The following is an 811762-nucleotide window of genomic DNA, read 5'->3' on the forward strand; positions in this document are numbered from 1 at the left end:
TCACTACAGCCTTTTCCAAAGTATTCATGAATCTTAATGTCTTTTCAAACAGTTCTTGTGGACATCCCTCTGCCAGGTTCACTCTTTCCAATACACTGTTTCTTGGGACTTTAGACTTCACCCCTCTTTACTGGCATCCCTCCACCAGGTTCACTCTTGCCAACTTTATCAATCTTGCCTTTTTCAATCACCTGTCAGTTCAAAGTCTTTCGATTGTACGTAGTATTTTGCAAGACCCCTTTATGATCACTTTGACCATTCTTTACAGCCTCCCCAAGGCCTTCTGGTATTAGCAGTTTCAACAAACACGGGATTGAGCAGAGTCTCTCTCGTAAGCACCCACGTGGTGACAGATCCCTCTGCAGCTAGGCTCGCCTTTATTCTTACAGTTCTTTGAACTTCTCTGGTGTTTCTATTTTGCAGCTTTCGGTCAACACAGTTCAGTTCTTATCCATTTACCCCTCAACTCAATGGCTGTGATGAATCGCTTGGCTTTTAAAAATATCCGGAGTCATGGCTGGTACCACCATAGCAGACGCCTCCCTTAGACCTGCTTATCTTCGTAGGCACGCTCCGTTTACCATTGACATCTGCCTCAACACATGCTGGCTATTGTTTGCGGTCTTATGGTTCCTTCTGTGGAGGGTTCATAGGCCTTGGCCGGAAAGGGTAAGGTCGCTTTTCTCCTTGTTACCCCCTCGGAATGCTCAGTCTTCTCCTCTTGAACTGCAGTGCTGAGTTAGCTCTCAAGTCGTGCGGTCTGCCTTGATCGTACTGTGCTCTCTTGCTCCACCTTTTATCCCTGTGGGGAAAGGAAAGGGCTGTCGGGGGTGTGTGATTCTGATGAATTGTCTGACTTTGGCTGACCCTATATTGGGACATTTCAGGTACAGAGCTTGGTGGTTAGTCTGTTGTCTTCTACTGTGTAGAAAAGTGTTTGTGTCGGAAAAGGGGGAGGAGGGGTTTAGAGTGTCTGAATATTCTACAGGATAGGATTGGGAAGAGGTGTTATAGGGAATTATAACCCTTGTATCAGGACGTTTGGTGACCTCAGAAAGGGTAGATTGGTAGGGTTTGGGAATCAAACGGGAATGACTGGATTTGTTGTGAAACGAACATTGGGCATTGTGGGAACAGTAGTGTTTTGTTAATGCCAATTGAGAGTTTGAAGAATAAGGACTATAGGGATGTGGAAAAGGATTGGGAGTATTTGGGTAAGACACAGGAAAACGGGGATTCCGGGAGTTGTGGTTTTTGAGGGCAGCAGGGTTAGGGCTCTTATGCGACTTGTCAGACATGGAGGGGTTGTAGCTTTTGAATAAGAGGGATTCAATGGGAGAAAGGGGGCAGATGTAATGCAGCCTAGAAAGGCCTCCAGGATTTTGTTCTCTCCTCTTCCCTCTGTATAAAACTGTGTCACCTGGGGCATTCCTCCGAGCATAACTCTGGGCTCCCCTACCCAGGTGATCCTCCCTCGCTCATCCAGCCACAGTGTTGGGATCTGAGAGTGCCAGCCCTTCCCTGGTCACCAGAATAAGGGTTTCCCGAGGTCTACTCAGGAAAATACCCTCAGGTTTCTCACAGTGCACTATGTCAGGAGCGCTAAAATAATACACCTCCCCACATTGTAATTGTACTCTGCTCTGTCGTATTTTCGGTCAGCCCTGTATCTTTATTATCCTCTTCCTCCTCCCCTTGTCACGTGACGCTGGCTCCACCTCTCTCACGTGACTCGGGTCAGCATACACTACATTCCTCCCAAACTTGGATCTCTTGAATATAGTCTTTTTTATTTTATTTATTTATTTGTAATGCACCGGTAGCTCGCAAGCTACGGGGCGCAGAGACAAGAACACAAGGACAGACAAATGTTGGACGAGGACAGTTTACGAGACACACAGATTCAGACTAATGTTATAACTGAATACTAAGATGTGGGATTTAACTGAAGATGTGTGTTATCAGTTATTTACGGAAGCGCAGGTAATTCACTTCGTCTCATGTTAGCAGGGAGATTGTTCCACTTTCCCGCAACCACGATAGGGAAGGAGTTTCCCAAGCCAAAGGTACATTTGTGTGGGGCTACCGTGATCTTGGCCAGATCAGTGGATCTTAACACTCTACTAGGTACGTAGAGGTTGATTTTAGATTTTAAGTATGCTGGTGCTTTCCCGTGGATACATCTGTGCACCAGGGTCAAAGCTTTGAACTGTACCCTCTCTTCAACTTTCAACCAGTGAAGCTCTCTTCTGGCCTTGCAGATGTGGTCAGATCTTGACTTTTGCTTGAGGATTCTCACTGCATTGTTCTGGATAAGTTGGTAACTGGTGAGGCATTGTTTATTAGTCCCTAGAATAAGTGCATTGCCATAGTCCAGGCGTGAGAGTATATGAGCCATGGCTATGGTGGCACAATTGTCTTCCGACAGATATGGTTTAATGGCTTTCAGCAATCTAAGATAGTAGGAGCAGTTTTTTTTTAATTTTTTTTTTACTACATATTGTGCCTGGGCTTCAGTTCCCTAAGACATTTCGAGCATCATTCCCAATGTTTTGACTTTATCCAGGACTTGCATTTGGGTGTCATTTATCTAAAACGAGCCATATGCGAGAGGTAGTTTAGTTCTGGCTTGGTGTGAGCCAAATGCCATTAGCTCCGTTTTTTTGCCATTCAAACACATTCAATTTGCATCCATCCATGATCCTACAATATTATAGGTTGTGGATAGATGTTCATTATCTTTCTTGTAGTCCCTCTCAATTCAATCACCAGCTGAGTATCATCAGTGTAATTGGTGAAGAATATGTTGATGTGGTCAAGGACTAAACCAAGATATCTCAAGTAGATATTGAATAGCAGAGGTGACGTGCTGGCACCTTGTGGGACGCCACATTTTTCAAGGGAGAATTTGTCCTCCCAGTGCACTCGTGAAATCCTGTTAAGAAAGGACGTTATCCAACCAATTTGCTTCTTAAGAGCAGTTAGCTGTTTTCTTTAGGGCTAGTTTAAGGAAATCGTGGTCCAAAAGATCGAACGCTGCGCTTAATCAAGGAAGATAAGGAGACCTGCCCTACCTTTGTCCATTATGCTAAGCATTTTAGTTTGTAGGTCGAGCATGGCAGTCTTGGTACTGTGGGCCGGACGAAACCCTGACTGTTGGTGGTGTAGGGATTCAGAGGCTTCCACATGGGCCTGTAGTTGTGTGGTGGCTATCTTATCCATCATTTTTAGGATGAAATTGCAGTTTGTGATGGGGCTGAGGTTGTTAGGGTCTTTTTGGACCGAATTAGTTTTTTTTTTTACTAGGGGTGTTACAGTAACCCTTTTTATTTCACTGGGTACTACCTGGTCTCAGAATGAGGCGTATTGACTCAATTGGGTCTGTCTATAATCCTCTCAGGTTGGTCAGGTCCTGGCACCTCTGTGCTCTTTGATGGTAGACTCTGTGTAGGATGTACCCCTGCAGTCGGGATGAGGGGCGAGGTTCTTCTCGTAGTCCAAACCAGGTGTTGGTCCTTCTCTTGTGTTCTCCTCCTTCCCGGCTTTCGCCCGCATCCTCGTCGAGTGGAGGTGGTGGTAGTGCCTCATTCTGCGTGGGTGTGTCGTCCCTTTCCTCTGGGTGTTCCACAGGCGGCTTCAGTGCCTGCACTACCTCTGTTATTTGTAGGTGGTTCTCTTTCCAGAGTGTTTAAGGTACCTTGCGGAAATGGGAGATGTTATGTTTACTACTTCCTGCCCTCTGGTGGCCGTTATCAGGCTGTGGTCCGTATTGCTCACTGTCCAGGGGCGTGACTCGTATTTGCAGAATCATTTTCTTTGGGGGTGTGTCGCCAGCCTGGAGTTCTCGGTGTTGTGCTCGACGAGTGTGGCTCTCCCTTTCATTCCGTTTCTCTCGTGTCTCTTCGATGAGTAGCGAGTCAGGCTCGGGTGCTACCCAGTTTGGGTACAGCAGTAGTTCAGCATGATGGGTACCCCAGACATTAACGGCCGGACTGACTCGTGTAGATGTGTGGGGGGGGTCTCCCTGTGTGACTTGAGAAATCAATACACGGCTGGCAGCCATGGCTGTTGTTGGTCCTTTGCGATTCTGATGGTCTTGTTTAGTGACCTACATGGGGTAGTCTTGTGGTGGTTTATGCTGAGGCTTTTCAGGAACTGTTGTAGTAATTGTCTGGTAGAAAGGGGCACAATATCGCTCTTTATTTTCTATGGTATTCCATGTATGGCAAACACCTTTTCCAGGGCCGTTATGACAGATGTGGCGTCTTTTAATGTGTTCGACTTCTGGGTACCTGCTGAATTTGTCTGTTAGGAGAAATAGCCTTCTCCGGCAACGAGACACATGAAACGATTTGGAAAAATAACCCAACTACCATCAACAAAGAGATCCTCTTAAAAATCACTGCTAACTACAAAGATTAAATTCTTGTAGCTAAACGTGATACTTATAATAAACGCATTGATAAAGCTAGTTCTAGCACAAGAGAACTTTTTACTATCCTGAGAGAACTCGAATCACCCATCTCCCCCTCCCCCCAACCCCCCACCCCAACAGATCTTTGTCCCAAAGACCAAACCTGGTGCACAAAAATGCAGGAGGCCTTGGGAAATAAAATGAAGATGCTCCAACAGAAAATTGCGGACAAAAAATGCAACCTGCCACCACAAGTTAACACCCAGAAACAATGTCTCAACATTCCCACCTCAACAATTTAAATTTGCACCAGTATCACCTCAAGAGGTGCTAAACATTATAGCTTCCCTCAAACCATAAAACTGCCTAGGGGATTCATGCACAGCCTCTATCATAAAGGATGCAGCAAGCATCCTCGCCCCCTTCATCACATCGCTTTTTAATGCCTCCTTCCGCACTTGTACTGTACCCACCAACCTGAAGAATTCATGGGTGCTTCCTCTCCTAAAAAAAACAAACATCTCTCGACCCCAATACACCCACAAATTTTAGACCCATCACCACAGTTTCATTCTTGTTGAAGATTATAGACAAAGCAGTCTATAATCAAATAAAAAACTTCCTGGAGTCCAACAAACTACTAGGTCTCTGTCAATTAGGCTTCAGGCCACAACGCAGCACAGAAACTGCCTTCATTGACCTTAAAACACAAATTGACGACCTCCAAGGAAACCCGGCCCTCTTGCTCCTGCTGGATCTATTGGCTACCTTTTGATTTGGTTGACCACAAGATCCTATGTAATCACATTTCCACAACAGCGCACTTCTCACCAGAAGCTACAGCATGGATCAAGTCCTTAAGTAAAAGGTCGATGAGTGTGTTCTCAGCCTCGGCCGCAGCTAATCCTATCCCCATAACATGCAGAGTCCCTCAAGGATTGTGTGCATCACCCACCATGTACAATGCATTTACCAAACTATTGTTTGATGACCTGGATCACCTGGGTGTCACCTAAACAAACTATGCAGATGACACCCAGATCCTTATTGCACTGTCGGGTGTCTATGACATGGACTTGGCCTTGATAAACAGGATCTACCTTATCATTCAGGCATGGAGAGCCACACATGGTCTCTGCCTGAATGAAGAGAAAACTGAACTCTTCCTCCTAGCCACCCCAATCAAAATCGCCAAATTGGGTGACCAATACCATTCTTTTAATATTGATGCTAACAACATCAAATTCGCCAGCGAGGTAAAAACACTGGGTTTTTATCTAGATTCCTCACTAAACATGTGCAAACAGGTCAGCACAACAGCCTCTGCAACTGCATGTACATGCAAGCTCATTCGGGCCTGTAAACCTTTCCTTTCCTCTAAAAGCTGCATCACTCTGGCCAGAGCCTTAGTCTTATCCAGAATTGACTACTGCAATGCCTTATATCTAGGATCCAATAAACACATCACCAAGAAATTGCAGATCCTGCGGAATAATGCTCTCAGGACAGCCCTGAGCATTCCTCGCAGACAACACATCTCCACTATAAAAAGGGATAACAACTGGCTCTCCATCAAAGAAAGAATTCAACTAAAAACGCTTTAACCTACAAATTCCTCAATACCTCAGCCCCACAGTATCTCACTGAGAGATTCTCTCTAAAACACTGTGCCCGACTTACCAGATCCACCAACTCGGGATGCCTGCAAATCCCTAGATATAAACTTTAAAAAGCAGGCGGTAGCAGCATCGGTCCAAGCTGCCCAACTCCAGTTCTCAAAGCAGAGGGGAGAGTCCAATCAATCCTTCCACTGCTTCAGAAGAAATATGAAGATCTGGCTCATCACGAATGATGCTCTGTATTAGCCTATCCAGCCCGCCTCCATCTGAACTCCGCTTAGCATCTCTACCTGTAAATGAATACCGTACTCTGTTGATCTCTTACTGTGTATCATGTACATAAATTATATATTCGAGAGGATTGGGTCCTCCGACGTATTCCATATCTATGACAGATAATGTCCACAGCTGTGCTGCTTCGGAAAATCTTTGGCGTCTGCGTTCTGCGTCGATGACGTCGATGTGCCGTCCCTAAGGACCTCCTCGGACGGCTGACGTCACCCGATGTGACAAGTAGGACGCACGACGCACGACGCCCATAGCCTCAGTTCCGTTTTTTACGTGAACGTGTTCGCTTCGTGAATCTCGGTACGCCTCGACTCGTTGGCGATGCTGTTTTCAATTCTCGGTTCGTTGAACCTGTTCTGTTTTTTGTGAAGACCTGTTCGTGGCGATGTCTACTTCGTCTTCAACCCCGCGTCCGGGCTTCAAGAAATGCGGGGACTGTGGGTCCAAGATGTCGGTCACGGACTCGCACGACGCCTGCCTCTGGTGCCTCGGGGAGGCCCACGATACGGACGACTGTGTCGACTGCCAGTCGCTCACGGCAAAGGCCTTGCGAGAACGAAAGAAGAAGCTGTCGGTAGGCCGGATGTCTAAGCCCCGGAAGTCGAGGTCTGCGGGGCTTTCGACGGATGACTCGAGGGGCGACTCTCTGCGTCATCGTCGGAAGTCCAGTGGGTCTCCTTCCAGGAGTCGGTCTCGCCACTCCGCCTCTTCGAGGCATTCCCGGAAGCGCCGGCATCGGTCGCCTTCCCCCATCCTCTTCTGAGGACTCCGCCCGTCGGCGGGTCGCTTATCCCTCTATGCAAGCGACACCGGAGGAATGGGCTTCCTTCGGGAAGCAGATGCTAGCGATTCTTGAATCGCAGGGCACCGGTCCGTCCGCGCCTCCGAGTGGGGTCGGTCGGCACCAGTCGAGAGACACCGCTCGTACGCCTTCGGGCTCGGGTGGTCGGCACGGCTCGCGGAAGAGGTCCCGCTCGGACAAGGGTAGCCGTTCTCGCCATGCCCGTTCCAGGTCCCAGTCCTCGACGTGCTCGAGACCGCGTGATCCTGTGCCGTCTTCGAAGAAGTCGTCGGCGCTCAGGTCGTCGACGATTTCTCTCGAGGCTCCGCCTCAGAGTGGGTCGTCGGCGCCCAGGTCGTCGAGAGACACGCTCGGAGCTCCGGCTTCGAGGCCTGTGTCGACGCCACCGATGCTGGCGGCGCTGCAGTTGACGCCGATTCGCTCGACGTCGACGCCTTTTCTGTCGGCGCCGACTCGTTCGGCGCCCTCGACGCCTTTCGAGGCGGTGGTGTCGGAGGGGCCCCGTGGCACGGGGTTTGCCCCCAGGAAGGCTCTGGCTAAGGTCAGGCACTGCTTTGGTCCCCAGAGGTCTTCCTCTCCCCGCCTGGAGTACATTTCAGAGGGTGATGAAGGCTCTGATGACGGTTTGGTTCCGGTTTCGGTTCCGGATGAGCTAATCTCGGGCCATAGCCAGTTGGATGACCTGAGGCAGTCACTGCATGATGCCAGTGGACTGGACACCTCTCCAGAGGTGGAGTTTTGTAGACCGGAGCCTGGCACTCATGGCGATTCTTCGTATCGGCGCCTTATGTCTCGGGTCACCGAGTACTTGGGTTGGTCAGCTCCCCCAGGGGAGTTTGTTCAGGATGATCTCACGGACATCCTTGATCTCGGTCCCCCCACTGACCCGGTTTTGCCGTTTCATATGGCTTTGCAGAGAAGGGTGGCGGCGGCTTGGACTGCTCCGGAGAGTCTCCCGGCAGTGGGCAAGTCTTTGTCTCGAAAATACCGTCCAGCCAGTAGCGACCCCTGCTACTTGTCCAGGCACCCCACTCCGGAGAGTTTGGTGGTGCAGGCGGCTATGGCCCCGGAAAAGCAGGCGTTGTATGCTACCATCCCTCCGGATAGGGACGACAAACGTTTTGACGGCTGGGCGAAAAAAGTGGGTATGGCTCTTCAGGCGGCCAACTCCATATGTGCCTTGTCTCGTTTCACACACACTCTGTGGAACTGTGTTGCATTAGCGGCTGAACATATTCCCGAAGGGGACGAATGGGAAGGTTTCCTTGCGATGGTTCAGGATGGCAAGGATGCCATGTGTGAGGCCGTTCAGTCGGGTCTGGACTTGGCAGATTGTGTCAGCCGGTCCATGGCGGAGAGCACCGTAATGCGCAGGTTTGCGTGGTTGCGGAAGTCTGGGTTCGCTCCTGATGTGCAGTCCCGGCTCCTCAACATGCCCTTTGATGGTGAACACCTTTTTGGCAGCAAGGCTGACGAGAGCCTTGAGAGGTTGCAGACCTCCAAAGCTGCAGGGAAGTCGTTGGGCGCTGCAGTTCGCCAACCTCCGCCTTTTCGTCCTAGGGGACAGCAATGGAGAGGTGGTTCCTTTCGCTATTACTCGTCCTTCAGTAAAGCGAGGGGAGCTAGCAGTCAAAGAGGCCATCGTAAGAGTGCCAGAGGTGGAAACAAAGGTACTCGAGGTGCCAAGGCCGCTCGGGCATGTCCTCTTTGCCCTCAGGCAACGCCGCAGCCGCTACCACTCAGTCATGAGGCCAGGTCCCATGGTTCGCCGGTTGGGGGAAGGCTGGCGCAGCATCTTGTAGAGTGGCAAGCCATTACTTCGGATGTGTGGGTTCTGGAGATCATAACCCACGGCTACTGTCTTCCTTTTCGGCAGGGGCCTCACGACAATCCACCAGGGAATCTCTCTTTGAAGAGTCCGGATCCGCTCCTTGCGCAGGAAATTCAAGCCCTGCTGGAGAAAGGCGCCATAGAACTGGTACCTGTAGCGGAGAGGAACAAGGGATGGTATTCCCCTTATTTTTTGATTTCAAAGAAAGACTGGGGATTGAGACCCATCATGGACTTGAGCGGTTTGAACAAACTCCTCAGGAAGGACAAGTTCAATTACTCTTTCTCAAGTCCTCCAGGCCCTTCAACTTCAGGACTGGTTGATCTCTCTCGACCTCAAGGATGCTTACTTCCATGTGCCGATCCATCCCAAGCACAAGAAGTACCTGAGGTTCGCGGTTGGTGACTCGCACTTTCAGTTTCGGGTCCTGCCGTTCAGATTGACCTCCGCCCGAGGGTTTTCACCAAGCTCATGGTGGTGGTGGCAGCGCATCTCAGGAAAGGGGGGATTCAAGTCTACCCCTACCTGGACGATTGGTTGATCAGGGGGAGCTCTCCCGAGCAAGTCCTGGATCATCTGTCCGTCAACTGCCGCTCCCTTCACAAGCTGGGCTTCTCCCTCAATTTAAAGAAGTCCCATTTGACACCAACGCAGCGGCTCCTGTACATCGGAGCAGTGCTCGACACGTCCCTGGGGCAGTGTTTTCCTCCTCAAGTGAGGGCTTTTCACATTCAGCATATGGTGCATAAGTTTCAGCTTGCCCAAAATCTCCCAGCATCCGAATTCTTGAGACTGCTCGGCCTCATTGCATCCTGCATTCTTCTGGTGCCAGAGGCTCGTCTGCGGATGATATCTTTGCAGTGGGCACTCAAGCTCCAGTGGTCTCAGTCCTCCGGCAGGCTGTCGGACCCTGTTCAGGTGCCGCCCTTGGTAGCCCGGGACCTTCTGTGGTGGGCCGTCGAGGGCAATCTGATGAAGGGGGCCCCATTTTGGCTGCCCTGGCCGGAGGTGACGATCGTGACGGACGCATCCCTCGCGGGATGGGGAGCTCACTCCAATGAGTTGACAGTCCGCGGTCGTTGGTCTCCGTCGGAGTCCAGTCTCCATATCAATCTGTTGGAGCTGAGGGCCGTCAGGCTAGCCCTGAAGGCTTTTCTGCCGACTGTGCGCAGAAAGCGTGTCCTGATTCTAACGGACAACACGGTGGCCATGCACTACCTCAACAAAAAGGGGGGGGGGGGGGAAGGGTCACTTCCGCTGTGCAGGGAGGCGATGCAGCTCGAGTTCTGGGCCATCCAGCAGGAAGTTTCGATCTCAGCTGTTCATCTGGCCGGAGACAACGAGACAGACGCTCTGAGCAGGCAGAGCACGATCTCTCACGAGTGGGAGCTGGCTCAGGAGATTCTCCTGGAGATCTTCGCCCTTTGGGGGACCCCTTAAGTGGATCTCTTCGCCTCCAGTGTCAACCGGAAGTGCGAAAGGTTTTGCTTGTGGGAATTTCCTCCAAAAGGAGCCTTAGGAGACGCGTTTGTGGTGGAGTGGTCATTCCCACTGCTGTACGCGTTTCCTCCAGTCCCCGTCATCCCGCAAGTGGTGCGGAGGTTACGGAGGTTCGGTTCCCGGATGATCCTCATTGCTCCGGCGTGGGCCCGGAGGACGTGGTACCCGAACCTTCTCGACTTGTCCATCTGCCCTCCACGTCGTCTTCCCTACCGAGATGATCTGCTCTCACGGGAGGGGGGGGTCAGGTTCTCCATCCAGAGGTCAGATCCCACAACCATCACGCTTGGCTTTCTCAAAGGATGAGTTATAAGGATTGGGACCTCCCTGAAGACATGATGGTGGTGTTGATCTCGGCCAGGCGGCCGGCAACAAAGTCTCTGTACCGTTGCTGTTGGAGAAAGTTCTGCGACTGGTGCAGAGTTAAGAATGTGGATCCTTTTGTTTGTGACATTCCCACGGTTCTGTCTTTTTTGCTTTCTTTGGCCCACAGAGGCTTGCAAGTGGGGACCATTAAAGGTTACCTGGCGGCGCTGTCCATATTTAAGCGCTCGTCTGAGGAGTGTTCCTATTTTAAGATTCCTTTAATTTCGCCGTTTTTGAAAGGGCTCACTAATGTGTTCCCTCCGTCACCTTTTCTGGTGCCAGGTTGGGACTTGAACCTTGTTCTTAAGTTTCTTATGGGTGCTCCCTTTGAGCCTTTACATTCTTGCCCTTTGAGGCTGTTAACTCTGAAAACTGTGTTTTTAGTTGCGGGTACTTCCGCTCGGAGAGTGAGTGAGTTACAGGCACTTTCAGTTAAGCCACCCTTCACTGTGTTTCATAAGGACAGGGTTGTCCTTAGAGTTCGGCCTTCTTTTCTTCCGAAGGTGGTTTCGGAATTTCATTTGAGCCAGAAGGTTGTTCTTCCAGCGTTCTATCCTCCTCCACATCATGGTAAGGAAGAGGAGAGGCTCCATAGGCTTGATCCTCGGAGAGCGTTGAGCTTTTATATTTCACGCATGTCCCGGGTCAGAGTGGACGATCAACTTTTCATTGGTTACGCTGGAAAGCGTTTGGGACAAGCTGTGACGAAACAGACTTTGTCTCATTTGATTATTTTAGCTATCTCCGAGTGTTACCGCTTGGCGGGTAAGGATCCTCCGGCTGGCTTGCGGGCCCATTCTACCAGGGGAGTGGCCGCATCTACTGCCCTGCAGAGGGGAGTTCCTATTCGTCACATCTGTGATGCAGCCACCTGGGCTTCAGTACATACTTTTGTACGTCACTACTCCCTTGATTCCATCAGAGGGCAAGATCTGGCCTTTGGCAAGGCAGTTCTCTATTACGCAATTTGATTGGGCATGCTAAATTTTTATTCTAAATTCTTTCCCACCTCCTTGCTTGGTACTGCTTTGGGAGTCTGTCATAGATATGGAATACGTCGGAGGACCCAATCCCCTTGAAGAACAAGTTACTTTCTTACCTGGTAACGTTCTTTCGATGGGATGGTCCGACGACATATTCCATATCGCTCCCTCCCTGCCTTCCCCGCTGCAGAAGTTCTTTTGCGATTGCAGCTGCGTTCCGCAAGGCCTTGTGTGTCTGACTGGCAGAAAACTGGTGGCACACGTTCTGGGAAAAAACTATAACTGAGGCTATGGGCGTCTTGTGTCCTATTTATCACATCGGGTGACGTCGGAGGAGGTCCTCGGGGACGACGTCATCGAAGCAGGACGCAGACGCCAAAGATTTTCCGAAGCAGCACAGTTGTGGACATTACCTGTCATAGATGTGGAATACGTCGTCGGACCATCCCATCGAAAGAACGTTACCAGGTAAGAAAGTAACTTGTTCTTCTGTACTGTCTTTTTATTATCTTTGTATGTTACTATGAAACAGCATTTTCTTCTAATGCGCCCAGATACCTAAGGGTGAGGCGCGCACTATAAATAAAGATTCTTCTCAGAGAGTATGGCCCTGCATAGCTTCCCTGAGGAGATCCCATTGATGATTTGAAGGTAAACCGCGAGCTCTTCATCCGGGAATTAGCATCCCAGCGCCATTTCCCTGAGGCGCACATGCAAATCGTCAATGTTCTATTTAGCCCTTTGTCGGGGCATGCTGAAATTGAATCTTTCATGTTCAGGGTTCAACTCTGTTTTGAATTTGTTGTTCAGTGTTGTCTTCGCTGCCTCGTAATCAGCTGCTGCGTCTCTGTTAGGCAGAGTGTTGAACAGTCTGAGTGCTAGGATGCCATGCTTAAGTAACAGTAGGGTGTGCAGCTTCTTTAGCTTGCGCGTTTATCTCAAATTGTTGGAGCCATATTTCCCAGCATAAGGCCGCTCCTGTGGCATAAGGTTGAAAGTGCCTCATGAATGTCCCATGTATGTTATCTGGATCTGGTATTGGCCCATCCACCCTCACAGTATCTGGTCATTGCATCGAATGCAATAGCATCAAATGTCATACCAGAGAGAAAAAAAAGCATTGAAAAAAAAGCATTGAATGCATTTTTTTTTTTTTAAAGGTATAGTGTTTAGTTTCATTAAAATGGGTTTTAAAGGTTAAAAAAGGAGGTTTGGGGGAAACCCCCAATAAAAAAAAAATGTTTTAAATGCATTCAATGCTTTTTTCGATGCTTTTTTTTTTCTCTGGTATGGCATTCAATGGTATTGAGTTCGATGCAATGACTATACACCACCCTCACAGATCTTCTCCTAGTGCTCCTGCCACTTCCTTCTCTAGTGGGGCTGCTCTGTGGGATTGCCATGAGTGCAGGCGTGTGTGTATGTCCGTAATACTATTTCTTCTTGTTGGAGTTGGGTCCAATGGCCTTCCCGTCAGTGATGTGGTGCCTCCTCCTCACGTCGTCGCCTTGTGCAGGCCTGTGTTATGGCACACTGCTTCTTCACGTGCAGTACCACGCGTGGCTACCGGTGTTTGCCCTGTTAAGCTGGAGGTGCTGACAGTGTGATCTAAATTAAGCGCACGTGGAGTCGGTTCACCTTGTTGCCAGTGTGATGCTCTCTCTATCAGGCCTCTGGATGTTAGCAGTAGAGGCCAGGGATAAGCATATGCTAGGCGCGTGTTGTCGGGAGCGCTAAAATAATACACCTGCCCACATTGTGATTGTACTCAGCTCTGCCGTATTTCAGGTCAGCACTGTATATTTATTATCCGCTTCCTCCTCCTCTTGTCACGTGACGCGTGCTCCCCCTCGCTCACGTGACTCGGGTCGGAACACACCACATCCCTGTCCACTGCACTCATCCTCCCCTGCCCCTTCTTTCCCTGGCCCTTTACCGACCCAGCAGTTGCCCGCCCCCACCCTTGAGGGGACCCCACTCCTGCACTTCTCCCTCTATCCCCTAACCCTTGCACTTACCACCTTGTCATACACTTGCACGGTAGGATTGTCACAAGTCCAATATAACAGTTTTGTTTCTTATTTGTGTTTACTTTTTGATTCCCATGTCCCCCCACTCAATCCTGTCTTGTGGCAACTGGAAACACCTGTGTATAGGCGCCATCCCAATGTCCAATAAATAAGAGAACCCACATCTACTATCACAGCGAATGGCATCCAGGAGGGCCATGGTAGCTCATCTTGAAAGGAAGGGACGGTACCATGGCAGGGGGAGACAGTTGGAGTTGGCTGGCACAGGCATTGGCCACAAAAAAGTAATAGATCATAGCTGAGTAAGCCGGCAGATCCTAAAGTTTGTATTGTGGGCAGCTGGAATACAAGAGGCTTCATGCGCCTATTTGGAAAGGGAGACATGGACTATGACTGCTATGACATGATTTCCCTGCAAGAAACCTGGCTGAGGCAGGCCCCAGTATTGGAGGGTTACACTATCCACTTGGACCCTGCATTGAAAGGTCTGAAAGGTAGGCCAATGTCCGGCCTATTAATAGCATTAAAACATGAGGCCAACCTGAAAGTACTGACAAGGGAAAACCCCAGCCGCTACATTCAGATCTTAACGATGGAGGGGGTGGGGGGGACTTGTGTTCAGTCTATACTGGAACATGGAAGCTCCCGAGGCTGCACAATATTGGACCTCATAGACCGGTCCTTGGAGCTATGGTCTGACCCCTTCATAATATGCGGATAGCTAAACATTCATTGTTTTGACCAGAGTCACTCTTTAATAAAGTACATTGATCTATCTGCTGTTCCAGCTGAGAAAAGGGTTCAGGCTTGGTGAGAGGACCTACTTTTGACATATTGAATGGGCACATCAAGGGCGACCTCCCAGAAAAAACTACATAGAAAATGGGAAGGGAAAGAAAGATCCTCGACTACATCTTTACTTCACGCAATATGTATACCAAACTGAAGACTTTGGAAGTCTTGGACACAAGGGTGGGTGATCACAATATACTGTAGCTAACCTGTACAGCCCTGAACTCTGGGCCTAAGGAGCGTTACCCAATGACACTTGGGGTGAAACCTGGGAGAAACAGGTTGAGCATTTACCCTGAGAGAATTGAACAGCTGACGAACCGGTTCTTAACCCAATCTGACTTGGCCCAGAGGGACCCTGCCAAACAGGCCTTGGACTATCCTAGGATACTGATGGATTTTGTAGAATTCCGGAAATAGGGCCCCAAGTATCTTCTTATGTCGGCACACCTATGACGAAGAATAGGCCAGGAGAAAAAAGATACTTAAATCTAGAATGAGGAAGCAGGAGGAGCGGCCCTTCATCTAAGAACTAAAACAACGGCATCGCAACAGGGTGAGATCAGGCAAGCAGTGGATGTTGCAGCAAGATTTATAAAACATGCTGAAAAACATTGCGACGAAAAACACTGGTGAAATTTGGCCAATTATCAATTCCATAAACACCCTACAGGTGGCACTGTCGACAAATGTGGTTTCTACAGGTGCATGCGTGGACCATTTCTCCTCGTTATTCGCTAAACCCGATGTAGCAAAGAGCGATGTGACCCCGCAATGTGATGTATGGACTTTCCCTATCGATAAAGAAGACATTCTTGACTTGTTCAACAAAGCAAGTCATTCGAGGCCCACTAGCCCTGATGGAATGACAAACGTAATGCTGAAAAAAGACCCAACATTGTGGGCTATTTTACTGTGGGAACTGTTTGACCACGTAAACAAGACCAGAAGAGTTCCTTTGTCATGGAAAACCTCATTGGTGGTTCCAATATTCAAGATATTCAAGAAGGGGGGAAAGGTCAGATCCCCAGATATAGCAGGGGAGATCTTTGCAGCACTGATCTTAAAGGCCCTCTCAAACCGGAGCACGACCATGCAGTCTGGTTTTGTAAAAGGAGTTGGCACAGCTTTAAACGTCTTCTTGGTTAACATACTAGCCTTGTACCGTAAATGCATCCTGCCAAATCCACTGCAAGGTTTCAAACTGCTACAAGATGCGATTACTGAGAGCTGCGAAAGGCACCTTGAGAGAATGGAAGTGCATCCGCTTGATCATTTTATCAAACTTGGGAGCATCGAACAAAACCTTGGCTAAAAATCCAATGTTGGTCAAAATTAAACTGTGGACTCAAAATTGGATTGAGCTGCAGCAACAAAGACGGGCATTCAAATTGTATGGGACAGCACTTCCTGAAGCTCAGACATAACACACTACCTAAATACCTGCTAAAATTTCTGAGCAGATATCATGGTTCAGTGTATGCGATTTCGCCTGAACCTTTACCCTACAAGAGAAATCTTGGGAGTACGATCAAGCAAGAGAGTGAACGATTGGACGCGTAGACTGTACGTGCAAGGATTCCATGGAATCTCTAAAGGATCTAACAGAAATGAGGACTAAAATGATAGGCAAATTTATCAATGAACAACCCTAAGTATCGGCTGATCAGTGGCGGATTATGCTGATACAGGGAGAACACCTTTCATGGACTTTGGCATGGATTAATTTCTTGAAGGAACGTTCATATTAATTGATAGTCTTCAGAATTCAAAGAAAGATTGATTGTTTTAGGAACCTTTCCACTTCTCCTGTAATATGGATGAAAACTGTGCGAAATGGTGAAAGGTTTATTTTAAGCCAAACACTAATAAATAAATAAAAACAATGAATGCCAGAAGTCAGCACCATGGGATACACAAGACTGTTTGTCTAGATTTGGAGTCTAAAGGGCTGGGAACTTGATGGAATGCTCCAAACCTACCGATGTGAAGGGACGCGGGCTAGCACAACCAGGGAGTGTGGGGGCGAAGGCTGTGACAGGCCTGGGCCTGCCCGAGCACTGCCAATCCTGGAAGCCACTCGTCTCGCACACCCTGCATGTGGACACTTTTCAAAGAGATCCTAGCTGTCCAGTTAAACAGAGAGTGAAGCGTCACATTGACCGAGCCCTTTTTAATTGCACGGGTCTACCTGATGTGGAACTCTGCAGTGCCTCAGGCCACGAGCCAGGGCGACCAGAGCAACATCTCACCACAGACGGGCTATACTGACCCGGCTAATGACCCCATAATCCAATGGCCTGGTAACCAAGCCCCTCTAAACAAGGGGTCGAAGCTGCGTGCCCTCGGCTATCAGAGCTGATAACGTGTACAAGGCAACGTGCGTCCCAAGGAATGACCTGGGAGACGCCCCCAAAGGTGGTGCAATGGCTGCGTGTAAGGGAAGAGGGACGCAGGTCTGACGCTATTAGCCTGGTCAGGTGACTGCTCCTGTTCAGGAAGCACGACTGCAGCTCTAAGGCAGCACTGCTGAAGGGTTTGAGAGTCAGAAGTGTGGCGAATAAAGAGTACAGCTTGTTGTTTGGGGGAAGACAGCTTCTGACACAGATGACACCTTTATTAGGCTTATAACTTGCAGCTTTCACGCCACGAGAGTCTCTTCTTCGTGCAGTTATATAGTAGAACTGACACAGGGCCCTTATTTCCAGGCAACTATGATCTGACGTCACATTAAGGAGCACGAATAGTAAATGAGTAAGATGAGCCCAGGGAAGCAAGCGTGTCTGCTTTTTATGGTGTGCAAAGGGGAAATGGATGTTTGGAGAAAGCAGGAACCCTGTTGCATTTCTCCATGAACCATTCATTTTAATAATATGTGACCGTGTCTTGGCGGAATCTACAGGTTTGGTGTAAACAGCGGTGCTAAATCCAGCTGCCACATTGCGGGAGGTTATTGGCATCAAGAGCCCTAGTGATGGGCAAGTGGCCCTATTCCTGGGTGCCATGGGTAGTGAAGGGCAGAGAAGGGGTGAAGATACGTGTTACCAGCTTTGGGAGCTGGCCATGTATTCATTTTGAAGCAAAGCAAAGAGACCCAGTTCTGCTTTTCCTGTTCTCCTGGTAAAAGTTAGGGGGAGCATTCAGAAAAAAAAATGTGGGTTCATGGGAGCTACCAAGGACAAAGAGCATTGCTGCCAACCCACGAATTTGACGTTCAGGAAAGACCAATCATGATGATGCTTTGGTTCTGTTCAGGTGGACAGGCCTCTGCCAATCCCCGAGTTATTAGTCCAGAAGATAGGACGTGGACACCTAAGCAGCATAGCCACATAGACACCTATCTTTAGTTGTGGGTAAACCGAAACTATTGCATTGGCGTGCATGTAGGAGGCAGATGGCATCTGAGGAGGGACACGCAGCTCGTAGGTGGTGTTTGGTTATTTACCCATCCAGTGGCTGGCCATGGCCATACTTATTCCTATGGCCATTTGTTTCCACTAACTACCAGCCCTCCCCGCCCAAAACACATCCCCCGGATATTTTTTGAAATATCTTTATCAAGCAGTAGCATCAAACTTTGGCCCACCGGTATTGTTTCCTAGCTGCCTGCTAAGAGTTAATGGCTTAATTGCAGCTGTGCAACGGCTACTGGTGTAATACAAATGTCATAACCAAACGTGCCTGCAGACCCTTGATTTATATCTGTTCCTTGCACTGAAGTTCTGTTAAAAACAAGCATTAATAAAGCCCTCCGTTTTATCTGACTTTCTCAAGATACTCACTCCTGACATGAAGCAGTAACCTAGCTGCAAAGTAATACGATTATGTTTGACTATTTTACAAGGCAGATTCCACACCTTTAAATGTGCTGATCCAGACATGTAGGTACAAGGACTGGTTTTGATTTGTGATTGCGCACGAGCAGCTTCAAACAGACGGCGTCCATTGCACTCCAGCATTTCATTTTATGGAGGGGACATATTCTTTACATCTGACCATTCATTAAATAGGCTGCACCTGATCGAATATGAACATGTCACATTCACGCCAGACCTGCATTACTTGAATATCTTGGGTCATTTTTGGATGAAACATTTTGTGGACAATGGGTAGGAAAAGAGATTTTCGATGGGGGAATGATTCCTTTGTAACCAGGTTTTGTCACTGTGAAGACAGGGAGATTAGCACAGTGGCAGCTTTCAAGAGAGAATTATTCCTTGATCATGTCTTAGTTTAATGAAAATGTATTTTCTGCGTGTTGTGCGCTCCATTCCTAGTTTGTCTAAACCTACTCACACCTTTCTCTCTGACTGCTTTTTGAGCAGCCACGTGTCATATCCTTGCATTTCCCATAACCTTCCCTAAAGTGTTTACACCAACTCGTTTTATTTTTAGTTTGCTCTGTTTTTGGAGGCTAGAGGAGAAAATGGCTCAGGGTGAATCGCAAAATACCACTCTAAGCATTGGTTTGCAGATGGAGGCAGATCAAAATGCTTTCCTGAAGTACGTTTGGGGTCTCTGATATTGCAGTCCAAGCTCAAATGTTTAACTCTCTTCAAGTGTCAGGGAAGCCAGAATCAGAGTTCTCAGGTTTCCAGTGTTCATGTGTGAGCGGTAAGAACAACATCCGGTGCTGTTTTTGCTAGGAATTTTGGGACTTGTAGTTTCTTTCCCATTTTAAATGTAGGAAATCTAAAAGTCCCAGGATCTAAAGGGGAAAAACAGAACTGGATGGCCTTCTCACGCTTGGCCACTTTAAACCTGAGGACTCTGGAAACAGATGTTGACAATTAAGCGGCACTTTAAGCACTGCCTGTAAGCCGCAACATTTGGCATGGGAAGTGAACTTAGCCGAGAGATAGGATGTCGGGATGTGGGGGTTGGCACACCCATGCTGTGGGTATCGTTTGGATATTCATCCACTCGTAACCAGACCAGTCCTTATGACCATTTTCAACCACTACCTGCCATCGCCCAGCATCTATTTGAGCTTGCTCTGTGCTTTTAAGGGGAAGCCTATGTCTTCTGTAAGATTATGGCTTATTTGCAACTATAAACCAGTTCGTGGTCTAATAGAAATGTCTCAAACAAGTGTGCCTTCAGGAACTTCACTGATTTTTTTACATTTCTTTATTAATTTTCATTTCAATATATGAGGTCAGTGGGTAGCATCCCAATTGTAGATACGCATAACCTAGAGTACACATGGGTAGATATCAAGAGGATCGCCAACATCAATGGTGTTATCAATTTCTATTGTATGCATTGTTCACTGCATCAACCAGTGTCTTATAACCATAATTCATAACAAAAGAAAAAGAAAAGGGGGGGGGAGAAAAAACACCCCCAAACAACAAAACATTAAAGAAAAGAACATTGATATGTTTACACTCAGCCCTATTCTAGTCATCCTGCTGTCTGTGTTGTACTGGATGAGGGGGTACGGAGGACCCATGATCCGTCATTGGGGTAGGTGGGCTAACCGAGGCCACTCAGCGGTGTCTGTAATATAACTGATATGTGGTGCAACATGTAGTGATTCCCCTCATGGTGGTTTCGTCGTTTTGTAGTGCGTGCACATTTGTGTACCTTCTTAGTACAGTCATCTCCGCTCTGGCCGATCGTTGTAGATCTTGCACCCATAATGCGGTGACTGGACCTTTTTTTTTTATTTCCTTGTCATGGCAATTTCCTAATCACTAGGATGTCAGCTAGGCGTATGCGTTTATTTAAGCTTCTTTTACCCTTTGCTTCCAGGTGTAGTCCAACTAGGCAGTGCCTGCCTCCAAGGGCATCAGTCACTCCCGCCCCTTCTAGCTTCGTCCAGGTACCTTCCCAAAAGGATTGGATCTTTGGGCATTCCCAGAACATGTGTAGTAGGTCTGCATTTAGGAATCTGCATTTGGGGCAGTAATGCAACGAGGCAGGTTACATCCGTCACAATCTACCGGGAGTTAGATATGTTCTGTGTAGTAGGTTATATTGGAATGTTCTAAATGTGTGATTGCAGCACACCATCTTGGGGTGTAACTATGTTGTACCATTGTGTATCGAAAGGAAGAGATAGTCAAAAGCTACCCATATTCATAGACGTACTGTAGGTACGTACGAACTGCAGCATTGGCTAGTTATAGCAAATATTAGCCAAGAAAAGATCACAAACGGAGAGGGATCGTGAATCCACAGGGATATATTTTAATTTGTCACTGGACGAACATCTAAAAAGACCAGGGAAAAGCAAGGCCTCAGTGAAGAATTAAGTAACAAAATGAATTACACATTTCGTGTGGGTTGGTAGCAAACAAATAGTGCATTTGTCATGTACTACTCAGAAAATAGTAGCACTCATTTATTGTCGACACAAAACAATAGGTGTTTCTGGTTCGGAACACAGTGAGCCAACAGATGTGCGTGGTGGAGGCAGGTTATCTGAGGGGACTGAATTGTCGTCAGGACGCTGTTGATGGAAAGGTATTGGCGTATATCTTTATTTCATAAGGTGTCGTCTTGGAATAAAAAATGTTCGTGTCAACCGCTGTCCATAGTACTGTCGGGGTTTATTGATATACGATCCTGATTTAAGGTCTGTGATTTTTTTCGATTTGCTGCGCTGGGGATAATAGGATATTCTGGGCAGCAAATGAGGGAGGCAGTTTGGTTCCTGTAAATTGGAGCTGTGTCGCGCAGGGAAGGAGAGAGCCATCTTACTGGAGCTGTGTCACGCTCGGATTGTGCGTCTCTTCCTCGCGCATTGTGTATCGTCCATTTCTATCCCCAAATCTCTTTCCATTCATGCTTGATCTTTAGTGGTTCTCCTGTGTGTCTCTGCAATGAGTCATCATAAGTGAAGGTTGTCACTCAACAGCCTCCCCCCGCCCCCTCTCATAGAGAGTCGCTAGTATCTGGTCCTGCACAAGCTCTTGTGGGAGGTCACTCCATGCACGCATAGCAACGCTTCACAGAGACCTAAATATCAAAAACTGACCCAGCGGTATGTCATAAGTGTCCTGTATGTCTGTGAAGTATCGCGTATGCTTGTCCAGGGACAAGTCACCCCACAGAGTCAATCCTTTTGCCACCCAAATCGTGCGTATGTGACGTGTCATTGTTATTGGTAGTTTGTGGCCCACACTCATTGGGGGGTTTGGGGAATAAGGCGTTCCCGAGTTCACTTTCCTGCAGGTCAAAGCCCAAGTCCGGGCTCCTAGTGTTGCAAGCAGTGTGGTAGACTCATTGTCTAGTGGGGCCCACAACGCTTCCTTAATGGTGCAAGGTAGAATTGCCTGTCTCATCAGTGATGTCTCCGACGTCGCTCCATCTCGCTGCATATTACAGTTGTAAGGCTATATAATACCTTTCAAAGTCTAGGAGACGTAGCTCTCCCTCTCCCACCTGTCTACGCAATGTTCGCAGAGCTATTTAGCGTTTGCAAGTTGGCCCATATCAGTGTTCGTAGTTTCATGTCGAGCTTCTCAGAGAAGCTGCGCAGGGTCTGAAATGGGAAATTTGCAAAATAATATAAGAACCTGGGTAATATCAGCATCTTTGTGATGATCACTGTCAGGGATAGGGGTAATTTCTTGCAGAACTCGATGGATTCATCCAATTTCTGTAAAGCCTTGTGTGCATTATTTATATACGTGTCTTGTGGTACATGTCTATTCTTCAGTATGTAAAGTGATCGGGGCACCACGTTACCTGTCTGTCCGGAACTTCCAATTGGTGGTTTTGTGCATTACGGCCAAGGGAGAAAGCGCAGGATGTTTCCCAATTAATGCAAAGCCCCAAAAGGTGGTTAAGATTTTCAAATACATCTAAAACAGAAAGGAGAGAGTTGGACGGGTTACCCAAATACAGCAGCATATCCTCTGCATACAGTGATCTCAAATGGACATCCCTGTTCACTCTTATGACAATGACCCTGTATTGTCTGCAGAGTCTTGGGAGGATAGCTCAGGGGCAACGTGCTTGCCTTGGAAGCAAGATGACACGGAGCAACACAGGTTCGATCCCCGTGTCCGCGCTTAGAAACCTCTGGGTATTAAGCGCTTTATAAATAACCAATCATATCATAGACGCACTACCTCCTCTATAGCTAACAGTTTTGTAATAGGGGGCAGCCTTGGTGTGTGCTGCCGTTCACATGCCACACCTCTGAGATGGATCCATTGGTTCTCAGCCTTGCAGCAGGGTTTCAATGCAGTCATTTTATCCAACGCAAAATGGGTTCCTCCGTGCCAAAATGTATGTTTGAGTACCACAAACATACAGTTCCAGGTAACCCTGTCAAACGCTTTAGCTGCATCTAGGGAGACTATTGCCTCTCTGAGGTTTCCTCTACAATGTGGTGGATACTGTGTAAATTGTGGGTAACGTCACTGTTTGGTCGTTTGAGGACACCCCTTACAGCAATGGGAATACTCCTCACCTTGTGAGTTACTAGAACGGCATTCTCCTTCATCCTTATTTTGTGTGCAAAGTCTTTGAGGCATCCCCGAACACTCTGTCGTACTAATTCTTCTCCCATTGCTTATGTTGTTTCAAAAACCTCATTGTAACCCTCTCCACTTCCAACCACAAACATAGCTTCTTCCGCATTCAGACCTATTTTAATGTTGAGGCTCCTCTGGTGAGAGCAACCTAAGGAGTGGAGAGCTTCCTTTGGTCAATACATCAACTTTCCCATTCCCTGAGTGTTCCTTAAACTCCATGGCAGCCCAAAACCACCCTATCAGTTCAATGTGTTTACCTCCATATGCAATAGGATTTATGCCAATCCTTTTCCAGCGACGCCATTCCCTTCCACAATCTGTCAAAAAATCTTCTGCGGCATGAGAGTGAACTTGACACCTGAGTCTTTGCCCATCTCCACTGTTATCCCTTCAGCACGTATCTGCATCATTGTCCTGGATTGACTTTATAGCATCCATCATTTCATCAATCATATATGTGGATTCTTCGAATTCCTCATGCAACTCGCTTGGCTTCAGCAGCAATGGATGAAATGAGCCTTACAGTTAGATTTCTTGCACATAGCCTTTGACACTTTTCACTGTTGGCTAAATGAAACAAACTGTCGCATCGAAACCAGTTTTTCCTTTCATCCACTCCATTTTTTTTCTAAAAATTTGTATTTAGGTTACAGGTTATCAGGTTACAACAGAGACAGCTTCACACAATTCCAGCATCTTACAATCTCTGTTTACAGCATTTCTGTTTACAGTGTTCGCACATCAACATTGCATCTTACATGTTACTTCTCCTGATCTGTACGTTTCTCTTCCGGCAAGGTATTCCTTAAATGGACCCCATATGTCTTTTGGTCTTCTCGTCACAAAGACTGACCAAGTCTATCCCTCCTCCAGTTCACTCACATAGGTCATTTCTCGTAGCCATTTTTTGGAACGTGGGTGCCATCCTGGACTTCCATTTCAACATTATGCATGTTTGGGCTAACATACATCCCATGTTAAACAATCTTCGTATCTTAGTGAATACTTTACCTATGTCTCCCAATAGGTATTTCAATGGTGAAACCCCGGGGGGAACCCTGGTCATGTCATGCAATGCCTCTGATATCTTTCGACCAGAACCATGTGACATTTGGGAAATCCCAGTACATGTGCACTGAATCTGCCCCTTCCTTGCCACTTTTCATGCTTTCACTAGGTGCTCCAGGGAAGAAATGTGAAACCCTCACTGGAGTATAATGTAGTTGATTCAGAATCTTAAACTGTATAGGTGAGCATTTAGAGAAACCTCCCTAGTCAACAAACAGTATTTTCGCCATTTGGTTTCATCAATGGTTATTGCCAAGTCTCTTTCCCATTTAAGTTTAGCCTTATTCTGCTGCTGCTGGCCCATCTGAATCATTTTATACAATCTGGATACCAATCCCCTCAGCATCTCTTCTGCCAATACCATTTCTATGCATGTGCAGGACTCAGGTTCTTGCGTCTTCCCCTCCATTCTTATGACTCCGAAAAGTCGTCTTCTGCACAATTGGTTTCTGTTTTCCAATTTTTCTTTCCTTGAACAGCTAAGATTTCTGATGAGGTAGAAGTCACTCTTCTTTGTGTCGGCTTCCCCCCACTTTTCCAGCTCCTTCTTAAAGGCACAGCACCAGCTTGTTCTGCAACGGCTCCAACAGCGTCTCACTCCGGCAAACTCCACTTGTCTCCACTTCGCTCCTTCACGCTTGCTATTTTGTTCAACTTCTTTGGCGACGCAGAGAACTTCATCTAAGGACGGATATCCCTTCAACCACAGGGCTTCTTGCACTTTCCCATCCTTGTATTCTTGAATAAACTGATCTCATAGTCGCTTCTTCAATGTACACCTAAATTCACATGTTGTGGCAATACCCTGGAGTGCAGTAAGATATTGTTCAATTGTTTCCCCTTGCTTCTGCCCCCCTTTTCCCAAAATGATGCCGCTCCAACACAATGCCGACTTTCAGTGTCTGTCCATCATCTTTGTGCATATCTCATATCCAGGAAGACCTTCTGACTCCACTTCACCCAAAGGCAAAAGGTTTTCAAACTGTTCTTGGCCATATTCCCAAGGCAATGCATCAGCTGGGATTTCTTGCGCTCACTTGAGTAATGTGGGCCATACACAGCTTGCACATAATGGTCAAACCGTTTCTTCCACCTCTTCCATGGTACTTGAGGTTTCACTTCGATCTCCAGAAATAGATTGCAGGTGGTACACCTTTCATGGCTATTTCAAGGCTCTGTCCTTTCTCAGGTCAGCTGTATGTCCCTAGTTATTTATTTGTCCTGTTTATTTTTGTTTTTAATGTTGTCTTGCTCCTGCACTCCAATGCTGCCTTCATGGAAACTAAGGACACTATAATGGGGGTCATTACGAGATTGGAGGTAGTCATGGTACTATTAGCGCCATGGCCACCTCCTTACCACATACTGGGTCTGAGTTCCCTGAATGGGGAATTACCGGGCCATTCCAACCTTGGAGGACCCAGTATTTCTCCATTCAGGGAACCCATCCCCATTCCCATTTGAGCCCCCATAGGACTCAATGGGAATGGGGACCATGCTAACAACGGGCCTGTTAATAACGGGCCCGTTGTTAGCATGCTGGTCCTTTAGCGGCTCCCGCTAAGGGCGGCTGGTAAAACCAGCCGCCCTTAGCGGGAGCCGCTAAAGGACCTCGTAATGCGGCATTAAGGGGTTAACGGCACTGGCACCTTTATGGGCGCCGTTAACCCCTTTTAATGACCCGCTCTATTCTAGCAACACACGAATTGCTCAGTTTCCAGGATCTTCAGATGCTTTAATCCCAATGGTGGTTGCCAATGGTAGGTATTTCCCCTCTTTGAATCAGCTTCAATTGATGCATTTGTTCCCTGAATGTCTTTAAGACGGTGCAAGATATTCATCTGCAGTTTTAAATGTAGGGCCGATAGCCTTATCACTGGCTTCCTCTGTAGCTTAACAATACACTTCCAACATCATTGTGCGCTCGACACGTCTGCACGCTGCAGGGTCCTTTCCTCTGCAGTGGTGCTGAACGGTTGAGCGCACAGACAGCCTCCTGTAAAGCTCAACCTGCGAATCCCCTAATCAAGGTGGTAAAGCTCACATATCTGATGGCACACACTTCTCATGCAGCACATCAACCAACTTGCTTGAATCGCAACTCGTCCGCAAAGAGAGGACCCGCAAACAGTCTTTCTCTTGTTATGCTCCCACCCTCTGGAATTAGATTCTGGTGCCGGCTCGGAATTCTTCAATTTTGCATTTCTTTTAAAAATCTCTTTCAACAACACCCGACCAAGGACTAATTCCAGTGGATGTACATACTGATGAACAGACCTCACAGTCAGTACTGCTCTACTGTTAAAAGATGCCATCCCAAATGCCGGCTACCCACACTCTATACAGAGCTCTGCTGCTCCCCAGCTAGGTTCACGCTTTAAACAATAAAATAAAAATGTAATTAAACAAAGACAGGCTAGGAGCTAATGCCTCTAACTTGCCAGTGTTCTATATTATTCTGAGTCTGTGTCTTTTTCAACAAAGTATTAGATTCCCTATCAGCCGCTAGGCAAAATGTTGGCCTGGTAGTCTAACAGGCTGATGCGTTAAGAGTCCTTTTATGGTCACATGACAGAAAAGAAAAAGAAAATGTATACTAAATATAGTAGAAAGACTAGGGCAAAGCTATGTGTATTAGCAAGACTGTCTCAGCATACTGAGCCTCGTTGTGACAAGGAAGACTCTAACTCGGATTAATGAAGCCTACTGGTAAGTAATCCATTTGGATCCATGGGTAACAAACACAACACCCACATGTTTAGACAGAGTGATACCAGCATGCAGGGGCGGCATCAGGGCACTTAATCTTTTGTAATTGAAATGGGACAGAAGCGCAAGGCCTGGCCCACTGTCTGCCTTGGGTTTGGTCAGGTTGAGGTGTCGGGTGAAGTCCCAGCCACACCCACAATGCAGAAAACACTCTGTTTACCTTGCAGAGAGCGCTACGGAGGTCCAACCCATCAGGACTGGGGCCGTCTCCTCCTGGCCTTGAGTCCTGCTGCTGCAGCTCCATCCACCGTCTTTTCTTTACCATTTGTATATGTTTTCTGGTGACTTGGGCTGATTTGTGGTTAATTTAATTACAGTTTGGGGCATGTGTATACTTGCTGACACGTGCCATGTGGTTTGGGAAATACACTTTCCGTCATCTGCTTTACCATGACTCTGGTGTCTGCCCCTCCCCTAAAATTGAAAACCAACCCATCACCGTGAGACACACCCGCAAACTGACTAAAGAATTACTGGAGCCCACCATCCGTGCCTCCCTGGAGTCACACCCTGGTAGCTCTGACCCCGAAACCATCCTCAACGTCTGCAATTCAGGTCTCCTCGGTGCATTACTCTTGAACGCCCCTCTCAAAACCACGACACGCAAAAAAAGCAATCGCCACAACTCGTTCACAGATGAACTAATCTCCTGCCACAAACGCAAATGTGCCTAGGCACATCTCTGGCGAAAACAACCCTCCCCTCCAACAAAGTGGCTTTAAGCACCATTGCCAAAACCTGCAAAACAGCAATCCTCACCACCAAAGCCAGCATATACAACACCAGGAGAAGCGAGGCATGCTCTAATACCAAAGAGCTCTTCAAAATCTTCAAGGAGCTGGAAGCCCCAGCCCCCCTGACCTCCATTACTAGCTTCCCCAAAGACCAAGCCTGATGCTCCCTTGTACAAGCAGCCTTGGCCAATAAGACCCACAACCTGAGAAACAAAACGATCCTCAAAAAAGCTGTGCTCCCTGCTCCTGAACATGACCTCCGCTCCCACTGGCCCACCATCACCCCCATCCCCTGCTTCCACTTCAACCCTGTTTCGCATACTGATTTGCTCACCACCATCTGATGCCTCAAAGCCTCCAACTGCTCAAGTGAAATCACTAAGATGTGTTGTGATGCCCTCGCCCTCACCATTGCTAAATTCATCAATGCTTCCTTTGCCACCCGCTCAGTTCTCACCTCAACAGTACCCTACCTACTGAAAATCCTCGACTGCACGGTCTACTCCCAACTGGAAGCCCACTTTGAATCCCACAATCTACTTGGTACTGGTGTCCGGTTAAAGGTTTGAATACAAAAGGTTTGAATACAATAGGGTCGAGTCAATTGGACCGAAAACAAAAGGTTCAACTTTTTCTTTTTTAATTATATATATTTTTTGGGTTCCTGTATAGGTAAAAAAAAGTGGTTTTTACCACAAAAACAGGGGTTTGGGCCCCCCCCCAAAAAAATATTAAAATAAAATGTTTTTGAACCTTTTTTTCGGTCCTTTTGATTCGACCCTATTGTATTTCGAACCTTTTGTATTCAAACCTTTAACCGGACACCAGTACCAAGTACTTGGTACTCGCCAATCCGGCCTTAGGCGTTGACATAGCACTGAATCAGCTCTCCTCGACCTTAAGATTCAACTGGCTCAAAGTCGAGACGCAGGAGATCTCGCTATCTTTCTCCTACTCGACCTCTGAGCGGCCTTTGATCTCCTCAAGCATGACATCTTCTGTCATCACCTCACCGCCACCTTCAACCTCTACATAGAAGCGGCCAACTGGATCAAATCCTTCCTGAGCAAACAATTATCTAAAGTCTCAGTTCGTGATCAAGCAGTTGACTCTATCCTTGATTTGCATGGGATCCCCCAAGTGTCCTGCCTTTTGCCCCCACACTGTACAATATGTACACCAAAACCCTCTTTGAACTAGACCGCCTCAACATCCCTTACACAAACTTTGCCAATGAAACGCTGGTCCTCCTGAAGCTCACCGGTAATTACGAACTGGATTCTGACAACATCAACCAAATCTACAGTCTCATTCAGGCCTGAATGGCAACAAAACGGAACTCCTCATTCTACGATCCCTGCACCAACTTAAACACCCTGAACCTGCTTTTGCCTCCTTTTGCATTGACGGGAATATCATCCCTGTATTGACTCAGGTTTAAACCTTGTGAGTCCATCTCAATTGTGAGCTGAACATGCACAAACATGTTAAGGCTGTTGCCTCCTCCGCAGCCTACTCCACTAAATTAATCCATCACTCCCGAAACTTCCTTTCCCCAACAATTGCCCCATGCTGGCAAGGACATTATTGGCAGTAAATTAGATTTGTTTGTTTTAATTTAATTTTTATTTAATTTAAATGTATTACAATTTTTACAAAAAAGAACAGAATTTATGTGTCCATCAGTTAAGACTCCGTATTCCAAGTTAGTTTCGACTATCGTCTCCAAACCTTCAAGTCACAATTAATTTCAATTCTTTATGAGAGGCCGATTTTCTCTATAAAAAGAGCCACAGCTATCGTCCAGTTAGTTTTTTCACCGCCCATGAGCAATGACCACCAAGTTTCTTCGTCCTGGGTGCTTTCAGTTTTTAAAATGTTCATTAGGTATGTATCTCTTGATCCTTGCGTGCCAGAGCACGTCAGTAATAAACACTGCATTGTCTCTACCTGTTTTGTGTCGCAAAAGTGACATTTGTTGGTGGCCGATTCCCCTATAATTGTCCTTATCTCGTTTGTTCTTATCACATTTAATCTGATTCTCAGAAAGGTGCGGCTCTGTTTTCTATCCGGAAACTTTTTCAAATACCCTCTCACATCGTTACTTTTCATTGGTATAGTTGGAAACTGTTTTGTCAATTGGTAAGTTAGGGCCGTCTCTTGTGCTCTTATCCAGTCTAGTTCCATCAACATATTTGCCCCCTTGTTTGGGTTTCTTATGAGGATGTCCTCGGACAATGCTACTTCCTCCAAAAGATTGCTGTTTTCCACCGCCCATGATGACAGCATTTTGTTCTTTCCGCTGTCCAGTTCTTTTTTTAAGATTCCAAAGATTTTTGGACAGTTCTCCATGATGATTTTCCTGTACAGCATCATCGTGTTTCTTGCTACCGTGCCCATCAAAGATGCCACACATAGCTCTCTCCTAGTCAGAGCTATCGGTACTGACTGCGGGAGGTCAAGGACTCGTCGCCAAAAATATCCTTCCATTTTGTCCCAAATTTGTTTTGGAAGTCTGGGCATTGCTTCCGTGCCGTATGGTACACTAGGGACGACTTTAGCCTTAAAGAAAGTTATCACTGGAATAAGAGAGAATCGGCCAAACTTCCTGTCCACAGCCTTTGCCTGATAAGACAGAGTCTTCATTTTTTCTCTCAAAAACTCTTGCATTGGAAGTTCAGGGCTGCTATTTCTCAATTTCATGCCAAGATATTTGAAGCTTTTGACAGTTTCCAGTTTTTCCTTGGCCACGTACCATTTTCCATTTACTATGGTTATGGTTGACTTTTCGAACGTCATTATTTTCATTTTTGTCTTATTCAGTTCCAGGTTGTTTATCTCCAGGTATTCTGACAGGCATTTTAATTGTCTTTGCAGCCCGACTTCAGTTTGATCTAATAAGATGTAATCTGCGTACAGGATTCGTGACACCTTCGAGTCGCCTATCGTCTTTTGAAAGATCACCAGCTCCATTTAGTCTGACTCTCATCGAAGTTCCCTCGCACAATGCGTTGATGGGCGCCAAGAGTTTGTTCGGAATTCCTTGATCGATCATTTCTTTCATAGGTGATTCCTTTTAACTCTATCAAAGGCTTGTACGAGGTCGACAAAAGCCATAAAGACTCTGATTTCCTTGTTGTACTTTATGAGCTGTATTATCCCAGAAAGATACTGAAACTGGACAACTGCATCCAGTGGCCTTCTGGTCCAAGAAGTTTTCAACAGCAGAATTAAATTACACCATCACAGATAAGGAATTGCTAGCAATAAAACACGCTTTCAAAGAATGGAGACACCATTTATTAGGGGCCCGGTATACCGCCACAGGTTTCACATACCATCGAAACCTGCAATATCTACACGACGCAAAGGCTCAGTCATCCTGACAACTCCGTTGGGCGTTGTTTATCGTGGAATATGATTGTTATTACTTATTGCCCAGAGGTACGTAATGACAAAGCGGATGCCTTGTCAAGGATTGAAGAGAGAGAAGAGATCCAAAGTACATCAGATCCTGTAAATATAATTCCAGAAGAGAAGGTGCTGGGAGTCACTGGATCTTCAGAAGAAGACTTGAAGGCACACATTCTCCTTAACATGACCACTTCAGAGTTAGAAGCTTGGTAGTAAAGAGGACCCAAGTTTTGCATTCAAGAAGATTTACCTTATTTCTAGAGTCAGCTTTACATACCAAATCAGAGTTACAAAAGAAGGTTGTGGCAGATTACCATGGAGCCACATTGGAAGGCCACCCTGGAATCGCTAAAACCACGGCCAAAATCCAAAGACATTTCTGGTGGCCAACATGGTGCAAGGATATCATAGATTTAATTCGAACTTGTGGTATTTGTGCTCAAAACAAAAGCTCAAAACAGAGACCAGCACGACTGCTTCAACCGTTACCTGCCCCACCAGCGCCATGGCATACCATTTCTATGGACTTTATTACTGAGTTACCCCCTTGTTCAGGTTATAATACGATCCTTGTAGTGTGGGACTTGTTTTCCAAAATGGTGCATTTCATTGCCCTCAAGAAGCTTCCTACTTCATCAGTCTTAGCAAAGGTGTTCTTAGAACAAATAGTACGTCTTCATGGATTTCCATATGCAGTGATCTCTGATAGAGGGAGTCAATTTGTCACCCAATTCTGGAGGAAATGTTGTGAGTTGGCTAAAGTCGAAGTGTGTTTCTCAACAAGTCGCCACCCACAAACTGAAGGTCAAACAGAGAAAACCAATCGGACTCTAGAACAATACCACCAGATGTCTTCTCCACCAGATGGATTGTTCTTGGGTGGATGTCCTTTGGGTAGCAGAGTATGCTTATAATAACTCCGAACACGCTTCCACAGGTTATACCCCTTTCTACATACTTAACGGTTCACATCCTTGGACCTCTACCTTCGATCCAACAGAATCCTTAGAGATGCCAGCAGTACAGAGTCTTCATGATAACATTACCAGAGTACAGGAATAGGTTCTACGACATTTGACTATAGCAAAGGAAAGCCAAAAGAAATTTGCAGATAGACTTCGAAGAACATCTCCAGAGTATAAAGTGGGAGACCAGGTATGGTTGTCTTCTAAACACATTGCACTTAAAGGCCCATGTAAATCCAAACCTAGGTTTCTGGGCCCATTCCCTGTGGAAACCATTTTCAACCCAGTAGGGGTAAGATTGAACCTGCCATCTCACGTGCAAATTCATCCTGTATTCCATGTTTCTTTGTTAAAGCCAATGAATCCAGGGACCAGACAGCACCAAAAACCCCTAATCATAGAAGGTGAACCAGAATTCTTAGTAAAAAAATCTTAGATTCCAAAATTGTCAAAAGCAAATTATTCTACTTTGTAGATTGGAAAGGGTTTGGTCCACAGGACAGGACTTGGGAACCTAGTTCAAACATTCATGCCCCCAAATTACTTCAGACGTTTCATCAGAACCACCCTACTAAGACAGGACCTGAAGGTTAATCCTTGGGAGGGGTCTTGGGGGCGGGGGAGTTGGGGGTAAACTGTCATGATCCCAGTCAGTGAGCACAGTTCCCATTCAGACGTGCAGGAGATGCAAGGGACATCACCTCAGTCAGCAGGTCAAAACTGGGTGCTAGCCTGGCAAACATGGCATTTTCACCATTCACAGCATATGCTTCCATAGTCTCTCATAGAGCTTACAGTGGTCTCATACACTAAACGTGGCCGCCGCAAGATCCATTGGTAACCTATACATATTGCAGAGGGAGCTACTTAAACCCCGCCTCTGCTGGAGCGCTCGCTTCGCATCTGCTCCGCTGACAGCAGGTAACGCTTCCGGCGTCTCTCCTCACAGAACCTGTCAAAGGAGAAAATAGAGATGTTCGTTTTACAGAAAAAACAACAAAATTCCATAGTTATACAAAATACTACCAAACCTAAATTATCTCAGTCAGCAGTGTTCGTTCGTAGCCGCAGCATCTTCAGTCAGAAGTTTCTTCTGTAGCCTCCGCATCTTCCCAAGGTATTTTCCTCAGCTTTCCAAAAACCTTCAGACAAACAAGGTATTTCATTAACGAACAAACTTAATAGAATTTAAACAGAAGAAGTTTAAATACGTTTACGTACCTGAAGGTTCTTCAAGTTTTCACCGCACAGTTGTTACCGCGCTCTCCCCTGAAGGCTGCAGTTACTCCATATAGACGAACTTATGTTTGTAAAAGTTTCTTCATCCTGAGTAATGTCGCAGTCATCCGCAGCCATAAATCTTTCCGAATTCCGAGAACCTGCAAGAAAAGGGCAAAATATTAGATCTCTCCAACGTAGGAACTAATTCAAGACCTAAAACACTATAGTATATTCTCCAGAGAACACATCCGCCTTCCAAACTTTGTTTCTTCATTCCACCGCACCCCTGTAGAATAGCAGGATGGGGAGCTCCACAAAAAATAAACACAGGTGAGAAGGGAGGGATTATCAAAGGACACATTTTATACAGTACCTTCTCAGGAAATAGATGTTATAGCAGTTCTATTGTTATTGTTGTTTACACAGAAAAGGAATTCTTAAAGTGCCCAAGTAACAGGTCCACAGGCTGAGAAGGCATTATGCTCCAGAGGAGTCCAGTTAAGTGTTGCACACTTCTTGTTCTAGCACCACCACCTGTCGCTGTCGTCTCGAGGTGTCTACTGACATCCGGCTTGGTCCTCTAGAGATTGCCACCGGACTGGGGGCTGTGCACATTCTGGTGAAGTGTGCCATCACTCCACATCAGCCACACGCTCCCCTTTGCCAGGCGTTCTCTTGCATACAGGAGGTTGTATCTGCACTTCGGGCAGGGTGCAGGGTACTCTCCTCTCTCCCTCCTGGGGTTCCACCATGGCATTACTGCTGTGCCACCCTGCTGTCGGCCCACTGCGCATATGTCCTCCAGCTTGAGCGACCGGATAGCTGCGTACATCTTGGTGGTACACATCTCTGCAAGTTCATATGACCTGCCCTTCTCCAGTGTACGGGCCACAGTGTTACAATTTTCCTGAGGCACATCCCTGTATTAGCTGATTCTGGACCATCCCCTCTTCGTTTTCCCAGGCACATGTTGCAGCTGGGTGTCTGAGGCGTCCATAGAACTTGTCCAGAGACTCTTCCTCTTTCTGTTTTGCAGCGCACATGACAAACCTCTCTTAGTCCTAGTTCGCCAGTGGCATGAAATGCTCTCGCAGGCAGTCCTTCGTGGCCTGATATGAGTTGTCCACTGGTGTGAGGGATTTAAAGATTTTGTGCACTTCAGATCCTGCCGAATATATGAGCGTGACCACTTTTGCTTCTTCATCAGACTCCCCTGTGCCGTGAAGCACATGTATAGTTTCTGAACCCAGAGAATTCATTTTGGCCCCAGGCTCTATGTGTTACCTGACATATCAAATTCCAGCATTGGGGCTAGGGAGCCCTGTTGGCAAGGGCCACTTCTAGCCAGAGGAACCCTTGCTGTAGGTGCATGGCCGTCCACCTGAGAGTCTCCTTCTTCCTCGCTCATGGTTCTCTCTCTTTTCAAAAATACACGTATTTGATCACACAGGCACCTCTCTGAACATGGAGGCCGCAACTCCCACAGGCCAGAGAGCACATGCACCTCTGTGTAGGCGGAGGCTGGAACTCAAAACTTCCCAATTCCAGTATGGAGTAGGATGATGCTCGCCCCGATTTCATGAGCATTCCATATGGGAGCCGCTGTCACCGGGATGATGAGACCGGCGTTGAGAGTAATAACTGCCGCCACCCGCTGGCATGGCGCAGACTGACATCCCTTTCTCCTGCTCAGGCGCCATCCTCGTCGCCAATGTTGAGAGTATTGCTCATGCAGATGGCGCTCAGAAAGCAGGCCTTACACCCTTGGTAAACAACCACTCGGACACAGGTCTGTCGCCGACGGGCTCCCAGCGTGCACTGACGTCATGCACTGGAACGCCCCTTTTATTACTGAGCGTGCGACGGCTTAACGTTGCCATCACAGGCACCATTCAGAATGTGCTATGTGGTGTCAATGTTTCTGCTGGCTTTCCATTCTTTATGAAGGTCTGACTAGGCTGGGGCAGGGTCAGGCCAGTCATTTGCTATATGTCTGAATTTGCCCCAGCACACAGGACATTTTATTTAATGCGACCAATGTTATTATTTGCCATTTACCGCCATTTTCTCCGGTCTGAAAAACTTGGAAAATGAACTGCAAACACTTTTCCTCACACTTAGTGGAAAAGGAAGCAGTAAACGAGATTGGCCTTGATTTCCAATATGTGGTGGAAACGTGGGGGGACTTTTGCACTTAAGTGCCAATGGAATAACGCCTCACCCCTGCACCAGAGGCAAACGCACGCATGAGGTGTCGCACAGCCATGCCTCCATTCTACAGATGTCCAGGCCCGTCGTCGGAAGCAGAATGGGATGTGGTGCGGCAGATCGCTCCGAGCAAGAACCGTGGAAACATTGGTGGAGCAAAGGAATCTTTTGCACACGTTAGGAAGAGCAGGTCCACGTAACAGACCATGTGTCCAATGATGGAGAGCTGCACGCATTGGTTGATGAATGCTACTCTCTTGCCCAGGGCCTCATGCGTGCACTCTAGAGGGGCAGGCTGCTTTTGTATTTAACACTGAGCTGTGATATGGTTGGCAGCTTCATGATTAGTATGGAAGGATATGTGGTGATGCTGCTGTCTTCTCATGCTCGACAGCACCTCTGAGAAGATGCAGAGGATGCAGGGCTGTGTAACACCATGCACCTAGGCAGCAGTGCGCTAGAAAAGGCTTGTGGCACTCTAAGGTGCTTCAAAGGAATCGTTTTAACACACCCTCTGCTGTCAGGCTAAATCTAGCATTCAGTTTCTTCCAGGATGCCAAAGTTGGTCGAGGTGTCCAGGCTGTAAGGTTCAAGGACTGCCCCTTTGGGGGTGGGACCAAGCCTGATGTGCATATGATCCTTCCCCTTTCTTTAATGGTTTGGCAGGTGAAGAACGATGGTCTGAAAGGTTGCCCAGAGCCATTGGCAGAGGTTTAAGATGAATTCCAAGCCTTCCAGCCATCACCTCCTTGTTTTGCCCTGCTAGTCTGTGAGGGTGTGCTGAGACAGCCTATCCCTGTACTCCATCTGTAGGTAGGCACTTTAAGCACCCCCTATGGGCTGGCACAGGTGGTCAGTCCTGAGGCAGCTAAGCCCTGTACACCATCTGTAGGTAGGGACGTCAAGCGCGCCCTTTGGCCTGGCATGCTGCTAAGGGAGCTGGGTTTCCTTCTGTTGGGCAGCTTGAGAAGGAACCTGGGGTGCAGGCCTCTCATGGGGCAACCGTGCAGGCTGATGGGCTGGCTGGGGTGCAAACCGATGGGCTGACTGGGGCGAGACTGGGGTGGGGCTGGGCGCAGGCTCATGGACTGGATGGTGTGGGTCCTAGGGTTTGGGCTGGCTGGGGTGGGGCTTGGGTGCAGGCTGATGGGCTGGCTGGGGTGGGCCCTGGCGTGTGGTCTGATGGGCTGGCTGGGGTGGGGCTTGGGTGCAGGCTGATGGGCTGGCTGGGGTGGGCCCTGGCGTGTGGGCTGATGGGCTGGCTGGGGTGGGGCTTGGGTGCAGGCTGATGGGCTGGCTGGGGTGGGCCCTGGCGTGTGTCTAGAAAAAAGGACCTGTTCTCCGAACGGGTTCTGTGGACAGACATGACAATACTGTCATCAATTGTTGAAAATCGATGGTCCTGTAGGTTGCTGTTCCGATTAGCTTATCGCTTGATGTGCTTTGCATTCTGAATTAAACTGCACTCAGAATGGGAGTGTGCGGCTGGCTGACATACCCTGGAGAAGAAGTTGTGGGGAGGCGAGACTTGGTGTGCTGCTGCATACTGGGACCTACTGAGCTCTCTCTCCACCTGATGCATCAACCAGGCGTGGTGCAGTGCATTGCAGTGAACATTTCCCAGAAATCATGCATTCTAGGATTGAGGACCGGTCCTTCTACGACCACATTCATTTTCTTCTGATTTCAGGCAACCGTCTCATGTGTGAAGGTGTTGAAATCTGGGGAAATGTCCAGAGAGTCCTAACAGGGAATGTGGTGCAGACTGGTGAAACGGTGTGGAATTGTATAAGGAACAATGCTTCGCCAAGCCACAAACCTACAAACAAATGTTGACTTGCGCTGAAATCCATGCAAAGGGGTGGGGTGTCCACATGTCATGCAGCCAGTAATGTCTGTAGGGTTCTAACTAGTTACTGTGCAAAAATGTGTGCATATTGGTGAAACGGTGTGGAATTGTACAAGGAACAATTCTTCGCCAAGCCACAAAAAATGTAGACTTTTGCTGAAATCCGGGCAACGGGGTGGGGTGTCCAAATATCAAGTAGCCAGTATTGTCCAGAGGGTGCTAACAGGTAAGTATGCTTCGCCAAGCCACAAACCCACACATTTTCACTTTTATAAATATAGGTAGATAGATGTATAGTGTTCTTTAGGGGCTCAATGACAAATGGCCAATGGACATATTAGAGATCGCACTTGTTCATTTTGCAGGTTTTCTCTTTAAATATTGTAGCCCCAAACTGTCTGATTCTCCAGTCGGTATTTTGCAAATAATATGCAGTCAAGCTCATTACAATGTGGGCGGTAGGGGATTACCGGCACCGGTAAGGGCACCGGTGCTGGTAATCCCTTACCGCCCTACTACGGGTTGCCTTTGCGGGTCCTCCCTTAATGCCTGGTTTTTCCAGGCGTTAAGGACGGGACCCGCAAAGGGACCTTGGAGCTAATAACGGTACCACAATTTGCGGTACCGTAATTAGCTCCTTCCCCATTGCCATTAAGCCCTATAGGGGCTCAAAGGGAATGGGGAAGGGCCCTGGTGAATGGGCAATTACTGGTCCCGCCAACCTTGGAATGGGCTGGTAATTGCTCCATTCACCAGGGCGGAGTCGGTACAAGTTTGGAGGTAATCATGGCGCTATTTGCGCCATGATGACCTCCAACCTCGTAATGAGGCCCAGTGTTTCCTTGCCATCTATTTTCGATTACTTCTGCCTTACTTTAGCATTATTTTGGGGTACTTCACTGATCTTTACAATTGGCGCACACATTCGGGGGGTGGCGCTGGACTGCAGAGACCAGTTCTTGTGCGCTTGAACCGAGGAGGCGAGCAGATGCTGAGTTCCCCAAACCTCTGACTGATCCCTTAGGTGGGCTGCCAATCCGGGGTGTGCAGGCTGTTGAGAGGGAGGCTCTAAATTGAGGGGACTTGGAGTTCCCATATCACTTGAGTGTACTATCGCATGAATATGCAGTATTGTGGATGGTTTTGTTGTTGTTTTAATTTGTTGTTAAATTGATTAGTAGATGCAGTTCAGAGGGAACTCCACTGTTGGGAGGAAAGACAGTGCTGTGTAGTTTTCAATAAGGTTTTAGTGAGATATTGAAGGGCAACTCCTCCGGTGGGGGAAGATGACATTATAAGTAGAATAGAGTTGTGAATTGATGTGGGATCTCCTCTTATATGGGGAACAATAGCACTGCCGTGGAAGGGGCGAGAGGAGGATCTTTCTTGTAAATATTATTGGTTGATTTTGTTAAAGTGGTGGATTTGGAGGTTTTTGGTATTGAGATGTGGATGATTTGGTTGGTATGAGAAATATTGGATAGATTGAGAAATGTGTAAGAACTGTAGAGGTTGATGTTAGTGTAGGAGCCTTTTATATGTTATGTTATGTTATGTTATTAACACTTATTAAGCTCTCGGTCACCCGGAGGCATCATGGCGCTGTAGAAGAGAGAGGAGGAAGGAGAGTCAATATATGAAATTTATGGAAACGGATACGTTTTCAATGCTTTTCTAAATGCCAGATGATTTGACAAGCTCTTCTGGAATAGCGGAAGACCGTTCCAAAGCTGAGTGGAGGCTACTGAGAAAGCTCTACCTCTGATGCGTGATCGACGGAAAAGAGGAACCACAAGTAGACCCGCAGTAGCTGATCGTAACTGTCTTGCAGGAAAATAGCAAGTGAACTTGCTTCGGAGGTATTCGGCCCCTTGCTCATGCAAGGCACGATATACCAAGCAAAGGTACTTAAAGACGATGCGCTGGGTGACCGGCAGCCAGTGCAAGGACTGCGGAACCTGTGAAATATGGGCCCAGTAGGGGGAGCCAGTAGCCACTCCAGCTGCCATATTTTGCAGGCGCTGAAGATGCTGTTGTAGGACTCGAGGTTGGGCTAAATATGAGTTGCAGTAATCTAGACGGCTAAGTTCCAGATCTGCAACTACAGGAGAGCGAAGATGAGGGGAATTCAAAGGAAGCACCTTCTTAAGAATTTTTAGATGGAAATGGCCCGCCATGCAAACTGCAGCCATTTGCGCCTCCATGGGTAAAGATGCAGGAATAACCATACCCAGTTTCTTCACCTTAACTGTTGAAACTGGAAGAGAACCAAGGGAAGAGGGCCCAAAGGAGCGCATACTCAGAGTGAAGGATCGGTAGGAGAAACCAGCACCTCCATCTTGTCTCCATTCAACTTCAGCCAATTGTGGTTCATCCATGTTACCACGGCAGTCAGGCACTGATGCAGGCACGACAGCACCTCAGTCCGATCACGATCCAGCATATGAATAGCACCTGATGCCGAAGGAGTGGATGAGACACACAAGAGGCCAGATGTAAATATTGAAGAGAATGGGAGACAAGGCGGAACCCTGAGGGACACCACAACAGAAAGAAAACAGACCAGAAAGAAACGGAGGGAGTGAGAGGGTTTGGGTTACAGTTGGATTTTTTGCAATTTGGTTAATTAAAGTGACAGAGGTTTGGGCAATTGGATTTTTTGCAAATCAATGTATTATGGTGACGTAGAGGTTGGGGGGTATACAACGCTGCTGGAAGAGTCTTGCCAGATATTGTGTAGGGAGTAGTGGGGGTTTATTAATATTATGGACACTCCAATAGAACACATGTATAAGTCCCTCCCGCAGTATAGGGATACAATATTAATATACCATGCAGAGTGGGTACAGGGGACTGCAGGAAAAATGTTTAAACTAGGTCGCAAAGAAGGCATGCATGCAAAAGATATTTTAGTTTGCATATTTATTGTCGGCACACAAAAGGAAAAACTGAAGCATAGACAAAGCATATTGGAATTGTAGAAAATGTTTGAGGAAAAGGTGGATACCCCTAATGATGAGACGCACGAATTCAATAAGGAAGTTACAGTGCCTTCCACCCTACCAATTGTGTCCTTTTCTCTACAGCCCGCTGCAGGCTATACCCATCCTTGTTATGCACCTACAAGTGAGGATAATAAAGGGCCGATATAGAGAGCAAAAGGCTATTAGGAAAACATCAACAGACGCGGTTTGGAGTACATCAACAGACACTTTTAAAAAATATTACTTTCAGAAATAGGAAAGTATGCGCAATGTATTAAAAGAAGCCGATGAGGAGCTTGTGAGAGCAGGAGGAGGGGCGAAATGCAGCGGTAGCAACAGATCAAATCAGTGGATGTCGGGACAGATAATGTTTAAACTTGATAGTAAACCCGTTAAGAGATCGAGATCTCCCTTCTCTAGAATGTTTACTGTGGTGCCCATATTTTTAATGAATCCTGTTTGAAAGTGATCGATAGAATTCGATTCTTTTAACCAACTTTGTAGGCCGTCCAGAACACATGAGCCGAATAGCTTGCCAATGACGTTGAGGAGTGCCATTGGTCGATAGTGCTTGGGCTCCTCTTTTGCTACTCTTTTGAAAATCAGTACCACGTTTGCAGTCTTCCATGATAAAGGGACTTTATTATTTATGTTACAGTTCTGGAAAATCTGGCTGACCAGCGGTGCCCATGCCTCCACATTCTTTTTTTAAGTCCAGATTTGATATCCCGTCTGGACCGGGGGCTCTAGAGTTTTTTAGTCTTGTGATTTTCTTTGTAATGGTGTCAATATCACATGGAATTTCCCATGTTATCATGCTTTGCTGATCCTTAGCTGATGTTTGAGTTGTTGGCGCTATATACAGGTCTTCAAAGAACTTCACCCACCTTTCTTTACTCACATTGTTTGGAGTGCGTCATTTGTGCTCTTGTTTGTTGTTTTAATTAAAGCCCAAAAATCTTTAGATCTTTTAGCGCTGAGTGTGCGCAGCATTTGTTCGGCGTCTTGTTGATACAGACATGCCCGTTGTTGTCGGACCCAATGTTTATAGGTCATCTCTGCCCTTTTTAATTTAGCGCTCATTTCGGTCATCATGGTGTGTTGTATCCTACATCGCAACACAACAAGACAAAAGGGTTACCCCTGAACTGAAGGTCATAGGGTCAACATGGAAACAAACGAGCAACTGGGAGATCCCCACACAACACCTTCTCCCCAGTACCATGTACTCGCATGCCCATCCCTTTTATAGATAAATTCAAGTATTTGCAAAACTTTACACGGATTGAACATAAAACATGTCCTAAGTATTGCTCTAGTGTGATATTGCGGCAGTGGGCCTTCATGAGCATCCTGTTGTGCGTCTTGGTGTTCATGCCCACTGCACAGGCTGCAAAAGCCTGCACAGTTAAGGACTCCAAAAGGGGCATAGCTTACTCGTCTACTTCATCAGAACTGTCAAAGCGTTTTCATGAAGCGCAATAGAAAAATATGCAGCTCGTGTTTACTGGGGGCGTAACATGAATGAAAAGCATGAAAAAAACCTTCAGTAAGCCTTTAACGCCTTTCATTCACGTCACGTCACGCCCCATTTTTAGGCATTTGTTTGACAGAGACTAGGGGCGGAAAGCAACTCTCGTTTCCGCCACTCCCTTTCTGTATGCCATATGTGCATGCCTTGCATGGCAGCGAGCGTGTCCAATTACAATTAAACTCTCCCCAACATGCTCACATGTCGGGGGGATTTCATTTCAATTGTGTGTGCCGGCTGCCAGTGCCAGCATGGCAATTAAGTGGTGCTCACAAGGAAAAGTAAATGCTGCCTGGCATGTGAGGCAGCGTTTTTCTCACTTTACCCTGCAGAGTGCAAACGTGAAGAGCAAAAGGCAGCATACACACTTATAGACCACCTAGCTGGCGATTATAAGTATGATAGAGTTTTGTGGGTTTTCCCTGCTTGTGGCTTAGTTACCTGGTGTACTGCCAGTAAGGGTACATAGTCTACCCTGCAGTCTTGGCCTGTGTTTGTTGTTTCCTTGCCTTTTTTGTTTTGCTTTATCAGCCTCTGTGATGTCTCAAATTGCTTTGTCAGACAGTTTTAGGCGGTTTCCTCGGGGACGCTTCAACCTCACGTGCCATTTTTTTTATCTCTGTTGTTGCTGTAGCTTCCATGTTGTTACCAGTAAGTTGTGTTCGCTATTTTCAGTTTTTACTACTTTAAATGAATCGATCACGGGAAGTATCTCTTTTGACACAAAGGTGTAGTCAATTGTTCCGCATTGTTCATCTCTTTGCCATGTGGCTACTGCTAAGTTGTTCTTGGATCTCAACCAATGAAGGTTGTGAAGGTCCCATTTTTCCATTTGCTTCTCACACAGCTTACCTCTTTCCCTGGCCAAATGAGAATGATTGGGCTTTTCGGATTCTGAGTCCAGACAGTCGCCATTTATGATTACGTGATTCACCTGGTGACTTTGAAGCTTCTCCTCCAGCAATTTATCTACATCAGATATATATTGCTCGTTTGTGATCTCCTTGGAGTTCCAGTAAGTGTTGACAATGAGCGTCACTGCTGTTTTTCTTTCGGGTTGTTTCTTGTTGTAAATTTGCCAAATAATAATTGATGCTTGCAGGAGTGTTGAGCACTGAATTTGGGCTCGAAGTTCCAAACCGCTACCAGAACGAATTGCAGTCAGGAGCCCTACCCTGGGGCGTCCTGTCGAGCCCTTCTGTGCTGGTGAGAATGTGATTTCGTAACCGTCCAAAAAGGGCTTGGATGCCAACCACGTCTCCTGCAGGCATATGATGTCGAAATTACCCAGATTCACATCACTAATAGCTGTCAAGTGTGTGATCCCTCTAGTGTTCCATTATGCCATTGTTATTGTCTTATTCCCCTGAGGTGGATTGTCCATCTTTGGGTTGGTTTGGCCCTTAAGGACCTTCACTGCTGTTGATTGCTAAGTCATTTGTTTTTTTTGCCAGGGCTTGTGGGATACAAGCCCATTTTTGTTGTTCTTCTAAAGGTGTCCATGGTTCTCTCCCCGCCGCCCAACGCAGTGACTTCTGCGAGCAAGGGCTTTGGTCGATTGTGATCTTTATCATTTCTCCTGGTCCTTGTGGCCGCCTTTCTAGGTCTCTTAAGGGTTCTGTTTGATTCTCCATATACTGAGTAGAATGTTTTGGAGTGACCCTCCTTTGTTCCCAGAGGGCTTTGTTGTTTTCCTGTCGACTTTGGTCTTGCATCTCTTTGCTGTTCATTCTGTTCTGACTCTCTCTTCTCGACTTCTTCCTGAATGAATTGTCATTAGAAAAACTAGACTATTGTAATGTTATCCTCACAGGAACCTCCACTAAAAACATCAATGAACTACAGCTGACCCAAACAAAATGCCATGTGGGGCCTGAAATGTTCTGATCATATGTCGTTAGTGAGACAGGAAGCGCACTGGCTACCGATCAAGGCGCGTCTTGAATTCAAAATTCTTTCCATCACCCACTGATGCCTCCACAACACCCCCCACCTCATTTAAATGTTGCATCGGTAAAAACCTCGCCCCCCCCCGCCTTCTGCGATCCTCCTGCTCCACCGCACTAGTTACCCCTAAATTCAACAGGAAAGGAGCTGGAGGATCTTGCTTCCCTGTCATCGCCCCCACTCTCTGGAATTCGGTCCCTCCCGAGACACAAGATGAACCATAAAAAAGTTAAAACGGCGTAGTTTAACAAATATGCCTAATGACCTTTGCTTTACAGGACATTGCTTGCCTGCAATGTAAACTCGCTTCTGCAGGTCTCGGTGTCTCTTGCTTAAAATAGTCAATCCCTCCTCCATGTTCTGTGATCAGGCTGTAACCTCGCGGTCACGCCTGTAATGGATATGTTCTATCTGTAACCACATTGTAAAATCATCATCACAACTGCATTGATTGTACTGTAACCACTACTAGCGCCGTAATACCTCCAGGTCTGGCCGCTATCAACAAATAAAATATATAAAATAGGAATGGGTGACCCCTGTGAATCAATTTGAAATGGGCCCCACTCCTTGTCAGCGGCCCTGCCTAGCTATAGTGACTCTCGACAGCACGGCACCCCTGCCTTATGAGAGCTGCTCTCAGGTGTCTTCTGCAGACCCCAAATTCAAGTCCTGCAGAAGTATTCAGTCTATAGATATGCCTTGGCTAGTACCATGCAGTCATGCGCCATGCATGCAGGATGGGCTAGAACCTTGCTTAAGAGACCTGTACAACCTGCACCTCACAGGCTCAAATCTCACCAGCCCAACTCAGCCTTTTATCTGTATGAGGTCAATGAAAGGCGTATCAGCTCTTTTAAGGGTTTTTAAAAGCATAGCTGCCAAGTGCCCATTTTAGCCACCAGCACTTTGTATGCTAGGCCTCATAATCTATTTAGAATGGTAAAACTACATGTCCCAGAGTGATGCCGGCTGAACGCCAGGACTGGCAAAAGAGGTCACATGACAGAAAGTCACGTGGCCTCTACGATGACTGTGTTGATTACTGCAGCGATACATTTAGAACTTTTGCACTCGGTAGGAAGGGCTTTTATGGGGGTTTCTAAGGCTGTACTTAATTTTATATTGTGAAAAATGATGCTCCATAGAGCGAAGTGAATTTATCGGAATTAAGAGCCATCAAACTCTGGGGTAAAAAAAAAAAAAGTATATATTGTACAAAAGGGACCGGCTCAGTTAGCACTTGCATGCAAAAAGGTCTCTCTCCAATGCAATATTCATAATTTCTGAGACGTAGTGTAAAGAAAAAAGCTTGAAATACTAGTTTTTACAGGTTGTACTTTTTTGTTTACACTGCTTCAGAAAAAGTGTGAAGGCCTCTCGCAATTAAAGCTTGTCAGGAGGCATTTCCAATGGATTTCACCGACTTTTACCAGGTGGAAAAAAAAAACGGGTGAATTCCTTTGAAATCCATTGGTTTACTGCCATCCTGACTCCATCATTCTGGCCGTAAAACCTGATGAATTTGGCAGACAGATTACAGAAGCTGGTGGTTGTGTCAAGTCCCTTCAGATTCCAAAATCTGCCAGGCAAAAAGGGGGACGGGGGCGCTCTTTTTCGGTTTTGGCCCCTACATTGTGGAATTCACTGCCAGTATACTTGCGGGAGATTTCGGATCACCTGTGCTTTCGGAAGGCTCTCAAGACGTTCTTGTTTTGAGGCGGGTTTGTGGTCCGTTTGGCTCTTTTCTGCTTTTGGCTGCTAGTGCCCAGCCTTTTGGTCCTTGGCGCTAGCTCAATTAATCCTTGTGCATTGCACAAAATATTGAAAATCGCGTGGATTGGAAAAAGTGTCATTAAAAGCTCCCTGCCACTTTTGCCAGTCTGCGAGACCTAGAAAATGACCCCCATGATATTGAATTATTCTAGGAATGTTGCTTGGAAGTGCCTGCACAGGGTGCTAGTGTGGAGTTGTTATGTGGGGGAAGGGCAGTTTAGATGAAATCAAGCGGTTGCTACCCAAGCCGTCCTCCTGCTGCCTGTAAACCTAAACTCTGGAATGTTGGCGGTATGCTGAAACCTGCCCTTTGGCCTTTAAAATGAACTGCAGCTGCAAGTTGCTAAATAAATGTGTTTTTGTAGTGGCTGACTCCACCTGCCATCATATGCTTGCATGGCCTAATGTTAATCTTAAACCTGGATGTAGGAAGTGTGCACCAGCAAGTCACATTCACCAACCCAGCAGTCACTGCTGATGGAACAACAGGCCCATTGTGTGAGTTTTGTAAATTCCCTAATGTCATCGGGTGCATGGACTGCACCAGTGCAGTTTCTAGTCCATTTGGTGCCAAGGGCGAAAAACTAAATTGCGCGCCCCCATCCAGCGCTCGGCATGCGCGCCACTCCCAAACTATACCCAGCGGTTAAGTAACTCCTACCCAACGTCAATAAATCACTGTTATACACATGAAACGGGTTTTATTACATTGTGATTCCAGAACTTTTTATTAAAATAGCTTTTTATTTTTCTAACTATTAGTGTCTATTTTAATTTCTTGTATGTGTGACATATAAAAGCCCATCATTGGCTTTTTGGACCCTTGGCTTCTCTGGTTCATCGTCTAACTGGTCCTTGATTTGTCGCTCACCTCTGGTCCTTGGCTCCCTTGCATACCTGCCAGGTATTTCCATGTCCTTTGTGACACTGAGCCAGCCCAGGCATCTCCTGTTAAATGCTAGGACTGACATTTGTGTTCTTCCCATTATACGTATGGGCCTAGAAGGAGCACCATGCAAAGTGAAAATCCAGGACTGTTTCATGGCGTCACGCATGGCATGGGCCCCCCACTTGGCAGCAAGGCCCCTATGAATTGCTCTGCTTTTCTGTCACCCCTCTGGTCCTTGACTCCCTTGTGAGTCACTCTTTTCTGCTCAGTCTCCCTTCTGGTATTGGGGAACCTGGTTGATCGTTCTCTGGTCCTTGGTTCATATGACCCATCACCCCTCTGGTTATTGGCTCCCTCATGAGTTGCTCCTCTAGTTAATCACTCCTCGCATTTTGATGTAATCTTAAAATACCTGGGTGGTTACCGAGGATAATTTTTGGCGAATTAAGGGAAGAATAGTGTGCTTACAAAGCATCCACTTGTACTCCCCCAAGTGAACAAGCCAAGTGCCAGGTGCTATGGCAGTACTGGCGAAAGGACTCAGTCGTCTGGATCACGCTAGAGTTGTCCTGGCAATGTACTGAGCAAGAAGGAAACTCTTTCAGTTCTCTTTAATTCAAGCCTTAACATCAAACTTTGCACTCGAAGTGCATGCCAGTGTTTTTTCAGAGCAGTCTTCTGAGAGTTAATGACTTAATTTGAGCTGGAAGTAGTAAAAATGTGTTAACCAGGTCTGCTTTCATTCAATCGTTGTATAAGCACTGTGAGTGTCCATCAACGAAGTCCTGTTAAAAACATTGGCAAAGCCAACAGTTTTTGGCTTGTATATACGTTTTAGGCATTGGGTGTGCAACCTTTCTTTGCACACTTTACCAGGCGACTAACAATTGGACAGGCTGCTTGTAGCACAAAGTGAACTTCAATTTAGGTGCAGCCTGATGCTCTGTGTGTGGGGGCACCATCAGTCATCTCAGGGCGCTCCTTGGCTTTCAACACCATTGACTACGGGGCATTAATAAAGGTTCTATTCGTCAACATGGAAAACTAGGGGCCACTTTTAAAAATGGGTTTCATCTTCCTAAAATGGATGCGTCCCAGGGGTCAATAACACCCATGCTATTCAACATGCATATTTTAATCGAAATCATTGGAAGACTGAATTTTAGTGGATAAGCTCACCTTCTTTTACTTATTCAAAATGTAACTATTATTTTTTTCTTTGCCATGCTCACGTGCGGATTACCTATGTGAGCATGGCAAAGAAAAATAAAATTGTTACATTTTGAATAAGTAAAAGAAGGTGAACTTATCCACTAAAATTCAGTCTCATTTATTTTTATTTTTTCCGTTCACTTTTAGATTCTGCATGAAACGTATGCCCCCTTGTCTTAGGAAACAATATATAAGCCCCGTTGTTTCTTCACTTCACCCGCTGTGGCTTGACCCCTGCTGCTAATGAAACTTAGCCGCAGGGGACCTGGCGCCGCAGCGGGGATTGAAAGGAAGAAGGCTGACAGGCCGGGCATATCAATTGGGGGTCGTTTGTGCGCGATTGCTCGAGTAGCTTATGTGCTCACATTAGGTGCCTGCCCGACACCTAACGTGAGCACCTCAGAGGCAGCGCCAGCACTCGCTGCCTCTATTCGATCAATCGCGCACAGCCCAGGGCAATGGAGCTCCCCCACGGCGAATGCGCCCACAGGGCAAGTCGAGCCCTCACCAGTGTGGGCTAATGCGCCCCCGGGGCTATTGCGACCCGGGCAGTCGCCCGCCTCGCCCGGCCAAGAAACTGGCCTGGACTGCACACATGAACAACTGATACACTCTGGGAGTGGATATTCTGGAACAGGAGCATACAGGACAGGCCTGACGTTTCCCTTACACGTAGCACGATCCTCATGATCACACATATGGTGTAAAAGACATTGTTGCACCATGACATTGAAGGGTAGCCCTGCAATGATGACCAGAGGAAATGTTACTTGATAAATTAATGGTGAGCCGCAAGTAATATTTTCCCCTATGTGGTAAGACTCGTGCAACCATTAGTCTGTAGTGAAATAAGCACAGTGAAAGAACTGGTAATCTTGCCATGCTGACAGCACAGTGTGTGACACAACCCTCTACTACATGTTTATTTACTGGGTATTTATAATGCACCTATACAGCAAAATGGTGTTTCAAGGAGCAAGAAGCACACACACACACACCACCAGCACACACTCCCACTGAGAATGGCACATGTACAGTCAATACCCGTTTAGTACCATTTGTATTTATTTTAATTTATATAGCGCCTTAATCGAAAGTGCTAACAAGTGAATACAACAAGCAATAGTTAACAATTAATATAAACCAGAAAACAGTACAACAAACAATTTACATTTATGATGAGGCTAAGTACTAATAGAGGGACAGAAGGTAGGAGGAGAGGTTGGAGGTGGGTTAGTTGGTGAGAGAGGAAACAATTGGTGCTAGGGGGAGAGTGGAAGAGATAGGATTTCAGAGAAGTGCGAAATAACGGATAGGAGGTGATGGAGCGGACGGGAAGAGGAAGGCTGTTCCAGTGGAAAGGAGCAAGAAATTGGAAGGAGCGGAAACGGGAGGGGGAACAGAGGGGAGGTGGAGTAGAGAGAAGGAAGAGATCTGCAGAACCGAGAGAATGAGAAGGAGAATAGAGAGAAGGGAGGAGAGGTACAGAGGGGTAAGACCATAGAGGGCTTTGAAGACTAGGCAGAGGAAGTTAAATTTGAGCTGGGAGTGGAATGGGAGCCAGCCTAGTGAGTTAAGAGAGGAGAAGAGGAGATGGAGTTGTGAGGTGAGAGGAGGCAGAGGTAGCGAATAGCAGAGTGGTAGAAAGATTTGAAGGGTTAGAGATGAGAGGAGGGGAGTCCAAAGAGAAGAGTAGAGCAGTAGAAAAGTCTGGAGAAGAGGAGGGAGGAGATGAGGAGTTTAGTAGCTTGGAAGGTTAGGAAAGGACACATTTTGCAGATGTTGTAGTGGTGGAAATGGCAAGATCTGGCAGTGAGGGAAATGTGATGAGAAAGAGAGGTGGGAGAAAGAGAGAGGCGTGAAAGCCGTGAGTAAGCCTTTAACGCCTTTCATTCACATCACGCCCCATTTTCAGGCATTTGTTTGACACACGGTAGGGGCGGAAAGCAACTCGCGTTTCCGCCGCTCCCTTGCTCGCTGCCATATGTGCATGCCTCGCATGGCAGGGAGCGAGTGCAATTACAATTAAACCCTCTTCAACATGCTCACATGTCAGGGAGGATTTAATTTCAATTGTTTGTGCCGGCTGCCAATTCGAACATGGCAAATAAGTGGTGCTCACAAGGGAAAGTAAATGCTGCCTGGCATGCGAGGCAGCACTTTTCTCACTTTCCAGTGCAAACATGAGGGACAAAAGGCAGCGCACACGCTTATAGACCACCTTTTGCCCTTTACATTTGTACCCCGCGGTGCAAATTACAAAAATTTGGTGGCAGGGAACTGCTTACTTTAAAGTGTAAACGTAAAGGGTCTCCGCCGCCAAATTACTAATTTAAAGAAAATGAGCACCTATATGTTATACGCCTTTTGAAGAAATACAATTATAGCTGGCGGATTTATCACCAGCGATAAATCCTCCTAACCCCCAGGGGACTCCTGTGAAGAGGGACTAAGATCATCTTTAGCACAACTCGTAATGCAGTGGATATTCCGACCATATAAGTGGCGGTAATGATAACCAAATATGGCAAAAATTCTATTAGTCTTTCACCATTAATCTTAATGCATACCCGTGTACCCTGCACACTGCAAGCGGCACCCAGCAGTACCATAGAACGGTCGACAGTCCCCATCCGTAACATCGAATAAGCTCTGGGGGTGTGACGTGCATGTTGTCACAGGTCGCCTCAATACACTAACTCTCGAAGACAATTCAAGGGGTTTTTTTATTTGAAGAATCGTAAAGGGGCTCACAGAGGGCGTCCCTGTCTTTCTTATCTAGGGCCGGCCGTACCCTCCCTAGCCCAGGTGGCCCTCAAGCCCTGGATGGTCTCTAGAGAATGGTAACATAGACTGTCTAGGTCTTATTTGTCTGGTTGTGATGGCCTAAAGGCAAACACCTTCTCTCTCTCTATCTCCTTCTGGGAGAAATCTAGATGGGCCCTAAAATAGGTTTCCCCAATGCAGTGTAATGTTAGGATGGAGTGCCTTTCATACACTCAGGACTCACTAAGATTTTCCATTTCACTCCCTTTTACTCCTCGCCCTGTTCTACTTGGCCTTCTTTTTCTTCTACTCTCCTTCCTCCCATGTTTTATTTCTACTCCTACCCTCTTTCATTCTCTATCACTGCTCTCCCCTCTCCCCTCTACCATTACTCTCCCCTCTCCACATTAGTACATGCCCCCTTACTCACTACTACCACTCTGTTCTCTGCACAACCACTATGGTCCCTTCGACACAACTACTACTGCCCCTCCTCACACTACTACTACTATCCCCCTCCATTCCGCCCACAGTCCATCTCCTTTCACTCCCTCAGTCACCTTCCACACTCTTCCTCTTTTAGCTCCAATCACTCATCTTGCATGTACACTCAAAACCAAATAGCACTTTCTCCCTCCAACCACTGCTTCTATTCCCTTGATCTAACCCAAATAACCCACACCTTCCTGTTTCCTGTACCCCTGTTTCCCCTCACCCTTCTTTTACTATTACCTTGGTGCCCGGGCCACCCGCCGTCTTTCCTTTCCTGAAGGCGGTGTTACAGGTGAGCAAACGCATAAGTCGCGTGCCTTCTTGTACAAGGGTCTGCTGGATCTAGGCAATGGTGGCCCACTATAATCGCAGTGAATGCCCCAGTTCATGTGAGGGTTTTATGACTTGTTTTAGGTGCTGGCTTGGCACAGGGCTCGCTCTCTGGCCCCTTTGTAGGTGGGGGTATTGTCTTTGTGAGTTTTGCTGAGCGTGTTGAGTCTGTTGGAATGCTGCATGGACCGCTCTGTGTACTCACTGCCACTGGAGGCACATTTCTCATGCTGGTCCATGCCGCTTATCATGTTTGCTTTGCTGGGCTGCTGAGCTGGCCACTCAGACGCTGTAGCTCCCCGCTGTCTCTCTCCCAGTCAGGCTTTTCACTTGTTCCTCCACCTCTAGGCATGCTGGATGTTGGAGTCCTACGGGACAAGGAAGAGACTGGCCAGCATGTGCAGTACAGGCATAGGGCAAGAAAACGTGGTACTCATTTTATGCAAGCGGGCACCAGTAGAAGGGACAGGGACTAAGACCATCCAAACGCCCACACCCCGCCTCTGGCGTAAGACTATCTCTGGGAACCTGCATGGTTGGGCCCCCACTCCAGGCTGAAAGGCGTCCACATCCCCTCTTGACAGGGTCAGTCCCCCTGGCCCTGTCTCATTGGAGAGTACGCCCTCAGGAACAGTTTAAAAGGGGAAAATGTGTACCAGATTTCAAGATCTCCCCACTGCCAAATGGTGGCTGGTGCACCCATGTTAAGCAGTGACTGCCAAGGACAAGCACCGCGAGGGAACGTGGCCGTGAGTGACCCCACCATTTGTTAAAATATAGCTCAGCACACTTCGGTCACGTGGGAGCACTCAAGTGTGGCATTTCTATTTTCTAATGAGCGCAAAGCCACATCATGCTCCTGACGCAGCACGTGTGCCCTATACCAGGAGCAACCGGGAGTTGGTTAATATGGCCAATAAAATAATGATCCCAAGATCACACCATGTCAAGCCAGAGTATGACACTCATACGTTCTGGTTTCACAGCTTCCAAGTTAAATGAACATTGCTTGATTTATCAGCTCTGGTGGATACTGGATCCCAAGACACCCTCCTCTCAAAAAAGGCCTTTTACCAACTAAAATCAGGATTGGGGGAGGGCCACCAAATTCCACTCGCACCACTTCCCGGACAACTCAAACATTTCAACAGGAATATTTCCTTCGAGGGAACTGCTGATCTGGACATAAAAATTGGACGGAACCGGCTGAAACATGCAGTGATATTTGTGACTGCAGAGGGCACACCTCGTTTACTGGGGAATTATCTCCTAAAGAGGTTATCACCTCTGATCGCCTGTGTAAACAAGGTCCTCTGGACTCAGACTAACTGCCCCATAAAATAAAAAATGAGCACCAATTATGTAAGCCTGAATGGTACCCGTCACGTTCTGAGAATGTAGAGTTCCATTTCAAGAATTACCAAGTCCCAGACATCACTGCCATCTCTGTAGGAGAACAAACTGGTGATGGGAACCCGTCTACATTCTTGAAAATCAACCTTCCTCACAGATTTAAGTAGCAATCCACACTGGAAGGGAACACCCAAACATTTTACACCAGTCCAGAATCGGAAGTCCCATGAAACCATACAAGGAAGGGCCTGCTCAAAGTCTGACGGACATTCAGAAAAAGGGCCAGCAGTTGGTTTTCCCCATTCAGTTAAATGAGGGGGAGGAGGCGATGCTCGCCAGAGTATGCCTGAATAATGGAAGGAGCTTCATCAGTGAAGAATTATTCAGGAACCTCCCAAAAGATCAGCCCATTCCCACATTTAAATTGACAAATGGGAAGAAGTATGTCTGGAAACCCCAAATTCCAAACCTCTCCTGCCTAGCAGGTGCATGCTAAAAATGTCCATTGGCAACAAAAGCATAGACCATAATTGTTGCATCGTGAGAGACGCCCCTTACATCTTTTATCTGAGAAGTGACATTCTCAACCGATTCCCAATCAATTTGGACCTAATTAACCATAAAGCCTGGTCCTGACTGGGGGGTAACCCCATGGGCTTTAACAACATTGAAAAAGCATTCCGCTGTGCTCAATTGCTGCCTTATCAAGTGCGAGAAGAGGTTACCATCCCAGGACAGGTGCAACAATTTACTCTTCCCCTCCAAAATTAAGCGAGGACAGAACCTCAAACATCAGGACGTCTATATAAATCTAAATTCCCATCTTCAACAACAAGGTTTGGATTTAAATCCAACACCTCTATTAGACCTAGAACATGCCACCATTCGAATATTGGTTGGATTACAATGACCCTCCAAGTATCAATTTGGGTGCAGACACCTTTATTGGAATGGTGGTTGATTCCCAACATTCAACTATTGATTTAGGTAATGAAATCATGGGTGCAATCCCAAACAACTGTTTCGACATCAGCAACGGTCTTCATCCAGAAAATATGTTTACTAGGCATGGGGGGAATTTCTTGGTGTACTCTTCCTGCCCGTACATTGTGGAAGAGAACTGTGACATTAGGAGGGAGGAGGTAGAGTTCAGAGTCAAGGACCACTACCTCAGACTCCCTGTCCAGGGCAACACCATCAAAAGAGATCTCTCCACCCAACTAGAGGATACCGCTGAAATTACGAAGCCCAAATTCTTTCCAGATTTCAAGCAGATGGTAGAGGAAAGGATCAATCTTGCTGATGCCTGTGAGACCGAGGAGCAAAAAACAAAAACTAAAACGGGTCTTCCTGGAATTCCAAGATATCTTTTCAGTGGACTCATACGACTGTCGACGCACATCCATTCATTCAACCACCATTCCCATGGACCCTGAGATGGCTCCAGTATTTGTGAAACAATACTGGTTATCTCTAGCGTCCCTGGAGTCACTCACAGATATGTTTAAGAATTTAGAATCCCGTTTCCACGATGGCCACCGGGTGGAGAGCCCCGTAAATGATGCTTTCCTGAACCTCGGGACCAGAGGAGCTCTAATTAGCAGGCTACAACACCCTACCCAGGTGCTGCAGAGAGCGGTGATAGTCCGGAACAGAGATAGCCTGAAGTTCCCCATGGTAGAAGGTGCAGCGGTGACCTGAAGTTCCCCTGTTGGAAGGTGTGGCACAACGGGAGAAAGGAGTGACCCACCAGGACCCATTGGGAACAGTGAGGGCCGCTGTCGAGAGATGGAGCAAATTGCACACTGAGACAACCCGAGACAGCAGAGAAGCTCTGCGGGAGGTGCAAAGCATTGGAATCGCTTAGGATTGGCACAGGGGAGGAGCAGACCGGGGGGAGCACAGGGGATACCCCACTCCCAGACACGCCGTGGGATCCAGTGTGACCATGCACCAAAGGAGACGGTATGAGAGCGGCTGGATCGGGGAAAACCCCTCCTCTGCGGTAAGGAAGAGCGGCGGAGGAACCATGGACAGCCACCCGCAGCCCAGCTGAAGGAGAGCCGAGGCCCGGAGCAGCCCAGCGGAGGGAGAGCCGAGGACTACAGTGGCCGACGCTACCCAGAAGCAGATGGAGGTAGCAGGGGGCCTGGAAAACAAACACCAGAAGCAGAAGGGGGCACCAGAACACAGACAAGCATCAACCCAGGAAAGAGGCCAGATATAAGGAGGGGCAAGCACCTCAGGAGAGAAAGCCCCCCCCCCAAAAGGATCAGCAGCAAGGTGAAGAAGCCACATTCACTAGGGGGCACAATAAGCTCTGATCGCAGAGTGCAGTGCCCACCGGCTACGCCTCTACTCCCCAGACAGGCGTTGACCCCACAGGGAACACCCCTAGGGGGCCTCAACATGGGCCACAAGCAATAATAACACAAAAGAAGGGAAACCTAAAGGAATCAGGCCAGCACTGCAAGGAGCTGCCGGAGAGGATTTAGGCACCAGCGTGGAAGAACCTGACGAGGATCCCACCCTGTCCCGGGTGGCAGACGCTTGCTAAGGTCAAGGAAAGACCTCAGAGGAGCTGGCTGACGTGCCCTGCCCCGTCATGTCGAAGTCCAGGGAGAGAGAGCCACCGACCCCATCAAAGGGAGGCAGGAAAATTCAAAAAGGTGCACTGACAAAGATCTAGACTAGAGAGCCCAATGACCCTGTAGAGCTGCAAATGACAGAGGCTCAGCCAGAACAAGGAGAAAGAAATGCGCAAGATTAACAGGACCAGCTGGTGACACAAACGCTCCTCAAGCAGTACTTCAATGACTTTGGGGACAAAATAGCTAACACAGTACAAAAATAAATGCACACCCTGAGAGAGGATCTAGCAGAGAACCTGCAAGAGATGAAAAGGGATATGAACAAAATGGAGGAATGAGTGGACATTAATGAAAGAGCTATCGAGGAGCTGATGGAGGAGGCAAGGAGATCCAACATCCTGCTGGAGAGCCTCGCAACGGCAACCCACAATCTTGAGCTCCAGGCTGAGGATCTGGAAAACAGATCCAGGAGATCCAACATCTGCATCAAATGTCTCCACAAGGAGGTCCAGGACAAGAAGCAGAGGACTCACCGGACATACAATTTGACAGGATTCATAGGGCGGGCCCCCGCAGGCAGGAACCAGGGGCGAGGCCACAGGACGTGTTGGTAGCCCTCCACGAATACACAATCAAACAAAAGATACTCCTCAAAGCAAGAAAAGCGAAATACATGTCTTACAATGGGGTGGAAGTTTATCTTTACCAGGACTTAGCCAAGATAACCCTTGTCAAGAGGAAGAGAATGACCCCAGTTCTGTCAATGCTGAGAGATAAAAACGCCCGATACAGATGGACGTTCCCATTCTGGTTGCTGTTTGACTGGCAGGGGAAGCAACAGAGAATCACGCCCTATGAAGAGGGAGCAAGTCTTCTGGCGATTGAGCAAGAGGGCCATACGCCTGGACACGAAGCGCCTGGTCCTCAAATTACCCACAAACTCTGGGAATGGTCGACCGTGGGAACCAAACGCCCCAAGAGAGGGGGTTACAAGCCACAAATGAAAGGTCCCTCAGCTGGAACACAACCAGAAGAGGGAAGTTGCCCCGCAAAGAATGCCGAATGACTAGCCACCAAGACAGCCTACAGGGAAGTCAGATCTTGGGTAGGGCGAACAGAGACAGAGTGAACATAGGAGATCCCGGGGGAGGAAGAGAAGGGAGGATCTTGGGATTAGTTCGGGAGAACCTGCTGAGAACTGGCCTGGGAGAATTGTTGGGTTCAATCTTTGAGACACCGATTTGAGGGGGGGTAGAGGCTGGTTGAACCCACCCAGACGGGGAACTGGGAGGGAGGAATTGGTGGGGATGAGACAAGGGAAGTGGGCAGGAAGCCAGGGTGGGGGGCCAAACAGTGGGGGGTGCAAACAATGGTCCAAGGGGAGACAAAGATCACAGGAACACCCAGGGGTCAATGGCTAATGACAAAGATCTCGCATTCATATCCCTTAATGTCAATGGCTTGATCTCCCCAGTTAAACGGAAAAGAATCGAAGGATTCTTGAAAAGGGAACAACCAGATATAATAGCCCTCCAGGAAATGCATGTTCACACTCTGGACAGGGATAGGATCAGGCTCTGGGGCTTTAGCCAAATCTTCCAATCAACACAAGCTAGCAAGAAAGGGGAGTCCTCCTTGCCCTGAGGGCCGACCTTGAACTGATACCCACAGATACCCACAGACAGGCACGATCAAGAGATGTAACTTGCGGTGACCCTGAAGGGGAAGTTGGAGGCCTACACGAGAGCGACGCTATATGCACCCAACGCTGGTCAGGATACATTCATTCAAAAAGTTTTGAATGGACTAGAAAAATTTGCAAAGGCCCCCATTGTCCTAACAGGAGACTTTAATTTAGCATGGGATCTCACAAGAGACAGGAGCAAGAGAGTCTTAACCATACAGGGAAAACCTTCGGGGGAACTCAAAGAGAAAATACATAACCTGGCCCTAGTGGATGTATGGAGGGAGCTAGAGGTGGACAAGGACGGGTTCACTTTCTATTCACACGTCCACCAAACACATTCCAGGATAGACTATGTGTGGGCATCGAGCAATGTTTTGGGCTGGATGAAGGAGATAAGTGTGGGGACAATAATACACTCAGATCACGCCCCCATAAAACTAACAATGAAAAGAAACTGAGGTCCTCCGGGTTTATGGAAATGGATATATCCTGTGTTCCTGTTTAGGGACGAGAAGTTGACACAAGAGGTTATGGAAGGGATACAGAGTTTTTTTAAGACAACAAATCTGCGGACACGTTGCCGCAGATGAGGTGGGACGCGTTTAAAGTGACAATAAGGGGGAAAATTATAGCTATTAAGGCACACAGAGATAGGTATATGAGATTAGAGGACTTGCTCAAGGAGATAATGAATGGGCTGGGACCGGTAGCGGGCGGGGAGACAGAGGGAATACAGGGCGGTAAGGGCCCAACTAGAACTAATACAGACAAGGGTGGCGGAGCGCACCCTACTATCCCTTAAACAGAAGTATTGCATAAAAGCAAACAAGTCAGATAGGTTATTAGCAAGGTTGCTGAGGTGAGAGGAGAAGGCAAAAACTATAGTAAAAATAAAAGTGGAAGGGGATAACATGAGCACCAACATGGAGGATATTAAAAAATAGTTTTTTAGATATTACTCCAAGCTGTACAGCTCGGATTACCCGAGGCCACAAGCACTAGGGGAATACCTATGACGTTAGTCTCCCAGGGATAACAGAACAAGAGAGGGAATCCCTAGTATTTGACATAACCAGCGAGGAAATCCAGGCGGCCATAAAAGCGCTGCTTACTAATAAATCCCCAGGCCCAGATGGATTCACCTCAGAATTTGATAAGAAGCACAGGGAAACACTACTGCCACATTTAACGGCCCTATTTAACACATTTTCCTTTGGGGGGTCATCACACAAACTATGCAGAAGGCAAAAGTGATCCTTATCCCTAAGAAAAGAAAGGACCCAACGGAGTGCAGCTCATACCAGCCAATTGCCTTAATGAATGTAGATGCCAAAAATGGAGACAATGTGCAAACTGGAGGGAGTTGAACAACATGTCCACATGTCAAGATGGCCCCTTCTTGCATCGATCAGGGACTGGCCCAGATCCAGGGGTCAAAGGTGTACACTGCCATTGACCTGACCAACTGTTACTGGACAGTACCCGCAGGTAGGGGAGACCAGTACAAGCTTGCCTTTATCTTTGGGGGGCAGCCGTACATGTGGACCCGAACCCCCTTTGCATACATAAACTCCGGCAATGAGTAACATCTTCTTACATAAGGCTATGCCCGACTTGAGCGAAAGGGGAAGCCTGGCCTATGTGGATGATGTTTTGATCAAGAGCTCAACTGTGGAGGAACATATAGCGGAAATACACTGTTCTAACCCAGTTACAGAAGGCCATAGCAAAACTGTCCTTTCAGAAGGCACAGTGGTGTAAGACCCGAGTGAGCCACTTAGGGCACGAGATCACCCCTGAGGATCTTAATCCCCAGGCAAAGAGGGTGGAAGCCTTTTTGAAATTAAAAAGCCCTACCACTTTGCGTGAATTAAGAAGCGTTGTTGGACTCACTAATTATAGTCGGAATTTCATTGAAGACTATGCAGAGGTCACTCGACCCGTGGTCCATTTATTAAAGGCGCGAGTCAAGTGGGAGTGGTGTCCGGAACAATCTGAGGCAGTTAAACAACTGAAAGGAAGCCTTTCCCAGGTTCCTTGTTTGGTTTACCCCATAAAGAACAAGGAGTTCTTCTTCTAGACAGGATTCTCAGATACTTGCCTAACAGCGGTATTGAACCAAAAGCATGCCAAGGTCAACAAAGTCATCTCATACGTGAACCCGATTTTGTCCTCTGCGCAGGAATAATTCAATGACTGAGAGAAGGCCCTCTGGGCAATGGTGTGGGCGTTGAAAAGTTACCGGCCATTCCTACAGGGTAAGCACATAATTCTGGGACTCCTCACCAACACTTGCAATATCTACAAAGTGACAGAATCCGGGGGGGGGGGCAACGTTAGTAATTCCAGAATTACCTCCTGGATTCTGTCCATGCATGGCATTCTCTTGGAGGTCAGATATGGCCAAAACAAGAAGAGTCCCCTAGTGCAAGTGTTGGCGGACTTGCATGATTGTGCTAAACAAACAGTCTTGAGGACGAAAGTCTAATGACCAACAATAACATGGAGGCATACTTAACTTCCCCACACAAGGTCTATGAAGTAGACACGTGTCAGGTTATACCCACAGTTTGTGTGAATGGGTGCTCCTACCATGTTGATAGCAACAGGAAAAAAGAGCTGGTGGCTGGTATTGGGAATGCCTGGGTGAATGATATCCCGGAACCCTCTGCTGGTTATAAAATAGGACCCCAAAGTAGTCAGGTTGCCAAGTTGATGGCCGTTTATCAAGCCATACTCACTGCAGTGCACCACCAGCTCAATGAACTGGTCAAAATCGCTTACTCTGATTATGTCAGGAATGGGTTTGCGGAGCACCTGATTAACTGGAAGAATCGAGGCATACTTTGTGGCAACAACAAACCCCTAAAGCATGCTAAACTGATCCAGTCAATTGAGGGTGTGGTGACCTCCAATGAGATGACCATATACTGGAAGAAGGTAAGAGGTCATTCCAAGATAGAAGGGCCAGATAAGACTGGGAATGGCCTGGCTGACCAACTGGAGCTCTGCAGGGGGATTTCATAGAAACATAAATCCAAATTGCTACTGTCACCATGTCACAAACTCATGCAAGCAGGGAACTCTCGACTGCCCAGTGGAGTAAAGATACCCGAGATGCAGATTTGATCACTGCACAGCAAGAGGACCCAATCATTGGGAAATGTTATCGAAACATTGAAGACCCCGTAAGCTTTCTTCTAACAGAGTCAGATTATACCGGTAAAGAGGATCTCTCGGTGTTGAAGGCTTCCAAGATGTTCTAGATCCCAGACGGTTTGTTGGCAAGGAGAGCCCTATCTGTCTGTGATTAGTGGGTGGTTCGCTCATTCAGAAGCCTGATGTTGAACCACGCCCATGACACAGCCACTGCCGGTCATAGGGGGTTTCATTTGATATTGGAAATCTTGCCCAAGTTTGACTACGGGCCACACATGGGCCAGGAACTCGACATTTACCGAAAGGGGTGTCTTGTGTCTGCTCAATTTCAAACCAGTTCACTGACACACAGTGCTCCCCTACAAAAAAGGGAAATAACACTGCCTAGTCAGATTTGCAAGTCGAGTTCATTGGGCCAGTGATTCGCTCGTCAAGAGAAAACAAGTACATGTTGATTGTGACATGCTTGTTCCCAAATTGGGTAGAATGTCTTGCAGCCCTGAATTGTAAGGCAGAAACTGCTGCTGCACTAATTTTCAACCACATCTTCTCTCGTTTCAGCCTTCCGCAAAGGATTGAGTCAAACCCAGGAAGCCATTTTACCAGTGAGGTGATGGCAAAGATGTGGCAGATTCTAGGGGTAAAACGAAAACTCCACATTGCCTACCGCCTGGCCTCAAGCGGGGCGGGTAGAGTTATACAGACAAACAATTGTGAGTATCTTAAAGAAGTTTGTGGCAGTCGCTGGGCCCAGTTGAGACATCCGATTGCTGCTTGTCCTGATGGCTATTAGGTCTACACCATCTTCTGCAACAAAGATGTCTCCATTTGAGCACATGACTAGACCTAAAATGGTGTTACCACAGAATCAGCTATATAGGACTCGGGAGCAGACACTGATAAATGCGTCTACTACTCATGAGTACATTGAAAATTTAAGGAAGCCCCTCCAGCATGCTTTTGCTTATGCTCAGCGCAATTGTGAAAAGCCGGATGAAGGAGTGAAGACCTACTATGACCTAAAGACCACCAAGAAAGAGTATGAAGTAGGTGATAAGGTTTATCTGTACAATTTTCAAAGGAATCGGGCCAAGGAGCAGAAATTCCTCCAGTCTTGGCGTGGTGCTTTTGAAATTGTAGATAAAATACCACCTGTTGCTTACAAGATCCACATCGCAAAAGGAGAACAGTCAGAAGAAAAATGGGTCCACATCAATCAGTTGAAAAGCTGTCATCCCAGACATGCTTTATGATTGATGAGCCAAATGAAATTCAAACAAGGAACCATCTGAAGAATGCAAAGGAAGAGTGAAAAATCAGATGGAAACAAAGACGAATATATATAGAACAGGGAGTAATTTACTTGGTGTTATTGTACACATGAAGAAAATAAATAAAATATGGTTTGTGAAATGGTGAAAATGTCATGTTCTAATTGTATGTTGTCATTGTTGTAAATTCTATGTAAATCTTCCGGGGGAAATGTGTGTAAAAAGTACTGAAACTCTTTTTCTGTCTTTTATTAGAGAACATACATCCTTAACTTCCTGCCTGGAGGTGAGATGGGAGTCCAGTGAGAACCCCAGGGACCTGGAAAGGAAGAAAGCAAAGGGGTGCCGAGGCATACCCTCCAACCCAAAGATGGAAGGGGAGCCTGGAGGACCCACTCCCAAAAGAAGGAAGAGAAGCGGGTGCCATGTCATAGTCCTCGACCCAGAGATGGGTGGGGAAACAGGAGTGCTCACTCCCTAATTAAGGAAATTACGCTTAATGAAACCACACTCTGCCCTTCTCATCCTCCAACAAAGAATCATGGAAGAACAGGGGGGAGGCAGGCGATCATGTGGAGTGCATTCAAAGGTCCCAAACAGAATTCCCTTTCACACAAACCACAGGATTTTAAACACCGAAACAAAAATGGCTTTGCCTTTGTTTTGTTTTTCAATAATAATTGAAGAGCCATGTGGAAAGGGGACCTGCATGTCATTACCAAAGCAAAACCAGCATTTTAATTTACAAAAGGAGGAATCAAGGATCCTTTTCACATGAAAAACAGTATTTTTAAACAGAGACCGAGAAATGGCTTGCACAGGTGTGTGCAAATAAAAGCAGTTCAAATGTGAAAATGTATCGCTGCTCACAGAAAAATGTCAAGGAAAAGACATGAAGTGCAGGTTCCCAAAAAGCAACAAAACACCAGTGACATTTGAAAAGCCACTTTGTTTTCATGGAAAAATGTCAGCCCAAGAAAAACCCTTTTGATGGTGGTGGTAAACCTCACAAGAAAATCTCCCCCTGCCAGTCTCTCAAATGTGAGAGTTGGTGAGCGGGTGGAGCATAAAATGAGGGATATGGGTAAAACTTTCATATTGATAACTGTTATGGTTTTTAAGGAAATGGCAGAAGGTGGCACATGGCTGTGCTACATGCTACGGTCTTGGTGGTCGGCTTATATAATTCCCCATGATTAGCTGAATCAGAAAATGTTTATTATGGCAGTTGCTAGTAAAATTATGAAGTTGTGATAGATAACTAGTTTTTGCCAAACATTTGAAGGGAGAACAAATGGTGATTACAAACGGGAATTGCCATATGTTGCTCCAGACCCCTAAACCAATCCTGACTTGGAGGCTGGGTTTGGGAGGGGAGAGAAGGGTAATTGTCCAATCGTAGTTGCGGCAATTATTGCAGGGTACTTCCCCAAGATTGTAAAATTGGTGTCATCGCTGATATATAAAGGGGACTGCACTAGGAGGAGGGAACACACAGGAGCAGGACCGACAAATAGACAGACCAAGAGACAGAGAGGGCTGCTGAAACTTACCATCTGACAGCTGTAAGTAAACAGCAGAGGAGATTGCTGAGAGTGCATCTGGGTGGAGCTGTCTATTTCTAGGAAGGCCTCAAAGCTGACTGGGTCCTATGGTAGTGAGCGGGAAACCATCTTTGAGCGGGAAGTGACCAGAGCCCTACATTATCTTTTCAGAGTGTCCTGAGATGCATCTGGCTTTCCAGAACTTTTTAAACAGAGGCTTTCGAAGGGATTGTGTCCTCCGATGTATTCCACATCTTTGACAGTAATGACCACAGCTGTGCTGCTTCGGAAAACTTTTCGGCGTAGGCGTCCTGCGTCGATGACGTCGATACTGTCCCTCGAGGGCCTCTGTCGATGGTCAATGTCACCGGATGTTATATCTAGGACGCACAGCGCCCGTAGCCTCAGTTCTGTTTTTTCCGCAAACGTGTTTGCTTCGGAATCTCGGCGCACCTCGGTTCTTCTACTTGTTTCATGATGTCTTTGTCTTCTTCTACCCCGAAGTCGGGCTTCAAAAAGTGTTGGGACAGCGGTTCCAAAATGTCCATCACGGACCCGCACGACGTCTGGCTCTGGTGCCTCGGTGAGAGCCACGCCACCAACAACTGCAATGACTGCCAGTCCCTGACATCGAAGGCCTTGCAGGAGAGGAAGAAGAAATTGTCGGTAGGTAGGGTTTCTAAAACCCGCAAGTCAAAATCTGCTGGTCTTTCGACCGACGATTCGAGGGGCGACTCTCGGCGTCGGCGTAAGTCCAGGGGGTCTCGGTCTCGGAGTGGGTCTCGCCATTCCTCTGCCTCTTCTAAGCATTCACAGAAGTGCCGTCACCAGTCGCCTTCCCCGTCCTCGTCGGAGGACTGCGCCAGTCGGCGGGTAACTTGTCCCACTAAACATTTGTTGCTGGCCGCATGGGATGCATGGCGATTTTCAAATCACAAGGCACTGTTCTGTCCGCGCCTTCAAGAAAAGCCAGCAAGGAACGAGCTAGAGCCACCACTCGTACGCCTTCGGGCTCAGATGGTCGGTGCGATCATCGTGAGCCGTTGAGGTCCCGATCAGACAAGGCTGATCGCCATAGCCGTGCCAGGTCCAGGTCCCAGTCCTCAACGCCGTCGAGACTGTCGGAGCCTGTGAGGCCTGCTAAGAAGGCATCAACGCCCTCAGCGCCATGTATGTCGAGGGACCCTCTTGAGGCTCTGGCTTTGAAGAAGTCATTGAGGCAATCGGCGCCGTGGCTGTCGAAAGACACACTCGGGGCTCTGGCCCCTAAGCATTTGTTGAACCCATCGGCGCTGACGTCGACGCCGATTCCATCGGCGCCCTCGATGCCTTTTTGAGGAGAATTTACCGCAGGTGCCCTGGAGGGCTGTGGAAACTCTGAGAAAAGCTTTCAGCAAATCGGTGAGGCCTGTTTTTGAGCCCTACTCTGTTCCTCCTCCCAGGGTGGATTTGTTCCAACCATTGGAGTATATTTCAGAGGTGGAGGAAGGGTCTGATGAGGAGAGGGTTGTGCCTCCTGAGGTTCCTGATGACCTGGAAGACCTTCGTCAATCCTTACATGATGCCAGTGGTCTTGATACCTCTCCGGAGGTTGAGTTTGGCAGGCCTGAGCCTGGTACGCATGCTGACTCCTCATATAGGCGCCTCATGTCGACGGTTACTGAGTACTTGGGGTGGTCTGCTCCATCTGTTGATTTTCTTCAGGATGATCTGACAGACATCCTGAACCAAGGTCCACCCACTGACACGGTGTTGCCGTTTCATATGGCGTTGCAAAGAAGGGTGGCGGCAGCTTGGACTGCTCCGGAGAGTCTCCCGGCAGTGAATAAGTTGCTTCCAAAAAAATACCGCCTAGCCAGTGGTGACCCCTGCTACTTGTCTATGCACCCTACTCCGGAGAGTTTGGTGGTGCAGGCGGCTATTGCCCCAGCAAAGCAGGCTGCGTACCCTACCATCCCTCCGGATAGGGACGACAAACGCTTTGATGGTTGGGCGAAGAAGGTATTTTCTTCTGGGGGTATGACTTTAAAGGCAGCCAACTCTGTTTGTGCCCTGGCAAGATTCTCTCACACTCTGTGGAATTGTGTATCGTTGGCGGCTGAGCATATTCCCGAAGGGGAGGAACGGGATGGTTTTCTAGCCCTCGTGCAAGATGGCAAGGATGCCATGTGTGAATCTGTTCAGTCGCGTCTGGACATGGCAGACTGTCAGCCGGTCCATGGCTGCGAGCACCATGATACGCAGGTTTGCATGGTTGCGGAAGTCGGGGTTTGCCTCTGACGTGCAATCCCGGCTTCTCAACATGCCCTTTGATGGTGTCCATCTTTTTGGCAGCAAGGCTGATGAGAGCCTTGAGAGGTTGCAGACCTCCAAAGCTGCAGCAAAGTATTTGAGCGCTGCAGTACAACAACCTCCGTCTTTTCGTCCTAGGGGACAGCAATGGAAGGGAAGTTCCTTTCGGTGCTACTCTTCCTTTGGTAGATCGAGAGGAGCTGCCAGTCAAAGTGGCCACCGTAGGAGTACCAGAGGTGGAAAGCAAGGTACTCGAGGTGCCAAAGCCTATCGGGCAGTTGCCTCTTTGCCATCAGGCACTGCCCCTGCTGCGTTTGCTCAGTCATGAGGCCATGTCCCATGGTTCGCCGGTTGGGGCCAGACTGGCACAGCATCTTAGAGAATGGTGTGCCATTACTTAAGATGTCTGGGTTCTGGAGATTATAACCCACGGCTACTGTCTCCCCTTTCGGCAGAGTCCTCACGACAATCCACCGGTGAAGCTCTTTTTGAAGTGTCCAGATCCGCTCCTTGTGCAGGAAATCCTATCCCTGCTGGAGAAAGGCACCATAGAACTGGTGCCTGTAGCGGAGAGGAACAAGGGATTTTGTTTAATAAACATTTTTTCTTTTTTGATCCAGAAAAAAGACGGGGGATTGAGACCCCTCATGGACTTGCGTGGGCTGAACAAGCTCCTCAGGAAGGACAAGTTCAAGATGGTAACTCCAGTCCTCCAGGCCCTGCAGCTACAAGATTGGTTGGCGTCTCTAGACCTCAAGGATGCTTACTTTCATGTGCCGATTCATCCAAAGCACAGGAAGTACCTGAGGTTTGCGGTTGGCGACTCGCATTTTCAGTTTCGGGTCCTGCCGTTCGGATTGACCTCCGCCCAGAGGGTCTTCACCAAGCTGATGGTGGTGGTGGCAGCATATCTCAGGAAAGGGGGGATTCACGTTTACCCCGATCTGGACGATTGGTTGATCAGGGCACGTTCTCCCGAGCAACCCCTAGATCATCTGTCCGTCACCTGCCACTCCCTTCACAAGCTGGGCTACTCCCTCAATTTAAAGAAGTCCCATTTGACACCTATCCAGCGGCTCCAGTACATCGATGCAGTGCTCGACACATCCCTGGGGTTGTGTTCGCCTCCCAAGGTGAGGGCTCATCACATTCTGCAGATGATGGACAAGTTTCAACGTGCCCAGAGTCTTCCTGGCGTTCGAGTTCTTGAGGTTGCTCGGCCTCATGCCATCCTGCATTTTCCTGGTGCCAGAGGCCAGGCTGCGGATGAGATTTCTGCAGTGGGCTCTCAAGATGCAGTGGTCGCAGTTCCTCGGCAGGATGTCGGATCCCATTCAGATTCCGCCATCGGTCGCACAAGATCTTCTGGGGTGGGCCGTCAAAGGAAATCTGATGAAGGGTGTGCCATTTTGGCAACCGTGGCCGGAGATTACGATCGTGACGGACGCATCCCTCACGGGTTGGGTAACTCATGCCAAAGAGCTGACAGCCAGCGGCCGTTGGTCTCTGTCGGAGTCCAGACTCCACATCAATCTGTTAGAGCAGCGGGCTGTCTGCTTAGCCCTGAAGGCTTTTCTGCCGTCTGTATGGGGGAAGAATGTCTTGATTATGACAGACAATACAGTGGCCATGTACTACCTGAACAAAAACGGAGGGGCAGGGTCGCTCCCGTTGTGCAGGGAGGCGATGCAGCTCTGGTTATGGGCCATTCAGCAGGACATTTCGATCTCAGCAGTTCATCTGGCCACAGACGAAAACGCGGTGGCGGACGCTCTGAGCAGGCAGAGCACAGTCTCTCACGAGTGGGAGCTGGCTCAGGAAGTTCTGTTGGAGATCTTCACCCTTTGGGGAACCCCACAAGTGGATCTCTTTGCCACCAGTGTCAACCGGAAGTGCGAAAGATTCTGCTTGCGGGAATTTCCTCCAAGAGGAGCCTTAGGGGACGCGTTCATAGTGGAGTGGTCCTTACCACTGCTGTGCGCGTTTCCTGCAGTCCCCGTCATTCCACAGGTGTTGCGGAGGTTCAGTTCCCGGATGATCCTCATTGCGCCGGCATGGTCCAGGAGAGTGTGGTACCCAGACCTTCTCGACATGTCCATCTGCCCTCCATGCTGTCTTCCCTACCGAGACGATCTGCTCTCATGGGAGGGGGGTCGGGTTCTCCATCCAGAGGTCAAGTCCCTCAGCCTTCACGCTTGGTATCTGAAAGGTTGAGGTATAAGGATTGGGACCTCACTGAAGACGTGATGGAGGTGTTGTTTTCGGCCAGGAGGCCAGCAACGAAAACTCTGTACCGTTGCCATTGGAGAAAGTTCTATGACTGGTGCAGGGTACAGAATGTGGATCCTTTCCAATGTTCCATTCCTTTGGTTTTGTCTTTTTTACTTTCCTTAGCCCACAAGGGCCTGAAAGTTGGTACTATTAAGGGTTACCTGGCGACGCTGTCTATATTTAAGCGCTCGTCTGAGGAATGTTCTTATTTTAAGATCTATTTAATCTCTCAGTTTCTAAAAGGGCTTACTAATGTGTTTCCACCGTCGCCTTTCCAGGTGCCGGGATGGGATCTGAATTTGGTTTTAAAGTTCCTAATGAGAGCTCCGTTTGAGCCCTTACATTCTTGTCCATTGCGACTGTTGACTTTGAAAACTGTATTTTTAGTTGCGGTTACTTCCGCACGCAGAGTGAGTGAGTTGCAGGCACATTCCGCCAAACCACCCTTCTCTGTGTTCCATAAGGACAGGGTTGTCCTTAGGGTGCCGCCTTCTTTTCTTCTGAAGGTTGTGTTGGAATTCCATCTGAGCCGGAAGGTAATTCTTCCAGCGTTCTATCCTCCTCCACATCCTGGTAAGGAAGAGGAGAGGCTCCATAGGTTGGATCCTAGGAGAGCTTTGAGTTTCTATATATCACGGATGCCCCGGATCAGAGTGGACGATCAGCTCTTTATTGGTTATGCTAGAAGGTATTTAGGTCAGGCTGTTTCCAAACAGACCTTGTCCAGAGGGATCATTTTGACGATCTGAGTGTTACCGTTTGGCGGGAAAGGACCCTCCAGTAGGCTTATGGGCTCATTCTACTAGGGGTATGGCTGCCTCCACTGCCCTAGGGATGTTCCGATTCACAATATTTGCGAAGCAGCCACATGGGCCTCTGTCCATATTTTTGTGAAACATTATTCCTTGGACTCTATCCATGGGCAGGATTTGGCCTTTGGTAAGGCAGCTCTCTATTCTGCAATTTGACTGGGCATTCTAAATTGATGCAATTGTAAATTCTTTTCCCACTTCCATATGTTGGTACTGCTTCACAATCCCTTCGAAGAACAAGTTACTTATCTTACCTGGTAACGTTCTTTCGATGGGATGTTCCTCCGACGTATTCCACATCGTGCCCTTGCTGCCTGCCCCTCTACAGAATTTCTTATGTGATTGCAGCTTACGGTTCCGCAAGGCTTTCTGCGGTCATACTGGCAGGAGATTGGTGCCATGCGTCCTGGGGGAAAAAACTACAACTGAGGCTAGGGGCGTTGTGTGTCCTAGATATAACATCCAGTGACGTCGACGGAGGCCCTCAAGGGACAGCGAATCGACATCATTGATGCAGGACACCTACGCCGAAAAGTTTTCCGAAGCAGCACAGCTGTGGTCATTACTGTCAAAGATGTGGAATACATCGGAGGAACATCCCATCGAAAGAACGTTACCAGGTAAAATAAGTAACTTGCTCTTTTGTGTAAGTAGGACTGAGCCCCGTGAAACCAAAAGGTGGGGAGTCTGCTTGCATTCAATCCCTTCCCTTTATAAGTGAGGTGGGGGGCAAAACTGTGTAGATCCTTAGCCTATTTAACTAAAAATATTAATTTAATTAATTCCTCATTTGGCAGAACACTAAGGGGTGAATTATGTTAAAATTCGAAATCAACAAAGCTCACTTCCCAGTGTGTGCTGGATACTATAGTCTATACATTAATTGGGCAATCCGTGTTGTCCTGCTAACCAGACTTCTTTAAGGAAGAGGGGTGTCTTTGTTTTTAAATCACTCCAACCTTTTTATTCAGCTTCCGCAACACAGGTCTTTCATTGGAGGGGGTTCTGAAATCCACAATTCCCAAAATCATTCCAATTTCTGTGTCCAACTTCCCCAACATAGACCAAAGTTGGGTGGGGGGGGTCTGAAAAACAAACCGCTAAATCGCCCTGTTTTTATTTTAAACCAAAAGTGTGGGTGAATCCTAATTACCATATGTATTTGTACCAATCTTGAAATCCTACTGCTAGCCTTTTAAGCCTGCAGGAAAATCAAAATCGCACAACACTACATAATTGCTTTCGTTATTGATCAGTGCAATTATTTCTTGAAGTGAAATTTGCAGAAAGTGCAGAATTGTGATTGTGTTCTTTTCAGCTCACTTTTGTGATGTATTCATGCTGAGAGAAGTTGATTGTGTTTTGCCACGGATAAAGGGGTGTATGACCTTTTTTGTGCTAATTTCTATTACTTTTATTTAAATAAATACAAATATATTTCCTGTACAACGGCCTGGTTCTTGGCTCATTGTTAGCTCAGTGTTGAGGGTGGTCTCTCAATATAACGTTACAGGGACCCCTGCTCATCCCATTGTTGGCATCAGTCATCTAATGTCTATCAGCTCTGGGGTCTTAGAAGGGTGCATTCACACCAGACCCTAAGATGGGGGGGTCACTCTATTTGGACTTGGCAGACCCCTTCCTTTTTCGGGAGAGGGGCTCTGTTCATGGGATGTGCCAGTGGCATAGATGGACAAGAAGCAGCTTGACTGTCAGAAATGATAGTTCTCATTTACATACAGCCCACCCCGTCTCTCCCTTTTTATTAGAGTTACACCCTCCCTACCTCGTTCCCACAGACTCCCCTCATTCAACCCCACCATACAATAAAGTGCCCCTCTTTTACTTGCCTCCTCGTTGTTTGGTACACGTTCATGCGCCACAGTGCCTTTGCACCCGTACGGGCAGGGTCGGACTGGGCTGTACATTTTTCTTGGGCACCAATGAAAAAGTGGCCCACGATAACAAATTTGAATTAACTATTTTTCCTGAAGTCGGTTTGAGTACTATTCAAGTGGGAGTTTTTGGTAAAATGGAATGCAAATAGGGCATTTTAAAATATATTTGGTTAGAACATTTTCTAAAACCAGTGCAGTAACACAAATTGGCCCACTTTGGCCCAGAAAACGGGCCCAGATTGATTAAGAAAAAATGGCCCAACCTAAAATGTTGGGCCAGCCTTTAGGGCATTGCCCTATTGCCCTATGGGCCAGCCTGAGCCCGAGTATGGGTAGACCTTGGAGTTTAATTAGCAGCTTATGGTAGGAAGGCCATTGGCTTTGGGCCATGGTTCACAAAATCAATCGGTGACCAAATCCCTGGACTGTAAAATTCCCCCTAAAAGTTATGTTCTCTACGATTGCCGGCCACCTTTATCAACAAATGTCTCCCTAACACACAGACACACGCCAACATTTTGCTTTGCTCGTTCCATCACAAATCCAGAACTACATGTCCCAGAATGCCGCTGAGGGATTTCTCTTGAACGACATTTGGCCTGCTGGCATCATGTATGGGTGTATGTGTAGTGGCCTTCAATGATTACCGGACACTTAAGTGGTAGAAAGAAGTGTTTATTCGGACACGAATATCTATCTTTTCTTGTGCTTTCCACAAGAACTCTTGCGAGATCTCACTGTGCCGAGATCTCGCGTGATGAGTCCCCCCAATATGTTTTCTCCCATTCCATTTTCATCCAAAGTAATGAGTTTTTCCTCAGTGCACGCAGTGAGCACAGATTACAAGCTTGCACGATGCACCAGGCCCACACTGACATGAACCAGCATTCTGCTATCTCCGCTGCTACTGGCCATCAGGTTAGCTGACCATTTTAGAATATCCCGTCCTTCTCTCATGTACACCTCTGCTTTGCTTCTGATTATCAGCCCTCGGGTAATATCTAAACCTGTCTCTCAAAAAGGCAGTGTGGACCAGTCAAAGCCACAGATATATGCCCTTCTCCAGGCAGCAATATAAGTTGCAAATGTTTTATTTCACCCTGGAAAACAAACCACATATCGATATAGTTTACATCTTTTTATTTGACTGCAGAGATGAGCGCTTCCATTTTAGAGATGCTCTGCTTCGCTTTCTCTCTGCAGCTGTGCCAGGCCAGAGACACTTCTGCCACTGGCCCCTCTTCAGACACTTCCACGTTGCCCTTTAAAATCAAAATAATCAGTGCAGTATAGCCAGCTCAATCACTGAAATGTCTGCAAAATTAAAGTCATTTTGTTTTTGTTGGTTAATGCTTTTTCTTAATGTATCTTGGTCAATGCTAGTAAAAGGCTCCTATGGCAAGCTGCTTCTTTAATATATAATTAGAACAACAAAGCTCCCACACCTAAATTAGGTTTATGGCATGTAGTTCACTGGATGAATTAGGGATCCACACATTAGTGAACGACAATTCAAACAAAGACAAGTAGAAGTTCAAGGAAAATACAACCTGACTTCATAGAACAATATTATAATAACATAAACAGTTTTTAATAAATAGAGTTGTTAAAATCATCACATAAAACATAGTGTCCAGTGCTCTAAAGTGCATAGCGATGTTCGTCACATCAATACTAATGTGTAAAATGTGCTTCAATTGTACAAAAAACGCAATTTCACAGTATCTCTCCTTTAGAGATCTCAATTCAAATGTGCATAAAAATATGAACAGCTTTCAGTTATTCAAGTCTCCATTTTTACAATAGGATTGAACCACTTGATATTACAACAGGTGATACGGTGTTGTTGACAATGAGTACCTCCTGTCTAGATGTCTGGGTTAGTCAATACCTGAGTTTCACCTATTCGAGATTCTTAAGCTTTGGCCTATGGCAAGCTGTGCACATTTTCCCAGGAGACGCTGGTAGGACCACAGACACCACTAAGATTACATCTACTTCCATTGGTAGTACCATGGATGCACAGAGACCCCCCCTATTCTGGGAAAGGGACAGAATAAACTACAGATTACACTCCTCAATTGACTTTTGGGCACTCTGCAGTGAGAGGCAAGAACAAAACAAAGACAAATGTGTGCTCTGTGTAACCCAGCGTACAGTGGCCGGGGAAAGGGGCAGCTGATCTCCCCCCTAATCCCCCGGTGCCCAGTGCGCCTCCCCAGCCTCCCGTTGGCACCCTGTTATCTGCCCCCAAAATCTGCCTCCGATACTGCCAGAGCATTCCGCCTAATTCCACAGAATTACGAGGAGCAGCAAAATGGGCACCTCCGTGTCTGCGTGTAGCTGAGGTTGACGCAAGATGCTACCATAGAGGCACTAATTACAAGCACTCGTTTAAAAATAATTTATTAAGTGCTTCTGGGTTTTCTAAGAAAACCTTCACACTATATTTAAAATACAGTAATAAAAACACAGGTAAATTACAATCAACATAGTATAATCTCAACAGATTCAATAAATACACAATATTCTAACTGTACAAAATGACTATATAGAATTACCATGTAAAATTCAATCAAGTAATGCAGTAGACTAACCCATCTGTTTTCACACGGTCACAATTCTAAAATACAATCAGTCACCATCAGATGCCCTTCACCATAGGTTTAGTTTTAGCGCCAGGATACCCTTTGGATCACAGTCGCACTTTATCAGTTGTAGAGAAGGAGCCAATTACCCACACCCCAACCACGGCACCCGTATTGCCTATAATTTGGGAGCGAGAGTGTGAGACACGTGCGGTACCAGTAAAAATACTGATACCAAAGACAATCATGGAAGCAAGGTTCCCACTGAGAAAACCATACCTGCATATGAGAAAATATGATGGCCATTCAAATGAAATCCCAAAAGAAGCAGAACAAATGAATAATCAAGATGAATGGTGATGTCATGCAGAGTCGAGCTGACGTACATAAAAGAGATGCAGAGACAAGAGAATGCAGGTATGTTATAAGGCATCAAGAAAGTATCCAGGATAAGTGACAGCTTGGGACCAAGGTGAAGAAGCTTATGCCACAGAAATGATGAAGATATCAAGCTGTTTTACACGTGCACAGATGCAAAGAAACGCAAGCAGACAAAGTATTCTTGAGGCTAGCTTTTTGGTGAGTAGATTGCAGCATGCGCCAATATATACATATATGCATTAAGAGTAAAGGATGGATGTTTCCAATACGTGTTTTAGCAGAGCTGGACTAAAAAAGGAAGGCCTCATTTTCAGTGTGTTGCAGTAAGAAAACAAATAATTAAAAGTGAATCTTAGAAAAGCGAGGTTGGATGAGCCATGAAGCCAAGCCAAGATTTCAAGGTCTTATCAGGCTAGGGTGAGCTGACATTGGATACAAAATAGTGTGAAAGAACAGCTCCTGTTCAGCAGACATGAACAAAACAAGGAAGACGTTAGAGATATATTAGAAAATAGTATTTTTAATGCACTAGAAGCTTGAAATCATGGTCTTCAGTCACGTGGACAGATTAAGTTGGACGAGCAGGACTATCACACCTATGCATGAGGGCAGAGCGTGCCTTCACTCCCCTGAATTCTCCAGAGCAAAGAACACTCCCAAGGGCAAGTTGAAAGTCTTAATTGCCAGCAGACCACTGAGGAGGTGATAGATGGATATGATAATTGGTGGGAAGCTCTGTTCAAGCCGAGCTCACCAGCACCTGGAGGAGGCAGTCTACGTGCTGCTAGATGTAGGTGGAAAAGTACTGACGGAGGTTAGAGTGCCAACCAATTGTAGGGGACCACGTAATTAAGGGTCCTATAGTTTGTGTAGCCAATGTGACATTGTGTATTTAGTGACGTTCATAGTGGCCATTTTGAAGGGAGGGCTAAATTGCCCCACCTGATAAGAAACCAATTATTTTCAGTCACTGTCCTATACTAATAAAGTACGTACACTTAAATAGTCCCTTAGACCCAATCACTTTCTTCAATAGGTTTCTGTAGTTTGCCACGTAGGATTACGTTAGTAATACGTAAGTTAACATCATCAATGACGATTGTTTGTTATAAAAGACTGCTTTTTTCTAAACTGTATTGAGAGAATTTGCACTGAGACGTCCGTTGATGTCCTTTGTACTCCCTGTTTTAGATAATTGATATTAAAACAGTTATCCTTTTTGCCAACTAAATGAGTCGTTTCGATTATTGATGTACGAGTAAGGTCTGCATCCCCATCCATCTCAAGGGTATTGCTACTTATCTGAAAGGGCTGGAGATCACCCAGTTCACAGTGTTTATACCATACCATACCATTTCCGAGTGCGATATTCCGTAAGTGATAAGCAGCCGCAGTGATTACCAAAGCTTCAGCAGAGTATATCAAACTCCAAAATTTGTCAGATAGCAACCTATCAGAATAAGAGGCCAATTTACCATATCCCTTCTGGTACTATTCCTGTAGAACACGGCAGTCCAGTAATATCGGATGACTGTATTCAATCTCCTGGCGACACAGTCTCGCATCTCGTTCAACACCTTGCCAGGCACCTAAATACTTAAAAGTAGGTACAATACCCAAGTGTAGATACGGGATAAAGCGCCTCAATGGCAAGGGTCAAGATTTTGTCAAATTACTAGCACTCGTTCATTGCATCTGCACGCAGGGGAGCTTCTCCAAGATGCAGGCGTGATCTCTTTGAGAAATATCGACTCAGAGGGGCTCATGATCGAGTTTGCCGCAATTTAGCTTCATAGAGCCTTTACGTTTGCATTGATCCCAGCCGCCAAAGTGTTATCATTTGCACTGTGGAGTGCAAATAAAAGGCAGCGTACAAGCGTGTACGCTGCCTTTTGCCCTTCACATTTGCACTCTACAGTACACAGTGAGTAAATGCTGCCTGGCAAGCCTGCATGCCAAGGAGCATTTACTTTTGATTGTGAGTGCTGCTGCCAAGCAGCACTCACAATTACAATTAAAAGCTCTTCGACATGCTTGCATGTCGGAGAGTGTTTCATTTTCATTTGCGAACACTGCATACCATGCTAGCATGGCAAGCAGTGTTCACAAATGCAACTAATCCCTCCCCAACATGCGAGCATGCTGGGGAGGATTTAATTGTACATGCTCCCAGCCATGCGCGCATGGCAGGAAGCATGTACAATGGATCCAGATGGGGTCCGTCTGCTTCATGCTTCTACATAAAACAGGCGGAACCCTTAGGGATCTGTAGCATTTGCGCCCTCATGAAGATGTACGCTGGTGCAGATGCTGGAGCATTTGTATGGCGGAAAGGAAGGGAGGCAGCGCAAACACAAGTGGAGTTCCGCCCCTCCTCTCTGCCATACAAATGATTTAATATGATCCGTCATGTAAAAGAATGGCGTACAAGCCTTGCACAAGGCTTTTACGCCATGCATTTGCGTTACGTGCTCATAGAACATGAGCTCCTGGATGTTTAGCAAGGGAGTGGTCACTAGTGAGCTTAACTACTCACCAGGGCGTTCAAATATGAATGTACAGCTAAGGAAGTAAGTGACAGGTTCGGTGCCCATGTGGGCAGCCCACTAATCTCGAAGCCACACCTCCAATATGAATGTGAAAGTGCCACCCCCCAACAACTCTGCAACCTGACCTAAATAATATACATTTTAAACCTTTTTCTATTGCCTAAATTCCTGACGGAAAAACAACTGGACTGGATCTTGACACGAACAGCAGTTGGGAACGTTGAATATTTTCCAGTCAGAAGCTCATTAGCCGCAGTATATGCTCCCTCTTGGAATGGGGAGGCGCTCTAGTGAAAGCATTCTAATGGGGTGCTTAGGTTGAAGAATGAGGGTACATGTGGCTTGCCTCCATAAAACAATGCTGTGAAAAATGCTGCTACCAAAGAATTCTTGAACCCTGATGAACTATATGCACTCATCAAATCACTCCAATCCTTTGAGATGGACGTCGCACCTGACACTACCCTCCCACCTACAACCAGCTTCTATATTCAACAACCTCTTCACGCCTACAACATATCCAGCCACAACAAATTCAAACCTGGGTAGCCCCATCACTCCAGAAGTAGAGCTGAACCTAATCCTCCTCCCAATCTATTTGAAAGCCCAGATAAACATAGGGACACATCCAGGTCTCCTATTAAACGAAAAGACCCAGAATTAGTTCCCTCGGCTAAATAACATTTTGCTTGAATGCCACAGCTCTCCATACTTATTCAACCATAGTTCATTTTGGCCTATACTGAATTAACATGGCATAATGCATTATCTCTATATTTATTTTTTAATTAGCTCCATCTGACTCATTGATCTATAGCACACTATCTTATTTTTTCCAATGGCAGCTCCTAAAAGTTATCAAATGTGTTTGTTGTTCATATCCCAGTTTACATGTTCTTTTGTATTTCTAATTAACATTCTCTATCGCAATCATTATCAATGTCTCTGCTCTTTTTGTTTCCCCTCCTTATGCGTTCCCCTCACCCACCAATATTTTATTCTATTTTCTAATACGGTCCATTCTCAGTAGCATAACCCTCAGACCACTCAAGTCGCGCTCATCCTCGTTTGCCAGTTTATCATTTATTTCTATTGATCCTTGATTTGAATCACCTCCTTTGCAATCATTGGGTCATTTTATTTCTGTAATGAATATTAGTTATGTATTGGAATGTGAATGGATTACATCATCCAATAAAGAGAATAAGAGATGTTTAAGCCATATTGGCAAAGGTAAGACTGACATTTCTTGTATACAAGAAATACATCTAGAATCCATCGAAGAAAATAACACATTGATTAGGTCATGGGTCAAACATGCGTTCTTTGCTCCAGTAATAGGTGGTATTAGTATTTGTAGCCATAAAATAACCCCTTTTCAATGAATTCACGAACATCACAATCCCTCTGGCTGTTGGTATATTATTGATGCCAACATCAACAAACTACCTGTTTCCATTCTTAATATCTATGGCCCTAATACCCCCGATCCATCATTTTGGACTAATTTGAAAGAATTTCTTTTCAATGAAGATTACAACCGACTCATCATATACGAGAGTTGGTGCAGAGTTATTTAGAGTTACTTGCGTGCTGTTGGTGGCTATTTTCATGACTGCTGGAGCATTTGAAGCATTTGTCTCGGGAGGATAGCTCGGGGACAACGCGATCGCCTTGGAAGCAAGATGATGCAGAGCAACACAAGTTCGATCCCCGGGTCTGCGCTTAGAAACCTCTGGGTATTAAGCGCGTTATAAATAACCTATTACAATTACAATTTGAACACTGCTCCTTTAATGAGCCTCCACCCACTGCTACTTTATATTGCACACCTGGCGCGAAGCGCCGGCGCGAGAGTTGGTGCAGAGTTATTTCGAGTTACTGGTGCATTGCTGGTGGATGTTTTCCTGACTGCCGGAGCATTTTAAGCATTTTAACACTTATCTTTTAATGAGCCTCTACAACCTGCTACTTTATATTCCACACCTGCCATGAAGCGCCGGCGCGAGCGTTGGGGCAGAGGTATTTGGAGTTGTTTTGGATGCGTCAGTGCTATGTTTGCTCCCGGCCCTAGGAAGCGTAATCAGTTACGAAAGCGCCTGCTCTCTCCAGGATCCACTGCAGAATCCATGCCAGCTGATCTGACGCCAGGCCACGACGGGCCAGAGGACGCCGACAGTGAAACTGAACAAACCCCTACTGTACAAACAGAAGTGAGCACATTGTTGTGTGGCTCTCTTGTTGTGAGCAGCATGCTTAGATTGGAGCTTGAAGCGAAAGATAGAACTTTGGTACACGATGGTTCTGACTCGAAAATGCGTCATTGGGCTCGAGCCTCAATGTGCTAGAAGATCCAGAATCACCCATTAGTTTCTGCTGTCCAGATAGCCCTGTCGATGAATGCCCTCAGACTGCTCTTGTTACAGCCTGCTCCATGCTGCTTCCAGCTAACCTTGAATGTGAGGAGCGGGTCTTGTATGCTCCATTCGATCATGTAGCCACTGATGTCATGCTGCAGCGGGTTCAGAGTTGGGCCGCGATGCAGTTTGCGACCCGGCCGAGAGCAAAATGAATGGTTTAACCTTCATACCTCAGCCGACAGTCCCCTCTCCACATGAATCTCCAGCTGCAAGCTGTGTGGTCATTTTGCCATCAAGTACACCCTCCTACAGCTCAGAACCATCTGCATGGTAGACAGCATGGCTATCTCTAGACATTCTTGAGACAAAGCACTGTTACACAACACTGAGAAACGTAACACCGTTTTTGGGACCCCAGGCTTAAATGGTTTCAAAAAGACGAAGGCTGATATTACCCCTGGTGACAACCTCTGTGCTCACCCTCAAGCAGGGGTTGGACCTGTTGCAACATCAATTTGTATTCCCCAACCCACCACAGATGACGCTTTTGCGCTCCTGCTACCTACTCCTCTAGATGCTGCTCAAAAGGGTGGAGGCCGCAGCCCCCCTGGGTTTCATTCCTCACCCCCTGTTGGCACTAGTTCTCCCTCTGATGATGCACCGCTGGCTTCAACAAACATTCTATTAGATACCTCGTCTGCCGTGATCCACCCTGGCAAAAGGAGGGAATCTGTGCCAAGCGCAAGCAGTGCCACTCCCACTAGAAGTGTGGTCCCGCACAGCTTCCAACCGCGATGATGGCACTTCAAAACAACATAATGGCTTCATTGACAATTTCACTCCCGCCATTCCTAAAACTTTATGAATCCTATAGCGAGGCAATTAAACCTCCTAGCTGTGATTCATACAAAACAGATTTATTTAGAAGCCTTTGCAGCCAAACTTCAAACTGGACCAGACACATACAAAACAGATTTATTTAGAAGCCTTTGCAGCTAAACTTCAAACTGGACCAGACACATACAAAACAGATTTATTTAGAAGCCTTTGCAGCCAAACTTCAAACTGGACTAGACACAGAGGTGGAACACTCTGATCAATGGCAAGCAAGACTTTTTGATCTGGCAAGAGGTTATCAAGCTGATAAGACGACAATAATGACTGCACTCCTGGAAACGGCTAAGACGCTGCGGCTAGAGGGACGCCTCCCACATCCTGCCTTTGCCTTATCTTCAAATAAGGTTGGCCTGACGGATTTTCATCCTGCCGCTAGCATTGCATGTGGGTCATCCCAAACCACAGGTCACCCTAAGGCGACGCCTCAGAGGAAGATCATTCATGCTTCTTGTCCCATTGACGGCGCAAAAGTGGCTTCTAATCCACCGAATATTGATTTGAATCCAGCCAACATTAATCGACTTTCCAATCACGCTGTTATCTGCACCGAAGGGCAAGGCGACTCGTATCCTGCTGTGGTGATGACTCTTCCCAGTTCAAGGGACCAGGGATGACTTGCCAATTGTGATGAATGCAGAAACCAGGGATTCTCACCGGGCATCACTGTCCTCTCTGCTGGATCCACCTACAGACATCTTAATGAAAGATGCTTTCTCCATTTTCCAGAAACAGAAGTCCTCTGCATCGAATAATGTCTCCTTTATAAAGACCGTAAGGCAGAAGAAATCAAAACATCTTTTGAGTTCCCGGCAAGCGCAGATCCAACGGTTCAAGGTCCTTCTGGCGAATTCCTACAAAGCCCGCCCACTAGGGAGCAACTCCCTGTCTCCAGACCTTCAGTAAGGAGTGAAATTAAGGCGGCTGCTACAGACCAGTTGAATCCCTTGATCCCTGATATTGTGGCTTTGGCCGATGAACAACTTTCTAACAGAAAGGCCTTATTGGAGTTTTCAGTCTATACGACAGATGATGAAGCAGTAGAGAGTGTTGCTGCTGTCCACAATCGTGACATCTCATGCAAAGCCATTTCAGATACTGAACTCGCCTTCTCACTGCTAGAGAATGCTAGCGCTGTCTGAAAGAACCCATCCCACGATATTCTAGCGGTATCTCGGGAATGTATATTTATGACAGTGGATCAGAAGCTCTCTCTCTCTCAAAATAACCAGAGTATTAAGCCATTGGCCAAAGAGGGCCATTGTTCAGGATCTAGAATGCATCCCAACCTCCCTAAATTCGACTACCCAAGATCTCATGACTTGTCATATACACTAGTGATTGAGAGACTAGTGGAATCCTTGGGTGGGCTGATATTAAATCAGGCTAACCTGATGAAGCTCTTGCACGCCGTGCCCAGACTACATCAAGATAGTCCAATTGTAAAGGAAGCCAGGACAGACTGGGTTACACTGCATCTACCATCAAAGAAAATCTACTCTGAGATACTGGCCCAAAATGATGCATTTTGCCCTTGAGATTTGATCTAGCTATAACCATCTATAGGGCGAATATGAAGCACCCCACGGTTCAACCTGAGGAATCGGAGTGCAACTGTTCCAGCCGCCGTGGTCCAACTGCTCTGAATAAATACCCTTTAGATCTTCATCCTACTGGAGAGGCATTGCATGCAGCTGGCGGCCAGCATATGATGATCAGTTTTGATCCACAAGATATAAATGCTAGAGGAAAAGTAACGAATGAAGGAGGACATGGTGGCCTAACACATCGGAGTACTCCACCCACCACTATGCACTTTCTTTCACGAGCAACACAAAATCATTAGCAACCACATTTCATTGATTCATCTGCGTGGAAGCTTTGCTTGTGGAATACTAGAGGGTTTGTTCATTTATTCGCTGATCGGAATTTAGATCTTCGAAGTTTCGATATCTGCCTCCAGGAGACGTGGCTACGGCATCAACCATTGTGTGATGGCTATCTGGCTTTCTTGAACCCCGTGATTGCGAGACCTACGGGTCGGCCTTCCTCCGGGCTATTGACCCTCATAAATCTGGTTCTAATCTCAGAAATGAAGAGAAATGAATTCTGAATGCTTTTACCCAGATTACCATCATTAAGGCAATCTTGGATTATGAGGAACCTATGAAAGTCTTAGCCATATGCAATCTGTACTGGAACCCCACTGGGTAAACAATATTATTTTTATTGACACCCTACTCTGGCCCATTGACAACCTACAGTTAAGCTATTCCACTCTTAATTTCATTTTGTGTGGAGACTTGAACATTCACTTATTCAACATGCCGGGAACTTTGATTCATGAAAGAAATTTACCATTAAAGGCAAAATTGTGGCTACAGGAATTCAAGGCAAGATCCATTCTGTTGATCAACGGACAGATGAAGGGTAACATCCCCCCGGTTCCGACCTGGCAAAAGGGGAATTCATAAGCATTTCTGGACTACATCTTTATTTCTTCATCCCTGATCTCTGATTTTGCCTCCCTGCAGATTGTCTGCACCGGTAAGAGCAACCGTAGGATTCTGTCCCTGACATGGAAATCCCCTCAAGAGAGAAGACCCTGTGCCATCATGCCGGCTCTACTATTAAATAATGGAAATAACAGACTGCAGATTAATTTAGAGGATGCCTCAACTCTTGCTACAACATTTCTTAACAGCTCAAGAATTGGCACTCAGCGACTTGATTATGATTTGGCTTCTCACCCCATTTAGATCTGCGACCTCAGGAACATCTACTACCGCTTCTAATTACAAACATGCCTACCATCACAAGCTTGTTGAGAAAAGAAAACAGAAACGCTTGGATTTAAGGAAACTGCAGTTTCTTCCGGCAGATGAACGTCTGACTCAAATGAAAAAAAGGCAAGCAAAGATACAAGAACTGGCTGCTTATGTCGAAAGCACTCCACACCCAATGGGATGCCGAATGCATGCTTCAAGCCTTGACAAACCATAATACCCTATCTCTGTGGTCCCTACTGAGCAGATACGACAACCAGGCTGCTTTCTTAATTCCGGATGTCTCGGAATCAATGTGGATTACACACTTTACAACACTCTTTGCAAAGCCCTCAGAGTGCGAGGCACGGCCAACAACACCCTTCGCAAATCGAACTGAGTGCGAGGATCGACCTCTAATCCTGTGCAATCAGTATGGGATATTAAGTGGGACTGCAATGAGATTTTGAAGCAAATCAAACAGCTCAACTCTTCACATGCACCAGGCCTTGATGGTCTATCTAACATCATCCTTTAAATCAATCCAGAGGCTTGGGCTGATATCTGCCAGTCCATCTTCAAAGTCATCTTGGAAACCAAACTGATTCCTGACACATGGAAAAATGCAAAACTGATTCCAATTTACAAGCAAGGAGACAGATTGCTGCCCAAGAATTATAGGCCAATAACATTATTGGACCCTTTGGGGAAACTGTTTGCCACAATGTTGCTCCGTCGTCTACCCATCTGGATGAAAACTAACAACAGAATGGATCCACGACAGACTGGTTTTGTTAATGGTGTCGGCACGAATGTTAACCTGTTAATATTGAACATACTAAAGCTTGAGTGCAATGAGGACCAAGACCAAGCTCTACGTGGTATTTATAGACTTGAAACAGGCATTCGACAGTCTAGATCGTGACATCCTGTGGAAAAAACTGCAGAGTTGGACAAAGCAAAAACAAAGAGGTGATGGCTGGAAGGTTTAGAAAGAATCTTAACCACTGGCATTGCTCTGGGCAATCCTCCAGACCATCGTTCTTCGTCTGCTAAGCCATTACAGAAGGGGAAAGACCATATGCAAATCAGGCCTGGCCCCTCCCCAACAGGGGTAGTCCAGCTTGAACTGCTTGATCACATCCCTTCTGCGCAAGACCACAAGCATCCCCAGACATGTTTCGGCCTTGTTGGGCCTCATCAGTGAGGAGCAGCTTGGGGCGGGTATGCCCAGACGTGGGCCCCGTGCTTGCTGGGCCTAGAGACCCAAGCTACTCCTCACTGATGACGCCAAACAAGGCTGAAACACGTCTTAGCTCTTGAACCCCTACTCCAAAGTATTTTAATTAATGACGATCAAAGGCATTATCATTAAAGATACATCCACAAAATATTCTGCTCATGCTGATGATTTCTTACTTATCAGACCCCTCTACGTCGATTCCTGCACTGATGCATAGCATTGATCTATTTTCTAAAGTCTCTGGTTGCAAATTAAACTTCGACAAATCAGAAATCCTTCCTTTGACTCATTCTCATTCCAGCGAATATTCCTCTCTATGGCATGAAGTGTTGCACCTCATCTATTAAGTATCTGGGCATCTCCTTTGCCACAGATATACCCTCAACTTTCATTCTTAATCAAAACATTATTATAGATCAAATTAACACTTCTCTGAATCAATGGTCTCCTTTATTTCTTTCTTGGTGGGGGTCGATTAAACTCCGTCAAAATGACTCTTGGTCCTATAATTCTTTACCATCTTTCCATGATTCCTGTGCTGCTACCGTGTGCCTTCTTCCCAAAAATAGATACACTTCTTTCTAACTTTCTCTGGAAAAATAAATGTCCAAAATTGCTTTGAATAAACTTAAAGCCAGTAAGGACCCTGATGGTGTAAAATTCCCAGATTTTCTTTAGTATCACAAATCCTTTTCATTACGACAACTCATTCTGTTCCTTTCATTTGAATCCCAATTGATCTATGCCCCTTCATGGCACAAATTGGAGTCAGAACTTATAGTCCCTCTCTCCTTCTCAAATTGTCTCAAAACATCTTCATGGCTGGATATTAACCACCCTCTCCTTTACTCTTTCAAAAATGCATGGAGTTGTCTAATCTCTTGCTCTCTCAGGTACCAAGATTCAACAAATGCCTTTTTGTAGTTTAATAAATCCTTTCCATTCAATCCCAAACATGACGTTTTACAAAAAGGGAACTCTGCTGGCATCTTCCTTGTAACATATTTATTCAACAATAATCTACTTATATCTTTCCCAGAACTATGTATTTGATACAATCTTAATGATACTAACTTCAAAACCTGTTCAAGGCTTACAAAAGTGGTTACTAAAGCTATTCCCTTTATCTCTCAAACTGCGCCCTCTAAATTTATTGAACTACTCTCTTGCACCAGTTCCACCAAAGCCTCTAAATTATACTGCACCCTTAAACAACCTAAAGATTCTATCTCTAAACTCACCCTGCAATGGGAATCTGATTGGGACTTGCACACCCCCGTGATGTCTCATCCGTCACTGCTAGCCCTACTCAATCACATTATTTTATACTGCACAGAGCACATCTCACACCCTCAAGGATTTAAAAAAAAAACACAACTCGGGTAATCATTTCTGTTGGTCATGTAAATTTCCTGCTGATGACCTTATTCATTCAATGTTTTAATTGTAGACAGATTTGGGACTGTTTACAAAAGAAATGTTCTGTTCAGCAACCTTTATCTTTAGGCAATGTTATGATTGGTGTGGTAGTGAATCCTTGTATGTCATCTATACCCTCACCTGACTCCTTTGTCTATATCGCCTTTCACCTTATTTCCTCCAACTGGAAAAACGCACAGAAACTGTTGTATAACTTATGCTTACACAGAATTGAAAACAGGCACGCTGTATCATCTAATAAACTACCTAAATTATTTAGCAAATGGAAAGTTTTTAATAATTATTTATCATGGAATGTTCCTTTTCTACTGAGAATAATGTCTCCTCCTCCCTATTCCCTTATTTTTATCACTTTGTAAGTCTTCTCCTGTTAGTCCTTACCTGCTTAGCGGTCAATCTCCTTTATTATTTAGCTTGATAATATTATTCCAGTTTGATGCATTCTATATCATAGTTTTATACTTCTATAATTGTACTCAGCTTCATGACATTAAATGCTTCTTACGATTGTTCCATGTAGCCCTTTAATTAGCATTGTATTCATGAAAATCACAATAAATAATTTAAGTGAGAACACAAAAAAAATGCAGTGAAAAAAAGCAGTGAAACGGCCCCTGCAGAGAGTTCTACCATTGGTTGCATGTCGATAGATCCCTTGTTGCCATTGGCCCGCCCTCCCTGTTGTTAGCTCCCTGATCCCTTGTATCTCTACTTCCCTCACTGTGTTCTTCCCTCTATGATTGTAAAATGCTTTGTTGCTCCCGGAAGCTAGGTCCGCGCTCAACAAATACCCTCGTAATAATGGTACCAGATCCCAGTAATCCACATGAAGATGCATCTCATATTCCCTCTTGTCAAAAATTGTCTGTCCACCCAGTGCTAACATGCTTTCTGTGACACCTAATAGACAATATGTAGCGCTTTATGCTGACGCCTCCCTTTCTGAGCACTGTAATAATAGCTATTACTATCCACTTTAATGGTTCTCCATGTGTAGACCTCAAAAGAATGAAGTTCTGAGTCTGCCTTGCCAGAGGTGCGAACTTGCAAAGTGCGAGCTAGCTTCATGTCAGGGGTGATGTGTTTACATGTGATACAGCCTTTAGAGCAATTAAAAAGAGGCCCCTTTGCGTTTCCATTTTCGTAGATCTCAAACCTTTGAACTGTAATTGCTTGCATCTTCAATGCAGAGCAGGACAATTTCCTGTCACGGTACTGGCGCTCGGTTGCATTTGAAGACCTTGTCAACACGGGCCTCTGCTTTCAGAATGAGTGAGTGAGCAGGAATTGAAGGCATGCTCTTCTCGAATTCTTCGAGAGGAGCGGACTCGTGGTTTTCATTCTCAAATCAATAACTAATCAATTGAGCTTTCAGTCACAGATCTTCAGGTTTGGTCGTGAAAGGCGGAGCTGTGAGAACCAGGAGACAGAGACAGCTATGGTAGTGATACTCTGTGCACTCTGGCCAGGGTCCCACGCAGCCTGGGTCTGGGGGACAGCACCTGGGGTGAGTGAGACGGTTCATGCAACACTCAAATCCTTCGAATTTTAACCAGGTTGAGCGTTACAGGTTTTTCCAGAGTCTCGAGCAATTGGGTTCTGCTGAGTTTGACATTATGTCCATATAAAGGCAGGTGAGTAGAAACTCAGAATACATTGCGGTTTGCGTTTGAAGAGGCAGGAACACTCGCACAGAACTCTGGGTAGTTGGGGTTGGGAATTTGTTTACGTAGGGATTAGTGTAGGTTGGAGTAATATTACCTTGATGATAGGGTTTGTGGGCTCATGATTTGCAGGTGGAGATGGAGAACTGTAAAACAGCAGAATCCCAAAGCAGAAAGAACCCCAATGTATTTTGTAGGTGGGGAAGAATGGCAAACCCGTGCTAGGCAAACATGAACTTTATAGGCAGTGGGGATACACTGCCTAGGTGGTGTTTTTGGGGGGTTTACACGAAAGAGGTCTTAGGCACACACACATTTCATATCTGGGGGGAGTACACCAAAGTAGCCTTAGGCACATGTGTATTTTGTAGGCGGCAGACTATGCCAAAGCACTCCGCGGCACAAGTCATTTTTTTTATATATGGAGGAGTCTTGCAAAGCAGGCATAAGCACACATTTATTTTTTTAGGTGGGGGAGACTGCCAAAGCAGTCTTAGACACACGTGACTTTTCTAGATGGGGGAGTAAGGAAAAGCAGTCTTGGGCATCAGTGAAATTAGTAGGCGGCTGAGTACACCAAAAAATGCTTAGGCATGCATTAATTTGGTCAGTGGAGGGATATGCCAAAGCAGTCTCAGGCACACATACATTTTTTAGGGTGGATGTACACCAAAGAAGTCTTAGGCACAAGAACATTTCATAGGTGGGGGAGCACGCCAAAGCAGTCATAGGCACATGCACATTTTGTGCATTTTGCAGATGCGAGAGCACGCCATGGCTCTCTTTTGTAAGTGGGTACGCATGTCAAACCAGTGTTAGGCACATATGAATTTTGTCGGTGGAGGGGTACGCCGAAGCAGTCTTGGGCACATTTCGTAGGGTGGCTGCACACCAAAGTGGTCTTGAGCACATGCACATTTCAGAGGTGGAGAAGCACTCCCAAGCAGTCATAGGCACATGCGAATTTTGTAGGTGGGAGGGCAGGCATTGGCTCTCTTACGTAAAATCAGTTTGAGGCACAGGTGAATTTAGTTGGGGCAAAGTATTCAAATCAGTCTTAGTAACACATAATTGTGCAGGGGTGTATGCCAAAGCAGTCTTGGGCACACATGATTCTGTAGGGGGAGGAGTATGTTAAGGGAATATTTGGCAGACATGAATTTGATAGGTAGGGGAGTATTGCAAAGCGGTCTCTGGATCATGCACATTTCGTAGTCGTGGGATTATGCCAAATGAATCTTAGTCACCCATGAATTTTGTAGGCGGGTGAGAACGCCAAAGCAGTCTTAAGCATGTGTGAATTTTGCTGGCGGAAGAGTAAAGCTAAGCAGTCTTAGGTACACATGGAATGTGTAGGTGGGGGACTACGCCAAAGCAGTCTTAGGCACGCATGGAATGTGTAGGTGGGGGACTACGCCAAAGCAGTCTTAGGCACGCATGAATTATGCAAGTGTAGAAGTATGCCGAGTGTGCCAAAGCAGTCAGGCTCATGTACATTGTGTAGGGGGTGTACGCCAAAGGGGTCTTAGGCACATGCACATTTCATAGGTGGAGTGAGTACACCAAACAGTAGGGGCACATGCACATTTTGTAGGCACAGGTAGTATTTATGCCAAGCAGTCTTCAGCACGTGCATTTTGTTGGCGGTGGAGTACCTGAAATAAGTCTTAGGTACATATTAATTGTGTAGCGGGCAGTGTAGGCCATTGCAATCTTGAGCACAAGTGCATTTTGTAGACGGGAGAGTATGCGAAATCAGTGCTAGGCACAGGCACGTTTTGTAGGTAGTGAAGTATGCCAAATCAGTCTTGGGCACCTACGAATGTTGTAGGCGGGGAGCATGTCACAGCAGTCTTAGGCATATGCAAATTTTGTATGTGGAGAAGTACACCAAGGCAGTCTTAGTCACACGTGATTTCTGTATAGGGAAGAGTACTCCAACAGTCTTAGGTACACTTGAACTTTGTAGGTGAAAGAGTACCCCAAACCAGTCTTAGACACACATACATTTTGTAGCTGTTGGGAGTATTACAAAGCCATGTTAGCGACATGTGAGTTGTGTAGGTGGGAGGGTGTGCCAAAGTACATATACTTCTTATATGTGGAGGGGTATGCCAAGGAAGTCTTAGGCAGACATTAATGTTTTAGGTGGAGAAGAATGCCAAAGCAGTGTTAGACACACATGCATGTTTATGTTGGTGAGTATGAAACAGCAGTCTTGGGCATGCATGAAATTGTTGGTGGGGGAGCATTCCAAATCAGTCCTAGGCATACATGATCTTTATAGGCAGAGGAGTGTGCCAAAGCATTCTAAATTACACATGAATGTTGTAGGTGTAGGAGTAAGCATGTAGAGGGGTGTACGCCAAAGCGGTATAAGGCACATGCGTATTTCATAGGTAGGGCTGTACCCAACGCAGCGTTAGGCACATGTGAATTGTGTAGGTGGGGAAGTATGCCAAAGCAATCTTAGGTACATCCACAAATCAGAAGCCATTCAGTCCTTTATCTGTGTCTAGTTTTTCCAAATGTCCACTTTTCTGACTGCTGCCAATTCTATTATCTGGCTAGCTGCTGCGCTGAAGCGGTCTGTATGTGGAACGCAAAGGGTTTTAACTTTCCTTTACTCAACGTCAAAAGGCGGGCTGCGTGGCAGAGTGTTTGTGTACTGGTTTGGCGGTGGTTGCACAACGTGTTGATACACGACTAGAGCAGAGACCATGGAAGCTCGTTGCAGTAGTATATTCAAATTGCTGCCAAAAGACAGCATTCTCCATTTCTGTGGGTGTGTAAGAATCTTGGTATTTTCACCTGTTGGAACTGAATGGGAGAAGAGATGCGTAATATTCCCACTGTGCCATTTTTAGAAAATCCTGACTCTCCATCGGACTGATTGCCATTATGCTCCATCCCTTACTTAAGATTAAAATCTCCTTTGAGGATACAATAGATAGTGAGGGAGACAGCGAAGCAGAACATGAGGGTGCAAGCACTGGCGGAACCATACATTTGAGGAGGTGCAAGCACGGTGCACAGGAAGCGTACGTCAGGCACTACCCGTGCACCTGTGTACCATATTTTCCAAAGACGGTGTGAAAAACCTCATGCTAGTGGTAGTCTAACTTTGCAGTCAGTCACATCAACGGCGCCGGCTCCTCAGTAACCAGCACCCACAAAGCGTCCACTGCAAAGTATGCTTAGAAGACCCCCAGAAGGAAGAGAGGTTTGGACCTTTCTCTGTACTCACAAAGGTGCATCAGGTGTGTCGAGTAATTTTACAGCAGAAAAGCAACACGCATTTCTTTCTATCTGCCATTTATGCAAAAATGAAGTATCTTCCGAGGGAAACTGGGAACACATTTGGGCACCTCTTCCCTGGGGGCCCAAATGGGACGGCATTAACCACATGCTTGACGAAAGGAAAATGTGGCAGGTCAGATTTCCACCCCTCAACTGCAGGCGATGGGCACATTTGCACCACCCTGTTGCACCATTACACCAGAGACTCTGATTCACACTGTCTTTGCATGCAAATGGCACGGCATGCAGACAGCCTGCTAGTGCCAAGGCTTTTAATCCTCTTGAAAGATTTCACAAAAGACATGAAAAGCTCAGATTAGTCAATTACAACCTTGGTGTAATGTTGACAATAGATTTACTAGCCTGCCCATTTGTTAAAAACCTTGACTTCTGGTGGCTCCTGGGCCTTGTTGTTTCCCACTGGGAACTTCAGTACTTTAAAAACGTCAGTCCCACGCCTGGACTATGGCCACGTTGTGGAAGCCGCAGGAATGGCACGGAGTCAATCTGAGGGCAGGAAGGCTCACCTAACAACGGACATCTGAACGAGTAATCAGTGTGCAGACTTCATCCCCATCTGCAGACACTGGGTCACCATCCCCTGTACCTCTTGCCAGCAAAACCCAGGACAGCAGCCACAGACAGCTACTACTCGCCAGTAGATCACTGTGTGCGTGTACGGGGTGGACAGCAAGTCCCACCTCAGTGTTCATCACTGGGGAGAATGGAGGAGGTTGGGCTCAACTGGCTCACTCTCCACGGTTTGCAGAGAGGCTTTGTGGTATCTGACAATGGATTTAGGCCCTTATTCATGGAAGTATTTCCCTGTTTGACGAATAGGGATTTGCAGGCAGAATGGTACGCAAATCCCTGTTTTACACGCAAATAATTCCATGCATCAGAGCCTTAACGTTGTAGCTTTCCCAAGGATCGGTGGCAACATGCCCATGCCTGGCTTTGCCCATGTCCTCCATCTTTGGCGATCTGCTTCTTTTTTTTTTTAAATATGTTTATTTATAGCAAGGCAGTAAAGGTTACAAACAGTATCGAGTGGCAGTATAACATTGCAAAGAAAAGATTCTAGTTTTGAGTCCCTTTCCCCCCCCTCATTCCGGTTTTCCCGGGCCAGAGATTCAGTTTATCTCCCCCGCTTGATGCGTATTCTCCTTGTCTCTCAGGGCCCAGCGGGCGTTGATTGGCTTGAACGTCATTGCGGGATATCGCTGATCATAGTCCAGCACTGGGGCCCACACATTCTGGAAGCGGTGCAGAGACCCCGCTCTCGCAGCGGTAACCTTTTCCGCTATTAAGATGTCCCACAATTTTCCCCACCAGTGGGCCAGGCAGGGGCCGTCCCGCGACTTCCAGAAGCGGGCCAGAACCGTCTTGCCCGCCAGGAGGCACTGTGTGAGGAGCTTAGCCCTGTTGCCGGAGCGGGGGTAGATTCCGGGGACCGGGATCCCCAGCAGAATTGTCTCAGGGTCCAGTGGGAGGGCGGAGCCGGTGATTTGTTCGATGGTGGAGAGACACCTGGCCCAAAATTGCTGGATCTTGGGGCATGTCCACCACATGTGAAAGTAGGAGCCTGGTTGACTGCAGCCTCTCCAGCAGGCGGGGTCCACTTGTGGGTTCATGTGGTGGAGTCTGAGAGGGGGGTAGTACCAGCGTAGGGTGAGTTTATATGCACATTCCTTGTTAGTGACACAGGTGGAGGAAGAGTGGGTGCGGGACCATATGTCTACCCAAGCTTGGTCATCGATCGGATGGCCTAGGTCCGCCTCCCACTGAGCCATGGATCGAGTTTTTGTCGCCAAGAAGTCCCCCAGGAAACGTCTATATATAGCTGAGATTCTTCCTCTAGCCGGCAGGTCCGCAAGAGTTAGCTCCAATGGAGTCGGGGGGCGAGTTGCCGCCTGGAGGGTCTGAGGGTGCGAACACCAGTGGCGGAGCTGGCAGTATGTGAATCTGTCCCTTTCTTGAAGCTGAAAAGTCTCCTTGCACCGCTCGAAGGTCCGGGGTCTGTTTTCGGAGTACATCTGCCCCAGGGTTTCCAGGCCTCCGTCTATCCAATTCTGGAAGTTGCGAGGGAGAGATCCCGGGGAGAAGTCGGGGTTGTGAAAGATCGGTGAAAGGGGGCTTCGGCCCCTCGGGATTCCCTTCTGCTTTAGAGCCCAATCCCAGGAGCTTAGGGTCTGCTTCGTTGTTAGTAGGATGTCCTTCCAGCGTGCCCTGAGGGAGGGTTGGATGTGAGGGAGGAACCGGAGGGGAAGCGGAAGCTGGGCCTGCTCCAGTTCCACCCATCTGGGGCGGGCTGTGCTCGTCTGCCAGGCGTGTAGATGTGACAGTTGTGCCGCTGTCCTATAGGCCTGCAGGTCCGGGACCCCTAGGCCTCCTAGCCTGGCGTTGCCAATCAGGGTTTTGTGGGGGATCCTGGCCTTCTTGCCTTTCCATATGAATTTGGATATCTTCCTCTGTAAGTCGTGGAGGGCCTGGGCTGGGAAGGGCACCGATAGAGATGAGCAGGCATAGAGGAACCTAGGAAGCAGGTTCATCTTGACGGCCGTGATCCGGCCCATTAATGAGATCTCCTGCGTGGTCCAGCGTTTCAAGTCCCCCTCCAGCTCCTTGATCAGTTTGGGAAAGTTCGCCTGATAGGTCTCCTTTGGGTTCGCTGGGATGAGAACTCCTAGGTAGGGGATCGAGTGGTCCCGCCATTCGATCGGGCACAGAGCCGTTAACGCCTCCTTGTCCTCTGGGCGGAGGCCGACTCCTAAAGCCACTGATTTGGTGAAGTTGACAGTGAAGCCGGTGACCTCCCCCAATTCCTTTATTTCGGCCAGAGCGTGTTTCGCTGAGGTGTTGGCTTCAGTGAGTGTCAATAGAACATCGTCCGCGTAGAGAGCGATCTTGTGGTGGGAAGAGCCCACCTGAAGACCCTTAATGGACTCATTGCGCCTGATCTTCTGGGCGAAGGGCTCCATTGTGAGGGCGAAGAGTAGGGGAGACAGCGGGCAGCCCTGTCTCGTCCCACAAGACAGAGGTATCGGGGCTGAGTGGGCGCCATTGATCCTGAGGATGGTTCGAGGCTGCTTATAGTTCGCCAGGATCATGGCTCGGGCTGTGGGGCCGAACCCAAATGCTTCCAGAGTGCATTCAAGATAGGACCAATCGACTCTGTCGAAGGCTTTGGTTGCGTCCAGGGCCATTAGGGCAAGGCCTTGGGAGTTGCGGTGGGCGATGTTCACTAGGTTCAGAGTCCGCCGGATGTTGTCCCCTGCCGCTCGGTGAAGAAAGAAGCCTGTTTGGTCGGGGTGGATTATATCCGGGAGGATAAGTGCCAGGCGGTTAGCTAAAATCTTCGAGTACAGGTTGGCGTCGATATTCAGTAGGGCGATGGGTCTGTATGACGCCGGATCTCTCGGGTCTCTCCCCGGCTTAGGAAGAAGAACCGTCACCGACTCCTGCATTGTGGCGGTCACGGATCCCGAGACCTTGAAAGAGTTGAACAGGGCCACTATGTGAGGGATGAGCTGGAGCTTAAAAATCTTATAGAACCTCGGGGGGAATCCGTCTGGGCCCGGGGCCCGTGATTTGAGGGCCTTGATGGCTTCGTCAACTTCTTCAGCTGTTATTGGGGCTTCCAACTGCTCCCGTGTGGAGTCTGGGAGACGCGTCAAGGCTGCGTTCCGCAGGTATGCCTCCTGCTTTGACCGATCTCGGGGAGGCGCTGTCATGACCTGGATTAGGTGGTCTGAGGCTAGTTGTAGTTTCGTCTGTTCAGAGTGGTGTATCACCCCTTGTGAGTCCTTGAGCCCTATAATAGTGTTGGTCCGTCTTATTTTAGCTAGCTTGGCCACCAGCAGCTTCTTGGCCTTGTTGCTTTTGGCATAGTAGAATTGTCTGGTCTTCGCCAGGAGTTGCGCAGTGTGTTCTGCATAGTGGGCCTCTAGTTTCTTCCTGGCCGAGCGGAGCGCTCTCTGTGTTCTGGGGGACCAGCCACTCTTCTTCTGGGCTTCCTCAGCTGCTCGCAGGTCCTCCTCCAGGGATAGACGGATTTGTTTCCGGTTTCGATGGTATGCCACGCCTTGGGCTATCAAGGTTCCCCGAATTACAGCTTTCATTGCATCCCAGTTGTTGGCCAGGGAGGTGTCCGCGGCTAGGTTCTCCTCAAAGAAGTTCTTGATGGTGGTGGTTATGTTGTCTCTGATTGACATATCATTGAGGATTGGGTCGTAGAGCGCCCATCTGCGTGTTGCCTTGGCGTGGGTGTTCTGAATGCTCAGTTCCATTATTATTGGGGCATGGTCCGATAGAATTCGCTGGCCTATCGACACCTCATTAGCGAGGGCGAGAGTTTGAGGGGAAGCCAGAAGGAGGTCGATTCTGGAGAAAGTTCGGTGTACGCCCGAAAAGAAGGAGTAGTCTTTCTCGGTGGGGTGAAGCACCCGCCATGTATCCACCACCTCCAAGGTTCTGAAGAGCCGCAGCAGACTGAGGGCCTGACCGAACTCGCCAAGGGCAGGGGGGTTAGATTTGTCCTTAGTGGGGTCTGGGACCCCATTGAAGTCCCCACCGATTATTGTCTGGCCTTCCACAAAGCTTGAGAGGGAGGAGCCCAAGGAGTCATAGAAGGTTGCCTGTCCCGAGTTGGGTGCGTATGCCGATACCAAGGTGTAGAGGTCCCCCAGCAGGAGGCACTTGATGGCCACGAAGCGGCCCTCCGGGCACATCATGGAGTCCAAGATCTGGGGGCGCAGGTCTTTCCGGAACATAATCGCTGTGCCCCCCTTTTTGGAGTTCCCCGAGGCGAAGAACTGGTGTGGATATCTGCTGGATCGAAGCCGGCCAAAGTCCGCCGGGAGGAGATGAGTCTCTTGGAGGAACACCACATCGGCCTCCTCATCTTGTAGCTTCTGGAGAATCGATTTGCGCTTGGGGGGGGAGTTGAGACCGTTAACGTTCCAGGAAAGGCATCTCAGCGTCTGGTGTTCCGGGATCGGGGAGCCAGGGGTTCCTTGCGTAGGGGATGGAGGGGGGACTCCAGGTTGTTCATTGGCTGCCATCGTGAAGAGGGTGGAGAGGTGAACTGTACCGCACTTGCAGTTTTAACCGAGGCCCCCAACGGGAGGCCAACTTTTTAACTAGCGGGGTGGGAAACATTGTGGGTGTAACCCCAGCCCAGGCCAACCGGGCCAATTGTGTCTGGCAAAATAACGTTTGCATCCAAGGGCTCTAAGATGGAGCGGATCTTGGAGGGGGGGCATAGGCCGTGGAGGAAGCCCGCCGCGCTGGGCGAACGTGGGATTGTGTTGGGCCGGAGTTACTATTTCTGAATTTAGCTGAAAGGGCGTTGGGCGTCCGGGACGCCGGAGGTGCGGGGGACATCCAGGGCCGCTCGGACTCGGGTTATCTTCTCCTGTTTCGGGAGGCCTTGGACCATGGAGGACGTCTGGGTTGGGGAGGGAGGGCTGACGTAGGGCTTCCCGAGGCTTCCAAGTCTGGGGAGGTGGTTCCTTCAGGGGGGGAGGATATCTGCATGATTTTAGCGGCATCTTCTAAGTGGGATATTCTCCGGAGGGAGCCATTATACGAAAATTGCAGGGCTGTGGGAAAAAGCCATCTGTATTTGACTTTACGCTCTTGGAGGAAGAGGGTTAAAGGTCGAAGAGCCCTTCTTTTCTGTAGGGTTGAGAGGGAGAGATCCTGATAAATTTGGAGAGGGTGACCTTGAAAGGAGAGTTCATCTCCGGACCGACTGATGGCGGAGATAGCTTCTTTAGTGGAGAAATAGTGTACTCTCGTTATGACATCTGGGGGCTGGTCGGAGTCTACTCCTCGTCGCGGACGGAGTCTGTGAGTCCGATCCAGCAGCAGTTGGGATTTATCTAGATGCGGGAGGAGAATTTGAAAGAGGTCTCCTATGTATCCTGCAAGATTTTGGTCGGGGACTGAGGACGGAACTCCCCTGATACGGAGGTTATTCCGACGAGCTCTGTTTTCCAGGTCCTCTTGTTTGTATTCGAGGATTTCGCACTTGGCTTGGAGGGCTCTTACTGTTTGCTGGATATCTCCCATGGCAGCTGTTTGGTCTTGGGAGCGATCCTCGATCTCACTCAGTCTCTGCTCCACTTCGGTCACCCTATGGTCTGTTTGTTCCAATTTGGAGGTGAGTTCCGACATGCAGGACCGAAACTCGGCTTTGATGTCTGCCATAAACGCCAGTAGATCACCTCTGGTGGCTGGGGAGTCACCCCCCTCCTGGGAGAGCCCTGGGGTGGGAGTAACTGAGTCCGGTTTCTTTCCCTTATCAGGAGCGGTGAGCATGGTGGCAATGTCCACATTTTTAATAGCTTTCGACTGTCTCGACATGTTGGTGAATCGTGGGTGGGGAGATGGTTTATACGGCCCACCCTGTAGATGAGCGTCGAGGCTCTTGATTGAGAAGAGGGAAAGCTGGTTCCAAGCTTGGCCGGTGTATAGTGGCTTCGGGTGAGGGGGTGAACTCTCCAAATCTTGATGGTGGGCAGGTATGTGGGGCGTAAGTTCCGGTGGGGGGATCGAATAACGTGCGCACCCTTGGGACTAGGCCAGAGAGAGCAGAGCGGGTGATGCAATGGGCCGGGGCGCCCCAGGAAGTGGGCAGTCAGGTCACCTCCGAGGCCGAAGGGGCCTACCCGTCAGGGGCAGCCCGGGATGAGAGTGTGGCCAGGTCGAGGCTCCAGGTGGGCGGCGTTGGTCAGGCCCTTCTCGGGGCTTGCAGCTGTGGGTCCCTCGATGTGGCCCGGCTAGGACCGCTCCTCCTCCGAGGACCCAGGCTTGGTGGGGATGATAGTGGGAGGGGACCTCCAAGTCCCGGGTCTGAGCGGGGGCTCCAGATGATGGTGTGGGCCGGGGCGCCCCAGGAGTGTGGCGTATGGAGACCGGATCTCTGGGTCTTGGGTAGTGAGAGGTAGGAGCCCGCTGGAGGGCGGAGGAGGGGGGGGCGGTGTTGGCGCGGCCCCCACCTCAGGTGCTGTGGAGGGTTTTCCCTGTGTGGCCTCGGCGGGGCGGGGGGCCAGCCCTCCACCCGGATCCTCACCCCCAGCAGCTCCTACCTGATGGGCACCGTCTGTGCCGTCCCTCGTCGGGCAGTGCAGGCTTGGGCTGGTAGTGTGGGAAGCAAGGGTCGCCCCAGGGAGAGCACCGGAGGAGAGATCCGGGGGGCTGATGTTGCTCCGCCGCGACCCGGGTGCTCGAGAAACTGAGCCGCGTCTGAATGCGGCCTCAGAAAGCTCTCACCGCCCTCCAGGGCCGAGAGACGAGCACGGCCGCCATCTTGGGAGATCGTCGCTGGGGCCGGCTCGGGGAACCGGAGCGGCTAACTTCGTCTCCGTCGATCGTCATGGTCCCCGCTTCAGCCCGGATGGGCCCCAGGTCCCCCGACGTCCTTGGGATCAGCTGGGCTCCGGTATACGGGCGCGGAGCCGCATCAGGGGCCCAGAAGCGGCGGGCTTCGCACGGCGGGCCTCAGGGGAGCAGCCACATCGATGGCGCTCCAAGCCACGCCCCCGGCGATCTGCTTCTTAAGCAAGTACTCTCCACTAGATGAAATAAGTGTGGTCCAGAAGATCAGAGTCCACTTTAGTTGCTCCTACCAGGCCTGAAATATGTTAGAAAAGCTTCAGTTGTGCCAACACTTCCCCTACAACTAGAGGAAAACCTCAATGCCGATTGGAGCATCTGCGGGAATGGTGCAACACAGTGCCCGAGTACTGCAGCATCCAGAGCTGGCTACGCAGCCAGAAAATGGATAGTGCCTAGCAAATACCTTCACAGTAGCAAATGTTGGACAAGGTTTATTCTTTAGTGCACACTTTTGAAGAGACCACCTAGGGGTAGCCTGTACATTACGTCACTCAGTAAGGTGCTCTCACTGGTGTATCGGTTGGAATTGGAGCTTTCCAAGATAATACATGTACATGAAATGCCATGCTAGGAAGAAGCAGGGCAACCGGTCATGAGACTGCTGCTAACCTTCCGACAGGATCTAAGCATTGTCAGGAGAATATGAAGTAACATATCGCATCTTTTCTTGATTCATGGGTTAAAGTCAAGGTGGAAACTTCAAACAGCACACAGTGAGGATAAGGAAAATGCAGGGTGTAGTAATTCACAAGAAGACATGCTATCCATGCTTAAGGATGCACTAAAAAGACATTTAAGAGACTGGATAAAAGAAGAGAGAGCAAAGGATCAGAGATAAACAACCCAGTGTGTGACTCCACCACTGCAAAGAATGCTATCGGACAGTGCACACTCAACTTTTTCTTATCTTTGGACAATAGTTTAGGGGCACCAGAATGGGCTTTCATACAGTGAAAAACATAAGAATCTGTGGGACAGACTCTTGCCCCATTGTGACTTGCTATTTGCATTAGACTCCACGATAATTCAGGTTGCTGATTGATGCCTCCACATATGCCAACCTGGACGAGATGCCAATTCACTCAAATTCTTCCTTGGCAAGTAGTCAGTGTGGCCGTAGGTACTCGTTCAATAAGCTGTAGCAACCCAAAGGTACCTGTGCATAGTGTATGGTGTGAACGCGTATTTAGCGCTGCTGTTGTCCATGACCACAGAAGATGCCCCAATGACACACATGTGAGAGCTTGCTTTCATAAAAATGAAGAAACATCATATTGCCAAATACCGTGGCTGGTGACAAACGCCCAGGATCCTGCAACATTCAGCGCTGGCATCTACTCTGAGGCCTTTCAGTGCATTGCACCTGTGTGAATCTCTAGAGGTTTACGTCATTCCCATTCTATTTGATTCTACCAAGTAACATCCAGTGGAGCCACTCGTTATGTCCTAGTGCGCGCTCACAAACCGGAGATTCTACTTCAATTCACTTTGCTCTACCAGCCAGTGGAGCCACGGCTGCATTTCTTCTGAACTCTCCCTGTTTTCAATGGTACTACCATCGTGCTAAGTCACCTACAAGAGGGTAGGCAGATGATTGAGCAATTGCTTTTTCGTGAGAGTCACCGCTGCCAAGCGATCAAGCTGTCCTGACTAACAGACCACGGGCAATGCCTCTTCTGCCCAAATGGCCCGACACCCTGGACTCGACAACCACTGCACTGCCATTCGTGTTAAAGTGGCCTTTCTAGTCAACCATACCACTAGGTCAGCCTGTGCTAGGCTACACATGCGGGTCGGTAAGACATTTGGGCTGGCTCAGAACAGTCAGTGGGATGGAGACCGCTTGGTAGAGACTAACCAGTGATGAACTGGAGGGTCATTTGATGTTCCCTTGTTGCCACCCATCACAGCTGCAGGGGGGGTGCTGCAGTAGCGAGGTCGGGGACTCCGATAAACCCTGGTAATTCATACTTACTAAACCCTGGTAATTCATACTTACTAAGTACAGGGAGCGGGATTTGAAACGTGTTGTCTTGTTTTCCAGACGGGGAAGCGCTGCTGGTGAGCTATCCTGGCAGCTCTATGAAAGAGTTGTGTTTTATGACTGAAACGATTATGCACCATTACCACCTTGTGGCCGAATGTTGAATTGACTGCATTGCAAACTGCTTGTTTTTTTCCCCAGGTCGCTTCTGCCTCATCTGTGTTTAGCATTGTGCGCACCCTTCAGAAGTTATCCAAGAGATAGTGAGTGGGCAATGCCACTTCACCTCCCTGCATCCCGCCCGCACCATAAAGTGGACACTTGTGCCACATCGCCCTCGCCGTCTCCCGCACCTTGTGGGATGTGGGGAGGACTGTTACTGCCTCTGGTACCCCCTGGAAGGGGGCACCAGAGGCAGAGGCCACAGCCCGGTTTATTTATTTGGCCCGTGTTTGTCGGGTCCGTGGACCCGATTACTTTATTTATTTCTGCAATGTTGATTGCAGAAATAAATTAATTAATCCGGTCCACGGACCCGACAAACATTGCCCAAATAAATAAATAAGCCGGGCCGTGGCATAGGAGCGGGGCGTGGGGAGGACTGTTACTGCCTCTGGTGCCCGTTACAAGGGGGCATCAGAGACAGTTACAGGCCTTAGCCACGGCCCGGTGTATTTATTTATTTGGCCAATGTTTGTCAGGTCCGTGGACCCGATTACTTTATTACTTATTTATTTCTGCAATGTTGAAGGTGAATGTCTTTTGTCCTATGCAATTTGGGTGGTTGTGAAAAGCCAATTTATTGAAATATGTATTTTTCAATTTGAACTGCAAGCCCCTCAACAGACGTTGCCCCCTAGGGGTAAGAGACAACTGGCTGAACAACTGTGTATGCTTTCCATTGTTCATTGGCAGTTCCATTTTAATTCATTCTCCCCCACGAGGGTGCGTGACTCGCATAGTTGCCTTTCTCAGGTGCCACTATAATGGATGCTCTCCATTGCGTTGTGTCATTCTTTTTTTTCCACTAGCGCCCTGATCAAAACTAACGGGGTGGCGAGGCGGTGTGTTTCCAAGGATGGAAGCTAGGGCTGGTGTATGCGCGGTGCATGCTGGGGGTCGTAGTTTCAGTTGGGTGAGTGGCACGCTGGGTCTTTGTTGGGGAAATGAAGGCTGGGGATGCTTGGATGACGAGGTTGGGGATTTTGGGTTGGCAAGGGTTTGTACAACAGATTACAGGATTACCATGAACGTGATTAGAACATCTTGCACTGAGAGATTACCCTACATATGCGCACAATGAAACAATAAAAGAACACTTCTGTGTTTACACTGGAAAAAACAGGCATCCGCGAAGGTGCAAATGGGAAAACACTGATGAACACAGACTGAATTTATTGAAAACACTGGACAAACACCCCGGAAGTAAGCAAAAAATAACCGTGAAAACAGGAAACCCTACACATGATATGCACTCCTATACGCATCCTTATGCCATAGCCTACAGTGCTTGATCATCGATGAGTCATCCAGCTGAACTGCCTTTCGGCTAGAGGTTGCATAGACTACAGGTTCCCCCCTGACATCCATACTCTCCATTTAGTGATGGCAATCTCTTGGCCCATGACCAGATGGGTGGTGATTTATGGATGAGAATGACATCTTCCCTTAAGCAAAGCCTGAGCATGCCTTTCCCCCTTTTCATAAGCAGGACCTAGTGCTACGTCTCCCACTCCTCTTCCTGAGCAATTTCCCCCTGGTTCTCTTTCGTCTCCTGCAGCACTAGCATCTCCTGCCCTCCTCTATGTACTATTTTGGATATGTCTCCCAGCTGCTGTTTGAGTACCACTTCCTCCCTGCCAAGTCCAAGGTGGCCATACACACCTACATTCTGCAGTTACTCAGTGAGTGATCAGCTACTCCCCCCCCCATTAGCCACACCCGTCTTGACATGCACCTCACCAGCCCCTTCATCCACTGAGTCTTGTTCAAGGTCTCCATGTCCCAACAACAGGGATCTCGCCAAAGGATCAGCCGCTGCGATCTCTTCTTCCTGGCGCTCTTTCTGCCGCTCAAGCTCCACCTGCCCCTTCTCAATCTCTGTCTCCTATTCCTCAACCACTATCTCCACCCGCCCCATGCTCTATCTTAATGTTGTGTGCCCCTCTGCAAGTTCCTGTCACTTTCTCCTGGTCGACTACCTCAACCCCTGACACTGAGCTTGAAAAGTAGTCCTGCTCTTCACCTTCTACCCCCCGACACTCCCTCCAAAGAAAAGGACATGGTGCCTAAGGTGTTGTGCAAAACGCAAAACAAGTGACAAATACAAATGGATTCACGCAAGACTCACACAATGGTAAAAGCTTCTTGGCACACAGACAAACAATAGGGGAGGTGGCCGACTAGTACTCGACACAGGAGGACTTCTTGGGTTCACACAAAAGATTTCTAAAAACCAGAAAAGTAAATGTGTTGGGAACCTTTTTTAAATTTTTGGAGTTACACAAAGGGAAAAGGGAGAAGGGTGTTGCGGTTTATTACACGGTCACACCCAACTCATGGTGTTCCTTTCCCCACAATGAATGTGGCACACAATAAAGCACTTTTAGTTTTTGTTTGGTTCACTGTGGTAAGGCTCCAACCCGTTTCGCACCCAACCCCAACAAATACCCGGTGCCACAATGGACTAGGAACCAGGCCGTTGTGTATTTAAAACAGATCTATTTATTAATTTATTTCAACCAATTATCACAGATGGATTAACATCAGCCAATAGGCAACACAAGAACAGAAATTACTTCCGTAAAGGCACTAACACAGAGATAACACTAAGATATGCAGTCACAATTATTTTGTTTTAACTCACCCAGCAAGACAGAAAAAGAACAATTCAACACACACAGTGATTGTAGATTTTGTTATGCTTGCATCAATTAGACTTGACTCCTCTGAATGGAAGGCAGCGGCAGAGAGTGGGAACACAATGGGAAAATCGGTTTTAGGGTATTGATCACAGAAACAATATAGGAGGCATAAAATCAATGGGAAAATGTATTTGCTACCCCTAATATGAAAAGGCAGGGCTTTGGGGTTTTGGTCAGAGCACAATGGGGAAAATCGGTTTTGGGATATAAGCACAGCTGCAATGTAAAAGAATGAAAAGCAAGGGGAAGTTCGTTCTACTACACCTAGCAAGAACAGGCAGGGCTTTGGGGTTTTGGTCAGAGCACAATGGGTACAGAAGAGCAATTTCGTTTTGCACCTTGCATATGAAAAGTCACTACCAGGCTTTGCCCTTCTGATTTAAATTGAAGGGGATCAATGGGGAATTTCGTTTTGCACCCTGTGCACTCAAGTGGGAACAGGGTTTTGGGATTCATTCTGTTTGGCAAATCTTTAGGTTTATACCGACTCACAACACACTGGGAAGAGCTTGTTGGTTTTGAATGCCAACAAACAGATCCTGTGATTTCAATAGGGAAATTAATTGATTTACTTTGATTTAATATGCTAGGGATCTACACAGCCAACCAGGATATTTTTTAATGGGGAAAAAACTAAAACAATGCTGAAAACATATAGGGCCTACACAATCTATGGCTTTGGGGTAGTTTTACTTACAGGAGAGGCCTTGAACTGGGCCTCAGGGAACATCAGGGCACCGCTGGAACAGCAAAGGGGGTCAGTTAAAGATCTCCTCTGACTCCTCCAAGGGGTCCCAATCAGCTTCTATGTTTCCTGTTTATTGTCTCCAATGCAAGGTTTAGGCCTCTCTGCTGGGATGTTGTTTGCCAGATTTCAGCAGCAGGTCGCCTCACGGAATTAGTGGAAGAACTCCAGCTCTAATGCAAACTGGTTTATTTATAGGGCAAATGACATCACTAACTTGTCATGATTCTCGCAAAAGGGATTGGCTGGTTTTCACTACCCACCTCCCACCTGTGTGCTAATAGGATAAGGGGATGGGGGAGTGATTTGGAACAGCTGTGGGAGGAGAAAGCTTCATCATCCCACTTTGACAGGTGGGCGCAGCATGGTTTAGGACACCGAAATGTCTCAACATGGCAAGTACCCTAAATTTCCAAATTTTTACATGTATGATTATATTTTTAAGAACTATATTTTAAGGCGAATCAGAAAAGGCTAGTCTGGAGTCAGCATGCCCTTCCTATAAAGAGATAGTTTTTCTTCATTTATTCAGGATCCATAGTCTAGAATGACCATTGTGGCCTGCACGCTGCCCTTTTCATGCGATAAAATGTATTACACACTCCTTCACTGCGGACCCCACCCTTGCTCCTCCAGTTTAATTTATCCTTAGCCATGTGACTAAGCAGAGCCTATTCTGTATTTAGGTCCGCCTCCACCTCCAAGGCCTGCTAGCCACACTAATGGACTTTTTATGGGACTTGTGACCTCCAGGTCACTCCTGCTGCAACAACAGAGAAGGTGTATCTGGTCTTGACCATGTCATTGTTTCTTATATTTTTAAGCAATAGCTGTGATTGATGATGACAACTAGGCCTGTCTTCAGGACAGCAGAGGGGAGGTTCTGGAGCTTAGTTTCATGCTGGGAGAAATAACCGCCCATGTACCCTGCAGCAAATAGACTTTAAACTCGCACATAATTGCAATTTTACACAGCATCTTATAAGGCTTTCACAGTTTCAACATACATGAGTGGGACTTCTAAATTGTCCATAAGTATAGGCTGTTATATGTGAACATCATATTCACACTTTGAAAGCCTGGTGAGCATTTCTCTTGGCATACTGTCAATTTGGATGAGGGGAAAATGAAATTCTTGTATTTATTTCACATGAAATTCCCTGTTTCACTTTAGCTGCTTGGAGCACAATCTGGTAATCCATTGAAAATACTGTGCACTGCGGTTTCTTTGTATGTTAGTGCAGCTCTCTGCGTATTTGTCAGCCATATGTCTTTCTGTTCCTTCCTGAAAGGCATTGCGCATATCTTTGCGTTTTTAATTTTAGGCCCACTTTCTTTCCTTTAGATTTAGGTTCAATAGGCCTCATGTCTCACATCCTTTCTCTGCCGGCCTTACATTTTGGTGAGCATTCACAAGTGACTTTGGCCTCTTTATTTCTGGACTTTAGGGGTTAGATTTCACCCCACAAAGGGAAAGTACAAGAGGAACTTTTTCTAACCAAAATAGATGTCAAGGCACACAACAGGATTTTACAAACACCAAACACCCACAAGCAATGAAAAGACAGACGGAAGGGTTCAAACAGGGATCAACAAACACCATAACTAACAAACTCCTCCAAAATGCTACTAAACTCACCACAAATCGTCAAAAACCACAAATTGTGAGCCTGTCCTCTCCACTTCTCTCTTGACAACCAAAGAAAACCTACAAAGCATTCAGGAAGCCAACTGGGACCTTTAACAACCTCAAACCCCCTTTACAATGACTCCAGATCTCTAATTGGCTGATCAAACTCCCCTTTTAAGCCTCAGGCTGCCTGTTTGTCTGTGTGGTTGAGGGTTCAAGCACCCCAAGACAACCTATCACCTCTCATGCCAGAACAATAGTAAAAATGTTGCTGAATTGGACTTTTCTACAGTCTGTCACTCAAACTAGAAAAAAAAGGATTTGCAGGGAGCTGAGGCCAGAAGCAACGTATGCACTGTGCACTGACACAGACTGTTAAATGTCATGGTTCTCTTCTCTGGGGTTCCTGACAGGAGAGAAGCTCTCCTGGTAGCCACACCACTGACTAGTGGGGTCAGTGTCTGGGGCATGTGAGAAACTTTAGGGTGTCTCACTGTCTGAACCCTGTGGATCTTTTGCTTAGGTGGCCAGGGCACGGCCATCACCCTTGGATCCAGACCTTGGGGGTGAAGAAGTGCGGGAGGATGACCTGGGTGAGGGCTCCTCGGGGAATGGTGGTGAGACATCCAACGGCGAGACGTGGTATTCCCCCCTTTCCAACACACCCCTACCTGACATTCCCTCCACCTACATAGGGTATTGTGAGTCGTATCTCATTACACCCCCCCACCCCAATTCCAATTTGTACCAAGACAAGAGGGAGATATATGAGAATAAGGAAAAGGGAATTACACATATCACCACGTCATTTACAACCAGGTGATTGACTCCCTTTTTCTGACAGTGTTACCCATCTTTACGATCATCCCTAGAAAAGACTACGACTCCCATATTTCCTCCCCAGTGCATTTTACAGAAACCACTTGGACAAGGAAGAGGAGAACAAGAGCTGTGAAGATTACCCATAGGAATCAATGCACCATGGATTCGTATGGACAGTCACCATTTTGTCCCAATAATGAGGCCAGGCAAGGTAAGGCCTCCCATTACAACCATTCACACCTGATTCCAATTGACTCTCCTAGACAGTATAAAAGACAGAGCACACAGGCACACTCTGAGCAAGCTGGGGGAGCCCAGAGTCAGAATTTGAGCTGAAGAGACCCTGGAAGGCCTGGAGGACCAAAGTCTGTCTGACTGATGGGCCTGTGAGTACAGGGGATGCTGCAGTGTGGCGAGGGAGTGCCAACTGCAGGGAGCCAAAACCAGCGGTAGCTGGGAGTTTCCTGGCAGTGCCCATACCAGAGCTCCCCCCCTGGGCAAAGCAGGAGAGCCCAGGCCTTTGTGGGGCAGGTGATTGGACCCTGCCCTCAACAGAACGTCCCCTTGTGCTCTTTGCGCTCCCAAAACCGTCAGAGTGCCAAAAGGGGAGCTAGCGAAGTGGAAGCCAAATCAAAGTGCATTCTGGGACTGAAAGTCCAAAGACATTTATTTTGTGAACTTTGATAGGGGTCCGAGCCTGACTGAGGGAGAACCATCTGTGAACTTTAAAGAGGGGTACGAGCCCGGCTGAGGGAGACCCCTGGAGAAAACAAGAAAACTGAATTGTGCTTCAAGGTCGCCAGCGACCTGCCTGGTGGACAGCAGAGTTGGGTAGGCGAAGCCAAGCCTGCAGTGTTAACCTTGACTCGTGGAAGGCTGAACCTTGGGTTTTGAGTCGAAGTGGTCCTGTGGAGGTCTGTAAAGAGAGCCATGCACATTCGAAAGTCTTTGACATCTAAAAGCGGTCTGAGCATGACTGAGGGGCGACCCGAAGTGTAAAGAGCTTGGGGAAGGGAGCCCCCTGCAAGTATTGTTGAACTTCGGTTTTAAAGAGGTCTGAGCCCGACAGAGGGGGACCTATGTGAAGTTCGTTTGCGAAAGCTCTGAGCCTGACAGAGGGGGGCCGACGTGAGGTCTGATCCCGAAACACGTGGATCAAGGTCTTGGCCCGACTGAGGGGGACCCACTTGAAATGTGTTTGTGAAGAGGTCCGAGCCCGACAGAGGGGGACCCATGTGAACTGTGTTTTGAAGAGGTCTGAGCCTGACAGAGAGAGACCTATGTGAACTTTTTGCTGAAACATTATTTGGAAGTTTAAAAGAGAGAATTTAACGTTGAAGGCCAGGTGGGCCTTGATCTACGTTTCCGAACAGTTTCTTGGGTTGAAACCCTGAGCCAGAGTGTCTTCCTGCCTACAGGGACTGCTTTACTCTGTGTGATCCAATGTGGGGAGGAGAGCTGATTCAGATGTTGGAACACTGCTTTTCTTTTACATACACTTTTTTCCATGCACCCATTTACTATAATAGTTTAAGGGCAGGCAATAGTTTTATTTAGTACAGGCCATTTTGTTTCGACTGACACAACTAGGACTATTTTATTTATTATTTTGATGGTAGATCGTGCTCCCAGCTTTAAAGATGGGGCCAGACAGTGTATCCAACCCTTTTTCTCAATAAACACCCTTGAACCTTATATCTCCTTTGTCTATCTTTAGTTGTCTCCCCTACATGCACCACCACATTAGTGGTGCCACATGGTGTGGCTTGATCATGAGGGCATCCTGTTTTTCCTCTTCTTACTCTCATTACCTGTCGCTGCTTGCTGGAGGATGTCCCCTGGTTTGATAGATTCCACAGCATCTTGTGACATGTTCGCAGTGTTGTGCGACGCAGGTTTCTGCCGGTGAAGGGGTAGCAGCGCACAGTGCCATCTGCGTCCGAAAAGTAAGAAAGGGGCATGGAAGAGCAGCCATTACTGCTCTCTACCCAACTTCCCGGCTATTGCGCGTACTTCCACTGAACCGTTGACCTAACTTATGCTGTTCTCTGACCCATCTCAGGCTCTCCCCCTCCTGCGATAAACCATACTTTGTGTCTTTTGTCTTTTCCTATATTTTTCCAGGTTCCCGCTTTGTTGTTAGTTTTACTGTAGAACTGTGCCCCTCAGGCCCTCGCCCATCCCCTAGATCCCCCACCCTCCAACTGCGTAAATGTTTTGCTGTGATCTGTGCCTTCATCCTCTCTACCACTCTCTAGGTCCCCCATGTAACTGTTTAACTGTATAAACTGTTTGCCGGATCTGTGTCCTTTAGGCTCTCTCCCACTTTCTGGGACCCCCATCCCTTGATAGCCCCCCCCTTAACTGAGTAACTGTGCAACTGTTTGCTTTGATATGTGTCCTCATACTCTCTCCTATTGGGGGTATCCGTTATTTTTAATTACCTGTGGCCCCCCTGATGGCTCCCTATTGTGTGACCCCCCTTGTGCCGCCTGCACCGCCCACTTGTGCTCCCTCCTCCTCCTGCTTCCTCCCAGCACCCTCTATGGTGCTCTCCATCTCTCCTATCTTCTCCAACTGCTACTCTATCTCATACCCTATCCCTTTCACTAAGTCTGGAAGGAAGGGGTTCAAGAGGGACTTCCTGGTCTCCAACTCAGGTCTCCCTATTGCTGATACCTACACCAGTGCTTCCTCCAGACTGACTCTTACCAACATCCTCTTTGTCGTTCCCTCTCCAGACCTACGGAAACCTCATATGGTTTCTGTTCTCTCTCCTTTTTCCTCCTCTCCCATTAATGGTCGCACTAGGTGGGAGGTCCACTTGGCCTCCTTCATTCCTCCAAGACCATCATTAATGTCTATCTTAATGGCACCGTCTTGGTTCAGGGCCCTCAGCCCAATGTCCTCCTTTTTGATAGGCGCTTCCTGCATCTTATCAACTTCCTCCCTTCTCCTGCTATTCCTTCTGCCACCTCTCTGGCACCCTGCTCCTCTTTTTCTTCGTCCTCCGCCCATCCTCGGGCCCCTCTACCACCTTCACATGGCGTACCTCAAGCCTGTACCTCTCCACAGGCGTCTTTAAAATGTGGCAACCTGCTCCACATCGCCTCTCTCAACTCTCGTTCAGCTGTCAAACACTCCTCTGACATCTGCCACCTCCTCGAAGACCTGGTTCTGGATGCCCTCTCTCTCACCGAGACATGGTTCATGGCCAGTTCTGTCAGGGGTTTTGACACTCTCCTCCCCGAGGGCTACAAGATCATATCCGAACTTAGAACCACCTGTCCTGGACTTGGAGTAGCCCTGATCTTTCCGGATTGGATCCCTGCTTCTGTCATCCATACGCATTCCTACTCCTCCTTTGAATGCCTGGTCTGCAGGCTCTCTATCCCTCCTGGCCTTTCTCTAACTGTGGCCACCATTTAGAGGCCAGCCTCTTCCTCTTAGAATGGGCTGACCTCTCCTCTTCTCTCTCAACCTCTCCTACTCTGAGACCTCAACATCCATCTGGATGCTTCCAATCCCTCCTCACGGCTCTTCTGCAACTCTGTCTCTCTCTGTTCTACCCTCTGGCCCGACACACACTGCCGGGCACACAATGGATGTTCTCATCTCTTCTGACATTAAAGCCCTCTAACCCTCTCACCACTCCTCTCTTGAGCTGACTGCTTTCTGCTCTCCTCCAACCTGAAGCTCTCTGTCCCCCAGGCAAAGCCTACCCCAGGGCTGCCACCAACCTTCTTTGTCATCCGGCCCATGAAGTGTGTGTCAGTGGAGGCCTTCACCGCTACTTTCTCTCCTACCTCCAAGTGTAAATCTTGGTATGACTCTGACCTCGCCACTCTAAAATACAAGTGTAGGGTGGCTGAGAGGAAGTAGAGGCAATACAGACTCTCTGTCCTGTCCAAGAAGAGGACCCACATCCCGAACCCCTGCTCAGACAGCAGGTAAGTATGCACCAACATGCATCTACTCCCTCTGTACCCACAGGCCATCCTCACCATCATCAGGCAACACCAACGTCTCCAGTGCTGGGGTGAGGACAGGTGCTCCATGGCCCACCCCTCCCCTGTGATGTCCCTGTGCCCCCTCCCACCCCACCCCTTTCTTGCCCCTCATTATGTCCTCCCCCCCCTGCTTGCCAGGTCTCCTCTTCCCTTCTCCTTTCACTACAGGAGTTGTCACGATTCACTATTGTATCACCATCACTGACCTGTTGCTAATGCTTGGATTTGACATTATGGACACATTGACTTGGTGTTCGACCTTCTCAACTCTCATGCTGGACCTCCCAGGGATCTCACACTCAGGGTGGCCCTGAATCATGCTATGCCCTTCTTGATTCCTTGCCTACATTCTCTGTTCCCTGCATCATTATGTGTTTTACTGACCTCTGCAACTGTTTTCACTCTCCCCTCTGCTTCTCTGCTCTTTTTCACTGTTTATTCTGTTCTCTCCTTCACTCCCTTCTCCCTCCCTCCTTTTCTACTTATTCTATTAGAATTGTCCCTTGACCTAGTATGATGGCAACAATGTTTGTTTCCTCCCCCCCGCCCATACTTGTTCTCCCTCCCCCCTTCCAGCACTATCTGAAATGTCGTCAGGCCTAGTACGATGGTCGCTTGTGTTGTTCCTCTCCCTCCTTCTCATCCCTTCTCCCTCTCTTCTTGTAAAATTCTGGCTCTACCAGAAATGCCATCAGGCCTAGTACGGTAGTCACCTGTCTGTTTTCCATTCCTTCCTACCTTGGTCTTTGCACTCGCTCTATCTGAAATGTCGCCAGGCCAAGTATGATAGTTAATTCCACATCCTTACTGTTCATGGCCTGTAAGAATGTCATTGTATTTTCCCTTGTTCCTTCCCTTGCCGTGAAGCGCTTTGAAACAGATTGTGTATAGGGGCTATATAAATAAACAATCATATCATATATCATATCATATCCAAGCCTGTGTCTCTTTGGCCTCTAACAACACAACCAAACTCTTCAAAATCTGCAAAGGACTGGCCAATTCGGTTCCAGTTGCCACCTCTCCTGTTCCCTCCCAGGCCCTTTGCACAGATCTGGCTCCTCACTTCATCACTAAAGCTCAGGAAATGCTGTCCTCTCTCTCCTCCTCTTTCCTCTTCCTCTCCCGGCCCCCTTCTGGCTGCCTCTGCCTCACCTCCTCCTTTCTCCTCTTTTTCTGTGAACTCTCCTGATGATGTTTCTAGACAAGTTCAATCTATGAAAGTGTCATCCAAGCAGGTGCTCCCCTGCTCCTCCAGAACCATCAAAGACCACTTCAACACCCTCACTCCAGCCTTGACCGATTTCTGCAATCACTCTTAAGCAACTGGAACTTTCCCCTCCCCCATAAGCCCTCCCTTGTGCACCCCCTCCTGAATAAACCTTCCGCCGATCCTTCCTGTCCAGCAAACTACCACCTGATCTCTATTACTCCTTTTCAAGGTAAACTCTTGGAAAAGTTGGCCATCTCCCAGCTTACTCTCCATACTGAATATGTTGGTTGTCTCCATGACCATCAGTCTGGCTTCAGAACGGCCAGAGGCACGGAAACTGCTGTCCTAAACACCAGTGAAGATCTGCCCACTAATCTCGACTCTAGCCTTCCTTCTGTCCTTATCCTCCTTGATCTGACCTCTGCTTTCGACATGGCCAATCATGCCACCCTGATCAATTGTTTCAGTGAGAACCTGGGCATCACCGATCAGGCCCTTGCATGGTAGACCCCTATCCTCCTGGACTGTCCTACTGGGGTCCTTTCGTTACACCATCTCTTTCTCCACATGTAGTGTTCCCCAAGGCTCCAACCTCTCACCCTGGCTTTTCACTGTCAAAGTGGCCCCTTTGGCCCAACTCATCTCTACCTTCTCCTCTAACTTTCAGTGTTATGTGGATGACACTCAGCTCTCCTTCAGGTTCCCCTCTGCCTCCTCTTCTCTCTCGCTCATTCCTGACTGTCTATCCACGATTCAGGAATGGTGCACCCTCAATTATCTCTTACTCAATTCCAGACAGACCGAGATCCTCTTCATTGGGACCCCTGCTCCCGCTTTCCCTCTGATTGCCCTCTATGGGCCCTCTACGTGTGTCTTCCTGTAAGGCAAAAAACATTGGTCATATTCGACTCCACTCTCCTTCTCTTCTCACATCACGGACCGCTCTAAGAAGTCCTACTACCAGCTGCACCTCCACAGATGTATTCTTCCTTTTCTCACTTTCCGCCAGAAGCTCAACGTCTCCAGAGCCCTGGTTCTCTCTAGGCTGGACTACTGCAACAGCCTCTTTCTGAATCTGCCTTCCTCTACTCTGCGCTCTCTGCAACTAATCCAGAACAGGACTGAAAGACTTGTCCTTGGCCTCAAGCCCAGGGATCATATCTCTAAAGCCCTGAAATATCTCCACTGGCTCCCAGTGGCTGCAAGGATCAAGTTCAAGACCCTCTGCATTGTCCACAAAGCTTTCTGGGGCCGGGGCTTCCCCACTACATCCACCTCTCTCTTCCTGAACATCTTCCTTCTTGAGCCCGTCACTCAGCTACCTCCAACTCTCTGATGGTCAGACGCTTCTCCAGGCAGAGAATGGGAGGTAGATCTCTCCAGGCGCCTCCCTCTGGAATGGCCTCCCTACCCCTCTCAAACTCGAACAGGACCACCTCAGGTTCCGGAAGCAGCTCAAGTCCTTTCTTTTCGTTTCTGCTTTCTCTCTTTCTCTCGCTTGCTGACCCACCTGTCTGCTGCGCTAACTGGTCACGTGGCTACCCTCTAAACTCAATGGGCACCAGGCTCCTCCACAACCTGTAAGCACCTGCACTGCTCCCGGGCCTCCTCGCACTTAGGGGCTGTATCTGTTTCCCTACAGTTCCCTGCCACCTTGCACTGCCCAGTGCCGGCTCCCCTGGTTGCACTTACCAGAGCAGTGATGCCCTGACTGCACCTCCCCTTTTGTCCTCCCCCTTGCACTTTTCCTCTCCCTCCCCCTGCACTTGCACGATCTGAATGATACAAGGCCTAGTAAGATCGTTTGTTTCGTCATCCCTATGTCTCCCTACCTTGTCTTGCCGCGTCTAGAAACACTTGTGTACAGGCACGTTATAAATGACTCCTCATATAATATCACTGTGATAGGCGTGAATAACGTTCGGTGGTCTACTGAATGCTGCCGTGTGTAGAATGTGTCGTCTTTCAGTTCTTAGTGACACGCTCTTGCAACCACACTGTGGAATAAATGAGAGAATAGCGAGCGGGTAGAAAAAGCACCCTGAGTGGCAGGTGTGAGCTCTTTGCTAGGAGACAGTTATAGCAAATACATACACACTTACAAATCCAGTACACATAGGCTGCTTCACAAACTTATCTTGGCTCACCCTGATACCACCTGTTCACTTTATTAGTTAACCAAAGCACTGGGAAGCGGTTGCAAAGAGGTTGTGTACATGCAAATTATTCCCAGAATAGCCCAACAAACACCTAAGTGCGGTCTTGTCTCCGCAATTCCTCAGCAGCCCCATTATCTTGCTAGTTGGGCCGAATAACTGCTTGGATAGCAGTCTTATGGCCGTATTCTCATCTGGGAACCTACGCCATCCTTATGTAGGGGAGTGTCTTCAAGGCTACCTACTTATCCCTATTATAGAATTGGGTGTTTGTGGCTGTTCGGGCCGAGGTGACATTCACTGCAGAACGTTTGCTGCACTGGTGCTTACATTGTATTGTTGAAGCTTCAAGCGATACAAGCACCAATCATACCATAACCTCATATGGTTACATTCCTGTTACACATGGAGCCTTGTGTACAGGAACGCTGAGCTGTGAGGCGACTGCCCCCTCAGGCAAGGACTGAGATGCTATCCAGAATTCGGTTGCTACAGAACAGATAATCATCTCCTAACTTACCTTGCTCTTTCCACCTTTTAGTTCAGTGTCCCAATGGCAGCTGGTTTCCTACGATGATCCAAATTCGGGTTTCATGCTAGCAATCACAAACTCTCTCACAGTCAAACACACACTACTCCCGAACCAACACATAACTGTTCATGATGTCACAGTACTCGCCACTTCAACCAAAGCAATTTATTTGGTCGCAGTGGGATGCACAGTCTATCATGTAATGTTCAGACTACAGTCTACCCAATTCCCGGACCACCCAAAGCGCTTCAAAGTTATAACAATGGCAGTCTGGTGCTGTACAAACGTCACACAAACAGGATTATTGATTTATGTCCCCTGATCACTTCGCCAAATAGTGCCTCCTGTGAGGGGCTGCAGTCATTTTACAGTGGATGGACTGACGATGCTTGTCGTGGTTCTATGTGATCTGGTTGAATCTTTTTCATTGAAGTAGAGTTCGTCAAATGTTTTTTTACAGGAAGATTTTGCCGCAAATATATCTGAAGAATCCTGGAGATCCCTCACTGACCCTGGGGATGGCGTACTGCGGGAGGATCACTTTGGAGAAGATAGGGCCGAGGGTGGTGAGGAGAGTCCGTGGGATGAGATACAGTATGTTTCCTCTAACAGCAAGAATCTTCCCAAGGTACACAAAGAGGTAATGGCTTATTGCCATTTCAATGTCCCTAACCCTCAAGTTAGATTTAGAGTTATGGACCCTAATGTTGGGAAGACGGAGCAAACTTTACCAGAAGAAAGATCCTTTTGGGTATTCCAAACTAAACACCTTCCTTCAACCGAAGGGTAAAATACACAGGAATATGGAACTGTTGTCTTCAATAAACTAACTTCCTCTGTAAAGGCTAATCTTCCTTGCCACTCTCTTAATATTTTTATCCTTAAAAATAACTCAAATATGCTAAAAACTAATTTTGTTGAAATAAACTACAGGTCCCAGAATCCTAGAGGGACTGAGACGAGGAAGAGGGCTAATGAAGAGGCATGCAATTGTCAAAGTCAGGCAATTAAGTCTAGTAGCCATTGCAGTAGTCGGGCAATTAAGGCTAATAGCCCACACCCAAAGACTATTACTGAACATGGGAGGCATAAAAGCCCCCCTTAGGGCAACAGTACATAAGGAGTGGAAGGAGCTGGCACGTTGCCTGGAGTGCAGGCTGTACCAGTGGAAGCAGAAGGAAGGCACGAGGCTGGCAAACCAAGCAGAAGTGGGAGAACAAGAGGGAATCCGGAATGTGGAAACAGCAGATTGCACCTGCGTGTTCTGGAAGAGTCCTGCCCTGCCAAACTCTTAAGTGCAGAGGCTGCGCAGTGGAAGACGTTTTTCCCCATGTGAGCCTAATTGCCGTGGTTGCCAAGCTGTTGGTGTGTCTGAAGCTGAGGCCAGAAGCAATTGCCAAGCAGAGAGTCTTGGGTGCAGAGGATATTCCCGAAATGTATGGCCAGACTGGAGACACCTGTTCAGGAGAAGGGCATGGGTCCCCAGCAAGCCAGAAGCAGCAGAAGTTGAAGCAGGAGACTGGAAAGCAGTGCAACCCACAGAGCAAGTGTTTCAGAAGCCTGTGATTGAAGCACAGCATTCTAAAACCTTGAGCAAGCCTTGCCATTAACAGTAACCATCTCCTTTGCCACACCCGTAAGTCTTGCCTATCTGAGGAGTTGAAGTACGTTGACAAATCTATCATGTCGATGCCTGTCTAAAGGTAATTGAAGTCATAGCAGAAGTCCAAAGTGTTGAAGCTAAAGAGGTATATCTGGTTGGCACTAGAGGCTACTTTGCAGTTGGCAAAACCAAGGTGAACCCCTGTGGGACAAAGGTGACTGTTCTCATAGTGAAACAGGCAGAGGTATAATTGTTGAAGTGGAAGTAGCAGTATTAAGACGTCATGCTGACAAATATACCCTTTTGACTGTTGATTCAAGAAGTCCTCCTTGTTAACCAAGAACTGTGTAGCATTAGCAGTGTGGATATTATAATTTTCTTTGAACTGTGGCAAATCTTCCAGTGGGAGTGACAAGGCATTGTGGACAGGATTACCATTGTTGCTATTTCCTTAGGAGTGGAAAGTGGATAACGTTACCCAGGAAAGAAGATGTGTTGCCAGTGGGAACTTTTGTTGATGAACCTCTGCTTTGACTTTAAAAATCTGAGACATTTTCTTTTTCTGGAGAAAAAAAAATCCTGAAATCAGCCAGGGCATTAGAAGGTCATTTGGGACTGTTCGTGTCATGTTTAATTACTATCTCTTTTCTTTAGTTTATTTAGGAAGTATAACACCTGTTCATGTGTTGAATAGCCATCCCTTTTCTTTATGTGTTTGTTGTTTAGTGTGAGGGCCCGTTATCCTGTGTGGTAGAGTGCGTTGCTTTAGCTTTTGGCCTAGGCAGGGAATTCCTCAGCAGAGTAGGGACAGTGAGGCTTTTTGATATATTTTCTTTTAAAATAAAATTGCATATTTTGAAAGATCTTCAAACAGTTTTTCCGCCTCGCATTACTGATCCCTCCATATATGCAGGGGGCGATCCCCCCGCAGCCTCCCTCTTAACCCCCCTATATTCATTTTTCTCCTAATCCCAGCACGCACATATATATGAAGTGAAATTTGATGAAAGAAATGTGTCCAAATCTACTCGAATGAATTGTACTGCTGCAAAAACGCGTGTCGTCGCGGTCTATGCAGTAGGTGGTCTCTGACCTGTGGCAGTGTCTGCCTCCTCGCCCAAGATGCCTGTGCCCTGGGGGTTCTGTGTGATGAGGTGACGTTCTTGAGCACGATGCCTGCTGTTGACACAGGATGACGATCTATGCTGTTCATTTGACCTCTACAGTCTGTTGCTTTGCCTTCTGCACTTTCCCGCCATTTTTGCCTCTGCCCCGTTTCTCAATCAGAACTGCTCCTGTAGCCTTTTGTGTGCAGCTTTTTTAGGAGTATATTTATTCTACATGATTTCTTAGCATTCTTGGAATCCTTACCTGTGAGGATACAATGACCATTTATTAACTGCTGGGCAGGCCCTGCAACATCAGTTCCTGTGTCAAAATTCCAGGAAACAGCAGGGAAATAGCTCCTTGTCCTGGAAAATTCCACTCCCCCAGTTTATCAATGCTACCTAGAGTATTTGTTTAGATCCCCTTACCAGTTTATTCAAGCCCATCCCTTCTCTCAGAATTAACTCTTAGTAGTTCAGGATAATGGTATTGCTATATAAATAGCATAGTCATCTTGGACTTGTGTGAATGAATTGCTATTGCCATTGCTCTCACCAGTGTTACAGGTGAATCACAGAAGTAAACTACTATTTCTGTTTTGCATTCCCTAACTTTAAATCCGCTTGGTGTCACAGTGGGGAAGATAATATCTCTGGGTTGCTTTCCCCCTTGTCACTTGGATACAAAGGAGCGGTTAGAGGAAATTCAACAGTACTATAGGATTTGACTAAAACAGAGAAGGGTCATCTCTTAAGCCCATCGATGCCAGGACGGTGGTTCAGCGAATAAGTGCAAATGTCTAATCTAAGAGTGCCTAATTTCCTAGTCACGGCCTGATCCTTGTTTCACAAGCAAAGGTCCATGGATAGGTATGTAGCCCCCGGCAGATAGGTTTCAGGTCCCCCGCAGTCGAATGGTTTTTAAAGCGACCCAACACGCTTCCTTGGCTGCTTTGCCTGTCGCACTTGATTCCACAGTGTTCTGTGGTGCTCCTCTTGGGATGCTGGAGTGCAGACTTGACACATGGCTCCAGGCAAGGACTTGAGATTCCCTCTTGCCTCAGGAGATACCCGAAATGGTCTCACCCGCAGGAATCTCACTCCCACCATGGCATAAGTACTGTTCACACCAATGTTATTCTCACCCACCAGTCAAGGGTTGCCTCCCCAGACGGCAGCCCACAACAGGCTCTGGATGCACTCCTTCCTGCCCCCTTCATGCTCACACACTGTGATTTATTTTTCTTGTGGCACCGCGGCTCACGCCCGGCTCTGGGTTATTGCACCCAGTAGATATCTTGTAAATGTGCTTCAAAGACAGAGTGGCTCTGATCAGCAAATGTATTTACTATATTCCTATCAATCTGTCCTCTGCCAACTCTCCTTACAAACTACCACACCAAATGCCTGTAGCTCCCCATTCCCCCTTTTATGTTTCTTCTTAGGTCTAAATTGCTCTAATGAGGCCTGGGATTGGTTGGCTCATTCCGTGTTCTCCCCGGGGTGTCTGATTGGCCATGGCTCTCTGGTCGCACCCTCATAGCGAGGCTAGCCCCTACTTCAGCCATTCTTTTGTGAAGGGGATGAAATTAAACGGCCAATAGTAGACTTCACTGCATTTTTATTGGAGAAAAACAGGCCACATTTATTTCAGATTCAACTTACAGGCGATCCCAGAAATGTCCAAGTTCCAAGTGAACCAGGCTCCTAGACATTCCTTCAGGGTGGCCCCTTGCCATTCCCGGGCATTAAATCCATGTCCTCCAAGTGTCAATTACTTCCGGGTGACTTCGCGTCAGTACCTAGCATAAGGCCTTCTGGGTTAAAACCCGCCTCTGGTAGTCTCTCCTACCAGGAACCATCTGTCCCCACCCATATCCCTTATCGAGCGTCACCCAGGCCACTATTCAGTTACTGAGGAACCACCTGTTCTTAAGGCTGAGAGTGGCTATAACACCCACCCCAGCTGGCATGTAGTCCTCATGGCTGCTCGCTGTCGATATTCTCATCAGAGAAAGAGATGGGCTGCAACTGCATGGCATTAGACAATCAGGTCATCGAGTTTGTAACATGGACGAAAGTGAATGGAAGGTCCAAGAGCTCGGCGACACGCCACTTGGCAGCCTTAGCATTTTATCCAAAATTGCAGGGTGGTCAGGACTCCACTAGGAGCTTCCCAGTGCAGGCAGCCCAAAAATGATGGGCCAAGCTGGAGTGACCTTGGAAGGATGGGCACTGGCACCATTGACTTTGAAACGCTTAAAAAGTTGATTACCACAATGCCTGAGCTAGGTTCTGACAATTTTGAGGTGGCACTCCTCCGCGCTCTCACCCTTAAGGACAGTTGGACCCTCAACAAATGAATAGTGGCCTGGGCTACGCTCCATAAGGGATATGGGAGCGAACAGATGGTTCCTGGAGAAAATGAGTAGAGCCCACAAGTCAACATTTGATTTGTGAAGATCCCTGTGTACGCCACCCAACCCTGGGGACTAAGCGGAGGCTAACTTATTACCAGTCTCAATCCCAAGTGGTACCGTACATTCTAATTTGGAATTTGATTAGAGTTATTTTAATTGTGCTTAAACCTCCAGATACATGGTACCTTAGTACCATTATTCTGATTTTTAAGAAAGGCTCTTGTGAAGTGTACACCTGTTACCGTCCTATATCGCAGAGTGATTTCTTTTGAAAGATTCCGGGCAAACTCAGATATGTTGAGTTATGTGATTAGGTGTCAATGTGTAATATTTTAACAGATTCCCAATTAGGTTTCCGCCCAGGTCCGGGTACAGTGGAGCAATGTCTCAACTTATTACTAATAGATAAATAACATGGTATTAAAAAAGGGCCTTTATATCTGGAATTCATGGATTTAACGCGTGTGTAGAGATTATGAATTCTAAAGGGATGGTGGTTATTGAAAGTCAGTCTGAGGTGCTGATCTTTCACAGAAAGGATTGTAAAACAATTCTGTCTTTGTATGTAGATACGGTAGCCCTGACCAGTTTCAACTACTTTGATTACTTGGGAATCAGATTCTGAAATGGCGAGCCTGAATCGACTATGTTGCATGTCGGATGAAACAAAGTAATATGGTTATTTTATGCTTTTTTCATCCCAATGGTGGCTAAGCTGAAAATCCCAGCACTAAAGGTATCTGGTGCTAAATCTACTGGGATCGCTGCACATGGCACAGGGATTTGGCCTATTAACCTTGATCAGCTTGCATTAGTTGAAAGAAAGTTCTTTAAGTCTATTTTAGGGGTTTCTTTCACAGAAGAACTATTGTATTGGCAAATCAATCGGAACCATTTATTTTTTAAACTTCAGTATGCCCCAGCTCATCTATGTCTAGCGATATGGCCTAATGAGCTCACATTACTGAATACGTTTATTTTAAAGGATGTTTTAAGTATGGAGAAAATACAGGATATCCCATGGTTCCGGTTTTCTAATAACAGGTCTGTTAGATATTGGTTTAGGTCATTTATATCTGCAACCGGAGTTGACAAATATGAAGTCCAGGATAATGTTAAATAAGGCACTGAAAGTTAAACAAACTCAGATATTTAGAGGATCATAAGGCGACGGTCATAGTTATTTGCCGCATCAGTATGGTCCTGGTACAAACACAATAAAGTATCCTAAATTAGTTCCCATCAGTTTTGCTTGAAAACTAATAACTAAACTATGTATTCATCAACTTTCTCTTTTTCTTAAATACTCAGGCATTGAATAACATGTGACAACATTTCTATTTAATCTAATATGCATATGTTATTTAATTTGTAAATTGCATAATTTACCACATACATGTTTTCTAATACCACTCTTAGGATTACTGAAATTGAGACAAGGTCGAGTTGCTTATTTTTATGCAAACCCAAGACCCGAGAGTCTGTTGGGGGCTGGAAGGCTTCTTGACACAGGAAATGCAAATTAGAAAATAATTAACTAGCACTGGATGATTTGAAGTGTATATATATTTCGTTTTCTCTTGGAATTGTATCTGGCATTTACATTTTATTGTGTCTTAATGTATGTGTTTTTAATTGTGCATTCAAAATAAACTTGAACTTACTTGAGTGGGCAGTTTAGCCAATATTCATCCTTGTGCTGTTGCGGGGTAGAAGTGATTTCGTCAGACATGCATTTACACAAACATTTCCGCAACATGCATGAAATTACCTGTGATTATCAAGGAATGGTTTCTGAGTATCTGGAAGGGAATAAATTAGGCATGACATCATGTGCGCATCTATTGTTTGCAAATCTGGAAAAATATTCATCATCTTGCAGTTCTGCTGTCCAGCTGGAGGACCTTTTAACCTCTGATGAAAGGAATGATCGTATACAAGTTTAACAATGAGTTATTTGTATAGTGGGACTTTTGTTTCCACAAAACAACTTTCAAACTTGACACATCTCTTAGAAGTATAACTTAATGTTGTCTGCTGGTTGAAATCACAGTCACTGGATGCTTCCAGAGTCACATGAAATGGCAATAGGTTTACTTTATTGAATGACTCACTAGTACTCTTCCCCCATAAATAAATCACACATGAACAGTAGCTGAGAAGTAGCAACATTTTAATGAAAATCTTTAACAGAAACAAAATGTTTTCCCTCCTAGGAAACAGAAGGCTACAGCACTGGGAAGTGGTGTGATCTTTGGGTCGACACACTCTTAGCACCATAACACTGACGTACTGTCATTTGTTTCCTCAATATCACAAGTTCACTATGGAACCATCTAAAATCAAACAGCAGCCCATCATTTTTACTTTCAGTCAAAAACTTAAAATACAAAAAAAAAGAGTTTTGGTTCGGGCCATGTTTCCTTTCTACCTGTTTCTCTGTTCAGTCTCGTAGCATTGCGAAAATCATAAATAGTCGTCTAACTGTACAACATTCTCGCAGCACGAGGTCTACCGCAGACAGTGTTTCTATCACAACATGTACAAGTTACTGCAGTTTCAACAGACACACACAAAATTCCAAGAAGAATAGGCCAAATAGTCGACTGAAAAGCAAGGATGCTCAAAACACTTGTTCATGGGACCGACCAACCAACTTCAATTTATTGTCTGGATGACATAGGGCCAATTTCTGTTCACCCTCCTTGATAATGGCTGAGGTTTTCAAGATTACATGATAATGTAATCAACTGCCAGAAACCAATCAAGAGGCAGACAGTCTCAACATTACGGATATCTCCAGAAATCAGCAAACCCTAACAAGGTGATGCCTCTTCGATAGCGGATGAGTAAAGACATGGCCGGCTCCTGCAGAACGACCCTTCATGCGAGTTCTTGTCCTCACCAAAAATACCTGACATTTGGACACGGCCCATGCATATGTGTAGGCTAGTTGCGCCTAATGCACACACATACAAATATATATCACTTGTGTGTCTTGGATGAAATGGCTAATTCTGCTTTCAAATTTATTTCAAGTGGTAGGGTTTTTTCCAAGCCTTTTTAAACCCACCATAACTTTGTTGGTGTCTGATTTGTTTATATGTAAAAGATAGAAAATAAGGGGGCATATGATGCCTAAGCTAATTTCCTGCCAATCAGAAAATAACCCTAATCCTTCAGCGCTCAGGATTGGTTCTGTGGTTCAACCACCACCTTGCAGACAGAAGATGTTGTGTGTTCCCGTTATGCCTTGTTGAAGCGCATCACAGTTGAATTTGATGACCGCATCTGAAATAGCCTGCTGACCCAGATTTGCACCATCTTAGCTTGAGAATGCGTCCTTGCATCTTTTATCAGGGAATACCGTAAACCTCCTGTTTGGTGTTTTTCACATGGTGCCAAAACAGTTTCAAGATCTAGCACCTTTGACAGCGCAGCTGCCTGTCGCCTCTATCAGCTGTCCCGCTTTGTCGGGGAATCTGGAATTCTCAGACTAAAAGGTCTTTGAACAGCTGTCCCACGATCGAATCGGAGCCGGCATGTGAGGCTTATCAGTGGCCAATCTGACTTACACTGATGGTGGAACTTTTGCAGGAGGCGGATCACAGCCCTGGTCTTCCACCATCAAACACCCCATATCCTACAACTCTGTTTGAAGACACTCGAATCGAAAAATAAATTGACGAAAGAGGAGGGAATTTCTCATCTCCCCTTTTTCTGACCTGTTCTGCACTGCATAGTTCAAAATGTGTCTATTTACCGGGTCTAATGCATCTGAAAGAGTTAATAGGAGATACCATGTGAACACTCCCCCCAGAATAGCATTAACTGTTTGCTGCCATGGACTCCAAACATACTAGTGCAAGGTCCAGAAGACTGAAATGAGAAATCAGCCCAGTCACCTGTACCATTTAATAAAAAAACGCCGCCAGTGAATGATAAGGATTGCTTTCTTGCCAAAAACCAACTGTGCAAGAAGGGTGGCCTCAGCACACAACAGTACAACCAAGGATTAGGAAACTGGGATCAGCTACCTCCCTCTCCCTGTTCACTCCCCGTGTGACTGGATCTTTGGCCGTCTGCAAAATCCGGAATGGCTTTGCCAATCACCCAGGATGTGTCTCTCCTTTTACATTCCAAGATGATCCATCTTTCTGCAGGGTGAGATAGTTCACGGGAATGAGTAGACATTGGGGACATCTGTATGCAATATACAACTTTAAATCCAGCATCAAGGGGTCAATCGTTCACCCTTAAGAGATTGATACCAGTACCACTGGGTAATAAGATGAGTCATTATTTAAAGTTTTAAGAGATGGCTCAGTTTCTTGTGTGTTCCATGGAGGCGTTACTGCCCTTTTAGTTGAAGAATAAAATTATGATTACTGTATTAGAAACGGAATCTATTATAATACGTAATCTCACGTCTAGACACACTTGTGTACAGACGCGCTATAAATGCCATATCATATCATATCCAGCAGAAAAAAATTACTTCAGGGAGAACAGGAATTGTGGTGACTCAGCCAATTTGATTAGCTGGTACAAGTTTTTACATTTTGAACTGTATTCTCATGGTAGAATTTGAACTGGAACCGCTTGTGACTGATACAGGTTGTAAGATGCCAGACGACCAATTTGATTGGCTCATATAAATTGCAAACAATGAATCAGGCAATCTGATTGCCTGACTTGGGATGTTCTTCTGTACATTTGTCACAGAGTGGGGAATAAAGATTTCTGATTATAACAATTGCTATGAGGAAGTTGTGTTTGGGAATAATTCAGGTAATAGCGCTTCATGTTCCATTCCACCAATTTGATTGGCTGAATAAAGCTGTGATTCGGGCAGTTTGACTGCATAGTTAATTCTTTTAGCTTTGAAAAGCCAAAGGTGATTGGCCGATTCATGTTGTGATCTTTAAACTTGATTTGAACTCAGAAATGTGATTGACTAAATAAAGTTACATCGCACGAATAAACCAATTTGATTGGCTGATTCAGGTTATCAGTCCGTCACCAGGGTAATTGGCTAATGACATTTTAATGTTTTGACGCTACTACATTAATTTGCTAATTCCAGTTTTAAACCGAGAATTAGCCAAGTTTTAGGTTTGCTAAGATAATACATACAAATCAGCCAATTTGATTGGCTAATCCCAATTACAAGATGTGAATCGGAGCAAGCATAGGTGTAAACTTATAAAGAACCAATTTGATTGGCTGATTAATGTATTAAGATTTGATTGAACAATCAATTTGGATGTCTCCCGATTCAGTGCAGAATTGTGTACAGCAGTGCAAGTTTAGGTCAGATTTAATTGGAAATAATACTTTGTATTCAAAGTTTGAGCAGTATCGAATCCATCGTTTTGGCCCCCAAACTGAATTTGGATTTAAGTAACTGTAGCAAATGGAGGCTACACAGGTCCGGTGTGTTTAATTTGTTTACCCACTGCCTAAGACTATTGCCCTGTGAAAAACTGTTCTAAAAAAGCAATGAAAGGACTGGCGTGAACTTCAAGCAGCCATTGGAGACAACAAAGCTTCAAGCAGCAGTGGCACACATTCAATAGCCAAATTCAAAGGGCCCTTGGGTTTGTACAGATAATGTTTCAGTTCCATCATACACTCATACCAGGGTCCAGCTGTAGAAATTGCTCTCTGCCTAGTTTCTAAATGATAATCATAAATGGTGGAGATTTGTAGGTAGGAATTAAGCGTGAGCTCTACAAAGAACGAAAAAGCTTTGTGTTACAAGTCTGGTACGGATCGATCGATGGGTGTATCATGTACTTTACTTTCTCTCTACATCTGAAGTCATTTCGCTTGGCTTTGCGGTAAGTATTATACAGGCGTCATATTGCTGGCCGGTCCAGCAGGTGCTTGAGTATTCAGTGAGGCAATGTGCACCTGAGGACTGAGGCCACTCTGGGGTAGTTGTAGAATTACACTCAGGGGCGGAAGAAGGGAACACAAGTCCCATCCCCCAGCCATACTTCCTGAGTTGCAGATGCATTGCCCCACACTCACTTCCTTGGTACGTCAGTGACAATAATAAGCCGTTATATTTGGGGGCTTCTTGGTAGGAAGTGCTACAAACAGGTGCCTCCCCAGTTTTTTCAGGAGAATGACGTAGCACTGTACATTTCCTCTGAAAGGCCTTCATCAAATGAAAGTCGATGGAGGCATGTATTTTGAGAGGTGTAATCGCCGCCCGCTGCCATTTCAGGAAAGGTGAAACAAGCACGCCAAAGCTGTCATGGATACACGCCAAAGCTGTCATGGATACATGACATATTCAAATGATAAGCAACTGATGTCAAAGAACGTCTTGTGGGCTTGGAAAAAACTAGTCGACTAAGATAGTTCCTAAAGACTGGGACTGGTGGCCTCAACGAAGCACCAACATTTTACTATGTCCTTGGCGGAAGAATAGACATAGAGAGAACGGGAGAGACAGAGAGTGAAAGAGACAGAGAGAACTAGAAACCAAAAGAGAAGAAAGAGAGAGACACAAACACAGAGACCGGTGGAGACCGAGAGATAGCCCATAACAGAAAGTGTCTTTCCTTACAAACAGGATGCCATCAATCGAGGCCCGGATGTTGTATCCTCAGAGGGAGTCCATATCTCCGATGGTATGGGTAGATGGTGTGGGTGCTGCTTCCCAAAGTGCAAAGGCTTTTTAACCAGAGGGTGGTGACTTGTTTTAACAGTTAATGTGAATTTCAGAAGCCCTGGAGTTGGTTTACAAGAACAGTCGGAAGCCCCTTGTAAAGACGTATGTTGGTCAAGGCAGCTACGAATAGTCTTGGCAGCAAGCGTGCATGTGTCTGATGGTCATTTAGATTAATAACATAGATCTCAACAAATGTACAATGGAGCACCTGTTTGTGCAGAACAAATACACAGAAGCATCACAGTAATTCTCAGTGGCAAGGCCTGCCCTTTCCCGTGCAGTAAAAGGCACAAAGCAATGCATCCCTGTGTCTCAGTCACCAGTCGCAGGTCTAGTAATACACTTCTTGACTTAATTAGGCCATTACCATGGTAAGAGGATCCTCATCGAAGGATTAGGTTCTGGAATATATCAGGTGTGCAGGCCACAGTCGGTCTTTCTGAAAGCCCTCCACCTACAGGAGGAGGGACCTTTTTCCTTGTGGATAGTCTGTCTTCTGTAGACCACAGTCTAGGCAAGACAGTCTGGTTTCATCGTTCCCTGTCCGTCTTTTTTCTCTGGTGGTAGAGCTTTGTCAGGCCTTCTTAATGGACAATAATACTGACAGCATCTTGCCAAAGGGGTCAAACGAAGATGTTTGTCGATACCAAAGGTGAAGTGGGCTCAGACATGACCCTCTCTTGTCAGTCCAAAGCAGGCTTGCATTTCCCATGTGGCGTGGCTGTCGCGGTGGAGAAGTGGCGGTGTCTTTCTTGCATCCCTTTTCAAAGTGGAGAGGAGGGGTTTGGAAACGGGGTAGGGTGGAGTGAGGAAGAGTGTGTGGTGCTGGGAACTGTGGAGCATGTGGGGATCAGTGGGTATTACCATATGCCGCTAGACCTCCCACCGGGGGGAGCGAGAATCCTGGCAGACGCTCGTTTCGGGACATGATCGTCAACCTGGGCACCTGGAAAACAGATACAGAGGTTATCAGTCAGTGTGCCTCAGAGGCTGACAGGCTTCTTTGCCGTCACATTATTTAAATCGTTATATTTGCTGCTCCTTCTTACTCCCCCATGTGTTCTGTATGCTCTACTGCGGCTCATTACCCTTAGCATGTACAAAGACAATTTTTAATGGATGGCGTGGGATGGGGAACTCTAAGTAGACGAGGTAACCGGAATCAGAGAGAATGGTGGAAGTCATCCCCTCGACTAGATACACTCTAGCGGAACCTCACAGAAGACCTTTTACACAGACACATTACTCAAAGGACAATGGGGAGTGTTCTGCCCCTTCACTCACAAAACAAGTTCATTTTGGAGATTATCTCTATAGGACAAAAGCCAATTTCATCTTTAGGGGCTCTTCAGTAGAATCCTTCACTGAGCAGTACCTTTTGGAGGTCATTGAAGTTCAATGGACTGCTCCACTGAATGGGTTTATTAGCTTGAATATATTTTTAAAGGAACTGTCTGAGAGCATAGACTATATGGACTGGGAGGTCAATTAAAGTCTACACTTTCCTGCATTAACACGGAAGACCGAACTTCGTCTCATGCATAAACTTTCATTGCTTACTGGTATTAACACGGAACACCCAACTTCGTCTCCTGCCTAAACTTTCATTGGTTATTGGTATTGTTCCCTTCCTTGGGTCGGGGTCTAATTTCATCGCCTCTAGTGCTGAGAAATATTTCAGTGCAAAATGGCCACCTCTCGTAAATTGCATGACCCCCTGGCCTAAGGGGGGGGGGCATTTCACAACGCTGACTCTTCTTTTCCGCTGGCAGTACCTTTTCATGTGTTTGTTTTTTTTTTTAAATATTTTTTGTTATTTCATAAACAACACTCCAAACATTACAAACAATAAGGACTTTCGTGATTAATCTTCAAGCATTGCATTGCAGAATGCACTCTTCGGTCCTCCCCCCGCCTACCCCTCTAACTTGAGCCCCTGTATCCATGTCATCCACCAGTACATCTTCAGGCGTGTCTACTGCCATTATCTCTTCCGTGTCATCGTCACTGTGGTCAGCCTGGGAGGGACCCACCATTGAGGCCACCAATTGCCTCCATGCTATTAGGAGACCTACCTCTCCCCATCCCTGGTGACTGCTTCATACCAGGCAGCCGTTTCTGCCTCTGCCCAGCTCATGAGGTCTGCCCACCACATCTCAATTCTAGGCCGATGGGCCGCTTTCCAACACATTGCGATTCTCCGTTTGGCCAAGATGTAGGCCAGGTCCTTCATCTTACTAATGTGCCTCAGGTTGCGCGGTCTGGTAAAACCCCCAAGCATGCATGCCCAAGCTGACTCCACATCCAGCGTAACCCCTTTTCCTGCTAAGCGTGTCCTCAGCTCTGTCCAGAACCTTCTCACCTCCGGGCAAGCCCAAAACATGTGCAGCATTCCAGCTTACTCCTCCCCGCACCTAGGGCATTTCTGTATTGCCGGGCCACCAAACCTGGCAATTTTGCCGGGGGTCCGATATGCACTATGAGTGACATATAATTGAATCTGCTGAAGTCTCGCGTTTCGGGACACCTTCTTATGATACCTTTGGGCTCTATCCCATTGCCCATCCGACATGGGTTCACCCACCTCCTCCTCCCAGTCTCGCCTCAGTTGTAGCAGCTCCTTCCCCGCCCTAGTCCCCAGTAACTCATATATGCGAGATATTTCATGCCCACCTTCCGAGATATCATACATCGTCTCTATGGTAGCATCAGGTTGTTCCGCAAGCACTGCTTCAGACCACCTTTCTCTCACCCGTTTAACGATTCTAGAATAAGTAATGTGTTGGCCTGTATGCACCCCAGTGTCCTCCATTAGTCTCTGAAAGTCCAATTCCTCCCCCTCTTGCCATATATCTCCAAGGGTAGCTAAGCCCACCGGTTCCCAGTATCTGCGGATCCCTTTTATCAGTTGGGAGTCTTCCCCATATAACACCACTAACGGCACCTGCAGGGAGAACGGGGCTGGGTCTCCCACAGTTTGCCATGCTCTGCGCCACACCTCCCAGCCAAGCACCAACAGTCTCGCCATTCCTAGCACCTTTTGTTTAGGCAACCACACTGTCTCTCTGAGGAAGTAGGGAGCAGGATCTCTGCGCAACAGCCTGGCTTCAGCCGTTTCCTCTTCAGACAACCACCTGGCCACATATTGCAGCTGTCCTGCCAAGTAATACAACTCAAAATTCGGCAGGTTTATACCCCCCCATCACACGAATTTTGTAGTTTCCAGAGGGCCACCCTGTTCCTGGAATTGTGCCATATGAAACCCCTGCACAGGCTATGCAGTTTGGTAAAAAAGCATTTAGGGATCACATACGGGATGTTTACAAAAAAGTGTAGCAGTCTGGGCAGGACTACCATCTTAAGCAGAGCCGCTCTCCCCATCATGGCCAGGGGCAATCTGGACCAAAATCCCATGCTATTTTTAATACCTTCAACTGCCTTTTCCATATTGTGTTTGTGTTCTGCCCCTGTCGTGTGGTATATATCGATACCTAGGTATCGAAACGTCTCGGTTCGCCAAGGTATTGGCAAAACAGGTAGGCTTCTTAGTGGGGTGCTTTTATACCTCACCAGGGGGAACACACTGGACTTCCTGGGGTTCACTGCTATGCCCAAGAGGGTAGCATGACGTTCTATCATCTCCAGGACATATTGTAGGTTGTCCTCCGGGAAGCGCAGATATAAAAGCATGTCATCGGCATACAATGATATAAGATGCGTACCTCCTGCAGTGCGGATCCCTATCTCCCCGTATTGTTGTCTGAGGCAGACTGCCAGTGGCTCTAACGCTAGGATATATAACATGGGCGTCCAGGGGCATCCTTGTCTAGTGCCCCTGCTAAGTTGCCATTTCTCTGAGATTATAGCGCACGTTTTAACCCTTGCAATTGGGGAGCTGTATAACATCTTGACCCATCTCAGATACCCCGGCCCGATCCCGTATTCTTTCAAGGTTGCCAGCAGCCAAGGCCACCTCACTGAATCGAAGGCCTTGACCACGTCCAGCGAGACAATTGCCAACTCGCCGGGGTCTTTCTCTGTTTGGTCAATAATGTGGTGAAGTCTCCTATGATTGTCAGTTATGTTTCTGCCAGGGACGTAACCCGTTTGGTCAGGGTGTATCAGTCTGCCGATGACTCGCTTAAGCCTATTAGCCAGCACAGCTGTAAGGATTTTACTGTCCTGATTGAGCATCGATAGGGGCCTATATGACCTACAGTCTGTGCTTGGCTTGCCTGGTTTCAAGAGCGGGATGATCACCGCCTCCCATAGGGACTCTGGAAACCCACCCCGTTCATAAGCCTCATTAAGCATGGCCGGCAGCGGCGGGAGCAACTCTTGTTTATATGTTTTATAGAATTCACTGGGGAGCCCGTCCGACCCCAGAGCTTTGCATATAGGCAGGTGCTGGATCACTGTCTCTAGTTCATCTGAGGTGATTGTGGAATACAGGTCTGGCCGTTCCAAGTCATCTAAAGAGGGCAAACCTATGTCTTCTAGTGTTTCTTGGATCTCTTGATCCATATCTTCCCCCACGTCCTCATACAGACATTTATAGTATCTGAGGAACTCTTTGTTTACTCCCTCTTGGGTATCCCAGATCTGGCCCTCGTCACCCCTAACTTCTCTAATCACAGGTTGTGATGTCTCATTTTTATATAACCAGGCCAGCAATCTGCCCGGCTTGTCTCCTCCCGCATGCTGCCTTTCCACATATTTCTTATAGTTCAACTTGCATAATCTATCCCAGAGCTCACTGTTGGCTTGTTGCAGCAACCTCATCCTTACCCCATCCTCCCGAGAGGCACCGCCCTTGCGCATCATGTCCTCCAGGTCCCTTTCCGTTTCTTGCAATTCCCGTGCTATTCCTCCTTGGAGCCCTCTGGATTTTTAATGGCTACACCCTGCACTACTACCTTGAATGCCTCCCATACTGTTCCCACAGATTGCACGCTGCCGGTGTTAATGTCGAATGATCGCCTCCCTCAAGTCCTCCCGGAATCCCGAATCCTGCAGGGCCTCAGCTCTGAGCTTCCACGTCAGGATCCTCGCCCTAGGGGGTTGGTGTCGCCACTCCAGGACCAAGGGGGAGTGGTCCGAAAGCACCCTGGCTTTATATTCCACGCCCACCATTTCTCCTACTAACTCAGCAGCGGAAAACACATCCAGCCTCGTGTGCAAGTCATGTGGTGCAGCATAGTGCGAGTACTGCCTGTCTGCTGGGTGCAGCCGCCTCCAGACATCTTCAAGTTTAAAATCTGTCAGCAGGGCCTCTAATGCCTTAGCAGCCGGGGTGGGTGTGTCTATTTTACAGTCTGATCTGTCCATTTTGGGATTCAAAGTGCAGTTGAACTCCCCTCCCCATAGGATCGCGCCACCCAGCAGGGGGATAATTTTGCCATATAGAGTCCTAAAGTAAGCCGCTATATCTTGGTTAGGGGCGTATAAATTTATAATGCTCATTTCCCGTTTTTTCAGCATCCCCTGCGCTACAACCATTCTACCTTCCAGGTCCACCGTCGAACGAATCAGCTGAAACGGTACATGCGGTGCCACCCATATGATGACTCCCCTCGCGTAAGCTGAATGTGTAGCTCCTGCGATGCTCCCCCTCCATTTCCTCTTGACCACCTCCAGTTTCTCCCTAGTGAGGTGGGTTTCCTGTAATAATGCTATATCAATCTTCATCCTTCCTAGGTACATCATTACTTTATTACGCTTTAGATAACTGTTGAGGCCCCTCACGGTCCAGATCACCACTCTGAGGCTACCTGACACCATTTATTTGATATCCCGCCTCCCAGTTTCCCCTTCCGCCCATAATGACACAAAGTTTGGCTCGCTCCCCACACGCTCCCAACAAACTCCCCCTCCCCCTTTCCCCAACTTCAAACCACTGCACACAACCCCTTCCCTCCCCCCTGCCCGTCCAACCCCAACAAGTGCCCAGCTCCATCCCTGGATCTCAGGCCCCCCCGCGTTTGGTCCTGCCTCGGAATGCCGAGGTCAGGAACCCCGCAGGGTGTCACCGGATTACCGGTGACCTAACTAAACTTCTCGTTGTGGGGATATGATGGTTGGCTCTGTAAGGCTCCCCCACTATTATCAAGGTTTCTCGGTACTATCGGATCATGCATGCATGTATAGCCCTAGCAGCACCTTCCCATAAGCCATGTCTTATGCTATATTCAAGTCCCATTGTCTTAGGCTGTAACACCCTAGGTGCCGCAGCCACATGTTACTCATCTGCTCCTTCTCCTGTCTGGATTTCCGATTCTTGGGGGCAGCTCTGCGTATCCAGCCACCCCATGGCGTCCTCCGGGGTTTCAAAAAACAGGGTTCTGTTCTTGTGGAACACCTTAGGCTTGGCCGGGTAGATCAACATATACTTGTGGCCTGGTTCCCGCAATCTTCTTTTCACAGTCACGCGTCTGCGCTGCACCTCCAAGCTGTAGTCCGAGTATGCGGTTATTCTTGCCGACCCCCTTTCTATTGTTCCGCCCTTCTGAAAAAATTCAAGAATTTTTTTCTCGATTCCGATAATTCAGGATCCTGGCTATCACCGGCCTACGGGGGGTTCCCGGTGGCGGCCTCCTCATCAGAGCCCTGTGCGCTCTTTCCACAGCAAACCCCTGGGTCAACACTCCTCCGGTTATCTCCTGCAGCAGCATAGATTCAATATACTCCGTAGAGTGTTATCCCTCAGCTCCTTCCGGCAAACCCATGATGCGAATATTATTCCTTCGGGGGCGTCCCTCTGCCTCCTCCGCCCTGCTTTCCAGGTTGCCCACGCGCTGCCCTAGGGCGTGAAGTTCCGATTTATGGGATGCGCAGTCTGCTGTATTCGGGGCCATCTCTTTTTCTAGGGCCCCGTGCGCTCCGCCAGTGTCCTGACATCCTGCCGAAGAAGGTTCACCTCTTCCTGTACTGCCCCGACTTTGAGCTCCAGTTCCGCCTTCAATTCGTTCATGGCCAGTCCCAGTTTGGTCTCCCAGGCCACTTTCAGATCCGCAATTGCAGCAAGGATCTCCTGGTTCGCGCCCATGGTGTCTGTGCCCCCAACAGGGGTTTTGTCTTTGCTCCTGGCCCCTTCTGCACCCGGCGATGTTCTGGCATAGTCATTGAGCGTGGGCTGCTTGCCCTTTGTTCTTAAGGGTTTGTTGGTCATCGTGCTGTATCAGTAACGTGTGGGCAAGCCCGACCACTTATATCCCTCGGCCTAAGTAAAGTTAGACGGTTGCTAGTGTCTGGGCCCAGTCAGACCGTGTCAGGGGTATCTGCAGGCTGCCTATTTTGCTCCTGGAATGGGTTGTGTCCTCCCACGTGATGAAGCGGGCTTATTCAACCCACACAAGCTCCGGGCCCCAGCCCCACTATGTTCGGGTCCTCAGGCGTATTTGCTAGCCCCACGCGCGCCAGCCCCGAGCCCCAACAAGGTACTGTAGCTTCCCGCCTGGCGTTGGTATCCGTAGCGCTTTCCACCGGGCACAGTTCATGAGCAGGCTGCGTTGAGCGTGCTCCCAAGTTTCAGTGCAGGCCCTGGATTGAGCTGTGTTGTTCCACCCTGTTATTTGGGCTGTTTAGTCCACTGAAAACTGGAGCCCCATCTTAGCGGCTTGCTGTCATGTCCGCCTTTCGTGGCTTAATGTGTAGGGGCCCCGGCACTGTGCAATGAACATTCACATCACCTCCTGCAGGAGGCTGAGCCCACGGCTCCGTCCAAGCGTCTGGCACGCAGTGTCACCGGCCCCAGTGCAGCCCATTCGTGTCCATGGGTCCTGGCTCCTAAGCCTCCTCACCTCAGCCAATGCTTCCTGCTGGGTGCCGCTCTGTTGCCGCGGGTGCTGCGGTAATTCGGGCCTGTTTCCTCAAGTTTAGCCCACAGATGCAGGCGCGCGTACATCCGCGCTCACTGGACGCCTGTCGGGAGACCAGCTGCATGCTGAACTCTAGGCACAGCAACTGTCTGTTTGGGCCCCCCATGCCAGATGAGATCCCCCACGCCGGGCATCTATGCACTCCTCCAATGTTGGGCCCACCATGGCCGGTTTTTGCACTTACTGGGCCCTGACCCATCCGCTGCCATTGTGCCGATGCAGGGCAGATGCCGCCCCCCCTCATGCGCCTGCCATGTCCACCCCCAGCCAGGTCCAGGCGCCGCGGGGGCCTCCGTTCTACTGGCAACCCCGGAGTTCAATAGCAGGGCGCCGAACACAGAGCGGCAGCTACACCGTTGCGCAATGCTCCGCCGCTGCAGCGAGTCTGGGGCCAATCCTCACCAACCTTGCGCAGCGTCCCACAGCCAGTGCCATCTGCGATCCCATGCTGCACTTCCACATGTCACGGACCACAGTCCCAGCCTCCTGGTCTGGCAGGACCCCCCTCCACACGGGTCCTCCAGTAGCGGCACACACGCTGGACTCTTCCTGTCCCACGCGGACACAACAGGCTCAGTCTCCTCTGCGCCGCGCCTGCCACCTCTACCGCGACGCAGCGGTCAGTTTATGGCCCTTTGTCTGCCATCCGCCATCTTGTGCCCCTCTGAGACTTGAGCTCCTCACTTCTTCCAGCAGCTGCAACTCGCCTGTCCCTCCGTGGATCGAGCTGTCACAACGCTCTGTTTATACCCCTGATATTTATGCTTCTGTAGGTGTGCTGCAGGCATGCATTACCAGGGTAAAGCACTTCCATTTCAAAGGATCAATGTCGGATACGCAGGAGCTCTCTGAGAACACGTCCACTCAGGCGCCCATGTAGCCACGCCCCCATGTGACTTTCAATGTTGTTTTGACTTCTGTTTGCATTATCCTATGATTTGGCTTCTTTGAGCTTATCAGCTAACGGAAAGCACTCCAGTATTTTCATCCCCTCAATCCATACATTGCCATGCAGGGAGATGTACATTGCCTCTGCATCATAGATGGCGGGCAGCTACAATAGTAATGTCTCAGACATGAGGGCAGCCTGCACTTAACAAGGTCCAACCCCGTGGCAGCACTGACTTCGCTTTTCATGCTTCTGATGTCAATATACCAATGGAATCCATATGAATATTCGAAGAAAAAAAATGAATGGAAGATTTGTTCAAAAATCGTCAGTACGGAAATTACATACAGCCGAAGATTTCGAATAAATCCCCCATTTGGTGTTATTATAGTGAACAAAGGGGAGCAGGGGCTACGGGAGTGTCCCCTGCACTCTTATTCACTATTATGCTATAAGGGTTGCCGGGGTCTCCCCCCGCTATCGATTAAACTACATTTTTTTAAAAAGAAAAAGAAAAGAGGACCTTGCCGCGCCGGTTCCCATGAACGTAAGTGAAGAGAACCGGCGTTGCAGAGGCATGCAGGAGACGGCGACACACCCAGAGGTATGCCGCCAACAGGTAATTAATGGGTTGGGGGGGTACGGGTTACCAGAAATGTTCGGGGGAGTGAAAACTGAAAGTCATTTGCGTTCAAATGAGTTGGTTTTTTCTCAACTATTTCTTTTTTAATTATAAATGTATACCCTACCCCTGATATTTCATTGAATGTATCACTGATGTGTGATGTACGTGATTTGATTCCCCAACATATTCAAAACAGATATATTATATTATTGGGTGACTTTAATTCAAAGAAGCCAGCATGTTTGTCAGTGCATGAAGGTATCCAGGCTTGTGCATTAACACAAACTAGATGGGACAATCGAGGAAAAGATTGGGCTGTCTTACTCAGCTCCTTGGGAATCTGTATTGTGAAGGCATCATCACAGGCAACAGGTTCAAATTATTTGAAATAAAGTTTTATTAACTCAAAAGGCAGGGTGGAGTAATGTCTAACTTGCCCTCTGCTAAGGTGGGATTTCCTTACCTAAGGAAAACTAAGGATAGTCTGGTTCAGGAAGTCAAAGTAAAACAACTGTCTGTGTCCGAAACCTATTCTTGCCCTCACAGCTAACTGCATACAATGTCTAGGGATGTCGGCATCAAAAATGAATAGTGATCAAAGTAAAGTTCAGAGCTTCTTCTAGCTCTTTGGCTTGTAATCAGCTCCCCTTCCCCAAGTTCGAAGTAGTTCTAAAACACAGGGGTTCCCTTCCCCAAGAGTTTGAATCCTCCAGCTTTCAAAACTACACTTGACTTCAAGGTTACAAAAAGGTCATTGCACAACACATGCTTCGTCATTGATGTTTTCTGTGACTTTTCCATTCAGGGCAACACGGTCAGTTGTCGGACCACATGGTCCACCCATTACAGGTCACGCAACCAGTAGCCCCCCCTTGACTGTTTTTCCATTAACACCAGTCCACTGCTTCTCCTCAGCAGTGAGGCTTGCCTCAGTCACATGTGTCACACTCTTCTGACACTGGGGTGTGGCTTGGCTGGCCACTACGCACTTGTTACACTTCCTTATGTTCCCTTGTCTCTTGACAATGCTTGTTACTTTATAATATACAGTTCTTTGCACTTTCTTGGCAGTGGCCAATGCTGGATTTCTCATATCGTGCATACTACTCTGTGCTCTCTTGGCTTTGCTAGCACTTGTTTTCAGGAAATGCAGTTCATTGTTTCAATGTAGTTCAAAAGTTTCCTCTCAGCATGATTCACAATCTTTCTTTCACTCGTCTCAAGATGCAAGTGTTCTTAACTTGCTTTCCTTTCGTTCGTTATTCAAAATGCCTTGCTTTCATTTCCCTTGGTATTCAAAAGGCTTATTTTAATGTCCTTAGCAGTATTTCTGTCACCGCCTGCCAGCCCGCTGTTCCCCTTGTCTGGTTGCATTCACTGGTCGGTCTTACGGCTCCTTGAAAGGATTTCCGCCATCACAGGTCTCTCTCTCTCTCTGAGGTCCCTCTTGTCTCCTTCCAGCGGTCTTCTGTGGCTCCCACACACCCGGCTGTGCTTTCTCAGCAAAACAGGACTCACATTAGCGTTTCCCCTGGTCCCGCTGGCCTCTTTCATACGGCTTGCCACCGGCCTCCAGCCTCTTGTAGCTTCGGATCCCGCTGCATACGCTCTGCACTTCTCCACTGGTCTCCAGGGCGTCTCCTGCCATGCCACCACTCCCAAGGGGTGCGCCTGCACCCAGCAGTTTGTGAGCGTTTTCACACATATGACTGGTCTCCTACAGCTGACTACTTTTCTTCTGGGCCCCCAGATTTTAAAGTTCCCACCTCCAAAGGACTAAAGCAAACATTTTACATCTTTTAAAACAGGTTTAATTAATGACAGTGGAAAATGTTGCATTCCACCATCCAGGAAACAATCTCCAAAGTTTCTGGCAGCTGGTAAGACCTAAGGTAGTTTGGCAGCTTCCTTTGATAGGTGTAGTCAAAGATGAGTGGCAACATGGAGCTCTCGGGCATCTCGGAACTTCCCCCCTACAGTGAGATGGAAGTTCACTTTTTCCATCTTCGAGTTGGGAGAAAATCATGACTTCCCATAAGAGCTCTAGGGTCCCCGGCCCAGATGGGATTTGTAATGATTTGATTAAATTAAACCCTGACTGTTGGACTTATACGCTGTATATCATCTTTAATGCTATTAGTTTAACTGGGTCAATGTCCTACTCGGGGAGTCCCTGTGAATCCCATACGTTGGCAGGGTTGTAATCGAAAAAACACACTACCTTAACTGGGGCCATCTCAGAATCTTGCACCGAAAGTATTATTGTTGCTAGATATAAAAAAAGGTAGTAGGAAAGAGGCAAATAATTACAGAATGCTTACGATGCTAGATGCCTCGAAGATTTTTTTGTAGAGTCTTGCTTATTGAATTAGAAAAGTGGGCAACCGAGATCAAATTGATTCCCAAATATCAAACCAGCTTCCAGAAGGGAAACGGAACCTTAACCAACATTCTAACCTTGGGAAATACAGTTGAATACTATTGGTTGGTGAGAGATCAGAGGGTGTGTGTGGATTTTAAGGCTGCTTTTGATGCAGTTCAACAAGGAATATTATGGGAAAAGTTGATGAGATGGGGATTCCTGATGTATTATTGAATATGATCATGAGCCTGTACACGGATACAAAGACTAAAGTTAGATACAATCACACAGGGGAGGCTACTGATTCTATCCCCACTTACGTTGGGTTAAAACAAGGAACTATTTTGTCGCCAATACTATTTAATTTATATATGGCTGGCAAAACAAGTGAAACACAGTCTGAGATGGTGATGCTGGTGGTAAAACCTGGCCATGGATGTTTACAATGGCCGTGCTACGTCGATGACCGCGTCTATTAGATGGCACTGTAAAGCGGCCACAATGTTCATGGAATAAACTGAGTGACTTATGCTTTCAAGAATGGTATTAGTATTAATGCCTCTAGAGCTATGTCAATGACTTTTAGTCGAAGGAAAACCTGCACCCCTTCTATCAATTAAAAAATTGGGAATAAAGTCTTACAACGGTGCCCTCTTATGTGTACCTAGGGGTGACGTTTGATCCTAACCTAAACGGGGATGCTCATTATTTAAACTTTGAGATAAGAGTGAAGCAACACTTATATGGCGTCTTGAACTTTGCTATCTTTAAGAATGAACACACTCATTGAATACGTTCTGTTAGAGAACAATTTGCTGAGTGTCAGCAATGCAATGCAATGTGCACGAATGTTCTTAACCTCGTTAGAAACCCTATTAACGTCCCTTCGGACACATTTATGAGTAAGAACCTTGGCATCTAAGTGCATGTTTACCCTGGTCTATCTGTATCTAGGCTAAAAAGTATAATAAGTGTTATAACAATACCTGCCATTGATTTGTTGTTATTCTCTGCTAAGGGTTTCAAGGTGGTGACTAAAAAAGCTGTACGGGAATTTGACTGTGAACCGAACCTTATCAATCTCACCACTAGATCTCTTAGTGATCAATACGTAAACCACTACATTAATCACTGCCCTCAAAATAATTATTTGAAAGAATATCCTTTCAATTGGGCGCTAAGAAGATATATGAATACTACATTCAATAATGTATTGTCTTTGGAAGCCATAGGAGGTCAACTTGTGGTCCCAAGAGATCATCAAAGGTGTAGGTTCTGAGGAGAATTGGCTGTGGAAGCTGCTAAACACTTATTGTTGAATTGTGATGGCCTCTGTAATGTATGAAGGGCAATATTGCTTGCATATGGCTTTGATTTTAATATGGATTTTCAGGGTTGTGCAATGAATTTTATGATGTTACACTTATTTATTATATGGTTAAATTATGGTTGTACGTAGAATCCGTTTCTGATATTGTCTGGAACTTTTGTAAATATTATTTTAATTGTTTTAATTGTCTGATAGCTATGCACGAGAGGTGTGAATGGGCTCAAATGTACTATATAAAATGAATAAAATAAATATTATGCAATATCTCAAAAACTGCAAGAACCTCCAATGCAATCCACATGCATAAGGCAGTGCAGTGTCACTACTGCCATTGTGAAGGGTGGGTGGGAGACATTTGATTATTCATGTGTTTTCTCCCATCCAATGACCAGCCTTAGAAACATCCCTTGGTCACCAGACATGGGCTGAGAAAAATTAAAGCGGGGCTACAATTTGCTTGACCCAGCCACTTACCTTCAGTAGGATGGACTTGTAGATTATTGTAAAAGACTGGTAAACAGAGACCCGAATTATGAGGCTACACTTCATAGCATGCTATTTTGTCTACTGGTTTCATTTGGGAACGACACAGGAAGAATACATTTGCTTTAATATCATCTGAAATTGGTGCTACCTCACATGGGCAGACGTTTTAAGCAGCCTTAAACCACCTATGAACCTGTGTTTCTCTACTAAAACAAACTCACCCAAAAACTTCTGTTTCTCTTCTACAGCTAGCTCACCCACAAACTTCAGTTTCTCTACTAGCGCTTTCCCAGGTGCTTCAAGTGGCAGAATCCCTGTAAGGTCATTGTTTGACAAATTATTTAAAGAGCATGTCACGCCCAGTGGAGGCACTGGAGCGCTTTGCAAAGCTCGACAACATCACATCACAAACAGTGTAATCTGTAAACCAGTAATGAAAGGAAAGGTAATATTACAGAACATTTATGAATGCCACAATGATGAATTATTAAAAACATTTCCTTCTCAATAAAAAGACCTGTCTTGGAATATTAAAAAGAACTGTTTTCACCTGTAGAAGTAGTTTGGCAGATTGATGCCTATCGTACATTCACATTCTGCGCATAATCCCATTGCATAGTGGTTGAGTTCATAAATTGAATCTTATTTCTCGCAAAGTGAAGAATGTGGCTAATGCCTCTCTAGGATGTTAAGCCCAACCCTACAATGCCCACACATAAGTCATTTTCAAAGTAAGGTTTTTATGTCACATAGTGTCTGTTTGTGATGGTGCATAAACAATGTCTGCAAATCTTTATGACATGGGTAGCCTCCATGTGTGTCCTTTACAAATATCTAGATGCAAAATCACTATTACAGGTAAGTAGTATTTTTCTTCTGCAGCCTTAATCCTTTCTAGATTTGCATGGTGTCTCTAGATTTCAAAACACTATTCTTCATGCAAAATGCAAGGGTGGGTGTGATTATGTGGTAACAGAAATTAATAAGACCGTTTTGATCTACTAATGATTCTTGTCTTTATAAAAATGTTTTTATTATGTTTTTAAATAAAAGTGCAGTAATATAGAGGATATTATATACGATGCCTGGATTCACATATCCCGATTTAAGAATGTCATCATTAAAGAAATGAAACTGCAAATCCCATAGAGAGCCATGAAGCGACCAAAAAAGGAGAAAAATAAAAATGTCACCATATTCTACAGGAACCTCACAGTCAACCACTATGTACATCTTTAGCAAACGTTTCCTTTGCATATTTGAGGTAAATCTGAGTCATCCAACTTCTTTCTATCATCCCCAAAAGTATGTGTTTGGGGACAGCCCCTGGAACAGTACACTCTTTTCCCAAAGAAGATGCATCTGTTGTTTCCCTCCTTCTAGTTCTTCACAGCAGTGATCAAGGCGGCAGCACATCTGGTGACAATGTACTTTTAAGCAAACCCCATGGGAAGTGGATGCAAGCACTGCTCTGTACCTGACTAAGCCCAGCCCTCCCCACACTCCTTGCAGGATCAGCTTGGGGGTCCTTCTCGAGCAGTCATCCCAACAATTCATGACAATTTCATACATATTATCCCAGTAAGTCGAAATATGAGCCCCTCCCTCTCAACCAGTGGAGGCAATGGAGATGCTGTACTCTGGGCCTCCCTGTTCAGACGTTCTCTGCAAAAATAAACCCGTGGAACGGTTTGAACTGGTTTGATCTAAATGTGCTCGAGACCCCGAGCTCTTTATCTGCTATGACCTCATTCATCCTCACCCAAGGGCGAAGATAAACTTCAGTTTATCTAGTGGTTTTGCTGTGTAATTAATGACATGTTTGTATAGGCTTAGAATTAGAATCTGTAGCATTTGCTCCACTAGCATGTTGGCTTCTAGGGTGAACTATACAGGCACATTCGTAGTCACCCTCTTGTATACCTATATGGTAGACCATGGTTGCAAGTATTTGCAAAACCTCTGATTTCGTACTTGGGTCTTTAAAGAAAGAAGGTAAATCAGTGTGTGGTCTGTATGAAAAGTTACAGCACATTTGGTAAGAGCGTTGTGTAACATTGCCTTATCTTTGTGCAAAGGTATGAATGATACTTCTATTGATAACATTTGTAATTTGCTTACTCATCATCACAGAGATGTAATGGAAATGAAAACATTTCTTTCCATGATCTTCAATTTTACATGTGTGCATTAATCTAGTTAATAGTACATTACGGCTTGAGTTCTGATTGGTGCACTAATCCTTTTGAATCCCTCTATGAAACGTGAACAGGAATGTTTAACAAGGAAACGTGTTACACAGTCTCCTTATGCACTGCCAATGCTGTGAGACATACTTTTCCGGAAGTACATGCTAACCAGCATTCTTTTCATATTATTTTAACTTTCACCTGTAGATGTGAAATGTTTTCCTGTAAACAAGATAACACAAACCTGACTCATTTCACAGAATTCCCTGCAAATGTGGTCAATTTCTGGATTCTCTTAAAATAGTCGTACATTCTGGAGTCCAAGTAGCCAAAGCCCAAGACTTCAGAATCCAAGCTGATAAATTCAGAGATGGATGTTCTGGGTGAGAGGTTAAAACTGAACTTGATGGCATTCGTCTTTGTCCGAACCTGAAATCTATGGTAACAGGGAACTATTCTCCCTCTCATTTATGGGGTACGCATTCACTTGTTTAGTGGGTCATCAGGAGTTTTGAGATATTGGTAAATCAATCGGCTTTGGAAATGCTGCTTGCGTTTACGATATGTCTCATTATGGGCTGCGTATCACATATACAATGCTGCATTTAGTAAATGCTGTATGTTATAGGTTCAGGCACCACCCATAAACAGTCAATGCTGGTGGTGACATCGATGCCAGTGAACTCCGGGGCAGAGGATGGATGACGGCAATGCCAGACCTCTATCTAATTTAGTTGGACCGCTCCACAGCCCTTGACACTGTTGATCACCCTAAGCGGATTTGTCATCATTGATACAGCTTTGTAATGCACACGCTCCTTTCTTTTAAAAAGTCAGCAAATGTTTGCATTAGGGCAATTTAAGTCAAAGAGCTTTCAAATGGGCTGCAGTGTCCCTGAAGGGTCTGCCCTGTCTCCGCTGCACTTCATCCTTTACCTGCAGCTGCTTGCTGTCCTGGTCCATCGACGCAGCAGGACATTTTACTCCTAGGCTGAGACTATGCAGGTCCTTCTCGGACCTTCTATTGATATCAATGCCAAAGATGAAGACTTTGACATCTTGCATGCCTGAAGTGAAAATCTGGATGAATGCCAACTGATGGAAGTTTAATGCATCTAAAATAAAGAGAACTGTGAGAAATCGAACACACCCTGGGTCAATCTCTCCTGGCCCTTGGCTTCGGGATGACATTCTAGTCAGTTACATCAATAGCCATCTGGGCATCATTTGTGATGATCAAATCAATGATCATATCTCATTCATGCTGGGATTCAGAAAGCAACACAATCATGTTTTGCAGAGACTTATCCACTACTTCTGGTCTAGTCACTGGGTGGAAACAAAGAATGCTTCTATCTGAGTTAGGCTTCACAACTGCAACTCTGTGTGCCTTGCTTACCCAAGACACCAATGCAAAGACGTTAAGCATCCAGAACCTTCCAGCCAGGATTTTGTTATGAGTGCTAAGAAGAGAGAATATCTCCTAGGACGGCTCCAGCTGCACCGGCTGTATGTGGCCAAGAGGATTGTTGTCAAGGGCATGTTGATGCCCCCCTGAGCAATTTATTAATAAGACCCATCCTTTCTCAGAAACCAACTACAACAATATTACCCCCCCTCCCCCGCGCAATCTCAGATCAACCAATCATTTCCTCTGAATTATTCCACCACATCACTACACAGGACATGGCAGCCTGGCCCTTCATTCTCTGTTCAGACCTCCATTTTCTGGCATACATTATCACTAGAGATCTGGAATATTAATTATCACCTTTCTTTTCATAGACACTTATTAATGTTTTCCCCTCTGCCCAGGACTGCATCATCCCCTTTTCAGTTTTGTTGACCTGCTAGCGCCACGGTGCCCTTTTTGGGTAATTAGTGTGGCTTATAAATCATGATACTTTATCAAAACATAACAAAAATACCTTATAATTTTACTGCCATCCATAAGGCGGAGGTAAAATGTATTTTTGTCTCCATGCTTAATAAAACCCTAAACAGTGGGTAGAGGGATGGGATGGCGCATCTCTTTCTCTTGCATCCCAATATGATGGGGGGGGGGGTCACAAAATGGGTCTATCAGAAGCCGACATTCTCCCTACAGATATAAATAGAGATGCACAATGCACAGAAGGGTCATTAATGACGGCCCATTGCATTTCTCTACAGTACACATTATCTCCGAGACCAACACGGACTTCCATCTGTTCCATAGATGTGGAAACTATGTGGAAACTCATTTTGTACTTTTTTTCCAAACCCAGACCTATGGTATTTCAGAATTACCAAATCCAGTAATATTGGTACAACAAGGCTTGGGAGCCCCTCTACCGAAAACAAACACGACCAAATAACCTGTTCTACGGGAAGGTGTCCACTCGGGAGGGTCTCCGCCCACGTTTTAGCTCACTGTGTCTGTCAGTATCATGCACATTGAGGAAATGGCCTTCTCTACTCACATTGGAATCTGGCGGGATAATCCTCACTCAGTCCGATTCCCACCGAGGAGAGTGGTGGACCGGTGAAGTGGAGCAGGACGCTGTAGATTCTGTCTGGTGGGCATTGAGTTCCTAGGGGGTAGCTGAGCACTCGAGCACAATGCTGTGTGCTTGAGGGAGTGAACTCTGCCACAGTAGTAGGATGCTGGTGCGCGGGCACACTTCCTGGTGATGGGGGTTTCACCCAATACACTCTGATGTCGAGTACCACTCATGAGCAATACCAGCTGATAGACGGCATTAGACTCTGGCACAATAATGATGGCCAGTTGGTTGGCACAGTACATGCCAACGGGTGGACTTTCACACAATGCTAGATGTAGACCTTTCACGTTTCCCCATGCCGTGTTTGAGTGACTTATCCAGTCCTGGTTTTTGTTTTGAATTCTGGGATTTCATATAAAATGGGTAAAGCAAAGCTGCAACTTGCAGAATGCCAAGACTAAAGCCAGGACCGGATGACATACTTACGAATGGTGCTGGAGGGTAATGAGTGATAAGGACCAGAGTTGCTTCCATTACAGTCTATGTTCTGCACACTTTCTACTGTTGAGGGTGATAATCCAGTGTGAATTTCAGAGGAAGGAAATATCCCTTGATGTTTGTTGAAGCCAGAAGGCCTTCCTCTGCTGCCAGAGGATGGCGGCGAAGTCACTGCCCCAGGAGCCATTCCTTCCCTAGAGTTCCACCAGAAGGGGCGGACTGGGCATTCATCAGTTTGGGCATTCGCCCAATGGGACGGTCCACCAAAGGTGCTGGGGAAGCTCTGGTGTTAGTTTAAGGCTGCCTCTATGTGTGTGGTCACTGGCCTCCCCCTTGCCTCTCAAGCCGCAGTCTACGTAAACAGAGACAAGGCGATTAAAAATCTCACATTATTATCATAAAAGTGCTTGTGAGACACTATGGAGCACCTCCCTCATAAGTTGCTTGGACCATGTTCCCATGCAGGACCAATAGTTCACTGTATTAGGTGCATGTTTCTGAGATCAGTGCTTGCTGTGCAGAGAACGTGTTTGAAACTAGGCCGGGCCGAGTCAGTTATTTTCTGTGGTTGAGAAAATATGCCCCATTAAAATGCCTAATATTAAGAAAAGTGCAGCAAGAACTTCAATCCATGTATTTGAATTTATTGGAAGAACAGGGAGGTACATTTCGAACAGAAATGACTGATAATAACACATGTACAGATAGCGGAAGCATTCCCATGAAGGGTGCCTATACAATAGCACAAAGACGAGAACGATTATAATAACACATGCACAGATAGCAGCGGCATTCCCATGAAGGGTGCCATTACAATAGCACAAAGACGAGAACGATTATAATAACACATGCACAGATAGCAGCGGCATTCCCATGAAGGGTGCCTGTACAATAGCACAAAGACGAGAACGATTATAATAACACAGGCACAGATAGCAGCGGCATTCCCATGAAGGGTGCCTGTACAATAGCACAAAGACGAGAACGATTATAATAACACATGCACAGATAGCAGCGGCATTCCCATGAAGGGTGCCTGTACAATAGCACAAAGACGAGAACGATTATAATAACACGTGCACAGATAGCGGCGGCATTCCCATGAAGGGTGCCTGTACAATAGCACAAAGACGAGAAGGAGTATAATAACACATGCACAGATAGCAGCGGCATTCCCACGAAGGGTGCCTGTACGATAGCACAAAGACGAAAACAAGTGTAATAACACATGCACGGATAGCAGCAGCATTCCCACAAAGGGTGCCTGTACAATAGCACAAAGACGAGAACGATTATAATAACACAGGCACAGATAGCAGCGGCATTCCCATGAAGGGTGCCTGTACAATAGCACAAAGACGAGAACGATTATAATAACACGTGCACAGATAGCGGCGGCATTCCCATGAAGGGTGCCTGTACAATAGCACAAAGACGAGAACGATTATAATAACACGTGCACAGATAGCGGCGGCATTCCCATGAAGGGTGCCTGTACGATAGCACAAAGACGAGAACGAGTATAATAACACATGCACGGATAGCAGCGGCATTCCCACGAAGGGTGCCTGTACGATAGCACAAAGACGAAAACAAGTGTAATAACACATGCACGGATAGCAGCAGCATTCCCACAAAGGGTGCCTGTACAATAGCACAAAGACGAGAATGATTATAATAACACATGCACAGATAGCAGCAGCATTCCCACGAAGGGTGCCTGTACAATAGCACAAAGACGAGAACGATTATAATAACACATGGACAGATAGCAGCGGCATTCCCACGAAGGGTGCCTGTACAACAGCACAAAGACGAGAACGATTATAATAACACATGCACAGATAGCAGCGGCATTCCCACGAAGGGTGCCTGTACAATAGCACAAAGACGAGAACGATTATAATAACACATGCACAGATAGCAGCAGCATTCCCACGAAGGGTGCCTGTACAATAGCACAAATACGAGAAAGATTATAATAACACATGCACAGATAGCAGCGGCATTCCCATGAAGGGTGCCTGTACAATAGCACAAAGACGAGAACGAGTATAATAACACATGCACAGATAGCAGCGGCATTCCCACGAAGGGTGCCTGTACGATAGCACAAAGACGAAAACAAGTGTAATAACACATGCACGGATAGCAGCAGCATTCCCGCGAAAGGTGCCTGTATGATAGCACAAAGACGAGAATAAGTATTATAACACATGTACAGATAGCAGCGGCATTTCCACGAAGGGTGCCTGTACGATAGCACAAAGACGAGAACAAGTATAATAACACATGTACAAATAGCAGCGGCATTCCCACAAAGGGTGCCTGTACGATAGCACAAAGACGAGAACAAGTGGTGAGCCTTTTTATGAGAGTGTAAAAAAGTGGGACTTTTGCCAGGAAAAAAAGAAAACAAACAGAAATAGAATGTATATTATGCAAGGAAACAGGTGACTAAGGGATTAAGTGCTTCAACCTAAAGAGAATTACTAATTAAATATACAAAGTTACATTAGTTAGCATCACTGGAGGTGGTGATGAGGTCAGGTAGGGAGGAAGGAAGGGGGAAGGGCAGGAAAGACTCCCTCATTTGCAAGTGAAGTTTAAGTCGTGCTTTGAAGAGTTCCACAGGAGAACGAGCCGAAGTGAGAGGGAGCACAGGGTAGGTAAGGGACAGTGAGATTAAGTGCAATAGAGGATCAGAGGGAACAAGATAGTGAGTAAACTGAGATACTGAGGATTAAGACCATTGATAGCTTTATAGACTAGGAGACGTTTGTCGGTAGGTAGAAGCGAGGGAGGATCTGGGTAGAGTGAGTAGAGTGTGGGTAGCAAAGATGCAGACTTTGTCTAGAGGGAGGAACGAGTAGAGAGGAAGGCCAAGGAGAAGGCTTGAGCAAAGGTCTAGTTTGCTCAGCATGAGAGTAGAGGTTAGAGTTTGTATAGAGTTATAATAAAAGGAATTATTTCCCAAATGTTGAGGAGGTTAATACGAGCAGTGCAGACAGGTGTAGTGATGAATTGTTGCAGTTGTAGGCTGCTATCAAAGAGGACCCCAAGATTGCCAGCCTTGGGCGAGTGAGCAAGAAGGTCAGGTAAGAAGTAGGGATGGCTTTGGAAGCTGGGAGAAGGATGTCTGAAGAGTTAGGCATGAGGCAGCGGAGAGCCACCCAGCAACGAATTGCAGTGAGACATTCATAATCCGTTGCGAGATAGCTGGGGTGAAGGGGGGAAGGAGAGCAATATTTGAGTGTCCTTAGCAGAAAGGTGATTCTGAAAGCCAAAGCATTTGCTCACTCAACGGCACACTCAATCTGGAAAATAGCTTTGCAGAAATTGACACATTCGCATCCATCCCTTTGAGTATACTTGTGAGATAATAATTCAACTTGTATAGATTGTACACAGACATCTCATATTATGGATTTTAAAACACATAACTATGAATATTAAAAACTCATGAACAATAGGTCTTTTTTCTATGTATTTATTGTATTTCATCTTTTTATTGTTAAAGCTGCAGTTTTATATTTTCTTTAGGCTTGTTTAATAGCCAGCGCAAATACATTTAAAAAAAAGAAATGTAATCTTTTTGTTTTGTTTTTAGGGCAGAGTAATACACTGTGAAGAGAAGAGGTCCAAGGGCTGACCCTTAGGGGGGAGGTGGGGAGTGGGAGGGGGTGCCGATCGGGAGGGGGCTGGGGTCAGAGGATTACGAGTTCTGAGAGATTTTAAAACATCCCCTTTCCATGTAGGAGGTGATCCAGGCAAAACCCAAGGTCCTGGAGACTATAGAAGAGAGTTTGGAGTGGAGAGCATTAGAGAGAAAGTTGGAGACGTGAGTGAGTGCTGTCTCGGTGGAGTGTTTACTACAGAAGTCAGACTGAAGTTGATCTCCAATGCCAGTATCCTCAAGGTACTTAATGATCCATTCAAAGACCACCCACTCAAGGACTTTTGAATGATGGGGAAGAAGAGAAGCGGGGCAATAGTTTGCTGGGATAATTGGGTCAGCATATGGTCTCTTCTATAGGGTTAGGACAGTTGAAGATTTGAAGGTCGCAGGGAAGAGTCCAGCGTAGAGAGAGAGAGATAAAACAGCTCAGAGAGATAAGGGCAAGTGATTGCGATTAAGTCATCCGTCATTTGGGGAGCAAAACGGTCTATAGGGGTGCAAGATGGCGTGCCTCTGTGAAGGATGGGTGCTAACTCAATAGGAGAGGTTGGGTGGAAATAGTCACACGTGGTGGACAGAAGGAATGATGGGGAGAGAGGAGAGCTGTGAGAGTGCCATGAATTGTTTAGGAAAAGTAGTGAGCAAAGTCGTTAGCAGAAAGGGAGGAGGCAACGGATATCGGCTTGGGAGGTGTGAGCAAAGATTGGAGGGTCGATGAAGGTTTGCGGGGGTGATTGTGAAGTGGGGAGATTAGAGGAGGATTTGGCAGAGTGCAGTGCAAAGGTGAGGGCAGCAGAGGAATTTGTGTAGGCTAGGAGTGGGGTATGTGTCCGTAATGTGCGTCAGCGCCGTAGGTCACAGAACATGTTTGTTTTGAGGGGCTGAATTTCAGAGGTGATCCAAGACTGAGGACGAGATGGTGTGAAGGTGCGAGCAGGATAGTGTTAGTCAATTGGCGTCATAGGTCCTTAGTGGAAGTCGGAGCAAGCCCGCTCAGAAGCTCGTGCATGCCTGCTTAACAGTTCAGCACGCTCGACCAGCGTGTTTTCAACACCAAGCTATACCCTTCAGAATGAAGAATGGACGAACAACCTGGTAAGTAGTGCTTAAAATATCACTGGAACAGAGAGGGCATCAAGGTATGTATATCCTAGAATTTACACAATAAAAATGATCGGAACAGTCAGGAGACGTGAGCGTGAGTGATGAAGCAATTATATCCGTTGGCAATCAAATGGAACTGTATTTCTGATACAAGCGCGCCCTCTTGTGCTCATGAGGCATATATGGAGCAGGAATGTGGGACGCGAGCTCAGCTCTTCAGTGCCACTGCTCCCGATCGCCTACATTTTACAGGGCAACTCCCTTTTGGTGGTGAGAGACATTGGCTGCATCGCTTGCATTCAGTTAAGTTGATCTCATTCTTACACATGTTTATGCATCTGAACATCTGTTGTGCTTGTACACACAATGTTTCAAGATACTGCATCACAAACTACGCTTGCCTGACTTGTACCTGTAACAGCGCCTCAATGCCTCCTGTTTGTTTGTGCGCTTTATAAATAAAATAAATAAATAAATACACATATTTGAAATGTAAAAGGTTCGGCATAGTTCATAAGATTTGATTTCTTATAGAAAAGGATTGATTTTTATAATATGTCTATCTAATTGAGGTTAACATTTTATAATCCATTAGGATAATGTATTGTTTGAAAAGTATTATTGGTATTAAGTATTTTATGAATTCCTAAACAAAAAAAATATCTTTAGCAGCCAGTGAATGTTTTTAGATGTAATTCTATAGTGCTTAAAACCAATAAAAGGCGTCAAAACACTCGATATATTACTGTGTACTGCGAATGTGAACATTCTGCTGCTTTCTTTGTTGCCCCTTTTTTCGGGGTCTGCTGGTGGAGACGATCTGTCTTCCTCGCACCTCCTCCACCCCTCGCGGTCCAGTCCATTTGGTCCCAGGAGCCTGCAGGCGGCGAGCAGACACGTGAGAGTCCATGCATTATCCTGATAGGACGAGCAGGTCTCCAGTAAAGATGAACAGGTCCTCTAAGCGTACACAGTGCAGGTAAGTAGGATGTCACTCATTCTCAGGACCAGGCTGGGCGCTACTATTGAGCCGGTGAACGGGCCCAGCCTGGATGGACCAGAGTCTGGGGTGGTAACGGTCTGACAAAGGGTGACAGTGAAGGCATCTTAGGCCAGGCCTGATGTGGGCAGCACCAGCCATAATTTGGGTGATTTGCGGGTCTCCCTTTTTGGGATTTTTGGGAATCTGCTGAACACAATTGTAGCCATCCAGCTTCAGCTGACCCGAGAGCACTCATGGCCGGAGGCTTCCTATTGACTCAATAAAACCATACGGTCATGTGATGTGTGGAAAGCTTTGAATTATCCATGAGCCCAGGGATATCATCCGGGCTCCTTCCGTGCCATCGTTTTAGCCCAACCTTGCCTTTGCAGAAGGAGACAAGCCATTTAACAATACTAATGTATCAATACATAGCGCTTCATACCACTCTTCTAGCTTCGAAGCACTATAAGACATGTTATTACTATCATGTTTAGCGCAGTACTTGATGCATGCCAGTCTTAGTCATGCCGTCTATGCGCGCTGTCCAGTCCAAACTGCCAGACCCCCTCTGAATGGGAACGCAGGCAGCCCCAGACATGTTTCGGCCTTGTCGGGCATCATCAGGGCGAGCTGCAGGTATTTCATTAGGTACAGCAAGCAAGGTACCCCTATAGATCCCCTACTCTTGACTTTTGGAGATTAACTCATTGAAGCCTAGTTGATCAGCAGAACATGTTTTTCTGGACACCCCCCATTAAGCCATTGACGATATATATCCAATACCTTAAACATTTTTTCAGCTTTATCGTATCGTAACTCCAGAGGTGCAGGCATTGCTTTAATTTAACTAAAGTAGATTGTCCAAACATCAGTTCTGTTGATGTGCTCTTCTTTGGATTTAGTTAACCTAGTACTCGTGTCAGGGGTATGTTGGTGCTCTAGTGCCCCACCGCCCATTGCACGCTATTTGCAATGCACCTTCTTGCTAGTCTTCATTGTATCTGAAGCTGTTCTACTGTCTCCCGTTTGCTGTTTGTTATACATATGCGCCTTGAGGCCTGTGGGTGATCTGGCGCATTATCAAGAATTAAAAATAAATAGGTACATTTCAGGGAGGGTGAACAGATTGGCGTCTTTGCTCGTCTTCTTCTGGAGCACCCCAGATTTCATAATTTTAGTTCTATTTAGTGGAAGGGTGGTGCTACCACCAAAACAGCCTTCAAAGCGTTCTAACATCTCCCAGCAGAAAAGAACAAAATATAAGAAGCACCGCTGACCCTGTAGATAATCATAGCGCAGTGACGGGGATCAGTCGCCGAACAGGAAGGTCTTTAACGCCTTCCTAAACGGCAGCAGGTCGGGTATTCTCTGATATCCCGTGTCAGACTGTTCCACAGTTTACTCCGTACCGCTCTCCCCAGTCTCCCCAAATAATTCTGGGGGCTTCAAAGTTTGATAAGATATGTTATTCATAACGCGCTTAATACCCAGAGGTTTCTAAGCACGGACACAGGGATCGCACCTGTGGTGCTCTGTGCCGTCTTGCTTCCAAGGCGAGCACGTTGCCCCTGAGCTATCCTCCCGAGACAAGTTTGGTCTGGTGTGCCAACTAACCTCCTAGCTAAGTTTATCTTTGATCATCAGACGTCATCGAGACTTAAGCTCACTGTTGACCACGACCATCCGTAAACGCAGCTGGATCCAACTTTCTCTTTGAGTAAGGTCAAGGCCCACCTCCCCCCCCATCCAGAGGGATGGTCGGATCGTTCCATCATATGCCTTGATCCACCTCTACACGCCAGACTTCCATCCACCTAAAGAAGAACCATAAGCCAAAGCGTACTTGCAAATTAAGCTTGGAGACAACTAGGTCTGCATTCCTGGACAATTGCTCCGAGCTTCAATTTGTGCTCAATACGTGGGGAAAACAAAAACCTTGCTCTTCCGACCTAAATTTAGGCAAAATAAAAAGTTCATATTAAAGGTCAATGGCCTTGCTCTGGACCTGGTTTCCCACTGTGATTATCGGGGTGTTAGTTTTAACGACTATGGGCAATGGACAACTCAGATGCTTAAGTCCCGCACAGCACTCCAAAACAATGGCAGGGCAATATGGAGACTCTTCAGTACCCATGGAACATGCAGCGGCAAAGTCAGCTGCCCTTTATGGAGCAGAAATTTGGGAGGCAGGCAAATAATCGCAACCATCGACTGGCAGAAAGAGCCTTCCTTATCGCTTGTTGGGAATGCCTTCTGGATGTCCTCCTCTTTACATGGAGTTGGGCTTGAGCCGATTGATGGAGATACAGAGATGGGGGCCTCCACGCAGTTCTGTATTGGCTGAGAGTAGGGACCGTCGCAGAGCTTGTAATGTAGTAGAACATGTCCTACGGGTGGAGGGGGGTAAATCACTCCCACGGTTACCGCATGTTAAAAACACCTGAATGATTTGAACTTAAGCGAGCTACAGGACGATGCCTCCAGGATTACAAAAGGAAGTGCATAGTAGTCAAGCGAGCGGCCCGCGAGCTAGCAGAAGTTAAACTCATTGGGCCTCATTACGACCCAGGCGGTAAATTACCGCCTGGGTCGTACCTTTACCACCATGGCGTAAACTACGTTTACGCCATGGTGGTAAAGGTACGTTTACGCCATGGTGGTTGGTGGACTTACCGCCCCATTCCGAGGTTGGCGGGGCGGTAAGTCCCCAATCCCCATTTACCCTTCCCCATTCCCATTTTTGCCCCATAGGGCATAATGGGAGTGGGAAAGGCGTTAATTACGCCACTGTAAATTACGGTGGCGTAATTAACAACAAGGTCCCTTAGCGCCATGGATTTTAACACCTGCTAAAAGCAGGTGTTAAATCCTCCATGGCGCTAAGGGACCTCGGAATCAGGCGGTAAGGGTCGGCGCTGTTTACGCCGCCGTAAACCCCTTACCGCCTGGGTCGTAATGAGGCCCATTGAGTCTTGCAGCATTTTACACACGGGTGACTTGTATTTATCCGGCAAGTATTTCCTAGGATTTGAAAAATACTTGGACGTGGTGTGTCCTCTCTGGCGCGATGTCTGTATCTGAAAATGAGGCTCAACATATTGAACACAGCGAGCCGCACGCGTGCATGGACTGTGGACGGAAGTGACCTGTGCCCAGTGTGTGGTTTAACAAAGGAAACAAGTCATTCATTTTCTGTTATTTTATGAAGGGTATCGATCCATTCTATCCAGATACCCGAAAGCGGTCTGTAATGCCTATAACGTGCGCTGCGTTAATCAAGCCTTACGCCTGATAAGGCAGACAAGCGATAATGGCATTGTTTATCACGTAGCTGGTTACGTTCATCAAGCCTGGCTCAAAAGATCCAGACTAATGAAGCTTGTGGACAGAGCATGAAATAATGAAACATGATACAGTTTAGGCGGTTACTGGTAAAATTGGCAGTAACTGAGTAACTACGACAAATTATGTGTTTGTGTTTTGAGTGGAGGATTTACCTCCAGCAAAACCCTGGAGGTAAATGTTCCTACTCATTGCCCAAAAATTGGCGGAATTGGTGGAATTGCTGCAGCGGTAACTCTGCAAAATAAGCCCCATTCGGTCCAATGGACCCAAAATAAATGGGAAATTACACCACCACCGCTTGTAGTCAGGCGGACCTTCCGCCTGACCAAGTGACGGTAACAGAATTCCTTAGGGCTATTTTTTGGGAGGTTTTACCTGCGATTTTCCGCCTTACTCGTAATGAGGCTCATAGTATTGTAGTTCTCTCACCATGCAGAGTTTGCATGGACTTGCATGTTTTGCACCCCCCGTACTGTTAGGATCGATTCATCTTGGGCCTCGTTTCTTAATGCACCGACAGATGCGACTGCTGTCTGTTTTACATTGGATCTTGCTGTAATGTGTATTTTAATGTTGTTTTTTAACTTTATCGATTGTATGTGTGTATGTTATGACAGTGTTTAATATTTATTTTGGCAAAGGACTAGTTTTCAAATAAAAACCTGATGATGATGAGGATGATGATGGTATTTGCAAATTAACTTTTTTTTAAACTAAATGTTATACTCACCATGCATAAGAAAAGCTCTCTCCATTCTGAGGATATTTCTTCCCTTTTAATAATAACCCCCTGGAGACATTGAATCAAACCCCGCCCCCTTAACATGTGTAACACTCACCAACTATAAAGAGTCCAGCACGTAGTTCCCTCCCCAGATTGTGAAAGCTCAAGCAAACATATGTGAAAGGAATTTAAGAACTAAGGGTTAAGAAGTTGATTAAGCCTTGTTTCTGGTTGTTCTGAGAAAGTATATGTCCGCTATTAAATTAGCTCAAATCTGATTGTCTCGGAGTTGAACCAGACACTTGTGCATCTACAGAGACTCTTATCCAGCTGAAGGAATTATGTTTCCTCTGCTGCAATTGACTGGTCCCACCCGCTACCCTGGAGACTCTTCACCGCCTGAAGGAATTATGTTTCCCTTGCTGCAATTGACTGGTCCTACCCCCTACCCTGGAGACTCTTCTCCACCTGAAGGAATTATGTTTCCCCTGCTGCAATTGACTGGTCCCACCCGTTACCCTGGAGACTCTTCTCCACCTGAAGGAATTATGTTTCTTCTGCTGCAATTGACTGGTCCTACCCCCTACCCTGGAGACTCTTCACCGCCTGAAGGAATTATGTTTCCTCTGCTGCAATTGACTGGTCCTACCCCCTACCCTGGAGACTCTTCACCGCCTGAAGGAATTATGTTTCCCCTGCTGCAATTGACTGGTCCTACCCCCTACCCTGGAGACTCTTCTCCACCTGAAGGAATTATGTTTCCCCTGCTGCAATTGACTGGTCCCACCCGTTACCCTGGAGACTCTTCTCCACCTGAAGGAATTATGTTTCTTCTGCTGCAATTGACTGGTCCTACCCCCTACCCTGGAGACTCTTCTCCACCTGAAGGAATTATGTTTCCCCTGCTGCAATTGACTGGTCCCACCCGCTACCCTGGAGACTCTTCACCGCCTGAAGGAATTATGTTTCCTCTGCTGCAATTGACTGGTCCTACCCCCTACCCTGGAGACTCTTCACCGCCTGAAGGATTTATGTTTCCTCTGCTGCAATTGACTGGTCCTACCCCCTACCCTGGAGACTCTTCACCGCCTGAAGGATTTATGTTTCCTCTGCTGCAATTGACTGATCCTACCCCCTACCCTGGAGACTCTTCACCGCCTGAAGGAATTATGTTTCCCCTGCTGCAATTGACTGGTCCCACCCGCTACCCTGGAGACTCTTCACCGGCTGAAGGAATTATGTTTCCTCTGCTGCAATTGACTGGTCCCACCCGCTACCCTGGAGACACTTCACCGCCTGAAGGATTTATGTTTCCTCTGCTGCAATTGACTGGTCCTACCCCCTACCCTGGAGACTCTTCACCGCCTGAAGGAATTATGTTTCCCCTGCTGCAATTGACTGGTCCTACCCCCTACCCTGGAGACTCTTCTCCACCTGAAGGAATTATGTTTCCCCTGCTGCAATTGACTCGTCCCACCCGCTACCCTGGAGACTCTTCACCGCCTGAAGGAATTATGTTTCCTCTGCTGCAATTGACTGGCCCTACCCCCGACCCTGGAGACTCTTCACCGCCTGAAGGAATTATGTTTCCCCTGCTGCAATTGACTGGTCCTACCCCCTACCCTGGAGACTCTTCACCGCCTGAAGGAATTATGTTTCCCCTGCTGCAATTGACTGGTCCCACCCGCTACCCTGGAGACTCTTCACCGGCTGAAGGAATTATGTTTCCTCTGCTGCAATTGACTGGTCCCACCCGCTACCCTGGAGACACTTCACCGCCTGAAGGATTTATGTTTCCTCTGCTGCAATTGACTGGTCCTACCCCCTACCCTGGAGACTCTTCACCGCCTGAAGGAATTATGTTTCCCCTGCTGCAATTGACTGGTCCTACCCCCTACCCTGGAGACTCTTCTCCACCTGAAGGAATTATGTTTCCCCTGCTGCAATTGACTCGTCCCACCCGCTACCCTGGAGACTCTTCACCGCCTGAAGGAATTATGTTTCCTCTGCTGCAATTGACTGGCCCTACCCCCGACCCTGGAGACTCTTCACCGCCTGAAGGAATTATGTTTCCCCTGCTGCAATTGACTGGTCCTACCCCCTACCCTGGAGACTCTTCACCGCCTGAAGGAATTATGTTTCCTCTGCTGCAATTGATTGGTCCTACCCCCTACCCTAGAGACTCTTCACCGCCTGAAGGAATTATGTTTCCCTTTCTGCAATTGACTGGTCCCACCCGTTACCCTGGAGACTCTTCACCGCTTGAAGGAATTATGTTTCCTCTGCTGCAATTGACTGGTCCTACTCCCTACCCTGGAGACTCTTCACCACCTGAAGGAATTATGTTTCTTCTGCTGCAATTGACTGGTCCTACCCCCTACCCTGGAGGCTCTTCTCCGCCTGAAGGAATTATGTTTCCCCTGCTGCAATTGACTGGTCCCACCCGCTACCCTGGAGACTCTTCACCGCCTGAAGGAATTATGTTTTCTCTGCTGCAATTGATTGGTCCTACCCCCTACACTGGAGGCTCTTCACTGCCTGAAGGAATTATGTTTCCCTTGCTGCAATTGACTGGTCCTACCCCCTACCCTGACGACTCTTCACCGCCTGAAGGAATTGTTTCCCTTGCTGCAATTGACTGGTCCTACCCCCTACCCTGGAGACTCTTCACTGCCTGAAGGAATTGTTTCCCTTGCTGCAATTGACTGGTCCCACCCCCTACCCTGGTGACTCTTCACCGCCTGAATGAATTATGTTTCCCCTGCTGCAATTGTCTGGTCCTACCCCCTACCCTGGAGACTCTTCACCGCCTGAAGGAATTATGTTTCCTCTGCTGCAATTGACTGGTCCTACCCCCTACCCTGGAGACTCTTCTCCGCCTGAAGGAATTATGTTTCCCCTGCTGCAATTGACTGGTCCCACCCGCTACCCTGGAGACTCTTCACCGCCTGAAGGAATTATGTTTTCTCTGCTGTAATTGATTGGTCCTACCCCCTACCCTGGAGACTCTTCACCGCCTGAAGGAATTATGTTTCCTCTGCTGCAATTGACTGGTCCTACCCCCTACGCTGGAGGCTCTTCACTGCCTGAAGGAATTATGTTTCCCTTGCTGCAATTGACTGGTCCTACCCCCTACCCTGGAGACTCTTCACCGCCTGAATGAATTATGTTTCCCCTGCTGCAATTGTCTGGTCCTACCCCCTACCCTGGACTCTTCACCGCTTGAAAGAATTATGTTTCCTCTGCTGCAATTGATTGGTCCTACCCCCTACACTGGAGGCTCTTCACTGCCTGAAGGAATTATGTTTCCCTTGCTGCAATTGACTGGTCCTACCCCCTACCCTGGAGACTCTTCACCGCCTGAAGGAATTGTTTCCCTTGCTGCAATTGACTGGTCCTACCCCCTACCCTGGAGACTCATCACTGCCTGAAGGAATTGTTTGCCTTGCTGCAATTGACTGGTCCTACCCCCTACCCTGGTGACTCTTCACCGCCTGAATGAATTATGTTTCCCCTGCTGCAATTGTCTGGTCCTACCCCCTACCCTGGACTCTTCACTGCTTGAAGGAATTATGTTTCCTCTGCTGCAATTGATTGGTCCTACCCCCTACACTGGAGACTCTTCACCGCCTGAAGGAATTATGTTTCCCCTGCTGCAATTGACTGGTCCTACCCCCTACCCTGTAGGCTCTTCACCACCTGAAGGAATTATGTTTCCTCTGCTGCAATTGATTGTTCCTACCCCCTACCCTGTAGGCTCTTCACCCGCTGAAGGAATTATGTTTCCTCTGCTGCAATTGATTGGTCCTACCCCCTACCCTGGAGACTCTTCACCGCCTGAAGGAATTAGGTTTCCCCTGCTGCAATTGACTGGTCCTACCCCCTACGCTGGAGACTCTTCACCGCCTGAAGGAATTATGTTTCCTCTGCTGCAATTGATTGCTCCTACCCTCTACCCTGTAGGCTCTTCAACGTCTGAAGGAATTATGTTTCCTCTGCTGCAATTGATAAGTCCTAATCCCTCCACTGCGCAGTATCTCTGCAGCTCTTTATGACCTTTTCTTTCAATAAAATATCAAAACTTCAGTCAGAGAAGGCTATCTATAAAGTAACTGATTTTAATGATTCTTTGCCTCTGATTCAGCCAGCGAGACAATTATGTCGGACTTTACACTTACCCTGCGTACGTGATTGGTAAAAATGGATCCTTTCTGATTGAGCTTCAGATTCTTCCCATTATCTGGTCCCAGTTAATAAGCGAAAGTAAGAAGTGGTGGGATTTTTCAGGATCTTTTCTGTTATTTAAATTCCTCTCTCACTCAACGTATTGTTTCTAAACACTTAACCGCAGCTGTACAACCATCCTCGAAGGAATCGACTTTTGATCCCAACATGGCGTCTAATCTTTACCCCATCTCTCAGCTTCTCTAGATGGGAAAATTATTAGAGATAATGGTGGCTGTAAGGATGCAGAAGTAAGACTCTGACACAGAGGGGTCATGGCATTGGCTATAAACCTTCATTCAAAGGTGAAAGGAAAAGAAAGCCCAATCTTGCCCTAACTCTTAGAGGGGATTCTCTGCCTCAACAGAAATAACTAGTGTAAACGTCACACTGTCCGGTGTCAAAATCTTTACTGCATCCCTTACATACTAATCTAACTAAACAAAAGGGAGGTGTCTTCTTGAACCAGTGGGGCGACTCCCTTCCCCTGGACAAAAGGCAGTTCTTGTCAGATTTTCTTTATCTAACTCCAGTCAATCCTTGGTTGTCAGAGAAATGTCTGTCTTTCCCCAGCCTTCCTTAGGCTTACTAATCCTTTTGTTGGGATCCCAGACCCGGATCGGTAGCTTTGGCTTACCCTCACCAGCTATTGCATTCAAAAGCCTTGCATGGATGCTTTCTCCAAGCTGAATGGGTCTGTGACCCTTGAGCGCAGACCTGGTTCCGTCTCACTAAGTGATGCACTGCACACGCGTTGCCTGGATGCTTTCTCCAAGCTGATGGGTCCGTAACCCTTGAGCGCAGACCTGGTTCTCTCTCACTAAGTGATGCACTGCACACACGTTGCCTGGATGCTCTCTCCAAGCTGAATGGGTCCGTGACCCTTGAGCGCAGACCTGGTTCCCTCTCACTAAGTGATGCACTGCACACGCGTTGCCTGGATGCTTTCTCCAAGCTAAATGGGTCCGTTACGCTTGAGCGCAGACCTGGTTTCCTCTCACTAAGTGATGCACTGCACACGCGTTGCCTGGATGCTCTCTCCAAGCTGAATGGGTCTGTGACCTTTGAGCGCAGACCTGGTTCCGTCTCACTAAGTGATGCACTGCACACGCGTTGCCTGGATGCTTTCTCCAAGCTGAATGGGTCTGTTACGCTTGAGCGCAGACCTGGTTTCCTCTCATTAAGTGATGCACTGCACACGCGTTGCCTGGATGCTCTCTCCAAGCTGAATGGGTCCGTGACCCTTGAGCGCAGACCTGGTTCCCTCTCACTAAGTGATTCACTGCACACGCGTTGCCTGGATGCTTTCTCCAAGCTGAATGGGTCCGTGACGCTTGAGCGCAGACCTGGTTTCCTCTCACTAAGTGATGCACTGCACATGCGTTGCCTGGATGCTTTCTCCAAGCTGATGGGTCAGTGACCCTTGAGCGCAGACCTGGTTCTCTCACTAAGTGATGCACTGCACACGCGTTGCCTGGATGCTTTCTCCAAGCTGATGGGTCTGTGACCCTTGAGCGCAGACCTGGTTCCCTCTCACTAAGTGATGCGCTGCACAAGCGTTGCCTGGATGCTCTCTCCAAGCTGAATGGGTCCCTCACCCCTGAGCGCAGACCTGGTACCCTCTCACTAAGCGATGCACTGCACACACGTTGCCTGGATGTTTTCTCCAAGATGAATGGGTCCGTGAGCCTTGAGCGCAGACCTGGTTCCCTCTCACTAAGTGATGCACTGCACACGCGTTGCATGGATGCTCTCTCCAAGCTGAATGGGTCCCTGACCCTTGAGCGCAGACCTGGTTCCCTCTCACTAAGTGATGCACTGCACAAGCGTTGCCTGGATGCTCTCTCCAAGCTGAATGGGTCCCTCACCCCTGAGCGCAGACCTGGTACCCTCTCACTAAGCGATGCACTGCACAAACGTTGCCTGGATGTTTTCTCCAAGATGAATGGGTCCGTGACCCTTGAGCGCAGACCTGGTTCCCTCTCACTAAGTGATGCACTGCACACACGTTGCCTGGATGCTCTCTCCAAGCTGAATGGGTCCCTGACCCTTGAGCGCAGACCTGGTTTCCTCTCACTAAGTGATGCACTGCACACGCGTTGCCTGGATGCTCTCTCCAAGCTGAATGGGTCTGTGACCCTTGAGCGCAGACCTGGTTCCCTCTCACTAAGTGATGCACTACACACGCGTTGCCTGGATGCTTTCTCCAAGCTGAATGGGTCCGTTACGCTTGAGCGCAGACCTGGTTTCCTCTCCTAAGTGATGCACTGCACACGCGTTGCTTGGATGCTTTCTCCAAGCTGAATGGGTCCGTGACGCTTGAGCGCAGACCTGGTTTCCTCTCACTAAGTGATGCATTGCACACGCGTTGCCTGGATGCTTTCTCCAAGCTGAATGGGTCCGTTACGCTTGAGCGCAGACCTGGTTTCCTCTCACTAAGTGATGCACTGCACACGCGTTGCCTGGATGCTTTCTCCAAGCTGATGGGTCCGTGACCCTTGAGCGCAGACCTGGTTCTCTCTCACTAAGTGATGCACTGCACACGCGTTTCCTGGATGCTTTCTCCAAGCTGATGGGTCTGTGACCCTTGAGCGCAGACCTGGTTCCCTCTCACTAAGTGATGCGCTGCACAAGCGTTGCCTGGATGCTCTCTCCAAGCTGAATGGGTCCCTCACCCCTGAGCGCAGACCTGGTACCCTCTCACTAAGCGATGCACTGCACACACGTTGCCTGGATGTTTTCTCCAAGATGAATGGGTCCGTGATCCTTGAGCGCAGACCTGGTTCCCTCTCACTAAGTGATGCACTGCACACGCGTTGCATGGATGCTCTCTCCAAGCTGAATGGGTCCCTGACCCTTGAGCGCAGACCTGGTTCCCTCTCACTAAGTGATGCGCTGCACAAGCGTTGCCTGGATGCTCTCTCCAAGCTGAATGGGTCCCTCACCCCTGAGCGCAGACCTGGTACCCTCTCACTAAGCGATGCACTGCACACACGTTGCCTGGATGTTTTCTCCAAGCTGCACACGCGTTGCCTGGATGCTTTCTCCAAGCTGATGGGTCTGTGCCCTTGAGCGCAGACCTGGTTCTCTCTCACTAAGTGATGCACTGCACACGCGTTGCCTGGATGCTTTCTCCAAGCTGATGGGTCTGTGACCCTTGAGCGCAGACCTGGTTCCCTCTCACTAAGTGATGCGCTGCACAAGCGTTGCCTGGATGCTCTCTCCAAGCTGAATGGGTCCCTCACCCCTGAGCGCAGACCTGGTACCCTCTCACTAAGCGATGCACTGCACACACGTTGCCTGGATGTTTTCTCCAAGATGAATGGGTCTGTGACCCTTGAGCGCAGACCTGGTTCCCTCTCACTAAGTGATGCACTGCACACGCGTTGCATGGATGCTCTCTCCAAGCTGAATGGGTCCCTGACCCTTGAGCGCAGACCTGGTTCCCTCTCACTAAGTGATGCGCTGCACAAGCGTTGCCTGGATGCTCTCTCCAGGCTGAATGGGTCCCTCACCCCTGAGCGCAGACCTGGTACCCTCTCACTAAGCGATGCACTGCACACACGTTGCCTGGATGTTTTCTCCAAGATGAATGGGTCTGTGACCCTTGAGCGCAGACCTGGTTCCCTCTCACTAAGTGATGCACTGCACACGCGTTGCATGGATGCTCTCTCCAAGCTGAATGGGTCCCTGACCCTTGAGCGCAGACCTGGTTCCCTCTCACTAAATGATGCACTGCACACACGTTGCCCGGATGCTCTCTCCAAGCTGAATGGGTCCCTGACCCTTGAGCGCAGACCTGGTTCCCTCTCACTAAGCGATGCACTGCACGCGCGTTGCCTGGATGCTTTCTCCAAGCTGAATGGGTCTGTGACCCCTGAGTGCAGACCGGGTACCTCTCACTAAGTGGTGCACTGCACATGCGTTGCCTGGATGCTCTCTCCAAGCTGAGTGGGTCCCTGACCCCTGAGGACAGACCTGGTTTCCTCTCACTAAGTAATGCACTGTACACGCGTTGCTTGGATGCTCTCTCCAAGCTGAGTGGGTCCCTGACTCCTGAGCTCAGACCTGGTTCCCTCTCACTAAGTGATGCACTGCACAAGTGTTGCCTGGATGCTCTCTCCAAGCTGAATGGGACTGTGACCCTTGAGTGCATAGCTGGTTCCCTCTCACTAAGTGATGCACTGCACAAGTGTTGCCTGGGTGCTCTCTCCAAGCTGAATGGGTCTGTGACCCTTGAGTGCAGAGCTGGTTCCCTCTCACTAAGTGATGCACTGCACAAGTGTTGCCTGGAGGCCCATTCCAAGATGTTGACCTGGTTCACTCTCCTGCCAAGCCGTAGTACAGTTCTGTGTATGATTTGTGTGCTAGTCCCAGGCTCGCCTTTCCGGTGGTATTCTCACTTTCTATAGACTTGGTTCACTCTCCTGCCAAGCTTTAGTACTCCACGTACTATATAGGACTCACCTTTCTGACTTTTGAATGGCCTCCTTGAGGTTTCTGAGCCCAGGTGGCTCCCCGTGTACCTTGTTGCATGGTATATTCGAGCGCTGGCTCCCTTGAGGCAGCTGTGTTCACCTGCAGTACTCTGGTAGCTTCAGAACTTCTCATCCTCTGCGGTGGCTCCGCAGGTCTCATCTGTTTGGGGATGGCATGCTGGTGCGCCCTTGCATTCCTGACTGTCTCTGGGACACCTGGAGTCTTGTTCTGCTTCTGAGCCATGCAGGCCTCACGTCCTGGACCAGTCCCGGACTCTCTCCTCCTCTGCACAGCACACTGGTCAGTGCCTGTCTGCACGTCGGGCTTGCTTTGGCTCTCGCAGTTCCTCCTGGGAGGGCTTGACACTCTGTCAAGTCCCTCATTGGTTTTTATCTTGCTCCTGTCAATCCCACACCATAAACCACTAGACTGCTGAAAGTGGTTCCAATGCAGACTCAGTATTACTCTGCATTCCCTCCTTGTTTCAGTCCCAGGTGAATATTGAGATTATAACTCACTAATCCTCTTCCGTGTCTCAGAACTAAGTGAGTATTGAGATGATAACTCGCTAGTACTCCTCTTTGTCTCAGTATTCTTTATTTGAGTGGCCTTAGCAAATTAGACGGGATGTGACTCTAAGTGTGAAGAGGAGTGAGGGGAGAAAGGAAAGGTGGGGCAATTCTGGAAAGGGGCACCAGGGTTATGTGTTGAGTGGGAATACCGCGTTCTCCCGATATGGTCATCACTGGTCCCAAGTGGGGGTCTCCCCTCCCATGGGATCCACACGCTGAGTACCACCTCCTGGGGGACTATCGGGTAGCAGCCTCACCCACCCTGGCATCATGGGAAGGGGCTTCCCCTTTGGAAGCAGCGATGACATCATGGGATTGAGCCCCACCAGCAACAGGACAGCTTTTGTCCTTTTATGAGACCAAGAGCGTTTTTGTTCTCGATGACCAGCAGCAGACTACCAATGCAAAAGGGACGCTGTGGGCTTGGGTCTTATGGATAAGTCTGCAGCTTTTGATACCGTTGACCCTTCAAAACAGTTAGGCCATCAAGGCATCTGAACACTGTTGCAAATTGGTTCTCTTCTTATTTGACTGATCAAGTTCAGACATGCAGCTTTGGGCCTTTTTGAATCACAAGAATTTTCCTTGATTGTGGAGTCCCACAGGGTTCCGCATTGTCACCTCTGCTATTTAACCTGTATGTAGCCACACTGGTGGCCAATGTATGTATGTATGTATGTATGTATGTATGTATGTATGAATGAATGTAATTTATAAAAATAGTGAAACTAGCTAGAAAGCAACTGTAGAACTGTGGAAAGGGGGTGCACCCAGGGGTTATAGAAAGGGTGCAGGGGAGCTGGGATGACTAGGGGGAGAAGAAGAGGTGGAGAGGGAGAATAGGGTTGGGTGGAGCAATCAGCGATTGCTGAGATGTTGTTTGATGAATATGTCCTTCCTGAAGTGTAGGATGGAGGTGATCATCATTTGGTCTCCAGCTATGTTCCTACATTGACACTACATAAATGATTGTATTCCTAAATAACAGCAATGGTGACATAGCTTCGAGTCTTTAATATTATTTGGAAATGGTGGACTGTTGGATATGTTTAAAATGTTTCAAGTTGGACGGCAGCAAGACTGAATGTCTTCTTATTAATGGTCCTTCAAAATTCTGGACCCAAGAGTTTTGTACAAGCTGGAGAGGCAAATGTCCCGTGTCGGTGCAAGTGTTAAAAAGTGTAGGGATGAGAAATGACCCGTCTAGTTCTCTGATGGATATGATTGTGACTATGGCCAAGGCAGGCCTTTTTCATCTATGAATTCTCCAGAAGGTTTTAAATATTTCTCTTTCAAAGTTTGAACGAGAATGGCCAACACTCTTCTTTCCTCTAGGCTCAAGTAATGTAATGACCCCTTTGTTGTTCATCCTGATCAAATGCTAAGTAAACTCCAGAGAATCCGAAACTAGCAGCAAAGCTGCTAGGTAACCTTGGCCTGCGCGACCATGTCTCACAGTTGCTCTGTAAATTGCATTGGCTCCCCGTGAAGATGGGGATTGTGTACAAGTCATTGTGTCTGGAACACACAGCTCTTTATGGAGCAAATACAGGTTTTCTAGCAAAAATGTCACTGGGCCATTCCCAGTCATAGCATCCGCTTCCCAACTGATAAACGGATAAAACCATTGTTAGTGCATAAGGTGCGTACCAGCAGTATGAGGTTTACCTACAAGGTGGCCAAACCCTGGAACCCCAGGATGCTCTTTTTGCGGTCCACCTCGTAGGCCTTCAGTTTTTTTGTAACAAATTAGAAACTTGGCTCTACCCACTATAATTGAGTATTACTTCACAGAAGTTTCTGGGCTTCTACTGGGTCCTACTTTCAGTACCAAGATTCCCGAATGTGTACATTGTGCTATATGTAGGTGTTATAAATAGAAATAGACTTGTGGAAGCAGAGAGTCAAAAACATCCTTCATGTTTTTGGTTAAAATGGGCTGTGAATTGTGAAGCCTTCAAATGAGACACTGTTACCACTCAGAAGTAGATTCTGTGGACGCGGACGCCAACCCCTTCCTTTTCCATGGATTTTAGAACCCTACAAGGAGACCCAAACCCTGGTGCTTCACTGCCCAGGAGAAGGTGGGGAGTCAAAACAAGGGAAGGTTGGGGACAGGCTCTTGAAAGGTTCCCTATGGAGCGCAAAGGGCCATAAATTAGATTTTGGCATCAATCAGAAACGACCAACCATAAAGGAACTGTATTAGAGGTCTTATCGAGTAGAGGACTTAAGGTCATGCTAACACCAACCAACCAATCCCTGTCATCCGTACTTCAATGGAATGGCAGAGAAAATCCCTGGAGTTATAAGGAAAAACGGCCTGTACAAACTTGAGTATTCAAAGGCTGAATGCAAGCACTCCAGAAAGAAACATACTGTGAGGATAAAGTGATCCAAAAGTGGGCGAACACATAGCATGCGTGTTTAAAGTGGACATGCTAAGAGGTAATGCACACTGGTTGAAAACACATGCATGTCAGGCACGGTAGCATGGAAGAGTCAGGAGAGCGTGGGAAGAACTGCGGGGGTGGTTTAGGGATGGATGTGGGAAGAAGGGCCGTCACAGAGAGGAAACCGGGTGAGCAGAACACTGCGGACGCAGACACCAAGAAGGAAAATGAGGAGAGCAGGGATATGGTGGGGAAGAAAATGAGGAAAGTAGAATAAGGCTCTGACCTAGAAGGGGGGCGGAGGGGTGGCCTAGACTGCCAAACAAGTCCAGAAGTAACGGGTGAAGGACTCCTCAAAGGGCTGGCACAGGACCGCAGGAACTATCCGCCGAATATCATTACCAACTAATTCCCTAAGACTTGTCCTGTTTATTTCTGGTCCAGTCAAGTCACCAAGCAGGCTTCTCCTTTGTCTGTTTTTATTATAAGTCTAGTCTGGGCGCCATCTTGGAATGGCGACTAAAGTACAAGCATACCTGCCTAGAGCATAATGGCGTCCTTTACTTCTGGTTCCTACTTTGTGCCTTTATGCCCAATTTCCATCCTGGCCAGATTTTCCAACCTCTTCATACACCCTTTCTCATCAAGCTCCCATTCTGTCTATCTCCTCTTACCTGGATCCGGCTACAATGGCATTATTGGACGTTAATGTCAGCTCTTGGTTTTGTTTAGTCATTGGGTGCTATCTAGTTTTGCTTCTTCCATTTTATAGATATTTCAAAGATAATAGTGTCTGAAATGATCAGATCAGCATTTATGCACATTGTGGCCTGGGACTAGCTAACAGGGTAGGAAAAAAAGGTTTTACACAAAGGTTTCTTTCGTTTTATTGTCTGTTGTATAGGTGAACAAGAAAATGTGGCTACACATGAAAATGCAGCCCGGTATAGGGGTCTGACGAAAGAGCATAATTCCAAGCCCACATTCAACGATGTAGTCGAATATAAAAAAATGTACGATTAAATTACTAAAATAACAAAATAGATATAGCGACAGGATTATGTGTCAGTTGGAAATGTGGTGACAATCCCAGTTCCAAGATTGGAAGATTAGGTCAAAAGGTCTGTGATTATGACAGATGGAGTTTGCCTTGGTAGCATGAGATGGACATGTTAGGCAGATTGAGTGAAGTTGGCTACTAACACCGCACACTAAGGTGACACCTCACACCCTAATCTCATCAGTAAGGTGTTCTTGGGCAATAAACCATGACTTTGACGGTGCTTGATTCAAACCAGATCTTTTGCTAATCTCCTCACACCTCATTCCGCAGAAGAATCAAGACCACCAGTTAGGGGAGGGAATATTAGATCTGTTTTTCCATCTTTCTGCTTTTGTCTTAAAAGCAACATTGGACAGTAGCTCTATTTTGGATGTTAGATTGAGGATCGGGGACTACATATCTACCGGCCCAAATATCACAACCATCCAAGAAAGGGAGGTATTGAGCACCTAATGGATGTCTGTAGGACACATTCATGTCCAAAATGTTCCACATGTCGGAAGCCGTAGAAAGCTATGTGCCTTCTATCCAGAATAAAGGGAAATGGAGTAAAGAGGTTGACAGCAGTCCAGAAAGACTGTTATCACTTAAATAGATGGGAATGGGAAAGGGCTGCTCATTTAGGGAGATATTCAGATTGTTCTCCTACGTCTGCCGAATATCTTTGCAACCGTTGGGGGGAAACATTTTGTTTTCATGAAAACCTTTGCTACGACTTGTAATAACTGGGGCAATGGGTACAGAGAATAGAAATGAAGCTAACGAAATTTCTATCACTGATGGGGAATGAGTCACTTTAGAAATCTGTATAATAACGACTTAGATAAATATAATGCTATTTTAGAGCTCTATTTACACACTAGGGGTTCATGCAAGCTATATTGATATACAAATTGGGGAAATCACTGGGGTTGTATTTCATCCCAGCGGACCTGTTCAAAGAACATTCAGAAGTTTGGGCTCCTTTTTTAACAAATATCTTTAATGCATTACTTTTAAAGATGGAAGTTCATCGAAACTGAAAGTGGGGCAATTATTATCATAAGAAAGGTGACCCTACCAATCCATCACACTATTGGTCAATCTCATTGTTGGATGTAATGGGTACGATTTTCGGTAAAATCTTACAGATGAGGTTGGAGATTTGGTTTTAAGTTTTTTTCATTTGCACAGGCGGGGTTTAGGAGGAATATTTCAACAATTGATCTGTTTTTTTTTAGATTATATTGGATTTTAGAGGGGTGTCTGCAACAGCTATACTACTGCCGTTAGGTATGACGTTAACACGTGAAACGATATCTTCAACCTTTGATGATGTAAGCAACGACTCATTCCTAAAAATAGTATTGATGTCATCAGGTATACCACCACGATCTATATCTAAATTTACAATAGTAATAATTCTGCCCACAGCTCAATCCTCAGTTACTCCTATAACCTTCAATATCCTACTGCTAGCATTAAATGGCCTGTTGAACTTATCATCAATGGGGATACATAGTTTGAGCCCAGCCGACTCATTAATCAATTGCAAATTCAGGCAATCAATGGTAATTGACTGTTGGATTAGTGTGGGGGGCCTTACATCACCTCCTACGTGAGTAACAACGGCGCCACAGGTTTCAGCTTTATCCATAGAAACAGAATCAGTGAAGTGAAAAGGTTTAATGTCAACAAGGTTGGAGCTAGAAGCAGAGTTGGAACACAGGAGCCCGAGCACCATGGTAATGCTGATTAATACCAGTATGATCGTTTCCCCCTGACACAACGCATCATCTGCCAGCAATTGAGACCCCCCTGCCTGCAAGTCAAATAACAGGCTACAATGTTATCCATTAACATGGATTTCTGACTTTGTTCAGATAATATGGATTGTTCAGTTGTAAAGGAATCCTACACCAAGACCGTGGAAGCGTACTCTCTAATATCATAGGATAATGTCACTTGAGAACCCATTTTGTGATTCTCTAGTAGCAGGAACACCATCTATTTGTGTGTCCAACAAAAACGATTCCACTACAAGAATAAGCATATTAACTTCAAACTTACAAGATAAAGAATCTTCCACTATAGCCTCACAAGGTCGATAACGTCAGTCTGATCATCAACATGTCAGCTCCCTCTCACCCTCTCTGACTAATTCAGCATCTTGAATGTCAATGGGTTGAATAGCGGGGAGGTAGTACAGAGGAGGAATTTTCTCAAAAACTCATATCTGAGGAAATTGACCAATAAATAGGAAAAGCCTTTCATAAGGCGTCTGGGACCTTCCCTGAAAAGATGGTTCTTTGGTACGGTTTTGGTATTAATTTAATTTTGATGATATTGGCATTGTAGAAATTTGAAAAGGCAACCCCTGTTTACTGTGGTTAGCCCTACTACTGTGTCCTCTAGATGTTGGGTCACGTCGTGGTAGGATACAACACCCTGTATCCTTACATACTATCAAGAAAAATAGAAGTATCTAGATCTTAATGATCTGCACTCCCTAAAGTACAGCTGTGTGTTCATATACTTTTAATCAAATAGAAGAAAATATAGAAACATTTACTTGTTTACTGCTTTTTAATTGGTACCCTTTATACTACTCCAAAAGTGTGGTTTTTATTTCACAACAGGTCACATATAACTTGTGTTTCAAGGCAATGTTTCCTTCCAACAAACTGTCTATTTACAGCAATTCCTGCCTTTAACCAAAGCATCCTTTAACAAACAATATACATTTGAGACGTCTTCAAGCAAGTGTTTCCTATATACAAACATGACAACCAAGTGCCCACATGGGCACACGTTTCGCACTACTGTGCTTCTTCGGGATATACATTATTCAAGCTCACGTATCAGCAAAAACAATTGTGTTGAATGTTGACCCTAAATGCTCCTTCTTTATGAATGACTTGAGATCCAAAGAAACATACAAAATGCTGATATCTTGGTAGATCTAATTCAAATTCATAGTCCAAGCATTTCTTTTTTAGAGAACCATTTCCACTTATAACATTTATACAATAACCAAGCAACAGGACAAGCCACTGATCATCATGAAAAGAAATTGGAGAAACATCAAAACTCCAACCTAACTGAACTACTGGAACTCAGCAAACCACAAGCAACAACTATGGACGAAGCTGACCTGGACAAAAAAAATAGATCTACTCCACAACTGGATCGCAACAATTGACGAGATCGCCAAAGAAAAACCTTTAATCCCTTCACGCAAAAGAGCAACGGCAAAATAGTTAATCCCACTACTCAGCGCCATGAAAAGAAAAAAAGAAAACTGGAACTAGAATGGAGGATCAAAAACGAAAATAAATCACATTTCAACAACATTCATACAAAAAGAAAATACAAAAAGCAAAAAGGAAATACTATGACAACCGAATCTTCATAGCACCTAACACCCAAAAACAACTCTTTAAAATCATAAATGAAATAAAACATCCACCTGGCTGTACCAACACGCCAATACCATCCAAGAAACTATGCAATGATCTAGCAGACCATTTCAAAAATAAAATCTTTACCATGCAACAGACCATACAAAACAGACCATGCGAGCAGAATATGGAAGCCACCCACCCCCACAAGGAACGTCCAAACTCCGAAGCTTCCCCCTATTATCAGTGGAGACTTTCGTCAAACTGGTAAATCGAAGCAACAAAACAGGTTCCCTGCCTCCCGAACATATACAAATCAATCCTCTCACAAGGAACACCCATGGACACAGCACAGGAATGTCTTCAACCTCTCTATCCCAACAGGAAAAGTCCCACAATCCTTCAAATCAGCATAAATCAGGCCGCTCCTCCAAGATACAGCAGGAAACGTAGAGTACCTCTCCAATTACAGACCCATCTCCAACATCCCGTACCCAGCCAAACTGCTCAAAACATACATATACAGAGCAACCCAAGAATTCATAGAAGAGCACCGTCTGCTAGACCAGGCACAAGTAGGCTTTAGACCAATGAGAGGCACAGAATCAGCACTTCTCTCAATATGGGATGACCTAAAGGCAAACGCGGATTCAGGCAATAGTATCGCTTTGATACTTCTAGACCTCTGTGCTGCATTCGACACAGTTAGCCACGACATCCTCATCACGCGATTGGAAGAAGTCATTATCACTGACCACGCCTTTACTATGGATCAAATCCTTCCTAACAAACAGAACAGAGACCATATGGATCGAACCTTTCAAATCCAACCCAAAAGAAACATCATGCGGAGTATCACAAGGATCATCCTTCTCCCCTTTATTATTCAATATCTACCTGTCTCAACTAATCAAGATCATCAAAAGACATGGCCTCACCTGTTACAACTATGCTGACAATACACAAATAGTCTATATAATACAAGAAGACAACACAACATTAGAGAACTGCCTTCATGAAATATACAACTGAATGAATCCAAACTACCTCAAACTCAACCCAGGCAAAACAGAAATAATGATCATCACAAAAAATGGAGGAGACAACAATACTTCTCCTTGCCAATCGAACTCGGTAAAACCTCAGCCCCATCATTGATTGTAAAAACCTGGGAGTCAAGTAAACACTCTAATCAAGAAATGCTTCTTCCTTACGAGCGGTAAAAAGGATCCTACCATGCCTGTAATTCGCCAACAAAACACTCACTGTCATCGCTCTCGTCATGTCCAGAGTAGACTGCGCCAATAGCCTATATCGGGGCATGCCTGGACGACTTCGAAAAGAAAACTACAATGCATACAAAATGTGGCAGCCAGACTGCTCCTCTAACTAACCTGAAGAAATCGCATCACACCAGCGCTGAAAACGCTACACTGGTTACCAATAAAACAGCAAATCAAGTTCAAATCAATGTGCATCACGCACAGAGCAATCCACGGTCAAGGCGCGGAGTTCCTGCGAGACAAACTAAGCCTACATCACCCAACAAGGACGCTCAGGTCAAGCTACGACACTCGCTTGGAACCGAAAACCCTACAACAAAAGAACATTTGGAGGATCTTCTTTCTCTCACCTCGCACCAAAAACTTGGAACGATTTACCAAAGAATATACGTAACACAAGAAACCACCTACTATTCAGAAAACTTCTCAAATCCTGGCTCTTAACCCTATAACTACAAGAACACCTATGGGGGCATATACACAGCTGAAACAATGCTGAGAGAAGAATGTTAGAACGATACCAAAGAAAGATCACAGATAGGTCAGGATGGAGGGGCAAGGATGATATATCAATAACACCTTGGCCTACAAACTACACACATGCAACGATGGACCACAGACAGAAAATAGATAACAAGGGAGTGGGTGAATGCTAATTTACAGCACCAATACCAACGTGGGGGACAAGGCACGCCCCTACCGATTACACTAAGTTCAAAACAATGCAGCTGGGAACGTGCCACACCATCACTCATAACAATTAGATGGACAATAAAGGATAAATAGAACAAGAATTATAGGGACTAAGAGACATATAATCCACTAACCCTATGCTCAAACCTCTGCATACCTAACTCACACGAAACTCCACACAACCATCTTCTCGCTCAGCAAACCGCACGCACTTCCCCACACCGCAACAACAAACGAACAACACATAAACTGCACCAACAGCACACAGGTCTTGTATCGGTCCATTATTCAGCACACAGTGAAAATCGAACTGAGGCTGTCAACAGCACACCACTTTCTTACTCTCCTACTCCCTCTTCACCTGACTAACCCATTCCCGCCTTCTTATTTGCAGACCCGCCCGAGCGGCTGGGGACAAAATCCGTTAGTGACGGTGCGCGGTACAAATACCTTTAACGTTCACATTTCTAATGGGGTAGTGTTCCGCCATGTAAAGTACCAGTGAAAATGATTCATTTTTGCCTCACTTGTAGTTGGTGAATCGCCTACTCCTGTATTTTGTTCTTTAATAGGTGCTTTTGCTTTACTATTTCTGTGTGTAAGGAGGATACGCCCCCCCCCCCCCTTACCCGCTCTGTCTGTAAGGTCTTTTCGCACCCTGGAAAACTTTCAATGTAATGCTGTGCAATGAGTGCTCCAGTCGCGCCCCAATCCTTGGAGCGCCTTCTCAAGAGTGGAGCAAAGGGGAAAGGGCATAAGAGGAACACACCTCTACACCCTCAGGGGACCTTTATTTCCCACATTGTCCCGTGTGCTGCCACCTGCTGTGAGAGTTTGTGATACTGCTTCAGAGGTTTTTGTTCATATTACTCACCCGCCCCCCCCCCCCTTCCCACTTGAGATGTGCCGCCCGCGGGCAGTAGCGGATGGTGCAGCCTACTCTTACCAGATAGACTGAAACCCGATTCGTGAAGGTCCCGCATGCCCCCGTGTCGGGTGGTAGGTCGGATGGGGGTATCTGCAAGTGGACTTCCTGTCTCTTTTTTCCCAGCATGCACCACCACTGCTACTTCGCCCTGGTACGGTGTGCGCTCCACTCCTTTCACACTGAGCCTCTAAGGAGGAAAAAGAAGATAAAAGAGAGAGTGATACGTTACCGTTCAGAATTCACTGCTGCATCCCCTTGCACACCTCAAATGCCCCCCCACCCCCTGAGGAATAGGATTTTTGTGAAGGTCGTTCTAACATTGAACAAAATAAAAACCCACACCTCATAGCTAACATTTACCCTCGCTGGGAGGCTTGAAGAACCCTCGTAGTTGCACCACCCGACTCTTGCTGCAAGACCTCAATCAGGGATATCTGCTGACATGCCTGTAGATAGTAACTTAGCTGAGATTAAAGGCATTCAAGTGCAAGACTGTACCCTTCCGTGCTCTGTGACTGCACACGACTGCATCAGACACCCATACAGTGCTCTGTTGCTTTCCAGCTCAGGTTGCCCTTTATAAATCTCATCATTCATACCTAGATCCAGGGTTTTGGTCGAACATTTAATAGTTATGATATGGTAGGTTATTTATACGCTTAATACCCAGAGGCTTCTAAGCGCGGCCCCGGGGATCGAAGCTGTGTTGCTCCGTGTCGTCTTGCTTCCAAGGCGAGCACATTGCTCCTGAGCTATCCTCCCGGGTAATAGTTTGCTCTTACCCACCCAGGGGATAGATTGCACATGTGGCAGCGCAAAGGATTACAAGAAGCAAGACCTTTTCAGTTTCGATTGTTGGCACGTTACCCCCAAGTAGGGAATGGTGTGATGGTCTGAAGTCACTGAGATGATAAGCACTAACTTTATGAAAACGGTTCAGAATTCCATCTTAAATTCTGGGTTTACAACTCTTAGATCCACTCTGAGTGACTCACACACTCTCCATATACACAATATCACAAGGCCCCCTTGTCTGACTCTGGGGACTGTAATGACTTATCTGACTTAGGGGGACAGTGGGCCATCCAGAGCCATTGGATGTTGAACCCAGAGGTGGTATGGGGAGGATACCCTGGTCACCTTACCCTGGTCCCTGACATAAGGCAGGAGATAGTCACGTTTCCTCAGCACAGGCGGGTCCCAAAGGTCCAGTTCCTTTCCTTTTCATTGGCCCATCAGGGCATCCCCGCCTCAGAAGCTTAAAGCTTGGTAATATTTTGAATTATTGAAAATGCCCAAAGCTCGCCCTAGGCACACCCAAATCTCACACACTGAAAGGAAGACCGTTCCCTTTAAGGGCGTCCTTGCTATGAAAGCGACAAAGGCAGCGTGTACCGGGCTACTGTTGATGGCTCCATCTGCATATCAAAGGTGCTATGCTTGAAGCTGCGCAGTACCTGCTAGGGGTAACCTGGTTCCGCAGATACTATGTTTCCAGCCGGCCACTTCCCAAATGCAGACAAACGGAAGTGAGAAGCAGCGTTACAAAATCACTGTTCCCCGGCAAACAAAATGTCAAGCTCATCATTTGCACAAGACAAGTTAATATGAAAATATGTGGAACTTTCCCAGTGCGGTGTGGGCCCGCAAGTCTCATTCCGGAAACCCATAGACCTCATCTCGGTGCTGGCAGCCTCAGAGCGTCACAGGGCGGACAGGACAGCAATAGGCTTAGTCCAACCACCTAACCCCCAAGGTGCCCCAGTGCACTCAGGGAAGTTAACTAATCCCAGATCAACACACACAGGTTCAGACCATTAGTGTAAGGCCCACCCAGGGGGAGGGAAAATAGACAGTGTAAATGCAACCATTCCCAGTTGCTAAGGGAGGGGTGCTGGAGCAGGTTGTGGCTGGAGGTTGGAGGAGTTTGGAGCGCATTACAAGGACTGTGGCGGATTGAAAGCTGATTGGGGGCCAGAGGGGCATAGGGAGCTGGGAGGAGGGAGTAACATCAGGAGGGGGGGATGTTTTGGAGGAGATGGTGGCAGAACAAGGAGGTGTTAAGAGTATCCTGGTAACGTCAGCAGTGGGTGGTAAACCCAAGGAGGAGGTCATAACAACAGGAGGTGGTGACCAAGATAGCAACAATAGAAAGCTTCTGGTAGGACAGGTTGGTTCTAGGCAAGACAAAATGGTGGGAGGAGCAACAAGAGAGGGACAGGAAGTTTTCCATCACATCAGAGAGGAGAGTGGAAAGGGGTCTGGGGGGTCGGGGGGTGGGGTGGGAGGGTGCAATGCTGAAGGCGGAGAGAGAGTTTGGCTAATAGAGAGCAGAAGTGGGAACTCTTGACTCCAACTCCAATCAAGTGGTACCTACAGCGGGTGGAAGTGATGCAGCGCAAAATCAAGGAGAGCTGCCAAGAAGCAGATGCAGGACTTGGTGCTTGACAGCTGTGGGTACACGGCACAGGATAGCCCACATCTAGCTAGCCTGTAAAGTGCAAACCCAGCTGGGAAGCAACAGAGCACTGTACAAAGGGGATGCACCCCAGGGGTTACCAGTATGCTGCGGCGGAGCTCGGATCGGTTCTTGTGCTTGCTGTGTTTGACCTGCGTGGTTGGTGAGGCTGTGCACTCTTCCATTCATTAGGTAATATTTGATTGACATTTCTTCCTTTTTCCTGCTCATCAAATCTCCTCTCTCCCATAGTTTTAGTTCTGAAAGTGTTCCTTGGGAAGCCTTAGAATCGGGTATTCTGAATATCTTGCATCTTGCACGCCCCATGGGCTCACGCACATGTCCTCCCCTGCAGCCTCAATGGGTCCCTGATTCCAGCCTACCTTCTCTCTCTGGACCATCTTCTTGTACAGGTAGTCCGGGTAGGTCCTAAGTGGGAAGAATTCGCCCGTCCCCTCCGCGCACATGAAGACGCCGTTCTCGTACACCACCCGGCCGCGGCTGATGGTCACCAGTGGCACCCCGTGACAGCGCATGTTCTCGTACAAGTTTGTGTCACCTGCCTGCACCTGGGTGCTGGCAGAAATTGTCCTTGAGAGGGCAGAGGTAAAGAAAATTTGACATTATCATTGACACACATTATTATTAACCTGCAAAGCAGCTTTCTCTGAAAAACCACATTTAAAGTGAAGCTCTGAGCAGTCCTGGAAATATGTCCACATATTGCCCAGGTAGAAGCCTTTTATTCAATTTAATCCATGTACTATAAACTGATCCTGTTTGTACAAATTATACCCCTAGTGCTTCTTTTATTCATTCTATTTCATGAAGGGTATCTCCTTAAGGTGGACCTAGTCACACAGAGAAACAGAGCACTGTGCATAGCAAAGGGATGCAGGTACGTGTCAGTTCCCTGTTTGTTGCCTTTATTATTTATTTATTAGTATTTATCGGCTTCTCCTCTGCTCCGCACTCTCCATTTCTCCCACCTTTCATGTACTTTTCCCCTCCCCCTCTCCTCATGCACTCGTGCGTTCTCAATGTTACTGGGTCTAGTAAGATCGCTGTTTTGTTCTCCCCTGTTCCCCTCCCTTGCCTCGTCGCGCTCTGAAACACTTGTGTACGAGCGCAATAGAAATAAAATATCAATTCATTTAATTCATGTTAATTTAGGCGGCTTTTGAATTGCACTCATACGCCACTGGAGCGGCCCCTTGGTGCCAAGGTGAGGATATACACATCATCAAGTGCCTGCCTTAGATATTAGTCTTAGGCATTGCCAGGGTGAATGGCACAGAGCGGGGGGGACGTGAATATTCCAAATGATGCCAATGTCAAGAGGACCCAGGGACAGGTGTTTGGAGAGCACAGCTGGAGGGAAAGGTGCCTCAGACCTCGGCCTGGGAAGATGTTGAAGGCACAGGAAGTTGTTCAATTCTTTCCTGAATGGGGTGGGGGGTGGATGCTGTTCCTTGGGAACAATTGGCACATCTCCAGAATAACCCGTGGCGGTGTAATATTGGGTACATTTACCTACATCTAGTAGACCACTAGGCCACGTATGAGGTGGCACTCCAAGGATTTAAACTATCTCAGATGGCATGCCCCCATATGTCTCTACCTTGCAATGGGAACCAATGGGGTTCTTTTTTAGGACCATCATGGCGTCCTGAGGGCCTCCCCGGTTTGTGGAACCCTAAGCAGCAGTCCAGAGCTGTCACGCTGTAGTATCGGCCATTGAGTCAGCATTTTGTGAGTAACGGCTTCTGGGCTATTGTATGCTTTTGGAACAGTTAGTTATAGAACTCCTTGTGGGAGCCAAATGCTGGAGCGGTTACTCCGCTATTGAGGATGCATGTATAAGAGTTTCATAGGGCAATAATAATGGGTTTGGTGGGCTTCACTGGCCGGTAACGGCCCAGGGGCCATGGTTTACGCCTGAGCGAAGCGAGGGCCTCCACATTGGGCCCGGTGCTATAACTAGGCCGGTGAAGCCCACCAAACCCGTTATTATTAACATTAGACCCCCGGATTTCCAATCTAGAAACCCAGGGGTGCAGGTAGCAATGTTTCTTCTTTGAATGAACGGGACGCCTCGCAGCGTCCCGTTCACTCAAGGAAAATACTAACCTAAGATGGCTGCCGTGGAGACAGAAATACGGGGCTCCATGCAGAGCCCTCTTCCATTTCCAAGGCGCCCAGCAGGCCAGGACGGAGGCTAGAGTGGCAGTGGCAACGATTGCTGCCGCCAAAACAATAAGGTAACTCTGTTAGAGAGGTGTGGAGGGGAAGAAAGAAACGGTGTCCGGAGGGGAGGGTTTGGGTAAGATGGTGGGGTGGAGAAGCAGCCGTCAGGCTGCTTAGAACGTGGGCTGAGGTCGGGGATTCAGCCGGCCATTCGAGCAACCTGATTGTCCATCAGCACCCGGGGCGGGCGAGCCAACCTATCAATACATCCGTCGGTATGACTCTGCTTATCCCTTCCAGCTGCTGGTCCCGTCAGACAAGGATCTATAGATTTTTACATTGTTTTTATTGAAGGGAAGCAGCCAGAAAAACTGTCTACAAGAGCTGTAGCAGAACACACATGCATTTGATGGTGGTTTAGTCTCACCCACATAGTTTCTTTAAGGCTTTATCCTAGGGACAACCAATTAACTTTGAGGGGGTATATCATTGGGTAGATGGACTGTCCAATCAGAGGCTACTGGCCGATAATTGTGTTCTTTACTGCTTTTGATTGGTCAAGAGGTAAGTGCTTCTTCGCTGCCACGTGACTTTAGATGCTTCTTGTGGGTAGGACTTCTGCAGGGCATGAATTAGGAGGGGCTCATGCTTAGAAACTTACTATGATGCCAAGTTCTGGTCTAGCACGATGAATGGGACAGACACAGGTGAGCATTCGCAGTGTTGCAAGAGCAAGGGGCAGAGAGGGAAACAAAATGGTGTTCCTGGTGTTCTATCAGGTAGGGGTCTGGGGAGACTGGATGACTGATCTGCCAGCGCTATCTTTGTAGCGGCAAACACCTATGCTACGGATCACACATACCCATGGAACATTGGTACAAATGTTCTTGGAATGTAATGTTTTTTAGGAAGCAGCAAGTTAAATGAAGGAGGATTTTTCTTGGAAGTACCTGTGATCCCCTTTAATATCTACCCTCTAGGTCTTGGTGCCCCCCGTAGCCGTGTGGACAACCCTCGGTGCACCCTCAGAACTTACTTTGCGGCTTCGGGGTCCCATACAACGACATCGGCGTCTGCCCCGGGGATGATACGCCCCTTCCGGGGGTACATGTTGTGGATTTTTGCTGCGTTGGAACTGGTCACTGCCACAAATCGGTTCTCGTCCATCTTTCCGCCGACCTAGGGAGGGTGGGAAGGAGGAAGAAAGCAAGAGTGGGAGAAGACAAGAGGGAAAGTATCATCAAAAGCATGGAAGAGGAAGGCCGGAAGAAGATAAAGAAGACAAGGGGGGAGAGATAATATGAGGATAAGAAAAGTAAGACTTCAAAGCACAAAGGAAAACAAATGTAGAATAAGGTGAAAGGAAGGGAAAAAAGGAGATAGTGGAAAGGGAGTGGTGCAAGAAGATGGGAATAATGGAAAGAAAAGGAGCGGGAACAGGAAATATGGTGGACTAAGAACATGGAGCGTAAGGGAGGTGGAGCAATGAGAAAAGGAACGAGGGCAATTAGGTTAAAGGAAATGAATGGAAGGAACAAGAGGAGGAAAGAATGAAAAGAGAATGAAGGAAGAAGGACATTATATGAGAAGAAAGAGCGAAATGAAAGCAGAAAAAAGAGGTGAGTGGATTTCAGAAAGGTGGGGGAAGGGACACTGGAGGAGAGGAAAATAAAGAACCCAGCAGAATGCTGATAGAGGCTGAGGAGTGGTTGAGGTCATATTGCTCATGAATTCTAAGGCCAATATTGGCTGTGGGGGAGGCCACTGTTTGCTAATTCTGCTGTTCCTCTGGGGGTGCTGGGGATGTGTTCCTCGTGTTTTGTGGGGGGCAGGAGGCCGCTATTTCTGAGTTAATGCTGGGATGCTGCTGGGGATACGGTGCCCACTAATTCCAGGGTTCATGTGGGGGTGCTGCTCATGAGACGTAGGCCCATTGAGAGGAGCAGGGCAAAAGGTCCTCATGAATTTCAAGGTCGTTCTGGGGAGCGAGGGAGGGGCTGGGCAGATGTTCTAGTGTAATTCTAGGTGCTACCACTGAATATTGGGGTCAACAATGGGTGTTGGGAATGTGCTGTTTAAAGATCGGGGTCACTGTGGGAAGTTGATGCTCATGAATTAGTTTGGCTCATGAATTCTCAGGTCAATGTGATCATTAGAGAAATTATGCTAATGCATTCCAGGGCAATATGCGGGTGCAGCTGCTAATTCATTCTATGTTCATTGTGGGCTACTGGGATGGAGCATCTTATGAATTATGGGGTCATTGCGGGGTGTGCTGGGGGAGCGCTCCCCATGAACTCCAGAGTCATTGTGGGATGTGCTGGGGAGCACTGCCCATGAATTCCAGAGTCACTGTGGGGTGTTCTGAATTCCAGAGTCATTGTGGGGTCTGCTGGTGGAGTGCTGCCCATGAATTCCAGAGTCATTGTGGGGTGTGCTGGGGAGCACTGCCCATGAATTCCAGTCATTGCGGGGTCTGCTGGGGGAGCACTGCGCATGAATTCCAGAGTCACTGTGGGGTGTTCTGGGGGAGTGCTGCCAATGAACTCCAGAGTCATTGTGGGGTGTGCTGAGGGAGCAGTACCCATGCATTCCAGAGTCATTGTGGGGTGTGCTAGTGGAGTGCTGCCCATGAATTCCAGAGTCATTGTGGAGTGTGCTGGTGGAGTGCTACCCATGAATTCCAGAGTCATTGTGGGGTGTGCTGGGGGAGTGCTGCCTATTCATTCCAGGGTGATTGTGGGTGTGCTGGTGGAGTGCTGCCCATGAATTCTAGAGTCATTGTGGGGTGTGCTGGGGGAGTGCTGCCAATGAACTCCAGAGTCATTGTGGGGTGTGCTGGGGGAGCACTGCCCATTAATTCGAGTCATTGTGGGGTGTGCTGGGGGAGTGCTCCCCATGAACTCCAGAGTCATTGTGGGGTGTGCTGGGGAGCACAGCCCATGAATTCCAGAGTCATTGTGGGATGTGCTGTGGAGCACTGCCCATGAATTCCAGAGTCATTGCGGGGTGTGCTGGGGGAGTGCTGCTAATGAACTCCAGAGTCATTGTGGGGTGCGCTGGGGGAGCACTGACCATGAATTCCACAGTCATTGTGGGGTGTGCTGGGGGAGCACTGCCCGTGAATTCCAGAGTCATTGTGGGATGTGCTGGGGGAGCACTGCGCATGAATTCCAGTGTCATTGTGGGGTGTGCTAGTGGAGTGCTGCCCATTAATTCCAGAGTCATTGCAGGGTGTGGTGAGGGAGCACTGCCCATGAATTCCAGAGCCATTGTGGGGTGTGCTGGGGGATGACTGCCCATGAATTCCAGAGCCATTGTGGGGTGTGCTGGGGATCACTGCCATTGAATTCCAGAGTCATTGTGGGGTGTGCTGGGGGAGCACTGTCCATGAATTCCAGAGTCATGTGGAGTGTGCTGGTGGAGTGCTGACAATGAATTCCAGAGTGCTGGGGGAGCACTGCCCATGAATTCCAGAGTCATTGTGGGGTGTGCTGGGGGAGTGCTGCCAATGAACTCCAGAGTCATTGTGGGGTGTGCTGGTGGAGCACTGTCCATGAATTCCAGAGTCATTGTGGGGTGTGCTGGGGGAGTGCTGCCAATGAACTCCAGAGTCATTGTGGGGTGTGCTGGTGGAGTGCTGCCCATGAATTCCAGAGTCATTGTGGTGTGCGCTGGGGAGCACTGCCCATGAATTCCGGAGTCATTGTGGGGTGTGCTGGGGGAGCACTGTCCATGAATTCCAGAGTCATGTGGAGTGTGCTGGTTGAGTGCTCTCCATGAATTCCACAGTGATTATGGGGTGTGCTGGGGGAGCACTGCCCATGAATTTCAGAGTCATTGTGGGGTGTGCTGGTGGAGCACTGTCCATGAATTCCAGAGTCATTGTGGGGTGTGCTGGTGGAGTGCTGCCCATTAATTCCAGAGTCATTGTGGGGTGTGCTAGGGGAGCACTGCCCATGAATTCCAGAGTCATTGTGGGGTGTCATGGGGGAGAACTGCCCATGAATTCCGGAGACATTGTGGGGTGTGCTGGGGGAGTGCTGCCCATGAACTCCAGAGTCATTATGGGGGGTGGTGGTGGAGTGCTGCCCATGAATTTCAGAGTCATTGTGGGGTGTGCTGGTGGAGTGCTGCCATTGAATTCCAGAGTCATTGTGGGGTGTGCTGGGGGAGCACTGTCCATGAATTCCAGAGTCATGTGGAGTGTGCTGGTGGAGTGCTGACAATGAATTCCAGAGTGCTGGGGGAGCACTGCCCATGAATTTCAGAGTCATTGTGGGGTGTGCTGGTGGAGCACTGTCCATGAATTCCAGAGTCATTGTGGGGTGTGCTGGTGGAGCACTGTCCATGAATTCCAGAGTCATTGTGGGGTGTGCTGGGGGAGTGCTGCCAATGAACTCCAGAGTCATTGTGGGGTGTGCTGGTGGAGTGCTGCCCATGAATTCCAGAGTCATTGTGGGGTGCGCTGGGGAGCACTGCCCATGAATTCCAGAGTCATTGTGGGGTGTGCTGGTGGAGTGCTGCCCATGAATTCCAGAGTCATTGTGGGGTCGGCTAGTGGAGTGCTGCCATTGAATTCCAGAGTCATTGTGGGGTGTGCTGGGGGAGCACTGTCCATGAATTCCAGAGTCATGTGGAGTGTGCTGGTGGAGTGCTGACAATGAATTCCAGAGTGCTGGGGGAGCACTGCCCATGAATTTCAGAGTCATTGTGGGGTGTGCTGGTGGAGTGCTGCCCATGAATTCCAGAGTCATTGTGGGGTGTGCTGGGGGAGCACTGCCCGTGAATTCCAGAGTCATTGTGGGGTGTCATGGAGGAGAACTGCCCATGAATTCCGGAGACATTGTGGGGTGTGCTGGGGGAGTGCTGCCCATGAACTCCAGAGTCATTGTCGGGTCGGCTAGCGGAGTGCTGCCATTGAATTCCAGAGTCATTGTGGGGTGTGATGGGGGGAGAACTGCCCGTGGATTCTGGAAACATTGTGGGTTGTGCTGGGGGAGTGCTCCCTAAGAACTCCAGAGTCATTGTGGGGTGTGATTGGGGAGCGCTGCCAATGAACTCCAGAGTCATTGTGGGGTGTGCTGGGGGAGCACTGTCCATGAATTCCAGAGTCATGTGGAGTGTGCTGGTTGAGTGCTCTCCATGAATTCCACAGTGATTATGGGGTGTGCTGGGGGAGCACTGCCCATGAATTTCAGAGTCATTGTGGGGTGTGCTGGTGGAGCACTGTCCATGAATTCCAGAGTCATTGTGGGGTGTGCTGGTGGAGTGCTGCCCATTAATTCCAGAGTCATTGTGGGGTGTGCTAGGGGAGCACTGCCCATGAATTCCAGAGTCATTGTGGGGTGTCATGGGGGAGAACTGCCCATGAATTCCGGAGACATTGTGGGGTGTGCTGGGGGAGTGCTGCCCATGAACTCCAGAGTCATTATGGGGGGTGGTGGTGGAGTGCTGCCCATGAATTTCAGAGTCATTGTGGGGTGTGCTGGTGGAGTGCTGCCATTGAATTCCAGAGTCATTGTGGGGTGTGCTGGGGGAGCACTGTCCATGAATTCCAGAGTCATGTGGAGTGTGCTGGTGGAGTGCTGACAATGAATTCCAGAGTGCTGGGGGAGCACTGCCCATGAATTTCAGAGTCATTGTGGGGTGTGCTGGTGGAGCACTGTCCATGAATTCCAGAGTCATTGTGGGGTGTGCTGGTGGAGCACTGTCCATGAATTCCAGAGTCATTGTGGGGTGTGCTGGGGGAGTGCTGCCAATGAACTCCAGAGTCATTGTGGGGTGTGCTGGTGGAGTGCTGCCCATGAATTCCAGAGTCATTGTGGGGTGCGCTGGGGAGCACTGCCCATGAATTCCAGAGTCATTGTGGGGTGTGCTGGTGGAGTGCTGCCCATGAATTCCAGAGTCATTGTGGGGTCGGCTAGTGGAGTGCTGCCATTGAATTCCAGAGTCATTGTGGGGTGTGCTGGGGGAGCACTGTCCATGAATTCCAGAGTCATGTGGAGTGTGCTGGTGGAGTGCTGACAATGAATTCCAGAGTGCTGGGGGAGCACTGCCCATGAATTTCAGAGTCATTGTGGGGTGTGCTGGTGGAGTGCTGCCCATGAATTCCAGAGTCATTGTGGGGTGTGCTGGGGGAGCACTGCCCGTGAATTCCAGAGTCATTGTGGGGTGTCATGGAGGAGAACTGCCCATGAATTCCGGAGACATTGTGGGGTGTGCTGGGGGAGTGCTGCCCATGAACTCCAGAGTCATTGTCGGGTCGGCTAGCGGAGTGCTGCCATTGAATTCCAGAGTCATTGTGGGGTGTGATGGGGGAGAACTGCCCGTGGATTCTGGAAACATTGTGGGTTGTGCTGGGGGAGTGCTCCCTAAGAACTCCAGAGTCATTGTGGGGTGTGATTGGGGAGCGCTGCCAATGAACTCCAGAGTCATTGTGGGGTGTGCTGGGGGAGCACTGTCCATGAATTCCAGAGTCATGTGGAGTGTGCTGGTTGAGTGCTCTCCATGAATTCCACAGTGATTATGGGGTGTGCTGGGGGAGCACTGCCCATGAATTTCAGAGTCATTGTGGGGTGTGCTGGTGGAGCACTGTCCATGAATTCCAGAGTCATTGTGGGGTGTGCTGGTGGAGTGCTGCCCATTAATTCCAGAGTCATTGTGGGGTGTGCTAGGGGAGCACTGCCCATGAATTCCAGAGTCATTGTGGGGTGTCATGGGGGAGAACTGCCCATGAATTCCGGAGACATTGTGGGGTGTGCTGGGGGAGTGCTGCCCATGAACTCCAGAGTCATTATGGGGGGTGGTGGTGGAGTGCTGCCCATGAATTTCAGAGTCATTGTGGGGTGTGCTGCCATTGAATTCCAGAGTCATTGTGGGGTGTGCTGGGGGAGCACTGTCCATGAATTCCAGAGTCATGTGGAGTGTGCTGGTGGAGTGCTGACAATGAATTCCAGAGTGCTGGGGGAGCACTGCCCATGAATTTCAGAGTCATTGTGGGGTGTGCTGGTGGAGCACTGTCCATGAATTCCAGAGTCATTGTGGGGTGTGCTGGTGGAGCACTGTCCATGAATTCCAGAGTCATTGTGGGGTGTGCTGGGGGAGTGCTGCCAATGAACTCCAGAGTCATTGTGGGGTGTGCTGGTGGAGTGCTGCCCATGAATTCCAGAGTCATTGTGGGGTGCGCTGGGGAGCACTGCCCATGAATTCCAGAGTCATTGTGGGGTGTGCTGGTGGAGTGCTGCCCATGAATTCCAGAGTCATTGTGGGGTCGGCTAGTGGAGTGCTGCCATTGAATTCCAGAGTCATTGTGGGGTGTGCTGGGGGAGCACTGTCCATGAATTCCAGAGTCATGTGGAGTGTGCTGGTGGAGTGCTGACAATGAATTCCAGAGTGCTGGGGGAGCACTGCCCATGAATTTCAGAGTCATTGTGGGGTGTGCTGGTGGAGTGCTGCCCATGAATTCCAGAGTCATTGTGGGGTGTGCTGGGGGAGCACTGCCCGTGAATTCCAGAGTCATTGTGGGGTGTCATGGAGGAGAACTGCCCATGAATTCTGGAGACATTGTGGGGTGTGCTGGGGGAGTGCTGCCCATGAACTCCAGAGTCATTGTCGGGTCGGCTAGCGGAGTGCTGCCATTGAATTCCAGAGTCATTGTGGGGTGTGATGGGGAGAACTGCCCGTGGATTCTGGAAACATTGTGGGTTGTGCTGGGGGAGTGCTCCCTAAGAACTCCAGAGTCATTGTGGGGTGTGATTGGGGAGCGCTGCCAATGAACTCCAGAGTCATTGTGGGGTGTGCTGGGGGAGTGCTCCCCATGAATTCCAGAGACATTGTGGGGTGTGCTGGGGAGTGCTCGCCATGAATTCCGGAGACATTGTGGGGTGTGCTGGGGGAGTGCTCCACATGAACTCCAGAGTCATTGTGGGGTGTGCTGAGGGAGTGCTCCCCATGAACTCCAGAGTCATTGTGGGGTGTGCTGGGGGAGAGCTCCCTATGAACTCCAGAGTCCTTGTGGGGTGTGCTGGGGGAGCAATGCCCGTGAATTCCAGAGTCATTGTGGGGTGTGCTGGGGGAGCACTGCCTGTGAATGTGGGGTGTGATGGGGGAGTGCTGCCAATGAACTCCAGAGTCATTGTGGGGTGGGCTGGGGGAGTGCTCCCCATAAATTCCTGAGACATTGTGGGGTGTGCTGGGGGAGTGCTCCATATGAACTCGAGTCATTGTGGGGTGTGCTGGGGGAGTGCTCTCCATAAATTCCTGAGACATTGTACGGTGTGCTGGGGGAGTGCTCCCTATGAACTCCAGAGTCATTGTGGGGTGTGCTGGGGACTGCTCCCCATGACTTCCATGGTTATTGTGGGGGTACTGGGAGGTTCATTGTGATGTACTGGGAAGATGATGCTCTTGAATGCCATGGATATTTTGGGGTGATGGAAGTACAGCACATGAATTAGGGGGGACAATGGTGTCGGAGCACGGGGAATGGTCCTGGCCCCGTGACTTGGTGTCCTTGTAGGGTGCTGCGTAGGTGCTTCTTATGAAGAGGACCACTGGGTGGCACTCTGGAATTGCTGCCCCTAAATGTGGGTGCCATTATGGGGACTTCTGGTCCTTATTTAAGGGGTAATTGTTACGCTTGCGGAGGTGCTTCTCGTGCACTCCTCGACCACTGTGGGCGCTGAGGAGTTGCGCAGCATCAACGGGGGTCTCAGTAGGATGCCGATGACATGTCAATCTGAGAAGAGCAGCGCATGCCCAGTAAGCAGGGAGGCTGGAATATTGTGCGATGCAAAGACTGAGTAAGATGTACGCACCACTCCTCGCTCCCAGATCACGCTCATCCGGTCCTGCACGCCGCCCACGCCGTGAGGGATCTTGGTAAAGTCCTCTTTGCCCATGGCTTTCTGTTTGGTGGTGAAGGTCCTGTGGTCAGAGGCCACCACGTTCAGAGTGTCACTGAGGAGAAAACAGGAGATATGACATCCACGGCGCTCACAGCCCAGTGTACGTCCATAAGACTCTGAGTTGCCCCACTCAGGGCAAGAAGCGGTACCAGGGCATCAGCTGTCTGCGTGCCACATGGGTGTGCGTGTGCATGTGTCTGCATGCATTTACTAACAGGAACATGGGTGCACATCTACAAAAATACCTACATACATGGCGGCACGCTTGAAACACACACACACCTGTGAAAGCGCAGAGAAACACTAGATTGCAGGCTTGGGCATATGTGTCAGTGGGTGTTCACACTCAAATATGAGCATCATTCTGGAGGCATGTTTAACCAAGGTGCACAGTCATACAGGCCGGGGGGTGTGAGGTCCAGCAAGCGGCCACATTCTGTGCAGGTGCACAGTCATGCACGCCGTGCACTAGGGGACACTGCCTAAGGGGGGGTGAGGACCAGCAAGCGGCCACATTCTGTGCAGGTGCACAGTCATACACACCGTGCACTAGGGGGTCACTGCCTAAGGGGGGTGTGAGGTCCAGCAAGCGGCCACATTCTGTGCAGGTGCACAGTCATGCACGCCGTGCACTAGGGGACACTGCCTAAGGGGGGGTGAGGACCAGCAAGCGGCCACATTCTGTGCAGGTGCACAGTCATACACGCCGTGCACTAGGGGACACTGCCTAAGGGGGGGTGAGGACCAGCAAGCGGCCACATTCTGTGCAGGTGCACAGTCATACACGCCGTGCACTAGGGGACACTGCCTAAGGGGGGTGTGAGGTCCAGCAAGCGGCCACATTCTGTGCAGGTGCACAGTCATACACACCGTGCACTAGGGGACACTGCCTAAGGGGGGGTGAGGACCAGCAAGCGGCCACATTCTGTGCAGGTGCACAGTCAACCACACCGTGCACTAGGGGTCACTGCCTAAGGGGGGTGTGAGGTCCAGCAAGCGGCCACATTCTGTGCAGGTGCACAGTCATGCACGCCGTGCACTAGGGGACACTGCCTAAGGGGGGGTGAGGACCAGCAAGCGGCCACATTCTGTGCAGGTGCACAGTCAACCACACCGTGCACTAGGGGTCACTGCCTAAGGGGGGTGTGAGGTCCAGCAAGCGGCCACATTCTGTGCAGGTGCACAGTCATGCACGCCGTGCACTAGGGGGTCACTGCCTAAGGGGGATGTGAGGTCCAGCAAGCGGCCACATTCTGTGCAGGTGCACAGTCATGCACGCCGTGCACTAGGGGACACTGCCTAAGGGGGATGTGAGGTCCAGCAAGCGGCCACATTCTGTGCAGGTGCACAGTCAACCACACCGTGCACTAGGGGTCACTGCCTAAGGGGGGTGTGAGGTCCAGCAAGCGGCCACATTCTGTGCAGGTGCACAGTCATGCACGCCGTGCACTAGGGGACACTGCCTAAGGGGGGGTGAGGACCAGCAAGCGGCCACATTCTGTGCAGGTGCACAGTCATACACGCCGTGCACTAGGGGACACTGCCTAAGGGGGGGTGAGGACCAGCAAGCGGCCACATTCTGTGCAGGTGCACAGTCATACACGCCGTGCACTAGGGGACACTGCCTAAGGGGGGTGTGAGGTCCAGCAAGCGGCCACATTCTGTGCAGGTGCACAGTCATACACGCCGTGCACTAGGGGACACTGCCTAAGGGGGGGTGAGGACCAGCAAGCGGCCACATTCTGTGCAGGTGCACAGTCATGCACACCGTGCACTAGGGGTCACTGCCTAAGGGGGGTGTGAGGTCCAGCAAGCGGCCACATTCTGTGCAGGTGCACAGTCATGCACGCCGTGCACTAGGGGACACTGCCTAAGGGGGGTGTGAGGTCCAGCAAGCGGCCACATTCTGTGCAGGTGCACAGTCATACACGCCGTGCACTAGGGGGTCACTGCCTAAGGGGGGTGTGAGGTCCAGCAAGCGGCCACATTCTGTGCAGGTGCACAGTCATGCACGCCGTGCACTAGGGGGTCACTGCCTAAGGGGGGTGTGAGGTCCAGCAAGCGGCCACATTCTGTGCAGGTGCACAGTCATACACACCGTGCACTAGGGGACACTGCCTAAGGGGGGTGTGAGGTCCAGCAAGCGGCCACATTCTGTGCAGGTGCACAGTCATGCACACCGTGCACTAGGGGACACTGCCTAAGGGGGGGGGTGAGGTCCAGCAAGCGGCCACATTCTGTGCAGGTGCACAGTCATGCACACCGTGCACTAGGGGACACTGCCTAAGAGGGGTGTGAGGTCCAGCAAGCGGCCACATTCTGTGCAGGTGCACAGTCATACACACCGTGCACTAGGGGACACTGCCTAAGGGGGGTGTGAGGTCCAGCAAGCGGCCACATTCTGTGCAGGTGCACAGTCATGCACGCCGTGCACTAGGGGACACTGCCTAAGGGGGGGGGTGAGGTCCAGCAAGCGGCCACATTCTGTGCAGGTGCACAGTCATGCACACCGTGCACTAGGGGACACTGCCTAAGGGGGGTGTGAGGTCCAGCAAGCGGCCACATTCTGTGCAGGTGCACAGTCATGCACACCGTGCACTAGGGGACACTGCCTAAGAGGGGTGTGAGGTCCAGCAAGCGGCCACATTCTGTGCAGGTGCACAGTCATACACACCGTGCACTAGGGGTCACTGCCTAAGGGGGGTGTGAGGTCCAGCAAGCGGCCACATTCTGTGCAGGTGCACAGTCATACACACCGTGCACTAGGGGACACTGCCTAAGGGGGGTGTGAGGTCCAGCAAGCGGCCACATTCTGTGCAGGTGCACAGTCATACACACCGTGCACTAGGGGGTCACTGCCTAAGGGGGGTGTGAGGTCCAGCAAGCGGCCACATTCTGTGCAGGTGCACAGTCATGCACACCGTGCACTAGGGGACACTGCCTAAGGGGGGGTGAGGTCCAGCAAGCGGCCACATTCTGTGCAGGTGCACAGTCATACACACCGTGCACTAGGGGACACTGCCTAAGGGGGGGGGGGGTGAGGTCCAGCAAGCGGCCACATTCTGTGCAGGTGCACAGTCATACACAGTCATACACACCGTGCACTAGGGGACACTGCCTAAGGGGGGTGTGAGGTCCAGCAAGCGGCCACATTCTGTGCAGGTGCACAGTCATGCACACCGTGCACGAGGGAGACATTGCCTAAGGGAGGTGTGAGGTCCAGCAAGCGGCCACATTCTGTGCAGGTGCACAGTCATGCACGCCGTGCACTAGGGGGTCACTGCCTAAGGGGGGTGTGAGGTCCAGCAAGCGGCCACATTCTGTGCAGGTGCACAGTCATACACACCGTGCACTAGGGGACACTGCCTAAGGGGGGGGGGTGAGGTCCAGCAAGCGGCCACATTCTGTGCAGGTGCACAGTCATGCACGCCGTGCACTAGGGGGTCACTGCCTAAGGGGGGTGTGAGGTCCAGCAAGCGGCCACATTCTGTGCAGGTGCACAGTCATGCACGCCGTGCACTAGGGGGTCACTGCCTAAGGGGGGTGTGAGGTCCAGCAAGCGGCCACATTCTGTGCAGGTGCACAGTCATGCACGCCGTGCACTAGGGGGTCACTGCCTAAGGGGGGTGTGAGGTCCAGCAAGCGGCCACATTCTGTGCAGGTGCACAGTCATACACACCGTGCACTAGGGGACACTGCCTAAGGGGGGGGGGGTGAGGTCCAGCAAGCGGCCACATTCTGTGCAGGTGCACAGTCATACACAGTCATACACACCGTGCACTAGGGGACACTGCCTAAGGGGGGTGTGAGGTCCAGCAAGCGGCCACATTCTGTGCAGGTGCACAGTCATGCACACCGTGCACGAGGGAGACATTGCCTAAGGGGGGTGTGAGGTCCAGCAAGCGGCCACATTCTGTGCAGGTGCACAGTCATGCACGCCGTGCACTAGGGGGTCACTGCCTAAGGGGGATGTGAGGTCCAGCAAGCGGCCACATTCTGTGCAGGTGCACAGTCATGCACGCCGTGCACTAGGGGACACTGCCTAAGGGGGATGTGAGGTCCAGCAAGCGGCCACATTCTGTGCAGGTGCACAGTCAACCACACCGTGCACTAGGGGTCACTGCCTAAGGGGGGTGTGAGGTCCAGCAAGCGGCCACATTCTGTGCAGGTGCACAGTCATGCACGCCGTGCACTAGGGGACACTGCCTAAGGGGGGGTGAGGACCAGCAAGCGGCCACATTCTGTGCAGGTGCACAGTCATACACGCCGTGCACTAGGGGACACTGCCTAAGGGGGGGTGAGGACCAGCAAGCGGCCACATTCTGTGCAGGTGCACAGTCATACACGCCGTGCACTAGGGGACACTGCCTAAGGGGGGTGTGAGGTCCAGCAAGCGGCCACATTCTGTGCAGGTGCACAGTCATACACGCCGTGCACTAGGGGACACTGCCTAAGGGGGGGTGAGGACCAGCAAGCGGCCACATTCTGTGCAGGTGCACAGTCATGCACACCGTGCACTAGGGGTCACTGCCTAAGGGGGGTGTGAGGTCCAGCAAGCGGCCACATTCTGTGCAGGTGCACAGTCATGCACGCCGTGCACTAGGGGACACTGCCTAAGGGGGGTGTGAGGTCCAGCAAGCGGCCACATTCTGTGCAGGTGCACAGTCATACACGCCGTGCACTAGGGGGTCACTGCCTAAGGGGGGTGTGAGGTCCAGCAAGCGGCCACATTCTGTGCAGGTGCACAGTCATGCACGCCGTGCACTAGGGGGTCACTGCCTAAGGGGGGTGTGAGGTCCAGCAAGCGGCCACATTCTGTGCAGGTGCACAGTCATACACACCGTGCACTAGGGGACACTGCCTAAGGGGGGTGTGAGGTCCAGCAAGCGGCCACATTCTGTGCAGGTGCACAGTCATGCACACCGTGCACTAGGGGACACTGCCTAAGGGGGGGGGTGAGGTCCAGCAAGCGGCCACATTCTGTGCAGGTGCACAGTCATGCACACCGTGCACTAGGGGACACTGCCTAAGAGGGGTGTGAGGTCCAGCAAGCGGCCACATTCTGTGCAGGTGCACAGTCATACACACCGTGCACTAGGGGACACTGCCTAAGGGGGGTGTGAGGTCCAGCAAGCGGCCACATTCTGTGCAGGTGCACAGTCATGCACGCCGTGCACTAGGGGACACTGCCTAAGGGGGGGGGTGAGGTCCAGCAAGCGGCCACATTCTGTGCAGGTGCACAGTCATGCACACCGTGCACTAGGGGACACTGCCTAAGGGGGGTGTGAGGTCCAGCAAGCGGCCACATTCTGTGCAGGTGCACAGTCATGCACACCGTGCACTAGGGGACACTGCCTAAGAGGGGTGTGAGGTCCAGCAAGCGGCCACATTCTGTGCAGGTGCACAGTCATACACACCGTGCACTAGGGGTCACTGCCTAAGGGGGGTGTGAGGTCCAGCAAGCGGCCACATTCTGTGCAGGTGCACAGTCATACACACCGTGCACTAGGGGACACTGCCTAAGGGGGGTGTGAGGTCCAGCAAGCGGCCACATTCTGTGCAGGTGCACAGTCATACACACCGTGCACTAGGGGGTCACTGCCTAAGGGGGGTGTGAGGTCCAGCAAGCGGCCACATTCTGTGCAGGTGCACAGTCATGCACACCGTGCACTAGGGGACACTGCCTAAGGGGGGGTGAGGTCCAGCAAGCGGCCACATTCTGTGCAGGTGCACAGTCATACACACCGTGCACTAGGGGACACTGCCTAAGGGGGGGGGGGGTGAGGTCCAGCAAGCGGCCACATTCTGTGCAGGTGCACAGTCATACACAGTCATACACACCGTGCACTAGGGGACACTGCCTAAGGGGGGTGTGAGGTCCAGCAAGCGGCCACATTCTGTGCAGGTGCACAGTCATGCACACCGTGCACGAGGGAGACATTGCCTAAGGGAGGTGTGAGGTCCAGCAAGCGGCCACATTCTGTGCAGGTGCACAGTCATGCACGCCGTGCACTAGGGGGTCACTGCCTAAGGGGGGTGTGAGGTCCAGCAAGCGGCCACATTCTGTGCAGGTGCACAGTCATACACACCGTGCACTAGGGGACACTGCCTAAGGGGGGGGGGTGAGGTCCAGCAAGCGGCCACATTCTGTGCAGGTGCACAGTCATGCACGCCGTGCACTAGGGGGTCACTGCCTAAGGGGGGTGTGAGGTCCAGCAAGCGGCCACATTCTGTGCAGGTGCACAGTCATGCACGCCGTGCACTAGGGGGTCACTGCCTAAGGGGGGTGTGAGGTCCAGCAAGCGGCCACATTCTGTGCAGGTGCACAGTCATGCACGCCGTGCACTAGGGGGTCACTGCCTAAGGGGGGTGTGAGGTCCAGCAAGCGGCCACATTCTGTGCAGGTGCACAGTCATACACACCGTGCACTAGGGGACACTGCCTAAGGGGGGGGGGGTGAGGTCCAGCAAGCGGCCACATTCTGTGCAGGTGCACAGTCATACACAGTCATACACACCGTGCACTAGGGGACACTGCCTAAGGGGGGTGTGAGGTCCAGCAAGCGGCCACATTCTGTGCAGGTGCACAGTCATGCACACCGTGCACGAGGGAGACATTGCCTAAGGGAGGTGTGAGGTCCAGCAAGCGGCCACATTCTGTGCAGGTGCACAGTCATGCACGCCGTGCACTAGGGGGTCACTGCCTAAGGGGGGTGTGAGGTCCAGCAAGCGGCCACATTCTGTGCAGGTGCACAGTCATACACACCGTGCACTAGGGGACACTGCCTAAGGGGGGGTGAGGACCAGCAAGCGGCCACATTCTGTGCAGGTGCACAGTCATACACGCCGTGCACTAGGGGTCACTGCCTAAGGGGGGTGTGAGGTCCAGCAAGCGGCCACATTCTGTGCAGGTGCACAGTCATGCACGCCGTGCACTAGGGGACACTGCCTAAGGGGGGTGTGAGGTCCAGCAAGCGGCCACATTCTGTGCAGGTGCACAGTCATACACGCCGTGCACTAGGGGGTCACTGCCTAAGGGGGGTGTGAGGTCCAGCAAGCGGCCACATTCTGTGCAGGTGCACAGTCATGCACGCCGTGCACTAGGGGGTCACTGCCTAAGGGGGGGGGGTGAGGTCCAGCAAGCGGCCACATTCTGTGCAGGTGCACAGTCATGCACGCCGTGCACTAGGGGGTCACTGCCTAAGGGGGGTGTGAGGTCCAGCAAGCGGCCACATTCTGTGCAGGTGCACAGTCATGCACGCCGTGCACTAGGGGGTCACTGCCTAAGGGGGGTGTGAGGTCCAGCAAGCGGCCACATTCTGTGCAGGTGCACAGTCATGCACGCCGTGCACTAGGGGGTCACTGCCTAAGGGGGGTGTGAGGTCCAGCAAGCGGCCACATTCTGTGCAGGTGCACAGTCATGCACACCGTGCACTAGGGGTCACTGCCTAAGGGGGGGGGGTGAGGTCCAGCAAGCGGCCACATTCTGTGCAGGTGCACAGTCATACACACCGTGCACTAGGGGTCACTGCCTAAGGGGGGTGTGAGGTCCAGCAAGCGGCCACATTCTGTGCAGGTGCACAGTCATGCACACCGTGCACTAGGGGTCACTGCCTAAGGGGGGGGTGAGGTCCAGCAAGCGGCCACATTCTGTGCAGGTGCACAGTCATACACACCGTGCACTAGGGGGTCACTGCCTAAGGGGGGTGTGAGGTCCAGCAAGCGGCCACATTCAGAGGGGGGTTGCGGAGATTGAAAGAAAGAAGGGGCCCAGTCTTCCGTGTGGCCCTTGCATAGCGCTGTGCTTGCTGATGCCTTCGGGTTAGCTCCTCCAGTGGGAACTGGGCAGTGGGGTGGCAAGGGTGGCGTGCCTGCACGATGCGAGCACACTAACCAATCATCTTGGCCCCTGTGAGAGAGAGAGAGACACACGCACACACGCACGCACGCACTCACTTTCTCTCTCTATAATACACACATACACCGCATGATAATATAACATGTAGGTATCAGAATGGGCACGCAGTGGCCGCCTTGGTGAAGGGGAGGTTGCAGCGCTTCCTCAGGGCATCTGGAAATCACCCTGAGGGAGGTGCATGTGGATTTCCTAGAAGGGCTTCTGCGTGTACCTGATAAAGGTGTGTGTATCTGAGTGCATTTCTAACTCTTACGAGGATTTCAAATGTGCTCCTGCAAAATGTCCGCCGTAGTTTACCCCAAATCAGTATAGGAGTGAGTGATGCAGCAAGCTGTCTACTCCCAGAGCCAGAGGCAACCTTTCTGATGAAGCCATAATCTCGGCTCATCTTCTTACAGAAACTGAGCCGGTGGGTATTCAACTAATTCATCATTTATTTCCCTTGGGATACCCTGTCCTTGATATCTAACTTCCTATTCGTGCGAGTGCGTGAGTATGGCTGCCTGCAGAATCTGTTACTTTAACCACTTCTTCTTACAAAACCCAACTGGTTCTTCCTTGCTTGGCATTACGGGTGCATTAAAATCCCCAAAACTTTGTTTGTACAGAATCGGCAGCTAAAGAATCTAATATAACTTTTTGTATTTTTGTCTCTTTTGTTTTTCTTCAAGAAGTGAATTTGTGTTTTGTTATTGTTGGAAGTATGTAATGGCCCTGAAGAAGCTCACACGAGAAGGGCTATTAGTCTGAAACCCATTGCATGTTGGATAGGTTTTGTTCTTTAGAGTTGTAACCCAGGGAATCAGTCTTTTTCCCTGCATAGGAGAGGCATTTTTTTTGTGTTGACCATTCTGTACAGAATCTTTTGAGACTATTGGAAAATGTGTTCTATTATTTCATGAATCCAGATCCAAACTTATAAGTAAATAAAAAGCACTGAAAAGAAATGCATGCTGTGCTTTTGTAAATTTGTTTTTGGTTAAGTCTATTAGATGCTACAGGGTTAAGTGTCTTGCCACTTTTTTCTACTTTGCAGTACCATACCACCAGTGCAACCATATTTATTTATTTATTTACTGGATATTTATAAGGTGCTTGTACAACAAGACAGTGGGCCTCATGCTAAGTTTGCCGGTCGGGAAACAAAGGTGCCGGTAAACTCACCGGCACCCTGGCTGCTGTGCCCGACAGGTCTGACCCTGCCGGGCACAGCGGCCATGGTAGGCAAACACCTCACGGAAGCGCCGGCACCGTTAGCAACAGGGCCAGTGCTTCCGTGTGCACACTTCCATAGAGTCCTATGGCACTCTATGGGAATGGTGACTTACAATTTACCGGCGCCTGACTTCCTGGGCCGCCGGACTTGTAATGAGCCAGTGACACCGGGAAGTCTGGCGGCAGTAAATTATTACGAGTCCGGGGCAACCTGCCAGTAGCACCGGCAGGGTTACTGCCGGACTTGTACTGAAGCCCCCCAGGGGAGGGAACGAGGTAGCAAATAAACAATGTAAAACACAATGAATAAATAGAAACGAACAGCGGTCCTACTAGGCCTTGTGAAATTTGGAGCGTGCAAATGCAGTGGAAAGAAAAGGACAAAAAAGAGGGGTGGGTAGGGGGTAAGTGCTATTAGGGTGCCAGAGGTGCTCGTTGGGCAGGCAACACGTATGTGCATGGGCAGAGACATCTCATGCGAAGAGGTAGGTCCATCGCCCAACAGGTAAGTACAGGGCAGAGGCAAACCAACTGACAGGCGGTTGTGGGCCCGTAGGGGAGTGGAGGGGGGAGTGGGTGCTGAGAGCGATTGGGCAGAAAAGCCAGGACCCTATTGGACGCTTGAGGGACCAGGTCATCAATCTCAGTGACAGAGGGGAAGGTTAGCAGGGGTGGGGGAGAGGGAAGGAGAAGGGAAAGGTCTTGAGTTGTTTGTGGAATTTGAGGTGGTTCGGCTTCAGGTGGAGAGAGAGAGGGAGACTGTTCCATAGGAAGGAGCCAGCTGAGGAGAGAGACCTGCCCTCAGCTCTCTGCTTGGAGAAACATTTGATCAGCAGAGAGTTGGAGCAAGAAGTATGAAGGGATCTGGAAGGAGAGTATTTAGTAAGAGAGAATTGAAGGTAGCAAGGTCCCAGGCCCCAGAGAGCCTTGTGGATGATGCAAAGGGTCTTGAATTTGATCCGTGCAGCAACCGGAAACCAATGGAGAGATTTTAGAGCTGGAGAGATACAGTCCCTGCCAAGGCTAAGTCTTGCAGTTCTATTCTGGATTAGTTGAAGAGGACAGAGCAAAGAAAAAGGCAGGTTGAGGAAGAAGCTGGTGGAGTTATCTAGCCTGGAGAGGACCAGAGCTCTAGAGACATTGAGCTTCTGGGGGAAGGTGAGGAAAGGGAGAATGCCACTAAAGAGGTGAAGTTGAAAGTGGGTCTTCTTGGTAAGGTCCAAGATGTGAGGAATGAAGGAAAGGGAGGAGTCAAAGATGACTTCAAGGTTTCTGACCAAAGGGAAGGAGAGGGAGATGAGCTCATAGAGGTCAGAGTGCAGGAGGGAAACAGGGAGCAAGTGTTCTGATAGGACGAATCTCTGTCTTACTGGCATTAAGACAGAGATCATTGGAGGTGCACCAAGACTGAATATCGGAGAAGTCAGGGATGATAGAGGGGGAAGAGGAGGAAGAAGAGGGGAGCTTCAGGTAGAGTTGTGTGTCATCTGCATAACACTGAAAATGAGGAGAGAAGACAGTGATCAGGTGAGCAAGAGGTGCAAGGTAGATGTTGAAAAGCCAGGGTGAGAGGATAGAGCCCAGGGGAACACCACATGTCAAGTGTATGGTGGAGGAGGAGCCCAAGAGCACCTGCGAAGGGCAATAATTGAGGACAGAGGTCAACCAATCCAGTGCCTGGTCTGAGATGCCAAGAGTATCTTGGAACCACATTATGAGGATAGAATGGTTTACCGTGCAAAGAGAAGTCAAGGAGACTGAGAACAGCAGGAGAGTTAGAGTCAAGGTTTGTGAGCAGTTTTTCATGGGTGTTCAGGAGAGCAGTTTCCATGCCTCTGGATGCTCGGAATTTAGATTGATGGTCATGTAAACAACCAACGATCTCAGTGTGTTGCATCAGTTGGGGGAATACCAACTTCTCCACAAGTTTCCCAAGGAAGGGTGTAGTAGAGATAGGGTGGTAGTTGGCCGGACATGAGGGGTCGGCTGAAGGCTTTTTTAGCAGGGGTTGCACAAGGGAGTGCTTGAGAGAAGAAGGAAAGGAGCCAGATGCTAAGGAGTGGTTGAAGAAGTCGGCAAGAGCCAGAGCAAGGGAGGAGATGTTGTCCTTAAAGGTTTAGAAGAACAGGGAGACACCTGTTTGGATGAGACCTTCATAGAGCAGACTACTCTAGCGATCTCATCCGTGATAGGTGAGGGGGTAAAAGAGAGGCCAAGGGAGGCAGAGGAACAGGGGAGGAATGGAGGAAGTTGAAGAAGAGAGAGAGGTCAGAATGACCTGAGTTAGAGAGGTGAAATGGGTGGCCAGTGCAGTACAGAGGGCCCGAGAAGGAAGAGGTGAGGTGATGACTACAGATGGATTGGCTAGTTCCTTGCAGATTTTGAAGAGTTCAGCCGTATCAACTGGACGACGCACAAAACCAGGCCTGGTGCTCCTTAGTTGACGATGGTTGTTTTTAACTGTCTCATAATCAGTGTCTTGATTGGAGGATGTACAGCACGTGGTGCGTCCACTATCACTGGTGTATTTCCTTGAGTCACTTTCGACACTGGAGGAAGCCTCACAGATGGTATGTAAAGTAGAACCACCCTGTGGCTGTACAGCTCCGGTTTGTGAAACCGGACAGGTGCTTCCCAGTAGTATTGGTGGACTAAGTGTAACAGGGATCACCTGATGAAGTGCATTTTCTGGACAAACCTGTTTAATAAGGTGCAATTGGCCCACTGGCACACATTTTGATGTCCACACTTTATCAGGTGTTGCATAGTGTCTGTGCTGTCTGAAGGGAGCGGGTGCTTTGGTAAAAGCTCTGCACGCTTTAGGCCTTAGAAGTGATCAGGATTGGGTTAGACGTGATTTGACACCATTGTTCTTGCAGTCTTCACTATTGTGTAGGTATGTATGATATGACATGATTGGTTATTTATAATGTGCTTAATACCCAGAGGTTTCTAAGCGCGGACCCGGGGATCGAACCTGTGTTGCTCCGTGTCGTCTTGCTTCCAAGGCGAGCACGTTGCCGCTGAGATATCCTCCCGAGACATGTATGCAATGTAAGCGCGTTGTTATCTGGCGCCCTTGGGGGGAATCCATGGTGCCGCATTACCAAATATGCTGGTTAACCAGACCTTTGCTATCTGATTGGTGGCAAGCCAGGAAACAGAGCAACAAGACTGGATAGCGACGCTTCCGGGGCCTCTTCTCTGTCTACTGGCATTTTGCTTTCTGAAATCTCTTATCTGGCATTTGGAACTGTATCATCTGGCTTTACTAGTATCATGAATGGTAGAACTAATGTCAACGACAGGTGGCAGTGAAGAGGGAGCGCAGGTTAATGCAGTTCTGGATAAAAAGCTTATACAGTATTGCAAAACATGTACTGAAAAATGTTCTACAGTTATGTATACAGCAGTGCCAGAAAAGGATCACTCAAGTGAACTCTCAATATTTGACTTAGTTAAATTCTAATACCAACATTTGACATAGTGCTTCAGGCTGGGCTTCTCCTGCTTCTGAGCGCTCTAATAATAGGTTTCATAATCAGCCCTATTAATGGTACTCAGTTGGGTTGAGACGGCTGTGCCTGTATTTGGACCTGTGGCTACAGGTTGCATACAGGTGAACGCTTAACTTACCAAATGATGTGACTGGCATAAAGGAGTCAATATCACTTGTCCCAAGTCCAGGTTGGGCTGAACTGCAATACAGAGGATCTCAGAGGGCTACCGTTGTATACTCCGCCACCGGTATGAAAGTACTCCGCTGCATTTAACTACTCGCTGAAATGTTGCTTTTGCGTCCCCTTTCCGGCACACTACCTCCACCTGAGTAGCGTTTATTGGGGATCCCACTCGATGCGAAGTATTATTGATATATTATTGGTGCAGACTGTTGACTGAGCAGGGAACTCTTTCAGTAGCGTCTTATCTGCTTTCTTCTTCGCACAAGCCCTACAGTTATAGTTATAACCCCTCAAGAGAGACGTTGAAGTCCTTTTGAGACCCCCCCCCCCGGTAACGTGAAGATGGCCTGAGCTGGTTCAGGGCACAGAATATGCTGAGGGCACCTGGGGGTACTCCGGGAGACATCACCTGATGATGTCTCGTTACCCACCCTTACATTAAGGGCTGTCACAGTGTTTGAAGGATACCAGTGATAGGCCCCATATTCAGAGTCCATTCTAGTATTAGTAGAGCGCGACATCCATCTGCGCAGTACTGAAGACCTTATTTGATGTCCCAGCACCTCCTTCCATCTCATGGAGGACACTAAGGTCTGTGGTGGTCTTCTTTTGAAAGAGACTTGGGGTGTATGCAGCTGTGTCCTAATAGCCCTTTTTGACAAGCTGTCACACAAAGCACAGTCAAGCCATGAGTTCTCAAGACCCAGCGGCTGTGGGCCCAGATCAAAGTGAGCGGAACAAGACCAGCAAGTACTGGAGCCTTTTTGGATTTGGGTTGCTTTACCCAAGTAGAAACAACCACGGTGGAATTGACCGTTGTCGATTTCACCGCAAATCAGTTTTTACTTCGGCAAAACAACCCAAATTTGGCTGTAGACCAACACCGCCCTGTACTTACCTGTTCGCTGGCCGCCGCTTCTCCTGTGCCCCTGCGGCATCGGTTCCGTCCCACCAACGCGGGTAAGATTTTTGGGTCCCCGCTTCCAATGTCAAGGAAGCGGGGGTCACCCCTGCAACCCCCAAAAACCATAATACTGAACATGGGGAGCGGGGGACACCCCAGCGGTTCTATGTTCATTCATCGCCTGTTTTTGTTTAGCGCAACTTTTTTTTTTTTTATAACTCTGTTTATTGAGTTTTACAACATAACAACATAACAAGCAACATGAATCATCGACATTCAATAAATGAGAAAGGCATAGCATAGCAGCAGCAAAAACAATATCTGAGGCAAGAGGGGCAACACCAGGCCAGGGGCCAAAGGCAGTTGCATGTCGAGGCAGGCAGGTGAAGTTAAGCAAGATGTTGAGCTGTATCGACCGACGGGGCTTACTACGCATCTAGCCATTTGCCCCATATTTTCTCAAATTTGCGGGGGCAACCCCGCGCATTGTAGATCCGGCGTTCCGAGGCCGCACACCTGTCTAGGTCATTCCTCCATCGGTTCAGGCACAGTGGGTCAGCGGAGCCCCATTTAGCCGCGATAAGTCTCTTACCGGCCCCAAGCGCTATTGAGAGGAACATTTTCCCATGTTTTGTCAGGTCTACTTCTCCCCAGATGCCCAGGAGTACCATTTTGGGGTCCCTAGGGATTGGTGTTCCCAAGGCAGCCGAGATCCTACTAATACAGTCCCCCCAGAAGAGCTGTAACACTGGGCATTCCCATATCATATGGTAGAAGGTGGCGGGCTCGATTTGGCATCTGATACATGTCCCATCATCTAGTCCCCCCCACCTGGCCATCGCAGCTCGTGAGTGATATGAGCGGTGGAGTATTCTCAATTGTATTAGTCTAAGTTTGTTATCTATCCCAATTTCCCTGGGGGACATCAATGCATCTACCCAATCTTCCGGCTCCAGTTGACCCACATCCCTTTCCCATTTCGCCCTGAGCTCATCAAGTTGCGTAGTCCCGAAAGAATTGAGAGCCTGATAGAGAGTGGAGGTGACCTTTGAAGGAATGCCTTGGGGGAGGATGTTGGTCTCAATGGGAGAGCACGGGGGAATGTCCGTCATGTCTGGGAATTGGGCGTGGATGGCGTGGGCCAACTGTGCGTGTCGGAACCGGTCCATGGGCGTCAGACCAAACTGTACTTGCATAGTCTCGAAGTCTAGGAGGCGCCCCCCCTGTATTACATGTGCCAGTGTATGTATCCCTTTTGCGTGCCAGTGAGCGAAAGCGCCCATTTTCACTACTTCTGGGAGGAGTGCGTTGTGCCATATAGGTTGGGACAGTGTTGGGATTCCCTTCCAGCCGACCAGTTTGTGTGCCTCTCGCCAAGCTCGGCGGACGTGGTGAATCGTCTTGGGAAGCCTCGGGAGTTGGTCGTGGGTGGCATACAATGTCTGGAGTGGGGATAGCGGGGTTATAGTCTCCAGCTCGATACGGATGTGCGGTAATGTGGGGTCTGCATGCAGCCAATCGTTTACTACACCGATCTGTGTTGCAAGGTAGTGTGTACGTATGCAGGGCAAGCCGATCCCTCCCTCCCAGACCGATCTTTGGAGAGTATCAAGGGCGATTCTGGATTGCTTCCCTCCCCATAATAGTGTGCGGAGATTCCTATCGATAAGTGCAAAGGTTTCCTTGGAGATGGAGAATGGGGCGTTCTGGAGGACGTGGAGGAGTCTGGGGAGGGTCATCATCTTAAATAGTGCGGCTCTGCCCAACAGCGATAGGGGGAGTGATTGCCAGTGGGAAGTGTCTCTGTTGAACCGTTCAAGCACAGGGTGTAGATTCAGTTGGGGGAACCTTTCAAGTGTCGGATCGAGTCGTATGCCTAAGTATGTAAATTCCCTGATAGAGATGTGGTATGGGCAGGGCTCAGGGATCGCGGAATGACCACCCTGGACTGGGAAATAAATAGTTTTGGTTTCATTCACTTTCAGACCCGCAAAGATCTGATATTCCCTAAGGATATGGGAAACAATAGGGCATGAGATGCAAGGGTTACTAAGGTAGACGAGGAGATCGTCCGCGTATAACGAAAGGCGGTCTTCACCCCCCCCGGCCAGGCGAACCCAGTCCAGTTGGTGTTAGCTCTGAGCTCAATAGCAAGTGGTTCGATCGCCAGGAGAAAGAGAAGCGGAGACAGCGGGCACCCCTGTCTCGTACCCCTACCCAGTGGGAATGATTTGGAGGATCTACCATTTACCCGTACCGTGGCCTCTGGGAATGCATATAGCAGCCTGATCCAGGATATGAAAGCGTGTCCCAGGTTCATCCGGTCCATGATCGCCCACAGAGCATCCCACCCCACCGAGTCAAATGCCTTTTCAAAGTCCACCGCCAGGAGGGCTAGTGGGGCCGGTATCTCTTTGGCTCTGCACAGCGCCAGTTGGACCCTGCGTAGGTTCATACGAGTGGACTTGTTGGGCATAAATCCACACTGGTCCGGATGAATAAGGGTCCCTATTACTTTCAGGAGTCTGTTGGCGAGTGCTCTGGCGAGGACCTTGGCTTCCCCATTAATTAATGAGATGGGGCGATAGGAGGCACACTCCTCCGGAGGTTTCCCAGGTTTATGTATAACTATGATGCATGCCTTCCTGAGGTCCGGGGGGAGCGCCCCGAGTTCTTTGCTACGTAGGAACATGCGGTGCATATGGGTCGACAGCCCACCTCCGAGGTATTTCCATGTTTCTGTGGGGAAGCCGTTGGGGCCCGGGGTTTTCCCGGGTTGGAGCTGTGTTAGCGCCTCTTGCACCTCGGCCTCTGTGAGTTCCGCATTCAGGAGTTCCGACTGGCGTCGCGAGAGTTTCGGGATCTCGATCCGGTCGAGGTAATGGGAGGGTGCAGCCGGCGAGTTCTCGGCGGGTGGGGTATAGAGCTTCTCATAGTAGGCGGCAAATGCTTCGACAATGTCAGGGTCGTCCGTGAGTAGTGTGCCATCCAGTGACTTGATGGCGCGTACATGTCCCCTGATTTGTTGCCGCCTCTCCAGCCAGGCCAGTGTTTTATTTGCTTTGTCGCCACGTTCATAGATTTGACTCCGGACGAGCTGGTGGGCAGTTCGTGCTGTGTCCAGGGCCAGGTTACTGAGGGCATCTTGTGCCGTGGACAGGGCATCCTTTGTCTCTCGGTCGTTGCGCTCCAGGGTCTGTTTTTCACACTCCAGGACATATGCCTCTGCCTCTCTGATCCTCTGGATTTGTCTTTTTTGGTGGGCCGAAACCGCCGAGATAGCTTCTCCCCGAAGGACTGTCTTATACGCCTCCCAGATCGCGATCGGGCAATCTACTGAGCCCACATTGAGGTCAAAAAACTCTGTTGTCTTTTTTTTCCAGTTCCTCCGCTATCTCGGGGAGTCGCAGATGGTATGTGTTCAGACGCCAGTTGCGATCCGGACCTGGGCGAGCGCTCTTTAGGGTCAAGAGGAGTGGAGAGTGGTCCGAAACTCCCCTTGCGAGGAACTCAGCCTCCAGGAGTCGGTGGTTTATGCTACTAGGAATGAAGGCATAATCGATCCTGGAGAACGATTTGTGCGCGCCAGAGAAGAATGAGAAACCGGCCTCGTCGCCATGAAGTGAACGCCAAGTGTCCGTCATTCCCAGGGTCTCGGCAAACAAGGAGAGTGGCGTGGAGGCGGGGCGGCCTCCGGGTCTCCTATGAGATCTATCTAGATCGGTGTCCATGACCTCGTTAAAGTCCCCTCCTATCACCCACAGATCGGCCTCTTCCTCCAGGAGGACATGTCGCAGTTCAGACAGTAGTTCCTTCGTGAGCGTGGGAGGGGCATAGATCGCTGCGATGCCCCATTTTTCGCCCCAGACATTGGCAAGTAGCAACACATAGCGGCCTCGGGGGTCAGCTCTGACCTTCCTAACCTGTAGGGGGACGCGTTTGTGGACGAGGATCATCGTGCCCCTGGCGCCTTTCGTGAATCCGGCCTGGTAGGTGTGTGGGTAGTTGGACCTTTGGAAAAAATTGGAGTTCGTACCGATCAGGTGTGTTTCGTTTAAAAGAGCTATGTCCGGCGAGTAGCGATTAAGATATTGGAGCACCAGCCTTCGTTTTATGCTGGAGCCTAGTCCATTAACATTCCAGGATAGTAAGGAAATCTTGTTGGAGGTCATCCTATCTGCGTGGGTGCCGTGGCTCGTCGTCTGGACGGATCAATGGCAGGTGCATAGTGTCAGGGGAGCGCAGGGGTGCTCCCGCAGAGGAGACGCCCGTGGGTCGATCCATGACGACCCGCCAGTCGCTTGGAAAGCAGTAGTGTTAGTAGCCATTTCGCCCGGAGGCCGTGCGCGCCCCCCTCGCCAGTATCCGCCGGTGTCATGCCTTCTCGATCCATAAATCGGATTCCTTATATGTCTAAAACGCCCCCCTCCCTGTACTTCCCCCCCAACTGGGAGCACCTGTCGCCCAAACATCAAACTTCTAACTTATTGAACTTCTTCGGGGTCACCCGGACTGCGATAGCGCTCGCACCGCACTCGGTGTGGCGGCCGCTAAGTGAGCAATCCCACATTGACGTGTTGCAGAAACGTCCCCACGTTGCGTAGAGTTTATCCCTTTTCTGTAGGGATTCCAGTCGTGCCGTCGCCTGCATTAGTCAGGGGTCGAGGGGGCGAGGGTCGCTCAGGCCAGGGTTTCTGTATGGACGGGCCCAGTGGTGTACACCTTGTTCCGGGGCCCGAGAGGATTTGAGTTTCAAGCCAGTCCCATGTCTCCTTGGGGTTGTGGAAGAGGTGGGTGGTGCCCTCGTAGTAGACTTTGAGTAGTGCCGGGAAGAACAGGGCGTATTTGATTGATAATGACTGGAGTTTCTTCTTAACCGAGTCGAACGATTGGCAGGCTTTTTGGACTTCCTTGGTGTAATCGGGGTAGAATCCAACCTTATATCCATTGTAGGTGATCGGGCCGGAGGCCCTTGCCATTTGCAGGATCGTATCGCGGTCTCGGTAGTTGAGCAGCCTTGCGATCATTGTTCTGGGTGGGGCTCCAGGGGTAGGTGGGCCAGTGGGTACCCTGTGTGCTCTTTCAATAGAGAAAAATTTGGATAACTTCTTAGGGGCAAAGACGTGGGTCAGCCAGTCCTCAAGGAACAGTTCGGCGCAGGGGCCCTCCTCTCTCTCCGGTATTCCGAGGATCCTCAGGTTGTTGCGCCGCGCTCTCCCCTCGCTGTCCTCAGCGCGGTATTCCAGTTGGGAGACTTTCTGAGCGATTGCGGCGAGGTGTTGTTCCAGGCGATGGACGGTGTCTTCTGTGACAGACACCCTTTGTTCCGCCTCGCCCACCCTGGTGGAGAGGTTGCGTAGATCCTGTCGGATGAGGGAGACCTCTGAGGACAGGCCGCCGATTTTGAGTTCCAGCGACGTTCTCGAGTCCCCAATCGCCTTCATGAGATCGGAGAGAGAGATAGGGGGATCCTGAGTCTCCTCACTGGCAATATCCTCTTCCGGGGTCTGCGCTCCCTGCCGGGGCCCAGTTGTGTAAAAGTCCATCTTACTTTGGAGGGTTTGGCGTTTGGATTTTTCTTTCCCCATGTCGTGGGTGGCTAGCCCAGTGTGGCAACCGGCACGAGTGTAACACGAAGTTGGGCCAGGAGTGACACGAGGGGGCCCTGGTGCGTTCAGGCCTCAAGAAGAGCGGGGTGTGGTTCTCTCGTACCGGCTGGCGGGTGAGGCCGGTGGGGGGGAGCTCACCTCGTGGTTACGATGTCCTGGGGGAGCTGTCACGCAGGACGACCCTCACATCCGTGCCCCCGTCGCAGATCCGGTGTAGTAAAGCCCCGATCCGAGGGAGATGTCTTGCCCCCACAAAGTTCCCAGGGCAGTTATTGCGTGCTACGATCCATGGGAGTCCCAGTCACCGCCAGGGCCTTGTCGCCGGACCAGGATTGTAAGGGGTCGTGTGGAGAACTGGGGGGGGGGAGGCGGGGTTGGCGCCTGGGGCACACTCACACCCCTACCTGGCCGTGATCAGGTCTCCGCCGTCGTGGTGTCTTTCGGATGGGGAGCGCGGCACTAGATCTTCTCCGGTGTGCCGCGGCTCAACCCTGGGTGGTCTCGCTGATGGAGGGGGGGGGAGACCACCGATGAAAGGCCTGTGGCTGGTCCAGGAGGGGAAGCGACTGGGCGCTTCCCGCGTAGTTCTCCGGTGGCACTAGGGTGATCGCAGCGGAGCTCCTCAGATAGTGCGTCGTTGTCTCGTGGGCGCCTCTCCAGCGCGTAGCACGGCTGCGCCGCGTTGGTGTGTCCCGGGGGGGGGAGGGGCGAGGAGCAGCCTCCCCTCACGCCGCTGTTGCGGGCCACGAAAGTTCCGATCCCAGGCAGCCTGGGCCCCGGCGCCGGATCAGGACCACAAAGGGATGCGCGGAAGCGAGGTGGGACCTGGGGCTAGCACACACCCCCGTCCGGTCGCGCCCCGGCCCCCGTCGCCGTGATGCCTTCTGGATAGGGAGCGCAGCACTCGATCGTCCCGGTGTTCCGCCGCTCGACCCTGGGTGATGTTGTCTCGTTGATGGGTGGGGGGGGGGAGGGGAGACCGCCTCCAGGCGAGGGGGGTGTCGGAGCGCTTCACGTCCACCCCTCCGGCGGCACTCCGGCGATCACTGCGGAGCTCCCGGGGGAGTGTTGCTTTGGCCTGCCCCGGAGGGGGAGGGGCGAGGAGCCGTCTCCAGTCGCGCTGCGTGGGCCGCGGCGCGCCCGCCAGCCGGCCGATGGTTTTCCTAGTCGGCGTTGGGGCCCCACAGGTCCGATTTGGCCCAGTAGTGCGTCGACCGTAGCCCAGGTGCATTCACCAACGGTCTTGGGGAGGTATGGTACCTGATATCAAAGAAGAGAGGGTATTTTTAAAGGATAATTGCCGCGGCCGCCGGGAGCCAGAGAGTTTAGGTCCGCATGCGATGCTCGCGCATGCGCAGTCCTAGCGCAACTTTTTGATGAAAATGTTTTGCCGAAAAAGATCCATCAAATTTCTTTTTTTATTTGGGGGGAATCCACCCCCCAAATCCCCGCCCATTATTTATTCCCTATACACCACCACAACCTACCCCTTATATGCCCCCCATTTTTTTCAGCAAAACATTTTTGGAAAAAGTGCGCAAAAAAAAAAACAGGCAATGAATGAATGAAAGTCCTACCACCCCCACAATCCCTGCTCCTCATGTTCGGTATGTTGGGCTTCGATGTTTAAGTACTGGCCAAATTCGGCCTAATGGTCCATACAACCATTTTCTTTCGAACTATTTGGGTGTTTCCACCTTTTCGGCTCATACAAGAACACTGGAAACCAAAAGGGGTGAAAAGAGGGATCCACCGGTGGGAGGGGTCTTTCTGGTAAATTTGTAATGACCAGAACAAATAAAGTACAGCTCAGCAGTGTGAAATCCCCCTCTGATGCATGAAGAAGGCAAACTGAGGAGGAAACGCTATTGGGTGAAGAGGACACGCAGCGACACGTGAGACTTCTCGGGCATAGGATTTGCTTAACCTTTTAATTTCTAGGCTCCGCCATGGTCTCTTGTCCTCAGTGCTGAGGGTCTTGGATATCCAGCAGAAAGGCTTTGGAGCTGGTGACAACTTCTGTTATATACTATGAAGTGATTGAACACATTTGAAAATGTAATGACCTTGTATCAACATTCAAGGGAGGAGGGAAGGCCCAAGGCAGGTCACTGACTGATTAATGCAAAGATCGCTGACAGAACTAGTCCTGATCTTGTGAGCCCTCCACCAGAATATCCAGCGTGGCACCCCACAAGCAGATGTGGAAACTAAGTTTCTTATTTTACCCGGCTGGCACCTTGCCAGGAGGGAAATGTCTGACTTGGCTGAGCTAGCGGGTGTAGGGGGAAGAATTTGGCGGTTGCACTTGCTTTAACCTTTTCCAAACGTTTGCTGAGCAAAAAGGTTCTCCAAGTATGTGAACTTGGAGACGCAATTCGTGTTGAAAATCATTTTATTGTCTCCAGGAAGAAGGTTTCAAAGGAAATGCATAGCTCCTGTGATATTTAAGCCGGGGACAGGACGGAAGAAGAAGTACCCCTTCCCTATCTTCCTAGAATGTTTACATTTCTCAGCAAGTCCCTTGCAGCCTCTCTGGTGCAAGTGCAATAAAAAAGCAACATTTAGATACTCCAGAGCTTGGTCTTGTGTGCACTCAGATGCCTACTGTAAATCGCAAGACTCATGAATACATTGAGTAGGAATGCTTCAAAGGCACGCACACACAAGCAAACAACAAGGGGCAGGACACAACACCCAGCCATATCCAGGTACAGCCAAAGCGAGCATTTTCACCCAAACACAACACTCACAATGGTAGAGAGACTCACACATGGGGCAACAAGTACATACAAAGAGAAAGAGCAGCGCCCCTCCTTACTTGGCTAGCAGGCCCATGAGGTAGGTTGGCGTGTTGGAGTCCAGCCGCAGCGGGGGTACGGTGACGTAGGCTGCGGCGTGTGACCACTCCTGGTGGTAGTAGTGGATGCCACTCAGCGTGGCATGTGCCGTGGTCGTCTCTCCATACACTATCTTGCCTGAAAACAGCAATGACACAAGAGCATTGACTCTCCCACATTATCACATCATGTCAGCATAGTGTGTGTGACTCTCCCACATTATAACATAACATTAACATAATGTGCGTGATTCTCACACATTATGACATCATATTTGCATAGTGTGTATGACTCTTCCACATTATCACACCATGTTAGCATAGTGTTCGTGACTCTCCAACAGTATAACATCATGTTAGCCTAGTGTGCGTGACTCTACCATATTATCACATCATGTCAGCATAGTGTGTGTGACTCTTCCCCATTATAACATCATGTCAGAATAGTGTGTATGACTCTTCCACTTTCTCACATCATGTTAGCGTCCCACATTATAACATCATGTCAGCATAGTGTGCGTGACTCTCACACATTGCAATATCATGTCAGCATAGTGTGTGTGACTCTTCCACTTTCTCACATCATGTCAGCATAGTGTGCGTGACTCTCCGACATTATAACACAACGTAAACATAGTGTATGTGACTCTCCAACATCATCACACCATGTTAGCATAGTGTGCGTGACTCTTCCACATTATAACATCATGTTAGCATAGCGTGTGTGACTCTTCCACATTATAACATCATGTCAACATAGTGTGTGTGACTCTCCCACATTATCACACCATGTTAGCATAGTGTGTGTGACTCTCCCAAATTAAAACATCATGTTAGCATAGTGTGCGTGACTCTCCCACATTATCACATCATGTTAGCATAGTGTGTGTGACTCTTCAACATTATCACATCATGTCAGCATAGTGTGTGTGACTCTTCCACTTTCTCACATCATGTTAGCCTCCCACATTATAACATCATGTCAGCATAGTGTGCGTGAACCTCCCACATTATAACATTGTGTCAGCATAGTGTCTGTGATGCTTCCACTTTCTCACTTCATGTCAGCATAGTGCGTGACTCTCCCACATTATAACATCATGTTAGCCTAGTGTGCGTGACTCTACCCCATTATCACATCATGTCAGCATAGTGTGTGTGACTCTTCCCCATTATAACATCATGTCAGCATAGTGTGTATGACTCTTCCACTTTCTCACATCATATTAGCGTCCCACATTATAACATCATGTCAGCATAGTGTGCGTGACTCTCACACATTGCAACATCATGTCAGCATAGTGTGTGTGACTCTTCCACTTTCTCACATCATATCAGCATAGTGTGCGTGACTCTCCGACATTATAACACAACGTAAACATAGTGTATGTGACTCTCCAACATCATCACACCATGTTAGCATAGTGTGCGTGACTCTTCTACATTATAACATCATGTTAGCATAGCGTGTGTGACTCTTCCACATTATAACATCATGTCAACATAGTGTGTGTGACTCTCCCACATTATCACACCATGTTAGCATAGTGTGTGTGACTCTCCCAAATTAAAACATCATGTTAGCATAGTGTGCGTGACTCTCCCACATTATCACATCATGTTAGCATAGTGTGTGTGACTCTTCAACATTATCACATCATGTCAGCATAGTGTGTGTGACTCTTCCACTTTCTCACATCATGTCAGCATAGTGTGTGACTCTTCCACTTTCTGACATCATGTTAGCCTCCCACATTATAACATCATGTCAGCATAGTGTGCGTGAAACTCCCACATTATAACATTGTGTCAGCATAGTGTCTGTGACGCTTCCACTTTCTCACATCATGTCAGCATAGTGGGTGTGGCTCTTCCACTTTCTCACATCATGTCAGCATAGTGTGCGTGACTCTCCCACATTATAACATCATGTCAACATAGTGTATGTGACTCTTCCACTTTCTCACATCATGTCAGCATAGTGTGCGTGAATCTCACACATTATAACATCATGTCAGCATAGAGTGTGTGACTCGTCCACATTATAACATCCATTGCACACTCACAGCCTCTTTCTGAGCCTAGAGCTATCTGAAAATGTCCAGTTAAAATGCCTGTTCTGTGAAAATCTATTCTGCTGAATAACCACACAGTTCAGCATGGAGGGACTGGTGCACATATGGCGCGTATCAGACTGTGACTTCCAGCCTGGTAAGGGCACACTCCCAATTCTCCAAGACCTTGTTGGCTTCTCGCCCACTCTGTGTGTCCCCCACCAAAAGCGCTCTAAGGAGCCTGCGAGGTGGCAGCTAACATTTTACAAATCCAAACAACACAGGTACGCAAGGGAGCGCACCGGGTGGGGCCCTCACCACCAGCATGCATGTTCATAATGTGCCAGGGTTTGCCAGGGCTTGCCAGGGTCCAGTCTGTCAGTATGCAATGTTGAGGGGTTTCAATGTTGGCCTCCAGTGCCGATCTAAGCTGGGAGCTTAGATTGCTCATTGTGTTGCATTCAGCAGACATGTGATGAAGGGTTGCCACACGGATGTGCTAAAAGGCCTGTAACACAGAGACGTGGCGCATTCATGCAGCAACACCTCACCGCCTCTTTTGCAGAGTGCATGAATGATTGGAAGACCCGGAAACAGCCCAAGAGCTGGATGCAACATCGGCAGGGCTCTTTCCGGGAGACATTCCAAGGCCTTTAGACTGGCCCTGGTAGCTAGCAGAATCTACTGCACTTTGAATTGAATTGAATTGATATTTTATTTATGTCGCGCTCGTGCACAAGTGTTTGCAACCTTTGCACAAGGAAATGACACAAGCATGATTGGGTCACAATGTATATATAAGCAACAATACAACCAAGTGTAACTTTGTCTATTCTGGACTCGGGAGCCCAGAATGTGACTCCTAGCTTGACTGGTCGATATCATTGTGATTCTAGGTAAATAATTTCACCAACGCCCCACCCCCACTCACTGCCATGTTTGGTTCTCGTATGATATGACATGATATGGCATTTATAACACGCCTATACACAAGTGTTTCAAGGCGCAACGACAAGACAAGAGGGGGAAACAGAGGGAGGACAAAAACAGCGATCTTACTAAGCCTTGTGACATTCAGATCGTGCAAGTGCAAGGGAAGAGGGAGGGGAGAAGTGCTGGGGGGATGGAGAGTGCGAGACAATGTAAACAGCAGAGTGCAGCCAACAGTGGCAAGTGCGGTAGCTCGGAAGTGCATCCAACGGTTGGCTAATAAGTGCAAGAGAGGAGGCTGTAGGGCTACAGATACAGAACACAAGAGCAGGGGGTGCCAAGAGGCAGTGCAGTTGCAACTAGACAGGCAGGGACCTGGGTCCGAATTCAGAGGGTGGTCAGGTGACCAGTGTGTGGATCAGTCAGGTGCCTCAGCAGGGGAGAGGAAGAGAGAGGGCGGAAGCAAAGACAAAGGTTCTGCGGTGCTTCTGGAACCAGAGATGGTTCTGATCAAGTTTCAGAGAGGCAGGGAGGCTGTTCCAGAGGGAGGCCCGAGCCGAAGAATGAGACCTGCCCCCAACTCTCTGCTTGGAGAAGCGACTAACCCTCAAAGAGTTGGAGGTTGAGGAGCGAAGAGCTCGAGTAGGAAGATATTTAGGAGAGTTGGAGATATTGCAGACCCAGGCCCCAGAGAGCCTGGTAGACAATGCAGAGGGTCTTAAACTTGATCCCTGCAGCCACTGGGTGCCAATGGAGGGATTTCAGTCCTGGAGAGATTTGATCCCTGGGCTTGAAGCCAAGGACAAGTCTCGCAGTCTTGTTCTGGATGAGTTGTAAAGGACCGAGAGTAGAGGCAGGTAGATTGAGGAAGAGGCTGTTGCAATAGTCCAGCCTAGAGAGGACCAGAGCTCTGGAGACAGTGAGCTTCTGGGGGAAAGTGAGAAAAAGAAGAATACCTCTGAGGAGGTGCAGCTGATAGTTTGACTTCTTAGAGACGTCAGAGATGTGACATTGGTAGCTTCATTTATGGGGGTTTTCAAAGACACTTTTAATACATATAGCTGGACTTTGGCCATAATTCCCAGTACCCACTCCTCTCTTGCAGCCCTGCACCCTGTACTACACACCCTCTATGGAGGTGCCTGAAGTAGGAGGGATGCATCGCTATTATCCACTACAACAAACTCACATATTGGAGACGGGGAATGGACCTAGGGTGACCTTGGGGCTGGGAACCGCCACACGCTCCATGATACGGAGGGTCCCCCAAGCTTCCCTCCCACTTCAGGGCCAGCCTCATGTGTAAAACCCACTACAAGAAACCAAACCACCCGGCCTATCAACGACAGGTGAGAGCTGGAGGGTGACAAACGCTAACGGATCATCTCTCCATGATGTTCTAGAGACCTGCCCCAGAGAAGTCAAGACAGTAGAAAGAGAGATGCGAATGCGCAAGGGTCCCCCGGTAGTCCCAGGGAAATGCACAGAGTCCTACGGGTACTGTGAAGGCATCCTGAAGCAAGACACAGACAACAGATTCTAAATTATATTCAAAGGTTAATTCAAACGAAAGGTCAGGATGGAGTAAGGCCTAACTTGCCCTATGCTAAGGTGGGATTTCCCTACTGAAGAAAGCTAAGGATAGTCTGCGCCAGGAAGTCCAAAGTAAAACAACTTTCTGTGTCCAAAACCTATACTTGCCCTCTCAACTAATTGCATACAATGTGTAGGGATGTCCACTTCAAAATGAAAAGTGTTCAAAAATGCAAAAGGAAGTGCAGAATAGAGGTGTAGACAGGGTAAGGCCTGAGTGGGCAAGGCCCACCCAAAATCTCTAAATGCCCACTCAGCAGCACTGTGTACTGGGCACTTACAGATGTTAGGCCACTGCTGTGGGTCCAACTACATTAGCTTCAGGCCCCACTTGTTAGACAATCATGGCTGTGTCTCTGGTGCAGAGTCTCTTCTGGCATTTGGTTTATGCTTAGCTCTTCCTTCCCCATGTTCACGAAAGACTGAGGTTCCTTTGCCCAAGAGTTCAGGTTTTCCAGTTTTGCAAAACAATATAGTTCCTTGGGACACTTCCCAACTCATTGGTCAGTAGCACTCTCCACTGGTTCACAAAACAAGTCTGTTTCTTGACTTCAAACTTATCTAAGCAGCCGTTGCACAACACGAGCTTCTGCAGAAATACTTTCATTGGCTTTCTTCACAAAGGTCACTCAGTCTAGGCGCAGTTGTCGGACCAGATGGTCCACCCATCACAGGTCACGCAACCGATACCCATTCTTATCTCCTTTCCATTAACAATTGTCCATTTATTTCCTTGAACACTTAAACTTGTTCCTTTCACCAATGTTACTCTTCCAACTCTTTGCCGTGGTCTGGTTTGCCACCGCCTGAATACTCATAACTTGTTTTTGCTTTCTGCTCTTTAATCCCTTTAAGAAGAGTAATACAGATCCCTTTAAAACAAGGGAAATAATGAATTTGTTTTCTTGCTTTTTTAAAAATGTTTTGTAAATTGTGCAGAGGAGTGTGAATCCTCATATGAACGTGTTATATCAAGTATTTTGGATAAAAATAAAGTATATATATCTTTTGACACGAAAGGAAGAGGTTGTTGTGATACCTCGAGAGGAGTGACCGGTATTTCATCAGAGGTACTGATGAATTGTAGTGAAGTATATTTTTCCCTTTGTAGCAAGGGTGAGCCCGGGGCACCGGAATACGTTTGAAACTAGTAGATGTATAATTATTTACTTTATGGAAGATAAGATTACACGGACCAGTGCACCCTTATTTACCATATAGATTGACTTTAATGGATGTCAGGCCGTTGCACCTAGACTCCAGGTCTAGGTGCAACGGACAGAACTGCCCGCTGCTTTAGATCGTCTAGACGGGGGCCAGGCATCAGACTCTTTCAGATCCATTTAAGGATAGTGGTGGGCCCTGGGGTAGTTAGGCTTAACTCCCTGACAGGCTGACATAGACTTTCCTGGGCATTACTGCCCTACCAAGCTAGGAGCCAAGAAGCCAAGCTAGGAGCCTTCCTAATGAGAGAGAGATAAAATCTTTATTCGGAAATATAAATTCCTAAATATAAAATCATTTATCAAAACATGAAAATTTCCTACGTAGCATGAGGGACCGTTCAATGTATAAATATACATTGTGGGCTGTCAGCAGGTCCGGGACTCACAGTAAAAACATAAGTACTAGTTGATTGTGTTTAAGCTTGGACGCTCTTAATACTGGAATTATGAAATCTTTCCTTAGCTTTGCTTAAGTAGGACAGAAAAATAGTAAGTGCAGCTAATCATTCCTATCACTCTCACAGCAAGGGCAGCTCCTCCTCTCAGCACAATTTACTGGTGAAAAATGTGTACTCTCCCCAGTGAATACATGATTTGCTCTAAAAGCCGTAATAACTGCTTTTTCCCTAATGTCGTGGGTATTATGTTTATTGTCACTCTCCTTGATCTCCTCTCTGACATTTCGGTATTAACCAAATTGGTAGTTTCCAATTGACCGTATGGTAAATCTGTCTGAATTTGGCCAGTACCCTTTGATCGTTTGGAAACAACCAATTTGGGTAATCACTACCAAACATGGGGAGCGGGTGTTTCGGGCGTGTCCTCCGCTCCCCATGTTTGGTAGTGATGGCCTTTGGGGGTAGCAGGGGAGTCCCCGCTTCCGGAGATCTGGAGGCGGGGGACAGGAAAAAAATGAAATGAAAAGCGGACCCTGCGGCGTCGGATTCGACCCACGTAGGAGGGACAGATCTAATGCCGCAGGGTCAGAAACAAAGCGGACGACGATAAAGGTAAGCAGGGGGCAAGTGGGGGGGTGTATGGATTTGAGATTCTGCGGATTTGGCCGCGGCAAAATTGGCTTTGCCCCCGAATTGACCACAGTTAATTTGGCCACGAACAATTGTGCCACGGCCAAACTGTATACCTCCATCATTTCCACATCCTTTTATTTATTTCTACTCTCCTCAGTGACCTAGCCCACCATCTCTTCTCACTTTCTTTCCCACCTCCTTTCCTCAATGCCCCACAAAGCTCGGCTCTTTTCCTCCTCTTCCCCCTGACTCTTTCTCTGGACTCCCCCTTGTCTTCTCCTTCCTCTTATGTTCTCTCCTCTCCACCTCCATCAACATCTCCCATCCTCTCTCCACTGATCCTCTTTCCTCCTCCCAACTGATCCTCTTCACCTCCTCGTCTCCTCTCTTTAATGGTGGTCCTCCTTCCTCCTCCCCACTACTGATCCTCTTCACCTCTATCTTATGATGGTCTGCCCTCCTCCAAACTGCTTGTGTCCTTTGACTCCACCTCCACACCCTCCTCTCTAGCCCTTTCCTCTTTTCTGTAGTGTTGTGCCACTTTAAGAAATAACGAGTCCCTGCTAAGGGCTTGTGCGGTGTCACATGTCTGTGCACCATGTGACCAAGTCAATAAAAGAGACGAACGGCTTCACGCTCGCCAGTCATTCCACCAGACTCCTGCCTGCTGGGCATCATTGCAGCGCTGCGGTAGCCGCCTTGTAGGCAGAGGGCCTGCCTTGCAGGGTCCTTCACTATGGCAGTGCCCCTGCGAGGCAACGCTGCCCCTGTAACAGGCCGAGCCCCTGAACGGCAAATCTTGCCACATGCCTCCACGTCCAATAATGCAGAGCCCCTGCATGGCAACTCTGCATCGGTGTTTGCCCTGGCCTGTGAGCCCACCGAGACAGGGACTGTTGCTGGGAAATGCCAGCCCACCAGCAGGATTGGGTGATCCCGATCCAAGCAGGGCGTTTCCCCTGCTGTCCTGCTGGGTGCCCCCAGCACTTTGGAATACTGCTCTAGTGCTCCCGAGCAGGACACACTATTTGCTACTCTACCATGCACTGCCCTTCTTTCACCTCCTGAGCCGCATGTCGCTAATTTCTCCCTCGCCCCTTTTTTAAGTCGGGGACCGTTTAGGGGCTTAGAGAACTGCAGGTGAGGCGGTTCGTGATTGAGCACTGGACTTTGTGCTCGTGTTGAAGGGCTCTACATTTTCCACATGTGTTTACTTTGAAAGCAGGGCTCACGTGAGCTAGGATGACCAGACGTCCCGATTTTGCCGGAACTGTCCTGGTATTTGGTGCTCTGTCCCCCTTTCTCAGGATTATGTTTCCATTGGAAACTGCAGTGGTCCCAGTTTATAGTAGGTCTTCATAGCTGGCAGGCAGGAATGCACAATCTCGCACACGGAAGAAATGTTGCATTTTACAAGTAAAGATAGTGTTAGTTTGAGATAAATTAATTATGTGTTCCTTTGAACATTAACACGTTAACCCCATTCTCATCCCAACGCTACTGAAGTGTAATGGCTTGAAAGACACTTTCAAGAGATAGTCCTACTTTTATGTTATTTGCCCTGCCCCGGTTTTTTACTTTTGAAATCTGTTCACCCTAACGCGAGCCCGGAAGCCATCTTGGACCCAGGTGGCGCGTGGCTGCATTTGCCAGCAGCTGCGCAAAGCCTGCTTAGTAATTCCTGGCGCCTTTCTGCATCCACCAGAGCAGGTCCGCAGCCTGGCAAGGTCCCAGCAGCCTGCCTCGGAGGGCAATCACGCAGGCTGTCGTTCACGTGAGCAATGTCACGTGACTTTTCCGTACCGTTCTGCATATTCCCTCGCCTGACTTCATAGGATTAATCCAGATAAAAAGCTACACTGAACTCCTCATAACTGCACGGGAGTTAGTGTTCCTAAGAGAAGAGGACTTCTTAGAAGTCAGAGTTATGTAAGTTGGGTCTGTATCCTGTGGGACAAGGCATCTCAGTGACATCTTGCGGAGGACTACTTGGGGGGCGATGAAGGTGGGCATACTTATTGTATATGTTCCTTTTCCCCTTGTGTTCTATTTCTTGAGCCTGGTTGCTCTTTTTGCTTTCAGACGGCCCCTCCGGCGCCCCTCATTTTCTGGCCTCAACTGACACGCTCTGACCCTGCGTCCCGCTCGCTCCCCTGCCCTCTAATTCCCTTCTAGTAACCCTGCCCCGCCACCCACGTATCTGCCCCAGGCCCCGTACCGTACAAAGTACGGCACGATGGAGGGCCTGGGGGGTTAGGCGCAGGGTGGGGGACGAAATGGCGCAAAAAGCAAGGGGAGGGGCAGCCAGGCGGCGCCCCACCCATGGTGCTGCCAGGAAACAAGCAACACAACAGGGAAAGGTGTGAAGCAAAAGCAACAGGGGGGCCAGGGGAAGCCCGGCTCCCAAAGGGACAACAAAGGAGCAGGGGAGTATAAGTAACCCCACAGAAACCAAGCGTTTTTTGACCCCAGCTCCACCACCTGCCATGCCTCGTCTTCCCAGTCTGCAGGCCCCGTGGCAGGGGTTCTGCGTGCTGATGTGCTTTCTCCGGCCTTCTGCACGCTGGTGTTTTGCCACCAGCATGCAGAGGCATTACTGCATGCAACAGCAACATCCCCCTCTTCTTCCTTCCTCCCGCCATTGACCCTTCAGCCTTTGTAAGTACTGTGATGGATTCCCAAGCCTGGCTCTAGAGACCACTAAGGTGGTAATTTTGGTGTGGTGGGTGCCTCACTGAGTCATTTAATTGTTTGATGGGGCCGGGGTGGGGGTTATGCAGAGCACCTTTGGTCACCTGCCCCTGGCGCTTGGCAGGGGACCGTCACAGACCCACCATGAATGCACTCCTCCCCACCTGAGAGGGTTTGAAGCTCTCTCTAAAAAGACCCAAAGTGTAAACACTGGAAACTACTCCTGTCCCTTTACTGGGGGTCAGCAAGGGTTCTAAGATTGTCACATGTGAGCTCCTCTGCTGAAATATGAGATGTCCTTTGGTAGTGACACATGAGAAGACCAAGTCCGAAAAGGAACAATTTGAAAAAAGAAATCAGGGACGTCATTTCACCAAAATGCCAGGGGTAGCGGAAGTGACATCACACGACCCTTGACCTCTGATCGTCACAAGAAGTGGTCATTTGACCCCACGCCCCAGAAACACAATCTCTCCCATTCCGGGCCTTGCAAAAAGGACAACATCCACACAAGAAACCAGCAGGGTTATTTAATGGATTGCGGAAGTCCTCTCTGGAAGCGGAGACGCCAGCCCCAATGAAATATCAAGAACACAGTCCGCAAAGGCATGTGTTCCCTGAATCCTGAGCTACTGCAGCACCCTCACTGAGGATCTGTCCCAGGTACTCTCCAGGCATTGCTCCGGCCAAAAGGCATTGCTAGGGAGGGGGGCTATAGCCCCAGGTTTTTTAGTTGTTGCTGCGGATGGAAGCTCATGGGCTACAACCAAAAGGCGAGCTAGCCCGAATCCCGGCACGCCCAACATTAGCGTAGTCCCGGATCTTTTCCAGACCTAGCAACACCCTACACTGGGACCAAATGCACTGCAAGAGTTGTTCCCTCTAGTAAATCTAAGGTAAGTGCTCAATGCTCCTGCGGTATGGGGGATGTGAAGGTAAGTGTCCTTGAAATCAATGTGCCAGTATTCTCTCTGCCGAAATCCCTGGATGGAATGGATCTTCATCACGTGAAAGACATCCAACAGAGGAAAGATTTAGACATCCCATATCCAAAATGGGCCGGGTAGCTTTTGACTTTTTTTGTTGAAAAGTGAACCAAATGTGTCATTGCAATCTGGGGTGTGGTTGTAACAAGTATTATCGGCCCTCACTTGGGTTGTGTACCTTAGGCAAGGTTCTATGTCATTTCATCGACATGTGTCATTTCAATGGGTTTTTTTTCAGAGCATTTTTTACCGAAAAAACTCATCGACATTGATTTATTTTTATTTTGGGGGGGTTCCCCCCCCAGGCACCCCATCCCCATCCCCTATTGTTTATTTAACCTTTTCCTGACCCCCCTACCCATTATATATACGTTTCCAAACCCCCCCTATATAGTTTTTTCCGTAAAATGTACTGGGGGGGTGGAAGGGGCATCGAAATTACACCGGTTGATGAAGGAACGCTATACCCTAGGCAAAGCCAGGAGCACATAATGAGGGCAAGGGACGATAACACGCCCAGGTGATGCCGCCATTAGAATATGGCAAAATCACAAAACAGGCTAAAATGAAAAAAAAACAGTTGGAGGTCAGTGGAAACTTGCAGTGGACATTGTTGAGATGGAATGGTGTCTAAGGGAGACACTGAGCAGTGATGCAGAATGTTGGGAGAAATGCAGCAGGCCTTGGAACAGTGGCGAAGGCCTTCTGCTGACCCATTGTTTGCAAAGGCCTGTCAGTATTCTGATGTTATAATTAAGCAATATCCCCAGAGGTGGACAATGTACCGCCTGGTAATGGCCCAGGGCCCACACTGCTTGGGCCTTAATATGGGGCCTGGTGCAATTACGTAGTACTCATGCCCCCAGTAACAGGTTTATAGCTAGTAGCACCCATGTATGCTTTCCGGGGTGCCATTAGCGTTTTTAAAGTTGTAAAAGGGCCAGTAGCTGCTTCACCAGTTAAATAAATAACAGATCAAGCTGTCTGCTATGGAAATGCAGAAGAGATGTGCTCCTAGTCAGTGTGGGCAAGTTTGACAACCAGTAGAGGAACATTTTAGGTAAAGGATGGAGAAGAGGAGGGTCGTTGATGGAACCAGGGGAGTGTTTGGCAAGGTTATGCGGGAAATGTGACATGGGGTCGGGGGAGAGCAGAGGAAGGAGCTTGGGAGGTAAGACGGGGCGAACCTGCACATCAGGTTGCTTAGAGTGTGGGTCAATACCATGAGGTAAAGCCCACATTCTGAGCTCCCTAATTGGGCGCAAGTGGGGGTAAAATCCCTGGCCGCTTTGATATCCCAGAAAGACCTCCATGCCTCGAACAACAACAGTTTTTGAATCTCCAAAAGCAATTCTGGAGTCACCTCTTGATAACAAGGAGGTGAAAAGGAGTACACATGGGGAACCTTCAGAGAGTAGCCCTTGTTGCAATAATTGAGACCCGCCTGTTGTTGGTAATCTCTTGCCGGTGTTAGAAAAACTCTCTGATCCTGCCTCCTACTGGCACTGTATTAGTTCTTAATGAAATCTGAGGCTCGGTTTGCGACACCTGCAGGGAGATGGACAGTTTTCTTAGAGTAATCCACAGAAGCAGCGACTACAGAATTACCCTTTGGCCAGACTTTCCTGTTCAGACTTTCCTGTTCTGTAGATAGGGAATGCCATGTGTCTGTAGGGCTGTCTTGTTTACAGACTTGCAAAATATGGGAAGAAGAAGAAAGAGGTTTGAATGCCAGAGGTTACGGGTGATCAAAGACTTGACTGTGAGCAAGCCCACCTTGTGCTACTGCAAATCCTCATCAGTGTTACGGGAAACAATGGTTTCCAACATACAGAAGGTGCATAACATTTTACTGAACAACGAAATGCAGACTAGCTACCTTAAGATATGTGTGACTCCTGTTATGTTTGTGCCAGCTAGGTGAGACCCAAATAGACCGTGGGCAAAATATTTATGACAAAAATTACCTTTTTAGTAATAGTCTTTCTGAAGCTTGTATCTGTTTAGATTCACATGCTTTTCATAGGCAAAGTATTACATTATTTCTTTTTTAACTCAAAAATAGGATGTTGACAGGGCATTCCTGTAATACTATCCTTACTCTGACGAAGGAGGCCAAATCCGGTTGCATGCCACAAGAGGAAATGTGGTACATAGCCAGAAGGTTTTACAGAGGCTTCCTAAAGAACTAAAGGAAGACACAATGGCTGCCATGCACCGAATAAAGAGGAGGAATCAAAGCATTGCATGTTTTCTCCGTCGGTGTCATGCAGGAGAGTGCTACAGCTCTCACAGTGTAGATTTTTTTTTCTGGTATAGGCTGCTGCAGGAGCACGGTTCACAACAAATTGTGAAAGAGGTAGAGCAGAGGAAGTAAGAGTAACACTGCCACATCTCACAGTACATGGATAGCTGTCATTATACACAGCCCATTCCTACGTTGACATCTTACAATGGAAGCTCACAGTTTACAAAGCACAACACTAACTTATTTTACTGAGCTGGCTCACAGCTTAAAAAGAACACTGTGTTATACCATAGTACACAGCTGGCTCCCATCTTACAAAACATACTTCTGGCTATTTACCTTACAATGTACAACATTATACCTAAGCATACACAACTGGGTTAAAGCTTATTAACCACACCTCTTTATCTCATGGTACACAGCTGTTACACTATTTTCTCTTACTAAGCTTACTAAGCACATCTTACATCTTACATCTAAGCACATCTCTTTATCGCATGGTGTTCAGCTAGCGCACAGGTAAATAAGTATACCTCTTTATCTTATGGCTTTTGACTTTTTGAGAATAGTTAAACATATTTGGCATTACAGGCCACGGGGAGGGCTGTAACAGCTGTTATCTGCCCACACCTGAGTTATGGGTCCAAAGCGGGATTGATAATATAACACGACAAAATCATGCAACAGGATTAAAGCAACACAAAAAGAATTGAAGAAGGTCCTTGCAATTTCGTACTGGGGCTTGCCAAGGTGGAATGCTCTGTAAGGGAGATGTTGAGCATTGATGTGGAATATTCGGAGATAAAGAGCAGGGCTTGTAACAATTGTTAATTCCCCCTGTTAACCCATTTTTTCAATAGCACGCCAACATTCCAATGTTATAATAAGCAACAATCCCCAATTGGCACAGGCATTACAGGGTCAAGGAAGGCCCAAGGGCCGAGTTATAGGCCCGAGCAAAGCGAGGGCATTAATGTGAGCCCTGGGGCATTACCATACCCAGTAATTACACCACCCAGAGAGGTTTATGGCTATAGCATCCCCGCATGCTTACCAGGGTACTAATAACGATTGCTGTTTCCCAACTTTAAAAAAACTACAAAACAAGATGGCTGCCATGGTCAAGTGTGAAGTAGAAATCAATTCTCACTTTCTATCGCGGCCATTGTTGCAGCAAGTGGGCAGGGGTTAGGGGTTAATGGGCACGGGAGATGGAATCTGGGGAGCTGGTGCGGGGGAGGCTCACTTACCTGTTGCCCGGCAGAGAAAACAGCCTCCAGCTGCTCAGGGGGCTGAGAATGGAGGCTTTAGCGTGAGGTAAAGCCCCCATTCGGAGCTTCTTGTTTGCTAGGAGGATCCCGGCCCCCTCCCTTTCTGGGGTGCTAATTAAGCAATAGCCCCATTCAGCACTTTCTCTCATGCTATACAGCTGGCACAAACCTTACTAATGACACAGCCGACCCACAGTGAAAATGTAACACATCTTTATCTGCGATGCATATAGCTGGCTCACATCTTGCAAAACTCTGTTTTTCACCCAACAGTGCATAGCTTCCTACGCCCACCCTTTCATGCCATGGTACCCAGTTGCCACACACCTTTCTAAGCCCCCAATGTTATCTAATGGGATAGATAATTCGCCAATAGCAGAGTATATGTCTCTATGTCATGATGCAAAGCACACCTCAGTCTCATTCCAGCCTTACCCTGCATCTTAGCGGAGGCGATGACGTCCCCGGCAGATATACTGGACACGTTCACCAGGTACACAGGGCAGAAGGTCTAATGATGAGACAAAGGATACAATTAGGTCACCTTTTGTGCAAGTGTGATAGGGCTTTTGCTTAGAAGGTCACCATTCGCCGTGTTATGTCATCACATGGCACAAAGCATGCCACTGTAACTGGCAGCCCATCACTATTATATGAGGCCTCTCGCAACCTGCAGAAGACATCTCACACCATGTTTAGAAAACATGCCACCAATTGCATTAAATATACCGCCATTTGGAGAGAGCATGTCGTTGACTACATACATCATGACGTCATTCACTGAGAGCCCTGCCACCATTCATTGAAAGTCTGTCACTAGGCACTGAAACATGTCACCCTTTGCACCCAGCAGCATGCACTGGCTGCCTATGGCCATTCCCTGTGCGCCTGTTACTATTGGCAGCTCTCAGTTTCAAAAGATGGGACTTCCCCATGGAGAACTTTCCTTAAGAGAGAAACACACAATCCTGCACTAATATTCCGCATATGTGCAAACCCCTGGGGAAATGTATGGACAGTGTTTACATCAGCTTCAAAGTCATTCTTGGCCCACTGGTCCTTTGCAGGTGACCTTTTCCCTGTCTTCCTTCTCTTGTCTTGCCTCTTTCTGAGATGGCAGGACCCCATGTGCATTAATTTCTAGTAGTAAAGGTACTTTTCTATTTATGTGGGATTGTATGGCCCCCACTAGTGCCGGCTTCACAAACTGTTGGCAGGGGTTGCGCATTGGACAGAAGAGGAGGAGCCTGGGGAAGATGGTGGATGCACATGTCAGTTTCCAGTCGGGCGCGGGTGTGGCGCTCAGGGACGTTGATTCACCAAAATGCCAGGGGTAAGCTGAAGTGGCATCACAGACCTGATGGTATCACAGGAAGTGATGTCACTTGACCTTTGACTCGGATGGCATCAGTTCCTCTTTAACTCTGGTGACATTACCGGAAGTGGCTTGCGGGCATAAGGGGTCACAGAGGCACAGCCCCAATTGACATCCCTGGCAGTGCCAAAGACAGGAAGTTAAGAGAAAAGACAAAGGGCAGTGTTGCTTTGGGGGATATCCAATTGGTCAGTGTGCATTAGTACCCTGGACAGCGCCGCAAATCAATGAAAATGCTCAGAACAGGGGCTGTATAAACCAAGGAAAACCTCCACTCCAAGCCTGTTCATTAGTTAGGGTGCTTCCCTTCCCTGCTCCCCCTTCACCACTTAGCACCCGTTCCTACAAGGGTGCTAATGGTGTCTTTTATTTTTAAAAAGGAAGAAAAAAATAAACCTTTATTGTGCGGTCTGGCGCTGCACAGTGCTGCTGTCAGGAAAGTCAGTTTTCCTGTTGATGACATCCCAGTCATCAACATGGAAAACAGACTTCCCTGACAGCAGCACTGCGCAGCACCGGGCCGTGCAAGAAAGGTATGCTTATTTTCTTTAAATAAATTAAATTAGTACGGGTGCTAATGGCGATATGCCCCTAGGTGGCGAGCCGACCCTTTCGGTAACGGCACCGCCAGCTTCGTTAAGGGACCCTTGCTGCGCTTGGGCCCTTAACTTGGGCAGCGGGTCATTACCTACAGGGACGGCCCGCCACCTCAGGGCATATCGCCTCATTGACTGTGGGCCGATAGCAAACCAATCAGCTCTATCCTTTGATTAGGGCTGACAGTGCTCCGGCAGCTGAAAGCCCCCTTCAAATGTTTGCATGGGAGGCAGAAGGGTTGGGTGCTCAGGGTCCTGTAGCAGGAAGAGGACTAGTCGACGGACACCAGTGTGCTTGCGTTTGCAGATATTCTGGACACTTTGTTACGAGTGTCATGTATACTGTGCAAGGACTGCCAGCATGGTCTACCAGGCAACCAGCGCTCACACACCTGCCTACCTAGCTGCAAAACTCTGTAGCACAGATGGGCCGTTCGCCACCAAGAGCCAGGCCATCGCCAGGTACAAGATGAACCTGGCAGGTTGGATACTAATTGACCTTTTCATAATTGACCTCGGGAGAATTGACCTCGGGAGAATTTACCTCATTTAAAAGGTCAATTAGGACATATATGCGGGGGGAAACAACCCGCAACCCCCCACCAATCCAAAAGAAAACACAACCCCCCCACCCAATCCCCTTATATTATTTATCATCTAAAACCAACCCAATACATATATAAAATAACTAAAATAATATAAAGTTCAATTGTGCAGAAGCTCAATTAGGACCACTATTAATTAGGTCAATTAGGACAAAAGGTCAATTGTAAAAGGTCAATTTGGGTAAAATCAGAAAACAGGCCTTATCTTGCTCCGCCCTTTCTGCTGGAACACCACCCCACGTGGTAATCAGGAGTGTATTAATGCTCTTACTGCTCAAGAAGGAACTCAAGACTTTACTCTTCAGTCAAGGCGTGGGTGTATGGTAGGTTCTGCCGATGTTAGCTTACGAGACTTAACATCTACGGGACTGTATCCCATGAAATCATTATGTCATGGCGGATTCATCCATCACTGTGTTGCTGGGGCTCCTAAATGTGTTCAGTGACCAAATCCCTGGGGCCGATGCGGGTACATGTAGAAGTATTTCTAGGTCTGGAGGAGCTGAGATGCACAAAACTACTGGCGGGCGGACGCTAGCAGGCCGGGTAAGGAGCAAGCAGGTGAGGAGAAGGGATGCCAGGCTGGACAGCTCATTCCAGCATGCACTGGGGTCACGTGGAAAGGGGACTGGCCGGGTGTAGTGGGGCCATTGTGAATAGATCAACCGGGGGGTGGGGGGGGGTAAAACGTGCTCCAAGACAGAGCTGAGAAATGGGTTGAAGAACTAAAGGTGAACCTGGAATTGGAGGCCGGAGAGACCTCTGTGGCGCAAAGTGCATCTGCATCTTATGGCGTCTTATTCCTCATACTCAGAGCGTAGCCTTGTCTGTCAATTCTTGCCCACTCTCAGAGAACACAGTAAAGCTCACTCCGGCCCACCCAAGGTCTTACAAGCAGACACCAACCAAAACTCAAATGAACATGAGCCCCTCCCTGTGCCATTGTCCAAGATCCAAACAAAGTCAGGCACCAGGCACACAACCATTATAACTGATCCCACTTGTGGCAGGTACCAAGTCACTGACAAAGACTGACCTGCCTGAGCTAGGCATGAACAGAGACAAAGGACAAAGACAGGCCCACAGTGACGGACACCAACACTCTACGAATGAGAAGACCTCTGCCCATGGGTATGTACCAACAGACTGAATACACAGTCTCTTGCCCCAAGCTGGGTACTAATACTGACACAGGCAGACCACCCCTACCCTCACCAGGTACCATACCTCTTTTCAATGGCAAAGATACCAACTAAGTGAACCTCACACCGCGACGCAGCCACACTCCCACAAAGCTCACCCCCTATCATAGCAACAAACAGTGTGACAAGCCCCCCTTCAGCACTGACTCACAGTCTAACAGAGGCGGTTCTGACCCCATCTCAACAGCACCAAATACCAACAGTTTACAAAGACAGAGGGCCTTTCAATGCTTTTGGCAACTGGACATTACTACAAACAGTTGTATTCAGCATTCACAATGTAATCAGATGACCCCAACCCACTGCTCAAGGCAAGGACAAAGCAGCAGCGTCAGGTTCAGGGCAGAGAGGAAGCATTCTTGGGGGCTGGGTGAGGGTTGATGGGGAAGCATGAAAAGAGTGTCAGATTCAACCTAATAAACGTCTGGGGATTATATGAAGAGTGAAGGAAACTCATGACAATAGGGGTGGGGGTTACCTAAAAAAAGAACAAGACTTGTGGGGCATCTCAATTTCCCAAAAAGATGGGATTTGATCTTCAAGGTCTCATGTGTTGCCCTCTTCCACAGATTGGTACATTTAATGTATTTTCACCCAGGGCCTGGCACCCAATGAGGGCTGATGGAGACACATGTCAGAATAACCAGCCACTGGGGTCATAGATGCCCCCCCCCCAGAGAACATTCATGTCGTCAGGAAGGTGTCCGGAGCGGGGAGTAGGTAATCGGCCAGGATGCCCATAGCCGGGTGGACATGGAACAGACACAGGGCTTCACAATGCAGACATCAGGAATAACACACCCTCTCTCTGCCCAAGGCCTCACCCTTTACTCACCCTGTTGGCGATGGTGATGACACGATGCACAGCCTCTGCCTCGAGCTGGGAGGGGGAAAAAAGGCAGGATCAGTACATGTGAAACTCCTTTTTAAATTCTTCTTTTCATACGTGACCCTCTCTCTCTTCAAAGCCCCCAAACTCTCTAAGAGAAGATGAACAAATTCACAAACCTAGGTAATAGACACATCTGGAGAGAAATACAAATTCAAATGTTGATCCATTTCGACGCGTGCTGTCTTCTAACCTAGTCTACCTTTCCAGGGGTCGCTTTCCTGGTCCCAGTCTTAGCATGTGTCATCACGAGGACTAACTTACGTCGTTAGAAGGACTCCGAAGATGCAACAAGGGTCCAAGTGGATGTGGTGGGAGACATCTATCTCTGAAGAGCGCAAACTCCGACAACACGTCGAGTGGCCACCGAAGGAGAACCTGGGAGATGGGGACCGACAGCTGTGGTTGATGAAGCTTTTGAGGTCTCACCACTCCTAGCTCCCATTGTGTCACTGTGCAGTGGAGCTATACAGGGCAACATAACAAACCGGACTCTTCCAGCGCCTTTTTTAATAGCGACGTATACTGGATAGCCTATTGTTTCTGAGCAATCCTATTTTTGGCAGATAATGGGGCCAAGACTTGAAAGGTCCTGGGCCCCACAGTAGTCGAGTAGGGAAGTCCTTATAGGAACCACCTTGTTCCAAAGTTAGCCTCTCAGCCACCAGAGTACATCTCAGTCCACTATTGCGAGTGGTCAGAAATGTGGCGATCCATAATATGGCACTTAGAAGTGCCTTTGGTATGCATTTGTCCTTTATGAGAAACTAACAGATCTACCCGCCTTGCCTGGGCTACAAAGTAACCGACCCTTTAATATGGTTTTCCACCGCTGCCCTCGCTGCTTCTTTATGCCGAGCATCAGACGACTGCGTCTTGTCTGGCTTCTCTCTGTGCTGGTGTGTCTTGCTGTCTCAGTGCTGCCTTTCTGCTTGCTTGATATCTTTGATGGCGTTGTTCAACTGTCTCTGCCGCCCTGGCTGCCTCTTTACATCGAACATCAGAAGACTTTCCAAAAGTGGATTGTCTCTTGGGCGGCATGACGATGGAATTACAGGTTTTTGTCTCTGGGGATGTGTACATCTTGAGTGTCGAAAAGACTAATTTCCCCGATTTTCTTGTATTAATTTTAAACGATTACTTGTACTAATGTTTGGTACATTTGTAGCTTTCATAGTTGTTTGTTAAGCAAAATAGCTATAGTTGTTTGTTAAGCAAAAGGAGCATCAGTTCTGATTTCATCCACCAGGGGCGCTACTTAAGCAACTTTCAACCACGCCATTAGATTCCTCTTGAAAGGTTACCCCTGTTAGACCCCTTTGGATAGTTTCCCCTCCATTTCTATATCGGGTAAACAGACAGACAGACACACGTTCAGCAATATATCTTAGATCAGATAAATAACTAAAATGGCTTCCTTTCCAGAGCCGATCAGTACTCCTTCATGAATAACATTGTCTTTCCAGCTGTGCTAATTCCTTCCCGAGCAACGGCCCCTCTAAACGTGATTGTTAATTATTTGAATGTTCCAAAGGCCCTTAAATTAACATCGTGCTCCAGTTAAGGAAATCTGTGACGTAATGTGGTATAAAGAATACTGAACCGCAAGAGTAGGCACTCGAGGTAGGTCTTGAACCGGCACCTGGGCAGGGACACAGGGTCCTGAGTCCAAGAGGGGTGACCTATGCTTCCCTCAGCCGATAGTGTTAAGAGAGTGTCTTTTCCCGTTGGGCAAAATTGCTATTACCAATGGCTTCTGGCCAGTTGCTCAGTGGTGTAGCGAGAAATGCCGGCCCGTTATACACACGCGGCCTGTGGTAAAGGGTCCCATGAACTAGGGAACGGATGCTTACTGAATAGGTTTCTGTTTACGCCTTCCCATGGCCATGTGGAAGTTTATGCTTTATAAACTACCTTCATTGAATTGCAAATAACATATGCTACTGTTCCCCAACTCAACCTTAATCACTGCATGAGAAGGAAAAGCAGAAAGGGTACTGGCAGAATTCAAGCACCTGGAGATCTACATATATGTGAACCTGGCCCCATGGAGGGAACACTCTGCATTGGCCTCTCCTCGCCCAGCTCATCTCCTCGTTCTCTCTGTGTATGTTGTGTCTTCCTGTTCCTGGTCTATGTTTCCATATTGCCCCTTCATCACCCTGTCTACCTCATCTAGTATTACTGTTCACTTTTTATGAAATTCTTGTTTGAAATAACACCTCCAGATTACATTTTTTCAATTGTTTTCTTTTAACGAAACTTTTTTATCAAAAAAACTCATCAGACATTTTCTGGGGGTAACCCCAAAACCCTTCCTCCTTATTTAATCTCTATCCCTAATCCCATACCCCTTTCATCCCCTTCCCCACCCCCCTTTATTTTTTGATGAGTTTTTTCAATTAATATTTTTCATTAAAAACTCATCGAAAAAAAGCCTGACGGCCAAATGACTCTATACCGAAATGTCATACTGTTTCTTAATAAATGAAGTACAAATGTATGCACCCACTTTTTTGTAGAGCATTCGGTTGTTTGTTAGATAACTTTTCGCTGCACAAATGCCACACATACATGCACAAATAAACGGTTTCCTTTCTGGCGCACAACAGTAATCTAGAGGCAAAATTATTTGAGCGAATGAACATTCGAAAGCGTGCAGACACACCAGTGCCCACATTTCCCTTACAACTACTTTATTCACACTCTTGTTTAGTAAAAATATCTTGAAATAGAGCTCTGAAATAATGTATTGTCATTCATGACATAGTAAGTACATGCCATGTTGCATTCATGTACAGTTTTTAAATACAGGACTACAAGTTCCAGAATACAATATGATATGATCTTGAAAGGCAAGACTGGTTCATTATTTCACACCAGCATGGTAATATTTGGGGTTCTACACAATGAGTGGCCCGACTCTGCATACTTAGATACACCCCAGAAGAATCTATGTGATAATGTCACAGGCTGTAGTAATTTCTTGGCACAGGCATGCAGTTGCTGTGATGCATGTTCTATACATGGGGAGATGAGAGGAACATGAAGTCTCTCTGGAATGTTCTGGGGTCTGAAAGACCTGGAAAGGGACCAAAATACAAAACTGCATGGTCTACAACTGAGTTTATTTTCTATTCTTTTTTTATCAGACTCTTTTGTGCATGCTGTGAGAAATGATTGACTTCAGCAATACCAATTAAGCAGACAAACAAACATGCATCATCAGCTGTCAGTAAAAGGTCTGAACACAGCCGAACTGTGACCAAAATGGCAAGTTTGGCCACTGGGCAAGGAGGGAGGGTCTTGCTCCTCATTCCATATCCTGTCTCTACCACTGCCCTTGCTGTAGAGAAGCAGGTGTTAGTGGTCAGTGACAACCAGAGAACTTTCCTTGAGTGCCAGCAAGTTAGGTAATGCTCGCTGCGAAACAGCCACGCTCTTAAAGACTCTTCTTAAAATATCTGCAACTAATTGTGCTGCCTGTTCCTTGGTATGCTCAAGGTATCACTCTATGCTGAAAGGAAGGCATGCTATCAACAGTAAGACAGACACAAGTGACCACAGTTCAAGGGTGTTTATTGAACTTCAAAAAGGGTTTGATAAACGCCTATCTAATCCTAAATCTAAATATGGGAGCAAGCTGCGGCCATCAAATAATAATAACGCAGTCCTATGGTTGTCTTGTCAAAACAAAAGGGGTTATACTAAAAAACCTATTGCCAATCCTTACCTCTAATACAAATAGTGTGGGAAACAATGTTGTGTAAAAGAAAGAAGTGTTCAAGAAATTATATATCAGGATATCCAGGCCATTGGCCTGCATTCTCCACATTTTCAGCACGGGCAAGGCAATACACTTGAGTTTAGCACAGTATCTGGCTTCTCTAGCACGAGGGTGCAGTTCAAACATTGGCATCAGGGCCTTCCTGTTATACAAGGCGTCACGAGATCGCTGGTTGCCTTTTCTTCCTGGGGAGCGAGGTGGTGAGGCCGCCAGTCTGTTGATGGTCCAGCGCAAGATGAAAGTGCAACGCGGGAAACCGACCCAACACCCTCCTGACAATAAATGACAGGATTGAGCTGAACCAGCTCTCAATGCCACGGGTAGCACTTCTCTGTATTTACGTGACGTCAGGACAGTGTTAACATTGACAGAGAAGGCCAGGTGAAGTCCACTGCGGTACCAGTTGATCGAGGGACGGATCTTCGGTATATCCAAGTTGTAGAAAGGCACAGATTCTGGCAGGACACAAGACCAGTAGGAAGAATGGGGAGGCAGGCCCTCCAAGAAAGAAAGGAAAAGAACCCCAGGACCAGACTCCCTTCCTAAACCTAGAATGGGGCTGGACACAGGGAACCCTGGCAGGGGCCACCCTTACACCAAGCCCAAGGACAGTCAGGGACCCAGGAGGACAAGGAACCAGAGCAAGACTGGGGCCCCAGGAAACAGGCAAGGAGGGGATCACAGGGTTAGGCACAGCAGGATACAAGAGCAGGAGCAGAGTCACAGACAAGGCAGGACTCAGGAGCGCATACACGGAGCAAACCGCGTTGAGACGCGTTGCTCCCGGGTATGCAAAGGCTATTTATAGCCCGGGACCAGAGCGAGGCTTGAAACGCAAGCCTCTGCCACTGCGCATGCGTGAAACGTCGGATACTGACGTTCCGCGCATGCGCAGGACATTCAAGATGACCACGCCCAGGGAGCCGGGAGCCCAGACCGCGGGACGCCGTAGAGGAAGACGCCAACGCGGGTACAGTCTCCAAGAGGGAGACCGCCGGAGCCGAGGACCCCGACCCCTAGAACAGGTAAGTGGCGCAAGTGGCGCGCGTGGCGTGACATTTCTGTGCCCAAGTCTTTTTGCCTTTCAAAGTCCCTTCTTTCAGAGGACCTGCTGCTACAAACAAGCAATAAGTTATTTTCGTCTTAGGATTTCATACGTACTCCATTTCTCAGCTGATTCACTATTCACCTTGGATCCCCCTTAGGCGGGCTCAGATTCCCTTTAACACAATGACCATAGGATTTCCATGAATTCAATTTCTCGGGTGATTCACTCTAACACAAACGTGCTTTAACCCAAAGCTTTCAAATGACCTCCCTCGTTCAGGCTCGGACCAACTTTATGTACTTTGTCATCAACTTTCTTGGCAGTATCAGCATCGAAGACTTTCGATTGTGCACAGGATTTTGCTTGACCTGTTGCAGGACCAGTTCGATTCACAATCCCTTGCCACTCTTTTGTCACCTCTCAGTTGGATACCTTACAGAGACCTTCGAAGGAGCAAAAACGCTGTGCTGGGTCACTATGTCAAAAGTATTGTATCTTGGTTTCAAAGTTCAATCACTCATCTGTTCTTCAATTTTACTTGCGTTGGTTATCACATGCGTTTCATACACTGTTTGCTTCAGCACTCATCATACAATGTTGCCACTTGCAACTTTGGCTTCAACACAGACCGGTCTGGTATCGGTCTCCCCAACTCACCGGCTGTGTTGATTTCACTGATGCTACTTTGTTGTAGGATCCAAGGACAGTAACACGGCAGCAGGCGATTCTCCACGCCTTAATTATCGACACACAGTGCAGGATTCTTCAGCCTGGTTTCCTAGTTTTACGCTTTCTATTCTCAGTGTTTCGTGAAGATACTGGTTTCTTGTTGAAAAGGTCAAAGGAACTTCCCTCCTTGTGATCCCCTTCAGTTTCGCCGTCTTTCTCCTTGTGTTAAACAACCATTTTGGAACTGCTGTTTCCTCGTTTGTTTTGCTTTGCTCAGAGTGTGCTCCCGGGCCCACCTTTTATCTGTGTTTGGAAGTGTAATGGGAGTCAGGTGTGCGTAATGGTCAGTATTTGCCTGACCCTGCCTGGCCATTGTATTGGGACAGGTCAGGTATATGGCTCGGGTGTTAGTCCATTTTCTCTCATAGCGAGCTTTCCGTGAGAAAGTGTTTGTGTTGTAAAAAGAGGGGCAGGGGGGTTGAGTTCCTCAGTATCCTACCTGGTAGGATGGGGTAAAGATGTTACAGGGAAGGGGACACTGTGTCTTGCCATCTGGCGTCCCACTCACACTGCCCGAAGAACCCTCACCCAGGCAATCCTTCTGCACTGGTCCACACCCAGGAACTGGATCCAAAAGCGATGGCCGTGTCCTGGCCACCTGGATGTCATATCCCCGGGGACGAGCGGGTGAGACACCTTCAGGTTTCTGACAATGCCCATCCACCAAGGATTGGTTCACAGAACAGCAACTGTAGTCATCCTAGGCCCAGGCCCTGCTAAAAACATGATCCAGAGGGGAGGGGAGAGGGCCAGGCCCATGAGAGCTGCTGAGGCAAGACTCAATAGCCAAGGGCACGAGTGCTCCCTATGCGCAAGCCCTCACACAGGACAGTGACCCAGGGGGCGTCCTACACAATGATGGGGGCTTCTCATCAGCTCACCAATCCAGAGTTTGGATCCTGACTCCTGTATGACCACATTAGTGACCTGGTGATTGCCACGAGCTTCTGCTACACTCCTCTTCTGCCTTGCATCCTGATTACCTGTCATGACCCATGGTTGAACTGGTACATTGTCACCCCAGTCCTTGCTTCTTGTATCATGTAGGTACCCATATCTGCTTTTCCTGTGGTCTTAGGTTGTTCCTTGGCTTTTACAACTCCACAGCTACGGTTACCTCCCGATATATTGTCCTGCTTTACTCCTGCTTTGGATTAAATGTTCCAGGTATCTCCAATGTTGTATTTCCTCGTCTTTCCGTTCCCTCAACAATGGTAGTTCCCCTTCTTGGCACACTTCATGTACCCATACTGTTTAGAGGTTCACAGATGTGGTTATCTCCATGCCATATATTCATTCTCAGCTGGAGTTGCTGCATGTGTATTTTCCATGACTGGGATGGCCCGCAATCGTGGAGTCCTCACAGCCTTCCCCATCATCTACCGAGGGGGCCCCGTCAATATGTCTTGATCATCCCCTGATCTTTTCCTATCAAGCGTCTACTGTCTGGTCTTGCACGGCCCATGTGTGCTTGGGGAACAGTGTTAGATGATGGCTTGGCTGTGGGGAGCAGGATACCCTCCCTTTATCCTCCTCGCTGCTTCTTTCTACCATTTCTACCAGGGTGTAAACAGGGAGGCAAATGGTAGTTATTGACTAGTCAGAAATCGAATCAGAACGCAGACGTCTGATGTGACATAGTGACTTGATTTATGACAGAAAGTGGTTACCCTCAGATGAACCTAATCCAGGGTCAAGTCCTAAAAAAAAGTGGGCTGACACATTAACATACCAATTGAATGTGGCGTCACCAGAAATTAGCATATGAATGTGCCCTCTGAAAAAGTGGTGAAACTCCACCCGTGTGTACCCTCGACTTGAGCCCTCCATCTTCCACCATTCTCTTGCGACAGCTTACACATTCCATTCCCCGTGCAATCTAAAATGTAATCAGCAAGCAGCTGGTGTAGGTGTATAAGGTGGTGGTTTATCGCCCCGCAATCAAACCTGAACCCGCAATCTGAGCATTGAACCCATTGTGTTTAGGAGACCCCGAAAACAAGCAACGCCCTGAATGAGTTGTCTACATGCAGTTTAATTGCGGGGTGTTCTGAAGAAAGATGTTGTGGAGGGGTGCCAAGGAAGCGGCAAATCTTAGACCTTACCTCCTCCGGGCGGCTGATCTCTATCCCTTCAGGGCCTGTGATGCCCAGATCCAGAACCTCTTTCGCTCCCTGCGAAAAGAAGAGGGAAGAGAAAACAGAGTTAATCCTAAGGATACAGAAGAACAGAGTTTCATTGAAACACTTCCAAGGCCAACCCCAGATGACCGGTAACGGGCTAAACGCAAGAGCGGATGCCAGCGAGGTTTGACTATATGAGAGCCGAACCAGTGCCGCTACGACTGCAAGGTTAGGTAGTCTATCAGCTTCTGACTTACTCCAAAAAGAAGAAGGGAGAAAGAACAAACAGATATAATGATGTATCTAGCAGGACAGGTAGAAGTCAAAAAACAAGAAGAAAAAAGAAGGTACAGCAGAAGAAGGGTGGATAGGTAGAGGAAGGCAAATGGGAAATAGAAACAGAAGGACGAGGAGAAAGTGAAAAAGCAAAGCTGAAAATGTTTGAAATATCAATCCTACATAATAACCACGAATATCAATAGTTATAATAGCAGTATAGCTAATTTAAGTAATAATAGTCCTAATAACTAAAATACTAGCACTATGAAAGAAACTAATACTATTATTAACAATATTAATTAGCAGATGTAGCCAGTATATCATACCCTTCTAGCCATTATTCCTCTCTTTCTCTCTCTCTCTCTCTCTTTCTATGTGTGCTCTTGTTCTGTCTCTGACTCGCTCTGTCTCTCTCTACGTCTGTGTCCCTCTCTTTGTGGGTGATAGTTGTGTTGTCAGGTGTTCACTTGCTAGAGCCACCCCCACTTTTTCTGGCAGCAGCACATCAAGAGGAAAGCCACAGGCCTCTAAGGAATGGGGAGCTGGGTTTTGTCTGGTTAAAAGTGGAATGAGAGCACCAGTGAAAGGGGCATCTCCCGAGGTGGGGACTGGCCTGGAATTTGGTGACCTACATTTTCATCACGTGTGTCCCGCAGGAATGTCGGCATCACACTGAAAGGGCTTTTTCTATGCATGGGGAGATGAGAGGGACACAATAGTCTCTCTGGAATGTTCTGGGGTCCTGAAAGACCTTGAAAAGGACCAAAGCACAAAGGGGCATGGTCTACAACTGAGTGTATTTTCTATTCTTTTTGGTAAGCATTCTTTTCTGCGCATGCTGTGACAAATGATTGGCTTCAGCACTACCAAGTAATCAGTGGCCAGCACTCAAAATTCAATTTTCCCCTGGAGCTCAAGGAAATACCAATCATTGGTGAAAATCTGGGTGCATTGATTTCCAAGAACAAAGGGCATCTTTGGAGACATGTATCCTAGCCAAAGGAAGCTATTATAAAAGGAAATAAGGTATTTGTTTATTTATTTATTTTATTGTATATGGTTTACAAAGAAAACCTTTACAACGATCAACGCTAAAACATAAAACAGTATCACATGATCAATCACTTAAAAATAAACAGATTACAAAACCATTAAATACATATCAATTCATCACAATAGCACTTGAACTACTAAAACCGAGTTTGCACCGTTAAAAAAAAAACAGTACATCATTTAAATATCTAAAACTAAAATTTCATCTATTTTAAATTTCATATTCACGAGCGAGCATCAAATGTGCAGTATTTTTAATGGAAACCCCAAATTATGAGATTTCGCGTTCATTGTATAAATCCATTGACTTAATAAATGACGTAATCGCTATGCCCTCTGATGTATTCTGAATATTAATACAGCGGGACCATATATACTCATCATCTCCATCAACTCCCCACTTTGCAAATTTGCTCATATAGACCGACCTTTCAGTACAGAGTGCAGGACATGCTGGTGGGAGATGCCTCACTGTTTCATTTTCTCCCTCCTTTTTACAAAATCGACAGACCGCTTCTTCTGGGTTGACCTTTTTCCTTCGTAATAACACCTCATGGGTAGGCAAGTGATTCCAACGTAATTTTAACAAAATAGTCCGATATTAACGTTTGGGGAACTGTAAGAAAAGGGGCAAAATGGCCCTGCGTCTCTTATGTTCCCATTATAAGTGGGTCAAAGAAGGATATGAGTGGAACCTGTCTGTAGTTGTGATCCAATCTTTCTCATAGAGAGCTTGTTTAACCGTATCAGGGTTTAGAACTAGACTCTCTCTATCCAAACAAAGATCTCTCAATGTCTGATCACATTCATGTCGGATTTTGACCAAAAGCATATTAGGATATTGTGCTGGTCCTGACTTACCCGACAATTTACCCAACTCTGCATAGAGTGTATTCCGCAAGATATCTATCAGACTTCGAAACAGAGAGAGGAGCCACCATGTCACCTGGGCCTCCAAACAGGCTATTCCCAGTTCGAATCTAATAGCCGATGCTGGAATGGAATTGGGTAATTTTAGCGTCCGTCTCCACAACCCTCCCTCTAGCATTTCCCAACAATTCTCCATCTCATGATACTACAGTGACATCCCATAGAGGAGTTTAGGGACCACCTTTCCTTCATCGAAGCAGACCGATGATTTAATGGGCAACCGCCCACATTTTTGCTCCAATTTACTCATCTGATTGGACAGAACTATGACTTTCTGTCTAAGGAAGGTATGAATTTGGGTCCCTGAGGGCTGAGCCAAGAGACAGAACCCCAAATAAAGAACACTTGCTGAGTTATCAATCAGGACACCCTGCATACTCCAACTCTTTTCCTTTTCCGCCCCCTCGACTGCACCAAGACATGTGTTTTTTTGGGGGTTAACAATCAGTCCATTCTGCTCTGTGTATTTCGCAAATGTATTTAGTAAGCGCTGGAGACCCACTTTGGTGCTATCGAGGAGCGAAGTCATCTGCACAGGCCATCCAGGAAATACGTATCTCACCTAATTTCGGAGTGACCCTGCCGGCCTCTACCAAACAATCCCCAATGTCAGAGACATATAGGTTGAAGAGACAAGGGGCAGAGGCGCACCACTGTCTCAAACTAACCCAGGTTTGGATCCTGCAAGACATATTCCCGTCAAGGTTTAGTCTGACGTGTATCCCCGCTTTATCATAAAGTGCCATGATTAGCCGCAACAGGTCCCCTGGCAGCCCCTACCTTGTCACCTTTGACCAAAGCCGGCTCCGGTTTACGTGGTAAAAGGCTGCAGAGAGGTCGATTGAGGCCACATAAATGTCTCCCGCATGCCTTCCCCAAGCTGATTCCTGCAACATCCTCATAGTTGGTCCATTCACATTGGTCGAGTGACCCGTCCTAAACCCAGTCTGAAATGTATTCTGGCGCTGTGTTGGGATCATCCACTCATTTTACAGTCCGGGTCTATTAGAGCAATTGGATGATAGTTCCTTGCCTGATCTCTTTCACTGTGCTTAAATATGGGAACCACATGTGCTGTTTCCCGGAGGTCGGGGGAACTCCATTCTTTAATATGCTCTTGAAATCCCTAGTGAGGACGTGGGCCCAAGCATTCGGATGACCCTTAAAAGTATTATTAGTCAGACCGTTCGGCCCAGCCAACCGGGAGGTTTTAGATCTTTTAATTAACCACAGAACCACCTCATAGTCAATAAAGGGCTGCCACTCCTCACCATGATGGACAGGCAAACATTTTCCTTCCTCATAGAGACCCCCCAGGTCTACCCCATAGAGATCGGGAAAGAATTCGACCCATTGGGTCTCGGAAGCTGCATTCAATTGGCTTACAATCATTGATATCTCTTGACCATTAAGCAGTGCCCAAAATGCCCTTAAATCTCTTTTTACCAGGGTAGACAGCATAGTTTATGTATCCTTTTGCAGCAGCGCTGCTCTTCTTGATCTGCAAAAATGTGTATATCTTTGTTTAATGAGTCTAATTCCTATGTGTCTTTGTGCCTGGTCCCAGTTAGAACAGCGGATCGACCTCAAGGATCGCTGACTAGAAACTTTTTCTTAGGCAAGTTGCTGATTAAGAATATGCCGATCTCTACACGATGGTGTACCAGACCTCATTCCAGGGTTGGAGCTAGCTCTTTCAATCAGACTACCCAAGAATGTATCAAACCTGCATGAATTAAACGTGTAAAGTTTCCATTCCAAGGTGCTGGTTCTCCATTGGGACTCTAGTTCTATGTTCAATATCCTGATGTTCTGGGTGAACCATCTGATCGATTAACCCTGTCCCGCTGTTGTAAGTTTCATTAAGTCACCTCCGACAGACTTATTTACCAGAATATCAAAGTCCGCTTTTAGGGCACTATGGTCGCTCCATGCATTCGGTAAGATCTTAAGACCTACGCTCGAAAAAAAGGATAGAGAGTCAACAAAGATATAGTCTATAGTGGACTTACTATCCCCTCTTTACCAGGTTGCCATTGGTGTATCGGCGCCATCCAATCTCCCATTCAGACAGAGGAGACCCATAAACTCAAGCGACAGGATCCACTTTCTCCCCCATTGTTGCTTCTGGTTATCCTAACCATATCTGGCAGTCCCTCCCATGGTTCATTAACCATATTCAGCAGGCAGCAGTCTGAATTAAGGTCTCCTGCCAACATTACCCTTCCATTACCGACAGCTCTCATGCCATTCCCAAATTAAATTGGTAGTTGTTTCCAGAAAGTCATTCAAATCAGCCAGTCCCTTATGCCATTTACCAAAAGAATTTCCAGGTCCACCACCGAGGAGAGTACCTCCAGTGCCATAATCCCAAAAGGAAGGTTGGGCATAAATCTAGATGTAAAATCCAGGGTATTCTTTATTTCAATCAGCAGACCCTGCAGTGGTCTCCCCACCTTGTTCTGCTAAGCAGGTTGAAAAAACACCACATATCCGTCTACAGACAAGTTATCCACCAACCATGTTTCTTGCAAAATATATACAATTGATCTCCATTAACATGGCTGTGGTTTCAGGGTTAGTTAAGACATGGTTATTCCCCCTCGTATTCCATGAAAGGAGATTCAGATATATATCCTCCCCAATCAACCCTTTGGAATCTGTGCCAGCTGGGAGGGGTCAATTCCATAAGGCCCCTTTGACTTGGGCCCAGTCTTCGTTTTGTCTATTAGAGCCTGTGTAATAATGCCTCGCTTTCCTCGGACTGATCTGTCTGGTTGGAAAACTACCTTCAGGTTCCCCCCTTAATTGCAATTGCCCGTTCAAGGATTTCACCTTGAAACCCAATTTTGCCAGTCTATCACTTTCGGTAGTAACCAAATTCAAGACTAGTTAGCAAAATAAATAGATATTACACTTCCCCCATGGGTCCCGATCCAGGAATTGAACTCTATTTAGGTCACAAGAGGATAGGAGGCTTAAGCTCGTAATTTCCGAAAAAATTATTTAGTACATTTCCCCGGTTCAAACACACTGGTGTCTTAGGACCCCAGAGACTCGTCATCTTTATAATTTTTGTGGCCTACAGTTCATTACTGTGATTAATATTGTTACCATCAAAGAAAACCTTTCTTCCCCAAGTATGTTCATGTGTGATTTGTCCCAGCCCTTCGCTTTCTTTGGCTCCCCTCAGGATACTCTGGGATCTAACCGGCCCGGGCCCTGTGATTTCCTATCTTGGTAACTGAGAGGATCACTTCTTTGGACGCAGTCCATTGGGGTTTGGACGGGATACGGAAAATACAGTTTGCTTAAAATTGTATCCTGCTCCGGACACTGCATATGGATGATACCAGATACTCCTGGGTTACCACCTATGGGTGGAGGATCCCCTCCTGTTGCCAGCCCTGACATATTGTAAGACATATTAGGATGATATCTGACTTTGTGGGGGGAAACCACAGCGGCTGGGTCTACAGCCTTCCTCAGAGGATCCAGCTTCAGAATTATTTTATTTGAATCTGGCGCTGGATTCCCACCAATATCCAAAACCCCTGAGATAATTCCATGACCAACCGCCATACCATCAAGGATGTCCAACAAGGGTCCCATTACAGGATCTATTGAATCCGTATCTCAGCCCTCGTACATTGCGACCCCTGTGCATCGTTCTTATTGCGAGGGTTATGATTCTTGATACTGGTGGTGGGCTGCCTCTCCGCTGGGCAAATAGCATCCTCACTCACATCGGGGACACGCACCCCGATACTTTCCTCCAGAACTAGTGTCATTGCTCTGTACGGACCATTACTTCTACTACCATTCTTGGCAAATTACTCTGGTATGGTAAAATTGTGAAGGTTTTTACGGGAGGAGGTATTACGCTTTTCGATGTTTTTCATGTTTTTTGATTTCTTAGCCTTATACCCATTTTCGTTTGTACTATACCTGTCCTTTCCTTTAGGGGCTTCATCTGTGGTCAGATCTATAACAACATTTGGAACGACATTTGGAACTACTCGATCGTGTGTGGTTCCACAGTTTACAGAGGGCCCTCAATTGAATTCACAACGTCAATTTCGACATTACATTTTACCACATCCTCCGACAGTTACCGCATCCGGAGGGATTCTGCAAAAGTCCTTTGTTTTACTATTGACTCAAAGCTCTTTTCCACACCTTCCAATCTTTTCATAGATTTATGTCATTAATTCAATGTGTGCTCCCACTTCGGCCCAGATGTTACCATTTAAATTAACGAACGAGCTAAGAACCATGTTCAGTGCCGAAACTGTGGGTTGCGCTAAACAAATTCTATTGTCTACTTCCATGGGGGTGTGGTGGACTGCTGCCTCTTCAGCGTCCTGGTGTTCATCATTGGCCTGTGGGATGAGACCCCTTTCTCTGAGCCACTGTTCCTTTTTTGCGTATTCATCAATAATGTTCGTGAGCTCCGTTGGGATCCTCCAATCGATGCATCACATGTCTGTTGTACAACACTATGGGCCACTGAATCTAAATTATTAGTTCCATTGTGCCGGTCTGTCTGCCAAAATAATTCATAATTTCCTGCCGGGCGATCGGAGAGAAGAGGGTTAGTTGTTTTCATTTTTTGCCAGTGTTTTACCCTTCGGTGTCTTTTGCCCCTCCCGGTGTGTGGACATACTTACACTAGTAGTACCTAGGGAGGTACCATCTTGGAGGGTTAATTTCTTACATTTGTTTGCCAGTGTTTTAACCTTCAGTGTCCTTTGCTTCTCCCAGTGTGTGGCCATACTGGCTGACACGCCACTCGAGGTGGATCCAATTCAGCAGTGTTGGGGGCATCTTCCCTTAAATGATGGATTAAGGGTGCCACTATGAGATCTTCTTCACGGCTGATAGATATTTCCTCTTTAACCTGCGGGACAATGTTAGTATTTGTGTCCATAGGTTGGTTATCATTATTTGAGACTTTAACCTGAGGGGTCACATTAATGGTTTCTTCAATTATTTGGTTATCGTTAGTTGAGTCTCCATTAGTCAATGGACTCCTGATGCCCTTTCGCGGAATTCGCTAAAGGGGCCAAAAAGAAACACAGAGAAAACCAATAAACCTTTAAAAGGCAAATAAAAACGCTGCTTCCAAACAATGCAGAGCGAGTCCTATAAAAGTGAAGAGATTCACTGGTTCCAAGCGGTGTAAAATGGTGCAAAACAAGTCCTTTTAAAAGTTAAAAAAGGTTTCACTGGTTCAAAAACGTATGAAATTGTGCAAATGTAACTATAATTTGTACAGGATAAGAGCAGAGAGCGGGTGAGCTGGTTTAGATAATTTGGAAAATACAGGTATTTAGGGGGGGAGCCGCCAATCAAAGGAGGGACTTCCTACAGTCTCCAAAGTATGAGTTACGCACCACGGATCAAAGGAAGAAAAAAACCTCCAACAGTCGACAAATCCCTCCTTGGTGTTACAAACAGTTTCTAGCGAACAAGGATAGATAGGTCCCTTTGTGGCCTTTGTAGCCCTTAATGTCTCAACAGCGAGCAGTGGGTGTGGTATATCTTCAGTTCCCAGCCAAATCTTAAGTATTTGGTTCCCTGTATAAATGGGAATGGTTGCATGTGCCGGTGTCGGTATAGAGCAAGTTAGAAACACACAGGCTTACCCAAGAGGATCTCAGGTCAGACAGTCAATTGGGCAGTATAAACGATAAAGAACAGAGCTGGTTACTTACTTAAGTGTGGAAGGAAGCACAGCGCCTTCCAACCGACCCCTCGCAGACCACTGCTCACCACTCAATACTACACTTTGCACGGCACTCCGCGCGTTACCAGGGGTTTTATTCCTTTGCTTTGCCTCTCTTCTGCAAGGACCACCTCCAAAGAATAAGCACTGACAAAACAGTGAGAGTCCACTGCTACCACTGCCAACCATTCAATGCTCCACTCCGTGCGGCGCTCCATCTATCACTGGGGGTTTTATTCCTTTGCTTTGCCTCTCGGCTGCAAGGTCTGCCTCCAAAGAATAAGCACTGACAAAACACTGAGAGTACACTGCTGCCACTGCCAACCACTCAATGCTCCAATCCACGCTAAATTGTATACTGGTTCTTTCTAAAATTTTACAATCTTAATTTACAATGATCACTTTCAGTATATCTTGTGGAGATAATGAAATGTTACACTCTTACTGAGCAAAGCATGTTAAAAACCATAGAAAATATTTTCTAGTAGCAGGTTATCATGTAAAGATGGACACTCTGGTTTGCTCCAATTGTATCATTTGGAAATATCCCTATGAGAAAGTGGGAGTGGACAAATAGAACCAATTAGGGTTCCTGGCTCCTTTGCATAGAATCAAACAACATGTTGGGCCATAACAGGGACCACATATATTTATGTTTAACAAATATGTCTGAAGAAAACTGTCTTTGCTTAAATCACTGAGTATATAATTAACACTGAGCTTGGTGCTCCATTTATTTTTCACAACACTCACCCTAACAATGAAGTGTTTGTAACCATGAAAGAGATGTACTCATTCGGACAGCCCAGAGGGTTTGGATGTCAAGATAAAATCGCTGTGACATCTGCCACTTGATTAGGGCCGCCCTGCTTCTCAAATGTTTCTTCTTCCATATGAGGAGAGCACCGAAGAGTTGTTCAAGAGTAGGGTTGGATCTTGGGGTAAGGGTGGTTGTGCATGTGCCCAGTCCCCAACACACAGGCCTCTTGTGAGAATTATTTATATATAGGTAATAATGCCCTAGATTAACGTCCACGCCCACCTGCTAACAGAGGCATTCAATGGTTTGAAATTCTTTCTATCAAATGCCACAAAAGGTCTGCCACACTTATGACACTCCTAAGACTTCTCCAGACAAGTCATAACAGCCACGTGTACATCTACGCAGTGCAGTCACTGCTCCGCAGCAGAAGAAGGGTGTGCACACAGTCCTCCGGAATACAGAGCTCTCCTATGTCTGCCCGGAGTCTGACTTCTATATACGTGAGGTCCCTTATTAGTGAAGGCTGGGATTCTCTGGTGCTGACTAGGAACCTAATGGCTGCAACAGCTGCCATGACGCTTGCTGCGTCTTGTGTTGTCTTTTTAAAGAATCAAGAGTGGATGAACCAATCCTCGAGGTAGAGATGGAATTGAATGCCCTCCTGATATAACAAGCCCCCTGCTGGGAAGAATATGAAGGTAACGATCCTTGGGCCAATCTTCAGTCCGAAGGGCAGCACAAGAAACTGGTAGTGCCATCCTGCAACCGCGAACCGGAGATACTTCTGGTGACTCCAAAGAATCCTAATGGGGCGACAGGCATCCTGGAGATTGATCAACGTCAAAGGATCTTCTCTTTCACTGGTGGAATCCAAAGCTCCAGGGGGCCCATCCTGATCACCCTTGGCTGGCGGAATCCAAAGCTGCAGGGCGCCCATCCTGAACACCCTTGGATGGCGGATCCAAAGCTGCAGTGCGCCCATCCTGATCTCCCTTGGCTGGCGGAATCCAAAGCTGCAGGGCGCCCATCCTGAACACCCTTGGATGGCGGAATCCAAAGCTGCGGTGCGCCCATCCTGATCACCCTTGGCTGGCGGAATCCAAAGCTGCAGGGCGCCCATCCTGATCACCCTTGGCTGGCGGAATCCAAAGCTGCAATGCGCCCATCCTGATCACCCTTGGCTGGCGGAATCCAAAGCTGCTGGGCGCCCATCCTGACCATCCTTGGCTGGCGGAATCCAAAGCTGCAGGGCGCCCATCCTGAACACCCTTGGCTGGCGTAATCCAAAGCTGCAGGGCGCCCATCCTGAGCACCCTTGGCTGGCGTAATCCAAAGCTGCAGGGCGCCCCTCCTGATCACCCTTGGCTGGCGGAATCCAAAGCTGCAGGGCGCCCATCCTGATCACCCTTGGCTGGCGGAATCCAAAGCTGCAGGGCGCCCATCCTGATCACCCTTGGCTGGCGGAATCCAAAGCTGCAGGGCGCCCATCCTGAGCACCCTTGGCTGGCGGAATCCAAAGCTGCAGGGCGCCCATCCTGGTCACCCTTGGCTGGCGGAAGCCAAAGCTGAAGGGCGCCCATCCTGATCAACCTTGGCTGGCGGAATCCAAAGCTGCAGGGCGCCCATCCTGAGCACCCTTGGCTGGCGGAATCCAAAGCTGCAGGGCGCCCATCCTGAACACCCTTGTCTGGCGGAATCCAAAGCTGCAGGGTGCCCATCCTGATCACCCTTGGCTGGCGGAATCCAAAGCTGCAGGGCGCCCCTCCTGAGCACCCTTGGCTGGCGGAATCCAAAGGCTGCAGGGCGCCCATCCTGATCACCTTTGGCTGGCGGAATCTAAAGCTGCAGGGTGCCCATCCTGATCACCCTTGGCTGGCGGAATCCAAAGCTGCAGGGCGCCCATCCTGGTCACCCTTGGCTGGCGGAATCCAAAGCTGCAGGGCGCCCATCCTGATCACCCTTGGCTGGCGGAATCCAAAGCTGCAGGGCGCCCATCCTGATCACCCTTGGCTGGCGGAATCCAAAGCTGCAGGGCGCCCATCCTGATCACCCTTGGCTGGCGGAATCCAAAGCTGAAGGGCGCCCATCCTGATCAACCTAGGCTGGCGGAATCCAAAGCTGCAGGGCGCCCATCCTGAACACACTTGGATGGCGGAATCCAAAGCTGCAGGGCGCCCATCCTGATCACCCTTGGATTCGGAATCCAAAGCTGCAGGGCGCCCATCCTGAACACCCTTGTCTGGCGGAATCCAAAGCTGCAGGGCGCCCATCCTGAGCACCCTTGGCTGGCGGAATCCAAAGCTGCAGGGCGCCCATCCTGAGCACCCTTGGCTGGCGGAATCCAAAGCTGCTGGGCGCCCATCCTGAGCACCCTTGGATGGCGGAATCCAAAGCTGCAGGGCGCCCATCCTGATCACCCTTGGCTGGCGGAATCTAAAGCTGCTGGGCGCCCATCCTGAGCACCCTTGGCTGGCGGAATCCAAAGCTGCAGGGTGCCCATCCTGATCACCCTTGGCTGGTGGAATCCAAAGCTGCAGGGCGCCCATCCTGATCACCCTTGGCTGGCGGAATCCAAAGCTGCAGGGCGCCCATTCTGATCACCCTTGGCTGGCGGAATCCAAAGCTGCAGGGCGCCCATCCTGGTCACCCTTGGCTGGCGGAATCCAAAGCTGCAGGGCGCCCATTCTGATCACCCTCGGCTGGCGGAATCCAAAGCTGCAGGGCGCCCATCCTGATCACCCTTGGCTGGATCCACAGTTTGAGCTGTTTGAGATTCAGAAACACCTGGAATCCAGCCAATCACTTTGGGACTCGAAAGACAGTGGAAAAGAAACCCACTCCCTGATCTCCCCCCAGGACCAGGACACTCGTCCTTTGAAGAAGCGATCCTAAGTGCCCTTCCGAAGGGCTGAGGCCTTCATGTTGCCCTGCGGCACATGTCCAAGCATCCTATCCCTGATGGAGCAGAAGTCTTTGTGACCTAAATCTTGTATCCTACTCCCACAATGCTCCAGACCCTTGGGCCCCATGGGATGGAAATCTCGGGAGTCTGCCCACACGAGTCTCCAGCTTCCAAGCCTAATAGACAGGAATGGTTCTTCCCAAACCTTTAGACGTAGCCGGAATATACTGCCCTACTCTACGAATGGACGCGTCACCTCTCCATGGTTACCTACCACTGGGTTTTAAAAATCTGTATGCGTCGACTGTGCTAACTAGACCAAATACGGTTATGTGTGATTTCAACGAACCAAAAAAAACGGAATGAAATAATAGCGAGTAGCCCCCCAAATCCCCTATTTCCCCATGCTTTTAACACCACCCCGAACTACCCCCACACTTTTTAACCCCTTACCCCAACCTCCATATATATATTTTTCTGTATTTTTCTGTTGTTATTGTTCTCGTAGTTTCTTTTTCGGTATAATCACTGTATACCACCAAATGCATGCTAGAAAGAAGAGAAAGATTAGATCCTACATAAAACTTGTAAATAGCCGCATCAAGCTTCTTGTCCACAGCATCTTCTGTTGCCATGGACACTTTCCCAGTATGGTTGGGGGTCAAGGAATCCACCTTCGCATTCTCCGGAAGGCAAGCGGCTGTGCCCTTCACTGGAAATCCCTTAGAGATAAACTTTGGCACCATCACCAGATCTGGATCCAAGCTTTCCCTGTCAAGCCTTTTCTGAACTGGAGGAAGCACTGACTGGGAACTTGCTGCTAGACACAGTGTCATATCTCACTAAGCAACCCCTCTCTTCTTCCTCTGCAGTGTCAGTGGGAATTCAAGGTTTCCGAAGTGTGGGCCAGTACTTCCGGGCCTTTGCTTGGTGTTGAAACCTCCCTTAGGGTCTGAATCCTCATCCACTACTGGCTAATCCTACTGCCACTCTTCCTGCCCGTCCATAACAGCGCCCACAACTGCCTCGGAGATAAGAAGGTTTAACTCCTCCTTCCTTTAGGCAACCCTGGAGATGGAGGCCTGTCTCTTTGCTGGCTCCCTTCATGCCACAGGTTCTCTGCTGGTCTCCTGCTCCTTCCGCGCGAGAGGATTCTGGACCTGGGTCTGCCACGACACCAGCATCTGGAATGAGGAACCTGGAGCCCATGACTGAGGCAGTGAGGTTGCATCTGATGAGGTTCTCTCAGTCCCTTGCCATTCAGGGATCTCCAGATCACTCACGAATGTCAAACCCAAAATTGCCCCACAGCATGCCAGCTTGCAAGGGCTTACTTAGGCAGACCGTGTGTCCACCGACTTTCTACTTAGCCTTTTTCTCCTGCCCCAGCCGGTAGTGGCAACGCTCCGTTGGACATCGCCTTCTTGCTCCGGACACATGGAGACGGTGCATGCACGAGGGCCCCGCCACCACTCATTCTTCCACAAATGCTACACCATTCCTTTTCATCCAGCGGTGTTGCCATGGTCTCCTACAATGCCTGGCCCGGCCAGTCACTGTAGCACGGATTGGCTGCCTGGTACCCAGAGTCTCCTGTGTTTTCCTCAGCGAACCATCTATTTAGGCATAACATGCACCCAGCTGAAGCCCACCCCTCTCCACAGAAGGGAAAAAGCAGGAGCTGGACCATCCTGGCCATGGCTGCCCAGTACATGGGGTAGAGAGGGCAGATGGCCACGTTCTCCTTCAACAACGGGTTAGGAGTGTGGAGTGCTGCAACAAAAAAGGGGGTGAAAATCCAGATTTAGTGATATGATAGGTTATTTATAACACGCTGAATACCCAGAGGTTTATAAGCGCGGACCCGGGAATCGAACCTGTGTTTCTCTGTGTCGTCTTGCTTCCAAGGCGAGCACATTGCCCTTGAACTATCCTCCCGTGCCATGTTCTGCGAAATCATTGGGCACTGCAGGGCTTCTGGCTTCTCTCCTGCTGTACTTAGGTTTGGTGAAGTGTTAATATGCATCTTGCAAAATTAGCAAGTGCTGCTGACTTCAAAGTGGGAAGACTGCCCCATCATCACCTCAGCTGTGATTGGGGGATGGACGGGCACAGGCCTAGCTGTTTGCAGGAGCAGGAAAAGTAGGGAATCCTAAAGCAGAATCAATGGCAACCCACCACTATTGTGGGTGGGCACTGCCCCCTAACCTGAGTGCCAGCCCTGTGTGCTTTATTTGCATGGGGGTCTGTGCTGCCTGCCTCTGAGCAGGGGTGCAGCCCTGCTACGTGTTTTCTTGCTTGTTGCAGAACCCTTTTGGCTCTGCAACAAACACAGCACATATTAATGAGAGGCGACGGAAGGCTGGCCCTGCCGCCCTCTATAATTGTGCTGGCAGCGTAGACATGCTGAGTAACAGGAGAGGCGTCCTCTCCTATCAGTCAGTGGGCCTCATTACGAGGAAGGCGGCCCGTAATGAACGGTGCCGGTAAGAGACCGGCACCGTTCATTACGGGCCGCCACATTACGGGTCTGCTCGTGGGTGTAGGTAAGCATGTCTGGTCCAGACCAGATGTGCTTACCGCCACCCACGAGCAGACCAGGATGCTAACAACGGGCCCATCATTAACGGGTCCGTGTTTGCACCCTCCCCATTCCCATTGAGCCCTATGGGGGCTCAAATGGGAATAGAGATGTACCGGGTCCCGGTCCCCAGAATGGGAATTACCGGGCCGGCCAAAGTCGGCATGTCCTGGTAATTCTCTATTTTTGGGACTCGGACCCGGTACCCGGTTTGGGGTTAGCCATGCAGCTAAGAACGGCATTGCTACCTCCAAACTCGTAATGAGGCCCAGTGTGTTTACGTTGTGGAGAGGAGGAACGGGACATCCAGTCCACTCCGTGACAGCACAGGCATGTATGGATGGTGCATGCAGGTGTTTTTTTTTAATGTAATGTGTGTGTATTTATGCATTGTATGTATGTATGTTTGTATATATGTATGTGTTGTATGAAGGATGTGTGAACGTCAGTTTGCATATCTTTCTTCATGTGGCATGGCGTTTCTACTTGGCATCAAGGGTAATTCAAACAGTATAAGTGTTATTAACTGGCTAAACCTGCCTGCATTGACCGTAGGTCAGTCTAGCCGCCTAATAACATTTACCATGTTTGCTATACCCTTGATAGCAAGTACAAAATGCCATGCCACATTTAGAAAGTATATGCAACCTGACACTACTGTCAGTCTGCATTTACATTCCTAATGCAGCATGAATTTTTTGTCTTGGCATCAAAGGTAAAGCAAACATTATAAGCAAACATTATACCTTGGTCTATGGTGTCAGCGTGCATTTACTTCCTTACTGTGGCATCACATGTGTTACTTTTTACTTCACATCAAGTGTAAAGCAAACACGATGAGTGTTATTACATGGCTAGTCTGGCTTATAATGGTGGCCCCAGTCCAGCTGTATAATCTTTGCGTGTCATAGCATTTGTATACTTTGCATCAAGAGCAAAAACAAACATAAATGTAATACTTGGTACACTAGTGTATCTTGGTATATCCAGTCTGGATACACTGCCTTTCTGTGGCACGACATTTTTGTACTGGCTGGGGGTCTTCAAATGGTAATAATGGCATATATTGGTGCAGCATGTATGGATATGTATGGGCACAGCCAGCATGGAAATGTTCTATGTACTGGCATTTGTTGTGAGCAAATGCATAATATACTGGAAAATTGTCATGTGCACTGTTGGAAACTTGTATCCGTTGGGTTTTTTCATGTGCCACCGTACACAATTCATTGCAAACTATGTGGCTATTTACCCACTTTTTCATACAAAGTGCTGGAAAATCAACCGTTTTAACAAATTATTTGAAACAAATTCTTAGGGGGAAAGCTTGGTTCAGGCACTCCCGCAGCACTCGATCACTCCCGCATTTTAGACCCATACATTTACACACCTCCAGCCCCTGTAGCGAAGATCAAACGTTGGCAGCCGTGATCATGGGCACTTTATGCAGTCATGTAAGGGGGAACGGACTACATGGCCTGGAGGGAGGGAAAAAGAAACTTGGTATAGGGTTCTGCAGGTCGGTTGAACCCTTTGGGGTGATTATTGTGATGAGGGAGGCGTCCAGGGGCAATATTGCGCCTTCATTACCCCTGTTCCCCCTATGCTCTACTGACAAAGTAATGTCCTCACCCCATCTCATTCTATTGCGCCCTCTGCTGGTAGGATGCTCTTCTCTCTCTCTTTGACTTCTCACGCCACTCCTTAGCTTGCTCATCTTCACTGGCTGCCAATTCAACGCTTTGAATATAATTTTCTTTGTCTCGTCTTCAAAAGTGTTCACGCCCCAGTCCCTCCCTATACCTGCTCTTTAATGTCTTTCTATCATCCTTCTAGAAACCTTTGCTCCAGGTACGTCATTTAGGGGTCGCCAGGGGTCGCATTTGCGACCTCTGTGGTCTCTCTTGCTACCTCTGTCTTCTCCCTTGCTACCCCTAAAAAAAATCACGTTTTTTTTTTAATTGGAGCTCTTCTTTGTTTCTAGAGTGGCTGGCTTTCTTGTTCAGTCTTCTTAAAAAAACAAGGGGTTCCAGAAGTATAACACTTTGAGCGGTGACCCTAAATAAGAAAGAATAGGTATAAAACATCATTTGTCTTTCTGAAAATCGATACAATAATTGCTAGACTCATTTAAGGCACACTTCAGGGGGTGAGTCATTGATTTAGTCTGTTCTTAAACACCTCAAATTAACGATGCATACAAAATCCTCCAAAAAGCATTTAGAGTAGATTAAGTATCCATTTCGGACTACGTATTTCGCTTTTGGCAAGTTGCAGTTGTAGCATGTTTTTTTCTGCCCATACACATGGTGATCCATTCTTGTATGAAATGTATATCACGTTACAGTGAAATTGTCACCATATTTTTTGTTGTGTACTTTGAAACAATGCTATGTGATGCCACTTCCTGTTTTGTCAAGGGGTAAACGGTCGTATTCCATCGCTTCTCGTGATGTCACTTTGCGGTGGGGTCAAATGGCATCGCTTCCTGTATGTCATCAGAGGTCAAGGGTCATGAGATGTCACTTCCGCTACCCCTGGCATCTCAGGCGGTGTTGGCTGGCCCGTGCCACTCTCACGTGTTGGCTCTTTTCAGCTCCTTGCACCAGAGCTCTCGAACTCGATTTTCGTTCCAGTTCCTCTCTTGCCCAATTTAAGAAACGCCTAAAAACCCACCTGCTTCCAACTGACTTTCCTGACACCGCCATGTGCTTTCGATATCGCCAGCTGCTGGGTTTTCGCTTCCATATTTGTACTGTGGTTTTATTCGGTAAAGCGATTTAGATAAAAGCGCTACATAAATAAAATAAATAACTCTGGTTATGATTGTTACTGTAACAAAAAAGTCATAATACCACCAGGAAGGCTACTAAAAAGAAAGATAACAGTGATACAAACCGTTTCCAGGGGGTACTTTTTTTTACAATTATGACTTAAAGGAAGTGGCCCTCCGCCCATCGCCAGTGAGGATGCCCGGGGACCTCAACCTTTAATGTGTCCCTCAGGGCACACATAATCATTTGAAGAATAGGTTATCCCAAACCAGTGGCATTCAAACTTTGTAATAATAACCCCCTCTCCTCTCTCTCCCCCCCCAGTAAAAATATTGTTTCCGCCCTTCTCCCCCACAAGCTATAAAATGCTTATATTTTCTATTAAAAGCAGTCCCTGTAATCACTTTTTAAAGAGCATCGTGCCCCACGCACCCCATGACATCCTTCGGATCCCCCTAGAGGGGTCACCCCAAAGTTTGAAGACCACGGTACTAAACTCCCCCTTGCTATTATGTGATGGACATCCTCGTGGCTCGTGCCCTGCTGAGACATGAGAGACACAAGGCCTCGGCTGAGGCTCCTCAACACTTGCGGCTCATCCAGGCTGACATTTTAGACTGATTAATTCCATAACCCACAGAGATAGGCTAAACTGCTCACGTTTAGCCGGTAGGGGGCGCACACAATCAACAAATCAACAATCAACAAAGCAGACACAGAGAACAAGCAGTTTCTGGAACCTTCATTCCAACCTAAACTCACAGGCTGGGTCAGCAGAGCAGGAGGCGCAGTTTGCTTTTTCTTACTGAGAGATCAGTCGAAATGGGGTCCCCTAATATTGGTCGTAGGGGTAGCTAACTCAGTTAGAAGTCACCCCTACGCCCCCATTGCACCGTATCCCTCCACAGTTGGATGCCAATGGACGGCGTACGCCTCGGTAAGGGAGTTCAACTGATGTAAGCTCTCGCCCTCTCTCTCGTGCGGGTTAAGCCCTTGGGGATGCCAGTGGGCGAGGTGTATTAATGGCATGTGAACACGTCTGCTGAATAATGCCTTTTAGAATAAGGTCGATAAAATAAGGACCGCACAAAGGGGAGGCAGTCAAAGCGTTCCTACTTCACTGACTAAAGGAATCAATGCAACCAGCACTGCCCCCTTCACTAACAGAATCAATGTATCCAGCACTTCCTCCTTCACTAACAGAATCAATGTATCTAGCACTTCCTCCTTCACTAACAGAATCATGTATCTAGCACTTCCTCCTTCACTAAAAGAATCAATGTATCTAGCACTTCCTCCTTCACTAACAGAATCAATGTATCTAGCACTTCCTCCTTCACTAACAGAATCATGTATCTAGCACTTCCTCCTTCACTAACAGAATCAATGTATTTAGCACTGCCTCCTTCACTAACAGAATCAATGTATCTAGCACTTCCTCCTTCACTAACAGAATCAATATATCTAGCACTTCCTCCTTCACTAACAGAATCAATGTATCTAGCACTTCCTCCTTCACTAACAGAATCAATGTATCTAGCACTTCCTCCTTCACTAACAGAATCAATGTATCTAGCATCTCACACTCCCTCCTTCACTAACAGAATCAATGTATCTAGCACTTCCTCCTTCACTAACAGAATCAATGTATCTAGCACTTCCTCCTTCACTAACAGAATCAATGTATCTAGCATCTCGCACTTCCTCCTTCACTAACAGAATCAATGTATCTAGCACTTCCTCCTTCACTAACAGAATCAATGTATCTAGCACTTCCTCCTTCACTAACATAATCAATGTATCTAGCACTTCCTCCTTCACTAACAGAATCAATGTATCTAGCACTTCCTCCTTCACTAACAGAATCAATGTATCTAGCACTTCCTCCTTCACTAACTGAATCAATGTATCTAGCATCTCGCACTTCCTCCTTCACTAACAGAATCAATGTATCTAGCACTTCCTCCTTCACTAACAGAATCAATGTATCTAGCACTTCCTCCTTCACTAACAGAATCAATGTATCTAGCATCTCGCACTTCCTCCTTCACTAACAGAATCAATGTATCTAGCACTTCCTCCTTCACTAACAGAATCAATGTATCTAGCACTTCCTCCTTCACTAACAGAATCAATGTATCTAGCACTTCCTCCTTCACTAACAGAATCAATGTATCTCGCACTTCCTCCTTCACTAACAGAATCAATGTATCTCGCACTTCCTCCTTCACTAACAGAATCAATGTATCTAGCACTTCCTCCTTCACTAACAGAATCAATGTATCTCGCACTTCATCTTTCACTAACAGAATCAATGTATCTCGCACTTCCTCCTTCACTAACAGAATCAATGTATCTCGCACTTCCCCCTTCACTAACAGAATCAATGTATCTAGCACTTCCTCCTTCACTAACAGAATCAATGTATCTAGCACTTTCTCCTTCACTAACAGAATCAATGTATCTAGCACTTCCTCCTTCACTGACAGAATCCATGCAACCAGCACTACCTGCTTCACTGACTAAAGGAATCAATGCAACCAGCACTTCCTCCTTCACTAACAGAATCAATGTATCTCGCACTTCCTCCTTCACTAACAGAATCAATGTATCTCACACTTCCTCCTTCACTAACAGAATCAATGTATCTCGCACTTCCTCCTTCAATAACAGAATCAATGTATCTCACACTTCCTCCTTCACTAACAGAATCAATGTATCTAGCACTTCCTCCTTCACTAACAGAATCAATGTATCTAGCACTTTCTCCTTCACTAACAGAATCAATGTATCTAGCACTTCCTCCTTCACTGACAGAATCCATGCAACCAGCACTACCTGCTTCACTGACTAAAGGAATCAATGCAACCAGCACTTCCTCCTTCACTAACAGAATCAATGTATCTCGCACTTCCTCCTTCACTAACAGAATCAATGTATCTCGCACTTCCCCCTTCACTAACAGAATCAATGTATCTAGCACTTCCTCCTTCACTAACAGAATCAATGTATCTCGCACTTCCTCCTTCACTAACAGAATCAATGTATCTAGCACTTCCTCCTTCACTAACAAAATCAATGTATCTCGCACTTCCTCCTTCACTAACAGAATCAATGTATCTAGCACTTCCTCCTTCACTAGCAGAATCAATGTATCTAGCACTTCCTCCTTCACTAACAAAATCAATGTATCTCGCACTTCCTCCTTCACTAACAGAATCAATGTATCTAGCACTTCCTCCTTCACTAACAGAATCAATGTATCTCGCACTTCCTCCTTCACTAACAGAATCAATGTATCTCGCACTTCCTCCTTCACTAACAGAATCAATGTATCTCGCACTTCATCTTTCACTAACAGAATCAATGTATCTAGCACTTCCTCCTTCAATAACAGAATCAATGTATCTAGCACTTTCTCCTTCACTAACTGAATCAATGTATCTAGCACTTCCTCCTTCACTGACAGAATCAATATATCTAGCACTTTCTCCTTCACTAACAGAATCAATGTATCTAGCACTTCCTCCTTCACTAACAGAATCAATGTATATAGCACTTTCTCCTTCACTAACAGAATCAATGTATCTAGCACTTCCTCCTTCACTGACAGAATCCATGCAACCAGCACTACCTGCTTCACTGACTAAAGGAATCAATGCAACCAGCACTTCCTCCTTCATTAACAGAATCAATGTATCTCGCACTTCCTCCTTCACTAACAGAATCAATGTATCTCGCACTTCCCCCTTCACTAACAGAATCAATGTATCTAGCACTTCCTCCTTCACTAACAGAATCAATGTATCTAGCACTTTCTCCTTCACTAACAGAATCAATGTATCTAGCACTTCCTCCTTCACTGACAGAATCCATGCAACCAGCACTACCTGCTTCACTGACTAAAGGAATCAATGCAACCAGCACTTCCTCCTTCACTAACAGAATCAATGTATCTAGCACTTCCCCCTTCACTAACAGAATCAATGTATCTCGCACTTCCCCCTTCACTAACAGAATCAATGAATCTAGCACTTCCTCCTTCACTGACAGACTCCATGCAACCAGCACTACCTGCTTCACTGACTAAAGGAATCAATGCAACCAGCACTTCCTCCTTCACTAACAGAATCAGTGTATCTAGCAATTCCCCCTTCACTAACAGAATCAATGTATCTAGCACTTCCTCCTTCACTGACAGAATCCATGCAACCAGCACTTCCTCCTTCACTGACAGAATCCATGCAACCAGCACTACCTGCTTCACTGACTAAAGGAATCAATGCAACCAGCACTTCCTCCTGCACTAACAGAATCAATGTATCTAGCACTTCCTCCTTCACTAACAGAATCAATGTAACCAGCACTTTCTACTTCACTGACAGAATCAATGTAACCAGCACTTTCGCATTCACCAACATAATCAATGAAATCAGCACCCCAACCCCATCACACACTAACAGAATTAATGCAACTGGCACTTCCTCCTTCACTGACTAACAGAAACAATGTAACCAGCCCTTCCTCCTTCACTAACAGAATCAATGTACCCAGAACTTCCTCCTTCACTTGCCAGAAAGATCAATCTAACAAGCACTTAACAAGCACTTAACCAAGGGGCTGCTTTGCTGCTTCTCATGTCTGGATGTTTAAAATTCGAGTCTGTTGGTTTTAAGTTTCTTTTTGATGGGGAAATCGAAAATCAATATATTACTACTACTGGCTGCATCAATGGACTTGCCTCGGCCACCAGCTCCCCGTTCTCGGCGTGGACCCGGGCCACAGCTCCCAGATCCTTACAGTGGCTGAAGACTTGATACAACTCACTGTCCCGCAGCATGTACTGGTCCTTGTAGGTCATGAACATCTGGAACGAGTTAACCCCCTTCTCCCTCACCAGGGTCTCCATCTCCGCTTTCACCTGGACAGGACGAGAGAAAGGCGGAAACAGATTGGACATGTTATTATACGTGTTTCTACCGTCCCATATCTTCATCAGTGCCCTGTTCTTCAGTGTGCTTCTTTACTGTGTATGCTCGTGTTTTTTTGGGTTAAAATAATTCAAACTTGCTCTGAAGTGACCCTCAATGTACTTACACCATACACTAGTCTACTGATAAAAAAGCACTGATGTAAAGACACGTCCTCATATCTACAAAGTGACACCCCAAAGTAATTCAAACACTTCTTTGTAATGAGGTATTTATTCTGCCAGCTTTCGGAAGCTTAAGTGCCAGGATTCAATCGCCTGTAAAAAGTACAAAACTCATCAAACAACTCTGTTCATCTGAGTTATGCACAGGAATTATTTTTAAAAAATTGACAGAATTCTCCAAAGAGTAACCGGACTTGCAGAAGTCACAACTATTTTTGTGCAATGTTTAAATTCTTAAAATGCATAAAAAAGTGAGAAACTAAAATTGTTACTTAGGTAATCACATGATCATTTTGTCGATTGTAAATGAGAATTAAATATGTTGCATTTTTTAAAGGTACATTTAAAACAGTCTTGGCCAGTAAATAAAATGGTATTGCTAAGCTATGAACAATCCACCTCAGGGTGCAGACAAAATCTAAGATCATGGCTCTGCGGGACCTGGGTCCCATTTTAGCTCTCTGCCTGATGCTAGGTGAGGAGGGGGCGCCAGACGTAGTTCCTTTGCTCCCGGTGCCTAGAGAGACACCCTGCCACAGCCCTACCTCACTGAGGACACCCAGGGGTGCAGACACAGCTGGCGCTGCTGCTGGGCCTCTTACGAAGACGACAGATGCCTGCCATTTTGGGCTGTCCTTAATTGTGAGTAGGGCGTCGGGTCTCGCAGGCCAGTGGGGTCCTTGAAGGGACCTTCAAGTAGGCAGGGACTATTGACAAGGTAATAAGCCCCTTCTCCCACAGGTGTTCCACTTCTTGGGGGTGTTCCAGTACTGAGGGGTTGAGAGTTCTTGGCTTGGGGTTGAGGGTCTAGTGAGTGTCTGGGCCAGGAAACAGCAGCGTCGCTGGTCGTTATGGCAGCAATGGAGAAGAGTTTCTACATGGACTTTGATTACTCGCCTAAGATGGCGCTCGCCTGCTACAGCAAGGTGTAGAGTAGGCACCTATTCAGCGCTTTCAAGATGGCGCCCGATCTGCAACGCTTCTCGGATGCCAGACACTGCACTACACCGCAAGACATAAAAGCACTTACTTGGTAAGCAGCGGCGCGTCGCTTCGCTTCGCTGTGCAAGCCTTACGCGAGTTTCCTGCATTCTCTTGTTTCTTGCTTTTTTTCCTGCTCTGGCTCCTGTGTTCCTGCTTCCTACGCTATTGCTTCCTTTTCCTTCCGCGTTCCACTACTTGTATATCTGTAGTCCTTTAGTTCTCCTGGTTTTCCGCATTGGTTCCGTGATGTCCGCATTCTGCCCGATTCCTGCTTCATTCTTGCCTCGCCCCGGCCAGCAGTCGACAAATCATTCTATTTTATCCAAGGGTTTTTCTACCCCGCAGGGTTTTCCCTTGAGTGCTTCTCCTGGGGATTCCACTCATCCTGTTGCCTTCAGGAGGACAGAGGCTCCTTGCGAGACATTCTTTTGTCAGCTATACGGCACTGGGACGCCAGGTTAGTGCTCGCTTTCAATTGCTAACTGCCTGGGCTTGTGGTGAAACTGGACTGCCAGACGTCTGAGATTTAGAGGTAAAGTTCCTGGTCCAGCTTTGTCTTCCGGAAGGTAGGCTTTCCCCAATCCAAGATGGAGGGGAAGGCCAGGAAGAATGCCCAGATTATAATTGGTAATTTCCATTCCCCCAGGTCAATGATGAGGTTTCCACTCCACCTCACAGCCGTACTTTATCAAATCTCCCCATCCCCTTCATACCTTATGGTGGGCAGACAACATCCTTTGCACCCCTTCTGGGGTATAAAGGACTTTGCCAGAGGTAGCACCTCCCGTTAGTCTCCAATACATAGGCGCATAATAATCCGGGCCTTGGAGGGATGGAATTGGGTAAAAGGATGAGCGAGGCAACTCGGGCAATGGGAATCGGCCTCATTACGAGTTGGGTGGTGCAGGTTAAAAGTGGCGGTATTACTGTATACTGCCGCATTACCGCACTGCCCAACTCTGAGTTGGTCGGGAAGTTGGAGGAGTCACCTCTAGCCATGAGCTGAAGGTAAACGTGCCACCTTTCTGCCTGATTTAGTCTGAATTACCGTAGAGATACCACCAAACCTATGATGAGGCCATAGGCGTTGCCCCTGGTCCCTGCCCTCATCCCCTTCCTCACTAATGAGGACATACCATCTATCAGGGGCCTGGGCTCCACAAAAAGAGATTACAAACTCAGAATAATGCAACACCATGAATTATCCAAAACCAAAATTCGAGTGTGCGCGTTCTGAGTGGAAAGAATCACTGAGACTCATTCACCACATCAACAAGCCACTTGTAACTTACAATGAGACATGAACGTAGACCGAGAAGCCCACCTTGCTGCCCGGAAGATGGCAATAGGAGGGGCTCCAAGAGCCGCTACCCAGAAGGCAGCCACACTCCTGGTCGGTCGACCCTGCACAGTCAGCGGGGGAGGCACTCCTGCCACCTCGTAAGCTTTGGCAATACACAATCCTATCCATCTACCTAAAGTGGCTACAGAGGGCTACCTTGGCGGGCTAGAGTTTCTAAGAGCCAAAAGCGGGCTATCCCACTTCCAGAGCGGTTCCGTTCTAATTGGATAGATCTGCTCTACTCTTTTTAGATCTGGGAATCTTCTCTTTGGTCCTCTGTATCTGCCTCTGAACACAGCGATGCAGGCAAATTCACTTCCTGATCTAAATAAAGGGGGAGAAAACCTTAGGCAAAGACCCTGCCCCCCCCAGGTAGAATCCGCAAATAGTCCACGCAACAGGATAAGGCATCCAGATCTCCCAGTCTTGTTACATATGAAACTGCCACAGATGATCACAGACGATCGAAGGGGGGGGGGGGACCTGGGAGAGCACCCAGGACCAAAGGTTGTTCCAATGAGGCACCAGCAATTATCTAGAAGGGTCTCGGCAAAGGAACCCTTTCAGTACCCTCCACACCATCCAATAGGCCAATCCTCCTCATGGAAGTCTAACAGCCTTTACTGCTGCCCATTGAGCCTCCATTGTAGCCAATGCCATCCCTTTGTCCGATCCCTCTTGCACCAAATCCAAAATGTTCGGAGGGTGATATTCAAAAGGATCCGGGTCTTTCTTTAAACACCGGCTCTAAATCGTAGGGCCAGTGGTGAGCAGACTTCTTAGGCATCGTAGGCCACCTCGTCCTCTGAAGAACCTCAGCAGCTTCGAAGGAGACACAGAACTGTTGGAGTCCTTCCCTTTCAATAACCAGGACACCAGGGTCAGCCTGGACAACTTCATTCTGGCCAAGCAAGGGAAACTCCAAGGATGGCGCAACACACGTGCCACAACTAGCTGCTCAATCACTGCAAACAGAACTCTCCAAGGCCAATAAAGAACTAGTAGATCACCTTCATTTTGGATTGTTCTTTAGAGGATAGCTCAGCGGCAACGTGCTTGCCTTGGAAGCAAAACAAGACGGAGCAACACAGGTTCGATCCCCGGGTCTGCGCTTAGAAACCTCCGGGTATTAAGCGCGTTATACATAACCTATCATCATGATAATAGGGCTCATTATAGGTTTTCTGCCAGAATACCGGAAAACTGTCTTACCATTACCGCCGCTTGGTCTGGTGAAATGTCCACTGGATTACGAGTGCCGGTAGATGGTGTAACTACCCATTTCATGGAGTCCCATTGGCCTCAATGGGGGAGTTTCTGTTATTACAGGTGCCTGTAATACCAGCAATTATTGCCGGTAAGGTGGCAGAATGACCTCCAGCTATTAGCTTGGCGGATTGCTCAAAGTTTCCTTCGGGTGGAAGATTTCTTGCTTTCCCGCGTAATCCATAGTCCTTCTGCAATCACACCCTTCCATTAAGCCAACCCCCCAACCACGCCCGCCGGCGTGTTTTAATTAGCTCTGGGTCCTCTGGCCTTAGGAGAAACGTTATCTCCATGTTCTCCTTTTTCATCCACCATTGTACTAGTCCCTTAACTCCTGTGCTACCAGAATCCTTGCTGCGTAAAGCTGTGGGTGAAGATTCCAATGGTCCAGGAGGTCCACAATGAGTGGCTGAAGTACAGAAGGATGCTGGACGCCATGTCCCTCATGGCCCCAGCCATTCTCTTGCAGCAGCTCACTGTTCTTCCAGCAAGGCCCCCAGTCGCCTCCCGAGCTTGATTGCTCTCATCTGGGGCAGGGAGACTAAAGCAACGGTCATGGCAAAAGTCACCCCAATGAATTCTAGGAATCGAGACAGGAAGGGATGGGATTTGTCGCAGCTGATGAGGAATCCCATCTTTGTGACCCCTGTCTGTTCTCTTGAGGCATTCGTTGTTGCTTCTTTGTGAGATGTCCTCTGAACGAGCCATTCCTAGGAATAGAGATGAATGCAGATGCCTTTAAGGTGTAACGCTGCCACCACTTGGACCACCTCCTGTTTGTTGGTTTGTTTATTCATTTGTGATGCACACCAGACCCGAGGGTATCAGGGCACAGAGGTTACAGGAAAATTCACAGCTTGGTTTATAGGAATAAGTTACACATGGCAAACAGAATGGATAATGGTACAGGTACAGGAATAAGTTACACATGGCAAGCAGAATGGATAACAGGTAATAAGTATGAAACAATACACACAAAGATGGGCGCAAAAGCAGAGCGTGCCTTGTAAGAGCATAATGGCAACATCAGGCGGTAAGTGTAGGTAGTGTGGAGGCCGGACCTTAAAGATCAATAGACTTAAGCCAGTTGATGCAGTTAAGTCTAAAGTTCTGGTAAAAGTGATCTTCTCGGATTGAGGGCGGCAGGGCGTTCCATAACTGGGCCGCTTTGACAGGAAAACTGCTACCTCCAACTGTGGATAACTTAAATCTCGGAATGGTGAGGCCGTTAGTATTGACTAGTCTAGAGGGTCTGATAGAAGTCCTTCTATAGAATCGTTCAGAGAGATGGCTAGGAGCAGCATTATTCAGAGCTTTGTGGGTAAGTGAAGCAGGTTTTAACTGGATTTTGAGATGGGTCCAGAGCCAGTTGTTTTGACGCCTAATCTCAGATATATGATTTCTCCTAGCCACGCCGAGGGCCGCTCTAAGGGCATTATTTTGGAGGGTTTGGATTCTCCTGATGATAGTTTTATTGGAGCCAATGTAAAGGGCGGTGCAATAGTCCAACCTGGAGAGAATGAGGGCTCTTGCCAAGATGCTGCAACTATTATCAGACAGAAAGGGTTTGCCGGTTCTAATAAGTTTACAAGTGCAAGCGGTGGCAGAGGCCATGGCCTTCAATTGTTTGGAAACGGAGAGAGTGGAGTCACGGTAAAAACCTAGGGTTTTTACCTCACTAGCCACTTTGATGAGGTTACCATCAATTATGAAGGAGGAGTATTCATGGCCTAGTTTTTGAAGGTTGGTAGGGGAACCCAGGATGATGAGCTCTGTTTTATCATCATTCAGTCATAGACCATGCGTTGCCATCAATGCCTGGGTGATGAGGTAGACTCTATTCACCAAGGCCAAATCCTTAACGTAATCCCCTGAAAGTGGGAGGAGAATCTGAGTATCATCTGCGTAGTTGGTGTAGGTGATACCCAGATGGTCCAGATCATGGAAAAGAGGTTTGGGGAATATGTTGTACAATGTGGGAGGGATGCAGGATCCCTGGGGCACCCCACAGGTAATGGGGATGGGGTCTGCGGCTGCTGAAGGGGAGAAGACCCTCATGGTCCTATCACTTAAAAAAGACTCAATCCAGACTATAGCCTCCTTGGAAAAGTGTCCGGCCAGGTCTAGATGGCTACATGGGATTTTGTGGACCACAAGGTCAAATGTGGCAGAGAGGTCAAGTAGGAGAAGGAGGGCTGATTTCCCCTTGTCCCTTAGCTCATCGACTTGGGCCTTCAGGTCGATGAGGTCAGTTTCTGTTCCGTGTTGGGGACGGAAACCTGATTGTCGAGCTCCTGAAGGGTGGTGTAGTTCCAAAAATGTCTGCATTTGAAGGTATGCTACCTTATCTAATATTTTTAAGAGAAAGGGTACTGTCATGATGGACCAATAATTAGTTGGTATTAGTTGGTCTAGAGTTTTTTTTTTTTTTTATCAAAGGGATCACCCATGATTCTTTGAGGTTGGTGGGGATGGTGACATACGCGAATGAGGGATTGATATGTTTTGAGATAAAGGGGGCACGTTCCCTCGCTGCATCCTTTATAAGCTGGGCTGGACAGAGGTTGCCCTGTGTCACGCTACGCTCACGCGCGCCACTTACCTGTTCTGGGGTCCCGGTTCTTCGGCCACGAGGGTCTCCCTCGTGGAGACTGTATCCGCGCTGGCGTCTTCCCTCGCGACGCCCCGCGGTCCGGGTCGGCTCCATGGGCGCGGCCATCTTGAATGTTCTGCGCATGCGCGGATCGTCAGTATCCGACGTTCTGCGCATGCGCAGTAGCGGGAGCTTGCGTTCCAAGCCTCGCCTTGGCCCGGAACTTTAAAGAGGCTCCGTACACACGGAGACTTGCGTCTCAACGTGATTCTTCCGTGTGTACGCTGCTGGAGCCTTGCTTGTCTCTGCCTCCAGTTCCCTACCTGTTTGTGCTTACCTGCCTAGCCTGCTTCTCTGTATTCTTCTTGGGTCCCCAGTCCCAGTCCTTCCTGCCTACTGCCCTTCTCCTACCCCTTGCCTGCCCCCTGATTCTATTACTGGGGTTCTAGCTGGCCTGTCTGGGTCTTCCTTCCCCTGCTCCTTCTTCTTGGAGTTTTCTTCCCTGGGTGGGCTGTTCTTCCTGCCTCCTCCTGCCTGTGCTGTGCCCTGCCGGTATCTGTGCTCTACCTTCCGGAGGAGTTCTGAAGACTCGCTTTTGGATCTGCTTACTGGACTCTGCTTGGCCTTCTCTGTCAGTGGTAACACTGTCTCAACGTCACGCTAATACAGAGAAGGACCCCTCGTGGCGTTGGGAGCTGATTCAGTCCCATCCTCTCGTTAATCGTCAGGAGGGGGTTGGGTCGGTTCCTAGCGTTGCACTTTCCTCGGCTGTGATTCATCGACATACTGGCAGCCTCAACTCAGCGCTCTCCAGTAAAGAAAGGTAATTTAAGCTCTCGTGACGCATCTTATAACAGATTGAGACGCCTATCCACCAGTCTCGACATGGATGATCTGCGAGAAGTACGTGATGAGATGCGAGCCATGCGTCTTGAGATGACTGCCCTTCGACAGGAGAACGACACCCTCCGTCAGGCGATGGAGCGGGGTGTGCATGTACCTCCCCAACCCGAGAATTCCATGGCCTATACAACCCCCATGAAGTTCGATGGTGATCCACGTCAAGTAGCAGAGTTTTGTACCCATTGTAGGATCCATTTTCAGTTCCGGTCAAGTCATTTCAGCCAAGACAAGGCAAAGATTGGTTACATCCTTGGAAATCTGACTGGCAATGCTCTTGCCTGGGCCGCTCCTCTGGTTTCCTCCAACAGTCCCTTGTTAGGGGATTTCGCTGCCTTCGAGAAGGCCTTCTTGGATGTTTTCAAACCGCCTAATTTGGCAGCCATGGCCCAGAATCAGCTAATGGACATTAAACAAGGATCTGGAGACATAATACACTACATTAGTCGGTTCCGACAGTTAGCAACTGACTCTCAATGGCCTGAAGTCACTCAGAAAACGTTATTCCGCCGTGGACTACGAGATGAGTACAAGGACGAATTGCTACATATACCTGAGCCAGAAACATTACCCGCATTGTTGGAACAGGTCCTCCGCATTGATCACAGGTTGGCCGAAAGACGAAGTGAACGTCGCCGAACGGACCGATACCACCCAGGGCCTTCGGTACACCCTTCAGGATCGACCTCCACCACCGACACAGGACCCGAACCTATGCAACTGGGAGCCATTCGTGGACCATTGTCTGAAGCGGAAAGGAAGAGAAGGCGCCGGCAAAACCTGTGTTTATACTGTGGTGGTTCCGGCCATTTCTTAAGCATCTGTCCACTGCGTCCTTTGAAGAAGCAGGAAAACTGACAGGCCCGCTGTATGGTGAGAAGGCAGCGGCGGGCCGTTCTTTTGGATCAGACCTTCCTCCTATGCAGTCAGTGCCTTTATTGGTCTTAGAAGTAGGCATCGCCTGGCAAGGAAAATGCTTGAAGACTCGGGCTCTTTTGGATTGTGGTGCATCGGGTAATTACATCGATGTCTTGTTTGCAGCATCCAACGGGATCCAGTTGCACCGCAAGGAACAACCTGCGGTGGTAGAGGTGATTGATGGTACTCCCTTGTCCTCTGGCCCGGTGTGTCAACATTCCGATCCTCTTTGGCTATCAGTGGAAGGGCATCTAGAACGGATCTCATTTGATGTCATCAAGTCTCCTTCTTTTCCGGTGGTACTCGGTCTACCTTGGCTACTCTATCACGACCCTCAAGTCAATTGGACTTCCAGAACCCTAGTCTTTTCCACTTCCCGTTGTCCTCGGGATTGTCGTCTTCTAGAATCCTTTCCAACAGCCTTGGGGTCTCCAGCTCTTACGACTACCTTTGATTGTCTATGTGTCACTCAGTCTGTACCGCAGGAATATGTTGAATTCCTTAAAGTGTTTTCAGAACCAGAGAGCATACCGCTACCACCTCACAGGCAGTTTGACTGCTCCATTGACATTCTACCTGATGCAGTAATTCCCCATGGCAAAGTCTACTCCTTAACGCAAACTGAAAAGAAGGTTCTACATGAATACATCCAGGAGTGCCTCAGTAAGGGCTACATTGCACCGTCTAAATCCCCTGCGGGTTTTCCACTGTTCTTTGTCAAGAAGAAGGAGGGCACTTTGCGCCCTTGTATCGATTACCGGCAATTGAACGAGATCACGTGCAAGGACAGGTACCCCCTACCTCTCATCAGGAACATCATTGAGTCTCTAAGATCTGCCCGGATTTTCACCAAGTTGGATTTGAGAGGGGCCTACCACTTGGTGAGAATAAAGGAGGGTGATGAGTGGAAGACGGCCTTCAAGACTCCCTTTGGACACTATGAGTATAGGGTAATGCCCTTTGGACTTTGCAACGCCCCGGCCGTCTTCCAGCGATTTATGGATGTTGTCTTTTCGGATCTTGTTGGAGTTTCAGTGTGGGTATACTTGGACGATATATTGGTTTTTTCCTCTACCCGCATGGATCATGTCACGCACGTTCAGGAAGTGCTACGAAGACTAGCCGCCAACCATCTGTACGCCAAGGTTGAAAAATGTCAGTTTCATCAGGAAAGCTTAGAGTTTCTTGGCTATGTTATCAACAGCACTGGAGTACGAATGGACCCCACGAAGTTACGGGCCATACATGAATGGAAACAGCCCCATGACATAAAATCGCTACAACGATTCCTAGGCTTCGCAAACTTCTACCGACGCTTCATTTCTAATTTCTCTCATCTTACCACCGTGCTAACTCGCCTGACTAGCAATAAGGTTCCCTTTTTCTGGGATTCTCTAGCTGAAGCGGCTTTTCGAGATTTGAAGAAATCCTTTACTACGGCTCCAATTCTAAAACATCCAGATGATGAGAGACCGTTTGTAGTGGAAACCGATGCTTCAGACTTTGCAATTGGTGCGGTCCTATTACAGCATGATTCGGACACAGAGACGGAACATCCTGTGGCATATTTCTCACGGAAGCTAACACCCAGCGAAAGAAACTACGCTGTCATCGAGAAGGAACTTCTAGCAATAAAAGCAGCCTTCGAGGAATGGCGCCATCACTTGCTGGGAGGTAGATATTCAGTGGAAGTGCGCACAGATCACCGTAACCTTCAATTTTTACGTTCCCTGCAATGCAGAACCTCCCGGCATGCTCGTTGGGCCTTTTTCTTCTCTCAGTTTGATTTTGTGGTGACATACATACCCTGTTCACAGAATATAAAGGCTGACGCCCTGTCTCGTTCTTTGGAGAAAGACATCGAAAGCGCCAAGAGCCCAGAACCCTTGATTGCCTCGAAGCACTTTTTGTCGATGCTGACACCTTGGCTCCATCAACTACAAGATGCCACCCAGACGGATCCCTCCAGGTCTAAGATATTGCAACTTGCTGATGTCAGTGAACGTAACGGTTGTTTGTTCTTTAAGGATCGCCTGTACGTACCCACGTGGGACCTCCAGAGGATTGTCCTACAAAATAATCACGACTCCGTTGTTTGCGGTCATCGTGGGGTCAAAACCACTCAAGAACTGGTTGCACGGCAATTTTGGTGGCCCGGATGGGCCAAGCTGGTCAAACAATACGTGGATTCCTGTCCGGTATGCGCTCAAACCAAGATACCTCGCAAGAAACCTCTTGGTCTTCTACAACCCACACCTGCACCGCCTTACCCATGGCATACTATAGCCACGGACTTTATAGTCGAACTACCACTCTCGGGTGGGCATACGTGCATCATGGTGGTGGTAGACTGTTTCTCCAAGTTGGCTCATTTCGTTCCCTTTCCTAAACTACCCTCTGCCTCTCAGATGGCGCAACGTTTCCTCCATGAAATATACCGTCTTCACGGCCTTCCTGAGAAGATATTGTCGGATCGTGGCTCTCAGTATATTTCTTCTTTTTGGGATCAATTGTGTCGTCATTTGAATATCCAGCGAGCTTTGAGTTCCGGTTATCATCCCCAAACCAACGGGCAAACCGAGCGGACTAATCAAACCCTAGAGCAGTACCTACGATGCTACGCAAATGCCACTCAAGACAACTGGTCGGGTTGGTTGGACACCGCTGAAGTGGCTTACAACAATGCTGTCCATTCTGCTACAGGACTCAGCCCTTTTTTTTGTTCTGTCGGTTTGCATCCCAAGTTGCTTCCTGTTCGTCCTACACTTCCCAGTGCGGTTCCGTCGGCTGATGCCATGGTGTCTCTCATCCACGACCAGCATCGTCTAGCGGCCAGTACCCTGGCGGTGGCACAAGTACGCATGAAGGACCAGGCCGATAAACGGCGGAGGCCTGAGCCCGACCTTCGGGTGGGGGATAGGGTATGGCTCTCTTCCAAGAACTTACCAGTTCGCAATCTGCCCGTGAAACTGGCTCCCCGCTTTTTTGGCCCATTTCGCATCATTGGGCGGATTTCTCCTGTTGCCTTTCGTTTGTCCCTGCCGCCTTCTTGGCGGATTCATCCTGTCTTTCACGTTTCGCTCCTGAAACCCTGTATTCCTGATGTTTTGGGGCGTCCCTGTTCCCGTCCTGCCCCGGTCTTGGTTAGGGGTGTTCCTGAGTTTGAGGTACAGGAGATTTGTGATTCCCGGATCAGGCGCGGGGTGCTACAATTTCTGGTCGGTTGGAAGGGCTATTCGGCTTGTGACCGCACTTGGGAACCTCGTTCCTCTGTGCATGCCCCACGCTTGGTTCGGGACTTCTACCTCCGTTATCCCTGGAAGCCTGGTGCCCCTGGGTTGCCCGGGAGGGGGTGTGGTGTCACGCTACGCTCACGCGCGCCACTTACCTGTTCTGGGGTCCCGGTTCTTCGGCCACGAGGGTCTCCCTCGTGGAGACTGTATCCGCGCTGGCGTCTTCCCTCGCGACGCCCCGCGGTCCGGGTCGGCTCCATGGGCGCGGCCATCTTGAATGTTCTGCGCATGCGCGGATCGTCAGTATCCGACGTTCCGCGCATGCGCAGTAGCGGGAGCTTGCGTTCCAAGCCTCGCCTTGGCCCGGAACTTTAAAGAGGCTCCGTACACACGGAGACTTGCGTCTCAACGTGATTCTTCCGTGTGTACGCTGCTGGAGCCTTGCTTGTCTCTGCCTCCAGTTCCCTACCTGTTTGTGCTTACCTGCCTAGCCTGCTTCTCTGTATTCTTCTTGGGTCCCCAGTCCCAGTCCTTCCTGCCTACTGCCCTTCTCCTACCCCTGGCCTGCCCCCTGATTCTATTACTGGGGTTCTAGCTGGCCTGTCTGGGTCTTCCTTCCCCTGCTCCTTCTTCTTGGAGTTTTCTTCCCTGGGTGGGCTGTTCTTCCTGCCTCCTCCTGCCTGTGCTGTGCCCTGCCGGTATCTGTGCTCTACCTTCCGGAGGAGTTCTGAAGACTCGCTTTTGGATCTGCTTACTGGACTCTGCTTGGCCTTCTCTGTCAGTGGTAACACTGTCTCAACGTCACGCTAATACAGAGAAGGACCCCTCGTGGCGTTGGGAGCTGATTCAGTCCCATCCTCTCGTTAATCGTCAGGAGGGGGTTGGGTCGGTTCCTAGCGTTGCACTTTCCTCGGCTGTGATTCATCGACATACTGGCAGCCTCAACTCAGCGCTCTCCAGTAAAGAAAGGTAATTTAAGCTCTCGTGACGCATCTTATAACACCCTGGCAGTTGGAGGGCTTAAGTGAGAGAATGACTTTTTCTACCTCGAGGTTGGAGGTTTTAGTAAAGTTAAAGCGGGTGGAAGAGATGTCCGGTGTTGTATTTTTGGGAGGAGACAGGGAATTTAAGGATGCTTTTTTCTGTGTTATTTTGTTTTGGAATGTGGTTACTTTATTAGAAAGCACTTGTTGGATGTTTGAGAACCAAGTTTTGTCTTTGGTGCAGGTGTCGGGCGTAGGGTTAGGGGTCTCTAATTCTTTTAGGATTGTGAATAATTCCTTCATACTGGAATTGGCTTGAGAGATGCGGTCGTTGTAGGATTCTCGTTTGGCCAAGCAGATTTCCTTTTTGTATTGGGATGAGATCTTAGTCAGTTTAATTCTGTTTGCTTCTGAAGGGAGTAGTCCTCCAGGTGGCCTCACGGGTTCTTTTTGTTTGCCGTAAGTTTTTTAGATGTGGGGTAAACCACTTATTCAGATGGGTTATGGGCTTACCTGGTCTCAGTTTAAGCGGGGCAATGATGTCTAGTGAAGTTGCCATAATGTTATTATACTCGTGAACAAGTGTTTCGGGATCGGTGCTGTCCGCAAGAGAATTAAGGGTGGGGAGAATTGCTGTAATACGTCTATCCACCGTGATACTCTTTTTGTTCCTGGTTAAGGTGGGTAGGGCAGTAAGGGTGACTAAGAGGAGGGGTCTGGTAGTAGTAAGTGTGAATAACAGGAGGAATGGTCTGTCCAAAATTGAAGTGAGATGGAGGTGATATTAGCAGTACAGTTGTAGTCTGCCACCCAATCTAGGGTTCTTCCTTCATTGCGAGTAGGCTCATTAATTCTTTGAGTCAGGCACGAGTTCAGACAGGATGTTGGCCATTGAAGTAGCATGTTTATCTAGTGGGTCGTTGAAACCCAGGTTGAGATTGCCTAGAAGTCATAATTGCGATGTAGTTTTAAAGTTGTTAGAAAGTATAGTGTAGATATCCTCCTCAAAGGTCCCAATACGGCCAGGGGGGCCTGTAAATCAGGTGAATAGTGAGGGTCTGGGAGTTGACTAGTGGTAGTTTGGCTGTGAGGACTTCACAAGATTGGAAGTCTTGGGAAGGTACAAGTCTCATGGATAGGCTGGCTTTGGATATAATGGTGGTGCCGCCACCTCGCGACTCGTGTCTGTCCTGTCTTAGAATTGTATAGCCATCAGGAACTGCTAACGTGAGTATAGGGCCTGCTGCATCATGCAACCAAGACTTAGTGATGGCGAGAAAGTCGAGGTTTTCTTCTCCAAGATTGAGTCAGCAATCTCTGTTGCATGTGCCACCAGTGACCCGGCATTTATTAGAGCCCCCTCAAGTGGAGGGGTAGGGAGGACTGTGGGATTGTGCGATTTGTTGGAGGTTACGCACTCTGCTCTCTTGGGTTGAAGGGCAGTACAGTGCTTGGAGGTGACATGGCTGGGTGGACTGCTAATGTAAAGGTTAGCGCCTGTGGTAGTTTGGCTGATGGGATGGTTAATTTTCCTGTTGAAGATGGGCAGAGATCTGGCGAGGGGTTCAAATAGTTTGGTTAGTCTAGATCGGAGTCTAGTGTTCCTAGTATTTGTATTACAGGGATTGCTTGGGAATAAACTTGGTGTAGAGATGCTGGGTTGAGTCGGGTTGGAAAGGGCGTCTGTAGTCATTATGAGGTTGCTCAAGCTTAGTGGATCTCGATGGTAGGGAATGGAGAGCCTTTCAGAGCACAATAAGATATTAAATGCGAGTAGTGTACCTGGGGTGGTGGAGTTATGGGCTGTGGTAAACATACTGGGATATAGAACTCATTTGTTTCTGAGTTAGCATCGGCAAGTGTAGTCAATGGGGATGGCAGACCTAATATAGTCACCAGAATGGGCTAGTCCAACAAGAGAGAGTAGTCAGAACATGTACAAACGATGCAGAAGGCAGGCCTAATAGGTTTAGCTGAATAGGCTAATGCGACATTTGCATAGGTATGTACAATCAGAAGAATGGGCAGGCCTAGAAAATCAGCAGAATAGGCTAGTACCGTATGTGAAGGTAGTCAGAGCAGATGCAATCAGTGGAGAAGGCAAGCCTAATACGTTTGGCAAAATAGGCTAATCTGACATTTGCATAAGTAGGTACAATCAGAGGAGTGGGCAGGCCTAGACGAACAGCAGGATAGGCTAGTACAGTATGTAAGAGTAGTCGGAACAGATACGAGCAAATACAATCAAAGTAGAAGGCAGACCTAATAGTTTTAGCAGAGTAGGCTAAACCGAAATTGGCACAGGTAAATGCGATCAATGGGATATGCACGCCTTATAAGAACAGGAGACTAGGCAAATCCAACCTTAGCATAAGTAAGTACAATCAGTGGACTAGGTAGGCCTGATAGCATCAGCAGAGTAGTCTTAGACCAGCTGGTCTGTATAATCGTCACGACTGGAGTGGCCAGTGTGTTTGCATGCATCGGAGGTGAAGGAGGATCACTGGGTGAATTCCGCTCATTAGTAGAATGGCAGGGCTCGGGCGTTACTGCTGTAACGTAAGGGGTTGCTTGCATCCACTGTAAAAAGTCGTGGAACTGGAGTAAGACGAGCTGAGACGGCTGTGTTGTACAGCAGGTTGGTCTTAGGTGGGTTTTGCTACACTGGTGAGGGAATGGAACACCCTTAGCACTAAACAGTGTGCACAGAATCCTAGCCATGCAGTGCTTAATAGGATCAGAAGGCAGCTTCACAAGTATGTATAGCATCACAATTGGCGGGACAATAAAGTCACAATAGAACCAGTCACAATACAATATACAGTGTATGCTTGAGTCAAATGTAAATATAGGATAGGGTAGAATCCGGCGTTTATAGGAGAAGTGATGAAACGTTTTCATTAAAGTCGGGTGGCACTTACACAGTAGGTCTAGGTGAAGGGGTCGGGTCCACGCTCCGGTGCACTAACAGGGGTGCCAACAAGGCCTTAGGTGTGGGCCTTCAGGGTAGGGCCGGCTTCGCCTGCCGGCTTGGTGATTGGCTGCATGTTAACGGCTAGTGACCAGTGAGGATGTCGATGGCCGATGAAAATTAGACAGCAAGATAGAAACACTTCTGAGCAATAGTGTCGGCCATTTGCAAATGGCTAGCCAACATGAGAATAACAGAGAAGGGCAATCACCAGGCCCAGAATATCGTACACACGAAGTGAAGATACTTGAGATCAGGATCGTAACGATTTTTTGCAATTGAGTGCGCTGTTGTTGTCGCTCGGTAAATAAAATATATGCTGCTTGAAATGCAACACTGATGCTCTGTATAAGATAGGAAGCCCGCGTGGGCTTACCTGGAGGAATTGGGCCGCATGGATGCACTGGCTCCTGCCGAATGCTCCGCGTGCAGCTCGTGGGCTCCTCTTTTGTAGAATCTTTGTTGGAGATGGAGGGCCTCGGTGCAGACCCCCTCTATAACTGGATAACCATACACTGATATTCTTCCCCAGATACAGCAAACCAGAGAAATCTCTTTGGATGACAGTGGACTGGGATATAGTTCTATGCATCCCGTAAATCCAGGGACTTCAAGAACAGTCCCATTTCCACAACAACAAAACAAACCACACAAAGCCTCGCACAACAGCACATGACGGCTACCAACCGAAAAACACACCTACGCTCATCGAACAGTGTCAACCGAACTCTCTTGCTCTTCTCTCCCGCTCAGTCCTGCTTACTTACCCCGCACCCTCTTGCTTTATAGATCTGCCACAGTGCCAAGGAACCACGCAAGTGGCGACAGTGCGCAGTATAAGAAACTTTAATATAACATAACCATCAACTACGCAACATTCTGGAGGGTTTCTATGTTGAAAGGGATGTTCTTGACCCAAATGCTGAGATCTTTTTGGTTAAGAATGATTTAAAAATCTCTGTATAGATTGGGGACCAGGAATACTGGCAAGAAGATTCTTCTTCCTTCCTTGGTCTTGGGCACTTGACTGATCAGAGCAGAGTTTTCCATCTTCTGGATGGCCTTCATCTATGTCAGAGACTTGGTCCACACAGTTCCTGTGTCCGGAGGATAGATTGTGAACATAAACTCTATTCGTAACCTTGCAACACTTTCATGCCTACAGACGGATATTGAATGAAGTCTGTACCAATACATTCACATTTCTTCAGATAGGCCCCCTACTTGCGAGAGAATCGTTTCCATGCAATAGTCTGGGGTGCTCTGTCGTGTTGACTGGCATTGCGGTGGTTCGTTGTTTGGTAGATGGGAAGATCTCGGAAAGGCTCAACCTCTGTGGATTTAAAACTCTGCGATCTTGTAGTAGGCTTTGTACTGGATGTAGGATGTTTAACTTGTAGAGGCCCTGAGTAGGTTCTGGCATTATAGGATTTCTTCACCATTTCATCAAGTTTGGGACTGAAGAGTCTCCCTACTAATAACAGCATATGAAGGACTACGCTCCTCTGGTTAGCGTCTGTCTTCCAGTTCCTGTGGGTGGTAGGGGTCCTGCAGCGGCTGCTTGCGGCATAATCAATGCTGCTTCCATGGCGGTATCTGATGAAAGTTGGGCTTCCGGCTCTCTCCTCGTTCTATCCGCAATCTTCATTTGCATCCATTATTCTAAACGGTAAATCTTTCAGGATGGACTGAGCTAGGTCCACCAGGTATACACCTGGTCCGAGGACAAGTTGGACACTTGGGGAGGGAGGGCATGCCTTCTCAAGAGGTGAATCAACCTTTGATCGTCCGGGTGCTTAGGGGTCCTATCCTGGGATGTCATTGATGTCTTCCCTCCCAGATTGGGGACTGTAGAATCCAGTGCTACTGCGTCAGGAGTGCCACTTTTCCTTGTTCGGTCTCTTCTCGGCAGCAATATAGGGATCGTCACTTCCTCTGGGTCATTCCATTCCTTCTTTAGGATCCGGTGGACTAGCCTAAGTACCGGTAGTCGTGTTTAAGACAGGGTGTCATATCGGCTCTGGCCCCAACTCGTGCTCTGGAAAACGTAGATCCTTCTAGACACGCTCTTGTATATCGGCGGTCGGTTTCTTGTAAACACAGCTCCCCTTTCTGATGAGGGTCCACACTCAGTACCCAATGTTTGGCATTGCCGAGCCTTTCTTTTTCTAGGCACCAGCAGAAGCTGCTTCTGCATCATTACTGTGCTTCTGTAGCTCTGCTCTGGAGTTTGACAAATCTTGGGGAACATTGTGCATCATCTTCTTCTCCCTGGTTTGGGTTCTAACAGGAGAGGAATGATGAGATGGTCTATCTCCCCGCCCAGGCTCGAGGGTGGTATCTTCCCTTCTTTCCTGGGTTGTAGAGGGGCGCTAGACCTGCCCCTGTGAAGGTGCTGCAGCTCCATCCTTCTGCAGCAGGCGATAACTCACCTCTTTCTTTACAGATCCTTAATAAACTTTCTATGACCCACTACTCATGCTTCCTTTCTCTTATAATGCTGGCTTGCTTTCTAGCGCTTCCACGTAATTCAATTATGTCAACCGTTTCCGGGCAAAACAAAAGCAGTGATGGCTGGAAGGTTTAGAACTAATCCTAACCTCTGGCATTGCTCTGGGCAACCCTCCAGACCATCTTTCTTCCCCCGCCACTCATTACAAAAGGGGAAAAACCATATGCAAATCAGACTTGGTCCCACCCCAAAAGGGGCAGTCCAGCCCAAACTGCTTGGTCACATCCCTTCTGCACGAGACCATAAGCATCCCCAGACATGTTTCGGCCTCATTGGGCCTCATCAGTGAGAAGTAACTTGGGTCTCTAGGCCCAGCAGGCACGGGACCAACGTCTGGCCAACCGTTTCCGTGTCATGATGTCATCCTTCAAGCGACGCACTGCCTTGCACACACTGCACTTGCGGAAGCATGACTCCAGGACTATACCCAGGAAGGTTACCTCGGGAATATAGCCCCTTTTTCCAAGACCTTGGACTCGAACCCAGGCATCAGTTACCATGCCTGATGAAACTTAATTTTTACGTAGGTACACCGTGCCACTGGCATCTTCAGATCTCTGATATGCTGGCACTATTCTGGCTATGTTTTACAGGAATAAAACAGGGTGTAGTACCTCTGGTAACACCCTTTATAGCCCGGATAGGAAAGGGGCCAGAAGGTAAGGAGGGGGAATAGGGAGTTTTTATGAATGATGGCTGTGAGATGGAGAGGAAAGCTCATTAGTGAGGAAGCGGACATGGGAGGTGGCTGGGGTAATGGGGGTGCTTCTACTCAGCATATTGAATGATGGCGTGCGTCCTACACCACCTTTTATCCATCTGTTTGACAAGGGAGCAGGACCCTCACATGCTGAGCAGCAGAAACAAGGCCTTGTCTGTGGGCGTCGACAAGTCAAAACACCACCGCTGATGATGCCTTTCCGCGACATGTCCTAGAGACCACTGGTGGAGGTGCAGGGTTCACGATCCTCGCCCCGTGTTCCCTGCGAGTCAGCTAACATGAACATTGATCTGCCCTGGAGGCTGAGTGTCAGAGCTAGTAGCTGAGCTCTCAGAGGAGCTAGCACCACACTCACATCCTTGCACAGTGCAGGGTCCCGGCTCAACCGAGGGCCGGCTTGGCCAATGTTGAGTGTAGGGCTAGACGACACTCGCCTGAAGAGATCCTGGCTCGATGGAAAGTCGGGCAGCTAGCCCCACACTCACATCCTTGCACAGTGCAGGGTCCCGGCTCAACCGAGGGCCGGCTTGGTCAATTTTGAGTGTAGGGCTAGACGACACTCGCCTGAAGAGATCCTGGCTAGATGGAAAGTCGGGCAGCTAACTCCACACTCACATCCTTGCACAGTGCAGAGTCCCAGCTCAACCGAGGGCCGGTTTGGTCAATGTTGAGTGTAGGGCTAGACGACACTCGCCTGAAGAGATCCTGGCTCGATGGAAAGTCGGGCAGCTAGCCCCACACTAACACATCCTTGGACTGTGTAGGGTCCCGGCTCATCCGTGGGCTGGCTTGGTCAATGTTGAGTGTAGGGCTAGACGACACTCGCTTGAAGATATCCTGGCTCGATGGAAAGTCGGGCAGCTAGCCCCACACTAACACATCCTTGGACTGTGTAGGGTCCCGGCTCATCCATGGGCTGGCTTGGTCAATGTTGAGCCGTAGGGATAGACGACACTCGCTTGAAGAGATCCTGGCTCGATGGAAAGTCGGGCAGCTAGCCCCACACTAACACATCCTTGGACTGTGTAGGGTCCCAGCTCATCCGTGGGCTGGCTAGGTCAATGTTGAGCCATAGGGATACATGACACTCGCCTGAAGAGATCCTGGCTCGATGGAAAGTCGGGCAGCTAGCCCCACACTAACACATCCTTGGACTGTGTAGGGTCCCGGCTCATCCGTGGGCTGGCTTAGTCAATGTTGAGTGTAGGGCTAGACGACACTCGCTTGAAGAGATCCTGGCTCGATGGAAAGTCGGGCAGCTAGGCCCACACTAACACATTTTTGGACTGTGTAGGGTCCCGGGTCATCCGTGGGCTGGCTTGGTCAATGTTGAGCCGTAGGGATAGACGACACTCGCTTGAAGAGATCCTGGCTCGATGGAAAGTCGGGCAGCTAGCCCCACACTAACACATCCTTGGACTGTGTAGGGTCCCGGCTCATCCGTGGGCTGGCTTGGTCAATGTTGAGTGTAGGGCTAGACGACACTCGCTTGAAGAGATCCTGGCTCGATGGAAAGTCGGGCAGCTAGCCCCACACTAACACATCCTTGGACTGTGTAGGGTCCCGGCTCATCCGTGGGCTGGTTTGGTCAATGTTGAGCCGTAGGGATAGACGACACTCGCTTGAAGAGATCCTGGCTCGATGGAAAGTCGGGCAGCTAGCCCCACACTAACACATCCTTGGACTGTGTAGGGTCCCGGCTCATCCGTGGGCTGGCTAGGTCAATGTTGAGCCGTAGGGATAGACGACACTCGCTTGAAGAGATCCTGGCTCGATGGAAAGTCGGGCAGCTAGCCCCACACTAACACATCCTTGGACTGTGTAGGGTCCCGGCTCATCCGTGGGCTGGCTAGGTCAATGTTGAGCCATAGGGATACATGACACTCGCCTGAAGAGATCCTGGCTCGATGGAAAGTCGGACTGGAAAGTTGAAAGTTTCACTCTTTCTCCAGGTGGTTAGTAGAGCAATGGCATTTTAGGTAGAATTATGGGTAGAACATTGTTGGGTCGGAGACAAGCGTCGAGAGGAAGGAAATTGCCTCTGAATGCATTGTGCTTAATTGGACATTTATATCGACACACTTAATGCCAGACTTCCCGGCTCATATGCACTAGACCTGGGATTGAACCCATGTTGCAGAGCAATGTCTTATGCCCAGGGCATGTGTTGCCCCTGAACTACCCTCCTGGCTGTTATAGGGCTTTACCACTCACCCCTTTTACTAGGCCAGCCAGCCTTTCTGATCCATCGCCTGCAGGTTCTTCAGAATTCTGCCGCGTGATGGGTCTTAATGGCACCAAGACTTAATCCCTCGGCACCTTTGTTACAGCAGCTTCGATGGCTTCCCGGTAAAACCTGAATCGAGTTTAAGATTTCATGTATTACACATAGAGCGATTCATAGTACTGTTGCTACCGATCTCCAAGCCAAACTTGAACGATGCGTGCCCACTGGGCGCTTGCGTTCTGAGCCCCAACTCTTGTTGAAAATCATTTGCTTTCAGAAAGCTCGAATGGCGGAGGCCGGTTTGTCTCGGTCCTAGCCCCCACGTTTTGGAATGCCTTGCTTTTTTCTTTACGGGCCAAACCAGGGTATTTGCAGTTCTGAAAAGCTTTAAAAACACATCTCTTTTAATTAAGCCGACAGTCTTTTTTTTAGCTCACCATTGTTTCTCCTAGCGCCTAGATACCCTTGGGACTTAGTTTGCGCTTTTTAAATATAGTATATTACATTACACATCTACAGCCAAAAAAACACAGCCTGAGGAATTTGGTAATAAAGAGCCAAGAGGCAATGTCAATAGTTTGGGATAATTGATTATAGGAACTATTCTAAAGAAAGTCCACATATTCCCTCAAGAGAGCAAGTCAGTCATGCAATTGCTGGAGTCCCCTCAATTAGGAAAAGGCTTGTCTATGGAAGACAGAGGCTGGCGGGAGGGGAAAGAACAGGCAAGTAGGAAGGGGCACTAGGATAGAGCGTAAGAGATCTTGCGGTCCCTCCTTGTACATCTGATATGCCATTGGACGCCATGTCACAGAGAACTCAAAGGTTATTGAGGTCCTTCAGAGTGAGGTCCATGTGTTAGAGCAAGCTATTAAGCTGCTGTTTGTTTTCAGTAGAGGGCTTCTCACATTGCCAGTTCAACACGTCACTGAATGCATTCTGCACAATGTAAGAACACAACAGTGCAGGAACCTGTGAGGGGACCTGCCTTGAAATGTGGATAGGTACCTCCCTGCTTATAGAGACCACACACATCTGCACAACAGATCCTAGTGCCAACAGAAGCAAACACCAAAAGCCAGGTGTTATTCACACACACGCAGCAGCAGCACAGCAGCAGAGAAGGATGCAGGAAGAGAGAAGTGGGAGGAGAGTGAAAGAAGCAGAAAAGCTTAAGACAATGAGACCCCCAGCATAGGACGCTCCATACTGGGCCAGAAGACCTTTTCCCTTTAAGAGAAGACACTTAAAGCCATGCATCCTGGCCTGCTCCTGCGCATGCGCCGAGCCTGGACACATCCTTACCTTGCGCCCCCAGCTGGTGACCCCCATGTGGAGAGCGTAGTCGCAGCAGACCTTAGGATCAGCGAGGCTCCGGCACTTCTCGTAGGCATCTAGCAGGGAGATCTCCTTGTCCGGAAGCACGTGGCCGATGATCATGGTGGTTCCTCCAACGAGAGCCGCCTGTTGGGAAGGAAGAGAGAGCGACAGATGTAGGTCACTCAGTGTACAAAGACGTCAAGCCAAGCAATGACCGGGGTAGGGTTCCACATGGCCTTCGGTAACTCTTCCACAAGGACAGGGATATGAAAAGTCAACACGCCCGTCTAGGGTTACTTTCTGGGCAATAGCAGTGCCGCAGTACAGTAATGCAACGAGCACAGAATTGGAACTAAGTCAACAACTTGATGGTTCCAGTCACATTGGAAGTCAGGTAGTACCCAGGTAGCCAGCCTCAGGAGCACTGGGTGGTGGTAGTTCTCAAGTCCCGCAGGGAAGACTCGGGAGCACTGGGTGGTGCATACTCTGAAGTCCTAAGGGACAGACTCAAGAGCACTGAGCTCCTGGACTACAAACTGCAGGGGACACTCAGGGGCAGTGAGTGGTGCATGGCCTGAAGTCCTGCAGGGAAGACTCGGGAGCACTGGGTGTTGCGCTGTCTGGGTGAATTGGGTGGCGCAGGGTCTGAGGTTCTGGAGGAAAGAATCGGGAGTTCTGGATAGTGCAAGGCTTACATTTGTGCAGGGCAGTTTCAGGAGCACTAGGTGGTGCAAGGTCTGAAGACGTGCACGACAGAATTAGGAATATTGAGTGGTGATTTGACTGATATCGTGCGGGACAATCAGGAGGGCTAGGTAGTTCTAGATCTGAAGTCAATCAGGACAGACTTAGGAGTATGGAGTTGTGTTGGGTCCAATGTCCTGGAGGGCTCACAGGAGTGTTGGGTGGTTCTAGATCTGAAGTCAAGCAAGACAGACCTAGGAGTATTGAGTGGTGCTGGGTCCTATGGCCTGAAGGCCACTGAGGATGGCTGAGTGGTTCCAAATCTGAAATCAAGCAGGAGGGGCTCTAGATATGAAGTCAAGCAGGAGGGGCTCTAGATATGAAGTCAAGCAGGAGGGGCTCTAGATATGAAGTCAAGCAGGAGCAGCTCTAGATCTGAAGTCAAGCAGGACAGGTTTGCACGCATTGATTAGTGCTATTTCTGAAGCCCTGCAGGATGGGCTCAGCATCTTTGGGTGATGTTAGGTCTCATGTCCTGCAGGACAGACACCACAGCTTTCAGCTTTGGGTGTTTGTAGGCTGGTGATTCTACAGGATATGCCCAGCTGCTCAGGACTCGTAGGTGCCACGGGTAGGCTTTCAGTCAAGATTCCCAGAATGGAGTAGTCCAGCAAAGCCCTCTGCAGCTGAGAAAGAGGACTAAGTGAAATCGACCCTGGACATCTGGGCACAGTTTTGTAGTCGGGGCTAATGCAATGCATTTTTTAACCATTGTTGGCAAAGGGGCAGCAGCTGCAGCTTGCAGGGGCATCCTGGGCTGCCTGCTGGCAGACCGGCGAACAGTGTTTTTGAAAAGCCATAGTTAAGAGATGTTCTGCTGTCACCCCCCTCCCCCTCACTACCCCCACATCCCTACCTGGAAGCTGGCACAAACTTCCTTTGTAAAAGGTCATTTTATGCCCAATTCAGCACCGCCTAGTGGTGGCCCTCTGGGTGGGCACCCGAGCGGAGGGCAATCTAACGGTGGCCCTCTGGGTGACCACCATAGTGGCCCTCTGGGTGGCCATCCTAGCGGTGACCCTCTGGGTGGGCACCCTAGTGGTGGCCCTCTGGGTGGCCACCATAGTGGTCCTCTGCGTGGGCACCCTAGTGGTGACCCTCTGGGCGGGCACCCTCAGCGGGGGCCCTATGGGTGGCCATCCTAGTGCCGGTGGCCCCCTGGGTGGGCACCCTAGCGGTGGCCCTCTCTCTAGGTGGCCACCCGAGCGGTGGACCTCTGGGTGGCCACCAGATATTGTCTTTCCGACCCTGGCGGCGGAGCCCTAGGCAGCACCCTAGACTTGCCTGGCACTAGAAGCAGCCCAGCCCACGCAGCTGCACAATAGCCCAGCACTGGGGGCAGCGGTGCCTTGCTACGACCAGACAGCAGCCTGGAGCCCCAGCCTCACCCTTCATCTCTCCGGCACAGAAGACAAAGAGGCTGCCAGGCCGTCTGCCGGGTCAGCGTGCCCGCCCGCGTCTCAGTGCCTGGCACCAGCAGCGCCCGTGAGGAGCCTCTCGTCGCTGCTGCCAAGGCTATTGTTTCTTGTGAAAAATGGAGGGGGCGCGGAGCGGAAATGGGCGCCGTCTGTCATCTGCGAGCAAAACAGAAGCATGATGGCTGGACGATTAAGAATTAATCATAATCAGTGGTATTGTTCTGGGCAATGCTCCAGACCGCCTACCATGCCATTACCCAAGGGGGAAAGCCATATGCAAATAAGGTTCTGCCCCGCCCCGCCCCAAAAGTGTCAGACAGCACAAACTGCTAGGTCCCATTCTTTTGCATGAGAGCACAAGCAACCCCAGGCATATTTCGGCTTCATTGGGCGCCATCAGTGAGGTGCAGGGTGCCAGAAAAGGAAACCCAGCTATAGCCCAAACATGGTTAGGAACTAGCCCACAGGTAGCCCAACCACATACTGCCGCATGGGCCCAAATGTCCTGTTCAAAATATGACTTGTTTAGGATCATACATTAAAAACTGCAAATCAGGCATAAGCAGAGACAATTGAAACAGTTTTCACGGCGAGAGAATATCACTGATTGCGCTCAGTGTGCTCAGCCAAGCCGCCCAGACACAGAGGTGAGGGAATCATAAAATACAAGAGCACACATGCCAGCATTCCCCATCACATCCAGGAGATACTGGTCCAGCCTCGGTGTTAACTATGCATTCTGGGATTTGTAGTCCTGGCTTTATAATGCGGAAATCAAGGACTGAATGCAAGACCCAGAATGGACATTTTAATGCATGGAATGTGGGGTATTTTGGCATGTATGCGACAGATCTCCACATGTGGAGCTCGGTGTCCAGACATTTGGTCGACCGAAAACTGGTCGAAAGACGTTTGGTCAACGCAATTTCGTCGAAAACCAAATGGTCGAATTTTTTTTTAATTATATATTTATTTTTCGGGTTTTCGTTTTTTTAAAAAAAGGGTTTTTTAGAAAAAAAAGGGGGTTGTGGGGGACCCCCCCCCCCAAAAAAAGGGGTGAAAATAAAAAAAATAAAAAATTCGACCATTTGGTTTTCGACCAAATTGGTTCGACCATTTGTCTGGTCGACCAGTTTTTTTCGACCAAATGTCTGGTAACCGTGGAGCTCTTATGCGATTCGCTCCCCTGCGGGACTGGCTGGACAGCCCCGCAAAACGCACTGCACTAGGCACAGCAAGATCGAGACCAGAGTCTGGCTATCCCTATCCTACTCCAGATGACTTTAGCAAAACTGAACCGTGATGGTTGGAAGGTTTGGAATCAATCATAACCACTGGCATTGCTCTGGATAACCATCCAGACCAAAGGTGTTTGCGCTGCCCTGCCATTACAGTAGGTCCTGCCTGAACTAGAAGGTCACCTACGTGCTGCACGGGACAACATCCCCAGATGTGCACAGAGATAGTGAGAGGTGCCTGCCCACCCTTATATGTCTCTTAACTCTCTGACCGTCCTCTGCCCCCCTCATAACTGATATCCCATAGAACTCACCCCTCCCAAGTCCAGTGCCCCAAAGTTTCATAAAAAGTTGGAAGCATGGCTTCCATTTTTGGTTTGTTTTAATTTGTTTGTTTTGTTTGTTTATTTGGTAATGCGCAACAAACCTTTAGGTAGCTGGGCGCAGCAGGTACAAGGAAACTTAAAGGTTAGTTACAACATGGAAAAATACAGTGAATACAGCAAAAGTGCAAGTGGTTACAGTGGGTGGCATATATACATAAGGCGGGAGTATAGGTATATATATAGTGGAGTAGCCAAGGGATCATATGTCGTTAGAGCGTAGCCAGTTTAGGGTGTTGCGTCTGAAGCTAAAATAGGACCGGTCGGTTCTGAGAGCTAGCGGTAGTGCGTTCTAAGTTTGCGCGGCTCTCACCGGGAAACTGCTTCCTCCCGATTTAGTTAGTTTAAATCTGGGTATCTCTAGGCAGTGGGAGTTGGCTGCTCTGGGGGGGGGAGGGGCGGGTTGAGGTTCTCCTGACCATTCTCTCTGTAAGGTATGGGGGTGCTGCATTGTTAAGGCATTTGAAGGTGAGTGAGACTGTTTTGAGTAGGATCCTGTCACTTATCTTTAGCCAATGGTGTTCTCTTCTAATATTGGAGATATGCTCTCTGTTAGGTATGTTTAGGGCAGATCTCAGGGCGTTTTTTTGTAACGTTTGAATTTTGTCGAGGATATATTTGTTAGCACCCATGTATAGGCCATTGCAGTAATCCAGTTTTGACCATATTAAGGCGTTGGCGAGCGAGATACAACTGGCTTTAGTTAAAAATGGTCTGCAGGCCCTGGTGAGTTATATATTCGAGTAACGTTTTTCGCCCATCCATGTTAAAGGAAATGCTCTACCAAAAGCATGACGTGGCAGCGGTGGGTCGCTGAGCAAGAGTGCTTTTTATTATCTGGCACCTTGTACTTGTCACCTTAAGTCCGATCCCATAACGTGCGCATGCAGAAGCTTGCAGGGGTAGCGAGCGTGCAAAGGGACATCTGCCTGTGCAGGCAGTGCAGATAGGGGCCACTTCCTCAGTGGCCGATTTAAGGTGAAGGGCCCCGTGGGCAAAAATGACAGAGGGCCCCAAGTGGGCGGGTCATGGAGGCGGGGCCTAGAGTGGGCCGAGTTGCACAATGATGAACTTTAGGGATAAATGATTCATTTCTTTAAGTTGTGTTTTTTACAGTTTACTGTGCTTAGAGGTATGACTCTAGCTAGAGACAGCTGGGCCTCCTTGCCAGGTTTTGCTGTCAATGGTGGTAATATTGAAAGATCAAGCCTGAAGCTAATGTTGGAAATGATAGGGTTCAATGCAATGGGAGAGGACATTACAGGAGGTGGTAGCACGGGATAATTCCTACATCATGCAGATCCATTTTGTGCATGTCGCCTGTGTCCTTACCCCACACACTTGAAATATCATTAAACATCACAGATGAAATTAAAGGAGTGTGCCTAAATTATAGGATTGTTAAATATTAATAATAAACTGTCCATTCATATATTGCCCACAACACAATTATTGGGGGAAAATAAATATATAATCACATTCTTTTGCTTGGCCTATTTCTATAATGCATGTATATTGTCCAGTTAATTTATTATGTGATTTGTGTAATTTTCAAGGCATTGCTAGACAAATAATTATTTACCCTTTTGATTACCATACGAAACCTTTAAAATACTGATATAAAGTATATCTGGGAAGATATGTGGTCAAGTTCTTACATCTCCACCTGGGACAGAATGCTGGTTTCGCTAATTTAAAAAAGTGGTTAATCCTGGGCAAATCACGGAATCTCATCGTGCCCAATCTACCAAAATTGGGAGCCCATAAAAGCAATTAATTTGCAACATTTGCTATAAACTAAAATTTACTATCAAAAGTCACTAAACTCTAGTAAATGATCATTCAATATTATTACAGGGGGAGGATGTTTTACAGTGTGGGGCCCAAAGGCTGGGAAAGGGCCTTGGGGCCCGGGAACGGATGGTGAAGGGGTTAAGCTTGGACAGAAAAACCTGGCAAATCTGGGCATGGCCCCAGGGGACAGAAGTTCTCTGCCCAATCAAGCACCCCCCCCCAAGCTCGGGGAGAGGGGCTGGGGGGAGGGGGGCTCAGAGTGGTACACAAAGGCGTAAAAAAGGGGAGAGGGCCCCAAGGGAATGGGATACAAAACACGGCCAGAATGGGAAGGGGGAAGGGTGCAGCGGGGGCTAGAAAGGAGAAGACATGCCAGGAAATCAGGTGGGGCCCCAAGGGATGGGTGTGGGGGCTCGGCCATAAAAACCCCAGTGCCCCGGTCACAGCAACATGGTAGGTATCAGATCATGTTTACCATTAGTTTGTGCAGTTAGTGGTTTTCCTGGTGCGTCAGTGACAGCAGAAACGTATGCATTAAAACAAGCATGATGGAAAGCAGCTCTGTTTATAATTTCAGCCCAGCTGCTGTATTGGTATTTACAATCTCTGCCACATGCACCAGGTGGCTTCAGCCTAGCTCGCTGCAGAAACCTCTGTTTTCACACCTTAAACCACTTACCGGATTTGTATAGGAGTTTTCTGGCCTGGCTGCAGCGACAGCATACTTCTGTCTTACATAGTAAACCGTGGATTCAGATTTTGCTCACAAAAACACAACGCCAGAGATATAACCCTCCCTGTCGCCCTCCGACAGTGGTTTCAACCTTGTCAGCTGGCGTGGCTATCAAACGCGTGGAGCCGTTTGCCTCACATTGTACTCATTATGCAGAATGAAGCGAAATTCACTTTCACTCTTAACCTCACTGTCTTTTTTCATGCCTGCATCAAAAATGCTTTTGAAATCTCTCCATTCAAAGTTTGCAAAGGTTAACTTTTAGCACAAACACATCACAATTCTAAGCACAGTGCCTACTGCTGTTTACCATTTCACTTAAAAATGTACTTCACGTCTTTGTGCGGCGTCAAGGAGAGGTCTGGCATGTAGGAACCCTCACATTTATTGGTGCCTTGTGAAAACAAAATGTGTATTTTACGGCTCAAATGCATATATCAGGGGAAAGCGCTGTGGCAAATCTGAATAGGTGTGACTTTACATGGCCGAGTTCTGCTATGCACTGTACAATGCAAACGTACTGGTGGTACGCACGGCGTACTAATTAGTTATATTACACTTCCAGCTCTGGATTGAACTATATCTGCTGAATGTGGGGCCTGCGACGTGTGTCAGCCAGAGAGAGACTGGGAAGGGAAGTGGCGGGGCACAGGGGCCCGCTCGCCTTTTGTCTGCCTGGTGACTGTTAAATCCGCCTCTGCACTTCCTCTTCCTGTGCGCACTAAGGCTGAGGGCGGGGTAGGTGGGTGTGGCGCGGCCCCTCCGCCATGTCATGCCTTGGCTCCTGCAGCCCATCCAGCGCTGCGCCATCTGCTACCCCACACTTCTCCTGATGGAGCCGTACCCTGACGTCTTTGCAGGCGCCATTTTGGAATACAACATTACGTTATTTGCGGCATTCTCTTTAGGTGTAACGCCTGGTTCCTGAAATGACTGAGGGCGAGGTTTGAAGGCCAGCTCCAACGCCCTATAGTCGACCACCGCAGCAAGTATGTCTCACACTCCCTTTAAATCTGTCAGAAAGTACTCAATAAAAGGAATATTGAAACAAATGATCATTTAACGAGACTGCGCAATATGCATGCCATGGGACACCACGACATTCCCAGGCCAGGCTGGCCTCCACTTTCCTGCCAGAATGTGAGGAGTAATGTTTGATAAAGGCATGGAGCCCAGAAGGGCATATTTCCACCTTTGGAACGGTTCTGAGAAAAGGATTGGCCGCAGATTTGGCGGCCCGTGCTGGATGCGCGTCGAGGCACAAGTGTAGTGTGTCACCCCTCTTGGGAGCATGGTTTCTCCCAGGCTCGTGCTCTTGTCTCGGCAGTGACCACTGAGCGGCCTCCCGCTCATAAGTCTTGGAACTAACAGACTCCTGCCTGCTGTGTCGTTCTTGAGACAGCGCCCCTGCTGGGCAACGCTGACAGCAGGCCGCACATTCTTTTTATTGAATGAAGTCACGTGGTCACTGCCACGTGAAATGAGCATGAGCCTGGGAGAAACCATGCTCCCAGGAGGGGTGACACACTACAGCACACAGGGCAGGATCCAGGAAAAACCACCCCAATAACCAGCGCTTGATAAGACAACTGGAAAGAATGCACCTCCTGTTGCATGTCACCCCTGTTAAGGGGGCATGGTATCTCCCAGTGTGTTTGGTGTGGTCACATGGTTCCCCATGTGAGCAAGTTAATAAAATGAACGAGCTGCTTCCGGCTCGTCAGTCTGACCATCACTAGGATCCGGTGTCGTTCTTGGTGCACCATGCTGGTGCCACACCGTATGCATTGGGCCCAGGGGCGGGGCCCAGCTCGAGGACGGTGCCCCTGCTGGGCAACGCTGTCCATGGGTGATCCCAACGCCATGTGACCATGGCTAATGAAATGGCCCTGGCCTGGGTGCCCCCAGAGCCGGGCCGCTGTGAGCCGGGTGCCCCCGGCCACGTGTGGAGCTCCGATGATCCGGAGCGGGTGGGTTGATCCCCACCCACAAATGTGCGGCGTGATCGCTGCACCAAGGAACCCCGTCGGGTGACCCCGACATGAGTATGGGGGCTGTCTGGTGATCCGGAGCAGCCCCCCCAACACCTCCTACCCAAGTAGTGTCGCTATATACATGCACTTACTCCACTCAAGAAATGGCTCAGCCAGCAAGATAGCTCAGCGAGTTAAGCGCTTGCTGCAAACATCTATGCTCGTCCCTGCAGTGCCGACTCAGCCATTTGCCCTTCCGCGGTCAGGTCGATAAACTGAGTACCAGCGCTGCATTGACGAAGATAATCAATTTACCAGGGAGGTTTTGCAGAAGATAGAAGCGCTCCGCCCTCGCGAGACAACGAACATCCGTGTGCATATTTTACACTAATCTGATCAAATCTCCGGAATTAGCTGAACAGATCTCCCTCTTCTGTGAATGAAAAGCAACTTTGAAGTCTGTGCCATCTCTACCGGGCCTGCCTTGACCCTCGTGCCAGCTTCCTTCAAACGATGTTCTCCATCTCTAGATACACACCATCCAATAGGTGTGCATATAGTGCTCAATATAGACAGCCTGTTTCCAGGCGCTCCTAATGTGGCAGAGAAGGGATCTGAGGCACGGGAGTTGAAGCAATTTGTCTGGGATCCCATGATTTGAATAACTAGGGAAGCCGGGATTCAAGGTCTGGCTCCACAATGGACAGCTTAACAATGGAGTACAGTACATGCCCAGCCTGCCCACACAGACATGCCCTCATATCTGTCATGGGGCACCCTACCACCCTGATGGGAAATATATCCAATGTGGGATGTATGATATGATAGGTTATTTATAACGCTTTTAATACCGAGAGGTTTCTAAGCGCGGACCCGGCGATCGAACCTGTGGTGCTCCGTGTCGTCTTGCTTCCAAGGCGAGCACGTTGCCCCTGAGCTATCCTCCCATAGGAGGCCCCAGGTTCTCTGTGCAAGGACCACACATCTGGAATGTCCTTCCCTTCAATGTCTGCTTCGGAAAGAACCCAGGATGTGGCTAATCCCCCAACCCCCCACCCTCCGGATTGCATAACGCGTGCCCATAATCGCTCGAGCCAACCAAAATGAGAAGCCTTGTATTATTAGGGCATAGGTACTGGGGCTGCTTGCCAACTTACCTAAAATAAATATACTAATACGTACTGGAGGCATCAATTTTTGCATATGAGACTGAATTTAGTTATGATATATGATTTGATATTTTATGTGTCGCGCTCATACACAAGTGTTTCAGAGCGCGCCGAGGCAAGGGAGGGGAACAAGAGAGGACAAAACAACGATCTTACTAGGCCCAGTGACATTGAAAACGCGCAAGTGCAGGGGATAGGGAGGGGGGAAAGTGCAAGGGAGAGGGGAGGAGTGGAATGTGCTGAGCAAGGATAAAACAACTGGTAGTGCTGCCAGCAAGTTGGCAAGTGCAAAGTTAAAGCGCAGACAGGGGGTGTCTGATAAGTGCAGGTAAGGGGACTCTAGGGTTACAGAAACAGACCCAAGTGCAAGGGTTGCCAGGAGACAGTGCAGGTGTGTGGCTGGGTGGGCAGGGACCTGGGCCCGAAGATCAGAGGGTAACCAGGGGCCCGGTGCCGAAGCAGACAGATCAGCAGGGGAGAGGCAGAGTGAAGGCAGAAGCAAAGAGGAAGGTCTTGAGGTGCTCCCGGAACAAAAGATGGTTCGCCTCAAGTTTCAGAGAGGCAGTGAGGCAGTTCCATAGGGAGGCCCCAGCCGAGGAAAGAGATCTACCCCCAACTCGTTGCTTGGAGAAGCAACTGACCCTGAGGGATTTAGAGGTAGAGGAGCGAAAGGCTCAAGTAGGAAGGTATTTACGGAGGGAGAGTTGAAGGTATTGTGGACCCAGGCTCCAGAACGCAGTTTCCCGTAGTTTCTTTTATCATGTTGCGGCTTTCGTGCAACATGACACAAGAGGGCACTGTAAGCTAAGTTACAGCTCTCTTGGGTCTCTAGCCTTCTACAGGCCCTAGATACTTGTTTAGGATTGTATCTGATCGGTGCAAGTAACTCAGGGACGGGAATGGTGGCAGCGATCGTTTCTTGTGTTTTGAGCTCCTTTTGGCGTTCTAAGCACGTTTTCCGCGCTTAACCCAAAATGGTTGCCTGGCTCCCAAAATGACCAGACCACGAGGCTCCTTTGTCCTGTCCGCTGACTGTCTTGCTCCCTTCACCTTCCCCAGGTCGTGCCGACCCGGGGCCTTCCTTATTAGGGCATGTACTTTCCCGCGAAACACGGATGCTTTCGCGGGCTTCTACATGTCTTTTGTGTGCCTCCAGGATGTGGGCTGGGATGTCTGGTCCCAATACACATCCTGGGTGCCAGAGAGTCTAGGGTGGTGTGAATGCCTGGGACCACCGTGGTCCGTGATTGGTCCACGAATGGTGGGAGTGTTGATGAGCGGATCTCCCATTGGGTCCCCTCCGTTTTGGCACGAAGGGAACCGTGGATAAGAGGGGGCTGGAAACACCACTACCATGTCGATCTCCTGAGTTTTCACGAACGAAGGAATACAGGAGCCAAGTATCCTGCAACCAAGAGGCTGGACCGAGGAATCACTGGTGACCCGCTGAAGGACTTCTCCTCTCCACTGCTGTCGCCTTGTGAAACCCATTTCACCTTTGATCGAACCAGAAGGCCTGTACTGGTACTTCAACCCTTTGGAATAGCGGGAACAGCTATTATCGGCATCTTCACCATCTCCTGCCAGTAAGCCTTCGGAAGCGTCTCTGGGCCATCCAGCTGACTGACCAGCTTACACGGGAGTCTTGCTCTGTAACCGCCGCCAGGTTGTGTAGTATTTTGAGTCCTTGTCACTCTCACACGCTTCGTACACTTGGCGTTCCCAGGTCTGAAGTGAGTAGTGTACATATGGCTCAAATACACACGGCCGCTCCGTTGCCCTGCTGTGGTAACAAACTGTGCGGGTTTCTTCGATTGGGACGTCTTCTTACTCAACACGACGACGAGGCGTTCCCTGCTCTTCTGAACCTGCCAGCTGCTGAAACTGACGCGGAGAAGCCTGGGTCTGCTTGCATCGGGGACCGGTGAGTAGCATAGCTAGGATCTGGTCGCCCTCCTGCAGGAGCCCATTGCTTTTCCCCGCTGTGTCAAACAGCACCCTTTTCCGTACTCGCGCTCTGCTTCTGCCCACTGTGAAGGCTGCGCTTGAGTCGCGGAACTTGTTCTTCTTCTTTTGTGCACTAAACTGAACTGCCTGACTTCCTTCGAAGAGCTTCTCCTTTTGCCCGTTGGCACCAGCGCGTGCAGGTACTTTGAGCACAAGGCTCCACTCTTCACAGGGCTCGGACTTCCATCTAGTTAGGTGCCTCTGGAGGCGAACTGAGTCTAAAGCATTATTTCGCACTGCCTGTTTTCCTTCCCTTTTAGGTGGACTACACATTTCGTGCATATAACGCTTGCGACTGTCGTATTTGTATATATATTGTGTTGATATGGTATGTGCTGGTTTACTATCGTTATATTGTGATTTTCTCGCTACGGTCATTGTTTTAAAGGCCTTGGAATAAATGTGTATATATTTTTAATATAACAACTGTTTGGAGTAGTTTGTAAGTGATCTTGCTTTGTGTGCTCATTGCGGGCTTTCAGTCACCCTCACCCCTCTTGAGACCTAGTCTTGACCGCCGCAATCGCTACCTTGATTGGTCTGGCTCGTCCAGAGGTTACCCTGTTCCAAGTAATTAGGTTGGCCTTCTGAACTTCTGCGCCACCAGGACAGAGTTCAGAAATCCGTTTTAACAAATTGGTGTACAGCGGTGGGATACGACTGAGGGTATCCAGTGTTGCGCACAAACTAAGGCATTTCAGGTTATTCCAACCAGGACACGTAGTGAATTGTTGTAGTATAACTTTAAAAAGGCCATAGTCCTATCTAACAGTATGGAAACAAATACCTTGTTAACTTTAAATGCTTCCAAATCAGAAACATTGAAAAAGATGTGTGCAGAAAGAGGTGTTTCCTCTCAAGGCACGAAATTGGAAATGATCCAAAGAATCGTGGTGTGGCAAGAAGCGCAGCTTGACGCTATAACTTCTGAGGACAGTGCGGAAGGAGGTGGGGCTGCTCTCACTGGTAGAACCGACGGTTCTGCCGCTGCACTGGTCCACCGCGACCACTAGGAAAGGGAGGATGAGATGTCTAATGTTTCCTCTGCCAGTGCTGATGGGGAGGCTATGCTTGAATTCAAGAAGCAAGAGCTGCGGTTTAGGCAGCAGGAGCTTGAATTCAGCATAGCCAAACTAAAAGTCGAACAGGCAGAAAAACAAAAAGACAGGGATCACCAGTTGGAACTGGCCAAGCTTCAGGTTGCAAATGGGTCCAAGGGTCCTGGACATGGGTCTGGGGCCTCCTCTCATCCACGGTTTCCGAAAGATCTGCTCAGTGTGTATGAAGAAAGGAATGACATTATGGACTGGCTGAATGCGTTTGAGTATGCATGCGAAGTTCAACAAGTTGACAATGCTGATAAGATTGCCTGGTTACTCAGCAGACTGCCCCATTCTGACTGTAGTGCCATTATGGAAATGTCGAAGGCTGAGCGAGCTGATTTCGCAATGTTAAAGCAAACTCTCATTTTAAAGTTTGGGAAGACTCCAGCCCAATATTTGAAACGTTTCAGAGAGTATAAGAAAAAGGAAGGTGGTACTTGGGTATCTTATGTCGCTGAATCCTTGAAAAACTTAACTGGCTGGGTCGAAGGTTATAAGGTTTCTACCTTCGAAGGCATGATAAATCTTGCCATGCTGGAACACATTTTTGCATCTTCTTCCCCGGAGCTTAAGCAGCATTTGGCCGATTCGAAGGAGATAGATCCTAAGAAGCTGGCCATTACAGCAGACTTATGGGTGTCACATCGAGTGTCCCATAAGGACAAAACTCATCCGGGTAAGTAGGAGGAAGGGAAAAAGTCCAAAGATATGGAGGGTGGAGAATCTGATAAATCTTCTTCTCATAAGGGCCACAAAAAGAAAAATAAGGGTAAGACACAAGAGAACTCACAGGGTAGTGAAGGTCAGCCTCCGAAACAGAACTCTGGTTACAATAAGCCTCCCTATGTAAACAGACCCAATGGATCTTGTTTTGCTTGTGGAGCAACTGACCATGTGAAGGGGGATCCCCGGTGTAAGGTTAGACCTTTGGGGGTCCACTCCGCTAATCTGGCCTTCTCCTCCTACAAGGAAGAAGAGATTACAGGAGCATCCTTCTCCTCAGACTCATTTCCCAGCGGGATAGAGGCTGAGGTAGTTTTAGTGTCCCTGGGAGCCTAAAGTCACAGAGGCTTATGCTAGGATTCCGGATAATACCAAGCACTACTTTAAAGACAGTGTGCTGATCAATGGAGTAGATACTCCAGCTCTTAGGGATAGTGGGTCCAGTCGCACTGTAGTGGATTCTACCTTGGTAGACTCAGAAGAAGTTGCCAGAGCTACTCTGATGCCCACTAAGTTGGCTGACGGCCCCCTCCTTATGTTTCCAGTAATACCTGTAAATCTTACTTTAAATGGTACAGCAGTCAGGATTCCAGTGAGCATTCAGAGAAACGTCCCGGGAAAGGTCTTGTTAGGTAATGATCTCAGAGCTTTAGGGCTCGTAGGAGACACTGCCGAAAGACCATACACACGGTCTCAAGCACGGGCAGCATTGGCCAAGACCAATACGCCGCCCCAGCCGAAGGGGAAACCCAAGGCGAAAGGAGTCGACAAGTCAAGACGAGGGAAAGAGAATATTCCCCCGAGCTCGCCTACCACTGCGGTGGAGGAAGTTGGTCAATCGCCCGGGCCTGACGAGGAGGTGGCGATGCCTGAAGTATTTGACCCCAACGATCATCCTGAACTAAAAGACTTGTTAGTTGAAGGAGGTCCTGATAGGGACGAATTCAGTAAAGGCCAACGTGAGTGCCCATCTCTGGAAGGCCTAAGGAGACAGGCCTGCTCCCAGCTTGAGGGTGAACCTCCTGGGACGCATAGGATTTATTGGGAAGGTGGACTCCTGTATAGTGAGCCCACAGAGTCTACAGAAGGAGACCATAGGAGGTTGGTGGTTCCCCTTGCTGTTAGGCCCTTCCTCCTGCAGTTGGCGCATGAAGTTCCCCTTGCTGGTCACCTTGGTATGAAGAGGACCAAGCAAAGGTTATCCATGCACTTCTACTGGCCCAAGATGGGGGTGCAAGTAGAAAGTCACTGCAGGAGTTGTGCCTCCTGCCAGTTGTCTGGTAAGGTTGGCGCGACAATCCAAGCTCCGTTGGTACCGCTCCCAGTTGTGGGGGTACCATTTGAAAGGGTAGGGATCGACATCGTTGGTCCCCTTGACCCGCAAACATCCTCAGGCAATAGGTTTATTCTGGTGCTGGTCGACCATGCAACCAGATATCCTTAGGCCATCCCATTGAAAACTGTAACTGCCAAGTCAGTTGCAAAAGCTTTACTTGGCATATTTACTAGGGTTGGCTTCCCTAAAGAAGTTGTGTCGGATCGGGGCAGCAACTTTATGTCGAAGTATATGCAAGCTATGTGGAAAGAATGTGGGGTCACCTACAAGTTCTCTTCTGCATACCACCCCCCGACCAATGGTCTGGTGGAACGTTTCAACAGAACGTTAAAGAGCATGATTGAGGCTCTGGAGGAACCTCAGAGAAGAAAATGGGATCTTCTTTTACCATGCTTACTGTTTGCCTACCGAGAGGTACCACAGGAGGGTGTTGGCTTCAGCCCCTTCGAGCTTCTGTTCGGTCATCCCGTACGGGGACCCTTAGCCATCGTCAAGGAGGGTTGGGAGATGCCCACTCCCCCTGTTACTACCAACGTAGTTGATTATGTGCTAGGGCTCAGAAAACGGATGGTACTTCTGATGGGCTTGGCTAGTGATAAATTGAAGGCAGGGCAAGCGCTGGTGAAACATTGGTACGACCAGAAAGCTTCCCTCATCAACTTTACACCTGGTCAGCAAGTCCTGATCATGAATCCCATAAGGCCTCAAGCTTTACAGGACAAATGGTCAGGTCCTTACACAGTGGTGGAGCCCCTGGGTGAGGTTAACTATTTAGTGGACCTTGGAAGGCCTGGACAGGCTCCAAAAGTGTTTCACGTGAATAGGCTGAAGGCTTTCGTCCCAAGAGTCGAAATCGCAGCACTGCTACTGGCTTCAGACGTTGAGGAAGAGGAGTCTGAACCTCTCCCCGACCTGTTCCAAAGCGGTCCTTCAGATAGCTCCTTTGAGGGTGTCCGAGTGGCCCCTCACCTGACTTCTGATCAGCAGGCTGAGGTGAAAAGTTTGCTTAGGCAGTTTTCCCCCCTGTTTTCACAGTCGCCTGGTTTGACACCTTGGTGCAAACATAACATTGACACAGGAGACAGTGTACCTACCAAAAGTAGGGGATACAGGATGTCAGACAAAGTACGGTCTTATATTAAGACCGAGGTCAACAAGATGTTAGACCTTGGGATGATTGAACCCTCTAGTAGTCCTTGGTCCAGCCCAGTGGTTTTGGTTCCAAAGGCAGGCACATCTGAATTGAGGTTCTGCGTGGATTACAGGGCTCTGAATGCTGTCACCAAGATAGATGCACACCCCTTGCCTCGAACAGATGAGCTGGTGGATACTTTGGGTGCCTCCAAGTACCTCAGCACGTTTGACCTCACTGCTGGCTATTGGCAAATAGCTTTAGCAGAACATGCCAAGGAGAAGACAGCATTTTCTACTCCAGACGGCCTTTACCAATTCCGGGTAATGCCGTTCGGGTTGAAGAATGCACCTGCCACTTTCCAGAGGCTTGTGAATCATGTGTTGAATGGGTTGGACGAATTCTGTCTTGCATATCTGGACGATATAGCAGTTTTCAGTGCCACCTGGGAAGACCATGTGCTCCAGGCTCTTCAGAAAGCACACCTGACCATAAAGGCTAGTAAATGCCAGATTGGACAAGGCTCAGTGGTTTACCTTGGACATGAAGTAGGTGGAGGGAGGATACAGCCTCTTCCCAGTAAAGTACAAGCAGTACAAGACTGGCCTACCCCCACTACGCAAACCCAAGTGAGAGCCTTCTTAGGACTCACGGGGTATTACCGCAATTTTGTGGCAGACTATGGCACCATAGCTGCCCCTCTGACTGCCCTCACAACTCTGAAGAAACCCAAGAAGGTAACTTGGACCGACGAGTGTGAGAAGGCCTTCAATGGCTTAAAAGAATCCTTGTGCCAGGCACCTGTCCTCAGGGCCCCTGATTATCAAAGACCTTTTATTGTGCAGACGGATGCCTCTGACACTGGGATAGGAGCTGTACTATCGCAAGTAGATGAGAAGGGTAAGGAACACCCTATCGGTTTTATTAGTCGCCAGCTTAAGGACAGAGAGCTCAGATGGTCCACGGTAGAGAAATAATGTTTCTCTGTTGTGTGGGCCCTAAGGAAGCTGAGGCCCTACCTCTATGGGACCCACTTCACTGTGCAAACTGCCCATAAGCCCTTAAAGTGGCCAATGAACATGAAGGGGGAGAATCCAAAGTTTCTTAGGTGGTCCAGAAGTCTACAAGGCTTCGGCTTCACTATTGAGCATAGGCCAGGTGTCCAACATAGCAATGCTGATGGGTTGTCCAGAATGTTTAACCGACCTGAACAAGAGACTCATCCAGGGGTGGATTAGTTCCCCCTGTCCATAGTCCGGGAGGGGCGAGTGTTAGGAAAGATTTCGTAATTGTAGGTAATTTTCCTTCCATGTGGCAACCCCTAAACTTTTTGCTGTTGTTTTTCACCTTGTTCTTGACTTTGCCAGAGAAGTGCAGCCTTCTGCCGCACTCCTCTGGGCTTTCGCTCCTTTCTTACGGGGATACTGACATGCCCTTAAGACTGTCAGTACCGGGGAACGCTGTTTCCCGTAGTTTCTTTTATCATGTTGCGGCTTTCGTGCAACATGACACCAGAGGGCACTGTAAGCTAAGTTACAGCTCTCTTGGGTCTCTAGCCTTCTACAGGCCCTAGATACTCGTTTAGGATTGTATCTGATCGGTGCAAGTAACTCAGGGACGGGAATGGTGGCAGCGATCGTTTCTTGTGTTTTGAGCTCCTTTTGGCGTTCTAAGCGCGTTTTCCGCGCTTAACCCAAAATGGTGGCCTGGCTCCCAAAATGGCCAGACCACGAGGCTCCTTTGTCCTGTCCGCTGACTGTCTTGCTCCCTTCACCTTCCCCAGGTCGAGCCGACCCGGGGCCTTCCTTATTAGGGCATGTACTTTCCCGCGAAACACGGATGCTTTCGCGGGCTTCTACATGTCTTTTGTGTGCCTCCAGGATGTGGGCTGGGATGTCTGGTCCCAATACACATCCTGGGTGCCAGAGAGTCTAGGGTGGTGTGAATGCCTGGGACCACCGTGGTCCGTGATTGGTCCACGAATGGTGTGAGTGTTGATGAGCGGATCTCCCATTGGGTCCCCTCCGTTTTGGCGCGAAGGGAACCGTGGATAAGAGGGGGCTGGAAACACCACTACCATGTCGATCTCCTGAGTTCTCACGAACGAAGGAATACAGGAGCCAAGTATCCTACAACCAAGAGGCTGGACCGAGGAATCGCTGGTGACCCGCTGAAGGACTTCTCCTCTGCACTGCTGTCGCCTTGTGAAAACCATTTCACCTTTGATCGAACCAGAAGGCCTGTACTGGTACTTCGACCCTTTGGAATAGCGGGAACAGCTATTCTCGGCATCTTCACCATCTCCTGCCAGTAAGCCTTCGGAAGCGTCTCTGGGCCATCCAGCTGACTGACCAGCTTACACGGGAGTCTTGCTCTGTAACCGCCGCCAGGTTGTGTAGTATTTCGAGTCCTTGTCACTCTCACACGCTTCGTACACTTGGCGTTCCCAGGTCTGAAGTGAGTAGTGTACATTTGGCTCAAATACACACGGCCGCTCCGTTGCCCTGCTGTGGTAACAAACTGTGCGGGTTTCTTCGATTGGGACGTCTTCTTACTCAACACGACGACGAGGCGTTCCCTGCTCTTCTGAACCTGCCAGCTGCTGAAACTGACGCGGAGAAGCCTGGGTCTGCTTGCATCGGGGACCGGTGAGTAGCATAGCTAGGATCTGGTCGCCCTCCTGCAGGAGCCCATTGCTTTTCCCCGCTGTGTCAAACAGCACCCTTTTCCGTACTCGCACTCTGCTTCTGCCCACTGTGGAGGCTGCGCTTGAGTCGCGGAACTTGTTCTTCTTCTTTTGTGCACTAAACTGAACTGCCTGACTTCCTTCGAAGAGCTTCTCCTTTTGCCCGTTGGCACCAGCGCGTGCAGGTACTTTGAGCACAAGGCTCCACTCTTCGCAGGGCTCGGACTTCCATCTAGTTAGGTGCCTCTGGAGGCGAACTGAGTCTAAAGCATTATTTCGCACTGCCTGTTTTCCTTCCCTTTTAGGTGGACTACACATTTCGTGCATATAACGCTTGCGACTGTCGTATTTGTGTATATATTGTGTTGATATGGTATGTGTTGGTTTACTATCGTTATATTGTGATTTTCTCGCTACGGTCATTGTTTTAAAGGCCTTGGAATAAATGTGTATATATTTTTAATATAACAACTGTTTGGAGTAGTTTGTAAGTGATCTTGCTTTGTGTGCTCATTGCGGGCTTTCAGTCACCCTCACCCCTCTTGAGACCTAGTCTTGACCGCCGCGATCGCTACCTTGATTGGTCTGGCTCGTCCAGAGGTTACCCTGTTCCAAATAATTAGGTTGGCCTTCTGAACTTCTGCGCCACCAGGACAGAGTTCAGAAATCCGTCTTAACACCCACAACATTAACAGGCCCAGTCAAGGCTCCCCTGCTCAGGTAATATTGCTATTAGTATCTGGCACGATGTACCGGATACTATTAGTTTGTTCTAAAAAAAAGATGGCCGCCATGGATCCAGACAAGGGACCATGTAGTCCCTTCTTCATTTCTGTGACGTGATTGAATAGGCTGCACGGACGTCTGGGAACGGGTCAATGCTGTGGAAGGTAACTTGGGAGGGAATCCGAGGGGGAAAAATATGTGGAAAAGGGGGTGGGAGAAAGGGGACACTGGGCTGCAAGCCATGGGGCAACACTTACCGGAGATCCCAACGGGGGAAGATGGTGGCCTCCGCTATGAGGAGACCCTGACGGTGGGATTACCATGTGGTAATGCTGCCGTTTGAGCCACCTTGTTGTCTGGGAATCTGGGGTGCATACAAAGGCACCAAACTGAAGTCCATTTCACATGTAAAGCAGGTTTTTTCAGCACTGACACAAAAACGGCTTTGCTTGTGGCTGCAAGTGAAAACTGAAGGTACCTTTCAGCAGAAAAGCAGGATTTTTCAACACTGAGACAAAAACAACTTTACATGTGTGATTGGAAATGGAAATTGAAGGGCCATGTGATAAAGGCCTACCTGTCATTACCCAAGGAAAAGCAGCAAGTTAATTCAAAAAGCAAGAAGAAAAATCAAAGGTCCCTTTCACATGAAAAACAGGATTTTTAAACACTGTTACAAAAACGGCTACGTGTGTGTATTTGCAGTTTAAATGTGAAAATTGTACCACTGCTAACAGGAAAAACACCTGGGAAAAAGACATGGGGCCTCATTACGAGTTTGGAGGTAGCCATGCCGCTATTTGCGGCATGGCTGCCTCCAATCTCAGGTCCGGGTCCGGATTCCTTGAATGAGGAATTACCGGGCCATTCCAACCTTGGAGGACCCAGTAATTCCTCATTCAATTTACCCATTCTTATTTGGGCCCCCATAGGGCTCAATGGGTATGGGGAAGGAGCTATTAACGGGTCTGTTGTTATTAGATTCCTGGTCCTTTAGCTGCTCCCGCTAAGGGCGGCTGGTTTTATCAGCCACCCTTAGCGGGACCCGCTAAAGGACCTTTGAATGTGGCGGTAAGGGTTTAACGGCACCAGCATCCTTACCAGCGCCGTTACCCCTTACTGCCGCACTCGTAATGAGAACCATGGTGCGTGTTGACAAAAAGTTATTGTGTTTTGCATACAAAATACCAGTGACATTTCAAAAGTCAGTTTGTTTTCCACGGGAAAAGTTTTGTAGGCCAGAGGCAAACCCTTTTGCTGGCTGTTGGACACATGTCACAAAGAACTTCAACACTGGAAGGCATGCATCCTAGTGTTTACACCTGCAATAAAATGTGGCTTGCTCTGGAAGGTGTTGAAAGCCAAGTGTTATTTAGACTGGCTAGCTCTTCAGGACCATTTTGCCTGGCTGGTGCATGACCACAATGTAGACAGTAGGTGTGAAGAGGGGAGCGGTAAAGACAATTCAATTGAGGGAGACTGAAACTCCAACTTCAAAAAGGTAACCCACTTAAAAGAGACTGATAAAAAAAAACTCTAGTTACAGGCGAGTCCAGTGAGACCATATGGCCTGAAGGCAGGAGCGTTCCCATTTGTCCCACATGAAGATTTACTATTAATTTAAAAGGACTATTATCATTTAGGTTTTTTTCCCCAGCAACCATAAGGCAGATTTTCTTCATTTATGTACCATTTCATAAGTAATTTCCAAGCAATTATAGAGATATACAATTCATCCACCTGCGACTCATGGAACTGTAATGGCAATCTAAGATGTGTTTCTGGTTGGTCTGAAAATGTTCCAAATGTGAGAGTTGGTGAATGGGTGGAGGGTAACATTTGAAATATGGGTAATAAATTGCATATTCATAACCGGTATGCTTTTTACAGAAACAGCAGATAATTGCCACATGGCCGTTCAACATGGCGCAGACCTGGCTGTCATCTTATTTAATTCCCTATGATTCGCTGAATCAGAGAATATGTATATTATGGCAGTTATTAGTACAATTATACAGTTTTGCCACATAACTAGTTTTTGCCAGATATTTTACATGCAAACAAATGCGGCTTGTAAATTAAGCTGCCATATGTCTGCTCCAGACTCTTAAACAAATCCGTAGAGAGCGGCTGGAGTGGGGAGGAGAGAGAAGGGCAACTGTCCAATCCTATTTGTGTGAACTCTGTCAGGGTACTTCCCCAAGATTATAAAATTGGTGGTGTCATCACTGCTATATAAGGGGGACTGCACTAGGAGGAAGGGACAGAGTTGCTGAAATTTACCATCAAAAGAGTGCTGCTGCAATTTGCAATCTGATAGCTGCAAGGGAACACCAGAGAACATTGCTTAGAGTGCATGTGGGTGGAGCTGTCTATTGCTATGAAGACCTAAACACTGACTGGGTCCTATGGTGGAGAGCGGGACGCCATCCTTGAGAGTGGGGTGACCAGACCCCTGCCCTATCTTTCCAGAGGGTCCAGACATGCAGGTGGCTTTCCTGAACTTTAAACAGAGGCTTTCTATGTAGGTAGAACTGAATCCTGGGAAACCAAAAGGTGGGGAGTCTGCTTTCCTTATATCCTTTCCCATTATAGGAGGTGAAGGGGGGCATTATAGGAGGTGGAGGAGGGTCTGAAATCCAAAATTCCCCTAATCATTACACTTTTTCTGTCTGACTTCCCCAACACAGACCAAAGTAAGGGGGGGGTCTGAAAGACAAACCGCTAAATCGCCCTGTGTTTATTTTAAACCAAAAGTGTGGATGAAATCTTAATTGCCATATCAATCTGGAAACCCTACTGCTAGCCTTTTAAGCACACAGGACAACTGAAATTGTGCAGCACTACATCTATAAATGTGTTCACTGACCAGCGCTAATTATTTCTTGAAGTGAAATTTGCAGAAAGTAAAGAATTGTAAATTGTGTTCTTTTCAACTCGCGTTTGTTTTCATGCTAATTTCTATCACTTTCAATTTAAATAAATACCAATATACCGATATATTTCCTGCACACCGGCCTGGTTCTAGGCTCATTGTTAGCTCAGGAGCGAGGGATCCAAGGGGCATGATGTATGTCTAAGATAGGGCTAAAAAAGAATCTGTTAAACTGTTTGTTGCCTCATGACAAGTCCGGCGGTAACCCTGTCAGTGCTACCGGCGGGTTTCCACTCGACTTGTAATAGTTACCGGCACCTGGCTTTCCTGAAACACCTGGGGATTACGACCCCAGCGTTCCGGAAAGTCAGGCTTCGGTAAATGTTAATCCCCATTCCCACTGAGTCCCAAAGGACTCAAATGGGAATGTGGAGCATGGAAGCACCGTTATTCCGTGAAACTCTGCGGGCAGGTGCCGTTCCGCCCTCATGTCTGACCCTGGCGGGTGGGACGGCACCCGTCCACAGAGTCATACTATGCCAGTCCAGTAACAACGGTGCCGGTAGGCTTACCAGCACCGATGTTACCAGACCGGCATGGTCGTAATGAGGCCCCCTGTGTTGAGGGTGGCTTCTCAATAAACCATTACAGGAGGCCAACACCCCCACCCCCTCGCCAGCTACTAATTTCAAATACTGAGGTGAGGAGTGCATAAGAAATTGTACAAGCTTTTTATATGATTCAATCCTTTTAATTTACCTCTTGCTGTTTGGAATACATTTTAAGAGATTTGTATGATGTTTTTAGCCTTTTGTTAACTTGCTGTTTTACAGTTTATGTGGGAAAATGTATATTGACTGATTTTATGGTGGAATTGGTTTTATTGACTGGTGGCTTTGTAGTGAGAACAATTATTCTACAAAAAAAATCTACTATAATAAGGTAGATGAAATGTGATGAATTGTTGTGAAAGGTTATTGTATGTCACAATGCATTTAAAAAATAAGAAACTTCCTATCCAACCGCCACTCCAACAAGCCATCCACTAGTAACCAATTGCTTCCCAGTAGACTACACGGACGCCTGGCAGGAAAAGCATGATCCTCCGAACCATTGGCCGATATCTCCCTCTCCAGTTTGGACAAGCCAAAGCAAGGGAATCTTAACAAATTTGCCCAGACGAACAATAACACAAACTCTGGAGCACTCTGGCCACTCCCTTCTTCGGACACAACTAATATTAATGAGTTAACGACTGATGCCAGCCCGGACCACAGATGCCAGCCTTTAATGAATCCCACTTCCCGGGACCTGGCAAATACCAATGGCTCCACCTCAGACACCAACGCTGGCAGAGGAAAATCCCTTGATCCACGTCTTCTGAACAAGCCCCCTGATTGGATAAAGAACACCATCTACCCAGAGAACAATCTCATGCCCGCTAACGACAGGAGAGACACTCTTTTTCCATCCGCACGTTTACATTCAATCACATTTGTACGATGTCGGCTCGTGCAGTAAAATTTAAATACCCTTTATCTCATGGAAATCTTACGGGACGTAACTGGTATTACCCACTATTGCCGAATGGAGATTTTGACGATTTAGTTTTGCCACATTTTTTCCACCTTTTTTACCACAAAAATATAGATGGTAAGTTTGGTTAATGTATATAGGGAGGGGGTTTGAGAGGTGGAAGGTGGGGAGCAGGTGGTCTCCCACCGCTTTTTGTGGATCCGCATAGGGTGCTAACACAGACCACCGATAACACAACCAACCCTCTCATAAGCAAAATCATTGCTTCCTGAATGACTTTGGCATCCTATTGGGCAGAACCTGGGAGGAGGGTTCTGACGAGAAACCTCTACTCTTAAGCTCTGGCAATCCGTTATGTGACGAAGGCAACAGCAAACTGGGTCTGCCTGGTAATTGCAACAGTTTCACATCACCAAAACAGTCATTGGCATGGCAAAACGGGCACGCCTGACAGGCAACACTTAGGGACGACAGTTGTGGGCACTAGCAATGTGGGTCACCTCTGCTGCTAGTTGTGTTTTTTCACTAATATAAGGTGCAGTTATTATGCATTGTACTTGTCACCATGCAAAGGAGGAAGGAGAGCTCAGGGGCAATGCGTTTGTCTTGGAAGCACGACAACGCAGCGCAAAACAGGTTTGAATCCCAATCCCGCGCTTGGAAACCACTCCATTGTGTGCTTGAAGACTTTGCATCACTCCCTTGTGCTCCTGACTACAGGCCTCCTCGGTGTTGGTGCATAAGGCCGCCCTCCTGTTTCCCTTGTGCACCAACCTTGAGAATTCCTCCCCCTTGCTTTGCAGGCCTCCTCCCCATTGAAGCATGGGATCTCCACTCCATCCTATGTGCTGACCTCTAGTTCCTTGGTGCACAGTGCTCCCTATGCACAGACCTCCTCTCCATTGGTACACAGCACTCGTACACTATGTGCAGACCTACTCTTCCTGGTGCACAGGGCTACTCTCTGTATGCTCATACCTCCTCTCCCTTGGTAGACAGAGCTCCTTCCTCATGTGCATACGTCCTCTCCCATGGTGCACAGCACTCCCTCCCTATGTGCAGTGCTCCTCCCCCAGGTACACAGCACTCCCTCCCTATGTGCAGTGCTCCTCCCCGGTGCACAGTGCTCCCTCCTTATGTGAATACCTCCTCTCCCATGGTAGACAGCACTCTCTCACTACATGCAGTGCTCCGCCCTGCGGTACACAGCACTCCCTCCCTACGTGCAGTGCTCCTCCCCGGTGCACAGCACTCTCTCCTTATGTAAACACCTCCTCTCCCATGATACACAGCATTCCACACCCATGCACAGACCATCAGGGCCAGCCCTAGGCATGGGCAGTTTGTGGCGTCAACCAGGGCCCTGCACTCGTGGGGGCACCGTAGCCACCAGCTGCCACATGTACATCAAGGAGCACATGTATGACACTGCTTCCAGGCATGATGCTCATCCCCTCCCCCCGAAACCCCCTGCCAACACCCCCCACCCTCCGCAACGCTTGTGGCAAATACCCTGACCCCCGAGCAGGTCCTGCCAGGGCCTGATAAATACTCATCACTCTGGCCTAGTTTTGGCAGAGCTTTTGAGGTGCCCATGAAGGCGCGATGGGCCACTGAAGTAGCCAGTGTTCTCGACAAGACGACGTGGTGTACGTGTCAGTGAGAGACTCCACAAGGGGCCGGGAAGGGCAGGTGCGTTGCGCTGATTGCAAGACACCATGAACACACCACTCGAATGAAAGCAACCATGGAGATGCTGCCGAAACCACACTTTACTTCAGCTAGCCAAGCACAGACACAATTGTTTTGCACTGTATTCCAAAGTCAGGTGGTGTTTTAAAACTAAAGTTGCACAAAGAACGGACGCAAACAAAATATCGGCAAGCTGCGGCTAGGAAAATAAGTGTTCCGCGTGCTGAGGTGACGGGTTAGTGTGTTCAGAGCAAACGCCCATAAAAAAAAAGAAACCGACCAAAATGACCACGGGCAAAATGCATGAGTAATGTGCAAGCGAGGAAAGGGACTGTGTTTAAGCCACGCCCATCCATGTGTGCCACGCCCATCCATGTATGCAAGTGACTGGGTAGCCGGGTGGTCTCATATCCTGACTTCAGCACGCAACCAAAGGCTGTGCTCCAGGGCAAATATTTTATCCTTTTTGGCGGTGGCTCTCATCCACAAGAGGCAAAGGGGCGATGTCGCGCCACCCATTATGGAGGAGCTACTGCGAGACCGCGAAATCATTTTCAGGTTACCCAGGGGGCATGCACAGTGGGCCACATAAGGCCGGCTCATCGTCTTCCTCAGTCTTGCAAGGCCCGCTGGACAAGCAGGCTGCTGAGTTCCAGGGTCAAATGAGAGTAGGGGGTGCTTCTGCACCTCCCTGCAATGTCCATGGCCTGGGGTGTCAGTTTCCGGTGCTCCGGCGTCATTGTGCATGGACAGGAAATGGGAAGCATTCCCTGCTTCCTGGTTCCTGTCTGCATGGTGCGTGGGTGCCGGAGGGCCTGGAGCAGTTGAGAAGAAGGAGCAGAGCAAGTGGGGACAAAATATGTGTGTATCTATGTTTCTGAGGCTTGTGGAATCTGCTTAGATCACATGCTGTGCATAGGCCGACATCTAGTGGAAGCTGCGGAGTATTACAGTTTGTTTTTCGAAAGTCGAAAATGGGCGTCGACACAGGCGTGCCAGTAATACTATCCCTAGTGTGACGTCCACTGTACCCAAGATCCCTCACGCGTGTAGGATCCTCAGATTGTTTTTTTCCGCCATACTGGTCGGAAGCATCTTGCGGAGTTCCCTGGCCTTAGCCATACTTTTGCTGTTATTATAATTTTAATTCTTATTCATTCCCTTCCCCACCCCAACGTCGACCCTCAACCTCGACGACGGCTGGAGAAGTCATCGACCGTCGACTGCTGCACGACGGATCTGGGCCTCGGTAGGCCGCTGGCCTCGGCCCGGGCCTAGTAGGCCGCTGGCCTCGGCCCTTACAAGTAGGGAGAGTGGGGGGTGGTACATACTCTTCACTCTCGATATATAGTTACATTTATATATATTCCTACACTTAGCAGCCCGCTGCCTTAAGGTGCGTATGGAGGGTACCCCTTTTCAATTCTGCCCCAAGTGCAATCGCAAATACCCTTGGGTCGACAGGCACGCCACGTGCAATCTCTGCTTGCCGAGGGATCACCCCGAAGCGAACTGCAGAGCGTGTAGTAGGTTTAAACCTAAGACACTTAAGGACCGTTCGACAAAGCGTTGGGCCCACCACGCCAGGCAGGAGGCCATGGCAGCAGAGGGCGCCTTCAGCGATGGCAGCGACGCCGTACTTTCGGACGGCGAGGGCATTACGGCGTCGAAAGACAGCCGACGAGCGCAGGTCCCCGACCTCGGAAGGTCGTCCGGCAGGGCGGCTATGGGGAAGACCCCCGGCGACGCAAGCGCTACACACCTAACACACACTAAACACACTAAGACCAACCGGACCTCGACGACGTCGACTTCCCGGAAAGAGGCACAAAAAGAACGGTCCGACTCGGTGTCCTCTGGGCGCTCTCGATCGAGATCGCCTCACGACGCAAGGCAATCATCCACTCTTGCCAAGAGTGCCTCGCTACACACATTAACGGAAGTTCGATCGTCGGGAGACGAAGACGACTTCCACCCCCAGGCCGCGCTCCAAGATACCGAGACCGCGGTTAACACCAGTGAGGCCCCACGCCCGAAGCACACAGATACCTTTCCAGACCCTCGACGCCAGGCGTCGAAAGTCTCTGGGGCCCCCAAGGGACAGGGAAAACATTTTTCCACGCACGGGGAAGGGGGGAAACAGCGGAAAGCACAGCCTTCCACCCCTGTAAAGCCATCCTCCCACCCTAGGCAGACAAGCAAACACAAGTCTACCCTTGAAAAGTCCCATAAATCACCTGCTAAAGTAATACCCTGTTCCAGGGAATGGTCCAGTGAAGACATAGACAGGGTTATGTCTAGGATGTCTTCCTTAGCTGATTTTTATGATAAGAACCCAGAACACTTTCTTTCATATAACCCTCAAGGGGCCACACCCTCAGGCTCCTCCGATCCCATCCCGCTAAGTAAAAAGCCCCGGGTCGAAAGACCTGAACCCTTCGAGGTTCAGCCTTACTCCACTCCATATTCTACTCCACTCCCCAGTTACCAGGGACAAGTTTTCCCTGGAGAGGACCATGAGTTTGACATTATGGAAGAACAAACCGGGACAGATTACTATGCGGAGGATGAGGACCTGGAGGAGGGAGAAAATGAGCAGGAAATTTACAGAGTAGATTCCCCAGTACAAAGCGAAGCCCCAGTTACTGACTCTCCAGTTGATAACCAGCCCCTCCTTAACGAGGTTCTCGCTCGAGCAGCGGAACACTTCCACATCGACACCCACGGTGTACAGGAGGAAAGGGACTTCGCGGAGGAGTTTGTAGGAGAGAGAAGACCAGTCGCTCAGACCATCCCTATCCTCAAATCCATCCAACGAAGAATAGATCCTTCCCTGGTGAATCCGAACCTCACCAGAGCTGTCAACCCCAGAATTGAAAAGATTTTCCGGGCAGCCCAGTCTGACCCTCTGTATATAAGGGGACATCTTAAACCAGATTCCCTAGTGGTTACCAACACTAGAAAAAGGGCTGGCACGCCCTTATCTTCATCAGAAGCTCCTCCCGACAAGGAGAGCAAAAAACTTTACGGGTTTGGCAGGAAGGTAGCCTCAACGTCCGCCTACCAAGCAAGGATTGCGAATTCCACCACCCTGTTGGCTAGTTACAATTGCCATCAATGGGAAGAAGTCGCGGCACTCATTGCCTCTGCTCCAGAACCATTAAAAGGCCAGCTGGCTCGGATCTCGGCAGAAGGGAGAGCCGTGTCTGGTTGCATTTTAAAAGCAACTTTCGACGCCGCTGACAACGCAGGGAGATTGATAGCAGAAGGTACTGTTATCAAAAGACATGCGTGGTTACGGCAGTCGGGATTCAAGACAGAAACCCAGGCTTCTTTAATAGACAAGCCAGTGGAACCCGACCTATTGTTTGGGAAAGCGGTCGAAGACGCACTTAAAAATGCCAAAGATGAATATGAGACTCTCAAATCCCTTGGCCAGCTTACCAACAAACCCCCTAACCAGAGGGGGAACAGTAATTTTCGTCGCCCACGCGGACAAAATTCACAAAGAGGCAACTATGCCCAGGGACAGGGTACACAATGGAATAACAACCAGCAGTCTACCCAGAGTTACGGCAGGGGTAACAAGAGAGGTCGTGGAAGAGGCAGAGGCAGCCCCAACAAGGGAGGTGGCACGCCTCCACCAAAACAGTGACGCTCAGTTCAGGGTCCCTTGCCACGCAACCCCAGTAGGGGGACGCATTTCCACCTTCACCCAGGCTTGGGAAGGGATCACCTCAGACAGATGGGTGCTGTCAACAGTATCCGCAGGATATTGTATAGAACTACTGCAGCGTCCCCGGAACCATCCTCCACGACAAAGAGTGCACTCCCTAGAGCATCAAAGGATCCTTCTCGAGGAGATCGCCATTCTGCTAGAAAAGGACGCGATAGAACTCGTCCCAGGACACCAGGTAAACAAGGGTATCTATTCAACTTACTTCCTTGTGCCAAAGAAAGATTTGACAATGCGCCCAGTATTGGACTTGCGGCCTGCCAACAAGTATGTCAAGCCCCAAAAATTCCGTATGACCACGCTACAAGAGGTAATCCCCCTCCTAAAAAAGGGGGATTACATGGCAACCTTGGATATGAAAGATGCTTATTTTCATATTTCCATGCTCCCAGCGCACAGAAAGTACTTGCGCTTCAAGGTAGACAGTCGCCACTACCAATTCAAGGTACTGCCCTTCGGGATAGCTTCTGCACCAAGGGTATTCACCAAGGTACTGGCGGTGGCGGCTGCACACCTACGCAGGGAAGCAATCCCGGTGTACCCTTATCTGGACGACTGGCTCATAACGGGGGAAACCCCAGGAATTTGCAGGTCAAACATTCAGAGGACTATCGACCTCCTCCACGAATTAGGCTTCTCTATCAACGAGAAAAAGTCAAGTCTGGTGCCAAGCACCTCAAAACAGTTTCTAGGAGCTATCCTAGATACTCAGAAAGGATTGACCTTCCCTTCGGAAGAGAGAATTCGGAATATACTTCTGCAAATTCCGCATTATCAGTCAGGTCAACAGATAACAGTACGCAAAGCTATGCGGTTACTGGGCATGATGGCGTCATGCATTTACCTGGTCCCCCACGCGCGTCTGCGCATGCGTCCCATGCAGGAATGGTTGGCGAAACAGTGGTCTCAGGCAAGTGGTCATTGGGACGATCTAGTGGTCGTTTCGCCAACACTCGTACAGAGCCTACACTGGTGGACAAGAGAGAATCTCGCAAAGGGGAAACCCTTTTACGATCCCGAAGTACAAGCCGTGGTGACTACAGATGCATGCCTGACTGGGTGGGGAGCTCACCATCTCCACCACACAGCTCAGGGTCTCTGGTCTCACTCAGTAGCCAAGAACCACATCAATCTGCTAGAGCTTCTGGCAGTATTCCGAGCGCTAAAGGCGTTCGAGCCCCATCTACTGAACTTGTCGGTGCAGATCAGGACGGACAGCACGACAGCCATGTTCTATCTAAACAAGCAAGGGGGGACTCGTTCACCAAATCTGTCCAAGCTTGCCCAGAAAATCTGGATATGGGCACTCAGACGGAACATCTTCCTGTCATCGCAACATGTTCCAGGGGAGCTCAATTCCCTAGCGGATGCTCTAAGCAGAGACTCCCTCCCAGAAGAACACGAATGGGTCCTTCACAGAGACGTGGTAGAAGATCTCTTCAAACAAATCAACCCGGTTGATTGCACTCCTTCCAACGTTGTGTCATACATGCTCCACCTGCTGGATGCAGGGTTGGTTTTTAACTCACTGAAAGTACACCTGGCAGCCCTCTCGGCTTACACCACATCCCATAACAAGGTGTCGTGGTGGAAAGTGCCAGTGGTTAAAGCCTTCATGGAAGGAGTAAAGAGACTTCACCCTCCTATTTCGAACCCACCGCCAGGATGGGACCTCAACGTGGTGCTAGCTAAGCTCATGGGACCCCCATTCGAACCCATGCATAAAAGTAGTCTCAAACACCTGACTTATAAAACGGCCTTCTTAGTAGCCATTACCTCCATAAGAAGGGTCAGTGAAATTCAGGCTCTGTCAGTGCAAGATCCTTTCTTTACTATCCACAAGGACAAACTGGTTTTACGCACACACCCTAGGTTCTCACCTAAATTCATATCCAAGTTCCATGTAAACCAGTCCATCGAGCTTCCGGCTTTCTTCCAAAACCCGCAAAGCTCGGCTGAGGTGAAACTACACACCCTAGATGTGCGTAGGGCGGTCCTATACTATGTAAATAAAACCAGACCGCTAAGGAAAACAGATCAACTGTTTGTCTCCGTAGCTAAAGGCAGAGAGGGGGATCGCGTCTCTAAAGGCGCTATCTCGAAGTGGATTATCAACTGTATACAGCTGTGTTACTCTCTTTCTGAAAAGACTCTGCCTTTTACGCCAAGGGCCCACTCTACTAGAGGCATTGGTGCCACTCTGGCTTTCATTGCAAATGTTCCCCTCGACACCATTTGCAAAGCGGCTACTTGGAGCTCTATTCACACTTTTACTCAGCATTACTGCATTGACACTCATTCCAAGACAGATACACAAGTGGGACAAGCGGTTCTAAGACACCTGTTTGCTCATGACCCTTCTCACATCCCACCTCCTTCTTCTGGTACTGCTCGCTAATCTATGCACAGCATGTGATCTAAGCAGATTCCACAAGCCTCAGAAGGGATACATTACTCACCGTAATCGTATTTCTGATGCTTGTATCTGCTTAGATTCACATGCGACCCACCCTTCCTCCCCTCCGAGAGAAGGCGCATGATTGCTTGTAGTCTTACCTTTCTGTTTATCTGCTTGGATTATCTGTACTCACGCTACTCCTCATGCTTCCTCATGTCAGAAAAAATACAATCTGAGGATCCTACACGCGTGAGGGATCTTGGGTACAGTGGACGTCACACTAGGGATAGTATTACTGGCACGCCTGTGTCGACGCCCATTTTCGACTTTCGAAAAACAAACTGTAATACTCCGCAGCTTCCACTAGATGTCGGCCTATGCACAGCATGTGAATCTAAGCAGATACAAGCATCAGAAATACGATTACGGTGAGTAATGTATCCCATATGTGCTTACGTGAGAGGGCGTATATGTAGGTGGGCATGTGAGGGGTGTCTGTCTCTGCATGTGCGCATGAGTGAATGGGAGTGCTGGGTGAATGTCGGATATGGGTATGTGCGTGTGAATGACTGCAATGTGAATGTCTTGTTTTTTTAAAAACTTTATTTTAAGATTATAATGGTAACAAATACGAAGCAATTAAAAGAAACAACAACATTTAAAAATACATTAGCTCACATCATATAACCTGTACATATTTACAAAAAAACACCCCCTTCACCCACCCACAAGCAGGGGTCACATCAAATCATCAATTAGAAATCAATACATGTCTAGGAATTTCCCCTATATTCTCTCAAATACCATAAGTTTCTTGTTCCTACGAAATATAACCCTTTCCATCTCAGCCATATCATGCATTTCATCAATCCAAACTTCAATCAGAACAGGATTTGACGTCTTCCACCCTCTCAAAATAAGTTTCTTACCAACCATCGCACCTCGATAGATCCACTTCCTTTGAGATAACAATAGATCCTCCAAAAGAACGTCTCAACCGAGTATCAAAGTCTTAAATTCAAAATGTATTTTCCCATCCAACAATGCATCACAAATCCTACCAAATTCAAACCAAAAACCATGCACCCTGGTACACGTCCAAAGCATATGCTCAAATGTACCCATATCATGAACACATGACCAACAATCTGAGTTGTCTGACATTCCTCTATTGAACAGCCTTTCTGGAGTCCAGTATACTCTATTGATGATTTTAATCTGTCGGGACCTCTCCACTAAACTTAAAGAGCACACTCTTTTATTAGCACAAATACGTAGCGAGTGATCTTCAATAGCACTCCCAATCTTTCTACTCCATTCCTCCCTCAACAAAGCATTGTGTTCAACCTTTCCAGCAATCAAACCATAGACTCGACTCACCTGACCACCTCCACCCACTTTAGGTTTCTGCCAGAAGAAGCTAACATCTAGACTTCGCTCTGGGTCAATATCTCCAACAGCTCTTCGGATTTTACGGTAATCACTCGCACAGAAATGTGAAATATTGAATTTTGATTGCAATGCCCTTGCAGTCAACCAATTCCCATTCTCAAGGAGGTCGCCCAACCATTGCACTCCCGCCAGAAACCATTCCAACCAAAACAAGGTTTTCCCATCACATCTAATACCTGGATTCAACCAAATCGAAGCATTAGGATTCTTCAAAGCATCGTACCCCAAACAATCATTCAGAATGTTCCATGAACTATGCAGGCATTTTGTCAAAGGGTCAGCTACACCCGGTAAATTTGATATAGTTGTCAACAGAGCTCTAGGGAGTAAAGGACCAAAATGACTGCTCTCAGCACACAAGCATTCCTCCAGAATTGGCCTCATAACTTCCATTAATGTTTGTGAAATATAAGCCAAGTGGTAAGACCTATAATTTGGCACACCCAGTCCACCCTTTTCCAGGGGCAATTGTAATTTACATAGCTTCAACCTCGGCATTTTATGGTCCCATAAAAATCCTCGGGTCAGCCTATCCAATTCCTTCCAAAATGTCTTTCCAATATCCAGAGGGATCATGCTAAGTACATAATTAATTCTTGGCGTGGAGACCACTTTCAGTGCGTTAACTTTACCCCACAAGGACAAATGTAAAGCAGTCCATCTTTCTAAATCAAACTTATATGCAGTACAAACCATATTCATGTTTTTCGTTACATATTCACATAAATTCGGTAAGATCCAAACACCTAAATACAGCAATTTACTAGTACACCATTTAAAACCCCACTGTGTTACAAAGTTCTTATCACAAAGCGGCACCAATGGTAGTACTTCTGACTTGGACCAATTTGTTTTTATAACCTGATATTCGATTATAGTTTGTCAAAATGTTCATAAAAATAAAAAAATAAATAAAATATGTTCGTATGGAATTGAAAGCCAAAGGTTTTTCAGAACCAACAGCAGGTCATCTGCATAAAACCACACCTTTTGTTGTACACCCCAACAGCTTACACCCTGTAGATTTTCCTCCAGCCTAAGCACTATTGCCAGAGGTTCAATACTAATGACAAAAAGCAGTGGGGAGAGGGGACATCCCTGTCTCGTACCTCTCTCCAATTCAAATGTCCCAGATCTTAGACCATTAGTATTCACGTCAGCCGTTGGTTTGTTGTAAAGAAGTTTAATCCAGGAAATATAATTTGGACCAATACCCATCTTCTCCAGGACCTTGAACAAGAATTGCCACTTCACCCTGTCAAAGGCTTTTTCTGCATCTAGGGAAAGAACTGCAGTGTCTTCCGTTGACTCAGTAGCAATATAAACAGTGCGCAATAGTTTCCTTATGTTTCTTGCAGTATTCCTCTCCTTTACAAAACCTGATTGATCAGGATGAATCAATTTTGGCAATACATTTTCAATCTCAGAGCCAGAATTTTTGCCAAGATTTTGTTATCCACGTTGAGTAAACTAATTGGCCTGTAAATGGTAACATAGCGTGTCATGTAGTAGGCGGGAGTAAACCATTTAAGTGGGATGATTTGAACATGTCCAACAAGAGAGACAAAGCAGAATTAGGCAGCCACTTGTAAAATTCAACTGGTAGACCATGCGGTCCAGGAGACTTTCCCGTATTCAATTTACTGATTGCTTTTTTCACCTCATCCAATGATATATCTTCATCTAAGGAAACCGATTCCATTCTTGTGACTATTGGAATTGGTAATCCCGACAGGAACCCACCATCATCTGAGGTGATATGAGTTTCGTTTTTGTACAGGTCAGAATAAAAAACCCTGAAGACCTCGTTTATTTCTTTAGGTCTGAAAGTAATCTGTTTATCTTGTCCCCGAATGGAAGTTCTAGATCTTTCCGACTCCCTCTTTCTCAGTCTAAATGCTAATCAATGGTCACATTTTTCTCCTTTCTCAAAATATGTACATTTCTGTTGAAGCATTTTTTTATCTGCTACATCTGAAATCAGGTTTCTCAATTCCAGATGCAAGTGTTTACATTTTTTAATCAAGAATGAATTTCCAGGATTAAGCATCAAATCTTTAGTGACGTCCTTCATGCTCGTCTCCAACTCCCGATGTCTACAATCAGTACTCTTCTTTAGACCACTTGCCAAACTGAGGAGCATACCTCGCACTGTACATTTAAAGGCTTCCCAGACAATGGTAGGGCCGACCTCCCCTGTGGAATTCTCCTTCACAAAGTAATCTATTTCTGTGGCAATTTTCTTCATGCCTTTTTCATTGTCCAAAACCCTAGTGTTCATCCTCCATGTATATGTTTTGTGCAAAGCGAAGTCAAGCTTTATATCCATGATAACATGAGCATGGTCTGACAATACAATATTTCCAATATTGGACCTTAAGTAATTTTCAGTAATCCTTCCGGAAGTTAGCAACATACCCAGCCTCCAATATGTCAAATGTGCACCTGAATAAAAGGTGTATCCCTGGTCAGTGGATTTTCAACCCTCCACCCATCCGTTAAATTGTGTTCTTTTAAAAGGTCACTCAGTGCTCTAGAGTGCCTATCAGTAGGTCTGCCAAATCTTGAGCTTGATCTATCCACATTCTGATCAAGAGCAACATTAAAATCCCCACCCAGGACAATATTTCTTGATCCCTGATCTTGAATAACTTGAGCCACCTTCCTAAAAAAGGAGCCATCGTCAACCTAGGTGCATAAATATTATAGAAAATTACATCAGTACCTTGAATATTCGTCGGTATGGCAATAATCCTACCCTCTTTGTCTGCAAATTCCTTTAAAACTTTTATAGGGGTATTTTTTCTAATCAAGATCGCTCCCCCCCTAGATCTTGAGTTGAACATCGATCCATACACTCTTCCAACCGATCCCTTCTTTAGAACATCAATTTCTTCCTTAACTAGGTGCGTCTCCTGCAGAAGACAATGTCCCCTTTCAGACCATTTAGATAAGACATAACCTTTTTTCTCTTTCGCACATTATTGAAACCATTCACATTCCATCCAGGTGACTGTTCTGAAAAGGCCATCCATTCTGAATAGTAGACTTAGCCCAGGTTTCCAGGTCTGTAGAGAATCATCAACTGGGTATAAAACCTCAATGGAATAATGAGACGTGAACCCCACTTCCCCAACCCCAATGTAGATGCAAAGCGCAAAAACCAGTGTAAAATATGTGTTTGTATACCACATATCGAGACGTCCAGCGCCTTGGACACCTCTCCTTATTTTATCTGAACTCTTAAAAACCTTAGAAAAACAACAATAAAAGAAAAAACAAGATCCCAAACCCACATCCAAAGTAAATTCCCTAAAGGACAATGTCGTCCCCATTGTATTCATTCAAAAAACAAAACATCTATACACACCTAATTGACCCCTGTTTCAACACCATAAATGAAAAGCTCAAACATTTCAAGAAAAAGAGTGGATGGAATGAAGGCAGCCTTTCACATAGATATGATCTATTATTGATCTACCTAACAATCATGCAACGGGGACGAAACCCACAGCAGAAGCAAAGTCATATATATTTCCGTCTGCTATAAAACGTAAGCCCATAAGGTCACCCTCCACCCATCCAGAACTATCAGCCCAAGCAAGTGCTGTTGAAAAAACCTATTCAAATTGTAAAACTGGAACCAATCCAATGAAAACATTAATCAAGTGACATTTTATGACCCTCCCATTCTCCAAAACAACCTTGTCCCAGTCCTGCACACTCCAATACCTCAATGCCCATACCCACCTGTCAATAAAAGTGGGCTTAATGAAATCCCAAGATCATCCTATGAATATCCAACAAGCATGCCAAGTATATATATTACATAAATCAAGATCAGCTTAACGCCTCCCTACGTGGCATTTGGTCTATAATACAAGTAAGCGAACCACAGAAGAATTTACAATCAATCCAACACAGGATTAAAGGTTGACTATCCGGCAAAACACATCCACATCAATTGAGAGATAAAAATCATGAGACAGAGCTAGACTAAAATCTTATAACTAGTGTTTCACCATGTCCCAATCGTGTGCTGATTGTGCGGCACCAGATACAAACCGATTAAAGGTCAAATAACTATACCACCCATGTCCACCATATACAGAAAACCATTGCGGTGCTCAACCAACACTACCAGTAAGCAAATGATTGATGCTTTCAATCATATCGCCTGAGCAGCCAAAAACTCCAGTCAACATAGTAATTCCAAGGGAAAAGACGACGTTCATGCAGATTTCGGCAGACATTAGATGTGGGTTCAATCTGAAAACAAGAACTTCACGTCATCCAAAATAAACCATGTACATAATTAGTGTACATAATCCATCGAAACCACACGTATATTTAAAACCACTACAGCCTGTCATAGTATGGAGTGCAAGGCGTGTAGGTGATTATCCTCCTGTTCCGCAGCAGTATGGATGCATATTATTTGTTACAATTTCAGTAGTCATTGCCAAACCCAAGCAATAAAACCGCACTGCGTCCCGGCCATGGTTGATGATATGCGCAGTAAATAATCCACTGCTGAAGTAAACACGAGTAGGGACTGCAGGCAATAATTTCAAGTTCGAGGGCATACAAGGGTCTCAAAAAGGATCGGAAAAATACAGAAATTCATCCATTCACTTGAAAACAGCCCTGTCCAAGCATACGCGGTTTCAGTGATCTTACCGCATGCATCGTTTTGACCAGCGTCTCTGGGCAGTGAAGTACTGATGTGCGTAACGGTCGGGAGGGCTCCGATGAAATCACAGTCCCAACATTTTCACCTGACTATTACATGGTAAAGAAGGGTAGGATTGCGCTTGACACCATTATAATACAACAACTAGCAATCAAGGTACAGTATTTTAATGAGGTAGATTGAGAAATAGCCGACACGTGTTTCGACACTCAGGTCGTTTTCAAGGCCCTCAAAATTGTAAATAACAGCTCATTAACGGTATCCTATTAAGTATTAATTAATCAGTTCCCATCAGTCAGGGTATATTGCGAATAAGTAAAACAATGTCAAAGGCCACAAATGGCCGGCACGGATATATTGCTCGACAAATCGAGAGAGATACGAGTATATCTGGACAATTCCATTATCACCCGACTAGCCTTGTCTGCGTAACGCTGACCATGACGCTTATGGCCTTTCAATCACATACGAGCCATGATAAAACAAGGACGATCAGCTGATCTAACACACACGTACGCATATGTGGATAAGGTCCTTTACTCCATTCCCAAAGTCTGCAGATCAGAGTGAATCTGAACGAAAAGGCTGTGATGAAGTAAGAATTCTTTAAAATCAAAAAGAAAACGTTGAACTGTAAAAACAATGCAGCGCCATTTTAATGGGTGAGAAAACATAGACGATAATGTTCCAAAATGAATATACATAAAAATAACCTTCTCACAACAGAGCTGACATCAGAAAGGGATTAACCCATAGTAGTGGAGGCATTTTTTGACGCATTTAACCATTTCATAGCCTCAGCAGGGTCTGATGTGGTCTTCTCACCATCCGGAAAAACCAATGTTAACAGGTTCATCCTGTTTAAAAAAGTCTTTATACCCATTGTTTTTGCCAGATCCTTGGAACCTTTAAAAGATTTTTTAATTTCCAGTACCTCTTTGGGGTACTCCGGATAGATTGAGACTCTGTTACCTTTGTAAATGGCAATTTCTCTGCTCCTGGCTGCTCTTAGTCTGTCTTCCTTGCTTCTAGAGCTCATAAGAGAAACCAGGATCTGTCTTGACTTGGACATCAGTTTCCTTCCCACTCTGTATGCATTGTCAATGTCATTGGAGGTAATATGATCACATCTGTAGGTAGTCTTAAATACATCCAGTACAGTTTGGATCAAGTTTTCTTCTGGTGATTCTTCAATGCCCACTCTCCGCAGATTCTTGCCTCTGATCTTGAGATCAATCTCCATAGTCTTCACAGTTCCTTTGTGAAATTCATCCTGCAGGTTTTTATAAGCCCTGTAGGTAGCTACCAGAGATCTCAGAAGACATAGAGGCAGTCCCATTTTCCAGGGCAGAAACGCAACCAGCTGTTACACTTCAGGCTTCCCCGCGGGCCTCCTTCCAGAATACTACTTCTTTACAAGCTCCTCTATGGACCAGGTACAGGCTACCATGGCGTCTGTACAAACGTCGACGGACTCCGGGTCACCTGACACGTCTTGTACGTGGAAGACGTACGGCAAGCCACGCCACTCTTACGACTATAAAACCACCGTCTTCCAAGGGGCTCGTTGCTGCTAATTAGCGTTACAAGCTATACGCGGTTTAGTCCGTTTCCTCTTCGTGTCTTCCTACACGATTCCTCATCTGAACTCCTGGTTTTGACCTTTGCCTGACTTTTGGATTGCCTCGTCTCCTCCTTTATTCATGTCGTGCTCGTCTGGTTGTTTGACTTGGAACATTACTGGATCCGGCTCCCTTCTGTCTCTTGTGGTATTTATTCCTGGTTGCCGCTCTGCACTCAGAACCAAATTGCTGTCTTCTATCCGGATCATTTCTACAGCTACTCAGCTATACTCGTGTACTCAGGGACATACTTAATTGGCTATCCCCACCTCTGCCATTGGTTACCCCCACGTCTTGTTTGGATATTTGTCTTCTGTTGGATTCTGGGACATTGAGTGACTTTCCTGTGAGATTGCCCTTAAGTACATATAAACGCTTTCCTGAATCTGCACCAACCCGGCACTAGTGCGTCCCTCGTGCCGTCCGGGGCTACTTCCCGATACTAACATCCCTGTTTGTTATTTTCTCCTGTCGTTGTCTTCAGTTTCCTGGACTTCTTTCCTCAATATATCCTTACTCAGGTCAGTTGTTATCAATTCTATATCTATAGTTGGAACCAATATTGAATTAGACCATTTCCACTCATTTTGTGTTATTCCTTGTAGATTACCCCGGGGAAGCTCCACTCCAATATCTATCTAGGTAGCTGCCCATTTACTTCAACTGTTCTAATCACTTGCATAAATCTCAACACTGTCTAATATCTTTGTATTCCTTTGCAGCATTGGTATTGGCGGTGTGTGTTCTCCCTGCTCTTTTATTCAATTGACACCTCTGTCTGTCCCAACTGAAACAGCAGAGAGGTACATTGTGGAAAAGAGCCCCTCTTTGAGGAAGCCTGAGTCTTGTACTCAGGGGAGCTGGGATGGAAGGCTGAATATCGATTCTTATACCATCATCATCTCCAAGGTCACTTCTCTGCATCTTCGGCCTATTTCGGAGTGGTGAGTAACACCATCAATCTGGGAAACTTTCATGGTGAGATCCTCCATAGAAGCCTTGACATCTCCCACATCCTGTGCCACTTTACTCAAGTCTTGTGCCATCTTTAAAAGGAGAGAATAAATATCCTGAGGGCTGGGTACTTCTGCCATCTCAGAGGTAGATTTAGGCTTCTTATGGATGTGGTTATTAGCCACTTCAATCTTCTTTTTTGTTGAGTTCATATCTTTTCATAATCCATAAAGGCAGCAGCATAATGTGAATGTCTTGTATGGGTGTGTGTGTAAACGGGAGACGATTTGTATGTGCGCGTGACTGCCTGTCTGAATGGGCATGACTGTGTGTGTGTTCTGGCCCTGGGATTAAGGTTGGGGGCACTGGGGCAGCAAGCATTGATGATGCTTTACAGTGGCATGGCATATTTTACTGGTATTATATGGACAAAGCTAACTTGATGAGTGTTTATATGTGGGGGTGAGAGGGGATATTAAATTGTGGCAGCCAGCATGGACATTTTCTTACAGTTGTATGGCGTTTTTTTTGCTGGCATCATGGGCATAGCCAACATGATTCATGCTGTCACATGGGATACCTGGCTATGTTGGTGCAGCCAGGATGGACATTTTGTCTTACAGTGGCATGTCATTTCTTTTACTGCCATTGTGGGCAAAGCCAACATTATGAGTGTTCTTCTTTGCGCATACTGATCTATACTCACCTACATGGGTGCAGCCAGTATGGCCCTGCTTTAGTACAGTGGGGGAATTCTGGGTAAAACCAACAGGAGTATGTTCTTACTTGGGAGTACTGGCATATATTGGCATAACTATCATTGATATGTTCCATTTGTTATCATTAAAGGAACTAAGGGCAAAGCGAACCTGAACATGTGCTTATGCTGGTAAACTGACATATATTGGTCCAGCCAGCCAGCATGGACATGTAAAGCCACACCCAGCATGAGAATGTTTTTTATACTGGCAAAATACTAGCATATATTGTGGGCAAAGGCAACATGAAAATATGTTTGACCCAATGTTTTGAAGAAAGTGTTCTGTAAAATCAACCATTTCAAGTAATTATTTTAAAGATGTTCCCAGAAGGGAGGAGAACCCCCAGAATCCCCCTACTTGCTTCAAGCTCCTGCACTATGCTTGGACGCACCCGCAGAATCATAGGAAATGTGTTGGCCACCAGTCCAAAGATTCCACAGCTGCCAAGTGTCTTTGCTCAAATTAGAAGTCTCTAGCACTGTATCCGCTCACACTGTGCACTACTCATGATATTGCCACATAGGTGGGAACAGTGACTATTCACAAACTGGACGCCACACAATGCAAGTGTCTCTTGGCTCACTTCTGGCCACTCCTTTTAATGTAAGACCCCACGAGCCTCCTAGTATTAAACACTCAATCTGCGATGTTATTTTCTGCGGTGTAACTGATGTCATTATATATGAAAATTAGGGGGGGGGCACAGATCTTTTGCTACCCAGACACCTGCCAGTCCTAAATCCGGCCCTGCAGACCAGTTTTCTCTCTCTGGGGGGACACCCAAGGCACAAGTCGAAGGAATACTTGGGGGGACGGCGTCCGCCCACTATTTTCAGAGGGTGGACGCCGCTCCCGTCTTTGTTTTTAAGAAACGCACAAAGTGTTGCCCGACTCGAAGTGAACAATGCCTTGCCAGTATTCGAACCCTGGTCACGCGGTTGTAAGCCCATGCACTTACCCCCACAACAGCATACTATCCCCTCATGCAGCTGCAAAATGCCTCATCTTGACACTTTCCAAACAGAGCATCTTTTTTTACAGATTCTTAGACATAAAAGGTGCGCACCTTTTATAATGAGCCAGGAATGTTATGGGAAAAGGGGCTCTCTTGGCAAATGCTTATTTTCCCTGTGCACTTCGTTCAGTCAGAAAATACAAACTTACCGAAATGTGCATATTTAACTTCAGGGTATGTTCACTTCTTGTGACGTCACTTCCCATTGCCTACATCAGTGTTCCGCCACCTTTTTTTAGGACTTGATCCCTGGGGTAAACTCTTGCTCCCACCTGGTAATAACGACCCCACACCTCCTCTTGGCGTTCTCCTGTAGTCTCCACCTGCAAATGTATTCACTTTTTTCCTAGACACCCACAAGTGCATCCGTTTTCTGTGTCCCCATTCCACATCCTCATAGTTGAAGTCCCACGCCTCGGCGACTTGGTCGTTCTCTCTCCCCAGGTTTGTTCGTCCTTGGACACCCACCCACTCTGCTCCATGGTTCGGCTCCCACCCCTCACGGTCGAAGCGCACACAGCCCCACCTTAACAGCAATACTCGGCACTACGGCCCATCCCACTTACAGCCCTGCAGAAGAGCATCCCTGGGAGCACGGTTCAGCACCACCAAGGATGGACAGCTCCCACATGGCAATGAGCAGCAGCATGGAACAACCATGGGAACGAGCAGCACAGTGATGGGAACGAGCAGCAGCAAGGAACAATGATGGGAACGAGCAGCGGCAAGGAACAATGATGGGAACGCGCAGCAGCAAGGAACAATCATGGGAAGGAGCAGTAGCAAGGAACAATCATGGTAAAGAGCAGCAGCAAAGAACAATCATGTGAACGAGCAGCGGCAAGGAACAATCATGGGAACGAGCAGCACAATGATGGGAACCAGCAGCAGCAAGGAACAGTGATGGGAACGAGCAGCGGCAAGGAACAATGATGGGAATGAGCAGCTGCAAGGAACAATGAGGGGAACGAGCAGCGGCAAGGAACAATCATGGGAAAGAGCAGCGGCAAGGAACAATCATGGGAAAGAGCAGTGGCAAGGAACAATGATGGGAACGAGCAGCAGCAAGGAACAATGATGGGAACGAGCAGCGGCAAGGAACAATGATGGGAACGAGCAGCAGCAAGGAACAATCATGGGAAGGAGCAGCGGCAAGGAACAATCATGGGAACGAGCAGCACAATGATGGGAACCAGCAGCAGCAAGGAACAGTGATGGGAACGAGCAGCAGCAAGGAACAATGATGGGAACGAGCAGCGGCAAGGAACAATGATGGGAACGCGCAGCAGCAAGGAACAATCATGGGAAGGAGCAGTAGCAAGGAACAATCATGGTAAAGAGCAGCAGCAAAGAACAATCATGTGAACGAGCAGCGGCAAGGAACAATCATGGGAACGAGCAGCACAATGATGGGAACCAGCAGCAGCAAGGAACAGTGATGGGAACGAGCAGCGGCAAGGAACAATGATGGGAATGAGCAGCTGCAAGGAACAATGAGGGGAACGAGCAGCGGCAAGGAACAATCATGGGAAAGAGCAGCGGCAAGGAACAATCATGGGAAAGAGCAGTGGCAAGGAACAATGATGGGAACGAGCAGCAGCAAGGAACAATGATGGGAACGAGCAGCGGCAAGGAACAATGATGGGAACGAGCAGCAGCAAGGAACAATCATGGGAAGGAGCAGCAGCAAGGAACAATCATGGGAAGGAGCAGCAGCAAGGAACAATCATGGGAAAGAGCAGCAGCAAAGAACAATCATGTGAACGAGCAGCGGCAAGGAACATTCATGGGAACGAGCAGCGGCAAGGAATAATCATGGGAACGAGCAGCGGTAAGGAACAATCATGGTAACGAGCAGCGGCAAGGAACAACTATGGGAACGAGCAGCAGCAAGGAACAATCATGGGAACGAGCAGCACAATGATGGGAACCAGCAGCAGCAAGGAACAGTGATGGGAACGAGCAGCGGCAAGGAACAATGATGGGAATGAGCAGCTGCAAGGAACAATGAGGGGAACGAGCAGCGGCAAGGAACAATCATGGGAAAGAGCAGCGGCAAGGAACAATCATGGGAAAGAGCAGTGGCAAAGAACAATCATGGGACCGAGCAGCGACAAGGAACAATCATGGGAACGAGCAGCAGCAAGGAACAATCATGGATTGAGCAGTGGCAAGGAACAATCATGGGAACGAGCAGCGGCAAGGAACAATCATGGTTACGAGCAGCACAATGATGGGAACCAGCAGCAGCAAGGAATAGTGATGGGAAGGAACAGCAGCAAGGAACAATGATGGGAATGAGCAGCAGCAAGGAACAATTATGGGAACGAGCAGCAGCAAGGAACAATGATGGGAACGAGCAGCGGCAAGGAACAATCATGGGAACGAGCAGCAGCAAAGAACAATCATGGGAATGCGCAGTGGCAAGGAACAATGTTGTGAACTAGCAGTGGCAAGGAACAATCATGGGAACGAGCAGCGGCAAGGAACAATGTTGGGAACGAGCAGCAGCAAGGAACAATCATGGGAATGAGCAGCAGCAAGGAACAATCATGGGAAGGAGCAGCAGCAAGGAACAATCATGGGAAAGAGCAGCAGCAAAGAACAATCATGTGAACGAGCAGCGGCAAGGAAAATTCATGGGAACGAGCAGCGGCAAGGAATAATCATGGGAACGAGCAGCGGTAAGGAACAATCATGGTAACGAGCAGCGGCAAGGAACAACCATGGGAACGAGCAGCAGCAAGGAACAATCATGGGAACGAGCAGCACAATGATGGGAACCAACAGCAGCAAGGAACAGTGATGGGAACGAGCAGCGGCAAGGAACAATCATGGGAAAGAGCAGCGGCAAGGAACAATCATGGGTAAGAGCAGTGGCAAAGAACAATCATGGGACCGAGCAGCGACAAGGAACAATCATGGGAACGAGCGGCGGTAAGGAACAATCATGGGAACGAGCAGCAGCAAAGAACAATCATGGATTGAGCAGTGGCAAGGAACAATCATGGGAATGAGCAGCGGCAAGGAACAATCATGGGAACGAGCAGCACAATGATGGGAACCAGCAGCAGCAAGGAACAGTGATGGGAACGAACAGTGGCAAGGAACAATGATGGGAATGAGCAGCTGCAAGGAACAATGATGGGAACGAGCAGCGGCAAGGAACAATCATGGGAAGGAGCAGCGGCAAGGAACAATCATGGGAACGAGCAGCACAATGATGGGAACCAGCAGCAGCAAGGAATAGTGATGGGAAGGAACAGCAGCAAGGAACAATGATGGGAATGAGCAGCAGCAAGGAACAATTATGGGAACGAGCAGCAGCAAGGAACAATGATGGGAACGAGCAGCGGCAAGGAACAATCATGGGAACGAGCAGCAGCAAAGAACAATCATGGGAATGCGCAGTGGCAAGGAACAATGTTGTGAACTAGCAGTGGCAAGGAACAATCATGGGAACGAGCAGCGGCAAGGAACAATGTTGGGAACGAGCAGCAGCAAGGAACAATCATGGGAATGAGCAGCAGCAAGGAACAATCATGGGAAGGAGCAGCAGCAAGGAACAAACGTGGGAAAGAGCAGCAGCAAAGAACAATCATGTGAACGAGCAGCGGCAAGGAAAATTCATGGGAACGAGCAGCGGCAAGGAATAATCATGGGAACGAGCAGCGGTAAGGAACAATCATGGTAACGAGCAGTGGCAAGGAACAACCATGGGAACGAGCAGCAGCAAGGAACAATCATGGGAACGAGCAGCACAATGATGGGAACCAACAGCAGCAAGGAACAGTGATGGGAACGAGCAGCGGCAAGGAACAATGATGGGAATGAGCAGCTGCAAGGAACAATGATGGGAACGAGCAGCGGCAAGGAACAATCATGGGAAAGAGCAGCGGCAAGGAACAATCATGGGTAAGAGCAGTGGCAAAGAACAATCATGGGACCGAGCAGCGACAAGGAACAATCATGGGAACGAGCGGCGGTAAGGAACAATCATGGGAACGAGCAGCAGCAAAGAACAATCATGGATTGAGCAGTGGCAAGGAACAATCATGGGAATGAGCAGCGGCAAGGAACAATCATGGGAACGAGCAGCACAATGATGGGAACCAGCAGCAGCAAGGAACAGTGAAGGGAACGAACAGTGGCAAGGAACAATGATGGGAATGAGCAGCAGCAAGGAACAATGATGGGAACGAGCAGCAGCAAGGAACAATGATGGGAACGAGCAGCGGCAAGGAACAATCATGGGAACGAGCAGCAGCAAAGAACAATCATGGGAACGCGCAGTGGCAAGGAGCAATGTTGTGAACTAGCAGTGGCAAGGACCAATCATGGGAACGAGCAGCAGCAAGGAACAATGTTGGGAACGAGCAGCAGCAAGAAACAATCATGGGAATGAGCAGCAGCAAGGAACAATCACGGGAATGAGCAGGGGTAAGGAACAATCATGGAAATGAGCAGCAGCAAGGAACAATCACAGGAATAAGCAGGGGCAAGGAACAATCATGGGAACGAGCAGCAGCAAGGAACAATGTTGGGAACGAGCAGCAGCAAGGAACAATGTTGGGAAGGAGCAGCAGCAAGGAACAATCATGGGAAAGAGCAGCAGCAAGGAACAATCATGGGAAGGAGCAGCAGCAAGGAACAATCATGGGAATGAACAGCAGCAAGGAACAATCACAGGAACGAGAAGCCACAAGGAACAATCATGGGAACGAGCAGCAGCAAGGAACAATGTTGGGAACGAGCAGCGGCAAGGAACAATCACAGGAATTGACTCCTACCTTGCATCTCACCAATTCTCTGTCTCCTGGAGCAACAACAACTCTCAGCTCACTCCTCTAACCGTTGGTGTTTCACAAGGCTCTGTCTTGGGTCCACTCCTTGTTATGCTTTAAACCTCTGCACTTGGGACCCTAATCTCCTCCTTTGGGTTCTCTTACCAGCTCGTCGTGGGTGACATCCACATCATCTTCTCTTTTCCTGAACTCTCCTCTGATCCCTCCATCAAAATGTCCAACTCTCTCTCTTCCATTAAATATATGATGGCTTTGCACTCTTTGACATTGAACTCTAACAAAACAGAGGTGCTCTTCTTCCCTGCCAAAAACACTCTCTCATTGCTTTCTCTGCCTATTCAGTTGCCACCTGACACTCTCCCCTTCTCTTTTTCAGCTAGAAACCTCAGCATCATCTTTGACTCTTCCCACACCTTATCTATGTTCATCTCTAAAACTGGAACAGCAGGTGACCTCAACCTCCTAAAAATTAGGAAATCCAGGTACCTCCTTTCTCTCAACACTGCCAAGCATCTCTTAACCGCTCTTGTCTTCTCTAAACTTGGGTCTCCCCAACTATGCTTTCTGTCCTCTCGACAAGATCATTAACTTTGCTAGCAGGACTCTCTTTGAACTCCCTCACTTCGCAACTACCTCCTCATACCATCACCAGGCTGGATGGCTGATTATGAAAAACAGGGCCAGATTTAAATGTCTTCTCCTGGTCCACAAATCTAGCCACAGTAGGTCACCACTTTATCCTCCTCTATCCAACTCTATAAGCCTTCTCGTAATCTCTGCTCTGCCTCCGCGACTATCCTTGTGGCTCCTCACCCTCCCTGTGCTTTCTCTTGCTTCTGCTCTTTCCCTTGCATGGAATTCTCTTCCCCCGGACATCCGAGAAACCGTCCACACAGATTTGTTCAGAACCAAACTAAAAGCCTTCCTCCTTGCCTCTGCGTTACCCTCTTAACCTACCTCTCATCTGCCTGCTAGCTAACATTTTCCCGTCGCCTCTAATCTGCTTCTATCACTTCCTCTGTCTCCACTCTAGCACTTCACCCATCATGGTCACATCCCGAGCACAGCTGGCAGTACCGCCTACCTGCACTTAAAAATTTCCAAAGTTGGCTATCAGAAATCTATGTATGTCCACTTATGTAGTGCACCCGGTGACTGTTCAATTACTCCCCTCCAACCTGGTCCGAAGGCCTCGCAAACTCACCCCATTGTAAGAAGACTGCATGGAAGCTCCTGTGGCCCCTCGTGTCATGTTATTTGGGGGTTGATAGCACTCTGTAGGGAGTCTAAATACCTTTTGTTGATAACCAAAACCTTTGCTGGACTGCACGCACTGGTTGACGTCTGCTGAGAGCATTGACTTCTTTGTGTTTACAAACTATCAAGTATTCAGTAACATGACAATGCCCGAATAGTGACTGCATTGAGCTGCCCAGTATAGCCTGTCCTTGGCTGTCCCCAGGAAAGAACAGGCCATCCTGCAAGGCCTACATTCTCCTGTTTTTCTATTTTGTCTATTTTTCTTTCAAGGTGGCAGCGCTGCCTCCAGTTCCTTGGGAAGACTTTTGAAGCCGCTGCAACCCACACTGCATGGACACCCTGTGAAACCACAGACATGGTAGAATGTGTAAGGCCATATTGTTAATGTGAAATTGTGTCCTGTCTAGTGTGCTCAGAGCAGAGGGGCAGTGTGGAAAACAGGGTCGAACTGGGACAAGAAATAGGCCTGGACACCCAAGAAAAGTGGCCTACCCCTCACCTCAAAAAAGGGGCCCTCAAACCAACGTCCATGAATCTCATCAATTCACGACTTTAAAGAAAATGCTACATATGGGGGGTTCATATGCCTGTTGCATGTTATGTTTTGTGTAAACGCGTGAGAAAGTGATAACATTCCTTTTGCTCCGCGTTATTGATGCGTACATTCAGATTCCGCTCTCCCACCACATGCACCACGGAGCAAATCTGGGCTGGGGGTGCATCTCCTCATCCTGCATTTACTCACAGGATGCACATTCAAAGAGAAGTCAAGGCCCCGCCATTTCCAGGCAGGTGTGTGGAACAGGTGCAGGGGAATGTGAAATGTACTGAGGACCATTTTGATCCTTCTGTGCATTATCTCACGATGTAATTCCTGTATTTGTTATACTTAGCATGACAGTCGTTTTAAGGCGCTCCCAACCCTGCGTTGATGGTGGAGGCGGAGCCAATTGTCACATGAGTGTTGGGTGGCAGTGGTGTGCAGCCTGTGACCTGCTGCATGCGACCCCCCTGGTCCCCTCACCCCCAAGTACTTTTTTTAACAGAACTAAACCACAAGGCCATGCACCATCCACCACAAAACATAATTCCCCATGACCCTTCACCTCCCCCCATTCCACGTCCTCCTTTCGTCGCCATGTCGAAGAATAATGTAGCTGAGGCCAACAGTCTTCAGTTCATGTTTGCAGCAATTCTGATGATTCACCGCTGCGGGGATGTTTGGTCATGCGCCGGGGACAAAGTCTGCGAATTTAGATCATCGTTGGTTGATATTAAGTAAGCTATGTAGGGACCACAGATGTCGGGAGGACGGCATGCAATGGCAGTGTCTTTATAAAGCTGGATTCAACATCTTGACAGTACGTGACATCTTTCAGCCAGCGTTGTAATCATGGTGCCGGTCCCCTCCCCCAGCTGCATGCTACCCTTCTGCGTGCTAGGACGAGCAATAGGTTTGTTAGTTTCCGTATAGTACTAGGCAGGTAGTTGGTTAGTCCTAGCATTGTTAGCATCGGGTCAGGGTTCAGCTGCGTTCCAATAATTGCTGACGTTTTCTCCAGCACCGCAGTCCAGAATGTCGCAACGTCAGGGCAGGTCCATGCCAGGTATAGGAAGTCTGCCTCAGGGAATGTGCACCTGTGGCATGCATGTTGCGGATATTGTCGATCGCTGGGCGTGTAGTTTTGTCGGGGTGTGGTACAACTGTTAGAGGTAGCTAAAGTGAATCTGTTTGTATCTTGTGTTTTCTGGGTTAGTCGAAGTATATATTTCCAGCCGACGTCTGCTATAGTGGTGTTTAACGTTCTTTCCCATCTTCTTCTGGGGTTTGAGGTTGGTGGCGCTGATTCCGTTACGAGGGATTTGTAAATGTTCGCTACTAGGCGACCTTCCCCTTGAGCTTGTATTACCCTGTGAAGCAGCTGCCAGGTAGGAGGTTGTTGTGGAAAAGTGGGGACGTTGGACTGTAGAGTGTGGCGCAGCTTAAAGTATATGAACGTATGTAGCGCATTGCCACCTCCCATGTCTCGGGCTTGTTGTAGCGTCAGAAATGTAAATTGAGGGAAGAGGTCACTCCGGGCTTTCACTTGTCACTCCCAAATTCTTATTTCATCTTTCTGATTAAGGGGACTTGTGCCTGTACTAGAATCTGCCATCCCAAAAGGTACTTTTCTGCATGCACTAACTGGGAGTAAAAAGCAAAGGGGCAAGGCACATAAGGAGAGGCACAATAGGAGACACACAGAGGAGCAGTGGCGTCTCTAGGGCGGGGCCCCCCCTGTGAAACCCTGTGCACCCCATTGTGGCCCCCCTACCTAAGACGAGCAGTGACCATGTTCTCCCCCTAGTTTTGTCTGTGCCCCCTACTTTTGTCTTTGGCCCCCTCAGTGCCCCTCCTAAATTTGATTCCTGGTGACGCCACTGCAGAGGAGGAAGGTATGGGAGGAGCGGGGCAAAGTGAAGGGGCACAGGAGAGAAGGCACACAGGTGACAGGGTCTGGGGGAAGGGCCGCAGAGGGAGTTAGCACAGGAGGGAAATTGAAGAGCAAAGGGGAAGTTTCAGTGGAAATAGCCACAGGGAGAAAGAAGCACCATACGAGGAATGGGGCACAGCGGTAAAGTGCTCAACGGAACACCATTGTGTGCCCCGAATAGATCTAGTGGGCATCTGCCACTATTATCAGAGCGCTCCTCTACTCTTCAAAGCTCCTCTCTTCCAACTTCGCCTGTTACATATTTGCTGATTACACTGAAATGTTCTTACTTTTCCAATCCCAAACTCCTGAATTGTCCTTGTCTTTCTGCCATCTTCCAGGAGGTTTAATGCTCAACTCTATCAAAGCATAAGTCATTGCCTCCCAGCTCCTAGTACCTTAGCCCGCACTCGTATATACTTTCCCGTTTATCTCCCACCCTTCCTGGAGGGAAAACTCGGTATCCCTTTTGACGCCAATCTCACTATCATTCTGTTCATTACTATTGCACCCGCACCCCATATTTCACAAGATAGGGCCCAACCTTACCTTTCATCTCCCCAAAACCTTGCTTTCCACACTTGTCCTAGTCACAAGGGTCAGGGTATATGGGCCAGAGAGCTCAGAGGTCACTTCAGTCATACCTCTCTCCTTGGCTCCTGTCCAAATGGCGCTGCGTAGCCCGCCAGCCAGGCAAGGGCTAACTTAGGCTGCAAGTGGTGGTGTTGGTGGCAACTGGCGCGATTCGAATCATGATCAGCGGTCTCCTCCTCTCTGGAGTCTGGCACTGCTACCGGCTGCGCTGGGGATGGGGGGACCAGCGGCTGCCTGCTGCTGCACACTGACTGGCCACTGCGGTGACGGTCTCAGTCTGCACTGCTGCCAGACTCACTCAGTCTCAGACTGCCTGGCCTGCTGCCTCCGTGTGCGGCTGACTGTCTGACTGTGTCTGTGTGCCCAAATGCTGCCCAGTGAGCCAGGCCCAAAATCCTCTCCAGAGTGACTCCGAGTCCTCACGTCACAGAATTGACATCTCCTCTGGCGGCGCAGAGTCTGTGTCTCAGTCTGTGTCTAGTGTCCTCCTGCATTATCATTGGCCAATGGCCCGGCCTGTTCCCCGGTGGCCCCCAGCCCGAGGCACGAGAAGTTTCTTTCAACTTTGCAAGTCAACTCAAGTGCAACAATTTGTTGGCACTTGGCTGCCACCTGCAAAGTTGAAAGCAACGTGTTGCTTTTGTTGTGTGCCGCGCCCACATGCACACTGGCCCAGCGCTGCAGGCTGCAGCCCAGAGCCCAGCCCAGCAGGACAGGTGCGTGTTACAATTCGCACCACTATCTCGTTGCTCGCACAGCCTGGAGGCTTTAGCGCAGCCTGACTGGCGCCGCGCCAGCCATGCGCCGTTGTTAGGGAGAATTCTCATTCTATGTCTAATTTCCCTTACCTATAGAGTCCCCCAGCAGCTTTGCTGGATTTGAAGGCTTTTTTTTTCTCCTGCTAAGAGTGAGACTCTTTTTCCCACTCTTAGACATTTTTGCTATGTGTGTTCTAGGCTATTTTTGTGTTTAATGTCTATGGGGTTTTTCTCACCTCCATAGGAACCATCTTTATTCACATGTGTTACACAGCACCCTCCGTGCAGTGACGCAGGGGTGTCGTAGCAACCCCCAAACATAGACTCCATACCTTGGGACTGACTACTGTCTCCCAGGCCATGTAAAGTCCCCAATGGCTTTACTAGTCACAATTTTTGTGAACTAAACCAGTACAACCCATCTTACTATGGAGGTACTGGGAAGGGTAAATAGTTTTTCCCTTATGTTCATTTTCGAGAGGCAGTGGTTACTACCGTAAATATTCGACTGAAAATATTTTCCTATGGGATTTTCCCATTGTTCCAGGCTACCACATTTTCTGACAGCCTCTAACATACCACCAGTGTATTTTAATATTAACTTTACTCCGGTAGGTGTTATTTGCCAGAACTTTAATATAAATTAGTTCTCGTGTCTTTCTCTAAACTCCTAACCCAGGTCGGGGATCCGTTGTTCGTCCTTTTGGCGGGCTTCTGCCAAGAAGCCCTCCTTTCAGCGCCACTGAGTCTGGGGTGGATCCATTGTGTGGGAGGGGGAGTAGGACCCCTGGACGGGGTTTCCTCAGCAACCCATGTCGCACTCTGCCCTGATAGGCTGGAGGGTCTCCCGCCAGGAAGACCACTCCACTGTGTGAGTGACAGCTAGGCTGTATGAATGGGGATCTTTTTGCATAAAAGCAGGGTCCTGAGGACTGGAAGGGCAAGACGTCGCCACTGGAGCTAAGAAGCCGAAGAGGAGAGAAGCCAAAGACATCTGCAACGACTGAACCACTTGTGAAGCCCTGCTGCAGCGTCTCACCACTTTTATCCACACAACGAGAGAAGATCTTCATCTGCAAGAGCCTTCTTCCCTTGAGCTGGTGAGGCCAATCAATTTGCCAATCACCTTCCTGGACCTGCTCTGGTCGAATCGCCAGTACCTTGTACTCGGAGACCGGATAGCCAGGCACCAGTCCACCTGGACCGCGATTTAAAGGAGCGTACCTTTCATTCGTCGGGCAGCACTGCGGCTGGTTTCATCCCTGGGTAGTGCAGTAACTCGAACCTTCCTCCACGACGAGAGCCTCTCTTCCTCTGCTGGATCCCCCGAACTGCAGGAACTACCAGGAACAACTGCAGCTGCAGGAGCCACTTCTTCATTTTAAAGGTACATTGTTACGCCAGGCCGCCCTAACCAAAGACTTGACTGCAGCTACAAGAACATTTTGCTCCTGGGCCCTTGCCCTGTACCACTGACTCTGGCACAGACCTATTGACTCTGGCTAAATTTATTAGAACTGCCTTCTCTAGATTGCTTCTCAACTAGAACTGTGTTGGTGCATCTACTTCTTATAACCACCTTTTCCTTCCCACTTTTGTAACCTGTGAAGTGCCATTTTGCTCGGTATTCATTTCAGTATTTTTATGCTAAAGTACTGCCTAGCCTAAACTTGTTCACAAACTTATGGGAAGGGTTGCTAGGGTGTGTACGAAGATATTTCTGTATACTGTGTGCTTTCCCTCCCTTGTGAGAAATTGTCAGAGTGCCGTTTGTGTTTGGTTTTCACTGTGCCCTTTTGCTCAGTTTTCACTCTTGCTCAAACTTGTCTACAATTTAACTAGGGAGTTGTGTATACTTTTCTTGACTGGATTTAACTTGCTTAATAACTGTGATAAATGTGTTTAACTAGAAGTGTATAAAATAAATATATATATTCTTTTTACTACAAGCTTTGGTCAGTGTTTCCTAGTGCCATAGTACTGTAGCCCTATTGTGTAAACCCTGAATACTGCTCATCTCCCTCTTGAGATAAGTCTGACTGCTCAGCCACAGCTACCAACTAAATCTTTGTGGTACAGACTGATACCAAAGGGGATGTATTGCTCCCACCTTTAGTCCTAATCTTCTGTAGTGCTCCCTAAGGGAACTGCACCGGATTCTGCCTAACAGCCGTCACCGCCGGATGCAGCTCAGGCCTGAAGCTGGGCTCAGTGTCAGAGGGAGGCCACACACACTGTCTGAGGTACGCCGCAGGCCAGCCCAGTGAGCACTGCACGGCGACCCTGCCCTAGCCCTGGCAGCCCCTGCTATGATGCATCATAAAAATAATGTATAATAAAAAGAAATCATCAAAGCAAGGTAACAAGGTGTTGTTACCTTGCTTGGATGCTGCCACATTGCTGCTGCTGGCGAGATGCTCAGATCGCGTGGCCCGCAAGCAGCCAGAAACAAAAACAGAATGAACACACAAACACCTAAAAAAAATGGCCATGGGGTGGCTGGGTGAAAAATTGCCCTCCTGGTCCTCAAGGTCGTTCAGCCAGTGGCCGAACGACCGATAGCCCCAGTCCGACCCTGGTGGAAAACATGCAGGAACTCATTTCCAGTACGGGCTACTGGTCATAAAAATGGACGACCATTCAAACGCATACAATGCCACCTTCAAGGCGCTTGAAACCCCTTTGAGCAAGGCCTGGAAGCTGTGGGGGCTGTGCCCTCAAGGTGAGAGTGGACCGAGGTATTCCTCACAACCACACAATGGGTTTCTTGTAGAGACAAGTAAAAAAAAGATCCTCCAACTTATGAGCCATAGTATCAAGGCAATCTGCTGAGAGTTGACCATCTCCACCAATTGCGGGAAGGGGAATTCTCTGATTACTTAATGGTAATCTTCATTACTCCTTATCACACTCTTCCTCGTCACTGTCCTTACTTGTGTGACGCTATCCACATTGTGACAGGATCCTTTTCTGGTTAAACCTTTTTTTAGCCCCATAAAACTGTAACACCTGAAGAGTGCATCATTTTCAGATCCTTACCATGTGAAGTGCGTTTTCCTTTTGTCACTTGCAGTGCTGAAAGAGGGGCATTTTTGCACAGAACACTGAGCGCAACCGACGGGCAACATTTCTTTAACAGCCTAACTTGCTGACGCCCTCTGGTGGACACATAAGGATTTTCTGTCTATTTGATTTTTCATCCTTGCACGCCTGCAGTGAAAAACATATGTGAAGTTGTATTTATGTTTAACCTTTTGATTTTTAAAATTTTCTCTGAAATGCGTAAGAATATTTCTCTGATTTTTCCCATGTTCCTCCTTCACATTTTAGTGGCAACTAATTAATAAATGTTCATGGTTTTTATAAACCCCTGTGGTTAGAATGGACACTATTAGGGGGTAATTCATGGATTATTTGCACTGAAAAAAATTGGATTTGTGCGCCATTCTGCCCGCAAATCCCCATTTGTTAAACAGGGATTTGCGGTCAGAATGGCGCACAAATCCCGTTTTTTTCGATGCAAATAATCCATGAATTACCTTCTTAATCTCTTCATTTTACTGTGATTGCTTGAGGCCTGCAATCTTCCCAGGACTCTCTAGCTAAACTAAGGCTTGAGTTCGGCCTACACTACTTAAAGCTGTAGCAATGGTGTTTAAAAAAGGCTTCAGGATGACCTCTGCTTGTAAAACCGCTCCATTCAGAGTTGTGTGGGCCAAAGACAGAGTGGATACAGCCTCCAACAAGTGTCGACTTCTCCCTTTGCAGTGCAGCCCTCTCGCCTTTATGTCACATTGTGACATGCTCAGGTGAGAGCTAATACTTCCAAGATGCATTCTAGCAGAGTTGAGAGTTTTCCCTTTTCATTCTTTCTGAAAGGTAGCAGTCCGCCCTTTAAATGCCTATCCCAGCATCCCTGTTACCAGGTCCTTTCCACATAGCTTGACACTGGTGTCTTCGAAGGGCCTGTTAGCAAGAGGGAGGGATCGCTCAGTGTCAGTGGGCATCCCGCACTCACAAACAGTGAGGCCATGTTGGAACGGCCCAGCAAAACATACAATGACTCTGATGCAGAGCATCGCCCACACATGACTTGGCAAATGTTGGATTGGCACTTCCTTGACACTTTCTGAAGCTCGAGTAGTGGCACAGATGAGGGTAGAGGGGTGATAAAGGCCAGCCTGCATCACAGATCATGTAGTGTTCTACTATCTGTATGCTAGGTTACTAGGTGTTTGTACTGTGCCGAATCACCACCGTAGTAGATTCAAAGCGCTGATCCATGTCCAGGGGGCATTGCGCCCCCCTCAACCCTCACCCGGTGGTAACCATAGCGTATTCTGCTGGGAAAGACAGCATGAAAAAAAGAAAAGGAAGAAGCAAGGAAGGCAGGAAAGGAGGATGCAGAACAGGGACTGACATATTGATTATCATAGTTATATGTTATGTTATGTTATGTTAGTCAAACTTATTGAGCGCGACTAAGACCCAAGGGTATCGTGGCGCTATAGAATCCAAAGTCAGCAGGGAACTGATCACCAAAGAGAGAAGAGAAAGCAAAAAAGACTGAGCTAAAAGAGATCTTTCCTAAAGGCCAGGTGATCATCAGTGGCACGCAAGGTCAAGGGAAGTGAGTTCCCCAAAACTGGAGCTGGGTCCGGAAAAGTATGCCCCCCCCCCCGACAGTTTTTTTTCGAGAATCGGGTAACCCGCAGAAGTAGGATGATAATGAAATCACACTTTAATTGGTCTACAAACCTGTGGTGCACAGACTGGGTGAAAAGCCATTGAAATAGTAAACACCTCCCTGCCTCTGACTCAGGGAATTGCAACCTTTGGCTCCCCAGAGGTTTTGGACTACAACTCCCATCCACCGTAGCCAGCATTCTCAATGGTGAGGGATGATGGGAGTTGGAGAGCCGTAGCTTGAAGATCCGGGCCTCACATGATGCAGCTGAAAGACTCAAGCCAGACGCTCTGTCTGGGAGCCTCTGTGCGGCCCAGCGATAGCACACAGACGGCTCTCCCGGCCTGCACTGTTGCCATGGATACGTCCTGATTGCTCGGAGGCAGACCTGGACTCCGGGTCAGGGGTGTGGGACTGAACCACTGACGACTGGGAGCAACAGTGGGGAGGAGACGGGGACCGGTGTTGCCAACTTAGCGACTGTCTCGCTATATTTAGCGAGAAAGTATGCCCCCCTAGCGACTTTTTCATTAAAAAGCGGCTAGCGATAAATCTAGCTACTTTTTTCAATTGGTTTGGAGACTTGCTCATTTATGCAAGTTTCCAAACCAATTGAAAAAAGTCTGGTCATTCGCCCGTTTTCTAACGGGAGTAATGCAAAAACACACCGTGAAGTTAAAAGGGAGGTGTTTACTGTTAATCATAACCATTTTATTATTCTTAAAGTAGCTAGCCCGCCCCCAGAAACGCTATAGGGGAACTGTATGTTAAGGGGATGGACCTAAACAAAATGGTTAAAAGGGGAGGGGGCCACAGTAAAAGCCATAAATCGTAGGGGGAAAGAGGAGGTAATTATGCAAATTAGGCAGTGGCGTCATCTAGCTACTTCTGGCGATTTCTAGGGGAGCCAATAGCTACTTTTTTCACTGAGGAGTTGGCAACACTGACGGGGACAGGAGGTATCCAAGATGGCGAGCGGTAGTGTGTAAAGGAGTAATGATGTGCTATGGTGGAGGGACTGGGGGGCGACGGAAGAAAAAGCGAATCTGAGGAGAGGAACGCTCTGATTACTCCTAGTCCTACACTTCCTGGTCACAGTGACGGCATCTACATTCCAGCAGAAATCTTATTAAGTAAAATCCTTGTTTTTGCCCTCCCACCCCCACTGCGAGCATAAAGGCCAGATCTCTACCCACAACCCCCCTCTTGTTACAAAGGCCCAGAAGAGATCTGCCCCCAATTGAAGAAGAGGGAAGAGTAAGTACTGTTACGAGGAAGAGCAGAGCTATTAGTAATGGATATTATGGCTTGTGATCATAGCATTACCCCACGCGCCTCTTCCTCGTCCCAGTCCTTACTTGAAGTTTACCAGAGGCAATAGAGCTGCCCCTTGTAAACAGATATTTGCTGCAAAACCCCTTCATTGATCGATAGTGACGCGGGCGGCCCAGTAGACCGCCCAAAATAATCACTTGTAAGGAAACGCCCCTTGCTTCCACCCATGAACCGCCACACCCTCGGCTCCACCTGAGAAGGGAAATGATCAGGGCGAGAGAGGTGACATCCCTCCGCTATCTTCTGACTGAAAGTAGGGACGCCTCCCTACCATGCCTCGAGGCCTCTAGGAGGACCCCTTAGGACAGCAGAGAGGGAAGCAGCAGAGGGGGAGTGATTCCAGGCTAATACTCAGGGAAAGTGAGCAGCAAGGAAGCGTGCCGAGCTCACCTACCGCGCAAGCTGAGCTGAGGTGAGGGCTTCCAAGGAAAAGGTCTTCCTAGTGAAGAACCTGATCTCACCCCCTGTCTAAGGGATCACGGGCGGGTGCGGCAATGACCTGAGCACCAAGGAGAGGTCCATGGGGGAAACAGGAGACTGGGCCGCTGGACCGGAGGTGTCTCCTTATGCGGGTCTGTCTCGCTCTCCCCTCTATGGCCTCCTAAAGGCAAATATGGAATCCTACTGGGCTCGATGGGAGTAGTAGCCTTAACCCAGTCAGAACCTTCCCTGGAGGAATTGGGGGAAGCATGCCACCCCACATTCCAAAGGGAGCAAATCCTTCCTACCTCACCAAGAGACAAAGCAACCCCAGCATCTGGTGTGGGATTTAAGGCTGAGGGGCCTATGTGAACTCTGGATTTCACGAGCTACATCCCTAGAGGGGCCCTATCTAAGGATATCCTCCCTTTCAAGGGTTAACTCACCCATCTGACCTGAGCACCGATGGTGGGACCCTGGGCAAGAGGAATTTAGGGAACTCCCGCCCCCTGCACACTTTCTATGGCTCAAATAAGCAAAACTATTACTGGAAAACAAAGCTAACCACACTGGTGGGTAGCCCTTGTACTTTTAGATCAATTTCAATGATCTAGAGCAACATTTCATTTTTGTTTTTTTCCAAGGTGAACAGTTATTTTAATAACCACAGATTAATTTCTTCATTTCAGACTTTTTATTCTTTTTGCCCAACGCGTTTTGAGATTTTTTTCTCTTCTTCAGGGGCTTTCAATGTTACACATTTCTACAAAAAAACAAATAGCACAAACTTAGATTATTTTACTTCAAACAAATTGTTTCCTGCTTCTATTTCGACCCAAAAATCATAATTCTATGTTGTACTTCATTCACATCTTGAAGTGCAATCAAAACTGTGTACAGTAAACCCTCTTCTTTTGGTAATAATAGAATATTCGCCTATATGATGATATTAGGCAATCAGCATTCTAAATCCATTAGTACTCATTGCAATTTGCTGACTCATAGTATTTTTACTAATTTGATCAATTTGTTTCTATGACTGTAACTAATCCCTAGGTATCTTAATCAGGTGAACTAATTGGGTAATTGGCATCCATTCATGGAGGAAATCAGGATTCATAAACCCGTGTACATTGGAATTTAATTAAATAGCGTTGTAAACGCTGTGTTACCTTTCATTCCTGATTTTCTAACCAATAATCAAAAAACGTTTTTCAAAATGATCATAACACAATTAGTGGACCCGAACAGTTTTTTTTCCTCTAAATATAAAATTGGCCGACCTGTTATGAAAGACAGCCAAGGTATTCCCTCTTCTGTATACATTTCCCTCGGGTTCTGCTGCGTCACCCTTCGTATACAGAGACCCTTGGTCATTGGTAGTAAGCACATTTTTTTATTAAGTATTGTGCGTGTATTTATTATTCGGAATGTCTAATAATTTATAAAAAAAAAATGTTTAATTCCCTTAACCTGAAAAAGGTTGGACCTAATTCCAAGCAGCAGAAAAGTAGAGTAACTAACGTACACATATCCTGATTCAAGTCGATTTTTACTACCAAGGACTGCTGGTAATACTAGAAATGATATTAATTATTATTATTTATGAAAATTAGCTAGGGGACACTGGATACGTTCCTTTGTGGCCACATAATACGTCACTCACGTCACTTTAATGTGATGACGAGGATCACACAAAACATATAATTACTTAGAAGACAGCTTCTATGAAGAGTTTATCGTCAGAAGCTTATAAACTTAACTTACAGGGTGGATATTTTACCCAAACGCACTTTTAACTACAATACAAATAGAGTGTCAGCTGGACATCAAATAAAATGGAGGTTAAACGCTTTAAATTATTTAAATATTGGAAAGCAACTACGGGAGAGGTAGTTGGGTTGAGTTGGAAGAGAGCTGAACTCTAGCGTGTACTCCACACCCTGACGACCCTGAGACCTCATTCATCCGGAACGACCTCTGGCCATTGCCGGTAGAAGGCTGAGTTCCCTAGTGTTGAGTCTCAGTCTGATCCCCAGAGGCGTTGCTAGGGGGAGGCTAAGGGGGCTATAGGCTCTGGTCTTCTGGTTGTAGCCCCGGATAGAATCTCAGGAGCTACAGCCAAAAGGCTAGCCAGCCCCTAGTCCCGACAGTTCTGACATTAGCGTAGCCCCGCGTCTTTTCCAGAACTAGCAACTCCCCTGCTGATGCCAGAGGGAGGATGGCGGCTCACACCTGGTTTCCTCTATTTAGTTGGAGAAGAAAAATGGGAGGATGAGGAAGTGGAAGAGCTGCCTCTTGGCAGAATGTCTCCCCCACAAGGCCATGCTATATGACACAGGTACAGCAGTGACAGTAGGGATCTCCTCGTGATTGCTCGTGCACATCTTGCACAGGCGCTCGTTGGCCTGAAGGGACTCGAGCAAGGTAAGTACGTGACCATATTCCGACCTATAAGAATGTGCCTAGCCCACGTCCTGATGCTCCCTGGTGTGGATCCGGCTGCCAGTGGCTGTGGCGCATGACTTACTTGCCATGCTTTTTATCACTTGCTTGCCATGCTTTTTATCACTTGCTTGCCATGCTTGTTATCACTTGCTTGCCATGCTTTTAATGACTTGCTTGCCATGCTTGTTATCACTTGCTTGCCATTATTTTTATCACCTGCTTAACATGCTTGTTATCACCTGCTTTCCATGCGTTTTATCACTTTCTTGTCATGCTTGTTTTCACTTGATTGCCATGCTTATCCCTTGCTTGTCATGCTTTTTACTACTTGCTTGCCATGTTATTTATCCCTTGCTTGCCATGCTTGTTATCCCTTGCTTGCCTCGCTTGTTATCACTTGCTTGCCATGCTTGTTATCGCTTGCTTGCCATGCTTGTTATCGCTTGCCTGCCATGCTGGTTATCCCGTGCTCACCATTCTGGTTATCCCATGCTTGCCTTGCTTGTTATCACTTGCCTGCCAGGCTTGTTATCGTGTTATCCCTTGCTTGCCATGCTTGTTATGCCTTGCTTGACTTACTTGTTATCACTTGCTTGCCATGCTTGTTGTCCCTTGCTTGTCTTGCTTGTTATCGCTTGCCTACCATGCTTGTTATCATTTGCTTTCCATGCTTGCTATCCCTTGCTTGCCATTATTTGTATCACGTGATTGCCATGCTTGTTATTCCTTGTTTGCCATGCGTTATCCCTTGCTTGTCTTGCTTGTTATCACTTGCCTGCCATGCTTGTTATCATTTGCTTGCCATGCTTGTTATCATTTGCTTCCCATGCCTGTTATCCATTGCTTGCCTTTCTTGTTATCACTTGCTTGCCTTGCTTGTTATCCCTTGCTTGCCATGCTTTTCATCACTTGATTGCCATGCTTTTCATCACTTGATTGCCATGCTTGTTATCCCTTGCCTGACATGCTTGTTATCCCTTGCCTGCCATGCTCGTTATCCCTTGCTTGCCATGCTCTCTATACCTTGCTTGCCATGATTGTTATCCCTTTCTTGCCTTGCTTGTTATCACTTGCCTGCCATGCTTGTTATCCCTTGCTTTCCATTCTTGTTATCCCTTGCTTGCCTTGCTTGTTATCCCTTGCTTGCCATTCATGTTATCATTTGCTTGCCATGCTTGTTATCATTTGCTTGCCATGCCTGTTATCCATTGCTTGCCTTGCTTGTTATCACTTGCTTGCCTTGCTTGTTATCCCTTGCTTGCCATGCTTTTCATCACTTGATTGCCATGCTTTTCATCACTTGATTGCCATGCTTGTTATCCCTTGCCTGCCATGCTTGTTATCCCTTGCCTGCCATGCTTGTTATCCCTTGCCTGCCATGCTCGTTATCCCTTGCTTGCCATGCTCGCTATCCCTTGCTTGCCATGATTGTTATCCCTTTCTTGCCTTGTTATCACTTGCCTGCTATGCTTGTTATCCCTTGCTTGCCATTCTTGTTATCCCTTGCTTGCCATGCTTTCTATCACAAGCTCAAAAGAGACCCTACTGTCAACCCTACCTGGCCCCCCTAATTCACTGTGCAGGTGGAGTCATAGGACTCTAAATATACTTACTGGGGTGTCTGGTGAACAGGTCTCAACTCTTATGTAAGTCCTGGGGAATGTTGATGGTGGACAGGACAAATGACAAGAGTCTATACCTGAAAGCCCAGTGGTGAAAAACACTAGTAGAAAAAGGGTCTAGCAAAGCAGGCACATGCAGCTGCCTGCCCGGAACAACAAGTTGGGTTGTCTGTGTTTATTCTCTGAATGAAAAGGGCATGGGTATAGAAATTTAAAAAACGATTTTATTGGTAAAGATGCCAGTTGGAAGGCGGATGGCTTCATAGGTAGCGAGGAACAAGGACGTAGGGAGAATCCCCAGTGCAGGAAATGGGACGGACCAGTGCCCCAGCAAGCCCAGACACAGGATATCCCCAGCTTGGTTTGTTAGCAACCCACGTTTCAACAAGCAGACAAATTCAGTAGACACGGGAAACCGAACACAGAAACAGCCAAAACCTTGCATGCTTGTTGCAAACTGGCATATATGTCCTGCAATGTACATACATTTTTTTTCTTAGGGTGAGTAGTGTGGCCAATCAAAACTGCAGAGCCCAACTTCCATTCTTTGCTCAAAACGGTTTCTTACAGACTCCCCGTAAAACGCGTTTCAAATTGTGGACATTATGTTCCCATAATGCTCTCTGATTTTATGCAAATCGCCAGGATTTGGTTCTACAAAGAGAAACTGTATTGCGTGAACTGGCCTGGGGTCACACCCCCTGGCCCCGTGCCCCCTCCTCCCCACACCAGGTCTTAGTCTGCTTGGGATACTATCATGAGCAAGCGTGAGGTAAGATTGAGGGGAAGTGGAAAAGGCGTGTGCAGTCACAGGCAGGGAGTTGGGCAGGGCTACATGCGTGTATTATGTATGTATGCACACCATGAAAAAAAGGAAGTCATGAATGCAATATGAAAATGAGACTGTGTTAGAGATGAAAAGCTTGCACCAGAGTAGCACATAGGGGCCATGGCGTCACCAGGAATCAAATTTAGGAGGGGCACAGAGGGGGCCAAAGACAAAAGTAGGGGGGCGCCACAGACAAAAGTGGGGGGGCCACCTATGAAAGGTAATTTGTGACATCACAAGCACTCCTGCAGAGGCTTTTGTGCACACCAACTACCCACACCCCACTGCACCCCCCCCCCCATCAGAATGCAGGCACGCAACCATTCAGTGACTAATGGCCCATCCTGAGCAGTTTCATGCACTACATGCTGATGGGAGGGGCTGCAAGCTGCTTGCACACTATGGAGGTCGCTGTGCAGAAGCCGGGCAGGAACACCTGAGAAGTGGCTCGTGCTCAGGTTCATACCGGTGCCAGAATGCATACCAAGATCACTGCTCGCTTTCAGACATAAGGAGAGTGTTTGCCATGTGATATGCTGACATAAGCCTTAGGGAGTGTCACAAATAACACCACGAACAGAGAACACGGCCACTGCTTGCCTTCGGTACAGGGGGCACAAGGGGGGCCCAGGATTTCCGAGGGAGGTTACGCCCCCCCCAGGCCCTCCCTAGCGACGCAACTGCATAGGAGTCCAGATGAGGGGAAGTCTGTTGGGCTTATAAATACGCCCAGTAGCCAGAACCCAAACATGCCTTCCCTCCCCTTTAAGCACTAGAGCCACGTGGCCCCACCTTGCCGCCCGCGCTAGTTTTGGGACCAATGATTGCCGAGCCTGCTTTAGGTCCACTAAGCTACGTCGCTGGTTGTGGCATTAATCCTGAGCTGTATACAGTCCAGAAACCAAACCCGCAAATTCTATAGTGCCTGCTTAGCTTTTTCTGGGAGCTATAGCTCTTACCTGCACACTCAATTATTTCTCTACGTATTATCCCGCTTTAAGTGTGGTGTCCAGATGCTGCCGCGTAACTCGAACGCCGCTCTTTCCAGTCCTAGGCTTTCATTTGGCAAACAGATGCTGCCTGGGACTTGTAGTTTTGGTTAACAGCAATTAAACAGACTAGACCTAGCATCTGATCCCAGCGACTTTTAAACAGACGCCTGGGACTGCATAAGGTGTGCCCTGGTGAAATGGTGACTGTTCCTGGCTACTTTGAGGTCTTATGTTATGATGGCTCATCCTGACTTCCGTTATCTCCTAGCAACAGTCGCCAGATGGTTTGGACTACAACTCCCACCAACTCTAGTCAGCATAGCCAATGGTGCGGAAATATGGGAATCGTAGTGAAGAACTTCTAGAGTGCCACGGGTTGCAGACTCCTGTTAGTGCCTCCCTGCTCTCCCGTCTGACTGCCTCAGCAAAGACCTAAGCATGCCTTGTTGCTCTCAGCAATGAACCACTGCAATCCAGCTCTAGCCAATGAACTCTGTGATCCTCTCAGCAAATGACAGGATTCATTAGAGAAAGTACATACTAAAATGTGCTTCTCTTTTGTGTCGGAAATCGGCCGTACAGAGCGAGTATATGAACTAGTTCAATTCTTAAAGTTCTGATCATCAATCGGGCATAATGCCTACCTATTACCGACCAGAAAAGTCTAAACTATTAGCCTTTCTTAGTACTTGTTTTTAACTGGACATAAATGCAAGGAACGGATGCAAGGGCGCACATCTGTCTTATTTTAATCACGACAAGAACTAATTTTGCAGGCACAATTAATGCATTCTATCTCAGAAGATTGCTTAAAAATAACACTGGCGGGCCCAATACAACACATGATGTTGCTACATGAAAGCGGTAGCTAGAAAGAGGTAGCTAGAAAGCACGGAATAGTGACTTCTGAAGCACCACCATTTGGACCTGGCCATAACCTACCAAACAGACAGAGTAGGGTGCAAGTAAAAGAGAGAGGGAGAGAGAGAGAGAAAGAGAGACAGAAAGAGAGAGACAGAAAGAGAGAGATAGAGAGAGAGAGAGAGAGAGAGAGAGAGCACACAGGCCAGGGAAGACTAAAGGAGTTCTAACAGCAGCATTCTACAACCTTAGACCCAGCCTACACAGTAGCCTCTGCATTTACAAAATGCCTGACCCTATCCACACAAATGTCATTTGTGCTCGGTTTTCAGGGAGCTTTGAGCTTCTACACTGTGTTGCACATCCCCTGTTTCTCGACTGGTTTAGCATGAGCCCGTGGGAGGGCAATGTTCCATTGCTTTTGTGGGCACAGAGAGGAAACTCAGCAGCAGGAGTGAGCGTGGGGCACTTCTGCTGCCTTTTCTGACTTTTCCCCCCAAGACATATTAGAAACTCGTGTAAAAGTTGCAAATATAAGAGCACCATTCAGCCAACACCCCATGTACCTCAGAGAGGCAGTCCAGCAGCCTCCCTCTCTTCTGTAATGTGAACAGCTGTTAACAGATGAGGCAGAAACGGCCCTGGCTGCAAGAGACCCCCTGCAGGGAACAGCTCACACCGTGTGCATAAGCCCAGCCACAGCATCCTCTCCCTACCCTTGGAAGGACAGCCCTTAGAATCGAGATGTATAAAGCATGGCTGCCCTTGCGCTGCTCCCACCCTTCTAGCTGTGGCACAAGTAAGGCGACCCGCATGAGATTGTTAGCTAGCAGAGGGCCAGAGAGACTGCAAACTCTAGATTGCAGCCTTATTGGAAAGTCCATCATATCCCCCTGATCAAAAATAACACTGGCAGGCCCTAGACAACACAACGGGTTCTACATGATAGAAGCAGCTAGAAACAAAGAAATGGCCATTTCCCAATAACCCGATGGTACATACAAGAAGACATGCATTGAATGTATCTTTGACATAGCTGACAATTGTGCATGTCGTTTGCATGTGCCTGCCCGTTAGTGTCCATGTGTCATGCATATAAACTGTAGACAGTTGCCCTAGGGGTTGGTAGACTATTTATAATTCCCATTCTGAAACCCATAGAATACAATGAGTCCCATGAAACGAATCGGCCCAGCTGTCACATAGTCACTGATGTAGCGGCCATCTCTGCGCCTGAACGCAATGCTCTGCACGATTCGCATGACATTTTAAACCCATCATCTCTGCTAGCAATGGAATACTCACCTAATTCTAAAAACATACAATGTAATGCTCTTTTATTTTTCATGATTGCACAGACTACGCTCTTCTGAAGGGCCGTCCAACCCACAGCGCTTCGAAGCCATAGCAATGCGATTAGGCGCTAAACGAATATCAAATAAAATAACATAATAAGTGTTATAGGGCAGATTTCACCTTCTTAAAAGTGCTATATTATCTGTGTAGGGAGGGGTGGGTGGGGGGGTCTCGCTCATTTACTCTTCTCCTGTCCGGAGTACACAGCATCGAGAAAGAGGTTTTTGGTGCCAGTTTTTAGAGAGAACAGGTTCACACGGTATGAGCCGCCATTATATTTTCTACTGAACGTGAAGTCACCATTTATAGCCTGGCTCTGTCACTCTCCATACGCAGAGCTTTGTAAGAGCGACAGAAGAAACTGGATGAACTAAGATGATATTTAAATCCTCGACGTTTTTAACTTTGTCTGTATGTGTAAAATAGGGCATTGATTTTAGATCTGGTAATCTGGCCGGGGGGGGGGGGGGGCATGTGCGCCTTGTGAGTCTTCGTGTGAAAATTGGGAAGGGAAATTGTACGTTTTGTACTTTATTTTTTTATATGCGGATGAGTTTATAGTTATGAGAATTTTCATTACTTGTTGAGGGTATTTAAGTATTATGTATTTTTAAATAATGTGTATTGTTGTTGCTTGTATGGATTGTATACGCGAATAAAGACTTGTTGACTAATTATATTAATAACCTACTCCCCAATGTTTCATTTTACTCAATGTATAGACCACGGGCGTATGAAGGATTGAGTGCTCCTTACTGGAATTCAAACTCGTCTAGGGCAGGGCGAAGCACGAAGGTGGAGCCAAGCGTTTCACCCACCGAGCTATCTTTTGTGATCAAAAGAGCAGTGTACCCAGAGGTTTCTAAGCACGGACCCGGGGATCGAACCTGTGTTGCTTGCTTCCATGGCGAGCGCATTGCCCCTGAGCTATCCTCCTCGAAGGTAGATCAGCACTCAATAAATATCCTAATTATAATAATAATGAGCAGGCCCACTCACCAAACATGTGGAGGCTAGGCTGGCCCTGGGGGGTGCACGTCTTCTGCCATCGCACCTCCTAGCCCTCCCCCCCCCCCCACCTTGTCTTTTCCCATCTGTCACTGCGGGCAGAGGTGTTTAGTGGACGCCAAAGCAGTCAGACACACAAGAAGCAGCTTCCGGCATTCTGGGCCCGAACCTCTGCCATCGTTACCTGGCAACCACACCCAAAATGAAAGGCACCCCTTAAGCATTGTCTAAGCGGGCAAACCTCTTCCAAAATTCCTTTCATACGCCTTTAACTAAGGCCTAGTCAAGCACGTATAATGCCTGGAGAATGAATGAACTGCTCGTATAAGGAAACGCTTATCACTGCTTGGGGACTAGTATTGAAACCTCCGCCTGATAAGGGCTTGGGAAATGTTTAGCGAGTCTGTGTGTGTCCGGGGGAGAGCCTTGAGTGGCTGCACCCTAAGCGTCTCACTGGGTACGGTGAGAAGCTAGAAGGTGTTTCACCCACTAGCCCCCAGGATCTGTCATCCAGGTGGCCAGGACACGGCCATCGCTTTCGGATCCAGTTCCTGGGGGTGGACCAGTGCGGGAGGATCACCTGGGTGAGGAGTCTTAGGGGAGTGGGAGTGGGATACCGGATGGTGAGACATGGTATCCCCTTCCCTGTAACACCTTCCCCATCCTACCAGGTAGGATATTTAGGAACGGTTCCCTCCTCCCTTTAACAACACAAACACTTTCTCACTGATAGCCCGCTATGAGAGAAAACAGACTACCACCCAAGCCATATACCTGAGGTGTCCCAATACAATGGTCAGGCAAGGTCAGGCAATTACTGACCATCACACACACCTGACTTCCATTAAACTTCCCCACATGGATAAAAGGCAGAGCATGACAGCACACTCTGAGTGAGGCAAACACACAAGGAAACAGCGGTTTCGAGACAGCATTTGAACGAAAGAGGAAAGATGGCAAAACAGAAGGGGATCGCAAGGAGGGAGGTTCCCTTGAACTTTTCGACAAAGAACCGTTACTTTCCAGAGACCTCAAGAATAGAAAGCCAAGACCAGGAAACCATAAACAAGAAAGGGTCCTGCCTGTAGGGATGCTATTTGGTTGCACATTAATTCCCAGTGCAAATTGAATGACATGAACAGCACACTGGCAGCATATTAGTTACTGACAGGTTGTGCAAGGCTGTGTCAAAAATGCAGTGCACACACTCAGAATGAGTTACAATTTTGTTTTACTGGTAGTGGACACATTCATTATTAAGAACATACAAAGATTAAAACATTCTATGCGTGAATGTACATCAGAACCCAAGGGGGTTCATATAACAGGAAACAAGTTATCTCATCATACACAGGGGAGTACATATAACAGTAAGATTCCAATAGACTGTACATTTTATACATGCAGGGATGAGTTTCCTAAAGACATGAATACTCAAGCCAGACATGTATCAGCATTGCTTCATGGTCAGTGTACATGTGCAATGGAATCACAACAGTGTTAATTGTTCCCACAAAGTCTAGACTGTACATCAGAAACACCCCAATTGGGGTGGAACCAATCAGCAGCAACAGAAGGTACTGCTGATGCTCACAGACGTTTCAGCAAATGTCGTAGACAAGCCTTCTTCTGGAGCCAAGGCGGTGATCCCCTGCAAAAAGCAGAGGGGACCCTAAAATGGGTGGAAGTAGTGTCCATTCGTGATCATTTATTCAGTGTACCTAACTACATGCAAGGGTGCCTCAACATTGTTAACACAGACTACATAGATAATTAAAAGGGGTATATGGTTTGTTCTAAGGAACACAATTCCACAACGTCCACTGACCTTGACGGGGGTAGCAACAAGTGGGGTTGCCTATCTGGCTTGTAAGGTGAAAGTTGAAAGGTGGATGGCCTGTGCTTAGGAAGGCACTTCCGAATTGTTCCCCATTCAAGGGTAGATACTGGGGCACTGTAGAGAGTCGTGAGAGGAAATGGATAGTGCCCTTAGAAAAATGCGCCGTAAGAAGAAGAAATTCATAAAAAGGTCACTTAAGAAATTATAGACTGCCAAGGAGTTGGCCAAATGAATGGAAAGTTAGGTACCTTAATGTCCAAGGGGCAGTTCGTGACAGCGTAACATTAAGTCTATCTCAGCAACCCATTGAAGCCGTGCAGCACCGATGAAGATGCATGTTGCTGTATAGGGAGAAATAGAGACAAGACGTGTGGCCGTCAAGATGGTGTTGCCTAGTAATGGCCACATAGTGGACTAAGTCCTGTTGAGCAGAGGGCTTACTCACCAGGACTGTCGGTGCAGGAGGGGCGAACCTTCTGGATTTCGCGTTGTGCAGCTCTGACGGCGGGGAACTGCTAGATGCTGTGGGCAGTTGCCGGCATAGCTGTACATAAGTGATACACGCGCATGTGCGAGGCGCGGGGAACTGTTCGCCCGCGCGTGCGCATTGCAACATGCACAGACACTGCTCCCGTGCGCATGTGTGAGTGCTGTGGAGCCCGAATGGAGCTGTCTGAGGCGAAAGCAAGCCGCGAACCGTAGTACAGCCACAGAAAGCCAGCGTAAGTATTAAGTGCACTCTAAAAGTGTGAGGCATATATATCTGGATGAGAAACATGTAAAGGGCATGATCAGAGGCCCTACGTTGAGCCCATCAGAAAAGTGCTGATGGACAGGAAAAGAGCCTATAAACCCTTTCCATGACATTATGTTCTATGCATGAAAAAAAGGGGGGGACGTACATGCAATAAAGAACATATGGAGGGGCCCGCCCGCTGTCCCAGAGTTGAGCCCAACGTAAGAGCTGTGGTAGCTAGTAGACATAGCTGGCTCATGCCCTTATGTAATGTCCCCCTACGGTGAGAGGGTGGAGGGCGGTCGTAGTTGGGTATAGGAGTAAGGGGACGGGTAGTGAGGGAGAGTCAGGTAGTGTCTCATGTCAAAGGGCCAGCTGGGTAGGCCTCATTCAATCCGAGTGTTATGGATTTAAGCTTAAAGATCCACCAGGCTTCTTTGAAATTCAGTGAGCCGCCTGCATTGTTCATCTGGGGTGCCTTGTCCACTATCCACCATAGAAAGTTATCCGGGCCATGGCGGAATTCTGTAAAGTGTGCTACCAAGGGTGCAGTCATGTTCTTGCACCGTATGCGGGACCTATGTTCACTTATTCTCTTGTGAATTGGCCTGGAGGTTTGCCCCACATACCTGAGGCCACATTGGCATTCGATGACATATATGACATTTGCAGATTTGCAGTTTGAGAAGTGACGGAGGTGCCAATCCTTGTTGCCTATGGGGAAAGACGTGGTTTTGCGTGTAAATTTACATGCAGTACAATTGCCACAGGGACGATGACCTACTATTTCTCTGAGGTTCCACAGTGAAGATCTGGTGCTTGTTTTGCTGATCCTAGCCTGAGTCAAAATGTCCTTAAGGTTTTTGGATCTCTTGAGAGCCATTTTTGGTAATGGTTCATCTGGTAGGCTCAATTGAATAAGAGGCCAGAATTTCTTGATCACCCCTTTGAGTTTGGTGGTATTAGGGCAGAATGTAGTGACACAGGTGATGTTATCCTCCCCAGTCTGGTCTTTCTCTTTAATGGCAAGTAGGGTGTCTCTGGGGGTAAATCTTGCTCTCTTCTGGGTGTTGCATAGGAGTTTCTTGGGATACCCTCTGTCTGCTAGTTTTTGTTGACGACGGGATGCATGTGTTTTGAATTCGCTGAGGTTGGTGCAGTTTCACTGGATCCGCAGAAATTGTCCGTATGGTAAATTGTTGCGTAAATATTGTGGGTGATGACTACGATAGTGCAAGATGGTGTTGCGATCCGTCTCTTTAGTAAACAGAGTGCATTCCAGTTTGCCCTCCTGATGTCTAAGTGTGAGGTCCAGGAAGTGTATCTCTGTTTTGCTGTGATGAATGGTAAATTTAATTTCCTCATACCGATTATTGATCCAACTGAAGAAGTTGGATAAGTTGTTTTCCTCTCCTTTCCAGATAAAAATGACATCGTCAATATATCTGTGCCAACGTGTAATGTTGTCTAAGAAGGGGTTGCTGATGTTTAAGACAAAGTTATGTTCGTATTCGGCCATAAAGATGATTGCCAAGCTGGGTGAAAATGCTGCGCCATAGCGGTTCCACATGTCTGCATGTAGAAGGTGCCATCGAATTCAAAGAAGTTGTGTGTTTGGGCCGGCTCCAAAAGTTCAACTATGCAGTTAGTGGGTACTCTTCTTTGTTTCATATGGTGAGTCAGGTGCATCCTACTGCATTCGATGGCCATGTGTTGTGATATGCTGGTGTACAGGCTATTAATGTCCATGGTGACAAGTAGATCTTCTGATGGGTTGAAAGGTTGGTTTTCGAATTTCAGTATTGTAGCCATAGTATCCCTTAGGTAAGTTGGAGTTTCTTGACTGAGTGGCTTGAGAAAATAGTCGATGAATTTACAGATGGGTTCTAAAATAGAGCCGCAGCCTGAGACAATCCGTCTCCCAGGTGGTACTGTTTGGTTTTTGTGCATTTTAGGCAGCGCATAGAATGCTGGAGTCCTGCCTTCAGAAGTGTTAAGAAAGACCTCCTCCTTGTCCGAGATCCAATCTTTGTTGGCTGCGAACTGAGTTATTTCCTGAATCTTACTTTTGATGGTTTCTGTGGGATCTTTTTTGAGTTTTTTGTAGTTCCCTACGACGTTCAGGAGAGACATGACCATTTCTTTGTATTGGTCTTTGTTCTGGACCACGATGCCCCCCGCCCCCCTTGTCGGCTGGTTTGATGACAATGGATTTATTTTCGGCTAAAGCTTTGAGGGCTTTTTACTCATTAGAGGTCAAGTTCGGTCTTTTGGAAGCTGAGAGTATTTGTTCTTTCCTCATCTCCTCTTTTATGCATTTCTCAAAGGCTAGGACTGTAGGTGGCATCGCATTATCCTTTGGATTAAAGTCAGATTTCACCCTCAGGCCAGAGTCGTCATCTATGGTTGGTATGTCTTTGTCTTGAAAGAACACTTTTCTCCGAATAGTCCTGTAAAAGTTGGTCAATTCTTGATCCAATTTAAACCAGTCAGTGTGATTGGTAGGTACAAAGGAGAGGCCTTTGGTGTCATGATGCCTACCCCCGGAGCACCAGGCCAGGCCCAGCACCCCCGGAAGCAGGCATCATGCCCTTGGGTAAAAGCCCAGCGGCCCCTTATAGGGGCTCTTTGGACTCAGTCCTGGCGCCTTTGGCGCCAGGCTCATGTTGGACATCAGTCCTGGCGCCATAGGCGCCAGGCTCATAAAGGGAGGTGTTTTGTGCACTTACCTGAGGCAGACCATGCTGCACGCTTCAGGCCTCCCTGAGACTTGGAAGGGACTATTTTTTCACTCGGGCGTGGCCAGGGAAGGATACATACCTAGTTGGGGAAGGATACATACCTGGGACTTCTTTGGAGGCTATTTAAGCCACGCCTAGACAGCAGCTCATGCTTCGCGTTGTTCTGCTTCCTGCAGCTTAACGCTCACCGTGTCTGCTCCTGCTCCTGGACTCCAGCCACGCCCGCCTCGAACCTGGAAGACCTGCAAGGAAGGAAGAGAAGAGAAAGGTGAAAACCAAGGACTATTTCAAACTTCTTACCTGCATCCGGAATCTTCTCGCCAGCATCCCTGAAGAAAGACTTCCATTTAAAAGCATCGCGTTGCTCGCTGCAGCGCCACGCTTCACTCACCTGTCCTCGAGATATCTCCCGGCTCCATCGCAGCTGTCAGCATCGGACGCCACATCTCTGCACCTAGGGGAGAGAGGAAGAAACAAAAGGTGAGCAGAAGGAACACAGAAGGAAAGCCTGATTAACAGCATAATACTTACCGGCTTTTCTTCCACATTTCGGGTCGGCGCCGCCCAGTTGGCAGGTACCGTACCCCGGCCCCTATGGGGAAAGGACAAGAGACATTTCTGGGGAATGATAAGGACATTTAGAGGGATCGCCCTCATAACTACTCACCTCAGCAGTTTAACCCCTCGACGCATCGCCTTCATTCTGCACCTGAAATAAAGGACAGATCACAGGTTAGAAAGACAACATAAAGGGGGCCTCACTTGAACTTTGAACTTTCATACTTACGGCGCATCGCTCAGGAAAGTCAAGTGGATTTTGCCAGCGCCATTCTGAAAACCAGTGAAGTAACTGGACGAACGCGCGCCCCTGCACCAGAAGCAGGTTGGAGAGTTCATCCTTCCAAACCATAAGGTGAGCTTAAACCGGGGTTTGGAGGAAGTTAGAGAGGAACGAAGGGGGAAAGGGGGGAGCTAGCACACTATTCTGCAGACTGTTAATCCCCTTTCTCATCTGCAGAAGGATATTCCTACGGGCCAGGCAAGCACGATTTGGAGGTCCTGTCCAATCGGTGTTCCGGGTCCTGCGCATCACGCTAGAAGAGGCCACAGCAATCCAGACTAGACCAGCGCCCCCGTGGGAACCAGGTGAGCGTTACAGAACGCGAAGCCTTCCTACAAATTCCCACCCAGGCGCTATGGAAACCTCAGAAACTGACCAGTTGGCCCAATTACTGGGGGAATTATGGGCCGAAGTACACGCTGCTCGTCAAGACACTAGTGCCCTCAGGAGGGAAGTGATTGTAATAAAGGATAGAGCTGATGACCTGGCTAGACAGCTTTTGCAAGGTCAAGCTGGACAAACTCCTTTACCCGGTTCCGGGGGCAACCCCGCTCCTGTGGTTTCCAGTAACCCGGTGCAGATTAATCTACCTGGAAACATGCCGCTGGCCCCACCTGAACGCTTTGCTGGGAACCCCAAACGATTCGCCGTATTCATGAATCAGTGTCGTTTGCACTTCCTATGCAGACCTGTGGCCTTCCCTAATGATCAGACCAAGGTAGCCTTTGTGTTGTAATATCTCAGCGGCTGTGCTGCCGATTGGTCAGTCCCACTGGTAACTCAAGATGACCCGATTCTTCGTGATTTTCAAGGATTTCAAACAAGCATGGAAAGGTTATTTGCTCGACACTCCCAGGGACAGGCTCTGGATGACGAACTTCTATCTCTGCGACAGGGCAATCAAGACCTTCTTTCCTACATTGCAACCTTCAATAGACTAATTGTGGAAACTGGTTGGCCAGAGGATAAAAGAATCACGTTATTCTATCGAGGCCTACGCGGAGAACTTAAAGATGTCCTGGCACAAGTTGTAAATCCGCCCCAAGAATGCACTGAATATATAGACTTAGTGGTCCAATTGGATCACAGGCTGCAAAACAGAAAAGCAGATCGGTCCAAGTTTGAAACCCGGGTGTTGGCCAAGACCCACGCTAAACCCAAGGGGGCTGATGACTCGGAGCCTATGCAAATCGGAGGGGTTAAAGGACCCCTAACTCAAAAAGAACGGGAAAGAAGACGACAGATGCAATTATGCCTTTATTGTGGGTTCTCTGGACACTTTCTACGAGATTGCCCGGTTAAGCCGTCCAAGAAGGTGGTAGGAGCCGCTGATAAAATCCATGGAAACTCTGTATCGGGAAACGACCACGCCCGGCAAGCGTATGGGTCCGCTTGCCGAGCTTGAAAACGAACTCTCAGACCTCGCATTTCATTGTGCCAATGGTCCTCGTAGATCTGGAACAGCCTAAACGGTTGCATGCTATAAAGGCATACATCGATAGCGGGGCTATAGGAAACTATGTGGATCGAGAATTGGTCTCTAGGATAAACCTCCCTCTGCGTCCTAAAACCGACAAAGATGTCATCACCACAGTAGATGGAACCGAAATTGCCTCTGGACCGGAAACACACTCCACAGCTGAGGTGACACTTGTAGGTCCGGATGGCCATCGGGAGGCAGTTGTGTTTGATGTAATCAAGGCTCCACAGTTTCAGCTTATTCTCAGAATCCCTTGGTTAGAGACACATAATCCTCGAATTGATTGGCGAGCGAAGAGAATAACCTTCCCGGATTGTGCACAAACCTGCTACCCAGAAAATCCAAAGATTAATCTAGCATCAGTAACCTCTGTCCCCGTGCAACTACCTCCAGAGTACCAAGACTTTCAGGACGTCTTCCAAAAGGAACAGGCCAACACGTTACCTCCCCACAGATCATACGATTGCCAAATCGATCTGGTGCCCGGTGCACAACCCCCTTGTAGCAGGATTTAGGCCCTTACTGAACCAGAGAATCTGCATTTGAGACAATATTTAGATCAATACCTCGCCAATGGTTTCATTCGCCCGTCAAAGTCCCCGGCATCCTCAGCTTTGTTCTTCGTGCCTAAAAAAGAAGGCGACCTTAGAACTTGTATCGATTACCGCGCATTGAACCAGATAACAGTTAAAAATCGTTACCCTCTGCCTCTGATCCCTGAACTCCTTGACCAGGTGAAGGACGCTTGCGTATACACCAAGTTAGATCTCCGGTGGGCTTAGCATCTGGTACGAGTAAAAGAAGGCGACGAATGGAAAACGGCCTTCCGTACAAAATATGGACTATTCGAATACCAGGTGATGCCTTTCGGGTTGTGCAACGCGCCTGCAGCCTTCCAATTCTTCATGAACGATGTCCGTCGGGAACTCATCGATGTCTGTGTTGTCGTGTATATCGATGGCATTCTTGTGTACTCCTCTTCGGAATCTGATCACAGAAAGCATGTCAGGGCCATCCTAGAGAAACTGCGCCAGCACAAACTGTTTGCCAAGCTGGCAAAATGTGTTTTCCATACCACCGAGGTTGAGTTTCTCGGATTCATCCTGACACCTAAAGGGGTCCGAATGGATTCACGGAAAGTGGATGCCATCCTCAAATGGCCATCATCTAGTTCGGTGAAAGGTGTCCAAAGCATGCTTGGTTTTGCCAACTTTTATCGCAGGTTTATCCCGGAGTTTTCACGTGTGGTGCAACCCATCACTGCACTCTTGCGAAAAAATAAACGTTTTGAATGGACCGAGGAAGCCGAACAGGCCTTTCAGGAGTTGAAAGCTAAGTTCACGTCTGCACCTATTTTGAAGCACCCACGTCCCGATCTCCCATATATAGTCGAAACCGACGCATCCAGCTTAGCCATGGGAGCTGTCCTGTCTCAGAGAGACCCCGAAACCAACCAACTGCACCCCGTAGCATTTTGGTCCAGAAAGTTCTCGCCGCCGGAGATAAATTATGCGATCACTGATAAGGAACTATTAGCCATTAAGTCCGCCTTTAAGGCTTGGCGGCATTATCTCCTCGGCACCCGGCATGCCATCACCGTGATCACTGATCACCAAAATTTACAATATTTAAAAACTGCCATGGCTCAATCGTCTTGACAGCTCCGATGGGCTTTGTTCTTTGCTGAGTTTGATTTTGTAATCACCTACCGCCCCGGCTATAAGAATGGTAAGGCGGACGCTCTATCCCGAATTGGAATGGAAGAAATAGACACAAACTCAGAACCTGTGCCGATAATTCCCGAACAAAGAATTTTGGGGATAACCACTTTACAAACCCTTGAAGACATTCAAGCATGAGTGAAACAATTCCTGGACTCTTCAGCCTTGCAGGATTGGATCAAATGGGGGTCTAACTTTTCAGTCAAGGATGGCTTACCTTACTTCCAAGGACGCTTATTTTTGCCAGAAAAGGAATTGCAAGAACTGGTTATTTCCCGTCATCATGATACCCTGATGGAAGGACATCCTGGCATTGTCAAAACAGAGGAAAAGGTTAAACGACAATTCTGGTGGCCTTCCTGGCGAAAGGATATTAAATCTTTTGTGATGTCCTGTGGAGTTTGTGCCCAAAACAAAGGTCAAAAGACAAGACCCACCGGTCTTCTTCAGCCCTTAGACATTCCACCAGCACCTTGGCACACCCTGTCACTAGACTTTATCACGGACCTGCCCTCTTGTAATGGTTACAATACTATTCTGGTCGTGGTGGATTTATTTTCCAAAATGGCCCACTTTATTCCATTGAAAGGATTACCTTTAGCCTTTGTTCTTGCCAAGGAATTCCTCGAAAATATCATCCATTTGCATGGATTCCCGTCCATACTAGTCTCCGATCGGGGAAGCCAGTTTATTTCTCATTTTTGGAAAAAGTGTTGTCAACTGGCACAAATCGACGTAAGACTCTCGACCAGCCACCACCCACAGACCGATGGTCAGACGGAGAGAACGAACCAGACCCTTGAACAATATCTACGATGTATGTTGCACCAATCGGAGGGTAATTGGAAGGACATTTTATGGGTGGCTGAATATGCATACAATAACTCGATACACTCTGGAACTGGTCAGAGCCCCTTTTATACGCTATATGGACATCACCCTCATACTTCAGACTTGGACTCACCTCTGAGCCTTGAAATGCCTGCAGTGGACCATTTGCATTCTACGATTACTCAAGCCTTCAAGGATGCAACTGCACATTTGCAACATGCGAAAGGGAAATACAAAAAGAATGCGGATCTGCATCGAAGAGAGGCGCCTCCATACCAAATAGGGGATCAAGTATGGTTGGCTACCAAACACCTATCACTCAAGGGGCCTCGAACTTTTAATCCAAGGTATTTAGGCCCTTACTCGATCAAAGCTATAATCAACCCAGTGGCAGTCAAGCTCGATCTACCAGCTAACATGCGGATTCACCCCGTTTTTCATGTGTCACTTTTGAAACCAGTGCACCCAGGAACCAGATTAACAAAGCCACCAGAACCGATTCAGATAGATGGGGAGCCAGAATTCGAGGTGAAGAACATTTTGGATTCTAAGATCTCAAAATCAAAACTTTTCTATCTAATTGATTGGAAAGGGTACGGGCCTCAGGAAAGGTCTTGGGAACCCAGTGATCACGTACATGCACCTCGGCTGGTAAAAAGGTTCCATCGGAATTTCCCAAACAAACCGAAACCTCCAGAAGGAACGACCTTGGGAGGGGCCTTGGGGGGGAGTGCTGTCATGATGCCTACCCCCGGAGCACCAGGCCAGGCCTAGCACCCCCGGAAGCAGGTATCATGCCCTCGGGTAAAAGCCCAGCGGCCCCTTATAGGGGCTCTTTGGACTCAGTCCTGGCGCCTTTGGCGCCAGGCTCATGTTGGACATCAGTCCTGGCGCCATAGGCGCCAGGCTCATAAAGGGAGGTGTTTTGTGCACTTACCTGATGCAGACCATGCTGCACGCTTCAGGCCTCCCTGAGACCTGAAAGGGACTATTTTTTCATAGGGACTATTCTTTCACTCGGGCGTGGCCAGGGAAGGATACATACCTAGTTGGGGAAGGATACATACCTGGGACTTCTTTGGAGGCTATTTAAGCCACGCCCAGACAGCAGCTCATGCTTCGCGTTGGTCTGCTTCCTGCAGCTTAACGCTCACCGTGTCTGCTCCTGCTCCTGGACTCCAGCCACGCCCGCCTCGAACCTGGAAGACCTGCAAGGAAGGAAGAGAAGAGAAAGGTGAAAACCAAGGACTATTTCAAACTTCTTACCTGCATCCGGAATCTTCTCGCCAGCATCCCTGAAGAAAGACTTCCATTTAAAAGCATCGCGTTGCTCGCTGCAGCGCCACGCTTCACTCACCTGTCCTCGAGACATCTCCCGGCTCCATATCGGCTGTCAGCATCGGACGTCACATCTCTGCACCTAGGGGAGAGAGGAAGAAACAAAAGGTGAGCAGAAGGAACACAGAAGGAAAGCCTGATTAACAGCATAATACTTACCGGCTTTTCTTCCACATTTCGGGTCGGCGCCGCCCCGTTGGCAGGTACCGTACCCCGGCCCCTATGGGGAAAGGACAAGAGACATTTCTGGGGAATGATAAGGACATTTAGAGGGATCGCCCTCATAACTACTCACCTCAGCAGTTTAACCCCTCGACGCATCGCCTTCATTCTGCACCTGAAATAAAGGACAGATCAAAGGTTAGAAAGACAACATAAAGGGGGCCTCACTTGAACTTTGAACTTTCATACTTACGGCGCATCGCTCAGGAAAGTCAAGTGGATTTTGCCAGCGCCATTCTGAAAACCAGTGAAGTAACTGGACGAACGCGCGCCCCTGCACCAGAAGCAGGATGGAGAGTTCATCCTTCCAAACCATAAGGTGAGCTTAAACCGGGGTTTGGAGGAAGTTAGAGAGGAACGAAGGGGGAAAGGGGGGAGCTAGCACACTATTCTGCAGACTGTTAATCCCCTTTCTCATCTGCAGAAGGATATTCCTACGGGCCAGGCAAGCACGATTTGGAGGTCCTGTCCAATCGGTGTTCCGGGTCCTGCGCATCATGCTAGAAGAGGCCACAGCAATCCAGACTAGACCAGCGCCCCCGTGGGAACCAGGTGAGTGTTACATTTGGTGAGAAGGCTGTTTTCTGCCTGGGTCAGTTGCAAATCTGGATTTCTTTTAAACCCTCCTCTGTCTCCTGCTGCGGTTTTGGGCCCTCCATTGAGGGAGGTTGTAGTAGGGCATCTGTTGCAACAGTGGGGGAGGGGGGAGCAGAATCCGCCTCTGGGACCCCCTTCCCCTAAAAAAGGCATCATCAGGGGTTGCTGAAATTGCCCTCGGGGGCATATCTTCCTCTGGTCGGAGGCTGAAGAATCCTGTATTGTGTTTCGGAGATACCCGGAGCTCTCCCGCATCAATATTCAAGGTGGGGAGAATCACCAGCCGCTGTGGTACCGTCCTTGGCTCCAGGACCAAAGCAGCATCAGTGAATCAACACAGCCGGTGAGTTGGCGAGACCGATACAAACCGGTCTGTGTTGAAGCCAAGGTTGCAAGCAACAACATTGCATGGCGAGCACTGGAACAAACGTTGTTAAAATGTGTGTGATGAGAAACGCAAGTAAAATAGAACAGCTGATGAGTGATTGACCTTTAAAAACAAGATACAATACCTTTGACAGAGTGGTCTGGCACCACTTGGGTGCTCAATCGAAGGTCTCTGTAAGGTATCCAGCTGAGAGGTGGCAAAAGTGAACTGAGAAAAAGGTTATATCAAGAAGAGAACGAGTAATTGTGAATCAAAGTGGTCCTGCGACGAGTCAAGCTAAATCCTGCTTGCAGTCGAAAGTCTTTGATTTTGATGAAGTAGAGCAATTTGGTCTGAGCCCGGCGGAGGGAGGCCAATTGAGGGTTTTGTGTTAAAGTGGGGATGAGCCTGGCGGAGGGGGACCCGGGGTGAACTGTAAATCACCCGAGAAGTTGTATATGTGAAATCCTAAGATGAAATGAACTTTAATGTTTGTCGTGTTGCATCAGGCCCTCTGAAATAAGAGACTTTGAATGGCAAAGAGACTTTGGCACAGGAAGCCCTGATGTTGAGGTTTTGAACTGCATCCTCGTGCTAGAGAAGCAAGAGACTGTGCTAAGCTCGAGTGTGCCACCTTGTCCCGTGCTGAAAACGTGGGGAAGGGAAGCCAACTGCTTGAATATCCTGACATATCATTTCCTAAAGACTTTTCTTTTGCATAACAATGTTTCCCACTTTATGTTTAAAGGTAAATTTTGGCAATATTTTTTTTTTTATTTTTTTTTTTTTATTGACAATAGTTTAGAAAAAGAAAACAAACTTTTTTTGTCATCACCTGTTTTAAACAGATGAAAAAAAGAAAACCCTTCTGGCACTTAAGGCTGTTGTTCATTTGATATGATCATGTCCATGAAGTTAATAATTGCACAAGTTAATTGAACGTTAATTCCAGACAAAAGATAACTCCACCATTCAGCCATATTGTCATTTTTCGGAGCAAACTGACCCAAATGCAAAGAGTGTTGACTCACGACCCTAGAGCACTCAGTCGCCAAGTGCTTTAGGGATTCCACGGCATTCAAACAAAATCGACATTGATTTGACTTTGTGTTTGGATCTTTTTGCCTCATCAGCACTTCGTTTGTTCTATAGAGGTTCAGACGAAATCGTATGAATTGATCACGATGGTATATTGTGGGAAATCTGGACAAATATTTCGGAAGTTCGTCCATTTTGTGTGTTGAAGTGCCCAAATCAATTGCAGTGGCCAACTTCCCTCGATTCTCAATGCTCAGAATCCAGCTCCACTGCCAGAGCTATTTATTAGCAATTTGTGGCATTTGTACAACTTGTAACATGGATACACCAGCTTCACTTAATAGCAACAGCAGTTTTTTTTCCCAAATGTTCAAAAGGGTTGCAGATAAGTCTTTACTCTTTGCATTTAAAATCAGGTAAGGCTTTGTTCCGGGGGTCGAGGGCATTTTGCGCAAAGCAGAAATTGATTTCCAGAGCACTGTAGTATACATGGAAACCAAAAAAAGTTCATGACGAAGCGCAACGACCGGAACATTTTGTGGCAGATTAAGCACCTTGCGCCAAAATTTCGCCTCAAATTGGGACCAAAAGCCAGCATCGATGTTCCAGCCGTCTTCACTTCCAAAGGATATGGCAGGGATCACTTTTTGAAGATAGAAAGTTTTTACCGGTAACAGTGTAAACTTACCATACATTCTGTGAAGTTTGGCAGCTTGAAGCGCAAACATCCACATTCGAGATGACACATCGTGCATCCAACTCCACCGTATTGAGGTATTAAATATTACGCAGAGGTAACAAATGCTGTCAGTCTGTGATACTACCTCGTTGTTTACCCTCCACTTGAAGATTTTCTTTCTTTGTCGAGTTTTTGGGCCCAAGGCAATTATTTTAGATTTTTTCACATTTTTTGCCAAAAAATGTGTGTCCAAATAATTTTGTAATGCTGACAATAGTCTTTGGAGCCCAATTTCTGTAGAGTCGAGTAGAACCACGTCCTCGGCATAGATGACACAAATTAGCGGCTGACCGTTGACCTTTGGCGGGAAAGCCTTAGCTTCATGTAGAGCTACAGGAAGATCGAAAGAGTTTAAACAACAGTACTGCCAACAGGCAGCCCTGTTTTACCCCTCTGAGCGTTTTTATTTCATAAATTAGCTCACTTGAGCATTCAGCCGTACACAGATCGTTGTTTTTGAGTACAAGGACATCAATGGTTGGATCAGTTCTTCTGGACAACTCCAGTTTTTCAATTTAGTCCAAAGGCGCTGCCGGTTGACACTATCAAACGCCTGTTTTAAATCTACAAACGCAAGAAATAACCGTTTCTTGCGTTTTAGGGCGTCGAGTTTGGCCAAATTTAGTAGAATCAAATTTAACTCTACTCCAACACCTTTTGTAAAGCCGGTTTGCCTTATGTTCACTAAATTCGAATCCTCAGCCCATGTTGCGAGCTTTTGTTGAAGAAAAGTTGCAAACATTTTACCCATCGTATTCAATAGCGCTATTGGGCGGAAGTTTGACGGGTCCTCTCGATTGCCTTTTTTGAACACTGGCACTACCACCACACTTTTCCAGGAATTACTTTTGTAGCCGCTATCCTCTCTAATAAGATTTTGTTGAATAGTGCCCACTCTTCTTTATTGGTTTTTAGCATCATGTTTGAGATTCCATCGGGGCTGGCAGCCCTTGAGTTTTTCAGAACTTGTCTTACTTTTTCTATGTCATTTACTGTTTCAGTGACATTCCAATTGCTTAAATTCGACTCTGAGATAGAACTTTCATCGTGTCCATGTGAGTCAAAGACCGCTGTAAAATGTTTCACCCGTTTTGCTGCATTTACTCCGTTAGATAGCGCAAAAACTTGCTTTTATGGCCGGTGTTAAAGATCTCCCATATGTTTCTACTGTCTTTTTGTATGATCAGACGTAACATTGTTTCGCCTTGATTTTGCTCACGAATTGAGTTAAATGATCTGATCCAGTTGCGATAATGTAGACAACGCTTCTTCAGTAGGAAATTTTTATTAGCGTCTTTGCTTTTCCTTATAATTCGTAGATCTTTTTGTAGCAGTTTTTTTTGCTTCCCATACTTCAGAGCTGCACTGATGATTGTGATTAACAGCTGCAACCTTGTTCTTATGCAAACTATTTGTGAACAGCATAAGCAATGGAACGTAATCAGACTGGGTGGTCGTTAGATCTTGTTTTGTGAACTCGGCGGTCAACGTCTTGATTTGTTTACTATTTAACCGAAGTCTGTGCATGCCACTGTTGATGTTTAAATCTGTTTCAAAACGTAAAGGAGTTTTAGTAAACAACCAGTCCCAGTATAACACCAAAGTGTCATGATCGCTTTTTTGCGTCTTCCTGGTTGTTAATCCAGTAATGAATCAGTGTAGATTTTTTCATACCCATATATAATCGAGAGTCTTTTTCAGGTCGCCACGATGCCTGGTGTCGGCGGCGGGGATATCTCCCTTTGTACAGCCATTTAGCATTGCGCATTGGCGTAGAGCAAGTTCATATTCCCATTTTTTACCACGATCTGCCCATTCACTAGGAATTTTAGAGTCGTCGGCCAATGGTCTCTCAGTTGAATTATCAAACCAGGAATAATTCAAGTCTCCACATACTAATATGAATGGATCTTCGAAAGCTTGAAGACAATCATCAATCTGAGCAGTTATCGATGTCAAATAAACAGCGTCACCAATCATTGCTGGATTCCAGTATGTGTTTATGATCATGAGTTGTTTTTTCTTTGCAGCGCCAGAATCAACACTTCGTAAAATTGAGACTTGAACAAACAAGTTCGGATTTAATGAATTTAGCACCTCCCAACCACAAGAGTTCTTAATCATCGTGATTAGACCTGAGAAGGGCCGACCAAATACGTTTTTTCCTACTACATTTAAAAGGACTGTATAACCATCACAACTTGGGATTTCACGCAACCATGATTCTTGCAAACAGATTATCAAGTTTGTAGTCTCCAATGGGCTGGCTTCTTGAAACAGATGGACAAAGCCTCTTGTATCCCAAGATGTTAATAACTGTGTCGAAAGGAAATGAGCTGGTTATTACTTCTTTGCGACCAAACATTTGCATGGACACTGTGTGGCCCTGATGGCTTCGACTTTAAGTCTGCCGGGACATTTGAATTTTGTTTTAAATGCTTCCACAATGTGTCTTTTTTCTGCTCAAAGGTGGATACATTCTGGTGGTTCAATGCGTCCGAACCCTGAGAAGTTAGATGATCATCATTCCAGACCAGATCGAATCCGAAAAACAATAACTCTTCTTTGGCATCCATTAATGGTTTTACCAAGGCCTTGGATTTCAAATGTAAAATTACCCAATCAGATCTTAATTCTGTTTTATATTCAACTATGGCTATGTCATTAGATCTTATATTAAAAAGCGCCGGAAGTGTGTGGAGCAAGTTCATGACATTAGAACGATTCAAGTTTACCCCGTTCTTTTCCTCCTAGATGTTTTCTAGCTCAACTTTCCACGTACGAGAGATAGTGGGCCCGAGTGAAGACTTACCAACCTCGGGACCACGTTGAATGAGGTTATATTTTTGGGCAGAAGTGTGTTTCGGGTTTAACTTTGACACAATATTGTCCGTTCTTATCCAAATTTTCTTTTGTGGAACATTTTCATGTCCGGTTAGAGCCGCAGTTACAGTTTTTGTTTCTTTTCTTCTGCCATTTTGCAGCCCAACCTGGTGTGTTGAGTTGTCAGGGATGGACTTCTGGACTTTGTCTTGGATATTATCGATCATAGCCTCAATGATACCTTCAGAAGACAGGACAGCATCCTTGTCCTCTATTGAGTAAGTTGAAAGGTTACACAAATCTGTTGAGGAGTGGACACTTGAGTCAACAGACATCTCGGAGACCTCTCGTGATCTCTTTGCAAGATTTGCTGTGCTGGCATCAGCTGCCATTTGTGATGGCATTTTCCGTTTCAGATGTACGAACCCGACATCTGATCTGCTTTTAGTGGCAGGTGCAAGCCGCGGAGGCGTTGTCAAATTTCGGATGAACTTCTTGGCTTCGTTGGAACGTGCACGTTTGTTTGGCGGCCCTGCTTTGGCCTTTTTCTTCAGTTTGACTTGTTTCCCACACTCTGCAGCACCAGATAATGTGGCCGATTTTATAGATTTAGCTGTTCCTGAAAATATTCCAAATGAAACTTTAGGAGCACCAACAACGTTGTCCTGTAGTTGGATACCAGAGGTCTTTAAAACAGACTCCGGTTGGACATCCGCGTTTGGGTGTTTCTGCGATGAATCTACTTCGATGGGCTGTTCATGCATGCCCACTACAGATTTCACAGTTGGTTGAACCACAACGGATTCCGGTTCAGGGCTTCAATGTGTCACTTATTTGAGCCTTTGTTACGTCTAATGGGCCTTCGCTGTCCGGGGCAATTGCTGCACAAACCACAGGTATAACATTACTACCAAGAGCGCTTTGAGGGCCATTTGCATTTCTTGATGGATTAGCGTGAGCTCCAGTTGGCTTTTCTAAGTTCTCGGAAATGCAGGGACAGAAGTTACTCTTGGAGCAACAAAATGGATGCACAGGTGCGTTGTGTCTTATCCCCTTGACACACTCAAGAACAGCGTCACTAAGCTCACCTTTATCATGCATTTCCTGCTTGGTTATCTCGTTCAAGCGCGACTGCCATTGCCATGAGGCCACTGCTTCATAGTCAAGTCTGTGTCCTAAATGTTCATTGTGTTTTTCCAGCGCTAATAGCTTGTTGTTTGCCATCACCAGTAAAGCACTTTGGTCTCGTACAGCCTCATTCAGTGATTCATAGCGCTGCATGAAGGGTAGCAGCGCTATTGATGTGGCTGCAAGCACGTTATTGTGAATCTGAAGCCCAGCAGCTATTGATATGTTTCCTTTTCTGTTTGAAGTGTCTTCTGGAATCTTGTCAGAAGCACGTGAGGCGTAGTGAGAACGATGGTCAGTGTTTTCACATGACGTCTTTGAAGAGTCCGCCACATGTCCAAGCTCCTTTTCGATGTTGACAACGTCGTTGGTGATCTCTGACGCATCTAGATGTATAGGAGCCGGCGCTGGAGACATTCTGTTGCCGTAGGATTTTTTTCTGTTGGGCCTATTCGGATCCTTCTTTGTTGAGCTCAGTTGACGTCCATTTTCAGGCACGTTTGCATGTTTTTGGACAAAACTTGTGTTAAGCCGTTCCCTCATTTCAACGAAATCGGCTTTCAGCCGTTCAGTTAGCCGGGCTTTACGTGCGGCTACATAAAGACCCGTAAAAGGGGAGAGCAACATGTTAGACACGCTGGTTTTGTCTCGTGATAAATCATAGTGTGTTTCTTTATCAGCTGGGGTCTCAACATTTGCTTCTCCGACCTTGTGTGCAATTGAGATCGCAGATGCAGACTTTACGGATGGCACCAGAATGGATTTAATGCTGCACACCGAATTAGGCAAGCACCCGAGACTTGTGGCCACTTGAGTCGACCTTTCAGTCAAAGGTTGTGCTGCGCCAGCGAGAGTACCGCCAAAAGAAACATCATTAGTGACTGCGTTGGCGACCATGGCTAGCGGCATTTGTAAGAGATCTGAGTCAGTTATGTTAAAGGCGAAGGGAACCTCGGACGCATCCAAATATATCGAAGACAAAGGCGATCTCCTCACATTCGGAAGTAAAGCTGCCAAATGTTGTTCCGAGTCAATGGGCCTCATTACAGGTCGGGTGGTCCGGAATTAACAGAGGCGGTAAACCCGCCGCCACTGTTAATTCCGGACCGCCCGATCCCGAGTCCTGCAGGCGGGAGGTGATCTTCCTGCCAGGTCTGACCTGGCGGGTTGAACACCTGCCGCCTGCAGGCGGACGAGGAAACACCAGCACCATCACGAGATGGCGCCAGTGTGTCCACTTCCCCATTCCCATTGAGTCCCATGGGACTCAATGGGAATGGGATTAACCGAATTCCGCCTCCGGAATTCCCGGGACACCAGGGTCGTAATGCCCTGGTATTTCCAAGAGTCACAGAGCCGGAATGGTAATACGAGTCCGGCGGTAACCAGGCGGTTTTACCGCCGCGGTTACCGCCGGACTCGTAATGAGGCCCAATGTCTTTAAGTTGCGGGTATGCCTGCTTAGAGTGGGTCGTGCTAACCGCTCACACAAACTCAGTTGGGTTTTCTACGTATAGGGAAAGCACAGTTGCAGCCATGTCGGCCAAAGACGGTATGCAACTAACACCCACCGCCAGCTTTTCAAAAAATCGGTGCACATGATATCAGCTCACTGTCAGTAAGACGCAATGTGCTTACCTTATGCTTTGTGAGCTTTGCAGGCTTTGGCAGTGATCGCTGAAGCTGGAGAAGTCTGTCACGAGTTTGGGGACCGACCGCCATGGCAGCGGGCTGTGAATCCATCCAGCGCCGGAAATCGGATTATAAAGGCAGTCTTAACAATTAAAGATACAGGCACTCCAGCACCAAAGTAAACGTTGCTGCAGCTCCTCAGTAAAAACAGCTCCACACAGTAACAGAATCTGGGGCTGACTGAACTCAGCTCCGAACTCGGCGCCGGAAATCGGATTATAAAGGCAGTCTTAACAATTAAAGAGACAGGCACTCCGGCACCAAAATAAACGTTGCTGCAGCTCCTCAGTAAAAACAGCTCCACACAGTAACAGTTTTAGTTTAGGCCCTTTTGCTTTGACAAGACACCACTAGGACTGGGTTATTATTATTTGATGGTCATAGCTGATCATCTGTCATCTGATGGTCATCTGTAGATTTAGGATTAGAAAAGCTTTTTTTCAAACCCAACTGAAGTCCAATAAACACCCTTGAACTGTGGTCACTTGTGCCTGTCTTACTGTTTGATACCATGCCTTCCTTACAGTACCAGGCTCTCTCTTGATCAGTCACCCTTGCACTGACTCCGGGCCCACCACGCACTTAGGGGCTGTAACTGTAACCCTACAGTCCCTTGTTCCCCTTACACTTCTCGTTCTCGCACTTGCATGATCGGAATGGCACAAGGCCTAGTAGGATCGTTTGTCTTGTCCTCCCTCTGTCTTCCCTCCCTTGTCTTGTCGCGCCGAGAAACACTTGTGTACATGCGCGTTATAAATGACTTATCATATCACATCACTCCAAGTGCTAGTCTTCCTCGTCACAGGTTTGCACAGGGAGGTGGCCCCACATCACTGTGCAAGGACTGTGACGAGGGCGATGGGTGAGGGGGTCACACTTACTAGAATGCAGAGTGAAGCGGCTGAGGTCAAGCCAGTGGTGGAAACGGGGCGAGCAGAGGGTTAAACCTGGACTGAGGGAGCGTCCCCTTATGCGAGCTTAACACACTGCTCCCGAAGACGCTGCTATTACGCCTAGGCAGCACCTCTCTGTGGGACACAAACTGCCTTTTGCCTCAATCCAGGAATAAAGGTCGGAGGCTAGTTAATCCTCAAGCACCACCCCAAAGTCTCATAATTGAGGTGTTTTGCGGGGTGGGCCAGGGGTCACTGCTCAGGTCATAAGTCATGAGATATTTTATTTTCAAGTGTTGCTGTGTGTAAAGGAAAGAGTGAGATGGTCTTGCAGTTCCCAGAGAGCAGCCCGGCATAGCTGAGCCCACTTAAAGTAGGTGCTGATGCAGAAGCCTTGGGCGCGGAGATTTCAGTGGGGCCTTAAGTGGGCCCGGGCGGCGTCCTGACAGGTTCCAAAAACTGTCATCTAGAAGCAGCAGCACACGTGCTCCTGTGCACGCATTCTCAGTCTGGAACCCGTGCTATGCAAACTATGGCCTCAGCGAAGCATCCCTCAAGCCGACCAGCCAAATCCTCGCATCCATAAACTGACACTGTGCAAAGAGGTCATATGGCTTGCGGTTTGCAAATATTTCACCGATGGGGTGGGAGGCTAGTGGGAATTGTATGCTCAGAAGGGTCGCAAGCTTGAATCACCATCGCATGCATATTTTAAATATACACTTGTATGGTCAGTCATATGCTGCCGAGATGGACTTTGATTTTATGCAAATTGCCATGTACCTACATTGGTGCTATTTGTCACACTCCGCTTTCTCGTAGGTGATTTATTCACAGAGAGGGGTGATTTGCTGACTGAATGAATTGTAGATATACTGAGTGAGAAAGTGATTAATTTAGCAACCCCAGAGAAATGTATTTCATATATTCAGACTGTATGCCAGCAATACCTCCTGAGACCAGGCTGAGGGGGCAGGGTTTCACAGTGCATTGTTTGGGCCAGGAAGTCCAATCACTATTCAGCCTATGACCCCCTGTTAGAGACCGCGCTGAATTCCCCATCCTACGTAAAGCACTGGACTCCATCACATTCTCTTTCGAGCATTGACTGTTGCCCCAAAGGGTAAGACTGAGCTACGATTAGGGGCAGGCGTGTGTCTGGAAGGCGGGGTCCTGTGAAGAGCTGCAGCACTGCCATGTGAACCACTTCCCTCCCCCAACACCAGCCCCATCCCAGCCCGTCTGGGCCCCACCGACCCCACCTGATGCCCATATCACCACGGCGCATAAAAGAGGCACGGATGCGAGAGCATTTAAGCTGCAGAGCAGCTGCCTGTTAAATAAAGCATGACGGGCAGAGGAGGCGACTGAGCGGATGCACAGCAGATCTCAACCCTTCCAGACACAGGCGAGACAGGCACCAGGGGCGAGACAGACACCAGGGGCGAGACAGACACCAGGGGAGAGACAGACACCAGAGGTGAAGCAGACACCAGGAGAGAGACGGACACGAGGGGGCGAGACAAACACCAGGGGGCGAGACAAACACCAGGGGCGAAACAGGCACCAGAGGCGAGACAGACATCAGGGGCGAGACAGACACCAGGGGAGAGACGGACACCAGAGGCGAGGCAGACACCAGGGGCTGAGACAGACACCAGAGGCGAGACAGGCATCAGGAGCGACACAGGCACCAGAGGTGAGGCAGACACCGGCGGGGAGGCAGACACCAGAGCCGAGACAGACACCAGGGGGCGAGACAAACACCAGGGGCGAGACCGACACCAGAGGTGAAACATACACCAGGAGAGAGACAGACACCAGGGGGCGAGACAGACACCGCTGGGCGAGGCAGACACCAACGTGCGAGACAGACACTAGAGGGCGAGACAGACACCGCGGGGCGAGGCAGACACCAGGGGGAGAGACAAACACCAGAGGGCGAGACAGACACCAGGGGAGAGACGGACACCAGAGGCGAGGCAGGCACCAGGGGCTGAGACAGACACCAGAATCTAGACAGACACCAGGGGGCCAGACAAACACCAGAGGGCGAGATAGACAGCAGAGGCGAGACAGGCACCAGGGGGCGAGACAGGCACCAGAGGGGAGACAGGCACCAGGGGCGAGACAGACACCAGGGGCGAGACAGACACCAGGGGCGAGACAGACACCAGAGGCGAGACAGGCGCCAGGGGCGAGACAGACACCAGGGGCGAGACAGACACCAGGGGAGAGACAGACACCAAGGGGCGAGATAGACAGCAGAGGCGAAACAGACACCAGGGGAGAGACAGACACCAGAGGCGAGGAAGATACCAGGGGCTGAGACAGACACCAGAGGCGAGACAGACAGCAGAGGCGAGACAGGCACCAGGGGCGAGACAGGCACCAGAGTTGAGGCAGACACCGGGGGGCGAGGCAGACACCAGAGCCAAGACAGACACCAGAGGCGAGACAGACACCATAGGTGAAACAGACACCAGGGGAGAGACAGACACCAAGGGAGAGAAAGACACAAGAGGTGAAAGCAGACACCAGGGAAGAGACAGGCACCAGGGGAGAGACAAACACCAGGGGGCGATATAGACAGAAGAGGCGAGACAAACACCAGGGGAGAGACAGACACCAGAGGCGAGGCAGACACCAGGGGCTGAGACAGACACCAGGATAGACAGGCATCAGGGGCGACACAGGAACCAAAGGTGAGGCAGACACCGGTGGGGAGGCAGACACCAGAGCCGAGACAGACACCAGGGGGCGAGACAAACACCAGGGAACGAAATGGACAGCAGAGGCGAGGCAGGCACCGGAGGTGAGACAGACACCAGAGGCGAGACAGACACCAGAGGTGAGACAGCCACCGGAGGTGAGACAGACACCAGAGGGGAGGAGACAGACATGATAGGGGAGACAGACACCAGAGGGGAGACAGGAACCAGAGACTTCAAGGAGGCAGTAGAACTAGTCAGGAAAGCAGGAAAAGGGGCATGGATGGCGAAAGCAGACATTAAATCTGCATTCCGGCTGTTGCCAGTCAACAGCAGATCTCAGAGGTGGTTGTGTATGCAGTGGGCGGGGGAATACTTCATCGACAAATGTCTCCCTATGGGTGCCCCATCTCATGTGCATATTTTGAGAGCTTAAGTTCATTTTTGCAGTGGGCGGTCACAGAAGAGATGAGGGAGGCCATGATGGTACATTACCTGGACGACTTTTTATTCATAGGGCCCAAAGGTAACACTGGATACATTTGTGGAGATAACGAGCGAGTGGGGTTTTCCGCTGGTGGGGGAGAAAACGATGGGCCCAACGCAGACTATCCAATTCCTAGGAATAGAAATTGACTCAATCAAAAGAAGGTGTCGGATCCCGGAGGACAAGGTGACGGATCTGCTGCAGACAATAAAGGAACTACAAGGAAGAAACAAAGTGACAGTGAGAGAATTGCAAGCGCTGGCAGGAAAGCTGAACTTCGCAGGAAGAGTCATACCACAGGGGAGGGTGTTCCAGAGAACCATTGAGCTAAAAACAAGATGGGCTACAATGGGGCACCACAGAGTCAGGCTAGGGGGAGGAATCAAGAGAGATCTGGAAGTGTGGGCAGAATTCCTGAGGTACTTCAATGGGTCAGTGATATGGCGCTCACCTGTAAATGAGGAAGGGAAAAGGGTGTTGTTCACCGATGCAGCAGGTGGCCCTGGATTTGGCGCAATACTGGGGAGACAGTGCTGTGCAGGCAAATGGCCAAAAACATGGCAGGTGGCGGAATGGACAAAAAACATAACGCTGCTGGAGCTCTTCCCAATATGGGTCGTGTTATGCGCATGGGGAGGAGAGCTAGGAAACAAGGAGTTGGCAGTATGGTCGGATAACATGGCTGTGGTGCACGTGTTAAATAAAGGAAGTGCGTCATGCATAATAGTGTTGGAATTAATGCGGGCAATCACTCTGGAAAGCCTAAAAATTAATACATGCATAAGAGCGAGGCACATCGCTGGGGAAGCAAACGTGGTGGCTGATGCAATCTCTCGCTTTCAGTGGGAGAGATTCAGGGAGCTGAGACCGGAGGCCGACAAGGAAAGAACGCCCATGCCGCGGAAGGCATGGGTCCCGTTGGAGGCACTGGAAAGGAAAGCACGTTTGGCTTCAAGGTCGACTCTAAAGAAGTGGGAGAAGCACGGAGAACGGAACGGGTCATTGACAAACTGACCAGGAACGCCCTAACGTACAAAACGGGTAAGCAGTACGAAAAGCATGTAAAAGATGTGTTGGTGGAAACAGGTGTGCAAGAGGTGGAAAAAATTTAAACCGAAAAAATGTGTGAATTTCTCGAAGGGGCATTTGCCAAATGGAAAAAGAAAAGCTGGGCGGCAGCGCACCTAGCGGCGGTGTCATATACCACAAAAGTGGTGGGCATACCGGACCCAACCAACAGCGCTAGAATAAAATATGCTATGAGAGGATGGGCTAAATTAGAGGGGAAGAAACCAGATAGCAGAAGGCCGGTGAACTTTGGGAAGTTGATAATTCTGTTAAAAGTGTTACGAGACACATGCAGCAGCACGTACGAAACCGCGCTGTTCAGGGCAGCATTTGCGCTGGCATATTACGGGGCTTTCAGGGTAGGGGAGCTGGTGGACAGTAATACGGTGGCAGGAGACGGCCTGGCAATTAGGAATATTAGTATGGGAAACAAGGGGATGTCTATAATGCTAAAAAAATCTAAAACAGACCAAACGGGGGGGGGAGAGCAATAGACCTCAATTGCATCAGAGAGAAGGACCACTGTCCCAGATGCATCACCCAAGAATTCCTAGATCTCCGACCAGAGGTCGACGGGGAGCTATTAATACATAAGGACGGCAGCGCACTCAGCAGGTACCAGTTTCAGGCGGTATCAAAACAGGCGGTGGCAAAAGCAGGATGGGATCCAGCTGAATTTGGAACACACTCATTCTTGATAGGGGCAGCAACCTCTGCATGGGTGGGGGCCTGGGAGCAAAGGGAGTGAAAGGGATTGGGGGATGGAAGTCGCAATGCTTTAAAAAATACATAAGGGAGGAACTGATATAAATGCTTATCTCCCCCGTTTCCATAGAGGCTGGACCCTACAAATCGGCATGGATAGTGGGGCACTCTTTCGTGACCCGGGCAGGCAGGTGGCTGGAGGAAGTGAAGCAAGGACTACATTTCAAAAACACAATTACATCCTGGTGGGGCCTCCCAGGGATGCACTGGGAGGACATTCACGACAGACTGTCGGACCTGATAGGTTTCAGGGACCCCCCCCGAGTACCTGGTTATATACCTCGAGGGGAACGACCTGGTGAGCACAAATAGGGGTAAATTACAGAGGAACATTTGCGAGTCGCTACATAGCATAGCCCACAGTTGGTGGAAAACCGAGATTTTCAAGTTGGAAATAATACCAAGAAGGGTCTGGTATGGGGCACAGAGGGGGCACGCAATCGAAATAGCCAGAACGAAACTAAATAAAATCAGCAGAAAAGTACTGCAGGAACACAGGTCTGCACTTCATAAAACATGGCTTACACCGGAGCAATCCGGATATGTTTCACCAGGATGGGGTACACCTATCAAGGAAGGGGATGTTTTTTTTTTTCCAACAACATTTTTAGGGCACTGCAGGAACGGGGTTGTAGGTAGGGTGCTTTTGGGGGGGACCTGAACGGGCGCGAATAACACCCGCTCAGGTGTGGCGGCATGTGCCCAGGAACAAAGGCCCAGGGATAACAAGGACTCAGGAGGAGCCTTGGGCAACTTCGGGACTGGACACAAGGTGCCCAAAAGCATATGGCAGTGTATTTATTTTGTTATGTTGTATTTTCTGTAAGAAAATAAAATGCTTACGGCCTACAACTTTTCCATACACATAAGTTGTCTGTGATTTATTACTTAGGTGGGGATCTGGTAAGAGGAGCAAAGCGAGCCCACACTACTCACCCTATGACCCAGGTCCCGGGCCGCATGAAATGCGGGACTATAGAGGGTCTGGGAGTTTAGGCGCAGGGTGGGGGCAAACGGCGCGAAAGCAGTAGGGAGGGGCGTCCGAACGGCGCCACAAGAAACAAAAGCCCAGGAAAGGGCAGGAAACAGCACCTGGGGAAGGTGCAAAATATAACAGCAAGGGGCCGGGGGAAACCCGGCCCCCAGGAAGGAACAAAAGGCCTGGGGTCTATAAGTAAGCCAGGAAAAGGAGAGGCGGCACAAACCAGGTACAGAGCTCACCTCTCTCGGGTAGGCTCTTAGTGCCTAGATAAGGGGAAGGAAAAACGTTTGTCACCCAGCCCACCCTACAAGAATAACGGAAGAAGAAGGGAGCAGGCAGGAGCCGGTACGCCGAGTACTCTTTCGGTACACGGTCCAAAAAAGAAGGAGCAAGCAGAAGTGGGAACGCCGAGTACTCTTTCGGTACACGGTCCAAAAAAGAAGGAGCAAGCAGAAGTGGGAACGCCGAGTACTCTTTCGGTACACGGTCCAAGAAAAGAAGGAGCAGGCAGAAGTGGGAAGGCCGAGTACTCTTTCGGTACACGGTCCAAAAAAGAAGGAGCAAGCAGAAGTGGGAACGCCGAGTACTCTTTCGGTACACGGTCCAAGAAAAGAAGGAGCAGGCAGAAGTGGGAACGCCGAGTACTCTTTCGGTACACGGTCCAAAGCATGTCGTAGGCGGCATGTGCCCAGGAACGAAGGCCCAGGTATAACAAGGACTCAGGAGGAGCCTTGGGCAACTTCGGGTCTGGACACAAGGTGCCCAAAAGCATATGGCGTGCATTGATTTTTGTTGTTTTGTATTTTCCGTAAGAAAATAAAATGCCTACGGCCTACAACTTTTCCATGAACATAATTGGTCTGTGATTTATTATTTAGGTAGGGATCTGGTAAGAAGAGCAAAGCGAGCCCACACTACTCAGCCCATATAGGTGCCATGGGTCCTCTGGCACAGTTCTGTTTAGCGTTCATTCCGCACACCGAGCGCCTCACGCCGCTATAACCAGGCGACCGCACAAAACACGCCATCCAGTGCTTTCCTCGATTTAGGTGGGCATCGCTGGATGTGGTGCCGACTGAGCGGGGGCTACAGTGTTCTACTCCTCACCCCAGGAAAACTGCGGGGCGCGGACCCATGCCGGCCGCCTTGGAGCTATAATAGCGCCTATTACTGCTTGCACTTCATTTCACTGACTTTTTTCTATGGTCTATCGCTTATTGAGGCCTCCAGCTGACACAGGAGGGCATGTTGGGGTCTTTTTTTTCTTTATTCGAAAGGCACTATATCATTTCCATAACCTCTGTTTGTGATTTTATTTGAGGGAACTGCAACTTGCGTTCACATCATACATAGTCACAAGCGGGTCCGCTGCAGACAGTATAAGACAATGACTATGAGCATGCAACCATATCACACAGGTATAACACATAACTGCTGGACCCATATGCATGCAGTAACAATAAACCGACCCTACTCTCCCCGTAAAGTAAGGTGGACCACACATTGTTACAAGTGTTGGCAATAAAAGGCCATAGGATTTTATTGTTACAGACATGGTTATGGAAACAATAACAATAATCGCATATCCTTATGGTATTATACTTTTGGGAACCGGGTCCTGAGGTAACCCCCCTGGCCCGTGCCGCCACACACGGGCAGGTTATCGGCTGTCTGTGTTCCCCCAAAAGTAGGGTATTTGCAGCCCCTGCTGGCTAGCGTGGCAGACATTTCCCGGAAGAAATGTTCCATGCCATGTCCTGATAGATGTGCGCCGTCCTTGAGGAAAAGTTTGGGGTCTCCTAATGTGATGGCTGGGTGTTTTATGAACCCCAGTCCTCTGGCCGTACAGAATTTTTCTATCCCTCTGTTCAGTTTACTTCTGGAGATCGCCACTGATTTATAGCAGCTGGCCGCCTGCCATTTTCTTCTAGGCAGGATGGCTGAGAAATAGAGTTCTGTATCTCCAATTGTGTGAGATACCAGCTAATGAGGTGCACATTTCTTCGAGTAGGCTTCGTCCTCCTGTGGACACCAGGTCATTGCTCCCTAGGTGTATGATCAGGAATTCCGGCGGATCCCTGTATGCGACCAGTTCTGTAGCTTATCATGTATGTCTGCCCAAAGGAGGCCTCTGTATCCCCACCAGGATGCAATAGTGTTTCTGAATGGTGGGCACTCCTTGGTTTCTTCTGCCCGTAGCCCTGTCCTGAAAACGAAGAAATGGCTGATTATCCATGCTGATCGGAGTGGGGCCCTCCACCGGTCTGTTGTTTCTGTTGGGTGGAAAGGGAAAAAAAGGGGGGGGGGAATCTATATTAGTTCTGGTCTGATATATCTTCTGTAACAGTCTGACTTCCAGCCCCAATGTTTTTTAACTGCTGGGGGCCGATCTGCCCCCCAAGCCAAGCTGAAGTTGCGGACCCAATTCTAAAAGCTACAAGAGTGGGTGCCAAAATCCTTAGGGTCCCACCCTGCTTTGCTGATGGCTTTGCTAGTACCCCTTTAAATTGGTAGCGGCTTAGTGCTGAGGTATCCCTGTGGATTCGGAACATCCCCCCTACTTTGGGCCTTTGTGCGTAATAAAGGTTGGTGATGCACACCGGGCAGTTTGTTGCATCGTCGATGCAGCAAATGTTGATGGTTCTCTTGGCCCCTGTTTTGGACAGATGTATGTCTATACTGACACTGTCCTGTCTAGCCCTGGTTTCCATGATACCCAAGCCATTGTTGGCTTTGGTGCTTGAGGCGATGAGCTCTCCTATTCGGAAAGCCCCAAAGTAAGCCAGAAAAAAATGCTGTTTTAAATAAACAGATTTCATATGGTCAGCTGGCTTGTTATCTTTATTAATTTGTCAAAATCGAGTGGGCGGTGGGAGTCTACTTGGGGTCCCTCTAGTTTGCCCCAGCCCTTCATGGCATAGGAGATCAGAACACTTTGGGTGGGATCTGTGTCCCCCCGCAGTTTGGAGTAATAGGATATTGCTATTAGTTGTATTCTTGTCCAATCGCTCTTAAAACCCTGCTCATGGGCCCATTTTAAAAATATCTCTATCTTTTATTTTTATTAATTCAACGTGGTTTAAATGTGTTGCTCTAAAGACTGTTTGTAGGCCCTTACTGTATTGAGCTGTGGTGGTGTTTGCCAGTGCTTTCTCTGCCATCTGTGCCAGGGTTCGTGATCTCTGTGGGCCACATGGTGCTGGCACCCGTTTTTGAGGCGCCTGGTTCTTGTTGTACATCCCGGCCTTGGCTCTCTGGCGTTGGCTTTGACGTATATTCTTTGAGATCCCCATTATTTCCCAGCATTCCGCTGGTATTAACGTCATCATTTCTTGGGCGTGTGGCGCTAGTTCCCGGAATCTTGTCCACTGAAAGCGAGATAAGGCATCTGCAATGTTATTATCCGTTCCGATGATGTGTTTGGCTTTTACTACAATGTTTTCTTGCAGTGTGACTGCAGTAATGGCTCTTAGGACTTTTAGCACTAAATGGCATTTGGTCGTTCTTCTGTTTATGATGCCTAACACAGCCATGTTGTCACACCAAATCAAGAGTTCCATCTTAGCTAGCTGCCTGCCCCAGATGCGTAATGTTAGCCAGATGCTAACAAGATATTCGTTGCAGACGCAGCGTCTAGAACAAGACGCTGCGGCTGCAACGAACTTGACACGGCATGCCCAAGGTACGGAGGACGCCATGGGAAGATACTTTGTCAAAAGTAAACTTCGAAGGAAAGAAGAGAGAGATGGAAGACACTGAGTTAACAGTGAACTTCCTGACTGTTTGGGTCCCTGTTCAGGGTCGACAAACAGTTTGTATTTTGTGAGAGCTGTGCAGCTCTTTTTATAAGACCCAGGGGTAGCCCTGGGTCTTAGAAGTGTGGCTGTGGGGGCTGAAGGCCAACCCCCAGGCCGGCAGTATCGGGGGGAAGCAGGCATTGTGTTCTCCCTGCCTGACTGCTGGTTTCCTCTGGGTGCTTACCACCCTGTTGTTTTGTGGAAGAGTGAGGTGATTGCTCACACCTCACCCTTCCCTGTCTTTGTAGTGGGGGAGACTGCATGTCTCCGACTGTGATGAGGAGATGGTCAACCATGGGGGAAGGAGCTGCCCCTCTCTTCGGTCTGCTGTATGGTAACCGCTTTGGGCGGCCCAGCAGCATTGCCCACACGTGCAGTTACAGACATTTAAAGATGCCAGGTCAGGTGTGAGATGCCCAGTCAGTTCAGCCATTTAGGCTTTCGTTGCAGTGTAATCCTGTATATATCTCGAAAACGCAACACTACAAGCACTGTGCATGAATACCGAATGGCAGATCGTGCAGAACATGTCAAGTCAACGTGGAGCAACTTGATTTGTATTTGTGTATATTTTTGAAAAAGACACGATGTAACATAGCAGCAATGTTAATACAGCGGGCTTTAGTCCCCCAGCTCTTCCTCCAGACTATTTGGGTCGCTCGGGTTGACTGGAGGGAGGACCAGTGAGCGTTCATTATCTTTGCTCCCCTCCTCAACATGAAATATGGAGCAGAGTAATAGTTTAGTTCTCAAAAGAGAAATATCAGGCTGCAGTGAAACTGAAGATGTGAGGAAGTGTACTCCAATGGTCAAAAGCCTAGAAAGCATGGGTTCAAACCATGGCATCGCCACTTGACCATTCTGTGATCCTGGGTAGATTCTCTACATAGCTAGGACTTATTTTACTTGGCGGCAGTGGCCGAAGTGAGCAGGAACGGTCGGGAGCGGTGTTCCACTCGTTTTATTTTTTACTGTTAACAGCTCCACTACTTTTTGGAACCATTTTCAGCATTCTAAACTGTTCTTTATGGAGTTAAACCACACTTCTCCACAGCTAAACTGAAATCTATTTCACCTCAATTGGCTCCCAATCAGCATAACTGTAACCCTTGGAAAATGTCTTGCACGTTGCTCCTTTCCTTCCCTCTCTGTCCCCCGCCCGAGTCACAGTTACACCCCTATCACTGCCTGGCAGGCAAAACTAGGATCGCCTAGAAGTGATTGTGGGACTTGTGAGCAACACACAAACCATCAGACATGGCAGGAGGTTTCCCAAACTGCAGTTAGCATGTAAGTGTAAACGTGAGGATCATGTATGTGTGACACAGAACATCCTAAATTGTTCTTTGGCCTGACTAAGGCACTGAAAGCCTGGATCATGCATAGCTGGGGCCTGGACTAGGTAGTCTCGCTTCCTGTACAATTGCTCTTGTCCGCCACCTGCTCCAGGTCTGGGGGCTGTAGGCATGCCCCCCCCCACCTGCTCCTCCACTCAGGCTCGGACTGGCCTATAAGGCAATCGGGCAATGCCCAAACCAAAAAAAGAAAATGCTAGTGTGGGACAGTTTTTGGGGTCAAAGTGGGCTTCTATTTGGCCATGTGGGCCAGTTTGATAAGTTACTTCACCATGCGGCTAGTCGTTTTTTAATCATTTTTTTAAAAATAATTGGTTATTTATAACGTGCTTAATACCCAGAGGTTTGTAAGTGCAGACCCGGGGATCGAACCTGTGTTGCTCTGCATCATCTTGCTTCCAAGTGTTGATTTGATTTTAGAATTCCTAATGTATCTAGGGGCAGATGTAACTTTAGTAGTCAAACATGGACTTCGTTAAACTGTAGCTCAATATCTGAAGAGGTGATAGAACAGTTATATAAAGAGAAAAGCTTTTATTCGCGTTCTAAACATTGGAAGAGACTCAATCCATTGCAGTTCCAATGGTTCTAGGATCGAGGACCAAAAGAGGAGAAACGTCTTTCGCCTCATGTAGATTTCTTGACAAGAGGGACTACCCAAAGGTTCTGTCCCATAGATCGAAGTGATTAAGTTGGGGGATGGATTATAATTTTTGAAGTCAAGTAGGCTGGTGCTAGTCCATGAATGCACTTAAAGACCAATGCCAGCACTTTAAATAATATCCTCCGCTTTACTGGGAGCCAGAATTGGCCCTGAGCTATCCTCCCGAGACCTGTGTTACTGAATAAATATTCTTTCAAATGCACAGTTTGCACCAAATGTATTCAAAAACCTCCCCCTTGGGTACTGCTCAAACAGTCGGTCATGAAAGGGATGAACTGCCATTTGCAATGGTGGGCCTCTTTTTCATTGGTCCCCGAGACGATTTAATGTCCCAGGCCAACCCTTGCACCAGGGGCAGTGAAGGGGCACGCTAGTCTTGGGTCTACAGGTGATTACCTAGGATGAAGATCTATGCCCTCCTCCCCGCCTCCTGCCACTAATTGCTTTAGATTTTCCACTGATGAAGTGGGCTATCCACCCTGTGCCCGCTGGGGAAGTCAAGGAGAGATGTCTAGGGCTTACGCGACCCCCTGACCCCTAGCAGGGGCTGAGCTCATGCAATGCCCTCGTTATATCACCCTTAGACGGGTCAATGCCTTCCCGGCTCATCCAGGATGCAGACTTGTGACCTGCAACTTGGCACTCAGATCTCAGTGCAAGGTCGTTCAACCAATCGAGGAACCTTACAAATAATATATAGAGCTGTGTATGGGAATCTGTCAGCTATGGGGCGATACTCCACTGAGAGGGTCCAAGTGGTACTTGATAGACAAGGGCGAAGCTCGAGGGGAGATGCACCTGATAGTTGAAAGCTCCCGGCCTAGAGCTCTATAATGTGTATAGACTCCTGCCACACTTTCACACCTCCTGCGCTCTACCTTATGGACTAGCATGGCAGAGGGTGCAGCGTGTAGGCATGATGGACGTGTGTTGGCCAATTCTTATGAATTCAATTACCATCACTTTACCACCAATTTCCTGCAGCGTCAAATTCCAAGTTTGGGGAGGAAGTGGAGGAAATCTCTGTTACCTCTCTGATACTGCACTTTCCTTTCGTTTATTTGAGGTACATCTGATGCAAATGGACTGGCCTAAAGACTTTCCTAAGAGACTGGCCTAACAGCTGAACACCCATGGCAAGCGATGTTGCAGAGCACAGTGCTGTGGAATGCAGTGATGCCTCAGACTGCTGGGCCTGAAGAGCCCCTCCTGAGACGTGCATAGTGATGAAGCTGCTGGCTCAAATCCCAAGGCTGCCAGAGCCTGCCTCGCAGAAACAGCCTGCAGTTGCCAAATGTACTTTCCTCCCCCTGTTTGGCAAAATGACCTGTTTGCTATCAAACATGCATTTTACGTGCTGTTTTATGGGTGCAGAATAGATTTAGCTACTCCATTGTACATATGATATGATATGGCATTTGTAACGCGCCTATACACAAGTGTTGCACATAAGGATTAGCCAGGCCTGGGAGGGGCAGAGTAGAATGCAGCCTTCCTATGCACTGGTGTGCATAGGAGGGGTCTGGTTTACTTCTGGTCTCCTGTGTATTATTTGTGTCCAAGTGCCGATCGCCTGCTGTGCCTGAGGTGGTGTGGGGGAGCAGGACGAGCCTTTAACAGATGGTGCCGATTGCCGGAAGCTCCCCTTCCTGACCTGCATGACTGGGATTTACAACAATACAACGGGTAAGTGAAAAAAGTGTTTTCCGCTGTACCTGTTGCGCGCTTGACTAGGGGACTGGAGTCTTCAGGGACTCTAGGAATAATACAGAGACAGGGCCTCAGAGTGCTGCAGCGATGGAGTACAAGGCTGCAAGGGCAACTACAGGACTGCAATCAGGTCAGTGCATTCTTAGGCACCTGTGAAACGTTCAGAGCACCTGTCGCGGAGGGACGGTGTAGGGTCGATGCAGTAAAGGGCACAGGGTAGGAGTGTGAGGTTGGAAGCCTGAGTTAACTTGCAGTAGGACAGATACCAGTTACAGATTAGTTACAGATTACAGTTACAGATTAGTTACAGATTACAGTTACAGATTACAGTTACAGATTACAATTACAATATGGCAGATGCCAGTCCACCGGCCAGGCAAGAGGAGGGGGCAGATCTGTCATATATATCGGGGTCAACAGCAGTGCTGGAGAGGTTGAGGAGCATGGTGGACAATTGGGATGTAGCCCCCCAGTCAGTACAAAGGAATAAGGAGGTGGGGGTTGCCCAGGAACAGCAGTTACAAAGGGTATCGCAGGCAAGGGACAGGGGAGAGTGCTGAACTACATGCAAAGCACAAAGATATCACAAAGGTAATGAGGATAGGGAGGGATCAGAGACCCTCAGACTGTGCAGCAAGGCTTATACAAACTTTCATGAGGGCCACAATATGGCGGCTGTTGCCAGACGAGATAATGAGGATGGTGGAAGAGAAGGTGGATGTGAGGAAAAGTTAAGGTCCGCCCAGGGGTGGTCAGACATTCTGAATGCAGCTGATGACGCATGGCTGACAGTGAGTAAAGCAGTGCTGGCGAAGGAATACAAGGAGTGGGAAGAGGGAGAACACACAGAGGGGCAGGATTGTGAGGTGCTAGCACCAGTGTCTGTGGGAGACGCAGACCGCTGTGGGGGTGGCTCTATGTATTTCTGAGAAAGGGGAGGAAGAGGAAGAGGGAGGAGACACTGGCTGCCAAGGTACTGGAGGAGGCAACTGTGTGCAACACAAGGGAGGGAGGACATTCTGGAAAAAAATGGTGCAATGAAAGCTTTGGTAAATAGGTACCTGCGGGAGAAACAGGCAGGGTACAGATATTCCCAATGGCTATGGTGACGGACACTACTAAGAGTACCATCCACATTCTGACACACTCAAACGGGGTCCTGACAGAATGGGGGAAGACATGCCCGGACAAAGGGGCGAGAAATAAACTGGATTTCAGATGCACGGGTGACTGTGCAGTGTGCACCTTAGACGGGGCAGTGAACCAAATGCCAGTGCAAGGGGTAGTGTCAGGCAAATGCATGTCAGAGATTGTCAAAACACAGCAGGGCGCTTTCGGGGCATGTGCGCCAGAGAAGGACATTGGCAGTCCGACATATAAAGAACGTGGTCAGTGTCGGCGTGGCACAATAGTGTTTGCGGGAAGAGCACACTATGGTGAATTACAATCACTGGCGTTGGCTCTGAGAAGAAAGAAGATACCTCCATCTCAGCGAGAGTGGCCCATGACACCTGACAATGTCCCACAGCCACAGCTAATGGCATCCATAGAAGATAAGGAGTGGCCCGTGACACCTGACAATGTCCCACAGCCACAGCTAATGGCATCCATAGAAGATAGGGAGTGGCCCGTGACACCTGACAATGTCCCACAGCCACAGCTAACGGCATCCATAGAAGATAAGGAGTGGCCCGTGACACCTGACAATGTCCCACAGCCACAGCTAATGGCATCCATAGAAGATAAGGAGTGGCCCGTGACACCTGACAATGCCCCACAGCCACAGCTAATGGCATCCATAGAAGATAAGGAGTGGCCCGTGACACCTGACAATGCCCCACAGCCACAGCTAATGGCATCCATAGAAGATAAGGAGTGGCCCGTGACACCTGACAATGCCCCACAGCCACAGCTAATGGCATCCATAGAAGATAAGGAGTGGCCCGTGACACCTGACAATGCCCCACAGCCACAGCTAATGGCATCCATAGACGATAAGGAGTGGCCCGTGACACCTGACAATGGCCCACAGCCACAGCTAATGGCATCCATAGAAGATAAGGAGTGGCCCGTGACACCTGACAATGGCCCACAGCCACAGCTAATGGCATCCATAGAAGATAAGGAGTGGCCCGTGACACCTGACAATGGCCCACAGCCACAGCTAATGGCATCCATAGAAGATAAGGAGTGTCCCGTGACACCTGACAATGTCCCACAGCCACAGCTAATGGCATCCATAGAAGACAAGGAGTGGCCCGTGACACCTGACAATGCCCCACAGCCACAGCTAATGGCATCCATAGAAGACAAGGAGTGGCCCGTGACACCTGACAATGTCCCACAGCCACAGCTAATGGCATCCATAGAAGACAAGGAGTGGCCCGTGACACCTGACAATGTCCCACAGCCACAGCTAACGGCATCCAGGTTAGAAGCCAAACGGGGGCGCACTCTAGCAGTATTCTAGAGCGGGAGCTGCGCAGCCCTAGGGCTGCAGTAACAGCCTGCACATATTCACTCCGTGCCCCCACTCCTCCGCCCGGGAATTCTGCCTGCTCCATGTTTGTAGAAACAAGGATGAAAAAAATGGTCCCTCTCGGGCGTTTGATGAAGCATCGTCGCCGGCCCCCGCTGCCTACAAGGCGCCCCCACCCAAAGGAAGGCTAATTATAGCATCTGCCCTACTTCCGTTCTCTGCAGCACACCTCAGGAGATTACCAACATGGACACAGTTCCTAAGACATGCACAGAGACTGAACAATCCTTTACTCGCGTGCATTAACACAGATACCGGTTCCAAGCCTTTGTTGCCCGAGAGCAGGCGGGGCTACCAGTCCTGACCAATGACAAAAGAAAGGGCAACAGCCAGCACAGGACACACCGTGAGACACCAGAATACACAACAGGAACTAGGCCGGATCAATAATACTTGCAAGCTCAACATGTTCAAACTGTCCAGAAGTAATCTTAAGACCCTATGATCCGATGTCTCGGGAGGATAGCTCAGGGGCAACGTGCTCGCCGACAAGACGACACAGAGCAACACAGGTTCGATCCCCGGTCCGCACTTAGGAACCTCTGGGTACTAAGAGCGTTATAAATAACCTACCATATCATCATCTATTTGTAGCAGCAAGGAGCACCACGCGGTTCATTATGACTATGGTGGCAACACAAAGGCGTGGGATTGTATTAGTTTCTTGAAATTAAATGTTTATTATTTTCCATAAAGTAAACAGAAGGCACCGAAAATGGACCATGGACCATCAAGTGAGCCACAAAGTTCCGGAATAAGAATGTAGAGCCATCTCCATTAAATGGCATTCCCGGCTGCTGCATTGCACAGATCTGACGTGCACTGCAAGGGTGGGTGCAAGAGAGAAACCCTCGTGTCTGATGGAACTTGTGTTTGTGGGACCGGCAGCTGGTGCATTTATAAACTGGTGGGGAGGGGGAAGCACATGTTATTCTGAATTGGCCCAGGCAAGCCCTAAGCAAAATGGGTATTCGGGGCGGGGGGTAGCCCCATCTCCCACCAGAATTCTGTTTAAATTAATGTTGAACTGGTGTATTTTGTCGCACACTGTTCTGGAAAATGGTGTTAAAAGCCGTGCAGTTTAGGGCGCCCTCTAGAGGGGAACGTGTGAACACCTCCAATGGACGCCAAGATGTTTCCTGACGTCAGGCGCCATTTTGAAACACATGTTCGTGTTAAAAAAAGAGTCCATAGGCGCCCCTCTGCAAGAACGAACACGGCCCATTGACCTGTTCTTTGGGAAGGTACCCACTCCCAGGCTTATGCAGACTTTTTTTTGTTAGGGTGAGTATTGGGAAAACTGGAAAGAGCAGGGACCCCAACCTGCGTTACTTGCTCAGGAGGGTTTCTTGCTGAATCACTAACACATGCATATTTCAAATGTGAAATAATCTGGGCATCCTTGTTCCCAAAATGCTCTTTGCTTTTATGCAAATCACCAGGCTTGTGTTCCTTGAAGAGATGAGGTGTTGCGTGACCTGGATTGTGGGCGCCGCACCCTCTGCTCACTGGCTAGCCCCACCCACATAACCCCCCCACGCAACAAAAGAAGGGGAAGTTCTCAGAGTATTTATTTTCCTTTTCCAGCACTGCCCAAGTCCCCTTCCTTGTGTGTTCACCTAAAATACGCTCTCCACGCCGTTGTCATGCTCGTGCTCCTTTAGTCCTGTTACCAGAAATGACAGCTTTCTGGGCCATTCATGGACATGCCAGGTATTTCTGGGCCATGCAGGGTCATGCCAGGTATTTCTGGGCCATGCAGGGTCATGCCAGGTATTTCTGTGCCATGCCAGGACATGCCAGGTATTTCAGGGCCATGCCGGGACATGCCAGGTATTTCTGGGTAATGCCGGGACATGTCAGGTATTTCTGGGGCATGCATGGACATGCCAGGTATTTCTGGGTCATGCATGGACATGCCAGGTATTTCTGGGCCATGCCAAGACATGGCAGGTATTTCAGGGCCATGCCGGGACATGCCAGGTATTTCTGGGTAATGCCGGGACATGTCAGGTATTTCTGGGGCATGCCGGGTCATACCAGGTATTTCTGGGTCATGCCGGACCTGCCAGGTATTTCTGGGTAATTCCGGGACATGCCAGGTATTTCTGGCCCATGCATGGACATGCCAGGTATTTCTGGGCCATGCAGGGTCATGCCAGGTATTTCTGTGCCATGCCAGGACATGCCAGGTATTTCTGGGTCATGCATGGACATGCCAGGTATTTCTGGGCCATGCCAAGACATGCCAGGTATTTCTGGGCCATGCCGAGACATGCCAGGTATTTCTGGGTCACGCATGGACATGCCAGGTATTTCTGGGCCATGCAGGGTCATGCCAGGTATTTCTGGGCCATGCCGGGACATGCCAGGTATTTCTGGGTCATGCATGGACATGCCAGGTATTTCTGGGCCATGCCGAGACATGCCAGGTATTTCTGGGCCATGCATGGACATTCCAGGTATTTCTGGGTCATGCCGGGACATGCCAGGTATTTCTGGGCCATGCCGGGTCATGCCAGGTATTTCTGGGTCACGCCGGGACATGCCAGGTATTTCTGGGTTATGGCTGGACATACCAGGTATTTCTGGGTCATGCCGGTACATGCCAGGTATTTCTGGGTCATGCGTGGATATGCCAGGTATTTCGGGGCCATGCATGGACATGCCAGGTATTTCAGGGCCATGCATGGACATGCCAGGTATTTCTGGGTCATGCCGGACATGCCAGGTATTTCTGGGTCATGCCGGGTCATGCCAGGTATTTCTGGGTCATGCCAGGACATGCAAGGTATTTCCGGGTCATGCATGGGCATGCCAGGTATTTCTGGGCCATGCCGGGTCATGCCAGGTATTTCTGGGCCATGCATGGACATGCCAGGTATTTCTGGGTCATGCCGGGACATGCCAGGTATTTCTGGGCCATGCCGGGTCATGCCAGGTATTTCTGGGTCACGCCGGGACATGGCAGGTATTTGTGGGTTATGCATGGACATACCAGGTATTTCTGGGTCATGCCGGGACATGCCAGGTATTTCTGGGTCATGCATGGACATACCAGGTATTTCTGGGTCATGCCGGGTCATGCCAGGTATTTCTGGGCCATGCATGGACATGCCAGGTATTTCTGGGTCATGCCGGGACATGCCAGGTATTTCTGGGCCATGCCGGGTCATGCCAGGTATTTCTGGGTCACGCCGGGACATGGCAGGTATTTGTGGGTTATGCATGGACATACCAGGTATTTCTGGGTCATGCCGGGACATGCCAGGTATTTCTGGGTCATGCCGGGACATGCCAGGTATTTCTGGGCCATGCCAAGACATGCCAGGTATTTCAGGGCCATGCATGGACATGCCAGGTATTTCTGGGTCATGCCGGACATGCCAGGTATTTCTGGGTCATGCCGGGTCATGCCAGGTATTTCTGGGTCATGCCAGGACATGCAAGGTATTTCCGGGTCATGCATGGGCATGCCAGGTATTTCTGGGCCATGCCGGGTCATGCCAGGTATTTCTGGGCCATGCATGGACATGCCAGGTATTTCTGGGTCATGCCGGGACATGCCAGGTATTTCTGGGCCATGCCGGGTCATGCCAGGTATTTCTGGGTCACGCCGGGACATGGCAGGTATTTGTGGGTTATGCATGGACATACCAGGTATTTCTGGGTCATGCCGGGACATGCCAGGTATTTCTGGGTCATGCATGGACATACCAGGTATTTCTGGGTCATGCCGGGTCATGCCAGGTATTTCTGGGCCATGCATGGACATGCCAGGTATTTCTGGGTCATGCCGGGACATGCCAGGTATTTCTGGGCCATGCCGGGTCATGCCAGGTATTTCTGGGTCACGCCGGGACATGGCAGGTATTTGTGGGTTATGCATGGACATACCAGGTATTTCTGGGTCATGCCGGGACATGCCAGGTATTTCTGGGTCATGCCGGGACATTGACGCACAAAGGGGCGCCTGACAAGGTTGTGTGCTCATTGTCCCTGCATGTTCCGCGCCACAGCCTGTACATCATGCAACATGATAAACATGCAGTACTGCCCGGGCAACTGGAGCACGTTTCCAGCGGGTGGAAAGTAGGTCACTGTGCAGGCCAATCCCAGAGCGGGGATCTACCTAAGAAATAGCTCCCATCAGTAAAGTAACCTCTTTCCATAAAGCGCTTTATCTTGCAGTCGTGAGCATTTCTCTAAAAATCTGGACCTGCTCCCACTGAGGCCCCAACCAGTAAACCTCACATGCCACACATATGCAATGACCGACTGATACATGTTATCTGGGTATTGACAAGGTCGGGCGAACTGCCAAGCTATAAAGACCCGCTGACATGTTACTGAAATTACTTAAAATCAAGGATATGAGGAGCCAATCCTGCACAAATAAGCTGGTGCCAGTCATGATCCCAGAGGAAACTGCCAAGACCTGCCCCCTGGGCACTTTGCGCCCACCTTTCGGATGATGGACCATAGCTGTGCACCTTCTCAGTAATCTTCAATGTCAGCCAAGTAACTACAAATCTGTACTAAGATCAGCGGGGAGGGATCAACACAACACACGTGAGTCGTACATAAAGTTTAACCAACTTCTCGAGAATATAGCACCCAGACACAGTCTCAGCGTTATAGCGCCAAACGCGCTGCCTTCCTCAAGCTATAGTGCTCTGCTCGCTGCTTGGCAGTTTTGTTACTAGGGCTAGTGGGCTCTGCTGGCTGCTTGCCAATCTTGATCCTCAAGCTATAGTGCTTTGAACGCTTCTTCACACTCTTGATACTAGGGTTATAGTTCTCTGCTCGCTGCTTGGCAGTCTTGTTCTTCAAGCTATAGTGCTCTGCACACTTCTTTGCACTCTTGTTACCAGGGTTATAGTGCTCTGCTTGCTGCTTGGCAGTCTTGTTCTTCAAGCTATAGTGCTCTGCTTGCTGCTTGGCAGTCTTGTTACTAGGGCTGTTGGGCTCTGCTTGCTGCTTGGCAGTCTTGTTCCTCAAGCTATAGTGTTCTGCTTCCTGCTTCACAGTCTTGTTACTAGGGCTATTGGGCTATGCTTTATGTTTGTCAGTCTTGTTACTTTGGCTACAGGACTCTGCTTGCTGCTTGGCAGTCTTGTTCCTCAAGCTATAGTTCTCTGCTCGCTGCTTGCCAGTCTTGTTACTAGGACTCTAGGGCTCTGCTTGCCAGTCTTGTTACTAGGGCTATAGTGCTCTGCTCTCTGCTTGGCAGTCTTGTTACGAGTGCTATGGTGCTCTGTTTGCAGCTTGGCAGTCTTGTTACTAGGGCTATAGAGAACTGTTCATAGCTTGGCAGTCTTGTTAGTAGGGCTATAGGACTCTGCTTGCTGCTTGGCAGTCGTGTTCCTCAAGCTATTGTGTTCTGCTTGCTGCTTGGCGGTCTTGTTACTAGGGATATAGGGCTCTGCTTGCTGCACAGCAGTCTTGTTCCTCAAGCTAGAGTGCTCTGCTTGCTGCTTGGCAGTCTTGTTACTAGGGCTAGTGGGCTTTGCTTGCTGCTCTCCAATCTTGTTCCTCAAGCCATTGTGCTTTCCTTGCTGCTTGGCAGTCTTGTTACTAAAGCTATTGGGCTCTGGTTTCTGCTTGGCAGTCTTGTTACTTCGGCTATAGGACTCTGCTGGCTGCTTCTCAGTCTTGTTCCTCAAGCTGTAGTGCTTTACATGCTTCTTCCCACTCTTGTTACGAGGGTTATAGTTCTCTGCTTGGCAGTCTTGTTCCTCAAGCTATAGTGCGCTGCATGCTTCTTTGCACTCTTGTTACTAGGGCTATAGGGCTCTGCTTGCTGCTTCTCAGTCTTGTTCCTCAACCCACAGTGCTTTGCACGCTTCTTCGCACTCTTGATACTAAGGTTATAGTTCTCTGCTCGCTGCTTGGTAGTCTTGTTCCTCAAGCTATAGTGCTCTGCACGCTTCTTTGCACTCTTGTTACTAGGGTTATAGTGCTCTGCTTGCTGCTTGGCAGTCTTGTTCCTCAAGCTAGAGTGCTCTGCTTGCTGCTTGGCAATCTTGTTACTAGGGTTAGTGGGCTTTGCTTGCTGCTTCCCAATCTTGTTCCTCAAGCTTTAGTGTTCTGCTTGCTGCTTGGCAGTCTTGTTACTAGGGCTGTTGGGCTCTGTTTGCTTCTTGGCAGTCTTGTTCTTCAAGCTATAGTGCTCTGCTTGCTGTTTGGCAGTCGTGTTACTAGGGCTATAGGGCTCTGCTTGGCAGTCTTGTCCCTCAATCTATAGTGCTGTGCTTGCTGCTTGGCAGTCTTGTTATTAGGCCTATATTGCTTTGCTCGCTAATTGGCAGTCTTGTTACTAGTGGGCTTTGCTTGCTGCTTCTCAATCTTGTTCCTCAAGCTATAGTGCTTTACATGCTTCTTCCCACTCTTGATATGAGGGTTATAGTTCTCTGCTTGCTGCTTGGCAGTCTTGTTCCTCAAGCTATAGTGCGCTGCATGCTTCTTTGCACTCTTGTTACTAGGGCTATAGGGCTCTGCTTGCTGCTTCTCAGTCTTGTTCCTCAACCCACAGTGCTTTGCACGCTTCTTCGCACTCTTGATACTAGGGTTATAGTTCTCTGCTCGCTGCTTGGCAGTCTTGTTCCTCAAGCTATAGTGCTCTGCACGCTTCTTTGCACTCTTGTTACTAGGGTTATAGTGCTCTGCTTGCTGCTTCGCAGTCTTGTTCCTCAAGCTAGAGTGCTCTGCTTGCTGCTTGGCAGTCTTGTTACTAGGGTTAGTGAGCTTTGCTTGCTGCTTCCCAATATTGTTCCTCAAGCTATAGTGTTCTGCTTGCTGCTTGGCAGTCTTGTTACTAGGGCTGTTGGGCTCTGTTTGCTTCTTGGCAGTCTTGTTCTTCAAGCTATAGTGCTCTGCTTGCTGCTTGGCAGTCGTGTTACTAGGGCTATAGGGCTCTGCTTGGCAGTCTTGTCCCTCAATCTATAGTGCTGTGCTTGCTGCTTGGCAGTCTTGTTATTAGGCTTATAGTGCTCTGCTCGCTAATTGGCAGTTTTGTTACTAGGACTAGTGGACTTTGCTTGCTGCTTCCCAATCTTGTTCCTCAAGCTATAGCGCTCTGCTTGTTGCTTGGCAGTCTTGTTACTAGGGCTGTTGGGCTCTGCTTGCTGCTTCCCAATCGTGTTCCTCAAGCTATAGTGTTCTGCTTGCTGCTTGGCAGTCTTTTTATTAGGCCTATCGTGCTCTGCTCGATGTACACCATCCAGCCACTGGTCACCCTCCTGGGGGGTGGGTCTCTCTCTCTCTCTTTCCCCTGAGAAGTAAGTGAACATCTTACCCTTTAGTTTCCTCCCACTTTGACCTCTGTACACATGGCTGCCATATGGGGATTCTCCCCTTTTCCGCTTGCAGGTTGATCCTGACAGAACAGGTGGCATCCCTGGGCCCCAGATCAGGGGCTAAGCTAATGTTGGGACTGGCGGGATTCGGGGCTAGCTATAGCCTTTTGGTTGTAGTCCTTGAGCTTCTATCCGGGCCAACAACCAAAAGACCAGGGGCTATAGCCCCCTCAGCCCCTCCTAGCGACGCCTCTGGTCTTTGCCCTAAAACAGGAATTTCCAATGTCACTTTGTCACAGTGCCCAGCTCCAAGAGAAGTATTAATACCTGACTCAAACTACATCAGTAGAAGAGCTTGGACCTTGATCGGCACCAATATTCAGAGTGCTCTGTGCACTGTGTCTGGTCGGTAACATTTGCCTGGTTGTTGCCACCATTCTGCCTTTGTTTTGGTTTCTTGGTTAGTTTTGGTGTTTTATATAGTGCTACCATGCCTCCTGGCAATGCTTCCAGGTGGTTTGAGACACTGCAGCATGTTGAAAGGCCAACAAAAGAGCACAATTCAGACAACTGCAGACAAATGAACAGGCAAGAGCATGGCACAGGGACCGTGCTGAGGCCCCTGTCCCTGGACACCAGAAAAGGAGCTTTGAAAATGCCCAATGCCTCAGAGTGCCCTATTCAATAGGTCGGGTACCCAGAGGCCCTAAGGATGCTCTCAAGTGAGGGCGGGCATTGATTTTGAAGTGCTCATATGAGTCTCTTGCCCGATGCCAGTTGTCCTGTCAGCCTTCGCCGCTCCGCCAGTTTCCTTTTGCAACAAAGAAATCTATGATCATAGCCCGTTGTGGGGACTCACCACGTGAGATCTCGGGTTAGCGAGATCTCGCAAGACTTTGCGCGAGAAGCGCGCAATGCGAGGAAAAGGCAGCCGAGTCAGAGCGAGGCACCAGAAGACAGCTGGGCCTCGGAGCTCCTCCTGAGTGAGGGAAATCATCCCTCCTACACCAGTCTACCTCACCAGCAGATCCCTGCTAAAGCTGAGCGTAATACCATGGCTGAGGGCAGCCTCATGGGAGTTCCAGCTGGCAGGGGATATTAATACCCCATCACATGCTGTGCAGTGGAACCAACTGCATGGGGCAAGGAACTGAACAGTGAGTACTGTCCCCCCAACCCCCACACCCAGCTCCGGACACTTACCCATTACCCTGTTTGTGTTAAGTGTCTCAAACACCTCTTTCTACTACGAAAGTGTTCTGTATTCCTTGAGGGCCACTACACCTGTGTCTACTCTGCTACATTTTCTCTCACTCAATTCAAAATGGCGGCTGCAGAGGACACGTTCAAGCTTTGCTTGTTGAGTTCTCCTAGACAAAATGAATAGAATTGACTAAGTAAGCAATCTGCTTCCAAAATTATTTAAGCATTTACTGTGACAGGGCCAGCGTTGTGGCCCTGTCCGGGGGAGTAGGGTGGCACAGGTGTCAGTATGCAGACAGGCCCCCTCCGCACCCCTTCTTACTGGTACAGAGGATGGCCTCTAGGCTGTGAATCGAGAGGGACAGCCGCCCCATGACAAGGAGGGCAATGGCGGAGAGGCGAGGAAGAGCCCCGCCGCATCCTACAGTAAGCTGGAGGCCGCCGCAGTAGCCCTGTCACGGGATACCGCAAATGCAGCAACACCAGCTGCAGGACGCAGAAAAGGAAGACGTGGCACCAAGAGGTGCCGCGTCAACCGCAACACCAGCCAGCGAAGGGGTGCAGCTCCAGCTAATAAGTGTCAACTGGAGCCAGAGCAGAAGCCAGTACCCACTAACCCACCAGGCAATATTTAAAACCAAGTAAAAGACCACAGGGGAGGCCTTAGAAATCCACAAACCCATCAGGGATTGCTATAAAAAAATAAAGGCCACACAGAGGCCTTTAACCCTAGCCCACCAGACCTGAAATTAATATTATTATTTTAAAAGGCCCTGCAGGCCTGAAGGACTCCAGTATCCCGGGACATCAGCAGGGTCCATGTTGAAAAGGGGCGGGGCTTATCAGCCTCTTTAAGCCCTCCCATGGCCTTCCCCTGTCACACCCCTTGGAGGCAGGTAGGTGATTGGACAGGGTAAGTAGCCAATCCTAGGAGGGGGTGGGGTATTTAAGTAAGCCTGTTAGAATGTTTTAGTGTGGGTTAGTTGGGTGAGGGCATCCACGAGAGACCAGTGAACGTGAGAGTGTTCTGAGTGCAGAGACTATCGTTACAGAGGGGGTCTGCAGAGTGTCTGTGTGAGAGAGAGAGGAGTGTAAGCAGTAAAGGCAGAGTAGGAGTGGGGTAGTAGTAGTGGCAGGTGTATTAGAGGATGGGAACAGCATGTGGAGGACGTATGTGTTGTGAAGTGCTTGCCACAGTCTGGAAGAGCTGGTGATGTCAGATGGAATGTTTGGTGTTGAATGATGTGTGAGTGTTCCAGACAAGGTCAGTTAAGCCTGGGTGATGGGACCCAGTGGTTCTGTTCACGAAGTCTTGATGTAACCTTTAATAAAGATGTCTGGAGACACCTAAAAAAGACTACAGAAGGTGCTTTTTAACAGTAAGTGGTAGAGGGGGAAGGTGGTAGTAGAGGGTGAGCAGGGCACCATATCCCAGATCAACTGGGAAGGTAGTAGAGAGAGGTAGTGCTAGTAGCGGAGTGCGACCAGTAGTCGTGTTAGTAGTGAGAGGAACAACAGTGAATGTGAGAATAGGAGTACAAAAAGGCACACATATCCGAGACCAGACGTAATCTATGCTGGCTCCCGGTCAAGCATAGAATATCACTCAAAACGCTGGCCCTTACACACAAAGCCAGAGCTAACCTTGCTCCAGCATACCTTACCAACCAACTCACACCTCAAACCTCCTCTAGACCACTCAGAGTAGCACAAACTAACACCATGACCATTCCGAGATTCAAACTTCACAATTCGGGTGGAGCTAGCTTCCCTGAACAAGCTTCCAAACTATGGAACACCATCCCTGCGCCTTTACGAGCAGAACCCTCATTTAACCGGTTCAAACATAACACGAAGTGTTGGCTCCATAACTTGGACTACATGTCAGACTAACCTCTTGACCCCAGCATGACAGACTGCTGCCAGCTCACTTTGTAATTCATTGTATCTTTGTATGCACCTTCTGTATTATGTTTGTTCCTAACTGTAACTGCATTGGAACTTTTTGCTGACTGCATTGCTTGTACCTTCCTGTAACTGTAACGCAACTCTTTAACAAACTTACGCGCCCTTATGCCTCCGGGCCTGGTTGCGCTTTATAAATAAATAAATACAAATACAAATAAATACAAATAGATATTGGTATAGAGAATAATAGGAGTTAGTATTGGAAGAACAGTAGGAGGTGGAGAAGTAGAGTGAGAGGAAAGAGGGAGAAGAAGGAACAGAGGTAGAACAGTAGGTGGAGATGCCTGATAGTAAGAACAGGAGTGGGAAAAGGAAGTCAGATCGAAGGGTGGAGGTGGGAAGGCAGAGTGTGAGATTGGAGAGACTGTGACATGGTGGGAGGAGAACAGTTAGATGGGATCAGTATAGTGAAAGGTTGTGAAAGGTGTGAGCATGACACAGTGTGAAACAAGGCACCATTCCCTATTCCCGGAAAGACTAACAAACGCTAGGAGAGGGAAAGTTACAAGATCCATGGAGAGACAGGTAGCCAGCGCCTTAGCGAAAAACACTTGTAGTCATAGTTGAGAAGAACAGATAGGCCTTAGACTAACAGCCCGGTAGGGACTCATGGGGCTGGAAGGTGGGACCCAGGCCCGGGAAGTGGAGAGAGGAAAGGGCCGGTCTTAGCGCCAAAGTTGCCGACCCATTAAACCCTGAGCAACTCGAAGAGGAAAAGAAACCGGCCATTCTGTTTCATAAACAGCCTTGAAACTTGATTTAGGAGTCAGTGTGGTTCTTTATGGCGGGCCGCCCGTCACATTACTAAGCTCCACCTAGGCATGTACAGGGCACGGAAAATGTAGAACATTTTCTAGGTGGTTTCCTCAGTGCTTGGAGAATAAAGGAACTGCTTGTAGAAGAGAAATGCTTATCACTGCTTGGGGACTGCTACTTAGCAGTCCAACTGTTTGATAATGTCTTCAGAAATGTTAAGCACACATTTCTCTTTCTCTAGGGCAGTGGTCTTCAATCTTTTTCATATTGAACCTGCGCCCACCCCCATTGAGTATAAACATTGTTTCTGGGTGGCCCCCCAACCCAGGGGCCCAAAGGCTGTCTGGGGGAGGGGGGGCAGGTTCTTTAAAATATAAGCAGATGTTCTACTGCTTATATTTTCTATTAAAGGCAGTCATCTTAATCCTTTTTTTAAAGTTAAAAACAGTAATGATCCCTTTATAAAGAGTCTGCCCCCTCCCTTGAACATTCTTGGCACCTGCCAGGGGGGGGCAGTCCCCCAGTGGGAAGATCACTGCTCTGGGGTATAGTGCCCCTCCCCCCTGTATTTTGCAGAGCGTGTGACACTGTACAGTACATGCCATCCTGGCTGGAGATGGCAAGAGAACAGCCATATTGGGAAGAGCTGGCAGGAAATGAGGTGGGAATTGGTGTAAGTGTGGTACGAAAAGACTAGGTGCACCCAATCTTAAATGAATAATATAGCCATATGGGAAATATCAGATCTGGAAACACATTTCAGGGGTGCGCGTTACGTTTTTATGCCATTTGCAATTGTTTCGCAAGGCATGGTAACATAGATAGGAGGATAGCTCAGAGGCAACGTGCTCGCCTTGGAAGCAAGACGACACGGAGCAACACAGCTGGGGTTTATAGTTTAGGGTACAGAGTGGGGGGAGTGTAAGTAGGTACAAGTTAAAGGGTCGGTTTAAGTAATGTGCCCTGTTTATTATTTAAGCATCTCAGCATTATTTTTAAAAATGTAATTCTGATTTTTATTTTAGAATTTCCACTATATGTCATTTCAAGAATAACATATATTTTAATTGCTTACACTAACCATTTCCAGTCATGATATGATAGGTTATTTATATCCCAGCGGTTTCAAAGCGCGAACCCGGGGATTGGACCTGTGTTGCTCCGTGTCGTCTTGCTTCCAAGGCGAGCACGTTGCCTCTGAGCTATCCTCCCGGGAGGGTGTTTGACATTCCACATAATTAGTTCACCCTTTTCCCATGCATCCAGTGATTCTTTAGACCATGATTACAGCGGATGAATTGGACTTTCTACGATGCATTTCAGGGCGAGGCTGCGATGCTTTTTGTGCAGGTGAAGTCGAGCGCGAGGGGAGGCTCTTATGACTGAAGGAGCTTCTGCACGAGCTTTTCGGAGGCATATCTTTTTACCCAAATGGCCACAGTAGAGCTCAAATCACACAAATAATCATTAAGGGGTTTCAAGACCACTTTTAAAATAATGGGAAGAAATGGTGCATTTTACAGCACTGGAAAGTTGGGAAAAGCCACACAATTTACAATTGGTTCTGTTGAGGAATGCATGAATGAGGACAGATGACTGGTCGCCAACACAGGGGCATTTGACAAAATATTTTCATGCAGGCTGTCCCACAAGAAAAATCATGAAGCCTGCCCAAATAACATACTGCAGCGCAGCCCTAATTTCAATCTGGTTCTGCCCAAAGAAGATCAGATGGACTCCCACCACAATGTGCCCGTACGGCCAAACTTTAATGCTGCCATCTTAGGTCCAGCAATGTATGCCAGCATGACCCTGCAAAGCACATTTCCACTCTAGCTGTTCTTAAAATATGTCTGCCTTGCCACTGTACAAATACATTTTCATGAGGCCAGTTTCCAAAAAAGGCCATGAGGCCTGTCAACACGACATGCCAATGCTACCATGGGTTCATGCTGGGTGTAAGTCCTGCCGAGGCTTGCCTCAACAATATGTCAGCATTGCCCTGCAAAACACATGGTCATGGTGGAAGTGCTCAACAATATGCCAGCATTTCCCTGTAATATACGTTTTCAAACTGAAAGTGCCATCCAACTAAATATGTCAGGATTGGCCTGTAAAGCAAATGTTCATGCTGCTACTGCCATGCACCAATATATGGCAGCAATGCCAGTGTAACGCACATTTTTGCATTATTTGAATCCGAAGTTCTGCAGTTTGTGGGTCGAGGTTCTTGTGAATAATATGTTGAGGCTCAAGCAGACGGCTTCTACCAGCGATTCCGTTGATCTGGCAAGGCTCTTTCCTTAAAGGGAGTGGGGCACATTAGGAGGAACACAACCTGGGGTCAGTGTAATGCCATCTCTTTTGAAAGCGTGATTAAATGGAGGTTGAAGAGTCTTGCAATAGGTGTTTTTACTTTTTGAGGTAGTGTGAGGTTTGTATTTATTTGTCATTTATATAGCGCCGTATGCTAAGGCGCTGTACATGAACCAATTTACAGTACAAAAGGAGATAACAATGATACAATAGACAACAGTTGAGAACAACAGTGAGAACCTTAAAATACAGTTAAGATTGAAGTAAACAAGGGTTCAGAGGGAGATGAAAAGTAGGATAAGATTGAATAGACCGTAGAGAAAGAGGGAGAGCATTCCAATATAAAGGAGCAAGCAAAGAAAAAGCGCGGCACCGCGCGGATGTGCACCGAGGGCGAGACATTAGACTGGGAGCGGGAGGGCAGGCATGAAGGCTTCTTGTTTAGAGCTTGCATCTGCTTCCATCAGATTTGAAACTTGATTTGCTCACTTTACTGTGAATATGTTTCTAATAACCTACGGTGTCGCCTGCATCAAAACTCATGTGATGCCATTTCTTGTGACGTCATAGGGTGGCACACGGTCAGGCAATGTTACTTCTACTACCCTAATGACGTTGGTGAACTGGCATCACTGTTTTTAATAGCGTCTCATATTATATTCCTCCCGCTTCTAAGCACTGTAATAATAGGTGTCGTTATTACAATGTAATCGCACTCAGTTTCTCAAAGTCAAATGGATGACAGCCTGAGTTGTCCCTGCAGAGATGTGAACCTGTGTCCGCATGGTGCGTACAGGTACAAGAGGCGTGCCCCTTAACCCGCTGAAGTACCTTACCGGCTCAATCCTGTGAGGGCACAAGACAGGGCCGTTGCTAGGGGGGGCTAAGGGGGCTATAGGCCCTGATCTTTTGGTTGTAGCCCCAGATAGAATCTCATGAGCTACAGCCAAAAGACTAGCTAGCCCCCAGTCCCCACAGTTCTGACATCAGCATATCCCCGGGTCTTTTCCAGACCTAGCAACTCCCCTGGCACAAGGAGTTTTCGGGGTGCCACCGAGGTGTCTGGTTTGTGAAGGAGGAGGACTGCATGGGGTGTGGAGGCAGAAAGTCTGCATATGGCAGGACGAGGCAAGGAGATGGGTGGATTCCGATGCTAGAACGAGGGTCTTCGGGGACTTTTCAGCACCTGGATATAGCCATGTCGTAGGTAGGTCACTCAAATGTGGCACACTACGAGACTGCCTGCCTGGTGTCTGTTGGGACAGGTGGGTTTAGATTTTTTCATTGCGGATCTTCCCGGAGCACTTCAGCGCCTCCCCACGAGGTGCAGGAGCAGCGCTTGCAACGTGTGTGCATCCAGCCCAGTTGGGCTTCACAAGGTGAGTCAGCGTGCACTGCGCTCCGTAGTGTGGCAGCTGCGATCGGGCATGCATCCTATAACAATATTGGGCCTGTTATATCTGCTCGGTTTATCTATCAACTTTGGGTGCTTACGTGTGCATTTTTGGGCCAGTCATCCCATTTTGGCTTGTGGGTTTGGATAACCTCCAATATGGCCGCCGCCTGATACCACCACAGTGTGCCTGCCTTCCCCCCCCCCTGCCAGCCGACGACGTGATTGGCCAGCGTCACACTGAAAGGCCCAATCAACTAAGCCGGCTGGCGAGGAAGCTGGCCCCCACACAAGGCCCACAACTATGCCCAAACAGCTGATCAGCCTCCATTTCATCGCAGCCCTTCCCGTAGCACATCAGCACCTCTCAACCTCCCCACAAGGCTGCAAGAGCAGCGCTCTCGCAACGTGTGTGAGCATCCAGCCCAGTGATTGGCCAGCGTCGTGCTGAAAGGCCCAATCAACGAAGCTGGCTGGTGAAGAAGCCGGCCCCCACACAAGGCCCACAACTAAGGCCCTGTGTGTGCCTGTCTGGGCATTGAGGGCCCCCAACCTCTTTGTCCCCTGAATCATGAGGAGCCCCCCACTGCAGCCGGTGCCCAGATGGCCTGTGCCCTTGCACCAACAACGTTGACAAGTGAGTGATGGCTGAACTCTCCCACTGCCTCCTCCACTAACAATACCTAAAGCAAAACCTCTCCTCACTCGAACTTTCTGCCTTGATTTAATCCTCCTCTTCCTCACTGCATATTGTGCCCTACTTTTCAAACTTAGGTTTTGTGCTTTTTAACATCCTGCACCCCAGATTGCAATGCATTGTGTGCCCCACCTGTAACCACTAGATCGCCTTGTGAGCTGGGGCCAGAACTTGCAGTGTAGACTCTCCTCTTTACTTGAACTATCCTCTGCCACCCTTACGGCACTCACCATCTCTCCTATCTGCTCCAACTGTTACACTATCACCTACTCTCCCTCTCTTACAAGGTCTGGAAGAAAAAAGCACAAAAAGACATACTGAGAGCCAACCATCACAGACACCTATGTCAGTGCAACTTCAAGAGAGGTCTTCACCAACATCCTTTTTTCTGTCCCTTCGCCAGATCTATGGACTCCTCATCTCATCTCCACTCTCCTCCTTTTCACATCCTCTCCCATTAATGGTGGCACCAAGTGGGAAGTCCTTGTGGCTGGCTTCTCATCCTCGTATTACATCATTAATATCTACCACACAGGCAACATCTTGGTTCAGGGTCCTCAACCCAACCTCCTCCTCTTTGACCTGCTCCTGCCGTCCCTCATTACTGCCTCTCCCCCTACCACTCTCCCTGTCCCTCCCCCTCTGATTGGTGTACCACGCTCCTTTACTCCACATCAGAAAACCTTCAAAGGCAGAGACCTTCTCCATCTGGCGACTCTTAACGCCCGCTCAGTCAACAAACACTACGCTGACATCTGCCTCCTCCTTGAAGACACTGACCTCGACATTCTTGCTCTTACAGAGACGTGGTTCAATGCCAGCTCAGTCACTGCTTTTGACTCCCTTCTCCCGATGGCTTCAAGATCATCTCCATGCCACGACCTCACGTACTGGAGGTGGGGTTGCCTTAATCTATCCTGAGTGGGTTCCTTCTTCCAATATACCCACCCAGCTCCGCTCTTCCTTTGAGATCCTGGTCTGCAAGTTGGTCATCTCTCCCTCCTCCTCTCTGACCATTGCCACTCTCTTCTTTACCTCTGCATTTCACTATCCCTCGCCATTCTCCCTCCTGGCCCAAGCCTCTCGGCCAGACACACTCTGGATGCCCTCATCCATTGTAGCCTATCTCCCGCCCCCCTCTGGTCACTCCACTCTCTCGGTCAGACCATTCTCTCCTCTCCTCGCACCTGGGTCCGTTCAGCCCTCTAAACACACCTCCAAAAGCCCTGCCAACCTCGTTAACGAACATCCATCCGATGAAACGAGTCTCAGCTGCTGCCTTCGCATCCACCTTCATCAACCCCACCCCCTCCCCACTCTCCCCAGACTCTACCACTGACTCTGCTCTCAGCAACCTTTGTTTGGCCGTTACCAACACCCTTGACATTCTTCATGAGGAGCTGCCTAAAACCCGCCTCCAAACGTAACAGCCCTGAAACGCAAGTGCAGAGCTGCGGAACGGAAGTGGCAAACCTCAGGCTCACCCTATGACAAACTGGCATGCCGCCTGCTCTTCTTCCGTGCCACGAAAAGGGTCCACATCCAGTCATGGGTATTGGGTGGATGATCCAACAACACGGCTGAACTCTTTAAAATCTGCAGGGAACTAGCCAACCCTTCTGTAGTCGCCTCGTCCACTCTTCTGTCCCGGGCCCTATGCAACGCACTGGTCACACACTTCACCACTAAAACTCTGGACATCCTGAGTACCCTTGCCACCCTCCCGCACAACCCATCCCTCACTCCCTTGCCTCCTACGGCTTCTCACCCTCCTTCTTCCTCTCTCTCCTCCTTCCCCCTGTCACACCTGAAGAAGTCACCAGAGTTGTCCTCGCCATGAAAGTCTCTTCCAAACAGGTTTCCCCTTGCTCCTCCAGAACCATCAAAGACAACATTGGCTCCCTTGTCCCTGCACTTGCCGACTTCTGCAACCACTCTTGCCAATGGATCTTTCCCATCCTCCCTCAAGCACTCCCTTGTGTGCCCCAGGGGAGTTGCTAGGTCTGGAAAAGACCCGGGCTTAAGCTGATGTCGGAACTGTTTGGATTGGGGGCTAGCTAGTCTTTTGGCTGTAGCTCCTGAGATTCTATCTGGGGCTACAACCAAAAGATCATGGGCTATAGCCCCCTTAGCCCCCCCCTAGCAACGCCCCTGGTGTGCCCCCTCCTGAAAATACCTTCAGCAGACCCTACCTGTCCAGCCAACTACCACCCTACTTCTATCACCCCCTTCCTTGGGACACTGCTGGAGAAGCTGGCCTTTACACATCTTACTTCACACACTGAACTTGTTGGTAGTCTCCACAACCATCAATCTGGATTCCGAGCACCCAGAGACCTGCTTGCATCTATGGACGCTTAACTCTCCAGCTGTCCTCATCCTACTCAATCTCTCCTCTGCCTTCGATACAGTCAACCATTCTATCCTCATAAAACGGTTCCATGATACCCTTGGTATCTGGGAGCGGGCACTGGATTGGCTGACCTCCTTCCCCACTGACCGTTCGTCCCAAGTCATTTTGGGCACCATCTCCTCACCTACTTCCTTCTCCACCTGTGGTGTCCACCAGGCCTCGTACCTCTCCCCCTGGCTCTTCAACACTTACCTTGCTCTGCTGGGATGCCTCACCTCCTCCTTTTCCCCCAACATCCAGTGCTTTTCAGACAACACACAACTCTTTTTCAAACTTCCTGCTGACCCTCTTGCATCTTCCAACATCCCTGACTTCCTAAATGCCATCCAGTACTGGTGTACTTCCAATGATCTCTGCCTCAATGCCGGCAAGACTGAGATCCTTCCCATGTGGACCCCTGCTCCCTCTTTTTCCCCCTCACTCTGGCCATCCTCTATGGGCTCTCCCCCAGCTCCTTCATCTGAAGCCAGAAATCTTGGAGTCACCTTCGACTCATCTCTCTGCTTCCTCCCTCACACTCAGGACATTGCCATGAAATCCCACTTCAGCTCTTCCTTCTCAAAGGAATTCTCCCTTTTCTCACTTTCCCCCAGAAGCTCAATGTTACCCGAGCCCTGGTTCTCTCTAGGCCTGACTACTGCCATAGCCTTCTCCTGAATCTACCCTCTTCTTCTCTACGACCCCTCCAGCTAATCCAGAATAGGGCAGCAAGACTTATCCTTGGCCTCAAGCCCAGAGACAGCCCTAAAAACTCTGCACTGGCTCCGTCTTCTCGCTGCACTGGCTGCACTGGCTCCGTCTTCTCGCTGCACTGGCTCCGTCTTCTCGCTGCACTGGCTCCGTCTTCTCGCTGCACTGGCTCCGTCTTCTCGCTGCACTGGCTGCACTGGCTCCGTCTTCTCGCTGCACTGGCTCCGTCTTCTCGCTGCACTGGCTCCGTCTTCTCGCTGCACTGGCTGCACGGGCTCCGTCTTCTCGCTGCACTGGCTCCGTCTTCTCGCTGCACTGGCTCCGTCTTCTCGCTGCACTGGCTCCGTCTTCACGCTGCACTGGCTCCGTCTTCTCGCTGCACTTGCACCGTCTGAATACTCACAAGGCGTAGTAGGTTTGTCTCTTATCTTTCACTGTAATCCTTGTTTTCAATCCCATGTTCCCTCCCTGTTGCCCTGTGGGCGCTTTGAAACAGAATTGATTTACAGTATAACAAATGCACAATAAATAAATAAAATATGGGAGGTTTGTACAGGGTGAGGATAAGATGTTGAGTGTTATAAACTGGTAAGATAGCTCGGTGCTTTGAGCGCTCACTGCTGAGATGTGTGGGTGATCGGCAAGCTGAAATCCTGCAAAGGCCAAGTCAGTCTTTCATCTCTCTGAGGTCTATGACTGAGCATTGCCTTTGGTTGGGTAGTGAATGTTATCTATAAGGACCATTTCCATTCAGATTTTAACTAGTACAAGGCAAGGTGCAGATGAGGCGTTTGCGTGAATCCATCTCTCTCTCTCCCCTTTTCCATCCCTCCCTCCCTGGGGCCCTCCCTGGGGCCCTCCCTCCCTCTCGCCTGGACCTCTGTGCCGGCTCCCCCCCCCCCCGGCCCCAGCAGTCTGCCCCTGGGTGCGGGGGCATGGGAAGGGGGTGCGGCACTGGCCGACGCTGGAGGCCGCTGTGACTTCCTGCGGGCAGGTGCCAGCGAGTCAAGGCTCCGCTGACACACACAGCCAGGATGTTTGGTGAACCCCCTCCCCGTCCCCCAGCCGCTCTAGGCGCTGATATTCAGTGAACCCCGGGAACAGCAGGTCATTAAACCTCTACACTAAAGGGGGCGGGGGGGATTAAGCCAAAACTCGCGCATCTTCAAAGTGATGGCAGAGGCCCCTCGTTTAATTGGGGCGTCCGATCGGGAGGGCCATCTGACGGGGTTCAATGCCCATGTTTTCACGCCTCAATCCGCAGTCCCCCGGAGAGTGGGGAGTTGGGGGCGGGGGATGGGAAGAAGGAACCCAAACTAGCAGCATGGCCTACGAGGGACCCTCTGCTTCCAATAAGAGCCATCACCCAGCTACCGGGCTGGCTGACACCCTGATGCTTCTCCGATAGCTCTGCGGGTTAAGAGCTCGCCTCAAAAATATAAGATTCTAATCCAGCAGGTCCGACTCGGCCCTTCAGGCTTCCAAGGCGAACGCATTCAATGCCATTAAAGTGGGCAATAACCGCACGTGCCATTATGACACTTAGAAGAGGGAGGACTCTACAAAGGAGTGCTGTACACCAGGGTCTGACTGGGGCATACCATTGTCTCGGGCACCAACAAAAAAGTGGGCCACAGTTGCAAATGGGAATTCATTCCTTTTGCGACACTGTTTGAGTAGTAACCAAGGGGGAGGTTTTTGATAAAATGTGATGCAAATTGTACATTTTAAAGAATATTTATTCAGCAACAGTGGACAAAACTATTAGCCGAAAAGTGAAGTAACTCATCAAACTGGCCCACCTTAGCCAACAAGTGGCCCACTTTGACCCAAATAACTGGCCTACACAAGCATTTTGCGTTTTTGGTTTGGCCATGGGCCTATTGCCCTATAGGCCAGTCCGAGCCTGCTATACACACGTGAGATATCATTTTTTCAAGGAATGATCTGCATCGTCTCGGAACACATCCCCCAATGTATAGAAAAGGGGGTAGCCAATCACCTCCGTAATCTTAAAATGGAGCCTCATTTCATTCCATTTCTAGGTGAAGCACCATGAGCTTAGCCCTATCTCTAGGCTAATCCATACAATGGACAATGAGGCGGGAAGACTCAAGACAGAGTGCCATCTTCTCCCCTCATACACCTTGAGCCATTTCTTAATCTTAACTGGTTGTAATTCCAATCCATGGTTGGGGTCCCCTTAGTCTTGTAGAATTCTATCAAAGGCATTAAGGAAAAGTGGAAACAGGTTGGCTGTATTATCTTCATCCGAGTGATGAATACGTCACACCTTGCGTCCAGTTCCTCTTTTATTAGTGATTCGTCACACCTCGCACCCAGTTCCTCTTTTATTAGTGATACGTCACACCTCGCGCCCAGTTCCTCTTTTATTAGTGATACGTCACACCTTGCACCCAGTACCTCTTTTATTAGTGATACGTCACACCTCGCGCCCAGTTCCTCTTTTATTAGTGATACGTCACAACTCGCACCCAGTTCCTCTTTTATTAGTGAGACGTCACACCTCGCACCCAGTTCCTCTTTTATTAGTGAGACGTCACAACTCGCGTCCAGTTCCTCTTTTATTAGTGATATGTCACACCTCACGACCAGTTCCTCTTTTATTAGTGATAAGTCACACCTCGCACCCAGTTCCTCTTTTATTAGTGATACGTCACACCTCACGACCAGTTCCTCTTTTATTAGTGATACGTCACACCTCACGACCAGTTCCTCTTTTATTAGTGATACGTCACACCTCGCACCCAGTTCCTCGTTTATTAGTGATACGTCACACCTCACGACCAGTTCCTCTTTTATTAGTGATACGTCACACCTCACGACCAGTTCCTCTTTTATTAGTGATACGTCACACCTCGCACCCCGTTCCTCTTTTATTAGTGATACGTCACACCTCGCACCCAGTTCCTCTTTTATAAGTGATACGTCACACCTCGCGCCCAGTTCCTCTTTTATTAGTGATACGTCACACCTCGCACCTAGTTCCTCTTTTATTAGTGATACGTCACACCTCGCGCCCAGTTCCTCTTTTATTAGTGATATGTCACACCTCACGACCAGTTCCTCTTTTATTAGTGATATGTCACACCTCACGACCAGTTCCTCTTTTATTAGTGATACGTCACACCTCGCACCCAGTTCCTCTTTTATTAGTGATACGTCACACCTCACGACCAGTTCCTCTTTTATTAGTGATATGTCACACCTCACGACCAGTTCCTCTTTTATTAGTGATACGTCACACCTCGCACCCAGTTCCTCTTTTATTAGTGATATGTCACACCTCACGACCAGTTCCTCTTTTATTAGTGATACGTCACACCTCGCACCCAGTTCCTCTTTTATTAGTGATACGTCACACCTCGCACCCAGTTCCTCTTTTATTAGTGATACGTCACACCTCACGACCAGTTCCTCTTTTATTAGTGATATGTCACACCTCACGACCAGTTCCTCTTTTATTAGTGATACGTCTCACCTCACAACCAGTTCCTCTTTTATTAGTGATACATCTCACCTCGCACCCAGTTCCTCTTTTATTAGTGATACGTCTCACCTCGCACCCAGTTCCTCTTATTAGTGATACGTCACAACTCGCACCCAGTTCCTCTTTTATTAGTGTTATGTCATGTCATCAATTCTGTTACCATTAATAGACCACCTAACATTTTTAAACTTTACCTTTTTAATGTATATTAAAATACGGGACTTATCCGAATGAATAACTACATTGTTCTCCATGGCTAGGACACACCTCTGCCTTAAACCAGTCTCAGCCGCAATCTCCGCTGAGAGTAAGGACACTCTCAGAATTTAAACCCCTCTTAGATAATTTAAGCCAGAGACGTCCTCGGTCCACGCAATCAAAGGCAGCTGACATATCAAGACTCGTTGAGTAGAGAGACTTCTCTTTCCTGACCCGCCTTTCTTTGGAATGGGGTAAACACCAAACCGTTCAGGGTTGCTCCCCATCCCCTTCTAAATCCCGTTTGGAAAATACAAAGCTGCGTACTGCGTTCCATCCGATCCACCGGACCTTTTAGTATAAAGGCAGCCTAAACCTTACCCGTAGAGTCAATTAAGGAAATTGGTCTATAGCTAGTGGGAGAGGATCCAGGCCCCTCTTTAAACATTTGGGCTGTTATTAATTTGTGCCAAGAATCTAGGATCCTTAGACTGGATGCAACCTGTATAAAAAGAGCCAACAAAATGGCCGCCCATTATTGGACATTTGCCTTCAAGACCATGTTAGATACACCGTCTAGCCCACAGGCTCAAGCATATTTACCCTGGGCTACCATCAGATCATCAAGGTTGAAGTTCAATACCCAAACAAATCCGCAGAGAAACACATCTTTTTCTCAAAGAGCTTGGTGAAGTGCAAGGCCCAGTCTGATTCAGCAACACAACGCTATGACCTCTGATCTGTTCCATAGCCATTCAGAAATCGCCACATACCCCTGTTATCGCAGGAAGCCAGAAGTTTCATCATTTTTTGGTTGGCATATATATAGCGTTGTATTTTATGCATGTTACACTGCTGCTCGACTCGCCTGCACTCCCGCCCTCTTTCCACCCACCCCAATGGGCAATGCTGTAGGGCCTCCCAAAGCGAGGCAGGGTAACTGCTGGTACCATCCAGCAATCCTGGAAGAGGGCGAGCTCCCCCACTGTCCAGCCCTGGCCCCTCTCCCTCTCCACCACTTAGGCAGGAGACAGTAGTCTCCCCCCAGTACAAAGCAAAGGAAGGGTGAGGTGAGAAAATCACCTCACCCCTCCACTAATAGCAGGGTGCTAAGAACCCCAAGGAACTAACAAGACAGGCAGAGAAAGCAGGAACACACCTCCCTTTTCCTGGGGGGGAGGGGTCAGACAGTTGGCTGGTTCAGCCCCCAACAGATACACTTGGGTCTTATAAAATGAGTTTTCAGCTCAACAGAAAACACACTCTGTTTGTAGACCCTGAACAGGGACTCAAACAGGCGGGAGGTGCACTGTTAACTCAGTGTCCTCCATTTCTTCCTCCTTTTGGAGTTTGCCTTTTACTGGGCATCTTCGTGAGGCTTTTTCTTACTATCTAAACAAAAGTTCACCGTACCCGCGGGGTCTTTTTTCATCCTTTTTTGCTATTTGAGCATCGTACTGTTCAAAACACGAGGATCGAGGAGTTACATAAACTCGGGAGCTCCAGCAGCGTATCGCGGCACGATCCAGCAAGGAGAAAAACAAAGAAGCAGCCCGGCGCAGGCGGCATGTTCGCTACATTTGAAAGTAAGTCGAGCCCCCAGGCCACACGCTGGCTTTTCCACGCAAACTCAACAAACAGAAACAGCATGCCCGCTTAGCGCATGCAGATACAAACCCCTCCCCAGACCTCGCAGCCAGGGAACAGCGTTACAGACAGGGCATGGAAATTTAAATGTACAATGTTTAAAAAATGAAATGATTTGGAAACCCTATCGCAACAATATTATCAACAGAGTATAACTAACAAACAACTTGACAAACTGCACAGAACACAGACCGCACTTATTAAACCAAGTACGGGGCCACATGTCTCAGCCAGCAGGGGCTTTTTTTAGAAAAAACAACGCGTTGTTTTTGCTCTATCATAAACCAACTACAAACGCTTTGTAATTTTGGAAGCAAGACGACACAAAGCAACAGTGCGTTGCATCCCGCGAGCCGCATAGCGCAATACAAGACGCAGTTCACAGCTAGAAAGGTGGCAAAAAGCCGTTAATAAATCACAAGTCTTTTCTTTAAAAATCACGCCAAATGTGCAGTAATAAGCCAGTAGTTACCAAAGCTTGTACACAGAATAAAAGTAATTTTTCTTTAATTAACAGGCACATGGCTCCCAAACGAAAAATGCAGGGAACTACAAGCCCACCACCAAAAACCAAATCACCCCACCTTCTCACAGCAATCGAGGCAGCTGAACACTACGGTTGGGCCTGGGTCAGGGAAAACCTTTAAGAACTACCTAGAGAAGGGATGTCCATGCCATCTGATATGGGTGATACCTCACCACCCGTAAAGAAGAAGAAGTCAAGCGAAGCCAAAGGTATCAAAAGTAACATTTTGTCAAAATTGTGTGATAACATGAGGGACATAGAGCAGATGATGCTGGATTTTATAAACAAACAGCAGTCCTTGTCAAACCCAAATGACCCAAGAGACCACAATATACCCCTTGAGCCATCAGTTATCATAACACCACTGCCACCCCCCCCTGCCCACACCTGCAACAACAATGGTGGACCAGGCAGCAGCAACAACACCCCCATCACTTACAAGCACAACTGATCGAAGCCCAAATAGGCCAACGACAACTACAGCCACACCCAACCAAGTCAGTGCATTAAAGGCATGGGCAACCCCCAACGCCAGCACACCTGGGCAAGCAGAAGCAGCCAAAAGTGGTGAACCAGAGATGGTAATGATCACCAGTGCTCAACTAGACCAAAAGTTTAAATCTTTCCAAACAGAAATTTTGAATAGATACAAAAGATGCTTAGCATGGAACATAGACACCACAATCAAAGAAGCCATATGGGCAAAATAATTTATCCAAATCTTATTAATAGAAGCCCAAAGAAAAGGGAGGGATGCGTTTAGGGTTCGCAAGAAAATAGAAGAAAAGGCAATAGCTAGAAACGCCCAAGTAGAACAGAACTGGGACAACTGGCTAAAATCCTTTGCCATTTTAGCTGCCATATATTTAGAGAAAATCCCTGGGGATGTGGCCAAACTATGGGCCTATATGGATAAAGTCAGAGAAGTAAAAATCGCACAAAAAGGCAGAATTTGGTTGGCCTATGATATCAGATTTAGACGGAGTATGTCAGAGAGGCCTGCCATAGAATGGGACGAGGTGCAAAATGATTTATACATTTTGAATGCCGAGCTTCCATCTGAGGAAGAAATCACACACCCAAACAACTAAACCTAACAAAAATTCTCAGGGCAACAGGGGCACTGAGAACGAGAAAAACAAAAAAGGGGAGCAGCCCTTTCGGAAAAACCAGCCCTGGGTGGCTAAGTCTAATGTCCATGGACAAAATAAAAACCAACATGGTCCCAAAGCCAATATTCCATGCAGGAACTTTGCAAAAAACTCATGCACATGGGGCAAAGAGTGTTGGTACAAACACAACCGTACAAACTGCAGCGGCGACCACCCAGCCAGCAAAACGACTCCCCGCCAAAAATACAAAGGATTAAAAAACACCCAGGCCAGCTAAAAGAGCAAACAATATTAGCACCAGGCAGAACACCCATTAACCCCAGCAATTTCAGCAAAGCACTACGGGATTACGCGGATAGGGAAACAAGCACAGCAATCCTACAAGGCTTCAAGAAAGGTTTTATCATACTATTTAAGGGAACTGGGTCCACCAACATCCCAAAAAACCTAAAATCCGCCAGGGACAACCCAGAGGCAGTAAAATGCAAGTTGAGGAAAGAGCTAAGCCTTGGCAGAATAGCGGGACCCTGGGACACCATGCCATTCCAGGACTACCTAATCTCACCCGTTAGGCCTGGTTCCCAAAAAGGAACCAGGCAAATTGAGGCTAATTCACCACCTGTCCTATCCAAAGGGCCACTCGCTGAATGATGGCATTCCTCACAACGAATCAGCGGTTTCATGCACCCAATTCCAAGAGGCAGTAAGACTCATACAGGAATGCGGCGTGAACGCACTAATGACCAAATTAGACATCGAATCCGCTTTCAGACTCACCCGGGTCACCCCAAATCCCAACAATGGCTGGGCTTTACTTTTGAAGGACAATTCTATGTGGATAGATGGCCCCCCATGGGATGCGCAGTCTCCTGCGCCCTTTTAGAACAGTTCAGCTCCTTTTTTCAATGGGCTTTTCAGAGGCAATGCCCGGAGCAAAAATAGTACATTACCTAGATGATTTCATGGTCATGGGGCCTGCAGAGTCAGGAGAATGTAAACTAGCAGTAGCAGAGCTAGAACAGATGGCCGCCACATGGGGCATCCCCCTGGCCAGGGAAAAGACAACCAAGCCATCCACCAACATAACCTTCCTGGGCATTGAGATAGACTCATCCAGGGGTATTTGCAGAATCCCCAGCACAAAAATAGCGGAACTCCTAGAAAAAAATCCGAACTTTAACCACAAAAGACAAGGGCACAGTAAAAGAATTGCAATCACTGGCAGGCAGCCTCAATCAACTTCGCAGCCAGAATCATCCCACAAGGGAACGTTTTTTCTAGGAGTCTCGAGTTCAAAACCAAATCCTGCACCAAACCCCATCAACACGTCCGGCTGGGCAAAGAAGTGAAAGAGGACCTAAAAATCTGGGAGCACTTCCTCAAACATTTTAATGGAAGCATCCTCTGGCGCACAACAATGAATGCATGGGCCAAAAGAACTCTCTTCACAGATGCAGCCGGGAGCAAAGGTTTTGGAGCCATCCTGGGCACAAAATGGGTGGCCGGGCAATGGCCAAAAAAATAGCAGTCAGCAGGATGGACAAAAAACATCACACTTTTAGAAATGTTTCCCATCTGGCTAACAATACGCATCTGGGGCAGGCAGCTAGCTAACACGGAAGCCTTGGTGTGACAACATGGCAGTGGTAGGCATCATAAACAGAAGGACCACCAAATGGCAACTGGTTCTAAAAGTCCTAAGAGCCATCAGCACGGGCTCGTTACAACAGAACATTGTGGTAAAAGCCAAGCATATCATCGGAGCGGATAATAACATCGCAGGTGCTTTATCTCGCTTTCAAGATTCCGGGAGCTAGCGCCCCACGGCCAAGAATAGATGACATTAATACCAGCAGACTGCTGGCAAATAATGGGGCCTGGAGCCCCGCCTTCCATATCCATGACGGCCATCTTTAGACAGTATTTTCATTCATTGAACGAGGCATGCACGGCTTCCCCTTCAATGAATGAACATTCTTTTAACAGCTTGAGTGAAAACCCTATACGGAGGGCCGAGTCGGGTCTTATCGGCCCATGGACCCTTGTTTAAAGCCCTCGTTTCGCTAGGGCCTTTTATTCGGGCCCCAGACCGATAAGAGGATCGGATCTTAATGCTATATTAAAGCCCCTTAAATTGAAGCATACTTGAGCAACCCTGTTACCCATAAGATGTTTGCATAGAGAAGGTGTACCTCTGTGAATCCCTCACCTACATTTTAAAACCAACATTGCATGGCCACTTTAGTACTGCAGGAGACCTCTAGGGAGACAATAGACTCGAACATCGGCTTAGTTATAAAAACAACATCAAGTTGGAGAGCGTGGGCCAAATCAGGTGGCTTGACTTGCACAATCTGGCTGAACGTTCGCATTAATCCTGCGAAAGTCCCATTTCTTCATAGATTTTTCCCACAACAAGCCTCTAGCTACCTTCCTTTCTAAAAAGAGGGGGTTGTGTGTGAATTCATTTGAGATTTGAGGGAGACTTGTGTCATCCTCTTCACATTAGGTCAGGGCAGAAACAAATAAATGAAAGTCCCCCGCACACATAACCATGGATAACGATGTTAGGAAACCCACCGCAAGAGGCTCTTTCCAATTCCAGCCTCCATAGTTAAAATAGGGTTAATATACACATTCATTAATAGGAAACAACTCTTTTTTACACCCGAGCTTTTGTTCTCATTGGGGTTGGGTTGAACCACCAAACAGTATTATGTCTAATCAGGCTTTTCTGAATATGTACAGTGAATGTGACCTTCACTTATACTCAAGTGCACTAGGCAGTATTTGCATGTGAGGTCGTTCTGACACCACGACTGCACTTTACTATTGAGGCCAGCTCTAGTTGGCGCTTATGTGTGGGACCTGCAATGGTACAATGCAGAGGGCGCCGCCATCTTGTGTAATTAAGTAAACAGGGAGGCTGCGTCACATTAAAGCATGAGCCTTTTGAGTGCAGTGTGCTCCCCTGGGACTTCCTGACTGGAGATTCCAGTGCGAAGGAAGGGCGGAGGGTGAGGCTTGAGCCAGTGGCAATCACCAGGCCCTTCCTCTCTCTCCCTGTCCCTCTCGTTCCCCCCTCCTTTTCACTCCCCTCCTGCTCTCCCTCCCTCCGCGATGACACTCCACCTGGAGAACAAAGGCCGCAGCAGCAGTGGCCGGCAGTGATGGTGGACTTGACAGCAGCCAGAACAGACGACATGTGCTTATAAAAAGTCAGCAACAGAGCGTCACTGCGTCGGCGTCCATCCCTTCTCGCCTTCTTCCCCACCCTGGCCTGGGATGGGAGTATCTCACTCTCTCCTTTTGGAAGTTGGGAGTAAAACGAATTCTCTGGGAGTAAACAACACTCACGCTTTATGGAGCAGGCGTCAGAAGGCTCTGCTTCAGCAGGGTCCGACTGAGGCATAAAATTGTCTCGGGCACCAATGAAAAACACTTCCAGTGAGATTTGTCTTGTAGGCACAAAACAGCCAAAACCTCACCTCCGCCTTGAGCTGTCCAATGTGGTATATATGTCCTGCAATGTAAAGACATTTTTTTCTTAGGATGAGTAGTGTGTCCAATTAAAACTGCAGACCCCCATCTTCCATTATAATTCTCTCAAAAGGGTTTCTTGCTCAATCACAATAAGACATGTTTCAAATTTAAAATTCTGGGCATACTCATGTTCCCATAATGCTCTTTGCTTTTATGCAAATCAGTGGGATTGGGATCTGGGAAGTGATACTGTATTGGTGACCTGGCCTCGGACTATGCCCTTAGGCCCCGCACACTTCTCCCACACAGCCCCACCCCGGCAAGGACGAGAGGGTACCCCAATACATTTTTCCCATTTCCAGCACTGTAAGTACGCATGAATGTATAGTATTCATAAAGCGCACACCTAGCTGGTAAGCATCTGCGGCGCTGTAGATAGTGGACGAATGCAGGGGGTGTTTCCAGTAAGGAAGAATGTACTTATTTATATAGCTGGAGGAACAATGCTCCTTTGATCACAAAAGAACGTACAATGGATAAGAAATCAGATATGACGGGAAGCAGTGAGCTTCTTACAATGGGGGGAGTTTGAGTGATAGTCTGACCATGTAGTGGAGGCGAGTAAATGGAACAGTCACCGGGGGAAATACATCGGTGGACATTGTTAAGTGCAGCTAGGCAGTACGGCCAGCTGCGTTAATGCTGGGAACATGATCGATGAAGTAAGGAGCGGGGGTAGCAGGGCAGCTGGGGTGGACATGGAGAAATGGAAGAGGGATTTACAGGGGAAGAATTACGGTTAACTGAATCGATCCGCGATTCTCATTGTCGACTGAGTGATTCTAAGGGAAGTAAAAATACTTAATTAAAAAAAAATAGTTATTATACATCCTTTCCTTGTGCCACGTAATTAACATAAATGAAAACATGTTTTTTTTTTCAAAGTTATATCCTATGGGATACAACTTGTATACAGTGGTCGAAGTGTACAAAAAGAAGTAGTGGAACTATGTTCCCTGCTGGCCTGCCCCTGCTCCCCACAAACCCCATTGAAACAACCCCTCCCACACACAAACCCCCCGCCCCCCAAAACACTTGCACCTGCTGTTTAAGGGAACGTTCAGTGCAGTGCACTGAAAGTGAAGGTTTCAACTTCTTCCTACACATTTATTTTAAAACGAAACCATTCCGGAACGGTTTCTTTTTAAAATAAAAGTATAGGAGCTGTAAAAGGTAATTTTAAAAAGTATAGGAGCACCGCTCCCGACCGTTCCCGCTCACTTCGACCACTGCTTGTATAATATGCTGGTCACCACCAAAGTGGTCTTGAGGCACTGGCACCTTAGAAGAGAACTTGGCATATTGTGCCCCCTGCCCGTGGTAATCGGACTGCAGTTTATGGGGTAAGGGGAAAGGAAAAGGGCTAGAAGTAAGGGGTAGAGAGAAGCGGGACTAGGAAAGGAATGTACTGAACGTTGTCTCGGGATGATAGCTCAGGGCCAGCGTGCTCGCCTTGGAAGCAAGATAACACAGAGCAACACAGGTCCGATCCCTGGGTCCATGCTTAGAAACCTCTGGGTATTAAGCGCGTTATAAATAATCTATCATATCCTAACGAACACATTGGGAAGGTACCACTGGCTTGAGGTGAAGGGAATGTGGTTGTACACGCAGCAGTGCATGGGTGAGGGTAGACAGTGGATCCAGTAGACATCTGATCATGAAAGTGCAATTTTCAATGCACCACTGCAGACCTTGCTGTCTGCCTGACCCGCTCCCGCATCCATGCTGGAGAGCAACTCCCTTACTCAACCATCCCTGCAGATCTTTCGGGAAGCCGACCCAACCAGCCCTCGCTCATTTAACTGTGGCTTGGTGGACAGCACTGCCTGGGAGACGACACTTTCCCAAGCAGTACTTTGTGCGGTTGTCTCATCACTGGTTTCAAGAACATAAGCCTAAACCTTGGAAAGGTCCCCCATCAAGCCTGGGTCACACCACCTGAGTAAATTGGAGGGGCCAACACTCCTTTGTGATGTCAAGTCCTTGGGGACTTGCTTATCCAGACCCCCCCATACATAAAGTTATCGCGACCTGTGAACCTGTTAGTGTCAGAGAAGTACCTACTCTAGGGACCCAAAGTGCGGAGAACCAATCCCACATTTCCCCGATAACCCGAAGTCTGTTTTTGCCGGAAGGTTCTTCTGCAGTTATTGAAAGTCATCCTTCAACACTGATGGCCTGGTTCACAGAATGGTTTCCTATGGGATTGCGCCATTATAAAACGCGTCTGTGAATCAGGCCCTGAGACTCTGTTTGGTATTCATCGGTTTGCTTGTCATCCTTACCTTCCATCAGACCTGCACAGGTCACTGATGCATTTGTCTACCCTCCCTAGAGGGGGGAAGATTGTCCCGGTTTCAATCTCTGTTGGTACTTGAGCTCTGCAGCTCTTAGGCTGTGGGATCCATTAGGCCACTCATGTTTCAGCACCATGGACAGTGCCCACCAGTGGCAACCCAAGGCGCATCTTGATCTATGATAAATTTGGGACATGATGGCCTGAGCGTGTTACCACCATCAGCGCTCTTTACAAGTGTGGCACTAAAACACCAGCTACTCAGGGCCTGAGTACAAGCTTGGCAACATGTCCTCTGAAAATATTGCCAAAAAGAATTGCCCTAATCATGTGCGGTAATCATGATTCTGAGTCATTATTAATATTAGGGTATTTGTTGAGCGCGGACCTAGCTTCTGGAAGCAACGGAGCGCTTTACAATCATAGAGGAAAGAACCCAGTGAGGGAAGCAGAGATACAAGGGAGCAGGGAGCTAAAAAGAGGGGCGCAAGAGGGCGGACAAGCAAACAGGGGAGGAAACTGGGGAGCAGATGACCGAGTCTCAGGTTAGGTCGTGCGTTGGGGGTGTCATGATGAACCTCCAGTTATTCCCCTCTTGCTGTCCCACAGGACATGGGGAAATACCGCAACCCTCCAACAAAGTCCAAAGGGAATTTAGAGGTAAGCAGTAACCAAAACCCATAATCAGGGAGTGAGTTGTCATTACCACTGGCGGTAATGGCAAAAAGGTTTGGCGGTATTAGCAATGTTATTATTGCCAGTAGCGCCATTCCTGTATTTGAGCACAACCATTTTATCCATACTAACTATACAATTGTGTATTTAGTTACATGTAGAAAGCTACTTCTGGAATGAAAGCATGGAACGCACCAGACTGGCACACACCCACGTCTGAGCCCTCGATTGTGCCCACCAGCCTGAGAACTGGGCGCCCTCAGCACCTGATGTCGTTGGAGCCCGCCCCTTATCCAGGCGTGCCACTGACGTCACACCCCTTCAGGTCTCAGCGGAGGACAAGGAAGGCCATCAAGGGCCATCTTTTATTGTTCCAGATGTGGGCCCCCTGGGCTTCAGAAGCCCAGATGCCATGTCTGCTATCAGATGACATGTGTCTAGATGCATAAGCAGCACACATGGGGATTGTAATTGTTATATTGTGCGACTTAGTGAAAAGGGCGTAGATGCCCAGCAAAGGTGAGAAGCATTACTACTCAAGGAGACGGTAATTGGCAGTGCCAAGAAGGACAGCAGGGAGAGCACTGCTCATTATAAGTAATTATAACACTGCCAATCACAATGTCTCATCCGAGTATCCACACTGAAGTGCAGCCTGCAACACAACTCAAAAGGCATTCAACATAGCAAGCATTCTGACTGCGGAGGGGGGAAAACCTCCCTCTCCATCTTTGAGAAGATTGCCTTGGACCCCAGTGCCCCCCGCTGAATTAAACGAGTTCCACATTAACGGAGCTGCCCAGAATCCCATTAACCGCAGGAAGTCCTCAGGCGGCGGCGCCGAACGTCTCCCGAGGTTCAGCGCGGGTGTCCTCCCGTTCCGTAGCACCAGCGGCTTCCATTTTGCCCATTGCGGTGGTGAGTCACAACCGGTATACAGTCTTTATAACGAAAATGTTATGTAGGCACATTTAACAAAACCTTTATAACGAAAAACATAACGAAAATGTATGTGGGGGTGGGGTTAAAGGTTACATCTAGTGGGGAAACGGTTGGTGTGGGTTTTTAGGGGTGGGAAACAGGGGCTTGAGGGGTGACTCCCCCCCGAATTTTTTTTTGGTATATGTGCATTCTACATAAAATGTGTCGTTATGAAGACATCTAACCGTCACAACCGTACACTGGACACCCGTGTCATACTCACCGCTTTACTCTGGTGCAAGGGTGCCACTGGGTCGGCAGGGCAACGACATGCCAACTATGAAAGATGGCGTCATGTGTCATACTCACCGCTTTACTCAGGTGCAAGGGTGCCACTGGGTCGGCAGGGCAACGACATGCCAACTATGAAAGATGGCGTCATGTAACGCGCTGTGCAGCTATTTAGCTCCTAGTTGCAGCTTAAAGGAGTCGATGAGCTTCACAGCATGAGACACGTTTGGATCCCCAGGCCAACAGGCGCCATCGGAAATATACCTTTGGGACAGTAACTCTGCATATTTGGGACTGTGTATGAAGAGAAGTGTGACACTTCTATACAGGGCTTTAAGTGGGGTATGAAATCGAGGGGGGCCCTCATTTGGGGACGTGGCTTGCGGGATGGACGTGGCCTCAAAAAGTACACAAACCATAGTAAGGTACGCAAACAAATATATAAATTGATTTACATATTTTTATGCGTACCTTCTATGGTTTGTGTACTATGCAAGCCATCTTTTATAAACATAGAAATTAGCACGCCTCAGTGACCTGGGGAGGGGACGGGTAAACAAAACGACAGTAACTTCCTCCTGTGACCCCTTGCACGAAGGGTTACAGGATGAAATTACAGCGACTGACAGAAGTGCCAGCCAGCCACAGCTATGACTGGCTGGCACTTCTGTCAGCTTGCCTGACTCGAAAATGGCGGGTGCATCTCCCGCTGCGGCTGCGAATGCGGCCTCAGCTGTATAATGTGTCCCGACAATGTTGTGGTGGAACCAGGGGTCCCAGGCAGAGCCCCTGGCTGAGCCCCAGTTTCGGGAGACTGCCAGGGCCCAGCCCCACTGGCCCGGCCCACTTAAAGCACTGCATCTATAAGACTTTCGAAGCCGAATGCATCATATACAATGGAAAGTAAGGTATCCTTTTCCTCTCAGGTGGAAGCTAGATCTGCGCTACACTGTGTACTAGTCCCCCAGCCACCAGGAACAGCTTCTGCTCACTGGGTGATGCCTGATACCAAAGGGCTGCTTTTAGTTCCTGCTTATCTGCTCTTTAGTTCAGTCCCTACAATCTCCTGGAAAATATGCCATGCTTCATGCAAGATTAAAAACAATGTAAGGTGGTGTGGAGGTGCAGCCGACGCTGGCTAGTAGTGGAGGAAAGGGGGTATTGTTCTCATCTCTGTTTCCTCGCTTTGCTGTTCCCTCTCTCCACAGACACCCCCTATCTGAATCCTGCTCTCAGTTGGGAAGCCACTGGCTCATCCAAGTAAAGGTGACCCTCAATAACACCCGGGCCCCCAGTACCATGTTCGCTGGAATTCTTTATGTTGGCATAGCTCGCAGCCATTTGTGGCCTCAGGGTGGGTGAAAACAGATGAGAGCCCATTGGAGTCCATGGGCTTGTAAGAGTCTTGGCGGGTGAGTAAACTAATAACTGGGTGGGTGACACCCACCAAAAGCATGTGAGTTATGATATGATAAGTTATTTATAACATGCTTAATACCCAGAGGTTTCTAAACGCGGACCCGGGGATCGAACCTGTGTTGCTCTGTGTCATCTTGCTTCCAAGGCGAGCACTTTGCCCCTGAGCTATCCCCCGGGGCATGGTGTTGGTCGTACTGCTAAGGGATTTCGTTGTACCCATAGAAGGGGCGAGAGCAGGGAAGAAGGGACGCAGCAGCGCTAACTAGTGATCAACCGGTGGATGGCATTTGCTGATGTCTGGGAGAGATCTCCTGACTTTCTTCTGGCTGGGTGAAATGTTGTTGCCTGTGTGGAATTGGCGCGAGAGTGGAATTGTCAGTTTCTCCCTTGAATTCTCTTCTGCCGGTAATGGGGCCAATGAGGTCTGAGTGTCTGTTCAGGGAGAGAAATGTGGGGACTTAGTTGGCCGAGTGTGCCCGCATTCTTCATCCTTTACCTTTCTTGGCAAGCAATAGCACACACAAAGTGGGGTGGCAGCAACTATTAATACAGTCTTAATCGCAAACCCAGCTTCGGGAAGTCACAGAGCGCTTTACAATCATAGGGGGGAAGAACACGGTGAGGATGCAGAGAAACAGGAAGCGATGGAGCTAACAACAGGGGAGGGGAAGGGTGAGCAATTTGGCAGCAAGGAATCTAAAGCAACCAGGGGACGAACAGTAGGGTGCAGATCACCCAGTTTTAGGTAGGGTGGGGAATTGAGGGTGTGTGGGCCCAGGTGTTAGAGAAGAGCTTTTCCTTGTAGAGAAGAGTCTTGGGTTCCTTTCTGAGCTGTTAATGTGAGGGTGTAAGTTTGATTTTGAGGCGGTTCCAGAGTCTTGGGGCGTAGACACAGAAGGTCTGTCTTCTGGTTCTTTCCATCCTGCACCAGCGATGTTCATGTCTTCACATGTCCTCACTTCTGGTGCATCGGAGGTCTCCAGAGATGCTGGGTTTCTCAGTGAGGTAGCTTGGAGACTTCAGGGTGACAGCCTTGTAGATGATGCAGAAAGATTGGAAGATGATACAGGCTTGCCACGAGAGCCAATTGAGCTTGATGAGGGTCGGGGTGATGTGGCCAAATTTGCAGCGTCCTTTGATGAGACGTACTGCAACATGCAGGACACATCTCAGGGGAGCCAGGGTAGTTGCTGGAAGGCCTTCCAAAAGGGTATTGCCACCCTCCAGGTGGGAGAGGACCAAGGCCTGGACAGCAGATCTGAAGCTGATTTATGAGATGAAAGGCTTGACTTTCCACGGGAGAGAAGGTTGGTACCAAACCGTTTGTGTCTTCCTTGCTATGCGAAGTTTGAAGGAGAAGTGTCTGTCGATATCGAACCCAAGAGACTTGGTGCAGGTGGGCAGATTGGATGTGAAGCCATCGAGGTTCATAGTAGAGAGCCAGGTCTGGATGCCAGGGTGTTCAGTGTCCAGGGTGTTCAGTGTTGTTGATAAGCAGTAGGAATTCAATCTTGGAGAGGATGAGTTTCAGGCAAGCACTGGACATCCATTACTGGATAAATGTGAGGCAGGGCTTGAGCCAGTGGATGTGTTCGATGGAGGATATCTTGTGGCAGAGCTGCGTGTCATCTGCGTATTGGTGGATGTGGATGGACCGAGGAAAGGGCCAAGTGGTTCTAAGTAAATATTGAAGATCACGGGAGAGAGGCTGGATCCTCGCAAGACTCCTCAGGTGATGGGTAGAGTTTGTGATCTGGAGGAATCTATTTGTACGAACTGGTGGCAATTAGCAAGGTAGGATTTGAACCAGCTGAGAACGATCTTGCTGATGATGATGATAGGTTATTTATAACGCGCTTAATACCCAGAGGTTTCTAAGCGCAGACCCGGGGATCGAACCTGTGGTGCTCCATGTCGTCTTGCTTCCAAGGCGAGCACGTTGCCCCTGAGCTATCCTCGCGAGACAATCCTCCTGATCCCCATGCAGTGATGTATAATGTCAGTGTTTGGTGGTCTACAGTCTCAAATGCTGCTGAGATGTCAAAAAGAACAAGGAGGCACTATACCCCACTAAGCTTAGAACCTGAGGAGGTTCCTGGAAGAAAAGATACATCAACCAAAAAAAAAGACCAAAAAAAAAAGAAAAAATAGCGTCCACAGCTCTTGGGTTCATGGGGCCAGCCACTTTTTCCCAGGGAAACCATATAGCTTCCAATCGACCAATCATAACTCTGATAGTGTTTCAGCAAGACTTGCGAAGCCTCTTGCGGCTTTATGCAGGTTTCTATCAATAACTCTTGCTGAGGATCACTCTGTGCTACAGAAATATGTAGCAAATTCTCTAAGTGTGTGATCATTTGTGTGGAAAGGCAACACTTATGCCGTGTACTTGAGGAGAAGAGGCCGACACATGGGGCCCGTTAAGTGTGCATGATTGATGCGCCTTCATCATTTCCAGGTTTTGTGGAACTGCTGTGGCCGTAGGGAAATCAGCCACCGCGGCAGATGTCACAGTGAAGTGATGGCGCACAACGCCGGGATTCACAGAAGAACTATTAGAAAAAATTAGAAAAATGTTGATGTTGCGGTTTTCAAAATCCTTTCCTTATGAGGTTTCTCAACTTCATTTTGGAGTATGCAAACCTTTTGCGCCCACAAATGGACCCCCATTGGCTGAAATGTTTGTGGTCTGCTACAAAAAATCACCAATAACCTATTAATAAGGTTTTTGACCATTAATGAATCCCACATGATCGCGCAACCCATAAGCGTCCAGTCCGTGAAATACAAGACAGGACCCTTCGCTGAGGCTTCCATACATAACCTAAGTTATGTTATGTTAATACGATTTGATACTGTGTCCATCTCTACTGCAGTGGTTCTACATCACCGAGGCTTGTCTGGATATTGGCGTATTGTGCCCCCGCCTGGGGGTAAACCCCACTGAGGTCTATGGCCGAAATGAAAAGGGGAAAAGGTCAGAGGATCAGAGAAGCAGGACTAGGATAGAAAGGAACAGAGAAACAACTGGAAAGGTACAGGAGGGCAGAGGAGGGGGCTGTATGGTTGTGGTGGGGGCATGTGTAATCACAGGTAGTGGATCAAAGAAACATTGATAGGGAAAGAGGGGATAAACCCGCCCATAATGTCAACCAATTTTGAACGAGGATAGTTAGGAGCACGTTGATTGGGTTTGGGTCTATTTGACCTAAAACATTTGACCTAATCACATTTGATCGAATTTATTTGACCTTTTTTCAGTCTAAAATGTGGGGGGAGACCCCGCAACCCTAAATTTGACTGACAAAAAGGTTAAAAAAATGCAATCAAATGTTTTAGGTCACATGTTTTAGGTCAATTATGCTAATACCCGTTGATTGCATGGTATTACAATTAGTCCGCAAGTGGTTGTGCGATGGACTGTAGCGGTGCTCAAGCGTGCACTTGGATCGTTGATTGGAGGCTTTGATATTTAGTTAACCTCTAGTTTTGTGTACGATATTTGTAGTAAGGTAACGGACGGGCCTGTGGGAAATGACATTTGGGAATAAAACATTAACGACAACAGAGGGAAATTGATATATGTGAGGGGGATCTTGGGGGCAGCTAATGTAAAGCCAAAGACTAAACAAAGAGCCTCATTACAAGCTTGGCGGTGCGGAAAAAAAGTTACTGACCCTTTTTGGGGCGGTAACAGAATTACCTCAGTTTTCCCTGCACTGCCAAATTATTGGTTATGGCGGGTTTACCACAAGCGGAATTACTGCGTGGTAAATGTGACGATATATGGAGGACAAGTGACGGTTTAACGTTCAGCTTGTTGCTGGCGGTAAATCCTCCACTTCTACCTCCAAAAATCTGAAGATTTACTGCCCTGTAATTCTGCCAGCGGCAAAACTGCACAAAAATCCTATGGACTACAAAAATGGGGAATTACCACCACTTGTAACGCCACAGTTCCAAGTGGCAGTAACAGTAGTTTGGCGGTATTTCAGCAGATTTACCACCGAAATTCCACCAAACTCGTAATGGGGCCAGAGCCTCTACAATAGCTAGAGCAGTGGGCAGACTGCAGGGGCCCAACAGGATGTTTCTATTGTCAGCACCAATTAATCTGTGTAAGCAGAGGTTGCATCTGTTCCCTTTTTATTTCCTAGCACCTTGAGATATTTTGCAAATGGCACTTTACAAATCAATATTAAATAAAAATGTACAAAATATGCAAATAAAAAATACATATAAAATGATGCACTCCACTAGTGCACCGACAGTGCACCATGGCACTTTGCTGCAACTATTTGGACACTCTGGAATTTGTTGAATATTTACGTATTTTGTTTAATATCTGCCAATGACTGGCATTCTGGGGCTATACAAAAGCCATGAGTAAAATAGTCTACTATCTAATGCTTCTTTTAACAGAATCATTAGGGGTGTTGCTAGGTCTGGAAAAGATCAGGGGCTAAGCTGATGTCGGGACTCGGGGCTCGGTAGTCTTTTAAGTGTGGCCCCTGAGCTTCTATCCAGGGCTACAACCTAAACACCCGGGGCTACAGCCGCCTTGCCCCCAGCTCGCGACACCTCTGAGATTCGGCGTCTGTGTCGGTTAAACGCTGCGCACCAGTTCGGTGTTGCGCCACTAGTTCTTAAGTGCACCGACTTCTATCCATTCCCACATTTCTGTCGAGGTCTGTGCAAAGGACACTGGGAGCCGTTTCAGAGCTATGGAAAGTGGGAAGGTTCATAGCTAGTCTAAAAACAAAATGGAGGTGGGGAGAGACCAAAAGCACATACAATAAAATAGCCAAAGGCTTTGCCTTATATATGGTAGAAAGGCTTTGGGCCTGATTCACAGAAGCGTCTTATAATGGCGTTTTATATTGACGCAATCCCATAGGAAAACGCTCTGCGAATCGCGCCCTTTGTGTGTTCAGGATGAAGAATCGTCCGCATTTCTCAAGTTTCCCTTTGTCTTGTGTCAGTAGATCATTCACTCCTGATTTTATTGTTTTTATGCCGATACATGTAGTTTTTCTTGTTACATTGTAATTGCATGGCTATAAGCAGGGCTTTAAGTGAGCTGGGTCTAGCAGGAGTGGCGCCCCAATAGTCACCGAAAACTGCTCCCATGGCGCTCTCAGGCTCCCACTAATAACAATCAGACACCATTTTTCTTGTGCGTTTCAAGGATGGAAAGCGCACTCCAAGAGAGGGCCTTGTTGGGAATTGCCACGGCCAAAGATCGATTTTCAAGCTGTGAAAGGAACTCGTTTAGTGAAACGAGAAATGACCCTTTGTTGAAGCAGGCCAGGCTAAGCTTCATACCTGAAAACTAAGCCTGTCCACATGAGTATGTAGTTTGTGGTTGCAGACATGTTACTGTTAGGGAAAGTGTTGTGGCACATGAAATGAACACCACGCTAAGTGTATAGTATGCGCTCAGAAGGGCTGCACTCTTGAACCCTATCGCAGACATATTTATCACCTGTAGTCATTCTTACCTTCCCAAAATGCTCCTTAATTTTATGCAAAGCAGCCAGGAACACACATTGGTGATATTTGCTCCCTCCTTTTTCATACATGCGATGTATTTACAGAATGAGGGTAATTTACTCACTGTACTTGATATATGTATTTTGGTATAAAATTTAAATAAATATATAGATATTTTAATTATGCAGCAGGTGCTTTAGCACTCTGGACTATCTTGCTGGGCATGGGAACTGCAGTGGGTACAATAGACGCCGTGCAGTGCCATGCCAGCATTGACATCTGCATTCACGCACATCCAGTATTGCTGTAATCTGGGCCGGTGATGTCAGACTGACACATTGCTGGCCTGCATTCAAGGCACGGGGAGGGTAACGTCGGGAAAGTATTGAGAAGGACTCAGGTCCCACAGAAGCCTTCAGCATACCGCTGGCGACAAGCTGTAGACCACTGCAAGTGAGTGCACGGTGGCAGCGCTCTTTAAGGGCTCCCCCCTAGGGTGACCGGACGTCCCGGATTTCCCGGGACAGTCCCAGGAAATGGCCCTCCCTCCTGGGGTCCCGGGATGTTTTAATTTTAGAAACCCTGTCCCGAGATTGGAAGGGTGGGTGGCTACGGTCCCGCCGGGACCCGATTTTGAAATTCTGAAATCGGGCCAGTCGTGACTATTCCTGCGTGTGACTGAGGGGCGGGAATGCTTTTCACTCCCCCATTTCCTCCCACTTCCCCTCCCGGGCCGCTCTCCTGAAATGAGGAGTGTGCCTGTGAGCAAACCCCCCCCCCTGCAACAGATCAGCGACATAGAAGTAGGACTGCCGTTTTATTGTGTTTACTTTAGTCCTACTTCTATGTCTACGGTATGTCCCGGCTTTAAATCTGGTCACCCTAGCTCCCCCGGCTTTGTTATGTTTCTTAGGACTTATCTAAGAGGAGAACAAGTGAAGCAAAGGCACAAGGGAGGGTGGAGGAGGGTAGAAGAGGGGCTCAGAACAATCACGATGGAATGCAGCACAATGTATCAAGCAACAGCTAGGCGGACAAACAATGCCACCCTTACTTCTACAGCCACTCGCTTCTACAAAATGGCTGCCGACCGCTGGCATAGAGCAGAGCTCTCAGCAGGCTGCACTGACTAAGCATCAGAGAGCAGCCCTTTCACAGCAGGGCTTTTCTAAATGCGCAGCTGCGCAAGGTCCGGCAGAGAGCAAAGAACTCTCTAGGCAGACCTAGCACAAACTACAGGTTAGGAGAAGGATAAACGGTGGTGACGCGGAACCCAAGAAATGAAGCTTTAAGGATCTCTGGCAGATTGATTATGTGCAATAATAATTTGGCCGTTGCGCACCCAACATGAAACCAAACCCTACACAATCATACGTCACCACCACATGACGGCTACCAACCGAAAACACACCAACGCTCAGTGACCGGTTTCTCCGCACTGAAGCTGCCAACAGCACATCAAAGCTCCTGCGCTCTTCTCTCTCTCAACCCTACTAACGGTTCTATGTCATTTCATCAACGGGTGCAATTTTGATGTTTTGTTTTACGAGTATGTTTTACCGAAAAAAGCTCATCTAAATTGATTAATTTTTATTTTGGGGGAGTTCCTCCAAACACCCATCCCCTATTGTTCTTTTACCTATTCCCGACCCCCCACCCCGTATATATTCTTTTCCAACCCCCCTATATATTTCAAACCATCAAAATTGCACCTGTCGATGAAAGAACATTATACCCTACTAACAACCCCCCCAAACCCTCCTTCCATTGCAGATCCGTCAGAGCGCCAAGAGACCACGCACGTGGCAACAGGGCCCGGTACAAGACCCATTAACATTAACCTCACCTGGAAGAAATGACCAACAGCTGTAGGCATGGCCCATGACCCCCGCGGCCCCGCCCCGAAGGAGCATTGCTAGAGGAAAGTACCTTGGTTCCGTTGTAGAAGTCGTCCATGCAGGTGGCGTTCATGAAGACCTGGTGGAAGTGGGTGCTGGTGTCGATGCCGCCCGGGATCACCAGCTTGCCCGTGGCGTCGATGACCTTGGCCCCGCCCGGGATCATGAGCTCCCGCCCCACCTGCTGGATGATGCCATTCTCGATGTAGACGTCGGCCTCGTGGGTGCAGTCGTCGTTCACCACCTTGCCGCCCTTGATGAGGATCCGCACGCTGGCCGAGTTGGCGGTCATGGCTCTGTGGAACCAAAGTCAGCATGGGTTACTCAAGGGTGCCGGGCATGACCTCTGATTGGCTGATCATAAAAACAGAGGCAATTCAGTAACAATAAATGATCACACAGGTCCATTTCACATGATTGTGACCAATCTCAGGAGGATAGCACAGGGGCAATGCGCTCGCCTTGGAAGCAAGACGACATGAAGCAACACAGGTTCGATCTCTGCTTCTGTGCTTAGAAACCTCTAGGTATTAAGCGCATTGTAAATAACCAATTACAATTTCATCAATTAGTGGCACGTGTAAGGCAAACTCTATCTACCGGGACATGGTCACTGTGGCAACGGCTGGTTATTCTTAAATTACAGATGTGTTCCCTTTTCCCCTCCCTGTTATTTATTTGCCAGCTGTTGTCATGTGTAGTAAAGGTAAACATTCCATACCATGGCTAGCCCTCTGCATCCTTCAAAAGGACACACACAGCATGGCATGCTGGGAGTGCATTGCCAATGAGTCAGTAGAGGGCACACACACGCCATGCCCATCTCCCACTGGTCAGGCCAACTGCGAAAACCTGACATGCCCATCGCTTCACAGAAGGCAGGCGGGCCCAGCCTCTGGTGAAGAGCAGCAGCTGAAAAGCCTGCTCAAAAACCACATCTATTGGCTATATCAGGGGTCTGCAGCCTTGGGCTCTCCAGATGTTTTGGACTGTGATTCCCAGGATGTCTCCGCGTTGATTGTTCTCGGTAGGGCTGATGGGCGATGTAGTCTGGAGAGCCAACGGCTGCAGACCCCGGGGCTAAAGCAATGCGCCCCCCGACGCCCTTGCTGTTACACACCACCGCGCCCCTCGACTCTCCATAACATTGCGCTCTTTGCATCATTAGTGGCACTGTGCCACTGTGCTGCCCATGGGCCATGGGACTGCATTCCCGGATCCCCTGCCAGGCCAGTGGACCCCCCATCCATGGGGACTTTGCTGAAGATTGGGTGGGCAGCCGGGTTACCAGTAGTAGCTCACCGATGCCGTGTAGCGCCTGAGACCTAAGGCTCTGCAGGGAGCGTGGCCCGGATGGTGGGCTACATATAGCACTAAACATATTGACGGCTACATCCCCCCCCCCCGTTTGCACATTTGCACATGCTCCCAGTGTGGCATGATTGCAGTGTGGACATTACACAGCTGGGGCTGGGGCTGGGGGGGGGGCATAGAAACGTTGAATATGGAGTATTAAGTATTCACTCATTCTTGGACCTGCACCCATTTGCACCAACTAGCGCATCGCTCATTTGCACACATGTTGAACCCACCAACACGGTACCCTGTCTCACCGGTACCGTATCTCCCTGTTACCGTATCTCCCCGGTACCGTATCTCGCCGGTACCCTATCTCCCCAGTACCCTGTCTCACCGGTGCCGTATCTCCCAGGTACCCTATCTCCCCGCCACCCTGTCTCCCCGCTACCGTATCTCCCCGTACCCTATCTCCCCAGTACCCTGTCTCCCCGCTACAGTATCTCCCTGGTACCCTATCTCCCCGGTACCCTGTCTCCCCGCTACCGTATCTCGCCGGTACCCTATCTCCCCGGTACCGTATCTCCCCGGTACCCTGTCTCCCCAGTACCCTATCTCCCCGGTACCCTGTCTCCCCAGTACCCTGTCTCCTCGGTACCTTATCTCGCCGGAACCCCATCTCCCCGGTAGCGTATCTCCCCGGTACCGTATCTCCCCGGTAGCGTATCTCCCTGGTACCCTATCTCCCCGGTACCGTATCTCCCCGGTACCCTGTCTCCCCAGTACCCTGTCTCCCCGGTACCGTATCTCCCCGGTACCGTATCTCGCCGGAACCCTATCTCCCCAGTAGCGTATCTCCCCGGTAGCGTATCTCCCGGCCTCTCGGGTACACGCTGAAGGAGTTCTTACATGTGGGTAACAGGCGGCTCTGAACTATTTCAGGACGTTATCGTCCTTTGTGCTATTGTGCAATATTGTGACATTGATCGCGAGGATCTTCTATTCCATGTTATGATCTCATGCTGTGAGCTGTTGTTGATGTTGTTTGAAATGTGTATATGTGTTGTTGTTTTGTGTAGATGAATGTGTGGGTCCTTCAAAGTGGGGACTAATTAGCTACCAGACTGGGCCCCAGCTACAAAGGAGAAGGCGATCAAGGAAAGCAAATGAAGGACTGTTCTAGACTCTATACTATGCAAACAGTCCCGCTGACTGCCAGGCTCAGCCAGGCCTCCATCTGCCGACACTGCCTGCCTGGACCGCCCCCCCCCCCTCCCCCACCCGCCGCTGGACCGGGAGTGTGTCTGGGGGGCGATGGAAGCAGGTGGGGGCACTGGCGCGGAATCTAGCCCGCTTTCACAGAGATCAGATGGGGTGCCAAGGGAGCCTTGCGCGCAAGTAGACGCCCCCCTCCCCCTCAGACCCACCCGCTCACAGACCTTCCAGGGCAGGCGTGCCCAGGGCCAGCCGCGCACTGGCTAGACTCGGGATGCAGCGACCCTCTATCCGCTAGAGGGCACTATCGGAGGATATTAAATCATCCCAGAGGGGTAGGGCAAGTACTTACCGTTTTGATAGGCATTTAGCTGAAAAAAGCCCCCGACCGCCGCGCCATGGATGTGTCAAACACTTTGGTTTCACTGAGAAAGGTTCAGACGTTTAAGGAGCGGCGCAATCATCGTCCTGTCGCATAGCTCTGATGTGAAGCGCCCTGATGCCCGACGGCTTTGGCGCTTTTAAACTAAATTAATAAAAAAAAAAAATAACCGCGCCGCCACGATCACAAGAAAGCACGTCCCGTGAAAGATCACGCGTGGGCAAGACGCCCAGGTTTCTCCCCACCTTGGCGCGGGGGGGCTGGCAAGGGTCAGTCAAGAGGTGGTCGTGTCTGCCAACCTGCCCCCTCTCATTGGCTTCCAGTCCATTGGATGCAGAGGCGACGAGTCTCCGAAAGCCTTGGGCTGCACGCAGACACTGGAGGGCAGAGGCGCGAGGGCGGCGCCAGGCAGGTCCTCCGTCCCATTGTGGGCATGGCAGGGGCACCCGTGGGCGGGTGGTACGGGAGTGATATGCGCACGTGTGTCATGAAGTCCTTATTAGGAACACCCCAGGCTGTGAACAGGGCAGCGTTAGTAGCGTGGTGGGGGCCTGGGGTGGGGTGAGTGCCCATTGGCACCTCGAGTTTATTTAGGCTTGTCGCATCCGGACACTAGGGGGCTCTGACGTCACTTTACAGCACCCATTTCTTGTGCATACAACTCCTTTATTTATCACGTCTGAGGCTGACGGGCGTGATACCAGCTGGGAGAGGGGATACCAGATCATGGGCAAGATATAAGCTAGCATACGTCATACCATCTGCTGGGTGTGATACCCGCTTATAACGGGAATCCATCAGGTGGTGGGGGTGATACCAGCTGATAGACGGGATATGAGCTGGTGGGCGTGATACATGGCGTTGGATATGCTACATGGGGAGGGGCAGGGTATAAGCGGATGGGCATGGTGTAAGCTGATGGGCAGGGTCTAAGAGGATGGGCATGGTATAAGAGGATGTGCATGGTCTAAGCCGATGGGCATGGTATAAGAGGATGGGCAGGGTCTAAGAGGATGGGCATGGTGTAAGCTGATGGGCATGGTATAAGAGGATGGGCATGGTATAAGCGGATGGGCATGGTATAAGCCGATGGGCATGGTGTAAGCTGATGGGCATGGTATAAGCTGATGGGCATTGTGTAAGCTGATGGGCATGGTATAAGAGGATGGGCATGGTATAAGAGGATGTGCATGGTCTAAGCCGATGGGCATGTTATAAGAGGATGGGCAGGGTCTAAGAGGATGGGCATGGTGTAAGCTGATGGGCATGGTATAAGCTGATGGGCATGGTGTAAGCTGATGGGCATGGTCTAAGAGGATGGGCATGGTATAAGCGGATGGGCATGGTATAAGCGGATGGGCATGGTGTAAACTGATGGGCATGGTATAAGAGGATGGGCATGGTATAAGAGGATGTGCATGGTCTAAGCCGATGGGCATGGTATAAGCCGATAGGCATGGTATAAGCGGATGGGCAGGGTATAAGCGGATGGGCATGGTCTAAGAGGATGGGCAGGGTCTAAGAGGATGGGCATGGTGTAAGCTGATGGGCATGGTATAAGCTGATGGGCATGGTCTAAGAGGATGGGCATGGTCTAAGCCGATGGGCATGGTGTAAGCTGATGGGCATGGTATAAGCCGATGGGCATGGTATAAGCCGATGGGCAGGGTATAAGCAGATGGGCATGGTGTAAGCTGATGGGCATGGTATAAGAGGATGGGCATGGTCTAAGCCGATGGGCATGGTGTAAGCCGATGGGCATGGTATAAGCCGATGGGCATGGTATAAGAGGATGGGCATGGTGTAAGCTGATGGGCATGGTCTAAGCGGGCATGGTATAAGCCGATGGGCATGGTGTAAGCTGATGGGCATGGTATAAGAGGATGGGCATGGTATAAGAGGATGGGCATGGTATAAGAGGATGGGCATGGTCTAAGCCGATGGGCATGGTATAAGCCGATGGGCATGGTGTAAGCTGATGGGCATGGTATAAGCAGATGGGCATGGTGTAAGCTGATGGGCATGGTGTAAGATGATGGGCATGGTATAAGAGGATGGGCATGGTCTAAGCCGATGGGCATGGTATAAGCCGATGGGCATGGTGTAAGCTGATGGGCATGGTATAAGAGGATGGGCATGGTCTAAGCCGATGGGCATGGTATAAGCCGATGGGCATGGTGTAAGCTGATGGGCATGGTGTAAGAGGATGGGCATGGTGTAAGCCGATGGGCATGGTGTAAGCCAATGGGCATGGTGTAAGCTGATGGGCATGGTCTAAGCGGGCATGGTATAAGCCGATGGGCATGGTGTAAGCTGATGGGCATGGTATAAGAGGATGGGCATGGTGTAAGCTGATGGGCATGGTATAAGAGGATGGGCATGGTATAAGAGGATGGGCATGGTCTAAGCCGATGGGCATGGTATAAGCCGATGGGCATGGTATAAGCAGATGGGCATGGTGTAAGCTGATGGGCATGGTATAAGAGGATGGGCATGGTATACGCGGATGGGCATGGTATAAGCGGATGGGCATGGTGTAAGCTGATGGGCATGGTATGAGAGGATGGGCATGTATAAGAGGATGGGCATGGTATAAGAGGATGTGCATGGTCTAAGCCGATGGGCATGGTGTAAGCCGATGGGCATGGTATAAGCCGATGGGCAGGGTATAAGCGGATGGGCATGGTGTAAGCTGATGGGCATGGTCTAAGCGGGCATGGTATAAGCCGATGGGCATGGTGTAAGCTGATGGGCATGGTATAAGAGGATGGGCATGGTGTAAGCTGATGGGCATGGTCTAAGCCGATGGGCATGGTATAAGCCGATGGGCGTGGTGTAAGCTGATGGGCATTGTATAGCGTATCTCCCCGGCCTCTCGGGTACACGCTGAAGGAGTTCTTACATGTGGGTAACAGGCGGCTCTGAACTATTTCAGGACGTTATCGTACTTTGTGCTATTGCGCAATATTGTGACATTGATCGCGAGGATCTTCTATTCCATGTTATGATCTCATGCTGTGAGCTGTTGTTGATGTTGTTTGAAATGTGTATATGTGTTGTTGTTTTGTGTAGATGAATGTGTGGGTCCTTCAAAGTGGGGACTAATTAGCTACCAGACTGGGCCCCAGCTACAAAGGAGAAGGCGATCATGGTCTAAGAGGATGGGCATGGTATAAGAGGATGGGCATGGTATAAGCTGATGGACATGGTGTAAGAGGATGGGCATGGTATAAGCCGATGGGCATGGTGTAAGCTGATGGGCATGGTGTAAGCGGATGGGCATGGTGTAAGCTGATGGGCATTGTATAAGTGGATGGGCATGGTATAAGAGGATGGGCATGGTATAAGCCGATGGGCATGGTGTAAGCTGATGGACATGGTGTAAGCTGATGGGCATTGTATAAGTGGATGGGCATGGTATAAGAGGATGGGCATGGTATAAGCCGATGGGCATGGTGTAAGCTGATGGACATGGTGTAAGCTGATGGGCATTGTATAAGTGGATGGGCGTGGTATAAGCCGATGGGCATGGTGTAAACTGATGGGCATGGTATAAGCGGATGGGCATGGTATAAGAGGATGGGCATGGTATAAGCCGATGGGCATGGTGTAAGCTGATGGGCATGGTCTAAGAGGATGGGCAGGGTCTAAGAGGATGGGCATGTTGTAAGCTGATGGGCATGGTGTAAGCTGATGGCCATGGTATAAGGTGATGGGCATGGTCTAAGAGGATGGGCATGGTATACGCGGATGGGCATGGTATAAGGTGATGGGCATGGTATAAGAGGATGGGCATGGTATACGCGGATGGGCATGGTATACGCGGATGGGCAGGGTATAAGGTGATGGGCATGGTATACGCGGATGGGCATGGTATAAGAGGATGGGCATGGTATAAGGTGATGGGCATGGTATAAGAGGATGGGCATGGTATACGCGGATGGGCATGGTATACGCGGATGGGCATGGTATAAGCGGATGGGCATGGTATAAGGTGATGGGCATGGTATAAGAGGATGGGCATGGTATAAGGTGATGGGCATGGTATAAGAGGATGGGCATGGTATAAGGTGATGGCCATGGTATAAGCGGATGGGCATGGTATACGCGGATGGGCATGGTATAAGGTGATGGGCATGGTATAAGGTGATGGGCATGGTCTAAGCAGATGGGCATGGTATAAGAGGATGGGCATGGTATAAGGTGATGGCCATGGTATAAGCGGATGGGCATGGTATACGCGGATGGCCATGGTATAAGTGGATGGGCATTGTATAAGTGGATGGGCATGGTATACGAGGATGGGCATGTTGTAAGCTGATGGGCATGGTATAAGAGGATGGGCATGTTGTAAGCCGATGGGCATGGTGTAAGCTGATGGGCATGGTGTAAGCTGATGGGCATGGTATAAGAGGATGGGCATGTTGTAAGCTGATGGGCATGGTCTAAGAGGATGGCATGGTATAAGCGGATGGGCATGGTGTAAGAGGATGGGCATGGTATAAGCGGATGGGCATGGTATAAGCGGATGGGCATGGTGTAAGCTGATGGGCATGGTGTAAGAGGATGGCATGGTGTAAGCTGATGGGCATGGTATAAGCGGATGGACATGGTATAAGCGGATGGGCATGGTGTAAGCTGATGGGCATGGTATAAGCGGATGGGCATGGTATAAGCGGATGGGCATGGTGTAAGCTGATGGGCATGGTATAAGAGGATAGGCATGGTGTAAGCCGATGGGCATGGTGTAAGCGGATGGGCATGGTATAAGCTGATGGGCATGGTATAAGCTGATGGGCATGGTATAAGAGGATGGGCATGGTGTAAGCCGATGGGCATGGTGTAAGCGGATGGGCATGGTATAAGATGATGGGCATGGTGTAAGCTGATGGGCATGGTATAAGAGGATGGGCATGGTGTAAGCCGATGGGCATGGTGTAAGCGGATGGGCATGGTATAAGCTGATGGGCATGGTATAAGAGGATGGGCATGGTGTAAGCCGATGGGCATGGTGTAAGCGGATGGGCATGGTATAAGCTGATGGGCGTGGTATAAGAGGATGGGCATGGTATAAGCGGATGGGCATGGTCTAAGCGGGCATGGTATAAGCCGATGGGCATGGTGTAAGCTGATGGGCATGGTCTAAGAGGATGGGCATGGTATACGCGGATGGGCATGGTGTAAGCTGATGGGCATGGTCTAAGCGGGCATGGTATAAGCCGATGGGCATGGTGTAAGCCGATGGGCATGGTATAAGCGGATGGGCATGGTGTAAGCTGATGGGCATGGTATAAGCGGATGGGCATGGTATAAGCCGATGGGCATGGTGTAAGAGGATGGGCAGGGTCTAAGAGGATGGGCATGGTATAAGAGGATGGGCATGGTATAAGAGGATGGGCATGGTGTAAGCTGATGGGCATGGTGTAAGCGGATGGGCATGGTATAAGCTGATGGGCATGGTATAAGAGGATGGGCATGGTGTAAACTGATGGGCATGGTATAAGCGGATGGGCATGGTATAAGCCGATGGGCATGGTGTAAGCTGATGGGCATGGTCTAAGCGGATGGGCATGGTCTAAGAGGATGGGCATGGTATAAGCGGGCATGGTGTAAGCTGATGGGCATGGTCTAAGAGGATGGGCATGGTGTAAGCTGATGGGCATGGTATAAGCGGATGGGCATGGTCTAAGCGGATGGGCATGGTGTAAGCTGATGGGCATGGTATAAGCCGATGGGCATGGTCTAAGCGGGCATGGTGTAAGCTGATGGGCATGGTGTAAGCTGATGGGCATGGTATAAGAGGATGGGCATGGTGTAAGCTGATGGGCATGGACTAAGCGGGCATGGTATAAGCCGATGGGCATGGTGTCAGCTGATGGGCATGGTATAAGCGGATGGGCATAGTGTAAGCTGATGGGCATGGTGTAAGCTGATGGGCATGGTCTAAGTGGATGGGCATGGTGTAAGCCGATGGGCATGGTATAAGCCGATGGGCAGGGTATAAGCAGATGGGCATGGTGTAAGATGATGGGCATGGTATAAGCGGATGGGCATGGTCTAAGAGGATGGGCATGGTATATAAGCGGATGGGCATGGTCTAAGAGGATGGGCATGGTATAAGAGGATGGGCATGGTCTAAGAGGATGGGCATGGTGTAAGCTGATGGGCATGGTATAAGCCGATGGGCATGGTGTAAGCTGATGGGCATGGTGTAAGCTGATGGGCATGGTATACGCGGATGGGCATGGTGTAAGCTGATGGGCATGGTATAAGAGGATGGGCATGGTATAAGCGGGCATGGTGTAAGCTGATGGGCATGGTATACACGGATGGGCATGGTCTAAGAGGATGGGCATGGTGTAAGCTGATGGGCATGGTATAAGAGGATGGGCATGGTATAAGCGGATGGGCATGGTATAAGCGGATGGGCATGGTATAAGAGGATGGGCATGGTATACGTGGATGGGCATGGTGTAAGCTGATGGGCATGGTGTAAGCGGATGGGCATGGTCTAAGCCGATGGGCATTGTCTAAGAGGATGGACATGGTATAAGGTGATGGGCATGATATAAGAGGATGGGCATGGTATAAGCGGGCATGGTGTAAGCTGATGGGCATGGTATACGCGGATGGGCATGGTCTAAGAGGATGGGCATGGTATAAGGTGATGGGCATGGTATAAGAGGATGGGCATGGTATACGCGGATGGGCATGGTATAAGGTGATGGGCATGGTCTAAGAGGATGGGCATGGTATACGCGGATGGGCATGGTATAAGGTGATGGGCATGGTTTAAGGTGATGGGCATGGTCTAAGAGGATGGGCATGGTATACGCGGATGGGCATGGTATAAGAGGATGGGCATGGTATAAGAGGATGGGCATGGTATAAGGTGATGGCCATGGTATACGAGGGTGGGCATGGGATAAGGTGATGGGCATGGTATAAGCCGATGGGCATGGTATAAGAGGATGTGCATGGTATAAGCGGATGGGCATGGTATACGAGGGTGGGCATGGTATAAGGTGATGGGCATGGTATAAGCCGATGGGCATGGTATAAGGTGATGGGCATGGTATACGCAGATGGGCATGGTATAAGAGGACGGGCATGGTATAAGGTGATGGGCATGGTATAAGAGGATGGGCATGGTATAAGGTGATGGGCATGGTATAAGCGGATGGGCATGGTATACGCGGATGGGCATGGTATAAGGTGATGGGCATGGTATAAGCCGATGGGCATGGTATAAGAGGATGGGCATGGTATAAGGTGATGGGCATAGTATAAGCGGATGGGCATGGTATACGCGGATGGGCATGGTATAAGGTGATGGCCATGGTATAAGGTGATGGGCATGGTATAAGCCGATGGGCATGGTCTAAGAGGATGGGCATGGTATAAGAGGATGGGCATGGTATAAGGTGATGGGTATGGTATAAGAGGATGGGCATGGTATAAGGTGATGGGCATGGTATAAGCGGATGGGCATGGTATACGCGGATGGGCATGGTATAAGGTGATGGGCATGGTATAAGGTGATGGGCATGGTATAAGCCGATGGGCATGGTATAAGCGGATGGGCATGGTATAAGAGGATGGGCATGGTATAAGGTGATGGGCATGGTGTAAGCTGATGGGCATGGTCTAAGAGGATGGGCATGGTATAAGAGGATGGGCATGGTATAAGCGGATGGGCATGGTATAAGAGGATGGGCATGGTATAAGGTGATGGGCATGGTCTAAGAGGATGGGCCTGGTATAAGCCGATGGGCATGGTATAAGAGGATGGGCATGGTATAAGCGGATGGGCATGGTATAAGAGGATGGGCATGGTATAAGGTGATGGGCATGGTCTAAGAGGATGGGCATGGTATAAGCGGATGGGCATGGTATAAGGTGATGGCCATGGTATAAGCGGATGGGCATGGTATAAGGTGATGGGCATGGTATAAACCGATGGGCATGGTATAAGAGGATGGGCATGGTATAAGAGGATGGGCATGGTATAAGGTGATGGCCATGGTATACGAGGGTGGGCATGGTATAAGGTGATGGGCATGGTATAAACTGATGGCCATGGTATAAGAGGATGGGCATGGTATACGAGGGTGGGCATGGTATAAGGTGATGGGCATGGTATAAGCCGATGGGCATGGTATAAGGTGATGGGCATGGTATAAGCCGATGGGCATGGTATAAGAGGATGGGCATGGTATACGCGGATGGGCATGGTGTAAGGTGATGGGCATGGTATAAGCGGATGGGCATGGTATAAGGTGATGGGCATGGTATACGCGGATGGGCATGGTATAAGAGGACGGGCATGGTATAAGGTGATGGGCATGGTATAAGAGGATTGGCATGGTATAAGGTGATGGGCATGGTATAAGCGGATGGGCATGGTATACGCGGATGGGCATGGTATAAGGTGATGGGCATGGTATAAGGCGATGGGCATGGTATAAGAGGATGGGCATGGTATAAGGTGATGGGCATGGTATAAGGCGATGGGCATGGTATAAGAGGATGGGCATGGTATAAGGTGATGGGCATGGTATAAGAGGATGGGCATGGTATAAGAGGATGGGCATGGTATAAGGTGATGGCCATGGTATAAGCGGATGGGCATGGTATACGCGGATGGGCATGGTATAAGGTGATGGGCATGGTATAAGCCGATGGGCATGGTATAAGAGGATGGGCATGGTATAAGCCGATGGGCATGGTATAAGGTGATGGGCATGGTATAAGAGGATGGGCATGGTATAAGGTGATGGGCATGGTATAAGCCGATGGGCATGGTATAAGAGGATGGGCATGGTATAAGCGGATGGGCATGGTATAAGAGGATGGGCATGGTATAAGGTGATGGGCATGGTATAAGAGGATTGGCATGGTATAAGGTGATGGGCATGGTCTAAGAGGATGGGCATGGTATACGCGGATGGGCATGGTATAAGGTGATGGGCATGGTATAAGCTGATGGGCATGGTATAAGAGGATGGGCATGGTATAAGCGGATGGGCATTGTATAAGAGGATGGGCATGGTATAAGGTGATGAGCATGGTATAAGAGGATGGGCATGGTATAAGGTGATGGGCATGGTCTAAGAGGATGGGCATGGTATACGCGGATGGGCATGGTATAAGGTGATGGGCATGGTATAAGAGGATGGGCATGGTATAAGCGGATGGGAATGGTATAAGGTGATGGGCATGGTATACGCGGATGGGCATGGTATAAGGTGATGGGCATGGTATAAGACGATGGGCATGGTATAAGGTGATGGGCATGGTATAAGCCGATGGGCATGGTATAAGAGGATGGGTATGGTATAAGCGGATGGGCATGGTATAAGGTGATGGGCATGGTATAAGAGGATGGGCATGGTATAAGGTGAAGGGCATGGTATAAGAGGATTGGCATGGTATAAGGTGATGGGCATGGTCTAAGAGGATGGGCATGGTATACGCGGATGGGCATGGTATAAGGTGATGGGCATGGTATAAGCCGATGGGCATGGTATAAGAGGATGGGCATGGTATAAGCGGATGGGCATTGTATAAGAGGATGGGCATGGTATAAGGTGATGGGCATGGTATAAGAGGATGGGCATGGTATAAGGTGATGGGCATGGTCTAAGAGGATGGGCATGGTATACGCGGATGGGCATGGTATAAGGTGATGGGCATGGTATAAGAGGATGGGCATGGTATAAGAGGATGGGCATGGTGTAAGCGAATGGGCATGGTATAAGCGGATGGGCATGGTATAAGGTGATGGGCATGGTATAAGACGATGGGCATGGTATAAGGTGATGGGCATGGTATAAGACGATGGGCATGGTATAAGAGGATGGGCATGGTATAAGCGGATGGGCATGGCATAACCTGATTGACATGATATACAGTGGTGGGCGTGACTAGAGGCGCTGATGGACATGGACCCTACCACTGGAAAATGGGGCCGTTAAGGTGGTCCCACAATGAAAGGCAGACAGGTTGGAAGGACTTCCTTAATGGCAGTTCATGGAAACGCGTTTCCCAGTAAGTTGCCGGAGATTTCCAATACTTCTTCAGGAGTTTCCAAGGCCAGCACCATAGTTGAGCCCTAATGTAGGGTTTTTAATGGTGGGGTGGTGATTGGGCATGGAGTCTGACGAGAATGATCTCAGAGCATAGACAAGTCTTGCTGACTTTGGCCCCGGGCATGGGCGGGCCTCCACACTGTCCATGGCTAGGCGGGCAGAGATGGGTGGCGGCCTGGAGGAGTGAAGCCAGTGGAGGGCGGCACCTGGCCCCCTGGGGTGGGGGAGGCTCTGGGACTGGAGAGTCCATCTGCAGTGTCGTTCTGTTCACCTAGGAGTCTGTTTGTGGATACGCTCCTTGGGCTTGGGTACAGAGCCCAGAGTGGTGCACCGCGGCCTTTGCGTAGGGGGTCCTGGGGACGGGCGCAGAGTATTTTAGAGCTCGCTGGAGCCTTCACTTGGACCCTTGTGGTGAGCGATTTCTTTAGCTGGTAATCACACGTTGCCACACGCAGGTCCCAGCTTGAGTGCGGGGGCAGTGGGTTAGCGTTGGACCTCGCGGGAGTAAAGTCTGAGGGAGATCCCTGAGATGGCTGCCCTGGCATGCTGGGGGCTGAGGCATGAGTGATCCGACTTGCTATGAACAGCCACTGAAGGCCTGCCTGTGGGGGGTGCCAGCGATCCTGTTCTGAAGCGTGGGGCAGGAAAAGGAGGGCGTGCCCGGCCCAGGTCTCGGAGATGGCTCCGAGTAGTGCAAGGAGGAGGGCATCATTGCGGTGGCCTGCCAGCAGTTGGCATTGCTTGCTATGTTCACAGAGGCCAGCAGGTTAGCAGGACTGCCGTGGAGGTCAGGGAGACTCAGGCTGCCCCAGGTAGCAGGGGCAAAGAGGGGACCTTACGCATAACACGGGTGGCAAGTGCCAGAGAAGGGGCGAGAAGAGTTCATGAGGGCCCTGTGGATGCCAGCTGTCCTGCCATCTCCGATGAGTGATGCAGTGCTTGGCACACCGTGCCTCTGCTGCCCAGGCTATATGCCATGCATGGGTCCCACGGAAAGCGAATTGCAGAATTCAAGGCCAATAACTGCATCCGAAAAGCCCTCCCTAAAATATTATTTACACAGCGTTATCTATAAAATATGACAGCATTTCCCAAAGACAGTAAACAGACTGAACTGTCCTTGACGTTAAAAACTTTGCTCCCCACGTGCTGTAAATCAAATTCCAATTATGAGAAAAATAAAAAAGTAAATGAAACTAAAACGTGCTTATGGAGAGGGCGCTAGAGAGCCGTCCAAGATGGCGGCCTCCCTGTGAGCTCCGCGGAGCTCCCCTAAAATCCTGACCAATCGAAGCATCTGTGGTGCGCAAATTGTCCGCAGTCGCCTCCAGTTTGTAGCCGAGGCGAATCCGAGCAGAACGGGGTATTTCATCCGTCGACCCTTGGACGCTGAGTCCCGACTCCTCGACGGTGAAGAGCTCCCCTCCCCATCCCCGTGCGAGCGACTCAAGGCCTCCTACGGGCGAGCTGCTCGGCCGATAACAAGCTGTAGATAACGCCCGGATCTGGCACCCCCCCCCGCTTTCGCAAGCACTCATTCGCAGAAGAGACACCAGGTGAATCCCCGCCAGAGGAAGCGTAATAAACAGCACGGACTGTGGCCAAAAGGCCCAAACCGGCCCAACGGCAAGACCTACAGAAAGTCACACTGCTGGAAAAACAACAAGCCGGGCGCCCCGGGACCCCTGGCCTGCCTCCCTCTGCCCCCTGGCTCCCGCAACGCGAGCACCAATGGCGACTTCGAGGAAAACGGACAGATCTCAAAAAAAGCTGAACTTCGAGGGTAGCTCCACGACCAAAGCAACCACCTCGAACAGCAGAGCGCAGTCTCCCATCCAGGTTGCAGCCCAGGACGAAGAGGAGGCCCACGGGTTCGACATCAGGGAAATCCTCCTTGAACTTAAGGCCGGGATCGGGGGTCTTGGAAGCAAACTCGACACACTCTCCTCCAAGGTCGACCTACTCCAGGACCGGCTGGACAAACACGCCGATAGACTGGACACAGTCGAGCAGAGAGTGTCTGACCTCGATGATGGTGCAGCGGCGCTAACATCCAGAGTGGCCTCCCTAGAAGTGCAAATGAAAGCAGTAAACGCAAAGAACGAAGACTTGGAAGGCCGCTCTCGGCGCAACAACATCAGGATCGTGGGAGTTAGGGAACAACAACTCACCGTGAAAATGGAAGACTACGTTGAGAAGTTATGTATGGACCTCTCTGGTACAGAGATCCTGTCCAAACTGTTTGTCATGGAGAGAGCTCATCGAGTCCCCAACACCAGACCGATCCCGGGGGCAAATCCCCGCCCAATCATAGTGAGATTGCTCAACTATAAGGATCGAGATGCCATCCTACGGGCGGCTAGGGAAAAAGGGGATCTCCAGTACGACGGTGACAAGATCCAGTTTTTCCCGGACTTCTCCCAAGCTGTCCAAGTGCAAAGAAGATCGTTCACGGCAGTAAAGCGCAGGTTACAAGAGAACCAGATACAATATTCCATGCTCTTCCCGGTCAAACTCCGTATCCAACACGAGGGCAGGACTCAGTTCTTTAACACCCCAGAAGAGACAAGCGACTACCTGGATCACTCTGGCTGTAGACCCGCTACTTTCAACGGAAGACCACAAAGGGGCGACAGACCAAGAAGAAACCCGCCGTAAAATTTGCCCATAGGACACCCAAAGCGGCGGCACAAGACTTCATGGTTGACCAGAAACGACCACCACAGATCAATATTGCATCCGAAGAAGGGAGCCAGCCTCCTCTTGGAGGGCCCCCTGCACCCCGAGCACAGCAATGCTAGTTGTACCGTTAACATGGGATTGTTTATCACAGGCCTGTTGGGGGTTGCCCGTGCAGGGGCGGGAAGTTAGCTCAGCAAAACCGCCACAACCCGCATACCCCCGTTCCACGACAGTCACACGAAGAACTATGCATCTAACAATTGTCACGTCCTCCCTGTTCCTCTATGGAAAGCGACTCCAGTCAATCCCGCGAGCCCCGGCTCGACATGATTACATTGACCCCTTTAGATGGCATCGGCAACGTTGGAAATCGCCACCTGGAACATACGTGGCGGCAACCAGCCTACGAAAATGAGGAGAATTCTTCAATATCTTCGGAGACACAAAATCAACATAGCGATACTCCAAGAGACTCACCTGCTGCCCTCATCGGAACAACATTGGGCCAGATCATGGGGATGCCATCGGTACTTCTCATCCTACTCCTCATTTGCCAGAGGTGTTGCGATCTGATCGACAAGAGAACTAATTTCAGCTTTATTGAGTCAAAGAAAGACACTGAGGGGAGGGCCCTAATGGTGAAAGGGATAATCGCCGGGAAAGAGGTGGTGGTCGTGAACTCATACGCACCGAACACAGATGGACCTGATAATTTCAACTGGATAATGTCCCATCTAGACGCGACCAACGCGACGACTGTGGTGTGGGGTGCGGACCTCAATACCACACTTGATCCCAGGCTCGACAAATCCCATAACACATCGGGAAACCCATCCAAGGCCAGTACTCAGGTTCGAGAGATTTGTCAGACCTTCAATCTATCTGACATGTGGAGAAGACACAACCGAGACAGCAGGGACTACACCTTCCGATCAGCCGTGCACAACACCAGTTCCAGAATCGATTATATCCTGGCATCCTCCCATAGCCCTTTTAAATGGGGGGTTGCCCGTGCAGGGGCGGGAAGTTAGCTCAGCAAAACCGCCACAACCCGCATACCCCCGTTCCACGACAGTCACACGAAGAACTATGCATCTAACAATTGTCACGTCCTCCCTGTTCCTCTATGGAAAGCAACTCCAGTCAATCCCGCGAGCCCCGGCTCGACATGATTACATTGACCCCTTTAGATGGCATCGGCAACGTTTAAAATCGCCACCTGGAACATACGTGGCGGCAACCAGCCTACGAAAATGAGGAGAATTCTTCAATATCTTCGGAGACACAAAATCAACATAGCGATACTCCAAGAGACTCACCTGCTGCCCTCATCGGAACAACATTGGGCCAGATCATGGGGATGCCATCGGTACTTCTCATCCTACTCCTCATTTGCCAGAGGTGTTGCGATCCTGATCGACAAGAGAACTAATTTCAGCTTTATTGAGTCAAAGAAAGACACTGAGGGGAGGGCCCTAATGGTGAAAGGGATAATCGCCGGGAAAGAGGTGGTGGTCGTGAACTCATACGCACCGAACACAGATGGACCTGATAATTTCAACTGGATAATGTCCCATCTAGACGCGACCAACGCGACGACTGTGGTGTGGGGTGCGGACCTCAATACCACACTTGATCCCAGGCTCGACAAATCCCATAACACATCGGGAAACCCATCCAAGGCCAGTACTCAGGTTCGAGAGATTTGTCAGACCTTCAATCTATCTGACATGTGGAGAAGACACAACCGAGACAGCAGGGACTACACCTTCCGATCAGCCGTGCACAACACCAGTTCCAGAATCGATTATATCCTGGCATCCTCCCATAGCCCTTTTAAATGGGGTGCGTGCCATATCCTTCCAAGGTCTTACTCCGACCATTTGATGGTTGTACTGGAGGTCACCCTGGCTGGCGTAGCAGTGCCTGGCCTCAATTGGAGATTCAAACCCGGTTCACTCACAGACGCCATATTTGCAGCAGAACTGCGACAAGAGATAGTCTCCTTCCTGGACATCAACCAAGACTCAGTCGACTCGGCATGCACCATCTGGGAAACGCTCAAGTGCTACGTACGAGGAATTTGCCTGACTAAAGAAAATAGCTTATTGAAATCGATCCGGGGGGAATTATTCAACAAAGAGCTTCGTCTGAAGGAACTAGAACAAAACCTCTCCAATTCTCCAGATCCACGTACCCAAGCCGAGCTCAAAAAAGAACTCTTGGGGTTCAGGGAGACAGCGGACCGCGAATTGAAGTTCCTGGGTCGCAGGCAACAGATCAGGCAGTACGGAGAGGGGCAAAAACCAGGTGCACTGCTGGCCCGGCTACTAACGATAGACAAAGTCCCACCCCGCATTGAATGTATCGCGGATGCGCAAGGTCAGAAGGTTTACACAGAGGAGGAGATCTCCAATGTTTTCCGAGAATTCTATCAAAACCTGTACAGCTCAAAAGGAGCATCAGATCCCGAAGCGATACAAGAGTACCTCAATGACACGGAACTGTATTGGTTGAGCCAGGACCTGCGCGAACCCTTGAACGCGCCCATATCACTCGAAGAAATTCAGATAGCAATCAAATCCTTGCCTAACACCAAAGCCCCCGGACCTGATGGACTCAATGGCGAGTTCTACAAAGCACACGTGGAAATGGTGGCCCCCCTTCTTCTTCAAGTCTATGAAGAGGCGGTGGAACGAGGGACACTCCCTCCCACGATGCGCGAGGCTAACGTAATGATGTTGCTCAAAGCTGGAAAACCTACAGAGAACTGCGCTTCGTACAGGCCGATCTCATTGATCAACTTAGACAACAAAATCCTAGCTAAAATTCTGGCGACCAGATTGCTCCCCTTGATGCCGGCACTGGTGCTGGGCGACCAGGCCGGGTTCATCCCGGGGCGTAGTACAACATACGGCATCAGGAGACTATTTGGCGTCATTGAGGCCCTGGACCTGACGCAACAGGCAATAGCAGTACTGTTAGATGCCGAGAAGGCATTTGACTCAGTAGAGTGGCCCTTCATGTTCGCAACACTAAGGCAGATGGGTCTGGGTAACTTCTTCCTGAAACTAGTAGCTCTGTTATATATTGAACCACGCTCATACATCACATTAGGGAACACCAGATCCACAGGGATCACATTGGAACGCGGAACGAGACAGGGTTGCCCACTCTCTGCCCTTATCTTTGCCCTGGTGATGGAACCCCTGGCCTCAAGTCTGAGAGCCGAGCAGTTATGTCGAGGGTTAAAGCTGGGGCCTCACAGACTAATCGTCTCCTTATATGCTGACGACGTCATGTTGTTCGTCAGTGACCCCCAAACCAATCTCAACCCCGTAATGCGAGAGGTGATAAAATTCGGGTTAATGTCAGGCCTCAAAACCAATCATTCCAAATCGATAGTGTTCCCCCTGACCCCTTGCACTTCAGAGTTTGCAGATGACCACGGGTTCAAATGGGAAAACTCGAAGGTGCGCTATCTGGGGATCAATATGTCGCGAAGCCATCACGAGATATTTAGAGACAATTATGTAACTACACTGCAGTTATTACAAGAACGTATTCAGAGATGGAAATCTCTACCACTAACGCTGTGGGGCAGGACCTCACTAACAAAAATGGTTATTCTCCCCAAACTTCTATATCTCTTTACAAATATCCCGCTACTTCTCCCCAAATCCTTCTTATCAAAAATCAAGAGCTCGATCCTAGAGTTATTATGGGCGGGGAAACCAGCACGGGTAGCGTACAACACACTTACTTTACCAATATCAAGTGGAGGCCTGGCTCTCCCCGATATAGAAAAATACTACTGGGCGGCTCAAGCCCAATTCCTAAGCCACTGGTACTCAACCCACTACATCAGACCACATGTGCAAGTGGAAAGAGCCCTGGCTTCCCCCGACCTGTTAGCTGCAGTCATAATAAGCCACATTCCCGTGCCGCATAAAATGCTGAATACAGTCCTATCCACATATGCGATATGGAAGAAGATCGCTAGCGAATACGGAGTGGCTATACGATTTTCCCCCCTACTACCGATAAAATTCATCCCCGGCATCTCCCTCACGAATGAAAGAGTATTCCTGTTATGGATAGATAAAATAGGGATAACATCGCTGGGAGACCTCTTCCCAGAGGGCACCTTTCTGACCCCCCAAATGGCTAAAGACAGAGGAGGGAACACATCCTTAGATGTCTTTCTCTATTTTAGACTCCGCCACACCCTTCAGGGGCTATTTCCCACATTCCCTAAGCAACCCCCCACGTGGGATCTGTTACATAACACAATTTTAGCACAAGGTGAAGGTAGACTGGTGTCAACTCTGTACAAAAACTTGGTAAGAGACACTCGGAAACTTCAACCTAAAGTGCAACGAAAGTGGGAATCGGCTTTACAAGAACCGATTAATGAGGAAGACTGGGCCTATATTCTTCGACAGACTCAAAAGGTAGCGTTAAATTCTCGATACAAGCTAATACACTTTAACTTTGTGCACCAAACATACTACACTCCAGTCAGGAAACATAGGCACCACCCAGAAGCGTCAGCCCAGTGCGAGAGATGCGCATTTGCCAACGCTGATTTTCTTCATCTGGCATGGGGCTGTCCTGGTATTCGGCGCTTCTGGACTTCCGTTATACAAATAACATCCAACATTATAGGTGAGCAGATGACCCCCTTACCACTGGGACCGCTTCTCGGCCTCACTAAATATCTACAGCCAGCGTCACGCAAGCTGGCAGCACTCCTCATGGTGCTGGCATGAAGAAGAATTGCTATGTCGTGGGGTCGGGGCCCACTCCCCAAGATAGTCGACTGGGAAAAGGATATAACATATTGCCAAGATATGGACACCGAATTTATTCGAACGCTGCCTTTGCATGCGCGCCCTCCCGACATCTGGGGGCCATACATCACTTACCTGATGAACAACGCTGAAGCTTCAGACTCGGACAATCCGATCCCCCAGAGCGAGAGACCATAGGATGAAGGTACACGAGGGCAACGTGGAAAGCTTTCCATTTGACTCAGACAAAGGATAGAGGCAATCAAAGTTACGGTGGACATGGGGGATGGGGGGGCGGAGGGGCGGGGGAACTGTCGTTGGAGCACTGCTTATTTGATACAGTAAAAAGTTAAAAATAAAGTTTTTAAAACGTGCTTATGTTTTAAAGAGTTAATGCAGGGGGTGGATGGTCCGGTCCATGCTGGCGCTGTCAGGGTAAATATTCCCAGAGAAGCTGTTGCAGTGCAGAGCCCGGATGGTGGATCATGGGCGGGAGTTCAGGAGGTCGGGGGCCCGGGGCCATGTTGGGAGGGAGGTCTCGCCTTGGTGGTGCAGCCAGGGGGGGTGAGTGAAGGCGCCATCATTGGGTCACCAGCAAAGGCTAGCAGCCAGCGAGTAGGTGGAGCTGTCCAGCAGGTCATCAGTCAGCTACAATAATGGCTCATAATATGAATTTACTATGGGCCGGCTATGCTTATGAACAGGTATTTTATATATATATATATATATGCATTAATTACCTTTTACCACATTGTCGAATATACAGGTTGGCACAGTTACAATATATAGGCGCCCGCTAGGGTAACATACTGCCTTTGTGTCTGTACCAGACCAACCTGTGTGTTTTATTATGAATATTCACAATATATATTATGGACTCCATGTTTCCTTAGTATATTTATGTACAGCGGAATTGACCGGTGTATGACAGGAACACACCATAGAGGCGCCCGCAAGGGTTACATACAGCCTCAAGTCACAGCACATGGGCGCCCGCAAGGGTAACACACTGCCCATTTGTGCTGTATTAGATCAACTTATGTGCTTTAGTATAAATACTTTTGATACTTTTGATATATATTAATGATAGTTTTATGCCCCCCCCTTTTTTAGCGTTTTTTAGCGCTTTTCAGCGTTTCTCAGCAAATTTCTGTGGAGTTGATGCAATCTGAGTATGATAGAACATACCATAGAGGCACCCGCAAGGTGTATACAGCCTCAAAGGTCAAAGTACCAACTACTTGTGATTTTGCAATATGCACTTTATATTATGCACTTTATTGATAGCACTCAGCACTTTGTCAATTAATAGTCCTTTCATGTTTACATAGCACATAGCACTTTATTACCTATGAAATATCTGCAAATTTCAATTTTTATGTCTGCAACATGTATTTTGTAAACTCTTTTGACACCACATTTCAGTTCATGCTAAGACACTGTGTCGGCCCACTAGGGCTGAATAAAACAAGCCTAGTACAATAGAAGACGATGTACAATCGTTTCTTTTAATTTTGTTGGCATTGGCGAACACTTGGATGAAAAATAAAAAAATAAAAAAAGATAGCATTTTAAACCAGTAATTCCGTGCAAATTGTCCATCCCCAACCCACATGGGTTAATTGGTTTGTTATGACAAAAGCGTTTCGAATTACTATAGTGCCTTTAAAACAACGTGTCTTTCATGAATGCACTGAAATGGGTGGTCATGCAAGTTCCAACATGGCTGCATTCCTGTCTACCATTTGTTACTTTTCCAGTCCATCCTCATATATATATATATATATATATATATATATATATATATATATATATATATATACTGTAATGTCGAATTAGATGTTTCTTATGGTTGTTCATGTGGAAGGTTGTTTATTTGACCATGACCATAACACATTGACAATAAAAAGAAGAAAAAAGGTTTATAAAACGAACCAGTAGAATATTTGCAAAGTGTTCCATGTTTCAGCGCCGCGCAAGGTCTCGGTTAATGCCTCTAGGCGCTTGTGCTTTGGTGCCAGCCTCCAGGGTGTATTTGGTCCAATGTTAGAAAAGTCTCGGCACTGCAGAGACACAAGAGAAGGGTTTGCCATGGCCAGTGCCAGGTGCCGCCTGGGTACTTGATCGTTCAATTGTGCCCACCTTGACGATATCAGTGACACCCCGTCCTCTGTGTGCCCAGATTGTGCCCGCGCACAAATGCCAGTGCTCATTCCCCCGCTACTCCCCAACCCTGGACTTTCCAGCAGAGTAAACAAAAGAACCAACGATACATACATTTCAAGGACGTATCAAGAGAGAAAAATACAAAACAGAGAGAGATGTTAAAAGGGCAGCGCAGTGAAATGGGGGGGAGAAGAAGCAGCCTCTCATTTTTTAGATCCCCCTGCTTTACTTTTGCATCACCTCTGCTCCTGGTGGCCTATCGGTTTGACTTTAGCGCCTCGATGCCCTTGGGTGCATAGATAGTGCTTTATACATTAAATTACGTTGCATTACAAGGTCTTTAGAGAGAGAGATCGCAACAAAAAAAAAGATATACACCAGGCCATTCAGGGATAACATAGATTGATGTCTGGGGGTGAATTCAAACCTGACGCAATAGGTATTTTCCTGCTTGGCCAAAGTAAGTCTTCTGCCTACAGCCCGTGCAGGTAAACAGATAAAGCAGAAGGAACATTGCGAGAGTACGTGGTTTGCCAGTCAAAGTATATAAGGTGTTTGAAAAAGAAATAATCCAATGTTACTATTATAAGTGTTATTGTCTGACTCGTGGGATTCCTGAAAATAGTTTGCTTCTTCCCTCTTTTCTCAAAAACATAAGACTCCCATGCACACGAGTCTTATGGACCTATTAGTTCAATTGATGTGGATTCCAAAATCTACAGCGTTGTGCTGCGCTTCAGGGACTGGTTGCACCCCAGGTACAGGTCCCTGCAAGGCTTTCCACCTATGGAAGGCACTGCTGCTCAAACACACATGGTACTGACATTACCAGAAACATGTACCGTTGCATAAGCACGGGTGTGACTGCCAAAAAAGCCTTCGACCGAGTGCGTTGGGAGTGGTATGTTCCGTTATGCACTGTCATAGCGCCAGCAAAAGCGTTATCACATGTGTTGAAGGGTTCATGTGCCAATTCCATGGATTGCCTTTCCGCAGCCATAGTTACTCATGGCAGCAGTCCTGGCAAGTTATCCCCCCTTACTGTTTATCACGCAACATTATGTACAAGGTATCCAACAACATCCCGCAGTTATTACTTCCTACGTAGCTGAGTACTCACACAGTTCTGCTGCATGCAAATCATGTGGTATTGTTATCTTCAGGTTATCCTGCACCGCTCCTCAGCATTACACCAGAAACGGCCTATGTTCACAATCCAGCTGATACAGAAGCAATCCAGTGAGACCGGATGCAATGCATCCGAATCCCAAATCAGCACCACCTTATTTATTTATTTTAAATGTATATGAAGCCCTGCTAGTACAAAGGATCAGAAGGTCTAAACAGTTCTCATGCAAGGTCTTCGCATTATAGGTCTGCGCGCATTCCAAGTACGCACAAATATGTGGTTGTCTGTAAGGGGCGTGGGGGGATCAAATATTTAGTATTTGTATTTATTTGGTTTATATAGCCCTTTACGCCAAAGCGCTTCACATTATCTCAATCTTGTTTCTCAAACATGCAAATATTGTATAACTTGGGAAAAGATTGTCATTTTATTTATTTATTTATTACATTTGTTATACGCCCAGACCCGGGGGTATCACGGCGTAGTTACAGACAATGGGAGAATGCATTGGTCAGCCAAATACAATGAATCAACATGGTGACCCCCCCCCCAAAGGTATCGTCTCTTTTTATTTTCATTTGTTTATGTATGTTTTGGTTATTAGTAAATCTTCCATAATTTTTCAGGTTCATTCAGAATGTTATTGTCCTTTCTCGTGCACTTTACTCTTTGGAGATCCGCACTGCACTGGGATACTGCTTCCTGATAGAAAGTGAAAGAAGACTCTGCACTTTCTAATCTTCCCAGCTAGTCATGGGCTGCCATGTTTAGAATGGGAATCGGACAAAAATGTCGACCGGAGAATTGCGACGGCCGAAAATGGCGACTTTCTTTTTAATATCCCCCTTACACTACATGTATGTGTGGGGGGTATGGGATATTATAGTAATATAGGGGCCTGCGGGGGTCTCCCCCGCACATCTATGTGGTGCAAAGAGGGTTTAATAAGAAAAAAAGTCGGCCTTTTTGGCCGTCGCAATTGTGTGTGGTCTCAGTGATCCCATAGATCCTTTAGATTAATGTACCCCGAGTCTGCGCTACATTGCTTAGACACTGTGGGTGAACTGCATTGCGGCACGGCAGCTAGAGGCGTATCCGTATACATATTCTCATTCTAAATACTTCCGGAAAATTCTCCCGAAGACAACAGCAAATTATTGGCAACTAAAGAAACACATGCACAGAGTGTTTGCCAGGTATGAACCTCACACCATTGATTATTTACCAACCTGTGGATGTCTTTGAGAATGTTCTACCCCTCACCCATTCTGATCCTGGGACTCACAACTTCATGGCCATTCTTAATCTCGGCCAGGGAGTGCACAAAACATATATCGTTTTTCCAACGAAACTTTTTCCATCGAAGGTTTTGCAACACATTTTTTTCATAGAATGTGTGTGTGTGTGTGTAATCAAAGGTTCATTTTGTTTGGGGTGGCTTTTTAAAGGTACAAAATGTGGGGTTTAGGGTGGTGACCTCCCCAGAAAAATACATTATTAAAAATACATTTGATGGAAAGAAAATCAGTTAGAAGACTTCCGATGGCTTTTCCTTTCGTTGTAAAGTTTTCGATGGAGAGACCATAAACCGCGGCACTAATGCAAGGATCTAAACTCCGTGCTCTCATCCACTGCAAGAGGTTTGCTGGATTCAGACATGAGGATAACGCGTGCGATGGGAACATGTTCTTTGGGCCAATAACGGGGGTGAATCTTTAGTTCATAATATGTAGAGCTCTACCCCGTCAATATTTAAATGTCATCTGTTTATTTAATCGCCAAAGAGGCGGCGAGGCGGGGCCTTTATGCACCTGATAGTGACCTCATTTCAAATCGATCCATCTTGGACATATTAAAAACCCCTAATTGATGGTGGATCCATAAGTCTGATATCTTATAAGATTCTATTTTGATGCCACTGAGATGAGATCACATTTCAATGTTCTGTTTGTGTTCCCTGTGACACCCACTGCCAGGCTGATCACATTGCAGAGGCGGTGAGAAGAGAACCTGTCTGATTACAGCCCCTGGTAGCGAACGATGAATACCCTCCTGGCGAAAGGAGACATATCAAGGGCCCAGGGGGTCAAGTGCCCGGGGGGTCAAGTGCCCAGGGGATCAAGAGCCCAGGGGATCAAGTGCCCAGGGGGTCAAGTGCCCAGGGGGTCAAGTGCTCAGGGGATCAAGAGCCCAGGGGATCAAGAGCCCAGGGGGTCAAGTGCCCAGGGGGTCAAGTGCCCAGGGGGTCAGGTGCCCAGGGGGTCAAGTGCCCAGGGGGTCAGGTGCCCAGGGGGTCAAGTGCCCAGGGGATCAAGAGCCCAGGGGGTCAAGTGCTCAGGGGATCAAGAGCCCAGGGGATCAAGAGCCCAGGGGGTCAAGTGCCCAGGGGGTCAAGTGCCCAGGGGGTCAGGTGCCCAGGGGGTCAAGTGCCCAGGGGATCAAGAGCCCAGGGGATCAAGTGCTCAGGGGATCAAGTGCCCAGGGGGTCAAGTGCCCAGGGGGTCAGGTGCCCAGGGGGTCAAGGGCCCAGGGGGTCAAGGGCTCAGGGGGTCAAGTGCCCAGGGGGTCAAGAGCCCAGGGGGTCAAGTGCCCAGGGGGTCAAGTGCCCAGGGGATCAAGAGCCCAGGGGGTCAAGAGCCCAGGGGATCAAGTGCCCAGGGGGTCAGGTGCCCAGGGGGTCAAGTGCCCAGGGGATCAAGTGCTCAGGGGATCAAGTGCCCGGGGGGTCAAGTGCCCGGGGGGTCAAGTGCCCGGGGGGTCAGGTGCCCAGGGGGTCAAGTGCCCAGGGGATCAAGAGCCCAGGGGGTCAAGTGCCCAGGGGGTCAGGTGCCCAGGGGGTCAAGGGCTCAGGGGTCAGGTGCCCAGGGGATCAAGTGCCCAGGGGGTCAAGTGCCCAGCGTATCAAGAGCCCAGGGGGTCAAGTGCCCAGGGGATCAAGTGCCCAGGGGATCAAGAGCCCAGGGGGTCAAGTGCCCAGGGGGTCAAGTGCCCAGGGGGTCAGGTGCCCAGGGGGTCAAGTGCCCGGGGGGTCAGGTGCCCAGGGGGTCAAGTGCCCAGGGGATCAAGAGCCCAGGGGGTCAGGTGCCCAGGGGGTCAAGGGCTCAGGGGGTCAGGTGCCCAGGGGATCAAGTGCCCAGGGGGTCAAGTGCCCAGCGTATCAAGAGCCCAGGGGGTCAAGTGCCCAGGGGATCAAGTGCCCAGGGGATCAAGTGCCCAGGGGATCAAGAGCCCAGGGGATCAAGAGCCCAGGGGGTCAAGTGCCCAGGGGTTTGGGGTAAACGGCTGAAGCATGCATGGAAAACTCAATGATGAATGTAATTGAGGTCTATGTCACTGGGGCTGCAAAGTGTAGCTCTCCAGATATTATGGACTACAACTCCCAAGAATCCTCTCCATTGACTATGCTGGTTAGGGTTGATGGCAGTTGTAGTCCAGAACATCTGGAGAGCTAACGGTTGCAGACACCTGTATATATTTATGCTTACTTGTAGCCTGCAGCTCAGACTGAGCTGCCTTTCGGCTTTAGTGCCCCTTTGCCCAGAACACAACATGGCGAGAATGGTACATGCCCCCCAAAAGACCTACCATGTTCGTCAGCAGAGTTGAGGGGCAGTGATGCAGTAGGTAAGGGAGGCGCGTGGCGCTCAGAGCAGGGGAGTATTGAGTGGGGCGCAGGATGTCGTGATTGGGTGAGTTTTGGGGGTGCTCTTTCCAGAGGCTCCATTGTATACACTATTTAGAGGGGGTTCATGTGCTGGCAAGGACTGCAGTGTGCAGTGCAGGGTACTCTTGCTTTATTTCTATTCACAACGTAAATAGTTATTCATTTAGGAGTTCGTAAAGCGCTTCTTGCTGCCTCCCATCTGTTTCAGGGCACTTTAAAGGAGGGCCCATTTACATGATTGGCAAATAAATGAACGCCGGGGCGCCACCCAGCCCCGGTGCCGGGGCTTTTCATCCTTTTCAATTGAAATGGCCCACCACACCTTGGGAGACCCCCGTGTGACTCTGCTTAAGAATGTTCAATAGCTTTTTTAAGTGGTCATTTGTGGATTTCGCGCTCCGCTGTCTTTCTTTGTTCTGCCGTGCAGACGCCAATACCTGTCCAGTGGCAATCTGCAGCTACTCACCCCCTCCCTCCATTGCTTTATCCAGGATGTTAACACAGAATTAACCACCATGTGGAGCAGATGGTATACACTTATACCCCAAGGATCCGTCAGTTTTCACAAACTAAAGTCTGCGTCACTTTAAAGGTGTACTTACCGACCAAGGACAGACCTCTTTAGAAGTTGTTCACTTATCACCCCGCCTCCAGATCTTTGGTGTGTGGCAGGGAGTGTGCTTGAGGAATAATGAAGTTAAAGGGGGGGCTCGTGTTCTGCACCCTCAATGATAAAATCACACATTGGAGTTTGCATCAAGAAGCATCTCCATTGTAATCTATGCAACCCCCTCCCCCCCCGCTCCCTGGCATGGTGTTTACCAGATGTAGCCATGGGGGCCCCAAACATCATAGTCAAATGGCCCCCACGAGTCCCCACATATCTTCAGCCTCTCTGATGGCACGACAACTTCTCATTGAAAGATGATGGTTGCCCCCCCCCCCTTGCTTAGTGCAGAGGATAGTCTTAGGCACCACTGGGGTGCATACATTACAATGGATACAAGGAAATACATCCTGGGTTTAACATCTGGCGATTATCACGAGATGGCCAGCCAGCAGAGAGCTAAAACACTAAGTGGAAACTGAAAAGCTATTAATCCTTCTTTGCCAGCAAGGGGCTCATGTAGAGAACCGCACTAAAAAGGCGCCCTGCAGTTCTCCAGCAAACGCAGCTTGTAATGTGCACATATATTGCCGTGTCATAAGACTTCTGGCTGCCAATATGGGGGGCAGGTGCTGGGCCCCCCAGGAGGCTCGGGCCCCTTTCAAATGAAAGAGTGGGAAGGCCCTGCTGCCGTCCCTGCAGCCACGTGGCCTCTTCTGTCCAGGCAATGTTGAGCTGTGCCCATGTGGCGGGCATTCTTGTGTATGGCTCCTAGGAAGTCACATTCTGCCACTTGGCCAGTATTATGCCTTTCCGCCTTGGCAGTCCCGGTTTCCTGCAACCTGCTGGCGGGACAGCTGCCACTGCTCGGCTGCATAAGTGCTTGCATGCGAAATAAGCGCGCGCAAGTGCAGCAGCGCATTAATAACGCAGCTCATGAATATTGCATCACCCACGAGGAAAAGAGGTCAATAATGTACTCTGCAGCGGAAAGCCCAGAAAGCAAGGGGTGTCCGGGGCGGCGCGGGCAGAGGCAGGCCCAGGGCATGTTTCGGGGGGGGGTAGGGAGAGGGAAGCCCTGTGCATGATTCAAGGGGAGGAAGGGGGGCAGTGCATGATTCGGGGGGGGGGGGGAAGCCCTGTGCATGTTTCAAGGGGTGGGGGAGGTTTCAAAGCAGGGGCAGAGGCAGGCCCAGTGCATGTTTCAAGGGGGGGGCACTGCATGTTTCAGGGGGTGGGGGGTGAGGGAGGCCCAGTGCATGTTTCAGAGGAGGGGGGGTAGGGAGAGGGAAGCCCTGTGCATGTTTCAAGGGGAGGAAGGGGGGCAGTTCATGTTTCAGGGGGGGCGGGGGGGAGGGAGGCCCAGTGCATCTGAGGGGTTGTTCATTGTCTGACGGCTCCTACAAAGACCCCCCATTTCTGGTCCCCCCACCCCTTGGTCTACACCCTGGGCCACAACCTGCTGAGTTTCTTTCTATTGACTGCCGGTGGTCTCCACTGCTGTCTGAGCTCGGCAAAGAATGGGGGGCATTTGCAGTAGCCAGTGGCTACTCCAGTGGACGCTCTGTCATTTAAGCAATTCTATCATGTGACCTGGAGGATAGCTCAGGGGCAACGCGTTGGGTTGGAAGCAACGCCGGTTCGAATCCCGGCTCCGCGCTTAGAGACTGGCCTCCGGTGTTCAGCGCGTTATAAACGATGAATGCATGATTGCTCCTTTTAAAGGAAGGATGCCTTTAGTGTTTGCTTGTTTTAGTTGGTGGGTCTTTGTGCCACTTATCGCTCGCCGTGTATTAACATGCTGCCGCCTCAGCTTTTTAATGGTTTCTTTAACCCCTTCACTCCTAAGGGTATGCCCCATAACCCTCTCCCAACCCGCCCCCGCCCCCACCCATAGCCATGGATCAAGCATAAGCATGTAGTGCATCCAGAGAGCTCCCGGTGACCATCTCAAGGAAGATTCAGAACCTTACTTCTTTGCACACTGAAGTCTTGGCCTCAGCTCTGTTTCCTCCGTGGCCCATGCTATGCCCAGTGTAATTCCTGGTGGCCTTTCAAGTTTGGGGTGGTCCCCATGCGTGTTGTTGGTACTTCAGGCCAGGTGCCCGTATTTTTCAAAGAAAGGGAGCCACGGTTCCTCAATATTTGATCTGGATTCATCGATAAGAAGCGTTATGAGCTCTGTATCATTAATAGCCTGGACTTTAGTGACCCACCCTTTTACTCCCGGCATGTGTGGACTGTTCCACTTTTGGGCCAGGCAACACCTAGCCGCCACCAACATGACCTGCAACATATATCCTTGAGTATCCTCGTGGTCCTCCCCCACCTCAATTCCAAAAAGGAGGAGCCAAGGGCATATGGTGCTCCCCAATCCAGGATAAGACCTATCCCCAATATGTCTGTACCACCGGGCACCTCCACCACATGTGTATATAGTCACCTTTAACCCTGCGACATTTCCAACAGTGCGGGTCATATCCCGTCCTCATCTTAGCAATCCTCTGCGGGGGTAGTGCAACCTGTGCAGTACCTTCAAAGCCTGCTGTCGGAATAGGGGCGAGGCCGTTGAGCGGTTAGCTCGTCTGCACATTTTGCTCCACCTTTTATCGTCAATTACCCACCCCCCAGGTCTCCTTCCCGTTGTATCCACGCTGGCGGTGGGTCCATTGGAGCCAACAGGAACAGGAGTTTATAGAGACGGGATATCACTCCCTTGGAACCCTGGGTTGAGATGAGCAGCCTCTCAAAGTCTGTCAGGTGCCTCCTGAGGGTGTCCCCCATGAGGGCTCGGTAAGGCCCCCCGAGCTGGAGATAGCGAAACGGCGAGCGGGCGCCCAACCCCAGAGCCTCCTCCAGGTCTTCCAGGGTAAAAAGGAGCCCCACACCTAGAGCTGACGCACCCTTCTGAGACCGGCTTCATATCATTGTTGGAAAGCGGCTGGTTTGGCCACATTGTCTATGAACGGGGGGGCCCAAATACAACTCAATGGCGAGGGCCAGGTTGTAAGCCATCTATAATAACCTACCTTCCCCCACACTGATCACAAGACCCCAGCACCGGGTGGTGCAAGACCCCCCTAGGGATGCGCGCCCTGGGAACCCATAGCCACTCATCTAACGTGGCTGGGGATAGAACCTTGTTGCCCATCGCTACCCATTGCTTTTCCGTCTCCGGGGTGAAATGATCTATCAAAACCCTCAACTGGGAAGCCCTATAGCATGTTTCAAAGTCCGGGAACCCCACACCTCCGTCGTCCTTGGGCCTGGTTAGTACCTCTTATGAGATGCTGTGTTTCTTGCCTGCCCAAAGGAATCTCGGGAGGGCTTGTTTTATTTCCGTTAGGAATGTCTTGGGCACCTACACTGGGAGCATTTGGAACAAGAATAGGAACTTGGGGAGAATCACAATTTTCACCAGATTGAGACGAGCCATCCATGAGAGTCCCGACCTCGCCCATCTTTCCATATCCTTCTTAACTTCCGACCAGAGCAGGTAAAGATTTTTGGGGAAGAGGTCATCCGGGCTACGTGTCACTAGGACACCCAGGTATTGAAAGCCGTCACTCTGAAGCCGGAAGGGGAGCCCTCCCACGTAGTTCACCTCTGCGTCTGTCAGATTTCCCCCTATAAACGCCACTGACTTCCCAAAATGTACCTTAAACCCAGAGAGTTCTCCATAACGTGTAAGGCCCTGCATCACCCGAAGAGATGGGATTAACGGGCCAAGTGATGTCCCCTTCGCCACCACCACGGTTCTGGGGAAATGAGTTACCATGCTCTGTGTTGGATGAGATTGTGTACATGCAGGCTGCCTAAGAGGGCACTGCAGGCCCATTCCAATGATTAGTGCACCTGGTGAGCTCATCAGTGGCCTGTGCCTTGCCGCCTCCATCTTAAGACCAAAGGTGCCCATTCATGCCCAAGTGTGAAAAGCACTGGTGTAATAAAGAACACCGCCATGAGCCTCCACAGCCAGGATGGCTCAGTCGCCAAAAATCCTGCACCAGATACAATTCCCCACAGGCCCAGTGCCAAAATCAGAACAAAAGCACTCTGGGATTCCACCTGGTAGTGGTGGACTGATGGAGGCGGGCATAGGGAGTGGCGTTATGGCAGTCAAGTCAAATGAAATAACACTGCGTTTTTCAGAGATGTCTTGAAAACTGCACGCATCCCATAATAAAGCAATCTGACAATATATATAACAGTATAACAACATGCTGAGCAAAAAGAGTATAATTGTAGCTTTATTTTCCACATCCAGCATGGAAGCCTAAAGAAAATGCATTACGACCACCTGAATGAAGTCATTCATTCATGCAGCATGACTCCCACTTGCTGCTGTATCTGCCAGCATCTCTCATTAGTTCCCGGCAGGGGCATGCTTTGGGCGTGGGAGGACCCAGCCAATGGGGAGGTTCGGAGAGGGGGCATTACCATATGGTAATCCCGCTTCTCTGAGCCTCCTCAGGGCTGAAGTCCGCCATCTTCCTCACCGGAGAACAAGATAAGTGCTCTCCCCCACCCCCCGTCTCCCACTCCCCTTTGCCACATATTTCACTCCCTCAACCTCCCACCCCATTTACCTTCCCCTTTCTGGTCCTGTGCAGTAGTGTTCCCGGAGCGTCCGCCCCAGATCTGCGACATGCCACCATGGAAAGGGAGAAGGGACTACATAGCCCCTTCTCCCCGTTCCATGGCAGCCATCTTTTTTTTCTTCTTTTTTTTCAGTTGTGAAACGCAGACAGCATTTCACAACAGATTCTATTAGTACCCCGGTTCCACTCGGGCCTATAACTATGGTCCCCAGGGCCTTACCTGAAGCGGTAATGCACCCCAGGCTTATTGCTTAATAATGGCATTTTACAGCCCAACCAGAGCAAAGCTCTTTTGAGCTTGGGGGTTCGCTTCCGAGCACGGGGAGCAGGTGAGCAATGCGAGTGCAGTGTGTGGCGGCTCGGCATTGCATTTATTGTTCCTGGACCTGGGATTAGACGCAGTCAACTTCTGCCAGTTTGCATATTGTGTGAAACTATCATGAAGTGCCTTGCAAGGCACATCAGGTCATTTCATCCTTAAGTTCCTTTATTAAGATCCATGATGAGTCCAGGTATGTGATAGGACAGGCACCAACTGGGGCCCACCACCCAGGCTAACCCTCCAGAGGGCAGATCGTGCAGCGAGCCACCCTGGTGGTGGCATTGTCTTTATATATAAGTCAATATTTGCATCCACTATGATACCTCTACCTCTGCAGGGCTGAGGCACTTCTGGTGCGTGTGACTCTTTCTGCCTCTAAGACTATTTATTTTCTTATAGTCTATCGCCCCCCTGGTTATGTTGCAAACTTTGTTGATTCTTTAAAGATCTCGTGGCATCTCTTCAGCTACAATGCTCGGATTTGATTGTTGCTGGTGACTTTAATTATAAGTGCAATGACCCTTCGGATAAAGTTGCCGCTAAACTCATTACTGCGATGGAGGCTCTCTTATTGCTGCAGTTTGTTAATGAGCCGATCCATATCCTGGGTAATCGACTGGATTTGGTCTTTGCAAAACATGACTCTCTGACGGACTCTACCCCCTTATGCATTACTTGGTCTGATCATTTTGTCATTCGTTTTGTACTGGATTATTTTGACCGCCCTCTAGTCTTTGATAAACCAAGAAACAAGAAACAGAACTGGCGTGCGGTCGATACCTCTTTGATTGCCGCGCATATTAATACCAGCTGCAGTGTTGTATCCTCTTGAGATTTTCGTGCTAAATCCAAAAATCTTAAAACCACAGCTGATCTGCTTGCTCCCGTGGTGGAGATCCAGGCCTGAAGGCGGCCTTCTCAACCATGGTTCAACGAGGACCTAAAGATTCTTCACCTTAAACGTAGGCAAGCAGAACACCAATGGCATTCCTCTTACTCCATCGGTGACCGGACCGCATTTTGTGCTATCACCTCCCTATATCATTTGGCTATCAAGCAAGCCAAACTAAAGTATTTCACCTTTCAAATTGAAAATTCTATCGCACAGCCTAAAGAGCTCTTCAGGGTGGTCCACTCTTTGTCGGCTAGAGAATCGTCTGATGACTATACACCTTCATCTCAAGAACATTGTGGTTCCCTGGCAAATTTTTCAATTGTAAAAATAACAATCTCCGGGATCTTATCTCGGTTGATTGTAATGTTTCGGCCGGTAGACCTGGCTCCCCTGCTGGTCTGGCATGCCATCTACCGCTGCCGTGTGGGACTCTTTTCCCCTTTTTAGGGCTGCTGATCTTACTGTAGCAGTCACTAGTATGAAATCAGCATCTCCTGCTGATGCGCTTCCGCTGTTTGTGGTGAAGGATATTCTCCCTCAGATTCTGCCTCATCTTACATCTGTAGTTAATCATTCCTGTTCAACGGGGACTATTCCTTCTGTACTTAAATGCGCTACAGTGATCCCCCTTCTAAAGAAACCAGCTCTGGATCCTTTAGTTCTTGCTAACTTTCCCCTCATCTCTCTTCTGCCTTTTAGCATGACGTTGCTCCAATCCTTGGTGTCCCCACTATTGGTGCGGTTCTGTGAATCTACATCCCTGCTTGAAGCCTCCCAGTCAGGCTTCAGACCTGGCCTGGGCACCGAGACTGTTTGGGTCACGGTGCTTGATGACCGTACGCTCATTGCTGATCAGGGTGGAGTGGCGGCATTGATCCTGCTGGATCTCTCGGCCACATTTGATACCATGGATCACTCCATCCTGATCAATCGTCTGTCAGCAGCTGGCATGTCAGGTTCTCACCTGGTTTCACTCTTCTCTTTCTGATCACTCTCAGCGCCTTTTGCTTCAACCTTTTCTTTCTGCGGTCTCTGCTCTGGTGCGTGGGGTCCCTCAGGGCTCGAGCCCTGTCTCCCACACTTTTCAACATCTACATTCAGCCTCTGATCGCTCTTATCTGTGCCCACGGCTCTAGATGCTACTTGTATGTTGATGATACTCAGATCCTGGTTCGGCTGGATCTTCTTTATCCAGCCCATGCCTCTCAACTGCGAGACTGCTCATCGGCCGTGGGATGCTGGATGAGCGAAAATTGACTCAGATTGAATGGAGACAAGGCCAAGGTCATGGTTGTGGGTTCTTCTACTGCGTCCTCTCTCTGGACGCCATCTTTTTGGTTCTCCTCTTTTGGCTCTTTTCTTTCTGTAGTTCCGGTGGTTAAGAACCTGGGTGTCAAACTATCTGCTTCTCTGTCTATGGCGCCTCAGGTTAGCTCGGTCTGCCAGGCTGGTCATTTCCAATTGAAAATACTTAGGAAGATCCTCCAATGGATTCCCTCCTAATTGCAAGCCCCAGTGGTCTCTGCGTTGGTCCTCAGCAGGATTGACTACTGCAATTCTTTATATTTGGCTCAGCCGGACCATTTGCTACGGAATCTGCAGGTTCTCCAAAATTCTGCTGCTTGTCTTGCCACCGGTACTCCCTATCGGGAACATATTTCGCCAGTCCTTAACTCCCTTCACTGGCTGCCAGTGGCTTATAGATATGAAATACCAATTTGGGGACCAGCCAACTCGGGTTTGAGGATTACCTTTCTGGTGCTTGCATTGAGCTAACTGCATGTACCATAACAACTCACCCATGGAGCTTTTCTATTGAGTGCAACTCCTGGAAAGTTCTCACTCCTGACCCTGTCCATATTCGGCTCTCAAATAACAAACCAGCTTTAATCCCTATGCGCCAGCTTCTTGGTTTATGTCCTTGTTATACCATAAGGTTTGCAGCTTCTTCCCGGTCGCCTTCCAGTGCAGTGTGGCCATGTGTATAGGACCTTGCAGCACTTATTCTATGGGTAGGTTCCCATTCGGAAGGGACTACAACCACGTTTTAGCTCAGTGTACCTTACACAGAAGAGTTTAGTTTAGTTTATTATTTGATAATGCGCACAAAACACAGGGGTAGCTGGGCGCAGCAGGTACAAGGTTACTTAAGCTTAGGTTACATGCATATGGACGATAGGAAACATATCCAAAACAATACATATATGTCAGTACAAACAGTAGAGATGATAGCTAACAAGTTTACAATGTTAAGAGTACATGTATGCAGAGGTAGGAAGGTAAGGGCCGAGTGGTCATGGAACCGGATTTCAGGAATATCACGACCGTTAGGTGCAACAAGGTTAGTTGTCGTTGGACCAGAGCCAGTTTTTTACCTTGCTTCTGAAGCTGGAGTAGGATAGGTTTGCTCTTAATGCAGAAGGCAATGCATTCCAAGCCTGGGCGGCTCTAACAGGGAAGCTTTCTCCGCCTGCTTTGGATCGTCTAAATCTAGGGGTTTCTAGCAAGAAGAGGTTAGTAGCTCTGGTGTAGTGGCTGGACGATTTTCTAGTCAGTCTGGCCGAGATGTAGGGAGGTGCTGTGTTGTTAAGCCCTTTGTGTGTGAGAGAAAGTGTCTTGAGGAGGACTCTGTCGCTGATTTTTAGCCAGTGGTGGCCTTTCGCGATGTTGGAAATATGTGCTCTACGGGGTATGTCAAGGGCTGCTCTAAGAGCGTTATTTTGAAGGATTTGCATTTTATGTATGATGGTTTTATTAACTCCTGCATGGAGGGCGTAACAATAGTCCAGCTTCGACATTACTAGTGCATTAGCTAGCGTGATGCAGTTAGTTTTAGAGAGGTAAGGTCTGCAAGTCCTGATTAATTTGCAGGTGCACGCTGTCGAGGATGCCAGGGTATCGATTTGTTTTTTGAGGGATAGAGTGGAGTCGAGGTAAAAGCCTAGTGTTTTTACCTCGGTCGCCACCTTGATTGTATTACCATCTATGTTGAAATTGCGATAATTGGCGCTGAGTTTTTTTTAGGGAGGAGTCGGAGCCCAGGATCAGTATCTGAGTTTTGTCGTCATTTAGGCAGAGGCCGTGGGAGGGCATCCATGCCTGAATGAGGAGGTAGATTTTGTTTACTAGAGCTGTGTCTTCGACAAAATTGCCTGATAAAGGTATGAGAATCTGCGTGTTGTCCGCATAATTGGTATAGGTTACCCCTAATCTGTCAAGTTTGTCGAAGAGTGGCTTAGTAAAGATATTATACATAGTTGGGGAGACACATGAGCCTTGTGGGACACCACAAGTGATATGGATTGGGTCAGCTGCAGCTACAGGGGAGAACACTCTCATCGTACGTTAGCTAGGAAGGATTGTACCCATGCTATAGCTTCACTTGAGAAGTGAGCGGCGGACGCTAAGTGGTTGCATAATACTGCATGATCCACCAGGTCGAAGGCCGCTGATAGGTCAAGGAGGAGGAGCATAGCTGTTCTACCTTTATCCTTCAACTCGTCGATTTGGGTCTTGAGGTCAATTAGGGCCGTTTCAGTACCGTGAAGTGGTCTGAAGCCCGATTGCAGTGAGCCTAATAGCTGGTGTGACTCCAGATAGTTTTGGATCTGGAGGTATGCTACTCTATCGATGATTCTAAGGAGAAATGGGACCGTAGTAATGGGCCTGTAGTTAGTGGGGATTGCTGGGTCAAGTGTCTGTTTTTTGAGTAGGGGCAGTACCCAGGATTCTTTGAGGTTAGTAGGTACAGTACTCGTATTGAAGGATGCGTTAATTAATTTCGAGATGAAGGGTGCTAAATCTCTGGCTGCATCCTTGATGATTTGCGCAGGGCAGCTGTCGCCTTTGCAGTTCGATGGTTTAAGCGATACAATAACCTTTTCAGTTTCCAGTATAGAGATGTATCCATCTATATATCCCTTTGCATATCAGTCGGGTGTCACCTATTTCAGAAACGGAATATCATTCGTTGGGAACGGGTCCGCAAGAAGCCATCCGGGTGGGCCACGTTGAGTATTACCTGGAAGCCAGCGCAGGCCTTGATTTACCAAGAAGGCTTCCAAGCACCTTCTGAAATAGGGGACTCCTATCCCTCCTTGATCAAGAAGGGAAATAATCCTTGCCTACTCCATAGGACATTGTAATGCATTAAAAAAATGTAATATCTTTGACTCAAAGATGGAGTCAATTGAAATGCATTCTGGGTGCACAAGTAAACATTTAACTCCAGGCCCAAGTGAAAGATCATTTCTGAACGCCGTTTGCATTTGCTGAAGCAAGAGAACATCAGCTTGTTTTTCTGTACGGACAAGGTCGCAAAGAGCAACTTCTCTCGGCTCCCATGAGAAACAGAGGGTGTTTATGTGTCCGTGCAATTCTGCAGCCAACACCGGCCGGGTAGTTGTGGAAGTGCATTGGCAGTCGACCTCTCTGGAAAAGTACTGAGTTGTAATTGTGTACATTACAGTGGGAAATATCAGACAAGGCTGGTAAGAACGAGTCACTTTTGCTCCTGCTGGATTGGGAGAAAGTAGACGTATCTTCTGATCGAGTCCGTTCCCGTGGCGAGTGTCTCTTTGCCAACCTGGGGTTTTGAACGTTATCCAGTGCAGTTCTTGGTAAAGATGGAGGGGTGGAAACAAAGGCTAACGGTGATGTAATCCTTTCTTTTATTCTGTATTTTTATTCTGTAACATTTATCCGAGTTAATAAACGGCCAGATAAGCGCCAGTTTTATAATCTAATTGAGAGAGTGAGTTCTTGTGTTCCAAAAAGCACTGGCGGTACTCATGAGCAAAATATATATCTATATATATATATATATATATTTCTGAGCACTGAGCCTTGGGAGAGCAAAACAGAAGTGCAGGAGCATCGTATTGATAGCCTTGAAGAATGATATTGGCCAGTCCCGGGGCAACATGGAAAGTTCATAACTGATCACAAGACATTGACACAGGTCAATTGCTTCTCGTCGTCTCCAGCATGAGAGGGGACCAATTGTTCAACAAATCCTCGACTTTTGCTTTAATTGCGTCCTGGCACTTGCTGCTTTGATGAAAGCTCCACAGGAAGTAAACAAAATACCACATTTGAAACTTCAGACAACACAAACTTTAGGGTGATTTGCGCGAATACATTTCTTCGAAGGCAAATTAATCAAATGTATTATTTTTTTGCCAGGTGGATTTCACCACATATATATGTGGGGGACCCCCTGTAGCTCCTCTCCCTTAAATCCCCTATATTAATTATTTCCCTAAGCCCACTGCCCACATATATATGCAGCAAAATCCGTTGTAAAAAACGTGACACATTCTCCTTCACAACCTCCCCTTCCCATCATAGCACAAGAGGACGGGTGTGGCTCCACATTGTGCTGTGACCTGCTGCACTCTGTTTCCATCAGGCGCTGCTTAGGAGGCGCATGACCGAGGGAAGCAAAACACACAGCCAGCTCAAGGAGCAATCAAGTGGTGCGGTCACACCGCTGTCCCGCAAACAGAGGGCCCACCAGCTCCCAACACTTTACATTGGCCCTCATTACGACCCTGGCGGAAAGGGGTTTACGCCGGCGTAAACCATGGCGCCCCTTTCCGCCTGAGTATGAGTTCCCGTAGCGCCATGGTGATTTTTACGCCTGCTTTTTGCAGGCGGTAAAAACCATGGCGCTACGGGACCTTGTTGTTAATTACGCCACCGTATTTTACGGTGGCGTAATTAACGCCTTCCCCACTCCCATTATACCCTATGGGGCAAAAATGGGAATGGGGAAGGGTAAATGGGGATTGGGGACTTACCAAGGTCGGAATGGGGCGGTAAGTCCGCCAACCACCATGGCGGAGTTGGCAGCTTAGCGCCATGGACCATGGTGCAAATTGCACCATGGTTCTCCGCCAAGGTCGTAATGAGGGCCATTGTGTGTGCTGGTGGCGCCCTTTACGTGACAGTGCCATGTAAAGTGTCCGTCAATGACTTTCTATTAGCGAGTGACGGAGGCGCGGCGTGATTCTTGAATAGGCGTTGGCGATCCTCCTATTCAAGATTCGCACCGCGCCCGCACAGGGTGTTGGTAGACCCGGGGCCGGCACCGGCAAAACACGCCAACCTCTGACTGAACATATCTGACTGCCTGGGCCTGGATTCATGACAATATTGTTCCTGTTCCATGGCGGAGTTTTTGCATATGCAGTGGGCCTCAGCGCCTTAGTGCGGTGCACTCTGTGACACATTGAGGCCACTTCCGGTGGAGGGGTTGAGCGCTGCCAGTGACAGGAGTGCAGAGAAAGCAGGACACTGGCCTCTCTCTTCTTCTTGCTGACAGATTGTATCCGTCAGCTGTGACTATTGGGTTGGGTTGAGTGTGTGCTCCTGGATTGGATCTCTTCGTGGTCTGTGTGGACTTGTCACAGTAAGGCTGGTTTCACAGGGTCTTCGGTGTGGTGGAGCGCGGGGCCCCGATGCACAAGCGCTAGACTTATACCACCTCCGGATTTCCTGATGCTTTCACTGGCGCGCAGTGCAAGCTGGCAGCAAAGGCCAGCTGACCGGAGCTCGGCCTAGCTACCAACACGGGTTCAAATCCCACTAGGCTGTCTCACGTGGTTACCTTCTCAGCCAATCAAAGCGAAGTCTTATGCATAACCATCTTTAGGAAATACCTAACTGCTGTAAAGCAACACACTTCTCTAAAGAACATATCCGCAGAGCCCAGCCTTGCCAAACATGTCAGGATCTAGTGGACACACAACGTACTATCACGGATACACACTTACGTCCCTAGTTGAACAGGAGATCCCCTGGTAAGGTGACCAGCCAGCCCGGCCTAGTGGAGCGGGCTGCACAGCACCAGTTTAATGCAATGGTGCAGAGGTCCACCCAAGGCCTATCAACTGACCTGGTCACTGACCTGGTCCAAAGGGAGGCGACTGGCAGACAGTGCCAGCTGCTGGTCAGTGCTGCACATGACTTCCCTTTATTCTTAGGTGTTGGGTGCAATTGGAAAGACATAGACTGCTGCACAGTAGTCGGCATTGCAATGTGCAGTCCGGGATCACTGTGTGACTACCTCTGTACCCAGACAAGCACCTCTATGTAAACTACGCCGTGATATCTCCTGGTTTGGGCATATAACAAATGCTATAAATAAATTAAAGAAATAAATCACGCCACAGCTGTCGCTGCACTTTAGCAAAGGCACCCTGGATCCAAACACATTGTCAGCAGCTTCAATTTCCAGGTCGCAGCGCTGGGGCCTTTCGACCTTTTCAAATGAAAGGGGCCTCGAGCCTCTGCAGGGCCCCAAGTAACGGCCCTCATATTGCCAGTCAGCAGTCTAACAGTACGGCAATATATTCCTTGATATTTTACTTACGTTCTGGGGCCTTACAAGCTACCTTTGCTGGAGCCTGTCCGGCCGTCACTTCCATTGGGTAAACAGAAGTGTTATCACCTCATTGTCTTTCAATACTGGTTCCTCCACTTCAGCCACTTGCTTACAAAGAAGCAATTCTTAGCTATTCAGTGGGCATTCAGTGTTTCAGCTCCCTGCTGGCCGTCTCGTGATAATTGGCGGCTATTAACCTTATCTTTATCTCCATTATAATGTATGCGTCCCTCAGACTGCTTTCCACTCTAAGCAAGAGGGACCATCCTGCTGAAATGGGCCCCCGCACATCTTCATCTGGGCCCGATATCAGGAGGGCATTGTTAGGGGAGCCACATTATGCCTGGATGGAGTTGCCCAGAGCAGCCCAGGAAGGCAGCTCTCCCCAGGCTATCTCGTCACCCTCTGCACACTCCTATGTAGCGCCCAGAAGGTGCTGCCATGTCAGGAAGGCGTTTGCAAGGGACAAACAGTATCTTCAGACAAATGGCGACTAAATGGCTCAGGAGGATAGCTCAGGGGCAACGCACTCGCCTTGGAAGAAAAAAGACATGGAGCAACCCAGGTTCGATCCCTGGGTCCGCGCTTAGAAACCTCTGGGTATTAAGTGCGTTATAAACAACCAGTAATAAATAGGTTACCCCATGGTGACTCATGGCTTCATGTGATAAGGGCAATGGACACTCGCCCCGTGTGCTGGAGTCACTGCTACTTATCGCGCCCTACAGTCCTCATCCATGCATTTTCCCCAGTCAGAAAAGTAATGCACTCTCTACTTTCTAGAACTAGGATCTCTGACAGGCCAGTACCCGTGGGTTCTCTTCTGCACTTCTTGGGAAATCAGGTGCTCGTTCAGGCCTTAATAACGAGTGTACTGGGGCTGAAGGATGAGCTGTACTACCCATGCGCAGTTGGGGGATTTAGAGTCTTGTCGCTTCCTTGCCCTGAATTCTGGCCTGATGCCTCTGTGTCCACATGGGTTTCCACCAGGCACGGGGGTCCTGGCATTGTCCGGATCGGGTGCCACCTTCCAGGCTGCCTCTGCACTCTCCTGTCCTCTCAGGTGGAGGACCTTGTTTGGGACCACGATTATCCTGATTGCATTCTTGGTGTCATTATTATTTCATTTTTTGTTTGATTACAACTGCAAGATGCGTTCTGGCTGCATTAAACAGACCGACAGAAAGAGAGAGGACTTAATTTAGCTCCTGGACGTAATTAATGTTAGGTGTGGATATACACTTAGATGGCTTCCCGCACCCATATTTTGGTCATTTGCACAACAAAGTGTAAATGTGCAGGGCAAAAGGTGGCGTACACGTGTCTACGACGGCTTTTTCTCTGTATATTTGCACTCCGCCGGGCAGGCAGTGTTTACAATTATAATTAATCTCTGCCTACCATCCACGCATTGGCAGGCAGCGTTCACAATTTCAATAAAACGCTGCCTGCCAGCTTTTAATTATACATTTTGCCTGCCATGCAAGCATGGTAGACAGCGTGAGCAATGGATCTCAATGGAGCCCCGCCGGCTTTATGCTGGTGCGTAGGGATCCCCATTATTATCGCCGGCATGAAAATGCATTCCAGCGCAAATGCTTTGGAAGGGAGCGCCCCTCCTCTCTGGCATACAGACTGAAAATGTGGCGTGGCGTGAATGGAAGGTGTAAAAAAAAAGCCTATGCAAGGCTTTTACGCCTTCTATTAACGTTACGCCTATGTGCAAAATGAGCCCCAACGAGTTTCAGACAAAGCGCGGGCTGGCAAGCATATGAGAGTGCTACAAAGAAAGACCAATATACAGGGAGGCTGAAAGAGAAAGAAAAAGACAGGAAGGGGGAAGATAGTGCTGGACGTGGGAGAGAGAACATTGACTGCAAGCTGTCTCATTCAGAAAAAAGCTAGGCAGGGGCCTGCCAGATGTTCAGGACTACAACTCCCACCGACCTTAGCTACCATGGTTCAAGGTGAGAGATCATGGGAGTGGTAGTCCTAAACATCTGGGGAGCCAAAGTTAGAGAGTCGCTAGACTGAGGGGCAGCTCAGAGTATCACCCTTCTTTGATCGATACATCGAGTACCGATGAATCGGATAATAGTAACATTAGCGCCATGAAGCGGCAACACCTGTGCTGCGCGCACTGTACTGCACAAGGCGAGGCTCTGATCAGCCCAGGGTGTGTGCTGCCGGCCGTGCCGTGCAGAGAGCTGTCTTTGCGTGCAGCTGCCAGCAGAGTGCCAGGGAGGCCTGGCCCAGTGGCATGGGCTGGTTTATAAGTCTATACTAGAACTTCGGTTCTGTGCCGGCCGGGCCTTCCGAGCCAAGAGGGGGATTTGGCAACTGCAGCACGAGTTCCCAACCTGGGGAGCTACCTTATACAGCTGGGCCGAGCCCGTCTGGCATGAGACGCAGAGGAACATAGTCAACATTTTTAAAATGTTGTGTTTATCTTTCGTTTATTACAAATCTTTCACATATAAACATCAATAAATACATCTCATCTATTCCGTTAAAACACAAGACAAGATCATTCCTAGATCCTTAAAAAAGCTTATACATTCATCACAGAAGATCCATAAATAGCCTTATTACAAAGTAAAATGTATTTTCACCCACTAAACAGTGGTGGAAATTGAAAAAATGTGGCGGGGGATTCCACAACACAAGGGCCGGGGTGGGGGAGGAGTTGGGGTTGGGGGGGCGGGGGGGCGTGTTCTGGAGGGGGCGCGAATACGTAAAAAATAAAAACGCCCGTGACGGCAGCGTTGCCTTTTACCGCCGGCTTTGGCACTGGTGTGTAATGCACAACGCTCGCTACACGTACAACTTGTACGTGTAGCGTTGTGCATTACACACCAGTGCCAAAGCCGCAGTAAAAGGCCATGCTGCCGTCGCAGTTTTAAAAAAAATGTTTTGTTAAGTATTCCTGCGCGGTTCATGGTCTTGGGCGGCTGACTCTGGCCGGATCCCGAGATCCGGCTCCAGATCTGGTGCCGGATCTCGGATCCGCCGAGAGCCGGCCCAATGACCAGCACTGCCACTAAAAACATAATCCACCATTCATCAACCGTCAATATATTGACCTTCTCAACAAATGTGCCCAGGTAAGGCGCTCCCAATCACAGGAGAGAAAATGGCTATTGAATGCTTCAATGTCTCTGTTGTTCCTGCTCTTGAACAGAGCCTAACCCCATTATTCGCGGGAGGATAGCTCAGGGTGAACGTGCTCGCCTTGGAAGCAAGACAACACGATGCACCGCTGGTTCGATCCCTGGGTCTGTGCTTAGAAACCTCTGGGTATTTTTGAGCTTTCTCTCTTATTTTGGGTGTCCATCCAATCTTGGCGTCTACGTGTTTGTTTAACTGCTCCAGGGTTTGTTATCAGCGTCTCCATTGAAGTTTCCAAAGCCTTTAAGCGCTAATGCATTGCAATTTCCAAAGACCAACCATCCTCTTCATTGCAACGTTTGGGTGCAAGGAGGTGCAGCGCAACACCCGCCTGGTCTGACGCAGAGAGAGGGTTAGGCAGGGCGCGTGGGAGCGGAATCACGTGGCGGCCTGCACCGATTCGTGCTGGAAACCTCTGAATCCTGCTGCTTGGCAACAGGCGCCAGTCCTGTCCCTGTTGCCTGTTGCCTGTCAGGACACAGACGATAAACGGTGCCCGCGGATGCACTGTTAACAAGGGCCCTGCAATTACTAATGTACATGTCCATTTTTAGGCAATTGAAATCGTGATAGGACGTTAGCACTTGCATGCCAGGGATGCGATCGCACGGAAAGGAGGGGACAGGTGACGCTCCTTCTCACAGCAGCCGGTAAGTCTCTGATTTCAGACATGAACAGGAGAGTTAACTGCTTGTAACATTGACGCTGCACTAGAAGAGTCGCATTAGAATGTGTAAAGAAGTGAAATGCCCCCACACACTTACGTTTGCCGCTCCCCCACAGCCTCGGAAGTTAGCCCCCCTCCCAACATTTGAAGGGTTAGACCCCCACCGCTGGGAATGCTAGTGTAGGCTTACCCCTGCACGTAGGGCACATTGCTATATTGTGGGGGAGCTGATGTGCTCTGCAACGGGTGCTGGGGTTCTGAAAGGTGCCCTGTACATGTTCTGATGTTCAACATTTGACAGAAACACCTGCTCTGAAGTGTCAAGTTCAGCATCAAAGTTTGCTGAATTGGACGGCTCCGTGCTGACGGGGCCAAACGTTTACCAGGCAGGATTTGGTTGGGTTTGTCCTGGAATTTCCAAATTGGCAGAAGGAAAAGTATTTTGATATCCTATGCAAAGTGCAACACACTTTGAACTATAGTGTTGGGCAGGTGCCACAGCAATGTATGTTTATAAAAGCACATGAATAGATATGCTTACATGCATTTATATATTTGTTTGCGTACCTTACTATGGTTTGTGTACTTTTTTAGGCCACGCCCATCCCAAAAGCCACAACCCCAAATGAGCCCCCGCATGAGTTCTTACCCCACTTAAAGCCCTGATGCTGGTTATGTCTCTAACCATTCCCCCTGCTGCAGTCCTTCTGTAGTTCACAGTGCCCCCTTCACAGTCCAATCCAGGAATTGTGCCGTATTAGAAGAGTTAGAATGTTGAAAAGGTCACGCCGAACGGAGCCATGAAACCAGCCACTGGACTTTGCCAAGAGTCCACATTTTAGTGGTTAGCAAAGGGATGCGCGGGTTCACCCGTGCCTTCACCTGGGTAGATTCCTAAAAGACAACCCCCCCTGTTAAATCAGGGGATAGCCCCTGACAGGGTGGCACTTTAAGTAGAACCTTACAAAGCTCAACGCGCCGCCCACCGTTCCCATTCCAGTTCGCCTTAGCATTTGCCTTTTCTTTAAGTCCTGGCTGATTTTTTCCTTTAGCTAGAAATGCGGATGCTTTCTCTTTCTGGGCCCATGGGCTGCAGGCACGGTATAAATAAATAAATACATTTGCAGGTTGAAGTTTCAAGGTCTTTGAAAAAGAATTGGAAGAAACACTGGTTTGTTGAGATGAAAGATATCACTTTGAGTAAACAATTGAGATTAGCTCTAAAAAATAAGCTTGTTATGGTAGAAAATTCATTTGCATATGGAGAGAATCAGCATCCCTGCATTACTACGAGTCTTCTAGCAGTGGTTACCGGGATAATACATGTTTCTATACAGCAGAAAACAACAGGATCGAAACATGTGAAACCAGGGTCCAACTCCAAAATGAGGTATGCTTGGTAACAGTGTCGCAAAACACGGCGACCCGGATGGGTTACTCCCACCACCGTAGAACAAACCAGGAAGTATGGTGCCCCTAATGGGAGACCCCTTCTGCTTGCTCACTCTGCTCTCTACCCTCTCACATACCACTCAATGTCTTCACCAATATCCACTTTATTCAATATCTTGGTGAAACAGACAAAGGTCATAAAAACACAATTAAAAACACCTGTTGCTAATGTGATGGGGTGAGTATTAAAGTGACTTGGTAAATTCAAACAGACTAAAATCCTGTCAATTGGTTGTTTTCTAAGGGTCAGCGACATCCTGCATTTCAACATTCCATCATCGCGAATAAATGTTTGGATCCCGTTACAGTGTGGCCGAAACACGGTTATGTCGACATCTCTATTGTTTTTAGAAAGAGTCTCGTTGATTGATGATCTAGTAGGTTAAAACCAACCCAGTAGTGCCTAGTAGAATGTCTTAAGGCACCTGTTTGTCTTGGACCCACTGGTCTGTGAATTCTGGGAAATGTGCAATATTCAGTAACAGACCTTTGCATTGTTTACATGCCGGATGTCTCTGACCTGAGAAATGACGGGGATTGTGGACTGTACAAATTGACCAAGTCTCTTTAATACAAACCCCCATCATATTAGCAACGGGTTTTTAATTGTGTTTTTTATAATCTTTGTCTGTTTCACCCAAAATTTTATTTTTCGATGGATATTGAATAGATATTTGTGAAGACATTGTTTGAGTGGTAAGAGTGGTAATGTGAGAGTGTAGAGAGGGGAAGGGTTCTCCCATTCGGAGCACTACACTTCCTGCTTAAAGCGCATTGAGGCCATACAAATGGGGAAAGAGTGCTATATAAATAACCAAATAAAATAGATAGGGCTAGGCAGCTCTTCAAAGGATTTTTAAAAAGCCTAAACATCTGTCAGAGAAGCCGGCGAGACTTCTCCAGCATCTTCCAGGAGAACGCCCAAAGTGCACCTTAGCAACATTCAATGTAAGTGTTCACCAGCCATACTCAGGCTAGAGCCTGCTCGCAAGAAACAGCTTCTGATACGTTATTGGATGACCGGAAAATACTAGAGATGGAACCTTGCAGGAGCTTTCGAAGTCCCACCGACTTCTTCGTCAGATGGTGCAGAGTGAAACGATTGGTAAAGAAAAATGCACAGGACAGTTCCTTCTACAAGCGAAGAACAAAAAAGAGCATTTTAAACTTCATTGCCTGAAGGAACAGCGTGCATGGAATGCAGGTCTGGAATTGCTGCCTTGTCTCCAAGACCATCGACACCCCTGCAAGTAGCAAACGCATAGACCAGCATCAAGACAGTCCACATTTCCAGCAGACAGTTGCATCGGAAGAAAACACATGTACCCGTTAAATGTAACATGTTTCAGATTTAGGCACATGCATTCTTAAAGTGAGCCCCAGTATGTTCCTAAAATTGCTGATGTTATTTTTGCGCACTCCAGCGGAGAGTTGCATTTTAAGAAAACAAACCTTTGCTGGTTACAGCCTTGAGAATGTGTCCAAAACCAAATGCAGAATCTTTCCCATTTTCCATAGAAGTTGTTAGTTTTGGTATTAGCTGGTGCCTTGGCTCCACCTACAAGCCAAATCTATTTCATTGGAGTACAGATGGGAGCCAGATGGGATTTCAGGAGGGAGATGAGGCATGTGGGTGCTGCTTGCATTTTTATCCATCCATTGACCGCCCATGGATATGTTCATGCCAATTGCCATTCCCACCCACTGCCAAAACACACCCTCCTGGGCTCTCTTCGAGGTAGCTCTATCACACAGTAGCATCAAACGTTGAGCTGTACAGCGCCTCCCGGTGTTACTTGGTTCAGTCTTCTGATACACACTGGCTTAATTGTAGCTGTAAACGAGTTTCTGTTGTAATCCATTCAAGAAGAAACCTCCTACCTGATTCTTTGCAAAAAAAAGTCAAAACGGGTCTGTTCAACATATGTGCCTAAAACTTTCTTCCACAACGGATCGTCTGTAACCTAAACGATACCGTAGAACCTTCTACTTGTCATTATACTGAGAATGTTCTGTACACACGAGCGCCGCGATACCTCCGGGTCTTGGGCGCTATCAATAAATAAAATAAATAAAGATGTTTTAACCAAGTGTGCCCTCAGCCACCGTATTCATAAGCAATATGTGGGTCCTTGCATCTGTTCCTTGAACTGACATTGTGTTCAAAACAAGCATTCCCAAGGCCAACTGCTTTGGCTCTTGTAGAGGCATTATATTTCATTTATTTATTATTTAATTTTAATTCTTATAAAGCGCCACATGCCCGAGGGCCTCATATAGGTATTTATACAGGCTGTGACATTATATGCCCAGTTACTGACATCCTTTTCCAGCTGTTGACAACGTCTGGCCAGGTAGAACCATTCGGGCAGTACCTGGCAAATGTATATCCCATGGAACACACAAAGGCAAATCTGTTTTCTCTGGTTGCCCCCTTGACTTGACTTCTTAAGAAAGTTACAGTAGCTGGCTATGTCTAAGTAATCTGGTGCATTGGTTGAGGCACGGGGCTGTGACGCTGTGGGCGCTTTGGAGGATGCACCGGACGCCTCAATTGTGGACATACGGCGTGTATAAGAAATGAAGCCTAGGGCAATGGCAGGGATATCAAGGTAATGTTGCAGTCGCCGACCTGGTGTCGATAGGAGGAATTCAATGGAATGCTTCATGCAGTCTGTCCTTGCACCCAGCGGCAAACTGCCCACCAGATGGCCTCGGCCTAGGCCCATGCTGGGAAAGAACATGGGACATTTGGAGTAAATTGTTCCATTAAACACTTCTATTTCTGGTAGTAGCCCCCCAAGAAAAGACCATTTCATCTCCCACTCGGGGCAGCCGGTTTTCGTGATCTGGAAGTATACCCAGACGGTCCCTCTGAGTCAGATGATAGGCACAGAGTGCCAAATAAGGTGATGACGGGAAGGATTAGAATTAATCTTAACCTCTGGCATTGCTCTGGGCAACCCTCCAGACCATCGTTCTTCGCCTGCCAAGCCATTACAGAAGGGGAAATACCATATGCAAATCCGGCTTGGTCCTACCCCAAAATGGGCAGTCCAGCCCGACCTGCTAGATCACATCCCTTCTGCACGAGACCACTAGCATCCCCAGACATGTTTCAGCCTTGTTGGGCCTCATCAGTGAGGGGTAGCTTGGGTCTCTTGGCCCAGTAGGCATGGGACCCACGTCTGGGCATACCCGTCCCACTCAGGGTGACAATAGCAAAACCAAAAAGGTGATGGCTGGAAGGTTTAGTATAAATCCTAACCTCTGGCCTTGCTCTGGGCATCCCTCCAGACCATCCTTCTTGGCCTGCCAAGCCATTACATGGCAGCTGAGAATGATGAGGTGGTTGATGGTGCCAGAACCGGGCAAGAGAGACCAGCTAGGGCGAGATGATCTAGCAGGATGGAGTGGTCAACCATGTCAAACGCTGCTGACAGATCTAATAAAATCAGCAGCCCCGCTCCACCCTGATCAGACAGCCGCACCAGATCATCCATAGCTGACACGAACACACTCTCGGTCCCTCGGCCCGGAAGGAAGCCAGACTGCCAGAGCAAAGGTGAATTTAGAGTCCCCAACAGTTTCATAGGGAAGGAAAGAAGGGAGATAGGTCTGAAATTAGCAGGGATCGAGGGGTCCAGAGAGATTTTTTAAGAAGAGGAACCGCCAACGCTTGTCTCAATTCCGTAGGGATCATACCAGAGGTGCAAGAGAAATTCAGAGCCTGAGTAACCCAGGGAGAAATCTTCGGCATAAATTCCTTCCAGATATTCAAAGGAACCGAGAACGAGGGGATGCTGATTTAAGTTTGATAGCAGCTTGAAGAATGCCTTCTACTGAAAAGACAGGAAAAAATGACCGAGAACGAGCAGAGATTTCCAGATCAGGAGCATCCTCTATAGGCACAACGTCAGATTTACTTGCGATATCAATGATTTCTTTGTACAAAAAAAGAGGCGAGAGAATCACAGAGAGCCTGCGATGAAACCACAGTCGACCTCAGCCCACAATGAAAGAAAACTCACAATAAGATTGATCAGCTGGGTGGGGGCTGACCGTGAGGTCCCTTGTTGTGCTTCACTAGTAGGGCTGAGCCGCGCGGCCCACCACATAGTAAAGCACAGGCAGGTTTTCGGGACATCCCCAATAGACATCTATGCGAAGCAGTTACATGCCATGAACCTTCGTGGGGATCACTTGCATGTTTCTGTCATTCTGAAAACCCCTCTGGATTGTACGTTCCAGTGGGTTGATGGGGCCACCTCAGACCTCTCTACACATATCGGCTGATCTAGTTCAAACCTTATAATCGGAAGCGCTGTTTCCCACCCCATCAGTTGCATTTTGGCATGACGTCGACTGTGGCAAGTGCTAGCTAACGTCAGATCTGCAGGCCTCACTTCTCACTCTATAACCTGAGAAGACAAGCCACAAAACCCTGTGCAGGTGAATTCCCGTGTCTATTTCCACACTGCATAAACCTGAACCAGGAGGACAGCTTGGGTCAACATGCTCGCCTAGGGAACAGGAAAATGCTGTGCTATGTGAGTCTGATCCGCAGTCAATCGCTTCGAAGCTGGAGAAGTTCAGCAGGAAACCGTATAGCAATAGCTGATATTAGTATCCAGCTAGGGATGATGAGACTGTAACATGCAATCTCATTGGCCCTCGCCAGGTTGTTGCCAGCCCGACAAAGCCTTACCTGTATCCCTCTGTGTTCCTTCCTTTTCTGTGTCTGGCCGTCATGGAAAGGGAGAAGGAAGTATGTGTAGTCCCTTCTCCCTGTTCTTTAGCCACCATTTTCCGTGTTTACTTTTTTTTGTAATCCCTTTTTAATGGGCGCCACATAAAGGGAGAAGGGACTACATGCAGTCCCTTACCCCCGTTCCGTGGCGGCCATCTTCTTTATTGACTTTTTTATTCGTTTTTGAATGGCCACCCTGGATAAGGGAGAAGGGACTACATATAGTCCCTTCTCCACGTTCCTTAGCGGCCATCTTTTTTTTCTTTCTTTTTTCGTCGACGTCTCGTAACTTCAAAAAGGACTCTATTAGTAACGCAGACTTACGGTCAGGCATACTAATAGCAATAGGCCCCTCACTTCAGGTAATGCCCCGGGGCCTGCGTGAACACCCTCGCGAAACAATGGGCCCAGGGACATTATCTGAAGCAGCTTGGGTATTGCTTGAGCAATACTATCAATACATTGAGGTGGATGGCTTCCTTTGGAAGCAATCGGGTAAAATTGTGAAATGTGAACCTGGTTCTTCACTGATGTGACGTCATTGCAGGGAATAATGATTTCCCCCTGCAGAGGGGAGATATGGACTGACATAAGTTAAACCAGCCTGCATCTTCCTCCACTGCATGGCCCTTAGGGACCAATGATGCACACTATAAAAGAGGTCTCGTTTTGCTACAAGGTGTGGCAGTGCTTTTTCTAATCAGAAGCGCAGAAACCTGCGGACAGCCCTTTAATCCTGCAGCTCCTTCAGTGGTTGGGCTGCCTGCTAGGAGTTCGCTCCTCTCACTAAGACACAAAAGAAAGGAGAGCCAGGGCGCACTATTATACCTCTGGGGCGCTGCGCCTCTCCTTTTGTTGCTTAATCAGAGGCTGTGATTTAATAACAAAAAGGAGAGGTTGGGTGCCCCAAAGGTATGATAGTGCGCCCCAGCTCTCCTGCTTGGCTCCCATTGCCTGGGAGCCAAGCATTTGCTAGGTCCCATCCCTTCTCTCCCCAGCCCCCCGTAGGCGTGGAGGGCATCCTCCCACTTAAAGCTCTGACGTGACCTAGATTGAAAGCTACAGCATCTTGGCAGCCTTTACTAAACACAGTATCCTAGCCACTTCTTAAAAGGGGCGAAATGTGAAGGAGGCCATCAACAGGCCAGGCGCTTGTTTGTGCTTTAGAGTGGGGCTTAGAGTGGGCAGGCTGGGGGACACAGGGGGTAGTTGGGCGAGGGCGAAAGCGGGCAGGTATTTGTGCATTGGAAGATGGGAGGTAGGGTGGCAAACACAATTGGGGGAATGGTGGCAGAATGCCAGGTATTTGTTTTCAATTTGAAAGGGGGCAAGCAATGTGGGAGACATATGAGGGGGTTGAGGGAGGGTGGCAGAGGGCGGGTATTCGTGCTTTGGTAGGAGGGCAAGCAGTCTGGGTGACACATTAGGTGGTCGGTGGCAGAGGGCCAGGTGTTTGGAGGGCAGGGTGGGTGACACATTAGGTGGTCGGTGGCAGAGGGCCAGGTGTTTGGAGGGCAGGGTGGGTGACACATTAGGTAGTCGGTGGCAGAGGGCCAGGTGTTTGGAGGGCAGGGTGGGTGACACATTAGGTAGTCGGTGGCAGAGGGCCAGGTGTTTGGAGGGCAGGGTGGGTGACACATTAGGTAGTCGGTGGCAGAGGGCCAGGTGTTTGGAAGGCAGGGTGGGTGACACATTAGGTGGTCGGTGGCAGAGGGCCAAGTGTTTGGAGGGCAGGGTGGGTGATACATTAGGTGGACGGTGGCAGAGGGCCAGGTGTTTGGAGGGCAGGGTGGGTGACACATTAGGTAGTCGGTGGCAGAGGGCCAGGTGTTTGGAGGGCAGGGTGGGTGGCACATTAGGTAGCCGGTGGCAGAGGGCCAGGTGTTTGGAGGGCAGGGTGGGTGACACATTAGGTAGCCGGTGGCAGAGGGCCAGGTGTTTGGAGGGCAGGGTGGGTGACACATTAGGTAGTCGGTGGCAGAGGGCCAGGTGTTTGGAGGGCAGGGTGGGTGACACATTAGGTAGTCGGTGGCAGAGGGCCTGTTGTATGTGCTTTGGAGGGCAGGGTGGGTGACACATTAGGTAGTCGGTGGCAGAGGGCCAGGTGTTTGGAGGGCAGGGTGGGTGACACATTAGGTGGTCGGTGGCAGAGGGCCAGGTGTTTGGAGGGCAGGGTGGGTGACACATTAGGTAGTCGGTGGCAGAGGGCCAGGTGTTTGGAGGGCAGTCTGGGTGACACATTAGGTAGTCGGTGGCAGAGGGCCAGGTGTTTGGAGGGCAGGGTGGGTGACACATTAGGTAGTCGGTGGCAGAGGGCCAGGTGTTTGGAGGGCAGTCTGGGTGACACATTAGGTAGTCGGTGGCAGAGGGCCAGGTGTTTGGAGGGCAGGGTGGGTGACACATTAGGTAGTCGGTGGCAGAGGGCCAGGTGTATGTGCTTTGGAGGGCAGGGAGGGTGACACATTAGGTAGTCGGTGGCAGAGGGCCAGGTGTTTGGAGGGCAGGGTGGGTGACACATTAGGTAGTCGGTGGCAGAGGGCCAGGTGTTTGGAGGGCAGGGTGGGTGACACATTAGGTAGTCGGTGGCAGAGGGCCAGGTGTTTGGAGGGCAGTCTGGGTGACACATTAGGTAGTCGGTGGCAGAGGGCCAGGTGTTTGGAGGGCAGGGTGGGTGACACATTAGGTAGTCGGTGGCAGAGGGCCAGGTGTATGTGCTTTGGAGGGCAGGGTGGGTGACACATTAGGTAGTTGGTGGCAGAGGGCCAGGTGTTTGGAGGGCAGGGTGGGTGACACATTAGGTGGTCGGTGGCAGAGGGCCAGGTGTTTGGAGGGCAGGGTGGGTGACACATTAGGTAGTCGGTGGCAGAGGGCCAGGTGTTTGGAGGGCAGTGTGGGTGACACATTAGGTAGTCGGTGGCAGAGGGCCAGGTGTTTGGAGGGCAGGGTGGGTGACACATTAGGTAGTCGGTGGCAGAGGGCCAGGTGTTTGGAGGGCAGGGTGGGTGACCCATTAGGTAGTCGGTGGCAGAGGGCCAGGTGTTTGGAGGGCAGGGAGGGTGACACATTAGGTAGTCGGTGGCAGAGGGCCAGGTGTTTGGAGGGCAGGGAGGGTGACACATTAGGTAGTCCGTGGCAGAGGGCTAGGTGTTTGGAGGGCAGGGGGGTGACACATTAGGTAGTCGGTGGCAGAGGGCCAGGTGTTTGGAGGGCAGGGAGGGTGACACATTAGGTGGTGGGTGGCAGAGGGCCAGGTGTTTGGAGGGCAGGGTGGGTGACACATTAGGTAGTCGGTGGCGGAGGGCCAGGTTTATGTGCTTTGGAGGGCAGGGTGGGTGACACATTAGGTAGTCGGAGGCAGAGGGCCAGGTGTTTGGAGGGCAGGGTGGGTGACACATTAGGTAGTCGGTGGCAGAGGGCCAGGTGTTTGGAGGGCAGGGTGGGTGACACATTAGGTAGTCGGTGGCAGAGGGCCAGGTGTTTGGAGGGCAGGGTGGGTGACACATTAGGTAGTCGGTGGCAGAGGGCCAGGTGTTTGGAGGGCAGGGTGGGTGACACATTAGGTAGTCGGTGGCAGAGGGCCAGGTGTTTGGAGGGCAGGGTGGGTGACACATTAGGTAGTCGGTGGCAGAGGGCCAGGTGTATGTGCTTTGGAGGGCAGGGTGGGTGACACATTAGGTAGTCGGTGGCAGAGGGCCAGGTGTTTGGAGGGCAGGGTGGGTGACACATTAGGTAGTCGGTGGCAGAGGGCCAGGTGTATGTGCTTTGGAGGGCAGGGAGGGTGACACATTAGGTAGTCGGTGGCAGAATGCCAGGTGTTTGGAGGGCAGGGTGGGTGACACATTAGGTAGTCGGTGGCAGAGGGCCAGGTGTTTGGAGGGCCGGGTGGGTGACACATTAGGTAGTCGGTGGCAGAGGGCCAGGTGTTTGGAGGGCAGTCTGGGTGACACATTAGGTAGTCGGTGGCAGAGGGCCAGGTGTTTGGAGGGCAGGGTGGGTGACACATTAGGTAGTCGGTGGCAGAGGGCCAGGTGTATGTGCTTTGGAGGGCAGGGTGGGTGACACATTAGGTAGTTGGTGGCAGAGGGCCAGGTGTTTGGAGAGCAGGGTGGGTGACACATTAGGTGGTCGGTGGCAGAGGGCCAGGTGTTTGGAGGGCAGGGTGGGTGACATATTAGGTAGTCGGTGGCAGAGGGCCAGGTGTTTGGAGGGCAGGGTGGGTGACATATTAGGTAGTCGGTGGCAGAGGGCCAGATGTTTGGAGGGCAGGGTGGGTGACACATTAGGTAGTCGGTGGCAGAGGGCCAGGTGTTTGGAGGGCAGGGTGGGTGACACATTAGGTAGTCGGTGGCAGAGGGCCAGGTGTTTGGAGGGCAGGGTGGGTGACACATTAGGTAGTCGGTGGCAGAGGGCCAGGTGTTTGGAGGGCAGGGTGGGTGACACATTAGGTGGTCGGTGGCAGAGGGCCAAGTGTTTGGAGGGCAGGGTGGGTGACACATTAGGTGGTCGGTGGCAGAGGGCCAGGTGTTTGGAGGGCAGGGTGGGTGACACATTAGGTAGTCGGTGGCAGAGGGCCAGGTGTTTGGAGGGCAGGGTGGGTGGCACATTAGGTAGCCGGTGGCAGAGGGCCAGGTGTTTGGAGGGCAGGGTGGGTGACACATTAGGTAGTCGGTGGCAGAGGGCCAGGTGTTTGGAGGGCAGGGTGGGTGACACATTAGGTAGTCGGTGGCAGAGGGCCAGGTGTTTGGAGGGCAGGGTGGGTGACACATTAGGTAGTCGGTGGCAGAGGGCCTGTTGTATGTGCTTTGGAGGGCAGGGTGGGTGACACATTAGGTAGTCGGTGGCAGAGGGCCAGGTGTTTGGAGGGTAGGGTGGGTGACACATTAGGTGGTCGGTGGCAGAGGGCCAGGTGTTTGGAGGGCAGGGTGGGTGACACATTAGGTAGTCGGTGGCAGAGGGCAAGGTGTTTGGAGGGCAGTCTGGGTGACACATTAGGTAGTCGGTGGCAGAGGGCCAGGTGTTTGGAGGGCAGGGTGGGTGACACATTAGGTAGTCGGTGGCAGAGGGCCAGGTGTTTGGAGGGCAGTCTGGGTGACACATTAGGTAGTCGGTGGCAGAGGGCCAGGTGTTTGGAGGGCAGGGTGGGTGACACATTAGGTAGTCGGTGGCAGAGGGCCAGGTGTATGTGCCTTGGAGGGCAGGGAGGGTGACACATTAGGTAGTCGGTGGCAGAGGGCCAGGTGTTTGGAGGGCAGGGTGGGTGACACATTAGGTAGTCGGTGGCAGAGGGCCAGGTGTTTGGAGGGCAGGGTGGGTGGCACATTAGGTAGCCGGTGGCAGAGGGCCAGGTGTTTGGAGGGCAGGGTGGGTGACACATTAGGTAGCCGGTGGCAGAGGGCCAGGTGTTTGGAGGGCAGGGTGGGTGACACATTAGGTAGTCGGTGGCAGAGGGCCAGGTGTTTGGAGGGCAGGGTGGGTGACACATTAGGTAGTCGGTGGCAGAGGGCCTGTTGTATGTGCTTTGGAGGGCAGGGTGGGTGACACATTAGGTAGTCGGTGGCAGAGGGCCAGGTGTTTGGAGGGCAGGGTGGGTGACACATTAGGTGGTCGGTGGCAGAGGGCCAGGTGTTTGGAGGGCAGGGTGGGTGACACATTAGGTAGTCGGTGGCAGAGGGCCAGGTGTTTGGAGGGCAGTCTGGGTGACACATTAGGTAGTCGGTGGCAGAGGGCCAGGTGTTTGGAGGGCAGGGTGGGTGACACATTAGGTAGTCGGTGGCAGAGGGCCAGGTGTTTGGAGGGCAGTCTGGGTGACACATTAGGTAGTCGGTGGCAGAGGGCCAGGTGTTTGGAGGGCAGGGTGGGTGACACATTAGGTAGTCGGTGGCAGAGGGCCAGGTGTATGTGCTTTGGAGGGCAGGGAGGGTGACACATTAGGTAGTCGGTGGCAGAGGGCCAGGTGTTTGGAGGGCAGGGTGGGTGACACATTAGGTAGTCGGTGGCAGAGGGCCAGGTGTTTGGAGGGCAGGGTGGGTGACACATTAGGTAGTCGGTGGCAGAGGGCCAGGTGTTTGGAGGGCAGTCTGGGTGACACATTAGGTAGTCGGTGGCAGAGGGCCAGGTGTTTGGAGGGCAGGGTGGGTGACACATTAGGTAGTCGGTTGCAGAGGGCCAGGTGTATGTGCTTTGGAGGGCAGGGTGGGTGACACATTAGGTAGTTGGTGGCAGAGGGCCAGGTGTTTGGAGGGCAGGGTGGGTGACACATTAGGTGGTCGGTGGCAGAGGGCCAGGTGTTTGGAGGGCAGGGTGGGTGACACATTAGGTAGTCGGTGGCAGAGGGCCAGGTGTTTGGAGGGCAGTGTGGGTGACACATTAGGTAGTCGGTGGCAGAGGGCCAGGTGTTTGGAGGGCAGGGTGGGTGACACATTAGGTAGTCGGTGGCAGAGGGCCAGGTGTTTGGAGGGCAGGGTGGGTGACCCATTAGGTAGTCGGTGGCAGAGGGCCAGGTGTTTGGAGGGCAGGGAGGGTGACACATTAGGTAGTCGGTGGCAGAGGGCCAGGTGTTTGGAGGGCAGGGAGGGTGACACATTAGGTAGTCGGTGGCAGAGGGCTAGGTGTTTGGAGGGCAGGGGGGTGACACATTAGGTAGTCGGTGGCAGAGGGCCAGGTGTTTGGAGGGCAGGGAGGGTGACACATTAGGTGGTGGGTGGCAGAGGGCCAGGTGTTTGGAGGGCAGGGTGGGTGACACATTAGGTAGTCGGTGGCGGAGGGCCAGGTTTATGTGCTTTGGAGGGCAGGGTGGGTGACACATTAGGTAGTCGGTGGCAGAGGGCCAGGTGTTTGGAGGGCAGGGTGGGTGACACATTAGGTAGTCGGTGGCAGAGGGCCAGGTGTTTGGAGGGCAGGGTGGGTGACACATTAGGTAGTCGGTGGCAGAGGGCCAGGTGTTTGGAGGGCAGGGTGGGTGACACATTAGGTAGTCGGTGGCAGAGGGCCAGGTGTTTGGAGGGCAGGGTGGGTGACACATTAGGTAGTCGGTGGCAGAGGGCCAGGTGTTTGGAGGGCAGGGTGGGTGACACATTAGGTAGTCGGTGGCAGAGGGCCAGGTGTATGTGCTTTGGAGGGCAGGGTGGGTGACACATTAGGTAGTCGGTGGCAGAGGGCCAGGTGTTTGGAGGGCAGGGTGGGTGACACATTAGGTAGTCGGTGGCAGAGGGCCAGGTGTATGTGCTTTGGAGGGCAGGGAGGGTGACACATTAGGTAGTCGGTGGCAGAATGCCAGGTGTTTGGAGGGCAGGGTGGGTGACACATTAGGTAGTCGGTGGCAGAGGGCCAGGTGTTTGGAGGGCCGGGTGGGTGACACATTAGGTAGTCGGTGGCAGAGGGCCAGGTGTTTGGAGGGCAGTCTGGGTGACACATTAGGTAGTCGGTGGCAGAGGGCCAGGTGTTTGGAGGGCAGGGTGGGTGACACATTAGGTAGTCGGTGGCAGAGGGCCAGGTGTATGTGCTTTGGAGGGCAGGGTGGGTGACACATTAGGTAGTTGGTGGCAGAGGGCCAGGTGTTTGGAGAGCAGGGTGGGTGACACATTAGGTGGTCGGTGGCAGAGGGCCAGGTGTTTGGAGGGCAGGGTGGGTGACATATTAGGTAGTCGGTGGCAGAGGGCCAGGTGTTTGGAGGGCAGGGTGGGTGACATATTAGGTAGTCGGTGGCAGAGGGCCAGATGTTTGGAGGGCAGGGTGGGTGACACATTAGGTAGTCGGTGGCAGAGGGCCAGGTGTTTGGAGGGCAGGGTGGGTGACACATTAGGTAGTCGGTGGCAGAGGGCCAGGTGTTTGGAGGGCAGGGTGGGTGACACATTAGGTAGTCGGTGGCAGAGGGCCAGGTGTTTGGAGGGCAGGGTGGGTGACACATTAGGTGGTCGGTGGCAGAGGGCCAAGTGTTTGGAGGGCAGGGTGGGTGACACATTAGGTGGTCGGTGGCAGAGGGCCAGGTGTTTGGAGGGCAGGGTGGGTGACACATTAGGTAGTCGGTGGCAGAGGGCCAGGTGTTTGGAGGGCAGGGTGGGTGGCACATTAGGTAGCCGGTGGCAGAGGGCCAGGTGTTTGGAGGGCAGGGTGGGTGACACATTAGGTAGTCGGTGGCAGAGGGCCAGGTGTTTGGAGGGCAGGGTGGGTGACACATTAGGTAGTCGGTGGCAGAGGGCCAGGTGTTTGGAGGGCAGGGTGGGTGACACATTAGGTAGTCGGTGGCAGAGGGCCTGTTGTATGTGCTTTGGAGGGCAGGGTGGGTGACACATTAGGTAGTCGGTGGCAGAGGGCCAGGTGTTTGGAGGGCAGGGTGGGTGACACATTAGGTGGTCGGTGGCAGAGGGCCAGGTGTTTGGAGGGCAGGGTGGGTGACACATTAGGTAGTCGGTGGCAGAGGGCCAGGTGTTTGGAGGGCAGTCTGGGTGACACATTAGGTAGTCGGTGGCAGAGGGCCAGGTGTTTGGAGGGCAGGGTGGGTGACACATTAGGTAGTCGGTGGCAGAGGGCCAGGTGTTTGGAGGGCAGTCTGGGTGACACATTAGGTAGTCGGTGGCAGAGGGCCAGGTGTTTGGAGGGCAGGGTGGGTGACACATTAGGTAGTCGGTGGCAGAGGGCCAGGTGTATGTGCCTTGGAGGGCAGGGAGGGTGACACATTAGGTAGTCGGTGGCAGAGGGCCAGGTGTTTGGAGGGCAGGGTGGGTGACACATTAGGTAGTCGGTGGCAGAGGGCCAGGTGTTTGGAGGGCAGGGTGGGTGACACATTAGGTAGTCGGTGGCAGAGGGCCAGGTGTTTGGAGGGCAGTCTAGGTGACACATTAGGTAGTCGGTGGCAGAGGGCCAGGTGTTTGGAGGGCAGGGTGGGTGACACATTAGGTAGTCGGTGGCAGAGGGCCAGGTGTATGTGCTTTGGAGGGCAGGGTGGGTGACACATTAGGTAGTTGGTGGCAGAGGGCCAGGTGTTTGGAGGGCAGGGTGGGTGACACATTAGGTGGTCGGTGGCAGAGGGCCAGGTGTTTGGAGGGCAGGGTGGGTGACACATTAGGTAGTCGGTGGCAGAGGGCCAGGTGTTTGGAGGGCAGTGTGGGTGACACATTAGGTAGTCGGTGGCAGAGGGCCAGGTGTTTGGAGGGCAGGGTGGGTGACACATTAGGTAGTCGGTGGCAGAGGGCCAGGTGTTTGGAGGGCAGGGTGGGTGACACATTAGGTAGTCGGTGGCAGAGGGCCAGGTGTTTGGTGGGCAGGGAGGGTGACACATTAGGTAGTCGGTGGCAGAGGGCCAGGTGTTTGGAGGGCAGGGAGGGTGACACATTAGGTAGTCGGTGGCAGAGGGCTAGGTGTTTGGAGGGCAGGGGGGGTGACACATTAGGTAGTCTGTGGCAGAGGGCCAGGTGTTTGGAGGGCAGGGAGGGTGACACATTAGGTGGTGGGTGGCAGAGGGCCAGGTGTTTGGAGGGCAGGGTGGGTGACACATTAGGTAGTCGGTGGCGGAGGGCCAGGTGTATGTGCTTTGGAGGGCAGGGTGGGTGACACATTAGGTAGTCGGTGGCAGAGGGCCAGGTGTTTGGAGGGCAGGGAGGGTGACACATTAGGTGGTGGGTGGCAGAGGGCCAGGTGTTTGGAGGGCAGGGTGGGTGACACATTAGGTAGTCGGTGGCAGAGGGCCAGGTGTTTGGAGGGCAGGGTGGGTGACACATTAGGTAGTCAGTGGCAGAGGGCCAGGTGTTTGGAGGGCAGGGTGAGTGACACATTAGGTAGTCGGTGGCAGAGAGCCAGGTGTTTGGAGGGCAGGGTGGGTGACACATTAGGTAGTCGGTGGCAGAGGGCCAGGTGTTTGGAGGGCAGGGTGGGTGACACATTAGGTAGTCGGTGGCAGAGGGCCAGGTGTTTGGAGGGCAGGGTGGGTGACACATTAGGTAGTCGGTGGCAGAGGGCCAGGTGTTTGGAGGGCAGGGTGGGTGGCACATTAGGTAGTCGGTGGCAGAGGGCCAGGTGTTTGGAGGGCAGGGTGGGTGACACATTAGGTAGTCGGTGGCAGAGGGCCAGGTGTTTGGAGGGCAGGGTGGGTGACACATTAGGTAGTCGGTGGCAGAGGGCCAGGTGTTTGGAGGGCAGGGTGGGTGACACATTAGGTAGTCGGTGGCAGAGGGCCAGGTGTTTGGAGGGCAGGGTGGGTGACACATTAGGTAGTCGGTGGCAGAGGGCCAGGTGTTTGGAGGGCAGGGTGGGTGACACATTAGGTGGTCGGTGGCAGAGGGCCAGGTGTTTGGAGGACAGGGTGGGTGACACATTAGGTAGTCGGTGGCAGAGGGCCAGGTGTTTGGAGGGCAGGGTGGGTGACACATTAGGTAGTCGGTGGCAGAGGGCCAGGTGTATGTGCTTTGGAGGGCAGGGTGGGTGACACATTAGGTAGTCGGTGGCGGAGGGCCAGGTGTATGTGCTTTGGAGGGCAGGGTGGGTGACACATTAGGTAGTCGGTGGCAGAGGGCCAGGTGTTTGGAGGGCAGGGTGGGTGACACATTAGGTAGTCGGTGGCAGAGGGCCAGGTGTATGTGCTTTGGAGGGCAGGGTGGGTGACACATTAGGTAGTCGGTGGCAGAGGGCCAGGTGTTTGGATGGGCAGGGTGGGTGACACATTAGGTAGTCGGTGGCAGACGGCCAGGTGTTTGGAGGGCAGGGTGGGTGACACATTAGGTGTTCGGTGGCAGAGGGCCAGGTGTTTGGAGGGCAGGGTTGGTGACACATTAGGTAGTCGGTGGCGGAGAGCCAGGTGTATGTGCTTTGGAGGGCAGGGTGGGTGACACATTAGGTAGTCAGTGGCAGAGGGCCAGGTGTTTGGAGGGTAGGGTGGGTGACACATTAGGTAGTCGGTGGCAGAGGGCCAGGTGTTTGGAGGGCAGGGTGGGTGACACATTAGGTAGTCGGTGGCAGAGGGCCAGGTGTTTGGAGGGCAGGGTGGGTGACACATTAGGTAGTCGGTGGCAGAGGGCCAGGTGTTTGGAGGGCAGGGTGGGTGACACATTAGGTAGTCGGTGGCAGAGGGCCAGGTGTTTGGAGGGCAGGGTGGGTGACACATTAGGTAGTCGGTGGCAGAGGGCCAGGTGTTTGGAGGGCAGGGTGGGTGACACATTAGGTAGTCGGTGCAAGAGGGCCAGGTGTTTGGAGGGCAGGGTGGGTGACACATTAGGTAGTCGGTGGCAGAGGGCCAGGTGTTTGGAGGGCAGGGAGGGTGACACATTAGGTAGTCGGTGGCAGAGGGACAGGTGTTTGGAGGGCAGGGAGGGTGACACATTAGGTAGTCGGTGGCAGAGGGCTAGGTGTTTGGAGGGCAGGGGTTTGACACATTAGGTAGTCGGTGGCAGAGGGCCAGGTGTTTGGAGGGCAGGGAGGGTGACACATTAGGTAGTCGGTGGCAGAGGGCCAGGTGTTTGGAGGGCAGGGAGGGTGACACATTAGGTAGTCGGTGGCAGAGGGCCAGGTGTTTGGAGGGCAGGGTGGGTGACACATTAGGTAGTCGGTGGCAGAGGGCCAGGTGTTTGGAGGGCAGGGTGAGTGACACATTAGGTAGTCGGTGGCAGAGGGCCAGGTGTTTGGAGGGCAGGGAGGGTGACACATTAGGTAGTCGGTGGCAGAGGGCCAGGTGTTTGGAGGGCAGGGTGGGTGACACATTAGGTAGTCGGTGGCAGAGGGCCAGGTGTTTGGAGGGCAGGGTGAGTGACACATTAGGTAGTCGGTGGCAGAGGGCCAGGTGTTTGGAGGGCAGGGTGGGTGACACATTAGGTAGTCGGTGGCAGAGGGCCAGGTGTTTGGAGGGCAGGGTGGGTGACACATTAGGTAGTCGGTGGCAGAGGGCCAGGTGTTTGGAGGGCAGGGTGGGTGACACATTAGGTAGTCGGTGGAAGAGGGCCAGGTGTTTGGAGGGCAGGGTGAGTGACACATTAGGTAGTCGGTGGCAGAGGGCCAGGTGTTTGGAGGGCAGGGTGGGTGACACATTAGGTAGTCGGTGGCAGAGGGCCAGGTGTTTGGAGGGCATGATGGGTGACACATTAGGTAGTCGGTGGCAGAGGGCCAGGTGTTTGGAGGGCAGGGAGGGTAACACATTAGGTAGTCGGTGGCAGAGGGCCAGGTGTTTGGAGGGCAGGGAGGGTGACACATTAGGTAGTCGGTGGCAGAGGGCCAGGTGTTTGGAGGGCAGGGGGGGTGACACATTAGGTAGTCGGTGGCAGAGGGCCAGGTGTTTGGAGGGCAGGGAGGGTGACACATTAGGAGGTGGGTGGCAGAGGGCCAGGTGTTTGGAGGGCAGGGTGGGTGACACATTAGGTAGTCGGTGGCAGAGGGCCAGGTGTTTGGAGGGCAGGGTGGGTGACACATTAGGTAGTCGGTGGCAGAGGGCCAGGTGTTTGGAGGGCAGGGTGAGTGACACATTAGGTAGTCGGTGGCAGAGGGCCAGGTGTTTGGAGGGCAGGGTGGGTGACACATTAGGTAGTCGGTGGCAGAGGGCCAGGTGTTTGGAGGGCAGGGTGGGTGACACATTAGGTAGTCGGTGGCAGAGGGCCAGGTGTTTGGAGGGCAGGGTGGGTGACACATTAGGTAGTCGGTGGCAGAGGGCCAGGTGTTTGGAGGGCAGGGTGGGTGGCACATTAGGTAGTCGGTGGCAGAGGGCCAGGTGTTTGGAGGGCAGGGTGGGTGACACATTAGGTAGTCGGTGGCAGAGGGCCAGGTGTTTGGAGGGCAGGGTGGGTGACACATTAGGTAGTCGGTGGCAGAGGGCCAGGTGTTTGGAGGGCAGGGTGGGTGACACATTAGGTAGTCGGTGGCAGAGGGCCAGGTGTTTGGAGGGCAGGGTGGGTGACACATTAGGTGGTCGGTGGCAGAGGGCCAGGTGTTTGGAGGGCAGGGTGGGTGACACATTAGGTGGTCGGTGGCAGAGGGCCAGGTGTTTGGAGGACAGGGTGGGTGACACATTAGGTAGTCGGTGGCAGAGGGCCAGGTGTTTGGAGGGCAGGGTGGGTGACACATTAGGTAGTCGGTGGCAGAGGGCCAGGTGTATGCGCTTTGGAGGGCAGGGTGGGTGACACATTAGGTAGTCGGTGGCAGAGGGCCAGGTGTATGTGCTTTGGAGGGCAGGGTGGGTGACACATTAGGTAGTCGGTGGCGGAGGGCCAGGTGTATGTGCTTTGGAGGGCAGGGTGGGTGACACATTAGGTAGTCGGTGGCAGAGGGCCAGGTGTATGTGCTTTGGAGGGCAGGGTGGGTGACACATTAGGTAGTCGGTGGCAGAGGGCCAGGTGTTTGGATGGGCAGGGTGGGTGACACATTAGGTAGTCGGTGGCAGACGGCCAGGTGTTTGGAGGGCAGGGTGGGTGACACATTAGGTGTTCGGTGGCAGAGGGCCAGGTGTTTGGAGGGCAGGGTTGGTGACACATTAGGTAGTCGGTGGCGGAGGGCCAGGTGTATGTGCTTTGGAGGGCAGGGTGGGTGACACATTAGGTAGTCAGTGGCAGAGGGCCAGGTGTTTGGAGGGTAGGGTGGGTGACACATTAGGTAGTCGGTGGCAGAGGGCCAGGTGTTTGGAGGGCAGGGTGGGTGACACATTAGGTAGTCGGTGGCAGAGGGCCAGGTGTTTGGAGGGCAGGGTGGGTGACACATTAGGTAGTCGGTGGCAGAGGGCCAGGTGTTTGGAGGGCAGGGTGGGTGACACATTAGGTGGTCGGTGGCAGAGGGCCAGGTGTTTGGAGGGCAGGGTGGGTGACACATTAGGTAGTCGGTGGCAGAGGGCCAGGTGTATGTGCTTTGGAGGGCAGGGTGGGTGACACATTAGGTAGTCGGTGGAAGAGGGCTAGGTGTTTGGAGGGCAGGGTGGGTGACACATTAGGTGGTCGGTGGCAGAGGGCCAGGTGTTTGGGGGGCAGGGTGGGTGACACATTAGGTAGTCGGTGGCAGAGGGCCAGGTGTTTGGAGGGCAGGGTGGGTGACACATTAGGTAGTCGGTGGCAGAGGGCCAGGTGTTTGGAGGGCAGGGTGGGTGACACATTCGGTAGTCGGTGGCAGAGGGCCAGGTGTTTGGAGGGCAGGGTGGGTGACACATTAGGTAGTCGGTGGCAGAGGGCCAGGTGTTTGGAGGGTAGGGTGGGTGACACATTAGGTGGTCGGTGGCAGAGGGCCAGGTGTTTGGAGGGCAGGGTGGGTGACACATTAGGTAGTCGGTGGCAGAGGGCCAGGTGTTTGGAGGGCAGGGTGGGTGACACATTAGGTAGTCGGTGGCAGAGGGCCAGGTGTATATGCTTTGGAGGGCAGGGTGGGTGACACATTAGGTAGTCGGTGGCAGAGGGCCAGGTGTTTGGAGGGCAGGGAGGGTGACACATTAGGTAGTCGGTGGCAGAGGGCCAGGTGTTTGGAGGGCAGGGTGGGTGACACATTAGGTAGTCGGTGGCAGAGGGCCAGGTGTTTGGAGGGCAGGGTGGGTGACACATTAGGTAGTCGGTGGCAGAGGGCCAGGTGTTTGGAGGGCAGGGTGGGTGACACATTAGGTAGTCGGTGGCAGAGGGCCAGGTGTTTGTAGGGCAGGGAGGGTGACACATTAGGTAGTCGGTGGCGGAGGGCCAGGTGTTTGGAGGGCAGGGTGGGCGACACATTAGGTAGTCGGTGGCGGAGGGCCAGGTGTTTGGAGGGCAGGGTGGGTGACACATTAGGTAGTCGGTGGCAGAGGGCCAGGTGTTTGGAGGGCAGGGTGGGTGACACATTAGGTAGTCGGTGGCGGAGGGCCAGGTGTTTGGAGGGCAGGGTGGGTGACACATTAGGTAGTCGGTGGCAGAGGGCCAGATGTTTGGAGGGCAGGGTGGGTGACACATTAGGTGGTCGGTGGCAGAGGGCCAGGTGTTTGGAGGGCAGGGTGGGTGACACATTAGGTAGTCGGTGGCGGAGGGCCAGGTGTATGTGCTTTGGCGGGCAGGGTGAGTGACACATTAGGTAGTCGGTGGCGGAGGGCAAGGTGTATGTGCTTTGGAGGGCAGGGTGGGTGACACATTAGGTAGTCGGTGGCAGAGGACCAGGTGTTTGTAGGGCAGGGTGGGTGACACATTAGGTAGTCGGTGGCAGAGGGCCAGGTGTTTGGAGGGCAGGGTGGGTGACACATTAGGTAGTCGGTGGCAGAGGGCCAGGTGTTTGGAGGGCAGGGTGGGTGACACATTAGGTAGTCGGTGGCAGAGGGCCAGGTGTTTGGAGGGCAGGGTGGGTCGCACATTAGGTAGTCGCTAGCAGAGGGCCAGGTGTTGGAGGGCATGGTGGGTGACACATTAGGTAGTCCTTGGCAGAGGGCCAGGTGTTTGGAGGGCAGGGTGGGTGACACATTAGGTAGTCGGTGGCAGAGGGCCAGGTGTTTGGAGGGCAGGGTGGGTGACACATTAGGTAGTCGGTGGCAGAGGGCCAGGTGTTTGGAGGGCAGGGTGGGTGACACATTAGGTAGTCGGTGGCAGAGGGCCAGGTGTTTGGAGTGCAGGGTGGGTGACACATTAGGTGGTCGGTGGCAGAGGGCCAGGTGTTTGGAGGGCAGGGTGGGTGACACATTAGGTAGTCGGTGGCGGAGGGCCAGGTGTTTGGAGGGCAGGGTGGGTGACACATTAGGTAGTCGGTGGCAGAGGGCCAGATGTTTGGAGGGCAGGGTGGGTGACACATTAGGTGGTCGGTGGCAGAGGGCCAGGTGTTTGGAGGGCAGGGTGGGTGACACATTAGGTAGTCGGTGGCGGAGGGCCAGGTGTATGTGCTTTGGCGGGCAGGGTGAGTGACACATTAGGTAGTCGGTGGCGGAGGGCCAGGTGTATGTGCTTTGGAGGGCAGGGTGGGTGACACATTAGGTAGTCGGTGGCAGAGGGCCAGGTGTTTGGAGGGCAGGGTGGGTGACACATTAGGTAGTCGGTGGCAGAGGGCCAGGTGTTTGTAGGGCAGGGAGGGTGACACATTAGGTAGTCGGTGGCGGAGGGCCAGGTGTTTGGAGGGCAGGGTGGGCGACACATTAGGTAGTCGGTGGCGGAGGGCCAGGTGTTTGGAGGGCAGGGTGGGTGACACATTAGGTAGTCGGTGGCAGAGGGCCAGGTGTTTGGAGGGCAGGGTGGGTGACACATTAGGTAGTCGGTGGCGGAGGGCCAGGTGTTTGGAGGGCAGGGTGGGTGACACATTAGGTAGTCGGTGGCAGAGGGCCAGATGTTTGGAGGGCAGGGTGGGTGACACATTAGGTGGTCGGTGGCAGAGGGCCAGGTGTTTGGAGGGCAGGGTGGGTGACACATTAGGTAGTCGGTGGCGGAGGGCCAGGTGTATGTGCTTTGGCGGGCAGGGTGAGTGACACATTAGGTAGTCGGTGGCGGAGGGCAAGGTGTATGTGCTTTGGAGGGCAGGGTGGGTGACACATTAGGTAGTCGGTGGCAGAGGACCAGGTGTTTGGAGGGCAGGGTGGGTGACACATTAGGTAGTCGGTGGCAGAGGGCCAGGTGTTTGGAGGGCAGGGTGGGTGACACATTAGGTAGTCGGTGGCAGAGGGCCAGGTGTTTGGAGGGCAGGGTGGGTGACACATTAGGTAGTCGGTGGCAGAGGGCCAGGTGTTTGGAGGGCAGGGTGGGTCGCACATTAGGTAGTCGCTAGCAGAGGGCCAGGTGTTGGAGGGCATGGTGGGTGACACATTAGGTAGTCCTTGGCAGAGGGCCAGGTGTTTGGAGGGCAGGGTGGGTGACACATTAGGTAGTCGGTGGCAGAGGGCCAGGTGTTTGGAGGGCAGGGTGGGTGACACATTAGGTAGTCGGTGGCAGAGGGCCAGGTGTTTGGAGGGCAGGGTGGGTGACACATTAGGTAGTCGGTGGCAGAGGGCCAGGTGTTTGGAGTGCAGGGTGGGTGACACATTAGGTGGTCGGTGGCAGAGGGCCAGGTGTTTGGAGGGCAGGGTGGGTGACACATTAGGTAGTCGGTGGCGGAGGGCCAGGTGTTTGGAGGGCAGGGTGGGTGACACATTAGGTAGTCGGTGGCAGAGGGCCAGATGTTTGGAGGGCAGGGTGGGTGACACATTAGGTGGTCGGTGGCAGAGGGCCAGGTGTTTGGAGGGCAGGGTGGGTGACACATTAGGTAGTCGGTGGCGGAGGGCCAGGTGTATGTGCTTTGGCGGGCAGGGTGAGTGACACATTAGGTAGTCGGTGGCGGAGGGCCAGGTGTATGTGCTTTGGAGGGCAGGGTGGGTGACACATTAGGTAGTCGGTGGCAGAGGACCAGGTGTTTGGAGGGCAGGGTGGGTGACACATTAGGTAGTCGGTGGCAGAGGGCCAGGTGTTTGGAGGGCAGGGTGGGTGACACATTAGGTAGTCGGTGGCAGAGGGCCAGGTGTATGTGCTTTGGAGGGCAGGGAGGGTGACACATTAGGTAGTCGGTGGCAGAATGCCAGGTGTTTGGAGGGCAGGGTGGGTGACACATTAGGTAGTCGGTGGCAGAGGGCCAGGTGTTTGGAGGGCCGGGTGGGTGACACATTAGGTAGTCGGTGGCAGAGGGCCAGGTGTTTGGAGGGCAGTCTGGGTGACACATTAGGTAGTCGGTGGCAGAGGGCCAGGTGTTTGGAGGGCAGGGTGGGTGACACATTAGGTAGTCGGTGGCAGAGGGCCAGGTGTATGTGCTTTGAAGGGCAGGGTGGGTGACACATTAGGTAGTTGGTGGCAGAGGGCCAGGTGTTTGGAGAGCAGGGTGGGTGACACATTAGGTGGTCGGTGGCAGAGGGCCAGGTGTTTGGAGGGCAGGGTGGGTGACATATTAGGTAGTCGGTGGCAGAGGGCCAGGTGTTTGGAGGGCAGGGTGGGTGACATATTAGGTAGTCGGTGGCAGAGGGCCAGATGTTTGGAGGGCAGGGTGGGTGACACATTAGGTAGTCGGTGGCAGAGGGCCAGGTGTTTGGAGGGCAGGGTGGGTGACACATTAGGTAGTCGGTGGCAGAGGGCCAGGTGTTTGGAGGGCAGGGTGGGTGACACATTAGGTAGTCGGTGGCAGAGGGCCAGGTGTTTGGAGGGCAGGGTGGGTGACACATTAGGTGGTCGGTGGCAGAGGGCCAAGTGTTTGGAGGGCAGGGTGGGTGACACATTAGGTGGTCGGTGGCAGAGGGCCAGGTGTTTGGAGGGCAGGGTGGGTGACACATTAGGTAGTCGGTGGCAGAGGGCCAGGTGTTTGGAGGGCAGGGTGGGTGGCACATTAGGTAGCCGGTGGCAGAGGGCCAGGTGTTTGGAGGGCAGGGTGGGTGACACATTAGGTAGTCGGTGGCAGAGGGCCAGGTGTTTGGAGGGCAGGGTGGGTGACACATTAGGTAGTCGGTGGCAGAGGGCCAGGTGTTTGGAGGGCAGGGTGGGTGACACATTAGGTAGTCGGTGGCAGAGGGCCTGTTGTATGTGCTTTGGAGGGCAGGGTGGGTGACACATTAGGTAGTCGGTGGCAGAGGGCCAGGTGTTTGGAGGGCAGGGTGGGTGACACATTAGGTGGTCGGTGGCAGAGGGCCAGGTGTTTGGAGGGCAGGGTGGGTGACACATTAGGTAGTCGGTGGCAGAGGGCCAGGTGTTTGGAGGGCAGTCTGGGTGACACATTAGGTAGTCGGTGGCAGAGGGCCAGGTGTTTGGAGGGCAGGGTGGGTGACACATTAGGTAGTCGGTGGCAGAGGGCCAGGTGTTTGGAGGGCAGTCTGGGTGACACATTAGGTAGTCGGTGGCAGAGGGCCAGGTGTTTGGAGGGCAGGGTGGGTGACACATTAGGTAGTCGGTGGCAGAGGGCCAGGTGTATGTGCCTTGGAGGGCAGGGAGGGTGACACATTAGGTAGTCGGTGGCAGAGGGCCAGGTGTTTGGAGGGCAGGGTGGGTGACACATTAGGTAGTCGGTGGCAGAGGGCCAGGTGTTTGGAGGGCAGGGTGGGTGGCACATTAGGTAGCCGGTGGCAGAGGGCCAGGTGTTTGGAGGGCAGGGTGGGTGACACATTAGGTAGCCGGTGGCAGAGGGCCAGGTGTTTGGAGGGCAGGGTGGGTGACACATTAGGTAGTCGGTGGCAGAGGGCCAGGTGTTTGGAGGGCAGGGTGGGTGACACATTAGGTAGTCGGTGGCAGAGGGCCTGTTGTATGTGCTTTGGAGGGCAGGGTGGGTGACACATTAGGTAGTCGGTGGCAGAGGGCCAGGTGTTTGGAGGGCAGGGTGGGTGACACATTAGGTGGTCGGTGGCAGAGGGCCAGGTGTTTGGAGGGCAGGGTGGGTGACACATTAGGTAGTCGGTGGCAGAGGGCCAGGTGTTTGGAGGGCAGTCTGGGTGACACATTAGGTAGTCGGTGGCAGAGGGCCAGGTGTTTGGAGGGCAGGGTGGGTGACACATTAGGTAGTCGGTGGCAGAGGGCCAGGTGTTTGGAGGGCAGTCTGGGTGACACATTAGGTAGTCGGTGGCAGAGGGCCAGGTGTTTGGAGGGCAGGGTGGGTGACACATTAGGTAGTCGGTGGCAGAGGGCCAGGTGTATGTGCTTTGGAGGGCAGGGAGGGTGACACATTAGGTAGTCGGTGGCAGAGGGCCAGGTGTTTGGAGGGCAGGGTGGGTGACACATTAGGTAGTCGGTGGCAGAGGGCCAGGTGTTTGGAGGGCAGGGTGGGTGACACATTAGGTAGTCGGTGGCAGAGGGCCAGGTGTTTGGAGGGCAGTCTGGGTGACACATTAGGTAGTCGGTGGCAGAGGGCCAGGTGTTTGGAGGGCAGGGTGGGTGACACATTAGGTAGTCGGTTGCAGAGGGCCAGGTGTATGTGCTTTGGAGGGCAGGGTGGGTGACACATTAGGTAGTTGGTGGCAGAGGGCCAGGTGTTTGGAGGGCAGGGTGGGTGACACATTAGGTGGTCGGTGGCAGAGGGCCAGGTGTTTGGAGGGCAGGGTGGGTGACACATTAGGTAGTCGGTGGCAGAGGGCCAGGTGTTTGGAGGGCAGTGTGGGTGACACATTAGGTAGTCGGTGGCAGAGGGCCAGGTGTTTGGAGGGCAGGGTGGGTGACACATTAGGTAGTCGGTGGCAGAGGGCCAGGTGTTTGGAGGGCAGGGTGGGTGACCCATTAGGTAGTCGGTGGCAGAGGGCCAGGTGTTTGGAGGGCAGGGAGGGTGACACATTAGGTAGTCGGTGGCAGAGGGCCAGGTGTTTGGAGGGCAGGGAGGGTGACACATTAGGTAGTCGGTGGCAGAGGGCTAGGTGTTTGGAGGGCAGGGGGGTGACACATTAGGTAGTCGGTGGCAGAGGGCCAGGTGTTTGGAGGGCAGGGAGGGTGACACATTAGGTGGTGGGTGGCAGAGGGCCAGGTGTTTGGAGGGCAGGGTGGGTGACACATTAGGTAGTCGGTGGCGGAGGGCCAGGTTTATGTGCTTTGGAGGGCAGGGTGGGTGACACATTAGGTAGTCGGTGGCAGAGGGCCAGGTGTTTGGAGGGTAGGGTGGGGGACACATTAGGTAGTCGGTGGCAGAGGGCCAGGTGTTTGGAGGGCAGGGTGGGTGACACATTAGGTAGTCGGTGGCAGAGGGCCAGGTGTTTGGAGGGCAGGGTGGGTGACACATTAGGTAGTCGGTGGCAGAGGGCCAGGTGTTTGGAGGGCAGGGTGGGTGACACATTAGGTAGTCGGTGGCAGAGGGCCAGGTGTTTGGAGGGCAGGGTGGGTGACACATTAGGTAGTCGGTGGCAGAGGGCCAGGTGTATGTGCTTTGGAGGGCAGGGTGGGTGACACATTAGGTAGTCGGTGGCAGAGGGCCAGGTGTTTGGAGGGCAGGGTGGGTGACACATTAGGTAGTCGGTGGCAGAGGGCCAGGTGTATGTGCTTTGGAGGGCAGGGAGGGTGACACATTAGGTAGTCGGTGGCAGAATGCCAGGTGTTTGGAGGGCAGGGTGGGTGACACATTAGGTAGTCGGTGGCAGAGGGCCAGGTGTTTGGAGGGCCGGGTGGGTGACACATTAGGTAGTCGGTGGCAGAGGGCCAGGTGTTTGGAGGGCAGTCTGGGTGACACATTAGGTAGTCGGTGGCAGAGGGCCAGGTGTTTGGAGGGCAGGGTGGGTGACACATTAGGTAGTCGGTGGCAGAGGGCCAGGTGTATGTGCTTTGGAGGGCAGGGTGGGTGACACATTAGGTAGTTGGTGGCAGAGGGCCAGGTGTTTGGAGAGCAGGGTGGGTGACACATTAGGTGGTCGGTGGCAGAGGGCCAGGTGTTTGGAGGGTAGGGTGGGTGACACATTAGGTAGTCGGTGGCAGAGGGCCAGGTGTTTGGAGGGCAGGGTGGGTGACACATTAGGTAGTCGGTGGCAGAGGGCCAGGTGTTTGGAGGGCAGGGTGGGTGACACATTAGGTAGTCGGTGGCAGAGGGCCAGGTGTTTGGAGGGCAGGGTGGGTGACACATTAGGTAGTCGGTGGCAGAGGGCCAGGTGTTTGGAGGGCAGGGTGGGTGACACATTAGGTAGTCGGTGGCAGAGGGCCAGGTGTTTGGAGGGCAGGGTGGGTGACACATTAGGTAGTCGGTGCAAGAGGGCCAGGTGTTTGGAGGGCAGGGTGGGTGACACATTAGGTAGTCGGTGGCAGAGGGCCAGGTGTTTGGAGGGCAGGGAGGGTGACACATTAGGTAGTCGGTGGCAGAGGGACAGGTGTTTGGAGGGCAGGGAGGGTGACACATTAGGTAGTCGGTGGCAGAGGGCTAGGTGTTTGGAGGGCAGGGGGTTGACACATTAGGTAGTCGGTGGCAGAGGGCCAGGTGTTTGGAGGGCAGGGAGGGTGACACATTAGGTAGTCGGTGGCAGAGGGCCAGGTGTTTGGAGGGCAGGGAGGGTGACACATTAGGTAGTCGGTGGCAGAGGGCCAGGTGTTTGGAGGGCAGGGTGGGTGACACATTAGGTAGTCGGTGGCAGAGGGCCAGGTGTTTGGAGGGCAGGGTGAGTGACACATTAGGTAGTCGGTGGCAGAGGGCCAGGTGTTTGGAGGGCAGGGAGGGTGACACATTAGGTAGTCGGTGGCAGAGGGCCAGGTGTTTGGAGGGCAGGGTGGGTGACACATTAGGTAGTCGGTGGCAGAGGGCCAGGTGTTTGGAGGGCAGGGTGAGTGACACATTAGGTAGTCGGTGGCAGAGGGCCAGGTGTTTGGAGGGCAGGGTGGGTGACACATTAGGTAGTCGGTGGCAGAGGGCCAGGTGTTTGGAGGGCAGGGTGGGTGACACATTAGGTAGTCGGTGGCAGAGGGCCAGGTGTTTGGAGGGCAGGGTGGGTGACACATTAGGTAGTCGGTGGAAGAGGGCCAGGTGTTTGGAGGGCAGGGTGAGTGACACATTAGGTAGTCGGTGGCAGAGGGCCAGGTGTTTGGAGGGCAGGGTGGGTGACACATTAGGTAGTCGGTGGCAGAGGGCCAGGTGTTTGGAGGGCATGATGGGTGACACATTAGGTAGTCGGTGGCAGAGGGCCAGGTGTTTGGAGGGCAGGGAGGGTAACACATTAGGTAGTCGGTGGCAGAGGGCCAGGTGTTTGGAGGGCAGGGAGGGTGACACATTAGGTAGTCGGTGGCAGAGGGCCAGGTGTTTGGAGGGCAGGGGGGGTGACACATTAGGTAGTCGGTGGCAGAGGGCCAGGTGTTTGGAGGGCAGGGAGGGTGACACATTAGGAGGTGGGTGGCAGAGGGCCAGGTGTTTGGAGGGCAGGGTGGGTGACACATTAGGTAGTCGGTGGCAGAGGGCCAGGTGTTTGGAGGGCAGGGTGGGTGACACATTAGGTAGTCGGTGGCAGAGGGCCAGGTGTTTGGAGGGCAGGGTGAGTGACACATTAGGTAGTCGGTGGCAGAGGGCCAGGTGTTTGGAGGGCAGGGTGGGTGACACATTAGGTAGTCGGTGGCAGAGGGCCAGGTGTTTGGAGGGCAGGGTGGGTGACACATTAGGTAGTCGGTGGCAGAGGGCCAGGTGTTTGGAGGGCAGGGTGGGTGACACATTAGGTAGTCGGTGGCAGAGGGCCAGGTGTTTGGAGGGCAGGGTGGGTGGCACATTAGGTAGTCGGTGGCAGAGGGCCAGGTGTTTGGAGGGCAGGGTGGGTGACACATTAGGTAGTCGGTGGCAGAGGGCCAGGTGTTTGGAGGGCAGGGTGGGTGACACATTAGGTAGTCGGTGGCAGAGGGCCAGGTGTTTGGAGGGCAGGGTGGGTGACACATTAGGTAGTCGGTGGCAGAGGGCCAGGTGTTTGGAGGGCAGGGTGGGTGACACATTAGGTGGTCGGTGGCAGAGGGCCAGGTGTTTGGAGGGCAGGGTGGGTGACACATTAGGTGGTCGGTGGCAGAGGGCCAGGTGTTTGGAGGACAGGGTGGGTGACACATTAGGTAGTCGGTGGCAGAGGGCCAGGTGTTTGGAGGGCAGGGTGGGTGACACATTAGGTAGTCGGTGGCAGAGGGCCAGGTGTATGCGCTTTGGAGGGCAGGGTGGGTGACACATTAGGTAGTCGGTGGCAGAGGGCCAGGTGTATGTGCTTTGGAGGGCAGGGTGGGTGACACATTAGGTAGTCGGTGGCGGAGGGCCAGGTGTATGTGCTTTGGAGGGCAGGGTGGGTGACACATTAGGTAGTCGGTGGCAGAGGGCCAGGTGTATGTGCTTTGGAGGGCAGGGTGGGTGACACATTAGGTAGTCGGTGGCAGAGGGCCAGGTGTTTGGATGGGCAGGGTGGGTGACACATTAGGTAGTCGGTGGCAGACGGCCAGGTGTTTGGAGGGCAGGGTGGGTGACACATTAGGTGTTCGGTGGCAGAGGGCCAGGTGTTTGGAGGGCAGGGTTGGTGACACATTAGGTAGTCGGTGGCGGAGGGCCAGGTGTATGTGCTTTGGAGGGCAGGGTGGGTGACACATTAGGTAGTCAGTGGCAGAGGGCCAGGGGTTTGGAGGGTAGGGTGGGTGACACATTAGGTAGTCGGTGGCAGAGGGCCAGGTGTTTGGAGGGCAGGGTGGGTGACACATTAGGTAGTCGGTGGCAGAGGGCCAGGTGTTTGGAGGGCAGGGTGGGTGACACATTAGGTAGTCGGTGGCAGAGGGCCAGGTGTTTGGAGGGCAGGGTGGGTGACACATTAGGTGGTCGGTGGCAGAGGGCCAGGTGTTTGGAGGGCAGGGAGGGTGACACATTAGGTAGTCGGTGGCAGAGGCCCAGGTGTTTGGAGGGCAGGGTGGGTGACACATTAGGTAGTCGGTGGCAGAGGGCCAGGTGTATGTGCTTTGGAGGGCAGGGTGGGTGACACATTAGGTAGTCGGTGGAAGAGGGCTAGGTGTTTGGAGGGCAGGGTGGGTGACACATTAGGTGGTCGGTGGCAGAGGGCCAGGTGTTTGGGGGGCAGGGTGGGTGACACATTAGGTAGTCGGTGGCAGAGGGCCAGGTGTTTGGAGGGCAGGGTGGGTGACACATTAGGTAGTCGGTGGCAGAGGGCCAGGTGTTTGGAGGGCAGGGTGGGTGACACATTCGGTAGTCGGTGGCAGAGGGCCAGGTGTTTGGAGGGCAGGGTGGGTGACACATTAGGTAGTCGGTGGCAGAGGGCCAGGTGTTTGGAGGGTAGGGTGGGTGACACATTAGGTGGTCGGTGGCAGAGGGCCAGGTGTTTGGAGGGCAGGGTGGGTGACACATTAGGTAGTCGGTGGCAGAGGGCCAGGTGTTTGGAGGGCAGGGTGGGTGACACATTAGGTAGTCGGTGGCAGAGGGCCAGGTGTATATGCTTTGGAGGGCAGGGTGGGTGACACATTAGGTAGTCGGTGGCAGAGGGCCAGGTGTTTGGAGGGCAGGGAGGGTGACACATTAGGTAGTCGGTGGCAGAGGGCCAGGTGTTTGGAGGGCAGGGTGGGTGACACATTAGGTAGTCGGTGGCAGAGGGCCAGGTGTTTGGAGGGCAGGGTGGGTGACACATTAGGTAGTCGGTGGCAGAGGGCCAGGTGTTTGGAGGGCAGGGTGGGTGACACATTAGGTAGTCGGTGGCAGAGGGCCAGGTGTTTGTAGGGCAGGGAGGGTGACACATTAGGTAGTCGGTGGCGGAGGGCCAGGTGTTTGGAGGGCAGGGTGGGCGACACATTAGGTAGTCGGTGGCGGAGGGCCAGGTGTTTGGAGGGCAGGGTGGGTGACACATTAGGTAGTCGGTGGCAGAGGGCCAGGTGTTTGGAGGGCAGGGTGGGTGACACATTAGGTAGTCGGTGGCGGAGGGCCAGGTGTTTGGAGGGCAGGGTGGGTGACACATTAGGTAGTCGGTGGCAGAGGGCCAGATGTTTGGAGGGCAGGGTGGGTGACACATTAGGTGGTCGGTGGCAGAGGGCCAGGTGTTTGGAGGGCAGGGTGGGTGACACATTAGGTAGTCGGTGGCGGAGGGCCAGGTGTATGTGCTTTGGCGGGCAGGGTGAGTGACACATTAGGTAGTCGGTGGCGGAGGGCAAGGTGTATGTGCTTTGGAGGGCAGGGTGGGTGACACATTAGGTAGTCGGTGGCAGAGGACCAGGTGTTTGTAGGGCAGGGTGGGTGACACATTAGGTAGTCGGTGGCAGAGGGCCAGGTGTTTGGAGGGCAGGGTGGGTGACACATTAGGTAGTCGGTGGCAGAGGGCCAGGTGTTTGGAGGGCAGGGTGGGTGACACATTAGGTAGTCGGTGGCAGAGGGCCAGGTGTTTGGAGGGCAGGGTGGGTCGCACATTAGGTAGTCGCTAGCAGAGGGCCAGGTGTTGGAGGGCATGGTGGGTGACACATTAGGTAGTCCTTGGCAGAGGGCCAGGTGTTTGGAGGGCAGGGTGGGTGACACATTAGGTAGTCGGTGGCAGAGGGCCAGGTGTTTGGAGGGCAGGGTGGGTGACACATTAGGTAGTCGGTGGCAGAGGGCCAGGTGTTTGGAGGGCAGGGTGGGTGACACATTAGGTAGTCGGTGGCAGAGGGCCAGGTGTTTGGAGTGCAGGGTGGGTGACACATTAGGTGGTCGGTGGCAGAGGGCCAGGTGTTTGGAGGGCAGGGTGGGTGACACATTAGGTAGTCGGTGGCGGAGGGCCAGGTGTTTGGAGGGCAGGGTGGGTGACACATTAGGTAGTCGGTGGCAGAGGGCCAGATGTTTGGAGGGCAGGGTGGGTGACACATTAGGTGGTCGGTGGCAGAGGGCCAGGTGTTTGGAGGGCAGGGTGGGTGACACATTAGGTAGTCGGTGGCGGAGGGCCAGGTGTATGTGCTTTGGCGGGCAGGGTGAGTGACACATTAGGTAGTCGGTGGCGGAGGGCCAGGTGTATGTGCTTTGGAGGGCAGGGTGGGTGACACATTAGGTAGTCGGTGGCAGAGGACCAGGTGTTTGGAGGGCAGGGTGGGTGACACATTAGGTAGTCGGTGGCAGAGGGCCAGGTGTTTGGAGGGCAGGGTGGGTGACACATTAGGTAGTCGGTGGCAGAGGGCCAGGTGTTTGGAGGGCAGGGTGGGTGACACATTAGGTAGTCGGTGGCAGAGGGCCAGGTGTTTGGAGGGCAGGGTGGGTCGCACATTAGGTAGTCGCTAGCAGAGGGCCAGGTGTTGGAGGGCATGGTGGGTGACACATTAGGTAGTCCTTGGCAGAGGGCCAGGTGTTTGGAGGGCAGGGTGGGTGACACATTAGGTAGTCCTTGGCAGAGGGCCAGGTGTTTGGAGGGCAGGGTGGGTGACACATTAGGTAGTCGGTGGCAGAGGGCCAGGTGTTTGGAGGGCAGGGTGGGTGACACATTAGGTAGTCGGTGGCAGAGGGCCAGGTGTTTGGAGTGCAGGGTGGGTGACACATTAGGTGGTCGGTGGCAGAGGGCCAGGTGTTTGGAGGACAGGGTGGGTGACACATTAGGTAGTCGGTGGCAGAGGGCCAGGTGTTTGGAGGGCAGGGTGGGTGACACAATAGGTAGTCAGTGGCAGAGGGCCAGGTGTTTGGAGGGCAGGGTGGGTGACACATTAGGTAGTCGGTGGCAGAGGGCCAGGTGTTTGGAGGGCAGGGTGGGTGACACATTAGGTAGTCGGTGGCAGAGGGCCAGGTGTTTGGAGGGCAGGGTGGGTGACACATTAGGTAGTCGGTGGCAGAGGGCCATGTGTTTGGAGGGCAGGGTGCGTGACACATTAGGTAGTCGGTGGCAGAGGGCCAGGTGTTTGGAGGGCAGGGTGGGTGACACATTAGGTAGTCGGTGGCAGAGGGCCAGGTGTTTGGAGGGCAGGGTGGGTGACACATTAGGTAGTCGGTGGCAGAGGGCCAGGTGTTTGGAGGGCAGGGTGGGTGACACATTAGGTAGTCGGTGGCAGAGGGCCAGCTGTTTGGAGGGCAGGGTGGGTGACACATTAGGTAGTCGGTGGCAGAGGGCCAGATGTTTGGAGGGCAGGGTGGGTGACACATTAGGTAGTCGGTGGCAGAGTGCCAGCTGTTTGGAGGGCAGGGTGGGTGACACATTAGGTAGTCAGTGGCAGAGGGCCAGGTGTTTTGAGGGCAGGGTGGGTGACACATTAGGTAGTCGGTGGCAGAGGGCCAGGTGTTTGGAGGGCAGGGCGGGTGACACATTAGGTAGTCGGTGGCAGAGGGCCAGGTGTATGTGCTTTGGAGGGCAGGGTGGGTGACACATTAGGTAGTTGGTGGCAGAGGGCCAGGTGTTTGGAGGGCAGGGTGGGTGACACATTAGGTAGTCGGTGGCAGAGGGCCAGGTGTTTGGAGGGCAGAGTGGGTGACACATTAGGTGGTCGGTGGCAGAGGGCCAGGTGTTTGGATGGGCAGGGTGGGTGAAACATTAGGTAGACGGTGGCAGAGGGCCAGGTTTTTGGATGGGCAGGGTGGGTGACACATTAGGTAGTCGGTGGCAGAGGGCCAGGTGTTTGGAGGGCAGGGTGGGTGACACATTAGGTAGTCGGTGGCAGATGGCCAGGTATTTGGAGGGCAGGGTGGGTGACACATTAGGTAGTCGGTGGCAGAGGGCCAGGTGTTTGGAGGGCAGGGTGGATGACACATTAGGTAGTCGGTGGCAGAGGGCCAGGTGTTTGGAGGGCAGGGTGGGTGACACATTAGTTGGTCGGTGGCAGAGGGCCAGGTTTTTGGAGGGCAGGGTGGGTGACACATTAGGTAGTCGGTGGCGGATGGCCAGGTGTTTGGAGGGCAGGGTGGGTGACACATTAGGTGGTCGGTGGCGGAGGGCCAGGTGTTTGGAGGGCAGGGTGGGTGACACATTAGGTGGTCGGTGGCGGAGGGCCAGGTGTTTGGAGGGCAGGGTGGGTGACACAATAGGTAGTCGGTGGCAGAGGGCTAGGTGTTTGGAGGGCAGGGTGGGTGACACATTAGGTAGTCGGTGGCAGAGGGCCAGGTGTTTGGAGGGCAGGGAGGGTGACACATTAGGTGGTGGGTGGCAGAGGGCCAGGTGTTTGGAGGGCAGGGTGGGTGACACATTAGGTAGTTGGTGGCGGAAGTCTAGGTGTATGTGCTTTGGAGGGCAGGGTGGGTGACACATTAGGTAGTCGGTGGCGGAGGGCCAGGTGTATGTGCTTTGGAGGGCAGGGTGGGTGACACATTAGGTAGTCGGTGGCAGAGGGCCAGGTGTTTGGAGGGCAGGGTGGGTGACACATTAGGTAGTCGGTGGCAGAGGGCCAGGTGTATGTGCTTTGGAGGGCAGGGTGGGTGACACATTAGGTAATCGGTGGCAGAGGGCCAGGTGTTTGGATGGGCAGGGTGGGTGACACATTAGGTAGTCGGTGGCAGACGGCCAGGTGTTTGGAGGGCAGGGTGGGTGACACATTAGGTGTTCGGTGGCAGAGGGCCAGGTGTTTGGAGGGCAGGGTTGGTGACACATTAGGTAGTCGGTGGCGGAGAGCCAGGTGTATGTGCTTTGGAGGGCAGGGTGGGTGACACATTAGGTAGTCGGTGGCAGAGGGCCAGGTGTTTGGAGGGCAGGGTGGGTGACACATTAGGTAGTCGGTGGCAGAGGGCCAGGTGTTTGGAGGGCAGGGTGGGTGACACATTAGGTAGTCGGTGGCAGAGGGCCAGGTGTTTGGAGGGCAGGGTGGGTGACACATTAGGTAGTCGGTGGCAGAGGGCCAGGTGTTTGGAGGGCAGGGTGGGTGACACATTAGGTAGTCGGTGGCAGAGGGCCAGGTATTTGGAGGGCAGGGTGGGTGACACATTAGGTAGTCGGTGGCAGAGGGCCAGGTGTTTGGAGGGCAGGGTGGGTGACACATTAGGTAGTCGGTGGCAGAGGGCCAGGTGTTTGGAGGGCAGGGAGGGTGACACATTAGGTAGTCGGTGGCAGAGGGACAGGTGTTTGGAGGGCAGGGAGGGTGACACATTAGGTAGTCGGTGGCAGAGGGCTAGATGTTTGGAGGGCAGGGGGTTGACACATTAGGTAGTCGGTGGCAGAGGGCCAGGTGTTTGGAGGGCAGGGAGGGTGACACATTAGGTAGTCGGTGGCAGAGGGCCAGGTGTTTGGAGGGCAGGGAGGGTGACACATTAGGTAGTCGGTGGCAGAGGGCCAGGTGTTTGGAGGGCAGGGTGGGTGACACATTAGGTAGTCGGTGGCAGAGGGCCAGGTGTTTGGAGGGCAGGGTGAGTGACACATTAGGTAGTCGGTGGCAGAGGGCCAGGTGTTTGGAGGGCAGGGAGGGTGACACATTAGGTAGTCGGTGGCAGAGGGCCAGGTGTTTGGAGGGCAGGGTGGGTGACACATTAGGTAGTCGGTGGCAGAGGGCCAGGTGTTTGGAGGGCAGGGTGAGTGACACATTAGGTAGTCGGTGGCAGAGGGCCAGGTGTTTGGAGGGCAGGGTGGGTGACACATTAGGTAGTCGGTGGCAGAGGGCCAGGTGTTTGGAGGGCAGGGTGGGTGACACATTAGGTAGTCGGTGGCAGAGGGCCAGGTGTTTGGAGGGCAGGGTGGGTGACACATTAGGTAGTCGGTGGCAGAGGGCCAGGTGTTTGGAGGGCAGGGTGAGTGACACATTAGGTAGTCGGTGGCAGAGGGCCAGGTGTTTGGAGGGCAGGGTGGGTGACACATTAGGTAGTCGGTGGCAGAGGGCCAGGTGTTTGGAGGGCATGGTGGGTGACACATTAGGTAGTCGGTGGCAGAGGGCCAGGTGTTTGGAGGGCAGGGAGGGTAACACATTAGGTAGTCGGTGGCAGAGGGCCAGGTGTTTGGAGGGCAGGGAGGGTGACACATTAGGTAGTCGGTGGCAGAGGGCCAGGTGTTTGGAGGGCAGGGGGGGTGACACATTAGGTAGTCGGTGGCAGAGGGCCAGGTGTTTGGAGGGCAGGGAGGGTGACACATTAGGTGGTGGGTGGCAGAGGGCCAGGTGTTTGGAGGGCAGGGTGGGTGACACATTAGGTAGTCGGTGGCAGAGGGCCAGGTGTTTGGAGGGCAGGGTGGGTGACACATTAGGTAGTCGGTGGCAGAGGGCCAGGTGTTTGGAGGACAGGGTGAGTGACACATTAGGTAGTCGGTGGCAGAGGGCCAGGTGTTTGGAGGGCAGGGTGGGTGACACATTAGGTAGTCGGTGGCAGAGGGCCAGGTGTTTGGAGGGCAGGGTGGGTGACACATTAGGTAGTCGGTGGCAGAGGGCCAGGTGTTTGGAGGGCAGGGTGGGTGACACATTAGGTAGTCGGTGGCAGAGGGCCAGGTGTTTGGAGGGCAGGGTGGGTGGCACATTAGGTAGTCGGTGGCAGAGGGCCAGGTGTTTGGAGGGCAGGGTGGGTGACACATTAGGTAGTCGGTGGCAGAGGGCCAGGTGTTTGGAGGGCAGGGTGGGTGACACATTAGGTAGTCGGTGGCAGAGGGCCAGGTGTTTGGAGGGCAGGGTGGGTGACACATTAGGTGGTCGGTGGCAGAGGGCCAGGTGTTTGGAGGGCAGGGTGGGTGACACATTAGGTGGTCGGTGGCAGAGGGCCAGGTGTTTGGAGGACAGGGTGGGTGACACATTAGGTAGTCGGTGGCAGAGGGCCAGGTGTTTGGAGGGCAGGGTGGGTGACACATTAGGTAGTCGGTGGCAGAGGGCCAGGTGTATGCGCTTTGGAGGGCAGGGTGGGTGACACATTAGGTAGTCGGTGGCAGAGGGCCAGGTGTATGTGCTTTGGAGGGCAGGGTGGGTGACACATTAGGTAGTCGGTGGCGGAGGGCCAGGTGTATGTGCTTTGGAGGGCAGGGTGGGTGACACATTAGGTAGTCGGTGGCAGAGGGCCAGGTGTTTGGAGGGCAGGGTGGGTGACACATTAGGTAGTCGGTGGCAGAGGGCCAGGTGTATGTGCTTTGGAGGGCAGGGTGGGTGACACATTAGGTAGTCGGTGGCAGAGGGCCAGGTGTTTGGATGGGCAGGGTGGGTGACACATTAGGTAGTCGGTGGCAGACGGCCAGGTGTTTGGAGGGCAGGGTGGGTGACACATTAGGTGTTCGGTGGCAGAGGGCCAGGTGTTTGGAGGGCAGGGTTGGTGACACATTAGGTAGTCGGTGGCGGAGGGCCAGGTGTATGTGCTTTGGAGGGCAGGGTGGGTGACACATTAGGTAGTCAGTGGCAGAGGGCCAGGTGTTTGGAGGGTAGGGTGGGTGACACATTAGGTAGTCGGTGGCAGAGGGCCAGGTGTTTGGAGGGCAGGGTGGGTGACACATTAGGTAGTCGGTGGCAGAGGGCCAGGTGTTTGGAGGGCAGGGTGGGTGACACATTAGGTAGTCGGTGGCAGAGGGCCAGGTGTTTGGAGGGCAGGGTGGGTGACACATTAGGTGGTCGGTGGCAGAGGGCCAGGTGTTTGGAGGGCAGGGAGGGTGACACATTAGGTAGTCGGTGGCAGAGGCCCAGGTGTTTGGAGGGCAGGGTGGGTGACACATTAGGTAGTCGGTGGCAGAGGGCCAGGTGTATGTGCTTTGGAGGGCAGGGTGGGTGACACATTAGGTAGTCGGTGGAAGAGGGCTAGGTGTTTGGAGGGCAGGGTGGGTGACACATTAGGTGGTCGGTGGCAGAGGGCCAGGTGTTTGGGGGGCAGGGTGGGTGACACATTAGGTAGTCGGTGGCAGAGGGCCAGGTGTTTGGAGGGCAGGGTGGGTGACACATTAGGTAGTCGGTGGCAGAGGGCCAGGTGTTTGGAGGGCAGGGTGGGTGACACATTCGGTAGTCGGTGGCAGAGGGCCAGGTGTTTGGAGGGCAGGGTGGGTGACACATTAGGTAGTCGGTGGCAGAGGGCCAGGTGTTTGGAGGGTAGGATGGGTGACACATTAGGTGGTCGGTGGCAGAGGGCCAGGTGTTTGGAGGGCAGGGTGGGTGACACATTAGGTAGTCGGTGGCAGAGGGCCAGGTGTTTGGAGGGCAGGGTGGGTGACACATTAGGTAGTCGGTGGCAGAGGGCCAGGTGTATATGCTTTGGAGGGCAGGGTGGGTGACACATTAGGTAGTCGGTGGCAGAGGGCCAGGTGTTTGGAGGGCAGGGAGGGTGACACATTAGGTAGTCGGTGGCAGAGGGCCAGGTGTTTGGAGGGCAGGGTGGGTGACACATTAGGTAGTCGGTGGCAGAGGGCCAGGTGTTTGGAGGGCAGGGTGGGTGACACATTAGGTAGTCGGTGGCAGAGGGCCAGGTGTTTGGAGGGCAGGGTGGGTGACACATTAGGTAGTCGGTGGCGGAGGGCCAGGTGTTTGTAGGGCAGGGAGGGTGACACATTAGGTAGTCGGTGGCGGAGGGCCAGGTGTTTGGAGGGCAGGGTGGGCGACACATTAGGTAGTCGGTGGCGGAGGGCCAGGTGTTTGGAGGGCAGGGTGGGTGACACATTAGGTAGTCGGTGGCAGAGGGCCAGGTGTTTGGAGGGCAGGGTGGGTGACACATTAGGTAGTCGGTGGCCGAGGGCCAGGTGTTTGGAGGGCAGGGTGGGTGACACATTAGGTAGTCGGTGGCAGAGGGCCAGATGTTTGGAGGGCAGGGTGGGTGACACATTAGGTGGTCGGTGGCAGAGGGCCAGGTGTTTGGAGGGCAGGGTGGGTGACACATTAGGTAGTCGGTGGCGGAGGGCCAGGTGTATGTGCTTTGGCGGGCAGGGTGAGTGACACATTAGGTAGTCGGTGGCGGAGGGCAAGGTGTATGTGCTTTGGAGGGCAGGGTGGGTGACACATTAGGTAGTCGGTGGCAGAGGGCCAGGTGTTTGGAGGGCAGGGTGGGTGACACATTAGGTAGTTGGTGGCGGAGGGCCAGGTGTTTGGAGGGCAGGGTGGGTGACACATTAGGTAGTCGGTGGCGGAGGGCCAGGTGTATGTGCTTTGGCGGGCAGGGTGGATGACACATTAGGTAGTCGGTGGCGGAGGGCAAGGTGTTTGGAGGGCAGGGTGGGTGACACATTAGGTAGTCGGTGGCAGAGGGCCAGGTGTTTGGAGGGCAGGGTGGGTGACACATTAGGTGGTTGGTGGCAGAGGGCCAGGTGTTTGGAGGGCAGGGTGGGTGACACATTAGGTAGTTGGTGGCATAGGGCCAGGTGTTTGGAGGGCAGGGTGGGTGACACATTAGGTGATCGGTGGCAGAGGGCCAGGTGTTTGGAGGGCAGGGTGGGTGACACATTAGGTAGTCGGTGGCAGAGGGCCAGGTGTATGTGCTTTGGAGGGCAGGGTGGGTGACACATTAGGTGGTCGAGGGCAGAGGGCCAGGTGTTTGGAGGGCAGGGTGGGTGACACATTAGGTAGTCGGTGGCGGAGGGCCAGGTGTTTGGAGGGCAGGGTGGGTGACACAATAGGTAGTCGGTGGCAGAGGGCTAGGTGTTTGGAGGGCAGGGTGGGTGACACATTAGGTAGTCGGTGGCAGAGGGCCAGGTGTTTGGAGGGCAGGGAGGGTGACACATTAGGTGGTGGGTGGCAGAGGGCCAGGTTTTTGGATGGCAGGGTGAGTGACACATTAGGTAGTTGGTGGCGGAAGTCTAGGTGTATGTGCTTTGGAGGGCAGGGTGGGTGACACATTAGATAGTCGGTGGCAGAGGGCCAGGTGTTTGGAGGGCAGGGTGGGTGACACATTAGGTAGTCGGTGGCAGAGGGCCAGGTGTTTGGAGGGCAGGGTGGGTGACACATCAGGTAGTCGGTGGCGGAGGGCCAGGTGTATGTGCTTTGGAGGGCAGGGTGGGTGACACATTAGGTAGTCGGTGGCAGAGGGCCAGGTGTTTGGAGGGCAGGGTGGGTGACACATTAGGTAGTCGGTGGCAGCGGGCCAGGTGTTTGGAGGGCAGGGTGGGTGACACATTAGGTAGTCGGTGGCAGAGGGCCAGGTGTTTGGAGGGCAGGGTGGGTGACACATTAGGTAGTCGGTGGCAGAGGGCCAGGTGTTTGGAGGGCAGGGTGGGTTGCACATTAGGTAGTCGCTAGCAGAGGGCCAGGTGTTGGAGGGCATGGTGGGTGACACATTAGGTAGTCCTTGGCAGAGGGCCAGGTGTTTGGAGGGCAGGGTGGGTGACACATTAGGTAGTCGGTGGCAGAGGGCCAGGTGTTTGGAGGGCAGGGTGGGTGACACATTAGGTAGTCGGTGGCAGAGGGCCAGGTGTTTGGAGGGCAGGGTGGGTGACACATTAGGTAGTCGGTGGCAGAGGGCCAGGTGTTTGGAGTGCAGGGTGGGTGACACATTAGGTGGTCGGTGGCAGAGGGCCAGGTGTTTGGAGGACAGGGTGGGTGACACATTAGGTAGTCGGTGGCAGAGGGCCAGGTGTTTGGAGGGCAGGGTGGGTGACACAATAGGTAGTCAGTGGCAGAGGGCCAGGTGTTTGGAGGGCAGGGTGGGTGACACATTAGGTAGTCGGTGGCAGAGGGCCAGGTGTTTGGAGGGCAGGGTGGGTGACACATTAGGTAGTCGGTGGCAGAGGGCCAGGTGTTTGGAGGGCAGGGTGGGTGACACATTAGGTAGTCGGTGGCAGAGGGCCATGTGTTTGGAGGGCAGGGTGCGTGACACATTAGGTAGTCGGTGGCAGAGGGCCAGGTGTTTGGAGGGCAGGGTGGGTGACACATTAGGTAGTCGGTAGCAGAGGGCCAGGTGTTTGGAGGGCAGGGTGGGTGACACATTAGGTAGTCGGTGGCAGAGGGCCAGGTGTTTGGAGGGCAGGGTGGGTGACACATTAGGTAGTCGGTGGCAGAGGGCCAGGTGTTTGGAGGGCAGGGTGGGTGACACATTAGGTAGTCGGTGGCAGAGGGCCAGATGTTTGGAGGGCAGGGTGGGTGACACATTAGGTAGTCGGTGGCAGAGGGCCAGCTGTTTGGAGGGCAGGGTGGGTGACACATTAGGTAGTCAGTGGCAGAGGGCCAGGTGTTTTGAGGGCAGGGTGGGTGACACATTAGGTAGTCGGTGGCAGAGGGCCAGGTGTTTGGAGGGCAGGGCGGGTGACACATTAGGTAGTCGGTGGCAGAGGGCCAGGTGTATGTGCTTTGGAGGGCAGGGTGGGTGACACATTAGGTAGTTGGTGGCAGAGGGCCAGGTGTTTGGAGGGCAGGGTGGGTGACACATTAGGTGGTCGGTGGCAGAGGGCCAGGTGTTTGGATGGGCAGGGTGGGTGACACATTAGGTAGACGGTGGCAGAGGGCCAGGTTTTTGGATGGGCAGGGTGGGTGACACATTAGGTAGTCGGTGGCAGAGGGCCAGGTGTTTGGAGGGCAGGGTGGGTGACACATTAGGTAGTCGGTGGCAGATGGCCAGGTATTTGGAGGGCAGGGTGGGTGACACATTAGGTAGTCGGTGGCAGAGGGCCAGGTGTTTGGAGGGCAGGGTGGATGACACATTAGGTAGTCGGTGGCAGAGGGCCAGGTGTTTGGAGGGCAGGGTGGGTGACACATTAGTTGGTCGGTGGCAGAGGGCCAGGTTTTTGGAGGGCAGGGTGGGTGACACATTAGGTAGTCGGTGGCGGATGGCCAGGTGTTTGGAGGGCAGGGTGGGTGACACATTAGGTGGTCGGTGGCGGAGGGCCAGGTGTTTGGAGGGCAGGGTGGGTGACACATTAGGTGGTCGGTGGCGGAGGGCCAGGTGTTTGGAGGGCAGGGTGGGTGACACATTGGGTAGTCGGTGGCGGAGGGCCAGGTGTTTGGAGGGCAGGGTGGGTGACACAATAGGTAGTCGGTGGCAGAGGGCTAGGTGTTTGGAGGGCAGGGTGGGTGACACATTAGGTAGTCGGTGGCAGAGGGCCAGGTGTTTGGAGGGCAGGGAGGGTGACACATTAGGTGGTGGGTGGCAGAGGGCCAGGTGTTTGGAGGGCAGGGTGGGTGACACATTAGGTAGTTGGTGGCGGAAGTCTAGGTGTATGTGCTTTGGAGGCCAGGGTGGGTGACACATTAGGTAGTCGGTGGCAGAGGGCCAGGTGTTTGGAGGGCAGGGTGGGTGACACATTAGGTAGTCGGTGGCAGAGGGCCAGGTGTTGGAGGGCAGGGTGGGTGACACATTAGGTAGTCGGTGGCGGAGGGCCAGGTGTATGTGCTTTGGAGGGCAGGGTGGGTGACACATTAGGTAGTCGGTGGCAGAGGGCCAGGTGTTTGGAGGGCAGGGTGGGTGACACATTGGGTAGTCGGTGGCAGAGGGCCAGGTGTTTGGAGGGCAGGATGGGTGACACATTAGGTAGTCGGTGGCAGAGGGCCAGGTGTTTGGAGGGCAGGGTGGGTGACACATTAGGTAGTCGGTGGCAGAGGGCCAGGTGTTTGGAGGGCAGGGTGGGTCGCACATTAGGTAGTCGCTGGCAGAGGGCCAGGTGTTTGGAGGGCATGGTGGGTGACACATTAGGTAGTCGGTGGCAGAGGGCCAGGTGTTTGGAGGGCAGAGTGGGTGACACATTAGGTAGTCGGTGGCAGAGGGCCAGGTGTTTGGAGGTCAGGGTGGGTGACATATTAGGTAGTCGGTGGCAGAGGGCCAGGTGTTTGGAGGGCAGGGTGGGTGACACATTAGGTAGTCGGTGGCAGAGGGCCAGGTGTTTGGAGGACAGGGTGGGTGACACATTAGGTAGTCGGTGGCAGAGGGCCAGGTGTTTGGAGGGCAGGGTGGGTGACACAATAGGTAGTCGGTGGCAGAGGGCCAGGTGTTTGGAGGGCAGGGTGGGTGACACATTAGGTAGTCGGTGGCAGAGGGCCAGGTGTTTGGAGGGCAGGGTGGGTGACACATTAGGTAGTCGGTGGCAGAGGGCCATGTGTTTGGAGGGCAGGGTGCGTGACACATTAGGTAGTCGGTGGCAGAGGGCCAGGTGTTTGGAGGGCAGGGTGGGTGACACATTAGGTAGTCGGTGGCAGAGGGCCAGGTGTTTGGAGGGCAGGGTGGGTGACACATTAGGTAGTCGGTGGCAGAGGGCCAGGTGTTTGGAGGGCAGGGTGGGTGACACATTACGTAGTCGGTGGCAGAGGGCCAGGTGTTTGGAGGGCAGGGTGGGTGACACATTAGGTAGTCGGTGGCAGAGGGCCAGATGTTTGGAGGGCAGGGTGGGTGACACATTAGGTAGTCGGTGGCAGAGGGCCAGCTGTTTGGAGGGCAGGGTGGGTGACACATTAGGTAGTCAGTGGCAGAGGGCCAGGTGTTTTGAGGGCAGGGTGGGTGACACATTAGGTAGTCGGTGGCAGAGGGCCAGGTGTATGTGCTTTGGAGGGCAGGGTGGGTGACACATTAGGTAGTTGGTGGCAGAGGGCCAGGTGTTTGGAGGGCAGGGTGGGTGACACATTAGGTAGTCGGTGGCAGAGGGCCAGGTGTTTGGAGGGCAGGGTGGGTGACACATTAGGTGGTCGGTGGCAGAGGGCCAGGTGTTTGGATGGGCAGGGTGGGTGACACATTAGGTAGTCGGTGGCAGAGGGCCAGGTTTTTGGATGGGCAGGGTGGGTGACACATTAGGTAGTCGGTGGCAGAGGGCCAGGTGTTTGGAGGGCAGGGTGGGTGACACATTAGGTAGTCGGTGGCAGATGGCCAGGTATTTGGAGGGCAGGGTGGGTGACACATTAGGTAGTCGGTGGCAGAGGGCCAGGTGTTTGGAGGGCAGGATGGATGACACATTAGGTAGTCGGTGGCAGAGGGCCAGGTGTTTGGAGGGCAGGGTGGGTGACACATTAGTTGGTCGGTGGCAGAGGGCCAGCTTTTTGGAGGGCAGGGTGGGTGACACATTAGGTAGTCGGTGGCGGATGGCCAGGTGTTTGGAGGGCAGGGTGGGTGACACATTAGGTAGTCGGTGGCGGAGGGCCAGGTGTTTGGAGGGCAGGGTGGGTGACACATTAGGTAGTCGGTGGCGGAGGGCCAGGTGTTTGGAGGGCAGGGTGGGTGACACATTAGGTAGTCGGTGGCGGACCGCCAGGTGTTTGGAGGGCAGGGTGGGTGACACATTAGGTAGTCGGTGGCAGAGGGCCAGGTGTTTGGAGGGCAGGGTGGGTGACACATTAGGTAGTCGGTGGCAGAGGGCCAGGTGTTTGGAGGGCAGGGTGGGTGACACATTAGGTAGTCGGTGGCAGAGGGCCAGGTGTTTGGAGGGCAGGGTGGGTGACACATTAGGTAGTCGGTGGCAGAGGGCCAGGTGTTTGGAGGGCAGGGTGGGTGACACATTAGGTAGTCGGTGGCAGAGGGCCAGGTGTTTGGAGGGCAGGGTGGGTGACACATTAGGTAGTCGGTGGCAGAGGGCCAGGTGTTTGGAAGGCAGGGTGGGTGACACATTAGGTAGTCGGTGGCAGAGAGCCAGGTGTTTGGAGAGCAGGGTGGGTGACACATTAGGTAGTCGGTGGCAGAGGGCCAGGTATTGGAGGGCAGGGTGGGTGACACATTAGGTAGTCGGTGGCGGAGGGCCAGGAGTATGTGCTTTGGAGGGCAGGGTGGGTGACACATTAGGTAGTCGGTGGCAGAGGGCCAGGTGTTTGGAGGGCAGGGTGGGTGACACATTAGGTAGTCGGTGGCAGAGGGCCAGGTGTTTGGAGGGCAGGGTGGGTGACACATTAGGTAGTCAGTGGCAGAGGGCCAGGTGTTTGGAGGGCAGGGTGGGTGACACATTAGGTAGTCGGTGGCAGAGGGCCAGGTGTTTGGAGGGCAGGGTGGGTGACACATTAGGTAGTCGGTGGCGGAGGGCCAGGTGTATGTGTTTTGGAGGGCAGGGTGGGTGACACATTAGGTAGTCGGTGGCAGAGGGCCAGGTGTTTGGAGGGCAGGGTGAGTGACACATTAGGTAGTCGGTGGCAGAGGGCCAGGTGTTTGGAGGGCAGGGTGGGTGACACATTAGGTAGTCGGTGGCAGAGGGACAGGTGTTCGGAGGGCAGGGTGGGTGACACATTAGGTAGTCGGTGGCAGAGGGCCAGGTGTTTGGAGGGCAGGGTGGGTGACACATTAGGTAGTCGGTGGCAGAGGGCCAGGTGTTTGGAGGGCAGGGTGGGTGACACATTAGGTAGTCGGTGGCAGAGGACCAGGTGTTTGGAGGGCAAGGTGGGTGACACATTAGGTAGTCGGTGGCAGATGGCCAGGTGTTTGGAGGGCAGGGTGGGTGACACATTAGGTAGTCGGTGGCGGAGGGCCAGGTGTTTGGAGGGCAGAGTGGGTGACACATTAGGTGGTCGGTGGCAGAGGGCCAGGTGTTTGGAGGGCAGGGTGGGTGACACATTAGGTAGTCGGTGGCAGAGGGCCAGGTGTTTGGAGGGCAGAGTGGGTGACACATTAGGTGGTCGGTGGCAGAGGGCCAGGTGTTTGGATGGGCAGGGTGGGTGAAACATTAGGTAGACGGTGGCAGAGGGCCAGGTTTTTGGATGGGCAGGGTGGGTGACACATTAGGTAGTCGGTGGCAGAGGGCCAGGTGTTTGGAGGGCAGGGTGGGTGACACATTAGGTAGTCGGTGGCAGATGGCCAGGTATTTGGAGGGCAGGGTGGGTGACACATTAGGTAGTCGGTGGCAGAGGGCCAGGTGTTTGGAGGGCAGGGTGGATGACACATTAGGTAGTCGGTGGCAGAGGGCCAGGTGTTTGGAGGGCAGGGTGGGTGACACATTAGTTGGTCGGTGGCAGAGGGCCAGGTTTTTGGAGGGCAGGGTGGGTGACACATTAGGTAGTCGGTGGCGGATGGCCAGGTGTTTGGAGGGCAGGGTGGGTGACACATTAGGTGGTCGGTGGCGGAGGGCCAGGTGTTTGGAGGGCAGGGTGGGTGACACATTAGGTGGTCGGTGGCGGAGGGCCAGGTGTTTGGAGGGCAGGGTGGGTGACACAATAGGTAGTCGGTGGCAGAGGGCTAGGTGTTTGGAGGGCAGGGTGGGTGACACATTAGGTAGTCGGTGGCAGAGGGCCAGGTGTTTGGAGGGCAGGGAGGGTGACACATTAGGTGGTGGGTGGCAGAGGGCCAGGTGTTTGGAGGGCAGGGTGGGTGACACATTAGGTAGTTGGTGGCGGAAGTCTAGGTGTATGTGCTTTGGAGGGCAGGGTGGGTGACACATTAGGTAGTCGGTGGCGGAGGGCCAGGTGTATGTGCTTTGGAGGGCAGGGTGGGTGACACATTAGGTAGTCGGTGGCAGAGGGCCAGGTGTTTGGAGGGCAGGGTGGGTGACACATTAGGTAGTCGGTGGCAGAGGGCCAGGTGTATGTGCTTTGGAGGGCAGGGTGGGTGACACATTAGGTAATCGGTGGCAGAGGGCCAGGTGTTTGGATGGGCAGGGTGGGTGACACATTAGGTAGTCGGTGGCAGACGGCCAGGTGTTTGGAGGGCAGGGTGGGTGACACATTAGGTGTTCGGTGGCAGAGGGCCAGGTGTTTGGAGGGCAGGGTTGGTGACACATTAGGTAGTCGGTGGCGGAGAGCCAGGTGTATGTGCTTTGGAGGGCAGGGTGGGTGACACATTAGGTAGTCGGTGGCAGAGGGCCAGGTGTTTGGAGGGCAGGGTGGGTGACACATTAGGTAGTCGGTGGCAGAGGGCCAGGTGTTTGGAGGGCAGGGTGGGTGACACATTAGGTAGTCGGTGGCAGAGGGCCAGGTGTTTGGAGGGCAGGGTGGGTGACACATTAGGTAGTCGGTGGCAGAGGGCCAGGTGTTTGGAGGGCAGGGTGGGTGACACATTAGGTAGTCGGTGGCAGAGGGCCAGGTGTTTGGAGGGCAGGGTGGGTGACACATTAGGTAGTCGGTGGCAGAGGGCCAGGTGTTTGGAGGGCAGGGTGGGTGACACATTAGGTAGTCGGTGGCAGAGGGCCAGGTGTTTGGAGGGCAGGGAGGGTGACACATTAGGTAGTCGGTGGCAGAGGGACAGGTGTTTGGAGGGCAGGGAGGGTGACACATTAGGTAGTCGGTGGCAGAGGGCTAGATGTTTGGAGGGCAGGGGGTTGACACATTAGGTAGTCGGTGGCAGAGGGCCAGGTGTTTGGAGGGCAGGGAGGGTGACACATTAGGTAGTCGGTGGCAGAGGGCCAGGTGTTTGGAGGGCAGGGAGGGTGACACATTAGGTAGTCGGTGGCAGAGGGCCAGGTGTTTGGAGGGCAGGGTGGGTGACACATTAGGTAGTCGGTGGCAGAGGGCCAGGTGTTTGGAGGGCAGGGTGAGTGACACATTAGGTAGTCGGTGGCAGACGGCCAGGTGTTTGGAGGGCAGGGAGGGTGACACATTAGGTAGTCGGTGGCAGAGGGCCAGGTGTTTGGAGGGCAGGGTGGGTGACACATTAGGTAGTCGGTGGCAGAGGGCCAGGTGTTTGGAGGGCAGGGTGAGTGACACATTAGGTAGTCGGTGGCAGAGGGCCAGGTGTTTGGAGGGCAGGGTGGGTGACACATTAGGTAGTCGGTGGCAGAGGGCCAGGTGTTTGGAGGGCAGGGTGGGTGACACATTAGGTAGTCGGTGGCAGAGGGCCAGGTGTTTGGAGGGCAGGGTGGGTGACACATTAGGTAGTCGGTGGCAGAGGGCCAGGTGTTTGGAGGGCAGGGTGAGTGACACATTAGGTAGTCGGTGGCAGAGGGCCAGGTGTTTGGAGGGCAGGGTGGGTGACACATTAGGTAGTCGGTGGCAGAGGGCCAGGTGTTTGGAGGGCATGGTGGGTGACACATTAGGTAGTCGGTGGCAGAGGGCCAGGTGTTTGGAGGGCAGGGAGGGTAACACATTAGGTAGTCGGTGGCAGAGGGCCAGGTGTTTGGAGGGCAGGGAGGGTGACACATTAGGTAGTCGGTGGCAGAGGGCCAGGTGTTTGGAGGGCAGGGGGGGTGACACATTAGGTAGTCGGTGGCAGAGGGCCAGGTGTTTGGAGGGCAGGGAGGGTGACACATTAGGTGGTGGGTGGCAGAGGGCCAGGTGTTTGGAGGGCAGGGTGGGTGACACATTAGGTAGTGGGTGGCAGAGGGCCAGGTGTTTGGAGGGCAGGGTGGGTGACACATTAGGTAGTCGGTGGCAGAGGGCCAGGTGTTTGGAGGGCAGGGTGAGTGACACATTAGGTAGTCGGTGGCAGAGGGCCAGGTGTTTGGAGGGCAGGGTGGGTGACACATTAGGTAGTCGGTGGCAGAGGGCCAGGTGTTTGGAGGGCAGGGTGGGTGACACATTAGGTAGTCGGTGGCAGAGGGCCAGGTGTTTGGAGGGCAGGGTGGGTGACACATTAGGTAGTCGGTGGCAGAGGGCCAGGTGTTTGGAGGGCAGGGTGGGTGGCACATTAGGTAGTCGGTGGCAGAGGGCCAGGTGTTTGGAGGGCAGGGTGGGTGACACATTAGGTAGTCGGTGGCAGAGGGCCAGGTGTTTGGAGGGCAGGGTGGGTGACACATTAGGTAGTCGGTGGCAGAGGGCCAGGTGTTTGGAGGGCAGGGTGGGTGACACATTAGGTAGTCGGTGGCAGAGGGCCAGGTGTTTGGAGGGCAGGGTGGGTGACACATTAGGTGGTCGGTGGCAGAGGGCCAGGTGTTTGGAGGGCAGGGTGGGTGACACATTAGGTGGTCGGTGGCAGAGGGCCAGGTGTTTGGAGGACAGGGTGGGTGACACATTAGGTAGTCGGTGGCAGAGGGCCAGGTGTTTGGAGGGCAGGGTGGGTGACACATTAGGTAGTCGGTGGCAGAGGGCCAGGTGTATGCGCTTTGGAGGGCAGGGTGGGTGACACATTAGGTAGTCGGTGGCAGAGGGCCAGGTGTATGTGCTTTGGAGGGCAGGGTGGGTGACACATTAGGTAGTCGGTGGCGGAGGGCCAGGTGTATGTGCTTTGGAGGGCAGGGTGGGTGACACATTAGGTAGTCGGTGGCAGAGGGCCAGGTGTTTGGAGGGCAGGGTGGGTGACACATTAGGTAGTCGGTGGCAGAGGGCCAGGTGTATGTGCTTTGGAGGGCAGGGTGGGTGACACATTAGGTAGTCGGTGGCAGAGGGCCAGGTGTTTGGATGGGCAGGGTGGGTGACACATTAGGTAGTCGGTGGCAGACGGCCAGGTGTTTGGAGGGCAGGGTGGGTGACACATTAGGTGTTCGGTGGCAGAGGGCCAGGTGTTTGGAGGGCAGGGTTGGTGACACATTAGGTAGTCGGTGGCGGAGGGCCAGGTGTATGTGCTTTGGAGGGCAGGGTGGGTGACACATTAGGTAGTCAGTGGCAGAGGGCCAGGTGTTTGGAGGGTAGGGTGGGTGACACATTAGGTAGTCGGTGGCAGAGGGCCAGGTGTTTGGAGGGCAGGGTGGGTGACACATTAGGTAGTCGGTGGCAGAGGGCCAGGTGTTTGGAGGGCAGGGTGGGTGACACATTAGGTAGTCGGTGGCAGAGGGCCAGGTGTTTGGAGGGCAGGGTGGGTGACACATTAGGTGGTCGGTGGCAGAGGGCCAGGTGTTTGGAGGGCAGGGAGGGTGACACATTAGGTAGTCGGTGGCAGAGGCCCAGGTGTTTGGAGGGCAGGGTGGGTGACACATTAGGTAGTCGGTGGCAGAGGGCCAGGTGTATGTGCTTTGGAGGGCAGGGTGGGTGACACATTAGGTAGTCGGTGGAAGAGGGCTAGGTGTTTGGAGGGCAGGGTGGGTGACACATTAGGTGGTCGGTGGCAGAGGGCCAGGTGTTTGGGGGGCAGGGTGGGTGACACATTAGGTAGTCGGTGGCAGAGGGCCAGGTGTTTGGAGGGCAGGGTGGGTGACACATTAGGTAGTCGGTGGCAGAGGGCCAGGTGTTTGGAGGGCAGGGTGGGTGACACATTCGGTAGTCGGTGGCAGAGGGCCAGGTGTTTGGAGGGCAGGGTGGGTGACACATTAGGTAGTCGGTGGCAGAGGGCCAGGTGTTTGGAGGGTAGGATGGGTGACACATTAGGTGGTCGGTGGCAGAGGGCCAGGTGTTTGGAGGGCAGGGTGGGTGACACATTAGGTAGTCGGTGGCAGAGGGCCAGGTGTTTGGAGGGCAGGGTGGGTGACACATTAGGTAGTCGGTGGCAGAGGGCCAGGTGTATATGCTTTGGAGGGCAGGGTGGGTGACACATTAGGTAGTCGGTGGCAGAGGGCCAGGTGTTTGGAGGGCAGGGAGGGTGACACATTAGGTAGTCGGTGGCAGAGGGCCAGGTGTTTGGAGGGCAGGGTGGGTGACACATTAGGTAGTCGGTGGCAGAGGGCCAGGTGTTTGGAGGGCAGGGTGGGTGACACATTAGGTAGTCGGTGGCAGAGGGCCAGGTGTTTGGAGGGCAGGGTGGGTGACACATTAGGTAGTCGGTGGCGGAGGGCCAGGTGTTTGTAGGGCAGGGAGGGTGACACATTAGGTAGTCGGTGGCGGAGGGCCAGGTGTTTGGAGGGCAGGGTGGGCGACACATTAGGTAGTCGGTGGCGGAGGGCCAGGTGTTTGGAGGGCAGGGTGGGTGACACATTAGGTAGTCGGTGGCAGAGGGCCAGGTGTTTGGAGGGCAGGGTGGGTGACACATTAGGTAGTCGGTGGCGGAGGGCCAGGTGTTTGGAGGGCAGGGTGGGTGACACATTAGGTAGTCGGTGGCAGAGGGCCAGATGTTTGGAGGGCAGGGTGGGTGACACATTAGGTGGTCGGTGGCAGACGGCCAGGTGTTTGGAGGGCAGGGTGGGTGACACATTAGGTAGTCGGTGGCGGAGGGCCAGGTGTATGTGCTTTGGCGGGCAGGGTGAGTGACACATTAGGTAGTCGGTGGCGGAGGGCAAGGTGTATGTGCTTTGGAGGGCAGGGTGGGTGACACATTAGGTAGTCGGTGGCAGAGGGCCAGGTGTTTGGAGGGCAGGGTGGGTGACACATTAGGTAGTTGGTGGCGGAGGGCCAGGTGTTTGGAGGGCAGGGTGGGTGACACATTAGGTAGTCGGTGGCGGAGGGCCAGGTGTATGTGCTTTGGCGGGCAGGGTGGATGACACATTAGGTAGTCGGTGGCGGAGGGCAAGGTGTTTGGAGGGCAGGGTGGGTGACACATTAGGTAGTCGGTGGCAGAGGGCCAGGTGTTTGGAGGGCAGGGTGGGTGACACATTAGGTGGTTGGTGGCAGAGGGCCAGGTGTTTGGAGGGCAGGGTGGGTGACACATTAGGTAGTTGGTGGCATAGGGCCAGGTGTTTGGAGGGCAGGGTGGGTGACACATTAGGTGATCGGTGGCAGAGGGCCAGGTGTTTGGAGGGCAGGGTGGGTGACACATTAGGTAGTCGGTGGCAGAGGGCCAGGTGTATGTGCTTTGGAGGGCAGGGTGGGTGACACATTAGGTGGTCGAGGGCAGAGGGCCAGGTGTTTGGAGGGCAGGGTGGGTGACACATTAGGTAGTCGGTGGCGGAGGGCCAGGTGTTTGGAGGGCAGGGTGGGTGACACAATAGGTAGTCGGTGGCAGAGGGCTAGGTGTTTGGAGGGCAGGGTGGGTGACACATTAGGTAGTCGGTGGCAGAGGGCCAGGTGTTTGGAGGGCAGGGAGGGTGACACATTAGGTGGTGGGTGGCAGAGGGCCAGGTTTTTGGATGGCAGGGTGAGTGACACATTAGGTAGTTGGTGGCGGAAGTCTAGGTGTATGTGCTTTGGAGGGCAGGGTGGGTGACACATTAGATAGTCGGTGGCAGAGGGCCAGGTGTTTGGAGGGCAGGGTGGGTGACACATTAGGTAGTCGGTGGCAGAGGGCCAGGTGTTTGGAGGGCAGGGTGGGTGACACATCAGGTAGTCGGTGGCGGAGGGCCAGGTGTATGTGCTTTGGAGGGCAGGGTGGGTGACACATTAGGTAGTCGGTGGCAGAGGGCCAGGTGTTTGGAGGGCAGGGTGGGTGACACATTAGGTAGTCGGTGGCAGCGGGCCAGGTGTTTGGAGGGCAGGGTGGGTGACACATTAGGTAGTCGGTGGCAGAGGGCCAGGTGTTTGGAGGGCAGGGTGGGTGACACATTAGGTAGTCGGTGGCAGAGGGCCAGGTGTTTGGAGGGCAGGGTGGGTCGCACATTAGGTAGTCGCTAGCAGAGGGCCAGGTGTTGGAGGGCATGGTGGGTGACACATTAGGTAGTCCTTGGCAGAGGGCCAGGTGTTTGGAGGGCAGGGTGGGTGACACATTAGGTAGTCGGTGGCAGAGGGCCAGGTGTTTGGAGGGCAGGGTGGGTGACACATTAGGTAGTCGGTGGCAGAGGGCCAGGTGTTTGGAGGGCATGGTGGGTGACACATTAGGTAGTCGGTGGCAGAGGGCCAGGTGTTTGGAGGGCAGGGAGGGTAACACATTAGGTAGTCGGTGGCAGAGGGCCAGGTGTTTGGAGGGCAGGGAGGGTGACACATTAGGTAGTCGGTGGCAGAGGGCCAGGTGTTTGGAGGGCAGGGGGGGTGACACATTAGGTAGTCGGTGGCAGAGGGCCAGGTGTTTGGAGGGCAGGGAGGGTGACACATTAGGTGGTGGGTGGCAGAGGGCCAGGTGTTTGGAGGGCAGGGTGGGTGACACATTAGGTAGTGGGTGGCAGAGGGCCAGGTGTTTGGAGGGCAGGGTGGGTGACACATTAGGTAGTCGGTGGCAGAGGGCCAGGTGTTTGGAGGGCAGGGTGAGTGACACATTAGGTAGTCGGTGGCAGAGGGCCAGGTGTTTGGAGGGCAGGGTGGGTGACACATTAGGTAGTCGGTGGCAGAGGGCCAGGTGTTTGGAGGGCAGGGTGGGTGACACATTAGGTAGTCGGTGGCAGAGGGCCAGGTGTTTGGAGGGCAGGGTGGGTGACACATTAGGTAGTCGGTGGCAGAGGGCCAGGTGTTTGGAGGGCAGGGTGGGTGGCACATTAGGTAGTCGGTGGCAGAGGGCCAGGTGTTTGGAGGGCAGGGTGGGTGACACATTAGGTAGTCGGTGGCAGAGGGCCAGGTGTTTGGAGGGCAGGGTGGGTGACACATTAGGTAGTCGGTGGCAGAGGGCCAGGTGTTTGGAGGGCAGGGTGGGTGACACATTAGGTAGTCGGTGGCAGAGGGCCAGGTGTTTGGAGGGCAGGGTGGGTGACACATTAGGTGGTCGGTGGCAGAGGGCCAGGTGTTTGGAGGGCAGGGTGGGTGACACATTAGGTGGTCGGTGGCAGAGGGCCAGGTGTTTGGAGGACAGGGTGGGTGACACATTAGGTAGTCGGTGGCAGAGGGCCAGGTGTTTGGAGGGCAGGGTGGGTGACACATTAGGTAGTCGGTGGCAGAGGGCCAGGTGTATGCGCTTTGGAGGGCAGGGTGGGTGACACATTAGGTAGTCGGTGGCAGAGGGCCAGGTGTATGTGCTTTGGAGGGCAGGGTGGGTGACACATTAGGTAGTCGGTGGCGGAGGGCCAGGTGTATGTGCTTTGGAGGGCAGGGTGGGTGACACATTAGGTAGTCGGTGGCAGAGGGCCAGGTGTTTGGAGGGCAGGGTGGGTGACACATTAGGTAGTCGGTGGCAGAGGGCCAGGTGTATGTGCTTTGGAGGGCAGGGTGGGTGACACATTAGGTAGTCGGTGGCAGAGGGCCAGGTGTTTGGATGGGCAGGGTGGGTGACACATTAGGTAGTCGGTGGCAGACGGCCAGGTGTTTGGAGGGCAGGGTGGGTGACACATTAGGTGTTCGGTGGCAGAGGGCCAGGTGTTTGGAGGGCAGGGTTGGTGACACATTAGGTAGTCGGTGGCGGAGGGCCAGGTGTATGTGCTTTGGAGGGCAGGGTGGGTGACACATTAGGTAGTCAGTGGCAGAGGGCCAGGTGTTTGGAGGGTAGGGTGGGTGACACATTAGGTAGTCGGTGGCAGAGGGCCAGGTGTTTGGAGGGCAGGGTGGGTGACACATTAGGTAGTCGGTGGCAGAGGGCCAGGTGTTTGGAGGGCAGGGTGGGTGACACATTAGGTAGTCGGTGGCAGAGGGCCAGGTGTTTGGAGGGCAGGGTGGGTGACACATTAGGTGGTCGGTGGCAGAGGGCCAGGTGTTTGGAGGGCAGGGAGGGTGACACATTAGGTAGTCGGTGGCAGAGGCCCAGGTGTTTGGAGGGCAGGGTGGGTGACACATTAGGTAGTCGGTGGCAGAGGGCCAGGTGTATGTGCTTTGGAGGGCAGGGTGGGTGACACATTAGGTAGTCGGTGGAAGAGGGCTAGGTGTTTGGAGGGCAGGGTGGGTGACACATTAGGTGGTCGGTGGCAGAGGGCCAGGTGTTTGGGGGGCAGGGTGGGTGACACATTAGGTAGTCGGTGGCAGAGGGCCAGGTGTTTGGAGGGCAGGGTGGGTGACACATTAGGTAGTCGGTGGCAGAGGGCCAGGTGTTTGGAGGGCAGGGTGGGTGACACATTCGGTAGTCGGTGGCAGAGGGCCAGGTGTTTGGAGGGCAGGGTGGGTGACACATTAGGTAGTCGGTGGCAGAGGGCCAGGTGTTTGGAGGGTAGGATGGGTGACACATTAGGTGGTCGGTGGCAGAGGGCCAGGTGTTTGGAGGGCAGGGTGGGTGACACATTAGGTAGTCGGTGGCAGAGGGCCAGGTGTTTGGAGGGCAGGGTGGGTGACACATTAGGTAGTCGGTGGCAGAGGGCCAGGTGTATATGCTTTGGAGGGCAGGGTGGGTGACACATTAGGTAGTCGGTGGCAGAGGGCCAGGTGTTTGGAGGGCAGGGAGGGTGACACATTAGGTAGTCGGTGGCAGAGGGCCAGGTGTTTGGAGGGCAGGGTGGGTGACACATTAGGTAGTCGGTGGCAGAGGGCCAGGTGTTTGGAGGGCAGGGTGGGTGACACATTAGGTAGTCGGTGGCAGAGGGCCAGGTGTTTGGAGGGCAGGGTGGGTGACACATTAGGTAGTCGGTGGCGGAGGGCCAGGTGTTTGTAGGGCAGGGAGGGTGACACATTAGGTAGTCGGTGGCGGAGGGCCAGGTGTTTGGAGGGCAGGGTGGGCGACACATTAGGTAGTCGGTGGCGGAGGGCCAGGTGTTTGGAGGGCAGGGTGGGTGACACATTAGGTAGTCGGTGGCAGAGGGCCAGGTGTTTGGAGGGCAGGGTGGGTGACACATTAGGTAGTCGGTGGCGGAGGGCCAGGTGTTTGGAGGGCAGGGTGGGTGACACATTAGGTAGTCGGTGGCAGAGGGCCAGATGTTTGGAGGGCAGGGTGGGTGACACATTAGGTGGTCGGTGGCAGAGGGCCAGGTGTTTGGAGGGCAGGGTGGGTGACACATTAGGTAGTCGGTGGCGGAGGGCCAGGTGTATGTGCTTTGGCGGGCAGGGTGAGTGACACATTAGGTAGTCGGTGGCGGAGGGCAAGGTGTATGTGCTTTGGAGGGCAGGGTGGGTGACACATTAGGTAGTCGGTGGCAGAGGGCCAGGTGTTTGGAGGGCAGGGTGGGTGACACATTAGGTAGTTGGTGGCGGAGGGCCAGGTGTTTGGAGGGCAGGGTGGGTGACACATTAGGTAGTCGGTGGCGGAGGGCCAGGTGTATGTGCTTTGGCGGGCAGGGTGGATGACACATTAGGTAGTCGGTGGCGGAGGGCAAGGTGTTTGGAGGGCAGGGTGGGTGACACATTAGGTAGTCGGTGGCAGAGGGCCAGGTGTTTGGAGGGCAGGGTGGGTGACACATTAGGTGGTTGGTGGCAGAGGGCCAGGTGTTTGGAGGGCAGGGTGGGTGACACATTAGGTAGTTGGTGGCATAGGGCCAGGTGTTTGGAGGGCAGGGTGGGTGACACATTAGGTGATCGGTGGCAGAGGGCCAGGTGTTTGGAGGGCAGGGTGGGTGACACATTAGGTAGTCGGTGGCAGAGGGCCAGGTGTATGTGCTTTGGAGGGCAGGGTGGGTGACACATTAGGTGGTCGAGGGCAGAGGGCCAGGTGTTTGGAGGGCAGGGTGGGTGACACATTAGGTAGTCGGTGGCGGAGGGCCAGGTGTTTGGAGGGCAGGGTGGGTGACACAATAGGTAGTCGGTGGCAGAGGGCTAGGTGTTTGGAGGGCAGGGTGGGTGACACATTAGGTAGTCGGTGGCAGAGGGCCAGGTGTTTGGAGGGCAGGGAGGGTGACACATTAGGTGGTGGGTGGCAGAGGGCCAGGTTTTTGGATGGCAGGGTGAGTGACACATTAGGTAGTTGGTGGCGGAAGTCTAGGTGTATGTGCTTTGGAGGGCAGGGTGGGTGACACATTAGATAGTCGGTGGCAGAGGGCCAGGTGTTTGGAGGGCAGGGTGGGTGACACATTAGGTAGTCGGTGGCAGAGGGCCAGGTGTTTGGAGGGCAGGGTGGGTGACACATCAGGTAGTCGGTGGCGGAGGGCCAGGTGTATGTGCTTTGGAGGGCAGGGTGGGTGACACATTAGGTAGTCGGTGGCAGAGGGCCAGGTGTTTGGAGGGCAGGGTGGGTGACACATTAGGTAGTCGGTGGCAGCGGGCCAGGTGTTTGGAGGGCAGGGTGGGTGACACATTAGGTAGTCGGTGGCAGAGGGCCAGGTGTTTGGAGGGCAGGGTGGGTGACACATTAGGTAGTCGGTGGCAGAGGGCCAGGTGTTTGGAGGGCAGGGTGGGTCGCACATTAGGTAGTCGCTAGCAGAGGGCCAGGTGTTGGAGGGCATGGTGGGTGACACATTAGGTAGTCCTTGGCAGAGGGCCAGGTGTTTGGAGGGCAGGGTGGGTGACACATTAGGTAGTCGGTGGCAGAGGGCCAGGTGTTTGGAGGGCAGGGTGGGTGACACATTAGGTAGTCGGTGGCAGAGGGCCAGGTGTTTGGAGGGCAGGGTGGGTGACACATTAGGTAGTCGGTGGCAGAGGGCCAGGTGTTTGGAGTGCAGGGTGGGTGACACATTAGGTGGTCGGTGGCAGAGGGCCAGGTGTTTGGAGGACAGGGTGGGTGACACATTAGGTAGTCGGTGGCAGAGGGCCAGGTGTTTGGAGGGCAGGGTGGGTGACACAATAGGTAGTCAGTGGCAGAGGGCCAGGTGTTTGGAGGGCAGGGTGGGTGACACATTAGGTAGTCGGTGGCAGAGGGCCAGGTGTTTGGAGGGCAGGGTGGGTGACACATTAGGTAGTCGGTGGCAGAGGGCCAGGTGTTTGGAGGGCAGGGTGGGTGACACATTAGGTAGTCGGTGGCAGAGGGCCATGTGTTTGGAGGGCAGGGTGCGTGACACATTAGGTAGTCGGTGGCAGAGGGCCAGGTGTTTGGAGGGCAGGGTGGGTGACACATTAGGTAGTCGGTAGCAGAGGGCCAGGTGTTTGGAGGGCAGGGTGGGTGACACATTAGGTAGTCGGTGGCAGAGGGCCAGGTGTTTGGAGGGCAGGGTGGGTGACACATTAGGTAGTCGGTGGCAGAGGGCCAGGTGTTTGGAGGGCAGGGTGGGTGACACATTAGGTAGTCGGTGGCAGAGGGCCAGATGTTTGGAGGGCAGGGTGGGTGACACATTAGGTAGTCGGTGGCAGAGGGCCAGCTGTTTGGAGGGCAGGGTGGGTGACACATTAGGTAGTCAGTGGCAGAGGGCCAGGTGTTTTGAGGGCAGGGTGGGTGACACATTAGGTAGTCGGTGGCAGAGGGCCAGGTGTTTGGAGGGCAGGGCGGGTGACACATTAGGTAGTCGGTGGCAGAGGGCCAGGTGTATGTGCTTTGGAGGGCAGGGTGGGTGACACATTAGGTAGTTGGTGGCAGAGGGCCAGGTGTTTGGAGGGCAGGGTGGGTGACACATTAGGTGGTCGGTGGCAGAGGGCCAGGTGTTTGGATGGGCAGGGTGGGTGACACATTAGGTAGACGGTGGCAGAGGGCCAGGTTTTTGGATGGGCAGGGTGGGTGACACATTAGGTAGTCGGTGGCAGAGGGCCAGGTGTTTGGAGGGCAGGGTGGGTGACACATTAGGTAGTCGGTGGCAGATGGCCAGGTATTTGGAGGGCAGGGTGGGTGACACATTAGGTAGTCGGTGGCAGAGGGCCAGGTGTTTGGAGGGCAGGGTGGATGACACATTAGGTAGTCGGTGGCAGAGGGCCAGGTGTTTGGAGGGCAGGGTGGGTGACACATTAGTTGGTCGGTGGCAGAGGGCCAGGTTTTTGGAGGGCAGGGTGGGTGACACATTAGGTAGTCGGTGGCGGATGGCCAGGTGTTTGGAGGGCAGGGTGGGTGACACATTAGGTGGTCGGTGGCGGAGGGCCAGGTGTTTGGAGGGCAGGGTGGGTGACACATTAGGTGGTCGGTGGCGGAGGGCCAGGTGTTTGGAGGGCAGGGTGGGTGACACATTGGGTAGTCGGTGGCGGAGGGCCAGGTGTTTGGAGGGCAGGGTGGGTGACACAATAGGTAGTCGGTGGCAGAGGGCTAGGTGTTTGGAGGGCAGGGTGGGTGACACATTAGGTAGTCGGTGGCAGAGGGCCAGGTGTTTGGAGGGCAGGGAGGGTGACACATTAGGTGGTGGGTGGCAGAGGGCCAGGTGTTTGGAGGGCAGGGTGGGTGACACATTAGGTAGTCGGTGGCAGAGGGCCAGGTGTTTGGAGGGCAGGGTGGGTGACACATTAGGTAGTCGGTGGCAGAGGGCCAGGTGTTGGAGGGCAGGGTGGGTGACACATTAGGTAGTCGGTGGCGGAGGGCCAGGTGTATGTGCTTTGGAGGGCAGGGTGGGTGACACATTAGGTAGTCGGTGGCAGAGGGCCAGGTGTTTGGAGGGCAGGGTGGGTGACACATTGGGTAGTCGGTGGCAGAGGGCCAGGTGTTTGGAGGGCAGGATGGGTGACACATTAGGTAGTCGGTGGCAGAGGGCCAGGTGTTTGGAGGGCAGGGTGGGTGACACATTAGGTAGTCGGTGGCAGAGGGCCAGGTGTTTGGAGGGCAGGGTGGGTCGCACATTAGGTAGTCGCTGGCAGAGGGCCAGGTGTTTGGAGGGCATGGTGGGTGACACATTAGGTAGTCGGTGGCAGAGGGCCAGGTGTTTGGAGGGCAGAGTGGGTGACACATTAGGTAGTCGGTGGCAGAGGGCCAGGTGTTTGGAGGTCAGGGTGGGTGACATATTAGGTAGTCGGTGGCAGAGGGCCAGGTGTTTGGAGGGCAGGGTGGGTGACACATTAGGTAGTCGGTGGCAGAGGGCCAGGTGTTTGGAGGACAGGGTGGGTGACACATTAGGTAGTCGGTGGCAGAGGGCCAGGTGTTTGGAGGGCAGGGTGGGTGACACAATAGGTAGTCAGTGGCAGAGGGCCAGGTGTTTGGAGGGCAGGGTGGGTGACACATTAGGTAGTCGGTGGCAGAGGGCCAGGTGTTTGGAGGGCAGGGTGGGTGACACATTAGGTAGTCGGTGGCAGAGGGCCATGTGTTTGGAGGGCAGGGTGCGTGACACATTAGGTAGTCGGTGGCAGAGGGCCAGGTGTTTGGAGGGCAGGGTGGGTGACACATTAGGTAGTCGGTGGCAGAGGGCCAGGTGTTTGGAGGGCAGGGTGGGTGACACATTAGGTAGTCGGTGGCAGAGGGCCAGGTGTTTGGAGGGCAGGGTGGGTGACACATTACGTAGTCGGTGGCAGAGGGCCAGGTGTTTGGAGGGCAGGGTGGGTGACACATTAGGTAGTCGGTGGCAGAGGGCCAGATGTTTGGAGGGCAGGGTGGGTGACACATTAGGTAGTCGGTGGCAGAGGGCCAGCTGTTTGGAGGGCAGGGTGGGTGACACATTAGGTAGTCAGTGGCAGAGGGCCAGGTGTTTGGAGGGCAGGGTGGGTGACACATTAGGTAGTCGGTGGCAGAGGGCCAGGTGTATGTGCTTTGGAGGGCAGGGTGGGTGACACATTAGGTAGTTGGTGGCAGAGGGCCAGGTGTTTGGAGGGCAGGGTGGGTGACACATTAGGTAGTCGGTGGCAGAGGGCCAGGTGTTTGGAGGGCAGGGTGGGTGACACATTAGGTGGTCGGTGGCAGAGGGCCAGGTGTTTGGATGGGCAGGGTGGGTGACACATTAGGTAGTCGGTGGCAGAGGGCCAGGTTTTTGGATGGGCAGGGTGGGTGACACATTAGGTAGTCGGTGGCAGAGGGCCAGGTGTTTGGAGGGCAGGGTGGGTGACACATTAGGTAGTCGGTGGCAGATGGCCAGGTATTTGGAGGGCAGGGTGGGTGACACATTAGGTAGTCGGTGGCAGAGGGCCAGGTGTTTGGAGGGCAGGATGGATGACACATTAGGTAGTCGGTGGCAGAGGGCCAGGTGTTTGGAGGGCAGGGTGGGTGACACATTAGTTGGTCGGTGGCAGAGGGCCAGCTTTTTGGAGGGCAGGGTGGGTGACACATTAGGTAGTCGGTGGCGGATGGCCAGGTGTTTGGAGGGCAGGGTGGGTGACACATTAGGTAGTCGGTGGCGGAGGGCCAGGTGTTTGGAGGGCAGGGTGGGTGACACATTAGGTAGTCGGTGGCGGAGGGCCAGGTGTTTGGAGGGCAGGGTGGGTGACACATTAGGTAGTCGGTGGCGGACCGCCAGGTGTTTGGAGGGCAGGGTGGGTGACACATTAGGTAGTCGGTGGCAGAGGGCCAGGTGTTTGGAGGGCAGGGTGGGTGACACATTAGGTAGTCGGTGGCAGAGGGCCAGGTGTTTGGAGGGCAGGGTGGGTGACACATTAGGTAGTCGGTGGCAGAGGGCCAGGTGTTTGGAGGGCAGGGTGGGTGACACATTAGGTAGTCGGTGGCAGAGGGCCAGGTGTTTGGAGGGCAGGGTGGGTGACACATTAGGTAGTCGGTGGCAGAGGGCCAGGTGTTTGGAGGGCAGGGTGGGTGACACATTAGGTAGTCGGTGGCAGAGGGCCAGGTGTTTGGAAGGCAGGGTGGGTGACACATTAGGTAGTCGGTGGCAGAGGGCCAGGTGTTTGGAGAGCAGGGTGGGTGACACATTAGGTAGTCGGTGGCAGAGGGCCAGGTATTGGAGGGCAGGGTGGGTGACACATTAGGTAGTCGGTGGCGGAGGGCCAGGAGTATGTGCTTTGGAGGGCAGGGTGGGTGACACATTAGGTAGTCGGTGGCAGAGGGCCAGGTGTTTGGAGGGCAGGGTGGGTGACACATTAGGTAGTCGGTGGCAGAGGGCCAGGTGTTTGGAGGGCAGGGTGGGTGACACATTAGGTAGTCGGTGGCAGAGGGCCAGGTGTTTGGAGGGCAGGGTGGGTGACACATTAGGTAGTCGGTGGCAGAGGGCCAGGTGTTTGGAGGGCAGGGTGGGTGACACATTAGGTAGTCGGTGGCGGAGGGCCAGGTGTATGTGTTTTGGAGGGCAGGGTGGGTGACACATTAGGTAGTCGGTGGCAGAGGGCCAGGTGTTTGGAGGGCAGGGTGGGTGACACATTAGGTAGTCGGTGGCAGAGGGCCAGGTGTTTGGAGGGCAGGGTGGGTGACACATTAGGTAGTCGGTGGCAGAGGGACAGGTGTTCGGAGGGCAGGGTGGGTGACACATTAGGTAGTCGGTGGCAGAGGGCCAGGTGTTTGGAGGGCAGGGTGGGTGACACATTAGGTAGTCGGTGGCAGAGGGCCAGGTGTTTGGAGGGCAGGGTGGGTGACACATTAGGTAGTCGGTGGCAGAGGACCAGGTGTTTGGAGGGCAAGGTGGGTGACACATTAGGTAGTCGGTGGCAGATGGCCAGGTGTTTGGAGGGCAGGGTGGGTGACACATTAGGTAGTCGGTGGCGGAGGGCCAGGTGTATGTGCTTTGGAGGGCAGGGTGGGTGACACATTAGGTGGTCGGTGGCAGAGGGCCAGGTGTTTGGAGGGCAGGGTGGGTGACACATTAGGTAGTCGGTGGCAAAGGGCCAGGTGTTTGGAGGGCAGGGTGGGTGACATATTAGGTAGTCGGTGGCGGAGGGCCAGGTGTATGTGCTTTGGAGGGCAGGGTGGGTGACACATTAGGTAGTCGGTGGCAGAGGGCCAGGTGTTTGGAGGGCAGGGTGGGTGACACATTAGGTAGTCAGTGGCAGAGGGCCAGGTGTTTGGAGGGCAGGGTGGGTGACACATTAGGTAGTCGGTGGCAGAGGGCCAGGTGTTTGGAGGGCAGGGTGGGTGACACATTAGGTAGTCGTTGGCAGAGGGCCAGGTGTTTGGAGGGCAGGGTGGGTGACACATTAGGTAGTCGGTGGCAGAGGGCCAGGTGTTTCGAGGGCAGGGTGGGTGACACATTAGGTAGTCGGTGGCAGAGGGCCAGGTGTTTGGAGGGCAGGGTGGGTGACACATTAGGTAGTCGGTGGCGGAGGGCCAGGTGTTTGGAGGGCAGGGTGGGTGACACATTAGGTAGTCGGTGGCAGAGGGCCAGGTGTTTGGAGGGCAGGGTGGGTGACACATTAGGTAGTCGGTGGCAGAGGGCCAGGTGTTTGGAGGGCAGGGTGGGTGACACATTAGGTAGTCGGTGGCAGAGGGCCAGGTGTTTGGAGGGCAGGGTGGGTGACACATTAGGTGGTCGGTGGCAGAGGGCCAGGTGTTTGGAGGGAAGGGTGGGTGACACATTAGGTAGTCGGTGGCAGAGGGCCAGGTGTTTGGAGGGCAGGGTGGGTGACACATTAGGTGGTCGGTGGCAGAGGGCCAGGTGTTTGGAGGGCAGGGTGGGTGACACATTAGGTAGTCGGTGGCAGAGGGCCTGGTGTTTGGAGGGCAGGGTGGGTGACACATTAGGTGGTCGGTGGCAGAGGGCCAGGTGTTTGGAGGGCAGGGTGGGTGACACATTAGGTGGTCGGTGGCAGAGGGCCAGGTGTTTGGAGGGCAGGGTGGGTGACACATTAGGTGGTCGGTGGCAGAGGGCCAGGTGTTTGGAGGGCAGGGTGGGTGACACATTAGGTGGTCGGTGGCAGAGGGCCAGGTGTTTGGAGGGCAGGGTGGGTGACACATTAGGTAGTCGGTGGCAGAGGGCCAGGTGTTTGGAGGGCAGGGTGGGTGACACATTAGGTAGTCGGTGGCAGAGGGCCAGGTGTTTGGAGGGCAGGGTGGGTGACACATTAGGTAGTCGGTGGCAGAGGGCCAGGTGTTTGGAGGGCAGGGTGGGTGACACATTAGGTAGTCGGTGGCAGAGGGCCAGGTGTTTGGAGGGCAGGGTGGGTGACACATTAGGTAGTCGGTGGCAGAGGGCCAGGTGTTTGGAGGGCAGGGTGGGTGACACATCAGGTAGTCGGTGGCGGAGGGCCAGGTGTATGTGCTTTGGAGGGCAGGGTGGGTGACACATTAGGTAGTCGGTGGCAGAGGGCCAGGTGTTTGGAGGGCAGGGTGGGTGACACATTAGGTAGTCGGTGGCAGCGGGCCAGGTGTTTGGAGGGCAGGGTGGGTGACACATTAGGTAGTCGGTGGCAGAGGGCCAGGTGTTTGGAGGGCAGGGTGGGTGACACATTAGGTAGTCGGTGGCAGAGGGCCAGGTGTTTGGAGGGCAGGGTGGGTTGCACATTAGGTAGTCGCTAGCAGAGGGCCAGGTGTTGGAGGGCATGGTGGGTGACACATTAGGTAGTCCTTGGCAGAGGGCCAGGTGTTTGGAGGGCAGGGTGGGTGACACATTAGGTAGTCGGTGGCAGAGGGCCAGGTGTTTGGAGGGCAGGGTGGGTGACACATTAGGTAGTCGGTGGCAGAGGGCCAGGTGTTTGGAGGGCAGGGTGGGTGACACATTAGGTAGTCGGTGGCAGAGGGCCAGGTGTTTGGAGTGCAGGGTGGGTGACACATTAGGTGGTCGGTGGCAGAGGGCCAGGTGTTTGGAGGACAGGGTGGGTGACACATTAGGTAGTCGGTGGCAGAGGGCCAGGTGTTTGGAGGGCAGGGTGGGTGACACAATAGGTAGTCAGTGGCAGAGGGCCAGGTGTTTGGAGGGCAGGGTGGGTGACACATTAGGTAGTCGGTGGCAGAGGGCCAGGTGTTTGGAGGGCAGGGTGGGTGACACATTAGGTAGTCGGTGGCAGAGGGCCAGGTGTTTGGAGGGCAGGGTGGGTGACACATTAGGTAGTCGGTGGCAGAGGGCCATGTGTTTGGAGGGCAGGGTGCGTGACACATTAGGTAGTCGGTGGCAGAGGGCCAGGTGTTTGGAGGGCAGGGTGGGTGACACATTAGGTAGTCGGTAGCAGAGGGCCAGGTGTTTGGAGGGCAGGGTGGGTGACACATTAGGTAGTCGGTGGCAGAGGGCCAGGTGTTTGGAGGGCAGGGTGGGTGACACATTAGGTAGTCGGTGGCAGAGGGCCAGGTGTTTGGAGGGCAGGGTGGGTGACACATTAGGTAGTCGGTGGCAGAGGGCCAGATGTTTGGAGGGCAGGGTGGGTGACACATTAGGTAGTCGGTGGCAGAGGGCCAGCTGTTTGGAGGGCAGGGTGGGTGACACATTAGGTAGTCAGTGGCAGAGGGCCAGGTGTTTTGAGGGCAGGGTGGGTGACACATTAGGTAGTCGGTGGCAGAGGGCCAGGTGTTTGGAGGGCAGGGCGGGTGACACATTAGGTAGTCGGTGGCAGAGGGCCAGGTGTATGTGCTTTGGAGGGCAGGGTGGGTGACACATTAGGTAGTTGGTGGCAGAGGGCCAGGTGTTTGGAGGGCAGGGTGGGTGACACATTAGGTGGTCGGTGGCAGAGGGCCAGGTGTTTGGATGGGCAGGGTGGGTGACACATTAGGTAGACGGTGGCAGAGGGCCAGGTTTTTGGATGGGCAGGGTGGGTGACACATTAGGTAGTCGGTGGCAGAGGGCCAGGTGTTTGGAGGGCAGGGTGGGTGACACATTAGGTAGTCGGTGGCAGATGGCCAGGTATTTGGAGGGCAGGGTGGGTGACACATTAGGTAGTCGGTGGCAGAGGGCCAGGTGTTTGGAGGGCAGGGTGGATGACACATTAGGTAGTCGGTGGCAGAGGGCCAGGTGTTTGGAGGGCAGGGTGGGTGACACATTAGTTGGTCGGTGGCAGAGGGCCAGGTTTTTGGAGGGCAGGGTGGGTGACACATTAGGTAGTCGGTGGCGGATGGCCAGGTGTTTGGAGGGCAGGGTGGGTGACACATTAGGTGGTCGGTGGCGGAGGGCCAGGTGTTTGGAGGGCAGGGTGGGTGACACATTAGGTGGTCGGTGGCGGAGGGCCAGGTGTTTGGAGGGCAGGGTGGGTGACACATTGGGTAGTCGGTGGCGGAGGGCCAGGTGTTTGGAGGGCAGGGTGGGTGACACAATAGGTAGTCGGTGGCAGAGGGCTAGGTGTTTGGAGGGCAGGGTGGGTGACACATTAGGTAGTCGGTGGCAGAGGGCCAGGTGTTTGGAGGGCAGGGAGGGTGACACATTAGGTGGTGGGTGGCAGAGGGCCAGGTGTTTGGAGGGCAGGGTGGGTGACACATTAGGTAGTTGGTGGCGGAAGTCTAGGTGTATGTGCTTTGGAGGCCAGGGTGGGTGACACATTAGGTAGTCGGTGGCAGAGGGCCAGGTGTTTGGAGGGCAGGGTGGGTGACACATTAGGTAGTCGGTGGCAGAGGGCCAGGTGTTGGAGGGCAGGGTGGGTGACACATTAGGTAGTCGGTGGCGGAGGGCCAGGTGTATGTGCTTTGGAGGGCAGGGTGGGTGACACATTAGGTAGTCGGTGGCAGAGGGCCAGGTGTTTGGAGGGCAGGGTGGGTGACACATTGGGTAGTCGGTGGCAGAGGGCCAGGTGTTTGGAGGGCAGGATGGGTGACACATTAGGTAGTCGGTGGCAGAGGGCCAGGTGTTTGGAGGGCAGGGTGGGTGACACATTAGGTAGTCGGTGGCAGAGGGCCAGGTGTTTGGAGGGCAGGGTGGGTCGCACATTAGGTAGTCGCTGGCAGAGGGCCAGGTGTTTGGAGGGCATGGTGGGTGACACATTAGGTAGTCGGTGGCAGAGGGCCAGGTGTTTGGAGGGCAGAGTGGGTGACACATTAGGTAGTCGGTGGCAGAGGGCCAGGTGTTTGGAGGTCAGGGTGGGTGACATATTAGGTAGTCGGTGGCAGAGGGCCAGGTGTTTGGAGGGCAGGGTGGGTGACACATTAGGTAGTCGGTGGCAGAGGGCCAGGTGTTTGGAGGACAGGGTGGGTGACACATTAGGTAGTCGGTGGCAGAGGGCCAGGTGTTTGGAGGGCAGGGTGGGTGACACAATAGGTAGTCGGTGGCAGAGGGCCAGGTGTTTGGAGGGCAGGGTGGGTGACACATTAGGTAGTCGGTGGCAGAGGGCCAGGTGTTTGGAGGGCAGGGTGGGTGACACATTAGGTAGTCGGTGGCAGAGGGCCATGTGTTTGGAGGGCAGGGTGCGTGACACATTAGGTAGTCGGTGGCAGAGGGCCAGGTGTTTGGAGGGCAGGGTGGGTGACACATTAGGTAGTCGGTGGCAGAGGGCCAGGTGTTTGGAGGGCAGGGTGGGTGACACATTAGGTAGTCGGTGGCAGAGGGCCAGGTGTTTGGAGGGCAGGGTGGGTGACACATTACGTAGTCGGTGGCAGAGGGCCAGGTGTTTGGAGGGCAGGGTGGGTGACACATTAGGTAGTCGGTGGCAGAGGGCCAGATGTTTGGAGGGCAGGGTGGGTGACACATTAGGTAGTCGGTGGCAGAGGGCCAGCTGTTTGGAGGGCAGGGTGGGTGACACATTAGGTAGTCAGTGGCAGAGGGCCAGGTGTTTTGAGGGCAGGGTGGGTGACACATTAGGTAGTCGGTGGCAGAGGGCCAGGTGTATGTGCTTTGGAGGGCAGGGTGGGTGACACATTAGGTAGTTGGTGGCAGAGGGCCAGGTGTTTGGAGGGCAGGGTGGGTGACACATTAGGTAGTCGGTGGCAGAGGGCCAGGTGTTTGGAGGGCAGGGTGGGTGACACATTAGGTGGTCGGTGGCAGAGGGCCAGGTGTTTGGATGGGCAGGGTGGGTGACACATTAGGTAGTCGGTGGCAGAGGGCCAGGTTTTTGGATGGGCAGGGTGGGTGACACATTAGGTAGTCGGTGGCAGAGGGCCAGGTGTTTGGAGGGCAGGGTGGGTGACACATTAGGTAGTCGGTGGCAGATGGCCAGGTATTTGGAGGGCAGGGTGGGTGACACATTAGGTAGTCGGTGGCAGAGGGCCAGGTGTTTGGAGGGCAGGATGGATGACACATTAGGTAGTCGGTGGCAGAGGGCCAGGTGTTTGGAGGGCAGGGTGGGTGACACATTAGTTGGTCGGTGGCAGAGGGCCAGCTTTTTGGAGGGCAGGGTGGGTGACACATTAGGTAGTCGGTGGCGGATGGCCAGGTGTTTGGAGGGCAGGGTGGGTGACACATTAGGTAGTCGGTGGCGGAGGGCCAGGTGTTTGGAGGGCAGGGTGGGTGACACATTAGGTAGTCGGTGGCGGAGGGCCAGGTGTTTGGAGGGCAGGGTGGGTGACACATTAGGTAGTCGGTGGCGGACCGCCAGGTGTTTGGAGGGCAGGGTGGGTGACACATTAGGTAGTCGGTGGCAGAGGGCCAGGTGTTTGGAGGGCAGGGTGGGTGACACATTAGGTAGTCGGTGGCAGAGGGCCAGGTGTTTGGAGGGCAGGGTGGGTGACACATTAGGTAGTCGGTGGCAGAGGGCCAGGTGTTTGGAGGGCAGGGTGGGTGACACATTAGGTAGTCGGTGGCAGAGGGCCAGGTGTTTGGAGGGCAGGGTGGGTGACACATTAGGTAGTCGGTGGCAGAGGGCCAGGTGTTTGGAGGGCAGGGTGGGTGACACATTAGGTAGTCGGTGGCAGAGGGCCAGGTGTTTGGAAGGCAGGGTGGGTGACACATTAGGTAGTCGGTGGCAGAGAGCCAGGTGTTTGGAGAGCAGGGTGGGTGACACATTAGGTAGTCGGTGGCAGAGGGCCAGGTATTGGAGGGCAGGGTGGGTGACACATTAGGTAGTCGGTGGCGGAGGGCCAGGAGTATGTGCTTTGGAGGGCAGGGTGGGTGACACATTAGGTAGTCGGTGGCAGAGGGCCAGGTGTTTGGAGGGCAGGGTGGGTGACACATTAGGTAGTCGGTGGCAGAGGGCCAGGTGTTTGGAGGGCAGGGTGGGTGACACATTAGGTAGTCAGTGGCAGAGGGCCAGGTGTTTGGAGGGCAGGGTGGGTGACACATTAGGTAGTCGGTGGCAGAGGGCCAGGTGTTTGGAGGGCAGGGTGGGTGACACATTAGGTAGTCGGTGGCGGAGGGCCAGGTGTATGTGTTTTGGAGGGCAGGGTGGGTGACACATTAGGTAGTCGGTGGCAGAGGGCCAGGTGTTTGGAGGGCAGGGTGAGTGACACATTAGGTAGTCGGTGGCAGAGGGCCAGGTGTTTGGAGGGCAGGGTGGGTGACACATTAGGTAGTCGGTGGCAGAGGGACAGGTGTTCGGAGGGCAGGGTGGGTGACACATTAGGTAGTCGGTGGCAGAGGGCCAGGTGTTTGGAGGGCAGGGTGGGTGACACATTAGGTAGTCGGTGGCAGAGGGCCAGGTGTTTGGAGGGCAGGGTGGGTGACACATTAGGTAGTCGGTGGCAGAGGACCAGGTGTTTGGAGGGCAAGGTGGGTGACACATTAGGTAGTCGGTGGCAGATGGCCAGGTGTTTGGAGGGCAGGGTGGGTGACACATTAGGTAGTCGGTGGCGGAGGGCCAGGTGTTTGGAGGGCAGAGTGGGTGACACATTAGGTGGTCGGTGGCAGAGGGCCAGGTGTTTGGAGGGCAGGGTGGGTGACACATTAGGTAGTCGGTGGCAGAGGGCCAGGTGTTTGGAGGGCAGAGTGGGTGACACATTAGGTGGTCGGTGGCAGAGGGCCAGGTGTTTGGATGGGCAGGGTGGGTGAAACATTAGGTAGACGGTGGCAGAGGGCCAGGTTTTTGGATGGGCAGGGTGGGTGACACATTAGGTAGTCGGTGGCAGAGGGCCAGGTGTTTGGAGGGCAGGGTGGGTGACACATTAGGTAGTCGGTGGCAGATGGCCAGGTATTTGGAGGGCAGGGTGGGTGACACATTAGGTAGTCGGTGGCAGAGGGCCAGGTGTTTGGAGGGCAGGGTGGATGACACATTAGGTAGTCGGTGGCAGAGGGCCAGGTGTTTGGAGGGCAGGGTGGGTGACACATTAGTTGGTCGGTGGCAGAGGGCCAGGTTTTTGGAGGGCAGGGTGGGTGACACATTAGGTAGTCGGTGGCGGATGGCCAGGTGTTTGGAGGGCAGGGTGGGTGACACATTAGGTGGTCGGTGGCGGAGGGCCAGGTGTTTGGAGGGCAGGGTGGGTGACACATTAGGTGGTCGGTGGCGGAGGGCCAGGTGTTTGGAGGGCAGGGTGGGTGACACAATAGGTAGTCGGTGGCAGAGGGCTAGGTGTTTGGAGGGCAGGGTGGGTGACACATTAGGTAGTCGGTGGCAGAGGGCCAGGTGTTTGGAGGGCAGGGAGGGTGACACATTAGGTGGTGGGTGGCAGAGGGCCAGGTGTTTGGAGGGCAGGGTGGGTGACACATTAGGTAGTTGGTGGCGGAAGTCTAGGTGTATGTGCTTTGGAGGGCAGGGTGGGTGACACATTAGGTAGTCGGTGGCGGAGGGCCAGGTGTATGTGCTTTGGAGGGCAGGGTGGGTGACACATTAGGTAGTCGGTGGCAGAGGGCCAGGTGTTTGGAGGGCAGGGTGGGTGACACATTAGGTAGTCGGTGGCAGAGGGCCAGGTGTATGTGCTTTGGAGGGCAGGGTGGGTGACACATTAGGTAATCGGTGGCAGAGGGCCAGGTGTTTGGATGGGCAGGGTGGGTGACACATTAGGTAGTCGGTGGCAGACGGCCAGGTGTTTGGAGGGCAGGGTGGGTGACACATTAGGTGTTCGGTGGCAGAGGGCCAGGTGTTTGGAGGGCAGGGTTGGTGACACATTAGGTAGTCGGTGGCGGAGAGCCAGGTGTATGTGCTTTGGAGGGCAGGGTGGGTGACACATTAGGTAGTCGGTGGCAGAGGGCCAGGTGTTTGGAGGGCAGGGTGGGTGACACATTAGGTAGTCGGTGGCAGAGGGCCAGGTGTTTGGAGGGCAGGGTGGGTGACACATTAGGTAGTCGGTGGCAGAGGGCCAGGTGTTTGGAGGGCAGGGTGGGTGACACATTAGGTAGTCGGTGGCAGAGGGCCAGGTGTTTGGAGGGCAGGGTGGGTGACACATTAGGTAGTCGGTGGCAGAGGGCCAGGTGTTTGGAGGGCAGGGTGGGTGACACATTAGGTAGTCGGTGGCAGAGGGCCAGGTGTTTGGAGGGCAGGGTGGGTGACACATTAGGTAGTCGGTGGCAGAGGGCCAGGTGTTTGGAGGGCAGGGAGGGTGACACATTAGGTAGTCGGTGGCAGAGGGACAGGTGTTTGGAGGGCAGGGAGGGTGACACATTAGGTAGTCGGTGGCAGAGGGCTAGATGTTTGGAGGGCAGGGGGTTGACACATTAGGTAGTCGGTGGCAGAGGGCCAGGTGTTTGGAGGGCAGGGAGGGTGACACATTAGGTAGTCGGTGGCAGAGGGCCAGGTGTTTGGAGGGCAGGGAGGGTGACACATTAGGTAGTCGGTGGCAGAGGGCCAGGTGTTTGGAGGGCAGGGTGGGTGACACATTAGGTAGTCGGTGGCAGAGGGCCAGGTGTTTGGAGGGCAGGGTGAGTGACACATTAGGTAGTCGGTGGCAGACGGCCAGGTGTTTGGAGGGCAGGGAGGGTGACACATTAGGTAGTCGGTGGCAGAGGGCCAGGTGTTTGGAGGGCAGGGTGGGTGACACATTAGGTAGTCGGTGGCAGAGGGCCAGGTGTTTGGAGGGCAGGGTGAGTGACACATTAGGTAGTCGGTGGCAGAGGGCCAGGTGTTTGGAGGGCAGGGTGGGTGACACATTAGGTAGTCGGTGGCAGAGGGCCAGGTGTTTGGAGGGCAGGGTGGGTGACACATTAGGTAGTCGGTGGCAGAGGGCCAGGTGTTTGGAGGGCAGGGTGGGTGACACATTAGGTAGTCGGTGGCAGAGGGCCAGGTGTTTGGAGGGCAGGGTGAGTGACACATTAGGTAGTCGGTGGCAGAGGGCCAGGTGTTTGGAGGGCAGGGTGGGTGACACATTAGGTAGTCGGTGGCAGAGGGCCAGGTGTTTGGAGGGCATGGTGGGTGACACATTAGGTAGTCGGTGGCAGAGGGCCAGGTGTTTGGAGGGCAGGGAGGGTAACACATTAGGTAGTCGGTGGCAGAGGGCCAGGTGTTTGGAGGGCAGGGAGGGTGACACATTAGGTAGTCGGTGGCAGAGGGCCAGGTGTTTGGAGGGCAGGGGGGGTGACACATTAGGTAGTCGGTGGCAGAGGGCCAGGTGTTTGGAGGGCAGGGAGGGTGACACATTAGGTGGTGGGTGGCAGAGGGCCAGGTGTTTGGAGGGCAGGGTGGGTGACACATTAGGTAGTGGGTGGCAGAGGGCCAGGTGTTTGGAGGGCAGGGTGGGTGACACATTAGGTAGTCGGTGGCAGAGGGCCAGGTGTTTGGAGGGCAGGGTGAGTGACACATTAGGTAGTCGGTGGCAGAGGGCCAGGTGTTTGGAGGGCAGGGTGGGTGACACATTAGGTAGTCGGTGGCAGAGGGCCAGGTGTTTGGAGGGCAGGGTGGGTGACACATTAGGTAGTCGGTGGCAGAGGGCCAGGTGTTTGGAGGGCAGGGTGGGTGACACATTAGGTAGTCGGTGGCAGAGGGCCAGGTGTTTGGAGGGCAGGGTGGGTGGCACATTAGGTAGTCGGTGGCAGAGGGCCAGGTGTTTGGAGGGCAGGGTGGGTGACACATTAGGTAGTCGGTGGCAGAGGGCCAGGTGTTTGGAGGGCAGGGTGGGTGACACATTAGGTAGTCGGTGGCAGAGGGCCAGGTGTTTGGAGGGCAGGGTGGGTGACACATTAGGTAGTCGGTGGCAGAGGGCCAGGTGTTTGGAGGGCAGGGTGGGTGACACATTAGGTGGTCGGTGGCAGAGGGCCAGGTGTTTGGAGGGCAGGGTGGGTGACACATTAGGTGGTCGGTGGCAGAGGGCCAGGTGTTTGGAGGACAGGGTGGGTGACACATTAGGTAGTCGGTGGCAGAGGGCCAGGTGTTTGGAGGGCAGGGTGGGTGACACATTAGGTAGTCGGTGGCAGAGGGCCAGGTGTATGTGCTTTGGAGGGCAGGGTGGGTGACACATTAGGTAGTCGGTGGCAGAGGGCCAGGTGTTTGGAGGGCAGGGTGGGTGACACATTAGGTAGTCGGTGGCAGAGGGCCAGGTGTATGTGCTTTGGAGGGCAGGGTGGGTGACACATTAGGTAGTCGGTGGCAGAGGGCCAGGTGTTTGGATGGGCAGGGTGGGTGACACATTAGGTAGTCGGTGGCAGACGGCCAGGTGTTTGGAGGGCAGGGTGGGTGACACATTAGGTGTTCGGTGGCAGAGGGCCAGGTGTTTGGAGGGCAGGGTTGGTGACACATTAGGTAGTCGGTGGCGGAGGGCCAGGTGTATGTGCTTTGGAGGGCAGGGTGGGTGACACATTAGGTAGTCAGTGGCAGAGGGCCAGGTGTTTGGAGGGTAGGGTGGGTGACACATTAGGTAGTCGGTGGCAGAGGGCCAGGTGTTTGGAGGGCAGGGTGGGTGACACATTAGGTAGTCGGTGGCAGAGGGCCAGGTGTTTGGAGGGCAGGGTGGGTGACACATTAGGTAGTCGGTGGCAGAGGGCCAGGTGTTTGGAGGGCAGGGTGGGTGACACATTAGGTGGTCGGTGGCAGAGGGCCAGGTGTTTGGAGGGCAGGGAGGGTGACACATTAGGTAGTCGGTGGCAGAGGCCCAGGTGTTTGGAGGGCAGGGTGGGTGACACATTAGGTAGTCGGTGGCAGAGGGCCAGGTGTATGTGCTTTGGAGGGCAGGGTGGGTGACACATTAGGTAGTCGGTGGAAGAGGGCTAGGTGTTTGGAGGGCAGGGTGGGTGACACATTAGGTGGTCGGTGGCAGAGGGCCAGGTGTTTGGGGGGCAGGGTGGGTGACACATTAGGTAGTCGGTGGCAGAGGGCCAGGTGTTTGGAGGGCAGGGTGGGTGACACATTAGGTAGTCGGTGGCAGAGGGCCAGGTGTTTGGAGGGCAGGGTGGGTGACACATTCGGTAGTCGGTGGCAGAGGGCCAGGTGTTTGGAGGGCAGGGTGGGTGACACATTAGGTAGTCGGTGGCAGAGGGCCAGGTGTTTGGAGGGTAGGATGGGTGACACATTAGGTGGTCGGTGGCAGAGGGCCAGGTGTTTGGAGGGCAGGGTGGGTGACACATTAGGTAGTCGGTGGCAGAGGGCCAGGTGTTTGGAGGGCAGGGTGGGTGACACATTAGGTAGTCGGTGGCAGAGGGCCAGGTGTATATGCTTTGGAGGGCAGGGTGGGTGACACATTAGGTAGTCGGTGGCAGAGGGCCAGGTGTTTGGAGGGCAGGGAGGGTGACACATTAGGTAGTCGGTGGCAGAGGGCCAGGTGTTTGGAGGGCAGGGTGGGTGACACATTAGGTAGTCGGTGGCAGAGGGCCAGGTGTTTGGAGGGCAGGGTGGGTGACACATTAGGTAGTCGGTGGCAGAGGGCCAGGTGTTTGGAGGGCAGGGTGGGTGACACATTAGGTAGTCGGTGGCGGAGGGCCAGGTGTTTGTAGGGCAGGGAGGGTGACACATTAGGTAGTCGGTGGCGGAGGGCCAGGTGTTTGGAGGGCAGGGTGGGCGACACATTAGGTAGTCGGTGGCGGAGGGCCAGGTGTTTGGAGGGCAGGGTGGGTGACACATTAGGTAGTCGGTGGCAGAGGGCCAGGTGTTTGGAGGGCAGGGTGGGTGACACATTAGGTAGTCGGTGGCGGAGGGCCAGGTGTTTGGAGGGCAGGGTGGGTGACACATTAGGTAGTCGGTGGCAGAGGGCCAGATGTTTGGAGGGCAGGGTGGGTGACACATTAGGTGGTCGGTGGCAGACGGCCAGGTGTTTGGAGGGCAGGGTGGGTGACACATTAGGTAGTCGGTGGCGGAGGGCCAGGTGTATGTGCTTTGGCGGGCAGGGTGAGTGACACATTAGGTAGTCGGTGGCGGAGGGCAAGGTGTATGTGCTTTGGAGGGCAGGGTGGGTGACACATTAGGTAGTCGGTGGCAGAGGGCCAGGTGTTTGGAGGGCAGGGTGGGTGACACATTAGGTAGTTGGTGGCGGAGGGCCAGGTGTTTGGAGGGCAGGGTGGGTGACACATTAGGTAGTCGGTGGCGGAGGGCCAGGTGTATGTGCTTTGGCGGGCAGGGTGGATGACACATTAGGTAGTCGGTGGCGGAGGGCAAGGTGTTTGGAGGGCAGGGTGGGTGACACATTAGGTAGTCGGTGGCAGAGGGCCAGGTGTTTGGAGGGCAGGGTGGGTGACACATTAGGTGGTTGGTGGCAGAGGGCCAGGTGTTTGGAGGGCAGGGTGGGTGACACATTAGGTAGTTGGTGGCATAGGGCCAGGTGTTTGGAGGGCAGGGTGGGTGACACATTAGGTGATCGGTGGCAGAGGGCCAGGTGTTTGGAGGGCAGGGTGGGTGACACATTAGGTAGTCGGTGGCAGAGGGCCAGGTGTATGTGCTTTGGAGGGCAGGGTGGGTGACACATTAGGTGGTCGAGGGCAGAGGGCCAGGTGTTTGGAGGGCAGGGTGGGTGACACATTAGGTAGTCGGTGGCGGAGGGCCAGGTGTTTGGAGGGCAGGGTGGGTGACACAATAGGTAGTCGGTGGCAGAGGGCTAGGTGTTTGGAGGGCAGGGTGGGTGACACATTAGGTAGTCGGTGGCAGAGGGCCAGGTGTTTGGAGGGCAGGGAGGGTGACACATTAGGTGGTGGGTGGCAGAGGGCCAGGTTTTTGGATGGCAGGGTGAGTGACACATTAGGTAGTTGGTGGCGGAAGTCTAGGTGTATGTGCTTTGGAGGGCAGGGTGGGTGACACATTAGATAGTCGGTGGCAGAGGGCCAGGTGTTTGGAGGGCAGGGTGGGTGACACATTAGGTAGTCGGTGGCAGAGGGCCAGGTGTTTGGAGGGCAGGGTGGGTGACACATCAGGTAGTCGGTGGCGGAGGGCCAGGTGTATGTGCTTTGGAGGGCAGGGTGGGTGACACATTAGGTAGTCGGTGGCAGAGGGCCAGGTGTTTGGAGGGCAGGGTGGGTGACACATTAGGTAGTCGGTGGCAGCGGGCCAGGTGTTTGGAGGGCAGGGTGGGTGACACATTAGGTAGTCGGTGGCAGAGGGCCAGGTGTTTGGAGGGCAGGGTGGGTGACACATTAGGTAGTCGGTGGCAGAGGGCCAGGTGTTTGGAGGGCAGGGTGGGTCGCACATTAGGTAGTCGCTAGCAGAGGGCCAGGTGTTGGAGGGCATGGTGGGTGACACATTAGGTAGTCCTTGGCAGAGGGCCAGGTGTTTGGAGGGCAGGGTGGGTGACACATTAGGTAGTCGGTGGCAGAGGGCCAGGTGTTTGGAGGGCAGGGTGGGTGACACATTAGGTAGTCGGTGGCAGAGGGCCAGGTGTTTGGAGGGCATGGTGGGTGACACATTAGGTAGTCGGTGGCAGAGGGCCAGGTGTTTGGAGGGCAGGGAGGGTAACACATTAGGTAGTCGGTGGCAGAGGGCCAGGTGTTTGGAGGGCAGGGAGGGTGACACATTAGGTAGTCGGTGGCAGAGGGCCAGGTGTTTGGAGGGCAGGGGGGGTGACACATTAGGTAGTCGGTGGCAGAGGGCCAGGTGTTTGGAGGGCAGGGAGGGTGACACATTAGGTGGTGGGTGGCAGAGGGCCAGGTGTTTGGAGGGCAGGGTGGGTGACACATTAGGTAGTGGGTGGCAGAGGGCCAGGTGTTTGGAGGGCAGGGTGGGTGACACATTAGGTAGTCGGTGGCAGAGGGCCAGGTGTTTGGAGGGCAGGGTGAGTGACACATTAGGTAGTCGGTGGCAGAGGGCCAGGTGTTTGGAGGGCAGGGTGGGTGACACATTAGGTAGTCGGTGGCAGAGGGCCAGGTGTTTGGAGGGCAGGGTGGGTGACACATTAGGTAGTCGGTGGCAGAGGGCCAGGTGTTTGGAGGGCAGGGTGGGTGACACATTAGGTAGTCGGTGGCAGAGGGCCAGGTGTTTGGAGGGCAGGGTGGGTGGCACATTAGGTAGTCGGTGGCAGAGGGCCAGGTGTTTGGAGGGCAGGGTGGGTGACACATTAGGTAGTCGGTGGCAGAGGGCCAGGTGTTTGGAGGGCAGGGTGGGTGACACATTAGGTAGTCGGTGGCAGAGGGCCAGGTGTTTGGAGGGCAGGGTGGGTGACACATTAGGTAGTCGGTGGCAGAGGGCCAGGTGTTTGGAGGGCAGGGTGGGTGACACATTAGGTGGTCGGTGGCAGAGGGCCAGGTGTTTGGAGGGCAGGGTGGGTGACACATTAGGTGGTCGGTGGCAGAGGGCCAGGTGTTTGGAGGACAGGGTGGGTGACACATTAGGTAGTCGGTGGCAGAGGGCCAGGTGTTTGGAGGGCAGGGTGGGTGACACATTAGGTAGTCGGTGGCAGAGGGCCAGGTGTATGCGCTTTGGAGGGCAGGGTGGGTGACACATTAGGTAGTCGGTGGCAGAGGGCCAGGTGTATGTGCTTTGGAGGGCAGGGTGGGTGACACATTAGGTAGTCGGTGGCGGAGGGCCAGGTGTATGTGCTTTGGAGGGCAGGGTGGGTGACACATTAGGTAGTCGGTGGCAGAGGGCCAGGTGTTTGGAGGGCAGGGTGGGTGACACATTAGGTAGTCGGTGGCAGAGGGCCAGGTGTATGTGCTTTGGAGGGCAGGGTGGGTGACACATTAGGTAGTCGGTGGCAGAGGGCCAGGTGTTTGGATGGGCAGGGTGGGTGACACATTAGGTAGTCGGTGGCAGACGGCCAGGTGTTTGGAGGGCAGGGTGGGTGACACATTAGGTGTTCGGTGGCAGAGGGCCAGGTGTTTGGAGGGCAGGGTTGGTGACACATTAGGTAGTCGGTGGCGGAGGGCCAGGTGTATGTGCTTTGGAGGGCAGGGTGGGTGACACATTAGGTAGTCAGTGGCAGAGGGCCAGGTGTTTGGAGGGTAGGGTGGGTGACACATTAGGTAGTCGGTGGCAGAGGGCCAGGTGTTTGGAGGGCAGGGTGGGTGACACATTAGGTAGTCGGTGGCAGAGGGCCAGGTGTTTGGAGGGCAGGGTGGGTGACACATTAGGTAGTCGGTGGCAGAGGGCCAGGTGTTTGGAGGGCAGGGTGGGTGACACATTAGGTGGTCGGTGGCAGAGGGCCAGGTGTTTGGAGGGCAGGGAGGGTGACACATTAGGTAGTCGGTGGCAGAGGCCCAGGTGTTTGGAGGGCAGGGTGGGTGACACATTAGGTAGTCGGTGGCAGAGGGCCAGGTGTATGTGCTTTGGAGGGCAGGGTGGGTGACACATTAGGTAGTCGGTGGAAGAGGGCTAGGTGTTTGGAGGGCAGGGTGGGTGACACATTAGGTGGTCGGTGGCAGAGGGCCAGGTGTTTGGGGGGCAGGGTGGGTGACACATTAGGTAGTCGGTGGCAGAGGGCCAGGTGTTTGGAGGGCAGGGTGGGTGACACATTAGGTAGTCGGTGGCAGAGGGCCAGGTGTTTGGAGGGCAGGGTGGGTGACACATTCGGTAGTCGGTGGCAGAGGGCCAGGTGTTTGGAGGGCAGGGTGGGTGACACATTAGGTAGTCGGTGGCAGAGGGCCAGGTGTTTGGAGGGTAGGATGGGTGACACATTAGGTGGTCGGTGGCAGAGGGCCAGGTGTTTGGAGGGCAGGGTGGGTGACACATTAGGTAGTCGGTGGCAGAGGGCCAGGTGTTTGGAGGGCAGGGTGGGTGACACATTAGGTAGTCGGTGGCAGAGGGCCAGGTGTATATGCTTTGGAGGGCAGGGTGGGTGACACATTAGGTAGTCGGTGGCAGAGGGCCAGGTGTTTGGAGGGCAGGGAGGGTGACACATTAGGTAGTCGGTGGCAGAGGGCCAGGTGTTTGGAGGGCAGGGTGGGTGACACATTAGGTAGTCGGTGGCAGAGGGCCAGGTGTTTGGAGGGCAGGGTGGGTGACACATTAGGTAGTCGGTGGCAGAGGGCCAGGTGTTTGGAGGGCAGGGTGGGTGACACATTAGGTAGTCGGTGGCGGAGGGCCAGGTGTTTGTAGGGCAGGGAGGGTGACACATTAGGTAGTCGGTGGCGGAGGGCCAGGTGTTTGGAGGGCAGGGTGGGCGACACATTAGGTAGTCGGTGGCGGAGGGCCAGGTGTTTGGAGGGCAGGGTGGGTGACACATTAGGTAGTCGGTGGCAGAGGGCCAGGTGTTTGGAGGGCAGGGTGGGTGACACATTAGGTAGTCGGTGGCGGAGGGCCAGGTGTTTGGAGGGCAGGGTGGGTGACACATTAGGTAGTCGGTGGCAGAGGGCCAGATGTTTGGAGGGCAGGGTGGGTGACACATTAGGTGGTCGGTGGCAGAGGGCCAGGTGTTTGGAGGGCAGGGTGGGTGACACATTAGGTAGTCGGTGGCGGAGGGCCAGGTGTATGTGCTTTGGCGGGCAGGGTGAGTGACACATTAGGTAGTCGGTGGCGGAGGGCAAGGTGTATGTGCTTTGGAGGGCAGGGTGGGTGACACATTAGGTAGTCGGTGGCAGAGGGCCAGGTGTTTGGAGGGCAGGGTGGGTGACACATTAGGTAGTTTGTGGCGGAGGGCCAGGTGTTTGGAGGGCAGGGTGGGTGACACATTAGGTAGTCGGTGGCGGAGGGCCAGGTGTATGTGCTTTGGCGGGCAGGGTGGATGACACATTAGGTAGTCGGTGGCGGAGGGCAAGGTGTTTGGAGGGCAGGGTGGGTGACACATTAGGTAGTCGGTGGCAGAGGGCCAGGTGTTTGGAGGGCAGGGTGGGTGACACATTAGGTGGTTGGTGGCAGAGGGCCAGGTGTTTGGAGGGCAGGGTGGGTGACACATTAGGTAGTTGGTGGCATAGGGCCAGGTGTTTGGAGGGCAGGGTGGGTGACACATTAGGTGATCGGTGGCAGAGGGCCAGGTGTTTGGAGGGCAGGGTGGGTGACACATTAGGTAGTCGGTGGCAGAGGGCCAGGTGTATGTGCTTTGGAGGGCAGGGTGGGTGACACATTAGGTGGTCGAGGGCAGAGGGCCAGGTGTTTGGAGGGCAGGGTGGGTGACACATTAGGTAGTCGGTGGCGGAGGGCCAGGTGTTTGGAGGGCAGGGTGGGTGACACAATAGGTAGTCGGTGGCAGAGGGCTAGGTGTTTGGAGGGCAGGGTGGGTGACACATTAGGTAGTCGGTGGCAGAGGGCCAGGTGTTTGGAGGGCAGGGAGGGTGACACATTAGGTGGTGGGTGGCAGAGGGCCAGGTTTTTGGATGGCAGGGTGAGTGACACATTAGGTAGTTGGTGGCGGAAGTCTAGGTGTATGTGCTTTGGAGGGCAGGGTGGGTGACACATTAGATAGTCGGTGGCAGAGGGCCAGGTGTTTGGAGGGCAGGGTGGGTGACACATTAGGTAGTCGGTGGCAGAGGGCCAGGTGTTTGGAGGGCAGGGTGGGTGACACATCAGGTAGTCGGTGGCGGAGGGCCAGGTGTATGTGCTTTGGAGGGCAGGGTGGGTGACACATTAGGTAGTCGGTGGCAGAGGGCCAGGTGTTTGGAGGGCAGGGTGGGTGACACATTAGGTAGTCGGTGGCAGCGGGCCAGGTGTTTGGAGGGCAGGGTGGGTGACACATTAGGTAGTCGGTGGCAGAGGGCCAGGTGTTTGGAGGGCAGGGTGGGTGACACATTAGGTAGTCGGTGGCAGAGGGCCAGGTGTTTGGAGGGCAGGGTGGGTCGCACATTAGGTAGTCGCTAGCAGAGGGCCAGGTGTTGGAGGGCATGGTGGGTGACACATTAGGTAGTCCTTGGCAGAGGGCCAGGTGTTTGGAGGGCAGGGTGGGTGACACATTAGGTAGTCGGTGGCAGAGGGCCAGGTGTTTGGAGGGCAGGGTGGGTGACACATTAGGTAGTCGGTGGCAGAGGGCCAGGTGTTTGGAGGGCAGGGTGGGTGACACATTAGGTAGTCGGTGGCAGAGGGCCAGGTGTTTGGAGTGCAGGGTGGGTGACACATTAGGTGGTCGGTGGCAGAGGGCCAGGTGTTTGGAGGACAGGGTGGGTGACACATTAGGTAGTCGGTGGCAGAGGGCCAGGTGTTTGGAGGGCAGGGTGGGTGACACAATAGGTAGTCAGTGGCAGAGGGCCAGGTGTTTGGAGGGCAGGGTGGGTGACACATTAGGTAGTCGGTGGCAGAGGGCCAGGTGTTTGGAGGGCAGGGTGGGTGACACATTAGGTAGTCGGTGGCAGAGGGCCAGGTGTTTGGAGGGCAGGGTGGGTGACACATTAGGTAGTCGGTGGCAGAGGGCCATGTGTTTGGAGGGCAGGGTGCGTGACACATTAGGTAGTCGGTGGCAGAGGGCCAGGTGTTTGGAGGGCAGGGTGGGTGACACATTAGGTAGTCGGTAGCAGAGGGCCAGGTGTTTGGAGGGCAGGGTGGGTGACACATTAGGTAGTCGGTGGCAGAGGGCCAGGTGTTTGGAGGGCAGGGTGGGTGACACATTAGGTAGTCGGTGGCAGAGGGCCAGGTGTTTGGAGGGCAGGGTGGGTGACACATTAGGTAGTCGGTGGCAGAGGGCCAGATGTTTGGAGGGCAGGGTGGGTGACACATTAGGTAGTCGGTGGCAGAGGGCCAGCTGTTTGGAGGGCAGGGTGGGTGACACATTAGGTAGTCAGTGGCAGAGGGCCAGGTGTTTTGAGGGCAGGGTGGGTGACACATTAGGTAGTCGGTGGCAGAGGGCCAGGTGTTTGGAGGGCAGGGCGGGTGACACATTAGGTAGTCGGTGGCAGAGGGCCAGGTGTATGTGCTTTGGAGGGCAGGGTGGGTGACACATTAGGTAGTTGGTGGCAGAGGGCCAGGTGTTTGGAGGGCAGGGTGGGTGACACATTAGGTGGTCGGTGGCAGAGGGCCAGGTGTTTGGATGGGCAGGGTGGGTGACACATTAGGTAGACGGTGGCAGAGGGCCAGGTTTTTGGATGGGCAGGGTGGGTGACACATTAGGTAGTCGGTGGCAGAGGGCCAGGTGTTTGGAGGGCAGGGTGGGTGACACATTAGGTAGTCGGTGGCAGATGGCCAGGTATTTGGAGGGCAGGGTGGGTGACACATTAGGTAGTCGGTGGCAGAGGGCCAGGTGTTTGGAGGGCAGGGTGGATGACACATTAGGTAGTCGGTGGCAGAGGGCCAGGTGTTTGGAGGGCAGGGTGGGTGACACATTAGTTGGTCGGTGGCAGAGGGCCAGGTTTTTGGAGGGCAGGGTGGGTGACACATTAGGTAGTCGGTGGCGGATGGCCAGGTGTTTGGAGGGCAGGGTGGGTGACACATTAGGTGGTCGGTGGCGGAGGGCCAGGTGTTTGGAGGGCAGGGTGGGTGACACATTAGGTGGTCGGTGGCGGAGGGCCAGGTGTTTGGAGGGCAGGGTGGGTGACACATTGGGTAGTCGGTGGCGGAGGGCCAGGTGTTTGGAGGGCAGGGTGGGTGACACAATAGGTAGTCGGTGGCAGAGGGCTAGGTGTTTGGAGGGCAGGGTGGGTGACACATTAGGTAGTCGGTGGCAGAGGGCCAGGTGTTTGGAGGGCAGGGAGGGTGACACATTAGGTGGTGGGTGGCAGAGGGCCAGGTGTTTGGAGGGCAGGGTGGGTGACACATTAGGTAGTCGGTGGCAGAGGGCCAGGTGTTTGGAGGGCAGGGTGGGTGACACATTAGGTAGTCGGTGGCAGAGGGCCAGGTGTTGGAGGGCAGGGTGGGTGACACATTAGGTAGTCGGTGGCGGAGGGCCAGGTGTATGTGCTTTGGAGGGCAGGGTGGGTGACACATTAGGTAGTCGGTGGCAGAGGGCCAGGTGTTTGGAGGGCAGGGTGGGTGACACATTGGGTAGTCGGTGGCAGAGGGCCAGGTGTTTGGAGGGCAGGATGGGTGACACATTAGGTAGTCGGTGGCAGAGGGCCAGGTGTTTGGAGGGCAGGGTGGGTGACACATTAGGTAGTCGGTGGCAGAGGGCCAGGTGTTTGGAGGGCAGGGTGGGTCGCACATTAGGTAGTCGCTGGCAGAGGGCCAGGTGTTTGGAGGGCATGGTGGGTGACACATTAGGTAGTCGGTGGCAGAGGGCCAGGTGTTTGGAGGGCAGAGTGGGTGACACATTAGGTAGTCGGTGGCAGAGGGCCAGGTGTTTGGAGGTCAGGGTGGGTGACATATTAGGTAGTCGGTGGCAGAGGGCCAGGTGTTTGGAGGGCAGGGTGGGTGACACATTAGGTAGTCGGTGGCAGAGGGCCAGGTGTTTGGAGGACAGGGTGGGTGACACATTAGGTAGTCGGTGGCAGAGGGCCAGGTGTTTGGAGGGCAGGGTGGGTGACACAATAGGTAGTCAGTGGCAGAGGGCCAGGTGTTTGGAGGGCAGGGTGGGTGACACATTAGGTAGTCGGTGGCAGAGGGCCAGGTGTTTGGAGGGCAGGGTGGGTGACACATTAGGTAGTCGGTGGCAGAGGGCCATGTGTTTGGAGGGCAGGGTGCGTGACACATTAGGTAGTCGGTGGCAGAGGGCCAGGTGTTTGGAGGGCAGGGTGGGTGACACATTAGGTAGTCGGTGGCAGAGGGCCAGGTGTTTGGAGGGCAGGGTGGGTGACACATTAGGTAGTCGGTGGCAGAGGGCCAGGTGTTTGGAGGGCAGGGTGGGTGACACATTACGTAGTCGGTGGCAGAGGGCCAGGTGTTTGGAGGGCAGGGTGGGTGACACATTAGGTAGTCGGTGGCAGAGGGCCAGATGTTTGGAGGGCAGGGTGGGTGACACATTAGGTAGTCGGTGGCAGAGGGCCAGCTGTTTGGAGGGCAGGGTGGGTGACACATTAGGTAGTCAGTGGCAGAGGGCCAGGTGTTTGGAGGGCAGGGTGGGTGACACATTAGGTAGTCGGTGGCAGAGGGCCAGGTGTATGTGCTTTGGAGGGCAGGGTGGGTGACACATTAGGTAGTTGGTGGCAGAGGGCCAGGTGTTTGGAGGGCAGGGTGGGTGACACATTAGGTAGTCGGTGGCAGAGGGCCAGGTGTTTGGAGGGCAGGGTGGGTGACACATTAGGTGGTCGGTGGCAGAGGGCCAGGTGTTTGGATGGGCAGGGTGGGTGACACATTAGGTAGTCGGTGGCAGAGGGCCAGGTTTTTGGATGGGCAGGGTGGGTGACACATTAGGTAGTCGGTGGCAGAGGGCCAGGTGTTTGGAGGGCAGGGTGGGTGACACATTAGGTAGTCGGTGGCAGATGGCCAGGTATTTGGAGGGCAGGGTGGGTGACACATTAGGTAGTCGGTGGCAGAGGGCCAGGTGTTTGGAGGGCAGGATGGATGACACATTAGGTAGTCGGTGGCAGAGGGCCAGGTGTTTGGAGGGCAGGGTGGGTGACACATTAGTTGGTCGGTGGCAGAGGGCCAGCTTTTTGGAGGGCAGGGTGGGTGACACATTAGGTAGTCGGTGGCGGATGGCCAGGTGTTTGGAGGGCAGGGTGGGTGACACATTAGGTAGTCGGTGGCGGAGGGCCAGGTGTTTGGAGGGCAGGGTGGGTGACACATTAGGTAGTCGGTGGCGGAGGGCCAGGTGTTTGGAGGGCAGGGTGGGTGACACATTAGGTAGTCGGTGGCGGACCGCCAGGTGTTTGGAGGGCAGGGTGGGTGACACATTAGGTAGTCGGTGGCAGAGGGCCAGGTGTTTGGAGGGCAGGGTGGGTGACACATTAGGTAGTCGGTGGCAGAGGGCCAGGTGTTTGGAGGGCAGGGTGGGTGACACATTAGGTAGTCGGTGGCAGAGGGCCAGGTGTTTGGAGGGCAGGGTGGGTGACACATTAGGTAGTCGGTGGCAGAGGGCCAGGTGTTTGGAGGGCAGGGTGGGTGACACATTAGGTAGTCGGTGGCAGAGGGCCAGGTGTTTGGAGGGCAGGGTGGGTGACACATTAGGTAGTCGGTGGCAGAGGGCCAGGTGTTTGGAAGGCAGGGTGGGTGACACATTAGGTAGTCGGTGGCAGAGGGCCAGGTGTTTGGAGAGCAGGGTGGGTGACACATTAGGTAGTCGGTGGCAGAGGGCCAGGTATTGGAGGGCAGGGTGGGTGACACATTAGGTAGTCGGTGGCGGAGGGCCAGGAGTATGTGCTTTGGAGGGCAGGGTGGGTGACACATTAGGTAGTCGGTGGCAGAGGGCCAGGTGTTTGGAGGGCAGGGTGGGTGACACATTAGGTAGTCGGTGGCAGAGGGCCAGGTGTTTGGAGGGCAGGGTGGGTGACACATTAGGTAGTCGGTGGCAGAGGGCCAGGTGTTTGGAGGGCAGGGTGGGTGACACATTAGGTAGTCGGTGGCAGAGGGCCAGGTGTTTGGAGGGCAGGGTGGGTGACACATTAGGTAGTCGGTGGCGGAGGGCCAGGTGTATGTGTTTTGGAGGGCAGGGTGGGTGACACATTAGGTAGTCGGTGGCAGAGGGCCAGGTGTTTGGAGGGCAGGGTGGGTGACACATTAGGTAGTCGGTGGCAGAGGGCCAGGTGTTTGGAGGGCAGGGTGGGTGACACATTAGGTAGTCGGTGGCAGAGGGACAGGTGTTCGGAGGGCAGGGTGGGTGACACATTAGGTAGTCGGTGGCAGAGGGCCAGGTGTTTGGAGGGCAGGGTGGGTGACACATTAGGTAGTCGGTGGCAGAGGGCCAGGTGTTTGGAGGGCAGGGTGGGTGACACATTAGGTAGTCGGTGGCAGAGGACCAGGTGTTTGGAGGGCAAGGTGGGTGACACATTAGGTAGTCGGTGGCAGATGGCCAGGTGTTTGGAGGGCAGGGTGGGTGACACATTAGGTAGTCGGTGGCGGAGGGCCAGGTGTATGTGCTTTGGAGGGCAGGGTGGGTGACACATTAGGTGGTCGGTGGCAGAGGGCCAGGTGTTTGGAGGGCAGGGTGGGTGACACATTAGGTAGTCGGTGGCAAAGGGCCAGGTGTTTGGAGGGCAGGGTGGGTGACATATTGTCAAGCTGATTGGCCCGAGAGGACCGCGTACCTGTAGTCTTGGTGGTTGGTCTCGCAGAGGTCGCCAGTCTGGAGTCCAGGAACTGATGAGATAGCGGCACGAGGAATCAGCCTCTCCACCACCCAAATGAGGAACTGGGTGAAGGATGGACCAACCCCCAATGTCACAAAGGCACTCTCCCAGGTAAGCGTGACAAGAGGATGTAGGCTCAGATGGAGGGAACCATAGTCCAGGTAGAGCTTGTTGTCCAGACCATGAATCTTCCAAGAACCTCAGTGCAGCGACAGTTGATAGATAGACCAGTGTAGCAGAAAGGTATTCGTAGTAGGCAAAGGAGCTTGGCTGGTGCAGATAGTTCCAATGGTACACAGGATGAGATTCGGAGTCAGGCAAGACAGGAAAGAGTGAGGACAGTTGGAACTAGTTGTCTGGCCAATTAGAGAACTGTAGGAACGTGCCCAAGATGGAACAGGGGGAATGCAGGCTAGTGTGGGATAAGTCCCCTCTACACAATGATGACTCAGGACAGAACTCCGGAATGGGCTGAGGGAAGACTGACCCAGGGCAAAACCTAGGTAGTAGCTGGAGGCTGGCTGGCCCAGGGCCGAACCCAGGTGAGGATTGAAGGCAGGCAGGCCCAGGACAGGACCCGGATAAGAACTGGAGTCAGGCTGGCCCAGGGCAGGCCACAGGTAAGGACTGGAGGCAGGCAGGCCCAGGACAGGCCACAGGTAAGGCCGGAGGCAGGCAGGCCCAGGACAGGCCACAGGTAAGGCTGGAGGCAGGCAGGCCCAGGACAGGCCACAGGTAAGGCTGGAGGCAGGTAGGCCCAGGACAGGCCACAGGTAAGGCTGGAGGCAGGTAGGCCCAGGACAGGCCACAGGTAAGGCTGGAGGCAGGTAGGCCCAGGACAGGCCACAGGTAAGGCTGGAGGCAGGTAGGCCCAGGACAGGCCACAGGTAAGGCTGGAGGCAGGTAGGCCCAGGACAGGCCACAGGTAAGGCTGGAGGCAGGTAGGCCCAGGACAGGCCACAGGTAAGGCTGGGCAGGAACAACGAGGAAAGCGAAGCAAACCGCGTTGAGACGCGGGCAGCTTTGACTAGCGGCCTCTTTTATGGGCCGCCGGCGCCCGAGAGGCCTGGAACGCAAACCGTTCCGTTTCCGGGCGCCGGCGAACCCAGAACGAGGCTTGGAAGGCAAGCCCCCACGGCGCATGCGCGGAACCGAGAGAGAGGACCTCCGCGCATGCGCCGAAGGCCGCCGGCCCTGTAATCCGTTGCTCCCCTCCCGGCGAGTCCCCAGACGCGAACGCGCGGGTAGACTCGCCAGGAGGAAATGGGAGCGGCAGACCCCAGTCTCCCGCGTGACATGACACTATGCCCCCTCCCAGGAAGACCCGGGGCCCCAGGCTTCCAGGGAAACCGTACGTAGAACTCACGTATCAGCCGGGGAGCATGCACGTGCTGGCGCGGTTCCCAGGTACGATCACAGGCCGGGTACCCCTTCCAGTCAACCAAATAGTGGAGCACCCCTCTACGGTACCGGGCATCACAGATCTCGTGTACCTCAAACTCAGGGCCCCCCTGTACCAAAACAGAGGCCGGACGAGGAGAGGTGCGGCCATAATCATCGACCACATAGGGTTTTAACAGGGACACGTGAAAAACGGGATGTACACGCCAGGAAGAGGGTAGGTGAAGACGGAAGGCTACAGAGGACAACCGTTTGGTGATAACAAAGGGTCCCAAATATCGAGGGGCCAGTTTGACGGGCAGATTGCGGAGAGGCAGGTTCTTTGAGGACAACCACACCTTGTCGCCCTCCTGGAAATTAGGTTCTGCACTCCTCTTCCTGTCTGCCTGTCTCTTCATCCGATCCTTGGCTTCACTTAAGATCTTGTGTGCAAGTTCTTGCTGTTCCCGGATGTGTAAGACCAGACCATCAGCAGAGGGAACAGTACTAGACGGAACTGGTTGAAAAGGCATTAACCGAGGATGTAGACCAGTGGAACAGAAGAATGGGCTGACTCCAATGGAGGCATGAACAGTGTTGTTGTAGGATACTTCGGCCAGATCTAGCCCACCTTTCCAATTAGACTGTGTGGCATTGGCAAAACAGCGGAGGTACCCCTCCAAAGTCTGATTGGTCCTTTCGGTTAGCCCATTTGTCTGTGGGTGATAGCCTGAGCTTAGAGCTCTATGTATTCCCAGATGACCACACACCTGTCTCCAAAATGATGAAAGAAACTGGGTACCTCTATCCGATATGATTTTCTCCGGTAGGCCGTGCAACCGGTAGATGTCGTGCAGAAACGCTGAAGCCATTTGAGTAGCTGTAGGGATTTTCCGGAATGGGATGAAATGGGCCAGTTTGGTGAAGCTGTCCACAACCACCATTATACAGGTGTACCCTTCAGATGGAGGCAAATCCACAATGAAATCGGTGGCGATGGTATGCCATGGATAGGGAGCCACTTCGGTGGGCATTAACAAACCCAATGGTCGTCTTCTGGGAACCTTGCACTGGGCACATATTGGACAGCTGTCAATGTACTTCTGGACCTCGGTCGCCCAACCAGGCCACCAGAACTGTCGGGATATCAACTCTCGAGTGGCTCTGACCCCGCGATGTCCTCCTATGGGTGAATCATGGAATCCGTGTAGAATGCCCCTTCTAATGGCTCCTCTGGGTATGTAGAGTCTTCTTTGAAAAAACAACAGTCCGTCTCGTTCTGATACTAGTTGCCGACTAAGAAGGGACGTTCTTTCTGGATCCGACCGAGTGGCTTCCGCGATGGACTTAAGGTGAGAGGACAAGGCCAGCAGAAAATGGCGAGGAGAAATCAGTGGCTGTTCTGGACAGGGCGTCCCATCTACGTTTTCCAGGGACCTGGAAAGCGCATCCGCTTTCGTATTGGAGGTTCCCGGGATATAAGTAACATGGAACTCAAACGGAGAGAAGAAGAAGGCCCACCGGGCTTGACGAGGAGTCCGACATTGCAGAGAGCGAAGATATTGCAGATTGCGATGGTCTGTCCGCACCTCCACAGAAAAGCGTGCTCCGAGGAGAAAATGTCTCCATTCCTCGAATGCGGTCTTGATGGCTAACAGTTCCCTTTCAATCACCGCGTAGTTTCGTTCGCTGGGACTCAACTTGCGAGAATAATAGGCTACTGGATGTTCTACCAACGTGATAGGATCTTTCTGAAGAAGGACTGCCCCTACAGCAAAGCTGGAAGCATCGGCCTCCACTATGTAAGGCAACTCTTCCTGGGGATGGCGCAGGATCGGGGCAGCCATAAAGGCCGACTTCAATACGTCGAAAGCCCGGGAAGCCACGAGATCCCATTCGAACGTGATCTTGCTGCTGGTTAGCCTGGTGAGGGGCGCCGAGATCTGTGAGAACTGTGGGATAAAGCGCCTGTAAAAGTTTGCGAATCCCAGGAAGCGTTGGAGAGCCTTGATATCGTGTGGATGTCTCCATTCTTGTATGGCTCGCACCTTCTTGGGATCCATCCCAATGCCTTCTTGATTGATAACAAATCCCAAGAATTCAATGCTGGGTTGGTGAAAGCTACATTTCTCCGCTTTGGCGAACAGGTTATTGACGGACAGCCGATGAAGGACCTCACGAACATGTTCCACATGCTCGTCTAAGGATTTAGAGAATATCAATATGTCGTCCAGATAAACCCAAACGGATAACCCTAACAGGTCACCAAAGATGTAGTCCATGAATCGTTGAAAAACAGCGGGAGCATTACATAGGCCGAAAGGCATAACCCTGTATTCAAAATGCCCAAAAGATGTCTTGAAAGCTGTCTTCCACTCGTCCCCACTCCTGATGCGCACCAAATGATAAGCTCCGCGGAGGTCCAATTTGGAGAAGATTCGCGCAGTATGCAGGGTTTCAAGGATGCTGCGAATTAAGGGTAAAGGATACCGGTCCTTGGCTGTTATGTCATTCAACTGCCGGTAGTCGACACAGGGTCTCAATGTACCTTCTTTTTTCTTTACAAAAAACAGGGGGAATCCTGCAGGCGATTTCGATGGCACAATGTACCCCTTTTCTAGACTCTCCGACAAATACTCCTGAAGAACTAGCTTCTCGTCACGTGTCAAAGCATATAGTTTCCCATGGGGAATAACGTGGTCCGGTAGCAGGTCAATGGAGCAATCAAAAGAACGGTGTGGAGGAAGGGGTATGTTGCCAGGTTCAGAAAACACATGTTTGAATTCGGAATATTCCTGTGGGACCAGAGACGTGGAACATAGATGAACCCCATTGCTGTCCGTTATTAGAGAAGTCGAGACGGTCCTGGTGGGAACGGGTAGCTTGCATTCTTGAGCACACCGTTCGGATGAAAAGGTCAAGGTCTGGGTTCTCCAGTCTATCAAAGGATTGTGGTGTTGCAACCAAGGTAATCCCAAAACCATCTTGTAGTTCGGTGACTTGATAACATCAAAGGCTAGTTCCTCGTAATGATCAGCAATCAGAAGGGCCAGTCCAACTGTGAACTGACTAACGGGTCCAGAAGACAAGGGAGTACCATCAATAAGCTCCACCGACAGAGGCGTGTGTCTGGAAACGAGTGGTATCTTATGTCTGGTGACGAACGTTTCGTCGATGTAATTGCCGGAAGCCCCACAGTCCAGTAGACCGGATACTTCCAGGTTCTTGTCTGGTAGTTTAATTCGGACCTTCAGGGTCTGTAGTACCGCTGGTTGCATGGGCAGACGTATAGAACAAATAACAGAAGGGTCTGAGGAAGGAATGGGACCTGTCGTTGCCCTTCCTGTATACGACAGGTCTCCTAGTTTCCCGACTTCTTCTTCTGCGGACGCAAAGGACACGTACCCAAATAATGTCCAGCTGCTCCACAGTAAAGACACAAACGCAAAGACCTCCTTCGTTTCTTCTCTTCTTCCGTCAAAGGTCCCCTCATGGCTCCTACTTGCATGGGCTCAGGTCCGGACTCGGTCGACCCAAACGAACCAGCAGGTGTGTTGGTTGTCCGGGGACCGCTTCTGTCAAGCCGACGTCTCTCAGCCTTTCGTTCGGCTAGCCTTTGGTCAATACGGAGTACTTGATCGATCAAGAGTTGAAGGCTCTCTGGTTCAGGGATGTGAAGTAACTCATCCTTGTACTCCTCTCTCAGGCCTCGACGAAACAGTGTCTTCTGTGTAATTTCGGGCCACTGGGAGTCAGTAGCCAAAAGTCGGAAACGGCTGATGTAGGTGATGACGTCATTGCTTCCCTGTTTGTAGTCCATCAATTGATTCTGTGCAACGGAGGCCAGGTTCGGCGTCTGAAATACCTCAAGAAAGGCCTTTTCAAAGGCAGCAAAGTCATTCAAAATAGGACTGTTCGTAACCACAAACGGAGTTGCCCAAGCTAATGCGTTCCCAGTTAGGTTCCCCAAGATGTAACCAATCTTGGCCCTATCAGTGTTGAAGTAGGTAGACCTGAAGAGAAAGTGTATTCTGCAGTGGTTACAAAACTCCGCCACCCGTCTAGGGTCTCCGTCGAATTTGATGGGTGTTGTATGAGCCAATGATCCCTCTCCTTGAGAGGTACTAGGTGCTCCTTGCGTTATCATTTGTCGTAATGTTTGATTCTCCTGACGCAGGGCGGTCATCTCGGCCCTGAGCGCTAGCAACTCGTTCCTCATGTCCTGCGATTCATCCATCTCTGAATCAGGAGGAAGGCGTCTCAATCTGTCAAGCTGATTGGCCCGAGAGGACCGCGTACCTGTAGTCTTGGTGGTTGGTCTCGCAGAGGTCGCCAGTCTGGAGTCCAGGAACTGATGAGATAGCGGCACGAGGAATCAGCCTCTCCACCACCCAAATGAGGAACTGGGTGAAGGATGGACCAACCCCCAATGTCACAAAGGCACTCTCCCAGGTAAGCGTGACAAGAGGATGTAGGCTCAGATGGAGGGAACCATAGTCCAGGTAGAGCTTGTTGTCCAGACCATGAATCTTCCAAGAACCTCAGTGCAGCGACAGTTGATAGATAGACCAGTGTAGCAGAAAGGTATTCGTAGTAGGCAAAGGAGCTTGGCTGGTGCAGATAGTTCCAATGGTACACAGGATGAGATTCGGAGTCAGGCAAGACAGGAAAGAGTGAGGACAGTTGGAACTAGTTGTCTGGCCAATTAGAGAACTGTAGGAACGTGCCCAAGATGGAACAGGGGGAATGCAGGCTAGTGTGGGATAAGTCCCCTCTACACAATGATGACTCAGGACAGAACTCCGGAATGGGCTGAGGGAAGACTGACCCAGGGCAAAACCTAGGTAGTAGCTGGAGGCTGGCTGGCCCAGGGCCGAACCCAGGTGAGGATTGAAGGCAGGCAGGCCCAGGACAGGACCCGGATAAGAACTGGAGTCAGGCTGGCCCAGGGCAGGCCACAGGTAAGGACTGGAGGCAGGCAGGCCCAGGACAGGCCACAGGTAAGGCCGGAGGCAGGCAGGCCCAGGACAGGCCACAGGTAAGGCTGGAGGCAGGCAGGCCCAGGACAGGCCACAGGTAAGGCTGGAGGCAGGTAGGCCCAGGACAGGCCACAGGTAAGGCTGGAGGCAGGTAGGCCCAGGACAGGCCACAGGTAAGGCTGGAGGCAGGTAGGCCCAGGACAGGCCACAGGTAAGGCTGGAGGCAGGTAGGCCCAGGACAGGCCACAGGTAAGGCTGGAGGCAGGTAGGCCCAGGACAGGCCACAGGTAAGGCTGGAGGCAGGTAGGCCCAGGACAGGCCACAGGTAAGGCTGGGCAGGAACAACGAGGAAAGCGAAGCAAACCGCGTTGAGACGCGGGCAGCTTTGACTAGCGGCCTCTTTTATGGGCCGCCGGCGCCCGAGAGGCCTGGAACGCAAACCGTTCCGTTTCCGGGCGCCGGCGAACCCAGAACGAGGCTTGGAAGGCAAGCCCCCACGGCGCATGCGCGGAACCGAGAGAGAGGACCTCCGCGCATGCGCCGAAGGCCGCCGGCCCTGTAATCCGTTGCTCCCCTCCCGGCGAGTCCCCAGACGCGAACGCGCGGGTAGACTCGCCAGGAGGAAATGGGAGCGGCAGACCCCAGTCTCCCGCGTGACATGACACATATTAGGTAGTCGGTGGCGGAGGGCCAGGTGTATGTGCTTTGGAGGGCAGGGTGGGTGACACATTAGGTAGTCGGTGGCAGAGGGCCAGGTGTTTGGAGGGCAGGGTGGGTGACACATTAGGTAGTCAGTGGCAGAGGGCCAGGTGTTTGGAGGGCAGGGTGGGTGACACATTAGGTAGTCGGTGGCAGAGGGCCAGGTGTTTGGAGGGCAGGGTGGGTGACACATTAGGTAGTCGTTGGCAGAGGGCCAGGTGTTTGGAGGGCAGGGTGGGTGACACATTAGGTAGTCGGTGGCAGAGGGCCAGGTGTTTCGAGGGCAGGGTGGGTGACACATTAGGTAGTCGGTGGCAGAGGGCCAGGTGTTTGGAGGGCAGGGTGGGTGACACATTAGGTAGTCGGTGGCGGAGGGCCAGGTGTTTGGAGGGCAGGGTGGGTGACACATTAGGTAGTCGGTGGCAGAGGGCCAGGTGTTTGGAGGGCAGGGTGGGTGACACATTAGGTAGTCGGTGGCAGAGGGCCAGGTGTTTGGAGGGCAGGGTGGGTGACACATTAGGTAGTCGGTGGCAGAGGGCCAGGTGTTTGGAGGGCAGGGTGGGTGACACATTAGGTGGTCGGTGGCAGAGGGCCAGGTGTTTGGAGGGAAGGGTGGGTGACACATTAGGTAGTCGGTGGCAGAGGGCCAGGTGTTTGGAGGGCAGGGTGGGTGACACATTAGGTGGTCGGTGGCAGAGGGCCAGGTGTTTGGAGGGCAGGGTGGGTGACACATTAGGTAGTCGGTGGCAGAGGGCCTGGTGTTTGGAGGGCAGGGTGGGTGACACATTAGGTGGTCGGTGGCAGAGGGCCAGGTGTTTGGAGGGCAGGGTGGGTGACACATTAGGTGGTCGGTGGCAGAGGGCCAGGTGTTTGGAGGGCAGGGTGGGTGACACATTAGGTGGTCGGTGGCAGAGGGCCAGGTGTTTGGAGGGCAGGGTGGGTGACACATTAGGTGGTCGGTGGCAGAGGGCCAGGTGTTTGGAGGGCAGGGTGGGTGACACATTAGGTAGTCGGTGGCAGAGGGCCAGGTGTTTGGAGGGCAGGGTGGGTGACACATTAGGTAGTCGGTGGCAGAGGGCCAGGTGTTTGGAGGGCAGGGTGGGTGACACATTAGGTAGTCGGTGGCAGAGGGCCAGGTGTTTGGAGGGCAGGGTGGGTGACACATTAGGTAGTCGGTGGCAGAGGGCCAGGTGTTTGGAGGGCAGGGTGGGTGACACATTAGGTAGTCGGTGGCAGAGGGCCAGGTGTTTGGAGGGCAGGGTGGGTGACACATTAGGTAGTCGGTGGCAGAGGGCCAGGTGTTTGGAGGGCAGGGTGGGTGACACATTAGGTAGTCGGTGGCAGAGGGCCAGGTGTTTGGAGGGCAGGGTGGGTGACACATTAGGTAGTCGGTGGCAGAGGTCCAGGTGTTTGGAGGGCACGGTGGGTGACACATTAGGTAGTCGGTGGCAGAGGTCCAGGTGTTTGGAGGGCACGGTGGGTGACACATTAGGTAGTCGGTGGCAGAGGGCCTTGTGTTTGGAGGGCAGGGTGGGTGACCGTGCAGTGCACCGCTGTGGAGGCCATGACCCGTTCTATGGTGTTCTACCTTCTGCTCAACACTGCAAAACACAGTGCAGCTGCACTGTCCTATAGAAGGGCTCATCACCCAGCAGCCCCAGTCCTCCTCCTCTGAGGCAGTGTTCCATGGTTCCAACTTGTTGCATTCAGGGAGGTGCCCCCGGTGACCGCTTTAAATGCATCCCGCTCTACTCCCGTATGGCAAACACGGTCACAATGATGGACTTAATTTCCCTCGAAAGACTCCATGTGTTGTGCCTTGCAGTGGGCTCCTGTGCAGGGACACAGCATGTGTTAAGTGCCATTGTGCCTTTGCTACCAGTAGTCAGTGCTCCTCAAACACTTGGCCCTATGAATTCGGCTATTGATCCCTCCCTTGTTAGCACTATGCCCAGTCTAACATGCATTAGATTACATAATTGTTGTATTCTGTGCTTGCCCCATGTTCCCTATCCAGTGATCTTGGAGGAACAAAATGGGAGGGGAGGAAGTGGGATCGTCCTAATGAGGGAAGAATTTAAAGAAGCAACGACATTTTGTCACTATTAAATGTAGTATCATTTATGCTGCTTAGTGCCACCCACATAGTCCTAGAAAAATTAGAAATTAGCTGGGATCCTACTCAACCTATAGTTAGTGATGACTGTGACGAGATAATTAGCGATGCTTGGGTAACTCGTTATACCCTTGGCTGGTATATTAGCTCTCCAGATCATTATGCCCTCCATGTATTTGTAGAATGTACACATCCCCTCTGGAAAGAAATACCTATTGTCAATACTGTGGACATGCAGGGCCACCATATAGCCTAGTTTCAGCCACGTACAATGGTCATCATGAACGTCCGCTTCTGGTCGGGTGACCACGTAAAATGGTCCCCATGAACGTTCTGCTTCTGGTCGGGTGACCATGTACAATGGTCACCATGAACATTCCACTACTGGTCAGGTGACCACGTACACTGGTCAACGTTCTCCTTCTGGTCGGGAGACCACGTACAATGGTCACCATGAACGTTCTCCTTCTGGTCGGGTGACCACGTACAATGGTCACCATGAACATTCTGCTCCTGGTCAGGTGACCATGTACAATGGTCATCATGAACATTCCACTACTGGTCAGGTGACCACGTACAATGGTCATCATGAATGTTCCGCTTCTGGTCGGATGACCACGTAAAATGGTCACCATGAACGTTCTGCTTCTGGTCGGGTGACCATGTACAATCGTCACCGTGAACATTCCACTACTGGTCAGGTGACCACGTACAATGGTCATCATGAACGTCCGCTTCTGGTCGGGTGACCACGTAAAATGGTCCCCATGAACGTTCTGCTTCTGGTCGGGTGACCATGTACAATGGTCACCATGAACATTCCACTACTGGTCAGGTGACCACGTACACTGGTCAACGTTCTCCTTCTGGTCGGGAGACCACGTACAATGGTCACCATGAACGTTCTCCTTCTGGTCGGGTGACCACGTACAATGGTCACCATGAACATTCTGCTCCTGGTCAGGTGACCATGTACAATGGTCATCATGAACATTCCACTACTGGTCAGGTGACCACGTACAATGGTCATCATGAACGTTCCGCTTCTGGTCGGATGACCACGTAAAATGGTCACCATGAACGTTCTGCTTCTGGTCGGGTGACCATGTACAATCGTCACCGTGAACATTCCACTACTGGTCAGGTGACCACGTACAATGGTCAACGTCCTCCTTCTGGTCAGGAGACCACGTACAATGGTCACCATGAACGTTCTCCTTTGGTCGGGTGACCATGTACAATGGTCACCATGAACATTCCGCTTCTGGTCGGGTGACCACATACAATGGTCACCATGCACAGTCCGCTTCAGTTCGGGTGACCATGAACAATGGTCATCATGAACGTTCCGTTTCTGGTCGGATGACCACGTAAAATGGTCACCATGAACGTTCTGCTTCTGGTTGGGTGACCATGTACAATGGTCACCATGAACATTCCACTACTGGTCAGGTGACCACGTACACTGGTCAACGTTCTCCTTCTGGTCGGGAGACCACATACAATGGTCACCATGAACGTTCTCCTTCTGGTCGGGTGACCACGTACAATGGTCACCATGAACATTCTGCTCCTGGTCAGGTGACCATGTACAATGGTCATCATGAACATTCCACTACTGGTCAGGTGACCACGTACAATGGTCATCATGAACGTTCCGCTTCTGGACGGATGACCACGTAAAATGGTCACCATGAACGTTCTGCTTCTGGTCGGGTGACCATGTACAATCGTCACCGTGAACATTCCACTACTGGTCAGGTGACCACCTACAATGGTCAACGTCCTCCTTCTGGTCAGGAGACCACGTACAATGGTCACCATGAACGTTCTCCTTCTGGTCGGGTGACCATGTACAATGGTCACCATGAACATTCCGCTTCTGGTCGGGTGACCACATACAATGGTCACCATGCACAGTCCGCTTCAGTTCGGGTGACCATGAACAATGGTCACCATGCACATTCCGCTTCAGTTCGGGTGACCACGTACAATGGTCAAATGTATGTACCCACTGGGTCCCGATAATTCTATATGTAGATAGGCCACATGTACAAGGCACAGCTCGGCCTTTGTAAGACAGTCCAAGCTCTTCTGATAGGATCAATTTTGACCTAAATAGAAAACTTTAATTTCCTGCGTGATGGGGACGATATGCTGATTTCCGCCTTCCAGGCATTCGGGCGCCTGTAGAGCTCTGTTGCCGATGCGTCGAACAGTAAAATCCAGCCAAGATTTTTAGGATATCTACAATGAATATTTATGAGAAATATTTACATAGAATGAATAACCATGGAGATTATTTGCATATATATTTTGGGCTTTATGAAAATCCCACGTGGTTTTTCCTGTCCAGTTGGTGCCAGAGCGCAGCTCTAATGTGCTTTTTCTTTCAGTCAGATGGGAAATCGCATCACTCACTGGTGACAAAGATCCCGGGGGAGCAGAGAATTCATGATGTGCTATTAAAAGCTGAAATATTCTGGAAACTAAAATTAACCACAGGCTCACATCTCACAAAATCTGAGCTATAGCCATTGCAGTCCTTGACTTAAACATTGATCAATGGAAACGCATGAGAGTCAATAGCCAACATAGGGCTACAGGCAAACAACCGAACACGCGCCTGGCTGTGCCCCCGGTGCAGTGCTCCCCCATGGCCTGCGCTCATCACCCCAAGGCAGAGAACATCAGCAGAAGATGGAGAGGACCGTATCAGAGGAACCTCAAAATAGATGCTCAGTAGATCGACCATGCTGGGAAGATCTACAACTCTACACAGGCAACAAGAGCCTTCTATTGAACTCAGATTACTGGAATCACCTTATTGCAGTGTTGAGGACAGCCCTGTCTGCAAAGAAGCTCCCCCTTCAAGAAAGCTGCCCATCCGCACATCGCATCAACTCGCTGAATGTATCTTCAGGCCGGAGGATTGTGCCAGCCACAACCTCTAACCATCATTAAGGCCATGCACGAAGCGTTGTTGTTTGTTGAAGGACTCCTCACCAAGCTCACACCAAGAGAACGCAAACCACCCGCTGCCCAATCAAGGACAGGGTCTGGGCATGATACCCAGCTTCCGCCAGTCTCTCAAACATGATCCCACAATGCTAAATGAGGGCACCAGAAGGTCAGCTCGCACGCAAAAGTCACCAAAGAGTAGAAGCTACAGTTCAGTCGCACAATCTTTACTGACGCAACCACAGCTTCACGCATTGCTCATAGGGCAATAGGCAATGCCCAAATGACTGGGCCATTGAGCTAGTGTGGGTCACTTCTGTGGGGCCATGTGGTCCAGTTTCATAAGTTGCTGCACTGCGTATCGAGTACTTTTGGCCAATGCCATGGCCCCAATGCGCTTGTGGATGTGGCCCACTTTTCAATTGGTGACTCTCCCGCTCTCTCTCTCCCACTTTTTACTTTACTTTACTTTATTACATTTGTATAGCGCTGCCACTGACCCGGAAGCTTAAGGGCACTAATGGTCAAACAGTATAAACACATAAGGAGAGGGGAGAACCAGCAGGAAGAGAGAACACCACAGTTTAAGACAACCAGGACTTGAACAGAGCAACTCATTAAAAAGGAAGGTCTTAAGTCACTTCCTGAGCAAGGTGATTGAGGATTCCTCCCTCAGCGTCAGCGGGAGACTATTCCAAGCCACCGGTGCTGCCGCATAGAAAGCTCCTTTCCTAACTTGAGCGAGTTTACATGCAGGAATTTTCAGTTGTGTGGCGTTGTTGGACCTCAAGTTATGGCTATTTGACTTGATGACCAGTTTGTCCTTCATATACACAGACACTTAAACGAGATTAGCATCAGCCAAAAACAGATTCTCTCCTTGACCGGGGGGCAATGTAGGCTCCTTTTCGCCTCCGATATGTGGTCCCTTTTATTCAGGTCCATAATCACTGTAACTGCATTATTTTGCACTACCTGAAATCTATTGACTTCCGTCTTAGACATGCCAACAAGGAGGATGCTACAGTAGTCGATTCTTGCACCAATCAATGCTCTTGCCAAAGTTTTCCCCTTTCTCTCGTTCTTTGTCTTTCTCTCTAATCCTCGCTCTCTTACTTTCTCTTTCTCTCTCTCTCTAAATATATATATATATATATATATATATATATATCTTCCTCTCCACCGCCTCAGGTAATCTAATTTCAACACTCGGTCACACCAAAGCACGCTGCGATTCAGACTTTCCACTCGTGAAGAACAGACTCAATCCTTCTGTGACAGGTGGGGGGGTTGGCTGGTGGAAGTGTCCACAGACCCCAAACGATTAACCCATTCATGCCTGCATTGCCCTGCATAAAATCCCTCTCGGGCACAGTAATCCCACAGTCGCGAGCAGCTGTGGGCCTCAAGGAAAGACCACAGGACATCTGCTGCATGATCGACTCTGGAGGCAAGAAGGCCTTTTATGTCTTAAACGAGCAAGCCCCCAGTAGGCGAATAGTCCTCTAATAACATCCTAGCCACCTGCCCCCTCCCTCAGGCCAGGAACACGCCCCAGCTAAGATTAGCAAGGTGCAGAGTTCCAACTACTCAAAATAATAAAGAAAGAACAACAGATCTGAAGAAAAGAAAGAGGCAAGAGACGAAAGACATGAAGAAACAATGATAAAAAGGGGAAGGACTCATGGTTGAGTTTGACACTCTCAGGGAGCGCTTTAACCTGGGCCCTGGGGACTGCTTCAGATACATGCAACTGACCCATGCCATGAACGCACAGTTCCCGGACCTAGGGGAGGTTCCGGCCTGCTCCCCTCTGGAAACCAATATCCTCGCAGAACGCATGCCCTCTAGGGTCACCTCCACGCTATACCAGGTCCTCAACTCCTTTGGAAACAAAGAGCTCACTACTCTGAAAGGGAAATGGGCAAGGGACGTGGGCGGGCTGGAGCAGGAGGAATGGGTAGAGGCCCTGATGTTCCCTCGCGAGATCGGTATTGAGGCAAAACTCTGCCTGATCCAGCTCAGGATCCTGCATCGGTCCTATTACTCTCGCACAACACTGGCTAGATGGAGTGGAGAGGAGGCAGAAGTGCCAGCGTAAAAGGAGCACCATTTTCCATACAATCTGGGAGCGCCAAGTGGTACAGTCCTTCTGGGTGGGGTGTACAAGCACGATCTCTGCAACAATAGGATCCCAAATACCATTGGAGCCAAAGTTGATACTGCTCGGGATATGGGGAGAACTGGGCCTCACTAAGAATGAGAAACTGTTCACTGCAGTGGCATTGGGGGCGGGCAAGAGACTAATTGCTGGAAACTGGGGATCGGCGGCAACACTGAGCCTTGTCCGATGGTCAAATGAGGTCACTAGGTGCGCCTCTTTGGAGTGGCGAATTTACACAGCAAGAGGCTGCCCACGCAAGTTTGAAAAGGTCTGGGGTAAATGGTCGGACGAACAATGAGGATCACCCCCCCCTCCCAATAGCACCGCCAGAGGTGATTCCCTCCCCCCTGCCTACTGCCGGGGGGACTCGGTTGAAAAGCGAATGTATACGCCAGTGATTCCATTGCCTTCTGCTTCATTAATGTATGTATGATCTATGCACTTGTCGAAACAATAAAATGTGTTTTAAAAAAAAACAACGATAAAAAGGAATAAGGATTGAGAGAAAGAAAGAGACAGATACAAAATGAGAGGAGAGCGACAAAAAATAATCAGGAAAGAGATAATACAAATTAAGTAAAGAGAAATAAAGTAAAACTAAAGCAAAAGAAAAAATGGGAAGAAAACAAATGATTTAAAGCAAAAGAATAACAGAAAATAAAGAAAGGAACAAGTATAAAGAAAAAAGGTAAATAAAAAAAAATGAATTAAGCAGGAGAGTGAGAGACAAAGAGGAAAGAAGTAAGAATGCAAAAGTAGATCAAAGGCAACAAGTTAGAAAAAAAGCAAGAAATAGGAGAAAGAAGGAAAAGTTAATAGTGTAGACGTAGAGGCAGGATTAACCGTTTGAGGATATCCGGGGCAGCTAGAATACCGCCACTGCTGAAGAAACTCCTATCTGTATCCCATGGGCTCACCCAACTGCAGGATAACCATTCCTCTTTGCGCAATGGTCAAGGGTATCATGGGACCATCCTCAGAACTACAGCATCCATGATCCTTCATTTCTTTACAAACAGGTGGGTATATGGAGAACATTACTGCTTGTTTGCAAGTGATAAGGCAAAAGGAAGTGTGAAACAAAGCATTGTTAAAAAGCAGGTGTATTTCTACATAACACACCTGACTACAAAACGAAATTTCAGTGTGTCTGTGGGATAACTAAAATTCTACATTTTTATCTGCACATCAATTTTAAAATCCCAGATGGAGGTAATGCTTCACATTTTAGGTGATCAAACATTCCACATCTGGATGGCCCGCCCATTAATGGCCTGCCGAGACACTAGTTTCGTTTTTGGTAAAGCTTGTTTGCTCTGAAAGTGCAAATAAGTTTACCAAAATAATACAAAACTGCAAAAAAAGATGGACGCCATGAAAAAACCCAAAAGGAGGCCATTTTCTATTTTCATTATGACCACCTTCCTGGGAGGAGACACACAAGGAGTGGAAGAAGCAGGCGGGTAAGTAAGAGCAGGGGACGCCCGAGAGAGCGGCTGTCAGCCAGCTCAGAAGGCAGGCTTGAACCAGTACCCACGTTCTGAGCTTGCTGACTGGGTGGCTCCCTTAATAGCCGGTAGTTGCCAATCAAGGCGCTATAACAGATGCCAGCCGCCTGCCTGGTCTAAAGGAAAGAAAGTCAGTATTTAACTTCTAGCCCGGGGTTCTGGAGGATGGTCTGAAAAGTCTGGACACAAAAATGGGATCTTGGTCTCAGCAAAGCAGCGGTCCTTGTAGCTTCGAGCAACAACCGGTCTCCGCCACTCTCAGGCACTTTTTGTAGAAATCCATCGACTACTGCATGTCCTAACGACAGATGCCCAGGCTAAATAACGCCAAAAATCTAATTTATTTCCAACATAATGAAAATGTGTCCTGAAGATGCACCTTCTAAGGGACCCGACAAGGCCGAAACATGGCTGCTTTTGTTCCTGGATGTGTTCCTTTTTATGTCTTCTTTTCATTGTTGCTTTGTAGCGCGCCATCTTGCACTCCAGGTTGCTCCAAAGTGCAGGTGTTCATGATAAGGAGGGAGTACAAGTTAACAAATAACATGGCGGCCTCAACTGGTCAATTCTGTTCAAGGCATGACTATTGAACAAGACCGGCGGGTGGTGAAACGGGATAAGAGGAAAAAAACATTGTTGTACAGTTAGGACTATTAACAATAACTAAGAAGGCGCCTACGGGCTATGTACAAACAACCTTTAACACCTAAAAGTTTTGCCACCGGGAATGTATTGGCTGCGCGTGGGCTCTCTTGGAGTCGAGGACTAACTATAGCCAGTCCAAAGCTACTCAGGAGATGCTTGGGTCTGTTTTAGGTCTTCAAAGGATAACACTGTGGTCGACCGTGCTGCAAGCGTAGGAAATGTAGAGTAGGATTAGTTCCGCTCCAGTCTTATTGCCCATCGACTTTAATATCTGCTCGCCCATGGAGATTAGGGCAAACTCAGTGCTTTTGTGGGGCCTAAATCCGTAAAGATTGGTGCCCATGGAGAAGGCAACCCTTTCCACTGGAGGCAGAGGTGTGGACGGCTGCCCATGTGGTTGATCCTCATTGGTAACTGCACCAATGGACTAAACGAAGACGGAATGGAAGGCTGCGCAGAGGACGTTCCAGAGATTAAGATGAGATGGCTGAAGCGTATCCAGTTATAACCTTTTTGGCCTAACCAGATATACTCCCACAAATGCATAGTCATGAGATAATCATGAAATGGCCGGCCAGAGCTATGCTTATGTAAATATTACATATGAACGTCATACCATCAGAACCGTTCAAGGTTATGAACATAAAGACGGTGTAATGTCATTTTGGCACAGTGGTAAAGTCAAGAAAACTTGCCCTATTGCAATAAGGCAAGACCCTGCAATTGGTCATTGCCTAAACTACCAATGAAGTACAAATGCTGCAAAATGGAGGGAGCAGAATATGGGAGCAGGTTACCCTGACACCACTGGAAGAATGGTGCCTGGTCCTCTATGAAACCATTTTCGGAGGACTGTAGAGCACAGAGCACTCAGAGGATACAGACATGGGATGAGTCGAGCACCATGTTCCCAAAGGAACGATGCAACTGTCTGGGAAGCCAAGACTCAAAGAGGGTCATTCCGAGGTTAGTGCTAAGGAAAAAACGATGCCGGTAAAGGAATACCGGCATCGATTACCGCTACGGGACATTCTGACCTACCAGACCGCTATTAACGGCATCAGAAAGTACGGAGCCATTAATAATGGTCTGGGCGCGCGCACGCGACCCACCATGCCGGCCTTAGAGGCATGCCGTGAACTGGAGTAGATCCCAAGTAAGGCGGTGATGCAAATAACGGCCTCATGAAGTCGGAAAAAGTGCTTACCGGCATGCCGTAAATACCGGCATCGCCAACCTACCGTTAAATGCCCTGAGCAGTGTTCCCAACTGCCACAGGTGCACACAATCAGCAAAGGTGGAGGCTATGGAGTCTGGCCCAGTACAAAAGGCGCACACCCACACACCACACCCCCTCCCACACCAAGATGATTCCAATAGTAGTAGCATTACTGGAGCTGGAGGACTTGCTTGCATTGCCACAACATCAACAACAACAACAGCCACCACCACAGAGGAGACGCAGGTGGAGAATGAGGGTGAGACAGGCCCAGCATGCCCCACCAGTGCAGCCACCGTTACCACGCCGGCAGCCCCCAATCCCTCACATCAGAGCCAGTCCTTTCAACCTAACCCCAGAGCAGATCCACACCCTGTACCGTCTGGACCGGGACACCATCACCACCATAGTTGACCTGATACACAACAACATAGTGAGCCTCATTGAAATACGCACCGCCATCCCCCCTCTACTGAAGGTAGTGTCTGTGATCCACTTCCTTGCAACAGGCACCTATCAGCACACAGTGGGGCACATGCATGGCATATCTGAACCCTTATTTTTCTGGATACTGAACCAAGTGCTGGATGCCCTCCTCAAGCACACAAGGGACTACATATCCCTACCGCGGACTCCCCAGGAGATATTTTATACAAAAGTTGCCTTCCATGCACTGGCAGGCATGCCAATTGTGTAGGTGCCCTCGACTGCACCCACGTGGAGTTGGTGGTCCCGCATGCCATGGAGGTGGTGTACCGCAACCGGAAGCAATACCACTCCATCAATGTGCAGATGTTATGCGACGCCAGCAAGACCATCACACATTGTTGTGCCCGATATCCTGGATCGACTCACGACTCTTTGGTCCTGCGGAACTCCACGCTACCACGTTTCATGGAGCGACATGCTGGACGACGTGCCTGGCTGCTTGGTAAGTAGCAGAACTGGCACATGGCATTGAAAAGGGGGGACAGATACACACACCACCATGCTGCCAATGTTGATGTGACTGCACGATGTGCACATCACCAAACATTGTGCCCCAAACCATCACATACCTACAAGACACACAAATCCCATAGGAATGAAGTAAGGTCCACACCTATCACAACATGACTAACAGGAAACCACTCCACATCCCACAACACGTGCACAACCCATCAGCGACCCTCACCCTCCGTTACGCCATCCGGCACCATGCAGTGCATATGCACCATGTTGCTGTCTCCAGCATATCACCACACAGGACAAGCATCCCTGGGAGTGCATCAAACTGAACCTACTAGGGAATCCACCGTCCGCCACAGGGCTGGCACAATCACAGGAGTGCTGCATGTCACCATGAGAATGCCAATGCTGATTGCCCAATATTGCACAGACTACTGCCAATGCTCCCTCTAAGTAAATCTCATAGGACACAACACCTCACTATTTTGACACAAACACAGCTGTATGCATACACCATGCATGTGCAACAAGACGGCAGTGCACACGATGTATCATCTTGAAGATGCAACCCACACCATTAGACCATGGCACAGGACACATGGAGGAACAGAAAATTGCGTCAATGCATCCAGGGACATGTGCATGTGGGCAACGATAACCTGCAGGCATGTGTGACTAGTCCAGCTGTCCTTCATGATTCCCCTGACATTTACCTTCATTTTCCTCTCATTCAGGTGATAGTGGCTATCCCCTGAAGCCGTGGCTCCTCACCCCTGTCCGAAACCCACAGAACAGGCATGAGGAGCACTACAATCGTTCCCATACCCGTACCCGTGTGGTAATCGAGCAGACCTTTGGCCTGTTGAAGGCACGAATTCGGTGCCTCAGCCGGTCGGGTGGGGCACTCCTCTACAGGCATGAGAAGGTGGCCAAGATCATCATGGCATGTGTAATGCTGCACAATATGTGTATCCGCCGGAACGTGCCCCTACCCCCTGACATTGAACTGCTACCACCTGATGAAGATGAAGGGGAAGATGAAGATTTGGCAGGACATCATGGTGCCGATGCACAGGAGGGACATGCTGTGCGCCAGTCAGTGATTGCACAATATTTCTGACACACATGTCAACAGAGGATGACCTGATAGTTGGCCAGAGGGCACTGGGTTGGGGGTACATGTACACTATGCACTGTAAATGAAAAAATGACACATGCGCATTGATGAATGTCCACTCAGGTCTTCTTTTTCAAACAACCGGTGTATTGAATGCAACAATATAAACATAAGTGACAAGACCCTCCAACACCGTCACCCCCCCTCCCCCTCCCCTTACAACTCCCCCACACACCCTCACCGCCCCCCTCCCCCTACAACTCTCCCAAACACCCTCACCCCCTCACCCTACAACTCCCCCACACACCCTCACCCCCTCCCCATCCCCCACACACCCTCACCCCCCTCAAAGTCCCCCCACAACTCCCCCACACACCCTCACCCCCCTCCCCCCACAACTCCCCCAGACACCCTCAGCCCCCTCCCCCTCCCCCCACAGCTCCCCCACACACCCTCACCCCCTCCCCCTCCCCCCACAACTCCCCCACACACCCTCACCCCCTCCGCCGACAACTCCCCCACACAAGTCCCATTGAGTCCACGAAGCCTAGATGAGGCTGCCATAACATTCTCTCGGCACTCCCAGAGCCTGGGGGTGGCATGTCCCGTCGGCCCTGAGCACAGACCGACCTGCAGAGCGGGCTCGTTTGGGTGGAACTGCAGGACGATGGTGTGGCCTCCTGCTGAGGTTGTGGGGTGGGATGGCCTGCCTCCAACGAATCAGCGATGCGCCCTAGCACCTGCCGGAGGGCCGAGCCCTCCTCGCTGAGGCAGCTGGTGTTGTCCGTAAAGGACCGGCCTAGTGCTGCTAACTCTGTACACCACTCCTCTCTGGCCTGACGGTTGTCCTCTACAAACTCACGGACGAGTGCAGTGAGCAGGTCAGCACGCTGCGGCCCTGAGGCTGCACCTGTGGGTGTGCTGGGAATCTGGCTGTCATGCCCAGCCTGCTCATCCTCCCCAACACTGAAAACTGGACTGAGATGTCCCTGGGTGTGGTCATGGCCAAACTGCTCTGGGGTATTGGTGTTCCCGGTATCAATCAATGATTCTTGGGGGGATGCAATTTGGGTTGTGGTATGGACCACATCCATTATGTCATCCTCCATCGTGCCCCAGATGTCCTCCTGGCTGTCATCCACTGTCAGGGGTGCCGTGGCTGCCACCTCCCCAGCCACACTAGACTCCTCCGAATGGGGTGTCTCACAGGTGTCTCCAGGCAGAACAGTGGGTGGGGGGTGGTGGTGCTGTGCCCTCCACAGGCCTTGGTGGTACAGGTGCAATGTGTAACTGCGGTGGCATGGTTGCTGGGACACAGCGCCCCCTGGCTTGTCCCCTGGAGGTTGACGGCCAGTTGCTGTCCTCCTGGGACCTCTTACTGGGTGTGGCCTGTGCAGAGGCGGTGTCCTGCTCTTCGCTCTCATGGTCACTGCCTGTGGGGGTGGAAGAGAGGGACGGTATGAGTGATGTTTTGAGAGGCATCATACATACATTGGGACGATTGATCATCCACACAATTGTGGGCAATAGGCATTTGTGTTGGAAAGGGCACGTCATTTCATACATGGGTGGTAAATGCAGCTATGTGTTGGCGTCACTCATGTTGGCCAGGAACAGTGCTGTCTAACATGCTTACTATTTTGGTCATGCACGCTGTGTGCCTCGTGAAATTTCCTACTTTGTGTGGTATGTGTCACGTACGGTATTGCCTTGCAGCAGGCATCAGCATGTGTCTCTAATGCTTCGGCCTACTTTACAGGGAGTGTGTGTGTGGCTGAACATGGCGTGACTCTTTGGACAGACATTGCCATTGACTTTTATCAGATTTGGCATAACAGTGTTTACTTTGGACACTCACCTCCATCGCCAGATGTCGTGGCGCCACACTCCATCTCGCCTACGCCTTCAATGGATTCCGTCCCAATCATGCTTGCGCATGTGTCCTCCCACGGGGTGAGCTTTATGGGTGAACTAGGTCCTCCTCCAGTTTCCATGGCCTGGGTGCGATTGACCGATAATATGTAGCCCACCCTTAGGCGCAGGCCGTCCCACCGCTTATGGCAGTCTTTCACTGTGCGGGGTGTGTTGCCCACTGCACTAACCTTCTTGGCGACAAGTGCCCAGATCTCTTTTTTACGTAGCACTGCCTCTCTCCTCATGTTGCTGCTGAAGACTGTGCCTGCATGCTCAGGCAAAGTGTCCACAAGCATCTGGAGCTCGTCCTGATTAAATCTTTCCTTTCTGAGGCGGGCAGATCCCTTCTTCGGAGCTTTCGGCATTCTTGTGCTGTAGGAGGAAGTTTTCAGTCGATCAGCAGTGTCTCAGAGGTCCTGTGTGCTCAGGATGGCAATGGATTGTGTTTTTAAAGATGGCCGCTGTGCTCCTTCCCATTCCTGTGTGATGACGCTATTTCCGGTTCTGCTTATTAGCGGTGACCGTAAATAGTGGTGTCCGCTAATTACAGTCACCGCTATTTACAGTCACCGCTAATGACGCATTGGACAATGTCGGTAGTGTTATCTGCGCTTAGCTTGATGCCGGTAAGGCCTTTTTGGGGCCTTTTTGCAGCATGGAGCTAGGTACCTTACCGGCATGGCGCAAAGCTTGTGCCCGCGAAGTCGTAATAGTCCTCTATTAGCAGACTGGGGCCAGCACGGACACGCTATTTGCGCCATATCGGTAAGGGACGTTACTTACCTCCAAACTCGGAATGAGGGCCAAAGTCTCAGAATGTAATGTGCCACCTAACACCATGTGCCAATTGTACATGTATCATTAGGGACAATGAATCAACCCGGTTGATAATCGCACAAAACCAAAAAAGGATGCATGCTCAACAAGAACGTAGAAGAAGGCAGCAAAGCCAAAAGGGATACATCTTCAAGGGATGCATCCTCAACAAGAACATAGAAGAGGGCAGCAAAGCCGAAAGGGATGCATCCTCAACAAGAACATAGAAGAAGGCAGCAAAGACACAAGGGATGCATCTTCAAGGGAGGCATCCTCAACAAGAACATAGAAGAGGGCATCAAAGCCGAAAGGGATGCATCCTCAACAAGAACATAGAAGAGGGCAGCAAAGCCGAAAGGGATGCTTCCTCAACAAGAACACAGAAGAGGGCAGCAAAGCCAAAAGGGATACATCTTCAAGGGATGCATCCTCAACAAGAACATAGAAGAGGGCAGCAAAGCCGAAAGGGATGCATCCTCAACAAGAACATAGAAGAGGGCAGCAAAGCCGAAAGGGATGCATCCTCAACAAGAACATAGAAGAAGGCAGCAAAGACACAAGGGATGCATCCTCAACAAGAACATAGAAGAGGGCAGCAAAGCCGAAAGGGATGCTTCCTCAACAAGAACACAGAAGAGGGCAGCAAAGCCGAAAGGGAGGCATCCTCAACAAGAACATAGAAGAGGGCAGCAAGGCCGAAAGGGATTCTTCCTCAACAAGAACACAGAAGAGGGCAGCAAAGCCAAAATGGATGCATGCTCAACAAGAATATAGACAAAAGTAGCAAAGCCAAAAGGGAATGCATCCTCAACAGAAAATAAAAGAAAGCAGCAAAGACGAAAGGGATGCCTCATAAAAGAAGGCATGAAAGCCAAAAGGGATGCGTCCTCAAGAAGAACATAGAAGAAGGCAGCAAAGCCGAATGGGATGCATCCTCAACAAGAACATAAAAGAAGGCAGCAAAGCCGAATGGGATGCATCCTCAATAAGGACATAAAAGAAGGCAGCAAAGAAGAAAGGGATGCATCCTCAACAAGAACATTAAAGAAGGCAGCAAAGCCGAAAGGAATACATCCTCAAGGAATGTATCCTCAACAAGAAAATAAAAGAAAGCTGCAAAGCTGAAAGGGATGCATCCTAAACAAGAACGTAGAAGAAGGCAGCAAAGCCAAAAAGGATACATCCCCAACAAGAACATAAAAGAAGGCAGCAAAGCCAAAAGGGATGCATCCTCAACAAGAACATAAAAGAAGGCAACAAAGCCAAAAGGGATGCGTCCTCAGCAAGAACATAGAATAAGGCAAAAAAGCCAAAAGGGATGCATTGTCGATAAGAACATAGAAGAAGGCAGGAAAGCCAAAAGGGATGCATCCTCAACAAGAACATAAAAGAAGGCAGCAAAGCCGAAAGGGATGCTTCCTCAACAAGAACATAAAAGAAGGCAGCAAAGCAGAAAGGGATGCCTCATAAAAGAAGGTAGCAAAGCCGAAAGGGATGCGAACCTCAACAAGAACATAGAAGAAAGCAGCAAAGCCGAAAAGAATACATCGTCAAGGAATGTATCCTCAACAAGAAAATAAAAGAAAGCAGCAAAGCCGAAAGTGATGCATCCTCAACAAGAACTTAGAAAAAGGCAGCAAAGCCAAAAGGGATACATTCTCAACAAGAACATAGAAGAAGGCAGCAAAGCCAAAAGGGGTGCATCCTCAACAAGAACATAAAAGAAGGCAGCAATGCCAAAAGGGATGCATCCTCAACAAGAACATAGAAGAAGGCAGCAATGCCAAAAGGGATGCATCCTCAACAAGAACATAGAAGAAGGCAGCAAAGCCAAAAGGGAATGCGTCCTCAACAAGAACATAGAAGAAGGCAGCAAAGCCAAAAGGGATGAGTCCTCAACAAGAACATAGAAGAAGGCAGCAATGCTAAAAGGGATGCATCCTCAACAAGAACATAGAAGAAGGCAGCAAAGCCAAAAGGGATGCATCCTCAACAAGAACATATAGGAAGGCAGCAAAGCCAAAAGGGATGCGTCCTCAACAAGAATATAGAAGAGGGCAGCAAAGCCAAAAGGGTTGCATCCTCAACAAGAATATAAAAGAAAGCAGCAAAGCCGAAAGGGATGCCTCATAAAAGAAGGCAGCAAAGCCAAAAGGGATCCTTCCTCCATAAGAACATAAAAGACGGCAGCAAAGCCGAAAGGGATGCATCTTCAAGGGATGCATCCTCAACAAGAACATAGAAGAGGGCAGCAAAGTGAAAAGGGATGCATCCTCAACAAGAACATATAGGAAGGCAGCAAAGCCAAAAGGGATGCATCCTCAACAAGAATATAAAAGAAAGCAGCAAAGCCGAAAGGGATGCCTCATAAAGGAAGGCAGCAAAGCCAAAAGGGATCCTTCCTCCATAAGAACATAAAAGACGGCAGCAAAGCCGAAAGGGATGCATCTTCAAGGGATGCATCCTCAACAAGAACATAAAAGAAGGCAGCAATGCCAAAAGGGATGCATCCTCAACAAGAACATAGAAGAAGGCAGCAATGCCAAAAGGGATGCATCCTCAACAAGAACATAGAAGAAGGCAGCAAAGCCAAAAGGGGTGCATCCTCAACAAGAACATAGAAGAAGGCAGCAATGCCAAAAGGGATGCATCCTCAACAAGAACATAGAAGAAGGCAGCAATGCTAAAAGGGATGCATCCTCAACAAGAACATAGAAGAAGGCAGCAAAGCCAAAAGGGATGCATCCTCAACAAGAACATATAGGAAGGCAGCAAAGCCAAAAGGGATGCATCCTCAACAAGAATATAAAAGAAGGCAGCAAAGCCGAAAGGGATGCATCCTCAACAAGAACACAGAAGAGGGCAGCAAAGCCGAAAGGGATGCATCCTCAACAAGAACATATAGGAAGGCAGCAAAGCCAAAAGGGATGCTTCCACAACAAGAACATAAAAGAAGGCAGCAAAGCCGAAAGGGATGCCTCATAAAAGAAGGTAGCAAAGCCGAAAGGGATGCGAACCTCAACAAGAACATAGAAGAAGGCAGCAAAGCCGAAAGGGATGCATCCTCAACAAGAACATTAAAGAAGGCAGCAAAGCCGAAAGTGATGCATTCTCAACAAGAACATAGAAGAAGGCAGCCATGCCAAAAGGGATGCATCCTCAACAAGAACATATAGGAAGGCAGCAAAGCCAAAAGGGATGCGTCCTCAACAAGAATATAGAAGAGGGCAGCAAAGCCAAAAGAGATGCATCCTCAACAAGAATATAAAAGAAGGCAGCAAAGCCGAAAGGGATCCTTCCTCCATAAGAACATAAAAGACGGCAGCAAAGCCGAAAGGGATGCATCTTCAAGGGATGCATCCTCAACAAGAACATAGAAGAGGGCAGCAAAGTGAAAAGGGATGCATCCTCAACAAGAACGTATAGGAAGGCAGCAAAGCCAAAAGGGATCCTTCCTCCATAAGAACATAAAAGACGGCAGCAAAGCCGAGGCATGCCTCCTCAACAAAGCAGCAACCAGCACGTGTCAGCAGTGGTAGGCCTGCCAATAGCACACCTTCTTACCCTGACCCTACTGCCGGCTCACGGTTCAGACTCCCAAAATGTTGTGCCTGCTCTGGTTTTATCCGGCCTACTGTGGATGGGGGATGTGTGAGACAGCTGAGCAGGCGGGGCATCTTGGTGACTTGCTAGTTGGGGGTATTCTCTCCCCTGAAGCTAGAAACTGCCTACCACCCTGGAGCCTGCTGCACTTGTTCGCCCCTGAATCACTCACTGGCACCACCGCCAGGCTGTGTACCACACAGACCAGGTGGTAAACCCAACCTGAGAGGCATGGCTTCCGGAATCACGCCTACATTGGCTGCCTCGAGCCACAGGGCGAGAAGGACCCATTAGGACTCTCAGCCGTGGCATTACACTCTATAGAGCCCCGGCCCGTATGCTTCCCTTGCACCTCAGTTCTCAAGGTTTTAAAGGGAATCCCTCAGATGCAGGCTCCCTATAGAAACGACACATTTATGTCCTCCTAATTTGTTTTAAAAGTACCTTCCTGATACATAATAACCTTGCCCACGTGTGTACCCCCATCACTATTTAATGTTTATTAGTTTTTATTTTAACTTAGAACCTCGTCTTGTATATATATACTTGGTGCCCGAATCATGGAATTTTTTCCACGGTTCAAAGTACATTTGCAGAGTTCAAAGTACCTTTGCACTGCTGAAAAGTGACTGCACTGCTGAAAAGTGTCTTTGCGCTGCCGACACAAACCCTGATTCATGGAACTGTGCAAAGTATATTTTTGCAGTGCAAAGTCAGTGCAAAGTTAATTTTGTACTCCAAAAATGACTACGGCCCTCATTATGAGTCTGCCGGGAGCCGTGCCGGTAAATACCGGGATGGCTCCCGCAGGAGTCATGAATTTACCGGCACCCGGCAATGGGGACTTACTGGTGCATTCCGGCCCCGGCGGACCGGTAAATCCCCATTGTCAGGTGCCAGTAATTATTACTCGCCATTCCCACTTGCGTCCCATTGGACTCAATGAGAATGGGGAGGCCGGATTCACCAGCATCATTCATGAATGTTGCCGGTGCATCTGTCGAGGTCTGCTCGCGGGTGCCAAGGTCAGACCTGGCGGGCAGATAGGCCCCTGCGAGCAGAACTCGTAGTTTGCCGGTCCGGTAACACCGTTGTTACCGGACCAGCAAACTTGTAATGAGGCCCTATGTGCTGACTTTGCACCGCAAACATACACTTTGCACAGTTCCATGAATTAAGATATGAGTGGGCAGCGTTCCATGAATCGAGCCCTTCTTATTTTGCTTGTTTTGAAATTAAAGGGCGCTGAGCGCTATTTCATTCCTGAACGATGGGTCAGCGAGGGAGAGCTGAGGGGGTGGGGGGGTGGCTTGGCGTGTGCAAACTAACTCTGTTACCTTGAAATTATAATAGACAGATAGAACAGACATTTCAAATACAGTAAATATGACAGAACACATGTCACTATGTTCAAGCCCGGGGAGAGGGGAGTTATTGACAGGATGGGAATGTTTCCATTGTGTTTTGCTAGGCATTGTTCAAGCCCGGGGAGAGGGTTCAAGCCCAGGGAGAGGGTTCAAGCCCGGGGAGAGGGTTCAAGCCCAGGGAGAGGGTTCAAGCCCGGGGAGAGGGTTCAAGCCCGGGGAGAGGGGAGTTATTGACAGGATGGGAATGTTTCCATTGTGTTTTGCTAGGCATTGTTCAAGCCCGGGGAGAGGGTTCAAGCCCGGGGAGAGGGTTCAAGCCCAGGGAGAGGGTTCAAGCCCGGGGAGAGGGGAGTTATTGACAGGATGGGAATGTTTCTATTGTGTTTTGCTAGGCATTCACATCACTCTATGTTCAAGCCCGGGGAGAGGGTTCAAGCCCGGGGAGAGGGTTCAAGCCCAGGGAGAGGGTTCAAGCCCGGGGAGAGGGGAGTTATTGACAAGATGGGAATGTTTCCATTGTGTTTTGCTAGGCATTGTTCAAGCCCGGGGAGAGGGGAGTTATTGACAGGATGGGAATGTTTCCATTCTGTTTTGCTAGGCATTATTCAAGCCCGGGGAGAGGGTTCAAGCCCGGGGAGAGGGTTCAAGCCCGGGGAGAGGGTTCAAGCCCGGGGAGAGGGTTCAAGCCCGGGGAGAGGGTTCAAGCCCAGGGAGAGGGTTCAAGCCCGGGGAGAGGGGAGTTATTGACAGGATGGGAATGTTTCTATTGTGTTTTGCTAGGCATTGTTCAAGCCCGGGGAGAGGGTTCAAGCCCGGGGAGAGGGTTCAAGCCCGGGGAGAGGGTTCAAGCCCAGGGAGAGGGTTCAAGCCCGGGGAGAGGGGAGTTATTGACAGGATGGGAATGTTTCCATTCTGTTTTGCTAGGCATTATTCAAGCCCGGGGAGAGGGTTCAAGCCCGGGGAGAGGGTTCAAGCCCAGGGAGAGGGTTCAAGCCCGGGGAGAGGGTTCAAGCCCGGGGAGAGGGTTCAAGCCCAGGGAGAGGGTTCAAGCCCGGGGAGAGGGGAGTTATTGACAGGATGGGAATGTTTCTATTGTGTTTTGCTAGGCATTGTTCAAGTCCGGGGAGAGGGTTCAAGCCCGGGGAGAGGGTTCAAGCCCGGGGAGAGGGTTCAAGCCCGGGGAGAGGGTTCAAGCCCAGGGAGAGGGTTCAAGCCCGGGGAGAGGGGAGTTATTGACAGGATGGGAATGTTTCCATTCTGTTTTGCTAGGCATTATTCAAGCCCGGGGAGAGGGTTCAAGCCCGGGGAGAGGGTTCAAGCCCGGGGAGAGGGTTCAAGCCCGGGGAGAGGGTTCAAGCCCGGGGAGAGGGTTCAAGCCCAGGGAGAGGGTTCAAGCCCGGGGAGAGGGTTCAAGCCCAGGGAGAGGGTTCAAGCCCGGGGAGAGGGGAGTTATTGACAGGATGGGAATGTTTCTATTGTGTTTTGCTAGGCATTGTTCAAGCCCGGGGAGAGGGTTCAAGCCCGGGGAGAGGGTTCAAGCCCGGGGAGAGGGTTCAAGCCCAGGGAGAGGGTTCAAGCCCGGGGAGAGGGGAGTTATTGACAGGATGGGAATGTTTCCATTCTGTTTTGCTAGGCATTATTCAAGCCCGGGGAGAGGGTTCAAGCCCGGGGAGAGGGTTCAAGCCCAGGGAGAGGGTTCAAGCCCGGGGAGAGGGTTCAAGCCCGGGGAGAGGGTTCAAGCCCAGGGAGAGGGTTCAAGCCCGGGGAGAGGGTTCAAGCCCGGGGAGAGGGGAGTTATTGACAGGATGGGAATGTTTCCATTGTGTTTTGCTAGGCATTGTTCAAGCCCGGGGAGAGGGTTCAAGCCCGGGGAGAGGGTTCAAGCCCAGGGAGAGGGTTCAAGCCCGGGGAGAGGGGAGTTATTGACAGGATGGGAATGTTTCTATTGTGTTTTGCTAGGCATTCACATCACTCTATGTTCAAGCCCGGGGAGAGGGTTCAAGCCCGGGGAGAGGGTTCAAGCCCGGGGAGAGGGTTCAAGCCCAGGGAGAGGGTTCAAGCCCGGGGAGAGGGGAGTTATTGACAAGATGGGAATGTTTCCATTGTGTTTTGCTAGGCATTGTTCAAGCCCGGGGAGAGGGTTCAAGCCCGGGGAGAGGGTTCAAGCCCGCGGAGAGGGTTCAAGCCCGGGGAGAGGGTTCAAGCCCGGGGAGAGGGTTCAAGCCCGGGGAGAGGGTTCAAGCCCGGGGAGAGGGTTCAAGCCCAGGGAGAGGGTTCAAGCCCGGGGAGAGGGGAGTTATTGACAGGATGGGAATGTTTCTATTGTGTTTTGCTAGGCATTGTTCAAGCCCGGGGAGAGGGTTCAAGCCCGGGGAGAGGGTTCAAGCCCGGGGAGAGGGTTCAAGCCCAGGGAGAGGGTTCAAGCCCGGGGAGAGGGGAGTTATTGACAGGATGGGAATGTTTCCATTCTGTTTTGCTAGGCATTATTCAAGCCCGGGGAGAGGGTTCAAGCCCGGGGAGAGGGTTCAAGCCCAGGGAGAGGGTTCAAGCCCGGGGAGAGGGTTCAAGCCCGGGGAGAGGGTTCAAGCCCAGGGAGAGGGTTCAAGCCCGGGGAGAGGGTTCAAGCCCGGGGAGAGGGGAGTTATTGACAGGATGGGAATGTTTCCATTGTGTTTTGCTAGGCATTGTTCAAGCCCGGGGAGAGGGTTCAAGCCCGGGGAGAGGGTTCAAGCCCAGGGAGAGGGTTCAAGCCCGGGGAGAGGGGAGTTATTGACAGGATGGGAATGTTTCTATTGTGTTTTGCTAGGCATTCACATCACTCTATGTTCAAGCCCGGGGAGAGGGTTCAAGCCCGGGGAGAGGGTTCAAGCCCGGGGAGAGGGTTCAAGCCCAGGGAGAGGGTTCAAGCCCGGGGAGAGGGGAGTTATTGACAAGATGGGAATGTTTCTATTGTGTTTTGCTAGGCATTGTTCAAGCCCGGGGAGAGGGTTCAAGCCCGCGGAGAGGGTTCAAGCCCGGAGAGAGGGTTCAAGCCCGGGGAGAGGGTTCAAGCCCGGGGAGAGGGTTCAAGCCCGGGGAGAGGGAAGTTGTTGACATGATGGGAATGTTTCTATTGTGTTTTGCTAGGCATTCACATCACTCAATGTTCAAGCCCGGGGAGAGGGTTCAAGCCTGGGGAGAGGGTTCAAGCCCGCGGAGAGGGTTCAAGCCCGGAGAGAGGGTTCAAGCCCGGGGAGACGGTTCAAGCCCAGGGAGAGGGTTCAAGCCCGGGGAGAGGGAAGTTGTTGACATGATGGGAATGTTTCTATTGTGTTTTGCTAGGCATTGTTCAAGCCCGGGGAGAGGGTTCAAGCCTGGGGAGAGGGTTCAAGCCCGCGGAGAGGGTTCAAGCCCGGAGAGAGGGTTCAAGCCCGGAGAGAGGGTTCAAGCCCGGGGAGAGGGAAGTTGTTGACATGATGGGAATGTTTCTATTGTGTTTGCTAGGCATTCACATCACTCAATGAGTGATGTGAATGCAAAACATGGTGAGGAGGCAAAGTTGTTTCCAACCAAAGAGTCAGACTCCTGAACAAACAACTCCAACAGCGAAAAAGAGCCCCACTCCCACTCACTGCCTACCCAAGGCCCTCTGCCAATCTTGCCTGCGTGTCCGTTTATCTTAAAACTGCCTCTGGCTTTGGTGCAGTGAGGCATTGTGCAGATGTACAGCGGTGAAGTCTTATGCAGAACTCAAGATGTGCAGCGGCGAGGGCTTGCTAAATGCATGCTCTGTAGCAGGGAGTTCCTGTGCAGAAGTCAAGCTCTGGAGACATGAAGTCTTCTGCATATCTCACATTCAGTGCATTCTGTATCGAGTTGTAACCTTGTTTGAGCAGACACACTGCAGCAACATTATGCAGTCAGCTCTCAAGGGTGCATATCCTTCTGTGCCCTTGTTGGCCTGACCTCTAGGAGGTTAAAATTAAAACTATTCAACAGCATGGATGAGCAGAGCAGAGATTCACTGAACAATTGATCAGAGCAAAGAAAATAGGGCATGCCAATAGGGCAGGAAAGGAAAAGATCATTTTGACTTGGAAGGGGTGGAGCGGGGATGCGGATGGCGGTGGTAATCAACAACACAGGCTTCCCTACCCACCAACATGCACCTGGCATCCCTGCACACCCATATGCAGAGGGCATCACTTGGCATCAACATGTAGCTGTAACCACTGAACTTCATCTTGCAGAGGGCATCATTGCATCCTAATGTGGAAAAGGCCACAATGCACGCCGCGATGCAGAGAGAATCAATGCACACAAATGTGCATAGACGATCGGTGTGCACCACTGCACGCCAATACGCAGATCAATTCATGGCACACCGTCGTGGGGAGGGTGTCACTGCACATCAATATTTAGAGGGCACCAATGCACACCAACAAGCAGAGGACATCAATGCACACATCACGCTGGTGGCATCGCTGCATGCCAGCATGCAATGGGCACAATTGCAAACCAAATTGCAGAAGGCGGAATCGCTGCACACCGCTACGAAGAGGGCGTCAATGCACACCAATAAGGAGAGAGCATCCGTGCACACCACCATGCAGGTGGTGTCCCTGAAACCAGGATACAGATGGCATCACTGTGCATCCTCATGTAGATGGCACCAGCATGCCGATGCCATCACGCCACACCAGCACAGAAAGAGGGCATCTCTGCGCACCGGCATACCGAGAGCATCATGCATGAGGCAACGCGGCACACCGATATGCAGAAGACACCAGACCATACCATCTACTTGAGACATAACACATGCAAAAGCTCTCCAAACAAATGCCGGGAAAACCAATAGATTCACTTATCCACCTCGCCACCAGAGCCAGGTGCCACACTTGCAGCCTATGGGATTGTCCTAGTGACGGAAGCTGATTGCGTAGGCTCCCGGCAAGTGGAACTAACTGGAGCCCATGCCATGCATCACTGTCTTTCAGAAGAACCTTAGGTCTCCATACCAGGCTCTGCAGATGTTTTGGACTATGATTTCCATGAGCTGTTGCTACAACATCTGGAGAGCCAAAGGGTGCAGACCCCCTGCTCTACACGAATCAATGACCTGACAATTTATTAAACACATCAGCATTCCCCGCAGTTTGTGGAGGAGATGTGTTATACTGTGCAATTCGCCATGGTAGTGGTCTAACAGTACAGAGGTTTGTTCAGAAAGAGGCATTTTGTGCCCCCACCAGGGTTATCCATAACTTGGCCGGCAATAGTGTAGACAATGGCAGTACAGAAGGACACATTGGGAGCCATTACGACCCTGCCAGTCCGGAAACAACGGTGCCGGTAAGCTTGCCGGTACCGTTGTTTCTGGACTGGCATATTACGAGGTCTGCGAGCGGGAGCCTGTCAGCCTGCCAGGTCTGACCTGGCGGGCGGAACGGCACCCGCTCGCAGACCATGTTGGATGCACCGACACCATTCACAAATGGTGCCGGTGCATCCGACCTCCTCATTCCCATTGGGACTCAAATGGGAATGGGGACTAATATTTTCCGGCACCCGGGAATGGGCAATTACTGGGTCCACTGGGGTTGTAGGGCCCCAGTAATTGCCCATCCCCGGGCGCCGGAAAACAAATGACTCCGGCGGAACCGGCGCGACTACCGCCAGAGTCATAATGAGGCACATACATTGTTTGTTAATCCAACAGTATGTGTGCGTCATAAAACGCTTTCCGGGCTCTGCACAGGCCAGCTCTAGGATATCTTAGCTGCTACGCATGGGAGGGTGACCAGGTGACCCGGTTTTACCGAGACTGTCCCAGGATTGGGACCTCTGTCCCATCGTGCCAAGAGTTTTTATGTTTTAAAAACCCTGTCCCGGTTTTAGGCAAGGGGAGAGTGACAGTCCCCTTTTTATAATCACAAACAATTATCAACTATATAAACAGTATTAGATGCTAAGAATGTTGTCATCCTAGGATGGGTTCGAACCCCCTACGTTCGAGGTACAATCCTTATGCATTAACTGCTTGCACCCCAGAGACCGGCTGAGAGGAAAGTGCATAGCAAGATATGTAATGTCAAACAGAGCAAAAGCACCTTTGTTATTCATAGTTACATGTTTTTAGTGTGTTATAGTAGAGATACTCAAACATTTGACACCAAGTACCAATAACAGTCAGGTTCATTGTACAAATATAACATTAAAATACATAATTCACTCAGTATCCTGCTTGGTATTTATGTGCTTTTAGCAACACTCAAAGCCGCATAATTTGTATACATATACTGTGGGAATGGGGGCTGGGGAGGTTCGGTTAAGGTGGCAGGGGAGTCCTTCTTTTATGTTGTTGGCTGTCCCGGTTTTTTGTCTTGAAAATCTTGTCACCCTAATGAGTGGTCTTCAAACTTTTGGCTTGGGCCCCCCTGAGTAAAATTTGGGCAGGCCGGGCCCCCCCAAAAGTGCCAGATGGACAGTATGTAGAAATCACTTAACTTTTGCGCGCCGTCACCGCACCCTACTCCCAGTACAGACCCTGTGCTCTCCCCACCCTGCTCCCACCAATATCCCAGTGCTGCCGCCCATCCTGCCCCCACCAGAGTCCTATAACACAAGCATACACACACATATTTAAATAAAAAATAAATTACCATAAACTTACCTTCTGCAGGGGCCTGCGCGGGGTTGCTAAAATGCCCTGCTCCAGGTTGCTCTGCCTGTATGTGCGAGGAGGCGCAGGAGCACCCACTCGCACATACATACATGCAGTACCCCAATCAGCATTTCCAATGAGCTGTGCAAGGCTGGCGAAAGCAAAACGCCCCCAGCGTTGCATGGCTCAGTGATCATGTGTGGCTGGGGAACTGAACTGTCAAAGGCAAACAGTGTTTCCCTTTGGCAGTTCAGCCAGCCCAGGAGCACTCCCTCAGCTGGAAAAAGCAGCTGATGGAGTGCTCAGTGTTTCACTGGGCTGGCTCCTCGGCTCATCCATAATGGCTGAGGGGGCCAGTGGGTGGACGCCCCCTCAACCATTATGGATGAGCCACCAGGCTTGGAGTGGCCTATAAGGCAATAGGACGATGCCCGTACCAAAAATGCAAAATGCTAGTACAGGCCAGTCAAAATGGGCCACTTTTTGGCCAATGTGGGCCAGTTTGATGAGTTACTTCGGTGTCCAGTTAAAGTACCGAATACAAAAGGATCGAATGCCAAAGGGTCGCCTCAATTTGACCTAAAACAAAAGGGTCGAATTTATTTTTTAATATATTTATTTTTTGGGTTTCCGTTTTGGAAAAAAAAGTGTTTTTACCACAAAAAAAGGGATTTGGGGGGGGATCCTCCCAAAAAAAAAAATTTTTTTTAAAATTAGACCCTTTGGTTTTCGCTCCTTTTGATTCGACACTTTGGTCATTCGATCCTATGCATTTGAAACTTTGACCTAGAACCAGTTACTTCACTATGAAGCTAGTAGTTTTGACCATTGTTGCTGAATAAATATTCTTTAAATATCACAATTTGTTTACATTTGAACAAAAAATACCCCCATGGGTACTATTCAAACAGTGACTAAAGGACTGAATATCCATTTAAAACTGCTGGCCACTTTTTCATTGGTGCCTAACCATGTGAGCTGCCCTGCCCATTTCCTCCAGTCTAAAAAAAAAAGAAAAAAAAAAGTTCTTTCTTTTTTTTTTAAACATTTCATGCTAGGCTCTCGCGCCCCTCCTGGAAATGCGGCCACGTCTCTCTGGGCAGGGCGTGTCCCACAGTTTGAAGACCTCTGCTATAATGCATGGTGACATTTGGGTCTTACGCGACACACTGTGATTTTTGGGCAGACCTGGTAGTAATCCTGTTTCATACAGATATATTCGAGTGATCGGGTCTAGCTACGCTAGCCAGACATTTTGCTGCCAATTGGCTGCCCCAACTCCATACCACATGAACACTATAACCGGAAACACACAGAGAACTCAACACTCCCCATGTGAAACCAAAATTCGCTGGCCTTAACCGCACATGGCCCATGGACTCTCCTTCTGATTTCCCGCCTAGACGTGTGGGATTAGGCCGCGGCAGGAAGGAAGCACAGGGCTGGCTTTGAGAGAAGGCAGCTAGTAGCTTCTGCAGAGAACGAAAGCAGCGAGTAAATGAGTGTTGGGGGCCCAGGGAGGCAGCCTGTGTCTAGAAGAGCTCGTTTCTGAATACACCGGGGAACACCTTCCAAGAGGACATTTGCAGAAAGCATGGGTATACATTTACTAACCTCAAAAACTATGGTCATTGCTGATAAAATGTCTTGCAGAGAATCCAGTGACGGCAAATATTTCTAAGCCTCGGGAGGATAGCTCAGGGGCAACGTGCGGATAGCTCAGGGGCAACGTGCTCGCCTGGGGAACAAGACGACACAGAGCAACACAGGTCCGATCCACGCGCCCGCTATAAATAACATATCATATCATATGCCACCCAAGGAAAGTTTTTTTTTTTTTAAAAAACGTGGTGGTCATAGCTATGCTACACCACCACAATCTCACACAAGTAAAACAGCTTTTTGTAATAAACACTTTTTAAAAAACAACATAATCACACAATCAAGGCTTTGTTAGCATAGGCACGTCTCGGAGAGGAGGCTTTCGTGTGTGCGTGTTGACAGTGTGAAGAAGATTACACGGCGGCCATCTTGGCCACAAAAGAAAACCGGACACTGCTGTTGGCTTCTCTACGAAGGATTAAGCTACAGAAGAAATTAAACAGCTGTGCCACAGCGGAACATATAAAGACCAAACGCACATTCCAGAAGAGCGGACTGACGAGTCATGTCAGAATGGCGCGCAGTTCCCGGGAGCCACCAGCACCGTCCGCTCCCCGCCCCTGGAACTGCTTCCGCTTCAATGGAGGAAGATCAAAACATGCTCTACAGAACCGATTTGGCCTCATGGAGCCGCCTTGGGGTAAGTTATGGGATGTGGCATAAAGGGCCCTTCACGCCTATCAATTAGGGATGACAATAGGGAACATGTGAGAGGCAATCGGTGCAGCGACTCGAAGAACAAGCATGGCCGTAAATTCTCCACGCCGCCAGGCCCCGTGATTCCTGTCCGTCTTACTAGATGCCTTCGAAGAAGGCGAGCCGGGGTGGTGCCGCGGGCGTCTTTTCCTGTGTCCACAGGCAAGCCATAGGCTTCCTCAACCTATAGGCAGCTGGAATAACCCCTTTCTCTTGATCTCCTGCCTTAGAAACCAACACATCTATAACAGTAAACCAACTCCACATATCCGTCATGCAACCAGCCCAACTGTCCGGGAATTTCATAAATAGGCTTCAGAATGCAGAATCAAGTTCCAAAATGTGTATTCCTCAGCTGTACTTTTCGTGCCCCTCCACGGTGCATTTTAATTCTTCAATTCATCTATAAAATCCTCCTTCATCTTTTCCGGATCCCCCTTTCGTTCCACCCTCACGCCCGTTTAGTTTATAAATGTATCCAATGAGCTCCCCTCACGAATCTCTGACCATTGTGACGGGGCGGCTCGCCACAAATAACCACTCGCGAGACTGAACACATTCCAAGGGTGTTTATCCAAATTACAGACAGATCGGACGGCTCTGGGTTTCTATAAAAAAGGTCTTCCTGGGCCTACCGGGTTCTCTGGGAAGTTTGGCACTAGGGCTGTCCCTCGCTCTCTGCTTCCGACCGGTTTAACCCTTCCCTGGCCCAGACGTCCTTAATGGGGATGTTAGTTTCTCGCCAACGGGGGCACCTATCTGTCTGTCAGCTGTCTTATCTTATTGATGGTTTCCTATCACGGTGGATATCTGACTCCCGAGAGCTGTCGATCTTTGCCGAACCTAGTCCCGCTTAGTGCTCCAGAGATGTTCTTCCACACACGTTCTTACCTGACCCTTCACTACACTGGGTTCCTAAGATGTTCCACTCACACCATGCCACTATCCCTCCATTCTTTCCCTCCTCCTGTCCACCTCCACCGTTTGATCTTACGTTTTGTCTTACCCCTGACCTTACTGGCAATCCTTACCTCCAACTACCCTTCCGCGTCTGCCTCCGCTGCTTCACTTCCCTCTTTCCTCCCACTCTTTTTCTTATATCTTGCTATTCTTCTGTTATAATCTCTCCTTCGCTCGCTCGCTACTCCTACCACTACTCCTATTCTCGCACTCCCTGTCACGCTTACTAATATTCCCACTTCAATATTAGCGATACCACTCCACTATCACTTCTCCCGCGTCTTATTACTCTCAGCCATTACTATCACTACAACCACTCACCACCTCTGTCTCTCTCACTGTTACTCTGCTTCTCCCACTACATCTACTTCCAACTACCACTACCTCCGTCACCACTACCACTCCTCTACTCCTGCTCTACCTCCTTTCCTCACACTCTCCACTCTCACACACAAACACTCCACAGACCCCCCTCTCTCCAATAGCCTCCAACCAAACTCCTGTCGCTCTCGCCTCCTCTGCTCCCTCCGAACGTCCTCTACCACCTCCTGTCCTCACCCAACTAGCCCACACCGCACACTCACCAGGCTTCCCTTTAAATACAGCCAGCCCCTTCCAGGATTGGCCACTTACCTTAGCCAATAGCTTCCCTTCCTTGAGGGGGAGTGACAGGAGGAGGGCTTGGTGAGGGCAGGGAAGCCCCGCCCCTTTTTCATACAGTCTGACTGCATCTTTACATGGGTCGCATAGGGGGCCCATGGGGAACTGCTGTTCCAGGCCTTCTGTATTAAGTGATTCCCTGATGGGCTAGTGGTATCCTTAAGAATATAGCCTTCATCGAGGCCTTGTTTTATTAGAACAATCCCTGGTGGTTTAGTGGGTATCTCTACCTGCGCGGGCTCCAGCAGAGCAGCGTACAGTTTCAGAAAGCTGCATCCACGGGACGAGCCAGTGTTTTCCCCTGCTGATCCCCGTTGCAGCTCCTCTCTGCCAGGGTTCTCCTGCGGCGGGGATGCCACCATCACCACAGGTAAGGTGGGGAGGGGGACTGTCCGTACTCATGCGGCACCGCAGGGTGTTTGGGGCAGTCTTCCCCCTCCCCCACTACCTCCCCAGACAGGGCCTGAATGCAGGCCCTATCACACCTTACTATACTATATGTACCTTCTCACACACTTTACGCTTCCTCCCCAAATTCTGGAGTCACCCCAGTCAGCTTGTGCTCTAGCTCTCTTACGCTAAAGCATCATTTTCTTTCTACCGCACTTTCAGAGAAATTTCTGTCCATGTGATGATCTTGTGCTTGATTTGACCCTTTTAATCCTTGCTATTGTAGGCATATTGACTGGAGGAGAAGGCTAATGCAGGTGTTTAGGGCCCAGAAATCAAGCTACATTTCTGAGCAAAGCAAGGACCATTAATGAGACAGATGATGGGCCTCATTCCGACCCGGGCGCAAAGAGATACCGGGCACCGGTGAGGACACAAGTGCCGGTAACCCCTTTGCACCCTATTCCGAGGTCCTCCAATGGGACCAGTAAGGTTAGGGGACCAGGGCGCAAATAACGGCCTTGGCATGCGCCGGGCCGTTATTTGCCCCCTCCCCATTCCCATTGAGACCTATGGGGGCTCAAATGGGAATGGGGAATGGTTTGGTAAATGGGGACTTACCGGTCCCTCCAAGGTCGCAATGGACCGGTAAGGCCCCATCTCACCAAACCGGCGTCGGACCCGGTTTTGGAGGCAGCCATGGCGCAAATAGCGCCATGGCTACCTCCAAACTCGGAATGAGGACCGATGTCTTTAACAACCTGTATAACCCACTCTGCCAGCCGTTAGGGTTATTAAGACACGGGTGCAAAGTTTGTTCAATGCAGGAACATTGCTAGCCCATGTAACACATTTCCCACATTGAAAAGAAAAGCCACAAAGATGGCCGCCATTGAAATCAGAAAGGGAGCTCCCTCCTTCACGATAGAAGGCGCCCACTTTCTATTTCCATAGTGGTCACATGTCAGAGCAGGGGAACCACCGGAGCCACGGCAGACAAGAGTCACAGCAGGGACAATATCTAAGTGCAATTTAATTATAAAATAAATCTAGGAAGTGTGAGTGTATATATATATATATATATATATATATATATATATATATATATATATATATATATATATGTTTTGAGGCAATATGTGCAGAAGTGGGAAGACAAAGAGGGGACACGGAGGGTACCCCTCATAACAGAAAAACGAGGTTGACCAAAGACACTCAAAATGAATAGACAAAACGTACCACAAACAGGAGGTTTGTTCAGAGGTGGATTGGTGGACATCCAGGTGTGTGCGGTATGAAGAGTCCGGTATGAAGTCTTTTGGTGAAGCTATGTGAGCGGATGATTAAGAAAGGGCACAGTGTGTCTCATCAGGCTACACATGCATTGATGCAGCTGTTGGAGCAGCCTCAGAAAGGGCAGGGTGCACTGAGTCAGGACCGAGGTGCACTAGTGGAACTGTGGAGGCTGATCGAACCGGTGCCGGGCCCGTGGTAACACCCCCCGACCCCTGTGAGAGAGGACACACACGCAGTGCTAGACTTACAGGCTCCGGGCATGCACTGGCGAAGGCGGGCGCGGGAACACCCCTTTATTCAGTTACGCGTCAGTGCTGCGTCACTCCGTTGCGTGGCGAACACCTGAACCATTGCACTTCTCCTTTTTCATAAGGTAAAACATAACCCAACTTTTTCAAAAATCCAACATGAACGAACATAACAGAGTGTTCACAACAGTGAAGATTACAAAACAGGCATTGGGCCTCATTACGAGTTTGGCGGCAGCCATGGAGCTATTAGCTCCATGGCTGCCGCCAAACCAGTCTCCTTTATCGGGTTCCCAGAATGGGGAATTACCGGGCCATTCCGAGTACAGAGGGCCCGGTAATTCCTCCCTCTGGGAACCCGGGCCCGGACCTTCCCCATTCCCATCTGAGCCCCCATAGGGCTCAATGGCAATGGGAGAGGGTGCTCCCTCTTCCCCTCGCGGGACCCGGTAACGATGCCTGGTTTGACCAGGCGTTCCTTACCGGGTCCCGCGAGGGGAGCTTGTAATCATGCGGAATGGAGTTAACGGGTCTGCACCCATTTGCGGAACCCGTTAACCCATTCCGCCGGTCTTATAATGAGGCCCACTGTGTCCTGGGTGGGTTAGCCAGTCATGGCACAATCATCAAAACGAGAATATCTCCTTCTTCCTTCCCTCTGAGGGCACCTCTGTGTTCCGCCCTCACCTGAGGACCACTCACTTACCAGGCCATGACCTGTTGGGGGTTGTGGACAGCTGCTGCCTCCTCCACCATCATCGTGCCAGCTTCCACTTTCCTCTCTTACCTCCTCCGGTAGGGGAGTCTGCCCCACTCTCCTAAAGAAACTTGCATTTCTCGTCACCGTCTCTCGATCGTCTGCTGCAATCACCATCGACCCCTTCACCTGGATCACATCCATGGGATGCGGCTCATTGGTGAGGGACAACTTGCCCTCACGGTGCCTATTCTTAACCAGCACTTCATCACCTACAATGAGGTCATGTTGTTTCAGGCTCCTCCTCATGTTCTCTCGCTCGTTCCTGTGCAGTCTTTCTTCGATGATTCTAGCGTCGTCAATTTCCCCATGCTCTCTTTCTCCACTTTCTGGGATGAGTCCTTCTGAACAGTGCCTCCGTGGGAGTCACCCCTGTCGCGCAATGGGGCGCTGATCTATATTCCCGTAGGAACTGGTACAAAGCCTGCTTGAGGCAGTGCCCTTGACCATTAGCAATCCTGAAGACCTTATTTAGTGAGCGCATGAAACGCTCAACTTCACTATTGGCCCAAGGCTACACCAGTGAGATCTTCCTGTGTATTATTCCACAGTCTCAGAGGAATTCAGCCAAGTTCCCACCTTGGAATGGAGGCCCATTGTCCGAGCAGATTTCTCTGGGGAGTCTGTGGGTCGCTAACACTTTCTCCATCACTGGAAGTCTTTCATCGAATGAGGTGGAGTCAACCAGCTACACTTCTGGGTACCTGGACTGGGGGTCAACGAACACCAGAAAATGGGAACCGCTCACCATAGACCCAAAGTCCATGTGTACAATATCCTAGGGTTGATCGCTCCGAAGCATGGATTCAATCTGCGGCTCACGTTGCGCAGGTGCCGCTGCTCGACAGCACATGCACTTTCACACAAATGCATCCACATAGTGTTTGAGGTTTGGGAACCACACCTTCAGCCTTAATCTTGCTTTGATTTTGGCCAAGCCTTAATGCCCCTGGTGGGCAAGTTCACCACCCTTGGGTCCAGTGCCAGCGGTATGACCATCCTGTCCCCTTTCAGTAGCAACCCAGTGTCAGTGACTGATATTTCGTGTCTCACCCTCCACAACTGTTCTAGCGCCACCTTGGCCTCTTGCATTCTCCTGTTGAGCCCCATTAGGACAGTTTTCCAGTCGTCACTCTGCATTGCCGTACTGATCTGTGTAAAGCAGTCACCGTGGCTCGATGCCCCAGCAATTTCTTGCACTGAGAATGAGACAGGTTTGGCAATTTCGACCACCAGGTCCACCTACTCCTCCGCCTCGGCTACCTCCTTGTGCCCACTCACACCTCTGTCTGTAGGGTGTCTTAATAGGCAGTCCGCCGAATTGCGCAATCCTGGGTGGTACACCAGTTGGACTCCATATTCCAATAGCGCCAACATCCATTTTTCAATGCGCTGGGGTGGCTTCGACGATGACCCTGCCAGGATGGGCAGCAGGGGTTTGTGGTCTGTGGCCAATGTGACTGGTCTCCCGAGTATGTAAATCTGGAAATGGCAGCACTGCCACAGAACTGCCAGTGCCTCCCACTCAATTTGGGAGTACCGCTGCTCAGTGTCAGACAAAGCCTTGCTCGCTTAAGCCACCGGCTCCACAGTAAAAGGGCTGGCGTCAACCGTTATCTCTGACTCCAAGCTTCCCTCTTCCGTGAGTGCTTCTTTGATTTTCTCAAAAGTGTCCTGCTCCAGCGGAGTCCATCTCCATGTGGTGTCCTTTTCGTCAGATACCCCAAGTCTTCCGATAGTGTTGCCAGGGAATGAAACGTCCACAATAGGTTACCATCCTGAGGAAGATATGTATTTCTGGCATGTTCCCCGGGGGTCTGGCGCCTTGTATGTCTTGTATTTTCTTGGGGTCCGGCCTCATGAAATACAAATCCAAAAAATTCAATGCGGTCCAATAGAAACTCCAATTTTTCCCTGTGAAGTGTTAGTCCCAGCTGTTTGATTCTTTCTAGCATGTTCTCCAATCTCGACATGTGTTCAACCGCCGAGGCTACAAACACTAAGATATCATCGCTGATATTGAGCACTCCTTCCAGTCCTGCCAGCGTCCTCCTATTGAAATTTTGAAATACTTCGGCCACGGACAAAACTCAGCTGTTTGTATTGGTGTAAGCCTCTGTGAGTAGTGAAGGTTGTGATGTATCTAGATTCGGGGTGGAGGACCAGCTTGTGATATCCAGCACTCAAGTCTAGTTTGGAAAACACCCTTACAACTTGAAGTTCTCCCACTACATCATCCACAATGGGGGTTAGGTGTCTTTCCCGTTTCATGCCCTAATTTGGCAGCCTCATGTCCACGCATATTCGCACTGTTGCCGGCTGTTTCGGCTTTCACACCAAAACAATCGGGGACACCCAGCGGGTGGGGCCCTTCCCTTTGTCAATTATGTCGAGAGGGTATTTGTCTGTGTTTTAGAGTAACTGGATGGACTGATCCATCTATGTGTAGCCTTATGGGTTCTCCCACCATCCTTCCAATTCCTTCAAACACCTCCTTGAACCGTTCCATCAGTGTGCTGAATTCTTCCGCATACACCCTGTATGTGAAATTTGCGATCCCCAGTGCTTCTGCAGCTGCGCAGCTGAGTAGGGTGTTCTTGATGATGTCAGTTACAAAGAATCTGGCATTTATAGACCATCCATCATGTGCAACTCTTGAGACGAAGGCCCCTCTCAATAGTATGAGGCTCGTCCATCAGCAAAGGCCGTCCTGATAGCACCTCGTAGTGCCCCTGCTCCATCACATTCACTGAGGTGCCAGTGTCGACGAGTAACAGGGTATCGGCCCCATTCACACTAACTGTGCATCTTGGTTGTCTCCTCCTCCCTTTTTGGGTAACGTTAATGCTGGAAATGCCAAGAGATCGACCTGCTGCCCATTTACCTCGAAGATGACTGCTGGTCGGCAACAAAACAAACATATTATGGCTTAATGTGACTATGTACAGGCCTGCAGTGACTTCCTGTGCCGCCCCCTCTACCACCAAACTTATTGATTGGCTGGGGGGGAGAGGGAGACACTTCCTTTTTTGAGAGGCAATGGAGTCATGGAGGAGTGGAGCCGAGCAGCAAGCATGTTTTAGGATTTATACATACGTACTGACCTCTGACTCCAGGCACCTGCCCATCCATAAAGCCCATTCATGCATCTGGCGCTGCACCCCTCCTCCACTGTTACATGCAATAGCCCTCCATGTCATCATCCAGAACCACTGGCACTTGCACTCCACAGTCCTATCCATGTCATCCATGTCACCATACATCTCCTACCATGTCCCAGTTCCAACAGACGCCATGTGCATAAAGACAGGAGACCGCATGCATTTGTAGCAGTCGTTTAACTGCCAGGTTTGGTAGATAAAGTTGTGAGATAAAATGATTTGCCCAGGATCACACATTTTGGTTAAGTGGTGAACCCAGAATGTGAGCCAAATCTGTGATTTAAGCCCTTTATCATTAATCTTTAGAGCATTAGCATAGTTCGTACAAATATTTGTGTGATTTGCAAAACATCCTTTCCCGTGTTCTACAAAACCATTTTCCTGACTCGGCTCGTGTTTGGCCCTTGGCCAGACCGGTATCCAGTTATTTTATAGGAAACATTACAGAGTGGTACATAACAGAGCGGACAATAACACTGGAAAACACAGCAAACATTAATTAAATGAATAGAGGGTAGTGGGGTAAAGGGATTGAAATGGGTCAGGGTAGGGTTGGGATGGCGTTGATATGGTTAGAAAATTGGGGATTAGGAGGTGACCCCCTCAAATTAAAGACACCTCAATTCTGTGTTTTTCTGTGCTTTGCCCGCGATGAAATGTACCACTTTGTAATTGTTGTCAGTAAAATCACATATAACCAGCCAGACCCACTGGTTCACCTCTGGCGCGGCTCTACCCATGAACTCCCTGGCTCACCAACTGTAGTGCTGTGTGAATTGGAATGAGACTGTAGGCGCTATAAAAGTGACAAATGGAAGGCAATGCACTCGACAGACTTGTCTTCTGAAAGAGAGGGTTCGGAAAGCTCTGATGCAAGAGCCACAATCATCCACTTGACAACTCTTTCCAGACTGTTCTCTTCACGCCACCACCATATTACTTGGCACCAGAATCATAGGACTCTTACATGAGTGGTAGGTTTTATGGGAAAGGGAAAGTAAGTTCCCTCAAGGGTTCATGCCTATCTAATGAACCTCTTGCATACCTTAGGAAGGTCCCAAGCAAATCATCTGTTGAGTTAAGTTGCCCATACCGCCGGCTGAGGAAGACTGATTTGGGATTGAGAAAGAGGCCCACTCCAGCGCAGATACTCGAGGAATACATTTGCTATCTTGTAGAGCAATGGAAGAGACATAGCATGACATTATTCTTACTTGGTCCAAACACTGAGATCTTTGGCCAGATTTTAGGAAAGGAGCACAGCGCGTAGACTGGATTTCCTGAAGACCCGCCCAAGCTGCAGCGTGCACTGGCTGCTGCGTCAGCATGCTACCGCAACATAGAGCAAAGACACCAATATCCTTCTGGGCTGTGGGTTTACATCAGACAAATCAATAAATACAAGCTTCAAAGAAGAACACATTGCAGCAGCATTAAGAAGAGCAGAAGATGAAGTCAGCACAATGCGACACAATCTAGGAAGCGGTCTGTCGTGATTGGAAAAAAAAAAGCCGCAACCATGCGAAGATGCGTAAATCTGGGCACCATCCTGCGAAGATTCGGTGTGCACAGAAACCTTCGGCTAGTTTAGTGCATTTCTTTCTATTCACAATACCACCACACGGCCATTTCTGGGCACTTTTCCTGCAAACATTCACACTACACTGGACTAGCTGAAGAAATAGACACACAATACAATCATCTACCCGCAAGGTGTATCTTCACACCTGAGACACCCAGAGCCTGATAAAGGGAACACGCTGAATCCTGTATAGGTTGTACCAGGGTCCGCCGGAAGGCCCGGCAACATGGCCGCAGGTTGGTGAACTTTAAGATGGACTCTCGGGAAGAATCGAAAATGGTTGACGAGGCAGTGCAGGACTCCACATAAGTGGCCTGCCTGCTCGTTTTACTCCCTACAATCAGCATAAAACTTAAAGACACGCAAATAGGGAGTAACAGTTTGGCAATATCTGCCCCTTGATGCCCCTTCCACTGCTCCGATGATGTGTGGCATCCATAAAACTCACTGCCAAGAGGAACTCTGAAATGTGTTTTCCTGATCTTATGAGGGCATTAAAGATAAAAATACATGTATTAATTCAGAGGAATGCCGCATTCAAAGAAAACATGGGTTATGTGACGAATCTGAGTATCTCGTCCCTTTGGCACTAGGGGGAGACCTTTCTCATGGGGTCGGGGCAGTGCGTCCACAGTACAATAGTCCCCTGGGGGCGGTACACAGAGAGAGGATCACATGAGGATGGAATTCCTCTATGGGATTGGGGAAGACCTTTAGCAGATAACACGGTATGAACCCCCCTCAATACAATCAACCGTGAGCAGTCTAGCTTCTTGCAACAGGTGATTGGCCCAATGAAGTACTACTGTCCTGAGCAGGAGTTCTAAGGGGGTTCATCTGAGACCCGACGAGATAGAGCGGCCCTCGTAGGACAAACAGCGGGAGCCATGCAGGAAACCAGCCATCACAAGAGGTAAGAGGAGCCGTAATGAGAGGAACGTGAGAGAATCATCTAGGCTTCCCAAGCACCGGTGAGGTGCACGAGAAGGAGAACGTGAAGCTAGGAGGTGTCATGAGACTGCAGAGCCACTGCAGACCTCGCTGGGAGTCGGAATGCTGCCGGAGACTCGCAGACGGATGCAGCTGCTGGGTACCACAGAAGCCTGTCAAACAGAAAGAAACAGGTGCGCGCGGTGTCTGGGAGTTGCAGAAGGTCCTGGGAAGCATTATAAAGCTGGAACGAGAGGGTATGGGACACTGAGTGACTTGTACCCTTGGCAGGAGTGCAAACCAAGCATGTACAAGGGAGAAGTGCGAGTCTGGGACCGACACCCAAATAAGAGAACGAGAAGTAGAGGCTCTGGGACATTGAGTGACTTGTACGCTTGGGAGGAGAGCAAACCAAGCATGTACAACGATGAAGTGTGTTTCTGGGACCCGCACTAAATAAGAGAAGTAGAGGGTCTGGGACTCTAAGTACAAGTCAAGAGAAGTTGGAAGAGTTATATGTTTGGCAGGAGAGTGAGCCAAATGGATGTAACACACAATTGCGAGTCTCAGACCAGCACCCAGATGAGAAGCCAAAGTTTAAATCAAAGAGGATATGTGACCCTCTGATAAAGAAAGAGACTATCCATGAGAATCCACTAGCTTGGCAGGGGAGGGAACCAAGCCACTTTTGCGAGTCTGCAACCCGCACCCATATGAGAGACTGCGAATAAGAGGGTCAAGAACCCTGAGGTTGACAGAAGATATCCTGTGCTTGGTAGCGGATAGTGCCAAGCCGGCGGGATATAAGAACTGTGAAGCCAAGAAGCAGTTCCTCCTAAGTTGGGACAAGAAGAGGTCTAGGGGAAAGGAGCATAACCCTAGTTTTGAAATCTGACATTTTGGAGCATTGTTTTGGCACAACATTTTACTACCAGCGAAACTCGGAACCTTTCTGTTGTTTGATAACACAAAGAACACTTGTTCTTTTGGGAAGAAATCCTCCTTGCACAGTTGCTTTAGGTTATCAGTGTGAGGGACAGAGGTGAGTTTGAGGCACGACAGTGACAGACCTTTTAGTTTTGAACTTGCTGACAATTTCACTCGTTTTCCTTGAGGCACGGATACACCTCTTAGATGTAGGGACAGAGAGGCATTTTTCCAACCTCTTATTAATAAATAAAAGTTTATACCCAAAAACATACCACCATTGTGTCCGAGCCTTACATCTGCACCCTTACAATTACAACAAAAATATATGTCGTAAAAATACAAATATATTATTATTTGAATAAAATACACCAGTTGGAAATACTTCTTATTCTCGAAACTTCTCTATCATCACAACTTCCAATAATAGTCAGTAAAATATGCCTGCCTTAATGTTCCTTGGGGCACCGACACTGCGTGCTGCAGGTAGGCCGAGACCCGCAGAATCGGGCACAAAGTTAGTGGTGCCCAATGGAGGAGTGTGGAGGAGTCTTCCCAGAAAGGGTGGTACCATTTAAAACAATTGCAAGGATAGATACATGTATGTCCAGCTGGGAGTAGCCTTTGCCACCTCAGCAGAAAAGAGAGCCCTACACACTTGTCAATTACAGAGGATCTGCAGCAGAAGTGGCCCTCCTGGCGCATCAACTTGCTGCCATCTAGCGAATGCCTAACTATCCCGACAGCAATCCCATACACATCGGCTTGGATCCGCAATATCTCCATGCAAGCGTTCACTGTGAAGCATACCCTAAGAAGGTCATGTGATCCACATGTATAAAGACCCTGCATTTCCTGGACTTGGAGCTCACGGGGGGTTCAGGCATGCTACACCGTGTGCTGAAAGCATGACCCTGTGCATGGCCAACATATGTCAGCTTGGAGTGAACCCATCAGAAGGTCCTCCTTGAATGTAGGCCAGGCCCGTGAAGTGGTTGAGGGCATCATGGAGCAGGTGGTTAAAGCTTAAGTAGTCCACGCAGTGGCGGGTGCACCGCTGTCATCGGGTTAGATAGACAAATACCCCCATGCTCCACTGCGGAGGGTGCTCCCACCTGTGAACTCAACATGGACAAAGGAGAGCAGGCGTTATAACATCTGTGAGGCCTGTTTCCAGAGGCAGTGATGATTGAGCTCAAAAGCAAACCTTCCAGGGGAGATAGGAGGCACTGTGGTTTCTGGGGGCTGTTAAATGCTCTCAATGTAAAAAGAAAATGGTGTCCTTGGTGCCTATATAGAATTTAGAGATTTAACAATCCACATATGAACTCTGTAGTCCTCAGGGAATGCAAGCAACCAATTCATCCCAGGAGACACCCTGTGACTGTCTACAGTTAAGGGGCCTGCTTTTACCTCCTCAAACCAGGCTGAATGTGAAAGGTGATTCTGATGGGCCACAACCGGCCATAGAGAGCAGAGGGGGAAACACCAGCAGTGGTGCTACTTTCATCTTTACCTTATGGGATTTAACTATTTAAATGGAATAGTTAAATTGACTTGCCCCTTTCCCCACATTTAACGGTGCAATCATTCGGATGGAATCTTAAATGTCACAGTTATTTTATGGGACAATTGTAAAATGCCCCTAGACAGGTTATTTTCAGTGTTTGGCATGATATGATTGGTTATTTATAACGCACTTATTACCCAGAGGTTTCTAAGCACGGACATGGGAATAGAACCTGTGTTGCTCTGTGTCGTCTGGCTTCCAAGGTGAGCACGTTGCCCCTGAGCTATCCCCCCGAGACATGAAGGGAGTTTCACTGAAACAGTTTCATTACTCCCCGATTGGCTGGAAACAACTAGAAAGCGCTTCCCCAAAGCTTCCCCAAAGCTCTCACCCATTCTGTTCAATATTTTGATCTGTATTTTGTATAGCAGTGCATGTTGCCAAGCATCCACTACAAATCACTTGTGAACCTTGTGGGCGGTGTCATGGTGGACGTCTAGGCTTGTGCTGATTGGTGGCTATGATTGCTTGATCGGCCAATGGGTTATTTCATCTGGAAGGGTCAAGGATAGCGAGCAGGGGAGTATTCTCCAACCGGCGAGGCCCAGTCCCAGGGCTGAGGGTGGAGTGGGCCTGGCCTTCTCTGCCATGGGGTGAAAGCTTTGCTCTAGTTCCTCTGCCTGCAGAAACTAGGGGCACTTGGACATCAAGCAGTTGCCAGTCCAATCAGGAGGCAATGCTGCACCCCTCCCAACCTCACCAAGCAGAAAAGGGCATGAGTACCCAGGTTTTAGTGGCAGGAAAGTTAGATGGATCTACAAGTCTGTTGGTGCGTCTAATCCGCCGTCCAACCTCAGCCATTGGAACAAACCAATATGGAAATGGGGGGGGAGAATAGCCAGCACCTGAAAGGGAGGATGGGATGCAAAGGCAGGGCCAATTCCATGTGAGAAAGGGAGCAAGGGATATGGAGGACCAATTCAGTAATGACAATCGGGCACAGCCCTATACAATGGAGGCCAAAGGTGTAGAGGAGAAGGAGCAACTTCTGCCTGCTGAAGGCATTGACTAAGACCCTGACATGAGGGGTCTGATACTGGAAGCCACCTGGCATCATAAGCCGAGTCCCCGGCCAGAGCCAGAGTCCAGAAGGAGGGACTCTGCGCCTGTAGTGGGCTCGCTCAAGCTCAGGCGGGGACCCATGGCTATAACCGGAGCCGGACTACAACGCAGGTGAGTGCGCAGAAATACTTGCTGCTAATAATAACAGTAGTACCTTGGAAGGGGGAACGACATCCGTGCTGGTGAGGTATCACCCAGGGCAAGAGGGTTTAAGTGGCATTTGCTGGTAGGCCTCTGCTATACCGAGAAGCTTAGGCAAGACAGACCATGTGCCAGGGAGGCCAAGGCTGAAGCCAACAGAAGGAGTCAAAGAATACAAAGGAGAGAGCTGGCCACTATAGCGCCAAGACTGCAAGTGAGCCAAGAAGCGAGCTGTGTGCTATATACCCGACACACAGAGAGAGCCAAGAAGCGAGCTGTGTGCTACAGCCCTGAGACTCCAAGTGAGCCAAGAAGGGAGCTGTGTGCTCTATCCCCGAGAATCTGAGTGACCAAAGAAGCGAGCTTGGTGCTATATCACAGAGACTATGAGTGAGCAAAGTAGCAGGCTGTGTGGTATAGCCCCGAGAATATCAGTGAGCAAAGAAGCGAGCTTGTTGCTATATCCCAGAGACTATGAGTAAGCAAAGAAGCGAGCTTGTTGCTATAGCCCAGAGAATATGAGTGAGCAAAGAAGTGAGTTTGTTGCTATATCCCAGAGAATATGAGTGAGCAAAGAAGCAAGCTTGGTGCTACATCACAGGGACTATGAGTGAGCAAAGAAGCAAGCTTGTTGCTATATCCCAGAGAATATGAGTGAGCAAAGAAGCAAGCTTGGTGCTATATCCCAGAGACTATGAGTGAGCAAAGAAGCGAGCTTGTTGCTATATCCCAGAGAATATGAGTGAGCAAAGAAGCAAGCTTGGTGCTACATCACAGGGACTATGAGTGAGCAAAGAAGCAAGCTTGTTGCTATATCCCAGAGAATATGAGTGAGCAAAGAAGCAAGCTTGGTGCTATATCCCAGAGACTATGAGTGAGCAAAGAAGCGAGCTTGTTGCTATATCCCAGAGAATATGAGTGAGCAAAGAAGTAAGTTTGGTGCTATATCCCAGAGACTATGAGTGAGCAAAGAAGCGAGCTGGGTGTAATATGAATTTGAATAGGAGATTAGAGAATCTGGACCTGGATATTAGGTCCCCTATCACCTTTAATTGCCCCCTCCTGATCATTATTAGTTAGAGTGAACCCTTCCCCCCATGGGGTCCCTAGGCATTTATCCAGAACTCCACCCTCTTGAGTCTAATCAATAAAGACTCTTGAACTGCAAACTCTGTGCCACAGGCGCATGATCATATAGAGGGCATAGTACTTTCAACCTAGGATGTAAAAATCTTTTGATTGAGTGGATTGGCGGCCATCTTACATGTAAACATCTGGCCATCCTTTGGCTTGCAGTGAACCTCAGAGATCTATGACATGCAGGGTTGAATTCAATGGCGCCAATTCACCAAAATCACAGGATGAGAGGAATAGAGAGACATCACGTGAATGTTGACCCAATGATCTCACACTAAGGGCCACAGCCATTGACCCTGATGAAATTACTAGATGCGGGCATAGCCAGTTCTACATCTGCAAGCCGAGCACAGGGGCATCAATGGAAACCATACAGCCTACAGCGTCCCATGAATCTGTCCATGTTTGCAACCAGGCAGTGCCAACTCAACCTTTCACCCTCCCCATAGCAATACAATCAGAGCCATAGAGATGGGTAAGAATGACACCAATTAAAAAAGGCCCAGGAGACAATCATCCTCTGGATGCTAAAATATTAGAGGATTCAAACTGTGACAAAAGGGTCCCAGGCAGAATGTCACAAGTGCCATATAAATTAATAATTAAAAACAAATTACATTGCTCTCCACCACCTCCTCCAGCAGGGGAAATTAACACAATTATTAAGGGTATGGAAAATGTCAACTGAATAGTCAATAATGTGGTGGAAATCAGATTTTTCATATGTCAGGTCACTGAATTGGCACTATTCAGAGGAGCTTCTGCTGAAACTCCACAGTTTTGTGGTAGCGCAGGCTGAGCTTAAGGCTGTCACTCCTGGATGTGGAAGGAATCAACAAGCGCAATTGCAACACAGTTAGGTAGTCAAGAACTGACGCTCCTCTACCCCCTGCTTATGTGCCTCCCCCTGCTGCTACTGTTTTCATATTCCTCTGTAACCAGCGCCTAGATGCCCATGGTCTTTATGCGCTTCTTATAAATGTACAAACAAAAAAAAATAAACAGGAGTACTTGTGGAACTACTACACATGTATTAACTGAGCACCACTAAAAAGCTCTGGGATGAAAACCGGAGAATGCAGAATAAAACTAACAGAAACTTGAATTGTAGCACTGCCTCTGCACCAGTGAATGGTGGCCATTGGGGACGGGGGAATTGAATTTAATTTTGGCCTGTGGCTGTGTGCGCTGTGTGAGAGGAGTATGGCGCCCGTAGAAGAGGTTGCGATTGACCTCTCCGAAAAAATGACAGGGATGTTTTTCAGGCAATTGGCCCCTGTTCCAATTGTCTGAAAAACATTGTTCGCTGACGCGACAGGTCATTTTCCCAGCAGGCCACTGAGCACAGCACCTGAGGAAGTTAGGCTGAGGTGGCTCTCAAGCATACAAAGAAAGGTCAAATGGGTGCCTGGGGTGCCCATATTCCATGCACCTCTTTTGCTGAACATTAAGTTCTTGCCTCCCATAATCCTTAGCATGTAGTTTATGGTAATGCGTGGAGTCCCCAGAATGCCACATTCTCTCTTATGCAAATTCCCAGATCGTTGTTTCACATGGGTTACAATGTATCTATTTGTGAGAGAGGAAAAGAGAGAGCAAGAGAGTGAGCGAGCGAGTGAGCGAGAGAGGGTCGGTTAAGAGTGACAGAGTGAGAACGTCAAATGGGACCTGTCTGCACGAGGCTAGCGGTAGGAGTGCAGGGAGGACGCCCGGTGGCTTTACCTTGTAAGGCCTACTCCCCTCTCCGACATGACTAACCGCCTCCCATCTAATATCTCCTGCCACCTTACACAGCTGGCCACCACAGGCCTAGCCATTAGCACATCAGCGAGAGGAAAGAGAGCTTCAGAATGAAGCGAACGAGCAGGGGAATAGATAGAGATTAAAGAAGAAAGACAGGGAGGAGCAAGGCCATAAAGACATTTCAACGATGCACCCTCAAAACCAGGGGCTTGGGCGATGACACCCCAGGTCTCATTTGATGCATCCCCTGAAATTCAACTGGATTAGGACCTATTTCTTCTTAAGAATAAAATGCTGCCTTCAACAGTTGCAGTGAAAAAGAGTCTTCAGGACCTGGCACTCAAGGCACGTGGTGGGGCTCCCAGAGCTGGGGGTCTGCAGCTGCTCCGCTTCAGGCCAATAGCCATTGCCACTCATGCCATCAGATCCTTGCTCCCCCTTCCTGCTGCAGAGCTGCACCGGGTGTCATGAGTCTGACCCGCATGCGCAGGGCCTTTTCCAGACCCTGAGCTATAAGGTGTTTCTAGCTCAGCAAAAAGGGGCTGGAACCAGTAACACTCCCTAAAACTCCCTCATGAAGAAAGATAGCAACAGGCCTGATTTATTCACAAGGGCCATACCCAGAGAGCTCTGCAGACCGACTGTGGTTCCCTTACCGGCTGCCTAGGCAACCGGGCAATGCCCGAACTGCCAGCCCATGGGCCTGTTTTTTTGCCGGAATGGACCACTTTTTGGGCCAGAGACTAGTGGACCAGTTTCATGAGTAACGATGCTAGTTTCAATCAATGTCATTAAGCAAATATGTTTTCAAATGCATTAGTGTCAGCATACTTTACCCAGGACACCCCCTTGGCTGGTACCCACACAGTGTGCTCTGGATGGTAACGATTTGCCATGGGCGATTGTGGGACACCTGTTCATTGGTGCATGGGTCGATTTCATGCCCCGTGCAACCCTGCCTGCAGCCACGAGAAAGTCGCAAGGTTACGATGGCCATTTAGAATTAATATTTGTATTATTATTAGGTTATTTATTGAGCGCAGGCCTGGCTTCGGGAAGCAACAGAGCGCTTTACAATCATAGAGGGAAGAACGCGGGGAGGGAAGCAGAGGGAAAGGGAGCAGGGAGCTAAGAGGGGAGGAAGAGGGCGGGCAATTGGCAGCAAGTGATCTACAAGCAACCAGGGGGGGTTACAGTGGGGCGCAGATCACACAGTCTCTGGGAGGGTGGGGAGTGGAGGGAAAATTACATTAGGGCCACCACATGGCTGACCTAACACACAGCTGAACCTCGTGTGGGCCTAGGGACTCGCCGTGTGGCTGAGCCAGACTGCTTAGAGCATTTTTTTTTAAGTTGTTCCCCTTAAGCGTTGGCTGTGCAAAAACTATGTTGGTTGTGTGCCCATGCTGTCTGCAGGCAGCACGCGGCAAAGTACAGCCAGGTGTTACCCGAGTACAGCAGGCAGCAGGCGCGTGCAGCATTGCGCATGTGCGCGGGTGAGCAAAGGTCAGCGGCCCAAACCATCAGCCGAGGGGAGCAAGTTCTCGGGTGCTCGATGGCAGATGGGCTCCTTACAGCTACCAACGGTGTCAGTGCCAGTGGGCAACACGCTTCTCCACTGGGCTTTTAGCCAACGTCGCGGTGCATGCTGGGACTTCAAGTGTCATACTTATAATGGGCAAAACAAAACTACAGTTCCCAGCATGCAAAGGAACAGTGGCTGCACATGCAGGACTGTGTTAATCTCCACTCCTGGGCGTGTAGCCAACGTCGCTGTGCATGCTGGGACTTCAAGAGTCATACGTATAATGGGCAAAACAAAACTACAGTTCCCAGCATGCAAAGGAACAGTGGCTACACATGCAGGACTGTGTGAAGCTGCTGCTTCTCCTAGACACTGCAGTGCGTGTTTAGAACCACACCTGCAAAGGGCGAGAGATGAAGCTGGGTTCAATCGTGCACACCGACACCACCACCGTAGGGTGTGGGGGTGTAGAATGCCACGCACACTGTTTATTTCCTGCTGAAACCTCCCAGAGCGAAGAGGGGCATTCAAGGGCGGAGAACATGGTGTCTAAAAATGAACTCTAAGACTCTCTTCAGAAGCAGGGCACCCCACACTGCTTTATAACAGGAATGTGCGCTTGGAAGGCATTTTCTTGTTGACTGGTGAAGTAGAAGACAGAATAAAACGCCTTGTTTGCAGTAGCAACACTATGTTTCAGCCGGGAAGGTTATTTCTTTGCAGGCCTAGCCTGCTGCTGCTGAGGGCCATGGGCCTTGGAGCCATCGCTGCGAGAGGAACCGGGCCTCAGAGGCAGGGGTGCCGGGGTACTGATGTTGGCAGAGCAGGACTGCCCTCACTGTGCCCGCTTTCCGTTCGGCTGCCTGCTCACTCTGCAGCTTCATGACACTTCTGGCCCGCACACCTTTGGCAGTCCCAGTTTGTGGAATACAAAGCAACCCTATCCAGCCAAGTCAGAGGTGTGGGCTCATGGGGGCTGTAGTTCAAACCATCTGGAGAGCCACTGAGTGTAGACCCCTGCTCTAGAGGACTGGAAAGCCATTGCCCCTCTCTGTGAGCCATTCATAGCCCCCTAGCCCTCTCCCCCTGACTGCCTTCAGGTCTATGTTCAGGACACCTGGGGAAGGGCCTGGCTTGGGGCCTGGCCTGGCCCGGCTCGGGGACAGTGGCTTGGGGACGGTGGCTTGGGGACAGTGGCTCGGGGACAGTGGCTTGGGGCCTGGCCTGGCCCGGCTCGGGGACAGTGGCTTGGGGACGGTGGCTTGGGGACAGTGGCTCGGGGACAGTGGCTTGGGGCCTGGCCTGGCCCGGCTCGGGGACAGTGGCTCGGGGACAGGAGCTCAAGAATACAAGACACCAGTGGGTCCATGTTTTAAAAAAATAACAATTTATTTGTGAATTGGTTTAACAAAGTCAATCTTACACAGGACATACAAAACATGGCAAGTGGATGAAAATGTTGATGGAAAATACAAAAAGAAGTTCTTATTACATATGTCCAAAATAAATAGAAGTTCCTTATACACTTAGTGAAATTAAAATACCTGGCAAAGTGCTTAATAAAGTGCTTGGTGCATGCATAGTGACATATTAAAATCGTATTAAAAACACATGTACATTCAAAGCGGTAAAATGCATGTGAGGGTTTTTTATAGCGCCAGGGAAATCGAAAAGAATTTGGGAGGGTCTCAGAGAGTGCACATCTATGAACAGATATAAAGATTTCCATTTCATGAGAAGGAAAAGTAGCAGAGAGCTGAGCCAAAGAGAAACCGAGGGGTTTGTACCAAAATAAAGACGTAATAGGGGGAGGAGGGAAAAACCAATCATGAAATGGGGGTGGGTGTTAAGGCAAGAAGGGCTGCGGTTTAGGAAGCAGAGGCTGCAGGAGGACTGGGAGAAGACAAGCAACACATAACAATAAGGCCTACTCACAGGCCCTGTGCATTTCACCCAACCCTTGCATGCATGCTGGACCTTGTAGTTCAAAGTTGTTTAAGGGCCTACAACTATAAACACATGATGGGTGTTGGGTTAAAGAAATCAGGAGTGCATACAAGTGACTCTGATGAACATGCATGGATATGCAGCCATGTCAAAAGGAAAGGACATGGTTGGGGAAAGGATCTTTCTTTTCTATGACTATCCAGTACTTTCTCCACATGTTCTAGACTGGAATAGTGAGGGGCTGGACTAGTCAACGCTACTGTTTCATGCTCTGGAGGTTTGTAAAGCACACCAGGTCCACACTTCTGCCCCCATACTGGCCTCGTGCATCTTAGCTCCTTGCTTTAGCCATGCAGTCTCATTAGAAGATTACCCTCCTCAGCTTGGGCCTCCTGCTCACATACGGGCCTCGTGGAGCTTAGCTCCTTGCTTTAGCCATGCTGTCTCATTAGAAGATTTCCCTCCTCAGCTTGGGCCTCTTGCCCGCATACGTGCCTCGTGGAGCTTAGCTCCTTGCTTTAGCCATGCAGTCTCATTAGAAGATTACCCTCCTCAGCTTGGGCCTCCTGCCCCCATACGGGCCTCGTGGAGCTTAGCTCCTTGCTTTAGCCATGCTGTCTCATTAGAAGATTTCCCTCCTCAGCTTGGGCCTCTTGCCCGCATACGGGCCTCGTGGAGCTTAGCTCCTTGCTTTAGCCATGCAGTCTCATTAGAAGATTTCCCTCCTCAGCTTGGGCCTCTTGCCCGCATACGTGCCTCGTGGAGCTTAGCTCCTTGCTTTAGCCATGCTGTCTCATTAGAAGATTTCCCTCCTCAGCTTGGGCCTCTTGCCCGCATACGTGCCTCGTGGAGCTTAGCTCCATGCTTTAGCCATGCTGTCTCATTAGAAGATTACCCTCCTCAGCTTGAGCCTCCTGCTCCCATACGGGCCTCGTGGAGCTTAGCTCCTTGCTTTAGCCATGCAGTCTCATTAGAAGATTTCCCTCCTCAGCTTGGGCCTCTTGCCCGCATACGTGCCTCGTGGAGCTTAGCTCCTTGCTTTAGCCATGCTGTCTCATTAGAAGATTTCCCTCCTCAGCTTGGGCCTCTTGCCCGCATACGGGCCTCGTGGAGCTTAGCTCCTTGCTTTAGCCATGCTGTCTCATTAGAAGATTTCCCTCCTCAGCTTGGGCCTCTTGCCCGCATACGTGCCTCGTGGAGCTTAGCTCCTTGCTTTAGCCATGCAGTCTCATTAGAAGATTACCCTCCTCAGCTTGAGCCAGAGCTGGCTTTTGGTACTTTCATTTTTATTTTTCCCATTATAAAAATGAGGTCACAAATCTTGGCATATGAAGTGTTGTTTGCTGAAAAGCAAGGATGGTCTCAAGGTGCCACGCATGACATGGAGGCAGTCATTGCGATCTACCATTGGGGCAGCCCAGCCTCCATTCTATGATGGAGATTTGCCTTTAGGTTGCATACCACCTGCATTGGAAAGCTCAGCAGGTTCATTGCTTGTTACTAAGATCTGAGTTCAGTCCCAGTCCCAGGTTCAAATCCAGTGAGGGCTGACTCAGTTTATCATCCTGCCGAGGTGATTACATTTTGAGTCCCAAATACTTTCAGGGCTACAAAGCATCAAACCCCCCAGTTCAAGGCACTATACTAAAGTAGACTATTGTCAATATTATTCCTATCCAACCTATCGCAAACGCCTCGGTTGCACTTTAGGAGCAAGCGTCTAACCTTGCAAATGGCCCATAGACAGGCATTGAACCACAGCGCCACGAGTCGCGGCCTCCATCCTGATGTAGGCGCTCTGTCTTGTTGAGTGTGGCAGGAGACCAGAGCAGGTGCATTTGTTTCTTGGTGGCTGTGATGCAACAGTTGGTGATGGGCCGCACACTTGTGGATTTGATTGGGGACAGTAAGAATTGGGGTGACCTGGATGCACCACCGTCACCGGGTTTTAGAACTAGCCCCGTGGACTGTCTATGACAGAGGTCTGCAACCTGTGGCTCTCCAGATGTTTTGGAATACGACTCCCATGATCCTTCCCCATCGACTCTCCTGGGTGGTGCTGATAGGAGTTGCAGTTCAAAACATCTGGCGAGCCAAAGGGTGTCAATTCGATTGTGGCCCGTTAGAAATCCAGGGTAAGGTGTAGCGGGATACCAATGACAGAGTCAGCACTACAGAGCGGTCGCCCTGATATAAGAAACTCCACATCGTAGAAAGAGATCCTCCGAATCATCAATGCAATGAAAAATCCAAACTCAAGCAACGAAACTCGGTCACCATCTCGAGAACTATGCAGCAAGATTACCAGCCAATCCAAAAACAAGGCGAAGACTATCCAACAAGCCACAGGCTCAACACGGAGAGATGAAGACCCCACTCCAATCCAACGTTGGATTGGAGTGGGGTCAACCACTTCAAACCCCTCACAGAACCGTAAACGTGGGTGAGGCAAGCAGCAATGCAGACTAACCTACCGACACCTGCGCCGAGAAATCCAGAAAGACATAGTTACGAGATGATTTGACATTTATAACGCGCCTGTACACAAGTGTTTCTAGGCGCAACAAGACAAGGGGGTAGCATAGGGAGGACAAGACAATACTCCTGCTAGGTCGTGTGTCGTTTGGATTGTGCAAGTGCGACAACGAGAAGTGCAGGGGGAAGGAGAGGGGGGAGTGCAAGGGAGAGGACAAAGGGAAGTGCGATTAGGGCAGCATGGCTCTGAGTGAGTGCAGCCAGGGCAACACGACTCTGGGTAAGTGCAAGGAGGCAGACAGTTACAACCCCTAAGTGCGCGGTACGCCAGGAGGAAGTGCAAAGGAAGACTGGTCGTGGAGGAGCCTGGTACCCAGTGAGGGAACCAAGCAACCAGTTGGTGCAGCAGACAGGAAAGTTAGCAAGGGAGCACAAGTGAGAACGTAGAGTAGAAAAGGGGGTTCTTGAGCTGCTTCCGGAACTTCAGGTGGTCCGGGTCACGTTTGAGAGGGGCAGGGAGGCCGTTCCAGGGGAGGGACCTGCAGAAGAGAGAGATCTACCCCCCACTCTCTGCCTGGAGAAGTCTGACCCTCAGAGAGTTGGAAGCAGCTGAGTGAAGGGCTCTAGAAGGAAGGTATTTGGGAAGAGACAGTTGGATGGAGTGTGGGTCCCAACCCTAGAAAGCCTTGTGGGCGATGGAGAGGGTCTTGAACTTGATCCTTGCAGACATCGGGTGCCAGTGGAGAGTTTTCAGAGCTGGAGAGATGCGCTCCCTGGGCTTGCGGACAAGGATAAGGATAAGTCTTTCAGTCATGTTCTAGATGAGTTGCAGAGGGCGCAGAGCAGAAGTAGGCAGATTGAGAAAGAGACTGTTGCAGTACTCCAGCCTGGAGAGAACCAGAGCTCTGGAGACAGTGAGCTACTGGGGGCAGGTGAGAAAAGGCAGAATACCTCTGAAGAGGTGCAGCTGGTAGTAGGCTTTTTTTGTTGCAAGGTCCTTGATCTGAGGAGAGAAGTAGAGAGTGGAGCCGAAGATGACAACAAGGATTTTTGCCTCACAGGAAGGCGAGGGTAGAGGGCCCAAGGAGGGGGGTCAGAGTGAGAGAGGGAAAGCGGGGGCAGGGGTCTCAATGAGAAGGATCTCCGTCTTACTGGCATTAAGGCAAAGATCATTGGAGGTGCACCAAACCTGAAACGTGGATAGACAGTCAGGAATGAGCGAGGGAGGGGAGGAGGCTGAGGGAAGCCTGAAAGGGAGCTGGGTGTCATCCGCATAACACTGAAAGTTAGCAGAGAAGCTGGACATCAGGTGGCTCAAAGGGGCCAGCTAGACATTGAAGAGCAAGGGTGAGAGGATAGAGCTCTGGGGGACTTCACATGTGGAGAGAGAGGTGGTGGAGAGAAATGATGCAAGCTGGTCCTGGGAGGGACGGTCCAGGAGGAAGGAGATCAGCCATACCAGGGCCTGATCCGTGATGCCAAGGTTCACACCGAGTCTGTTGTTCACGGTGGCGTGATTGATTGTGTCGAAAGCAGAGGAAAGGTCAAGGAGGATGAGAATAGAGCGAGAGCTGGAGTCAAGATTAGAGAGCAGATGTTCACAGGTGTTCAGGAGAGCAGTTTCCGTGCCTTTGGCTGTTCTGAAGCTAGGCTGATGGTCATGGAGACAACCAACATATTAAGTGTGAAGAGTAAGCTGGGAGATGGCCAGCTTTTCCAGGAGTTTGCCCAGGAAAGGGGTGATTGAAATCAGGCGATAGTTTGCCAGACAAGTAGGATCGGCAGAAGGATTTTTTAGGGGGTTGGACGGTGCACAAGGGAGTGCTTGAGGAGAGCGGGGAAAGATCCAGCAGCGAAAGAGTGATTGGAGAAATCTGCCAAGACTGGAGCGTGGGTGGCAGCGTGGTCCTTTTGGTTCTACAAGAGCAGGGTAGAACCTGTTTGGATGACACTTCCATCAATTGGATTGGACTTGTCTTGAGATATCTTCGGTGTTGTCAGAGAGAAGGAGGAAAAAGAAAGATGAGAGGGAGAGGGAGCCTGAGAGAGGTAGAGGGAGAGGAAGAGGAAAGCAAGGATAGGATGTCCTGAGTTTTAGAGGTGAAGTGAGAAGCCAGAGCCGTACAGAGGACCTGGGAGGGAACAGGAAAAGTGGAGACTGCAGTAGGATTGGCCAGCTCCTTGTAGACTTTAAAGAATTTGGCTGTGTTATTTGAGGCCGTAGAAAGGCAGGCTTGGATATGGACCCTCTTCCTGTTAGCAAGGAAACTTTTGCCAACCCCCTGCTGATGAACTCATCACTGGCAATTGGGATCATACCATGATAATGTTCTTCAAGAGGGCCTCCACCAAATGCCTGCTCAAACACACAACAGGAACCAACAAGCTGACATCTGATCTCCAACATAACCATTCCTGGCAAAAACCATGGTCTGCTACATAAGCAATCAAATTCTGGAAACGCATACATTCGGACAACATACCAGACCACCCTCAAGTAGGCTGTATACCCATGAGAGGAACAGAATCAGCACTCATTTGATTTTCCCCAGGGAATTCCCACCATTGATTGCTCCTTGACGTCTTCCACTGCTGTTTGGCTCCACTGTGATTTTGCCCGTAGGTGCCGCCGGTGGTCTTCTGCCGAGGGAACACACCCTGTTGAGGGGTGCTCTGCTATTCTTTTCACAGTTTCATTGCTCCGCGGTTCACCAATTTAAGGACGCCAGTTCGACTACCCCGGATAAGACACTTTACATATTTATTGGGATCTCATCAGCCTGCTACCCTCACTAACGCGCTCAATCTCTACTTTCCACCTATACACATACTAACTAAGCCCCCCAAACACAGTAGTTTTACAACCCCCCAACACTAAAATAGTGGAACGCTACATCACTACCAACAACTTATACAATAGTCCCAAATGCAGCACCCTCTCACTATCCAGATGTTTTGGACTACAACTCCCAATCACTCGAGGCAGCCCAGTCGACGGTGGGAGATCATTGCCGATGCGGGGTCGCATGTTGCAGGACCCGGCACTAAAGGCTCCCAAGACTCCCCTCTGGATATAGATACCTCAATTGCCCTTGACACACACCACTTCGGAACCCACCGGCACGTAGATTCCAGGCACTGTTCCAACCTCGCGCAGCAACTCCACAGCAGAGCTATCTTGCATTTTAGTTCTACTCCTATCCAGCCCTCCTCTTTTTGCGAACCCCATAGCCCACAGAGACCATGCAAATGGCAGTTGAGCGCTGTGTAAAACACAACAACAGAAAGATGACATTGTTATAGACTCTGTGCGCAAGTTTGTTAATGTCTACAAGATTATGCATGTCCGTAAATATTGTGGATGATATCAACAGGACTGAGAAGGTTGACTCCACTCTTCTTATCACAATGATAAGCTTTTCCTCAGATAACCCCAAGACCCAAATCATAGTGGTGAGAAGGGAGCAGAGGAAGCCAGGCTGGAGGCTGTGGTTATGTCATGTTATCTGGTCTTGAACCCCGCACTGCTGCCACTTGCGTGGACTCTTGGTGCCCTGGCGGATGATGCCACCTGACATGGCAATGTCAGCTGGCAGCCATTTACACAGTGGCCTCTTTGCATCTATGACAACTGTTACAGCACACACCTTCCAGCAAGCACACACACTTGGCAGAAGACAAACACCACCAACTCACCCTCATGTGGGAGGTGGTTGTTACACACCTGGTACACAGCCTCACTCTCTGCCTACACTGAACGCCTCCACTAGACTTCTATGGAATCACACACGCAGGAGCCCTTTGATTCTCCTCCAAAAAGGCTCATATCCAGTCACTTCAATGGGATGTCACTAAAAGAAACATGTGACATCGCTGGCATTGGAGGTGAAAGGGGGCCTGAAGGTGTCATACATGACAACTGGTCGCTTGCCATCTCAATGGGTCCTACCTTTCTGCCTTTGGATTCTGAGACTTGTTTTTCCAGCAAATCCCATTATAAATAAAACACTGGTACCTGACATTGCCCACCTTAAGATATCGCCCCTAGTGTAGCCAGAAGAATGTTGGTGAGGTAGCGCAGTGGGTTGTAGTGCCTCCGGCAGAGATTTCTGTACCACCAGAACGTTTCTGGTTTGAATCCTGGCGCTGCCGCAGCCGCCGCCTCAGCCGTTTCACATGCCAAGATCATTTAAATGGGCATCCTGCGGCGGAATTATACCACTTTACCTTACAAAGCCACGAGAGCGCCCAGAGACCATGGAAATGCAGCAGTGTATGGTATAAAGCAACTTAACATAACACCTCTTATTAAAATACCATAGGGCTATACCCTTTTCTAGTGGGCCCTGTAAACATGGGCAGTATCCTATTGGATTCTAATATCCCACGAAAGCTGCAAAAGCAGAGGACAATGGTCCTCTCCCGCGCCCCCACACGCCCTGGCACGGATCCTGCGAGTCGCAAACAATTGCAATTCATGTGTTGCTACAAAGGCAGCCTCTGTCCTCTGTGCCCTTTAAGCTTTTTCTGTCTTCCATTGACCGTGATGTTTATTTTTAACAATTTTTGCTTAATAAAGATAGTGGCTGGCGCTGCGGTCTGTAAATCCCCGCCTGCCTTCCAAAAAGCTGTGACGTCCAGTGTATGAATTGCCACTGTTATTATTTACCAATGTGGCAATATCAGGAGTGAGGCTTTTTTTGAAGTAGCAGACAGCTGAAGGCCTTGTAGAAACTTCTCATTTTGGCAGATGAGATATTGTGAGATAAAAGGATTTGCCCCAGAGCACACACTTTGGTTAAATGGCGAGGCCGGGATTTGAGACCAGTCCCCAAATCAGTCACTTCTACAAATTACTTCCTAGGTCTAATTGGTAGAAATATTGTTTGCAAAAGGTCTTTTTGAAACGTTGGTTTGAAAACATCATCTGACTGTAGAAGGCATTGCAAAAGAAAAAGTTACTCACCATAGTGAGTTCTGTACTCTTAGTCCATAGTCCCCTTTCCTCCATACTGATGGGTGTCCGTTCTGGGGGACGGGACCAGAGCACTTTTTGCACAGCACAAAATGACAAGTTCCCTTCACTTAGTTACTTTCTTCTTTATTTCGATGTCATTACACCATAAAAGAAATACACAATACAATCATAAAATACAACGCAATCATAAAACAGGTGTTGAAAGATCAAAATAAAACATCTGAGGCTAAAATACCAGATCCCTTTAAAAATGTTGTAATGCACGGGAGGCGCAGCAGCTGACTCCGCCTACCAGCTCCACGCATCAGTACTAGGCAGGATACATTTACTGGTGGACGGCGGCGGGGCGTATGCAGGAAAGGGGACTATGGACTAAGAGTACAGAAGTCACTACAGTGAGGAACTTTTTCTTACTCTCATGTCCCGGTCCCTTTCCACCATACTTATGGGAGACTACAAAGCAACCAAGCTAAGGAGGTTCTGCAGAACTGCCTGGCCGAACCTAGCATTTGCTCTGGCCGTTGTGTCCATACAGTAGTGTTTGCAAAAAGCAGACAGAGATGTCCACGTGGCTGCCTTACAGATTACTTCTCAAGGAATGTTTCTCTGAAATGCCACTTCTGTGGCTTTAGCTCTAACTGCGTGAACCTGCAAGCCCTTAGGGATGGTCTGCTTTTGTGTTTTGTATGCTTTGGCAATACAGGAGACGATCCATCGCGCTGTGGTGGCTTTCGATGCTTGACTGCCAGCTGGTTGGCCAACAAATGACACAAATAGGTTGTCTGATTTTCTGTATGGTCTACAGCAATTTAAGTGCCCGCCAAAAACACATAGCAAATGCAAAACCCTTTTTCCCTCTGATTGAGTAGGGGGCGGAAGAACGTTGGTAGGATTATTTCTTGAGATGAAAAGCCAAAAGCACCTTAGGTAAAAATTTGGGATGGGTTCACAGAACTACTTTATCCCTATGAAAAACTGTAAGGTTTCGTTGAAGAAAGCACCTGAATTTCGCTAATCCTCCTAGCCAAGGGGACTGCTACTAAAAATGCTGTCTTCCATGTGACCATTTTTATGTCAGCAGTTGGCATAGGTTCGAACGGCTTGTGGGATATTGCAGACAAAACTACATTCAAATCCGAGAGCGGGCAGGCTTTAGCCACTGGAGGGTAAAGTCAAAAAAGCCAATCAAAATGCCTTTTGATGTTAGGGTTTGATGTTGAAATGTTAACGTTTGGAGAGATGACGTAGGCTCCAAATGCTGATAAATATGTGCAGCAGGAATGGATGTTGGCTCCTGTAGAAGCAAGCTAAGACACGATGGACAGAGTATTATCTAAAGATGGATGAAGAGGATTCTGGGATTGCTCCAGCAGACAGAAACATATATTTGCTCTTATACTGGGGCCTTGTAGACTGTTTCCTGGCTGCTTGCTTGATAGTCATGTTGTGTTCTATCAGACCTAGACTGGTGAACACTAGCTGCTTGGGAACCAAGCTGCTAAGCTCAGGGATATTGGGGAAAGGTGAAACACTCTGCCTTCCTGTTAAGATAGAAGATCCTATGTCACAGGAATTGGCCGTGGCCAGTGTGACATGAGTAGCCATAGATCCAAGCACCACATTCGTGATGGCCACTTGGGTGCTATCAGAATCGGCATCGGGTGGAGTTCCTCAATTTGGATAGTATTCCCGGCATGAGCGAGAGTGGAGGAAATGCGTAACATGTTTCTGCTTCCCTGGGGTTCTGCAGGGCGTCCGTCGCCTGGGGCTCCCGGCAATAAGAAATCTAAGATCGCGGAACAAACCAAACAACTAGTTGTTAATATTTCATCAAAACCACTATCCAAAGACCAAACGGACACATTGAACCTAGGTTTAACATTTATACCAACCCAGAATTCCAATTTGCTGGAAGAAAAAATCAATCTTCACAGACTGGCACGGAAAATGAGACTCAAAGTCTTTTTTGATTCACAAATGGGAATCAACACTACACAAGAGCCACATCAATACTTAGAAATGAAACCCAAGAGTCATTTCGACCCTCAAGTCAATAACATAACCATCAGAATGTTTGAAGAACAGATGATAAAAGATCTCAAAAGGGTTAATTTCACCAGAACAAGGAACTACAATACCAGGAGAAGGCAGAATGAAATCATCAAGAACCTTGCGGATGATAGAAGCCTGACCCTAAAACCGGCAGACAAAGGAGGGGCCATAGTTATTATGGACACTACATACTATGAGGAGAAGATTTTAGAGCTCCTAACAGATGAGAACACGTACATAAAAATTGAACAAGATCCGGTCAGAGAAATATCAAGCATTATTGAAACTACGCTTGAGGAAGCTGAGGACCAAGGATGGATTTCCAACAAGACTAAATTGTTTTTGATTAATGAACATCCTATTACTCCAATCTTCTATGGACTGCCAAAAATACATAAGAACTTGACAAAACCCCCCCTCAGACCGATTGTTGCGGGAACTGATAGTATCTTCAACCCACTAGCAGTTTATGTGGACAAGGCATTACAACCCATAGTCCAAACAACCACAACATATCTTAAAGATACCACAGATTTTCTCAATCACCTAGACACCTTAACAGATATTAACAGAAATGATCTACTGGTTTCGTTTGATGTACAGAGTCTATATACATGCATCCCACATCAAGACGGTTTGGAAGCACTCGAATGGTGTCTACTAAGAAATGAATGTGAAGCAAACAAAACCTTCCTAATGAAATTAAGCAAAATTATACTCATTAACAACTATTTCAGATACAGGACGCAGTACTATTTACAAGCATCAGGAACTTCAATGGGGTCAGCAATGGCCCCAGCCTATGCTAATCTATTCATGTACCATTTGGAGATGAAATGGATTTTGATACCAACAAAATTTAGCAAAAAAATCATCACCTGGAAAAGATACATTGACGATGTTTTCGTCATTTGGAGAGGACAACATCACGAACTAGAGGAATTCCTAAAATACATCAATTCAGGCCACGACAGAATCAAATTCACGATGGAAATTGGAACCCCTAAACTACATTTTTTGGACGTTGAACTAGAGATTGGGGAAGATGGGATAATCACCAATATTTATCACAAACCCACCGATGTTAACAACACGTTACACTTCAGGAGCCATCATCCGACGCATTTAAAGAATAATTTGCCCTACAGTCAATTCCTTAGACTAAAGAGAATTATCTCAACAACTGACACCCTGAGGAATGAAAACCTATTGATGACACAAAGATACAAGGAAAGAGGCTATCCAGAGTCTATCATCAAGAAAGCAGAAGAAAAAACACTCACATTGGAGAGGAAAGACCTCCGTATATCAAGAAATAGATCTAAGGAGATCCCATTTCTCTACGCTTTAAGATATTCAGCACAGAGTCATCACATAACAAGGATGATCAAGAAGAACTGGGGTATAATCAAATTGGATCCACAACTAAAGAGACTATTTCCTGAACCACCCATAATCGCCTACAAGAGGGGTCGGAACTTCAGGGATAGCCTAGTTAAAGCAGAAAGACCGAGAGTGGACAATCAAAGAACCCTCACCAAGAGGAAAATAGGTACGTTTGCCTGTCTCAGTTGTGGCAATTGTAACAACATAATGAAGGGAAGCTATGTAAGACACCCATCAAATGGCCAAAAAATCCCACTAAAGGATTTTGCCACTTGTGACACGAAATCAATCATTTATGGTTTAAGCTGCCCATGCGGCATTTACTATGTTGGACAGACACAAAGGAAAGCCAAGGAGCGCTGGAATGAACACAAAAGTAACATACGTACCAACAGTGTTAACTCACCTGTAGCAAGACATTTTTCCATAAAGAAACATAATATTTCTCAACTAAAGGTTGTGATTTTGGAAATTGTGAACAGAGCCCCAAGAGGTGGCAATCATGCCAGACGTATGAACCAGAGGGAAATCTTCTGGATAGAGAGACTAAACAGTCTAGCTCCCAATGGGATGAACGAAGATTACAGTTTAGCCTCATTTTTGTAACTAAATACTGTTTCCCCTGACCCAATCAGAAACCCAGTGTGGATACAATATCAATTGCTGTTAAATACATTTTTGAATTTGTTCAGTTCACTTAGGATGATTTTTTACTGACATAGGATGTATTAAGTTACAGACCATAGAATGTGAGCATGCTTCTCTTGAAATAGTAAACACACGGATGTCCAATATTCGATTAACTTTTGTCCGTGGTAAACAATAGATTTCCCAGAAGTTACATGAGACACTCCTCACATTTATCTTTCGACTCTTTTCACCTTTATTTCATTTGACTCAAACTCCCTGCACCAGTATAGATATACACCTATATACTATTGGTTAATTACACATTGTTTTCTAAAATATGTCCGTATGACGTCTGTTTTCCCGTCACACGCTGACGTTCTAAACATAGTGACGTCGTCACGCTTCGACGTGATGACGTCATAATGTAAATAGTGGCCATCTTTAGCGAAAACCGTGTAGAACGGTTCGAGCTACAGCACCGGCCATCTTCTCAGGAAGGAGGTAAGAGAATCCTTTGTAAACAGCTCCCCAATTGCATATCATGAGCCTAGAGGCCTTCACAGAATACTCTCCACAGAATGATCCCACCCCATTGTTTTCGTGTATCTAATATAGTATATATACGTGTTTTTACAGACACGAGTGGAGGAATCGCCCATTACTGCACTACCTCCGTACCTGAGGACTCTCTACATACCACAGCGACCCATTCCATGGATGTAGTAGCTTTTTACAGAAATACCGAAAGGTAATATTTTTTCTTAGATATTACATGACTAGATTTTCCTTCATGAATTAAGATCCCGTTTTTAATTGAGCTTTCCCTATTGTCTTTTTATCACATCTACAGGTTGAATAACCATTATTGGGCTGATATTGCTATTGATAATAAATCCAGTTAGGATATTCCACATTGAACATCCAGGTGATTATTATTAAAAATTTCTCCCAAGAGTTAAATGACAGTTATCAGTGAGAATCTAAAATTTGATCATTGTATCATACATTATAGACGAAACAAAGATTAACGGCAATGAAGAGGGCTATCAATTCCTGAAGAAGGGGACACCCCGAAACGCGTCGAGAAAATATTCATCATTACTTTCTGTGGATATACCATGTGAAAAGCCTATTGTATAGAAAGTGTGATGAGTACCTTGTATGCCCTTGTATTATAATATTGAATGTAACCTCAAAATGAACACATTTATGTTATTATGTTTACAAAGACTGGATGATGAATGAATTGAAATTCATATCTATAACAATTAATTTAAAATTCAATTAAAACCGATGGTCCCCATCATTCTGTTTTATTATAATAGTGTCATGAATTAGCTTCTCTCATTAATTTCTTCTTTTTTCTGAAAGAAACTGAATATTACCATTGTATAGAAATATTGACTGTTTCTACAGTATAAAGGGTGTGCAGGGGACGGGAGAGTTCCACAATCTTGTGGACAATCTGTTGGATTTACATAGGTTAAAACAACCCAGTGTCAAGGTTGTTATTCTCCCCGGCACCCCGTAAATTTTCAACAAATCCTGTAAAAAAACCTTAAACCTAGGTGTGCGCTAGGCAACACAAATATTGGATTCTTGCTCCCGGCTCTTGTCCCAGTAGGGCTGCAAAGCGAGTGCACTTGCGATTCTTTGATATTGCAAAAAGGTCAACCTGAGGAAAACCCCACTTCAGAAAAATCTACTGAAGAACTGAATTTATGAGCTCCCATTCGCGGTTGCAGTGCGAAAGATGGCTCAGTATGTCCACTATCTTGTTGAGAGCTAAGGGTAAATGTATTGCCTGGAGAGAGAGTCGATGCAGCACCGCCCATTCCCAAATCTGTATAGTAAGATTACATAGCGGGGAGATCTCATTCCTCCCTTTAGATGAACATGGCCGCCACACTGTCGGCCTTTAGAAGTACCCTTGAGTCTTGAATCAATTAAAGGAAGGACTTCAGCACTTTGAAGATTGACAAGAGTTCCCGCACATTTGTATGCAATTGGCGCTCTGAAGCAGACCATCGAGCATGAATTTGGAATTGCTCCAAGTTTGCCCCGCAACCTGTCAGAGACGAGTACGACGTAATGGTATGAAGATGAGGAGGTTCCTGAGATGGGACTCGTTGAAGACGATTTGAATTGGCCTTTCACCACTGAAGGACCGGCCTTAATTCCGGAACAATGGGAATCTTTTGTGATTGAGGTTCCTTCTCCTGGTCTTAGGAATCCGCCAAATGTAACTGAGGACGTCTCATCCTGAGGCGAGCCAATGGAAGTGCTAGGCTAGGATTGATGCAGCCGTAAGTCCCAGAAGATGCTGCAACCACCACACTGATGTGATCCTTCACAGTAGAAAGTGTGACACTGATTGCTTTATGTCCTGAACCCTTTGATGTGTGAGCGGCACTCTTCCGAGGCAGGCTTTCCACTTGAACCAAGTGAGGGTGATATTCTCAATCAGTGTTAGGCAAGACTTCTTGAGGTCTACAGAAAGGCCCAGACTGATTGTGGTAGCCATGAAACCCTCAAAAACTGGAGGTTTGAAAGACTGCTGGTGGCCTTCCGTCAAAACGGTGAGAGATTTGTCGTCAATTGATGGGTGGAATAACTTGTTACCCTCGAAGGGTAAATCGAGGATCTTGTCCTGAACATCTTTTGTATAGTGGGTGGCTCTAGCCCACACTTTTCGCCACAGATCTACTCCAACCCTTTCAGCTCTAGTAGCTGTATTTATGTGATGCGCTGCAGATTCCCTCAAATCCTCCGCAATAAGCGCAGCCTTGACAGGGTCGGACTTAAAAGCTGCAATCCTTTCCTGTGGCAAGTATTATTGGAAATGTGAGATCTCAACCCACAAACGGTGGTTGGCTGCCACCAGGAGGGCATCAGAATCTGCCTGACGGAAATGAAGTGACGCATCAGAGTAAACCTTTTTGCCGTAAGCATCCAAAAGCATGTCTTCCTTAGAGAAGGGTGTAGAAGGCTTCGTGCGAGACGAAGCGGATTGAGGTGGCTTCGAGAGCATCGTCGAGGAAGCGACTACCGAAGATTGTGGCTGCGGATTTAATGATAAACACGGAGTGTCTGAATATAACTCCCTGTACCGAGCATCCGCTCTCTTGCTAGTAGCAGACACAGAAGGAGGAGTTTTCAAATAGATTTGGCTTCTGCCAAAACATCTTTCTGTAAAGGGATTCCAGACTTGTCTGTCTTGCTCAGTCACAAAATACCGGATAGGACTCCCAGATCCCCATCAGGTTTTTCTGGAACTGGAAAACCGAGGATATCCCACACTCCAGCCATTCTACTGTGAAAGGCTTTAGCTGATAACAAACCCTCTTCCTCGCCTTCATCTTCATTGTCATCCGTGTCTCTCTGTGCCTCTACGTCCTTAATGAGGTTGTGGGATACTGATCTCTGAGTAACATCAGGAGCCGGCTGTGCCAGCTGAAGCAGCTCTGGCACCACTGTATTGGGGGCTGTGCCTGAGGTGCCCAAAGAGGGGGGTATCGAAAGCAATTGGATCCAGATGGCATCAGTGGAACCTGCAGTGTAGGCAGAGTTTGATCAACTACCTCTTTTCTTAGATTCTTAAAGTAAACCTCCATCTGGTCAGAATGCATAATAGTTTGAAACCGTTCAATGAATCCATCATCCGTTCATGTTGAGGGAGTCCCATGATTCGGGATCCAGGAGGATGAAGTCAGCAGCATCCAGGTTGAAGATGGAGCCGGAAACCAAGTTGGTTGTCTGACTGGAGGAGGGGCACCTAATCTGAGTGACGAAGAAGGTACGGGATAAGCAGTCAACCAAGTTGACAATGGCGACCATTACACACTTACAAAATCTCCCTTACTAACTGTGGAAGGAATCGGGATAGGACTAGATGTTGCAGCCTGTGTAGATTCTAGAGAAATCTGTGAAATCTCCTCTGCCACACAGGACACTATGTTTGAGGAATCTTCGCATTTCTCATGTGTCCTGGAGGCCATTTTGAGGGCGGTGTGATGCTAATCTTGCAATGGCATCACATCCTAAGCAGAATGTGAACTCCTTTCACAGGAGGAACTTGTTTTGAAAGGTACGGGGGAGACACATGGAGCTTTGCTCAATGTGGAGCTCTTTTTCTTAGAAGATTCTCGTAGGTCCTTGGGGCATCAGCTTGGGTCTGGAAGACCCGGTACTAGACCTCAAAAGGTCCTCGGTGTTGCCACCGGTAGAAGCTTGTGATGACTCTGTGACCGCTCTGGCAAAAGCTCTCGGGGGAACATCATCAGTTAAACCGGTAGAACCCAACCTGGCCTCGGAGGAGGACTTGCATCCCTCCCACGTGCATGGAGTGCCGGACTTACCTGAAATCTCGACAGCTGTGATGAGAAGAACTCCTTCACTTGACCTGGAGGTGACGTGCGGAAGACCCCTCTCCACCAGGACAAACTACAATGAAGTGCACGGGATTGCAAAGCGTAACAGGAGGAGCAGTCCACCCACCTGTGGTTGGGCCCAAACACTCCAGGCAACGCATGCGAGAATCTGCAGCTGCGCAGTGCCTGCTGCAAGAAGCACAGGCTGTGAATCCTTTAACGCCCATCATAAAACACTGACGGTTGATGCCGGAATGTAAAGAGGTTACACTTGAAAAAAACGTCTTCTGAGGGAAACCGTTGCGCAGTAAAACTTAAGTGCACGCTGTGCTTTGCGTTCAATTTGGTTGATGCAGTAAAAGGGCCGACGGGTGTTGTCAGTAGGAGGAGTCAGCAGGGCCAGCCACGCCCACGCTGCGCGCCTCCCGTGCAATGTAAACATTTTAAAGGGAAATTGTCATTTTGTGCTGTGAAAAAAGTGCTCTCGTTCCGTACCCCAGGTCGGACACCCACAAGTATGGAGGAAAGGGAACAAGACGTAAGAGTAAACATGGTGATTGTGTTTTGTTAACTGAAGTTAACTACTGTTTTCGCAGACGTTTCATGCATGTTTTTATGTTTATTGTGTATATATTTGGCCATATTGTCCAAACTAGCAATATGCTTATATTTCAGAAGTTACAGATAAGGATTATTTTGGCTGTCAAAAGAAATAAACTCCAAGCAGGATCCATAGATGTTATGCCAGGGCAGGGATTGGCCCTGGGGACGTCAGGGCAGGTTGAGTCTGCTGCAGGGTTGCCTTCTAGTGCGACAGAGCCTATTTACCTGGGCGATCTTGATGCTATGGGAGTAAGCAATTCTGCAGGTCTTCATGAGTTTCCAAAATGAATAGGGCTCAAGTCCTAAATATAAGTGAGGGCCCAATAATATATTCATAGGCGCAGTGTCATTTACAGTGATTGCATCGACCAAAGTTAGTTTGTGGTATTTTAGTTCGACCCTTGTAAATTGACTTTTTCTTTCTTTTTTTATGTGTGTCAGTAGCATGGCCGTGTTAAAGGGAGAAGGAGGACAGCCCTCCCTAACACCCCAAAGGTGCCTGGGAGTAGGCAGACACCTCTCTACCCTTCCTTACCAGCGTGATGGCGGCCTCTGGCCGCAGAGAAAGCAGGAGACTACGACGGGGCAGTCCAGCAGCAGAGGACTCCGGAGATGAGTGGGAGAATTGGAGTAGCTATTTGCATCGAGTGAGCTAGAAATTATAACGAGAGCAACAACAAGAGGCGGGAGAGTAGAGTGAGAAGGAGGGAAGGGGAACAACCGAGGTAGAGGAATTGTTGGAGGCACAATCGGTAGTAAAGAGTAGGAGGGGGAAAGGAAGTAGGATCCAAGGGTGGAGTTGGAAAGGCAGAGTGAGAGATTGGAGGGACAGTGGAGTAGTGAGAGGAGAACAGTTGTTGGGATCAGTAGAGCAAAGGTCCAGTTGTGAAAGGAGTGTGCGTGACTCAGGGCGAAAGAAGGCGCCAGTCCCTATTTCTGGAGATTAACCAACAATAGGAGAGGAAAAGTTAGAAGTTCCCTAGGAGGTCAGGTAGCCATCGATTTAGGGAAAACTCCTGTAGCGGTAGTCAGAAGTACAGGTATGGGTTACTGATTGGTAGTTTACTAACAAACCGGCAGGGACGTCTGGGGCTGGGAGGCGGGACCCAGACCTGGCGGAAGTCGAGAGAGCAAAGGGCCGGCCCTAGCACCAATATTCCCATCCCATTAGCCCCTGAAAAACCAGAAGAGAAAAAAGCCATTCTGACATTTAAGTTCAATAAACACACTTGGACGTTTCCAGAGACTCAGCGTGGTTATTTGTGGTGGGCCGCCCCGTCACACTCTGCTTCTAAATCTCGCTGTGCATCATTTTCTACCGGCAAAACAATTGGATTTCTTGTTGCATCCTTAGGTGGGTCTTGCTCATTTGTATTTTCCTCTCCCTGGGGTACAAACCTGAGATTCGTATTGCCTGTTGCTGGCTGCAATGGATAGTGTGCACCTCCCGGCTGCGCGTACAGGGACGCAAATGGAGGAGGGGCAGTGGGCTGCGTGCGTACTTATGTATTCACCCCTTTTCATTTTTACCCTTATCACCTTCCTCTTCCTCAAATATTTTCCACAATTCTATAATACTTAATCCGTTTTTTAGTTTCTTCCCTTTGTATTTGGCTATTATTATTATTATTTATTTTTTATAGCGCCACATGCCCCTGGGCCTCAGGGCACACACAGAAAAACATAAATACAAGTACAAACAGACACGGGGTCAGCGCCTAGAGAAGAGAACGCTGCCGAAAAAGGCACTTCAGCCTGGTTTGAGATTGAGAAGTGGTGGTTAACACGTTTTTTGACGACGCTGATCTTATCGACACTGGGAGAGCATTCCAAGCTAGAAGCGCCTGGATGTCCAAGAGTGTACCGCCGACCCTGATCAGCGTGTACCGAGCCATTTTAAGGTTGTCCTGAGAACCCAATAGACGCCCCGGTTGGTTCATCTTCGTGCGATCTTTCAGCTATTTTGGGCAATTATCTGTCTAGCATTTATTAGACAGTGTCGGGATCTTGTGGGTCAGCCTATGTCTTATTGGAAGCCAGTGCAGACTCCGGGCGTCAGAAACATGGTTCTGTCTTAGATGCACATACATGTTTTGTAAAAATGTTTAAATATGTGTGCTTCCGCTGGGCAAGATTGAAACATGTGCCCTGCTATTTCATGTATCCTTCCTTATGGTATATAATTACTTTCTCCTTATACTGGGGAAAGGATTTACATATGTGTACTAAGGTGGAGTGCATTTTATATATCACCAAACATTTGTAATCCTTATTTCCTGAAGCGCCTGTTAATATACACACCACACCTTCACAAAAACCACATATTATACAATACATATTTTATCAATAATAACACAATTCAATTCTACCACCTCCTCTGCTTCATATAACGCAAGGGTATCCGCACTTCCTCGTGCCCCCTTACCCAGGACAGAGGGTAAATCACACCTCCTCACTTCTATAACGCAAGGGTATCCGCACTTCCTCGTGCCCCCTTACCCAGGACAGAGGGTAAATCACACCTCCTCACTTCTATAACGCAAGGGTATCCACACTTCCTCGTGCCCCCTTACCCAGGACAGAGGGTAAATCACACCTCCTCACTTCTATAACGCAAGGGTATCCGCACTTCCTCGTGCCCCCTTACCCAGGACAGAGGGTAAATCACACCTCCTCACTTCTATAACGCAAGGGTATCCGCACTTCCTCGTGCCCCCTTACCCAGGACAGAGGGTAAATCACACCTCCTCACTTCTATAACGCAAGGGTATCCACACTTCCTCGTGCCCCCTTACCCAGGACAGAGGGTAAATCACACCTCCTCACTTCTATAACGCAAGGGTATCCGCACTTCCTCGTGCCCCCTTACCCAGGACAGAGGGTAAATCACACCTCCTCACTTCTATAACGCAAGGGTATCCACACTTCCTCGTGCCCCCTTACCCAGGACAGAGGGTAAATCACACCTCCTCACTTCTATAACGCAAGGGTATCCGCACTTCCTCGTGCCCCCTTACCCAGGACAGAGGGTAAATCACACCTCCTCACTTCTATAACGCAAGGGTATCCACACTTCAGGGGCGCCTCCAAGGGGTGGCCAAGCGGGGCCACGGCCACCCTTATAAAAGCACGCCACCCCCCCCCCCACCGGCCCATTCATTTATGTATGTTTGTTTTGGTGTGCCACCCCAAGATTTCAAGTGTGGCCATCCCTATGAAAAATGTCTGGGGGGCGCCACCACACCTTCTCGCAGCCTAGTACCCAGGACCAATGGAACTCACACCTCCTCACTTCTATAATGCAAGGATATCCACACCTTCTCACACCCCCTTACCCGGGGTGGAGGGTAAACCACACCTTCTCACACCCCCTTACCCGGGACCAAGGGAAACCACACCTCCTCACCTGTATAATGCAAGGATATCCACACCTTCTCACACCCCCTTACCCGGGACCAAGGGAAACCACACCTCCTCACCTGTATAATGCAAGGATATCCACACCTTCTCACACCCCCTTAGCCGGGGCGGAGGGTAATCCAAACCTTCTCACACCCTCTTCCCCGGGACCAAGGGAAACCACACCTCCTCACCTGTATAATGCAAGGATATCCACACCTTCTCACACCCCCTTAGCCGGGGCGGAGGGTAATCCAAACCTTCTCACACCCCCTTACCCGGGACCAAGGGAAACCACACCTCCTCACTTCTATAATGCAAGGGTATCCACACTTCTGCACACTCCCTTCGTGGTGGCGGAGGGTAAACCACACCTTCTCATGCCCCCTTACCCGGGACCGAGGGATACCACAAGTCCTCACTTCTATAACGCAAAGGTATGCACACTCCCTCACCCTATTTACAATACCCCTTATAATATGATATTAGGTATCCATAATGCACATTTACACAAGTGTCTCTAGGCAGCGCTGCCCTTCCTCTTATTGAGGATTATTCATGCCCTTAATATTTCACCATAAACATACTATATGCGCATACATTGAAAACAGTGGCACTAAACACAAGGTCCGTAGTGAAGCATTGCACTGAAGTTGCTGATCAAATTATAACAGAAAGCCTAGATGTTGTTTGCTTGTCTGAAACATGGCTTCATGATACCACCAATAGCACCAATCCTGCCGCCTTATCAGCTACACCTACAGGCTATAGTATAGCCCGAACTGATAGGGTGGCCGGGAGGGGCCGGGGGGCACAGCATTTATCTTCAGAGAAACACTAAATACACATGCAATCCACCAAAGTGTTATTGATCTTTGTGAATATGCACTTATTAAATTATCACTAGACTTTAACACAACTGTGTCTATTCTGAACATCTACCGTCCACCGTATGATACTCCCCTCGTTGGAAGAACAGCTTGTAACTCTATTCGGTGATTCTTATGAAGCATGGGAGTTGTGTTCTCATACTTGGAGATTTTAACCTCTGGGCATATGATAATAAAGACCGGGAGGCTATTTCCATTATGGAAGCCTTACAAGCCCTGGGCATATTACGCATAGAGAAGGCCATACTTAATTAAAGATAAGTACCCAATCTAAAGTACTGACAGTGTATTGGTTTGCCCATGTTCATGGACAGATCACTGTTTGATATCTTTTGATCTTATCTTGCCAGAAAAATGGAAGGTTACCCTTGGGCCTGGATCTGGGCCGGGAGGAGAGCCCAGGGGCAAAGTGCTCACCTTGGAAGCATGACGACGTAGAGCAACACAGGTTCGATACCTGGGTCCGCAATTAGAAACCTCTGGGTATCAAGCGAGTCATAAATGACCAATTACAATTACAAGTCAGGAACTTACATAAACTCTCAGCAGAGGCATTTGGTCATTTGCTTCTTCCAGTTGTTGCTAATTTAACGTCATCCACTGAAACTTCATTAAGCACCCAATAGAGTACTTGGCACCCTCCCTTACAGAAATGGAAAATGTCTCCTTTCTTGCAGCTAATGTTCCCCCCGCTCTCAAGGAGATAGGGAATTCACCTATTCTCAAAAAGACTCGCTTGATCCTACAGTAGGGAGTAATTATCGTCCCATTTCTAAAGTTCCATTTCTCCTCAAGGCCTTGGATAGAATAGCATATCAGCAATTGCAGGAGCATATGGACACTCACAGGCTATCGAGCCCCTGCCAATCGGCAATTCAGGCAGAACATGGCAGAGAGACAGCCATGCTAGACCTACGAGCCAATCTTACAGATATAGTGGATAGGAGTCAGGTTACGCTGCTGATGTTGCTGGATCTCTCAGCGGTTTTAGACCGCATAGATCATGACTTGCTGCTGTAGAGATTGAGAACATTAGATAATTGATCTAATTTAGCAGTCTCTTGGTGGGTCTCTTTTTTGGGCCATCATCAGACAACCCCGTAGATCGACGAATCCCATTCACTCCCTGAATGGCTGACTTGTGGGGTGCCTCAGGGAGCCTCCCATCTTGTTTAATATCTATATGTGCCCACTTTTTGATCTTATGGATGCCACCGGAGTGGGTTATACCAACTACGCCGACGACGTCCAGATATTTTTGGTGCTTACTGGGGACTATGAGACAGAGGTAATGGAAATCAACCAGATATATTAATTGATACAAACATGGATGGCATTAAACACACAAGTTCTTAATGGTGGAAAAAAGGAACTCATGCTGGTGGGCTCTAGCCAACGCTTGAAGAGATTAGGACCCGAGAATAAGCAATTTAAGATCAGTGACTACAATATTCAGGTCAGCCCTTGTGTTAAGACTTTGGGTGTCTATTTAGACTCAGGCCTGACTATGAAGCAGCACACTCTCCATGTTAAATCCTCTTGTGCACTCACCATTAAACTTATTAGGCAGATTAAACCCTACCTGTCTATCCCCAATATCTCCATGTTGGCTACAGCTCTGGTATACGCCAGAATTGACTATTGTAATAGTCTATTGGTGGGTAATGTCAAAACTCTACAAACCACCCAAAATGGAGCCGTTAGAGCTGTTTGTGGAATGGCAAGGATAGGACAGAGGCAAGGAGAGGCTTGCACCGGCTTCCAGTCTGTCACCGGATATCCCATAAAGGCGTGTCTCTTCCAAATGTCTTTCAACACAAGCACCTGTTTACTTAGCTTAACGACTTCAAAGAGCCCCTGCCTTGCGCTCATCACACTCCAATGGGAAAAAGAATCTAATTGTGCCCCGGTTTAAGCTGAAAAGGTTTGGTGGCAAATGCGTTGATGTCCGGGCCCCTGTCTTATGGAACTCACTTCCCAGAGACATCAGAGACATTCTAACTTCATTAGCATTTAGAAAACCGATAAAAACCCTTTTAGTGAATTCTAAGGATTAGGAAACGTTCCATCCTGTAGTCTTTGTGCCCGATTCTCCCTGGTCTTCCTTACTTTGACACTGCTTTTTTCTGTTATCTGTTTGTTCGTCTGTTAGCGCACTGAGGCCTATGGGTTTGATGGGCTTTAAAAGAATGTAATAAAAGAAAATATCTATACCACGTGGTAATCCCCATTTATAGGGAGTATTCTTTTCACCTCACAATAATTAAATCACAGTACTTTACTCTGCTGCATTTTTCATGCACCCGCACACTCACGTTCTATGTTCCTCCGAGGTCCATGGTGCGATGCTTAGCATCCTCTCGGAACTGCCTGCCTCACCCTGCTCAGCGGGCTGCTAGCAGGATCATGCAGGCCTTCGCAGAACTCATAAATCGATCTCGACAGGCCAAGGCCGCTGGCCAGGGAGGGTGGCGAGGAGCCCTTGCCCTTCCGAGGACGCTGAAGTCCCTTCGTGGTCACCAAATGTGTTAAGGCAGTCCATTAACAAAAATAAGGAAGGGCGCCAGCTGCAAGAAAACCCAACTTTATTCACTTTATCAACAAACAAAGTGTCTGCCGGGCGTCAAGCAAGATGCAAAAAAAAATAACTCAACAAGCCCACATCGGGCTGAGGATTATATGATGTGAAACCGCACAGATGGCATAGTTACAAGAAATAACACATGTAACATTTTCTAAAATGATAATTGGCTCCAATATAGATCCCTATACATTGGCTAGTCCCTCATCTACAAACCTACCCAGGTCCAACCCTCATAGTTGTCATTATTCTAGCATCACTACCACACTATCTGCTTGGTTGGCATACTTCATACTGACAGTGATAAGAATACTTCTCTGCCATTGGATGGCACCTCTTAAAGTGGCCTTGAATGTTGCAACCATCCTAGGCAGTCCAATGTGACTGTTGTTGGGAATAGAAAGGTCAAACCCCTGTTTCCCCGAACAAAAAGATAATACCATCTCATTTCCCATGCCAAGGCCTCATTTATGCCAGACTGTGTGCCTAACGTTGAATATTCCAGTATGCAACTGCGGTCTCGATACTCGTTGCCAACGCAGGTGCATAATCTTTTAATTGGGGCATGGGGTGAATGGGGTGAATAACAGTCTCTGTGGGGCTCTGTCTGCCAGGGATATTTTCTTCTATTTTACTGTATTTAATAGAATGTAGTGGCACTGCTTGGTGATAGGGGGCACTGTGTATACAACTTAGTTTTGGCAATATTTCGTCTTGGGGCACCATGCGCCTGGCGATCAAGGCTTCTATGTATTTATTCAATTACTGTTTGGACCAGAAATAATTGCTATATATCTGTTCTTATGTCATGGGAACAATATCTGCTTGATGCTCCGTCAAGCACTATCTTGTACTCACTTCCACTGTAACCATGGCTGCCTCATACTTTGAGACGAGAAAGGATTTTTCATGAAGTTTAACAAATCTAAGAACTGCAGTGCGGCAGCTCTAAAATAACTTGCTTGGCAATTTCATATAAGGCCTTTGCTGCAAAATGGTGGAACCGATGCTCAATGCTACATTTTTAATTCAACAGGAATACTGCTTCTCTGTCTATGTATCTCTCAGTAATCTTCTAAGTGTGTTCAGCAGCATATATTTCTCAGTGATCATCTCAGTGCACGCGGCAACCTAGTGATCTTCTCAGTGTACGCTGCAACCCAGTGATCTTTTCAGCGTACGCTGCAACCCACTAATCTTCTCAGTGTACACTGCAACCCAGTGATCTTCTCAGTGTATGCTGCAACCTAGTGATCTTCTCGGTGGATGCTGCAACCTAGTGATCTTCTCAGTGTATGCTGCAACCTAGTGATCTTCTCAGTGTACGCTGCAACCTAGTGATCTTATCAGTGTACGCTGCAACCCAGTGATCTTTTCAGCGTACGCTGCAACCCAGTAATCTTCTCAGTGTACACTGCAACCTAGTGATCTTCTCAGTGTACGCTGCAACCTAGTGATCTTCTCAGTGTACGCTGCAACCTAGTGATCGTCTCAGTGTTCGCTGAAACCCAGTAATCTTCTCAGTGTACACTGCACCCCAGTGATCTTCTCAGTGTACACTGCAACCCAGTTATCTTCTCAGTGTACGCTGCAACCTAGTGATCATCTCAGTGTACGCTGCAACCCAGTGATCTTTTCAGTGTACACTGCAACCCACTAATCTTCTCAGTGTACACTGCAACCCAGTGATCTTCTCAGTGTATGCTGCAACCTAGTGATCTTCTCAGTGGATGCTGCAACCTAGTGATCTTCTCAGTGTATGCTGCAACCTAGTGATCTTCTCAGTGTACGCTGCAACCTAGTGATCTTATCAGTGTACGCTGCAACCCAGTGATCTTTTCAGCGTACGCTGCAACCCAGTAATCTTCTCAGTGTACACTGCAACCTAGTGATCTTCTCAGTGTACGCTGCAACCTAGTGATCTTCTCAGTGTACGCTGCAACCTAGTGATCGTCTCAGTGTTCGCTGAAACCCAGTAATCTTCTCAGTGTACACTTCACCCCAGTGATCTTCTCAGTGTACACTGCAACCCAGTTATCTTCTCAGTGTACGCTGCAACCTAGTGATCATCTCAGTGTACGCTGCAACCCAGTGATCTTTTCAGTGTACACTGCAACCCAGTAATCTTCTCAGTGCACACTGCAACCCAGTGATCTTCTCAGTGTATGCTGCAACCTAGAAGCCTTAGGTGTATGCTGCAACCGAGATCTTTGCAGTGTATGCTGAAACCTAGTGATCATCTCAGTGTTCGCTGCAACCCAGTGATCTTCTCAGTGTATGCTGCAACCTAGAAGCCTTAGGTGTATGCTGCAACCGAGATCTTTGCAGTGTATGCTGCAACCTAGTGATCCTCTCAGTGTTCGCTGCAACCCAGTGATCTTCTCAGTGTATGCTGCAACCCAGTGATCTTCTCAGTGTATGCTGCAACCTAGTGATCTTCTCAGTGTACACTGCAACCTAGTGATCTTCTCAGTGTACACTGCAACCTAGTGATCGTCTCAGTGTACGCTGCAACCCAGTGATCTTCTCAGTGTACACTGCAACCCAGTAATCTTCTCAGTGTACACTGCAACCCAGTGATCTTCTCAGTGTATGCTGCAATCTAGAAGCCTTAGGTGTATGCTGCAACCTAGTGATCGTCTCAGTGTTTGCTGCAACCCAGTGATCTTCTCAGTGTATTCTGCAACCTAGTGATCTTCTCAGTGTACACTGCAACCTAGTGATCGTCTCAGTGTTTGCTGCAACCCAGTGATCTTCTCAGTGTATTCTGCAACCTAGTGATCTTCTCAGTGTACACTGCAACCTAGTGATCTTCTCAGTGTACACTGCAACCTAGTGATCTTCTTGGTGTACGCTGCAACCCAGTGATCTTCTCAGTGTACGCTGCAACCCAGTGATCTTCTCAGTGTACGCTGCAACCTAGTGATCTTCTCAGTTTATACTGCAACCTAACTCCCTCAATGTGGCACAAATACCTATATTGTTGCAAATTAATTCTATTCTACTTGTGTTTATATTTTAGCAGCAACATGGGTGTGTCTCTATTCTACTTGTGTGAATGAGTTACTTGTATTCAGGCCTAATGTAAATAGTTCGGGGAAAAAAGGGCATGAAATCATTCAATAAAGTGTGCTCCCTTTTCTTGTATTTACGTTCACATTTTGGTGTAGTGGGGGGCAGTGCACAGCGTGGTGTTTGCCCCATTTGCACCATCACAAGGACATGGATGGGTGCAGGGGGCACAGTTGCACTCCTGCTCATTGAAAACGGGGGCAGGTGGGTGTGTAATTTTGCCCCCCTTGGGAAATTCTGCAAAGTATTTGCATTGCGATGGGTAGGGCTATCTTGCTTCACTCAGTGTGGGAATTTCTGACCCCTTAGCAAAAATCAAAAACTGACAACCATGATATATGCACAGTAAGTGAACATATCTTAAGGTGAAGCATGCACGTTTAGTTCAATTGACCTTTCCCCTTAGAAGAAAGTGCACAAGAGAAAATGCATGAACCCCGGAAAAGTAACCAGAAAGAAGAGTTTTTACAACAACTACGCTGGCAAAGTATTAAAGGTGCGCACCTTTTAAACCCAGCAATCTATATTGAAATATTCCCCAGAAAACAAAATCCCAATCCGAGACATGTGCTTTGATTACACTTTTATGTGGTATTCTGGGTAACTGCCTGCACCCCGAACAAGACAACTTGGAGTGTAAACCCGGGTACCCAGACACTTGAACAATAAAACAAATTAAATGCAGCTTAAAAAAAAACCAAGGGGGGTTTCGTCAGCCCTCTAAAAAAGTGGGCGGATGTGAACCACCTACACGTGTCCTCGACTTGCGCCCTGAAATTCAGCACAGGGTCTGAACCAGGGAAAAGAACCTCTCCGGTCTCCAGGACTGCAACCTCTCTTGCCACATCCTGGGCAAGTATTCACGACTCACTTGCCCTCACATCATTACTCCTCTGCACCCCTGTGTTTGGCTTTCCACAATACTCTATTTCATAAAGATGCCTTGAAAAGCACAAAAAACATGGTAAAGTGCTCACACAAATATATACATCCTTATAGAAATATGTTAGGCAAAAAGCATACAAGTGTGGCTTTATACCCCAACCCTCATCTTGAACGCAAGACTGCAAATACCAGAATGCAATTCAGTAGAAGGCAAAAAAAAAAAATGGCCTTTGGGTTTTGAAAATGTAGTTTCAAGGCATAAAGACACATAACAACAAGCGGTAATGCGTGAAAAGGTTTCCTGTAGGTGTTTCGGTGTTTGACAAAGGCATGTTTGGTACATGATGTGAGGAAAATGTTACATTCTACCAAAAATAAACGATTCTGGGTGTGTTAAATATGAGTGCCTGAAGATAAAGCAGATCATTAAAACGGTGGGATCGATGAGGGCATAGATTCAGCCAGCTAGCTCGTGCTTCGTGTGCGCTTTCTGAATAAAAATGCCCCTTTTGCAGCTCTTGACGCAGATATAATAATAACATATTGTCCAAAACAATGGTCTCGCAATGAACCCTCCCTTTTAAAATTCTCTGATGGAAGACAAAGTGGTAAGCAGCCATTACGGGTCACGCAGCTTCTGCCCTGGGGAGGTTCTTTTTTTTTATCGCTAGGGCATCACGGGGTTGGGCAGTGACACTGCGGCCTCACTAGAACAAACAGAAAGCCTTCTATATGGCAGCACCAGAGACCCTCTTGCAAACAATATTACCTGGTATACTCAAAGCAGGCAACTGGTGCCCGCAGGACCCCATGACAGCGGAGCCCTGGACAGCGGCACAGACTGCCCATGCCTCAGGCCGGCCCTGAGTGATGCAATGAATCTTACGTACAGCCGTGGCCTCTATGAGGAGGGTATTTTATGTGTGGCAGTGCCCTCTGTGAGGGTGGGAGACAGACCTATGTGGAGCTACGGCCTCTATGAGGCTGTCATTCATGCATATATGCAGCCGTCGCCTCTGTAAGGGCAGCCGTGGCCTCTATGAGGGAAGATATCTTATGTGTGGCAGTGCCCTCTGTGAGGGTGGGAGACAGAGGAGGCCCCTGATGTTGGCAGACACTTCTGCGTGGAGAAGTGGCCTGTTTGAAGGTGGCAGTCAGACCTATGTGTAGCATAGGGCCCTGTGAGGGTAGCAACCACTCATACATGGAGCCGTGCCCTCTATGTGGGTGGAAACTGCCCCTGTGTCCTGTCCTTATTGAGTATGGTTACTGGTCCGGTGTCCAGCCCAGGCTACCATGGGGATGGTGATCGCCCAAGTGTCCTGTCATCTATGAGGGTGCTGATTGCTACTGTATCTCCCACTGATCTAGTCCTGGCCTCTATGGGCGATGGCTTCTCCTGTGACTATCCCTGGATTCTATGAGGGTAGAGACAGGACGATCTTGCAAAGCCACATGAAGGCTGCGGTTCAATATATAGGGCAGATTTCCTTGTACGTTTGCACGCCTGTCTATGTTTTATATATATATTGCTTTGTAGTAAAAATGTGATGCTTGTGAAATTACCCTTTGAAAAATGAAAGGCTGAATCATGTCAGACCTGCAAGCCACTCAAATTAATTCAGGGTCGCTGCTGCTTTAACACACCAGACTATCCAAGCAGCTTTCTTTATTGCCCAAAGAAATCAAAACAAAACACAAACAGCACTACAGGCAAAAAGACGAAATTGACAAAAGCAACAGAACATTTGGTGGAAAACGGCAGCAAATATATTGGTTAGAATAGGACTATATTTCGATCAAGTATGAAGTACATTTTAAAGTATATTTTAGCACTGCTATAATTTGTTTTACTGTTTTGGTGGCCATCAGAGTTACAAAAACAAACTTCCGCTGTGCATGATCTCGAATGGTTATATTTTTTGTACTTTTTTTAATGCAATGAAGTACACCCATTGCATCCTCTCTGGGTGCTCACCCATTCACCCAACACCAGCATCCTCTCTGGGTGCTCACCCATTCACCCAACACCAGCGAGAGGATGCTCACCCATTCACCCAACACCAGCATCCTCTCAGGGTGCTCACCCATTCACCCAACACCAGCATCCTCTCTGGGTGCTCACCCATTCACACAACACCAGCATCCTCTCTGGGTGCTCACCCATTCACCCAACACCAGCATCCTCTCTGGGTGCTCACCCATTCACCCAACACCAGCATCCTCTCTGGGTGATCACCCATTCACCCAACACCAGCATCCTCTCTGGGTGCTCACCCATTCACCCAACACCAGCATCCTCTCTGGGTGCTCACCCATTCACCCAACACCAGCATCCTCTCTGGGTGATCACCAATTCACCCAACACCAGCATCCTCTCTGGGTGCTCACCCATTCACCCAACACCAGCATCCTCTCTGGGTGATCACCCATTCACCCAACACCAGCATCCTCTCTGGGTGCTCACCCATTCACCCAACACCAGCATCCTCTCTGGGTGATCACCCATTCACCCAACACCAGCATCCTCTCTGGGTGCTCACCCATTCACCCAACACCAGCATCCTCTCTGGGTGCTCCCCCATTCACCCAACACCAGCATCCTCTCTGGGTGCTCACCCATTCACCCAACACCAGCATCCTCTCTGGGTGCTCACCCATTCACCAAACACCAGCAGCCTCTCTGGGTGCTCATCCATTCACACAAAACCAACAGCCTCTGTGGAGAGTCCTCTGCTTTGTTTGGCCTATGAGGGGGTGGGTGAATAGTTGTGAGATGGAGTTCACACATTTCAGATTTCCTCTTGACTTGTGTCCTGCATAAGCCAACATTGACCATTTTATACATTTCTATGTGAGCTGCAAAGAAGTTTTGAAACTCCACTGCAGTGACTTGGCAACTGGATACAGAATGGAATACGTCTGATTCACAAAGGCAGTTGCAAATTGCAATATCCATTTTGTTCGATGCAACCTTGTCTTTTTGCATTTGTGAAGCCTCCTACTTTGACTGGCACTGCTTTTGAATATGCAACAATCTTCTGTACATTTGGTGCCTTCATTTTGGTTAAATCAACTTTTGTTCTGCCTTTTACACTTTAAATAAAGATGCTGCATTGATTACAATGAAGAGAAAAAAGCATAGAATAGAATGAGGGTCCTGGTTGCTACTGTATCTGCCACTGATCTAGTCCTGGCCTCCATGGGTGGTGGCTTCTCCTGTGACTATCCCTGGATTCTATGAGGGTGCTGGTTGCCACTGCATCCGACACTGAACCAGTCCTGGCCTCTATGGGTGTGGTGTCTCCCGTGACTATCCCTGGCCTCTATGAGGGTGCTGGTTGCTACTGTATCTGCCACTGATCTAGTCCTGGCCTCCATGGGTAGTGGCTTCTACCGTGACTATCCCTGGATTCTATGAGGGTGCTTGTTGCTACTGTATCTGCCACTGATCTAGTCCTGGCCTCCATGGGTAGTGGCTTCTCCTGTGACTATCCCTGGATTCTATGAGGGTGCTGGTTGCTACTGTATCTGCCACTGATCGAGTCTTGGACTCTATGGGTGGTGGCTTCTCACGTGACTATCCCTGGACTCTATGAGGATGCTGGTTGCTACTGTATCTTCTCCCGTGACTATCCCTGGATTCTATGAGGGTGCTGGTTGGTACTGTATCTGCCACTGATCTAGTCCTGGCCTCCATGGGTGGTGGCTTCTCCCGTGACTATCCCTGGCCTCTATGAGGGTGCTGGTTGGTACTGTATCTGCCACTGATCTAGTACTGGCCTCTATGGGTGGTGGCTTCTCCTGTGACTATCCCTGGATTCTATGAGGGTGCTGGTTGCCACTGCATCCGACACTGAACCAGTCCTGGCCTCTATGGGTGTGGTGTCTCCCGTGACTATCCCTGGATTCTAAAAGGGTGCTGGTTGCTACTGTATCTGCCACTGATCGAGTCTTGGACTCCATGGGTGGTGGCTTCTCACGTGACTATCCGTGGACTCTATGAGGATGCTGGTTGCTACTGTATCTTCTCCCGTGACTATCCCTGGATTCTATGAGGGTGCTGGTTGTTGCTGTATCTGCCACTGACCCAGTCCTGGCCTCCATGGGTGGTGGCTTCTCTTGTGACTATCTCTGGATTCTATGAGGGTGCTGGTTGCTACTGTATCTGCCACTGATCTAGTCCTGGCCTCCATGGGTGGTGGCTTCTCCTGTGACTATCCCTTGATTCTATGAGGGTCTGGTTGCCACTGCATCCGACACTGAACCAGTCCTGGCCTCTATGGGTGTGGTGTCTCCCGTGACTATCCCTGGATTCTATGAGGGTCATGGTTGCTACTATATCTGCCACTGATCTAGTCCTGGCCTCTATGTGTGGTGGCTTTTCCCCATGACTATCCCTGGATTCTATGAGGGGCCTGGCTGCTACTGTATCTGCCACTGATCTAGTCCTGGCCTCTGTGGGTGGTGGCATCTCCCGTGACTATCTCTGGATTCTATGAGGGTGCTGGTTGCTACTGTATCTGCCACTGACCTAGTCCGGGTCTCCATGGGTGGTGGCTTCTCCTGTGACTATCCCTGGATTCTATGAGGGTCCTGGTTGCTACTGTACCTGCCACTGATCTAATCCTGGCCTCCGTGGGTGGCGGCTCCTTCTGGGACTATCCCTGGAATCTATGAGGGTGCTGGTTGCTACTGTATCTGCCACTGATCTCGCCCTGGCCTTCGTGGGTGGCGGCTCCTTCTGGGACTATCCCTGGAATCTATGAGGGTGCTGGTTGCTACTGTATCTGCCACTGATCGAGTCTTGGACTCTATGGGTGGTGGCTTCTCACGTGACTATTCCTGGACTCTATGAGGATGCTGGTTGCTACTGTATCTTCTCCCGTGACTATCCCTGGATTCTATGAGGGTGCTGGTTGGTACTGTATCTGCCACTGATCTAGTCCTGGCCTCCGTGGGTGGTGGCTTCTCCCGTGACTATCTCTGGATTCTATGAGGGTCCTGGTTGCTACTGTATCTGCCACTGACCTAGTCCTGGCCTCTGTGGGTGGTGGCTTCTCCTGTGACTATCCCTGGATTCTATGAGGGTCCTGGTTGCTACTGTATCTGCCACTGACCTAGTCCTGGCTTCTGTGGGTGGTGGCTTCTCCTGTGACTATCACTGGATTCTATGAGGGTCCTGGTTGCTACTGTATCTGCCACTGACCTAGTCCTGGCCTCTGTGGGTGGTGGCTTCTCCTGTGACTATCCCTGGATTCTATGAGGGTCCTGGTTGCTACTGTATCTGCCACTGACCTAGTCCTGGCCTCTGTGGGTGGTGGCTTCTCCTGTGACTATCCCTGGATTCTATGAGGGTCCTGGTTGCTACTGTATCTGCCACTGACCTAGTCCTGGCCTCTGTGGGTGGTGGCTTCTCCTGTGACTATCCCTGGATACTATGAGGGTGCTGGTTGCTACTGTATCTGCCACTGACCTAGTCCTGGTCTCTATGGGTGGCGGTGTCTCCCGTGACTATCCCCGGATTCTATGAAAATACATTACCACCGGCCAGGTGCGAGAGAACCAGTGCTTGCACCACCGTGTGATAGAGCTCCGCCAGCCTGCAAGATTTAATCCTGCGGAAAAGGACACTTAATCATGAGAAGTTTGGGCTTTTCTTAATCCGTATGATATTTCATGGATAATTTATGGCCCAAGCAATAACAAAGAGTATTTGCAACGGGTGCAAGATACCTTCCCCAGCCAGGCGTACCAGCCGGGATTCAATATAATCTTCACAACCCGGCTGGGCAAAACAAACACATTTGGTATGTTTTAAGGTGTTATAGTTAAGATCGGTTAGAACCATTACCTTGTTGTCTGGCTTCCTCGTCACATTCCTTCTCCTTTAAGTAAGGACTGTGACGAGAAAGATCCAGGCTTGGATTAATGAAGATTACCAGTAAGTAATCAGGTCATTCTCCCTTCATCTGGCTTCCTCGTCAGATTCCTTCCTTAAATGAGGACTGTGACGAGGAAGATCAGGACTCAGAGTAATGAAGATCGCAGGTGGGTAATAGGACCAGTTCCCCATGTCAGTCAGATAGGCCTTCAAATTACAAATATCGTTCGTCCATGGTACACATTTGTGCGTCATCAGTATATTAATGAATGTTAATGGTACATTTTGAAACAATGTCACCCTGAGGTTAGACATAGATTAAAAAGAACAGGGGATAGAATTTAACCCTGGGGAACGCCTCAAGTAAAAGGGACAGAGGAAGATATAGTTGATGAATAAGAACACATTGCCATTGAGAGGTCAAGTAGGAATGGAACCAGCCCAGCACAGTTGCAGAACAGAATAGTCCCAGTCAGCACAGTCCAAGTCGAACATGGTTCCAGTCCAGCATAGATCCAGTTCAGCATGGTTCTGACGCAGCATGTCTCCAGCCCAGCATGGTTCCAAGCCAGCACAGTACCAGTCCAGCACGGTTCCAGAACAGCATGGTCCCAGTCCAGCATAGTTCCAGTCCGGCACAGTTGCAGTCTGGCACAGTTCCAGTCAGGCACAGTTCCAAAACAGCAAAGTCGCAGTCAGCACGGTCCACGTCCAGCACAGTTCCAGTTCAGAAAAGTATCAGTCCAGCACAGTTCCAGCCCAGCACGGTTCCAGCACAGTTTGAGTTCAAAATGGTTCCAATCAGCAGGGCCCCAGGTCAGCACAGTTACAGGGCAGCATGGTTCCAAGCTGCACGTCAATGATGAGGTCCAACAAAGCTTAAACAAGTCTTAGATGCTTGTGTTTCCATGCAAAGAGAATGTCACCTTGCAGTTCACCCTAGCCTGGGCCCATTTCGTGGTAGGACCAAGACTAATTTGCATATTGCTGCTTCCCTTCTGCAATAGTGCAGACAGAATAAAAAATGTATGTTGGGGAATGTAGCCCAGGGCAATGCCAGTTCTTAAGATCTACTCAAAACATTCCACCCATTTCATTTTTGGTGCATTTTGGTGGCATTGCTACAGAGAAGAAAGGTGTGCCAAGAAGCAGTCTTTGTGGTTGGCATGACAAATGTAAATGCTGTTGGATAATATTACCAACATACTTAGTGTTATTTCCTGTTATACTACGTGGATGTAATCCAATAGTGGCTTTAATGTATTTTCTCCCAATCAGGAGTACTGTCACATGTCAGGTGACTGTGTGATTTCCAACCCTGGAGCTGCGGAGTGATCTCTTTTTGAGGCAGAGACTGAGGCAGGCTTCCCTATCCCCCATCGCCCTGCCCCCAGCTCGTGAGGTATGGTGGAGTTGATGGGTTCAGGCATGGTAGGTGCCGCGACCTTAACTGGGCTGCACATATTGCGGCCAGTGCTTCCACCACGGAAGGGGCTGCGGCCGCCCGGGTGCCACACTGGATTGTTATTGTATGAGCTGCGCCACTCTAAGGTTTGCACCAAAGTCGTTTTCGCCATTCCTGTTCCGTCCGTTGCGGGTCATGGGGCATCGTGCTGAAGGCCATTTCCATTACACGTATGTGGGAGACAGGTTTTGTAACTAGCTCAATGTGCCGCTTTGTGTTGTGTTCGGAGCACTCTCAAAGGGTTGTGCTCTTGTAGGGCCGGGTTTTGCACAGCAGCTGTAGGGCGCTGCATGAGAAGATATAATATTGCTCAGTTAGTTACGGCACTCGTTGCCGGTTTAGTGTCCGGGAGCCAGTGCCAGCCAGGGAGCCATCACATTAGGACGAGAGAACTACAGCAAATGCTATGAATCTAAGGAGTTCGTCTGCAACACCAACAGCAGATGAGCAAATTGCTTAGTGAAGCACGGCAAAGTCACACGTTTTCCTCTGAAAGGTTCTTTTTCGCGGTATACAGTGTTTATAACGAAATAAAAATAATGACAAGTTTTTTCAGTGAAACCTAAATAACGGGGGAAAAAATATTTTTTTTGTAGATGTATCTATGGGGGAAGGGGTAAGGGATTAAAAAAGGTGAGCGGAGCTTGGGGGGGGGGTTAAAAACAGTGTGGAAACGGGGTTTGGGAGGAACCCCCAAGTTAAAAAAAGAGAAGAAAAAAATTGAAATGTTTCGTTCTTTTTTTTCACTGAAAAAGTTTTCGTTATTTGTGTTGTTGTAAAGACATGGAACCGCCCTTCGCGTGCTGGCTAGCAGAGGTTTCTGGGTAATGTTATAATTGAGCTTTTGGTTATGCCTGCTCTGCTCTTGATAAGACGCTGAGGGGGGGGGGTGTGGTGGGCAGGAAAATTCTTTATTTTTTTATTTACATATTTATTGAATTAGATACAGAACATAGACAAATAAAATATACACCAAAAGTCATAATACAAAGGAAAGAAGCCTAGAACTAAGTTCATCACACGAGGGCGCCCAACATATTACACATCTAGATGTTGGCAGGCGATTTCGATGTGTGTGGGCACTGCTTCGGCCATCTGAGGTGAGGCCAAGCCTAGGGATGGCGGCCATGCACGTTAGTCACTCTGATGGATCTTTATAGCGTTTCATTATTAATATGGCATTATTTTAACCCCCATGGCAGTTCTTTAGCTCATTGCGCAGGGCTATTCGTTTCCGGGTTGGGGCGGGATTTTGGGTTGTGTCTGTGCCTCAGAACATGGCCGCCACGGATGCGTCGTGGGATCGGCGGCCTGGTCCAGTGAGCTCTATTCGTTTCATTCCCCTGTTCTGAATTCGCCCCCCACCCCTAACAAACAAAGGCCAGCCACAGCGAGTACATAGGTTCAGCTTTCCACAAGACAACGTTTCGTGGTTCACATTCAGCCCAAGAAAAGCAGTTGGGGGGCATTAACACAGCCTCGCGGTTCCCTGGCATGCCATCAGTCAGGTTCCAATTATTAAAGTCATGACGTGTTTTCTGCCTTCTTTGGGGGCAAAGCACACCGCGGGGACAGGCAGGGTGCTTTCTCTACACAACATTGCGCCGAGTCGCAACCCCAGAACCCGTCTCCCTCCCCCCCCACCCGCCCCACCGTCCCTGTTGCTACTCTCCGGCTACTGGACTGGCTCTCAAAAAATCATGAAGTCATGGCAACTTCAATACCTTTTCATTGACTTGTACCTAAATCTAATTAGAAGGCAATGAACACAACAATATTATAAACACAAATTCCCATTCATTATCCCATGTTCATGTTCAGTGTCAAAATGAGGGGCACTCTCCCAGATGTTGCTGCCACAAAGGCTTTCATTGCTGCTGCGTGTCACCTATTTCTCCAACAATTGTGCTCTCTCTCTCTCTCTCTCTCCCCGCATGCGCTGTCGCTCTCTCCCCACACCGCTGTCATTCTCTTTCTCCGTGTGCGCGGTTACTCTCTCTCCCTGTGTGCATGCTGTCGCTCTCTCTCTCCCCATGAGCGATGTTGCTAACTCTCTCCCCGTGCGCGCATTTGCTCTCTCTTTCTCTTCCTGTGCGCACTGTCACTCTCTCTCTTGCCTGCAGACATTGTCTCTTTCTGTCTCTCCTCGTATGCGCTGCTGCTCTCTCGCTCTCTCCCAGTTCAGGCAGTCACTCTCTGGCTCTCTCCCCGCATGCGCTGCTGCTCTCTTTCTGGCTCTCTTGAAGATATCCCCACATTCCGTCTTCTCCAACTCTCACCTTTTCTCTCATCCTTCCTCTCACACTCACTTTTTCTCTAACTCTCTCACCCTTTCTCACTCCCATTTCCTCTTGCCTATCATGGGCACCCTCTATCAATGGCTTCCTGTGTTGTTCTATTCCCCTTCTCTTTCTATTGCACACCTGCACCCAGTGCTGGTCATTGGGCCGGCTCTCGGCGGATCTGAGATCCGGCACCAAATGTGTAGCCCGATCTCGGGATCCGGCCAGAGTCAGCCGCCCAAGCACATGAACGCGCTGTAATACTTAAGAAAAAAAGGAAAAAAAAAACGCTCGCGACGGCAGCATTGCCGTTTACCGCCGGCTTTGGCACTGGTGTGTAATGCACAATGCACTCTACATGAACAACTGAAAGGAGTCAGTTGCACATGTAGCGTGCATTGTGCATTAGACCAAAGCCGGCGGTAAAAGGCAACGCTGTCGCGGGCGTTTGTTGTCTTTTTTTTAATTATAACGTATTCATTTGATCAGATGGCCATTACCAACTCTGCCCCTTCTAGACTACGACCCCTCTGTCACCACCCACCCCAAACCCCCCCCCCCCTCCCTTTGTGGGATCCCCCACCATATTTTTTCCATTTCCACCACTGCCTGCACCCCATATCACATCCTCCTTTGAAACTTTGCACTCTCCTCCTTGCACCCTGGTGCCTATAAATGCAAAATGCAAAGAACAGCAGTAAACTCCATAACTAATGGCTTTGCCAATGCTTGTTTTGCCTGTGGTGGTTGTACGTGTGTCAGGCCAAGTTGTGGGTGGTGGCCGTACGCGTGCCCTATTCCAGCCTCCGTGTGGGCAGTGATACTGTCTGCGTTCTGCCCGGGCCAGGTGGGTGGCGAGGCTACCCACGCCGTGCCCTGGCATGAATGGGGACTACTACCTGTGGCATGTTCTAGTGCCTTCGCCTGCATCTGTGTCCTGCCCTAACATCTGTGGGCAGTGAGTGGAGCTGTACCTCGCCTATGGCTGAGCTGGGCCTGGGGTTCAGTGGAATTACAGGGCCCTGCCTTTGACCCACAGGTTCGAATCCCTGCAGGTCCACTGAGCCCTTCAGCCTTCCTAGGTCGATAAAACCAGTACCATAGAGTTGGGTAACAATGGACATCTGTTACTAGCCCCTCTGGGTGGTAGGGGGGTGGGGGGGGAGTGCGTGTTGCCCCGGCAGCATGCGTCCTGTTTTACCCTCCATGGTGAGGGCAGCCATCCGCCTGCCTCCGCCCTCCGAGACCCCCAAAGCACGACTCAACCAACAACTTCAGAGCAGCGGGACCACCTGAGAGTGGGCCTCTGGACAGGGGGCGGGGTTCCGCTTTTGTCTCTGGTGAACGACCCCACACAATGGCCATGGGCCGGGAAAGGACCGGTCGTTTATGGCTCGCTGTCCCTCCTATTCCAAGGGTGGTGGGGGCACCGTGTGACACCACAAAGAGGTCCCCACTGGCCCTCCACAACTGGTACAACCCGAGGCTGGGAGGGTCACCCCCTCCCCTGCACCTCACACGACCCTCCATCCACAGGAAGGCTCCGTTCAGCCGACGGACGGGGTGAAGGTAAACCCCGCCCCAAGACCTGGCCGCGCGCGGGGGCCCCACAAAGGAGACAGGGCGGGCCGGCATCCAGGGAGGGGAGGGGGGGGAGGGGGGGGCTTAGTTCCCTGTGAAGTGGTCATGTGCACATATGACATCAGGCGTGCACGCACAGTACACACCCTCCCCATCGGATCCCACGCACCTGCTACCCCTCCCACCCCATCTGCACGCACACCAAACCAGAGGCCCGGCTCTGCCCAGCGCTGCACCAAGACAGCCGCATCCTGCGTGCCCTGGACTGTCCTGGGTGCAGTGCCCCAGCCAGAGGGCACCTCCGGAGACAGAGAGGCCCGGGCTCTGAGGACAACTCGGAGTACCACAAGCGGGAGAGATAGCTCGGGCGGTGCTGCACCTGCCGCAGACGGAGAAACCCCAACGTTTAGAGCAGCGAGGGAGGGGCGATTCGGTGGGTGGCGGCCAGGCCATGAACGGCAACATCCCTTTTTCTGGGCAACCAGCGCCGGGGCAGGGCGCAGGGCTCTCCAGACCCCTGTGACGGGCACAAGAGTAGGCCTTGCTTACAACACCTCGAAGCAAGACAGCAGTAGGGGGCACTGGGAAGATGGCAGCTGCCCACATGTAAACATCAAACCCAGAGAAGCGTAGAGCAATGCGGGGCCTGCACGGGGGAGCGCATGGATGGGGGTGTGTTGGCCAGAAGCCAGAACACACGAGGGGGCTCGGAAATAGATCGCAGCCGTGCATGGGTGATGGATGCACGTGTGCATCGCGAGGAGACACGCACGAGTGATGGATGCACGGACATGCACGACTGTGTACGACAGGACAGGTGGACGAACAGGTGCAGCGAGGGGAGACACGCTCGAGCGATGGAGGCACAGGTGCATGCGAACATCTAATGAGGCACTGGTAGCAGGGTGCTGGCCGGTGAATGACCGCGCGCGCGTGCGTGTGTGTGTATTCAGCGTGAGTGGCAGGTGCATGTAAGGATGACTGTGCATGCACGGTGCACTGACATGTGGGCAGGGCCGTGGAGCAGGAAGCAAACCGATGAATGAGTGGGTGAATGCACGGACGCAGGGTCTGGGCACCCGGCCGCAGGATGGTGTGTAGCGGCAGCGCCCTGCATGCATGAATGAATGGGTGCCTGGGTGGACCCACTGAGAACGAGATGGGCGAGTGGTTACACTGGCAGAGGGGCAGCACCAGGGCGCAGCATAGGTGAATGGGCAGCACCACGGAGGTACCATGCCCATGCCCTCCCCCCGCCCCCCCGCCCCCCGTACCTGCTGGGGTCTCCGCGCGGGCGCTGGATGCAGCTGGCACTGGCTGGATGTTGCAGCGGAGGATGCTGCGCGCCTCGTCCGCCTCTCACACAAGCCTGATGCCGGCCGCCTTCCAGCGGCACTGGCTTCCCCGCCCTCTGCCCACCCTCCAGCCAATCGCAGAGCGCGCCGGACAATGGCTGAGCCCGAGGGCCAGCTATCAGGCTAGGCTGATCGAAGGGGCGGCGCGGATTGGCTCCCGAGGCCAGTAGTCTTTTCTAGCCGGCCGAGCGTGTCCGGGAAGGGGGTGGGGACTCCCCTTCCCAGAGATCCACGGGGCGGGTGGGTACTCTACCAGGAGACGGGTCTCTCCCTCCGGAGAGCTCCGCCGTGGTTGTCATGGTGACCCGCGGAGGTACCACACAAAGGCCCGGGGTGGCTGCTGTCTGGGCCGGGCCATGAGGCAGACAGCCGCTCCCGGGGGACCTCCACACGTCCAAGGGGGGCCTGGGTGATGGAAGCAAGCAGCTGGCCCCGGGCCCCTGGTCCTCTGACGCGCCCCACACGCATGAACACAGAGCCACACACCCACCCAGAGGCATGGCGGCAAAACAAAGGGCACCCCCCCTCCCAGCAAGTGTGTGTGGTGGGGGGCCAAGAGGGGGCTCCGTTGCCTTTCCTGCTAGTGTGTGCATCGTACACAATGAATTCACCCCTTCCCAAATAATAGGGGCTCTGTGATCAAAACACAGAGCCTTCTCTACAATCTACAAACCAGGGGCAATTACATCGTATATTCTGCATCTCTTGTGTGGATAGAAATGTTTTACATTTTGTGTACAAGAATGCAGTTTTAATTCAGATTTTATTAATGGCGTTTTCCTGTGCATTGCATATACATGTTTTGCAAAGGTTTTTTTTTTTTAAACTATACACAAGCACATTCTACAATGAAGAAAGACACACAATAACATAGCCTGGGCATCTGTCTATTATTATTGCCAACCTACATCACCCTTGCTCATTCTCTCTGCCCCTTCCTCTCCCACCCAGTAAGGTGCAGAATGAGACGGGTCTTCTTTTTGGCATAAAAAGGCTGCAGATTTATTTTCACACATAATAAAACACAGCAAACAATAGTGAAAATAGTTGCAAAGGTGCAGCGACTGCTCTGTGTCCAAAACCTGCTTCCCCCTTTTCCCAGCAAAGTCCATACTAGGCACAACTCTCCGAACCCTTCGTGTCTGAGACCCGCCTGCCCCTGCAGGTGTTTCTGGGCTGGGGGAGCGCCGTTTCTTGGGGGAAAGCTGAACCCTCATTGCTACCCTCAACGCCCCTGCCGCTTAGGCTCCCAAGAGGTTCTGATCCCGAGAAGAGCAAAGACTCTTCTGGCTTAGCAATGACTCATTCGGAGTCTGTCTCTTGTCACTGGTCGCCAAAACACTGCCACGCCGAAGGTGGGTTACCGCCCATCGTGGCTCCCCCCTTCCCTCCTTCACAGTTCCAAGAGCTTAGTGCACACATTCCAAAAAAACAGATCCGTCCCCGATGGCGACAAATGCACTATTCCGGGGACTTCAGGTTGATCAAGCCGTGCTTGAAGTGGGGAAAGCCTTGGACCTTGCAGAATTTTGCCATTGCACAATTCAGTTTCCTTCTTGATTTCTCCACAGCGGAGTCATTCTCGGCACCCCTTCATTCCTGCCTCGGAATGATTTCCGACCACACAATCTCGGTCTCACCCAGTTGAGCTGACAACTCCTGTAAGGAAAACATCATCTCCCTCATCAGGCTCCCTCTCCCCCAAACTCGTTAAGTCATTGCCCCTGAGGTGTATGATCAAAACATCAGGTTTTTGCTTCTTACCCAGCAATTTGCGCATGTGACCCTGCAGCTGTGCCCATCTCATCCCAAGCACCCTATACCACTATACCTGTATTCGTCAGCGGTCAACTCCTCCTGCTCGGCCGCACAGCTCGCCCCGGCCCTTGACACAAAGGAATGCTCAACCACCCAGACGGACCGCCTCCTTCTTTGTGCTGCAGCTACTAGGAAGGAGAGGAGAGGGAAGCTTGATTAGAGCTACATTTTTTCAGGCCTGATGTACCTCCTGAAACACCCCAATTTGCATCCCCTTATTTGCTTGATAGCTGCCGCACTCAGGCCCATCCCTGCCGCCGAGGTGGCTGCCCCCATCCTAAAGGAATGAGTCCCGAACACTCCCTCTGTAACCCCCATTTTCACCAGACCCATGTCCACGACCCTCTTGAATTGAAAACAGCTCAAGGACAACCCATCACTGTGTAAGAGAACAGGAGACCCTTAACCTGTAGGCAGTCTCTGCTGGAGATAAGCCGCAACGCACCCCACTGGGCACACTGTGCTGCCTTGCGTGCTGCCGAGTGTAATAATCCTACCTTTCCACTTCTGATCTGTCTTGGAGTTTCTAAGGAAGATGCTCAACCGCCCACCCTCTAAGTGTACCTCACCCATCCTCAGGAACCCAGAACCCCTGCTGTCCTTATTCTCCGGTACCAACTCACTCAATCTGAAAGCCCCAAAGAAAGATAATATGAAGGCCGCCGTAAACAAGACCCTCTCGGGCCAATTCCGACAAACTCCTCCTAGGCACTCGATCATACTGTGTAGTTTCACCACTTCAATGGACCGCCTTTCATCTGGCTTCCTCTCAGGCTGCTTGGCCCAACCTTTCATTGCCATCACAATGTAGTGCTCTTTCGTGGGATCCGACCTGCCCTCCAACTTGTAGTAGTGCGCTATTGCCGCCAAGTGATATGCCATCCAAGATCTGGTCCTCCCAGACCGCCAACAATATCCCACAAAAGCCTGTACCGGCAAATCCCTCTGTGCCACTGTCAACACCTCGCTGTGAATGGCCAAGAACCGCTCCCAGCGCCCTTTGTATCTCCTCGCTGTGACAGGTGCCAGAGCGGTATCGATCAGGGAACTCAGATCCCCCCAATCATGCCCCACCACTGGGGTCATCGTCATGCTTGCTTCCGGATAGCTCCCCCGAAACCTCGCCCACTGCAAACGAGAGAGAGAGTCAGCGGCCACGTTTTTTACCCCTGGAATATGCCGTGCCCTCACCTCCGTGTTCAGCATCAGCAGGCTCTGTGTGAGCTCTCGAAGCAATTACTGGACGTCCCTTGATTGATGATCTGTACCACTGCCAAGTTGTCTGACCAGATCATCAACTTCTTGTCCTTCAAATGTCGGGCCCACATTTTAAAAACCACCACAATGTGGAAAAACTCTAGCAGCGTGATGTCCCTAGTAATCCCTTTGCGTTGCCATGACGCTGGCCAAGCATGACCGCACCAATCACTCTCCAAGATGGCCCCAAACCAATGCGAACCTGAGGAATCAGTGAACAGTTTAAGCCCCTTGACGCTGTCCAACTCCTCTCTCCTTAGCAACACCCCATTAAAGTCATCCAAAAATGCATCCCACATTTTGAGATCCTCCTTAACCTACGCCCCCAAGCGGACATGTTGTCCAGCGTGCTGTAGACCCGCTGTTTTAAGCTTAATGCTCCTCGCGAACACCTTCCCAGCGGGGATGACCTTTCCCACATAATTGAGGTTGCCCACCAGTGATTGAAGCTCCTTCAGGGTGGCCTTACCCTTACCAATCAACACCTTGATCGTTTCTTTCAATTTCAGCACTTTGTCACTGGGCAGTCTGCATTCCCCTGCGACTGAATCGATCTCAATCCCCAGAAAGGTCAGTGTTACCCCATTTCCTCCATCAGACGCTGGAATGATCCAACGAGCGACCGGCATTCACCCGTTCCCTCTTTACCGATAAACAAGAAATCATCGAGTTGGTGCAGTACCCCCCTCCCCCACAGGTGTGTCCTTTACCTTAATGCAAACTCCAGAGAGCTGCTGAATTTTTCAAAGTATGCACACGAAATAGCACAACCCATTGGCAAACATTTGTCAAAGAAGTAATCATCTTGCACCTTGAAGCCCAGTAAATGATAGCTCTCCTTGTGGATTGGCAACAACCGGAACCCTGCACTGCTCATCTGCTACGCCATCATTCATGGATGCACCTTCCGGGAACGAAAGGTGCTGAATCAACCTGTACTGCCCTTCCTCCTTTTTGGGCACCAGTCCCAAAGGCGATATCACGAAATTCTCCAAAGGAGGGAAGGCGAAGGGGCCCGCCACCCTCCCCAGTTTGATTTCCTTTCCCACTTTTTGCACCAACACCTCCGGCGTTACCAATGCTGACTTCAAATTGCTGGCCTCTTTGGCAACCTTCACCCCGGTGAAAGGAATCCTGAACCCCCACCTAAAACCTTCCCAGAGAATGTTAGCATTGCTAATGTTATGATGCACATTTAGAAAAGGCATCATGGCCCGCAGTCGCACTGGTGTGGGTAAATGGCTTTTACTCACGCTTTGTTTTCTCTTTGGGTTTGCCACTGCTTCGTTGCTTCCCTTCCCCCGCTGAGGAGCTGCGTCCCCCTGAGCTTTTGCCCTTTGCGTGCTTGAATCTACATGCCTTGCTGTAGCTACAGTTCCCCTCAGCAAACAACCAGCATTGGGGCTGCTCCCCCTGGAAGCTGGAACGGTTGTTCCAGGAGGAGTTCCCTCGAAAGGACCCCTTGCCCCTGTGTGGATAAGACCCCCTGTTTCTTCCGTATTGTGGCTTCTCCCCTTGAACTTTCTCCCCAGATTCCTTGGCAGGTACCATCTTATCCATGTACCCGCCCACATCCACTTCTTCCCAGGTCACAGCTGGCCACACCTGCATCTTAAGTCTAAAGCCCCTATCATAGTTGAGCCAGGCATCCGCTCCATGTTTTAGGTACAGAATGTGAATGTATTGCTCATATGCAGTCATTGCCACCCCATCCTGTGGGAATTTCTCTAGCATGATTGAAGTATACATCCTATAGGCCCTCAGCCAGTTGTGAATAGTAGCCTCCGCTTTTGGTCTCTCTCTGTCTTTCTTCTCCCTCTCTTTCTCAGTTACCTCCCTTAACCCTTCACCCTCGGGTTCCATTCCCACCAGATCCAGGATTTCCAAAAACTCTTTTTGCCATACCCTCTCCTTATATGCCCTTGGTATATACCATACCAGGGAATTCACTGCAACCCTTGTAGGAGCAAAGCCTGGCATACGTCTACCGTACTGCGTGACCTTGCTCGCTATTCCACCCTGTACCTGGTTGGCTTTTGGTGCCAACACTGGCTGCAATCCATGGCCGTCCACCCCCCGAGAGGAGATCCCAGGTACTGCTGCCCCTAGTCCCCACCAAGTTGGCCCTACCGCCTGCGGGCCTGTTGGTGGTGCCCCTACTTGCGCCAACTGCCTCACTCCTACTACTTGTCCTGCCCCAGGAGTAACCAATGCTTGCCCCACCCCGGAGCCCAAGTCCCATGACACCAGGTTCTCCCCTTGGAGGTGAACTGCCTCAGCATTCCTACCCAACTGGTTAAATGCATTAATATTACCACATGACATTTGCCCATTACTCCCATTTCCCCACGCTTGCATACACTGCATGAACATACCTATTACCATCTACAAGGTTGTGGGACCCTCTGCTGCTACCGCCGATTTGGCTCCAGGAGCGCTTGGTGCACCACCACGATCCCTCGGAGCCTCAGCAGGTACAGGCGCTGTCAAGGCTACAGACACCTGCGCCCTCCCCTTTCCTTTAGCGCCAGCCATTCTGTGCTTCCTGGCAGCCTCAGTCTGCTGTTTACTGGCCTCGGCTTTCTCCGTCATGAACCTTTCCTCTTCACCACTGGCTCTACCTCCTCGCTTTGTTCTTCCTTTCCCCCTCTTCCAGGGCCTGGATTTCCAGCAAAACATCCTCATTGGATGTGGATGGGAAAAGCAGAGGTGATTCCGGCCTTTGCCTGTGCCCAGCCACCTCAGCCCCCAGGTGAGAGGCCATCAACTTCATCCAATTTGTGCCATGCTTGTCAGCCGCCATCCTTGCCATGGCGAGGAAGGCCTCCAGGTCCTTTTAGGGCAAACAAAACCCTTACCACCTTGACCCTGTGCCTCCATGCTCTATGTTCACAGCTGTGACCACAAGCACTGGTCAATCCCTTGGGCTTTAAAGTATCAAAGTGGGCCAACCAGCAGCCAAAAGTCAAAAGTAGTCAAAGTATTTTAGCCACCCTTTTTGAGTGTTTCACCCAGGCGAGCCCTCTTTGCGCAGCATACACCGGACACAAGGCTCTTAATTTAAATGTCCTCTTTTTGCCCGTTTCACCCAGGGCAGTCAACAGTATTATGGCCTGTCCTTTGCCGCTTTTCACCCAGGCGAGCCCGCTTTGCTCAGCTCACACTGGCCCCAAGCACCTCGCTTAATGCTCTTCCCTTAGCACGTTTCACCCAGACGAACCGACAATCAGGGCAGTCAACAGTATTACGGCCTGTCCTTTGGCGCTTTTCACCCAGGCGAGCCCGCTTAGTGCAGCTCACAGTATCCCCCAGGCACACGGTATCGCAACAATATGTAAAGAATTATGGTTCAGGCACGTTTCACCCAGGCAAACCCACTTTGCGCAGCTCAACCCAGTCACAGAAAGCTCCCCGGAGGGCTCGTGCAACAACAATGCAAACGTATTCCCTAATCCAGCTTTCCCAAGGTAAGTTTTCACCCAGGCGAGCCTGGCTTCTTAATGGAGTTGTCACTAGCTCCTCTCGACTGTACCTTCCTTCTGGGGTCCGTGCACCGCCGCCTGCCTGCTCGACTCCCAGCTGCTTCCGCCTGTCCGCAACAGCTTCTCCCTGGGCTCTCCAGGTGACAAACAGCACCCCGCCTCTTCTTCCCAAGGTGCAACGGCTCCCTCGCTACTCCGGCGCCTTCCACAAGTCACGGCGCGGCTTCCTCGCTGCTCTGGCGGCTACCCCAGGCCTGGCTTCCTCGCTGCTCCGGCGACCTCCTCCGTCACGGCACGGCTTCAGCCTCCCCAGTCACGTCTCTGATCCGTGGCTCCTGGTCTCCCCCGCTCGACGCTGATCCTCACGACAAAGCTTCCTCCAGACCACGCACACCTCCAACGAAGGCTTCCAACGAAATCTCCAAAAACGAAATCCTCTTCTGCAGCGGAGGGCGTCCTTCTGCTGAAAACTGAAAGTTCTTTGCAGCAGGACACCCGCCACTTATATGGGGCTTGCCCCGCCCCTTTCTTTTGTCGCCCTTCACGGGTTTTTCCAGCGCTTTGGCGCGCTTGGGTTCATCCCTCCCCCTCACCCTGGGGGGAGGGAGGAGGACCCTGCGCCGGTTATTGGGGTGCCTCCTCCATTTTGTTGTGCTTTTCCGTCGACATCTTCATGCACAATGGGGGAATAGTGGGGAAATCTACAGTGCCACCCAAGTGGAGGGGGACAGACTCCCTTGTCCCCCCCTGAAATTACGCCCATGCCTGCGCACGTGATTCTGACCCAGTCACCTAAAGATGCCCTTACTGGGAGGGCCTGCATAACATCAAACTAAACTTGTCTCTTTATGCAGTTTAATCCAGCACCTTGATGCCTTCGGGCCTTAGTTTGCGCTTTATAAGTACGTTTACCATCACCACCATTTGGATGTCACCTCCTGCGCGAGAACTAGAAGCAAACCAAATGATTATGCAAATATATTTCTGCCTCTAGTACTCACATCTGTTATCAAATCCCACAGCGACAACACAGACCCCCCCCTTGAACCCCAAATGTAAAATTAAACGGGTGCTTAAAGGTGGGGTGTGAGTTTAAGTTTAGGGAGAGGGTCGCACTCCCACCCTCAGCAGATTATGGCAGCTTAAAAATCCCGAACCGGCTCCCAACCCCAGCAGCCTCTGTACCCCCACCCACCAGCCCCAGCAAATGAAGCCCTGAGCCCAGAGATCAGGGCGGGCCTGTGCAGGGCAGGTTCCAGTCATGCCAGGTGCCGACTCAGCCCTTCATGCTTCAGATATCAAGAACTTGAACACTAGGAAACCCGGCCAATAATAATTAACACCCATTATCAAGGGGGCTTGATTTCCACTCCACCAATTTCCAGGTGGAAACGGTGCATGTTAGAACACATTTTACAGAAGAAATTAAAAAAAAGATGTATAGGTTAGTCTGTACATAAAATATCCCTGTAATAGTCGCCTAACCTGCTGTGCTACCTTGCAGCTTTCTGCTTTGGGGACGTCACTCAACGGTAAAGATGTCAGCATTGCAAGGGCATCCCTGATACTTCTCAAGGTCACTGCATTTGGAGCAGTGCAGCTCACGTACATGGCGTGAAAGCCAGCGTGGTCCTCTCCTGGAGCCTTGACAAGTCTCCTGTCCTGTGCAGGTGAAAAGTGTAAACAGCTCTGCGGGGGCTATGTGCTTCCAGTGGAGATTCACGACAAACTGGCTGACCTGGTAGCATTCACGGACTCACCTGAATTCTTAATTATACATCTGGGAGGCAATGGGCCTCATTACGACGCTGGCGGATACGGAATGAACGGTGTCGGTAAGGGACCAGCACCTTTCATTCCGGGCCACCACATTACGAGGTCTTCAGCGGGTCCTGCTCTGGACCCCTGGCCAGACCAGACGTGCAGAGCAGGACCCGCTAGCAGTCCAGGATGCTAACAATGGGCCCGTCATTAACTGGCCCGTTGTTAGCATCCTCCCCATTCCCATTGAGCACTATGGGGGCTCAAATGGGAACGTACCGGGTCCGGGTCCCATGAAAGGGAATTACTGTGCCCTTCAAGGTCGGAATGGCCCAGTAAATCCCCTTTTGCGGGACCCCGGATCCTAGCCATGCCGCTAAAAACGGTATGGCTACCTCCTTACTCGTAATGAGGCCCAGTGACTTGGTAGAACCAGGCAGGAAACAGTTGCTGTCGGATACAGCGCATCCTTGGCAGGAATACCGCACAACTGGAAGGCGATTGACATTTTCTATTCAGCAATGCTACCCAGAAAAACATTACAGTGGGCCAATTCATACAAGGCGATTGACATCATTAGGAAAAAACCTAACAGGGGAATAGAAAAATTCTGCATCAGCGGCAGAGTTCACTTCATACAACACTCTGCAATTTTGCTAGCTGTCCCAGAGCTTGTTCCACAAAGACGGGATCCATTTATCAGTCAAAGGCCTGGACAAATTCCATGACGAGGTGATTGAGAATTTAGGTGCACGAAGATGCAAGTAGCTCTGGGACTTTGGGAGAGAACCTGGACGGCCGAAAACCCACCCAAATGTGGTGGCATGGGCCAGGCCTAGCCCGGTGCCCAAAAGATAACAGTTGTTTATCATTGTGTGTTTTTGGATAATTACATTTAGCAAAATGTGTTGTATGATTGTACTTACACAATAAAAAAAAACACTATTTTTATTGCCAACCATAAGACAATGCCTCAGGTCGTCATTTTACGACACAAACAGGGTAACAGGTCAGCCGTCACTGGGCTCCACAGATTGTGGCCAGTGCGGCAGAATAGGGCACCGATGGAGCTTGCAGGCACGGGAGAATAATCCGGGGGGACCAGGGCAATGTAACGCACACTGCAAACAAGGCTGCCTTAGGCAGCTGATGCAGCAATGAGGAAGGCAACTTGGCACCTTCCCCCCTGCCATGTCACACCACCTAACACCACACAGTGTGGTGCCAACAGCAGAGGGACAGAAACGCGGACAGCCTTAGGACAGGAAGAGTAGGACAAAGGAGGCCACGGCAAGGTGTGAATGGCCGTCGGCACTAGCCGGCCCGAGGGGCAGGAAGCCCCTGGAGCCAGACATAGCCCGCGGGCATTGGAAGTAGAATAAAAGTAGGGAACTGGAAGCAAGAAGTGTTATGTGTTACATGTACCCATGAACCGTATCTGAGACAATTATCAATCAAGCCCTGTCTGGCCAAACTCCCCTCCCCTCCCCTACCCCATCCCTGCGTACGCGTGCACCAGCTTCGGGCACATCTTCATCTTGACTCCCAACCCCAGGTGGCTGCACAACGGCATCGGGGGGGGGGGCAGTGGCACATTCCGGCAACAACAAATGTTGTGCAGCATGGCACATGTTAGGACGAGTTTGCAGTTTTTTCAAGGTGTATATGTCAATGCCCCTCCCATACGGTATGGGCCCCAATAGCATGCCTTAGCATTCCAAATGCCCTCTCAACGCAGATATGTGTACGTCCATGGGCAATGTTGTATGCCCGCTCAGCTGGAGTGTGTGGATGACTCACAGGGGTCATGAGCCATGTGTACTGGGGACATCACGACTACATACTCAACTCGAGAAGATGGAGTAATGAGGCTCAAGCCTCGGTATCCAAAAATCACCGCTGATGGATACAAATCTATCAGCAAGAAGAAGAACAAGCACAAGAAGCCAGTTCTCTATGGTACTCCGAACGGAGCACCAGCTGTCATCCTGCACACACAGGAGACTTCTTTTCTTTCCCAATCCCACGCACCCAAAAGGAAAGGAGAAGAAAGGAATAAGGGCAAAGAAGGGGCCCACAAAGTCGTGGGAAGAAGAGTGCGGCACAGGCCAGGTAGATGCCCCTGGTCCGGTGCCCAAACGAGTTGTTCATCATTGTGTGTTTTTGGATAAATACATTAACCAAAATGTGTTGTATGATTATTTTTTTCAATAAAAAATATTGCCTTTTTATTGCCCATAAGACAATGCCTCAGGTCGTCATTTTGCAAGACAAACAGGGGTCGGCCGGCTCTGGGCTTCACAGATTATGCTCAAAGTCACTGCGCTTGGAGCAGTGCAGCTCACGTGCATGGCGTAACAGCCAGCGTGGTCCTCTCCAGCAGCCTTGACTAGTCTCCTGTGCAGCTGAAAAAGTGGAAACTGCTCTGCAGGGGCTGTGTGCTTCCAGCCCTCGTTGCCCGCTTTGCCCCCTCTACTCAGCACCTATGGGCCGCTATTACAACTCGCAGAAGCCGGAGAAATCCGACATAACGCGTTAAAAACACGTTAATGTTCCCAAATTCACAGCCACCACTCGCAATACTACATATGTGACCCAACACCGCCATCTACTGGATATATCTAGCCGTCACCACAGCCCCTACATTAAAAAAAAAATCCGTAATTGTTTTCGATATTCCGTTTCTATATAGTAGAACAACAGCGCCTCTATGTGGTCACTTTTCAAACTCACACCTTCATTTGATGGCATTTGCGCAGTCCGGCCATATCGTCCATACACTGTACAGGTCTTAGTTATTCCTAAACTCCCCGAGCGTCGAAGAGCCGCCCAGAGAGTCCAAACAAACAAGACGCCGCAAGGACAGACCGCGTGACCTTATGGTTCCAACGCACTGCCTTAAGAGTCGCCTGCTTTGCAATAAACGTTGCACGTCTCACGTCAGACCTCCAGGAGAGAAACGAAAGTGTTCAAAAGCTAAGATAGCGGCAAAGTTAAGAAAACTCAGAAGAAATGAACCCCAGAACGTACAGATGAGCACCCAACACGCACAGATGCAGGGCCAGACCTAAGGTTTGCGGGGCCCTGATATTATAGATGAGTCTTCGTATCATGGGAAGTTTACCTATGTGGAAATATCAGGTGCAAAGCCTTTTTTTTAAGTAGCAGACAGTGTGAGCTGAATACCTTATATAGACTTTTCAGGAACTTTTACACATCTCTTCACAGATGTGATTGGTAGAAATATTGTTTGTAAAAGGTATTTTTGAAACTTTTGTTTGAAAACACTATCTGTCCACACGTATCCTCGATTTACACCCTGAAAATCAGCACAGGGGCAGAACCAGAGGAAATAACCCTGACAGTCTCCGGGATGGTGACCTCCCTAGCCACATCCTAGGAAAACATTCTTTTTAAAAAATGTGTTTTAATTATTTCGCTTTTTTCAATAACAAACAACCGTAACACAGCTTAGTTACATGTCGTAGCCTGTTTCCATATCATTTATCAAACTTCCCCTGTTAACTCCTCCCAAGTCCCCCTGTACCGCTCCTGTGCATATGTGTCAATTGCTCGTTACATCAATTATTTTACAATCTGCCTCTGGGGCATCATTTTGCATTACTACTTCGCCCCTATCTTGGTTTAAAAGGGTCACAGTCAGCTCAACCCATGCTAATTTCTTGTTTCTGCTCCATCAGCAGCCTCTGCCATACCCCGGTTCCGCTGTTGCCCATTTTTTCAAGTCTTCCCACCATCTGGCCACACTCGGACCTTTTGCCTCCTTCCACCTCATGAATATGCTGCATTTGGCTAGTATATACATTAGATCTTTCATCTTTCTTCAAAGGTTTATTTTTCACGCTCCTCTAACATCTGCCGAGCATGCATGTCTCTGGGGATTGGTTATCCAAGACGACACCTCCCTGTCTTTGCGCTAGCCCCTCCCAAAACCCCTGAACAACTGGGCATCCCCAGAACATATGTATAAGTCCTGCCTCCTCTTCCCTGCATCTGGGACATTCTTGAATTTTGCAGTTGCCGCCGGTGTGAGGTAAGCCCTCTGATATAGAGTTGTATCCGTTGTAGCCTGGCGTTTCTGGAGACCTTTTTATGGTATATTGTTATGGCACTCCATTCTGTATCTTCAAATCTCTTGCTCAATTCAGTTTCCCATCTCCCCTTGCACTTCAATTCTGTCCTTGAGTCGCGCTTTAGCAATACTTCATAGATCCTCGAAAACGGCGTGCCACCCTCTGATACGCTGAGCAGGTCCTCTATTTCCTCATGTCCTATTGTCTCTTCATTAATGCCTGGCCACCTTCCCCTCATTACCGTCACCACAGCCATGTGCAGCAGGAATTGCCCTAAGTGTATACCCTTGCGTTCTTGTAATTCGGCGAATCTCATCAAACCTTTTGTTGATACGTACATCCCCAATCGTGGCTGCCCCGCATGTTTCCTAACTTGTCCGCACCCTGGTCCTACTACCTGGCATGTCCGCCGTTATCGCCGCTATGGTGGTCTGCGGTGCCCATGTTTCTGCAGGTTCTTTTCCACATTTGAATACCCAGTTTCACTAGATATGGAAGACCCCTTTGCTCGCACCTGGAAAGCCAAATCAGATCACTGAGCTAAGCTTTTTTATGGCTGGTTGCAATAAAGTCATTTCCGTCATGGAATCGTGCGCCATCCACCGTACCACATGTTGCAACTGGCATGCCAGAAAATACAACTCAAAATGTGGTATCTTCCAGCCGCCCTGTTCATAGCGGCCTCTGTAGTATATTCAACGCCACTCTGTGCCTCCCTCCTTGCCGTAGGAAGCTCCTACAAAGCTTCTGTAGGTCGCGAAAGAATTGCCTGGGAATGTTATATGGGACATTAGCAAAATAGTGCCACCATCCTCAGCAGTGGCGCCCTTCCCACCATGGACAGGGGTAACTTACTCCAGAACTCCATTGGTTTCTCCAACCCATCCCTGGCTCGTACTGTATTGGACACATGCTCTGCTTTGGGGTGGTGATATATATTCACGCCTAAGTACTTAAACGATTCCGTGCGCCATTGCATACTGTCGCCGTCTTGGCCAATGGGAACAGGCAGGATTTATTATTATTTATCCTTATCCCCATCAGTGCGCTAGAGTTATCGAGTACCTCCAGCACATATGGCACATTGACCTTAGGGTTACTCAGGTACAGTAACGTGTGATCTGCGTACATCAACACTACGTGCTGCACCCCATTTATGGCAATTCCTATACCCCTGTATTCCTTCCTCAGATAGGTGGCTATGGGTTCTGCTGCAATAATATATAGCATGGGGGACAGCGGGCAACCCTGTCTCGGGCCCCTGTCTGGTTGCCAACTCCCCAAGTATGTGTTCCCAGTTGTGACCCTTGACATTGGTTCCGTGTGTACTAGCTGTATCCACTTCATGTAATTTGGCCCTATTCCCATCTTACCCAAGGTGGCATATAACCAGTCCCAATGGACGGAGTCAAAAGCCTTGGTCGCATCTAGCGATGCTACAGCACATTGCGCGTCGCTGTCGTTCGTGCTGTAAATGTCATGGTGCCATCTTCGCAGATTCTCCGCAATGCTTCTGCCCGGTACATACCCTGTCTAGTCCTGATGGATCAGCAGGGGAATTACCCTTCAGAGTCTGTTTGCCAGGATCGCTGTTAAGGTTTTACTGTCTTGATTTAACGGGGACAGCGATCTGTATGAACCGCAGTCCGTGCTCTCCTTGTTTGGTTCCAGCAACAGGATTATTGCAGCTTCTCTCATACTATCAGGGAGGATTCTCACTTCGTAGGCTTCGTTGAACACCCTGGCGAGGTGCAGCGCCAAGGCATCCGCATAGGCTTTATAAAACTCCCATGTCAGCCCATCAAGCCTTCCCAGTAGGTAGCGTTCTAATAGTGGCGAGCACCTCCTCAGGGATTATGGGTTCCTCTAGCATTTCTGATTTTTGTGTCTCCAATCGTGGAAGGTCTATGAGGTCCAGGGTGCCCTCAGCCTCAGAATGGGGGTCAGCATCCAATGTCTCATAGTACTTTGAGAAAACCCTGTTGATTCCCACTTGCATGTTTACCTCATCTTGGTCTGAGTTAGGGATGGAGCATATCGGGGACCTGTTCTCTCTGTTTGCGCAGCCAAGCTAACATTCTGCCGGGTTTATCCCCCTGTGCGTGGCTCCTTTCTAGATATCTAGCGTGGTTGAACTTCCCCAACCTATCCCACTGCACCAGGTATGCTTGCCTCAACCCGACCTCCTCCTTGACATGTTCCACGTCTGCCTTAGCCTCTTTCTCCAACCCCCGCAATTTCCCTTCCATGCTTGTAAGGATATTGGATTTCCTCCGAGGCACCAATCATTTCCCCCTAATGACTACTTGGTATGCTTCCCAAATTGTTACCACATGTTGTACACTCCCCTCATTAGTTGCAATGAAATCTACAGTGCTCTTCCTGGTGTGTTCATTAAATCTGATGTGTTCATTAAATGCTACATCTACAAGCGCTTTACTTCACAATCTCCAGGCAGGCATGGGCGTCCTCGGGGCGAATACCCTCCATTTCACTGAGCGTGGCGAGTGATCCGACAGGACCCTGGCCAAATACTGCGCCTCTGAGAATTCCAACACATGTTCTTCCCCAGCGAACAAATAATCAATTCTTTTATGGACACTGTGTGGGGCTGAATAATGGGATATTCTCTGCTAGTCGCTGGCTGCTCCCTCCACAAGTCTCTCAGCTGAAATTGCTTTAGGAGTGAGGTCAATACTTTGGCTGGGGGGACAGCTTTTTATGTTTGGAATCGGATCTGTAGGATCTATTGTACAATTCAGATCTCCGCCCCCTATCATTAACCCATCTCTGTAAGAGCCGAGCCTTTCGTATAACGACCGGAAAAAAATGGCAGCATCGTGATTTGATGCATACGTGTTCACCAGGCACATTTCCCGGTTCTCTAGCACCCTGTATATTAGTGCCATTCTCCCCTCATTGTCTGTTTTAGTAGTGAGTACTTTGAACGAGATGGTCGGGTCTATCCAAATCAGGACCCCACTGCTGTATGTTGAGTATGTGGCACCCACAAGTACGCATCCGCCCCGCCCCCCCAGCTCTTGTCAATTTCTTTTGTTTCTGAGCATCTTGGTGTGTTTCCTGTAATAGCGCAATCGCAACCCTGTTCCTCTTAAGGTACGTGCTTATCCTCTGGCATTTCACATAACTATCTAGACCTCTGAGGTTCCACGTCATCATTTTAACAACTTCAGCAGTTATGACTTGAAATCCAGGGTATCGTGCGGACCCTGAGCCGAATGTAGTCTTCGGTAGACCATGTATGGAATGTACCCATAGGTATGCCAGACCGCCCTCTCCAAATCCCCACCCCAACACCACAGTCAAACTTAAGCTTTCCAGCTGTGGCAAGCACGCTAGGACTTCCCCGGTTCTGCCCCATCCAACCTGGTCCCATAGACTAGTCTCCTGGCACCCTACATGCGGGCACTATACAGTAGCCCTAATCTAACAGTGATGGGAGTAGAGGTTCTGCTTGCCGCATTTCCCCTACCGGGCCTCTGTGCTTACCACACCTCTCCTGCTATAACTATGCATCTCGTTAGCTACCATGTTTTCCAGCGACCTCTTTGAAGTGGTCCAGTCATCACCGTCCCCCCGCCCATCTCTTCTTGCCTCAACAATATTGTCTGACCCACTGGCAGCTCTCACCACCTCAGTCAGGTGAGTAGATTTTGCTCCGTTGTCTCTGGGACCTGTTCTCCGACCATCCAGTTCTGCGCTTCCATCGGTGTCTCAAAGAAAAGTGCTTTGCCCTTGTGGATCACTTTCAACTTCGCCGTGTATAGTAGCATGTAATTGAACACCGCCTTCCTGAGCCTTGCTTTCATAGTGATGAATTGGGCCCTACTTTGTTGGACCTGGAATGTGTAGTCAGGATATACCGAATTCTTCGCGGAGGCTCTCTGTATTGTTGCGCCAGCCCTGGAAAAGGCAAGTATCTTCTCTTGATATTTATAGTTGAGGACCTTGGCTATTATGGGCCGGGGCAGAGCTCCCGGTGTTGGCTTTCTTATGAGGGAGCGGTGCACTCTTTCAATCGTGAACCCCTGCGTGAGTTCACCTGCACCTATTTCCTGTATGAGCAGGTCTTCAACGTACGTAGTGGGGTCTGACCCTTCTGTTCCCTCCAGCAGCCTGACAATTCTTATGTTATTGCAGCATGCCCAGGCCTTCGCTTCTTTGGCCCTGCCTTCAAGTAACTTACCTTTCTGTTGGAGCTGTCAATATCTTTTGTAGTCTGCATCCCCACCTCTGTGTTTTCCTTTACCTGCTCCTCCAACTTCCCAGTTCTTTCCGCTATGGCTCACACATCCTGCCTCAGTAGCCCCGCGTCAATGGCCACTGCATCTATCTTGCCCTCCAGTGTAGCTAGCCATGCCGCAATGGCCTCCTGGATATTTTGGTACCTCGGATCGGTCTTCTCGGACGATTGTCTCTATCCTGGGCAAATATTCATGACTCACTTGCCCCCTCGTCCTTTCCCCTCCCACCCCCACGTTTGGTTTTCAACAATAATCTGTTTTATAAGGATAACTTGAAAAGTACACACACCATAGTAAAGTACCCACACAACTATATAAATTCTTATAGAAATATGCTAGGCAAAACATGTACAATTGTGGCATTATCTCCCCCCGGCCCTAACACACAACACTTTGAATGGAAGACTACAAATACCAGAATGTAATTCAGCAGAAGGCAAAAAATGGCCTGTGCAGTTTGAAAATGTATTTTTAAGACTTAAAGACTCATGACAAAAGGTAATGTGTAAAAAGGTTACCCATTTGTGTTTCAATGTTTGACAAAAGCATTCCCCATAATATGAGGAAAATTGAACATTTTACCTAAAAGAAACACTTTTTGGTGTTAAATATGAACATGTGAAAATAAGACACATAGTTTAAATCTGTTTTGTGTGATAAATGTAATTGTCCTGGAGGTGGGCAGATATGTAGGCAGCTAAGTGGTGCTTTGCGTGTGCTTTCAAAATAAAAATGCCCCGTTGCAATTCTTAACATGGAAACATTAAGAACGTTTTGTCCAAAACAATGGTCTCTTAAATAGGCCACCACATGTATCGCTCCCACTTTAAATGCTCTACTTTAAGAAAGAAAGTGATAAGCAGTGCTTATGCGTGGGCCGAATCGGCGCAGATGAAGTTTTGCGCTTTCAACCATTAAAGGTTGATGATTTAACATCGGACTGTGAATGCTTGCTCTTTTGGTGGTGTTCCATTCAAGTTTTCCGCAGGCATACAAGTGACAGCCAACCATGTGTGCCGGTGCACCCAAATAAAAATATGCAGGCATTTGTTGCAATATATTAATGCAGAAGCTCCTGGGTTGCAAGCTTAACTCTTTATTACTGCAACCAGCAGTGCAAAGCATATAAACATGTGCAGCATTTAGTCCATGGGCAACTGGCCATCAACTGTGCTGGGTGATGTAATGGAATAATGTCTCTGAAGTCAGTCTACTGCTTCTTTTGTGAGGAGCGCCGGGAGCTCGACCTGCTCCGTGTCCTCTGCCGGCTCAATGGCGCTTTGCGCTCTTTCCTCACGGCTCTTCCGGGTTCGTTAGGAGGTCTTGCGAGACTGCGTGTCACGTGTGATCCCAACACACCTCCCCTTGATAACACAGCAAAGCATATTGCATAACAGTCATTATACTTCACTGGTCTTCTGTGCTCCCTTCTCGGCCGATCTTCTTTCCTGCCACTTGTGTCCAGTATCTGACTCGCTTCATGGGAAGCTTCTGATGCGTCTCCTTCTGTTCCTCCCTCCGCAGTCTCTCTCGCAGTGGCTTCTAGTTCTTGTTCACGGGTAACATCTCTGTCGGGGCTTTTGCAGGGGTTGGGTTCCTCTTGTGTTCTTTCTGCTTCGCGATGCTTCTCAAACATTGCTACTGGCTCCAAATTCCACGTGCAGCCATCCTCGGTGCGGACGTGGTTTGTCCCTCAATGGATAACTCTTATTAGTTGACTGAACATCGAACCTGTCAGTTGGTCCTTGCTTGGTAGTCATATTTTGATCTAATCTCCTTCCTTGACCTCGTTACCTTGGGTCGTTCTTCTTTGGTCGCTCCATCTTTCCATGCGTACTTTGTTGTTTTCCAGCCTCCACACCACTTCAGCCCTATCTACTTTGTCATCCTCTCCTACTCTGGTCAACCATGGTGGCACCAGTGTGGACGCTGCTGTCCTCCCTCTCAGCATTCAAAATGGCAAAATTTGGGTGATGCCGTTGGGAGTTAACCTGTGGGCCGCAATAGCCTCCTTGACTGAAGGGATCCATACCTGAAGCGATTACTAGTTGAATGGCACCTTTAATGAACCTATTGGCTCTCTCCACTAGTCCATTTGCTTGGGCATGGTACAGCGTGGTTTTTCTCCGATTCATGTTGTGTTTGTGCAGGTATGACTCCATATCCTTCAACACTAGCTGTACTCCATTATCTGTGACTAGCTCTTTAGGGAGACCTTCCCTCTGAAATATGGATGTGAGGACCTCTATGACCGTAGCAGTTGTGATGTTGGGGAAGAATTCTGCTTCTACCCACTTCGACAGGTAGTCCACCAGTACTATGCTGTACCGATGCTCGGGCGTCATTGCCTCCAACGCTCCAATAAAATCTAACCTCACTTTGGACCACACTGCTTCAGGAATCTCCGTGGGAATCATTGGAGCTTGCCTGGTCTTCAAGCGTTTGTCACTGTTGAGACACTCAAGGCATCGCTCGATCATTGCGCACATTTCTTGGTCCATGGCAGGCCACCAGTATGCCTCCCTCACTCTTCGCCGCGTCATGGTGTTACCTAGATGCCCTGAGTGGGCTCTGCACAGGATGACATTTCTCATCCCCACCGGTGGTATCACTTGATCGCCCTTCGTGATCAATCCGTCCACCTCTGAGTTTTCTTCTGCCACTTTCCAATACGGCCTCATGCCTTCTGGTAATTCTAGGAAGTCTGAGTCCCTGAGGTCTTGGATTGATGCTACAATACATTCATCGTGCAGTAAGGTGGTGGCCTTGTCTTTGTCCTCCGGTAGCCTTGACATGCAGTTCGCCTGGGCGTTTCTCCACCTGGCTATGTGGTTAATTTCGAAAGTGTATTCCTGCAGCTTGGCCGCGATGCGTGCCAACCGGGGTGTTGATGATTTTGTCCCTCCTGGACTGAGCATATGAATGAGGGGCTTATGGTCAGTGACCAGTTTGAATTTGGTGCCCCTCACATAATTCCTGAAATGATCAACAGCCCATGCGCAGGCCAGCATCTCTTTCTCCACTGTGGAGTAATTTTTCTCAGCCGTGGAGAGGGCTTTAGAGGCGAATGCTACAACGTGTTCTGTGTCCCCCTTCTTCTTGGTAAGTACTGCGCCTAACCCGCACGCACTGGCATCCATAGTGATGACTGTACTCCATTCCGGTGCTTCCACTATGTGCTCTTTTATATCCTTTACAATCTCCTTCTGGGCCTCCAGCCATGTGAACTCCTTTTTTGAGTAGGTTTCGCAGTGGCGTTGTGATTTCGGAAAATTTGGGTATGAATTTGGCATAATATTCTGCGAGTCCCAGAAGCGACCTCACTTTTTCCTTGTTTGTTGGCTCCGGAGCCTTGGTTATGGCTTGCACCAGGTTTTGTTTTGGGCTTATGCCCTGGGAACAAATCTTGTACCCCAAATACTCAACTTCACATGCCCTTAAGACACACTTTTAATACCTCAGCTTGACTCCAGCATCCTGTAATTTGGTAAGGACTTTCTTTAGAATGCCATCATGTGTATGTTCATCCGTGGCGTAGACCCGTATCTCGTCCTGGAAATAGGACACATTTCCTATGTCGCGTAAGTCCATCAGTCGCTGAAACGCTGAAGCCGTGGACGACAGGCCAAAGGGCATCTTGGTGAACTGGTAGGTGCCAAATGGGGTGATGAACGCAGTAAGTGGCTTGGAGTCTTTGTGCAGGTGAATTTGACGATACACACCCCTCATATTTAACTTGGAGAACACTCTGGCTTCCTTCATCATGAGGATGAGTTCATTTATGCTTGGGAGGGGGTAGCTATCTGAGATGACTTCCAGGTTGAGGCTGCGAAGATCAATGCATACCCTTAAGTCTTGTGAGTTCTGTTTCTTGATGATGACAACAGGATTCAACCACTCTGAGGCTTCTACCTCTTCAATGGTGCCCTCCCTCACCATTGTGTCGAGCTGGGTGCTGAGTATGTCTCTGGCTGTCGCTGGCACAAGCCTTACTAGGTTTTACGGGGACTGCATTTGCCTTGAGTAGTATCTTATGTACAAAGTTCTTAATTTTTCCTGGCCCTTCCGAGAACAGCTTGGGAAAATCTTCTTTGACAACCAGCGCTCCTCTTGTACTGACTGTTAACACTTGATCTTCCTAGCTGGGATCTAATCTAATTTGATTTTGAATTTGGCTTGATCGCCCCATCCTAGGACTGCTGAGTCTTCCTGGCTGAAATATATTCTTGTGGTGGTTTCTCTCCCCTTGAACGCTACCTTCCCTTTTATGTATCCAAATAGATCAACGGATGCACCTCCGGAAACTGTGGGCATGTGACGGGTGCTGAGGACTTCAACCGTTTCGGTGCCCATCATTTCTTTGTATGTGTGAAGTGGCAGTATGGTCAAATCAGAACTTGAATCTGCCATGACCCTCGTCTCCATGCCGTTCACTCTGATGGCACAGTGGGGCCTTTCTCTCCTGGCTCGTGAGCTGTTTACCGTTAACACTGTGGGCCTCCCTTCTTCTTTGGATGAGTACTCTCCCTCTGCTTTGTAATCTGCATTGACATTCTTAACCTTTTTATTTCATCACCTGCATAACAGCGAGAATTGTCCGATTTTCTTGCACACCGAGCACTCTTTGTCTCTTGCGGGACATTCTCTGTCGTTGGCCAAGTGCTTTGTGCTGGTGCATCTGTGGCACTTCAACGGTTCTCTCTTTCCCCACTTCCCTTCTCTTGCCTCATTAAATGGTTTCTCCTTTTTAGTTCTATAGGTGATGGCTTGGACTTTCGCTGGGCCAGGGCCACTTGACATATTCTTTCCGTCATCCTGCAGTTTCCTCAACTGCTCTTGCATTCTCAACAGTTTTTTCCAGTTGGAGTTCCTGCTCTAAAATAAATTTGTCCTGCACGTTTCTGCTATTGGTGTGGACAGTCAACATGTCGCAGATCAATCCTTTGGCAATATTTCCAAAATTGCACAGTGCGGCTACTTCACGCAGCTTAGTCACGTAGTTGTCTACAGGTTGGGATGCCTCTTGTTTTCGACTGTAGAACCGTATCCTGTGCAACACAGTATTTTCTTTACTGGCAAATCGCTTTATCATTCTCCTGACCGGCTCCTTATACACGTCGTCGTTATCATCAGCCACCACTTCAGGCGTAAGGCTTGCAAACACCCTCTGGCCCTCCACGCGCAGTACATTCAATAACGTGGCTCTGCGCCTGGCCGCCGTGTACCCCGCACCTCCCAGTGCATGCAGGTACATAGTAAACAGGGCTTACCATTGTGGCCATGGAATGGTAGGCCTACCTGGCGTTTGTAGAAATGGCGGGTTGGCGTTGCTCCTTGCATGGTGCTGCGCGGGTTCAAGTCCCGATCCTCGTCACCAGTTATGTTGTGATATATTAATGTAGAAGCTCCTGGGTTGCAAGCTTAACTCTGCAATACTACCAGCAGTGCAAAGCATTTAAACACATGCAGCATTTAGTCCATAGGCAACTGGCCATCAACTGTGCTGGGTGATGTAATGGAATAATGTCTCTGAAGTCAGTCTACTGCTTCTCTTGTGAGGAGCGCCGGGAGCTCGACCAGCTCTGTGTCCTCTGCCGGCTCAATGGTGCTTCACTCTCTTTCCTCCCGGCTCTTACGGGTTCGTTAGGAAGCCTCGCGAGACTGGGCGTCACGTGAGATCCCAACAGCACTGCGATTTAAAGCCACCCTGAGCCCTTCGGCTTTGACAAAACATCACGGGTACATGGGGGTGCTTTTCATTCCAGCTGCAAGTCAAATTGATTAAGTATGAGATTTAAATGCACAGTTTAGGCTCCATGCGCGAAAGGTAGAAATGTAACAGAGAAAGTACTGGAATTATGACCCCAAAGAGGGGAATTTGGGGAGGGAGGTTTACTATCCCGTGGGAAAACATGTGTTACAGGATTTGGGGACAGTTGTGCAGTGGGTTGCAAGGTCGAGTGGGTGATGAGGGCAAGGAAGGACATTCTCCAGCTTTGTTTTCCTTCAATTCTCTGTTCTCTTGCTTCAAAACCTATCTCTGTTTAGATGCATCAGTTGCAAGGGTTTCCCCCGCCCTTAAGAATGGTGAACACATTGTTTTACTGTCCAAATAAAGGGATTAGCTTTAAAAGAAGTTCAAGTAAAAAAGGTATTCTTCAACAATCAATAAGAATGGTTCCAAAACTGTGAAAATAGTTTACTCTTAAATGTATTAAAAAAACGAGTGGAACTCAGTTCCCATCAGATCCCACTCATTTCCACCTATGCATGCACTCATTCTCGTTATATGTAATTATAGCTTTTCCTATGCAAAATTCGACTGTTTTGTCCACCTCGTCTAGTAGCTATGGCTAGTGGTGATTCGTCCGTCCCAAGCCAGTGGGGCCTTTCCAGCAATTCAGATCAAGGGTTACATTAATGACACACAGACAGGTCAGAGAATTGACACCAGGGAAGTGTCAGATCAAGACTCCTTTCAGGTCTTTGAGGAATAAGGGGCCTAATAAAGAATATGGCGGTAAGCGGTACATTTGGCAGTAACGGACCGTATCCCGGTCTTTCTCAAGGCTGCGCTAGTTGCACAAAATTATATCAAATAAAAATAACCAAATGTATGCATACATACAGAGTATTTAGATTCATATATATATATATATATATATATATTTTTTTTTTTTTTTTTTTTTTTAAACAATACAAAACAGTAAGTACCCAAAGAAAATAGAGAACAAAAGAAAGAAAGGAGAACAGGCTTTGTGATAGTCAGATACCCATACGAGGCGCGTACCCTCACCCGGTCTCTCATGGGATGTGCCCCCAGCATCTGCCAGTCCGAGCCGCGGCCAGGCATGGGCAGTCTGTGCCGGTGCCCATCTGGAGATGAATAACTCTCACCGGGGTCTCAGGTATTTGACTACTTGTCACTCGTTGCTTCGGGGGAGCATTGAAAGTGGAAGCGATTTATAAGTGGGAGTCCATTTAATGAACCATTGTTTTAGGCAAGAGTTGCACACGTTTGGGTGCTAAGAAATACAAAGGGGCATTTTTATTCTGAAAGCTACAGAGCACCAGTTGCCCCCTTTTCCAAGACTACTGACATGTCACACAAAGAAAAGTGTTAAACTACTCCCTTTATTTTCGTGTGTTCTTATTTGACACACCAAAACATGCGTATATTTTTTTGTAGATTGGCACATTTTCCTCATATTACATATGAACCATGGCTTTGTCGGACAATGAATAACAACCAGGTTTAGCTTTTCACACATTTTCTTTGGTTTTGAGACAAAGGGCCTCATTACGAGGACGGCGGTAAGCAGCCGGTGCTACCGGCGGGTTGCCGCCGTTCCCGTAATACCGGATCCGCCGCCTGATGTCCCGGCAGCACGGGATATCAGGCAGCAGATTCGGGAAGTCCCCATTCCCGTGGAACCCAATTGGACTCCACGGGAATGGGGACTTCCCGAATCCGATGGGGCTCCACGGGAATGGGGACTTCCCGAATCCAATTGGACTCCACGGGAATGGGGACTTCCCGAATCCAATGGGACTCCGCAGGGATGTGTGCACGGAAGCACCGGCATCAGTGCTTCTATGACAACTCTGCTTTCCAGAGCCGTTGCACCTGGCAGGTCAGACCTGCCGGGCGCACAGGCCCAGGAAATCAGAGTTGTAGTCCGCCGCCCCGGAATGGGTGCTGGTACGTTGCTACCGGCACCTTTATTTCTGGACCGGCAGACTCGTGATGAGGCCCTTAAGTCTTGAAAGTACTGGCACAAAACCCACACGCCACCTTTGTAGTCTTCCATTCAAAAGGGGGAAATAATGCTACAATCGTACTCTTTTAGATTAACACATTTTTTCACAGATTTACCTATTTGTAAGAGCACTTTATTGTGATGTGTACTTTTCAAGTCATCTTTATAAAACAGTATTGTTGAAAGCAAATCCAGGGGTGAGCGGGGGTAAAGTACAAGTGGGTCATGATCATCATGACTCATCAAGCGAGTCATGATGATTTGCAAAGGATGTGGGAAGAGAGGCAGTTGCTGTCTTCTGCAAGTTTCAGGCCTCCGAGATAGCATGGTCCGATGCGGATTCTCCATTCCCAAGTAGTGCAAAAGCCTCGTGCTTCTCATCTTCATGAAGGAAGTCGAAGATGCTCCCGATTTTAAACCAGAGCTCCGCATCATATCAAGCTACGATGGCTAGGCAAGTTTCTACCCTGGTGATGGTCACAGACGTGGAGATTAGGTTTTTTCATGGTCACCATGCCATCCTCACAAAAGTCATCCAAGGTAGGAATGGACATTGCTTTCGGTGACCTCTCACGCCACTGGTATAGGAAGCCTTCTTTCAGTTGCTCTGTAGGCAAGAGATCAACAACCTTGCATCAGATTTCTTCTGAGGGTGAAACCAGTGATGGAATTTCTTCTGATTCCTCAACCCCCAGTTACAAGTCATCAAATTCACTGGTAGATTAAGTGACCATGGAAGGCGTATCATGGCCTATGTCGTCCTTGGAATCAATGTCTGAGGAGACGTAGACGTCAAGAGTATAAAGATAGCCATTCTTCAGAAGCAGGCGGTATAGCATGGTGTCTGGTAGGAGCAGGTGGTTGTGGCTTGAATGGCGTGGGAAGCATAGGATTGGCTCTTGGAGGTATGGTAAGGGCCCTAATTTGAAGTTTGACCACTAGCGTTCGTAAGGTGTTTAGAAGGTCCATGGAGATATTAAGTGCTACAGCCCGTGAAGCCGGTGTTGAGGGACCAGGTTGTTCCATTGGTTGTATGGGACCAGGCTGTTCCATTGGTGTTGAGCAGTCCTTTAACTGTATTGAAGGGGGTTGGGGTTGCACTGGTTGTGCCCTTGGTAATACGTCATCAGAGAAGACACCCTCTGGTCCTTCAAAATCAGGGTTTCCTCTGGAGGAACATTAGAAGGAGGGCTATATGGTTCCAGCATGAGAAAGGATTGCTTTGGTCACCTCCGACACTGGGGTACCTGTTCCGAGGACCCTGTAAGCAGAAGTATCTATGACAGGTGCATAGACAGTCGTCGATAAAGTAGTGGTTGAGGGGTAAATAGTCAAACAAGATTGTGGCCAGGATTATGCCCGAAGTTATGAATGTATTAGTTGATGGTCGATAGGATGGACAGTGAAGGCTTCGGTGTCACTGCAGTCAATGATGTGGTTGTGGACAGTGTTGTGGATGGCTTGTGGGTGTTCTTCATGGATGAAGCCCTCAGAGAAGACTGACTTGCTGATGGGACTGCGGACCTGGTGGGTAGGCCCTTCATCTTCGACAATGTCGTGGACAAACCTTTTGTCAACGAGACTGATGGTTCATCCTGTTTTACGCCTCACGAGGTGGAAGAGGCAGCCTGACAGGGATTATTCAAAAGCATGTGAACCTATGAAAGATTCAAGACTGGAGAACAGCGCAGGAACCCATTCATGAACCAGGAGTGTAGGTTGCAGATCAAGGACTTACCCAAGGACCATCCAAGAAGAGAGAGAGTGGGAAGGCAGGATAGGGCCAGCAGGGAAATGCTGTGAAGACACAGATGGTAGCAGGAAAGCTAGGCAGAGCCACATTGGGATACCAGCTCAGAGAAAGGTGAGGCTTCAGACTGGGCACAAATGTGAACTCCTGAGCATAGCAAGATGCAGGAGCAGTGGACACAACCACCCAGAGAACTAATAAAGAGAAACTTTACACAGATATACAGAGTGGACAAATCACAGAAGGAAAGTGCAAAAGCATGGCCTATAAAAGAAAAGAGAAGGGGGGGAGAGGCGGAGGAGCACTAGAGCCAACAGAGTCCATATGCACGAAGGAAGGAGACCAGGAACGTGAGAAGGATATGTGGAGCCAGGAGTGCAACAGCAGGAGCCAAGGCTTGCCAGAGGAGCCCGAAAGAGGGTACAGAAGGGGCCAACTGTGGGGAACCTTGAAGCACCTTGGGCAGCCGGTCACAGAGTTGTAGGGGAACCTGGGCAAAGATCTCAGAACATGGACCCTCTTAACATCCTAAGCCTACCCTGTTGTGAAGGGTGCCATATGCCTTAGCTGAAAAAAAAGAGAGAGTTAACCTGCGCATTTGGAAGGGTACTGCATCCCTCATATGGGGACAGTAGTTGGGACAGATGTGTAGAGATCCCTTTAGATAAGAGAGCAAAGGGTACTCGGATTGTTGCAGGGAATTGGGGCCACTATTGGCATAAATAACTGTCAGGATGCTATATGCCTGTGATTAGGGCCTGAGAATGAGACCTGGGCTAAAGGAGTGGCTGGGCCTTATATCCCGCAGACAGTGATGTACTTATAGACTCCGAGGGAGGTTGGTATCTCTTTCGAACACTGCATTGTTTATCCTCACCCAGTCACTGTTTATTTAGATTAACCTTAAAACCTTGGGTTTGGAGAAAATCCAAGACCTATAGACATTCACCCAAATTTGCCTTCATTGTGAAATCGAGTCAAGGAGCCGATGAATGCCATAATCCTACAAGGGTATTGAACAAGGGGCGAGACTTGAGATTGATGTTGTTGAAAAGCTGGGTCAAACTATTGTTTATGCCATCCTGACACTATTTATTTAAATTAACCATAAAAGTTTGGATTTGGAGAAAACCTAAGACCTATAGGCATTCACCCAAACGTGCCTTCATTGTGAAATGTAATTAAATACCGCACCCTACACTGTTTGAGCCAAGCCCAGGTGTTTGAGCCAAGCCCAGGAAGGGTAATCTGTGCAGATTTAGATAAAGTTCCTATTCCCTGGAGGCGTTTATCATCTCTGTATCCAGAGTGATGAAAATAAAACTGGTAGAAAGCCACTTTGCGAGTCACATAGTTCTCATCGATCTGCCACAACTACTTCAAGGCTGTAAAGGGAGGACAACCATAAAAGGACCTCCCTGCTCATATATTTGCAATACAAATGTAGGGCACTGAAGAACCAAGCCAAAGCTGACATGCTCAGGGCGAAAGCGTTGGGCTAGGCCATATCTGACCATCTTTCCCACTTTCTCACAATGGTTAGGGTTTTACAATAGGAAATAGCAAGGTTCAAGCCACCACTCAAACAGTGCAGAAGACGGTCCATCCGAGGTAACCCAACTTCCCCCAACGAAAATATCAGATGAAGGGTCATTGATTGTGTTACCTAAAGTTAAATCGAACATTATTATTTTTTAATGCATATTACGTGCCACACACCCAGAGGCCTCAGTTTTATGTGCATAAAACATAACACAAAACAGGCTAACATTGGAAGGACTAACAACCAGGTTCCCATATTCTCATATTGCGATTGTAAGCAATACATCATATCCAGTCCAAAGTATTTCATGCGCCCAGACACCTTTGGGTTAGGTGCGCTCTACAAATGAACAAATAAATACATACATTGGGAAAGAGAGGATTAAATCGTTAACAACACCTTTTTCCTTTAAAATAAATCTGTTAGCTAGGGTATGAGCAGGCAATCTTTCCATGAACTCTAAATTAAAAAGTATTACATCCTAACCTCAAAGAAAAGGGCACATCTGGAAACGCACAGCTTCCAGATGTTAGAGCCGGTTAGATCAACTGCTTCCTCCAGGACTCCACAACTATGAAAATAAACAATGGTCATAGGTGGGGTTAGGGGGTTCACTTGACTAGATGGAGCCCGATGATCCCAGGATGCCATAACATGTTGGTCACCTTGCATGGCAGCAGTCAGATAGGTTTGTGGAACACGGGGTGTCACAGAGCTCTTCTGGTACCACCTGACCCACAAGAATCCATAATTTACAGGATTCCCTAAGTTACTATTCACACACATGCTTCGGTGGAGCGGCGCCATAGCAATGGTAAATATTAGGAAAGGCCAAGCCTCCCTTCTCCTAGGTTATTTTCAAAAGTCGGTTTTTATTCAGGGGTGTGCATCTGTCCCACAACCCCACACTCGCAATCTTTAATGGTAAACCCTGAAACCCAAGCAGCTACCTGGGTACACTACTCATTCTGCCTACTGCTGCTTCTCCCAACTATGATATTAATAAAAATGAATAACCTCTTCCGTTTGGGGACATCCTACTTTACATCTCACTTTAATCTCTGCACATTCACCTTATAAAGTGTGTCTACCAATTGATCAAACCCACTCCCAATGATGTGACTGGGTGCTTAGCGCATGTGAAAAGAAAATGAAGCAATAGCATCTTGGTCAGGTCTACGCAAAGTGAAGAGAATCATTTATAAATTCCCCACGCTAATCTTAATGACCGCCACCAATAGACGCTCCTCTAATTCCCCACAAAATGAGGGGAGGAGGGGAGATTTAATTATATTATTCAAGGAGACTATTATGGTGTGTGTAAACACACTTTCTAGGAACATCCCTACCAAAGAGAATGCCCTCATCCATTTGCCCTTGAGGGACAGTGCCAGTACCTCCACGCGCCATCAGTGTTTTCGGAAGTCCTACCTCTCTTTCCCGGGGAGCTAGCAAGGCATGGAAACTCGGAATGGGTCTGTGTACAACGGGTACACCTGTAGCTGGATGGTGTCCTATTAGTCGCTTATGGGTAGATTTCCCCTCATTGAGATCAGGGTCTTTCCAAGCGGGTGGTGGAGGTGGTTTTATCAGGTGCACTCAGCTCCGTTGCTATCCAGAAGATAAGTAGCTGATCCTGATTAGGAATCGAGCGCCGGCAGAAACCGCCCAATAGTAGAGGGCGGTGGGTGGATAGCCAATCTGGCCGAAAGATGCGCCAGTGCTAATCATAAGGAAAAGGTTCCCGTTGCTCTGGCCAACCCGGGGTGATGGGCGATGAGGAGCAATGGGGTCCCTGGAGGCTGGTGCAGGTGGTTGCACAAGTGCGTGGAGTGGGTGTGGACACCTACCTATCAACTACTTATCTTCTGGTAAGCACCAGTCCTCTCCTCCTTAGCAACATGTGATAGTGCCATCACATAACAAGGTTTGTCACACCATTCAAGCACTGTACTATTGTACTCACACCATTGTGAATGTTATGGTCCATTAGCATAGCAGTGCCAGATACCAATTTGCCCAATTTGGACATTATCATACGGTGCCTCTATGCCAACTATCCACAGTAAGCCCGACACAATTAAATAGTTAGCACAGCAGTGACAGATTCCATTTAACCTTGTTACCCGAACCTGATTCCAGCGCGCCCAGTTAGTGAAATGTGACCTATTCCATTGTGCTAACTTAGCACCGCAGTGCCAGGTTCCCGTAGGACTAGTTAGCACAGTGAGGACACATTCTGGGATTCTCAGAGACATTAGGTGTAAGGAGGATGAGAAAAGCATGGCAATGGTCAAGTAAAGAGCTTGTGTGGGGAGACAGGGTGTAAATTCTTATGTAGATTGTCGAGGTTCTTTAGAGGGGTTGGGGAGATGATTCAGAAGTACCACCGAGGCAAAGTCGCATTTTGTTTACACAAGCTTGCAGATCTCTTCAAACCCAGTTGGCGCCTGTTAACAGCTTGGTGCTAGACATAATTTTAAAAATCAGTGATTAAATAAATTTAGACCCTCTGGTTTGGCCGATGTATGTTTTAGATAGTGTACAAACTGTGTTACTTAATGCAGACTTGGACCGATTTGGTGACTTTATGGTTGGAGTTTGCTTGTGAGGGTGCGAGGGTGAACAACTAGTGACCCGGAGCAAGACAACAACAACATAGTTTTGAATTGTTGTGCAATGCTACAGATGACTATCAAACACAATGAATTTTATGTATCGTGTTTTACCCCAATAGAGGGAGGGTAATGCCTTGATAACACGTTCAGCTATCGTTACCTTTCACTGAACGAACGGCATATGACCTACATTGTTGATAGAAAGAGACTTTTGCCTCTGAAATGGCACTTACACCAATTCCAAGGTGGTATTGTAGAAGCAGGTTTGATGCCCCAACTAATGGTATACATATCTAAATTCACAAGGTTTTTCAAATTTTTCTAGTCTATTTTGTAGAAATTGTTTTGCCGCAGAAGGTGCGGATGTCATCACACACTATGGTGACGGAACAGTGCCTGTATCATTTACCGTGAACTACAATGATTTATAGCCTTCAATGATAACATTGGATCATGTTGACCAGGAGGTGCGCTCCACTGCCTTTCCTTCAACTCACTGTTAGTAACTTGATAAATTGGTATTCTAGAATTGTCTACCCAAGATGGCGACTTTCACACATTTGATGCCTCTTGCTCGATTCCAAACGGTCAACCTATGATGTTCTAGATAAAAAAAGGGCCAGGTAGTACATATTTGCTTTCAATGATTATATGAAGGAAACAATGTATATTATTTTTTGCACATTTTCTACACAGGGTGGTTTTTATTATGGTGATTGGCACAGGAAGATTCAAAAGGAGACAGGTATAGTGGATGCATACTTGGTGTCGATGGCACCACATGTTGTACAGTAGGAATATTAGGTGTGAGTTAGTTAACAATATTGTCTTCTTTTCTTCTGTTTCTTTAGATGATCTCCCTGAAGGTGGACTGTTCATAGTCTGAAATGCATTGGACCTTTTCTCGGTCTCCATAAAAAAATGGTATTGTTTACATAAACTATGTCATTTGTATATATTGCCATAATCACCTTAGATAGGCAATAATTGATAAATACATCTGTGGATACTCCACATGGGGACACAAAGCCCTAAGGAAAGCTTCCTTGGTCACATTCTCATATGGATTTTGCTACTGAACCAAAATATGGGGGTTGGATATCCTCAATTTTCTTTTTGTAAGATGCTCTGAGGTATAAACAATATATTGCATGTGGTAAAGGGTTCCAGTTGAATGAGTGTGCTGCTTGCGCTTAGTGAGGGTGTGACCAATTCCCAACATACACTGCAAAAGCTGCCAGGAGATGGGCATGGGTTTATAGGCTTATGGGATGAATAAATGAAACACTAGGAATTAAAACATGTCTTTAGTGCATTTCAATGTATAATGTAATTCATTATCATGTTATTTAAACTACAGAGTACACAAGAAACAGAAAGACAAAGTTACGTTTATAAAAATGGATGCAAGGCATCAGAAATTATCTTTTCATTTTGCTCCCATTCCTAATTACAATCCTCCAGCATATTGGGATGAATCTAAACCATGTTTTCCTTCTCTTCAGAGGGGAGCCACCCACTTTGAGGGTATGGAGGTGGGCCTGCGCTGCAAGATAATCCCTAGGAGTCTGGACAAGTGAGGCCTCACTAGGAATGACTCCCCTCTCGGGGGAAAAGGACTCCCAGTCCAATGAGGATCTACCTGATTTGGCTACTTTGTCTCATACATGGGAATCGACAGAGGTGAATGTTCTCAGATTTCTACTACAAGTACCAGCAATCCTCCTCCCCCCTATTGGCTTCAGGTAATGCAGACTGTATCTGAGAGCCACCGTAAACAAAGGACACACCTTTTCTGATAGTGATGTCATACATGCACAGAATAAGAGCTGTGAATGGAGAAAGACTGGGGAAGCCATGCACAACTGAACACAGTACGCATGGGTGAGTCTCTAGATACACGTCCCGGAGGGCTAGAACTATGCACAAGCACAGAGCTAGCATTGGCATAGTGGGAGGGAGGCCCTCTGACTACAGGCTACAAAGTGGGTACGCTCACCAAGGAGGGGGTCCCGAGCAAGAAAGGAGCCTAAACGAAAGCCAATCATCTTCTCTGGTGGTGCAACCGCTAAATCTCAGTGGTGGGCTGGAAGCCCAGCAACTGACGCTGAAACCAGAAACAAGCAAGGAGCCTGACGCTCCGAGCTCTACAAGACGAGTGCCGGTCCAAGAGGGACGAACAGGGAGAGGGAACGCTTCCACTGTGAGGATGCCAATGAAGGCGACAAGCTGTGGGGTCAGAGACTGCCGGAACCATTCCATAGAAACCCAGAGTCTCTGGGCTAAACCCGGGGACTAGGCAAGTCTGCCGTCAGGTAGTGCTGGAGCACATTCGAGAATTTTTCACTGTGAAGAAACATCGACCAGTAAGTGACTTCCTTTTCAGTTAACTCTTGGCTGGCGGTTCCTCTTCAAAGGTCACTGGTCGTGGGTTGTGCCATTCATGCCCTAGCAGTACTGGGACTCGTCCCGAGGCCCTATGGGCTAATTTGGATGCCAGAGTTTGCTCCAAGACTCCATGCTAAGGGGGCTAACACCCTCATCAGCAGCACCAAGCTTCCCCCAGTGGGGGCTAATCGGTCTGGTGTCACCCCAGAGGTTCCTCAAAGAGGGTTTAAGTCAATACTGGCAAGGCCAAGTTTCCCCCGCCAGGGGCTAAATCTAGTGGGGTTGCTCCCGAGGTTCCCTCCTGCAGGGCTAATCTTTCCAGCAGCGCTGAGGCTCCCAAGGGATTTGTCCCAGAAGATCCCTCGTTGAGGGCTAAATCTAATACCACCGTCGCTGATGTTCCCTGTCAGAGGACTACACACGACAAGGTTCCAACCACCAGAAAACAGTCAGTGCTGTTGCAGCTCAAAATGGACGCTGCCTCCTCAGGTGTTCCATCTTCTGTGATGTCGTCAGAGTCTTTGGTGCTACAGGAGTGACTACCACTCCTAGCGCATCATTGGGATGTGATATTTCAGGTCGGTTCTGAGGGCTTTAAGGGAGAATGGTCCCTTTGCTCCCAAAGGAGAGTGGTCGTCTCAGACTACCCCCGACTCAGTCTTTGCCAGTCACCTCCTCACCACTCGAATAAGTGGATCCATGGGTGTCCAGGTGAACGTGGAAGCCAGTTTCTATGGAGTCATGGGCACGACCTACTCCAACTGAGAGACCTACTCCTCAGCATTGGTTGCATCAGTCAGAGGAAGCATTCTTTCAGAAGTTCCAGACGCTGATGCATTCAGACCCTATGAAGGAGTATTTCAAAGGCATCTTTAGAGAAATGATGCCAACCCCTCCGAGAATCTCGCATCTTCCTCCATTGGAGCCCCAACCGCTGCCACCGCTCCCTGTGACCATGTGCCTCCTGCGGTTATGCCACAACCACTCCCCTGTGATCCTGTGCCTCCTGCAGTTCCTCTGATTCAGGAACCAGCTACTTTGCCGGCACAGGATTTGCAGCCTCCAGCAGATTTGAATATCACGGACAAGGGGTTAGAAATCCAACTGTCAGCTATGGCTTTCCATGACAGGCGCATAGACCTGATGGGCTTTCTTGAAATCCCAGTCCAGGAGCCACTGCCTTTGGAGGAGGGGGTGCTGGTGGAGACACAGTCAATCAAGAGGTCTGACAGACCGGGGATTGTTTTGCACAAAGACATGTTAGCTGAGGTGAAAAGAATCTGGAGTAAACCACATTTGTCGGTGTGTGAAGCAGTGTGTCTGGTGGAGCTTGTGGAAGACTCTTTTCTGCTGTGCAGACCAGTGTTGTATCTTTGAGATTATCTGCATTTGCAAACTTTACTACGGCGTGTGGTGCATGGAGCAGCAACAAGGACTAGGGACTTGTAGTCCTGTTTCTATTTGCATCATCTCTGTAGGCGGAAACGAAGAGGAGGTCTAATAAATTCACAACAATGGCGCGGAGCGCGGCGCAGTGCGTGAAGCAGTGTGTCTGGTGGAAGGCTCTTTTCTGCTGTGCAGACCAGTGTTTTATCTTTGAGATTATCTGCATTTGCAAACTTTACTACGGCGTGTGGTGCATGGAGCAGCAACAAGGACTAGGGACTTGTAGTCCTGTTTCTATTTGCATCATCTCTGTAGGCGGAAACGAAGAGGAGGTCTAATAAATTCACAACACCGGCGCGGAGCACAGCGCGGTGTGTGAAGCAGTGTGTCTGGTGGAGGTGGTGGAAGCCTCTTTTCTGCTGCGCACACCAGCGCTGTAGCTTTGAGATTATCTGCATTTGCAAACTTTACTACGGCGTGTGGTTGTCACGCCCCTACGTTCCATGAACACATCTCACAAAACACACTCTCCCCTGCAGGCTTGCCGGCAAGGAATGGGACAAGGTCAACGACGCCAGTTTTTGCCATCTCAGCGTTGGTTTCCATTCCGGCGGTGGCAGTTGCCATGGAGACGCGCCACGGGCATTCTACAACGTCTATGTTGCCGGCACCTGAGAGCTCCTCCTTCAGCACGCTCGATCACGTGACGGTTGATGGAAGTCATGTGATCACCAGTCAGCGTTTAAAAGGGACGCGCCGACTGCCCTTCAACGCTTCACAGCTGATCCTGTTGGGCGCGTTACGGACTACGGACTAAGTTTACTACTACTGACCTCGGATTGATTTTTGGATTCTGATTTTGGCTTCTTCCTTCACGGTACCGTTGTTTGGAACTATTCTTCTGGATTCGACCACATTTCCGTCCCTGGATTGCTATTTTGGATTGCCCTCTGTTATGAACTATGTTCTTGGATTACGCACTTTTTCAACTGATTGATCTACGTTTTCTGGCTTCTACGTAAGGTGGTGTTTTCATCAATCTCGTCACCCTTGCAGGCTGCCTCTGACAAACGTCTTTACACCATTATTAGGTCCCGACCAACTCTTAAGGGTAAGCCTTATTCTAGACTTATTACACAGTCATATATGCAAATTTGGGGTTCCGTGTTTTTGACCTAACCTTGTGTTTTCCTTACAGCGGTCATAGGGGGCACCTTCCGGCATCTTCAGGCATTCCTTGTTGCGGCTGACGAAGATCACCACCTGTGGCCTCAAGGACCGCTCGGGCAGTAATTTCTTGTTTGCTCGAGTGGTACTTGGGGACAGAGGTTTCATCGGCTACACGACCATCAAGTCTTGACTGACTGTGAAGCCATTTTTTTGGTCGTCCAGACGATGGAACCTGCTGCCGGGGACCCTGTGGTTGCTCTAATGCAAGCTGTTGCATCCCTTAGAACCGAAGTAGCGGCTGCCACAACCGCGATACATCATCGTTTAGATAATATCCAAAGTACCCGCAACCCTCTACCGGCAGATGCTGAGTTTGGCGATCAGGCAACACCACCACCGGTTCCCTCTGTACCTCCTACACCACCTACTCCCGTGGTGTTACCTACTCAGTTTCCATTGGCACCTCCTGAGAAATTTCAGGGTGATCCTAGAAAATATCGCACTTTCATTAATCAGTGTAAACTTCATTTTCTTTGCCGACCACTGGTGTTCCATGATTCCACCACAAAAGCAGCCTTTTTGTTATCCCATTTGACCGGGGTTGCAGCTACCTGGGCTAATCCTTTTCTTGAGAACAACCATCCAGCCCTTTACGATTTTGATCTTTTGGTGAGCGAGTTGGCCAAAGTATTTGATACCAGGTACAAAGCCCAGTCTCGGGATCTGGAGCTCCTAGAATTATCCCAAGGCAGACAAACCTTAATAGAATACATCACACGCTTTAACCAATTGTCAGCTGAGACTTCATGGCCTGAAAACAAGAAAGCTGTGGTATTTTACAAAGGTTTGTGTAACACTATGAAGGACGCCCTTTCTGTAATTCCTTCCCTTCCTGATGCATATCCCGAGCTAGTAGACTTAGCTCTTCAGGTAGACGCTCGGAAGACCGAACGTCGGTCAGAATCTGGTTTTTCAGGTAAACCCTTACCCTCTCCACCGGATGGTGCAAGTGAACCCATGCAAATAGGTGGTCTACGAAGTCCCATCACTCAGATCGAAAGGGAGCGTCGGAGAACCGATAATGCATGCTTCTACTGTGGAATCAGTGGTCATTTTGTCAAAGAATGCCCAAGACGCCCGAAGAACAAGTCCTCGGGTTTTCAGAAAGCTCGTCCTTGAGTATGGGGGACAAGACGAGCTTGATTCACAACCCCAGAGTTCCTACTTTCGGCCCAGTAAGACCAGTGGTCGTTCAGGCAGTGCTTCATCCTGATAGGGAGTGTTCACACACAGTACATATAGTTATTGATTCAGGGGCCACTGGTTGTTTTATTGATATACCCTTGGCCAAAGCATTGAACCTTCCACTAGTGACCAAGACACATCCCGAACCAGTCCAAACGGTGGACGGTTCTTCTCTCATTTCTGGTCCAATTAAACAACAGACCGCCCAGATGGACGTGGTTATTCAGGGGAACCATAGAGAACAATTGTCCTTTGATTTGATATCCACACCACAGTTTGGAATAATCCTAGGCCTTCCCTGGTTAAAAAAGCATAATCCCCTCATCGACTGGGGTACGGGGCAGGTTTCTTTTGAATCAGGCATTTGCCAACACTTTTGTTTATTGGAAGATGAAGTAAACAACCCTGCGAGGGCACTTGGGGCCCTACATTTAGCCCCTGTTGGGGAGAACGACCCACCTGAAATAACCCATGCGGTGGGAGCCACCTTGTCAGGAGTACCCCCAGAATACCATGATTTCCATTCGGTTTTTGATAAAACATCTGCCGAGATACTGCCTCCTCACAGACCGTATGATTGTTCTATTGACCTAATTGATGGGGCATCGCTCCGCAAGGGACGCATATATTCACTATCACCATCTGAAGAAACGTCCCTTAAAGAATACATACGCCACACACTACAGTGCATATCAGGCCTTCCTCATCACCCATGGCCAGTCCCATCTTTTTTGTTCCGGAAAAAGAAGGCGATCTCCGCCCCTGTGTAGATTACAGACGCCTGAATGTGATTACCATAAAGAACCGTTACCCTATTCCACTCATCTCTACCCTGTTAGACAAGTTAACCAATGCCTCCATCTATACTAAACTAGTTCTCCGGGGGGCATATAATTTAGTTCGTATGCGACCAGGGGATGAGTGGAAGACTGCCTTCTGCTCTCGCCAAGGATTGTATGAATACATGGTGATGCCTTTTGGCCTCTGTAATGCCCCTGCCATTTTCCAACGACTGGTAAATGATATATTTAGTGATATTCTGGATGTTTATGTCCTGGCGTACTTGAACGACATATTGATATTTTCCCAAACATTGGCCGAACATGTCATTCATGTTAGAGAAGTACTCACAAGACTCAGGAAGAATTCACTCTACGCTAAACCTGAGAAATGTCTGTTTCATACAGCTGAAGTTGAATTTCTGGGTTTCCATATTTCACCTGGGGGGCTAACAATGAAGCGATCCAAAGTCCAGGCTATCACAAATTGGCCAGTACCTGTTACATTGAAACAATTGCAATCCTTCCTAGGGTTCGCAAATGTTTACCGAAGATTCATTGCAAATTTTCCCTCCGGTGTTGTACCATTAACCGCATTGACCAGTCCTGCAGTACCATTTATCTGGACCGATGCACATCAAGCAGCTTTTGACTCCCTTAAAACCTCGTTCACCACGGCCCCAGTCCTGCAGCATCCAGACCCAGAGCTTCCATATATCGTAGAAGCAGATGCTTCTTCCTTTGCTTCTTTGCTTTAGGGGCCGTCCTATCTCAGCCTTGTCCTACCACCGGAGCACTACACCCGGTGGCCTACCATTCCAGGAAATTCACACCGACCGAAACTCATTATACGGTCACTGAAAAAGAACTTTTGGCCATCAGAGACGCATTGTTGGTCTGGAGACACCATCTTTTGGGAGCAAGACATCAGACTATCGTCTACACAGACCATAAAAACTTACAGGATCTAGCGTCTCTGAAATGCGCCAATAGTAGACACGTTCGTTGGCACCTCTTTTTTGCTGCATACGATTTCCTTGTCAAACACAGACCGGGTTTGTCACATGGTAAAGCGGATGCTCTGTCCCGTTCACCTGGGGGAATACCTCTCCCTTCATATCCCGAAACTCTTTTAGGTAAAGGCCATGTTGTTTGTACCTGTACTCCATCTTCTCCTATGATAAAGGCTATACGCCAATGGGTTATACAACATCCCCAAGTATTGGATGATTGGGATACCATTATGCAGAATGGGTTGCCTTTTGTTCCAGGAAAGCTGTTCCTCCCCACCAGACACTCTCGTAACCAGGCCTTAGAATGGTCCCACAATGCTCCAATCAATGGCCACCCAGGTCAGCGACGTACTCTAAAGTTGTTGAAACGATGGTGCTGGTGGCCATCGATGCGGCGAGACGTGGAGACATATGTTAACACCTGCTCTATATGTGCACAATGCAAGACTCGGAAGGGTCGCCCACTAGGATTGTTACAACCATTGCCCATACCCCCGAAACCATGGCATACGGTATCCATGGACCTGATAACTGATCTACCACGAATACAAGGTTATGACACGATTTGGGTGGCAGTAGACTCATATACAAAAATGGCCCGTTTTTTACCATGTAAAGGCATTCCTACTGCTCCCTCATTGGCTCGGATGTTTTTTTAATCGGTTTTCTGTCTGTTCGGTTTACCGAGTGTCATTGTGTCAGACAGGGTATCTCAGTTCACCTCACGTTTCTGGTTGGCCCTTACCAAATTGCTAGGTATAGATGCCCGTTTTTCTTCAGCTTACCATCCAGAAAGCGACGGGCAAACAGAGAGTAAACCAGGTCTTGGAGCAGTACTTGAGGTGCTTAACCTTGCAATTCCAGAATACCTGGTTTGATTCTCTTCATTTTGCGGAATTTGCTTATAACAACGCCCTGCACTCGTCCACTGGGTTTTCTCCATTTTTTTCGCTCTATGGCCAACATCCACGTACTTTGCCCTTTTCTGATTTGAATCCTGCCAATGCCCCTGTATCGAGTAGCAGTACCCCTGCGGCAAATGACTGTGTCAGAGATCTCGCATCCGTCCATGCTCAAACCCTTGTCCATCTCCAGGAGGCCCAGGTATCTATGAGTGCTGCCGCTAACAAAAAAAGGAATGAGGCCCCGTCATATAAGCCAGGCGACCTGGTATGGTTGTCTACACGGCATCTCCATATACCGGGTTGTCGTAAACTGCTGCCCCGTTTTGTCGGCCCATATAGGGTTTCTAAGGTTCTGAACCCGGTGGTCTATAGACTCGCCGTCCCCGCTTCATGGAAATTACACCCTGTTTTTCACACATCGCTCCTCAAGCCTTGTCCTGATGATACACGCATTGCTCCCGCTCCTGGCCCTGTCCCTGTGGTTTCCCAGGAGGATTATGAAGTTAGCTCTATTCTGGGATCCCGGGTTGTTAGGGGGAGGTTACAATACTTGGTGGACTGGTTGGGTTATGGTCCTGAGGAGAGGTCCTGGGTCCCATCGTCTGATGTACATGCCCCGTTATTGGTGTCCAGGTTCCATCGGGAGAACCCTTCTAGCCCACGGGGTCGTGGGCCTTTGAGGGGGGGCTCTGTCACGCCCCTACGTTCCATGAACACATCTCACAAAACACACTCTCCCCTGCAGGCTTGCCGGCAAGGAATGGGACAAGGTCAACAACGCCGGTTTTTGCCCTCTCAGCGTTGGTTTCCATTCCGGCGGTGGCAGTTGCCATGGAGACGCGCCACGGGCATTCTACAACGTCTCCGTTGCCGGCACCTGAGAGCTCCTCCTTCAGCACACTCGATCACGTGACGGTTGATGGAAGTCATGTGATCACCAGTCAGCGTTTAAAAGGGACGCGCCGACTGCCCTTCAACACTTCACAGCTGATCCTGTTGGGCGCATTACGGACTAAGTTTACTACTACTGACCTCGGATTGATTTTTGGATTCTGATTTTGGCTTCTTCCTTCACGGTACCGTTGTTTGGAACTATTCTTCTACTGGATTCGACCACATTTCCGTCCCTGGATTGCTATTTTGGATTGCTCTTTGTTATGAACTATGTTCTTGGATTACGCACTTTTTCAACTGATTGATCTACGTTTTCTGGCTTCTACGTAAGGTGGTGTTTTCATCAATCTCGTCACCCTTGCCGGCTGCCTCTGACAAACATCTTTACACCATTATTAGGTCCCGACCAACTCTTAAGGGTAAGCCTTATTCTAGACTTATTACACAGTCATATATGCACATTTGGGGTTCTGTGTTTTTGACCTAACCTCGTGTTTTCCTTACAGCGGTCATATGGGGCACCTTCCGGCATCTTCAGGCACTCCTTGTTGCGGCTGACGAAGATCACCACCTGTGGCCTCAAGGACCACTCGGGCAGTAATTTCTTGTTTGCTCGAGTGGTACTTGGGGACAGAGGTTTCATCGGCTACACGACCATCAAGTCTTGACAGTGGTGCATGGAGCAGCAACAAGGACTAGGGACTTGTCCTGTTTCTATTTTCATCATCTCTGGAGGTGGAAAACGAAGAGGAGGTCTAATAAATTCACAACACCGGGGATGAGCGCTGTGTGAAGCAGTGTGTCTGGTGTCCGAGGCTGCTGCCTGTTGCTGGCGTCGCCTTTATTGATTATCACACCTCCTGAAGTAAGATTGTTGCATTATATAGTTTCAAGCACGTGCAGACTTTAGCTGGTTTAACCACTGTCTATTGATCTTTGGATCCGGTATCCTATTGGCGTGAAGGCTCACTTGGTCCCAGGTCTGCTTTATAGCAGCGTGTGTCTATAGCTTGGACTAGGGGTTTGGTGCCAGGGAGTGATTGCGGGCTTCGGCCTTGGTGCTCCCTTGCGAGTGTTAGGCAGCTGCAATAGGTTAACCCTTATGTGTTCTTTGCTTACTGCATAACACGGTCGATATTCAACGGACCTTACTGGCGTGTAGGCAGTTACTGGGTCCCTGGCCTGCCTTATACCACTGTGTGTTTACAGCTTGGACTAGGGGTTTTGGTGCCAGGTGGTGGGAGTGACTGCGGGCTTTGGCCTTGCCGCTCCCTGCGAGTGGCTAGGCACCTGTATTAGGTTAACCCTTATGTGACTATTGCATGCTGTATAACATGGCCAATATTCAACAGAGTTGCAAAGAGGTATTCCTCAGTGGACAGCGGGTTTGGTTGTTGGCTCCTTGGGGGAACCTTTCCTCTAGAATAGATTAAAAAAATTCCAAGAGGCTGCAAGATCAGCGTGGGCTCAGTTCACTCTACAAGGATTTATATATTACAGCACGTACACACACGACAGCCCCTTAATATAAAGGCACAGGAGTTCCCCTTGGTGGGGTAATCTACACAGAGGCCCATCGTGTTTGCACAACATTCTATCTCCTTTGAACATCACAGTATTAATAGATTTTATGATTATGTGTGTTTGTGACCATTTTTTTTTACTGAGTCCAATTTTACAACTGCACCAGAGTTTTATTAGACTTTTTAATATTTCAAAATTTTTACATTTGTAGAGTCATCAGTTATTTTACTAAAGGTCCACCTGGCCCAGTGGATTAGACAGCACTGGCTAGGTTGTCTATTCCTCTCAAGGTTCAAGGATATTGCGGGAATTTATGTTGTATGTTATTTTTCCTAGTTGTGTACTGGGATAGTGAGCAGCAAAGTATAATATTTTCTCCTCCCTAATTCCAACTGTCATCTATTCTTTGGGGGCTTTCTACTGCTCTACAATCAATACAAAAGGGTGTGGTCTTGCCATAATGGGTGTTACACTAAGACGCATGGGCTGCCTCCCGGAAGCGGTGCAGCCTCAACAGGGAAATGAGGGTGTGGTGGGCCCTTGGTGCCGTGGAAGGGGTGGGATGTTGGTACAATCAAGAAGTCTGTTGTCTAATGCGGGTATATCCCTGCTGCCTGTAGCAGAGAGCAGGTTATCAGATAACCTCATGGTTATTGATATTGATATTTTATTTCTATCCCGCTCGTACACAAGGGTTAGCGCCCGGAACTCCCTGTCAGACAAGGTGGTTTTGGATCACGCTGCCTTTGGGCTAGAAAACCGAGAGGAGGCGGTGACAGGGGTTCTGGGCAATATAAATCAGGTTTTGACAAACAGAGGGAAATCTTAATTCAATGGTTTCCGGGGCCATGCTTCAGGGGGGTGATTTAGTTTCAGACGATTCAATCTTTGCCTCCAGTAATATCTCATGAGTTGGCCAAGCTAATCCGCTTATGGCTGGACTTTAAAACCAATGAAAGGACTATTCCCGAATCACCTGCTCGGGAGGTGGGCTGAAATAAGGCTTCACCAGCAGCTAAGGAAAGTCTCAGCATACGAGCATGACCCATTGGCACAGTTTCCTACTAGATCTGATTTACATTGCTATGACTGGATAGGGGAGAGTGTTAAGGGTGTCGTGGCTGGGGAAGAAGTACCCAGGGAGGTTATGCTAGGGGATGGGACTAAGCTGGGTTGGCAAGAAGCCCAAGTAGCATCTGTGGATGAGCTGTCCTTTCCCATCTTGGCTCGAATTTTAGATTAAATGAACAGAGGGTATGAACCACTTAACTTTAAAGTTTGGGATTTAAGGCAATCTGTCAAGGAATTGCTGAGTAAGGTACATCTTTTGGAGGGTTACGTGATGGCAGTATCTGTTTATAACACCTTACCCACCAAAAGGCATAATATGCTATGCCTGCTGATGCCACCCCGGGTGAGCGGGGGGGGGAATTCAAGTAGGGGAGGTTTGTACTTTAGGCCCGCGAGTAACGGCGGAAGCTGTTCATTCCACTTTAAATGTAGAGGTGGCCGTGGGCCCTTTACCATTCGTGTCGTTGCTAGGCATGACACAGGAACAGGGGGACATTAAAACAAATAGTCCTAAGCATACCCAGCAGGATATTAGTGATCATGGTGGCCCGACAAGAAAGACTAAAGTGTATCGCTTAGGGAAAAAACAAAAGAAACTGTAACTTACCCCTAAACAAAATAACAAGGGCTCAAGAAAATTCTTCAGAAGTTAAGAATAGAGGTGGATAAGCAAATGCAAGCTGATAGGAGTATTTTGGAACAAAAAAAGAGACTTCTTTAAATCTTTTTTTGTTGTCAATATCTTTTTATTGAAACATCGATCAAACATAGAATTCATCGCATAACAACAAAAATACAGCATTAATCATTTCTCTTAATCAACGTTTTCGAAATTTCATTTTAACACAATTATAATTCATCTGTTGTTCATAACTTCATCAACATGCTCAGGAAGAAAAAACTTCACATCATGTAAAGCCACCGAGTGAAGAGAGAGGAGGAGAAAGGAAAAAAGAAAAGTTCAAACCCACCACATCCATCAACATTTTTTGTGATATTTCCTCTAAGGGAGCGTATTCCACCTAAGTCCAGACTTCTGCGTGTGAGGTGCTCCATCCGCGTACAAAGCTTGGCATGGTTGAAGGAGGTACTTGGCCAGTCTAAACTGGAAAAACATGTGTTCCCTTTCAGCTACGTATTCCAGGAATGGTCCCCAGATGCGGGAACATTTTGATGTCTTGCCCTCCAGTGTGCCCTTTAGCTTTTCCATCCCGAGCAATTCCCAAACCTTCACCCAGCAGCATTATCAGCGGGTCCATGGACAGTAAGGTCCCGCATATATCTTTGATCTTTGATCTAATTTCCAGCCAATAGGATTGAATGATGGGGCAATGCCACCACATGTGACCCAGATCTCGCCTCCCCCCACAACCATGCCAGCATGAGTCAGGGTAATTTGGATTCATCACATGTAGTTTCTGCGGGGAGAAATACCATCGGAAACAGATCTTAAGCGTGCACTCCCTAACGGTCGTGCACCTTGATGATCTATGAGCTCTATCCCAAATCCTCTGCCAGGATTCTTGGGACACGTCGATCCCTAGCTCCCTTTCCCATGTTAACATATAGGGGAGTTTCTCATTTTACGGGACATTTTCCAGGTGGCGATAACAGGTAGCTATCCTGCGGGTATGATGCCCTACCGAGGCCATTAACTCTAACCCTGTCAGGGTCCTAGTGGCTGCGCTTTTTGTATTTGGACTCGTTATCCAATGACAAAGCTGTATGCATCTAAATCTCTCGGTTTCCGGGAGATTACATTTCTCTTTGCATTGGGTAAAGGTCAGGGACAAGTTGTCTGCATAGAGCTCTTGTAGTCTCAGGGTGTCCTCCTTTGACCAGAGCTGGTATGAGTTAAGTTGAAGCCCAGGGGTGAAGGCTGGGTTCTGCATAACAGGTGAAAGCAGGCCCAAACCTGAAGTGATCCCACTTTGTGCACAGCATTTATCCCAACACCGGAGTGTAGTTACTGTGGCTGGGAGGAGAGATCCCCGAGAAATGCGCGCCTCCTGTGGGAGAAAGGGCAGGTGACAGAGAGGCGCCCAAGAAGAGTGCTGTTCAATGTCCTACCATGTGGGGGGGCTCTATTGGATTAGTCCAGCTGAGGATAGCAGCAATCTGGGTTGCTCGATAGTATCTTGGGATAGAGGGGAGCCCTAGGCCTCCCAGCTGCTTTCCCAGAGTGAGAAGCTTACGCTGAATTCTTGGTGTTTTCCACTGCCATACAAAGCGGCCTATTTCTTTCTGCAGGTCAAGTAGGTCCCGATCTGGGATCAAAATAGGGAGGGCCTGAAACGTGTATAAAAGCCTAGGGAGCAAAGTCATTTTAATTGTGCTGATGCGTCCGAGGCATGATATTTCTTGTGAAGCCCACCTCTATATGGATTCGTTTGAGTCTTTTAATAAGGTAGGCATATTGGCCTTCAGTAGGCCGGTAAAAGTAGGGGTCAGATGCACTCCGAGGTACACGATATTTGTACTCTTCCAACTAAGGGAGTAAGCATTCTGCAACGTGTTCAGAGTGTCCGGGGTTTCTGACAGATTCAAGCCTGTCGATTTGGCCATGTTTATCGTGAATCCCGAGACCACCGCGGACTGGGCAAGCAGGCCCATAAGTGGAGGGATCGAGGTTCGAGCCTCTTTTAGGAAGCAGAGCACATCATCTGCATATAGCGCAACTTTTTGCCACTGTCCTCCCACTTCAAACCCCTGAATCTTCGGGTGGAGACAAATTCGCTGAGCTATGGGTTCCATTGCTAACGCAAAAACTAATGGGGATAGGGGGCATCCTTGTCTAGTTCACTTGCCCAAGGCTATCTGGGGTGTCCATTGTGAGTTAACTCTTATTCGGGTTGAGGGAATCTGGAAGTTCGACAGGATTAATCTAGAGAATTCCGGGCCAAAACCAAAGCCCTTTAACACCAAGTGCATATAGTCCCTGGACATGCTATCAAATGCTCTGTGGGCATCTAAGGATAGCAGTGAGAGGGGACCTGGGGTTGTGGGGGCGAGAACTATCAGGTCTATTGCTCTGCAAATGTTATCATGTGCAGAACTGCCTTGGATAAACCCAGTCTGATCTCTATCTATTATTGTTGGTAAAACCTCCCCCAGTCGCCGTGCTATAAACCTGCTAAACAATTTCGCATCAGTATTAAGCAGAGCTATCGGCCGATAGGATGTGCACTCTGCTGGGTCCTTCCCAGGCTTCAGAATTAAAGTCGTAGATGATTCTGCCATTGACTGTGTAACAGAGCCCGTTTCTCATAGGAAGTTAAACAGTTTTGTGAGGTGGGGTGTGAGCTCAGTACAAAAGGTCTTATAAAATGTGTTTGTAAACACGTCTATAACCGGGGCCTTACCAAGGGGAAGGGACTTGATTACTATTTGAACTTTTACTGTGGATATCGGGTCTTCTAAAAGGTTCCCACAGGGCCTGTGAAACTTGTGGGAGGTTTGCTTTTGTTATGAAGTCATTGGAGATTTGTGGGTCCCCCACGTGTGGGGCTGCATGTTCCCTGAAGAATCTTTCAATAATTTGAAGCTTACCATCATCCAAGGAGATTTAGTTGCCTCTGTCATCTCGTAGGATGTCTATCCTGTTTTGTATGTTTTTTTAGTTTAGCTGCTAGTAGTTTATTGGCCTTGTTCCCTTTCATGTGAAAAATATTGCTTGGTGAGCATCATGCGATAGGCTGCCTTTCCCAATGTCGTGTGCCTTGAGCGCCTTCTTGGCTATCCGCTGGTCTCTTAAGGAGCGCCGCAAGTCTTTTTCCTTGTGTATCTCTTCTAGTCTACGGGCTTCATTTTCCAGTTGCTCCTGTAGCAATCTCCTGGCCCTCCCCCTCTGTGTTGTTTGCTCTATCAAGTGCCCCCTAATTACTGCCTTACTTGCATCCCAAATCGTGCCCCAGTTCATATCGCCTGTATCGTTCTCCCTGTAATATAGTTACATGGTCTCTCTTATAGGAGTATGGATTAATGGGTCTTCTAGTAGGAAATCATTTAATCTCCAGGGGTGTTTCCGGAGTGGGGTAGCCCGAAGAGGGGCCATTGTTAATCTCACAGGGGCGCTTCATGGAGTATGTCTTCATCTATCACCAAAGGGATTAGTGAATCCGAGATAAAGAACATATCCAGCCTTGAAAATCCCCCATGCAATGCACCGCCGAGAAGTAAGTATAGTTATGCCCGTTCTGGTGGCAATACCACCATATCTCAATGAGGGAATGTTCCCTCAGCAGTTTGGTAAGAGCGCTAAAGTTACTCCTGTCGCTAGCCGTTGGTGGCAAAGTTTTATCCACTAAGGGATTAATTACAGCATTAAAATCTCCACCCAAAATCACTTTCCCCTCTGCGTGATCAAATAAAGCCTTAGACAATTTTACCAAAAATATATCTTGCTTAGTGTTTGGAGCATATATAGACACCAATGTTATTTTGCGCCCTTCTAACGTAGCCACTACTAGCAAAAACCTTCCCTCCTCGTCCCGAACCACCTCCAGAGTCTTGAGGGGGGTGCCTTTGTGAACCAGGATGGCAACCCCGTGTTTCTTTAGGCCGCTAGAAGCAAATAACGTTGTGGGATAGAGCCTATCGTTAAGGTGGAATTCATCGGCCGGTCGTAGGTGGGTTTCCTGGAGAAATAGGAATGCTGCATCTAAGGTCCCCAGCCTATGGAGCAATGCATTAAGTTTCAGGGGGGAATTTAGGCCTTGCACATTAAGAGAGATGCACTTAATACTCGTGGTTGCCATGTCAGGTTTGCTCAGGCTTCTGCGTTATATAGGCCCGATGAGAGAGGTCAGAAAAGAGATGCCCCAAAAGGCTCTTCATTCTGGTGCAGGTTATAGCTATCGTGTGGTGAGTGGGATAGTAACTCAACCTAATTGCCTCAAATTAAACATCAGACAGCAAACATAAACAAAACAATCAGAAGAAAATGAGTAAAACAACATCGTTGAGGATTTTGCCAATCTCAATTCCCAAACCAACTTTAACCAAATGTTAAACATGTCGGGCGCCATCCACTCAGGCGCCCAAATCTGCTAGACCGCGGAGACTTCTATTACCCTCAGTCAGCGCAGGGTCGAGTATCCAGGAGCCATAGATCTCTGTTGTACCTCCCGGGTTTTAAGTTGAGCCAGCTTGAGGTTCCCACACAAGCTCCTCGACAGCGAGGGAGCAGGTGGGTGGTGCTCAGGATCAAAAAGAGAGAGGGTAGGTCTATAAGTCTGAGCCCTCCAGACCGGCGACACAGGGGGCTTCACGTCAGGGGGAGCGTCTTTAGTTCGGCATGGGCAAACGGGGAGTCCATTTTCCCCCTTACTGAATGTCATTAGATCAGATGCCGCTCCAGTCAGCTAGCCACAATGCCTTCTCCTTCTGGTGCCAGTGCGGTCATGGGCTCCCCCTGCTCCTCGGCTGCTTCCATGGTTTCAGATTCTTTGTGTGGGTTCGCTTCCAGGCGACGCCAACCGTGGGGCTTTCTACGCTTATCCTTTGGTGTGGAGTCAAAGGTGGTTCCATCCGGGTCTCGGGCATTGGGCCTCGAAGAATCATCACTGGGTGCCACAGACATTAATCCCTTAGCCTCATCCTTTGAGGAGATGACATAGTGCTGATTATGGAGGTCAAAGAGTAGCTTGCACAGGAATCCTCAGCGATATCGAACCTTTTTAGCCCTTAGCCAAGTTGTCACCCTCTGCAATCGATGTCTGTTAGCTAGGGTGTACGGAGCGGGGTCTTGAAAAAGCTGCATCTTCGCTCCTTGGAATTGTATCAAGTCTGAATTCCTGGCTGCCAGCATGATCTCCTCCTTCTGGCAGAAGAAGTGCACATGAGTAAGAATGTCCGGCAGTAGGTTCCTTTTAAGCTAGGCTGAAGAGTATACCCGGTGAGTTCTGTCTAACCTCAGATCTTCAGGGGGGAAAGGTCCAGGAGGGATCGGAATAATGCTTCAACAAATTCGGGCAGGTCCTGGTCTAAAACTTGCCGGGGAATGCCGCGAAGGTGCACATTATTTCTCCTCGATCTGTTTTCAAGGTCCGCCTGTTTTTGCCCATATGTCTTCCAGGTGCTCTTCAATGATCCTCACCCTTTCTGTGAGGACCTCACTGTCGTGCATATGCTCACAGGTTATGTTTTCCAGCTCATTGACTCTGGTCTTCAAACCCCCTAGATGTGACGTTAAGTCTGCAAGTGACTGGGCAAGAGAGTCCTTAGAGGTTTTGATTTCCTTTTTCATTTCTTGGGTGATGTCTTGTTTAAAGGACCTTAGAATTCCCTACAAATCCTCTTTGGAAAGGACCATGTTTGGATCCTGCATTAGAGATGGGGCTGGGTGGACATCTGCTGTAACTATACATGTGCAGGACGGGGTTACAGACTGCAGCGTCAGGAAGGCCTGTATACCGTGTACTTTCCTCTTTCCTGCCGCTTTAGGCAGCGCCAGTGGGTCTAGTGTGGGTCACACGAGTGATCATCCAGGGTGGAGGTTGGTGTTTAAGCAGAAAAGGCAAGCAGGGACCTCTCCCATATGTGCTGGTCCTAGGTCTACAGCTGGGCCACGCAGGCAGTGGGGAGCTTTCTAGCAATTTTATTTGTGAGTCCTAATCTTGCTGCGCAGACATTTCACCTTGCGCCACTCGCACTGTCTTTATACCAGGACCCCGGAGGGATCAGGGCGGGAAATCACGCTCTATACCCTCGGGCAGGCTTCTCAGTATGCGCCCCCAGAAGCTTGCCGACACCCCCTGCCAGTCGCCGTCTGGGCACCAGGGACTTCGGTCACTGTGCGATGGATCTGAGCCCTGATCCACGCGGACCTCTGGCGGGTGGCGATCTTCAGGGCACAGTCCTCCTGTATGCCCCAGCGCCCCACCGCTCCAGCTCCAATACGGATGACAGGGTCCACGCGCTGCAAGTCCGGGAAGCGTCGTCAGAAAGCGGGTTCGCCAGCTTCAGCTGTATCAGGCAGGGGGAAGCGACGTCCCCCCCCACCGGTGCGTCCCACCCAGACCTGCGCTCTGCTTCTCCCTCTCTGCCACTGCACGGCGGGATGCTCCACGCTGCACGAGCCCCACAGAGCCCCCACCAAGCCCCAATGGGGGGCGCCAGGTCACACTCTCCTGCACCGCACAGCCAATCGGTCGATGCAATAAAGGTCACAGTGTCAGTGCAGTTTGGCCGGCGGCTGTGTTCCAACAGTCGCTCTTTCTTGGGCGGCCTGCCATCTTCTCCTCGGCTCACACCATGCCGCTTCCCATGGGATAATTCCGAATTTGGGGTATTTAGTCCCCCAAACCTCCGTTCGCCACTGCCGCTTAGTCAGCCTCCCCCCGGGGGCAAAAAAACGGGCAAGAAGTTCCACTTTAGATCATCGGTGACTCTTGATTTGGGCGCCTTAGCGGTGAGCTCACGGCAAACACAGCCGCATGGTGTGCCGCCTAGCCATGCCCCCCGACTTCTTTAAATATAATACAGGTAAGGGAACTACAAATGTATGTGAGATAAAAGCCTCCCTAGTGGGGACAGTACCCCTGGTAAAGGATCAGGTTGAGGACAGCCCTTCTTTTGGTATGAGTAACATTTCGGTTTACCCAGTAGACGAAGAAATCCAAGTTCCACTGGGAAGGGTAGACTCTAGAGTTTATACATTCAGAGAATCCCTTGGGCCAAGGAGTAGGCAAATGTTGCTTATTGAGGGAGGGGGGAGTGGCATCTTTGGTGGGGCCAACAAACTTAAAATCAATATTTAAGGCCCCACCGATTTCGGGGCAAAGAGGGCAAGCCTCTAGGGAAAAATGTTATGCAATATTCTCGAAACCAGTTGTAGTGTCGGATTCAGTGGAAAGATCCAGTTGGACATGCTGGTACCTCCTTCTAAAACATTGAAGGGAGCATGCTCTGGTCAACCAAAGAGTCAACATTTGAGAACTGATACTTCCTCTGAGTGTGGACAGGTTAGGGTTGGGTCCCGGATGGCTAGCCCACGGTCTCCTATAGTGACAACATGCAGGAGAAGTAAGCCGATATCTAGGCTGCTTTCACATACCTTGCGGGATCCAGCATTACGAACTCCTCGAATTAGTCTCCATTCCCGTCCTTCCGAACCTCCTAGGTCACGTGGAAGCAGGTTACCGCGGCGACCATGGCATCCACTAGACACCGGCTACAGAGCGTTACGCTGGGGGGGGGCAGAGCTGAGTGATTCCATGGCAACCCTATTTAATACTTCCGGGTTGCCGTGGACGCCGCTTCTGAGTTTGTTAAATTGCGGATTTTGCTCTTGCTGTACTTTGGTCTTTGGTCTTGTCCTGTATCATTTCCCCTTCTCCTACTTTGCTCCTGAACCTTATTGCCTTTTCAAATACCGGAACCGAAAACTGGAACACCAACCGACTCCCGCACGCCTGATTTCAACCTTGAACTTACTTGCATGTTAACAAAACCAGAATGTTATTTGACTATTTTTCTGCCTGCCGTTTTCAACCTGATCTCTGCCAGCATAAAGACGTACCCGGACCACTACCTGACCACTCATCCTCATTGACTTCCAAGCTTATTCAATCCACAGAACAACAAATTTGGAATTACACGCACCGCACTACCAACAACGCCTCGGATTGTTTCCTGGTGCTCAAATACCATCACCACGCATAAACACAGTCTGGACCTGCTTGTCAACTGTTCTCAGGATCCAACAAGGAAACCCAGTGCTGCACCAGTGTATTTCTAAACTAGCGCACAGACCTGAGATTTCCACCGCTGGCGCTTAGGACGTTAGGCGTCCTCGTTCCGTCAGGGTAGGAACTGGGACTAGAGACTTGCTGCCTGCCGCATAGGCGTCCTCGTGCCGTTGTGTTTAGGGATAGAAGCTGGAATACACAGGGTGGCCAATTGGTTTCCATGTCTGCCTCTTTCCCATCTTGGTAAGTCCCTTTCTGTTTTGTTCTTTGCCATTTCTTGATATTCTCAGTGCTGTTCTTTAGTCTTATTGTTCATGTCCTGTTTTCTTAGAGCCCCATCCTGAACCTCCTTGACAAGCAGGAATTAGAAACAGGCCTCTGGCTAGAAAGGAAGGAGCCATTATTCCACTGGTCAGATTACCTCTTCATGTTTATGATTCGTTGCGTCTTGGAACCAACTCTCCAAGTAAACCTGCCTTTTGTTCTCTTACAGTGCCTGGCTTTTCGTGTGGTGTTTCCATCTTTTGACTAATTGACTCCTCTCCATTTAGTTCATTATGCCCAGAGTGGTACATTGGTAGAAAGAACTCGAAGGCTACACTTCTGGTCCAACTACCATGGGTTCTGACAAAAACAGAAGCCTAAAACGGACACCAACGAAACCCTGTCTACTATCATGCACTTGGTTGTTAAACTACGAGCCAACATGGCTGCAGCTCATGCCACCACAAAGGCCCGGATTGACGAACTTCAGTCAAGAGCCAACCCTGTTGGGTTGGCGCCCACCCCAGCCCTAGCCTCTGGTTCAGCTGACCCTGTGCCTCAGCCCGTAGCTGGAGCTCCGGTATACATGGCGACGCAGTTTCCCCTGACCCCGCCGGAGCGGTTCCATGGGGATCCCAGAGTCTATCGCACATTCGTGAATCAGTGCCGTTTGCACTTTTTGTGCTGTCCTAATGCCTTTCTGGACTCTGCTACCAAGGCTGCTTTTGTGTTATCCCACTTGGCGGGTACCACGGCAGCCTGGACAAATCCTCTACTGGAAACCGGTAGCCCTCTCCTGTTCGATTGCGATGCCTTACTAGAGTCTATGAGTCATGTCTTTGATACACGCAATAAAACCTAGGCTACGGAATTGGAGCTACTTGGGCTGCAATAAGGCGATACTCCTCTCCTCGCTTATGTAGCTAAGTTTAACTAGCTGTTTGCTGAGACCGGATGACCTGAAGATAAAAAGGCGTCTTTGTTTTATAAGGGTTTGTCTGAAACACTAAAATACACCCTTGCCACAGTCCCGGTAGTCCCGACTGCTTTCCATGAACTGTTGGATCTTGTTCTCCAGATCGATGCCGGGAGGGCAGAGAGAAAAGGGGAAAAGAGGGCTCCATTGCCGGCCTTGGTTACACAACCTCCTGCCTCAGCCAGCAGTCCTGAACCAATGCAAATCGGCACCTTAAGAGGACCCATGGCCCCTAGCGAAAGGGAGAGAAGACGGATCGACAATCTATGTTTCTACTGCAGGTCTTCGGAACATTTCTTGAAGGCTTGTCCGAAGAAGTCAGGAAACGCGAGAACTCGGTAGTGGATGTGGTCCAGCTGCCGAGTTTCAAGCATTCGCACTCAACTATGGCAACGCAGGTCACGGTTCATGCATCCTTTCAGCCCCCATCAGGTTCTTCTTGGTATGGTGAACGTGTTGTATTGTGCTTGTCTCTGGTGATGTAGCTGGTGATGTCGTCTGGAATGTTTGTGTGTGGATGATAGAATCTTCTTAGGGAGTGTTCCATTCAGTGACAGTTACAGCTGGCTGGCCCTGGGTGATGTGAGCCGGTGTCTGTCAATTATCTATGTCCTTAAAGTCTTCATGTGGAACTGTAACTGTTAAGCTGGAATAAACTTACATGAAGTAAACATAAAGAGCATGGAACATGCTTTTTAACAATGGCGACGAGGATGCCATTGCTTCGTTTCGCTCCTGTTCAGAATGTGTGACTGATGACGTCACATTGGAGCACCAGGGGATGGCGAAGGTCAGAACGCCACTGTTGGCAGATCGAATGCTGAGCTGTGTGCGACAGTGTAAGCAGCTTCGTAATGCGATGATGAAAGTATCTACATGGACGTAGAAAACGTGATGACAGAGAGAACGTATTTCCATATCGAGGTGTGGAAGCTCAGAGACTTCCGAGCATGATGGTGGCTGTCGGGTTTACTGCTCAATCGTTCGGCAGTCTTCATGGAAAATAGTATGAATTGGCAGCGCAGCGATGGTGCATAGAAAGGCAGCATGAAGAAGTCAAAAGTGTGTGAAAAAGACATTTTTCGTGCGATGTGTAACGGCTGCAGCAACGTGATGAAATGACAGTTGCTACTGTAAGGAGAGAAGCTGACTGGAAATGCGGCACCATAGTAAAGGAGCTTGTCGAGTGAAAAAAAAAAACGAAAAGCTGGAAGAGAAGATGCAGGTGGCATCTGTGGAAACGTTTTCCTTGTTTTTGTGCCGCACCTGCAACAATAAGTAATGGATCTTTGGATAAGTAATGTTGAGTGTAGCGTTGGACAGATTTACTGATACGCTGTCTTCTTTGAACTTGGCCTAAAGATGTCAATAGCTTATGTCTGCACGGCATTTGAGCACTTATGTACTGATGAGGGTAGAGGTCAGCCAGGAAGGGTTTCACTCAATGCTCTGTGCCTGTCATTAGTAAAGGTGCTTTACAGTAAATATGGCGATTAGTTAGGTATGTCAAAATAAAATGCGGCATTTAACTTGTTTCAGTTGCAGATGGACTCTATTGAAATGCTATGGATAGTATATGAAATATGCGAGTGAAATGCCACTGACATTTTTTAGAAGTTAATGCAGCGTTCATTTGCAGATGGACTTTATCTAAATAATAGGGAAAGTGCATGTGTGCATGTGTTGTTTGTCAGTCTGCGTGAGTAGGCTAGACTTAATAAGTTTTGAGGATTTTCAGGTTTATGGTGCATTGCTCATGGCACATGGACTTCCGCAAACTTTACTGTGTTTTTGCAAAACATGCACATATGTATGTGTTTGTATGTGATGGCTCAAAATAACGTTTTTTTTTTAGGATTTGCAGCATTTATAGTTGCAATAAGCAACATGGACTGGTAGGGATTTCATTAGAGCCCAAATGTCTATGGACATTTAGGTTGTGATGGTGCCTAGTAATGGCTATGGACCTTTAAGTCCATTATAGTGTGGATTTGGTGTTTTGCTTCATTTATAGCGAAATATGGTTGTGGCATTTTAATAGTTATTAATGCATGTTATCAATCTGACTCATGAAATATTGTATATAAAATGCAATTTCTGTATGTGGATGGGGAGAGAGTCAGGGAGAGCTGGGTAACGGACTCAACTCACAGCATGGGTTATGCGTGATGTTCTGTTTTTAGACATGTTGTTAATCCATGGGTAATGTGTGCTTGGTATGGTTTGGACAATGTTGGGTTGTTCCATGATGCGGTGTACTCATGTTAGGTTATTGGTAAAAGTTGAACTGCTAGGTTATTGGTAAAAGTTGAACTGCTAGGATGTAGTTCTAGAGCGGGGTAGCGCCCATGCTTTTGCAGTACAGGAGAATGCTGTTTTTTTTTAATTTTGGATTTGGGTTTGGTTGATGAGTCCATCTCATCTGCTAAGTAAAGTTTGAACAACTATGTTGGTTGTTTTAAAGGGAGGTAGCGCCTTCTCTAAAGGTTTCTTAACCTTCTCATCATATTGGACTGTTGGTAGCTGACGTTGAAGGGGTAGCTGGGGACGCCTAGTAATGACCTGGGGACAGTGAGAGTGGTATGTCCATAGCTGGTGAGTAAATGATTTTCTATGTTACTTGTGATTTTTATTGTGGATTTTGTCTTGCCTTTTGGTTCCAATAGTTTGACTTGGGTGAGGATGTCATTCTGGCTAAATATACTGTTTCAGTTTTTTTTTACCAGTTTCTGATGTTCGCTTTGGGAGTATGTGGCCACTGCTCTCAATGCGTTGGAGGGATTGTACATCTTGGTATGGTGCGGTGTGTATGGTGTTGAGTCCATGGGTGTTTCTGTTGGGTTGAGTGATGTTCAGTGTTTCCATTCAGTACTCCCTGTTGGTGTGAGGTTGTGGTTGATGTTTTGGAGACTTTGAGGTCTTAGTTCTCTAGAGTGGCAGTCTAGAGGCCTGCTGGCGATTCCAGGGTGGCAGCCTGGACACCCGCATTGTTGTAGGCGGGGGCAGATGGTAGGAGGCGAGGCAGTTGTATGGTGGTCAAGAGTGTAGGTGATGTAGCTCAGTTTAGGGTCGGTCAATACTGGGGTGAGAGCCCAGTGGCTTGTTTGTGGCAGGAACAGGCAGATGGATGATGGTACTTTTGCGAGGTTATTTGGTTTGTGGTTTGTCAGGGTGTGATGATTCTGTTGGTTGGGTTTGGCTGTGGAAGTGTCTGTTTTCAGTTGAGTGTAATGTGTGTCGGTCCTTGGAAGGTGGTAGTTTCGTTGTGGTGTGTGACTTGTTTTGAGCAGGTTAGGTTTGTAAAGGAGGGAGGTGTGTTGTATTGTGCTTGTCTCTGGTGATGTAGCTGGTGATGTCGTCTGGAATGTTTGTGTGTGGATGATAGAATCTTCTTAGGGAGTGTTCCATTCAGTGACAGTTACAGCTGGCTGGCCCTGGGTGATGGGAGCCGGTGTCTGTCAATTATCTATGTCCTTAAAGTCTTCATGTGGAACTGTAACTGTTAAGCTGGAATAAACTTACATGAAGTAAACATAAAGAGCATGGAACATGCTTTTTAACAGAACCGATATTGGATTCAGGTGCTACAGGAAACTATATTGATCTCTCCTATGCCTGAGAAAACAGCATTCTTTTTGTTCCAAAAGACTGACCTGAATTAGTGAATGTCGTTGATGGTACCACATTACTGTCTGGTTTAGTAACCAAACAGTGCCATTGGTAATGACCACGAATACGGGACATACGGAATCTGTCAGTTTTGATGTTATAACCGCACCACAGTTCAAACTGATTTTGAGTTTACCTTGGTTGAAACTGCATAATCCGGTCGTTGACTGGTTAGTAGGGGAGGTTTGTTTCACATCTGATTACTGTGAAAACCATTGCTCAAAACATTCAGCTATGGCAATGAAACCCTGTCGGTCCTTGCTGGGTATTACCCCCATGGTAGGTGCCCTGCCCTCTGTGTCGTTGCCTCAGGAATACACAGCTTTTAAGAATGTATTTGATTCCAAGGGGGCGAATGTTGTTCCACCTCATATACCCTACGACTGCCCTATCGATCTAGTACCTGGGGCTAAAATACCTAATGGCCGGGTTTACTCGTTGACAGTGAAGGAGGATGTTATCCTAAAGGAATACATCGATAAGGCATTAAGTACTGGCTTTATTCGCCCATCTCGGTCTCCGGCAGCCTCACTCATGTTCTTTGTCCCCAAGAAGGAAGGAGACCTTTGCACGTGCATTGATTACCGCAAATTCAACATGGTTACCAACCGGAATCAGTACCCCATACCTCTAATATCTGTACTGCTTGATCAACTAGGGACTTCCAAAATATTCACAAAGTTGTATCTAAGGAGAGCATACAATCTTGTAAGAATGTACCCCGGCGACGAGTGGGATATCGCGTTTAAGACCAAGTACAGCTTGTATGAATATTGTGTCATGCCCTTCGGCCTGTGCAACACCCCAGTCACCTTTCAACATTTTATTAATGATCTGTTCAGAGACATGTTGGATAACTATGTAGTGGTCTATCTTGACAACATTCTTGTCTTGTCATGCACGTATCCACTGTTTTACAACGGCTTAGGGACAACCACCTTTATGCTAAGTTGGAGAAGTGCATTTTCCATGCCACCTCGGTGGAATTCTTGAGATATGACATCAACGATCGGGGAATACAGATGAGTAACACCAAGGTTAAGGCTATTCTAGATTGGCCAGTCCCTTCTACTTTGAAACAGCTACAGCCTTTCCTTGGTTTTACAAATGTTTACTGTCATTTCGTCAGGTATTTTTCGAGTATAGTCGCTCCTCTAACTTCCCTCAAGAGTTCCAAGAAACCCTTTGCCTGGGACCAAGCAGCCCAAAAGGCGTTGGATGTACTCAAGATCGCCTTTACAACAGCACCTGTTTTGTTACATCCTAACCCCACTCTACCCTACGTAGTGGAAGCAGATGCTCTGATGTGGCTGTTGGGGCTATCCTCTCACAAGAGTGTGCTGATACGGGTGTGCTTCATCCAGTGGCTTTTCATTCCAGAAAACTGACTTCGTATGAGGCCAACTACACCATTACCGAAAAAGAACTCTTGGCTGTTCGTGATGCCTTCCTGGTATGGCGACATCATCTCTTGGGAACAACGTTGCCGGTACAGGTATTTACTAACCATCGTAATCTCCTGGCCTTACAATCTGTAAAATGTACTACGGCCTGCCATGCTCGTTGGCACAAGTTCTTTTCGATGTTCTATTTCGTAATTACCTATAGACCAGACTAAGCATTCTAAAGCTGATGTATTGTCTCGCATTCATGGTGTTCCATCTCCCAACAACAATAGCAATCCCCTCTTGCTTCCTCATCAGGTTGCCTGTGCCTGTGTAATGAAAACCCCCTTACGTACCTCCTTGTTGCAATGGGTACGTTCAAATCAACAGACAGTCCGAGACAAAGCTTCGACAGTCGTTAATGATCTCCCTTACCATCTTGGATTGATATACCTTCCCGACACCCACAGAATCACCATACAATGGAGTCACAACACTAGATTTGAAGCACATCCCGGGGAAAGGAAGACACTGGATTTGCTGCAACGCTGATGTTGGTGGCCGTCAATGAAGGATGTACCTGAATACATTTTGTCATGTGCGATTTGCGCTCAATGTAAAACCGCATCTACGAAACCCATCACCTTATTGCATCCTTTGCCTGTTCCTGAACAGCCATGGGTTATGTTGTCTATGGGCTTCATAGTCGAACTGCCAAATGACCACGGCTACAGCACAGTATGGGTGGTAGTAGATTAATTTTCCAAGATGGCTTTGTTTGTACCTTGGAAGGGCCTTCCTTCCGCTCTTTCTTTGGCAGATCTGTTCCTGCGTTATGTATATAGGTTCTTCGGTCTCCCACATATCATCGCATAGATCATGGTTCCCAATTCACGTCCAATTTCTGGAGGGCCCTCACTAAATCCCTGGGTATTTATGATCGCTTCTCGAGTGCTTACTACCCGCAGACGGATGGTCAGACTGAGCGTTTGAATGCTACACTCAAACAGTATTTACGCTGTCTTACCCTTCAGCACCAAGACTCCTGGTTATCGGTACTTGTTATGGCTGAGTTTGTGTATAATAATTCAATACACACATCTACGGGTACCTCCCCTTTTTATGCAATGTATTGTAGGCATCCACGCACTCTTCCTTTACAGCCCATCCTCTCACCCACCAGTACGGCTGCGGAGGCATGCGTGCGTGATCCGACTAAGCTGTGCAATGTCATCTCCTCCCAGTTGCATAAGGCCAAGTTACGGTATAAACTACACGCAGATGCTCACAGGTCCCCGGCTCCCAGCTAAATGGTGGGCTCGAAGGTATGGTTGTCTACCTATAACTTACGCATTCCGGGACGCCAGTCTCTCTTGCCTCGTTTTGTGGGTCCGTATTCTGTCTCTGCTGTTATTAATCCAGTGGCAGTCCATATTTATATACCCACCTCCTGGCTTATCCATCCGGTTTTCCACGTCTCCCTCCTTAAACCATTCCACCCCTGCACCAGACTATCTGCTCGCCCATCTCAGGTTTCTGTACAAGGTTCGGACAAGTATGTCAAACCCCGGGGATAACTCCTGACACTACTCCTCACCTGTTTCTTCAATAGAACTGTCAGGTGCTTCAGCTTCTTTCTTCTTGCGTGAATTCCTTAGTACCCTAGGCTTCCTCTCCTTCTGATGGAGATAGGGGGCAAGCTCCCTTGGAGGCCACCTTGACTGGAGTGTGAACCCAATCTAGGTGAACCCCAAGGAGCAAGCCCCCAAAAGTCCCGGGAAAAAGGCAATGGCGTAAAAAACTTTGTTAAGATGTGAAAGCTGTTGTCTTGCCCAGGATTGTTGCACGTTAGATGGAGACAGGCGGAGATGTAATCTTCCGTGATTCTTGATGAATTGAGAGATGAAGCAAAGTTAAACTCTGACGTGAATTGTACCAAGCAGATTGTCCACTTGAGTGTAGAAGCTAATGCTAACTTCTTGAGGGTAGGAGTTTCCACAATGGAAATGCCACAGAAAACAGACTATGACCTGTTAAGCCTAACAGAAGGTAAACAAAGAAAGAAAGACACAAAGAGAGCAGACAGGGAAAGAATACAACACAGAACGAATAGAAAGGAAAAAATAGAAGTAAAAGATGTCACGCCAACCGGAAAGGAAAGGACGCCTGCGGAGAAATGGACAAGAAATAGCCGCTCACAGTAACCCAGAGCAGGGAGAAGAACCAAGCCGGAAGACGTGACTTCCAATATGTGGGAAACAAGAAAGTCGTGGTATCAGAATAGGGAGAAAAGGGAGTCGGCAGAAGCGGCCTAAGAAAAGCGGAAGAGTAGAAGGTAAGAAGACCGCGGCTACCGGGGCTGGAAGCCTACGGTAGCCGCGGACGAACTGTCACAAATGTAAAAAAGAGCAGAAAGAAGGTGAACGACAGTAAAAGCAAATAGCTAACGAAAGAAGTAAAAATTAACAACTGGGAAAGCAGCCCCGAACTAGACAGAAAGAAACCAGAGAAAAGGAAAAGAATTATAGGAGTGCCAGAAAGACGAGTAAAACTAGGGTTACCTGAAGATTGGAAAGTATCATCCGAACAGTGTCGGAAGACTAGCTTGAAAGCAGCAAAGGAAAAAGCAAATAAAATGCGAGTACACTGTTTGTTAACAGGAACTAGCAGCGAATACCAGGAGTCGGATACAACGCAGGGAGTGAATGCACTTAGCATAGTGTTAAAGTGTATGCGGCCATCTTGAGAAAGGCTAGACCATCAAGGTGGGACTATAGTCGGCCATGTTAGGTGTATCTCCATCTCTGACAGTATTTCCACTGACGATGTATGACAGAGTATGAGGTCCATCATATACTAGACACCAAGGTCCATCAAGGTGTGCATCTCTACCTTGTAGATTGGAAGGGTTACGGTACCGATGACAGAACTAGGGAACCTACGGCAAATATACACGCCCCGATCTTGCTTGTGAACTTCTGGTCCAGGAGAGGGAGGGCATCTTTGGGGAGGGGTATTGTCAGGGCTGGGTCCCGGATGGCTAGCCCACGGTCTCCTATAGTGACAACATGCAGGAGAATTAAGCCGTTATCTAGGCAGCTTTCACATACCTTGCGGGATCCAGCATTACAACACCTTGAATGAGTCTCCATTCCCGTCCTTCCCGACCTCTTAGGTCACGTGGGTGCAAGTTACCGTAGCGACTATGGCATCCACTACAGAGCGTTACGCGGGGGCTGGAGCGGAGGGATTCCATGGCAACCCTATTTAATACTTCCGGATTGCCGTGGACGCTGCTTCTGATTTTGTTAAATCGCGGCTTTTGCTCTTGCTGTACTTTGGTCTTGTCCTGTACCATTTCCCCTTCTCCTACTTTGCACCCGAACCTTATTGCCTTTTGAAATACCAGAACCGAAAACTGGAACGCCAACCGACTCCCGCACGCCTGCCGATTTCAACCTTGAAATTACTTGCATGTTAACGAAACCGGAACGCTATTCAACTACTCTTCTGCCTGCCGTCTTCAACCTGATCTATCCAGCATAAAGACGAATGCGGACCGCTACCTGACCACTCATCCTCATTGACTTCTAAGCTTATTCAATCCACAGAACAACTAATTTGGAACTACATGCAACGCACTACCAACAACGCCTCAGATTGTTTCCTGGTGCTCGAATACCATCACCACACACAAACACAGTCCGGACCTGCTTGTCTACTGTTCTCAGGACCAACAAGGAAACCCAGTGCTGCACCAGTGTATTCCTAAACCAGCGCACAGACTTGAGACTTCCACCACTGGCGCTTAGGACATTGGGCGTCCTTGTTCCATCGGTGTAGGAACTGGACTGGCTGCCTGCCATATAGGCGTCCTCGTGCCGTTGTGTTTAGGGATAGAAGCTGGAATACACAGGGTGGCCAATTGGTTTCCATGTCTGCCTCTTTCCCATCTTGGTAAGTCCCTTTCTGTTTTGTTCTTTGCTGTTTCTTGATATTCTCAGTGCTGTTCTTTAGTCTCATTGTTCACGTCCGGTTTTCTTAGAGCCTCATCTTGAACCTCCTGCACAAGCAGGAATTAGAAACAGGCCTCTGGCTACAAAGGAAGGAGCCATTATTCCACTGGTCAGTTTACCTCTTCATGTTTATGGTTCGTTGTGCCTTGGAACCAACTCTCCAAGTAAACCTGCCTTGTGTTCCCTTACAGTTCCTGGCTTTTCGTGTGGTGTTTAAATCTTTCGACTAATTGACTCCTCTGCATTTAGTTCATTGTGTCCAGAGGGGTACATTGGTAGAAAGAACTCGACGGCTAAACGTCTGGTAAAACTACCATAGATTCTGACAACAGGTCCCGACTGGGGTGAGATTTAATGCCAGGGAACCCCATCAACATAAATTACCCCCAAAAAAGGAAATGCCGGTAAATGAACAGTTGTGTATTTATTTAAGACGGCTTTTTGTGAGCTCCAACAGATATCCTCTTAATAGGCACAATACCCTCTCCCTGATACATGAAATTGCAAATGTAAGACTTTTAACCTCGGATGATATTATGCAGGGACGCTTGCTACCCCTAGAAAAAAAAGATCTTTTTAAAAAGATTTTTTTTTTCCTTTTTTTTTTTTAAATGCATGCTCCTGGGCTGTGGCCAGTGTCATGTGGCTCTTTATTTTTGGAGTGCCTGACTTTCTTGTTCAAAAACGGGCTTCCACAAGTGTGTCACTTTGAGCAGTGACTCTAAATAAGAAATAATAGGATTAACACATAATTTGTCCTTCTGGAATTCTATCCAATAATTGCTAGAATCATAAAAGTTTATTTCCAGGCACACTTCATGGGGTGAGTCACTGATTTAGTCTGTTCTTAAACACCTCAACTCAGCCTTTCTTCCTTCTGACGTCGATAAATGAGTACTAACACAGGTTGGGTGATATTGTATGTATATTTGATCTATATAAAGCGCTTAAGCGTAAGTGCTATATAATAACATATTATCAGTTGGCCTTGGACTCTGCTTGCATTTACAGTAATTTGGTAATATGGTCCTATACACACTGATATTAGAGATACATACGGTGATCCATCCTTGTATGAAATGTATATAACATTATAGTGATATCGCAACCATATTTTTCGTAGTGTACTTAGGAACAATATGTGATGTCCCTTCCTGTTTTGTCAAGGAGTGAAAAGTCATGTTCCATCACTTCCTCTGATGTCACTCCGACGTGGGGGTGGTGTCAAATGACATCACTTCCTGTGATGTCATCAAAGGTCATGTGATGTCACTTCCACTACCCCTGGCATTTCGGTGAAATGACGTGCCTGATATTATGACTGGAATTTGTATATGAGGATTCCTTGGACACAGTAAAACTCCATTTGAGGTCTTATGTTATCAAAGAGGTTATTATGGCAGAAAAGGAGCTCTTTTTAGCTTTGGGTTTCGAAGTTACTGTCGCAGGGCCCACAATAATATCGAGACTGGCGCCAATTTATTCAGGTAAGGATAGGAGGGTGCGAGCCTTATCTAATGTGCAACAGATGGATACATATAGCTGAAGGGGTTATCCCGCATATAGGATGTCCAATGGAGCTTGGCCCCAAGGTGGCAGTAATAGATGGGGGGGAAGAACATAGGGAAATACACTATACATGATGGTCTAACTGGACATTGGTTTCTTGGAACTCTAGCAGTTACAAGAACATTTTAAATAACCAAGACCTTTTGGTGTCCTTTGATATAGTGAGTTTGCAAGAAACACCACTCCAGGACCCACCAATTATTGAGGGTTTCGATGTACTATACATTAAGGCCCTTCTGGGCCATAAGGGAAGGCCTTATGGTGGCCTTCTGACAGCTATAAAACGTTCCCATGGGGTGTCCATCCAAAGAATTGAATTGGACAGGACAGGTATGTTGGTGGTGCTGCTGGTCTGGCAGGAGGTGGTGGATGGGTTATTTAGTAAATGCCTCTTGGTAAATGTTTATTTAAGCCCAGTTAACGAACAATTAGAGGAGGCCTTGACGGCACTTTCCTTCTCACTGCTGGGGGAATTCCCAGAAGAAGGTGCCCTTTTGATAGTATTAGGCGATTTCAATGCGGAATGCTTGGACGACCATTGGCATTTGGTACCGAACAGAAGGTGTGTTGGTAAGGGGTCACGCTCCAGGGGAATCAGAGTCAATAAAGAACTGAAAGCACGGGACTTGTCAATTGTGAATGGAAACATTCAGGGTGAAATCCCCTCTAAGTTCTCATGGCAAAACGGGCCATGGAAGACAACACTAGATTATGTGTTTTTTTTCTTCTGATTTGGCACTGAGGGGGGAATCCCTGGAAGTAAAACCTCTGGATTTGAGTGACCCTTCTCTACTGGTGTATAGCATTAATCTTCCCTGAAAAAAGGAGGAGAATAATACGCACCTCAGACTAGAAATAAATCCTAGAAATTCTGAGGTGAGATGGGCCCCAAATCTTGCAAGGGCTTTTGACGAGGAGATTGCTGGCCTGTCTATAGAGAGGTTGGTCTTCTTATGTTCTCCCGAAGGTTTCTCTTCTACAATACGGGAGGTTTTGGGTAGCCTTTCTACGAATTAAGTTTTGAAGAACCGGGCACATATAATGGGTAGTACTCATGGTTTTGACATAGAAACCCAGGCTCGAAAGAAACAAATGTGTGGGGAGGTGAGGAAGTTAAAGAAGACTTCCCCAGTTGGTTTTAAAGAGGATGTCCGTAGGGTAAGACAAGTCTATAGAAACTGGAAGAAGGGGAGGCAATTTATGTTGTATATTAACGATGCCAAAAAGATGTTGCCTTGTTTGTCAGGGAATAACTCGAGTAGATTTTGGCAACTAATTGAGCCTCAATGCAGAGATGGTTTCTTGCAGTCCCATTCAATTCTGGAGGAAATCTGGGTGAAGCATTTCACAGATCTATACATGAAACTGGGGCATAATAGGCCTCCTGTATGGTCGCAGGCCAGGTGGAAGGGGGCACTTAAGTGGGATCTGGAGGACATTACTTTACTGATAAAAAGGAGCAAGCAATCTAATGCTTCGGGCCCTGAAGGCCTCAAATATGACATTTAAAGCAAATTTGGTTGTATGGTCTAAATTTTTGTCAGACTTATTTGCAAGTATTCTTGTCAACAAAGCGTTCCCTGAAACCTGGTCTGCGGCCACTGTAATTTTGATTTTTAAAGGTGGCGATAGGTCGTCCCGTTTCACTCTTGGATGCCTCAAATAAAATGTTTTCTAAAATGATGCTTAAAGAGCTCCAACAATGGGCACGTGAGTCTAACTCCCTGGATCCAAATGTTGCTATTTCTGTTTATATTGCCTCAACCTGAGGTATCCAACGTTCTAAACCTACTACCTGCTAATTCCAACCTCTATGTGGGAAACGTACCTACCAAAACCACTCTTCCCACACCAGCGGTCCAGTTACAAACGACCTAGTCAGAGCTGATTCACCCATATTGCAGTACTGTATGCCCTGTGTCCTACTTAACAGGCACATCCAAACGTCATATCCAAACAAGGCTATTTACTGCCTCTTCACGTGCCCCATCACGCGGACTACCCGGCCGGAATTGCCACATTGTAATGTTACGCATAGTTTCAAGTGCCTTTTAAAAAAGTGCAAGACCAACCTGATCTGATCACTGCTTTCCTATGCACCTCACCAAGAGTAGTCATTGACGTGTACTGCTATCGCCTAACTGTGAATGCTAGGTTATTCAAGTACCTACCTAATGCCCTTGTCCAACGTGCAATGAATAGTTTCACCCATGCGCCTTCGAATAGCGGAAGTGACATCATTCGAAGAAGAAGTCATCACCATACTCAGATAATACTAAACCCACATTGCAAATCCTACTGCTAGGCGACTTCAATCTGGGCAATCACGACCCCAATGAACCCCATGCCAAGGCACTCTTTAATGCCTTAACCGAACTAGGTTTCACACAAAGAGTAAATCAACCAACCCATGAGAAAGGTAGAATACTAGGTTGGGTAGCCGACTTCAACGTGGAGACTTCCATGTCATCTATCCTACCCTTAACCTGGACTGAACACCATTTTATCTCCTCTACCATACAAACCAAATGCATATTCCCATCAAGCAAGCAGACAGCGCCACCCCTTCTTACACGGAGCAAACAAAACATAACCACTGACAACACTGAATCTCATGCGTCTCATAATACCGACATTGAACGCCTAACCAGAAACAGATGACCCAGCTGAACTAGTTGAAATGTACAACTCCACTAGGACCCTAGTCTTAGATGCCATTGCGCCTCTCAAACTACGAAAAAGCAAACCAAAAGCCCATCTTAATACTTGGTTCACCCCTCAGCTAAAAAGTATGCGAGCAGATAAAAGAAAACTTGAAGTATTATGGAGAAACTCCCCGACCGTAGAAAACAAATGCAACTTAACTGAACTAACAAACAAATACAAACTCAAATCATACATACCAAAAAAGAAACTTACAATGATAGGATCAACAAGGTCAATTCCAGAACTAAGGAACTCTTTGTGATCCTAAGGGAACTGGAGTCCCCTACAACCCCTGAAGATACCTGCATCAAGGATACAGTATGGTGTACAGACATACAAAATGCATTGTCTAACAAAATGGTCACCCTCCAAAATAAAATTGCAGCCAAAAGAATTACCTTACCTCAACCTGACCTGGCCAAAGGACCTATAAATATCCATTCTAACTGTACCACTGAATACACAGGGCCTCATTACGAGTCTGGCAGTAAAACCGCCTGGTTACCGCCGGACTCGTATTACCATTCCGCCTCCGTGACTCCCGGAAATACCAGTGCATTATGACCCTGGTTTCCTGGGAATTCCCATAGGACTCAATGGGAATGGGGAAGTGGACACACCGGCACCATCTCGTGATGGTGCTGGTGTTTCCACGTCCGCCTGCAGGCGGGAGGTGTTCAACCCGCCAGGTCAGACTTGGCAGGAAGATCACCTCCCGCCTGCAGGACTCGGGATCGGGCGGTCCGGAATTAACAGTTGTGGCGGGTTTACCGCCACTGTTAATTCCGGACCGCCCAACCTGTAATGAGGCCCACATTCTCAGAAGTCACCACTGCAGAAGTGGTCAAAATCATTGCATCTCTCAAGCCTTCAAGATGCCAAGGTGATATATGCCCTGCCCAAATAATTAAAGAGGCTGCTAGGGACCTCGCTTTATTCATCACTAAATCACTTCTTCCGCACTTGTAAAGTCCCTACTAACCTTAAGAATGCTTGGGTCCAACCCTTGCTAAAGAAAGCCTCTCTAGACCAATCTATTCCTACTAACTATAGGTCTATTACAATGGTCCCATTCCTCCTCAAAATACTAGATAAGGCCACATACATCCATATCCAACAATATCTAGAGTCAAACAATCTCCTAGGACTCAGACAATCGGGCTTCAGACCACTTCATGGCACCGAAACGGCTCTGATCGACTTAAACATGCACATTGACCCACTCAAGGACAAAAGGCAATGTGCCTTGCTCCTCCTTTTAGACTTATCGGCTGCCTTCGATCTGGTACACCATACTATCCTTTGTAAGCACCTATCCCTAGCAGCCAATTTCTCACAAGAAGCGGCAGATTGGATCCAAACCTTTCTCAACACCACATCAATGAGGGTCCTCTCACAGCTGGCAGTGGCTGACCCATCCCCGATTACATGCGGAATCCCACAGGGCTCATGTGTATCCCCCACCCTGTACATTATATTTACAAAGCCACTATTTGATATACTGGACCATCTGGGGATCATCTACACCAACAATGCAGATGATACTCCTACTCCTACCGTTTTCAGACAACTATGACCAAGACCTGGCTAACCTGAAGAAAATATACCAAGTCACTCAGGCATGGATGGCGGTCCATGGACTATGCCTGAATGACGACAAAACAGAAATCCTAAACCTAGTTGCTCCAGCCCAACTTAAGAAACTTGACACACAATAAACTGCGTTCATCATTGATGGTATCGCTATCAATGTGGCCAAGGAGACCAAAACATTAGTTTTTTTACTTAGATTCTACTTTGAACCTGCGCAATCAAGTAAATGCTATGTCGTCCAGCAGAGCGTACACTTGTAAACTGTTCCATGCGTGCAAACCCTACCTGTCAAATAAGAGCTGCATTACACTAGCAAGAGCCCTGATACTGTCAAAACTTGACTACTGAAATGCCCTCTATGCAGGAGCCAGCAAACAGACCACAAATAAACTTCAAGTCTTACAAAATAATGCGCTGAGATCGGCATTAAGTATTCCCAAGAGAGAACACATCTCTGCAGCCAGAAGAGAAACCAAATGGCTCTCTATCAAAGACGGGGTATTATTTAAATTAGCCTCAATAACACACAAATGCCTAAATAATGCTGCCCCACAGTACCTCCAAGAAAAAAATCACCAGAAAAGTTTCCACTCGTGCCACGAGAGCTGCCCAATGCTGCTGTATCACAGTGCCTAGATACAACCTGAAAGGAGCAGGTGGGAATAGCTTCCCCGTCCAAGCAGCCCAAATCTGGACCGCACTACCTCTGCACTTCCGTACAGACCAAACGTTCCCAAGTTTCAGAAAAAACACGAAAACCTGGTTAGTCTCTAATGACATCCGAACCTTACCATGCGCTCGGCTACCTCATTATGTACCTGACTGCATATCGCCTTTAACCATAACCTGTATGTCTCTATATACTGTATAGTACTGCAATACTTGCATGTTTCCATGTACTGCAAATAATTTTCCTTCACCTGTAACATACTGTAGTGCACAAAGATGAATAATCTTGTTTCACCGAGATACCCACGGGTGAGGAGCGCATTATAAATAATAAACAAATCCCTATCAGATAGCCTTTAGACAAGGCATGGGCATGGTTCTAAACAGCCTTGTGTTGGACCTGCTCGCACAGCAAGCAAAAACTCAAGTTAGACAATTTATTTTGGCTTTTCTGGATATTAGCAAGGCCTTTGATCACGTAAATAGGGCCTTGGTATGGAGAAAGTTGCACGAAAGGGGTTGCCCTCCTCCTTTGGTGGGGATACTTGAGGCAATGCAGGTAGGTAACAAGAATCAGGGTGAGGCTTGATGCCTTTGGACATTACACATCATGGATTGAGACTAACAGGGGTCTACGCCTTTTTTGTTTTTATATATTGGGAATATTGGGTCATTTAAAGGAAGTCAGAACAAATCCTCCAAGGTTGGGTGAATTGATTATTCAATACCTATTATTTGCAGATGATATTGTGATTTGACTCGTATTGGTTTTCAAAGAGCTTTGAGCGTAGTAGAAGAGTTCCTTGACAGTCTGGAATTGTCAATAAATACATTGAAATCGAAGGTTTTGGTGCTTAAAGGGGGCAGGAGAAAAGGTAAAATGCTTCCCTGGTAATTAAAAACTGGTAGCCGTGAGGCTGTCTGCAAATGTACATATTTGGGGATGCCTGTTTATGACAATCTAGACAATCCTGAGCTCTAGGTGGACCTAAAGTCAAATTCTTTGTGAGCACTGGTTAAGTTGTGTTCCTTTGATGATAAATTTGCGAGATCTTCAATCTTCCAGTTTTAAAACTGTATAAGCAACAAATGGTGCCCAAATCAATATATGGAGCCCAATCAAGGAGGGTACGAATTGACTGGCCTAAACTGGAAGGACTAATTTGGCGAGGGCTCCTGCGTCTACCCCAGTCAGTCCCATTAGTGGGGATACTTTATGAACTAGGTCAACTCCCTATCCAGACTCTGATTGGCTGGGGAAAGCCGAAGATGTTTGCAGTTATGTTGGCCCCACCGGCTGCATTCATTTATGAGTGCCTGAATGCCTTATGGATTAAAGGTTCATGTAAAGTCTTAGTACATTGGGGTGCCAAGTGCTTAAAAACACTACAAACAATAGAAGCATCTTTGGAGGAACTGGGAGTCACGCCCAAATTGGTCAGGAGAAAACTATCCAGACATGCAAGGGGTATTTTAAGAGAATCCCTAATGCTTCATCAATGCTTTGGAGATCATTTTGTCTGGGTAGTTAAAGGATTTAATACTGTCTCTTCATATTTGAAAAAGCACCGTGGGGTTGGCCCCACCGGCTGCATTCATTTATGAGTGCCTGAATGCCTTATGGATTAAAGGTTCATGTAAAGTCTTAGTACATTGGGGTGCCAAGTGCTTAAAAACACTACAAACAATAGAAGCATCTTTGGAGCAACTGGGAGTCACGCCCAAATTGGTCAGGAGAAAACTATCCAGACATGCAAGGGGTATTTTAAAAGAATCCCTAATGCTTCATCAATGCTTTGGAGATCATTTTGTCTGGGTAGTTAAAGGATTTAATACTGTCTCTTCATATTTGAAAAAGCACCCATCAAGGCATTTTAGGTCTCAAACTTTAAGGTTTAGACTAAATCTAGTGCTAATGCAGGAAGTTCTAGGTCAACGAAAGAACACTCCTAGGGATCAGAGACTTTGTCGTCACTGCCACAAGCAAATAGAGACTTTAAAGCACTTGTGTGTACAATGCCCCAGCATGTGGACTATGAAGGCTCAAACTTTATCCTTGAACTCTATGCCTACTGAATAAGAATTGTTGAGGAGGATCTCAAATTGTAATGAATTGTGTCTATCAATCCGTATTTTTGCTTTTTTAAAGGCATGTGCAATGGATTTTTTTACTTGCTGAAGTTTTAGGCTGATGTTTGTGCTGTGAGGTTGATCAATTGACTGATTAATAATAATATTTTTGTTTAAATACGATATTGAACTGTGATGAATTGTTTTGTGTTAAAAGTACCATTGTACTATAATACACAATAAAAAATGAAATTAATTAAACCTCATTCAGTCACTCCCAAAAATAAAAATATGGACCTCCTTTATAGGCTCTTGCAGACCGAGGAGTTGGCGATATCGGCCTGGCTGCAGAACGACTTCTTCAGTGGTTGCGGCAGCAGCGATCTTTACCAAGCCAGCATCTGCGTTGTCCTCTTCTGCATCACAGGTGCTCAGCAAGGGGGATAGTATCCTTGAGGGACTGGGCATGAAGGTGTTTGCAAACTCTGCCTAGCAGCTCAGGCAAGCCAACGCCACGCACTGCTCGCAGCCACAAATCTGCAACTTTGGAAAGATCGCACAGAGTTAGAGAAGTTCATTCCTCAAGACCGATTGGACGAGTTCAAGGTCAGTCTGGTGGATGCTAGAATGGTTGCGTAGGACCGCCTGACACCATGTCGAAATGTTGGTCGGGGGTGAGGTGCCAGGCACAGACACATGCAGGCATGGCTGCACAGTACAAATATCACAAAGCTCAAGATAAGGTGCTTGACCTCACGTTTGAGGGTGTGGACCTATTCCACAGCTCGACAGGTGACAAGCTAGCTAAAAAGAAAGCTAGTACCCTAACAGCAAAGTCGTTGTCAGTGCTAACAAAGTCAGCCCCCTCCAAACGAGCATCATCGTTTCGGAGATTGGCCCAGGTCTTTTTCTGGTTTCAGGGGATTCCAGGAGTGGAAGGCAAGACTGCAGGATAGATCACCCAGCAAGCAGTGAAAAAAGCATGAGAAAACTGCTCTCAGGGGCTTTTTCTCCCACCAAGCTGGATCAACCAGCTCTTCCAGTTCCTCCGCTGACAAGGCAACTAAATGATGGCCTTGTTCGGTCCCACGGGACTCCGGTGGGGGAAAGAATCAACTTCCACTGGGAAGCCTGGAGGACTATAACCAAAGACTCATGGGTGCTTTCTGTCGCCAGCAAGGGGGTTCAGGTTCCCTCTTCCCCCACCCTCCATTGAAGCAGACTGGTTCCCTCTCACTTGGGGCAGAGATTATCAAGCTCCTAGAGATGAGGGTGATGGAGATAGCTCCAGCCCCAGAAATTGTACAGGGGATCTATTCCTATCTTTACATGGTGCCAAAGTCCAACCAAGCAGGCGTGCGCACCATTCTCAACCTTGCAGACTAGAATTTGTCCTCCCACTCCAAAAATTCAAGATGATCACCCCTGCACAGATCTGGTCAGACCTACAGCAGGAAATTATAAGTTACTCACTGTTGCGACTAACGTACTCCTAGTCCATAGTCCCCTTTCCTCCATACTGTATGGGCGTCATTTGGTAGGGACGGGAAACAGAACCTTTTTCACCAGAAAAAAAAATGTGTTCCCCTTTAAATTTAGAGGCACGAAGCCCTGGGAGCATGCACTCCCCTGAATCCGCTCACCGGTACCACTCCTCAGTTCCATTTGACGCGTCGACAATATTATGGTTGCCTGATGACACTGAGATGTTAAGGGCGAGGATGGTGGGATATATGGAGGAAAGGGGACTATGGACTAGGAGTCCGTCAGTCACAACGGTTTGTAACTTGTAATTACTCCTATGTCCCGTCCCCTTTCCTCCATAATGTATGGGCAAATAAAATTGAATGCAGCCCTGGGGAAGAGAGTTGCCCCTCTAAGAAAACAAGTTCTTCAAAACTGCCTGGCCATATGCTGCGTCTGACCTGGTGCGGGCATCCAGCATTAAGGTTTGCAAAAGGCTGATGGGGAAGCCCAAGTAGCCGCTTTGCTGATCGTCGGATATGGGACATACCTTTGGAAAGCCATAGCAGTGGCCTTGGCTCTAATGGCTTGGGCATGCATGTTTGCTGGCAGAGGCCTGTTCTGTCCCTCATATGCCTCCTTGATGACCATCACTATCCACCTTACTATGGAAGTCTTGGAGGCTTGACAGTCTGGTTTTGACCCGCCAAAAGTGATGAACAAGGGATCCGATTTACAGAAGCTCTTTGTCCTGTCCAGATAGAATCTTAGAGCATGCCTGACATCCAGACAGTGCAATACCGTTTCAGCCTCATCCTTTGGGTCAGCAAAGAACGTAGGGAGAACTATCTCTTCATTAATGTGAAAGGAAGAAACAACCTTAGGGCGAAAGGCAGGATGCGTCCTGAGCACCACCATGTCCAGGTGAAACGTGGTGTTACGCTCTGAAGCCACCCGAGCCTGAATCTCACTGATCCGGCACGCTGATGTAAGGCCAACCAGCAGGGCAGTCTTAATAGTCACCAGCCTGATGTCTGCTGATGCCATGGGCTCAAAGTGTTTGTGAGCCAGGGCACCCAACACCACGTTAAGGTCCCAGACCGGGTGTGGACGCTTGACCAGCGGATATAATCTGGTCAGTCCTGCCACATGCATTTTACCACCCGATTGGAAGAGGAGAGGTCATCTCCGGAATTCTTCTATGCCCCTATGGCCGCCAGATACATACGGCAGGTGACTACCTGCACACCGGAGCGAGCCAAATGTGCCAACAAGGATAACACATCGTCCAGTGAGCATGTCAGTGGATCAACCCTGTTCACCGTGGCCCAGTGGCAGAAACTGGTGCACTAGCTTCTGTACCGACCCCTGGTGGAGTCGCTTTATGCCCCTTGTATGATGGCCAGGTTGTCCTGCGATAAGTATAGATGATTCAGGGTGACCTGTTCAGGAACCACACTGCCAGGGATAACTTCTGCGGGGCAGGGTGAACCACTTTGCCCACGTGCTGGGAGAGTAAGTGGGCTGGACCCAGCAGGAGCTGTACTAGAGGTTGGTCCGACAATCGGAGTTCCGAGAACCACGGTCTTGCCAGCCACCATAGCGCTATCAAGATGAGTTGAAGGTTCTGGGACTCCCTGCCTCCCTGGTATGCAGATGACCTTGTGAATCAGCAGAGTGGGGGGAAAGGCGTATGCATTCATGCCATTCCACGTGATCTGCAATGCATCCCCCAGTTATCCCCTGCCTCGCCCCAGCCAGGAAGCAAACTGAGGGCACCTACTATTGTCCATGGTGGTGAATAGGTCTACTTGAGGGTGGCCCCAGCTGTCGAAAATGCCACTCAGGACTGCTCCGTTCAACTGACACTCGTAGTTGTCGATCCTCAGCCTGCTGAGCATTTCTGCCACCAAGTTGGATTCCTCGGGCAGGTGGACTGCTGATAAGTAAATGCTGTTGGACAGTAGTGCCCAATCCCAAATGTCGATGGACAGACAACAGAGGGGAGGGGATGTGGTACCTCCCTGCTTGTTGATGTAATACATGCAAGTGGAGCTGTCTGTCTGGATGCAGACCACCCTGTTGCTGACAATTGGGAGGAACACTGAGGGCCAGCCAGATGATCATTATCTCGAGCCAGTTGATGTGTTCCAGCTGTTCCTGTCGTGACCATACTCCCTGGAAACTATGGTTGTCCAGTGTAGCCGCCCGATCCCTGTAGGGACAAGTCCATGGTAATGGTGATCTCCGGAGAGGGCTGCTGGAACGTCTGCTCACTAACAAGTTGGTCTCTGCACTCCACCACTCCAAGTCGGGGTGCAGGTACTGTGGTATGCTGATGAGAACTGCCTAAAAGCCAGTCTCCTGATTCCACGAGGCTGAGAAATGCAGCCAGAGTCTCCTCATTTTGAGTCTTGTGCGTGGCACTGCGGGGAGACAAGCCGCCATTATGCCAAGCAAGTGCTGGTACCACAACACTGAGGTCACTGGTCTGCTTAGAAAATGCCTGGTGGCCTTCCTGATTACTATGATCTTGTCTGCCGAGGGGAAGATCCTCTCCACCTTCGTATTCCAAATTAGCCCCAGGAATGTTAAGGACTGAGTGGGGAGTAGCTTCTTGAGGTTGATCGAGATCCCCAGATCATATCGCATGTGTATAAGTGCTGAAGCTGTGCACTGTACATCCTTGGGAGACTCTGCTCAGACCAGCCAGTCGAGATATGGGTAAAGGTGGCGGCCCTCTGCCCCGAGCAGGGCGGCTACCGAGTTCATTAACCTTGTAAAGACTCTTGGAGAAGAGTTGAGGCCAAAAGGGAGGACCTTGTATTGAAAATGAAACTGGAAACTACAGAGAGGGTCCATGGGTACGCCAACCTCGCCCTCCAGGAATGAAAATGAAGGGTAAGCCTACCACCCACTGGAGATTTGTGGATCTGGATGACATTGTCACAACTTCTTACCTGAATCTATTGGTTGTCTTCATGACCATCAGTCTGGCTTCAGAGCTGCCAGAAGCATGGAAACTGCTCTCCTGAACATCTGTGAAGACCCACTCTCCAACCTTGACTCCAACAACCCCTGTGTCCTCATTTTGCTTGATCTCTCTTCTGCCTTTGGCACGGTCAACCATGCCATCCTGCTCAACCGTCTGTGTGATAACCTGTGTATCACTGATTAGGCTCTGGCTTGGCTGACTTCTTTCCTCTCTAACCGACCCTCCCTGGTCCAACTTGGGTCCTTCCTCTCCGCTATCTTTTTCTCTACCTGTGGTGTCCCCCAGGGGTCTAACCTCTCTCCCTGGTTGTTCAACTAATACCTGGCACTCCTCGCCCACTGCATCGCCGCTCTCTGCCCCAACTTTCAGTGCTATGTTGATGACACCCAGCTCATTTTCAGGCTACCCTCGGCCTCCTCCTCTCCCTCTCTCATCTCTGACTGGCTCCTATCCAGGAGTGGGGTGCACCCAATGACCTCTGCCTTAATGCCAGTAAAACAAATTCTCATCAGCACACCCGCTCCCTCCTTTCCTGCAGCTCTTTGGAAGGCTTCTCTTGGCCCTCTTCCTGCTCCCACCTGCAAGGCTAAGAACCTTGGGGTCATCTTCGACTTCACACTCACCTTCTCTCCTTACATCTCTGATGTCTCTAAGAAGCTGCACCTCCCTAGAGGAATTTTTCCTTTCCTCTCCTTCCCCCAGAAACTCACTGTTTCCAGAGCTAACAGCCTCTTTCTAAATCTGCCTGCTTCTACTCTCTGACCTCTGCAACTTATCCAGAACAGGACTGCAAGACTTGTCCTTGGCCTCAAGCCCAGGGATTGTATCTCTCCAGGACTGAAATTTCTGCACTGGCTCCCGTTGGCTGCGAGGATTACGTTCAAAACACTCTGCATCATCCACAAGGCCTTCTCGAGCTCTTCGCTCATCCGCCTCCAACTCCCTCAGGGTCAGTCGCTTCTCCAAGCAACGAGTTGGTGGTAGAGCTCTTTCCTCGGCTGGTGCCTCCCTCTGGAACTGCCTCCCTGCCTCCCTTAAACTCGAGGAGAACCATCTCTGGTTCTGGAAGCTCCTCAAAACCTTTCTCTTTGCTTCTGCTTTTTCTCTTCCCCTCCTCTGCTGACCTCCTACTGCAACTGGAACCTGCACTGGCTACTTGGACACCCTCTGATCTCGGGACCAGGTCCTCCCCACCAGCGTTTCACACCTGCAGTGGCCACCTGGCAACCCCCACACTTGGGCACTGTCTCTGTATCCCTACAGTCCCCCACCCAGCTCTGACACCTGGTGTCCGCACTTACTCATGCACTTGCCACAGGCTGGCAGCTACTTACTTATTGTTATCATCTTGCCATGTACTGCACTTTCCCTGCCCCTTTCCCATGCACTTGCGCAATCTGATTGACACCTGGCCTAGTAGGATCATTGTCCGTCCTCCCATGCCTCGTCACGCCTTGAAACACTTGTGTATAGGCGCATTATAAATGCCTTATCATATCATACCTTCTGAGGCGGGTGCCTGGGAAGGGGACTGGAAAAACTGCTTGTGGGAGCATTTGTGCTGCTTTCGCCTGTGCTGGCTAGGAGACCGGTTGGGCTGTCTAGCGTGCCGCACCTGAAACCCATGGAGCCACCGATGGTACGGGCTCTGTCAGAGCATTGGTGACTCTGGCTATAGGCATTGGGCACCAACTTTGTCAGGATTTATGATGACTCAGCTGTCTGAGAGCTATTTTTCTTTTAGTCAAGTTCCTTGTCCATGATTTAGTGGAACAATTCCCTCCCTAGAATGCACTCTTGCACATCGGGGTTAAACTTGGTCACCTTGAGCCAAGCTGTCCTCCTCATATCTGTGGTGATACAAATTGCACTACCTGCAGTGTCGATGAGAGTGACTGGATTCCATGTCTTGGGCCACGATTTTGGCCTCTGCCAATCCGGACATGAAGCGCACCTCACTATGCGCAGGGACCTCTGGGAGGAAATCCGCAAACTCCTGCCACAGCTTTTGATTTACTGCAGCCAGCATTGCGTCAGCATTAGCCTGGCGCAGATGGAGAGTGGCATTAGAGTAAATCATTTTGCCGTAGGTGTTCGGGACCTCAGACAAACTCCAGGTCCTTCAAAATAATGCCTTAAAATCAGCATTAAGGGGGCGTGGCCTGGAGCGCTGACGATGCAGTCGTCCCCCTGATGGCCTCCGTGGGACGCCCGCTGCATTTGCATTTTTTCATGGTTCCGGAAAATTGTTTTATGGTCTGATTAGTTGTGGCGGCGTATGAGGGTCCGGGGCTTCTGCCAGCATGCTGATGGGAGCCGAGGACCTCATAATGGAGAAGTTTGAGCTGCCTTTACTACGTGGCCCTTCCGCTGCGTAACCCAAAATGGCAGACTGGACCGCAATGCCTGAGATCTGCTGCGGCGGCGGCAAGTGAAGAAAAAGACAGCGGCTTCGTGGAGCCGCTCGGTGGCGCCCCACCAGCAACATAACTCCCGAGTGCGCCTGAATTCCGCCCGCTCCAAGGGATCTGTCCCATTGAATGTCCGGAGCGGAGGTCTTCGGAGTTGCTCTGCTGCCTCCCCCGGCTGCCGCTTGTGCCCGCGCCCCGGGCCGGGACCCTGCTGGTGTTCCCGGTGGCACTCCGGAGAACGGAACACACCCGTGACGGGAGACCGGGTGAGTACCCCCAGCCCCTCCAGCACACAGCGCTGGATCATCCCTTCTGGTGTCCCTCGGGGGAAACAGGCTTCCTAGCCTTCTCTATTGCGCTCCCGGCGCACCTCAGACCGCTGCTGTTGTTTCTCCGACCACGCTCCAGGGGAGGGGGCTGGGGCTGGAGCGGTTGCGGGGGTGCGCCTCGGAGCGGATTCACTCTCCCTCCTCCCTGGACACATATGGTGGGGCCCGACCTTGGACTTCTCTGGCCTGCGAACTCCTGTTGGGGATAGGGGAATCGGGATCCTCTGCTCTTACCAGCTGCAAGGGAGCTACAACATCCCACGCTCCCCGGGGAGTGACGGCCCGTCATCAGGCCAGCTCCTCGCGCCTGATCTCCACTCCCCCCACTTGTGTGGAGGGGGATCGAACTGGACCCCGGCTTTGACCTGCACAACACAGCATGTCTACGGGGGTGGTCCTACCCGACTCAGGCGCCACTCTTGTGGCAGCGCCCCTGAGGCACCAGAACGGACCAAGTCCGCAATGCAACGTTCTGGGGGATGCCCCCCCCCCCGCCCACATCAGCATCCTGGATCCGGCTTCAGACAGCCGCAGGTAACCAGCTGACTGTGAGGAGCTTCAACATTCTGCCCTCTTTACTGAGTAATCTGCCTTCCCAGCTCCTCAGGCCTGTCATCCAAGCCACCACAAGGTATTTATATTAAAATAAACCCTCACTGCCTCCAGAGAACTACCATCGCCTGAGACAAATTGGGTCTTCATCTTCCACCCCAAAGAGGCTCCACTGAACTGGTGCGCTCCTGTGTCTGCTCCGCTCCCTCTCCTCCCTCCACTCACTTCCTGGGGCGCCCCGGCCCACGTCTTTACCCCCTCTCTCTACTCTGTATCAAGGAGCCGGGGACGACATCACAATCCCACTCCTCACTGAAGGAACCAATGACTCGCTCTCTTCCTCACCCTGCATCGGGAGGCCGCAATCTACAGAAACACCTACACTAACAAGAATCTAGCCAGGGCACCGGAATCCTCACTCCAACACTCTGAGGACTCCCAAAGCAACTCGCCACCACTGCTACAGTGCTCCCTGCGGCCGTTTACCCGCCGCTGTCAGGCAACGCAATGTCCAACCGAAATCCACCAAGACCTCGGACATAGCAACAATGCTAATGTCATCCGACAAAGCGAAGAAACAAGACCCCCCCACCCCTCCGCTTCACGAGAATCCCTAGGCAACAAGGGACCTTTGGCGACCAAAGAGGATATCTGCGAATTTATGGCCGACATCAAAACAGAATTCCGGTCTTGTATGACAGAGCTTACTACCAAGCTAGAGAGCACCCACAAAAGGGTCTCGGAGGTGGAACAGAGACTGGGAGAGATTGAGGATCGCACCCAAGACCATACCTCCGCCCTAACCGAGATCCAACGCTCTATTAGACTTTTGCAAGACAAGTGCGAAATCTTGGAATACAAGCAGGAGGACGTGGAAAATAGGGCCCGGCGCAACAACCTCCGAATTCGGGGGGTGCCTGTATCGATCCCGGAAAAGGGGCTGGCTGAATATGTGGGCCTCTTCTTCCAAACTCTCCTGCCTGACCTGGAGGACTCACAACTTCTTCTAGACCGCACCCACAGGTTAGGCCCCCGCCGCGGAGTGGAGTCGGACGCCCCACCCGATGTTATCACCAGGGTGCATTTCTTTACCACGAAGGAAGCCATATCAGCGATAAGCTGCTCCAGAGATGAAATCACTTTCCAAGGGGCCGCCCTCCAGATTTACCAAGACCTATCTCTTACTCTTCAGAAGAGGCAAGCCCTCCGCCCGCTAACCACTCTCCTTCAAGCCCAAATAATTTGCTACAGATGGCTTTTTCCCACAGCTATGCAATTTTCCTACAAGGGCACACTAAGGAAAATTAGCCACATAGACAACGCTGAAAACATTTTGCATCCGGACTCCTCCAGGCCCTCACCTCCACTAGCCACTGAGGCGACAGCTGACTCGGACCCTATGGCCTCTCCTAAGTCCAAACAAAACTCGTGGTCAAGGGTCCCGAGATTCAGGAAAAGGAAATGACCCGGCGCGGTCCCATAATGGAGTCCCTAGTACTCTATGACCCGACTTGCGGGCCCGGCGCCCTGGAGCCAACCATCACCTGCAGGAACACAGACGAACTCCATCTCTGATGCAGCAGGCCTCACCCCACGGTCCATGCCCAGCTCTGAGGCACAGTCCACCTACGAGTCCTTGGAGCGTCCCACCAAGACTGTTTGTAATCCTAGCCATGTTTGCTACACCCCGTTCTATGGCCCCGTTGGCCAAGGGAGGTTTTGAACCCGCAAAGGGTCCGCCGTCCCCAGTTAAACCTTGGACTTCCTGTTGGCGCTCCGAGCAAAAACCCCAAAGGCAGGTTAATAAATGGTCACATATCCCACGACATGATGGCTGACCCTTCTACAGCTCCCCCCTTCCTCAGAACTTGTTGGCGACCCCAGATCTTGCCCCGGAACGTTTGTCTCCATGAATGTCAAGGGACTGAATTCACCAGCTAAACGCAAGTCAATCTTACAAAAACTCCAGAATGACACTGCTGCAGTAGCTATGCTACAGGAAACTCACCTCCTGCCGGCGGACCTCGGACACCTACGCTCCCGAAACTTCCCGAAGCAATTCTTCGCATCTGGGAACTCCAAGAGGGGTGGCACGGCAATCCTATTCAGGAAGGGGCTGAACCCTCAGATACTGGACTCTATAAGCTGCCCGGAGGGGCGGTACATAGCGGTGAAGTGTCTGCTGTTGGGACAATTATACTCCATGGTCTCAGTATACGTGCCAAACTTAGGCCAGGCGCCTTTCTATGAGTCGCTGAGTACAACTCTCTCTCCCTTCTTGGAGGGCCAGATAGTGATTGGCGGTGACTTCAATGGGGTCCCAGACCCTGTGAAAGACAAGTCGCATCTGCCCTCTGCCGGGGACCTCGTTACAGCCCTAGCTCTTCTGCAATTATTTAGAACCTTAGGGGTAGTGGACTCATGGAGGGTACTCCACCCGTCTGAAAAAGACTTTTCTTTCTATTCTTATGTTCACAGGACGTTCTCCAGGACAAATCTTCTAGTATCTCCGGAAATCTTCACCTTCACCAATGATGTGAATATAGGCTCCAGGATCCTGTCCGACCACGCCCCGGTGACCGTGGAAATCCGAGCGCAGGGACCACCCGACCCCCAACAGCACAGATGGACACTATATGACCCAATCCTTAATGAGATGACACTCAAAGATGCGATTGCAACTATGATTAACAACTTCTTTAAGGAAAACCCTAGCGGGGACACCTCCTTCGCCAACAACTGGGACGCAATGAAGGCAGTGGTGCGGGGGGAACTGATTGCCCAAGGGGTGGCCTATCACAGGCACAAGCGACAAATTCGTCAGAGCCTTGAGGAAGATCTCGAGGAAGCGGAAAGGATCCATAAGGAGAAGGGCTGGACCCCTAGAACACAACGAGCTATCCGGATAGCGCAAAAGAAAATCGAGGCTCACTATGCCCAGCATACTGCCCACCAAATGGCAAAAGCTAAACAGTTTTACTATGCTAAAAACAATAAAGCGAACAAACTACTGGTGGCCAAACTTGCCAAGGCAAAAAGGAATAACACGATCGTGGGCCTGCGGGACCAGCATGGCAAGATCCAATACGCTGACCACGACAAGCTATGGCTCGCAACTGCCCACCTAACTCAGGTTATGACCGCCCCGATACGAGACATAAAGGAACAAAGGGAATACCTGCGGAGGGCGGCGCTCCCCCGAATGAAAAACGCAGCTCGTGACTCTTTGGAGGTGCCGATTACTGACGAGGAAGTGGACGAGGTGATAAAAGCCCTTAAGCTCCTGGCCCGGATGGATATATAGCCAGGTTCTATAAGATTTTCAAACCTCAACTACTAGCACCTCTGGTACAGCTGTTTAATTCATTCAGGACCACGGGCACTATAACCCCATCTATGCAAGAGTCAATCACAGTCTTGCTGCCCAAACCCGGAGGCGACCCAAAGAACCCTGCATCATATAGACCCATTGCCCTACTCAATATAGATGCCAACATATACTCTAAAATTCCAGCAACACGCCTGTCGCGGAAATAATCGGCACCGACCAGAGTGGTTTCCTCAAACACCGCTCAACAGCCGACAACATCCGTAGAGCCTTGGACCTGGTGGAACTTGCCTCCCGAGACTCCCGGGAGTTGGTGCTTCTGGCCCTGGATGCAAATAAGGCATTCGACAAGGTGGACTGGACCTTCATGAGGCTCACCCTCGAGGCCTTTGGATTTGGCCCGGAATTTTGCACCATGACTCTGGCTAACTATAAAGCACCCAAAACCCTTCTCAGAGTTAATGGCACCCTCTCCTCCCCTATCAGCTTAACCTGCGGAACCAGGCAAGGATGTCCACTGTCACCACTCCTCTTCGCACTAATTATGGAACCGTTCGCCCAACGGATCAGGCTGAGCCCTGCGATCAAAGGCTTCCAGTCGGGCGCAGCGCACCATAAACTGGCCCTCTATGCGGACGACGTCCTGCTGACCATCACGGAACCCCGTACTTCCCTCCCCCAGGCCCTGGCTGAGATAGAGAGCTATGGAAAGGTCACATGTTTTACCATCAACTTCCGGAAATCAGCTGCCATGGGAGTGGGTCTGTCCCTGGAGGACCGGGAAGCCCTAACCCTGCTATGCCCAATACAATGGACGACCAGGGGAATCAGCTACCTAGGAGTCCAGATCCCAGCTAACCCTAAAGAGGTCTATCGAGCAAACTTTCCTCCACTATTCACAGACCTCGAGGCGGACTTAAAGCGTTGGGCGGCACAAGAGATCTCACTAATGGGCCGCATTACAGCCTGTAAAATGAACCTTCTATCGAGATTCCTGTATGCTTGTTCCTCGCTCCCGGTACCAATCCCGGCACCAGCCCTTCAAAACCTACAGAAGAAAATGTTGCAGTTTATTTGGAGGGGGAAGAAAGCCAGAATCCCTAGGACCACGATACTAGGCAACGCAAAGCTCGGTGGCCTCGGAGTCCCAGATTTACAGAAATACCAGATGGCTACCCAGCTGGCCTGCATTCAATCATGGCAGATACTCACCAACCGCCCCAGATGGGTGGATCTCGAACAGGCGCAGCTACCTCTCCCGCTACGCTTTCTCCCACACATCCCTCATTCGGAGCGCCAACGGTGGCGGGAACTCCTGAGACATACCATCTCTGTCTAGGTCAAAGCGCTGAAACAAAAGAAGACCCCTGTGGGACTCAGCCCCTCCTCCCCGGTGTTTATGAACCCAACTTTCTCACCCGGTCTGTCCACCCGGAACTTTGGGACCTGGATCGCGAGAGGCCTTTAGACCCTGGGACAACTCTTCGAAGGGGGACAACCCTATCCCTTTGAGCGATGTAAAGAACTCTTTCAACTTCAGGAACAGGACAGATTCACATACATCCAGTTGCGCCACTGGTGCTCTCACCCACAGACCCGCCAGGCAGCTACCCGCCCCACCACAGCTATTGAACTGACCCTCAATGAGCTCCCAGGCCGAGGGAGAATTTCTACTCTATACAAACGCCTCCAAAATGACTTTTTAATCTCCAAGACCCTGTATATGGCCCAATGGGAAGCGGACCTGGGCCACCCACTTGAGGACCAGCTATGGGTTGACATTTGGTCTCGGGCCCACACCTCCTCATCCTGAATCACAAACAGAGAATGCGCTTACAAGAGCCTCCTCTGCTGGTATTATCCTCCCCTAAAACTTCACCATATGAATCCCACATTTGACCCGAACTGCTGGAGACAATGCGGCCAAATAGGGTCCTTCCTTCATATGTGGTGATCCTGCCCGAAGGCCCAAACCTTTTGGAAACAATGCCTAGCGACGATTGCAGACATTACTCAGGTGCGGCTGCCCCTAGAACCTGAACCCATTCTTCTTGGAGCTCCGATCCCCGGAACCTACCCAAGGTCCGTACCCAAAGCCAAACTACTATTGCAATGCTTACTGGCGGGCAGAAATGTGATAGCCCGCACTTGGAAAATGGCAGAAGGCCCTCTTATGCCTTTCTGGTGGGAAAAAGTCTGGGACATCCTGATCGCTGAGAGGGTGACGGCTGCCGGGGCAGGCCACCTACACCGCTTTAATAACATTTGGGGCCCGGTTTTAGACTTTGACCAGAACTTTCCGGCCCTGACATACAAGCCCCAACTACCCAGGATAACTCTACAAGATGGTGATCCCCAGAGGGGACAGGATGAGGGACCTTAAGACCCGGGGAAGGGATGGAAGGGCGACTAACTGTATTGTTTTCATGCCACATGTCACGATTGATCAAGCTTGGTATTGTTATAACCGGTCTGTTTAAAATAAACATTTTTTTTTTAAAAGATCAGCATTAAGCATAACGAGATCTACACACATCACTAGCTTCAGACAGGAAGCCCACTGGCTACCAGTACAAGACAGAATTGCCCTTCGCACTCTCATCATCACCCACAAGTGCCTCTCAAATTCCGCCCCCAAATACCTGCCAGACAAAGTCATCAAACGTCAACCAACTAGACCAACTAGAGCCGTGTACTCACACTGCCTGGCCGTTCCTAGATTCCTCCTAAAAAGAGCGGGCGGAGCGAGCTTCCTGGTGTTAGTTGCCAATGTTAGTTAGTTAGAATGCCCTACCCCTCAGCCTTAGAATGGGACCTGCATTTTGGACTTTTAGAGCCAAAGTAAAGGGCTGGCTCTTCAGTAAGAAACAGGAGTGATCAGCTGTCTCACCTTGCATTCACCTTGCCTGTTTATTCTCTTTATGTCCTTTGTAACACTTGCAGCCTGGTATTGTAACTGATTCTCCCATTTCTCGACCCCCAAGTAACCATGTTCAACCTGCACTTATTTCGGCTGCTGTTATTCTTTTTTTTGTTGTCCAAACTGTCTGTAACTCTTGCATACGTCTTGGGCACCCAGTTACCTGAGGGTTCGGTGCGCGTTACAAATAAAGAAACTAAACTGTCTCGTGAAGGCGCAGAAGACAACATGTGTGATGCGCACCAAACGCAGGAGATTCAAACCTGCGTCGCTGATCTGGAGGGAGAGAGCTCCAAGGATGCTGGCAGTCCACGCTTGATCATCGGGAGGTCTGCAGGAGCAGACAGGTGCACAGCAGTGTTGAGAGGATGAAGGAATGCAGAAGGTAGCTGGGAACACTGTCGCACAGCCATAGGGAAAGCAAGATGCCGGAGAAGTCTATTGGAACGCCTGCCATCCCAAGAAACCCCAGAGATGTGCGAAACCCCCTACAAGGTAAATGGTGGCACAGGGGACCTGGAGGGGATGTAGGCGGCATATCAAGAGGGCACATGCAGATGTCCCTAGGCCCCTTTGCAACCATAATGCTTGGGTGACACGGCAGGGTGAGAAACCCTACAAACATTCTCCTCTTTATTGCAGTGGTGCAACAAAGCCCATTGAGCACGAGGGAAGGGTGGAGGACCCCTAGTACCATAAAGAGAACTTGAGAGGGGGAGTCCCTAATAACAGTGGCAGGGATAAACCCACTGACAGCCAAATGAGGTTCAGGGACCCTAAACGAGATAAGGGTCATCTTCCTTGTTGCAGTACTTGGCAGGGGGGTGAACCAAGTGGGCCAGTTCCAAGAAGAAGAGATAGCAGGGTCTGGGACCCAAAGCAAGAAAGTAATATAAGTCATCTTCCTCGTGGCAGTACTTGGCAGGTAAGTGAACCAAGGTGGCTAGGTCAAAGAAGAAGAAATGCCAGGGTCGCGGACCCTCTTAACACTCAGAGTTGGATGATGCAGGTGTGAAGCCTAATGAAAAGAAGATCAAGGGAAGGGAGTCATTCTCCCTGGTTGTACGGAACTGATAAGATACCAGGAGATGGGAGTCATCCTACTGGTAACCGGGACTGGGAGTGAGGCCCAAAAGGCCTGGGGAAGGGAGTCATTCCCCTGGGCTATCATTGACTGGATGTCAGGAGAAGGGAAACATTTTCCAGGCCCAACAAGAAAGTATTGTGTGGAATTTACTATCAGGGGGAAGGGAGCGATTCCCCCTGGTAACGTGTGAGACACAAGACTTTTCTAAGATTTGGGAACTGTTTAAACAAACCAGGAACCATAACCCAGGTGAAGGGAGTCCTTCTCCTGGGGCCAGCACAGTACTGCCCTAATCTTTATTTTATTGTGTAAGGCACAGAAGTAAGGGTTTCTTGACACAGGACGGTGTGCACTGCATTTGACAAGACATCCTGATAGACACCTTATCTTTAGTTGAGGCAGGGAAACCCCTCTTAGGAATAGGGACAGCGCTTGCGTTCTAGTTTAATAAAAGTCTTTAGCCCCAGACACAGCACCTGTGTGTCAGCCTCCTTCTTCTGCACCCTTACAATGTTTTTGGAGCAGTGGGATGAGGCAAAGGGGTAACGGCAGCGCAAGCCAAGAAAGGTGTGAGCAAGGGGATACGACAGCATACAAAGCATCTTGTGCGCAGACACGAGAACCCATTTGCAATGTATATGTTAGAGGAAAGGTCCTACTAATGTGTATATGAGAGTACAGTTACCCTAGCAACACAAACAAATTGCGGTGGAACATGGAGAATACACCTACCAGCATATGCAGGACAGTGGTTGAAGTGTATGAAAATAAATAGTGGAACTATGTTCCCTGCTGGCCTGTCCCTGTTCCCCTCAAACCCCATCACCACGCCCCCCCTCACACGCAAACAAATCACCAAACAAACGTGCTTGCTATTTAAGTGAACGTTCAGTGCAGTGCACTGAAGTGCAACTTTCAACTTCTTCCTACACTTTTATTTTAAAACAAAATAATTCCGGAGTAGTTTCTTTTGAAAATAAAAGTATAGGAATGGTAAAAATGTATTAAAAAAAAGCAGAGTATCACCAATCCTGCCCATTTTAATCACTGATGTAGGAGAGTGCTGTTACCCTAACACCACAAACAATTTGCAGTAAAACACAGGAAACGCAAATCAATTATGTTAAAGACATTAAAAACACCACAAATAAATCAGAATACTACATTGCAAATCATTGAATAAATAATAAATGAAAGGAAATCGTATAGAGTGAAGAAAAGAAATAAACATACAAGGGATTACGATCACCCACCAGAAAGGTTTTTAACCAATCTGGGAGAACCAGTGATTACTTGGGTAGAATGGAAGGATTATTGGACAGATTATCTAGGAGCTGTAGGGCATGAAGGAATGACAACAGTAAGAAAATAAATTACTTTTAAATACACTATGGCCAGAAGACCACAAGAAAGTGACAAGAACATATATCATATGGCAGTAAGGCATTTAGATCCCCATTATACGCATAAAACAAACAAAGCGTTCAACATATATAATGTTTACTCCAGGAAACAAAATGAGGGAGAAAGAATAAGCTCTATGGAATTTCTCCTTGTCATGTCATTTTGGGGCATGTAAAACAATGGATGAACTCATCCAGGATCAAATCATAATACATACGAATAATCACATAACACAAGAGCAGTAACGGATGTGCAGAGATCCCTCATTGACTAAGAGAAACTAGCCAATGTGAAAAAGGGAGAACTCACGGAGTTGTGCGCTAAGGCAATAAAGAAAAGTAAAACAGAAAGAAAAGTAAACAATAAGTCAATCTGATTTACAAGAAACAAGGTAAAGGAAAACAACGTACAAGGAGAACAATGCCAGCAACTCCAGCAGAAGGAGAGAGCAGAAAAACCTTTAAAAAAGAGAAGGCAGGGTATGCCAGAGAAACAAATGCTTTCGCTATGGGGGGGATGGCCATTTTACAAATTCACAATTTTGTCCTGCAATCAAACATTTTCAAACTGCAACATGAAGTGCCATTTTGCGGCTTTTTACCAGAACAAAAAAAGATCACGAAGGTGCAAGAAGAGGTACTGAGGACCAAGTTATGGCAATAAGAACAATGACAAGAAATAAGGATAGCATAACATGCCCCAGATGCAAAATAAAAATAGAAGGAATTCCAGTATCAGTAATGGTAGACAGTTGTTCCTGTGCACGATCATCACAAAGGAAAAGTGGGAGCAATTAAAGAAGTTTGGATTAAGCATACGACTAAGGAAGTTGGACATCGCTAACCCAGCAGTGTTCGAAGGGTCATGTATTACGTTACTAGGATACCTTCAAGTCTTAGTAGAATTCAAGAACAGGTATGCCACAATCAAAATATATGTTGCATAAAAATAGGAGTAGATCTCTTACGATGGAAAGACCATGTGGCCTCAGAAATTAAATTGGATCCTACAAAGGAAGAGCCAGTATTGAGTATTTGTCCAATAGAAGGCAAGGTACACGAAATGTACCAATAGGTATTCACAAAGAAGATAGACTTTGATAAAGGATATGCACACAAAATGATATTAAAGGCAGGAGCACATCCAGTGTCGCACAAAGTACAGACGAAACTGCTGGCATTGAAAGATAAAGTAGAAGAACTGGAGCTTTTGGTGAAAGGACAGATAATAGAACCTATTGAATCCTCGAAGTTGGAGAGCTTGATAGTAGTGGCGATGAAAAAGAATGGAATTATTTGAATGTGTGTAGTTTTTAGGGAAGTAAAAGAGAAGTTATAAGTTTCCGTAGTGACTAACGTACTCCTAGTCCATAGTGCCCATTCTTCCATACTTTATACATCCCATACCCTTTCCTCCATACTATATGGGCGAGTACAACAGGGTGGAGAGGTACCCCTCTTAAGAAAACAAGTTCCTTAATACTGCCTGGATGAATGCCGCATCCGACCTGGAGCTGGCATTCAAGCACTAGTGCTTGCAGAAGGCCGAAGGCGTAGCCAAAGTAGCAGCCTTGCTGATTACCTGCCATGGAACGTGCTGCTGTAAAGCAACTGCCGTGTATTTGGCTCCGATAGCGTGGGCATACTGGTTTGCCAGAAGGGGTTTGTGCTGCCCCTCATAGGCCCCCTTGATCACTGTAACCATACACCTTGCTATGGAGGGCTTGGAAGCCTGATAGCCTGGCTTTGACCCACCTAAGGTGACAAAAAGAGCCTCCGATTTGCAGAAGCTCTTGGTTCTGTCCGGGTAGAATTTCAGAGCCCGCCTGACATCTAGACAGTGCAGTACCCTCTGAGCCTCGTCCGTAGGGTCCGCAAAGAAAGTAGGTAGCACTATATCCTCATTCAGGTTGAACAAGGAGACTACCTTAGGTAAAAATGCATAGTGAGTTCTAAGCACCACCTTGTCCTTATGACAAGTAGTGTAAGGCTCTGAAGCCTTCAGTGCCTGAATTTCGCGGACCCTGTGTGCAGATTTAAGACCCACCAGGAGGGCCGTCCTAATGGGGACTAGCCCGATGTCCGCGTACACCATTGGTTTGAATGTTGGGGTCCCACACCGGGTGTGGCTTCTTGATAGGCGGGTAGAGCCTGGTGAGACCCACCAGTTGTCTTAACCACTGGATTAGAGGATGGAAACACCTCCTACTCAGAGTTCCGGTAGGCTCCGATGGCTGCGAGATAGGTGCAGCATGTGCATACCTGCAACCCTGAGTGTGCGCGGTTTGCATAGAGGATAGCATGCCGTCCAATGTGTAGGTCAGTGGATTGACCTCCTTTCATTGCGCCCAGTGACAGAGCCTAGTCCACTTGCTTTTGTACTGGCTCCTGGTAGCATCACTCCTAGCACATGGTATAATGTCTAGGTTAGACTGTGACAGATGCCTTAGTCTGACCTGTTCAGGAACCACGCTGCGAGGGATAACTTCTGGGGGGTGGGGTGGATGGCCATGCCTCCCTGCTGTGATTGTAGGTTAGCTGGGCTCAGCGGAAGGTGTACCGGGGGTTGATGCGACAGGCTGAGTAGTTCCGAGAACCATGACCTTGCTGGCCACCAAGGAGCCATCAGAATGATACGGAGGTGCCAGGACTCCCATATCTGGCAGATTACTGTGAAGACCAGGGGAGGCATACAAGTTCATATTATTCCACTGGATCTGCATCACCCAGAGAGCCCCCGCCCTGTCCCTACCAGGACGCAAACTGGGGGCACCTCCTGTTGGACCAAGTGGCGAAAAGATCCATCTGAGGATGACCCCATCTGTCGAAGATACCCTGCAGGACCTGTTAGTTCAACTGCCATTCGTAGTTGTCCGCACCCTTGCCACTGATCATAGGGCAGAAGGCTCTGAGAGCGAGCCAGATGGCCATCAACTCAAGCCAATTTATGTAGGCCGCCTGCTCCTGACGGGACCATGCCCCTTGGACACTGTGGCTGTCCACGGTAGCTCCCCACCCATATAGGGATGAGTCTGTGGTGATGGTAACCTGGGGAGCCCGTTGACGAAATGGCCTGCCTATCCACAGGTTGTTGTCTGTGCTCCACCAGTCTTGGTCCTTGTGGAGATGAGGTGGGATGCTGACCAACTCCACCTGAGAACACTTCTCCTGACTCCAGGAGACTACAAAGTGCAGCTGCAATCACCTAATTTTGAGCCTTGTGTGCAACACTGCCAGGAGACATGCTGCCATGATGACCGCGAGGGGCTGGTACCACCATGCCGATGTCACTGCACTATTGAGACAATGCCCTGTGGCCTGCTTGATGCTGCGATCTTGTCATCTGAGGGGAAAATGCTCTTGGAGCTCGTATCCCAGATGCGGGCCAGGAACGTTAGACTCTGTGTGGAATCCAACTATGACTTCTTGAGATTGATGGAAAATCCCAACTCGTGTAGTGTATTCGTGAGGGCGGAGGTGGGGTGGTTGACCACCTCAGGAGACTGTGCCCTGACAAGCCAGTTGTCTAGGTATGGATAGACATGGTGACCCTGGTCCCTGAATAGGACCGCCACCGCGTTCATCAGTCTTGTAAAGACCCTGGGGGCCGAATTGAGGCCAAAGGGTAGAACCTTGTATTGGAAATGTAAGCCCATGATCCTGAACCTCAGAAAGGATTGCTGGGGTTGCTAGATCGGGATGTGTAGGTAAGCAACCTCCAGATCCAGGGAGCACATCCAATCTCCCATGCACAGTGTCTCTGCTATAAGCGCTGGTGTAACCATCTTGAACTTTTGAAGAGGAAGGGAAATGTTCAGTGTGGAAAGGTCCAACACAACTCTCAGGCCCGCCTGTTTCTTTTTGTGTATGCCGAAAATCAGTGAATAGAAGCCCAGACCCCGCTGGGAGAATGGGACTTCCTTCACTGCCTGACTCTCTACAAGCAAGCAAATTTCCGCCAACAGAGTTGCTATCCCAATCTGTGGGAGTGGAAGGGAGGAGAGGGATGGATAGGTAGGCGGAAGCCCGTCAAAACTACTGAGGATACAGGGGTCTGCGAACCTGTTACACTCACCTGGCTCCCACAGGGGCGTCGATCTGAACTGGACAGCTGCGGCCTCCACCAATGTGACGCGTAGTGCCGAGATGACGGACTGGACTGGCCCACCTAGCTTCGTTTGCTTGGCCCGTAGGAATATTCTTCTGCAAATGGAGAAAGGGAATTAACCACCCGTGGAGTTGAGCGTTAACCCTCCCCCACTCCTGCTGTTCTCTCCACTGATCACCTTTGATGTCCCCTCTTATAGTCTCACCTGATGGTTTGGAAAGATGAGCTCTCCATCCTGCATTGAGCGCAGGGGCGCGTTGATAACCTGTTGCTTCACTGGCTTGAAGGAATTGGTGAGTTCCAGAACAATACTGACTCAGATTCCCGGCAAGACGCCGTAAGTATGTAGTTCGTAAGAGTTCAAATGTCTGACTTTCACTCTTGTCCGATTCCTTGCAGGTTGCAGCTTGACCCTAGCGAAGTGTTCCTTGTGGCAACCGGTAATATTCAGGTAAGGATTTGTATTATCCAACACAGTTCGATAAAATAATGCCAATATGTAACCTGTTACTTTCTCCTTTATTCAGGCGCTGAGAGAAAATATGAAGTCTCGGGGAATAATGCCTACGGCAGTAAAATCAGGTAAGTCTATTGTGGTGAGGAGGTTTCCCCTTGTTTGTCCCTTTGTTTCACCTTGCTGTCCTTTTGTTTCCCGTTAGGGGCCGGGGTTCGGCAAGGATGCAGTGGAAGCTGCGCCGACCCGTGAAGAGGAATAGTACCCCCGGTGGTAAAATCAGGTAAGTTTATGGGGGTTAACTAATATTGCCTCTGTGAATTCCCTTGGCTCACCTTGCTGTTCTCGTCTTCCCCTTAGGTGCCGGAGTGCGGCGGAAGCATGCAGAAGGATGCGGTGGAATGTGAAGATGCTGCGAAGGCCGGTGAGTTCAGTGCGGCGCTGCTGCAGGCGAGGCGACGCGCATAAAATAACTTCTTTCTTCCAGCTCGAAGGCGCGATGGATCAGGAATTCAGGTAAGGATCAAAGGTATTGCTCTTGTTCTAACCTTTTCTCCATCTCTCCCCTTTTTCTAGGAGCTCCGGACTCGAGGCGGGCGTGGCAGAAGACTGGATGCAGACTTGCAGGCACGGTGAGCGTTACGCTGCTGGATGCAGAATAACGCGAAGCGTGTGCTGCTCTTCGGGCATGGTTTGAATAGCCTCCAAAGTAGTCCCAGGTAAGTATTCCTCCCCAGCCCTACCCAAGTAAAAAATAGTCCCTTAGTTAAAGTAGTCCCTTCCAAGCCTCCTTTGGCTTGGAGCTCTTGCAGCATGGTCTGCATCAGGTGAGTTTGCAGTATGGTCTGCATCAGGTAAGTTTTAATCTATGAGCCTGGCGCCTATGGTGCCAGGACTGACTCTCCATATGAGCCTGGCACCATAGGCGCCAGGACTGCACCCAAATAGCCCCTAGCAGGGGTTGTTGGGTTTGCTTAGTATAACTTGATGCCTGCTTCTGGGGTTGCTGGACTTGGTCTGGGTCCCCGGGGGTAGGCATCATGACAGAACCTCTCATGACAGCATTGTGAGTGAATTGCCAGCCTGCCCCCCCACCGGAGACTTGTGGATCCAGATGGGCATGTCATGCCTTTTTGCCCTCTGAGGCTGAGGAGGGGGACTGAAAAAAGCTGTTGTCCACTGCCTTATGCTGCTTGCGCTGGTGCTGGCTCGGGGATCTGTCCAGTTGACTGGACCGTCTTTCCTGGAAGCCTGGAAGCCCCGGAAACCTCTGCTAGACCAACCTTTGTCTGAAGGCTGATGCGTCTGGCAATAACCTTGGGAGTGGGCTTAGTGAGGATTGATAAGGATTTAGCAGTCTGGGAACTGTTCTTCTTATCAAGTTCCTCGTCCGTCCGTGGTGGAATGGAAGAGGTCACCACCCTCAAAAGAAAAGTCCAGTATGCGCTCCTGGACATCCGGGTTGTACTTGGTTACCCGTAGTCAGGCCATCCTTTCATGTCCGTAGTGATGCAAATGGCACGGCCTGAGGCGTCGATGTGGGCCACCGTGGACTCCATGATGTCCTGCGCTACAATATTTGCTTCCGCAAGCCCCGCCTTGAAGCATGCCTGGCTCTGTACTGGAAGTCATTCAGCAATTTCACGCCAAAGCCAAAGGTGAAGGGAAGCATTGGAATAGATGTTCTTTCCGTATGCTTCCAGGATCTTCTCCTCCTTACCCAGGAGTGTAGAGGCTGAAGTAGCCGAGGACGATTGTGGATTGGACTAGATCGAAGCCACAGAGATCACAGAGTAGTGTGGCTGAGGATGTGCCGACAGCAGGAGTGGATCCTCCTCCATCTGCCTAAACTTTGCATCGAGGTGCCTGTTGGTAGGCTGTGCAGAGTGGGGTTTAAGCCATCCTTTTTTGGGGAATGTCAACAAGTCCTTTTGCATTGGAATTCCCATTCTAGCCACGGGGCGCGTAGAGTGAGGACCGCAGCCTCTGATTGTTCCACCTCAGGCTGTGGAAGTCCCAAGTATTCGGCCAGGCCTGCGAGCCACTCATGGAAGGCCTTGGCTGACGATGGTGTGTCGGTGGGGTCCTCTTCATCGGTGTCCACCAATGTGTCCTGTTGATCCGGTGCAGCTGGGGGAGTGCTGGGAGCCGGGTGCTGTGGTGTACTGACAGGAGCCGGCGGCTGCTGCGGCAGAAGCGGGGCTGCCAAAACTGTCAGAGGCATGGGAGCCGGTGTGGTAGGAACAGGCCTGGGCAGCTGAGGATGCAAAGGAGCCGGAAGCGCTGGAACTGTGGGCGGAGTGGGCGTGGGTGCTAGCAGCAGAACCAGAGGGAGCATGTCCATGATCATATCCTTGAGGATGATGCCCATCTGCGGAGAAGTCATGAGAGTCAGGAACCTTTAAAAAAATCTGTCTTCACAGGCCGACGGAGTGCTTAGTGGCACAAGGTCCTGAGGGTGCTGAGACCTGGGCACACTATGCCTCGCTGCTTGCGGGGTCTATCTGCCCTGCGATGCTGAAGTGTATGCCATGGGCCACGTGCCCGGTGAAGACTAGTCCCACCTGGAAATGTGTTCCCCTTACCTGGTCCCCAAAGTGGGATGGTGCTGGACGAGCCGCCATCATGTCTGGCCCAGCAGCCATTTTGTCGGGCTGCATGCCACATGCCTGTGTCGTTCCACTTTCCGCGCTGGGCCCGGCCTCTTCCAGGACTCTTGATGGTGGAAGTTGAGGCCTACCCTGCACCTCAGGATGGGGCCTGGAAGGCGGATTACCATTGGCTGAGTTGCCGGTAGTGCTGTGCACAGGAGCCCCCTCAGACATCTGTCCCGTACTAAGGCGTAGCCCCTTGGGTGAGAACCCAGTAATAGAACCTTGAAGTCCCTGAGCGCAGTCCCAAGTAGGATCTCGTGACCTCTCGGCCTGGTGGCCAGTAGCTGAAACAGCCTCGGTGCCTGCACTGGTGCTAGGACCTGATAGGTCTCTCCCACTCTTGCGCTTCCTAGGGAAGGAATTGCCTTTGTGGGGTGCAGATGAAAACAGTGCCCCTAACTTGGGCCTTGACTTGTGCTTGATGAATTCCTTCAAGTCCTCTGGAGGCAACCTTCCGAAGAGCTCCTTCCACCGAGCTAACCTGTTCTTCAAAGCACGTGGTGTCAGTGCATTGCACGTGGTACAGCCCTCCCAGGCATGGGCAGGGCCAAGGCAGCAGCAGCAGAGAGCATGGGGTTAGGATGTATGGAAACGCCAATCGCAGGCTGGACACCTGCTGAAGCCTGCGGAAGTCGACATGCGCCGGGGCGGGGCGTGGCGCTGGAGGACACAGGTATCTAATTAAAGACTAGAAAGAAAAAGGAAGACAAAAGTACTTCTCCGGGGAAGAGAACGTGGAATTACTAGGCCAGAGGCCTAACCCAGGAGCGCTGGTGAAAGCGGTCTGTTCCCATCGACGTGGAAAATAGGACTGAGGAGTGGCGCCGGTGGGCGGAGTCAGGGGAGCGCATGTTCCCAGGGCTGTGCCCCTGCGCGCCTCTAAATTTAAAGAGGAAGAGGATTTTTTTCTGGTGAAAAAGGTTCTGTCTCCAGTCCCTAGCGAGGGACGCCCCTAAATATTATGGTGGAAAGGGGACAGGATGTAGGAGTACATCCTGGTAGACAAGTTTCCTCTACCCATCATTTCCGATATATTAAACTGCATCAGCAGAGTGTATCACCAAATAATGTTGACTGAGGACAGCAAGTACATAACCACATTTATTACACCATTTGAATTGTTCAGGTATAAGAATGCCATTTGGGTTGGTATCTGCTGCTGTATTTCAATGAACCATATATTGAAGGGGAACAAACAGGTGATTGTCTATCAAGATGACATTGTAATTTATGGCAAAGGAGACGTAGAACAAGATGAGAAGCTATGCCTAGTGTTAGATACATTTAAAGAGAAAGGGCTGACCATAGAAGGAATAAAATGTAACATTAAGACAAGAGTAGGGCACTATCTAAGTAAAGGAGGATATAAGCCAAAGGAAGATGTTATGAAGGCTATCCAGCACTTGAGACATAGACTCTACATTGCGCTCCCAGCTCGTATGGACTTGCACAATGGTGTATTAAAACTGGGTGAACTGGAGGGAGTGGTTTACCATCACCATTGGTTTTGCCCCATTTGGTTGAATCTGCACGAGTGGCACATGAACACCACTTGCTGGAAGTACTGAAATCTGAACATGACTCCATGAAACAGATACTAGTTTGGTTGATCTATTTAGGAGAACTGACCATATCCATGCCCTTTTTGTGATGGAATCTATACGGGGACACCTGTCCTGATGAAAACCTTTTCCCCCCATACAGAAGGGATGTTGAAACTAGGAGGAGGGAAAACAAGTAGCCCATCGGGACGAGCACTATTAAAATTTGAATGACAGTTGTAAATCTTTCCCACCCAGTAGACTGTTTGTTTCCGTTGGATTATCGTTGTTTCAAATCAATCAGGACACCGATGCTTAGGGTTTTGTGTTTACGGTAGACATATATTTCTGTACTCTCGCCTATTTGTGGCACATAGAGATTCCTCCTTCATCAATCCGCCCCATTGGATTGTGGTGGTAGACACTAGCACTTGTTGCACAGTATGATATTTTATGTGTATGTGTATGCAGATTGTGATGTTTTGATAAAATGAAATTGTATTTGTCAATTTGTAATATGTGTTGTCAACTATTAGCCAGCTATGGCAGCTTAAAAAAGTTATGGAATGGTTGAATTGTCAATTATGTGTTTAGCATTTTGCAATTTAGCCCTCTGAATGAGGTACTAGGTGTTTGCCCTCCCTTTGGGATTCATGTATCCGGGGATCGGCCACCACGAACAATGAGGTTGAGTCAATTATACTGTTGGCATAATATTACAATACATTTTAAAACAATTTTGCTAAAATAACAGTACCATTTAAGAAATTGTTAGGAAAGGAAGTCTTATTAGAATGGGATAAAGATTGTGAGGAAGCAGTAAAGTTGAGAGGATTTTTAGCGCAACTGACCTAGGAGGGTTTAAAATGAATTGACCTGCAGTGGTAACTGTAGATGCCAGCATAAAAGGTTTAGGTGCAGTATTATCTGAGACAATACAAGGGAAGTAGAAGACAATGAGTCATGCATCCCGAGAAATCACAGAAACGGAGGGTACATATTCACCAATATAAAAAGTACTTTTAACATGTGTTCAGGGTATGCCAGATTTGAAAAGGTACATTTGGGGCAGGACATTCGTGATCAGGACTGATCATAAACGGCTGTTAGGAATACTGTCCGTTAAAAGGCATGTACAAGGCTACTTCTAGATTAGCTCAAGATTATCATTTCCGTATAGAGTATGTTCCAGGAGTGGACGGAGTTGAGAACACACTAGCTGATTTGTTTTGTCACGCCTTCCACTGACAGAAGGAAATGAGCAAGAAAAACAGACTAAGAAGTGTTGGTAGAAAGTGTATTAATAACAGAGAGGTAGGAAAACAAGAATGGATTGAAGAATTAGGGAAACATGAATTATTGTTGAAAGTGATAAAAAGGAACTGTGACGGATAATATGTTACGATAAGATCATTTTGTTCCACCTATAAATTATAGAAAGAAGTTAGTTCAAATAGCACATGATAGTCACCCAGCCATAAGAGTTACATAACAGACTTTACAGGCAGAATTTAGGTCTAAAGTGAAGTGTTATTATTTGTGAGCCCCAATTTCAAGTCACACCATGTGTGTAACGTGATTTAACGTGCAATATAACGTGACCCTAAAATAGTCACTACCTGGCCTAAATGGTCTGGTGCAGTGCCTTAGCAGGTCCTCTCCCAATGTTAGGTGGGGCTGTTTTACCCTCCCCCCGTTCTAAATTTGTTAACACCTCATGAGCGCCTCACCTTGGAGGTTGGTTTCTATTAAAGTGCTACATTGTGTCACCTCAGGAAGGACAATTATGTGAACAGTGTAGCGGTGTTGCATAACATGAGTATTATTCATATTTTGCTTTTGGGTCGCCTCACAGGTGCTCCAAAGTATGAAGTGGACATGGAGGTCTAGGGCAGAATGTATAGTTTTCTGGCTGTGCCTTCACAGGTGATCTTGGTTATGGCTGCTACAGGGACATATAACTATTTTAGCACCATCTAGGCACTACTTGATAAAGGTTGCGAATTGTGAGAGGCCAGTAATGCGAGGCAGACAATTGCGGACAAAATTTCAAGGAAAACCTAAGTCTAATCTACCAGGGAGTTTCCTACCTACTCTATGTTCCAAGGAACAATCTTGTAGCATACACAAAACTGTCCGTTACACTAAACAACAAAACATTCAACATAAATTATAAACATAAATAAAAGATTACCAAACAATCTGTGACTTTGTTAACTTCCACTTGACCTGGGTAGATCCCTTCCACAGGAAAGTCCAAAGACAATGGGCCTCATTACGAGGTTGGCGGCAGCCTTGCCGGTAAAATTGGCAAGCCACCTCCATACCGGCAAGGAAATCCGGCACTCCCCAATGGGCAATTACCGGGGTATTCTGACCCTGCCAGACCCGGTAATTGCCCTTTCGCGGGAGCCGATACATCCCCATTCCCATTTCAGACCCATAGGGCTCAATGGGAATGCCTGTAGCACCGACCATAACGGTGCCGGTGCTAGAGGAATGCAGTGCTCGCGGGTGCCTTTCATTCCGCCAGGGCAGAAATGGCCGAATGAAAGGCACCCGCGAGCACAACTCAGAGCTTGCTGGTCCAGTAACAACGGATCATTGTTACCGGACCGCCAACCTCGTAATGAGGCCCAATTTCTCCCAAACAAAAGTTCTTTAATCAGTTCTTGAAAGCTCACTAAAGAAACCAAAAGTTCACCCAAACAAGAATCCACTGGTAACAATTATTTCTCAGTTTGTTGAAAAGTTCCCTTTCCAAATTTCACAAAGAAAACAGCACAAATGGTAATCCTGGATGAGTTTGCCAAAGTTCAAATAAAAGAACCACTTCTGCTTCAACAACTATTCTCTGCGGCGTCTTGGCAATAACCTGTCAGGATGCTTCTTCTAAGGGTGCTGCTTTCCTCATGCCAACTCCCTACTGCTAGTGATACTGTGAAAGCAGGCGCTTTTGCTCCACAGTGTACTACTGCTTCCACCAACTTCAAGGTAATACTTTTATGACAATTTAATAGACAACCACAGTAGATGTTACAAAATTCAGGCGTCTTAAGGGAAAAAGATTTATATGAGACCACTCTTTGATGTAGAATTCCACTACAAAGGACTGTAAGACTTGTGCTCCCTTTCGTTCGTGTAAAATGTTGCTTTAACGTTGAACAGAATTACAATCATTCATATGCGACCTTCCTTTGATGTAATGCTCTTGTAACAATTCGGATAAAGTGAATTGCTACCGTGCGAGAAATTTCTATCACCTGTCTCCCTTTAATTGGAGACCCGCAACCACTCTGGTATATTTATTTAAGGTAACAAGGGAAAATATAAGGTTTTCTTTGACTTGTGTTAAAAGTGTACGTGATACATTTCTTTGGTTAATGATACTTCCCACGGCAACAAACGTTTCCTCAATTCTACTGCTTCGCAAGTTCAATTGCAAGGAGTTTTAATTGTATCGGAGTACAGAGTTTCAATCCCCTGCTCTAAAATACAGCGGTTGTGGGTGGTTTCCAATTCCAGACTTTTCCTTCTGCTACTGCCACGTCAGGCACGCTTGGGACCCATTCCCTTCTGCAGCACGGATGTTCTTGATCCAGCCTCATCCACTAAGTCTCTCTTTCTCTGCTACGTCCCTCAGATTTCTCTGCACACAGGTGTCGGGTATCTGCACCGCCTCAGCTCTGCAGTCACGACTATTGGGTGCATCTGGGGAAACTATTAAACCAGTCTCTTCCTGTGCAGCCACAGCCATACCAGGTTTACAAGCACAGGACCAACTCAGAACCTGCAGATGAAATCTGTTCTTCTCTAGTCCCTGCGTCCCTAACATGGTTAGACTTCCTTGTGAACTGCCAGCCTCGTGTTCTGCTTCTTCTTCTGCTGCTACTGCCAACCTTCCAGCTCCTGCACTAGCTCCTTCCTTCTGCCTTTCTCTACTGCAGCCTTTTATGCTTCTCAGGTGGGGCAATTGGCTTCAGGTGCAGGCCCTTAATGTTACATTCCCGACCAAGGCTGTAAGGCCTATTTGCCTGCATTTTACTTCTGCATGCCTCCTCTGCCCTCTTCATCATCACAGTCCCTGAGGGATTCTGGGACCCATAGTTCACTTTAAAGAAATTCGGTTTTCCCTTAACATTTTTAGAAGAGGATTGTACGTTTTAGTTTTACTAGAGACAGATGGTATAGAAAAAGCAACCCTTTTTTCCTTCCTTCTGGTGTACCCTCGACATTGAGGACTATGTTTATTTTCAGGGATACTTAAAACCTGTCCTGTTGATATTATAGGTTGAGTAGTTACAACCCCGGGGCTTACCATTTCCGTCTTACTAGGAGGTTGGGATATATTAAAGTGGCAATAAGCCAAAATCTCCTCTGATATGGTGGCAAGAGCATACTCTCAGGGAAAAGGTATTGTGTTTCATCCCACAGAATCTGCCCACTACCCTGGGTCTTGTCCCCACCCAGGTGATTCTCCGACAATACACCACGGCCAGGATTGGGATCAGGAAGCATCTGGCCACCTGGCAGGAGAGTTTAGGCAGGGTTTTGGTGGGGGTTCTGCAGGATTCTCCACAGAACGCGGCTATGAAAAAAGAGGGTTGGGGTTTTATAAAAAAAAAAGTGTACTGTTCCATGCCACAATGAGCTTCTTTCTGGATTCAAAGGAGGGGCTTTATAGCAGCTTGATGGAGTGTCCACTGTTCCCCAGGTTCCAGTCAGCTTTACACCATTTTCCACCTGGATGGGTCTTATTCAAGATCCATAAATACATTGCCCTTGTACAACTCTTTCGAGAGTTCACTAATTGTGACTGACCGCAATTTCTAGTTTTATATCTATGATTTGTATGGGGTTTTCTTTTGTGTAGGATGGCCATCCGACTCCAACCCTGGGCCAGATGTTTGTACATAGGTCCCTGCCAACCTCTTGATTAAGAGTAAAAAGTGGAGTGAAATGATCAAACATGGTCTAATAACTGCACTTTTATGCAATTTCAAACTATGCATTAATTAAAGTTACTCACTGTAGTGACTAGAGTACTCATGGCCCCTTTCCTCCATCCTTGTGGGGGTCCCCAGGAGTGGGAATGGTACCGGAACCATTGGCATAAAAAAGAGCCTTCCCTTTAAATTTAGTATAGCGTGCTGGTGCACGACCCTGGGCGTGGAACCGCAAAGTAGCCCCACCCTCCGGTGCCTCACCTCAGTCGCCTTTTAACACATCGGACGCTGGTAAACCTGGCTACTTATTATGTAGCAGTATAGCATTTGAGCAGGGTAAGGAGGGTGGGACGTATGGAGGAAAGGGGCCTAAGGACTAGAAGTACTCTAGCAACTACATTGCTTTTTGCTGTCGGAGGCAGGGATGGGAGAGGAGGAGCGAAAAAACAACCTGCAATGTGCGTTGCTGCTTTCGCCTGTTGATCCCTGGGCGATCTGTCCAGCTGGCATGCTCTCCGGTCGTGGAACTCCTTAAAGCCGCCAAATGGGTGCAGTTTGACTTCTGACCTGCCTGACCCTGAGTAAAGGGTGTCTGCCCCAGCTTTGTTAAAATTGCCAAGGACTTTGCAGTTTGTGTTGATGGCTTCTTTTTTACCAACTCGTCGTCCGTTGGCGAGTGGATCAAGTCGGACCACTCAAAAGGGAGTTCGAGGATCCTGACCTGAAACTTCATATTGTGCACCCACACTGTCCTCATTTCGACGCCCAGACACAGGCCCCTGCTGGCCATGTTAATGTGGGATACGCTGGACTCCAGGATCCTGGGCTACCATGCGTGCCTCTGCTAGGCCTGCCTTAAATGTGGCTTGGCTATTGTGAGGTGGAGCAACGCAGGGTGAGAGAAGTAAGGGGAATACAGAGTGGATACGTCGGGAGACGACAGCGGGTAGCCGAGTCGGGGCCAGTATTGGAAAGGGGAGACCCCGGGAACATGGAAGATGGCCGCGAGGGGCGAACCCAGCACCGGATCAACCTGTCCTTACCTGGGGCCGACGAGGCTCGCGACGGGAGGTGCATCCCATGGTCGGGGCTGGAGGCAGCAAGGCAAAGGCACGTGCAGGCAGCAGGGCAAAGGCACGCGCAGCCTGGTGAGCTCCTTTCGCAGCTGGGAAAGGCGGAGTGTGAGACGACTTGACCGACGAGGCAGGCCTCTCTGTAAAGGAGATATGATGACCCTCGCAGGAAGGAAGAGGCGGGGCGCTGGGGTTTTCCCATGGGTGGGTAACCTCACGGGACAGGCCGGGTTGTGAGGAGATCTTTCCGGACCAGCGAGAGGAACAGATGAGCCGGAAGCAGATGGCAGCCATTAAAGGAGGCGGATATTGCAGAATCAGCCAATAGGGAGCCCGATAGGCAGGGAAGATTCCGATTGGTGGGGAAGTCAGTCACTCAAGGAAAATGATCAACTCTGTGTTGTTTTTCCTAGTCATACAGAGAGGACGAGGGAAGAAGGAACGACTGGTGGGCCTATCCAGACACCAAGGAGGCTTAGGAGGGCTAAGTTACATCCCTGGAAGGCCGCTTGAGGTGTGAAGTAGCTCTCAAGGACTTAAGTGAACTCTAATTTCTTTTGTTGTTTTGAACGAAATAAACCTAATTTCTGCAAAAATCCACCTGGTCCAGGGTCGTGATTCCTACACTGGCAATGAAGGTGGGATATCTGACAACACAATGGAAACCCTAATAAAAGCACTGATGGATGGCCACCAACAGTTGCAGCAATTAATACAGCTGCAAACGCAACAAGCGGTGGCTGACTGCCAGGCTTTCCAACAAGCCATCCAATTGCAGGGCATCTTACAAACTACGGCCCAGGACAAACAACATGAGAACATCACCAGGCTCACGGATGCTGTGACCAGCTACAGGAACCAACCACTGGTACCGTCCACGCTAATCCAGAAGTATAAGGAAGGGGAAGACCCGGCCTTCTTCTTCACCAGCTTCGAAAGAATTGCAAGAAATGCGCAATGGCCACCTGAGCGTTGGGGACAGTATGTTGCTCTCCTGTTATCCGGAGTAATGCAGGGAGCATATCAGGCCGTGAACCCCAATGGCAATACTCCATACGGGGAGATCAAGGCAGCAATACTGGACCGTTTAGGCCTGGATGAAGAGGCCTACCGTATCCAGTTGAGGGACACCAAGTTAAGGAGTGGAGAAAGCCCCAGGCAGTTATATTACTGCATCAAGGACCTGATGGAGAAATGGATGCAGGCACCTACACCGGCCAACCAGCCACTCCTGGATAAAATAATACTGGAGCAGTTCATCAAAGCCTTGCCAGGTCCGATACAAAGGTGGGTTAAGCAACACCACCGGCAGACATTGGCGGAAGCCGTGGACATTGCGTCGGCTTACCAAAAGGCCGGATATAGCCGCTTTCCCACAACTAGTACTCCAGGAAGGATGACCTTACCTAGCATAGAATATCCTTTACAAAAGGGACCAAGAGTGTGAAAGTAAGCATCCCCCGATAAGGCAGTTAACCCCTCTCAATGAGACGCAATAAAGGACACTCCCCAGGAGGGAATGAGACCAGGACCAAGTGCGGTTGAGATTAAAAGGTTTTATCTAAATCAATATAGGGCATGCAAAGGACTCTGCAAACTCCGAAAGCGCTCTGTCTGACAATAGCAAAGACAGTCAGTTATATTACAAATACACGTCATGCATGAGCTAAGCTATAGAGGGCCACATAGTCTTGGGGATTGGATGGCGACGTCTAGCTACTATCTTGTCTATACGCTCAGTGCTCCATGATTGGCGGGGATCCACGTGGTGGCATCACAAAGTGCTTGGGCCAGCTGGGCTCGTCGGGGTGGAGCTCCAGGGCACGGGCTGTCAACGGAGATTCAACACTTTGGTTCTAGAACTTGCCCTTGTGGCCTTTCATACACATTCATCACACTCATCTATGCCATCACTCATCGTAAAGTTGTCGTTAACAAAGGGTCCAGGTGTCTTGTCAGGGGGGCACAGGTCAAGCTACCTTCATCATTTTATCCTGTTAGATGGTGTAAATGATTGCTCTAGGGTATGTTTGCACAAAGACGGATAGCTGTCTTCGTGGTTTGTTGAACTTGGGGTGAACTGGGATACCATTAGGTCAGGGGGGGCACATGGCTGGCACCTTAAAGGCGGTAGGATTTAGGACTGGGTAGCTCGTAATTCACTTGGCCTGGCCATGGCATTACACAGTGGTTGTATGGCGGCCTCTGACATGGGGGAGGTAAATACTTGAAGCGGGCCCAGAAGGAATGTGGGGAGGTGAAGCTGTGCTGTTCGAACACCAGCAAGCCCCGGTGGGCCTTGGCGGGTGGAGGGGGAGATGGCCTTGTAACTTTGTGCAAGTCTCTTATTCACGGGACTGCACAAATACAGATGTTGGGGCTGGGGGCATTAGGTAAATTACACATTTCTGCCGTTTCCCTGTGCTTACCTTACTAGGTTCATAACAGTTGAGGTTTTTCATTGGCACATAAATTACATAACGTTATTCGGATTTATGCTTTCAATTCATGAGAAAGGTGAACTTATAACAAACGTGAGGTAGTATCAGGTTAGGTGACATACTCGGGAGTAAGAAAGCAATGTGTTGATCTAACATATCGGTTATATTAAGGACTGGCTCAATGCCCTAGGTGGCTTACATGCAATACAACATATTTCATCATACACAAGCATTTTATATATTGCTTTTCCATTACCCTTTGTTACAATAGCAGCAAAACATTAGTTGGTACAAAGTGGATTTTCGAGTGGTCGCACTCTAGGCCTTAGAACATGAAGGTGTCTCGTGGGAGGGCGGGGGTCACCTCGCTTTAGTATGAGTGACTTGCATTATACGTTTTAACACTTTTTAACACACATCCTTTAGCAGCATGGATAAGACTGAGAGACTCGAGAGTTTAGCATATATGGTTAACACTTCATCTGGGAGAGCAGGGCTGGGGGTCATGAGCACCATATATCACAAGCACGGGGGGTTAGGTGCAGGGTCGGGGTATACTTGATAGGAACGACTTTTGTTCTTTCCCAGACCTCAACTGCAAGTCCAGTCACTTCTAGGGCAATGAGGTACTGCGGAAGGTAAATGATACAGTGTTTGTTCTATTACTTGTTCGCATCTAGTTGCTCGTGAGAACGGGCCTTCAGCAGATCTGCCATGGAGGGAGGAAGTGGGGGGGAGTGCAGGGCTCTCTGTGCGCGGTCAAGTGGGGGCCGAGCTGCAGCGTTTGTACGCAGGCTGTTCTACTGGGTCCTGGGTTCAGTGTGCTCAAAATGGAATCTTGGTGTGTTATAGAATGGTGTCTATGTTATGCTACACTACAGGCCGTACAGCCTCACGTGTCGATCCGCAGCCACCCTGCCTCCCGGGCCCAGGTGCATGGGGGGCTGCCGACAAGTCATGAGCCTCATGTAGGTGGGCAATGTGGAGGTGGGGGGTCCTAAAGACCTGTCCTTCCATACATTTCCCCTCTTTAGTTACTTAAGTAACGAATACTGTAACTCACCCAACCTCTGATGTTTTTTCATTAGCAACTGCTTCATCCCACACCGGTGTCCCCTTTATTGGCATCCAGGCTCTACACGCCCCACGGAGACTTTCCCCCATTCTAGCATACTCATCCGGTGTGCAGGTCATATATATGCACCCCCCATCCCCCTCCAAGTCTACCCATACCTCCTTATACCATTCTCGTTCCAGAGGCTCTTATCGTTGTGTGGTATAACCTATCCACTATGTCCCTGTCATAATATAATGGCACCATCCTATATTTGGGTTCAGGATCCTCACCTGTTTGCACTTGTGCCTCCTGCATGACCTGTCCTGTTCCTCTAGCGTTGCCCATTGTCACCATCATCATTGCACCATTAGGGACTGCGTTTGCGCAGCACCGAAGACCTAGCTGGCATACACAGAAAATCAGGAGGAAAAATACGATGATGGGTATCAGCATTTTGACAGTCAATCCTAGCCAGGATGGTACCCAGGAAAAAATGTTGTCGAACCAAGAGCTCGGGTCCACACCACCTTCTTTCTTCATCCGTTCCCCCAAATTGTGCACTGCCGCGATAACGTGTGATAGAGTTCCATTGTCCCCATCTGCAGAAGGTACGGATGTGCAGCACGTGCTCCCGGTTTTTCGGCAAACACCTTCATCCATCGCCGTTTACAGGTCTAGTACACACCTGTTCTGCATTTTCATTAGCCTTAGGGCCCTTAGCTCCACCTTGATCACATTGAATCCTTCTTCAGTGTTGTTGGCCAATTGGATCAGTTCCCAGCGTGTGATTTGCCACTTGGCGTTGGCTCGCACCTGGATACTAGGGACGAGTGCGGCAAAGAATGTTTCAGCGGAGTTGAATAGCCGGTACCTGTCAGGAATTTGTGCCAACAGTTCTGTGGAGGCCTTGGATATGTAATTGGACGATCTCTGCTTTCTGGATATCACACCTTGCGCGTTGTCCGCAGACAAGACATACATTGGTGGTTCTTCTGTTGGTTGTGAATTTTCTGGGGGACGGGCGGCTTGCAGTCCTTCTCCTCCTTCGATGTGACTTTCTGGAATCACCATCAGGACAGATTGCAGCGTCGCCAAAGAACATGTGCCCCTCCAAGATTGTGGGAGGTGCAAGTATACCTGTTTACCGCAGACACAGTAAGTGTCCATAAGGGCTGCTGTCCCTTTCTTCATATCTGGTATATTGCAGTTCTTATTTATGCCCATGTTGTTTTTCCCCACGCCAAGGAAGCATAGTTCGTATGTAATTTCTTTTTGCAGCTTGAACGGTTTTTCTATGGCTGTCATCCATGCTAGCTTTGTGATATGCTTGGTCCAAACTAGTGTGCAGGTTTTCTCAACCCATTGCAGTTTCTCTTCTGTCAATCCCCGTAGCTCTTCTGCTTTGCATGTTATTACTTCCTCTTTCCACTTATTTTCTGAAAACAAAGTTCCTTTAATCACTAAGAACGGTTCTTTTAAACATATCACTCCTTTGGGTCTTGAGTAGCAGGTTTTCTTGTTTTGCAGCATTTCAAAAGATACTGTGTGTGCCTGGAAGGTGTTCTTAATTCTACATAGGGTGAGATGAAGGAGACACTGGGCGTCTGCAAGAGGCAATTCTTGAAGCAGTAGTACCTTGGGTGTGCCTGAGGCATGGGGAATCAAGGAGCATATGTAACAGCTCTCATTCATGGTTTGCTTTGCGGTGGAGCTCATATCTGCATACCATTTATTTGATTGATGTGGGTGTCTAGGGTCTTCTATTGTGTCTAGCCCCAGGCCAAAATACTTGTCATATTTCCACCTTCCTACCTCCCTCCACCTTCTGCTGCTTTTGAGGTACTCTTTTGCATTCCTTGCTGCTTGCAGCGTTTTGCCCTGCTCACCCGCCCCCCCCTTTTCCCACTCATCATATAGGGCCAGGAATCTTTCAGTTATATCTGCATTTTCTTCCTGTATACTTGTGGGGTATTCATGTTCTGTGGATGGATTGACTGTTGGTGTGGGCAGGGTGCCGGTAGTGTCATATAACCATGATAAAACAGAAGGATTACGATCATTTAAACCCTAGACACTGTATTCCGAGGCATTGTACGGGGAAGTCGGGCGTGGGGTCAGCCTATTGTGGTGTCATTTGTGTGCTGTGCATGATCGGGTTGAGTGTCATAACCCCGTACGAGCTGAAAGCCATCCCAGATTAAATAGGCCCATTTTTTAACCATCTTCGTTCTATTCCCCATGTTGGTTCCATTCCCTCCCCCCTCATTCATATCGATAGAGATGAATGTAATAGCCCAATAAAAAACTAGTCCAAACATCATCGTAAAGAATGTAATTGCGCACAGAAACAGGCCATATTCATACGAATATCTACGCAAATCAAAATTCTCGTTGCCATTTCTATCTGCCCTAACATTATTCCGTGCGGGCTGCCCGTTTGTTGCCATGGTTTCTCCTAGACATTAAAACATAAATAGTGCATTAAGCATTCTCAAATAATTCATTATATCATTTTCATGAGAGAGAAAGAGGAGAGAGAGGAGAGAGAGGAGAGAGAGAAGAGAGAGAAAGAGAGAAAGAGAGAAAGAGAAAGAGAGGTCTTCATGTTGCATTTTGAAAATGATATACATTTTACATGTTGCACAGTTATTTTATTCAGTTATTTCCTTTTAACGTATACCATTATCTAATGATAGGATGCAGCTACATTTTTTCTGTTCACTTATTGTGACGCTTCTTCTGTGTTTTGTACTCCTTCGTCCTGTGCTGTGTGACATTAGCATAGGTCTTTTGCACGTCTGTTAAATGTATCCAATATCTCAGGCCCTTCACTTTCACTGCCGTCGGCGTGCAATACACTACTTTATATGGCCCATGAAATCTTGGGCCATTCCACCTACGCACGAAACTTCTTACATACACCATGTCCCCTGGCATTAGCTGACCTTTTTGGTTCTCTTCTGGGAGCATCATTTCCTCGCTTCCTTCCTCATTTATGAACGGTGGTGCTAGGTTGTTTTGCTATCATATGAGCTGCTTTCGTGAGTTTTGTCAAGCACTCATTGAACTCTTCACCTAGTACAGTGGCGCTTCTATGGGCGTCTGAATGTCTGCGGAGTGGTGAGTGTGCCGTGTGCATACACCTTCCTGTTACGATTTTGTATGGTTACAGATGGTGGTCCTTGCTAGGCTGATTTCTCAGCTCGAACAAGGCCAAGGGCAAACAATGCATCCAGTTTTTCTTGAGTGAGAAACACAATTTTGACAACCTCCCTTTCAGTAGGCCGTTGATCTTCTCAACTACGCCATTACTTTGCGGGTGATAAATCTAGCAGTTTGTGTTCGATTCCTAACAAAGCTGTTACTTCCTTGAAGAGATCATTGACAAAATGTGTGCCATTGTCTGAGCGAATTACGTCGCAAATCCCCCAGTGCGGGAATACCTCCCTCACCAGGAATTTTGCAGCACACTTGGCATCCGGATGTGCACATGGTCCCGCCTCGACCCATCGTGAAAATGGACAAACCACTACTATCATGTAACGTGACCCATTTCACCTCTCTCCCATGTCTGCATAATCAATGTGCAGCTCTCTGAAAGGGCCTGTCGGTTTTGGTATTGTTCCTCGTAATGTCCTTAGTGTCATTCCTGAATTATATATTTGGCACATTGTACATTCCATTGCCATTTTTGAAAGTTGCTCCTGCAAACCTGGGACAAACCAATTCTTCTGTATTTCTGCAGCGATAAGTTGTTTCGCATTGTGTGCTGGTGTAACACTCACCTGGTATCCATGGGGACGTCACTCAGCCTGTTCTGACCTCTTACGACCTCGAACCCTTCCCTGGAGTCTACTCGACTGGAGACTGGGCCTTGTTTTTTTGGAAAGTGTGCTCTCCGTCCTGCTTTCAGCGCAGGGGCGCGTTGATTGATGCAGGCTCGTTGCTGCCTAGTTACTTCACTGGCAAGAGTCTGAAAGGTAAGTATAATGAGTCTTTTGAACAGTTCTCTAACTTCGTTCCTTTCCTTCCTTAGATGATGGCTGGCGTCCAGGGATGGCGACGTGCTGCTGAGATGAGTAGCGCTGAAGGTGAGTGAGAGCGCAATGTGACCCTTTCGTATTTGTATTGAACGGAGTTCTTTTTCTGTGTCTTTTAGGTGCTGCTACGTTTTCAGCATGGATGCCGGTTATGAAGAAGGAATGCGGTGAGTAAGCACAGTATGCAGCACCTCTAGATGTTTCCACGCTAACCTGGAGTGTCTTTTCCCTCTTGCAGATGGATGAGAAGTTCCGGAGACAGAGTTCCCCCAGAAAGGCTGGGATTCAGGTAAGCATTTGAAGCTTGTACAGTCTTTAAAAGCGAAGATTTGCTGAATGCTTACTAATGCCTTTTTTCTGTTCTTTTCCCTTTTCCTTAGGAAGCGGAGTGCAGGTATGGGAATGACACCGCCGAAGCTACCCGCAGAACAGAAGAAGCGATGAATGATGGGCAGAAGCGCCGCAAGGTAAGGCTGTTCCTAACGGTGTTCTTGCAGGAGCTGAGCGCAGAAGAAAGATGCAGGCCTACTGGAGACCGATCCGAACACGTTGAGTGTCACGCTGCAGGTGCAGAAAACACAAACCATGTTTCTCAGCCTGGGCGTGGCTTAAATAGTCTCTGGGTATCCCAGGTGTCTCTGGGCTGAACCACACCCAAAAGAATAGACTGCACATGCAGTTCTGGGAACAGAAATATGTGGGGGCATCCATCTTGTCCCCATCAATGCACTACAAGTCCAATTCCCAATGTTATCCTATGGGAGTGAGTGAGTCTGGTGCCACAAGCGCCAAGTCTGACTCCAAGTGGGTCTGGGATGGAGAGGATCTTGTGAGCCATGTAGGTGATCGTGGCCTGGCTCCAGCCTGACATCTTGGAGGGCTGGGGACATGAGGGGCAGGAATCATGACAGCTGGAAAATGTAGTTGTTGGAAAGCTATTTCTAATAGTTTGATTGGCATTACTACTTTACCTGTGCTGGTTTGACGCCATAGGAGATCTGTTGCTGACTGGCTACAACCTCTTTTTTCCCACAATTCTTTTTCCTCTTTTGTTGCCCAGTCTTGCAGCTCCAGTATTTGTGACACGGGCATGGCATTGTAGCCATCTGGGAGATCCTCTTCTACATGTTTTTGTATTAGGTACTCACCTGCTCTTTCTTTTATTAAGAAGCTTCCTTGGCGGCAGCGTCCACTGCCGCGTTTCCCAAAGAGATCACATCTGTACTGTTTGTATGGGCCTGGCACTTCACTATGGCTACCACGGTGGGGTCTTTTAATGCCTCTATCAGTTCTTTTAGAAGCTCTGCATGCTGTACAGGTGACCCATCTGCTCTGTGGAACCATCTCCGTCCCCATCTTGCCAATCCAGTGTACGGTAGTAGTCATATAAGCTGAATATGTGTAAATTGTAACTGCACACCCCTTTGCTGCATGCAATGCTTCAATGAGTGCTATTAATTCTGCAGCTTGTGCTGAGTAGTGGGCGGGTAGGCGCTGTTGTATTAGCATTTCGTACTCACCTTCTTCTAACCTTACGACAGCTATTCCCACGTGTTTTTCTCCTGTCTCTGAATTTATTGATGCTGACCCGTCTATGAAGAATACCTCTCCCTCAGTCGGTGCATTTTCACTCACCATGGTGGTTTCTCCCTCCTCACCCCTGTATGTTGCACAATCGTGCGCTTGCATGTCCGCCACTGTTCATGGTTCTGTAATGAATCTTGCAGGGTTCACTGTCTTGCATCTCACTATGGGTATGCTTGCGCTGGACAGATTATTTCATACGCTGTGGCTCTTTGTGCTGCGAGTGTGCTTTTTGATCTTACCAGTATTGCGAATAGGGAGTGTTCCAGGAACAGTGTCACGGAACATCCCATCACTATTGCTGCACTTTTCTCAATGGCGAACGCTGCGGCTGCGATTGCTCGCAAGCGAAGTGTCCTTGCGTTACTGCAACCAGTGTGCCACTGTAGTAGGCGAGGGGCTTGTGTCCCAGAGATGTCTTTTGTGTCAGTACTGCAGTCATGAGGGACTCTTTACAGTGTGAGAACAGAGAACTCACGCTCATAATCTGGGTTCGCGAGTACTGGTGCGCTTGAAATTAGTTCTTTGAGTGATGTGAAAGCATCATCTAGTTCTGCTGACCATTGTATTTCTGTGTTTTCTCTTTGAGCTTCCTTGAGTCCTTGCAGTAATGGCCTGGTGTATGCTGCATAATCTAATATCCATGCTCGGCAGTAATTACACATGGCGAGAAAATTTTGCATTTCCTTCACTGTTTTTGGTCTGCCTGCTGCTGTGATGGCGGCTACCCAGTCTGGTATGATTCTCTTACCGTCTTTTGAAATTACAGATAAAAGATGCAAACGCATCCAGAAAGATCCAGGACAAAGCGCCTTTTAAGATTTAGAAAAATTATTTAATTGGTTTGTTATTTATCCTTATTTATTTTTGGTCTTCATATTGTGATCATAAATTAGCCCTTATGATAACACGTGTTTCGGCCCTCGCTGGCCTTTTTCAAATCAGGGCTGGTGTAATCATACTGGTAATGACAAACATTGAACAAAAATGGGTCGCAAAGAAACATATCAAATATTCAACAAGATAATATAAATGAAGTCATGTATTGCATCATACATATAATAAGAAAACGACCCCAATCCCCATTGTAAAAATGAGTCAAAAACATCAAATAATAGATTTAGAACATATTAGATGACCATAAACATTATTTTGGTTTCAATCGAAAATAAAATGAAATCATTGTTTAGTGAAACAAGGAAGGGGAAAGGGTTAGGAGAGAGAACGGGGAAAGAGGAGGACCTACATACAAACAGGAGACAAGAAAACAGATAATGCGTTAGTCACGATTTACCTCATGTCTAATGGTAATAATGAATTGGAGGCCACTGCTACAACATATCATAACTTACCCACACCAGGGGTTAATGACTCCTCAATCAATCAATAATGTATTGGGTCAAATCCCATTATGATGTAATCTGTTAATAAGAAACAGATATACAGAGAGATGTTTAATGTTCCATATCACTATTTAATGAATTGTTCGATTGCAGACTTCGTTTCATTGAAATCTCGTGTGTCTTAAAAATTCTTGGTACTCCGTGAGTAATTAGGTGTACCATCAAGTATGCGTAAACACGTATTTGGCTGATGTCCTGACATTGATATATTTGTCATTCCCAGACCGTGTTAGTGTGACGCACAACTAAATGCCCATGACGTGTGCTTTTCTCCTTGAAATCGCGTCTCTAATTATTATCGATCTGATCCACAAAATATTATGCATGCTACGATTTACAACCTCTCAAAGTATTTAGATCCTGAACCGAAGTTCAGTCTACCGCCCGTATGAGAAAAGAAAGTAGCTCCACTTACCAAGAAGGTAATGTCATTGCTCGCATCGGCTCCTGTAAAAAGAGCAAGCGCCATCTTGGGACTCTTTTAAAGGTTCCCATGGTGACGCAATGCTAAGTCCGCCGCTAGCCCAGTTGCTAAGCAACTGGTGGCGGATTACTTTATGCACGAAAAAGTCTTACTGATCGTTCTAGTATCCCGATTCCCTAATGAAAAGGAAACCTTGTCGACTATTACTTGTTCGAGGTATAGAGAGAGTCCAAATTACTGAATCAAACTGATTGATGCGTGCAAAAATACTATGATATATTTACATTTACATAGTATCGTTTACGTTCGTCAACTTGGTCTGTGATGGATGTTGCCTTAATGGCCTAGGCAAACTCACTTGCTAACGACGGTCCGAGTTGATTTACTCAGCTGTTCTGAGCGTTCAATGCCCAGCTATTAAATTACTGAAAACATGTAGTCATAACCAGGACAAAAAAGGGTAATAATGAAAAATTATAATGCAAATATATGTTAGTGTTTATCGAGAAAACAAACACATTATTATATACTATGGCGGACATTACCTGCTGTAATGTACCATATACATGTAAGTCTGATACAAAACAAATCGGGAGTGTTGTAGGGAAAAAGGCATATTAGTCAACATAGAACTTACAGGTAAAAATACCCAGGTAATGAAAACATGCAAAAACGAAATTGTAACAAATTATCAATAAGTGATATAACATACGTGTCATACAGATAACATCCATTTACCCACATTAATTGGTTTACATGCATCTTTGTTTTTATAAAAATGAGGACATTTCTGTGGCTAGATTCAATTATTCTGGCTTCCGATTGGCGTAGCGTAAGTACTCTATCACCACCCCTTTTGGATATTGTAACATATTGCAAACCAATAAATCGTATGTTCGCCTTGTCATCCAACTGGTGATTCTTTTGCCAATGAACTGCAAGTAGTTGGTTGGGATCTTGACTTTCAATTTTAGCCAAATGTTCCAGATTTGAATTCTGAGTTCTCTCTTTGTACTACCGATATAAAGTTTTGAACATGTGCATCTGATTGCATAGACAACAAATTTTGATCTACAATTAATTGCATGTCTGATTGTGAACACTTTTCCATTAGGGCCCTCTAGACTTTTGATTTCATCTCCCGCAAATGTACACATCGTGCAGAAACCACATTTCCTGAATCCTGGCTCATTTCTAGTGAGCCAAGTAGTTCCTTTATCCTTTTGTAGATCTGGTAACAGGGATGGGCAGATAATTGATTTAAGAGTGTATGCCTTTTTGTAGATAATTCTGGGGCTGTCCTCAATAGATTTACACAAATGCTCATCTAACTGCAGTAAGTACCAATGTTTCTTAAGAGTTTTCCTGATTATTTCGTGATCTTTGTTGAATTGAGTTATAAACACGAGTTTCATCTGTTTCTCCTCAGTACGTTTTTTGGGGTTCAATGATGCATTGAAACTCGCATTGGATGGGCCACTGAACCAATTGCAGAATATATTGACAACATACTCCAACCACAGGTTGTTCAGGTACAAGCATATTTAAAAGACAGTACTTCCATTATCAATACACTGGCTCAAATTGAATGGCAAGAACATTTCCTCCTGGCAACATGGGATGTTAAAGCTCTCTATACTTCAATTGGATACGACCTAGCACTACAAACCATAGATTACGTTTTTCAGGAGGAATCCTCATCACACTTTAACTACGTATGCATGCTCAAAGAAATGTTACTCACTACGTTGGAAAACAATATTTTCATTTTTGAACATCAGTTTTACAAGCAGACTTGCGGAGTTGCAATGGGCGTCAAATTTGCCCCCGACGTTGCCAACCTGTTAATGGGCATGTTTGAAGACCTCTTTATCTACAAACTACCGGCCTACAACAATCACATTGTTAAATGGACGCGCTATATTGATGATGTTTTTCTGATTTGGAACGGACCAGAAACTGCTCTTATGGACTTTCTAGTACAAGCCAATAACAATACCTTTGTTTTTCAATTTACAGGCAAATCCAGTGATTTCGAGATTGACTTTTTAGACCTTACAATTTCTGTTTTTGAAAATAAACTAACAACCAAAACCTACGGAAAAGAAACAGAGGCAAACTCAACTCTCTATGCTACCAGCTGTCATTATAAACCAGTTATCAAAAATATTCCGAAAGGAGAGTTTATCAGGGCAAAAAGGAACTGTACTAATACCACATCTTTTCAATCAGAATGTGAACTTCTATCCACAAGATTCATCGCCAGAGGGTACCCTAAAAAGGACATTAACCAGGCCAGAACCAAGGCCGCTGAAATGACTAGAACAATGACACTGACTCTAAAACCAAAACCACAACAACAGCAAGAGGTGGTACAGTTCATCACCACATATTGTGAAAATAACAAAGAAATCAGAAGAGCATTAAAGAAAAATTGGTATCTCCTCAAACTTGATCCCCATATCTCAAAAAATCTTAAAGATACTCCTACACTCATCTTTAAAAAGGCCAGAACTCTAAAAATGTGTATTAGTCCTTCTCTCTTACCAGAACAAGAACAAATTACCCATGAAACATGGCTTAAGCAACCAACTGGATTCAGAAAATGTGGCTTCTGCAACATGTGCAAACATGCCCACTCACCAACAACTGTATTCACAGATGCGAAAGGGATAAAAACTTTGATCAAACAACAAATTAATTGCTGATCTAAATCTGTTGTATACGCAATACAATGTACATGTAAATTGATCGACATTGGTTCCACCATTCGTGAATTAAGAACTCGAATAAGAGAACATCTTTCAGTAATTGGAAGTCAAGACAGCAATTTGCCATTATCTCAACACTGGCAATTAAAGCACCAAATGGACAATAAATTGGACATCCAGTTCATTGGCCTACAAAAAATCAAGACTACCACAAGAGGTGGCAATCAGGAACTTTTTCTCAGAAGAGCCGAAGCAAGACTGATTTGGCACCATCGAGCAGTGGAGTGGGGTCTAAACTCCGACAATGAAATGATCCCTTTTCTCTAAAATTACGCAACTTGTTATATTTGTTCAATGCACTAATATATTTTTCTGACATACCACAATATGTAATTTACTTGTTGGCTCTTCGGTTCCTAACATGACTCATTGCCAATTATATTTTCTTGGCTTCTATACCTATGTTATGCTAATCATGTAATTTGATACGTCTTATTTCTTTCCTAACTCTCTTGCTAAAACTGCCTTTCTTTCTCCCACCATCCTTTAACTTAAACATTGGAGATTGCCTACATTTCCCATAATCCCCTTTCCTGAAGCAGGAAACACCAACAATAGTTGCACACTACGTTTCCCATAATACTTTATTTCATTTGACCAGCCACGAATTTGCCTCATCATGCTATCTTCAATGAATTGTACTTGCACCAAATTCGTGTTCTTTATTTAATTCTCAAACTTCAACACTAATACGGGCAACTATAGGACATTATTCCTTTTAATCTGTGTTCAAAGCCATACTCAGGCTTCGAATTAGTATGTGTTTCCAAATTGGAAATGTGGAAACCCCATCACAGAACGGGATACATACCACTATGCACATCCCAAGCACGCTTCCCATTCCCAAATATGGCCACCAGTAATTGTAACAGACATAGGACTTTCTACTTTTATTCATTGCATCCAACGCGGTAAACACAGGACACTCGAACATACGGAGAACTTCTTTGTATCAGGTAGGACCCTTTTTCCCTGCGCGTGCAAGCACGGGGACTTCCTCTGGGACTTGATTCTTTCCATAAACTCACACGTGCGCCTTACCAAAACGCACGTGTATTAGAACTATGTATTTTCGTTTTTGCAGCTTCAGGTTTAAAAGTGAAACTATATTACCTTCCAGCTAACTAGCTAGTTCTTCCTAACTACTAATGAATCAATCAAGAGGTCTGGCTATAATTCTGAAGCCGTTATGATTTATCTCACCATGGGTTGCTTTTATGAATTATCAGTTAGATAGTAGCTATACTGTTGAAACATGACATATGATTGACCTAGTTTTACTTTTATAAATCGCGTGCTCGCGTTTTACATAGCGGGTTTTTCTATTTAAACTTAAAACACTTGTTAAAAACAAGTTGCTAACACATCCCTGGAATCTATTCCGACCACTTTTTCTTTTGATTTACACTTAAGAGGGATTCATCCCTGTGAATTTCAGCATCCTTATGCAATATGCAGTAATCTATGAGCTAACTATATAGGTAAGAACAAGTGCCCGTATTTTCACTAAATAGCTGCCATGTGTATCTATATATATTTTCTAAACCTGCTTATTCCTCTCATACATAGAAGTAGACTTCTGTCTTCTACTGCCACCATCTGACTTCGAACTCCCTCTTTTCCCGCTCTGAACTCTATGCACAATGTATCACAAGACTCACCGCCTCCCCTAATTTTTCTTTTCTCAATTTCTTCTTTTCTTTGTTTTACAAATGGTGCAATGGTGATTATACCACCTTTTAAGTCAGTGTTTTTCTAACAAATTCAGAAATGATTTACACTTTTGCACTTTAAATATCTCTGCATGTAGTATATCTCAGCTTGATGATTATACAAATACATATATATTTTTCCTTTCAATTCCCTTATGTTATTTTCTTTTCATTTAACAAGCCTGGATTTGAAAAAGGCAGCTCTGCTGAAACACGTGTCATCCATAAAGGCTCTATTATCACAAAAATAAAAGGAATTTATAACTCTGATCATAACTACTCGCCTATTCCATTATTTTTCGGCGCACTATCAAGGTATAGCTCAACACAACCAATACATATAGACACAGAAATGTCCTCATTTTTATAAAAACAAAGATGCATGTAAACCAATTAATGTGGGTACATGGATGTTATATGTATGACACTTATGTTGTATCACTTATTGATAATTTATGTTACAATTTCGTTTTTGCACGTTTTCATTGCCTGGGTATTTTTACCTGCAAGTTCTATGTTGACTAATATGCCTTTTTCCCTACAACACTCCCGATTTGTTTTGGATCAGACTTAGATGTATATGGTACATTAAAGCAGGTAATGTCCGCCATAGTAAATAATAATGTGTTTGTTTTCTCGATAAACACTAACATATATTTGCATTATAATTTTTCATTCTTACCCTTTTTTGTCCTGGTTATGACTACGTGTTTTCAGTAATTTAATAGTTGGGCATTGAACGCTCAGAACAGCAGAGTAAATCAACTCGGACCGTCGTTAGCAAGTGAGTTTGCCTAGGCCATTAAGGCAACATCGATCACAGACCAAGTTGACGAACGTAAACGATACTATGTAAATGTAAATATACCATAGTATTTTTGCACGCTTCAATCAATTTGATTCACTAATTTGGACTCTCTCTATACCTCGAACAAGTAATAGTCGACGAGGTTTCCTTTTCATTAGGGAATCAGGATACTAGAACGATCAGTAAGACTTTTTCGTGCATAAAGGAATCTGCCGCCAGTTGCTTAGCAACTGGGCTAGCGGCGGACTTAGCATTGCGCCACCATGGGAACCTTTAAAAGAGTCCCAAGATGCCGGAAGCTCTTTTTACAGAAGCCGACGCGAGCGATAACATTACCTTCTTGGTAAGTGGAGCTACTTTCTTTTCTCATACGGGCAGTAGACTGAACTTCGGTTCAGGATCTAAATACTTTGAGAGGTTGTAAATCGTAGCATGCATAATATTTTGTGGATCAGATCGATAATAATTAGAGATGCGATTTCAAGGAGAAAAGCACACGTCATGGGCATTTAGTTGTGCGTCACACTAACACGGTGTGGGAATGACAAATATATCAATGTCAGGACATCAGCCAAATACGTGTTTACGCATACTTGATGGTACACCTAATTACTCAGGGAGTACCAAACATTTTTAAGTCACACGAGACTTCAATGAAACGAAGTCTGCAATCAAACAATTCATTAAATAGCGATATGGAACATTAAACATCTCTCTGTATATCTGTTTCTTATTAACAGATTACATCATAATGGGATTTGACCCAATACATTATTGATTGATTGAGGAGCCATTAACCCCCGGGTGTGGGTAAGTTATGACATGTTGTAGCAGTGGCCTCCAATTAATTATTACCATTAGGCATGAGGTAAATCGTGACTAACGCATTATCTGTTTTCTTGTCTCCTGTTTGTATGTATGTCCTCTTCTTTCCCCGTTCTCTCTCCTAACCTTTTCCCCTTCCTTGTTTCACCAAACAATGATTTCATTTTATTTTCGATTGGAACCAAAATAATGTTTATGGTCATCTAATATGTTCTAAATCTGGTATTTGATGTTTTTGACTCATTTTTACAATGGGGATTGGGGTTGTTTTCTTCTTAAATGTATGATGCAATACATGACTTCATTTATATTATCTTGTTGAATATTTGATATGTTTCTTTGCAACCCATTTTTGTTCAATGTTTGTCATTACCAGTATGATTACACCAGCCCTGATTTGAAAAAGGCTGGCGAGGGCCGAAACCTGTTATCATAAGGGCTAATTTATGATCACAATGTGAAGACCAAAAATAAATAAGGATAAATAACAAACCAATTAAATAAATAATTTTTCTAAATCTTAAAAGTCCTGGATCTTTCTGGATGCATTTGCATCTTTTATCTGCATTACGGACAGGTTTCTTTTGGCTTACCGTCAATCCAGTGACCTGCGACGATACACGATTATTTTGTGGAAATAAGGGGTTATTCCTGTCCTCATTTGTTTTATTGTCTAATTTGATTTAAATCACATTTTCTTCAACCCAATAGAGTAAGAGTCGCCCGACAGACCAGCTGTAACCCCAAGCCTTACTTTTTGTCTTATAGTCTTTTGAAATTAGCTGTCCCAGGTATAACACTTCTCGCTGACAATATTGTAACTTTCCTTTATTTACCTTGTAACCTTTGTGGGCCAACAATGTCAAGAGGGTGATAGAATCTTTCCTGCACTCCTCATCATTTATGCCACAGATCAGCAAATCATCCACGTACTGAATAATTGTGCTGTCTGTTGTCACATTTCCTAGATCTTCGTGCAGAATTCTGTTGAATATGTTTGGGCTTTTGCAATACCCCTGCGATAGTCTGCAGTGCTCATACCTTTTTCCTCATAATGTAAATGCTGTTAGATATCTGCACTCTTCCGCGAGTGGTACTGAGAAGAATGCGTTTTTCAAATCAACCACTGTGAAGTGAGTCGCATCTTTCGGAATGCTGCATAGGATGGATGCAAGGGACCAAGGGGAACTCTTTTTGGATGACGTCATTGAGTGGGCGTAGATCTTGGATCATCCTCCAAGCCCCTCCCTTTGCTTTTTTGATGGGGTAAATACAAGTATTGCATGGTGAGTTTGAGGGCACTATTATTCCCTGTGCGAATAATGCGGTGATTGTTTCTTTTATTCCTTCTTCTGCTTCCCGGGACAGGAGATAATGTTTTACCCTGGGCAGTATGGCTCCTTGTTTGAGGTTTATCTTAACTGGTGTCACCCCATGCAGTAGTCCCACATCATGAGGGCAGGTGGTCCACAGGTCACCCGGTACTGACTGCATGTCATCATTAAAGAATGAAGGTGGTGCTCCTACACTGTCATTAGTTGCACTGGCACTTGTCTATCATTATATCACAGGGGATTGCTATCTCCATTATTATTTCACCATCACTATCAGAATCTGTGAAGAGATCTTCATCTGATAAATCTTGCAGTGCAATGTCAGCATTGATGCACAACACTGTGCGCCACTCGCAGTCATGTATGTCCATTGCAATTACTGCTATTCTTTGGGCTGAGACCTGAACTGCATGTAAATCTAATGACATCACGGTTCCGGGCACTATCTCTGGGAGTGCTATTGTACAGAAAACAAACTCTGCAGGCACCCTCCATTCTAGGCGCTTCAATTCTGGGACCACCCATGCCAATGTTTTTAACCCCTGGATGAACATATCTGGGTCCACTGGTATGCAGCGCACTTCTGGAACTGTTGCTCGTGCGTGCACTACCAGCGTCACTTGCATGGGGCAAATCCCTGTTGTTGAGCATACTATTCCTCTCTCTTTAAAGGAGATAGTCATATTAAGCTTATTAAGGAGATCCCTCCCCAATAAGTTAATCGGGGATTGTTCATAGTACAATAGGGGTGCTCTTACTCCCCACTGTTACATCCAATTCTGCTGTGTAAGGAACTTCGACCACTGCCCCATAAAACCCCTGTGTCTCCAACTTACGATTAGATAGATTCCTGCCCTCACGTAAACATGATTTTTCGGCTCCCGAATCCACCATAAAAATGAATTGTTTGTTCCCTATCTCCGCCCCTATCAATGGTTCCTCTGCTGCATCGAGGGTCGTCGATAGTACTGGACACGCAAGTGCTCTCTGTGGGCTGTCCTATGCTGGGTGTCTCGTGGTCCCCCCTTGGCTGAAAACATTTCCTGATACCACCGCCACTCCCCCGTATGGTGCGGGTGCACCATTTGCTGTTGTGGCGAAGGGGTTACTCTGTGTGTATGGCATGTGTTCGCGGCATTGTGGGTGCTGTTGGACGTTGTGTGGTTGTTCTCTGTGTTGTTCTGGGCACCTTTGCTCCTGCTGCCCTTGTCCTCCTCCCATTGGTAACCCATATGGGCTCCCTGGGTGTGGGTGACCATAATGCTGGTCATCTTGGAAATTATTGTTTGGCCTGCTCCTACATTCTCGTAAGAAGTGTCCCCATCTACCACAGTTCCAACAATTTCCTTGTCCTCCTCTAGGTCCTTGCCCCCCCATACCCACCATTTCCTCCATACCCTGGACCACCCCCTCTGCGCCCTCTGTACCCACCTCTTCCTCCCCGGGGGCTCCACACTTGCCACTGCGGTCCTCCATACTGCTCCTGTCCATTCCACTGTGACTGCCCATTGCCAGCCCAATTTGCTGCCATCCTTCCTTCTATCACTACTGATCCCTCCTCTGCATCCCTACCTGTGGGGAGTGCTCCTACAGCTGGTCGACCTTCACCAGTTTCGTCTGTATTAACTTTGCCTCGTCTGCCAACCTTCTCTGTGCTATCTTTTTCTCCCTTTCTTTGATTATCTTGCAGTGGTGTACTATTATACTTTTAATTTTGGGCCAGCAATCCCTGCTATTTTGTCGAGTGCTTTCTGAACTTCTTTTGGGAGCCCTCTCTTTATTATAAAGTAAAATAGGGATGTTGATTGATCCCAGGCCGTACACGTCTCCGCTCTCCACATCTCCTGCACCCGTAAAATGAAATCCATGGCATCTTCCCCATCAGTCATTGTGCATTGCATTACTGACTGTAAATCTGGCGTGTCGGGAAGGTGTCTCTCAAGGCATCCCAGACCCTCGCACGTACTGTATTGAAGGAGGCTCCATCATGACGGTCGCAATCTAATGTTATTCCCGGGAAACCAGCCTTTGCCCAAACTCTGTCTGCTTGGTCACCCACTGCTGATACCGACATACTTTTGACATCCCCCACTGCTAATGGCACCTCCGCTGTATGCTTTTCAAAGGCATATATCCACTTACTTGTTCCTCCTGACAGTGGGGGCAATAATTTTAACAGGTTGGCCTTGTCCATCTGAACCCACGGTATGTAATTGGGCCTCCCGCCCCCTCTATGTATCAGCGGAAGCTGCACTTTGTTTTTATTTCCTCTCCCACTACTCACCTTTGACCCTTTCCTTCCCAATGTGGCCATTCTTCCCATCCTATTCCTTAACCTCCCAGTCCACTCTTCTTCCAAGGCCCTCCCCAAAGGTGTCTCATTCAACCTTTCCAGCATACCCCATGCTGCTACCCCCAGTCTCCCTGCCTTCAGTTCATCGTCCTCTATGTCACACCACAGCTCTTCCATTCCTCCAGTGGCCATTTCTCCCGCCCCTGTGTTTCCTCCGAGCGTATGTGGTTCTAATTCTATTATCGTAGTTGGCTCTTCCTTTATTTTTATTCGGAATAGTATTTCCCCCTTTTTCCACCCTTCCTTGGAGGACCTGTAAAGTGCATGTGACTGTGGCGTTTGCTCTGTTCTAGACATGCTTGTCTCGCCTTGTTCACATAGGTTTCGTATTCGAGATAGCTCACTTCGGGCCATTGAGAGTCGGGAATCTAAGTCTTCTGTTAATTTCTCAATATCTACTGTGGGAGTAGTCCTGGGGCAATCATATGGTGGCTGTGCAGTTGGTCGTGGGGCAGCTGCCGAGGTAGGTGTGGACACATACATGGGATCACAATACCCCTCAGCGGGCACTGGCTTATTTAGGAGGGGGTACAACTGTGTTACCTCTATTGACCCTTTTTTCCCCCCTACCCTCACCTTCACTCTTGTTTGCTGCCAGGGCAGTGGTGGTAGTGGTGGGCTGCTCTGGCGCCATGTCTTCCCTTTTAAGTGGGGGCACCTCTTCAAATAATCTCCATAAATCTAGTATATCTCTTCTATTATGGAATTGTTTTTCCTTGTATTTTATGAATATGCATGTGGCTACCATGTCCAGGACACTCTTATCAAACAACCCTTCTTGAGGCCTGTTAAGCAGAATCCCGTGCAGTGACCTTACGGACCACTATACACAATTAAGACTACAGGTGGCAATACAAGTTTTACCTTTGGTACAAGCCTGTACTACTATGTCAGAGTGGTAGCAGTGGCAGAGCAGCCAGGCTTATCTCAAGAGTATATGAGCAGTAGCAGAGATTACACAAAGGGACCACAATTACTGTGACTCAAGCAAACACTGACTCAAGGTTTCAGGTAGAAAAATATAAGTACATTTATTTTTAAACCATTCGTTATAAACACAACACTTCTATTAAACTTAAACAAAAACCACACGTTAAATATACTACAAATAACCAATTCACTTTGTACAGTAAGTCTCAAGGTAAGTACCCTGTGTTTGAATGAACCGGTGTTACGAACAAAACACGTTACCGCGAATACGATTGCGATCACTTTTTGACAGTTCGATCTGCTAAATAAACACGTATCGGTGACATGAAATGCTACCGGGGAAAAAAAACACTTGGCACCTGAGATACCCAGAGGGAGTTGGAGGCAAAAATCACAGGCAATATTTTGGTTAGGCAGACAGAATCGAGAAATACTCAGAGACTGGAGTTCAAACGTCAAAGGGCTGGAGCCAGGGTCAAGTGACACCAGGGGCCTGTTGCCAAAGATCACACAGTCAGACGGTTCACGATTCAACGTAGCCAAAAGTACTTCGATATTGTCAATGTTCGGAAGCAAAAGTTATAAGGAGGGAAGACAAGGGCAAGCCTTGGAGATGAAGAAAAGGGGTTCACCCAGTTTCCTCAAGCAGAACACAGTACCTTGTTCCAATGGTGCAGCTGGAGCCCTGGCAGTTGTTCCTGTTGGTTTCCCGCAAACCCACGATTCCTGGAGCTTCGTTGTGAAGGAGGACGTCTGAAGGGGGTCTGCACCACACAGGGATGAGGCCGGCAGCAGCGACGAGGAATAAAAGGTGTGCTCCTTAAAAACAGGAGAGGCTCTTCAGATGGCTACCCGGACCACTACAGCAGCGTGCAGCGATTTCGACCAAGGAAGAGGATCCTCTGGCTGTGGAAGATGAGCTGGTTATCCCCACCAAGCTCAAGGGAAGAAGACTCCGGACTGGATCTTCTCTAAGTCGTTGAAGGGAAGATAGCTCAGGACTACAGCAGGGCTTCACCGGGACGGGGTAGTTGCAGCAGCCGTCGTTCTCTCCGCTTCTCTTCGGTTCCTTGTAGTTCCAGTGGCGACTCGCTGACTTCTAGCCCAAGAGACCTGCCTTTTATGCGAAAAACCCCCATTCACACAGCCTGGCTGTCAATCACCCAGCAGAGGGGTTGTCCAGCCCGGACAACTATCCTGGCCAATCATGACAAAGTGCGACTTGGGTTTCCTAGGATACCCTGTGCAGAGGGTGACTACACCCTTCCCTCACATTCAGCCCACCTAAAGACCCAGGCGCCTTGGAGGAGGGCTTCTGAGCAAAGTAAAACACAAGAAGGACTTTAACAAAAAGAAATGGCGAATAAACCACACCGGAGCCAAAAGAAAGACGATTTGGTCAAGCGGGTTTATGTTCGAGGCTAATATAATGGCCAAGAACAGTACCATGTTTACCTAATATAATCGCGGTAGAAAAGTTAGGGTAGATACTATTGCCACCAGCCAAGTCTAAATGTTAAAAGAGCGAAACAATGCTCTAGGAGGTACAGATAAAAAGGGATACGAATTAACCCTTTCCAGTACTCCATGGAAGATGGGGTGTACTGGATCTGTGGTAGATTGACTAAGTAAAGTTAATGGTACCTTTCGTCAGGATCCTTTGCAGGAGCTCCCGCTTCTTGGACTCCCGCCTCCCCCTCCTCCTCACCTGATGTCTCAGTGTCCGACGTTTGGCTCCGTCTCTTCTGCCGCAGAGCCTTTTTTTGTGAGAGGATAAGGTCTACCTCGGAAGGAAGCCACCCTGACCGAGGACTGAGAGGTCAAGGAGGGGGGCCCCTCTTCCGAAGCAAACGGAAAGGGGAAAAAGCCTGTCGGCACAAAAAAACCCTCTCTGGGCTATGTTGGTTACGGTGTCCAGAGGCTGTCAAGTCTATCCAAGCTGAGGGGAACTCCGATGGCACCAAAGAAAAGTCACTGAACCGGATAAGGAACCAAACGTAGTAACTGATGATGGAGAGTGAGACCCGGACGGAAACAAGTAAAAAAATGAAGAAACGAAACTAAAATAGAGGGAAAGGTGAGGAAAATTTCAGGAGTGAAGAAATGATGATGGCAAGAAGGGAAAAAAGGAAAGAATGGCTGGCCACTAGGAAAGGGGGCAGGTGACTGACAAGGGGAAAGGAAGAGTAGGCAGAAAGTAGGAGGCACGAATACGGAACCTCCGAAAGGAAGAGAAAGACCGCAGCAAAGGCACAGCGAAGTGAGGAAAACTCCAGCAGCGTCTCACCCAAAGCCTGACGCGAAAGGGTTGCAACGCGCAGGCTTCCGGGTTCGACGTACAGAAAAGGCTTCTCACGGCCGTGAGAGCTAGACTGTACCGAAAGATACACAGGGAGCGTGATGGAACATTCAATGGCCGCTCAAGCGCCACCCGTTCCATACACGCCAAAGGTTACGGCGTGTGACAACTGTACCTTTTTCTGGGGGACGGTAGTTGCCTCAGTAATGGAGTCGGGGGAGTCTGAACGACAACCCTGTGCCACTGCACAGAAGGTGCTGGGTGACACACACAAAGAAGGGGGCTACTGAAGTGGTGTACTCCAGAGCCCATAATCACAAAGAAACAGGTAGAAACATATAGCAAAACACAGGTAAGACTGGGGGAAAAGCTCACACTCTTACCAAGTGAAAAAAATAAACTCCAGAAGTCCAGCAAAGTTGCTGGGGGACTCACTAGGTGAGGGAAATTAGCCATGAAAGGAGAATTCTCCCTAACAGGGCCATACCTGCGGTAGCCCTTTTCCCTTCAATTCCGTAACCCACTGGTCATGATACTTGGTTATGCGTTCTGCATAGCCTGGTAGATTTTTACAAATGTGGGCCAGGGGTGTTTCAGCCCCCATGTTATTTTCTCGTTGTTCATCCTCCTGTGTTTCCTGTGACTATCACAGTGGCTCACATGTGTGTGTATGTGTTAGGACTAACAATTCTTAAATGCTAAATTATTTCCACACAATATCTCTGCCCTGAATCTTACCGGTACACACTTACAATGACCATTTCACAGAAACCCCTCTTATCATTAATTTAACCTTATTACTTTGCAGTGCAATTTTTTAACTGGAAAAAGCATACCACATTCAACTCACAATAGACATCCAAACATTTAACGTACAACACACAACAAATAACAAAAAACCCTCCTTTCCCTTGCCCTGTAATTTTCTTTGAAAACCAGTTCTTCCCTTCAACCCCTGGAACTTTACAGAATATTCCCTAATATTAATTCACCCAGAATAAAGAAGAAGAAAAAAGCATTTTCTAATCTATACACCGTGTCTCTTCTCAGACACCTTTATTTCTATTTTTCCACTATTTCACTTATTCCCAGTACTATTCAAGATAGCACTATACGGTGCCGCCTTCTATCCCCTTGCAGAGCTAGGTTCCCGTCTTCCTTTTTTCTTTTGTTCACCTTATTATCCTAATGGCCATATGCAGAAAAGAAAATAGTATTAATGTATTATAGTACCAGTCGATTTACCCCCAAGAAAAATACCTTCTTTACCTCACTTGACCTTGTACCCTCTGGTCTCTATCCCCCTCCTTTATTTGTCACTCGCACTTAATACTCACGTGCCCTTCTTGTTCCGAGACTCTCCAGACCCAGTCCGTCCAGGCGGCACTGCCTCACACTCAATGGCCGCCCCCGGCGAGCGGTACTAAGGGTTTTTTGGAGCGGGACCCGTACCCTTTCGCACTACTGCGTGCGCATGTCTTAGCGTACCAGTTGCCGTAGGCGTGCAGCTCTCTTGAGCGTGCGCGCTGTGCGTCTCCACTGCGGCCGGGGACGTCTCGTGCCAAAAGGGGACAATAAAGACGAATCATGTCTAAGGGGTCACCACTGAAAGTAAGCGTCCCCCGATAAGGCAGTTAGGCCCCCTCAAGGAGGGAATGAGACCAGGACCAAGTGAGGTTGAGATTAAAAGGTTTTATCTAAATCAATATAGGGCATGCAAAGGACTCTGCAAACTCCAAGAGCGCTCTGTCTGACAATAGCAAAGACAGTCAGTTATATTACAAATATACGTCAAGCATGAGCTAAGCTATAGGGGCCACATAGTGTTGGGGATTGGATGGCGACATCTAGCTACTATGTTGTCTATACGCTCGGTGGTCCATGATTGGCGGGGATCCACGTGGTGGCATCACAAAGTGCTTGGGTCAGCTGGGCTTGTCGGGGTGGAGCTCCAGGGCACTGGCGGTCAACGGAGATTCAACACTTTGGTTCTAGAACTTGCCCTTGTGGCCTTTCTTACACATTCATCACACTCATCTATGCCAGGTTATGTAAAACCTCTTACACATCAATCTAATACCAGTGTGGGGACACGAAAAAGCAGTATGCAATAAGAGGCTTCCTCCATACATCACCGTAAAGTTGTCGTTAAAGGGTCCAGTCTCATGGGTCCATGTGTCTCATCAGGGGGGCACAGGTCAAGCTACCTTCATCATTTTATCCTATTAGATGCCGTAAATGATGGCTCTGGGGGATATTTGCACAAAGACGGATAACCGTCTTCATGGTCTGTTGAACTTGGGGTGAACTGGGATACCATTAGGTCAGGGAGGGCACATGGCTGGCACCTCAAAGGCGGCAGGATTTAGGCCTTGGTATCTCGTAATTCACTTGGCCTGGCCATGGCAGTACACAGTGGTTGTATGGCGGCCTCCGACATGGGGGAGGTAAATACTTGAAGCGGGTCCAGCAGGAATGTGGGGAGGTGAATCTGTGCTGTTCGAACACCAGCAAGCCCCGGCGGGCCTTGGCGGGTGGAAGGGGAGATGGCCTTGTAACTTTGTGCGAGTCTCTTATTCACGGGACTGCACAAATACAGATGTTCGGGCTGGGTGCATTAGGTAAATTACACATTTCTGCCGTTTCCCTGTGCTTACCTTACTAGGTTCAGAACAATGGAGGTTTTTCATTGGCACACACATTACATAACGTTAATCGGTCTTATGCTTTCAATTCATGAGAAAGGTGAACTTATAACAAACGTGAGGTAGTATCAGGTTGGGTTACATACTCGGGAGCAAGAAAGCAATGTGTTGATCTAACATATCGGTTATATTAATGACTGGCTCAATGCCTTAGGTGGCTTACATGCAATAATACATATTTCATCATACACAAGCATTTTATATATTGCTTTTCCATTACCCTTTGTTACAATAGCAGCAAAACATAAGTTGGTACAAAGCCGATTTTCGAGTGGTCGCACACTGGGCCTTAGAACATGAAGGTGTCTCGGGGATGGCGGGGGTCGCCTCACTTTAGTATGAGTGACTTGCATTATACGTTTTTAACACTTTTTAACACACATCCTCTAGCAGCATGGATAAGATTGAGAGGCTGGAGAGTTTAGCATATATGGTTAACACTTCATCTGGGAGAGCAGGGCTGGGGGTCATGAGCACCATACATCACCAGCGCGGGGGGTTAGGCGCAGGGTCGGGATATACTTGAGAGGGACGACTTTTGTTCTTTCTCAGACCTCAACTGCAAGTCCGGTCACTTCTAGGGCAATGAGGTACTGCGGAAGGTAAATGATACAGTGTTTGTTCTGTTACTTGTTTACGTCTAGTTGTGCGTGAGAAAGGGCCTTCAGCCGATCTGCCATGGAGGGAGGAAAGGGGGGGAATGCAGGATTCTCTGTGCGCGGTCAAGTGGGGGCCGATCTGCAGCGTCTGTACGCAGGCTGTTCTACTGGGGCCTGGGTTCAGTGTGCTCAAAATGGAGTCTTGGTGTTTTATAGAATGGCGTCTATGTTATGCTACCCTACGGGCCGTACAGCCTCACGTGTCGATCCGCAGCCACCCTGCCTCCCGGGCCCAGGTGCATGGTGGGATGCCGACGAGTCATGAGCCTCAAGTAGGTGGGCAATGTGGGGGTGGGGGGTCCTAAAGACCTGTCCTCCCATACAAGTGACACACACCAGATGGAGGCAACCCGATCAAGCCACAAAGAAACCAGAAGAAAGGAAACCTGGATATGAGGAGAAACCATCTCCTATGTCCCCGGGGTATCGAATGGGGCCACATTGCCCGATTCTGCCCCAGAAGGAAGGTGGCAGAGCCTATGGAAATCGGCTATATGAAACCTCATCCGGAAGAACACAGCCCGGGCCCCTACATCGTAGACATAAGGGTAGATGGTCGGCCAACTCGGGCGCTGCTGGACAGCAGGAAGCAGACAAACAGCCATATCCCCAACCGCGAGTAATACCCCTTATTTATCTAACATTTTGATACCGATAAAGTGTATACATGGGGACGTAAAATCATATCCGGTGAAGGAGATACAGATAGAGAGGAACAACGAAACCACTCAGTTAAAGGCTGCCGTCCTACCCGCTCTACCCACCCCTGTGGTCATAGGAGCGGATCTACCTCACTTTAACAAAGCCATAAAAGCCCTATATGAGGAAAGAGGGATACCATCAAGTAACAAAGCCACGAAGCTAGGGGACTCAAGAAACCCTCCCGGACATAAAAGATGGAATCGATTAGCGTGGTGCCAAGCCAGTTACATGACTCGGCCCATCGATTGGAAATCCAAAGACCACGAAGACTCCCTGAGGGGGCAAACCTGACAGATCCCACACTTCGGGCAGCCTGTGAAAGAGCAGCCAATGAGAAGGACCCAGACATAACGAAAGGACCGGGTTTCCTGTTTCGTCATGGGCTTTTATACAGAAAATACAAGGCGGATGATGGGAACGTTAAGGAACAACTGGTACTACCGAGACCACATAGGATGGTCATAATGCAGCTTGCACACAACCCCCCTTGTGGTGGACACATGGCATCCCTGAAACCCCAGCAGAACATCCTGAGACGGTTCTACTGGCCCGGTATATATGGGGAAGTGGCTCGGTTCTGTAAGGGGTGTCCAACTTGCCAGCTAACTAGCGGCGTCCTACCAGCAAAGGCCCCTTTGCAGCAGATGCCCCTTATTAATGTCCCATTCCAAAGGATAGGCATGGACATCGTTGGACCAATAGAACCCACATCCCGAGGATACAAGTATCTTCTAGTCATTGATTATTATGCTACGCGATATCCGGAGGCGTTCCCCTTGAAGGGAACATCAGCCCGACAATTATGCGACCAGCTTATCCCCTTCTTTGCAAGAGTGGGGTTACCCTCGGAAGTCATTACTGACCAAGGGACAAACTTCATGCCCACCTTACTTCGGCAGGTGTGCGAGAGACTACAAATTCATCAGCTACGCACCTCGGTATACCATCCCCAGACCGATGGCCTGGTCGACAGATACAATAAGACGATCAAGAAAATGATACGAGTAACCGGACCGGAAGGGAAAAACTGGGAACGCATATTGCCCTTGGTCTAGATGGTATTGCGGGACACCCCACAGTCGTCTACAGGCTTTTCTCCATTTGAGATTCTTTTCGGAAGACAACCCTGAACCATATTGGATCTCGTAAAGGAGGAATGGGAGACCTCTGACGAGATCTCATTAACTGAATACACTGAAGAACTAAAAGAACATCTGACAACATTCCTTTAATTGGCCGAGACGAATCTAGGGCAAGCACAACTAAACCAAGAGAAGACCTACAACAAAGAAGTCGGATGAGAACATTCAAAATAGGGGACCAAGTACTAATACTCCTACCCACCAGTACTAACAAGCTACTGGCCAGATGGAGGGGTCCTTATGAAGTTAAGAAGGTCCTCAGCCCCGTGACATATCGGATCCACCAACCCGACTGAGCAACCCCAGACAAGGTATACCATGTGAACCTGTTGAAGGCGTGGACCACACCCCTACTAGCAGTGACGATGGACACCAGTGAAGATGAATCAGAACAGAATGTGAATTGTGAACGAGTCAAGCTGGAAGACGTACAATGGGGAAACATCTTAACACCTTTCATGAAATCAGAACTTTTGACCAGATTGTCACCCTATGAAAACGCTTTCTCGTCGTTACCGGGAAGAACCGATCTGATCGAACATGAAATCAAAACAGAACCAAGACAGGCTGTCAGACTAAGGCCCTATTGTATTCCCGAAGCTAGAAGACTAGTTATCAAAACCGAGGTGGAAGACATGCTCCGAATGGATTTCATAGAACCCTCAGCCAGCTCATTGTCCTCCCCGATATTACTGGTACCAAAGCCGGACGGTACAATTAGGTTTTGTATGGATTACCGACAGTTGAATTCGATTTCCAGTTACAAAGCCTATCCCCTGCCATGAATGGACGAACTGTTGGAGAGGCTCAGATCTGCCAACTTCCTCAGTACTCTGGACCTAACCAAGGGCTACTGGCAAATCCCCTTGAAAACCACAGACCGGGAAAAGACTGCCTTTACAACTCCTCAAGGTCTATACCAATTTAAGGTTTTACCGTTTGGTCTACACGTTGCCCCTGCTACCTTCCAAAGACTGATGGATGTTGTACTACATCCCCATGAGAAGTATGCTGCAGTTTACCTGGATGACATTGTCGAGTAAAGCACGACCTGGAGTGACCATTTACACTACCTGGAACAGGTGGTGACTGAGTTATATAAGGCAGGCCTAAACATCAATCCGAAGAAAACAGTGATGGGTGCACACAAAACGAAATATCTGGGACACCTAGTCGGTGGAGGCACTTTACGACCCCAGATTTCAAAGATCAAAGCCATTCACGAGATCCCAACGCCCACTACCAAAAAAGCAAATCAGAGCCTTTTTGGGTTTCATCGGCTACTACAGAAAATTCATTCCTGATTTCGCTACGGTAGCAGCTCCCTTAACAGATGCGTTAAGAAATAAAGGGCCTCCTGATCTAACCAAAAATTCTGCATTAGAAGGTTTCGATGTTCAGAAACAAAGGATCACCTCGAACCCCGTACTTCGGTGCCCAGACTTCCGTAACCATTTTTTCCTTCAGACGGACACATCGAACCATGGACTAGGGGCTGTGCTTTCACAGAAACATGATGGTGGATTTCAACCGGTCTGTTTTGTAAGCAGAAAACTCGTACCTCACGAGGAGGCTTATTCCACTATCGAGAAAGAGAGTTTGGCCATCAAATGAGCTGTGGAATCCCTTAAATATTATCTTTTGGGTCGCTGCTTTACGTTATATACAGACCATGCACCCCTACAGTGGCTCATGAAGCAGAAGGACACCAACCAGCGTGTCCTTCGATGGTTCCTGTCCCTGCAACTGTTCGATTTCCTTACCATACACAAGCCTGCTGGATTCCAACTGGTTGCAGACTATCTGTCCAGGAACGCTCCCTTGCCCGATCGGCCAGGGTTTGTGATGGGGAGATGTGAGTTGGAGCAACGCGGGGTGAGAGAAGGAAGGGGAATACAGAGTGGACACATCGGGAGACGACAGCGGGTAGCCGAGTCGGGGCCGTATTGGAGGGGAGACCCCGGGAACATGGGAGATGTATGCGAGGGGCGAACCCAGCACCGGACCAACCTGTCCTTACCTGAGGCCGGCGACGGGAGTCGCATCCCATGGTCGGGGCTGGAGGCAGCAAGGCAAAGGCACACGCAGGCAGCAGGGCAAAGGCACGCGCAGGCCGGTGAGCTCCTCTCGCAGCTGGGAAAGGCGCGGAGAAGGAGACGGCTTGACCGAAGAGGCAGGCCGCTCTGCAAAGGAGATGTGATGACCCTCGCAGGAAGGAAGAGGCGGGGCGCTGGGCTTCTCCATGGGTGGTTAACCTCACGGGACATGCCGGGTTGTGAGGAGATCTTTCCGGACCAGCGGGAGGAACAGATGAGCCGGAAGCAGACGGCAGCCTTTAAAGGAGGCGGGATATTGCAGAATCAGCCAATAGGGAGCCCGATAGGCAGGGAGATTCCGATTGGTGGGGAAGTAAGTCACTCAAGGAAAATAAAAGCCCGGGAACTGATCAACTCTGTGTTGTTTTTCCTAGTCATACGGAGAGGAGGGGGGAAGAAGGAACGACTGGTGGGCCTATCCCGACACCAAGGAGGCTTAGGAGGGCTAAGTTACGTCCCTGGAAGGCCGCTTGAGGAGTGAAGTAACTCTCAAGGACTTAAGTGAACTCTAATTTCTTTTGTTGTTTAGAACGAAATAAACCTAATTTATGCAAACAGCCACGTGGTCCAGGGTCGTGATTCCTACAGCTATCTAAGGGGCAAGGAGGGGAGAAAATCACCAATCTCCTTCACAATTCCTGGGTCGGCACCGTAAGGATCGCTTTAGCTTGGCAGAGGTGAAGACCAGCACTGAGGTGTGTTCTCTTGCCGAAAGACTTGAGCACCTGGTCTTCTTTAGCCAAGCAATTGGGCGCTGCCCCAGCTGTTGAAGAGGAAGACTGCTTCCAATACAAGGAAGCAGCAGCCACAACTGAGGAGTAATGCTGCGATTCAGATGACAGCACAACTGGTTCCCCCTCCAAGAGCCGGACGTGTCCATCTAGCTTTTTGTTGATCTGAGCGTTATCTCTGGGCTTTTCCCAGACCTTCCTGCCCCAAGAAAAGACATCCTTTTGTAGAGGAATAACCAAACGGCACGTGGCGCAAAGGGCCAAGACCTTCGCTAGGACCCCTGGCTCCGGGGGGGGGGCCTGTTCAGGAGGCGGGATTTCAAGAAACTCTGATAGGCTTTGGAGACTGTCATGAAAGGCCTTAATGGAGGCAAAACCTCCTCATCTAGTGCATCATCACCTCCCGCCCCCCCGGTCTGAGCTGGGGAGGGGAGCCCAGATCCTGCAGAGGAGACACTGGAGGTACCCCCTGATTAACCCCTTACGTAGGCTGAGCTGAAGGAGCCTGCAGCAAGGGAGGAGGCAGGGGCGGTGGAGGAGCTGGAAGAGGAGCAGGAACCGGGGTTGCCAATAATTACAGGACCAGAATCCCTGGTGGAATGGGTGGGGAATCGGGGGGGGGGGAGGCCTTTGAGGGATCACCTCTTTAAACAGCTCTTTAAGGAACCCTGCCATTTGCCAAAAGTGCATAAGGAGAAGAAATCAATCCAACATAAATCGGTCATCACAAGCCACAGGGTCGGAGCACAAGCAAGAAGCCCAGCCTTCTGATGCGCTGACACTTCTGTCCAAGTCGGTGTGCCTAATCACCTGAGAAGGGTACACCAACGGCTGCCTTGTATAAACGTAGCCCTGCGGGGACCTTTTACATGAGGCCTGCGGGCTGGAGTTAATCCTTGAGGAAAGAGGACTGGAACCGCCCTGGGCCGCCCCCTCGGAATGCTCCAGGCGGCTTTCTGACCTCAGCCGTGGAGCTGGCAGTGGTATGAGACTGTGCCTCAGGCTTGCGCCTGGAACAGAAGCGCGAAAGCCCCTCGCACAAGGTACAGAAGAAGTAGTGCTGGCTGGCCTGGGCTCCTTGGCATGGGAGCGAGTAACCTTGATGGCCTCGGACCTTCCATCGGTGATAGGATCTGGGGGAGCAAGCCCAGCCGGCGAACCTGGGAAGGAGTCACTGGGCTGGGGTGCCTTGGAAAACAAGTGACCCATCTACTCATGACACAAAACCCTTGCCACAAAGTCCTTCAGATAACCTGGAGGGGAAGTGTGGAAGATCTCCCTCCAGAGTGACAGCCAATAATTCAGTGACCAATGAGCGAAGTAGCCGAACGCTGTGCCCTCATCTCAGCGGTGATCAGCGTCCAAGCACTCAAGGCAAAGTGCATGGGCGTCCGATTCCGATTCGATGTGGAAAGAAACGGTCACAAGACGCGCATCTCGTAAAGCCCCCTGCAGCTGACATTCGCCGGGGGAAGCAAGGCACCAAAGGGAGGTGAAGAATTTGCAAAAGAAAAAACTGGGAACCACGTGAAGGTCTGACACCGTCCATGCGGAAAAAGAGTCTGAGGTAAGGTGCTAGAGTGCGGGGCTACTGGGTGGCTCTGGGCCCAGTGTCGCACCCCTGTGCGCTATACTAAATTTAAAGGGGAAGCCCTCTTTTTTCAGTGCCAATGGTCCCGGTATCTCATCCACTTGCTCTTGTACTGAATCCTGGTGGTGTCACTTCTTGCCCCCTGAATAATAGCTTGGTTGTCCTGTGACAAGTGTAGATGCTTCAGGGTGACCTGCTCAGGAACCAAGCTGCCGGGGCCAACTTCTGCGGAGCGGGGTGAACCACTGTGCCCCCCCGTTGGGAGAGTAGGAGGGCTGGACCCAAAGGGAGGTGTACCGGAGGCCGATCCGACAGTCGAAAGAGTTCCGAGAACCAAAGTCTGCCTGGCCGCCATGGTGCCATCAAGAGGAGTCAACGGTTCTGTGAATCCCTGACCCTGCGAATCAACGGCATGGGGAGCTGCGGTGGTGGGGGGTTACGCATATGCATTCATGTCACTCCACGGAATTTGCAATGCGCCCCTCTAAGAGCCTCAGCCTCGTGCCATAAATGACGCAAACTGGTGCAGCTCCTGTTGCTCGTGGTGGCGAATAGGTTCGACAGTGCCCACCCCCAGGTCGTCAGACAGCCTTCAGAGCGGTGGAGATCTGGTACCTCCCTGCTTGTTGATGTAATACATGCAAGTGAAGCTGTCTGTCTGGATGCAAACCGACTTGTTGCTGACAATGGGGAGGCTTTGAAAGCAAGCAGATGGCCATCATCTCGAGCCAGTTGATGTGTTCCAGTTATTCCTGTTGTGACCAAACTCCACGGACACTGTGGTTGTCCAGAATATCCCAAAGGTGATTGAGAACCCCGATGTGCAAATGGATATAAAATAGAGAGGACAACAGAGAGAGGCCTACTGGATCGACCGACCGACCGACTGGACACATTAGTGCCGAGAGGAATAAATGAGGAATGGGATCTAAACTGTTTCTTATGATCACCATTCACTTTTATGGAAACAGTTGACATTGCAACACTACATTGTAGACATTGGTTGTTCGACTATAAATTATTGACTATAAAGGCAAAAGGCAGTTTGTCAATGAACCACTTAAAGATGACGATACATGGTGCACATAATTAAGACATACAGAAAGCAGAATGGTAACCAAACTGGTCACATCCTACACAGACAGGATTATAGGCCATACTCTATAAGAGAAGAACAGTATGTTTACTTACTATGCATATACAATAATAAAGGAGGATATTTGGCGTATAAAGTCAAGATATACATGCAGTCTCAAAGGGCAAGAATGCAAAGGCTCAAACGGAGCACCCATAAGAAACTTCAGAACAAGGTTCAAATCCCAACCGGGCACCAGAAAAGGTGACGGAGGGAACACATTAGTGAAACCTTTCAAAAACTGAGAAATTAAAGGAATCTTAAAATAGGAACATTCTTCAGACAAGCGCTTAAATATGGACAGCGCCACCAGGTAACCTTTAATGGTACCCACTTGCAAGCCCCTGTGGGCCAAAGAAAGCAAAAAAGACAGAACCATGGGAATGTCACATTCAAAAGGATCCACATTCTAAACTCTGCACCAGTCGCAGAATTTACGCCAACGGCAACGGTACAGAGACTTTGTTGCCGGCTGTCTGGCTGAGAGCAACACCTCCAACACGTCTTGAGGGAGGTCCCAATCCTTATACCTCAACCTTTCAGAAACCAAGCGTGAATGTTGAGGGACCTGACCTCTGCATGGAGAACCTCACCTCCCTCCCGTGAGAGCAGATAGTCTCGGTAGGGAAGACGATGTAGAGGGCAGATGGACAAGTCAAGAAGGTCCGGGTACCACGTCCTCTAGGCCCACGCCGGAGCAATAAGGATAATCCGGGAACCGAACCTCCGTAACCTCCGCAGTACTTGCGGGATGACAGGGACTGGAGGAAACACGTACAGGAGTGGGAATGACCACTCCACCATGAACGCGTCTCCTAAGGCTCCTTTTGGAGGAAATTCCCGCAAGCAGAACCTTTCACACTTCGGGTTGACACTGGAGGCGAAGAGATCCACTTGAGGGGTCCCCCAAAGGGCGAAGATCGCCAGGAGAATCTCCTGAGCCAGCTCCCACTCGTGGGAGATCGTGCTCTGCCTGCTCAGAGCGTCCGCCGTCTCGTTGTCGTCTCCGGCCAGATGAACAGCCGAGATCGAAGCTTCCTGCTGGATGGCCCAGAACTCGAGCTGCATCGCCTCCCTGCACAGAGGAAGTGACCCTGCTCCCCTTTTTTGTTGAGGTAGTGCATGGCCACTGTGTTGTCCGTTAGGATCAGGACACTCTTTCCTCGCACAGTCGGCAGAAAAGCCTTCAGGGCTAGCCTGACGGCCCTCAGCTCCAACAGATTGATATGGAGTCTGGACTCCGACGGAGACCAACGACCGCTGACTGTCAACTCGTTGGCATGAGCTCCCCATCCCATGAGGGATGCATCCGTCACGATCGTCGCCTCCAGCCAGGGCAGCCAAAACGGAGCCCCCTTCATCAGATTGCCTTCGACTGCCCACCACAGAAGGTCCTGGGCGAACGAGGGTGGCACCTGAACAGGGTCCGACATCCTGCCGGAAGATTGCGACCACTGCATCTTGAGTGCCCACTGCAAAGATCTCATCCGCAGACGAGCCTCTGGCACCATAAGAATGCAGGATGCCATGAGGCCGAGCAACCTCAAGAACTCGAACGCCGGGAGCGTCTGGGCAAGTTGAAACTTGTGCACCATCTGCTGAATGTGAAGAGCCCCCACCTGGGGAGGAAAACACAGCCCCAGGGATGTGTCGAGCACTGCTCCAATGTACTGGAGCCACTGTGTTGGCGTCAAATGGGACTTCTTTAAATTGAGGGAGAAGCCCAGCTTGTGAAGGGAGTGGCAGGTGACGGACAGATGATCCAGGACTTGCTTGGGAGAGCTCCCCCTGATCAACCAATCGTCCAGGTAGGGGTAGACGTGAATCCCCCCTTTCCTGAGATGCGCTGCCACCACCACCATGAGCTTGGTGAAAACCCTCGGGGCGGAGGTCAATCCGAACGGCATGACCCGAAACTGAAAGTGCGAGTCGCCAACCGCGAACCTCAGGTACTTCTTGTGCTTGGGATGGATCGGCACATAGAAGTAAGCGTCCTTGAGGTCAAGAGACACCAACCAGTCCTGAAGTTGAAGGGCATGGAGGACTTGAGATAGAGTAACCATCTTGAACTTGTCCTTCCTGAGGAGTTTGTTCAAACCACGCAAGTCCATGATGGGTCTCAAACCCCCGTCTTTCTTCGAAATCAAAAAAATAAGGGCAATACCATGCCTTGTTCCTCTCCGCTACATGCACAAGTTCTATGGCGCCTTTCTCCAGCAGGGCTTGAATTTCCTGCGCAAGGAGCGGATCCGGACTCTTCAAAGAGAGGTTCCCAGGTGGAATGTCGTGAGGCCTCTACCGAAAGGGAAGACAGTAGCCGTGGGTTATGATCTCCAGAACCCACACATCTGAAGTAATGGCACGCCACTCTACAAGATGCTGCGCCAGCCTTCCCCCAACCGGCGAACCATGGGACCTGGCCTCATGACTGAGTGGTAGCGGCTGCGGCGTTGCCTGAGAGCAAAGACGCAACTGCCCGGGCGGCCTTGGCACCTCGAGTTCCCCGTTTTCCACCTCTGGTACTCCTACGGTGGCCTCTTTGACTGACAGCTCCTCTCGCTTTAATGAAGGACGAGTAATAACGAAAGGAACCTCCCCTTCATTGTTGTCCCCTAGGACGAAAAGGCGGAGGTTGTCGAACTGCAGCGCCCAACGACTTTGCTGTAGCATTGGAGGTCTGCAACCTCTCAAGGCTCTCGTCAGCCTTGCTGCCAAAAAGATGTTCACCGTCAAAGGGCATGTTGAGGAGCCGGGACTGCACATCAGGAGCAAACCCAGACTTCCGCAACCACGCAAACCTGCGTATTACGGTGCTCGCCGCCATGGACCGACTGACACAATCTGCCATGTCCAAACCCGACTGAACGGCCTCACACATGGCATCCTTGCCATCCTGGACCCTAGCAAGGAAACCATCCCGTTCGTCCCCTTCGGGAATATGTCCAGCCCCTAATGCAACACAGAGTGTGTGTGAAACGAGACAAGGCACATACGGAGTTGGCCGCCTGAAGCACCATACCCCCTGAAGAAAACAGTTTCTTCGCCCAGCCATCAAAACGTTTGTCGTCCCTATCCGGAGGGATGGTAGGATACGACGCCTGCTTTGCCGGGGCCGTAGCCGCCTGCACCACCAAACTCTCCGGAGTGGGGTACTTGGACAAGTAGCAGGGATCGCTACTGGCTGGACGGTATTTTTGTGACAAAGACTTGCCCACTGCCGGGAGACTCTCCGGAGCAGTCCAAGCTGCCGCCACCCTTCTCTGCAGAGCCATATGAAATGGCAGTACCGGGTCAGTGGGGGGACCAAGATCGAAGATGTCCATGAGATCATCCTGAACAAATTCCCCTGGGGGAGCCGACCATCCCAAGTACTCGGTGACCCGAGACATAAGGCGCCAGTACGAAGAATCGGCATGAGTGCCAGGCTCAGGCCTACAAAACTCCACCTCCGGAGAGGTGTCCAGTCCACTGGCATCATGCGGTGACTGCCTCAGGTCATCAAATTGGCTATGGCCCGAGAGAAGCTCATCTGGCACCGTAACCGGAACCAAGCCCTAATCAGAGCTCTCAACACCCTCTGAAATGTACTCCAGGCAGTGAGAGGAAGACACCTGTGGACCAAAGCTATGCCTGACCTTAGCCAGAGCCTTTCTAGAGGCTTCCCCCGTGCCACGGGGCCCCCTCCAACACCACCGACTGGAAAGGCATCGAGGGCGCCGAACGAATCGGCGCCAGTGTCGAGATTATCGGCACCAGTGTCGAGAGAATCGGCATAGACGTCGAGAGAATTGGCGTCGACGTCTGCTGCAGTGCCGCCAGCATCGACACAGGCCTCGAAGCCCGAGCGTGTCCTTCGACGACCTAGGTGCCAACAGCGTCGACGACCCCCCTCGGAGGCAGAGCCTCGAGAGAGCGTCGGCATCTTCCTCGAAGACTGCACAGGATCACGCGGTCTCGAGCACGTCGAGGACCGGGACCTGGATCGGGCATGGCAAGAGCGGTTACCCTTGTCTGAGCGGAACCTCTCCCGCGAACCGTGCCGACCACCTGAGCCGGAAGGCGTGCGAGCGGTGTCTCTCGACCGATCACGACCGACCCCACTCGGAGGCGCGGACGGACCGGTGCCCTGCGATTCGAGAATCGCTAACATCTTCTTCCCGAAGGAAGCCCATTCCTCCGTGTCACTTGCATGGTGGGATAAGCGACCCGCCGACGGGTGGAGTCCTCGGAAGAGGACGGGGAAGGCGACCGATGCCGGCGCTTCTGGGAATGCCTCGAAGAGGCAGAGGAGTGGCGAGACCGACTCCTGGAAGGAGACCCACTGGACCTCCGACGATGACGCGGAGAGTCGCCTCTTGAATCATCCGTCGAAAGCCCCGCAGACCTCGACTTCCAGGGCTTAGACACCCTACCTACCGACAACTTCTTCTTGCGTTCCCGCAAGGCTTTGGCCGCGAGCGACTGGCAGTCGACACAGTCGTCCGTGTCGTGGGCCTCCCCGAGGCACCAGAGGCAGGCGTCGTGCGAGTCGGTTACCGACATCTTCGACCCACAGTCCCCGCATTTCTTGAAGCCTGGACGCCGGGATGAAGACGAGGTAGACATTGTCACGAACAGGCTTTTTCACAAAACCAAACAGGTTCTAAGAACCGAGAAGATTACAACAGAAACTCCAAAGAGTCGAGGCGTACCGAGATTCACGAAGCGAACACATTCGCAGAAAAAACAGAACTGAGGCTACGGGTGTTGTGCGTCCTACTTATCACATCGGGTGACGTAGGCTGTCGGATGAGGTCCTCATCGACGCAGGACACAGACCCCGAAAAAATTTCCAAAGCAGCACAGCTGTGGTGATTACTGTCAAAGATATGGAATACGTCGGAGGACCCAATCCCCTCAAAATACATGATACAGAAAGGTGACTAAACTGGTCATGTTCTGATCATAGACTGTTGATTCTAGGAGGCACATTGAGCACAACGTGGAACGCTGCTAACGCAGACTGATTGTCATTCAGGTTAGAACACATTTAGAACCATACAGCATGATCACGCCCCAGAGTGATATAAGCACATAGTTACCACACACAGACAGTGGTAATCACCAGATAAATTAAATAATTATGAGTGGCAGGAATCTAACGTGACCAGACACTTTAACCACGTTTCAGCACATAAAATACGGTGGAGGATTGCATATAGAGTTTTATAGATGTATAGGGCCATCGCAAAAATATTAACAACACATACTGCAGCAACTAGAGGAATGTATACAGAATTGATTGCAGATAATTATGGGGAAAAGTACTACCTCATTTACATGAGATAGGAATGAGTAACTGATTAACAGATGCTACGTGATTTGTTTTTGTTTCTTTACATGTCTCTCTATATGTTATGTGTTTTCCCATGTGGGTACCCTGTCGTTGATGTTAATATGATGGCCAATGCAATGCTAACTTTGAATATGTTGTATATGATGAGTAGTTGAAAATAGGGATTAAACTAGGCCCTGATGAAGGATTAGCATCTGAAATGCATTGGCCAATTAGTAACATTTTTGCTAGAAGAATTTGTGATAATTGGTGAAAGTAACCGAGACTGAAGATTAAAACTTCACAATTTGAAAAAAACTACATAGAACATTAAGTGATTATTTACTTAAGGAACGCTAAGAAATTCAATAACCCCAAGTGGGAATTGAGGGTGTGCGGCCCACACCGAAGGCTAATAAGCCTAGGTCTCCTTTTTCTTCAGTCATAGTTTGTGCCCAACACAGTGGCACACAACAGTGGGCTGCACCCCACCAACCATTTTAAATTTAAAGATCATTTTCACTTCAAACTATTTTAACACATTTGAAGAAAGCAGTGGCCGCTCAACTATCATTAACTCTGTCCAGTATATCCCCCCCATACCTCTAAGGACGAGTCTGTGGTAATGGTGATCTCCGGTAAAGGCTGCCTGAAAGGCGTGCACGTTAACAGGTTGGCGTCTGCCCTCCACCACAAGAGGTCTTGGTGAAGGTGCTGTGGTATGCTGAATAGAGCCGCTTGGGAGCCTGTTTGCTGATTCCAAGAGGCTGAGAAATGTAGAAGCAGCCTCCTCATTTTGTACCACCATAATGAGGTTACTGGGCTGCTGAGAAAATGCCCCATGGACCTCTTGAGTGCCATGAATTTGTCTTCTGATGGGAAGTTCCTTTCCGTCCTGGTATCCCAAATTAAACCAAGGAATGTTAAGGACTGCGTGGGAAGTAACTGACTTATTGAGGTTGATGGAGAAACCCAAATTGTATAACATGTGCATCAGTGTGGCAGCTGTGCGGTGTACTCCCTCAGCCGACTCCGCTCGGACAAGCCAGTCGTCGAGGTATGGATAAAGGTGGTGGCCCTCTGCCCCGAGCAGGGCTGCCACCGCATTCATTAACCTTGTAAAGACCCACATGGCTGAATTGAGACCAAAAGTGAGGATCTTGTATTGGAAATGAAATCCCATGATTCTGAGCCGGAGGAAGGAACGATAGGGGTCCCAGATCAGGACGTGTAGATAAGCATTCTTCAGGTCCAGGGAGCACATTCAGGCTCCCCCACACAGCGTCTCAGCAATGAGTGCTAGAGTAACCATCTTGAACTTTTGAAGGGGTAGGGAAAGGTTCAAGGATTAAAGGTCTAGAACAACTCTCAGGCCAGCCTGGTTCTTTTTCTGAATGGGGAATGTACAGGAATAGAAGTCCATGTCTCGCTGTGAAGCTGGGACCTCCTCCAACACCTGACTCGAATATGTGGGCGTGGAGGGGCGGCTAGAGAAAAAGAAGGTATAGGCAGACAGAATGCATGGTGCATGTTCGTAGGTGCATGTTCGTAGGCTGCTTGGAATACAGCTTTACCCAGCCCTTTTTCGCTAATGATTTCTACATCCTTTTAAAAAAAAAACTTTTTATTATTTTATAAACAACAATCCAAACTTTTACCAACGTATAGGACATTCACATATATGCTTCACATAATTATTTTCACATGTTATGCATCACAGTCCTCCCCCCTCAAACCCCCTTAACTCGAGCCCCTACTTCAGTACCGCAGAATTCGTTCCTTAGGGTTTATTTCCCTCCTTGTTCTCAGGCGTGTCATCTTCAGTAAGTTCAGCGTGAGAGAGTGCCACCATAGTGGCCACCGGTTGTCTCCACGCTATCAGGGGTCCCGCTTCCTCCTCCCCTCCCCTATTAACTGCTTCATACCATGCTGCCATCTCTGCCTCTGCCCACTTCAGGAGGTCAGTCCACCACACCTCTATTCTGGGTCTTTGGGCTGCTTTCCAGCCCATTGTGATTCTCTGTTTGGCCAAGATGTAAGCTAAGTCTTTCATCTTACTGATGTTCTTCATGTCCATACTGACTCCACCTCCAACTTAATCCCCTTTTGGGACAGACGTTGTTTAACCTCCGTCCAGAATCTGCCCACCTCCGGGCACGCCCAGAACATGTGAATGATCCTGGCATCCACCTCCCCACACCTAGGGCATTTCTGTATCACTGAGCTTCTAAACCTGGCAATTATATGACCTGTGTGTGACGTATAACTGGATCTGCTGTAGCCTCGCATTCCGGGACACCTTCTTATGATACCTCTGGGCCCTCTCCCATTGTCCGTCTTGCATAGGTTCTCCCGCCTCCTCCTCCCAGTCCCGCCTCAGTTGGAGCAACTCCTTGCCCACCCTGGTTACCAATAATTCGTAAATTCAGGATATTTCGTGCCCGCCCTCTGAGATATCGTACATTGTCTCAATGCCTGTATTGGGTTGTTCCGCTAGTACTACCTCAGGCCACCTTTCTCGCAAACGCTTGATAATTCTTGCATATGTAATGTATTGTCCTTTGTGTACCCCAGTGTCCTCCATTATCTTCTGGAAGTCTAGCACCTCCCCCTCTTGCCATATGTTTCCGAGGGTCGCAAGGCCCATCGGTTCCCAGTATTTGCGGATCCCTTTTATCATTTGCATGTCCTCCCCGCATAGCGCCACTAACAGCACCTGCGGGGAGCATGGGGTCGGGTTTCCCGCTATTTGGCATGCTCTGTGCCATATTTTCCGGCCAAGTTCCAGCAATCTTGTGCTTCCCTGCATCTCTGATTGAGGTAGACATACCAGTTCTCTCAGAAATAATGGGGCGGTATCCATGCTCAAAAGTCTAGCTTCGGCCGTCTCTTCTTCGGACAGCCACCTAGCCACATACTGGAGCTGTCCCGCCAGGTAGTATATCTCGAAATTTGGTAGGTTTATGCCCCCCTTATCACACGGGTTCCAAGGGCCACCCTGTTCCTGGAATTGTGCCACATGAAGCCCCTGCATGAGCTATGGAGCCTCATGAAAAAGCGTTTGGGGAGCATGTATGGGATGTTCGTGAAAAAGTGTAACAGCCTGGGCAGAACCACCCTCTTGATCAAGGCCACCCTTTCCACCATGGCCAGGGGGAGCTTTGCCCAGAACCCCATACTATTCCTGATGCCTTCCACTGCCTTTTCTGTATTGTATTTATGTTCGTCCGCAGCCATATGATATATGTTGATCCCCAAGTATCGGAATGTCCTGGTCTGCCAGGGTATTGGCAAAACAGGTAGGTTCCTATGCAGGGCCCTTCTATATCTCCCCAGGGGTAACATGCTTGACTTCTTGGGGTTTACCTCTATGGCCGAAAGGGTCGCATAGCGTTCCATCACTTCCAGGACATACTGTAAGTTTTCCTCTGGGAAGCGCAGGTATAACACATCATCGGTGTACAATGATATCAGGAATCCACACGAAGGGGGGACCGCACCTATCTCCCCATACTGTTGTCTGAGACAGATCTCTAATGGTTCTAATGCAAGAATGTAAAGCATGAGCGACCAGGGGCAGCCCTGTCTAGTGCCCCCATCAAGTTGCCATTTGTCTGAGATTATCGCACCCATTTTGACCCTGGCCATTGGGGAGCTGTATACCATCTTAACCCACCTCAGATACCCTGGTCCCATCCTGTGATTTCTACATCCTTATATAGAGGGATGCCAGTACTGGACAGTCAGATGGTCAGCACCTCAGCCAAGACCGCCTCCTCAGGTTCTTCAATCTGTGGCATCCCCAGGAACTCAGACACACCTGCCAGACTCTCGTGGAAGGCCATAGCTGAGGAGGGAGTACCCTGATTCTCTCTTCATCCATGTCGCCTGCTGTGTCCTGCAGGTCTGGAGCTGCTGGTGGCAAGCTTGGTGCGGGCAGCTATGGAGTGCTGACCGGCTGCGGTGGGGGCTGCGTCGGGGGCAGAACTGCCATGACTACCTGCAGCAGTGGGATTGCTGGAACCTGGGCCTGAATGGGAACAAGTGTCTGGACCAAGGTCAGAGCTTCAGATGTTAGGCGCTTTCCCATTCCTGCGCGCCGGAGTGGGGTGGCACAGGGTGCGCCGCCATCTTTTTCTGCCCAGGCGGCAATTTTGTCATGCCCAGTGCCACGTGCCTGCTGCGTGGTGCCAGATGAGATGGGCTCAGTCTGCACCTGCAAGCTTAAGAGTGAAGGCTTGGACCTTCCCCGCACCTAAGGTGGAGACCTGGGATGCGGTGTGCCCTCGGCCATGACGCTGGTAGTGCTAATACTGCGCATAGCCACCCCCTCTGGAGCGATCCTGGTGTTAGAGCAGAACCCCTCAGGGAGATCCCTGGTACTAGAGCCTTGCAGCCCCTCAGCATGGGGGCCGGGAGGATCCTGGGACCCCTTGGTGAGCTACCTTAGACCTGGTCTTCCTCCTTACATAAGCCTTGATGTCTTCTGGTAGTGATCCTTCGAACAGCTCCTCCACCAGGTTAAATGGTTCTTCAAAGAGCACTGGGTCAGTGTGATGCGCGCAGAACAGCCATCCCAGCCGTGGTCGGGGTCAAGGCACCGGAGGCAGAGCGCGTGAGGATCTGATGTGGGGGAAGGAACCCTTGCAGGCCAGATATCTGCTGAAACCGGCCGTCGTCGATGCGTGTCGAGGGAGTTGCGGGGGAGAGCATGGCACCAGAGGACAGAGTATTACTCAGATAATTGCTATGTAGAAAAGGGAAAATATCCCGGGGAAGAGCGCGTTGAATTACAAGGCCGGAGGCCTAACCCAGGAGCGCTGGTGAAAGCACACCTTTTTCCGTCGATGCAGAAATGAGGACTGGGCAATGGCGCCGGGGGCGGAGTCAGGGGAGCGGATGCTCTCAGGGCTGGGCTTACGCGTGCATCTTAATTTAAAGCGGAAGACCATTTTTTTTTGGGGTGAAAAAGGATCTGTTTCCCGTCCCTAGCGAGGGATGTCCATACAGTATGGAGGAAAGGGGACAGGACATAGGAGTCTTAATGGGCTTACAGTCAATATGGACAAGTCCAAATGTATGAGGTTTGTAAGAGTAAAACAAATTAAAACTTGTATTCATACGCAGGAGGGTATTATGGATAAAGTTGATTATTATTGCTATTTGGCATATGAAATTGGCGTATCAAACTTGAACCTTTTAGCAAATATTGGACTAAAGCCATGGCAACTATGCTATTGATTAAAAAATGTATCCAAAGTAGGTCAGGATATAGCCTGGTGGGAAGGATTACTATATATTGACAAAAATTGGTGACTAGCATAATATATGTGCTCAAGGCTACTTATACCAACTATGATGCTTGGGCGAATGGACTGGAAGGTATAATTTGGCGAAAAATCTTGGGCCTGAGCAATGATACCCCAATTAAAACTATTATACTCTAATTGTATTGACATGTATAGCGACGCTGATTAAAATAAATAGGGGCAAATTATTTATAGAAATAATGTGTGCAGGAGAGGATTCAGTTCTGTCATTATGACGAAAGGGTATTGAACATAAGCTCAGAACGGATTTGTGAGAGCACAGGGAACTAAATGAGAAATGTTTTAAGCTGATTGCGTGGAGACCTGTATGGAGTAATACAGTTGCAACCCTTGGTTTGTATGTTAAGGTTGTGCAGAGAAATAGTACTGGGTGAAAAAAATGACCATGTGGGTAGTCTCAAATCTCTGTGCACCTTTTCTAAAAACAAATATTTTCATTGTTTTAGTTGACTTGCAACCTTTCAATGTTTACATCGTAAATATAGATACATTTATTACATTTTAAAGACTTAAAATTTGCTACACAAAAAATCATGTTAGCGCATGAAACAATTAAAAATACTCACTAAAATTGTTGTCCCAGATTAAAGTGTAAAATACAAGATGGTACAAAAAGTGTTGTCCTCACATATTTAACATATAACCAAGTAGGGCAAGAGTATATACAGACTGTGCATAACGTTTCACCCATAAAACTAAACTTTGATCTTTAACAATTATTTCAAAAATATCAGTTATCAATATGGTCAAGTCTTAATCAATTTAAAAATGTCATTGTAGCAGTGATTATTGAATTACGATCTCCATTAAAAGTGCTAGCCCATAACATTACATGTGTAACAAAAGAGTGCTTCTGGTATAGTCGTTCTATATAAAATCTTTTTTGAAGTAGTGCAATGCAATATACAAAGCGGTGCTTAAATGTCTCAGATTCCGTGGGATTTTTGCAAAAGCGACATCCTTAGAATGTGCAGCGCTTTTGTTCTTTGTCCTACAACGTCACAGGTTGGCCAAATATTACGCCTGAAGCGTAGAAACATTGTTCTTAATTTGGGATCTGGAAATTTGATTAAGTATGGCTCCGGACTATTCATACTCTTCATTCGGAATTTACCACTTTTTAAAGCCATACTGCATGCAGTGTTGTCGGGTTAGAATTCAATCATAGCTTTCTTTTTGCTTGGGCAGGATTTGATATCAACATTTCTAATGAAATACCTGACGCTAGCATGGCGGCTGAAATACTGAACATCTTTCACAGAGCCAATTTTTCCACTGTTGCCGATTTAAAATAAACAGCTAAGATTGAATGCAAGGATCCTTCAATGTTATCAGTGAGACATTTCTTATATAAATTGAGCATTTTCCAAGTGCATATGGCACTAAGGGACAACAACCACAATTCATGTCGTTTTATGCACATTGGCTGACTGGGTGGAAGCAAAAGCCCTTTTTTGCAAAATAGGACTTCCAACCAAGTCCAATAAATCATATCTAGGAAAGCTCTAGTCTCTGCACCGTACATTATAGTTGAGAATACCTTTGGTCTATAAAACTTTATTACTGGCTCTATTGAACATTTTCCATTTTTTTAAAGAATGACCGTTGCTTGAGCAGCGGCGGTCTGAACATTTCAGACTCGCTCCAACTTGCATGGCAAGTTGGAGGGATGGTTATTCGTATTGAGGCTTAAGTAGCAATACTCCTTTGTGGTATCTATCCGATTACTGTATGAATGCCAATTAAAATTGGAATTTGTATACTGTTTTTGGTCTTGCCACAGATCAGAATCTTGGTCTTGCTCAAGTTCATAGTTAGCGGATCATCATGAACATAAGATTCCAAGGCTGCGAGTAGGTTTTGTAATCCTTTTGGGGGTTTTAGATAATAACACCAAGTCATCTGCATACAAAGCTGGTATGCTCCAATTTCTGGAAAATCTGCTATTACCAATCTAAATTGATGTCCTATGTCAGATATAAAGAAGTTAAATGGAGAGGCGGATAGTATACATCCTTGTTTAAGGCTGCGATTGGTCATTATAAGTTCAGATAGTTTACAGTCAATAGATCGGCAAACTTGAATCGAGGTGTTTGAATGCAGCTGAGAAATCAAGGCTAGAATATGAGAGAGACAATCCGCCTTCTTAGTTTCTCAAACAATAACTCTCTTGATATCGGATTGAAGGTCGCTTTAAAGTCAATGAATGTCATATACATTGGTTGCTTGGTCTGTTGTCCATAGCTCTTAATTACCCATAGTGCAACCAAATGAATGGCAGTACCCAAACCTGGGACAAATCCAGTCTGACGCATATCAGGCCTGAACTTCCTTAACCCACTTGGAGAAGTCTCTCAGTAGAAATCTTGAAAAATAATCTTTCCTGGAATATCCAGTAGGGCGATCGGACTCCCAAGACTCGCCCGTGAGGGAAGGACTGCCCAGGTCCTGGTACCAGCACAAGTACCGAGGCTGAATCAGTTACCGGCCGACAGGCTGAGGGGTCTGTGGATCCTCCCGGTGACAGTGCTGAGGGACCAGAAGGCTCTTTTACCGGGTCGTCAACCGAGGTGCTACGCCCTAGTAGCCGCAACATGTCCGAGGGGGCACCTATACACAGTTCTACCGGCAGATCCGCCAAAGACGAAAAGCCTACCAGGCCTTGGCCTGAGGATCCACACTCAAGAGACCTGGACAGGGCGGGACCCAGTGAGCCGAGCAACACGATGCAGGCACATGGAAGGCAGAGCGACAAAATGGCTGCTGTGCCAGAAAATCCAGACATCCAACAGACGCCTCTCCAAGGAAGGCAGCAGGTGGAGGAACGTGTGTCAAGGTGGGACTGGTGTCAACCAGGTATGTGGCCTACAGATTACCCTTCCTTCACGCAAGGCAGGTTCCCGCTGCGTCCATATGGGCAGGGCATGCAACGGCTCCAGCAGCCGCTCGCGGATCCCCCCGTCAATATCGCCTACCACTCCTCGGCCTGCGAGGACAGGTTCTTTGAAGGGTTCCTCAGGCTCATGAAATCTCCTTGGATGGGGGTCATCCTTAGGGATGCCATCAGGGACATGCTCCCGCCAACTGCTCCGGTGCCCCTGTTCAGCCTCAACAGCCCGCTCCGGCCCCCCAACCGATTGTACAGGCAGTTCGGCAACAGCCTCCGGCTCCGGTCTTCACACTGCAGCCCCCGGCTGCCCGCACCTCTACTCCCATGACCAGAACAGGGATCCCAATACAGAAGGACGTTGTTGCCTTGGTGGATACACTCTTGCTATCAGCCCAACTCAGCCACACTCCTCAGTGATCGCTGCGGCATCCCTATACTCCAAGCCTCAGTCGTCCTCAGCCTCCTCCTCTGCGGCGCTAGTAGGCAAGGAGATGATCTTGGAGGCGTACGGGAAGAAGCTGTATTCCAACGCATCCTTGCACCTTCGTCAAGCCAACGCGGATGCCATGCTGGCAGCCGTTAACCAGAGGCTCTGGCTGGAGATTGCGGATTTCCTCCAAGAGCTTCCGGCGCAGAGCCAATCACTATTCAAGGCAGGATTGGCAGAGGTCAAGATCGTGGCGCAGGACATCAGAGTCCACCATGGCCCACAATGACACCTCTGGCTGTGCCATCTGCAATGCCACGGACATGAGAAGAATGGCCTGCCTTTGTGCTACGAAATTCAACCCGGAAGTCCAAGAACGCATCTTAGATCTTCCGTTCGAAGGGGGTGACCTCTTCCACTCCACAACAGATGAGCAGCTGGACAAAAAGAAAAAACAGCTCAGAAATGGCCAAGTCTTTATCTATCCTGACAAAGACCATGCCCAAAACGTAACCCAGTCAAGCAGCGATCGGACAAAGGGTGTACATATGGAGGCTTCCAAGAGCCGAGGTCCAGGCAGCCTGACCGTTTGCCGACTCAACATCGGAGCAAACAACAAAAAAGGGGGGGTGCAGTAAGGGCTTTTTCCAGTCCCCCCTCCTCTGCAACAGCCTCAGAGGGGAAAAAAGGCATGGCACACCCCTCTAGGGTCCACGTGTTTCCAGGGGGGGGGGGGGGTTGGGGTGGGTCAGGCATGCTCTCCATGAACATTCCGAGCACCAGAATTTACGTGGACCCCTGGATCCTCTCTGTAGTCTCCACGGGATACTGCTTCCCTATCCCAGCCTCTCCTCCCTCATCCCCTCCACCCCCACAGGTTGGGACAGCAACTCTTTTGGCATAGATCCGATTGCTCGTTGACAGCCAGGCAGTGGAGTAAGTCCCAGCCTCCCAGCGAGGCTTGGGCTTTTACGCCAGGAGTTTCCCCATTCAGAAGAGGAACCAGGTGGGCCTGAGAGTTGTGCTGGACCTTTCCACCCTCAACCTCTCCCTACTTCTACATAAATTCAAGAGGGTTACGCCAGCTTTGATAGCGGAGACATTGTGCAAGGGAGACTGGATGTGCTCCCTGAATCTGAAGGACACCTACCTACACGTCCCGATCTGGCAGCCTCATTTTTCTTTCCAACGAGTCAGGATCATGGGCTACCATTTCCAATATAAGGTGCTTCCTTTCAGCCTCAACTCGGCCCCCAGGGTCTTTACAAGGCCGATGAACACATTGGCAGCCCTCCTCAGGTCACAGGGCCACATCTACCCGTACCTCGACGACTGGCTTGTCAGAGCAATATCTCCGGAAGTAGTGCACTATACTTCCCACGTTCTTATCAACACACTGCTCGAGCTGGGTTGTTCACTCAACCTCAAGAAGTCGCAGCCGCAGCCCACGCAGAGACTGACCTTCTTGGGTCTCATTTGGGACACGTGCCACAAGGACAAGATCACGGCCCACAATAGGGCCATTGCGCACTTCCTCAGCAGAGAAGGGACCTTGGCCTGGTGGTACCAACACCACACGAGACTCAGGATGAGGAGGATACTGCTGCACTTTGCTGCCTGTTGGAACCAGGAGCAAGGCTCTCAGTCAACCTTCATCTGGGCAAGCCTTTCTGGCAACCTACCCCACAGGTCACCATCACCACAGACTCCTCCCTCGAGGGTTGGGGGGCCACCCTGGACAACCTCTGCGTCCATGGCACTTGGACCCGGCAGGAGTACCACATCAATTGGCTGGAACTGAAGGCGATCTGGCTGGCGCTCAGAGCCTTCCTTCCGGTTATCGGTCTTCCTCATTCAAACAGACAACTCGATCAGCATGTTCTATGTCAACAAGCAGGGAGGTACCATGTGCAGGCTCGCAGTCAGCATGTGGGAATGGGCCCTGGAGAACAACATCTACCTCACGGCTGTCCACGGAAGCAGATTGGGGGCGGACAACTACGAGTGGCAGTTGAACAACCTAGTACTGCAGGAAATGTTCTACAAATGAGGACATCCCCAGGTGGACCTCTTTGCCTCCTGGGACAGCAGAAGTGCCAGCTGTTGGCTTCCTGGCAGGGTCAGGGCCCTGGCTCCTTGGCTGATGCATTCCAGATTCAGTGGGGCGAATGACAGCATATGCCTTTCCGCCCACACCAGTGATACACAGGATGATGTGCACGATTAAGGATTCTCACCACCTCAGCATCATTCTAATAGCACTGTGGTGGCCGGCCAGGCCATGGTTCTCAGAGCTGTTCAGCCTCTGGAGAGGCCGCCCATTCGCCTCCCGACGGGCGCAGCACATCTTCTGGCGCAGCAGGGGGGGGGCAGGGACATCCAACCTGCGCCACAGAAACTGAACAGGTCACGCTAGGTCACCTCAGCCTTTCCCGGGCTAATCTAGAGATCATACAGGGCACCAGGAGAAGGTCTACCAGGGCCCAGTATAAGAGCAAGTGGACCAGGTTCTGCTACTGGGTAGACTCTAAGGGTATCAACCCCCTTGCATGCACCTTGGACGACGTGCTCTCCTTCTCGGCGCACCTCGCCCACTCAGGTGTACAGGTGGACACTTGCCGCACTTACTTGGCAGCCATTGGGGCTTACAGGAACTCGCAGGAGGAGATCTTTTCCTCTATCAACTCGATTGTCAGGAAACATTTGACGGGACTCGCCAGACTCTACCCACCCATCAAGAGGCCACACCCTGTGTAGGACCTCAACGCAGTTCTGGGTGCTCTGACGCACAAACCATTTGAACCAATGCCGTCCCCGGGCATCAGGCTGTTCACCATTAAGACAGCCTTGCTAGTCGGCCTCACCTCGGCTCGCTGAATCAGCGAAACCCAGGCACTGGTCGCCTCAGATCCATATACTACGTTTCACAGGGATAAAGTAGTCCTGCGGACACACCCATCATTCTTGCCCAAGGTGCCTTCCGCATTCCATCTGAATGAAGAAATAGTGATATCTACGTTTTTTGACAAGGCACACGAGTTCTGCACTGCCTTGATGTCAGGTGTGCCCTGGAATTCTACTTGGACAGGACCAAGGGCTTCCACAGGTCGGACGCACTTTTTGTCACCTTCGGCGGATCAAGACCAGGGTATCGGGCGTCTAAGTCCTCCATAGCCTGCTTAATGGTCTGAGCCATCAAAGAAGCTTACGAGGGACAGCATAAGCCACTGCCAGCCAACATGCACGCCCACGCGGTCTGAGCCAAGGCAACAGCCATCGCTTTCCAATGGCACGTCCCCTGGAAAGTCGTACGCAGGGCGGCCACACAGGCCACCCTTTTGGCTTTCTGCAAGCACTACTTTTTGGATGCTGGATCTAGTATCAGAGTTATTATAAGTTACTCACTGTAGTGACTAACGTACTCTTAGTCCTTCGTCCCCTTTCGTCATACGTCTCACCAGCCTCCCATCTAATAAAGCTAGGCAATGCTAATCTATTGTCGACGCGTCTATGGGGACTGTGGTGTGGCGCTGGAGGGCAGAGTCAGGGCAGCGCATGCTCCCACGGCCGCACCCCCGCGCACCTCTAAATTTAAGTTTTTTTCTGGTGAAAAAGGCTCAGTCTCCCTTCCTTTGGAAGAGACACCCATGCAGTATGGAGGAAAGGGGACTAAGAGTATGCTAGTCACTACGGTGAATAACTTATAATTTTTCAATCAAAAGATAACTGTCATTCTTTCAAAGGCAATCAATCACGTGAATTAGCCACCACATGAGAGGCATCCAGGTCCTCAAAATTTTGAGTCCACGTCTCTTCGATAAGGAGACTGAGTAAGATGATTTGCAGCATTTACGATCCTCCAAATGTTGGCTAGGACCATGTCATCACTATTAAATTGCGGTCACTGTGCAAATATGTAATTAAAATGAGCAGATTGCTTGCCCCTCCTCCAGGTGGACTTCAGAGGAATAATCCCTTTCAAGGCATCGTTTAACATGAACAATTGTTTATCCGACATCATACTTAACGACTTGTGTATCGTCCCATCTGCCTTAAGTGAATAATCTGAAATGCAATGCATGTTCAAATCGCTTGCTAAAATTGTAAAGGAGATAGAGGGTTCTAGAACAATAAGTTCAAACATCTGGTCCAAATCATGGAAAAAGTACTCTGAGATGCCAACATGATTCCAAAAAAGATTAAATACTGCAAGATTTCCGGCTGAAGCCCTTATTCTGACAAATTGCGTGTTAATGTTTCGAGTGGCCCATGGCTCCAAAACATAGTTCAGATCCGATTTGACTACTACCAGAAGGTCGACCTCGGGACTGCGCTTTCACTGGGAGTAAGGATATGCTATATCCATGCCATAGCAGAGGCTTGACAAACCATGTTTCTTGTAATAAAATAATGTCAAAGTTGTTAAGAGGGTTATGCACTGGGTTTACTAAGTGCTTAAAACCTCTTGTGTTCCAGCTGGCTAGCTAGCTTGCAGTTAGACAGCTTCACAATATTTGGTTGTTATACATCCACTGCATCCTCAACTGGAATAAGGGTTCTGTTACACCATGGAAGAATTGTGAGTAGGTGCTGAGCATAGGGTAATTTCCCGACCATGATTAAACACGCCTCTAGTAGAGGTGATTCTTAACATCGGCTCTGAGCATATACCCGAGGTGTTTGTTGTTCGTATTTCCGATTGGTCATCTACTGCTCGTGTTTTGTTCATATGGTCTTGTTTTAACATAAAACCCATATGGAAGAGATCTGTTTTTGCTTTCCATATAGTAGCCTGTGTTAAGTCATTGTGATATATAAACTCAACCTGTGATATGTCCGATGAACACAGATCTTAAAATGATTGTATATCAATGAAGATCGATAATCTACTAGTTCTGTTTAGAGTGTACTTTTGCAAACAACCTCCTCTACAGAACAGTAGCAAGGAATGATGATTTTTATGTTGGTTCAAGCATGTTTCCTGCCTACCCATTAGACTTTTCTGAGGAATTTCAAATTGTGCATGATTGTGTATAACACTTTCGGTCGCCCTGTCTAGGGGTGTATCATGCAACCTATTAAGCCTGGTAGGTAATTGCATCAATACATTCTTACAACTGGAAAGCCCTTAGAAAACCTAACAGTTTTAATTCTCTGTTGCTCTAATGTGAGGAATGGATGATTGGGTGTTTCAAAGTCTTTTAATGAATTACCATGTGAGCTTGTCACCACCTCGTCTTTGTCTACAGCTCAACATTCAAAGGTGGCTCATGAGAGGTATCTTCGTTGTCCATATATTCTCCTGTATTAGGTCGTATAACGGTTTATATGTCGATGATTTTTGCATTGTGTTTAACCTAGCCTTTATCACAGCTTTTCTTACTTGCACCTTCTTAACATACTTTTCCGCTATTTGGTTACTAGTTGTCTGTGTTTGGGTAACCGGGTATGTTAAGGACTGAATGCGAGATCTCATCTGGGACTATTTAGGGGCGTCGGGCAGTTAGTTTCTGATTTTTAGTTTTTTTCACCATTTGAGGTTTCGGAAGAGAAGATTTGCTGTTAGTAAATATCTTAAAGGGTAAACAAGAGGCATGAATATTCGATGGTTTCATCTTCTTGGCGAAACAGAGATCTTGTACGGGCTCCGCTAGTTGTTGGACAGGTGCAGCACCTATTGCACTCCTCGACAAAATCAACATGCCTTGCCTGATCCTGCACAATTATGCACACAACATCTTGGCTCATTTCCTGCTCACTAGTAGCAGCAACGGCTGGAGTTGTTTGCAAGTCCGGTGGGTCAGGGTTGGCTAAGGTCAATGATCTGTTTATTAGAGTGCATTGTGACTTTGCAAATCTATTTTACCTGTGCGATTTCTGGGCTACAGGACTCGCAAGTCCAAAAGGTACAGGCTGGTTAAGGATAGTATTTGCCATTAGGCCATCAGGGCTAAATGTTTGTGGTAAGATTTTGATTTGCTTCATACTGCACAAATAGTTTAGACAGTAGCAGATTATTTTAGTTATCTTACCATCTAAAGTCTCAAAGTTTGGTTAAGGACGCTAGTGCTGTATTCATAGCCCCTAAAGTAATCTCAAGCAGGGGAGCAGAACCTTGGCTTGGTAGAGAAATTCTACGTGGCGTCGGGTTAGCAAATGAAATAGAAAGAGGGGAGGATGAATAGGGAGAGGACAAATTAGAAAACATAATAGGTGAGTGCAACAGCGTGGGAGAAAGGTGTGGCATGTGGGTGGTACCATCCCTATGCATCTGTGTTACTATCTTTCAATCAACAACCACGACAACAATAGCAGTGGTGGAGAATCCTAGATCCGCCTGCCCTGTTATAGGGTCCTGAGTACACTCCCTAGGATCGAATTGATTTATTTGAGGTAGTGCTAGGGCATCTACGGTCATAGTGGCAGATTGTTTGTAGCTCACAAGTGCTGAGTTCACAGAGTTCTTATTAGGGACATTCCCCGATTGGTGATGCATAGGTGTAAGCCGTTGGACTGATATGTCCGATTGAGAGTGAAGTGGAGAAAATGGGTTCATTGTTCAGAATGAATTATAAACATCTACATTAGAATTAGCCATAGGCTCATGAACAAGCTGTAGTGCTGGTAACAGAGTCAAAGGAAGATAATTGGTAACCAAATCGGATTCTACAACAACAGAATCAGCAAAGTCAATCAACACTTTGTCCGGGATATCAGCGATCACACTAGCCCGTCTCCGTCCCTTATCTACTTGTCTCTTCAGGCACGGAGTACCGCGCTGGTTTGGTCATAAAATTCTAGGAAGTAGCCGACAGCATTTGTCTTGACAATCGCTTGAGTTGTTTCACAACAGATTTAAGCATAGCAGGTTTTGAACTTTTAGGAGCCCTTACTTTCGCCTTAGGTGCGGTGATGGCCGAGTTCGTCATGGCTGAATTCAAGGTATACGAGTAGCTCATTCTGAGAGCTTCCTGTCCTCGGCAAGACCGTGTTTTAAGCCGCCTAGGGTGACAGGATTATTTTGCTCGAATCAAATGGTGTGAAAAACCCAAGCTACAACTCACTGATGAGGCCCAACAAGGCCGAAACATGTTTGGGGATGCTTGTGGTCTCATGCAGAAGGGATGTGACCTACCAGTTCGGGCTGGACTGCCCTTTTGGGGTGGGACCAAGCTTGATTTGCATATGGTCTTTCCCCTTCTGTAATGGCTTGGCAGGTGCAGAACGATGGTCTGGAGGGGTGCCGAGAGCAATGCCAGAGGTTAAGATTCATTCTAAACCTTCCAGCCATCAATGCTTTGTTTTTGCTGTGAAAAAACAAAATGCACAACCAAAAGCCTGAGCCTATGTTGGAGTCCAGCTCACTGCCTCTCCGCCTTCCAGCCAATCTGCCCAACTGCACTCAAACAAAGCACTTCCACAATGTGGAAATGCGCGCAGCCAGTTGCTCTTGTATAAGGCAGGAAGTTGGGGGGTGGAGCTAGTGGATTCAAATGTTCAATATTGCAACAGAAGTTCTACGCAAAAAGACAGTGGTCCACCGAATGTGGTAGGTATTACTATAGTAATATAAAAAGGAAAGGAAAAGAGTAAGAGTCAATAATCCAGCGATTTTGATGCTGCAAGGGTTGTAGAAAGCAAATGTTTAATGCGACGTACCGGCCAGCTTTGGAAGTCGTTCTTGCCCAACTGCACTTGAACAAAGCATATTTGCCCACGGCCAGTTGCTCTTGTAGAAGGCAGGAATTTGAGGGGCAGAGCTAGTGGATTCAAATGTTCAATATTGCAATTGAAGGTCTACGCAAGTCCACAGTGGTCCACAGAATGTTGTAGGTATTACAGCCAGCGTTGGAAGCTGTTCCTGCCCAACTGCACTCGAACAAAGCACTCCCACAAATGTATTTTATTTATAAGAGACCACAGCAGTATATTTTTAAATTTCCATCCACGGTCTTGAGGCGGTTCTTCATGCAAATTCGATTTATTACATTTCTGGTGTTATCTATTTAGGGAGCCTGGAAAGGGATACCGTTAAAGAAATGCTCCTGTAGAATGTGTAGGGACCCTAATAGTGGAAACTACAAGACACATTATTAGATTGTGTCCGGCAGTCTGGAGTATTTATATTCTGTATCATGCAACACACGTGCGAGATATAAATGGCAATTTAGGAGAAGAGTTTTGGTCAAATTGTGTGTCTGGCCATAGTCGTGCATTAACAATTGCGATTAATCAACTATGACAAGTAGTTGAAGCAAAACGGCAACTTGACCCTACTAATCCAGGAAAAACCTGTTATTAATGTATAAAAGTTATCGACCTTCTATTGATCGCCATTGTGCTAAACATGAAGGATAGGCGTATGGTACTTACAGAGGGCAAGTTGAATGGAGTTAGGAAATAGCCATAATTTGTATTGGAGCCATGTTTACGATTGTTTAGGCTATGTGATCTTAATTGTAAATTAAGTTGTTTTATTTTTCTTTGATAATTGTGATTGTATTTCTATTATCGTGTTTTATCATTTTTTATTGTGAAAAGTTTGTAAAAATTAAACTGAATCACAATTTAAAAAGAAAGTAAATCAAATACCAATATCCAAAAGTAAAAATTAAAAAAAAGGAGAAAAAAAAGGAACCCTTAAATAGGAAATCATGGAGACACAGCTTCGGGTTTTCACTTGCTTGTTGGCCCATCAGTTTGCTACTTTCTGTTTTTGCGGCTCTTGTTCTCTCCAGTGCGGTTTCGCAGGCACACACCTCACTGTTGTATGCATTCCACAGAGTCTGGAAGTTTCTGCTTACTACTACAGGTTCTCAGCTGCACTTGGTCCTCACAGATGGCTTTCTGCACTCGCTTACTAATGCACAAACTCTGTTTTAACAGGGGTTCATTTTCCATTAACTAATGAGATTTGGGGCACTGCGGGCTGTTGGAGTGATGACTAGGGAGGGCAGTGCGGAGAAGGACTAACCTGCTAAGAATTACGTTTTGCATAGGCTGAGATTTCTGTGCTAGCATGCTTAGAGATTGCTTCAGTGAGTCTGGGTTGTTCTACCAACCTAGGTTGTCATCAGGCCGAGTGCGATAGTTAATTTCACATCCTTACTGTTCATGGCCTGTAAGAATGTCATTGTATTTTCCCTTGTTCCCACCCTTGCCTTGAAGTGTTTTGAACACATTGTGTATAGGCGCTATCTAAATAAACTATCATATCATACCAATTGGGGATAACATCACCTAACCTATGAGTATGCTCAATGATTTTTGGGATTGGCATTTGGAGCTTTCCACCTGTGACAGGTAGTTTCATAAGTGAACCGTGTCTGCCCACTCTAATCTGGTGGTGGGCTTTGAATCACTCTCCGGGACTGTTTCCTGCTAGTCTCCTTGACAGTTTGAGAAGGTCTTCCTGTTGAAACTGCATGCTGCTTCTTTAACTGCATTATTCTGGCTATGGGCCACCTCCGGCTAATGTCTACAGTAGAGACTTTC

The 811762-nt window shown here is 49.6% G+C and overlaps 2 protein-coding genes across 8 annotated transcripts; one reads left to right on the forward strand and one right to left on the reverse strand.

Annotated features, from left to right (window-relative positions):
- Positions 1–120039: 120039 nt before the first annotated feature.
- DPYSL5 (dihydropyrimidinase like 5) lies at positions 120040–652009 on the reverse strand. 6 transcript variants are annotated; one of them, XM_069605551.1, is made up of 14 exons: positions 651889–652009; positions 425154–425418; positions 278388–278546; positions 256019–256198; positions 234250–234318; positions 226527–226571; positions 222349–222424; positions 207866–208022; positions 185627–185768; positions 177844–177986; positions 175004–175211; positions 172181–172349; positions 138359–138451; positions 120040–125514 (listed from the first exon to the last, which is right to left on the reverse strand). In XM_069605551.1, exons 2-14 carry the CDS (start codon positions 425412–425414, stop codon positions 125429–125431), a joined length of 1788 nt encoding a protein of 595 aa, XP_069461652.1. In that variant the 5' UTR covers positions 425415–425418; positions 651889–652009; the 3' UTR covers positions 120040–125428. The 6 variants fall into 6 exon arrangements, with proteins under 6 accessions (XP_069461652.1, XP_069461650.1, XP_069461651.1 ...); XM_069605549.1 differs by lacking the exon at positions 651889–652009 and adding an exon at positions 635180–635199; XM_069605550.1 differs by lacking the exon at positions 651889–652009 and adding an exon at positions 635180–635199 and having other exon boundaries at positions 234250–234314; positions 256015–256198.
- LOC138453064 (uncharacterized) lies at positions 621316–624924 on the forward strand. Of its 2 annotated transcripts, none has more exons than XM_069605548.1 (2): positions 621316–624527; positions 624615–624924. In XM_069605548.1, the coding sequence occupies exon 1, from the start codon at positions 621482–621484 to the stop codon at positions 623576–623578; it is 2097 nt and encodes a 698-aa protein (XP_069461649.1). In that variant the 5' UTR covers positions 621316–621481; the 3' UTR covers positions 623579–624527; positions 624615–624924. The 2 variants fall into 2 exon arrangements, with proteins under 2 accessions (XP_069461649.1, XP_069461648.1); XM_069605547.1 differs by having other exon boundaries at positions 621316–624350; positions 624453–624924.
- Positions 652010–811762: the final 159753 nt, after the last annotated feature.

The sequence above is a fragment of the Ambystoma mexicanum genome, chromosome 4p (assembly GCF_040938575.1).
Source record: "Ambystoma mexicanum isolate Mex_15411 chromosome 4p, UKY_AmexF1_1, whole genome shotgun sequence".
Lineage (NCBI taxonomy): Eukaryota > Metazoa > Chordata > Amphibia > Caudata > Ambystomatidae > Ambystoma > Ambystoma mexicanum.

Bases quoted from the DNA above. Each gene is read 5' to 3' on its own strand.
- DPYSL5 (XM_069605551.1), bottom strand. From the start codon at position 425,414: ATGACCGCCAACTCGGCCAGCGTGCGGATCCTCATCAAGGGCGGCAAG. The intron at 226,572-234,249 runs GTAAGGTCTAAG...TCCCCCTCCCAG, and splicing joins AGATCAGCCGCCCGGAGGAG to CTCGAGGCAGAGGCTGTGCA. The intron at 172,350-175,003 runs GTAGGCTGGAAT...TTTCCTCCTTAG, and splicing joins AGATGGTCCAGAGAGAGAAG to AGGCTCAGTGTGAAAGGAGT.
- LOC138453064 (XM_069605548.1), top strand. From the start codon at position 621,482: ATGAGACTCAAAGTCTTTTTTGATTCACAAATGGGAATCAACACTACA.